Below are 1,153,433 nucleotides of genomic sequence, written 5' to 3' on the forward strand. Positions count from 1 at the left end.
AAAGTAAGTGTGTTAGCTCTTTAAAGCCCTTTGCAATATAACAAGTGCCCCCCAAACCTTAAGTTAAAGGACAAAACCACGGAGTTCCACGTTTTTGTCAGAGTGTGGCGGTTGTATGTTTTGTTCTCTGGTCACCGTGGTCCCGCCCCAGGTTGGTCACTGACATCATCTGACATCAGGCAATGGGCTGCGAAGCTGCTGCCTCCTGGGGAAAAGGTGACAGGTATCAAGAGGCAGGGGAATTTCTACGCTCGCTCTGTGGCTCTCTAGAATTACATGGCCCCTCTGGGTCCTATAACAGTGTTCTCCAGGAAAGAGTTAAAGCAGGCGCCATCAAGTAGAGCTTCACAATTTTAAAAAATAACTAACATTTTACATCATTTGGCATTTTAATCTCCTGTTCTCTTGGCACTGTCTTGTGCTACCTTCCTAAACTGAACGACTGTGTCCAGTGGAAAAGAACAGGACTGTAAGATTTTTCAAAAAATATCTGCTATCAAGCAGTTTAGGTAATTTAATAAACAAAATTCTTGCACATGCTTTCTAGTTGTGGATAAAACATTTTCTCTGTTTATGAAAGAGCCAGTTTTCCTGGAAAAAAATATGTCCTTTTCATGTGCAAAAAGACTTTCAGACTACATTCTAATTTTTAAAAAATGGAAAACTTGGGGGTCTTGCTTAAAATCAGCAATGTTCATGTTGACTTTTTTTCATTTAATTTAGAATTTCACATCAGCTTTGCAGAGGGACATTGGCGAGGGACTTACAATAAGAAGAATTGTAAGGCTGGTTTTAATTTACTTGTGTACATTTTCAAAATTACGGTGCCTGGAGTCTTCCAAGACTGATGTTTTTAATAAGTAGAATGTCGTGTTATCAGGATTTGTGGGGCCTGGCTATCATTTGTCAGATATTTTTCTTTTTTTATATATGTGCTGTTTTGCAGTTCTTCTTTGTCTCTCAGCTTTATTCAGGGAAACCTCACTGTGTTCTGATGCTTTGTTTCTCCTGATCAGAAGGTCCATAATTCTCTTTCATGCTCTTTTCCTTGTAAACATAAACATATTTTCCTGTGTCAGGACCCCAAGCAGCTTTCTAAAAGCTAGTATGTTATTCTTATGAATTGTTTATTTTGCTTGGGAGCTTTTGTGTTTTAAGTATTTCCTGTTTTTCTTACTGTGCCTGCTTTTTCTTCAAACAGAGGGAACATGAAACAGACCTCAACTCCACCAAAGGCTTATGGAGATTCTACCTGGTTTATCTGTATGTGGGGGATGCCTTAGGAGTGTAATTGTAGCAGCTGGATTTTTTCACAACTAAAAGAATCCTTTCTGTTACTCAAAATCACAAGTACGTCCCTGGGTTCCAGGACACTACTTTCCAGGCCATGACCCCATTTTAAGTTGGTTTGTTTGGAATTGTAAGATGCCTGATGCAGCTTAGTGCAGTGATGACTAATCTTAGAGTCATCCTGAGAAATTAGAATTACCAATTGGGGAAAAAATTATGACTTTCGAAAAGAAAAGAGTGTGGTATTTTCTTTTTTGTTACCTGATTCAAATTGGACTTTTTTTTCATTTTTATTGACAGAATTGTATTTTTATAAAGAGTTTTTTCTACCTTCTCATGAAGGAAAGTGACAGCAAACGATTACCTGGGTGTGAAAGAGAGAAAAGGTCTCTCACCTTTTTATCTTTAAGGTGCCCTCATTCCTTTCGGCATTATCCCAGTGAGGAGAGGATAGGGAAACCTCTTAGGTGTCTTGCAATAGGTTGGAAAGTTCCAAATTTAGGCATCCCTTCTTGACACATTTTGTCAGACATTGGGCCATGCCTTTTCTTCTTACATATCCACTTTCAAGAGGAATTTTGCTGCTGGTTTGGCTTATCTACTTGCATTTTTTAAAAAAGTATTCCTATTTCCTTTTTGGCTTTTCTCTCTGTACTCAGGCAGGAACTTTAGTCAACAAATTAACGGGTATTAATTGATAATTTTTATGTTGTAGATTTTGAGCTGAGCTTTCAATATATGCCTTTACCTCTGCCAATAAATTTGCACTTGGTTCCAAGTTTCAGGTTCAAGGTTCATTCTTTGGCTGTCTGTCGTTTGTTCGGTTTAGTTTTGGCTCTGCTCTCACTAACTTGTGGGACGTTGGGCAAGTCACTTTGCAGAGCTATGGAAGGCCTTTCTGGAACTCAGCACCAATGATAGATAAACCTGAACTTGTCTCCCATTAGCCTGAACTATGAGGTATAGGACAAAGAAAACTGCATTGCATTTCAGAAAAACTAGGGTTTTAGACTTAGCTCTACCACTGTGTGAGTTTGGATAAGGTACTTTAATTTTCCTGGTTCCAGCATCTCATTTGTAAAACGGATTAGATCCATCCTCAAAATAATGAGGGTTTATCGCTTTGACTGCTTCTTTATGTTTTTGTATTTTATATTTGTGTGTTGTGTCAAACCTAAATCTCTTTCAATTCCATGAGTTCAATTCAGGGAATTAGAATGAATTCTGTTCCTGAGAGTAGTTTTTGATGAACATTAAATATCAAAGTTTGTATAATGCTTTACCATTTACTGTGTGCTTTCATATTTTCTGTTTAGATTCTCATGTGAGCTTGGAAATGGACACTGATGCGTAATTTGATTTTCCCATCTTAAAACTGGGAAAAACCGAGGCACAGAGGTTAATGGGTCATGCAAGAGTAATCTGTTTATAGGGGGCAGAATTAGAAATCAGACCCAAGTTTTTTTCTTAGGCCATATGCTACCTTTAACATTTTTTATGAGCCCATATTTTAAATTTTTATTATTTTTTAGAAATAAATTTTAATTTTCAATCAAAGAGTACCAAAAGCCTTATAATAAAATGCTGCATTTCCTGCCCATTCGCTATTTCCTAAGACAAGGCAGCTTTCAACTCTTCAGTGTAGTATGATTATACTGCTAGTTCTAGTTTTGTCAGTTTTGAACATGCAATTACTTCTTATTAAGTATTTAAGGATTTAGACCCACCCATCTTTATCCTTCTCCCATTTTTAAAATTTAGACATATTATAAATTTTTGGTAAATCAATAGTGTTTATATAGTGAGTATTGTTTACTGATAAACCATCTTGTACAAGTTTCCTTTTTTCCCTTAGTCAATGATTGCTTCATTTTGTTCATTTACTTGTTTTTCTGTGTGCTCATTCCATTTTCCTTCCAAATACCCCAAGATCTGTTATGTATTATTAGTATTTTTCCCCCCAAAGCTCAAATAGTTCCAAACACTTGTATCTATTATTTTTCTAGTTATACCTCCCTCCTCAGCTCTGTTTCAGGTTGGACTGGTTGCTCTGTTGGCTTGAGACACAGCTGCCTGTCATTCTAGGATATGTCTTTATAATTCTTTAATGTTCAGTCTCTTCTCCCTTCACCACTTACTATGAATTTTCTAAAGAAGGGTACCCTACAAGAAAAATTTTACAAATGTTTGTGTGTCTGAAAATATCTTTATCCTCATACTTGATTGATAGATTGGCTGGGTATAGAATTCTAGGTTGATGGTAATTTCCCTTCTACCTCTACTTTTAGCATCTAATTTTGCTGTTGAGAATTTCAATGCTATTCTTACTTCCAATCCATTCTGTTTGCCTTTTCCCCCTTTTTTCCATTTGTGAGTCTTTTAATTCAATGTTTTAGGTATAGTGGGTAAGCAGGCTCAGTTCAGTTTTGGGAAATCTTATGTTGAAGTTGATACAACAAATTTTGTCTTCTCCTACATAGGAGTTTTGCATTGTCACATTAATAAATATACAATATTGTAAATTCTTAATTTAAGATAAGAGTCTGTTATGCATAATCATTAGTGAATCTTCCCCCCCCCCCGATTTTCCCTCCTTGATAAGAGGAGAAAGTTTGTTTTTTTTATTTTAATTTCTAGGAGATTTCCTAGACTCTATTTTATAAACTTTCTTTTATTGTATTTTAATTTTGGCTACCCTGTTTTCATTTTTTGTTCTCTGAGTATCCTTTTGTTTATTAAAGAGTATCCAGTTCTTTTTTTTTTTTTTTAAGATTTTATTTATTTTTTTTTGAGATAAAAGGAGAGAGAGAGAGCATGAGTAGGGGCAAGGACAGAGGGAAAGGGAGAAGCAGACTCCCCACTGAGCAGGGAACCCAATGCAGGGCTGGACCCCAGGACCCTAGGATTGTGACCTGAACTGAAGGCAGACGCCTAACCGATTGAGCCACCCAGGCATCCTTCCAGTTCTTGTTCTATGACTGCATATATATTCCCTTGTCACTTGACTGTGTTTCCTCTGTTTTCCTTTTCTGTTTGTTTTGGTTTCTTTTATGTCTAATGAATCCCTACTGCTTGTATTTATAAAGAGAGTCATGAAAAAAAAAATTGGGTGAGATTTACTTACTCAGCAGCCTTCACTATAGGGTGAGCTGTAGGTTGGTTTGCCATTTGGTTTGGAGACCCCCAACTGACAATATATTTTCTCTTGGACTATTCAGTTTCTGCAGATAAATATTATTCAATTTTCTTCCTGGAGGTGGTTCAGTTGACTGTAGGCATTCAGGGAACATGTAGGAAAAAGTGGTTGGGAAATTCACCATTCAATATATAGATTTTTTACCTAATTTCCCCATTTTCAGCTGTGTATGTCTCTCCCTCCTTCCATTATGACTGATGCTCTAAGTCTGGAGCCTCTAGCATTCAATTTCTTAAGAGATTTAACCTCCTGTCAGGGTTGGGTCTGGGGTCATCTTTGGCTACTTGGGGTGAGGAAGGGGACCATGGGCCTTTATATTTCCCTCAACTATTCTCCTTGTTTTCATCCTTGAGCCCCACCTCTGCTTCTCATTGTACCTCTTAGCTCTGAGTCTTGGACTCTTCAGGCTTGTTTCTTACTGTTATTCATCTCTGTAGGCATAAATGATTAGTTATTGCTTCTCCATTCCCTTTCCTCCTTCCAAAGCTCTGACACTTTCAAATGCATTGGCACCTCTTATCAACTAATTGGCTCTTTTCTTTCTTTGTTATTGTGAGTTTGTACCTTTAAAATTAAAAAAAAAAACACAAAAAACAAACTTTCCTGTCAAGTTGGTAGAGTTTGGAGTAGCAGTAAATGCTCATCCTTAGTCTACTATGTTTAACAGGAAGTCCTAACCCATATTTTTATTGAATTAAATTTCATGAAAGACAAATTTCTGCAATGGACTACTGACTACTAGCAATAAATGTCTTTGGGGGTAATAAGTCTGAATATTTAGGATGAAAGTTGAATTATGTTCATTTTATTTCCCAGTTAAAAGAAATGTAATAGCCCTGCATTGAGAATTTAGAATCTTTGGAGTTATTTCCTTGAATTTACTTATAACAATATGTTTGAAATGTGTTAAGTAGAAAAATTGGCAGGATCAGAGTGTATGTGTGTGTTTGCAAGTGTGATGGCAAGAGAAACTGATGGAATCCAAGAGAAAAGCAGAGTGTTAGATTTTGGTGGGGAGAAGCTTGGTATTTTAGCACATAGCCACATGAATATTTTTAATACCATCAATAATTTTTCATGAGTACCTAAAGTTGATTTTTTCTTTACTATCTAATATCACAGACCATTCATGCTCTATCAGTGTCTTAAAAATACGGTCCCAATTACACTAAGGTTACATTTGAATGAACAAACTTGTGGCTCTTGTGGCCAGGCTATCTGCAACTCTCATTATCTTAGCTGCTTTCAGAAGCCTCTTATGAGCCAAACGGTGAACAATAGAGATCATTCTTCAGTCAAGCAACTGAGAAGGGGCTGCTTTGGCTCATTAGCCCAAATAGGATCTTTTACTTTTTGAGTTGCAGTCAAAAGATCAGTGGAACTGTCATTTCTCTTGCTCTTCTTAAAAAAATCATGCGGATTTCCTTCAATTTGGCAATGTGAAGTCTTAGCTTCTTGCCCATCATTTTATAGTACCACTCTTAAGTGGTATGAATGGAAATGAAACACATTCCCCAAATATCTGAAGGTCCTGATATACGGCTAATTGTGGAGAAAACAAATATATTTTTCTTATCTCTTCCCCTTCGAGAAATTGTAATAGATAATTCCAATCATAATAGTTTCATCCTACTTCAGTAAAACTGATTTTCCCTCTACTACCTCTTTGGAGTAGATTTTCACCTTTCTGCTGGATTTATGACTGCTATTACCAATACTGTGAGTTATGATAGTGTCGGATAGCACTACTAGAATGCTGACTCTACTTTTTTTTAGAAAAAAGAGATAACCATGTTGGAGCTTTAAAATTTCTTGATCATAGAAGACACTGAAACATTAGTCCAGATTCTAGGCAAGTTTTATCACTGACTTTTTGTGTGACTGTTGTAAATCATTTAAGTTTCTGTGTCTACATCTGTAAACTATGTGACCCTTAACTGTATAAGGAATTCCCAATTTACTGAACCTAATAGATAATAGATAAACTTATCCAGGAGTGAACCTCATGTTTATTTATCTTTGTTTCCTCTTCCTTAAATTCGTAATAGTTTACTCAGTAAATGTTGACTTTTAAAAGAGTATGAAAGAAAAAAAAATCGGATATAGAGCAAGGGGTAATCCTATGAGATCCTAGTGAGAGTAATTTTATATAGATTTAGTATATTCAGCTTGATTCTAAAGGCAAAGTTGAGAAGAAGACTGTGGGGCTGCATGTTCTTCAGTAATGTGAAGTACTGAGCTGATTATAGTGGTTACAAGATTAAAAGGTATATATTTTTAATGGGCAAATCCTTTGCTTGAATATAGGCTACAGTGAGCATGTGGCTGAGCAGTGATCTCTCTTGTTAAACGGGCTCCCGTGTACCCTTTGAGTTACCTTCACACTCATGGACTGTTTTAAGAGCTTGGCTACCTTCCACATTTCTGAAAGCAACTCTACATGGATGTGAGAAGGATGTGGTTCACTTTAAACTTTGGCTGGCATGAGAGAAGAATGGAGAAGGCAGGAGAGATTGTTCATGTATGGCTACTACTAGGAAGAGTTCTGGATTTTATAGTCATGGAAATTAAACAGTGTAATCCAGAACAATATCCTCCTTTTGTTTTTTTTCTACCCCCCTAGAATGTTCTCCTCTTTTTCTTCCTTCATCCCAGGTAGTCTCTAAGGAGCATCCTGATGTAGAAAAGATGTGAAAGGAAGAAGGGGCTGTCCTCATTTTCAGGTTTGAGGATGACATTTCTAGTACTGATATTATGGGGGAATTGTGATTTCTTTGTTATATTAATGAAAATCATGGTTTCCTTTTTTCTCCCTTTTCCTTTCAAAGGAGCCACCTCTTTCTGGACCTTTGTTTTCCCTCCTTAAGTCACTGCTGAGGTATTTGCAAACCAAGCCAACATATTTTATTCACCAAAGTAGAACAAAGCAACTGCTAATAGAAATAGCTTGGTAACTAATGGAAAAAGACACGGCACTGACGGAAGTGACAGGACTTGTATTTAAAGCTCGATTCATTACTTACCCCTAACCTGCCTTTGACAAATCTTTCAACATTTCCCAGTCTCTATATCCTCATCTGCAAAATGGGGTTAATAGAGGATTTCATCTGCAAAGTGGGGATAAAAGAGATTAAAAGAGATGACGTGGGTACATTATGCCCGAAATAAACATGAGTTGAATCTTAACAATAATGACTGTATGGTTACAACTAAAACTTTTTCTCCTTTTGCTGTCAGAAAGGTCTTCGGTAGATTTCAAATTCTTTTTCATACTGTCTGCTCTTCTTTGGTGGGGATCCCATTACATTGCTTGTAACTCGAGTATACATGGCTGCAATTTGTGTTCAGCTTCCTTTCTCAAGGGTTGAAACAGGCTTTTTAGAGAAGGCACGAAAGTACAAAGCAAAAATTTCAGCACATGCCATCAAATCTTGGAAAGTCATCTAAAGGAGGAAAGATTGCCGCTGAGAAAGGAAAACGGCTCTTTTCTGGGCATCGTTTCTGCTCTTCTGAAAAAAAGCCCAGATGTTGCAATATTTTTCAAGGCAGAATATTGTCCCAGATGGAGGAGGAAACACTGACAAGCAGAAAAGGGAGATACCTGGGGTTCCGAGGCAGCACGGGGAAGGGGTGGTGCGCCCCAGGCTCAGAATCTTGTAGCTCTTTGTTGGGGGCGGTGGAGTCATCATTTCCGCGGAAGAAATGGCTCCCCCTTGGAGAAGTCCCCGCGCGGCCACGGCTCCCCGACCCTCGCGGCCCCTAAAACCCCGCCCCTCCCAGTTCTTGCGGACCCCACAGCTTGTCGGACTGCGGTGCCTTTAAGACTTTTGCCTGCTGCACAAGCTCAGCTCTTTGTGTGTTGTTGGAGTTTTTCTAAGAAAAAAATTAGAAATAGGCAGGAGGATGGGGCGGAGGAAGGGGAGACGCGGGGGGGAAAAGCGCTGCACTTTTGCAGCTGTAGACGGCCGATGGGAAGGGCTTCTTTTTTGCTGAAGCTGCGAAGCCGGCCGGGTCTGCTCTTTCGCTGGTGGGGATCAGGGGGCTCGTGGCGCGAGCGGGGCCGGGTCCCCCCCGCGCGCCGAGGGGAAGGGCACCGCGGCGCGCGGGCCACACCTGGGGGGCCAGTCTCGCTTCAGCTCTCGGGCCGGGCCGGGTGGGCGCGCGCGGGGGAGTCCCCGGTCCCTGTCAGGGCGGGACGAGACCACAGCGCTGGGTCTGTGGGGGGGGAGCGTGGGCACGCGCGAGTGGGGGCAGGCGGCCCAACGCACCGCGGGCTCCAGCCGCAGCCCTGGTGCCCGGCTGACGGCACAGGAGAGAAGATGGCTGCTGGGGGGCTGTTGGCCGCCGGCCTGGCGGTGCGGAACTGAGCCCCGCTTCCCGAATTCCCCTCCTGGGTTGGGCGCGCCCACCTCGGGGCTCCCGCGGGCCCCCGCCCTCCCTGGCGCGCGGGGCCGGAGCCGAGGCAGTTGGCGCGAGCCGCGGGCGAGGCGGGGCCGCGCGCGGGGTCCCCTCCCCCTCCCGCAGGTCCCCTCCGGAGCGCTCCGCGCCGCCCGCGCCGCCCGCTCTCCGCCTCCGGCCCGGCCCGGGTCGCCGCGGCGGTGGGCTCCATTCGCTGAGGACAAGGTCAAGAGACCGAGAGGCGATGCCCGAGTGCGACTGCAGGGGGCCGAACAGAGGCGACGGCGACTGGGATCTGTCCCTCCAGACCGGGGAGCTGGACTGGGGCAGGCGCCGGTGAGGAGGAGGAGAAGCGGCGGCGGCGGCGAGGTTTTCTCCGGCCGAATCCCCCCCCTCCCCCCGCGACCCTGGAGCATCGCTGTCCGCGCCCGCGAGCGCAGCCCGGCCGGACCGGGGCGCCCGAGAAGATGGAGCCGGGGGGCCGGGCCCGCATTGGTCCCCCGCAGCCGGCGGCCCCGGGGCTGTGGAGGGCTCGGCCGGCGGGCGGCGGCGGCGGCGGCGGTGGCGCCTCCTCCTGGCTGCTGGACGGGAACAGCTGGCTGCTGTGCTATGGCTTCCTCTACCTGGCCCTCTACGCGCAGGTGTCCCAGTCCAAGCCGTGCGAGAGGACCGGCTCCTGCTTCTCGGGCCGCTGTGTCAACTCCACTTGCCTCTGCGACCCGGGCTGGGTGGGGGACCAGTGCCAGCACTGCCAGGGCAGGTTCAAGTAAGTGTCTTCGCGACCCCGCACCTCAACCCTGCCCCGCACCGGTCGTGTTCCCTCCCATCCTCTGCGCCCCCGCCCTCTACGCGGCCTCGGGTCCCGGGGCTGGGAACAGCCCGCAGCGCGCCGCCCCCCTGCAACCCAGGCGCCCGGGACACTCGGCCTCGGGGAGCCCTGCCCGCCGGGCACTCGAAGCCCTCGCGATGGTCCAGGTGTCCGCAACGGCTTTTGGTCCCTCGCTCTTGAGCATTTATTTCCATATTCAGTTACGGTGCCAAACACCATTTTTGTTAGGTCACTGTTTATTAATCAAAAATCGTGCAAGTAACTCATGAAATACTTGAACATTGCGAAACATTCAAACAATGCAGAAGTGTAAAGGTTAAAGTTACGGGCTACCAGTACCTCCCTCTACTCCCATCCTACTCCTCTCTAGAGGTAACCACTGCGAACATTTTAGTTTATTTAGTATGATAATTGTGATCCTAAGAGTTTATGATGGGCTTACTCTGTGCCAAACACTGTTAAGCGCCTGACGTGGATTATCTCATTTGTCCCTCACAACTCTGTGAGTTCCTAGGATGATTATGCTGGATTTACGGAGAGAACTCGAGGCAGTGAATTTAAATCATTTGTGCAAGATTACACAGTACTAAGGGCAGAGTTATTCCAAGTCAACTAGCCTAACTCCAGAATGTTTACTTTTAGCCAATATACTGTGTCAAATTTGCTACGGCAGTTTTGATCGGGAATACAAGAGTGACTTTGGGTAACATAAAATGATGAACTATGTGGGCTTTTTTAATGCAGGGAAGTAGTGGGTTTTTCGAACTGTTTATTTCACTATGAGCTGTTGTGTGAGAGCATCACTTTGGTTTTTCTCTGAAGCTCAAGGCCGTAAGGAGTTTGCTTTACAACAGCAAAGGTACCCTCCCCTTATTGGCTTTCCTGCCTGATATGAGAAGAAATGGGTAAATTGGAGGGAGCAGCAAGTCAGATAGTTGAGGTAGCCATCTGACAATTTGCAGATAGCAGCCACTGAGTCAACTTCTCAGACTTCTAGATAGTTACTGTGAAATTGGCTGGCTGTTTTGCGGCTCTGCAATTACACTATGTAGATTCCGGATATTTATTGTCAGGATGATAGCAAAATCTAAGTGAAGTGTCTTGGGCTCTAAGGCAAAGGTAGGAAGTATGGTTCACGTTATTAATGGATTATAGGAAAATGTCCTGGGAGTTTTAAATACAGCATATTTTCCATTTATTTATTTATTTATTTATTTATTTATTTTAACTATTGCTAATTTAAACCATGCCCCTTAAAACTTGTGAAACTGTATTTTTTAAAAGGGCACTTTTAAATTTTAGGTAGATCCTACTATTTAAATTAATTTACAGCGGTTTCTGGAAGTGAAATCTTAAAATGAAGCTTCATGAAATTCATTTGTTTCAGTAGACTGAAATGTTTTCTCGCTTCCTAATAAATTAGTATAATACTGTAGTTTTTTGATACTTTTTTTTAATTTGAAAGAGGTGCTAATTAAAAGTTTTAAAAAGTGTTTCAAGATAAGGAAAGATATCTTACTGAATTGTGCTTGTTGGTAGCCTTTTTTACTTAAGTGTTTTGAAACTTTGGCTATGACAGTTACAGCCAGCCTTTTTATCAAGCAAGAATTTTGAACATATAAACTGGCAGCCAACAATGAATAAAGCTGCATCAATTTTTTACGTCTTTCTGTAAGTAGGAAGATAACCCATTGTATATGTGGTTTAGGGATTTTGGCCTTTTTGTGGGTGTATTTGGTCTATTTATCTAAAGAGGACAGAGATTGCTATGATTTTGAGAAGCTCCTTTCTACATTTTATGGTAGTGGAACTTGTTAATCAGCTAGCTAGATCAGCAGCCTGCAACCTTGCTAGCAGATACTGTCTCAGTTAGTAGGAAAGATCACAGATCAAGTTAAACTATCTTAATAACATAAGATGCTGTTCATAAACTTTACACATTAGTGAGTAAAATAGAAATAGCTTCTTAAATATAGTTAAATAACAGTTAACCCTGAATTAATCATTGAATATAAATCATTTCCTTGGAAACTTATTTCCTGTGATTCATTGTACTCTATTGGTAAGTACCTTTTCATTTCTCTGTGGAATACAGGCTATTAATTATAGTAAATATAACTGGTACTATTCCGTGTTTTATGTATACTCTTAGGGGTAAAATGTGGTATTTAATGTTAAAGGGAAGAATCAATTTAGAAGAAAAGAATTCTTCATGGTAAAGTATATGCTAAGCTAAAAAAGGTTTATTTGAGGATGGTGGCTTCTTTTATTCAGCAGTTGAAGGAATAACATAGTGGGAAAGACTAACTGGAAATTCTCACTTCATTAATTATCTTGAAAATCTTTTACTAAGCTGAAGGATAGCAACCTAGCAAACAGATATAAAAAATGATCAATCTTGGTAAGCAGGTGTCAAAATTAATTGGCTGGTTCCATGGTAACTTAGTTTTTTTCCTACCGTGGGGATTTCACTAGGGAATAAGAGAATCCTTCAAATGGTTCTTTAGAATGGAAGATTGATGGTGGGTGGGTGGGGGAATGCAGAAGCAAATATGGTATCAGAAGTGGTACTTTAGTTTTCTTAGCACTGATTTCCATCTTCAGTTTCTATTTAAAGAACAAAACACTCAGAATTATAAGCCATTTCTCACATAGGTAAAAATGAATACTTATCTTTGGCTAAAACTAGGCTGAAGGGTTTGGGACTGAGAATCAGAAAGGACAGTGCCAATATGAAATATAAGAATTAAGGATATAATATATGCTAACTTGGATTCTATTTACTTGAATTAGGCTAGTATAACATTAGACTAGAAAACATTTTACTACAAACTTTATTTAAATGAATGGCATTCTCTTTTAGAAACTAGTTCTTTAGAATCATTTCTGTAGAGTAATTGAGATTTATATTTATATAAATTTATATTTTGTGTTCAGACTTGGACATTTTCTTGCTAATGTGACATAGGAAACTATGACTTCTAGTTTGTAAGCAAAATAAACTACATTAATGATCCGAGATTGGAAAATATCTCATATTGTGAATAATTTCTAAATGTAAATTTATTAAAATTTTTATTGAATATTTTTCTAAAATCATCTTTACATCTTATTATATGTTTAATGTGTATATAGATTTTTTTTAACCTTTTAGATTAGTCAAATGTGGATACTGAAATTCTTGCATTTATAATGGAAGTATTCTATTTCTTCTGACAGCCCGAAAATGGGGATATAATAATGAGGAACTTCATTGCTATTATACACAGAAAGGGGCAGGGTCAAATATGTAAATATGTTTCCTTAGCTTCTGGTCAAAAAACACACATTTCAATCCTTTCTATTAAGACTAGGAAAACTGTCAGTAACTATAAAGTTACACTGAATGCTCCGTGACCTCTGGTCTGTATTTTTTTATTTAAAATTTTAATGTTTTTACCCATAAATTTTTTAAAGTTTTTATTTAAATTCTAGTTCATTAACATACAGTGCAATATTAATTTCAGGTGTATAATACAGTGATTTAACACTTCCATATAACACCTGGGTACTCATCCCATCACCTATCTAACCCATCCTCTCCCCACTCCCTTCTGTAACAGTCATATTTATTTTATTTTAATTGATTAATTTTTTTAGCAGGAGAGAAAGAGTGTGTTGGGGGGGCCAGAGAAAGAGGGGGTGATAGAATCTATGTTTTTTTTTTTTTTGAAGGTTCTTTTTATTTGATAGAGAGCAGGAGCTAGCTGGTGTTGGAGTGGATAGGGAGGGGCAAAGGGAGAAGCAGAAGCAGACTCCCTGCTGATCAGGGACCCTGGGATCATGACTTGAGCAGAAGGCAGATGCTTAATCCACTGAGCCACCCAGCCAACCCTTCAAAGAGAGAATCATAAGTAGGCTCTACAGCCCAGCAAGGAGCCCATCTTGGGGCTTGATCTCATCATACTGAGATCTTGACCTGAGCTGCAGTGAAGAGCCTGTTGCTTAACCCACTGAGCCATCCAGGTGCCCCAGTGTTCTTTATTTTAAACTAGGATTATAGGGGCACCTGGGTGGCTAGGTTGGTAAGCATCTGCCTTTGGCTCAGGTCATGATCCCTGGGTCTTGGGATCGAGCCTCACATCCGGCTCCCTGCTCAGTGGGAACATGCTTCTCCCTCTCCCTCTGCCCTTGCTGTATTCCCCTTCTCTTTCTATCTCTGTCAAATAAATAAATTAATAAAATCTTTTTAAAAAAGGGGAAAATAGGATTATAATATATAATTATATCCATGGGTTCTTTTTATGTTATTAAAACATAATTACAGAGTAGAAATTTAAAATTAGAGTATTTCTAAGACCTAAATTGATAAAGTAAGTTACTTGGAGTAACATGATTTTCAAAGATTTTATTTATTTATTTATTTGAGAGAGAGAACGAGCATGAGCTGGGGAGGGGAAGAGGGAGAGCAGGATCTGGTGGGTGTGGGAGAGGGGCAGCGGGAGAGGGACAAGTGGACCCCCAGCTGAACATGGAACCCATCCCGGGGCTTACAACTTTTCTATGTGGTATGTAGTAGTATCTCATTGTGGTTTTATTTTTATTTTATTTATTTATTTATTTATTTTTTTATTTTATTTTATTTATTTTATTTTTTAAAAATTTTTTTTACTCATTGTGGTTTTAATTTGCATTTCTCTAATGAGATGATGTTGAGCATTTTGTCATGTGCTTATTTGCTATCTGTATATCTTCTTGGTGAGGTATTTGTTCAGAACTTTTGCACACTGGGGCGCCTGGGTGGCTCAGTCATTCGCTGTCTGCCTTCAGCTCAGGTTATGAACCCAGGGTCCTGGATTGGACTCCCTGCTCAGTGGGAAGCCTACTTCTCCCTCTCCCATTCCCCCTGCTTGTGTTCCCTTTCTTGCTTTGTCTCTGTCAAATAAATAAATAAAATCTTTTTTTTTTTTTTTTTTTTTTTTTTTTTTTTTTTAAAGATTTTATTTATTTATTTGACAGAGAGAGATCACAAGTAGACGGAGAGGCAGGCAGAGAGAGAGAGAGAGAGAGAGGGAAGCAGGCTCCCTGCTGAGCAGAGAGCCCGATGCGGGACTCGATCCCAGGACCCCGAGATCATGACCTGAGCCGAAGGCAGCGGCTTAATCCACTGAGCCACCCAGGCGCCCTAAATAAATAAAATCTTAAAAAAAAAAAAAGATCTTGGAGCACCTGGGTGGCTCAGTGCGTTAAAGCCTCTGCCTTCGGCTCAGGTCATGATCCTAGGGTCCTGGGATCGAGCCCCGCATCGGGCTCTCTGCTCAGCAGGAAGCCTGCTTCTCCCTCTCTCTCTCTCTGCCTGCCTCTCTGCCTACTTGTGATCTCTGTCTGTCAAATAAATAAATAAAATCTTTAAAAAAAAATGATCTTTTGCACATTAGAAAAAAGATTTTTTTTTCTTGTTATTCATTTTTATGGGTTCTTTACATGTCTAGATACTAGTTCCTTTTTAGATACATCATTTGCAAATGTTTTTTCCCAGGCTGGGGTTTTCATTCTCTGAACAGTGTTTTCAAAGAACACAAGTTTTAAATTTGTTGAACTTCAGTTTATCATTTTCTTTTATGAAATTTACTTTTGGTTTTGGATCTAAGAAACCTTGGCTTAAGTCATAATTTCTCTTTAATTTTTTTTTCTAGAAGTTTTATAGTTTTAGATTTTACATGTAGGTTTATAGTTCATTTTGAGTTAATTTCTGTATATGTAAGAGGTATGGATCTCTATGAATCTCAGTTCTTTTCTTTTTCTTCAGCATGTAGAAATTCAGTCTTCAGGACCATTTTAAAAACACTATTCTTGGGGCCTGTGGTGGCTCAGTTGGTTAAGTGTCTGACTCTTGATTTCAGCTCAGATCTTGATCTCAGGGTCCTGGGATTGAGCCCCACACTGAGCTCTTCTGCTCAGCATGGAGTCTGCTTGGGATTCTCTCTCTCCCTCTTCCTCTGCCCATTTCCCACTCTCTCTCTCTCTAAAATAAATAAATAAAATCTTAAAAAAAAACAAAAAGACTCTCCTTTCTCTGAGATGTCACTTTGTATCTTTGCCAAACTCAGTTGTTCATGTACTTGTGTATATTTCTGAATTCTCTGTTCCATTGATTTCTTTGTCTATTTGTACATCAAGACAATAACCTCTTGATTATTGTAGCTTTATAAGTCTTCAAGTCAGCAAGTGGTAAGTCCTTTAATTTTGTTCTTTTTAAAATTATTCTGGTTATTCTATTATTTGGTTATTCTGGTTCTTTGCATTTCCATATGATTTTCAGAATCAGCTTGCCAATTTCTACAAAAAAAGCCTGCTGGGATTTTACTTTGGATTGTGTTGAAGCTGTAGATGAATTTGGGGGACAGTTGATGCCTTATTAACACTGAGTTTTCTGACTCCTGAACCTGGTATATCTCCTTTTGTTTAGGTTTATTTATTTATTTATTAAAAAATATTTTTATTTATTTATTTGACAGAGAGAGACACAGTGAGAGAGGGAACATAAGCAGGGGGAGTGGGAGAGGGAGAAGCAGGCTTCCGGCTGAGCAGGGAGCCCGATGTGGGGCTTGATCCAAGGACCCTGGAATCATGACCTGAGCCAAAGGCAGATGCTTAACACCTCAGCCACCCAGGCACCCCTGTTTAGGTCTTTTTAAATCTCTCAGCAGTCTTTTAAAATTTTCATTGAACAAGTTTCACAGTGCTTGTCAGATTTTTCCTTAAATATTTCACATTTTTTGATTATATCCTTTATAGTTTTGATTTCTGATTGTTGCTATTATATAGAAATACAACTGTGTTTATTAATCTTATACCTTTCAATCTTGCTAAACCATTAATTATAGATTTCTGTAAATTCTTTCTGATTTTCCAAATAGATAATTATGTTGTTTGCATATACAAATACCTTTGCTCCTTTCTTTATAATCTTGGTGCCTTTTATTTTTCTTGCCTTATTTCACTGGCTGGAACCTCCATTGCTGTGATCTATACATGGGATGAGAGTGGTCAACTATATGCTATTCATGATTTAGGGGGACAATATTTAATCTTTAAGCTAAGTGTAATGTTTCTATAAGATTTTTATAAATCCCTTTTATCACATTGAGGATGCTTCCTTCTGTTCCTAGTTTGATAAGAGCCTTTATTGGAGATATATATTGGATTGTGTTTTCTGCATGTGTTGAGATCATCATATCATTTTTCTGATTGTTCATTGATATTATGAATTCTGTTGCTTAGTTTTTAAATGTTGAACCAATGTTACATTCCTGAGATGAGAGCCATCTGAAATGATATATTTTCTTTCTTTATATATTATTTGGATTTGATTTAAAATTTTGCTTAGAATTTTTGTGTATATGTTCATGAAGGATATTGGTCTGTAGCGTTCTTATAATGTCTTTGCACAGTTTTAGAATCAGTGTAATGCCAGCCTCACAGAATGAGTTGGGACCTTCCTTGTTTACTTTGCTGGAAGAGTTTGTGTAGAATTGGCATTATTTTTTCATTATGTGTTTGGTAGAATTCACCACTGAAGCCCTTGAGGCCTGGAATTTTCTTTAACTCCAGATTCAATTTAATTAATAGAAATTTATTTGACTTAGCATATTTAACTACAAGTTCAATTTATATAATATATATAGAATTTGTTAAAATTTATTGGCCAGAATATTGTCCATCTTGGGAAGCATTCCTTGTGCTTGTGAAAAGAATGTGTGTAATGGATAGAATGTTCTATAAATTTAAGTTAGCTTGAGTTGATTTGTAGTTTTGTTTGTTTTCTAAAACCTTTCTGATTTTCTGTCTACTTCTATTAGTTATTGAGAGAGAGGTATTAAAATCTTCAATTATAATTTTGCATTTATCTATTTCTCCCTGCAGTCTTATCTGTTTTGCTTCATTTATTTTGAAGCCCTGTTATTAAGTGCATGAAATTTTATATCTTCTTGATAAATTGACCCCTTTTTTCATTATGAGATGACTATTGAAAAGATGATCTTTTTTTTCTCGTGTCTTTGTACCTTTGTTGAAAATCACTTGGGTATGTTTATCTCTATATTTGTTTCTTGATTTTGTTCTGTTCCTTTGGCCCATATGTCTGTCTTTTTGAGAGTCTTTTTTGACTATTGTAGCTTTGTAGTAAGTCTTGAAATTAGATAGAGAGATTCCTATAGCTATTTTTATTTTTGAGAATTCATTTAGTTGTTCTAATTCATTTGCTTTTCCACATTTTAGAATCTGTTTATCAGTATATCAGTTCAGACACTGGGATTTTGGGTGGTATTGTGTTGACTTGAGATCATTTTAGGAAGAACTGACATCTAAACAATGTTGACTTCTCCAGTCCATTAACGTGATATATTTCTTCATTTATTTAGGTTTTCATGGATTTCATGCATAAGTATTTTGTAGAGATATAAAGATCCTACATGTATTTTGTTAGATTTATACCTAGTTTATGTTCTTTGATGCTGTTGTAGTTGATATTGTTTCTTTTAATTTCACTTTCTATTTGTTCATCTTTATTATGTGGAAATACAATTGATTTTTGTATATTGAATTTGTATCTTGCCTGCAATGTTGCTAAACCCATTTAGTTTCAGTAGCTTATTTGATTTGCTGTTATTTTGTTGAGGATTTTTGCTTCTGTGTTCTCAAAGAATAGTACTTTGTAATTTTCTTTTCTTGTAATGGGTTTTATTTTCTTGTCATAATGATTTTGTTTGATTTCTTATCATGCCCTATAAAATGAATTAGAAGTGCCTCCCTTCTTTTTTCTGGAAGAATTTATGTAGAATTGGTATTACTTTTTTTCATCAATGTCAGTAAAATTCATCATCATTTAGTTTTGTGTAACACCCAGTGTTCATCACATCATGTGCCCTCCTTAATGCTCAGATGGACCAAATAAAGGGCCTGGCCCTTTCTTTGTGGAAAGGCTTGCAACTATGAATTTAGCTTTTAAATTAGTTGTAAGGATGTTCATTTCCTTGGCTTCTTTTTGAGTGCATTTTGGTAGATTGTCTTAGAAAGATTGGTCCATTTCAAGTTTTCAAATTTGTGAGCCTAACATTTGTACAGTATTCCCTTATTATGATTTTGAAGTCTGTGGCATCTTTAGTAATATTTCTTCCATTTCTGATATTGGTAGTTTACATTTTCTTTCTTTTTTCTTGCTTAGTCTGGCTAGATATTTATTGGTGTTATTGATCTTTTCAAAGAATATGTTTGGGGGCACCTGGGTGGCTCAGTGGGTTAAAGCCTCTGCCTTCGGCTCAGGTCATGATCCCAGGGTCCTGGGATCGAGCCCGGCATCGGGCTCTCTGCTCAGCGGGGAGCCTGCTTCCTCCTCTCTCTCTGCCTGCCTCTCTGCCTCCTTGTGATCTCTCTCTCTCTCTCTCTCTCTCTGTCAAATAAATAAAATCTTAAAAAGAAAAAAGAATATGTTTGGTTTCATTGATTCCTGCTATTTTTTCTTTTGTTGTTATTTTCAGTTTCATTGATTGCTGCTTCCTTTGGTGTTAATTTTCTTTTATTCTAATTTCTTAAGATGAAAAGTTCACATTGTTAATTTGAGGTGTGTCTTCCTTTCTAATGAAAGTTTTCTAATGCTGTTTGTGTTCTTCTAAGCTGCTTTAGCTGCATCTCACATACTGATATGTAGTACTTTCATTTTTATTCAGTTCAATATACTTTCTGATTTTCCTTTAGACATTCTCTTTGGCTTATGTAGAACAATTTTGTTTAACTTTCAAATATTTGGGGATTTACTAAAGATTTTTCTGTTACTTATTCCTAATTAAAGTCTGTTATGTTCAAAGGAATTCCTTGTATGATTTCAGTTATAAATTTATTAAGACTTGTTTCTGGGGGCACCTGCATGGCTCAGTTGGTTATGACCTTTGGCTCAGGTCATGATCCCAGTGTCCTGGGATGCAGCCCCACATCGGGCTCCCTGCTCTGCTGGAGGCCTGCTTCTCCCTCTCCCACTCCCTCTGCTTATGTTCCCTCTCTTGCTGTGTCTCTGTCAAATAAATAAATTAAATCTTAAAAAAAAAAAGACTTGTTTCTGGAAAAAAATATGGTGTATTGTGGTGCATTTTTACATTTGCAATTGAAAAGAATATACATTCTTCTGTTGAGTGGAATGTTATAAAAATCTCAATTAGGTCATGTTGGTTGTTGTAATTGTTCACATATTCTTTATCCATACAATATTTCATCTAGTTCGGTTGATTACTGAGAGAGGAGTGTTGAAGTCTCTAATTGTAACTATGGATTTGTCTGTCTCCTTTCACTTCTGTCAGTTTTGCCTGTTTTTCAAAGTTTTTTTGATGGGTGCATATACAATTAGAACTGCTAAGTTTTTTGGTGAGCTGATCCATTTATCATAGTATCATTTTCTTCCTCTTTTTCTTTGGTAATTGTTTCTGCTTTCAAGTCTTCTTTGATATTAATAGCTACTCTATTATATATACGTATTTCAATCCAATCTAGTTATCTCTATTTGTTTATTGAGACTTTTTACATATAATGTATTTGGATATATTTTGGCATTCTATTTTAATTTGCTATTGGCCCTTTAGGTATATGCTTTTTAAAAAAATTTAAATTCAATTAGCCAACATATAATACATCATTATTTTTGGTGTAATTTTCAGTGATTCATTAGTTGTGTATAACATCCAGTGCTCATCACATCATGTGCTTTCCTTAATGCTCATTACCCCGCTACCCCATCCCTCCACCCAACTCCCTTTCTGCAATCCTCAGTTTGTTTCCTGGAGTTAAGAGTCTCTCATGGTTTGTCTCCCTCTCTGATTTCTTCCCATTCAGTTTTCCCTCCCTTCCCCTATTGTCCTCTGCACTGTTCTTTATGTTCCACTTATGAATGAAGCCATATTATAATTGTTTTTCTCTGACTTATTTTGGGTATATGTCTTCATATTATGTTTTAGTGGTTATGCTAGTATGTTAGTAATTACAGTATGTATACCTAACTTTTAATAATCTATTCAGAGTTAATATTATTTTTCTTCAGGTAATAAGTTTTAGAACTCTATTTGTCCATTTATCCATCTCCACTGGCCTTTGTTATAATTGTCATATACATCACATCTACTTGTATGGCAAACCCTATTAGATAAAGTTATAAATTTTGCTTTCAACAATATACATATTTTAAAGAACTTAAGAGGAGAAAAGTTGTCTTTTATATTTTCTCAGATATCTTTTCTTTCTTTTGCTCTTTGCTTATCGCTAGAGAGAAATTTCCTTTTAGGGTCATTTCCCTTTAGTGTGAACCACTTTTTTTTTTTGGGGGGGGGGTCCATTTCTTTTCAAACATGACTGTTGCTGATGTATTTTCTAAAAATTTTTTTGACCTAGCAATACCTTTATTTTGCCTTGTTTAGTGAAGGATATTTTTACAGGAACAGAATCCTAGGTTCTCAATTCTTTTCTTTCAGCATTTTAAAACAGGTTGCTCAATTTTTTTCTGGCCTTTCATGGTTTCTGATGGGAAGTCTGCAGTCATGCTAATTGTTTTTCTCCTATGTATATAATGTCATTTTTCTCTAGCTGCTTTCAAGATTTTTCTACATTTTTTGTTTTAAGCAGTTCAAATTATGTATCTGGATGTAGGTTTCTTTAAATTTACCATGAGTGGTAGGGTTTACTGAGCTTTTTGAATTTATATTTATGTCTTTCACCAAAATGGGATTTTAGAAAAACCATTATTTCTTTTAATATATTTGCAGTAGTCTTTTTTGTTTCTTCTTCTGGGACTTCAGTGACACTAATGTTAGGTTTTTGATTTAGCTACACAGGTCCATGAGGTTCTGATCTTTTTCTTTCTTTTTTTAATCTTTTCTCTTTCTTCAGATTGTGTTATTTCTTTTGAATTATCATTAGCTTCACTAACTATTGCCTCTGTTATCTGCATTCTGCTTTTGAAACCATCCAGTCAGTTTAAAATGTAGGATGTGGTATTTTACATTCTTAACCTTTCCATTTTGTTCTTTTTGATGATTTTTCTTTCTTTGTTGAGAATGTCTCTCTTTTCATTTCATTTTATTGTCTTTACCTTTGTCTCATGGTATCTAGTTATAATCGTTAATGTCTGTCTGATGATGCAAATTTTTGGATTTTAGGATTTTCTGACATCCATTGATTATCTTTTCCCTTGAGAACTGTGTATATTTTCCTAGTTCTTTGTATGTCGAGTGATTTTTGGATTTATTCTGGACATTATCAAGGTTATTTTGCATAGGTTATGGATCTTGTTATGTTCTGGGGAATGTTGATTTATTGATCTATCTTTTTATTTGTTTATTTTTATTTAGTAAGCAACAAATCAGTTAGGTTCAAGTAGCAAATTCTCTGTCATGCTTTCTGAGGGCAGTGGTTATAAAGCCTTTGGATCTGAATGCACACATGCCACTCAGGGATTATTCTGAGACTTGTGCAGTGTTTTAGTTTTATTTCAGTTCTCAAATCCTTCATTAAGCTGCTTTTGGGTCTGTTCCTCATATGGGCTGCTCACATTGATTCTGAGTCTTATGTGGGTTCATACACAGAATTAGGGGATTTCTATCCTCAGCAATCTGTTACTTGGGACATCTTGCATATTCTGGTAGCAGTGGTACTTTTTCCCAGCCATTTTTAATGGAAAGACAGAATTTCTCCTTTAAGAGTCCATCTGTACGTGTATGTATTGCTGTCATTCTTAAGGTTTGCCATCCTTTTTCATCTCTGTGGTCATTGTTTTAGTAAAGTCCTGAATTTTTCTCTACTGGGTTGTTGCAGTAGCTCTTTAATTCATTTTTCTTCTAATTTTCCCCTTGCTGTTCTCTTCTTTATTGCTACCAAAGTTTGCTTCCTAGAATACAAATTTGATTATATCTCTTCTTTTCCTGAGAGCTAGAATATTTAAAGCAGTGACTCTTAAGTTTTCTGATGACGAATCTATTGTCATTCAGATTCTTGTTTTCTACCTAATGTGTCGTTTTCTTCTGGCTTTCATTTTTTTTCTTTTAAATTTTCAGAAATTTGCTTATGCTATGTGTGGGTATGGAATTCTTTGAGTTTTTCTTGTTAATTGCTCTGCTTCTTGCTCTGTAGGTTTATATCTTTTTCAGAATTTGTAAAATTTTCTGTTATCAGTTTTTCAGCTACACACTCTTTCTTCTTTCCTTTGACCCCAAAGAGAAAAATATTAGATCTTTGTTATTGACTTCTAGGTCACTAAAGCCCTATTCAGTCTGTTTTCTTTCTATTCAGGTTGGATAACTTTTATTTATCTATCTTTATGTTCATTGATTCTTTCCTCTGTTATCTCCATTCTGTTATTGGTCCCATCTTGTGAACTGATACAAAAAGTTTCATTTATTGTATTTTCCATTTTATTCTTTATGTCTTCTGTTTCTTTGCTTGAAACTGTATTTCTATATTTGTTTTGAAAGTATCTGCAGCTTCTTGTATTTTTTTTCTGATAGCTGCTTTAAGATTCTTGATAGATAATTCTACCATCTTTACCAGAGCAGTGATGGTAACTTCTGATTATCTTTTTCAGATGAGTTGAGATTTTCTTGTTTCTTGGTATGGCAAGTAATTTTGAATTATATCATGGACATTTTGAGTATTGTGTATGAAATTCTGGTTCCTGTTTAAAAATTATGTTTTAGGAGGCAATCAACTTGTTCTGGTTCTGCCTACATGACCTTCACTTTTTTTTTTTTTTTTTTAAATATATAACAGCTTTATTTAGTTGTAACTTATATAACATAATATTCACCACTTTAAATGGCCCAGTTGTTTTTAGGATATTCAGAGAGTGGTGCAGCCATCACCATATCTAATTTTTGAACTTTTTTTTAATCATCACATAAAGAAACCCCATTTCCATCAGCACTCATTCTATATTTCTCCCACCCACCAACTCCACTAATCGGGTAGCCACTAATTTGCTTTCTGTCTCTGTGAACTTGCCTCTTGTGGACATGTTATATAAATGGGATCATATAATGATTCCAGTCTTTTGTCATGAGCTTCTTTCACATTGCATGTTTTCAGGTTTCATTCATGTACCATGTGTCCATTCCTTTTTATTGCTGAATAATATTCCATTGTATGGATATTCTACATTTTAATTCAGTTATCAATTATTGGACATTTGAGTTGTTTCTACCCTTTGACTATTACGAATAATGCTGCTGTGAATTTTTGTGTACGAAATTTTTGTGTGGACATATGTTTTCATTTCTCTTGGGTATATATGGAGGAGTGTGCTTGTCCATTTTTGTGCTGAGATTCGAATGCCAGTTTATTTTATTTATTTTTTTTTAAAGATTTCATTTATTTATTTGACAGAGAGAAATCACAAGTAAGCAGAGAGGCAGGCAGAGAGAGAGGAGGAAGCAGGCTCCCTGCTGAGCAGAAAGCCTGATGTGGGGCTCGAACCCAGGACCTGGGATCGTGACCTGAGCCGAAGGCAGCGGCCCAACCCACTGAGCCACCCAGGCGCCCCTCGAATGCCAGTTTAGTTTCCAAAGCCTTGGTTGTACCATTCTGCTCTGCCCTGTTTGTCTGTTCCAAAGAGACCATTCTGAAATGCAGGTGATATTCCATACCGTAGTTAAATTCTAAAACTTTTTTGCTTTGTTGGTTGAGATCTATTTCACATATGGGCTACCTGCGGGTGTACCCAGGACTTCAAACACAGATTTGAAAGATCTCCTTTTTCATCATCTTCATCTTTGTGTAATCCCTTTCCATTCTCTAGTTAGGAAGATGAGGGGTGCTGACTCTGCTGTCATTTGCGTAGTGCAGGGTGGGGATGGTCTACCCCAGGATAACTGCCGCTGCTGCAACCCCAGTGATGAGCATCAGGGCTGGCGCCTCCTTGCTGGCACTTATTTAGTGCATGGCAGAGATCACTGAGGGACCCTACCTCCACATTTTCTCCCAGTGGGGAGGGGAAGATACTTAGGATTTTTATAGGAAACATGTAAACATTTTTTTTTTAAAGCACCGTGTACATTAAAAACTGTCAAGTTGATTCTCTGTGTCTCATAAAAGAGTAGAAACTCTAAGAGCATTTTCTATGTTTTGATATATTATTTATATGAGTTTTTGTAGGCAGGGGGTGTTGAGCTTTTACAAAATTCTCAAAAGTGATCTCAGATCTCCAAATGGTAAGAATCATTGTATCATAGGAAAGAAAGTCAAATAATGGTCACCTTATATGTATAGCTTGAAAACTTATTTTTTCAAGACATGGAATGGTCTCAAAAGTAGTTTTTAAATATATTTTTTCAAAAAGCTTAGGAAGATTATACAACAAGGATAAAAGATTCTTCCTGTTTTTAATTGCTCAAATAATCCAAACATTTACATCTATATTACACAGAGAAACATATAGATACAATGTACATTTATATATATTTACACATATTACAAATATATTTATATATTATGTATATACATACATATACCTGATGTATTTCTGTAAATACATATCAGAGTGATGGGGAATAGGCCATATTCCTCTATGTATGTATCATCACTTTACATACTCTACTTTTATTTGCTATTTGTATTTTGTCTTTCCCCTTTTATAACCATATTGTCCACCCTGGCAGTTACTAGCCACATATATCTATTAAAAGTAGTTAAAGTTAAATTTTAAAGGGTCAGTTCCTTTGTTGCACTGGCCATATTTCAAGGGCTCAATAGCCACATGTACTGAGTGGCTCCCATATTGAACAGTAAATATATAGAACTGTTCTATCATTGCAGGAGGTCCTGGACAGCATTGCCCGGAATGTAAGGTCCAGGAGGGCAAAGACAGTTTCTTTTACCATGTTTTTCCTCCACTTTTTATATTAACGGCTTTATTGAGATATAATTTACATACCATAAATCTCACCAGTTTAAAGTACACGATTTAATGGTTTTTAAATACTACAGTTGTGAAACTATAACCATAACTTTAAACATTTTGTTATTCCATTAAATAACCTGAGCAGTCACTTTCTATTTTCTTCCCTACTCCCTAGCACTAGATTGCCACTAATCTACTCTTTAGAGATCTTTTAAAGTTCACTGTTCTTATCCCCCATGCCAGGAATATTGCCCCATTTAATAAATATATTTGAATCAGTGAATGACTATGTGTATATATTTTTTCTGTAGTCTACTTAGGGAGAAAGTCAAACTAAGTAAATTTTTATCTGTGACTTAAATAATTTACAGGGTATTTTATATAGGTAGTATAAAATCAGACTAATCTTATACTTTAGATATGTGAAAATTAACTTTGATAATGATGTTCCTGAGGTATTTAACCATCCTGAGTTATGAAAACACATTAGCTCCAGAAACTCAGTAATATATAAGTGTGGTAAGCATAATTTTAAGAAGACCCTCTTGACCTTTGTCCCCTGGTGTTACTGTCATAGTTATGTTATATGGCTGAAGGGAGATTATTTGAGTAGACTTAATCAAGTCACATGAGCCCTTTAAAAGCAGTTTTTTCAGGTTGCTAGTAGAAGGGGAAGTCAAAGACTGGAGGTGCAAAGAGAATTTGACATACTATTGCTGGTTTGAAGACGGAGGAGAACATGTGGAAAGGACTGGAGAGTGGCCTCTGGACCTGAGAGCATCCCTTAACCAATAGTTGTCAAGGAAATGGGACTCTCAGCCCTATAACCTCAAGGAACTGAATTCTGTCAACAAGCTGAATGGGTTTAGAAGTGGATTCTTTTCAAAAGGTTCTAGATAAGAGTCTAGCTCAGCTAGTGCTCATCTGAGTCCACAGGGACTTCTGACTTATAGAACTGTGAAATAATAAAGGTATGTTGTTTGAAGCTTCTATGTTTGTGGCAATTTGTTAACAAAGCAATAAAAAGAAACAAATTCAGGAACACATTTAGCAACAAGTCATTGAAAAAAGGTATTCTTGAGTTTCAGTTAATCATATTGTTTAGTTAACCAGAAAATTAAATTATTTCCTTAAGCATGATGGTGAATTGAGTTTTATTATTTTTTTTAATTTTTTATTTATTTATTTTTTTAAAAGATTTTATTTATTTGACAGACAGAGATCACAAGTAGGCAGAGAGGCAGGCAGAGAGAGAGGAAGGGAAGCAGGCTCCCCGCTGAGCAGAGAGCCCGATGCCGGGCTCGATCCCAGGACCCTGAGATCATGACCTGAGCCGAAGGCAGAGGCTTTAACCCACTGAGCCACCCAGGCGTCCCGAGTTTTATTATTTTTAACAGCAGTAATAATGCAGGATGATTTGTGAATTTAGTTTTTTATCATGCTTTGTTTACTTCCCTCGCCTTCCTCTCTTTGGTCTGCCATGAATGATGGGAATTAACACTGAATGGTTGGCATAAGTTTACTAATTAATATTTGGATTCTTGAAGATGCTTTGACATTTTAGCTATCTTATCTATTTGGTCCTATTTGATCCACAGGATACTATTCACACCATTCATTTCATTCTGAAATACTACTTGAGCCAAAGGTAACGATTATACCTTTAAGACAGCTGAACCATATAACACCTAAAAGCGAATAGGAAAAATACAGACAGCTTAAGGTTTAAAAATGATTAGTAGAGGGGCGCCTGGGTGGCTCAGTGGGTTAAGCCGCTGCCTTCGGCTCAGGTCATGATCCCAGGTCCTGGGTTCGAGCCCCGCATCGGGCTTTCTGCTCAGCGGGGAGCCTGCTTCCTCCTCTCTCTCTGCCTGCCTCTCTGCTTACTTGTGATTTCTCTCTGTCAAATAAATAAATAAAATCTTTAAAAAAAAAAAAAAAAAAAAATGATTAGTAGATGTGAAGTCAGTTTAGCCAGAAGGGAAAAAGGTTGTCCTTATTTATTATTAGACGGTAGATGAATTTGAGAAGGATACCATGGGGAAGAGACTGTATGACTAAAAAAATTGCTTGGGTTGTATAGTCATCTCAGTGACTTAAGACAATGCTGAGGAAAAAAAATGCTTAATAGGCTAGAATCCTCATATTTGGGAATATAATTGTTAGAATTTTTGAGTTCAGAATTAGTTGAGAAATAGGCTTTGAAGTCAGATCATTAATGTTTAAAATATCAGGTTTATGGATGCTAATATGGAGAACATGATTTTTTTAAAATTAAAGATTTATTTATTTGAGAGAGAGAGAGTGCACATGTGCACATGGTGGGGAGGGGCTGAGGGAGAGAAAGTCTTAAGCAGACTCTGTGCTGAGTGTAAAGCCTGATACAGGGCTCCATCTCACAACCCTGAGATCACGACCCGAGCCAAAACCAGGAGCTGGATGTTTAACTGACTGAGCCACCCAGGGGCCTCCGGAGAACAGGACTTTCATTCATGTGTGGCCATAATGGGCTATTTAATATTTCACTTCAAAATTAAATTCACCTGCAGCCAGAGGTAAGCAACTGCTGGTCCGTGTTTCTGGGCAGGGCTCTTACAGTGCTTGGAAGAAAGGAAGCATAATGCATTCCCTCAGCCTGGAGTTGGTGCAGCTTTCAACACCCCATTTTTTTCTCCTTACCTTACCAATCAGAAGGCCCCCCCCTTCTCCATTGAGGAAGAAGGAAGGAGTGAGATATGGGCAGAGAGGTGAAGAGTGTCACTCTAATTAAAATCCCTCCATGGAAATATTAGGAGTGAATAATATATTCTCTCTAACAATCAGTAAAAAATAAGTACAACTGAATCAAATCTTTTCAAAATGGAGTATCTTGCCTGGTAACTTAATTTCTTCTCCTATGCCTGTAGCTTCTTTACTCAGTATGAAGTCAGCTTTACTGTAAGCATATTTAACATGGCCAGAAATCTTGAAGTAAATGCCTAATTATAATATTTGTTCAACAATCTGATGTTCAAATATTTGAGCAAAAGACTGCTAAGTACCCGATTGGCTGCTATCAATTCCAATATAACTTATGTACAGTTAAGTATTGACACACAGCAAGTAAAAGATTAAAATGCTGAAATCTTTTTTGATACTGGTCTTAGTAACATCCATCCTGAAGGTACTGTTTGGTCTTGGCAATTATTTGAAGCTTGGTTGAGATTGGGAAAGATACGCAGTGGGAATGCAGTATTTTAAAGGAGGTTTGATTTGCTGGAGGAGAAATGGTAATGGTCTTCCAGTGGCAGTCCACTAGTAGTCAATTATTTTTCACCCCAAATCATGCAAAGGGTGTGGTATAAACAGCTCCTTCCTCTTCCACTAGATGTGAGAGCTGACGAAGCATATACTATTTGCTACCACTGAGGCCAGTCAATAGAGGAATTTTTGTTAGTGTGTGCTGGTGACAGTCAACTACTGTAGTCAGGTTGGTTAGTGTACTTACATGGGGTAATACCTATTTGGCCAGGATATGATTTGTTTAAATTAGTGTTAAGTGGGATGGAACCCAAGATGACTTACTGGAATGTGGGAAGAAAATATTAGGATTTCTAGTAATGTTATTTTTAATTTTGATTTTTAAAATTTATGCTTTATAGTACATAATATTTAATTTAATTTAATTTAATTTTTTTAAGTAGGCTTCATTCCCACTCAGCGTGGAGGCCAGTGTGGTGCTTGAACTCATGACCCTGAGATCAAGAACTGAGCTGAAATCAAGAGTCAGACACTTAACTGACTGAGCCACCCAGGGGCCCCTAGTGCACAATATTTTAAATAGTACATGTATATTTACAGGTAAATATACATATATTTGAGCTATGTAATAAAAACTTATACTGACAAGGGAGCATGTAATTAAGGTTTGAAGACTACTGCTCTAGCAGGTGAGGTCACTTAAATTTTTTTTTAATATTATTTATTTATTTATTTGACAGAGAGAGAGAGAGAGATCACAAGTAGACAGAGAGGCAGGCAGAGAGAGAGAGAGGGAAGCAGGCTCCCTGCTGAGCAGAGAGCCCGATGCGGGACTCGATTCCAGGTCCCTGAGATCATGACCTGAGCCGAAGGCAGCCGCTTAACCCACTGAGCCACCCAGGTGCCCCAGGTCACTTAAATTTTTATTAGGAGTTGGATGGATGGAGAAGGCACACTTAGAAGTGGAGGATACACAGTGCTCTGTGAAGGAAAAAGAAGAAATTCAGGCTCAACAGTGTAATACATTAATGACTGTGCAGAAAGGAAAAATAATAGTTAATACCAATGAATATAATCTTTAGGTACTCTTTACTTTGTTTAAATGTATAAACTGTTAAACAATATTTTAATTAAAAATACTCTTTTTTAAAAAAGACTTCCTTATGAGGATGGATTGCAAAGGTGACTGTGCATAAAGATTCCCTAAATGGATTCAGCTATTCCTTGAGTAGTTATTGTCAGCACTAAAACCATATATTTTTAAAAAAGATTTTATTTATTTACTTGTCAGAGAGAGAGAGTGTGTACAAGCAGGGGGAGCAGCAGGCAGAGGGAAAAGCAGGGAGCCTGCTGAGCAGGGAGCCGGATGTGGGACTTGATCCCAGGACCCTAGGATCATGACCTGAACCGAAGGCAGATGCTTAACTGGCTGAGCCACCAAGGCATACCAAAACTATATTTTTTGATAAATAGGATTTATTATCTCAGAGACTTTGTACCATTTAAACTACTGATTTTTTCTCTCATTTTTATGATGTTTTAATCAAATTTTGTATTCATACCAAGGATAGAGAACAATATAATTGATTTAGTTTTAGTTTTGTTTAACGTTTGTGCTGGTTTTCTTAACAGTCCAGTGTGTTTATTTGATCATGGACTCTAGACTGGGCAGTTTTAGCTAGATGAGACCTTTGAAGACATAGGCATGTGACATGCATCTGGACAGGGATTGGCAAACTTTTTCTATAAAATGCCAGTTAATAGATATTTTAGACTTTGCAGGCCTGATGGTCTCTGTAGCCACTGCTCAACTCTGCTCTTGTAGCGTGTTAGCAATCTTAGACATGTGTAAACAAATGTGTGTAGTAAAATTCCAGCAAATCTTCATTTACTCAAACAGGCAATGGGCCAGTAGATTGTGGAGCTGTGATCTAGATTAACATGTCAATATGGCTCTCAATTCATGAACAGGAGTGCCACAATAAAAAATATATTAGTTGTTTGAAACTTAGGATACATTGTAGAAACAACATTAGAAGTGGCAAATTCAGTGTCAGTGTTTCTGTTGGGACAGTTTCTGACAACCTCTGCAGATGGGTCATAATTTGTTTCTTTGCCTGCTTGGTAATTTTTTGTTAATTTTTGTGATGTGATAAGGCTAGGATTAGAAGTGTCTCCCTCTTTAGGTTTTTTGTTTTTGTTTGTTTTTTTTTTTGCATATGTGGGTTGTAGTTCATGATTTTTCTAAACTACTTTTTTAATGCCTGTATTCTTTATTGCATATGGTCTCTAAAGTCTCTGTTCTTTTAGCTTGTGGTCAGCTAGTGTTTTGAGATCGATTTCCTTGAATGCCTGGAGCCAAGGAAAAATGAATAACTCTCTAGTCTTTGCAGATTGACTCTTTCAGGGCACTCCTACAGTTGCATAGCTAGGTTGTTTATGACTCTACCTTAGCCTTAATTTCCTTTTTGCTTTCAGTCTAAAAGTTAACCAGAGGTTAACTTTCAGGTCTTTTGTGAGCATGTAGCCTTCTCTGGGAATGCATGTGGCTCCCCATGTTCCCTGTATGGGCTTACATACTGGATAGTTTTTCAGTACCCTAATTCTTCAAAGAATCTCTCCCCAGATTTTTCTCCCAGGTGTGTGGTGTATCTACTGTTTGCTTCCACTGTGACCTTTTGCCCCATGCAGCAGGGTTGCTGGTATTTGCCTTTCAGAGTTTTTAAGGAATGCCTTCTGTATAACTGCTTTTTTTGCTCTGAAGGGGTTTTATGCTAGGCATAGGATGATTTTCATGTTTTATCAACAAATGATTTTGTTAATTAAATGTAAAAATTTTAGGTAAGTTTAAATTTCTCAAAGGGTTAATGCAATTAAATTTATGGTTCCTTCCTTGAACCACTCCGAGTAAACATTGAATCTATCTTTTCCCATTCTTGTAACCACTGTCATCTGGATTTCCCTTTAGTCTCATCATTAGACATTCCCCATTGATTCACTGAATGAGTTGTAGTCCCCCAACAGAGGAATGCTATTTCCCGAGCCTCCAAGTCTTTATACATACCTCAGTCAGAATACTGTTATATATATTCTTTTTATAAGTGCTAGATTAAATTTGATTATATTTTAAGATTTTTGCATGATGGATTATTCATAATTTTCATTTCTTCTGTTGGTTTCATCGAGTTGTACTATTTAAAGAACCATTCCTTTCATCTAAAATATCAATTTTTTATTTTTTTAAATTTTAAAAATTAAAAAAAAATTTTTTCATAGACATATATGTATATGCATATATACATATATGTATTTTTAGCCCCAGGGGTACAGGTCTGTGAATCACCAAGTTAACACACTTCACAGCACTAGCCATAGCACATACCCTCCCCAATGTCCATAACCCCACTACCCTCTCCCGACCACCCCTTCCCCCAGCAACCCTCAGTTTGTTTTGTGAGATTAAGAGTCTCTGATGGTTTGTCTCCCTCACGATCCCATCTTGTTTCATTTATTCTTTTCCTACCTCCCAAACCCCCCACGTTGCATCTCCACTTCTTCATATCCGGGAGATCATATGATAGTTGTCTTTCTCCAATTGACTTATTTCTCTAAGCATAATACCCTCTAGTTCCACCCATGTCGTCGCAAATGGCAAGATTTCATTTCTTTTGATGGCTGCATAGTATTCCATTGTATATATATATACCACATTTTCTTTATGCATTCATTTGTTGATGGACATCTAGGTTCTTTCCATAGTTTGGCTATTGTGGACATTGCTGCTATAAACATTTGGGTGCATGTGCCCCTTCTGATCACTACGTTTGTATCTTTAGGCTAAATACCTAGTAGTGTAATTGGGGGTCATAGGGTAGCTCTATTTTCAACTTTTTGAGGAAACTCCATGCTGTTTTCCAGAGTGGTTGCACCATAAAATATCAATTTTATTGTTAGAAAGTTCTTAATGTCTTATTCTTTCTGTAGTATCTGTAGTGAGGTTTCTCTTTTCCTTTTTGATAATGGTAATTAATGATTTTTCCTTTTTTTTCTTGATTAGTTTTGCTAGAAAATTTTTCTAGCAAAATTGTTAGTCTTCATGATGCCAGTTTTTAATTGTGTTGGTTTCCTTTGTTGTATGACTTTTTTTTATTTAAGAGTTTTCTGTTTTTTTTTTTTTTTTTTTTTTTTAAAGATTTATTTATTTATTTGTGAGAGAGAGCATGTGCCAGTGTGGGGAGGAGCAGAGGGAAATAGAATCCCAAGGAGACTCCTCGCTGAGCACAGAGCCCAATGCAGGCCTCAGTCTCACAACCCTGAGATCATGACCTGAGCTGAAACCAGCAGTTGGACCCTCAACTGACTGAGCCACCCAGGCTCCCCAAGAGATTTCTGTTCTTTATTATTCCCTTCCATATATTTTCTTCTGAATTAACTCACTGTTCTTTTTCTAGCTTCTTGAGCTGTAATCTTGGATAATTGATTTTCAGTTTTCTAATATATACATCAAGAGCTAAAAATTTCTCTCTAAATACTGGCTTAGCTTCATCTCATAAATTTTGATATGTTGTGGTTTTAATATTATTCAATTAAAATATTTTCTAATTGTCTTGGTGACTTAGAAGTGTATTGCTTAAATTGCAAATATTTGGGGATTTTAAATTTATCTTTTTTGCATAGTCAGTGTGTATGGTGCTGCCACTAATTTCATGGTTTTTGGATGCATGATTACTGTAGCCAATTGTTATTGATTAAATTGATTTAATTCAATTCTGGTATTACTTGTTGGTGTGACTTACGAATAAGTAGTCCTATAAAGAGGGTGGGAATTTATTTTTCTCACTGTCGACTTTGGCTCCTGAAAGACTTTTGCAGGCTCAAAGTGTAAAAAATATATAGGAGTTCAAGGTTCTCAAGTGCATCTACCCAGATGGCACCCTCCTAGGTATCAGGGTTTTACTTCCTCTTAGGGGCACTATCTTTAGCACTGAAGTTTTGTCACAACTGTGAATTAAACTTTTTCTAGAATTCTGCTCCTCTCACAATCTGATCCTGGGCCTGTTTTTCAGCTTGATCCTCCTTGGGTTCAGGAACAGAGATTTTTTGAATGTTAGAGTCCCCTGGCTTTTACACTGTATCTAAAATTGGTGGTTGGTGAACTGGTCTTACAGGTTATTGGGAAAAGCTGCTCATTGAGCAGGTGTCTCATAGAGGGACTCTGCTGCAGTTTTCTTCCTACAGCTTATCTGTGACTTTTTATAGCAATCAACTCATTCCACAGTCCTTCTAATTATCCTTGCAACTGTACTTCTCAAATATTAGAGCTATTGCATTAGCCTGTTGTTTGTGCGTAACCTTCTACTGGAATGCCATGTCAGCTCTCAAGTAGGAGTCTTAGTCATCGTGATGCTGTAACATGCCAGGAGTTATTACCACTTTGTCTACCATCTGCCCAGTGAGTGATCCACTAGAATCCTGTCCTGAAGATATGCTTCTCGGTGGTAACTGTTAGTTTGGCCACCCTCCCCTCCATCACCCTGAAGCAGAAGTATCTGCTTTCACACTGGGCACTGGGCACATGTGATATACCTGGGAGATGCTGGGACACTGACAGAGTAGTACACCAGTAAGTAGCCAGTAAGAAGTATATTATCAAGTCCACTACCACAAGGGGCGACCAGAGCTTAATCCCATAAGGAAGTACTGGGGGGAAAATGCACTGCAGTGTTATCCTAACAAAGAGGTAAAAGGAAGCTTGGGAGTATGTACACTCTTACCAAATCATTCATTGGCTAGAAATCATTCATTCTGGGAGAATGTTGGTTTATAGGCACTTTCAGCTCATCACATGCAGAGGAAATGGGGTTCCAGTGGCCAGAGGGCAGTCCGCTGAAGGCACTCTGCTGCAGAATTTCCTGAGGGGAGGTGCTGGGAGGAGCCTTTGGTAGCTGGGTTGCTGGCTGTCACAATCTATAGGAGCCTAGTCCTGGAGAAGCCAAGCTGCAGGAGATTGTTAGGTAACCCTGGTGCACTCTGTTGACAAAGCATGACAGCTTTAACATCAGGCCATCTGACAAAAAAGTATTTACAGGGCCCAGATCTGTTTTCACAGAGTAGGCAAACTGGATTTTGAGGTGACAGGCAATGGATAATTGGCACTACCCTTTGATTATTCAGCTTTTTAATGTTTTTTTCCTAAACATATATGAATTCCCCTGCAACCAAACAGCACTGCATTTCTATCTAAGAAGATACACATCTTCCTAGTGAAGTTCTCACCCTTCGTCCAAAAGGAGAGAGTATGCAGTTCGAAGAGTCATTATATCTATGATTGGCTGTATTAATTACTCTTTGTATTCAGTCATAGTCATACTGAATATGCCATTATCTAAAGTCTAAATTGTAAAGTTAACTTACAACAACTTGTATGTAAAGTAGAAATGAGGAGAGAAGATATACACATAACAAGAAAATAGAAACTATGCAAAGCTGTAATGATCTTTGTTTCTGTAATGTGTTATAAGATGGTAATTGCTATCTGAGGTTTTGTTCTTCCACTCCCTATTTTTATTTCTCCTGCTCTCAGCTAGAGTTTCAGGTTGTTGGAATTTCACCTGGTGGAGTGACCAAAACCCAATGGATTGAGTTCTCAGTCCCTGCTTTGGTTAGATATTTTTTATGGGTCTATCCTCATCCTGTTTTAGCTCTGTTTAAATGTGCTGTGTTTAAGTGTAAACCTGTGCCTCAAATTTTCAATTTTGATCTTGGTAGTTTTCAGTATTAGTATATATATTATTATTTTTTCAAATATATCTTTTACCTTTTACAATTTTTAATTAAGTGCCAAAATTTTAAGTCTTGTCTTTTGCCTTTTTGAGCTTAGTAAAGTATATTTATTTTATAGGACAGGTCTGACAGTCTCTGTAATTGAAGTATCTTCAGGTCTCTTCCTGTTGTCCCTTTGTTATTATTTTGTTGTCTTGCATCCTCATATGTCATAGTATCTTAGTATCTTTAATCATGCTAGACATTTTACTTGAGAAATTATTGGTAGAAATAATTTGAGGTCTAGAATAATGTTACGTTTCTTTAGAGAGTATTTTTTGTATCTTGTTAGGAACTTTGGCATACTAGCAGTTCCAATGACTCGTTAAGCCAGTTCTAAGCCTTGAGGTTTTCTGCTGTCCAGTTGACTCATAGCTAGGCTTCAGTCCACATAGGGGCTGGTTTACTTCTGGTACAGCCTTACCCTAATTACTGGTCATTGTGTCTCAGTTCACAGGGCCATATTGTTTGAGCCCCTACCTTTCATGGGCCATTGCCCTCAACTGTTATCTCCCTTCCTATCTTAGGCTGCCAAAAGCACTCAACTTTTTGATACTGTCTTCTAAAGAGGCAAGTCTTTCCAGAGCAGAAGCAGCTCTGAATGCCTGCCTCTTGAATTTGCAACTTCTGGGTCTTGGGTTGGTAGATCTTACCATTTTGTTACTTATAAGATGCTTTTAAGATTGTAAACATTTTCCTTAGCTTTTTAAAGTTGTTTTCAGTGCAGGATTTGTCTGAATTATCCTTTTTTTTTAAGATTTTATTTATTTATTTGACAGACAGAAATCACAAGTAGGCAGAGAGGCAGGCAGAGAGAGAGAGAAGGAAGCAGACTCCCTGCTGAGCAGAGAGCCAGATGCGGGACTCAATCCCAGGACCCTGAGATCACGACTTGAGCTGAAGGCAGGGGCTTAACTGACTGAGCCACCCAGGTGCCCTGGTTTAGAGATTTTTTTTTTTTAAAAGATTTTATTTATTTATTTGACAGAGACCACAAGCAGGCAGAGAGGGAGGCAGAGAGGTGGGGGGCAGCAGGCTCCCCACTGAGCAGAGAGCCCGACGTGGGGCTCGATCCCAGAACCCTGAGATGATGACCTGAGCCGAAGGCAGAGGCCTTAACCCACTGAGCCACTCAGGTGCCCCTGGTTTAGAGATTTTTAAGTGAGGTAACACATACGTGCTTACGTAGGTCCTGACACATAGAAAATGCTCGATTTATTGTTACATTAATTTGAGAGTATTGGAATTTTTCTTAAAAAACTTCCATGCATGAATTAGCCCATTTATTGCTTAAAATCATCTGCAGGGATTATGAAAGATTTACAAATAACATTCTTATTGACTGACATTTCTGTCAACCATTATTTAGATAAATGAAATTTTTTTTCTAGTGTACTTAAGACTAGTCTATAAGGAAAATTTAATTTATCTAAAACTAAATAATGACCCTGAGATTTATGTGCATATGTGTATATTATGTATAATATATGTGTTTATGTATAAGTGAATATATAAAGACATCCTTGTGTGTTTGTTTCTGTGTGTGTATGTATATATATATATGTACTTGCATATATTATATATAAAGGCTAAATAGGAAGGTATCTTAATTACTTAAAGTATGGTCTTCTGTGGATAAAACAATTGGGCTGGAGCTAAGAAGAACAAAGTGAAGTAGAACTGAGATTTTGTTTTAAATGTTTTTAAGTTCTAAAAACTGAATTTTTCTAATTGTCTTTTTTGTGTTTTAAATGGAAGATAATTATAAAACCTTGATTTATCCTATTTTTAGAATTGATTGAGTTTTTGGACTAGGTATAAAGTAGATAAGAGAAAATGATAATAAAAACAGGCAGCCCCCAAACTCAGTAAAGTCTAGTGACAGCTACCTCAGTAATCCTGGTTTGTGGAAAACAAATACAGTGATATAATGGGACAGATGGTGACTATAGTTGGGGTGAACATAGCATAATGGACATACTGTTAGATCACTGAGTTGGACACCTAAAACTAATGTAACATTGCGTGTTTACTCAAAATAAATAGATAAAAAACTTATTACTTGAGAATAAATAACATGAGAACTGAAAAAAGCCAAGACCAAAACCAAAAGCGAATATAGCTAACACTGTAAGTTCAGAATGGTATGTACATACACTATTTCTCTGTTTCATTGATCTGCATCTTCTACAGTTCATTTGACCTTCCTTTTTTTGCCTCCATCTTATTTTTATACAGAGGCAATTTAACAACATGTATTTTTGCATGAAGCATTAAGCTCATCAGTACAATGTTCGATCTTTCAGTGTGTTTTTTCACTGTGCAAAGTGAAACAGTCAAAATATGTCAAAGTTTAGAGAAATCCAAAATAAGTTCTTTTGAGATGTAGAGAGATAGATGGCAATATGAAAACTTTCCTAATTTGTAAGTAAACTCTCCCTATTGGAAAATGCTACATTCCATTTCTTTGGTTAAGTGTCTTTTTAATTTTCTTATGCTACTGTATGTTTTAAAGTTACTTTAAGGTAATTGTTTTCATGATTTTGTTTTCTAGGTTAACAGAACCTTCTGGATATTTAACAGATGGTCCAATTAACTATAAATATAAAACTAAATGCACTTGGCTAATTGAAGGCTAGTAAGTATATAATTTGGATTAAATTATTTTATTCTGAAATGATAAAGAAGATGATAATTTCAGTTTTAAAGCATTACAGTATAATTTTATAGGTATATAGCTTGTTCAGTTACTTACCGTTCATTCAGCCATTATTCATGATATTTTAAAATGAGATTCGCAACTTTTAGATATCACATTTAATGTAAGTTATAGTACCCCATTAATGAGATAATAGTTTGTTACATATATTTTATTTTTGAGTTATGTTAGTGTGGCAGTAAATCAAGTGGACACTTTCTGGCTTGCTTTAAACATCTTGTTATGGAATTTGAAGATGCCATAGAAAGTATAAAAATATTTCATGCTAAATTATGCCATTGGTTCATTCGATTCAGCATTTTAGTTATAAGGGTGTTAAAAAAAGAACATTTTGTAGGAGAGAGTTAATTATCTTTTTAGGAAAATTTTTCAGTAATTAGGGTTTGAGATTGAATTGATCTATTTAAACATGCTGTGAATAGATCATAAATGAATTGATAAAAGTTATTTTTGAATCATTTTCTGATTTTTACAGAGTGTATTTGGAAAATATTTTTCTTTGGAGGGGTTATTTTAGAAAGTTTTTAGAACTTAAAAGTTACTAATTCCCTTAGCACTTATGGTCTCATTTTGATTTTTTGTGTTTTGTTTGTTTGTTTATTGTTTTTTTTAAGTAATCTCTATGCCCAGTGTGGGGCTTGAACTCATGACCTTGAGCTCCATGCTCCACTAAGCCAGACAGGTGCTCCCCCGTTTTTTTTCATTTTGTTTATTTATTAATATATCATTGAGACCTTTTTATTACAATTTCAAGACCATATTAGAGCCTTTAGTTAATAAGCGTTGTGTAGAAATAAGAGTTGTTACTTTTTGAATGTTGAATTTTAAAAATAAACTTTATTCAAATATAATTTACTTTTAATACAATGCATATTAACTATACAGTTCAACATGGCTTCAATAATGTATACAATCTCTGTAATGTCCCCTTTAATCAAGACCTAGAATATTTACTGCTGACCAAATTTTTAGAAAATGGTGATTATATATGCAATCTGTTAATAGATTTTGAAGTTGTATGTCATTTTTACAATTCACTTATTTTTAAAGTTTTATTTATTTAAGTAATCTCTACACCCCACATGGGGCTCGAACTCACAACCCTGAGATCAAGAGTCTCATGCTTTTCTGACTGAGCCCGCCAGGCGCTCCTCATTTTTACAATTTAGAGAAGACTCTATCACTCTTTTACACTGGTAACTTAAGAATGTATACAAAATTTTCTATAAATAGTTTTTTAATACAGTACTCTTAAAATTTTTCAGACTCTGCTTTGAATGTTACATATTAATTAAATGTATTTTAATATTTTTTTCAGTCCAAATGCAGTGTTAAGATTAAGATTCAATCATTTTGCAACAGAATGTAGCTGGGATCATATGTATGTTTATGATGGAGATTCAATATATGCACCTTTAATAGCGGTTCTTAGGTGAGTAATAGTGTTTAATTGGTGAACTTACAGTCCGTTTTAGAACAGTAACTGTAATTTATTAATTTTAAATATATACTGCTCTGTGCTTTAAAATAAATTTAGTAGAGATATTGATGGCTAAATTCTAAGATGGTTATAATACAAGTTTGCATACTGTGACTGTCAACTAAATTTTGATTTAGTAACTCTTTCAGAAGCGTGTATTTCTTGATAAATATCCTTTATTCTTTCCACATATCATTTATTCTTTTAAAGTGATATGAATATGTTTTCAGAGATACCTGTTGGGTAGCTTATTTTGAGCTCTATGTAACAAAGAAATAATAGGCAGATGTGTATGTTTTTTATAGTTGTCTTTTTATTTTGGTGAAATGATAAAATTTCCAATTCTGTAAAAAAAGGTTAAGGTATACTTTATGTAATGACTTAATAACAAATGTGTTTCTTTCAATCTTGAATTGGGTTTTGGTTGTTTCACAATACTTATTATTAGTAGTCAGACTTAATTTTATTTATTTTTATTTTTTATTTTTTTAAAAATATTTTATTTATTTGACAGAGATCACAAGTAGGCAGAGAGGCAGGCAGAGAGGGGGGGGGGGGCGGAAGCAGGCTCCCCGCTGAGCAGAGAGCCTGATGCGGGTCTGGATCCCAGGACCCTGGGACGATAACCTGAGCCGAAGGCAGAGGCTTTAACCCACTGGGCCACCCAGGTGCCCCGACTTAATTTTAAAATTAAAGTGTTTTCAGTATCAGTTTAAAAAATCCTTTCTGTGTAATACAAATTATTATAAAATGTTTTATGAATAGGAGAAAATATATTAGACATAGGAAATATTCGGATCATGTAATGTTGATTTGGTGTACAATTTAACTAAGTTTATTGTCTACCAGAGTTACTGATTAAATTATTCCTTATATTTCTTATTTCTATAATATTGCTTACATGTTCTATCATTGTTAAAATTTTGAATAAAGATAAAAGCTTATTGTTCCTGTCAAATTTTTTTTTTAAAGATTTTATTTATTTATTTGATAGACAGAGATCACAAGTAGGCAGAGAAGCAGGCAGAGAGAGAGGAGGAAGCAGGCTCCCCGCTGAGCAGAGAGCCTGATGTGGGGCTCGATCCCAGGACCCTGGGATCATGACCTGAGCTGAAGGCAGAGGCTTTAACCCACTGAGCCACCCAGGCGCCCCTCCCGTCAAATATTTAAAAATTTCTTTCTTTACTATTTATGTTGTAAATATTCTGTTTACCAGGAATGTGAACTATTGTTTTTTGGATAGACATGTAAGGACTTGTCTTTCTTTTTTTTTTTCCCCCATTTTTTTTTTTTTTAAAGATTTTATTTATTTATTTGACAGAGATCACAAGTAGGCAGAGAGGCAGGCAGAGAGAGAGAGGGAAGCAGACTCCCTCTGAGCAGAGAGCCCAATGCGGGGCTCGATCCCAGGACTCTGGGATCACGACCCGAGCTGAAGGCAGAGGCTTTAACCCACTGAGCCACCCAGGCACCCCAAGGACTTGTATTTCTGAAGGAATATTTCACAGTGACTCTTTAGGATCTTAAACATAGTCTGTAATATTGCTATTGTTCTAAATACTTTTAGAATTTAATTTTTGAGTTGTTTGAAAACTATTTAAGGGGTTGCCACAGATAGCTCTTTATCCAAGGGTGATAGAAAATGGGATAGTCATATGAATAATTATATTGCAAGATAGTTTTTTGTGATAATTAGGTAAGATTCTGGGTTCATACATTAATTTTTAGTAATTTAGATTTTACTCAGATATCATTATTGTGTTTTTATGGCCTTTCCATTTGTTTTCTTCATAGTTGTAATGACTGCATTAATTAACAGTGATCCATTAACACTCTTAACAATGCTTTCTTGATACTAAAGGAAACTTTTTTAAGGTAAGGATGGGTTTTAGTATATGACTGTGAAGATGGAACCAGTGACTTTTCATTAGCAAATGTTCCTATTAGCTGTCTTGAAGGAGATGGAAAGATGTTTATTGAGTATCCCCTTGATGCTAATCAGTGTACTGGGCAGTTTAAATGTCATCTAATTCTCACAGGGATCTTGTAGTAGAAGTGCTGTTATCCCCATTTTATTGTTGAGAAAATTGAGGCTCAGAGAAATTGCTTTACTTCTAATAGATGGTGGAGCCAGGATTAGGATGTGACAGTCTCTGGACTTAAAAGCCTAAAATACTACAATTCAGAATCCAAGTGTTTAAATTGTTCCAGTTTCATAATATACATTTCTCAACAAATACGTGATAACTTCCTCAGCTCCAGAGACTGTCATAAGCCTGGAAGCTATAGTAAGGAATAAGGTACAGGCATTGCAGTGAATTCACACACCAGCTGTCTAGAGTTGGGTCAGACTTCATAGTTGGGTGCCCCACCCTCCATAGGACTGCCCATAGTTCAGATTCCAGCTGCAGGTCCAGAGGTCCTCAAGACCCACCCACATGTCTGACCAGATGGCTGCAGATTTAGGGGTGCCCAACCCCCCCCTTCAAGTTCAGTAATTCACTAGAATGACTCATAGAACTCAGGAAACACTATACTTATGATTATAGTTTCATGATAAAGGTTAAAAATCAGGACCAGCCAAATGAAGAGACACATAGATTGAGGTCTGGGAGGATCACAGACAACTTCTGTGTCCTTGGGATATGTTACGTTCCCAGCATGCCAATGTGTCTCATCATCCAGGAAGCTTACCTGAGCTATAGGTGTCCAGAGTTTTTGTTGGGTTTCCGTTATATAGGCATGATTGATTAAATCATTGGCCACAAGGTCGAACTGTCTCTAGTCCTCCCGCTCTCTCTGGAATTTGGATTGATTTCTTGTGGCTCAAAGCCTCAACCCTTTAATTGCATGTTGGTCTTTCTGGTGTGGCCAGCTCCCATCCTGAGTCCCCTCATTAGCATGAACAATCAGAGTTCCCATGAATAATGGAGACAATCCTATCACTTGGGAAATTCCAAGGATTTGGAGGCTTTTCAGTACACAGCAGTTTGGTACTGGTGGCAGCATGCACACAGTTGTTGTTTTTTTTACCCAGCACATAAGTATTGTAATTAGGTTATGAAAAGAGTGCTATATGATTTTAGAATTAACTAATTCTTCATGGTGAATTTCATCATGGGCAGAAGTAGAATAGACAAAGTATGGGGGCCAGATGGGACATTCTCGATAGAGAAAAACATATGTACAAAGACACAGATGCATTAAAGAGCTTTATGTTTTGGGCTAATATAAGTAGTTATGAGTAATTTGATCATAGGCTATGTGAAGGGATTGGTAGGAGCCAGATTACCCAATAAACAGTAATCATTACATCTACTGAATGGTTATTAGTGCCAGGCAGTATACAAGAGTTCCTTATATATAATAACTCATTTAATCTTCACAGTAACCCTTTAGTTAGGAATTATTATTGCCATGGAGTTTATAAATTCTCCATTCATAAATGAAGAATTGAGGCACAAAATGATTCAGAGTGGTTCAAAGTTGCCTAGCTAGTAAGTAATATAGTCAGAATAATAACTCAGGTTTTATACTCCCTTATCACTGTAATACTGCTTTCTTCTTTACCACATTAAGGAAATGGGGCTTTATTCTATAGGCAAGACTTTAGAATGTGAATGGATTGTAATAGAGAAGTGTTATTATTTTTTGATTGTGTGCTAGACAACTGCGTGCTGGACATCATGCTTCTAAAATCACATGTAGAAATAATTTGAAGCCTAGAAAGATAATATATTCCTATAGAGAGTGCCTGGGGACACTAGCAATCCAATCAACTGAATTTAGATACTGAGGTGATTCACACCCAAGCTGTAATGCAGTCTCCTGGAGTGGATCTTTTACTAGTTCACTTTTACTTAAAGTCCTTGGGGTCCCAGGGCAAAGCAAAGACCTTGGGTTCCACTTTTTGTTTTTCTACCTCTGTAAAACAACCCAGTTTCTCAGCCCTTCAAACCTCACTGCCAACTTTGAAATCAGCAAATGCCCATAAGAAGTGGCCCCAGTACCTGGGCTCACCATCTTCTTAGTTCTCCAGTACCTTCAAACTGATTTTTTTTTTTTTAATGTAATTTGTCATTTTTCTAGTTGGCTTCAGTGGGAGGGTTACTTGGTCCAGTTCCTTGTTGTGTCATATAAGATGTGGAGACCCTCTCTTTTAAAGTTTATTTTTAAAAATAAATACTTCAATTAAATTTCTTTTATTTATTTTTAAAATAAATTACTCTTTAAAAAAAAAACACTTATAGGGGCACCTGGGTGGCTCAGTGGGTTAAGCCTTTTCCTTCAGCCCAGGTCGTGATCTTAGGGTCCTGGGATCGAGCCCCGCATCAGGCTCTCTGCTCAGCAGGGAGCCTGCTTCCCCCTCTCTCTCTGCCTGCCTCTCTGCCTGCTTGTGATCTCTCTCTCTCTGTCAAATAGATAAATAAAAATCTTTAAAGAAACACACACTCATAAATAAATAACCAGTAAACATATCTGTCCTTTGTTTCAGAGAGATTAATTATATCTATTATAAAGACCTGGGAATATTATTTTTAACAATGTACTTACTTCAAAGTAATCTCACTATCGTGAAAAATATATGTAACTAAGATTGGTAGTATAGAATTAGAATTCTTTTGACAGTCCCTTTTTAAAATTTTTTGTTCCTTCACAAACATAGGTAAGTAGATGCAGTAATAATTAGAAAAGCATCAAGATTTGATTGCTTTTTAATTTGTTTACTTTGAGAATGTGTTTGTAAAATAAATCATTTGATTATTGCATTTCATTTTGTTCTGGCAAATATGATTTGAATGAGAGAGTTCAGTTCCTGGTGACGCCTATACATAAATTTAACATTGCCTAAAGGAATGGACTATTTCAAGTAATGTAATTTGTTGTTAGCAGCTTCTTTTCTCATATTGCATGTTTTCACAGATTTAGAGCGGGTAGGATGGTATCAGTAAATGAAGATATGTAATTTTTCCTAATGCATACGGAGATTGAAAAAGGAAAAAGTAGCAATTTCTAACTGGTTACTGACTCAGAACTCTTGCACATTAATATCTGCCTCCCTCCCTTTGTTAGTTTTCTTTTGTGTGAATATGGACTTAAATATCTTTTGGAATATTAACATAAGTTGTATGAGTATGCAAACATTTTTTCTAATGACCTAAAATACCTGGATAAGTGTCCTGGAAGTGTACAAGTTTAACCAAAATGTCACTGTAGTCCCTTCGCTGGGGTGGAGTACTCTCCTTCCAGCTTCATCAGAATTTGCCACCAGAGGGAGAGATAGCAAGGCTCTTTGCCGGCTTTAAGGGAAGGTTTGCACGTGACTTAAGAGACCAACCTGTAGTATTATAACAGGATGGATAGGAGGAAAAAGGGGGAAATGGACACTGCGATCCAGCTGGTGTCAGGGAAGAAGAGGAGGGTGGTGACACGAGAATGAACTTTGGTCCATTGACAGCAGTCGGAGGGCTAATTGGGTGAAAAACGGGAGAGAAGCTTGTTTTAGGCTTATCCTTCTAGTTGCTTATTCTGTTACAGATTTTTAGTGATGCTGACAATATTTTTTGAGTAAGTTTTAATGTGATGAAGTCATATGCATATTAATATATATTGCATTCAGTTTTGCTCTCTTACAGTGGTTTGATTGTTCCTGAAATCCGGGGAAATGAAACTGTGCCTGAAGTTGTTACAACATCTGGCTATGCACTGTTACATTTTTTTAGTGATGCTGCATATAATCTAACTGGTTTCAACATTTTTTATTCGTAAGTATTTTTTTTTAAATTCTGTATTATAATGATTCTTATAACTTGACTTTAAATGATTTATTGTTTTTATAAATGTCTTTTATATGAGGAGCAGGCTAGTGTGTTAAATTTCAAAATTATAAGATCTTTTCCTATGTGACATAAAATCTTAATCATATACCTCAAAGTACTGTTTGAGTTTGCATTCTAAGTCTCAGGACATTACGGTAGCAAGTTGGGTTGACAATTAATTATGAAATTTAAGATTGTTGGTAAAGGATTAAATGAACAAGTACAAGCTAGGGAGACTTGTAGCAGCAGTCATGTGGGGTCACAGGGCTTCATCTGTGTCTGTGCTTGAAGGTATTTGAAGATGGGCGTGCGAACCAAGTTTGTGTGGTCCTTCTGCTTTCCAGAGGTTGTGCTGGACATTCTGTGTACACTACGTTCTTTGGTTCTCTTTACAACTGTTCTGTCCAGTGGGTATTTTTCCCATTTTACAAGTGAGGAAATTAAGGCTTAAAATAAGGTAAATGAATATACCACTGTCTCCTCTAAAATAAGAAAGTGATTTTTGTTAAGACTCTATTATGCGTCTGATACTTTATATAAATTTTCATGCCTGGAAGTCTCACTTCCATGAAGTGGAGGAGCCAGGTGCTTTCATGGGAATGCCCACAGAAGAACTTGATACACTTCTTTTTTTCCTTTTCTTCAGGAATGTAGAATATGACTAGAGAATCTTAGCTTTTCATTTAATCTCAGGTGTTCTTGAATTTAATTATTTTCTATAAAATGTATATTCAGAACGTTTGAGTACTTAATTCTTTACAAAACATTGTGTTTGGAACGGTATAGATCCTGCAAATGTTGAGTGTGTAGTTCTTGGAAGTTTGGAGCCTTGGTAGCAAAGTAAACTCATTGAATGAATTAAAGTCAATTGCAAATAAATATTAACTGAATTGCATTAGGTATAAAAGGGTCCAGAGTAAAGAATTGAAGTCACATTGTGGAATTGGGTTAAACAGAACATATCAAACACAACATAAAAGTGATAAATAAGGTTTATGAAATGTCAATCAAAATTCTTTTTTAATTACTTTGAATTTGAATCTATATGTATTATATTTTACAGAATTAATTCTTGTCCTAACAATTGCTCTGGTCATGGGAAGTGTACAACTAGTATTTCTGTTCCAAGTCAAGTGTACTGTGAATGTGATAAATACTGGAAGGGTGAAGCTTGTGATATTCCTTATTGTAAAGCCAATTGCGGCAGTCCCGATCATGGTTACTGCGACCTAACAGGAGAAAAACTGTGCGTCTGCAATGATAGTTGGCAAGGTAAGCATGTGTGGTGTGATGGCTTTTGAAACATTGATTCATATATTTAATAAGATTAAAAGAAATTCTATACTCATTTGTTTTGTTACAGTTTGCACACCCAGATCTCATGTATTTTATTTTTAGAATTTTCAGATGAACAATCAACTTCTTAGGATGTTTGTTTCTTCACAACTAGAGTTGTGTCTATACCCTGTTTTGAGAATCAAGTGCTTCTTGGCGATCTTTCTAAATTGTGGGTGTGTGATCAGTATGATATTCTGGAATTTTTGGTTGAATCCTGAAAAATTTGATGACTTGACTGAATTTGATGCAGGTTGCCTTCAAATTTGACTTGTAATGGGTAATAGTATACTGCAAATGCTTGTCTTCATGGTACTGCAGGATTTTAAATTTATTTCTTAGGAAAGACTGACCTCTTGTGGCTATTTTTTAAAAGAACAGACTATTTTTTGAAGTATTTAAAAAATTTCATTAAGGATTAGTATTAAGGATTTCAGCTGCTTATTCAAGAGTAAGATTCCTGGGGAAGAATTGCTAAACAGTTTTTATAAGTATCTAAGATTAAATATTAATTTTAGACTACATTGAAGAGTTTTAGCTTACTTAAGTATTTGGCTGTAAAATCATAAATTTTGTCATTGTGGAATTAAATGAAGAGGTACATCTAGTTATCCATATACTTACCTATCTGGAGCTTACTTTGTGCTAATTGTATTTACATATCTGGAGCTTACTTTGTGCTAATTGTATTTACATATTTACAATATTTACATATTGCTTTGTGTCAGCATGCTAATCCTGTTGATTGAGGCAGTTTTGACTCAAGAAATAAGTAATCCAAAATCACATGATCATGTGTTATAGTACAGTATAGTATAGTATACAGTATAGTATAGTACAGGGTAGCAGTAGTAGCAGTAGGTCCTAAGTAAAAACCAAAGAGAACGTGCTCCTCATATGGTTGTAGTCATCATTCTTTAGATGACTTTAAGAAAAAAAATGTTACTAAGTATGCTGAGTACTTGTTAAGAGGAATTAATTTAGGCTTTGTATAAATTATGCCCATCTTAAATCCATGTTATCTCATTAAAAAAATTAGTTGCACTAACACAAAATATGAGTGATTTCTTACTGAAATGAATTTGATTACCTATTATGATTATGATAGAGACAGATTTCTCTATGTTCTTTAATTATAAGAGCATGTATTTTATTAAGTGGTTATTTTAATAGTTTGTGATCTTTCTTCTCCTAAAAAGTGCCTCAGTACACCATTTTTTTTTTTTTTTTTCATTTTAGTCTTGAAACTAAAGTAATGTCCTTTTCTTTGGAGAGAATGGTACATCAGGAATATATTTACATTTATTAAAATTAAGGCCTGAGAAATAGAAGTGTAGCTTATACAGTGTTTTTCAAAGTGGTCTTTAATGGCTCTCAATCTCCCATCTCATTTCAACAGTCTTGAAAGCAAAAGAAGAATATATTTGTATGCTATTCTCTGTGAACATCTCTGTTCTTTTTTATTCTTTCTTTCTTTTTTTTTAAACTAGTTCTTCTTTAAAATGCTTTGTTTTCTGGGGGTTTATAAAGTCTAGCTCAAATGTTATCTTTTGTTTTTTTTGGCTTTTGTTTGACCTTTCACATTTTATTATTCTTGTCAGTAGTGCCTTAAGACAAAGGAAATTCCTGACTCTTACATATAAGAAATTGGAAATGGGGTAGCAAATACTGGGCATGTTCACTTTTAAAGCAAAGTGATAATATAAATAGTCCCATATTTATACCCACAGAAATATATCTATATTTTACATATAACTTTTAAAAATAAATATAAAATGTTGTACAGAAGTCAGACCACTATTCTTAATAGATAAAGAGTTGATCTCTGAGCTGATGTGAATGTTTTGAGGGTAGGGTACTTGGTGAAAGTGATATTATGCTTCTTTCATGACAGATGACATACATAGTGGTTCCTTTGAGCTTCAGACCTGATCCCTGGTTTTGTATTTAAGGAAGTGTAGCTTAAAGTAGCTGGAATTACTACCAGAACTGCTAGGGAGAAAATGATGTTTCTATTTCAGATATGTAGAATGGGGAGGAATCATTAAGGGGGAAATGAGAGAGAAATTTGTTTCTAGGACATCTGGGGAATGATCAGAGAACTTGAGATATTTAAAGGTGAGAGCTGAGGAGGCGATTTATGAGATTCAAAATCCGGCACGTTTTTGTAATGTGTTATTTGGAATTGGAGTCTTTGGGTTAAAAATAAGATTATTGCTACCTCCATTATATTTTATCCTTTTATGTTGGTTCATTTTACTTACTCTGTTGGGACTATGCTAATATACCAAAAAAAAAAAAGAAGTATTGCTTTCTAGAAACTGAGATTTTATTAAAGAGGACAAGCGTGGAGGGGAAGCCCAGCTTTATGTTAAGTCTTGGATTCCCTTCCTAACATTTCTGTAGTGCTTGTCCCACCTGGCTTCTGTTCCTCTTTCTAATTTAGTTTTTTGTGGGTACCTTCGAAGATTTCTGCTTACCCGTCACCATACTTTTTCCTCCCTTAACTTTTTCTTCTTTCTTCCTTAATCATTTGCTATCATCTTTTTACCATTTGAGGAATTTTTCCAAATTACAGAGGAATTTGTTTTAACGGAAGATGGCGCCATCAATGTTAACTGCCCCCCCCCTATAGAAAGGCATGTTGAGGGGTGCCTGGGTGGCTCAGTGGGTTAAGCGTCTGCCTTCGGCCTGGGATCGAGCCCCACATCAGGCTCTCTGCTCAGCGGGGATCCTACTTCTCCCTCTCTCTCTCTGACTGCCTCTCTGCCTACTTGTGATCTCTGTCAAATAAATAAATTAATAAAATCTTTAAAAAAAATAAAAATTTATAGAAAGGCATGTTGAAAAGCATACAGGTTTGTTGTATTATGTGTAATTATGTCATAATGTATGGTTGTCAAAGATGATATATACATATTAGATTATTTAAAGGGTAGGGACCTCTGTGGGCTCATCTGCTTCTGTGATGATTTTCAGCTAATAAAATTATTTAAGTCCTAATAAGTCACAGAAGGGGAAAAGGGAGCTTTAAAAAGTAATTTTCTTTAGAGATGGCTTCCAAACATTAAGACAGATGAGGAATTTTTAAAAGACATCAAAATCATGATACAACAAATTGAGTTTATGTTCATATGTAGAGAATTTCAAAGCAGCATCCAAGTTGTAGCGTCTCTACCCTTCCCCCCAGGCCATCAATTCCCTAATTAGAGTGGCTCCAGGTTTCTGTCTTTTACAAAAATTAAACAAAATCTGAGTCACTGGAAGTCTTTGATTATGAGCAGAAGCAGCTCTGGCTCACTTGAGCAGAAAAGGCACTTATTGGAAAGCATGGCAGAGACCATTGTTGCCCAGAATTCGTTTTTCCCTTGTTTTTAGCACATGGCCTTCCAGCTGCACACCACATTTCTCAGCCTCCCTTGCAGCTGGTATGGCTGTAGTACTAAGTTCAGGTCAGCAGGACACGAGTGGAAGTGCTCTGTGGAACTTTTAGATCATTGAGATCTTTCCAAATGGTGGTAGATGACAATAACTTTAGTAATCAATATTACTTGCCCATTTGCTTCTAGAATTTTTCATTGGGGAGAAATTGAGTTTTAGCTTATTTAAGCAGCTTAGTTTTGGTTCTCCTAACCTGTACCCTAACTAATACAGAAGGGTCCCCAGTAGCTCTGAAGAGAGATAAAAGGCTGGACGAACCTTGGTTGGAAAGGGTCAAGTACAACGGAAAGGCAGGTGGGTAGATTCACAGTTACCTGAAAGATGAAGCCACAGGAATGTTGGATTAGGATATTCATGTCACTCCACTGGACCCTGGGATCCCACTGGCATCCTTACTGTGCATACAACATGCTTCAGGCATGGCTAGAGAGAATTCTGAATGTTTCCTACACCTTTGTATCACTTGTTAAGATTCAAAGTCCTGCTTAGTAGCATCTGTTTGGCTGAGGTCCTACTCATACCTTGGCTGCCTAGAGATATATAAAGAGAATTTAGCTTCTCTGATTCATGTAGTAGTAAGAGATCCTGTTTCTGAACAGAATTCACACAAGAGAGATTTTCCCAAACAAGAAGAGGGTTTATATGATTAGAGTCTCTGAAACAAATACAAAATCCAAATAAAATATTTTTTAAACTTTTAAAAAAAGGTTTTATTTATTTATTTGAGAGAGAGAGAGAGAGAGAGAGAGAGCATTAGAGCGGAGAAGGTCAAAGGGAGAAGCAGACTCCCCATGGAACAGGGAGCCTGATGTAGGACTCGATCCTGGGACTCCAGGATCATGACCAGAGCCGAAGGCAGTTGCTTAACCAACTGAGCCACCCAGGCGCCCCCAAATAAAATATTTTAAAATGTTGATTGTTGCCTTAATTGACAAGGAGTGGTATAAGTAGTTCTCTGATGTCTACTCAGAAAAAAACTTTGCAGTGTGGAACAGATGATGGAAGTAGACAGGTTAAAAAAATAAACCCATAGGCTTCAGCGTCTGATTTTCTTTTTCTTAATCCATTACACAAGACATTTCCCCCCTATTTTATAGAGATGAAAAATAGGTCAACGTCTTTATATACATGACCATTACCTAACCATTTAACAGTTGTTCCTGTGATGTTCCTTTCCTATTCCAGAATGTCCTGCTTAATCCTACTGTTCAGTCCTTTTGAATGTCTTGAGGATATTCTTTGTTTATAGTATTTCAGTTCAGTTAAGACTTGGTTCTCATATAAAGATTGGAGTTTGTTGTGTTAAGCCTTTAAATTATTGATTAAAAGATAATATCTACATATACAAATCAGAGAATTTGATAGTTTTATATAGAGCCTCTGATTCTTTTTTTTTTTTGATTCTTTATTTAAACTCATACTTTATTTGAACTTATTTCAGTTTCTTTCATGCCTCTTTGTCCCTTAGTATTTCACGGCCTTTCTTATTTCTGAATTTCATCCAGGAATACCTTACCCCATTAACATTCTAAGACCAGGTTGGATTCTCCTGTTGTATGCTTTCCTAGGACCCTACCTTTTTAATTTATAGCACGTATCACATTTATGTATGTATGATTTTTAATTTTCTTTCCTACTGGAGTATAAGCTCCATGAAGTGAAGAATGATTATGTTTTGATCATGTTTGTGTCCCCAGTACCTATTGTAGGGCTTGACGTGTAGTAGGCATTCAAGTTTTTTGTTGTTGCTGAGGGAACTGTTATTATTATTTTTTAAATTTATTTTTACTTAGTTAGCATATGGTGCAATATTGGTTTCTGGAGTTGAATAAATGAATAAGACTAGTTTAATGATATATAGACATTCAAGTATAAATGTTTCAAAAGATGAGTACTATAATAAATTATTTAATGTACTTAATTTATAAAAAATGACTTTAAATATTGAGAAAAACAACTGAATTTGAGCATGTGGCTCTTGGATTCTTTGTTTTCCAGTCATTACAATCCTTTGGTTTTAGATTTTAACATTTGCCAGTAGGTGGCAGTATTGACTACCAGAACATACACTTAACCTCTGCCTTCATTCAGGTTGTAAAAACTTGATAATTTTGTTTGTTTTAGAAAAATATAAAACGTTTTAATTTAAACTCATGAATATTTTATCTTGAAGTGTTTTTTTTTCTGCGCTAGCCATATGACATACCAGGACATGCTTAGTTACTTTAGTATGTAAGTACGCATCAGAGTATAGGTTGCACCTTTAAAAAATTCACTGGATAAATTACCTTTTCCTTTTTATGTTTAATAATAATAAACATTGTCTCTCTATTTAACTTTAATGACAGGTAATATACTAAATTAAATTCTTTTCTTTTAGTCATTCTTCCCACTAGTAAAATCAGCAGATCTGACTTTTTGCAAGTCAATAAAATTAAGTTTTTATTCCTAACCTAGTTGAAAAATTGATTGTTTAAAGGTAGCATTGAGAATGTGTGTGTGGGTCTGTGAGTGTGTGTATATATATATTTTTTTATATATTGATATATAAAATATATATTATATTCATTTATGTAACAAAATTTTTTGAGCATCTACTAAGTTTTAGTCACTATTCTACGCCTTTTGGATACATCGTGGAACAAAGAAGTCAAGGATCTCTATGTAGCTTACTTACACTAAACTGGGAGAGAGATCACAGACAATGAACATAATATACATGTTATAAGTATAGTATATTAGAAAGGGATAAGTGCCGTGGAAAAATAAAGTAGAGCTGAGAAAGAGGAGTAGATATGGGGATGGGAGTTACAATTTAAAATAGAGTGGTCAGTTTAGGCCTTACCGAGAAGGTGACATTTGTGCAAGGACTTGGTACATGTGAGGGAATTAGCTATATCCTTACTTAGGAGAAGAATATTCTAGGCAGTTGGAACAATCAGTACAAAAGCACTAAGGTAGAAAGAAACATGCCCTTTGTGTTTGAGGACCAGCTAAAAGGCCAGTGTGTCTGGAGTTGAATTACTAATGGAAGATTAGTCAGATAGGAGCTCAGAGGAGTTACAGAACGGGGGAGAGGATTGGAGATATGGGGTTTAAGGGTTACTGGAGTGATGGAGGTATGTGAAGAGTGGAGCCAGTTTAGCTAACCTTAGCATTGGGGACAGCTGTAATGATTTTGACTTTCACCCTAGGTGAAATGGGGAACCACTGAAAAATTTTGAGCAGAAGACTGATCTAATCTGACTTAGTTTTTTTTTTTTTTTAAGATTTTTATTTATTTATTTGACAGAGAGAGATCACAAGTAGACGGAGAGGCAGGCAGAGAGAGAGAGAGAGAGAGAGAGAGAGGGAAGCAGGCTCCCTGCTGAGCAGAGAGCCCGATGCGGGACTCGATCCCAGGACCCTGCGATCATGACCTGAGCCGAAGGCAGCGGCTTAACCCACTGAGCCACCCAGGCGCCTAATCTGACTTAGTTTTAAAAGGTTTCTGTTGGCTTCTAATTGAGAATACTGAAGGCATAGTACCAGTTAAGAGGTTACTGCTATAATTATTATCCAGATGAGAGGTGATAGTAGTGTGGGCAGGCAGTGGAGGGGTAAGAGTGGCTTGAGTGCTAAATGGAACTTAAAAAGCAGGGTTAATAAGATTTGCTGATGCATTGCATATGGGAGGGGGTGAGAGAAAGAAAGAGTCAAAATGACTAAGAGTTTTTAGACCACAGAGGTAAGGTAGAGTTACCAATGGATACAAAGAAGAGTTTAGGAGGAAAATTAGTTTGACTTCAGTATGTGAAGTTTGAAATGTCTTTTAGACATCTAAGTGGAGATGTTGAACAGATAGTTGGGGTTTAGTGGAGGACGTCTGTACTGTAGCTATAAATTTGGATCTTAAAAATATTAAATTGGAAACTATTGGTGGTACTTAAGCCATGAAATCAGATCATCAGGAAAGTAAGTGTAGAGAGAGAGTGGAACAGACCGAGCTCTGAGTCACAATACAATTGACGCGGTATTGTGTGAGACGAGTAACTTCCCTCCTCAGAGAAGCTCACCTGATGCCGAAACAAGCTCCGGTATTAATGTCTCTGACTTAGAGAAGTAGAATAAACAAATCCTGCTCTCGGTCCTAGCTCACTCTATATTAATCATTTTCAACTAATCAGAACCAAAGTCCATAAATCTTTGTTTTAATCCTTCCACGACTCAAAATAACATGTTGGAAAATACTTTCCTTTGCCAACAGGACAGTTCCTGTCCATATTATAATTGCGTCATTGACCTAAACTGAGAGAACCAAATATTCCTGGAACAGAACAGTATAATGATTACCATTCACACAACTCATTGTTCTATAAAATTAAAATACTGTCAAAACAGCTGGGAACATTCACAATACATGAAAATTCATGCCTGGGCTTTGGAGATGGGCTTAGTGGGGCTAGAAAATGTTTAGAATACTTTGGATACTGAAACAAAATCAGATTTTTCAGTGCTGTTGGAAGATGACTTATACTTTTGTTACCTTGTTTTGCTTTTTATTTGGAGAACTTCAGATTCAGTATACATACTAAATCATACAATTATTTCTGGAATGATTGTAATAAGTTATATACACCTCTCTTAAATCTTCCTTCTCAGCATATTTTTTCCTTTTCTGTTAGCAATCCAACTTCCTTCTGGGAAATTGCCTTAAATTTAGTTAAAGTAGTCGTGATGGGATGATAAATCCAGAGAGTTGCCTATTCTAAACTTGATTTTTAAGCCTCATTTTGAAATTCTCTGAATTTCTCCAGTTGAATTCCCATTTTTTTCCTTAAAGTAGCTGAAATTAGTTTCTTTGGCTTACAACCAAAGAAATCTAGCTGATACACTATACCAGAGTATAGTGGTACTCTGTACTATAGTGCCCTCTATACTATTAGAGTTCATGTATGTATGTGTATGTATTTTATGCTTCTGTTATTAGCTTTATTTAAAATACTAAAAGTGATATTTGCAACATAGATGTATTGATAGAAATTTAGCTTAACAATCTGCCTTTGGTACAAATTTAGCACTAATTTAGCGTTTTTAATTGAGAACTGAAAAAAAATATAATTTGGCCCTTTAAGTCTATACCACTTTAATAATTTTCATCATGACTTAGATTAAATATGAATTAAAAGTATGAGCTAAAACTATATTAGGAAGTCCAAAATTCAAGAGAAAGATTAATTTTTCCCCTGAAAATCCCTTACATGACTGCATAATTTTTTGGTTTCTTTTCTTACTTTAGATGATACAGAGAAACTCCACTCAGAGTAATTCTTGTTTTTAGAAATCAAAGCCTGCTGTTAAGTTATTAATTACTAAGGAACAATTAATCTCCTTTTTGGGGGAGATCGAATTTTACTGGCAGGTTTTCCTTTCTGTATCTTTGTACATAGCAATTACAGGTTTTCTAGTAACATCGAAAATTTGTATATAATCTATTAATAATTTTTGGACCTTTGGGGGATTGCTGTTTCACTCATCTGAAAACTTTAAATTTTTATCTTTCTTTATATGGAAGCTAAGTTATTTTATAAATTTCATTTGTGTTATATAAATAGATTTTTTTGTATTGATTTCCATTATAAAGTCAGAGATAGATTCCTTTAGAAAAACTTGTCCAGTTTTTCCAGTGCAAAATATAACACTTTGGAATGTAATTTAGTGGTCTAGAATTACTTTGGAAGAATTTTAAACATTTTGCAGTTCTTTCTTTATTCTAGGTTTTATCTTTGCAATTTTTTTCTCAATTTGATTTCCCTGCTATTATAGGACTTTTTGAGAGAGAGGGAGTGAGTGAGGTGGATATGGGGAGGGCAGAGGGAGAATCTCAAGCAGACTCCCTGCCCAGTGTGGAGCCTGATGTAGGGCTGATCTCACTACTCTGAGATCATGATCTGAGCCAAAATCAAGATCAGTTTGCTAACCGACTTAGCCATCCAGGTGCCCCTTGGGATTATAGGAATTTTTTACTTGTAATTTTCCTTTTTTCTTTGACATGTCTATTTGTAATATCTAATGACACTAGGCTTTATTAACATAGATTGCCTCAAGTATACTTAGTTTTCTTATATATAAAATGAGGGGATTGACTTAATAATAAGAATAGGATTACTGGGACACCTGGGTGGCTCAGTCTTTAAGTTAAGCATCTGCCTTTGGCTCAGGTCATGATCCCAGGGTCCTGGGATTGAACCTTGCATGGGGCTCCCCACTCAGCGGGAAGCCTGCTTCTCCCGCTCTCTCTCCCCCGCTTGGATTCCCTTTCTGGCTCTCTTTCTCTCTGTCAAATAAACAAATAAATAAATAATCTTAAAAAAAAAAGGATTAGGATTACTGTAAAGGAGCTTGAAGTAGTAACTTGTCCAAGGTTTCATATCTAGTAAGTTGGAAATCTTGGTTTACTTCATAGCTCATACTTTTGATCTTTTATAGCTCTAAGGTTATTTTTATTCATTCATTCGGTACATATATACTGGGACCACTCATAGGTGTTGGGCTATGTTAGGAATTTTTCATTTTGTTTGAAGTGTGATGGGAAACCACTGAAGGATTTTGAGTAGGAGTGAATTCATATTTTTAATCACTCTGGTTGCATTGTGGAGAGTAGAATGTGATGAGAAGGGAACCAGAATGGAAATAAGGAAACCAGTTTTTGGTTTCCTTTTTGGAAACTATTTTGTTCCAAATAGTTCCAAATAGGTGGCTAGGACTAGGATGGTAGCTGTAAAGGAAAGAATTGGTGGTTGGTGTCTAGTAGAAATGACAGAATTTAAAGATGTTTATCATCGGTAGGGTACAGACACTCAGACACCAGCCAGTCAAAATGGATGCTGGCCTTAGGACTGAAGCTAGATCCTGGAGGAGCCATGCAGTGCCAGATATCATGCCTTTAGTTGTTGACTGGAGAGGGTGGATTATCTCAGGAAGGGACCAGGGGAACTGGGAGGGTAGGCCAGGGGCTTGAGGCAGCATCTGCTTCAACTGAAACCTTTCCATATTTTAATGGTCAGAAAGGCTGTATGCCTGCATACCTAATGAATGTCAGTCCAGGATTTGTTGATGGATTGGATATGGAATGTGGGTGAAAGAGAGAGCTCAGGAATAGCCCCATGGTCTTTGTCCTGAGCAGTGAGGTGAACGGAAGTGCCATTTACTGAGATGGTGAACACTAGTGAGGGAGCAGATTTGAAAGGGAAGAGTTAAGATTTTAGTTTTGGACATGTTAGGTTTGAGATTATTATTAGACATCCAGCTGGTGGAGATGTCATATAGGTCATCTGTCTTTGAACCTGGAATTCAAGAGGGATTGTGGGACTAGAGATACACATTTGGGAGAGATCAGAGTGTAATTCTACTCTCTATGATTGTGTGTAGAATATCATTTTCCCTTCAAAAATCTCTCAACAGCCTTTACTAATCTCCAAAGTTACAGCATTAGAAATTCATTTATGCTCTGTGGATTATAAATGATGCACAACCTGTGGAAAATGTAGCGTATTAAATCTTTATGAAATCCCCACTGTAATGTGAATTAGTTTATTACATCTTTTCAAGACAGCTGAGTTCTGCATACCTTGAGGAGATAGAGAGAAGTTGTGCAGGGAGAGTTAATGCAGAGGGGCTGCATAAGGGGCCACATTAGGAAATGGTAGATAGAGGACCTTTCATGGATATATATATATATATATATTTTTTTTTTTTTTAAATATTTTATTTATTTATTTGACAGAGATCACAAGTAGGCAGAGAGGCAGGCAGAGAGAGAGGAAGGGAAGCAGACTCCCCCGCTGAGCAGAGTCTCCGCCGCAGGCCTCGAACCCAGGACCCTGGAACCATGACCCGAGCTGAAGGCAGAGGCTTTAACCCACTGAGCCACCCAGGCGTCCCTCATGGATATATTTTTATAAAAAGGGAGTCTTGGGGTGCCTAGGTGGCTCAGTTAGTTAAGCATCAAGACTCTTGAATTTGGCTCAGGTCATGATCTCAGGGACCTGAGATTAGCCCTGTGCAGAGTGGAGCCTGCTTAAGATTCTCTCTCTTCCTCTCCCCCTGCCTCTTCCCCACCCTCTTAAGAAAAACTAAAAAGGGAGTCTTTGAGGGCCTTAAATATAGATACCAATATTAGATTTTTAATGGATGGTGAAGCCTTTGTGTATAGTGTATTCTTTGTAGTTATTTATGTTTTAAATTAATGTTCAGTTTATAAAGTTACATTTTTAAAAAAGGATTTCATTTATTTATTTGAGAGAGAGAATGAGCAAGGGAGAGTGACAAGATTGTCCGCCGAGCAGGGACTCTGATGTGGGACTTGATCCTAGGACCTTGATATCATGACCCGAGCCAAAGTCAGATGCTTAACTCACTGAGCCACTCAGGCACCCTATAAAATGATGTTTTTAATTACTTTAGTTATAGAACACAGCATGCTACAAATTAAGGTATCTAGTTTTCCTTAAACTTTTAAGCCATATTCATAAATCATAAATCTCATTCTATTTATAAACTTCCTAATTTAGAATGAAATAAAGACAATCTATAGAGTTTGACTATAGACATTTCTTCTAATAATTGCTGGAAATAAGATATGGTAGTAACAAAGATAAGAAAAATTTTAACTCCTATTTTGTGTAGAAAATCAGATTTTTTAGATTACTGAGTAAAATTTAAAAAACCTCTAGAATCTTATTTTTCTGTATTAAATAACAATATTTAAATAAATTAAGTAATAAATTTAGTTATACGTGTTAGTTTCTTATAACTGCTATAATGAATTACCATAAACCTGATGTCGTAAAACAATACACATTTATTAATCTCTTACCATCTGAGATAAGAAGTGTGAAGTCAGTTTCACTGGTCTAAAATCTCAGGGCTTGCAAGGTCACACTCCTGGAGGCTCTAGATCTTTTCTAGATCCTTGACCTTTCCTGCTTCTAGAGCTTCAGTTCCTAGTTTTCCCCTCCTCCACTATCAAAGCTTACACTACAGCTGACTTCAGTGGTTATATTGTTTTCTTCTTCTGTATTCACATCTCCCTCTCTTGTTAAGGAAACTTGTAATCACATTCAAAGCCTGCCTGGATAATCAAGGATAAACTTCTGAGCTCGATTCCTAATTTAGTCATATCTTCAAAGTTCCTTTTGCCAGATAAGGTAACATTCACAGGTTCCAGTGATTAGGACCTAGACTTCTTTGGGGCGGGGGGCTTTATATAGCCTACCACAAACCTGCTCTGAAATATTTTGCTTTAGCACAGATTTCATAAACATATTACACTTTAAATATGGTTCTGACTCTCAAGAGTTTTACGTGCTGTTAATTCTCGGTCAAGCTCTTTGTCAAATAATACCCAGCTCTGCCTTTAGGTGGTAGACTTTTTTTAAGTTTTTACTTAGAAAATTTTAAATTTATGAAGAAATTGCAGGAATAAGAATAGTACAAAGACTCTCCAAGCGCCCTTTACCCCCAGATTCACCTATTGTTAACATTTTACCCTATTTGCTTTATTATTCCTGACTTACATGATTTAAAATAAATCTACATTTCCTTTTTAAGAAAACAAAATACAAAAATTCATACCAATGAATATATTACTTATATATAACGTCCATATGATCTCATTTCTCTTCAGTTTACTCAGAGACTGGTGAACCGTTCTGTGAGTTTTGTCTGTAGGCCACACGGTGTGTGTTGCAGTATTCAGCTGTGCTCCTGCCGAAGCAGCCACTGGTCGCACTTGAACGAGCACGCTGTGTTCTAATAAAATCTCATTTACGAAAACAGATAGTGGGCTGGGGTTTGCTCATGGGTTGTTGTTTGCCAACTTGAATTGAGTGGATTCTAAGTGATTTAGAATTGGAATTAAAAAATATTTTTGACAGCAGTATGTTCTTTAAATTTCTTCAGTTACCAAGGAATAGTTTGTAGTCTTCTCACTCAGAAACAGTAATATTTTCTGTATCTGATTTAAAGGATTATGCTGTTATCAAAGAGATAAGTTAGAATGCTACCTAGTTTGTACCTGAAAAATATAGCATGCAAGCATTGAAAAGGACTTTGAAGATGAATGAGTGAGTGCATGGGTGAGTGAACACATAAACAAATGGAAACTGTATGGGTTAATGTCTCTCACATCAGAGTCTGGTCGGATATTTTAAAATTTTGTGATTCAAGATAATCTAAAACTTTTTGGTATTAACAAATTTAAGCCAAGTGATTGATCTCGTAATTGAGTAAAAATGTCACTTGGTTGCAATGTCAGCATTCCTGTTTGCTATGGATTTGAGACCAAGTGATGTTACTTACTATAGGCTAAAAAGAATATTCCTTAGGTGTTTTATGCTTTTGTGACAAGGGCAGTTAAAATGATAATATAGCATATTATTGAATTTAAACTATTTATTAAAGGTAAAGGAAAGAAAAGTGATGGGCGAATTATGTCAAGATAATATAGGTATGCTAAAATACATTAAAAAGGCACTGTAGTAATATCATTTTCAACTTGGGACCAATGATTTACTTTGAGCAGAACACTATTACCATCATATTAAGTAAACATTAATTTTACTGGTTTTGTAAGTTTATATACAATTTATAAATTTTTGTTGGTTTTATATTTATAAAAGTACTTCAAACATAAGGAATTTATATTTAGTTTTATTTCAATGTATTTTAGTTTCCTTAGAATTAAAATAATTTATGAACCTTAAGTTTGGTGAAATATATATTTCCTTTAAGAGCATTCCTTCAATTAGTTAAGTTTGAGAAACCTGATCTAGGCTAGTCTCCTATATTTTACAGAGGAGGAAATCAAGTCTCATGAGTAACTTGAATGATGGGTAGGTAAAGGCAGTGTTTTTAACTTAAAGTTATTTAAGTTATCCTGCACTTATTAATATTTTTTATTTTATTATGCATAATAATTTTTTTCTGTTTGAGGATAATAAACCTCTCTACTAATACCAATTTTGGTTGTTCTTAATATAATGACACTAAGAAAAATATAATTTTTGGTTTCATATTTGTTTAATAGTTTTAAATTTATAAATGCTTTCATTCCCACTGTCCATTGTCCTTTAAAAAATTATGATAACCTTTAGGGGATCAATTGTTATTTCTGTTTTATAGATGAAAGATTGATGATGGGAGAGACAAACAGACTTGCTCAAGGTCACATTTGTTGTCAGTGACCAAACCAGGATTCATGTGCATTGATTTGCAGTCTAATACTCCAGTAGCATTCTAGTAGCATAATAAAGTAAATAGGATATTTCGTATTACTTAATTGATTTTTTTTCAGGTTGTGGTATTTATGTCTGATTGGGTATATGAATTTTTTGCCCAGTAGGCATTATTTTTGGTCTTAGAAATTTTCCTATAAGTTATATTTTAGATCATTTTATGTATATTGCATTTATTAATATCATGAGCATTGAATTCTTAAATTTTCTTAATCCATATATTCTATTTCTATAACCTAAGGTCTTTGTTTAATGCATTGTGTTTGATTTTTTTTTTTTAATAGGTCCTGATTGTTCTTTGAATGTTCCTTCTACTGAGTCTTACTGGATTTTGCCAAATGTTAAACCCTTCAGTCCTTCTGTAGGTCGGGCTTCCCATAAAGCAGTTTTACATGGGAAATTTATGTGGGTGATTGGTGGATATACTTTTAACTACAGTTCTTTTCAAATGGTCCTGAAGTAAGTTTTTTTTCAAATGTTCATAATGTATTGGGTTATTTTGGTAATAAGGCTATACTAAATTTCTTATTTTATTGCTGTCCAAATTTATAAACAGTTATATCAGTGGTAGTAACTACTTGCTACATGGGACTGATTTGAGAATACATGAACTCAGTATATACATAGTTAATTTTTGTCATTGTGCATGTAAGTTTGTTTTGTAGAAATTTTATTACCTCTCTAGAGATTGCTTTCCTCAAATTCTTAGTATGAAAATATTAACTTCAAAGAAGTAGGGGACTGAGCCTGTATTAGACATTAAAAATCCTGTCACCTTTCATTTTCTTAGAATGAAGTGTATTTGCTTATATAAAAATACTTTCAGTTTGTTCCGTAAGTTTTAATTTACCTGAGCTTTTATTTTACAAGCTTTTGGGAACACAGCACCAATATTATAAAATAAATCATTCATTTGCTTTTGGTGCAATAGAGATTATCCTCTGTATGATTGGATGACATGAGAAATCACATGGGTGGCAGCTTTATCTGACTTTTTTTTCAGCTGCCAGTTTTATTTTATCAACCATCTATTAACAGAATAAAAGAGGAATTAGAAAGAGTAATTTGATTATCAGTATTGTTTTCAATATAATAATATAACTGGTACAACCTGGGCATCAACCAGTCAGAACTGACCTTGTTAGTCTTCATTATAAAATTGTATATGTTGCACGTAGGCTCCATACAAAATAACTTTAAAAATATGTATTTTTGCTTTTGTTCCAAATATTGCATGGGTACACTAAAAATTTGTTGGTTGCTTATCTGAAATTCAGATTTAACTGAGCATCCTATATTTTATCTGGCAACTCTACCAAGTGAAAATACTAACCTTGTTACTTTGGAGAATATAAAAATGTCTGTGTTTAAGAGGAGATTGCTTTAAAGCTATGATTGAATATGATTGGAATTAAAGTCTAAGATGAATTCTGGTGAGGAAGAAAAGGAAGAGTGATAGGTAAATATTTAAGTGAAGAATTAGAATTATACCTCATAGTATATGAAGGATAAAATATTCTAAAAAGAATTGAAGGAGAGTTGGTAGGATTAAACAAGTTGTTAAAGGTATAAAAAGAACCTGAAGCAAAAATACGATTTAAATGTGGAAATGAGAAAGAAATTAACTATGATTAATGATAATGAAAAGTCTATGAAAATAAAATGAAACTTTGAATTAAACTGTGGTCTTTGCAAAGTAGAGTTGTGAAGATGGAGTACAGTGTCAGGGAAACATGGGAATCTTAAAAATTTGTGTTCTGTACAAGTTTAATAGCATATTTAAAATTAAGTGGTGAATATCATTTGATACTCTTAAACTTATATATTTCTCATTTGACTGAGATAGTTTAACTTTTTTTTTTTTTGTCTGCAACCTGTTTCTTTTGCCTATAGTGTTTAGTTTTGTAGTAAGTCTCGAGGTGTCAGATTAAAAGTAACCTGGTTGCTGTGTTTACAACTTAGAGAATTTTTTGTTATTATTCTGAAAGTAATTCAGTTGTAGGTAGGTAAGAATATTTATTGGCTTTTAGAAGTGATGTCAGTCCTTAGGCAATTTCTCTTCTATAGAATTTAATTGAGGTATGGATGTTACATTTGTAAAAATCTTTTGCATTTTTAAAAAAGATTTTATTTACTTGAGAGAGAGAGAGGGAGAAAGAGAGCATGATCACAGGTAGGGGCAGAAGGAGAAGCAGACTCCCTGTGAGCAGGGAACCCAGTGTGGGACTTGATCCTGGGATTCTGGGATCATGTCCTGAGCTAAAGGTAGATGCTTAACTGACTGAGCCACCAAGATGCCCCTAGATGTTATATTTTAAGACAAAATTGTTCAGTAAGATATAAAATTCTGTATTATTTGACAGAACATATATGATGGGTCCCCCAATGATAGGTCCGTGATCAAAGGAGCGAGACAGGGACGCCTGGGTGGCTCAGTTGGTTAAGCAGCTGCCTTCGGCTCAGGTCATGATCCCAGTGTCCTGGGATCGAGTCCCACATCGGGCTCCTTGCTTGGCGGGGAGCCTGCTTCTCCCTCTGCCTGCCATTCTGTCTGCCTGTGCTCGCTCGCTCTCCTCTCTCTCTCTGACAAATAAATAAAATCTTAAAAAAAAAAAAAAAAAAGGAGCGAGACAAAGTGAAGGTCAAGCAAAGCTTTATTTTGCGCCAAGCATTGAGAATCAAACTGACTATTCGGGGCTGCTTCTTACAAAGAGGGCGACCCTTCCCTGCCTTACTGACTAACTTTTAAAGGGCAAGGGCCATGTGGTTGAGCCTGGCCACACACAGGTGGCCAATGAGATTGCAACATACAGAGAAAGCTGCATAGTCATGCTAGGTCACACACAAGTGACCAATTGAATCACAATTTACCCTATAGTAGATATTTGAACTAGCCTATCACCTTGGTCAGAATTGGTGCCCAGAAGGCGCCCAAAAGGCGGGGCCCACACTCCTTGGTAGCTAGGGAGACAGTATGCGCACCCACTGATTGGATGTCTCCACCCGGCCTGACCCACCCTTGTATTTGGGCTTTGTTACCTGGGACTGGTTTCCTGGACTTGCTTTGAAGTAAGTCCCCTGGTCGGGGGGCAGGGTCAGTTTAATTACTGCATAAACAACAAAATCACTGTTTAACCAGATGGAATCGCTCTGGCTAAATAGGCCCTTACACTATATGCTGACATTAGTGAGAATTAACATGTATTTATGGGCATAGCAAACTGTTTTGAATATTAACTGTATGCTTGATATTTGGGATACATAGTGGACATATTAATTGTCTCTATATTTATGGAGTTAGTGAGGAAAGACAGGCAATTAGAAAAACATAATTACCATCATAAATACATTTTATGTTAATTATATATATATATATATATATGCATATATATAAAGACAGATACCAAGATAGATAGGATAAGCAAATCACAAAGTGCAAAGAGGAGAGTTATAAATGTAGTGGTCAAGGTAGGCATCATGGGAAAGGTGATAACAACAGATTTAAAGAGATTAAGCATTGGCAGTGCAGTTATCTGGAGACAGAGAAAAGAGCCAGACAAAAGCCTTAATGTGGAGCTACTTGGACAGTTCAAGCAGCAACAAGGAGGCCCCATGACTTTCATGGAATACATGAGAGGGAAGCATGAAATTCTTGGGATAGTCGGGGAGAGAGACAGATCATGTAGGATGTTGTAGGTTTTTTGAGAGTCATGGGAATCTTTGAGCATGCTTTGACTTGCATTGTGCCTACTTTGTGAAGAATATACTGGGATTGGTAAGAAGAATAGAAATGGGGCTTGAGTTAGGATGATATCATCAAAGGGATGAATTCTAGGTGGAGAAGAGAACCAAGAACTGAGCCCAAGGCACCATATCATTAGGAAGTCAAGGTAAAAGATGAGAAAACAGCAGAGGAGGCTGTAAAGGAGTGGCCTGTGAGGTAGGAAAACCAAGTGTGGTGTCTTTGAAGGCAAGGGAAGAGAGTATATGAGAAGGAAGGATTGATTAGCAGTATCAAATGCTAATGATTAACCAAATCAAGGAAAATGAGGACTGAGAAGGGCCCAGGGATTTAGCAGGAGGAAGCTGGTTTTAACAAAAACATTTTTGTTGGAGCCTCGTTTTTAAAAGCTTGTTTGGAGTTAGTTGAGAGTGGAGAGGTGCAGGGTGGGGTAAGGAAGAATAGGCATAGTAAAGAAATGGGGTGATAGCTTGAAGGGGGAGTAGTAAGGTCAAGAGAAATTTTCCTTTTTTTTTTTTTTTATAAGTGGGGAAAAATAACACCATGTTTTTATGCCAATGGGAATTATCTAGTAAATCCATAAAGTGGTGACGTAGGAAAGAGATGGGAGAACTGCTAGAATGTTGTGGGATCCAGTGCACCAGGAACACAAATATAGTTTATTGATAGCAGAAACAGCCAACTGCCAAGGAAGGGCCTAGGACCTAGATGCTAAGAATGGTTTTGCATTCTTAATGGGCTGTAGTAAAGAACCGAAGAAGAATGTATGAGACCAATATGGTACACAAAGCCTAAAATATTTATTGTCTGGCCTTTTACAGAAATAGTTTGCTGGGCCCTAATTTATGGTAACTTGGTAGAAAGCTGTGTGTTGGGTGCAGATATGGTAGGTAGTTATAGGTACGAGTCTGGAAGTTAATGTTTATGTTCTGATTGATTATATTTCCTCATTTATGACATACACATGTATTTTATAACTCCATGGTAGGAAATAAGTTAAACATGATACTGAAGAATTTTTGGTGACCCTTTCTCTCTCTCTCTCTCTCTCTCTCTCTCTTTTTTTTTTTTTTTTGGTGAAGGGAGCCCTCTTATCTTTCTTGATGAGTTGAAGAAAGAGAAGAGGGGAAATAATTGATAATGAGCTTCTTAAACAGTGTTCTAGCCAATTCTTAGCTGGGTGCTTCCCTTTTTTATGTTTTGGCAAATTGAGGAACTTCGAGTGTAGAGTATGATGGTGGAGTTTTGTCGAATGAGCACTTGAGATTCATAATGAGTTTGGAACTTCTGTTTTCATATGTATATTTTAGAACATATTAATTTTCTTTTTTTATCCTGTAATCCAATAATTACTTTATTTTTACAGAAGCTTCTGTCTTATTAGATTCATTTTATTTCAAAAAGTGTTCTGTAAACGTGTTATATCTGGCATAGGAAATGCGTACTTAGTTAATTTACATAATGCTAAGCTTAGTCTGCATAAAAGAATAAAAATGAATACATAAAGGAAATGGCTGTTGTGAAAATGGGGAGAAGTTTTATCTATTTTGAAAAGAAAAAGGTAGCTTTTAAAAAAAACTTAAAAATGCAGAATAACTCACTTATTATTTAGGTTAATCAGTTGGTTGAAATTGTTAAGGGTAATGGAACAAATTAATTCCAGTAATCAATAGCCGACTCAAGTTAATATATATTACATGTTTAAATGATTGAATTTTGATTTAGAGTAGGTATGTCTTGAATGAGTCTTTATTAAAAATTTCTAATGTGGCACATGAAATTATGAGTTTATTAGTTATAATTATTTTTGAGTTCAATGAATACTTGAATACAAGTGAGGAAAACATGCAAATTAAAAAAATGAATCTTAACTTATAAAGTGTTTTTTTTTTTGGCTCTTAGTTATAATCTGGAAAGCAGTATATGGAATGTAGGAAGTCTATCAAGGGGTCCTCTCCAGAGATATGGACACTCTCTTGCTTTATATCAGGTATGGATCGTTCTTTTTAAATTCTATTCAATTTTTTTTAAGAGTTTACCTTTGAGAAAAAAAATGCTAAATCTCAGTTTTATTTCAGATCTTAAGGAGAATAGATCATAGATCACAATAACTTGAGATATCACAAACTCATATAGTATTTTAGTAAAAAAATAGATTTTAGTACAATTCTTCATTAAACATGAGAAAAAATGAAGATTGAGTTTTTGTTCATGGCTTTATGCCTAGTTATCAGGTTAATCACTTTTTTAAAAAAGATTTTATTTATTTATTTGGAAAAGAGAGAGTGAGTGAGAGAGCAAGCATTGGGAGGGGGAGAAGAAGAGGGAAAAGCAGACTCCCCTCTGAGCCAGGAACCCATTGTGGGGCTTGATCCCAGGATCCTGGAATCATGGCCCGAGCTGAAGGCAGTCACATAACCCACTGAGCCACCTAGGCTTTTAAAAAATTGTAGTAAAGTACACATAATATAAAATTTACTATTTTAATCATTTTTAAATGTAGTTTGAGTGACATTAAGGATATTCAAATTGTTGTACAACAGTTACCACCATTATTTCCAGACCTTTTTTCATCTTGCAAAAATGACACTATATACCCATTAAACAGTAACTCTCCCTTTTCTTCCCCAACTGCCGGCAGCCAGCATTCTACTTTCTCTCTCTGTAATTTGACTACTCCAGGAACCTCATATAAGTGGAATCATACAGTATTTGTCTTTTGACTGTCTTATTTCACTTAGCATAATGCCCTTAAGATTCATCCATATAGTATATGCTAGAATATCCTCCCTTTTTAAGCCTAAGTAATATTCCATTGTCTGGACATATCACATTTTATTTATCCATTCATTCATTGATAGACCCTTGGGTTGCTTTCACATTTTTGACTCTTGTGAATGATGCTGTTGTGAACATGGATATATAACTATTTAAGTCCTGCTTTAAATTTTTTGGATAGATAGCTAGAAGAGGAGTTGCTGGAATATATCATAATTCTATTTTTTATTTTTTTGAGGAATTGTCATATTGTTTTCCACAGCAGCTGCACCATTTTACATTTTCACCAGCGGTGCACAGGATTCTTATCCCTCCACATCCTTGTCAACACTTGTTATTTTTTGTTTGTTTGTTTTTTATAATAGTCACCCTTGTATGAAATGGTATCTTATTCTGGTTTTGATTTGCATTTTTTTCAATGATAGGTAATGTCGAGCATCTTTTCATGTTCTTATTGGCTATTTGTATGCCTCCTCTAAAGAAACGTATATTTAAGTCTTTTGCCCATTTTTAAAATCAGGTTGGTTGTTTCTTTGTTGTTGAAAGAGTTCTTTATATATTCTGGATATTAGCCCTGTATCAGATACATGATTTGCAAATATTTTCTCCCATTCTGTGGGCTGTCTTTTTACTCTCTTGATACGTTCTTTGATGTACATAAGTTTTTAATTTTGGCATAGTCCAGTAATTTTTTTTTTTTGTTCTCTGGGCTTTTGGTGTCATATCCAAGAAGTCATTGCCAAATCCAGTGTTATGAATAACAATGTTATGTTATTTCCCTATATTTTCTTTTAAGAGTTTTAAAGTTTTAGTTTTTATATTTAGCTCTTTAATCCATTTTGAGTTAATTTTTTTGCTTATGGTGTAGGGTAAGTGTTCACTTTCATTTCTTTGCATGTAGATACTTTGTTTTCCCAGCACTATTTGTTGAAAAGACTGTCCTTTCCTCATTGAATGGTCTTGGTGCCCTTGTTGAAAATCATTTCATCATGTGTGAGGGTTTATATCTGGGCTATTTTTTTTTTTTTTTTTTAAGATTTTATTTATTTATTTGACAGAGAGGGATCACAAGTAGACAGAGAGGCAGGCAGAGAGAGGGAGATGCAGGCTCCCCACAGCAGAGAGCCCGATGGCGGGGCTTTATCCCAGAACCCTGAGACCATGACCTGGGCTGAAGGCAGAGGCTTTACCCACTGAGCCACCCAGGAACCCCTATCTGGGCTATTCTTTTGATCTGTGTCTGTGTACCAGTACCAGTGTGACACAATTTTGATTATTATACTTTTGTAGTGAGTTTTGAAATGAGGAAGTGTGAGACTTCCGGCTTTGATCTTGTTTTTTAAGTTTATTTTGCCTACTTGGGATCATTTAAGATTCCGTATGAATTTTAGGATAGATTTTTCTGTTTCTCCAATGTCATGGAGTTTTTGATAGGGATTGCATTGTACTCACTTACCCTTGTGTAATTCATGAATTTAGTATGATTAAAATATAGGCTATATTTAACTATTTTATTTTGAATCAACAAAGATTCTTGTATTTTGTAGTCTGTGACTAGACCCGTTGAATAAAAACTTACATATTTTCTGTGCTAATTTAAGAAAATTGGGAAAATACAAGAGTGATGTAAAGAATAAACGTCAACTCTTTTTTTCTATGTGTATGCATGTTTTAAAGATAAAAACCTTTCTATGTATATGTGTTTGTGAACCACTTCTTGGCCTTTTGGCCAAGATCAAGTGTATATGTGTTTGTGTGTATATAAATGCTTTTTTCCTTTTAATTTTGGTTTTTAGTTTTAGTGTTTTGATTATTGCATTTTTTTGGTAATAACTTTTGAAATGTAATTGATTTACCGTACAGTTCAGTCATCCATAGTGTGCATTTGGAATGGTTTTTAATTTATTTAGAGTTGTGCAACAACCTTTTGCGTATTTGCATAAAATCGCAGAGTTGAATAATCAATTTTAGAACATTTCATTACCTCACAGAGATACTTGTACCCTTTATTACTCTAAACCTTCTCATCCTCCCAGCTTTAAGCAATCATGAATCTATAGATTCGTCTGTTCTGGACATTTCATATAAATGAAATTATATACCATATGGTTTGTGACTAGCATGTTGTAGCATGTATTGATATTTCATTTTTATGGCTAAATAATACTCTATTATGGATATACTACATTTGCTTTATTCATTTATCAGTTGATTGGGCATTTGAGTTGTTTTCACCTTTTGGCTGTTACTGTAATGCTGCTGGGAACGTTCATGTGTAAGTGTTTGTGTGGACATGTGCATATGTTTCCCTTGGGTACATCAGTAGGATTGAAATTTGCTGGGTCAAATGGTAACTCTATATTTAACTTTTTGAGGAACTACCAGACTGTTTTCCAGAGTGGCTACGTCATCTTACATTTCTAGAGGCCATATATGAAGGTTGCAGTTATTCTGTGTCCTTGCTGGCACTGGTTATTTGATATCGTTTTGGATTATAACCATCCCTAGTGAAGTGGTATCGGATTTTGTTTTGATTTGCATTTCCCTGTTGACTAATGTTATGAGTCATCTTTTCATGTGCTTATTGCCTATTTGTATTTTCTTTGGAGAAATATCTATTCAAGTCCTCTTACCATTTTTAATTTTTTAAATTTATTTTTATTTTATTTTATTTTTTAAAAGATTTTATTAATTTATTTGAGAGAGAAAGAGCAGGACTGGTGGAGAGGGGAGGGGCAGAGGGAGAGGAAGAAGCAGACTCCCTGCTGAGCAGAGAGCCCTGTGGGAGGAGGCTTGGGGGCTGGCTTGGGGAGGGCTGGATCCCAGGGTCTTGGGAAGGCAGATCCTTAAGTGACTGAACCACCCAGGTACTCCCCCTTCCCATTGTTTAATTGGGTTATTTGTCTTTTTATTATTGAGAAGTAAGAGGTATTTATATATTCTAGATACAAGTCCCTTATCAAATACATGTTTTGCACATTTTTTTCCCCATTCTGTGAGCTTTCTTGATAGTGTCTTTTGAAGCACAGAAGTTTCTTAATTTTGACGAAATCCAATTTATTGCTTTTCTTTTGTTGCTTGTGTTTGGTGTCATATTTAAGAAACCATTGCCAAATCCAGTGTTATGAAGGTTTACCTCCTGTTTCTTTCTAAAATTTTATAGTTTGGCTCTTAAATTTAGGTGTTTGATCCATTTGAGTTAGGTTTTGTACATAGTATGCCGTAAAGGTTCAAGTTCATTCTTTGGCATGTTGACTGTCCAGCTCTCATTATACCATTTTGTTGAAGAGGCTGTTCTTTTCCTCCTGAGTGGTCTTGGCACTCTTGTCAAGTATCAGTTGGCCCTGGATGTATAGATTTATTTCTGGACTCTCAGTTCTATTGATTTATATGCCTGTCTTTATGCCTGTAGTACACTGTCTTGATTACTTTTCCTTTATAATAAGTTTTGAAATCGAACAGTGTGAGTCCTCCAATTATAACCTTCTTTTTCAAGATCGTTTGGATATTCTGGGTCCCTTGCAATTCCATGTGAATTTTGGAATCAACTTGTCAATTTCTACAAAGAAGCTGTTCAAGAGATTGCATTGAATCTGTAGATCAATTTGGAGACATTGCCATCTTAATTATATTAAGTCTTTTGACCAATGAACACGGAATATCTTTCCATTCATTTAGATCTTTTAAAATTTCTTTCAACAATGTTTTGTAGCTTTCAGAGGTAGTTTGTTATTTCTTTTGTTAAATTTATTTTTAAGTATTACTTCCTTCTTGATGCTTTTGTGTATGGAATTATTTACTTAGTTTCATTTTTCATTTTTGGATTGTTCATTTTAATTCTTGATGCTTTTGTGAATGGAATTGTTTACTTAGTTTCATTTTTCATTTTTGGATTGTTCATTTTAAGTGTGTAGAAATAGAATAGATTTTTTTGTATATTGATTTTGTATTCTGCAATGTGGTCTACCTTTTTGGTGGACAGTTCTTGAAGAAAACAGTGAATGAGAATAGCACAAAGCAATATACATAGCTGGTAAAATTTAAGTGTAAGAAGTAGAGACTCAGCAACTAAGATAATTAAAAATATAGTCAATTTAACTATATTAATATAACTGTTTTAAAGAAAGTATTTTAAAGTAACTTTTTGAAAGCATGGATTTTTTCCCCCTCCTTGTAAGTAAAAGCATTAATTACCATTTGACTTTCTATAAATAAAAACTATGCCTTGTGTGATGAGTGATTACTAAAGTTTAGTGTTTAAATTAAACCTTTATTTTTAATTATATTGCTAAGATATGACTATTTTGCTTATTAATATATGTTTTTAATTTACAGGAAAACATCTTTATGTATGGAGGCAGAATTGAAACAAATGATGGCAATGTCACAGACGAATTATGGGTTTTTAATGTACATAGTCAGTCATGGAGTACAAAAACTCCTACTGTGCTTGGACATGGTCAGCAGTATGCTGTGGAAGGACATTCAGCACACATTATGGAGTTGGATAGTAGAGATGTTGTCATGATCATAATATTTGGATATTCGGCAATATATGGTTATACAAGCAGCATACAAGAATACCATATCTGTGAGTTACTTTGAAAATGTAACTATATACTCTTTTCTTTATTAGTTGAGACTATTTTTATCTTTAATAAAATCTTCATATGAATTTAGTCAAATGCTGAGTTTTTTGAAATCAGAATTATGAGCTAAGGATTAATACTTTTTAATATAAAACTTTTGATTTTGTGTTAGGTTTTGTCCTTTAATATTTATCTTCTTAGCTAAAAGTGAGGTGTTACATACCAGTTACACATTTTCAAGAATTGAGAATTTTTATAAATATGAGAAATTCCAACAGATGGTGCTATTTCTTTGGATTTTACTTATGAACCAAGAACTAACACTAACTTAGTCCCTTTACTATGCATTCCATGATATCAGGATTTTCATTTTCAGGGTTCTGTTTTTAATCTTACTGTAAGATCTCTATATGTGTATTATTCTTTTAAAGTTAGCTTCCTGAAGATAGTCTGTTGTAATCTTTTATAAGAGATTATTATCTGGTGGGTGAAGGTGACTGAGACGATCTACATACAACTTTTTATACTATGCTCTTAAATACTCTTCTTTGTTTTTCTGGTACTTTAAAATTTTTTTTAAAAAAATTCTTTACATTTTCAAACACAAGATTTTTTTTACAAAATTTATGTATACATACCATATGTTCCCTGTTTAGATTAAAGACCAAATTCCATTTTTGGCTCTGGCCAGTATTATGAACTCAAGTTTTTGGCTCCTTTGTATATAGATAGCTATATTCAACCATTTAGAGTCCTTGTGTAGTCTTAATGAGGACTCTCAGTTGCAGAGCAACAAGGGAGTCCTTAATGTGTTCACAAGACTCCTTTTCTAAAAATACTCCTCCCTTCCTCCTGCAGTCCTTTCAAGTGATAAGTTTTCTTTTCAAAATCCCCACTGCAGCTGAGTGGAAAGTGGAATACATATCCTTCTTACTTCTTATTGCCAGTTTACACTCTTCCCCTTCCTTCCTCTTTTAAAGCACTCACCTTTGAACCTTACATCGTCAAACTGTGTTGCCTATTACTTCTTTACTTTTCTGTTGCCCTCAGATCACTGTGCTTTATTCCTTGAAAAATATAACCTCTGGTCCACTATCATTCTATCCCATAGAATATGTTACATTACAATACATTATAAAGCAAAATGTTAGTCAACTATTTCTCTGATTTCACTATCCACTTAAAGAGTTATTCTAATTCTTGGATTCTCTTTTTTTTTTTTTTTTTAAATCTCTCTTCTGGGATCTTATTTTCCATCCTGTTTGAGTCACTCTTTCCCATTGTCATACTCTTGACCTGTGTTCCTCAGTGTATCCCATAATTTCCATTTCAGTTATCTTACTCATTGAGTGTCACTGATCTTTCCAGTTTACTCCTTCTAGTACCCCACCTCTGACAATTCTGCAACCTTACTAGAGCTGTCAGTCCATTGGGCCTCCTATCAGTTTTTCACTATCACTCCCTTATCTGTACTTCTAACCTTACCCAGCTTGAACCTCATAATCACCAGTCTTTCCTCCAACTCTCCCAGGTTGACCATTTCATACATTTCCTCTCTATTTCATATATATTTCCTCTCTATACAAATTTATACATTTCATTCATATTTCCTCTCTAAACCTCTCTAAACTTCCAGTGCTTCCTTCTCCACAATTACTCTGAGCCAATGACCTTACTTCTTATCTTACTGGGAAAATAGAACAGATCTAAAGAGAATTCCTGCTGATGGGAACACTTTGGAGTGTAATGGTTAATTAGCGATGCTGTATTGGATAGACTGCTATGTGTACACACATTATTGTTGTAACAGACTCATGGTGGCATTGAAGCACATGTGGCTGTCATTGCCTTTCTTAGATGGGCCCAAGAGTTGTTTAAGCAGCAGTTAGAAATTTTCTATGTAGAAAGGGGGGCACCTGGGTGGCTCAGTATTTTAAAGCCTCTGCCTTCAGCTCAGGTCATGGTCTCGGGGTCCTGGGATCGAGCCCCGCATCAGGCTCTCCGCTCAGCGGGGAGACTGCTTCCCTTCCTCTCTCTCTACCTGCCTCTCTGCCTACTTGTGATCTCTGTCTGTCAAATAAATAAATAAAAGTCTTAAAAAAAAAAAAAGAAATTTTCTATGTAGAAAGGTGTTTGTTTTTTGATTTTGTTATTAATTTTTGGTTTTATTATGTTGTTCAGGGAATGTTGTTGGTATTATTTCTACTTTTTGTAATTTATTGAGATTTTCTTTGTGGGCCAGTTTTCATATTTTATAGACACTTGAAAAGGAGGTAAATCTTATAATATCCAGGTATGACATTTGATACACATACATATCTATCAAATCTACTTCATTAATCTGTTTAGGTATTCTATTCTTTCCTTACTTTTTTTTGTACTTCATCTGCTATGCTCTGAAAATTGAATTAAAGTCTAAAAATGTTAGTTTATTTTTGCCTATTTTTCCTTGTATATTCTGGAATTTATGAAAGTTGATATTACGGGTATTCATAACTGTTACATCTTTATTGCAAATTGTGTCTTTTAATATTATAAATTGTTTTGCTTGCTTAATGTTGACTTGATTTGACTTGACTTGATTTCTACTTTGTCTGATATTTAATATTATGGCTCTTGCTTTCTGTGGGAAGGGGTTCAGTATTTTCCTGGTATACTTTTGCCCTTTCCTTCATTGTTAAACTTTCAGAATCACTTTGTTTTAAATGTGTCTCTTGTGTATAAGAGGGGATTAGATTTTGCTTCATGATTCCATCTGGCTTTTGTACACTTTGTGTTACTCTGTTGTCTTCTTGTTTTTAATTATGGCTCTTCTTACATTTAGGGACAGAAAGCCTTTTTGTGGGAAGGAGCGTGGTAATTTTTGAGATCTGCTACCACTAGTCTTCTTCCCACACTCCTGTTTCTCATCTTTTCTGCATTCTTGTGGCTTCTTCTATGTGACTCTCTTGGTTTTACTTGCTTTTTTGCATATTCACACCTTATTTGGAGTTTGTAGTTTTTTAAAAGTTCCTAGTTTCTCTGGATATTTAATTTTCTTTTTTTTTCACATTACCTTCATGTTTTCCTTATTGTTTTACATGTCTTCTCTGAGGAAAATGGGAAGATTCAGAATTAAACTATCATGAAGCTTATGATTGAACCAGAGGTTTTGACTTTTGAAGTTTCAAAAAAAATGAAGTCTAAAGTTAACTAGTACTTTCACTCTTTGGTCAACCTCCAGTTTATAGGCTACTATTTCTGCTGCTTTAATTCATCTTGTTTTGTTTTAAGTACATTTGACCATATTATCAATATTTTAAACCAAGGGTCACAGTCTTTTCTGTAAAGGGCCAGAGAGTAAATATTTTAGGTTTTGTGGGCCACGTGGTTTTTATCATAACTAGTCAGCTCTGCTGGTTTGCATAAAAGCAGCCACATATAATACATACACAAACAAGCATGGCTTTGTTCCAGATTGGGTCCCCTTGGGTGTTAGATCGCCTGCTCTAGAGAGAATGTGTACTTCTGGGGGCCTAGAAACCTTGGTCTAAATTAAGTTAAAAATTTGGCATGTGGTTTTTTGGGACCTTATTTATATGTAGGGTAAATTCATGCCCACAGTGACATGATGTCTAGTCTATGATGGAAAATTCTTAAGGGAAGCCCTTTCTCCTTCCACATAGGGCCAAGGCTAAAGTAGACATTTTCTGTCTGCCTCAGCAGAGCAGATTAAAACCAAACCAAACCAAATCAAACCAAACCAAGCCATTTTTCATTGAGGGTATAACCCTGACTTTATGTACAAGCTCTCTGATTCAGTATTTACATGGGCTCACATGCAGTATTGGCCATGAAAACTGAATTTCTAAGTTACCTGGTTAGTACATGTCTTCTCTACTCTGCATCCCAACAATATAGTTTATAGTTCACAGAATACGTTACTCTTTTCATATTTCCCTTTATTGAACAGTAGTATCATTCAGTTATGAGACATGGTGGTGATTATGCTTTCCAGGGATAGCTAGGAAGGCACGTCAGATTTTTTCTAACCTATGAATGGTAAATGTTGATGTAGGTTGTTAATTGATAAATTCATTGGCTGGTAGGTTTTTGTTTTCATTTGGAATAATTTGATTATGTAATTTTAATTGTAGTTTTGGTAAAATTTTAACTATTTCTTGGAGTTCTTTTGGTTTATTCTATAACAACAATACTATTTATAAAAATAAATTTATCCACAGGGTATTTTTGGTTTTACTTTTGTCTTATCAATTGCACTATTTTCAGGCACACTTATGAATGTAGGATAAGATAGAAATGGGAGGAATGCATAGTTTATGAGTTTTATAAGAGTAATAGATGAATTGTGGGCAGTTTTCAAATTCTGTGAATTAAGTACAAAGTAGAGCTCATCAACTTTTCTGTAAAATTATATCTTAATAATAAAATTAACATTACTTTATTTACTCCTGTGTATTTTGAATTCACTGCTTATTGAAAGTATGTGATATCAAAGAATAATTGAAGCACTTTCACTTTGGAAAGTACTTACAAATAAAAGGATACAAAAACAATGAGTAAATATAGTTTAAAGATGTTAGAAAAATTAAGTTCTATGTATCATAGAAAAGTGCTTCTTTAGGGAATGATATTATATTAAGTAGGGCTACTTTGAACATAAGTAATAGGATAATTTATCATCTTAGTTATAAATGAATACTTGCTGCCATAGAGAGAGTATATATTCATTTATTTATGTTCTTAGTGGGAATTACTACACTGTGTTGGCAGTTTTGCCTCTTTTTTCCTGACTGATTTTAATGGCATAAGGTACCCAAATGTAGGTTGGTTTTACTTTGACCATCCTTACATGGTCAAGCTTCTAGACACCTAAGGAAAAAAAAATGTTTTTGTATTAAAGAAGGGGCTATCTCTTTAAACAGTATCGTGGTGAGGTAACTGAAAAGGAAGAGTAATTCATGAAAACAGGTTATTTTGCTAGATAAAAATTTACTCAGAAGCATACGCTAAGGATATTGATCTCATGGTTATGTAGAAATTTTAAAAACAGAGAAAAAATTCCCAGTTAACAAATGACCCTTATTCAACTTTTAATAATATTGCAAATCATTCTAAGGTATTTCTGTTTCTGCATTTAGTACAATGATTCTTATTTGAGATTTTTGTAATATAATTAGAACAAAATGACCATTTACTTAACTTATCTTCAATTATCTTAATTGGAGAATTATAGATTAGCACTAAAAAAATCTAAGATACTAGAAATTTTTTTTAACTGCTGAGATTGTAGGTATCATCCTTGCTATTTTATGAGTTTTAGAATTTTGTTGATCTAAGGAGAACTTCCTATACATTGGGTTGACTTTGTAGCTTATATGAGCACATTTTGGTTCTACTTGGTTTCAGACATATGCAGTAATGCATACCAACAAATGATGAATCAGGTATTTTTCCTTAGCTTTGCAGACCTTATTTCAAGCAGGGTGATACAGACAATAAAAAACAAATATAATACGGATGTATGCTATATGACGTGTTAGAAGATAGTAAGCTTTATAAAATCAGAGCAAGGTAAGGGGATTGAGAGGGAGATTGAAAGTAAGGGGAGGTAGTGGGGCGCCAGGGTGGCTCAGTGGGTTAAGCTGCTGCCTTCGGCTCAGGTCATGATCTCAGGGTCCTGGGATCGAGCCCCGTATCAGGCTCTCTGCTCAGCAAGGAGCCTGCTTCGTCCTCTCTCTCTGCCTGCCTCTCTGCCTGCTTGTGATCTCTGTCTGTCAAATAAATAAACAAAATCTTTAAAAAAAAAAAGAAAATAAGGGGAGGTAGTTACAAAATAGGAAGGAGACAGTAGATCTCACTGCAAAGGTGAGTTTGAGCAAAGAGTTGAAGGATGTGAAGGAATTTACCATGTGAGTATCCGGGGGAAGTGTGTTTCCTGGAGGTGGGAGCAGAGTGTCAAGGCAAGAGCATGCTGAGCATGTTCAAGGAACAGTAAGGAATTTGGAGAAGAAAGGGTGGAAAGTAAAAGTGAAAGATGAGGTTAGAGGAGAATAAGGAAGCAAGATTATTCGGTTTTTACATTGCTTTTTTTTTTTTTTTTTTTTTTTTTTTTTTTTTACTGAGTTAAATGGAGAGACCTTGCAAGATTTTGAGCAGAGGAATGACATAATTTTTAAATGCATCATTTTGTGTGTGTTGGAAATAAGCTCTAGGAAGGAAAGAACAGAAGCAAAGAGGCCAGTTAGGGAGTTGTTAAAATAATCTGGACAGTGACGGTGGTAATATTGGAGATGATGAGAATTAGTCCATTTCTCATCAACATCTATATGTTTTTAAAGTAGAACCAATATTACTTGCTGAAGGTTTTGGATGTAGAGTCTGAGATCGATGAGTCAAGGATGATTTCAAGGTTTTTGGTTGGAGCAGTCGGAGAGATGAAATTGCCATACTGAACACAGAAGGTACTGAAGCAGGTTTGAGGTTAAGGTGGTTTGAAGGTCAGGAGTTAGTTTGGATATGTTATGTGTAAGATATCCATTAGGCATTAGACTAGAGAGAGATCTGGGCTGGAGATGTAAATTTGGGGCCTCTTAGGATGTGGAAAGCAGTGAAAGCCATGAGACTGGATCAGATCACTAAGGAAATGGGTGTAGATAAACAGAAGAAAAGGATTGGGCCCCATGGTGTTCCATAAGAGGAGAAGAAGATAAGCAAGGAAGAGTAGTGTTGTGAATGGAAGCCAAGTGAAGAAAGATTATTAAAAGAAAAGTGATTAATTATACCAGATGCTGCTCTGCTAATGGCTTAAGGAAAATGATTTTAAAAAAGAGAGAGCACCATGCACGCACACACATGCATGTGAGTAGGGGGATGAGCAGAGGGAGAGGGAGTGAGAGAATCTTACGTAGGCCCCATAACAAGGATGAGCCTGTTTCGGGGCTCAGTCTCATGGCCCTGATATCATGACCTGTGCTGAAATCAAGACTCTTAACTGACTGAGCCACACAGGTACCCCTCAAGGAAAATGATTTCTAAGGATTGGCCATTGAATTTAGTGCAGTGCAGACGATTGGTGATCTTGGCAAGAACACTTTTTGTGTAATGGGGAATGGTGGTAAAAGCCTGACTGGATTGGATTTAGAAGGGAGGGAGAGCAGAATTGGAAACATTAGTCAAGATCATTTTTTTTTCAAGAAATTTGCTTGTAAAGGGGAGCAAAGAAGGTAGCAGCAGCTGGCAGGAAATACAGGATTTTTTTAAACTTGGGTTTTCCCAGAAGCAGACCATTAAGCAAGGATTCAGGTGAGAGAATTTTATTTGGGAAAATGCAGGTAACGCTACTCGCTATTCGAGGAGTTGAGAAGTAATACCAGCATGAGAAGGCGGCCATGAAAGGATCCACTAATAAAGTCAACAACCACGGAAGTTATTGAGCTTAATGACCAGGCTTTGAATTAACATTTCATCTTTGAAATGTCCTTCTTCAACTTTTAAACTTCTTGTGAGTTGATGAATCCTGCCAGCTGTGTCTCTAAAATCAATCTGTTCTTTAGCCGAAGACGTTTCATTCATTGTGGCGTGATTTATATGAAAATGTGTATAGATGTATAAGAACAGAATACTTGACAAAATAGCTTATGTGGGACACACACAAGTAGGTCTGGCAGGGAATTTTCCACGAGGGCACCCTAGGCTACAACTTCTAAAAGTGCTGTATGGCTGTCAGGTGCTTAGGAGTGACAGTAATCTAATGAGCTTCATGTGCAGAATTATTGGAACAATCAGGAAAATGCGTAATGAAGAGATCAGCTTGCAGTAAAGGTTCCCTAACCTTTTGTTTAATTAACAAAGTAAAGGTGGCCTTCTTAATTGTATAATGGTGAAAAGACTCTTATTAATCCAGAGCTGTATTTGTGGAATTTTTCATTTTTTGAAAGTGGTTTAATTTTCCTCCAAATTCCTGTATCTCTTTGTTCATAAGTGAATATGACACATATGTGGCTTTATATAGGTATTCTTCTTGTACTTACATTCTTCTTTTAAGAAGTTTATTTTATTTTATTTTTAATTTTTTAAAAGATTTTATTTATTTAGTTGACAGAGAGAGAGAGATCACAATTAGAGAGGCAGGCAGAGAGAGGGGGAAGCAGGCTCCCTGCTGAGCAGAGAGCCTGATGGGCTCGATCCCAGGACCCTGAGATCATGACTTGAGCCGAAAGCAGAGGCTTAATCCACTGAGCCACCCAAGCGCCCCAAAAAGTTTATTTTAGAGCAGGAATACTGCAATATGTCTCTCTGAAAGTGTACTTTCTAGTAAAGAGCTGTGTATTAAATGCTTGGTAAATATCTGAATGAACGCATAGGATTTTTGAGCACATATTCTTTAAAAGTTGAATCTATAGATTTCCTTAGTGTTGTTTAAAATACATTAGCCAATTTAAAAAAATCGTACACTGTACTTATTATTGTCTTTCTAGTGGTGACTCAAAAAGTGTTACACTTGATATTCTCCATGTGTCTCTCCAGAACCACCCTTCACCATTTCTGCCCTCCTCCCGTGCCCTCTAGCTTTCACTGGGGGCACCCACAGTAGATCAGAGGGTGGGAGATAAGTGAGGCTGAGGTGTTTTATTTGCCCCACTCCCTCCCTGCTGGGTCATCTTGGGTTAGCGGGCTTGCCCTACTGAAGGCTGGACTGTCAGTTGTCTTTATCCATACAGCTACTCTCTTAGAGTTCTAGAAACCATTCCCTCCTCTTGCTTTTCTCAGGCTAGCAGATACTAAAGACTTCCTGCTGGGTTATTTCCAAGATATTACCCTGACCATAGTTTTAAAAGTAGTCTTTCTATTAGACTCCTTATAATTACTCAATTTTAGTATATCATCTGTTTTCTCTCAAGACCCTGTGGATTGTAGCAACTGTTGTAGCAATTCCTTAGAGATTCAAATATAACTGTTTATCTAAATGATCCTTTACATGCATTTAGGTATTAGGATCCTGGAAGGTGGGAGAAAGAAGTGTTTTATAAGAGGACTTCATCCTTTATTAGATGAGAAAAATGTCGGCAGAAATATAAACCTTTTGGAATAGCATGGGTCCTTTGGTCCGTTTCTACTATTGTTATTATTGAGTTACAATTTTTAATACTATGTGGTCCTTTGTAGCATTTTATTTTTTCTTAATGTTAAAGGTTGTTATGTTTATTTAACTTTTTTTTTTTATTTAACATTTTTAAGAGCATTAGCTATTCTGGCTTTTTCAGTAAGCAGCACTCTTATGTGCCTACATATTGCTTTCTATTTATCTATTTATTTTTAAAAGATTATTTAGAAGAGAGAGAGTGAGCACGAGTGTGTGAGTAGGGGGAGAGAAGAGCAGAGGGAGAAAGACAAGCAGACTATGTACTGAGTGCAGAGCCTGATGAGGAGCTCAATCCCAGGATCCCGAGATCATGATCTGAGCTGAAACCAAGAGTTGAATGCTCAACCGATTGAGCTACCCAGGTGCCCCAGCTTTCAATTTATTTTTAAAAAACAACCATTTATTTGTTTCTTACTATGTTTACTCAACTCAACTTTATTTTGTTATTAAGTCATCAGCGTAGAAGTGACCATGTCTTACTAGCAAAAGCACCCCAAAAATATATTTGGTAAGAGCATATTTATGAAAAAATGTAACCATTTATTGTAGTCCTTTAAGTTTTCTCTTTATAATTGTAGTCATTAAAAAAAATTGTTGGATTTTGGGCGCCTGGGTGGCTCAGTGGGTTAAGCCACTGCCTTCGGCTCAGGTCATGATCTCAGGGTCCTGGGATCGAGTCCCGCATCAGGTTCTCTGCTCGGCAGAGATCCTGCTTCCCTCTCTCTCTCTGCCTGCCTCTCCATCTACTTGTGATCTCTCTCTGTCAAATAAATAAATAAATAAATAAAATCTTTAAAAAAAAAATTGTTGGATTTTACAAAAAAGTTTTCTGTCTCTCTACTATTCTAAAATCTAGAATTTCTTACGGATTTGTTTTTAAAAATAGCTTTTTATATGTGTATGCTTATATTACATATTGTTTTGTTTATTTGGTTTTGAGTTTTACAAAAAGGAAATAATATTTTATACAGTTTTCTGAGGCTTTCTTCTATTTCATTCACCTACTATATTGCTAAGGTTCATCTATGTTATGTATTACTGTATTAACTCCTTTACATTACTGTGTTTCCTTATATGACTCTACCACAATTCCTTCATCCATTCTGTTCATGAGGTTTTAGGTTGGGTGCTTGGTTAAATTCAACCACAGCAGCAATTTTGAGACATCTTGATAAAAATACTGTGTTTTAAAAGATAAGGAAAAAATCCTTAGGATTTTTAGGCAGAGAGATAAAATATCTTACAAGGGCAAGAGATTAGCTTGTATCAGATTTCTCAAAAGTAACATACAAATCAAGGCAACCAAGGAGCAAATTTTTCAAGAAACGTAAGGAAAGAAGTATGGTTTAAGGTTTTTATATCTTGCCAAACTGTCCTTCAAGTGTCAAGGTTATAGAGAAAACAGTTTGAACATGGAAAAACTCAGGTAATTTCGTGTATATGTGCCCTTATCTGAGCAGTCTAGTAAAGTAGAAATGTGCAGACTTTTTCATAGAGGTCTAGATAGTAAATTACTTTGGCTTTGTAGGCCACATGGTCATTACTCAGTTCTGCTGTTGAGTCTGTACACATGCACTGGGATAAAATACATAAGTGAATGAGTATGGCTGTGTTCCAGTAAAACTTGATTTACAGAAACAGTTGGTGGGCTGTTTGGCCTGTGGACTGTAATTTGTCAAACCCTGTCCTAGAGAATAAGCATCATCTAACAAAGAGATGAATGGGAACACTTCAGGTAAAAGACTGGTTAGAGGACGTGTATTTAATTTTAGAGCTAAGACTAAAACAAGGGTAGAGATGTCAGTAGACAACTAGAATGCAGATATTATGTGTTCCTTCTAAGTAGAAAGAATGCAACTAAAAATGGGAGGAAGGGTAAGAGAAAGAGGAAATCAGAAAAAGAGCCTGGATTCTTGCATAGGTAATTGGTAGGAGTCAAGAATGCCATTTAACTCTTAACACCGTAAATGTTAGTTGGTCCAATTTTAGTTGTTTGAGCAAGCCTACCTAACATTCTGTGAAGGCTGTTATTTCATAAATCTCATTCTTTCTTAGAAGTCTTTAAAGAACAAAGAGAACATTTACTTACTTAAAAATATAGTATAAAATATTCTATCTGCAATTACAGATGGATCTGTTGGATGCTTTTACAAATCTAAGATATACTCTAGGATCTTAGTGCTTATTTTTATTATGTTTTAAAACACTTTGCTACTTCATTTTCCTAGAAATTAATTCATTGCTCATCAGTTATTACCAACCAATGCTAAAAAAATTAACAAGGAAACAACTTACTTAGGAGGGTGATACATGAATGAAATCTATGGTCACTTCCAGTTTTCTTATTTCAGTGCCCAAGTATTTTATTACATTTAAAGAAGGCATAAAAGGACTGGAAGCACCATCATTGTAGCCTGCTCTTAGCTTTTATCGAACACAGTAGTTAGATTCAATGAGATAGCATGGGTTGTGATCCTAATGCCAGAGAAAGTAGAATTCAGGCCACCAAAACATTGCACGAGTCAAGAATACCTTATTGTATTAAAACCACAATTCACCAGAAGATGTAATATACAATAGAAGAGTATCTATGTACCAAATAACCCAGCATCCAGCCATTTAAAACAGAAACTATAGGCAATGCAGAGAAATAGATAGCAGCAATTTCTTTATAAAATAGTTCAAGCATTACTCTGTACATGACAAGACAAAGTAAGAGAAGGTAGAAAGATCTAAACAATATAATCAAGCAATGTTAAGGATATATATCAACACAACCTGATTATGGACAAAGTACTTGTGGACTTCTTAAGTATGCATGGAAAACTCCTAAAAAGTGAGTAGATTGTATCTTAGGATATAAAGAAAACATCAGTAGGTCCCCCCAAAATGGAGATACTAAATAAAACCTTTAAGGTAGATATAAGCTTAAGTTACAAAATTGCTGAAAAATAATGACAATAAAAGCAATGCATATAAGAATCTATCAGATAAGTTTAAAGCAGTTATCAGATTATTTATAGCATTAGACAACTGTATTAATATGAGTGAAAATAGGTGAACCACATTCTGAACTCAAAAAGCAAGAAATAGAACAAAGTACATACAGACCTAGAAGTGATAGGATTCAAATAGTAAAAATGACATCTGAAATTATTGATGTAAGAACAAAAAGGCAATAGATCAATTTAATAGATTATATTTGTTTATTAAAAATTTTAAAATAGATAAACCTCTAGCTAGCTCATTTAATCAAGAAATAAGGAAGAAACCACAAATATACAAAGTAAGAAATGGTAAGGGGAGAATAGTACTGGTAAAGAGGAAATTTTTAAAAAAAATGAGACTACTTTGTACATCTATGCAAATAAATTAAAAATATAGAAAAAATAGATAATTTTTAAGAAAATAACAGTTTTCTAAAATTAAACCCAGTAGAGATAGAAAGTATATATAGATGAATTTCCATAGAACGAAATAGAGAAAGCATCAAGCCTAGATGATGTTATAGGTTAACTTTAGCAATGCTTGTAAATTCTTTTAGAGAATAAAAATGGAAGGAAAACTTAAAAATTTACTTTAGAAAACAAGTATAACATTGCTACCTACAGTTATCTCAGAAATAGGAGATTATAGACCTGTGTGATTGAAAATGAGTTAACATGCTTTCCTTTAAAAATCACCAAAAAATCTTAAATAAAATGAACAAACTTTAACACAAACCAATAAGATACCATGATCAAGTAGGATATATAACTAGGATTCCAGGGATGATTCAATATTAGGAAATACATTAATAAAATTCACTATGTTTATAGGTCTAGGAAGACCATGCTAAAAAAGCCCATTCCTAATTAAAATCTTAAAAAATTGGAATGGATGTTTGAATACAATAAATGTATCTATGTCAATCCAAAGCCAGCATCTTCTATGGGGAATCAGGCACTTGGGTGAAGGTTAGGATAGAAATAAAGATTCCCACAATTTCCATTACTACTAGACATTTTTCTGAAGGTAGTAGAGGAAACATTAGAGGAATAGGACTTTGATAAGGAGAACATAAACTACTTGCAAGTGATATAGAATTCCTGGAAAACTTACGCAATAATAGGACTAACTAAAACAATAAAAGAACTCAGCAAGGTAACAGGTTATAAAATTAATATGCAAAAAGTGTGCCTGGGTGGTGCAGTCATTCAATGTCTAACTCTTGGTTTTGGTTCAAGTTGTGATCTCAGGGTGGTGAGATCGAGCCCCATGTTGGGCTCTGCTCTGTGGGAGTCTGCTTAAAAGACTCTCTCTGCCCCCCAATAAATCTTTAAAAATTAGTATGCAAAAATCAGTATCCTTCCTGTATATAGTAGGCAATTAGAAGACATAAGAAGGAGAAAACACATTTAGAAAGCTACAGTGAAGCTAAATCATTTAGGTATAAATTGAACAAGAAATGTTCAAATCTTTTTAAAGAAAACTATAAACCGTTCCTGAAAGTCACAAATGTAGGGGGAAAAAACCCAACAAAATATAAAACAAAAATACATATCAATTCCATTTCAAAGAATGTATGCTTCAGTTTTACCTTCAAAATACAGAAACACTTTTTTTTTTTTTTTTTGTATGGACAGAGTTATTCACTGTAACATTATTTAGAAACTACTGGTAGATAAAGCATGGTACATCCATATTAGTGAAGTACTGCTGTGTGGTTGTAGAAAAGGAAGAACTGTTTGAAATCTTATGATTTACAGGATATATCAAGTGACAAGTGCAAAATAGCATATGTAGCATATTACTTTTTGTGTAAGAAAGAAGGGGAAATCAGAAAATACTGTTATGCCTGTTTTTTTAAGCAAAAATTGAACACTGGAAGGATAAACTAGAAGATGGTGATGTTGGCTACTTGCAAAAGGTAGTAGAGAATGGTATGGGAAGGACAGAAAATGAAAGTAAATTTCCCTTAAATAGTTTTGACTTTTAGAAGCAGATTGATCTACACACAAAATCATCAACAAGGAAAGCAATCAAACTCTAGAACAATGCAAACGGAAACTCACGAACTCACTCACGTCTCAAATGGATAACACAAACCACACTGAAGAGGGAGAAAATAACCCACAAGCCTTTTTAACACAGTGTTTGGTTACGTGTCCTCAGGCTAGGTGTGGATATGTGGGGAAGAGCTGCTAACAAATTTTTTAAGTTTGTTTTTTGAAGGTTTTGGTGAAGCAATTCTACATTATTTTCTGTGTACTTGACAGATTAAAAAAAAATCAGTAAATGTGTTGTTGGGAGCTAAAATTCTCAACATGGAAGACAGGAGATACAAATATGAAATGGGGAAGGCAGGAAGAATCCTGTCTGATGGACTGGGCTTGTAGGTATCATTGTGAGCTTGTGGTTTGGTACGCAGGTAGCAGGTAGACAGGTAAATAGGCAGGTGGCCCACAGTTACAGGTTTAGATTCTTCTGAAAGGGCCTAGAAGTTAAGACACCCCAGTAATAGCACAATGATCACCCATATTTCCAGATCTAGTTTCTAAAAACATTCCCAAGAAAAGAAACCAAGGCTCTTTGGAGAAATGGCTGATTCTAGGGCTATGGCAGGAAAAGTAAGGATGAACCTGGTATATCTTGTTATATCAAATTAAGGAAGTGTTCAGGAAAATTATGGGTCCTGTCAAAAGCACAGAAGAATCGGCTTGAAGGGGGGGTCCTTTGGTAAAATCTGGGATACTTTGAGCATCAAAATAACTTAGGCAAATAATAAATTATAAAATTGAAACACGGGGCGCCTGGGTGGCTCAGTGGGTTAAAGCCTCTGCCTTCGGCTCGGGGTGATGGATCTCAGGGTCCTGGGATCGAGCCCCGCATCGGGCTCTCTGCTCCGTGGGGAGCCTGCTTCCTCCTCTCTCTGCCTGCCTCTCTGCCTGCTTGTGATCTCTGTCAAATAAAAAAAAAAAAATCTAAAATTGAAACAGGAATCGTGAGCTTATACTGATAATGGACAGATTGACAAATAGAGGAGAGGGATACACAGAGTGCTGACTGGCATTGGGAATGCTGACTGGAATTGAGGAAAAAAAAAATCATTGTTTAATAATAATTGTAGTAAACAATTGGTTTGGGAAAGAATCATCAATAGGTTTTAAATCCACAGGGGTGGGGATAAATTTTTGATGAGATGTGCACAGTATTTAAATGTCTTTCTTACAGATTATTTATAAGGTGCAGAGAAAAATAGTACCTTGTCTGAGAAATCAAAATTCATATAAAAAACCATGGGAAATAATACAGTGTGCCTCTGGATATGATAGCTGCTGAGAGAAACATCACTTAAAACAGAGTTTGGCAAACTCTTTGTACAGGTTAAGACAGTAAATATTGTGGGCTTTGTGGATTATACAGTCTCTGTTTCATCTATTCAGTCCTGCAGTTGAAATTTGAAAGCACACCACAGATAGTATGTAAATGAGTAAATATACCTGTATGCCAAAAAATATTTATTTAAAAAAATGAGCCACTGGCTAGATTTGGCCTATGAGACACAGGTTTCCTACCCAGCATTTTGAGTGGGACTGCAAACTTTAATCTAATCATTAAGCAGTATCGTGCAAACCTCAAATAAGGAAATTTTTGTTTAAAAAGGCAAAGAGAGCTTTTTTCTGCCCGTGGACGCCGCCGAGTAAGCATCGTTAAAGTCTCCCCTCCCACCGCCGTCATGTCTAAGTCAGAGTCTCCCAAAGAGCCTGAACAGCTGCGGAAGCTCTTCATCGGAGGTCTGAGCTTTGAAACAACCGATGAGAGTCTGAGGAGCCATTTTGAGCAATGGGGAACACTTAAGGACTATGTGGTAATGAGAGACCCAAACACCAAGCGCTCCAGAGGCTTTGGGTTTGTCACATATGCCACTGTGGAGGAGGTGGATGCAGCCATGAATGCAAGGCCACACAAGGTGGATGGAAGAGTTGTGGAACTCTTGGACAGAGGCTGTCTCAAGAGAAGATTCTCAAAGACCTGGTGCCCACTTAACTGTGAAAAAGATTTTTGTTGGTGGCATTAAAGAAGACACTGAAGAACATCATCTAAGAGATTATTTCGAACAGTATGGGAAAATCGAAGTGATTGAGATCATGACTGACCGAGGCAGTGGCAAAAAGAGGGGTTTTGCTTTTGTAACATTTGATGACCATGATTCTGTAGACAAGATTGTCATTCAAAAATACCATACTGTGAATGGCCACAACTGTGAAGTAAGGAAAGCGCTCTCTAAGCAAGAGATGGCTAGTGCTTCATCCAGCCAAAGAGGTCGAAGTGGTTCTGGAAACTTTGGTGGTGGTCGTGGAGGTGGTTTTGGTGGGAATGACAACTTTGGTCGCGGAGGAAACTTCAGTGGTCGAGGTGGCTTTGGTGGCAGTCGAGGTGGTGTTGGATATGGTAGCAGTGGGGATGGCTATAACGGATTTGGTAATGATGGAAGCAACTTTGGAGGTGGCGGAAGCTATAATGATTTTGGCAATTACAACAATCAATCCTCAAATTTTGGACCCATGAAAGGAGGCAATTTTGGAGGCAGAAGCTCTGGCCCTTATGGTGGTGGAGGCCAATACTTCGCCAAACCACGAAACCAAGGTGGCTATGGTGGTTCCAGCAGCAGCAGCAGCTACGGCAGTGGCAGAAGGTTTTAATTACTGCCAGGAAACAAAGCTTAGCAGGAGAGGAGAGCCAGAGAAGTGACAGGGAAGCTACAGGTTACAACAGATTTGTGAACTCAGCCAAGCACAGTGGTGGCAGGGCCTAGCTGCTACAAAGAAGACATGTTTTAGACAATACTCATGTGTATGGGCAAAAAAACTCGAGGACTGTATTTGTGACTAATTGTATAACAGGTTATTTTAGTTTCTGTTCTGTGGAAAGTGTAAAGCATTCCAACAAAGGGTTTTAATGTAGATTTTTTTTTTGCACCCATGCTGTTGATTGCTAAATGTAATAGTCTGATCATGACGCTGAATAAATGTGTCTTTAAAAAAAAAAAAAAAAGGCAAAGAGCTTTATTCTTCAAAAATGTCAATGTTGGGGCACCTGTGTGGCTCAGTCAGTTAAGCGTCTGACTCTTGATTTCTGCCCAGGTCGTGATCTCAGGGTCCTGGGATTGAACCCCATGCGGGGCTCCTCACTCAGCGGGAAGTTGCTGGAGATTCTCTCTCCCTCTCCATCTGCCCTACCCCCACCCCTGTGCTCTCTCTCCCTCTCTAAAATAAATACATTTTAAAAAATGTCAATGTCATAGGAAATGAAGACTAAAAAATTGTTCCAGATTAGAGGAGGTTTATGAAACATGACAACTGAATATGGTAGGTGATCCCTGACTGTATTTCTATACTGGATGAAAAAATGCTGTGAAGGACATTACTGGCCCAATTTACAAACTAAAATATTTGTGGATTAAAGCATCCTATAAATGTTAAATTTCTTGACATTAATAACTATAATATGGTTCTATAAAAAGAAAGTCTGTTCTTAAAATATATACCATAATATATAGGGATAAGAGAAATGATGTATACACAGTTATTGTGCTTGTGTGTGTCCACGTGTGTGCATGCGTGCATGTGTCTGTGAGAGAGAGAAAGAGAGAGATTGACTGAGGTGGGGAAGGAAAGGGAGGGAGAGAGAAGAAGGAGAAATAAAAAAATGGAACAAGGTATTAACAATGAATCTGAGAAATGGGTGTATGGGAATTCTTGGATTACTCCTGCAACTCATTTGTACCTTTGAAATAATTTCCAAATAAAATGCTAGAAGTAGATTACAAGAAGTGTATGTATTTTTTAAAATATTTGTTTATGTAGGACATATATTTGAACTGAATGTTATAGAGAATTCCTGTGAACTTCCTCTGGTGATAAAGGAAACGTCAGTTTGTCCTTTCTGCTATACTTAGAATTACAGCTTTTAGGGAATCTGTAAATCTCAGAAGGGACTTATATGGATGGTTTTACTAACTTGGACCATAAAGCTATTCTGGGTTAGTCCTAAGGGAAATTTATTTCACTTTAGGTAAGCAATACCTCATAAACTTTCTAAGAATCTCAATGTGAATCTCAAGGTTAGTATAATATTAATGTTTTGCTTTAGTATTTTTCAGGCTTTTAGAATTTGGAAGGTGTAGTTGGGAAGCCAGTATTAATACCATTTTATCTTCACTTTTTTCCTTTTGATTTAAAAACTGTTAGATATGATATTTTTAGGGACTTTTTTTTTTCCTCTCTGTAAATGTAGTGATATGTGACTTTCTCTTCAGCTTGTAACATCACATGTTTTTCAAAATTTGGTGGTGGATTTCAAGTGTGAATTGGACATTGCTTTTCAGAAAACTAGTGTCTGAAAATATAATTCTATAGAACAGATGTATTAGGTGGTAGAAGTTAGGAATTTTAATAGAGGAAATCTCCCCTTTAAAAATAATTCAGTCATAGGAATCATAAGACACATACTTGTACTGTCTTAAATTAGGGTTGGCATTTGATACGGAATTTCATTTGTGAAGGAATTTTCAGGACTAAATAAAGTAAAACAGTTTCAGTGTAATATGTAAAATATTGCTTTAATAAAGTGTTCAGTCTGTGTGACAAAGGCTGCTGTTCAGAGTATATATGTTTTCATATTTTTTAAGAATATCACAATAAAAAAGACCAGTTTTGGTAAGTGACTATTATATCATGTTTTTAAAACTGTTTATAAGCTATATGAATATTATATATTTAAAAATATGCATTGGTTATATCAAAAAAATTTCACTATGTATGTGTGTTCAGGATTCAGAAAATTCTGGTCTTTCTCTGCTTAACATCTTTCATTGATGGAGATCTTAGTCCCTTAAAGGCAGCCACTGCATTATTGTATATATTTTAAAAATTCTATTTATATTTAGAAGAAAAATGCTTTTCTTGTAAATTTGTACTTAATTTTTCATGAGTATATAGAACTGTATAAGTTCTATAGTGCAAAGTCCCTCATGCTTCCACATATTGGCTCTACAAAAATTCTGAGATATCTTATTTTCCACTTGCCTTCCATTCTTTAGACTTTTCTTTAGACAAGCAGCTCTAGTGCCTTTAGTCTTCACTCGACCTGGCTTACATTCATAGCTTTTTGTTAATGCCTTACATTAAAACAAATGTTAATGATTTAAAGAATATTTTGTAACAATGATAATAGCAGCTAACATTTATTTGCTGGGGACTTAGTCTGTGGTAGGTGATATTATAAGTACCTCATGCATGTTAACTCAAAGTGAACATATAAATATAAGCTATTTTTACCCCATTTTATAGGCAAGGGAACTGACACACACATGTGTCACACAAGTAGCCGTGGTCACCCAGCTAGCAAATGGGAAGATGAGGATTATATAAATATAAGATACACATTATCTTCGTTGACCTTTTGTAATCTTTATCACCCTCTCTGGACAAACCATACTTTGTAACAACACTTTCAGACTTAACAGCGTTTAACAGAGTGTGGTGTGTTATCTAATGTGAGACCATTAAGTTCCCCTATTCTAGATATGATATTTTCTTTTATACTGGTATTACTATGTTGACCTATAGTTAGCCTAAAGAAAGCAAAACTTCTTATTTAGTTCATTAGTTTTTGTTTTTTATATAATTGCTGTGAAGGGAGATATATACTCTGTCCTATATTTGTTTAATTTAAGAAACTCACTGAGGGGCTTATTAAAAGAGTTTCAGCCCATTATTGGTATAAGGTTTATAATTTATTATTAAAAGAGTTTCAGCCCATTATTAGTATAAGGTTTATAATTCTGGTATCTAAAGACTTAGTTACCTTTTCCTCTTATTGGGTCAGTGGTCATTTAGTAAGTACAATTTCATCCTAGGAATTGACAAAAAATGTTAAAGAGTAAACCATTGGCAATAAAAAAAAGAGTTGGAGAATGTATAGATAAAAAGAGATTTAATAGACATATCAGAATATCAGACAACTTTAATGTGTGGATCTCGTTTAGATCCTGATTCCAACAAACTTAAAAAAAGCTTATAAAATAATTAGAAATTTGAACACTGACTGGAAACTTCCTGATTTAGATAATTATTAATTGTCTGGGTTTTTTGTTGTTGTTGTTGTTGTTGTTTGAGAATTGCCCTGCAGACCTCTAGGGTTTTGGAACAAAGCTATAATCTCTTCTACAGATCACTTTTTGAGAAATAGTTTCTCTTTTGCTAGTCTTGCCGCCTATTATATGAGTATATTATTTTTTCCCTTGTCTGGATGACTTTTAGTTGTTAATACTTTTCCCAAAGATGTTTGGTAGAAATTGGCAAAGCCATCTGAGTTTGGAATTTTCTTGGTGGCAAGGTTTTAAAATTACAGGTTCAATTAATCTAATAGTTATAAAGCTACTCAAGTTTTTTCTCTCTTCTTGTCAGAGTTATTTGATTATTTTTTCAGGATTTGTCTATTTTATTTAAATTTTCAAGTGTATTGACCTAAGGTTTTCATAATATGCTGTTAGTGAGGTTTAGAAGATATTATAGCTGTGCTCCCTTTAGGTCCATAATAATGGCTTATTTGGACCTTATTGTCTTGTGTGGATTCTCCAGAAGATTATAAGTATTAATACTTTTCAAAGTACTAATTTTGGGAGTTACTGATTTTTTTGTATATTTTTTGTCTATTTATTTCTTACTTTTATTATTCCCTCCTTTTAATATATTTTGATTTGTTAAGCTTTCCCCCTTTCTTTATATTGATATTCATTATTTTCAGGTTTTTAAAAATGTTTTTTAAAAATATGCATTTCTTCTTTTCAGTGTCTTTAAAAAAGCAGTTATTTTAAATTTGTATAAACTATATCATAAGTTTTTATGGTGTCTAGGGTTTCTATCCTGAGAGATCTTTGTCAAGGTCACAAAGGTTTTTCTCCTAGCTGTTTTAGTTTTGGCTCTTACCCTCAGATCTATCATCTGTTTGAGTTGGTTTTCACAAATGGTATGAGTATGAAGTAAGGGGTGAGGTTTTTTTTGTTTGTTTAATAAATATAAAAATTTTACAGTAACATTTGTTGAAAAGATTTTCCTTTCCCCATTGATAGATCTGTTGAAAAGTCAGTTGACCATATGAGTTAATGTTTGGACTCTCTTTTGATCCATTAATGTATACAGCCACACTTCATTGACTACTGTGGCTTTATAATTGAGGCGGTGTAAGTCCTGTGTTTTTTTTTCTATTTCCAAAAAATTTTGGACTATTCTATGTACTTAACATTACCATATAAAATTTAGAATCAGCTTGTTGATTTCTTTAAAAAAACCTTGTAGGAATTTTAATTGAGGTTGAATTATGTGTACAGAGAGGAAAATCAAGTCTTTAGTAATATTCTTCTAACTCATGGGCGTGGTGTATTTCAGCATTTACTTAGGTCTTCTTTAAATTTTTCAGCAATGTTGTTTAGTTTTTAGTGTACTGGTATTGCACGTAGTTTGCTAAATTTATACCTAAATATTTAAAATTTTTGTGTTATTGTAAGTGATGTTTTGCAGGTATTTGTATAGTGTAATGATTGTCATGTTTGCCTGTTAATGGCACTTAAAATTTCAATTTACAATTATTGATTGCTAGTAAATAGGAGAGAAGTTGATTTTTCATATTGAACTGGTATCTTGCAACTTTGGTAAACACAGTTACTAATACTTAGAGCTTTTTGGCAGAGTCCTTATTTTCTACATAGATAGATGATCATGTGTTAAAACCATGATAATAAATTTTGTTTATTTTTCCTTTTCAGTCTGCATACCTTTGCCTTGTTTTCTTTGTATTATTGCTGTGGCAGTATCTCTGGTACAGTACTGAGTAGGAGTAGTGAAAGCAGCTATTTCTGCCTTTTTTTCCTGTTAAGAGGGAAAGTTCCAGTCTTTTAATTATTACATTAGTGGTATGTTTTCTAGATGCTTTTTATGTGGTGAAGGAAATCCACTTTTATTCTGAGTTCACCAAGAGTCTTTTTCATCAATGATGTTAATTTTGTCAAAGAATTTTTATGCATCTATCGAGAAGATCATTTTTTATTTTTTTTCATCTCTTAATATGGTAAATGACATTGATTTTCAGACATTAAATAATGTTTGCATTCTTGGGTAAATCCCATTGGTCATAATGTGTTATCTTTTTCATATATTGCTGGAATTGATTTGCTAAAATGTTAAGGATTTTTATGTTTATGTTCAGAAGAGATACTGGACTATAGTTTTCTGTTTTTATAGTCTTTGTCTGGTTTTGCAATCTGGATAATGATAAAGTGATTTGGGGTGTGTTTTACTCTATGCTATTTTCTGTAAGAGTTTGTGTAGAATTGGTATTATTTCTTTCTTAAATTTTTGATGGCACTCACCAGTGAAACTGTCTGGTTCATGAGCTTTCTTTGTCAGAAAGATTTTGACTACTGCATTTATTTTCTTTAACAAATGTTGAGATATTTAAATTACCCATTTCTTTGTGGGTGAGCTTTGGTAGTTTGTGTTAAATTTATTGGCATGAATTCTTTTCTTTTTCTCTTATTTTTCTCTTCTTCTTTTTAATGTTTGTAAAATGTATAATGATATCTGATATCTGATATGAATTATTTGTGTCCTCTCTTGTCAGTTTGACTAGAGATTAATAGGTTAAACAAATTTATTGATATTTTCAAATAACTTGCTTTTGTTTCCTTTTTTTCTATTTTTATTGATTAATGCTCTATTTATCATATTTCTTTCCTTATTTGGGTTTTATTCACTCTGTGGAAGAATAGATCATTGAATTGGTTGAGACATTTTCCTTCTTTTTAAAAATATAAGTGTTTATTGCTATAAATTTCTTTCTAAGCTAATGGTTCTCAAACTTTAATATACGTAATTATGAATCACCTGGATGGTTGTTAAAATGGATTGCTGTGTCCTAACCCCTGATTTTCTTAGTATGTGAGTATTGATGCCAAGAAACTTCAATTTTTTAAAAAGTTTCTAAGTAATGTCATTTGCTGCTGTCAAGGAACCATCCTTGAGAGTGATTGCTTAAGCTCATAGCGAAATGTATTTTTGTTTCCATTTAATTCAAAGTATTTTCTAATTTTCTTTGTGATTTTTTTTCCCCCCTGGCTCCTAGGTTGTTTAGTAGTATCGAGTTTTATCCAAATAGATGAAGATTTTTCAGGTCTCTTTCTTGTCATTATTTCTTATTTCATTTAGCTGTTGTCAGAGACTATATTTTGCTATTAAAATTTTTGTGAGTCTTCTGAGAATATGGTCTATCTTGGTGAATGTTAAGTGTCAATTAAAAAGGGTGTGTCTTCTGCTGCTGTTGGTTGGGGTGTTCTATGAATGCCAAATGCACGATGATGATTGGAGTTGTTCAATATTGGTATTTTGTTTAGTGTTTTCCCTAGTTACTAAAAGACTAATGTAGAAACCTCCATTTATGGTTGTGGATTTAAGTATTGAATTTTTCGGTTCTATCAGTTTTTGCTTCCTACATTTAGATGTTTTGTTATTAGGTATTTATATACTTAGAATTTTTAGGAAATTGTCTGCCTTCATTCCAAGTTATCTTCTGTTACCATTTCTGTTATCATCTGTTTGAACAGCTTCTTTAGCATGTCTTTTAGAGTAGGTCTGCTGGATATAGATTATCTTGTTTTTTTTTTAATATCTGAGGATCTTTTTATTTCACAATCATCCCTGAAGGATAGCTTTGCTTACCATGGAGTTCTGAGTTACATTTATTTTTTGGCATTTTAAAAAGTGTTGGTACTTCTTCTGGCCTCTGTGGTTTCTTAGGATGAAAATCACAGTCATTCAAAATGTAATTTTTGTTTTTCTCTAACCGCTTCTGAGATGTTTTGTTCATTTTGAGTGTTCAGCAGCTTGATTGTGATGTGTTTAGGTCTAGATTTCTTTCAGTTTGACTTGTTTGTGATTTTTTCAGCTTCTTGAATCTGTAGGACCATTAATTTATTAACTATACCTTTTTGTCTTATTTTTGTTGAGGTTGCTCTAGGGATTATAATATACATTTTCAATTTATGAGATTCTACCTTTAAATAATGTTCTACCACTTTACATATAGTGTTAGACCCTCTGAATTTCCTGTATTTCTTCTCTTTTCCTTTGTTCTAATATTATGTCTCATATGTTATGAATATCATCATAAATTGTTATGCTTTTTGTTTTAGAAAATAATTTATCATTTTAGGGAGACAGAAAAAGGAGAAATTATGTCTTTTATATTTACCCACCTAGAGACCTTTCTTGTAGTCTTCATTCATATATATTAATCTAAGTTCTGTCTGGTATCGACTGTTATTTTCATTCAGCTTGAAGACATTCTTTTGTCATCTCTTATAGGGCAAGTCTGGAGTAGTACATTATCTCTCCCTCTTTCTTTTTTTTTTTGTCTGAGAAAGTTTTGTTTCATCTTTGGAAAATACTTCGTTGGGTATAGAATTCTATCTTGATAGTTACTTTTTTTTTGGTAGAGAATTCTAGGTTGACAGATTTTTTTTTACACCTTTGGAGTAGTTTAAAAATGTGAGACTCTATTGTCTTCTGACTTACAGTCTTTCTGATAAGAAATTAGTTGTAATTCTTATTTTTGTTTTTCAGGTTGTACATCTTTATTACTTAATACTATTCCTTGGTGTGGGTTTCTTTATTTCTTTCTTGCTTGTATTTCATTGATCTAGTCCTGGAGTCTGTAACCAGTCTTCCTTTACACTTTTCAGATTTGTCTTTTGCACTGTTTCCAGTGTCTGTTGTTGTACTTAATTGGGGGGAGAGGAAGAAATGAGTCTATACCATTTTGTTCCACTTATCAACTTTTAAACTTTTGGTGGCTTTCTTCAAACTATTTGTTAGTCTTTTTCTCAGGGCTGTTTATAAATACAGAAATGTATGTGAGAATAAAAATTTCCTTTTCCTGTTGCACATCCCCAAATTTGGCATTTTTAATATTTCAGAATTTAATCCACAGAAAAACCAGTCTTAATCAACTTTAATCTCTAGCATCTAACATAGTAACTAACATCTATTTAATAATTGTTTTTTGATTAAATGAATATTAATTATACTTACTTTACTCATAAAATTTGTTATTAGAATTTGCTTATTGGTAGTTTGGTGATATATTAGTTATATTTTAAAATACTCCTTGAAGTTCATGGTTTATCTTCTTTCATTTACAGCATCAAACACTTGGCTTGTTCCAGAAACTAAAGGAGCTATTGTTCAAGGTGGATATGGCCATACCAGTGTGTATGATGAAATAACAAAGTCCATTTATGTTCATGGAGGCTATAAAGCATTACCAGGCAATAAATATGGATTGGTAGATGATCTTTATAAGTATGAAGTTAACACTAAGACTTGGTGAGTAGATTGGGTAAAAGTATGATGAGAAACTTTGTCACTATTTTTTTTATATTTGTATAACAGTGGTTTTTATTAAATATCTTCAGAAAAACATTATTGTCCTTTTTTCCTGTTTATTTCAACTAATGAAATTCTTTTGTACAGCAAAGGCACAAAATAACACATTTTCTATGTATTCATTATCACTTTAAGTGATTGACTTTAAAATGTTTTCTGATTACATAGATATGCTTATTCCATATATATTACTTATAAGTGCTGATCTCATGTTCAATTCAGATGAGCAAATTCGCTTACCAATGTAACTTTGAGCTTTGATATTTTTTGCTCTGTGATTTTGTCTTTGCATTCATATTTTAATGTCATTTGTAAATTTTAAAAGCATTTCTTCAGTTTCATCATCTAATTTCCTTTGAAATGAAAGCTTTTGCATTTTTTATTGTTGTCATAAACAGTGTTACATTGTACATCTTGTACTGGTTTCCTTATGCAGATATGTGAGAGTTTTTGTAGGACATATACTTAAAAGTGCAATTGTTGTGTCTGAGGATATTTACCTCCTTAATTTTACTACAAGTTGCCCAACTGCACTCCCAAGTCGCTGTGGTAATGTATACTTTCACCGGCCAGATATAAATACCCCTGTTTCTTCATATTACCACCAACATTTGTGATTGTGAGGCTCTTTTCCTTTTGCACTTGAGGTGGATTTGCTTGGTATCTTAATGATATTTATTGTGGATACCCAGATTATTGTTGTGACTAGGCATCTTTTTATAAAAAAGTGTTTATTTGCTACTTGTGTTTCCTATTTAGTGAATTGCCTATTTATAACCATAATGTTCTTTTTTATGTTTGAAATATTATTAACTTTTCACTTATTATTTTTTCTATATATATGAGTTTTAAAATAGAATTTTTTTTTAGTTTTCTTTTTTTTTTTAAGATTCTATTTATTCAACAGAGAGAGGATCACAAGTAGGCAGAGAGGCAGGTAGAGAGAGAGAGGGGGAAGCAGGCTCCCTGCTGATCAGAGAGCCCAATGCAGGGCTCGATCCCAGGACACTGAGATCATGACCTGAGCTGAAGGCAGAGGCTTAACCCACTGAGCCACCCAGGTACCCCCAAAATATAATTTTTTTTAAATAGAATTTTTGTTGTGCTCAAATATTTACCTTTGTAAAGCCTGGGAAATGATTCTGTTGTTTTTTTTAAGACACTGTAAATTCCTTTAAACTCTTATGAAATTATGCATTGAATGAAATAGTTTTATTTTTCACCAAATTTTGATTTGTTTTATCCCCTTCACTTTCAAACATACATTCTAAATTTTATTTTCTTTGAAAAAGAAAGATGGAATAAAAAAAAAAGAGACATTTCCTTTGCATGACTTGGTAATTTTTATTACTTTTTGTCTAATCAATACATTATTATTCTTTATATTTTTATAAATAGTAAAACTAGTAAATCACTTTTTTCTTTTATATAATTTTTGCATTGCATTTTATTTTCTATTTTAACCTTTCTAACTTTGATTTTTTGTTCTGATAGCAAGAAGAATTGTGATTTAGCAATTAAGGCACTATCAATCTACTTAACATATTTTTGTGATGTGAATGGATAAGAGAACTATGGGTATTATTTGAATGAAGTAAAAATGAGAGTTATTTGTTGCTCACCACTTGAATGGGATTTGCTCAGATTTTAACATGATTCCCTTCCCGAAAGTTTCCCATAGTGAACTTTTATGTAGAAGAATGTAATTACCAATCTTGGCAATTTTAGTATATGTACAAATACCATTGGATACTTGTCCCTTAGGAGAATTTATTGAAATAATTTGCAAATTATTTTTAATACCTTGTTAGATATATATTATAGATACATATGATACTTTAATATTTTACTGGTTTCTGTGTTTTTTTTTTTTTAAAGATTTTATTTATTTATTTGACAGAGAGAGATCACAAGTAGACAGAGAGGCAGGCAGAGAGAGAGAGAGAGGGAAGCAGGCTCCCTGCTGAGCAGAGAGCCCGATGTGGGACTCGATCCCAGGACCCTGAGATCATGACCTGAGCCGAAGGCAGTGGCCCAACCCACTGAGCCACCCAGGCGCCCTGGTTTCTGTGTTTTTAAAAAATATCATAAAATTATTAGTGAGTACTAAAATATTTTTCTATTATTCGTAAAGTTTTGATACTTGTTAGCTTAACTTTAAAGTTTGCTATCATATAGCAATTAGTATGTATAGGTTTATTTGTCAAATGTGATATAATTAAAAAATGTCACTAATATATATCTGTTGTACAGATTGATTTTGAAGTTTTTATCACCTCAGAACTAGTTTTATTTTTTAGTAGATATAGTTTATAGATAGGCTACTTTGTTGAAGTATTAGTAAATGGGTGTTTGGAGGAATTTTTTTCATTGGTATAATGGATTATTTTGGAATATTTTTTCCATTGAGAAGAATTAGGAATTACATCTTTTTAGGCACCTAAGAACTGTGAAGCAGTGAGAATCTGTGGGTCAAGATCTAGGAGAGGTGGAATGTCAAGGGAGGTAAAATTGGCATTTTGTGGAACTATTTTCCCTTTAGATGATAATAAATCCTGAAAGCTGTCTAAGAAACTGAGCAGAGCTTTTGTCAATTAATATGGAGGAATAAAATTGGATTTCCAAGTGTGCTAATGAAGATGGATTTCGCTACATACTTAAGGATTTGGTTTACTCCCTAAAGTTCTAGGCCTACTGGTGTGGATAAGTCTACTTTGAATCATTGGATTATGGTGATCTGCTCATAAACTAAGTAGCTGGCAGAACATAAGTAAATCCTCTCTTGAGGAAGATAATATCACACAGAGCCTCAAATTATTTCTTCAAAAAACATATGCAATATCTGATACAAAATAAAACAATGATAAGTCTTAGAAAAAGACAAGATAGGAAGAAAACAGCCTTTAGAAGCATAGCTATAGGATAATGGTGTTTTAAGACAGAAACTTTAACATAAAAGGTAGAAAGTATTAGGAAACAAGGGGAAACTTTTACTAAAGAATCAAATGGAAATTTTAGAAATGAAGAATACATTAAATGAATTAAGAATTCCTTAGATGGGTTTAACAACAGGTTAGATACAGCTGAGGAGGGAATTAATGAAATGGAAGACCAGAACGAAATACCCATACTGAAATAAAGAAAGAGAAGAATGAAAAATAAAATAAGGAAGGAAATATTAAGGATCTGTAGAATGGTCTAACATGCATGTAATTGGAGTCCAGAGGAAGAAAAGTTAGAAAATAATGTAGAGCACTATTTGAAGTCTTAATGACTATTTTCAAAAGTGATAAAAAAATCAAGCTACAAATTGGAAAACTTCCATGTGCAACATAATAAAAAGAGACGTATACTTAGAAATATCATGTGATGAAAATCCAAACATGAAGGGAAAAATTTTAAAGCAGCCAATGGGAAAAAAAGTCATACTCTTTAAAAGAAACAATATTAAGACTGACAACTGATTCCTTCCTTTCTCTGTTCCTTCCTCCCTTCCTTCCTTTCTTCCTTCCTCTCCTTCCTCCCTCCCTTCCTTCCTAATGCTTTTATTTATTTATTTGAGAGAGAATGAGAGAGAGCATGTGCTGGGGAAGGAACAGAGAGAGAGAGAGGGAGAAGCAGACTTCCCTGCTGAGCAGGGAGCCTGATGCAGTGCTCAATCCCAGGATTTTGGGATTCTGACCTGAGCCCAAGGCCGATGCTTAACTGACTGAACCACCGAGGTGCCCCTAGACTGACAACTGATTTCTTAACTGAAAAAATGAAATCTAGAAAACATGGTCTTCAAATTGCTGAAAGGAAGTAATCATCAACCTAAAATTTTGCACCTAGTGAAATATCTTTAAGAAATGAAAGCAAAATAAAGATATTTTTCAGAAAAACAAGAGTTAAAGGAATCTGACAAGAATAGACCTCCAATAAAGGAGATACTAAAAGAAAATGCTATTGAAGTAAAAGTAAAATATTCCCAGATACTGGAATGAATAGAGAACTTAAGAGTAAATTGAAGTAATTGTTATTTTAAACTATAAAAATAATAGAGGCTTAAATGGATTTAAAATTTGAATGCATGATAATAACATCTCATAAGTCAGGAAGAAGGGTAAATGATGTTCAAATACTAGGGTTTTTGTTACATGTGGGAATTGGTAAGAGAAGTAGTTTATAGTAGACCTTAATAACTAAGGATTTATACTGTAATTATTAAGCAACAAAAATAAAAGTAGAACTTCATATCTAACAAGCTAATAGGAAGGAAAATAATACTACTTAATGGATTTGGAAGAAGACAAGAAAGGAATGGAATAGGACAAAGTCTAGTTGGGATACTTGTAAAGGAAGGAGGAAGTGTATTTAACTCCAGATATGTCAATAATTACACTAAATGTAAGGGAATAAATATTCCAAATTACAGTAAATGTAGGATACTAAATATTTCAATGAAAAGCTAAGGATTTTTTGGACTTTGTATAAAGAAAACCTAGCCATATGCTGCTTAGAAGAGATACAAAAATCTAAAAATATTTGGAAAAATTGAAAGAAAAGAATGGAAAAAGATACACAATTGCTAAACAAAAGAAAGTTGGGATAACTTTACTAATATCAGACAGATAGAATTTAAGTCCAGCATCTACCTGGAAGATAGAACAGTGAATTTATATGTACCTTATAACATGTGTTAAATAAAGCAAAAAAATGATGGAACAAATGGGGACAGATTATATTGGGATGTTTTTAATCCAGTTATCTTGGGAACTGATAGCACAAGGAGACAAAAAACAAAAACCAGAAAAGATATGAATGATTTCAACAGTCTAATAATTTTGTGTTCTTCAGTATTTGAGAGCATATTATCTTAAAACTGCAGAATATGTACTGTTTTCAAGTACATATGGAACATTTTCCAAAATTTACCATATGCATTTTAATGCAAGTCTCAACAAATTTAAAAAGACTCAAATTATACAAAGTAATTGATCACAATGAAATAAACACAGAAATAACTAGAAAATCCCTAAGATGTCTGGAATTAATAAATTTCTTAAAACTAACTGGTCAAAGGAATTATACTACAATTAGAAAATATTTTGTACAGAATGATGACAGATCAAAATGTGTATGATGCCACAAAGAGGGACATTTATAACTTTAAATGCATTTATTAGAAAAGATTTTTAAAAAGCCTGAGAATCAGTGTTATAAACATAATCTCAAGATGTTAGAAAAAATGATAGATTAGTCCCAAAAGAAGAATATAAATAAAGATAAGAAAAAGAATATGAGATAACTTAAATTAATGAAATAGAAAAGAAGCATGATAAAGATGATCCATATAGTTACCCAAAATCAATAAAATTGGTTGTTTGGAAAACGGTAACTTAAAAGCAATACAATTTATGCTACCGTAAGAACATTAACAACTATGGAGTAAATGCAATGACATGTATGTAGGAACTTTACACAGAAAATTAAAAACCTTATTTAAGTGAGAAGTAAATAAGAGCCAAATAAATGGAGGCCACATTATGATAATTGTTAGAAAAATGGAATAGTGTAGATATGTTTTTTTTTTTTTTTTTAGGATTTTTATCTGAGAGAGAGAGCACAAGTGTGTGCATGAGTGTGTTGGGGGGAGAGGCAAAAAAAGAGGGAGACAGACAAGCAGACTCCCTGCTGAACAGGGAGCTAGATATGGGGCTTGATCCCAGAACTCCGAGATCATGACCGTGTGAACCAAAGGCAGATGCTTAACTGCGTGAGCCACCCAGGCACCCCTGTAGAGATCTCTCTTTTGATCAAATTGATCCTGTAAATTTAGTGTAATCCCAAACAAAATTATTGCAAGTATTTTTTTAGAAGTTGATGTGCATATTCTAAAATTTATATGAAAATGCAAATGACCAACTATAGCTGAAACAAAGTTTAAGAAGAACAAAGCTAGAGGACTTCTATACCAGATCTCATGATTTTGAAGCTATGGTAGTTAAGTGTTGTTGCAAAGATAATGAAGTAGACCAATGTGGCAAATAGGAGTTCCATAGGCAGACTCACTTATTTGTGGACATCTAATTTATGACAAAGGTGAACTACAGAGTTGTTCTTATGATAAATTGTTGTGGACCAGTAAAATACACAATTGAAAAAAATGAATCTTGGGCCTACTTCACACCATACACAAAAATCAGTTTCACATCGATTGTGGATCCAAATATGGAAGGTAAAATAATAAGTGTTGTACAAGATGACATAGGCAAATATTTTTATATCGTTGGTAAAGAAAGACTTTTAAGGTAGATTTAAGTAATTTCCTTTAAAAAAAAAAGATTTTATTTATTTGACAGAGAGAGAGTCAGCACGAGCAGGGAGCAGCAGGCAGAGGGAGAGGGAGTAGAAGGCTCCCTTCTGAGCAAGGAGCCCAATGCAGGGCTCCATCTCAGGACCTGGGATCATGACTTGGGCAAAGTCAGATGCTTAACTGACTGAGCCACCCAGGCGCCCCTTAAATACTTATTATTTAATTCCTATTAGTAAGCGAGAAGTGATAAACTGAAATACATATGTTTAAAAATATAAAAAAATTAAGTGAAAAGGGAAGGTGCACCGTGGAAAGTATTTGCATCACAGGAAGTCAACAAAAGACTGTCTCTTCCTGCAAATATAGGGAGGCACTAACAATCAGTAAGAAAATGTCAGATAACTCAATAGAAAATATGTAAGAATCTTGAACAAGTATTTCACAAAAAAGATATTTGGATGGCTAAAATACGTATTAAAAGGGGCTCAACTTTATTTGTTACTAGGACAATTTAAATTAAGACAACATTGACATACCACCACACATCCACTTAAATGGCTAAAATTTACCTGACTGCTAGTATCAAATATGTATAAATTGGTTTGAAGTATTCTGAAAAAATCTTTTCTGCTAAATATGAATACACTCACACTCTTAATGTATGAATCCTCTGAAGTAGCTATTGTAGTTCTATATCCAACAAATGCATATATGTGTGCACTGTAGTCATATAGAATAGTATTCGTGACAACTTATTTATAACAATCAATAATCAAAAACAGGTGAAATATCTATCATTGGTTCAAATGGATGAGTTATATATTCTTACAATGGAATACTATATAATAATGAAAATGAAAGAATCATCTCTGTATATATTCATTCAGTTGTATCTCACCAAAATAGTGTTGACCAAAGAAGTCAGACACAGAAGAATATAATATGATTCCACTTAAATGAAGTTTAACGCCAAGAAAAATTAATGTGTGGTCTTAGAAGTTATAACAGCGATTATCTTAGGCTAGAAAGAACTGAGTAGTAGTTGGGATGAGCAACAGAGAAGCTTCGGGAGTGGTTACACGTATGTGTTCACTTTGTGATAACTCATTGAACTATACCCTTAAAATATGTATACTTTTTGGTACGGATGTTACATGTTATTAAAGTTTATTTAAAAACAGAAATCTGTATTTGATTTGACTTTGTAGGTTTAATAGTATATGCTTATGGTTTATAATAATTGGAATAATGAAAGTGGGTCAAGTTTTAAAAAAATTTCTTTGTGTATTTATTTGTGAGATAAAGAGAGCGAGCTCAAGCAGGGGGAGGGGCATAGAGAGGGGAAGAAGCAGGCTCCCCACTGAGCAGGGAGCCTGATGTTGAACTTGATCCCAGGACCCTGAGATCATGACCTGAGCCAAAGAAATACACTTAACCGACTGAGCCACCCAGGTGTCCCAAGAGGTTCAATCTTTAATTTATAGTTACCAAAATACTTTTTTTTTTTTTTTTTGCCATTGTTAGAAAAGGATTGAAACGTAAAAGTTCTGATACACCAAAAGCCATTGTTGCTATTCCACTACTTTAGGACTAGTTGAGTCTGGTTTCTTTACATTTAAGGAATAAAAGAGATAAAATATCCTTTATTTTTAGGAATTCCCATTTCTCAAAAATGATTCCTTATATATTGTTGGAATGTACTATTCATTGATACCATCATTTAAGAGATTTAAAACTTTGCTGTAATGATTTTGGTTACTAAGGCCATCGTGGTCTTGATTTCTTAGCTTTGTTAGATAAGACATCTCTTTGCGCATACATGTTTGTAGAACTTACAGTAGGAGGTTTTTCTGTGATAGTGGAAATCTTAGATTTTCTAGACCTTCTGTTGAGGTCCTTTCCTCTACTGCTGTCTTCTTTTAACCTGTGAAAAGGACCAGTAAGTTTTAACACATAAGGAACATATTAAACATTATCATTTATAACTTACAGCTATTATGACCAACTAAGAAATCTTTTCCCATTTTTTTAAGTGGAAGAAAATAGATTTTAGCTTTACTTCTAGAAATATTAAAAAGTTAAGTACAAGTCTAATGATAATACTTTTGTGGTACTATATTAATTCTGTACTTTAAAAAATTTTGGAATCACATTTACCTAAGATGTGTTTTTATAATGATACTATGTCTGATTACATAAAATGAGTTCTTTTACATTCTTAAATTTTATATAATGGGAGTTATTTTTACATTGAAGTATTCAAAATTATTAAATTACTGAGTTTTTGTGATTTCTCTAAAATTTCAGCTGTCAGACTTTGGAAAGTGATATAAGACAATTTTATAAATGTTATTAGTTAACTTACCTTTTAGTAAATACTGATGAGCATGGTGTTCATCCTTGCTCATTTCTCTTCACGATGAGTGTCTGAAATCTTTTCAACAAACTTGTGGACTCTATCAAGTACTGTGTTGGGAATAATTTTATGATATCCTCAGTAAGGAAGACAGAAATTTTATGGTTCATTTATATTTGGGAAATAATAGAAATACACACATACATATATATGAAGAAGTGGCATAGCAGACTTATTAAAATGAACAAAATATATAGGCAAAAATATTGTCTTTATAAACATCATGGTATGTTATGGGATTTAGAATTTTGGAAAGTATGGTTAAAATCACACACTGATAATTTGAAGAAATACTTATCTCTTTAAGGTAATTTTGAGATGTGTAGTACTTTTTTCCTAGTGCTCTTATAAACTAGGGAATATTGCATATGGTATCTGAAAGCATACATTTATAGTTTTTGAATAATAATGAAGTGAACACCTTATCTTCCCGAGCTATGTAAGAGGACATTACAATACCCCCATCGTGTGTGACTTCATGATGGCATTCCCTTCATTATCCCTGAAAGAGATAACCATTAGGCTTAATACTGTGTTAATTATTTCCTTGCTTTCCATTTTTTATATGTATTTGCAAACAAACCACTCAGTTTGTCTCTTTTGAATTTTGCTTCTATTGTTAAACTTTGTATGCTTTCCTTAGAGATCTTTTAAAAAATCAAATCTGTGTGTTAGAGATATATTTTAATGGAGGGAGGTAGATAATAAAAATGGAAGTAAACAAAACGTATTTAAATGATAATAATTGCTATGGAGGAAAGAGAAAGCATGGAAAGAGGACGAGTTTTAGGTTGTTGCATTTATTTTTATTTTATTTTATTTTTTTTAAAGATTTTATTTATTTATTTGACAGAGAGAGATCACAAGTAGACGGAGAGGCAGGCAGAGAGAGAGAGAGGGAAACAGGCTTCTTGCTGAGCAGAGAGCCCGATGTGGGACTCGATCCCAGGACCCTGAGATCATGACCTGAGCCGAAGGCAGTGGCTTAACCCACTGAGCCACCCAGGCGCCCCAGGTTGTTGCATTTAAATAGGGTAGTGAGAGAAGATATAACCAAGGCCATATGTGAGGAAAGACCTGAAAGAGGTTAGAGAGGGAGCCATGCCAGAATCTGAGGGGCAATAGAAAGATAGTGCAAAAATCTTGAAATGGGGATATGCTTATCATTTGGAATAGCAAGGTGGCCAGTATAGCTGGAGTAGAGGGTCTTAGAGTAGATTGGATGAAATGGTAGAAAATGATCTTAAAGTGGTAATCGGGAACACTGTCAACGAGCTCAGTATAAGGATTTTGACTTTTATAGCAATATGGGAAGCCATTGGAGGGTTTTGAATAGAGAAGTGAGATGTTCTGCCTTAAGTATTTTAGGGGATCACTCTGGCTGTTGTGTTGTGATTATGATGCAAGAGTAGAAGCAAGAACACCGTTTAGGTTATTGTAGTAATCTAAGAAACAGATGATAGCATCTGGGACCAATGAGGCAATGTGCAAGTGATGAGGATTGGTTAGATTCTGAATATAGTTTCAAGGTAGAGCCAAGAGAGATTGTTGCATAGACTAAGGGATTGGAAATAGAGTGGTAGAGAGAACAACTGAAAGAGGAGTTAGACTTTTTGCCTGAAGACCTGAAAGCATGGAGTTGGTATTAATGGAGATGATGAATTTTTTGAGAGGAGTAGGTTTGGTGTGGAGGAAGATGAGAAGCTCAGTGTTAGATATATTTGAGATATAGACTACACATCCTAGTGGATCTGTTTAATAGGTGGATAGATATAGGAGTTTGGGCATCTGGACACTAATTTTCTGGTCAGAGAAGTAAGGATAAATAATCAGAAAAGGTGACCGAGAATGAGTGGTTAAATGAGCAGGAAAACCAGGGAAATCCATGTTCTAGAAGCCAGGAATGTGTTTCAAAGGAGGGAGAAAATCTGTCACCCATCAGCAGCTGCTAATGGATGAAGTAATATGAGAATTGGGAGATAGATATTCATGGGATCTGGCAAGCTGGAGTTTTTTGGTGATATAAGTAAGTTCCAGTGGAGTCATAGAATGAAATTCTGATCAGCATGGATTCTGATCAGGATGAAAGAGGATTTGGAGAAAAGTACTGGTAAATTTTCTGAGAAGTTTAGTTTTAAGGGAAAGAGAAAAATAGTATAATGGTGGGTAAAGGAGGTGGGGACAAAAGAGGTCTTTTTTTTTTTTTAAGTTTGGAGAAATGATTGTTCTTTGGCTTAAAGGGAAGATCAACTGTATGTAAAAAAAAAAAAAAAAATTATGCCAGAGGGAAGAATTTGATAGAAGGAAATACTTAGAACAAGTAGCCATGGGGTCTAGCGAACACAAATAGTGAGGATAGGTTTTAGGAGCATAGACATTTTATTCATAGGAATAGGAGAAAAGGCAGGTTACATGAATATGGTGCAAGAAAATGGGTAGAGTGATGAGAACTTAGGAAGATTTGATTCTTTTTTATTCTTAATGAAGTGGAAAGTGAAGTTACCAGTTGGGAGAGAATGGGGGATATTTAGGAAGGTGGAAGGATGGGCAGAATGGATGAAGGGAAGTGGGAGATATAGGCTTTCAGTTATGGAGTGTATAATCTAAGGAAACCAGGTACAGCATAGGCAATGTAGTCAATGGTATTGTAATAGCGCTGTTCAGTGACAAATGGTAGCTACACTTGTGGTGAGCATAGCATAAGTTATAGAGCTGTTGAATCACTGTGTTAATACATCTGAAACTAATGCAATGTTTTGTGTCAATTATATTAAAAAAAAGAATTGAGGATATTTATTAGAGGTTGGAGGTTTGAAGAGAGAAGTTGCAGTATGAAATGTTCATTTAGGAGGAGAGTATGGAAGTATGGTAGAATTGCTGGCAGACTGCAATTGTAGTCTTATGTGAGAGATACTTAAAGTGTGAAAATAGATTCTTTTTATATTTTCTGCCATGGATGGTATTTGGAATGTGCCAAGTTTTGTATTATGAACAATTATAGTATATATGTTCTTATTTAGTCTTCTCTTTTTTCATATATAGGTTTCTCTAAGCTATTTCCTTAGTATTATAAATGCTTGATCATAGGCAATGTCATGCTCAGTTTTACCCAACTATACTTCAACATCATTTCACTAATTTATACACTTACCAGTCATGAATGGGAGTTTCCATTTCTCTACAGTTTCTCCAAAATGTGATGTTTGAGTTTTAAAATAAATTTTGTCAACATGATGGGTGTGAAATGATGTTCCCATTTGGTTTTCATTTGATTTTCCCTGATTACTAAAGAGGTGAAACATCTTTTCATGTTTTTCGTCCATATATTTCTTCTTCTTGTTTTGTCATACTGGTTATTTTGTGTATCCTTCTTTTTGATATTAATCCTTTGTTAGTCTTCTACTTTGCAAACCTGCTTTCTCTTGGATCATGGATTTTCATTCTGCTCTTTGTATAATGTTTAATGAATAGAACTTCTTAATTTAAATATAGAAATTATTATTTTCTTTTGTGGGTTGTATTTTGTGTTTTGCATAAATAATACTTCCATACCTTAATATTTTCCATATTTCCTACCATTTTATATCATTTTATAGTTTTGCCCCTCACATTTAGTTTGAATCCAACTTGATAGGGATCTTTTTTTTTTTTTTTAATGTGAATATCCATTGGTCCCAGACCATTCCTTTAATGGTATATAATACTAATAAATTTTTGTAAGAATTATTGCTAGGTGTTTAATATTTTTGATATTTTTCTAAATGATATCTCTGTTAGCTTTTGAAGGCTGAGATGACAAATTACCACAATTTATCCTCTCACAATTCTGTAAGCTAGACACCAGAATGGAAATCAAGGTGTCAGCAGGGCCACACTTTCTCTAATGGCTCTGGGGAAGTCCTTTCTTACCTTTACCAGCATCTGGTTAACTCTGGGCAGTCCTGGGTGTTCTTTGGTTGTAACTCCATTCATCACTCTCATCTCTGCCTCTGTCTTTCCGTTGCCTTCTTTCTATGTGTACGTATATGTGTTTTCATGTGGCCTTCTTATAAAGACACCAATTATGGGACTTAGGGGTCACCCTAATCTAGTGAGACCTTATTTTACTTAGCTAATTAAGTCTGCAAAGATTATTTCCAAATAAGGTCTTGTTCAGAGGTTCGAGGTAGACTTGAGTTTTGGGGGATTCTATTCAACCATACATTATCTTTTTATTTCTTTTTGGGCTGATATATGGAGATGCAGTTTTTTATATTACTTTTGTGTCTAACAACTTGCTGTATTTTAGTAACTTATGTGTAGATATTTCTCAGTTTTTTTTAATAGGTGATCAGATTATATGCAAATAATGATAGCTTTGTTTCTTCCTTTTTGGGTCTTACAACTTTTTATTTTTCTTACCATATCATTTCAGCAACCATCTCCAGTTCAATGTTGAATAGAAGTTAACAGGCATCCTTTATTAGTTCTGAGCTTTAACGAAATGCTTTTGGTGTTTCTCCAGTAAGAATGATGTTCACTGTGGGTTTTGTAGATGTTGTTAAGAAAGAGCCTTTTTTACCTGGTTTCCTAGAGGTTTATATCATGAATGGTTGGATGGATTCTATCAAAAATATTTTGGGGAATGTTTATCTGATTTTTCTACTCAATAATTTACTGTGGGTAATTACTTTAATTATGTTATTATTAACCTAATTTGGGTTAAGTCAAATTGAGTCAATATATATTACTTGTTTTTTGGCTTGCTAACATTTTGATAAACATTTTTGCACTGATGTCAACAGATTTGCATGTGGTTTTCTTGCATATTCTTGTCAGTTCTTTGGTGGTAAGATTATGTGGGCCTTATCAAATGGGTTGGGGATTACTCCTTTTTATACTTTGGAACAGTATGTATAAGACTGGGAGTATTTTTTCTGAATATTTTATGATGATAACCTTCAAGTCAGGTGTTAGAAAACAACTTTATGTGTAGTATTTAGGTACTATGTCCAATATATATAATGGTTATAAACCTATTTAGATGCTGTAATTAGTTCGTAAGTTTTGATGAGACCTATTTTTGGGAATTTATCCAAGAAATCAGTGTCTTCTGTTAAATTGTTATAGAGGTGTGTTCATTATGTTCACTTAGAATCTTCAATATTAGCAACATTTGTAGTTATGTTCCCTTTTAATTATTTTTAAGCACTATCTGTAATTACCTATCATTTATTATTTTTTTCTCAATTAATAGTGAGTTGTTGACATGATGTCACTTTAAACCTAAGTATTTTTATACTTATTTACTAAAAAACAAGGACATTCTCTCCCATAATCACAATATAGGTATCAAATTTAGGGAATAACAGTAATAGAATATACTAATACAGCCTGTAGATTTTATTCATCTTTCCTAATGACCCTTTTATCTTTTATAGAAAGGATAACACTTTTTTATGGCTGAATTTGATTTCTTAATAAATTTTGCATGTATGTTCACAGGTGAAATTGCCTGTGGTTTTCCCTTCTTTTTTTTTTTTTTAACATTTTATTTATTTATTTGAGAGAGAGAGAGAGAGACAGTGAGAGAGAGCATGAGCGAGGAGAAGGTCAGAGGGAGAAGCAGACTCCCGGTGGAGCTGGGAGCCTGATGCGGGACTCGATCCTGGGACTCCAGGATCATGACCTGAGCCGAAGGCAGTCGCTTAACCAACTGAGCCACCCAGGCGCCCGGTTTTCCCTTCTTATACTATCCTACTTAGGTTTTGATATTTTTTTCCTTGCCAGGTTTTGATGTCCTTTCCTGATCCAGGATTATATCTAAGATCACACATGTGTTTAGTGGTCAGGCCTTTTTAGTCTTTTTAAATCTGAGACAATTTCAGTCTTTCTCTTGAAGAATTTACCCAATTCTTCTGGACTATTTGTTCATGATTAGATTAGATTGATTAGATTCACTTTTAAAATTTTTGGTAGAATACCAAAATAATTCCTTGCATGATTTTTTTAAAGAATTTTTGTTGACATAAAATTCATGTAACAATATTCTCCATTTTGACCATTTTTAAAGTGTACAATTCAGTAGTTTTTAGTATATTTATAATGTTTTTGCAGCCATCATTACTAATTCCAGAATATTTCTATCCCCCCCCAAAAGAAATCATATACCTCCCTAAGCACTCTTCCTCTGTTTCCTATAAACCATTAATCTACTTTCTGTCTCTAGATTTGCCTATTTTTGATATTCATATAAAGGGAATATACAATATGTGGCCTTCTGTGTCTGGTTTATTTCACTTAGCATAATATTTTCAGACTTCATCCCCACTGTGATATGTTTTACTACTTCATTCTTTTTTATAGCTGAATAATATTTCATTGTATGAATATTCCACATATTGTTTATCCATTCACGAGTTGATGGACATTTGGGTTGTTTTCACTTTAGGATATCATGAATGAGGCTGCTATGAACATTCCTGTAGAGGTTAACTTTATATATTGGTTAAAGTGGTGGTTAAAATGGTTCCAGTTTTCTCAACTGTAAAGACACACTTTTTCCTTTTTAAATTAATAAACACCTGTGGAGAGATACTTATAGACTATGTAAGTATTCTGTTTCTTATTAAACTTTTATCTAATAGTTTTAGTATCCACTGACCATTCTTGTGAGAAAGTTATTACCACATTGGTTATTGAATAGTGATATCTAATTTTATTATTCCTTCTAAATCGCCCTGAATTTTTCTTTATTTTGTTAAATGTTTTATAATGAATTACTATTTCTCTTTATTTTGCTGCTCAAAGTGTCCCACATTTGGCCACTGTGAGCTCCTTTCAGCCAGACGGCTGTGTTCTTTAGATGTGTCCTCACTGTCTTTTGCACTCCTCTACTTTCTGACACACACACACACACAAAAAATTCCTTCACATTTGTTCTTTTCCTGCTGGAATAAGTAATTTCCTCTAGGAACCCACATTCCTTTAGTGGAGAATATCATTTAAAAACTGAGATTAGGGGGCGCCTGGGTGGCTCAGTGGGTTAAAGCCTCTGCCTTCGGCTCAGGTCATGATCCCAGGGTCCTGGGATCGAGTCCCGCATCGGGCTCTCTGCTCAGCAGGGAGCCTGCTTCCTCCTCTCTCTGCCTGCCTCTCTGCCTGCTTGTGATCTCTGTCAAATAAATAAATAAAATCTTAAAAAAAAAAAAAACTGAGATTAGGGCACTAGGTTTGTTTATTGCTTTTTTGATGTGTTTACAGATCCTCTCAGAAAATAGAGCCAGAAAATATGCAAACACACACATCTATATCTATTTTTAAAAAAAAGGCATATATCTCTGTCTCTATATATTTGTCTCTCTGCCTAAACCCTGTCCTTTCTAAACTGCATAATGATGCAGTACAACATCACAGTATTTATTCCTGCCTTCCCTTCTTCCGCATTTCTAAATCCCTTCTGACAGTGAGAAACCTGGATCAAAAGATATCTTGATTTCTTTCATTGGAGTTTTGTACTTTTTGTTACATAGGTATTATATATATATTTAGATTTATACCTATTTTATTTTATTTTTTGGTGCTAATATAAATGGTGTGTATCTTTAATTTCAAGTATCCGTTAATGCTGGTATGTAAGAAAGCAATTGACTTTAGTTTATTAGCCTTGTATTCCTCACCCTTGTTATAATCACTTAGTTCAAGGGATTTTCTCCATAGACAATCATGTCATGTGTGAACAAATACAGTGTTATTTATTTCTTTCCAAATTTGTTTATCTTTTATTTCCTTTTCTTATCTGATTGCACTGGATAGAACTACCAGTACAATGTTGAATAGAAGTTGTTAGAGAATACTTTTTGCCTTGTTCTTAGAAGGAAAACATCTAGTTTCTCACTGTTAAGCCTGATTTTTTTTTTTTAAATTTCTTTATCAAGTTGAGGAACTTCCCCTCAATTCCTAGTTTGCTGAAAGTTTTTATCATGAATAGATGCTGTATTTTGTTTAGTGATTTTTTTTTTGTATCTGTCGATATGATCATATGATTATTGTTCTTTATCCTATTGATGTGATAGATTACATTATTTGACCTTCAGATGTTTAATCAGCCTTGCATACCTGGATAAATCCTATCTATTTAATCATTAGATTAAAACATTTTCAACTTAAAATTCTCTCTAGTAACTGGGTATTTTTTCCTTGATTCATATATTTCCTTTGCTATTTACTATCTAGATAGTGTTTGTTTTGTAAAAAGAGATCATAGACCAGTAGATTTTAAAAGGAAAATGCACTGTATTTTGTTTAAAAACATTCAACTTGAACGTGCTCTCTCTTTGACAGTGGTATAATTTTGTATATGTGCTACTGAAGTGAGCATGACAATGGTATAATTTTGAATCTATAGATTTCTTTTGTAACCAGAAAGGCTTAGGAGAGAATGGGAGACAAATTTCTAGATGAAGCCATCTATATAGTAGTTTATTATGAAAGCTCAATATTCTTTCTTTTACAACCTTATTAAGATGTAGTTCATATACCATAAAATCCACTCACTTAAAGTATGATCTTCAGTGGTTTTTAATGTAATTCACTGAGTTGCCCAGTCATCACCACAAACTTAGAACCATTTTATTCCCGCAAAAGGAAACCCTATACTTATTAGTAGTTACTCCTTATTTCCCCACTGACCTTCAGCTCTAGGTAAGCACTGTTTACTTTCTATCTCTACAGATTTTTCTTCTGGAGTTATAAATAGATGATACAATATGTTTTTTTTTTTTAATATGCTTCTTTAAGCCTAAGTGAGAGCATGATTTCATATTGTAGTGTGTATCCCCACTTAATTTCTTTTTTTGTTAAAATATATTCCACTGTATGGATATACATTTTACTTATCCACTTGTCAGTTGATAGAAATTGGGGTTGTTATTACTTTTTAGCTATGGCTAATAATACTTCTATGAACATCTGTACATGTTTTTGTGTAGAGGTTTGTTTTCATTGCTCTTGGGTATATATATCTAGGAGTGGATTTGCCAGCTCTACAGTTACTCTTCATTTAAATTTTTAGGGAATAGCCAGACTGTTTTACAAAGTGGCCACACCATTTTACATTTCCACCAGCAGTGTATGAGGATTTTAATTTCTCCATATGCTTGCCAACACTTGTTACTGCCAAACATTTTGATTACAGTGACCCTAGTGAGTATGAAGTGGTATCTCATTATAGTTTTTGATTTGTATTGTTATAATTGCTGTTCATATTAAGCATCTTTTCAAGTGCTTGTTGACCATTTATATAACTCCCTTGGAGAAATGTCTATTAGGATCCTTTGCCAATTATTTAATTTGATTTATGTCTGTTTATTGTGGAGTTATGAGGACTTTATATATTCTAGTTGTAAGTCCTTGGTTAATTATATGAGTTGCAAATATTTCTCCCATTTTGTGTGTTATTTTTCACTTAGTTTACAGTGTCCTCTGAAGCTAAAACTTTTAAAATTTGGTGATGTCCAATTTGTTATATATTTTGTCACTTATGCTTTTGGTGTTATATCTACGAATCTGTTGGTGTTATATCTACGTTCCAGTGCCACGAATATTTACTTCTGTATTTTCTTCTATGAGTTTTATACTTTTAGTTCTTAAATTTAGGCCTTTTATCCATTCTGAGTTAATATTTGTCTATATTGTGAGAGAGGAGTTCTTTTTTCTTTTTTCATGTAGATATCCACTTGTCCTAGAAACATTTGTTGGAAAGAGTACTTTTTCCTTTATTTGAATTTACAATTCTTTGAATTGACTATTATGGTTTCTTGAATTTCTACATGAATTTTAAGATCAGCCTGTCAATTTCAAAACAAAACAAAACTCCAGCTGGGCTTTTTAATGGGGAATGAGTTGAATTTATAGATCAAATTGTAGAGTATGGCCATCTTAATAGTATTTTGTTTTCCAATCCATGAAAATGGGCTATCCTTCCATTCATTTAGGCCATCTTTAATTTCTTTCCTTAATATTTTTTTTGGTTTTTACAGTACAATTTTTATACTTGCTTTCCTAAATTTATTCCAAAATATTTTATTCTTTTTGATACTATTGTCTTAGGATTTTGCATTGGTAGGTATACAAGTTGGTGGGTATAGATGTTCAACTGATATTTGTATATTGTTCTCTTATCCCATAGACTTGCCAAACCCATTTATTATTTTTAGTATTTTTTTGTGGGTTCATTAAAATTTCTATATATAAGATCATGTCATCTACAAATAGTGAGAGTTTCACGTCTTCCTTTCTAGTCTGGGTGCCTTTTATTAAATTTCCTTGCTTCTTTCCCTTTCTATAACCTGTAGTACAATGTTGAATAGAATCGACAAGAATAAACATCTGTGTCTTGTTTCTGGTCTTGGGGGAAAACATTTAGTTTTTCACCATTAAGTATCATGTCAGCTGCTCTTTTTTTTTTTGTTTTCTTTTGTTTTTTTTTTTTTAATTTATTTATTTGATAGACGGAGATCACAAGTAGGCAGAGAAGCAGGCAGAGAGAGAGGAGGAAGCAGGCTCTCTGCTGAGCAGAGCCCAATGTGGGGCTCGATCCCAGGACCTTGGGATCATGACCCGAGCCGAAGGCAGAAGCTTTAACCCACTGAGCCACCCAGGCGCCCCTCTTTTTGTTTTTTTTTTAATAGATGTCTTTTGTATTAGATTTCTATGGCTGCTATAACAAGTTACCACACACTGTGTAGCTTAAAACAATAGAAATGTATTCTCTCACAGATCTGGAGGCCAGAAGTCTAAAATCAAATTGTGAACAGGGCCATGCCACCTCCAGAGGTGCTAGGGAAATTCCTTTCCTTTCCTTTCCTTTTTCAGCCTTTAGTGCCTGTCAGTATTCCTGGAGTTGTGGATGAATTGTTCTGTTGTCTGCCTCCACATTATATTACCTGATCCTCTTTTCTGTGTGTGTCTTTTATAAGGACACTTGTCACTGGAGTAAGGTTAGCTGCTTAGTCCACAATGATCTCATCTCAAGATCCTTAATTTAATTACATTTGCAAAGACACTTCCTCCAAATAAGTTAACATTCACAGGTACTAGGGATTAAAACATGCATTTATCTTTTGGGTTGGAGTACCATTCAGCCTTTATCAGAAGTTCCTTTCTGTTCCTATTTTTTGGAATGTTGTTATCATGAAGGGGTATTAGATTTTATCAAAAACTTCTATATCTATTGAGATTATTGGTTTTTTCTTTATTAATATGGTATGTAACATTGATTTTCAGATGTTAAGCCAATTATGAATTCTTGGGATAAACTCCACTTGGTCATGGTGTATAATCCTTTTTATATATTACTGGTTTTGGTTTGCTAGTATTTTGTGCAGGATTTTTGTGTCTTTCTTCTAAAAGAACAGTAGTCTGTAATTTTCTTGTGATTTGATGGTATCCGTATCAGACTCATACTTTCTTATACAATGAGGTAAATACTATACCATCCTACTTTATATTTTTGAACAGTTTGTGAAGAATTTACATTACTCTTCTTTAAATATTTGTTAGAATTAACCAGTGAAGTCATCTGGCCTTCTTCTTCTTCTTTTTTTTTTTTCTTCTTTAAGGAAATTTTTAAATTCTTAATTCACTCTCTTTATTTGTTATAGGTCTATTCAGATTTTCTATTTCTTCTTGTCTCAATTTTGGTAGTTTCTATCTTTTGAGGACTTTGTTTATTTCATATTGTTTGTATACAGTTGTTTAGTATTGTATTATAATTTGACTTATTTCTGTTAGGTTGGTAGTCATATGCTTTCTTTCATTCTTGATTTATTTTATTTTTAAAAAGATTTTATTTATTTATTTGAGATAGAGAAAGCAAGAGAGAGTGAGTATGAGCCGGGGGGAGGGGCAGAGGGAGGGGGTAAAGCGGACTCCCTGATGAGCAGAGAGTCTGACCTGGGCTCAATTCCAGGATCCAAGATCATGACCTGAGCCAAAGGCAAGATGCTTAGCCAACTGAACCACCCAGGTGCCCTCATTCTTGATTTTAATAATTTGAGTTTTCTGTCTCCTTTTATTCTTATTCAGTATACCTAAGAGTTTGTCAATTTTTTTTTTTTTTTGTCTTTTAAAAGAAAGAACTTTTGGCTTCATTGATTCTATTGTTTTTCATCTACTTTATATTATTTCCTGTTCTAATCTTTATTATTTTAAAATTCTTTTTGGTGTAGGCTTGGTTTGCCCTTTTGTCCAGTCTCCTATGGTTGAAGTTTAAGTTATGGTATGGAATTCTCATTTTTTCTTTAAATATGTATTTCTGCAAATATAGATTTCCGTCTAAAGTATTGCTTTTGGTGTATTCCATGTGTGTCTTTGTTTTCATTTTCATTCATCTCGAAGTGTTTTTTAAAATGCTTTTGATTTTGTTTTTTGATTTGTTATTTTAGAGTATTTGTTTCATTTCCACATATTTGTGGTTTTCCCAAATAACTTTTTTTGTTTTAATTATTTTAATTTCAGTGTAGTTAACATTCAGTGTTGTATTAGTTTCAGGTATACAGTATAGTGATTCAGCAATTTCATACATCATCTAGTGCTCATCACTACAAGTGCACTCCTTCATTCCCATCATCTATTTAATCCATCCCTTCACACCTTCCCCTGTGGTAACCAGCAGTTTGTTCTCTATAGTTAAGGGTATGTTTCTTGGTTTGTCTCTTTCTCTCTCCCTCTTTTTCCTTTGCTTGTTTTGTTTCTTAAATTCCACATATGAGTGGAATCATATGGTATTCGTCTTTCTCTGACTGACATTTCACTTAGCACTATACTCTGTAGCTATATCAATGTCATTGCAAATGGCAAGATTTTATTCTTTTTTATGGCTGAATAATAGTCCATGATATATATATCATGGACTATATATATCTATATATATATATCTATATATATATATGTATCACATCCTTATCTATTCATCCATTAATAGACACTTGGGCGGCTTGCATAATTCGGCTATTGTATCCTAAATGATTTCTGTTACTTGTTTTTAATATAATTCCATCGTGGTCAGAGAGCATACTTTGTATGATTAATACACTTTTGAATTTATTTAGGCTTATTTTATGACCTAGCATTTGGTCAATCCTAGAGAAATGTTACATGTATGCTTGCAAAGAATGTGTATATTGATGCTGTTGGCTACAGTGTTCTACATATGTCTGTAAGGGCTAGTTGGTTTGTGGCATTATTCAGGTATTCTGTTTCCATGTTTATCATAGAATTCATTCCATTTTTGAAAGTGAATTTTGAAGTTTGCTGCTATTACTGATTTATCTATTTCTCTTTTCTGCGCATTTTGCCTCATTTTGGGGGTGTTCTGTTGTAATGTCATATACATTTATAATTGCTGTATCTTCTTGATGGACTGATCCTTTTATCACTGTGAAATACTACTATTGAAGTCTTGGAATTTTTTTTAAATGTCTATTTTCTTTGATGTTATTATACTATATATTACTCCATTATACTATATATTACTCCAGCTTTCTTATGTTTATTGTCTGCATAGTATCTTTTTAAAAACCCCTTTTCTTAATATATTTGTACCCCTCAATCTAAAATATGTCTCCTAGAGAGAGCACATACATAGTTGGTACCAGTTTTTTTTAATCCTGTCTCACTCACAGTCTCTGCCTTTTATTTGTATATTTAATAACCTTAGTGTTATTTTTATATAGTTGAATTTGTCATTTTAATTTTTTAAATCCCATTTGTTATTGTAGATAATGCTTCTTGTTACTCTTTTTTATTGCTCTTTTTGTATTAAGTAAATATTTTCCAGTGTAACAGTTTAATGCTTTTTTTTTTTTTAAATACAGTCATTTTAGTTACTTCTTTACTGTTGGTTCTAGGGCTTATCATATATATCTTAACTTACCAGAATATACTTCCAACTTACCCTAACTTAACTCCAGTGAAATATAAAAATGTTGCTGTTATAGATCTCTATTCCCTTTTTCATCTTTTCTTGCACTATTATAATTATATGTAATATCTGTATTTGTTGTAAGCTCAAAAATACATTGTTACTATGCTAACTTTATGCAGTTTCTGCCTCTCAAAGAGATAGTAGAAAGAAGAGGAAATATAAATTTATTTTGGATATTTTTGTGTGCTGCTTTTTCATTTGTTCCTGTTGATTTGTATTACTATTTGGCATCTTCAACAGAATTTTTCTTTCATCTGTCACTTTGTGTGTTATTGTCAAATATATTGTACTTTTTTATGTTACAGATCCAACAATACATGTATTGTTTTGTAATAATTGTTTATCAAATTTATTAGGAAAAGAAAGGAGAAGAAATATGCATTTATACTTTGTTTTATAATTACATAATTGCCTTTTCTAGAACTCTGGATTGAAATGACTGATCTAAGACTGGAGAACTTCCTTTAATATCTTATAAAGCAGATATTCTACCAATAAATTTATAATTTTTATTCATCTGGTAATGTGTTTATCTTGGTTATTTTTTTTCCAGCTTTCTTGAACTTTAATTGACAGATAAGAATTGTGTATATTTAAGGTATATATGTGATGTTTTGATACACATACACAGTGGGAAATGATTACCATAGTCAAACTAATTAACATATTCATTATCTTATATATTTCTCCCCCTTTTTTTTGCTGTGTATGGTGAGAATACTTATGATGCTCTGTCAGCAAATTTCAAGTATACAAGGCAGTCTTATTAACTGTAGTAACCATGCTGTACATTAGATTTCCAGAGCTTATGTATCCTGCATAATTGAAACTTTGTGTGCTTTGACCTATGCCTCTCCTTTTCCCCCATTCTCAGGCCTTGCAAATCACCATTTTACTCTCTGATTTTTTGAGTTTGACTCTTTTAGATTCCATGTAAAGTGAGATCATGTAATATTTGTCTTTCTGTCTCTGGCTTATTTCACTTAGCATAATATTGTCCAGGTTCATCTATGTTGTTATAAATGGCAGGATTTCTTCCTTTTAAAAAGCTAAATAATACTACACATACTTATATTATATTGCATTTTCTTCATTCATTCGTTGATAGACACTTAAGTTGTTTCCATATCTTGCTACTATGAATAATACTTCAGTGAACATGAGAGTGAAGAGATATTTTTAAGATACTGATGTCATTTCCTTTGGACATATACCTGGAAGTGGGATTGCTGAATAGTACGATAGCTCTTGGTAGTTCTATTTTTAATTTTTTGAGTAGAGTCTATAATGTTTTCCAAATTGATTGTACCAATTTACTTTCTCACCAATAGTGTACAAAGTTTCCTTTTACTCCACATCCTCATCAACACTTGTTATTTCTTATCTTTTCAATTATAGCCATTCTAACAGGTATGAGGTGATATCTCATTTTGGTTTTTTTTTTGCATTCCCTGATGATTAGGGATGTTAAGCGCTTTTTCATTGACCTGATGACAATCTATATGTCTTCTTTGGGAAAGTATTTGTTCACATCATCTGTGAATTGTTTAATTGGATTGTTCTTTTTTATTGATTTTTGTCAGTTTTTTTTATATTTTGGGTATTATATTCTCCATTCTGCAAAGCTAGGTCTAGTGCTGAGGGCCTCCCATTTTTTTCACTTGGGCAGTGCTTGAAGTGTTCAGGGTTATGCATCTTCTACCAGAGCAACAGAGTTGACCCAGCTGTCTGTGTATGCTCATGGACCATCTGCAGAAGCACAAGTGTGCTACATGAGGAGGGATTTATGGGTTGCTGGGGGCATATTCGTGCTATTTGGGGTAAGTTTGCAGGTGATGTATCCTATGAAGTTCATGGGTGGACCTCTTGTAAAAGTTCATGAAGTGGTTAGTAGAAATGTTGAGTCTTTGTTGAGATCTGTGCTCCAGTTGCTGTGAGCACCCTTTTTCTTTCTCTGCCAATCTTCTTATCTTTCTGGATGGGATAAGAAAGAAGTGGTCCTCTTGGGCATAATCCTTCTTGGCTGTGGAAGCCAGATACATACTATATTCTCACTTCCCCCATGGGAGTAATTTTAGGTTGAAGGGGTTTCTCTTGGGAGTGAGCAGTGTTGTCTTGGGGAGAGGTGATGTGGTAATGTTCTTCCTACCCGCCTTGACATTCCTATTCTTGGAATTCTTGCTCCAAGTGGTCCTGGGACTTCTGGGCTCCCATAAAGGTACTCTTATCTCTCCATAGTTGATAAAATCTGTTTCTATGGGAGGATGAGGTCAGAAAACTCTTATTCCATCATCATATGTCCCTCCCTGTATTTTGATTTTTTTTTTATCATTCAGCACTTTGCATATGCCATTTCACTGCATTTTGACCTTTATTATTTCTAGTGTAAAGTCAGTTGTTTGTCCTATTGGTGTTCTCTTGTATGCAAAAAAATCCTCTTCCTTGCTGCTTTTAGTATTTTCTCTTTCTCTGTGGTCTTCAACGTTTTTACTATTTTATGTCTGAATGTGGTTCTTTCTGTGTTTTTTCCTTCTTGTAGTTCATGGAGCTTCTTGAATGTGTATATTAATGTTTTTCATCAAATTTAGGAAGTTGTCACACATTATTTCTTGAAAATTTTTTACCACTTTACCCTCTGCACTAGTATTCTCAGTAAATGTGTATTGTTGCTGTTAATGGTGTTCTACATTTCTTACAGGCTTTGTTCATTTTCTTTTCTTATTCTTCAGATAGCAGAATCTCTATTTTTCTGTCTTCTATGTCATTGATTTTTTCTTCTCATTGAAATTTACTATTAGATTTCTGTCATAAATGTAAAAATTTCAACTTTTATACTTTGGAATTCTAGATTTGGGTAATTTCTGTATCTTTTGTTTTATATTTGATATGACATTTTTTATTTTCCTTTACTTCTTTAAACCTGTTTTCTTTAAGTCTGAACTTTTATAATAGCTGCTTTGAAGTTTTTTTTGCTTCATCTGACATCTGGGTTCTCTCAAAGGCAATTCTGTTGCCTGCTTTTTTCCCTATGTATAGGTTACTCTTTCCTATTTCATTGCATGCCATAATTTCCCCTGAACACTGAACATTTTAGATAACATATTGTAGCAACTCTGGATCCTGGTTTTTCCTCCTTTTCTGGAACTGTTGTAATTTTACTTATGTAGTGACTTTGCTGAACTGTTTTAGTGAAGTCATTTTCTTCCTCCAGTGGATCCTCTGATGTTGCTCCTTAGAGGAAGCAGCCTGAGGATGCACGAAATTCCCCCTGGATGACAGTAGTGTTAGCAGGGCATTCTGACTTTTCCCTCTGACTTCTGTGGTAAGCTATCTGACCGCATTACAACCACATGCTAGCACCACTAGTTGCTGACTATGGGTGAATTATTCTCAGCAATACTCTGGGGGCGTTAATTGCTCCTTAGTCTAAATTCAATTTCAGCCCTTTTTCAGGCGTGGTCTTTGAGACCAGTCTTAGAGATTCTGACTCTAGTATGGCTCTTACTAGCTGTCTTTTCCCCTGCTTTTCTCTGGTGAACTCCTCTCTATTCTGTGTTTTAGCTGATTGCTCTCAGGGAGTTGCCAACTGTCTCTTAATTGCTTACAGTGAAAACCTCCATTGTTTTTGAGAGTGCCCTTAGAGCTTGAAGTTTCCCACCTTTTGTTACAAATAAACTCAGTTCCCTTGGGACATCTGTGGCGTTCTCTTTTTCTTAGCCTGCGTCTCCCTGGTGTGGGGTGAGGTGAGACTCTGTGCCACTACTTTGGAATTGTAGGTGGGGTTAGTAGTCTGTTCCTCCTAAAGTGATTCCACTGTGTTCTGTGCAGGAAGTAGATGGGGGACGGTGGCCTTTGCTCTTCTCAGCTTGCATAGAACTTCTACCTATGACTGATGTGGGGTGAAGTTTTCTTGGCCCTCTTAGCCTGCTAGACCTGATCGTATAGCTTACAGCATATGAATGGGGACTAGGTCGAGGATGAACATTCAGACCTCTCATGTATTTCTGGAGTAGAGATTTTGTTACCCAGAACTGGGGGCCATAAGAAGTACTGGCTGTCTGCTGTTCCTGGTTAGATATCAGTGGCCTGGACCAGGAGGTGAGGAATGAAGGAGCTGTCTGTTCTCAGCTTTACCCACCTGGAGTTGAACTTCCTCCTAGTTGAACTAGTTGTGTGTGTGTGGTGGAGGAGAGTGCTGATATGGGGAAGGATGGGAGTAGATAGTAGGTTAAGTATCATGGACTCCTGCTGTTCTTACTGAAATTTCGTAGATATTCTTGAGTAAATATTTATTTATTTATTTATTTACAAATAATAATTATTTGTTGTTGCTCTTACTAAATTTTTCTGAGAAATTAAATGCCGTTTTTTTGTAATTTTTACCAATTATAGTTCTCTCCCTATAGAGTTTGTGGGACTCCTTATCTTGCTATTATGGAAGTCAGCTCCATATTCTTTAAGCATTAATTGCTATAGGTTTTTGAGATATATACTATACATATCTTACTCATTATACTGTATGTACTGGGTTTACATTCTGATTCTTTTTTAGTAGCACTGCTTTATTTGGAATACTTAAGAAATATTGATTCATATCGAGTCATGCAGTTTATTAGATTTCAGTACATTAAGGTGAAATATAATTATGAGCATATATTTTTAGTACTTTCAGTTATACTTCAGTTAATTAAAAACGTTTATATTAATTTGATGTTTCTTAAAAATACATTGTGATTTTACACAATATGGATCTACCTCAAAAATAATCTTAAGCAAAATAATGTGTATACAAATGGATACAAGCTATATGATTATATTTTATAAAGTACAGCAACAATACAAATAGAACAAACAATCCTAAGATTGGTATGGAACCACAAAAGAATCAGAACAGTGGTAATCTTTTAAAAAAATATCTCAGTACTCTTTACACAGTTATGTTCATCTTGTGAAATTTCACTGAATTTTAGACATGTGCATTTTTATGTATATTTAAATAAAAACTTAAATAGTGTATTATGGGATCCATGTGAATTATTAGTTTTAACTGAATACAGTTCAGAGTAAATTTATTATATTAAACTTTCTATTTACTTTTGTATTTAAAACTGATGGTACTTTGGTCCTCTAGTTTTAAGGACACTTGTTTCCTACTTTTATAAATGAAATAAAAGTTCAAAATATAAATTATAAAATCATGAACAATTATTTTTAATATTGTGTTTCCTCAGGACATTTTAAAAAACTGTGAATCTCAAAATATTTTAGAAATATTGAAATTTAGAGGACATTTATGAATTGTTAAAAAATAAAGCATGTTATTTTCATAATTTGAAGGAAAATTCTATATGCAAGTTAGACCCTTTATATAATATATATAAAATCAGGGAGGTCTTTTTATCCTTTGTAATACATTTTCAAATTTTATCCTGTAGGACTATTTTGAAAGAAAGTGGGTTTGCCAGATACCTTCATTCAGCTGTTCTTATCAATGGAGCTATGCTTATTTTTGGAGGAAATACCCATAATGACACTTCCTTGAGTAACGGTGCAAAATGTTTTTCTGCCGATTTCCTGGCATATGACATAGGTATGTATCTGTTAGGATTGTACAAAGTAGGAAATACCAGAAATTTATCATATAGTGATTCTCAAATACATTAATTGACAGCATGTGTATATGTCATTTTAGAGATAAATTCAGTGACAGATTATGAATGGAATTCTCTCTAATTTCAGCACAAAGTAGTATAGGGCCAGGAGAACAGACACTCTAGGTTTAAGCATCCTTTTTGAGGGCTTTTGTATATTGCATCCCTATGTGAGCCCTTTATCAGTCTATTGTGTTGCCATATTAGTTTTGATAACAGATATGGGGCTCTGTCGAATTATGTAAATTACAAGTAGTAGGAATGCAAGCATTTTAGGGTTAGTGTGTATGAGCAAAGATGCATTTAAATTAAACACAGAGTTATATAGTTCCTTTGTGTAGGAAGATGATAGAAGTAAAGAGAGGAGCATAGAGACAGTAGAGCTAATGAAATAAGATTTGGGGACAAAATGGAAACCCAGAACATATCTGGGAATGGAAGTAACCAAATAAGAATATTTTTCAGAGAGCCAGAAGTACAGTGTATTTATATATTTTTCTTAATTTTAATTATGCTATCTATAGTCCTTTAATTTCTAAACATTAAATGAATATATTTTTTGAAATACTAAATTTAGCTACCCAGTAGACCAGTATAGTGAAAATATTTCTTCTCTTTGTGTCATTTTATAGATGAAGACTACTTGATATTTAAAATATATTTAACAGTAGTTCAGAACAGTTTTAATTGATGGTGTAAAGTAAAATGCCAATTTTAAGCTATTATGAAACTTCCTGATAAATAAAAATAAAAAATAAACTAAAGAATAACACACTTAATGGATTTAAGAGATACAGTTTTGCTCTTAAACATCATAAAGGCACATAGTCTACTTTGAAAAATTATTTCAAGTGGTGGCATATAAAAAAAATTATGCCTATTAGTAAGGACTTTGGTTTTTATACTGTTATACATTTGGAAGGAAATTCCTAGTGATAAAATTAAGCATATTTTTTGATTCTAAACTGTGAGTATCTGTCTGTGATTAATCATTATAAAGAATCCACGGCCTTTAGGATTTTTAGATACTAAATAATTAAATCTTTACCTTTTTGGACTAATAATTTGAAGTGATAATTCATTATCAAAATTGGATTGTCTTGGTTTATAAATTAATGCTGAGATCCTGAAAAATGGATTAAATGATGTTCTGAATCTAGGCTCCTTTTTATGATCTGTCATTGCCAGGCTGAGGTTGCCAACGTATTTTTTTGGCTGTGATGAGACAGTAAGCTTATTCCTCTGGAGGTAGATAAAGGGATTTTGTTTCATTTTGTTTTTTCTTTCTTTTCAATTTGTTATTATTGTAAAAAACCTATGAAGTGAGATTTTGGACTTTTTCAGAAGATTCTTCAAGGAGTTACCACCTACTTTGCATACGTTAATGAAGGAGTTAATGTTGAGGTATTTTGTAGCTAACATATTGGGAAATTAATTGTATTCCTTCCATATTGTTCAAGATTATTATATTTTAGGGTTTATGTATCAAAAAAGCTTATCCATGTGAAAAATAATAGAGGTATTAGATTAGTTTGAGAGAGATCAGATTATCATTATTCTAATTACTATTTGTTAAGTGTTTCTAAGGATTAGATAGTGTGCTAAGGACTTTATATACAATATCTTAACCTCTCTAATAATTTCTAACAAGGTGTTAATAAACTCATTTCTGGAATATTAAGCCCAAAACCATGCAGGTGGTAAGTAGTACATCCAGCTTTTGTAACTCCTAAAACTTACGTAGTCTTTCTACTTGAGTACCTCATGCTGCTGTTTGGTTGGATCCATTTTATGTTCTAATTTTGTAACAGATTATCAGACACTTATGTTTAATAATGTTTTTTAATGCTGTGGAAAGATAGAAGCAAATACCAGTTTTGTTTTTCAAGCAAATTTTCAGATGGGAGAGAGAATAACATTTTAAGCAGTTTTTACACTTAAACATAACATTAACAATTAACAACAAAATATTAACAATATTAACAAAACCTAAAACAACATAGGATAAAAGTGTTCTGTTTTACCTCATTTGATTATTTTTGTGCCGTTCCCAATAAAGCTGTCCCCCCAAATCTGTTTTTATTCTCTTGAATTTGTGGCATCAAATGTTGGAATATTTTCCTGGGAAAAGTATTTTTTATATTTCAGAAAATGTTTTCCAAAATAGTTGTTTTCCTTATGGAGTATATTTTATGGAAATAAAATACAACCATTGCATAATGAACCAACTGGAAAATAGATCTGTTTTGAAAAAAAGGTCTTCTTGCTAATTTTTCTCTTTAGTACATTATCCTTGGACTTTTATGGCATGTTTAACTGGAGTGCACCTGAGGAGTTAGCTGATTGTATTGTGTTTTATGATGTTTAAATAAATAGGAATATTCTGCCAATACATTGCTCTAAAAAGTACTATTTCAACCTTAATTGCCATAGTAAATTTTACATAGTGAATATTGTTAATATTTGAGGACATAAACTTGACTTCACAGTTCTCATTGTTACACTATAGATGATAGATGTGGAAGGCACATGGCAGTGATTTTTTAACATGGCTGTACATCCCCCTTGAAGATTGTAGGGAAAAACTTAGATCTGTATAAACTGATTCTCTTAGATTAGGTACTGGGCATCTGTATTTTAAAAAAGTAACTCAAGTGCAATTGGTAATAGACCCAGGGCTGGTGAATGAGACTGAATCAACTCTAATATAGAATGATATATTACTTGGGCGCCTGGGTGGCTCAGTGGGTTAAGCCGCTGCCTTCGGCTCAGGTCATGATCTCAGGGTCCTGGGATCGAGTCCTGCATCGGGCTCTCTGCTCAGCAGGGAGCCTGCTTCCCTCTCTCTCTCTCTCTCTCTGCCTGCCTCTCCGTCTACTTGTGATCTCTCTCTGTCAAATAAATAAATAAAAAATCTTAAAAAAAAAAAGAATGATATATTACTTAACATTCTTGTTTATAAATCTAGCTTGAAATCAGATAACTTTGTTATTTTTTTGTTATTGTTAGTGGTAGTATTACTGCTTTCAGAAAGCCACCATGACACTTTATTCAAGATGAAAATGATCTTTGTGGTAAAGATAACCTTCAGCTAAAGATGTAATGGAAAAACATGCCTCATGTTCATCTTCTGTTATTAGACATTTATACTCTGAAATTATTTGGCTGTGTGAAGTATGCATTGTCATAAAAGTTAGTTTTCTAGGGTTAGAAGGAAAAAAGGTATCAGGTTGTTAGTTTTTTTTCACATCTCTAAAGTATCTCTAAGTAGTTTGAGGATTTTAGCATTTACAAATGAGAGATTGTCCTGAATTGAAACAGACATTAATAATGATCTGAATTTTGAGACATTATTTCAGAATCATCAAATGAAGAGCTATTATTACAAGAATGTTTGGTAGGCCTAACATAAAATTATGACCCTTTAAATACAAATGGTAGTCATTATTTTCCAGTAAGAAAATTTGCCCAGTGGTTAAGAGGATGTATAGAATTCTGAACAAGATGAAGGACAACTCAGAGATACAGGGATCATATATCTTTTTCTTCAAAAAGATAGTAGAAACACCAAAGTGTGATTTCCTGAATTAAAGTAGGATTTATATTAGAAATATATCTTGCAGAAAGCAGATATATTGAAACTGAAGCGAAAACTTCAAATCAGATCAAAATAATAAGAGTTCTAAAAATTTTTTTATTTCTGGGCACCTGGGTGGCTGAGTGGGTTAAGCCTTTACCTTCGGCTCAAGTCATGATCTCAGGGTCCTGGGATCAAGTCCCGCATCTGTCTCTCTGCTCGGCAGGGAGCCTGCTTCCTCCTCTCTCTCTCTCTGCCTGCCTCTCTGCATACTTGTGATCTCTCTCTGTCAAATAAATAAATAAATAAAAATTTTAAAATTTTTTTTCAAGATTTATTTATTCATTTGAGAGAGAAAGAGAGAGAGCACTCAGGAGGAGGACCAGAGGGAAGAGAATTTTGAGCAGATCCCCCATTTCCAAGTGCAGAGCCCCACATGAGGCTCAACCCAGGACTCTGAGATCATGACCTGAGCCACAATCAAGAGTTAGACACTTAACTGAACCAGCAAGGCACCCCTATTTTATTTTTTTTTTTTAAGTGAGCTCTACATTCAATCTGGAGTTTGAACTCAGAATCCTGAGATCAAGAGTTGTGTGCTTTACAAAGTGAGCAAGACAGGTGCTCTAATAATAAGAGTTTTTAAACTAAATTTCTTGAACATGACAGTTTTACTTATGACATTAATTTCTTGGTAGGTGATTATTTGAAAACAAATTCAGTAAAGAGAACTTAAAAGTAATTTCATATTTTCAGAAGCAGTATTATTTTAATTGGCAATGTGTAATAATATATACAGTTAACCACACAGTTAAAACACAGTGAAGTTGTAGTTCACTTGACTGGTTTATGAAACTTAGCATGCATACTTTTGTACACTCCTGTAGAATGTGTGTGTGTGTGTATGTACAATGGATACAATTTTATAAGATATGTAATTTCATTAAAAATCATATTTAAATAAAACATCTAATTATTTAATTTTTTGAACACACCAGCAAAATTATAAAAATCCCAACCTACTTGCTCTTTATAATTATTTTCATTTTCTGGAGGTAATTTCTTTAGTTCCTCTGTTAATTAATATTTTTCTATACCCTTTGTTAAATTGTTAGGGTTCTTTTTGGTGAAATCAGCACCCCTTGCCTGGTCACCTGAAAGAACCTATTTGTTTCTCTTTGTCATTAAAAAAACTCTTAAAATTATTCACACATTTTTTTTCACTGAATTTAGCCAACTACTGTTTTTAGCTTTATTGTATATTTTGCTCAAGGGGTCCTTTCTATAATATACTATTATATAGAAGAAATAGTATCTTCTTTTTTAAAAGGAGGCCAATAATTAAAGGAAAAAGTGACCTTTCATTTTGAGAAAAGAGAGAATTAGTATTTGTCAAATGTTTCCTGTGGTTCTTGGCACTTAACACGTGCTTTATGATATAACGCATCATAACCTCTAATAACACCTATGTAGTATGTATGGTTATATTATTTATAGGGGAAGAAACTGATTTAGCATGGTTAAACCCAAAGTCACATAGGTCATAAGATGGTCTATTTAGAATTTGAACCCAAGCCTAAGTTCAAATTTCTTTTGATTCTACCGCTATGCTGTAATAATGATTTTTTCTCTGATTTAACAGGAAAATATTTGAATGATCTTTAATTGGGGAAAGGGCATATAATATTTGCTAATGTGGCAAGTCACTCAAGAAAATTAGTTGTTTTTTTTTTTTTAAGATTTTATTTATTTGACAGAGAGAGAGAGAGATCACAAGTAGGCAGAGAGGCAGGCAGAGAGAGAGCGGAGGAAGCAGGCTCCCTGCTGAGCAGAGAGCCCGATGCGGGGCTCGATCCCAGGACCTGGGATCATGACCCGAGCTGAAGGCAGAGGCCTTAACCCACTGAGCCACCCAGGCGCCCCAAGAAAATTAGTTTTATTAGTAGATTTAGAGTTAATCAGATATTTAAGGTATATTTGAATTATATTGTACCTCCCCTCTCCCACAAATTAATCAGAGAATACTGATCTCAAGATAGAAAATCAAGGAAGAAGAAAAATGAAAAAAGAAAAATGAATAAATCTCTTTTTCTCTTAACAGATCTACTAGCGTTTTGAGAGATTCTTTTGAATGCAAAAATTGCTGAATACAGATTCTTGTAATAAAATATAAAACTGAAAGAAAAGTTTTCAAATGTCTTAACAAAACCCCAGGGGAAGAAGGCAGGGGGAAGCAGTCATGAATATAGAATAAAAAATTTAAAATAAATTATTTGCAAATAGAACTTGACAGTGTTTCAAAAGTATAATAAACTCTGACCAAATAGGAGTTATTCTAGGAATTCATGTATGATTCATCATCAAGAAACCTATAAATATTTTTACGTCAAGACTGTACAGAAGCCAACAGGAAATATCATTGTATGTTAAAACTATAAAATCATTTCAATTAAGATTGAGAGTCAAATAGTGATACACATTTTTCCAGGCAGAGAGTAAGAAACTAAATAAATATAAATATTCATTGAGTGAATCACAGGGGACAGTATCCTGAGTGGAGCTGTGGTGAGATAACCTAGGAAGAGTGTGCACTGTTTACATATTAGGAGACTTGGCCTAGTGGACGAAAAACCCAGTGAAGCACCGTCACTTAAGGGGCACATGGAAAAACATTTTGGCAACATCCATAAGTTTGGTTTTCTATTACAAAATATACAAATCAATAATGGAAGTTTTTCTTTATATCCATCTAGTTTTGAGTCTTATATATATAATAGGTGTATTGTTTTTAGTAATATGAATACTGACTGACTTTTGAACTGGCATTTCAAGTGGGTTATTAAAAGGATCTTTAAAATATGTCCTTAAAGTAGTATAGATATATATTTTCATGAAAAATATGAATAGTTTTAGAAAAATTAACCAGTGCCTATGCATTTTCCACCTGTACTATTTTTTGCATCATTGATAAACCAGTCTCTAATTTCAGCATAAGTTCTTAATGTAATTGTGTGGCCCTTTATAAAGAGATAATTTGGGTTTGAATGAATGCTACCTCTAATTTCTTGATTTTTTTTTTTTAAGATTTATTTATTTATTTGACAGACACAGATCACAAGTAGGCAGAGAGGAGGAAGCACGCTCCCCGCTGAGCAGAGAGTCCGATGTGGGGCTCGATCCCAGGACCCTGAGATCATGACCTGAGCCGAAGGCAGACGCTTTAACCCACTGAGCCACCCAGGCGCCCCTAATTTCTTGATCTTATGTGTATTGAATAAAATTTATAAATTAATATTTAGTACCTTGCAATATAAGTGTTTTTTAAAATCTGTATTTCAGAGAGTATATTTTAGTTTGGTCGTTAATCCCGTGTGGTTTTTCTGTTGTCATGGAATGGTGTTTTTGTCAGTTTTCATGGCATCAGTAGGCTGTGGGGTTTTGCTCTCATTTGTGTATCCTTGAAATGTTTGTTAGGTGATAGTGACCTGAGTGCTCTGGAAATACATTGTCTTCTTAGCAAGAAATACAATTATAGATTGTAGTTAGAGTAATAATAAACAGACTTTTCAATGTAATAATGGGAATAGACTATATGTAAACAAATTATATTAGTTTAATATTGAACTTTAAGGCATTTGTTAACTTCTACATGTTATAGGAAAACCAATCTATGTTTTATAATGAATTCTGGCCAAGAATGTGAAAATTCAGCAACAGAATTTATCTAGCTCAACTTTCTATTTTGTAGCTATTGAAGAAACAGGAAGGGATAAGTAGAAAGCCTATTTGTAACAACTGCTCTTGTACTTTTCTTTTCTTATTCTGTTGAAAAATCCTGGCATGTTGGGCAAATGTCAGCAAGGATCAAAAAGTGTCTTTATCCGCAAAAGTCGCTTATCTCAACAAGCTTTTCATAAGCTTGCAACTTAAATTCTGTTCTTCCTAAACTGTGTTTTTTTTTTTTTAATTTTATTAATTTATTTGAGAAAGAGCACAGAGTGGGGAAGGGCAGAGGGAGAAGGAGAAGCAGACTCCCCGCTGAGCGGGGAGCCCAACATGGGGCTTGATTGCCAGGCCCTGGGTTCATGACCTGAGCCGAAGGCCGATGCTTAACCAAATGAGCCATCCAGGCATCCCATTTTCTAAACAGTTTTATGAATGAAAACAATTTGCCAGCAGTTCTAAGAAACTGCAGAGGAAACTCACATTTATTGTATTGTATTAGTCAGTACAGGTTAGGTTATACTCTGGCAACAAACAGTCCTGCCATAGTCTGGGTTCTCTGGAAAGCAAATTCTAAGACAGAGTGTAGTGTTTGGGGACCTTAGTGAGTCATTGGGATACACAGCTCTGAAAAGGACATGAAAGAATCAGGATTGGGCAGAGGGAAACCCAAGTAGACCTTAACAGCTGCAGCCGACCCCAGGGGAACTCTGGAGGTGAAATGTTCCTCAGAGTTGTCCTTTGTGAGGATGGAATAGCCAGGCCGTGATCAGTCGTTGTATGAGAGTCACTCCTCGGAGTGTCGTAACTTGGGTGAGGAAGCTGTGTGTGGAGCTAAAGCCGTCTCCGTGGGGGCTGGTAGCTGAATGATGTTGCTTCATGCCAGTCCTAGCAGCAGGGACAAGAGGTTCTTTCTGAAGGTGTATTTAGGCAGATCATGTCCATGTTCATCACGATGTGTTCTTTGAGCTACTCGGTCTACTTCAAGCACATTTCTCAAGAGCTCCTCTAGGACTCCAGTGACCCATTCTTCCTGGGGGAAACCTGGGTTACTGCTTTGGCTTCTGTAGCTGGTTTCAGGGCTATAACTGATGTTCAGCCTGTCCCCCTTTTATTATTTTTTGTAAATATTTCTTACTTTCGGTTGGAACCTCTTACAATCTTTGTGACTTACCTGGTGGTATGATGTAGACCCTTATCCTTAGGTATTTGAGCCCTGGTCATTACGTACCTCCTGCTCTGGGTATTGAAGTTGCCCATTTACCATCACTCTTGGCAAGAGGATACCAAGGGACACCCAAGGGATCATCTGTGTACCAAACATATTCCCCTCCCCTTATTTTGTAACAGTGGTCCTACCTTTCTTTGATGATCAGAGCCAATTATCCCTGCCAAGATGGTGACTCCTTTTTCGCCTGCTTGCTGGTACCTTGACAGAAGGAGCCTGAAGTGCCTAAGGGACACTATGGCTTATAGTTCAGAGGGGCATTGCTTTGGCCTCTGGCGGAGTATTTCCTCTTTGGGGAATAAGATCTCTAATCCTGCAGAGCCCAGATTTCTGGGATAAGAAGCACAAATTACTCAACTGTATCACTGAAAGTGAGACCACTAAGAGTGGCTTTTACTCCTTGGGTCCTGGACTTTTATATTCTTCCTACTGGGAACAGATTACCATGTAAAGTTGCTAAATTCCAAGGTGTATCCTGCATGGTGGTGTTTCATTTGTGCCTATCCAAAGGTCTGTCAGACTGTGTGTTACGGGATCCAGTGGATCCCATGGTTATGGGCTCATTCCAATACTTCCTTTGCTGTAGTGTGTCTTTTGATTACATAGGATCCCCTGCTGCTTGATCTATTACTTCATAATTTCTAAGGCAGTCATACTGGTTAAGACTCTGTGGTTGGGAAAAATCAAACTGATATTCCGAGTATGTATCTATTCTTGTCCTAATGAATTGTTGATCAGATTAGGGTGGAAGGGGCCCATTTGTAGTCAGCTTGCCACTAAGTGTTTATTTGGTGGCCTTGGGGAATGGTTTCATTAAGGGACCAGAGTTGATACCTTGCTGGCAGGCTGACCAATTGCCAGTAACAGTAGCTCGATCAGCTTTGTTCAGAGGAGCCCATGTTATTGCATCCCTAGATGACTTCCATCTCTCTATCATGGCTAGTTTGTTCATGTTCTCATTGTGCCAGCACTGAGGTATCCTATAGTGGAGCCTACCTGATGCTAGCTGTTTTAGTCATTTGTTTGCTTGTTGTTTGCTGTCGCTTCCATGTTAGATGCTCTCTGATGCCTTTAAATTGTGTCACAAAGATCTTTATATTTTGTACTCGTTCAAATATAGCCATCCATGTGCCTCTACCCCAGGCCCTCTTTGTTTCTGATCTTTCAGTATTTCTCTACGCTACTGATCAGTGAGCTAGACCACTAATTACTGCTCTTGGGCCATTTCTCTTTGCACACATTGTGGATGACACACTGCCCAAAGACCTGCCCCATTGAGAGGCTTTTTCTTTTCCATTGTTCCTTGAGGTCACTCCTGAGTGAGGTTCTCTAGGTGATGTCCACTTTTGACTTGTGCCCACATATCAAGCTGAAATATTTGTACTTTTCTCTTCTTGGTATCCGGGCATAGAGAATTCTTCGTATGACCATAGCTGTAAGATGACAGGTGCTGGTGCAACAGTGATATTTAACATGGGGCCTGAACTACCTGTTCGTGCAGAGTGCTTGTGCATTATGTGATCTGGCTCACACTTGATCTTGGGTGCCACTTTCATTTTATGTTCTTATGATTCTTGATAACAGAGTCAGCTCATAATATAAAACTCTGAACACATGGTCAGTTGATAACACAGGGTCTCTATCTCTGGCAGGGTCCAATAACATGGCAGGCATAGAGAATAAGATTTTCCACTGCAGATGATATGGCCTTTGACATGTGTATGGGGTCTGCATTGGGATTTTACTGGGATTCTACTTTCTGTATATTTCATGTGCTACTTTTCCCAACAGTGCCACCACCAATAGCTATAATTCTTCTGGGTCATGCAGCCCTAACTGCAAGTCTGCTTACAAAGTGTAGCCTGAACCTATAGCAGAGCTATTCCCTACCCTGGCATGAACTCAGAGCTGACAGCCTTTCGTGTTGTTTAGTATGTGGGCTAGAGCAGTATTCCCAGGACTGAAATAAGCTACCTTCAGAACCCAAAGAGACCTACTGGATGGTTTGCTTTCTGCTTTTCATGGGCATTGCAAGATGTAATAATTGGCCTTTCTTTCTTTTTTTTTTAAGATTTTATTTATTTATTTGACACAGGAGAGAGATCAAGTAGGCAGAGAGGCAGGCAGAGAGAGAAGGGGAGGCAGACTCCCTGCTGAGCAGAGAGCCTGATGTGGGGCTCGATTCCAGGACCCTGAGATCATGACCTGAGCTGAAGGCAGAGGCTTAACCCACTGAGCCACCCAGGCACCCCAATAATTGGTCTTTCAATTCAGATGAGCTGTCTGAAAATGTTCTTGACCGCTGGTTCCCTAAATATTTTACTAATATGAAATCTGAATCTTTGTAGGTTTTATCTTTCACCCTTTGAAGCCTGTATGTCTGAACAAGGCCTCCATTGCATAAGCCTTTCTTACTCATCTGTTCACAGTTAGAATGATGTCATTAATGTAAAGGAACAATGTAATGTTCTGCAAGATGTCCAATTGGACCAAATGTGTTATATGTTATGACAAAAGGAGGGAGAGTTAGTATGATCCTGAGCGAAAATTGTGAATGTATACTATTTCCTATTCCATATGAAAGCAAACTGTTTTTGATCCTCTTTTTTGAAAGCAAACAAACATTTGCAAAAAATGGTCATGTTAATCTGCTTTAACAAAAATACGCATTTTGCATAGTGACTACTGTTTGGGCTACTACCTGGTAGTAGGCTCTTGTCATCCTCCAGGCTTTGTTTGGTTTGCAGGGCCCAGATCGGTGATTTAAAAGGAGATTTGATGGGGTCCATCATCCCTGCATTCTTTAATTCTTCAGGGCAATACTAATTCTTGCCACCCCCCCAACCCCCCAGAATGCAACATTTGTTTAAAACTTAATACATTATCCAAGGGGGTGGTTGTTTCAGAAGTTTCCACTTGATCTTTTCCACTGTGAAAGCCAAGGACCCAATGTCAGTGTTGTGCCATTTGCCAGAAACATCCAGAACATGACCACTTCATAGGTGAAGTGACTCATTTTGAACAGGACCTTGGCCAGGTCGTCATTAATTACCTCATTGCCATATATCCCTCCTGTAAACAGAGGCCATGATGATACTTCATATCCAGGGTGTCAGTGCTAACTCAGACCTTGTCCAACTGTACTTGAAATGTTTGTGCTGCTTTTCCCCCTAGTTATGCAATTAAATGATCATGGGTGACTTTGATAAAGAAATAGGGGAGTTATTACCATGTACACTTACTGTGGTATCGCAGGTTCATTCCCTGTAGGCATCAATTTTAAATATATCAAATCTGGACTTCATAAATGGCTCACTTTCAGAAACTGAGCAATAAATTGTGACTTTTTATTGCGGCATCTACCATCAGCCTCCTGATCATCCATCCTTGATTTCTTCTGATGATTTAAGTTAGGTAGTAGTGCCCTTGCTGGCTGCCTATTTTGCTTTGAGGGATGCTGTGGTCTTTTAAACATCTCCATAATTTTTAACGTGTTAGTCTCCTTGACTGATGCTCCAACCTTGCTTCTTATTATAAATCTTGCCCTCTACTTGGATTGGATTCTGATGGTTTAATGTCACCAGTTGGGATGGATTATCTTTTTGTCTCCATCATTGAGCTCAGTTTTCTTGTGGTTTCTCCTACCATCAGCTTTGGTCTGTGGAGAAGAGCCAGCACATTCTTATTGGTTCCAGTACCACTTTCTCTATCCCATTCTTCATGACTTTGGTAAATGGCATACCCTCTGGCCCTTTCCATAGATAGAAGACCTGGTAGATTTTCTGGTGTTACATTAGTATATCCACTGCAGAATGCCCATATTTCTAGACTTTTTATCTTCTCTTTGCTCTTTGTTATGGCACTTCTAACATTTTGACCTTACTCAGCAAAGGCTGTATTTTTTATGTCTCTACGCGTCTTCTTTTTCTTTTTTAGCTTTATTGAGGTATAACTGGCAAAATTATAAGATATAAAAACATGTACATTGTAATGATTATATGTGTACATTGTGATAGGAATCCCTTAGTATAGTTAATGCATCCATAAGTTCACATTTTTTTCCTTTTTTTTTTTTAAAGACTATTTATTTATTTATTTTACAGACAGAGATCATAAGTAGGCAGAGAGGCAGGCAGAGAGAGAGAGAGGGGGAAGGAGTGTCGCCGAGGAGCAGAGAGCCTGCTGTGGGGCTCAATCCCAGGACTCTGGTTTGTGACCTGAGCTGAAGGCAGAGGCTTTAACCCACTGAGCTACCCAGGTGCCCCTTTTTTCCTTTTTTTAATTTGATGTTCTTTGTAGAGTAAGTTCTACTCTTTCAGCAAATTTCAATGATGCAATACTCTGTTATCAACTAAGTAACCATGTTGTATATTAAATCCTCATACCTGGCTCATTTTATAACAGAAAGTTTGTATCCTTTTTATGAACCTCTCCTTATTGCCCCTATTCCTTAGTCCCTGGCAAACATTTTTTGACTGTTTCTATGAGCTTGACTTTTTTTTTTCCCTTTAGATTCCACAAATAAAGACAAATACTGTGTAGTATTTATCTTTTTTTCTCTGGCTTACTTTGCTTAGTGTGATACCTCCAATGTCCATCCTTGTTTTCTTAAATGGCAGGATTTCTTTCTTAGGGATGAATAATATTCTATTGTGTATGTATATACATACACACATGTATATATACATATATATATATAATGCATACACATATATATGTAGATATGTCACATCTTCTTTATCCATTCAGCCATTGATGAACACTCTGGTTGTTTCTGTATCTTGGGTTCTGTGAATAATGCTGCAGTGAACATGGGAGTGCAGAGATCTCTTTGATATCCTGTTTTCATTTCCTTTGGGTATATACCCAGATGTGGGATTGCTGGATCATATATGGTAGTTTTATTTTTAATATTTTGAGGAAACTTCCTCTTTGAGGGACAGTGACTGAACCAATTTACATCCCCACCAACAGTGCACAGGGTTCCCTTTTCTTCATGTCCTTATCAACACATGGTATATTTTCTCTTTTTGATGATTGCCATTCTAACACGTGAAGTGATAGCTAATTGTGGTTTTGATTTGCTTTTCCCTGATAACTAGTGTTATCGAACACCTTTTTTGTTATTATTTCACAGAGAGAGAGAGAGAGAGAGAGAGAGTGAGAGCAAGCACGCGAACAACTAGGGAGAGGGAGAAGCAGCCTTCTTGCTTAGCAGAGAGCCTGATGTGGGGCTTGATCCCAGGATCTGAGGTCATGACCTGAGCTTAAGGCAGACACTTTACCAACTGAGCCACCCAGGCACTTCTGAATACCTTTTCTTTTCTTTCTTTCTTTTTTTTTTTTTTTAAGATTTTATTTATTTATTTGACAGAGAGATCACAAGTAGGCAGAGAGGCAGGCAGAGAGAGAGAGGGGGAAGCAGGCTCCCCGCTGAGCAGAGAGCCTGACGCAGGACTCGATACCCAGGATCCTGAGATCATGACCTGAGCCGAAGGCAGTGGCTTAACCCACTGAGCCACCCAGGCTCTCCTGAATACCTTTTCTTATACCTTTTGGCCATTTAGATGTCATCTTTGGAAAAATATCTGTTCATTTCCTCAATCCATTTTTTTAAAAATTTGTATTTATTTTTTAAAATTTCTTTTCAGTGTTCCAGAATTCATTATTTATGCACTACACCCAGTGCTCTGTGCAATACGTGCCCTCCATTATACCCACCACCAGGCTAACCTAACCTCCCACCACCCTCACTTCCAAACCCTCAGTTTGTTTCTCAGAGTCCATAGTCTCTAATGGTTTGTCTCCCCCTCCAATTTCCCCCAACTCACTTCTCCTCTCCATCTCCCCATGTCCTCCGTGTTATTCCTTATGCTCCACAAATAAGCGAAACCATATGATAATTGACTCTCTCTGCTTGACTTATTTCACTCAGCATAATCTCCTCCAGTTCCATCCATGTTGATAAAAAAGTTGGGTATTCATCCTTTCTGATGGAGGCATAATACTCCATAGTATATATGGACCATATCTTCTTTATCCATTCGTCCGTTGAAGGGCATCTTGGTTCTTTCCACAGTTTGGCGACTGTGGCCATTGCTGCTATGAACACTGGGGTACAGATGGCCCTTCTTTTCACTACATCTGTATCTTTGGGGTATATACCCGGTAGTGCAATGGCAGGGTCATAGGGAAGCTCTATTTTTAATTTCTTGAGGAATCTCCACACTGTTCTCCAAAGTGGCTGCACCAACTTGCATTCCTACCAACAATTTAGAGGGTTCCTCTTTCTCCACATCCTCTCCAACACATGTTGTTTACTGTCTTGTTAATTTTGGCCATTCTAACTGGTGTAAGGTGGTATCTCAGTGTGGTTTTGATTTGAATCTCCCTGATGGCTAGTAATGAACATCTCTATCCATTTTTTAATTGGATTGTTTTTTTTCTTTTTGTTGCTGAGTTGTGTCAATTTCTTTGTATATCTTTGTATATTAAACCTTTAACAGATATATGATTTACAGATATTTTCTACCATTCTGTAGGTTGCCTTTTCATTTTGTTGATTGCTTCCTTTGCTGTAAATAGGAGTCATTTTGATAGTGAGCTTACATCATCTCCTGGGTCCATTTCAGGGCATAAATCCTGCATCTTGGGAGAGTGCTTTTAAATCTGTAAACTCTCCCTAATCCAATATAAGTCCCCTTGGGTCACTTTCCCCTTATTATCGAGTACAATGTGTACTTCCCCAACTTCTGCCAATATTTGCTTTTTAGGTCTTCCAGATACTTGGGGCATCATCCCTTTTCTTCCTTAGCAGTCACAGCATGTCCCTGGCTGAGTTATGCTGAGCCAAGATTATTGACTCCATGGCCAATAGGGAAGGAGTGAACAGATTCTGAGCTGGGGCACAAGTCTTGCTGGAGAGAAGCCTGCATTGTGTTCAAGCAAGGACTAATACTATCTATGCAGGGTACGGTGGACAACTTCTGCAGTCTCAAATGATTCTGGAAAATTTGGGTAGATTATCAGAGGTGTCAACTCAGATGTCCCCAACCCATGTGTCATGGTCTTTTTCTTTTCCTAGCTGGGCCTTGACTTTGAAATAGCAGACATTCTTTAATTTGCAAACTTTCTATACTTGGCACCCCTTATATATGGGACTAAGGAGGGCCTCTGGCTTTCTTGGCCTTTTTTATATTTTTATTTAGTTATTATTTTTTTAAGATGTAATTTATTTATTTGTCAGAGAGAGAGAGAGAGCAGTAGTGGGGGAGTGGCAGGCAGAGGGAAAAGCAGGCTCCCTGCTGAGCAAGGAGCCTGATGTGGGACTCAATCCCAGGACCCTGGGATCATGACCTGAGCTGAAGGCAGACACTTAACTGACTGAGCCACCTAGGTGATTGGCTTATCACCAATAAGATAAGCCATCTATTTATCTTATTATTTTTTAAAGCTTTTATTTACTTGAGAGACAGAGAAAGAGTTGGGGGGAGAGATAAAGGGAGAGAATCACAAGCAGACTCTTTTTTTTTTTTTTTTTTTAGAGGCCAAACTGCTCTTTTTTTTTTTTTTTTTTTAAGATTTTATTTATTTATTTATTTGACAGACAGAGATCACAAGCAGAGAGACAGGCAGAGAGAGAGGAGGAAGCAGGCTCCCTGCTGAGCAGAGAGCCCGATGTGGGGCTCGATCCTAGGACCCTGAGATCATGACCTGAGCTGAAGGCAGCGGCTTAACCCACTGAGCCACCCAGGCACCCCAACAAGCAGACTCTTTGCTGAACCCAAAAGTGGGGCATGATCCCACAATCCCAAGATCACAACCTGAGCCAAGATCAAGAGTTGGACACTTACTCGACTGAGCCACTCAGGCGCCCCTCATTATCTTTTTTCTAGCTCAGTGGGGCGAAGCTGTAGACATGTGGTTTTAGTATATTAGTAGTTAACTGTTACCAGACATCTGATACTTCACACCTGCTAGAATATTCCCTTCCTTTGGCATACCTTCCTAATTTACCAGTGGTATAGATTAATAGTTGATGACATCTTGTGCCAGAGGCTTTCTCTGTTATGCTTACAGCAGTGATAGGTTCTTTGCTGCTAGCCTGGTGGTATGTGATGCAGCTCACAACCTCCATCTTGCTTCTTGCTCTTCTTGCGTCAGTGCTGGTACCAGCTATCATAGTTGGGTTCTCTGGGAAGTAGACTCTGAGACGGAGTTTCGTGTTTATGATGTTTGTTGAGAGCCCTTAAAATCAGTGTCTTTGGGAGAGGTAGGGGAGAAAGCAGGATTTGACAAAAGGAAAAGTTGAGTTGTGATACTGGACAGACAACCTTAGTCAACTCAATTCACAAGAAACTCTGGAGGTAAAATGGGTGGTATGTTGGGATGAAGTGACAGGACCTTTAAAACCTCATGTTGATCAGCAGTTGCATGTGAATCATCCTTAAAAAGATGTGGCCTTGCGTGAAGTGGCCCAGAGATACCGAGGCACTTGCCGAAGTAGTTTGCAGCTGATGACTGCTCTCCGACAGCTTTCCCAGCAGCAGGCACAACAGTTCCTTCCTTGAATGAGGTCTGGGTAGCACATGTCCATGTCCACCATGAATCTCTAAGTTTCAGAGGATTAAGACCAATAAAAGTTAATTTCTCACTCATACCACATGTCTAATGTTGGAGGCAGGGAAGATTAAGCTTATTGTCATCACGTAGGGACCCAGGACGAAATTGCATTGTCTTTCATTGGTAATTCAGTGGTTCCGTCTAGAAATACAGGTGTCACTTTAACTTGCATTTTGTTGGCAGAAACAAGTCATATTATCACATCCAACTTCTAGGAAGTGTGGGAGTTTAATTTTACCACGGACCTGAAGGAAGAGAACATGAATATCTGTTAGATAACGTCAATATCTATAGCAAATATTATTTGTAATTCTTCGTAAACTTTTAGTATAATTGAAGGTGATGTCTTGCAGATAGAAATAAAGCCTTCATCTCCTACCACCACATATGTTAAAAGGCAACCAACTTCTACAAGTAGAACTGTGTTGTATTATTATTGGTCTGAATTAATTATTCTCATCTGTAATTAAAAATTAATAGTGTACTGTACTATTTCTCTGCAGGGACTTGCATACTTTAAAAATATTACTACTTTCATGACATTAATGTTTATGTCAAAAAGGATATTTTGATGATATAGTGAGACAGTATAATATAGTAATTAAGATCTTGTTTTGAATATGGCCTTCACCATTAAATGACTTTAAGGAAGTTACCAAACCTCTAAAGACAGTTTCCTTACCTATAACATGGCAACAAAAATATTGACTCCTCCGAGTTGTTTTCAGAATTAAATACTACATAGCATTGATAAGCAATTAGTATATTGTTTTTATGAGGTAAAAAGTCATGACTACTTATCTTAGGAAGTTTTACCCATTTAAAAAGACTATGAGGGTTTTATGTGTTCTTCAGTTAATTTTATATAATATTATTATAGTAATTAAAAAATTAACTTTTAAAAGCAACTATGTGCTTTCCTATTTTTGGAGGGAGACTCCAATGGCACTCTTTATATCTCTCTCTTAATACTTGTCACATTCTATTGTTTTTCCTTCAGGGCAGGAATTCAGTCTCATTCAGTTTTATATCCATAATGTTGTTGTGTCATTGGATCTGCATTACATCTAAATTGAATTACTTAGTGATCGTCCTTTTTCCTCCATCTTATCTAAATCTATTAACCCAAATTTTACTTATTTTTTTCCTATTCTTAGTTAAGAGCAGTTGATGAATTCTCAGTCTTCCTTTCTTTAGATTGAAACACCCAAGTTAATTAATGTTTTAGTCTTGTTTCTGTTTTCAAGATTCACTATTGTGAATGGTGAATTACAACTCCCTGATCTTTTAGCATTGTTACTAAATTGAGATGTTCAGTTTTTTTTTTTTTTTTTTTTTTAAGATTTTCTTTCTTTATTTGAGAGAGAGAGTGTGAGATCACAAGCAGGGGGAGTTGCAGAAGGAGAGGGAGAAGCAGGTTCCCTGGTGAGCCGGATGGATCCCAGGAACCCGGGATCATGACCTGAGCCGAAGGCAGATGCTTAACCAACTGAGCCACCCAGGCGCTCTTGAGGTGTTCAGTTTTCAAATGTGCAAACAACTATTACCTAAATAGGAAGAAACTCAATGGATAAATCTCAAAACCCTGAGCTTTTGACTTTATGGGCCTTGCTCACTTTTGTTAGCTGTGTGATTTGATCAGTAGATACGTTGTTTGATCACTTAGATCTCACTATTTCACTGTCTTGGACACACTCCCAGTATTCTTTCCATTCAGTTGGGAGTTGAGTTGGAGTTGTCTGTCTCTCATGTGCTTTTATTTTATTTTGTATTTTATCTTATTTTATTTATTTAGAGTTTTTAAGTATTTCTGAAAATGGGATGTGCTGTGGACCTGAAACAGAAAATTTGATTAAAAACCTATACAATTAGCTGTTAAATCCCCAAATTCCCTTCTTCAGCTTGTGCAGATGAGTATCTGTCCTGCCTCTACTCTGCTGGAAGGCAGAAGTTTCTTCTCTGTGGATGTTGACCCAGGTACCAGAACATGGTTGAGGGTGTCAGTACGATTTTGGAAACAGTGGAATTGATGAAAGTGTACATACTTATGAATGGAACTGCTAGCTTTTTTTCTTTACTTCGGTCCAGAATACTGTTACCCAGGTATATAGCTTCTAGGCAGGAGATTGGAGGATTTACCTCAATCTGACCAGCCCAAGAGAAGGCATGTGCAAAAACTAACATTTGGAGGTCTTCAGCTAAAATGGTCCCACCTATCAAAACTCCATACTGCTGTATAGTATATATGAAAGTTAAGAGAGTAAATCTTAAGAGTTGTTATAACAAGGAGGAAAACATTTTTTTCTTTTTCTTTCTTTTTTTTTTGTTTTGGTGTGAAGTAAACCGTGTTTAGTCATTTCACTACACACACACACACACACACCTCAAGTCATGTTGTACACCTTAAACTTATACAGTGTTGCGTTTCAGTTATATTTCAAAATACAAACAAACAAAAAGTATTCCAACAGTCAACAGCATGTCTTGGCCAAGCACAGAGTTTCCAAACAGTCTTTTTGTGCTTCATTCTTCAACTTGAAAGGGCAGCTAGTTATCATAAGACATTTGCAAAAAACTGCTAAATCTGATGAAAATATCAAATGAATAGGAAAAAAACAAGAAATCAAAAGAAATTGAAGTAATCCTGGAAGGAGATAAAAACTTCAATCTTTATGGACAGAAGATGTTACATTTATGAAGTAAAAATGTAACTTTTAAAAATAGATCATTCAGAAAACAAAAATGGGGCTTTTGAAATTAAAATTAGGATAACAAATTAATGGATTTTAAGATAAAATGAAGATTATGTTCCAAAGTAGTATGAACAAAGGACAGATGTAAAATAAAAGTTAGGAAATTTAAATGATTATTCCAGAAAATTTGCTGAGTGATAGGAGTAGCCAAAATAAAGAACAGAACATTTTAAATGAGGAAATTATCAAATGACTAATTTAAGAAAAATTTTTGGGCTTGAAGTACATGAATTTTCAGAATAAAAGATATCACTTAGCCCCAGAAGAGACTTGCAGCAAAATCGATCATGAAAAGTGGTGAGAGAAAGAAGACCCTAAGAGCTCATATATAGAGCAAAGAAATAGGACAGGGCCTTACGAAAGCAAAATCAGAAGCCAGAAGATTGGAGAGTAATACCTTTAATATCTGAAAATGCTTTCCAAGTTAGAGTTCTAAGTGTGATTAAATAATCATATAAGTAGTACGATGGTATTGTCGCTTTCAGAATTGCAACCTCTCAAAAATTTACTTCCAATGTACACTTTCTCTGGAAGCTACAGAAGTATGTCTCCTACTAATGTATTTGACTAAATAAACAAATATAAATTGATAAAAATTTAAATCCAAGGAATAGAGTAAATAATAGAGAGATGTGCAGAGAATCCTTCCTTTGCTACACCAGGCCTAGAGACAAGTTTGAATTGTAAAAGAAAGATGGAGTTTTAGTAGGGATGTCTTTAAGAAGTAAATGAAGGGGCGCCTGGGTGGCTCAGTGGGTTAAAGCCGCTGCCTTCGGCTCAGGTCATGATCCCAGGGTCCTGGGATCGAGCCCCGCATCAGGCTAACCCTTCCTCTCTCTCTCTGCCTGCCTCTCTGCCTACTTGTGATCTCTGGTCTGTCAAATAAATAAATAAAATCTTTTAAAAAAAAAAGAAGTAAATGAAACAGCTAGATAGCTTGATATATTAGAAAATATTGTGAAAAGTTGTACACATTTGGTGAAGAGGGATGAAGTAGCAGATCTATAGAAACCTAAACAAAAAAAAATGATTTGCAAGGAAAATAAAAAGTTATTCAAGGATAAAATGAATTATAATCTGCTACATGGCTTATCTGTATATACAATAATATATAGTAAATACTGAGTATTGGTCTAAAAATTATAAGTACATGAGGAAGATGGATGGAAGGGAAGTATGTGTGTATATGTCTGCATAAGAGTTAAATCTTCATCTTTTAAAGAGAAAGTTAGAGATATTACCTGAAACTAAGAACAAAGTATGCCATTTAGAATAAGGAGATAAATACAAAAACAAGCTTCTTCTAGTTTTTTACATAGAATTCAAAGTGCTTACCTCTGTGATTCAGGAGTAAGCATTGAGAAGTTAGGGAGCAGGAGAATTTTTTGTGATAAACCTTGTGGGATTATTTGACTTTTAAACTTTGCCCATACATATATTTGATTGAAAACAAGCAAAATAAGAATATACCAAACCAGTACAGAAACAGAGTGAGGGTGGCTCAGTGGGTTAAAGCCTCTGCCTTCCGCTCAGGTTGTGATCCCAGGGTCCCGGGATCAAGCCTTGCATCGGGCTCTCTGCTCAGCAGGGAGTCTGCTTCCTCCTCTCTCTCTCTGCCTGCCTCTCTGCCTACTTGTGATCTCTCTCTGTCAAATAAATAAATAAAATCTTAAAAAAAAAAAAGAAACAGAGTGAGGCACAAATTAGTGGGTCAGGGTAAATATTAGGATAATCGTTCTGGGAAGATTGGTATATGGTAATAGACAGAAAGGTATAGGAAATACGATAGATGGGAAAAATTAAATTAGATTCTTGGAGAAGATGCAAAACTGAGTTCCAAATGGATTGAAGACCAAAATGGTTAAAGCCAGACTGTACATCCTTTAGAAGAATATTGGAGATTATCTTTAAAATCTTGAGTTAAGAGTAGAAAGAATAAATCATGAAGAAAATGATAAGTTTGATCAGGTTTATGTACAAACTTTGGTAAAATAAGACTCCATAAACTACATGAAAATGCACATCACAGCATAGGAGAATATATGTTAATGCATATAATTAGCTAAGAATTGATATTTAGAATACTTAATAAAGAATTCGTAAAATTATCGAAAAACCAAAATTCTGGGGGCACCTGGCTGGCTCAGTCAGAAGAGCACATGACTCTTGAATTCAGGGTTATAAGTTCAAGCCCCACATTGGGTGTAGTGATTACTTAAAATCTTTGTTAAAAAAAGTAAAAAACAAAAATCAAATAGAAAAATGGGCAAAGACTTGAACAGTGATTTTACAGAAGGGTGAAATACTACTGTGAAAAAATGCTTGATCTTACCAGTAACTAGGGAAAAAAAAAATTCATCAGATTGGTAAAAATGTAAAAGTCTGAGAAAGCTACATAATGTAGTAAGTGTGAAATAAGATCCGTCATGCACGGCTAATGTGAATTTAAGTCAGTGCAACACTTGAAGCGCAAAAGGGTATTGGAGAAATCTAGTAAAATTGAACTTATGTCTTTCCTTAAACCTGGTAATTTTCCGTTTAGAAATCTACCTGGAGAGGGGCACCTGGGTGGCTCAGTGGGTTGGGCCTCTGCCTTTGGCTCAGGTCATGGTCTCGGGGTCCTGGGATTGAGCCCTGTGTCAGGCTCTCGCTCGGTGGGCAACCTGCCTCCTCCTCTCTCTCTGCCTGCCTCTCTGCCTACTTGTGATCACTCTCTCTCTGTCAAATAAATAAAATCTTAAGAAAAAAAAAAAAGAAATCTACCTGGAAAAACTCTCAAAACTTGCAAAAGAGGGTGTGTGTAACAGTGAACAAACCAACATATGACTTGTAGTAGGAAAAATCTGAAAAAAGTCTAATTCATCTTTAAAAAGATGAATATGTTTTCGTATAGTCATAATATAGAATGTTATAACATGATTAAAATGAGAATATAGCACCACATATGTGCCTAAGTCTAAATGGGTTGTTTAATAGACATTTCTCCAAAGAATATACATAAGTGGCCAATAAGAACACATGAAAAATCATTTGGAAAATACAGATCAAAACCATATTGAGGGGCGTCTGGGTGGCTCAGTGGGTTAAGCCTCTGCCTTAGCTCAGGTCATGATCCCAGGGTCCTGGGATCGAGCCCCGCATCAGGCTCTCTGCTCAGCAGGGAGTCTGCTTCCCCCTCTCTCTCTGCTTGCCTCTCTGCCTACTTGTAATCTCCATCTGTCAAATAAATAAATAAAATCTTTAAAAAAAAACCATATTGAGATACCGCTTCACATCCTTTAGTATGGCTATTATCAAGAAATAGAAAAATAAGTGTAAGTAAGGATATGGAGAAACTGGAACCCTTGTGCACTCCTTGTTGGACTATAAAATGGTACAGCTGGTGTGGAAAAGAGGATGGATGGTCCTCAAAAATTTAAACAAGACAACCACATAATCCAGCGATTCCACTTCAGGTATATACCCAAAAGAATTGAAAGCAAGTACAAGAACAGATATTTGTACATCCATGTTCATAGCGGCGTCATTCACAATAGCCAAGATTAGAAGCAACCCAGGTGTCCATTGATGGATGAATGGATCAACAAAATGTGGTATATATGTACAATGAGATATCATTCAGGCTTAAAAGGATGGAATTCTGACACGCGGCATGACATGGATGAACCTTAACAACCTGGTAAAGGAAGTAAGTCGAAGACTAAAGGTCTAATACTGTGTGATTTCATTCATCTGAGGTACTAAAGTAGTCAGATTTATAGACAAAAAAGCAAAAAGTTGATTGGCAGGGGCTGGGAGCGAAGAGAATGGGGAATTACCGTTTAAGAGGGACAGAGTTTTAGTTTTGCAAAATAAGAAAGTGCTGAGATTGATGGTTGTGTTGTTTCCAAAATATAAATGTACTTAATGTCACTGAACTGCACACATAAAAATGGCTAAAATGTGAAGAGGATAAAAAGCAAAACTTAATGTGTTAAAAATAAGCAAGTTGTGGAATTGATATTCTATACTATAATATACATTTGTATTAATACAAAGCTTTTCCATGTACAAAAATTACTATATATGTATCATATATAGAAACACTGATAAGCAAATACAGAATAGTAGTTGCATCCTAAGAAGGAAGACCTAATGGAGCTTGAATTGGAATGAGAGTACACAGGGAGCCTGTCATATCTGTAAAAATGTATTTCTTTAAAAAATCTAAAGTAAATATGGTCAAATACTAGGTTTGACAAATCTGGTTAGTGGTACATAGGTGTTTGTAATGCCATTTTTTTAGGCTGTTCTGTGCGCTGAAAAAAAATTCATCTTCTACCAAAAGAAATTGGCTTATGAAATTAGAAGAAATCCTCAGGAAGCCAAATTTTTAGTTAATGCTTGTCTCTATTCTTAGTTCTTTTTTCCCTCTTTTTTCTGAGTTTTTCTGAGCATTTCTATGGTTCTCATCTGGAAAATCTGCTTTCCTTCTTGCCTGGTTTGTATGGGATTCTGGGCCAAATTGCTTACCTTTTAGTCCTAGGTTAGCTCAGATGGTTGGATCACTTTCTTTTCTGGACTACAGATTGCCCCCAAATGATCTTAAAGATTCTTCTTTGGAGATTTTTGTAACAAACTGGTATCTGGCAGTCTTACTCTTTCATCTGACTCTTTTCTGTTTTATTTCTTTGATGCATATTCAGGTTTCTAATTCTGTTGTTGGAATACTACAAACAACACAATTTGTAGATCACTGGCCCTGTGTGTGTGTGTGTGTGTGTGTGTGTATTGGGTGGAATGATTGAAATCTGTTTGCCCTAACTTACTTACTGTCTCTAACATTCCCATCTCTTTCTTTCTTTCTTTTCTTTCTTTCTTTTTCTTTCTTTCTTTTCAAAGCCTATGCCTTTTACAGGTCACCCTTTCCAAATGGGAGTAATCTTTCAGAATCTGCTACAAATATACTTTTAAATGTCAAATACTTTTATAATAATTTATAGAAAAACAAAGGTAATAAATGGGCTTTAAGCAAATTGCCTAACTTCTCCTAGATCTAATTTTTCAATTTTCTTTTTTAAAGATTTTATTTTTTTGACAGAGGGAGGGAGAGAGAGAGAGAGAGAGAGAGCGTAGAAACAGGGGGAACAGCAGAGGGAGAGAGAGAAGCAGGCTCTCTGCCAAGCAGGGAGCCCACGGGGCTAGAATCGAGGACCCTGGGGATGTGACCCGAGCTGAAGGTGGACGCTTAATCGACTGAGCCACCAAGTTCCCCTAATTTTTCATTTTCAGCATATGATAATACCTGCTGAATCAATTTCATTGGATTCTTACAAAGACCATTTTAAATTATGTAGATGAATGCACTTTTTTTTTTTTTAAAGATTTTTATTTACTTATTTGACAGAGAGAGATCACAAGTAGGCAGAGAGACAGGCAGAGATAGGAGGAAGCAGGCTCCCTGCTGAGCCAAGAGCCCCATGCTGGGCTCGATCCCAGGACCCCGGGATCATGACCTGAGCCGAAGGCAGAGGCTTTAACCCACTGAGCCATCCAGGCACCCCTAGATGAATGCACTTTGGAAGCTTTACAGTACTATACACATGTAAGCATACTTCTTACATGAACTGTAACATGTAAAATTGACCAGAATGTTGATTGTATGTATAGGCCTCCTTCATAGTATTTCCCAAAATGTGATATTCAGAGCATTGGCTCTTAGAAATGTTAATGTGAAAAGTATAACATGAAAAGTGATTCTGTGGATAAAATATTGGGAACATTGTTTTAGGTATAGTTAGGCTTCTATATGTCTGTACTCTCTTTTGAGAGTATTTAATAGGCAGATGTATTTTCTGAATTAAGGAGAGAGATTATATAAACTAAGGAATAACTTCTCTTGGGGGGGATTTGTGTTCTTTGGAATAGACTTCAGGAGATGTAATTCAAGGTGTGTTTAATTGCTATCTGTTTTCTAAAACAGTTTTAAAAGTTTTATTTTTTAAACCATGATTTTGGTTTTTATAATTTCTTTGATCTTCATTAGTAGTGATATTGAATTAAAACCCAATTATTATTTTATTACTAGTGTTAAAGAGGTAATCACATGAATAGGAAAACAAGTAATTTATTACAACTTTAACTTCTACAACTAACTGTATTTTAGATTATTGTTGTGTTCCCAGAGGGCTTCTAAACTGCCTAAAAATAAGATTTGTTTTTAAAAATTTGTTACATCTCTGTGTTTTTATTAAATACTACTGCCTGCCTTTAGATAGGGCATGTCTAAGAAGATGAAATCTAAAACACTGTCCTGAGGATGTCCCTAGTAACTGAAAACTGAATATTTAACATCTCAAAAGCTATGTTAGTGTATGTGTCAATTTTGAGCTAGGTTATATTGAAATGATACACAGTTTTCTATTATCATTTTTCTTTTCATATTTTTATATAGCTCACGAATTATTTAGGCTTTTAAATTTTTTTCTCGATTTTTGCTACTGAAGTCATTCTGTTTTATATAAAATGAACTCTGTTGTTTTGAAATACCAAATCATTAAAATGATTTAATGCTTTTATTTTGATGATTCCATTTTTAGGCATTATTTCACTGAATGTTATTTATATTCCATTTAATTTCATAAGCATGAATGTAAAATTTGGTATAGTAATTTAATTTCCTAATAGGTTTGCCCAGTATTGGTGTTCATGTAGTTTACTCTATGAGCCTTGATTTATTTAATAAAGATATGTCTTTGGAATTATCCTCCAATTAAAAACTATACGCCTAATTTTTTTCCATTTTCATCATTCTCATACACTTAAATTTATTTGTGGGAATTTTATGCAGAAGTTGTTTTTATTTAAGGAATGATGCCAGTTGAGTAGTGTTATTAAATTGTAGGTCATGGCAAGTTAATGGAAGTCTTCCTAATTTTAGTTATTGTATCTTCAATTTGACCAAAGATGGTTTTATAGTATTTGTCTTGATTTATTGTTTTATTTCATTTTTTATGTTTTGCTGTTCTCTTTTTTCTAGCTTGTGATGAATGGAAAATATTACCAAAACCAAATCTTCATAGAGATGTCAACAGATTCGGACACTCTGCAGTTGTTATTAATGGGTAAAAAACATACATTTGTCAGTCATACTATCCACATATTCTGTTACTCTTTTTAAAAATTATCATTTGTACTTAATGGAATTGGGTATCCCTAGTCTGCTGTGGACTACATTTTGGTTCGTTAACCGTATCCTTCATTCTTTTGTGTTCAAATATATTTAAGAGAAAGGGGAGCAGTCAGACAGTTAAAACTGAGATAAAACCAAAGATACTTAAAAAAAAAATCATCCTGCCTTCTTTTCTTTTTGTAGAGATCAATGAATGTCTTCTTTAAAAAAGGTCAAACTGATGATAAAAAGGCTAGCTGCTTATTTCTATCAAGGAGAACAAGGAAAGTGAGAAGAATTAGATTCTCATTTTAGTTCTGTCATTAACCCTGTGATTTTTGACAAATCCCTTAATGTCTCTAAACTTTAATATCTTTATATCCCTTGGGATTTTGGATGGGATGATCATTAAGTTACCTTCTTTTAAGTTAGTAGCATTTTTCTTTTCTTTTTTAAAAAAGATTTAATTTATTTATTAGAAAGTGTGTGTGTGTGTGAGAGAGAGAGAGAGAGAGAGAGAGAGAGAGAGAGAGAGAGATTGTGAGCAGGGGGTAGAGATAGAGGGAGAAGCAGACTCCCTGCTGAGCAGGGAGCCTGATGTGGGACTGAAGACCAGGACTCTGGCATCATGACCTGAACCAAAGGCTGATGCTTAACCAACTCAGCCACCCAGGTGCCCTCATTTTTCTATTTCTACAGCAAAAATTTGGTAATGTGGCAGGAAACAATAGGTCATTCATTAGCTTAAAATTTGTAATTTATAATGACATTTTTATAGGTTTATTTTATCACCACCTTAATCTATTTATGTAAAAATTCTTCAGGATGGTACTAAAAGCATGTAGAAGTTAACCACAATGAAACTCTGTAATTGGTATCAGTTAGCTTTCAAAACAGTAATAAATGAAATTCAGAGTTTATACCTAAAACCTCTAGACTTCTTTTTTGCAATACTGTGTTGGTTGACTTTTATTTTACTCTTTTTAAATAATAAAAGATAATATTGAAGCATTTTCTGATCTTTTCTACTTATTCATAATGTTGGAAATAAAAATTATGCTTTTTTAGGGTATAGAATTCTTTGGCACTGGTAGTTGAATTAATTTCGCAATTGTCTGGACTTCTTTTCCTGAATTGAAGTTTTGAATATCTTTTTGATATTTTATCTTTGGTTTATTTCTTAAGAGGTTAGTAAAAACTGAAACACAGATTCTGTATCTAAGTTCACTGTCAGTATTAAAAAATTGTAATTCTAGATAGCAGTTCTAAAGTGTATCTTATTATCCATGTAGAGGCATTTTCTATTTCTAAGAAAAATTATTTACTACCTTGATAAATGTATTTAAATTTATTTTTCAAACTAGTAGGTTAGACTTTTCTTAATATTGTTTCTTTGGTTTTTTTTTTTTTTTTAATAGGTCCATGTATATATTTGGAGGATTTTCTAGTGTGCTCCTTAATGATATCCTTGTTTACAAGCCTCCAAATTGCAAGGCTTTCAGAGATGAAGAACTTTGTAAGAATGCTGGTCCTGGAATAAAATGTATTTGGAATAAAAATCACTGTGAATCTTGGGAATCTGGAAATAGTAATAATATCCTTAGGGCAAAATGCCCTCCTAAAACAGGTAGTTTTTCTTTTTTTTCTTCCTCTCTGGCATAAATCTTCTCTACTTGGCCAGAACTAGTAATACATTTTGCTTATAAGAGTTACCTTGGTATGGCTTTTAGAATTAAAAATTCATAATCCTTTAGTTAGGAATTTTAAAGTTTGAACTTAGCAGTGATTAACAATTTTTTATTAGCTATTTTTAGTTTTCTCTTTTAATTCTATATGTAATATTACATATACCAATATTTTATGTATAACATGGTCATGCACACATTTATATGAACTATTTTCCTATATAAGTAAAAAATGCTTTAAAGTATACTCTAAGAACTACTGTGTTTCTAAGAAATACAATGAAATAATTTATTCTGCGCTTGGTAGTTTTTTTCCTTCTTTAATATTGCCAAGCCAACCACAGAGTTAAAAGATTTTCTAGAATTTTGATGACTAATGTTTTAGTTTAATACTTATTATAAAATATTGAATAAGTAAATCAAACATGAAAAATTGCTAGTAAATATGAGTGAATGATTTGGATAAAAATTGTTCAGTTTCCTTTAAATGGCTGGGACTTTTATGCATTTTTTTATGCTACAATTAGTTATGTATTTTCAGTGAATCTATGATTACTGTGATGCCTCTGAATATCTTTATGAAGAATGATAACCAATGAGTATTTGTTATAATGTTTCTTTTCGATGTGTAGTAATGGTTTTTTAAATAAAAAACCTGTAAGTCTTTCCCCCTCCATACTGGATAAATGTTAAATGGCAGTAGGATCCTGGTAGACTGAATAATTAAAATGAGGGTAGGAGGAATCTCAAAACCTGCAAACACAATTCAAATTCAATATGAAGTTAAGTTCATATTGAAGCTGTTATTTTCATGTTTTTGGCCATATTTATGGTGTAAAATGTCTTAGTGATTCTTAGACAGGTGTTAAAAATGTGTGAATGAAGAAGTGTGACATTTTCTTTCTCACCCTGACGCACTCGTCTCCCATTTGTCCCACAGCTGCTCCTGACGACAGATGCTACAGATACGCAGACTGTGCCAGCTGTGCTGCCAATACCAACGGGTGCCAGTGGTGTGATGACAAGAAATGCATTTCTGCAAACAGCAACTGCAGTGTGGTTAGTATTTATGGGTGAACGGTGATGTGGCTAGCTTGGCTGCTTCCAGTCATTAGCTCCCATTTAGTAGCCTGGTGCAGGCAGCACCTCACACATCAATGAAAATATGGAAGGAATCCCTCACTGTTTGGTGAAGTCACTCCAGCTTCTTGCTCAGATTTGTTAGTCTAGATTCCAATAACTTTTGCTTCTTCCCATGCCCTTTAAAAAAAGACTAGAACTATAAATGTAGTCTTCTGTGCTGATAGACCCATTATATGGGTAAGTATTGGAATGATTTCCGTGGGATTCTGGTCAGACATACACATGCGTGGTAGTAGTGTGGTCTTATGTTTTGTTCACAGGCTTTGTGTGTACGTTTACTCAGAGGTTGACAGTGGCACTTTCCCTTTGTCTCTTTAGATCAGTGGTTCTCAACCACAGGCAGTTTTGTGCCTTAAGGGACATTTGGCAACGTGTGTCAACATTTTTGGTTGTCACAACTGTGGGGCTGCTCCTGGCATCTAGAAGAGGCCAGGAATGCTGTTAAAATTCCATAATGCATGAACTCTTCCACAAAACACAAGTATCTGGCTCAAAATGTCAATAGGGTTAAGTTTGAGAAACCCCACTTTAAGTAGACAATTGAAAAAAAAGTAATGAAATTAATATGTATGGTAGATGAAAACGGATTAAGAGCAGCAAAAATTAATCTTTTAAGCAGGTAGTATCAAAATATCCCATGTTTTTAAGATGTCAACAATTGGAAAGAAAAATTTCAAAAAGTATTAATAAGTATAACATTAAAAGGATTAAAAACTATAGTAGGACCAAGAATTCTCTTACTGGGCTATAGCTTAAACCACTAAATGATGTCCTTACATATTTTCAACTAAATGTAACATACATTATTTTTTTTTTAATTTTTATTAATCACCAAAAGTATTCACTTATTTTTTCAGAATACTCTGTGGAGATAAAAGGTAAAGAAAAGAGAATTTGAAAGTTAAGTAAAAAATCTTTATTGTATCATCAAAAATTTTTTAATAAACAGTCATATTTAAAAATATTTGTTTTATGGTTCTGTACTATAATAATATTCAGAACTTAAAATGGTGGAAATTTTTCAGTTATTAACTCATCAGATTGAAACCTTTGCTTTCATACATATTTTGTTGGTATATACTCTCCCGTGATATAAGTAGCTTTAGTAACAGATATACTTCAATTTTATATGAATTTTAACGTTAATAGGACATGACTCTGCTTTGAAAATTTGAAATGCTTTTTTATATTTGCATTAATATTTGTCTAACGGGGGTTATTTTAGTGAGTAAAATAAAGCATGGGAATAAGAGTAAAATGAAGAATGTTATTAAATAAAAATTGTAAACAGATGTGTTTAAAGCTTTGTTGGATAACCATGAGTTTAGGTATTGTGTTTAGACATTTAAACTAAATGAAAATAGGGGCACCTGGGTCGCACAGTGGGTTAAAGCCTCTGCCTTCAGCTCAGGTCATGATCCTAGGGTCCTGGTATCAAGCCCCGTACTGGGCTCTCTGCTCGGCAGGGAGCCTGCTTTCCCCTTTCTCTCTCTGCCTGCCTCTCTGCCTACTTGTGATCTCTGTCTGTCAAATAAATAAAATCTTAAAAAAAATAAACTAAATGAAATCATGCGTACCTCAAAAATTGTGTTATGTAAATTACTATCAAGTATTCATTTTATAAAGTGACCTTATTTATATTTTATTTTATTTTTAAAGATTTCATTTATTTATTTGAGAGTGAGAGAGAATGAGAAGAGAGCGTGAGAGGAGAGGGGTCAGCGGGAGAAGCAGATTCCCCACTGAGCAGGGAACCCGATATGGGACTCCATCCCTGGACACCAGGATCATGACCTGAGCCCAAGGCAGTCGCTTAACCAACTGAGCCGCCCAGGCGCCCTATATTTTATGTTTTAAAATGATGTGTTAACAAGGAAGGCACTGGTCAAGATAGTATAAGTGAGCAAATGGTACTCACTTATAATTTTCACTTATAATTTAGATTTTGATGTAATGTCTTTTAGATGGTTTGATCAGAATGGTGATTAAACTAAACCAAATGCTAATGGTTACAGAAAGTTCTGTGAGCTTTTAGTATGAATGATGCCTATTGACACCCTATTTTGTTATTTGGTCATATTTACTCGAAGTTGCATAATTTGTGCTCTTAAACCTCAAATAACCTGCTTACTTATTTGGTTCATTAGGCTAAAAATTACCAACCGTGTTTCAGAATAGCAGTCATTTCTTTCATCATTGGTTAAATTGGCCCCTGGGTGTGATTAAAATATAATTTCATCTATTGTACTGGTTCAGCATCAGTAAATGACTCTCCTGTTTGTAATGAAGAGCAGTGGAGTTATTTGGATGGTGACTCTAATGACACCATTGTTAGTCTAAAGACTGGCATTAAAACTGTTCTTTCTTTTATCCTAACAAGTTGTTCAGCCATCCTCCTGTCATTTTTACAGGTTATTCTATTTATTGGATGGTTTGAGTAAATTTATTTCTTTTCCGTTACTGACAAATGTTTGGAGCTATATTCTAATTATTACATAGAATAATGCTAAGATTTATATTATATTCTATATGAAGACAGAAAACTATGAATTAGGAAAAGTAACAATGAAAAAGTATATATGTTCTGAATGAAAATGTGGTTGAATAAGAGTCACAAAGTAATTTGAGATTAAAAAAAATGTATCTTCTCTGGTTTTTTTTAGGATGAATAATGACAAACATTAGTATCTATCTGCTTTTTATCTGTTACCTTATAGCACATGTAATTTGCTCTAAAGAAATGAACATCTTTGGAATTGAGGTGACTGCAGTGTGTTTCATGTGGGAAAGTATAGTAGTTTATAGAAAAATATTTGATGGGTGACGTTTAAATTACCCAAGAGGATAAAAGTTGCTTCAACCATTTTTATATGTGAGATAGGTATAATTAAATTTTAACTATTAACTTTATTGACTAAAAAGAAATATTTAGCTCCCTTAGTTAAAGCCTGAGTTAAGTATTTGTATCTATAGAGGAAAAAAAAGATTGAAGTGAACCTCAGTGTTCAGCATTAAGTCCTTTATGTTTTCTTCTCAAGAGTTATGGAAAGAATTGAACCAAATATTTTAATCATAGATATTGATGACATCCTGTAAAATATCTGAACTTTGATGTTTGTAGGGAACTCCCACCAAAGTTCCTGTGGTGCCTAAATTTTTTCTTTTCTTTTCTTCCCCCCCCCTTTTTTTTTACCTTTTTAACTTTAATCTCTTAATGCTGGAGTTTAGTTGAAATATGATTATGTTTTATGGTAGGATTGGTCAAAGTCTGACTTCTGCGGCTTCTTTGCAGCCACCATAAGGGAAATGTGACAAATACAGAAGTGTCAATTGACCAAAATGATTATTTCATGTCTGTGGAAATAAAATTAGTTTGAGTTATTGTGAAAATAATTCATCTTTTTAGATTGATTTTGATAAAGTATCTCTTTACTTTTTATTATTATCATTTCTACTTCATTTCTAGGGGTTTGTATGATAGTTTTATTATGACTAGAATTTTCATGTGGTCATGAGGAGCAGTGACTCTGCATTGGCTTTTTTGATTGAATGGAAGCCTATTATCAGATTCAATAGAAAAGGTTTTCATTAGATGGTTTCTGTTTCAAATTACGAAATGTGCACATTTTTTCCAATAAGTATATATTGTAGTTCCAAAAACTATAGTTTAAAGAAGTGAGTAAAAGAGATTCTGATTCAGTAGAACTCGATCTGGGGTGGCTCAGTGGGTTAAACCTCTGCTTTCAGCTCAGGTCATGATCTCGGGGGTCCTGGGATCAAGCCCGCATCAGGCTCTCTGCTCAGCAGGGAGGCTGCTTCCCCTTCTCTTTCTGCCTGCCTCTCTGCCTACTTGTGATATCTCTCTCTCTCTGTCAAATAAATTCTTAAAAAAAAAAAGAAATCTGAATTTTAAAATTTACTTGTGATTTATATTTATGATGTAGTTTAAGAATTTTTGCTATAAAAAGATGAAAAATAACATGCTTTATCTTTAAACTTTCTAGTCTGTGAAAAACTACACCAAATGTCATGTGAGAAATGAGCAGATTTGTAACAAACTTACCAGCTGTAAAAGCTGTTCACTAAACTTGAATTGCCAGTGGGATCAGCGACAACAAGAATGCCAGGCTTTACCAGGTAAAGATTTCAATTTGGTAAATGAATTTCTAGTCCACAGATGAATGCCATTATAGTAAAGAGCATGTAGTAAGAACATTCCAGTTTCTAAAATTAAATTAATAGCAAATAAACAATAATATTGGAGTAATAATAGCATAGTTTCTATAAGGAAATTTTGTATATTTGCTTCCAGTTCTTTTAAGATGTTCAGGATTTCTTATATTTATTATACTAGTGATTATATCTTAAATCATATCTTAGAAACAAAATAATAAGCACTGAGACTAATATCCAGATTTAATGAATGTTAACATTTCAACCTATTTGGTTTGTTTTTTAAGTGCCCTTTATCTTTGAAATTCTGGGAACTTTTTTATTGACTACTTTTTTATTATAAATAACAATTTTTATAATAAGTTTTATATGATTTAATGAGACTCAAGTTATGTAAACCAGAGAAAAGCCCATTTGAAAAAGCAATTTCAAGTTATTTTTTACATATAACACTCTTCTTAGTAGACTCTAAGTACTCTTCCTTTTAAATATAAAGGTAAAATCAGAAACTAGAAGAGTAGTATAGGTATTTAACCGATTCCATCTTCCTGTTATACAGGTAAACTGAGACACCGGTTAAGCGACTTGCTCAAAGCTGCATGGCTTGTAAATGGCAAATGTAACTATTAACTGGGCGGTTAATTCTTGCCTTTGTCTATCCAGTGGTTTTTGTTTGCTTGTTATGTTTTTTCAAAGAAAAATTTCTGTGCATATGTAACTTTAAAAAGTCCTTGGAAATCCCATCAAAGGATCTATGTCATGCTTAGAAGTTCATGTAATAAAATAAAAATTAGAATGCCTTTACAAGTACCATTCAGATCTTAGAATATTCAAATTGTGGGTTTTGTTTATATACTGACCTTTAAAATTTTTAAACAGTGATATGTGCATGTGTGTTCACTTTGAAAAAAATTAGAGAATATTAATGCAGTTCCAGGTTTTGAAAAGCAATAGTGAGATGACACTAAACTTGAAAGTAATATTGGTATCTAAGTGTTAAATTCTAAAATCAACATGTAGATCAGTAAAAAATACTTACAAAGTTGTTTTAAAAATCTTGGAGCAAGGGGCATCTGTTGGTGCAGCTGGTTGAGCATCATGGTCTCAGGGTCGTGAGATGGAGCCCCACCTGGGCTCTGTGCTGGGCATGGAGCCTGCTTAAGATTCTCTCTCCCTCTCCCTCTACCCGTCTTACCCCATGTGTATGCTCCCTCTCTCAAATAAATAAATGTTTTTAAAAAATCTTGGACCAAAATAGGATTTGACTGAGGAATATATATGTATATAAAATATATATAAACATATATTTATTTATATTTATATATAAATAAATAAATGTTTTTAAAAAATCTTGGACCAAAATAAGATTTGACTGAGAAATATATATATATAAAAAATACATATAAACATATATTTATTTATATATATAAATAAATAAATGTTTTTTAAAAATCTTGGAACAAAAGATTTGACTGAGGAATATATATATATATTATATGAGGAATATATATATATTCCTCAGTCAAATCTTATTTTGTATATATATAAAATATATATATTTATAAATATATATAATTTATATATATATATTTAAAGGAAGATTGCTACAATGAGAAGGGAATTTGATTGTCATTGGTAGTTCGGAAAAATAAGTGAAGTCATGTTTGGTAGCACCCATCTACTCATTGCCCGGGAAAGAATATTTGGTATAAGGGCTCTACTTGGCCAGGCTATTTTGGAGAATAATAAATAACATACAGTAAATGTAATAAAAATTGCATTATAAATTAACTCCCCTTGTTCTAGGTTCATATTTACTAAGCAGCAATTTGGGTATATATAGTGTGTTTTCTACTCAGCTTGTCTTGAGGAAGTGAATGCTCCAGATGGAGGACCCCGTCTATCCAGAGTTATGTTCTCCCTTGAACATTTGTGAATTGTATTTTTCAATTGATCTCACATAAACTTGGCATTTGAATTTATCTCACTAAACTCATTTAAAAAATTTACTGCTCCCCACTTAACTCTGAAGCTGAGTTGATTCTCAATATTACAAACCCTAAGCCCTCAAAATATCTGGGTCAGTGATATAATTTAGTTTAGCCCCAAAGACCCATACGTTTCTTTTCATCTGTATGATTTGTCAAATAAGTGTTTTCGTCTCATAAAAAAATGAGACAGGGTGAAAGTAATTGAAATCTTCCTTGATTAAGTAAGGTAACAAAAGCCATAATTAAGCAAAACTTTTATACTGTTTCCTTAAGTTGATTAAGTACTTTGGATTCCAGAAGACAAGGAAGATTGCTATAGCTGTAGCCTGAAAAAGAAAATAAAGGTGTTTTAAACAATCATATTAAATGATAATTATACTTTATTGAGGTATTGTTATGTTCTAGGTACTATTCGTAGTACCCAATTTGGTAGGACTGCAGTTATTAAAGAACAGGAGCCCCATGCTCATGGACTCTCTCAGAGGGTCCATGAGGTCAAAACTAGTAATATTCATATGATTACTTACTTTTTAAATTCTGATTCTGTCATGGGTTTATTATGGAGTTTTCCAAAGCTATGTAATATATGATTCCAGTAGTTTGGAGAAGTAGATAGGAGACTAGATTTGTCTTATATTAAACCAACATTAAAGAGATTTGCAAAAATGCAGGAGTGCTATACTTTTTTCTATTTTTTTCTATTTTTTTTTAATGATTTTATTTATTTATTTGACAGAGATCACAAGTTGGCAGAGAGGCAGGCAGAGAGAGAGAGGGGGAAGCAGGTTCCCTGCTGAGCAGAGAGCCCAATGCAGGGCTCAATCCCAGAACCCTGAGACCATGACCTGAGCTGAAGGCAGAGGCTTAACCCACTGAACCACCTAGGCGCCCCCTTTTTTCTGTTTTGAAGACTATATTTCTCTTAAAATAAAATCTACTTTTGATTTTAAGTTGTAATGTTTTCCCCCAACATTTTATTATGAAAAACGTTTTTTAAAAGATTTTATTTATTTATTTGACAGAGAGGTAGAGAGAACACAAGCAGGCAGAGAGGCAGGCAGAGAGAGAGAGGGAGAAGCAGGCTCTCTGCTGAGCAGGGAGTCCAACATGGGGCTTGATCCTCTTGACCTGAGCTGAAGGCAGACGCTTAACTGACTGTGCCACCCAGGCACCCTATCTTGAAAATTTTTACACGTACAGAAAACTGGAAAGAATGATAGAGAGGGCACCCAGCCAGTACCCTCACCCAGATTCTACAATGAACATTTTGCTCTGCTTTATCCTTGATCTGTCTATCCGACCCTCTCTATTCGTTCATTGTTCTTTCTTAATTTTTTGATGCCCGTGGCTTGATTTGAATTGTCAGTTTCTCTTTCTCAGGGAGAGAATTTGATGACACATCTCCTTTGGCCTGTATAAAGGGGCAAGACACCCCAAAAAGCTGGACGAGTGTGTCTGTAATGAATTTTTAAATTACAATTTTAAGTAAACAAATAAATATATTTTTAAATGGTCATTTAAAATTTTTAATGTGGTCAAAACCAATAGATTAAAAAAATACATAAAGATCTGTGAAGTCTTCAATAATATTTAAGAAATAAAGGGGTCTCGAGACCAAAATGTTTGAGAATTGCAGCTTTAGAACAATTCCAGAAAATATGCACTACTGCATCTAAAGCCGAAAGGTCAAAGGGCACTGAAGCATTTAATGTGGTATGGAAACGAAAATATAGTCAAACTTTATAGAACAGTGTATTAATGAAGCACTCTATTATTAGCTAGTACACACTAGAGCATAACTTTATAATGTACTTATAAATATGTGTTTTAGAAAATAGCAGTGTTTTAAGATCAGCTTGTATCCTAAGGATAAACCACTGTTATTGTACAGTATGTATAAATGTTAAACCTGAATATCTGTATGAAAATAAACATTAGAAAGCAAAGATTATAGCTTCTTTATTAAACATTAAGAAATAAGACCTATCTCCCTACTGTTATAATTAAAGAATCAAAGAACCCAGCTTATATCAAAATAGTGCACCAGGGCTATGGAAATTAGATATGGAATGGAGGAATAACTTTGAAATTGCTTTTGTTACGTGGTGTTTATTTTTCTTTAAAGTGATCTTGTATTATATAAATTGGACCTGAAGATGTAAATGTAGTAGCGATTTTATTAACTGAGATACCATATGCCAATACAGTAAGAAAGCTAGCAGGCAATCAACACATTTTAACAGATTTTATAGCCATAGCTTATATTATGCTTAAGAATTAAAGAAAAAAATTAATATCTTCTGTTTTTATTCTTCACCAAACTATTAGATAAATTTTGTTTAGTAAATCATATTGACATCCTTAGAATTTTTATCATTGAAAGTTATTTAAACAAATAAAGAAGTTGTATTTAGAATTCTAAAATAACTGAAGAATATACATGCCTTTTGGTAATCTAAAAATAAGATAGAATTTTTTTTTTTTTTTTTTTTTACTAGCTCATCTTTGTGGAGAAGGATGGAATCATATTGGTGATGCTTGTCTTAGAATCAATTCCAGTAGAGAAAGCTATGACAATGCAAAACTTTATTGTTATAATCTCAGCGGAAATCTTGCTTCATTAACAACATCAAAAGAAGTAGAATTTGTTCTGGATGAAATACAAAAGTATACGCAACAGGTAACAGCTCTACTTGTTTATATTGTGGAAATACACAAGAAGTCCTAAAATCACTAGCAATGGTTCATTCTTTTTGTTTTTAAATAAATTATTTTTACTAAATCTTGAAAGTAAAGTGGACATGACTTCAAAAGTCAATTGGCACTAGACTTCATCTGTATATGTATTTGGGAATAAGATTTTCTAAATTACTCATCTTATGTTTTGCGTAGTAAACCACTACATTTCTTACCAAGAAATCATTTCATATGAATAAATACACCTAAAAACACATGTGTATAAAATTAAGTTTTTTTAAAAAAAGATTTTATTTATTTATTTGTCAGAGAGAGAGCATAAGTAGGGGGAGTAGCAGAGGGAGAAGCAGGCTTCCTGCTGAGCAAGGAGCCGGATGGGGACTCTTTCCCAGGAGCCTGGAATCATCACTTGAGCCAAAGGCAGCTGCTTAATTGCCTTGGCCATTCAGGTGTCCCAAGAATTTGTTTTGAAGTGTAATATCTTCATAACTTGAGATGTCCCTTATAATTAAAACACTAGAGGGACAGATGGTTGGCTCAGTCAGTTGGGTGTCTGACTCTTGGTTTTGGCTCAGGTCATGATCTGATAAGTCCTGGGATTGAGCCTCTCTGCTGAAGGCAGAGTTGGCTTGGGATTCTCTCCTTTTCCCTCTGTTTCTCCTCCGACTCAGGCTTTCTCTTTCTCTTTCTCAAATAAAGAAATAATAAAAATAATTAAAACACTAGACCAACACATTGGTTATGTTTGCATATATGTATTTTTTGTGAGTGTGTGTGTTTTTGAATTATGCTATTTTTTTTAGGTGTAGATTTGCTTAAAATAATATATTAAGGGTTAGCTGAAATAAAACCAATTTTTAAAGTATGTAGAAGCTGTTGGAACATACAGCACTTAGAAACTGTTTCAATATTTCAGGGGGTTTTATGGAAAATATTTCCATAAAAAATGGAATATTTCTTTGAAAACCAGGTGATGGGTATTAAGGAGGGCATGTGTGGTGATGAGCCCTGAGTGTTATATGCAACTAATGAATCATTGAACACTACATCAAAAACTAATGATGTACTATATGTTGGTTAATTGAACATAATAAAAAAATTAAAAAATGAAAACTATTAAAATATTAGTTTATAAGCTATTTCTAAGAGGAATTTACAGTATTTTCTACTCTTGGATCTTTAAAATATAGTCAACTCTTAAGAGTAGATTATATAAGGAAATTTAGAAATAATTTACTAAACCTAGTTTTGAAATACTTAGCTCATGTAATTACTTGAAGTATACTAATACAAACCATCATAGCATCATAGCAGATTTTTGTATTTTGTTTCAAAAATAAAGTTAGAGGGGCGCCTGGGTGGCTCAGTGGGTTAAAGCCGCTGCCTTCGGCTCAGGTCATGATCCCAGGTCCTGGGTTCGAGCCCCACATCGGGCTTTCTGCTCAGTGGGGAGCCTGCTTCCTCCTCTCTCTCTGCCTGCCTCTCTGCTTACTTGTGATTTCTCTCTGTCAAATAAATAAATAAAATCTTTAAAAAAAATAAAGTTAGAACTCAAAACAGATCAGGTAAGTGGTAAGACTAAATAATAAAATAAATTTTATTTATGTATGAATAAAATATGTTATTTTATTTATAAATATAATAAATAATAAATAAATAATAAATGCCTTAAATTTGTAGTTTGTACTAGATTTGGCCTCACATTTAAGATAAAAACACAAGACACACAGAGATATCCTATGGTCAATAATGTACAAAGTAGAATAATTTCTATGCAAATAATGTAGGTGTGTCTATAATTCACCTGTTACTTTGAAAACTCTATTAGGCCTGATCTCAACGACTTTATTTTGACTTTGAGTTATGATTTTTATTTGGACAAATAGTCTGTTGGTACTTCAAAGCTCCACTCTGTATAGGATAGAAGAGACAATTTTGGCTTGAAAATATTTTAGAGCAAATATTACCAATTACTTGCTATAGAAATACTTAAGTAATGTTTTCTTGGTATAGCTGATTTTAAAGGAGCATTGAGGACCATCATCAAAATGATGGAGAGCATGTAATTGGACATACCGCTTATCTTTAAAACTTACTAGCAAGTTAATCTCTCCAGCTCTATATTCTTCATCTGCAATAGGGATAGTAATCATAGCTACTTTGTAGGTTTATTGTCAGAAAAAATAAGATAATGCATATGAAGAATATATGTTTTATTTTTGAGGGAGTATAGTAATTATTATTGTTTGCATTTTAAGTGTTGTTATTTTTTTTAAAGATTTTATTTCTTTATCTGATAGAGACACAGCGAGAAAGGGAATACAAGCAGAGGGAGTGGGAGAGGGAGAAGCAGGCTCCCCACTGAGCAGGGAGCCCATGCGGGGCTTGATCCCAGGACCCTGGGATCATGACCCGAGCCGAAGGCAGATGCCCAAGGACTGAAACACCCAGGTGCCCCGAGGGTTGTTATTTTTTGTATCACTTTCTCACTGCTGCTATTACTACTATGTCCAGGAGTCATTATTTAGAATTCTTAGGTAACTAGATGAATTTATTTAATGAATAATTAATACTGATATTAATTGTGGAAAAATATTTGCCCCATATTACTATTGTAATTTTTCCATAGTGAATGAGAAATCCGCCCTGCTACTCCCCCAGCCCCACTGACTGCCCTGGGTACTTATACAGGACCTTTTATCTCTTAGATAATTCCTGATTTTTGATGAAGAATAGGTTGCTGATTTCTCCTTTACTAGTAACAGAGGAATATGCATCTTGTGTTTAAAAAGTGACATAAGAACAGGTTTTATAAATGTTAAAAAAAATATTAGGGGACTTGTGCTCACTCCCTTTTGAAATTTTTGTATGGACATTCACTTCAGTCACTGCTTACCCTCACATTTTTGGTGATATTAGCAATTATATTTCTGTTTTTTTTAAAAGATTTTATTTATTTATTAGAGAGAGAGAGCACAAGCAGGCAGAGCAGAAAGCAGGGAGAGGGAGAAGCAGGCTCTCCACTGAGCACGAGTCTGATGCAGGGCTCAGTCCCAGGACCCTGGGATCGTGACCTGAGCCAAAGGCAGCCACTTAACCAATTGAGCCACCTGGGCCCCAGCATGTGTATTTCTTAAAAGTATCAATATGAGATGATTTAACTTATAATTACAGTTTCTAATTGTAGAGCCCTACCCCACACATTAATAAAATGTTTAAATTAATTATGTCCTAGGCTTTTATAAATATTCAAAATTTTGGGGTGCCTGGGTGGCTTAGTGGGTTAAAGCCTCTGCCTTCAGCTGAGGTCATGATCCCAGGGTCCTGGGATCGAGCCCCGAGTTGGGCTTTCTGCTCAGCAGGGAACCTGCCTCCTTTCCTCTCTCTCTGCCTACTTATGATCTCTGTCTGTCAAATAAATAAATAAAATCTTAAAAAAAAATTCAAAATTTTGAAGTGGTTATCACAACATACTTGTTGACTGTCAAACATTTATTATATGCCTGATATTAATAGAATAAAGAAAAACTATATAATTAAAAAATTCATGTGAAAAACTGATCTGTGAAATCATTTTTGTGTGAACTGTAACTATTTTTCTGTGAAGAATGAGCCAGTATTCATTCAGTTAGTAAACATTTTTTGGGGCACCTTCAGTGTATTTGGGAATGTACTTCTTGCTGAGAATAGGGATCAAAAGACAGTCAATCATGGGGAGATGGAGAGGAGAAGGGAGTTGAGGGAAATTGGAGGGGGAGATGAACCATGAGAGACTATGCACTCTGAAAAACAATCTGAGGGTGAGGGTTTTGAAGGGGCGGGGGGATGGGAGGGTGGGGGAGCCTGTTGGTGGGTATTATGGAGGGCACGTATTGCATGGAGCACTGGGCGTGGTGCATAAACAATGAATTCTGTTACACTGAAAAGAAATTAAATAAAAAAATTTAAAAAAAAGACAATCACTATTGTCAAAGAGATTTATGGTTAGGAAGACAAACACAATTTTACTGTAGTGTGATAATTGCAGTAATAAGTGGACATGGAATATATGAGGAAAGAAGATGGAAATCTTAATAATGTGGACTTAAGGAGTTTCCTAGAGTATGCCCTAGCTAACTTTTGTAGGACATTGAGTTGGCCAGCAGATGAAGATATTTGTAGGGAGGCAATAGAAACATCTATTTGTTTTGTTTGTTTTGTTTTTTTATTAACATATAATGTATTATTAGCCCCAGGGGTACAGGTCTGTGAATCGCCAAGTTTACACACTTCACAGCACTCACTATAGCACATACTCTCCCCAATGTCCATAACCTCACCCCCCTCTCCTAACCCCCCCCCCCCCCCCGGCAACCCTCAGTTTGTTTTGTGAGATTAAGAGTCTCTTATGGTGTGTCTCCCTCCTGATCCCATCTAGTTTCATTTATTCTTTTCCTACCCTCCAAACCCCTAATGTTGCAGCTCCACTTCCTCATATCAGGGAGATCATATGATAGTTGTCTTTCTCCGATTGATTTATTTCGCTAAGCATAATATCCTGTAGTTCCATCCATGTTGTTGCAAATGGCAAGATTTCATTTCTTTTGATGGCTGCATAGTATTCCATTGTATATGTGTACCACATCTTCTTTATCCATTCGTCTGTTGATGGACATCTAGGTTCTTTCCATAGTTTGGCTATTGTGGACATTGCTGCTATAAACATTCGGGTGCACGTGCCCCTTCGGATCACTACGTTTGTATCTTTAGGGTAAATACCCAGTAGTGCAATTGCTGGGTCATAGGGTAGCTCTATTTTCAACTTTTTGAGGAACCTCCATGCTGTTTTCCAGAGTGGTTGCACCAGCTTGCATTCCTACCAACAGTGTAGGAGGGTTCCCCTTTCTCCACATCCTCACCAGATCTGTCATTTCCTGACTTGTTAATTTTAGCCATTCTGACTGGTGTGAGGTGCTATCTCATTGTGGTTTTGATTTGTGTTTCCCTGATGCCGAGTGATGTGGAGCATTTTTTCATGAGTCTGTTGGCCATCTGGATGTCTTCTTTGCAGAAATGTCTGTTGATGTCCTCTGCCCATTTCTTGATTGGATTATTTGTTCTTTGGGTGTTGAGTTTGATAAGCTCTTTATAGATTTTGGATACAAGCCCTTTATCTTATATGTTGTTTGCAAATACCTTCTCCCATTTTTTTCAGTTGTCTTTTGGTATTGTTAACTGTTTCCTTTGCTGTGTAAAAAGCTTTTGATCTTGATGAAATCCCAATGTTCATTTTTGCCCTTGCTTCCCTTGCCTTTGGAAATGTTCCTAGGAAGGAGTTGCTGTGGCTGAGGTCAAAGAGGTTGCTGCCTGTGGTCTCCTCAAGGATTTTGATGGGTTCCTTCCTTCCTTCCTTCCTTCCTTCCTTCCTTCCTTCCTTCCTTCCTTTCTTTTTCTTTCTTTCTTTCTTTCTTTCTTTCTTTCTTTCTTTCTTTCTTTCTTTCTTTTTTTATTTTTTAATGGTTTTATTTATTTACTTGACAGAGAGAGAGAGAGAGAGAGAGATCACAAGTAGGCAGAGAGGCAGGCAGAGAGAGAGAGAGAGGGGAAGGGAAGCAGGCTCCCTGCTGAGCAGAGAACCTAACACGGGGCTCGATTCCAGGACCCTGAGATCTTGACCTGAGCTGAAGGCTGAGGCTTAACCCACTGAGCCACCCAGGCGCCCCTGGATTCCTTTCTCACATTGAGGTCCTTCATCTGTTTTGAGTCTATTTTCATGTGTGGTGTAAGGAACTGGTCCAGTTTCATTTTTCTGCATGTGGCTATCCAATTTTCCCCAACACTGTTGGTTGAAGAGACTGTCTTTATTCCATTGGACATTTTTTCCTGCTTTGTTGAAGATTAATTGCCCATAGAGTTGAGGTTCTATTTCTGGGCTCTCTATTCTGTTCCATTGTTCTATGTGTCTGTTTTTGTGCCAGTACCATACTGTCTTGATGATGACAACTTTGTAATAGAGCTTGAAGTCTGGAATTGTGATGCCACCAACTTTGGCTTTCTTTTTCAACATTCCTCTGGCTACTTGGGGGTCTTTCCTGGTTCCATATAAATTTTAGGATTATTTGTTCCATTTCTTTGAAAAAAAAAAAAAAGATGGGATTTTGATAGGAATTGCATTAAACGTGTAGATTGCTTTAGGTAGCATAGACATTTTCACAATATTTGTTCTTCCAATCTGTGAACATGGATAGTTTTTCCATTTCTTTGTGCCTTCCTCCATTTCTCTCATGAGTACTTTATAGTTTTCTGAGTACAGATTCTTTGCCTCTTTGGTTAGGTTTATTCCTTAGGTATCTCATGGTTTTGGGTGCAGTGGTAAATGGGATTGACTCCTTAATTTCTCTTTCTTCTCTCTTGTTGTTGGTGTAAAGAAAACAACTGATTTCTGTGCATTGATTTTATATCCTGACACTTTACTGAATTCTTGTATGAGTTCTAGCAGTTTTGGAGTGGAGTCTTTTGGGTTTTCCACATAAAGTATCATATCATCTGCAAAGAGTGAGAGTTTGCCTCCTCCTTGCCGATTCAGATGCCTTTTATTTCTTTTTGTGGTGTAATTGCTGAGGGTAGCTTCTAGTGCTATGTTGAATAGCAGTGGTGATAGTGGACATCCCTTCCATGTTCCTGACCTTAGGGGAAAAGCTCTCAGTTTTTCTCCATTGAGAGTGATATTTGCTGTGGGTTTTTCATAGATGGCTTTTTTTTTTTTTAAGATTATTTGACAGACAGATTTCACAAGTAGGCAGAGAGGCAGGCAGAGGGAGAGGAAGGGAAGCAGGCTTCCTGCTGAGAGAGAACCCGATGCAGGACTCAATCCCAGGACCCTGGGATCATGACCTGAGCTGAAGGCAGAGGCTTTAATCCACTGAGCCACCCAGGCACCCCATAGATGGTTTTTATAATATTGAGGTGTGTACCCGCTATGCCTACACTGTGAGGAGTTTTGATCAAGAAAAGATGCTGTACTTTGTCAAATGCCTTTTCGGCATCTCTTGAGAGTATCATATGGCTCTTGTTCTTTCTTTTATTAATGTATTGTATCACATTGAATGATTTGTGGATGTTGAACCAGCCTTGCAGCCCAGGAATAAATCCCACTTGGTCGTGGTGAATAATCTTTTTAAGGTACTGTTGGATCCTATTGACTAGTATTTTGGTGAAAATTTTCACATATATGTTCATTAAGGATATTGGTCTGTAATTCTCCTTTTTGATGTGGCCTTTGTCTGGTTTTGGGATCAAGGTGATGCTGGCCTCATAAAATGAGTTTGGAAGTTTTCCTTCCATTTCTATTTTTTGGAACAGGTTCAGAATAGGTATTAATTCTTCTTAAATGTTTGGTAGAATTCCCCTGGGAAGCCATCCGGCCCTGGGCTCTTGTTTGTTGGGAGATTTTTGATGACTGTTTCAATCTCCTTACTGGTTATGGGTCTGTTCAGGTTTTCTTTTTCTTCCTGGTTCAGTTTTGGTAGTTCATATGTCTCTAGGAATGCATCCATTTTTATCAGATTGTCAGATTTGCTGGCACATAGTTGTTCATTATATGTTATTATAATTGTTTGTGGTTTTTTGGTGTTGATTGTCATCTTTCCTCTTTAATTCATGATTTTCTTTATTTGGGTCCTTTCTCTTTTCTCTTTTCTTTTTGATAAGTTTGGTCAGGGGGTTATCAATTTTATTAATTTCAAAGAATCAGGTCCTAGTTTCGTTGATTTTTTTCTATTGCTTTTTTGGTTTCAATTTATTGATTTCTGCTCTTGATCTTTCTTATTTCTCTTCTCCTGTTGGGTTTAGGCTTTCTTTGCTGTTCTTTCTCCAGCTCCTTTAGGTGTAGTGTTAGGTTGTGTACTTGAGACCTTTCTTGTTTCTTGAGAAAGGCTTGTATTGCAATATACTTTCCTCTCAGGACTACCTTTGCTGCATCCCACAGATTTTGAACAGTTGTGTTTTTATTTTCATTTGTTTCCATGAATTTTTTCAATTCTTTAATTTTCTAGTTGACACATTCATTCTTCAGTAGGCTGCTCTTTAGCCCCCATGTATTTGGGTTCTTTCCAACTTTCCTCTTGTGATTGAGATCTAGCTTCAGAGCATTGTGGTCTGAAAATATGTAGGGAATGATCCCAATCTTTTGGTACCGGTTGAGACCTGATTTGTGACCCAGATTGTGATCTCTTCTGGAGAATGTTCCATGTGCACTAGAAAAGAATGTGTATTCTGATGCTTTGGGATGGAATGTTCTGAATATATCTGTGATGGCCATCTGGTCCAGTGTGTCATTTAAGGCCTTTATTTCCTTGTTGATCTTTTGCTTGAATGATTTGTCCATTTCAGTGAGGGGGGTATTAAGGTCCTGTACTATTATTGTATTATTGTCGATGTGTTTCTTTGATTTTGTTATTAATTGGTTTATATGAAATGTGCTATTTTAGAAGTTGCATATTCAAGGTTTCTTGTGTTAGTTCCTCATTTTTTCTTGCTTGTTTTTATAGATCATAAACTTTGGATTAACAGTTATTTTGGATGTGTAAGGAACTTAGATTTGAGAGTTTGTGGACTAGCATGTCCTAGGAAAGAAAGATGTTTTGTTTCATTAGAAAGCTGAGCTGTAGCAAAATTTCAAAGGTGGAAGCTTCTGCAATGTGACATTCCATTAAGCATACCTTTATGTAAAATGAATTATATCCTGAGTCATTCCAGTTGTATACTCTTAAGATAACACTTCCTTGGCAAATAAAGACGGACAAATTCAGGCAATTTAAAAAGATATTCTGCATCAAATAATCATTTACTTATCGGAAATGGCTAATGAAATGTTGTAATGATTTATGATGTGCTGCGGTAAATTTTCATAATATAGTAATTTGTCTTTGATTTTCAACTCCCTGTCCAGTTCATTTACTGGGTAATAGTTACTTTAAATGTTTTATCAATGGCTTCATTTTTCTGTTTCTTTCCTCTTCCTCGCAGATCCTTACCATGATGAGTTAGGGAATAATATTTCATTTTAAATGACTTGTCTTTACTATAGATAGTTGGAAATGTAGGCAGAGTCACTATAATGTGAAGCACAGTCATTAATCTGAAATATCTATGTTGGATTGACTCCTGCTGTTATTATCAAGAACTATAAAAATGTTATAGTTTTTTTGTTATCAAAATATCTTTCAGAATAATGTATGAAATATATGGTGATTGCAAGAAAAAACAGCATGTTTATTTTTATAATTAGAAACATTTATTAAGTACTATCTCTATCTCAGGAATTGGATGGTAGAAAGTAATCATATCTGTTCTAATGTACTTTGGTTCACAAAATTTATTGACTACCTACTATCTGTACAGCATTCTACTAAGTGATCTGAGATCTGTCATAATGAATATTCATAGGATATTTTAATTGTAGCTAGGACATATTTGTTGAGTGTTAACTATGAAATTTATTGTATTTATACACCTTGCCAATTTCTAGGTCTATAGCTGTCTTTAGAAGCTCTAGGACTATTTGTATAACATATTTAGAATAAATACTTGATATATCTATCTTATTTCTGTGTGTTAAACATTCAAATAGAGAGACATATTTTTCTCTATCCTGACAGTCCACAATGTAAAAAGGTGACATGAGGTTTGAAGTCAACTCACATTATATTATTATTAACTTAGTAGCTGAAAAATAAATATATAATGTGTATTAAGGTAGAAGTGTTTAGGAATAATGTCAGCAAGATGACAGAATGGAAATTTCCAGCTTTTGTCCAGCCTTGGTGGTATAGTGGTGAGCAAAACTGCCTTCCAGCTTTTGTCCCCTCACAGAAACAGTGGTTTGAACAACCATTCATATACAAATATACCTTTGCAAGAGCTAGGTAATCTCAGTGAGAGATTATAGCACTTGGGAAAAGTGCAGAAATAAGAAAGGATACTTTTATATTACCTGCATCATCCCGCCCCCAAGCCCGTGCAGGGTAGTGAAGCATGGTGAGAGATACCTTCTACAAAGGGGAAGAAAAGTAAAGTGAGCACCTGACTTTGCTGCTGACCCAGCTTCAGGTTTTCTCTAGTGAACCCTGATGCCTGATTGGTTCCTACTGACCCAGGCACCAGGCATACTCCAGACTGATCCCCATGGCCTCACAGTACAGGCAGGCTTCCTGTGGCCCTAGGCTCCAAAAGACCAAAAGTTCAGGACCTGCCCAATATACTCTAATACTAGGCTGGTTCCTGTGGACCCAATACCAGGCTCACCTCTGGAAAGTCAAGCTTCAGACCCTTCCCTGTGTACCCAGCCTTGAGGCTTGCCCCTGTGCTCCCAGGTACCAAGCCCATCTTTTGTGGACTCAGAATCTGGCCTGCTTCCATGGATTTGGCCATTAGCCTTACCCTAGGGGACCCTGGCACCAGGCTAGCCTCTATAGACTCAGAACCAGGTCCATACCCATGAGTCCAGGTGCCAGGCTCACCCCAGGACTAAGCTGGCATCCATGGATTCAGAATTGAAAATTATGCCAGTGCCAGGTTAACCTCCATGTTTCCTTCAGTCTGTCCCAAGATATTTAAGCTCCAGATTGGCCCTTTTGGACCCAGCTACAGGCCTGCCGCCGTGGACTGTGTTTCTAGGCATACCCTCATAAACCTGGTTACCATGACTGCTTCAATGGACCCTTGTACCAGGTGGCCCCTATGCACCCAGTATCTAGGCCTGTACCTACAGACACAGATTCTAGGCCCACTTCCATGAACCCAGGCATTGGCCTACTCATGTGGACACAAACTCCAGACCTATGGCAATGGTCCCAGGCTGCCCCTCTGAATCCAGGTACCAGGCAGCCCCCTGTAGACCCAGACTCTAGACCTGACCACCCACTGACCTGGCCACCAGACCAGCCTAGCTGAGTAGTCCAGCAGTAAACCTGCCTATGGATTCTACTTTATGGCCCTCTAGAATTTCTGGAATTTCTGGATAGGCTGAATGATGAAGGGCTTATCTCACCTAAGTCTGTCTATAAAGATTAAAAGAAGTAGTTACTTCTTCAGATGAAACACCAATGTGAGGCAATAGGGATCACAAAAAGTCAGGGAAATATGATGCTGCCATAGCAACAGAATAAAGTACCAGTAACTGACCCTAAATAATGGAGAACTAAAAACTGACAATTCAAAATAATCATCGAAAAGAAGCTTAGTGAGCTAAAAGAGATAAAGATAGACAACTAAATTATATTAAGAAAATGATATGTGAACAAAATGAGAAGTTTAACAAAGACATGGAAATCATAACAAAGAAACAAACAGGAATTATAGAGCTAAAGAGCACAGTGATTGAAATAAAAAAGTTCATATAGCACTTCAGTAGCAGACAGTCAGAAGAAAAGGATCATTGAGCTCAAAGTCAAGTCATTTGAAGTCATCTAGTCAGAGGTAGAAAAAGAAAAAAAAAAGAATGGACAGAAACACGAAGAAAGCCTCTAGGACCTATGACAGACCATCAAGTGCATCCATACATGGTTTTTGGGAGTGCCAGAAGTCATAGAAAAAGAGAAAAGAGGCAGAAATTTCCTTTAAAGAAATAATAACAGGAAACTTCTCAAATCTGAAACTCCCCAAAAGAATATCCAGCTCCATGAGACTCCAAATAGATTAAAAATATAAAGAGACCTTCACCAGGACACATTATAACAGAGAGCCCAGAAACAAATCCATGCATTTATGATCAACTGATCTTCAACAGAGGTACCAAGAACATACAATGGGGAAAGGACAATTCAATAAACGATGCTGGGAAAAACTGGATATCCTCGTGCAGAAGAATGAATATGGACCCTTATCTCACACCATATACAAAAATCTGAAAATGGATTAAAGACACAAATGGAAGCCCTGAAAGCGTAAAAATTCTAGAACAAAACTTGGAGAATAGGCTTCTTGACATGAGTCAGGGCAATGATTTTTTAGAAATGACCCCAAGAGTATAGGCAATGAGCAAAAATAGACAAATGGCATTGCATCAAACTAATCAGTGTCTTCACAGCAAAGGAAGCAGTCAGCACAGGAAAGAGACAACCTGTGGAGTGGGAGAAAATGTTTGTAAACCATACATCTGATAAGGTGTGAAAGTCCACAATATATAAGAAGGCAAATAACTCAATAGCAAAGAAAAAGAACTCAGTGAAGAAATGGACAAAGGATACGAATAGCCATTTTTCTAAACAGAATATACAGATCGCCAGCAGGTATATGATAAAAGCTGGCTATCACTAATCATCAGGGAAAGACAATTCAAAATCAAAGTGACCCTGTTAGAATGGCTGTTAACAAAAAACGAGATAACAAGTTGGCAAAGATGTGGAGAAAAAGGAACCCTTGTACGCTGTTGGTGGGAATGCAAATTGGTAAAGTCAATTTGGAAAACAGTATGGAGGTTCCTCAAAAAATTAAAAATGGAACTACCATGTGATCCAGAAATCCCATGTCTGGGTATATATTCAAAGGGAATGTAAACAGGATATCAGTGAGTCATCTGCATTCCCATGTTCATTGCAGCATTATTCACAATAGCCAAGGTATGGAAACAGCATCTGTTCATTGATGGGTAAATGGATAAAGAAAATGAAATGTGATATGTGATATTGTGTGTGTGTGTGTGTGTGTGGTATGTGAGATAGATAGATAATGGCATATTATATAGCCTTACAAAAGCAAGACATCTTGCCATTTGCTACAACATGTATAAACCTTGAGGACATTACCCTAGGTGAAATAAACTAGATACAGAAGGACAAATACTGCCTGATTGTATTTATATGTGAAATCTAAAAAAGTCAAACTCATAAAAGCAGTTAGTAGAATGGTGGTTGCCAGGGGTAGGGTATGAGGGATATGTAGAGATATAGGTCAAAAGGTACAAAGTTTCAGTTATACAGGATAAATAAGCTCTGGACATCTAATGTACAACATGGTTACTAGTTAATAATACTGTATTGTATACTTGGAATTGAAGATACTAGGTGTTAAATGTTCTCACCACATATATAAAGGTAACTCTATGATCATCTGCAGATCATCTATGAGGTGATGGGAATGTTAATTAGCTTGATTGTGGTAATCATTTCATGTTGACTGCATGTACCAAAACATAAAATTGTATGTGTTTTAAATATATATTTTTTAATTTTTCAATTATATCCCAATAAAGTTAGATAAAAATAAAAAAATTTATGAAACCCCACATAATTCAGAACCAAGAAAATAAAAAGAGTTGTTTATAATCTAATACATTTTATAAAGTAGCAAAAATATATCATTTTAAAAATATATTTTAATAAACACATTTTAAAATTGATTCATGATTAAAATAAATCTGTGTATACAGAATGAATTTCTTTTCAAGCCCCTTTTGAAATATTAACGAGAGCATTAGGAGTATTTAGTTTTGTGGCATTTGGCAATCTGTTAAATTTTAGGCAAATAAGTCAGATTTTATCAATTTTCTTGATCTCTTTCATAATGAAAGTAGATGACATAACTTTATCTAAAATTGAGTGAAAGTCCTGAAGTACCAGTAGAAGTCTGAACTCAGACAGAGGCAGTTATTCTTCTTAGTCCTTATGTGAACATGTTAAAGTTTTCACTCACCTCTGTATACAGTTTGTTGATTTTGTTTCCTGCTCTCTCACAGCGCGTGTAATGGCAACTTAGCTATAGATTCTTACTTCCAGAACTGATTAAATTGTTAAAGTAGAGCAGTAGCAGAGCAGCAGCAGCAATATGTTAATTTTTTAGTGATCTTGTTTCGTAAGGTAGGTATTTATATCAGATATTTATAACCTCATTTTGTAGAAGAAGCAACTGAGGTTCACAAGGGCTAAACAACTGGCACCAATTATGTAGTATGAGCGCAAGATCTATTTTTGAAAAATAGTGTTCTTTTCTACATCATTCTCTAAAATATGCTGGAATTGTTAATTATCCTTGGTACAGGAAGTCATTAGAAAGGCAGTTCTATATATTTTTAAATGTAATTTTTACTTTTAAAATTATTTTTTGTCTTTTTTTAAAGATTTTATTTATTTATTTGAGAGAGAGAGAATGAGAGAGAGAGAGCATGAGAGGAGCGAGGTCAGCGGGAGAAGCAGACTCCCTGCTGAGCATGGAGCCCGATGTGGGACTTGATCCTGGGACTCCAGGATCATGACCTGAGCTGAAGGCAGTTATTTAACCAACTGAGCCACCGAGGCTTCCCTTAAATGTAATTTTTAATGATAATGAGGTATTTGCTAAGGAATATGACTTTTTATATCTTTCTTTAATACTCCTTTTGCTATTGTTTACAGAAAGTATCACCGTGGGTAGGCTTGCGGAAGATCAATATATCCTACTGGGGATGGGAAGACATGTCTCCTTTTACAAACACGACGCTGCAGTGGCTTCCTGGTGAACCGAATGATTCTGGGTTCTGTGCATATCTGGAAAAGGCTGCGGTGGCAGGCCTGAAAGCGAATCCTTGTACATCGATGGCAGATGGCCTCGTCTGTGAAAAACCTGTTGGTAAGCAGTAAACTAGTATTTCTTTAAAATGATTACCACGCCTTTCCACTTGCAATAGTCTATGTGCCTAAGGTAAATTTCACCATCTTTTTATGATGTTGATTCCCTGATAATTTCAGTAAATTTTATCTTTGACTACATTCCCCACTTACTATTAGTGACCTCAGTGTTAACTTGTGAAAATACCAAAATTTTATGGTTTTATGCAATCTTTATTTTTTATTGAGTCTATTCTTAATTTTGTTAACAACTTTTACTTTTATAATTACAGTGTTTAGAAGGAAGATTTGTTTTTAAGATTAACAACTAATTTTGAATCATTTTCATCTTATAGATCTCTTTCATTTGGCAAGTAAGAAGAAACATTTCTGTTCTTTTTTTTTTCCCAATATGTCATTTTGTGGTGATTGACTTTTATTATTTTTTATATTGGCCATGACATTCAAACCCCAAACCAGTACTAATTGTGCTGTAATTTTTTATTTGGTTTTATTAGCCAGTATAAAATATTAGACATAGACATTGTTTTTTTAAGTTTTTATTTTAATTCCAGTTAGTTAACATATAGTGTAATATTAGTTTCTGGTGTGCAGGATAGTTACTCAACACTTCCATATACAGCTGGTGCTCATCATGACAAGTGCCCTCCTTACTCCCTATCATCCATTTCAACCTCCCACCTCCCCCCACCACCGCCACCCTCCTCCCTTGTCAACATCACTTTGTTCTCTATAGTTGAACATCTGTTTTTTCATTTGTCTCTCTTTTTTCCCTTAGCTCATTTGTTTTGTTTCCTAAATTCCACATATGAGTAAAATCATATGTGTGTTTTGGAATGGATTTTCATTAAGTGATAAAGGAATATTGAATTATTTCCTCTTTTTAAAAACTTTAAAAAATATACATAATATAAAATTTACCATTTTAACCATTTTTAAATGCAGAGTTCAGTGTTATTGCATGCATCGACATTATTGTGCATTAATCAACAGCATGTATCTCCAGAACTTCCTCATTTTCCCAAACTCTATAATCATTAAACAATAACTCTCCATACCTCCCTCCCCCAGCCCCTGACAAGCACCTTCTACTTTCTGTGTCTATGAGTTTGACTAATTTATTTACCTCATATAGATGGAATCATAAAGTGCATGAACTTTTATGCCTGGCTTATTTCCCTTAACATAATGTCTTCAAGGTTCATTCATATTGTAACATATGTTAGAATATCCTTCCATTTTTAACATGAATAATTATCCATTGTATGTGCATCCAACATTTTGTTTATCCATTCATCCATCAATGTACACCTGAGTTGCTTTTACTTATTGGCTGTTGTGAATAATGATGCTATGAACATGGGTTTACAGATATCTTTTCCAGTTCTGGTTTGTATCTTTTGGGTATATAGGCAGAAGTGGAATTGCTGTATCATATGGCAATTCTATGTTCATGTTTTGAGGAATTGCCATACTGTTTGCCATAGAAGTTGTGCCATTTTACATCTCTACCAGCAATGAACAAGCATTCCAATTTCTTCACTTCCTTGCCAGCATTAAAAAAAATATTTATCTAAAGGTTATGGTATTCTATTTCATGTAAAGATTTTATAGTGTATTGTTTTATTTTTATTGTTTGTTTATCAGAGACATGTTCACTGATAGGCATTTGTTTTGATAAGGTATGGAATGTTTATGGAAAAAATTTTAGTGGGAAAGTAAATAATGAAAGTGTGTGTAATATTTAGCCTAAGACAGAAAATCAGGTTATGGGCTACATCTCTATTTACAAGTTTTTAAATTATGTAACCTTATGTACTTTGTAAATGATTAAACTTTTCGAAAGAATTATGATTTTCAAATTTGATAATAAATTTAAGAAGTATTAACACCTCATCTTCATTTTCATTTATCGTATCATGTCGTTTTTGCTATAATTTTTACTCCACGCTTGGCTTACTTGAAACATTCCCCAAATCTCAAAATAAATGAAACCCATGTATCTGTGCTAAAATATAGTTAACAAATAAAATAATTGTACTTGTGGATTTATTCCAGTCAGTCCGAATCAAAACGCAAGGCCATGCAAAAAGCCGTGCTCTCTACGGACGTCCTGCTCCAACTGCACCAGCAACGGCATGGAGTGTATGTGGTGCAGTAGCACGAGGCGCTGCGTTGACTCCAATGCCTACATAATCTCTTTTCCATACGGACAGTGTCTGGAGTGGCAAACGGCCACCTGCTCTCGTAAGTATTTATCTAGAGTGACTTTTCATGCAAAGGCAACACAAATCAATTTTTTGTGATGGAAGGAGGAATTAAACATCTGAAGAAGCTTTTAAAAGTTGGGAAAAAGCATTTGCTTTTGTTGTAGCAAAAAACTGTTGCTTTAAAACCTATTAATGGTATAAGCCCCAGAATTATACTATACCATCATTTTGAATTCTGCTAATTATTTCATCCTACATAGGCACACACACACATTTTGCCACCTTTGTGCTCTCCCCAACTCTGAGTGTACATTGCAGAGAGTTTAACACTTCACGAAAGTGCTTATTGTTGCAAAGATTGCATACCGCTTTGTCGTGCTCCTTTAGTGTCCTCTAATCTAGCAGAGTTCCCATGTCTTACACAACTGATATTTTTGAAGAATCGACACCATTTGTTTTTTAACTGTCCCAATTTGGATTTACCTAATTCTTTCCTCATGATTGGATTCAAGTTAAGCATTTGTTGGCAAGAGTATCAATCCTGTCAGTGGTGGTGCATCTACCACGAAGGCAGGATGCAGTCTTGGAATCACATGGGGAGTCATGGAGGTCGGTACCGCACTTGCTGTCGGTTGTACTTCAGGACAAGATGTCACCCCTAGCTCACATTTTGTAAGGACTTGACTGAGTGTGTGCATCATACCATTGTGTGGTTACAGAGTGGCCTTTCTTGTAAAGGCAGATTCCATCACGATGCCATTGCCAAGGGAATTGCATAGCACTACTGAGAGCACCTGGGGTCCTTGTAGGAATTTGAAACCACATGCAGCTTTTTTTTTTTTTTCCTTTGGGAAAATGTAGAAGCTGCTGGTCTCAGCGAGCTTTGTGTGAGCAGGAAATATGGTTTATCTTTCTACAATCTACCCTCTGACACTGGGGCTTATCAAAAAATACCTTTCCAAAAGGGACATGAAGTAATTGGTCTGTTCAGATTTATAATAAGAAGGTAGGAACGATTATTTATTTCCAGTGCTCCCTCACCTGCTTTTCAATGTTGAATTGATTCATTCATGCCACACTAATTGGGGTCTGTCCTTTTTGTGACTGATGTAGACTTTGTGTCCTTTTTGGAGAACATACTCTGCCAGTGCCCAGGGTCACCATTCCACAACCACAGTTAGCTCTGGAATCACCTTAGATAAAGTTGGAGTTCAGTGTATATTCGACCAGAAATCCTTAATTTCAACAAAGCAAAACATCTATTCACTTGCTAAATTCAAACAGACACAGATGAATGAGAAGAATATTTTGTTCCTCGTCAGTTCCCACTTCCCAATGCCTGAATGTCTAGGAAACTCACTAGGGTGGAAGGACCAGGAGTCTTTAGGTTTGTTTTTGTTTTTTTTTTTTTAAAGATTTTTATTTATTTATTTGACAGAGAGAGATCACAAGTAGACGGAGAGGCAGGCAGAGAGAGAGAGAGAGAGGGAAGCAGGCTCCCTGCTGAGCAGAGAGCCCGATGCGGGACTCAATCCCAGGACCCTGAGATCATGACCTGAGCCGAAGGCAGCGGCTTAACCCACTGAGCCACCCAGGCGCCCCTAGGTTTGTTTTATTTTAGTTTTCTTCCCAGTACTTTTACTTGTAATAAGCTGGGTTTGCAGTGAATGAATCCAGTTAATGGGTGCCAGGTCCCAAAGGAACTGCAGTTCAGTGCAGTGGAGGGAGACAAAATAGCAGCCACTTGAAGCCCCATATGGGTTAAACTCAGGAAGATATTGTAGTTGAAGTGTTCAATGGGATAGGGAAGGGACAGCTTTAATCTTTCTAAGGGAATACTCCTCAGGGGATCTTGTCATCCCATGTCTAGTTTTTTCCTCCTAACAGTTGCTCTCATAGTAGTTACACACTGTTATGCCTTCTCTCACCCGATCTGTGCAGCTCTGGTAGGTCCAGTTCAGGTCTTTGCATTAGTCCACTGGCTTCCCTCTGTTCTTTCCCTCCTCCAAGCAGGCACTTGTAGGTTTCCGAGGAGTTTGGGCCATGACACAGCTTGTTCCTGCAACTTTTTAAAGTTTCGTCTGGACTTTCTTATCAGCCCGTTGGCTTCCTTACATTCCTTCCATAGGAGCAGCTGCTGCTGATGTAACTGTGACGATGTATGGGTAAATATCCTCGCAGCAGCATGCATTGTCCGACCATGCATTCGTCCTTCCGTCCTTCCCTGAGCTCTCTTGCTTGTCCTGTAAGAGGAAGGAAGAGCTGCTTCTTTTAAGAGGAGCTTCCTAAGTCTGAGATCCCCTTTGGTGGTGAATCTACTATTTTGAGGCTTGCCCCCAGGATCTGGTAGCCCACAGACAACGTGGCCACCCAGTTATAAGCTCTTCTTGCTCAGATGAGTGACCTGGTCATTTTGAGGTAACCAGCTGCTTAAGACAGTGCAGATGGAGACTCACTGGCCTTTCCAGAGCTTACATCATTCCCAAAGATACCCCCATAGTCTACCAACCAGCCAAACCTGTATTTGTTCCATATAGGCACCACTGGTGCATGAAGGGCTGAGACAGAACAGTAAGTGCCACAATGTAGGCCAGAACTTCTAGGCTGTGGCTCTTGGGTATATTTGTTTCCCCAGGTTCTTGGCATCACGTGGAGAGGTATTCCTGGCGTGGACATGGCTGGGTATATTAGGTGTTGAGCTCCTCGTTGCTATCCTTTTTTAGGAACTTTATTTATTTATTTTTTTAAATTAATTTCTTTTCAGCGTAACAGAATTCGTTGTTTATGCACCATACCCAGTGCTCCATGCCATACGTGCCCTCCATAATACCCACTGCCGGGCTCCCCCAACCTCCCACCCCCCGCCCCTTCAAAACCCTCAGATTGTTTTTCAGAGTCCATAGTCTCCCATGGTTCATCTCCCCTTCCAATTTCCCTCATCTCCTTTCTCCTCTCCATCTCCCTTTTTTTAATAGGGAATGAGGACGGGCCTCATTCAGAGCGTGGCACTGGGGTTGTTGCAGGCATAAAAGGGTCTTACTCCCACGGAAAACCTCTGACTAGGAGTCCGCTGCCCAGGGGAGCTGCATCCAGTGACACGGTCTTAGGGGGAGCTGATAGTACCCAGGCTCTCTTGCCTTCGTAATCATGTTTGTCTTTCCACAAACATTAATGTTTGATGAAAGAAATCAGACACAAAAGATTGTATACAGTATGGCTCCATTTAGATAAAGTTCAAAAATAGGCAAAACTAAGCTCTCTTGTTTAGGAATGAATATTTAGGTGGTAAAACCATAGAGTAAGGCAAAAAATTAATGTAAATGACAGATAGTGGATGCTGCTGGGAGAAGACTGGGGTGCTGGCTAGGACAGGGGTGCAAGGGAGGCAGTGTTCCACCGCCAGGCTGAGTGCAGGCACAGAGCATTTCTGTACAATAATTTATTAATCTCACATTTCTCTATGGACTTCTCTGTGTGTGTCATAGAATAAAAGGGTAAAGGGTAGCAAAAAAGGAGCTTGGAAACTTTCCGAGGTCTTACATGCTTAAGCTTCCTAAAAATTGTTTAGAGTTAAATCTAAGTCGTCTTCACTAATCACAAATCTTTCTTGTATTCCATATCTTCCATCTCATTTATTAACCTTTTGGAGAATAGTCCTCAGTCATTCATTCAAATAAATTCATGGATAGTAATCTTTTCGAGTTTTTGTATGTCTAAAGTGTATTTTTTTATGTTCACTTGAATGATTAAGTGGCTAGATGTGGGAGTTCTAGGTTATTCTTTCCTTAGACCTTGTAGTGTTTGGTGTTGTGAATGAGAATTTTCCTGTGAATTTGATTTTCATTCCTTTGTGGGGCATCTTTTTAAAAAAATTCTTCAAGAAATAAAAGATTGTAATTTTTTTTCTCTTAATTCTTGGGATTCCAAATTCTGTAATTCATTTCAATTTCCAGTAATTGAGTTAGGTTTTAAAAATGGATTCTCATTTGCTTTTTGAATCTGAAGAGCAGTGTCTTTCTTTACTGCTAAAAATGGTCTTTAATACTTACATTGTTTTCTTTATTCTTTTTTAGAAATCTTCTATTTATTCTTCCATAGGAATCTTAAAATAGTGGTTGGAATTTCTTTTTATTATTATTATTATTATTTTAGTCACCATGTAGTACAGCATTAATTTTTGATGTAGTGTTCCATGATTCATTGTTTGCATATAACACCCAATTGCTCCATGCAATCTGTGCCCTCCTTAAAAATTTTCAATATGTCTTGAATTCACTTGAAATTTCCATCTCTTAGTTTCAATTCAGATGTTTTTTCTTCCTTATGGTTGTTTATTTGGGCATTTTTATCTGTTTTAAAACAATGTTTTTGAGAACCTTGTATTTCCACCATAAAAAGTCTAAATGAATTTTTTGAGAAGGTATATGAAACATGATTAAACACCAGTATGAAGTGTATCTTCATCAATGATGAACTAAATTATGACACATACTGCTGGGAGGGCTGTCCACTAGAGGTGTGTACATCAGTTGTTAAGTTCTGCCTTAACGTCTTCTGTTTTTGACTCTCTTCTTTTTTTGTTTTCTTGATTTTGATTTCTTGAGAGTTTTGTGTTCTACTTCAACCATTTTTTCTTGGGCAGTTAGTCTGCTGCATTTTTCTTTTCTGTAAGTCTTTTCTTTCACTGTTTGTGTTGTCATATTTACCTTTTTGGTGGCTATCTACAGTTCATTTGTGCTGATGATGTCCAGTTATTTTTGTTCTACATCCTTTTAAATTATATGCCCTTCCCTTTGCATCCTTGTAGGGAAGAGGGCTACTGAACTTCTCTTCAAGGAGACCTTGTATTTTCTGGAAGTAAATACAAATAAACCTGGTGGTGATCTACTCCTTGTGAGAAATAAACTCCTTCTCTATTATGTCATTCTTCCCTGCTTTTAACCAAAAGGCTTTTAATGAGCAATAAGGAAATGCCAGGAAATAAAATAAGGACTAGGAACAAAGGTGGCATCCTTTATCAAAATCCGAGTGCAGGGGTGCCTGGGTGGCTTAGGTGTTGGGCGTCAGCCTTCGGCCAGGGTCGTGATACCAAAGTCCTGGGATCAAGCCCCCATCGGGCTCCATGCTCGGCGGGAATCCTGCCTGTCCCTCTCCCACTACCCCTGCTTGTGTTCCCTCTCTTGCTGTCTCTCTCTGTCAAATAAATAAAATCTTAAAAAAAAAAAAAATCCGAGTGCAAAAAGTAGCTGAATATTATTGTTTCAAAGACATCAGCTTTTGGGCAATGTTTTTATCATACTTTTGCTTTTAACTTTATATCTTGTTATCTTGTTAACATTAATTATACGCAATGGATTTACATGATCATTTCTACTACACGTGTCTGGTCTTTCACTAAGCATTTAACAGTAGTAAGTAAGTCTTTAAAAACATTCTTAGAGTTATAAATAAAACTGTTAGAAATGGTATACATTTTATGTTGCTTTTAGAAAGTTTCAGGGATCATTTGAGGTTTCCTAGTAAATGGAACTTGGAGGAAATTTTTCTTTGCTAATGAGAAACAAATATGGATTTTATAATATTTGCCAGTGGTTTTTTTCGTTGTGCTATTGTGATATTAGTACTTAATATTTACAAATTGAAGAAAAGAAGTATATCTTAAGACAAGTTTTGCCTAATGTTTTCTGAGAAAGCTTTGTTAATAACTGCAATTATTAATAATTGAGATATTTTATTTAAAATATTGGTTATTCTCTTGGTGAAAATGATCTTCAAAAGGATAATTTAATGCAGTAATAGGTTTAGTTCTTAATATGTAAAAGTTCAAATAAAAATGTAATTAAATCGATACAGTGAAAATGGAAAAATAGGAAACATGCGAATATAGTACACTCTCACAAATCTGTGTTTTTTTTGGTATTTTACAAGTTTATGTACATGCTCAATTTAAACATTTTTTTCTCGGCAGTTAGGGAAGGTAGTCTTTTAAAAATTGATTAAAATTTATTTTTTAGAGTAGTTTTAGGTTCGTGGCAATTTTGAGAGGAAGGTGCAGAGAATTCCTTTATGTCCTTTGCCCCCCACACATGCACAACTTCCCCCACGGTCAACATCCCACACCAGAATGGTTCATTTGCTACAGCTGATGAACCTACACTGACACATCATTATTGCCCAAAGTCTGTCATCCAAAATCCTCTGAGCTCCACCTGTTCATCTCTCTTTCTCTCCTAACTCCTGGAAATCACTAATATTTTTACTGTCTGCATAGTTTTGTCTTTTCCAAAAGGTCATATCATTTGTATGTAGCTTCTCAGGTTGGTTTCTTTCACTAAGTAATGTGCATTTAAGTCTCTCCATGTCTTTTCTGGCTTGGTAACTTAATTTATTTTTAGAGCTGAATAATATTCCATTGTCTTTTACCACAATTTATCTGTTCAGCTATTAAAGTCTTGTTGCTTTTGGCAAGTTTTGACAATTATGAATAAAGCAGCAGTAAACATCTATGTGCAGGTTTCTTATTTTCTTTCTTTCTTTTTTTTTTTTTAAGATTTTTATTTATTTGAGAGAGAGAGAAAATGAGAGGGAGAGAGAGTATGTGAAGGGGGAGGGTCAGAGGGAGAAGCAGACTCCCTGCCAAGCAGGGAGCTCAATGCGGGACTAGATCCAGGGACTCCAGGATCATAACCTGAGCCGAAGGCAGTTGCTTAACTAACTGAGCCACCCAGGCGCCCCAGGTCTCTGTATGGACATACATTTTCAGTTCATTTGTATAAATATCATGGAGTGTTTTTGCTAGAATATATGGTAAAAGTGTGTTTAGTTTTGTAAGAAACCACTAAACTGTCTTTCAGAGTGGCTGTATTTTGCATTCCACCAGCAATGAATGTTTTGTTACTTTGCATTCTACATACTCACCAGCATTTGGTGTTGTCAGTGTTTTGGATTTGGACCATTTTAATAAGGGTATATTACTGTTTTTAGTTTGGAGTTCTCTAGTGACATATGATGTGGAGAATCTTTTCATAGTTGCTTCTGTATACCTTCTTTGGTGAGGTATCTGCGTAGGTCTTTTGCCCATTTTTAAAATTGAGTTGTTTGTTTTCTTATTATTGAGTTTTATGTATTTTAGATCAGAGTTCTTTATCAGGTATGTCTTTGAAATATTTCCTTACAGCGTATGGCTTGTATTTTCATTCTCTTGACAGTGTCTTTACAGAGCAGAAATTTAAACTTTGAATTTAAATTTTAATGAAGTTTAGTTTATCAATTTTTTTCTTTCATGGATTGTGCCTTTGGTGTCATAACTAAAACACCATCACCAAACTCAAGGTCATCTAGATCTTTTATGCTATCTTTTGGGAGTTTTATAGTTTTGCTTACAATGCTCATCTGTTCACGCATGTTACCATTAGAACTTTTAGCATATTAATCATGGTTGTTTTAAATTCTGGTCTGAAAATTCTCACTTTCCTGCAGTGTCTGGTCTGATGCTTGCTCTGTCTTTTCACAATGTGTTTTTTGCCTTTTGGTATGCCTTGTAATTTTTTTCTTGGTAGGCAGATATGATTTACAGGTAAAAGAGACTGCTGTAAGTGGGCTTTTAGTAATGTGGTGGTAGGGTGTGGAAGGAGCAGAAGCCTTCTGTAACTAAGTCTTTCCATGGGCATGTGCTTCATGCTGTGAACTTCCCTAGTGCTTCTCAGTTTCTTTCCCCTCTCTCGGGTTGCACAGGATGGCGGGCTGGATTTGTGCCTTTCTTCCCCCACGCAGAAGGCCCGAGCAGGCTAGAGTTGGGTATTTCCCAACAGCTCAGGTGGGCTCCAATAAAACCCCAGCAGTTTGGGCTCTGTTCAATAGTTTTCCCAGGCCTTGTTAAAAAGAATGGAACACTCTGACATGTTTCAAGATGTTTCCTTTTTGTCTTCCCCTGCTGGAAGCACAAGAAGATTTTTCTTTGATGTTCACTGTGAGGACTTTGTAAAGCTCCTGGAGATTAAAGGAAAAAAAAAAAAAGTGTGGGAGTGCCCCTGTGACTGGGTCCTTCTGGGAATTTTAACTTTCAGAGTTGTCCACACTGAGCTTCCAGCAATCGATCAGCTATAGGAGGCCCTTGGATCAGGGTTTCTTCCCCACATACTGGCTCCTGCAGAGGTTTCAAATGTGGTATACTACGATTCTCTGCATACTCCTGTCTGTCTCTCCAGTCTTACAGGCAATGATTTGCTCTGTGACCTCACTTCTCTGACAGATCTAAGAAGAGTTGTTGACTTTTCATTTTGTGCTGCTTCTTACTTTTTGCTAGGGTGGAGTGGTAACTTCTGAAAGCCTAACATGCTGGATCAGAAACCAGAAGTCTCCAGTAATCATCTGATGACAGAATTTCTTACAGATTGATTCCTCAACTTCCTACACATTTCAAAAAACCGTATTGGATGTTTAACAACTTAATTTTTCAAAAAGCCAAAAATAAATAAAATAAAAATGATTGCTCTAATTACTTATAGTTTATACATAGTCTCTCTGCTATTCATAACTTAGGAAAAATAGCATAGGCTACCAAAGCTTCCCTGTATTATTGTCCTAAAAACGTTAGAATCTGTCAGGTTTTGAATCAATATTAAATACTAAAGAATGAAATTTCTGTTAATCTTTCAGCAGTGCCTGTTGCTTTTTACTCTTGAGCAAAAGGGAAACCAACATTACCTTATATAATAGTTTCATATGTAAAATAAAATCTGAGAATAAAATGTTGCTCTGAACATGACATTTTGTAACTTGTTATTAAAGCCTAAAATCAAATAGATAAATAGAACTAGAAGATTAACAGTTTGTCATTCAGCAGTGCAAGAAACCCAGCATTCTTTCATCTAAGATTTCCCTAGTTGTTTGGAAAGTATTAGTAGGAATTCTATACTTGGGAATAGTTTAGATTTTCTTTGCATGTAATGCTTGTTCAAGACTTTTTTTTAAAAATTATATTTCCTTAAAAAGATAGTCCTAAAATAAAATTTACTTTCCTAGGAGATATTCATAGACTTGTAAATATAAAACTAGATTTAATCTGGGGGGGGGGGGCTAGTAAAAATCTACTTCAAATCATCGCACAGTACACATGGGGCTTAGCTCTCTCAGGATGGGCAGGCAACAGTTACCCTGGACATCCAAGGCAGGTGCAGAGTTTTTCTTTGGAGGCTCTCACTAGGCCCAAGACCAGCTAACATGGCTGTACACATGGACAAGGGTAAATGTGATCTGTAGGCCCCTGGAGCAGCTTCCAAAAGGTCCTAAAAACAGGTAAAAAAAACTCTCAGCAACCTTTAAGTGCTGACTTCATTTTTCTCTATGTCATAGTTATTACACCTCTTTTCACCTTTAAGTCAGTCCATTTATCTCCTCTTTGCTCATGATGTGTATTTTATTTGGTTTAAGTAATTGCTGTCTCTTAGATATTATTACAAAAACATGTTTACATCAACTATAGACATTTTTCCAGTCTTTTTTTCGACTGTGTTTATTTTTCCATTACCTTATAATTCCATTTGAATATAAAGTCATATAACATATTTTGTTAATGTTCCTGTCATGCAGCTCAAAATTGTTCTGGATTGAGAACCTGTGGGCATTGTTTGGAGCAGCCTGGGTGTGGTTGGTGCAATGACCCTAGTAATACAGGAAGAGGACACTGCATTGAAGGGTCTTCACGGGGACCAATGAAGCTTGTTGGGACGCACAATAATGAGATGATTCTTGACACCAGTCTTTGTCCTAAAGAAAAAAACTATGAGTGGTCGTTTATCCAGTGTCCAGGTAATAAAAATGTGATGAAATTAATTTCAGTTTGGAAACCAAGAATGAGTTGTTCTTTCTTATAATAAATATTCAGGAAAACGATGAGACTCAAATTTCACAGATGAAAAAGTATTCTTCCCTATATTCATCTTTATCGTGCAGATGGTATTCTGTTTGGAATCATTAAATAGGCTTACCAACTGCATGGTGTACAGTTGTTATATTTGGCTTCATATGAATTGCTAAGAGGAAAAGTAATGGGTTCATGCCAGTTTTCTACCTTGTACTATCGTCTTTTTTGTGCACAGTATAATAATAACTTAAAATTCAAGGCAATTCAGAAGATCCAGTCAAACTTCATGCTAAGTGTGGGAATGTTTTAAATGATATTTGTGATGGAATCAACAGGCCTCATTTTGAATACCATTCAATTTTGAAAGTCATTAGTTTTCAGGTTTTTTTTTAATAGGAAGTCTGTTCTTACACTGAATAAAGCCAGTCTCCTAGAAAAATTAACTTACTCAGTATATTTTTATTGAGTGCCTACTATGTGCCAAAGAGTGTTTGAAGTGCTAGAGACACAACAATTAACAAATGAGAGTAAAATCACTGCACTCATGAAACCTGTATTCTAACTGAAATTAACAAAATTAATTATGCACATATGAAGTTACATGCTGTTAAATTGCTGTTAGATAAATGAAGTAAGGAAGGGGGATATGGCCTGCAGTTTAAAAAGGGTAGTGAGATAAGAGCTCACTGAGAAATAGCAATAAACAATTCATGTAGATGAGGGAGTGAGTCATAGGGATATCTGGGAAAGTGTTCTAGAACAGGTAACAGTCTGACACAAGGACTTGGATGAAAGAGTTTATTTAGGAGGTGAACCCGGGAGGCACAATTGAGAAAACAGAGTTTTGGAGAAGGGAGAAAAACCACAAATATTAAGCTGGTTGCTGTACTTAGAAATGTGGCCTCAAACCCACTAGGGACCTAGAAGAACCATGTGGAGTGCTTCTTAGAGTTAACCCACTGACGAAATGGGAGGGTAGAGAACTTATCTATGGATTCTCATTGGCTGAGTGATATCTTTGGAGGTATTGTACTTCTGAGCTGTGTCAGCATGTCTGATCAATAGTTTGCCCTGGCACTAGTGAAAATTCTGAGGTTAAAAAGTAGAGAGACACTGCAGAACTTTCATTAGGTGAGTCACCAACAGTGTGCTGTCCTGAAACCAGATGGATTGTGGGAATGTGGCACAGAGTGGAATGAAAGCTGCTACATAAATTTTGAAGTATATGAAAAGCAAAAATGAAAAAAAACTATTGGTTTGTACCAGATGATTGAATTTAAAATTTTTTTTTACTTAGAGAAAGAAACCAGGCCCAAAGGCTACCTGTAGTATTATTTCATTTATAAAATGATCTGGAACAGGCAGAACTGTGGGGATGGAAAACAGATCAGTTATTTGCCAGGAGTAGCAAAGGTAGGGATTTATTTCAAGGGGGCCTCACAAGGGAATTTTTTGTGTTATGGAACTGTTCTTTATGATACTGTGTTAGGTTGATACATGACTCCATACATTTGTCAAAACCCATGTTGTTTACCACAAAGAACCAACTTTCCTGAATGCAAATTAAAAGGAAAAGTCAACTAGAATACCAGGGGATCCCAGGGTGTAAAGTAAACTATGACAAGTAAATTTAACTATATTACAAATGCCATAATATAATATATGTAAGAAATAAATGTAAGAAAAAGAAAAAAAAAAGAAGAGCTGACCTAAGTAACTCTGGAAAACAGTTTGATTGGATACCGTCAAGCTAAGAAAAAAGAAAACTATATATAAGATTGTATTCTGGTTAGTAAATTTGTGTATCACATGGTATAAGTTAACATTTCTAACAATACTTTATGCATTTACTAGGTTTGGACAAATAAATTGTGTTTAATTTAAGCTAGGTTTTCCCCTGTTAGAGAAAGAAGTTAAAAATAAGCAAGGACTGAAGACTACAAAGAACCCTGTGGTGTTGGATTAGGGTCTGAGATAATAATGTGAATTCATGTTTATTCTAACATATATACACAAAAAGTAACTATAGATATGTATGTATACATAGGTTAGTATATACGCAATGTTATTTCCTAGTTCTGTTTGTCAAGAGGGTCTAGAAGCCATGACATCCCAGTAGCAGTGAACATATCTAGTGCCTCCATCTTGGTTTCTAAATACTGTTTTCCAGTGAAAGGAACCATGGCACCGTAGAGAAATGGCTAAGTCTAGCACTGGGACAGGGAGAAAACACGATGAGCTCGGAGCATTGTTTGGTGACAGAAAGTAAAAAAGAACTTAAAAAAAAAGAAAGGATGGGATCATGATGATTCCAAAGGAACACAGCACCAACCTAAATGAGTTCTCCACGGATGAAATATAAGCAAAAGATAATGATCGTATTGTATTATAACTCAAAAACCTAAATCCTGATTCTGTATTGATTTAATGATTTAATAAATAAACAAATGGTGTGAATGAACAAGAATTCCTTATAGAAAAATTCTAAATAATAAATGTAGAAGGAGTGAGGGGAATAAAAAAAATCACTCTTAGAACCCCCCAGTATTAATTGCTATAAGAATAATCCACTTAATATAGAAATTGAGGAATGAAATTTTAAGGAGAAACAGGGTGCTTGTGTAACTTTAAGGCTTCTGGTCAGTAATCACTTCTTTTCTTTTTTTCAATGTTTGAAGTTTTTATTTAAATTCTAGTTATCTGACATAAATTGTAATACTTGTTTTGGGAACAGAATTTAGTGATTCTTTACCAACACACAACACCCAGTGCTCATCACAAATACCCTCCTTTATACCCATCACCCATTTAGCCCATTTCCCCTGCCCGCTTCTCTCCAGCAACCCCGTTTTTTCTCTATAGTTAAGAGTTTCTTTTATGGTTTGTCCCCCTTTGTTCCTTCCCATATGTTTATCTGTTTTGTTTCTTAAATTCCACATATGAGTGAAGTCATATGGTATTTGTCTTTCTCTGGCTGACTTACTTCCCTTAGCTTAATACACTTTAGATCCATCCACATTGTTGCAAATGGCAAGATTTCATTCTATTTGATGGCTGAGTAATATTTCTGTGTGTGTGTGTGTGTGTGTGTGTGTGTGTGTGTGTGTACTGCATCTTCTTTAGCCATTCTTCAGTTGATGGACATTTGGTCTCTTTCCACAGTTTGGCTATTGCTGATAACACTGCTATAAACATGTACCCCTTCGAATCACTATTTTTGTATCCTTTGGATAAATACCTAGTAGTGCAATTGCTAATTCATAGCAACCTTTTGAAGAACCTCCAAACTGTTTTCCAGAGTGGCTGTACTAGTTTACATTCCCACCAACAGTGTAAGAGGGTTCCCCTTTCTCTTCATCCTCGACAAAAAAACCTTGCCAAAAACGTTTCCTGTTTTGTTAATTTTAGCTGTTCTGACTGGTATGAAGTGGTATCTCATTGTGGTTTTGATTTATGTTTCCCTGATGATGAGTGATGTTGAGCATCTTTTCATATGTCTTTGGAAAAATACCTATTCATATCTTCTGCCCATTTCTTAACTGGGTTATTTTGTTCTGTTTTGTTTTGTTTTTGTTTTTGTTTTTGTTTTTTTGTTTTTTGTTTTTTTTTAAGATTTTATTTATTTATTTGACAGAGAGAGAGAGATCACAAGCAGGCAGAGAGGCAGGCAGAGAGAGGGGAGGAAGCAGGCTCCCCGCAGAGCAGAGAGCCCGATGCGGGGCTCGATCCCAGGACCCTGAAATCATGACCTGAGCCGAAGGCAGCGGCTTAACCACTGAGCCACCCAGGCGCCCCTTGTTTTTGTTTTAAGTTTGATAGGTTCTTTATAAATTTTGGATACTAACACTTTATCAAATGTCATTTGGAAATATCTTTCTCCATTCCAAAGGTTGCCTTTTAGTTTTGTTGATTGTTTCTTTTGCAGTGCAGAAGTTTTTGTTTTTGTTTTTTTTTTTTAAGATTTTATTTATTTATTTGACAGAGACAGAGATCACAAGTAGGCAGAGAGGCAGGCAGAGAGAGAGGGGGATGCAGACTCCCTGCCGAACAGGGAGCCCGATGTGGGGCTCAATCCCAGGACCCTGAGATCATGAACTGAGCGGAAGGCAGAGCCTTAACACACTGAGCCACCCAGGCACCCCTGTGCAGAAGTTTTTATCTTAAAGTCCCAATAGTTCATTTTGCTTTTGTTTCCCTTGCCTGTGGAGACGTGTCTAGTAAGAAGTTGCTATAGCTGATGTCAAATAGATTACTGCCTGTGTTCTCCTCTATAATTCTGATGGTTTCCTGTCTCACATTTAGGTCTGTCATCCATTTTGAATTTATTTTTGTGTGTGCCAAAAGAAAGTGGTCTAGTTTCATTCTTCTGAATGTTGCTGTCCAGTTTTCCCACGCCATTTTTTTTTTTTAAAGATTTTTATTTATTATTTATTTGACAGAGAGAGATCACAAGTAGACAGGCAGGCAGAGAGAGAGAGAGAGAGAGGGAAGCAGACTCCCTGCTGAGCAGAGAGCCCGATGCGGGACTCGATCCCAGGACCCTGAGATCATGACCTGAGCCGAAGGCAGCGGCTTAACCCACTGAGCCACCCAGGTGCCCCATCCCACGCCATTTTTTGAAGAGGCTTTCTCTTTTCTATTGGATATTCTTCCCAGCTTTTGAAAATTAGTTGACCATATACTTGTGGGTCCATTTCTGGGTTTTCTAGTATGTTTTATTGATCTAAGTGTCTATTTCTGTGCCAGTACCATACTGTCTTTATCACTATAGCTTTGTAATGTACCTTGAAGTCTGAAACTATGATGCCTCCAGCTTTGGTTTTCTTTTTCAAGATTGCTTTGGCTATTTGGGGTCTTTTGTGGTTTCATACACATTTTAAGATTGCTTGTTGTAGTTCTGTGAAAAATGATATTGATATTTTGATGTGGATTGCATTAAATGTGTAGATTGCTTTGGGAAGTTTAGAAATTTTAATAATATTTATTCTTCTAATCCTTGACCATAGAATGTTTTTCCATTTCTTTGTTTCCTCTTCAATTTCTTTCATAAGTGTTCTATAGTTTTCAAAACACAGATCTTTTACCTCTTCGATTAAATTTATTCCTGGATATCTTATGGTTTTTGATGTAATTGTAAATAGGATTGATTCCTTGATTTCTCTTTCTGCTGTTTCATTATTGGTGTATAGAAATGCAACAGATTTCTGTACATTCATTTTGTATCCTATGATTTTATTGAATTCATGTATCAGTTCTAGCAAATATTTTTGGTGGAGTCTTTTGGGTTTTCTATGTATGGTATCGAGTTGTCTGTGAGTAGTGCAATTTTGACTTCCTTGCCAATCTGGATGCCTTTTATTTCTTTGTTGTCTGATTGCTAAGGCTAAGACTTCCAGTACCAGCAATGGTGAGAGTGGATGTCCCTGTCTTTTTCTTGACTGTGGAGGAAAAGCTCTCAGTTGTTCCCCATTTGGAATGACATTAGCTGTGGGTCTTTTTTATATGGCCTTTGTGATGTTGACTTACACTTCCTCTATCCTTCTGCTATATTGAGGGTTTTAAAAAAAATGGATGCTGTATTTTGTCAAATGCTTTTAGTGCACGTATTCAGAGGATCATAGGGTTCTTAGCCTTTCTTTTATTAATGTGTTGAATCCCATTGATTAATTTGTGAATATTGAACCACCTTTATAGCCTAGGAATAAATCCCACTTGGTTGTGGGGAATGATGCTTTTAATGTACTATTGGATTCAAATTGCTAGTATTTTGTTGAGAATTTCTGCATCCATGTTCATCAGGGTTATTTGCCTGTAATTCTCCTTTTTTAGTGGGGTCTTCTTCTGGTTTTGAATCAAGGTAATGCTGGCCTCATAGAATGAATTTTGAAGTTTTCCTTCCATTTCTCTTTTTTAGAACAGTTTGAGGAGAATAGGTATGAATGCTTCTTTTTAAAAATTTATTTATTTATTTTTAAAATTTCTTTTCAGTGTTCCAGAATTCACTGTTTATGTACCACACCCAGTGCTCCATGCAATATGTGCCCCCCACAATACCCACCACCAGGCCCACCCAACTTCACACCTCCTCCCCTCCAAAGCCCTCAGTTTGTTTCTCAGAGTCCACAGTCATTCATGGTTCATCTCCCCCTCCAATTTCCCCCAGCTCCCTTTTCCTCTCCATCTCCCCATGTCCTCCATGTTATTCCTTATGCTCCACAGGTAAGTGAAACCATATGATAATTGACTCTCTGCTTGACTTATTTCACTCAGCATAATCTCTTCCAGTCCTGTCCATGTTGTTACAAAAGTTGGGTATAAGTGTCTGGCAGAGTTCCCCTGTGAAGACATCTGGCCCTGGACTTTTGTTTGTTGGGAGTTTTTTTCATTACTGATTCAGTTTCTTTGCTGGTTATCAGTCTGTTCAAATTTTCTATTTTTTTCCTGTTTCAGTTTTGGTAGTTTATATGTTTCTAGTGTTGTCATATAATTTTTCACAATATTCCTTTATAATTGTGTTTCTGTGGTGTTGGTTGTGATCTCTCCTCTCTCTTTTGTGACTTTTTTTCCTTTCTGTTTTCTTTTTGATAAGTCTGGCTTATAAGGGGTTTATCAATTTTAGTAGTTCTTTCAAAGAACCAGCTCCTAGTTTCATTGATCTGTTCTACTCTTTTTAATTGTTTATATATTGATTATTTCTGCTCTAACCTATATTTTTCCCCTTCTTCTGCTGGCTTTAGGCTACATTTGATGTTCCTTTTTTAGCTTCTTTAGGTGTAAGTTTAGGTTATATATGTGAGATTTTTCTTGCTTCTTGAAGTAGGCTTGTGTTGCTTTATTCTTCCCTTTAGCACTGCTTCTGCTGCATCCCAGAGGTTTTGGACTGTCATGTTTTCATTTGCATTTGTTTCCATGCATTTTTAAAAATTTCTTCTTAATTTCCTGGTTAACCCATCTTTATTTAGTAGGATGTTCTTTAACCTCTATGTGTTTGTGGTCTTTCCAAATTTTTTTGTGTGGTTGACTTCAAGTTTCATAGCATTGTGGTCAGAAAATATGTCATGGTATGATCTCAGTCTTTTTGTACTTATTAAGGCCTGATTTGTGACCCAGTATGTGATGTAGTCTGGAGAATGTCCATATGTACTTGAAAAGAATGTGTATTCTGCTGCTTTAGGATGAAATGTTCTGAATATATCTGATAAGTCCATCTGGTCCAGTGTGTCATTCAAAGGCCTTATTTCCTTGTTGCTTTTCTGCTTAAATGACCTGTCCATTGCTAAGTGGGATGTTAAAGTCCCCTACTATTATTGTATTATGATCAATGAGTTTTTTTTATGTTTGTTATTAATTGATTTATATATTTGGGTGCTCCCAAGTGGAGGCATAAATATTTACAACTGTTAGATCTTCTTGTTGGATAGACTCCTTTACTAAGATATTTGCTCTTCTTCATCTCTTCTTATATCCTTTGTTTTAAAATCAAGTTCATCTGTTATAAGTATGGCTACTCTTGCTTTCTTTTGATGTCCATTAGCATGACAAATAGTTCTCCATCCTCTCTCTTTTAACCTGCAGGTATCTTTAGGTTTAAAATGTGTTTCCTGTAGGCAGCATATAGATGGGTCTTGTTTTTGTTTTTTTTTGTTGTTTTATCCAATCTGATACCTATGTCTTTTGATTGGAGCATTTACATCATTTACATCAGAGTGATAACTGATAGGTATTTACATCAGAGTGATTATTGATATAAATTTAGTGCCATTGTATTAACTGTTAAGTCATCATTTCTGGAGACTTTTTTCTGTTCCTAGAAGTCTTTGCTGATTTTAATTTTTTTTTCCTACTCAGAGAGTCCCCTAATATTTCTTTCCAGTTTAGTGTCATGAATTTTGTTACTTTTTGTTTTCTGGGAAACTCTTTATCGTTTCTTCTATTCTGAATGACAGCTTTGCTGGATAAAGTATTCTTGGTTGCATATTTTCCCATTCAGCATATTGCATATATCATGCCACTTCTGTCTGGCCTGTCAAGTTTCTGTGGATAGATCTGTTGCTCACCTGATTTGTCTTCCCTTGCACAGGAGGTATTTCTTTTCCCTTGCTGCTTTTAGGACTTTTTTTCTTATTAGTATTTTGCAAATTTTACTGTGATATGTCTTTGCGTTGTTCTGCTTTTGTTGAATTTGATGGGCATTGTCTGTGCTTCCGGGATTTGGATGTCTGTTTTTTTTTCCCCCCAGATCAGGGAAGTTTTCAACTATAATTTGTTCAAATAAACCTTTCCCCGTTTCCCTCTCTTCTTCTGGGATTCCTACGATATGAATAATATCTCCCCTCATGTGTTCCAGGCATTCCTCAGCCTTCACCCTGTCTGTGTCCCAGCCATCTGCCCATCTGTCAGCACAGAGCACCTGTGTTTTATCTCAGGGTTGCTGGCTGAGTTTCCAATCTCCAAACTCTAGGGACCCAATGTGGTGTGGATCCACACTGGTCCTCTGGGGGAAGGTCTCATCATACTTTGGCTGGTGCTGGTTTGCCCCAGAAGGGTAGTCATAGGAATGCACAACAGCTTGAAGTTTATGGTAACGCTCACCAAAATTTATCATCCAGGTTAGCTGCCCTCAGTAAGTGTCTCTACCCTTATGCTATGGAATGGGGCAACACAATATGAGAACTCTTGGCTCTTTTGTTCTCCAAAATGCAGAGCAACCTCTTCCAGATGCACTTCAAGAGTGAGGAAACAGCTCTCCCAGTATATCCTCTGATCATGAAACTTCTTCCTGGCCTCTGCCCTTCTTCATATGAGAACTGCTGTACCTACCAGGCTCCACTCTGTCCACAGTGTGTGTTGGTTTTGGTCAGCAAACCTTGAGATGGCGAATGAAAGGATTGATTACTTCCAACACTTAGTAGGAGAAAGGAAAGGCCTGGGGATCAGGCGCTCTATTGGTGAAAGTCCTTGAGCCAAGCTCTGTCTAGGCTTTCATTATGAATTTAATTAATACACACATGCAAGGCAAGGAGTTCTTGAAGCACATGACCACTACAGGTGCCTGTATTTTAAACATCTACTCCTGGGAAGAGAATCTTGAGCTGCAGTAAGAATCTGTCTGTTTACTTTCAGCCTTGAAACTTCAAAGGAGGCCTAGTGTTCTGGGCACTCCTCCTTTGCCTTTCAATTAATTTCATCCAGGGAATATATACAAGTCAGGTTTTATCTATCCAGGCACTATGAATCCCAAGTGTGGACTTCTAAAACTTCAGTCTTTGAACTCCTCTGGTTATAAAAATGCACAATAATCAGCCCCTCTTGTTTTCCCAGTCAGTGGTTTTGGTAAATGTTTTTCTCGTGTGATCCTTTGTGCGCTGCTCTTTGTCTGTCTGTCTGTCTGTCTCTCTCCCTTTCTTCTCTCCATGATCAGGGCTCCCTCTCCTCTGTAGCCCATGATTCTTTTCTTCTCCCAAATCACTTCTCCACACTTCTTATTTTCCACGATGTGGTCTCTTTTCTCCCTCTAGTTGTGCAGTTTGTTCTCTCAATCCTCAGATCAATTTCTTGGATGTTCAGAATTATTTAGTATTTATCTAGGTGTGTTTGAGGGACGAGGCAAGCATAAGTTCCTCCTACTAATCCACCATCTTAACTCCCACCTAACAGTCACTTCTTAAACAAGACTCAAAAGATTAACCATATGGGAAAATATGATAAATTGTACTATATTAAGATCTAAGAATTCTTTTCATAAAAAACATTGAAAACATGAGCAAGGAAAGTTACAGAATTAAAGATACTTACAGTACTACCGATAAAGCCCTTTATCCAGAATTGATATTTTTTATACACCAGTAATAAAAGACTACACAAACAAAAAATGGCCAAGATAGTTGAACATCACAAAAATGAATATTTAAAAGACCAATAAACATCTGAAAGGTTGTTTAATCTCTTCGGTCTTGAGGGAAATGCAAATGAAAACCGCAAACTGATACCACTAATCTCCCATGAGCATGTCTAAAATGAAAAAAAGATAATTTTAAATGTTAGCAAGGATGTAGAGCAAATGGAAATCTCATATATTGGTTTTTGAGAGCCTAAAAGGTATAAACACTTTGAAAATATTTTGGAAATATCTGTTAAAGCTGAACAAATGTATACCCGATGATTCAAGAATCATATGTGTAGGCCGTGGCAGGTAAACTGAAGTCTGCTGCCCAATTTAGCCTGTGGCTTGTTTCTACATAGCCTGCGAACAAGAGTGACTTCACATTTTTAAAACTGAAAAGGAGGAGGAGAAAGAGTGGGGAATGGAGGAGAGTAGGAAGGAAGGAAATTAAGGAAGGGAAGAATCTCTGACAGTCTGTATGTGCCCACAGTGTCTAAAAACACTTACTATTTGGTCCTTTACAGAAAATGTTTGCTGATCCCTGGTTTAGGCCCAATAACCCAACAGGAAGCAAGTTATGTTCATTTACAGGACATGCCTAGGGATGTTCATAGCAGCACCATTTTAATATCTCCAACCTAGAACTCATCCAAATGCTCATCAACAGTTGGATGATTAAAGAAGTTGATATTATGTACAACAGAACATATAGCATGAGAATGATTAACCTATAATTGTATGGAACAATATGGTGGCTCTCCCATACACAGTGTGGAGAGAAGGAAACCAGACATAAACAAGACACTGACTCAGTTTACCTAATGTTCAAAAACAGGCAAATCTGTTTTATGGTATTATATAGGTCAGGAAAGTGGTAACTTTTGGGGCACAGCAACTAGTGACTGGAAGGGGGTACAAAGGTATTATTTTATTTCTAAGAAGTTTTCTTGGATTATATTTTTAAATAGATTCTCCATTTCTGACCCTCTTTATTTCTCTCTGAATCACCTTATTGCTTTCTTGGTTGTTTTTCTGCCTTGCTTTTAATGCCTCATTAAATTGTGAAGGTTGTCTATTTTTCTATTTTGGATATCTTATAATTCAGTGTCCATTTCGGGGCTTGTTTTCATTTCCTTCCATAGTTCAGTCAACTCTTTTTTCATTTCTTCCTCTTTTATGTCCATTTCTATTCTTAATTGAATTTCTGATTTAAGGTAGATTTAAAAATCTTCAAATGTTGGTTTAACTATATTTATTGCTTAGAAAGTTGTCATAATTTCCTGCTCCATGGTTATATTTTTCAGGGGAATTTTTATCAGTTAAGCTATGTCCTATCTGGTTTCTTGATTTTATTGTTATTTTTTTGATTTTGGGGGAATAACTGTGTGTAGTGTCATTTTTTTTTTTCTTCCCATTTCTGGCATTGGTGTATTTGTAAGATTTCTGGTTTTATGGTCTCTCTTTTGTGAGAACAGCAAAGTTGTGGTGGCCAAGATAAGGACTGTGTGGCCTCTGAATTTGTGGCTTTCTTTTTTGTCTTGCAGGAATTTAACTTTCCAATTAATTTCTTTATCCCTTAACCACCTGGTCCTAAAAGGCACCTTTCTTACTTCCCACATTTTTTCTCCATAATCAAGAGCAGTTCTTCAAATTATCCATACTTCTAAGTCATCTTCTTTGTTTCTTGGGAGACATAGTCCTAGGCAGCCTTCATTGTTTTCAGTTATCAAAAAGTTCTACAGTGTTTCCTCATGCTGGAACAAATGGGATTTTAAAGACATAATTTTCTAATGATTTGCTATTTTATTTTATTATTGTTATTTTAAAAAGATTTATTTATGAGAGAGAGAAAGAGCATGTGTGCACAGAGTGGGAGGAGGGGCTAAATAAAAGGAAGAGAGAATCTTAAACAGACTCTATGCTGAGTGCAGAGCCTGACATGGGGCTCAATCCCACAAGCCCAAGATCATGACCTGAGCCGAAACCAAGAATTGGATGCTTAACTGACTGCACCTCCCAGGTGCCCCTAATTTGCTATTTTATAGAAATACATTTTATTTTACTATATAGTATCCCTGTACTAAGTGACCTTGGTGATTTCTTCTGTTCATCCTGGTACATTTCTTATAGATTCCTTAGGATTTTTTTTAACATTGCTTTTCTTTTCTTTTCTTTTTTTTTTTTTAAGATTTTATTTATTTGTCAGGGACAGAGGGAGAGAGAGCGAGCAAGCACAGGCAGACAGAGAGGCAGGCAGAGGCAGAGGGAGAAGCAGGCTCCGTGCCGAGCAAGGAGCCCGATGTGGGACTCGATCCCAGGACCCTGGGATCATGACCCGAGCCGAAGGCAGCCGCTTAACCAACTGAGCCACCCAGGCGTCCCTTAACATTGCTTTTCAATAAACAGAGTTATTTTTCCTTTCTGAATCATGCATGTTATTTTTGTTCTTTCCCTATTGCTCTGTCAAGACCTACTGTGCAACATGGTATTGAATTAGTGAGAGTGTACATTAGTCTTACATGGAAAGTATTTAGCCTTTAACCTTTAAGTAAAATGTTAACTGTTGGTTTTTCATAAATGTCCTTACAGATTGAAGAACTTCCCTTCTGTTCCTAGTTAGTTGAGGTTTTGTTTTGTTTATTTGTTTGTTTTGTTTTGTTTGTTTGTTTTAAATCACGGCCAGATGTGTAATTCTTCCAAAGACATGTGCCTATTGAGCTGATCGTATAATTATTTTTTGTCTTAGTTAATATCATTAATTCATATTGTTTGGTTTTCAAATGCCAAACCAATCTTGCATTTTGGGATAGACTCCACTTATGATGTAGTATCCTTTTAGTATATTACTGGGTTCAATTTGTTTAAATCTTGCTAAGTATTTTTGGATTTATATTGTTGAGAATATTTGCCTGTCGTTATCTTAGGGTCTGGTTTGGTATCATTCTCAAGAGTTGGGAAATACTTTTTCCTCTTCCATTTTCTGGGAGAGTTTATGTAAAGTTGGCATTATTTCTTAAATATTTGGTGGAATTTACCTATGAAGACATCTGGCCTGGAGTTTTCTTTGGGAGAGAGATTTTAACTACAAATTCTTTTTTTTTTTTTTTTTAAGTAGGTATGAAGCTATTCAGGTTCACTAACTTTTCTCAAAGGAGTTTAGTGTTTGCGTCTTTCGAGGAATTTATTTCATTTAAGATGTTACTGACAGATATTCATAATAATTGCTATTATCCTTTTCTCTAAAGGATCTTTAGTGATAACTTCTCCTTAATTCTAAATATTGATAATCTGTGTTTTCTCTCTTGAGCAGTCTGTCTGGAGGTTTGTCAGTTTTCATTGATCCTAGAAATAGCTTTTCATTGTATTGATTTTCCTCTATTGTCCATTTGATATTTCATTAATTTCTGCTCTTAATTTTTCCTTCATTTTGCTTGTTTATAGTTTAATTTGCTTTTCTTCTAGTTACATAAGGTTGAAACTTAAATAACTAAGTTGATAATTTTTTTCTAATATAAGCCTTTGATGTTATGAATGTTCCTCTAGAAACTACATTTCAGTAGTGGTTTTATGATACACTCTTTCCATATTTTTACTTTAAGCTACCTGTGTTGTATTTTTAGTATTTTTTTTTTTATAGATAACACATTGTTAGGCTCTTTCTTTTTAATACAATTTGAAAGTGTATGCCATTAAATTAATGTGTTTGGGTCTTTTAAAGTAAATGTTTTATCAATATGGTTGACTTAAATTTCCATCTGGTTACTTATTTTCTCTTTTTCCCATCTGTTCTTTGTATCTGTTTACCTCCTTTTTTTGCCTTCCTTTGAATTAATTGAGTATATTTTATGCTTCATTTTATTAGCCTATTGACTATATTACCTTCTTTTGCTTGCTTTTGGATTTCTATTCATCTTTAACTTGACACAGTCTATATTTAAGTGATATTATAACTTCACAGTAGTGTAAGAGCCTTATTACTTTTAAATATGTTATAAATCACATAGTATACTTTTATTAATTTTGCTTTAATGGCAAGTTATCTTTTAAATTTTTTTAAATAAAAAAAAATATCACCAAGGAGAAATGCAGTAACAGTGAGTAGGGTAACCAACTATCCTGGAATGTGTCCAGGACTGAGGGCTTCCTTGAGATGTGGTACTTTCAGTACAAACACCAGTATAGTCCTGAGAAAACTGGGATGACTGGTTACTCTAAAAATAACCCAATTTAATTGCCCCTACTTGAAACAATTAAGAAATGGGACAAAATGAAAAACACTTCTTGAGACATTGGACAGGCAGCCAAAGTTAATGATCCCTCAGAAACAGGAAAGGAGTCAGGTGAACCTTACCACTATCCCCAGTTAGTGCTGGAAGAAAGTTTGCATGAGGTGCTGCAGTCAGGGGACACAAGTAGAGTCTGGTTATCCTGTGTTGGAAAAATGGAACTGGGAATCTGGGGAGCGGAGGACAAGGTGCCTGTCTGTTCAAAGAAGAGAGTTGAGCAGAGAGAGAGAATTGTGGAAAACTGAAGAAGGGTATCCTCTGAATATTCAGCTAAAAAATAAGTACAACATTGTAGAAAACTACTTGAGTTCTGCAGGAAGAATTACTTGAGTGGAATAAAAGGAATAGCAAATAGCACACAGGACTGGGAATTGCCTGGGCATTATTCATTGGACATCTTGTAGAGTACTTTAGAAGAATTTGCTTTACTTAATATGGCAAAATTTTCACTAGACTAGATGTTGCAATTGTCTTGTGTAACTTGGCCAGAGGATCAAACTGTCTTCAATTAACATAGCCAAATTCCAGAACAAAGCTAAACAATATAGGAATACGAAAAGTTTCCAGCATCCAAAATGTAATATTTAAGATTTACTATGTCTGGCTTCCAATAAAAAAATTAGCATGTATGCAAAGAATAGGAAAACCTTGACCCCAACTGGAAAAGAAAAAACAATCAATAGAAACCAACCTAGAAATTAAATAGATGTGAAGAGTAGACAAGGCTATTGAAAAAAAGATTATGAAGGTATTTCAAATTTAAAAATTAAACTTTTGAGCATGTTAAGTAGAGTCACAGAAATAAAAGAAAACAAAAAAACCAAGTAGAATTTATAGAGATGAAATATATTCTAAGATGAAAAATGAATGGGCTTAATATCAGATTAGACACTGTAAAAGTAAAGATTGGTATACTCTCAAAGACAAATAGGAAGTACTCTAATGAAGCATAGAAGGAAGAATAACTGAAGCAAAATGAACAGCACATCAATGAGCTGTGGGGCATGAGGCCTCGTATTTTTGTGATTGGATACTCTGAATGAGGGGAGAGAGAAAGGGCTTAGAAAAATCAGAAAAAAAAAAAAATGGCAAAATTTTTCCTGATTGGATGAAACCCGAAAATCCAAAGAGGCAGGAATGTCAATAAATGTTAAGTACAAGAAACGTGAGGATATCTATATCAATTCCCATAATAATTAAATTGTTTAAAGCCAGTGATAAAAAGATAAAAGCAGCCCAGAGAGAAATAAGGCTCAGTATGAACAGAGAAACAAAGATAAGTTTGAACCAGGTTTCTTAGCAGAAAAAATTAAAGCCAGAAAACAGTAGAGCAACAGAAATGCAGCATCTTTAAAATAGCAAAAGAAAAAAACTTGAAATTCTTTACTTAATGATATATATATATATTTTAAAATAAGGGTTAAAAAAGACTCTTTCAAAGTTCTAAAAACTCTAAAATTCATTACCATTGGACCTGCTGTATAAGAAGTGTTAAGAAATCTTAAGTCCTTCATTCAGAAGAATAATTTCCATATATAAATCTGATCTACACAAAGTAATGAAGAACAAAAGACATGGTAGCACCGTAGTAAAGAATTTTTTCCCCTAAAACTTCCATATTTAAAAAAGGCAATTAGTGTTTTAAGGCAAAAATGACAAGAGTGTATTCTGAGTTTAAGTTTTATGTAGAAATATACCAACAATACCTCAAAGGCCAAGGAAAGAATATTGGAAGTCTACTGTTGTAAGATTTTTTTTTTTAAACAATATGTGAAGTGGTAAATCTTGAACTTAATTTGTAGATGTATATTCTAAACCCTAAAGAACTACTAAAATAACACAGAGTCATAGCCAAGGAAGTAGATAAAATAACCCAAATGAAGGCAAGATAAGGGAAAAAGAGCCATGTAGAACAGATGGGACAAATAGTTCACTAATGGCAAATGATAGATTTAACCTCAGCTATTTCAATAATCATGTTAAATGTAAATGATATACTCACCATAATAAAAAGGCTGAGATTTTCATATTAGCTAAAAGCAAGACCCAATACCCTACCTCTAAGAAACCCATTTAAAATACAAAGATACATTTAAAAAGTGATAGCATGGAAATAGATAAACTATGCTAACACAAGTCAAGAGAAAGCTGAATTGGTGACATTGACATAAGAGATACAGATTTTAGAGCAAAAAATATTACCTAGAATAAAGAGGATCACTTCATAAAGATAAATAGGTGAATTCATCAAGAGGACATAACATTCCTGAACATTTCTACCTAACAGTAAACGTTCAAAATAGGTGAAGGTTCAACAGTGTATGATAAGGCTTCTCTTTTGATTTCCAGAGATATTGTAGGTTACCACTTTCTACTTAGAGATAAGTAGCTGCCATCACATCAGTTTGTTCGTTTTTCTCCACTGCTCTATTTTGGAGAATGTATTAGTTTTCTTTTGCAGCATGTCAAATTACCACAGACTTAGAGGCCTAAACAATACACAATTATAGCTTGGAATTATAGCTCTTGGATGTGGCCTGGTTGGTTTCTCTGCTCAAGGTCTCAGAGGCTGAAATCAAGGTGTCAGGCTGAGTCTTTGGAAGCTCTGGAGAAGAATGTGCTTCCAAACTTATTAAGATTTTTGTCAAAATTCAGTTCTTGCAGTTGTATAACTAAGTGCCCATTTTTTCACCGGCTGTCAATACTAAACCACTTCAGCTCCTGAAGTATGCTCACATTCTTTCCCACACGGCCCCCTCCATCACTAAAACTAGCAACATCATCTCGAAAGCTCACATGGAATCTCTTACTTCCAGTAGAGACCAATCCCTTTTAAAGGATCTTTTGGTTGGATTCAATCAGAATGGGTTTCCTTTCTTAAAGTCAGCTATGCCATGTAATATAACTGAATCACCAGATTAAGTTGATGACCCTTCTATCACATATACAAGTTCCTACCACACTGAAGAGGAGGCCATTAGTATTTGATTTAAAAACTGAGTACTGTAACCTAGTTTTATTGACACCAAAGATTAACCACCGTACCATACAATTTACTCATTTAAAGGTCTATAACTCAACGAGTTTTTAGTATAATCAGAATTATGCAGCTATCACCACCATCAATTTTACCATCCCCAGAAGAAAACTTATACTTATCGGCAGTCACTATTAAGCCCCCACTTACCCTTGTCAGCTATGGGCAATCTTTATATCTTTAATGGATTTATGTATCCATTATGTATCTCTAATCTTTATATCTCTATGGATATATGTATTTTGGACATTTTAAGTAAATTGAATCATAGTGGTAGTCTGTCGAGACTGGTTTCTTTCACATTTCATAATGTTTTCAAATTTGATCCATGTTGCAGCATACAGCAGTACTTTATTTCTTTATATTACCAAATAATGTTCAATTTTATGAATATACCACAATTTATTTATTCAGTTATCACCTGACGGACATTTGGATCTTTACAATTTGAGGTCTTTTGGATAATGCTTCTATAAACATGCATGTAAGAATTTATGTGCGGACCTATTTTCATCACTTTTGAAATGGTGTATCTTTACTAGATACAATTACTTTGGGTCAAGCAGTGACTACATCAAACCTTTTGAGGAACTACCAAACTGTTTCAGCTGCTGCTGTGTTATTTTATATTCCCACTGACAGTTCACAAGGGGTTCTGATTACTCTAGATCTTTACCAACACTGGTTATTTCATGTCATTTTGATTATAGTTATCCTGGTTTGTGTGAGGTAGTATCTCATTGCAGTTATGATATATAGTTTCTAAGTGGATATGGTGTTGAGCATCTTTTCATGTGCCTATTGGCTTTTTCTACTCTTTTTCAGAGAAATGTCCATAATATTCTTTGCCCATTATTTAATTGGGGTATTTGTCTTCTTATTATGAAATCGTAAGAGTTCTTTATATACTGTAGATATAAGTCCTTTATCAAAGTTTGATCTACAAATATATTTTCTACTCTATGGATTGTCCTGTCATTTTCTTGATAATGTACTCTGTTGCACACACACAAAAATGTTTTTGAAGATTTTATTTATGTATTTGACAGAAAAAGAGAGAGTGAGCACAAAGCAGGGGGAGTGGCACAAAAGGGAGAGGGAGAAGCAGGCTTCCTGTTGGAGCAAGGAGCCTGATGCAGGGCTTGATCCCAAGATCTGGGGATCATGACCTGAGCCGAAGGCAGACAGTTAACTGACTGAGCCACCCAGGCACCCCTGTTGCACAAAAATTTTAAATTTTGATGATGGCCTATCTGGTTCTTTTTTTTTTTTCCCCATTTGGTGTATTATCTGGAAAACCATGTGTAATATAAGATACCAAAGATTTACTCCTATGTTTTTTTCTAAGAATTTAATAGTTTTAGCTATTACATTTAGTTTTTTTTCTATTTTGAGTTAATTTTTGTGTGTGATATGAGATATGGATCCAACCTAATTCTTGAACCTTTGTTTATCCAGGTGTCCAAGCACCATTTGTTGAAAGACTACTTTTCCCCTCATTGAATTTATTTTTTATTTTGTTTTATTTTTCATCTTTTAAAATGGTGTTTTACTCACTTCTGTATTTTCCATTTCTCTCCTTTTTATGTTCATGTTTTTTTCTATATTCTTGAACATATAAAGCTTATTTATTTATTTATTTATTTATAGAAAGAGCAAGAGACTGGGAGTAAGGACAAAAGAAGAGGGAGAGAGAATTTTAAGCAGACTCCATGCCTAGTGCGGAGCTGATGTGGGGCTTGATCTGAAGGCCCTGAGAGCATGACCTGAGCTGAATTCAGAAGTAGATACTCACCTGACCCAGCTACTCAGGCACCCCACTAAAGCATACTTTCAATAGCTGTTTTAAAAATCATTCTGTGCTCATTCCATCATGTGTGATGTTTTCTTGTTTGTTCTATTGATTTTTTTGTTTGTTTTACTGATGAAGGAGCAGATGTTCCAGCTTGGTTATTTTTTTGTGGTATTCTAGACATTGTGGATTTTTGGAGTTTTATTATATAGTTCTATTTCGTTTAGTGTGTTGTACTTTATTCTGGCATGCAGTTACATTATTTAGAATCTGTATGATCATTTCAAGAATTGTTTTTAAGTTTTCTTTTTTCTTTTTTCTTTTTTTTAAAGGTCCTATACATAGTCTTAAGTTCAGGGCTAATTTATTTCCACTGCTAAGTCACTGTCTTTCTGTGGTCTCTATAGAGTAGTCTTTGTATTAAGGGGTCTCCACTCTAGTTGGAATACAAAGTATTCCAGTCCTTTGTGAGCTACTGGCATTGTTTGACTTACTGTTTTCTGGTGGTACTTTCTCTAACTTCATGGAGTTTCACACTCTGTGTCCAGTCATTATGCAGCCAAAGATTTAAGAAAACTCCTCAGTAGATTGATATGTATAGCTCTCTTTCCTCTCATGTTTTTTCCCCGAATTCTAGCCACTGTGACCTCCCCAGTCTTTGATCTTTGCTTTCTCAGCTAAATGACTCTCTGGCCTTTGTTTGGGTTTGCCTCTCTGGGCTGCTTCCTTAAATCTGTCTCCAGGTAACAAGTCAGGGGAGTCATAGGCCCATGTTTCCATTTTTCTCAGATGCCATTCTTGAGCTGCCTGTTATTTGAAAGTAGTTGTTTCATATATTCTGTTTTGTGTTTGTTGTTTACAAGTGGAGGTCAATTCTTAGAGTGGTTAATGACTTATTGGCAGAAGTGGAAGTCTTCTGTCTGTTTTTATCTACAATAATGAATCTCTTGTAAACAACATATAGGTCTTGCCTTTTTTGTTGTTGTTTTGTTTTTTAAATCTAGTCTGACAATCTCTGCCTTCTATCAGAGTGTTTAGTCAATTTAGATTTAATATAATACTGGTATAATTGAGTTTTAGTTCTACCATCATGGTATTTATTTTTAAAATTTCTTTTATTTTTTCTTCTGTTGTTGATTCTTCCTTTTGCCTTTTTTGGATTAATTGAGTGTTTTTAAAGTCCATTTTTATCACTTTTATTGGATTTTTAGCTATACTTCTTTTGTGTTTTTTTTAGTGACTGCTGTAGTGATTGTAATAGTCATCTTTATCTTATCACAGTCTACCTTGAATCAATATTATACTACTTCATGTATAAGGTAAGAATATTACAATAGTGTAATTCCATTTGCTCTTTTTCTGTCCTTTGTGTAATTATTGCCGTATATTTTACTTCTGTATATGTTATTAACCACACAATGCATTATTAGTTTTTGCTTTAAACAGATGATTTTCTTATAAAGAAATCATGACAAGAAAAAAATCCTTTTACTAACCCATGTAGTGTTCATTTTCTGTGATCTTCATTTTTTCCTATAGATCTGAATTTACTTCTGTTATATTTCTTTAGCTTGATGAATTTTATTTAACATTTATAAAAATACTGTTTCTCACTTGTAGCTATAAATGATGTTTGCTTTCATATACCTGAGAAATGTTTTATTGTATACTTGCATGTCTTTATAGTTGAAGGATGTTTTTATTGGAAATAGCATTCTAAGTTGACAGATACATTTTTTCCCTCCAATAATTTGAAGATGTAATTTCCTTTTCTTCTGGCTCCTACTGCTTCTCTTAAGAATTCCTTTATCAGTTTTATTGTTTACTTTTTGAAAGTAGTATTTTTTTTTTAAAATCTCCAGCTGGCTTTTTAAAATAGATTTTTTCTTTGTTTTTGAATATCAGCAGTTTTAATATGATGTACCTAAGGATCAGTTTTATTTGTTATTGTGATTGTGAATTATATGGTTTGTTTACCCTGTAGCTTGATTTTTTTCATCATTTTTGTACAATTTCCTGCCATTATCTCTTCAAATATTGCATCTGTCCCATCATGTCACTCTGTCTTCTATTTCTAGGACTTTGCTTTACTTGTGTTAGGCTTTTTCATTATGTCCATAATTTTTCTTACTGTTCTTTGTATTTTATATTCTTGCATCTCCTTTGATCTGTGTCTCAATTCATTGATTCTTCCTATACATGTTTCTAGTTTTCTGTTAAACTTATGTTTCAGTTATTACTATTTAACATAGTACCCCAAGCTCACAGTATTAAAGCAGTTTTATTCATGATTTTGCATCATCTCTTTTCTTGTTGAATTCTGCTAGTCAGTTCTTCTTTTAATCTCCCTTAAATTGATTAATTGGTTGATTGATTAATTGATTTTTTAATGTGACTGCAGTTATCTGGCTTTCTGATTTGCTTTGACTGGTCTCAAAATGTTTCCCTCACATGTCTAGTACTTTGAGCTGGCTGGTTGGTCTAGGGGTCCTCTGCTATGGATGACTTTTTTCTGCTGTCCTATCATCCTCCCGTTTATAAACTGTGCTCTATACATGTTATTTTTAGCATTCTAAGGAGAGAGCAGAGTATGTATGCCTCTTGAGGCCTAAGCTTAGAATTTGTATACCATCACTTCTTCATTCTGTTTTTTGAGAAGTCTTGATGCCAATCCATGTTCAAAGAATGGGAAAAAAAAATCCCACTTTTTTGGTGAGAGCAAGGATAAAATAATGTTATGTACAACCTTCGTAATGGGAAGAATTCAACCAGTTCAACCCAGATATGGGAAGAATTTGTGTCAATTATTTTTCAGCTCATCTACTTAACTCTAAGTTTTTTGTATGTTTGTTGACTGATGTATAACTCATATGGCGTAAAATCCTCTATGTTAAAGTATATAATTCAGTGGTTTGCAGAATAATTGGTAGGTTTGTAACTATCACCAGAATATAGTTCCAGTAAATTTAGGTACCCCAAAATAAAACCCCATACCCTTTAATAGTCCTTTCCTAGTCTTCTTTCTCTTGGAACCCAAAAACTACTGATATACTTTATTTATGAATTTGTTTATTCTGGACATTTAAATATGGTGTAAATGTACTGTTTTTAGAATATTCCCTTGATACTTAATATATTCTTTTGAGAATTATTGTAAAATTATGTAAGAAATAGCATAGAGGATCATAGGGGAGGGGAGGGAAAACTGAATGGGAAGAAATCAGAGAAGGAGACAAACCACAAGAAACTCTTGACTCCAGGAAATAAACTGAGGCTTGCTGGAGGGAGGTGGCTGTGGGTATGGGGTAGCTGGGTGATAGGCATTAAGGAGGGCACATGCGGTAATGAACACTGGGTATTATGTGCAACTGAAGAATCACTGAACTCTACCTCTGAAACTAATAATACACTATGTGTTGGCTAATTGAATTTAAATAAAAAATAAATAAAAGACAATCCCAGCATCAAAAATTATAAAATACATAGAAGTAAACTTAGTCAATGAGACAAAGACTTGTAAAAAAAATTAAAAAATAAAACTGTATTATAACAGACAAAAAAGTGCTTATTCATATTAGAGAGAAGAGTGGGGGAGGGGCAGAGGGAAAGAGGGAATCCCAAGCAGACTCCACACTGAGTGTGGAGCCTGACTGTGTGCTTGATCCCATGACCCTGAGATCATGACCTGAGCTGAAACTGAGAGTTGGTCGCTTAACCATCTGAGCCACCCTGGTGCCCTGACTTCAGTTCTTTTAAATTTTTTGAGGTCCATTTTATGACCCGGTATGAGTGTATTGATGGAGAATGTTTTAGGTGTACTTTAAAAGAATGTATATTCTGCTGCTCTTATGTGGATTTTTCTCTTTGTGTTTGCTTGGTCTAGTTGGTTTATAGTGTTCAAGTCTTCTCTCCCCTGCCAATCTAATGTCTAGTTGTTATATTCTTGTTGAAAGTATTAAAGCCTCCAACTATTTTGTTGAATTGTGTATTTATATTTTCATTTCTATGTTTCTTCATGCATTTTGAGGATCTGTTAGTAGGTGCATGTGTATTTATACTTTTAATATGTTCTTCATGAATTGACCTTTATTGTTACACAATGTCCCTCTTTGTCTCTAGGAAATTTTTTAAAAGTCTATCTGAAATTTGTAGCGCTACTGCAACTTTCTTATGGTTGCTGTTTGTATGTTAATATCTTTTTTCATTCACTCACTTTCAATATATTTGCATCTTTAGGTGTGTCTCCTATACACAGTACACAATTAGATCTTAATTTTAATCCAGTCTATCTCTTCATGATTTTTGTACTTAGAATTATGCTTCTTCAATGTGTCGATAACATTTTTTTTTTATCAAATTAGGGTAGTTTTCAGAATTTCAAGTAAATTTTAGCCTCCCCTACTCTCTCTCATCCTTTCAACACTCCCATTACTCGTAGGCCTGAGTACTTGATGGTTTCCCACATTTATCTGAGATTTTGTTCACTCTTCTTCATTCTTTTTTCTCTGTACATACATAATTTCTATTGACCTATTAATTCTTTCTTCTGTCATTATTAATCTACTGTTGAGTCCCTCTAGTGTATTTTTTATTTTAGTTATTAAACTATTCTACTAATTCATTTTTCATTCACTTTTTAAAATTTTGTTTTTACTGTTCTCTATTTGATCAGATATTGTCATTATACCTACTTTTACTTCTTTTATTCTTTGTCTTTAATTCTTTTGAATATTTTCATGTCTTCTAATTGTCCTGTGAGTCCAGTTCTTGGGCTATCAATTCTCATTTTTATTATCTCTCCCTTTCTTTCTTCTGAGTCTTCTTTTTGATGCTTTGTAAGTTTTCTCTTTGAGGTTTAACCCTGTGTTTTTGTTTATTTGCTTGTCCCCCACTCTCCCATAAGTCAGAGGTTTGCAAAGCAATGCCTGAAGGCCAGACCTGGTCCCTTGCCTATTTTTATAAGTGGAGTTTTACTGGAATGCAGATATGCTCAACTGTTGTGTATTGTGTATGGTTGCTTTTGCACTATAATGCTCTATAATGGCAGAGGTGAGGAACTGTGATAGAAATTATATCATCAGCAAAGCCTAAAATACTTACCATCTAGCCCTTTACAGAAAAACAGATTTTCTCACTGTGTATTCTGTGTTGTATTTGTTTGAGTTTTTAGAAGTATTTCTAGGGGCCGTTTAAACCTGATTTTGCAAAGTGTATGAGGCTTTTCTTGATTACAGAACAGATTTTACATTAATGTTTGATGTTGGAGTTTCTGTACCATGTGAACAATGTGAATTTCTTCCAGGAGATATGTCTGGCATAGGCTTTAAGTTCTCACAAGTGGACTTGTGATGTACTTTTCTCCCCGACAGATAGAGGCTGCAAGTGGAGGCTTCAAGCCTTATAAGTATGGTTTAGTTTTGCTGTCTTCCTTGAGGATGCCAGAGATCATATCACCTGGCCATGTTGGGTTTTCAAACCCAAGTCTCCTTATTCTTGTTTGTCCATTTTATATATAGTGAAATTCTGTTACTAACTCAAGATTCTCTTTAACATTCTTGTTTTGAATCCTAGCTCTGATTTCTAGCATCTGATAATCCCTTTTGTTTTAAGATAGGGTATGTGTTAAAAAATGTTTTGAGTAAATTTTCTGTGTATACATTTTTTGAATTTTATTGAGATTGTCAAGCAGATATTTTTAAATGTTTTACATCTGTTTTAGAGAGCACATATTTTTCAAAACTATGTTATCTTATTTGCATATCAAATGCTGAGTTTTCCATAATATTTTTTTTCTTTCTTTTTCTTTCTTTCCTTTTTACATGTTTGTATATATAGATAAGGAACCATCTGGGCTGGTTTTAAAATTTAGACAAAACAGTATGGATGGCTTCTTTTTAGCTTTATTCATGTTCCTCAGCCAGGTTGTTATTAGAACTTTTTAGTAACAATGTATCCTAGAAGAACTATTTAGATACAAGCTTCTATTACTCTTTGCTTTAGCACCCCAATGCTAGTGGGAATAAAACATAAGCATAGGTTTATAGTGTATCTTTTTCTTGTCTGTGTTTGCTACAGCCATTATGTCTGGGTTCCACTTTGTGTAGGATGCTTTCTCTTTTGCCGTTGTTGCCATGCTAGTTACAGTCTAGGACAATGACCACCCCCACCCCCCTGCCTTTTTCCCCAGCCTTGGAAATTTTGTCTGCAGTCAGATCTAAATCGTACCAACTTTTCGTGTAGTATATTCATTACCTTAAACATTACACTTACCTGTATCACACTTTCCATGAGCTTTATGGCATCAAGCCAATAATATGCTTTGTGATTGCCCTATGGCTCAGAAATGCCTTCTGAACTTCTCATTTTCAGGAAGAGACAGTGAGTGGCATTATACCAGGGATCCTCTTTTAATTTTCAGAGGTATTGTAGTTTACTACCTTCTAGTTTAATTTGTGTCATTGTCACCATACCCAAATACCTGTAGTTGCTGGTAAGTTTCCTTTTATTTTAGTGGTGAGCTAACAGGAGGATATTAGATATGATTGCTGAATTTAGACATCCTATTCAGAAGTTAAAGCATGTGTTTTTCTGGTGGAAATATGTCACCAGGAGATTAATAAAATACATATATAGTAACCCATTTCTTACTTTAACTTTTTCAGGTAATGCTTTACATGTAGTGGGCACTCAATAAACTTGTTTTTACCTGACTGAATTAATTAGTAGTATCAATAATAAAGTTTCTATGAAACAACAACTTACACTTTTAAACAAGTATTTAAAAAATCAAAGTTCTTAACATTATTATTTTTATAGAACTAATATGAATTTGCTATAGAAAATTGATGATGCAAAAAAAACTTACTAAACTAAGATAACCTATATTAACTTTCGATAGGCATACTTATACATTTTATTTTATTTTTTAAACTTTGTTTTTACTTTATTTTTTTATTTAAATTCAATTAATTAACATACAATATATTATTTGTTTCAGGAATACAGGTCTGTGATTCATCAGTCTTATATTGATACCCAGTGCTCATTATAACATATACCCTCCCCAATGATCACCCACTTACCCCATCCCCCTACTCCCTCCCCTCCAGCAGCTCTCAGTTTGTTTCCTAAGATTAAGAGTCTTTTATGGTTTGTCTCCCAATTTTCATTTCTTTAAAGATTTACTTATTTATTTAAAGAGAGAGAGAGCTCTCAAGAGAGTGAATAGGGGGAGGGCCAGAAGGGGAGGGAGGAAGAGGGAGAGAAGGAGACTCCCGCTGAGCATGCAGCCTGATGCTGGGCTAGATCTCCAGATTTTGAGATCATGACCTGAGCTGAAATCAAGAGTCGTTCAGATGCTTAACCAACTGAGCCACGCAGGCATCCCATACTGATACATTTTAAAACAAAATTGTTGTCATTCTAAATATCATGTTTTGTACCTTGATTTCACTTAAATTATCATGAGCATTTTTCCTTGTTCTAAATTTCTTCCTCATTGTTTCATAGTGTAATATAAAATATGAAAACTATAATTTTCCTCAGTTTTATAGAGGATGATGAAGATTATTTAGCATTTCCCCATGATGACTTTATGTTATTTCTGTACTGTCTTATAGTGGAGTTATGGCTCTGAAAATTTCTATAGAGTATAGGTGTTCAGTTTTTACTATTCTTGCCTGTGTCTTTACCTTTTGATGTTAGTTAGCTCTTGTGGATGACCCTATGTTACTCTCTTAGGATCTCCCTCTCTCACTTTCGAATTTTCTACATACAATAGCTATGGTATTTAATGTTGGTCTTTGATTCAAACTTTCTGTTTATGTGTTTATTTCTGCTATTGATTAGCTATGTGACTTTGGATGGTTGCTTAACCCAGGCTTCCTTCGCGTGGTGCATAAACAATGAATCTTGGAACACTGAAAAAAAAAAAAAGTCTTAGAAATGGCCCCAATGTAATACCTCCCATATAGAATTATTGTGAGGATTAAATAATATAATTTAGGTCTACCACCTGGTATACTATCTGGCAATTGAGTAGTATTTGTATATTTTAAAAGCGATGCAATATGTACACTGACCAATCAGAATAGATGCTGGCCACAACAATTGGGATTGATGGAATATTGGCTTCCCTGGCTACAGTAAGAGGAAGCTCAATTAAGTGCTATCTTTGTTGTAATAATGATGAAAATGATTATGAGGGTGGCAATGATGATGGTGTTTGGACAAGCAGTTACAAAATAAGTCATTATGTTTCAAATAGGCACAAAAGGCATGAGCTTTCATATATGAACTTTATCTCTAATCTGAAATTCTGTTGTAAAATTAATACCAGAACTTTTTAAATCTTATGTTATGAACACATAAAAAAGTCTTATGCTTTAAATGTGATTCTGTGTAGTTCACATTCAAATAGAATTTTGACAAAGCTTTGAAGCTTTTCTTATCCAAAGAAGATAAGAAGATAATTTTTTTTTATGCAAATTAATTTAGAAGTGCTGTTTTTATTAATCGTACACAGAGTTTTTTGAAGTAAGGGCCTATAGCTGCACAATTTTTTATATTTATTGATCATTTGTTATTATGTGTAAATATAATTAAGATGCAATTTAACATCCTTTATTAAAGCTATATTATTCATTCTTGTGTGTATATAACTTAATAGATAAATATTCATGTGAATCTTTAAGTAATGTGTTAAAAATGTATTCCTTTTTGGGGCCCCTGGGTGGTTCAGTCACTTAAGTGTCTGACTCTTGATTTTGTCTCAGGTCATGATATAAGGGTCGTGAGATCAGGCCCTGTATTGGGCTCTGTGCTGGGCATGGAGCCTGCTTAAGATTCTCCCCCCTCCCTCCGCCCCTCACCCCTGCTCATGCACGTGCTCTCTCTCATAGCTATGTTATGTTTTACTTTATCTCTTTCCCCTATATTTTATAGAACATACAACAAAATTTCAACACAATTTACTGTATATATTGTCCTGCATTTATATTTTGAATCACATATGTTTTACATAAAAAAATAAAACTTGGGAAATGTCCTTTGGCCTTTGCTACCATTTAAATTTGTAAAACAAATTCTTTGTCTTGATAAGTGTTATACTTGCTGTGGTTTCATAGATATTTATGATATTTTTTACTCTTTTCTTTAGCTTGCCAGTGTAATGGACATAGCACGTGCATCAATAACAATGTGTGTGAACAGTGTAAAAATCTTACCACAGGAAAGCAGTGTCAAGACTGTATGCCAGGTTATTATGGGGATCCGACTAATGGAGGACAATGCACAGGTAAGTATATTTTCTTTTACTTCAGTACATTTTTATTACAGAAAAGAAAATTGAGGAAGATACATATCTTGTGGAAAATGTATTTTATAAAAGAAAATTTTTTCCATTAAGTTCCAATATTTTTAGAAGGTAGTATTTACTCAGTAGGTGTGATGTGAATTATAACAATTCTGTGAAACACTTTACAAAGTTCTTATTGCAAAATTAATACATGTTTATTATAGGAAATTTAGCAAATGTCATGTTTATCCATTCATCCGTTAATGGACCCTGAGTTGCTTCCACCTATTGGTATTGTGAGTAATGCTGCGATGGACATGGGCCTGCGGATACTTGTTTAGGTTCCTGTGTCATTTCATGTAGTTATTGGACATTTGTAGATCTGTGGAGAAGTGTCTGTTAAGCCCTTTGCCCATTTTTTATTTGGGTTGTTTGATGTTGTTGTTGAATTATAAGGGTTTTTTTTTTAATATATTCTATATTATATATATATATATATATATGTATATATATATATATATATATATTTTTTTTTTTTTATATTCTAGATACATACATACGTACATATATTACCAGATACATAATTTGCAAATATTTCCTCCCATTCTGTAGGTTGCCTTTTAATTTTCTTTATAGTGTCCTTTGAAACACAAAAGTTTCCAAGTTTGATGAAGTCCAGTTTACTTATTTATTTTTTTGTTGCTTGTGTTTTTGGTGCTTATCTAAGGATCCACTGCCAAATGCAATGTCATGAGGATTACCAAAGTATTAATTTTTTGCCAACATAGGCAAAAGAAACATTTGAATAACTATATTAGCTATAAAATGTTTTAAATTAGAATGTAAGTTTTATCACTCCAATAGATATAAGTGCTTTTAGAAATATGTTCCCCTTTGGGGATGATATGTCTCTTCTAGGTTTAAGACTAAGTTCAGTTATTCCATATTCATTTTTGTTGCTGACATTACACATCTGGCAAGCTGAGGCATAATGCAATGGAAAATTAAAGGGGATGAAAGATAAATGCCTATCTTATTCAGTACTGCACATTCTCTGGTAGTTTATGAAGCTTTAAATTATTCCTTGTAGTTTAATTGTTTCCTAAAGTTGGCAAGATATTATTTTGCTGTCTGTGACTTCTCTATGGTGATGTAATATATGAAAGTCATTTTTATTTCTTAGGGCCACATTACCTATCTAACTAAATCAACAGTATGTCACATCTGGTGAATTATTTTTAATGCAGCTGTGGCTAAAATAAATTTATAAAAAATAAGTATAAATTTACTGATATTTCTTTATTTTTAATTCACCTTTTTGAGAAAAGTTCACTTTTCATTAGTAGATACATTTATTAAGATTCAAAGTCTGCTGATATTAAGGGGAAGAAGGAAGTCGATTTATATTTGAATGGTGAAGCTTTAGAGGTACTGAAGATTCAGAGATTATTTTTTTAAATTCAGTCTACTAAAGTCAATTTAACATTGTTGCCGATATTAATGAATGTACTTGTAGATTTTCCTCAGATTGTTTTTAGACTATGGCATATTCATAGCTATTCTTTTAATATAATTAACTATTAAAAGTGGTTTATTAGTAACTGTCAGAGGGTGCCTGGGTTGCTTAGACAGTTAAGCGTCTGACTCTTGATTTTGGCTCAGGTCATGATCTTGGAGTGGTGAGATTGAGCCCTGTGTCAAGCTCTCATCACAGAGTCTGCCTGAGATTCTTTTTCTCCCTCTGCCCCTTCCCCTGCTTTCTCTCTCTCTCAAATAAATAAATAAATCTTAAAAAAAAAAAAAAACAACTTGTCAGAATAGCTAAAATTAACAACAGGGGTAATCACAGATGTTGGCAAGGATGCCGAGAAAGGGGAACCCCTTACATTGTTGGTGAGTACAGAAAATGGTGCAGCCTCTCTGAAAAAAGTATGGAGTTTCCTCAGATAGTTAAAAATGGAACTACCCTATGATCTAGCAATTGCCCTACTAGGTATTTACCTAAATGATACAAAAACACTGAATTGTAGGGACACATGCACCCCAATGTTTATAGCAACATTATCAACAATAGTTAAATTGTAAAAAAAGCTCAAATGTTTTCAACTGATGAATGGATAAAGAAGATATGGGATACACACACACACACACACACACACACACACAGAGTGTGTATTATTACTCAGTGGAATATTACTCAGCCATCAAAAAGAATGAAGTCTGGCCATTTGCAAGGATGTGGATGGAGCTAGAATGTATTATGCTAAGTGAATTAAGTTAGTCAGAGATTTCACTCATATATGGAATTTAAGAAATGAAACAGATGTACATAGGAAAAAAAAGAAAAGAGAGAGCACTGACCTGAATGATTTAAAAAAAGAAAAAGAAAAGAGTTAACTATAGAGAACAAACTGAGGGTTGCTGGAGGTGTGGTGGGTGGGGAGATAGGTTATATAGGTGAATAGGTTTTAAGAGGGGCAACTTGTGATGAGCATTGGGTATTATATTTGAGTGATGAATCATTAAATTCTACTCCTGAAACTAATATTATACTGTATAGTAACTAACTGGAGTTTAAATAAGAACTTGAAACAAAAAACTTTTTTAAAAAGTGGTTTATTATTAAAATTATTTTATTTCTCATTGATGTCCAAGAAGATTCTTTGATACATATTTGCTCTGGAGTTGCTGTCTGTCTCTCTATCTGTCTATCATCCATCTATCAATCTTCATAGCTATGGAAGAATATAACATTGTAAACAGCTTGGGCTTTGGAATCATACTGCTTGGGTCCATATCCAGGCAATGCCACTGTCACCTTGGGTAATTATTTAACCTCTTATTGTCTCAGTTTCCTCAGTTAAAAATTATATGACTAATTTAATTTATTGTGAGGCATAAATGAGGTACTTTACATAAGAAATAATTTGTGCTTCTTGTAAATGTTTATTCTAGAATGCTGTCATTGTCATTATTACTATTATTTTTATTACAAAAATTTGTTACATCAGTAAACTTAAGTATGTTAATAAAAATATGATTTTATACTTTTTAACAGTATTATTTTTGTCATATTATCTTCAACTTGACTTATAAATGTTAGTAAAAGAATATAAGTGAAAGTTTCATTGACTAGAATGGCTCGCTATACTCTAATGGCTCAACACTATGTACTGTATTACTTTGCGATGGAGGATTATCCTTGATTCACAAGCAATTATTGAGTACTTAACTATATGCAAAACACGGTACTAGGGCTTGAATTTCTATACATTGTAAGGGTGATATAATGGTGTTATGAAGAGGTTGAATGATAGAACCAGGGACAAAGAGTTTAATTCTTTTTTTTTTTTTTTTTTTTAAGAGGCTTAATCCACTGAGCCAGCCACCCAGGCGCCCAAAGAGTTTAATTATGATGGAAGGATCTGGGTGGGCCCTTTGGAGTTGAGTTCAATTTATAAGTTTCACTTTTATACCATTATCATCAATTCCATGCTTTTCATTATACCTTGTTCTAAGTGTGAGACAACTAAGCTATAATGCTATTAATCACCAAAATGTTTAAAAATATTTGTATGTATTTGTTTTATTTGATTATTCATAAAAAGATGTACAATAAGAACAACGATAAAAAAAACCCACCTCTCCAAATCGTGAAATATAGGCATTTTAAAAATTGTAGACATGTATGACCAATAGTTTTTTCATCTAGGTCTTAACTCTTTTTGGTTATTTTATTAAAAGATGTTTAATGGGTTAGTTGGCATTATTAATAAGATTTTTTTCTTTTACTCTGCATTCATAATTGGTTTTAACATAGTCTAATTTTGTTATGTCTTTTAGTTCATTTTGTTCTTTTTCTAGGATTTTGAATACTATACTCATCTGATTTTTTTCTTTCTACATACTTTTTAAAATTTTATTTTAGATTTTTACTTTTAATAGTGATAAAGAAACTTACTCTTTTCTAGTTTGGGGAAAATTCTTTCAACACAGTGACAGTTCTATTTTTACCTTGTTTTCTATAAGCAAAACTTGTTTATTTTAATTTTTTTTGGTATATTGTGGATATACCCATAGCAGGCTTTTACAGAAGTATTTAATAATTTTTTTTAAAAGATTTTATTTATTTATTTCACAGAGAGAAACACAGCAAGAGAGGGAACACAAGCAGGGGGAGTGGGAGAGGGAGAAGCAGGCTTTCTGCTGAGCAGGGAGCTAACATGGGGCTTGATCCCAGGACCCTAGATCAGGACCTGAGCCAAAGGCAGACGCCCAACAACGGAGCCTCCCAGGCGCCCCTGTTTAATACTTTAATAAATACATTGGGCTATGGCACAACTCTCCTCAGAGACAAGAGGGTAGTAAAAGGAATATGAATGAACTCTTCTTTTTCTCTACTAGGATGGGAAATTTTTTTCACTTTAAACCTTTCTCACGTATCAGAGGTGTTTATAGAAGCTGAAAGTTTATAATCAAATGACCTTGAGTATTCCTTGAAATAAGCATAAGTAATTTAAATCTCTCAAACTGGGAGCATTGACCTGAATGATTTAAACCTGCCAATGGATGAAAATTACTTGACATGGAAATCTTATTTCTATTAATTATTTTGACACAACAAAGTTAAAAAGTTTGTATTTTCTTAATATACATGATTTTCCTGTGTGGCAAAGAAGGGCCAACCTGAGACTTTAAATATCCCAAAAAGAGCCCATTAGATGAATAATTATATAATTATATGTAGATATTTAGCATATGGTATGGGCATGAAGTTATACTTTGATTAAAGACTTGCTTCAGAATAACATTTTTCAAAAACATTTAAATACATTAAGAAAACCAAAAAAGCCTTTTTAAATAAAATTTTTAAAAGATTTTATTTATTTATTTGACAGATAGAGTTCACAAGTAGGCAGAGAGGCAGGCAGAGAGAGAGAAGGGGGAAGCAGTCTCCCTCTAAGCAGAGAGTCTGATGCGGGGGCTCGATCTCAGGACCCTGAGATCATGACCTGAGCTGAAGGCAGAGGCTTTAACCCACTGAGCCACCCAAGCGCCCCCCAAAAAGGCTTTTTAAATCATGCAGAGCTGCCTGTTTAAACCTAATGATTAAAAAAATAAAAAATTTAAAAAAATCTTTATTTTATAGCTTCTATGATATTTGTAGCTAATTTGTCTTCTCTCTGTACTAATTATTTTGAAGCGTTTTGTTTTTCTGAGGGATGTGTTCCTCTAACTTCAAATACTTAGAGCCCTAAGCTTTCTTCATTTATTCCATCTTTCTGAGCTCTCTTTATCTCTTTTATTCTCATAAAAGGAATCAAAAGGACAAGAAGAACTGAGATTATGCAAAGTATTTGGACCTGACATTAAGTCAGGTAATTTCAGAATGACCTTGATTGTGGTTAGTAGAAGGTGCAGTTTTTACTACTTTCTTGTGTTAGATGCCTTTTCAGAGAGGTATCTGTGGGCTGAGCCTCATGAAACTGCTAAAGACACCCTTGGTAAACTTTTGAGTGTTGGGGAACTTTGCTGGGCTTGCTTCCGCACCTTTATTATACCTACCCCTTTTCAAGATCTTTTCAAGATCTTGAAAATCAAGATCACAGGAGAGATCTTTGCAAGATCTCTCTCCCTGTTTTTTATTTGCACAAACTTCTACTTTCCGTCCATCCTAACTTTAAACCTTCATTTCAACTTTTGGCATTTGGTTAGTGCTATTGGCAGTTGGTTAGTTCCTAGGCCTGATGCTGCAAATTATTTCCACCTCTGATTTGCATATTTTTGACAATGAAGTGTGTGACTTGCATGCTTTCTTTTCATTAATAAGTTCACTAATATATCTCATGGAATAAAAAAAAAATAATGGTTTTAAATCTACAAGTACAATGTTTATCTTTTTTTTTTTTAAAGATTTTATTTATTTATTTGACAGAGAGAGAGAGATCACAAGTAGGCAGAGAGGCAGGCAGAGAGATGAGGAAGCAGGCTCACTGCTGAGCAGAGAGCCCGATGCGGGGCTCGATCCCACGACCCTGAGATCATGACCTGAGCCGAAGGCAGAGGCTTAACCCACTGAGCCACCCAGGCGCCCCCAATGTTTATCTTTTGGGGACTACATAGAAGCTATTATTTTATCTTAAGTGTTTAATATTTCTCTTTAATTTCATTTGATGTGATGCTTAGTCCCCTTATCATGTATTGCTTGAGGTTTTGTGTTATAAGGATCTGGCACTATTTTAATGTTTAAAAAGTGAGGTAAGATGGTATAATTTAATTTAACAATAAAAAGGCTATTATACAAACCTACAAAAATTAAGCAATTCTTATTTGCTTCAAATGATAGGCCTAGGATGAAAATTAAAAAGTAAATTTAAAAGGGGGCATATTTCTCATATTCTACAACATAAAACATTTATTTAGTGTATTCCAGAAAATTAGAGGTTAATCAAAGAAACTCTAGGCATGTATTTGGTTTTAGTCTGGTATTTATAGATTTTTTAAAGATCAGAATTCAGCTAAGTGCCAGTTTGGATTTTTTCATTGCTTTTTCATTGCTTAGATAATGCACAAAAAGTAATTAGTGACGGTAGACAAGTTAATTATATATTAGAAATGCCAAAAAAAAAAAAAAAAGAAATGCCTAGAGCAGGTGTAGGAAAGCATCAGCATAAATATTTTTTGGAAATAGTTCATAAAACTATTAAAATCTTTCTTAATATATTATTACCAAGAAAAACCTTTTCTTTCAAAGGTCCGTTTTTATATACCATTAGGATATGAATGCAAATATTTGCTTTTCTTTTAATCACAGTTTCACCTATACCTTTCATCTTGCTTTTTCTCTATGGGTCCATCTAGTGATTTTATTAGAATAATCATCTATATTTTTAGGCTTCAAAGGGAATGTATGATTGTTTAATTGTGTATTTATTTTAATGAGCAATTTCTGCTTGCTTTTTGACTTCCTTACAAGGCCAGTATTGTTCATATTAATTGGCTCAAAAACTGAATTCAACAACTGTATTTTTTAAAAATATTCTCCTTTCACCCCCATCTTAGTTAATGATAATACCAATTAAGTGCCCATGATTCCTCTTTTCTTCTTTTGCTGTTGTGTGTTACAGGTTAGCTGAAATGGAATAGCTTCTTCTTAAATATTTGTGGAATGAATGAGTGAATACTCTCCCTACAATCTCTATACCCTCCATACAGTGTCTCTGTTTGTCATCTACCTTTTTATCTCATTTATAGAAAGAGAAATAATTAATAATGTTTTCTTGAGATATGGAATTGTTTACTTCACATATTGCTGACAACACTCCTTCTACTCATAATGGTGAAAACAAAAGCCTCGATAACATATAGGGAAAAAAAGAACACCTCAAAGTTGTTGAGCAATGTTGTTACCAGCTTACAAGTCAAAAACATAAGCATGTATTTTACTTACTTTTTTTGGTGTATAAGTGTTTAATTTTTTCAAAATTGAAAAGGCCTATTTAACTTTTTTGTTTTGTTGTTTTGACATAATTTAACACAGAAAAGTTGCAGGTAGTACACAGAGTTCCTTCGTGCTTCCTCTCTCTCTTACTGTTTCAGTTAAATATTGCAGACTTGATGGGCCTTTATCCCTTAAGTACTTTAGGGATGTTTTCTAAAAACTAGGAATTTTTTTAACCACATTACAGTTCCAGAAATCAGGAAATCAACCTTGGTGCGTATTACTATTAAATATAGACCTTATTTAGATTTCACTTTGTCCCTGCGTTGTTCTTTAGAGAAAAAGAAAATCCAAGGTGACTGGTTTTATTCATTTGTGTATCTCTTGAGACTTCTTGAATCTGGAGCATTTCTTGAGGCTTTCTTTTTATTAAGTGACATTTTCATTGTTTAGGATTGTAGCCCATTTTTTGGTGTGTGTATATAGCATGTGCTTTGTATGGAATATGGCTTTGTTTGTCATTTCTTCATGGTTATATTCTGATTACGTACTTTTGGCGGGAATACCACTGAAGTTATGCTAAATTCTTCTCATGAGCTATCATGAGCTACGTGCTATCATCATGAGCTACATGCTACCATCATTCCAGTAATGGTAATGTTCAGTAGGGACATTTGGATAAAGTGGTGACTGCCAGATTTCTTTACTCTAAAGTTACTATATTATTCTTCAATGAAAAAAAATATCTTTTAGGAAATGCTTTGAGACTCTGTGAGTGTTATGTTAGTTCTTAAACTTTCACCTACTAGTTTTATGATTTTTACCAAATGGTGATTTTCTATCATTCTTTCTATACTAATTATTAGGCTTTCTTTTACAACGAAAAGCTTTCTCTTCTCTAGTTCATCTGTGTATTTTATTTATGCATTTATGTATCTGTATATCTATCTATCATCTCTTTGTATCATATTCATCCATTTTTCATATACTCTTTATCATTCTTTGAGCATTTTCTTGTATTTTTGCCACCATCTTGTACTTTTCCTGCTCTAACTGGAAGCTGGCATTTCTTAAACAGCCTTGGTTCCTTTAGTGGGCTCTTTGCTACAAAGACAATTTTATTTCTAGATCACCTCAATAGACAGAACTGGAGAATAAATAAATACTGTGTTTACACGTGCTTTCATGTCTACCCATAGATGCATATCTATTCTTATACATCTATATAACTACACACATTGATATATAGTTCTACATCCACCTATATTTTATACTAAAATCCGTGAGTTTAGGGGCATCAGGGTGGCTCAGTCAGTTAAGGGTCCAACCTTAGGCTTTGGCGCAGGTCAGGATCTCAGGGTAGTGAGATTGAGCCCCACCTTGGGCTCTGTGCTGAACTAGAATCTGCTTGGGATTCTTTCCACCTCCCCCACTTTCCCTCTCTACTCTTCTCCTTGTTTGCACTCTTTCTCTAAAATAAAATAAATAAAATCTTAAAAAAAAACCATGAGTTTACACTAACACCTCATTTTCTGTCCCTTACTACAGGGTTCATTTTTATCTTTCTGCTGTCCAAATTTTTAAGCTGACTTTCATTATCCATAGTATATATTTTTAAATTTCCTCAATCTTAAAATGTACAGGAAGTAGTTTTGGAACTGCTAAGCCATACCTCCATGAAAAGGAAGTCTACTAATTAGAATTTAGCATTTATACATTTATTTTTGTCTTCAGTATGAGGACATATAGTCTGTAACTGTTTAAAAAGTACTTGTGTTCACTCTTTTTCCCTCCTTCAGTGTGGTTGTTTGTTAGTCATTTCAGTTGGGGCCATTCATTTATTTCTGTGTTTAGTCAGCTTTAGGGCCACCTGTGCCCCACCAGTGTTGTTGATATAATTTTTTTTTTTTGAGTACGTGAAATATTAACATGGTCCTCAAAGTCACGAATGTACAAAAAGCCAGTTTCCTCCTTGCCCTTCCCCTCATCTTTTCATGACATTCTCACTCATGCCCTGTAAGTAACCTATCTCAAACCCATCTCTGGTTTCTCCTCCCTATGTTATTTTTAAAATTAAATATGTAGAAACATGCATATTTTCTTAGTTTTTTTACACAAAGCATAACTTTTGTCATTTAATAATGTAACTTGGAAATCGTTCCACATTACAGAGATCTTCCCAAGAATGTAACTTGGAAATCGTTCCACATTACAGAGATCTTCCTCAGTGTTTTTATAACTACCTAGTACTACATTATGAATTTTTACTACAACTATGAATATTTAGGTGAATTCCAGTAATTTCAAATATCAGTAATAGTGTAGTAGAAACTTTTGTGTGCATGTTTATTTCTGTACTCTAAGAAGTGTATCTTCAGGATAAATTCCTAGAAGGGAGCATGTGAGGTTAAGAGATAAACACATACATTGTATGCAAGTCATGGTTCTACCAGTCTGTACTCCCACTAGTAGTTTATGAGAGTACCTATTTCCATATAGCTTTGTGAACAGAAGATATTTTTATACTTTTTAACTTTTGTCTGATAGATGAAATTTTAATTTTTAGTTCTCTTATCATGTGTGAAATTAATATTATCTTCATACATTTAAGGACCATTTTTATATTTATGTGAATTGTCTGTATTTTTTGCTCAATTTTCTGTTGAGATATTTTTATCCTCTTAATTTGGTGAGAGTTCTTTACTTATTAGGACCATTATCTAACTGTTGAACAGTTTTCTCCAAATATGTATCAGTCCTTTGACATTGTTTATGGTGGTTTTTTGTTTGTTTGTTTTGGCTGTGAAGTCTTTATATTTTAATCTCATCAAAATAATCACTCTTGAGTTAGAATACTTTTTCTTATATCCAGCTTATCCAAGTTACCTATGCATTCTGTTACTTGTGTCCTTTTGCTTTTTTACATTTAGATCACTAATGGTTTTTGAGTTTAATTTTGTGTATAGTGTGAGGTATAGATCTAAATTTACCTTTTCCATCAGTTGTCCAATTGACATTTGTTTTAAAAAATTCATTTTGATCCATGATTTAATATACAAGCTTTTTATATTCTAAAGTTGCAAATGTATTATGGATTTTTTATTCTGCTGATCTGTTTGTCTCTTGATACACCAGTATTACAATGTTTTTATTATAGAGAGCTTATAAATGCTTTAATGTCTAGTAGGCTGGTTCTTTTTTTTTTTTTTTTTTTAAAGATTTTATTTATTTATTTGACAGAGAGAGATCACAAGCAGGCAGAGAGTCAGGCAGAGAGACAGGAGGAAGCAGGCTCCCTGCTGAGCAGAGAGCCCGATGCGGGACTCGATCCCAGGACTCCGAGATCATGACCTGAGCCGAAGGCAGCGGCTTAACCCACTGAGCCACCCAGGCGCCCCTGGTTCTTTGTTTTTTAAGCTTTTCTTTTTTTAGTGTTTTCCTGGCTCTTCTTGCCTGTTTATTTTTTTATATGATGACCATTATCAATTTATCTATTCCCATAAAAAACTTTTTTTTTTTCATTTCTTTGAAGCTGTTCCTCTGTCAAATGGGTATAATATGTGAGGCAAAAGATTAAAGAAGTAATGTGTATGAAAATACATCAGAAATAGTACAGTCACGGGACGCCTGGGTGGCTCAGTTGGTTAAGCAGCTGCCTTTGGCTCAGGTCATGATCCCAGTGTCCTGGGATCGAGTCCCACATCGGGCTCCTTGCTCATCAAGGAGCCTGCTTCTCCCTCTGCCTCTGCCTGCCATTCTGTCTGCCTGTGCTTGCTCTCTCTCCCTCTCTTTCTCTGACAAATAAATAAATAAAATCTTAAAAAAAAAGAAATAGTACAGTCATATATAGATACAAAATATTGTTATTATGTTACAAAATCTAAAACATATTTTGTTACATAATACTCAACATTTTTTCAGACTCTTTGATTCATCATCTAATATCTATTCAAGGTAATTTTATAAAGTAATCTCATTGAAAACAATGCAGATTCAAAATAGACACAATAAAGATTCAGTCGCTTGGAATTTAAGAATTTGAACTTGAGGCAAGTAATAATATTTGTGAATAGCTTTTAATAATGTGTCATTCTTAAAAGTCTCATTTATAGCCTGGGATATTGGTATTTTGTTGTTTTTTCAGATGAATGAGAAACAGATTAAATAAAGTATAAGAAGTCAATTTAAAAGGATTTAAATACTTTAATGGTAGTCATTAGCAGCAGTCAAGAAATCTAGCCAATTAGAGTAAGAAAATAAAATATGACTAAAGGTTTATTCTTTTATCAAAGATATTGAAGCAAGATTAAAGTTACTCTTTTATAAAAGTAAACACAGGTTATTAAGAATTCAGTTTTTAGAAGTTGAGTTAAAATTTAGTTTGGTGACATTTTTAATATTTTAATATTTTAAATATTTAATGTTTTTGCTTAACTTTCTTCTATTAGGAAAGAAAACTAATTGTTTTAAATATGATTTCAGGTTTTAAAATTAAACCAGAATGGAATGCTGACAAATTATGTGATTGCAGGCTTGGTGATTATAGATCAGGGACTGGCATGCTTTTTTTCTTCTAAAGGGTTAAATAGTAAATTTTTTTTTTTGTGGGCTACTTATGGTTGCTGCTGTTGCTGTCTCTGCCTCTTCTGCCTCCTTCTCCTTCTCTCCTTTATCTCCACCTTCACCTCCTTCTCTTTCTTCACAATTCTTTAAATGTAAACACCATTCTTAGCTTATGGACTGTACAATAATAGGAATTGGGCCAGATTTGGCCCCAGGGATATAGTTAGAATAGATGGTTAGAGTTTCTTCTCTCCATTTTTGAATATGTTGGACAGCTTTGGAATATAAAATATAAATTTTAAAGTCCTGTTGGCACTTTATGACTTTCTAACCTATCACTGAAATCCTTGAAACAGTGCCATGTGCTTGAAGGTTCCAGTTACTTAAGTTCTGGATTCTTATTTGTCACTTTTTTTTTTTTTTTAAGATTTATTTATTTATTTGCGAGAGAGAGCACACAAGCAGAGGGAGGCCTGGAGGGGCAGAGGGAGAAGAAGAGAGAATCTTCAAGCAGGCTCCCTGGTGAGCACAGAGTCTGTTGAGGGGTTCTATCCCAGAACCCTGAGATCATGACCTGAGTTGAAATCAAGAGTTGGATGCTCAACTGACTGGGCTATCTAGGCGTTCCTTCTTTGCCATCTTAATTACAGTTCTAAAGTGGTGCCTTATACCCCCATCCCATTCAGTAAATACTGGATCTAGGGCTGACTAACTGAGTTTTACTACTTACTCTTTATTTAGGCAAGTACAGGTGTCAAATATCCTGACTAAAAGTAATCTCTGTAAGTCCGATTGATGGCCCATTTTTAATTTTGAGAACTATCAGTTTTTTAGTAGGAAAAAAAATCATACTCTCTCAACAACAGGTACATGGCAATAGTTGTTAATTCTGGCATTTTTTTAAAAAAGATTTTATTTATTTATTTGACAGACAGAGGTCACGGGTAGGCAGAGAGAGAGAGAGGAGGAAGCAGGCTCCCTGCTGAGCAGAGAGCCTGGCCCAGGACCCTGGGATCATGATCTGAGCTGAAAGCAGGGGCTTTAACCCACTGAGCCACAGGTGCCCCTAATTCTAGCATTTTTTTTTTAAAGATTTTTATTTATTTATTTGACAGAGAGATCACAAGCAGGCAGAGAGGCAGGCAGAGAGAGAGGAGGAAGCAGGCTCCCCGCTGAGCAGAGAGCCCGATGTGGGGCTCGATCCCAGGACTCTGAGATCATGACCTGAGCCGAAGGCAGCGGCTTAACCCACTGAGCCACCCAGGCGCCCCCTAATTCTAGCATTTTTAATGAGAAAATTCAGATTGCTAAGATAATGTTGGTATCAGCATTTCATGTTTATTTATATAAAAAAAGAAGCAGCTATATTCTGTTTCCCCTCTTTCATAAACCATACATCTGTGAAAATTTGGGCTTAGAGTTGTAAGTAAAAATGTAAGTTTGAATAGAAATTTAGATCAGCTATTTGAACGTTTGCCTTTGTCAGAATTCTTACTCCCTTGAAATATAATGTATAGCAGATCTAGTAAATATAAAGTATAATACGCTAGATGTATACAGTGCATATTAAACGGACACGATTTCCTAATTTCCAGAAATTATTGTTATAGGTATTCAACAGATAATAAGGATCTAGCAATGGAAGGGACTTTGACACATAAGCTGACTTAGAAACAAGTCCTGCCAATGCTGACTATCATTTTGGTTTCATGTTTCTATATATTCTTCATGTACAACTTGTTAGAATAACCCTTAGAGCATCTTTATTTTTTCTATCCTTATTGTTCAGTCTTGGTTATAAGTTAATATTGCAACTTTATACTGTAGGGGAACAGAAATAACACGTGACCACAAAATGTCACTTCAGTGTCTGTCTAGGCTATAAAATCATCATCATATAAAATTTGCCAAACAAGAGGCCACTGTATGATGATTTCATAGGTGCTTATTCAGCATAAAAAGATAGCCTCAGATGCTGACAACAGAGTAATTTCAACACTCTCATGAAGTGTAAATTTTAAACAATTGAATTTGAAATACATTTGTGCCATTTTAACCTGACGTACAAAACCGCAAGGGAATTCTCTCAAAATTGGCTTACATTAAAAGGCATTTTAACACAATTTTTTTTGGTCTCAGGAATTATTAAAGCTACTATACAATGGCAGTTCTTCAAAGGAACTCTGCAAACATAACTCTTATTTCGTTCTGCCATAAAGGGTAAATAAAATGTTTATCTAAGTTTTAAAATATTAATATGCATCATTATTTTTAGTGAATTTCTGACTATAAGACAATATTAATATGAGCCTCTGCAAGTTAATATTAAGATATCATGGTATATTCATTTACTGTTTATGAAATTACATGTTATCAATATATCTTAGAGTCCCGTAAATTCATTTCTGTAATTCTCGCACTGTGTGTTTCCATAGTTAATTCTATAAACTTAAAGGAAAATTATGCTGATTTATTTAAATATTCTTTAGGAAACTTTTATGTAGAAATTTCTTTTAGCCAGAAAACCACGTTCTTAAGAATCTATCTAGTACCAAAACTTACTTTATATGTGTGTGTATTTACTTTATATTAATTGTCTATATTTTTCAAAGCAAATAATCATAAACAATTAGCAAGATGCTTAGTTTCTAGAGTATTTTTTTAAAAATTTACTTATTTATTTGACAGAGAGAGATCATAAGGAGGCAGAGAGGCAGGCAGAGGGAGAGGGACAAGCAGACTTCCTGTTGAGCAGGAAGCCCAATGAGGGGCTCGATCCCAGGACCTTGAGATCATGACCTGAACTGAAGGCAGAAGCTTAACCCATTGAGCCACTCAGGTGCCCCTGTTCTAGAGTGTTTTATATTTTAAAGATCAAAACTCACTTATTTTTACATATGTATGTGAACCAAGAAAAAACCACATTGTTTCATTTATATCAGAGAGTCGTTTAACTAGCTGGAGGTGTGCAGGACACGGTAGTTCTCATTGAAGTTTTTGAAAGAGCTAGTAGCATGGTTGGCCTGGTCTCTTTAGGCTGTCTCAGGATTGGCAAATGCATTGTAGCCTAGAAATAACTGATGGTAGATCAGATATGTGACTGTATTGTGTCATTCACATATGATCGTGAATGACACAATACAGTGTCAGTGTGTGACACTGACATATGTCAGTGATATATGCTGTCCCACCGAGTACAGTGGTTATCACGATATAAGAGAGATTGTGCAGATATAAGAGAGATTGTGCATGCTGAAATAGAACTTACCAGTTGTTTGGATGGTGGACACAATAAGTATGGAGTTTGTGTCTCAAATAATTGGAATGCTACTCTTTAACAAGGAATGCAAAATAATAAAATGAAATGAGTCCCCTGTTATGTTTCAGTTAATATTGTATAATATTAAAACTGAGAGTGATCTCAGAAGCAAAATAAGATTATTTGGGGCAATAAAGAGGCATGCTTTATTTACATGATATATAGCTATATTTTTATTATTTTTGGCAACGTTATAGTAGTAAAGTAATAGCTTTATTTATTAAGCGCTCGATATGTGTTAGGTATTTAAAAATACGTGATCTCATTTAATCTTCACATCAGTATTAAGAGTGAAACATCATCATCATCATCATCATTATTATTATCTTTTGCAGATGAATAAACTAAGGCAGAGAAGTTAAATAAATTGCCCAAGGTAGCTGGTGATTATAGATGTACATTTTGAATCTAAGCCTTTGATTCCAAAATTCTTAAGCTCTTTGAAATTCATTTGCTTAACTAGAAATGGAGAGGAGCCCAAAGAAGAATGCAATAATACTTGGATCCATACTTAACTTCAGGATACCCCAAAGTCTTTAAAGAGTTTCACAAAATTTTTCAATAAGTGAATTTACTTCCCTTTAATAAAAAAATAACTTATGAGGTAACTCTAGTTTTTGGATGGCCAGGGGAAAATACATGGTATAAAAATAAAGCCCCAAATGAAATGTGATGCATGTTTGTGATGAAGAATATTCAGTGTCATTTTCGTTTTGACTTACAGCTTGTACATGCAGTGGCCATGCAAATATTTGTCACATGCACACAGGAAAATGTTTCTGCACAACGAAAGGAATCAAAGGTGATCAATGCCAACTGTAAGTAAAAATGACTTTTTAGAACTTTTATAGATTGAACTTTTGCTATAAACTAATTGTTACAGGCTTTCCTTTTTTAAGGTTAGTGTTGTGCTAGTTAAGCAACCCATATTATTGTAAACTAGGTTTACTTGCATTTTATCAATTCTCATAAAAAACGTAAGCCTTTTAAAAATGGTAGTTTTGTGGGGGCTTTAAAAGAACCCATAGAATATCTTTGTCTTTGGTATCTCTCTAAAAAAAGAAACATTCTTAATTTTTTTGAAAAATGCATACATTAAATTTTCATTTTATTTTTATGATTTTCCTCCATAGCCTGTTAAATAAAAAATCATATTTCTTGCCTTTCTTTTGAATCTGTCATTATTAATTATAATTGTAGTTATTTAAGCTTTTTAAGTGGTTCCTTATACTTCTTTTTCACTCTTTCACTAGACACGAACCCACTCTTTTTACTCGCTTTCAATATTTGTTTAAAATATTTTATTTATTTATTTGACACACACATAGAGATAGTGAGAGGAGAGTACAAGCAAGGGGAGTGGCAGGCAGGCAGAGGGAGAGGGAGAATCAGGCTTCTCGCTGAGCAGGGAGCCCGATGTGGGGCTTGATCTCGACCCTAAGGCAGATGCTTAATGACTGAGCCACCCAGGCGCCCTGCTTTCAGTAGTTTTATGAATGATTTTTGTCTTCTTATAATTTAATTGTTATTCTCAAGATTTATTCTCCCCCTCAAGAAAATAACCCTATAAAGTCTCGTGGTATCTAAACATTCTTTTTTTCTAATTTATATATGACATATAATATTAACTCTATAATAACTTTATATAACTCTATAATAACTCATCAACTCTATAATAACTATAAAATTATGAAAAAATAAGAAGGGGTGAATACCCAACTTTTGTATCAACACGAATGGAACTGGAGGAGATTATGCTGAGTGAAATAAGTCAAGCAGAGAAGTCAATTATCATATGGTTTCACTTATTTGTGGAACATAAGGAATAGCATGGAGGACATTAGGAAAAGGAAGGGAAAAAATGAAGAGGGGGGGAATTAAAAGGGGAGAAGAACCATGAGAGGCTATGGACTCCGGGAAACAAACTGAGGGTTTTGGGGGTTATGAGTGAGCCTGCTGATGCGTACTAGGGAGAGCACGTATCGCATGGAGCACTGGGTGTTATACACAAACATTGAATCATGGAACACTACATCAAAAACTAATGGTGTACTGTAGGGTGGCAAATAAATACATAAATAAATAAATAAGTAAAATAGTAGGTATTTCCCTTAATTTTTATCTGGACCATATATGTATTATGAAGCATTAGGCACATTAGCACTTGCTTTTTTTTTTTTTTTTTTAAAGATTTTATTTATTTATTTGACAGAGAGAGATCACAAGCAGGCAGAGAGGCAGGCAGAGAGAGAGGAGGAAGCAGGCTCCCTGCTGAGCAGAGAGCCCGATGTGGGGCTCGATCCCAGGACCCTGAGATCATGACCTGAGCCGAAGGCAGCGGCTTAACCCACTGAGCCACCCAGGCGCCCCACATTAGCACTTTCCACATGCATTTGTAAAGTATTTTATTCATTTATATTTTTTCACTTTAATTTCAAAATAAAGAACATTTTCCATGGGAAAAAAATAAAACTTTTATGTCCAAAGAAGTCTGTTAACCAGGGAAAATGATCATTTTGTTTCTTCTTGTTTAAAACAAATATATTATTTGCTGTAGAATTATTTTAAGCATTTCAAGTTAGAAGAACATATCTTTGGCTAGCCACTAAGGTGTCATAGGTTTTCAAGTTCAGAGAAGGTGAACAGACCAGTTTTTATTTCTTCTCCATAGTCTCTAAACTTAAAAAAAGGAAGTGAAAGCATAAGATCTTAGGGAAATTCCTATTAAGGAAGGCTGTTTTGGTCTCAATACCAATGGATTTAAATCAGAGTTCTGTGTTTTAAGACAGAAGATACTTCTAATATTTCACTGAATACAAAATTTGTAAGTAGGGCCACCTTCTTGGGTGTGTGTCTAGAAGGGCATCGTGCTTGGTTTAATGTACTGCTATCACCATCTTCAAATTCTTAATAAATTTTTAGCAAGAGCCTTACATTTTTATTTTGTACTTCTTCTAGCCTCACTCTGCCACAAATTATGTATCAGGTCCTGGACATAGAGAAGAAATATTTTATTTTTGTTCTAAGATTCCATTATTCCATCAATTAAAACTGACATCTTTAATTTGTACTATATTTTTACTTAAATGATATAACCATCTATAATAATTTGTGATGTGGTATTTTAGTAAGATGCTTTTGTTTCTAGATTAGTGAGAGCAGTATTTTAATTCATTGAAATCATGGGATTATCACTTTAGAAATACAAAGTAACAGGATTTGGCATATGTATGAAATAGTAGAAAAATAAATTACATAGTTCTGAATGATGAAAGTACAATTTGCCCTAGTTCTTATTTATAATTTTTGTAAGCAAGGGAAAAATTGGAATACTAATTTGTACAGTACTTTGTAGATAGCCTTTCTAGATAGAATTATATTCATTATTTTTTCTTTATTTATTTGGCTTTTGAGTGCAGGGCACTGAAAATAGGATCATCATTCTTAAAGCAATTATTTTCTACAGTGTGGTAATACTAAAAAAAACCACTCTTATTAGGAAGCAAAGCCAGTCATTCAAATCGCCAAATAATTATTAAGTTAGTGCTTATACTATTAATGAAGATGAATATCACATAGTTTTTGCTGAAAGTATCTTTCAGGCTAACAGTGGAGACGCCAGCCAAAATGTAATATACTAATTTGCTGTTTCAGTGATTTGAAATGCTTGGGAACCTTTCCCTTTTCACAGGACAATTTTTGTTTGGCTTTAAATTTATAGTTGGACATCACATCTTGTGTATTTATACCTCCTCAAACTAAAATTTTATAACCTCTTCAAACTAAAATGCATTCTCTTCCTATATGTTAATGTGTTCCTTGTGTTATCTATGCACTCGCCTGTAACCTTTGCTAGAATGAAATTCTCTGGGGACCATGTCATCTCTACCACAGTGTTAAGTGTTCAGTATGTTTATACTGGAATGGAATGAAGAACATTTTGTTGGAGTACTGAAAAGGCGGGATTAGTTTACCTTGGAGGGATCAGGAAAGTTTGAGAAGAGGATACTTGAGCTGGAGCTTGAAGGAGGAGGTGAAATACTATGGGTGGAGAATATAGTAAACAGAAGGAGAAACTTTATCAGTAAAAAAAGGGAGTGAAAATGAAGAAGGTTACAACATTTCAAGCTTTTGCTCAAGGATACAGACAGCTGGCAAGAGCATTGCTCTGACCCCTACAATGAAAGAAACGAGAGCTGGGAAAACTGCAAATCCATGACTTTTCTGGAAATCACTGCAGAATTGAGACTACAGGGTAAACAAATAGCCAAAAGTCTGAAGGGAAACAAGAGCTTTCTGGGAGACATGAGACAGGAACACTGGCTTACCTGCAGCAAAACGAGCTGGAAACGTAGAAGACTTGAGCTGAGGTAGTTGATAGACTGCTGCTCTAGTTTGGACAGACAGTAGAGTGCAGAGCTCTTGGGGGGAGGGGGAGTCACAGGGATTGGGGTCCTCCAAGGGCTCTTTCTAGAGTTTTTTCCCCATGCACCCCACCGGTTGCTCAAGGAAGAAAATGGAGAACATTTTAAGAATGCATTTCCTGTGATGTAAGCTGGGGGAAGGGGAATAGCAGAAGCAGACACTGTGAACAGGGCTTCAGTAATGGGGCCAAAATGTTCATTCAAAGGGGCACTGCATTATTTGCCTTGCCAGGGTTCTGGCTCTGACCTAAACCACAGCTGGAACTCAGAAATGGTCACTTAAAACATTATTTAATGGAGATATGAACTGTAAGATAAATATGTAATGAGTGAGGTGATAATTCTCTATGACACTTGTTCACTTTTGAGGAGTAACATGCTGACTTCAAAGAAAACACAACGTATTATTTTTGTAACATGTTATCAGTTTTACAGTGTGAAGGTCATGCATATTTGCATTCTGTGAAATGCAGTGTCTCTCACTCACTCAAATTCCTTTTCAGTGTAATAGTGTAAGGAAGGTCAGTAGTTAATTTTTTTTTTCTTCAGCCTTATAACAACCGTTGTGATAGAAACTGGTGTTCTTCAGTGGGAGATAATTTATTTTAATAAAATAAAAATGGTAAAAGAAGTTTTGATAAAATGTTGTGGCAGATACTTATGATGTATCTTGCTAATAACTCCCTTGGCTGTCATACTTTCACCAAAGCTGTAGGGACAGTTTCCTGTCCTTTCCAGTGTTCCACATAAAGTAGGAGAATCTTTGTTCCTCTTTCAGTTCCGGAGATACTTATTTCTGCCCAGTGCAACCAGGAAATATAAGATAGTTTATGCCAAAATGGGTCATCCTCCACCAGTGAAGGGTGAGAGTTTATCCTACATTTCCCATTGTGTCACGTGCTTCCTGAGATGACTGCCCTTGGCAAGCACCCCCATCCTACCTTGGCATCTGCTACTGAGGTAATTCCAGCTAAGGCAGTTGCTCCTGAAAGTGGCTCTTGGTAACAGACCTTCATCAGGGGATCTTATGGTTAGAAGACTTACCAGGGGCAGTAAGCACTATGTAATGCTAACGGTAAGTGTGATAGTGGTTATCCTGGTGTGCTATAGGATAATTATTGAGAATATAACTGTGTTTGATAGACTGAAATATAGGCTGGAGGAGAAGTGCTGGTTGGTGCAGCAACTTTAGCACTTCAAAGTCTTGGCAAGGGGGATCATAACTATGACCGTGGACTTAACTGCCATAAAGCCTTAAAGAAAGAGACTTCCATCAACTCAGGGCATCCTGTGAATATCACATGGTCTTCATGACAGCATTTGACGAACTTTACCTTCCACAGCTAGAGGGCAGAGTATGTTGAATTCATGCCTGGGATTTAATCACTAGTTCGGCTGGCTGCAAATGAAACCGAAAGATGAGCTGTGACAGGTCACCCATGCTAGAGTCACTGCCTGGTGAGAACGAGTGGGAGTTTGAGGCATACAGTGGGGACACTTCTAAGTATGACCTTAGAGTCTTAATCCTAGATTCATTCCCTGGAAAACTCCTGGGTAGAAGTAGTAATCTTCTGTTGTTTGATAGAGTAAGGTCACTTCCCTTTCCCTGGCAACAATGCAAAGATTTCACCTGATGTTTATGTTTCATAAGAAGATGTTTGTTTTCCTCCAGAGTGCACCCTGCCTCCATTTATTGTCTCCAGATCAGTAACAAGTGTCAGGTCTCAGTGTAACATGATTGGGAAGACACAGTCTCTGCTGTAGATAGGTAAGAGATAGCTTGTCACTGAAAAAGTTGCAGGGCCTGAGCAATATGCAGAGGCAGGAACCAGCAGTGGATATATGAGCGTTACCTTGAGGGTTTGGGATGAGAGAGTGTGAAATCTAAGGCTGGAGAAGGAAGAATTTATTGATGATATCTTGTCACTCTCCTATGATCCAGGATTTCATGTCTTAGTGATACACCTATAGTTGCTGATGGTTTTTTAAAATGTAAGAGTATGCTGATTGCCTGTAGTATATAGGTGGGGAGATGCTGGAACTGTCGAGGAAATTTAGAGCATTGGAGTCAGAAAACTCAGGAAGCTGGATATGTTGGAATACATGTATTACATAATATCTGATAGACTATTAATTGATTCTGTTTTCTTGGAGGTTTTCCAGAGCACTTTCTTCATTAAGACAATAAAGAGTACAGTTGTAAGGGGAACTCTGGAGTCTTTGAAACTCAGTGGTGGCTGTTGTCTGTAGGTCATGGTAGACAAGAGAAAATATTACCTGTCAGTTGGGTTCCCTAGTGTCAGAGTGGTTATGTTAGGATTCCAGAATTTTAAAGGATGGGTGGGTGTACCTAACTCTTAATTACCTTAACAGTTAGCAAGACCAGATGGCTAACAGGATGTGTTAGTTGGCAAGAATTTGTGGTAATGCCCAAGTGAGTTCTGAGGGATGAACTAATTTGGCAGCCAAGTAGATTATTGTTTGACTTAAATTACCAGAAAAAAAAATCGTGAACCAGTAAGCAGAAGGTTGATGTCAGCTGTCCCAGTGGAAAATTGTGAATCTTCACTCTTAGGATTCCAATCTGAAACTCTGGTTCCCAGCACCCATCAAATAAAGTAAAAGAAGCACCTGTACCGTCTCATCGATATACACAATAAATACTCCACTGTTTCTCTAATGGGACCTCAACTCATTTAGTAGATAACTGGTCATGGGAAAAGGAACAAAGATACTTCTGAGGGGCTTTGGATAAGGTATATGAATTGGTATCAAGCACCAAAATATCATTAATTTATTTGCTTAAAAAATCTTTTCAATATTGCTACTATGTATCTTAGGAAGTTGTGTTAGTTCTTTTGTGTGTGTGTGTGTGTGTGTGTGTGTGTGTGTGTGTGTTAGTTCTTCTTAAGGCACCATCGACAATTTTTATCTTAACTGCAAGTGAAGAAAAAAAACAAAAACATGTTTCTGGATTGGCCCTAGATTAGACCTTTTCTAATCTACGACTTTTTTTTTTATTCTGTTATGTTAGTCCCCACACGGTGCATCATTAGTTTTTGTGTGTGGAGCACTGCGTGTTACACACTAACAATGAATCATGGAACACCAAATCGAAAACTAATCTACTTCTGATTACCAGAAAATATCTGAATTCCAACAAGTCAGTAAAGTGTTCTTATGTCTTTTAGACAGTAATTGTGAAGGTCAAAGTATTTTGGTTGGGCAGAGGAAAACATTATTAGGTCAATGATTCTCAATGGGGATGGAATAATGTTCTCTAGAACTTTATGGATTTTCAAATTAATAATCTTGAAAAGTAAGGAGTGCTCCTGGCATTTAGAGATGAAGAGTCATAGCCTCTTTGTAAAAATGGGAACTTATGGGGACTAGGTAATAAATTGAATTTTGGTATAAATCTATTTAATTGATTATATTGGGTCTGCAGACTCACTCTGTGGTAATTTTCCCTATCTCTAAGTGCATAATTGGAATGGGTATATGTTACCTCTTGTAGAACTGCATATTATTTTTGACCTGTGAGAAATGAGCTGTTAAGGTAGAAAGGGCCAAGTGGAAGAAGTCTCTGAAACTCCTTTCATTCACTCTGAACCCAATCAAGATAGTAAATCAGAAACTGGAGATCTCATGCCAAGACAGAATACAGGCTGATGAAATGGAGAAAATGAGGAAGTATTATATTTTAAGTATGAGCTTGATCTTTGAGTGGTTAAATATGGACAAGATTATGATGAAGTGCCTCAGAAAATATATTTTCTGTCTTGAAGCCCATCAAATGTCAAGGCATTCATTCAGTTTTTGATATTTAAAAAGACTTTGGAAACTATATCATTTCATTGATTTTAGGAAATAGATGACAGATTGGAAAAAGATACAGTAATATTAGAGCCAAAAGAGTTGGATTGTAGGCTTCTGGGAGCATTTTAAGAGTCCCATGTTGAAAAACAATTGTCAGCCCTCAAGTAAATAATTTTAATGTGTGATTTCTACCACAAAGATTTTGTACTGTAGTGCTACAAATTAAAAAAATATGAGGGATAGAAATAATATAACTTAAATCACTTTATTAATGAAATCCAATGCTGCTAATAAGTTGATATGACTAATAATATTTGGTTCTTAGTCTACTAAAAGGAGTCTCAGATATTTTCTAGACATATGGTATACTCAAAGATGTGTATTGTACATAGCTGTGATGCAATTTCCTGACATGATGAACACATTTTTGTTAAATGTGCTTGAGCCCACTCTCTCTGTCAAATAAATCAAAACAATCTTTTTTTTTAAGATTTTATTTATTTATCAGAGAGAGAGATCACAAGTAGGCAGAGAGAGGGGGGGGGGAAGCAGTCTCCCTGCTGAGCAGAGAGCCAGACGTGGGGCTCAATCCCAGGACCCGGAGCTGAAGGCAGAGGCCCTAACCCACTGAGCCACCCAGGTGCCCCCAAAAAAATTAAAAAAAAAAAAAAAGAAATTCATAATTATGGAGATAACTAATTGTTACCCTAAAATTTATCTCCACTGAGAACCAGTTACCTCATCAGTTTGTGTTTTTTTTAGCCAAAGAACTTTATTTCATTTATTGCACAGCAGATCTTAGAGCAATTTATTGACTACTTGAGAAGGTTGTATATATTGATAGGATTGTTAGATATCATGTTGGTAGATTAATGAAAATTGATGGGTTTGTCCAGAATCATATTTTATTTTTTCCCACAATAAATTGAAGACTAAATTTTCAAAGACATTTGGGATTATAAAATAATTATATGAGATATGGGTCACTATTACTAAGCAGGATCTTTTAATTTAATAAATTAATCCATAATTGAATATTCTTTTCTCTTCCTTATAAACTTTTCACTGATCATGGCTTTTTCATAGCTACTTATGTTAGGCTCAAGATACTAGTTCTCAAAATTAGTGTGAAAAAGAAATCTTTAGAAATATAGTGACTTGAATTCTAGCTTGGGAACACAAATTTTGCTTTATTACAAGTATTCTAGGTGACTGTGAAGTAATAGTCCTTTATGTACTTTGGGAAATATTCCCATAGGAGGATAGTCTTCTGAGTACTTTTTCCTCCCCAGTTTACCTTTAGGCCAGCGATGTCTAAGATTATTACCCATTTTTCCATTTTTTCCTATTTTGTTATATTTAGTCTTTTTTTTTTTTTTAATGGGAAAGAGGCAGAGGAAGATGTCAATGCATTTTCCATTTCAGGAAGATCAAACTTGTGCCTTCTTTTCTAGACTAGTTTCTGGCACATAACAGGGACTTTGTAAAATAAATATCTTAGGATTTTTGTTTTTCCTGATTTCTCTTGTCACTTTTAAAAGTCTTCTGTAGGAGGGAGGAGTCAAGATGGCAGAGAAGTAGCAGGCTGAGACGACTTCAGGTAGCGGGAGATCAGCTAGATAGCTTATCTAAAGATTGCAAACACCTACAAATCCAACGGGAGATCGAAGAGAAGAACAGCAATTCTAGAAACAGAAAATCAACCACTTTCTAAAAGGTAGGACTGGCGGAGAAGTGAAACCAAAGCGATGGGAAAATAGACCGCGGGGGGAGGGGCGGGCTCCCGGCAAGCGGTGGAGCAATGGAGCACAAAATCGGGACTTTTAAAAGTCTGTTCCGCTGAGGGACATCGCTCCAGAGGCTTAATCGGGGTGAAGCCCACGCGGGGTCAGCATGGCCTCAGGTCCCGCAGGGTCACAGAAGGATCGGGGGTGTCTGAGTGTCGCAGAGCTTACAGGTATTAGAACGGGGAAGCCGGCTACAGACAGAGCCGAGGAGTGAGCTCTAAGCTCGGGGTTACCTTGAACCGGTCGCAGGCTCAGTCAGCTCGGAGCGCGGCCGGAGGCCAGGGTGACGAGAGTAATTGGGCACTGTTCTCTGAGGGCGCACTGAGGAGTGGGGCCCCAGGCTCTTGGCTACTCCGGGCCAGAGACAGGGAGGCCGCAATCTTCATTCCCGCCCTCCGGAACTCTACGGAAAGCGCTCAGGGAATAAAAGCTCCTGAAAGCAAACGCGGATTACTCAGCCTGGCCCCGGGTAAGGGCGGTGCAATTCCGCCTGGGGCAACGACACTTGAGAATCACTACAACAGGCCGCTCCCCCAGAAGATCAACAAGAAACCCAGCCAGGACCAAGTTCACCTACCAAGGAGTGCAGTTTCAATACCAAGGAGAGTGGCAGAATTCCAGAGGAGGAGAAAGCAAAGCACGGAACTCAAGGCTTTCTCCCATGATTCTTTAGCCTTGCAGTTAATTTAATTTTTTTTTCAATTTTTTTTCTCTTCTTCTGCCAAATTTTTTTTAACTTTTACCCTTTTCTTTTTTAACGTTTTTAAACTAGCTTATCTAATATATATATATATATATATACATATATATATATATATTTATTCTTTTTTATATTTTTTCTTTTTTTTTTCTTTTTTTTTCTTTTTTTTTTTTTTTTTGTTTCTGAACCTCTTTTTATCCCCTTTCTCCCCCCTCACGATTTGGGACCTCTTCTGATCTGGTTAAAGCATATTTTCCTGGAGTTGTTGCCACCCTTTTAGTATTTTACTTGCTCCTTCATATACTCTTATCTGGACAAAATGACAAGGCAGAAAAATTCAACACAAAAAAAGAACAAGAGGCAGTACCGAAGGCTAGGGACCTAATCAATACAGACATTGGTAATATGTCAGATCTAGAGTTGAGAATGACGATTCTCAAGGTTCTAGCCGGGCTCGAAAAAGGCATGGAAGATATTAGAGAAACCCTCTCGGGAGATATAAAAGCCCTTTCTGGAGAAATAAAAGAACTAAAATCTAACCAGGTTGAAATAAAAAAAGCTATTAATGAGGTACAATAAAAATGGAGGCCCTCACTGCTAGGATAAATGAGGCAGAAGAAAGAATTAGTGATATAGAAGACCAAATGACAGAGAATAAAGAAGCTGAGCAAAAGAGGGACAAACAGCTACTGGACCACAAAGGGAGAATTTGAGAGATAAGTGACACCATAAGATGAAACAACATTAGAATAATTGGGATTCCATAAGAAGAAGAAAGAGAGAGGGGAGCAGAATGTATATTGGAGAGAATTATTGGAGATAATTTCCCCAATATGGCAAAGGGAACAAGCATCAAAATCCAGGATGTTCAGAGAACCCCCCCTCAAAATCAATTAGAATAGGTCCACACCGCGTCACCTAATAGTGAAATTTACAAGTCTTAGTGACAAAGAGAAAATCCTGAAAGCAGCCCGGGAAAAGAAGTCTGTAACGTACAATGGTAAAAATATTAGATTGGCAGCAGACTTATCCACAGAGACCTGGCAGGCCAGAAAGAGCTGGCATGATATATTCAGAGCACTAAACGAGAAAAACATGCAGCCAAGAATACTATATCCAGCTAGGCTATCATTGAAAATAGAAGGAGAGATTAAAAGCTTCCAGGACAAACAAAAACTGAAAGAATTTGCAAATACCAAACCAGCTCTACAGGAAATATTGAAAGGGGTCCTCTAAGCAAAGAGAGACCCTCAAAGTAGTAGACCAGAAAGGAACAGAGACAATATACAATAACAGTCACCTTACAGGCAATACAGTGGCACTAAATTCATATCTCTCAATAGTTAACCTGAATGTTAATGGGCTAAATGGCCCAATCAAAAGACACAGGGTATCAGAATGGATAAAAAAACAAAACCCATCAATATGCTGCCTACAAGAAACTCATTTTAGACCCGAAGACACCTCCAGATTTAGGGTGTGGGGGGTGGAAAAGAATTTACCGTGCTAATGGACATCAGAAGAAAGCAGGAGTGGCAATCCTTATATCAGATCAATTAGATTTTATTTATTTATTTATTTATTTATTTATTTATTTTTTAAAGACTTTATTTATTTATTTGTCATAGAGAGAGAAGCGAGAGTGAGCACAGGCAGACAGAGTGGCAGGCAGAGGCAGAGGGAGAAGCAGGCTCGCTGCCAAGCAAGGAGCCCGATGTGGGACTCGATCCCAGGACGCTGGGATCATGACCTGAGCCGAAGGCAGCTGCTTAACCAACTGAGCCACCAGGCGTCCCAGATCAATTAGATTTTAAGCCAAAGACTATAATAAGAGATGAGGAAGGACACTATATAATACTCAAAGGATCTGTCCAACAAGAAGATCTAGCAGTTTTAAATATCAATGCCCCTAATGTCGGAGCAGCCAAGTATATAAACCAATTAAAAACAAAATCAAAGAAACGCATCAACAATAATACAGTAATAGTAGGGGACTTTAACACTCCCCTCATTGAAATGGACAGATCATCCAAGCAAAAGATCAACAAGGAAATAAAGGCCTTAAATGACACACTGGACCACGTGGACATCACAGATATATTCAGAACATTTCATCCCAAATCAACAGAATACACATTCTTCTCTAGTGCACATGGAACATTCTCCAGAATAGATCACATCCTCGGTCCTAAATCAGGTCTCAACCGGTATCAAAAGATTGGGATCATTCCCTGCATATTTTCAGACCACAATGCTCTGAAGCTAGAACTCAATCACAAGAGGAAATTTGTAAAGAACCCAAATACTTGGAGACTAACCAGCATCCTTCTAAAGAATGAATGGGTCAACCAGGAAACTGAAGAAGAATTGAAAAACTTCATGGAAACAAATCATAATGAAAACACAACGGTTCAAAATCTGTGGGACACAACAAAGGCAGTCCTGAGAGGAAAATATATAGCGGTACAAGCCTTTCTCAAGAAACAAGAAAGGTCTCAGTTACACAACCTAACCCTACACCTAAAGGAGCTGGAGAAAGAACAAGAAAGCCTAAACCCAGCAGGAGAAGAGAAATCATAAAGATCAGAGCAGAAATCAATGAAATAGAAACCAAAAAAACAATGGAACAAATTTGAAACTAGGAGCTGGTTCTTTGGAAGAATTAATAAGATTGATAAACGCCTGGCCAGACCTATCAAAAAGAAAAGAGAAAGGACCCAAATAAATAAAATCATGAATGGAAGAGGAGAGATCACAACGAACATCAAAGAAATACAGACAAATATAAGAACATACTATGAGCAACTCTACGCCAACAAATTTGACAATCTGGAAGAAATGGATGCATTCCTAGAGACATATAAACTACCACAACTGAACCAGGAAGAAATAGAAAGCCTGAGCAGACCCATAACCAGTAAGGAGATTGAAACAGTCATCAAAAATCTCCAAACAAACAAAAGCCCAGGGCCAGATGGCTTCCCGGGGGAATTCTACCAAACATTTAAAGAAGAACTAATTCCTATTCTCCTGAAACTGTTCCAAAAAATAGAAATGGAAGGAAAACTTCCAAACTCATTTTATGAGGCCAGCATCACCTTGATCCCAAAACCAGACAAGGATCCCATCAAAAAAGAGAACTACAGTCCAATATCCTTGATGAACACAGATGCGAAAATTCTCACCAAAATACTAGCCAATAGGATTCAAGAGTACATTAAAAGGATTATTCACCACAACCAATTGGGATTTATTCCAGGGCTGCAAGGTTGGTTCAACATCCGCAAATCAATCAGTATGATACAACATATTAATAAAAGAAAGAACAAGAACCATATGATCCTCTCCATAGATGCTGAAAAAGCATTTGACAAAGTACAGCATCCCTTCCTGATCAAAACTCTTCAAAGTGTAGGGCTAGAGGGCACATACCTCAATATTATCAAAGCCATCTATGAAAAACCCACCGCAAATATCATTCTCAATGGAGGAAAAACTGAAAGCTTTTCCGCTAAGGTCAGGAACACGGCAGGGATGTCCGTTATCACCACTGCTATTCAACATAGTACTAGAAGTCCTAGCCTCAGCAATCAGACAAGAAAAGGAAATTAAAGGCATCCAAATCGGCAAAGAAGAAGTCAAACTATCACTCTTTGCAGATGATATGATACTCTATGTGGAAAACCCAAAAGACTCCACTCCAAAACTGCTAGAACTTGTACAGGAATTCAGTAAAGTGTCAGGATATAAAATCAATGCACAGAAATCAGTTGCATTTCTCTACACCAACAACAAGACAGAAGAAAGAGAAATTAAGGAGTCCATCCCATTTAGAATTGCACCCAAAAGTATAAGATACCTAGGAATAAACCTAACCAAAGAGGCGAAGAATCTATACACAGAAAACTATAAAGTACTCATGAAAGAAATTGAGGAAGACACAAAGAAATGGAAAAATGTTCCATGCTCCTGGATTGGAAGAATAAATATTGTGAAAATGTCTATGCTACCTAAAGCAATCTACACATTTAATGCAATTCCTATCAAAGTACCATCCATTTTTTTCAAAGAAATGGAACAAATAATCCTAAAATTTATATGGAACCAGAAAAGACCTCAAATAGCCAAAGGAATATTGAAAAAGAAAGCCACAGTCGGTGGCATCACAATTCCGGACTTCAAGCTCTATTACAAAGCTGTCATCATCAAGACAGCATGGTACTGGCACAAAAACAGACACATAGATCAATGGAACAGAATAGAGAGCCCAGAAATAGACCCTCAACTCTGTGAGCAACTAATCTTCAACAAAGCAGGAAGAATGTCCAATGGAAAAAAGACAGCCTCTTCAACAAATGGTGTTGGGAAAATTGGATAGCCACATGCAGAAAAATGAAACTGGACCATTTCCTTATACCACAGACAAAAATAGACTCAAAATGGATGAATGACCTCAATGTGAGAAAGGAATCCATCAAAATCCTTGAGGAGAACACAGGCAGCAACCTCTTCGACCTCAGCCGCAGCAACATCTTCTTAGGAACATCGGCACAGGCAAGGGAAGCAAGGGCAAAAATGAACTACTGGGATTTTATCAAGATCAAAAGCTTTTGTACAGCAAAGGAAACAGTGAACAAAACCAAAGGACAACTGACAGAATGGGAGAAAATATTTGCAAACGACATATCAGATAAAGGGCTAGTGTCCAAAATCTATTAAGAACTTAGCAAACTCAACACCCAAAGAACAAATAATCCAATCAAGAAATGGGCAGAAGACATGAACAGACATTTCTGCAAAGAAGACATCCAGATGGCCAACAGACTCATGAAAAAGTGCTCCACATCATTCAGCATCAGGGAAATACAAATCAAAACCACCATGAGATATCACCTCACACCAGTCAGAATGGCTAAAATTAGCAAGTCTGGAAATGACAGCTGCTGGCAAGGATGTGGAGAAAGGGGAACCCTCCTACACTGTTGGTGGGAATGCAAGCTGGTGCAACCACTCTGGAAAACAGCATGGAGGTTCCTCAAAAAGTTGAAAATAGAGCTACCCTATGACCCAGCAATTGCACTGCTGGGTATTTACCCTAAAGATACAAACGTAGTGATCCGAAGGGGCACGTGTACCCGAATGTTTATAGCAGCAATGTCTACAATAGCCAAACTATGGAAAGAACCTAGATGTCTATCCACAGATGAATGGATAAAGAAGTGGTATATATACACAATGGAATACTATGCAGCCATCAAAAAAATGAAATCTTGCCATTTGCGATGACGTGGATGGAACTAGAGGGTATCATGCTTAGCAAAATAAGTCAATTGGAGAAAGACAACTCTCATATGATCTCCCTGATATGAGGGAGAGGGGATGCAACATGGGGAGTTAAGAGGGTAGGAGAAGAGTAAATGAAACAAGATGGGATTGGGAGGGAGACAAACCATAAGTGACTCTTCATCTCACAAAACAAACTGAGGGTTAATGCAGGGAGGTGGGTTTGGGGGGGTGGGGTTATGGACATTGGGGAGGGTATGTGCTATGGTGAGTGCTGTGAGGTGTGTAAACCTGGCGATTCACAGACCTGTACCCCTGGGGATAAAAATATATGTTTATAAAAAATAAAAATAAAAAAAATAAAAGTCTTATTTATTGGGAATGAGGAAATACAGTACCTATTTCATCACTGTGCCCTAATCTACATTAAGTTATTACACAAAAAATACAAAGGAATCATTTGCCGTACAACCTTTTTATACTGTATAAATTTGCATATAGATTATCAGCTTCATAAACAAGATTGGATAAACAGCTGGTAAATACAGTCTTCACATACTAATGCTAAATACTGCTTATGTTTTCTACCTCATTTTTGCCCACTGTAGTCACAACTACAGATAGACTGAATGGTTTATTTGTGCTGATGAGCCAAGCAGCCTTAATACCTATGAAATAAGATACTTGAGGAACACCTGCTTTATTTCAGAAACATATTGTCAGTGAGATACCATAAAGCCATAAATCTCAGCATATCAATTGAGCAAACAGGTTGCTAATTCAGTTTAATCTTGCCCCATGTGAAAACACATTTAATACTATCTACCTCCAATTCTCCAGGAAGGTGCTCTCCTGGTAAGTCCAACGTAAGTAAAAAAATACCCCTGGTGTCAAGAATATGTTTGGGTTCTTTTGGAATATGTCTTCCTGCATTTAAAACTTTTGGATTTTTAGGAACATACTTCCAAATCTGTTAGGTTTGCAATTCGTCTTTCTAAGCCCCAGAACTGCACTACATAGTATTTCATTTAGTTATCAATTGTGAAAACTTTCTGAACACAGGTAGGCTGTTTTCTAGTTACTGTTAGTTAGGTTGCAGGTCATGTAATTGGGTTCTGACCAATAAACATTAAGTAATGTCCATCATTCCAGGCCTGGTCCCTAAAAGGCTATGTGCCACACATCCTCTTTTCCCCGATTTAGTAGTACAATGAAGAGGAGGACGAGGACCTGAATGATCACGGAGCTCAAGAACATCTCCGTTCCGGAAGACCGCATGAAGCCAGATGTCTTCCCCACCTCCTCCTCTCCATACCGAACTGTGTCTTAAGTTACAATCAGACATTTATTGTGGAGAAGTACTGAGATTTCAGGATTTTTTTTTTTTTAATAGTAGTTAGCATACCCTTCCATGAGTAATTACTGTTCCTTTGGCACTTTGCTTGGCATCCTTAATTAAAGCACTTTCATTTGAATTACCTTAAATGAAAAGTATTGATTAAGTGTGTCTTCTGGTATTAGTTTAGTGAATTGTCTGTGGGGTATTTGGGTCAATTTGTTCTTTTATCCACATTCATCTCTTACATCCTTTGCATACTTTCCATTTCTTTTATTAGAGCTATTCTCATTTGAGGCTGTCTCTTAGGAGACTAGCATAGTCCTTGATCTCCAGTTTGATTATTACATTGATATAAGACATAGCAGAGTTACGTGGTTTTAATTCTAGATGGTCAGAATAATTCTAGATGGTGTGTAGGTTATACTAATTGTAAGTAATTGGAATTGGAAACAATTACAGAAAGAAACAGACTTAAATACCAAAGGAAAAAAATGTACTTTAAACTTTCAATTTGTTTTGGTCATTCTATATTTATTATTAAAAATTATCTTAACATATCAGAGGATGAAATAAATAGTCTCCTAGTATATTCCAACATAACCTTCTGTGAAGAAATAAAGTACAGTAAATTTCAACATTTTAATGTAGAACATATATCTGGTGTATGTGTAGATGTTTTATCAAAATATGGATGCATTTCAAATCATGTGCATTTTAAGATGAATTACTGCTACATACTTCTGTGCCAATTTGATTCATTTCTGGCGGCCTCAGTGCAGCACTCGTACTTCTAGGAAAAAAGATAGATGATTGAAAATATTCCAGTGTAATCTGTTTCTCAAATAATTGTCTTTTTGTCTTGCTTTGACATTTGCAGGTACAAATATAATGTCCTCTATTTTTATGTTTTTACTCTTCATCGGTATCATTACTGTTGTCATACTTAACATATATTGAACTCCGCCAAATGCCTATCTCTGGGCCAGGTACTTGTATTTAATTCCTACAATAATTTTGTAAAGTAGGTAGTATTATTATCCCTGTTTTACTCTTAAGGTCATGGTAACTTACAAAAGTTAGTTTGTCCAAGGTCACAATTTAATTACTGTTAGAGTAGAACTTCCATCTCGGTTTCTCTAACTAAAATAACAGTGTTCTTTACTTACTGTATACCCATCATTTTAAAAAATTTTTTAAAGATTTAATTATTTATTTTATTTTTTTTTAAAGATTTTATTTATTTATTTGACAGAGATCACAAGTAGACGGAGAGGAAGGCAGAGAGAGAGAGAGGGAAGCAGGCTTCCTGCCGAGCTGAGAGCCCGATGTGGGACTCGATCCCAGGACCCTGAGATCATAACCTGAGCCGAAGGCAGCGGCCTAACCCACTGAGCCACCCAGGCGCCCTTAATTATTTATTTTAGAGTGAGAAAGCATGCGTGCACATGCACACAGGAGCTGGGAGGGGGTACAGAGGAAGAGGATCTCAAGCAGATGCCCTGCTGAGCCTGGAGTCTGGCCTGGGTCTTGATCCCATGACCCTGAGATCACGACCTGAGCTGAAATCAAGAGTTGGTTGCTTAATTCACGGAGCCACCCTGGCACCCCCCCATCATTTCCTTATTAAGGTTAATTGGCAAAAGAGAATTGAGGCACTATTTCTGGGTTTGTTGAAAAATATATGAATAGTATTTGTGAGCTATTGAATCACAGTTTTAATATAAAATATTTAATTAATTAAAATTAAGTATTGTTTAGATAACCAAATTATTAGTACTGTTTTTTCCCTAGGGAAAGAATTATATAATGTAGAGATTGATTTTATTCTTCAGAGACTTGTCCTCTAACTATACTAAGTTTTAGATTAATCGCTCTTCAGTTTACATTTTTTTAATGTGAAATGCTTTCTAATTTATCAGTAATTTCAATTTTTATTTTATTTTAATCCATTATCTTTAGCTTTTTTTCCCCTTAGTTTTAAAGACATTGAATTAGTATTTTTTTAATCTTTTCATTGACTGATTTTGTCAATGTGGATATTTTTTGATGGACCTTAGTTTCTTTATAAAGATCTTATTTTATCTATCTATCTATCTATCTATCTAGCTATCTACCTATTCTATTTATTTGTCAGAGACAGAGAGAGAGAGAGAGCACACACAAGCAGGGGAATGGCAGGCAGAGGGAGTAGCAGGCTCCCTGTTGAGCAAGGAGCCTGATGCGGGGCTTGATCCCAGGACCCTGGGATCATGACCTGAGCGAAAGGCAGGCACTTAACTGACTGAGCCACCTAGGCGTCCTTAATGGATTTTAGTTTTTAGGGCAGGTTTTGATTCACAACAATATTGAACAGAGGTACAGACATTTCCCATATACCCCTTACGTAATGCATAGCTCTCTCCATTATCAATACCTTTTACCAGGCTGGTACGTTTATTATAATTTGTGAGCATACATTGATACATCATTAAAACCCAAGGGGAGGTGAACCATGAGAGACTATGGACTCTGAAAAACAATCTGAGGGGTTTGAAGCGGCGGGGGGGGGGGTGGGAGGTTGGGGGAACCAGGTAGTGGGTACTAGAGAGGGCACGGATTGCATGGAGCACTGGGTGTGGTGCAAAAACAAGGAATACTGTTATGCTGAAAATTAAAAAAAACAAAAACAAAAACAAAACAAAAAACCCAAAGTCCCAGAGTGCCTGGGTGGCTCAGTCCTTTGAATGTCTGACTCTTGATCTTGGCTCAGGCTATGGTCTCAGGTCTTGGGATCAAGCCCCGCATTGGTCTCTGCTCAGTTTGGAGTCTGCTTGTCTCTCCCCTTCTGCTCCTCCCCACCTCCCACATACACTTTCTCTCAAATAAAATAAAATGACCCAAATCCAAGTTGACATTAGGGTTCACTCTTGGTCTTGTACATCCTGTAGTCTTTGGCAAATGTATAAATGACTTGTACCCACCAGTATAGTATCAGAGTAGTTTCAATGCCCTGAAAATTCCCTGTGCCTCTACTATTCATTTGTCTCCCCTAACTCCTTGCAAGCACTAATCTTTTATCGTTTCCATGGTTTTGCTTTTTACAGAATGTTATGTGGTTGAACTCACACAATATGTAGACTTCTCAGATTGGTTTCTTTCACCTAATAATAGACATTAAAGTTTCCTCCATGTGTTTTCATTGCTTAATAGCTCATTTCTTTTTAACGCTGAATAGTATTTCATTGTTGGGATGTGCCACAGTTGTCCACTCACCTACTGAAGGACATCTTGATTGCTTCCAAATTTTAGCAGATATGAGTAAAGTCATGGTAATTATTTATTTTCACTTCTCTGTGGACATAAATGTTCACCTTCTTTGGGTCAATAATAAGGAGAACAAGTGCTGGATCATATGTTGTCAGTATGTTTAATTTTGTAAGAAACTACGAGAATGTCTTTGAATGTGGCTGTACCATTTTGCATTCCCATCAGTAATGACTGAGGGTTCCTGTTGCTCCACATTCCACTACTTATGAGCATCTGGTGTTAGTGTTCTGGATTTTGCCTGTTCAAAATTGTGTGTAGTCGTTACACACAAAAGTCGATACACACAGTGTGTGTATCTTGTTGTTTTACTTTGAGTGTCCCTGATGACATAGGACGTACAGCATCTTTTTGTGTGCGTATTTGCTATATCTTACTGGTGTATATTCTTTGGTGTGGGGTCTTTAGCCCATGTTTTAATTAGGTTGTTTGTTTTCTTATTATTGAGTTTTAACAGTTCTTCATGTATTTTAGATAAAGTCCTTTATCAGATACATCTTTTGCAAATATTTTCTTCTAGTCTGAGGCTATATTGTGTTGTGTTGTGTTGTGTTTCTCACCCAACAACTTTTGATATTCATCTAAGCTGTTGCTTCCAGGTAGCTGTAATTGGATCCTTTTCAATGATGTAGAGTATTTCATTGCACTTTTATACCACACTTCATTTATTCATTCTCCTATGTCTTATTTGATAGTCTTAGTTTTGTTTTTGTTTTACATGAAAGCTAATGTGCTTATTATTCTTCACATGTATATCTCCTGGTTCACAACTGTGCGCATTTTTGCCAGGCATGTATTTGGTATCCATATTTTCAGTTTCAGAGGATTAACTGTTTTGTAAAATTATTACATCAAATTATATCCTTTACAGGGCTGTATAAATTTTCTTAATGTCTATGCACTTGACAGTACTTGCTATTAAAAGATATTTTAGTTTGGGGCACCTGGGTGGCTCACTTGTTAAGCGTCTGCCTTCAGCTCAGGTCATGATCCCAGGGTCCTGGGATCAAGCCCCGCATCAGGCTCCCTGCTCAGCGGGAAGCTTGCTTCTTCCTCTCCCACTCCCCCTGCTTGTGTTCCCTCTCTCGCTCATTGTATCTCTCTCTGTCAAAAAATAAATAAAATCTTTAAAAAAACAGATATTTTAGTTTTAAGGATTCTGATATTGCGTGTTGTATTTGGATTTTCTTAAGAATTAAAGTTCTTGGGCACCTGGGTGGCTCAGTGGGTTAAAGCCTCTGCCTTCAGCTCAGGTTGTGATCCCAGGGTCCTGGGATGGAGCCCCACATAGGGTCTCTGCTCGGCAGAGAGCCTGCTTCACTTCCTCTCTCTCTGCCTGCCTCTCTGCCTACTTCTGATCTCTGTCAAATGAATAAAATCTTAAAAAAAAAAAAGAATTTAAGTTCTCGAAGATTTATGTGTTTAATCTTTAAGAGACCAATTTTTCTCTTTTATGAAATTGTCCTCTTTCACATGTCTTGTGTTTTTTTTTTTTCTCCTGGATTCTTAATCATATGTAATAATTTTTATACATTCTGGATGCATGTCTTTTGTTGGTGATATGTGTGGTAAATACCACTATGTGGTTTGGATTTTCATTGTTTTCTGTGTCTTTCTTGAAGAGACATTCTTAATTTTAATATAATCTGAAACATCAGTCTTTTCCATATGGTTAGTGATTTTTGGGGGGATTCTGTTTAAAACTTCCTTGTCTTCTCCATTATTAGGTAATATCCCAATTGCGGCCAAATGGCCCTAGATTATGTGGAAAGGTCTTAATTATTTCTTTACAATAAGATATAAACTATTCAATTCTTTAAAAGAATATAAACTATTCAGATTTTTAATTTTTCTTATGTCTATTTTATTCTTTGGTTTTTAAACAAAAATTGTTGGTACACTTAATTCTTCTTATAATCATTCTTTTCACTTAACATGTCAGGAATTTTAGAAAGTTCAGCCAGTGCTCTTCAAATGTTTCTTGTTCTCTGTTTCCTCTGTCTTCTGCTTTGGGACTCTAGTAACACCATATCTTTTATGTCTCTTTCATATTTTTCCCCTGTCTCTTCACCCATGTTTCAGTTCACTTTTCTACTGGGTCCAATTTGCTATTAAATCTCATTCATTCAGTTCTTAATTTGGTCACTGCATTTTCATTTTGTTGTTTTTATAGTTCCCACTTTTTCAGATTAAATTCTTAAACTTATCTATTACAGTTTCTAATGTCTTTTATTGTTTCTATTTTTTAAGGCAAATTTCTCTTCCATTATAATAAAGATCATTATTTTAAGACCTGTGTCTTTTTCCTGATAATATCTGGATTGTCATAGCCCTGTTTCTGGTAGCCCTTGTTCTTGTTTTCTTACCTATTTCCATGTCTGGTTATTTTTCATTTTGTCCTCAATACCATATTTATAAAATCTAATTATAGATTGAGACCTTGTATGAAATCTTTTCCAAAGAGAATGTAATCCTGCTATGTGCATGAGGACAGTAGAACCTTAATCACTTTTAGAGATAAGTGTCCTTCAAAGTAGATCTGCTGGCTCTGGAAGGCTTCACCATGCTCTAATTCCCAAGATTACTCCTTAGGACTTAGCTCACCAAACTTTGGTGGGCCTGGACTCTAATCCATTTTCCTGTGACATATTGTCCTCCTCCATAATTAGAAACAAGAGGATCCCTAAGATGATCCTGGGAGTCCATCCTTTTCTGCATCTGGGCCTGGTAATTTTTCACTCTTAATCTTCAGCCTTTTAAGCTGAAAAGTAAACTGTGCCTTTTTTAGTTGTCTGTTAGTTCTACTTATCATTATTAGTCTCTGAAATCCATAAACAGGCTTATAATTTTAAAACCTGTGCCTACCTCCTGTACTGTTTGAGGGTTTACCTTACCTTTGTTTCTGATTTTTTTAAGTTAAATTGCCATAGAAATATGTTATTAATATTGATACTGTGCTACTGCCTAATATCCTATTTTTCCTCATATTATATAACATTTTAATGGGTATTTTTAGAGAAGAAACAAAACAAAAGCAGGTGTGTTTTTTCTTGTGTGTACTTTTTATAATTTCTTGTGAAAATGCAAATTTATTATCAGATTCACAGCTGTTTTAAATCGTCTGTCATGATATTTCAAAATTAAAGCAATTAGATGTCCAGCCCCCTTTTTTTGTTTCTGAGTAGAAAAAGTATATCTCATGATAAGATGTATATGTATGTATATTTAAATATTTAATTAATAGGGACAAGATGAAATGCTGTATTTTAGCTCTTAGAATGTGGAATTATTTTACATTTTGCTTTTTACAGGTTATATTTATAATGCAATGTGATAATTCACAAAAGTGATAGTCATTATTTAGGTTATATTTGCCCTTTCAAAGTCCCTAATAAATATTTCAGTCTAAATCTGTTTTCTTAAAAGGTATGGCTATTTGCTTAGTTTGCTTATTGGAACAAGAGGATGATTATCCCTTTGCTTTAGACACAGAATACTTTGATGTTATGTTTTTAATTAAACCATTCAGAAGGTTTCTGAAGACTTTTAATTTTTATATCTAATCCTTATATAGAAATATTCTGAAGTTAAAAATATTACTTAACCTACATATTAGAAATATTAGTGTAATTTATATTCAGTATTAATATGTTTAAAGAATTATTTATATCTATACTTTCCCTTCACATTACTTGACCTCCTATAATCTGAGTTTGAACTTCATCAAATAATTTAATTTCTCAAATTGTTTATTATGTGAATTAGATTAGTATATGTTCATATCTCAAAGAAATATATTGAAATATTTTATGGTAAGAAATTTTATGTATAACAAAATATTATGGTGGACAGACTTAAGATGACTATCAATGATCTCTGCCTCCTGGAATTCACACTATCGTATAGTGTGGGCAGGATTTTTGACTTCTAAACCAGAATATATGGCAAGGATAATGGTATATCACTTCTATAGTTATGGCATGTCACTTCCATACATATGCTTTAAGTATGTCCTTTTTTTAAAGAAGATCTTATTTATTTGAGAGAGAGAGCACCTAGAGGGAGAGTGAGAAGGAGAAGCTGACTTCCCGCAGAATAGACAGCCCAATGTGGGGCTTTGTCCCAGGATGCTGACATCATGACCTGAACCAAAGGCAGGCTCTTAACCAACTGAGCCACCAGGCACCCCTTTAAGTCTGTGTCATGCTAGAAGTTTTGATCTAGAGAGTTTCTCCCTTTCTTTCTCACTTTGAAGAAGTAAATGGAGCTGAAGGCATCTTCTGGGAGTTGAGGGCAGCCTTCAGCCAATAATAAATGAGAAACCAAGGTCTTTAGTTCTGTAGCCATAAAAAAATAAATTCTGCCAGCAACCTGAGGGAGCTTAGAAGCAGCCCATCCCATCTAACCTTTAAGGGCAACCCAACCCCAGCTGACACCTTGATTGCAACTATGTAGCAGATCCCAGCTCCAGCCAGTGCCTTGACTGTATCCTAACTCATCTCAGAATCTGAGGACTCAACTTTGCTCTATGTGCAGACTTCAGACCCACAAAATCTGTGAGATAATAAATATTTGTTGATTAAAGTTACTAAGCTTTTGTGATTTGCTACTTAGCAATGGAGAACTACTGCAAATATATCCAATTAATCTTTTATTTACTTGAATTACATATTTGTGTATTAAATATACAATACACCCTTTATGTGCTTTTAGGGTTTTCAAACCAAGAAGGGCATCTCAATCTTTCATAGAAAAAATATACTTTCCTGAATGGGCAAAATAATTTTAACAATGCAAATTAAGGCTTTTCTAAAAATAGACTATTTAAAAAGAAATTTTACTTTTGTGTTACTTAACACAATGGTTTGTTACAGAGCAAAACATAGCTTAGGGGCACCCGAAGGTGGCTGAGTTGGTTAAGCGTCCCAATCTTGATTTCAGCTCAAGTCATGACCTCAGGGTGATGGAATCAAGACCTGCGTTGGGAGAGAGAGAGCACCCACCTGCGTTGGGCTCCACGCTCAGCAGAGAGACTGCTCGTCTCTCTTCCTTTGCTCCTTCTCTTGCTTGTGCTTTCTCTTTCTCTCTCTCAAAATAAATTAAAAAAAAAAATCCTTAAAAAAAAGTAAAACATATCATAAAACATTTTTTTCTTTATCAGAATACTTCACATTCATATATGTAAAATTTTAGTAAGAAAGAATTTAGAATTTTCTTCTTAATATTGCTCTCCTTTTGTTGAAAATAATTGTGAGGTACTCCATTCTGATATTTTAATTTCATTTATGTATAAAGTCTATAATGAAATTGACAGGTTTTAATCTTTATTTCCATTTACATTATTATGTAGGTTACATGAAAATCTATAATGGCTGTGCTAAACATTTCAATATAACAGCTGATTATATTTGTAACAGATTTGCATAAGTGGTTATATTAATTGATTTTGACATGTGGGAAATGAGATGGGAGGATCATTCATTTGCATAGCACAGCATTAGGTGTAAGTGATACATTTATATATATTTTTAAAATTTTTACACATATACATTTATATGTTTATTTGAGATTTCATTCATTTCATCCCTTGGTTGTTTTTTTGTTTTTTTTGTTTTTTTTTCATTTCATCCCTTGTAATGAATATATTTTTCCATGAGTAGTAACTCTGCTATTAGAATGCAAAATCTTGGAATTTGATTAGAAATACGACAAGTAGACCTGATTTCTTTTTCTTTTGTCTTTTTTGAATGAATTAGACAGGAGACAAATTTGTCTTATAAGATATTCCTGTTTATAAGAAGAAATATTTGATTTTTCTGGCCTGGTCTCTATCTTTACTATGATGATTACCAACTCCCATACTTCTACATTTACCAGTGAGTTCTTAAAATTCTACTGTTAGCAAGAGCTCTTCCTTCTCTACCATTTATTTATTATTGGGATGAACACATGAATTCCTGTTTTCTCCAATCATAGATAAATCACTTAGCATTCAACTGGTTCCAAATTTGGCTAGTGGGGGCTACTTTAGGCAAGCTTGTATTTTTGCGACATATACCCATCATTTTGTGAATACTTCCTTACTTTCTGATATAAGAAGATGTTCCAGGCTCATGTGATACCTGTCCTGTCTCAGCCATTTAAAACATGTTTTTGTAGATCTCTGATTCCTTGTAATGAAGAATTATATTGGAGGCCGTTATCTTGGTGCTAGATATGTTCTTTGCTACTGAGGTATCTTAATGGACTGTTCAGTGAACAGAACTACGAAATATTTATTTATATGTACAGATAAGTACATAATATTCATGTACATGTGTACATATGCAGCACATACACACATATACATTTTAGAAAGCATTACTTAATACCTAGACTTCCAATTCCAATGTATCCCTCTATGGTTCTTTTGGACCTTCTCTAGTTTAGTATCTGTATGTCTCTTCTTCCTCAGTGAAAACACTGGCTTCCAGTGATGTAACACATTCCTTATTTGCTCAGTTCTCTAATACAAGAAATGCTTTCAGAATTGCTTTGTCTGTATCACTTTAATAAGCAAACCTAAAAAGATTCCAAAGTTTAACTCGTCCACCTTACTTAGCTCAGGATTAAGGATATATAGTCAGATACTGTGTTAAGAAGTTATTTGGGGGGCGCCTGGGTGGCTCAGTGGGTTAAGCCGCTGCCTTCGGCTCAGGTCATGATCTCAGGGTCCTGGGATCGAGTCCCACATCGGGCTCTCTGCTCAGCAAGCAGCCTGCTTCCCTCTCTCTCTCTCTCTCTGCCTTCCTCTCCGTCTACTTGTGATCTCTCTCTGTCAAAAAAAAGAAAAAAAAAAAAATCTTAAAAAAAAAAAAAAAAAAAGAAGTTATTTGGAATGGTCCCTCTTCTTTTTTCTTTCCTCCCCTCCTCCCTTCCTTTCCTTTCTTTTCTGTTCTTCCTCACCTCTCCCTCCAACTCTCCTCCCTCCCTCCCTTCCTTTCCCTTCAGGATGGCTATATGGTATTCATTGGAAATTCATTAGATTCATTTCTTTTAGTTTCTGTTTTACGTTTTTTTTCCTCTTTCTCATTCTTACTGGTTTTATGTATATATTTCAGAATATGTTGAACACTGACATTCTTTCAAAAGATAAAAGTACTTAAAAATATACTCAGGGAGATTAGTTCCCATTTCCTCCTTTCTTCTCCAGGGGGTAACTGATTTCATTGTTTCTTGTTTATCCTTCCTGTGATTCATATATATACATATATATATGTATATGTTTTATATATATGCATATGTTTCTTATATATGTATATATATATACATATACATATTCATTCTTTTCCTTCTTACACAAAAGGTAACATATCATAGATATGTATCTATATTAGGTCATAAAGATCTTTATTATCTATTTGTTTGGTTTTATTTATTGATGTATGGCACTCCATTATGTTTATGTACTATAGTTTATTTAACAAATCTTGCACGCATGGACATTCAGATCATTTATAATATTTTGTAATTATAAATGATGCTGTATTAAACTTGTGCTCATATATTTTCATAGTGCTGGTGATTTACTTTTAAATTCCTTTAAGTGGGATTTTTGGGTTGAGGAATAAGTGCTCCCATATATTTGTTAGATATTGCTAAATTCTCCTCCATAGGGATTTTCTCATTTTGCATTCTCACCAGCTCATAATTTTATAGGAGGGCTGTTTGCCCACAGTCTCATTCGTAAGCAGAGCATATTGCTATACTTTTAAAATTTTGACAATCTGATGAGGGAGAAGTGGCATCTTAGTATAGTTTTAGTTCATATTTCCCTATTTGTAAGTAAAGTTGAACATTTTTTCACATAGTTAAGAACCGTTGTTTTTTTGTGTGTGTGAATTGTCTATGTCTTTTGCCAGTTTTTCTATGGAATCGTCAGTCCTTCCCTTATTATTAGAGAGCTCTTTGTAAATTAAGGATTTTAGCACTTTTATGTCACATACATTGTCAGTTTTCTCACAATTTGTCATATTTTTTTTACTTTACTAATGGCATTCCTTTTACCATGCCTTTCAGTATACCCATGCTATCTTGCAATTTTTTTCTTCTAATATGTTTAAAGTTTTATTTTGTATGCTAGGATGTCTGATCCATTTAGAGGTTTTTTTCCTTTTTTTTTAAATCATTTTTTTAAATTTATTTTCAGCATACCAGTATTCATTGTTTTTGTACCACACCCAGTGCTCCATGCAATCTGTGCCCTCTCTAATACCCACCACCTGGTTCCCCCAGCCTCCCACCCCCCCACCTCTTCAAACCCTTCATATTGTTTTTCAGAGTCCAGTTAGAGGTTTTTATATGTGTTTGATATGAGGACTTGTCGCGGCCGGCGCGACAAATAGACCAGGAAACGTGAGGGTAAGAGGATGGTGAAAAGAAATTAAGAGACAAAGAAATGGGGGCAGGAGGAGCACTGAGGAGGATGTCCAACAGTGCCGATTTTATTCCACATCTTACAAGCTTTTATAAGGCAGACCAAAATAGAAGGAGTAATACATCAGTATCTAGTCAGATGACCACAAGTTCCTATAACAAGTTTACATTAACTACAAGCAAATCTCATGATGCCAGGTAGTCACCGCTAATGCCATTAGCAAGACAATCAACCAGGGAGTGGGTTATGGGAAGTACAGGAACAACAAGGACCAACTAAGAATTCATGACCCTGACCACATTGTTCTTCTGTAGGGAGAGCGTGTGGGAAGTCACGTAGGCGACCGCACTTGACACATAGCACAGACCCTTTTCTCAGTGTTACTCAACTTTCCTGTCCTTAACCCCTTGTCAAGGCGTCCGGACTTTAAAGGAGACACAAGTCAGGGCCTGGTTTGATCCACGACTCCAACCATGCCGTAGCCTCCAACAAGGACTGGATTTGATTTTATATTTTTCCAAATGGCTATCCAGTTTACCATATTTTGCCATTATGGTATTTTACCATAAATATCATTTATGAAAAAAACTTTACTTTGATCATTTAAAATACACTTTTATCATATGATATGCTAGATTTTTAGTATATGATAGTTGAGCTTGTTTGTAGAATTTCTATTCTGTACCTTTGGTTTTTCTATCAATGCACTGATACTACACTATTTTATTTTATAGACTTTGAATATATTTTAATATCTTTTAAGTCTAGTTGCCCTCAAAGCTCTTCCTTTTCACTGTTTTTTCCCCCTTTTTAAAATTAAATTTTAAATTTTAATCCCAGTATAGTTAACATACAGTGTTATATTACTTGCAGGTATACAATATAGTGATTCAACAGTTCTGTACATTACTTAGTGCTTATCATGCTAAGTTCACTTTTTAATCCTCATCACCTATTTCACCCATCCCCCTGCATTCCTTGTCTGGTAACCATCAGTTTGTTTATTTTTTTGCTTTCTCTCTCTCTTTTTCCTTTTCTTGTTTGTTTTGTTTCTTAAATTCCATATCATATAGTATTTTTTTTTCTTCTGAGTTATTTCACTTAGCATTATACTCTCTAGGTCCATAGATGTTGTTAAAAATGGTAAGATATCATTCTTTATGGCTAAATAATATTCTATTGTGTATACATACCTCAATGTTTCTAACTCCTTTAAAACTTACTGGAATTTTTATTTGGTAAAATTAAAAATTACCTTTCAAATTAACTGCCATCTTATGACATTGCAATGTACCAATGAAAAATAAGGAATGTGTTTGCATATATTTATGCATACTTTTGTGTTTTGCAGGCTGAGTTTTATGCCTAAAGTTTCATTATATTTCCTTTGGAACTATTTGTTTCCTTAGTTATTTGTAGGCATTAGTGATTTTTTAGATGACAGCTAAAGTTAAATTACTAAAAATTGATGTTTAAGTTCCACTCATAATTGTACACTTTGAAAATACTTTTAATACATTCAAAATTATCTCAATGCTTATTAATATAAAGATCTTTAGATAATATATGATTGTCTAAAGAGTTTAAAATTTAAAAGAGAATATAATTCTGTATTGGACACCTTCAAGAACTCTATAAAGCCTCTCCGCTTAATTCTTTTGTTTAAAGGTTTCATTTATTTATTTTAGAGAGAGTGTGAGAGTGTGTGCAAGCAGGAGGAGGGGCAGAGGAGGAGAGATAGGGAGGGAGAGAGAATCTGAAGAAGACTCCGAGCTGAGCACGGAGCCCATCATGGAGCTCTGTCTCACTACTCCAAGATCATGACCTGAGCTGAAACCAAGAGTCAGCCGCTTACCCACCCAGGCACCCCTCAGCTTAGTGTTAACAAGGTGATATTAATTCCTTATTTCCGTAAGTAATGAAAGGCAGGAAAAATTACTTCCTAAACAAGAATATATAATTTCATCCTCCTGAGATAATTTGTAGTTTGGAGAAAATAAAATTTTAACTGTGCCTTTATAAAAATTATATTATGTTGAAGGTAACCTTTTATAATAACTTCTATTCCAATATGATATTAAATAATTTGAATAAACTTAATATTATTAACCAAAATAAATATTGTGTAACTTCCATATGGGAATATAGGTTTGTATCCAGAGCTCTTAATGTCAACATATAGATCAATTAAAAAGTACTTGAAATCCTTAACATTTGTCAAAGTTACTCATTTTTGATTACTCTGCTACTTTGAAAGACATCTATTTAGACAAATAAGACATGCAGGGAATATCAGGTGGAACAATGCAGCACTATTATTTTGAATATTTCCCTATTCTAAAACTCAGTGTTGTGGGTCACCTACATGGCTCAGATGTTTAAGTACCTGCCTTTGACTCAGGTCACGATCCTGCGGTCCTGGAATTGAGGGTTCTCCGCTCAGTGGGGAGCCTGCTTCTTCCTCTTCCTCTGCTGCTCCCTCTGGTTGTGCTCTTTCTCTCTCAAATAAATAAATAAAAAATAAAATAAAACAAAAGTAGTATTGAGATATCCATTTGTAACAAGTCATATTTATATTTTGTGACAGAAAAAGGAATTATAATAATATTGTAAATCAGACCTTCAGTGTATGTATATATTTGGTACTAAGTCATGGGATTTATGGTGGTGAGCCTAAAGGAAGGAACAAAATATAGAAATAGTAGAGAACCTTAAGTGCTTAACCTAGAAATGATGAGTATGATCATTTTCTACAGCCAGTAAACTGTATGTCACACATTTTGAAAGTTGCATTTGGGGAAGTCACAGGAAACCTAACTCCCAAAGTTTCATTGTTTCCCAGAGAATAAAGTTAGTTGTACAAAGGACTATTATATTTCTACATTAATTTTGCAGTTAGTGTAGAAAAAGATTTACTCTTCCACTCATGAATAAAAAAACTAGCAACTCATGGCTGATAAATGCATTCAGAATGTAACCTGATTATTTAGCCTATTAGTCTCGACTTTTTGACCTTTTATTAGTTAAAAAAATATATATTAAAATTATTCCTGTGTTCTGGTTAACTCTATTAAAACTAAAGACATTTTGAAAGGTCTTACTCATCTTTTAAACTTTTAAATATACCTTAAATATTAAGTCACTTTATTCAGTTAGCCTGGTGTGTTTTATTGTATAATAATTTATTTTGGAGGGTGTTCCAGTGAAAAAACATTATGTGAAATCAAGCTGTATAGTGTTAGGTGCTAACTCTCATTTTAATTGACTTCTGGAAGCAGATATAAAAATGTGAACTTTAGAAATTTTTAGAACATTTATGATCTTCTCCCACTGCTATAATTAAGCATAATTTTGAAGAATTTAATTTAATTTAGAATTCACGATTTGGAATGCTCTTATATTCTTCTGTTTTTTTATAATCTTACATAAATTCAGAGTTTGAGCTACTGAATTTAGAGTTGGACAATTCAGAAAAAAACTTTTCTTTATTACATAATTGGGGAGATCTTTTTGAAAATATAGATTCATGTGTAGAAACTGGGAAAACTATATTGATTTCAAAGAATATCAGAAGTAAGAAAATGATGTAGATTTATAAATTCCACAAACTTTCTTACTTCCCCTTAAAGTGTCTCAATATCTTTATCAAGAATATGTATCCCCAGACTCCTAGTCTTATCCCATCTGCCTTGTGACATTCCCTTTTATCATCTTGTGTGTGTGTGACTATTTGTCTTCACTGTTTCTTTTCTCTACTCATGCTCAAATATTGGCTTTCTACTTTAATTATTGTAAAGTTTTGCTTTTAAAACTTTGATTAATGATATAGTTTTTAAGATGTTTTAAAGTAGAGTTTACTGTTTTTCTTGAAGAAAAATATGGAGTTTTGAATTTTGTTGCTCAGTAGTAAATGAGGTTTTTTCCCTAGTTGTAGGTTTATTTTTCCCTTTATTCTGTCATTTTAATTTATTTTCAATTTTTTATTGTGTTATGTTAGCCACCATACAGTACATCATTAGTTTTTGATGTAGTGTTCCATGATTCATTGTTTGTGTTTTTATTTCTACAGATGTGACTCTGAAAATCGCTATGTTGGTAATCCACTTAGAGGAACATGTTATTGTAAGTACTTTTACCTTTTCATTTTAAATAATTAGTATTTTTAGTTTTAGGTGATTTTGCAGATTATAAAATTCATCTTGCATGCTGATGTTGTCATTAGTATGTTACCATTTCTATTTCTTAAATCTTATAATACAATTCCATATATGTTGCTAAGAAAGGCAGACTTTTTGCTATATTTTAAAAATTATATTTGGTGCATTTTTTTCTACTCTTGAAGAGTGACATAGCAGTAGATCTTATTCTGGACATGGAAACAAAAATGGGATTTGAGTAATCTCAACTGAATTTAATGTGGTCTTTTCATTTTGATTAAATTTTGAACAAATGGAATTTTGTGATAGATTTTTGCAGGGGCAGTTTTGGTCATCACTAAAAAGCAGTGTTGAATTTTTACTATAAGATACTTTCACTGGGTAGTGATCATATGTGAGATGTATGATAAACCTTTTAAGAAAGAATTTTTCAAATGGTTATACCATTTTACATTCCCATCAGGAGTAATTGAGTTTCATTTCCTCAAGTCTCTAAATATTTCATATGGTTAGTCTTTTTAATTTTAGCTGTTCTAGTAGGTGTGTAATGGTATCTAATTCTCATTTACATTTTTCTAAAGAGTAATGATGTTAAACATTTGTTGTGATTATTTGTGATAATTGTGATTATTTGATATATATATATTTTATTAAGTGTGTTTAAATCTATTTTTCACTTTTAAAAATTGAATTGTTTTCATTATTGAATTTTCAGAGTACTTTATGTATTCCAGATATGAATATTTTATGTGACATATAATTTGCAATTTTTTTTTTTTGTGGCTTGTCTTTTCACTCTAGTAGGAGTATTTTTTTTTTTTTTTTTGGAAGAGGAGTTTTAATTAAAATGAAGTTCAGGGGCGCCTGGGTGGCTCAGTGGGTTAAGCCGCTGCCTTCGGCTCAGGTCATGATCTCAGGGTCCTGGGATCGAGTCCCGCGTCGGGCTCTCTGCTCAGCAGGGAGCCTGCTTCCCTCTCTCTCTCTCTCTCTCTCTCTGCCTGCCTTTCTGTCTACTTGTGATCTCTCTCTGTCAAATAAATAAATAAAATCTTTAAAAAAAAATAAAATGAAGTTCAACTTAACAATTTGTTCTTCTGAGAAATCTTATCCTAACCTAAGATCACAAAGATTCCCATTTTCTTTCAGAAGTTTTCTATTTTTATGTTTTCTGTTTAAGAATACTGTACATTTTGAGTTAATATTCGTTTATATTTCAAGAGATGGATCAATTTTTTTCTCCATATGGATATCCAAATGTTCTAGCACAGTTTGGTCAAAGACTTTCTTTTATTATTTTTTTAAAGATTTTATTTATTTATTTGAGAGAAAGAGAGAGTGAGAGAGAGCTTGAGAGGAGAGATGGTTAGAGGAAGAAACAAACTTTCCATGGAACTGGGAGCCTGATGCAGGACTCTATCCCAGGACTCCAGGATCATGACATGAGCCAAAAGCAGTTGCTTAACCAACTGAGCCAACAGGCACCCAAAGACTTTCTTTTAAACAATGAAATGCTTTTGGACCTATGTGGAAAGTCTGTTGCCTGTGTATGAGTATAAGGGTGTAAAGGCTGGGGGCACGTGGGTGGCTCAGTCAGCTAAGTGCCTAATTCTTGGTTTAGGCTTAGGTCATGATCTCATGGTCATGAGCCTGTAACAAGCTCCATGCTCAGTGTGGAGTCTGCTTGCTCCTCCCCCACCATCCTCTACCTGTCTCTCTCTCTCTCTCAAATAAATAAACAAAATCTTAAAAAAAAAAAAGTGTAAAGGCTATTTCTGGAATCCCTATTGTTTTATTAATTAATTTGCTTACTTTTATACCAAAATAGCACTGTTACAACTACTGTAGTTTCATAATAAATCTTGAAATCATGTAGCATTTATTCTCCAATTTCATTCTTTTTCAATCTTTTGGCTTTGAGTTCCATTTCTTTTATGTTTGCATATGAATTTTAGAATACACATGTCAGTTTTTACCAAAACACGTACTTGGTTTTGGATTGAGATTGTGTTTAATTTACAGACCAGTTTGGGGGGAATTGATAGTTTAACCATAGTGAGTCTATTGACCCATGAACATATATCTCTTTTTTTATCTTAATTATTTTAAAATTTATTATCAACAATATTTGGTATTTTTCACTATGCGGGTCTTTCACAGTTTTTTTTTTTCAGCTTTATCACTAGGTATTTTATATTTCTGATGCTGTTGTAAAGAGTATTTTTTAATATTTAATTTTTAATTGTGTCTGGATAGTAAAAATACAATTGATTTTTATGTTGATTTTTTTATCCTTAAGCCTTGTTGAGCTTAGTTATTAGTTGTAGTACTTTTTTTTTGTAGCTTCCATTATATTTTTGATGTGGACAATAATGTGTTTTGCAATTGATGGAATTGTGTTTTTTTCTTTCCTCTAAGGATACCTTTTATTTCTTTTTCTTGCGTTATTGCATTGGCTACTACCTCTGGTACCATGTGAAAAGTTGTGATGAGCATGGCAACATTCTAGTGTTGTTGATTTTGGATGGAAAACATTCAGTCTTTCATTATTAAGTATGATGTAGGTTTTTCCTAGATGCCTTTATCAGGTTGAAGAAATTCTCTTCTAGTCCTTCTAGAATGGATGTTTGCATATGTCATATAGTTTTTCTGGATCAATTGTGACGATCACAAGTTGTTTCTATTTTACTTTGCTAGTATAGCAATTTTAGATTTTAAAAGTAATGAATTCTACAACATATGGATATACCACTTTTTTGTTGTTTATCAGTAGATGAACATTGGGATTATTTCTAGCCTTTGGCTGTTATGAAAAAATGCTGATATGAACATTCATATGGACTTTGTATAGACATATAATTCCATTTCTCTTGGGTAGATTCCTAGAAGTGGAATTACTGGGTCATATGATAAACTTATTTTTTTTTAAGATTTTTATTTATTTATTTGACAGACAGAGATCATAAGTAGGCAGAGAGGCAGGCAGAAAGAGAGAGAGAGAGAGACAGGCTCCCTGCTGAGCAGAAAGCCCGATGCGGGGCTTGATCCCAGGACCCTGAGATCATGACCTGAGCCAAAGGCAGAGGCTTTAACCCACTGAGCCATCCAGGTACCCCGATAAACTTATTTTTAACTTTTTAAGTAACTGCCAAAAGATTTTACAATATGTTTGCACCATTTTACATTCCTACTAGAAATTTATAGATGCTTCAGTAATTCTACATCCTCACCAAAACTTAATATTGTCTGTCTTTTTGATTATAGCTATTCTAGAGTATTTGTAGTAGTAGCTTGTGGTTTTAATTTATGTTTTTCTTATGACTGATAATGTTGAGCTCAATTTCATCTGTCCATGTCCTGCATATGTTTTGTTAGATATGTAAAATACTAAATTTCTGGATACCTTTGTTGCTATTTAAATGTCTTTTAAGGGGCGCCTGGGTGGCTCAGTTGGTTAGGTGACTGCCTTCAGCTCAGGTCATGATCCCAGAGTCCTGGGATCAAGTCCCACATCGGGCTCCCTGCTCCATGGGGAGTCTGCCTCTCCCTCTGACCTTCTCCTCTCTCATGCTCTCTCTCACTGTCTCTCTCTCAAATAAATAAATAAAATCTTTTAAAAAAGAAAAAAAAGTCTTTTAAAATTACATTTTCTACTTACATTTCATATATGAAAATTAAATTCATATTAGTACATTAATCTGATATTCATAAGCCTTAATGGATTCCCTTTTTAGTTCTAATTATTTATTTATATATTTGGTTTTTAAATAAAATTAATTATATTACATATAAATAAAAACAGTTTTATTCTTTTCTATCCAGTTCTTTTGTTGGTAGTTTTTTGATTACAGATTCAATTTTTTTTTCTAGTAATCACTCTGCTCTTTCTTATTTCTCCCTGATTCAGTTTTGGAAGGTTAGTAATTTATGTCTTCTAGGTTGTCCAATTTGTTGGTATATAATTTTTCATAATATTCATAATTTTTTGCATTTCTGTAGCATTGGTTATTATTTCTCCTCTTTCATTTCTGATTTTATTTATGAGCCCTCTTTTTCTTGATGAATCTTGCTAAAGGTTTATTCATTTTGTTTATCCATTCAAAGAACTATCTCATGATTTCACTCTTCTGTTGTTCTTTTAGTCTTTATTTCATTTGTTTCTGTTCTAATCTTTTTATTTCCTTCCTTCTGGCTTTAGCTTTGTTTGTTCTTTTTCTAGCTCCGTTGGTGTAAGGTTACATTGCTTATCTGAGATTTTTCTTGCTTCTTGAGGTAGGCTTATATTGCTATAAACTTCCCTCTTAGAACTGCTTTTGTTGCATCCCAAGGTTTTGGACCATTGTGTTTTCATTTTCATTTGTCTCCATGTATTTTTTTATTTACTCGTTGATTTCTTCGTTGATCCCTTCATTGTTTAGTAGCATGTTTGTTTGGTCTCCATGTATTTCTGTTCTTTCCAGAATTTTTCTTGTAATTAATTGTGAGTTTCATACCCTTGTGTTTGGAAAGATGTATGATATTATTTCAGTCTTTTTGAATTTATTGAGACTTGTTTTGTGGTCTAACGTGATCTATTCTGGATAATATTCCATGTACACGTGAAAATAATGTGTAGTCTACTGTTGTTAGATGGAATGTTCTGAATGTATCTGTTAGGTTGATCTGGTCTAACAAATCATTCAAAGCCACTGTTTTCTTATTGATTTTTTGTCTGGATGTTCCATCCATTGATGTAAGTGGGGTGTTACAGTCCTCTACTACTATAGTATTACTATTGATTTATTCCTTTATATATGTTAATAGTTGTTTTATGTATTTAAATCCTCCCATTTTGGGTGCATAGATATTTACAATTGATATATACTCTTTTTGGATTTTCTTTATGATTGTGTAGTGTCCCTCTTTGTCTCTTGTTAGAGTCTTTGTTTTAAAGTCTATTTTGTTCAGTATAAATATCGTTACTTCTCCACCACCAAAATTAACCCAAGGAGGTCCACAGCAAGATACATAATAAGTAAAATGACAAAAAGATTTAAAAGCAATAGGGAAAAACAGCTACATACAAAGAAGAACCCATAAGGCTAACAGCTGATTTTTCAGCAGTAGCTTTAAAAGGCCAGAAGGGAGTGGCGTGATACATTCTAAATGTTGAAAGGAAAAAAAGCTGCAACCAAGAATGTTCTACCTTTCAAGGCTATCATTCAGAATAGAAGGAGAGATAGAGTTTCCCAAACAAAAAACAAAAACAAAAAACCAAAAAAGAGTTTCTCAAATAAAAGCTAAAGATGCTCATCACCAGTCAAGTAGCCTTACAAGAAAGATTAATGGAAATGCTTTGAATGTAAAGAAAAGGCCATAATTTGAAGTAAGAAAATTATGAAAGAAAAAATTTCACAGGTAAACATAATGTATAATAAAAGTGGTAGATCCATCACTTACAATACCAGTATGGATGTTAAGTCACAGAAACTGAAAAATCAAGTAAGTTTATAAAAATCTGTAAAGGAATTCACAAAATTTAAAAAAAAACTAAAGTATGACACTATATACATAAAGCATGGGGAAGGGAGTAAAAATGTAGCATTTTTAGAATGGGTTCAAACTTAAGTGACCACCATTTACTATAGATTGCTATATGCATAAGATGTTATATATGAACTTAATGATAATCACAAATCAAAAACCTATCACTGATACACAGAAAATAAAGAAAGAAGAATCCAAGCATTACACTAAAGAACACTATCAAATCACAAGGGAAGAGAGTAAGAGAAGAAAGGAATAGAGAACACAAAAACAACTGTAAAACAAGTAACAAATTGGCAGTAAGTACCTTATCCATCAATAATTACTTTAAATGGAAATGGACTAAATGTTCCAATCAAGACATAGGGTGACTAAGTGGGTAAAAAAGCCAGGTCCATCTATGTGTTGCTTATAAGAGACTCACTTCAGACCTAAAGATACATGAAGATTGAAGGTGAAGGGATGGAAAAACATTTACTATCAAAATGTAAGCAAAAAGAATTCTGGGGTAATAATACTTACATCTTTCCAGTTTTTTTAATCCCATACTGGGATGGTTGGGATCTCTGTTTAAGCACCGAATCAAAATGATGGTAGTAGACACCACCATCAAGTAAAGAGTTTGCTGTAACTTATGGAATATTTCCTTTATCAAGTTAAAAAATTACTGTTAGTCTGCTACAAAATTTCATCATGAATGAATTCTTCCTTTACCTTGTTTTGTGTGAAGTTGTATTAATAGGTTTTCTGACGTTAAGTATCTTTTAATGATGGGGTAAACCAAACCTGGGCATGACACATTATTATTTGGGACACTGCTAAATGGTGCTTGTTTATATTATATTTAGGATTATTTTCAATATGAATGAATGCAAATTATACTTTTACTTTTTTTTCTAATGAAATGACCTCTGACTGTAATGTTTTAGTTTTTCTTTTCTATTTTCATGTTGGGTAACCAAGGGTGATAGCTTTTAAAAATAAATTTGAGAAGATTGGAGATCTCTCTTAAAATAGAAATAGTTAAAAAATATTAAGTGAACTTCAAAGACTAGCTAAATACAAACAAAATTTTGGAGTCTTGTGCTATTTTATTGGTAGTGTTTTTTCTCTCTCTCTCTCTCTCTGCCATATTATAACATGGCCTTTGGGTTTATACATACTTTCCGTTGATTTTGTTTTCTAGTTCATCATTTTTGTCTAGTAATTTCCTTTTCTTATTTACTTTTTAATTGTTATTGTTTCTTATTAACATTATTTTCTACATAGTTCTTAGCAGACACTGAAGCTCAATGTTTAGATTGTAATTGATTAGGGGTTGTAAAACTGTGATAACTTTAATTCCTTATTTATTTCTTGATTAGAAAACTTCTGTAAAAATAAATTTCCTCTCATCAAATATTTGGTTACTCATTGGTACAGTTTATATAGGAAAGGCATGATAAATGTGATATTAGTTGTTTTTATTTACCAGTTTTCAAAGTAAAGAATTATTTGCTTAACATCTTTCAAACATGACAAGTTTTCTTTTTATCATAAACTTATGGACTCATACATATTTATTATGTTTAAATGCATTTGCAATTATTAACCTTACTGATGCTCAAATTGTTTTTTATGTCTTATAAATTATCTTTATTCTCTAATTTGTCCACATTAGTTTGCTTTTCTTTTTCAAACATTCCCAATTTTGGGGCGGGGGGCATATTTTTGTGTGATTTTTTTTTTTTTAAATTAGAAATTCCCCTTTGGTCCTTTTTTAATCTTTAGCTTTTATTGTGTCCCAAAGGAGTAACTAGTTACACTTATGGACATATGTAAGTTATATTACACTTTTTAAAAAAAATAAGAAATATACTAATATTTAATAAATCTTTTATGTTTAAGGCTAAGATAACTTTTCTTACAGATCAATGCTATCCAATATAAATATAATGTGAATCACATATGTAAGTTTAAATTTTCTACTAGCTACATTAAAAAAGTTAAAGGAAACAGGTAAAATTAATTTTTATAATCTATTTTATTTTACTCAACATAGCTGAAATCTCAGTTTAACGTGTAACAGTATAAAAATCATCAATGAGATATCTTTTTTTTTAGTTTTTTTTTTTCAAACTGAGTCTGAAATACAATTTGTATTCTATCCTTATAGTAATCTCAATTCAAATCAGTCACATTTCAGTTACTCAATAGCCACTGGTGTATAGTGGCTGCCATACTGGATAGCTCACCTCTAGATTACATAGGACTCTCACTCTCTTAAAAATGTTAAAGGAATAGTCATAAAGCACTAGATGGCAGCCTTGTCATTTGTTAAGAGACCTTTAAAACTCATAACATTGGAAAGAAATGGTGTTTTAAAAAACAAAAGGTCAGTAGTTCTTGTAATAGTGTTAATGGAAACTATTCTGGTTTTAAAGATTCCAGTGAAATTTAAAATGCAAGCATATACTGTAGCTTAAAGCAATTGAGTGCAATGTGGTGTTACCTTAATTGAAAGTAATATAACAGCAGTTGTATCCTATAGACAGTCTTTGTAGTTTTTTAAAGTTCAGATTAAAACCAAAAACTGAATGTATTAGAAAGTGGTCATTCCTTCCATGGAACAAAATTCAAGTTCCTAGCAGTGATTTGTCCTTTGATTGGTCCTTGTAAACATTGAATTTCTCGATTTATCTTGGCAAATATGAAAAATAGTATTTACTGCAGTGTAGTTTCTTTTTTTATTAAATGCTTTCTTTTTAATTATAACAGTTATAGCAAAGAAATCTTAAACACAAAATGAAGACTGGAGTATGAAAATGTTATATAGATGATATGTTTCAGAGTATAGAAAGTCACTGTCTAAAATCCTCTACTTTATGCTACTACTACATTAATTATTTAAGGACATGTAATGTCCAAACTGCTAATTATTATTGTTTTAGTATATTTCCAAACATATTTTGGCTTATTTAACCTTCTATTTTTGAAAATTACTGTTTTATTTTGAATTTCTTCTATTGCTGTTTAGAGTTCAGGATACAATTTTGTGATGATAATAATACACTGTCTCTTTTAAGAGTAAGGAATTTAATTACTACTTTTTAAAAAATTACTACTTTTATATTCAGTGCTCACTTTTACCAGTCATCACATCTTACATTAGTATATATTACTAAAATAATAAATATTCAGTCATCCCACTGTAAACTCTTTAGTTATTTTTGATATAGTTAATGTTTATTAATGTTTATGTTTTGGGCTGAAAGATTTTTTTTAAGCATATTATATAAGGATTTGAATTTTTCTTTGGTATAGGAGATGATATTTCCAATAAGTGTTATAGCTATAACTAATGAAAATCAATCTCAATTTAATTACTTAAAATTCTGTGTTATACAAAGCAATAAAAGAAATTAAAATTTAAATTAACCTTATACTTAGTGTAATTATCCTATATTTTGTTCTAAAATGGGAATAAAAGATTTTTCCCATTTTAAGCTAAATATACTGTATTTCGTTAGTTAATGTTTTCTGTGGCTTTTTTAAAAAAAATTTATTTCACAGACAAAGATCACAAGAAGGCAGAGAGACAGGCAGAGAGAGAGGAAGGGAAGTGGGCTCCCTGCTGAGCAGAGAGCCTGATGCTGGGCTCCATCCCAGGATCCTGGGATCATGACCTGAGCCAAAGGCAGAGGCTTTATCCCACTGAGCCACCTAGGCGCCCCTTGTTTTCTATGACTTTTTAATCATTGAGTATAAGTAGCTATTTGAACAGAATCTGGCTGGTCCATCTGCAAATAGAGAAGTGACCCTGATGAACTCAGAGAATCTAAATTCTTTTGTTTCCAAGATTGAAGACATGTTGGATAGAGGATGATCTGACAAAACATAAATTAACCACATGGTTGGCATTTTAACTTTATTCTTTGATTCATCAATGTTTTTGTTAAATTTCCTTAAGCTTATAAACCAGTAATTTTAGATTTTTATTTCAGAATTATTAACATTTTAGCATACTTTAAAATGAATGGCAATATAACACAATTATGAAAAAGTTTAAAATAGCTGATAAAAATTGCTGTTGGGAACACCTGGTTGGCTCAGTTGGCTAGTGTCTGCCTTTGGCCTCGGGTCATGATCCCAGGGTCCTAGGATGGAGTCCCACCTCAGGCTCCTTGCTCCGCGGGAAGCCTGCTTCTCTCTGTGCCTGCTGCTCCCTCTGCTTGTGCTCTTTTTCTCCCTTTCTCTCTGACAAATAAGTAAATAAAATCTTTTAAAAAATTAAAAAATTGCTATCGAATTAATCTAGAAGTGAGATGAAAAATTTCTTTGGCAAAATATTTTATAATGAAAGTATTAAATTATTCTGGTTATATAAATAATACAGACTCATTGTAAAAATAAATAAGGTAAAGTTTAGGGAAGAAATAAAAATGTCTGAAAACATCCCACTAGGGCTCCCAAATGGAGTTGTGCAGTCTGTGCCCTCTGCAGAGTTTCCAAGCTGCACTGATATCTTGCGTTTACATCTCTTACTAAGCTGCGTAATCTGTTGTGTTGTGTATCTGTTGTGAGCAACGGTAATAGTTCCTTATTTGTATAAAGATGCTGAACTTCTGTATAAAGACTTCTTAAATAAGAAGTCTTCATATGAAAATATCATACTTAACCAAAACTGATACATAAATTTTATGAAATTCCAATTAGAATTTCATTCAGTTCAGTTTTTTGAAGTATATACATTAGAATAAATTACTGTAAAATTTATTTTAAATAATACACTTTTAGAATATTCAGTAAAATTATGAAAGGGAAAATATAGTGAGAAACTCCCTCCTGATAGGTATCCAGACATAGTGTAACTTTAACTATACTGATTCCCATACTGACATAGGAATCAATGAACAAATAGAGGCCAAGATTAGATTTCTCAATATTTGGGAATTTATATGGCCATTATTTTACTTTTATAAAAGTTCTTAATGACTTAATCTTTTTTTTTAAGATTTTATTTATTTGACAGAGATCACAAGCTGGCAGAGAGGCAGGCAGAGAAAGAGGAGGAAGCAGGCTCCCTGCTGAGCAAGGAGCCCGATGTGGGGCTTGATCCCAGGACCCTGGGATCATGACCTGAGCTGAAGGTAGAGGCTTTAACCCACTGAGCCACCCAGGTGCCCCTTAATCTCTTTCTTTTTAAATATCTTAAACTTTGCCTTAAATCATGGCTTTTGCACTTAATATTTTTCTGCCTTAAATACTTTGTCTTTAGCTAATATTCCATCCCACCTAAGATAGACTCTTTCAGGTATCACAATAACTTTTTTTCCCCCATCCTAATACACTGTATGAACTTATCTTACTTGGTTTATTTGTTTATATAAATGTGGGTTTTCTTTATGCACTAGAGTGGAAGCCTATAAGCCCAGGGCCTTCTCTTTTTGGAATCCGTACTTAGAAAAGTGTGTGTCTTTTAGGCAGGCTTTAAATAATACATAATAGTAGTACACATATAAATTATCAACAAATAAGTGAATATGCATATATTGTAGCTGTATGAGGAGGTATTTTTATTGGTGGGTGTTTGACCAAAAATGTTTAGAGATCATGTTATAGGTAATCAAGTAAAAGTTGCTTTACATTTATTTTAAATTTATTTTCATTAATCTCACAAAACAAACTGATGGTTGCTGGGGGTCGGGGGATCGGGAGAGGGTGGTTGAGTTATGGACACTGGGGAAGGTATGTGCTATGGTGAGTGCTGTGAAGTGTATAAACCTGGCAATTCACAGACCTGTACCCCTGGGGTTAATAATACATTATATATTAATAAAAAAAAATCAAAAAACATTTCTTCAGTTTCCTGGTTGACCCATTCATTCTTTAGAAGGATGCTGGTTAGTCTCCGTGTATTTGGGTTCTTTCTAACTTTCCTCTTGTGATTGAGTTCTAGCTTCAGAGCATTGTGGTCTGAAAATATGCAGGGAATCATCCCAATCTTCTGGTACCAGTTGAGACCTGATTTGTGACCCAGGATGTGATCTATTCTGGAGAATGTTCCATGTGCACTAGAGAAGAATGTGTATTCTGTTGCCTTGGGATGGAATATTCTGAATATATCTGTGATGTCCATCTGGTCCAGTGTGTCATTTAAGGCCTTTATTTCCTTGTTGATCATTTGCTTGGATGATCTGTCCATTTCAGTGAGGGGGGTGGTAAAGTCCCCTACTATTATTGTATTATTTTGATGTGTTTCTTTGATTTTGTTTTTAATTGGTTTATATAGTTGGCTGCTCCCATGTTAGGGTCATAGATATTTAAAATTGTTAGATCTTCTTGTTGGACAGACCCTTTGAGTATGATATAGTGTCCTTCATCATCTTTTATTATAGTCTTTGGCTTAAAATCTAATTGATCTTACATAAGGATTGCCACCCCAGCTTTCTTTTGATGTCCATTAGCATGGTAAATTGTTTTCCACGCCCTCACTTTAAATCTGGAGGTGTCTTTGGGTCTAAAATGAGTTTCTCATAAACAGCATATTGATAGTTTTGCTTTTGTTTTTGTTTTTTTTTTTTATAATCTGTTCTGATACCCTGTGTCTTTGAGATTGGGGCATTTAGTCCATTTACATTCAGGGTAACTATTGAGAGATATGAATTTAGTGCCCTTGTATTGCCTTTAAGGTGACTGTCACTGTATATTTTCTGTGTTCCTTTCTTGTCTACTACTTTTAGGGTCTCTCTTTGCTTAGTGTACCCCTTTCAATATTTCCTGTAGAGCTGGTTTGGTGTTAACAAATTCTTTTAGTTTTTGTTTGTCCTAAAAGCTTTTTGTCTCCTTCTCTTTTCAAGATAGCCTATCTGATATAGTATTCTTGGCTGCATGTTTTTCTCATTTAGTGCTCTGAATATATCATGCCAGTTATTTCTGGCCTGCCAGGTCTCTGTGGATAAGTCTGCTGCCAATCTAATATTTTATCTGTTGTATGTTACAGACTTCTTGTCCCGGGCTGCTTTCAGGATTTTTTCTTTGTCACTAAGATTTTTAAATTTTAGTGTTAGATGAAGGGGTGTGTACCTGTTCTTATTGATTTTGAGGGGGGTTCTCTGCTCCTCCTGGATTTTGATGCTCGTTCTCTTTGCCATATTAGGGAAATTCTCTCCAATAATTCTCTCTAATATACCTTCTGCCCCCTTCTCTCTTTCTTCTTGTTCTGGAGTCCCAATTATTCTAATGTTGTTTCGTCTTATGGTATCACTTATCTCTCGAATTCTCCCTTTGTGGTCCAGTATTTGTTTGTCCCTCTTTTGCTCAGCTTCTTTATTCTCTGTCTTTTGGTCTTCTATATCACTAATTCTCTCTTCTGCCCTATTTATCCTAGCACTAAGAGTCTCCATTTTTTATTGTACCTCATTAGTAGCTTTTTTGATTTCAACTTGGTTAGATTTTAGTTCTTTTATTTCTCCAGAAAGGGCTTTTATTTCTCCAGACAGTGTTTCTCTAATAACTTCCATGCCTTTTTCGAGCCCAGCTAGCACCTTGAGAATCGTCATTCTGAACTCTAGATCTGATATATTACTAATATCTATATTGATTAGGTCCTAGCCTTCGGTACTGCCTCTTGTTCATTTTTTGATGGTGAGTTTTCCTGCCTTTCATTTTTATCCAGGTAAAAGGGTGGCAAAGACCCCAGAAAAATGTGCTTTAACCAAATCAGAAGAGACCCCAAATCATGGGGGTAAGAAAGGGGGTAAGTAGGATTAAAAAAAAAAAAAAAAAAGAAAACCAAAGGAAAAAAAAGGAAAAAGGAAATTATGTATTAGACTGGTGAATAGAACAGATAGAACAGAGCCACCCAATTAATTTTGGGTGTATTTTGGTCTCTTAGAAAAAACGGCTTCCCAAAATTTTAAGGAAAGAAAAACTTATATATATACATACATATATATATATGTATATATACATATATATATATATACACACACACACAAAAATAAGGGCAAACATGATGAAGGGATGTAATATGAGTGTAAAGATGAAAAATTTTTTTTTTAAAGATTTTATTTTTATTTATTTGTCAGAGAGAGAGGGAGAGAGAGTAAGCACAGGTAGACAGAATGGCAGGCAGAGGCAGAGGGAGAAGCAGGCTCCCTGATGAGCAAGGAGCCCGATGTGGGACTCGATCCCAGGACGCTGGGATCATGACCTGAGCCGAAGGCAGCTGCTTAACCAACTGAGCCACCCAGGCGTCCCTAAAGATGAAAATTTTAAGAAAATTCTAAAAAGGGAGTTGAATAGAGAAGTTGGTTGGGAAAAGAAAGAACAAGAAAGTTGAGGGAATTTGCCCAGGCTGGAGACTAGAAGAAAGCCCTGTGCTAGATTAGGGTATATTTAGATGTATTTGAAGAAGTTGTATCCCTAAATTTTTTAGAAGAAAAAACCATATGTATATACAAAAAATAAAGTTAGATATAATGAAGGATAAAATATGACTATAATAATGAAGGGTCAAAAAGATTTTTTTAAAGAAAGGTATTGTTAAGATAAAGTAGTTAAAAAGATGTTTAAAGAGGAGAGAGTAAAAGTTAAAATTAGAATAAGAAAAAAATAAAATAAATTAATCAACTTTGCAAGAGTAAAGAATCATGGGGAGAAAGCCATGAATTCCATGGTTTGCTTTCCCCTCCTCTGGAATTCTGCTGTTCTCCTTGATCAGTGAGATTGGTCTTGGCTGGAAATTCTTTCTGGCAGGGTGGTGGGGGGAGCGGGGGGCGGCGGCTGTTTTAGTGATTCTCAAGTGTTTTTACCCGAGGCAGAATTGCCCTGCACTTGCCAGGGGCCAGGCTAAGTAATCTGCTAATTCGTTCTTGGGAGTTTTTATACCCTTACTGCTTTCCGTAGAGCTCTGGAGGACCGGAATGAAAATGGCATCCTCCCAATCTCCGGTCTGGAGGAGCCAAGAGCTTTGGGTCCCACTCCTCAGTGCGCCCTTGGAGAAAAGTGCTCAATCACTCCCGTTTCCCTGGTCTCCAGCCACGCTCTGAGCTCACCCAGCCTGTGACTGAGCATCTCTGTCTCTGGCACACAGCCCCGCCTGTAGTCTTCAAACCCAGTAGATCCCTGCCGCTCTTCTGGGGGAGGGGTCTCCCCAGATCTGCCACTTGTGGTGTCCCTGCTCAAAGAACAGTGGTCTGACTGTGCCACGGGTCATAGTTTAAGGTAACCCAAAGGTGAGATGTCACTCCTCGGCTCTGTCTCTGTAGCCCGGCTTCCCCGCTTCGATATCTGGGAGTTCTGCCACACTCAGACACTCCCGATCCTTCTGTGACCCTGAGACCACTCTGTCTCCTCGAGGGCTCCACCCCCGCTTAGCCTCTAGAGTGATGTCCCTTAGTGGAGCAGACTTTTAAAAGTTCTTATTTTGTGCTTTGTTGCTCTGCCGCTTGCCTGGAGCCACCTCCTCCCCCCATCCACCCCCCATGTCTGTCTTCCTGTCACTTCGGATTCACTTCTCCGCAGGTCCTACCTTTCAGAAAGTGGTGATTTTCTGTTTCTAGAATTACTGCTCTTCTCTTTGATCTCTTGTTGGATTTGTAGGTGTTCAGAATGGTTTGATAAACTATGTAGCTGATCTCCTGCTACCTGATGTCATCTGAGCCTGCTACTCCTCCACCATCTTGACTCCTCAATAGAAATTTTAAATTCATAATTGTAAACATGGATATTACTGTTCAGCAAGCAAATAAAAATATTGAATATTTATTATGTAGAAAACAATTTAATATTAATAATTTCATTTAATACTCACAAGAGTGACATTTTTTTTTCTCCTTAATTTACTTACTGAAGAGTTACACTGTTAGAGCTTCACGAGGATGTCACTTATTGGAATTGATTCACTTTTGTTTATTCACTGAACATGTATTTATTGACTAACTACTTTGTTGGACTCTGGGGATATTACAGAGAACAAAATGGGTTCTGCTCCACAGATGCTTATTAACTAGTAGGGAAATAGATATTATGCCTGTTATACAATTGCCTAGATATATAATTGTCATAAGAACTCTGAATGAGAAATATAGATGCCTTGGGAATATATTATAAGAGAACCTGACCTAATTTGTGAGACAGGGAATAGGAATGGGTCAGGCAAGAGAATGAGGGAGCTTTGTTGTACAGATAACTTGATAGTGGAGTGGTGTACATGTGAGAATGGAGGGCAGTCAGAGGGACAGCATGTACAAAGGTCATCTGGCTGGAAAGAACATGGCACGTGAGAAATGCAGAATCAGGTGTAGGGAGGCAAGAGATGAGGTGCATGAGATTTGCAGGATCCAAAACATGCAGTGCTTTATAAAACATAGAGGGTTTTGGCCTTGTAACAAAAATGGGAGCCATTGAAAAGTGTTATGAGGAGACTAAAATGTTAAATTTTAATTTTAAAATAGTCTGTTTGCAATATGTCAGACAGCTTGGTGAGAGCAATAGAATATGAAAGAATGCATTTTAGTTCATTTTCTGAGGCATATTTCTGGATCTACATGTAAAGATGTGAAACAGTAAGACTTAAATTCACACAAATTCTATCATTTACTAAACCTTTTTCTAAGTTGGCAAACATATGTATTTATACAAATGCTATTGTTTAAAACATATTTGGATCCTTAATATTTTTGTCCATCTATGTGCATCCTTTCCTGACCCCAGGAGGACTAAATATATGTGTCTGATATTTTTCTCCTAAACATCTTTTTTCCAAGCATTTTCATCACATAAACTAATTGCGTATAAGTCAATTCTGCCATAAAAGATAAAATCACAAAAAATAAAAGAGGGACATGCATTAAAAAAGACATAAACATGAAAATGTAACAAAATTAAAAACTCTTTATTGTAAAATACAAAATATTTGAATACCTTTAAAATGTGTGTAATCGGATTCATAGCAATACTTTGCAAATAAGTGATTTTATTTTGCTGGTCGTCCCTAAGAACTTGTTTTTAAATTATTTTATTCATACTGTTATACATTTTTTTCCTGCTTGTTGATTTGTTTCCTCCTTCAGCATTATAATTTTTCCTTTTCTGCTAAAAATTTTTCCTTCTTTAGGAGGGATATCAGTTTCCACATAGTAGTATGCATATTGGTACCTGGGCTTTGTATTGCATTGTGAAAGCATTCTACAGTGTTATTTATTCTTTCCATCTTATCACAAGTCCACTGATAGACTTTGCAAAGTTCTGCAGGAAATGTGGGTTCAGAACTATGTGCCGCTGTATGGACCATTATGAGGTCTAAGATTTATATAGTATAAAAATGGGAGCACTGCATCAATGGAGAAATGAAACCAAACAGGTGTTGGAGCCAAAAATCTGTCAAGCCAAACTGTCACCAGTTATTTTTTATCTTTTATGGCAAAATTGCCTTATGGCCAATTATTTGTACAAGAAACATGCTTGTGGCAGAGGGATTACAGTGAAACTACATAGAACCAAATATATGTGATCATGAACTCATATTTATTAACAAATATGTAATTATATATAAATACACATATGAGAATCTGTTTGACTTTTGAAATTTTTTAGAATTCATTCAGAGCCAGTAGAGTAAATAAGAAAAGTGAAATAACATTTATTGAATGCCTTTATTTTGTAACAGTCTTCTCTAAGCCACGTACATACTGGTACAATTATATTTAACCCAAAGAATAATCCTCTGAGATAAGCGGTTTTATCCCCATTGTGGCATCGAATCTCACTGAGGTTAGTTAACCTGTATAACATAACCTTTTCAGTAAAGGGGAGACTGAGATTGAGATCTCCTTAAATACTGTGGTTAATGCTCAGTTAAAAGTGAAATACAGCATTAATGGTGAAAAAACAAGTCATAAAGCCTCAGTTCCTTTCTCAAAATATCCAAATTAAAAATTTCTGTAACAATTCAAAATTTATGTAATAATTATTCTGGTTCTCACATGAGCTGAAATTTGAATGAACAGTATCATTAATATATACAAGTCAAGATCAGTTTCATTTCTGATCCTGATGTTTGCCTTCTTGCATCTCAAATATATAGATATTTCCAACATATATTTTGATGATTTTTATCACATTATTATCTTCTTAGAAACTACATTATCACATGTAGCTTTTGTTGAAAGACTACAACAAATACTCATTATTTGCTTTTCATCACCTCACATATATAATGTTCTCAGAAACTTTCTTTATAGTCCAAGTTCTGTTTCAAAGAGCCTTTTGCTGTAGCATTTAAATTTTTAGTCATCTTTCCCATTAATCTCTAGTTTGGCCTCTTTAAATATTTTATACAAGTTAAAGTCTTTTCACTTGATATTTTGTTTGCAAAAGCTTCTTTTATGGTGCTTCGTTTATTCATGAACTTAATTTTGTATGTAACATGTTATTCTTTGCAGTAAATAGCAATCACTTTTTTTGTTCCATGACTGCTAGTCCAGTACTGACTGAATTACCCCCCAAAAAATCTGCTGCTGCATGTTGGAACTCAACTCTTGGTCTGTTCTAGTCGTAGAAGACTAACAAAAGAGACTGAGTATTTTACATGTTTTTTTGGTGTATACCTAAGAAGTAAGTGAATTAGAAATGAGATATGCCATTTTTTGAACAGATATATAACTATGTAAATCTAATTACTTAATGCATAGTTTAAATCATTTGAGAAATGTGTTAAAGATCAAGGATCAAAAGAGAAAAGTCCTCTGAGCATCCCATTTAAAAATCTTTTTTGGCCCAATTATGGAAGTAATAATGCACGTTCATTCTACAAAAGAGATAGGAAAAAGGCAAATTAAAATTGCTGATAATTCTACCTAGAGAAAACTGTTTCTAACGCTGTATTAGATATTTCCCCAGTCATTTACTTACAAACTGATACTGGTAGGCTGAATAATCCCTCTTTCCCCCAAAGATGTACACATCCTAGTCCCTAAAAGTTGTGAATATATTACCTTAAGTGGTAAAAGAGAATTTGCAGAGTTGTAGGTGCTTATATATATATTTTTTAAGATTTTACTTTTAAGTAATTTTTATATCCAGTGTGGGGCTTGAACTCACAACCCTGAGATCAAGAGTTGCATGTGGCACTGACTGAGCCAGCCAGGCACCCTGGTGCTTGTATTTTTATATTATATCTGACTATATACTTGACTTGTTTATTATTTTAGATGTTTTATATTTCTTTGTAAGCAATCTGATTTTAGACATAGATAATTTTGTTTTCTTCTTTTATTCCAACGTGAAATCTGTCATCTGTTCACTGCCAGGCCTTTTCGTTATGCTGTTTCCTTATTTGTATGTCTCTTAGTTGTAGAATGTGATGAATAATTTTTTTTAGAAGAGTATATAGATCATGTCTTTTTAGGACATTTTTTACCTGAAATTTATCACTATGTTATTTTTCTGTGTAGCCAGCATGGCTGAGTATACATATTCCATAAATACTGCTCCAGTTTCTTTTCTTTTGATTTATATTGTTACCTAAGAACACTTGTCATCTTCTGTCATCTTCCTTTGTAAATAACTTACTTGTGTGAATGTATGTGTGTGTGCATGTGTGCCCATGCTTGTATACAGAGACATGCTCAGATGTCAGTAATTTTTTTTTAAATAACAGCTTTATTGAGATATAATTCATATGCTCCAAATCTTACTCTTTTTAAAGTGTACAATTCAGTATCTTTTAGTATATTTGGAAAGTTGTGTGACCATTACCATAATCAAATTTTTAGAACATTCCATCACTCCTAAGAGAAACCAGTACATAGAAGCAGTAACTCCTCATTTTTCCTTCCTGCACACCCTAATAGTCTTCTTTCTGTCTCTATGGATTTATTACTCTGACATATATAGAAATGAAAATGTGGAATATTTGGCCTTTTGTGACTGACTTATTTATCATGATTCAAGACTCATGTTATATTAAGTATCAGTACTTCATTCCTTTTTATGGCAAAATAATATTCTACTGTGTAGACACATTGCCTTTTTTTTTTTTTTTTACTGTTTTCCATCTGATGGAAATTGGGTTGTTTTTACTTTTGGGCCATTATGAATAATGCTGGATTCTTTTTATTTTTATACGAGGTGTTTCAGTATTTAAGTTTTAGTCTTCCACAGATCTTTTCTATCATATAACATATTATATGTATGATACGTATGTATAATATATACTTTTTCAATTTGTTATGTCTGCTTTAACAACATTAGTCATGCACATATTGAAAATTTCTGTGCCCACCTCTTGAATGATTTTCATCTTTGTTCTGTTCTGGGAGGCTTTTTCAGATTTGACCTACATAGCACTGATTCAGTCTTAATGTTGTTTTAATTATTCTGTTTTCTGATTCTGTTATTATGTTTAATTTTTCCATTTTTTATTACTTTATTACTTTACATTATTTTATTATTTTTTTGTTTCTGTATGTTTTTATAGTTTTAGTTTATTTAGCTCCTTTTTATTGTAGTCTTCAATGTTATTATCTCGTTTTTCATCTTAAATTTGGGGAGTTTTTTAGAATTCCCTTTTTCTTTGATGCATACCAAATAGATATTTTAAATGACTAGGCAGTTTACTCATGTTAAATTATTATATATACTATATATAATTATATATGTAATATATATTTTATATATATAACATTCACAAATATTTTTCTTTCTCACTATCCAAGTCAAACTAATTTAACAAAATAAAATAGTCAACTTTTTTGTTTTTTCTTTTTTAATCTATGCAATTAGAATTTGCAGCCAGAATTATGAACAGCTGCATATTCTCCTTAAGTTCTGCTAAGTTCATACAAAAAGTTAAAGAGCTATATAAAAAGAGTGGCTATTTTTTATGTCTATTTTACCCTTATTTGTAGGTTTCATTTTTAGATACAATTGGGAAATTAATTGCGAAGTTCTAATTTTCCCAAAATTATTAGAGATTGCTCATTGTTAGTCAAAATATTTAAGAGTTGGGCATATCATTTACAGTTGTTCCAAACTCCAGGCCCCAGGCTGTAAAATCAGAAGATTCATTTATATAGTGTTTATCATTTCTTCAAGTTGTGACATACATTCCTTTGGTATTTTTCTATTCAAATGATTTATTTTCAAATGATTGTTTCTAGCCAGTAATATATTTAAACATGCAGTATACAGTTTGTATTTTGTAAATCATGAAAATTTAAAATACACTGAAAAGTATAGTGCACATACTTTTTAATATATGTTATATATCCTTCTGTAGTATATATAATATCATTTGAAAGTTGTGTATATTACTGAGGTTTAGTAAAACTTAACACTTTGCTATATTTCCTGCAGCAGTACAAGCTCCAGCTCTGCTCACCTTAAGCTGTAAGCTGTGTAAGATGAACATGGTGTACAGGGTTCCACCCTATATTTAGTCGCAACAGCAGGATTTTCCTAGGACTTTTTTTTTTTTTTTTTTTTTCCTGTATGAACTTGCTCTTGCTTCCAGATTGTAGCTGCTCTAGCACTGAGGTGGGGATATCTGGAAGGAGAAATGACAAACAAACAAAAACCTCACAAATCTAGGGAATGCACTACTGGGCCATCCCTTGAGTTCTGAACTCATTGCTTTTTACCTGCAGGACATTGTTCTAAAATTTCTCCTCTCATCAATTTTTCCCTTTCTACTAAATTTATATTTATGCCAATCAGTATAAAAACATGCTACTTCTCTCCATTTAAAAAGTAGTTCACCCTAAAAGACAACCTAATGAATGGGAGAAGATATTTACAAATGACATATCTGATAAAAGATTAGTGTCCAAAATATAAAAGAACTTATACAACTCAACACCTGAAAAACAAATAATCCAATTAAAACATGGGCAGAACACATGAATAGACATTTCTACAAAGAAGACATATGATGGCCCACAGACACATGAAAAGATACCAGCATCACTGATCATCAGGGAAATGCAAATCAGAGCCACATTGAGTTATCACCTCATATCTGTCAGAATGGCTAAAATCAACATCACAAGAAACAATAGGTGTTGGCGTGGATGTGGAGAAAAAGAAGCCCTTGTGCACTGTTGGTGTGAATACAAACTGATGTAGACAATGTGAAAAACAGTATGGAGTTTCCTCAAAAATTTAGAAATTGAATTACCATATGATCTAGTAATTCCACTTCTGGGTTTTTACCCAAGTAATATGAAAATACTAATTCAAAAAGATATATGTATCCCTACATTTATTGCAGCATTATTTACAATAGCCAAAGTATGGAAGCGGCCCAAGGGTTCCACTGATAGAAGAATGGGTAAAGATATGGTGTGTTTGTACAGTTGCATATTATTCAGCCATAAAAAGGAGTGAAATCTTGTCATTTGCAACAGCATGGATGGATCTAGGGAGTATAATGCTAAGTGAAATAAGTCAGCCAGAGAAAGACAAATACCACATGATTTCACTCATATGTGGAATTTGAGAAATAAAACAATGAACAAAGGAAAAATAAAAAGAGACAAACTAAAAAAAGACAAATAAAAACAGACTCAACTATAGAGAATGAACAAACTGATCTTTACCAGTGGGAGGGTGGGGGAAGGTGGAATAAATGTAATGGATTAAGAGTGCATGCAGCTTGACGAGTGCTGAGTAATGTATAGTACTGTTGAATTACTATATTGTACACCTGAAACTAAAACTGTATGTTAAGTATACTGGAATTTAAAAGAAGTAGTTTTCTCACCTCTCTTGTCACACTTATTCCTCCTGATACTTTGTCATTACTCATTAATTATGATAACATAATAAATTGATTGTAGTCAAACAGGACTTCCTGTTTTATACCATAATGAAGTAGTTCATTAAAGTAGTACAAAAACGGGGCACCTGGGTGGTTCAGTGGGTTAAGCCGCTGCCTTCGGCTCGGGTCATGATCTCAGGATCCTGGGATCGAGCCCCACATCGGGCTCTCTGCTTGGCAAGCAGCCTGCTTCCTCCTCTCTCTCTCTGCCTGTCTCTCTGCCTACTTATGATCTCTCTCTGTCAAATAAATAAATAAAATCTTTAAAAAAAAAGTAGTACAAAAACTTATTTTCAAATTGTGTACATTTGCATAAACTTGATACTTTACATTTTAATGTTTTTTGTTATGTACTGTATTTGGCTAAGAAGTTCAGAGTAAATTTCAGCATTAAGATACATGTTTTTAGTGCCAGGTAATTATTCATTGAGACTCCCCTAAAAACATACCAACATGATATTTAAAACTGATAGGGGGAGAAGTAGATCATCTCCTGGTTAAGTGGAAAATTGCACGGTTGGCTTCTGGAGGAATTTGGTTCTAAGCAGCTTTAAAACAAACCATTTGGTTAGGACCACAAATTTTATTCAGTTTATAGTAATTAACATTCACTGACAGGTAATCTTAATAGTCATGTGAATTGAATAATACTCCTTCTAATTTTCTTCCAGGATTCAGATTTATTTTTTTAGCTCAAGTCCCATTAGATTGATCATTAGCATATATATGTTGTACTGATCCTGTTCTTCCAAATCAAATGAATAAGAAAGAATAGTAAAATCAAAGTTGAGTGCCTGGCCAAGAATTTAATGGGATAGGATTGTGCCACGGACCTAGGGTCCGTAGAGGCAGAAGAATGGGGGTACTGCAGCCACTGCTCATGGCTATGAAGTGTCCCTTGTTACCAGTCCTTACCTCCCAGAGCAGTCTATCCTGACTTCTTAATACTTAACTTTCATGCTAGAAAAAAGTAAATAGAATTATGCAGATTCTTGAAACTAATTTTGCAGTGCTTACATTTCCTCAGTCATATTTTTCCTTCATTTTGAATAGATATTACCTTTCCACAGTATTGCAATCTTGCCTCTGAACCCCTGCCAGCTGGAACTGACCAGGCTGATCACTATTCTCTTTTTTAAACAACATATTTACTTGACTCACATGACACTAAATTCTGGTTTTATTCCTATCTCATAGGTTGCTATCTCTGCCTCCTGAGGATCGGTCATTTACATTGGCGTGCCTCAGGGCTTATTTCTTGCAGCTCTTCTCTATTTGTAGTTGGTGATTTCCCGGCTTCAGGGTTTCAGATCTCATCTAAAATGTTGATAATTTGCAAATTGTTATCTACTAAACAAGGTCCTAAGCTCGATTCAACATATCGCTTGGAAATTCAATAAGTGGCTCAACCTTCACATTTTCAAAACTAGACTCCTAAAGTTTCCTCCAACTCCCCCAAAATAAAACCTAGTTTTCTTAATCATCTCAGTTAATGCCGACATTTTGTGTGGTCGCGGGTCAAAAAAGCTTTACCTTTCTTTCTTTCAAATGCTGCATCCCATCATTCAGCTAATCCTGTGTGTTGAATGCTACCAAACACATTCTGAATGTCTGGCCTTTTCTTGTGGCGTCCCTGCTAGTACCCTCGCCACGATCGCCTGTGGCCTGTTTCTTGCAACATTGCTTTTCATGAGATTCATAGTTAAGACTTTTTTTTTTTTTCTTTAATGAGAGTTTTGTACTTGTTTCTTCTGCCTGGATTGCATTTTCTTCAGTAAACTCTGCAGCTTATATTACTAATGTCTTTCATCTTAAATGTTCCTTCTCAAAATTTCAACCAAACTCCTACCCTGACAGCAGTGTCTCTCCTTTTCATTGATTTATTATTCTCCAAAACACTTACTGTCATCTGTTATACTATATACTTAAGTTATTTATTTATTTATAATGTCCATCCAATAGGATATAAGAGACCTAAGGAGAGAAATTTTAATCATTTATTACTGTGTCTCCAGTGCCTAGAATATACTGGCCTATTGATTTTACCTTTGCAGTTTCTGGCAGTCAGATGAAAACTGGAAATATTACCTATTGCACAATTCTCATTATCGCACATAAATTCTGAGAAAGATGAAATGTTGTCTTACACTAAATTATGAGAAATGTATAAGGTGGATCTTATAAAATATATGTAGTAAGCAACATATAAAGAATGATGCCTTGATAATTTTAACAATAATTTCGGTGATATTATTCCTATCTTTACTTTTTATTTTAATAGTGTTTAATGGCTGAGGGCATAACATGAAAGGTATGTAGCCAAAAAACAGAAGTCATCTCTATTTAAAATAATTTGAAATGTTTTTTGTAAAGGTGGCAGTTTAACATTAATGAATAATTCTTCACTCTTGTATAACATATGAAGCTACTCATGATATATAACCCTCACATGTTTCACCTTGGTTTCAACATTATACATGAACAAATTAAAAATTGTTTACCCGGATTTCTTTTTGTCAATTATTAATGAATTACTTCTGTAGAATGATGTTTATCACTGAGTCATTTTTAAATGGCTAAAGGTAAAAATTACCACAATAATAAAGGAAAAAATAAATTCATTAGAATATGTGATGAAATATTATTTATACATTAATGCTCATGTTTTCAAAGAATTTTGATTTTTTTGAAATTAGAGTACCAAAATGTCTGCCTGTCTAGTTTTCTGTCTACAAAATTTTAACTGGAATCAAATGCACCAAAATGTTGCCTGTATTTTTCTCTAGTTTTAAGGTTATGGTTGACTTTTTCATTTCTTTTCACATTTGTGTACTTTCCAGAATATGTATTCTGTTTGTAGAACTTTTGTAATGACCAGAGAAGTAATAAGTACAATTTTTAAAGAATTAGAATTTCTTCCATAACTGTATTTTGCTTTTTGTTGCTTGATAACAAAGATATATATATTTGTAGTCTTGAATGGGCCACTAATAATTAATAATAATTATTTTTAATACTCATAAACAATATGTTTCCACCTAACTTTTCTTTATCAGTTTGTGAAAGTGCATACACCAGGATTGTATTTTTTTTTTCCCCCACAGACAGCCTTTTGATTGACTATCAGTTTACCTTCAGCTTATTACAGGAAGATGATCGCCACCATACTGCCATAAACTTCATAGCGAACCCAGAACAGGTGAGAAGATAATTTAACTTTTATAATATAATTATATTAATATCGTGGGATACAAATTTTTTGTTATTTTTCTATTGTAATTTTAACCTCTTCTCAGAATTACTTCATTGCAGGGCTTTTGAAGAAAGACTAATCATGTTAAATTTTTTTTTTGTAAAATTTATGTATCTTTGTGATTGAGGGAGTTTGTGTGTTTGATATTTCAGATCTGTCAACAGCCCTACAACTTAAATTATATGTTTTAGTTATTTTTTCAGTCTCATGACAGTGTTTGTGCTTATAATTATGCTCTTAAACTGGGGGTAACCTTATCTGAAAATAAAAGCCATAAATTCAAAACATGCTATATTAAATATGTTATTTTTCTTATACATTGTTGCACAATAGTAGATTTTCCACTGTCTTTTCTTAAATCCACTGGTTTATCTAAGTTAGATGCCTCCTAGATTCTTTTTTAATCATTTTTATTGAGATATAATTGACATATTACATTATGTAAGTTTAAAGTATATATAACAGGTTGCTTTGATACATTTATATGTATTGCAATATTATTACCATGGTAGCATCAGCTAACACCTCTATTATATCACATAATTATCGTTTCTTTTTTGTGGCGGGAATAATTAAAATCTAGTCTCTTAGTGACATTGAAGTATATAATTCAGAATTATTGTCTATGTTAACTACGCTGTGCATTTGATCTCTGGAACTTATTTATTTACTGTTTGCAAGTTTTTTTCCTTAAACAGCATGTTCCCAATCCTGCCCAACCCTCAGCCCCAAGGGCTTTTATGAGTTTGGCTTTTCTAGATTCTACATATAAATGATATCATTACAAGTATTTGTCTTTCTTTGACTTAGCTCATTTAGCATTATGGAATACTTGTTTCTTTGAACAATTTACTGCATCAGTGATATAAAGTGATATAAAAGTTTGTGAAGTTTAAATGTATGAAAGATTAATTGTAAGTCATCACAGAAAAAGGCTCAAAGTTTGGAAGTAACACACATCTATTCCTATCCATCTGAGATTGTATAAAGTTTAAAAGTCAACGGAATAGAAGTATCAATCATACAGTTTATTTGGGTAGAATTTTAGTTCTTTTGAAACTGAAAATAACTCCTTCAAAATGAAGATGTTAAAAAATGAAGATGGTAATGAAATATTTGAATTATTCTTTTTTGTTTACTGTGCTTAGAACTGTTAACATGAGATCTAGTCTCCTAAAAAGTTTTCAAGAGTACAGTACAGTGTTGTGAACCCTAGACACTGTATTATACAGAGTAGACCTGATTCTTGCATAGCTGAAATTTTATATCTATCTATCTATCTATCTATCTATCTATCTATCTATCTATACACACACACACACACACACACACACACAAACACACACACACAGTGAAATAGGTGAATAGGTGAAGACTGGTAATTGCCAGAGGTGGGGGTGATACAGATACAGATATCTGTATATAATGAGGAGTAACTCCTCATTATCCCACTTCCACCCCCACCCCACCTCTGGCAATTACCAGTCTTTTCTCTTTATCTATGAGATCTGGGTTTGGTTTGGTTTAAATTACACATATAAGTGAGATCATACAATATTTGTCTTTTTCTGTCTGGCCTATTTCACTTGGTCTAGTGTCCTCACGGTCTCTTCATGTTGTTGCAAATAGCAAGATTTTCTTCTTTTTTATGGCAGAAAATTATTCCATTGTATATGCATACCATAATTTCTTTGTGTTTTCATCCAGTGATGGACACTTACATTGCTTCCATATCTTGGGTGTTGTATATTGCAATGAACATGGAGCACATATATCTCTTTGAGGCAGTATTTTCATTTTCACTGGGCAAACATCCAAAAGTAGAATTGCTGGATCATATGGTAGTTTTATCTTTAAATTTTTCATAAATTTCCATACTTTTTTCCATAGCATCTGTACTAATTTACATTTCCACCAATAGTACATAAGGGTCTCCTTTTTTTCACATCCTCACCAACGCTTGTTTTTTCTTGTTTTTTGTTTTGTTTTGTTTTTGTTTTTGTTTTTGTTTTTGTTTTTTTTGGTAATAACCATTCTAACCTGTGTGAGGGGATATCTCATTATGGTTTTGATTTGCATTTCCCTGATAAATAGTAAAGTTGAGTACCTTTTCTTGGGCATCAGTGTGTTTTCATTAGAATAAGTCACAGGAATAAAAGATACAATAAGGGAACATAGTCAATGATTTTGTAATAGCATCATATGGTGACAGAAGGTAGCTGCACTTGTGGTGAACATAGCATATAGAGATGTTGAATCAGTATGTTATACACCTGAAACTAATGTAACATTGTTTGTCAAACTGGACTCAAAACAAGTTTTTAAAAGCCTATTCAGATCCTTTGTGCACTTTATATTTTTATTTTTTAATTTTTTTCAAGTTTTAATTTAAATTCTGATTGGTTAACATACAGTGTAATGTTAGTTTCAGGTGTAGAATTTAGAGATTCATCAGTTACATACAACACCTAGTGCTTATCATAAGTTCCCTCCTAATACCCATCACCTATTTACTCCATCCCTCAGCCCACCTCCCCTGTAATAAACCTGTTTGTTCTCGGTAGTTAAGAGTCTGTTTTCTGGTTTGCCTCTCTCTCTTCCTGCTCTCTCCCCACCCCTGTTCGTCTGTTTTGTTTCTTGAATTCCACATGTGAGTGAAATCATACGGTATTTTTCTTTCTCTGACTTATTTTGCTTATATAGTGATATCTAGCTCTATCTACATCATTGCAAATGGCAACGTTTCATTCTCTTTTATTACTGAGTAATAATTCCATTGTATATATTTGTACCACAGCTGCTTTCTCCATTCATCAGTCAATTGACATTTGGGCTCTTTCCATTATTTGGCTGGCTATTGTTGATAATGCTGTTGTAACATTGGGGTTCATGTGCCCCTTTGAATCAGTATTTTTGTATCCTTTGGGTAAACACCTGGTAGTGCAATTTCTGGGTCATAGGGTAGCTCTATTTTTAACTTTTTGAGAAGTATCCGTACTATTTTTCAGAGTGATTGGACCAGTTTGCATTACCACCAACAGTATAAACGGGTTCTCCTTTTTCCGCATTCTCGCCAATACCTCTTATTTCCTGTATTGCTGATTTTAGCTATTCTGACAGGTGTGAGGTGATATCTCACGCCTGTTTTGATTTGTATTTTACTGATGATGAGTGATATTGAGCATCTTTTGATGTGTCTGTTAGCCATCTGTATGTCTTTTTTGGAGAAATGTCTATTCATGTCTTCTGTTCATTTCTTAACTGGATTATTTGGTTTTGGGGTGTTGAGTTTGATAAGTTATTTATGGATTTTGGATACTAACCCTTTATCAGAGATGTCATTTGCAGATATCTTCTCCCATGCAGTAGGTTGCCTTTTAGTTTTGCTGATTGTTCCCTTTGCTGTACAGAAGCTTTTTATCTTGATGAAGTCCTGGTAGTTTCTTTTTGCTTTTGTTTTCCTTGCCTCCCGAGAGATCACTAGTAAGAAGTTGCTGTGGCTGATGTCAAGGAGGTTACTGCTTGTGCTCTCTTTTAGGATTCTGATGGATTTCTGTCTCATATTTAGGTCTTTCATCCATTTTGAATTTATTTTTGTGTGTGGTGTGAGAAAGTGGTCCAATTTCATTCTTCTGCATGTTGCTGTCCAGTTTCCCCAACATCATTTGTTGAAGAGACCATCTTTTTTCCATGGATATTCTTTCCTGCTTTGTTGAATATTAGTTGACCATAGTGTTATGGGTTCATTTCTGGGTTTCCTATTCTGTGTGTCTGTTTTTGTGCCAGTACCATGCTGTCTTGATCACTACAGCTTTTTGGTATAGCTTGAAGTCCAGAAGTGTGGTGCCTCCAGGTTTCCTCCCCTCCCCCGCAAGAGTGCTTTGGCCATTTGAGGGTCTTTTGTAGTTCTGTACAAATTTTAGGATTGTTTGTTGTAGCTCTGTGAAAAATGTTGTTTGTATTTTGATAGGGATTGCATTAAATGTGCAGATTGCTTTGGGTATTTTAAAAATATTTGTTATAAGCAATGAGCATAGAAAGTTTTTCCATTTCTTTGTGTCATCTTCAATTTCTTTCATAAATGTTCTCTGTTTTCAGAGTACAGATCTTTTACCTCTTTGGTTAGGTTTATTCCTAGGTATCCTATGGTTTTTGTGGTGTAATAGTCAGTGGGATTGATTCCTTGATTTCTCTTTCTGCTTTTCATTATTAGTGTATAGAAAAAAAAACAGATTTCTGTATGTTCATTTTATATTTTGCAACTTTACTGAATTCATGTATCAGTTTTAGCAATTTTTTGGTTGACTCTTTCAGTTTTTCTATATATAGTATCATGTCATCTGTAAATAGTGAAAGTTTGATTTCTTCCTTGCTGATTTGGCTACCTTTTATTTCTTTGTTGTCTTATTGGTGGCCTAAGACTTTCAATACTATGTTAAATAACAGTGGTGAGAGTGGACATCTCTCTTGTTCCTAACTATAGAGGAAAAATTGCCAGTTTTTCTCCATTGAGGATGATATTAACTATAGGTTTTTCATATGTAGCCTTTGTTATGTTGAGGTATGTTCCATTTAAACCTACTTTGTTGAGGGCTTTTATCATGAATGAATGTTTTATTTTGTTAAATGCTTTTTCTGCATCTATTGAAATGATCCTGTGGTTTTTATCCTTTGTTTAATTAATATGTTGAATCATATTGATTAAGTTGTGAATATTGAGCCACACTTGTAGCCCAGAAATAAATCCCACTGATCATGGTAAATAATTTTTTTAACATATTATTAGATTTGGTTTACTAGCATTTTATTGATAATTTTTGCAGCTATTTTCATTAGAAATATTCACCCTGTAGCCTTCTTTTTTTGTGGAATCTTTATCTGGTTTCAGTGTCTGGGTTGGTGGCCTCACAGAATGAATTTGGAAGTTTTCCTTCCTTTTCTGTTATTTAGAATAGTTCAAGAAGAATGGGTATTAACTCTTTTTTACATGTTTGTTAGAATTTATCTGTGAACCTCTCTGGCCCTGGATTTTTGTTTGTTGAAAGTTATTTGATTACTGATTCGATTTCTTTGCTGATTATCAGTCTGTTCATATTTTCTGTTTCTTCCTGTTTCAGTTTTGATTATTGTTATGTTTCTAGGAATTTATCCTTTTCTTCTAGGTTTTCCCATTTGTTGGCATATATTTTATCATAATATTCTCTTATAATTGTATTTCTGTGGTGTTGTTTGTTCTTTCTCTTCTTTAATTTTTGATTTTATTTATTTGAGCTCTTTTTCTTTTTGATAAGTCTCACTGGGGTTTTTCAATTTTGTTAATTTTTTTTAATGAACCATCTCCTAGTTTCATAGATAATTCTATCGGTTTTTAGCTTCTATATTATTTATTTCTGCTCTCATTTTTATTATTTCCCTTCTTCTGCTGTCTTCACACTTAATTTGCTGTTACTTTTTTAATTCCTTTAGGTGTAAGGTTAGGTTGTATAGTTGAGATTTTTCTTGCTTCTTGAGGTAGGCCTTTATTGCTATATTCTTCCCTCTTAGGACTGCTTTTGCTACATCACAAATGTTTTGGACTGTTTTATTTACATTTTCATTTTTTTCCATGTATTTTTATTTTATTTCTTCTTTGGTTTCCTCTTTGACCCTTTGATTGTTTAGTAGCAGGTTGTTTAACCTCCATGTATTTGTAGTATTTTCATATATTTTCTTAAGGTTGGCTTCTAGTTTTATAGATTTATGGTCAGGAAAGATACGTGGTATGATTTCAGTTTGTTTGTATATGTTGAGACCTGTTTTGTGGCCTAATATATGTTCTTTTGTGGCTAATGTTCCTCGTGCACTTGAAAAGAATGTGTATTCTGTTGTTTTAGGATGGAATGTTCTGAATATATGTTATTTCCATGTGGTCCAATATGTCATTCAAAACAATTTTTCCCTTGTCTTTCTATTTAGAAAATCTGTCCTTTGACTTCAGTGGAGTATTTAAGTTCCCCACTATTATTGCATTACTATCTATTATTTCCTTTATAGTTGTCATTAATTGTTTTATATATTTGAGTGTCCCATGTTGGGTACAAAAATGTTTGCAATTGTTATGTTCTTGTTGGATTTTCCTCTTTGTGATTTTGTAGTGCCCTTCTTTGTCTCTTATTACAGTTTTTGTTTTAATATCTAGTTTGTCTGATATAAATATTGCTACTCCAGCTTTCCTTTGACATTCATTTGCATGATAAATGTTTTTCCATCTCCTCACTTTCACCATTGTATATTACAGACTTCTTGTCCCAGGCTGCTTTCAGGATTTCAGGATTTTCTCTTTGTCGCTAAGACTTTTAAATTTTACTATTAGATGATGGGGTGTGGACCTATTCTTATTGATTTTGAGGGGGTTCTCTGCACCTCCTGAATTTTGATGCTTGTTCCCTTTGCTATATTAGGGAAATTCTCTACAAAATTCTCTCCAATATACCTTTGTTAAGCTGGTTAAAAAACATTAAAAGAGGAAAGGATAAAAGTTAAAAAATAGCAGAAGAAAAAAAAATTAAAAAAAACTAACTCTGCAAGACTAAAGAATCATGGGGAGAAAGCTATGAATTCTATGCTTTGCTTTCTCCTTCTCTGGAACCTTGGTAAGTGAACTCAGTCTTGGCTGGATTTCTTGGTGATCTTCTGGGTGAGGGGCCTGTTGTAGTGATTCTCAAGTGTCTTTGCCTGAGGCAGAATTGCACCGACCTTACCAGGGGCCACGCTAAGTAATCCACTTGGGTTCGCTTTCGGGAGCTTTTGTTCCCTGAACGCTTTCCATAGAGTTTCAGAGGACAGGAATGGAAATGGCGGCCTCCCAATCTCCAGCCCGGAGGAGCCAAGTGCTTGGGGCCCCACTCCTCAGTGCGCCCTTGGAGAAAAGCACTCATTCACTCCAGTTTCCCTGGCCTCTGGTTGCACTCTGAGCTCACCCAGCCTGTGACCAAGCGTCTCTGTCTCTGGCACACAGCTCTGCCTGGAGTCTCTGAACCCCGCAGATCCCTAAGCTCTTCTGGGGGGTCTCCTCGGATCTTGTGGGGTCCCCACTCACAGAGCAGTGACCTGTGCCATGGATTACAGTTCAAGGTAACCCCAAGTTGAGAGCTCACTCCTCGGCTCCGTCTCTGTACCTGCTTTCCTGCTCTAATACCTGTGAGCTCTGTGACACTCAGACACCCCGATCCTTCTGTCACCCTGCAGGACCTGAGGCCTCGCTGTCCCTGCATGGGCTTCACCCCGGTTCAGCTCTGGAATGATGTCCCTCAGTGGAGCAGACTTTTAAAAGTTCTGATTTTGTGCTCTGTTGCTCTGCCCTTGCCGGCCCCTCTCCCCGCAATCTATCTTCCTGTCACTTTGGATTTACTTCTTCTCCGGTCCTGCCTTTCAGAAAGTGGTCGATTTTCTGTTTCTAGAATTGTTGCTCTTCTTCTCTTCGATCTCCTGTTGGATTTGTAGGTGTTCGGAATGGTTTGATAAGCTATCTAGCTGATCTCCTGCTACCTGATGTCGTCTCAGCCTACTACTTCTCTGCCATCTTGACTCCTCCCCTATCCCCTCACTTTCAATCTGCAAGTGTCTTTAGGTCTAAAATGGGTCTCTTGTTGGCAGCATATGGCATATTGGTCTTATTTTTTTTTTTTTGAAGATTTTATTTATTTATTTCACAGAGAGAGATCACAAATAGGCAGAGAGGCAGGCAGAGAGAGAGGAGGAAGCAGGCTCCCTGTGGAGCAGAGAGCCCGATGCGGGGCTCGATCCCAGGACCCTGGGATCATGACCTGAGCCGAAGGCAGAGGCTTTAACCCACTAAGCCACCCAGGTGCCCATATTGGTCTTATTTTTAATCCATCTGGCATCCTCTGTCTTTTGACTGGAACATTTATCCATTTACATTTAAAGTACTTATTAACAGATATGTATTTATTGCTATTTTATTACTTGTTTTTTCTTGTGTTTGTCACTTTCGGTCTCTCCTTTGCATTCGAAGAGGCCCCTTTACTATATCTTGCAGGGCTGAGTTAGTGTTCACAAACTCTTTTGGGTTTTGTTTGTCTTGGTAACTCTTTATTTCTCCTTCTATTCTGAATGATAACCTTGCTGGGTAGAATATTTTTGGCTGCAGATTTTTCCCATTCAGCACTTCTAATATACATACCACTCCTTTTGGCTTGTAAAGTTTCTGTTGAGAAATCTCTAGCTAGTTTTCTGGGTCTTCCCTTGTACGTTAAGGACATCTTTTGTCTTACTGCTTTTATGATTTTTTTAAAAATTTTATTTCTTTATTTTAGAGAGATAGAGAAAATATGAGTTGGGGAGGTGCAGAAGGAGAGCGAGAAGTAGACTCCCTTCTGAGCAGGGAGCCCACCTCAGGGCCAAATCCTAGGACACTGAGATCATTACCTGAGCCTAGGTCAGGCACTTAATCCAGCTGAGCCACCCAGGTGCCCCACTTTTATGATTTTTTATTTAACACTATATTTTGTTACTTACAATCTTGGTGTTGGCCTGCTTTTGTTGGTTTTGGTGGGAGTTCTCTGCCTCCTGGCTCTGGATGTCTGTTTCCTTCCTCATACTAGGGAAGTATTCAGCTATTATTTCTTCAAATCAATTTTCTGCCCCCTTTTTTCTCTTTTCTTCTTTTGGTACTCGTATAACATTCATATGTAATGTTATTACATTTGATGGTGTCACTGATGTCTTCTATTCTTTCCCAAGTCCAGTGAGTGTCCTTATGGTTATTGCTTTAAATTCTCCATCTGGCATGTTACTTATATCGGTTTTGCTTTGATCTTTGGCCATGATCTTTTCTTGTTCTTTCTTTTGGAATGAATTCTTGTATCTTGGCATTTTGTCTTAGTCTTTGACATCTTCTGTGTGCTAAAAAAGGCAGTTATGTCTCCTCCTTTTCTTAAAGTAATGGCCTTATGAAGAAGAGGTCATGTAGAGTCCATGGCCTGAGCTTTCTGTTGTATTTCTGGTATGTGTGACTGAGGCAAGTGTGACCGAGGAAAGCAGTCCCACAAGCCTGCAGGGGTTTGGGCTTGATATAAGCAAGTTAGGCAGCCAGTGATGGATGCTTCACCCTGTATGTGGCTCTGTGTTTATGCTGAGGGGCAGGGGAGGGAAATGGCCGGATCATTTTTTCCTGCAGATGCATATCTATAAATGCTGCCTCTCAGGGATGTGATTCCAGGAGAGAGAATAATCTACTCCTGTGTTCCCCAGATGTTTTTCAGATTGCTGTTTCCACACTGTGTGCCCTGTGATATTTGCCTGCTTTCTCTCCAGGAGGAGCACAGTGACCTTCAGGCCCTTTACCAGTCAAGCTACTGACTTTTAAAAGTCCAGACTTTAAGACCTGCTGGTTGCAAGAGCTCATGAAATTCAGCCTCTCTCATTTTCCAAGGCAGTGGCTTTGGGGAAGTGTTCTTTTGTGTTTCCCTGTGTGCTCACTCTTTCTCTTGCCCTTCTCCATGACAACAGCTCCCTCCCTTCCACAGCACCCACAATCCATTTCTCCCCTAAACGATATCTCCATACTTCCTACCTTCTTTGATGTGGCCTCTTCTCTCCTTTTAGTTCTGGAGTTTTGTTCTGTCAGTCTTCAGGTCAATTTATGGGGTATTTAGGATGATTTAATAGTTATCTAGTGTTCATGAGAAGAGATGAGCCTAGGGTCCTCCTACTCTGACACTATCTCCCTACACAGTCTTTCTCTTTCTCACTTTTTTTTCTAACTTTTTCTAAATTTATAAATCATTCAGTAAAAGGCTAACTGAAGAGTGTTTGTCTCTATCTCTCCTACTCCCCTTAAGTTTCCACTGTGACTTTTTCAACCTGTGTCTTTATTCTTTTAATTTAATTTAATTTTTTATTTTTATTTTCTTTTTCTTTTTTATTTGTTGTATTTTATTTTTATTTTTTATTTTATTATGTGTATTTATTTTTTACTTTTTAAAATTTAAATTCAATTAATTAATATATAGTATATTGTTAGTTTCAGATGGTAAAGTTCAGTGATTCATCAATCTTATATAATACCCAGTGCTCATTACATTACATGCTCTTCTTAATGCCCATCGCCCAGTTACTCCATCCTACACCCCCACCCCTCCAGCAATCTCAGTTTTTTACCCATGATTAAGAGTTTCTTGGTTTGTCTCCCTGTCTGCTTTCATCTTGTTTTATTCTCCCCCATGATCCTCTGTTTTATTTCTTAAATTCCATAGATGAATGAGATAATATAATTATCTTTCTCTGATTGACTTATTTCACTTAGCGTAAGAGCCTCTAGTTCCATTTACATTGTTGCAAATGGCAAGTTTTTTTTTTTTTTTTTTGGCTAAGATGTATTCCATTTTGTGTGTGTGTGTGTGTGTGTGTGTGTGTGTGTGTGTGTATACACATACATACATATATATATGTATGTATATATATGGCATCTTCTTTATCCTTTCATCTGTTGATGGGTATCTGGGATCTTTCCATCATTTGGCTATTGTGGACATTGCTGGTATAAACATTGGGGTACAAGTGTTCCTTTTGATCACAACATTTTTATTTTAGGGTAAATACCTAGGAGTACAATTGCTGGGTCTTAGGGTAGCTCTATTTTCAACTTTTTGAGGAACCTCCATACTGTTTTCCAGAGTGGCTGCACCAGTCTACATTCCCACCAACAGTTTAAGAGTGTCTCCCTTTCTTCACATCCTCGCCAACAGCTGTCGTTTACTGACTTATTTATTTTAGCCATTCTGACTGGTTTGAGGTGGTATCTCATTGTGGTTTTGATTTGTATTTACTGATGCTGAATGATGCTGAGCATTTTTTCATGTGTGTGTCTTCTTTGTATGTCTTCTTTGGAGAAACGTCTATTCATGTTTTCTGCCCATTTCTTGATTGGATTATTTGTTCTTTGGGTGTTGAGTTTGATAAATTCTTCATGGATTTTAGATACCAGCCCATTATCTGATATGTCATTTGCACATATCTTCTCCTATTCTATTGTTCGTTTTTGGATTTGTGGACTGTTTCCTTTGCTGTGCAAAAGGTTTTATCTTGATGAAGTCCCAAAAGTTCATTCTCATCAAGATATTAGCCAAGAAGATCTAAGAGTACATTAAAAGTAATATTTACCATAATTGAGTGGGATTTATTCCCGGGTTGCCAGGGTGATTTCAGCAGCCTCATATTAATCAATGTGATACTCTACATTAATAAAAGAAAGGCCAAGAACCATATGATCCTCTCATTAGATGCAGAAACAGCATTTGACAATGTACAACATCCTTTCTTGATTAAAATTCTTTACAGTGTAGGGATAGAGGGAACATACCTCAATACCATAAAAGCCATATCTAAAAGGCTCACAGTGGATATCATTCTCAATAGGGAAAAACTGAGAGCTTTTTCCCTGAGGTCAGGAACACGGGAGGAATGTCGTGTTTTTCAACATAGTACTAGAAGTCCTAGCCTCAACAATCAGACAACAAAAAGAAATTAAAGACATCTGACAATTGGCAAAGAAGTCAAACTCTCATTCTTTATAGATGATGTGGCACTTTATGTGGAAAACCCAAATGACTCCACCGCCAAATTGCTAGAACTCATACAGGAATTCAGCAAAGTGGCAGGATATAAAATCACTGCAGAAAAATCAGTTGCATTTCTACTAACAATGAGATAGAAGTAAGAAAAATTAAGGAATTGATCCCATTTACAATTGCACCCCAAACCATAAGATACCTAGGAATAAACCTTACTAAAGAGGCAAAGGATCTGTACTCTGAAAACAATAGAACACTCATGAAAGAAATTGAGGAAGACACAAAGAAGTGAAAAACATCCATACTCATGGATTGGAGGAACAAATATTGTTAAAACGTTTATGCTACCTAGAGAAATCTATACATTCAATGCAATCCCTATCAAAATACCATCAACTTTTTTCACATAGCTAGAAAAAAATAATCCTAAAATTTGTATGAAGCCAGAAAAGACCCCAAATAGCCATAGGAATGTTTAAAAAGAAAGCCAAAGCCGGTACCATCACAATTCCAGACTTCAAGCTCTATTACAAAACTGTAATCATCAAGACAGTATGGTACAGCCACAAAAACAGACCCTTAAATCAATGGAATGGAATAGAGATTCCAGAAATGGGCCCTCAGTTCTATGGTCAACTAATCTTCACCAAAGCAGGAAAGAATGTCCAATGGGAAAGACAGTCTCTTTGACAAATGGTGTTGGGAAAATTGGACAGCCACAAGCAGAAGAATAAAACTGGACCATTTTCTTACACCATACACAGAAATAGACTCAAAATGAATGAAAGACCTAAATGTGGGACAGGAATCCATCAAAATCCTAAAAGAAAACACAGGCAGCAACCTCTGTGACCTCAGCCACAGCAGCTTCTTGCTAGACACGTCTTCTACACAGTCTCTTTAATTCATTTTGTGTTCTTTATATATGTCTGTGCCGCCCCCCACCCCAGAATCATGTGTTAAATCCTAATGCTCAATGTGAAGGTGTTTAGAGATGGGGCATTTGCGAGGTAATTAGGTCATGAGGGTTTAGCCCAAATTAATGGGATTAAAAGAGGACCTTGAGAGCACCCTTACCTTTTGCCATATGAGGACACAGCAAGAAGAGGCTTGTCCAAAGTAGGAAGTTGACCTCAACAGATACCAACTTTTCCAGTACCTTTATCTTGGAGTTTCCAACCTCCAAATGTGTGAGAAGTATAATTCTCCTCTTTATAGCCACCCCCGGGCCCTAGTGTATGGTATTCTTTTTATAGCAGTCCTAGTGGACTAAGAAAATAAAGATCCAATTTCATTCCTTTAATGCAGATATTAGTTTTCCTAACATTTGTTGAAGACACTATCCTTTCCTTATTGTGTACTCTTGGCATCCTCATTGAAGATTACTTAACCTTACTTGTGTGGGTTTATTTCTGGGCTCTCTGTTATGCTAGACCATAACGTCTGTCTTTATGCAAGTACTGTATTTTTAATTGCTATAGCTTTGTAATATATTTTGAAATCAGGCAGTGTAATACCTCTTTTTTCTTCTTTCTCAGGATTGTTTTGGCTATTTGAGGTCTTTTATGATTCTATATGAATTTTAAGATATTTTTTTCCTATTTCTGTAAAAATGCCACTAGGGATTTGATGAGATAATATTGAATTTATAGATTTCTTTAATTTTTTTTATTTTTTTAAAGATTTTATTTGTTTATTTAAAAGAGAGAGAGATCACAAGTAGGCAGAGATGCAGGCGGAGGTGGGGGGAACAGGCTCCCTGCTGAGCAGAAAGCCCGATGTGGGGCTCTATCCCAGGACCCTGAGATCATGACCTGAGCTGAAGGCAGAGGCCTAACCCACTAAGCCACCCAGGTGCCCCTCTAGATTTCTTTTAGTAACATGGACATTTAAACAATATTAAAATTCCTAATCTGAGAACACAGTCTATCTTTTCATTATTTGTGTCTTCTTTCTTTCATCAGTGTATAATTTTCAATGTATATCTTTCATCCCCTGGGTTAAGTTTATTCTTAAGTATGTTCTTCTTTTTGATACTATTATAAATGGGATTATTTTCTTAACTTCCTTTTAACATAATTTACTGTTAGTGTATATAAATAAAACTGAATTTTTTAAATGTTCATTTTGTATCCTGAAACTTCACTGAACTTATTAGTTCTAACAGGCGTGTGTGTCTGTGTGTGTGTGTACAGTGTTCAGGTTTTTCTACATATAAGATTATGTCATCTGCAAATAGATAATATTTTACTTCTTCCTTTTTGACTTGGGCACCTTCTACTTATTTCTCTTAATTGCTTTTGCTAGGACATCTAATACTTTGTTAAATAGAAGTAATGTTAGGTGGCACCCATATCTTATTCCTGATCATAGAGGGAAAACTTTCATTTTTCTGTATTGAGTATGATGTTTATTTGGGCTTGTCAATTTTGGCCCTTATTATATTGGTGTACATTCCTTTTATAGCTCATTACGTTAGTTGATTTATGTATGTTTACCTATCTTTTTATCCCAAGGATAAATCTCTTTTTATCGTGGTGAATGATCCGTTTAACATGCTGTTGAATTCAGGTTGCTAGTATTTGTTGAAAATTTTTACAACTGTGTTTGTCAATATTATTGGCCTAGAGTTTTTATTTCTTGTACTGTCATTGTTTGGCTTTGGTATCAGATTATATCTGGCCTCATAAAATGAGTTGGGAAGTATTCCCTTCTCCATAGTTTTTAGAATTTGAGAAGGGTTGGTAGTAATTCTTTAAATTTTTGCTAGAGTTAACCGGTGAAACCATTTGTTCCTGAGTTTTTCTTTGTTGGGAGTTTTCTGATTACTAAATTTCCATGCATGTTATTGGTCTGTTCATATTTTCTATTTCTTCATGGTTCTGTCTTGGTAGTTTGTATGATTTAAGAATTATTGATTTCTTTTAGGTTGTCTAGTTTGGTGATATAAAATTAGTCATATTAGTCTCTTTGAATCCTTTTTATTTCTGTAGCATAGAATGTAATGTTTCATTTATGATTTTACATTTTACATCTTCTCGTCTTAGATTGTGTCGATTTTGATAACTTTTTTAAAAAAGCAACTCATATTTTGTTGATTTTCTTGTTTTCTACTCTTTATCTCTGTATTAGTTTTTAATATTTACTTCTTTTGTCAGCTTTAAACATAGTTTGTTGTCTTTTGAATTGAGGTGTAAAGTGAAGTTGTTTGAGAAGTCTTTTTTTAAGATTTTATTTATTTCAGACAGAGAACAAGAGAGAGAGAATGAGCGGGGGAGGCGGGTGGGTGCGGGAGTAGACAGAGAGGAAAGATACTCCCCACTGAGAAGGGAGCTCGATATGGGGCTCTATCCCAGACCCTGGGATCATGACCGGAATGGAAGACAGATGTTTAACTGACTGAGCCACCCAGGAATCCCTGAAAGTGCTCTTCTTTTTTAATGTACGCATTTGTTACTTTTAGTTTTCTCTTTGAACTAGTTTTGTTGCATACCATTAGTTTTGGTATATAATTTTTTCATTTTATTTTGTCTCAACATATTTTCTGATTTCCCTTTTGATCCATTATTTCAGAAATATGTTATTAAAATTCTACATATTTTTAACTTTTAAAATTTTCTTCTTCTATTGATTCCTAGTTTTATTCTGTTGTAGTCAGAAAAGATAACTGATATGTTTTCAGTCTTTTCAAATTTGTTCTTCTTAAATTTGTTAAGACTTGTTTTGTGACCTAACGTGATATATTTTGGAGACTATCTCGCATGCATATGAACAGAATGTGGATTCTTATGCTGTTAACGTGGAATTTGTTTCTGTGTCTGTTAAGCACTTGTGTTTTCTAGTGTTGTTCAAGTCCACTTTTTCTGTATTGATTTTCTCTATGAATATTCTATCCATTGTTGAAAATAGGGTACTGTAGTCCCTTACTGTTATTCTACTTTTTTTATTCTTCCCTTCAGTAGTGCCAATGTTTGTTTCTATATTTAGTTGCTCTCATATTGTGTATATATACATTTATCATAGTTATATCTTCTTAATTAATTGATCCATTTATCATTATATAATGTCCTTGTTTGTCTCTTGTTAAAGATTTTGACTTAAAGTCTGTTTTTGGCTCATGTAAGTATACTACTTCTTCCTTCTTTTGTTTCTTATTTTCATGGAATATCTTTTCCAATCCTTTCTCTTTTAATTGATAAGGGTCCTTAAATCTGAAATGAGTCTCTTTTAGATAGCATATTGTTGGTTTTTTTTTTGTTTTTGTTTTTGTTTTTAAATTCAGTTGTCCACTATATGTCTTTTGATTGCGGGGGGTGTTAATGGGTTTATGTTTAAAGTAATTATTGATAGGATAGGACTTACTATTGCCATTTTGTTAATTGTTATCTGTCTTATATATTTTTTGTTCCTCTTTTTTCCTCTGCTGTCTTTTATTGTGCTTTATTGATTTTTTTGTAATGATACGCTTTGATTTCTTGCTCTTTTTCTTTTATCTTCTATATGTATTTTCTTTGTAATTATCATGAGATTTATTTACAATACATTGTAGTTATGGCAGTATTTTTTAAGCTGTTAATACATAATTTCAATCACATACCAAAAGTCTATACTTTTACATTTGTCTCCCCTCTCACTCTGTCATTGATGTTTTTATTTTTTTATTTTTTTAATTTTTTTGTAAAGCAGATCTTGTGGTGATAAGCTTCCTCAGCTTCTGTTTGTCTGGGAAAGTCTTTATCTCTCAACTTTTCTTTCTTTCTTTTTTTTTTTTTAAAGATTTTATTTATTCATTTAACAGACAGAGATCAGAAGTAGGCGGAGAGGCAGGCAGAGAGAGAGGAAGGGAAGCAGGCTCCCCACTGAGCAGAGAGCCCTATGCTGGGCTGGATCCCAGGACCCTGAGATCATGACCGGAGCCTAAGGCAGAGGCTTTAACCCACTGAGCCACCCAGGTGCCCCTATCTTTCAGCTTTTCTAAGAACAGTTTTACCAGGAATTCTATTCCTGGTCGGTATATTTTTCCTTTGAAAACTTTTAATTTGTTATCTCAATCCTTTATTGTCTGCAAAATTTCTGCTGAGAAATCCACTCATAACCTTATGGGGCTCACTTGTATGTGATCAGTCACTTTGTTACTGTTTTTTTTTCCAAATTCTGTCTTTGACTTTTAACAATTTGATTTGATTTCTTTGGGTTCATCTTCCTTCTGTTTTCTTCAGGTTCATGAATCTAGATGCATATACTTCTTGGATTTTAGGCTATTATATTCTTAAATAAGATTTCTGTCCCTTTCTTTCTCTTCTTTTTCTTGGACTTTTATAATACATATGTTGGTTTTTATTGAAGTATTACATAAGTCCACTAGGCGTTCTTCACTTCTTTTCTTTGCTCCTCTTACTATGTAACTTCAGATAATTTGCCTTATTGTTCACTGATTCTTTCTTCTGCTCAGTCAAGTTTGTTGTTGAGCCTTTATATTGATTTTTCTTTTTTTAACTTAAGTTACTGTATACTTCTGTGGTTCTTTTATTAGTTCTCTCTCTGTTGAGATATTGACATTTTGTTCATATATTGTTTTCTTGATTTCATTTAATTATCTTTCTGTGGGTCTCTTATTACTCCCTTACTTCTTTAATATAATTATTTTAAATTACTTGCCAGGCAATTCTAGAGCTCCATTTATTCAGGGTTACTTACTTGAAATTTATTTTGTTGCTATGGTTGTGTCATATTTCTCTAATCCTTCATTTCCCTTGTAGCTTTGCATTGGTGTCTGTGCATTTGAAGAAACAATTGCTTCTCCTAGTCTTTATAGACCAACTTTAAAGGGAAAAACCTTCATAATTCAACCTAGCTAGAGATACTGGGAGCATCTGAAAACTTTTCTATGAATGATCATGTTCAACTCTTCCTTCCTCCTAGGGGATAAGTCTTAGTTTGCATGTCTTCTCTCAATTTCAAAGAGCCATTCTGGCTATAGTGAGCTGTCTACCTTTTCCCCTTGGAAAGTGCACAGAAAATTCAGGGTGTTGAATGCACACCCCATTCATTCTCCCTTCTGAAGGAGAAGACTCAAGAAGACTTATGCACCTTCTCCCAGTGTTGCAGAGCCATGACAGCAGCAGTAAGCCACCCACTTACATTCTTTATTTTTAGCTGCTGTCAGAAGGCTGAACTATGCTTGTTCTCTTAGTGCTCTGGATGAGGTAAAACGGAAACAGACCTTTTGTGCAGTGCAATGAAAGGCCAGGGATGTTGGATATATGCTACACTCTCCCTTTTCCCTGAGGGAGAAGTCATTAGCTGAGATGATCTCTCTAATGCTGAGTGCTGCCCTGGGGCAGGGGCTGAAATGGGTAAAGTGAAATTGTTCTTCTTATCCATGATAATGTGGCTATGGTTAGTTTTGTATTAATCTTTGGTACTGCAACTTTTAAGCTGGATTTTGATTCTCTCGTAAAGGTATTTTGGTTCATATAACATTGTTAAATCAGTGTTTTGATGAAGAGTAAGTGTTGGTACTTACTATTTCACCATCTTGCTGATGTCACTCTCTATTGCTGTGTTTTTTATTATATATTAATTTACCTTTTAATCCATATAATATTTTTAAAATTAAACTAAATTTATTTATTTATTTATTTATTTATTTTTGAGAGAAACAGCGAGAGAGGGAACACAAGCAGGAGGGAATGGGAGAGGGAGAAACAGGCTTCCTGCTGAGCAGAGAGTCTGATGCAGAGCTCCATCCCAGGATCCTGGGATCAAGGCACTTAATGACTGAGCCTCCCAGGTGCCCCTCCATTATCATATATTTTAATAGTTTATCAAATAGATGAAACTTCAGAATATATCCTGCCATTTGCTAGGTTCTTTCCTCTAAAGTATTTTCTTTGATTTGCCAATAAATAACATAATTTCTTAAATTTTCTTTTACAGTAAAATAGGGTCCCTTTTCTCAAAAAGTAGAACAGTTCATTTTATGTTACTCTTTATTCCTTAGATTTTAAGGAAATGTCTATATTCTTGGGAATATATCAGAAACTACATTCTTCAGTGTGATAAGAAAGCTTTATAACCACCACTGACTTCTTTTTTATTGTAAATATACATAAAACTTATCATTTTAACCATTTTTAGATGGACAATTCAGTGGCATTATTACATTCACACTGTTTTACAGTCATCACCACTATCCATCACCAAAATTTTTTTTATCATTCCAAACAGAATTTCTAAATCCATTAAGCAATAATTCCTCATTTCTTCTCCCTGTAACCCTGTTATTTTACTGCCTTTATGAATTTGTATATTCTAAGTACCTCATATCATACAATATTGTAACCATACAATATTTGTTCTTTTCTGTTTGGCTTACTTCATTTAGCCTAACATTTCCAAGACTTATCTATGTTATAGCATGTTATCAGAATTTCATTCTTTAACATTGGCCTCTTGAACGTTTAATACCAAGTAATTGGAGTGTAATTCCAAACTTAGGGACTTTGAAGATATAAGACATTAATATAATTTGGAATATCTGACTCAAAATATGGGTTTAGGGGTGTCTGGGTCACTAGGTGAGTTAAATGTCTGCCTTTGGCTCTGGTCATGATCTCAGGGTCCTGGGATGGAGCTCCCTGCTCAGCAGGGAGTCTGCTTCTCCCTTTCCTTCTGCCCCCTCCCCACTTGTTGTCTCTCTCTCTCTCTCTCAAATAAATAAATAAAATCTTTACAATAAATATGGGTGTGAATAATATTTCTCACAATATTATCCATAGTGTCACACACGTAGGTCCAGATTAGCTGTAATTTAGTTTGCTTCTCTCCTGACCGTCCTTTCCCTTTTCAACTTCCTGAAATTCTTGACTGCTTCCAAATGTCATAGCTTTCTGTTTTACTTTCTACTATCTTGTCCCAATTGAAACCAAGAGCCCAGACACATTTTCTTTGAAATGATAGGATGCTAAACTATCATGAGAGTGGCCATTAAGAATGCTTATGACATCATTATATCTAATTATATAAATATAACTTATACCTAAAATGATATTCAACCTTGAACAGTTACTGAAATTAATACAGATTAGTGGTCAGGGCTTCCTACTTATCCTACATAAAAAAAAAAAGTAATAAATAGGTACCTTAATTATTTATGCATTTCTTACATTTTGACAATAGATTTAATTCTAACCCATTTTTACCTTAAAGTTCTGGTTTATGTATTTTATATATTTTTTTTCACTACAAAAATGTGTGTATAATAATACAGTATGCACCTAAGAAGAAATGTTTCAACAAAACAATAATATTACATTGCTGTAAAATTACTTTGGACTAACCCAAATCTGTATCATTTAGCTATTATCTACAGGTCAACAAAGAAAATCAAAATACAAACAATGAATTTCAGCAGCCTCTGGTTTACATACAGAAGGCTGGATTATAGTAGGGAGGATAAATGGGAAGTTGAAACTACCTTTGAATTTATCACCTATATGTTTTCATTAAAAAAGTAGAACTGACATCTATACTTAGTTGAATAATGACAAAATGTATAAAGTCTGAAATAGTGCATGGGCATAATTAAAACATAAAATATTATTTAGTGTAATTTGATTTTTTAACCCTAATATTTTCTTTCTTGGTAGTCAAACAAAAATTTGGATATTTCAATTAATGCATCAAACAACTTTAATCTCAACATTACATGGTCAGTTGGTTCAACAGGTAAGAGGATTTTGTTGTCACATGTCTTTCACATCTGTTTATGGAAGGTGTTCTAACATGGCCTTTTATTCTTAATTCAAATAATTGAAATAAAAAAATAAATGTCATTGTGCTGATTCAGGTAAAAATAATAAGTAGTATTATTAATAAAGTTTCATTCCTTTGTTAACTTTGTCCCTTATTCAATTAAAATTAGATGGGTAACAAATATTGTACACCACTTAAAATGGCAGTTTTATGAATTGCTATGATTTTAATTAAGATAGATTACTTCTTTAATGACTAGGGACTGAGATTTCAATTATTTGATTCACTATTGAAGCTATAAATTTAACTATTATCCTTAATATTGATACAAAACAATGATATTCTGTGCATGTTGATTTCTATTACTTTCAAACTTAGAAATATACTATTCCCTTTGTCAGCTTCAGTTCTGAGAGAAGGTTAAAAAAAAAACCTATACTTAATATGTCTTCCATAATAAGGTTTAAAAGTTGAAGTTTTTGGCTTTTAAAAAATGTAACCAAGTTGAAATATAAACTATGTTGGATTATAAAACAGTATGCTCACTTTTTTTTTTTTTTTGTATTTGCATCTTAGGAAATTCTATTCGGTTTTTTTTTACTATATCAAAGACATACTCTTACATCAAGTGTTGGAGTCTTATTTAAAGAAAATATGTGGATTCTCAGTTATCCATATTTGATTTCTGAAAATCAAGTCATTATGCTATTTTAATATGTAGAATCATGGAGATGTAGATTTCAAGAATGATAAGGTCTTTGCAATTCTAGAACGTACATTACATGTGTTAAAAATGAGAAGTTTGGGCAACCATATAGATGTTTTGTTACTGTGGTACCAAACATATAGTAAAATCTTGGTATTTTGAGCTTCACTAATTAAGAATTCATGATCGAACACTGGGCTTGCTCACTTGGTAGAACATGTATCTCTTGATCTTAGGGTTGTAAGTTCAAGTCTCATGCTGGGTGTAGAGATTACTTAAAAATGGAATCATTTAAAAAAAAGTAATTCATGAAAACTTGTGCTATTAATTTGAAATTTACTTTGGCACAATAAACTGACTCTGGAAGATTTTTAAAATTTGTTAACAAAAATATATAAAACCTTTGTAATTAGTTTAGAGCGGTCTTCTTTTTTTTTTTTTTTTTTTAAATGGAAGAAGTTGTTGTAACTTTTAGATTCCCAGAACTAAATCTCAGAAATTTTTATTTTGGGGGTTAGGAGATGGGGTCAGGAAATCTGCCTTTTTTTTTTTTTTTAAAGATCTTATTTATTTATTTGTCAGAAAGAGAGTGAGAGAAAGCAACACAAGCAGGCAGAGAGGCAGGCAGAGGTAGAGAGAGAGGCAGGCTCCCCGCTGAGCAAGGAGCCCAATGCGGGACTCGATCCCAGGAACCTGGGATCATGACCTGAGCCGAAGGCAGCGGCTTAACCCACTGAGCCACCCAGGTGTCCCAGGAAATCTGCCTTTTATAACAGCATCCCACATAATTTTGGAATAGGTGACGAATTTATTTCAACTGCTCAGTATACTAATTCTAAATATTTTTACTTAGTTAAGTAAGTAAGGTAGAAGTCTTGGTAAGATTGTTGGAAATGTTTTGTTCCATTTGGTTAATTTCAGTAAATACTTATTGAATATGTAATATGTGTTTAACTAATTGAACATTTAGCTCATGTTTTAAATTGTAGCCTCCTTTCAATTTATTCAAAGCAGTGATGGTTCAATTTGTGAGTAAGACAAATAAATTGATTTCTTTTCCATTTTCTAATTGGATTGAGACATATGAAATATGTCCTGATTTGTTTTGAGAGGCTCTGTGGAGTAGCAAATGGAAGGAGCTCAGTATCTGGAGCTAATATATATCTGAGTTCCAAAGAGGAATTTACCATTCAGTAGCTATAAACTTAACATTCTGAGGGTCAGGTTTCAATTTGAAAAATAGAGATGGAATACCTCTGGGATAAAACTGTTACTTGAAAAGAATGTAAAATCTCTACATCACTGCCTAGTACATAGCACTTAATCAGTGGTATCGTTTTTAAAAATGATTTTTTATACTATTTCCATTACATTTATGATGAATCTTATTTTATTTCTCCTTTGTCACTCTAAATAGTGAACAAGTTTATTTTGATAATTATGTTTTTATATGTACAGTTCTAAAAATTAAGTAAATATAACAGATATTTTCAAGTTCATAAAGATCCTTTTTTCCTAATATGAGTTTTAAAATTTTGTTATTATTATTTACATTTTAGCTGGAACAATATCCGGAGAGGAGATTCCTATTGTTTCCAAAACTAATATAAAGGAATACAGAGATAGCTTTTCCTATGAAAAATTTAACTTTAGAAGCAATCCTAACATTACATTCTATGTGTACGTCAGCAACTTTTCCTGGCCTATTAAAATACAGGTAAGTGTTAATAGTATTTAACATAATGCCCATTGAATATTTTCTTCACAAAAACAATGCTGTTATTGTTCAAAGTACTGATATGGATAAGATTTCTGTGTTTTGAACAACATGAAACATGTATTGACCCTTGATAAAAAAGGGTACTTAGAATGTCTGATGATGTGTTTATTTGTTTTTTGACTTCGAGATCTATTGGTTTAATGTTAATTACAGTTTTCTTTTCTGGTAACAATGGAGTGCCAGTGAGACAATATTATTTCACCTAGTTTATACTCTAACTGAAAGGGTAGGAAAACAGAATCCAAGTACAGGAAGTTTATCTACATAGTTTCGAAGTTTAAGACCCAGCACAGGTAGAAGATAGGTCAAGAGTAGATGGTTTTCTCCTTCTTTGTATTAGCTCAAAGGGAAGGTTTTGGCCTGATTAAAGTACAGGTGGTAAGTTTGAGGGCTGGTGTCCAGGAAAGGAGTGAAAAGCTGGCTATTTCTTGAGACTGGACTTTGCAAGAGACAGCAGATCTGCTCAGTCTCTGTGTCCAGGCTTTTGACGCCTTTCACAGTTATGAGAGCCATGGAAAAATGTGCTCGAGTATTCCTCAGGGTCTCCAAAGGAAGACAGAACCAGATTCTGGGTTTAGAATATCACAGCTGCCCTCTGGCCTAGGCAGCATGTTTCTCCCTTTCTCCTTTATTTTTCCTTTTTTGGGGGGGCAAAATCTAGTGAAGGGCAAAATCTTTGCTGCTTTAACACTTCGTTTTCCTGTGGCCCAGCAATGAAAACTGTCAGTTATGCAGTCAACACATTATCTGTCCTACCTTCAGATTGTGACACTCGATTGCCTTACATTTCTAGTTTACTGGTTCTCAAAGTATGGTCCCCAGATCACGAGCAGCTGTGATAATGAACATTTTTTAAAAAAATGTTCATGCTAATGATACTGACTCAGTAAAAAAAAAAAGTACTAATTTTTCAATGAAATTGTATTCTAAGAAATGCATCAAAACTTCAGATAACTAGATTGGGTTTTGTGATAAATTGTGAACTTCATCTGAGGGTTAGATACTCTGTTCTTAGAGCTCTACTTGAAATTATTTGTTTAGAATCTCATTTTTGCTTTATTACATACTGAACATAATTTAAACTTCATTAAAAATTTAGGGTAAGCAGTACTTAACAGTTCTTTAAGATCCACTACCTCTCATTGTTGGTTTCTTTAGGCTACATATAGATGTTGGATATTTCTTTCCTTTTTTTAAAATTAAAGTTGTATATTTCATTTTTTATTGTGTTTCGTGATAGGCTGCCAAAGGCTTAGATTTATGGCTAGGAAACATTTAGGATGTTCTTTCTATCTTGAATTAGTAAGGGTTTGTGTTCTTTATGTATGCTTTTATTAAAGAAAAGCCTATATGTTGTAATGTTGGATTTGTTCATATTTCATTCTTTTATGACTGATTATTTGATTAGATTGAATTCAAATTAGTATATGGGATAGTTCCTATGTACCAAGCCCTGTGCTAGGTCAATATGTTTTAAAATCCTTAAGGGGTGCCTGGGTGATTGATTTAGATGCTAATACGGTCAGAAAATGCTGGAAATATTTTGACCTTGAGGATGTTGGATGCATCATTTTATTTTCTAGAATTTTTACAGAAATATGAATCATATTTCACTTGGTATATTCAAATTATGATTAAAGGCATCCAAAGGGCTCATCTATTGAGCTTATTAAGTAGTAATTAAATTAGATATAACTGTTAAATCTTAAATAGTTTCATGTACTTCATGTCTTGGTTATCTATTTTATTTTTAAGCAAATTATATCATTATTATTGAATGTTAATGAATATTTAATGGTTAAAATTAAATTTTAAATTGAATTTTCTTTTGAGAATATACTAGTTCTAGAAACCACACTAGAATTTGTATAATAAAGTTGAAATATTCTACTCTCCCCAAATAATAAAATTTAGAAAGAAAGTAACTGATGGTTAACATAGTTACAGCCTAATTCCTACTCTTTGATTTTAATCATTACATTAGGGCACCCGGGTGGCTCAGTGTATTAAGCCTCTGTTTTTGGCTCAGGTCGTGATCTCAGGGTCCTGGGATAGAGCCCCACGTCGGGCTCTCTGCTCAGTAGGGACCCTGCTTCCCCCTCTCTCTGCCTGCCTCTCTATCTACTTGTGATCTCTCTCTCTCTGTCAAATAAATAAAATCATTTAAAAAATCATTATATTAGTTCTGAGGAATATGTCATATTAAAGCATATGAGTACATGTGTTTGTTTATAGGATTATAAAAAACTTTAAGTTATTAAACATAAAATAGTAAAGTTACTTCAATTGAGCTTTATTTGCAGTAGAATTGAAATACCCATTTTTAAAGGCTTTTAAATGCTCAGTCAACCTTGTTATACAGGGGTAAACTCCAGGTGGTCATTTTGTATTTTTAAAAATTTATTGTTGGATTTGATTTGTTAAAATTTGATTAAGAACTTTTATACCTATGATTACGAAGGGTATTAGTCTATAGTTTTCTATTGTTGTAATCTTGTTTGACTTTGTATCATGGTACTGCTGGCCATATAAAATTAGGAAATATTTCCTCTTAATTTTTTGAAAGACTTGTGTGGAATTGATATTACTGTTTTTCTTAAATTTGTGGTAGAATTCAACATTTAATGTATTTGGACTTGCAGTTTTCTTTGTGGGAAGGTTTTAGTTAAAAATTCAATTTCTTTAATAGATTTAGAGCTTTTTTGGTTTTCTGTTCTTCTTGAATAAGTTCTATCAGTTTGTGTGTCTCAGTTATATTTCTCCCATTTGATTTAACTTGTAGAACTTATTGGTAAGATTATTAATAATATTTACATGTTATCCAGTGGATATCACCACTTTCATTTCAGGTATTCATAATTTGTTTCTCCTTTCTCTCTTTTTCTTTTTTTTTCCTTGATCAGCCAGAGAGTTATCAGTTTCACTAATTTTTCTTGAGGAAACAAATGGTTTCATTTGTTTTCTCTATTTTTTCTATTTCTTTCATTTCTTCTCATTATTCCCTTTCTTTTGCTTACTATGACATTAATTTGCTCTCCTTTTTCTGTTTTTTTGAGATGAATACTTTCCAGTTTCCTTTTTTATTTCTTTCTTTGTCAGTGGAGTATTTAGAAGTGGGATATTTTATTTGCAGCTATTTGGAAAATGTCTAAAAATGTTTCTGTCATGTATTCCTAATTTAACTTCATTGTCACAGAACATATTTTGAATGATTTCAATTTCTTAAGTGAGACTTATTTTATGATCCAATGTGTTTGGCAGAATAATGGCTCCACAGAGGTAACCACATCCTAATCCCTGGTACCCGTGGATCTATTATCCTACATAAAAAAGGGGAGTCTGAACATCTGATTAAGGTTAGGGCGTTAAGATGCTTACCCAGGATTGCTAGGTAGATCCAACCTAATTAGCTGGGTCTCAAAGTAATGTTTGCTGCCTGAAATCAGGGTTGGAGAGGGATGTGCATACAGAAGAAGAGTTAGAGAGAAGCAGGATTACTAGCTTTGAATATGGGAGAAAGGGGAATCTAGATACTGGAAAAGTGGAGGAAACAGGTTCTTCTTTACAATACCTAAAAGGAAACACAGCCCTGCCAATACCTTGACGTTAGTCCATTGAAACCTCTATCAGACTGCTCACAACAGAGCTGTAGGAGTAAATATGTCAGATTTCTAACATACAGAATTGTGTTAGTAAATGTGTATTGTTATTTAAGCAACTAAGTTCATGGTAATTCCTTGCCACAGCAATAGAAAATGAATAAATCTAGTGTCTTAGTACATTGGACTGCCATAACAAAATAACACTGACTGGGTAGTTTATAAACAATAGAAATTTTTTGCTCACCATTCTGGAGGCTGGAAAATCAATATCAAGGCACCAGCATAGTCATTTTTCATTCATAAAGTAGCACCTTCTCACTGTATCCTCACATGGTGGAAGAGGATAGGGAACTCTGTGGGACTTCTTTTGTTGGAGCACTAATCCCTTTCATGAGGGATCCACACTTGTAATCTATTCACCTTCCAAAGGTCTTGCCTATTAATACCATTGCCTTTAAGAGTTAGCATTTGAACAGATGAATTTTGGGGCAGGGGCATAAACATTCAGATCATAGCATCCAGTATATGATCTATTTTAGTAAATGTTCCTTGGACACCTACAGAAAAATTACATTTTGCTGTCATTGGATGAGTTTTCTACAAATGTGAATTAGGTCAAGTTGGTTGATGGTTTTGTTGTCTTCTAATATTCTCATTGATGTTCTGTCAGTTTGAGAAATGAATGTTGAAATCTGTGACTGTAATTGTGGATTAGTTTATTCTTGCAATTCTATCAATTTTTACTTCATGTATTTTGAAACTCGTTTTTACTTTGATACATAAATGTTTACAGTTTTTATGTCTTTTTGATGAATTGATGACTTCATTGTTAGGAAATCACTTTCTGTATTCCTGGTAATATTTGCTCTAAAATGTACTTTTCCAGATATTATTATAGCCACTCTAGCTTAGTGTTGACTATAGCTAGAATGCTATAATTTTTTTTATGTTTTGTTTTTATTTAAGTTCTAGTTAGTAATATATAGTGTAATATTGGTTTCGGGAGTAGAATTTAATGATTCATCACTTATATTATCACGCAGTGCTCATTACAACAAGTGCCCTCCTTAATACCCATTACCCATTTAGCCCATCTCCCTAGCCACCACCTGTCCATCAAGTCTGTTTGTTCTCTATAGTTAAGAGACTCTTTATGGTTTGCCTACCTTTCTTTTTTTTTCCTTTCCCATATGATAATCAGTTTTCTCTTTTAAATTCCACATATGAGTAAAATCCTATGCTGTTGGTCTTTCTCTGACTGACTTATTTTGCTTAATATAATCTCTAGCTCCATCCACATCACTGCAAATGGTGAGATTTCATTCTTTTTAAAGGCTGAGTGATATTCCATTGCATATATATACACATACCACATCTTCTTTATCCATTCATCATCAGTCAGTGGACATTTGGGCTCTTTCCATTATTTGGCTGGTTATTGTTGATAATGCTGTTGTAAACATTGGGGTTCATGTGCCCCTTTGAATCAGTATTTTTGTATCCTTTGGGTAAACACCTGGTAGTGCAATTTCTGGGTCATAGGGTAGCTCTATTTTTAACTTTTTGAGAAGTATCCGTACTATTTTTCAGAGTGATTGGACCAGTTTGCATTACCACCAACAGTATAAACGGGTTCTTCTTTTTCTGCATTCTCGCCAATACCTGTTGTTTCCTGTATTGCTAATTTTAGCTATTCTGACAGGTGTGAGGTGATATCTCATTGTAGTTTTGATTTGTATTTCACTGATGATGAGTGATATTGAGCATCTTTTAATGTGTCTGTTAGCCATCTGTATGTCTTTTTTGGAGAAATGTCTATTCATGTCTTCTCATTTCTTAACTGGATTATTTGGTTTTGGGGTGTTGAGTTTGATAAATTATTTATGGATTTTGGATACTAACCCTTTATCAGAGATGTCATTTGCAGATATCTTCTCCCATGCAGTAGGTTGCCTTTTAGTTTTGCTGATTGTTCCCTTTGCTGTACAGAAGCTTTTTATCTTGATGAAGTCCTGGTAGTTTCTTTTTGCTTTTGTTTTCCTTGCCTCCCGAGAGATCACTAGTAAGAAGTTGCTGTGGCTGATGTCAAGGAGGTTACTGCTTGTGCTCTCTTTTAGGATTCTGATGGATTTCTGTCTCATATTTAGGTCTTTCATCCATTTTGAATTTATTTTTGTGTGTGGTGTGAGAAAGTGGTCCAATTTCATTCTTCTGCATGTTGCTGTCCAGTTTCCCCAACATTCTTTGTTGAAGAGACCATCTTTTTTCCATGGATATTCTTTTTTTTTTTTTTTTTAAGATTTTATTTATTTATTTGACAGAGAGAGATCACAAGTGGACGGAGAGGAAGGCAGAGAGAGAGAGAGAGAGAGAGAGAGAGAGGGAAGAAGGCTTCTCGCTGAGCAGAGAGCCCGACGTGGGACTCGATCCCAGGACCCTGAGATCATGACCTGAGCCGAAGGCAGCGGCTTAACCCACTGAGCCACCCAGGCGCCCTTCCATGGATATTCTTTCCTGCTTTGTTGAATATTAGTTGGCCATAGTGTTGTGGGTTCATTTCTGAGTTTTCTCTTATGTTCCATTGATCTGTGTGTGCATTTTTGTGCCAGTGCCATACTGTCTTGACCACTATAGCTTTTTAGTATAGCTTGAAGTCCGGAAGTGTGGTGCCTCCAGGTTTCCTCCCCTCCCCCGCAAGAGTGCTTTGGCTATTTGAGGGTCTTTTGTGGTTCTGTACAAATTTTAGGATTGTTTGTTGTAGATCTGTGAAAAATGTTGTTCATGTATTTTTGTGGGTTTCTTTTCATTTGTTTTTAAGATTTTTATTTATTTTTTTGACCGAGAGAGAAAGAGCGTGAGCACAAGCAGAGGGAGCAGCAGGCAGAGGGAGAGGGAGAAGCAGTCTCCCCAAGGAGGAGGGAGCCTGACTCAGGGCTCAATCACAGGATCCTGGGATCCTGACCTGAGCCAAAGGTAGATGCTTAACTGACTGAGCCACCCAGGCACCCATGCTGTTTGTATTTTGATAGGAATTGCATTAAATGTGTAGATGCTTTGGGTACTATAGACATTTTTTTTAATAATTTTTTTTTTATTTTTTATAAACATATATTTTTATCCCCAGGGGTACGGGTCTGCGAATCACCAGTTTTACACACTTCACAGCACTCACCATAGCACATACCCTCCCCAATATCCATAACCCCACCCCCCTCTCCCAACCCCCTCCCCCCATCAACCCTCAGTTTGTTTTGTGAGATTAAGAGTCACTTATGGTTTGTCTCCCTCCCAATCCCATCTTGTTTCATTTACTCTTCTCCTACCCCCTCGACCCCCCATGTTGCATCTCCTCTCCCTCATATCAGGGAGATCATATGATAGTTGTCTTTCTCCGATTGACTTATTTCGCTAAGCATGATACCCTCTAGTTCCATCCACGTCGTCGCAAATGGCAAGATTTCATTTCTTTTGATGGCTGCATAGTATTCCATTGTGTATATATACCACATCTTCTTTATCCATTCGTCTGTAGATGGACATCTAGGTTCTTTCCATAGTTTGGCTATTGTAGACATTGCTGCTATAAACATTCGGGTGCACGTGCCCCTTCGGATCACTACGTTTGTATCTTTAGGGTAAATACCCAGCAGTGCAATTGCAGGGTCATAGGGTAGTTCTATTTTCAACATTTTGAGGAACCTCCATGCTGTTTTCCAGAGTGGTTGCACCAGCTTGCATTCCCACCAACAGTGTAGGAGGGTTCCCCTTTCTCCGCATCCTCGCCAGCATCTGTCATTTCCTGACTTGTTAATTTTAGCCATTCTGACTGGTGTGAGGTGATATCTCATGGTGGTTTTGATTTGTATTTCCCTGATGCCGAGTGATATGGAGCACTTTTTCATGTGTCTGTTGGCCATCTGGATGTCTTCTTTGCAGAAATGTCTGTTCATGTCCTCTGCCCATTTCTTGATGGGATTATTTGTTCTTTGGGTGTTGAGTTTGCTAAGTTCTTTATAGATTTTGGATACTAGCCCTTTAACTGATATGTCGTTTGCAAATATCTTCTCCCATTCTGTCAGTTGTCTTTGGTTTTGTTAACTGTTTCCTTTGCTGTGCAAAAGCTTTTGATCTTGATAAAATCCCAAAAGTTCATTTTTGCTCTTGCTTCCCTTGCCTTTGGTGATGTTCCTAGGAAGATGTTGCTGCGGCTGACGTCGAAGAGGTTGCTGCCTGTGTTCTCCTCGAGGATTTTGATGGATTCCTTTCTCACATTGAGATCCTTCATCCATTTTGAGTCTATTTTCGTGTGTGGTGTAAGGAAATGATCCAATTTCATTTTTCTGCATGTGGCTGTCCAATTTTCCCAACACCATTTATTGAAGAGGCTGTCTTTGTTCCATTGGACATTCGTTCCTGCTTTGTCGAAGATAGGTTGACCATAGAGTTGAGGGTCCATTTCTGGGCTCTCTATTCTGTTCTATTGATCTATGTGTCTGTTTTTGTGCCAGTACCATGCTGTCTTGATGATGACAGCTTTGTAATAGAGCTTGAAGTCCGGAATTGTGATGCCACCAACTTTGGCTTTCTTTTTCAATATTCCTTTGGCTATTCGAGGTCTTTTCTGGTTCCATATAAATTTGAGGATTATTTGTTCCATTTCTTTGAAAAAAATGGATGGTACTTTGATAGGAATTGCATTAAATGTGTAGATTGCTTTAGGTAGCATAGACATTTTCACAATATTTATTCTTCCAATCCAGGAGCATGGAACATTTTTCCATTTCTTTGTGTCTTCCTCAATTTCTTTCATGAGTACTTTATGGTTTTCTGAGTATAGATTCTTAGTCTCTTTGGTTAGGTTTATTCCTAGGTATCTTATAGTTTTGGGTGCAATTGTAAATGGGATGGACTCCTTAATTTCTCTTTCTTCTGTCTTGTTGTTGGTGTAGAGAAATGCAACTGATTTCTGTGCATTGATTTTATATCCTGACACTTTACTGAATTCCTGTACAAGTTCTAGCAGTTTTGGAGTGGAGTCTTTTGGGTTTTCCACATATAGTATCATATCATCTGCAAAGAGTGATAGTTTGACTTCTTCTTTGCCAATTTGGATGCCTTTAATTTCCTTTTGTTGTCTGATTGCTGAGGCTAGGACTTCTAGTACTATGTTGAATAGCAGTGGTGATAACGGACATCCCTGCCGTGTTCCTGACCTTAGCGGAAAAGCTTTCAGTTTTTCTCCATTGAGAATGATATTTAGGTGGGTTTTTCATAGATGGTTTTGATAATATTGAGGTATGTGCCGTCTATCCCTACACTTTGAAGAGTTTTGATCAGGAAGGGATGCTGTACTTTGTCAAATGCTTTTTCAGCATCTATGGAGAGTATCATATGGTTCTTGTTCTTTCTTTTATTAATGTGTTGTATCACATTGATTGATTTGCGGATGTTGAACCAACCTTGCAGCCCTGGAATAAATCCCACTTGGTCGTGGTGAATAATCCTTTTAATGTACTGTTGAATCCTATTGGCTAGTATTTTGGCGAGAATTTTTGCATCTGTGTTCATCAAGGATATTGGTCTGTAGTTCTCTTTTTTGATGGGATCCTTGTCTGGTTTTGGGATCAAGGTGATGCTGGCCTCATAAAATGAGTTTGGAAGTTTTCCTTCCATTTCTATTTTTTGGAACAGTTTCAGGAGAATAGGAATTAGTTCTTCTTTAAATGTTTGGTAGAATTCCCCCGGGAAGCCGTCTGGCCCTGGGCTTTTGTTTGTTTGGAGATTTTTGATGACTGTTTCAATCTCCTTACTGGTTATGGGTCTGTTCAGGCTTTCTATTTCTTCCTGGTTCAGTTGTGGTAGTTTATATGTCTCTAGGAATGCATCCGTTTCTTCCAGATTGTCAAATTTGTTGGCATAGAGTTGCTCATAGTATGTTCTTATAATTGTCTGTATTTCTTTGGTGTTCGTTGTGATCTCTCCTCTTTCATTCATGATTTTGTTTATTTGGATCCTTTCTCTTTTCTTTTTGATAAGTCTGGCCAGGGGTTTATCAATCTTATTAATTCTTTCAAAAAACCAGCTCCTAGTTTCGTTGATTTGTTCTATTGTTTTTTTGGTTTCATTGATTTCTGCTCTGATGTTTATGATTTCTCTTCTCCTGCTGGGTTTAGGGTTGCTTTCTTGTTCTTTCTCCAGCTCCTTTAGGTGTAGGGTTAGGTTGTGTACCTGAGACCTTTCTTGTTTCTTGAGAAAGGCTTGTACCGCTATATATTTTCCTCTCAGGACTGCCTTTGTTGTGTCCCACAGATTCTGAACCGTTGTGTTTTCATTATCATTTGTTTCCATAATTTTTTTAAATTCTTCTTTAATTTCCTAGTTGACCCATTCATTCTTTAGAAGGATGCTGTTTAGTCTCCATGTATTTGGGTTCTTTCCAAATTTCCTCTTGTTATTGAGTTCTAGCTTTAGAGCATTGTGGTCTGAAAATATGCAGGGAATGATCCCAATCTTTTGATACCGGTTGAGACTTGATTTAGGACCAAGAATGTGATCTATTCTGGAGAATGTTCCATGTGCACTAGAGAAGAATGTGTATTCTGTTGCTTTGGGATGAAATGTTCTGAATATATCTGTGATGTCCATCTGGTCCAGTGTGTCATTTAAGGCCTTGATTTCCTTGTTGATCTTTTGCTTGGATGATCTGTCCATTTCAGTGAGGGGAGTGTTAAAGTCCCCTACTATTATTGTATTCTTGTCGATGTGTTTCTTTGATTTTGTTATTAATTGGTTTATATAGTTGGCTGCTCCCACGTTAGGGGCATAGATATTTAAAATTGTTAGATCTTCTTGTTGGACAGTTCCTTTGAGTATGATATAGTGTCCTTCCTCATCTCTTATTATAGTCTTTGGCTAAAAATCTAATTGATCTGATATAAGGATTGCCACTCCTGCTTTCTTCTGATGTCCATTAGCATGGTAAATTCTTTTCCACCCCCTCACTTTAAACCTGGAGGTGTCTTCGGGTGTAAGATGAGTTTCTTGTAGGCAACATATAGATGGGTTTTGTTTTTTTATCCATTCTGATACCCTGTCTCTTTTGATTGGGCCATTTAGCCCATTAACATTCAGGGTAACTATTGAGAGATATGAATTTAGTGCCATTGTATTGCCTGTAAGGTGACTGTTATTGTATATTGTCTCTGTTTCTTTCTGATCTACTACTTTTAGGGTCTCTCTTTGCTTAGAGGACCCCTTTCAATATTTCCTGTAGAGCTGGTTTGGTATTTGCAAATTCTTTCAGTTTTTGTTTGTCCTGGAAGCTTTTAATCTCTCCTTCTATTTTCAATGATAGCCTAGCTGGATATAGTATTCTTGGCTGCATGTTTTTCTCATTTAGTACTCTGAATATATCATGCCAGCTCTTTCTGGCCTGCCAGGTCTCTGTGGATAAGTCTGCTGCCAATCTAATATTTTTACCATTGTACGTTACAGACTTCTTTTCCCGGGCTGCCTTCAGGATCTTTTCTTTGTCACAAAGACTTGTAAATTTTACTATTAGGTGACGGGGTGTGGACCTATTCTTATTGATCTTGAGGGGGGGTTTTCTCAACCTCCTGAATTTTGATGCTTGTTCCCTTTGCCATATTGGGGAAATTCTCTCCAATAATTCTCTCCAATATACCTTCTGCTCCCCTTTCTGTTTCCTCTTCTTCTGGAATCCCAATTATTCTAATGTTGTTTCGTCTTATGGTGTCACTTATCTCTCGAATTCTCCCCTCGTGGTCCAGTAGCTGTTTGTCCCTCTTTTGCTCAGCTTCTTTATTCTCTGTCATTTGGTCCTCTATATCGCTAATTCTTTCTTCTGCCTCATTTATCCTAGCAGTGAGAGCCTCCATTTTTGATTGCACCTCATTAATAGCTTTTTGATTTCAACTTGGTTAGATTTTAGTTCTTTTTTTTCTCCAGAAAGGGCTTTTATATCTCCTGACAGGGTTGCTTTAATATCTTCCATGCCTTTTTCAAGCCCGGCTAGAACCTTGAGAATCGTCATTCTGAACTCTAGATCTGACATATTACCAATGTCTGTATTGATTAGGTCTCTAGCCTTTGGTACTGCCTCTTGTTCTTTTTTTTGTTGTGAATTTTTCCACCTTGTCATTTTGTCCAGATAAGAGTTTATGAAGGAGCAAGTAAAATACTAAAAGGGTGGCAGCAACCCCAGGAAAATATGCTTTAGCCAAATCAGAAGAGATCCCAAATTGTGAGGGGGGAGAAAGGGGATAAAAAGGAGTTCAGAAAGAAAAAAAAAAAAAGAAACTATTAAAAAAAGAAAGCGATAAAGAAAAAATATAAAAAGAGGAAAAAATATATATATATTAGATAAACTATTTAAAAAACGTTAAAAAAGAAAACGGTAAAAGTTAAAAAAATTTAGCAGAAGAAGAGAAAAAAGAAAAAAAAATTGAAAAAGAAAAAAAAATTAAATTAACTGCAAGGCTAAAAAATCATGGGGAGAAAGCCATGAGTTCCGTGCTTTGCTTTCTTCTCCTCTGGAATTCCGCCGCTCTCCTTGGTATTGAAACTGCCCTCCTTGGTAGGTGAACTTGGTCCTGGCTGGGTTTCCCGTTGATCTTCTGGGGGAGGGGCCTGTTGTAGTGATTCTCAAGCGTCTTTGCCCCAGGCGGAGTTGCACCGCCCTTACCTGGGGCCGGGCTGAGTAATCCACTCGGGTTTGCTGGGTTTGCTTTCAGGAGCTTTTGTTCCCTGAGCGCTTTCCGTAGAGTCCGGAGGACGGGAATGAAGATGGCGGCCTCCCGGTCTCTGGCCCGGAGGAGCCAAGAGCCCGGGGCCCCACTCCTTAGTGCGCCCTCAGAGAACAGCGCCCAATGACTCCCGTCACCCTGGCCTCCGGCCGTGCTCCGAGCTGACTGAGCCTGTGACCGGTTCAAGGCAACCCTGAGCTGAGAGTCACTCCTCGGCTCTGTCTCTGTAGCCGGCTTCCCCTTTCTAATTCCGGTAAGCTCTGCGACACTCAGACACCCCCGATCCTTCTGCGACCCTGCGGGACCTGAGGCCGTGCTGACCCCGCCTGGGCTTCACCCCAGTTAAGCCTCTGGAGCGATGTCCCTCAGCGGAACAGACTTTTAAAAGTCCTGATTTTGTGCTCCGTTGCTCCGCCGCTGGCCTGGAGCCGGCCCCTCCCCCCGCGGTCTATCTTCCCGTCACTTTGGATTCACTTCTCCGCCAGTCCTCCCTTTCAGATAGTGGTTGATTTTCTGTTTCTAGAATTGCTGTTCTTCTTCTCTTCAATCTCCCGTTGGATTTGTAGGTGTTTGCAATCTTTAGATAAGCTATTTAGCTGATCTCCCGCTACCCGAAGTAGTCTCAGCCTGCTACTTCTCCGCCATCTTGACTCCTCCCTCTACTATAGACATTTTAACAATATTTGTTTTTCTAACCCATTAGCACGGAATGTTTTTCTATTTCTTTTTGTTCTCTTCAATTTCTTTCATAAGCGTTCTCTAGTTTTCAGAGTACAGACATTTTACCTCTTTGGTTAAATTTATCCCTGGGTATCTTGTGTTTTTTTTTGTGGTGCAAAAGTCAATGGGATTGATTCCTTGATTTCTCTTTCTGCTTTTCATTATTGGTGTATAGAAATACAACAGATTTCTGTATGTTCGTTTTGTATCCCGAGACTTTACTAAATTTGTGTCTCTGTTTTAGCAATTTTTTGGTGGAGTCTTTTGGGTTTTCTACATAGAGTATCATGTCATCTGTGAACAGTGAAAGTTTGACTTCTTCCTTGCTTATTTGGATGTCTCTCATTTCTTTTTGTTGTCTAATTGCTGAGGCTAAGACTTACAGTACTATGTTAAGTAACAATGGCAAATTATAGAAGACTGATGAATCACAGACCTGTACCCTGGAAACAAATAATACATTATATGTTAATTAATTGAATTTAAATAAAAAAAACAAGAGTGAGACAAAAAATGAGAGTGGACAATAAACCTGTCTTGTTCTGGACTATAGAGGAAAAGCTCTCAGTTATTCCCCATTGAGGATATTACCTGTAGGTCTGACATATATAGGCTCTATGATATTGCGGTATGTTCCCTTTATCCCTACTTCGTTGATGGTTTTTATCAAGAATTGATGTTGCACTTTGTCAGATACTTTCTTTGCATCTATCGAGAGGATTATATGGTTTTTGTCCTTTCTTTTATTAATGTGTATCACATTGATTTACAGACATTGAACCACTCTTGCAGCCCAGGAATAAATCTCGCTTGATCGTGTTGAATGATTCTTTTAACCTGCTGTTGAAATTGTTTCGCTAGTATTTGTTAAGAGTTTCTGCATCTGGAGCGCCTGGGTGGCTCACTTGTTAAGCGGGTGCCTTTGGCTCAGGTCATGATCCCAGGGTCCTGGGATCGAGACCCACTTGGGCTTCCTGCTCAGTGGGAAGCCTGCTTCTCCCTCTCTTACTCCCCCTGCTTGTGTTTCCTCTCTCTCTGTGTCCCTCTGCCAAATAAATAAATAAAACCTTTAAAAAAAAAAAAAAAGAGTTTCTGCAACCATGTTCATCAGGGATATTGGCCTGTAATCCTCCTTTTTAAGTGTGGGGTCTTTGGTTTTGGAATCCAAGTAATGGTGGCCTCACAGAAGGAATTTGGAAGTTTTTCTTTCATTTCTATTTTTTGGAGCAGTTTGAGAAGAATAGGTACTAATTCTATTTAGATGTTTGGTAGAATTCCCTTGGAAAGCCTTCTAGGCCTGGGTGTTTTTTGATTTATCGATTCAATCTCATTGCTGGTTATCTGTTCAAATTTTCTCTTCTTCCTGTTTCAGTTTTGTTAGTTTATACCTCTCTAGGAATTTATGTAATCCAGATTGCTCAGTTTGCTGATGTACATTTTTTCATAATATTCTCTTAAAATTGTGTGCATTTCTGTGGTGTTGGTTATGATCTCTCCTCTCTCATTCATGATTTTACTGATTTGGCTGCTTTCTGTCTCTTTTTGAAAAGTCTGGCTAGGAGTTTATCAATTTTAGCAGTTCTTTCAGAGAATAAGCTCCTTGTTTCATTGATCTATTCACTGTTTTTTTATTGTTTCCATATTTGTAATTTCTGCTCTAATCTTTATTGTTTCCCTTCCTCTGCTAGATTTAGGCCTCATTTGCTGTTCCTTGTTTAGCTTCTTTGGGTGTAAGATTAGGTTATATATTTGAGATTTTTCTGGCTTCTTGAAGTAGGCTGGTATTGCTATATTCTTCCCTTTTAGGACTTCCCTTTTAGGATGTTTTTTAACTTCCATGTATTTGTGGTCTTTCCAAATTTTTTCTTGTGTCTGACTTCCAAGTTTCAAAACATTGTGGTCAAAAAATATGCATGATATGATCTCTGTCTTTTTGTATTAGTTAAGGCCTAATTTGTCACCCAATATGTGATGTATTTTGGAGACTGTCCATGTGTACTCAAAAAGAATGTGTATTCTGCTGCTTTAGGATGAAGTGTTCTGAATATTTCTGTTAAGGCCGTCTGATCTAGTGCATCATTCAAGGCCCTTGTTTCCTTGTTGATTTTGCTTAAATGATCTGCCCATTCCTCTAAGTGGGGTGTTAAAGACCCCTACTATTATTGTATTATGATCAATGAGGTCTTTTTTAATCTTTGTTATTAATTGATTTATATATTTGAGTGCTCCCAAGTGGGGGCATAAATATTTACAACTTTAAGATCTTCTTGTTGGATAGACTTCTTTATTTTGATATATAACTCTTCTTCATCTCTTGTTACAGTCTTTGTTTTAAAATCTAATTTGTCTGATATAAGTATGGCTACTCTGACTTTTTTTTTTATCTCCATTAGCATGATAAATGGTTCGCCATCCTCTCTCTTTCAATATGCAGGTGTCTTTAGGTTTAAAACGAGTCTCTTCTAGGCAGCATATAGTTGGGTCTTTTTTTTTTTCCATTCTGATATCTTATGTCTTTTGATTGGAGTATTTAGTTCATTTTCATTCAGAGTGATTATTGATAGATATACATTTATTGCACTTATATTACCTGTTAAGTTGTCTTTTCTGGAGATTTTCTCTCTTCCTTTCTAGTCTTTGTTGATTTTGGCCTTTCTTTCCCACTCAAAGAGTCCCTTGTAATACTTCTTTCAGGGCTGGTTTAATGGTCATGAACTCTGTTAGTTTTTTTTGTTTGTTTGTTTGTTCTGTCTGGTAAATTCTTTATCTTTTCTTCTATTCTGAAAGACAGCTTTGCTGGATAAAGTGTTCTTGGTTGCATATTTTTCCCATTCAGCACATTGCATATATCATGTCACTCTTGTCTGACTTCCCAAGCTTCTGCGGAGAGTTCTGTTGCTAACTTGATTTGTCTTCCCTTGGAAGTGAGGGATTTTTTTTCCCTTGCTGCTTTTGGAATTTTTTTTTCCTTATCTCTATTTTGCAAAGTTTATTATGATGTGTCTTGCTGTTGGCCTGCTTTTGTTGAGTTTGATGGACATTGTCTGTGCCTCCTGGATTTGGATGTCCTTCCCCCCACCCCAATTAGGGATATTTTCCGCTATAATTTGCTCAAGTAAACCTTCTGCCTCTCTTTCCTTCTTCTTCTGGTACTCCTGTGATGCAATGTTATTACACTTTATGGAGTCTCTGAGTTCCCTAAGTCTACATTTGTGATCCAGTATTTTTCTTTGTCTCTTTTTTTCAGCTTCATTATGTTCCATTTTAATCTTCTGTATCACTTATTTATTTATCTCCTTTTCCATCTTTGTGGTTGTTACACCCAGCCATTTTTGCATCTCTGTTATAGCATTTTTTATTCAATCCTTAGTAGTTTTTAGGCCTTTTATCTCTGTGGTAAGAGGCTTCATGGTGTCTTCCAAGCATTTCTCAAGCCCAGCTACTATCCCAGTTGTTGTTTAAAATTCTGGATCAGTCATATTACATACATCTGTTTCAATTAGATTTCTGACTGTGACCATTTTTTTTCTTTCTTTTGGGATGAATTCCTCCATCTTGGCATTTGTCTAGGCTTCTGTCTTTTTGTTGTTAGAAAAACCTATTTTGTTTCCTGCTCCAGAGAGTAATGCCCTTATTAAGAAGAGGTTGTAAGATGTCCAGGACCTAGTGTTTCAAGAAGTGTTATTGGTATATGCACTGTGCTGCTATGTTATGGCTGTTCTTTCCCTCAGGTCATTCCTCTGCAGAGTTTCTCCTTTACCTTGGCGGGGAGTGTTTTCAGCTTATCCAGTGTGTGGTGAGTTTTAAGGAGGTGTACTCTGGTCTGCTTGTTAAAAGGGGCCTGATATTTTTTCCACTAGATCTGAAGCTTTGTAGCACTCTCTGGTGAGTAGACTTGGTGTATGTGGGAGTTTGTGCTGGTCCTCTGGGGGAGGGGGCCTGTTGCTCTGGCTCTCAGGCACCCTTCCCCTAGTACAGAACCACCTGCATAGTGCAGGGTAGTGGGGCTGCTGTACGCATGTCAGGCCTCCACTGTGAGCATTGTGCTGCTCACTGAAGTCCATCTGTGCTGATGGGTGGAGAAGAAATTGGTGCTCTAAAGTTCCGCTCTAAAGAGTGGAGTTTGTGCTTGCCACTGTCCAGCAAGCCCTCAGAATAAGCAGTCTCCCCTCATGTGTCCTAGGTGTCCTTCCGATCTGTGCCTGCACCCTGTCTGTGTTCCAGCTATCTGCCCACCTGGCAGCACAGTTCACTTGTGTTCTATCTCAGGCATGCCAGCTGAGTTTCAAAACTCCAAATTTTAGGGGCCTGGCATGTGCAGACCCTTGCTGATCCTCTCGGGGAGTCTCATTGCACTGGGACCACTGCTTTTTTTGTCTCAGAAGGATGGTCAGACAAATGCACAGGAAGTAGAAGTTTTAAAGTAAAGAACAGCAAAAAGCCACAACCAGGTTAGCTGCCCTCAGCAGGTGTCTCTGCCCCAGTGCTAATGAACGGGACAGGGTAATGGTGCCCCCAGTCTCTTTTATCTCCTGAGAGGCACTGCCACCTCTCCCAAATGTACTCCAAGAACGAACCTTCTCTCCCCATATGATGCAAGCTATCCTCAGATCGTGCTGTCTGCTCCCAGGTTTCTCCCCTTCTTTTCCACTGTGGCACCACTATACCCATGGGCTCAACACCTCCTACAATGCAAACTTCTATAACTAGTCTTTCAGCTCTGCTCGTTGTAAAAACTCATGATAATCAACTCTTCTCATTTTCTCAGTCAGTGGTTTTGGGAAATTGTTTTTCTTTGCAATCCCCTGTGAGCTGCTCTCTCTCCCTCTCTCTACTCACTCTGTGATCAAGGCTCCTTTTCCTCCACAGCAATCCCGATACTTTTTTCCCCAAATCTTGTGTCTGCACCTCCTACCTTCCATGATGTGGCCTCTTTTCTTCCTCTACTTGTGCAATGTGTTCTCTCAGTCCTCAGACCAATTTCTTGGGTGTTTAAACTGATTAGATATTTATCTAGCTGTGTTCTAGGGACAAGGCAAGCATAGGGCCGCCCTACCAGTCCACCATCATGACTGCCTCTGTAGAAAACTCTAGAATGCTATATCATTTTTCATCCTTTTACTTTAGTTTATTTTTTATTTTATATTTAAAGTGGGTTTCTTTTAGGCAGCATGTTGTTTATCCAATCTTAAACCATGTACAGATGATACACATATAGTTATATCTTTGGGTTTTAATCTTATTATTATTTGTTTACTATTTTTCTTTTGTTCTTCATTCTTCCTTTCTTCCTTTTGTCTTTTTTTTATTATTTTTTATGATTTCATTTTATCCTCTCTTTTGGTTTATTAGCTACAATTCCTTTTTTGTTCTTTTAGTCATTATTTTATAGTTCATCGTATTTCTCATACTTTTCATTGACTAATTTCAGGTAATATTACATTACACTTCTTTTGTATCTTAATTCTGAAACAATATACTTTCATTTTCATCTTGCTGGGATTTGAGCCATTGCTGAGTATGTTTTACTGCTTCTTATATTAGAAAATCCACACTACACTGTTACTATTTTTTATATAGTCAGTTATATTTAGATATATTAAAAATAAGAAATAATCTTCTACTTTACCAGTGTATTAACTCTTTTCAGTATTCATCTTTCCTTTTTTTCCTTTTTGTAGATCCAGATTTCTATCTGGTATCATTTTCTGTGTAAGGACATAGACATTTAACACTCTAGTGTAGATCTGCTGGGAATGAAGTGTCATCAGTCTGTATTCTGAAGACATCTTTATTTTACTTTTTCAGAGGTTGAAGAATTCTAAATTGTAGATTTTCTTTCTTTACTTAAAAGTGTTTCTCCACTGTGTTTTGGTTTGCAGTATTCTTAGTGAGAAAACTGCTTTTAATCTTATTCTTTGTATGTAATGGGTTTTATTCCTCTTTCTGCAATTTAAAATTTTTAACTTTGTCACTGATTTTGGCCAATTTGATTATGATGTGTGTAGGTTTGGTTTTCTTCCAGTTTCTTGTGCGTGGGTTTTACTGATTTGTAAAATTATAGTTTTCACCAGATTTGGAAAGCTTTTTCAATTTTTTTTCTCTACACCTTTCTTTACCTTTGGGAATTGCAATTGTACATATATTAGACTGCCTGAAATCATTCCTTGGCTCTCTAATGCTTTGTTTATATTTTTTATTCAGTCTTTTTTTCTCCTTGTGTTTCATTTTGGATATTTTCTTTTCCTGTATCTTTAAATTCATTAACCTTTTTTTCTGTAGTGTCCAGTTTGATGTTAATCCCATCCAGTGTATATTTCATCGCAGACATTATTTTTTTTTTGTATCTAGAATTTTGATAAGATTTTTTTAGAAAATATCTTCCGTCTCTACTTAGCATGCTCTATTTTTTTCTGCCTGTATTCCTTCCTGGAATACAGTTATTATAACTCTTGTATAAATTGCCTACAAATTCTATCATTCGTGTCATTTCTGAGGTTTTTTTTTTCTTGTTTTATTTTGCTGCTCCTTGTGGGTCATATTTTGATTAGATAGCAAACATTCTGGATTTTATATTTTTGGGTGCTAGGTATTTATCAATTTTGATAAATAAGTTTAAGCTTTGTTCTGGTATGGAGTTTTTTTTGGAAAAAATTGATCTTTTCAAGGCTTTGTGTTTTCTATTTTGCTAGGCAGGAACAAAGTAGCATTTAGTCTGAAGTTAATCTTTTCATTACTGAGGCACTGTTCTTCTGGGTACTGTACACTATGATGCATGAATTATAAGGTTTTCTACTTTGACTTTTGGGACTATGACATATTCCCAACTCTATGTGAGTTTTGAGAATCTTTTTCTCTGCTCCTTTCAATTGTCTTCCCCTCCACCCCAAACTTGGATAGTTTTTTTTTTTGTTTGTTTGTTTGTTTTGTGTTTTTACCAGTAAGTAGTATTCACTGGATGACTCATGGGGACCCTGAGCAAATCTCTGTAGCAATCTGGGAAGTCGTCTCTTCTCCAGTATACTGTCCTATAAATTCTAGCCACCTTGGCCTCTTCAGGTGTCATTTTCATTCCCCAACTTCAGAAAATTTCTGGAATATACATGTGTTCACTCTCCTTTTGATATAGCCTTAAAATCACAGTGATCTCTGACATTTAAGTGCTCATCTCATTTTTTTCTGCACTCAGGAACATTTGTCCTACATTGGTTGATATCCAATTTTTGAAAACAAGCATTTTATATATTTTGTCTATTTTACTAGTTGGTTTGGCTGGAGAATAAATTCATTTCCTCCATAGGTAGAGGAAGGAAAGATCCTACATGTAATTTTGAGTCTAAAGAGTAAATAGAATAAATATGCTAGCCATAGGTTTGTTCACTAAATGAGTGAACCATATATATACTTACTATAAATGTGGTTTTATGTTTTTACTTGTAATATGTTTTATTTAGTAACTTAAACTTGAGCTTCCAAGTAATTTGTAGATAAATGGTAGTCAGGTTGTAGACATATGTCTATGTATTTTAGATTTCATAGGCACATACTGTTGTGGATTCCAAGCTGCAATTTATGAGGGAATTTATAGTCCATAAATGGAATTGTTCATAAATATTTACAAACTACACTCTATGGAAGCAGTTATTTTGAAAAAAAGTGACTGAAATAAAAAAGTACAAAAAACCTAATTCCTATTGAAAAATATCCATCAGACCAGGAGATACCAAGAAACATTCAAAAATAAATATCGCTTTTATTTTCACAAAATTTTATCCAGGGTATTTCTATTGTTTTTGAGATAAATTAGCATTTAACTTTTATGATCATTTTTACTTAATTTATTTTAACATTTGTTTCAGTAGAGTTGCTACACAAGGAGAGAACATTCCGAGTATGGTTGAAAGAAAGTGCTTCAGGTTACTTTAGCCCTTCTATTTGTAAAGTGCTTCAGGTTACTTTAGCCCTTCTATTTGTAATTTAATTCTTTGTATTCTTACATGCTATAGCATAAAAGATGTATGAAGAATTTAATATTTAATTATTTGTTGCTTACATAACAAAATGCCTTTTTATCATGTCCTTTTGGTAAGTCAGATATTTCACATAAATTTTATGTAAATTACTATCAATAGTATTTTTATAATTTTATGTGGTACTTCATTTTTTCCATTACAGTTCTTTTGAGCACTTTCAGTTCTAGTATTTCCATATATATTTGAATAGATTGAACAGATCAATTTAAAAGGTATTACTTGAATAAGGAGAAGTTTTTTTTTTTTTTTAAAGATTTTATTTATTTATTTGACAGAAAGAGATCACAAGTAGGCAGAGAGGCAGGCAGAGAGAGGGGGGGGGGAAGCAGGCTCCCTGCTGAGCAGAGAGCCCGATGTGGGGCTTGATCCCAGGACCCTGGGATCATGACCTGAGCCGAAAGCAGAGGCTTTAACCCACTGAGCCACCCAGGTACCCTAATAAGGAGAAGTTTTTACTGATATGCAGGAAAGTAGAAAAATATTTCATTTGGCTTGATCCCACATGGGTCTAATCTTGTTATTAATAAGATGAAACTTACTAGCATGATAATAGAACTTTGTGTATTTCTACAAATGATGAACAAAATAAGAAGACAGTGTAATGATTGTTGCTTACTTAGGATCTTCTGTATTTTGTCGTCAAAGACTGATATAAGGTAGTGCTTCTTATAGAAATGACAGATATCGAATATTTTAATAAAATTTTCTCTATACTTTCAAGCAATTAATGTTTCAATCTTATGCAAGAAATTTTGCTAGCATATAAAATAATACAAAGTAGTCTCTACCCTCATGTAGCTCAGAACATATATTAGTAAGCATTCTTTGTTATAAATAAAGATATCTAACTTTAAATTAGGTAGGCTTAGCAAATGGGGCATCCAGAGGAAATGCCTTTGGGGACTTCAAGAACGCAATTACACTTCCTCTGACCGTCTTACCTAAAACTGCATCCCTTAAAATCCACTCATGATAAAAACTCTCAACAAAGTTTTTGAAGGAACATACCTCAACATAATAAAGGCCACGTATGAAAAACTCACAACTAACATCATCCTTAATGGGGAAGAACTGAGAGCTTTCCCCCTAAGTTCAGGAATAAGCAAGAATGTCCATTCTCATCACTTTTATTCAACATAGTACTGGAAGTCCTAACCATAGCAATTAGACAGCAAAAAGAAACAAAAGGCATCCAAATTGGCAAAGAAGAAGTGTAATTTCAACTATTTGCAAACCACCTGATACTATATAAAACTTCATCCCTTCACGTTCTTTATACTGTACTATATAAATAATTATTGAATTAACTGGATTTCACAATGTACGTTGACTATATTGTATTCTATTTTAGTTGTACTTATAGCATCCAAATTTAGCAATCCCAGAGAGTAAAGAGAAAAGACTCACTCTTAATGTCTTTATATAGAATCTCAGAGACATACTTTGATTTTGTTTAGGTCATAAGATATTCTCTGAGGCATTTGCTGTCACTGATATGATGTGAAAGTTATTTATGATTTGGAAAGTCCTAGATTATATGTCCATCTTTGTGATTGTTACAGAGGTGATATTGATGCAGGGGAGGTTCTTAGAAAGAGTTATAATAAAGCAAGATTTTGAAGGATACGTAGAAGTTCAGAAAAGGGACGTGATACATGAGAGTGAATTCTAGATAAGAAGAATGGATTAAATAATTTTAATCAGGGAGGAAATTGATTTCTAATAGCCAGAAAATAGGTAGTATGGTAGAAAAGCATAGGGTGATCAGGGTGATGGTGTGGGAGTATACGCATATGGCTGCAAGTAGAGACGAAATGTGGCTGGAACATTTTCCTGGAACAAAATGATAAAGTATTTATAGAGTTAATAATGAAATGTGCATTTTATTTTTAAAAAAGATTTATTTATTTATTAGAGAGAGAGAGAGAGAGAGAGAAAGCACCCACAGGTGGGGGTACGGGCAGAGGGAGAGAGAGAATCTCAAGCAGACTCCACACTAAGCACAGATCCTGATGCAGGGCTTGATGTCACCACTCTTGAGATTATGACCTGAACTGAAACCCTGAAACCAAGAGCAAGATGCTTAACTGACTGAGCCTCCCAGGTTTCCCAGAAATGTGCATTTTAGAAAGAGAATTCAGACAACCATGTGCCTGAAGGGTTGGACTAGAGAGAATTTTTCTGAAAATTAAATCCAAGTTGTGTTTGTTTTTTAAAATTTGACATTTATATAAGGAATTTTCTGTATTCTGAATTGACAAACCAAAATAATAAGACTATCATTTTCAAGGCCAATATTGACATATCCCAAAAGAGGATCTTCCTACTTAAGAAATGTCCTGTTATTTTGCACACTGTCTAAATAATCAAAAGCATTTCAAAATGTCTACGCAAAGAGAAAAAATTTTTTTCTAGGAGTATTTCTGAGTTAAAATGTCTGTTTTTCAAAAGAGAGGAAAACCAAGAAATAGACTCTTAACTATAGAGAACAAACTGATGGTTATCAGAGAAGAGGTGAGGCAGGGAGGTGGGTGAAATAGGTGATGGGGATTAAGGAGGGCACTTTTTGTGATGAGCACCAGGCATTGTATGGAAGTGCTAAATCACTAAATTATACACCTAAAACTAATATTAATATGGTAAGTTAACTAACTGGAATTCAAATAAAATTTAAAGAAAAAGAAATCAAAATGTCTCTTTTTCTTTCTTTACTTTATTCAAGTCAATAGATGTTAATTGCATGCTTAGTATGGTGAGGCACTATACTACATATTAGTAGTATACATATAGTATATAACTATACTACATATTATTTTTATCCACATTGTCAGTTTGTAATTTACAATTTATTTCTTCTACCTCAGTCCTATTTTACCCATATTGCTCCTTTGAAGCTATTAAGACACAGACCATAGACAACTTACAGACACTGACTTTCAATTTTCTTGCTTTAGTCTTACTTGACCTATCAACAGCATTATTAGATCCTGTTTTTAAACACTCCTTCTGCTTGGTTTCCATGCCACCACATTTTCCTACTTTTCCTTCCTCCTTTCTAAACCAAGTTTTATTTACTTTTAAATATTTTCCTTCTGTCATTATTTAAATTCCTGTATTCCTTGGGTCTACATTTTAGATATTCTGTCCTTAAACAACAAACTTTCTGTTTTGGTTTCATTTACTATATGGCTTCAATAGTCACTTATGTGCAGATTATAAATCAGCATTACTAGTTGATGCCTTGCTTATATGTTCTAGTACATCTCACGTGTCTTCTTCTCCATTGCTGCTTGTCTCAAACACCCACACATTTTTGCTTGAACCACAGACTTGGGTTTTGACCGTTGGCTCAATCTGTTCTTTAGTCAACAGGCACAAACCACACATTGAACTAAATGCACCAATAGTATTCCACCTTTTTCTTTTAAATGTCTCGTTAATCCATTCTTTTTTTTTTTTTTTTTTTTTTCCCCAAGCACGCACTGCCAAGCTAGTTCAGATCACTACCCTATTCTTCCTAGGCTCCTGCAGAGGCACCTATTTCTCTTGTCCTAAATACTGCTTTTCAGTGGTTTCTTCACACTGTAAACAGTGTTACGTTTCTGATATGCAAACTAAGTTAGTTTACACCTATTCTTTAAACCTTCCAAAGCATCTCTTAACCCTGCGATCAAGCTCAAACTGCCTAAAATGGCCCGTATGGTGCTACAGAATCTAGTGACCTAGATTTCTTTAGTCACATTTCTTAGCACACTTTCCTCTGAGTTCCACAATCTAGTAATACTACATTTCCTTCAATTCTTTCAAAGTATTATTGCCTTTTCTTTCTGCTAAGCTTTCATCTGTGCTCTTTGTTATGCTTTTCTCCTTTTCACTTAATTTTTACTGCTCTTTCTTTTTGATCTTGTAATAACCGTTTTGTCTCATGCTTCTGAGTCTGTAGGTCCACTGCAGTTCATTTGATTTAGGTGTAGCTCCTCTGGATGGCTCTGATTCAAGGTGCAGGTCAGCCAGAGTTAGTTTAGCCCTATGGCTTGGGTTTGTGTCTGCTCCATGTACGATCATTCTGGTGCCCAGACAAAGAGGTAGTTGTTATCCAGGAAATGGTCTTCTACTAGTGGATCACAAAAGATAAGACAAACAGTGCGGAAACATTCGAATCTCCATCCATATACTACATTGGCCAAAGCAAGTCAGATGGCTATGCCTGATATACATGAGTGGGAAAATATATTGCACTCAAGGGAAAAGGGAGTACATATTTGCTGAATATTAATTCAGGCCACCACACTTACTATAGCCTATTTTTATTAAATATTTAATGAAGGATTCTTTGGCAGTCCTTTCCTTTAAACTAGAACGTTGAAGATTATAAAGTCTCTGGTATACTTTCACCTTTGTTCTGATTTTCAGAATACCATTATGAAAGTCTCTATCAAATTGAAATTTGGGAAATATTTATTCTTCTGTATTTCATATAATAGTTTTTGATTATAATGGAGACCAGTGTCAGAAGAGATGTGCTATAGTGATTTAGAATGCATTGTGTGTGGTATGTAAAATAATTCTTGGAATATTTTCCCACACAGAAGTTCTCTCTTTCATAAGCCATATAATAGGATATTTCTTTGCTGTTTGTCTGTTATTTAGTATATCTATTCAGCTTCCTTGTGATTGCTTTTTGCATGATATATCTTTTCTTATTTAAAAAAAATTTCTTATTTGGTAATGTTATTTTTTAAATTTAAAAAAATTTTTTTTTTACTTTCAGCCTTTTGTATTTTCTGATGTAGGCTGTGTTTCATGTAGACAGCATGTAGTTGGAGTCTGGGTTTGTTTTGTTTTTGTTTTTTTTAAATCCAGTCTCACAATCTCTGCCTTTCAATTGGATTTTTAGTTCACTGATATTTAAGACTCTGATATAGTTGAATTTATGTCTACCATTCCATTTATTGTTTCTTGTATATCTCGTATCATTTTTGTTCCTGTTCCTTTACTGCTTTCTTTTGCATCAGTATTTTCTAGTGTAGCATTTTAATTCCTTAAGAATTTTAAGCATTTTAAATCCTTTAAGAATTTTAATTCCTTTTTCAGTAATTTTTTAATTTTCAAGTGTTTTTTTTTTAGGGCTTACCATTTATATGCTAACTTACCAGAATCTACCTCAGATTCAAAGTTACCTAAGTCCAGGGAGGGATAGAAATTGTACTGTTAGAGAGCTCTAGTCCATAGTCCCTCCTTTTGTTCTATAATTATCAAACATTATATCATACATATATGTTACAAACCCAATATACTGTTAAAATAACTACTTTATATAATTTTATGTCTATTAAATAAGCTGAGAAATGAAAGGAGAACAAGTGTATGTTTACAGAGATTCTTGTATTAATCTCTTTATTCGTCATTTCTGGTTTTCTTTTTTTCTTCTTGTGGATTCGAATTATGATCTGATATCATTTTCTTACTCCAATACACATTTTTTCCCATTTGCTTTTATTCTCAAGTAAATTACATTTCTATGTGTTATAGGCCTAACATTATAGTTATATACATAGTCTTATATAATTCCTTTTTAAATCATTTAAGAGAAGAAAGAAGAAATATGCATCTATATTTTATACATACCTACTTACATAATTACCTTTACTGGTAATTTTTTTTCTTTTTTTTCATTTGAATCGCCAGCGGGGGTCAATTTCTTTTAACCCGAAGAAATTATTTTAGTATTCTCGTAAGATGAGTCTGCTAGCAACACCTTCTCCAAGTTTTCAAATATATGGAATGTCTACTTTGCCTTTGTTTAAAAAAAAAAAATGGTTGATGAGATATACAATTTTTTTCCTTTAAGTATTCTGAACTTGACATCCCACTGCCTTCTGGCCTCCATTGCTTTGGATATAAAGTCAGATACTAACCTCATTGATATCGCTGATATCGCTTGCATATTCTAACTCATTTTTCTCTTGCTGCTTTCAATATTTTTGTCTTTGTCTTTCAAAACTTTTAATGTGTTATTTCCTGTTTAGATTCTCTTGGTGTTTATCCTATGTGGAGTTTATTGAACTTCTCAGATATATTGATTAATGTATTTCATCAAATTTGGGAAGTTTCCACCATTATTCTTCAAGTTTTTTTTTTTTTTTTTTGTGCTACTTTCTGTCTCCTGTCTATTTGGCAACTCTAGCATTCTTGTGTTGGTGTACTTAATAATATTACACATTTTTCTGAGGTTCTGTTCAGTCTCCTTCATTTTTTTTCTCTTTGTACTTAAGATTGCACAATATCTATTGAGCTACATGTTTGAGAACTCTTCTTTAGGGTTAAATCTGTTGTGCTTTGATAATGAAATTTTCATTTCAATTATTTTTAACTTTAGAATTTCCATTTGATTCTTTCTTTAAAATTTCTATCTGTTGATAGTCTTTATTTCATGAAAGATTATTATCACATCTTTTTTTTTTTCTTTTTCTTTTAGCATGGCTTCCTTTAGCTATTTGAACATATTTATAATAGCTCCTTTGATGTTTTCATTAAATCCAATATCTGAGCCCTCTCACAGTCTTTGTCACCTGTTTTTTTATTCTGTGGATGGGTTACGCTATTCTGTTTCTTTGCATGTTTTGTATTTTATTGTTTTTGTTGAAAACTGTACATATTAGGGTATTTATTATGCCAGCCTTGGTTATTGATTTTCCTTTGTTGTTTGCTTGTTTATTTGAGTTGGCTAGACTATTTTAGTAAAGTCTATTTATTCTGCAGTGGGAAACCTGTGGCCTTACTCTCCAAAGGGTGTTGCCTTTGCATGGGCATAGTCACCATGAGATAACAGTGGTTTTTACGTTTTTCTCTTTGAGTGTCTTACTCCATGATCTCTCTGTTAAGATCTCTCCTACATATGGTATGACAACGTGCTAGCCTGTCCTAATTTGCCACTGATTGCTGTGTTGTGTTCAACAGTGCCCCCAGGGCATAAATTGCTCCATATTTCTGATCCAGTTAAAGTCTGAGTAGTTTTGGAGCTAGTTGTTATTTTTCCTCAACCCCACCTAAGCTTTCATTATTTCTTTTTCCCTTGATTTCTCTGATGAACCTGCTGGCCTGTGTTGTAACAGGTTGCTCTTAATGAAAAGAATCTGAAAAAAAAAAAAAGAAAAAAAGAAATCTCAGTAAGTTAAGAATAGAGAGGAATTTTCTCAACTTGATAAAGAGAACATTTTAGTAGTATATCTCTATACACTGTCAGTGAACATGTGAAAATTGAAATTAAAAACATGATAGTATTTATAGTTGCTCTAAAGAAAATGAAATTAAGTATACATTTAATAAAACATATACATGATCTGCATGCTGAAAATTATAAAATGATGATGAAAGATATATAGGAAGATCTAAATAAATGGAAATACAGACCATATTTATGGGTTGAAAGACTTATCATAAAGAACTACACCAGTTCTTTCCAAATTGACCTATAGGTGTAATCCAATTCCTATCAGTATCCCAGGAAGATATTTTATAGATATAGGCAAGCTTCTTCTAAAATTTATATGGAAAGGAACAAGCCCTAGAATAGCTAATATGATTTGACAGAAATCAAATCATATTAGCTTTAGTTTAGTTTAGTTTTAGAGAAAACTAAACCAAGAAGAATTACTCTTTTTTATATTGATATATATATATCAATATATATTTATATTGATATATATATATTTTATATTGTCTTACTATATAAGTACAGCAATCAGGAGAATATAGGATTGGTGGAAAAACAGACATATAATTCAGTGGAACAGAATGGAGAACCCAGAAATAGAGCCACAAAAATATATTTGACTGGCATTTCATCACTATTATAAACTTGCCTTTCAAGAGCCCATATCAAATTAGAATATAAGCTATACACTGGGAGAAAATATTAATAAATCATATTTCCAAGAAAAGACTAGTATATAAAATATATGAAGAGCTCTTAATATACAGCCTTTAAGAAACCAAATATGGTGATTAGAAAATTCACAAAGACATGAAGCAGTGATCTAAAATTGCCAAGTGAGCATATTAAGAGGGGTTCAAAATCATTATCAGGGAAACGAAGAGTAAAAACCATAATTAAATATCACTACACACTTAATCAAATGGGTAAATAATAATGTACTAAATGCATTCAAGGATATGGAGAAACTATATCACTCATACATTTCTTACAGCACTATAAGATGGTAGAACTACTCAAGTAGATAATGCATTAGTGTCTTATAAAACTTAATACGAAATTATCAAACTACAGCCGTTTTATTCTTGGACATTTATCCCAGAGAAATGAAAACTTGTGTTTATATACCTGTACACAGATGTTCACAACACCTTTGTTTGTAACAGCCAAAAACTGCAGTCATCATTGAGCAGTGGAATAGTCAAACTGTGGTACCTACATACCATGTAATACTTCTCAGCAATAAAAAGGAACAAACTATTGACTCATATAATGCTCTAGGTGAATCTTTTAGAAATTATACTGAGTAAAAAGAAGCCAGTCTCAGTAAGTGACGCATTGTATGATACCATTTAGTTAATAATTTAAAATGATATAATTTTAGAAATGGAGAGCAAGTTAATGATGCCTAGGATTAGGGAGCATGGTGGGTGAGGTGAAACAGGGATAGGAGAGAGGTAGATGTGAACTTTACATGACATCTCCAAAAATCCTTGTTAGTATTGGAACTATTCAGTATGTTGACTGGTGATGGATATAGGAACCTACACATGAGATAAAATGCACACATAAATAAGTACAACTATAATTAGGGAAATATGGGTAAGATGAATATTAATTTCTGGAGTGTTATATTATAGTTTTGGAAAATATTACTTTTGGGGTAAACTGGGCAAAGTGTAGAAGGGCTGTCTTTGTATTTTTATAACATGTGAATCTATAAATTATGTCAATAAAATGTTCAGTTAAAAATTATTCTGCATAAAGGTCAAGGAGTTGATGTTTCAAAAAGGACAAACTGAATCAAATGTAAATATCTATTAGGATTTTGGTCCACTTTTCTATGAGGAAGAGTTAATGGTATTTTACACCACAATTTGCTGTACCTTTTTGCCACTTGTATATATGAGCTGAACATAATTGCATGGCCAGAGAAAGGTCTGTTACAAATGCATTTACCTGGTGTGAAGATCCTATTGTACACTGGAATATGAATATTGAAGGAATGTGGGCAATAGCCAAAGAACAGCTGCTACTCACGGTGCTAGGGAGATGAAAATTGGCTTGCAAATCCGATCTTCCTGCCAAGGAGAAGAGACCCTGGCAGATGCTCTAAGCTTTCACTTGTGTCTCCTTAAGTGCTGTGTTCCCTAAGTCGGGTCACAACAGATAGCCTCAAATTATTTCATTCCCAGATTTGATCAAGATGATCAGTCCTTCTTTACTTTTCTGAAAAATAGAAGAATCTTTCTGGAAGAAACTAAAATCCACTGCATCTGCCATTTTTGATACATAGTGTCACATAAAGAATTACAAGTTCGCAGTCATTAGGAGGAATGGGAATAAAAGATCAAATCCAAGAGGAAAGAGAAAAGACTACAGAAAAAGATCCCCATGGTAAACAAGATTTTATCAATTCCAAAATATCTGTGATTAATCTTCAGGAAAAAAAGGTTCACAAAAATGAAAATTTCATTAAAGGAATATAATCTTTTGTAAGAATAATCAAATGGATAAAGGGATTAAAAATAAAATCAGCAGAATTAGTTTCTCCATGAATGGGTTTCACAGATTAGACCAGAGGAAGAGAGAAATTAGAATGTAGTTGTGGTAGATTGCAGTATTGTCTGGGATTACCTTTGCTGGGAATCGCTCTGTTTTATTTTATAAGATTTTACAGTTTCTTGGATTAAAGTTGTAGAGTATATTTTCTCATCCTTGGCTTTGGGTTTAGATAGTTGTCCTGCTTTTGTTAGTTAATGAGGCAAGGTAGGGTGTGTAAGTTTTAAGCCTAGAATTTAGAGGACTTGCATATTTCCACTTTCTCCTCCCATCTCTGAGTAGTTCATGGTCAGACTAGTCTAATTGCTCCAGTGCTGACAGGTGACTTCACAATAGAAACCCTTAGCCAGGAGAAAATGAATGACATCTTTTTTTTTTTTTTTTTTTTAAGATTTTATTTATTTATTTGACAGAGAGAGATCACAAGCAGGCAGAGAGGCAGGCAGAGAGAGAGGAAGAAGCAGGCTCCCCGCTGAGCAGAGAGCCTGATGCGGGGCTCGATCCCAGAACCCTGGGACCATGACCTGAGCCGAAGGCAGCGGCTTAACCCGCTGAGCCACCCAGGCGCCCCAATGAATGACATCTTAATGCACTGAACGAAAATATCTGCCAGCTATAAACAACAAAAATATTTTTCAATTCAAGGTTAAAAAAAAAAAGGCATTTTCAGTCAAAATCTGAAGGATTTTACTCGCACTAGGTGGGTGACAAAAGAAGTACCACAGAGAGGAGCTTAGGCCAAAGGAAAATGGTCTCAGATATAAACATACAAATATGCTAGTAAGTGAAGAATAACAGAATAGGCCAACTTAAATGAATACTGAGTAGAAAAAATAGACTGGAACGCCTGAGTGGCTCAGTCAGTTAAGTGGCCAGCTCTTGGTGTCAGGTCAGGTCGTGATCTCCACATCCTGGGATAGAGCTCTGCATCACCTGCATCACTCCCTGCGCAGTGGGGAGTCTGCTTGAGGATTCTCTTTTTCCCTCCCTCTCTGCCCCTCCCCCCACACTCTCTCAAATAAATAAATCTTTAAAAAAAAATTTAAAAATTGCAAATAGCTCACAAAGTTAAATTTTCTAAGATTTTATTTATTTACTTGTGAGAGAGCGAGCGAGCAAAAGAGCGAGAGTACACAGGTAGGGGAGGGAGCAGAGGGAGAAGGAGAAAGAGACTCCTGGCTGAGGAGGAAGCCCAATGCAGGGCTTGATCCTAGGACCCCGGGATCATGACCTGAGCCAAAAGCAGACACTTAGCTAACTGAGCCACCCAGGCATCCCTGCTCATTAAGTTTAAAATATGTGTAGGAAAAAAAAAAAACACAACAATAATGCAAAGAGCAATGGGGTAAGCAGAGCTAACGTAGTCTAAGTAGCAATATCAGTGAAATTGCAAAAGGTTGCAAATCTTAAGAGGTTTTAATTTTTATAATTTCTAGGGTAAATCTAGAGAAGAATAAAGGATAGCGTGAACTAACAAGTTGATCAAGGATTTGAACTGATTAATAAAAATATTTTATGAGCTCACAAGAAAGTATGAAAAGAGAAAAAGAGGTGCATAACAAAGATGGTTCAAGGTCATAAGTCATAAGATCATAAGTCTAAACTGAACTGTATTATTAATCACATTGAATTTCAGTGGATGATGTACATCAAGTAAAAGCCCAAAACTATCATATAGGATTGAAAAAAAAACTGCTTGAAAGAGGCATACTTTAAATATAATGATTCAGGGGTGCTTGGGTGGCTAAGTCATTAAGCGTCTGCCTTTTGCTTGGGTCATGATCTCGGGGTCTGGAGATGGAGCCCACATTTGGCTCCCTGAAGCAGAGAGCCTGCTTCTCTCTCTCCCTCTGCCATTCCCCCTGCTTGTGCTCTCTCTCTCTCTCTTTTTTTATCTGTCAAATGAATAAACAAAATCTTCAAAACAATATAATGATTCAAATGGTTGAAATTAAAAGTATGCCCAAAATATTCTATATAAACCTAATGAAAAGAAAGCTCTGTTGATCACACAAAGTAGTTTATAGCAAGATGCATTAGAGCTAAAGAGGGATGTTTTGTAATAATAAAGAGGTAGTAGATCCCTTGGATCTGAAGATGACACAGTCCCGAATCTCTATGTGTGCAGTATGTAACTTCACATTACTGTAGAAACAATACTGATTCACAATCCAGTGAACTAATAATTACACAAGACTCCGTGAACTGATGAGAAAATTCAAAACATGGAGTTATTTGGAGGGGCTATTATATTATTTTTTAATATTCTGTTTTCTAATAGATATCTGATGAAGGTGTTTTGTTTTTTGGTCTACAGAAATAAGTTTTCTTGACTTAGTAGTGGCTTAGTAACAACAGGCTTTAGATTTGCTGATGAGCCTACAAGAAGATTGTATTTATGTTTAACTATTATGATTAACTATTCTCGCTGTGAAAACACCATGAAATCAACTCTTTGGGGACCAAGAATAGTTTTTGGAGATACTTCTGATTTGAAAGGAGATGATTGGGAAAGACTGTACAGAACTTGGAAATAGGCAAAAGTGATTATTGTTTAACTTATCGGAATTATGCTAGGTGTTGTATAGTGGATTCCCCAAGGGGTTATCTGATTCTCTAGAGTGTACAACTTTGACTGATTTGTTATTATTTGGAATAATGTATAGTTTTTAAATGATTGGTATTTATACCTCTAAAAGATCTAATAAATATGTAAATGAGTTTTGTTTTATAATAGCACTGCAAAAGATTCTTATCCAACAGTAGTTGGACAAGAATCAATTTACTCCAATAGAAATATAAATGATTTCAACCTAGTAGACAATATATAGTCCCTACAGTTTTTTTGATATAAATGTATCACAAATTTCATGTTTAAATTACTAATATATTAAGGTGTTCTTCTAGCCACTATAGCTTCTTTCCATGTAATTTTCTGGTAACATGAATACTTCTTTTTCTGCAATTCCAATTTCTGCATTGTTTGGACTATCCTTGTACCTTCCTATTTCCCTCTTGAATTACTTAAAGACGTCTGTGAAGTCTATGGCATTTGCTTATGCACGTTTGTGTGTGTGTGTGTGTGTGTGTGCGTGCGTGTGTGTGTGTGTAGACAAAATCATTGTAGATATTTTATCCCACTTTTAACTCTTATTAGCTAATAGAATAAAAGAAATAAAGTATCTTAGTATCATAACCCTGAGATAAAAGATATACACAGCACAATAACATGACTGTGTGTTTACGTATGCATGAGGGAGAGAGAACATAACATACAATGACAGAATTGACATACTTCTGAAGTACACATGGAACTTTTAATAAAAACTAATAAAAGGCAATTTACTGGACAGGTCATTGGAAGCATTCCTATTTCAAATAAGAAGTAAGATGGGGTAAATACATAGCAGCCTTTTTCTCCCACTGAACATAACCAAAAATATCTGGACCTAATGTATAAGTTAGCCATTTGGGGTCTCTGAGAAGTAATCATCAATAAGTAGATTAAAGAAGAATGTTAGAATTTAAAGACCACTGAACTGGTGAGATTACCATTTCCCCTCCCTGGAATTCACTGACCTGAACTCAAGACAGCCTCAGCCCCAGAAGTGAGCGCTGTGGTTCAGAGAAAGTGAGTTGCGGAAGAAACCCTCCACTTCTGGTCTGAAATGTGAAAGAGGGAACTTCTAAATGTCAGGAACTGTAGGGGAAAGCCACCATTTTTTTCTAATCAAGGGAGTGACCTTTTCCATCATTTTCAGATTTAAGGGAAGGAATATACAGGGTGTGTACATTAGAGACTGGGATTCTTGTGGGCCATCCTACAATTCTGCCTAATATACTCTCTTAAGGTAGTTTCAGAAATTAAAAAGATAATACATGTCATACAAAATGTATAATAAGTGCTTAGTGTTAGCTATAATTAATAGTATTTAACCGAAAAACTCTTGATTGTCATTACAAGCAATCACCTGAAACTGAAAAGGCCTTCAAATGTGAAGAGGTTGTAATTTCTTGCTAGATTATGGACTATATAATTTTTTTAATAAGATGTCCACTCAGATTTAAATATTGAAATTAATGCCATATCATTCCAATTCTTATTACTGATTCTCTCTTTCTGAATCTTCCTGTCTTCTCTCCCTTAAGAATTTTTAAAAGATTTTATTTATTTATTTTAGAGAGAGAGAGAGCATGAGTGAGGGGAGAAACAGAGGGATAGGAACAAGCAGACTCTGTGCTGAGCATGGAGCGGGACACTGGGCCCCATCCCACAGCCCTGAGGTCATGACCTGAGCTAAAATAAAAAATTCAGATGTCCAACCAACTGAGCCACCCAGGTGCCCCAGAATATTTTGTTTCATATTTGATATTCTTTCATTTTTTTTATGTGTCTAGGTGTGAGATTTTTAGTCATTCATCTTTTTTTTTTTTTAAGATTATTTATTTATTTATTTATTTGACAGGCAGAGATCACAAGTAGGTAGAGAGGCAGGCAGAGAGAGAAGAAGAAGCAGGCTCCCCGTGGAGCAGAGAGCCCGATGCGGGGTTCGATCCCAGGACCCTGGGATCATGACCTGAGCCAAAGGCAGAGGCTTTAACCCACTGAGCCACCCAGGCGCCCCTCATCTTTTTTTTTAATTAAAGGAAATGTATCTCCATTGTGCTTTCAGGTACTTCTTCCAGTCCATTTTTCTTTGCCATTATGAGATTCTTAATAATAATGTTAATAATTTTAATATTAATATCAGACTACATTTCTAGATCTCTCTCCCATATCTCTTAGCCTTTCTTTTAAATTTTCTCTTTTTTCTCTCCCTTTGCCTCCTCCATCTGGCCTTCCAGCATGCTAATTTGTTCTACTCATATATCCATCTACTCTACATTTTATTTCACCCACTTTATTTCTAAGTGTTATTTACTTATTCATTTATAATTGAAGTATAGTTGACATTCTGTATCCTATTAGTTTTAGTTATACAACATAGTGATTGGACATTTATACACATTGTGAAATGCTCAGCCTAAGTGGAGTTTTCTCATTCTCCTTTCACATTGCTGATGCTGATAATTTCTCTTATATGTTTAAAATCTATTCTTGAAGGTAATTTGAAATTCTTGGGCAAATTTTTGGACCTAGGCCTATTGGCTATTCTGAAAAGTACTGCGTATGTGGGACAGCCAGGATCAGATGACTCCAGTGGAAGGGATGTTGAAAATTTCTAAGATGTAAAGCTTCTGGTCACTAGAAGACTATTATTTCTAAACTTATACCTAAACCCAGGCCTTTTTTGATAAACACTAGATGTGCATATCCAGCTATTTTCTTGATCTGCCCACTTGAATATATAATAGGTATTTCAAAAACTAACATGTCCAAAAATAAAGTCTATGATCTGCTCACAAAAACCTGCTTGATTTTATTGTACTATAAGCATATAGAAGATGTCCAGTTCTGGTTGCCTCATAGTAATAGGGACATTAACAAACTATGATACATCCAGAAAAGGTAAACTATAGATTGAAATTATATCATATGAAGAAGATTTAAGGAATTTTAACTTTTACATGGAGTAGAATTTCTATGGAACCCTAGGAAGTAGAACTAAAATCAGTCAGTTAGATGTTATAGAGAAATATATTGTGGTTTAAGGCCAAATTTCTAATGAATAAAGATGTCCAAAAGAATGGTTTGCCAGGCTTAATAGTGAGCATTCCACTTCCAAAACTGAGTAAAGGCTTTATTATAGTCATAATATCGTAGAGAAGATATATGTGGCTTTCTGACTATCTCTAATGGTATAAGATTAAATAATCTTCTAATTACACTCTGAGATTTTACTTTTAAGATTTTGAATAGACAATGAAATTTTTATACCACTTAATTATTAGAATGTAATAATTGATGCATGTTTGATTTATGAAGAGTTTCTTTTGGGGGGTTTAATTTAAATAATAAAAACACTGAAAATTATTTAATTTTAAAATGTTCTCATATGATTAGAAAATGAGATAAGTTAGACTTAGATTTCACCTTGTCACACGAGGCATTCTTTTTTTTTTTTTTAAGATTTTATTTATTTATTTGTCAGAGAGAGCGAGGGAGAGAGAGCGAGCACAGGCAGACAGAATGGCAGGCAGAGGCAGAGGGAGAAGCAGGCTCCCCGACGAGCAAGGAGCCCGATGCGGGACTCGATCCCAGGACGCTGGGATCATGACCTGAGCCGAAGGCAGTTGCTTAACCAACTGAGCCACCCAGGCGTCCCTCGAGGCATTCTTTTTTGACCAAACCATTTCATGTCCTCTTTTCTGGCTGTCATCCTATTCCGTTAGTACTTTAGGAACAATGGCAGACAGAACAACCGACATTATTCTGGAGGTAGCTGTACCTTGTTTGCAAACAAAAAGAGAATGGATCATTCTGTTTTGTTTTTTAGCTTTCTCCTCAACATTGTTGTGATATAACTGACATATAACTGTAAATTTAAGATGTACTATATAATGTTTTGATAGATTTATATATTGAAAAATGTTTACCAAAATAAGGTTAGTTAACACATTCTTTACTTCAAATAATTAACCATTTTATTGTTGTTGTTAAGTGAGAACATTAACTACTCTCATAGCAACTTTCACATCTGAAACATTTGTTCAAAACTGAGTGCCTCAGCTGACATCCAGGGCCCCTGAAGATCAAAGAAAAAACTTCTGTATTGCAAAAGAAACCATCAACAAGATAAAGGGACAACCTACAGATTGGGAGAACATATTTCCAAATCATGTATCTGATAAGGGTTTAATATCCCAAATATATGAAGAACTCATACAACTCAATAGTAAAAACAAAACAAAACAAAACAAAAAAAAAAAAAACAGAAAAAAAAGCCAAACCACTAGAGGTGAATTATATGACAAACAAACAGTTCTTGTGGTGTTAAGAAAGCAGGTGGGTCAAGATTGTGATAATTGCTGAATTAACGGGCAAATTATGACCTCTCATTCTGAAAGCATTGTTTCTGCCAAAATCCACTGGCTCAGTGATTTTTTTTAATGTTTATTAAAGTGTTTGAGGAATGAAACATCTTTGTTGAGGATTATTATTTTACTTTTTTCTAAGTATTGTACCAATTTTTTTCCCTTTACTTTCTGAGTTGTTACGGAGTTATATGTATTGTAAAAGTTTAATTCTTACAGCATCATAAATCTTATACTTACTAGTAGCAATTTAGAAATCAAGATAATGATTATTTCTCCTTCAGATCATTTATCAGAGTAGGAAAGTTTGAGTATGTGACTATTTATACACAATTATTCAGACTTTAATTTGGCCATCTTAATATATTATTTGATCAACTTATATATTTAAGAAGGCTGTATCAATTTAAATCCTTCTAGTGTTAAATTTTTTTCATTTCTTCAATAGAGTATTTTATAGATCATCAACCACTTTAGCATTCCAATATCCTTAAAAATTCTATGACTGTGAGATATATAGTAGCAATGTTGTATGAAACCTACGTCAATAATCTATTAATTAAACATGAATTCTTTTTCTTTTGAAATGCTAGTAATCGTGCTACTGAGTTGATTGACATCAGTTCCTAAAGTGAGATTTTATTTTGGTAACATTTATTCTTTATGACTTGCAATGCCAAGCAATTGAATCTTGATAATAAAAAAAGGGAAAAAATTACTACTATAACTGCAGTGCTAATAACTTGAAAAACAAAAAGAGTGCATTGAGCATAAGTACTTTGTATTCTCCTACAATAGTGCTACTCATCAACTCTTATACATCACCACTTAAATTAAATTAAATTAGATTGAATCTAAATTACCGGTTTCTGAGTAAATGGGATTTTGTAATTTACTATTAAGTCAATCTGCAAACTGATGTCATAATTTAGATTAGATTTTTTTTTTATGAGAATGATGCTAGGAATCATTCTTCAATTTGCAATTCTAATTTCCTAGTAGACAAGGTACATCCCCTTACTAATAACGGTTAACTTAAACAGAACAAAATACAAAAGAACAGAATCCTAATGCTGATGTTTGTAAAATTTTATCACAAGTGTTTTAGCATTTTTGAACACAGAAGATGAGTCATTTGAGCACAAAATAGGTTGGAAAGCTACTGGATATCTAGATATTAAAGTAAAAGAGGAAGTTTTATCTTATGTGTGTGGTTTGAGAAGTGTTATCATTACAAATGTGCTGATATACATGCCCTTGTATAATTTTTTCTGAAATTATCCCAAAGGATATATTATTTTATTTCCCTTCCTCCTGTTATTATTATTGTTGTTGTTGTTGTTTTTTACTTGTGTTTTTTTTTCCAAATTTTTATAAGCTTTAGAAATTTATCATACAAATTTTCAACTATATTTTCCTGTTTTTTAAGCTTCAGTTCTTTTGTCATTAAACCTAGGTTGGCATAAGTTCAAGAAATGGTTTGGAAATTGTTAGTTTTATTCATTATTTAACTAATGTATCAATTATATAATCAGAAATTATAAATGTGAGGGATATATATAATCATACTTAAGAAACATTCTTATAGAGACAAATGGAAAAATTTATGATAGCTGCCAAATAAGATTGGTTGTGATAGGTATGGATGTTCTGAAGTTCAAAGAAGGAAGATATATCGAGTTAACCAGAGCTCAGTTTCACAACCCTGAGATCCATGACCGGAGTCGAAATCAAGTGTTGACTACATATGTGACTGAGCCACCCAGGCACTCTAACACACAATTAAATTCATTCATCTTAAGTGCACAATTTTATGAATTGTGGCAGTCATACATAATAATGTAATCTCCACTGTAATCAAGATTAAAAATTTCATCAACCAAAAAGTTGCTCTACATACCATTGCTATTAATCATCTCTCACTGACCCAGACTTGTAGAAAACTGATCACTTTTCTCTCATTATAGCTTTGCCTTTCTATAATTTTTATATAATGGAATTATATAGTATGTATTTGCTTTATAATATATTTGAGATTACTCAAGTTGATATCTCTGTGAACATTTGATTCTTTTTTTATTATTGAATATATTCCATGGAAGGGAGCTATAATAATTTGTTTATTCATTCACTAGTTAATGAATTATGGGGCTCTGTCCAGTTTGGGGCAATTTTTAATTAAACCACTCTAAGTGTTCATATATAGGTTTTTTGTGGGTGTATGTTCTCCTGGTATCTATGTGTAGGACAACTAGGTCATGTAGTAATTGCACGTTTACTTTTGTAAGTAATTATTTACTGAAATGGTTGTACAGTTTTGCATTTCCATTAATAATATATTAGCATTCTACTTGCTCCCATCTTCAGCGGTACTTGATATTGTCAATTTTCTTGTTGTTCTGGTTTTAGCTATTCTAAGATATGTGACTGGTAATTTATTGATTTAATTTTATTTTTCCTAAAAACTAATGGTGTTAACCATCTTTTCATGTGTTTAGTTTGCATTCATATATTTTCTTTGGTGAAGTATCTGTTCCAATCTTTGCCCAGATTTTTAAATTTTGATAGTTCTTTATATATTACGGGTACAAGTCCTTCTAAAATGTGTGTTGCAGTATTGTCTCCCAGATTATTTGTTACTTCATTCTGTTAACATTCTTTCAACGAACAGAAGTTTTTAGTTTTAATCATGTCCAATTTATCAGTTTCTTTTTTTTTAATGGACCATGTTTTTTATGTTATATTTAAGAAATCCTAGCCTAAACCAGATAACAAAGACTTTTTCTCCTGAAATTTTATAATTTTTTTTTAAGTTTTTTTTTTTTAATTTTTTATTTTTTTCAGCATAACAGTATTCATTATTTTTGCACCACACCCAGTGCTCCATGCAATCCGTACCCTCTACAATACCCACCACCTGGTGCCCCCAACCTCCCACCCCCCACCCCTTCAAAATTCTCAGATCGTTTTTCAGAGTCCATAGTCTCTCATGGTTCACCTCCCCTTCCAATTTCCCTCAACTCCCTTCTCCTCTCCATATCCCCTTGTCCTCCATGCTATTTGTTATGCTCCACAAATAAGTGAAACCATATGATAATTGACTCTCTCTGCTTGACTTATTTCACTCAGCATAATCTCTTCCAGTCCCGTCCATGTTGCTATAAAACTTGGGGATTCATCCTTTCTTTCTTTCTTTTTTTTTTTTTTTTACAGTTTTATAAACATATATTTTTATCCCCAGGGGTACAGGTCTGCGAATCGCCAGGTTTACACACTTCACAACACTCACCATAGCACATACCCTCCCCGATATCCATAACCCCACCCCCTCTCCCAACCCCCTCCCCCCATCAACCCTCAGTTTGTTTTGTGAGATTAAGAGTCACTTATGGTTTGTCTCCCTCCCAATCCCATCTTGTTTCATTTACTCTTCCCTACCCCCTCGACCCCCCATGTTGCATCTCCTCTCCCTCATATCAGGGAGATCATATGATAGTTGTCTTTCTCCGATTGACTTATTTCGCTAAGCATGATACCCTCTAGTTCCATCCACGTCGTCGCAAATGGCAAGATTTCATTTCTTTTGATGGCTGCATAGTATTCCATTGTGTATATATACCACATCTTCTTTATCCATTCGTCTGTAGATGGACATCTAGGTTCTTTCCATAGTTTGGCTATTGTAGACATTGCTGCTATAAACATTCGGGTGCATGTGCCCCTTCGGATCACTATGTTTGTATCTTTAGGGTAAATACCCAGCAGTGCAATTGCAGGGTCATAGGGTAGTTCTATTTTCAACATTTTGAGGAACCTCCATGCTGTTTTCCAGAGTGGTTGCACCAGCTTGCATTCCCACCAACAGTGTAGGAGGGTTCCCCTTTCTCCGCATCCTCGCCAGCATCTGTCATTTCCTGACTTGTTCATTTTAGCCATTCTGACTGGTGTGAGGTGATATCTCATGGTGGTTTTGATTTGTATTTCCCTGATGCCGAGTGATATGGAGCACTTTTTCATGTGTCTGTTGGCCATCTGGATGTCTTCTTTGCAGAAATGTCTGTTCATGTCCTCTGCCCATTTCTTGATTGGATTATTTGTTCTTTGGGTGTTGAGTTTGCTAAGTTCTTTATAGATTTTGGACACTAGCCCTTTATCTGATATGTCATTTGCAAATATCTTCTCCCATTCTGTCAGTTGTCTTTTGGTTTTGTTCACTGTTTCCTTTGCTGTGCAAAAGCTTTTGATCTTGATAAAATCCCAATAGTTCATTTTTGCCCTTGCTTCCCTTGCCTTTGGTGATGTTCCTAGGAAGATGTTGCTGCGGCTGAGGTCGAAGAGGTTGCTGCCTGTGTTCTCCTCGAGGATTTTGATGGATTCCTTTCTCACATTGAGATCCTTCATCCATTTTGAGTCTATTTTCGTGTGTGGTGTAAGGAAATGATCCAATTTCATTTTTCTGCATGTGGCTGTCCAATTTTCCCAACACCATTTATTGAAGAGGCTGTCTTTGTTCCATTGGACATTCTTTCCTGCTTTGTCGAAGATGAGTTGACCATAGAGTTGAGGGTCCATTTCTGGGCTCTCTATTCTGTTCCATTGATCTATGTGTCTGTTTTTGTGCCAGTACCATGCTGTCTTGATGATGACAGCTTTGTAATAGAGCTTGAAGTCCGGAATTGTGATGCCACCAACTTTGGCTTTCTTTTTCAATATTCCTTTGGCTATTCGAGGTCTTTTCTGGTTCCATATACATTTTAGGATTATTTGTTCCATTTCTTTGAAAAAAATGGATGGTACTTTGATAGGAATTGCATTAAATGTGTAGATTGCTTTAGGTAGCATAGACATTTTCACAATATTTATTCTTCCAATCCAGGAGCATGGAACATTTTTCCATTTCTTTGTGTCTTCCTCAATTTCTTTCATGAGTACTTTATAGTTTTCTGAGTATAGATTCTTAGTCTCTTTGGTTAGGTTTATTCCTAGGTATCTTATAGTTTTGGGTGCAATTGTAAATGGGATGGACTCCTTAATTTCTCTTTCTTCTGTCTTGTTGTTGGTGTAGAGAAATGCAACTGATTTCTGTGCATTGATTTTATATCCTGACACTTTACTGAATTCCTGTACAAGTTCTAGCAGTTTTGGAGTGGAGTCTTTTGGGTTTTCCACATAGAGTATCATATCATCTGCGAAGAGTGATAGTTTGACTTCTTCTTTGCCGATTTGGATGCCTTTAATTTCCTTTTGTTGTCTGATTGCTGAGGCTAGGACTTCTAGTACTATGTTGAATAGCAGTGGTGATAACGGACATCCCTGCCGTGTTCCTGACCTTAGCGGAAAAGCTTTCAGTTTTTCTCCATTGAGAATGATATTTGCGGTGGGTTTTTCATAGATGGCTTTGATAATATTGAGGTATGTGCCGTCTATCCCTACACTTTGAAGAGTTTTGATCAGGAAGGGATGCTGTACTTTGTCAAATGCTTTTTCAGCATCTATGGAGAGTATCATATGGTTCTTGTTCTTTCTTTTATTAATGTGTTGTATCACATTGATTGATTTGCGGATGTTGAACCAGCCTTGCAGCCCTGGAATAAATCCCACTTGGTCATGGTGAATAATCCTTTTAACGTACTGTTGAATCCTATTGGTTAGTATTTTGGCGAGAATTTTTGCATCTGTGTTCATCAAGGATATTGGTCTGTAGTTCTCTTTTTTGTTGGGATCCTTGTCTGGTTTTGGGATCAAGGTGATGCTGGCCTCATAAAATGAGTTTGGAAGTTTTCCTTCCATTTCTATTTTTTGGAACAGTTTCAGGAGAATAGGAATTAGTTCTTCTTTAAATGTTTGGTAGAATTCCCCCGGGAAGCCGTCTGGCCCTGGGCTTTTGTTTGTTTGGAGATTTTTGATGACTGTTTCAATCTCCTTACTGGTTATGGGTCTGTTCAGGCTTTCTATTTCTTCCTGGTTCAGTTGTGGTAGTTTATATGTCTCTAGGAATGCATCCATTTCTTCCAGATTGTCAAATTTGTTGGCGTAGAGTTGCTCATAGTATGTTCTTATAATTGTCTGTATTTCTTTGGTGTTCGTTGTGATCTGTCCTCTTTCATTCATGATTTTGTTTATTTGGGTCCTCTCTCTTTTCTTTTTGATAAGTCTGGCCAGGGGTTTATCAATCTTATTAATTCTTTCAAAGAACCAGCTCCTAGTTTCGTTGATTTGTTCTATTGTTTTTTTGGTTTCTATTTCATTGATTTCTGCTCTGATCTTTATGATTTCTCTTCTCCTGCTGGGTTTAGGGTTTCTTTCTTGTTCTTTCTCCAGCTCCTTTAGGTGTAGGGTTAGGTTGTGTACCTGAGACCTTTCTTGTTTCTTGAGAAAGGCTTGTACCGCTATATATTTTCCTCTCAGGACTGCCTTTGTTGTGTCCCACAGATTCTGAACTGTTGTGTTTTCATTATCATTTGTTTCCATAAATTTTTTCAATTCTTCTTTGATTTCCTGGTTGACCCATTCATTCTTTAGAAGGATGCTGTTTAGTCTCCATGTATTTGGGTTCTTTCCAAATTTCCTCTTGTTATTGAGTTCTAGCTTTAGAGCATTGTGGTCTGAAAATATGCAGGGAATGATCCCAATCTTTTGATACCGGTTGAGACTTGATTTAGGACCAAGAATGTGATCTATTCTGGAGAACGTTCCATGTGCACTAGAGAAGAATGTGTATTCTGTTGCTTTGGGATGAAATGTTCTGAATATATCTGTGATGTCCATCTGGTCCAGTGTGTCATTTAAGGCCTTGATTTCCTTGTTGATCTTTTGCTTGGATGATCTGTCCATTTCAGTGAGGGGAGTGTTAAAATCCCCTACTATTATTGTATTCTTGTCGATGTGTTTCTTTGATTTTGTTATTAATTGGTTTATATAGTTGGCTGCTCCCACGTTAGGGGCATAGATATTTAAAATTGTTAGATCTTCTTGTTGGACAGTTCCTTTGAGTATGATATAGTGTCCTTCCTCATCTCTTATTATAATCTTTGGCTTAAAATCTAATTGATCTGATATAAGGATTGCCACTCCTGCTTTCTTCTGATGTCCATTAGCATGGTAAATTCTTTTCCACCCCCTCACTTTAAACCTGGAGGTGTCTTCGGGTGTAAGATGAGTTTCTTGTAGGCAACATATAGATGGGTTTTGTTTTTTTATCCATTCTGATACCCTGTGTCTTTTGATTGGGGCATTTAGCCCATTAACATTCAGGGTAAGTATTGAGAGATATGAATTTAGTGCTATTGTATTGCCTGTAAGGTGACTGTTATTGTATATTGTCTCTGTTTCTTTCTGATCTACTTCTTTTAGGGTCTCTCTTTGCTTAGAGGACCCCTTTCAATATTTCCTGTAGAGCTGGTTTGGTGTTTGCAAATTCTTTCAGTTTTTGTTTGTCGGGAAGCTTTTAATCTCTCCGTCTATTTTCAATGATAGCCTAGCTGGATATAGTATTCTTGGCTGCATGTTTTTCTCATTTAGTACTCTGAATATATCATGCCAGCTCTTTCTGGCCTGCCAGGTCTCTGTGGATAAGTCTGCTGCCAATCTAATATTTTTACCATTGTACGTTATAGACTTCTTTTCCCGGGCTGCTTTCAGGATCTTTTCTTTGTCACTAAGACTTGTCAATTTTACTATTAGGTGACGGGGTGTAGACCTATTCTTATTGATTTTGAGGGGGGTTTCTCTGAACCTCCTGGATTTTGATGCTTGTTCCCTTTGCCATATTGGGGAAATTCTCTCCAATAATTCTCTCCAATATACCTTCTGCTCCCCTCTCTGTTTCCTCTTCTTCTGGAATCCCAATTATTCTAATGTTGTTTCGTCTTATGGTGTCACTTATCTCTCGAATTCTCCCCTCGTGGTCCAGTAGCTGTTTGTCCCTCTTTTGCTCAGCTTCTTTATTCTCTGTCATTTGGTCTTCTATATCGCTAATTCTTTCTTCTGCCTCATTTATCCTAGCAGTGAGAGCCTCCATTTTTGATTGCACCTCATTAATAGCTTTTTTGATTTCAACTTGGTTAGATTTTAGTTCTTTTATTTCTCCAGAAAGGGCTTTTATATCTCCCGAGAGGGTTGCTTTAATATCTTCCATGCCTTTTTCAAGCCCGGCTAGAACCTTGAGAATCATCATTCTGAACTCTATATCTGACATATTACCAATGTCTGTATTGATTAGGTCCCTAGCCTTTGGTATTGCCTCTTGTTCTTTTTTTTGTTGTGAATTTTTCCGCCTTGTCATTTTGTCCAGATAAGAGTTTATGAAGGAGCAAGTAAAATACTAAAAGGGTGGCAACAACCCCAGGAAAATATGCTTTAGCCAAATCAGAAGAGATCCTGAATTGTGAGGGGGGATAAAAATTGTGAAGGGGATAAAAAGGGGTTCAGAAAGAAAGAAAAAAAAAACTATTAAAAAAAAGGAAGCCGATAAAGAAAAAATATAAAAAGAGGAAAAAATATATATATATTAGATAAACTATTTAAAAAACGTTAAAAAAAAGAAAACGGTAAAAGTTAAAAAAAATTTAGCAGAAGAAGAAAAAAAGAAAAAAAAATTGAAAAAGAAAAAAAAAATTAAATTAACTGCAAGGCTAAAAAATCATGGGGAGAAAGCCATGAGTTCCGTGCTTTGCTTTCTTCTCCTCTGGAATTCCGCCGTTCTCCTTGGTAGGTGAACTTGGTCCTGGCTGGGTTTCCCGTAGATCTTCTGGGGGAGGGGCCCGTTGTAGTGATTCTCAAGAGTCTCTGCCCCAGGCGGAGTTGCACCGCCCTTACCCGGGGCCGCGCTGAGTCATCCGCTCGGGTTCGCTTTCGGGAGCTTTTGTTCCCTGAGCGCTTTCCGTAGAGTCCGGAGGACGGTAATAAAGATGGCGGCCTCCCGGTCTCTGGCCCGGAGGAGCCGAGAGCCCGGGGCCCCACTCCTCAGTGCGCCCCCAGAGAACAGCGCCAAATGACTCCCGTCACCCTGGCCTCCGGCCGCGCTCAGAGCCGACCGAGCCTGCGACCGGTTCAAGGCAACCCCGAGCTGAGAGTCACTCCTCGGCTCTGTCTCTGCAGCCGGCTTCCCCGTTCTAATACCGGTAAGCTCTGTGACACTGAGACACCCCCGATCCTTCTGTGACCCTGCGGGACCTGAGGCCGCGCTTACCCCGCCTGGGCTTCACCCCAGTTAAGCCTCTGGAGCGATGTCCCTCAGCGGAACAGACTTTTAAAAGTCCTGATTTTGCTCCGTTGCTCCGCCGCTCGCCGGGAGCCGGCCCCTCCCCCCGCGGTCTATCTTCCCGTCGCTTTGGATTCACTTCTCCGCCAGTCCTACCTTGCAGAAAGTGGTTGATTTTCTGTTTTTAGAGTTGCTGTTCTTCGTCTCTTCGATCTCCCGTTGGATTTGTAGGTGTTTGTGATCTTTAGATAAGCTATCTAGCTGACCATTACCTCCCTGAACTTCCTCTTAAATTCCTCATATGAGAGAGATCATATGATAATTATCTTTCTCTGATTGACTTATTTCAGTCAGCATAATATCCTCTAGTTCCATCCATGTCGTTGCAAATGGCAAGGTTACTTTTTTTGATGGCTGCATACTATTCCATTGTATACATATACCACATCTTCTTTATCCATTCATTTGTTGATGGACATCTAGGTTCTTTCCATAGTTTGGCGATTGTGGACATTGCTGCTATAAACATTCGGGTGCATGTGCCCCTTCAGATCACTACATTTTTATCTTTAGGGTAAATACCCAGTAGTGCGATTGCTGGGTCATAGGGTACCTCTATTTTCAACTTTTTGAGGAATCTCCATACTATTTTCCAGAGTGGCCGCACCAGCTTGCATTCCTACCAACAGCGTAGGAGAGTTCCTCTTTCTCTGCATCTTCACCAACGTCTGCCATTTCCTGACTTGTTAATTTTAGCCATTCTGACTGCCATGATGTGGTATCTCACTGTGGTTTTGATTTGTATTTCCCTGATGACAAGAGATGTTGAGCACTTTTCATTTGTCTGTTGGCCATCTGGATGTCTTTTTTGCAGAAATGTCTGTTCATGACTTCTGCCCATTTCTCGATTGGATTATTTGTTCTTGGGTGTTGGGTTTGATAAGTTCTTTATAGATTTTGGATACTAGCTCTTTATCTGACATGTCATTTGTGAATATCTTCTCCCATTCTTTCAATGTCTTTTGGTTTTGTTGACTGTTTTCTTTGCTGTGCAAAAGCTTTTGATCTTGATGAAGTCCCTTCATTTTTGCCCTTGCGTCTCTTGCCTTTGGCGATTTTTCTAGGAAGAAGTTGCTGTGGCTGAGGTCGAAGAGTCTGCTGCCTATATTCTCCTTAAGGATTTTGATGGATTCCTGTCTCACACTGAGGTCTTTCATCCATTTCAAATCTATTTTTCTGTGTGGTGTAAGGAAATGGTCCAGTTTCATTTTTCTGCATGTGGCTGTCCAAATTTCCCAGCACCAGGTGTTGAAGAGACTGTCTTTTTTCCATTGGATATTCTTTCTCTTTGTCAAAGATTAGTTGACCATAGAGTTAAAGGTCCATTTCCGAGCTCTCTATTTGGTTCGATTGACCTATGGGTCTGTTTTTGTGCCAGTACCATACTGTCCTGATGATGACAGCTTTGTAATAGAGCTTGAAGTCTGGGATTGTGATGCTGCCAACTTTGGTTTTCTTTTTTCAACATTTCTCTGGCTATTTGGGGTTGTTTGTGTTTCCATATAAATTTTAGGATTATTTGTTCCATTTCTTTGCAAAAAATTGATGGTATTTTGATAATGATTGCATTAAATGTGTAGATTGCTTCAGGTAACATAGACATTTTTCACAATATTCTTTCTTCCAAACCTATTGGTGTACAGAATACCAATACAGAACACCTATTGGTGCAACTGATATCTGTGAATTGATTTTATATTCTGACACTTTACTGAATTCCTGTATGAATTCTGGAAGATTTGGAGTGGAGTCTTTTGGGTTTTCCACATAAAGTAACATATTGTCTGCAAGAGTGAGAGTGACTTCTTTGCCGATTCGGAGGACTTTTATTTCTTTTGTTGTCTGATTGCCGAGGCTAGGACTTCTATTACTATGTTGAATAGCAGTGGTAATAGTGGACATCCCGGCCGTGTTCCTGACCTTAGGGGAAAAGCTCTCAGTTTTTCTCCATTGAGAATGATATTCACTGTGGGTTTTTCATAGATGGCTTTGAGGATATTGAGGTATGTACCCTCTATGCCTATGCTGTGAAGAGTTTTGATCAGGAAAGGATGCTGTACTTTGTCAAATGTTTTTTTCAGCATCTATTGAGAGTATCATATGGTTCCTGTTCTTTCTTTTATTAATGTATTGTATCATAATGATTGATTTACAGATGTTGAACCAACCTTGCAGCCCAGGAATAAATTCCACTTGGTCATGGTGAATAGTCCTTTTAATGTACTGTTGGATCCTATTGGCTAGTATTTTGGTGAGAATTTTTGCATCTATATTCATCGGGGTATTGGTCTGTACTCCTTTTTGATGGGGTCTTTGTCTGGTTTTGGGATCAAGGTAATGCTGGCCTCTTAAGATGAGTTTGGGAGTTTTCCTTGCCTTTCTATTTTTTGGCACAGTTTCTGGAGAATAGGTATTAATTCTTCTTTAAATGTTGGTAGAATTCCCCTGGGAAGCCATTTGGGCCAGGACTCTTGTTTGTTGGGAGATTTTTGATGACTGCTTCAATCTCCTTACTGGTTATAGGTCTGTTCAGGTTTTCTTTTTCTTCTTGGTTCAGTTTTGGTAGTTTATATGTCTCTAGGAATGCATCCATTTCTTCCAGATTGTCAAATTAGCTGGCGTATAGTTGCTCATAACATGTTCATATAATTGTTTGTATTTCTTTGGTGTTCGTTGTCATCTCTCCTCTTTCATTCATGATTTTATTATTTTGGAGCCTTTCTCTTTTCTTTTTGATGACTCTGGCCAGGAGTTTATCAATCTTATTATAGAATCTTTATCAATCCTTTCATAGAACCAGCTTCTAATTTCATTGATCTATTCTATTGTTCTTTTGATTTCTATTTTATTGATTTCTGCTCTGATCTTTATGATTTCTCTTCTTCTGCTGGTTTTAGGATTTCTTTGCTGTTCTTTCTCCAGCTCCTGTAAGTGTAGGGTTAGGTTGTGTACTTGAGACCTTTCTTGTTTCTTGAGAAAGGCTTGTATCTGTATATACTTTCTTCTCAGGACCACCTTTGCTGTGTCCCACAGATTTTGAACCAGTGTGTTTTCATTATCATTTGTTTCCATGAATTTTTTCAATTCTTCTTAAATTTCCTGGTTGACCCATTCATTCTTTAGTAGGATGCTCTTTAGCCTCTATGTATTTGCATTCTTTCCAAATTTCCTCTTGTGATTGAGCTCTAGTTTCAGAGCATTGTGGTCTGAAAATATGTGAGGAATGATCCCAATCTTTGGGTGCTGGTGAAGACCTGATTTGTGACCCGGGTATTATCTATTCTGGAGAATGTTCCATGTGCACTAGAGAAGAATGTAGGTTCTGTTTTTTTGGTATGGAGTATTCTGAATATATCTGTGATGTCCATCTGGTCCAGTGTGTCATTTAAGGCCTTCATTTACTTGTTAATCTTTTGCTTAGATGATGTGTTCATTTCAGTGAGGGGGTGTTAAAGTCCCCTACGATTATTGTATTCTTGTCGATGTGTTTCTTTGATTTTGTTGCTAATTGGTTTATATAATTGGCTGCTCCCATGATAGGGCCATAGATATTTAAAATTGTTAGATCTTGTTGGACAGACCCTTTAAGTATGGTATAGTGCCATTCCTCATCTCTTATTATAGTCTTTGGCTTAAAAATCTAAGTATCTTTCTTTTGTTGTCCATTAGCACGGTAAATTGTTTTCTACCCCCTCATGTGAAATCTGGAGATGTCTTGCTTCTAAAATGAGTTTCTTGTAGACCGCATATCAATGGGTCTTTTTTTTTTTAATATATTCTGATACCCTGTGTCTTTTGATTGGGGTATTTAGCCCATTTACATTTAGGGTAACTATTGAAAGATATGAATTTACTACCATTGTATTGCTGTAAGGTGATTGTTACTGTATATTGTCTTTGTTCCTTTCTGGTCTATTACTTTTGTTTGTTTGTTTTAGATTTTTTCAAATTTATTTATCTGACATAAATCACAAGTAGGCAGAGAGGCAGGCAGAGAGAGGGGGAAGCAGGGCTCGATCTCTCCTTCTATTTTCAATGATATCCTAGCTGGATATAGTATTCTTGGCTGCATGTTTTTCTCATTTAGTGCTCTGAATATATCATTCCAGTCCTTTCTGGCCTACCAGTCTCTGTGGATAAATCTACTGCCAATCTAATATTTTTACCATTGTATATTAAAAACCTTTTTTCTGAGCTGCTTTCAGGATGTTCCCTTTGTCACTAAGACTTGTAAGTATTATTATTTGATGACAGGGTATATGCCTATTTGTGTTGATTTTAAGGGGGTTGTCTCTGTTTCCTGGATTTTGATACTTGTTCCCTTTGCCATATTAGGGAAATTCTCTGTTATAATTTGCTTCAATATACCTTCTTCCCCACCCTTCTTTTTCTTTTGGGATCCCAATTATTCTAATATTGTTTCATCTTACGGTATCACTTATCTCTCGAATTGTCCCCTCGTGTTCCAGTAGTTGTTTGTCTCTCTTTTGCTCAGCTTCTTTATTCTCCATCATTTGGTCTTCTATATCACTAATTCCCTCTTCTGCCTCATTTATCCTAGCAGTAAGAGCCTCCATATTTGATTGCACCTCCTTAGTAGCTTTTTTTTATTTCAACTTGGTTAGATTTTAGTTCTTTTATTTCTCCAGAAATGGATTTTAGTTATCCAGAAAGGGTTTCTCTAATATCTTTCATGCTTTTCTTTAGCCCAGCTTGCACCTTGGTAATCGTCACTCTGAATTCTAGTTCTGACATATTACTAATGTCCATATTGATTAGTTCCCTAGCTGTTGGTACTGTCTCTTGTTCTTTTTATTGTGGTGAGTTTTTCTGCCTTGTCATTTTATCCAGATAAGAATATATGAATGAGAGAGTAAAATTCTAAAAGGGTGGCAAACCGCATAAAAATATATGCAAACCAACAATGGGGGGATGTGTGTGTGTGTATACACACACACACACACACACACACACACACTAGTGAATGGAACAGAGACACCCACTTGATTTTTGGTGTATTCTGGTCTCTTAGAAGAAACTACCTCTCAAAATTTTAAGGAAAGAAAAAGTCATACACACACACACACACACACACACACACACACACAAATAAGGGTAAACACAATGAAGGGTTGGACTATGATTGTAAAGATGAAAATTTAAAAAGATTCTAAAAAAGGAATTTAGAAGTTAAGTTGGTTGGAAAAAGAAGAAAAAAATGTGATCAGGCTTGAGCTAGATTTAGGGTGTATTTTAATCAATTAGAAGAAATTGAATCCCCAAAATTTTAAAGAATAAAAAGTATATGTATACAAAAAATAAGGTTAAATACAATAAAGAGATAAAATATGACAATAATAATGAAAATTTTAAAAGATTTTTTCAAAAGGTATCGATAAGATACAATAGTTAATAAACATTAAAAGAGGAAAGAGGAAAAGTTAAAAAATAGAATAAGAAAAAATAAAATTAAAAAAATTTAACTTTGTAATACTAAAGAATCATGGAAAAAAGCCATGAATTCTATGTGTTGCTTTCCTCTAGCTCTGCAGCTCTGCAGTTCTTGTTGATTTGTTGATTTGCGAATTTGGTCTTGGGTGGATGCTCTTGCTGATCTTCTGGGGGAGGGACTTGTTGCTGTAATTCTCACAGGGTGAGATTCTCACAGGGTGTAATTTGCCCAGGGTGGAATTGCACCACCCTTGCCAGGGGCCAGGCTAAGTAATCAGCTTGGGTTCACTCTCTGCAGCTTTTGTTCCCTGAACAATTTCTGTAGATCTTTGGAGGATGGGAATGAAAATCGTGGCCTCCCAGTCTCTGGCCTGGAGAAGCTGAGAGCTCAGGTCCCACTCCTCAGTGCACCATCAGAGAAAAGCAGCCAATTCCTCCCCTGTCCCTGGTCTCTGGCTGTGCTCCGGGCTTACCTGACCTGGGACCGAGCGTTTCTATCTCTGGGACACAGCCCCATTTGGAGTCTCCAAACCCAGCAGATTCCTGCCACATGCTCCTGCTCTGCTCCTCCTGGAGGAGGAAGGAGGAAGTCTCTCCAGATCTGCCACCTGTGGGGTCCCTGCTTGAAGAGCAGTGGCTCAAGTGTGCCTTTGATCACAGCTTAAGGTAACCCCGATCTGAGAGCTCACTTCTCGGCTCTGTCTCTGTAGCTGGCTTCCCTGCTCTGTTTCCTGGGAAATCTGCCACATTCAGACATCCCGAATCTTTCTGTGACCTCACCGGTCCTGAGACCACAGTGTCCCCTTGAGGGCTCCACCCCTGCTTAGCCTCTGGAGTGATGTCCCTCAGTGGAACAGATTTCTAAAAGTTCTGATTTTGTGCTCCGTTGCTCCACTCCTTGCCAGGAGATGGCCGCTCCCACGCAGTCTGTCTTCCTGTTGCTTCAGATTCATTTCTCTGCATGTACTACCTTCCAGAAAGTTGTCAATTTTCTGTTCCTAGAATTGCTGCTCTTCTTCTCTTCTATCTCCTGTTGAGTTTGGAGGTGTTCAGAATGGTTTGATAACTATCTAGCTGAACTCCTGGGACCTAATGCTATTTCAGCTCCTACTCCTTCACCATCCTGCTTCCTCCACTCACCTTGTTGCCAGTCTTAAAAGGAAAGCATTCCATTCTTCACCATTAATTATTATGTTAGCTAAAGGTTTTCCAAGAAGTTCTTTGAGAAGTTTTCTTCTATATTATTTTACTGATAATTTTTTAATCAATAATTGGTGTTGAATTGTTTCAAATATGTTTCTGTATCTTGCGGAATAGTTTTCTGGTAATTCACTTTTAGAATTTTGGCTTGGTCAATTGCAGTGATTAACTTTGAACGTTGAACCAGTTCTGCATTTCTGGGATAAACCACAGTTGGTATTGATTTATTATCCTTTTTATATATTGCTGGATTCAATTTGCTAATATTTATTGAGATCTTATTCTGCTTCTATATTAATGAAAGATATTTGTGTCTAGATTTTTTTTTTCCTTATAATGACTTTGTCTGATTTTTTCCTCAGAATAGTGCTGGTCTCACAAATTAAGTGTTAATGAAAGTGTTATTTCCTTTTCTGTGTTCTAAAATAGGGTGTGTAGATGAGGTACTACTTAAATATTGAGAATTCTCCAATGAACTCATATGCCTATAGTTGATTATTTTGCTTTTTTGGTTGTGTTCTTTCAAGGTTTTAAATTAAAAATCTAATGTGCTTAATAGCTACTTAGTTTACCTATTTTTTCCTTAAGAGGGCTATATTATGTTGTGTATTGCAGTGAAGTTTTCCATTTCACCAAGGATATTGAATTTATGGGAATTCGTTTGTTTGAAAAATTACCTTATTATCCTTTTCATTTCTGTAGGTCTAGTAATGTCCCCTCTTTCATTCCTGATATTGGTAATTTGTGACTTATTTTACTCGATTTGACTAGAGACTTATGAACTTTGTTGATCTTTTAACAGAATCAGCTTCTAGAAATCTATGTTTCTAGATATATAAATATATATATTTATCATATATAATATTCCTCTATCTGATGAAAGTTGTCTTAAAAGCATGTATAGAGGCACCTGGGTGTTCAGTGGGTTAAGGCCTCTGCCTTCGGCTCAGGTCATAATCCCAGGGTCATGGGATCAAGCCCTGCATTGGGCTCGCTGCTCAGTGGGGAGCCTGCTTCCCTCCCTCTCTCTCTGTCTGCCTTTCTGCTCACTTGTGATCTCTGTCTGTCAGATAAATAAATAAAATCTTAAAAAAAAAGCATGTATAGACATCTGTATGAACTCATGGTTAGCTTAATACAGAAAAACATGATTATATGTGTAGAAATATTTATAAATATGTGTACATCCACAGGTTAATAAACACACATATATTTCCTTGTTCTGTGAGCCCAGAAGGCCTAGAAACAATGACAACATAGTATCAGCAAGCAAGCCTACTGCCTAGGATTTGGTTTCTAATACCATTCTCCTGTAAAGAAACTACTTGGAAGAAATGGTTGATTCAAGGACTAGGGTAGCAAATGCTGAAAATGATCTTGGAGTATTTTATGGTGCCAGAAAATAAGGAAGTGTTAAAATAAATATCAGAAGGCAATTATGGGAATATTTCAAAAGGATACAAGAATCAAATGAAAGAACTCCCGATGGCCAAAGCTGGAACAGTTTCAGCAACAATGAAGGTAATATTGGATCATACTGTAAAGTATAAAATAGGCATACATGATACCATACTGATATAAATAAATAAATAAATGGACAAATTTCACATGTTTCCAAATATATGTAAATAACATGTGTCAAAGAAGGTAGCCTGTTAATTTCCCACTTCTTAAATGTGCATGAGAACCACTTTCTAAAGAGTGCAATATGGAAAAGTATTAAAAAGAGTAATTTTACAGGAGAAACCAAACCCTTGACAAACACTGTCTCAGCCAGGTCAACAATGTTAACAGCAGCGGAAATAAGTCACATTGATAGTCTGTACCTTTAGTATGAAGTGATAAAAATTGCACTTTAATTTCTTTGGTCTTCCTTTAAAAACTCCGTAACCTCAGCCTAATCATAAAAAACACTTCACAAATGCTGCTTGATGTACATTCCACCAAATACCTTACTATTACTCCTCAAAACTGTGAAAATAATATAAAACAAAGTCTGAAAAATTGTCATGGCCAAGAGGACCTAAAGAGACATAATGACTAGATGTTATTTGTTATCCTGGATGGAATCCAGGAATAAAAATAGGATATCTGAATACATTTTGAACATTGGTTAATAATGACGATATTTGTCAGGAGAGTGTAGAATTGTGGAAAGGGGAATTACAGAAATATTTTTCAGTTTTAAAAAGAACATTTTGTCATCTGGGTGAGGAGTGACCAGAGCGTTCTGAGTTGAAGACAGGGAAATCATTTCTGTTTTTGCATTAAACCAGGAGGAAAGTTATGAGAAAGGTGAGGCAATTATTTTCTCTAAAAAGAATTAAACCCATTAATTTTTTTAAACAATGTTCAGGAATGTATAATCAGAAATTTGTGTAATTTTTATGCAGAATTGGCTGGTATGTTCATTTCACATGTTTATATCCAGAAATAGGCTTTATGGTTTTAAAAATCATTTCTTGGGACGCCTGGGTGGCTCAGTTGGTTAAGCAACTGCCTTCGGCTCAGGTCATGATCCCAGCGTCCTGGGATCGAGTCCCACATCGGGCTGCTTGCTCAGTGGGGAGCCTGCTTCTCCCTCTGCCTCTGCCTACCACTCTGTCTGCCTGTGCTCATGCTCTCTCTCTCTCTCTAACAAATAAATAAATAAAATCTTTAAAAAAAATCATTTCTTTTCCATTTAGCTCTATATTTTGAAATATTTTTTATCAGGAATGATACAGATTATTACATTAATAAACATCATGTTAATGATCTATAGGAATTTTATGCTTATCTGGAATAGATTATCATGGTTGATTTTATCCAGTAATAGCTAACTTAAGCTCCAGTTTGCTTTTATTTATTTAAAAAAATTGGATATATAAAACCACAAGATCTTGAATTGCTTGGCTGAAACATAGCTTGTCTTTGACATATCAATAATTGACTAACTTCCATTATGTAAGTATGCTTTTATGTCATCATTTTGAAAGACTGTGATCTAAACAATGGTTTGAAGAACTTCTCCTTTACTTTCAGTTTGTTAAACGAATTTGATGATTTCAGCATATCCCTTTATATTTTCATTTTTGTTTATCTCATATTATAGCGGAGTTTATTTATGGCAGGCTGACATTTTGCACAAACACACCAATTTGTCCTCCAAATTAACATTTTTTTCTCTCTTAACAAATTCTGACATTTTGTGGTAAATATCAAGCTATTAATTTACTTCTCTATCCAAAGATATTTAATGGAGATTTCTTCATCAAATCATAAACTCAAAATGTTTATCATTTTGATTATTAATTATTATTAATTAATGAAAAATGTAGCATATCTTAAATTCAGGTTTTAGATTTTAGACATGTTTTCAATATGAATTTGCATGTAAGATCAAATGGTTAAAATATATTATCAACATCACTGTTGTTACAGTTTTGGCTAACTCAGTTTTTTAGCATGTCACTTGTTTTGGAGCTTTTTAAAAACTTGGAGAGAATTAGGTTATTATGAAATTTTACCATTTTACCATAATTGGTCTCTTGATCTTGATTAATTTTCTTTGAATAATTATGGGATAACCTGAATAATATCATTATAGGAAAAGGAATTTCAGTGGTGCATTTATGCTGGCTAAAGTTTAAAACTTTCAATGCACCTTGAGTGAACTTCTCATATTTTTCATGGGCAAGACCACAGAACCAAAATGGAACATATTGATTATCTGTAAAGGGCCATGTTCTAGCAATGGCATCAGCCAATAGAAATCTTTCCAATTAGATCCTAACAGATTTTAGAGTCAAAAATATTCTATATCCTTAGGAGATATACTCTCAGGGACACTACAAAGTTACAGTGTTGTTATTGGTATTAATCTGAGTCACCGTTTTCTAAATAAAATTGTATAAATGATCACTTTTTTAAAGCAGTCTTGTTTTTTCATTGGCTTAAAAAATAATATTTCAGGTAATGCCACCTATTTTAGATAAGATTGCAGTCTGATGCAATTCACCTACTGAAAGAAATTTCTAGAAGCCAATAGGTTTAAAAATGTTTATTGTTGAAATTAAGAAGGTGAGGTGAAAATACATATTAAGAAATCATTTCTGATACCCTGATTTCAAAATATTATAGCTAAAATTGTAAATGGTAGACCTTATAAAATTTTTCTATGACTAAAAATAAATAAAAACATTTTTTATAAAAGGAGCACATATTTTCTATCTTTTGAGCTGTATAAAAACATCAGTTTTTTAAGGAAAAATAATATATTATGATCTGTAATAAGCAGATAGTTATAGTCTATATGATTACTGATTTATGAAAGAAATTCAAATACTTAAAAATTCAAAAATATTTTTCAGAATAACATCTATACCTACTTCCTCTCATGGCACTTAAGGATGTATGGAGTCCTAAGAATACTCTCATGCTAAATTTTGTTATTCACTATATTCATTTATTTAGCAAACTTTTAGTAAATGCTTACTATGTACCAAATGCTGTTCTAGGTATTATAACAGTGCTATGAACAATATGAACAAGGCTACTATTCTCATGGAGCTTACATCTTAGTGAAGAAAGACATTTTAACTAATGATCAACTAATAAAATAAGGTAGTTTCAGGCTAAAGTATAAAAGAAATAGGTTCAGGGGCGCCTGGGTGGCTCAGTGGGTTAAGCCGCTGCCTTCGGCTCAGGTCATGATCTCGGAGTCCTGGGATCGAGCCCCGCATCGGGCTCTCTGCTCAGCAGGGAGCCTGCTTCCTCCTCTCTCTCTGCCTGCCTCTCTGCCTGCTTGTGATCTCTCTGTCAAATAAATAAATAAAATCTTTAAAAAAAAAAAAGAAAGAAATAGGTTCATATAAAAATACAGAATGAGGGAGACAGCACCTACTTCAGAGAGTGTTTTAGACAAGTGTGTAATTTAAGGTGAGATCTGGATAAGAACGAGCCAGCCAGCCATGTGAAGACCAGTGCTCAATCTCACTTAAAATGGTTCTCCTCTGTATATTCTTATTCCTTTTCTTGTTGGCCTCCAGTTTCATTGGAAAGGGCCTAGAGCTGCTGGATTCTGATCTAAATTGAGAAAAAATGAGGACAGCCAGATACCTTAAACATGATGTTATGTTTCATATTTTTCTGCTACCCCTACATTTCCTCCTGTCTCTTCTCAGCACTTCGACATAGTTTTAGACACCAAGGAGAGATTTCTTGTTTTACATATATTAATAGAGAAAATATAATACTTTAAAAAATTATAGTTAACACACAATGTTGCCAAAAAATAGGATACTTTAATATTTCTTTTCCCATTAACACTTACCAAGTTCTAACACACTATGTAATTTTTATTATGACCTTTTTTGTCTGCTGTCATCACCACCAACACCACCATTAGGAATTTTGATGTTATTTTTCACTGATAAATTTAAGAACTTGATATGATATTCAGAATGTAGTAGATATGAAGTGAAATTTTTTTTAAAGATTTTATTTCTTTATTTGACAGAGAGAGATCACAAGTAGGCAGAGAGGCAGGCAGAGAGAGAGGGGGAAGCAGAGAGCCTGATGTGGGGCTCGATCCCAGGACCCTGAGACCATTACCTGAGCCAAAGGCAGAGGCTTAACCCACTGAGCCACCGAGGCGCCCTGAAGTGAGATTATTGGATGGGTGAATAAGTTGGCACCATATATGAGGGAATTTACTTGAATTAGTGAATTAGTGTCTCCTGGGCCTTGTTTACCAGAGATACCAATTCATCCTTGGATCTGCCTTCCATTTCTAAAATCAGTGCAATCTGATTAGTAAGCCTGTGGCTGAGAATGAACTGTCTGACATAGTATTTTCCAGGGCTTTCTCCTGTGGAACTTCCTATAGATAATCTCAAGTGGAGAAACATTTTGAAAGATTTTCACAACACTTGTAGTGCTGACTTTCCTTTTGAACAAACAAAATGGAATGCTTTTCAACTTGAGGCTCAAGCATCCAGATGATATGCTGAGTAGAGATTGCTTATGCCAAGTCTGCTTTTAATCTTGAGTACATTTGTGCTAAGAGATTACTTTAGGGCATTACTTGCTTCTATTTTTTTTTAAGATTTTATTGATTTATTCAACACAGAGAGAGAGATCACAAGTAGGCAGAGAAGCAGACAGAGAGAGAGGGGGAAGCAGGCTCCCGGCGTGCAGAGAGCCTGATGTGGGGCTCGATCCCAGGACCCTGAGATCACGACCTGAGCTGAAGGTAGAGGCTTAACCCACTGAGCCACCCAGGCGCCCCACTTGCATCTATTTTTAAGGCAGTTTGTATTTCAGATACAGTTTCTGACAGAGACCTCCCCCATCAGTTTTTACCCCATCATCATGCTCCTTAGTGTGAAAGGTAGAGTATTCTCTGTAACAAAAGTAAGTCGAAGTCTGCAAACAGTATTTTACTTCATGTTCAAGCATTACATTGCAACTTTTTGTGAAGAACTGCAGCTAGCACTGTGACAAATTAGAAAATGTATTAATTTGGCAAGTCTATGTGTCTCATCACCCCATGGGAGTGGAGTCCCAGATTATTCTCTACATATAAGCTGGAGTCAAAATATCATCCATATCACTAATGAAAACTTTCATTTTTTCTTTAATTATATTAATAGGTAGAGTTAGATAATATAGTTGAAATTTTAAAATGTTTTAGTGCTTTAGTTCATGGTTATAGCTGGCAGAACTTCATTTTAAATACTACTTTATTCAGATATTCTTTGGGAAAAAGTAGGAAATTGTGAATGTTTTCATATGTATCAGTGTTTTACGTACTTGTCTCGAAGTATGATTTATGTTCCAAAGTACTTAGCTATGTGGACCCAGAAAGGACAAGATCTGTTTCTAACATACTCTCATGGATAGTCACCTGCAGAGAAAATTCATTTGTATTTTTTCGATTTAAAAAGACATTTTTTCCTTAAATCTTTTAAGACATTTTCACCTATAACCAATCTCCTACAGCAATTATCTTGCTTCACTCTCTGTATAAGTGCTCTGTAATTCTTCAAATGCTTAGAAGCTTTTTGGAAATGAATGTCACTATATTTAAGCCATCATGTATATGCCAAAAATTAAACCATCTTCTCAACTGACTATAATTCTTTATTTTATATAAGGGATACTGATATTTCTTATTTAGAATGCCATTTAAATTCCTGAGTGTTATTTCTTTGCACTGAAAGCTGGGATTATTCTAAGTCTCATCTCTTTTGTTTTCCTTTACTTATGGATTATGTCTTCCTCTACCTTGTGTCCAATGTCTGAAAGTTTTTGTTTTCATATACTTTGTATTGTTTTCTAGTTGTTTAAGGGAGGAGATATTTCTCATCCCTAAAAGTCTATTTGTCCTGGAAGTGGAAATTCAATTCCATGTTTTTGGATCATTTTTCATAAAAAATTATTAAAGGAAAAAGAGATTTTGATACTTTAATGGTAAATTTCAGCTGTCTGGGAAAATTCACTTATGTTGACCAACTCCTCTATACATGATATAAAAGTACAATCCTATTCATTATATTATATCTACTATATGCCAGGTATTGTACCAAGGATTTTTATTAATTCAGTTGATCTTTCCTCTAGCATTATGAAGTAGGTATTTTATTACTACTTTTCACATATGGGAGAACTGAGACACAGGCAATCTAAATAGTTTTCCAGAATATTTACACTTACTAAATGAAAATGTGATTTCAAAATCAGAAATTCTCTATTCAGATACTGCATTATTGACTAATATACTATGTAGCACTTCCTGAATAACTGTGTTACAGTATAATCTTTACGTTAGCAGAAATGTAGAACAACTTTAGCTTATTGGCCAGTTTCATCTCTGAAAATTCATTTCTTTATTAACATGAAATTATAAAACAAGATGACATATTTTACTTTTTGAGTAGAGTATAACAAAATAGTTATATGCATACATACAGCTTCTTTAGACAAAAATATATGGGAAAGAACAAATCCTCTGTTTCCTTGATAGAGTAGAAATTTATTATTATCTTTTGGCTTATAAACAATTATTAGTTGTATTAATAGGCAGTGTGATTGTTATTAAATGAAGAAACTCATTTACATGTTTTAGTTAGGTACATTTAATATGTTATAGGATTACATGTGAAATTTAACATACATTATTGAAGTAATTTTGAAATAGTTTTTTTTTTTAATTTTTTAAATAAACATATAAATGTATTATTAGCCTCCGGGGTATGGGTGTGAATTGCCAGGTTTACACACTTCACAGCACTCACCATAGCACATTCCCTCCCCAATGTCCATAACCTAACACCCTCTCCCGACCCCCCGACCCCCAGGAACCCTCAGTTTGTTTTGTGAGATTAAGAGTCTCTTATGGTTTGTCTGCCTCCCGATCCCATCCTGTTTCATTTATTCTTTTCCTACCCCCCAAACCCCCCACGTTGCATCTCCTCTTCCTCATATCAGGGAGATCATATGATAGTTGTCTTTCTCCAATTGACTTATTTCACTAAGCATAGTACCCTCTATTAGTTCCATCCACGTTTTCGCAAATGGCAAGATTTTATTTCTTTTGATGGCTGCATAGTATTCCATTGTATATATATATCATATCTTCTTTATCCATTCATCTGTTGATGGACATCTAGGTTCTTACCATAGTTTGGCTATTGTGGAAAATGCTGCTATAAACATTCGGGTGCACATGCCCCTTCGGATCACTACGTTTGTATCTTTAGGGTAAATACCCAGTAGTGCAATTGCTGGGTCATAGGATAGCTCTATTTTCAACTTTTTGAGGAACCTCCGTACTGTTTTCCAGATTGGCTGTACCAGCTTGCATTCCCACCAACAGTGTAGGAGGGTTCCCCCTTTCTCCGCATCCTCGCCAGCAGCTGTCATTTCCTGACTTGTTAATTTTAGCCATTCTAACGGGTGTGAGGTTGTATCTCATGGTGGTTTTGATTTGTATTTCCCTGATGCCGAGTGATGTGGAGCATTTTTTCATGTGTCTGTTGGCCATTTAGATGTCTTCTTTGCAGAAATGTCTGTTCATGTCCTCTGCCCATTTCTTGATTGGATTATTTGTTCTTTCGGTGTTGAGTTTGCTAAGCTCTTTATAGATTTTGGATACTAGCCCTTTATCTGATATGTCGTTTGCAGATATCTTCTCCCATTCTGTCAATTGTCTTTTGGATTTGTTAACGGTTTCCTTTGCTGTGCAGAAGCTTTTGATCTTGATGAAATCCCAATAGTTCATTTTTGCCCTTGCTTCCCTTGCCTTTGGTGATGTTCCTAGGAAGAAATTACTGTGGCTGAGGTCGAAGAGGTTGCTGCCTGTGTTCTCCTCAAGGATTTTGATGGATTCCTGTCTCACATTGAGGTCCTTCATCCATTTTGAGTCTGTTTTCGTTTGTGGTTTAAGGAAATGGTCCAATTTCATTTTTCTGCATGTGGCTGTCCAGTTTTCCCAACACCAGTGCAGCATTGGTGGTTCAGTGGTAGAATTCTCGCCTGCCAATTTTCCCAACACCATTTATTGAAGAGGCTGTCTTTTTTCCATTGGACATTCTTTCCTGCTTTGTCAAAGATTAGTTGACCATAGAGTTGAGGGTCTATTTCTGGGCTCTCTATTCTGTTCCATTGATCTATGTATCTGTTTTTGTACCAATACCACACTGTCTTGATGATGACAGCTTTGTAATAGAGCTTGAAGTCTGGAATTCTGATGCCACCAACTTTGGCTTTCTTTTTCAATATTCCTTTGACTATTCGAGGTCTTTTCTGGTTCCATATAAATTTTAGGATTAGTTCCATTTCTTTGAAAAAAATGGATGGGATTTTGATAGGGATTATGTTAAATGTGTAGATTTCTAATATAATTACACATTATATTAAATGTGTAGATAGACATATTCACAATATTTGTTGTTCTAATCCGGGAGCATGGAACATTTTTCCATTTCTTTGTGTCTTCCTCAAATTCTTTCATGAGTACTTTATAGGTTTCTGAGTACAGATTCTTTGGCTTTTTGGTTATGTTTATTCCTAGGTATCTTATGCTTTTGGGTTCTCTTTCTTCTGTCTTGTTGTTGGTGTAAAGAAATGCAACTGATTTCTGTGCATTGATTTTATATCCCGACACTTTACTGAATTCCTGTACAAATTCTAGCAGTTTTGGAGTGGAGTCTTTGGGTTTTCCACATAGAGTATCATATCATCTGCAAAGAGTGATAGTTTGACTTCTTCTTTGCCAATTTGGATGCCTTTAATTTCTTTTTGTTGTCTGATTGCTGAGGCTAAGACTTCTAGTACTACGTTGAATAGCAGTGGTGATAACGGACGTCCCTGCCGTGTTCCCGACCTTAGCGGAAAAGCTTCCAGTTTTTCTCCATTGAGAATGATATTTGCGGTAGGTTTTTCATAGATGGCTTTGATAATATTGAGGTATGTGTCCTCTATCCCTACACTTTGAAGAGTTTTGATCAGGAAGGGATGCTGTACTTTGTCAGCATCTATTGAGAGTATCGTATGGTTCCTGTTCTTTCTTTTATTAATGTATTGTATCACATTGATTGATTTGCGGATGTTGAACCAACCTTGCAGCCCTGGAATAAATCCCACTTGGTCATGGTGAATAATCCTTTTAATGTACTGTTGGATCCTATTGGCTAGTGTTTTGGTGAGAATTTTTGCATCTGTGTTCATCAAGGATACTGGTCTGTAATTCTCTTTTTGATGGGATCCTTGTCTGGTTTTGGGATCAAGGTGATGCTGGCCTCATAAAATGAGTTTGGAAGTTTTCCTTCCATTTCTTTTTTGAACAGTTTCAGAAGAATAAGAATTAATTCTTTAAATGTTTGGTAGAATTCCCCCGGAAAGCCGTCTGGCCCTGGGCTTTTGTTTGTTTGGAGATTTTTGATGACTGTTTCAATCTCCTTACTGATTATGGGTCTTTTTCTTCCTGGTTCAGTTGTGGCAGTTTATATTTCTTTAGGAATTCATCCATTTCTTCCAGATTGTCAAATTTGTTGGTGTAGAGTTGCTCATAGTATGTTCTTATAATTGTTTATATTTCTTTGGTGTTGGTTGTGATCTCTCCTCTTTCATTCATGATTTTATTTGGGTCCTTTCTCTTTTCTTTTTGATAATTTTTGCCAGTGGTTTATCAATCTCATTAATTCTTTCAAAGAACCAGCTCTTAGTTTCATTGATTTGTTCTATTGTTTTTGGTTTTTATTGTTTGTTTGTTTGTTTTTTGGTTTCTATTTCATTGATTTCTGCTCTGATCTTTATTATTTCTCTTCTCTTGCTGGGTTTAGGCTTTCTTTGTTGTTTTTTCTCCAGCTCCTTTAAGTGTAGGGTTAGGTGTTGTATTTGAGAAATACAGGAATTTGAGAAAGTGTAGGGTTAGGTGTTGTTCCTTGAGAAAGGCTTATAATGCTATATATTTTCCTCTCAGGACTGCCTTTGCTGTGTCCCACAGATTTTGAACCATTGTGTTTTCATTATCATTTCTTTCCATGAATTTTTTCAATTCTTCTTCAGTTTCCTGGTTGACCCATTCATTCTTTAGAAGGATGCTGTTTAGTCTCCATGTATTTGGGTTCTTTCCAAATTTCCTCTTGTGATTGAGTTCTAGCTTCAGAGCATTGTGGTCTGAAAATATGCAGGGAATGATCCCAATCTTTTGATACCAGTTGAGACCTGATTTATAATCCAGGATGTGATCTATTCTGGAGAATGTTTCCATGTGCACTAGAGAAGAATATGTATTCTGTTGCTTTTGGATGGAATGTTCTGAATATATCTGTGTTGTCCATCTGGTCCAGTGTGTCATTTAAGGCCTTTATTTCCTTGTTGATCTTTTGCTTGGATGATCTGTCCATTTCAGTGAGGGGGGGTGTTAAAGTCCCCTACTATTATTGTATTATTGTCAATGTGTTTCTTTGATTTTATTATTAGTTGGTTTATAAAGTTGGCTTCTCCCACGTTAGGGGCATAGATATTTAAAATTGTTAGATCTTCTTGTTGGACAGACCCTTTGAGTATGATGTAGTGTCCTTCTTTATCTCTTATTATAGTCTTTGGCTTAAAATCTAATTGATCTGATATAAGGATTGCCATTCCTGCTTTCTTCTGATGTCCATTAGCATGGTAAATTGTTTTCCACCTCCTCACTTTAAATCTGGAGGTGTCTTCAGGTCTAAAATGAGTTTCTTGTAGGCAGCATATTGATGGGTTTTGTTTTTTTATCCATTCTGATACCCTGTGTCTTTTGATTGGGGCATTTAGCCCATTTACATTAAGGGTAACTATTGAGAGATATGAATTTAGTGCCATTGTATTGCCTGTAAGGTGACTGTTACTGCATATTGTCTCTGTTCCTTTCTGGTCTACTACTTTCAGGGTCTCTCTTTGCTTAGAGGACCCCTTTCAATATTTCCTGTAGAGCTGGTTTGGTGTTTGCAAATTCTTTCAGTTTTTGTTTGTCCTGGAAGCTTTTTATCTCTCCTTCTATTTTCAATGATAGCCTAGCTGGATATAGTATTCTTGGCTGCATGTTTTTCTCATTTAGTGCTCTGAATATATCATGCCAGCTCTTTCTGGCCTGCCAGGTCTCTGTGAATAAGTTTTCTGCCAATCTAATATTTTATCTGTTGTATGTTACAGACTTCTTTTCCTGGGCTGCTTTAAGGATTTTCTCTTTGTTGCTAAGACTTGTAAATTTTACTATTAGGTGATGGGGTGTGGACCTATTCTTATTGATTTTGAGGGGGGTTCTTTGCACCTCCTGGATATTGATGCTTGTTCCCTTTGCCATATTAGGGAAATTCTCTCCAATAATTCCCTCTAATATACCTTCTGCTCCCCTCTCTTTTTCTTCTTCTTCTGGAATCCCAATTATTCTAATGTTGTTTCGTCTTATGGTATCACTTATCTCTTGAATTCTCCCCTTGTGGTCCAGTATTTGTTTGTCTCTATTTTGCTCAGCTTCTTTATTCTCTGTAATTTGTTCTTCTATATCACTAATTCTTTCATCTGCCTCATTTATCCTAGCAGTAAGAGCCTCCATTTTTTATTCTATCTCATTAGTAGTTTTTTTATTTCAACTTGGTTAGATTTTAGTTCTTTTATTTCTCCAGAAAGGGCTTTTATTTCTCCAGACAGTATTTCTCTAATACCTTCCATGCCTTTTTCAAGTCCGGCTAGAACCTTGAGAATTGTCATTCTGAACTCTAGACCTGACATATTACCAATGTCCGTATTTATTAGGTCCCTAGCCTTTGGTATTGCCTCTTGTTCTTTTTTTTTTTTTTTGTGGTGAATTTTTCCGCCTTGTCATTTTGTCCAGATATATATGAAGGAGCAATAAAATACTAAAAGGGTGGCAAAGAACCCAGGAAAATGTACTTTAACCAAATCAGAAGAGACCCCAAATCATGGTGGCGGGCGGATAAAAAGAAGTTCAGAAAAAAAAATAAAAAAAAGAAAACAAATAAAGAAAAATATAAAAAAGAATATCTCTATCTATCTATACACACACACACACACACACACACACACACACACATTAGACTGGTGACTATAACAGGGTAACCCACTTAATTTTGGGAGTATTTTGTCTCTTAGAGGAAACTACCTCCCAAAATTTTGAGGAATGAAAGACATATATAAGGGTAAATACAATGAAGGGATGGAATATGACTATAAAGATGAAAAAGAAAAGAAATTTTTTAAATTTCTAAAAAAGGAGTTGATAAAGTTTGTTGGGAGAATAAAGAAAAAGAAAGTCGAGAGAATTTGCTCAGGTTGGAGACTAGAACAAGCCCGAAGCTAGATTTAGGGTATATTTTGTTTTATTAGAAGATTCTGTACCCCAAATTTTTTAGAAGAAAAACCCTCTGTTTATACAAAAAATAAAGTTAGATACAATGAAGGATAAAATACGAGTATAATAATGAAGTTTCAAAAAAGGTTATTATTATTATTATTTTTTAAAGGTATTGTTAAGATAAACTAGTTAAAAAAAAGTTAAAAGAAGAAAGGGTAAAAGTTTTTTAAAAATTTAGCACGGGAAAAAAAGTAAAGTAACAAAAATTAATTAACTGCAAGAGTAAAGAATCATGGGGAGAAAGCCATGAATTCCATGGTTTGCTTTCTCCTCCTCTGGAATTCCTCTGTTTGCCTTGGTAAGTGAAGTTGGTCTTGGCTGGATTTCTTGTTGATCTTCTGGGGGAGGGGCCCGTTGCAGTGATTCTCAAGTGTCTTTGCCCGAGGCGGAATTGCACCGCCCTTACTAGGGGCCGGTCTAAGTAATCCGGTTCGAAGAGATTAATCGAAAGTTCGGCAAGCTTTCGTTCCCTGAACGCTTTCTGTAGAGTTCTGGAGGATGGGAATGAAAATGGCGGCCTCCCAGTCTCCAGCCTGGAGGAGCCGACTGCTCAGGGTCCCACTCCTCAGTGCGCCCTCAGAGAAAAGCATTCAATCACTCCCATCTCCCTGGCCTCCGGCCACGCTCCGAGCTCACCCAGCCTGTGACCAAGCGTCTCTGTCTCTGGCATGCAGCTCTGCCTGGAGGTTCTGAACCCCACAGATCCCTGAGCTCTTCCAGGATGTGTCTCCCTGGATCTTGTGGGGATCCCACTCACAGAGCAGTTGCTTGTGCCACGGATTACAGTTCAAGGTAACCCCGAGTTGAGAGCTCCCTCCTCGGCTCTGTCTCTGTAGCCAGCTTCCCTGTTCTAATACCTGGGAGCTCTGTGACCCTGCGGGACCTGGGGCCACGCTGACCTCGTGTAAGCTTCACCCCGGTTTAGCCTCTGGAGCGATGTCCCTCAGTGGAGCAGACTTTTAAAAGTCCTGATTTTGTGCTCTGTTGCTCTGCCGCTTGCCAGGGGCCGTCCCCTCCCCCTGCAGTCAATCTTCCCGTTGCTTTAGATTCACTTCTCCGCCAGCCCTATCTTTCAGAAAGTGGTTGATTTTCTGTTTCTAGAATTGTTGCTCTTCTCTTCGATCTCCTGTTGGATTTGTAGGTGTTCGGAATGGTTTGATAAGCTATCTAGCTGATCTCCTGCTACCTGATGTCGTCTCAGCCTACTAGTTCTCCGCCATCTTGACTCCTCCAGCTGTAATAGTTTTTTAAAATCACTTATGTAATAGCATATTTAAAAGTCATCATTGTTGGTTGTTAACTTTACTAGGTGTTCTAGATGAAGCTTTGATTTCAGCATACATGATTTATAATATAGTGATCCAAATCTTTTCATGATTTCCAAATCTTGTTTTATAAATGCCATGAAACATCACCACAGATATTGGGAAAGAACATATATTGAGTTTCAAACTTTCTTTTATTTTGATTTTTCAGATTGCATTCTCACAACACAATACAATCATGGATCTTGTGCAGTTTTTTGTCACCTTCTTCAGGTAATTTGCTTTTATTGACTTTGAATTTATTAAACCTATATTCTGATGATGTTCTGTCAACCTGTTAGGGAATTTATCAAATCTCTAACCCTAAAATATAATAATGTATCTTGAATGGTTTTATATGCTTAAGTATATACCACAGAGCTGAAATAATCTTGTCAAGTATACTTGAAATATACTTGTCAATATTATTTTGCTATTGTACTATTTAATTGCTAATGGAGTCAGTGGAAAGAAGATAATAACTTTATGTTCCTGTTGCATAGGTCATTAAGGCCTCCTTTATTTAATGAAATTAGCAGTATATTCACTATATTGATTAGGTATAGCATTAAATCAATTCAATTGTTTGTTAGGAAATTATCACATTTAGCACACTATACTCAAAATCTGTAGGGAATGTATTTATTGTCCTCAGTGAACTTCTCATCTGGAAATGCTAAATATGACTTTGCGTAGATCATCATTCCCTAGAACATTATTATCTGAGGTATCTGAGGTAAGTTAATAAGAAAGTTTCTGTAATTAACAACTCTGGAAAATAGGGCTCTTTTAGTTTGCTTACAACTAACATTACTTCTACTACTGATGTTACAAGTTTTTTTTTCCCTTTAGAGTTTTTAATGTGCTAATTTGCAATGTATCTTTCTAAAAGAGAGGGTAGAGTTTGTAGCGTTTCTCAGAACATGAAAACCCTTTCAGGGAACATCTATTATTTCCATGGGATGTAAATAAAGAAACATCGAATTGGGAGAGGCAGTGAGTCAGTGATAGGATATCTTATTAAGGCATCTTAGATCATCTGGATAGGAAGTGAGGTTATTTTTGTTAATATGATTATTGTATGTGCAGGTTGTGCTGGCCCTCTGAGTGCCTTCATGCAGATTAGAAAATTTGTGTCCTCCTTTTGGCAGATATAGCCCTATATCATGGCACACAGCTTTACAGAGTGCAGTATGAATTTTAGCCTCCATTCACCAAGTTGGCTGGGTTGGTTTATACTAAGTAAAGAAACCCGTACAGCCCAATCCTTGACATAGATGATATGCCAAGCACTTTCTTAAACACCAGTGTAACCATTGTTGGTTATCTTGTCCAGATATCCATACAATACTTAAATTTCTAATACCTTCCCCACAGGGGTCAGCAAACATTTTCTGTAAAGGGCCAAATATTTCAGGATTTGTGGGATATACCATCTCTGTTGCGTGTATGCAAACCTGCTGCTACAGTATTAGAGCTGATAGAGCCAATAAGGAAACAAATGGGAGTGGCTCTATTCCAATAAACCTTTATTACAAAAACAGCTGGTGGGCTGAATTCTGCCTGTAGACATAATTTGCCCAACCCCTCATCTAGCTTATGCCCCAATGCACCATCTCCTGAGATAGCATTTTCTATCTTCAGATAACTAATTGTTCTTTATAATTGAGATGAAATCTGTCTCCCCATAACACCACTTCTCATTCATCCATATGGTCCAACACAGAGCAAGTCTCATCTCTCATCTCCATTTATAGCCCTTCAGTTTTCTGAACTCTTTTTTCCAATTTACATATTCCCTGTCTCTTTACCCGCTTCTGTTGTTGAAGCCTTTGTCACTTTGGTCACTTTGCTCTGAAAACAGTCCTGTTTGTCTCTGTCCCTTTAAAAGTTGTGATTTCCGGAATTTAATGCTATAAACACATTTATCACTAATGTGTGCATACTTTAAATTTGTCCCTTAAAAATGAAAAGAGGATACATCTTAAATATACTTAATGTTTTATGACTTTGTTCTTCTGAGTATAAATGGATTTTAGGGCTATTTATCAGGGACTAGTATGTTTTTGGAAAGTATTAGAAGTTATAATCGAACAACCATTATTAAAGCATCAAAATAAAACTGGTTTTTGATGCAGAAAAGTGTGGATGGAAATATACTGAAAAGTTCAACTCTGTATAAAAATTCACAAAGTTGAATATATATGTAAATTATTAAATGTTTAGGGTTTTATTTTAAGCTTTTGAATTTGTATGCATATTCAAGTTCAATAGCTTTTTTTATTAAGTAAAAGCTAGTGTTAATGTGTACCATGTCTTAGAGATGATCCTATTTATTATGTTGTCATCATGGACAAAGTGAAATAAAATATTCTACCTGTTGTGTGAGATAAAATATATTTGATGTGCTTTTTTGTCATTTAAATTTCTTTCAGTAGTGAAATGGAAATTAGTTTTAAAATTATCTCATTGTTAAGAAAAAACACGGATAGAATATTTTAAAGTTTGTTTTTTTTGTTGTTGTTTTGTTTTTTGTTTTTTAAATAAAGCTGCTGCTAAGTTTTAAAAGACCGTTTTAAACAAGTCAGCATTTATGGACATCCTTCAATCAGGCCCCTATTACTGCTGTGGCTGTTTCTGAGTTACTGATGTAGCAAAGGTGAATGAATGTCAGCTTTTCAGTTTAGCCATGATTCGATGGAGGCCGGTTCACAAACTCTGCCAGTTTTTACCTCTCTATTGGGCATAGTTCAGGGGTAACAGGATTGGGCAAGTACGGGGAGATCACTTATAGGCATAACCTGGCTCTGATCTTAGCTTTCTCTACAATCATACCTAGCTCATAGTTAGGTGAAAATCTCAGTTCTTTCATATACAGAACTAAAGGATTTTCTTATTGTGAGTCTGTAGTATAACATAGTAAATGATTAGAAAACTGGAAGGGAATTATTTTAAAAATAAATGTTGGGTGTTACATGCAAACAATGAATCATGGCATACTACATCCAAAACTAAGAATGCACTGTATGGAGACTAACCTAATATAATAAAAAAATAAAAATAAATGTTTTTGTCTGGTATGTAAGGTGGAAAGGTAAGTCTGTGTGAATCTGAAATGTTAAGCCTGGTAAATTAAATGGAGATAGAGTAGGTACCACTGCCCTTGCACCTTTTAGAATTTTAAGGTGGTACATACTTGCACTAAGTCCCTGGGATGACAATGCTTTTAATTTACCATCTTAACCAGATGGAGGATAGTTTTAGAGGTTGCCGTTTGGTCTTTCTCGCTGTGATAGATCTTACCCACAGGCCAGGGACACAATGTAGAGGTTGCTCTAACCACCTTCTCCATGAATTCTTATTATACACTTAAGAACTGGGGAAATTATCACTGCTTGGATCCATAGACACAGTTGGTCCACAGTGAGCCAGAATTTAGCAAAAATTTGTTACATGACTCCTGAAGACACCCCAAATCTAACAAGGGGCCATTATTGACATTTAATGCATGAGTATCTATGTCATCTCTATCCCAGTATCTGATATTAATTAAAATATCCACTTATTCCTCTTGTACTGTATATATAACCATTATATGCCTATATATATATATATATATATATATATATATATATATATACATACATAAATATACAGAATTATGGATAGGAATCACAAAGATCCCCTTGAGGATCACTTTATACACTTTTCAAGATGTTTCAAGATGTTCTTTCTTCTATGGACCCAGCTACCTGTTCAGTCAATGGGGATCTGGATCTGGAAATTAGCTTATCTGGAAACTGGACAGAGGATCATGATTTTTCTGTTGAGAGAACAGTTCTCAGCCTGTTGTTTCCCCATTCTTGCTTAAAACAAAAGTAAATGTTAAATAGCACCTTTGTTGTCTGCCCACCTATTTGAGCCCTGAAGATGTCATACATTATTAATCATCTCCACAGCTCTTTGTGGGCAAGTCCCCTTGTCTGCTCCAACAGTCTTATTGATCATTATGGTAATTGTGGTCCCTGGATTTTATCAGCTAAGCCCTGACACCTAGCGTCTTTTGCTTAGGGGTCCCTTTCTTAATGTCTACCCCTATTACTGCCTCTACTCTTGTCAGCTCTGGTCTGCAGAAGAATGCCACCACTGAACTTCTTAGTGAAGCTGATGCCCTTCTCATCAACATGGTCCTTCTCTAGTGGCCTTGGTGAATGATGTGTCCCATGGAACATAATCTGCTGGTAGTTCTTTTGGCCTTACATGTTATACCCATTCTAGCATATTCCCTCTGTTGGCTTCTTTATTCCTTTCTTTTCCATGTGCTTAGACACTCAGGCATTTCCATTACACTTTCAATTGACCATTGCTTTTTCCAGGCTTCTAAGAATCACTCCAGCAGCAAGTTTTCCCCATCCCCTCCTTAGGAGTCCTTAGTATGACATTATATCTCCTGTGGTCTTGAGAATATGCATAAAAATTCATGAGTTCTTGTTTATCCAGTCTTACCTGCCATCCTTCTTGAAGAAACACCGCCAAAATCCAATTCCTATCATACTCCCCTGGTTCATGCCAGTACATTCTAGCTTATTGGTATAGCTCTTTCAAGTATATGTATCTTCCTTTTCTTATGAGGCCAAGATGTATTATGCTGTCATTAAACCCTAGTTATGGGGTGCCTGGGTGGCTCAGTTGGTTAAGCATCCATCTTGAGTTCTGCTCAGGTCATGATCTTAGGGCTGTGAAACCAGGCCTGCTTCACTCTGTGCTCAGCATGGAGTTTGCTTGTCTCTCTTCCTCTGCTCTTCCCCCTACTTGTGCATGTTCTCGTTCTCTTTGTCTGTCTCTGTCTGTCTGTCTATCTGTCTCTCTCTCTCTCTGTCAAATAAGCAAATACGTATAATCTTAAAAAAATAGTTATCAGACTGGCAAGCAGGAGAGGAGGTGTTGACAGCTCATTAGGGACAAGTCTGTTGTTTCTGCTACTAGGGAAGGGAATTGTAGAACCAACAGATTCATGCTTAGAAGCACTTTTCTTGATATTCCATTCTAAATATTCCTATCCCATATTTCAAGGGCTAGTTTTTCCCAGCCATGGCCCTTGTGTGTGCATGAGAGAACTGGTCTGGCTGAGCATTTGATAGCCTTGAGCTCTGCAACTCTAACAATTAGATCATCAGTCTGCTGCTGATCCATATTGGCTTTCCCAATGTCAAAGATAAGGACCTCAGTTAAAGCTATAAAAGGGACTGTCTAGCCTTTGTATTTAGTTATTAATGTTTGTTAATGACCTTTAGTCTCTTGTTATCACACTGCAGGTATTAATACAACATAGCAGCAATCAGCCAACCTAGTCTCTCCTGAAGGTGATTTCCCCAGGTTTCCACTGGTGAAATCTTTAGCAGTTGCAGCGTTCTTCCATGGACTGTCTGTGCCCCACTACCAATGCTGATGGCGTTCTTTTAGCCTGCCAAGGAATAAGTGAGCCATTTCCAAATCCCTTTTTTTAAACCGCGTGATTACCCAGACAGACTAAAGTCCTCAGAGAAGCAGACAACCAAGATGCGATTAAACATGCAATAAATGTATTAGGGGAAACTCCTGCAAAGGAAAGAGCAGGGAAGAATTTAAACATCTTTTATATCACAGTGCTGATCTGATCTTTGTGAAGTTGATCAAGAAGAAAGGGAAGTTCAGTGATAGAGCTTGAGATTTCTTTGCACTCCTCAAGCCAAGTCACTCATCAGAGGAGTTTTGCGTCTCCCAGGATCAGGCCTACTTCGCCATCCCTGCCATGCTTAGTCATTGACTGGAGACAGCCCTTGGGAAGTGTGGCATTCACATGAGCACAGCGATGGATTTCAGAGTGCAGTAGCTGGTGCCCTTGATTAATTGTGATAGCTCTAGTCAGTGATTAGTAAGGCAGATTTTAATGACTGGCATAATAGATTTGTCTGTTGCTTGAAGGTTTGGTAGAACTGCCCTATAAAACCATGTGAGGGCAACCGTCTCAGGTCCCCTTCCTCCTTGGGAGCTTGGTACTATCACATAGCTATGGCTCAATAAACCTTGATCTGCTGCCCACCAATCAGTCAATCAATCAACCCAGTCTATAAAACCATATGAATTTGGTAAGGCTTTTAAATATGCTTTTGTAGCTGGCCGGTTAGCTCAGTTGGTTAGAGTGTGGTGCTAATAAATTTGCTTTTGTATGATTTGATTTTTTTGTGAGTAGATTTTTCAGTATCTCATGAAATTTTGTTAATATTTACATCTCAGGTTTTCTATTTTGTCTTTACATAAGTGATGATTTTCTTTAGGAAATTGCCCATCTTATTTTTAAAATTTATTGCCAAATATTTTCCAATATTAATATTCCAAAATTTCTCTTGTATTAGAATTATGTCTCCTTTTTCATTGTGAATTTTGCCTCTTTTCCTGTTCCTTTTTTTCTTGATAAGCCATGTAACAGTTTTGACAGTATTGGGAATACTTGTAAAAACTAGGTTTCATGGTTTCATTCCATTGTTTTATTGTTTTCTAATTCATTGTTTTCTGCTTTTACTTTACCTTTTTTTAAATTTGCTTTATTGTTTTCCAAATTTTAGATTTAAAATGTAATCAGCCTTATTAATTTCTAACTATTTGGCTCTAATACATGCATTTAGAGCCACCAATTTTTTTTTAAAAATTCTGTTCCAGCTGAATTCCATGGAGTTTAATATATAGCATTTTATCATCCTGCAAGTCAAATAATTTTCTAATTCCTTTTATGATTTCCACTTGAATTATTTAGAAGTCTATTTTTGGATTTCTAAATGTGTAGGATTTCTTCTATGTGTCTTTATATTGGCTTTTTTCTTCAGTCAGTAAAAGATCTTTATGATATTTTGGTATTTTGTTGAGTTTTTTTCTGTTGTCAAATATATGATCAACATTTGTAAATGTTGCACTTACTTGATAAGAGTAGAGTTTCTTAGATCATTGGATTTAGGATCTTATAGATGGCCCATTAGATAAAACTTGTTAGTTTTTCCTGTATGTTCATGCTTCATGTTTCATATTATTAAGTGAGATTTATTACTGTGTCATTTATTACTTGTGCATTTGTCAACTTTGTTTTAATATTTTTTTCATTTTAATATTATGGCTTTAGGTACAAACAAGTTAGAATTATTAAATTTTTCTTATGAATTTTTGTGTTTTTCATTCAACTTTTTTATTATGATAAAACACACATAAAACTTGCCTTCTTAACCATTTTTAAGTGAATATTTCAGTGATATAAAATATTTTCATATTATTATGTAACTATCACCACTATCCATCTCCAGAATGTTTTATCTTACACAACTGAAACTCTATGCCATTAAATAATAATTTCCCATCTCCTTTTGCTCAGTCCCCTGACAATTACCACCAGCCTTCTGTCTCTATAATTTTGAGTATTCTAGTACATTTTATAAAAAGTGTCACAGAGTATTTTTACTTTTGTGACTGACTTATTTCTCTTAGCAAAATGTTCTCAGGATTCAACCCTATTGTAACATGTATCAATTGCCCTCCTTTCCAAGGCTGAATAATATTCCATTGTATGTAAATTCCACACTTTCTTTATCCATTTTTCTGTTGATGGACATGAGTTATTTCTGTCTTTTAGCTGTTGTAAATAATGCTGCTATGAACATAAGTGTACAAATATGTATTCAAGACCTCACTTCCTGTTCCTTTCTGTAGGAACTCAGAAGTGGAATTGCTGAGTAAATGGTGATTCTGTTTTTAATTTTTTGAGGAAACTTCATACTATTTTCCACAGCAGTTGTACTATTTTACATTTTCACCAAAAGTGCACAAGGATTCCAGTTTTTCCATATCCTCACTTATACTTGTAATTTTTTTTTTTGTTTTTTGATAGTAGCCACCCTAATGAGTGTGAGGTAGTATTTTATAGTGGTTTTGATTTATTTTTCCCTAATGATTAGTGATGTTTAGCATCTTTTTATGTGCTTATTCATCAATTACATATCTTCTTTGTAGAAATGTCCGTTCAAATCCTTTGCCCAGTTTTGAATCAGGTTCCTTGTCTTTTTGTTGTCGAGTGGTAGGAGCTCTTTATATATCCTAGATATTAATCCCTGAAAATTAGTCAGCTATATGATTTTCAATTATTTTCCTCCACTAAATATCCTGCTTTAACTCTAATGATAGTGCCCTTGATGAATAGACGTTTTTAATTTTTATGAAGCCCATTTTGTCAGTGCCTGTGCCTTTGGTGTCATATCCAAGAAATCATTGCCAAACAGATGTCTTGAAGCTTATGGCCTAAATTTTCCTCTAAGAGTTTTATCATTTTAGCTATTGTGTTAGGTTGTTGATCCTTTTTGAGTTAATTTTTTGACATGGTATTAGGTAAGGTTCTACCTTTATTCTTTTGCATTTGGATATCCAGTTTTCCCAGCACCATTTGTTGAAAAGCCTATCCCTTCTTTAGTTAATGGTCTTGGCACCCTTGTCACAAATCATTTGATCCAATATGTGAAGGTTTATTTCTGGGATTTTTATTCTATTCCATTGGCTCTGTATATCTATCTTTATGCCAGTACCAGACTGTTTTAATTATTATAGTTTTATAAGTTTCGAAATCAGGAAGTATGAATCCTCCAACTTTGTCCTTTTATTAAAATTATATTATATTGGGGCACCTGGGTGGCTCAGTGGGTTAAAGCCTCTGCCTTCAGCTCAGGTCATGATCCCAGAGTCCTGGGATTGAGCCCTGCATTGGGCTCTATGCTCAGCAGGGAGCCTGCTTCCCCCTGTCTCTCTCTGCCTGCCTCTCTGCGTACTTGTGATTTCTTTCTCTGTGTCAAATAAATAAATAAAATCTTAAAAAAAGATTATATTATATTATATTATATTATATTATATTAACTTGCTATTTAGGTCCTTGAGGTTCCATATGAATTTTAGGATGAATTTTTCTATTTCTAAAAAACAAAACAACCCCCCCACACACAAAAAACCCAGAAATATTGTTGGGATTTTGATAGGGATTGTATTGTATGTGTAGATTGCTTTGGATAGAATCAACATCATTACAATGTTGATGTTAATACCATTACAGTATTAAGTCTTCAAATCCATGAACATGAGATGTCTTTATTTATTTGCCTTTTGTTTTGGGCAATATTTTGTACTTTTTATTGTACAGGTCTTTCAGTTCCTTTTTAAAGTGAATTCCCAAGTATTTAAACCTTTTTGATGCTACTGTTAATGGAGGTGTTTAGTTAATTTCTTTTTAGATTGTTTATTGTTAGTATATAGAAATGCAACTGGTTTTTTGTGTTAACTTTGTGTCCTGCTACTTTGCTGAATTTCTCTATTAATTCTAAGTTTTTTTTTGGTGTGTGGAATTTTTAGAGTTTTCTATATATATGTTCATTTAATTTGCAAACAGGTAACTTCTTCTTTTCCAAATTGGATGCTTTTTATTTCTTTTTCTTGTTAGTTCTATTTAGGACTTCGGTTACCATGTTAAATAGAAGTGGCAAAAGCAAGCACTTTGTTTCTGATTTTATTTTATTTTTTTAAAGATTTTTTAAAATTTATTTGAGAGAGAGAGCATGTGTGCTTGCATGCATGTGCAAGTGGAGGCAGGGCAGAGGGAGAGAATCTGAAGCGGACTCCCTTGATCTCAGGACCTGAGATCATGACCTGAGCTGAAATCAAGAGTCAGATGCTTAACCAACTGAGCCACCCAGGCGCCCCTCTTGTTTCTGATTTTAGAGGAAAAGCATTTAGTCTTTCACCATTGAGTATGATATAGAAGCTGCAGCAAATCATCCAGAAGATCTAGCTAAGATATTAACAAAGGTGGGTATACTAAACAACAGATTTTAATGAAGGTGAAACAGCCTTATTTGGAAGAAGGTGGCCTCTAGGATCTCCGTAGCTGGAAAGGAGGAGTCAATCATGGCCTGGCTTCAAAGACTCAGCTGAATGTCTTGTTAAGCTAATACAGCCAGTGACTTTAAGTTGAAGCCATTGCTCATTTATCATAGGGTTTCCAGTTCCAGGCAATACTGAGTAAACATAAAACTCTTTCTATTTCCCACTGATTTCAGCTATAAAACCTGGATAAAATGCATGGATAGCTATTTGATAATTCTGAAAAGTATCAGTAGGGAGATCAAGGAAGACCCAAATTCAAAGTGCCACTGAACCTTTTGGGAATTTACCATTATTTTCATCTGGTATCCCCTGACTTGAAACTTAATGCAGGCTGAAACCTGAGAGTGACTACTGAGGTCTAGATAAGAAACATCATGGAAATATCCCCTAGTTCTGAGTTAGGGCAAGGAAAAGGAAAAGGAAGCTCTTAAAACTCAGAGTGAGCAGTGGAGACCCCCCATTTTTTCTCTCTCTCCCTAGTTCACTCACCCCCACCCCCAAATCCCAAGCAGCCCTACAACAGTAACATGCTGGAATGAGAAGTTGCAAGAACCAGATCTCCAAGGGAGGGGAATCTTCCTTTACATACGGTAGAGCTGTGGTTACGAGAGGGCTAAGACATATGCCATTGCTTTTTCCTTCCTCTGTCCTCCCAGCCCAGAATGTGGCAATTCATGGAAGTGAGCAGTTTCTGGCCAAAGGATAACAAGTGGAGCCCAGGGAATCAGGAAGGATCTGGGAAATAACAGAGAGAAAGTCATTTATGAATTTCTGGGATCACTTTTCAGCAGCACTTGTGAGGATCTGATCCTAATTAGCATACCAAAGAATTTGAGACCTGACCTAATGGTTAGAGCTCTGTCCAGACCCCAGACTGAACCTGAAGGGCAAGACTCAAATAGGACTGAAAGGTTTTGGGTGGATTGTAACCACAGCCTACAGATGGCTAAAACAAAGTTTTGCTATAGGGAGTATCAACATTCTCTGTAGAATGTTATAGATCCTGGTCCCTCAGGAAAGTTAATGTAACAGGAGAGAATTCTGGAGTAGAGGGAGCAGCAGAGAGGTCTGGGATGGAAGTGGGCCATTCTTAAGTTTTGTTAGCTTAAGCTTTGTTAGCTTACAACTCTCAATGTTTATCGCTTTATGAAAAAAACCTTTTCATAATGTTTTGGTGCTGGATCTATTAACCATGCACATGGTAGAAAAATAACATTAGACTCCTAGCTCATGCTAAATATAAAAATAAATTCCAGGAGAAAGGAAAGACAATGAAATATCTAGAAGATGATATAGGAATTCTTCTTCATAACTTCATAACTTTAGAATAGGGAAAATTATACACAAAGCACTACAATAAAATTGCTGTAAAACTAAAAAGTTTTGTAATCAGAAGGTATCCATAGTATTATAAAAAATCTAGCTTCCCAGTGATATAAAATATAACCTGCATAAAGGACAAAGGTCTTATATTCACAATATATGACTCATATAAATCAGTAAAAACAGTCTGAAACTGTAATCCTTCCCTGCGAAAATGGTGAGAGACTTGGACGGGCACTTCACAAAAGAGGATATGATATCTAAGTGACTAACAAAACATAAAAATGCGCTCAATTTAATTTTTATCAGGGAATGCAAATTAAAGCCACAGTAGAATACAGCTTACTATATCCTCATCATAGACACTTAAAATTAAAAAAACAAAAACAAGAACAAATGTAGGAGAGGATATGGAACTCTCACAACTTCTGGTAGTCTAGAAACTGGAACAACAACTTTGACAACACCTTGACATTATATTCTAAAGTTGAATTGACTCATACTCTGTGATCCAGCAATTCTATTCCACCAAAAACCACATAAAAATAGGGCATCATGTTTTATGTAACCAAACCCTTAGAATATCCCAAATACCCAAAATAATTGAATAGAGAATACAGCCATTTAATGGAAAAATATGGAGTAATGAAAAAAAAAAAACAAATGACTCCTACAAGAACGATATAGAAGTCACTCACAAACATAGTGTTGAACAGAAGAAGCCAAAAACAAAAGACTAAATACTATAGGATTTCACTTGTATGAAGTTCAGAAATATGCAGAACCAAACTAGTGTTAAAAATCAACATGATAGCTACCTTTGAGGAGGAAGGAGTGGGTGAATTGCTATTTCTTTATTGGGGTGTTAGTTACATGTGTATATTATCTTTGGATAATTTGTTGAGCTGAATGCTTGTGATTTCTCTGTGTGTATTATGTATTGATGTTCTGGGAAAGTTTTTAAAAAGAGCATTTCCTACTTTTAAAATATTAAGGAATTTTATAATTAAAACATTCATTCTAACTACATGATTTCAAAAAGGTATGCCTTAAATAAAGATTGAGTTTAGTAAGGAGCATTGTATACAATGATCTTTATCATTTTTTTGAAAATTTGGAAGATTAAGATATTATCTAGGCAGGTTATTTGTAGCAGGAGGAGTTAACTAGGAAGATCTTCCATATTAGATGTTGTTTGTCCTTTTATTATCTTGCCAAGGAGGCTTGAGAGCACTGTACTTTTTGTAAAATATTTGAAGGAAGGATTGAAGAGTTATCAAAGATGCTTTGTACATTTTTAAATGTGTTAGTAGTTTGAAGGAGGCTCATTTGGGTATTTTCCTATGAATTTTACATAAATGGTATCTAAAATTGATTTTATGGATTATTTCTCAGGCTTAATTTAACTTCTTACATATGGCTATACAGCAATGATTTTATTTGGGCGGGATTGATCCCTCATTAGCTTCATGGGTGAGCTAAAGCCCATTTGTGGCTATTGAAGAATAGCCAAATGCTAGGTGAAGAGTGAGCATATATAATGGTATATAATGTGAGTCCTGAATTCTTGCATCCATTTTTGTTCCTAAGTGGGAAACAAGCCTGAGGATAGAGCTGAAACACAGCTAAGTATATAGGTCAGAGAATCAGAGAACAATGTAGTTAGGGTGCTGATTAGTCCAAACCTGGGAGTTATTCTTCCTTTTGACTTTGGGGAGTGCCTTGGTCTGCTTGGGCTGTCATGCCACAGACTGAATGGCTTTAACAATAGAAATTTTTTAATCTTACAGTCCTGCAGGGTGGAGAATCCAGGATTTGAGTGCTAGCATTATTGGTTTCTGGTTTGAGAATTCTTGATTTGCAGATGGCTGTCTTTTTGCTCTGTGTTCACTTCGTCTTTCCTCAGTGCATGTATGTGGAGAGAGAGTGCAGGCTCTCTGAGGTCTCTTTTGGTAAGAACACTAATTCTGTTGGCTCAGGGTTCCATCCTTATGACCTCATTTAATCACAACTCAAAGTCCCTATTTTCAAATGTAATTGCATTTGGGGTTAGGGATTCAACATATAAGTTTTGCAGGAACATAATTCATCCATTGCATTCTGGCTCTGGCCTCCCATAATCATGTTCTTTTTACATGCCAAATGCATTCATTCTATCCCAACAATCTCAAAAGCCTTAACTCATTCTAGGAGCAACTTTAGAGTTTGAAGTCTCATCTAAACACCATCTAGATCAGGGGCGCCTGGGTGGCTCAGTCATTGGGCATCTGCCTTCGGCTCAGGTCATGATGAGCTTCACATGGAGCCCCACATCGAGCCCCACTGCACTGGGCTCCGCATTGGGCTCCCTGCTCAGCAGGAAGCCCACTTCTCCCTCTCCCACCCCCTCTCCCCCTTCTGCTTGTATTCCCTCTCTGGACGTCTCTCTCTGTCAAATGAATAAATAAAATCTTAAAAAAAAAAAACACACCATCTAAATCAGGTATCGCTGAAATTTAGGATATAATTCATCCTGAGGCAACATTTTCTCTACCTGTGAACTGTGAAACCAGAGAACTTATGATTCCGATATACCATGGTGGTGCAGGCATAGCATAAATATTTTCAGTTCATAAGAGGGTTATCTGAAGAAGAAAGGGTAACCGGGCCTAAGCAGGTCTAAAACCTAGAAGGCAAATTGCATCAGATCTTAAAGATTTGAAAATAATCCTCTTTGGTTCAGTGCCCTACCTCCAGGTCCATTGGGGTGGCAACAGCACCACACAGGTCTACCGAGTGTCCCTGCTCTTTTAGCATGACGAGGTGGCCCTGACCTTGCAGCACTGTGCTGCAGCTTTGTTGCCAAGACTGGTTAGTGGCATCTTGGTCCCCAAACCATACGTGGAACCAGTCTTGCCCTTATAATCTCTGACTTAACTTCAGGGTTCCTTCCTTTTCCTTAAAGGATAAAGCATGTTCCTAACTGAATAGCATTATGGTTCTATCCCGTAGAATCCCAAGAAGCCTGACAGCTTTTTTTATCTTGTCTTGCTTTCTCTGTCCCCTTTAAACTCACAGTGTCTCTGCTGGTATAACCCATCTCTGTTCCTGTGGAGATGACTAATTAAGTCCCCACATCATACCCATGAGCTCCTTGTTATAAATCATTGCTCATCCACACCCTTTGTGTTATCTTCAGAACAGGACTTCTCAGCTTTTGCGATATGGGTTAGCGGAGAATTTTCCAAATCTCCAGGTTCTGGTTCCTTTGTTGTAAACATTTCCTTCTTCAAATCATCTCTCCTCTTGCACTTAGCTATAAGCCGGAATGAGGTCCAAAACTACATCTTCAATTCTTTGCTTAGAAATATTCTCTGCTAAATTTAGAGTTTTATAGCTTTCAAGTTCTATCGTCCAGAAAACACTAGAACACAATTCAGCCAAGTTCTTTGCCATTTTATTTATTTATTTATTTATTTATTTATTTATTTATTTATTTTAAAGACAGAGAGATAGCGAGAGCAGGAACACAAGCACAGAGGAGTGGGAAAGGGAGAAGCAGGCTCCCGCTGATCAGGGAACCCTATAAGGGGCTCAATCTCACGACACTGGGATCATGACCTGAGCTGAAGGCAGACTCTTAACAACTGAGCCACCCTTCTTTGCCATTTTATAACAGGGATGGGCACAGGGTGCCCGGGTGGCTCAGTTGGTTGAGTGTCTGACTCTTGATTTTGGCTCAGGTCATGATCTCAATGTCCCGGTATTCAGCCCCACCTGGGGCTCTGCAGGGAGTATGTGGGAGTATCCTCGAGATTCTCTCTCCCCCCACCCCACTCCTCCCCCACTCATGGGCATGTACTTGCACTCTTTCTTCTCTTAAATAAATAAATCTTTAAAAAAATTAATAACAGGAATGGCCTTTCTTAGAGTTTCCATTAACCTGTTCCTCATTTACATCTGAGACTTCACCAGAATGGTTTTTAACATCCATATGTATATCAACATTCTGTTTGTGATTATTTCTGTATTATCTAAAAAGGTAGAGACTTTCTCTCTGGCTGTTCTTGATTCTTTTGGAGCTGTCACCAGATTGCCATTAATATCCATGTTTCTTCAAACAGTCTCTTCACAGCAATCGAGGCTTTCTGTAGCTCCTCAGAATTTCCTCAAGCTCTACTCATTACTCAGTTCCAAAGCTGCTTCCACATTTATAGGTTTTTTTGTTACAGCAACACCTACTTCGTGGTACTGAAATCTGCCTCTGTTCATGCTGCCGTAACACAATACGATCGACTAGTGGCTTAGACAACAGAAACTCATTATCTCTCCATTTGGGAGGCTGGGAAATCCATGACCAGGATGCTGGCATGGTTGGTTTCTGATGCTTTCTCTGTTGGCTTGCAGATGGCCATTTTCTTGCTGTGTGCTCATATGGCCTTTCCTTAGTTTGTGCTCGCTGGAAGAAGAGAGAGTGGGAGGGAGGCAAGGAGGTAGAGAAGGGAAAAGAGAAAGAGAAGGAAGGAAGGGAAGGAGAAAGGAAGAAAGGAAGGTAGATAGGAAGGTAGGAAGGTAGAAAAGAAGGAAAAGAAAGGAAGGAAGGTAGAAAGAAAGAGAAAAAGAAAAGGGGAGGGAAGAAATAGAGCTAGAGAGCCCGCTGGGGTCTTTTTTTTTTTTTTTTTAAGTGACCATATTTCACAGTTTATTAAGAGATCCCCGCCACCAGACCTATAAGCCTCTGTGTGACCTTTACAGTCCAAGCCCAGGAGTGACCACCACCCGCTCCTCTTCTTCCTTGGCCCGGCCCCGCCCAGCCCATGGGCCGGCCTCCCCTCAGAACGCCGTGTAGTAGTGCTCTGTGGTGCTGATGATGTTGCTCTGGTCCTCCAGGAGCTCCAGCACCTGCTGCAGCACGCCTTCGCTCAGGTCCGGGCTGACACTCAGGCGGGCACAGGCCAAGATGTGCTGAAAGTGGCAGCCCTTCTCTGAGTCTGGATTTGGTTTCTGGCAGTGTTCTTGAATGATATGGTGGATCTTTCTGTGCAGTTCTTTGTCTTCTCTGGTTACATAGTATAGCTTATCAAAACCATCATCTTTCTGGAAAACAAATCTTTTTTCCTGCAGCAGCTGTATTGCATTCTTAAATATGCTATGAATTGCCTTGGACATGCTGTCATCCTTAGCATCCCCCTGCTCAGGGCCGGCACTGTGAATCACAGGCTGATTGGCAAGGGACATCAGAGACTCCACAATTTCCAATTCCTGCTGATAAAAGGTTTGCACTTTGTTCTCCACAAGGAATTCTTTGGCTCTTTCACTCAGCAAACACGTGAGATTGGCAAGGTCCAAGGCACCTGGATCACTTTCTTGCTCTAGGGCTGGGCTGCGGAAAGGCTGGTCGTAAACCTTCCTGTAAATACGGGGCAGCTCCAGCATTCTCGAGATTTGAATGTTGCACACGGGATCATCCACTTTATAGTAAGTAGTGACACGAATCTCTCGTTCTTCTCTGTATGTGTGGACATAACCTCTGATCTGGACAATGTCCCCAATTTCGATCTTTGTCTTCTGCTCAATGGTGTTTTTGCAGCTTCTTAAGCTGTGAGGTTAAGTTCAGCGCCCCTAGCGTTGCGGTAGCTGTAGTTGCTGATGAAGCCTCGTTATTGTTCGACTTTTTCCAGCAGATACAATTGATAACTCCAGTGCTGTCGTCCACTGGTACCTGGCGGGACTCCTTTAAGTCCAGGATATCCCCGATGTAGAGTTTTGCAAAGGCTACAAACACTGGATCCAAGCCCCACAAGAGGGAAGGGGTCTCTTATAGAATGATCATGTTGGATCAGGGTCCCACTCTTATGACCCCATTTAACCTGATTACCTCCTAAATTTCCTATCTCTAAATATAGTCACCTTGGATGTTGGGCTTCTGCATAGGAATTTTGGGGGAATACAATTTATTTCATAGCAGGAGGTATGAAATCCATTTAGTCCCAATACTTTTTATACAGTTTTTTTTTTTAGTTTTTTTAATTTTTTCAGCATAACAGTATTCATTATTTTTGCACCACACCCAGTGCTCCATGCAATCCGTGCCCTCTACAATACCCATCACCTGGTGCCCCCAACCTCCCACCCCCCACCCCTTCAAAATTCTCAGATCGTTTTTCAGAGTCCATAGTCTCTCATGGTTCACCTCCCCTTCCAATTTCCCTCAACTCCCTTCTCCTCTCCATCTCCCCTTGTCCTCCATGCTATTTGTTATGCTCCACAAATAAGTGAAACCATATGATAATTGACTCTCTCTGCTTGACTTATTTCACTCAGCATAATCTCTTCCAGTCCCATCCATGTTGTTTTTATACAGTTTTATGATAGATTTCTGTCTCTTGCCTTTGAAATCATTTTAATTGACAGTGTATCCCAAGGTATAGTTAATTCTTGCTTTAACAATCCTCAAAAAAAGTGTACCAGTTTATGACAACAAACATATTGCTTTTCCACTTTTACCCACTAGGCTTTGTTGATTTTTCATCATTCCCAACTTAATAACTGAAACAAATTTTAAAAATGCAGTTTTTATTGTATTCTACGTTGGCAATTTATTTTGTTATTATTATAGTTGGTAAGAAAAGAGACATCCCCAAGTGTTAGGAAGGTATTTTTAAACCCTTAAAAGATATTTTTTGGAATAGCAATTATTAGGACGTAAATTACCTTTTAAAATAATATGTTTCTATATTTCAACACAATTCCCTGGTTTGTAACATTCTTCAGTGAAATAAAAGATTAATATGCCTAAACTATCTTTTAAAATATGTATTTAAGACTTGAATTTTATGATCAATTAACCTCAAATTGCTATAAAATAGTGACAATATTATCTCTTTTTGCATTTGGCCAACTAGATTACCACCAGAGGATATTTCTTTGTCACTAGAAACCTGCTTTACGATATAACCTTATACCACACTGTGTTACTTTTATTGAATTCTTTTTAATTTTCACTAAATGAGAATACCTAATGAGTTCCATGGTTTTTCATATTAAGAATCCTTTCCATAATGACCATTTTATGAAGGTTAAAATCAAATTATTGAAATATCTCTCCCTAAGTTCCTGTGCTTTCCTTTTTTTTTTTTTTTAAATCCCTGCAGCTCATGTACTTGCTTTTTTAAATATTTCTTTTCTTTTCTGTTTTTTTTTCTATTTCCATTAGGAGTATTTTACTAAAGGGTGTTGAACCTTTCAGATCTTCTGGCATTATTATACAGCAGACTTTATTAAAAAATGAAAGCCCGATCATTCCTGTATGCCCCCCCATATCTGTTTGAAGGAGCAATAGGAGCTATTGTATAATATGATATAAAAAATATGAAAGAAAGTAGTGAAACTAGTTTTTCTCTGACAAAAGTGCCACATAGTGGATTAAAGGATGTTAATGCTTGATGTTGCCTATTAAGACTTTTGACTTAAGAAATATATTAGGGAAAACTTATTAAACAGATAAGCCCAGAAATCTTGTCACTTTATTGAATAACAGTTTATTTCTCAGCCGGCGTCCATTGGGCATAATGGGAACCAGTGGAAAGAACAGGGTGGGGTGCAGGGCACTGCTTCCCAGGATTGTCAGTAGGGACTGGGATTTTTGGGTAGTCACAAAAGGATGAGTTTTCAACAATGCTGGGTAAATATATTAGGTGTTTTTAGTTTTTTGCTGTTTAATAAAGCAAGTGTTCTCAATAAACTAGTTAGTTCTGTTTTAGGTAGATTTAAAAAAAAGAACTGTAACTTTTATTTGCAGTTTGGTTTATTAGGAATCAAAAGCATTTATAAACATTACCTTGATAAAAAGGGTAAAATTGCCAAATAGGACATCTAATGTCAGAAACAATTAATAGTTTTTTAAATCAGTTAAAGAACTAGTTCCATTCATTTAACAGAACCTTAATGACAACTACTATATGCCAGGAACTAAGATATATTTTCCTGGGTTTTTAATATTTATTGGAGATTATTAAAATTTTAATAGAAGAATATTTTTTGACTATTTTTTGATTTTGCCTACTTGTTTGCATCATGATGGTTTCTCTTTTACTGATAACATAATATGAATTAACGTAGAAAGAATTTGCTGCAAACCCCTGAAATGTATATCTCCACTTTACAAGAAGGTGAAATTATGGGGCGCCTGGGTGGCTCAGTGGGTTAAAGCCTCTGCCTTCAGCTCAGGTCATGATCCCAGGGTCCTGGGATCGAGCCCCACATCGGGCTCTCTGCTCCGCAGGGAGCCTGCTTCCTCCTCTCTCTCTCTCTGCCTGCCTCTCTGCCTGCTTGTGATCTCTGTCTGTCAAATAAATAAATAAAATCTTTAAAAAAAAAAAAAAAGAAGGTGAAATTATAAACAAAATATTATATTGGCATTCTGCATCATTATAAAGATGACACTTTTTAGTTAAGTCATGATGTTTAGATCACAAAGAATTTAGATTCCTCATGGAAAAATTAAACCAGTCTTCAACAGCTTGAACTGAATTGCTATCATGCATGTAACTATTTTGGAGGATCTACTGTGAATTACAGATTATTGAATAAAAATGCATTTGGGTACTTAAGTTTTATTTAATTACTAAATGTAAATGAATTTTGATGTGTGTAGTATTATTGTCTATTATTACACGTGTTTTGAAAGAAACAGTTGGTAAGATTTGTTGTTGGATTCGGTACGGGGATTTTAAGATTTTATTTATTTATTTGACAGACAGAGATCACAAGTAGGCAGAGAGGCAGGCAGAGACAGAGGAGGAAGCAGGCTCCCTGCTGAGCAGAGAGCCTGATGTGGGGCTCAATCCCAAGACCCTGAGATCATGACCTGAGCCGAAGGCAGAGGCTTAACCCTCTGAGCCACCCAGGCGCCCCCGGTACAGGGATTTTAAAGATGAATATGCTTTTACATTTTACCTGAAAAGTAATGGTAAAACAAAGAAGTTAGGAGAATAAGAGGACTTGTAATTTTAAGACTTTTGTCACTTGGGTGACTTACTTAAATTCGCCATGACTCAATTCTGTGGTCATTAAATAATATGGGTAAAACATAGAACATAATGCTTGGTACATATTATTGGATGGATGTTAGGTTTTTTTAATCATTATGAACGTTTATCATGAGTTCTGCTTCGGCACGGTAGGTTAGAGGTGATACATTTCTTATGTTAAAATATTTAAGTATGTTGATGGGACCGAAATTCAGGTAAATGGATCCTTGGTCTTTATCTGAAGTATTAATTCCTTGTACCATATTTTAACAGTTAAAATTTTTAATCTGGGGTGTAACAAGGAAAGTGTAACCACAATGGTAATGATTCAGACTGGAAGAGGGTTTCAAGCCATGATTGGCATATTGAGCTGGGAAAATCTTTGTTACTGGGGGGGTGGGCGGGCTGGGCTTCTGTATTGTAGGGCATTTACCAGCATTCCACTAGATGTCCCCCAAATGGTGAAACCAGAGTGTCTCCAGGCACTGTTGAATATCCCCCAGAGCACAAAACTCTCCTGACTGAGAACCAGTGAGCTAAGGGCAATCCTTCAGGCTTTTTCAAATATATAAAGAAGCTTTAGCATATAGAAGAGGAATACACTGATTCAGTGTAAACCAGAAGACAGAAGGAAACAGCACTGATGGATAAAAGTTAGAAAGCTTAATAGAAGAGCAATGTTATGGATTGAGCTAGCTAAAAATAGATGCTGAATGCAGTGACTGGCAGGTCAGCAGCTTCTCAGTTTAGATGAGTGTTTAGAGGCAGGATCACAAAGTTGTGCTGTGTATTTCTTTCCTGGGAGGGTGTCTGAATTAAATCTCTTAGATCACCTTTAATGATGAGATGCTCTCATTTGGGCAGGTGTAATGATAGAGGTTTGTAAATCATTCCAGTTGTGGTTAGAGTTGAGGCCATGAGGATAACTGAGCTCATTCTCTCTGAGAGCAAGAGGTGACAACATGGTGTGAACTGGGTTTTAGGGAAAGTCCATAATTTAAAAGAGGGAACCTGGAATGCAATGTACCTCATTGACCCTGTACTATGTCAGGAAGGATGAAGGGAAACCAAGAAAATTAAGGACTTTCTTTGAAAAAAAATTAATAAAATTGATAACCCCCCCCTAGCAAATTTTATGGAAAAGAGGAAGGACCCAAATAAATAAAATCACAAATGACAGAGGAGAAATAACAATCAACATCACAAATACAAACAATTATGAGAGAATATTAAGAAAAACTATATGCCAACAAACTGGACACCTGAAAGAAATGGATTAATTCCTAGAAACATATAAACTACCAAAATTGAAATAGGAAGAAATAGAAAACTTGAACAGCCAACCAGCAAAGAAATTGAATCAGTAATAAAAAAAAAATCTTCCAACAATCAAAAGTCCAGGGCCAGATGGCTTCACATGCAAATTTAACTAGAGATTTAAAAAAGAGTTAATACCTATTCTTCTCAAACTATTTCAAAAAATAGAAAAGGAAAATTTCCAAATTCATTCTATGAGGCCAGCATTACCCTGATACCAAAACCAGATAAAGACACCACAAAAAAAGAGAACTATAAGCCAATATCTCTGATGAACATGGATGCCAGAATTCTCAATAAAATACTAGAAAATCAAATCCAACAAGTACATTAAAAGAATCAATCACCGTGATCAAGTGGGATGTACTCCTGGACTAAAGATGTGGTTCAATATTCGCAAATCAATCAATGTGATACACCACATTAATAAAAAAGAATTAAGAACCCTATGATCCTTTCAATAGATTGGAAAAAAGCATTTGACTAAGTATAGCATCCATTTATGATAAAAAACCCTCAATAAAGTAGGGATAGAGGGAACATACCTCAACATCATAAAGGCTATATATGAAAAACCCATAGTTAATATGCTCAATGGGGAAAAACTGAGAGCTTTTCCTCTACAGTCAGGAATAAAACAAGGATGTCCACTCTCACCATTGTTATTTAATATAGTATTGGAGTCCTAGCCACAGTAATCAGAGAACAAAAAGAAATAAAAAGGAGCCAAATCAGCAAGGAAGAAGTCAGACTTTCACTATTTGCAGATGACATGATGTTCTGTATAGAAAACCCTAAAGATGGCACCAAAAAACTTCTAGAACTGATATACAAATACAATAAAGTTGTAGGATGCAGAATCAACAAAATCAATCAAATGCATACCTGCATTTCGATATACCAAAATAAAGCAGCAGAAAGAGAAGTCAAGGAATCCATCCTATTTACAATTGTCCCCAAACTGTAAGATACCTAGGGATAAACCTAACCAAAGTACTCTGAAAACTATAAAACACTTATGAAAGATATGAAGATAACACAAAGAAATGGAAAAACATTCCATGCTCATGGATTTGAAGAACAAATATGTTAAAGTGTCTGTATTACCGAAAGCAATCTACACGTTTAAATACAGTTCCTATCAAAATACCAACAGCGTTTTTCACAGAGCTACTACAGTCCTAAAATTTGCATGGAACCACAAAAGACCTCAAATAGCCAAAGCAACCTTGAAAAAGAAAAGCAGGGGCACCTGGGTGGCTCAGTGGGTTAAGCCGCTGCCTTCGGCTCAGGTCATGATCTCAGGGTCCTGGGATCGAGTCCCGCATCGGGTTCTTTGCTCAGCGGAGAACCTGCTTCCCCCTCTATCTCTCTCTCTGCCTGCCTCTCTGCCTGCTTGTGACCTCTCTCTGTGAAATAGATAAATAAAATTTAAAAAAAAAAATAAATAAAAAATAAAAAAAAGAAAGAAAAAGAAAAGCAAAGCTGGAGGTATCACAATTCCATACCTCAAGTTATATAACAAAGCTGGCACAAAATAAACATATAGATCAATGCCACAGAATAGAAAATCCAGAAATGAACCCACAACTATATGGTCAGTTAATCTTTGACAAAACAGGAAAGCATATCCAAGGGAAAAAGGGTCTCTTTAACAAATGGTGCTGGGAAGACTGGACAACAATATGCAGAAGAATGAAACATTCTGGACCATTTTCATACAGAAACACAACAGTAAATTCAAAGTGGATTAAAGACCTAAGTATGAGATAAGAAAACATCATAATCTTAGAGGACAATACAGGTACTAACTTCTTTGACATGGCTATAGCAATTTCTTACTATATATTTTTCCTGAGTCAAGGGAAACAAAAGCAAAAATAAACTATTGGGATTTCATTAAAATGAAAAGCTTCTGTACAGGGAAGGAAATAATCAAAAACCCACTGCATAGGAGAAGATATTTGCAAGTGACATATCTGATAAAGGGTTAGTATCCAACATATATGAAGATCTAATAAAACTCAACACCCAAACAATAAATAATTGAATTAAAGAATGGGCAGAAGATATGAATTGGTATTTTTCCAAAGAAGACGAACAGATGGCCAACAGATACATGAAAAGATGCTCAACAGCACTCATCATCAGGGAAATGCAGATCAAAACTACAATGAGGTATCACATTACACCAGTGAGATTGGCTAAAATTAACAACACAAGAAACAACAAGTGTTGATGAGGGTGTGGAGAAATGGGAACCCTCTTACACTGTTGGTGGAAATACAAAGTGGTACAGGCTTTGTGGAAAACAGTATGGAGGTTCCACAGAAAGTTAAAAATAGAACTGCCCTATGAGGAAGCATTGCACTACTAGGTATTTATACAAAGAATACAAAAATACTAAATACAAAAATACTAAGTTGAAGGGATACATGCACCGATGTTTACAGCAACATCATCTGCAATAGCCAAATTATGCAAAGATCCCAAATGTCCATTGGCTGATGAATGGATAAAGAGGATGTGGTATATGTATGTGTGTATACATACATACATATGTATAATGGAATGTTACTTAGCTATAAAAAAGAATGAAATCTTGCCATTTTCAGTGATGTGGACGGAGGTAGAGAGTATTATGCTAAGGGAGATAACTCAGAAAATGACAAGTGCCATATGATTTCACTCATATGTGGAATTTAAGAATCAAAACAATAATCATAGGGGGAAAAAGAGAGAGAGAAATCCAAGAACAGACTCTTAACAACTAAGAATAAACTCTGGTGAGCAGAGCGGAGGTGGATGGGAGGGGATGGGTTAAATAGGCAATGGGGATTAAGGAGGGCACTTGCTGTGATGAGCACTGGGTGTTGTATGTAAGTGTTGAATTAATAAATTGTACACCTGAAACTAATATTACACTGTATGTTAACTAACTGGAATTTGAATAAAAATTTTTAAAAAGGAAATAAAGTTTTAAGAAAGTTTTAAAGAATGGATGGCTAGCATTATCAATTAAAAAGTGGGAGTCTGTTAATAGAGAAAAGACCAATTTATTTAATATGTAGAAAGTCAGGGTGAGGAAAGTATCCTCTAAAATGCTGAATATTTTATAAACATTGGTCATTATTAATACTAATAACTTTATGTGTATATAAGCCAGATGCCACATTGCGAGGAGTTGAACAGGACTAGGTTGTGAGGAAGTTGACATGGAGGTGGCTACATTGAATACTTGCTTGATATACTAGAGGAAGCAATGGGCTCAATAAAATAAGGTTGTTGTTTCTATTTTTCAGGAGATATGGGACTTGGGTACGTTTGGAAATCTAAATTAAGATGAAGTAAAGAGAAAGAGTTTATAAATATTAGGGGGGAGATAATTATTAAAAAAAAACCCAAAGACACCATAATAGTTAAAAAGGTTAGGGTCACGGACTTTTTTTCCTTTTTTAATCCTCTTTATTTGATACCGGATAACAGATTAGATAATACAAATGGAAATACAACTATTGTGAGATTGTATGCAAAATCAGAGTTCCCAACAGTTGGGGAGGAGAGAGTTTGAGGCTTAAAAGCTGGATTTGAACTTTGACTCTACCACTCACTCGCTTTGTGACTATCAGCAACTTACTTTGAACTTTCTGAGCCTTGGATTTTTCTTTTTTAAAGTAAGAATAATATATTCTGTCTGGGAGTGTTTTTCTAAAACCAAGCCCATGCATCAATGTGAATGAAGTATTTGGCACAGTATCTGAAATGTGTTCAGTGCTCATTGGTTAGGTGCTAGGATTGCCATTTTCATCATTGAAGGATATTCTAAGATCTTCTAGTGAAACAAGGAGAAAAAGTGTATTAAAGAATTAACGATAGAAAGCACTAAAATTTACACAGCTTATGAGTGAATCAATTTAAGAATACAAAGATTATCAGTTAAGGATGAAGACCAGTTTTTTTGTAGTGACCAGTGACTACTGAATTTGCTCATATCTGGGTCTATTCGTTGCATAATGTGTGACCACAGAGCAGAGGGAGGGAAAACAGTGGTACATGGTTGGAACCAATGAATCAGATCCACATGATTCTGTTACTTTGAGATTTGTTAGTCTCAAGTCACTACTAACAAAGTATCCTGCATTTTTATATCTTGTTGCATATTATACTAAATATGAATAAACACTGTAATTGAATTGTGTAAACATTAGTGTATACTAGGTTTTCTCAACTTAAGTGTGACTGATATGTTGGACTGGATAGTTCTTTGTCATTGAGGACAGTCCTATGCCCTGCAGGATAGTTTAAAAAGCAGCATCTCTGGCTCTATCATCCGATGCAACTTGTACCCCATCAATGTTGTGATAATCACACACATCTCCAGACATTGCCAAATGTGCCCTGGGGGTGAGTAGGGAACAAAATTGTCGTCAGTTGAGAAATGCTGAAATATTCTCATATCTAAAATAGTTACCAATAAGATAAAATGAATGAACCTGTGTGAAATTTAGATTTATATAGTTGCCAGCTTTTATTACTAGATAGCAATTCTGAATAGATTTCTATTGGGTATAAGACCAACACAGCTATAAACTCACAATCCTTCTGACAGGGAAAATCTTAAAGATACACTATCCTGTATAACAAGAATATAAATAATTATTCTACATGTATACTTTGTTTTTACTTGAGAACATTTTAAACACAGCTAATTTATCCATTTTTGCTTTAATTATTTACCAAGGCAGAATGGTTAGTTCTATATATTTTTAAATTCTATACATATTCTTGAATATTTCATTACATGTTTCCAGTGTATTAAGCACAAATTACTTGTGTTTTATTTTCCAGTTGTTTTTTATCCTTATTGCTGGTAGCTGCAGTGGTGTGGAAGATCAAACAAACATGCTGGGCTTCTCGACGGAGAGAGGTATCAGTAATATTACTTAATCTTTTGTTTAAAGATCTGAGTAAACATGAATCTGTATTGCTTAATTAATCTGTGTCACCCACGTACAGAGTTTCAAGTCAGCCTTACTCATTAAGATTGAACAAATCAATCTAGAATTTTTAAGCTTTAGAGTAAACTTTACCACTGTCATTTAAGTCAGTATCTATAGAAATATTGGTTAATTGCAAAGCTATTTCATTTTAAATAGTATTAGAATTCATATTGAATTTATGTCTTAATACTGTTGATTAAATGATTTGCAATCTCTTTAGGTAGTTATAAAAACAATTTATTTTTATAAGTATCTCTGTTGTAATTTAAAAGAAAATTCTCAGTGATAAATATTTATTTTTGGCTTTTATCGCCTAGATTTTTTTTAAGTAATCAAATCTACCATTTCCTGATTATCTGATAATTCAAGTATGTTGAAGTGCACCTCAATTTGATACATCTGTGTGTCAGAATTAATCATTTATGTTCCCTCTAATCCTAAAATTGATAAAAAACCATAGTACTCTTGTAGAATAACTAATGATATAAATATATTAGATAGTTTCATAACTTTGTATATATTAGTCAATTGAAAGGAACAAAATAATATAATAATCTGGGAGTATAGATGTGCAGTAGATTTATTGTTCTATACTTATATAATGAAAAAGCAAGTTTCTGTTTTTATTAGTATTATAGTCTATGAATATTAATATTAGCATACTGTTATTAGTATTAAAAGTATTCTATTTGCTGTTGCATTTTGCGGTATATTTTCTATATATAATTTTGTGCAACAGTATGAAGCAGTAGTATAATTGCTTACCATCTTTTTCTCCATATACAAAATATTATATTTGAAGATTTAAAACTAATCCAGAGTATTCTAAGCTATATAATTAGTGAATGAGATGAATTGTTCTTATTCTTCAGTTTTCAAACATCTATGAAAACTCAGTGTGTGCCTATAATATGTTTGCCAACTTTACAGATCTCCCCCAGAAATAAATAATTCATCTCAATCATCTCTGTCTGATATTCGGTATATGGCCAATGCAACATCAATAAGAATATACTTGGTATGACTCTATCATAAAGTAATCCAGTTGAAAGGATCTTATTAAATATAAATACATAAATATTTGACAAGAAGTGGAATTCTGTGTGGAGTCTTCTACACATGTTAAACCATCTGTTAGATGAAATTATGGATTCTGGAAGTAAAAACAATCGGTAGGCAGGCAATGTGAAGGCCTTCCATAATGGCATAGGCCAAATGACAGTTTATGCTTCTAATCATTAGAAAAGAAGTCAAGATCAATCAGGTAGCTTGGGTTCTGACCTCATTATGACTAACACTGTTTAAATATCTGATTTCTAAAGTTTATAGAATGCAGCTATATAAATGTAGCATTGTGAAAAGATCAGTATATGACTGTCATTAACAAGTTTCTGAAAATGGTTGTGTCCTAATTGAATTTCCTTTCCTCTAACGAGAAGGGATTGTACTATAAAACTAATTCCTCAAGCTCTAGGAATATTTAGGAATATTTATACATAACAACTAAAGTTTAAAAATAGTATTAAATATTTAAGAAAACTAATGTGAATAGTTCATTTACCTATAAAACTTTCACACTTCTCAAGATGAGAAATTGCTTTTGGTTAGAATTATATCAATTCAAGGAAATAATGTTGCTTTTGCATATTAGAAGTTCTAGTAAGCTGATATTAAATTTTAAATTTAATTTATCTTTTTATTGAAGTCAAAATCTTTCAAAATATGTGCTGCACACGGACAGAACAGGGAGAAATAGGAAGGGAGAACTTAGATTAGGACCACTGGGCCATTTCTAATCTGTGCTCCTAAATATTACCATGTCCTCTTGATATTCCCTTGATATAATATCCCTTTGTCTAGAGCTCATCTGGGTAGTGAGTCTCATAATAATGACTGAATTTAATTTGCTACCTCTACTGAAGTACAAAATTTATCTTGTTGAGATGTCATGTGATGTTTATAATATCATTTAAAAATATCGTGAGGTATTTTCTCAAATATAATTTTATTAATCTTTTGAATACAGAGCTCTAAATGTCATGGAAACTATTCATATGTTGATGCCCAAGTCAAGATGCCATTTTGATGACTTACAGATCAGTTATTAGATAATAATTTTGTATTATTAAAAGATTTTCATTTTGGTTTTAAATGCCCAAAGACTTTTAACTACAGTAGTTGTAGCTAATATAACAACCCCATTTATAGACTTTATTTGGATGGAGGTAAAGATGTGTTTTTATTTGATCTTCTCTTTATTCAGTTTTAACTACTAGGTTAACACAGATAGTCTCAAAAAGGAAAGATCCAGTATGTTTTCTTTATGTGATATGTCACTTTCTCTAACATTAAGACATCAACTATTGTAAGCCTCAGAGGACCCCTATGATTAGTACAAGGGCAATTTATTTGAAATAGTATATGAAAATTATTTAAAGGATTCTCCTTTCTTAATATTTCTGTGATTTTTGTTAGAGGAATTATACTCTTTGCTTTTCTAAATATTAGGACTGGTTTAAAATGAAAAAAAAAAATCTTTGGATTTTTAATATATATTGTTGAATCAACCAGTCATGTTGCTTTTTTAAAAAGAAACTGTTTCACGCTTTGATTTCTCATAAACATATATATACTGTTTTTGTAGTGTAATTTTAGTAATCAAAGCCTATTATTGATGTAACACTTTTTGAATAACACTCCTGACAACTTAGGGGTTCCTAAAAACACAACTACAAAGGACTTTCATTTAAATATACCTCTTCATATAGGAACTTCACATTCATTTCTGTGATACCCTATTAAGAATATGAACATTTTAATGTGGATGGATGGAAACAATAAATGGATATTGATAAGTGGAAATATTTTAATAGACTACAAGGATAAGTTCATTTTTTTATAGTTTGTGCTTATTATAGAGGTATTATACCATTTTATTTCAATGTTACATTTAATTTTAGATAAATAGTCATTAGATTACAAAAATATTTGTTAGGAGCAAGTATACATTAAAAGGAGTCTATTGAAATATTGTCATGCTTAATAATCTTCATTTTTAAAGTGAAATTTGAGTTTTTAGTGAGTATCATAAGGCACAAACCCATCCAAATGTTATAATTACTGCTTGCATTGAAGATATTTAATCTTATGTTTGACTAAGGTGAGTGAAAATATCCTGCATATCTTAATAGTTACAAGAATTTATTTCTTTTGAATTGAAAACATTTTTTCCCACATTTTGAGTAGTTTAATTACAGTTTGCCTCAGTTAAAATCTAACGGCAGGGGTGCCGTGGTGGTTCAATTGGTTAAGGTTCCAACATTTGATTTTGGCTCAGGTCATGAGATCCATCCTGGGCTGGAGCCCTGCCTCTGGCTCCTCACTGGGTGTGGAGCCCACTTAAGATTCTCTTTCTCTGTAGTCTGTCTCCACCCCCATCCCCAACTACTTGTGCAGGAGCCCACATGCTTGTCTCTCTCTTTAAAAAAGAAAAATCTAGGGGCACCTGGGTGGCTCAGTTGGTTAAGTGCCCAACTCCTGATTTTGGCTCAGATCATGATCTCTGGGTCCTGGGATCAAGTCTGTTTTGGGCTCAGAGGTCAACAGGGAGTCTACTTGTCTCCCTTTTTCTGCCCCTCTCCCCACTTGTACATGCACTTGTGTATGTGCACACTCGAGCTTTCTCTCTTAAATAAATAAATCTTTTAAAGAAGTCCAACTGCAAAATCCATAGAATAATAGATCCTATAGGCAAATGTGAGGTTATTTATTTTATTAAGAAAAGATTTATTTATTTATATATTTGATTACGTGATCATGGTGGGGGCGGGATGGGCCAAGGGAGAGAAAGACTCTCAAGTGGACTCTCAACTGAGCACCAAGCTGGAGTGAGGCTCCACCCAGGGCTCAGTCTCATGACTCTGATGTCATGACCTGAGCCCAAACCAAGAGTCCGTGGCTTAACCGACTGAGCCACACAGGGCCCCTAAGGTTATTTCTAATCAACTTCATGTTACTAGTGGGTTTGTGTGTTTGAATGATTGTTACATTTCCTCTATCAGCAACTTTCCTTCTATAATTCTCTTTAATTTGCAGTCTTTAAAAGTTAAAGAAATATATTACTATGGAGCTTTACCACCTGATTTGCTTTTCTTTCATAATCAGGTATGATTTTCTAATGCTTGAAAATCAATAAAAATAGCTTTGCGTGGGATAAGACAATGTCCACTGAGCAACTGACCTTGTGTTTATGATGCGCTACTTTCTTGCACATTTTGTAATCATGCTGCATAAAACCTAGATTTGAATTTAGCATTATCAACCTGAAATTTGAGTTAAAAATAAACTAAAACCCAGAGATAAGATTCTAGTAGCTATGAGTAGCAAACTACTTTTCTAGAGGCAAATACATGGTCTTTCCATCTCTATCTAATTGTTTTATGGTCACAAAAATAGAAGAAGTAATAATATCCTGAAGTTATGCTTTACTGAGGTCATGTCATGGGTAAATAATTAATGATAGAATATTCTCTGAGATGCTAAATTTGTGGTAAATGGATTCCTATTAATGCAGTGTTGCAGGGTTTATAAAATGAGTTGCTCTACCTCCTTAGACACCCACCTTATTTAGAGAGAGAGGAGTGGTTACAATGAAGAGAGTAATGAGAAAATGTTATTTTGGGTGGAGAAATTAAACTTAATAAATTATATACTGTATGCAACTTCTTACAGAATTTCTTAGTACTTTAAGAATCTATTTTATATAATGTTTACATATTTTCATGTCTAGGTAAAGATTTCCATAAAACATTCTTTTGTCAAAACAAGATTTTTTAAAACCATAAATAATGCACTCAAATAAATCTCTCTCTTTGTATTTAATGGCCTTAGTGTTAATTTATTTTTTCTTATCATTTTCTCTTATTGGATTTCAAAATGTAATGATTCCCTTGCTTTATTTATTTTTCACTTTATCCTGTAAGACTAGAAATTACAGATGTTCAGCATGTCTGTTTATATTATCATAGTTTTAAAAACTATAATAATAGTTATAAAAAATAACTTCAATTGAGAAGTCAATATGTATAGGAGCATAAGATTTGGAAGTTAGCTGATTTTTGCCTTTATACCTGTTGCTAAAATCTTATCGTAGGTATAGTGCTTTCATTTTGTTCACTTCAGCAAAGATGTATTAATCTCTTGCAATATTCCAGACAGATTGATAAATACTACAGATATAAAGAAAAAGATACAGATTCTATTTGGGGGAGTAATTCATACCTTTAGCAATTTTAATAAAATACACACATACATGTACACACTCTCTAAGGAATACTTCATTTTACTTTGTTGTGGTATCATCCATAGGGGGAGATACAGTATATCAAAAAGTTTTCTGGAAGTAGGATTAGTAGTGGAAGTAAATACAAATTGTTGTATAACTGTACATAGAGTTAATTTCTACAAAAAAGATATAAACATTTTTAGCATTGTACTATATATTATTACAATTATAAAGATTGCCTAAAATTATAGTATTTATTTATTATATGTTGTATCTTTAACTTAGACCCAATTATTTATATAGATTAAGAAATGGCCCGGAATATCGAATTTCTGTCAATAAATTTTAATCTGGTTGACCATAACATGTTATAATATAACCTAAGAATCTGTTTGTTGTAGGGGAAATATGCTATATTTCATCTAATATTATGATAACTCAATCATTATTTGATGTACCACTTAGAAGGAAAATACAGTGACAATTAAACTATCCCATAGTACTCTCACCACTAAAAATATTTATTTTATGCTTACTGAAACTGCTCTTATAGGCTTACTTAGATAGAGATTTTATTATATATCATTCACATAATGTACACTGAAAGGAAAGTAAAAGCAAAATAAATTGATAAGGTATTGCTAAAACTTATGTACATTCTTAGTCCAATTTTTTATAAATCACTTTTCGATTCAGGTAAATGTTTTGTTTCACATAGTATCATTGACTAGAATAATCAAATTTGTGTCTTTGCAGGGCATGACTTATATATCATAAATGGCCTCTGGGCCAGTAGTGGTTGTGTGATTTCACTGATTATAAGACACATCAGGTTTTAGAGATATTAAGATGTGAAAACAAAATGTGTCTTAGAATCAAAATATGGTAGGGTTTACTTTATAAGGTTTTTAGTACTAAGTAAATTAATGCATGCTAAGTTCTCACCTCTCTGCCTTTTCCTTACCAGACTTCAACAAATGTTAACTGTTATTGTTATTGATATGTAATATAAATAATGATTAACATTAAATTATTCATTAATATTAGTAACAGCAACTCCTATATATCTTGGGTTCTTCTCCTGCATGTATACTCTAACACGGTTGTTCTCAATTCAGTAGGCCCTTTAGAATCACCTTTTGATTTTTAAAAAAATTATATTTATGTATCCTTGAGCACCACTCCACTGTTCTGTCCCCACCAACCTATAAATCAGAATTCTGTGAGGCTCAGCTTTATGAGTCTATTTTTAAAGCACACAATCAATTCTAATATGCACCATTGGCATTGAAACTCTTCTTTGGCTTTTACTCTTAGAGAGATGGAAAACCATTGAAGGAATTTCAACAGAGGAGATAAGTGATTCGAGTTAAAAAAAAAAAAAAAGATATGATTTAAACTGATAATTCTGCTATTGTGTTGAGACTAGACCAAGAGAGATGAATATGGAGGTTACCACTCTACCTGGTGAGAGATAGCAATTGCTCAGATCAAGAGGTGGCAGTGGATATGGCAAGAAGAGATCAGATTATGGATATGTTTTGGAGATAACACAATTGCATGGATAGGGAGGTATGAGAAAGTATTAAACCAACCATGACTTCAAAAGAGCATAAACCAAGCATGACTTGAAGGTTTTGCCTGAACAACTCTATAGAGATAAAATTGCCATCAACTGAAATGGAGTTAATTGCAAGTAAAATTGGCTTGGGGAAAGGAATTTAATTTTTACATGTAAAGTTTGAGATATCTATTGGACATCCAATTAGATAAGTCAAGGAAGCAGGAGTTGGCTCTGGCATATGGAAAAAGATCTTAGCAGGAGAGACAAATTTGGGAATCTCAGTATATCAATGGTATTTAAAAGCAAGGGACTAAGGGCTCCTGGGTGGCTCAGTGGGTTAAAGCCACTGCCTTCAGTTCAGGTCATGATCTCAGGGTCCTGGGATCAAGCCCCGCATTGGGCTCTCTGCTCAGCAGGGAGCCTGCTTGTGATCTGTCTGTCAAATAAATAAAATTAAAAAAATAATAATAAAGTAAAAGCAAGAGACTAATAGTATCACCAAAGGAGGAGGATTAAGCCTTACAGTGTTCATAATATAATGGGTTGAATATGTCACCTCCCAAATCCATATGTTGAGGCCCTAAACCCAAATGCTATGGTATCTGGAACTGAGGTCATTAGGAGGTCTTTAGGTTTATATGATGTTGATATTCTTATGATGGAATTAGTGCCCTTTAAAAGAGGAGCAGAGGAAGCATGCTTTGTCTCTGACAGTATACAAAGAAGAGGTCATGTGAGCACACAATGAAATGGAAGCTGTCTGAAAGCCAGGAGGATGGCCCTCTCCAATAACCAAATCTGCCAGCATCTTGATCTCAGACTTCTTAGCCTTTAGAATTGTGAGAAATAAATGCCTCCTGCTTAAGTCATTCCATTTATGGTATTTTGTTGTAGCAGCCTGAGCTGACTAAGACATTCAAGATGATAGAAAGAAGATAAAATCGGCAAAGAATACTATAAAGTTGGAGAAAAGCTAGTCAATGTGGGTTCTTGGAAGCTGAGGAAACACTGTAGAAGAGAAGAGTTTTCAAGTATCTCATAGGCTGCTGATGGGCAAAGCAAAATTGTAACTAAAAATTGATCATTGGATTTAACTATTTGGAAGTCATTTGTGACCCTGGCAAGAGCAATTTTAATGGATCAATAGCTATGAAAGCTCAACTGAAGTGTGCTTAAAAGAGAACAAGAAGCGATGACTTCCAGAGTAACAGTAAAAGGAGCTCCATGGACTTATAACCGTAGCTGACAAACAACTCTAACTGGTGAACATTATTTTTTTTAAAGATTTTGTTATTTATCTGACAGACAGAAGAGAGAGATCACAAGTAGGGAGAGCAGTAGACAAAGCAAATGGGAAAAGTAGGCTCTCTGTTTAGCAGGGAACCTGACATGGGTCTTGATCTCAGAACCCTGGGATCATGACCCAAGCTGAAGGCAGCTGCTCAACCCACTGAGCCACCCAGGCGCCCCTGGTGAACATTATTTTTAAAACAAATAAGCATCTCTGGAATCTGTCTTAAGTGCATACAGCAATTCAAGAAAATCTAAATCTTAGTTAAAAAGAAGAAGAAGAAGAAGAAGAAGAAGAAGAAGAAGAAGAAGAAGAAGAAGAAGCAGCAGCAGCAGCAGCAGCAGCCAGTAGCATTTGAGCCATGACCTGCTCTCTTCTTATCCCCTCTCAGCTCAATATGTTCTCCCACAACCTTTGCCCAGTTATGTTTGCAGAGGTTCTATTTCAGTTAAAAGCAACTGAGATCTGAGACTCTTTTCCTTCACCAAGCCTTCTCTTATTGGTCAGAGTTCTTCCTCCAGGAGAGTAGACTGAGAATTCCAGAGTCCCTATTGCCCTCATCACACTTTACTCAAAGGGTGGAGATTTCGTGCCAGTAGAGACAATCTGACAATATAAGGGGCTGCCATACCTGTCTGGCACTATCCTCATGAAATAGGAGAGTCATTTGAGAGAGGTATGAGCCACTGTCTCCACCACCAGCTCTGGAACTGTGGCACAGAATTTTTTTCCACGGGAAGAAGTTTGTTTGAAACAAACTATGGAGAAGTTCAACCCTGATGGCTTCCTTGAAAAAAAAAAAAAAATGGACATTGTGCTAGTAAACAATGCAGAAGAGCCTGATAGGTCAATCATAAATCAGCTAGACATTTACCAGAACAATCCAGTGATAGAGAAAGTTAAGATCTCTCCTAGGGTTATAAAAATTGTCAAACACGAGTCTCAAATATTACCCTACAATGGACCCAGAATTAATTGAATCAGATTAGGGAGCAAATTAAACATGAGAGCATTATCAAAAACAATAGTCCATCATCAATTCGTGGAGACAAACTAGCTGGGTGTGATACCAAAGGAGGCAGGGGGCTTAACAGAAAGATCTTGGGTAGACACAAAGAGAGCCCTGATAAAACTAGTTATCCCGCATGACCATGCGCATGCCCAAAGCTGCATCCTCTGAGGAGCAACATCACAGGCTGCACTACAGAGAAAACAGACTTCACAAAAATAGCCCCACCAAGTCACTAAACAAATCACTATACAGAATTATTGTAATCTATTACCTATTATTGTAATCTATTACCTAAAATGTCAGCGTTTTTCAACAAAAAATTATGGGACATGCAAAAAGAGGGAATTGTGGCTCATAGACAGGACAAATAGCAGCGGGTAACAGAACTTGGTTGTTAGAGGGCCCCGCTGTCAGAATTAGCTGACCAAGACTTCAGAGCAGCTGTTGTAAATATGTCCAAAGAACTAAAGGAAACCATGACTAAGGTAGGATAGAAATATCTCATAAAACCGATAATATCAATAAAGAGATAAAATTATTTTAAAAATGAGAAGCTAATGGAAAATCAGGAATTGAGAAGTACGGAACCATGATAAAAAAATTTGCTAGAGAGACTCAATGATAGATTTGAACTGGCAGAAGAAAGAATTTATGAGCTTGAAAATGGATCAGTAGAGATTATGAAACAAGAACAGAGAGAAAAAAGAATGAAAAAAATAAACAAAGCCTAACAGAAATACAGAATACCAGTAAGTACACCAATATATGCATAATAAGAGTGCCACAAGGAAAGAAGAAAGAGAGGAGCAGAAGAAATATTTGAAGAAAGGCTGTCTGAAATTTAAAAATACTTAGAGATGAATGAAAATGAAAACAGAATATACCAGAATTCATGGGATGAAACTAAGGCAGTGTTCAGTGGGAAATAAATATCTGTGCATGCCAGTATTTAAAAGAAAAGATATCTTAAATCAGTAGCTTTTTAAAAATGTCTTAATTTAAAGTACAGTTAGTTAATATACAGTGTAATATTAGTTTTAGGTGTACAATATAGTGATTCAACATTTGCATACAACACCAAGTTCTCATCACAAGTGCACTCCTTATTCCCTAACACCTATTTCACCCATCCCTCCATCCCCACCTCTCTGGTAACCATTAGTGTGTTCTCTAGAGTCAAGAATCTATTTCTTGGTTTGCTTCTGTCTCTCTTTTTTCCCCTTTCCTTGTTTGTTTTGTTTCTTAAATTCCAGATATGAGTGAAATCATGGTATTTGTCTTTCTCTGACTGTTATTTTGCTAAGCATAATAATCTCTAGCTCCATCCTAACCTTCCCCATTAAGTAACGTGAAAAAGAAGAACAAATTAAATCTACAGGAAACAGAAAAGGAAGGAAATAATAAAGATTAGAGAAGAAAGTAATGTAACAGAGAATAGGAAAACAACAGAGAAAATCAATGAAAAAAAAGTTGCTTCTTTGAAAAGATCAATAAATTGACAAAATAGATAGACTGACCAAGAATAAAAGAGAGAAGACTCAAATTGCTAAAATCAATACTAAAAGCAGAGATATTGTTACCAAACTTTCAGAAATAAAAAGTATTCTAAGGGTACATTATGAACATCTGTATGCCAACTAAACTGAAGAATCTAGATGAAATGAAAAATTCCTAGAAAGGCATAAACTGCCAACATTGATTCAAGAAGAAATAGAAAGTCTGAATAGATCTATAAAAAGCAAAAAATTGCATTCAAAATTTTAAAATTTCCCTCTAGATGCATGAGCAACCTGTCTGTAACAAGCACATCTACTGTCTGATCTTGCTGTGTTTGTTTCATGTTTTTATTTAAATTCTAGATAGTTAACATTGTAGTGTAATACTGGTTTCAGGAGTAGAATTTAGTAATTCATCACTTACATACCAATCTTGTTTTCTAATACAGCTTTCCAATAAAAGGAACAGGGCTCTTTGTAGACCTGGCAGCTTGTAGAACCAGAGCAGAAAACACACACACACTGAGTTTTATAGTGCCAAAATATAAGGAAGTCCTCAAAAACACACACCTCACCATGATGGGAGTATGTCAAAGAGACACAGAAGCCACAGTAGAGACAGCTCCCAGTGATAAAAGCTGGAACAATGTGAGCACTAAATTAAACAAAGTAATATTGTATTATAACCCAAAGTATAAAATGAATTAATCCATACTGATAAAAACAAGTAATTGAATAAATAAATGGAGGAGAATTGATATTCTTCCATTCAGAGACATTCCAAATACTTTATGTCGATATTTTGCCCTTAGGAAAGTTGAGCACAACTTCATGCTCCTTAATGTGAGCTGAGTGACATCCTTGAGTCACAGCTATGCTAGAAATAATACTAAATTGGCACTTGACACATACTTTCATTATCTAGAACTTACATGGTATTCTGGTCACAGTGGTATATTGTGTTTGTTTAAGTTTTTTCAGTATCAATATAATTATAGTTTAATTTGGTTTATTGCCATTCACCAAAATAATTCATATAATTTGTGATATTTAGGTGAACCACTATTGGAGCATATTGAATGAACATGGTATTAGATTCACTCATGAATCTAATATTGAAATGTTAGTCATTTTGGTGTATTAATTATTCTGAGTCTGAATTCCGCTGTTATAACCAATACTTTGAACAAGGATAGACAATCAAAGTTCGATTTTTTTTTTTAATTATTCCCACAGACCATTCAAACTCATTTTCTGCACCCAGTTTGTTCCTGTTCCTTGAGTAGCTAGGGACAGGCATGATTTTTTTTTTCTCCTTTCTTTTCTAGACACATGTTTTCCATTTGTGGGTAATTTGATATAACAAAATTTTATTCTTATGCTGGAGGAGATTTTTAGAAGTCATTCTCTCTATTGGAAGTAATCATGAGCAGATTGTGATGAAATTAAGCATCAACTTTGTTCTTTTTACCTTTTTTTGCATTTTGTCTTAATATCTATTTTTAATAGACAATATATCTGTGTTTCAGAATTTAAAATGTGCATCCCTGTTACCTAGTCACTCACGTCTTCCCTCCTCATTGGTTTTGTGTGTGTATGTTTGTATTCTTTTGAAGCTATTTGATAAATACACCAGTAAATGTGAACATACATTATTTTTCCACATTATTTACTCTGATGGTAGCATGTTATATACACTCTGTTTGGTAGATTTTTACATAAGTTTTAAGGTCTAATAAATTCTTGTACTTCTAAATTATTACTAACTTAAAAACAATACTTCTCATCTATTAATGAGCAGTCAAGATATATAAATTAATACTTTCATGATACATCACATTTTGGTGATTTTGTAATCTTTTTTTCTGTTTTAATTATTTCTACAGTGTAGCCATACTTAGGATATTCTTTCAAAGAGATTTTTTTAAAGAATTCCAAGATACCAGTCTAGCTATGTAATTCTGAGAAATATTTTTTTTTAAGATTTTTAAAATCTATTTATTTGTCAGAGAGAAAGAGAGCACAAGCAGGCAGAGTGCAGGCAGAGAGAGAAGCAGTCTCCCCACTGAGCAAGGAGCCCCATGTGGGATTCGATCCTAGAACCCTGGGATCATGACCTGAACTGAAGGCAGCAGCTTAACCAACTGAGCCACCCAGGCGTCTCATGAGAAATAATTCTTAAAACTACACTCCAATGGAGTACTTCTCAAAAACTCATGGCTCTTGTTCAAATGTATAATAGTCATATGAGAAAATTTACTAAGTATTTCAGTAAGAAATTTAGGGCACAGCAAGCTAAATCATAACCTTAGAGAGTTAAATTAAAATATTGGCAAATTACTTTAGACCTTTTTGTAAATTGTTTGAATTTACAAACAATTGCTCATCATAATGAGCAAATGCAAAATAATAATAAAATTTAGCTTTTGCTACATTTTCCTTCATTAAATTAAAAGAACCAATTATATATAAATAACTGTTTTTTCTGTTGTTGTAGAAAAACTTTCTAATTGTATAGTCACTACATCATGTAATTATAAATTTGTACCGTATCTCTGTGTGAAAAAATAGTATACACTTATGCCACTCAAGTATTAGTCTTTAATCTAGTACATGTAGAGCAACTTGTGTTTACTTACTTTGGCCAAAGTTCCTTGCTTGGGAAGTGACTTATAATGATTTTGAAACACAAACTCACCACCTGCTAATAATTTTAAATGTATCAGATTTCAAATTCACATAGTATTTTTAAGTAAAGTATGTAAGATTATAGTTAAAAATCCAGAAGTCATCATTTATTTTGGCTGTTTCCTTTTCACTATGTGTAATTTTTGCTATCAATTTTTTCTATTGGTATAAAATCATATTTTTCTTAAAAATGCCAAGTTATTCAGCATTATTTACAATAGCCAAAATATGGAAGCAAACCAAGTGTCCATTGATAGATGAATGCATACAGATGAATGGAGATATATATATATAAAATGTAATAATGGAGTATTACTCAGCCACAAAAAAGGATAAAATTTTGCCCTTTGAAACAATATGGATGGAGTTAAAGAGTGTAATGCTAAGTGAAATAAGTCAGAAGAAGACAAATACCATATCATTTCACTCATATGAGGAATTTAAGAAACAAAACAACCAAAGGAAAAAAGAGACAAATAAACCAGACTCTAAAATACACAAAATGAACTGGTGGTTACCAGAAGTGAGCTGGGTAGGGAGAATGGATAAAATATGTGAAGGGGATAAAGAGTACATTTATTGTGATGAACACTGAGTAATGTATTGAATTGTTGAATGACTATATTGTATATCTGAAGCCAATATAACACTGTCCTTAATTATCCTGGCATTTAAAAAAATAAAAGTAAAACTGAATGCCAAGTTATATCTGTAAAAGCACATCAATTTCAATAATGTATAGGTCAGCAAGATCCTACTTAGACTATTTCTTTTAAGGTGCCTCACCAAAAATATTAACTTCTCACTTCTTCTTAATACATCCTGAAGTTCTGACATTGTGGACTCCAATGAGGTTTATAATTTGAATATTGACTTTGACTTTCAAAAACCATACATAATTATTTAAACAATCCTATATAAGGCTCATAGTTAAATCAAAATGAGAGGTATACACCATTCTCAGAAGCTGGTTTCGTACTGTATCATTGAATATAAAACATTTATCGCAAACAGATATAGACAATTTATTATTGCTTTCAGAATAGCTATTTGCCTAACACATGAACTAATTATGAATTAAGCAGTAAGTCAGTTTTGCTTCCTTTACAAAATTAGTAATTTACATATAACCTTTGGCTATTCCTTTATCTTAAAGTATTGATACAAGTCGCATAAAATTATTTTCTATATAGAAAATGCTTTGAAATGTAAGATTTAATTAAAATGCACTACTATTTTAGGGTAGTTGTATTCTAAATGATACCATAGAGACTACCATGGATATTTAAGGAGTCTGGATGGAATGTATAAAGATGCTAAATTATAACCTTTATGGATGACTGTAAGTCATTTTATCAATTATTTGAAACAAGTGAAAAATGCCAAAGTATTTAGAGTATTACTTTTTTAATACATCCTGTACTAGACATTATACTGTTTCTTGCCATAACAGCCTTTTTCATATCAAGGTATACATTAAAAGGATAAGTTCTTAAAATACTCTAAGGTAAACAGGTAAGACTTATTGTGAATGCAGGAATCCTACTCAGAGTCTCTAGCATAGACCCCTGGAGGCTTCCCAAGAAGTGAGGACATCAATACATTAATGACCAATTACCACACACTAGTTTGTGAACCATAACCCAATTACTGACAGCTGAAATCCAGGTTTGGAGAAGACACGGTAAATGGTGCACTTGCCTGTCAGATAGGTCCTGTAAACTCTGTTTACCCAGAGCGCCTTATTTGCTTAGCATATTGTTAGCAACTACCCAGGACTGGATAAACAACTTTGTTGTCTTTCATTCTAAAACTTTGAAAAGTTCATAGGTTCTTGTTAAGATTGAGTGTAGAATCTTGTGGTGGCTAGAAACTTAAGTGGCTGGATGATGATTGCTCAGAATATTAATATCTTAGATCATAGCTTTTTATTCTTAGTATTTCACAAGTTAGAATCAGTAAATGTTTTAGACTGCTATCCTGTTTTTTCTTTACTGTGTATGGCAAAGTGGAGTACTCTGTTTTAATATATCGCTGAGATGAATGGGGGTAATTTTTTTCCAAATGAAAACATCTCATTTTGTTTTAGAGATTAATTCATAATTAGGGTTTGCCTAATTAAATTTGTTTTCCATTTAATTTTGATGGATCTATTTTATCAAGAAAAATATAAGCTAGTTGAAAGTTTATATCAGAAAAGTCAGTCAGGGATGCCTTATATACCAATAACCAATTAAAAGATAAAAAAATTTTAAGATTCATTTCACTTTGATGTCTATGTTGATAGTTTTAGTTTTAGTTTATTTTTAATTTAAAAGTACAATCATATACTGATTCAAATTGTATGTAAAGATATAACTGTAGATCAATGTAGGAACATATTTTTTCCTTATTTTGCTAGGACTTACTCATTTTTTTACATCTTCTAATTAGCAAATTACCTGCTCATTAGTGAAAAACTAGAAGGTATTTTAATAACAAAAAGTTTAATTAAGATGGTGAAAACCTAATAAATTCTACAAAAAGTTCTTGCAAGGGAATAATGCATAATAATAAGTAACAGTCACAATGTCTGTGATTCCTTTTTGTTTAACCTTTATAAAACCTTTATCATCTTTCTACCTGATAAGTGAAATATTTGGTGGCAGCTTGAGTACTATCATCCTTTATCTAGTTGTTACTCTACTTAATATGCCTCATTATTGTGCCTAGAATTACTTTTTATTTTTCTTAAGATAAATGTTTGATTTCAAATGAAGGTGACTTTGATGCTCAAAGCTGGCAGTTAACGATAACAGTGAAATAACTTTTTATGTGCGTGGTACATAGACTCATGTCTAGCAGAGGTTATTGTCATACATAGTAAGTGGCTGGCATATTTTGTGCAGACTATTAAATCTTGGTGATATGTGTTATTTCAGCTACAGGCAAAAGGATATTATGGTAAGTCCTTCTTAATATTGAAGTTTATAAGAAATGGAACACATTCTAATTGGCTTCACCTTTTTTTTTTAATGCCAAAAATTTAATATTGAAAGTGAACTTAATAATCTGAGTACAGGAGCATTAAAGAAAATAAACGATATCCATTGAAGGTTGGATATCCAATTACTAAAATCATGTCCTAGCTTTTTATTGTATTAAAGATTTTAAATTCCAGAAATATCACTTTGGTAATAATATTTTCAGTTATTTTGACCATAAAGACATATTGATCATTTCTACAAGGATTGGGTATTACCCTAAATTTCTATGCCAGAATTTAGATCTTGAATATAAAACCCTCAGCAAGTTCTCAATGTTTGGTCAAAACTCAGATTTTATTGTAGCAAGAATATGATGTGGTGAGTAAAAAGCAAGTACAGATTCTTTTGAACAGTATTTAAAAATTCATTTTATAGTACAAGTTTTTATTTTAATTAGTTTAACTTTTAGATGAGTAATACATTCACATCATTTAAAACTTAGAACAAAATAGACTTCAGAGAAAGATGGTGGAGTAGGAGGACCCTAAACTCATCCTTATCCCATGGGTACAACTAGATAACACTCACATTAATGCAAATAACCCAGAATGCATCTGGAAGACTGGCTGAGAAACAGATTATCACACTGGGGAGCTGCATAGGGAAGAAAAATCCCCATAGCATTTGGCTTTGAAAATATATAGAACATTCCACCCTAAAACAACAGAATACTCATTCTTTTCGAGTATACATGGAACATTCTCCAGAATAGATCACATACTGGGTCACAAATCGGGGTTCAACTAATACCAAAAGATTGAGATTATCCCCTGCATATTCTCAGACCACAGTGCTTTGAAACTGGACCTCAACCACAAGAAAAAATTTGGAAGGAATTCAAACACTTGGAAGCTAAAGACCACCTTGCTTAAGAATGTTTGGATCAACCAGGAAATCAAAGAACTTAAACAATTCATGGAACCCAATGAGAATGAAGAATTTGGTCCAAAACCTATGGGATACAGCAAAGGCAGTCCTAAGGGGGAAATATATAGCCATCCAAGCCTCCCTCAAAAAAATTGAAAAATCCAGAATACACCAGCTCTCTTTACACCTTAAAGAACTGGAGAATCAACAACAAATTAAGCCAACCCCACTCAAAGAAAGGAAATAATCAGGATTAGAGCAGAGATCAATGAGATAGAAACTAGAGATACAGTAGAACACATCAATGAAACTAGAAGCTTGTGTTTTGAAAGAATCAGTAAGATCCATAAACCATTGGCCAAACTAATCCAAAAGAGAAGAGAGAGGACTCAAATCAATAAAATTATAAATGAAAAGGGAGAGATTATGACTAACACCAAGGAAATAGAAACAATCATCAGAAATTATTATCAACACTTATATGGCAATAAGTTAAGCAACCTAGACGAAATGGATGCATTCCTGGAAACCTATAAACTTCCAAGACTGAATTAGGAAGAAACTGACAACCTGAATAGACCTATATCTAATAACGAGATTGCAGCAGTGCTCAAAAACCTCCCAAAAAACAATAGCCCAGGACCTGACGGATTCCCTGGAGAATTCTGCCAAACATTCAAAGAAGAAATAATACCTATTCTTCTGAAGCTGTTTCAAAAAACAGAAACAGAAGGAAAACTTCCAGACTCTTTTTATGAAGCCAGCATTACCCTGATCCCCAAACCAGGCAAAGACCCTACCAAAAAGGAGAATTTCAGACCAATATCCCTGATGAATATGGATGCTAAGATTCTCAACAAGATCCTAGGTGATAGGATCCAACAGTATATTAAAAAGATTATCCACCATGACCGGGTGGGATTCATCCATGGGATGCAAGGGAGGTTCAACATTCACAAATCAGTCAATATGATAGAATAAATTAGCGAGAAAAGAAAGAAGAACCACATGGTTCTCTCAATTGATGCAGAAAAAGCATTTGACAAGATACATCATCCGTTCCTCATTAAAATGATTCAAAGTATAGGGAGAGAGGGAACATTCCTCAACTTCAGAAAATCTATCTGTGAAAAACCCACAGCAAATATCATCCTCAGTGGGGAAAAGCTGACAGCCTTACCTCTGAGATCAGGAACATGACAAAGATGCCCACTCTCTCCAGTCTTGTTCAACATAGTACTAGAAGTCCTAGCAACAGCAATCAGACAACAAAAAGAAATAAAAGGTATTCAAATTGGCAGTGAAGAAGTCAAACTCTGTCTCTTTGCAGATGACATGATACTTAATATGGAAAACCCAAAAGACTTCACCCTCAAACTACTAGAACTCATACAGCAATTCAGTAATGTGGCAGGATACAAAATCAATGTACAGAAATCAGTTGCTTTCTTATACACTAACAATGAAAATATAGAAAGGGAAATTAGAGAATCGATTCCATTTACTATAGCACCAAGAACCATCAGATACCTGGGAATAAACCTAACTAGAGACGTAAAGGATCTATACTGGAGGAACTACAGAACACTTATGAAAGAAATTGAAGAAGACACAAAAAGATGGAAGATCATTCCATGCTCATGGATTGGAAGAATAAACATTGTTAAAATGTCTATACTGCTAGAGCAATCTACTTTCAGTGATCAAAATTCCATCAACATTTTTCAAAGATCTGGAACAAACAATCTTAAAATTTGTATAGAACCAGAAGAGACCCTGCATTGCTAAGTAAATATTGAAAAAGTAAAACAAAACTGGGGGCGTCATGTTGCCTGATTTCAAGCTATACTACAAAGCTGTGAACACCAAGACAGCATGGTCCTGGCACAAAAACAGACACATAGACCAGAGACCAGTGGATCAGAATAGAGAGCCCGATATGGACTCTCAACTCTATGGACAAATAATCTTCGACAAAGCAGGAAAAAAATATACAGTGGAGAAAATTCTCTTCAATAAATGGTGCTGGGAAAATTGGACAGCTACACATAGAAGAATGAAACTCAACCATTCTCTTACATCATACACAAAGATAAACTTGAAATGGATAAAAGACCTCAATATGGCTTTGAAAATAAAAGAGTCTGAATCTCCTGGATTCTTACAACCAAGGTGACTTAAAGCCAGGAACTTTAAAAATCAGCTGACTCAGCTCTGGGAGAGCCCAGAGGGTAATAGGAAGTTGAGTCTTCACCCTTAAAGAGATAGCACAACACACAGCCAGAAGCAGTAGTTTGGAAGGTACCAGGGACATACTTGAGGGAAAGTTAGCTATTAATCTCAGAATTCCCTGAGGGACTTCTACAGGAACAAAGGAGCTGGCAGGCACTATTTCCCTCCCCTATCCCCCAACATAATCATATGTCCATCTGCTGCAATCAGTGCTTTCACTACTTAATGCACTTACACTGCACTTTGCCCCCTGCAGCCAGCTCTGCCTCAGTCCCAGTGCTACGGGTACCCTCCCCAGAATACCAGCACAAAACTTCTCCATACTAGTCTCCCGACCTCTTGCAGAGGACACATGCACCTTGTTAAAACTGCACTCCCTACACTTTGTGGAGCTGCTCCAGCAAGACAGTTTTCTGTCTCTGCGGCAGCTGTATGTCCCTTGTGGAAAAGGACCAGTGCCACCTTGTTAAAAATGTGTCCTCCACCCATTACTTTCAAGAGACATAGCTGACTTTCCTAACACACAGAAACAGACACATGATAGGCAAAATGAAGAGAGAGAAATATGAACCAAATGAAAGAGCAGGACAATACCACAGCAAGAGACCTAAGTAAAATGGAGATAAGTAATATGCCTGATAGAGAATTTAAAGTAATGATCATAAAGATACTCACTGGACTTGAGAAAAGAGTAGAGGACATCAGGAAGACCCTTAACAGAAAAGAATGAATCAGACATGAAGAATATAATAATTAAAATTAAAAATACACTTGACAGAATAAATAGCAAACTAGAGGGAGCAGAGGAATGAATGGATAATGTGAAAGACAGAGTAATGGAAAGTAATCAAGCTGAGCAAGTGAGAGAAAAAATATGCAAAATGAAAACAGACTTAAGGAACTCAGTGACTCCATCAAACATCGTAATATTTACATTATAGGAATCACAGAAGTAGAGAGGGAAAGAGGGGCAGAAAATTAATTTAAGAAATAATGGCTTAGAACTTCTCTAACCTGGAGAAAAAAAAACAGAAATCCAGATCCAGGAGGTACAGATCCCCCCAAAAAATCAACCCAAGGAGGCCCATGCTAATACATAGTAATTAAAATGGCAAATATTAGTGACAAAGAAAAAAGCTTAAAAGGAGCAAGAGAAGACAGTTACATAGAACAGAGTCCCCATTAGGCTATCAGCTGATTTTTCAGCAGATACTTTGCAGGCTAGAGGGAAAGGCACTATATATTCAGAGTGCTGAAAGGGGAAAAGCTGCAGCCAAGAATACTCTGTCTAGCAAGGTTATCGTTCGGAATAGAAGGAGAGATAAAGAGTTTCCAAGAGAAATAGAAAATAAAGGATTTCATGACCACTAAACCACCCCTACAAGAAACATTAAATGGGACTCTTTGAGTGTAAAGGAAAGACCATAAGTGAGAGTATGAAAAATAAAAGAATGCAAAAGCAGTAAAAATAAGTAAGTCTGTGAAATTCAGTAAAGGGACTCACAAAATAAAAGGATGTAAAATATGACACCAAATATCTAAAACTTGGGGTGGGAGGAAAGGAATAAAGAAGGGATTTAAACTTAAGTGACCTTCAACTTTATATAGACTGCTACCTGAAGATATTATATACTAACCAAATGGTAATCACAAATCAAAACCCCAGTAATAGATATGCAAAAAATAAAGAGAAAGGAATCCAAGTATATCACAAAAGAAAGCCAGCAAACCATGAAAGAGAACAAGGGAAGAAAATATCAGTGAAAAAACTACAAAAATAACCTCAAAACAAATAACAAAATGGTAATAAATATATATCTCGTAATAATTACTTTGAATGAAAATAGACTAAATGCTGTAATCAAATGACATTAGGTGACAGAGTGGATAATAAAACAAGGCCCATCAATGTGTTGTCTATAAGAAGGAGACTCATTTCCAAATGCCTACAGATTGAAAGCAAGGGGATGGAGACATATTTGTCATGCAAAGGGATGTCAAAAGAAAGCCAAGGTAGCAATACTTATATTGGACCTAGTAGACTTTTTTTTAAATTTTATTTTTTATAAACGTATAATATATTTTTATCCCCAGGGGTACAGTCTGTGAATCGCCAGGTTTACACACTTCACAGCACTCACCATAGCACATACCCTCCCCAATGTCCATAATCCCACCCCCCCTCTCCCAACCCTCCTCCCCCCATCAACCCTCAGTTTGTTTTGTGAGATTAAGGTCAGTTATGGTTTGTCTCCCTCCCAATCCCATCTTGTTTCATTTACTCTTCTCCTACCCCCTCAAGCCCCCATGTTGCATCTCCTCTCCCTCATATCAGGGAGATCATATGATAGTTGTCTTTCTCCGACTGACTTATTTCGCTAAGCATGATACCCTCTAGTTCCATCCACATTGTCGCAAATGGCAAGATTTCATTTCTTTTGATGGCTGCATAGTATTCCATTGTGTATATATACCACATCTTCTTTATCCATTCGTCGTTGATGGACATCTAGGTTCTTTCCATAGTTTGGCTATTGTAGACATTGCTGCTATAAACATTCGGGTGCACGTGCCCCTTCGGATCACTACGTTTGTATCTTTAGGGTAAATACCCAGCAGTGCAATTGCTGGGTCATAGGGTAGTTCTATTTTCAACATTTTGAGGAACCTCCATGCTGTTTTCCAGAGTGGTTGCATCAGCTTGCATTCCCACCAACAGTGTAGGAGGGTTCCCCTTTCTCCACATCCTCGCCAGCATCTGTCATTTCCTGACTTGTTAATTTTAGCCATTCTGACTGGTGTGAGGTGATATCTCATTGTGGTTTTGATTTGTATTTCCCTGATGCCAAGTGATGTGGAGCACTTTTTCATGTGTCTGTTGGCCATCTGGATGTCTTCTTTGCAGAAATGTCTGTTCATGTCCTCTGCCCATTTCTTGATTGGATTATTTGTTCTTTGGGTGTTGAGTTTGCTAAGTTCTTTATAGATTTTGGACACTAGCCCTTTATCTGATATGTCATTTGCAAATATCTTCTCCCATTCTGTCAGTTGTCTTTTGGTTTTGTTCACTGTTTCCTTTGCTGTGCAAAAGCTTTTGATCTTGATGAAATCCCAATAGTTCATTTTTGCCCTTGCTTCCCTTGCCTTTGGCGATGTTCCTAGGAAGTAGTTGCTGCGGCTGAGGTCGAAGAGGTTGCTGCCTGTGTTCTCCTCAAGGATTTTGATGGATTCCTTTCTCACATTGAGATCCTTCATCCATTTTGAGTCTATTTTCATGTGTGGTGTTAGGAAATGGTCCAATTTCATTTTTCTGCATGGGGCTGTCCAATTTTCCCAACACCATTTATTGAAGAGGCTGTCTTTTTTCCATTGGACATTCTTTCCTGCTTTGTCGAAGATGAGTTGACCATAGAGTTGAGGGTCTATTTCTGGGCTCTCTATTCTGTTCCATTGATCTATGTGTCTGTTTTTGTGCCAGTACCATGCTGTCTTGATGATGACAGCTTTATAATAGAGCTTGAAGTCCGGAATTGTGATGCCACCAACTTTGGCTTTCTTTTCCAATATTCCTTTGGCTATTCGAGGTCTTTTCTGGTTCCATATACATTTTAGGATTATTTGTTCCATTTCTTTGAAAAAAATGGATGGTACTTTGATAGGAATTGCATTAAATGTGTAGATTGCTTTAGGTAGCATAGACATTTTCACAATATTTATTCTTCCAATCCAGGAGCATGGAACATTTTTCCATTTCTTTGTGTCTTCCTCAATTTCTTTCATGAGTACTTTATAGTTTTCTGTGTATAGATTCTTTGCCTCTTTGGTTAGGTTTATTCCTAGGTATCTTATAGTTTTGGGTGCAATTGTAAATGGGATGGACTCCTTAATTTCTCTTTCTTCTGTCTTGTTGTTGGTGTAGAGAAATGCAACTGATTTCTGTGCATTGATTTTATATCCTGACACTTTACTGAATTCCTGTACAAGTTCTAGCAGTTTTGGAGTGGAGTCTTTTGGGTTTTCCACATAGAGTATCATATCATCTGCGAAGAGTGATAGTTTGACTTCTTCTTTGCCGATTTGGATGCCTTTAATTTCCTTTTGTTGTCTGATTGCTGAGGCTAGGACTTCTAATACTATGTTGAATAGCAGTGGTGATAACAGACATCCCTGCCGTGTTCCTGACCTTAGCGGAAAAGCTTTCAGTTTTTCTCCATTGAGAATGATATTTGCGGTGGGTTTTTCATAGATGGCTTTGATAATATTGAGGTATGTGCCGTCTATCCCTACACTTTGAAGAGTTTTGATCAGGAAGGGATGCTGTACTTTGTCAAATGCTTTTTCAGCATCTATGGAGAGTATCATATGGTTCTTGTTCTTTTATTAATGTGTTGTATCACATTGATTGATTTGCGGATGTTGAACCAACCTTGCAGCCCTGGAATAAATCCCACTTGGTCGTGGTGAATAATCCTTTTAATGTACTGTTGAATCCTATTGGCTAGTATTTTGGTAAGAATTTTTGCATCTGTGTTCATCAAGGATATTGGTCTGTAGTTCTCTTTTTTTGATGGGATCCTTGTCTGGTTTTGGGATCAAGGTGATGCTGGCCTCATAAAATGAGTTTGGAAGTTTTCCTTCCATTTCTATTTTTTGGAACAGTTTCAGGAGAATAGGAATTAGTTCTTCTTTAAATGTTTGGTAGAATTCCCCCGGGAAGCCGTCTGGCCCTGGGCTTTTGTTTGTTTGGAGATTTTTGATGACTGTTTCAATCTCCTTACTGGTTATGGGTCTATTTAGGCTTTCCATTTCTTTCTGGTTCAGTTGTGGTAGTTTATATGTCTCTAGGAATGCATCCATTTCTTCCAGATTGTCAAATTTGTTGGCATAGAGTTGCTCATAGTATGTTCTTATAATTGTCTGTATTTCTTTGGTGTTCGTTGTGATCTCTCCTCTTTTCTTCATGATTTTATTTATTTGGGTCCTTTCTCTTTTCTTTTTGATAAGTCTGGCCAGGGGTTTATCGATCTTATTAATTCTTTCAAAGAACCAGCTCCTAGTTTCATTGATTTGTTCTATTGTTTTTTTGGTTTCTATTTCATTGATTTCTGCTCTGATGTTTATGATTTCTCTTCTCCTGCTGGGTTTAGGCTTTCTTTCTTGTTCTTTCTCCAGCTCTTTTAGGTGTAGGGTTAGGTTGTGTTCCTGAGACCTTTCTTGTTTCTTGAGAAAGGCTTGTACCGCTATATATTTTCCTCACAGGACTGCCTTTGTTGTGTCCCACAGATTTTGAACCGTTGTGTTTTCATTATCATTTGTTTCCATGAATTTTTTCAACTCTTCTTTAATTTCCTGGTTGACCCATTCATTCTTTAGAAGGATGCTGGTTAGTCTCCAAGTATTTGGGTTCTTTCCAAGTTTCCTCTTGTGATTGAGTTCTAGCTTCAGAGCATTGTGGTCTGATAATATGCAGGGAATGATTCCAATCTTTTAATAATGGTTGAGACCTGATTTAGGACCGAGGATGTGATCTATTCTGGAGAATGTTCCATGTGCACTAGAGAAGCATGTGTATTCTGTTGCTTTGGGATGAAATGTTCTGAATATATCTGTGATGTCCATCTGGTCCAGTGTGTCACTTAAGGTCTTTATTTCCTTGTTGATCTTTTGCTTGGATGATCTGTCCATTTCAGTGAGGGGAGTGTTAAAGTCCCCTACTATTATTGTATTATTGTCGATGTGTTTCTTTGATTTTGTTATTAATTGGTTTATATAGTTGGCTGCTCCCACGTTAGGGGCACATATATTTAAAATTGTTAGATCTTCTTGTTGGACAGTTCCTTTGAGTATGATATAGTGTCCTTCCTCATCTCTTATTATAGTCTTTGGCTTAAAATCTAATTGATCTGATATAAGGATTGCCACTCCTGCTTTCTTCTGATGTCCATTAGCATGGTAAATTCTTTTCCACCCCCTCACTTTAAACCTGGAGGTGTCTTCAGGTTTAAGATGAGTTTCTTGTAGGCAACATATAGATGGGTTTTGTTTTTTTATCCATTCTGATACCCTGTGTCTTTTGATTGGGGCATTTAGCCCATTAACATTCAGGGTAAGTATTGAGAGATATGAATTTAGTGCCATTGTATTGCCTGAAAGGTGACTGTTATTGTATATTGTCTCTCTTCCTTTCTGATCTACTACTTTTAGGGTCTCTCTTTGCTTAGAGGACCCCTTTCAATATTTCCTGTAGAGCTGGTTTGGTGTTTGCAAATTCTTTCAGTTTTTGTTTGTCCTGGAAGCTTTTAATCTCTCCTTCTATTTTCAATGATAGCCTAGCTGGATATAGTATTCTTGGCTGCATGTTTTTCTCGTTTAGTGCTCTGAATATATCATGCCAGCTCTTTCTGGCCTGCCAGGTCTCTGTGGATAAGTCTGCTGCCAATCGAATATTTTTACCATTGTACGTTATAGACTTCTTTTCCCGGGCTGCTCTCAGGATCTTCTTTTTGTCACTAAGACTTGTCAATTTTACTATTAGGTGACGGGGTGTGGACCTATTCTTATTGATTTTGAGGGGGGGTTCTGTGAACCTCCTGGATTTTGATGCTTGTTCCCTTTGCCATATTGGGGAAATTCTCTCCAATAATTCTCTCCAATATACCTTCTGCTCCCCTCTCTGTTTCCTCTTCTTCTGGAATCCCAATTATTCTAATGTTGTTTCGTCTTATGGTGTCACTTATCTCTCGAATTCTCCCCTCATGGTCCAATAGCTGTTTGTCCCTCTTTTGCTCAGCTTCTTTATTCTCTGTCATTTGGTCCTCTATATTGCTAATTCTTTCTTCTGCCTCATTTATCCTAGCAGTGAGAGCCTCCATTTTTGATTGCACCTCATTAATAGCTTTTTTTATTTCAACTTGGTTAGATTTTAGTTCCTTTATTTCTCCAGAAAGGGCTTTTATATCTCCCAAGAGGGTTTCTCTAATATCTTCCATGCCTTTTTCAAGCCCGGCTAGAACCTTGAGAATCGTCATTCTGAACTCTATATCTGACATATTACCAATGTCTGTATTGATTAGGTCCCTAGCCTTTGGTACTGCCTCTTGTTCTTTTTTTTTGTGGTGAATTTTTCCGCCTTGTCATTTTGTCCAGATAAGAGTAGATGAAGGAGCAAGTAAAATACTAAAGGGATGGCAACAACCCCAGGAAAATATGCTTTAGTCAAATCAGAAGAGATCCCAAATCATGAGGGGGGAGAAAGGGGATAAAAAGAGGTTCAGAAAGAAAAAAGAAAGAAAGAAAGAAAGAAAGAAAGAAAGAAAGAAACAATTAAAAAAAGAAAACCAATAAAGAAAAAATATAAAAAGAAAAAAAAATATATATATATATATTAGATAAACTAGTTAAAAAACGTTAAAAAAGAAAAGGGTAAAAGTTAAAAAAATTTAGCAGAAGAAGAAAAATAAATTGAAAAAGAAAAAAAAATTAAATTAACTGCAAGGCTAAAGAATCATGGGGAGAAAGCCATGAGTTCCGTGCTTTGCTTTCTCCTCCGGAATTCTGCTGCTCTCCTTGGTATTGAAACTGCACTCCTTGGTAGGTTAACTTGGTCCTGGCTGGCTTTCTTGTTGATCTTCTGGGGGAAGGGCCTGTGGTAGTGATTCTCAAGTGTCTTTGCCCCAGGCGGAGTTGCACCGCCCTTACCCGGGCCGGGCTGAGTAATCCGCTCGGGTTTGCTTTCGGGAGCTTTTGTTCCCTGAGCGCTTTCCGTAGAGTTCCGGAGGGTAGGAATGAAGATGGCGGCCTCCCGGTCTCTGGCCCAGAGGAGCCGAGAGCCCGGGGCCCCACTTCTCAGTGCGCCCTCAGAGAACAGCGCCCAATTACTCCCGTCACCCTGCCTCCGGCCGCACTCCACGCTGACCGAGCCTGCGACCGGTTCAAGGTAATCCCGAGCTGAGAGCTCACTCCTCGGCTCTGTCTCTGTAGCCGGCTTCCCCGTTCTAATACTTGTAAGCTCTGCGACACTAAGATACCCCCGATCCTTCTGTGACCCTGCGGGACCTGAGGCCACGCTGACCCCTGGTGGGCTTCACCTTGGATAAGCCTCTGGAGCGATGTCCCTCAGCGGAACAGACTTTTAAAAGTCCCGATTTTGTGCTCCGTTGCTCCGCCGCTTGCCGGGAGCCGGCCCCTCCCCCTGCGGTCTATCTTCCCGTCGCTTTGGATTCACTTCTCCGCCAGTCCTACCTTTCAGAATGTGGTTGATTTTCTGTTTCTAGAGTTGCTGTTCTTCTTCTCTTCAATCTCCCGTTGGATTTGTAGGTGTTTGCAATCTTTAGATAAGCTATCTAGCTGATCTCCTGCTACCTGAAGTAGTCTCAGCCTGCTACTTCTCTGCCATCTTGACTTCTCCCCCCTAGTAGACTTAATTTTTAAAAAGATTTCATTTATGTATTTGAAAAAGAGAGAGAAAAAGAAAAAGGAGGGCGAGTGGCAGAGGGAGAGGGAGAAGCAGTCTTCCCGCTGAGCAGGGAGCCCGATATGAGGCTCCATCCCAGGACCATGACACGAGGGGACGCCAGACGCTTTACCGACTGAGCCACCCAGCTGCCCTGACAAAGTAGACTTTAAAACAAAGACTGTTGGTGCACCTGGGTGGCTCAGTTGGTTAAGCCTCCGACTGTTGATTTCAGCTCAGGTTTTGATCTCAGGGTCATGAATTCAAGTCGCTCGTTGGACTCCACATTGAGCATGGAGCCTACTTAAAAAACAAAACGAAAACAAAAAGAAAGACTGTTACAAGAGACAAAGAAGGACTATATAATAATAAAGGTGACAATTCAACAAGAAGATAAAACAAATCTAAATATTTATGAGCCCAACATTAGAGCACCCAAATATATAAATTAATTAATAACAAACATAAAGGAACTAATTAATAGTGATGCAAAAATAGACTTTAACACCCCTCATATCAATGGATCATCCAAAAGGTCTTCCAAACAGGAAATCAACAAAGAAACAATGGCTTTGAATGACACACTGGACCAGATGGACTTAACAGATATATTCAGAACATTTCATCTTTAAACAGTAGAATATACATTCTCTTTGAGTACACATAGAACATTCTTCAAAATGGGCCACATATTAGGGCACAAAACAAGTCTCAACAAATTTCCGAAGACCTAAATCATACCATACATTTTTCTGACCACACACTGTGAATCTAGAAATCAGCCATAAGAAATAATTTGGAAAGAGCACAAATACATCGAGGTTAAATAGCATGCTAAAAAATGAATGTGTCAATGAGGGAAGAAATTTAAAAAATACATGGAAATAAATGAAAACGAAAACACAATGGTCCAAAATCTTTAGAATGCAGGAAAAGTGGTTCTAAAAGGCAAGTTTGTAGCAATATATGTCTACCTTAAGATGCAAGAAAAATATCAAGTAAACAACCTAAATGTATGTCTAAAAGAACTAGAAAAATGAGAACAGACAAAATCCCAAACCAACGGAAGGAGGGAATAAGATTTATTATCACGGGGCGCCTGGGTGGCTCAGTGGGTTAGGCCGCTGCCTTCGGCTCAGGTCATGATCCCAGGTCCTGGGTTCAAGCCCCACATCGGGCTTTCTGCTCAGCAGGGAGCCTGCTTCCTCTTCTCTCTCTGCCTGCCTCTCTGCCTACTTGTGATTTCTCTCTGTCAAATAAATAAATAAAATCTTTAAAAAAATAAAAGATTTATTATCACAAAGATTACAGTAGAAATAAGTGATACAGAAACTATAACAAAGCAAAACAAACAGTAGAAGAGATCAATAAAACCAGGAGCTACTTCTTTGAAAAAATAACAAAATGGATACAACTCTAGCCAAACTCATCAAAAAAAAAAAAAAAGGAAGACTTATAAACAAAATTGCAAGAGAGAAGAAATAACAACCTTTACCACAGTAAAAAAATAAGTGTAAGAGAATATTATGAAAAATTATATGGCAACAAATTGGAAAACCTAGAAGAAAAGCATAAATTCCTAGAAACCTGTAACTTCAGAAAATTGAATCAATATGAAACAGAATTTTTGCACACACCTATTACCAAAAATAGAAACAGTAATAAAAAAAAAAAAAAAAAAAAAAAAAAACAACTCTCAAAGTCCAGGATCAGATGGCTTCCAAAGTGAATTCTACCAATCATTTAAAAAAATAGTCAATATCTATTCTTCTCAAACTTCTCCAAAAAACAGAATATGAAGAAAAACTTCCAGATTTATTCTATGAGGTCAACCTCACACGGATACTAAAACCAGACAAAAACACCACGAAGGGGCGCCTGGGTGGCTCAGTGGGTTAAAGCCTCTGCCTTGAGCTCAGGTAATGATCCCAGCGTCCTGGGATTGAGCCCCACATTGGGCTCTCTGCTCAGCGGAGTACCTGCTTCCTCCTCTCTCTCTGCCTGCCTCTCTGCTTACTTATGATCTCTGGCTTTCAAATAAATAAATCTTAAACACACACACACACACACACAAAGAGAACTAAAGGCCAGTATCTCTGTTGAACATAGATGCAAAAATCTTCAACAAAATACTAATAAACCAAATCTAACAATACATTAAAAAGAAATCATTCACCATGATCAAGTGGGACTTATTCCTAGGATGCAAGGAGTGGTTCCGTATTTGGAAATCAATCAGCATGATACAGCACATCAAAATGATAAAGAATAAAAACCATATAATCATTTCAATAAATATAGAAAAAGTATTTGACAAAGTCCTGCACCCATTCATGATAAAAAATATAATATTAAAGACAATATATGAAAAATCCACAGCTAATATCATTCTCAATGGGGACGTATTGAGAGCACTTTCCCCTAAGGTCAGGAACAAGATAAGGATGTCCACTCTTACCACTTTTATCCAACATAGTACTGGAAGTCCTAGCCACAGCGATCAGATAACAAAAGGAAATTAAAGCATCTGGATCACTGAAAAACTTTCACTATTGCAGATGACATAATATTATATATAGAAAACCCTAAAGACTCAAACAAAAAACTACTAGAACTGACAAATTCAGTAAAGTCACAGCATACGAAATCATTGTGAACAAAATCTGTTGCAGTTCTATACACTAATAATGATGCAGCAAAAAAGAAAATAAGAAAGCAATCCCATTTACAGTTACACCAAAAAGAGTAAAATGCCTGGGAGTAAACTTAACCAAAGAAGTTAAAGACCTGTTCTCTGAAAACTGTAACACATTGATGAAGGAAATTAGAGATGACACGAAGAAACAGAGACATTCTTTAATGCTCATGGATTGGAAGAATAAATATTATTAAAATGTCTATACTACCCAAAGCAATCTACGCATTTAATGCAATCCCTATGCAAATACCTACATGCAAATACCAACAGTATTTTTCACAGAACTAGAACAAGCAATCCTAAAATTCATATGGAACCATAAAAGACCCCAAATAGTAAAGGCAATCTTGAAAGAGAAAAAACCAGAGGTATCACGATTCCAGAGTTCAAGTTCTACAACAAAGCTGTATTCATCAAAACAGTACGGTACTAACACAAAAACAGACACATAGATCAAAGGAATAGAATAGAAAATCCAGAAGTAAACCCACAATTATGTAGTTAATTAATCTTTGACAAAGCAGGAAAAAATATCAATGAGAAAAAGTGTATTCAATAAATGGTTCTGGGAAAGCTGGACAGCAACATTCAAAAGAATGAAACTGGACCACTTGATTATACTATACACAAAAATAAATTCAAAATGGATTTGAGACCTAAATGTGAGATCTGAAACCATAAAAATCCTAAAGAGAGCACAGGCAGTAATATGTCTAACATGGACCATAGCAACATTTTTCTATATATGTCTCCTGATGCAAATGGTAATAAGAGCAAATAAATAAATAAATAAATACTATCGGGACTACATCAAAATAAAAAGCTTCTGTGTAATGAAAGAAACAATAAATAAAACTAAAAGGCAACCTACTGCATGGAAGAAGGTATTTTCAAATGACATATCTGATAAATGATTCATCTCCAAAATATATAAAGATCTGATACAAATCAACACCCAAAAACTAAATAATCCAGTTATAAAATTAGCTGAAGTCATGAATAGACATATCTCTAAAGAAGACATAGAGATGATCAGCAGACACATGAAAAGATGCTCAACATCATTAATCATCAGGGAAATGCAAATCAAAACCACAATGACATACCACTTCACATTCGTCAGAATGGGTAAAAGTCAAAAACGTAAGAGACAACAAGTGTTGACAAGGATGTGGAGGAAAAGAAACTTCATGCACTGTTGGTGGGAATACAAACTTGTGCAGCCACTATGGAAAATAGTATGGAAGTTCCCCAAAAAGTTAAAAACAGAACCACTCTATGATCTACCAATTGCACTATGAACATTTATGCCCAAAATATAAAAATACTAATTCAAAGGAATATAGGCACCACTATGTTTATTGCAGCATTATTTAAATAGCCAAAGTGTGGAAGCAGCTTAATTGTCCATTGATAAATGAATAGGTAAAGAAGATGTGGTATGTATGTATGTATGTGTGTGTGTGTATATATATATATATGTATGTATGTATGTATATGTGTGTGTGTGTGTATATATATGCATATGTGTGTGTGTGTGTATATATATATATATATATATATATATATATATATACCATGAAACATTATTCAGCCACAAAAAAAAAAAAACCCGAAATCTTGCCATTTGCAATAACATGGATGGAGCTAGGGAGTATAATGCTAAATGAAATAAGTTGGTCAAAGACAAATACTGTATGATATCAGTCATATGTGGAATTTAAGAAAAAACAGATGAACAAAAGGAGAGAGAAAGAGAAAACAAGAAACTGACTCTTAATTATAGAGAACAAACTGATGGTTATCAGATTGGAGATGGGTGGGGGGATGGGTGAAATAGGTGAAGGGGATTAAGAGTAGAGTTATGAGGAGCACTGAATAATGTATAGAATTATTGAGTCACTATATTAACACATAAAACTAATATAACACTATATGTTATCTATACGGGAATTAAAGTAAAAAACAAAAAAAAGTGGAAACTAGTCCTCCAGCACACCAGTGGGGTAGGCTATTACTCAAACTTAGGAGCTGCACAAATGTCATTCTTATATCCTAATAGCAAAATTAAAGTCAAGGTTTGTACAATATATTTAACAAACTGTGGTTAACCCCTGGGGACAAAAAAGAGGTGAGTTCTGATCCAATCTTATTTTTTTTAAAAAATTAGAACAAAATAAAAATATATAGAGAAGTTTCACATCTAACTACAGCTTTGTCTACTCCTTTACCCCCTCCCCATAGAGCACTGTTTCTTATGTATCCTCTTATTTTTTAATGCAAATATCAACAAATGCAATTATATCATCTTATTTACCACATTTCTTACACAAAATAATATATTTCCATACTTTTTCAGGCCTGAGATATCATGCAGTGTTATGTATAACATTTTTAATGTATCACCAAATAAGAAAAAAATGCTGGCAATTAAAATGTGACATGGCATTGATTATACAATACATCACAATATTAAGTTGAGAATAAATTCATATCTTAGAATAAAGAAATATGGTATGTATCCTCTGCTATCCATCACTCTTGTCATTTAAGAACATAACCTGAATATCTTTGCATTGCAGGCCTTCTTTATTACTTTTTTTTACAGGTACATAATATTTCATAGCATGTTGTAGTCTGGTTTTATTTATATATATATGTATATATAAATGGACACTTGGTATTTTTTCCTGTCTTTGAAACTTTGTGCGTAGGTCATTTTTTATGCATTGCAGGTAAAACTACAGTATACATTCCAAAGGAGATTACTGACTTACTGGTAATTACATTTCTAATTTATATAGCTTTTACCAGAAAGTACAGTTTTAGCTCTGTATTTTCCAGCCAACTGAATGAAGAATATGTTGTCATACTGGATTTTTGCCAATTGAGAAGTGAGAAATGTATTTCAGAATGGTTCTAATCTGTACTTCTTGAATAAGGTCGAGAATATGTTCTCTTGTTTAAGGACCATTTGTTTTACTTTTTCTGCAAACTGTTCATGTTCTTTGCCCTGTTTCTATTAGATTGTTCATTTTTTATTATTTCTAGAAATTCTTTGTAGTTTGCCTTTTCTCTCTGATATGGGCTAGAGTTTCTTTTCTCAGCTCGTTATTGATTCTTTACCTACTTTAAAAAAATATGAAGATGTTATTCATATTTAATGTCAAATTGTTCAACTTCTCTTTTTGACTTCCAGAATTTGAGTCATAGATTTTAAAGGACTTTTCCATGTTTTTTTCTAGAAATGCTATGGCTTTTTTTTTTTTTTTTTTTTTTTTTTTACATTTTGTTTAGACTTGTACTTTGGTACCCTCCCCCCTGTGACCCATATATTCACACCCTTGTGTAAGCCCTTTCTATACTGATTCTCTGACTGCTTTGACTAATCAGTTTTGTTTGGAGTAGTGCTTTTCCAGTTTGACACCTAGTTCTTAATTAAGTGGGCAGGTCTTTTATCTTGGAAGCTTACCAATTAAACATTCCTTGGTGCCCAACCACCATATAAGAAGGCTGCCCCAGCTGAGAGGCCCATTTCAAAGAAAATCCGCTCCAGCAGACAGTAGCTTCAACTGAGGTCCCAGTCGGGTCTCCAGAAGAGAAAGGTTATCCAGGTGCTGGACCTTTCATCCTACACGGGTTCTCAATTGGGCTTCCAGTTGACTGCAGTCATCCCAGCAAAACAACTGACACCAAGCAGGCAGAACTTTCCACCATACATACAGAATTGTGAGAGATAATGCATTGTTGCTTTAGGGCAATAAATTGTTTCACCTCAAATCTTAGTGGCTTAACATAACAAAAATCATCATTGCTTATAATTTAGGCAGGGCTCAGGAGAGAAGGAGAAATGGCGGGGACTTAGCACATCTCTCTCCCACATGGCATCAAGGGAGGCAGTTACAAGGTGGGCTGGAGAATCTTCTTGAAAGAACTCTTAATGACAGACTGGCCCTTGGTTAAGGGCTCAGTGCGGGCTGTTGGCTCTGGGCTTCAGTTTTCTTCCAGATGAGCCAGGTAGCTGAGTTTTGAGAGGGAGGAAGTGGCAGCTGCAGTTTCCCTTTGAAGGCTAAGCCTATTACTTCCATGTAATACTATCACCTCCACTGTATTATGTGGGCAAAAGCAGTGATAGGAGCATCTCAGATTCAAGGGTATTAAGAAATAGATTGTCCCACCTCTTTATGGGAGAAGTGATAAAGAATTTTTGAACATCCTTAATTCATCACATTTAAATATTTGATACAGGGACACCTGGGTGGCTCAGTGGGTTAAAGCCTCTGCCTTCGGCTCAGGTCATGGTCCCAGTGTCCTGGGATCGAGCTCCACATCGGGCTCTCTGCTCTGCAGGGAGCCTGTTTCCACCTCTCTCTATCTCTCTGTCTGCCTCTCTGCCTACTTGTGATCTCTGTCTGTCAAATAAATAAATAAAATCTTTGGGGGCGCCTGGGTGGCTCAGTGGGTTAAGCCGCTGCCTTCGGCTCAGGTCATGATCCCAGGTCCTGGGTTCGAGCCCCACATTGGGCTTTCTGCTCAGCAGGGAGCCTGCTTCCTCCTCTCTCTCTGCCTGCCTCTCTGCTTACTTGTGATTTCTCTCTGTCGGGTGAATGAATAAAATCTTTAAAAAAAAAAAAAAATAAAATCTTTGGAAAAAAAATAAATAAATATTTGATACAACTTAATCTTTCCCCTGATGGCTATCAGGTTATTCCATCACCATTTATTGACAAATTCTTCTTTCTTTCAGTATTTTGAGATGTTCTCATTAACACATTCTAAATTCGTATAATTCCTGTGTTGCTTTCATAGGTCTCTCTGTTCATGCACCACTAATAAATATTATGTATTATAAAATATTTTCTCTCTGGTACATTGGCTACCGCTCATTATTTTGTTTTCATAATTTTATTGGGTATTCTTACAAACTTATTTTTATAAATAAATTTTATAATTGGTTTGTCATATTCTGGAGGAAAAAGAGACTATTGGTGTAAATACTGAGATTAAATTAAAATTATAAATTAATTTAGGTAGAACTGTTACCTTTGAGATTTTCAGTCTTCCTAACCAAGAATGTAATATGTCTTACCATCTACTTTTGTGTCTTTAAGTAATATTTTAAAGATTTTTTCATATAGGTTTTGTATATCTTCCTTTAAGTTTATAGACACATGTATACAAGACATGCACACATAGAAAGATTTACTTATATTTACTAATTGAACATGCTGTATGCTGCACTGAATTCCCTTATTGCTTGTAATAATATTTCAGTTCATACTTAAGGGTTTTCCAGGTATATAGTCACATTAACTAAAAATAAGTTTATTTCCTCTTTTTCTAATATTTATACTTCAGATTTATTTCTTTTGTCTAATTATACTGGCTAATATCTTTAATACAGTGTTACTAATGGTAGAGGTGATGGTGGACATCCTTGTCTTATTTCTAACTTTGGTGGAAATGTCTTCAGTGATTTCCCATTAAGCAAAATGCTTTGAGGCTTTTGGCTCAATTGATTAATTTATCTATCCATGAAATCATATTAAATAATATTTTCATTATATTGAATGTTTTTACTAAGAATTTATGTTGAATTTGTATCAAATACCTTTTTATTATCTGTGGAAATACATTATTTTCTTCTTAAATCAAGCAATATATTATATAGTAATAACATATTTTCTAATATTTAACCATTCCTATAATCTTGTAATAAATACTCATGATCATGATCAATTATTATTTGAATGTGTTGCTGGAATCTGTTTGCTTATTTAATTTAGAAATTTGCATCAATATTTAAAGTGATATTGATCTATAGTGTTCTTTTTGTGTGTGTAATCTTTTTTAGTCTTTAGTATTTATATGCTGCGCAATTCATGAGTAAGATTTGGAAGTATTCCTTCTAGTTCTCTGCCCTTAAACTATCTAAATATCGTTGATATATCTAAATATCTAAAAATCTGTCTAAATTTCTGTTACTTAATGGTTTGGTAGGATTCTTTGTGAAAATGATTGGATTGTGCTTTTGGAGGGCCTAACTATTTCTTAACTACATCAGTATAGACTTTTTAATCTGTGAGAGTTATCTATATTATCTATATTATTAAAATGATTTGGGGTGCCTGGGTGGCTCAATGGGTTAAAGCCTCTGCCTTCGGCTTGGGTCATGATCCTGGGGTCCTGGGATTGAGCCCCACGTCAGCCTCTCTGCTCGGTGGGGAGCCTGCTTCCTCCTCTCTCTCTCTGCCCGCCTCTCTGCCTGCTTATGATCTCTGTCTGTCAAATAAATAAATAAAATCTTAAAAAAAATGATTTGCATAAGATGATAAATACATATAAACTCAAAAAGAATTTGTTCTTTTACCAAAGTGAAGCTAGAGCTAAATAACAGGAATATAAATAGGAATTTCTATATATTTAGAAACTAAGGAGTCTGTTCTATGTAACCTATGAGTCCTAGATAACATTATAATAGAAATTAGAGAATATTTTGGATGAAATGATAAATCAAATGCAAATATGAAAATTTTGTGACAGGCAGCAACACAGTGCTTACCAAGAAAGTGGTAGTTTTAAATGCTTACATCAGAATAGATAAAAGGCTGAAATCAGTGATATAAGGATCCATATTAAAAGTTAGGAAAAGAAAAAATTAAATCCAAGTAAAATGGATGGAATGAAATAAGAAAAATAAGGGATGGCATGAGATAGAAAATGAAATATAATAAGATCAATGAATCCCTAAGTTGATTGTTTGAAAAAAATTAATCAAATTGATAAACCCCCAGGAAGACTAATCTAGGAGTCTTCAGGGTCTTTAGACATATTTAGAAATGTTGGCTTTACTCTGTTTTTTTTTTTTTTCTTTTTTCATCTCTCAATGCTTACTCATTTTTTCAGATCATAGTCCAAATGTCACTTTCTTAATGAAGATTTACCTCACCCTCCCAGATGAATTTAGTGTCCTGTTGAATTTGTTCATTTAGTAAATTTGAGTTTCCTTTTACGTATACTGGGAAGTCATTAGATTTTATGCAGGAATTACACTAGATGATTTATACTTTTAAAAGATTGCTCTGTGCTCCCCAAAGTGATCTATAGATTCAACACAATCCATAGCACTATCCCAGCTGAATTATAGAAAAAATTGGCAAGCTGCTCTTGAAATTCACATGAAAATGCAAAGGACCCCAAAGAGCCAAAGTAGTCTTGAAAAGAACAAGTTTGAGGACATACACTGGCTGATTTCAACATTTACTGCTAAAAGCTACAGTAATCAAAGTAGTGTGGTAGTGTCATAATGATATAGACCTATATAGATCAGTGAAATAAAACTAAGAGTTGAGAAATAAACTCTTACATTTATGGTCAATTTGTTTTTGACAAAGGTGCCAAGACAATTCAGTTGTGGAAATGTCTTTTCAACAAGTTGGGCTGGGACAGCTGGACATCTAGATGTAAGAACATAAATTTGGGTCCTTACAATACAAAAATCTAAAAATGCATCATATATTAATGTAAGGGCTAAAACTATAAAACTCTTTGAAGAAAAGATAAGAATGTATCTTAATTACCTTGGGTTAGGCAATGATTTTTTAGATACATCACCGAAAGCTCAAGCAAAAAAAGAAAAAATAAGTTGGGCTCCATCAGAATGAAAAAATTTGCACTTCAAAAGACACAATCAAGAAAGTGAAAAGGCAACCCACAGAATAAAAGAAAATTTTGCAAATCACTTATTTCAAAAGAATCTAGTGTCCAGAATATATAAAGAACCTTTGCAACTTAATAATAAGACAAATAACTCAATTTAGAAATGGGCAAATTATTTGACTATACACTTCTCCTAAGAACACATGTGAATGATCATTGAGCACTTTAAAAGATGCTCAACATCAATGTCACTAGGGAAATGCAAGTCAAAACCCAGAATGAGCCTGGGAGCAGGGCATGGAACTTATTGCTGAATGGGTATTGGGCCTCTGTTTGGGGTGTTGAGACATACTGGAAATAGATAGTGATAAATGTCATAAACATTCTGAAGATAATTAATGCCATTAAATTGTATGCTTAAAATAGTTAAGATGGCAAGTTTTGGTGTATATATATCTTTTCACAATGAAAAAATCATATACATACAATGAGATACCATTTCATATCCATTGGGATGGTACAATAAAAAAGACAATAATAAGTGTTGACAAGAAAGTGGAGAAAGTGGAGGTCTCATGCATTGCTGAAAGGAGTTTAAAGTTGGTAGAGCTATTTTGGAAAATATTTTGTCAGTTTCTCAAAATATTAATCATAGAGTCACTACATGACCCTGCAATTCCATTTCTAGGCATTTGCCCAAGGGAAATGAAAAAGATTGTCCACACAAGAATGTGTGTGTGGTGTTTATAGTAGCATTATTCACAATAGCCAAAAAGTGGAAATGATCCAATTATCCATCTACGGTTAAGGAGTAAACAAAATCTAAATGAATGAAGGCAAACACAAAGTACCAATATTGTATGATTATGTTTACGTGAAATGTGCAGAAAAGGTAATATATAGAGACAACCTGAGACTGGATGTGGGAATGAAGACTGACAGCAAATAGGCAGGAGATTGCTTTCGGCATGATGGATATGTTCATTAGATAATGTGATGATGGTTGCACAACTTTTTAGATATACTAAAATTCACTGGATTCTACATTATGGTGAATTTTATGGTCTGCATATTCTATTGCAATAAAATTGTTAAAATAAAAGAAAACTATATAGCTCTGGGTGCTGTGTGGATAGTGGAAGTAGGGAGACAACTTAGAGGCTAGGATAGTAGTCCACAAAGAGAAGATAGTGATTTGAACGGTTTTTGTCTTCAATACCTGGGTATATAGTGGCACAATCTGAGATGATAAGAACTAGGACAAGTTAGGCAGCAATCAAGAACACTAATTGGTCTTGTTAAGTTTAAGATGCTTATTAGATATTCGAGGGGACAGGTCACTTGGGCAGCTGGACGTAAAATCAGTTGGATATCCAAGTCTGGATTTCCTGAGAGGTCTAGATTGAATATATAAGTTTGCAAAAACTGTTGCCATAAGAATGATACTTAAGACCTAAGATTGGAAGAATGTTAAATGTTGCTTGCCAGGAATTGTTTAAGGATAGAGGTCTCAATGTCTTTGGGGACCTCACAGTTCAGTGAGTAAGTATACTCAAAGAAGTGGGTTTATGCAAACTGTGCTAAATTTCACCACTAGGTGGAGGATAGGTAGTTAGATGTAGGCCTGATCAAATAAGAACCATTTGAGCTATCAAAGAGTACACATTTATTTAATGGAGAAATTGATTAGGATGTTATTCATTGTCAATATGGGTGGAGAAAACACCATGGGAAAATACTGGAAGATATGAAGGTATTGTTTTCAAAATACTGAATAATCCAGTGTGGATGTGTAAGTTAAAAGATGAAGAAAAAAAAAAAAAAGCTTTATTTGTGTCTGATTATAGGAGAAGTTATGACAGGCAAGGAAAAAAAATGGAAATGGTAATTGGGTAAATCATATAAAGGAGAATATTCTTTGAAAAATGGTTATCTCAATTATTCCTTACAAAATCATGATGCCATCTCTCCTACTTTTGATAAGAAGCTATAGCCTCCATATATGTATATAACATCCGTATATACATAAAGTATGAGTATACCATGCTTTTACATTTTTCCAAAAAAAAGCTTATAGTTGCCAATATTATTCCATTAAAATATTTTTTTCAAATTTACATTGCCTATTTTTATGAACTAACATCAAGAGACTGTATTCAGTATATCATTAACTACTAAGAATATTTCAGTACAAATCTACCTTCTCAATCTTTTATATTTTTTCTGCAACATATTTTGAACATTTAGCTGAAACTCCTTGCTCAATGCATTATATCATTTTCTTCTATTTCAATTACACTTAAATTCTATGTTCTTTGGACACCAAATGTTTTTTAGTTGATTTTTTTATGAAGATTTTCAGTAGCCCCAGAAACTCTCTGACCAATATGCACATGAAAGCCAGTTGAAGTTTCTCAACCCTGTTCTTCACAAATAATTTTTCTACTCATAGCAGGTTGCTAAAACAAAAATTTCCATCTCTCTTTTCCTTGCGTATTCATTTTGGACATAGCCTATTTTCTTTGTAAATACTTAGAAGCATTTCTTAACTAAATAAAATTACTAAGTAAGCAGATGTAAATCATTCTGAAATGGCTATAACTTGTGGAAACCTAAGGTAATATTTCAAAACCGTATACAGCACTACAGGTCTGATGCTTAACTTTAAAGATAATAATTTAGTGTAACTCATAGATACCATGTAAAAATAGAGTTATAGTAAATATTGATGCTTTTTTCTTGAACCTGTGAAATTCATTGTTTTAATGGAAAATGTTTAAATACTCTGTCTCAAGAATGTATAAGTTATACTATTTTAAAACATTATATTTTGGAGATTTAGGCAGAGTGTATAATATATATTCATTTGTTTCCACTTAATGTTGAGTTTTAGAAAATGTATATTGTTAATGGGCCATGCACTTTCAAGTCATTTTGTTTACCAAGCTAGAACTGAGATCTGAGCAATGATGTATGTCGTAAAACCTTTAAAACCAGAATGCATTGCATTAAAGAATGCTCATGTTCTTTTGCAGTGAAGTATAGTGTAAGAATTTTGCCCTAAGTAGGATTAAACTCAGATGCAAACTCTGTTACATTGTTGCATTTATTATTATAAATAATAATCTGAATGTTTAATGTTGACATTTGGAATGTTTTCCAACATACTTCATAATGTGTTTTACTCTCTTTTCATTGTTAATCACGTAGCCATTTTCAGTTCCTCTTAGTGTTTTTCAAGTGTTAGAAACCTTTTCACTTTTTTGCATGTTAATGAAATCTCATTGCCACAACTATATTTTTATAAACATCCTAGGTGTAGAATTCAGGTAGACTTAAAACAACTGTAAGTGATTTCCTTACATGTCTAATACTTGTCATGTACGGGGTTTCTGCAGATGATCAGACCACTAATATTTAGTGCTAAGGAGTTATGACTCTCATTCCAGCTGATAGTACAGTGAACAGTAGTGGTCATGGGAAATGACAAACAAAATAATAAAAAAGTGCATATCTCTATGAGTTGTAATGGTGGATACTGGGAAAAAATGAATAAGATAAAATTGGGCCATGACTATAATATAAAAATAAAATATATTTTAAAATTATTAACCTGCTTATGATCTATAAGGCATAAGCTAAAACCTTCTAATAATGTCAAGGAATTATGTGCAATGATTATTAGTTGTATGAAGCTGGAGGAGTATTTAAATAATTATTTAAAATCAATTACTCATTTAGCAATAATCTCGGACAGTGCTTATCATCTTTCAGAAGGGCTAGTTTGACCAGTATGGAGATTATCCTATTTATTCACAGTCTTTTATCATTATACCCTTGCTTTGTCATTGGATTCTCATTTGCTTAATGAAGAAAACACTTTGAATTGTCATAGGGACCATATTTCAGTATTTGGTCCTTTGACAGTAATTGTATAAGAGCTCCAGACATCACACAGCTGGTCTTAAATTCTTATTTTATAAAGAGTACTTTCAAATGCTTTCAGAAAGACAAATGAAATTTCCTTCTCCCTTATTATTTTGTATTTAGGATAAGATATTTCCTGGGCCCAGTTAATCTATACACACTTGTGGCTATCTTTTTGACAATATTTTTTGACAAAGATTTAACAGTTCTCATTAATTTTGATTTTAACTTTGAGCGACATTGTTTTAAATTTAATTTGCTTATGTAACACATAATTTCTGCTCCCCCTCAAAGTCTTTTGAATCAAAAGTATCAGAGCGGGTATTGATGAGAGATGAGCCTGTTAACCTTCCAGTAGCAAGGTCGAGAGTCCACGGTCAGTAGTAGTCTTCGCCGACACTTCCATTTGGCAACAGGCCATCTCCTTTGCTGCTTTTATCATTTTCTGTGTGAAGCTAGATTACAGCTGACATGGCTCAGTGTTGGTTCTCAGTAAAATTGCCCTAATGTAGCAGCTTACTCTGTGCTGTGAAAGTCCCAGTGTCGAATATACTGTAGCAAAATAAATGAATTCATTGTTTTGCTAGTTAAATTGAAAGTATTGACTCTAGCAGCCCGGAGAATAAATCTGAATTGTAAAGAGTCTGATTGTTAAATGAATACAATCATTTACTGCCATAGGCCACAAAAATTAAAAAGGTCTAAGTGCTTCTTTTAGACAGAGATGCAGAGACTAATTTTACATGAATGCATATCCTAACAAGATTAGGAGGCTTATTCCGGCACATGAATTGTACTTTTGTTCATTGCGTGCAACACGCTTGCATCTTCAGTTTCACCCTGTTTTTATCATGATCTTAAGTTCTTCGCTTTAGCACTTTGCTTTCTTTGTGTGTTTTAACCTTTAGTTTCATTATTGTTTCCTTCGGTAGATATTTAGTATTTTCTTTGTGCTTTCATTATTTATGTTATAAATTCACTGCTTATCTAGTCACTAAGCAAATATAAAAAGAGAAAGGGGCAGCAGAGTGGGGAAGGAGAAAAGGAATATTTATAAACAATTAAAAAAATCGACTGCAGTACATTTCCTACACATACAAACTTCCCTTCTTTTTATATATGCAATTCACTCACTGCCTAGCTACCTCCTCCAGGAAGAAACTCAAAAGTCCCATCTAATTGTTCAATAACCTTGAAGTAAAAATGCAAGTTATCTAGCTCCCTCTCCTTCCACATTCAATATTCAGTAGTGAAATGGGACAGGAGAACACTAATAATTGCACCTCCACTGGAAAGGGTAGAAGGCACACAGCAGTCCCTGAATACAGCATTTCTAAACTGTCACTGATCAAGCGTCTTACCATCCCACTCCCTATGACTGGGATATCTTTGCTTAGGTTTTCTGGGAGCAGTTCCCAGAAACTGCTTCTGGCTCTGACCTGTGGGAAATCCTTCTGTTTTCATTATTTTGCTTGGTCATGTCTAAGGAAAGTATGCAGAATCTACCTTCTTGAGAGTCTGAGTGTTGAATCGGAAACCCTGAAGGATTTGAAGTTACCATACTTGCACGAATATACATATACACATGTACGTGCATGTTTATGATGTATATGCCACACCCACGCATACACATCCACAGAGATGAGTCAAAGGTATGCCATGTCCCTGGATTTCTGACCTCTCTGTTCTTTCTTTCATCTCTTCCTGAAACAAGACAGTTCTTTCCTGAGCTCAATTTTATATTACATTAACGTCTCATGTTTGGCAATAATAACTAGTTCACATTAGTAATATTGTCCTTTGAAAATTGGTTGTCTATCACCACACATTGGTTTTATGTGAAACAATTTTTCATCATTAAAAGATTACAGATTCACCACCTGTTTTCCTGCTGCATAACAAGGGTGTCTGTGTCAAGCCTCCAGCAATCACCTCTGACCTACCTCCTACCCTTTTCAGTTAGTGCCACGTATTTTAATTTGATTTAACAGTACCCACTTCTTCATACCACTTTTGTTATATCATCTTTTTATTAATAGTAACAACTCAGGGACACCAAGCCAAACCATGCAATTGATTTAAAGTTCTGTCAGGACACTGCATTTATCATGGCACCACACATTTCATTGACTAAAGCAAACAACATGATCAGGCCTGGAAGATTACTTCCAGGGCACATGAGGGGAGGAGTGGGTGACAAGACGAGTATTTATGCTCAATAATTCTGTTTCCCATAGAAAGAGAGAAAGCATGATCCTTTTTCCTTTGTGTCAATTAGCAACTTTCAGTTACTAAGAAGATGAATTAAATGGTCAGTGTCCATCAACGGATGAATGGATAAAGGATATGTGGTATGTATACACAATGGGATATTACTGAGCCATAAAAAAGGATGAAGTCTTTCTATTTGCGATGACATGGATGGAGCTAGACAGTATTGCACTGGATGAAATAAGTCAGAGAAAAACAGATACTATATGATTTCGCTTCTATGTGGAAATTAGGAAACAAAACAGACAAGCAGAGGGGAAAAAGAGAGAGGCAAACCAAGAAATAGAACAGACTCCTAACTAGAGACAAACTGATGGTTACCAGAGGAGAGGTGGGTGGGGTGATGAGTTAAACAGGTATGGGGTTAAGGAGTAAACTTAGTGTGATGAGTACCAGGTGGTGTATCTAAATAGCTTTTTTACTGTTTCAGAATATTCTATGTGGCTATTTGTTAACAGATGTGGTTTGTGATTATCAAATGTGCTACATTTGATAGTCTTATAAGAAAAATAGCCTTATAAGACTTATAAGATTTTCTTATAGATCTTATAAGAAAAATAATTCCTTTTCTATCATTGGATTAAAGGTTTATTTCAAATATGGGCTGATATATTATTAAACACTGAAAATGACTATATTATTGGGAATCTGAAAAATCAATATTGAAACTTTGGCTTCTAAACACAAAATGATTTCATTTTACAAAATACTTTATCTGAATCCCATAGAAACATTAGCTCCTATGCCATTTTTAAAATTAATTGTTTCTTTAGTAAGATTTTATTTTTTAACTAATCTTTACACCCAGTGTGGGACTTGAACTCACAACCCTGATATCAATAGTTGCATGCTTTACTGAGTGAGCCAGCCAGGCAACAGGTGCCCTTATTCATTCATTCATTCATTCATTTGTTCATTCCAGTTAGTTAACATACAATGTAACAGTTTTAGGTGTATAATATAGTGATTCAACTTCCATTCAACACCTTGTGTTCCTCACTACAAGTGTACTCCTTAATGCCAATCACCTATTTAACCCATCCATATTCCATTTTAGAATATTACAAATATTTGGATATGTGCCAGCCCATAATTTCTTTGAGGATATAGTTTGGTTTGGGGACACAAAATCGATCTGAATTTTATTTTTATTCTAGAAGGCTTCTCATAAAATCAAGTGATTCTAAACTTGATTTCAACAGATTGCTAACATTTATTTTAGTCTCATATCTGTATACACTAAGATAATAAACCATGCATCAATTTTCTATTTTTGAAAGTTTTTCCTTTTCATTAAAAAGTGATATTTATTGTTCAAGTAAAATTTGAAAGTAACACAAAACAAATCATAATAACCACATCATCTTACCACAACCTAATATGTTGTTAGGATCATTATATATGTGGAAACTTATATTATTTTTAAAATCAACATCATATAATAAACATTACCAATACATCTGTGTTTTAATGATAATTTTCACAATTATATCTAAAATTTACATGGAAACAAAATTTGTGTTGGCACTTTTTAAAATCATTCTGAGGCTATTGTTAAATGGGTAATTTTGTCCTACAAAAGAAATCTTTTGTGGGTACCTGTTTGGCACATCAGTTAAACATCTGACTCTGGGTTTCAGCTCAGGTTATGATCTCAAGGTTGGGAGACCCCCATGATGTGTTCCTTGCTCAACGTGGAGTCTGCTTGAGATTGTCTCACCCTCTCCCTCTACCCATCCCACTCATGCTCTCTCTCTCAAATAAATGAATCTTAAAAAAAAAAAAAAAAAGAAATATTTTGCTCATACTTATTATTTTATCTTGCTTTATAGTGAAGATTTAATTGACTGTCTTACCTATTCTTCATGTAGTATGTGATTATTTTGTTTAAAAAATATGTATACTTTCCATGTTGCTGCAAATGGCAAGATTCATTCTTCTTTAGGGCTGAATAATATCCCATAGTAAAAATAGAACATATATTCTTTATACATTTATGAACTGTTGGATCCTTAAGTTACTTCCTTTTCTTGGCTACTATAAATAATGCTGCAGTAAACATAAAGGTGCATAGATCTTTTCGAGATAGTGGGGTTTTTTTCCCCCTTTGGAAAAACTTCTTTTCAAGTTCTTTGCCCATTTTTTAATTGGATTGTTGGTGTTAAGTTGGTTCTTTAAATATTTTAAATATTGACCCCTTATCAGATATATCATTTGCATATGTCTTCTCCCATTCACTCCCATTCACTCTCTTAGGTCTTACCTGGATGGACCTGGAGGGTATTATGCTAAGTGAAATAAGTCAGAGAGAAAAAGACAAGTGCTGTGTGATTTCACATATACAGGGAATCTGAAACAAAACAAAATAAGCAAATCAAAATCCCAGACTCTCAAATATATTGAACAGACTGGTGGTTGCTGGAGGTGAAGGTGAGTGGGGAGGGAATAGGTAAAGAACATGAAGAAGATTAAAAGGTACAAACATCCAGTTATAAATAAATAAGTCATGGAGATGAAAGCTATAGCACAAGGAATATAGTCAATAAAATTATAACGTTGTATGGTGACAGATGGTGACTACCCTTAACTGTGGTTAACACTAAGTACGGTATGAAACTGTTGAATCAATGTTATACACCTGAAACTAATATAACATTGTATGTCAATTATATTTCAATAATGATCTAAAAAAAACGTTAGCAGCCAAATATCACACATAAAATATGAAGTTCTTATAAAGTATTTATAAATAGTTCAAATCAAGGGAATGAATTGCCCTGCTTTTGCATAAAATAAAGTACATTTGACTGCTAAAATATCTATATGTAAAGAGTATAAATAGATTAATAATAGATTAAATTATATGTCTAATTTATATATAATTAAACTTAAAATTAGACTATATATAAATATATAGTTATAGAATAAATAAATTTATTAATAAATAAATAAATACATTTATTTATAAATAAAGTTATATAAATAAACTACATATGAAACTCTTATAATTAAATTATATAATTTACTCTATTTAAATGACCCAGGAGAGATGAGTTTTCATACCTTGCTATGAAATAAACTCTATAAAACGTATAATTTAGTCAATAAGATTCCAGATATCTTTGTTTTTAATCTATTTAAATCAGCTGTAACATCATTCATATTTACTTTTACTGGTTCAGAAGGAATAAAACTGTGTTTTTACATAACTATGAATGATTTATAATGCTTTCTTGAAGAGGAAGAATCACATAGCCCATCCTTGATATCTAAAAGTAATAAATGCTTCACGATCCTAAATACTGTTATATTTATATCATATATGAATCATATATGATAAATAAAATATTACCTAATATTTCTTATCCCCCCCCTTAAATGTTACATATTTTATAATTGATATATTTTTGTTATATACATTTTAAGCTGAAGTTTACCTGATTTTAGGGTCTTTTTTTTTTCCCCTCTGGGGAAATTTCACCTTTGCTTCAATAAACTTGCTTAAGGACTCTGAAGATTTGAGTTAGATAAAGAGTTTTGTGTAGTGTGAATCCAGATGGACTTAATTTGCATTTCCTCATCAGGGACTCTAGAATAAGAAAGTAATTCTTCAGTAACCCTATTTCCCTGAAATCCTCCAGCTCCCCAAAGAGGTCCCCAGGCAATATATGGTTCCAAATCAAAGTAGAGTTCTTAGAAATTACATGTTATCCTTCTTGGGTCATCATTCCTTTTCAAGTTTCCAGTCTTGGGTGCTTAGTAGTTCTCGCTTTGAGTTTTCTTTTTAACTCTTTGTTAGTTCTTTATCGGGTCACCTTCCTGTTGAAGTATAATCCGTAAGCAGAACAGGAAACAAATTGGAAGCTTATTTCTTGTTCACTCCTCTGTATCTACCTTCCATCTACATCTATCTACGGAAGGAAATGAATGCCACAGAAGGTCCACTCGGCTCCCTTCCAGTCACAGTCCTCTGCAAAACAATGACTATTCTGATTTTTAAACTAAAATAATCTACAGTTATTGTGGGTGTTTGAAATATTTTTTTCCCTTTCTTTCTTCATTCCTTTCATCTTTTTTCTTTTTAATTTTAAAAGGAGCCAAATATGAGATGCTGATATAATCTATATAATATTCATTTTTAAGTGGAAAACATCCATCAAGTAGAAAAGAAATACGTTCTTTTTCTGAATATAGACCTCCATGAGATAGGTAATATTACATTCTATCTAGTCAAAATAGCTATTAAAAGCTGCGATACTCTTTCATTTAGTATTTCACTCATTTTTTAATTTAAATTATTATTTGGCTAGTATGTTAAGAAAATTGTTAAGGCAATATTTAAGAACTCAGTTTTCATGCAAAAGAAATAAAGTTTTTTCCTTGAGCATTTATGTATTACACTCCCATTTTATTAAGTAGTAGAGCTATTTTTTCTTTAAGACTTAGCTATCATGGGGCGCCTGGGTGGCTCAGTGGGTTAAAGCCTGAGCCTTTGGCTCAGGTCATGATCCCAGGGTCCTGGGATCGAGCCGCACATCGGGCTGTCTGCTCCGCAGGGAGCCTGCTTCCTCTTCTCTCTCTCACTGCCTGCCTCTCTGCCTACTTGTGATCTCCGTCTGTCAAATAAATAAATAAAATCTTTGGAAAAAAAAAAAAGTCTTAGCTATCATGATAACATTTGATTCATTTCAATCTTTTTAGACATGAAAATAACAGTGTAGCCATTCAGGTTTTTATTTATGACTCAGCATTTTATGAATTGATTTATCCTTCAACTGAAATGTTACAATTTGCTCTCAATTTGAAAGGTTATAGTTAATTATGATGAAGCACTAAAGATTGATAATTAGAATTTGAAATCAAAATGTCAGTATATTTATTATGAACCTACTTGAATGGGCTGAGAATTTCACTAATATATGACAATCACCAATCATAAATACCCCAACACAATTCTAAAGATAACACTGTATTCAAGTTATCCTTCAATTTTTTCTCTCTGTGATCCTGTAAGTAGAAAAGTTATGAGTTGAATAAGTGCAACTAATAACATTGGTAATATTTTATATATCTATTGTGTTTGTATCTGGAAATGAGTCACACCTGAATTGCCTCATTATTCTTATTTGATTCAGTAGGCATAGATTATCATTTAAATATATGTCCACATACTCTTTTCTTTTTATTTATTTATTTATTTATTTATTTATTATTTATTTGACAGACAGAGATCACAAGTAGGCAGAGAGGCAGGCAGAGAGAGAGAGGGGGAAGCAGGCTCCCTGCTGAGCAGAGAGCTCAATGCGGGGCTCCATCCCAGGACCCTGGGATCATGACCTGAGCCGAAGGCAGAGCTTTAACCCACTGAGCCACCCAGGTGTCCCCACATACTCTTTTCAACTCATGCTAAACACAAAGTCATTCATAGATAAAATTAGTAACAAATGGAAAGGAAGGTCTTTATACTTTCTTCTGTCTTCGTAATTTTATGGAACATTTTCTAGGAGAAAAAATGGGGTAATAAAGGAGTAGAAGCAATAGTCATGTTCAGTGATTGGGCAGATTTACTGGACTTAAACTGAAGATGTTTTTGCAGGTTGATTTGGTTGGAATGGGGTAAAAGAACTAGGACAGTATTGGAGACCTGTGACAGATGAATTGAGAAACAAGATTGTATGTGTAAAGTTACTTGGTCAGGCTTTAAGGTAGTATGAAATTATTAGTTATTATTAGCCTATTTATTTTTAATATCAGTTGAAATATTATTTCTAATATTTAGTATTGAAATACAGCTCAGAGATGAATCATTCTTTGTTTATAGGATCACACTATTGGTATCTTAAATTCAAATTAAATATATTGTACACCATAACTGATATATAATGTTACATTTATTTTTTATTTATCTCTTCAGCTGACAACAAATATGAACAACAGCAAGAATTTTTTAGAAAGGACTGATATCGTTTTCAACCTTAAATCAGTTTAATTTAGCTTACATAATGTATTTAAATTAAGCTCAATTAAATTGTATAATTAAATTGATTTAGGATTGAAATATTTGGTTAATATGTTAATGCATTTATATGACATTTTTTAGGACTTATAAAATTCACTGGCTTAAGTGAGAGCCTTAAGTAATTTTGGTAAAACAAGAAAAATGAGAATTCCATCTTTCTATTGCAGAAAAATTTTCTGGCAAACAGAGGAAAAATATGGTCTTTTAAAATAATTTAATGATCTATCCTTTGGGGTAAACTTAATAAAAATGTTTTACTAAAGTCTAGATCATTAAATTATTTTAAAAGTAAGATCAGGGGCTCTAGGTGGCTCAGCTAGTTAAGTGTCTGACTCTTGATTTCAGTTTGGGTCATGATCTCAGAGTTATGGGATCAAGTCTTGCATTTGACTCCATGCTCAGTGTTAAATCTGCTTAAGATTCTTTCGCTCTGGCCCTCCCTTCCCCGCTGCATGTACATTCCCTCCCTCTGTCTCTCTGAAAGAAAGAAAGGAAGGAAGAAAGGAAGGAAGGAAGGAAGAAAGAATAAAATAAAATTTAAAAATTAAAATTAAATTAAATAAAAAAAAAGTAACATCATATTTTCCCTCTATGTTTGCTGGAAAATTCAGGTAGTGAATCACGGAAGTCCTACAACACAAATATTATTCAAATGTAAATTTCAAAACTAGTTCAATAGTAATACAGCCACAGTTATAAAAACTCTTCTTTGAATGGTTTAAAAATAAGGTTATGTGATGCAACGTAATTTTTATCTTTATGCCCACCTATTTTATGACATAATTTTGGGAAAAGATATTTTAGTTTTACTAAATACTTAACTATCATGTGAATTAAAGTAGTAATTAAATATAAATGTGGTTTAATTATGTTTAAATTTTATTATAAAATATTAAATAAATATTTTGAGAACAGGATCTGAAATATTTTATTGGCAGCTGGACCAGCCTCAGAACTCAGAGCAGGTACGCCCAAGTCAGCTCTCAGGGTATCCTTTCTGCTTCATAGATTACAATGTGCTGACAGAAAACAGGGGCAAACATTGGCATATTTCATTTGTTTCTCTCTCTCTTTTTTTTTTTTTTTTTTAGGAATAACTGTTATTCGGGCTCTTTCCCAATACCCAGAAGCAATCCTTTCATATATTCTATCCATTTTTTCAAATTGTTTCTGGCAGAAGCATAAATCTGTTCTCTATTAATCAAAGCCAGATGTGGAAATCTTAATTAATTTATTCATTTTTAAAATGTTTGTATTTCCAGTTTGATTTCTAAATCATTCAAAGATATTTCTCCTTTTTTAAAGTGTAAGCTTTGTGTAGAAAGAGTCTAGGTGATAAAGAATTAGAAAAATTTTTTTTTTTAAAGATTTTATTTATTTGACAGGCAGAGATCACAAGTAGTCAGAGAGGCAGGCAGAGAGAGAGGGAGGAGGAAGCAGGCTCCCCGCTGAGCAGAGAGCTCAATGCGGGGCTCCATCCCAGGACCCTGAGATCATGACCTGAGCCGAAGGCAGAGGCTTTAACCCACTGAGCCACCCAGGCGCCCCAAGAATTAGAAAATTTTGAACTATTATAAAATGTGAACATTTTTACATGAGCTAATATGGATGCCATGTTAGGAGATGGCTAAGTATGCATGACAACTATTCACCAAATATGTATATTTTGTGCCATTTTTATGCAATTTCATAAGCATACATAAATTTAAAGGTTTATTTACTACACTTACTATCTCTTTATAATGTCTTGCCTTACAGAGATTGTCTAGATCCAGTATTGCTCTCATGTTTTTTATTCACCAGAAAACATTGCTCTTATACCTGGAAATAAACAGAATTGTTGGTTTCTTTCTCCATTGATGGTAGTAATTTGGCCAATTTACTTAAAAATAGTGTGCGAGGTCTTGATGATGGATTAGGCTTACCTCTACAGGGATATACAAATATAACTACTACTAATAGGAACACTCTGTAACTACAGTTAGAGAAAGAGAGAATTATTTAATGATACACCTTTATGCAGAATAAAAACATTTATGCTTATCTTTACATTTCAAACAACTTTTATAGTAGAGCAGTGAATAATTAAATAAAATGCCCTTTAATATGTATTATACACACACACACACACACACACACACACACACATAAATATACACAGGCACAGAAATACACAGGCAAAATATCAGTGGCTCTCATTCATCAAAATATTTAAACCTTTTATATTATGGTAACTATTTCTAAATTATTTCTATCTCAATTTCTGTAGACTTATAACTCAGTTCTCTTAAATAAAAATTTGAGTGTTACGATTTCTACTACACTAGCAAGAATTTCACATACATAATGATTTGAACAGAAAAAAAAGGGAAGAAAGAGAAGTTAACTGAGGATATTTTTATCTGAGTTTGTCATATACCCTTGTGTTGAAGTCCAAGATCCACTCTTTGATATTGACTGTTATGGAATAAATTGAAATGTATTAGAGATGATTTTGACTGTCATATTGCAAATGTACGATGTAGTGTTCAGAAATTTTTTTTTGCATAGACCCTTGAATTGAGAGGCAAAAGTTCAGATAGCAGTTGTATAGATTAGGCTTTCATATTTGATTCTAGGAATGTACTTTCTCAGCATGGTACTCAGAATTAAATGCACAGCTGCCAAAACTGTTAATGGGAACTGCATGCTTAATTTAGTGCTACACCAAAAACATATCCCTTCCTGTTCAGTATATTCAATCAAAAAAATTCATTAAGAAGTGTTCTTATCTACTTTTCATTTTCAAGGTACAACAAGAGACTGTTACATCCCATTAAAAATGAATGTTTAAGTAACGAATTTCAGAAATAAAATATTGACTTTTTGAAGTGCTTTGGGGAAAATTTAATTTATGAAAAAGAAAACTCCTGGAATATGGTTGTAGCATTTCAAGGTTTTTTTTCCTGGGCTTGCAATTATTATGCAAATATTACTGCTGTTGCAAAAGACCTTTGCTTTGTAATAGAGCAAAGCTACTGAACATTATTTTTCAAATAGATGTGTCTATGACAGCTTTAATACCTAAGACCTAAGATAAATTGCTGGTGGGAAGAGACTAAGCACAAATGCACTCACCTCTTTTTTCCTAAACTGCCAGAATTAAAGATGTTTATCCAAATATTTAAATTAATTTATTTTTATATTTTTTAGCTATGCCTGTGGTAGTAAATATGAAACAATGATTTTATTCAGCTTTCTTCTTTATCTGTCACTAAGACGGTGTCATAATGTTTAGAGATAGGCTCTTTTAACTGTCAGCATTTGTTACAGCTCAGTGGTGCATGACACAGTGTGAGGGACATTGTCTATATTAATGCAGTAATGATATTTCCCGGTGACTTCTTACTCAAGGTCAAAATAATGAGATTCATCTGTATTTTGCAACAATTTATTAATCAATATATTTTCCATCTTAGCCAATTTCTTCAAGTTTATGAGGTACTTTCTAAATATTGAGGCAAATATATGTTACAACTTAAAGAAGGGCTTGTCATTTTTACCTTTGATTTTGTTTTAAATAATCAACTATGACTTCTCAGTTTATCTTTTAAAAATAAATAAGCAGCACTGTCATTTGTTCTTTTTGTTGCTATCTATGAAAAGATAACTTGAGGCAAAATTCTAGATTTCTCTATTGAAATTCTCTTCCTTTTTATAGTTTTAATAAATATAAAAATTATTTTATAAAACAATAATTGCTGGGGTGCCTGGGTGGCTCAGTGGGTTAAAGCCTCTGCCTCCAGCTCAGGTCATGATCTCAGGGTCCTGGAATCAAGCCCTGCATCGAGATCTCTGCTCAACAGGGAGCCTGCTTCCCCCCACCTCTCTCTCCGCCTGCCTCCCTGCCGACTTGTGATCTCTGTCTGTCAAATAAGTAAATAAAATCTTTAAAAAAAATTGCTGAATGATAGCCAAGTAGTCCTCCTGTTCATTCAGTAATCCTCTATTACTCATATAATGCTTTAAAGTTTGCAACTTGTCTTCACGGGCAATATTTATTTTCATCCTAATAGCAATTCTTTGTAGTAGGTATTTCAGAAAATATTACCCCCATTTTACAGATGAGGAAATTGAGTTCAGGGGTGTTAGAACCCAAAATTCACACAGATTAAACTTGAAGTTAGGCCTTTTTGACTCCAATTGTGCTATCATTCTTTCTATTCCATTCTTATTTGTTTATATTTATTGAAAATCTGAATATTGCTTTGGTATAAATATTATAATGTGCTTTTATAGAGTAACAAAATTACTACTTCAATTAAATATTCATTGCTTCTGGATTAATTTTTTTTAATCATCACTTTCAGCGATGTCACTTTTTACTTAAAAAACTCCAGTGGCTCATTGCCAACCCTGTTCCATCTTCCTATATCTGAATAATCATTTTTCAAAAGAAACATTAACTCAGATAAGAGGTGTCAATGTTTGTAGATTTTCATTTACTGTAGTTGGTCTCATTTCACTGAGTAGATTACATATTGATTACAAATGTTTGCATGGGATAATTTCATTTTACCAGTTTAATAGGAACCCAGTGTATGCTATTGGTTTAATAAGAGCTGTCTTTCCAATTCCAATCTACCTAAATGTCATAAATGATCTTTAATGTTTCCCCATAGCATAGTTAGACATTTTTAGGACTCAATTTGCACTGAAATTTAAACTATCCAATGATATCTTTCAAAGCAGGCTCTGTAAATCCTTTAAGTTCTGTATTATTAGCAATTATATGTGTCAATTAACTTCCATTACTTGTAACTACCCTTCTGCAATGAAGAGCTTGAAAGAGTAAGATATTTAATTCAGATACCTGAACTCTGCTGTTCAAAAATACTCAAGATCAGTAGAAGTAGTACCCAGAGGTAATTTGAAAAGCAGATCTGAACTGTGAAGTTCTATGTCAGAATTTTCATTTTAAAAACTCCCTTTCAATCATATACTAAGGATCATGAACACTATGTACTCATGTAGATGCTTTTGGACAAAGTTTATTATAAATGTATATATACTGTAGTAGTGCAAATTTGTGACAATGGTTTCACAGTTATTGCTAAAAGCATGCATTCTAATTTTCAGCTATTTTAATTACGATGTATGGAGAATAACTAGATTTTTTATTAAAGGTCTATGAAGTAAAAATGCATAATATAGGGGCACCTGGGTGGCTCAGTGGGTTAAAGCGTCCACCTTTGGCTTGGGTCATGATCCCAGGGTCCTGGGATCGAGCCCTGCGTTGGGCTCTCTGCTCGGCAGGGAGCCTGCTTCCTCCTCTCTCTCTGCCTGCCTCTCTGCCTACTTGTGATCTCTATTTGTCAAATAAATAAATAAAATCTTTTTAAAAATGCATAATATATCAAAAATATATATTACAGTTACTAAATAAAATTTCCATTGTTGAAAGTTTGAAGTATTTTCCTTTTATGGGAACCTAAGTTCTTAAAAGGATATGGTTCAGCAAGAACTTGCCTGTTAAAGCTACTTACATTAGTTTTCCTCAATCCAATCTTTACTTTCAAAAGAATATGATTTGAACTTTTGATTGTCAGTAATGAGTTCCTTAATAGTTTAAAATCTCAGTAAACAAGATGAAAATTGCTTTAAGCTTTTAGTTAATAGTTGCTAGGAACTAAATTTGGTAATATTTGCTAGGGATTTGAATTTTTTAATTGTATGGATGACATGAGTTTACTGATGATGTGTAAGTGCAAATAAGTACTTCTGCTATTAATATAAAATACTTTATAGCTAATATATATATTCTTTTTTCTTTTTTTAGAATTCCAGTATAATTAACATATAGCATTATATTAGTTTCGGGTGTACAGTATAGTGATTCAACAGTTTTATAAATTACTCAGTGTTCATCACTATAAGTGTAAGTCCTTTCACCTCTTTTACCACCACCCCCCACTTTTCCTCCAATAATCAACAATTTGTTCTCTATATTTGAGTCTATTTTTTTTTGTCTCTTTTCTTTTTTCAGTTGTTTGGTGAAATCTCGTAGTATTTGTCTTTCTCTGATTGATTTATTTCACTTAGCATTGTATCCTCTAGGTCTATCCATGTTTTTTTTAATGGCAAGGTTTCATTCTTTTTTATGGCTGAGTAATATTCCTGTGTGTGCATGCGTGTGTGTGTGTGTGTGTGTGTGTGTATTTTTTTTTAAAGATTTTATTTATTTATTTGACAGACAGAGATCACAAGTAGGCAGAGAGGAAGGCAGAGAGAGAGGAGGAAGCAGGCTCCCTGCTGAGCAGAGAGCCCGATGTGGGACTCAATCCCAGGACCCTGGGATCATGACCTGAGCTGAAGGCAGAGGCTTTAACCCGCTGAGCCACCCAGGCGCCCCGTGTGTGTGTGTGTATTTTTTATCCATTCATCTATCAGTGGACACTTAATCTGCTTCCATATTTTGGCTATTGCAAATAATGTTGCAATAAACATAAGGGTGCATATATATTTTCAAATTCATATTCTTTGGATACTCAGTAGTGGAATTACTAGATCATATGATAATTCTCTCAATTTTTTGAGGAACCTCCACACTGTTTTCTACAGTGGCTCCACCAGTTTGCATTCCCACCAACAGTGGGAGAGGGGTCCTTTTTTCCACAACCTTATCAACACTGGTTGTTTCTTGTGTGTGTGTGTGTGTGGTATCTCATAGTTTTGATTTGCATTTCGCTGATGATGAGTGATGTTGAACATATTTTCATGTGTCTGTTGGCCATTTGTATGTTTTGTTTGGAAAATGTTCATGTCTTCTGCCCATTTTTAATTAGACTGTTTTTTGACTCTTGAGTTGTGTAATTTCTTTTTTATATTTGAGATATTCATCCTTTATTGGCTATGTCATTTGCAAATATCTTCTCCCATGAAGTAGGCTGCCGTTTAGTTTTGTTGACTGTTTACTTCACTGTGCAGAGCTTTTTATTTTGATATAGTCCCAATAGTTTGTTGTTATTGTTGTTTTTGCTTTTATTTCCCTTTGCCTCAGGAGCCATATCTAGAAAAAGGTTGCTATAGCTGATGTCAGAGAAATTACTGCCTATGTTCTCTTCTAGGATTTTTATAGTTTCAGGTCTCACATTTATATCTTTAATCCATTTTGAATTTATTTTTTATATGGTATAAGAAAGTAGTCCAGTTTCATTCTTTTGCAAGTTGCTGTCCAGTTTTCCCAGCACCATTTGTTGAAAAAACTTTTTCTCATTGATATTCTTTCCTGCTTCGTCAAAAATTAATTGACCACATAATTGTGGGTTTATGTCGGGGTTTTTATCTGTTCCTTTGATCTGTGTGTCTGTTTTTATGCTAGTGCTATACTGTTTTGATTACTGCAGCTTTGCAGTATATATTGAAATCTGGGATTGTGATATCTTCAGCTTTGTTCTTCTTTTTCAAGATTGTTTTTTCTATCTGGGCTTTTTGTGATTAGATATATTTAAATGTAGAAATTAAGTTAAAGTATTATTTTAATATTATTAAAATGGAATATAGATAATTTATATGTATTATGTTTTGTGAAAATTCTGAATTTTTTTAAAAAGGCATATGATTTTAATAAGATTGCAGAGGCTTCAATCTATCAAAATTGTATAGTTTTTGCCACAAGCATCGCTGCTTCCTTAGTTTCCTTGTACCCTGTTGGTATGATGTGGAGCTCAGAGTATCTGACAAGTGGAATAACCAGAATGTGTCTTGTAAAGAGTACTGTTTCAGATCACAGTGAAATCCAGAGAAGGAAACTCTTCTTTGACCTGCCAGGAGTTACATCTACAGGTTATCTTATCCCAGCTTCTGATTTGACATAATATAGCTATAATTGTAAATTAAGAGTATTTAATTTAGAGTTTAAAAAATGACTGATTAAATCTTTGTATTTTGAATCACTGTTTTATAATCATCATCAAAATTGTTTCAGTCCTTTAGGAACTCATATTTTAAAAGAGAGAAGACTATTTCCTATGTTTAGAAGTATACACAGTTGTATTTTAGTATAACTGCTAAGCATGAGAATAATTGTTTTGTTTACTTTCTCCTGTCCTTTTTTTTTTTTTTTTTGGCACATTGCCTAAAAACAGGAAAATGAGCAATGTGGGGTGTGTTGGGAATAAACAAGGGAATGAATCTCAAGTTTTGGACCTTTAATACAAGACAGAAAGGAGTGGATTTGATAGTCAATCATTTGGTTACACTGAGCAGAGGTAGAGAATGAAAGATCTGAGGTCTGTAGTGCGTACAAAAGTAGTTGAAGGAGAATAGATTCCCCTTAAGAGAATCATGGTTTCCTCTCTCTGCTTCTGGGACATGAGGACATGCATATGCTGATCTTGTGAGATGTTAGAAGTCTAATCAAGTGGACATAAGATAATTGATAAAAGTAATAAAATTATTTACCTTTTATTATGCTGGGTTCTGTGCTAAATTCCCTCTAAAAAATCTATTTCATTTTTTCTTCACAATTTGTGAGGTAGACAAAATCATTATCCTCACTTTGTAAATTAAGCTTGTAGAGATTATGTAACTGCCCAAGATGACACAGCTAGTAATGGAGAAACCAGAATGCAAATCTAGGGTGTCATTATTCTAGAAAATGTGCTCTTAATCACTACTTTCTGGTGCATTCTGTGGCCTTTCCAAACGTGCAATAAAACCAAATTTGAATAGCCAGTAGAATAAATTTAATAAACAACTGAAAGCAATTGAAGTCTATGAAAATTGTTTTATATTATAGAATCTGTACCACTACAAAAGACTTCATTTTCTCTTGTTGGCTTTATTTCTATAGAAATGATGAGCCAAACCTTCATCAGAATTCTTCATTTTCTGAGGACTCTTCAAAGTAATAGTTATAACTGTTTATAATTTTTTATAAGTAAATTAATTTTGGTTATGATTAACTTTAATAGACTTAGAATAACTTGGCTGCTCAAACACCTATGTTCAAATCTTGGTCATTTTATTAAATTTCTCTGTGAGTTAAGGAAAATAACAGTACCTTCATCATGGAGTAGTGAACAATAAATAAATTGCTACAGGTAAAGTTCTTAGAACAGTTGTTGCCTTGTCTAATCACTTAAGTTATTTAATTAGCAATTATTATAAAAGAATTGCATGTCAAAGTTATGAATTTCAAGGTTAATGCTATTTAATAAAGTTCAACTAAATATCATCACTTTTGGTTATATTTGTAAATAGTATTCAAAATAGTATTCAAAATGAACTATATTTATTGTCAGATTTTGAGTTAATGAGATTACCATGAAAAGTAAATAAATATAAACATTTGCCTTTGTTTTACATTTTCAAATATATAGATGATATATTACTCAAATGTAGAATTTCAAGATATAAATCCTCTCCAAACAACACAGTAGTTTTCAAAGGACTTTTTTTTATTATATACTTCATGTAACAATGAAATAATGAAAGAAGAGTTTAATAAGGTGGAACTGATTGGATTGGACATTTGTATACCTCTGTGGGTATTGTTTAATTGTCCATGAGATTGAGTTGTTAAATAAGCAGATTAATATGAGTAACACATAAAGAAAGAAAATAATAAGAACATTGGAAAAATAATTTTATTTCTAATTATAGGTAGCACTTTTGGGCATGTAAAATATGTACATTTCATTGGGAGAGAAATTTTTACTTATCAGGATTAGATTCTATTTCATATATTATTTCTTAGGTATTATCAAAATAAAGTATTTACAGTTAAACAGAAGTAGACATATTAGAAAGTACATTGATAGGTGACAACTGTTAGGATTATATAGTTCAATAGATTTAGCTTACATCTTAGTAAGTTAAGTACATTCATGAAGGATTTTAGTCTACTATCTTTCAAGTGTTTCTCATTATCCTAATGTAATTATTTTTGTAATGGGGCAAGAAGTATCATATTTATAATGTCTTTTTTATGGATTTAAAAAATACAATTTAAATAGTTAAATAGTGTGAAGTGTTTAGTTAAATACCATCAGTTATCTCATGCATATAGACATAGAATTTTTGGTTAATATTAACTTAATATTATTTGAATCATATTTTATAATTTATAATAATTTAAGATATTTAATAATTTATCCAAAAATTAGAACCCATAGTATAGGGACTTCTATTGACAAGAAAGGTTAATCAGATTAACCTTTCCACTGGATTTTTAAACACTCGATATAATTTTTACAATTTCCTAAAAGCATCAATGAGCCCAGTTGACGAATAGATAATAATGACAAGGCAAAAAAACTAGAGTAAAGGAGAATTGAGAAGTAAGAGGAGTACTGCAGAAGTTTTGCTTTGTTGGCCTTTCTCTATAAATGGAAACTTGACATTTAGTTTGTTGACCTCAGGGTATAGGGAGAACAGGAAAAGCCCTAGCAGCACTGGGAATCTGGTAGTAAATGCTCACCATACTAAAGTGGAAGTTCAAAGAGAGCACATTCAGGGTGTGAATTGAAAGTCAATCTGCAACACTCCCATTTTGTAGCCACAAGCTGTGCCTTAAATAACTGCAAGATCCAAAACTATCTTGAACCTTGAGTTTAGTTAAAAGTAGCAACTGGCAGAAGAAGGAAATCTCTGAAGGAGTACAGGTCATTCAACTCCAAAGAATTTCCCAGCATATTTTTTTAGGAATACAAATAAACAGTATACAACCAAAAATTACCAAACACATAGATAATAAAGTACCGTGAGCAAGGACAACAAGAAATGATACATTAGTAGAACAGACTGGAAGATTTTGTTTATTTATTTATTTATTTATTTATTAGTTTTTAATTAAATTCTAGTTAGTTAATATGTAGTGTAATATTGGTATCAGGAGTAGAAATTAGTGATTCATCATTTACGTATAACACCCATTGCTCATTAGGACAAGTGCCCTCCTTAATGTCCATCACCCACCTCCCTTCTGTCAACCCTGTTTGTTCTCTATAGTTAAGAGTCTTTGATGTTTTGCTTCCCTCTCTCTATTTTCTCCCCTTCCTGTATGTTCATCTGCTATTTCTTTAATTCCACATATGAGTGAAGTCATAAGATATTTATCTTTTTTTATTTGTTTCACAGCTTAATACACTGTACCTCCATTTTGATGGCTGAGTAATATTATATTGTGTGTGTATACATCTACATACATACATACATACATACATACATATATACACACACATATATATATATATGACATTTTTCCAAAGACATACTGGCCAACAGACACATAATAGACATGTGTATATACCCCACATCTTCTTTATCCATTCATCAGTTGAGGGACATATGTGCTCTTTCTATAATTGGCTATTGTAGATAATGCTGCTATAAACATCAGGGGCATGTTTCCCTTCAAATCAGTATTTTTATATCCTTTGAGTAAATACCTAGAGTGCAATTGCTGAGTCATAAGGTAGTTCTATTTTTAACTCTTTGAGGAAACTTCATACTGTCTTCTGGAGTGACTGTACCAGTCTGCATTCCCACCAACAGTGTAAGAAGGTTCCCCTTTCTCTGCATCCTCACCAACATCTGTTATTTCCTGTATTGTTGATTTTAGCCATTCTGACAGGTGTGAGGTGATATCTTGTAGTTTTGATTTGTATTTCCCTGATGAAGAGTGATGTTGAATATCTTCTCATGTGTCTGTTAGCCAGTATGTGTTTGGAAAAAATGTCTATTCATATCTTCTGCTCATTTCTTAACTGTATTATTTGTTTTGGTGGTGTTGAATTTGATAAGTTCTTTATAGATTTTTGATACAAACTCTTTATCAGGTATGTAATTTGTGAATATCTTCTCCCATTCCATAGTTTGCCTTTTAGTTTTGTTGATTTGTTTCCTTGGCTGTGCAGAAGCTTTTTTTTTTTTTTTTTTAAGATTTTGCATTTATTTATTTGACAGGGAGAACACAAGCAGGGGGAGAGGCAGGCAGAGGAAGAGGGAGAAGCAGGCTCCCCACTGAGCAGAGAGCCTGACATGGGGCTTGATCCCAGGACATTGGGATCCTGACCTGAGCTGAAGCTAGATGCCCAACCCACTGAGCAACCCAGACGCAATTATCTTGATGAAGTCCCAGGTTCATTTTTGGTTTTGTTCCCCTTGCCTCTGAAGAGTTATGTAGTAAGAAGTTGCTTCAGCTTATGTTAAAGAGTTTATGGCCTGTGTTCTTCTCTAAGATTTTGATGGTCTCACATTGTGTACCTTGTCTTCATTTTAGAAAGATATTTTCACTGGACATAGAGTTTTAATTTTAAATTAATGTATTTTTCAGTTTTATAAATTCTATTTGGTTATATCTCAAATCTGCTATGTTACTTTTTATAGTTTTCAGTTATTTCTAGATTTTTTTCAAACTCCTTTTTATTACTTTCAATATAGTAAGCGTGGATATCTTGTAGTATGTATGTAGTATGTAGGGTAGGTTGGGGTAGAGATTACTAACTTTCTGCAGTCTCAATTTTAAATATTTATTTTAAATGGTGCCCTGGAAAAAGCAGAATGGAAGCTTGGGATGGTTATTCTAAGCTCAGGTCCTTGTCTGAAGACTTTGGGTGTGAGCCAGGTTGTTCTACTCTAGAATGTCTAGGCAGCAACTGAAAATAGTTGTTTTTCTCAGCACAAGATAAATAGAAATGACAGAAATTCAGTAAGATCATAGGTTTCATAAGATGGGTCTATGTGATATTTTAGTTTTAGTGGACATTGCATTTAATGAAAAAAGATTAATATATTTGAAAAAGTACAGTTTTGTTCTTCAAACCAAATGCCTTCTATAGCCCCTTATACTGATGACTTGGAATCAGTGGGTAAGTGTATGCTTTATACAGTTGTGTAGCTAGAAATTGTGTGGATGAATTTGAAAATAGGAGAACTGTCAGTGCAAATTTTCGAGCTGTTGGAAACTTGGAATTGCCTGAATTTTTTGTTCTGGCAATTTAAAAAATATATATAATAAATCACAAAAAAGCATATAAGCATTCATAGTCCCACCACCCCAAATGAAAATGAAGCATATTTACTTGTAGTTTTGTTCCCTTTTTTAAATGAAGAGAAATCACTATTATTAAAAAAATATGCATGTTTATTGAAAATAAAGTGTAAGAATGATAGAAAAAAACAAAATATCTCTGTCTAGAACTCATCATCCATAATATTCTGGAAATAACTTTATATACATATAAAATGCAGGATGAAAGGAAGCAAGGCCAATATGTAGGAATAAAGACTTATGGTAAATGTACTTGCCACTTTTATGAAAAGAATTTTATTTCATTTGACTTTAATTCAATGAAAACTAAAGTTAAACCAAAATAATTCTTGAACATCAAAAAATTTATTATCAAAAGAAGTATTAATTCCTAAAATATTCCTCTAGGATTAAAATAAGAAATTATGACAAATATTGAAAATTTAGAATCAAATGGATTTTTAAACTTCATGATTTTAGCTTTAGAGAATTTTTTGATAGCATGCTATGATCAAAGAAAATATCAGTGCTTTCATCTTCACTGTACATCTCTTCTCCCCGACCCTCCCAGTTTTTTTAATTGTATATTTCTTAGATTGTCCTGATTTTTCAGATTTACTTTCTGTTCTATGGATTCCTAGGGTTGGTTAGTATTAGTTACATATTTGATGGATATGATACACACTACTAGTCTTCTTATTGGAGCTAACTCTTGAATTTTTATTTATCTCTTAATTGACTGGTTTCTATTGTCAAGTAATTTTGTTTTTTGGTTTTGGTTTTTTTTTATTGTTTATCTTAGGAAACTTCCATGAGAGCTACATTTCCCAAACATGACTTTCCAAATTTTTGTATTCTAGCACCTTTAGAGTATCAGTTATTGTTTCACAATTAGACCCAAAGAAGTACCTAACGGTTTTTTTAATGAAATGGTTAGGTTCAAACAGTTCAACAAGTATTTGTATCCTAATGACTTACAAGTTATTTTAAAAATGCACAAAAATTAAAAGAAAAAATAATATTTTATTTCATTCTTGAATAACCTTCATCACCTACTAATGAGATGTACATGCCTGCTGGACACTACGCAGCTTCTCAAATCTTGGAATCATATTATGCAATACACATTTACTGTTCCATATTTATTTTCATGTGGTTCTTTCTTTTTGTCATAGCAACTGCTGAAAATTCGGTCTCACAAAAATGTGACATTAATTAAAGGATAGTTGCACATTTTGTTGAAATTCGTGTCTACTTCAAGCAATGATCAATGCAATGTGTCTATCTATAAGTAATATCAGTATATACACATTTAGTGTTTGATGAAAGTTTTGCCTATTGCATTTATATTATAACAGTCATCATTTACTCTATAATTTATAGTATTTTCCTATTTGTGAACCAAAATTGAGCCCAGGAGGATAATTGCCTGACTGAGTTCCCAGGACTCCATTCTTGGGTCTGAAAGCAATTGAATCAAGGAAAATGCTGAATGACCCTGTATGTTTATATATTTTTTACCTCAGTGAACAATCTCTTCTCTCTCTAGAGGTAACTTTGGCACCCTTAAATCAAACCCATAAAGCAGCCCCAACTTCCCTTTTGTTAGTGTATTATGCTCAACTGTGTACTCTTACTCAACTTATCCCACGCCTTTTCTCTGACCTTCTGAATTTGCCCCGGTCTACCTTGCAGAGGAAATATCTTATTAATTATATTTCCTACCACTTGATATGTGACCTCACAATCTGAGACTGGTACGAACTTGAAACAAGATACCCAGCAGTAATAAACCTTTCTTAAATAGGTTGGATATCTATCATCATTTACACAGACACATGCACACACATACTAGGTTTGTTAAGAATATATTAACTATAACTAAACAAAACTCTTAAACAGGATGACATACATAACCTATAAATTGTGGGACGAATAGGTTGTATTCCTGTGTCAATTGTTATAGAGTGGGGAAAAAGCATTACAAATAATCACATTTTATAAATTGATCAGTTGCCAAAGCAGCATAGATTCATTTGAAACATCAGCTGTTCTGGTAATTATCATACTTAGAGTTAACAGTAATTTGGCTCAAATAATTTATTTTTGGTCTCTATATTGCTTAAGCATCTGTTCATGAATTAGCTTTTGTAATGTTTCAATATGTTCTGGTTCATGTTTGGCATTTTTGGTTCTGCTACGATAATGAGATAAAACCATAGATTCTCTAAGTAGTCCTTGGACAATATTTAATATGTTGTCTTAGACTGGCAGCAAAATAAATTATTTTAAGTTATTTTTCATAATTTTTAATCTTACTCATATTTGATATTATTAGTGAACTTGCAAATCAGTTTCTGAGAGTACACAAACTAAATTTGTTCCAATATGAAAGAAAAATAAGCGATTTGTCCGGAGGAAGATATTCTGTTACTGATTAATGTATAGAGATAAGATATATTTTCTAAAAATCAATTTATGACATTGTTTTTGTCTTACATATGAATAAGAGGAAGTCGATCATCTAGCATCTGTGTAAGTCATTTTCTCATATAGCAATAATCCATAAATATGGTATACTCTTGATTAGCCAGTCTTAAAAAATCTTTGGCATATATATATCCAAATAGTGATGTTTAACATATTTCCTGTCCCCATAAAAACTCCATATTTCATGCTTTGATGATAGATATAAAATTAGGGTGATAAATGAGTAAATTTTTAAAAATAGTATTTGAATAAAGTAAAATTCACTAAACAAAATTAGATATTTTAAAGTAAACCATTCAGTGTCATTTAGGGCATTCACAATGATGTGCAACCACCACCTATATCTAGTTCCAAAACTTTTTCATCACTGAAAAATAAAATGCTATATCCATTAAGCAGTTGTTTCCCATACTTCTCTCCCCCTACTGGATACCTGGCAATGACTAATCTAAGTTGTCTCTATGGATGTACCTATTACGAATACTCCATATAATTGGGACCACACATTTTTGCATCTGGCTTCTTTGATTTCACACGACATATTAAAGTTTATTCATGTTATAGCATGTATGATTATTTCATTGTATGCATATACTGTAATTTGTTTATTCATTAATGGATATTTGGACTGTTACTACATTTTGGATATTATATCTATCTATAAATCATAATGTTTCTATGAACATTACTCTAAAAAATTTCAATTATTTGGGGTATATTCCTAGGAATAGAATTTCTGATTAATAGAGTTTATTCTATGTTAAACTTTTTGAGGAACCATTACATGTTTTCCATAGTCCAAAATGAGCCATTTTATAGGCCCATCAGCATGTATAAGGGTTCCAGTTTCTCCACATTTTTGACATTTGCTATTTTCCACTTTTTAAAAACTGTAACTGTCTTTTGGGTGTGAAGTTGTATCTCATTTTGATTGGGGTTTGCATCTCTAATGACTAAAATTTTTGAGCATCTTTTTATGAGCATTTTGACCATTTGTTTTTTTATTGTTGTAATATATTCTGTATAGTAGACCCTTAGCATATATATTATATATTATCTGCAAATATTTTTTCCCATATATTGTCTTTTTACTTTCTTGAAAATCTTGTTTGATGCACAAAATGAAATCTAATTTGCATGTTTTTCTTTCTTTCACTGTTTGTGCTTTTGGTGTCATATCTGAGAATTTGGTGCCAAATCCAAGGTCATGAACTTTTACCCCTTTGTTTTCTTCTAAGAGTTTTATGGTCTTAGCTCTTACAGTCAAATCATTGATTCACTTTGAGTTAATTTCTGTGTAAAGTGTGAAGTAGGGTTCTGACTTCTTTTTTTTTTTTTTCTTAAATCCAATTGCCATAGTATCACTTCTTGAAGACGTATCTTTTTCCCTCATTGAATGATTTTGGTTCCCAAATCAATTGGCCATAGATATGTGGGTTTATCTCTGAACTCTCATTTCTATTCAATTGGTTAATATGTTTATCTTTACAAATATTTTAAGGCTAAATAAAATAGGAATTGTGAATTATCCACACATTTAAAAAATTATTTGCCTGTAATTTTTAATTAAGTTACAATTACATAGATACTGTTTTGTAGGCACTCTGCTAGGCAGAAGGAACATAAAGTTGAATACACACTACCCTTACTTTTGAGAAAGAGTTTAATGTTTAGTGTGGACCAACATAATTAAATCAACAATTTAATTTTAGTTTTGTAAGGATGAATATTTAGAAGGACACATGATGCTATAGGAGTGTAGGGGCATATAATGAGTATTCACCTATGTCAATTGAACAGGTAATTAGTCTAAATTAATTATAGAACCCTATTCCCCTTGCCAGGGATTTTTCTTTTTCAGTGATGGGTTGCTAAGTCACTTTAAGCTAGGAGAGGCCCCAGGAAAGGTTACTGAGGGATTTGTAAAGGGAAGTTTTATCGCTCTTTACAGAAAGTCACAGGAAGTTGATCTCTTTCCTTTGGAAATTAATGAGGAAATGTATTCCTCACATGTTACCAGCAGTCTTCCATGAAGGCACACTGAAGACTCTCTGAACAGAGTCAAAACTGAACTGAATCCTTGATGGCATGATTGAACCACTGCCTTAACCAACCCTGAAAACTCACCTACCTCTATGCTAATTCATAAATTTTCTATTTATGACAGTCAATAGCAGATAAAATTTATGAGGAACATAGTGCCAGAAGTATATATAAGTGATTAAGTTTCAGATATAGCTTCCCCAAAATAGTGATGTTTGAATTGAATGTTAAAGAATAAGTAAGTTAGCTAAGCAAAAAAGGAACATGTAATGTGAATTACAAAGTGGAAAAAATGAGCCCTGATAATAATTTACAATATAATTAGGATAATAGAATATAGATGTAAAAAGGCAATGCATACTCTCATATGCATTGTTTCTTTATTTTCACATCAACACTGTTAAGAAGGGACACCTGGGTGGTTCAGTTGGTTAAGCATCTGACTCTTGGTTTCAGCTCAAGTCTTGATCTCATGGTTGTGAGATTGAGCCCTGTGTCTAGCTCCTTGCAGGGTATGGAGCTGGCTTAAGATTCTTTCTCTCCCTTCTCTCTCTGCTCCTCCTCACCCCCACTCCTGCACACTCCCTCTCTCTCTCTTAAAAAAAAAAAAAGAAAGAAAAGAAAAAGGAGAAGGAGAAGGTAAATGAGTATAGGAGAATAGATGGGAGAAACACTCAGGAATGCCAGACCTCAACAGTAACACAAATAACAAGTATTTGGGGTTTTGCTTTGTTTTTAAAAGATTTTATTTACTTATTTGACAGAGAGTTAGAGGGCACAAGTAGACAGTGTGGCAGAGAGAGAGAGAAGGAGAAGCAGCCTACCTGCTGAGCAGGGAGCCCGATGCAGGACTCAATCCCAGGACCCTGGGATCATGACCTGAGCTGAAAGCAGCTGCTTAATCGACTGAGCCACCCAGGCACCCCTAAACAGGTAATTATTGAGGTCAAATGTGCTGATACCACTTACCAGAGGAGTTTTCAAAGCTTAAGAGTTGTAATTAGGAGATCATGATATATTCTAGTTAATGTCCGCCTATAATAGTATGTTAAATCTGTGACATACAGTGCTGTTACCAAATCCAGGATGGCGATACCTTCTAATATGATGAAGATTGCATTTTGAAAAGAGGAGACCACCTGGTGGATGTTTTCCGTGGGTTTCTAGAACTGACATGAGTAGTGCTACCCTGACAAAATGGCAGTCTAGTCTGCTTAGCAAGAAGGAGAAACACCTGCAACTATGGCGGAAACTTTGTTTATCGAGATGGAAATGCTTATTACTCCATGGCATTTTCACTGTGATTTAATTTCCCAAATAGAAAGGGTCAGTGAAAGACTTCCCTACTGACAAAACTGCTAGTTGTGTCTCACATTAATTTTTACTAATATAAATTAGTGAAGTTGAATTTTATTTCTTAGGGTTTTTTGAGTCTTGATTCTGATAAAGCAGTGTGATATATTAAGACTACATACTCTGGGGGCTCCTGGGTGGCTCAGTGGGTTAAAGCCTCTGCCTTCGGCTCAGGTCATGATCCCAGGGTCCTGGGATCGAGCCCCTCATCGGGCTCTCTGCTTAGCAGGGAGTCTGCTTCCCCCCACCCCAGCCCGCCTGCCTCTCTACCTACTTGTAATCTGTCAAATAAATAAATAAAATCTTTAAAAAAAAAAAAAAGACTACGTACTCTGGGGGGCGACTGGGTGGCTCGGTTGGTTAAGCATCTGCCTTTGGCTCAGGTCATGATCCCAGGGTCCTGGGATCGAGCCCCTCATCGGGCTCTCTGCTTAGCAGGGAGTCTGCTTCCCCCCACCCCAGCCCGCCTGCCTCTCTACCTACTTGTAATCTGTCAAATAAATAAATAAAATCTTTAAAAAAAAAAAGACTACGTACTCTGGGGGGCGACTGGGTGGCTCGGTTGGTTAAGCATCTGCCTTTGGCTCAGGTCATGATTTCAGGGTTCTGGGATTAAGTCCCATGTTAGGCTTCCTGCTCAGCAGGGAGTCTACTTCTCCCTCTCCCTGTGCCCCTCATCCTGCTTATGGTCTCTCTGTCTCTCTCTCTCCAATAAATAAATAAATAACATCTTAAAATAAAAAAAAACTGTATATTCTTGAGCCATACTGACTATTTGGGTTCAGATACAAACTCAGTCCACAGTAGCTGTATAGTTGAGATCACTTAAGTTCTCTGCCTGTTTCCTCATCTGTAATGAAGGGATAATAATTATAGAACATTTCTTATTTAGTTGTTGTGAGAATTAAATGTTATTCATGTTAAATGTACTGGATAACTAGAATACTGCCATAATATTTGGCATAAAATCAGTGGTCAATAACCATTATTCTAATAGCTATTTTATTAGTATTCAGTTATGGCAGCAATTCCTTCTAAATCCTCAATAAAAACAACTTCCCAGGTCTAAGTGACAGAGGGCCGGAAGTTGTGCTGTATTGGGGCAGCCAAGTTATCCCTACTAAAGGATACGGTTCAGCAAATAGCCAGTGTCCTTGGGCTAATCACTTTCATCCACGGCATGTGTGCTATCATTGCTTCCCATGACAGAATAAGTGAGTAGCCATCTGACACTGGCAACAGACCTCTAGAGTGAAAGTGATTTTCCCAATGTCACAGAACAAGTTTTAAGGCCTGAACCCTAGTAACTTGACTCCATAATCCTATGATCATTTCATTGTCTAATGAAAATATAAAATTTTCTAGCCCTCCTGCTTTTTCTGTCCTGAGGTTAATAGGATTTATATAAACAAATACAGTTAAATGTCCCCCAAGTGGTCTGCGATTAAAAGCAACATATTTCCTGTAATATCGTACCTCTTGTCATATGGATGCTTCTCATTCTAGAACAAGTTCAGTTAAAACATAACGCAGCAAGATCTTCTAGAAAATAGCACTTAGGTAATGGTACATATTTATTCTTTAAAGATCTTTAAAGATATTGTTCTTTAAGAACAAATTTTGATTTCTCTCATTAAAATATGAATCATGTATTATATAATTTTTTTTAAAAGATTTACTTACTCTAGAGAGACAGAAAAGAGAGAGAGCAAGAGCACACCCATGAATGGGAGGAGGGGTGGAGTAAGAGAATCTTCAAGCAGACTTCCAGCTGAGCACAGTGCCAGATGTAGGGCTTGATCCCATGACCCATGAAATCATGACCTGAGCTGAAACTAAGAGTCAGAGGATTAACTGACTGAGCCATCCAGGTGCCCCATGTATTATATAACTGTATCACAAAACTATAGTTAACACATCTTAATTTTTCATAGCATGCACATATAATTTATATGATTTAGATTATTTTCATTTAGAGTGCAGGCTTAGTGCTGCAATGGAGAAAAAAATCAACATGGTAGACAAGTGTTTGTCTACCACAGTATTCTAGGGCTGGTGAGTGGCTCAGGGCAGGCAGGCAGCTCGTCCCACAAGTCCACAAATGAACTCTGCTGTGCTCTAGGGGGTTGTCCTTATTTACATGCCAGAGCTGGCTCTCAAGCATCACATCCTTATATTCCAGCCCATGTGACTATGAGCAATGAGAAATCAGAACTTTTTCAGATTCATTTTTTAGAGTATGTGTGATAGTCACCTTCATCAGTCTGTTCATATTCCACTGTTCAAAATTTAAATTACTAGCTGCAGAAAATTATGGGAAATATGGTCTTTAGCTATGTGGCCTTGTACCTGTCTAAAATTCACTGTTACCAATTAACAGTGTTAAATAAACCCACATGGATAAGTGACTTTTAGGGAGTAGGTGGAGGTAAGGAGATCATATGGCTGAGTAATCATCCACTTATCTGAGTGTGAAGTAATAGATGATCCTGTCAGGCTTGTGTGGTTGGAAGTGAGTCAGATTGTGTGAATCCAATAAATGTTACTGTGGAAAAAGCACAATATCTTTATGACGAGGACAGAAAAAAAGAAAATATTAATGCTTAATTATTTTTTATTATCTTCAGTGAATAAGCAAGTTGGCAATAAATAAGAACTCCTTATCTATTATATTCAAAATAAAACTAGAGACCAGAAGTTGGAAGTTTCTTTCTTTAAATAAGTGTTTTATAATTTTTAAAGAATCTATTTAGCATAGGACGTCAGCTCTCTCTTATTTTACCCAAATATGTAACCAATTTTATTTATCCAAGCAAGCTACCTAATTTTACTTGTTGCGATATTTTGGTATTCTCTTAGAGTTCTCGAAAACTATTAATATAAAGAGAATATGCATATGGTGATGGAATATACACTCCATTATTTATTTGTTATTTACCATACTGGAAAATTCTACTAAGTAGAGAATAGTGAGATTATCACATAACACAGTTTTTTGATAAGCCACAACACATGAATAATATAAAGCCAAGCTTTCAAATCTTCAGTCAATATTGTAAATACAAATCTTAAGCCCTAAAGCTAAAATTTCAAGGGACATTCCTCTTGTCCATTATTCATTACAAAAATGCATGTATTTCTAATGGGAAAACAATTTCTATCATGAAATATAGAGGATGTGTGAGTCTTAGTTCTGTCTGTGCTAATGTAAGTATTTTTATCACTACAGGCTTGTAGGCTTGGTTGTTTTGGGATTCATCTGTGACAGTTTCTTTCTGTGTGTTTGAATTTGATGTATAGATTTATACTATGAGGACACAAGCTAATTCTTTTCTTGTATAGGACTTTAGAGTCATTTCAAAGGCATGAGTTAAAATATTTTAGTACCAAAAAAAAAAATTTAGTAGCAGACTGATAGGCATGGGTTTTGATTCAAAAATAAGTCCAGACAGTAATACTAATACAGGGCTACTTGCATTTGTTTCCAATTGTTTCCAAGACTAATGGAATGAATAGTAGTTTATTAGCATTAACTCCTCATCCTGTCCTATTGAATGTGTGACATGTGCATTTTAAAAGTTGTAAATACTGCAAGCATGACCTAGTAATGCCTTTTTAAAAACCTCATTAGCAGTTTTAGCAACAAGTCCTTTATGCTTTAGAAATAATCAAAGATAGAGATTCTGAAGTAATTTGATACTACTGAAGCCTTAGAAAGTGTGCCTTTTCAAATTTACCATGGTAGGCATGAAGCAAGATCTATATTTAGTATTAGCTGTGAGTAAAGACATTTTAATTCATAAAACAAATTTACCTTTATTATCTTTATTTTTTATTATCCTTAAATCTGTCATCATTCCTATGATAGAGAAAAGAGGGATAAAAGTAAGTGTTATATGTAATATCTTCTAATGAAGTATTAATAATACTGGTATCTGAAAATTAAAATGGTTATCTATAAAAAAGTCAGGTAAACTAATTTTATCCATTATAACATTTTAAATCACTTCAAATTTTGATATATACAACACACTATGATTATTATGCACTTTTATTATCTTTGGCAAATTATCCTCACCATTTTCTAAGTCACTACAATAAAATGGATTTTCCATTTCATGCTACACAGTAGCAATTCATTAGTGTCTATAATGACACTTGAATTCAATCAACCATATTAAGCACTGACCTATTTCCAGAATGGTTCAAAGAATAGTGATACATATATTTGGATTTTGATAGTCTTAGATTCTGGTAAAAGGCAACATATTTTATGGTTGAAAAAATTCATACTGGAACAATGAGTTTAATTGACCACCAGACAGTAAGCAAATAAGATGTCAAAAATCCCTATAATTTAGTAACCCATTAAGCTTAATGTAACTACATATGCTAGAGGATTTGACAAAATTGTATTTTAGATAATCATTATCATCCTTTTACCATTTGAATAACATTTAGATAAAAATGCTTAATCTGAAGATTTTAAATTATATATATATATTATATATAATATATATATATTTTACTACATGGAAGTAAATATTTTGCTCAAGTATTTAAAAAGTAGATGCAATTGATTAGTTCCAGAGGGATAAGTTACAGAGTAGAAATAAATATTTTCAATGCATAAACCTGACAAATGATTCATACTCATAAAGACCAGTTTTACAAATCAATAAAAGAAGCAGATAAACCAGTAGGAAAAAGGGTAAAGATTTGAACAGACACTCCATAAAAGAGGATATCCAATAAGTATATGTAAAAATTTTCAGTTTCATTATTCATTAGAAAAATGTAAAATAAAACTACAGTGAGATAACACTATATCACTATCAAATGGCTAAAATGAAAAAAAGATAATTCTAAGTGTTGTCAAAGATGTGTAGCAATTGAAACTCATTCAATACAGTAAAAAGAGTGTAAATTGGTACAACTCCTTTAGATAACTGTTTAGCAATGTCCATTAAAGTTAATCATATGCATATGACTGATATGTTCTATTCCTAGGTACCCTATAGTTTAATAAAAACACATGCAAAAATGTTCATAATAGCATTATTAGTAGTAACTAGACCCTGGTATACCCAAATACTCATCAACAGTTGGAATTTTTTAAAAGTTAATAGTGGTATATACCCTCAGTGGCACACACAGGAAAGAAAATGAGTGAGCTTCTACAATTTCATGTAATAATATAGATGAATCTCACAAGCATAATGACTACCTTAGGGGAAGAAAAAGACCAGAAACATAAGAATAAATACTGTCTGATTCAGTTTATTTAAAGTTTAAAAACATGCAGAACTAACCAGTATGTTGTTTCAAGTTAGTACTCACCCATCTAAGGGGTAGTATTTACAGAAGGTATAAGGAGGCCTTCAAGGGTGCTGCTAATAATAATATTTCCTATTCTGGCTCCTCTTTATACAGATATGTCAAACTTTTGAAAGACAATTAAGCTATGTACTTATGATTTATAGACTTCTCTGTGTTTTCTATTTCAATAAAATTTTAAAACCATATTTGGTGTGAGCAGGTGAACAGCAGAAGGGACCCATTCATAACAAAGAGACCAGTCCTAGAAGCCTCTTTGTCCTCTAGGGTTTAAGACTCTCCTCCCTCATGCCAGAGACATAGAGGCAGCCTAGAGACACCGACACAGGGATCTCACCATGTTCTTATCCCACAGAGGTAGCCTAGGGCAGGCCTGGGAAATCCCTTCTACCCCCTCAGATAATGCTAGAAGTTACTAGCTAACTGGGAGCCCCAGAAACACCAAATATATCATACAGACCAAAATAAGACTACAAAGACTCTGAAAAACTGCTAATAGAACCACAGCCTACAAAAGTTTACCTGGATCTGAGTACTAAAACTAAATAGTGTTAATGTCTGCTATAATAAGATATTTAATAGAATTCAGTGTCTTCTATCATAATAGAACAAATGTCTAGCATGCAATTTAAAAAATTACCCTTCTTATCAAGAACCAAGCAAACACAATGTATATGAGAAAAGATAATCAACTGATAACAACATAGATGAGTGAGATATTGGAATTTTCAAATAAGGATTTTAAAGCATCCATCATAAAAATTTTCAACAATGAAATACAAATTGTCTTTAAAAATTAAGAGTGGGAAAGTTCAGCAAAAAAAATAGAAATTGTAAAAAAACCTGTATACCAAAACCAATTGTATTTCTGTACACTAGGAACAAATAATCTGTAACTGAAATTAAATGTAATTCCACTTATAAGAGCATAAGATAGAATAAAATGGGAAAAAATTTAATAATTTCAAGACTTGTACCCTGACAACTACAAAATGTAGTTGAGAGAAATTAAAGAAGCCCTAAATAAATAGAAAGATACCTCATGTTTATGTATTAGAAGACTTACTGTTGTTAAGATGGCAATACTTCCCAACTGGTATGTAGATTTCATGTAATTCCTATCAAAATCATAGCTGCCTTCCTTGCAGATGTTAAAAAGCTGGTCTTAAAATATATATGGAAATTCAAGGGATCTATGATTGCAAAACCACTCTTGAAAACCACAAAGCTAGAGGGCACACAATTTCTGATTTCAAAATTTATTGTAAAGCTATAGCAATAAAGACAATGTGGTTCTGGCACAAAAATAGAAATAGAGATTAATGGAATAGAATTGAGAATCTAGAATAAACCTTAACATTTATGGCTAATTGGTTTCTGCTAAGGGTGCCAAGACAACTCATTGGAGGAAAGAATAGACTTTTTAACAAATGGTGCTGGGATAACTTGCTGCACACATGCAAAATTATGAGGTTGAACACTCTACCTCATGTACAAAAATTAACTGAAAATAGATCATATATCTAAATATAAAACTATAACTATAAAATTCTTAGAAGAAAACATAGGGGTAGATTTTTTTTTTTTTAAGATTTTATTTATTTACTTGACAGAGAGCAAGAGGGAGAGCACAAGCAGGGGGAGGAGCAGCAGAGAGAGAGGGAGAAGCAGGCTCCCCACTGAGCAGGGAACCCGATGTGGGACTCGATCCCATGACCCCGGGATCATGACCTGAGCCGAAGGCAGTCACTTAACCAACTGAGCCACTCAGGTGCCCCTAGGGGTAGATATTTATGGCATTGAATTATGTAGAGGATTCATAGATTACTTAAAAATCACAACAACAAAGGAAAAATAAATTGAACTTCATAAAAGGAAAAACTTTTACACTTCAAGAGACATCACTGAAAAAGTAAAAAGACAGTCTGCAGAATGGGAGAAAATATTTGCAAATATGATATCTTGTATCAAGATAGGGACTTGTATTCAAAATATAGAGAATTCATTCAACTCAATATAATGAACAAAATCAATTTAAGTACAGAAAATAAGCAAATAATTTGAACTGATTTTTTTTCCAAAGAAGATAAATAAATGGCTAATAAGTACATAAAAAGTTACTTAACATCATTAGTGGTTAGGAAAATGCAAATCAAAACTACAGTGAGATACCACTTCACATCCTCAAGACGGACAATAACAGGTGTTGGTGAGGATGTGGAACGATTGAACTTCCAAAAACTGCTGTGTGAATGTAAAATTGTGAAACCTTTTTGGAAAATGGTTTGGCTGCACCTCAGAAGTTAAACATAAAATTACCATGTGACCATGCAATTTCACATGTATATACCCGGGAAAAATTAAAAAATATGCCCACACAAAACTTGTTCACAAGTGTTCTTAGCAATATTATTTGCAATAGCCAAAAAATAAAACAACCCAAACGTCTATCAACTGATGAATGAAAAAAACAAAAAGTGGTACATACATACAAATGGAATACCATTTGGTAATAAAAAAGAATGAAGTATTAATACATGCTATAACATGGATGAACCTTGAAAACATCATGCTAAGTGGAAGAAGTCAGACACAGAAGGTCACATAATGTATGATTCCCTTTATATGAAATGTCCAAATCATGTAATCTACAGAGATAGAAAATGGTGGTTTTCGGAGACTAGGGACACAGGGAATGGGGAGTGACTAACAATCAGAATGGAGCATTTTTTGAAGGCGATGAAAACATCCTGGAATTGGATAGCAATGATAATTGCAAAACTCTGTGAATAAACTAAAACCACTAATTTTGACACCTTAAGAGGATGAATATTTTTTATTTTATATATATTTATATATCAGAAAACTATATTTAAGAAAAAAGAAGAAAAATTATAAAACCTAAAAATTCAGTAACAAATTTTTTTAAATCCTTCCTGAATGAACTCCATAGTAGAGTGGAGATGAGAGAATAGAATTATTGAACTTGAGGACAGAACAATGGAATTCACTCAGCAGAGAAAATGGACTAAAATAATGAACAGAACACTAAGGATCTGTGGGATAAGAACTTGAGAACCAACATTCCTGTCATCTGAGTCTCAGAAGTTGTGGAGAAAGAGAGTGGAGCTGAAATGGTATTTCAAGAAATAATGGCTAAGAGCTTATTAAACTTGGCAAAGGACACACACCTACAGATCCAGGAAGCTGATTGAACCCCAGCAGGATATACCCAAAATTATTCCCACCAAGAAATAATCATAATTAAATTAAAAAAATAAGGACAAAGAAAATTGCAGTCCGAGAGAGCTAATGTGCTACATCTAGAACACCAGTTTGTATGTCAGTGAATTTCACTTCTGAAACCATGGAAGCCTGAAAGAAGTGGCACAGTATTTTTTTTTTTAAAGATTTATTTATTTATTTATTTGACAGGCAGAGATCACAAGTAGGCAGAGAGGCAGGCAGAGAGAGAGAGAGGTGGAAGCAGGCTCCCTGCTGAGCAGAGAGCCCGATGCGGGGCTCGATCCCAGGACCCCGGGATCATGACCTGAGCCGAAGGCAGCGGTTTTAGCCAACTGAGCCACCCAGGCACCCCGGCACAGTATTTTTTTAAATGATGAAAGAAAAGAGCTTTCAACTATGAGTTCTATGTTTGGAGGAGCAATGCATCCTTCAGGAATGAAGGGGAAATAAGACATTCTCAGATGAAAGAAAACGGAAAGGATCTGTGTCCTACAGACCTACCAGTTATGTAATGGAAATTCTTCAAACTAAAAGAAAGTGAAAAAGGCCTGAGATTTGGGGCATCAGGAAGGAGGATCAATAAGAAGAATAGAAATATAGATATAAACCATAGACTGTCCTTTTACTCATGAGATTTATAAATCTTTGATTGTTGAAAATAGAATCATAGTGCAGTCTATACTCAATATAATGATGTTTATTTTTTTTAAAGGTTATTTATTTATTTATTTGAGAGAGCAAGAGAACACAAGCAGGAGGAGTGGCAGAGGGAGAGGGAGAAGCAGGCTCCCTGCCAAACAGGTAGCCCCATGTGGGGCTCAATCCCAGGACCCTGAGATCATGGATCTAGGCCAGAGGCAGTTGTTTAACTGACTAAGCCAACAAGGTGCCCCTGAATACAATGATATTTCTCTCTCTCTCTCTCTCTCTCTCTCTCTCTATATATATATATATATATATATATATATATATATATATAAAATGTTCAACTAGCTAGCATATAGTGCATCATTCGTTTTTGATGTAATGTTCAACAATGCATTAGTTGCATATAATACCCAGTGCTCATCACTAAAGTGGGGAAGATAAAGGTCAAAATTGGAAGTGAGGTTCTGCTCTTCATTGTAACTGGTAAAATGTAGATTCTGGTGGACTATTTTAAGTCACATGTGCATGTAATAATATCCAGAGCAACCACTATGAAGAGTATACAAAGAGATGTACTCAAAACACAATAAATAAGTCAAGCCATATTCCTTAAATATGTTCACATAACTTAAAGGAAAGTAAGAAAAGAGAAAGAGAGGAAAGAAAACCAATGAAAACAAACAGAAAATAAGCACAAAAATGCAGACTTAAATGCTAACATATTAATAATTATTTTAATATAAATATACTTTGATTAAGGACAGAGATTAAAGGACAGAGTTTGGCAGAGTGGATAAAACCACAAACTACTGCCTACAAAAAAAAAAAAAATTCAAATTCATCTACCTAGGTAGATTGAAAGTAAAAGGATGGAAATATATATGTCATGCAAACATTAATCAAAAAACAATAGTATGGTAATATCTGATAAAATAGACTTGAAAGCAAATTACTAGTGATAAAGAAGGACATTATATAATGATTAAAGGATCAATCCACCAGGAAGACCTAATAATCCTAAGTGTGTATGTACCAAACAACAGATCTTCAAACTACATGAAGCAAAACCTGATAGAACTAAAAGGAAAAATAACAAAATCAGTGGTTATATTTGGGGACTTGTACATGTCCCTTACCCCAGGAACTAATAGCACTTTTTAGACTAAAAATCACCAAGGATATAGAAGGTTTGAATAATGCCACCAATTTACAAGATGAAATTAACATGTAAGAATATTTTACTCAACAAGGGACATTCACTAAGATAAAAATTCTCCTAGGCCATGAAGATAACTTAACAAATTTAAGAGGAAGCATACAGAATGTGTATTCTGACCATAAAGAAATGAAATTAGAAATCAAACACAGAAAGAAAACAAGAAAAAAAAATCTTTAAACATTTGAAATTACACAGCAAAGTTCTAAATAACCATTAGTCTCAAAGAAAATGTTTAAAAATTTTAGAACTGAAGGAAATTGGAGGAAAACAGAAACACAGCATAGTCAAAAATATTTGGGGATGTAGCCAATGCAGTGCTGAGAGGGAAATTTATAGCACTAAAATGCTTATATTAGAAAGAAGAGTCTCAAATCAATAATCTAAGTTCCTACATAAAGAAACTAGAAAAAAAGAGTAAAAAATAAACACAAATCAGGCAAAAAGAAGCAAATAATAAGATAAAACAGAAGTCCAGGAAGCTTGACATAGGAAAATGAAAATCAGTGAAACTTAAAGCTGATTCTTAAAAAAAAAGTAGTATTTATAAATCTCTAGAATCTAACTTGAAGAGAGAATCTAGGAAAAATAGAGACACAAATGGTATCAGAAATGAAATGGAAGTTATTACTATAGATTCTGCAGCTGTTTAGGGAATACAATGGATAGCTTTATGCCCATAAATTTAATAATTACAATGAAATGGACCAATTCATCAAAAATTACAAATTACTGAAACTCAACCGAGATGAAACAGATACTCCAAATTGTCCTGAACCATGAGATAAATCAAATTTATAATTTTATTTTATTTTTCAATTTTTAAAAGATCTTATTCATTTATTTTAAAGAGAGAGAGAGATAGCAGGAGTGTGGGGCAGTGGGATAGGGAGAGAGAGAATCTCAAGCAGACTCCATGCTGAGCAGGGAGCCTAATGAGGGGCTTGATCCCAGGAACCTGGAATCATGACTTGAGCTGAAACCAGAGTCAGACACTTAATCAACTGCACAACCCAGGCAACCCAAATTTATAATTTTGAATCATTCCTTAAAATTAATTCCTTAGAAGTAATTTCTAGGCATAGTTGGTTTCAATGGAGAATTCCACCAAACATTAACATGTAATGTATTAACATTGTTACACATGTAATGTATAACAATACATTAATATGTAATGTATTAAATTAACATGTAATGTAAAAACCAAACACAAGCATGTGTTCTTTACTTCTAAAGAAGTAACAAAACTTCTACATAATCTCTTTTACAAATATAGAAAAGGAAAGAGCACTTCCTAGCTCATTTTAGTTTTTTATTACTCTCATACCAAAAACCAGAGAAAGATATTACCAAAAAAAAAAGAAGAAGAAAAGAATAATCCCATACCTCATGAACTTAGAAAGGAAAAATCTGTAATATTAGACAACTGAGTTAATCAATATAAAAATAATTATGCACCATGACGGACTGTGATTTATTACAGATATACAGCCCTGGCATATCATTTGGATATCAGTGTAATCTACCATTTGAATTTACTAAAGAAAAAAATATCATATATTCATATGATGGAAGAACACATTTCACAAAATCTAACACCCATTCATGATTTAAAAAAAGAAAAAAAGCAGTTTGGGAGTAAAGGGGAATTACCTGAGCCTAATAAAGAGCATCTACAAACAAACAAAAACAAAACCATGTTTAGCATCATAATTAATGGTGAAAGACTGAATGCTTTCCCTGTAAGATCAAGAACAAGGCAAGGATTTTCATTTTCAACACTTTAGGTTTGGTTAAAGACCTTAGAATTTAATTTGAACTGTTTCTTCACTGACTTCCCCTTTGTAGTTTCAGCAGTGACATTATTTAAAGTGTACTCACTTACAATGAAATATGATAGGGGCACCTGGGTGGCTCAGTGGGTTAAAGCCTCTGCCTTCGGCCCAGGTCATGATCCCAGGGTCCTGGGATCGAGCCCCACATCGGGCTCTCTGCTCAGCAGGGAGCCTGCCTCCTCCTCTCTCTCTGCCTGCCTCTTTGCCTACTTGTGATCTCTGTCAAATAAATAAATAAAATCTTTGAAAAAAAATATGATGAAATGTGAGAAATGTGCTTTAAAAAGGTAGAAAGAAAAATGCAGTTACAGTTGATCCTTGAACAACGCAGGGGTTAGGGGCACTGAACCCTCTACACAGTATTGAAGTTCAGTTTGCATCTTTGATGCCCAAAACTTAACTGCTAATTGTCTACTGTTGACTGGAAGCCTTATCAATAACACAAATAGTCAACACATATTTTGTAAGTTTTATGTATTACGTACTCTTCTTACAATAAAGTAAGCTATGGAATAGAAAACATAATTAAGAAAATGTGGGGTGCCTGGGTGGCTTAGTTGGTTAAGCAACTGCCTTCGGCTCAGGACATGATCCCAGGATCCTGGGATCGAGCCCTATGTCGGGCCCCTTGCTCAGCTCTCTCTCTGCCTCTGCCTGCTACTCTGCCTGCCTGTGCTCTCTCTCTCTCTGTCAAATAAATAAATAAAATTGAAAAAAAAAAAGAAAATCATAAGGAAGAGAAAACACATTTACATACTGTATTAAATGAAAAAAAATCTACAAATACATGGACCTGCACAAGTCAAAGCTGTATTGTTCAAGGGTCAACTGTACTAACAAACACTTATTTTACCTTGTTCTAGAAAATGTACCAAAGTAACTATGTAAGAACCATATGTATTAAAATGCAATAAAATCTACTGAAAAGTTAGCAGAAAACAATAAATAATTCATTATTGAAATAATTACAGAATGAATACTAAAGCTTTTTAAATTTTTTGTGCCCATGTAATATTATAGTCTCCTTTTGAAATGTAATTTCACAACTTGATCATAATATCATTTGATGAACTGTGTATGTCTTCTGGGTTGGAATTTAGGACGGCTAATATTTACTTAGTTTGGAAACTTGTTCAACTGAATAGAGAGCCCAGAAATAAACCCATGTTACATAGGGTCAACTAAGCTTTGACAAGGAAACCAAACACACAATGTGAAAAGAATGGTCTCTCTAGTAAATGATGTTGGAAAAATTGGCATCCACATGAAAGAGAATGAAACTAGACTCCTGTCTTACAACACTCACAAAAATTAGCTCAAAATGGATTTAAGACTTGAATATAAGACCTGTACATACAAAACTCCTACAAGCAAACATAAGGGAAAATTTCCTTGACATTGATCTTAGCAATGAATTTCTGGATACGACACCTAAAGGACAAGCAACAAAATGAAAAAAAAAGTGAGAGTACATCAAAGTGAAATGTTTCTGCACAGCAAAGGAAACAATCAACAAGATGAAAAGGCAACCTACAGACTAGAAAGAAATATTTGCAAATCATCTATTTGATATGGCGTAAGTATCTAAAATATATAAGAAAGTCTTATAACTCAATACCAAAAAAAAAAAAAAATCTGATTAAAATATGGGCAAAAGTCCTGAATAAATATATTTCAAAATAAGACATCCAAATTACAAACAGGTACATGAAAAGGTATAACCATCACTAATTATTAGGAAAACACAAATCTAAACCACAGTAAGATACCACCTCACACCTGTTAGGATAGGTAACAGAAAGACAAGTGATAACAGGTGTTAGCAGGGTGGTTGGAGAAATGGAAACCCTTGTAGTCTGTTGGTGAGAATGTAGAGTGGTGCAGCCACTTTGAAAAACAGTATGGAACTTCCTCAAAAAATTAAAAATAGAACTGACATATGATCAGCAATCCCCTTTCTTGGTATATATCTGAAGGAAATGAAATCTGTATTTCAAAGAGATATCTGCACCCTCATGTTCATTATAGCATTATGCATAATAGCCAATATATGGAGCAGCCCAACATCCATCAATGGATGTATGGATTAAGAAAATGTTGTGTATACTTAAAATTAAATATTATTCATCTTTAAAAAAAAGGAAATCCTGGAAATGATTTCCTTTTTTTTAAAGGAAATTTCCTTTAAAATTTTGTTTTAATTTCCTTTTAAAAAATTTTAAAAATTTCCTTTTAAAAAATTTCCTTTTTAAAAAAGGAAATGCAAATCCATTTGCAACAACATGAATGTAACTAAAGGACATTATGCTAAGTGAAATAAGCCAATTACAGAATGACAAATATTTCATGATTCCACTTAGATGTAGTATCTAAAATAGTCAAACTCCTAGAAGCAGAGAACAGAATGACAGTTGCCAGGAGCTTAGAGGAGGAAAACAGGGAATTGTTTTTCAAAGAGTATAAAATTTCTCTTATGCAAGATAAATAATTTCTAGAGATGTTCCGTACAACATAGTATCTACATTTTCAAACGTGATATTGTACACTTCAAAATATGTTAAGAGGGTTGGTCTGGATAGATCTCAAGTGTCCTTACCAAAACACACACACACACACACACACAGAAGAATAGAAGTAAATTATGAGAGATGGATATATTTAACATATTAAATATATTTATATGGATATATTTAATACCTTGGTTGTGGTGATGGTATTATGGACATATGCCTATGTCCAGACTCACCAAGATGTATACATTAAATGTGTGTACTTTCTTTGTATATCAGTTATAACCCAATACAACTAAAAACCTTTAAAAAATGGGGAAAAGTACATTATGAAATATAATACTAAAAGGTTTTCAAAATCAGGACAAAGGATACAAAGCCAATATATTAAAGTATGGGTATTTCTATATACTGCCTTTGAACAGTGAAACATCGAAATAAATAAGAGTGACATTTACAGTATCTCCGAAAAACATGAAATGTTTAAGTAAAACTTAACAAAATATGTGCTGAAGACTTATGAAACGCTGATGAAAGAAATCAAAGAAGACCTAATTAAATGGAGAAATATACTTCTTTCATGGCTTGGAAGAGTCAATATTGTTAAGATTGTAGTAGTACTCAAATTGATCTACAGATTTAACAGAATCCTGATAAAAATGCCAGTATATTTTTAATATAAATCAATAAGCTGATTTTAAAATTTATGTGAAATGGAAAGGAATTACAATCACCTAAACAAATTTGAGAAAAAAAACAAGTTGAAGAATTCATAAAACTTAGTTTCAAGGCCTATTCTGAAGTGATTTTCCTTTTTAAAAATTTTTTAATTTAAATTCAATTTAGTTACATATAGTGTATTATTAGCTTCAGGGGTAGAAGTTAGTGATTCATCAGTTGCATATAACACCCAATGCTTATTGCATCAAGTGCCCCTCTTACTGCCCATCACCCAATAACCCCATCCCCCCTCCCACTTCCCCTCAGCAACCCTCAGTTTGTTTCCTGTAGTAAAGAGTCTCTGATGGTTTGCCACCCTCTCTGTTTTTCTCTTACTTTATTTTTCCTTCCCTTCCCTTATGTTCATCTGTTTTGTTTCTTAAATTCCACATATAAATGAAGGAAGCGATTGTTCTTAACAGGGGACCATTTTGCAACCTCGAGAACATTTGACAATGGTCTGGGGACATTTTGGCTCTCAGAACTGGGAGGCTACTAGTGGCATTGAGTGGATAGAGGCTAGAGATGCTGATAAACATTTACAATGCACAGTTTACTCCAAACAAAGAATTGCCCTGCTGGAAATATCAATTATGGTAAGGGTGAGAAACCCTCCTCTAAAACTCTTTGATGAGCACTGGCTGTTAGATGCAAGTTAAAATTATTGAACACTACATCTGAAACTAATGATGTACTATATGTTGGCTAATTGAATTTAAATTTAAAAATGTTTTTAAAAAGGAAAAGAAAACTGTAGTAATCAAGACAGGGCAGCATTGGTGAGAAGGTAGATGTATAGATCAATGGAATGAAAATATACGAAAATATGTAGTTAATCGGTGTCAGCCAAGATTAAAATGTATTTCAATAGATCATATATAGACCCTTCCTTTATCAAATGGTGTTGGAACTACTGGATATCAATATGTAAAAAAATAAATAAACCTCACATTAATACATAAAAAATTAACTCAAAGTTGATTATAAACTCAAATTTAAAACCTAAAATCATAAAATACCTAAAAGAAAACATGGAAAAATCTTTGTGGCCTATGTTAGGCAAAGATTTTTTAGATATATCAAAATTAAGACCTATGGAAGGAAACACTGGTAGATCGGACTTACTGAATGAATATGAAAAACAAACCATAGACTGGGAGAAAATCGTTGCAAAGCACATATCTGACCAAGAACTTAGATCTAAAATGTATGACAAATTCTCAAAAGACAAGAAAACAAAAAATACAATTTTTAAAATATGCAAAAGATTTGAACATACATTTCAACAAAGAAGAAGCATGAATGCACTTGAAAAGATTTTCGCTATCATTTGTCTTAGCGTAAATTAAAACAGCAACGTGATACCACTACTGCTGCTGCTATTACTACTACTACTACTACTGCTACTGCTACTATTACTGTATTACTAGTACTACCACACACACACTAAAAAACAAAAAGAAAAGTCTTACATTAGCAGAAAGGATGCATAACACCTGAACTCCCAAACACTGATTTGGAAATGCATAGTCATATGGTCACTTTGGAAAAGCAGGCAAATTTTTATGTAGTTAAACAAATACACACCATCTGTCATAACAGTCCCATTCATTCATACTTACCCCAAAGAATTAAGAACTTATGTGTACACAGAATTCATATATGAACATTTATAGTAGCTTTATTAATAAACATGAAAACTTGGAAGTAATCCCAAAGTCTATCACCTGTTAAATGAACAAAGTGTGGTATACCCACATAATGGAATGCTACTTGGTACTGAGGGAAAAACAAACTAAAACAAAACAAAACAAAAAAACCTTGGAGAACAGCCTGGTTGAATCTAAAATACATTATGCTGAGTGAAAAAAGTGAAACAATAAACTCAAAAGGTCCTATTTTATTCCATTTGTATGGGATTTGGAAAGCACAAAATTATAGGGAAAAAATGGGTCAGTGGTTAGCAAGGGCTCATTGTAGGAGGGATTAGCTTAAAAAGGGCCATGAAAGAATATCTTGATGTGATATATTGTTTTACTTCTTGATTATAGTGGTGGTTACACAATTTTATATATATAACAAAATTCATAAAACTGTAATTTAAAAGGTGAATTTTACAGTGTGTAAGTTATCCTTCAGATTTTCCTTCAGATTTTAAAAAATAAAAGATTTTTTAAAAGATTTTCAAGATTAAAAAAAAAAGCCAGATACAATGTCTTCTGTTTAATAAAAATAAATAATATGCTTGCTCCTCTTTCCAGCTACATATGTATGTGCATACGGATTTTCTTTATGTATTTCAACTCAAACATGTGTCATAACACAGTGAAAGCAGAAGCATATATGAGAATTTGATCATCCTTTATTAAGCTAGATAAAGAGATTTGTGAACATAAACAATGCCATACTTCTCACAAATTTTTAGTTGTTAAATTTTTTTAAAAAATGAATTGTTGCTGTTGTAAATCAAAACGATTTTTCAAATGTTCAATTTTTATTTCTAATGTAGTGAATTTTGAGAGCAATAATTTACAAAAACAAAAGCTCTTTGGGATCCACTACAGCTTTTAAGAGGAAAAAGAGTCTTGACACAAAAAAGTTTGAAAAGACCAGTGACTTGCAAGGAAGCTGGTAGCTGAATTATCATGAGGAACAGAGCTGCTCTGGTAGTCTGAATCAATAACATTAGGATTGTTTTGTGATACAGAAATAAATTCCTTTGTTTTTTATGATCAGTCTATTGTTGGATTCCTTCATGACAAAAACCAATGACACCTTAACTAAATATAATAACTGTGAGCCAACCACTACATGAAACACTACTGTATTCTCACATTTAATCTCCACAACAATATTGTATATAGACATTTAAGTTAATTTTTTTAAGATTTTATTTATTTATTCAAGGGAGAGAGCTAGGGGAAGGAGCCGAAGGAGAGAGACAAGCAGACTCCACACTAAGCTTGGAGCCTGTCATGAGGCTCAGTCCCATGACTCGAGATCATGACCTGAGACAAAAACCAAAAAGAGTCAGACACTTAACTAACTGAGCCACCCAGGCACCCCGAATGCAGGCATTTTAAATTCATTTCTACACACGGAGAAAATGAGTCTCCTAGAGGAAGTAACTTGCTCAAGGTCATACAGCTAATAAGTTTCTTATTCAGGCCTCATTCCAAAACCTAAATACTTGGATCATGTAGTATACAGACTTGGAGGCAGACAGACCTGGATTCATATTCTTGTTTAATCATTTACTACTGTCAAGATTTGATAGCTATTAAATGGAAATTTGGGTAGCATCTATTTCACGGTTTTGTGAGAATTTTTAAAAAATGAGTAAATGTAAGATTTAGTCCAAGATATATGTTAAATAAATGTTAACTATTACAACATCTCAATGCCTCTCTTCATCTGGTACCCTACTAGGGATTTCATGGTGCTTTGAAAACTATGTGTAAGGTGCTGAGAACAACATACTCGGCATGTTATTAACCAAAAATAAGTTCTGGCTATAAATATTATTCCTGCATTTGTCGTGCATGATTATTTGAGGAAACCTCCTTTGTTCTAGTAGGCTTATTCCTAAAATCATTTCAAGTATCTTGTATTTCATCTAAAATTTCTAGTGAAGCACTCACAGCTCTGAAATAGTCATTTTCAAGAAGAATCAGGTATTACCACTTCTGACATTATTTCTCAGTTGAGTTTAGAGAACATACAGTCAGGGACATTATCTGAGATACCAAGACTTTGTCTCATCACTCAAGCCTAATGGACAGGCTGAATAGTTTATTCTTTTAAGAGACTCTGAAATACACATAATAAGACTTTCATCACTTACTGTGTTTTTCTGTGTTCAACAATAGGAGAGTATATATCTGGCTTATCTAGTCCATACACACTTAAGTGAAATTTTATGAAATAAATGAAAAAAACTATTAGGGTCTGTATTTAAACCCATGACTTGCTCATGAGACTAAAAAAAAGGCATTCTTTCGATTTATTGTTTGTTTGTTTATTTATTTAAAGATTTTTTTTTTATTTGACAGAGAGAGAGACAGCGAGAGAGGGAATACAAACAGAGGGGAGTGGGAGGAGGAGAATCAGGCTTCCTGCTGAGCAGGGATCCGGAAGCAGGACTCGATGCAGGATTCGATCCCAGGATCCTGGTATCATGACCTGAACGGAAGGCAGATGCTTAATGACTGAGCCTCCCATGCGCCCCTGCATTCTTTCAATTTAAATACACTGTCCCTCTTGAAGAAAGTCAGCAAAAACACGAAACTGAAAATTTTCCTTTCTCCTTTGTTCTTCATCCTACACAGTTCCCACTTCATTCCTAATGGTTTCTAATTTTATTAGTTTCATATATATTGTTTCAGAGATTTCCCTTTTAAGTGCACATACAAGCACCACAGAATTTGCTAAGAATTTTGGCATTTAACCAAACCGGGTTTTCTCCATAAACATTAAGATGAAAAGTTCTGCGTCATATTGTGTGGACCCATCGTTTGCCTGCTGGGAGCTTTGACAACAGCAGACATTAGAAACATACTCTGAATGTTAATCTAGTGGTTTTATTTCTTCTATTTGTCTCTGGCAGTGATTTAGGGTAGATTTTGCGTGGAGTTGTTATTGAACTCTTCTAGAAGCCCTACTTATTTCCCGCTGCCCCATCTCAATTGTGTTTGAAATAGAAAGCTGAAGAGCGAAGATGGTGAAGATGAACATGGACATGTTTTAGTCCGTGGCATCTCAAGGCAAAATTGGTACTTGAAACCAAATCTCTGCCTTCAGATCCCACAGTCTCTGTCTGTACTATGCTCCAGTCCGTTATCTCCTTGTTTTTGCAGATTTTTAAAATTTACATTATATATGCACTTAAGCTGAGGGCATATCAGAAGTTATGGGAGATTTGTATAAAAAAATAACTTATGTTTATTGAAAGGGACTTAAATTTATACTGATTTTAAGAAGTAGGTGTAATTCTTTTCTAATGTTCCTTTATTTTTTCCTAATCTTCCTTTAAAATGATGCTTTGGTATTTTGTAATAACGGTCGCTGTTGTGTGAAAATTAATGTCCATCAGGTCTGTGTTGGACCCTTGATTAGTTGAATAATGTAATAGGGCTAATTTTAGTAACCAAAGGAACTTATTTCTCTTTTATGGACCGGTTTAATGTATCTGTTCTCTCCAAGAAGCTGCTTTCTCCCATCGAGTGAGTCCTTTGCCTTTCATCTGTGGCTCCGTCATTCCCGAGGTATTCCAGTGCACAGAATGGTAAATAGACCGGAGGAGGTACACTTCCTTCTTAAAAACCATGGCCTGGAAGTGATACACACACACACACACACACACACATCTGATGCATTCCATTAGGATGAAATTGTAATAAACTACCTTAAAACAATAATTTCGTCCACTGACAGATAGCAAGTCATGTCTGGCACAGACTGTTTCAGGGTAGTTTATCACTTTAGGTGTCTCATTGCGTGGCCTGTAATTGTGTACATTAGCGGCATTTTGTGAAATACTGTTTTAATTCAGTGCAGTGGCAAAGTAACAACCAACACACTTGGTGTCGAATATTTATGTGTAGGTGCTCATAGTCAGTGTAAAGAGTATTTCTAGAATGAGGATCAGGTCTGTGTTTGCCTCTAGTCTCTACTTTTCTTTAGGTACGTGACCTTGGGAAGATCATTTAATCCCTTAGAGCTTGTGTTAGTTTCTTCATCTGTAAATTCAGGAGGTCTTATGCTCTCCAAAGGTCCTTTCGATGTTAAAATTCTATGAAATTAGAGTTATGTTAATTTTTTAAGTTTAAAGTGTCATTTTTTCCACTTGTTTATTTGTTGCTTGAATTTAAATGAAATGTAATTTCATCATCATTTTAAGGCAATAGTCCTCACTGAAAGATTTAAAAATTGGTATTTATATTTATTCATGCCTAGTTAAATTTAACAGCAACATGAAATAAATGATTACCTGTTTGGATATAATTTCATAATAAGGCCTCTGAAGGTCGTTTGAAATACTGCACTAATTAATGTTTTATTTCCAGCCTTCCTTAATTATTCTAGCCAGATGGTCCTTTATTTATGTTATTGCTAGAGGTTTCCAGCTGAGGTTGTTTGATTGTTGAAGAAAAATATGTGATGGCACCATAAGATAACTGTAATTGAATTGTTAGGTATGTTAGAGCATTTGAGCCTTCTGTCCCTGTTCTATCCACATCTGGGAAATAAGTTTGTTAACAAAGCACTTTGACACCTCATCTGATGCTTGAATGAAATTCTGAACTGCGCGGAAGGGATTCAAATGGGAAAATGACACTGCATTTTATTGTAAAAGGAGACACTTTGCACATATCTCTCTGTACAAAATTCATTTTGTGAATGATTCAAAAACCTTTAAAATAAGTGTACTTTTAAGGACATGATCTGTTTTCCAATGTCCTAATAACTTCAGGAATAAGCTGTTCCATTAAGGTCAAATTTAAAATTTGTGCAGATTAGCCACTATTTAGGAAGCAGTTAAATGGAATTTTTATGGCATAGAACTTCAAAAGTCTAAATGAATTATCAGCTGAATAGATAATCCAATAAAGAAACAGACTTAAAGTGGAAGATAAAAGTGATAAAGTGACAGTAAATTAGAGAATAGAACTAAAAGCTCCATTGTTATGAAGAGTAACAATAGACCTGAATTATCTATGTTTCTTTAGAAAGTATCCCTTCTTCTTTCACTTGTGAGTTTAGAATTACTAAATAAATTAATAGCATTTGAGCTGGAAGCTTCTATCAATCACATTAGGTAGGAAGCCTTATTAACATGGCCGTTGGCAACACTGGACAATTTTCTTCCAAGTGAAAGTGATTTCATTATTATAGTACTTAAGCTGTGCACATGCAGAATAAATCAGTTCAGTGACCTTCTTCCCAATATGTTCAAAGACTTTGAAACCTTAGTATATGCAGAGCTGATGCAATTGGACATTATTGTCCAAACATTTTGGTGATTCGGTCTATAGGCTCTTTGTTTCTTTGTTTCTTGGAGGCTTTGTCTTGTGTTTGCTTACCATGATGCATATGTAAATGAAATTTTATTGATAAGAAGGTTATTTTCTTGAAATTATGTTACTGCTTGAATCTAATATACTTAATAGATATTTATTATTAATAATTAAAGAGGTAACAAGTCTGAGAGATAATTTGATACTTAATGAAATGAGCAAAACAAAAATAAGTGATTCCCAACAGAAGGTACATATATACACACAAGTACATCCATTTGAATAGAAAAATTGATCATATGGATTTAAAAAGATTTTTAAGGAAACCAAGAAGGTAAAAATGTGAGAGGATTGTATTGTTGCTTGTCTTCTTTTTATATTTTTCTATCATTTTGCTTGCTTTTGGCAATAAATATTCAATAGCATACTTAAGTCAACCATCTGAAAAGCACTGAATGATGCCTTGTAAGAGAAAGGGCTTAATAGAGTGTTGTTGGGGTGTTTTTCTTTATTAACTTGTCCCCATTTCTGCCATTATTTAGTTGACTATTTCAATCTGAATAATTTCTCTCTGCAGTAGGCTTTTTGGGCCAATTGCTAAGTAATCTCCTAATTTATAACCCTGAACATATTTTAATTTGACCTTGTAGAGCGTATACTAAGAACATCCACCTGTGTATCATCAAGTGTACTTAGTTCTGGGCAGAATGAGAGTCAGCTTGAGTGTTTTCTTGGCTTGCTATGGAAAAACACATAACCACAAGCCCTTACTTCAGCTCTTGGCCACCACCTGCTTTATAAACTAGGGGAAGATCAATGCTCCTAAAGTTGGCATGAATAAAATAAAGTTATGTTTGAAAAGATGACTAAGGTTTTTGTGAAAGTCATAAAGATTATGAGAAACTAGATGGGAGACCTTTACATAAGTATCTTGCTAAGAATAATTAAATGTGCTTCAATGCATATTCATAAAATGATTAAGTAGTACTTTTGACCAATTTGATTATGTGCTTTGAGGTTGACTTTTCTAGCTCTTCCTTTACCAATGGTTGGTTCATGCTGAATTATCTCCCTGTTATATGGCAACAGTATATAAATACCACACGGGGATCTTAACATTGGCCAACCAAATGATCCAGGAATATACACTGGAATAAACTCTTCAGTTATCTCCCATTGTAATTATGAAGACTACTGTAGTTTTCTTGTTTAAAAGCTTTATAAAATAAGTTATAGGAATTTATGTTTTCTATGCACTTGGGGCCATCTTGTGAACAAATGTAGTTACAGATTTTAATAAATTTATGCCACGTAGTAGAATCCTAAATAATTGTTAGTAAAGAATTATTCTTTGTAGTTTTAGCCTTTCATATAATTTTGTGTATTTTCATAGCTTTAAAGGTAGCATTTCTCTATCCAAAAGTACCTACCGGATCACTGGTTTTTTGTATGTTTTGACTAATACAGTCTAAGGAGAGTTGGAACTTTTTCTGTTTTGTATTTTTCTCATACATTTGAGATGGTAAAATCATTCATCATTTTCAATTACTAGAAAAGAATTCACTGTGATATGAGTCAAAAGCCAGATGCATAGAAGACCCCTGCACTGACCAATGATAATTGGTACTGATATACATTTTGTCTAATGCACCGCAATAACATATGCTTCCCCATATGATTTATGAAATATACCTGACCAGTGGAAGTGAGCATGGACAGAGGGCTTGCAGAATAGGGAAGACATTTAGGAGAACCAAAATAATGGAAACATGTATGTTGCCATTCCTGTTAATTGATGATAAAATGTCATTGATTTTTCAAGGGCAAAACCTTAATGAAGCAGTATATTCAGGGTTTCAGACAGTCTCAAAGCAACTCAATAGAATTAGAGCATACTATTCTGCATACATCTTACTTTTAAGAGAAGTAGGGTACCTAAAGATTAAATATTTGCTCGTAATGGTAACATTGTCATGTAATAACTAACAATGCCATTATATGGTATTAAGCGTGAAAACGACTAGATAAGAAATGTTTGCTAGTTGTTTAAATTTTATTTGATAAAGATGGACCTTTTTCTGAATTTGTCTTATTTTCTAAATCATTATTGGTCATTTATTATAGGTGAATTATTAGAAGTCTATAGTGTGTGTTGATTTCCTTTCAGTTTAATAAAATGGGAAGTCTATTATTACCAATTTAAATATTGTAGTTGTATAGCTTCTAGTTAAAAATTAGGCAGAAGCTTTTGTATTAGTCACTTTTTAAGTAATAGTTTATATTTGTCACTGCATAAAATAATTATAACACTGAAACTGTAAACACTAAATCAACAGGCAATCTAATAAATGCCAGCAATTGAAAAAACACATTTGGCCCATAAATAAAACCCTTCAGATTTATGACATTATGTTTAAAAGCTTTCACATGCTTTTCTTTTTGAGCTCTGAAATGTGCCTTTTTGAAAATTTACTGGCTTGTTTACAAATATGCTTTTGTACATGTGGCTACGCGTGTGTAAGTAGCCGTCTGAAATTATCGCGTTCATTTATTTTGTCCATTGTCCCTCCTCCTGTCTTTCAGTATGAAATCCAGGCTTATCAGCATCAAGTAAAAGACACTAAGTGATGTGAGCATAGTTTTCTCCCCCAGGCTTATCTTTCTGCTCTGAATTGTTACAAAGCCACACTGTCTTTGCCCTGAATCCACCTGTCTTTTCTTTTCCAAATCTGCAGCAATCTTTGCCCCACTGTTAGAGATGTTTGCTAACTCCATATTATTCAAAACTGCCACCTTTCTCAATATCCTTCCAATGGACTTTCAGTTCAATTTCAACTTTCAGGTTACCATTGTCCCCTGGAGGGTCTTCCCAGGCAATCAGCTCTCACTCTGAGCTAAGCATTTCACCTTTGTCCCTTTATAGCAGCCTGCATTTACCCCCTTTGTGGGCCTTTTCATACTGTCACAGAGTTGCTTGCTTACTCATCTCTCTCTCCCAATATTCTATGCTCCTTGTTTGCGAAGATTATGTCTTCTTTAATCTTTATATTTTCAAAACAATGCAGCACGATGCCCTGGCACATAGCAGGCACTCAATAAACGTTTGTTTATCAAACAAAATAATTCATGAGGTCCACCTATTAATGCAATCTTAAGTGTGCGTGTGATTACATCTTCTATATGCAACGTTTCTGGGTTTAGATAATGTATCTTGAAATTAATTAATTAATTAATTAATTAAATACAATCATCTCTGGTTTCTCTTGTGGGACAATGAAATAGCCCTCCCTAGTTGTCTCTGAAAATGTGTTTATCCTCAGAATTGAATACGCTATAAGCAGGCTAATAACATTCTTTCAATTATTCACATTTTGTCAAAATAGGGAATATCTTCCAGTTATTTGCACATGGCAGAGATTGGCATTGCTGTTGTAGACAGAAAGGAAATTTGTGGATTTCTAACAAGTCTCTTCTCCCTGCTGTCTTTCTCCTTTTCTCCTTGACTAGTTTAAAATGTTACCTAGAAAACTATTTATTTCACTATTTTTACTTGCATTTTCCATTTTCCATTAGACCATTCACTGAGGGGGAAAATAACTCTGACCATATGTACTGGTACTGCTAAATATTCCTTATTTGCACATGGGTTTTGTCCTTATGATGTTAATTAGCATCAGTCAGGGACTTGTGACCAGAAGAACAAGGAATAGCACCTCCACTGTTTGTTACTAGCCAGGCTTCCAGCTGTACTCGTTGATCTCCAGCAGTGCTGTTGGTTCCCCTCACTCTCGTCCTTCCAAGAATTCAATCCAGTGATCTTCTATTCCATGCTATTATAAGAAATATTTTGCAGTGTCCCCTTTATTAACATGGAGTGAGACTTATTACCAGTGCAACTTACATAAATACATGATTTTAAAAAGCTGTAAGATGTCCTAATATAAAAGAGGCAAAGGAAAGTGATTTATGAAAAACTAGCATATATTCTAATATCCAAATGTTTGTGTACATCTGTGCTTCAAGATATAATGAAGTAGTCAGTAGGCATCTATTCAGAGAACTACCACAAATATGACAGCTGCAGATGCTAACAAACCGAGATTTGTCATATTGGTGACCCATCTCTAAGAGAGGCTGGGCAGTATAGTCACGTGATTCTTCAGACCGCGGAGCGACTCCCGGTGATGTTAGGAACAAAACAAAGGATAGTGTCTCTTGAAATGCATGGTGGGTGCATCCTTAAAACAGTCATTGTTATAACAACTGTACGAAGCATACTTAGTGTTTATATGACTATGTAGTTAGGTGTTGGGCTTAAACAGTTACAAACAGGTGAATGCCTGATAAGGCTTTTGAATGTCATGCAGAAATCAGGACATTTTATGGTGGGGGGAGTGTCTTGCGCTTCTCCTATTAAATGCCAGCCCGGCCATTTCTCTCATTCGGTGTAGCAGTTCTCGCAAGGACACACACTGGGCAGTTTTCCGTAGAGCCCCTCCACGATGGCACTTCCACTGAGTATGAACTTCAGCTTCAAACACTCTCTTCACTTTCATCCTGTGTTTATACCCCAGCAGTTTGCTGATGATACATGCCTCCTGAATTCTCGGGGTTAACATGTAACAATTCCTCCTGGCTACACATAATATGAAATTTTACCAAACTTGTGTGATAACCTAACTTTTCTTATAACATCTCTTACTTAAATAAATTCTGTGTACATACATCTTGACACCTAATTTCATACTTTTTGCTTAACTAGTGTTACTCATTATTTCCCATACTTCTTTATTTTCTTATTTCTTAGATGTGCATACTTCTGTATACATGTACACACATGCACACACATATTCTTTTATGTTATTACCCCATTAGAGCAAGATCATATGTTATGGGAAATATGGGGACTGGTAATATGGCTTTGAAGTCCTCAGGAGAAGGTGAATCACTGATGGGCAGGAGATGAAGATGGAGCAGCCGGGGAAGCAAATTAGGACATCCCTGTATCACATGCCGAGGAAAAGGATACTGTAAGAACACTTCGAGAAGACAAAATAAGGCCTGAGAAGGGCTCAGAGAAAGAAACAAGCAAGTTGACAAAGCAATCTTGGCTAAGGCAGTTTTGTTGGAGAGATGGAGATGAAAGCCAGATTGGAGAAGTAAGATGTGAGGAAGTAACAGGAATAAGTATAGACAAGTATTTTTCAAACTTTTTGTTTCTCTGCAAAGGAGAGGATATGGCTGTAGTTGGGTAGATGTGGTCATGGCTTGGGGATATGGATTATGTTTTTCGTATGTACAAGTGTAAAGGCACACATAAGTTTGTGTGCGTGTATGTACAGTAATGGAGGTATCTTAAAGAGGTGTAAGTGCTAATAGAAATAGGCAATAGAGAGTAAAGTTTAGGGAAAGGAGAATGACCAATAGATTTAGATTCATGGGAAAGTAGGAGAGGAACAATATTGTTATCAGTTTATATTATGCTTTCCTACTAGCCCTTAAAAGACAGAAGTTATGCATTTCTTTGTACCCCTGGCACATAAATTATTACCTAGTAGGATCATCTATATTTTTTCTGAAGGAGAAAAGGAACTGTATCCTGCTAAGAGAATTAATTTACCTCAGAACTTGAATACCAAGATCTCGCACCAATATTTTCATTATATCCCACCTTCAAAAATGGTCAAACTTATGTTCCTTATATATTTTACCTATAGAAACCTTTTAAATGATCTATCTCATACATTAAGTGTTTTTAATAATTTTGAATTAGCATTAAGTATATAATTTTAGTGCTCTACTAACATGCACTAAATTTTAAAAAGTAATAAATGTGAGAAATGAGTTAAATCAATATGGTTAAATTTAATAAAATACAAATTGAAGAACCTACATTATTTCTAGAGTAATATCTGTAAAATAGTGACAAAGATGTCTTCATATATAAAGGCTCCAGTAGGAAGAGGATTATGTGCAGACAGCTTTTGTTTTCTTGGTCCTGTACCTCACCTGTTCTTTTTTATTGATTGACCCGATTTCGGGAGACTCAAGTCTATTTACATTAAATTAGATTGTATACCAGCCACATGGTTTTCTATTAAACTAGAAATCTCAAATTTAATAAATGATCAGAAGTAATCTAGATTCTATAATAATAAATCATAATATAGTTCATGGGGCTTGCCTAGGTGGCTCAATTAAAATGAAATTCCACCTAATTATGTTGGTGGGGGTGGGATGTATTTGGTGCCAGTGTCCTGTGTACTCTTTGATCAGTTGCATGCACCTTTATTGTGATTCTCTGAAGTGTATTGAATAATTATATACTGTTAGAAATAACTTGTATTTTGAGGATTTTCAGTAAAATACTTATTTGGGAATACCATCTACTTTATGACTTTAGAGGCTATCCCTCATAATAGAGTTTTGAAACATCAAAAATAGTTACTTTTTAAATGATAGAAAAAGATAAATTCCAACTACCCAATCATTCCAAGGGTAGAATTATTGACTTGATGCTAAATTGACCCTCATATATCATAAAAAAGGATGCTCCAAATAATACGAATCATTTTACTGAAAATCTTATTTATTTAAGAGAAAAAGAAAACAGTAATGTATCCCTGACATTAGCTGATGAAAATCAGATTACTTTGTGTTAACATTTAAAGTAAATAATGTTAAACATGGGAAATGTTAAGTGAAGTAATATATACTATCTCTTCTGAAAAGTGATTCAGATTTTTATTATAATATAAACTAAAATTTAGTGTAATTTTTTAAACTGGTTGTCCTTTTTTTTTGCCTTGTTAGTATATGTCAGGACCTGTGCCAAGTGCTTTACATAGATTATCTCATTTAATTTACACAAAAACCCTGTAAACTATTATTTCTATTTTACCAGTGAACAAAGGTCCAGAGAGTTTGCATGACTTAATTTGGTCATAAACTAGTAACTAGACAAAACAGAATTTAAATTCTGGGTGGGTCTGACTTGGAAGCCAATGTTCTTGACCACTTTGATGTGCCATAGTCTTGGCAACTTGTAACATTTTACTTATACTTTAAGTATAATATTTATACATGCACGATATAATTGGCTATATTTGTTTATATTTTTAAATGCATTAAACGAATATTTATGTAATACCTATTATTATGTCTAGAACAGCACTACACATTATGAATTTCAAAATGTGTAACAAGCTATCTACTCTCAAGGCATATTCAATCTAGCTAGAAGAGGGTGATATATATCTATATATTTATATATAGTTATAAAAAATTGCTTTATTTACAGAAATAAAATAATTAGTGATGGTATAGTTCAAATTGCATTGGATATATTGTTATATAATGGTATAATATGCAAAAAATATGTATGCTGGAGGTAAGTCCTCTAGAGGAGTTTAAAAAAAAAGTTTAATGTCATATGTCTTTAGGAGCTTTTTGAAGGAGGTAAGAACTAAGTATTTAATGGATATAAAATATTTGAATTGATTTGGATACACAAAGTGGACTTACTGCGATACATCTACTTTAGGATTAAGGTTCTCCTTAAAATGAGTAAAACCAAGCATTTTCTGGTTCTGAAGGTACTTATCAGACAATGGCCCCATATATTTCTCTGATGCAGCCAAGGCAGTTTATTTAGAATCCTGGTGCATATCTTGGCTAATACCTTTCCCTACAACTCGCGTTTTCTGAGTTTCATTCTGGAGGATCTGGTCTACCATATTCCCATCAAAGTCAGCCTTCTTACCATAGCACTCTTCCCTGGTTTCAGTTCTCGTTGAGCATAATTTCCTCGTCCCTTTACTAATGTTCTCCGATGGAGGAGTGACTAGGTACTTCTCAGTTTCAGTGTCTAACTGCCCCAGCGTTGGCTAACTCCCTATGCTAATCTATAGCAACCCTCACACTCATTAACATGCTGGTCTCCGTGACCAAGAAAAACATCCTGCACTTGTGTTTTATAGCAGGAACAACTGCTTGGCAAAGAAAGACTGTGAATCATCACACCATTTAAAATCCCAAATATCAGAGTACCTGGGTGGCTTAGTCCATTAAGCATCTGCCTTCAACTCAGATTATGATCCCACGGTCCCCAGTGGGCAGGGAGCCCAATGTAGGGCCTGCTTCTCCCTCTCCCTCTGCTGCACCGTTTGTACTCTTTTTCTCTCTCTGTGTGTCAAATAAATAAATAAAATCTTTTTTAAAAATCCCAAATGTCATTTTTCTTTCTGTGCTATTAGATATGAACAATTATAATTTATGAAGATAGTATGTAGATTATGGATAATTTCAGATTTCTGATATTCATATTTATATTCATTTCTAAATTCTGATATTCATATAAATCATAGAAAATCAGAAATTATATATAAAATATGTATATATATAACTATACACACACAAATATTTTTGCTCAAGATAGTCATTATTTTGCTTATTAATTTTTGTGTCCTGTCATCGCATATAAATAAGCATACAGCTTTGAACAATTTAATGTTTTCCAGTAAAAAAATTCAGACATAAAAGAGGTGTGCATTTTTCAAGTTCATCTATTTTATCTTCAAGGTTTACAATCACTTTCCAAATATGAAAATTATCATATGAATAATTTGACATAAAATTTTTTCTCTTCACATTTCAAGGTTTATTTCTAGATATAGAAAAAGATTTTTTTTTCTCCCTTCTACTCCTGGAATTGGAATCCAAACCATTTGCAGGTATTTTACTGCTTTCTTTTTTATTTACCTCACTATAATTGTATCCAGTGGTGAAGCCTACAGGATCAAGGTTACCTTGTTCTATGTCAAGCTACTCCACTTCTTAACTGTTTCTGCATTTTAAAATATATATTATTAGACATTAAATTCTGAGTTTTTGTTCATTTAATTTTTTTTAAAGATTTTATTTATTTTTTTGACAGACAAAGATCACAAGTAGGCAGAGAGGCAGGCAGAGAGAGAGGAGGAAGTAGGCTCCCCACTGAGCAGAGAGGCGCCCCCACTCCCGCCCCCGCCCGCAGGGCTGGATCCCAGGACCCTGGGATCATGACCTGAGCCAAAGGCAGAGGCTTAACCCACTGAGCCACCCAGGCGCCCCTATTCATTTACTTTTAAAGCCATGGCTGAATTGGTTCAGTTTAGGAACATTATCTCAGAAATGATCTGTGTACTTGGTCATTTGACTACTGATTCTGGAGACCAGCTGGGAAAACATCTGATGGTTTCCCAGAAGTGCAGAGGATGCAGTGATAGAAACAATACATTTGTTTTGGGGCCAGCATTAAAGGAAGAGTTATCAAGAAGGTAACGCCTGCTGATGTGGGTGGAGGGACAGGAGTTGGGAAGAGGAATTGAGGCATTATTTCTATTAGAAACCTATTACAGGGTCATGGGTTATTAAAATTGTGAAGATACTTAGAGATCCTCTAGTAAAAACTGATTTTCCTAGGGGAAACTGAGGCATAGAGAAACTAGGTGACCTTCCCTAGGGCACCTAACCAATTAATTAACCAAGACTAGGAAATATTCAATATCATGGTTAATTTACAAAATTTATATTCATTCACTTTGAGCCAAATTTTAACATTTGTTGTTGCTTTTTTGTTGTTTTTATTGTATATTTGGATTATTCATGGTTTCCTTGAATCTCATTACTCTAGTTTATTGAGAGCTGTGTTGGTTGCTTTGGGAAGCTGTTTTTCTACAATTCTGAAACTCTATCATTCTTCAGTTAAAATATATTTCAAACTTATTATTTGGAACTACCTTCAAAAATAATTGGCGGGCACCTGGGTGGCTCAGGGGGTTAAGCCGCTGCCTTCGGCTCAGGTCATGATCTCAGGGTCCTGGGATCGAGCCTCTGCTCAGCAGGGAGCCTGCTTCCCCCTCTCTCTCTGCCTGCCTGTCTGCCTACTTGTGATCTCTCTGTGTCAAATAAATAAATAAAGTCTTTTTTTAAAAAATTGGTAAATCAGGGGCACCTGGGTGGCTCAGTGGGTTAAGCCTCTGCCTTCGGCTCAGGTCGTGATCTCAGGGTCCCGGGATCGAGCCCCACATCGGGCTCTCTGCTCGGCAGGGAGCCTGCTTCCTCCTCTCTCTCTGCCTGCCTCTCGGCCTACTTGTGATCTCTCTCTGTCAAATAAATAAAATTAAAAAAAAAAAAATTGGTAAATCACATGAAGAACCGACCACATTGCTGATAGCTATTATGTTTTTCCCTGAAAAGATAAAGAGATCTGAGCTGTCCAGTATGGTAGCCACTAATCACATATGGCTACTTAATTAATATTTAATTAAAATTAAATAGAATTAAAAGTCTAGTTCCTTAGTCACACTAGCCTCATGTAAGGTGCTCAATAGCCACATATTATTAGAAGCTATTGTAGTGAATATTGCAAATATAGAATATTTTCATCATCACAGCAAGTTCTGTTGGATAGCACTTAGACCGACCATCTACCTTCCTCGCAGGTCTTGTCACTAGAGCTTTTAAAATTCACATTCAGTTTTAAAGGGTAAAAATATTTATCAGCACTAAAGATACTCCACAAGGTTTGCTGTAGACTCTAAAGGAAAGTTCATTGTTCAAAAGTATTTTGAGCAATATATTAAATACATGTTGTTCAGGGACTATAGATGAATACTTTGATTGCTTCAGGGTGTGTATTTTGGTAGATGTGCTGGGTGTAATCTTTATGCTCCTTAAGGTCCACTCTTCATCCTTTCTATCCCATTCTCTGCCCAGGAGCTGACCTATAGGTCCTATGCCAGTGGACTCCCTCACTGTCTTTTTTCCAGTAGGTTTCATGTGAACTATGAGATCAGGGTATTTATGTCACCAGTTCCCACCTTGCAAGGTTCTGTAGGCTGACTGTATCCTGCAACCCAAGCCGTATTTGCTACCTACTGTTTTATAACAAACAATCCCAAATTCTAATGGCTTAAAACAATAATTTATTTTCCACAGTTCTGTGGATTTTCTGGATTCTCTTTGGGGAGTTCCTCTTTTCCATGTCGTGTTGGCTGGGATCCCTTATGGGAGGTCATCTGGAGCCAAAACATGTCTGACATCTCAGCAGGAGTGGCTAGAACAGGTGGGAGTGGTTGGTCCTCTTTCAAGTAAGGTAGTCTCTTTACATGATGGATCACGGGTTCCAGAGGTTGAAAACAGAAGTTTTTAGACCTCTTAAGGCCAAGGCCAGGAACTAGTACAACATTGCATCCACTACATCTTATTGGTCAAAGCAAGTTATGGAATCAGCCCATTTTCAAGGGACGGAGGGGAAACTCTGGATTGGAGAAGCAGCACAGCATACACAGAGATGGGAACAGTTGCTAGCGGCCATATCTTTCAAGGGACTCTTCACAAAGACTCTTTTTTTTTCCCAATAACCACATGCCACCTTTATCCCTCCAAGGCCAGTGGTGGTGTGGCTCCTCAGTTCTTACTAATCCCAAGATACTAAATGATACCTTGTGATTTTCTTAAACTTGTCCACCTCTTGGTCAATATTCCTTTTTATTTCCCCCCAGCTTCCTTTTATAAAGTTTACTCAGGTGACCCAGTTAAACTGAGAGTTCTTTTTCCTACATGATCCTGTTTCAGCACATTTATTAAATATTAGTTATACTTCTTATACCTGGATTTATTTATAATATCCTATTAATTTTATTTTCTAGCAATCAGAGGTATTTAGGAATTTCCTCTACCCAATTTATGTTCAATTTTTGTGATTTTTTATATAAAGATTTAATCTTGAGAATGAATATTAAGTTTTACTAATGAGGTATTCTTCAGACTTCTCATATCTCACAACTGGGTGGTAGCTGCAATCTTTAGTGACAGGACTTGCAATTTCTAATTGCATGACTCAGTTCTACATTGAGTTTCAATGTCAGTACATTAAAATGTCTACTTTTTTCTAGGATTATAGAAATCTTTTACTTTTATGTCTTAAGCAGTGCTAAAGCATTTCACTTTAACCTTCTAGATTGTCTGTGTTCCATAGAATTCATTCCCTTCACTATTTCCATCAATATTTCTTTTGTTTCCATTCTGACTTAATTGATTTCTGTTTGAACATTTGAGGTTTAAAACAGCTGATCACATGATCACTCAGTCTTTAAAGAATCCAGGAGTTTCAAAATTAAATTTCAATGTTTCCTTCAGACATACTGATTTCTTGATATTAATTGTGTTAGAGTTTTTTGAACTAGCTTCCTATTCAAAAAGGAAGAAGGCTATCCCCTTCTGAATTTGCATGAAAATGGATTTTCAAATGATTACTTTATAAATATTTGATACCATATTACATTCCTTTAAAATTTGTTTTGATTCTGATTAAAGAAAAAAATCTTTAGCAATCTTAAATAAATTGGACCACTACCCTGAGACTTAAGAAAGCATTTGTACTAAACTATTTAACGATATTTATGTCATGTCATTGAAAGTCTGAATTTTTGTTTCTTTTTCATACTGCTGGTAGAATGTAAGAGTAGTCTGGAGAATATATGATGTTTACAAATGGGGATGTAGCAGATACACATCAGAATTTGAGTGTATCTAGATACAGGAATACTAGATTTCTTTATTGCAATCATATCACTATGGTATTTCATTGCAGCTATAAGAAATTTGTATGACTTACCATAAGGTAAATGCTAACTTTGCAACATGTATCACTTTTGTAACTGACATTCTGTGTTCAGGTTCATTGTGTTCCTGACATATCCCCATCATTTCCTTTCATGAGAGAATCTCTTCCTTGTGAACTACAGTGACTTTTTTATTGACATGATACAAGTGCAAGAGCTTTCCAGTAAAGCATTACTTTGTAACAATAGGCAAGACACATTCTGCCAAGCAATAAATCATCTATATAGTCACTGGAGCGCAAAAATATTTCAGTGATAGACCAGGTAAAAATTGATATTTGAGTAGGAAGATTTTGATTAAATGCTCTTTTTTTTCTGCAGCTTTGGTAAAATTTCAGGTATTTAATTTCCATATATAATTATGTTCTGAATTCCATATATACGTTATGTTTTTCAGTTGAATTCCCAGCTGAATATAAAAACTGAGAACAAGAAGAGGTGTTATTACTTAGAGGTGTTTTTAACAGTTCTCCAATTTCATAACTTGTCATTTCCTTTTTTGACTTAGAAATGTGTTATACTCCTGGAAGTTCTCATATTTGATATATGCAAAAAATAATTTGAAAGGGATTATGCTAATATAGTAGTTAAAAACTCAGATTCTGAAACCAGACAGCCTGGGTTTTTAATCTCAGCTCTGATCCTTACTTGCTTTATAACTGTGCCTATTACTTTCCTGCTCTATACTTCAGTTTCTTCATCTTTAAAAATGGGAGTAAGAGGATAATACCTCATAGGGTTGTTATGATGATTGAGTTAATTTTTGTGAAGTGCTTAAAATTGTGGATGTCATATAGTAAACTCGATGTGTTTGCTACCATTATTGCTATCGAAAAAGTGAAAACATTTGCTTCAATCAATGAGCATAATTAGTTTCAATCATTGTTTTTAATTTATTTCAATTTCCCTACAGTGAAAAAGAATGCAATGAATTCCTTTGCCATTATTTGATATTTTAAGTTGTATTTTTCATGGCCACATATGAAATGTCCCATGCTGTTTCACAATGTGTTAGATATTGGGAATTTAATAATAATTTGTTTGAGTAATGTTTCCACTCACAGAGACTCTACACCATCCTAACTGGGGAAAGAAAATTATTGTCTTAACTAATAATAAGCAAGTAGACTCTTTAAAATCACCCCATTCTGTAGATGCCATAGATATATTACTCTTTAAGCATGTTAATAGTTGATATTTTTCTGTTTCTCATCCTCTGAGAGATTAAGGCCTTGTAAAGGTATATTTCTTTAAGAGGGAGAGGAAGAGTGTGCCCTTGCATTTCTCAAGTGAGGCAAAGAGGTACAGTAAAATGAGCAATGGAGTAGAAGGCAGAATGCCCAAGTTCTGGCCCTGGCTCTGCCATTAACAGCTGTATGATCCTGAGTTGATCTCTTACCTTTGTGACTTACAATTTCTTTACTAGCTAACTCTTGATTATTGTAAGAATGGAATATGAGAATTAGTCAGAACATTTTGGGTACTAAAAAGATCATGCAAATGGAAAGCAGTATTATTGTTCATTTTAATTAGAAGCAACTCTACCCTTACCCTGATGAAGAGGTTAAGGATTAAACTGACTTTTAATATGCATTATGTAAAAGTGAGTTTAGGATTCTGCAGACCATGTTGATGTTCATGCTTAGGGAGAGGGACAATAATTATTTCCAGCCAATTCTTAGAGTAGGACAGCAACTCTCAGAACTGTGTGAAGGTAAAGAACAGGCTGCATTTAGCAGAAGTGATAGTTTCTTAATCCCTGCTAGAGGGCCGATTAATGGTGTCTAAAAGATTATTTAGAAGGCTTATTTTTGTCCAAAAGCTTCCGAGAAATAGCCTATCAAATGTTTTTCTTAAGGATTATTAATGCATGACAAAATTCACAGAGTTCAAGCATTTCTTCTTTCATCCTTATTCATCATGGTGGAGATGTTTAGCTCTAGATAATAGACAAAAAGAAAGAAAAAAATAATGGGCAGACTAGGTACTCATAATATGAAACAATTACCAATTAGCTGAGTGCTATACCAGAAAGGGAAAAGTATTTACATTATTTTGACACGTATTTATTGTGCTACACATTTGATAGAGTTACAAAGATGATCCTTGTCCTTAAGAGCCTTCTGGTCTATTTGAGGAGCTATGTACCGAGGAAGGTATTAAACTGCTCCTGCCCAAGCTAGCTAAAAGAGATGCATTGTTTTTCTCATCAGGATGTTGGGTAAACACAAAGATGAGAGCATGGGTAGTTGAGTGTGGGGACAGGAGAACACTGAAGACCACTGACTCAATGGGGAGAGAGGGAGCAATTGGGACCTTGGTCCTTTGGAGCAAAAGGTTTAAAGAAGATTGTTTATGAAGTTTGTTTTGAAGTAATATAACCCTTTATTCTTATCCCAAAGAAACTGTCACTAAACTTTTATATTTTACTGCAACTTTTTTTACATGGATTTGTAGGTACTTTATTTTTGGATGTGATATTATGCTAAGAGTAGCCATAAGGTAAAAGGATAAGATGGCCCAATAAATGTCACATACAGACTTATTTAAAAAAAAAATACATAAACAATGCTACCAGATTTGACATGTTAACTTTAACTACAGTTTTTAAATGGTAAGTGTTATTGGCTGCAGGAGAAGTCAATGATTGGCACATATATAAACAACATAATTGTATGACATATATTGTTCTTATTATGATTAAAACTACTACCACGAGTGAGTGTAACAACCAAAAATTACTTGAGGTGTTTTTATATCATCTGATATTAACAATAACTTGAAACATAGTAAATGTTGATATCTGCATTTTAAAGATGAGAAAAAAGAGAGTGCAGTGGTTAATTGATATGCCCCAGATCACAGCCCAGAAAGTTGCAGAGCTCAAATTTCATGTGAAGTTGACTCCAAAAGCCTATTCCTTTTCTAACTTACTCTGTTCCTTTGGGAAGAATACAACTTATTTTAGGAATTAGTGATAGAAGTATCTCCCATTAATTCTATATTTGTAATCTCATAAATCAAACCTTAAATTATAGCATTTTATAATATAGTATATTAAAAAGTGGAACATATTTGGAATAGAACAAAGAAACGACTAAGAGGATAAAAATAACCCAGAGCAATAATTTAATTTAAGCAAATTTAAGCTGAACATTGAGAAGTTAAGAATATAAAAATCTTAGATTTTCAAAGCAATAACCTTTCTTACTGGAGACTTCATTTTATGTAAGGCATTGATTACTTAAAAACAACAACAACAATAATAGTCATTTGTTATTATTATTCCCACCCTACTAAATTAGTTATATTGACCAATTTTTGCATTTGTTAAATTATTTTTGATCCAGTATTCCTATCTCATTTTGTGGTTGGGTGGAGGGTAGAAGAAAAGGAAAAGAGAAGAAATCCCTTTCTGAACTAAAATATATATATATATATATGTGTGTGTGGTGTGTGTGTGTATACACATATATATGTTGAAGTTTTGAGTTTATAGTAAATTAAGTAGTCTTATTTGTCCAGTTTATGATGCTTTAGTATCTTTTTGACCACTCACACCACATCTTGTTTCAGCAATTTAGTTTATTGCCAAATCCTGCCACTTCTCACTTTACTTAATTACCATTTTCAATTGATATTTTATTTTTCTGATTTGGGAAAAACAGTGACTATGATCTTCTTACTGACTGAAAGGTGCCACAGAAATTTGTGTTTTTTCCTAGTGTTAAATAAAGCATATAAATATTGAAATATTATAGGACATTCTAATGGAATTACCTAGCAGGTATTTGGGATGAAAAAAGAGAAGTCAGAGTTTAGGATGCTCACTTGAAACAATAGTTTCAAACTTGAGGGACATAATGGCCTACCTTTAAAGGAAGTAAAAAAAAAATCTCACTAACCTTGTGGCTGACTCAGATTTATTTTATTCTTACTTCTATGGTTATAAACATTAAATTAGATGTAATAAATTGCTAGGCTTATAAAGTTATGAAAACAAAGCTAAAATGTCTTTAAAATTTTAAACAAAATAAATTGGGTCAAACATTGAATACTGTCTGGAAAAACAGAATTAAATACAACTTCTGCACTAAAGGGGCACATAGATATTTTAGAAAGACAAAGGAACCAACAATTATAGTACCATTAACAACAAACCCAGGTTAGGTCCAACTTCCTTCCTAACTCATCATATAAGGCTTATTAAAGTAAACACTCAAAATTGAGACACTTAAAACTAAAGGATGCAAAACCTACCATTGGACACATCAGATAGCAGCACAATATATAGCTCATTACTTTCTTTTTCTCTCTTTCCAACTTAGAGTTCAGCTTTTGCTTCTAGGGATAGAAAATTTCTTGTGATGAAGCTACATAGTTTTATGAATGAGCTGTTTTTGAGCTAATATCAGATGCTTTATTTCCTATTTCCACTTTCACCACTATTTCAGGTGCCCTCAATTTTAATTTATCTTAACAGGAACCTAGAGATTAATTTGTGTTTCTTTCTGATGCACATGTATCATCGTGTGATCGCAACTGAGATATTTACTAATTTTAATTAATAAAAATTAACACAAGACACAACTGTTCTAAGTAATAAAGGGTATTAAGAGATTGAAATTTTCTCTCAAATCATTTAAAACCCACTACAAATATAGAATGTTACATGTAGTAAATACAGTGATTCATTGTTTCTAACACATATTTTTTTGCTGCCTACTATATACCAAGCTTTGAGCTAGGTCCTAGAAATATAGCAAGGAGCAATGGACACATTTCTGGCTCTCACAGAAGTTATAGTCCAGTAGATGATAGAAGTATACACAAGTTGACAAATTTTCATTTATAACTTAGTTTTTAAATTTGTAAATGTATTTTTCTTGGATAAAATGTATAAATGGAGTTTGTTTATAAAAACATCTTGTTTTCCTTATTTTTATGAAGTATAATTAACACAATATTTTATTAGTTTCAAGTGTACAACATATCAATTCAACAATTCTCTACATTACTCAGTGCTCTCCACAGTAAGTATAATCACCATCTGTCAACACACAGTATTACAATATTATTGTCTATATTCCCTGTCTTGTATTTTTCAATTTTAAATAATTTATGTTGAATGAAAATTGTAGTACTAGTGACTCACTAGAACCTAACTAGTCCTGGAAAAATGTATATCAAGAATCAAGTTGAAAAGCATATGACATTTTCTTACCCTAGAATGAATAGTGAGAGCTAGAACACTCCCATTCACATCTTGGGAATTCCAGAAGCAGTAGCTATTCCATTGATAGCTGGGATGCCAAGGCTGCTGGACTACAATCCCAGACAGGCATGGAAGTCTCAGTGGCAGCAGCATTTTCTAGAACACAGTGATGGAGGAAATGGAATGGTAGGAGAGGCCATTTTTATGTACCACTAATTTTTAAGTCAAATATAGTTATGTTAAGATCAGGAACTATATGCAACTAAATTCTAGCTAAGGTAAAAGTAAACCAAATCAATATAACCAATACTAACATTTGTGACAGACTTTATTTTCCAATAATGGCCTCCGTATCTCCTATTTCACATGCTCTTCTACAGTGTGAACTTGGTACTCTCTTATCAACAGGTGGAAGCTTATTCTTCTCCCCTTGAATGTGTACTGGCCTTAGCAACGCACTTATTACCATCAGATTAGAGTAGAAGCGATGTGTGTGCCTCCAAGGCTACGTTGGGAAAAGCCTGCAGCTTCCTCCTTGTTTTCCTGGTCTCTTGGGACACTTGCTGTCTGGATGCTTCTTTGGATGGTTCCTTTCGGGAGGTGCCATGCTGTTAAAAGTCCAGGCCGTATAAAGAGGTCACATGCAGGCCCTCCAACTGACACACACCCTGGGTCCCAGTTCTACATCATTCCAACCTAGATCCAGATACATGTGAGTGACATTGTTTATGTGCAAAGAAGAAAGCAAAGTGGTATTTGGTGACCAGAATGATGCTTGTGGCAAAGACAGTAATATTCACCAAATACTCCGTCTGTTCTCCCAAATGTCTTAGGCTTCTTGGAATCAGTTAGGACCAGGTGATTAAACCTGAAGAACAGGCCGTGAGCAACAATGATACATGTCATTTCCTGGCCATAGCAGAGACCATCCTTGATGTCTCCGTTGATATTTACATAGCCTGGATCCTTAAGTCGTTATGTGGAATAGGAACAACCTCAACTATTCTTGAATAGTAGACTTTCCTCATTTCCCCTTATTCCATTGTATTTAATCACTCATTCTTTCCACTTACAGAGCTCCTACTATGTGCCAGGCAGGTGCTGGAAATAGAGATGAAGAAGACATAGTTCTGATTCTGAAGGGGCTTAGCGTCTTATGGTGAACTTCTTCTAAGTATTTACTTGTTTACTTGCCACTTACACACTTTCTTCAGAAAAAATCTTTAAACGTCTCAGTTATTCAACCAAGAATGCATGGCCATGCCAACATGACCTTAACTTATCATTCCTGTATTATTTTCTGTTAACACATTCCAACCACACCAGAAATTTCATTTTCCTTATAAATTGACTCAATTTCTAGACTATTATGATTTTGCATATGCTGTTAATTTTGCCTAAAATGAACTAAATTACCGTTGTTCATCAAAATTCAACCTACTCTTTATAACCCACTAAAAACACTACTTCTTCATGACATACTTCCTGAACACCTCACCAAATACAATACATTTTTCTGTTAAGATGCAGTGACAATTTGTGCCCATTTCTTTGTACTCCTGCCCCACTACACTGTAAGTTCCTTGAGAGCAGGACTAGTTACCTATTTCTGTATCCTAGATGTCACTTGGAATGAAATCTTCCACACAATGAGGATTCAGCAAATATTTATTGAATTGAATGGAGTTGAACACAACACTTTGACTTTTACCTGTATCATTTGTTCATGAATGCATCATGGATTTTACAAGTGTAAGAGAAACTGTAATATGAGTATAAAAAAAATGGAATTCCAGCAACTATGCCTCAACATTACTATGATAAAAGGAGAACTACCATATCAAAACTTATCCAAATGAAGAAAGGGAAAAAAAGCTTGAAATGTCAACATGCTTCAATAACACAGTAATCCTATAAAATATAATATCCATAAATCTAAACTTTTTGTATAAATCTGAACATTTACTTAATGATTTAATATTAATAAGCCTTCAAATCAACAAATTTCACCTCTAACTATAGATTTTTTTTTTTTTAAAGATTTTATGATTTATTTGTCAGAGAGAGAGAGGGAGAGAGAGCAAGCACAGGCAGACAGAATGGCAGGCAGAGGCAGAGGGAGAAGCAGGTTCCCCGCCGAGCAAGGAGCCCGATGCGGGACTCGATCCCAGGACGCTGGGATCATGACCTGAGCCGAAGGCAGCTGCTTAACCAACTGAGCCACTCAGGCGTCCCACTAACTATAGATTTTTGTAAAAGACAAGGAAGATGCAACCTATCTACGTAGGTGATCTACTCTGACTTCAAAATCCATCAACTTGGAAATTAAATATGCTTAATGTTTGGCATGAACCAAAGACAATGCAATGTTCATAAGTTTCAGACTAAAAGTCTTATTTTGTGTCCTGAGCCATTATTATTTATTTGCGTATGCCAAATAGTCCTGTTTAAGAGATTCTATCTTGCCTTATGTTCTTGTTCTCTGGAAATACACAGTAATGAAGGTACTCTTAACAGATGTTCCTCTTGACATATTAATTTCCAATGTTCACTGTTCATTTTACTCACCACAACTATTTTTACTACAGCAAGTAAGAATGGGAAAATGCAGAAGGTCAAAGGACTTCTCTTCTAGTACCTACTGTAGTTATACACTAGCTACATGTCATTAATAATGCCGTACTTGCTCACACTTACCGATCACTCACTATGTGCCAGTCACCCTTGTAAGGGCTTTTCACGTGTTACTCAGTTTAATTCTCATAAAAAACCTTATGAAATACGTTATTGTTATCACCACCTTATAGATGAAGAAACTCTGGCACAGAGAGGTTAAATAACTGCCACAGGTTAAAAAGCTAGCAAGCTGATAAACAGTGAGTCAGGATCCCCATATCCCAGGCTATCTGTCTTCAGAGCCAGCACCCCTGGCAATGTTCTAAGCAAGGAAGGAAATTCTAAATCCTACGTAGTTGTTCTTAGATAAATTCGGGTAAAATTTTGCAGATCATTCTTTCTGGAAAGAAAATGTAATAGCCATTTCAGTGATTGTTAACCAATAACAACAAGTTCACAGAGCATTTAATTAGTTTCCTAAGGATAATTCTTAACTTAGATGAAATTTACTCTGGCATGTGAAGTGATACACAGCGACAATAAGGGAAGGTTGTTGTGATGTACTGATACTACAAAAGCTAAAGAAATCAAGTTTTCCAAGAAATCATGGCTAGAACCAAAAACTGAAAGACACTGTATATTTTGTTAGGGTAGAACATAGTTACTCTATTAGAGAGATAGTAAAAAATATTTCTGTAGAAGTGTATATTTATTGAGAAATAGCTAGGATTAGTGGTTTATGCAAATTTCAGTAGAATTTATCAGTTAACAAAATAATCCTACTTTTTTGGCAACTTAACTTTGCAGACAAGGATGATATGGTAGGTTAATTAAATATGATCTGGAGTGAGTAATGGAGATCTCTGCCTATCTCTCTCTCATCTGTATTTATACCTGTTTATAATTCAGTAAGCATGAAGATGAGAACACACCTGGAATGTTCTAACTTATAATGTGCCAGTTTATGTCAAATATATTTTTAGAAGGAAAGGTGTTATGATGTGTCCATGTCGGTCCATCAGTTGTAACGAATGTATCATTCTGGTAGGGAATATTGATAATGGAAGAGACTATATATGGGGGGGACATAGAGTATAGGGGAAATTTGTGAACCATCCCCTCAACTTTTCTATGACCTTAGGCTCTAAAAATAAGGTCTTCAAAAAAAGGCAAAATAAACCCACACTTTTTATAGTCACTTAATCTATGGTAAATGAAGGAAGAATATACCATGGAAGAAGGGTATCTTCAACAAATGGTACTGGGAAAAACTGGGCAGCTCCATGTGTAAGAATGAAACTGGACCACGTTCTTGCATCATACACAAAAGTAAACTAAAAATAGATCTAAGACCTAAATGTGAGACCTGAAATATGATTTCACTCATATGTGGAATTTAAGAAACAAAACAAAGAAAATAGAGACAAACAGATTCTTAAATATAGAAACTAACTGGTGGTTGCCAGTGGGGAGGTGGGCAGGGGGATGGGTGAAATAGGTACAGAGGATTAAGGGTATATTTATCATCATGAGCACTGAGTAATGTTTACAATGGTTGAATCATCATATTCTATACCTGAAACTAATAGAATACTGTATGTTAATTATACTTGAATAAAATAGTACAGTTGATCCTGAACAACATGAGTTTGACTGTGTGGGTGCACTTATGTGCATATTTTTTTTTACAGTATAGTACTAAATGTAAATATATTTTGTCTTCCTTATGATTTTAATAACAGTTTTCTCTGAATTAGTTTATTGTAAGAATATAGTGTATAGACATACAAAAATATGTGCTGATCAGTTATTTATGTTCTTGATCAGGCTTCCTGTCACTAACAGTACTTTTAGTTATTAGTAGTTGGGAGAGTCAAAAGCTATGCATGGATTTTTGACTGGGCAGAAGGCTAGCACCCCTAATCCCTACATTGTTCAAGGGTCAGCTGTAGTACTTCAGGCAGCCACCACTAATTTATTAGAGGTAGCCCAGGATAGCAGGCCTATTTGCCATCCCTGACCCAGAATGCAGCTCCATTGGAGTCCTCTCCTCTCTATGCTATAACTATGTGGTTGGCTTCTATATTCAATATATTCTATATTGCAATCTCTTAGGAAGGAGGGATTTTTTTTTTTAACCACTTAGGCTTGGCAGAAAAAATGTTGAGTAATGGTAATTAATGGAACATTTTTTTAAAGCAAACATAAGTCAAGGGAAAAGGACATATAGAAGAGAGAGAAGGAATTAATATAAGGGCTAACTGTGGGGAAATAGGGCGAAAGGAAAAGAGCAGATAAGCCGAGCGGGATATTAAATAACTTTTAGCAACAGTTCAATGGACATACCCACAAAGAACACTCATGTCAGAGAAGTGTAAATACTGAACTCATTTCTGGGTTTCTGTTTCTTTCTGTTAGATCTATGACCAATATTTCAATTAAAGAAAGTAGAAACAAAGGCAAACGAACTGTTTAGTTCCTGTTACATACCTTTCCTTGGGCACTTATTCCACTGCTGTAGTTACTTCTTCTGTATCGGGCTGCCGTACCAGCATATATAAGCATCTGTGAGAACTGATCATGCTCTATTTATCTTCATTTTCTCAATACCCTGCACAGTGTCAAAAAACCCAAAATACCCAGCATAGTGTCTTACATATAGCAGGCACTTGGATAATATCTGTTGAATAAATACGTGTATGCATAAGTAGATAAAAAACAATAAGTTGATAATGAATCACCAATATGCATAATTAATCTCATGGCGTAAATGTTATGAATGTAAGTGTAGGGGATCCCAGGGGTTTAGGGGCTGGTCAGGATAAAGACGTGAGCACAAGTTGGCAGCAGCACACACAAGTGTTATGTGGGTAATGCTTTGACAAGTTTGCATACAGGCAGAAGTCCCTCAAGATGGGAGACTGTCTAAAAACTACCATGTGGGGCCACTACCAGAAGGGGAAGAGGACCAGGAAACCCAGGGGGGGATAAGGGGGAAAGAGACGGGGGCTACATGTCTAGGTGATATTGCTCAGCAGCACCTAGGGGAGTCTCTAGGTCAGAAAGCTCCAAAGGGCATCAGTAGCTTCGGGTCTTTATATCCTGGGGTTTATCAATCACTCAGGGCTAGTAGACATGTGGCACAGTTTCATGTGGTATACAAAAGAGGCAGGCTCTAACTGACTAAAAATCTGCTTATTTGGCCTATGTTAAAAACAGGTGGATGGGTAGAAATTTGAGTTTGGAGCTGGTGGGCCTTTGAGCGTATGGGTCTCAGCCTACTGTGAAGAAATAAATGACCTAGAGGCTAATATAGAAAGCACCTTTGACTCCTTTATGTAACAATAAGTAGCCATGATATGAAATATGATAAGGGTGGTGGGTGGGGATGAGTGAAACAGATAAAGGGGATAAAGAGGTATTCCATAATCAAAGATAACAGTAGAAGAGACACAGGGTAAGCAGAGTCAACACTCCCACCCGAGAACGGGAGGAATAGAAGCTGAGCGGCTGGCACCTGTCTGTAAGCTTTCTGAAAACTCACAGTGACTGTGAGCGTGAGGAATCCTGGTTGGCTGTTGCAATCAGTCCCTAGACAGATGCTCCGGAAGGTACCTCCTTCCTGTTACATTCCTTGGCTGAAACCCCTATCTGAAATAGGGGTTGTAGAATAGCCCTTGGGGCTATGAAGCTTTTTCTTCCTACTTCCTGCTCAAGAAAGTTGGAAGCCTAAGTGTAATTTTGAGTCCTGAACAGTAATATTATTTTTTTATTACAGGTTTGTGGTTCCTTTGGCAGTACAACTCTCTCAGAAACTCATGGGGCTTCTTCTCTATTTGATTACAGTGAGTTCCATGTACCAGTAACTGTGCCCACGGTTTCTTTAGAGACGTATTCTCAGATCGGCTATATTGCTTTTTTTTCTTTCCCCGCGCCTCACTCTTCTAGACTCAATGCGGGCTGCATTGAGGCTATCTGACTTCTGTAAAAAGGCAAACCTTTCCATCTGATCTTTGCTCTGAGTTATTTTATCCAGCCAAAATATTTTAGGGTGCATCACCCCAGGCTAAAATTTGTCTGAGGTATCATAATCAACTCAGTAATTTTAAAAATGGGCATAAGGCTATACTTTTAATGTGATCTTTGACACAAGATTAAATTTTAATGGGCATTTTATCACTCAAAGTCTTTCTCAGCCGTGTTTCTTACTATTTAAGGTCTATAGCGGTTAGTTTTCCAATATTGTAAGACCTCGAATTTTGGGAGGCTCTAGTCCATTTTATGTCTCTTTACAAATGAATTCTTTCCTGATTAAAGGTCTTTTCTTAATATCTTACCAAATGCAAGTCAACATATTCTACTAATGCTGTTTTCCAATTTCTTCCCATAATGCTTAAGGTTACTAGGTACATGATTTGTTTCTGAAGTTATCAAAGACAACATTTAACCAAATGTTTTTCCACCAGATAACATGGATTGCTACCTGTTCACCTTGTAATATCAGTTCTCTCATAACCTTACTACTATTCAATGCCACATAGTTGAGGTTTTTGTTACAGCAGTGCCCTGCCCCGGTACCAATTTCTGAATTAGTCAAGATAGGCTTTGTAATGCTGTGATAATAAATTAACCTTGAAATCTCAGCCTTTATAGAGCAAAGGCCTATTTCTCAAACCTGCAACATGTCTAAAAGTAATCAGCAAGGGATCTCTCTCCTACGTAGTCACTCAGAGACGTAGGCTGACAGATCCACCTCTAAATTCTCACTGGTCAGTCAAAGCAGATGTAACGAATGTATGGAGAATTCACATTTTTTGCTTTGGCCCAGAATAGATGTCAATTGTAGTCACAGCTCATAAGATAGAATTAGTCATATGGCCCTGCCTAATTGCAAGATGTCTGGGAAAAATAAAGAATCATATGAAATATTTGGTAAGCATTGCCATTTCTCACGAAGAAAAATTATTCAAGTATATAAAATTATGAAAAATATAAATAAATAAAGGGATCCATGTATTTGCCAAATTTGTAGTTTCAAAGCTTCTAGGAATTGGTCTCTGTAGCCTTGGAATGTATTTTCAGATAAATAAAACTTAGTCTCCTTCAGTGGGTTAATAATGTACTTATTAAATTCTTTAAGGAATGATATGGGCAAAAATTATAAAGTAGGCTCAAGAAAGAGATGTGTTCAAAATAGTAGCCCAGTATATAAAATGTAGATTTTAGGAAACAGGTGGTATTTGAAGTATATCCTTCGAAAGCAATCATGTGAATACCATACTCTCCAACAGGCAGATCCTTAGTTGGACTAGAGAAACTACTTTTCTAAAGGAGTCTAGCACTTTTTGTGTATGTTTCAGAAGAAACGATTTACACTTACAGTATATCCAGATTTGAAGTCAAATGTGATTCCCTGACTCAGTTACAGTCTATGAATGATGAGCCTTTGTAAATTATAAAAATTTACATTACAAACCTCTTTCCAGACCTGTAATGAGAGCCTACAAGTACTAGCAAAAGGATTTTGGTGAATCTACCTTTCTCACATATGAAATTTAAGTGTTGAATATATAGCTTTGAATGTCAATTATAGGATTATTAAAGAGACTGGATTTGTTTGGTTCTTTATGCCATTTGTTAGTCATAGGTTAAGACCTAAAGTTAACAAATTAAAATTTGTAAAAAATAAATACTGGAAAAACTATCATAATATGTTATTCATTGAAGTATCACACTAAGGATTTTTGTCTCTTATCATATTTATTTCTCATAATCTATGAGGTGGTAAAATGATGGCAAAAAGGTTCAGCAGCTGATCCAAGTTCACACAAGTAGCAGGACTGGTATCCTAACCAATCAGTCTGACTCTAGACACCACGTTCTCAGTTACTGCTGAACACCATCCCTCTCTGTATGATAGAAGGTGTTTGTACTGCATCACTGAATTGAACCATCTTGAGAGTTTGTGTTGGTAGATTTCATTTCAATGGTTACCATGTCATAGTTGGCTAAGGGGAATTTTTCAGATTGCATAGATCTTTTTCCCACTCTTTTCCCCTACTCTCCTGTCGTCTATTCAATTTGTTTACTTAGGTGAATGTACCTTTAAAAAATGCTTTTATGTTATTCTAATACACCTCTCCAACCACCACCCCTTCAAGAACCACTGCTCTAGTTTGTATGAGTAACTCTTTTTTCCCATGTAAAGGGTAAGGGTAAAGGAGACATTTAAAAGAAATACAGGTATTTCTGATCTCAGGAAGGCTTACCATAAATTGGTCCTAAAATGTAATATAATGGTTAAGACTGAAGGATTCGTGATCAAAGTGTGAACTTTGTATGCAGTCTTTCATTGTTGCAATGATATTTTTATAGTGTCTAAGACTCTGTGTCTAACACTGGTTCTTACTCCAGCTGTGAGAATAAAAGTCTCTTGGGCACTGCTATCTGTTCTCTCTAATAGCTAGATGGATAAATTAAATATAGGACTAGCTGCACAACGTAATTACTGTATAAATGTAGGCAAGTTACTTTTTGAGTCTGTGTCTTTGTTTCCTAATGTGTTAAATAGAAAAATAATAATACGTACTTCCTATATTGTTGTGAGAATCAAGAGTTACTTGAAAACTATCTAGAAATGTCCCTATTGCATAGTAAGCACTCAATGTATAATAATAGATATAGTAGTGAAAATTATTATGTGAGACAAGCTAGCTAATTCACTACCTTTATGTTCTTATCCCTCCACCATCAGAAATCTCCCACCAATAGAACAAAACAATTGGCCACTTTAGACCTCTAAATCACACTTTCTTTTTTTTTAAGTTGCTTATTTTTATTTATTTTTTTAATATTTTTATAAACATACAATGTATTTTTATCCCCAGGGGTACAGGTCTGTGAATCGCCAGGTTTACACACTTCACAGTACTCACCATAGCACATACCCTCCCCAATGTCCATAACCCCACCCCCTCTCCCAACCCCCCCTCTCCCCAGCAACCCTCAGTTTGTTTTGTGAGATTAAGAGTCACTTATGGTTTGTCTCCCTCCCAATCTGATCTTGTTTCGTTTATTCTTCTCCTACCCCCCTAACCCCCCACGTTGCATCTCTACTTCCTCATATCAGGGAGATCATATGATAGTTGTCTTTCTCCGATTGACTTATTTCACTAAGCATGATACCCTCTAGTTCCATCCACGTCGTCGCAAATGGCAAGATTTCATTTCTTTTGATGGCTGCATAGTATTCCATTGTATATATATATACCACCTCTTCTTTATCCATTCATCTGTTGATGGACATCTAGGTTCTTTCCATAGTTTGACTAATTGTGGAAAATGCTGCTATAAACATTCGGGTGCACATGCCCCTTCGGATCACTACGTTTGTATCTTTAGGGTAAATACCCAGTAGTGTAATTGCTGGGTCATAGGGTAGTTCTATTTTCAACTTTTTGAGGAAACTCCATGCTGTTTTCCATAGTGGTTGCACCAGCTTGCATTCCCACCAACAGTGTAGGAGGGTTCCCCTTTCTCCGCATCCTTGCCAGCATCTGTCATTTCCTGACTTGTTAATTTTGGCCATTCTGACGGGTGTGAGGTGGTATCTCATGGTGGTTTTGATTTGTATTTCCCTTATGCCGAGTGATGTGGAGCACTTTTTCATGTGTCTGTTGGCCATCTGGATGTCTTCTTTGCAGAAATGTCTGTTCATGTCTTCTGCCCATTTCTCGATTGGATTATTTGTTCTTTGGGTGTTGAGTTTGATAAGTTCTTTAAAGATTTTGAACACTAGCCCTTTATCTGATATGTCATTTGCAAATATCTTCTCCCATTCTGTCAGTGGTCTTTTGGTTTTGTTAACTGTTTCTTTTGCTGTGCAAAAGCTTTTGATCTTGATGAAATCCCAATAGTTCATTTTTGCCCTTGCTTCCCTTGCCTTTGGCGATGTTCCTACGAAGATGTTGCTGTGGCTGAGGTCGAAGAGGTTGCTGCCTATGTTCTCCTCAAGGATTTTGATGGATTCCTTTCTCACATTGAGGTCCTTCATCCATTTTGAGTCTATTTTCGTGTGTGGTATAAAGAAATGGTCCAATTTCATTTTTCTGCATGTGGCTGTCCAATTTTCCCAACACCATTTATTGAAGAGGCTGTCTTTTTTCCATTGGTCAGTCTTTCCTGCTTTGTCAAAGATGAGTTGACCATAGGGTTGAGGGTCTATTTCTGGGCTCTCTATTCTGTTCCATTGATCTGTGTGTCTGTTTTTGTGCCAGTACCATGCTGTCTTGATGATGACAGCTTAGTCACACTGTTTCTTAAAAGAATCTATAAAATAGGAACTAGGTGTTTCTTAATATTGCAATGGAGGCACTATTAGGATAAAGTTTAGAAGTACAGAATCTGGAATGAGATTGCTCAGAATTGAATCCTTACTCTGTCTTTTACTATGTAATCTTTTACAAGTTATGTATCCTCTCAGGAGATAATTTCCTCTTTTTTAAAAAAATGAATGAAGGAGCAATCATAGTTCTTTTCTCATAGGGTTATCATTAGGTACAGAGGAGTATCACTTACATTGTTTGTAAAATAAATGAACAAAGTTTTAAACATACTTTATGAATATACATTTTATTCCATGTTAAAATACTTTTCCTATTAGGGGCTCCTGGGTGATGCAGTTGGTTAAGCATCTGATTTCTTTTTATCTCAAGTTGTAATCTCAGAATCATGAGCTTAAGCCGGGTGTGGGGCTCTCCACTCAGTGCAGAGTCTGCTTGGGATTCTCTCTACTTCTTCTCCTGCCCCTACTACTCATGCTCACACTTTCTCTCTCTCACTGTAAAAATAAATAAATCTAAATAAAAATATATTAGTTCGTAGAATTCTGGCCAACAGTGGAGCAAATACTAAACTTTAGATTTGACTCTGTACTAGAAGACAAAGCAGAAAGAAAGACTGTCACTTACGTAATTATTATTATGAAAAGAAAGAAACTTCTCCTTTTCTCAAATTTATTGTCACTTAACCCCTCTGAGACTTAACTTCATTATAAGGAAATTATTGTTTCTAACACCTGTACCTTTTCTATAATTTTTGATCCTCTGACAATGAATATGAATGTGTTTTCTATATTGAAAAGAATCTTACAAGGAATCAAGGTATATGGGAGAAAAATAGAAATAGCAGTTTTTGCATGCCTAATACAGTAAACACTTTTTGATGTATTTACTCATTTAATTTCACAATAACCCCACTAATATCACTTAACAATACAAATACTCAACTAACATCATGTAATGAATAAGTGATAGTGCTAGGAAATTCAACTCAGATTTACCTCCAATATCCAGAGAGTACATAATTGAAATTCAGATGAATCACAGAGAATTGTAGAACCTAGCAACCAAATTCTTAGGTTGAAATTTGTATAAGCAGCAATATTCTGAAAAGACTTACTATAGATTTCAAAAACATTGATAAAACATATGACATAGAAATAGGATATAAATAAATCTTGCCCAAGAAAATTTTCATTGGCCACTCAGTCTTAACTTAGCCAATTTGATTCTGAGAGAGTTAACTAGATACTTGATAGACACTTTTTTAAAATAGATTTGACCTATTTAATTGACAGAGAGAGAGAGAGACAGTGAGAGAGGGAACACAAGCAGGGGGAGTGGGAGAGGGAGAAGCAGGCTTCCCGCTGAACAGGGTGCCCCACACTGTGCTCCATCCCAGGACCCTGGGATCATGACCAGAGCTGAAGGCAGACCCTTAATGACTGAGCCACCCAGGCACTCTATGAAACACTTTTTGTCTAATAATGTATTAAAAGCTATTCTAAGAATATCAATACACTGTTCATGATAGTTGTTTCCATGTTTATGTGTTATTGTTAATCTATGTTAATTATTACATTGTGGTTAAATTGAGTGAAAAGTTTTTTTTTTTAGAAACCTACTAATTGCTATAAAACATATTTTTATTGGTTAAGGGTTTTAATTTAAATTTCCTACTGTTTGGGGCGCCTGGGTGGCTCAGTGGGTTAAAGCCTTTGCCTTCGGCTCAGGTTGTGATCTCAGGGTCCTGGGATCAAGCCCCACATCAGGCTCTCTGCTCAGCAGGGAGCCTGCTTCCCTCTCTCTGTCTGCCTGCCTCTCTGCCTACTTATGATCTGTCTGTCAAATAAATAAATAAAATCTTTAAAAAACAAACAAAAAAAAAACTTCCTACTGTTTGGCAATATATCATTGCTTTAGTATATTTTATAAAATATTTATGTACTTAATAAGATATTTCTAAGAAAATAATTTATCTTGGGCCCTCCAAAATCAGTGCATTTTAAGGATGTGCTATAACTTGAATAGGAAGCATAGCAGGGACCATTTTTCTGTTTCTCTAGTAACTCAGTCTGAGGATTTTGTGTTGTCTATGTGTATAATGTTACTGCAAGTCAACATTTTAAAAAAATTATAGCTTTGTTTTCATTTTTCCCAAGCAAATTTATATATCTAAGGTTAATTTTTAATCTTTTAGGCCAGAATATTTATAATAAATAATATCACTATCCTTCATTCAAACAGAATTGAGTGTTATTCTTAAGAATGAATAATTTAAATTAAAATATGAGCCTCTGAGTAAAACTTCCCTAAGAAAAACTCCTCTATGTACTATATCAGTGACCTTGGGTTAATTATTTGACCTCCCTGAATCTTCGTCTTCTCATTTATAGAAGTGGGAATGTCAGTATGTTCATTCCAGAGTTGTTGGGTGAACTGGATCCCGTATGTATCAATGTCTAGCATGTAATGGCATTTGAATTTTAGTCTTCTTCCTCATTTTTTCTCAGTAATTTAATTGATTTGTTGCTGCTATTGCACAGTACAGTATATTCTACAGTATTTTTTTACAATAATTTTCAAAATATGAGAAATGGATAGCTATCAATCGATAGGACTAATGACTTAGAGTGCATCAGTGATTTCCAGTAATGAATTCATGGGTGGTAATTGGCTACATTTTCACTCTATAACTAGAGAAATAAGGACAGTTTTAAGTTTTTCATAAAGCTAAATGAATTCCATTGAAATCTTACATTCTTTCCAATCATGTTGTGATTAAGATGTCTTATATTAAATTATAGTAAAAATAGTGATTTGGGTTTTTTTTAAAAAAATAACCTTTAGAGCAAAAGAAAAATGTTGGAACTCCTATATCAGTGACCCAAACTTCTTTTAGACTTTATTTTATTTTATTTTTTTTAAAGATTTTATTTATTTATTTGACAGAGAGAAATCACAAGTAGGCAGAGAGGCAGGCAGAGAGAGAGGAGGAAGCAGGCTCCCTGCTGAGCAGAAAGCCCGATGTGGGGCTCGAACCCAGGACCTGGGATCATGACCTGAGCCGAAGGCAGTGGCTTAACCCACTGAGCCACCCAGGCGCCCCTAGACTTTATTTTAAATATCAACTCTGCCACTTGTTACCTATATGATTTAGGGCAAGTTATTCATCCTCTCTCATGCATTGTTTTCTCATCTGTAGAATGGGAATACCAATAGTAATCATCTCATGGGTCGTTATTAAAGTAAAATTAGATAATACATCAAGACTCATAGAACAGCACTGGAACACATTAGCATTCCACAACAAGCTAGAGTTACTGTCATTGTCACTGGTCTGAATCCAGACTGCTGGGAACCCTGCATTTAGATAATTTGTCTTATGTCCAGATCACTTTTGAAGAAAAGAAAACTTATGTTTGTAGATGATATAATATCTGAAAGTCAGAGATAGTCTTTGTAGACATATGAGATTGTTATTTTCTGTGAAAGTACTTAACAAAATATTCCTGTTTTCTGAAGTAAGTTAAATACTGTCATTGAACACCACCCATAATTATGTGGTTATTTTTAAAGACCTGTCTTTATTTTTATATTAGATTAGGATTTGGTGCTTTTTTTCAGCCCAAGAAAACAGTTTTTGGCTATATTATATTTTGCATTTAATTTAATTATCAAATTTTCCTCCCTTAGTTTCTCAACATTTCTTAGAGCAAATCTTTTCTATATACCGATTGCATAATTATGAAGGTCTACGTAGTTTTATTGCAAGTAAAAATAAATAATTGTGAAATATGAAGCATAATTTTTCATTTTTTTCACATTGAGTTACTTTGTATAATTTATTTCCAGAAGTTTAGGGAAATTAGGATGATGTTTATTATTTACTGTTTCTGCTATTCTTGTAAGGTATCACAAGGAGAAAAACAATAATTAGGTAACTTTTTTTGAAAAGCTTAACATTTCCTTTAATTTGCATAGCATTTATTCTGTTTTCTCAGAAGAAACTGCTGTTGTGCTCATTTTGAGTTATTAATGCCATACCACACCATAGAAAAAAAACCTACAGCCACATGTTTGAATGATCGAAGATAAAGGGTTTCATTTTGAGGAAAAATACAATATAGTAAATGGTTCCTTTGAGGCAAAGACATTGCCCCCTTGTAGGCTTTGTTTTAGAGCATTCTGGTCTGACTGCTCTTGAAATATCTCAAATTAGCTCCTGAGCTATATTCTCCTAAAAATTAAACCTTTGCCCTTTGTCCTCATAAGGGAATGGGAAGGCTTGGGAGGGACTGCCTGGATCCTCAGTAATCTGTATTTTTGCAGCAATACCAAAATTCTGTTCCTGGGATATAAGGTATGGGTGGTAGGAATTCTACCTTCTTTTTTTTTTTTTTTAAAGAGTTTATTTATTTATTTGATAGAGCAAGAGAGGGAGGGAAAGAGAGCACAAGCAGAGAGAGTGACAAGCAAAGGGAGAGGGAGAAGCAGGCCCCCCACTGAGCAGGGAGCCCAATGTGAGGCTCAGAGCCCGGACCCTGGGATCATGACCTGAGCTGAAGGCAGAGGCTTCATTGACTGAGCCACACAAGCACGATTCCTTTTCTTTCTTTTTATAAAATATTTTATTTATTTATTTATTTGAGAAGGAGAGAGAATGTGAGCAGGGGGAAGGGCAGAGGTAGAGACTCTCCAGCAGACTCCACACTGAGCATAGAGCCAGATGCAGGGCTCTATCTCATGATCCTGAGATCTTGACCTAAGCTGAAACCAAGAGGTGGTTGCTCAACCAACTGAGCTGCCTAGGCTCCCTGGGACTTGACCTTGTTTGCCTTTCATCCCTAATACCTAGTATGTATGTAGTATGATGTTTGCTTGACATATCAGTAGGTGCTTAATGAGTATTTGTAAAATGAATACATGCTAAGCCAACTGACCAAAGCAGCACATGTCAAATTAGATTAATTGTGAAGTTAATTGCAAGTGAGTCATTTAATACTACTTTCACACTAATAGGCTTGATATCCAAATTAACTTTTGGTTTTCACTGGACCTGTTACAGAATTGAGAGAAAATCTGACTACTACATTTGGAACAAAACTTGGCCAAGCATCTTAACTGAATGATGAATATAAAATTTGAACTTCACTAATGAAGCTTTTTTTGACTCATGATGTTCTGAGACTCTTCCCAAGAGTGGAATAAAATAATATATTTTAAGTTCCTAATTCCTGAACAATTAAAGAAAACATGATTCCCCTCAATTACAATAAAATAAAGTTTTGGCTATTAATAGATAGTTGAAATCTTGTTAATAATATGCAGAGCTGATAGGTGTCTGATGGGACCTCATTGCTTTAGGGATCCCATTGAAACCAGAACTGTTCTTCCATTATGAGACTCCCGAAGTGGAAGTTCAGGAGTAATTGTCCGTAAGCAAGACAGTGCAAGAACTTGCAGAATAAATTGCCATATGGTGTTGGCAGTGTACAAAGTTGCAGTCAAGAGCCATGAACCCTAAGCACATGTTGCACTAGATATGTTACAGGTGAAGACCATCCTATTACCCTGATGAATCATTGGGTCCCGGAGGGCTTTACTTGACATCAGATGTTAGATTTTTAAAGCACTTTAAAAAAATTGCTTCATAAGAGATTTGTAGAATGGATTTGATAGTTATGAAACAAAATAATCGTTGCAGGAAAGGTGGATATTTTAGAAAATAATATTTGACTCATTGTTCATTCTGTGTATGCCTAATGCTTGGGCCATTATCATTTTACCATAGATAATCTATGAGAAAGGCAGAATCTTTGTTTCTCCATAGCCTCTTTTAAATGCAATGTACCTCTAAATATAAGCATTGCTTCCAAGCTGCCATTATCCTTTAAAAGGCACTTAGCAAAACCATTGAAATTTGATACATCTGTGTACTGAGGAGCAATTTCTGTGGAAAATCTTTCCTAAATTAGTTGGATTTTTTTATATGTAATAAAGTAAAAAGGGAAGTTTTATTCAAATAAGGGTATATCACCAACCTTTGTTTTTATGAAGGATAGCAATACTTTCGTGACTTATTTAAGTAGCAGAGAGGTAACTACTTATTTCAAAATGTTTTTTACACCTCTTTCTTTTTTAATATCCTATTATGGGCAGGAGTGAAACTGGACTTAAATTCAGGTTATTACCAATACTCTAATAGCTATAAATGCATCACTATTTCATGTGAGTGAACATTGGCTGAGATTTAGCAAAGCTATTGGACCAGAAAAATCTATTTATCCAATGACTGGTTTATAGCTTTTCAATAGAACATTGAAATAGAACATTTTTACATTTTTTGTTAACTTCAGTATCCTTTGTCTGTACTAAGTTACTCTCAAATCTATTGTGAAGTAAATACAAGAAAAATTGCTATTTTTGGTGGGGAGGATGGAAAGAAAGGGCCAGAGCCTTGCCAAATTTTATACTTCCATTTCCCCAGCCCCATATCTCTGCCACCAAAGTACAATTCAGAAAAGGTCACTTGAATGGAAAATTTAACATGTAAATTAGATGATTATTGATATTTCTGATAATCTAATTATAAATCCTAAACTAATCATAATACTGGCTTCTGATCTGTCATCACACCCAATCCCACAGCCTACACACACACACACACACACACACACACACTACTCACTCATCCTATGGTGGCCAAAGATCAGGACGAAAGTAAAATTTTAAAGTAGCTGAAGAAGATGCATCTTCCATTACTACTCGATCCTCTCTCAGTAATCTCTGCAATTGAACTTGGCCCCTGCTTATTTTCTGGGGGTGTAGCATTCAACTCTCCATTTCTCCCCATGGAAGTCAACCTACCCTAAGCTAAGTTTCATTCTCTCAAAGTCCCAGTAAATAATATGCATCTGTTAAACAGATAGCATATTTATTAGTAATATACAATGAATTTATTTAGTTTCTAATTCCTTATCATATTTAACACCCTAATGGTAATAGTTATATCCGGTTGTGTAATACAACTATAGTACAACAAGGAATTAAGTTTTATGGAACTCCAGTAGTAGGGCTGATTAAATATTTTTTATGAATATCATACAGTTGAGTAACCATTTAATGATGTGTTAGATTTCTGCAGTGCTTATACTAAATTCTTGAAATATATTAGCTGAGTGTTTCCCAAAATATGGAAACCAAACCACTACTGATGTGAAATATGATTTTAAGTGGTGGCCAACACAGTTTTATGTAATATATAAACACCTGGAACTAAATAATACCGAAGTATACGTACATTTGTCAGTTATCTTTTTATCCTTTGAAATCTTAAGAAGAAAACCTCAATTTTTTGGTCTTTTAAAAAAAATTTTTTACTGTATTATGTTAGTCACCATACAATACATCATTAGTTTTTGATGTAGCGTTCCATGATTCATTGTTTGCTTATAACACCCAGTGCTCCATGTGATACGTGCCCTCCTTAATACCCACCACCAGGCTCACCCATTACCCCACCACTCCTCCCCTCTAAAACCCTCAGTTTGTTTCTCAGAGTCCACATTCTCTCATGGTTTATCTTCCCCTCCGATTCCCCACCCCTTCACTTTTCCTTTCCTTCTCCTAATGTCCTCCCTGTTATTCCTTATGCTCCACAAGTAAGTGAAACCATATGATAATTGACTTTCTCTGCTTGACTTATTTCACTCAGCATAATCTCCTCCAGTTCCATCCATGTTGATGCAAAAGTTGGGTATTCATCCTTTCTGATGGCTAAGTAATATTCCATTGTATATATGGACCACATCCTCTTTATCCATTTGTCTATTGAAGAGAATCTTGGCTCTTTCCACAGTTTGGCTACAGTGGACATTGTTGCTTGAACATTGGGGTACATACATATGACCCTTCTTTTCACTACATCTATATCTTTTGGGTAAATACCCAGTAGTGCAATTTTAGGGTCATAGGGTAGCTCTATTTTTAATTTTTTGAGGAACCTCCATACTCGTTTCTGAAGTGGCTGCACCAACTTGCATTCCCACCAACAGCATAAGAGGGTCCCCCTTTCTCCACATCCTCTCCAACGTTTTTAACTTCTTGACTTGTTTATTTTTGCCATTCTGACTGGTGTTAGCTGGTATCTCAGTGTGGTTTTGATTTGAATTTCCCTGATGGCTAATGATGATGAACATTTTTTCATGTGTCTGATAGCCATTTGTATGTCTTCATTGAAAAAGTCTCTGTTCATGTCTTCCTGCCCATTTTTTTTTTTTACCTGATTTTCTATTTTCTGGGTGTTGAGTTTGAGAAGTTCTTTATAGATCTTGGATATCAGCCCTTTGTCTGTAGTGTCATTTGCAAATATCTTCTCCCATTCCATGGGCTGCCTCTTTGTTTTGTTGACTGTTTCGTTTGCTGTGCAGAAGATTTTTATCTTGATGAAGTCCCAAAATTTCATTTTCGCTTTTTGTTTCCCTTGCCTTTGGAGATGTGTCTTGAAAGAAGTTGCTGTGGCCAATGTCGAAGAGTTTACTGCCTATGTTCTCCTCTAGGATTTTGATGGATTCCTGTCTCATATTGAGGTCTTTTATCCATTTTGAGTTTATCTTTGTGTATGGTATAAGAGAATGGTTGAGTTTTATTCTTCTGTACATAGCTGTCCAATTTTTCCAGCATCATTTATTGAAGAGACTGTCTTTTTTCCACCGGATATTTTTTCCTGCTTTGTCAAAGACTATTTGACCATAGAGTTGAGGGTCCATATCTGGACTCTCTACTCTGTTCCATTGGTCTGTGTGTCTGTTTTTGTGCCACTACCATGCTGTCTTGGTGATCACAGCTTTGTAATAAAGCTTGAAATCAGACAACATGATGCCCCCAGCTTTTTCTTTTTCAACATTTCCTTGGTGATTTGGGATCTAGAAAGACTCATTTTGGTGCGAGTTTTATTTTGAAATAAATTTGCTTTGTAAAAGGTAAGCAGATTTAAGTTAAAAGTCTAGGTAAATAATAGCATTAGGTGGTATTAGGAAATGTCAAAATTTACAAAGGCAGTGCTGAAATTACTTAAATTTGGGAAACTCCATTAACTCATTTGCTCTTCATAAAAAACTCCTGGGTGGGTAGTGTAGCTATTCTATATCCATTTTTTCAGCTAAAGGAACCAAAGCTGAAAGGTAGGTTTAGTGATTTGTCATGTCCACACAACAGCAAACGTGTGAACCTTCACCTCCAACAGTGTCAAGTGCTAGTTATGCTATAGATCAGGAGATAAAACCAGATTTGTCTTATGATTGGTTATGTTTGAAAATATGTATGCATTTATTATAATAAATTACTTGGAGATATATACATAGACACATACATAGATTAAAATGTATTAATATATGAAGGCTTGTTTTGAAAATATAAAATTAATTTTTTTTCGCCATGCAATCTTTTTTTTTTTTAATTTTTTATTTTTTCAGCATAACAGTATTCATTATTTTTGCACCACACCCAGTGCTCCATGCAATCCGTGCCCTCTACAATACCCACCACCTGGTGCCCCCAACCTCCCACCCCCCACCCCTTCAAAATTCTCAGATCGTTTTTCAGAGTCCATAGTCTCTCATGGTTCACCTCCCCTTCCAATTTCCCTCAACTCCCTTCTCCTCTCCATCTCCCCTTGTCCTCCATGCTATTTGTTATGCTCCACAAATAAGTGAAACCATATGATAATTGACTCTCTCTGCTTGACTTATTTCACTCAGCATAATCTCTTCCAGTCCCGTCCATGTTGCTACAAAATATAGAGACTGTGTTCTAACATCATGGAACTAATTTGGATAGAGTTATTAGGAAGGAAATATTAAACAGATATCTTGCTTAAAGTAATATGCAGTAAAAAAGCAAAACCCATTTTTTGTAGTGAGACCCCTTGAAATCAACTCTTTTGCCAAATTTCAAATATACAATATATAATTATTCACTATAGTCACCATGGTGATACATTAGGTTTTCACAACTTATTCATCTTATAACTGAAATTTTGTGCCCTTTCACTGGTATCTTGCCTTTACCCTCTCCAGCATCTGGTAATCACAGTTCTCCTCTATGTTATTATGACATTGAACTTTTTTTTTATTCTACGTGTGAGTGAGATCATGTAATATTTGATTGTGGTTTTATTTCACTTAGCATAATGCCCTACAGGTTCATCCATGTTGTTGCAAATTTGGTGTAGATATATTAATTAGCTTGATCTTGGTAACTGTATCACAATATATACATATATCAAAGCATACTACTTAAATATACACAATTTTTATTTGTCAGCCATACTTCAATAAGCTAGAAAAAATGTCCAACACCAACAAAAAATAAATAAAACCACAAAGCATAAAGGTGCTTTGTATTTTAATCTCATTCTATAGAGAACATATACATGGTGTTAATAATGATATATATGTGTGTGTGTGTATATATATATATATATATGAAGTATGTCATAACTGTTATAATATAAACAATGAAAAGATTAATGATATTAAATTAAGTGGAAAATAAAACACATATTCATGTGTTGGTAGTGAGAAAAATCATAAAACAAAAATTAGTTGACTAAATATATCTAACCACCTAGGAGTGACATGATAATAGTTGAAGAATGAATGTCACAATAGAATTTTTCAAAATTCCTAAAAGGCAGGAATTGTGTCTTATTTACCTTTGTAGCTCCACACCTAGCACAACACCAGGTTATAAGAGGATGTTCAGCTAATGTTTCTTAAATCAATCTACTATTTTTAAAGCAAAAGCTTATCATTTTATACTCTTTCTAGGATTGTAACTATCTTTTCCCTGCATGTTCTTATTTTCCATCATGGATAAAGTTATATCTTACTGTACTCCATATTCTACTTTTTTTACCTCTGGGAGTGGCCATGATCACATACACCTCCTGTACCTGCCTTTAATATTCAGCTTCAAATCCAAGACGAACCTGGATTAGCTATTGTTTATATTTTCCTTAATTCCAATTAACTAAAATAAAAGTGTTTTAGGGGTGCCTGGGTGGCTCAGTAGGTTAAAGCCTCTGCCTTCGGTTCAGGTCATGATCCCAGGGTCCTGGGATCAAGCAACACATCGGGCTCTCTGCTCAACAGGGAGTCTGCTTCCCTTCCTCTCTCTCTCTCTACCTGCCTCTCTGCCTACTTGTGATCTCTGTCAAATAAATAAATTTTTTAAAAAGTGTTTTAGTCTTCCTCTTTGGTGTCATAGGTAGACTGATACCTCACCCAATAATGTCTGTAAAATATCGTTTCTATTATAAGAGAAATATATGTCTCTGAAGGAATAGAATTGTGGATAATGTAGAGAACTGGTTGTGTTCTGCCATGTTAACAGCATATCACAGTTGGAGCTTGTACTTTATAATATGAGAATATCATATATTTTAAAAAATTAATTAAAAACTTCAGTGTGTTAGATATAGGATTCCACTATAAATCTGTGTTTATGAATGTATATATTATGGGACATACCATATTTTATGTTACTTTTATACTTCCTTTGACTTAGAGGTCTTTAATAATATCTTAATGGTACCAAAGCAAAACATTCTTTACAGCTAAGAAGACAAAGCCTCCTTTTGACCATGTCATTGCTACTATCCTGTACTTGGCTGTCCTTTTTGTTGTAAATTAAAATAGATGCAAGCTGTCAAGCCAAGTCAATGATGGAGGCTAATTTAATGTGATATAATTGATGAACTCTAAATTGACCCACTTTTCCTTTTTGAAACACAGTGAGTAGAGCTTAAACTTTCAGAGTATTTGATTTATGCTCTTTGTCACATTGATGTTGAACAACTCATTGTAGTGATAGAGAAATAGCGATTAACTCTTTTTATGGATATTTCCATAGTTTCTGCATATTTGGCAGTACAACAGTCAGAGAAATGGACCCAGGTTAAATATACTACCTGAGTAACCCTTTAAAAAAAAGCAAAGAAAAGAAGAGAAATATTACCCAAGACAGAAGGGAGGGGGATGTGGAGGTTACCAAATTAATACTAAAGAAGTTAATCAAATGCTATGAAAACAATCAAATTATTGCAAAAGGAAAAAAAATGAAGTAAAATAAAGTCCAAGTAAAATATTGGGCTTGTGTCACCATGATTTTCATAGATTTTAGAGAATCTGAATGCCCTTGAAGCAGAATATATGCCAAAATTTACAAGAGGAGAAACCTTAGGCATCTCAGCATGATGAATCTTCCCAGCATCTGGCATGCAGACAGAGTTCAGTAGAATTGGAAGGGTGCTATTGTTGTGTCTGAGTATCCAGAAGAAACATAAAAAGGCAAAAAAGAACGACTATCCAGAAATTATCATTACTAGCAATATTTGGCTCAGTGCTTTTTCCAGGGGTTATGTCAAAAAGACCATCAACAGTGCACATCTACAGAACAGTGCTCTGTGCTTACATAGTCTGTGTAGGATAGCTAACAGAGAGGAACAAGGAAAAAAATCAAGACTTACTTAAACAATATCCACCTTCCTTTTACTATTTGGCAGAAGTGCTAGTGGCTACACTAAGGTTACTGCTCATTAAATTTGGCAGTTCATGAATTGAGATAGTGGAGCTTTTCTGTAATCATTGATCAAACAGTGTCATTCTCATGATAGACTGAGATCACTTGGGAAGTGACAGGTTAAAAATAAAATTTCAACCAAAAAGCTGAAAGAAGAAATATCACACAGCTGCCCAACGTGAATAGAATTGCAAATTCAAACCATAGTCTCATTTGTGCAGTAATTGCTTTCTTTTTGATTTTTGTTTGATTGTATTTTGGTTTTGTTTTCTTTTGTTTTGTCTCATTAATGAAAAATTATAATGGTCCTAAACCACATGGGCAACCAGAAGCGTTCTTTTGGACCATCCAGTCCTGTTGATGGACTGAGAAGTACATCTTATAAAGAGTAGTCAGCTAGAACCTACTGAAATTTTAGTTCCCTCTTTGTGAAAAATTATCAGGAGAAGAAAGCCAAATCCTTCCTATTAAACTTCTAAATTATCAGGACTATAAGAACAGTTTGTTGCCAAGAAAATTAAAGGCCAATAAAATTAAAGAGAATTATGAAGTAAATTCTTAAGAAATGGAAACCTCTTGCCAAACTCAGTTCAAAAATACTGGTGCATGAATTCAGTCAAGCAGATACATTAAAAAAAATTTTGTTTATACCAGGTCAGGACAAAGTCAAAAAGAATAAAAAGCACTGTGATTGGTCTGTTAAAGGACAGTGACAAAAATCAGGAGCAGACTATGTCTGTTACATTTGAACACTTACTGTTTAGGAGTTTTCCCTTCCTTTAGCACTTGTAACTTAATGCAGTCTTGGTTCTTTAATAACCTTTGTGTTTAACCCTTCTTATTATTTGCCCACTGTCCAACCTCTGAATATCAATGTTTATTGTATTTATGGAAGAGAGTCATATGGTCATCACAGTAGATACAAAAAATTCAACATCATTTATGACTAAAAGAATAATCTTGGCAAACTAGAAATACAAAGAAATTTTCTTTAACTGTTAAAAAGTATCTGTAGAAGTCCAATACAGAGAAAACATGGTACTCAGTGGAGAAATGAACAAAACACACCTTTTAAAATCATAAAGAGGGAAAGAATACCTTCTATCTCCACTTCTCTTTAAAATTGTGCTGGTGCCTTTAGCCAGTGCAGTTAGTTAAGAAAAAAGTAGAAGTTATACTAAGATCACAAATAAATACATTTTCATTATTTATAAATTGTATAATTGTCTACATAGAAAATATAAATGAATACATTAAAAAATTTTTGTAGATAATAAAAAGTTAGCAAGTAACCAGAAGTACACTAAATACACAAAAGAAAAGTTTATATAAAAAGCAACAAATAGTAATTGTGATCTTTAAAAATATTGTTTATAGTAGCAATAAAAAATAAGCTAATTAGAATGAATTTTAACAGATGTGCAGTTTTTTTATGTAGAAAAATATGAAGTTATAGAATAATAAACTTGTATAAAGTTGTATTGAGAAATTTTAATGAAGATCCAACTAAATGAAGAGAAATTTCTTCATGGATAGGAGGATTCCATGTAGTGAAGTTATCAATTCTACTCACACTGATATATAGATTTAATGAAATTTTCATTGAAAAAAGTTTTTATAGAACATAAAAGATAACCTTAAAATTTCTGTCAGTGCATGGGGCGCCTGGGTGGCTCAGTGGGTTAAAGCCTCTGCCTTCGGCTCAGGTCGTGATCCCAGGGTCCTGGGATCGAGCCCCGCATCGGGCTCTCTGCTCAGCATGGAGCCTGCTTCCTCCTCTCTCTGCCTGCCTCTCTGCCTACTTGTGATCTCTGTCTGTCAAATAAATAAATAAAATCTTTAAAAAAAAAAATTCTGTCAGTGCAAATCACTGGGGATAAAAGAAATTATAGCCTCACATAACAACATGGATGAATGTTAGAAACATAAGCTTAAGTGAAAAAAGCAAGTTGTAAAGTATTATTCATAGCTAGAGAACATTTTAAAGACAGTAGAATGAGCCTAAACTGTTTACAGTGGTGATTATCTTTAGAGTTGGGAAGCAGGGGAATGAAATAGAAAAAGAGCACATAGGTGGAAGAAAGTTTTAGTAATGTCTAGTTCTTGAGTTGGGTGATGGGTTTATGGGTGTTCATTATATTATGCTTTTAACCTAATGAGTAAGTGTAATGTACACATTAACTTAGAAAAATAGGTCAACACATATTTAAAAATAATTGATATTAAATAAATAAAGAAAAGATGGAAGCAGCCCAAGTGTTTATCAACAGATGAATAAACAAAGAAGATTTAGTGTGTATATATATGCTGTGGAATATTATTCAGCCATAAAAAAGAGTGAGACCTTGCCCTTTGCAACAACATGGAGGGAGCTAAAGAGTATAATGCTAAGTGAAATAAGTCAGAGAAAGACAGATATCATATGATGTCACTCATGTGTGGAAAGCAAGAAACAAAACAACCAAAGAGAAAAAAGAGAGAGAGAGAAACCAAGAAACAGACTCTTAACTAGAAAGAACAAACTGTTGGTTACCAGAGGGAAGGTGGATAGAGGAATGGGTGAAATAGATGATGGGGATTAAAGAGTACATTTGTCATGATGAACACCATGTAATGCACAGAATTTTTTAGTCACTACACTGTACATCTGAAAGTAATGTAACATGGTCTGTTAACTATACTGGAATTAAAATTAAAAATGTTAATAAAATCAAATAAATAAAAGAAAACCACGATACTCTAGAAAAAGATGAAACGGTTTGGGGGAATTTCCTTTTCAGAAATCAAAATTAACCGTGGTGCTTGCTTAAAGATACATCACTTATGGAATTGAATAGAAAGTCCAGAAATAGACCCCACATGAATGTATGGAAATATATGGGAATTTCATTTATGCCTTTATTTGCATAATGGTGGGGAAAGAATATAATATTTAATAAATGATGGCGGTACAATTGATTATCCATATGGAAAAAAAGGAAATAGAAGCCCAATTTGCTCATGCACAAAAATTAATCTCAGATGGGTGAATGGTAATAAAATTTCATTTCAAGTAAAAAGCCAAACCTTTTAATTTAAAAAATTATAGGACAATAGTTTAGCAAAGTTGAAGATACACATCATGAATTTGTGGGTTGCTCTCCCAAAGACACTTGCACATGTGCACTAGGAGATTATATATAGAATTTTTCTTGGCAGTATTATTTTTGATAGCAAAAGCTAGAATTAACAGGTGTCCATTTATAAACAAATTATGCTATATTCGTATATAGAATTGTATGAGTAAAAAAGAGAATTACCTACATAGAGAGTCATCGACATGAATAAGCCTCGAAAACATAACACAAGTATCCCCCACTTTTTGAAAGCTCACATTGGGCCACTTTGCTTTTACGGAAGAACTTACATTAATATGGGTTTTTGCAAACAAAAGAAATCTGAAGAGGATTTTTACTTTTATGAAATAGGTGAAAATCAAAAATAGCACTCAGTGTTTTACAGCCGTTCCTTATAGGGTCAGCGCGCACTCTGAGCCCAGAGTGTAGTGTTGCTTCTTCCCATGGAAGTGATTCAGAGCCTTCCCTGAGAATGGTACTCAGCGTCTCAGCATCAGGCTGCCAGAGCTCTGAAGTGTGTCTGTGAGCATCTGTGCTTTATCTCCATTTATTTTGTGCATCTGTTAGCAAGATGTGTCTTAGGGTATCAGAAAAGCCTCAGGAGAGGTTATTTTGGGGGCTGGGAATGCTAAATATTTTTTTCCCATTTAAATTAATGGAAATTGCTTCTTTGCTTTAAGGCCATTTTGGCTTATGAAAGACTTCATAGGAACACTCTACTTTCAGAGAGTCGGGGGATCGCTTCTCCGCCTTTTGGCTAAGATCAAGTGTAGTATCTGTTCTTAGCAGTTCAGAGAGCGGGGGAACATGTAGTGTGCTAGGCGAGCAAACTGCTGGCTGTATACAGCATGAAAAGAATGAAAACAGTTATATCTAAGTGTTTTATTGTTTAGCAATATGCACATATGTGGGAAACTATTTAGAATAAAGAGAGCAATCCACACAACATTCAGGATATGGTATCATCTGAAAGGATAGTGATATAATCCAGGAAAGGTACATCGGACTGTGTCTCAAAGATCCCGACCGTTCTCTTCCTTAAGCAATTTCAAGTACGTGGATGCTCATCATGTAACTTGGTTTTCTAGGGCTGCTTCAGCCAAGTACCACAAACTGAGTGACTTAAAAACACAAATTTATTGTCTCACAGTTGTGCAGGCTGTAGGTCCAAGATGAAGATGCTGGCAGGGCTGCTTCCTTTGAAGGCTATGAGAGAGAGTCCGTTCATGCCTCTCTCCTGGCATCTGGTACTGTGCTGGCTGTGGCTTTCCATGGCTGGCAGAGACCAGCCTCACGCTGGTCTCTGGCTTCATCCTCACATGGCTTTCCCCTTTGTCTCTGCCTCTTTGCATTACATACTTTTTTGGTTTTTTTTGTTTGTTTGTTTGTTTTTGGTTTTTTAAGGACACAGGTCATATTGGATTAAGGACGGAGACTTCTCCAGTGTGATCACATCTTAACTGATTATATCTGGAAGCACCCTATTTCCAAATAAGGTCACATTCTGGAGTCCTGGGGGTAGGACTTCTAGGTATTTCTGGGGGGGGGGGGGGGTTGATTCAAGCCATAACAATGATTATTCTTCAAGTTGTATACAGGAGTTAATATATACTATTTTAAGAAACGTTTTGTAATTTAATTTTTAAGAAAAATATTAGCCAGGATAAATTTTTAAGCAATTATAACTTGTGAACAATACAGTGTTTGTGTCTTGCACTAAAAGCTTTAAATTAAAAAACAGAAGCTACCATACATAGATTCTCCATCTTCTGTAGAACGCTTTGAGATATAGGTTTCAAAGGCTTGCCTATCTAACTTCGTTTCCACTGCTTTCCCATATGTTCTAAGGAAAGCAAAATGTTGACTAGTCCATAGTATTTTATTTTATTTTATTTTATGCCTTCACATTTCCTATTCCAGTCTTTCTGCTTAATGTACTTTCATTTTTCTTCTCTATTTACCCTCCTTCCTTCTCCCCTTAACCCCCCTCTCTTTGATAACCCCAGTTATCACCTTCTTTTTCAAAATTCGTCCAAAAACCTTCATAGCCCACCATTTACTTACTCTTCATATGAGTTAAATGACCTTTCTCTTTTGCTCCCATAGCTGGTATGGATTTCTCTTTCATGACATATTTAAATTATGTGTTTTAAAGATAGGTATGTCTCTTTCTACTTGCCTGGCACAGTCCCCAGAATCTGGTCTGTAGTTAGTAAATTGAATTAAACCAATCACCTTAAATATATGTTTCCCTTGTTCTTCACTTTGACCTCGCCTATCAGACTGTTTCCCTTTGAATCCTAAGAACTGAAGAACTAAGTCTGTACACTTCTATTTTTCAAGTGTAAGTATACATTATAGTCATTCAAATACAATAGACATTTTTATTTTTAGTATCACAAGCAGAAATTTTCTTCTTTATATCCCAGAAAACAGGATTGGTTAAAATCATAAGGTTTTGATAAAGATAGTAAAGGAAAGGAATATGCTGAATATTACTTCTCAGACCAGTGCTAGCTTTTCATTTTGTTGAATTTATTGAATTTTATCTCAAGCTTCATTTTACTCTAAATCTCTTCTTTACCACAGGCTAACTGCTTGCTTTGGTTAATATTTAACATTTTAAATATTTTATATCACATTACATTGGGTAGTGAAATGTGTGCCCACTTTAAGAGTTCTGCCACGTGTTAAGGAAGAGCTTAAAAACACCTGTAGAGTAAAATACATTCACTCTTCTATTTTTCTAAATTTCCTAGTCAGGTCACAGGGATTATGATAGAAAAGACTTTCTGTGTGCATTCTGTTTGGTTTCTTTTCTGAATAATTTTGACAACTTTTTCCAGGCTGGAAAAAATTAGTTTGCGTAATAATGCAGGTTCTTGACAGACGTAGTCATACTTAGGATCAATCAGTGTAGAATGTTAATTTTCCACACCTCTTCTTAAGGTGCTTGTATCGCTCCAGGCTCAGGCCTTCTAACACATACCTATTGTATTAATTTTCAATGAATACTGTAAAAAATTACCACAGTTCTGCTGAAAAAAATACATTTATCCCCGTACAATTCTGCAGGTCAAAATTCTGAAATCCACTTTACTGTGCCAAAATCAAGGTGTCAGGGCATACCACCTCTGACTGAAGAATCTAGGAGAAAAGGCTTCATCTTGCCTTTTCTAGCTTTTAAAGCTATATTCCTTACATTCCTTGGTTCCTGGCCCCTTTCTTCCATCTTCAAAGCCTGCAGTGTCTCTTCTTGCTTTAAAGGTTCCTTGCCTTCTCTTCTCTAGCCAAATCTTCCTCTGCTTCCTTCTTATAACAACACTGTGATTGCATTTAGGGTACCAAAATTGTCTTCACCTTGTAGGCCCAGTTCAAAATCCTGACATTGAAACGTTAAGTGAAGATATCGGATTTTCCTACCAGATGGCAAACTTTGTCATAGTACTCCTAATCCTAATCTAATCTAGTTTTGAAGGCTAAAGAGTTAAATATGCCAATTTAAAATCAGTCATAGTGCCATGCAGTGTTGGATCAATGGAACTTGTATTATCTAGATCATTTCTGATGAGAATAACTACACACAATCAGATCTTTAAAATTGTCCTCTGAGCTATTTCAGTGGCCTCTGAAACAGATAACTACTTCTCTGATTTCAACACCAACAATTATATTTCCATTTAATTAAGATTCTTCTAATGCTGTATTCACTAATTTTCTAGTAACTCTTTGTAAGTTTCCTAAATTTTATTAAGAATATACACAGTACCTGGGAACCTGGGTGGCTCAGTCGGCTGAGTGTTCGACCCTTGATCTCCGCTCAGGTCACAATCGCAGGGTCCTGAGACTGAGGCCTGGCTCAGGCTCTGTGCTGGGTGTGGAGCCTGATTAAGATTCTCTCCCTCTCCTTCTCCCCCTCCTGCCATTCTCTCTCTCAAAAAAATAAAAGTATATGTAGTACCAGTTAAGATAAATAATTGACTATTGACTATTATTTATCTTAATTGTAATTATTTACATACAGGATTCTCCTAGAACTTATTTCATTAGTACTTTTATCTCAAGCAAGTACTAATCCTTGCCACTTTTATCCTGTAGTATTATGCGATATATATTATAAATAATAGGCACAAATATACCAGCTTTCGAAAATACCAAAAGTTACTTTATTGGCTTTGTTTTTCAAATCATACATTCTTATGGTAACAGTTTCAACAGTTCAGAGGCTTCAAAAGAATGATGGAATATTCTCCTTTCTTTGTTATAGAAACCTCTATAGAAAAGCCAGGAAAAATATAAATTTAAATGAATTAAAATTCATGTTCTAAAAATAAAACGTCATTGTATTAAAATAATGTAGATATATAAGTGGGATCATACTTAACAGTGATCTTTTTCTTTTGTACTTCATGCAAAATATGAGATTAATTATGTTGGTCCTCCCCCATTCCTTCAGCCCCAAACCCAAAGTAAACATTTTAAATCTTATTTTTATCATATATAATTTTACGTATGATTTTATGTGTGAATATGTATTATCCTGGTTTTTAATGTAATTACATCCTTAACATTTTCCAATATCATTATAAATTCCTTGGAAACATAATTTTAATGGTTATATAGTAGTTTGCTTTTTTGATATTCTAGTTTATTTAGCCAAATTGTCTCCAATTTTTCATTATTATAAATTGTACTTTGACTGGAATTTGTAAATGTTGCTCTTTGACAGGAATTTGTAAATCTTGCTTGTGTCAATGATTATTTTATTAATAGGGAGTCATAAGGTGGACTTACAGACACAAAGTATGTGTGTACTTTTGATGTTCTTAGTATCTATTAGCAAATAACTTTTCAAAAAAGCCAACTGACCGTATTCTTTTAATACAATTACTGAAGTTCTTCCCTAATCTTTGCAAATTAGTTAAAAATATTCCTTAATGTTTTCTTGTAATCAATTTTTATCTTATGAATCTCTTCCTTTCAAATTATTTTAATTACATATATAATAAAATTGAGATAAAAGTCATCATTCATCCTGCTGTACTAATATTGGGGAAAGACATAAACTGCTGGGAGGATAAATACGATTTCTAAAGATGGCAGGAAATACAGGGTAGAACTGAGAACATTTTACCAATTTGCTGAGGGTTATCTCAAGCTTCTAATTTTGTATAGATCAGAGTTGTCACCACTGCAATAGAGAGACAAGGAGAGTAGAAGTAGATCTCTTTTTTTTTTTAAGATTTTATTTATTTATTTGACAGAGAGATCACAAGCAGGCAGAGAGAGAGAAGGAAGCAGGCTCCCCGCTGAGCAGAGAGCCCGATGCGGGGCTCGATCCCAGGACTCTGAGATCATGACCTGAGCCGAAGGCAGCGGCTTAACCCACTGAGCCACCCAGGCGCCCCTAGAAGTAGATCTCTTAACTAGAGTTGTTTTGTGCCCTTTTAGCAGATCCTAGATATGCTTTGTGACTCACTATTCCCTAAGGAAATTGGAGCCTGGCATGGCAAGGTTCTTGTGATGACACAATTATTTTCAAAGTGTAATATTCCTCAAGGGAATTATTGCTCTAATAAAAAGATATATCAATAGATAATAAAAATACATTTGAAAATTCATGAACTCTTATTCACTTTTTAATACCATTTATTTGAAAGAATTAAGAGATCTTTTTATAGAAAGAGGGCATTGTTTCCAATGACATTATACTCATTCTTCCTCTCTTTTTGTTTGCACTAAAGAAAATCTTACCAAATTTGATACATTATTCTCTGAAGGTATGTTTGCATCATTTCCAATTCAATGTTTTAAGTCAGCAGTATATGGTAAATTATCATAAATGTTATTGTAAGTTCAAGCTGAAATGTTAGCAAGAGAATTGCTAACGGGCAGCATTTAAACTCTTATTGACTCTGTGTATTTTCTAATGTCTGTGGTATATACTGCTTAGCCTGATGAGCTTACAGTAGCTTCCAACTTGAATTAATATATGGTGTTCATCTCTCTTTTTGTGTTTTGAGGTCAATACAACATTTAAATTGGAATAACATTTGCTTATTCATCTCACTTTTTTGAAGCAAGTAGGCAATGATTTGGGAAAATAAATTATAATTTTTTCCTTGGGATCCTTAGAAAAGAAATATGCATGTGTTTTGTTGAAAACGATGGCATTCAGTGGATTGAGTAATAATTTGTTATTTTTTTTACTTTTATTACTGATAAAAACTCTTCTCTAGAAGAGTTGTTTGAAAAGTAGGAGAGACCAATTAAATTTTCAGGTGTATTTTAATAGTATCTATAAAAATTCACTTACTCTTTAATAATCTATATATTTCTTTGACTCTTGACCCACTTGGCCTTCAAACTGTTGATGGATATAAGGTGATTTCTTAATTAACAAAGCCTAAAACATTCAAATCAGTGGTAGAATTCTTTTGGCATTTGTTGGCATGTGATACACTTGGATATCATGCTTGTCCAACTACTATATACTGCACTGTCTGTTGAGCAAAGCTTATGACACAGAAATGGTCGATGCAAATGTAGTTATGTTTTTCAAATCTTGGTAACCCAAACTTATCCCAATGTGTTTGAAGGGCAAAAATTTGTTTCCTATGGTTAAATGTAAAAAGGTATAGAAAAGGCAGGGTAGAAAAAGATCTATGGAATTCAGAGTTGACATAATTTGAGTGATTCCAAGAGAATGAAAGCAGGAAAGAGAAACATGTATAGTGTTTGACAAATAAGAAGGAATGATATGCAGGAATTTGTAGTATAGAGAAATAAAGGGCCTTGTTTATTCTTATAAAATGTAATTGTGAAGTGAAAAAATTATTTATACCCAAATTATTGTTTAATTCTCATAATATGGTTCATCAAATTCAGCAATTCCTTTAAGTATCAGCTTTGCCTCGCAGACTTCGTGAAGCCTTTAGTACCAGTCTAGTCCATGCAGATACTGTCTTTTTCTCAGATCATAGCATTTGTTTATGCCACTCATTTAACAAGTGATCACACATTTACATTTCTAATTTGTTTCATCATTAAAGTCTTCTATTGCAAGTTAACATTTCATTATTTAAATCCCAATCTCCTAAGGATAATATAAATCTGGAAGACAAGCACTCTGTCCTATTTCTTGCTAGTCTCTACAACCTTAGCAAAATATCTGCATATCTCAGTTTTCTAATGATTGAGCATAACATACACTATTTTTCACTAAAGGAAGTCACTCACCCATATTAAGAGAAAAGATAAAATATCACTGAAAGCATTCAAAGACTTGGGTGAAATTTAGAAGCTTTAAAACTTGTAGATTAGTTATTTATTTTGGTCATGGTATAGATCTGAGATGGAGGATTGGTTTTTGAGAGTCAAGGTAGTGTTAATAAAAGGGGATAGTAAATGGAAAGGGGGTACATGAATGAAAGTTTTACTTTTTAGAGTTGGTGGTTCTAATGAGTACCGCACTTGAATTAATTCCAAAGTATATCCCTTGAGCTGAAAGTGTGTGTAGTCATAATTGCATGACCTGTGATAAATTGTCTTTGTCCCAAGATAGATTACAAAACTGGCCTGTATCAAGATAGAGTAATTGTAGGAGAATAGAAACCGTCTGGACATCTGCTAAAGGCACACTCCACAGAAAGCTGAAGATATGATCAGTTCTTGAGTTGCTTTACTGACAGCTTCAACTTTCAGAAGGGAGACAGAATAGTGGAAGAAACTACCAACCATGCTGGGGGTGTAGAAGTCCTAAGGAAAAGAAAATTGATTTCATTTTAGAGTATATAACAGCAAGGAAAATGAATATAGGAGGTATGCATATACGTATTACACATTTTAGCAAGATAGATTTCAAAATGTTTAAAGAAAAGCTATATTCAATCAAATGGAAAGAGGTGCTAAAATAAGGTATCCTAATTAGCATTTATTTGTTCATTTAGTTACTAAAGTAAAAGCAGTGGTGTTAGAAAGTCCAGAGCTGTGAGTCAGTTAGGACTTCAAAACTGAACTATTTTTCTTTTTTGTTAGGATAACTTGGCTGATACAGCAAGAATAGTCTACAGATACGATATATCTTGACTTCAGCAAGGGATTTAACAATATCAGATGTTTTGAAGAAGATAGAGAAATGAACACTTGGGTAACAATACAGTTATTTCTAGGGGTAGGGACCAATTATTAGCACTCTCCTCTCTATCTGAATTCTAAGCAAATGTGAGCTGAACAATTAAATGGCAAACCTAATGAGTTTGAAAATTCTAAACTTCAAATTTAGTCACTTGCCATGGATTCTAGACTAGGGCATGGTTTACCTCATGGAGATCTTCCCAGATAAGAAGTTATGAGATGAGGGAGCAGAGTATAATTCACATCATCTGAACATACCCCCATTCATCAATAGAATAAGTCACTCCACTGGCTATGGTCAACCTTGGGAGTGGTTATACACCCTGGGGAATAAACCAGCAATTTTTCAGGATATTTCTGTACCCACCTTCAGGAGGAAGGATGCCAATGCCTATCACTGACTCTCTGGGTATTCTCCTGGCACCCATGGTGGTCAATTTTGATTTCATACCCAGAAAGCTCTGAAATGGATTGGAACAGTACATATATCAAATCAACTCCCATGATACTCCTGGTAATTTATCTGCAATGTATTCTCAAATTATGTCTCACTAGTCATATGACCACATTAAATAACTTATTAAATACTAAATGCTGAATTAAATGATAATTGCATTAAATACTAAAAGCATAAAGATAGATCAATAATAAAACTTCAACAAGGTAGAAATGCCCTAAATTGAAGAGTCACCTGACTTTACCAAATTTCAAGGGGAAATTATTAAAGTTTAAACGATTTTATTTTCAAGTTAAAATCATAAGTAAAGTCCAAAGTAAAATTATTTTGCCTTTGTGAGTTAAAAATTCTTCAAATAAATTCCAAAAACTATCCTTCAATATTACTTATTCTATTTAGTCTTTGCCAGAACCATTCTCCATTCACAAGTAGAGTTGGGATTATCTCTTACCAAGATTCATGAAAAGTTCCTTTCAGTTGTATTAGTTCAGTAGCAAGTCTTTCATAGGCCTTATTTTTAAAGAATACAAATCCTTACTAACTCACAGAACATTTTCACAGCACTGGCCCCACAATTACCAAAGTTAGAAAATAGGCCAATTTTTAGCCTCTACTGGAATTATCTCAAGCAAAATTGTGTTGCCCAGGGATGCTCAGATGGCTCAGTCAGTAAAGCGTCTGCCTTCAGCTTAGGTCATGATCTTAGGGTCCTCAGATCAAGTCCCACATTGGGCTCCCTGCTCAGCGGGGAGCCTGCTTCTCCCTCTGCCTGCTGCTCTTCCTGTTTGTGCTCTCTCTCTCTCTCTCTCTCTCAATCTCTCTGTTAAATAAATAAATAAAATCTTATAAAAGAAATTGCTTTCCCAAACTTAGGTCTTAGTGTTGTCAAAAATCATAGCAGAGACTCAGTGGTATCTGAATTAAAAGGGTCTCTGCAGGGACGCCTGGGTGGCTCAGTTGGTTAAGCCGCTGCCTTCGGCTCAGGTCATGATCCCAGCGTCCTGGGATCGAGTCCCACATCAGGCTCCTTGTTCTGTGGGGAGCCTGCTTCTCCCTCTGCCTCTGCCTGCCACTCTGTCTGCCTGTGCTCGTGCTCTCTCTCTCTCTCTCTCTCTCTCTGACAAATAAATAAATAAAATCTTTAAAAAAAAAAATTAAAAAAAAATTTAAAAAAAAAAAAAAAAGGGTCTCTGCAAGTTTTCCAAAATCCATGACTTGTGGGTTTAAGTGTGAGAAATTTCTAAGCAAAATATTCATTTTGGTCTTAGGCTTACTTATCCCTTAGACAGTTCTTGCAAAGTTTAGAAATTTGTAATGGTATCAGCCATGAGCACTGTATTCGAATGCCTTTTTACCCCATATTGTCTATTCAAAAACCTCCTTGTTTCCGTTCACCTCAATACTAAGTTGAGAGTGCCTGTTCTGGCAGGTAGCCCGCAGGCTAAACCAGCGTGAACGGTCATGTCCATCCTATTTCCCTGCAGCTGTTGCCACAGCACATCATTATGGCATGGCTCCTGAGGAAAACTTTGTCTCTCAGATGTTATTAGAGACAACCTGAGACCACGTGGTGAAGAGTGACCTTGAGCATGTATTCATACCACATGATTCCAAGATGCATCCATAGGTTCTTCCTTGGTCCTAAATTAATCCTTTAATTCAACAAATATTTAGTAAACATCTGCAAGGTACCAAGTACTTTTTGACACTGATATTTTAACATGGACAGTGGGACCCACTCCTCATATGAAATGTATACAAAGTATAAAAATTAGGATTCAACAACGTATGACTCAAAAAGCTTTACTTTAGGGAAAGATCTAGGGAGGCTATGTTTTGGATAAATTTTTACAGTGGGAAGAGGATGATTTCACACAGTCTGAAAATAAAAGAGAGTGTATACCAGCTGTGGAACTTCTCAGGCATCAAATACCTATTTTCTCCCAGGTTGGATGTTTGGATATGGCCCATGAAAATAAACCAGATATTTCTAAATCCATACACTTCATCTGTTCTATCTTTTGACGTCACTCTAAGGAGGGAACTCTATAACATAAAAAGCAAAAGTCATTCTCTTGGTGACTTTTTTTTTTTTTTAAAGATTTTATTTATTTATTTGACAGAGAGAGATCACAAGTAGACGGAGAGGCAGGCAGAGAGAGAGAGAGAGAGAGGGAAGCAGGCTCCCCGCTGAGCAGAGAGCCCGATGCGGGCCTCGATCCCAGGACCCTGAGATCATGACCTGAGCCGAAGGCAGCGGCTTAACCCACTGAGCCACCCAGGCGCCCATCTCTTGGTGACTTTTATGATTTACCTTGGGTTACTAGAAAGTAAGGCAATTCACTGTCCTGATAGTTCTCTTCGTTATCAAATCTTGCCAACCTGGTCCGAGAGAGTGAAGCAGAGACTCAACACAAATCATAATATGGGAATAACTGTCCATTATGTTAGCTGAGGGTTCAAAATATCAAAAACCATTCTGCACTCAAGGGAAAATAGGATAAAAATAATAACAACACTAACTCATGAGAAAATAAACAGACACAATGTAAAGTTCTGGATTTAGATTTAAAAACTCAGTTGTAGAAGTTTTAAGTAGGAACACTTGTTTTGATCAAAGTTCATGTGAGAAAGACCTGGAATTGTTGATTCGGTCCAACAGTACAGTAGTTCTAAAAATTTAAAAACAAAAACAAAACTATTTTAAAGCACATGTGAATGTGGAATACATTAAGAGAAATATTTCTACCATATTATACACTAGTCAGATCACATCTAAAATGTGCGTCCATTTTACATTTTAAGAGGAACATTGAGAAACGAAATGCTGAAAACCATGTTAAATGAGAAGCAGTTTTGTGCTTTTTATGAGACTATGAGTAAACTCCTTGAGGACAGGACTGTATTTCATATGTCTAAAGTGGCAGTGTCTGGCCTTCTTCCCAGAACATTGAAGTATTCCGTAAATGTTTGTTGCATGAATAATGAATGCAAAATTTAAGATATGGGAATTGTTTAATTTGAACATATAAATAATACTATTTGAAGGAATTTAAAGGAGATTAAAAGTATCCTATTTAACTTTAATGATCCAAAAAGATCCCAAGAATATAAGTTTTTGTTCAGTATAATGAATTCTAACTATAGTGTAAACCTTTTGGGGGAAAAATACTGCCGTGATAAAAAGCGATTCTTTTGCTAGATATAAGTGAGGATGCTAGATGACCATTTGTCAAAAAATTCAGAGCACTTGGGAACATTGGACTAGGTAACCTCTAGGATCCCTTCCAATTCTGAGAATGAGTTATTTCAATGAGTCTGTGGTAACCACTGATTTTTCTTACGATTTGATTTTTATGGTATAAAATACCATTCTGAGTACATAAGAAGGGCAACTTATATCAGTCGTAATTTGTGCTGCATCTAACTGTCCTTCACATTTAAAAATTCAAGTGATTGAAATTAGTTTTAAAAATATTTTTATCCTATCTCCTTGCACAAAAGATTAAAAACATAATAGCATATTAATCTATCATACTGATTATTCCATGAACAAAGTAGGTATCTTTCAATAGGCTATAGAAAATCATAATTAACAGATGTCTTATTTCACAAAGAAACATTTTACAGAAAAACCATTTTTGGAGTTTCTCAATATTGAACCGAAAATGGCTCCATTCGCTAATAGCAAAATAATCTCATTTTCCTTAAAGGAAAAAAAACATATTTTAATAATACCGATTAAGAGGAAAATGCCAGTGTTTGAGTCACTTATGTCTCCAGGAAGATTTAAGTACTTCTTCAAGAACTTTAAAATTATTGTCACAAACTACTTAAATGTCTGACATGAACCTCTTCTACAGTAAATGTAAAAGCTAACTGGATTATGTTGCATTTAGAATTTCTTAACCTAGACGCTAGCATATTGTGTTCAAAAATGAATCTTGAGCTTTGTATTGATTCCCAGAATCATGGAAAGAAAAAAGTACTTCTTTAGTAAATTAATTCTTAAGATGGGGGAAACGCTACTGAAGGATTGATCTGAGCTTTATTGTAACAAGAGCCTCCAGTCATAAATTACCGGCACACAGGCAGGAGTCGATGTGTCGTTTCTATTGTAATCAGCTGCTTTTATATTTCCACTCATCAAGGTTGACTTGATCATATTGTGCATGTCTTGAATGTCAAAGGCGTTCATTTGCTCTTCTTCTTGAAAGCAGGACAAGTATTTCTCAGACAACTTAGACCTCTAACTTGAGGAAGTAATGTATTCTGCAGTATGAGTGTGAGGGTCTTCTATGAGGGGGGAACATTTTTTTTTCCTAGCACATGTTTCAAAATTTGAAGTTATCCAGTTTCCCATTTTCACTCGTTGAGGAGTAATATGTATTAAATATCCATTCTGGGGATCTAGCTTTTAAATGACCTTTTCAGTACTCATCCTTTTGCTCATTTTGATTTGCTCAGATAAATTACAACCACCTGGCCTTTTGTATTAAAAAAGGTTACATACAAAATTGACATTTTGATACTTATTGGGAGATCTAGGTTCATTGTATTTGAGATTAACCGCTGTTACTGTTTTCTTGGTTATGTCTTAAATAACTTTATACAAGGATGTAAAGCCCGTTTTTTTGTTTTGTTTTGTTTTGTTTTGTTTTTTGTCCATTTGTTTTGAGCTATTTCTAACACCATAGGGATAGACTCTGAACAATACAAAAAGAAAATATGTTTGGAAAAATAATAAATATGATTTCTTTAGATCATATGATGTCTGATGATTTATATATATTATTTCAATTTCTCTTAACCTTGATAAAGCCAAAATTATCCTTTGACCATTCTGCTCCTTGCTGCATTGCTTAATAAGACTCAGCCTTCCATCTGTTTCTTGAGTACTTTAAGGTCAGACTTGCCTCCAGAACCTTCCAGTTGCTGTTCCCTCTGCCTGAAATGATCTTTTCTGGCTTCCCTTGTTCCATTCACCTAATATTCTACTTCTTCCCCTGCATTTTCTTGGCCTCTGTGTGGTTAGGGTGAGGCATGTGACTATTTATGGGCCATAAGGTATATCGCTTCTGGTTTGAGGCACTGGAAAGTCCATATAGGATCCACTAGCCTTTCTGCCTTTACACTCAAGGAATCCTTGGGTTGAGATGCAGAACCTCAAGATTGAAGCAGTCTGTATTACTGGTTTACTAGATAGGAAGTTACTTACATCTGTAGAAGATTTTGTGTGAGCAAGAAATAGACTTTTCTATGTTAAACTACTGAGCTTTTGGGTATGCATGCATATCCTGAGTTTCAAGGTTTTAGGTTAAATGACATTTCTTAGGACACCTTCTGTAATCATCCTACCTAAAGCCCTTTCTCCTTCTGCTAGCTCTTTCTCCCAATCATTATATGTTTTCTGCAGTGGTTTTTCTGGTAATATTTTATTTAAGTATATGTTGAACAAACAAGACTTCTGTATGCTGTTAGTAATGATTTTTAAGTGTCTAGAGTAATCTTTAAAATTGGCAATCAGCATTTTATTTTTGACTTTTTGTTTTAATGTCAAGAAGTGCAAACAAACCAAAATAAAATACTGCCTTGCAAAGGTCCATTGTATTTCCTATTGATCACTAGAAAGGATGGTCTCATATCAAGCAATAGCTGAGTTCTTAACTTTTCTACAGAAATCCATTCTGTATGAAATGATTTCTTTCATTCAGAAGTGAGGTCATTTTTGGCAAAGTCTAAATCAACGATGCCATCTTTGTCACAAAGAAAGGACTAAGAACCCAAATTTCAGAATTTCCTGAAGTAACCTTCAAAATTCTGCAATATTTTTACATGTCTTAAAGTTTTTGCTCACTAAGAAATAGGTAAGTCTTTGTTACTTTCAAATCCAGGCTACGTAAGTATTTCATCCAACATCAGAGTATTGTGTCTCTAGTCTCCTGGTAGATGGTCTAGAACAGTCCTGATGGGTTTTGGTTTTTGTTTTTTTTAAATATCATGTAAAAACTTACTAAATTTAGAATCAAAAGAGTCACCTTTTATATATGTAGGAGCTGAGTAATTTAGTGCAGCAGTGTGGTGAGTGGCTGATGGAGGATAGGCTAGTAGGACTGAGGAAGGGGGTATTGGTGCTGGCCCTGCCCCCTCCCCAGATCCTTCTGCAAGTGGGGAAGGACGCAGCCTTGTGGCCACAGTGGAGAAATGGGCAGCAGTGACCCCCCCGGGGGGGGGGGAGCAAGTACCCCATGCACCCCAGGGACAAAAGTTCTTTTTCAATGAATGGATGATCACAGCCAAACTTATTCACTAAGTAGATGAAGATATGAATCAACTCTCTATCAAATGGTTCTAAGAATGGCCTTTTACAAAGGAAGGAGGGAAGGAAGGAAGGAGGAGAAGGAGGGAAAAGAAAGAAAGGGGAATGGAGGGGAGAGGAAAGGAAGGGAAGAAAGAAAAAAATTCTGCTCAGAATTTTAGTTTAAACTCTTTAAGATTCATCTTTTTGGAATGCCAAATAAAAAAGAATTTCAGAATCTCCTTTTGTTCCTTAATAAATTTTCTTGATAACGTAGGAGACTTTACTGAGAATTATTTTCTTATTGCTGATGCATGAAAAGATGACATACAGTCATACTTCTTTTTTCATTGGTGAATTAAATAAAATATGTTGCTAAATATAAGATAAAAAGAAATATATAAAGGCATATCATCTGTATTATCAAAGTGTTGCATGGGAAATCAATTGTTTATTATTATTAAGATACAAATTATTTTCTTGTGAAAGAGTTCACAAGATGGAATTCTTCATTGATGCAGGCAACAGGCACACACAGTTGATGGAAACCAGGAATTGGCTATGCTGGGACATGTTAGTATTTCACTTAGACGACAGAGAAATGTTGAAGCTACCAATTCTATCCTAACTTACTTCAATATGTTAAAAGAAATGTTAGCAAAGATTAGCAGTTTCTGGAGTGGATATGATAATTTGATAGAAATATTATTTTACTTTTCTTTGTTTTCTCCACACCAACATGAGCTTGATCTTTCCAAACAGAATGGTTCTCCCACGGTTTATCCAATGATACAGAGCTTAACTGATTTGATGAACAATCTTGTGGGTGCTTTAAGAAATAGCTTTTGTAGTAAGAAAAAAATCCCAAACTTTGGTAAAGATCTAAACCCTTTCAGATTAAACCATACAGACTTACAGTGATTGATTCAGAGAGACAGTTGTCAGGTGCTGTTTCCATTTTCTTGGCTTCAAACTTCAACTGGGAAGAATTGTGCCATGTAAGAAGTACTGTTTTGGCTGCTGTGCATGACCATGAATACATAAGGATAAGGAAGATCTGTCATACTTTCTTTTCTTTGACATTGCGTAAATTAACCTAAACAAAGACAGTCCATACTTAACTGCCCTACTTGTAAAAGTGAGGTATATTTCTAACTCCTGTCACTAGAGAGCTTTTAAGACCTTATTATAGGCAAATGATGGTGATACTTTCAGGCCATACAGTTTGTGCCACTCTGCTCCTGATAGTATGTGCAATTTTTAGAGTTCCATAGAATTATACTACATGGAAGCTATTTAAAATCAGTTAAGGGGGCACCTGGGTGGCTCAGTTGGTTAAGCCCCTGACTCTTGATTTCAATGCAGGTCATGATCTCAGGGTTCTGAGATCAAACCTTGTGTTGGGCTCTGTGCTGTGCTGGGTGTGGAGGACTGCTTAAGATTCTCTCTCTCTGCCCCTCCTCCCCTCAAAAAACAAAACAAAATAAAGTAAGTATGTAAGGCTGATATGGAGATAAAATCTTTCAGTCTAGAATATAGGTGGTGTTGTACATACAACCTCATAAACATCAAAGTTTAAGAACCACTAGCTTATCATCAATAAGCTAGAGGAAGTAATAAAAGGAAACTTTAGAAATAGATGTTAGGGTTTTTGAACCCATTCTGCTTTTAAGATATATATCAAGTTCTTATCCAACGAATAGGGATGTATAGAGAATCCTAAAGTAGTCTTACTTGTTTTCATTATTTATTCTATTTTATTTTTAAGCATTAATATCTGTTGAGAAATTTGTCTGTTGAAAGAATTTAAGAAAATAGTAGAGTTACATTCTGGTTCTAGATAAGGGGCAATTAGCTTCTGAAGACAGTAGTAAGTTAAATTGTTGAACCCATTGAAATTGCAAAGAAAAAAATTTTTTTTGAAAAAAATTTTTTTGAAGAAAAGTATCATTTATTGGTGCATTGATTTTCTGGTACTCATCTATTTATTATTTAGAAGTCTGTGCTCTACAGGTTGAAGGATTTGTGGCCTAGAGGACTTCTTTTTTATTTATTTATTTATTTATTTATTTATTTATTTATTTATTTATTTGACAGAGATCACAAGGAGGCAGAGAGGCAGGCAGAGAGAGAGGGGGAAGCAGGCTCCCTGCTGAGCAGAGAGCTCGATGTGGGGCTTGACCCTGAGATCATGACCTGAGCCGAAGGCAGAGGCTTTAACCCACTGAGCCACCCAGGCACCCCGCCTAGAGGATTTCTAAGTTCCTTTTTCAGGTCTAAGAATCTATGAAGAAACTATGCCTTAATGATACCAATTAAGTGCACAGTGTTATCAAAATGACAACAAACACCTTCATTTGCTGGCATTATTTAGTCCTTATCTTGGCCTTCTATGTATGAATATTAGCTGTATTTGAGTGTATTTGAGTTATAACATATTTACTCTGAATTATCAACATGTATAATTTTATGCATATTCACATAATACACTTTCACACAGACATCGACATGCTGATATAAATATATATATTTATAAGGCAATATAGCCTATTAGCATTAGAGAGAAAGTATTGAACTTTGTATTTTGGAACACTTAGAAATATTTTCCATTGTTCTCTTCTTCCTCTGTCTGGTCCAAGGTTTGATGATAGTAAAGGTAGGTTTTATTTTTGTCACCTTATTGCTCAAACAACCCTCTGTACCTGAACAATCTACCTGGAAAATCTGCTATGGCTGTTTTACAACTGAGGACATTTTGCCTTAAAATAAAGAAGAAAAGCTGAGTAAACATAAAGTTTAATGGGATCTTCTGAGTGATGAAATCCCTTCTAAATGGTCACTGAAATTTATTTTACAAGTTAATACAAATTTGTAAAAATGCCAATTCGAAAATCACTGAAAGTGAACATTTTCAGTGAATACCTGTCAAGAAGGTAGATACCTCTCGGGAAGCTCTTAGAAAATTTTTATTTTTAAGTAAACAACTATTTCAAGAGTAACATAGTCCCAAAAGGTCAAAGATTGCAGAAGTCTAGAAAAAGGTAATTAAAGTAATCTGAACAAGAATGTTATGCCAGGCCACTCCCATAAAATGCTAATACTAGTTTCAAACCAGAAGACTGGGAAGCAAAACATTCCCAGGCTTCTGAATAGGAATTTGAGACTTGCACCTTACAGATTTAGTTGTATAAAATGCTAGAATATCATACTCTCCTAATTTAAGGATACGAAAATTTATTGCCACTTCTTTTACATCCTTGCACCATCCTAATACCAAAATAACAAAATTGATTGTTCAACTCTGTTGCTTTATGTTAGCTGTATTTGTGTCAAACACCACTATTGATACTATACAACCGAAATACTCTTTTTCATAAAATGTTGCTTAATCTCTTATTCAAGAACTTTGTTCATTTTGGTATGGAAGTTCAAGAGTAATGACTAAATCATCTTGATTGCTCCTTTCATGCCTTTCTAAAATCTTGGGAATATAATTGCTATTAAAAATACGAATGTGTTATAATGACTTTATAGCGGTTTTTTTTTTCATAATTTTTGCAGTATTACAATAAGGTAAATGAAAAGCAACATGAAACCTGCCATTGATTTGTTGGGTCCACAAAATTGCCCCATTCTAAAAAAAAAAAAAATATATATATATATATATATATATATATATATATATCCGTTTAGTTTGGAGGATAAAACTTCTAGAATATCAGGGACATGTACTTTTTTTGGGGGGGAACACATACTTTTAAAGGCTTAATCATAATTAAAATTAGTTTTATCATAACTTGCTTTCACTCACATTTGGATGATATGGATTTTTATACTTTAAGTCACTTATTAATTGTTCATTCATCAAATCCTGCTGACTACCAACTAGCACTGTGAGTAATAAAAAACAAATAAAAACAGATCTTTTCCTTAAGGAAGATTTCAGAAAAGTCTAAAGATATTAGAAGATAGTACCATACTAATGTAGTAAATAATTTATAAGTGAAATGATTACTTCAAACTTGGGGTGAAGTAGAAGCACCTTTGGAAGTGGGGAAGAAGGATGGATAGAACCTAGACATAGAATGAAGGAGACATGAAGACAGGTGGGGACAGTTAGTTACTGTTCTGTTGTGTGAGCTTTTAAGGATTATTTTCCTAAAATCTGTTAGAGAGTAGTATGTCTTTTGTTGGAAAGGTGGTTAGTATGAACTATGAAGAATGATACAGTATTTGAAATAGTAGTATTGAGTAGAAAAATTATCATATATACATTTGATAAAATCAATGATTATTCCTCGTTGCCACATTTAAGCCAGGATTTTCATATTATTTTTAATTTCATGGTTTGTTTTGTAAGACATTTTGAATAATAAAATAGTTATTATAGACAACAAACAGGACACTAAGAACATCTCTTTAATTTTTAAATTTTCTTGACCACAGTGTTTATGGCAGCATGATTATAATCTATTGTATTATGGTCAATTTGTTCTTTTGGCTTTATCTTTATGCTGAATAATTGGCAATAGCAGATAGTTATAAAACAGATCATCTGTTTTATGGCTTCTTATTGCTGTACAAAATGTTAAACTTCATTTTATATAAAAATCACAATCACAAAATTAATTTAATTTCAAAAGTTCTTAAGAAAATATTCTATACTTCCTCCCAATTTGTAGGTTGAAGTCTTGTCATTCTTAGTCACAAATAGCAGAAAGCAGTTCCAAGTCTAAATTCATTTTACCACAATCATGACATTTAACAACTGTGTCATAAATACGTAACATTTGTTAAAAGGGAGAGTAGTGGAGCAAAATGTGTCACTAGTGCTGAAGAAAATGGACCTCTGGTAATTAGTGTGCCACCTTCAAAGACAAAATTAGTGCTTGAAATTTAACATAATAATTGTACCAATGAACAGTTACTGATTGCTCACAATGTTCCAGTCTCTGTGTTGAGCTGTCCAAGGGAATTACCTCTTCAGTGCCTTATCCCTTCTGATATTATTGTTATTCCCATTTTTATGGAGAGAAATAATAAGTATCAGAAAGGTCTGAGTAATTTGGCTATGGTCCAAGAGTTTGTGAATGGAGAAGCTGGGATTCAAAACAAGTCCTCTGAGGTATAGTTGTAGGTATAGACACTGTTAATATCCCAGCTATTCCAATGAGAAAAATTGAGGCTTAGAGAACTCTAAATAATTTGGTTAAGCTCAAACAGCTAATAAGTGAAGAAAAAAAAAATGGTGTTCAGACACAGGACCTCTTCACTCCAAAGTCTGACTATATTGCCCGTCAGATAAACTTTGACAATATTGAAGTCACCAGCATGTCATTTACATCCTTTTTGTTCTGACACAGAGGGGACTAAATTCAGGAAGGAATGCATACAGATGTTACCTGGCAAGAGGGGGCACAATTGGTAAGGATATGGCTCAACGCCAGAAATTAGTAGCAAAGAGAATCTCACTTTATTCCACTTCATTATTTTAGGGCCATCATATCAAAGCAAAAGTGTTTCAGGAGAAAGTGACTTACCTTTTCTGAGTTTCAGTCAAAATATTTGCATTAGTTTTCTAAAGTCAGAAATTCGGTGTTCAGCCAGTCCTTGAACTCATCCTCTACTAAGTGGCCCAGAGTTAATTTGTCTGGCTAATTCCCTATTTGTATCTTTTAAAGTACACTATCTTGTGTCCTAATTATTTTTATATTACCATGTCTCTTTTTATGTATTACAGCGTTATGATCTTGGGCAAGAATAGTGTTTTTCTTCTGATTTTGCAAACAGTATTGTAGGAAGCATTCGATTTTTAAAAAGCAATGGAAATTCAAACCTCAGAGGACAGATTAGAATCTTTAAAATACCTTTGTATTCTACAAATTTTTTTTTAAAGATTTTATTTTTTTATTTGACAGACAGAGATCACAAGTAGGCAGAGAGAGAGAGGAAGGGAAGCAGGCTCTCTGCTGAGCAGAGAGCCCGATGTGGGTTTGATCCCAGGACCCTGAGACCATGACCTGAGCCGAAGGCAGAGGCTTAACCCACTGAGCCACCCAGGCGCCCCTACAAATTTTTTTTAAATGAACAAAAGTATTAGATAGTCATTGATTTTTCTTTATTATGAGTAGTGGGGTTCATAATAATACATTACAGTCCAGAGAAATATATTCTTTGTCAAAGATAGTGAATTTGGAATATTTATAGACTTATATTACAATTTGTGGTATTGAGTATTCATGAATTATATTTTGTAGACCTTTTACTTTTAGATCTAGGGAAAAGGTAAGATAAGGAAACAGAACTGTTCATTTTGTTAAAAGTCTTTTTTTTTTTTAAAGATTTTTAATTTTTATTTATTTGACAGAGAGATCACAAGCAGGCAGAGAGGCAGGCAGAGAGAGAGGAGGAAGCAGGCTCCCCGCTGAGCAGAGAGCCCGATGTGGGGCTCGATCCCAGGACTCTGAGATCATGACCCGAGCCGAAGGCAGCGGCTTAACCCACTGAGCCACCCAGGCGCCCCTGTTAAAAGTCTCTTAACTATAGAAAACAAACTGAGGGTTGCTGGAGGGGAGGTGGGTGTGGGGGATGGGCTAAATCAGTGAATGGGGAAGGAGGACTTGTGATGAACACTGGGTATTATATCCAAGAGGTGAATTACTAAATTCTACTCCTGAAACCAATGCTACACTATATGTTAACCAATTTGAATTTAAATAAAAATGTGGAAGGAAAAAAAAATCTCTCAATTATATGAGATGTCATTTGTAATCTGAGGAGAACTAGTATAAATGAAGAAAAAACAATTTTTTGAGAGAGGGAGAGAGAAAGGGGTTGGGAGCATCGGAGGGAGAGGGAGACAGAGAATCTTAAGCAGGTTCCACACCTAGCGTGGAGCCCAATGCTGGGTTCAATCTCACAACCTGGAGATCATGACCTGAGCCAAAATCAAGAGTTAGACACTTAACCAACTGAGTCACCCAGGCACCCCCACATGAAGAAACTTTTTAATACAAATGTTAGAAAATTGTGTTTAAACCCAAACTAGAATTTACAATTTTCTCATGGGTATTTGTACATTACCATAGGAAAGATAGTTTGTGTATTTGTGTGTGTGTGTGTGTGTGTCTGTGTCTGTATCTATGTGTGGACCTGTATGTATATTTTTATCTGAGAGACAAAGAGCATTGTGTCTTCTACACTTGGTATCCCTCTACATCTGAAGTAATGTTACATTTGCATTTGTATAAACAGAATGTTCAGATCTACTGACCACTCCTAAGGCACAAACAAGATTCTATTTTCTAGCAGCTGTATTTTTAATAATGTAATTTTGAGGTTATATTAAGTGAATAATTTGGTGGTTTATATCTTTCACTTTTTCCTTCGAATATGTTTTTAGTGTGTCTTCATTGCTTTTAAATATACATATAATTTAGGAACTTAAACTATTACTCAATAATAAGTGTATTATTTCTATCCATCCATATTGGCCTGTGGATGTTCTCTTTTTAATAATGACAAAGCAAGGCCTTAAATTATATTTTAGATGCTCATTTCATGAACACTGTCACTGCTGTGTTACAAGTGTTAAAACAAAAATGTTAAATAATAAACTGCCATCAGGTGTTGGCTTCTGTTCCTTCATCAACTGAAAGCGAATTTTATGAATGATGCATCACGGCACGACATACATTTACATTCACATACCACTTGTTAACGTTTTAAGTTAATGCCAGTGAATCTTTAAAAATCTCTGTGAATAATGAAGCTATTCATTGTGTTCAAGGATTTTGCCTTTTTCAATGATAGGATTTTCTTCTCATTTGAAAGAGTATTTAATTGCATCGCTCATCCACTTTTAATATTTAATAATAATTTTATTAGCTGTGTTGAATGAGAAGGGCAAGATTTGCAATATCTACTGCTGGTCATCAATTTTTTCTTATCATGACTTAATGAATATTATAATTACAAGGAAAGGCAGAAATATAAATTAGGTTGGTAGTTGGCTGGGATTTGCTAGTTTATTGCTTTTAGCTTGGGCAAAGCCCAGAGTAGACACAAGGACAAAGAAACAAATATCTGGGAGTGCTTCAGAAGCCCTGGCACAAAATTTTTGTAACCTACTAATCATTGCTCATTTTAAATAATGAACACAGACGGTTTGAATCAAGTTACAAACACTGTCAGTAACAATTCCTGCTGGTTCCACAGCAGTTGACAGAATCTTGATGACTGCTAAAACTTTGTCTTGGCAGGTGTATGTTTCTTTAATCTCTATTAATGCCTTTTGAAATTTTTTTTTAAGATTTATTTATTTATTTATTTATTTATTTGACAGACAGAGATCACAATCAGGCAGAAAGGCAGGCAGTGGAAGCAGGTTCTCCGCTGAGCAGAGAGCCCAATGCGGGGCTCAATCCCAGGCCTTGGGATCATGACTTGGGCTGAAGGCAGAGGCTTAACCCACTGAGCCACCCAGGCGCCTCCTTTTGAAACTTTTTATTATCTTTTCTTAAACACGTTTACTGGTATTTACCTTCAGCTGAGACAAAAGCTGCATTATTTTGAGTGGGAAGACTTGGCAGATCCATCCTCATAGCAGGGCCTTTTACTGAACTAGCCCTCCCATCTTGGGTTTTCAGAATGCTTTTGAGTACATTTCAGTAGGTCTGTGGGATGGAAGTAAGGGGAAAAGTTCTTTACAATAATCATGCGTTCAAAGCCTCTGTGGATTAATGACCCAGGCCATGGGGAAAAAACAATTTTTATGTTAGTGATCTAGGTATAGATATGTGTATCAGATGGTTCCTAAGTTTTGAGTACCATTTGTTCAAAATGGAAACCGATCTTCTTGAATTTCCTGTGTTTTTAAACCCATTTTAAACAAATCATTTTTAACCCCCTCCAGCAACTGCTTCGAGAACGACAGCAGATGGCCAGCCGTCCCTTTGCTTCTGTTGATGTTGCACTGGAAGTAGGAGCCGAACAAGCAGAGTTTCTGCGAGGGCCGTTAGAGGTAGGAACTGTGGTACCGAAAGGGGACCACTGTGATTTGCATATTTATATTGCTTCTCTAATTTGCATCTGCTTGTACAGCCAAATACAGTCTGATTATGTAGAGTTGACAAGATTCACCTACATTTGTGATGCCACTTCCAAGGCACATAGTTTTAATAGTATGACATGAGCTGTAACAAAAGCCACTAGAGAGTCTATTAGTCTAGGCAAGAGTGACAGACTGCTCACTGGAAGCCTGGAGCTGACAGGTAGGAGCTGAAGGAATTTAAGATACAGGTATGATGGAAGAAACAAAGCACCTCTATTTAGTCCTTGGAGTGCCCAACACCTTTTAGTTCACAATTCACATTTATCTTTATTAACGAAGTTGACTACAACAGGTGGGTGGAAATGAGTTGCATTTTAATCACATAGTTGCATTTTTGAATGTTGAGAATTATAGAATATTGTGAATATTTTCATTTGTGGTAACGGCTGTATTAGTATAATCTTTTTATTGCACATGCAGAAATAGAGTATGGTGAAGGAGAAATCATTATGTGCAAGTAAATGTGGTACTGGACTCCTGCAATAATGCCTGGAATGGTTTCTGAAAATAATAACACACAGAGAGGAAAAATCCACAGATTGTGATTAACGACTAATCAAAGCATTTTGAGGCATAGTAATTTAGTTATATGCTTATTATTTTTTATTTCTATTTCACGGATGGTAAGACGTTTAAGTAGGAAGATTAAGAAACACTGTAGAATTGAAAATTGTTTTCCCTTTTTAAAAAATGTCCTTATATGACTAATTTCATGTTGCTATTTTCAAATCTTTCTTTTCTTCAAGGAAAGCAAGGAGTATAAAAATAGACTCTTCCAAAAACCTAGGTACAAATAGAATTGATTCTGTCTCTAGCATTTTAGTTATTTGGGGGAAAAAAAAATTAAACAACTGAATCAGGCCTTGCAGATGCTATCCAAAGAACCAGTTTCTAGAGGACATTTCTCTGTGAGTTTTTGTGTACTTGACTTACTATTCTAGATCACAGATTGCCATGGAAGCTCAGATCATTAGGAAATCAGTATGTATATTTTCCATTACTTGTGGAGAAATTAGAAGACAGAAGATTAAATGGAAGTTATAGGAAGTGCTCTGATTTCATATTGGCCCTTTGCCTCACCTCACTTTAGTACAAAATCTTTAACAAATAGGAAACCTGCACTGTTTGAATCCAACTTTTCTCCTCATCTGTTAAAAACATTGTACAACACTGCGAAAACACAAGTCACAGGAGAGAAATGAATGTAAACAATACAGACATAGTCCACAGAAGAAAGGGACCAATCAAAGAACTAGAAAACTCACAAACGTAAGGAGCAAATGTAATTCACGTACATATGTACCTCCATGGTGTGTTAGCTGCTCACTAGTGCTCAACCGTGTATTGTTAGGTGTGTGTGTTCCTAATCTTTCCATTTCTTTGTTTTATTTCTTCCAGATTTTATTTCCTTATCATTGTCATCTATAACATTAAATTTTATTATACAGAATTTAAAGATTTCTGCCTCTACTTATAGTTCGTGTTTGCCTACTATTCCTTTTCTTCCTTTACTTCCAGCTTCTCTGTATCCTTTTGTTTCCTACTTATCCCTTGTAGAAGTGACTATTCACTTTATCCTGCCATCCTATAGTCCATCTTTTGATTAATTGTCTGAATCTATTTACATTGACAATAATTACTATACTCCCAAGGATTATTTTAGCTACTCCATTGTGTGTGCAGATGCGTGTACATGTGTGTGTTGTTCTTGTTTTTGCTACTACCCTTCTTTTTTTTCTTTTTCCCTATTGCTCTTGGATAAATTGATGTCCTTCTAATAAACAGTGTTACATATTCTATTTCTGTTTCTGATGGTTACACATTATGTACCAAGATTCATAGTGATGGTTATTTTCCCTATTACTAAGCTTATTAATACACATTTCACCCTGCCTGTCTCAAACAAAATTAATATTTTAATATGCTTTTAACTCCTTCTGTTTCTCCTACCCTATGTCAATACTGCTTGGAAATATTAATCCAGATATTATGGGTGTACTTTTTAAATTTAAGTAACAGTGAATTATCTTTACCCTTCTTTTTCTTTATATCTAGTTGCTTACTCATGCATTTCATTTAGTTTTCACTATAATAAATCCTCCAACATATCTTTTAAAGAGAAATTTTATGTGGCATGCTCTTTGAGACCTCAAATGCCTATCAGTATGTTTATTTTGTCCTCACATGGAATAACAATTTAATTAGATATAAAATTCAGTTTCAAAATTCTCTTCTTCAAAATTTCAAAGGTATTAATTGCTCCCTTGTCTCAAGTCTGATGTCAGTTTGATTCTCTGTCCTTTGTAAATGATCTCCATTTCCTTTTTGAAAGCTTTCAGAATTTTCTTGTTTCTCAGTGTTCTTAAATTTCTCTCAGATATGTACCCATTATCTCGTATTTGGCATTCTATACCCCCTTTAAATCTGCAGCCCTATAACTTTGTATTATTCTGGATAATCTTTGATTACTATTTCTTTAAATATTTCTTACCATATTCTTTCTTGGAATTCCCATTAGATGCTCTTGATACTTCTATCATCTGTATTTCTTTTTTTTTTTTTTTTAAGATTTTATTTATTTGACAGAGAACACAAGTAGGCAAAGAGACAGGCAGAGAGAGAGGAGGAAGCAGGCTCCCTGCCGAGCAGAGAGCCTGATGCGGGGCTCGATCCCAGCACCCTGAGATCACGACCCAAGCTGAAGGCAGAGGCTTAACCCACTGAGCCACCCAGGTGCCCCTGTCATCTGTATTTCTTAACTTGTCTCTCATTATTTCTACTCTTTCTATTCTTCCTGGTGCCTCTGGGAAATTCCTCAATCTGCCATTTCAGTATACTGATTTTTCTTAGAGTGTATCCTTCTGTTATTTAACCTATTCACTGACTTCGTATCAACAATGATATATTTTGTTGTCAATAGCTGCAATTGTTTTCATAACTGTTTGTGGATGCCTCATATTTCTAATATCCTCCCTCATCTTTCTGAAGCCATTCATATTTAATTTAAATACTGTTACGGGCTTTCCCTTATATTTGACTTCCTCTGGTATAGCTCTTTCTGTATTTCTACTTTCATGGTGCTTACACTCTTCAGAGGTCTCCTTTCTTTTTTCTATGTACACATATTTTATTTCAGCTACTGAGATCCGCTTAGGAAGAACGATAAAATCCTTGACTCTCATTTGTACTCTTTTAAGCAATTAGTGGTTGGGGGAGAGGAACCTGCCTATGACATATAATCTGGCTTCAGTCACACTGCTCATTTGTCATGGATGTCCCTTTCACTAGCAAGACTTTGAAGTACTTCCTTCCCAACCATTATTCCCACCAGGCTACCTATTATGGTAGCCTCTCTCTGCTGCAGTTGGAGCACCACAGTTGAGGTGGAGAGAAGTGAATGCTTAGGGGTTATCCAGACCCCCACATGTATGGGTCTGGGATTCTATACCCCAGCTGAGCTCTAAAGCTACTCTATCATTAGTTCGCAGCCTTGTGCTGATGCTGGGCTGTTTCTGCTGCTTTCTTGCCATGCTCAGGTGGGATAGGCATCACCTATCCAGACAGCGTGGACTCTGACCTTCTCCAAATGCAGGACACCATTTACTTCCTATAAGAGGCCTAACCACCTTCTATCTTTCCAACCGTTACTTCAAGGTTTTGTATGAATTGCTGCATGTGTTCTGACAACCAGCAGAATTCTTATAACATAAATGTTATCACTATGTTTGACCTCAGGGGAGGGGACAAGTAACTCATTTTGTTTTATCATTTGTTGGTTACAGGACCATGTGTGTACTTTAAAGGGTAGCTCTATTCTCAAGTTTTTGAGGAAACCTCCATGCTGTCTTAGAGTGGCTGCACCAGCTTGCCTTCCCACCAACAGTGCAGGAGGGTTCCCCTTTCTCCGCATCCTCTGCCAACATCTGTCATATCCTGATTTGTTAATTTTAATCATTCTGACTGGTGTGAGGTGGTATCTCATTGTGGTTTTGATTTGTATTTCTCTGATGCCGAGTGATGTGGAATACTTTTTCATGTGTCTTTTAGCCATTTGGATGTCTTCTTTACAGAAATGTCTGTTCATGTCTTCTGCCCATTTCTCGATTGGATTATTTGTTCTTTGGGTGTTGAGTTTGATAAGTTCTTTATAGATTTTGGACACTAGCCCTTTATCTGATATGTCGTTTGCAAATATCTTCTCCCATTCTGTCAGTTGTCTTTTGGTTTTGTTAACTGTTTGCTGTGCAAAAGCTTTTGATCTCGATGAAGTCCTAATAATTCATTTTTGCCCTGGCTTCCCTTGCCTTTGGGTTTACGATGTTTCTAGGAAGAGGTTGCTGGGGCTGAGGTCGAAGAGGTTGCTGCCTGTGTTCTCCTAATGGATTTTGATGGATTCCAGTCTCACATTGAGGTCTTTTATCCATTTTGAGTCTAGTTGGTCCAGTTTCATTCATCTGCATATGGCTGTCTAGTTTTCCCAACACCATTTGTTGAAGAGACTGTCTTTTTTTCCACTGGACATTCTTTCTGCTTGTCGAAGATTAGTTGACCACAGAGTTGAAGGTCCATTTCTGGGCTCTCTATTCGGTTCCATTGATCTATGGGTCTGTTTTTGTAGCAGTACCATACTGTCTTGATGATGACAGCTTTGTAATAGAGCTTGAAGTCTGGGATTGTGATGCTGCCAACTTTGGTTTTCTTTTTTCAACATTTCTCTGGCTATTTGGGGTTGTTTGTGTTTCCACATAAATTTTAGGATTATTTGTTCCATTTCTTTGCCAACAAATTGATGGCATTTTGATAGGGATTGCATTAAATGTGTATATTGCTTCAGGTAGCATAGACATTTTTCACAATATTTGTTCTTCCAATCCATGAACATGGAAAATTTTTCCATTTCTTTGTGTTTTCCTCCATTTCTCTCATGAGTACTTTATAGTTTTCTGAGTACAGATTCTTTGCCTCTTTGGTTAGGTTTATTCCTAGGTATCTTATGGTTTTGGGTGGAATTGTAAATGGGATTGACTCCTTAATTTCTCTTTCTTCTGTCTTGTTGTTGGTTTATAGAAATGCAACTGATTTCTGTGCATTGATTTTATATCCTGACACTTCACTGAATTCCTGAATGAGTTCTAGCAGTTTTGGAGTGGAATTTTGGGGGTTTTCCACATAAAGTAACATATCATCTGCAAAGAGTGAGAGTTTGCCTCCTCCTTGCCAATTTGGATGCCTTTTATTTCTTTTTGTTGTGTAATTGCTGAGGCTAGGACTTCGAGTACTATGTTGAATAGCAGTGGTGATAGTTAGCATCCCTGCCGTGTTCCTGACCTCAGGGAAAAAGCTCTCAGTTTTTCCCCATGAGAATGATATTTGCTGTGGGTTTTTCATTGATGGCTTTTGTGATATTTAGGTATGTACCTTCTATCCCTACACTGTGAAGAGTTTTGATCAAACAAGGATGATGTACTTTGTCAAATGTTTTTTCAGCATCTATTGAGAGTATCATATAGTTCTTGTCCTTTCTTTTATTAATTAACCCTGATTGATTTGTGGATGTTGAACCAACCTTGTAGCCCAGGAATAAATCCCACTTGGTCGTGGTGAATAATCCTCTTAAGGTACTGTTGGATCCTATTGGCTAGTATTTTGGTGAGAATTTATGCATCTATGTTCATCAGGGATATTGGTCTGTAATTCTCCTTTTGATGGGGTCTTTGTCTGGTTTGGGGATCAAGGTAATGCTGGCCTCTTAAGATGAGTTTGGAAGTTTTCCTTCCCTTTCTATTTTTGGCACAGTTTCAGGAGAATAGGTATTAATTCTTCTTTAAATGTTGGTAGAATTCCCCCAGGAAGCCATGTGGACCAGGACTCTTGTTTGTTGGGATATTTTTGATGAATGCTTCAATCTCCTTACTGGTTATGGGTCTGTTAAGGTTTTCTATTTCTTCCTGGTTCAGTTTTGATAGTTTATAAGTCTCTAGGAATGCATCCATTTCTTCCAGATTTTCAAATTTCCTGGTGTATCATTGCTCATAATATTTTCTTATAATTGTTTGTATTTCTCTGGAGTTGGTTGTAATCTCCCCTCCTTCATTCATGGTTTTATTTATTTGGTTCCTTTCTCTTTCTTTTTGATAAGTCTGTCCAGGGGTTTATCAATCTTATTAATTCTTTCAAAGAACCAGCTCCCAATTTTGTTGATCTCTTCTAGTGTTCTTTTGGTTTCTATTTCATTGACTTCTGCTCTGATCTTTATGATTTCTCTTCTCCTGCTGAGTTTAAGCTTTCTTTTCTGTTCTTTCTCCAGCTCCTTTAGGTGTAGGTATATTTGAGACCTTTCTTGTTTCTTGAGAAAGGCTTGTATTGCAATGTACTTTCCTTTCAGGACCTCCTCTACTGTATCCCACAGATTTTGGACCATTGTGATTTCATTTTCATTTATTTCCATGATTTTTTTCAATTCTTCTTTAATTTCCCGGTTGACCCATTCATTCTCTAGTAGGTTGCTCTTTAGCCTCCATGTATTTGAGTTCTTTCCAACCTTCCTCTTGTCATTGAGTTCTAGTTTCAAAGCATTGTGGTCTGAAAATATGCAGGGAATGATCCCAGTCTTTTGGTGCCAATTGAGATCTGATTTATGACCCAGGATGTGATCTATTCTGGAGAAGGTTCCACGTGCACTAGAGAAGAATGTGTATTCTATTGCTTTGGGATGGAATATTCTGAATATATCTGTGATGTCCATCTGGTCCAGTATGTAACTTAAAGCCTTTATTTCCTTGTTGATCTTTTATTTAGACGATATGTCCATGTCAGTGAGGGGGGTGTTAAATTCCACTACTATTATTGTATTATTGTCGATGTGTTTCTTTGATTTTGCTACTAATTGGTTTATATAACTAGCTGCTCCCATATTAGGGACATAGATATTTAAAATTGTTAGATCTTCTTGTTGGACAGACCCTTTAAGTATGATAAGTATCCTTCCTCATCTCTTATTATAGTCTTTGGCTTAAAATCTAATTTATCTGTTATAAGGGTTGCCACCCCAGCTTTCTTTTGATGTCCATTAGCATGGTAAATTATTTTCCACCTCCTCACTTTAAATCTGGAGGTGTCTTTGGGTGTAAAATGAGTTTCTTGGGGTGCCTGGGTGGCTCAGTTGGTTAAGCCGCTGCCTTCGGCTCAGGTCATGATCTCAGGGTCGTGGGATCGAGTCCCACATCGGGCTCTCTGCCAGCAAGAAGCCTGCTTCCCTCTCTCTCTCTCTCTGCCTGCCTCTCCATCTACTTGTGATCTCTCTCTGTCAAATAAATAAATAAAATCTTTAAAAAAAATAAAATAAAATGAGTTTCTTGCAGACATCATATCAATGGGTCTTGTTTTTGTGGGTTTTTTTTTTTAAGATTTTATTTATTTATTTGGCAGACAGAGATCACAAGCAGAGAGGCAGGCAGAGAGAGAGCGGGGATGCAGATTCCCCGCTGGGCAGAGAGCCCAACATGGGGCTCGATCCCAGGACCCTGAGATCATGACCTGAGCCGAAGGCAGAGGCTTAACCCACTGAGCCACCCAGGCGCCCCTTGTGGGTTTTTTTTTTAATCCATTTTGATACCCTATGTCTTTTGATTGGGGCATTTAGCCCATTTACATTCAAGGTAACTATTGAGAGATATGAATTTAGTGTCATTGTATTGCCTGTAAGGTGACTGTTACTGTATATAGTTTCTGTTCCTTTCTGGTCTGTTACTTTTAGGCTCTCTCTTTATATAGAGGACCTCTTTCAATATTTCTGTAGTAGTTTTTTTTTTGTTTTGTTTTGTTTTTTTTTTTTTTAAATCTTCCCAAATACCTCTGGAACCCTTTTCTCAGGCATTTGGGCTTCATGTCTTTTTTTTTTTTTTTTTTTAAGATTTTTGTTTATTTATTTGACAGAGAGAAATCACAAGTAGGCAGAGAGGCAGGCAGAAAGAGAGGAGGAAGCAGGCTCCCCGCTGAGCAGAAAGCCCGATGTGGGGCTCGAACCCAGGACCTGGGATCATGACCTTAGCCGAAGGCAGGGGCTTAACCCACTGAGCCACCCAGGTGCCCCTTTTTTTTTTTTTTTTTTTTTTTTTTTGCTGGTTTGGTGTTTGCAAATTCTTTTAGTTTTTGTTTGTTCTGGAGGCTTTTTACCCCTCCTTCTATTTTCTGTGACAGCATAGCTGGATATAATATTCTTGGCTGCATATTTTTCTTGTTTAGTGCTCTGAATGTATCATGCCAGTCCTTTCTGGTCTGCCAGGTCTCTGTGGATAGGTCTGCTGCCAATCTAATATTTCTACCATTGTATGTTACAGACCTCTTGTCCCGAACTGCTATCAGGATTTTCTCTTTGTCACTGAGAATTCTAAGTTTTACTAATAGAGGACAGGGTGTGGACCTATTTTTTTATTTTGAGGGGGGTTCTCTGTGCTTCCTGGATTTTGATGCTTGTTCTCTTCGCCAAATTGGGGAAATTCTTTGCTATAATTTGCTCCAATATACCTTCTGCCCTCTCTCTCTTTCTTCTTCTGGGATCTCAATTATTCTAACATTGTTTCATCTTATGGTATCACTTATCTCTCAAATTCTCCCTTAGTGGTCCAGTAGTTGTTTGTCTTCTTTTGCTCAGCTTCTTTATTCTCCATCATTTGGTCTTCTGTATCACTAATTCTTTCTTCTGCCTCATTTATCCTAGCAGTTAGAGCCTCCATATTTGATTGCACCTTATTAATAGCTTTTTAAATATCAAATTGGTTAGATTTTAGGTTTTTTATTTCTCCAGAAAGGGATTTTATTTATCCAGAAAGGGATTCTCTAGTATCTTCCATGCTTTTCTCGAGCCCAGCTAGCACCTTAATAATTGTCATTCTGAACTTTAGTTCTGACATATTACCAATGTCCATATTGATTAGGTCCCTAGCCATTGGTACTGCCTCTTGTTCCTTTTTCTTGAGGTGAATTTTTCCACCTTGTCATTTTATCCAGATAAGAATAGATGAATGAGAGAACAAAATATTAAAGGGTAGCAACAGCCCCAGAAAAATATACACTAACCAAATCAGAAGATACCTGAAACTTCCAGAATATGGTTGCTTTTCTGTTCCTAGAATTGCTTCTCTTATTCTCTTCCATCCTGTTGATTTTGTAGATGTTCAGAATGGTTTGATAACTATCTGGCTAAACTCCTGGGACCCGATGGTGTTTAAGTCTCCTACTCCTCTGCCATATTACTCCTTTGTCATTCCATCTTGCTCCTCCCCCCACTGAAAAATGCTTTTATGAATGTTTATGTACAAGTATCATTTCTTGGCCATGTAATTAAGAATAGAAATGCTGGGTCATATGGTAATTTTTTATTATTTATTGAAAAAAATTCTTTCCCCATTGAATGATCTTGGGACCTTTGTTGAAAATCAATTTACCATAGGTGTAGGGATTTATTTCTCTGGACACTCAATGCCATTCCATTGTTTGATAGGTCTACCATATGACAGTACCACATATCTTGATTATTATAGCTTTGTAGTAAGTTTTGGAATTCTAAAATTATGAGTCTTTCATCTTTGTTCTCTTTGAAGATTGTTTTGGTTCTTCAGGGTCTCTGAATTTCCACATTAATTTTAGGGTAAGTTTGTCAGTTGCTACAATAAAGCCCACTAGTATTTTGTTAGGACTTGTGTTGAATCTGTAGATCAATTTGGGGAAATATGTAATATTTTAACATTTACTTTATTAAGGTGGTAATTTCATTAATTGAGTACCTTCATGCTCCATGCCTAAAATCCTAAATCCCATAATAGGTTTCTTCTCTCTTGGTAAATAATTATGATTTCTGATATTTGAAATTCCCTATAGCTACATATGTCTAACCATGTTAAATAAATCCACAATATAGATTTAAAAAAAATACAAGCTGAAAACATTGTTGTTCAGTAGATTGTTTTAGAGCTTAAATTGTTTCTTTATTTCTTCCTGTAAAATTAAACATCAGAAATAAATCTGAGCAGCTGCTAGTATCTTCCTTTAGAAAATAATAGCAGTAGAAGTAGAATGTTTAAAATTTTATTTTCTTTTCTCCTTTGCTAAGCATTTTGTGATAATTACTATTAAGCAGAAGTTATCTATCTGAAATGTATACACATACATATACATATATATGTGAAATTTGTTTTCCATTTTTACAGTACACTGAAAACTGGTCCAAATCTCTTTTTTAAATATACATAACAATACAATGTGGTTTATTGATTTGCTTACACAGTGAATTCCAAAACTTGGGCTCTGAAATTGCATTAGGGATTTTATTTAAACCTAAAAATCAAAGTAATTTTAAAGTTTCTCTGTTGGGTTTTTCATAAAATTCAGTATTTAACTTCAATACAAAGCCATAGGTTAGCTGACTATTACTGTTCTGTAAATATTTCTTGAGTGTTCATAATGTAGTAAGTTAAGAAATGGATTTCTTTTAAATTAAATTTGATTCATGTGCCACTGAGTTCCACATCTGTACAGTCAGGAGAAAATGTAAGGTGCAATATGGAATAATTACTTCTGATACATCTATGGTTAAATGTGTGCTACTATACACCAAGTGGCCTATTCAATGAAGTAGATGTTTTCCTGAAAATTTTTACATATATATTAATTACATTTTTTAACAAGTGAGAAGTGCTGAATCTTTATAGGACCTTTGTGTAAAGCCCTAGGTGTAAAACCATTTGTGATTGAAAAAACATACATCTAGTGTGAATAATCACACTCTAAATTATCTATTAGCAAATACAAATCATTATATTTTATTATAGTGACAAATTAAAATACATTATTAAAATTTAATAAATGTACTTAGAATGTAAATTTATATACAAACTCAATGTATTAGTTGGTTTCAAACTTATATTAAAAAGAGGATTATTTTTACAGTAATAATGTGGCCTATAGTATATGTGTGTCATTTTTCTTCTAGCCAGCAATAACATGAAAATTTATGGTAATTGTTCAGCTGATTTTTATGGAACACTTCTTATGTGTTGGGCACTGTTCTAAGTACTTGAGAAACATCAGAGAATAAAACAAAGAACTCTATCCTCATGTTTATATTATAGCAGGGGAGAGGAAATTATTTAATATGTTAGGAAGTGGTAAGTGCAATGGAAAAGGAAAAATAAAGCAAGATAAAGGTTTTTAGAATGCTTTGTGGAAGTGGAGGAGAGTGTGAAGTATTGAATAGGGTGGCAGTCAGGGTGACCTCATTTAGAAGGTGAGATTTGAGGTGAAGTAGGTAAGTAGGCAGGAGATTTCCAGGGAAAAAGTGTTCTAGGTTAAGGGAATAGCTGGAGCAGAAGCCCTAAGATGGGGCATTCCTGTCAAGTTCAGGGAACAGCAAGCATGGGGTAGGAGTAGGCAGATGATAAAAGGGCCTCATAGACCTTTGTAAAGACTTTGACATTCAATTCTGAGTGATGAGAAGACCCAATTATAGGATTTTATGAGAGGACAGACATAATTCGATGGTTTTTAAAGGATCACTCTGCCTTTAGGGTTGAGAGTAGTTTGAAGAGAAATGTCTTCATATAGTTCTCTGAGAAACGGACACCATGAAGAAGAATTTGTTCATCTGGGATTGAAGAATATACTGGTAGCAAAGTAGAGCCATAAAAATGGAAATGGAAGGCCACCAATACCACCAAAACTTAATCTCCTTGGGAATCACACATCAGACTATGGACACCTGAGGCAGTAGGGCCAGAGTATTTACCCCCAGCTCCTTTCAGTTACTGGTTAAGGGCTACTTCCTAAGAAGTCAGAGAAAGCCCTCAGGCGAAGAAATGCAGGCTCCAGCATTGGCAGTTAGCAAAAAAACTGACATGGTAACTGAGGGGTAGTGGAAATCAACCAACACTCCCTGCTACTGGGAGAGAACAGAAAAAAGGCTTGTTAACAGGCTACTGTAGGAATCCAGGCCACAGATAATGGTGGCAAGACCGACTAAAGTGATGAAAAGTGATCACATTCTGGACACCATTTTTAAGGTCCCTATGAGCATAAGATTTTCATTTTGAAAGTTTTTCCAGTGACATTATGTTTGTAAAGTCTAAATAGAAAGATAAAAAAATGATTTTCAGTTCCTCTTCAAGATGGAAACATAGAAAGATCCTGAACTTACCTCCTCCCACAGACACACTGAATCTACAGTTACATATGTAACAACTTCCTTTAAAAAAAAAAAAACAAAAAAACAAAAAAACCCTAAAAACTGGTGGAGCAACCCCTTCACATTAAGTAAATGAGAGGCATACTGCATTGAAGCAGGTAGGAAAAGGTGAGACATTATCTTGCCATAAACCTCACCCAGCACAGCAACTCACACTCAGGAAGGAGCTCACAACACAGAGCTTCTGCCTAAGGAGGAAAGAGTTTGTACTACACATCAGCATTCCAACTTTTAAGACTGTTACCTGGGAGATGAGCCCTGAAAACACCTGACTTTGAAGACCAATGTGACTGTGCCTGAGGGGCAGGCCTCTGGTTTGGCATACGTAAAAGGGGCCACAGAGGTATTCTCCGGTAGTGTTGGCAGGTGGACTCAATGTGCTCTCCCTTTTCTTTGCTCCAGCTTGCTGGCATCTTCCGGGACAGTGTTTATACCCTTGTCTGCTGCCCTGATTTTTGTGGCTGCTGCCAAAGATCACCTCTTCATTGCTGGCTCTCGGAACTAGCGGCGCTTATGCTCAGGTCCCACGGGACTATAACCAAAGGAGGGAGACTTCTTGACTAGCCAGCATGCCCAGTGCACAGAAAGAGGCAACAAACTCAGGAGCTCAATCCTTCTATGAAAGAGGCCTATTAGCCTTAGCTAATCATAGCTGCAGCCTGAGAGCCAAGCTTCTCATTAAATAAACTTCTAAAGGCTGACTGTAAATCATACATGTGATAAGGGGTTAATAATCTATATATATGTGTGTGTATATATATATATATATATATATATATATATATATATATATATGAAGAACTCATACAACTCAACAACAACAACAAAAAATCATATTAAAAAAGGGGCAAAGATGGGGTATCTGGGTGGCTCAGTTGCCTTCAGCTCAGGTCATGATCCCAGAGTCCCAGGATCGAGTCCCACATCAGGCCACCAGCTCTGCAAGGAGTCTGCTTCTCCTTCTAACCTTCTTCCCTCTCATACTCTCTCTCACTCTCTCTCTAAAATAAATAAATAAATACAATCTTTAAAAAAAATGGGCAGAGCATCTGAATAGACATTTCTAGAGGTGACACACAGTTGACCAATAGGTATATGAAAGTGGTGCATAAACAATGAATTATGGATCACTGAAAAAAATTTTAATTAAAAAAAAAGAAAAGATGCTCAGTTATCAGAAAGGCAAGAACTAATGTGTTGTCAAGGATATGGAGAAACATGTACTCTTATGCACTGTTGGTAGGAATGTAAATTGGTGTAGCCACTGTGGAAAACTGCATGGAATTTCCTTAAAAAAATAAACCTAGAACTACAGCTCCTCCGGCCCAGAGGAGCCGAGAGCCCAGGGCCCCACTCCTCAGTGTGCCCTCAGAGAACAGCGCCCAATTACTCCCGTCACCCTGGCCTCCGGCCGCGCTCCGAGCTGACCAAGCCTGCGACCGGTTCAAGCTCCAATGTGTGAAGAGCTCAGAAGTTCTTTCTCCAGTTCTTACAAGAAAAAAAACATTGGGACCAAAGAGCTGAGACCACAGGGCAAATCCCATACACAGCAACTGAATCCTCCTGACCTAGAACAAAAGCACGAGAGTTATAAACTGAGGAAGAGTCAGTCAAGCCAACTCCACTTACAACTAATCAAGTCTACTTCCAAGTAACACTGTATCACTTCATGGGTAGTTCAAATTTACAAAAGGATGCAAATATGTATTGCTTTTGCTTAAGACTGAAAATACAAGTGGATGTGTGTGCGTGCGTGTGCATGCCGCGGACTGTCAGCGGTGAGTCTGCGGGGGGATCCTTGGATAAGCAGGTATGGGGTGGATTCGGCGCGACAGACAGAGAGGCACACTCAAGGCGTGTATCAGCTGCTGCGATTTATTGCGTCCCAGTAGAGTGAATAACAGAAGGCAGCTCAGGAAGGCCCATTCCTTTCCCGATGGAACTGGAGTCCTCAGACAATGCCAGACAAGTTCCATACCACCTCACCATCAAGAAACACCTATTTGGAACCTGATAACGAATAACTGTCCAGGAAAAGAGACTGGGGAAGAATCTGTCCTAGCTGGTCTGAAACTTCCCTTGCTCACCAAGAAATTCATGGGTATCTAGACAGCATAGGAAAGACAGACCCATCACAAGTGGCCCTGAATGGGAAGCCTCTTGGTTCTTACAGGCTGACTCAGAACTCTCCTCTCCCATGGAGTAATACCAGGGTATCTACTCAGCCTTGGCAGAGACTTGGCCAAATAAAAGACCTTGCTCAGGATGACTTTTTGTTTCTGTGGGCTTGTGGGCCTGAGCTCCTTCTTCCTTCCCCTGGGCTATGGGGTGCCTGGGATACCAGTATGGACAATCTTGTCACAACAATGCCTGGCACCAGTAACACTCTCCTTCTTCCCCCAACAGACAAGGGAATTCATCATGACCTGAGACTGGATAGGGAAGTGTTTTCATCTCTGCCTGCTTGAAACTCATCCCACTCATTGGGAGATACCTGGTGGCCAAGAGAGGAGACAGTCCTCCCACCACCTTGGGCAGCCACAGCAGAACCAGATAAACCAAGTAGACCAAATTAACCCTGCAAGTCTCTGAAATTTAAACTGCTGTTGGGGGGTGCCTGGGTGGCTCAGTGGGTTAAAGCCTCTGCCTTTGGCTCAGGTCATGATCCCGGGGTCCTGGGATAGAGCCCCACATCAGGCTCTCTGCTCAGCAGGGAGCCTGCTTCCCTTCCTCTCTCTGCCAGCCTCTCTGCCTACCTGTGATCTCTGTCTGTCAAATAAATAAATAAAATCTTAAAAAAAAATAAAAATAAACTGCTGTTGGAACCAGAGCCTATAAAAGTAGACCCGGATCTGTATATTAAACTTAAGCGTGTATGTTCATGATAAAATAATGAATGTACGTAGGACAGGAGGTGTCCTGCATAATAGATAAAGTGTCCCAGAATACAATAGAAAATCACTCAGAACCAGAAAAATCACAACTTGGAGGAGAAAATAAAAGCAACTGACACCAATACCAAGATATACCAAATGGAATTAGTCAATTGGGATTTTTTTAGCAGTCATCATAAAACTGCTTCAACAATCAATTAGAAACTCTAGAAATGAAAATAAATAATAAAATCTTAGCACATAAATAAGTTATAAAAATAGAAGAAAATATAAATTATGGAACTCACAAATATAACAAAAGCATGATGGATGGGCTAAATAGTAAAATAGTAGAATAGAACAGTACGGACTCAATAGCAGAGAAAAGATGGAATCAGGGAAGTTAGGACAGATCAATAGATTTACCCAATCTCAATAACAGAGAAAAGGAGACTGGAAAAAAAAAAAAAAATGAACAGAGACAAAAAGGTCAGTGGGATAATAAAAGATCTTATACTGTGTTGTCGAAGCCCCAGAAAGAGAGGAAAAAGAGAATTGGGCTAAAAAATACCTGAAGAAAACTGCCCCAAACTTCTAAATTTGGCAAAAGACACAGCAGATTTAAGAAACTGATTAAACTATAAACAAGATAAATACAAACATTTCTATGCCAAAACACATCATAATTAAACTTTTGCAAACAAACAAACAAACAAAAATCTTGGAAACAGCCAGAGAAATGGAACATTAATTATAAGGTACTCCAATTCTAATGACAGAGGGTTTCTAATCTGAAACCAAGGAAGCCAGAAGGAAGTGACACACCAGTGTTCATCATGAAAGAAAAGAACTCTCAAACCAGAATTCTCTATCCAGCAAAATAATCCTTTAGAAATTAAGGTATAATAAAGGCATTCTCAGATGAAGAAAGGTAAAAGAATTTGTCACTGGCAGGCCTAAAAGTTGACTATTGGAAATTGTTCAAACAGTAAGGAAATGATAAAAAGCAATCTTAGATTATCAGAAAAGAGGAAAGACCAATGAAAAGAACAGAAATACGGATATATATAATCAACTATCTTTTTCTTCAGTACTTTATAAGTCATCTTTAAGTATAAAAAGAAAAAAAAAAAAGTAAGTCAACAAAGAGTCAAAAGAACCATACACATTTGTTATTTGACCTGAATGTGTAAAACAGTATGAGGCACCACTGTCCTCTGTCCAAGATCCCACATTCCCAAAACCTCATGTTTTACATCAAACCTAATTCACCCTCTCCCAGGATTGACTCTTACTTAAAAGAAGGCTTAAAGGATTGGTAGAATTTGCATGAGTGGGTCGAAAAGGAGTGGGGCTCCAGAGAACCAAGTTATATAAATAGTACATTGTTTTTCAGTGCGATTATTTGTTTATTGTCCCACTTCTGGATGTTATAGAAATATCTATAACATTTTCTTTGTGTTACAAGAACAGCAGTGTTTTAGAGAACATAAAAATGTACTTTATCATATGCAAAATGTGCTAATAAAATAAGTGCTTTGTTGTATATCAAAAAAAATAAATAAATAAAAAATAAACCTAGAACTACAATATGATCCAATAATTCTACCTCTCGGTATTTATCTAAAGAAAATGAAAACACTAATTTGAAAAGATATCTGCATTCCCATATTTATTGCAGAAATAGCCAAGATATGGAAACATTGAAAGTGTCCATGGATAGATGAATAAAGAAGATGTGACATATATATTGATATATGTGTGTATATTTATACATATATACACACACACATATGCACCCTATATATATATATCCCATGTGTACATATATACTCCATATTTATAAACTCTTCAGCTATAAAAAATGAAATCTTGCCATTTGCAACACTATTGATGGACCTTGAGGACATTATGGTAAATGAAATAAGTCAAATGGAGAAAGACAAATACCCTATGATCTCACTTACATGTGGAATCTAAACAAAAACAAGAAATAAGAAAAAGTGTGTTTATAGACACACAGAAAAGATTGATGATTGCCAGATGTAAGGGTGGGGGGCTGTGCAAAATAAGCAAAGAGAATCAAAGGTACAAACTTCTAGTTATAAAATAAATAATCATGGGGATGTAATGTACAGTATGGTGATTATAGTTAATAATACTGCATTGTATGTTTGGAAGTTGCTAGGAAAAAATCTTTGAAGTTCTCATCACAAGAAAAAATCCTATATGTATGGTGACAGATGTTAACTAGACTTATTGTGATGATCATTTTGCAATATATACAAATATCGAATCATGTTGGCTCATTATGTTGTACACTTGAAACATATAGTACTGTTTGTCAATTATACCTCAAAAAATTCAGAAAAAGAAAATTATTTTCTCTTTTTAAATGGCACTATAATAGTTCTAGAGCTTCTGATGCTGTTGTATTTATTCATTGAGATACATAATAGGTGCATTCTGTCTCATTGTAATTTCTCAAACAACCAAATATGTGCTTTTCTTTAGTAACTGATAGAAACCTTAAGAAATGGAGGCAGAAATACCTATTGCCCCTTAAATGACTGACTGGGCGTGTTAGGTCTGGGGTCACAATCACAGCCTACAATTGGATCACAAACAAGTGAATGTATAGCCCTGTAGCTGAAATGATGATGATGTTAAAAAGGTACACTCCCATTTGCCTGGGTGGCTCACTTGATTAAGTGACTGCCTTCAGCTCAGGTCATGATCCTGGAGTCCCGGGATCGAGTCCCGCATCGGGCTCCCTGCTTGGCAGCGAGTCTACTTCTCCCTCTGACCCCCGCCCCCTTCTCATGCTCTCTTTCTCTCTCTTAAATAAATAAAATATTTAAAAAGAAAAAAGATACATTCACTATTCATGGTGGGGTTTTTTGGTTTTTGTTTTGTTTTGTTTTGGGGTTTTTTTTGCTGGGAGTATAAACTTGTGTGAGTCCTTAAATTTAATTGATGGTTTTTGCTGGGATATTATTCTTTGTTTCTATTTTTATTTCTAATAATTATTTAGCAAATTATTTTTACCGTTACTTTTAACACTGAAAAACAAAACCACTTACTGGCCAACAATAAAGGATTTGTTAATTTATTTTATGTTACACAATAGTATATACATTGTAATCTAATTTTGATAAACATGGAAAAGGTAAATTTTTAATTAATAGTTTAATTTATAAATTAATAATAATCTAATAATAATTTTATAATTTGTTATATTATAAATTTAATAATAAATTAATAATTTATTAATTAATAGTTTAATTTATTTCTGTCTAGATGGGTGGTATATATAAGTATATATGGGCTATTCTGCTTGTATAGTGCACTGTCCTTTCTGTGATGCCATGAGCTGCTTTTTTAAAATAAAGAATTAATAAAAGTATAAAATATTAGATTTTTTTTCCAATTTTTAGACTCATATATCTTAGACTCCACATATATTCGGGTTTGAAATTTTGCCAGTTATTTAAAATGAATATCTCTGGTTATCATTTCTATTTTAGGGGGGAAAACCCCTTATTTATATTCTGGGCTGCTCTGTGACCTATTAACCCACCGTAATTAATTTGTTTATATTTCAATTTTTGATAATGTAAAGGACAATTGAGATATATTCTACAATTTTGCACTTAGTTGTACATCAAGCATGCATTAAGAGATAGCTTTCCAGACAGTAGAAATGAGGATTCACATGCCAAGGTGAGGAGCCTGAACTTGATCTTCCTAGGTCATGAGAACAACTGAAATATTTGTACTGAGTTTAAGGTCGAGTTTTTCAACATTCATTTACATACACTATCTCAACCTCACTTGAGCTTTATATTAATCTTAGAAAAAAGGCATTTCTTTGTCTTTTACCACTGAGCAAAAACTGAGGCTCTGTGAACTTAAGACCTTTGTTCAAGCTCACAGATTCATTCACCTGTAGAGCAAGGACTGGGGTCTGAATCTCAGATTGGCTCAGAAGTTTCTCTTATACCATTTTTTTTTTTTAGATTTTTATTTTTTTATTTGACAGACAGAGATCACTAGTAGGCAGAGAGGCAGGCAGGGGTAGGGGGGAAGCAGGCTCCCTGCTGAGCAGAGAGCTGGATGTGGGGCTCAATCCCAGGACCCTGGGATCATGACTTGAGCTGAAGGCAGAGGCTTTAACCCACTGAGCCACCCAGGTGCCCTCTCTTACACCATTCTTTAAACACACTGATTTTAGTTTAAATTGAGAATACATCTTAGGCACCAATGTCTTGGTGGAATATTTTCTTGTAAAGCTGTCTGTGAACATGGAGTTACTTGAAGTATTATGTAGTATTCTTTGATTCTAGGTGCTCAAATAGACATGAATTGTTGAGACCATTCAGCCTAATACATATACTGTGTAGAAACCTCTTGTCCAAGTTGACAGGCACATTGTCCAGGCCAGACAAAATGAACGTGGTGGCTTCCCTGCAGGAGTGGTATGAGCTGCTGGGCACAGCCGTGGCCCCCAGCACTTCCTTCCTGTCTGCCATCTTCATGGACCACAGTTTCCTGCAGTTGGCATCAGTGGCTTATTTACTCTTCCCTGGGCTTCTAATTTTTCAGAGTGTTACAGCCATCTTGTGATATGTGAATTTTAATTATTTTATTAACACTTACCATTAATTTTTAATTATGTAAGTAATAAATCCTTACTGTAGAAAAAGAGTGCAGAAATAATCAAAGTTAAAATTAAAATCTTCCACAATCCCACCACCCACAAATATTCACTGCCAGAACTTTTATCTCCTTCCAGTAACATTTTCCTTTTGCACATGCCTTTTTACAAAATTGAAAGTATATTCTATATTTGATTTTACATTCTGTTTTTCTCACTTAGTGTTAATAAGAACGTTTTCTTTTACTTCTAGGTTTGATTTTAAAATGTCACGTTAATTATTTTATAGTGTAACAATTTCCTTATTTTATTTTCAATTAGCTTGATTCCAATTTCACACTATTATAAATAAGAATAGAATTAATTTTGTATATAACTTCTGATCTTAATCTATAAAAGAGAAACTATTAGATAAAAAAGTATGACCTTTGGTGGACCTTGAGATATATTGCTTATTTACTTTCCCAAATGCTCCTATTCATACTACCTTCAGTAAAACATAAGAATTCCAGTTTTCCAGGATCCTTGTAAAAAATTATTTTTTTTAAAGTTTTATTTATTTATTTGAGAGGTGGAGGGGGTACAGAGGGAGAGGAAGAGAGAGAGATTGAAGCAGACTGTGTACTGAGCATGGGGCCAACGTGAGGCTCAGTCTCACCTGACTGAGATCATGACCTGAGCCAAAACCAGTAGTCCGACTCAACTGACTGAGCCACCCAGGTGCCCCTCAAAAATGATTTTAAAAGCATTGTAAAAATGGTCTTGTTAATTTTATACATGAAATGTTGTCTTTTTTTTTAAGATTTTATTTATTTATTTGATAGAGAGAGATCACAAGTAGGCAGAAAGGCAGGCAGAGAGGGAGAGAGGAGGCAGCAGGCTCCCCGCTGAGCAGAGAGCCCGATGTGGGGCTTGATCCCAGGACCCTGAGATCATGACCTGAGCTGAAGGCAGAGGTTTTAACCCACTGAGCCACCCAGGAGCCCTGAAATGTTGTCTTTTCTTAATCAGATTTCTCATTACTTGTGAAACTGAAAATTTTCATATTGTCTTTGACCATTGTGTTTCTCCTCATTCATTTCAATGGCCAGTATTCCCTGTTTTCCTTTATTTTAATAGCATTTATCATTGGTAATCTGGCTACACAAGATATTCTACATCAATTAGAGAAAATTTGAAAATGTTAGAATAACTTTCATTTTTTTCTTCATTTTTGTTTTGGAACATTGTTTGATTCTTATTTAGAAATCAAATATATAAAATGTATATTTTCTGTTATAAATACTTTCCTCCTGGATATGGCTATTAAATTTTTTTTTTAAGATTTTATTTATTTATTTGTCAGAGAGAGAGAGGGAGAGAGAGCAAGCTCAGGCAGACAGAATGGCCCGCAGAGGCAGAGGGAGAAGCAGGCTCCCCGATGAGCAAGGAGCCCGATGTGGGACTCGATCCCAGGACGCTGGGATCATGACCTGAGCTGAAGGCAGCTGCTTAACCAACTGAGCCACCCAGGCGTCCCGGCTATTAAATTTTTATATTTTTTCTTTTTTTTCTATTAATCAAACTGTCTTAGTAATATTTTCAGATATCACCCTTGTTTTCTGTTTATCCTGAATTTTCTATTATTTCCCCCTCTTTGCTGTCCTTCTTCTGAATTGAAGATTTTTTTAAAAAAAATCAATATTTCACAACTTTTTTCTCAAATTTCCTCAACTTTTTTCTTAACTAATTTGTATGTTTTACATTCTCGCTCTTTGGTAATTACTCTTAAAATTTTAACAGTCATAGTTTAAGTCTGAAATTAGTGAACATTTCTATTTCTTTGCAGACAGAATTTTTAACAATTTAAAACAATTTAAATCTTATAGGACATAGTTCTCTTTTTTATAGCTGAGTTGTGTACTAGTTGAATTAAACATTATTATTGCTGCTGTTGCTTTGCATGACCAATATGTGTTTGTCTTTTTTTAAGATTTTATTTATTTATTTGAGAGAGAGACAGAGAGAGCACAAGTGGGGGAAGGGGCAAAGAAGAGAGGGAGAAGCAGACTCCCTGCTGAGCAGAGAGCCAATGTGGGCTTGATACCAGGACCCTAGGATCATGACCTGAGCCAAAAGCAGATGCATAACCCACTGAGCCACTCAGGGACCCCAATCGATATGTCTTTAAATTTACTTACATATTTACTATTTCTTTGCTCACTGTTTTTCTTTGCATTCGGAGCTTTCTTCTGGAATGTTTCCTTTGTCCCATGACTTATCCTAAGAAATTCCCTTACCATGTTGTCTTTTGATGATAAACTCGTTTAGCTTGTTACTTACAACTGCCCTTTTCAGTTTTACCGGTGACATGGAGCATCCTTTCATTGGTTTACAATACAAGAAATATTGAAAAATATCCTTCATCAAGCATCTAGTTATTTTCCAATGGGAGGGACATACTTTTGCATCTTATTTGTTTAAAAATTGTTCTCACATTTGCCTTCCATGTCACACCTGAGAAATCTTCTAACAGAATAATTGCTGTTCGTTTGCAGCTAACCTGGACTTTCTTTCTAATGGCTTCTGTCTCTGGTATTCTGCAGTTTTACTATGAGTTTTCCAAGCATGAATTTATTTGAAATTATGTCGCTTATTTTGTGCTTCTATGTCTAAGGATAAAAATTAGCATTTATTATCCCTTTTAATGTTCTCACACCCTATTTTCTCTGTTTTCCTTCTGAAATTCTGACTGTATGAATAATGAACCCTCTCATCCTATCTTCAAAATCTCTTAACCTCTTAGGAGTATTTTCCATCCTCTTCTCTCTCTGTGTTTCTTCTGACTTATTTCCTCAGAGCCTTATTCCAGTTCACTAGTCTTTTTGTTGAATTGTATATAATCTGGTTTTTACCCTATTCATTGAATAACTTTCAACACTTCTTTTTTTTTTTTTTTTCATTTTTAAAAGTTCTGTTTTGTTCTTTTTCAAATCTGCTTAGCAGTTTTTTAAAGTCGTTTCCCTTGCTGGTTTTTATTACTTCATGTCATTCCAGACATAACCATTTTAATTTTATATTTGATTATTCCAAACTCTGAAATCCTTGAAAATCTAAATCCGTTGCTCATTTCTGTTGGCTCTCGTTTGTTGTGGCATATTTCCTTGTGTATTTGGTGAGCTTTGTGAGCTACTATTTATTTGATCTTAGTCTATTGTTTTCTACTGGCCTAAATAAAGAATGCTCTCCTCCAAAGAGGATTTTTCTGCCAGAAACCAAGGTCCTGCCATTATTTCTTAACCACTTCTTCGAGGGTCCCTGGCATAGGGCAAGAATGTCAAGCTCAGCTTTCTTATCTTTGGGGTTACTTGTATTGGCTTTTGTCCTCTGGGCTGTTCTGCTTTTTGTTTTCTACTCCCCTCTCCACTTTTGGCTGGTCGCCTTGGAGAATCCCTTACGGCCTGCAATGTTAGCAGTGCATTAAAATGCATTAAGAATTTGGTGTTTTAAACTGGGAGGACCCTTCTGACAATTGTGGTTTGTCTTCCGTAGAAGCTCTGTTTTACTGGGGAGAGGGTCTTTTGGACTGCTGTTTCTCTCCCTGGCATTGGTTTGCTAGTTTCATCAATGCCATTTCTAAAATCCAGTTCTGACAACCTCTGATGGGGAAAGGTCTCACTACTTGTTTGTGGACTGGTCATATAGTAGCAGTCAAGCCCCCAATTCCCAATTGACCTTCTTGTACTTCCTAATGCTCAGGAAGAGGGAGGACTCCCAATACCAACTCTGATTTTCTTAGCCTCCTGGGGGCCAAACAGTCCAAGGATGTTCTTTTAGGGACTATATTGACTTTCCTCTTGGTGTTTATAGATCTTTCCAGACCAAACCTCTGTAAAATCCTTACCTGGATGCTAGTTTCTATGAACTTGTCCAGTCCAAAGAGGGCAACATTAGGCCAAGTTCCCTCAGCCAGAACTTATACAGGACACAAGCCCTATTTGCTCATAGCTAGCCATAGGCCTCAGGAGAGATTTGCCTTAAAGATGGAGATGATTTTCAGCTGGTAGTAGAGTGAAGGAAACTGTTAAGGTCACATCTTTTCATATTCCCCATAATAAATGCTTTAGAGGATAAAGAATTTCTTATTTTAAGAAAAATATTTAGAGTGAATAGGAGATTTTTATAGGCACACTTTTGGTCTTGAAGTATGGAAGGATCTGGATTCCTAGTTGCATTTTCAAGTTTTCTTTATCTTTATTTTAAAGTTATAAAGGACCTTTCATCACCAAAACCACCTGACCAATGTTTTCTAAAAAACTTTAGGAATATAAGATTTGGAATTATAACAGCATATCATAAATTTTGTGAATGAATAGAGCATGAATTGAGAATTAAAGGTGATTCTTCAAAATTAACATGATATGAATAGAACCTAGCAACATGGTATGAATATATACTTAAGTTATTGGAATCTCTGTGGTCCTAAATTAATGTAATCAGACATCATAATACATTTGGGGATGAAAAAATCCATTTCTTTTCAGTTTTGGAAAATAGCTTATTAATGTCATAGGTAAACTACATATAAGTAAAATACTGCTAGCATATTTCATACAGAATTCAGTGAGTTCAAAGCTAAGTGTTTACATTTATATTTCTTATATACTTTCAGAATAAAATTTTTTTTAAAAAGTTTTCATCAACATGTTAAAACCTTATGGTTGTCTTACCTCAGTCATTTAAAATGAATATAAACTATGATGAAGAAGAATATACAGGTAAAAATGAACAACAGAAAGATAAGCCCATTTTCACTTCTCAGTGGATGATATGATAAACAGAAAAATTGGTAAATGCAAAGTCTTATAACCCTGAGCACCCATATTCATACGGGCTATCATTCAGCAGAACATTACATTACTTAAGGGTATGGTCATAACACAGTTGAAGCAACGCTAGCATAAATTACTTATATAGCAATCTTACAAGTAAGAAGTGGCTATGTAAAGTGAGGCTATAATATAATTTATTGGAAAGTTATATGTGCAGTTTAGCAATTCTTGGGGGCAGTGTTCCAGCTCTGAGTAAAAAAAAAAAAAAATTAATTTCCAACCCTATCCCATCCTTCACCTACTCTCAGAACAAGTAATATATGGGACCCATCAAAAAAAACCCCAAAAAACCAAAAAACTATGCTCATCAGATTGGGCAGATCACACATACTACAACCAAGAACATTCCACAATCTGTGAAACACAATAGGGTGTTTCTGAGTACTTTCAATCACTTTTAATATTCATTTTTATATGTATGTTGAACCATTAATATTTGATACATTAACATAAAACTAATATTAATATCTTAATACTGGTTGCTCATAACAACAACGACAAAAAACTTATTATAGTATTTTTTTTTCTCCTTATTCTAACTCTTTAGATTGCTTTGAAGCACTTTTTGTGTGTCTGGTAGTCTGCAATAGTTATTTTCTGATTACTGTTTAAATATTTTATTAAGATGTAGATCTCTATGACAGTTGCTATTGTGTTAAATTTATGTTTCTGTTTAATACATTTTTTTGCTTACATTTCATGTGAAATCAGTTACTAATTTAACCTTTATTTCTTCTTCCTTTCCACTGATAGATAATCTGATGAGGTTTATATCCTCAAGGGAATAACTGACTGTAGGAATTCTATGAAATGCTGTTAAATCATATGGAAATCTTATAAAGTGAAATCTCAGATATTAGAATTGTAGTGCTGGATATTTTATATGTAGACTCAAAGAAACTAATAATGTTATACTTTGGCTAAGTAAATATTTTCATATTTTGCTTTCTTAGAAAGTAAAACAGCAACTAGATAAAAATTTAGGGTATTAAATCTGAAAATCTACCTACTATCTTAATATACATTCTCCTTTTACACAGGGTCATGGTTCCATGCTATTCATACAAAAAGCCTTTGTTCATATGTATACCTTATAATTTCGCTCGTGTTTATTATTAGCCCCTTTTAACTTTTGGTTCATGAAGAAACACTCAATGTTAACCATTCACAGTATATAAAAATAGGGCAGACTAAATGTCATATAGGTAAAGTACTTGTGCAATTTTTCATGAAGAAAAAGTCATTATTCTTTTTTTTTTTTTAAAGATTTTGTTTATTCATTTGACAGAGAGAGATCACAAGTAGGCAGAGAGGCAGGCAGAGAGAGAGGAAGAAGCAGGCTCCCCACCGAGCAGAGAGCCCGATGCGGGGCTCGATCCCAGGACCCTGAGATCATGACCTGAGCCGAAGGCAGCAGCTTAACCCGCTGAGCCACCCAGGCACCCCGAAAAAGTCATTATTCTTAATGCATTTCTCATCTCCAGGACATCGTAGGAAACAAAAGCAAAATTAACCTAATTACATTTTTCCATATTTCATAATGGAAAATCTATCTTAAAAACAAAATGTTTATACTATGAAAAAGTGGTTCAACAAATGTTTACCAGATTTACTATGTGCAAAGCAGTCGAGAAGATGGATATGGAAAGACATTGTCTCTTTCTTCCAGAAACTTACAAACTATGAGGAAAGATAAGCCATGTAAAAATACCTCTAATAAAAAATACTGTGTGATTAATGCTAAAAGAAAAACATACACAAAGAAGAGGGGAAAAAGAATTCAAAAACTCAGGATCATGATGAACGTTTCATGAGAGATTATTACAGATGTTTCCATTTAAAAGTAGATAAAATGTCAAGACAAAGCTGGGAGTAGGGTTGAGATGGGAAGAGTAAAGAGACGTGCCAAGCTGAAGGAGCAATTTGAGCAAAAGACAGAGACAGTGAAGAGTGGTGTGTATGTAAAACAGTAAGAAGGCAGGACTGGCGAGCGGAGGGAGGAATTGTGGAAATTAAACTAGAAGATATAGATTATACTACGAAAGTCGATTTTAATGAGATGATAAGGATCACATAAAAAATTTTTTAAGCAGAAGAAGTTTATGATTGATTTTAGAGAAATGATACTAGCAGCATTTTGTAGCATCCATTGTTTCGAGGAACAATTGGGAAGGAGAAACATAGGCAAGTTAAGTCCTGAACGGGTGACTGTCAAAAAGTAAAGAAGTAAATATATTGAAACTGCGAAGAAGCAGAATTTATAGAACTAAATAATGGATTGAATATGGAGATGTGACTGGGGCAAAGAGGAGGGTCAGAATGCTGGGAATTCTTTACACATACCTGAAGTCATGGGAGTGAGAAGGGAAAGGAGAATCAAAGACAGAATGTAGGAAAATTGCTATAATTAAAATGTTGGAGGCACATTGAATGAAAGAAAGTATCAAATGACAGGCTGAGAAGTAAGCAAATTGAGAAGTTTAGGACCATTAGAATTAAGAAAAGTAAGGTAGCCAAAAAGGATGAAGTGGCAAAAGATGCTATGCATTTCATAAGCAATCAAGGAAGAGGGGAAGTGAGGAGGGGAGGTGGAATCTGGTAATTATGCAGTCATCAGTGACTATTGAGAAAGTCAATTGAATGGCAGAAACCAGACCAAAAAAAAAGGCTGCGTTGAAGATGAGAAGGTGGATGCAACAAGGCTAGACTAGGCTACCATTTTGAAACCAATAATGTCAAAAGAAAGGAGAGAATTGAGATGGTAATTTGAGAAATTGGCAGATCCAAGAGAAAGTTCCTCTGGAAGAAGAAATATTGAAGGGGAAAAATGCACATTAGAATAGATAATAGATGAAAATAAAGAAAAGATCAAGGAAACAAGTAGGGATTAATTTTGGGAAGACAAGAAAGGATAAGAAAATGATGAGTAAAGATTAAAGAGAATTTGAGCAGTTTCACCTGATAAAAGTTTACCTTTGATGATGATCTTTCATGTCTGTGGCAACATTAGAAGGAAGGTCACCTGCAGAGAGAAAGCTATGGGTATAAGTTTGAGGCCTAAGAATTATAAAAGAGACATAGAACAGTTGTGGGAAAGACTTGATAACAAACAGATTAAGACAGAAAACAGAATTACCAAGATTTCTCCTTCTACTCTATTCTCCATTTTCTATCATTGAGCAATGTCAGTTGTATAGCCAAAATAGATTTTTTAAAATTTAATTTTATTTTTTCAGTATTCCAAGATTCATTGTTTATACACCACACCCAGGGCTCCTTGCAATACGTGCCCTCCTTAGTACCCACCACTAGGTTCACCTAACCCCCTTCCTTCCCCCGACACTCCAAAACCCTCAGTTTGTTTTTCAGAGTCCACAGTCTCTCATGGTTCATCTCCCCCTCCAATTTCCCCCAATTCACTTTTCCTTTCCTTCTAATGTCCTCCGTGTTATTCCTTATGCTCCACAAGTAAGTGAAACCATATGATAATTGACTCTCTCTGCTTGACTTACTTTACTCAGCATAATCTCCTCCAGACCCATCCATGTTGATACAAAAGTTGGGTATCCATACTTTCTGATGGAGGCATAATACTCCATTGTATATATGGACCATATCTTCTTTATCCATTTGTCTGTTGAAGGGCATTTTGGCTCCTTCCACAGTCTGGTGATTATGGCCACAAAATATCTTTTAAATCCATTACTTCATCCCATACTGCTGTAATTTCAAGCCTTCAAGACCTTTTTTGTGAATGTGGTATATTACTCTCTTTACTGGTCTTCCTGCCTTTCTCCACCTCCTTCTTCCATGCTTTTTCCCACATTGCCACTGAAGTGATCTTTCTAGGGTACAAATTTGCTCATATCACCCTGCTCAAAATTCCCCAAGGGCTCCTCATCTCTTACATTGTAAAAATTCAAATTTGTCTGCATTATGTACCATAATCTACACAATCTAGTCCCTCCCTTCCTATCTGGTCATTTCTTGCTATCTCACCCTAAAAACTGGATCCCCTTTCAACATCCCTTTCCTCTATTCTTGTTTTTGGTCATTCCCTTGTCCTGGAAGAACTTGCATATTTGGTAGAATTTGACTAAGTCCTCTAGTATGAAGAAGAAAAGAAGGAGAAGGAAGAGGAGGAAGAGAAAGAGGAAGAGGAGGAGAAGAGAAGTATGAATAAAGGAAGAATCCAATGAAATACATTGTCTTAAGGTGTCAAAAAGGATTGCTGAGCAGCAAGAAAAACCCAAAGGAACTTAGCATGAAGTAGGATAATGACTTTGTCTTACAATGACCTTAAAGCTAGAATCAGAAGTGAGGAAAGCAGAAAGTGGGGTTCACTCAGGGTTAGATATTAGCAAAGTGAATAAAGATAATCAAGTTTATGAGAGATTCTGGGATTTTAGTATGAGAACCCCTTTTAAATGTGCTGAAGGTGGGAGTGAAAAGGTTGATGGTGCAAGCAAAAGTCTGTGTCTGGGAATATGGATAGCTCAAGGGATAGAGAATTGAAGTTAATTAGTTAATTAATTCATTATTTTCTTGCTAATCTAAACTTTACTGTGTATCGCCAATGTTTCAAGCTTGGAGAATACAGAAATGAGTATATGGGGGCATAGTTCCTATTCCTGTGAATAACAGTTTGACTAGGAGTGTAGGGGGAATTCATTGTTTAAGATCTTTAAGAGATTTGACGTATAAAGTAGTTGGGAAAGCCTGATTTTGCCTTAGTTAGTCACTATTCTCAATTAAGTAGTCTGTGTTCTGATTACTCAGTTTTGCAACTTCCTTCTTTTACTTTAATGCCCAGAAACACACAAGCAATATTCCACAGTTAGAAAAAAAAATCAAATACTTTGTTTAGAAAAGATGTTGATTCTGAGTAAACAGGCAACATTTTTTCATAACCACAGTGGAAAATCTTGTCCCACCACTATTTTGTATACATACACATATTTTGTACATGCATATTTTTGTCCTGGGGGAAAAATAAATGTAAATTATTCTGTACTCTATGTGAATAAATACTGAGTATTAGTAAATCTACATACTTTCAAAATATGTTTTTTAGAGCAGTTTTAGATTCACAGCATAATTAAGAGGAAGATACAGAGATTTCCCATATGCTTACCTACTACCCCCATACATGCTCTATATAAGATTTTTGCTTATAGCTTCATGTTATAATATACACTTTTGCAAAATTATTGTATTTTTCAGGTGTCTAATATATATGTGGCCTTTGAATCTCCCTGAAGTGATATGTTATGACTTCTGTATTTATGCTTTTGGGAATTATTAGAAAGTATGCTTATAAAATAGAATAATTTTATCTTATATAAACTAAATTTCAAGCAGTTCCATATAACTTTTAATGAACTACTTTTAATAAAGCACATTAAAATTTGATGGCCTCATTCAGCAAAATAAATAAATAATTTAACATTCTGAAAATGTACAATGTACAATATGAGGCACTGCAGACAACAGAAAAATGTTTATGCTACAGTCAGTGCTCTAGACTACCCTAGAATGTGCTGTGGAGTATGACATAAATTACCTCACTCTTTCATTATTTAATTACCCCTTCCTGATGCTGCTGCTCCTTCTTTCTCCTTCAGGCTGGTTCTGTTACCCCACACTTTCCTGCATCATACTAACTGATACATGTATGACAGCAAAGCTGAGGCACCATAAGATTCCAGAATACTTTTGACTTATCAAAGAAAGCTTACTTTTGGTATAATTAGTTATAAAGCTATTTTATTACAGTTACACATTTATATGTGATCATTCTCTGCACCATAATATTTGGTTAAATACCTCCAGTCTCCCACTGTATTGAATGAAGTATGTGTGTGTACCTAAATGCACATGCACAGTTTTCATAAAATACTGAGAGAAAATGAATGTGATTGACATATCGTTTCATTATTTTCCTATGTATTCTTGAATTGTCAAGACAATATAGTTGTCATAACACCCGTTGTTACTATTTTTTTTTTTTTAAGAAGCTGACAGAGGTGGGAGGGGCACAAGGAGAGGGACAGAGAGAATCCCAAGCAGGCTCCACACCCAGTGCAGAACTGGGATGCAGGACTCCATTGCACAACACTAAGATCATGACCTCAGCCAAACCAAGAGTCCAACACCCAACCAACTGAGCCACCCAGGCTCCCCTGTTAATACTTTTTAAATAATGTTAGTTTCTTCCTCTGATTAAAAAGTAAAAATGTTAATTATGGAAAATTTAGGAAACACAGGAAGGTATATTATAAAAATAAAAAGCCTCATCCATACCCCATCAGCTCTAACAAATGGATACAGTCATGGAGGGACCCCCTCTATCTAGATGTAGAATGTGTCCATCACGGCGGAAGGTTCCCTCATGCCCTTCCATAGTCAGTCCCATCCATCTACCCCAAAGCCCTGGCAACCACTCATTTGATTTATGTTATTAGGGTTTTGTTTTTTCCAGAAAGTCAGATAAATGGGAACCTGTACGGTGTAGCCTCTGATATCTGGCTTCTTTCACTTGACATAATGCTTTCCAGATCTATCTATGGAAATACATTTTTATTGTTCTTGGGTAAATATTTATCAGTAAGGTTGTTGGGTCATATGGTAAAAGAATGCTTACATTTAATAATTTTCCAAAGTTGCAGTATCGTTTGTGTTCCTGTCTGCAATATATGGACTTCCCATTGTTCTGCATCCTCATCAGCTCTAGGTATTTTGATTTTTTTTGTATTTTATTTTGTCATTCCAGTAGATGTGTGGTGGTTTATCATTGTTGTGTTTGGTTTAGAGGAGACCTAAATTTCTTTCAATATAGATGGGGCCTACCTGCCCGTTTATAGGTGTGCATACCTTCAAATGTTTACTTTTCTATAGACATATGCATAGACACCAACCAAGGGATATTCTGAAATAAAAGGCAAGGAGCAGGGAATATCTAATACGTGCCTATAAAACAAGAATTCAGAAAGTAACTTTGAGAAAAATATCTTCATAAAGTAGTTCTATTTTTCTAGCTTCCTACGAGACCCTCTTCAGTGAAATAACTCTGTTAACTACAAAATAAATTATTAATATCAAAGATTAATTTTTAACTTTTATAATAAAAAAATTAAGCACACAGAAATAGAAAAATGAATCATATCGTCTAGACTTAGCAAGTGGTGACTCATGGCCAGTCTTGTTTCATCTCTATCCCCACTTCTCCCTAACCCCACCAGTGATTATTTTGAAGCCAAATCCCAGACATCAAAGATTAAATTTTAATGGAATCTCTGAGTTCTTGATTTATCATATTAGCATTGAAAATAACTATTTTAAAATGTTTTAATTTTAAAAATCAATTTCTGGTATTTATCTCTAAGGTTTTACTAGTTTTCTGGTTTGACCTATTTATATGTAAAGTATTTGCTAGGTATATTATTCCAGGCACTTATCCAATAAGTAATGGGGAATTCATCACAACTGAATAGAAATAAAAACTCCTTAAGTGAGATTATTTTTTTATTGGCTATCCTATATGTAGTTTCTTTAGTTGCATTGTATAGACATCAAATTAAAACTACAGATTTTGCTACTTAAGTTAGCAATAGAGGTCATTTGATCCATTTTCTATTTAGTATATTTTATTTTTAAAATTACACATTGGGTATAATCCTAGGATACTTTCTTAATTCTTATTACAGTACTGATGTAATTTTTCTCACTGGGTAGCTCAACTGAAGTACATAACCAGTTTTAATTAAGAATAAAAAAGGGAAAAAAAAAAACCTCACATCATTAGGAATTCTGATTTTTGCTGCTCTAACAAAAAAGACCATGAGCAATATGAGATTAGTCAGATGTGAGGAATGATAAGCAGCCATGTTAGGGACCACCTATGACTAACTACATTAATTGGGGAAGTAACCTTGACATTTTTCAGTCTAAGTATGAATATCTATAGTTTATTATATTCCAGACAGTATCCATTACCAAAGATGTAGGGCCAAATTAACTTTAATGTTGCTCTCTTCACAAGACATTCCATAGCTAGCAATAACATTAAGATAATGCTGTTAAAATAAGAATTTCAATTATAAGGCAGATGAGACTGTGAAAAACATGACAGCCTTAATGAGCAGTAGGAGTTGGTATTTACTTTGATAAGGAACATAGTTATCATAGATAGAAAGGAAAGAAAATACAGCATACAGCCTTTTCTTATTGTATCATGTCATCCTCTATTGATAACAGCTTTGGGTTCATATTCACTTTTATTCATTTTCCCCGACTGGTACTAGGATGATGATCCTGTGACTCTTTCAGTTGCAGCTAGAATACCTTCAGTTTCTGTAGTGCTTCATCCTTCCAAGTAGTTGAAAGCATTTTCTCTTCTTTGGTCTTAGCACATCTTTGTTAAGAATGAAAGAGAACTAAGGTGATGGTCTCTTCTTGCAGGTGGGAAACCTGGATCAGTAACTCAGTGCTAACATTGCAAACAGATTCAAGTTACTTGAAAGATCACCCAGTGCTAATCAGGGGCCAGATTTTAACCAAGACATGTCATGAATATGACTCAAGTACAGTATCATCGTTTGTGTTATATTACATATATCCTTGTTTTTGGCAGGGGTACTTTCTTTTTTAAATGTTATTTTATTTTTTCAGTGTTCCAAGATTCATTGTTTATACATCACACCCAGTGCTCCGTGCAATATGCACCCTCCTTGATATCTACCACCAGGCTCACCCTTCCCCCTCTTCCAAAACACTCAGTTTGTTTCTCAGAGTCCAAAGTCTCTCATGGTCCATCTCCCCTCCAATTTCCCCCAGTTCACTTTTCCTTTCCTTCTCCTAATGTCCTCCATGTTATTCCTTATACTCCACAAGTAAGTGAAACCTTATGATAATTGACTCTCTCTGCTTGACTTATTTCACTCAGCATAATCTCCTCTGGTCCTGGCCATGTTGATACAAAAGTTGGGTATTCATCCTTTCTGATGGAGGCATAATATTCCATTGTATATATGGACCATATCTTTATCCTTTCATCTGTTGAAGGGCATCTTGGTTCTTTCCACTGTTTGGCAAGTGTGGCCATTGCTGCTATGAACATTGGGTTACAGGTAGCCCTTCTTTTCACTACATCTGTATCTTTAGGGTAAATACCCAGTAGTGCAATTGCTGGGTCATAGGGTAGCTCTATTTTTAATTTTTTGAGGACTCTCCATACTGTTTTCCAAAGTGGCTGTACCAATTTGGATTCCCACTAACAGCATAAGAGGGTTGCCCTTTCTCCACATCCTCTCCAACATTTTTTATTTCTTGCCTTGTTCATTTTTGCCATTCTGACTGGTGTAAGGTGGTATCTCAATGTGGTTTTGATTTGAATTTCCCTGATGACTAATGATGAACATTTTTTTATTTGTCTGATAGCCATTTGTATGTCTTCATTGAAGAAGTGTCTGTTCATGTCTTCTGCACAGTTTTTGATGTGATTATCTGTTTTTTGGGTGTTGAGTTTGAGGAGTTCTTTATAGATCCTGGATATCAGCCCTTTGTCTGTACTGTCATTTGCGAATATCTTCTTCCATTCCATGGGTTGCCTCTTTGTTTTGTTGACTGTTAGGTTTGCTGTGCAAAAGCTTTTTATCTTGATGAAGTCCCAGTTCATTTTCGCTTATGTTTCCCTTGCCTTTGGAGATGTGTCTTGAAAAAAGTTGCTGTGGCCAATGTCGAAGAGGTTACTGCCTATGTTCTCCTCTAGGATTTTGATGGATTCCTGCCTCACATTGAGGTCTTTTATCCATTTCGAGTTTATCTTTGTGTATGGGTATACCCTTGTTTTTGACATTACAGTGGTAGAGAGAGATGGAACTAGTGCATATCTCTGGTGGGAATAGTAAGATCAGAAGAGAAAAAGGCTGCCATAATAGCTATTTATTTTATCTGTTTACTGATAGCTAGCCCGTAAGTGTGGAACTACTCCTACACTGGCCGTCTTACTAACTTTGTTGGCCAAACCCATGAGTCATGTGCTGTATAGTGTAATCATGGTTCTCCTGGTGTGGCTTAACGCAGAATCCCATGCCTAGGGCAGCTGCGTGGAAGCACAGTTACTTATCCTGAAGCTTCAAGGCTGTTTTATACAACTAAGGAAAGCTAAGAGGGCATCCTGCTCATCTCATTTATAATCCATTTGTTTAGTGTTAGACATCAGCTGTGCCATTTTTGCCTCGTGTTGTAAATTGTTAGGGACTGTAGTTTCTTCTTGTTCACTTTAAATTTTCACATTTCATGTGCAAATGCAGATTTTTCTTTGCATAAAGAATAAACCTATATGATAATTTTGGCTATTTTTAGTGGTCTGGAATTCTTTTCTGCTTCTGAAAAAGCCTAAAGACTATTTTGATTTTAATTTACCCTATATATCACTAGTCACCACTTATATAATTAATATAAACATTTTTCTCAATTTCCTTATAAATATATTTCTCATGGAGCATTTTCATCCATATTGCTTACTCTAGAGCATGACCAATTTTCATAGTCTTTACTACAATATACTGTAAAACACTCATAATGTTTGTGCTGTCTCCTTTCATATTTACTTAATCTATCATCACAGGGAGCACGGCTGATGCCTTTAAGTGAACCAATCGATTATACAACATTATGTTTAGCTTCCACAAGCAGAAATTTCATTTTCTCCCTTAGGAACCTTAATTCTAGAAATGAGCATTCCATCCAGATTCAGAATGTTCATTTATTAAATGCAAATTTATTTTAGCTTACACAATACATATTTAAATGACGGACTTATAGAGGAACAATACAATGTATAAGGTGATTTATTAGCATCTATGATGGTTTTAAATATAATAAAAAATGAAACTGATTTGAATTACAAATATTGCAGAAAATCTTTCAAGATGAATCACAGAGCTCAAATGCAAACTTGATGTTCTTAAATTAATCAGTTAGTTAATATGTTGTCTAACAAACTAAAATATAATACCATATTAGTGGAGCATATTTGCAAAACAGATCTTACACTTTTTAAATATAAGAACATAGTGAATGTCAACCATATTCTTACAATCATTTCATATCTGGCTTTTATATATCTATTTTATTTTCTTTCCTTCTTTATCACTAGAAACTATGACCCAATGATTCCAAAATAAGGAAAACTCACTATTTTTATTATTGTTCATTTCTTTTTGTCCTGTTAATTGTACTTAGAAACACCATATTATCATTTACTAGGTTTCTTTTGTGTATTGCCTTGCAGTAGTATCTGAACAGTTTCATATATAAATTTTAAAAATTAGTCTCATACTCTTAGTAAAAATGTGAAGTATAAAGACAGTAAAAGACATATAAACAGTAGCCATGTTGAACAAAAAAATGTTTTTTTAATCTAATATCACCTTCAAACTTGTAATTAATATTATCACTCTCAGAATATGTTTAAAACTGATATTTTAAAAATGTTACTTCAGCTCTCATCCACCAAAAGGAAGGAGAATATCTGGTTCATCAAATTATTAATCAGATTTAGACCATACTAACATGTAAGCCTCTTGAATGAATGTTATTTCAGAATTGAAAGAGAAATAAAGAAGAATGAAATCAAGACCAATGATATAGTCATTTTACCTCTAACATTAAGAACATTAAGTTTGAAGTCAGAAAACTTAATTTCAGTTTTAGTTCTACTTTTTGTTTATGTGTATGTGACCTTCAGAAGGTAATTTAAACATTTCTGAACTTTGAGTTCCTCATTTATAAAACAGAGGTTAGATACCTTCTCTGCTTATCATTTAGAGTTCTTGTTGAATCAAATAAGGTTTGCAGCATTTAGATGGCAAACTCAACATTGCTATCTAAACATACAGTATTCTAGCAGACTTACTGTCTAACATTTTCATTTATACATTTTTAATAATGATTTATTGATTATCCTAAGTGTGCAAGGAGCACTGCCAGACATTAGGGAAATAAAAGTGGGTAATATAATACCCAATAACCTGAAATTCTAGTGCGGAAAACATATAAATACATAATAAAATAATTTCAGTCATTGACTTTAATTGACTTGTTGTTGGTTGAGTGTTTTCCAGGTATAAATAATTACTTTATTGGCAAGAGGTATCATAAATGTTTAAAAGAAAGATCAAAAAGGAAATAGAATTAAAAATCTAGACATAGATCAAATTACATATGGAAATTTAGCATATAAAAAGTGGCATATCAATCAGTGGAGAGAAAAATGGGCTTCTCAGCAAATGGCATATGTGACTAGAAAAACAAAAGCAAAAACAAAAACAAAGGTGAATTGCTCTATAAATTCAGAGTGGCCAAAAGTTTCCTAACTATGATTCAAAATCTAGAAGCAATAAGGGAAAGATTAATAAAGTTTACTTTATAAAAAATACTAAAAATTTTCCATGGCCCCAAAATTTAAAAGGTAAAATGAAAAATATGAAAATATTTACAGTTTATATCACAGACAAAGAGTTGATAGAATATGAAGAGCTTTTAAAATTAAAGGGAAACAAAAAACCAACAATTCTATAAAAAAGGGATAAGAGTTACCAAATAGTTCACAGGAAAAGAAATGCAAAGGGCGTAAGAAATGGGACTGTATGTCCAAATTTACTCTTAATAAAAAGTGTAATTTAAATTAACTTAAAATTAAAATTAAATTAAAATAAAATGTCGATTGCCATTGCTTGTCAATGAGATTGTAAAAAATCTGAAAACGCGGCAGCATACTTGAGGTAGGTAGAATATTGACTCCCAAAGATGTCTATATCCTAATCCCCAGAAGTTCACATGGCAAAAGGGAGTTTGTAGCTATGACTGAATTGAGGATTATGAGATGTGAAGATGATTCTGGGTTATTCAGGTAGGCTTAATGTAATGACAAAGATCCTTACCTTAATTAGTGAAAGAGGAGACAGGAGAGTCAGTCAGAAGAGACATGATGAGGGAAAGAGAGGTCAGAGATGTGATAGCTAGCTTTGAAGACAGAAGGGGGCCACCAGCTGAAGACTATGGGCAGCCTCTAAAAGATGGAAAAAGCAAGGAAACAGATTCTCCCCTGGAGCCTCTGAAAGGAAAAGAGTCCTACTGACATCTTGATTTTAGCCCAGTGAGACCTATTTTTTGACTTCTGATTTCTAGAACAATAAGATAACAAATTTGTATCATTTTAATCTATTAAATTTGTGGTAACTTTACCATATCAGTAGTTAACAAATACCATTCTCCAAGAAGAAGGTTGTGAGCAAACCAGCATTTTCATATCTTGATGGGAATGGAAGTTGTACAGTGAATTTGGAGGAAATTTTTGCTATACTTACATTTATACTTACCTTAGTTCCTGCAAACCTTTCTCTGCCACTGTCAAAAATATGAAAAGATACACAGAAGGCTATTGTAGCCCATTTGTAATAAAAGAGATTGGTAACAGCCCAAATATCCATCAATAGTTGACTGATTGAATTAAATGTGATACAACATTGTACTATTTGGTTATTAAAAATAGTATTTCTGTATTTTGCTGTGAAATGATCTCAAACATTATTGTTAAGAGAAAGTGGCAAGGTAAAAGAAAGTATATTTAGTATCTGACTATTTAGCTACTAAGGGGGATAATATAAATATAAATAAATACACATATTTTCTTTTAAAAATTAAAGGATGCATGTGCGTTTGGTGGTGATTGGTAGGGCATGAAGGAAACAAGGATAAATGGTATATCCAAGTGTACTTTATTTTGTAGATCTGGCCCTAGAACCAAACAAATGCCTTAAAATTATAAAACAGAATTAAATAAATTCTGCAGAATTTATTTTTTAAAAAGCAGAAATAAATAAATTAAATTAAATCCACCTCCCCATTAATCTAAATAGAGATTGAGTCAGTGGCAGAACCAGAGAGAACCTGTTTCAAGTGATTTTTTAATACACAGTATTTGACTATATCCTTAGTGGGGTATATCCTCATGATGAAAAAAAAACAAAGAAATCAATTTGGGGGCACCTGGCTGGCTCTGTCAGAAGAGCATGTGACTCTCAGCCTCAGGGTGTGAATTTGAGCTGCCTGTTGGGTATAGAGATTACTAAATAAATAAAACTTAAAAAAAAAGAAATAAATTTTTATTAATTATATTTTCAGATAGAATATATAATATTATATTTAAATTAGTACTGTAGCATAAAAGTAATTATCAATATCTTTAGGTATCAAGATTTTCAATGTAAGAGAAAAGAAATACAAAAACTCAAAGAAGTTAAGTAAAACAACTTAATTTGAATGGTAACCAGTTCATCACCATGAATTTTTGGTATATTTTTTCTCTTTTAAAAAACTCTCAGTAGGGAGGGCACATTGATATTTTACACAGATCCCCCTGTTTTAAAGATGTGTTGCCCTGCTTCTGAGATGCTGTTGGCTATTTTCAGCTGTCAGCCCATTCAGGGATTACCATAACAGAAGAGAGGTGCCTTCCCCAAGACCATGACCATTCCCAGGGCAACCAGTGTGTAGGAACTGATCCTTGAATGAGTATAAAAGCCTGGCCCTCTGGCCCAGCAAGGTTATTGAAAGATCGTTCTAGCTCCAGATCTCCACATAGGTCTGTATCACAGTTTAACCCATTTTCTCTGTCCAGTGAGGATTCTTTCCTTACCCTTCCACTTTTTTTTTTTTTCTTTAGTTCATAAGAACTCCATCTCCCAGGGAGTCTGCTTCTTTGGGAATAAATTTATGACACTGAGCTATGTTATCTAAAATTTCTTAGGACAGTGACCAATCCGGTAGCAGTAAATACCTCTCACATTTAGAATGAGATCTCTAAATACCACTCCCCAACAGGCATCCATCCTTAGAGAAATATCTGATTACCACTTTGGGACAGGCAAAAGACAAGGAAGCCATGAAAGGCTTTTGTTCGCATGTTAGAAGAACTAAGGAGCCAATTTGAAGACATTCTCATAGTTCAAAGATAGTACAATTTGAACAATTGACAAAACTCATGTTAACAAAAGTTATTACTACTACTAATAGGGAAGTAAGTATTTAACCTACTTTTCTTATAAAATGTGTGTAAAACTCTTAGTAAATGTAGAGTAGAGTAGAGGGGAACTTCCTCAACTTGATGAAGAATATCAGCAAAAAACCTACAGCTAACATCAATCTTAATGGTGAGAAACTTGAAGTATTCCCACTAAGATCAAGTACAAGGTAAGGATGTCCGCTTATCACCAATCCTTTTCCACATTGTACTAGGAGTTATAGCTAATATAATATGACAAGAAAAGGAAATAAAAAATATACAGATTAGGAGGAAGAAATGAAACTCTCTTTATTCACACATGACATAATTGTCTCTGTAGAAAATCCAAAAGAGGGGTGTCTGGGTAGTTCAGTCGGTTGAGTGTCCACCTCTTGATTTCAGCTCAGGTCATGATCTCAGGATCATGAGATTGAGCCCTGCAACAGGCTCCATGCTGGGTGTGGGGAGCCTGCTTGGGATTCCCTCTTTCCCTCTCCTTCTGTCCCTCCCCCACCCTGTTCATGCTCTTTCTCTGTCTCTCAAAAATAAATATATATGTATATATACATACGTATTATAATATACTTATATATACATACATGTATATATAAATATATGTGTGTATATATATGTGTGTGTGTGTGTGTGTATACACATACATGTGTGTATATATATAATAAGAAATCCAAAACAATCAACAAAAATACTCCTGTAATAATACACAATTATAGCAGGATTCAAAGATACAAGGTTAATATACAAAAATCAGTTGCTTTTCTACATAATGAATGTAGGAATGAATAAGTGGAATTTGAAATTAAAGATACAATAGCATTTACACTACTACCCTCAAAATGAAATACTTATATATAAATATAACAAAATATGTACAAGCTCTACATGAAAAAAACTACAAAACTCTGAGGAACAAAACAAAAAAGGATTAAATAAATAGATATTCTGTGTCCATGGATAAGAAAAATCAATATGTCAAGATGTCAGTTTTCCCTAACCTGGTCTATAGATTCAAAGCAATCCCAGTCAAAATGCTAGGAGGTTATTTTATGGATATTGACAGACTGATTCTGAAGCTTGTGTGGAGAGGCAAAAGACCTGGGATAGCCAACAGGATATTGAAGAATAAAATTGGAGGCTTGACACTACACGGTTTCAAGACTTACTACAAATCTACAAGACAGTGTGTTTGAGCAAAATAATAGACATTTTTATCAATAGAACATAATAGAGTATCCAGAAATAGATCTACATGAATATACTCAATTGATCTTTAACAAAAGAGCAAAAGCAATGCACAGAAGCAAAGGTAATCTTTTCAATCAATGGTGCTGGAACAACTGGACATCCACATGCAAAAAAAAAAAAAAAAGAATCAAGGCACAAAGGATATTTGTGATAACAAATTAGAATAAGCAAAAACCAGTGAGAATCACTGCTTTAAATGTTGGCATAGTGAAGTTCTAATTAGTAAGATTCTGGTTAGTATGTTTTGTTTAATACTAAAAGTAAAGATAATGAATCATAAGGTATTTTATAATGTAGTCAGTAATATTTAAGTAAATAAAATTTTCTAATTGTGAACATAGGAAGTCGTTCTGATAAAAATTTAAAGAAATGAAAATATGAATGTCATAATATATGTAAATATATATTATTGTTTTCTATTTACTCATTACATATGATTTATTCTATAATACTTCTCACAAATATTGCTCCCCACCCTACCTTTTTTACCCAAAACAAAACAAACAAAAGGCTAAACTTGTACTAAATGTGCTTGTGGCTTGGTTTTCACTGTTTTTTTAAGATTATTTATTTATTTGAGAGAAGGAGCAGGGGGAGGGGCAGAGCGAGGAGAGAGAGAATCTCAAGCAGACTCCCTGCTGAGTATGGAGCCTCATGCAGGGCTCCATCCCAGGACTCTGAGATCATGACCTGAATCAAAATCAAGAGTCAGACACTTAACCAACTCAGCCACCCAAGCACCCCATATTGGTTTTGTTTTTGATTTTACAAATACTAATTAATTTTTGGAGGAAAGAAGCTTACTTTTATTTTTTGCTCTAGTACATGAAGTGTCATCTCATAGATTTTTAAATTTTTTTTGTATTTTATTTACTTCTTTTGAGAGAGAGAGAGAGAAAAAGCATGGGTGGGGGAGGGGCAAAGGGAGAAGGAGAAGCCACCTCCTCACTAAGCAGGGAGCTTGATGCAGGGATCGATTCCAGGACCCTGAAATCATGTCCTGGGCCGAGGGCAGACTAAGCCACCCAGGTGCCCCTCTTAGATGTTTTTTTATAATTCTATGGCATTTCCTCCTTTTAAAAAGCCGTTGAATTTTAAAACAAAATAATTCCAAGCTATTTCACAACACTCCTATATAATGTCTAGAAGATTTTAAAATATTGAATAAAATAATTTGCAATTTAATTATATTACTTTTTAGGACATATTTTCTGTTATCCTATTATCCTTAATTTAAAAAAGATAAATATAAATGTGTTATCATTAGTGTAATGAAGACATTGAATTTTAAACCACCTTTCTTTTGAAATGAAGCATGTATTTAATACATATTTAACATTATAGTTTCTTATTAGCTATGGATAAAGGAAATGCATGTTTTATATATTGGATAAAAGATAACAAAAACAGAAGATAGCAGCTGAAATTTTTTGTTCTACTTGTGTGAAAGGTTATCAAGTAGTAAATAATGTGAGCAGAGCATGAAAATGACCAGTAATTCAAGAATAAATTGGACAAGGTATAGTTTGTTGTATTCTTAACTACAGAAGGCCGGTCAATAGCTGTACTCAATTTGCTGTTGCTTCCTTCTGGAAAGCTCAGTTTGTTAGCTTTAGGATAGGCTCAGTCAATGGATTCTTTTTTACTAAGAGAAATGATCCCTGGGAGGTCCCCTAAGGAGTAAAGTCATGAGAAAACACAGGCAGCCTTTCATGCCATACAGCTCTACTAGGGAAGTTAAGACTCTGAGCTATTTGAGATAGAGTTTCAAAGACCGTGGGTTTGGAGCTCTTTAAAAAAAAAAAAAAAAAATCAATTCACATTATCAAAAGAAAGCTGAAAATGATAACAAAAGGCTATTTTTATTAGAAAAACTTTTATTATAATAATACATTATTTGAAGTGCTTGAAATGGGCCTCAAATAACACTAAAATTATATTTAAAAAGATAATAATTACACTTTGTTAGTTTGCCTGTTTGTAGGTACCTTTTGCCATCTCCTAGTAGAACAACTTGAGGGGTGGGGAAGGCACACAGATTTGGGTGAGATAAGGAGAAACGCTCTTTCATTAATAGTATGTGACTTGACTTAGAGAAAAAGGATGCAGTACCCGGTGATCTCTATCTATGTATATATTTAAATATATGTGCATATTGATAAGACAAAAAAACCATAAATAATTTATCATGTTCAATACTGCCGACAATTAAATTCTCCATTTGCACAAATAAGACTGGAGAGGAATGTCCCTTTTGAGAGTATTACTGTTATTGTTATTGTTATTATTTTCTCTCCTATTTGCAAAAAAGAATTGAAGTGACTAGATGAAAGGGACTAGAATGAAAGGGACAGACAAAATAAACGCAAAGTTTTTTGTTGTTGTTGCTGCTGCTTCTGGGTTTCGTTTTTGTAGTTTTGGGGGTTTTTTTTGTTTGTTTGTTTGTTCATTTTTAGAAAAGGGTACAGTAGAATAAACTTTGGGTTCAGACAGGCTTGGGTATAAATTCTAGCTTTTTTCTCTTAAGTCCATCTTGGGTAGGTTAATTCAGTTTTTTGAATTTTGCTTCCCGAAACTGAAACAAGCACAGTAGTGACTACCTCAGGATTGCTGTGAGGATTAAATGACCTAAAACTGTAAAATACCTAGCAGAATACCTGGAATAAAGTACAGGCTCGATAATGAACACGTCGTTCCCTCTGGTTTTCCCTTCTCTAAGGAGATGGAGATTTCAAAGAAGCTTGCCCAGAAGGGCTCTTTTCCCCCTCTTCCATCAAATCACTATCTTCTAAATATCTAAGATCCCAGTAATGAAAGAGTATCCAAGTTTTATATGAAGAAATCAGAAACACTCATTTATTTATTCAACAGACTGTTTTTGAGCACCTACTCTGTGTCAGAAAGCTGGCTGTGGACTGCGGGGGATAGGAGAAGCATTTGAAGTGCCCAACCTCAGCAAGAAGGAGCTTTGCTTTTTGGAAAAAGGAATTTAGAAATGGGGTAGGGGGCACTTAGTGGCTCAGGTGGTTAGGCCCCCGGCTCTTGGTTTCAGCTCAGGTCATGATTTCATGGGTCTTGGAATGGAATGGAGCCCTTGATTTTGTCTGTCTGCCCATCCTGCCACTTGTGCCCTCTCTCTCACAAATAAATAAATAAATCTTAAAAAAAAAAAAAACCAACCTCAATTTTATTCTTTCCTCCTGTTTTAAAAACCCTTAGTAGATATATCATTATATCTGAGAGTTGTGATCAACCTGGCTCAGACTGTGGTGATGACTTCTTTAAAAAGCCTGCCTAGTCTTTTGGCAGATTTGCTAGGATGTGTATGACTTCATCCATGAGGATTGAAAATACACAGATGAGACAGATTAATTGAATGCAGAAAATCTAGTATTTCCTAAGTAATAATGAAATTAAGAGTAAAAACTAGAAATAGTTCCTATATTTCTATTTCTAATAGAAATAAGAACTAAGAAATAATAAAATTAAGATTAAGGATTCACTGATAGAATAGTCACTTAAGTGAAAACAAATGCCACAGTGATATAGAACTCAAAATCTGAAAAAAAAAAAGTCAGGATTTATAAATTTTTTTTAAAGGATCAACTTGGGGAACTGAAATTTACTATTTAGTTTCTTTTAATTATAATATGAGTTGGGAGAAAAATGGTGCTGTTACATCCCATCTAAGACTAAGGCTCTCAAAAAATACGACATAAAAATAAAAATAAAAAAATCACTCCATACTTTAAAGTAAGTATCAATAATTTATACCGACAGATTCTAACTACAGAAAAATTTTAAATGTGAAGAGTTAATCATTAAAATTACTCTGTAACAACTTCATTTTAAAAATTTCTTTAGTGGCTTAGAAAATAACAACTTGTAATTTTTATTTTTATTCATTCATTTTTGTTTTTTAAGATTTTATTTATTTATTAGAGAGAGAGAGCACACAAGTGTGGGGAGGGGCGAGGGCAGAGGGAGAAGCAGACTCCCCAATGAGCAGGGAGCCTGTTGCAGGGCTGGATTCCAGGTCCCTGAGATCGTGACCTGAGCCGAAGGCACACAACCGACTGAACCACTCAGGTGCCCTATTTTATTCATTCATTTTTAAAACAGCTTTATTGAGATATAATTCACATTCCATGCATTTCACTCATTTAAACTGTACAGTTCAATGTTTTTTTAGTATACTCCTAGATATGTGCTATCATCTCTGTAGTTCCCCCCATATCCTCCCCCAGCCCTAAATAAGCACTCATCTACTCTACCCTATAGATTATCTCTCCCTCCATAAGGCTTTCTGGTGTTAATTGTTGAGGACTGCTGTTGTTCATTTGTTTAGTGACTTCTCCAAACTAATTTTGCAAAGATTTTATTCCTTGTCATGTATGCTCCTTGAAGTCTCAGTTCTGTTATCTCAGCACGCAGGTAGTGACAGGAAGATAACTACCTTCAATGCCTAGAGACAAAAAGGAAAATAAAAACTCCCTTAGTCTTTGCACATTGGCTCTGAGCTAGGATATTCATTCCTTCAATGCTAAGTCAAACTGACTGCAACTCTTCCTTAGCCTTCAATTCCTGCTTGTGTCTAGTTCAAGCAGCCCAAGGTATAAGTCGAGGGTCTTCTTAGGTGTTTTTTTAGCATGGGTCTGACCCTGGCCATGCACCTTGCACTCCAGATTCCCCTGCGAGCTCCAGAGCTCTTCACAGCTCTCTTCCCGAGAATCTTCCTCCTCAGCCTCCTCATACTCGGGTTTTTGGGTGGGTCTGCTGTTTGCTTCATCCTTTATTCCTTGCCTCAGGCAGCAATGGGTAGCATATATATTTAAATGTTTCCATCAGATGTCACCAAGAAAGCCACTCCACCTTAGAGGAACAAAATAAAAGTTGGTCTCAGTGCTGGTGCCTTGGGGAATCAGCTGACCAGTTTTCAAGAACAAGGTCTATGTTGCTTTTCCTGACACCAGGAACACAGGCCATTGTCCATAAGCTTGGGGACTAGGAGATGCTAGGCAGGTAAGCAAAAACCACACAATGCCTCTCACCAAAATTCAGTGACCTGTTTCTTTATTCAGCACTCCTTGATTGACAGGGTTGTTTGATTGGATTCTAGAGTTTCAAAAAACTTGACTCTGTCAGTTTTTATCGGCTTAATTCTTGCTGGAGAGATCATTTCTTAAAGAGACCAATTCTTGGAGCTCCTCATTATGCTAATTCCATGATGTCATTTCTGTTGCCAAGTACTTCGGAGAACAGTTTGGCATTTTGTAGTAAATCAAAAGATACACAAACCAGCAATTTTCCTCCTCATTATTTACCCTAGAACAGTGATTCTAAACTGGGGCCATTTTGCCTCATCAGTAACATTTGGGAGTGTCTTGAGACATTTCTGGTTTTTGTAACAGTGGGTATACCACTGGCATCTACTAGGTAGAAGCCGTGGATGCTGCTAAATGTCCTGCAGCACACAGGATAGTCTCTTCCCCACCCATCTCAAAGAATGGTCTAGATAAAATTTACCAAGAGTTGAGAAAGCCTAATTTAGAGAAATGGTTATTCATATGCACAAGGAGAAAGCCCATAACCTCCCTGTTTATAATAGTTCTAAATAGGAAGTTATTCTAACAATCTAAATGGCTATCAACAATGGAATAGTTATATTCTTATATAAACATTTGTAGAATAATTTATAGCAATGAAGATGATGAAGAAAAGCAAGAAAGTGTTTTCCCTAGATATTAAGAGTGGTCACTTGGAAAAGGGGGAGTGGTTAAGACTGGGAAAGGAAACTTGAGATCTGAGATTCTGGCAGTGTTCTGTTTCTTGAACTGGGTGGTATTTACATCAGTGTTCAGTTTTTAAAAACTACACACTAACATTTTATACTTTCACATACATTTTGTAATAAAATAGACAAAAGCTGTCAGTAACTACAGTCTTTATTCTATTATGCTCCCTATTCTGATAGATCATGTTTTTCTTTCTAATTGAGATATAACATATTCAATATAAAATTACTTACAGGTATACAACAGAGTGATTTGAAATTTGTATACATTGTGAAATGGTCACCACAATAGGTCCACTTAATATATGTCACCATACAAAGTTAATATAGTATCGACTATATTCCCCATGTTGTACATTTTATTTCTGTGACTTCTTTATTTTATAAATGGAAGTTTGTACTCATTCACCCATTTCACCCCCACAAACCACTCCATCTGGCAACCACCAATCTGTTCTCTTTCTTTTGTTTTGTTTTGCTTAATTTTTTGTTTTGTTTTTCAGATTCCACATAAAAGTGAAATCCAGTGGTTATTACTCTTTCTCTGTCTGACTTATTTCATAGCATAATACTCTCTAGGTTTAGATCTATTGATGTTGTGACAAATGGCAAGATTTCATTCTTTTTTATGATTGAGTAGTATTCCATCATCTACGTGTGTGTGTGTGTGTGTGTGTGTACACATGTACATATAGTTTTTTAAAAACTGAACTTATCTAACACTTATGATGGATATAGGTAGATTAGATGGATAGATAGATAGAGGAAGAGAGGAAGGGAGAGAGAGAGATAATTATTTATTCATTTATCCATCAATGGCTCCTTGAGTTCTTTCCATATCTTGGCTATTGTGAATAATGCTGCAGTGAGCAGGGAGTACATATATATATATATTTTTTTTTTTTTCTTTTGGAGAGTGAGACGGGGAACACACACAGGTGGAGGAACAGAAGGGGAAGCAGAGAGAGAGAATATCAAGCAGATTCCATGCTGAGCACAGAACTCAATGCAGGGCCTGACCTCATGATTCTGAGATCATGACCTGAGCTGAAACCAGGAGACAGATGCTTAACCAACTGAGCCACCCAGGTGCCCCTATATAGATCTTTATGATTTAGTGTTTTTGTTTTATTCAGATAGATACCCATTAGTAGAATTGCTGGATCATATGGCAGTTCTATTTTAATTTTTTTGAGGAACCTCAGTACTGTTTTCCATACCGGCTGCACAAATTTACATTCTCACTAAGCGTGTACAGTGATTCCCTTTTCTCCATATTCTCACCAATGCTGTTTTGTTTTGTTTTGTTTTGTTTTGTTTTGTTTTGTTTTGTTTTGTTTGTACTAGCCATTCTGACAGGCATATGGTGGTTATCTCATTGTGGTTTTGCTTCACATTTCCCTGGTAATTAGTGTTGTTGAACATCTTTTCATGTGCCTGTTGGCCAATTGTATATCTTCTTTGGAAAAAATATCTTCTTAGAGCCTCTGTCCATTTCTAAGTTGGATTGTTGGTTTTTTTGTTATTGAGTTATATGAGTTCCTTGTATATTTTGGATATGAACCTCTTGTTGGATGTGTGATATCCATACATGATTTATCTTCTCTCATTCAGTAGATGGCCTTTTCATTCTGTTGATCATTTCCTTCATTGTACAGAAGCGTTTTAGTTTGATGTAGTCCCTACGCTCATTTTTGCTTTTGTTTCCCTTACCTTTGAAGTCAGATCTAAAAAACAAACAAACAAACAAACAAACATGGCTAAGATCTTTGTCAAGGAACTTACCACTTAAGTTTTCTTCTAGGAGTTTCATGGTTTTAAGCCTTACATCTAAGGCTTTAACCCACTTTGAGTTAAATTTTATATATGGTGTATGATGGTGTCCAGTTTCATTCTTTTGTGTTTTTTTCTTCTTTTTCTTCTTTTGTATGTACCTGTCCAGTTTTCCAAATAATATTTATTGAAAATAATGTCTTTTCCTCATTGTATATTTTTGGCTCCTTTGACACAAATTAACTGACAATATATAAGTGGGTTTATTTCTGGGTTCTTTATTCTTTTCTATTGATCTACATGTCTGTTCTTATGACAGTATCATACTGTTTTGATTACCATAACATTATAATATAGTTTGAAATCAGGGAGTGTTCTTTGTTCTTTTTTATCAAGATTGTTTTGGCTATTCAGGGTCATTTGTGGTTTTATATAAATTTTAGAATTATTTGTTTTAGTTCTGTGAAAAATGCCATCAGAATTTTTAAAGGGATTTCATTGAATCTGTAGCTTGCATTGGGTAGTATGAACATTTTAACAATATTAATTCTTCTAATCCATTAGCATGAAATATCTTTCCATTTATTTATGTCATCTTCAGTTTCTTTCATTAATGTCATAGTTTTCAGTGTACAGATCTTTCACCTCTTTGGCAAAATTTATTCCTAGGTGTTTTTCTCTTTGATGTGATTGTAAATCAGATTATTTTCTTGATTTCTCTTTCTGATAGTTCATTATTAGTGTATAGAAACATAGCAGATTTTTGTATGTTAATTTTGTAATCTGAAACTTCACTGAATTTATTTATTTGCTATAACAATTTTTTGGAATGTTTATGATTTTGTATTTATAGTATCATGCCATCTGCAAAAAGGGACAGTTTTACTTCTTTTCAAATTTGCGTGCCTTTTTTTTTTTCCTTGACTAATTTCTCTGGCTAGGACTTCGAATGTTATGTTGAATAAAAGTGGTGAAAGTGTGTATCCTTTTCTTATTCCTGATCTTAGAGGAAAAGCTTATAGCTTTTCACTGTAGACTATGATATCAGCTGTGGGTTTGTCATGTATCTTTTAATACGTCAAGGTACATTCCCTCTATACCCACTTTGTTGTTGTTTTAAATCATAAATGTATGTTGAACTTTGTCAAATGCTTTTTCTGCATCTATTGAGGTGATAATGTAATTTTTATCTTTCATTTTGTTAATGTGGTGTATCAGGTTGATTGATTTGAAAGTGAATCCTTCAAATCCCTGGAATAAATCTCATTTGACTATGGTGTATAATCTTTTTAATGTATTGTGGAATTCAGTTGTTAATATTTTGTTGAGGATTTTTACATATATGTTCATCACGGATATTATACTATAGTTTGTTTTTAATTTTGTTTTGTTTTTTATGGTGTCCTTGTCTGTTTCTGGCATCAGGGAAATGCTGGCCTTGTAAAATGAGTTTGGAAGCATTCCCTTCTCTTCAATTTTTTGGAAGGGATTGAAAAGGCTAGGTATTAAATCTTTTTGAATGTCTGGTAGAATTCACCAGTGAAGCCATCTGGTCCTGGACTTTCATTTGTTAAGAGGTTTTTGATTACTGATTCAATTTTTTTTACTAGTAATTAATCTATTCAGATTTTTTTTCTTTCTTCATGATTTAGTCTTGGAAGATTAGAAGTTTCTAGGAACTTATCCATTTCCTCTAGTTTGTCCAGATTGTTAGTGTAAAAAAAAAATTTGTTCAGAGTATTCTCTTATAATGTATTTTTGTGATATCAGTTATAACTTTTCTTTCATTTCTAATTTTATTTGAACCTTTTTCAGCTAAAAATTTCAGTTTGTCAGTTTTGTTTATCTTCTCAAGCAACTTTTAGTTGTTTTGGTTTTTAGTTTCATTGATCTTTTATATCATCTTTTTAGTCTTTATTTCATTTGTTTCCACTTGATCTTTATTGTTTACTTTCTTCTACTAACTTTGAGCTTTGTTATTCTTTTTTCTGGTCCCTTTAAGTGTAAAATTAAAGTGTTTATTTGATATTTCTCTTGTTTCTTAAGGTAGGCCTATATTGCTATGAAATTTGCTCTTAGAACCACATTTGCTGCCTTCCATAGATTTTGATATGTTGTGTTTATCTTCTCATTTGTCTCTAGGTATTTTTAAATTTTTCCTTTGATTTTTTTGTGACCCTAGAGTTGTGCAGTAACATGTTATTTGTCATTATTTAAGGTGGTTTTTTTTTTTCTTGTAATTGTTTTCTAGTTTCATACTGTTGTGGTCAGATGTTTGATATGGTTTCAGTCTTCTTAAATTTACTGAGAATTGTTTTGTCGTCTAACATGTGATCGGTCCTGAAGAATGTTTCTTGTGTGCTTGAGATGAATACGAATTCTCTTTTGAGATGGAATGATTTACACATATCTACTAAGTCCATCTGGTCTAATGTATCATTTAAGGCCAATGTTTCCGATTTATGCATTGATATGAGTCATTAAAGTCCCCTACTATTATTATAGTGCTGTTAATTTCTCTCTTTAGGTTTGTTACTATTTGCTTTATATAATTTGGTACTCCTATGTTGGATGCATATATATTTATAAGTATTATACCCTCTTGCTGGATTGACCCCATTATCATTACGTAGTGCCCCTTTTTGTCTTTTATTAAAGTGTTTGGTTTAGAGTTTATTTTATTGATATGAATAAAGTGACACCAGCTTTGTTTTTGTTTCCATTTGCATGGAATAACTTTTTCATCCCTTCACTCTCAGGCTGTGTGTGTCTTGCTTCTGAAGAGAGTTTCTTGTATGCAGTAAAAAGATATGTCTTCTTTTTCTTTTTTCTTTTTTTTTTTTTAAATCAATTCAGCCACTCTTTGATTGGATCCAGTCTTTTGATTGGAGAAATTATATGATTTACGTTTAAGAAAATTATTGATTAGAATATAGTTTTTGACATTTTGTTGATTGTTTTCAGGCTGTTTTTTTATAGTTCCTCTCTATTTCTTTCTTCTTCTCTCTCTCTTCCCTGCAGTTTGATTGCTTTCTCTATTGTTACGTTTAAATTCCTTTATCATTTTCTTCTACATTTACTATAAGTTTTTGCTTTGTGATCACTGTAAGGTTTACATATATCATCCTATGTATATTATAGTCTATTTTAAGTTGATAGCAACTTAAATTTGAATATATTCCAAAGTCCCCTCACATTTTGTTTTTTGTCATAATTTAATCTTTTTATTTTATGTATTCCTTAACTAATTATTAGAGTTTTAGTTAATTTTACTACTTTTGTCTCTTAACTTTTATAGTGAGTTATAAGTGATCAACCTACAACCTTTACTATAAACTTACCTTTTTCAGTGATATTTTTTACTTGTTTATGTTTTCCTGTTACTAATTAGTGCCATTTCTTTACAGCTTAAAGATATGCTTTTACCATTCTTGTAAGATTGGTTTACTAGTGATGACCTCCTTTAGCTTTTGCTTGTCTAGAAAACTCTTTATTCTCTTTAATTCTGAATGATAACCTTGCTGGGTAAAGTATTCTTGCCTAAAAGTTTTTTTTTTTCCTTTCAGTACTTTGAATTTGTCATGACTCTCTGTTCTGGTCTGTAAAGTATCTTCTGAGAAATCTGCTCATAGCCTTGTGGATTTCCCTTGTATATAACAATTTGTTTTCCTTTTGCTACCTTTAAGATTCTCTCTTTAACTTTTGACATTTTAATTATAATGTGTCTTGGTGTGGATCTTTGGGTTCATATTATTTGTAACTTTCTGGGCTTCCTGGACCTGGATGTCTGTTTCCTTCCCTGGATTGGGAAAAATTTCAGCTATTATTTATTCAAATAAACGTCTGTCCCTTTCTCTCTTTGCTCCCTTCTAGAATAGCTGTAACATGAATACTATTCTACTTGTTGTTCCATAGGTTCAATGAGTATCTTCATTTTAAAAAAATATTTTTATTTCTTTTTGCTGCTTTATCCAAGTAAGTTCCATTGCTTTGTCTCCAGCTTACTGATCTGTTCTTCTTCTTTATCTAGTCTACTGACTATTTTTCACTTCAGTTATTGTATTCTTCAGTTTTGTGACTTCTGTCTCCCATATTTTCTGTATCCTTGTTGAAGTTTTTACTATATTCAAGCATGCTTCTCCTGAGTTCAGCGGGCATTTTTATGACCATGACATTGAATTCTTTATCAGATAGATTACTTATCTCAATATCATTAAAATCTTGTGAAATTTTATCTTAGTCTTTTATTTGGAAAATACTTCTCTGTTTCCTCATTTTTGCTAGACTCTCTGATTTGTTTCTATGTATTAGGTGAAACACTACCCTCAGTCTTGAATGGGTGGCCTTGTATAGGTGATGAACATTGTTGTTCAGTCTTCTTCTAGTTCTTGTCTCTGAAACCTTCATGGTTGTCTAAACTGCCTGATTTATTCTTGATATGTCCTCATTGTCGAGGGTATGCCAAGACCTGTCATTGTTTCACAGGGAGGGATCTCATTTGCATTCTAGTTTTAGGCTGATTGGAAGCCAGACACTCAGGCAGCAGCTTTTAAAGTCTGTAAATATATACAGTTCCTGTGGGCCTGTAATTGTAATCCCTGCTGGCCTGCAGACCAGGAGATCTGGGGATGTCCCCTGAGTGATAGTTGCAAAATTCTGGGCTCTGGGTGAGTATATAAGCCCCTTTCTGGGAGATCTTGTCAAGCTCTAGTAAGACCAGTGGGGTGTTTAAGGATGGTGTCTATCTGTTTATGTTTTTTGTGAGCACCTTCTTAGCCTCTAGATGGGTGGGAAATATGAAGTCTGTCCCTCAGGCTGAAGCTCCAGGCTAAGTAAATAGGCCTTTTTCACAGGAAGACTGGTTGTTTTTCATTCTGTTGTCTGTGCAGTGTCCTGGGGGTGGTAGTCTGCCAAGAACTTTCTTTCTAATTGTTACATTCCTGTGGAGCTCAAGAGCCCCAGCCCCTTGGCGACAAGGCCACGTGATCAAGGGGAACCGCCTGTGTGGATTATGAGCACTCACTGGTTTTAGCTAGGCAGCTGGAATATAAAAGATGTGGGGCCCAGCACTATAGAAAGGCAGGAGGGGAAAATGTCTTGACTTTGGGTACCCATGGGCTTCAATAATGCAGTGGGAAAGTGCCTTGTCATTGTGTGGTGCTAGCTTTAGACTAGGAATAGGAGAATGTCATGACTGCTCATGCTAGCAGGGAGTGGGGGAGTGTCTGGTTTCAGCGAGGCAGTGGAATGGTGCCATGAGCTCTCATACCCATGTGTCTTACCAAGACATTGAGAGGGTGTCCTGTCTGAGCTTACCCACTATACTAAGAGGGTAGGCGGAGAGTTATAAAATGGTGTCCTTTACCACTTTCAACTCCAGAGATTCAACTGTCCCCTGCCCCTCCTGCATATTCTTTTAAATTAGCAAATGAATCTCCATAAATAGACTAGCCACTTAATAAAATTAATAAACAAATAAAACCCCTGTGGGTCTTGGAGTAAGTTAGACAGCATGCAAGCCCTTTAAAATGGAGATTTCAGTTTTCTATCACATTTTGGGTCCCTTGGACATCAGCCTTGATGGTTTTCTAAGCCAGACATTTTGAGGGCTTGCCTCTCCAGTGCAGATCTCAGGGGTCGGGGTCCCAGTTTTAGGGCACCCACCCTTCACTCCTCTGGGAAAAGTAGGGGACTGGTGAGATGCAGAGGAGGGGAAGGAAATGGCGATATTATATCTTTGCCTCTCCTACCTGTCTTGATATGGTCTTTTTTTCCTTTCTTGTGGAAAAGCCAGTCATCTAGTTTCAAATCTTTTGCAGAAGAAATTGATCCATATGTCGCTGAGGTTTGGCGTGTCTATGGGAGGAGGTGCATTCAGGATCTTCCCATCCTGCCATCTTACAGAAATCTCTATAAGCTCATAATTTTCAAATTGTGTTTGAAATATCTTTACCCACTTTTGTTTAAATTATTGAAATAGTCCTTCTCAACTTAAGTAAAAACACTAGTGCTTAAATTATAAAGGGATTGTATTAAAATTTTCTCTTCTTTTTATGGCATTTGTATAATATTGGATAACATTTCAGGTAGGTTGTGAAAGTTTAAATAATTTGTACAGGTTATCATAAAAATTATAATACAGTAAATATAATGTACTCATATCCTTACCAATCAAGGCTTTTTTGGTTTTGTTTTGTGGGTATGTTTGAATCATATTACTGTATGCAGTTTCCATCAAAGGTTAGGATTTATCCATGAATTAATCTATTTGTTCATTATTCAAGAATCCTTACTGAAGAATTATCATAGATCTACCACTACGGTAAGTTTGCATGCGCAAAGATGAATAAAATTCAGGCCTCACCCTTTAGGCACTCATAGTCTATTGAGAGAGAGTCAGACACTTGACTGTGTGACATAACAATGAAGAGATGTTCATATTCTCCAGGAACAAAGAGAAAGGAGAAACTAATTATGATCATCGGAGAAGTGGAGTAATTGTTCCAATGAAAACAAGATTATTTCAAAATTGTTTCAATATTTCAGTAAAAGCTTGGGGGGAAAAAAGTAAAAGTTCCCTTAGACAAGAGAGGCCATTCCAGGAAGGTAGTCAAGAGGGAGCATGGTATAGTTGGCCTGGCTGCAAATGGACTCCAAGAAAATTGGTGAGAGGCAGAAAAGGGAGTGGTGGAGAATCACAAAGGGTCTTATTCCTATAAGCAACAGGAAACTGGAGACGATATTAAAGCACAATAAATTTATATTCTCAATAAATCCTTCCAGTGATATTATGGGGAATAAATTGAAAGAAAAAGACTAAAGGCAGAGAAATATATTAGGAGTCTGTCAGATGATGAGAAAAGAAATGTGAGTAAAGGAAGGCTATTTTTTCATTCCCTTATTCATTATGTCAACAAATATTTGATTTCCAACTATATGCCAGGCACTGTTCTAGGCACTAGTAATTCAGCACTGAAAAAAACAGACAAAATTCCTGTGCTTGTGAATTTTATATCCCAGGCAGGAAAGGATTTAGGGACTCTTTTTCCACCCTTATCCAGTTGTTTATCCAGAACAAGGGTGATTTCTACGTAAACCTTTGATTCATGTTATATTTTTAATAAGTTAAGAAAATGTGTTGATGTGTGTGGAGTATGTGTATATGTATATAGATGATGGATGGATAATATATGCATGCATATATATATTTACACACATATACATAAGTTTGTATATTTTTTAAACTTACAGCATGAAGATACTTTTAGAAAAAATATTGAACTATTTTATTAGGTATTCAATGCCTATGATACAGCATTCATATTAAAAAATCAAAAGATATGGAAGAGGATATAGTAAAATGAGAATTAAACCATTCTCTCACCTTAATCCCCTAGCCACCTATTCATCTTCCTAGAAGTAACCAGTATTTTCAGGATTTTTGTGTTTCTTTACAGAAATATTTCATATCATTGCTAATATCAATGTTCTTTATAGATGCAGTGCTCTTCATTTTGCAAGACAATTACATATTAGCACTTATGGATAACTACTTTTTTAATGGCTGCATAGTGTTCCGTAACTCCATAACTTATTTAACTATTTCCCCACTGATGTAATTTTCCCAACACTTAGCTCTTTCGAACCATGTTGCAGTAAATATTCTTGTCCAGATCTTCTTATTAGCCTTCCTTCCCCACCCCTCTAAAGCTCTTATCCTCTAATATACTATGTATTTTCCTTGTTTCATTTGCAATTCCTATACCCACCCTGCATTAGCACGTTAACTCCAAAAGGCAAAGACTTCTATCAGGTTTGTACCCTGATATAATCGTAGCTCCTAGAGTAGATATTCAATGAATACTTATTGAGTAAATGGATTTGCACATGTATAACTACATGTAGGAAAAACAGTAGAAGTAAAATTTCTTGTGGAAGAGGAATATGCATTTATAATTTTGAAAAAGCTTGCCAAGTTGATCTTTATCCAGCAGGATATCTCAGCCTCAGCACTGTTGACATTTTGGGCCTGATCATTCTTTCTCTGGAGGACTGTACCTTGTACTCTGTTGAGCAGCATCTTTGGCCTCTAACTACCAGATGCTATTAGATATGACAACCAAAAATGTTTCCAGACATTGCAAATGTCCTTGGTTTAAAAAATACGGTTGTAGTGTCTTAGACTATCTTAGATTCCCACCAATAGTTATGACAATGATTGTTTCCTACAATCTTGCCAATACCCTAAACATTTGGTTCTTTAAAATCTGATGGTGAAAACTAGTACCTCATAGTTTAAGCTGCCATATGAATTCACATTTTAATAGAACTTTGATATAGTGAATCCCTGGCATTGTGTACTGCAGTGATGAAGGTGAGTTTGACCTTCCATTATAGAGCAAAAGAGAGAGAATATATGAAATCTAGAATCATTTGGGGAAAAAATGCTATGTGTCCTTATTTTTCTTCATTAAAATATGTAAGTTTTACAAATCCTTTCTTATCTTTGGACTATTATGACTTCATGGACTGAATCTTGTCTGGAATTATATAAGTTGGCCTTAATCAATGAACAAAATTTGGAGTCAAAAGACTTGGATTTGAGTCCAGGTTTTCCTAAATACTAGTTGTGTTACCTTGGAGAAGTCACATAAACTCTGAGCTGCAATTTACTCATATGAAAATTGTGGATAATAACATTTGCTCTCTCTACATCACTGAATTATTATAAGAATTATTATTTTTTTAGATTGGGAAGCTTTTCACAATTGCAAGGGCTTAGGATAATTATTATGAAGGCTTTATGACCCACTGCTTTTTCTTATGACTCATAGTGTCCCGAGAGTTTATCACTGCTCAGCGCTTCAGTAATCCCTTTTAACTGTTCTCACTCATTTATTTATTAAACATAGACATTTTGTACCTTACCATACCTTTGCTCCAGCTCTGTAGTCTTAAATCATTATAGTACAATTTTCCTCATAACTGAGCAAGTCCCAGACAGACTCATCATTCATTGATTCACTCAGTGAACATTAAATAAGCCCCATTATCTTCCCCCCCAGCTGACTTTCCTTTTGAACAGCTCCATTTTTGTCAATGCTGTTATTAATCTAGTCTTAAGGGTAGGAACTTTGGAGTCATCTACCTTGCTTGTGTTCCTTGTTTCATTGATTCTGCTTGCCATGACCAGACTTATTATGATAGAATACCACCTTTTTCAGTTCCTTCCCACTAGTTTTTAAGCTTATGAGTGCTGCCTGTTGGCTACCACATCAAATCCAAGTTATTTTTTACTAGCACTTGTTATTACACTTAACCTGTTCAATCTCGTAACTACTTTCCCTTTCATTGCACCAGGCCCATTCCTGCACCTATGCTTTTGTTCTCAACCTTCTCCTTTATCTGTTCTCTCACCTACCAACCAGCACTATCTTTCAAGGTTTCTATCATTCCCATTACTCCGTATTCTTCTTTTCTTTTTTTTTAAAGATTTTTTTTTTTTTAATTTGACAGAGAGAAATCACAAGTAGGCAGAGAGGCAGGCAGAGAGAGAGGAGGAAGCAGGCTCCCCTGCTGAGCAGAAAGCCCGATGTGGGGCTTGAACCCAGGACCTGGGATCATGACCTGAGCCGAAGGCAGCGGCTTAACCCACTGAGCCACCCAGGCGCCCCCGTATTCTTCTTTTCTTGACAGTTCACCCTACTCTGGTCTTTTTATCGTTTAATTCTTATTCTTCTTGGCCAGTTTCACTTGGTGTATCATAGAGGATCTCAATCCTGGCTGCACATCAGAATCGCTTTACAAGTTTTCTTTGTTATCTTGGTACATAATCCCAGGGCCACCCTCTGAAGACTTTATGAGTGGAGCTTAGTCATTATAGTTTCGACATGGAGTGGCTTGAACATTCTTGTGGATATTATAATTATTTAATTTTTCTTTTCCCAATCAAGAAGTGTAAGTGGTGGTAAGAATGCTAACAGTACATGGTCAATAAATGATTGATCAGTACTTTGAGTACCAAAATGTTTCTTATTCATTTTCTGCAAAGCTGATAATTTGTATCCTACCTCTTCCAATTTCTGGCTCTGTGACTTAAATAAATTGCTTGCTTTCTTTTAGCCTCATGTATCTCCATATATAAAATGGCAATAATAACATCTATGTTTCTAAGTGTCACGAGAACACATATGTGCATGTAAATCATCCACACAGCTAATAGTTGATAAATAGTGGCCCCTTTTATTAGTATTAACAGTATAGGGCACCTGGGTGACTCAGTAGGTTAAGTGTCTGCCTTCAGCTCAGATCATGATCCAGGGGTGCTGGGGTCAAGCTCCATGTCCAGCTTTCTGCTTAGTGGGGACTCTGCTCCTCCTCCTACCACTGCCATTCCTCCCTCTCTCTTCTCCACCACCCCCTACTTTTGTTTTCTGTCTCTCTCTATCTCTCTGTCAAATTAATAAAAAAAATCTTTTTTTTAAAAACACACATTGTATACTCTTCTGGAGATGCTGGGAACCCCCTTTTTCTTGCTTGCTTTAGGATTTGCTATTTTTTATGACTTGGTAGATATGTTTATCTACATTATTATTAGAATTAGGAAGACAAGATAACAAGGCCCTATCAAATCACTGTGCCATTTTTATGTCCTTTAAGTCTAATTACATTTTCTGATTTTCAAGAAGCAAATGAGTGTCCCATTTTTTGACCATCCTTGGCTGTTGTTCCTTGATGATAGGAGAATATGCGCCATTACAGTTTTTCCTTGTCAGCAGCAACTCTAAGTCATGAATATTATAAGTTTACGCATCCTCTTTGCTTCACCTGACATTGTCAAGTGGCTCGTTCTTCCTCTTCACTGCACTTTAAAGGAAGATTTTAATTTTTTAATTTAGCCCACTTTTATTGTACAGTTTATAATTATTTCATTTAATTTTAAAGTTAGGGAAGAGTAACATTATTCTATTAAATTTAGTCTCACCATATTTATTGTGCTCTTGTGAGAATTAGCAAGACTACATAGAGAATTTTGTTTTCCACAGAAGATTATTACATGAATTACCTTTATTAAGTTCTATGTCTTCAGTGAGTCATTTTTCATCTTCTACTTTTCTTATTAATAAAAAAACTGAAATTGCATTTTTAAGCAAAACATATAGATAAATGAAAAAACAAGTATTATTTATTGATTTTTTCCCCATTACATTCGATGAAAATAATAAGAAAGGAATTAACCGAAGTGATACATTGTCAACCACAATATAGGAGAAAAAGTCCAGAGCAATTAAATGGGGAAAATAATTTCTTCAAGCATGGACATTTACACTTGTTATTCAGTTTCAAAGTTGAAAAGTAATGATGGAGGCTAACCCCTCCTGCGCTGGAATTAGAAACCGTACAGGTTTCTTTGGAATGCCTCTTATCATGGAAGTTATCCCCGTAAGTTAATCAAACCTAAAGATGCAACACTGCCGAACAGTGCACATTTTCAGTTTCCAAAATTCTTGTAGCTGAAATTTATGCAGATGTCAACAATACTGAGGGCTCAGGGTTGAAATGAAAGTGTTTGAAACATTTTGTGAATTACCCTTCTTACAGTAGAGTTAAGGGGTCAGATGTATGTTTAATTCTCTTCTCATCAATTATGTGGATGTATTAATACTTCCTCAGTTGTTGGAAGGATTAAATGCACTTAGTATAGGAGACTGACACATACTGCTCAGTATATTGGAGTAAAGGAGCATGTTATTTCTGGAAGATGGTATGGGGAGAGGGACAGCCCAGAATGCATCTTCTCAAGAGTCTATACTTTTCTAATAGTTGGCTTCAAAATGGGATTTCTCTGGGGGAGTGGGTGAAGAGTAGTAGGGAGGGGAGGGCAGGCAGAGACCACCTTCAGAGCTGGCTGCAGCAGCTCAGGACAATCTGGAAGCCCCCTCCTCAAGAGCATGAAAGGGATGATGAGTCTTACGAAGTGTTGGATTTAACAGAGTATGCGATTAGACACCATTGGTGCAATCAAGTGTTTGGCCACAGTTCAGGACCTATGGTAGAACAATACTCAGTAGCCACCCAGATTGCAATAGGTGGAGTGACAGGATGCTGTGTGGGATTTTTGTTCCAGAAAATTGGAAAACTAGCAGGAGTCACAATATAATTAAAGAAGCAGCAGAATTGATCAAATAGAACATTTGATATCCTGTGGACTTGCTGGAGGCTTTCTGCCAGGCCTTGTGTCTTAAGGATATGATGTTCTATCTCAGTGGAGTCACTGGTAAGAAGAGAAATGGTGACAATGGAGCGTTTCTCAACATTACTCACCACCAGAATCTCTGGGGCCATGAGAAACAACTAACTGGACAATACCAAACTCACAATTTAGTGTTTTGCCATTGAAGTTTGGCAATTTAGTATTTGCTATAAAAACAACCTGTACAGTGTGTGTACGATAGTATTCCTGAGTAAACCATGGCTTTCATTATTTATTTAAAAAATTTGCATTTGTTTTTAAATTAGGCTATAAAATACCACTATTGGATGTAGATATGTATAGAAAAAAATGTGTTGGATACATTCCCCAAAGAAATATTATCCTTGGTCGTGGCAGTAATTAAAAATTTGTATTATAGTTTCAACATTAGGGTTGACCTTTTTTTTAAAGATATAGTTGCAATAAACTGTAGAACTGTAATTCCCTTTTGTGGAAGGATTTAGAAGTTACAGAATTATTAGAGATATTAATCACATTTAAGAAAAAAGAAATAAAGGAAGAAAGAAAGAAAGACAAAAAGAAAGGGGAAAAAGAAAAAAGAAAAGGAAAAGAAAAAAGGGAGGGAAGGAAGGAAGGAGAATGAAAAGGCTCTTTTGTTCAATTAGTTTTGATTATCTCTGAATTTGAGTAATTCACACCTGGTTCCATATTTCAGGTATATCACCTGATAGCTGGTTGATTTTAGGTAATATCACTTAACTTATCTGAGTTGCCTTAACTTATCTCAGTTTCCTCATCAATAAAATAGAAATAATTAATAGCAGCCTCATAGAGTGGTTTTTAGGTTTTAATGAGAAGATATATATGAAGGATCTCCTGTGCCTAGTACATTTTATGAGCACTTTTTAAGTAGTAACTGTTATTACTCTTATTTTTACCACTAAACATAGTATCTTGGGGTCTAGATTTGTTTGCATGCATATCTTAGAATAATATGGAAGAGTCAAACAGCTATTGCGCAAGAAGTGGATTGACTTTGAAGCTAATGAAACTTAAGCCTAAAGGCCCCTCATATGCACAGGATGCTTACGAATGCTGATATTTTATACTGTATTCTTAATTTTATATTCTTTTTCTTAGAGAGGGTTTCAATAACTCCAAAAGTTTTGGGTTCCACAAAACCTGGATCTAGGTTGTACTGCCCTGAATGTTGTTTTGTTTTTTTAACTGAAAAAAATCAAAGGGAAATCTGTATAGGGAGGTCTAAAAATTTATGCCATCTAATGAACACATTGACAGCAGTATTTATATTAAATTACTATTTTAAGCCCAAATCCCACCAATTCATAAAAGCTTCAAAATGATGCTGCAAGTAAAAATGGCATATTAGAAACAATGAAGACCAGAGGTCACTAGAGCATGGCAGTAAAACTCTAAAGATATGTAATCAGTGTACAAAATTGTCTCATTTTTTATCCTCAATATTTTCTAAGCTGTTTTTCATAAAGAAAGGAAAATAGTTTTAACAGACCAGTGAGTAAGATAACTGATTAAACTTACTTAAAATAAATGCCAGTCCTCTTTAAGTTAAAGTATGTCAAAAGCATATTGAGGCATAGATCTTCCAACAAATTAACAATTAAATGTCTATTACTCACACATACAGTAATTGAAGCTGAGAAAATTACATATTTGAAGTCAATAAAACAAACACTGGTATTGTAAAAATAAGCTGCAGTCTACAGAAAATAGATTCCTATTTAAAACAGTTAGCTTCCAGAATTTGAGGAAAAAATACTTAGAGGTCTTTCTGGTGATATCTGTTAGTGAGTTTGAATAAAGCATTAATAAAAGCACTGAAAATGCCTTGGAATTTATGTTGTTAATCTTGGTCTTTTCAAGAATTTATTGATGGATTTTCTTAATATACCTACATGTTCAGTAGGTGTGAAATATGAAAAATATAATGTAAAGCAATTCAGAAAAATATTCTTGAGTTACAAGTCAGGTGTTTTAAAAATATGTGCTCTGGGGCACCTGGGTGGCTCAGTGGGTTAAAGCCTCTGCCTTTGGCTCAGGTCAGGATCCTAGGTTCCTGGGATCAAGCCCCAAGAATAGGGCTCTCTGCTGGGCAGGGAGCCTGCTTCCCTTCCTCTCTCTCTGCCTGCCTCTCTGCCTACTTGTGATCTCTGTCAAAGAATAAAATAAATAAAATCTTTAAAAAAAAAAAAGTGCCCTACCTTTAAGAAGTATACATCTACTTCAAGGTAAATGAAGTGCATTAAAAATGTTTCACCTAAGAAACACAAAATTTAAAAAAAAAACGCATTTTGGTAGGGGGTTTGGGGAGTAGGGAAGGAAAAAATGAAACAAGGTAGGACTGGGAGGGAGACAAACTGTAAGAGACTCTTAATCTCATGAACCAAACTGAGGGTTGCTTGGGGGCGGAGGCGGGGTACGGATAGGGTGGCTGGATTATGGACATTGGGGAGGGTATGTGCTATGGTAAGTGCTGTGAAGTGTGTAAGGCTGACGATACACATTTTATTATATGTTAATAAAAAATAATTAAGAAAAAAACACATTTTGAGCTTATGGAACAGATGATATTAACTTCTTAGTTAGCCAGAATCTTACAGGAATTAAACTACATTTAATAACAGAAAAAATCCATTATTTATCAGATACGTTACTTTAGCACTGTGGTAAGAAACATCATCCCCATTTTACAGAGATAATCAGGATTAAATAATTTTCCCAAAGTGACTGATGCAACCAAGACAAACATTCACAGTCTCCTTGCCTACATTCTGTCTCTTAATCTTCTTAGGTCACATCATCTCTCAGCATTTTTAGAAAATGCCCTTTTTTTATTATGTTTTCAGCAGACTGTGAATCTAATATACCAGCTTTACTCTTTTCTATGCTTTCCTTCCTTGAGTATATTTTCAGGAGAGAAATCTGTTCTAGTTTTCTGTCTCTTCCAAATAGTTAAAAACATAAAAGATCAGAGATGTAGTAAATTAGTTTAGAAGCTCGATGACTTGATTGGGATGTTCAATTTTACTATAATAGCCTAATCTGAAATGTTATCTGAAATGCTTACTCCTTCACAATTTTTTTTTCTATGCTACAAAAATTGTTCATAACAAGAACAATCTTGGGGAAAAAACAAGATGAGATGTTTCAGACAGCTTAATGGGGCTGCCACTGTACTAGATAACCATTGTTTAGAGGAGTCTTGGATTAGCTGAAGGCTAGTATAGACTGAACATATTGAACAAGGTCTTAAGTTGCACTTTAAAAGTCAGGATAGACAGTTCTCATAAGAAATGAAAGCTCCTTTGACCATTATAGGTGTTCTGTAGCTAAAGATGAAGTGCCATACTAACAGAACAGAGCTTGCAATTTGTGGAATTGGATTCCAAGGTGAAAGAGAAGGTTAACAGTTTTTTGTAAAATTTTTCTTTCCGGAGAATAGAAATTCCAAGATTATAAGATGCAATATTCACAAAACCATTTTATACTGTGCTTATAAGTAGGAGTTAGAGAAAATATCATCTTGCTCAATATTTTGGCAACTGATTTTAAAAGCCTTCCTAACCAAGTCCAACTGAATTGCTCCCTTACAAAAATTTGAACCTTATTAAGTATCTAACTCATTGATACGGTCCATTTGAAGAAGCAATTTATTAGTCTAATGGTTAACACCTGTTAGTTGAAGCTGAAAAATGAAAAGATTTTAATTGAAAGCAAATGCAGTAAATTCTGCTTTTTTTTTCTGTTTTTATAAAAATTCACACACACACACACACACACACACACACACACACACACACACTAACACAATCTCCTTTCCCTTGGATGATTTTAGTACATTTTCCCTGTGAGTTAAAAGCCATAAGTATCCCCACAGATATTTTTTTGCAAGTGAAATTGCTTTTCATTTGGCAAAAACTAAACCTATGATTCATCCAGCTTAGAGCGCTCAAGGCCAAAGAGTACGTCTTGCTTGCTTTGACTGACATTTTTGCAGGATAAATCAGACCTGCATGATTCAGCTGCATTGAGATTCATTATGCTGTGAGAGGGGAGGTTTGGGGGTGGCGTAAAAGAGCATGAAGGGAAATCATCTTGGAAATCGTGGCTAGTGGCTTAGGTTAAAAATCACCCACAACCAATAGGCAGTTTCAATTGGTATTTGATTGGGAAGGCAATATTTTCCTGCCACACCCTTTATGCAAAGAACTAGCAAAGAACATTGAGGAAGAGTTAGTAAAGGAAATTTCTGAGGGGCGCCTGGGTGGTTCAGTTGGTTAAGCGTCTGTCTTCAGCTCTAGTCATGATCCTGGGGTCCTGGGATCAAGTCCCTCATTGGGCTCTCTGCTCAGTGGGGAGTCTGCTTCTCCCTCTCCCTCTCCTTCTGCCCCTGCTCCTGTGCTTGCTCTCTCACTCACTCTGTCTCTCAAATAGATCCATAAAATCTTTAAAAAAGAAAGAAAGAAAGAAAAATTTTGAGAGAAACAGGAAAAAGGATTTTCCTTTGCTAGGAGAAGTAAAGTTAAGGTAGAGAGCAAGAGTGTAGAGTAAATGGCTAATGCATTAAAAGTAAATCAGATTTGTATTTTGTGTAAAAGGAAAAGTGGAGAAAAATCCATCATCAAAAACATTTACCCTAAACATCCATCATTAGTAATCCATTCCTTTTAGATATCTTCGTTAGGTTTGTCCATCAGTTCCTTTTAAATTTCCTATGCCCAGAAGGAGTTAAAATCTTCCTACATCAGGTACTTCCCTATCCAGCCTTAATATAAGGAGAACACAAGAAAATTGCTTTAGGAATTTGGAGCATCAGGAGAGAAGAGTGTTTACAAAGGATTACAGTAGCTAACATTCCATTTTTGCTTAGTATTTGGTTTATTCTCTCTCAGTGTTGATATATAACACAGTCATAACAGATTTTATTCAAGACCAGATATATAATATATGGTGCAAAATGAATATACAGAGCCTTTTGTTCAACTATTTTTAAGTATCTCAAGATGGGGGCGACTGGGTGGCTCAGTCAGTTGAGCTTCTGCCTTCAGCTCAGGTCATGATTCCTGGGTCCTGGGATTGATCCCCATGTCAGGCTCCTGCTCAACAGGGATCCCATTCCCCCTACTTGTGCACTCTCTCTCTCTCTCTGTGTGTCAAGTAAATAAATAAAATGTTTAAAAAAATTTTCAAGATGGAGAATCTTAAGAATTTCAGCCAAGTATTTAACTAAGCTTGGGGCACCCCAACCATAGGGCCCTGTGCAACTGCCCAGGCCACAAGCCCGTGAGGTCAGTCCTCATTTTATTCATTATAGTAGAAATGGTGAACTCTAAGCTTGGTTAATAAAAACATTTCATTAAAGATATCCAGATACTTCCACTTGTGAATTCTTAACACTATTACTAAAATTTTGAAACCCAAATTTTTTTCAAGTTAATGTGGGCCTTTAGAAATCACTGAATTTAACTTATTAAATTCTATATGAGTGATCGATCTTATCTGCCCATCTATCTTTCCTTCTTTGCCTGACCTTCTTTGGGAATGTATAGGATTCATGAGTTCCTACCTTATTATTTCAGGTTTGGACCATATGCCCTTACTCTTATGCCTGAGATTCAAAAGTGTAGTCCCCTTTTACCCTTCCTAACACATGAGCCATTCAAGTGCATAAAGTCAAGGATTGCTCCCTAGAGTCTCCCCAAATAAGCGCTCACTTAGAACAACAAGCCATATTTCAGCCCCAGGTTTGAGGTTAGAATGTGTATGGTTGATACCTGGCTATGCCAAATTCTGAAGTAGGTTAATGAAAGCTAAGGATGGTTTAGGGTAAGGTTCTTTAAAATCCCAGTTAATAGGGAAATTAGGCCTACAAGCGTCTTGGTCATGGAAGCCATAAAAGGTACCTTTAGGGGGTGGGTGCCCAGCTGGCTCAGTCAGTAGAGCATGTACCTCTTGATCTCGGGATCATGAGTTCAAGTTCCACTTTGGGTGTAAAGATTACTAAATAAATAAATAGATGGCACCTCTTGGTAGAATAGGTTTCACATTCCTATCCAAACCTGAGCTAACTGCAATCTAAGCCAATATTCCTTTCCTTTCTAGATGTTTCCAATAGTAGAATGCCTTCTAATTCTTCTATTAAATTCTGTCTCTTCATCTTTTGTTGACACATCACTATAATTAATATTACATTAATCCCACCACTAACAGAATGCCCCAGGATTTATTTTATTTTTATTTTATTTTTCAAGATCAGGTGTTGCTGATAATTCTTCTGACTTTTTAATCTTTTACTCAATTGTGTTTAGAGTAAACGAGGTCATTCTTTTGATGTGAGGCTTTATTTTTTTTTCTCTCAACCCACAGGCACCAACAAAAGTTAAATGAAATAATGGCATTTTTATGATGTTGACTAATAGTCATAAGACATTAGCTGAGAAATGAATAGCATTGAGGTTTTGAATAATCTGCTGTTAATTTTTAATGTTATAACTTAGAAAATAATTATAAATCCTGTTTTTGATCAGAGTTGACCACTAAAACTCTTTTTTAGTAATATATGTTGAGTAAGTACATTATGTCTAATGCGATTCTAAGTACATACTTCTAAAATATTTGTCTATAAATTTTCTCTTCTAAAATACACAGCAATAGCTTGTCAATTTATTAGCAAGTGAATGTGAATAGTTTAGTTAAAAATGTTGAATCATCTTTATAATACTTGACTGGGTTTATTTAAAAAAATAGTATGATTATTTTATCTTTTTAAAAGAAAACACTTATATAAAATAGTACTCTTTTTTTATTCTATGTATTGTATGCAAAGTGTTCCACTATCAATAGATAACTTTGACTTTAGGAAACAGAGTTGATAGTATTTTCTCTTCAATCAGAAAATGTTTACCCACTAAGTCTCATTTTATAGCACTGGATTATTCTTCTGAAAGGAAGCTTTTAAAGATTTTATGGGCTTCCAGTTATAATCCAATGTAACAGAATAAACATAAAGCCAAGGCTCTGTAACAAAATATGAAAAGTTATGATGTTTGAACTAAAAAAGACAAATGTAGCATGTAGACTTCAAAATATATAAGAAATCTGGAAGAATCAGTACAACAGTTTGTTTGAGGTAAAGTGTTTGGAAGAGAGGAGAAAGTGAATCTACGGAAAAGTCAAATACTGTTTTATTGAAGGGACTTTAGTATGCTAGAGGTAATATTTAAACAGTGTTAATAGGCTTTATGCTTTCTTGATGGCATAGCCAGTTTAGTCTGTAATCTAGTCAGTTACCAAGCTTAATCATGAATGCAAGGTAACACATCTTTAAAATAGATGTGATAGTTTAAGTGTAAATAGTATGTTATCTAGAAAGTAAGTTCAGTACCAAAATCACATATAAAGACCTTGCTTCAAAGTAGATCTTTGCTTCCAATTATATAAGGCACATGTTAATCCTGACATGGTGTGTCTATAGCTAGATGTTATATATTACTACACAAATACCATTTGTCCTCTCTGGAAGAATATGAACTGGTAAAGGGTAAGGAGGCTTTCATAATAATATACAGTTGCTAACTAATCTTACCTTTTTGATAAATTAAAAATGTCCTTGAATTCTTTAAAATTCCTTTTGTCAAGGGGTAGGGGTCTAGATTTCCTCTTCTTGAATCTGAGTAGGTTCTGTGACTGTTGGACCAATAGAATATAGGGGAAGTGAAGCTTCCTAGTTTTAGTGTTTATGCTTTCAGAGTCTGGAAGCTTCCATATTCTATGTCTTGGAATATTCACTTTTGGAAACTAAGCTGCCATGCTATAAGGTAGCTTATACATCCCAATGTATGGAAAGGGCCATGTAGAAAGGAACTAAAGCCTCTGCTGACAGCCCGTGCTGAGCTGACCGCTAAATGCCAGCACTACTGTGCTAGGCATGAGTGAGTCATCTTGGAAGAGATCCTCAGAGATAAGCTAACCCCTCCACGCCCTGCCCAAATTACAGATTTGATTGCACCAGGGAATTCTGGGATTGGCTCCTTCATTTGCAGCAGTTAGGATCATAAGAATGCATGAGAAGTAAAGAGCCAAGGTATGAAAGAATAAAGGATTGGAGGAGACAGAGTATGTCCGTTTGCTTTCTCTCATTTTTTATTTAGACATTGCCCCCAATATCTCTTTAGACTGGATAATATCCCTTTTCACAAAGACAAGAAAAATGTGTTATCCTTAGCCCTTAGAATGTTTGGTAACATAAGCTAGTGCACATGCATGTACACTAAATATTCCAAACAGGTCTTGCCCACATCAAGAAAAATGCTAAATCCACAATTATCAGAGTGAGCCAACAGATAGTTAGGATAATTAGGGTACTGTTGTGTTTTTTTAATTAGAACAACTTCTCTACGTAGAGTTTTTTTTCCCTTCAGTTACATTTTCCTAAAGATATGAAACCATTTGTCATGCCATTCAATTATTATCCTTTTTTTTTCCTAAGAAGATATAGTCAATGAATACATTAACCTATAATGTTATTTCATTTGCAACCCAATTCTTTGAGGAATTGAAAAGAGCTTTCATTTTCATTTTTTAAAAGTTTTTATAAATTCCAGATAGGTAACATACAGTATAATAATATTAATTTCAGGTGTACAATATAGTGATTCAACACTTCCACACATCACTGGTGCTCATCACAAGTGTCCTCCTTAATCCCCATCACCTATTTAAACCATTCCCCCACTCACATTCAATCATGATCTTTTTTTTTCTTTTTTTTTTTTTTTCAGGTAGGCAGAAAGAGAGAGATCACAAGTAGGCAGAGAGGCAGGCAGAGAGAGAGGAAGGGAAGCAGGCTCCCTGCTGAGCAGAGAGTCCGATGTGGGGCTCGATCCCAGGACTCTGGGATCATGACCTGAGCTGAAGGCAGAGGCTTTAACCCACTGAGCCACCCAGGTGCCCCTTCAATCATGATCTTAATCCAAACCTCCCAGAGGGCTCATCAGAATCTCCTAGTAAAATTCAAACTCCTTAGTTTGGCTTGCTTCTGAAATCAAGTACCATTTATACTTTTCAACCTTGTCTCCCTCTGTGATTCCAGATCAAACCTCTGTTCTTAACCATATTTAAGCTGGATATGCCTCTCAGGCTTGACTTTTTCTTATTCTCCTGAAAGTCTGACTTACCTCTAAAGGCCAACTTCAAACTTGTGTGAAACCTTTCTTAATCATAGCAGCTGATATTCCTTTCCCCATCTCCCATACTTCTATGTGGCACTGGTGGAACATATGGACTTCTTTGTTTCATATTTCTTTCTATCCACGTCATACCTCTCTCAAAAGTCTGTGATATTCTGAAAGGCTGTTAACAAGTCTTATATTTCTGTGCAGTTCTCATGGAGCCTAGCAATACATTGAACAATGTAGTTGAATTTGTCCATTGATTAAATATTCACTCTTAATGAAGGTACCAGACTAGATGCTCTTTATATTACAGATAAGAAAGGATTACATTACTATACTTTCTTTTACCATCAAATAGAAATGACTATATGATTCTAGTCCTTTTTATCTCATGATCTCATGATCACTTTTGCCAGAAACTTGTCAGGTACCTACCAGCAAAAGCAAAACGAAACAAAACAAAAAACCCATTATAAAGATTTTTTTTTAATTTATTTGACAGACAGAGATCACAAGTAGGCAGAGAGGCAGGCAGAGAGAGAGGGGGAAGCAGGCTCCCCGCTGAGCAGGGAGCCTGTTGCGGGGCTCTATCCCAGGACACTGGGACCATGACCCGAGCCGAAGGCAGAGGCCCAACCTACTGAGCTACCCAGGTGCCCCCCAAAAACCCATTATAACAATGCAAAAAATACAACTCTCTAGGAATGTTATAAAAATTGAGTAGGTTTGAGAAATGTGGTATGTTTATCCTATTGAAATCAGAGCGCTTGTAGATATGGAGAGAAGATTTACTCCATAGCGTTACGGTCACTTTTTGCAAAGTGGAAATTTTATTAAGAACAAAATTTAAATATTTCCGAATAGCTTAGTTATCCCCTGGATTTTGTTCAAATAAGGTTTGAACTGGAAGTCATTCAGTTGTCTGTATTTTTATTACATTATAACTGGAGGTTACCTGTAAGATTTTTCTCTCTAGGAGAAGCCTGTTCTAATCAGTGGTTCTCAAATTACAATTTTTCACATTTACAAGGGAAATACTTGTTTAAAGGAAGATTCTCAGGCCCAGTCCCCTCTGACACTTTGAATTAGCTAATCTCAGTAAGCCCCTGAATTCTTCAGTTTAATAAGCACTCCTCTCAAGTCTCTTGAGTCTCTAACCACTGTTAAAGTCTCTAATCACTGAGAACTAATGCTCCAAATGACACTTTTTTGTTTTCTGTAACTTTTGCTGAAATGGCAAGAGTATAAAAGAGAAAGATTGTGAATGATGAATGAATAAGACTCAGAATGTTCTAATCTGAGCTACTCAGTCAATACTGGTGGGAGTGTCTTCTGTGATCCATCTTATTAAAAAAAGTAACTAAGGATTTGCCCACTATAACCTTAAGTGAGCATAGCAACCGGGAAGATGTCCTATCCCAGCAACCATTAGTGTCAGTGCAGAAACCCTGAGACAGGTCACTTGCCTGGGAATCCTAGTGAATAAAACCAACAACAGCATTTTAGAAAAGTACCAACCTATCACAGCTACTTCCACAATTATCTTCACAGTTTGATAGAGACTACCAAAAACCCAGGCCCTTGTAGGAATCGGCACTGTGAAAGAGCTTTAAGAATATGTGGATGACTTTTGTGTATCTCAATACCCCCATAAAACTCCAAGACCACTCTCAGGAGATCTTAAGAGGCTAAAAGCTTAAATACTACTTCATTGGCAAATATCATTAAGCAAATAAGTTATCACAGCCATTTGGAGTGGTCTTGTGCATATGTGCATAATTGTCAGAGACTTAGGAAAACTTTGGAACACACGAATTGTTTTGTTATTTGGGATCTTGAATTATAACTGCCACAGGAAGCATCATAGACATCACTGACATTTTTTTTTCATGTATATGTATATCAAAGGACCTAGCTAGAGACAACATAAAGGAGCTATCATTTTCAGACTTGACCTACCAGCTTAAGATTGACATAGGTAGTGGAATGCTTGCCTCATTTAAAGAAATGTGGGAACCAACACTTTCACATCACATTCCCTATGACACAAATACAGATTTTTGAAAGATATGTTGAATTGCCACATGAAGAAAAATGTTTCTAAGAAATTTTTGCAAGTCTATGCAATTAAGAAAAATTCCATTTGATTGAATTAAAACTCTACTCAGAACAAATAAGCATGAATGTTGATAAATAATACATATGAAAGTTTTGACAATGAAATCTATTGATGTCTGCAACTTATTTTGACACGTTTCAAAAGAAATGGATTGATAAATGGACAAATGGATAGATCCATTTGGTAAAGCTGTGATAAAGCAAATAAAGCAAAATGTTAAGATTTGTAGAATTGGAGTGCAAGTATATAGTGGTTACTACACAATTCTTCCAACTTTTCTGCATGCTTGAATATTTTCATAATGAATTGTAGTTGGGAAAAGCATTCATCAGTAGAAAAGGGGAACAATCCTTTTTCTTGTTGGAAAGGCAGTCAACCTACCTTTTTGAACACAAGATTTATAGTCAGACAGACCAAGAGTAGAATCCCTATTTTTACACAGTGTCTGTTTGACCCTGGCGATGTTAAATTAATCACTAAGCTCTCATTTTATCATCCATAACAGGAGTGTAATAATACCTACCGTCTACTGAATGTGTAAGAATTAAATATATGCCAAGTGTCTGAAAACCAGCAAACATTTAAAGAGCAGAAGTTATTGTTTTTTTTAATTGTTACTAGTTTTGATATCTGCTATTAACTGAATAACATAAAATAATTTATACATATTAATTTCCTTTTAAAAATTTTCTAAATTCAAAAATAGGAATTGTGACTTTAATGTTATGTAAAGACATGTAAAGTTCTTGCTAAGTAAGTAATATATTTTCTATAATTCCAAATTCAACAATAATCCTGTAAGATTAAGGAAAATTAATTGACATAAATTCCATGGCATTTGATGTATTTCAACATTAATTTTACCAAATTTAAATTTAACTCTCCTAACGAGAGAAGGAGATATCTAGTATAAATTTCTAGCCAACATATTTTCAACCAAACATTTCATTCAAAAAAAAAAAAAAATAGCCCTGTGTTAGATGTTGGGGAGGAAAATGGAGCTTAATACAAGGCCCTCATCCACAAAAGAATTTCACTGTGGCTAGGAAAAAAATATCCAGCCCTCGGGAAAAAAAGAACAATGCATGAGTTAAAAATATAAGACATGTAACAAAGAAATATATGATTAAGAACCAAATGAGTGATATAAATAATATGTGCTGAGAGTTCAAAAAAGGGAAAAATTCATAATGGCCTTGAAGTAAAAGTTCTGGGGATTCTGTGCCTATTTAAACCCTTTGGAACATGAAAGAAACTATTGAGAACATGTGGTTTTGATGAGAGGCAAAATGCAATTGAATAGATAGTATTGTTCAGGGCCGGCCTTTCCTTGGGAATTATGAACAGGAGGGAAGAACAAGAACAGAATATTTAATAACAATCACATGATTAGTAACTGAATGTTACATACTTCCTTCATTTCAAGAAGTGTTTATTTAGAGTCTGGTTCATGTAAAGAATTGGGATGGTTGCTGGGGGCTCATATGAGTGAGATTTGGCCCTAACTCCAAGGAGTTTATGAGTGACAGTAAATAGAAGTATTATTAAATGCTAAGTGTATGCCAGGCTAGTTGAAGCTTATAGTCTATGAGAACTAAGACAAAAAATCTGTGATATACGAAGTATAAAAAAGCAAACAACATAAAGGAGAACAGATAAAATACTAAGCAAACACAGAGAAGAATTTTCTTGAAGTTGACATAAGGAAGACACTCATGTAAGAAGTTAACAGTGTGGGCGCCTGGGTGGCTCAGTGGGTTAAGCCGCTGCCTTCGGCTCAGGTCATGATCTCAGGGTCCTGGGATCGAGTCCCACATCGGGCTCTCTGCTCAGCAAGAAGCCTGCTTCCCTCTCTCTCTCTGCCTGCCTCTCCGTCTACTTGTGATCTCTCTCTGTCAAATAAATAAATAAAATCTTTAAAAAAAAAAATTAAAAAAAAAAAAAAAGAAGTTAACAGTGAGTTGGTCTTTGAAGAAGAATGAGTAGAATGTAGACAGAGATGCCGTGAAGAAGTAAGGTAAAGAATAGGAGTGAACTAAGTTCCAGAGGTAAAGCATATACATGAAATGGAGTACATGTTTCTTTCTGGAAGAAAGTATGGAGAGAGGGAGGGGGGAAAGGATGGAGATCACCAAGGCCTTGAGTACCAAGCTAAGTTTTGAACTTTATTTTGTTGGCAATAGGGAGCTATTATGTGCTAAAGAGATTATGTGCTAAAGAATGAAAATGTTCAGAAATTGTTATTTGTTTTTACTCTGGTAGCCTGTATAAGATGAACTGGAAGAAGAAAAGTCTAAGTGCAAAATGACCATAAGGCAATGAGAGCCTGAGGCTAGGGACATAGAAATTATCTCAGAGGATAAAAGGATATAACTTTATAACTTATTCAACTTCAAGAGCACAGGGACAACAGAGTGTACCAAACTGGAATGTGGTGGGAGACTGACATGGTTAAAATTTCCAATAATTGGTAATAATAAAAACCCTACCCATTTCTAGTCAGCTTTATTGTTGTTTTCAATTCTTTATAGACAATGCCCTCTTTATTGCCTGCAGCCAGAGAAGATTACTCCCACTACCTCCGATCTTTGTATATCACTGCATGGGGTGGAAGCAATTCGAAAAGTTTCTCAGATCTAAGCTTAGCACCTGAGGTTTTGAGGTTTCTTTTAATAGAAATAGAAATCAGAGAGATAAAAGAGCAGATTTGAGAATGAGTTTAATTTTATACATGTTAAATATGAGTTACTGGTAGAACAGCTAAATAGTAATATCAACATTGGAAATGTGAGCATGGATGTAACTCAGCTGAGAAGTTAGAATAAAGATCTAGGCTCGGGAGTCATCTACTGAGAGGTGGCAACTAAGACTAGTGGAATGCCTAGGCTTTGAGGGCTACAATATTTATCACTGAGTATCTACAGTACGAGCCACATATTTGATCTCTAAGTCATATGGATTTTAAGCCAAATAATACTCAGAATATGTGCAATCATGGGTGTCTGCTAGAAATCTCCATCTTGATTTGTCTTTCTTTAAGCTCCTGCCAATATTACAGTTGAGATTATTGATACTTGAAAGCAAAGTATAAGAAGAATTTTAAGCAGATTCCTTTTATTTTTAAATATAATATCACTGCAACTGATATTATATTTATATAACATTTATAACTGGTAAATAGTTGTTTATACTAAATAAATTCAAATATCAAAATATAGTTTAAATTGAGTACATTAGAATGTAACTGCCTAAAGAAATATTCTCCTGATTTACAGGGTAATGTTCTGCTTTGGCATTCCTTTAGAATTGGTACAATACAGAAAGAAAATGTCAAAGTAGTCATAAAACTAGCAAATATATTGTTTTTTATACACACATGATATGTCTTTTTTGTAACTGTGTTCCTAGAAAATGGTTATCTTTTTCCCAAGAATTTTTATGCTTCCTGTGTCTGTCAGTGAAGATCCCTTCTGGTCTTGGCTACTAGGAATTTCAGAACTATATTTAATGATCAAGGACATTAACCATCTTACCATAAAATCTTAGGAGAACAATAGCCCTACTTGACCTATTTAGGCTTTATTCTTAAATGGTACACATGTGAGTTTTATTGTTAGTTATTTCAAATATATTAAGGAATAAGTCAGGCTATAAATAACAGTAGTAATAAGTAGTTGAAAGTGTGATGCTAGATGATATTTTTAAAATTTTTTCGTTAAGGAGGTAGTGAAAAAAGAAGAGCCAGAAGAAAGAGCACAATATACTGAAAAGGAAAAAAAAAAGCACCATCCCTATGATCTTAATAGCAGTTGCTATTTGTTACATGTAGAGTTCTAGGTACTTTGCATAATTATATTTAGTAACCATGATAACACCATATTATAAAGGAGAAAATTAAGAATCAGAGAGCCACCGGTTTTCTCTAGTAATTAAAACGGAAATTGAACAAAGATACCACTAACTTCTGGAGGATATATTTTGTCCACTCTCATCAAGGCTCTATCCTTAGAACATATGCCCAAAATATGTCACTTACTAGCTATTTTCTCTTGGCCTCTAAGGGATATTTCAAGCCTGATATTCTATGATTTTAGAATGAAATTGAAATAGCAATCAATACAATATGAAGTATAAAAATTTTACCATTTACAGTAACATCAAAACTATTAAATACCTAAGAATAAGTGTAACACAAGAAGTGTGTAAGGCCTCTACAGTGAAAACTAAACATTATTGAGAGATCTGAAGATGTCATAGTAAACAGAATGATAGACCATATTTGAGAATCAGAAATGTAGTATTACAGTGATGTCGTTTCTCCCTAGATTGAAAACAGATTCAGTGTATTTCCAATAAAAATCCTAGAGACATTTTTTGTAGAAATTGACAAACTGATTCTAAAATATTTATGGAAATCAAAAGGCAAGGAATATCCAAAGAAGAAAACTGTATGCTACCAGATATTGAGACCTATTATAAAGCTGTAATAACTAAGCCAATTGGAATTGGTGCCAGGATAGAAAAATAGATCAGATAGTAGAAAGTGTGGTATGATACATGACAAAGGTGGCATTGCATTTCAGTGAAAAAAGAATGGTCTTTTCAATAAATCATGCTAGATCAATTGGATATCCATATAAGAAAAAAATTATTAGGATTCCCATCTCACAGAAGTCAAAATCAGTTTTTAAAGGAAAGCAGATAGGTTCATGACTTGGAGATATTTCATGATTCCTTAAACATGCAATAAAAAGTAGTAGCCATAATAGAAAATTTGGTATATTAAACTATATTAAGAACTTCTTTCATCCAACGGTACAGTTAAGAGAGTGAAAATATAACCTATGTAATGTGACAAGGTATTTCCTACAAAAATATCTTTAGAAAGGACTCATTCTTCATTGTATATAAAGAATTCCTCCAAATTAAAAAGAAGAGATGCGATCAGCTCAGTAGAAAAAAGAGCAAAACATTTGAGCAGGAACTTCATAAAAGGATATCCAAATGACTAATAAACTTATGTAAAGGTGCTCAACTTCATTAGTCACTGGGAAAATGCAAATTAAAACTACAGTGCAATACCATTACCTATCCACACAAATGGCTAGAATTAAACAAAGACATCACCAAATCTTGGCTAGGATATGAAAACAACCATAACACTCATACATTGCTTTTGGGAGTATAAATTGGTACAACTATTTGGAAAAATAGGTCAAACATTTTAAAGATTAACATATACATACCCATGACCAAGCAATTCTCCTCTCAGATACAAGCCCAACAGAAACAAATATAGTCGTTCATCAAAGACATATGTAAAAAAAATATTTATAGCAGTACCATCTGTAGATTACTTTGAGTAGTATGGATATTTTAATAATATTAATTCTTCTAATGTATGAGCATGGAATATCTTTCCATTTATTTGTGTCATCTTCAGTATCTATATCTTACTTTGGTCAGTGTGCAGATCATTCCCCTCCTTGGTTAAATTTATTCCTAAGTATTTTATTCTTTTGAGTGTAATTATAAATGGACTTTTTGGTGTCATTTCTTTTGATGTAATTATAAATGGTAAAGAATAGTCTTTTCCACAAATGATATTGGTAAAACTGGACAGCCACATGCAAAAGAATGGAACTGAACTCCTTACACCTTACATAAAATCAATTCAAATTAGACAAAAAACTTGAATGTAAGAACTGAAGCCATAAAACTCCTAGAAGAAAACATAGGGGGGTAAGCTCCTTAGCATTAATTAGTCTTGGCAATGATTTTTTTTTTTTTTTAATTTGACCCCAACGCAAAGGCAAAAAAGCAAAAATAAACGAAGTGGGTCTACCTCAGACTAAAAAGCTACTGCCCAGGGACGCCTGGGTGGCTCAGTTGGTTAAGCAGCTGCCTTTGGCTCAGGTCATGATCCCAGTGTCCTGGGATCGAGTCCCACATCGGGCTCCTTGCTCATCAGGGAGCCTGCTTCTCCCTCTGCCTCTGCCTGCCATTCTGTCTGCCTGTGCTTGCTCTCTCTCCCTCTCTCTCTCTGACAAATAAATAAAATCTTTAAAAAAAAAAAGAAGCTACTGCCCAGTGAAGGAAACAATCAACAAAATGAAAAGGCAGCCTATGGAATTGGAGAAAATATTTGCAAATTGTATATCTGATAAGTAAGGTTTTATATGTAACTTTGTATAATTTTATATATAAATATAATACACATATTAAATATAATAAGGAACTCATACAACTCAACATCAAAATAACCTCCCCCTCCCCCAAAAACCTATCTGATTAAAAATTGGAAAGAGGAACTGAATAAACATCTTTCCAAAGAAGACATATAAATGCCCAACAGGTACATAAAAGGGTGCTCAGCATCACTAATCCTCAGGGAAATGCAAATCAAAACCGTAATGAGATATCACCTCATTCCTGTTAGCATGGCTGTCATCGAAAAGACAAGAGATAGGTCTTGGCAAGGAGGTGGGCAAAAGGGAATCCTTGTGTATTGGTGGTAGATATAAACTGCTGCAGCCACTTTGGAAAACAGTATGGAGGTTTCTCAAAAAATTAAAAATAGAGCTACTATATGATCCAGTAATCCCAATTCTGAATCCAAAGGAAAAGAGAACATTAACTTGAAAAGACAGATGCACCCCTACTACCATCGTCTCCCCTCCCAGCTCAATGCAGCTTTACTCAAAATAGCCAAGATAGGAAATAACTATGTGTCCTTCAATGAATAAATGTATAAAGAAGATGTGAGGGCGCCTAGGTGGCTCAGTTGGTTAAGCAACTGCCTTCAGCTCAGGTCATGATCCCGGAGTCCAGCATCAAGTCCTGCATTGGGCTCCCAGCTCCATGGAGAGTCTGCTTCTCCCTCTGACTTTCTCCCCTCTCATGCTCTCTCTTGCTCTCTCTCTCAAATAAATAAATAAAATCTTTAAAGCTGTGCTTTCTTAAAAAAAAGGTGGGGGGAAGATGTGAAATACATATATCATATCATATATAGAGAATATATACCTACAAATGAAAGATATTAAGACAACCTATGGGTCATCTTTGGACTTTAACATTCAAACAATTTTATTTCAACTTATAGAGCAGTTACTCTTCCTCTCTTTCTTGTAAGTGAATTACTTACAGGTGGTAAGCAGGAATTCCTTATGTCAGATAGTATCAAGAGAGAAGTATGAAATAATTTAGAGTCAGAATTGTGTTGAAGACCTAGCTTTGTCATTTATTTGCTTTGTGAGCTAAAGCAAGAAATTAACTTCCCTGAACCTCAGTTTCCTTTTCTGTAAAATCAGAAAAGTATACTTTATGTGGTTGTGTGGAACTTATAGGATACTATATAATCACACACCACCTATTAACTATTAGGATTGTTAAGATTTTTTATTTGTGTCAGGCATAGTCCTAGATGTTGGGGATACAAATAAGGGAAAGACCTGAGCCCTGCCTTCAAATCCATAGACCACTGTGGAGGAAATATCATATGAAGAGATAATGTCAACACAGTGAGATAAGTCCTGTGATAACGGTATGCCCAAGCTTCATAGAGCAGTAGAATTAGACAAGACTTCTTACAGGAGATGGTCCGAAACTCAGGACTGACAAATGAGTAAGGTGTATGTTAATTGCAAGATTAGTTCTGGATTAGTTTCCTAGGACTTCCATGACAGGTTACCACAAACTGGGGGACTTAAAACAATAGAAATGTATTATTTGCCAGCTCTGGAAGCTGGAAGAATTGGTTCCTTCTGGAGGCTCTGAAAGAGAAATAATTTTATTCCTTTTCCCTAGCTTCTGGTGGTTGCCGGGAACATTTGTGTTCCTTGACTTACAGCTACATTACTCCGATTTCTGCCATAGTCTTCACATGGCCTTCTGACAAAGATACCAGTCACTGGATCTAAGCAGGCCCACATCGTAATCCAGTTATTTCTCCTCTTAACTAATTATATCTGGTAAGACCCTTTTTCCAAGAAAGGTCACATTCTGAGGTTTGGGGAGGACATAAATTTGATGGGACACTATTCAGCCCAGTACAATTACCCTGTGGTCCCCTGAAATTCGTATCATCTTATGTGAAAAATATATTCACTCCATTTCAACATCCCCAAAGTCTTAACTCATTCTAGTATTAACTTTAAATCCAAGTTCTCATCTAAATATCAACTTGAAAAGTTTCAAATCTCAGCATGTAAATCAGGTATAGGTGGGTATGATCCATCTTAGAGCAAAATTCCTCTCTATTTGTGGATTTGTGAAACTGGAAAACAAGTTATCTGATTTCAGAATAGAATGATGGGACAGGCACAAGATAGATATTCCCATTCTGAAAGGAAGAAAATGGAAGGGATAAATGGATCATTGTTTCATACAAATCTGAAACCCAGAAAGGCAAGTTCTATTAGATTCCAGGGCCTGAAAATAATCATTATTGGCTCACTGCTCAATTGTTGGGACCTATGGTGGCCCCTTCTGGTTTCTGCATCTGTGGCTCTGCCACCAGAGTCATTCTTCATTTCCTCCCATCTCTGTAACTTTCCATCTAAGCTGTGGCAGTGTTTCTGTTGGTATACATTTCTCAAAAATCTTGGTATCCTGTGCAATACAGGGAGTTCATCCACCCCATCACACAAGATGGTCTCCACATATCTTTCCTAGATAACCCCATCAATCCCATCTCTGCTGGCTTTTGCTGAGATTGGTTGATTGGATCCATGAGTCAGATATCTAATTTCTTCAACAAAATTTGTTCCAGCTACAACATTTGTACTCTCTACACAGTTCTGGTTCCTTTTTGTTTATCACAGTCTTTGCCCTAGTTTATCTCTTTCTTCTCACACTTTACTCTAAGCAGTATGAAGAAAACAGGCATACCTTCTACACTTTGCCTTTCCTCCACTTTTTTATTATCCTTATTTTCATCTGAGACCTCACCAGAAACACCTTTAATGTTAAGATTTTTTTTATTATGTGCAGTTAGCCAACATATAGTACATCATTAGTTTTTGATGCTTCACTTATTTCACTTAGCGTAATCCCCTCCAGTTCCGTGCACGTTGATGCAAATGGTAGGTATTCATCCTTTCTGATGGCTGGGTAATATTCCATTGTATATATGGACCACATCTTCTTTATCCGTTCATCTGTTGAAGGACATCTCAGCCCCTTCCACAGTTTGGCTATTGTGGACATATAGCAACATTCTGTTAATGACAATATATGTTATTCTCTATGACAATAGAACCTTCCTCTATAGCTCCCTTCACTTCTCTCTGAGCTCTCATGAAAATGTATCCATAGTATCCATATTTTTACCAACAGTCTTTTCAAGGAAATCTAGTCTTTCTATCAAGTGCCTCAAAATTCTTCCAACTTCTACCCATTACCCAGTAGCAAAATCCTTTGCAGCTTTTTTTTTTTAAGATTTTATTTATTTATTTGACAGAGATCACAAGTAGGCACAGAGGCAGGCAGAGAGAGAGGTAGAAGCAGGCTCCCCGCTGAGCAGAGAACCTGATGCGGGGCTCGACACCAGGACCCCAGGATCATGACCTGAGCTGAAGGCAGAGGCTTTAACCCACTGAGCCACCCAGGCGCCCCCTTTGCAGTTTTGTTTTAAGCAAATAACTTTTTTTTAAAGGTTTTATTTATTTATTTGACAGAGAGTGACAGTGAGAGACCAAAAGCACAAGCACGGGAAATGGTAGGCAGAGGGAGAAGGAGAAGCAGGCTTCCCACTGAGCAAGGAGCCCAATAAAGGACTCATTCCCAGGACCCTGAGATCATGACCCCAGCCAAAGGCAGATGCTTAACTGACTGAGCCACCCAGGTGCCCCTCATTTGCAGATCTGTAGGTGTATACTATAGAAGCACTTCACTTCCTGTTGCCAAAATCTGTATCAGTTTCCTAGGGCTGCCATTAACAAATTACCATAGACTGGATGGTTTAAAACAAAAGAAATTTAATCTCTCTTTATTACAGTTCTGGATGCCAGAAGTCCAAAATTAAGGTGCTGGCAGGACCAGGCTCACTGTCAAGGCTCTAGAGAAGAATACTTCCCTGCTTCTCTCCTAGCTTCTGGTGGCTTCCAGTAATCCTCACCACTTTTTGATTTGTAGCTTTATCAATCCCATCTCTACTTTTGTCATCACATGAATTTCTTTCTTCCCTGTGTGTCTTCATATGGCCTTTAAGGACACTGTTTGTTGGATTTAGAGCCCATCCTAATCCAATATGAACTCATTTTAACTAATTGCATCTACAAAACCCTCTTCCCAAATAAGTTCATATTCTGAGGTTCTTGGTGGACATGGATTTTGGAGAGACACTGTTCAGCTCATTACAGGTTCTTATAGATCCCCGATTTTCCTTCAGCTCTCTTATGGTTGACCCTGCTAATATTAAGTTCCTTTGGTGACAGCTTATTCATCTGACCTACTGTCTGCATCCTAATCCTCTGTTTCTTTTCCAAACTGTGTCTCTTAAATGTTAAACCTTTAAACTGACAGATGCACTGATGGCAATATCTTGAGAAATCTGAATGTTATGTTTATCTGGAAATGGGAATTTTGCCAAAGTGAGGTGAGAAACAGAGAAACATTGTTTTTAATTCGTTGGATTAATATGTCTGATACTTACTGTGGTTAAGTAATAATCTTTGTTTTTGTTCGTAGTTAATTACTTGTTGAAGTTGAAAATATCAAGGGTTCTTTAACTAATTCTATGAATTGATATTTAAAACATGGTCTGCCATGGTTACCCAGCCTGGGATTTGTTACTTTAACATATCAATCAATGGCAAAGTCAATGTGTAAGCTGCTCGTGATTTTGAAAGTGTCTTTGTATTCAATAGTCTTGTACCTTGTTTGTAACTGAAGGTCATTCTTTCGGAAAATAATGATATCTAAGACTATAAATTTATTGTACTTTCTAAGCTCTTGAGATTAGAGATTTACGGCATCAATATATGTGAGCTTTACCCATTCAGGTTGCTAAGGCTGATGCTTATAGCTTTAATTATTTTCACATGATGCAGCTAATTTCAAGAATGTTATTCTTTACTTACTTGGCTCTTAGAAAATATGTCTATTTTATCATTTGAAGCCTATTTAATAATACCCTTCTTTTTGTTTTAGCAAAGCCCCTTCTTTCACCAAAACACTTGTTAGATTTTGTCTTATCTTCATAGCAATCCATGTACAAGGGATATTATATTTCGAAATTGTATCTCATATTAGTTATAAACTGGAATGTTGTTTCTTGAAGTTTGTGATGAACATGTGCTCCAATCACCTGTTTTATAGGGGTATTGTTATAGGCTAAAACCATTCCCCTACCCACCACCTCCAAATATTTGCATCCTAATCCCCAAAACCTGTGAATGTGATCTTATTTGGGAAAAGAGCCTTTTCACATGTGATTAGGTTAATGATCTTGTGAGGGGAGATTATCCTGGGTTATCCTAGTAGACTCCGAATATGATTGCCAGTGTCTGAGTAGAAAAGAGTGGAAGAGGGAGATTTGACACCAGAAGAGGAGAAGGCAATGAGGCAGTAATTGGCAGTAATTGGAGAAAGGCAGACACAAACCAAGGGAGGCCAGAAGCTGAAAGAGGCAAAGAGTCTATGCTCCTATAAAGTCCCTAGCCTTGCCCATACCTTGATTTCAGCCCAGGAAAAGTGACTTTGGACTTCTGGTCTCCATAACTGAGAAAATAGATATCTGTTGAGTTAAGCCATCAAATTTGGGTAGTTTGTTATAGTTGATGTGGGAAACAGAGGCAAAAGAAAAAATTATTAAATTTCCTTACCCACTGACAAGCCCTTGAAACAGGCAGAGTGACATTCCTCTAGGGATTCTCCGCCTTAAGGCTTTGCTAAGGGCAAAGGCAATCCTAGCCTGACCGACCTCTACCCCCAACCAGGATCCTGTGTCTACTTTAACAATTCCTTTGGAAACTTCCTTTATCTCTAAACCCTCCAAGATAGTGCTGACAATCTTGCCCAAGCATATGGCCCACTGATATACATCTGAAGGGTCTCATAACAAAGGTTTTATTACTGGTAATGAATAACCTTTTCCCCAACAACAGCTAGCCTCTCAATGTCCTAGAAACCTTGCTTCCAAAATTCCTTAGAGACTTATACCATCCCTGACCCCCTCCCAACTTGCAAGCATATAATGGACCACTCCTCACGGTCCCAGGGCAGCAGCACTTTCTGCCCAAGGGTCCTGTCCCCATTCTTCAATAAACCACCCTTTTGCACCAAAACTGTCTCAAGAATTCTTTCTTGGTTGTTGGCTCCAGACATCACCCCACCAAACCTCACTAACATTCTAAAACTTTATCATAGTCACCTCAGGAAACTAATATAGGTGTATAACATTTTCCCTTGGGAGATATGAGACAGACTATACCCCATCAAAACAGATTTACTTACTAGATTTACTTATAGTAATTACGTTTCTTAGTAGTTCTATGGAATAAGCTCATCCTCTGAGTTGATACTGAATTTTGAGTAACGTATCTTTCCTTTGACTTTAGGTTTAATACAGAATCTAGCTGTCAAAATCACTCCGAACTTCCCTATAGAATTGTTTCTTCAATTAGGAGACTATTTCATTGATATCTGTTAAAAAGAGGCACATCTTTCCCTACCTGAATAGCATATTTCAAATTTCCTCCTGTAAATATTCATATTCCTTTATAAAGTCTCAAGCTCTGTTCAGTTTTCATTTCACACTATAGATTACAAATTAAACCAAAGCTTCCTTTATGGGTGCAAAATTTATGGTACAACTAATTGTTCTCTCAAATGGCTAATTATATTTCTAGTTGCCTACTTGAAGGTCTAATTAGCCAATTGCATATGCTTATGTGGGGGCAAGGAGATAATTGGCATTCTCAAGCAGGTAATTAGAAAAGCAATTAGTAGTGCCCACAACTAATTACAAGAATGAAAATTGTACCCACCAAGATGGTACCAGTGTCTACTGAGCAGAAAACCAGTCTCTGGAAAGTGGTAGGAGACATACTACATCTGGCAATATCTTAATGAGAAGCAGTAAAACCAACCAGGAACTAGTAGGTCTTCCTGGATCTATAAGCTTCCTTTTCCCGGGGCTGCCAGAGTCTTTCCATCTCTAGCAAAGGGCTGCCTTTGGGGCAATTTTCCTATTGCCAATACTAACTTGTCAAAAACAACTTGCCCCTGAACTTCTAAGCACATCAGGAGCACTATGATCTTCGAAGTTCTTTGATTTCTGGAACTAATATATTGGGAAATCAATCTGGGGTAGTGATTTTTGATAATGTGTTAGTAGCATCTCCTTTTCACGTGTTGTAATATAAAGGGTCCTATGAGGAGCATCATCTTGGTTTTGGCTGTTTTTCCACGGTACCTGACCAACCTCTTGACTTAACAAAGCTCCAGTCAAGGTTTCAGCAAATTCACTTTGAGCAGAAAGCTTCCTGTGGTTCACAGGTTTTGTTGTTGAAATCCCTGCAGCTTTTATGCCCCATTAAGCTTCTGACTGTGCTCTTTGTTCTTTGTTACCCAAACGTAAACTACTGATTCCATGTTAATGAGAAGGGATAGAAATGGGGAGATGTGTTTTCTGGGACAGCTAAGTCAAAAATTTAGTCCTCAGGTAACAAGAAAATAAAACTTGAAAGTTTGGTGCTCTGATACCTGAAAATACTAAATCTGCTGTGAAGAAAAATGAAAGAGGCTGAATCATTCCCTCTCCTGACACATTTCAAAATGGGTGAACCTGGCATAAATTGCACAGTGGTGCTGATGATCACAGGGGTCCAGAGCTTCTCCCACAGCCCCCAGTTCTGCTGCTAAAGGGGACCCAGTGGTGGGGGTTGTGCATTGGTAGCAGCCTGGAGAGCTAAGGAAGTTAAGGTCAAGAGTTCCCAAAAATAGAACCAATATGCCCCAAAAAAAAAAAAAAAAAAAATTAATGATTTAACTAGGAAAAATGCCTTTTTCTTTTTTTTTCTTTTTTCTTATTTTTAAAAGTTCTTTGCCTTACCCTCTATTTTCCCATCAGTCTTCTTAGTCTGTCTCAGTCGTTTCCTTTAGTCAGGACCTCCTGCCTTGTGCATCAGGGCAAAATGTCTAGGACTATGGAAAAAATCTACCTTGACGTAAAAGTCCAAACAAATGCAAATCCGCTATTACGGTTGAGCAATTTAAACACTGCAGCACAATTGAGGATTAAAATCTGGAAAAGAATATCCAGAATAAATACATAACCTGGAGGTTATTTTTTAAATTAGCTATGATTGAGGGATAATACAGACGAGGGATTAGAGGCATTAATTACACAACAGATAGAGAATAAGCAGCCCTTGCTTAAAATGTAGTGTAGTCTTGTTAACTATCTGTTCTTCAACAGTGGCAAAACAATAACTCAATAAAATGTATATTCAACCAGAGGTACATTATTTCAAAATGGCACCAGGATGGAAAGAGGGAGGGAAAATGAAATATTCTGCCTCATTTAGCTGTAAAAACTTGTAACTTGACTTTTTTTTTAACTGAGTATGTTGCTTCAGAGCGACCTAACCTGGATATGTCTTTAGAACTTCTGTGCTTAAGGTAATATTCCATTTACTTTTCTAGCTATATTCCTTTTCTCCTGTCTTCTCCTACTTCGTTTTAAAAAGCTTAAAATGGGAAAAATTAAAAGATACCTATTTTGTTTACTCTCGTTTCTCACCTCATATATATTCATGCTTCCTGCAGAAACTTCATTAGTTTTCAATTGGACCCATTTTCTCTTACTCTGTGATTTACATGAAGCAACCCAAAGGAGTGAAAGACATCAGTGAAAGTTAAAAATCAATCTGTCAGGTGATTACTAGCAAACACGCTAATTTTCGGGAAACTATACTGTGACATGTTCCTGTCTGAGTGCCTTTTCACTTCCTGTTGCCTCTTCCTGGAAATCCTTTCCCACCCCCAGAGATCCACACAGCACACTCCTTCACCTGCTTCAAGTTTTGCTCAATTGTCACCTTTTCAGTGAGGCCTTGCCAAGTCTGCCTACTTAAATTTTTATTTTCCCCTTCTTTAAGCCCATACACTTCTAGTCACTTCCCCTCCCTGCTTTTTCTCTGTAATACTCATCATCTTCTGTGTACTTTTTCTTATTTCATTTGTGAAAGATCATTCACATAGGACAATATATTATTCATAGGTAAGTTTAGAGAAAACACCTAGATAAACAAACACTTGTGTATCTACCACTCAGGTTAAGAAGTAAGAGGCTCCCATGTGTTCTCCCTCTCCCGACTTTCTTGGTAATCACTCCCTTGCATTTCTTCATGATATGTATGCACACAGTACTAATAATACATAATTTACTTATTAATTATAGTTAAAACAATGATACCTGGCATTCTTTGTGCAGATGAATTTTTAGACCTATTCCAGGGCACCCCCAGACCCATCCTTAGCCAACCAACTTGCCTCTTTCTTCACGGGTTTCCTTGGCTTTACATATTTTACCCCAACCTTCCACCCCCTCCAAGATTTTATTTCCTAGTTTAGCATTCATTTCAGCCTCTGATATATACCCTTGCTAGATTTTCACATTCTTTCCCAATTCCCTTAACAAGACAATCTTCACTTTTGACTTAAGTCAGATGATGAAAGTAATGTAATTTTACTGAAAATAACTCACCCCTCAGATTGCCAGTGCCAGATATTGGGCACATGACATGTAATTTCTTTCATTTCTTTTATGCCTGAAACAGACTTAAATGGTTACAGAGTTTGCAATATCTGTTACCCGTTCTAATAGCAGGAAAGCTCAGGCTCGTCTTGATCACCAAACTCTCTTTGTTCTCTGGCCCAGTCCTCAGAGTGACTTTGCTCTGCTTAGGCGTATCGCATGTATGAGCCACAATTTCCATTCTGATTGACCGCAAGGATTCTAACAAACATCCTGCTTCACAGATGATCTCATTTTGTTTTGATAATGTGCCCAATCATTTCGTATACAATCAAAATGTGTGATCAGAGGTGATGCAAATGAAACTTTATCATCATTGGGACCTCTGCCTGTTTGCAAGTGTCCTTCCTCTTCATCTGGTAGAAGTTAGCCATTATTCTCTTCATAGCATTTTCAGTTGAACAGTGTCCACCTTTGTATTGTACACTATGGAGTCTAGAGAACAGTGCTCACTTTCTTTTAATGTTGTTAGAATTAGATGTACCATTCATCCATAATCTGCTTTCTACAATAGCAGCAATCACTGTGTCATTGGCCCCTAAAATGAATTCTTAGATTCTGCAATCACCGCACTATCAACATAAATCAGGTGTAGCTTCTAAATCTTCCATTGAGAATATGTTGCCATTTTACCTATCCAAAGCAGTATGCAGTAAGTGTAACAGTATATATCTAAATTTGCTTCTCTTGGGGCATTTATCAGTGTTCTGCCTTCTCACTCCATTGGCTGCATTTTGCTGGAAACAAAAGTTATGGAGCAACAGATTATCCATACATAGTCTAGGAGCTCCTTTGGTGAAGGAGAAATATGGAAACTTTTATAAGAAAAAAATGTGATGTTTTCATTTAGTTTTCTTCTTTATTAGCTTCACTATTTTTGCATTTCTTCATTTTAAGAAACAGATTTTTAAGTGATGGTGGGGATTATTATACCCTATGCTTAATAACTGAAGTTTAAATAGACTAAAACATACACAAAACAATACTTCAAAAAATGTAATTGAAGTATCTTTTTTCAGTTTGAGAAATTTATTTTATATGAAAATCATTCTTTCTAGAGATAGTATATTTTCTGTAGCGGATTAATCCAGTTCTTTGAGAGATTTATTACTGTCAAACATTTACAAATAAGTGTTTTTTCTAAGAATGCAATTATTTCAATGCCTGCACCCATATGAGTACTAAAATTTTAAGGAGATTCTTTAAAGTAGAGGCTTAAATTTTTTTCACCATTACCACAAGATAATAATTTGACCATTTTTAAGAGTTTTGCATTGAATTGTTCATGAAAAAGAGGTCTTGCTGAGTCTTTAATGAAAATAAAATGTAGTTTATAAAAAAAACCCAATTCCATGGTTATGCATAATCTGTACTCCACTACATTTTTGTCATAAGGTTACGTTGGAGGAAATATCTTTTTTTATATGTTTGTCTCTAGTTCAATCATGTAATAAAGTTATCCTGCATTTGAAGAATTTTATTTAGTCTATCATCATAGAAATTTAGAGTAGGTTGCCAATTTGGCAAAGATTGTAAGTTCAAGTATGCTGATTATTTGTATCTATGCTAAAGTGACCTCAGAACTTTCCAACACATATTGATATAATAGTAGCTCATTATCTATATTCTGTTAGATCACAATAAAGATAATACTACTACCATGGATTTTATAAAGTAACTTTGAAGAAGCTGAAAGCTTAATTTATTTTAGTATAAGATGCTTGAGGACTACTTTTTAAAATTAAATGTGGAAAATAGCAAATGGAAGATAATTATAAAGATGCCAATCATGAATAGATGTATTATCAATCACCTACTGGCAATTCATTTGTCAAATATTTGTTGACTACCTACTATGTGCCACTATATCCTGCACCAATAAAGAATGGAATAAGTTTTAAAAATAAAATTAGTGGTGGAAATGAGGAATGACTGCTAATGGGTATGGGTTTGGGGAGCGACACGGTAAAAATGTCCTAAAATTAGGTCCTAAAATGATGGATGCACAACTGTAAATATGCTGAATTTACCATAAATATGGTAAATGTGGTAAAAAATATAAAAAACATAAATATGGTAAATATGGTAAAAACCACTGAACTGTGCACATGCACTTTAAAAGAGTGGATTTTGTGGTATGTGAATTATATCTTAATAAAACTATTTAGAAAAAAAGCTTTATTGATGGACGACGGTAAGACAAAATCATAATGAAATTCATTATAATATTGGCTTCTAGTGTTGACCAACTAGGCAAGTTTGTACAGTTTATGAGGCAGTACTGAAGAAGGTGGGCCACTTAAATTTGAGAGTAGTGTTTGCTCTCCTCTGGATGTGCAAGAAAATTCGGGCCCTGTGGCACATTATGCTTCAAAAAAAAAAAAAAAGAACAATAAAAATTCACATGAAATTTACATGTCAGAACTTTTTTTCTTGCACCATTTGAGAGTAAGTTGTCACCTGAAATCCCTCCATTACTTCAGTGTCTATTTCCTGAAAATAAGAACATTTCCCTACACAAGTACAGTATAGTTATCAGTACAGGGACACTCACATCGCTGTATTAGCGCCATCCAGCCCTCAGACCCTGTTCAGGTTTCAATTGTCTCAATCCCATACAGCAAAATTATTGCAAGAGAATTGAGTCTAGAATCATGCCTTGTGTTTGGTCTTCCTCATTCTCAAATAGTTTCTCAGTCTTCTTTTGACTTTTATGAGCTTGACACTTTTGAAGAATTATTTTATAGTGGATTTTCTCATGTCCCTCAATTGGGATTTTCTCACTTTTCCTCGTGATTACATTCAGGTAATGCAATTTTTAGCAGCAATATTACAGAAGTGATCCTGTGTTCTTCTCATTCCATCTTATCAAGATGTGCACAATTTCAATTTGTTCCATTATTGATGGTGTTCACTTTAATTATTAAGGTGGTTTCTCCAGGGCTTCTCCAATATACCATTACTCTTTTTCTTTTTATAATTAATAAGTATTTTATGGAAGGTATTCTGAAATGCCATACATTTCACATTATCCATCAGACTGTCTATTTGTTATTTACTTATTTCTGTAGCACAGTTTCCTGTTTTATTCACTGAATAATAATCCATTACTACTATGATGTTGATGCTCAAACTGTCTGAGATCTGGGCATCAAGACTCTCTTTAGGAAGGCTTCTGTATCCTTCTGCTGAGTCTCCATGCTCTTCGAGTACTCTCTTGCTTTCTGGCACAAGCTGTTCTGGTCTCATCTTATTCTTTCTCGGCTCCAGTCATTTCTCCATGAGGTCCTCATGCCTTGCAGTAGGGAATGCTATGTAGAAGTCAAGATCTGGCCTTGCTGTTGAGGTGTTGCTGCTGCCAGACCTCTGGGTAGAGCTAGAAAATATATGTACATGTATATACATTTGCATGTGCATTCTTTTCTCTCTATATTGAAAACTATGAATTTGCACTAATAGCTATAATTCCAGTTCAGTGTCATGGGGTTTAATTCCTTTTCCATATTTATAACTCCTTTCTCTAGCCAGGTGATGACCCTGTCTTCCATTATCCTTAATATATTTACTTAAAAAAAAAAACAAAACATTCCGTTTTATGTTAACTAGCTTTCCATCTTAGTGGCTGTTTCCTCCCCAGTGCAGAATCCCTCCTCCACCAAATCAGTCTCCAGCACCCCATGCCGGGCTGGTCTGCTGTGCTGCCCACAGATGCCTTCCTCATCCTGCTAAGGCTCTCACACCGTATGCTGACCACTTCTCGATCTGGACTCCCTCCTCGCCCTCTGTGTACCAGGACTCCAAGTCCATGAGCTCCCTCCCTGCCCACCTCTCAGGTACACACTTCTCACACTTCTCACCCTGCTCAGCACCTGAATCCCCATGCTTGGCCACACCCTCCCTGGCTGGGGTACTCACACCACATGCTAGGCTGTCTCCATGGAGATGTCTGTATCTCTGCCCTTGGGGACAGCTCAGGCCATGCTCATTTGTGGGTACCCACCTCACCCCACATCTGCCCTCCTTTGCAGGTCCCTCCTTATCTCTCGGGCTCTAACAGCCTGTTCTAGAACACTGTGACTTCCCTTTTTCCCCTGTCCTGGGCACCGCCCATGCTCTGCCCCACCTAATGGCTTTAGGACTGAATTGTTCAGAAAGGAGAAGGGAAGAGCTCACATTATACTTAACTTGACCTGTCTTTCTTACCTGTTAGACTGAAGTCTATGGGGGAAGGGACCACTTTTTACATCTTTTAATTCTCTGTTCTTAACAAAGTATCTGACACATAGAGGTAGGAACTCAATAAATGCTTGTTAAATCAACCTTATCCAAGTTGAAAGCTGAGGACTTATATAATTCCAGGCTTTAGTTATTATCAGTGATCTTGGTAAAATCTTCTGCGCATTATTACAGAGAGGAAGGTGAGTCTTAAGCAGTTTCGCCAGTTGTCCTTCAAAGGTTATTTCTGGAAAAGTACAACAAAATGAACTTGTTTTTTTGACAAGGGTTGAAACTTCTATATACAATTTGCTGATAACATGAACCAAATCTATTGATTTATTTTGAAATCATACATTTAATAACAGGAATATTAGTTAGATACACAACTTTGTTCTCATTAAGTAGCAAAAATCATAAGTGATCAAAATTATGCCTATTTCCTTCATTTTCATAATATAGATAAGCGGATTAGCTTCTGTATATGCTCAATCTTACAGCTAATCCAAGAAACATAATACATTGAAAGAAAATTGAAATAAGTGATGTTTGAAATGAAGCATTACATAACAATAATAAAAACTGACCATTTATTCTGACTTTCCGTCATATTTCAACATTGACTTCTAGTTCCTATTATTAGCAGGAACAAGCTTTAGTTTGTATCATTCTTGGGAAATTTGTTCATTCATTCATTTATTCTCACTAAAATGTAGCACTTTTCCCTTTCTTCTGTGGTCTCTCTTTTGACCTGTATGGTGTTCTTTATTTGGAATTCTTGGAATTCTCATCAGGCAAGTGTCGCCCTTAATAGGCTCCGGGAGGTGCCTGGGGCAGTTGGTAGGGGTTGGTGGAGATACAGACACACTTGGCCACTCTGTGCAGTGCCAGTTGTTAGACTGACATGGGACAGTAGAGTGAACAAAACAGGCAAAAAGTCCCTGCATCATGAAACTTACATTCCATCAGAAGACACATTAAAAAATGAGTGTGAATGTGTATGTGTGTATGCAGTATTGGTTTGAGAGTGATAAGTCTTGTAGACAATAAATTAATAAAACAAAAGAGTGAGATTTGGAGTATTCATTATAGGATAGGAAGTGGGGTTGCAACTTAAAACGGGGCCATTTGGAAAGACGGCACTCAAGCAAAGACCTGGCCGTGAGGGAGCCAGCCTTGTGGGTAGACTGGGGCAACATTGCTGCAGACAGAAGGAAGAGCAAACGCAGATTCTCTTCTGTTGATGCTACACACTTTTCCATTTATAAAGTCAACTTTCCCAGGTCATCATCCTCTTCTCCCCTCATTCTCTGCCTTCCTCCACATCACAAACCTTGCTTCTGGAATCTGTTTCATCTCCTTTCCCGGTTTAATTATCCCAGTTGAGATTCCTGCCATCTCTCACTGAGCACAGGGATATCCAAACTCCTGGCTTGAAATCTCTCTGCCTCCCCCGTCTTGCTGCCCATCTTCCTTACACAGCTGACTGTTCTCTCACTCAGAAACCCAGCCCTGTGGCTTTCACTCATCATACCAAAATATGGAAGTGTAGGACCATATGTTATCTCTGAAATACCATAAGAGGGTCTGGTTATTTCCTCTAATGGAACATCAGCAGCACGTTGACACCCCGCTGCTTGTATTCATTCTGGAATATATTTTTCCTGTCTCACACTGTTGAAAACTCACTCATAGATAAAACCTCAGTTCCAGTGCTACCCTCTTCCTGGAGTGTTTCCTGACTTATCCGGTAGGAATGAACTTCAGGTATACCTCATTTTCCTGTGCTTCGCAGATACTGTGTTTCTTACAAAGTGAAGTTTTGTGGCTTCAAGTCTACAGGCACCATTTTTCCAACATTTGCTCATTTGTGTCTCTATGTCACATTGTGATAATTCTCAGAATATTTCAGACTTTTTCATTATATTATGGTCATCTAAGATCAGTGATCTTTGATGTTACCATTGTAATCATTGTGGGGTGCCTTGAGCTGCACCCAGATAAGATGACAAACTTGATAAACATATGTGTTCTGTCTGCTCCATCCACTGGATGTTCCCCATCTCTCCCCTCTCCTTGGACTTCCGTATTCCCTGACACACAACAATATTGAAAGCAGGCCAATTAGTAACCCTACAGTGCCCTCGGAGTGTTCAAGTGAAAGGAAGAGTTATATGTCTCTCACTTCAAATCAAACGCGAGAAATGATTAGGCCTAGTAAAGAAAGCCTGTCAAAAGCAGAGAGAGGCTAAAAGCAAGTTCTCCTGTGTGAAACAGTTAGCTAAGTTGCGAATGAAAAGGAGAGTTCTTGAAGGAAATTAAAAGTGCTGTTCCAGTGAACACACAAATAATGAGAAAAACAGCCTTATTGCTGATATGATGAAAGTTTTAGTGGTCTGGATAGAAGATCAAACCAGCTCCAACATTCTGTTAAGCCAAAGTCGAGTGGAGCACAAGGCCCTAACACTCTCCAGTTTCGTGAAGGCTCAGGTGAGAAGCTGTAGAAGAAAAGTTGGAAGTTAGAAGACATTGGTTCATGCGGCTTAAGGAAAGAAACTCTCTCTGTAACATAAAAATGCAAGGTGAAGCACCAAATGCTGATGTAGAAGCTGCAGCAGGTTCTCCAGAAGATCTAGCTAAGATAATGAATGAAGGCGGCTACACCAAACAACAGATTTTCTGTGTAGATGAAACAACCTTATATTAGAAGAAGATGCTATCTGGGACTCTCATAGCTGTAGAGAAGTCAATGCCTGGCTTCAAGCTTCAAAAGACAGGCTGACTTTCTTGTTAGGGGCTAAGATAGCTGGTGACTTTAAGACGAATGCTCATTTACCATTTTGAAAATCCTAGAGCCCTTAAGAATTAGGCTAAATATATGCTGTCTGTGCTCCATAAATAGAACAACAAAGCCCAGATCTGTTTACAATACGTTTACTGAGGTTTTTGTTTAGTTTCTTTTTTGGTTTACTGAATTTTTTAAGTTTACTGTTGAAACCTACTGCTCAGGAAAAAAGATTCCTTCAAAATATTATTGTTCTTTCGGGCACCTGGGCGGCTCAGTCGATTAAGCATCACCTTTGGCTCAGTTCATGGTCTCAGTGTCCTGGGATTGAGCCCCACTTGGGGGTCCCAGGGAGTCTGCTTTTGCTCCTGACCCCTGCTCTCTCATGCACATGCTCTCTCTCTCTTTCTCTCAAATAAATAAGTAAAATCATACACACACACACACACACACACACGATTTTATATCCTATATGAATGATATGTATCATTGACAATGTACCTGGTCACCCAAGAGCTCTGATGGAGATACGCTATGAGATTGATGTGTTCATGTCTGCTAACACAACACCCAAGGGTATTAGCCCATGGATAAAGGAATAGTTTTGACTTTCAAGTTTTATTGTTTAAGACATACATTTTGTAAGGCTGTGGCTGCCATAGGTAGTGATTCTTCTGATAGATCTAGGCAAAGTGATTTGAAAACCTTCTGGAAAGGATTTACCGTTCTAGATGCTATTAAGAACATTTGTGGTTCATGGGAAGAGGTCAAAATATCAACATTAGGGATGCCTGGGTGGCTCAGTGGGTAAAAGCCTCTGCCTTCTGCTCAGGTCATCATCCCAGGGTCCTGGGATCGAGCCCACCATTGGACTCTCTGCTCAGCAGGGAGCCTGCTTCCTCCTCTCTCTCTGTCTGCCTCTCTGCCTACTTGTGATCTCTGTCTGTCAAATAAATAAATAAAAAATCTTTAAAAAAAAAACAACATTAATAAGTGTTTAGAAAAAGTTGATTCAAACCCTCATGGATGACTTTAAGGGGTTGAAAACTTCAGTAGATGAAGTAACTGCAGACGTAGTAGAAATAGGAAGAGAAGTAGAATTAGAAGTGGAGCATAAAAATGAGACTGAATTGCTGCAATCTCATGATAAAATGGATGAGGAGTTGCTTCTTACGGATGATCAAAGTGGTTTCTTGAGATGGAATCTACCCCTGATGAAGATGCTGTGAAGATTGTTGAAATGACAACAAAAGATTTAGAATATGACATAAACTTGGTTGATAAAGCAGCTGCAGGGTTTTGAGAGGAATGACTCCAATTTTGAAACAAATTCTATTCTGGGTAAAATGCTATCAACCAGCATCACAAAGTACAGAAATCCTTCTTGAAAGAAAGAGCCAATCAATGTGACAAACTTTAGTATTATTTTAAGAAATTGCACAGACATCCCAACTTTCAATAACCACTACCCTGATCAATCAGCAGCCATCAACATCAAGGCCAGACCCTCCACCAGCAAAGAGATTATGACTCGCTGAAGACTCAGGTGATAGTTATCATTGTTTAGTAATAATTAGTATTTTAATTAATATATGTACCTTGTTTTATAGACATAATGCTATTGCATACTTAATAGGTTCCAATATAGTATAAATATAACTTTGTATCACTGGAAAAATACATTTGATTCACTTTATTACAAGATCCCCCCCTCCTTTTTTTTTTTTCAGTATTCACTTTAGTATGATGATCCGGAAATAAACCCACAATACCCCCAGGGTATGCCTGTACTCACCTGGCTTTGATTTTATTTAAATATGTCTCTACCCACTGGATATTAAGCTTTCAAGTCAGAGATTCTGCCTTACCTGTCTTTACATTCATACTACTTATCCGTTTGCTTTGCACCAAACATGTGATTAATACATATTTGTTGAATTTAATATTAATACAATTAATATCACTTATAAAGCAATAATCCTGCTATAATCCACCTAGCAATAATACAAATTAGAATAACTTGAATTCAAACATCGAATGATTAGCAAGTGACTATTGTAATCTACCTGATCCCCTTTATTCAAAGTTCCTCAGTAAGGAGACATGGAATCTAAGATGATGCTGGACAGGGCAAATTTAGGATAATCCTGTCTCAGGAAGCGGGAAGGTGGGGAGTGGGTCCTCAGTATTCTTCCAGTCCAGTCTCTCTGCTTCAGGCCAATAAAATGTGCATCAACTAACCAGGAGATTTCTGCAATCACTGCTGCCATTCTGGAAGTCCAAGGTACCCATCAAATTTTTTTTAAGCTAGAGCTATTACCACTAGGTGGCACCAAACTTCAGCCCAGAGTAGGAGGAGTTTGGATCAGACACTGAACTCCCAGATGGCCTGGCTCACCTCTGTCACTTAATCAGTTAATCGGTTAATCTTGTGACACAACCTCATATTGTACACAGCTCAGGTTTTTGAGCACTGTCTTGGTCTATTTGAGTAACTATAACAGAATACCACAGACTGAGCAGCTTATACACAACAGAAATTTATTTCTTATAGTTCTGCTGTTTGGGGAGTCCAAGATCGAGGCACGGGCTGATTACACTGTGGCAAAGGCCTACTTCCTGGTTCATAGAGAGTCATTTTCTCACATGGCAGAAAGGGCAAGAGAGCTCTCTGGGGTCTCTTTTCATAAAGTCATTAATCCTCTTCATGAGGGCTCCCCCCTTACCTCTTAATACTTAATATCATCACATTGGGAGTTAGGATTTCAACATACGAATTTGGAGGGGGACACATACATTCAGACCAGAGCAGACACCACTGTTTGCATTAGGCAGAGTTCTATTGTACCATTTTTTAAAGATCAGATACTGTACCAGCCAGGTTATATGTTTTATCTCTAATCCTTACAGTAACCTATAAGGTAGTCGGTACTGATATTTTTATTCTGTTTTTAAATAATTTGATGCTAAGAGAAGAAAAGTTCCGTCCTAAGATTGTACAGCTAAGTATGTGGGAGACCTAGGTAAGAATTAAAGCCTGTCTGACTCCCCTGCCATACTCTTCATAATTTCACTGGTAAAGGGAAGAAAGAGATTGGGGGGGCTGGGGGGAAGCGTGGAGAGAGAAAGAGAAGGGAGAGAAAGACATTTTTGAAGCAAAGAAGAAAAGTAATGAACATTGCCATCTCTGTTTCCTTAGCCCCAGAAGTCTGATTCTGCCCAGGAAAGAGAAGCTTCCAACTTTGTCCTTTATCTCTTTTCCTTCCCTGCTCATCTCTCACACCAGAGACTCCCACCATGGCTCTCAGGGACTCAATGTGTTTCTCCAGTGTTGAAGTCCTAACCCCTCATGTGATGGTATTAGTAGGCGTGACCTTTGGGGGATAATTAGGTTCAGATGAGGTCATGAGGGTGAAGTCCTCATGGTGGGATTATTGCCCTTAGAACAAGAAATCAGAGGTCAGAGAGTCCCAGCCCTCTCTACTCCTCCATATGAGGACACTGTAAGAAGGTAACCTCCTAGAAGCCAGAAAGAAAGTTCTCACCAGACCCCAACCATGCTGGCATGCTGATCTCAGACTTCTCAACCTCCAGAGTTGTGATAAATAAATGTCTGTTCTTTAAACCATCTAATCTGTGGCATTCTGTTATAGGAGATGAACTAAGACAATGACTTTCTATTTTCTTTAATTATGAAAGTGAAACGCCTTTTGCTGAACCACCTGTCTCAGAGGCAAGTTCCCATCCCCGTTTTCCAGCTTTTGATCAAGATGGCAACTTTCTGTCAGCACCCAAACCTAAGGCTTTCCCATCTATCTAGTCTCTCTCTCTTGTTTTAATGCCCTGAGTTTTCCATTAGTTAATGGCTCAGACTTCTGGGAGTGGTAGGTTAGTTCATTCTTGTCTGACTTTAAATGATTGACCGTTTGATCTTGAGGAAATACATATCCTTCAAGGACTACAGTCTTTATGGCAACTTAGAAAACCTTAAGATGAGGTAGGGTGCTTTGCCGTAGAGGAAACAAATGAGGGAGAACAAGAATAAAAGCCAGGAAGAGAAAGAGAGAATAGAATGTGGGTACAAAAAGTTCTAAAATTTTGGTGAATTATTTTTCTTCCAATTGTGTTTAATAAATCATTCTGTCCTTCATTTGCAATAAGAGTGTTGGAATATTATTATATTTGAAATTCAAATTATGTGGTTAACCACTGTTCACTTTCTAAACTCTTTAATTATTTAACATGTGGATGGAAGATCGTTCATGGACTATATTGGTTAAGAACCAAGATGATCTCTACCCACATAGCTCTGAGTTTACAGTAATGTGACCACTTTCCAGTTGCCTTCTGAAAACATGACTTTAGCATTCCAAGAAACTCTTGCCCAGAAAGATAAAATTGGCAAATAACACTCTTGTTCCTTTTAGGAACTTTTTGAAAATCCACTTAAAGGAATATTAAACTACTCAACTTTAAATAAATAACATCAGATGATTGCTTAATCTCCAAAATTCACTTTGAACCCTTCCCCTATGTGTCCATCAATTCTAAATTATTATATAGTAATCCTTAGGCAACCGCAATCAGGCCCTCCCCTGGTAAAGGACCTGCCTTAAATCAGAACCTCCACCCTCAATTCCACCCTAAGCAAACCTCTTAAATATCCCACCTTGCTCTCACTTTTCTGGGCGATATCTAAAAGTGTGTTAAGAAAGCAGTCTTTCTCCTGGTGGTAAGCAGTGAACTCAACTTTGCCTTATGAACAGCCTTTAAAAAAGCCAATTTTGCCAGTATTTTGAGGGAGTCACCACCATTCAGCAGGGAAGTGATTGATGCCATTCCTCTCAGGCTTATGGAATGAAACTAAAGGTCTAATTCTGTCCAGGAAAGAGAAGCCTCTCATCTTTTATCCTATGGCGTCTATAAACTCATCATACTTTTCCTTGAAAAAAATATACTAATTGTCAAAAGTTTATAACACTAGGCACAGAAAGGAAAAAAAGAATCATATTTGTTAGAGAAAGCTTAGTGGAAAAAAATATAAAATCATTACAAAATAATTCATATGAAGTTATATTTTGAGATTACATTATTTTCTCTCTGTCATTCAGACACCTGAAATTCATTTGAAAATATGTTGGTGAACAATTCTCATTCTCCAGAAGTACATTTTTTAAAAAGCAGTATTTCAAAATAGCAATATAAAATGAAAATAATTGACTATCTTGCCTTGTGGGACTTGGCTTTTAATTTAAATAGAGATGAAAATAATGACATTCATCTATATGAGACATTGGTAGACTTAAGAGACATTAAGTCACAAGCCTGTAAGACTAGTTCATAAATCAGTAAATCAGAAAATTGGTAAAACTTTTCTAAAACGCTGTCCAGGGACTACTTACTCCTTTGCAATTTGTTACCTATTTATATGTCTTTTTAGGAAAGGCTCATCTCCCATTAAATGTTTGGCAAAAAGGATATATAAAATTAGAATTTACAAAAGCTTACAACTATTATGTCATTTTTGATTTAACATTTTTTTAAGACTTGTGCAAAAATTACTCCTGATTTTAGTTTTCTTAGTAGTTCTCTAAAATGCTGCTGCTCTCAGGACATAAATGCCATACAGCCAGTGGTAGAAATGCTGTCATGTAACCATTAAGACTGCACTAAAAGGCAAAATGTTGCAGCTAAAAGTATTTTTAATGACTTGAAATTGCTTGGAGTGCTTTCTAGAAGTAAAAAGATGCTGATTTATTTACCTAGTATACTTACCTAAATTAATTTGGCAGGATTACTTGGGTCCTAATCCTCTTACAATGAAATTTATATGTTAATATTTTTAAATAGTGCATCATTTTCCCCCCGAAGGGTACTATATATCGCAATGACATGAATCTACCAAAAGTCATTAAAGAACGAAGTAAATTAACCCATTGTTGAAATGAGAGCAAGGACTACATTTTTACACAGACTACATTTATGATTTTCTCTGACCTTGCAGATAAAACATCACTATGTAAAATGTGAATAAGAATAAATAGAATTACATTCTATTTTTAGATTTCCCTCGGATACAATGTCCACTTAGAAATATGGAAGGGCTTTACTCTGGCATGATTTTTGTTGTTTTTTTGTCACAGGGTTTTTTAAAATTTTAAATGAATGGCCTTTTTGCCCATCTTTTTGATTAAGCACAATCTTTACTACAGATAGAATCCCAAGGAGATTTCTGTATAAACCACTTTTCCATGTATTTTTCCTCTTTCATGGAAATAATAACCATAATCATTTACATATAAAAAGACTCTTCCCAAAGTAAAGTCAGAACAGGTGTACTTTGTGATACGCTTATTCACTTACTCCGTTTCTACATCTTGTGTTTTTCTCTGGTTATGGACATCTCCTTGGTACTTAGGGTTGTGGCCTTGCCAACCGGTACAAATATAATGAGATGTGTATGAACTGTGAAATACATTTTTTAATATAATTAATAATTGATGTGCCTTTTAAATGAACATGTGGGCCAAGTACTGTGGTGAGCATGTGCTGTGAATAAATACTGGTGCCCACCCCCATCCTTTCATATGTAGGAATCCTAGACCCCATTGTGATATTTGAAGGTGGGGCCTTTGAGAGGTAATTAGATCACCAGGGTGGAGTGTCCTTAAAGAAGAGACAGAGGAAAGATGGTCTTTCTGGGCTGTGTGAAGACACGGGGAGAAACTGGCCACATGCAAACCAGGAAGAGGCCCCTCACCAGCAACCTGACCATGTCAGCCCCTTGATCTTAGACTCCCAGCCTCCAGAGCTTGTGAGAGAAATAAATGTCAATTGTTTAAGCCATTCAGTTTATGGTATTCTGTTGTAGCAGCCTGAAATGATTAAAATGGCATGTCAGATAATCATCTTTGTAATTCTAACAGGAGCCAATGCTATCATTACTTTAGGAAGGAAAAAACGAAGGTTAGAAAATTAAATGGCCTGTCCAAGACTCACAGCTACTAAAAAGGGGTCCAGAACTTGAATCCACGTTTGCCTACTACTCCCTACATGGCTCTTAACAACTTTTACGCACGGTCTTTCAAGCTAATCTGGTTTTTTTTTTTTGGTTTTTTTTTTTGTTTTTTAAAATTTTTTTTTTTTTTATGTGACAGAGAGAGAGATCACAAGCAGGCAGAGAGGCAGGCAGAGAGAGAGAGGGGGAAGCAGGCTCCCCGCTGAGCAGAGAGCCCGATGTGGGGCTCGATCCCAGGACCCTGAGATCATGACCCGAGCCAAAGGCAGTGGCTTAACCCACTGAGCCACCCAGGCGCCCCATCAAGCTAATCTGTTTTGATTGTTCATTTGACTAACATCTCCCCAGGACATACAAAATTCTTGAATCCATGCATGCTGCAAACATCAAAGGCCCAGGAACCCTAAAATGAAAGCCATAATTTATGGAGTGCATTGTGGTATTATGTAGTGGAGGTGGTTTCCTCCCTCCTACATATGCCACCAGTGAGAAATGTATTAAAGTTATAGGAGAGTCCACTTGAAAATATTATTTAATATGCAAAAAATTTATTTTCTACAACTCCTTGGGAGCACATCTCAATTCATGTTAAAGAAAGTTAATGTAACCATAGATTAGTTTATAGGTTAGTCTATCAAAGTATAGGTTAAATCTAAAGAATAATTTGCAAACTGTAGGCTTATATGTGGGTTAGGTGGATGAAGATGGATTTCAGGGCAGTATGCATCTTAGGAAAACATGTGAACATCTAGGAGGTATTTTTTTTCCAAGGGGGCACACATTCACACTCAAAGATTATCCATCTTCCTGCTAATGGTAGAAAGGGATGTTCCTTTGTTATTCAGCCCAACAATTCATTGCAGCCTTATCTATTATCCCTTTGGTCCATCCTAGTCCCTTCACCATGGGAAACTCTCCCAGAAGACGGCATCTAAAGTCATTTTTGGGTACTTCACTCTCCTGTGAAAGCAACTTGTAGTAGTTCCAAGATAGTGCATTTTTTTTTTTTTTAAACAGTGTCATGATTCTTCTCTATATATCTTGAAGTTATCTACTGCCACAGGTCCGTTCTCTGTTCACCATTTACGATTCTGTAAGGTGATTTTCGTAAATGCATAAAACAATGGTTTTATAATCTGCAAGTTTGTACCACTCATGCTTTAGCTGTTCTAAATCAAACATTTACTACTATTTTCCCCATTTCACTCCACTGCGGCATCACCTACTTACCTCTGCTTTGCTAGAGGTGTGTTGAGAGATGATCAGGGAGTTTAGTTGTACATATTCTGATGGAACCAAGAAGCAAATTTAACTTAACAGGATCCTCGTTTCTTCAGCAGCAGGGGGATGACGCATCCATGTACAGGCAGCCTGTGGCTTGAAGACAGAGCTGGCATGTTTGTCAGGTAGGGACTTTTAAAGACCTAGATTCTAAAAATCAACCCAATAATAACCTTATATTGTGTAAGAAAACTCTACAGTGGAATGGATTTTCACATTCAGAAATTATGTGCATTTTCCCAGCATGATATCTACTTACCTAACGCTTTATGCCACATAAAACGATAGATTATCCAGTGTAATCTAAAACCATCCGAGACATTTAAAAGTTTTATAGTACAGTATTTTAAGGTTTACTAACCATTATATAAAATTAATAAGATAGTTTATGCAGTTTCTTGCTTTATTGATTGTGGGTAATAACCTTTAGATGGGAATATAGTAGAATGATGTGACTAACTGCCTTTAAAAGAAACTTATTTAAACTTGAATAATTTATTTTGGGTTTCTCGGATTCCTTTCACTTCTGAAGTCTTAGAGAGGAACGGTCAGATATTGAGTTGCTTTATTCTCTAAAAATTTTTTGGAGAATTTCTTTAAGGGAAGATGTGGATTTTAATGCATAAATTTTTTAGACAGACTATTGAAGTTGAAATTTCATTTCAAGAGGCAGTCAGCTTTGTTTAACTCTATATTTTTAGAATCCAAAATTACTGAGCCAGATTTGGCTTTAATTAATAACTATAGGATGTGAGGCAGTTCCAGTCCTGCTTTTTCTATTAACTTGCAATTTCCTATAGGAAATTAATAAAATGGAAGAGGGGGGTGGCCAGCAAGAATAAATACATGCTACAGTTGCAAGTCACCAAAATTCATCAGAATACATTAAGCTGCACAGTTTTGTTTTGTTTTGTTTTAATTCTATGGAGTTTCTTAATTCTTAAGGCAAATTTGACAAAGAAACAGGGCCATTCAAATATAAACGTTAATATAAATAACTTTAATATAAAGACATTATTAAATTGGTTAAGATATAAAACTTAACTGGAAAATGTAGCTTCGTGTTAAGAAAACAGATTCTAGAAACAGACTGCCTGAGTTTGAATTCTGTGGTAGTGCGGGCAATTTACTCACCGTCTTATATCTCTTTTTTGTTTAAAATGGGGACCATAATAACACCTGTCTCATAGGGTTGGTGTGAAGCTTCAATACTATACTCTGCATAGTATCTGCTACACCATGTATGGTGCATGTGACTGCACTTAGCGTATTTTTCTTCACTATTAAATCTTCTTAAAAATCTTTTCATTTAGCTATGTCTTCCTACAACTACTAGAGCCAAATCTTTAGAAGACAACTTTAAGTTTTTAAGATATTGCCAAAGTTTGTTAAACTTTTGAGTCATTCCCTGATAATTTGCCTGATTTTTAATTGATTTACCCAGGAATCCAAAGGCGGTCCATAGCTGTGCATACAAAACTTTTAAGTCAGTATTATAGGTACCAAATTCCTAGTGTCTGATCATTTTTTCCAGTAAAAGAATTTCTCTAGCTGAGATTCTTGAAAAAAAAAATTGGAAGAATATTGCCAATTGACTAGAATACACAAAGAAACACAGCAGCTGGGTCCTTTAATTGCTCGTGTTTTAGATCTGCAATTCAATCACGTTGGTAAGGGCAGCAGGCTTTTCCTAGTGTGGTTGCCTTTTCCTAGTTATGCTTATGCTCATTCTATAATCAATACGTATTGCAATTTAAATAAAAACATAATAAAATGTAGAATTAAGACTGTATTGTTTATCTAGTTAATAGCATTAACAAATCTTAGTTTTGGCTTCATTTGAACTGCATGTAAATGCCTCGTCAGTGGCATACCTGAAACAGCTTCTTGTTCTTTTTTATTATGTGCTTATGTGCTCATCTGAGCATGTCTTGTTACTAGGATTGCCTTATAAAAGTTGCTTTTAATTTCCCTAGTTAATTAAAGGTTTCTCTTACATTTACAGGCTCCCTAGTTTTGAGGGTTTTTTTTTTTTTTTCCTGGGAGGGGGAACATTGGTAGAGTGGTACCTTTTATCATTCCATCATATATGATTTATCTTTCCTCTGTGAATTATTAAATTATTACCTTTATGAAGTAATAATGAGTAATTGAAACAAATGTTAATGAAATGACTGAAATATATATGCTAACACATTCATCTGTTGTTTTTTTCTTCCTAACACTGATTTAAGTGGATTACACTTCAGAAGGACCTTATTTGAAAAATGTTGCTAATTTGTTGTTTTCATGTTGGTAATGACATTCACAGAATGTTCAAAATGATATCTTTTACAGTGTAGCACATTTAAACCAGTACTAGGAAGAAATTTTTCCATAGTATGGATGTTTCATAATCTATTTATCGGTTTATGGACTTTTGTTTCCAGTTAGAAGCTATTATGTATAAAGCTACTGTGACCATTTGTATACAGATCTTTTTGTAGACAAATTTTTTTCATTTCTCTTGGTTATATACCTTAGAGTGATACTCTATTGGTAGAGTATATAATAAATATATATTTAATTTCCTGAGAAACTGCCAGGTGCCTTTTGAAAAATAGATGTTTTTAATTTTGATGGTGTGTGATTTACTTTTTTTCTTTTGGTGGATCATACTTTTGATATCAAATTAAGAAATCTTTGCCTAACTAAAGGTCACAAAGATTTCCTCCTGTTTCCTTCTAGAATTTGTATGATTTAACTCTTATATATGGATTTGTTTGCACTCTGAGGTTTTATTCTGTTGGGTTTTGCTTTGTTTTTGCTTCAGTGTGAGGTTTGGGTGTAAGTTCGGTTGTTGTTGTTGTTTTTCATATGGATATACAGTCATTCCAGCACTTTCCTTGCTCCCACTTTATTACCTTGGCTGCTTCAATGCAAATCAGTTGACTATATATGTGTGGTTCAGTGTATTGATTCTGTTTATATATGTGTTTATCTTTATGCCAGTCCTAAAAGTTCTTGATTATTGTGGCTTTATAGTAAGTCTTAGAATAAAGTAGAGTGAATCCTACAATTTGTACTTCTTTTTCAAATTTGTTTTGGCTATTCTAGGTATTTTGCATTCCCCATATAAATTTTAGAATCAATTTTTCATTTTCTCAGAAAAAATACCAAAAACCAACTGGGATTATGATTGGAATTGTGTTGACTCTATGGATTAATATGGAGAGAATTGACATCTTAACAGTCCTGTGTCTTCTAATCTGTAAACAGGGTAATATCTCTTCATTTGTTTAAATTTTCTTTAACTTCTCTCTGCAATGTTTCATAGTGAGATATTTTGTTAAATTTGTACTTATTTCATTTTTGATGCTATTTTAAATGATACTTTCTTATTTTTGTTCTCAATTATTTGTGACCATTGAATGCTGAAATACAATTAATTTTTCCCTATTGACCTTTTTACCTTGTCATCTTACTAAACTCCTTATTGAGTTTCAATAGAATTTTCTAGATTCCTTAGGATTTTCTATGCAGAAAGTCATATCATTTGCAAAGAAATGGTTTGACTTCTTCTTTTCTCATCTTATGCCTATTGTTTCTTTTACTTGCCTTATTGCTTTGGCTAGAACTTCTAATACACTACTGAATTGAAATGTTGGCAGCCAGTATCTTTGTTTTATCTTAGGTTGATATTAGAAAAAAAAAAGGCTTTATATTAGGAAAAAAAATTCAATCTTTTACCAACCATTAAGTGTGATGTTAAATTATAGATTTTCTAAAATGTTCTTTATTAGGTTTAGGAAATCTGCTTTGTTTACTGAGAATTTTTGTCTGGATTAGATGCTGACTTTTGACAATGGTTTTCTGAATTTTTAAGATAATCTTATGGTTTTGGTTTTTTAGATTGTGCATATGGTAAATTAAGTTGATTGGTTTTCCAATGTCAAACTGACATTGTCAAACTAAGGGATTGCTTTCACTTAGTCATGGCTTGCTATCTTTTTTATATATGGCTAAATTCAATTGGCTATTTGTAAAGCCCCCCCTTTATATTTATTAGGTATATTTGTCTTTAATTTTGATTACTTATCAAGTCTTTCTGCAACTTTGATATCAGAGTAATGCTGGCTTTTAAAAAATGGGTGAGGACATGTTCCCTCCTCATCTATTTTATGGAAGACTTTGTAAAGAACTGGTATTCTATCATCCTCAAATGTTTGTTAAAAATTATCAGGTATAGGGGCGCCTGGGTGGCTCGGTGGGTTAAGCCTCTGCCTTCAGCTCAGGTCATGATCCCGGAGTCCAGGATTAAGCCCCACATCGGGCTTTCTGCTCAGTGGGGAGCCTGCTTCCCCTGCTCTCTCTCTCTGCCTGCCTCTCTGCCTACTTGTGATCTCTGTCTGTCAAATAAATAAATAAAATCTTAAAAAAAAATTAGCAGGTATAGAGCTACCTGGTCCCTGGGGATGTTTCATGGGATAGTTTTAACTAATTCTTTAATAGACTGGACTTCTTTAATAGATTACAGGGATGTTCAGGTTATATAATTCTTCTTGAGTGAGTTTTGATAGTTTGAATTTTTCCAGGAATTTGTCATTTCATCTAAATTGTCAAATTAATTGGCATTCCTTTTTTATCTTTTTAATGTTCACTTATTATTTTCTTGAAGTCTGTAGAATCTATAGTGATGACTTCTCTCATTCCTAATATATGTCTTCTCTTTTCCTTCATTAGTCTGCCTACAGATATATCAAATTTATTGGTATTTTCCAAGAAACAACTTCTAGTATTATGGATTTTCCTTTCATTTTTATGCTTTGTATGTTATGAATATTTGTATCATTATTATTTCTTTCTATCTGTTTGGGTTTACTAGTTATTTCTTGGTGGCCTAACTTGGCTCATTGATTTGAGGCCTTTCTTAGTATAAACATCTGAAGGTATACATTTACCCCTAAACCCTCCTTTGACTACACTGCACATATTTTTTAGGTTGTATTTTCATTTTCGTTCAATTCAAAACATTTCCTAATTTTCTGTGTGAATTCCTTCTTGAATTTTGGGTTATTTAGAAATAAGTTGTTTAATTTTCAGGTATTTAGGGATTTTTCAGATATCCTTCTGTGATTTATTTCTTGTTTAATATTTTTATGGTTAGGGAATATTTTTGTATGATTTCCATCCTCTTAAATTTGTTGATGTGTCTTTTATGGCTCAGAATATGAGCTATCTTGGTGAGTGATCCCTGTACACTTCGATAGAATGTATATTTTGTTCTTGTGTGGAGTTCTAGGTCAGGTTCAACTAGGTTAACTTCACTGATAATATTAGTCAAGTCTTTTACATTCTTAATTCTATATTCTTACTGGGTTGTTCTTAGTTCCTATTCCAAAATGTCCCAACTATTATTATGGTCTTGTCTATTTCTCCTTTAAATTATCAGTTTTTATCTCATGTATTTTGAAATTATTATTAAGCCTCTACACATTTAGGGTCATTATGTTATCTTGATGAACTGACTTTTTTTTTATCATTATAGAATGTCCTTCCTTTTTCCTGGTAATATTTTTTGGTCTGAAATTTTTTCTTTCTGCTGTTAATATAGCCAACCCAGCTTTCTTTTAATTAGTGGTGCATGGAATATCTTTTTTCATCTTTTTACTTTTAATCCTTCTGTGTTTATATTTAAAATGAGTCTGTTGTCGACAGCTATAATTAGGTATTGCTTTTTTTTATCCAATATGATGATTCCACTCTTTAATTCCTTTATTTAGACACATATGTTTAATATAATTATCAATATGGTTGGGTTAAAATCTATTATCTTATTATTTGTTTGCAAAGTCCTTGTTTAGGTCTTGCTCTACCAATACATTCTCATGCATATTTTACAACATTTTGTTTCTTCTACCCTGCATGTAGGCATTATAATTTATTCTAATACCTTCCGTGGGCCATATTTTCACAGCCTTGTGATATTTCCTCAAGCTCTTCTCTCTGCCAATGTATCCTGCCTTTTCTTCCCGTTTCTCAACTTTATTTAACTAATTCTTGCTCATCCTTCAGACTACAGTAAAGATTATATCCCTCTAAGAAGCTTTTCTTTTATTTCAAGCCTGGGGTACGGATACGTGGATTTCCCCATCTTTGCTTCATCTACCTTACAGTTTGTTATACTAGCATTGGTTGTTTAAGTTCTTTCTGTATAGGAGTATGCTAGAGTGAATGACAATGTCTTCTTCAAAAGGAGAACCCATTAGCCAGATTGCCATGAGAGTCTGCCACTCTGTCACACTCTTAGAATCTCATTTTGGAGTATGTCATCTTGGAAATCTTTTCCCATCCTGCCTGATACCATCTCAGTTAAAGTAATAAGAGAGTCCCCTAATATGTCTGCAAGGATATCTTTTCCTTACATATAATCTGTTTAACTACAGTATAGTTAGGCATTTTTATATCATTTCTTTAGAGAACCAAAGGAAGTTTCTCTTTTAGATAATTTCTATTTTTATCAAAATAAAAAATCATATGTATTTGCTAGAAAACTGAAGCTGAGTTGCTGAAAATTCATTGCTGTTGTTTTTCACTAATAGTGGTCTGAATTGTTTCACTGGCAGAGTACCAAAATCTGATTTTATGCTATTGCAATAGGATAGCTGCTGGTTGTACTTGGTACCCTTATGAAACAGCATTCTTTTTGTATTAGATTATTATGAAACATTTAAATAACCTTTTTTAAATTGATTTTTTAAATTTCTACAACAAAATTTATCACCATTTATATATCAAGATAGCAGCAATTGTAAAATGGTACTAAATAATAGATGATGTCTTAAGAACAATAATGTAGTTTTTTTTTTAATCCCTACAGGACAAATTATAGTAATAAGTATTGACAAGAAATGTGGTTTATCTATTTATAGAAAACATAATTATAGCAGACATTTTCAAGTATATTTTTTTCTTACTCCCTTAATTAACTTTAATCAGACATTCTTAGAACATCTTGTACTTACAGAAGGTATTCTTTGACAACCAAATGCAATCTGAAAAGGAGACTTTTATAGGAGTTATTTATTTTTTCATGTGACCCATAATGGTGAATCTCATTTTCATTATGTTGCTGGAAGGAAGCTTAAGTTATGTTTTGTTTTCTGTAGAGTAGAAAATTAGATCCTATTAAAAAAAACCTGAATAAAATAGGTCAAAACCCAGTTTATTCTTTGTATAGCACATAAATATAAGATCTAAATATTCCTATACCTTAATTTAGGGAGCAAACATGAAAGTGTAATTAGTGAACAGTTAATAATTTAAAAAATTCTATCGGAGTCATCATAATATCAGCCATAGTGGGGAAAATATTGTGATGTTGATTTGGTTAGCAGTGGTAACTTACCTCCCCCAGAATATGTGTTTTGGGGTGTGTTTGGTTTTGTTGTTGTTGTTGTTGTTGTTTGTTTTTTTCACTTGAAAAGTTTTTTCCTAAAGGGATTTTTCAAAACTTGCTATTGGCAGAAGATCAGAATGTGGCTGTGGTTCCCTTTTTAATAAAATAAATAAATATGTGTGTGTGTGTGTGTGTGTGTATCCATTTTAACCATTTTAGTTATTTTAATCTATCCAAAAGATCTTATTAAAATCAAAATACAGGTCGAATCTTTAAAAGTTAGTTGCTATTTTGCAGGAAACATTCCAGGTATGTGCACATATATGATAATGAGCTACTAGCCGTGTTGAGATTCAAGTGTTAAAAATAGCAATTGGCTAACTAGACAGTAATTAGTCCTGAGCCCAGGTGTGAGATCTAACTCTTACACCTAGTAGGTATAAAATCAGAGGCAAGCTATCCAGCCTCTGTGTGCCTGAGTTTCCTTAACTATTAAAAATTCCTTTGCTTTGGGGCACCTGGGTGGCTCAGTGGGTTAAGCCTCTGCGTTTGGCTCAGGTCATGATCTCAAGGTCCTGGGATTGAGCCCTGCATTGGGCTCTCTGCTCAGCGGGGAGCCTGCTTCCCCTCCCCCACCCCGCCTGCCTTTCTGCCTACTTGTGATCTCTGTCAAATAAATTAATTAATCAATTTAAAAAAATTCTTTGCTTCCTACATTCCATAATCGTGTCAAAAAACCATTTTCAAGTACAAAGCATGGTACATATATTAATTACAACTCACATACATGATCAGATTAGGAAAAAAATACGAGAAGCACATTTTCAAAATTACCCACCTACACAATTCTGCTGTGAATAGGCAGTAGCCAGTAAAGAAACAGCAAACACCAAAATATCAGTCTCATGGTAGTATGAAATCTATAATCCATTTCCATATTTCTTTCAGGCTTAACCTCACTTCAAGTTGAATATAATAAAGACTTATGAGCTAAGACTGGGGGATGAGAACTTCCTCCTAAATTGTGAGAACACGGCTTTGTAGAAAAGTATACTTTTATTATTTGAAAGTAATAAAATTATCCTGTTTGTATATTTTCATTTTGAGTGTCTAAAAATAAAGTTGCTATTGAATTACCTCACCACACATCCAGACACTCATTGGCATGTGTGTATGACATGTATGTATACATAGAATAGAATATCCTGCAATCATGATTTTTTAAATTATATTTCCTTTATTGCTTTTCTTAAATTACAGATTATGTGAAGCTTGATAAATATCCAAAAGATTTAGTAACCTAGTCGCAAAACAGCCTACCATCTTCAGGTCAATATTAGTGGATATCTTTAAGTGGAGAGTGACTTCGGAACAGAATTTTTTTTCTTTAATTTATCATTTCTTTTTGTCCCCTTATCAGGCAGTATTTAACAAAGCAGAAACGCATGTACACATACCAAGAATAAGTGAACATAATGGGAGAAGCCTCTAGACCCACATTTATTTTGGAAAGGTTAGAAAATGAGAAAGTGGTAGCACTCTGAATAGGTGTACATTTTATCTTCTCAGTGTTATAATTCTTTTAAAAATCATATTTCAATCTCGGACTGCTGGGTAAGAGCAGAATACATAGGAAGACAAGGTGATTCCATGAACATCCAGCACTGTCCCACATGCAGTGTGGGACTAATTACGTTCTCTGGGAATACTCTCTAGAAGCAGGTTCAGTGAATTACAATCTTGGGGTTAACCAAGACAATTTTAAGCAAAAAGAAACCCTTCAATGTGACAGTGGGAAACAAGAAACATTCTTGTTATCACTATAATTCATTGAGCACAAACTTTAATCTCTTCATATCTCCTCTACCTGCCAAATTGCTTGAATTCTTTGAGCCGGTATTGACACAACCTGATATGCCAATTGCAGTTTCTCATACTCTGCCACTTTGTTCTTCAAGGGAACCCTGGCTACATTGTATCCCTAGGTTCTTTTGACTATTGCCAGACATGAGTGATGCTGAACAATGGGAAATCAATTCAAACAGTGGCTTAAGAATCAGGTGTATTATATCATTCATTCATTCATACCTTCACCCAACACTTAATGAGCATCTTCTATGTGCCAGACACTGGGGCATGCCTTATAAGAATTTTTATTTGGACTCTGAAGAAATCAAGTGCCGAGAAGCAGATAGTAGAGTTGTGTTTACCTGGGGTGTGGAGGTGGGGGAAATGGAGAGATTATGGTCAAAGGGTAGAAAGCTATAGTTATGCAGAATGAAGAAGTTCAGAGATCCTGCCGTATAGCATGATGACTATAGTATGATGACTATACTGTATTCAATACGAAATTTCCAAAGGGAGTCAATTCTCATCACATTTACCAAAAAAACAAAAACAAAAACAAAACAACTATATATGGAAATGGTATCTTAATTACCTTGATGGTTGTAATCATTTCACTATGTATTTATACATATGTATTTTTTTTTAATTTCAGAAAAATTTTAAAATTATATATGAGGCAATAAAAAAACGTGATTTAGTTTCCTAGTGTGGATTTCATGAGACTAAATTATCTGAGGACAACTGAAAGATCATCATTTGTTTATCTAACCAATATTTATTGAGTACTAAGTGTAAAATATAGTGCCAGGGCTCAGGCAGAAATGAATGAGACACAGCCCTTGACCTCAATGCTATTTACAGTCTAATAAAGATAGACACAGACACATAGGGTAGAAGGGTATGAAAGAAGAGTGAGACGCATGTGTACCCCCTGATAAATATTGAAGAGTGATTGTGTTGAGGTAGAGCTTATTAATCCTAGTTTTCCTTCTACCTTTCCTGTTTAACTAGAAAAATAAAACCACCTCTTATATAAGAAGGAAAAGAGGAAAAGGAAACTGTCAAGATGTTTCATGGTTTGAATTAGCACTTAGCATTAAATGTCTAAGCTAAATGGCTCATAAAAAGTGTTGGGTGTTTTTGGTGTTTTATTTTGTTTTTGATTGGGAGATACTTATTCCTGTGACATAGGCTACTTCCTCAAATACAAAATTTTAGTATATGGTTTATATTTTATGTTGCATTGTTTCCTGTTTCAATGTTCAGTTATACTAAACTTGAAGTTATCATGGTTTGAATAGACAGTTCTAGATGTCATTAGCTAATGTTTTATCATCAGGGAGAGACTATTTTACAACAAAATTCCAAAACAAAACTTTTCCTCCATTACTCAGTATCCATTCTCCAGTCCCTCCTCCTTTTGCTGCTCCATTAGTCTGTATAAATTGCCTTTCATTTTATTACTTTCCAGGGCTTTTAAGTGCTTGTTTAGAAACAAATTTTCTTAAGTCCATGCTAAAGTCCAGAATTTATTTGATTCTTTTTTTTTTATATCAGCCAATCCTTTATTCAGTAGTTTCAGTTTCTGTGAATAAGAACCAGAGACACAGAGCTGCTAAAGCTTTATGGAAGAAATGTCCATTTGGTCCGTGAAGCCAATTGTAAGCAAGTTTGTTATGTTCCTAAACTAGTTTCAGGTTAAGCAACAACTGGAGCCTGTTTGCTTTATTGTGTTATTTAGGATGTAAATATGATCCAGCATTATACTGATTACTAAACACCCTTTGTTTTTTAATACTTTTATTATAATTATTTTATTTTGTATTATATTTTCCTATCCGTCTAGCAGTCAACCAAATAATATAATACGATTCCATTTTAATTAAACTGTTGTTTAAAAAAAAAGGCATTATGGCCTGGAAACTATACATTTGCTGTGCCATCCCTAATGGATTTCACATTTCTAACATTTTAAAAGCCAACATTATTTATTATGTTTCTTTCTTTCCAGCCACTTTTACTGTTTTTTCCCCATATGAAGGGAATTTCCTAATTCACAAGTGCAGTAGGTGCTTTCTAGTCCTTGATATACTTGACCTGGCTATAGCATGTTGTGTTAGTTAATAGACTAATAATTAAGCTCTATTAATAGATATGATTCAACAATAGCTATTAAGGACCACCGTTGTGCCAGATGCTATGCTAGTCATTGGGAAGAGCTTTTCATCCAGCAAAGAATTTGAAGACAACAGCAACAGCTGAAAACAAAACTCTCTTCTCTTTAATTTCATGACTTCATTCAATCCTAATTTTTATCTGTCTTTTCAGACCTCTCCATCACATCATTTGCTGGATGCACTTCCTCTATGTTAAACATTGTTGTTATTCAGGCTTCCTTCCCAGCCCCCTTTTAGCTCTACCTTGTTTCCTAAAGGTGATCTTATCTCCTTATCAGACACTGACCATCTTCTATTTGCCTGTGATGCCAGTTCCCTTGATCTGCAAACCCAATAGCCAACACCTTGCTAGATATCTCCGCCGAACGGTTCTCGTGGCACCTCAAACTTTTTTTTTCTTTTGGAAATGCATTATTATTATTATTATTATTTTTAACCACAGTTAAAAAAAGAAAAGAAAAAGAAAAAATGCACAATCTTTGGAACAAAAGAATTAAAGGCAGAAATGTAAAGGAAAAATACATATTCAAAGAACATAGTGAGGTATAAAAAAGTATTCTCTCTTTTTTTGTTCAGAATTGACCTCATCAGCTTTATTATCTTTTCTTCAGACCTTTCTCCGCTCTCCACTTATACTCATTTTCTTAGCTGATAGTATCACTGTCCACCTAGAATATTTTCAGTACTGTTTCCTAGGAGAACAGAGAACTTCTCTGACCAGGTCCGTATCTCTGGTTCTCAATAAATACAGGTATTCAAAACATGTGCTGAATAAATTAAGAGGTTTTCTTGACTCTTCTGTCTCCCTCACCACTAATAAAATTTATTCAAGTCATTCTTCAGTTCTGAAAATTATACCACTAACATCTTTCTAGAATTCATTCCTTGTCATCATCTTCACAGCACTTTACCTAGTTCAAGCCCCTTCTTATATACTTCTAAAGCACTGGTTTTGTCCATCTCTATCTTTGCTTCTCTCAATAGCACCCACACCCATGTCCTTTATATCCCAAATCAAATTTTATTTTATAAAATGCCGAGCCCAGATGCAGTTGCTTGAGGTATGCAGACTCTGCCATGTCCTTCCACCCCAAGTCACTGGCCCTTGCCACTAAACCCTGACCATCACCTCATCTCAAAAAAATCTCTCTTTCTCATCTTCTTCCATTTATAAGATAGAATTCTCTTTCCAGGGAATACATTTCTTAAAATCCTAGCCTCTGGTTAATGTGAGGAATAGTAACAAGTCGTGGAGGAGGCGGTGAGGTTGTTTACTAGGAGATGAAACCAGAAGATGCTCTGTTAGGACTCTCTTACTGTAGCCCTAATCCACGTGCGCAAATGGCTTCCAGAGTATGGCCCAATAGAGGTCACCCTCTTGTTACCATTTATGTAAATCCCTTTTTAAGCATGGGCAAAATATAGTTCTTTCTCTGATCCTAATACCCTGAAAATCACTGTGGCTTTAACAATGACAGAAATTCCATAAATTATCAAGTAAATGTCATCTTCATGCCTATCAAATTCACTCTAGTACTGATTAGTACATTTTTGTTACCATAAAATATATTGATTGACTCCTCCAGCTGTGTGCATCTCCACCTTCCCACAGTGTTCATTGCAGGGAGCTCCATTACCTGACTACCCTAGAACTGTCACGCTTCCTTCCTCCATATCCAGAAAGGAGATAGAACCATCTTTTGGAACAATCACCAAGGGCTTTTTGCTGTATATGTCAAGACCTTGGATTTTCATGGGTTAACCACTGACTTCTGAAAGTTTGGTTTTGCTTTTTTTTTTTTTTTCCCCTAATGATGACAGATAAACCAGAACTATGTCACATCGACTTGCTGCAGTCTGCTAGAGGCTAAGGGCTCTGGTTTCCATGTTTTCTCTCTCCCAAGTGTCATCTTCTTTGTCTCTAGAGCTTCTCTTCCAGAACCTCATCCAAAAAGCAGTGCAGGGTTGTGGTAAGGAGTATGTGCTCTGCTCCAGAACAAGTAAACTGTTCTGGCTCACCTGGTAATGGTTCTGGCACCCTGGCTCACCTCTCTCTGTGCCACAATCTCCTCATTTTCTAAAGGGAGGATGAAACCATCTACCTCATTGGTGGTCATAAAGATTAAATATGTTATACATCCCATGTGCTTAGAAGAGTATCTAGCGTAGAGTAACCTTTCTATATGTTTGACAGTATTGATGTGCTCTACCCATGCCTAAAATTTTTCTTAGCTTTCACCCCTACCCCCTGCCCAATCATGGCTTCAATTACCTAAAACACATTTAAAGTTTTAAATCCTTGGCCTACAAATGTCATAGAAGGCCTTTTGGTATCTGCCCACACTCTGCCTTTCCAGCCTGATCTCCCACCTTTTTCCTATTTCTGACCCCTGTGTTTTAATCATATCATGCTTCATACTAAGCTCTCTCAGGCGTCACACACACTAATATAAATTAAGACCCAACTCTCAGTCCAAATGCTCCCTTCTCAGGGAAGATCCCCAGTTAGCCCTTGAAAGGCTAATCAACTGTGCAAGCTTGTACGACCTGTAGTTCATTGTATCACGACCGTTTCTTAAGGCATCCTCCACTCCATGAAAGACTTTTCCACCTGGTGTGCTCGGTGCTCAGCGTCTAGCACACAAATGCTGTTCAATAAGTTTGCCGAATAAGGGAGTGCTGTACACAGAGATTAGTAAATGTGGACATGAGGTTTTAGCTTTTATTGATGTAGCTTTTAGTTTGTTGTTAAGCATCTCGAAGCCTTTACAAGGTTGAACTAACATGAAATATACACATCTCATAAAAACTAGCTTCTTAGATGGCTGTTGCCTGGGGTTACCATAGATGATCACGTTAGCCATGAATGTGGCCCCACCTCATTTTCAGAAATGGATCAACCAATATACTGTCCCATTATTTTCAGATCTGTCTGTCTCTGAATTTCTCTCGAGTTGCTGGACACTGGTGTCCTCTATTCAGGTATCATACATCACGGAGCTGTACTTTATCAAAGTGAACATACCCACCGGCAGATTCATTTGTGAAACTGGGTGGAGGTGGGCAGGCATCATGTCTGCCCGCTCTTATACCACATGATAGGACATGGACATGCCCAAAGTCAGAGCTCCAGAAGACAATGTCCCTGCCTTAGAGGGACCCCCAAAGTCTGCAAATCTGATAGCACGACTCCAACTCATTGATTTACTGAAGGCAAACAGCTAAACCCATGAGGGAAGAAAGGAAGTATTGCGGCTCAGGCTGCCAATTATAGAGGCTACACCCCTGATAGAAAATTTGTAACATGGGCCTGTGCTCTGGGATTTCACAATTTAAGATAAGCTTGATTATGCCTCTAGCTAATGTGTTATCCCAGCTCACACACACCAGTTCAGCAAAGAATGCTGGCAGGCCCCAAGCTGTCCCAGACACTGTGTTTCCTGTTTGGTTGCATCAGTCTGAAGCCTTCTGAGGTCAGGGTGTTGGTTGATGTTATTGTTGATGATTATCCAAAGGAATGACCACATCATGAACATATTGTACAATGTGGTGTGGGTTTCACTTTTCTTATGGACAAAGAATTCTGACAACATCCTAACAGCTGTACCAAACTGCTACCTAGGGTAGATGTTAAATCAGAGAAGGGATGAGAAGCCCCTTGTCATCAGAATGGCTTCCGCGTGCCACATGTTGGCATAGGTAAGAGATGACGTAAGAGCAAAGACAGTTGTCCGATCCTCACACAAGGGAGCGGCCCTGGATTCCGTGAGCTTGCAGGTGGTCAAACATGAAACCCAGACGAGCTGTATGCAGTGGTCACAGTGAAATCATGACTAAAGAATGTTGCCATGGGGCCACCTCTACAGGCAATCCCACCAGAGCCGATACTCACTCAGCACCCAGGAGAAGGGGGCTGCAGAGATCTGCCACAGCCCCAATGAGGCAGAGGGCAGAGATGTTCACAGAGGCCCTAACACATGCAGAATGGAATGAATGCTTCAAGAAACACTAAGCCTGGCGTGAGGCTCGGAACAGCAGACTGTGTGCAGCTGTTAAGGCTGTGTGGAAAGGCGCTGTGGAAAATGGAAATCAAGGAAATAAAGCGGAGATTCTTCATGGCTTGTCAATTATTTTACTCTAAAGGACATTTCAATTGCAGTGGGAGGTTTGAATAGATGGGTAGCTACAGTTCCTATGTCTCCTCACCCTCACGCATAGCATAGTGGCAGCTGTCTACCTATTTTTGTTGTTGTTTGCTTTCAAACTTCTCGGGGTTTTATTAATGTTTTACGTCTCTGCGTTCTTTGGGCGAGCTCCAATGATAGTCATTATATTTACCTCCCTAAATTTTACTACTATTTCACAAGTTCGTTTGCAGGGGGAATTTTGCTAATCTAACCTTCTCATCTATTAAATGACTGCCAGTTTCACCTCGGTCCAGTCTGTCGTGGTAGTGAAATACGTACACACTCATCACCTTATAGGAGACATCTGAGAGTTTTTGCATAAATTTAAAAGAGACTGACCAAATTCTTGTTTTAAAAAATGTGATGTCACATTATTGGCCCTCTCCAAATTCCTTGTTATTAATGATAGCATGTTTAGGGGAGAGGAGCTAGGATTGTAAAGAGAGTTCTAACTTCTGCACATGGGCATTATTTTATAATCGTCCTTTCCTCAGTCTTCCTATCTGTAGACTCTTCCTCCATAAATACCACATGAGGACCAGAAGTGAAAGGTGATGATTTATAAAGTATTTTGAGTGTAAGAGTAATGTGCCACATAGCATTTGAGGGGGAAAAAAAAAACACAAGGGAAGACCAGACCTACAGCAAGATGATACTTTGTCCCTACACATTTTCCCTACTCTAGGAAAAAAAGGAACAATTTTGGCAAACCCAAGTTGAGGGTATCAGACTGGTGGATCAGCGTGTGAAGAGACTAGCTCCTGCCCTGGGTGGGGGTTTAACAGGAACCAGCAGAAAGAGAGATGATCACAGTGAGACATGCAGGTGATAGAGAGGAATTTTAGGAAAGTTTATTTGTGTTATATGATCAAGTTTATATTGATTTCCACGTTTGCAGTCTCTTCTTAAGGAGATTTCAGTGAGCTTCCTTCTTAAAAATAAAAAAATAATGTAAGAAAAGAAGTAATGCTGCTGGCATTGAGAACGGAGCAGCCCAGGGCTCCCTGGTGTGTAGTCTACCTTCCCCTCCTGAGCTCACATACTCTTTCAAGCTAAAAAAGGATGCCCTTTCCCAAGACCCTATATCTTATGCCACAAGAAATCCCACTTCGGGAACACAAGGCCAGGGGATATTTTCTTTTCCTTTCTCATTCTGGGGACTCTCCAAGAGCTAAAGCAGAAAAATAGTCAACACTAGATGGCCCTAGAAGATATATTCTTAATAATTCAGCCTCTTGTCCAAGGACCCTAGGAATAGTTCTTAGACATTTTCCAACACACAGCAATGCCACCTCAGCCCCCATTTATTTGAACTTTCCACAACTAATGCTCCATACTTTCAGTTACATGGTAGGAATTCATCTTGGTCTGAGTCAAACCCTTAACATAAGGGCTGACCCTATTTTACGGCAGTGCAGTAAGTGTTTGCTACTATTAGTGAGTAGACTTGCAAGGAGATAATCCACTGTTACGACAAAATTCTCCTGCCCTCCTGCTGACAAAGGCTGGCAGCCTATGCATAACGCCTGGTGGGTTGCAGCGTCTCAGGAAATATGTGTGTGTGGATGTGCAAGTAAACAAAGAAAAGGATTTTGTTTTTGTTGTTGTTGTTTGCTTCTTTGGCAAAAAGGAATTCATCTGGTCAAGTGACCTAAGAGTGTGCAGAGATAGAGTTACAGCCCGAAAAAAATTCTTGTTTGCTCCTTACGCTGTTGGAAGTGGTTGAGGTAAGATTTGAGGTGTCTCTTTATTAGGAATTCAGCAAGACCAACCTTCTCATTATACGGAGCAGCACACTGAGTAATAAGAAATCTGGCATGGCTACAGTATCTTGCACATAGGCTATGCTCAATAAACATTTATTGAATGACTGTCTTGTTACCAAGACTTTGCAGTGATAAGCTTTAGAGGTTTTCGTCTGACCGTCTGCTTGAGTGGGATGAGTTGTGATGTTGATAGTTCAAATTGAGTTTGTCCTCACAAATTCCTAAACTCCAAGTAAGATAGATGCAGACCCTCCGTCAGAAAATATTGCACTATCTGGAAATCTATTGTTTTTCAAATGAAAGGCACCGAGGTGGAGCTCTTTTACACTGATGGTTTCAGGTGGAACCAGGAGCCGTTGGGCACATACTGAAGAAGTTTCCAAAACTGAACTTTTTCCTTTGGAGCACCTCCACCAAAGCTTCCTGTGTTCTTCATGGAAAATGAATTGCCTTTGGCCAGTCGCGCTAACATGGCTTCTTGACAGTTCTTCACATGACCGCTAATTTCTGTCCATCCGTCCTCACTGCCTGAGTGACTTTTCTTCAGTTCATAAGAAAATATGCAGACGGGAAAGTGTAAAACACAGTTCAGGACTCACCTTCTTATTCCACGGCTGCGAACCCACACTGAGCCACATACTCAGTCTACTGGTCCCTTCTGTACTACATTCCTGCACAGATTTCCCATGAGCATGTTTTGTGGAAAATATCAAGGAAAGCCATTTTCTTGGAAAAATACCCCCACCTTTCCTTTGTTCACTAAGAAACACACCCAGATTGGTTGTGTGTTGGTGTTCGCTTATTTGTTTCCCTTTTCTTACTGTGGATTCACGGCCCGTGGGAGGTTCCCCTAAGTGCCATTACTAACTGCTTGCTGCTGGAGAGAAAGTGTGACGACAAAGGATGCTTGTCTGTGGTCCTCTCCCTTCCCAGCTCCTTTTGTCCTCCTTCCTTTCGTGCGTTCCCTTCACCTCTCCATATCGCATATTTTGTATTTACAGTAGTGTACAGAATTGTTAGAGGAGAGACGATATGAGATCTATAATTTTTTTCAACAGATTAAATTTGTCAGTATTCTTTAATAAGTAGGAACAAGAATCTCATAGATGAGTACAAGTGGGTGGGCCTGATACAGCCCAGAGATCACCTGATATCATAAGAAAACTCCTTCAGTGGGAAGGACGTAGTGTTGGGGTAGAGTGGGTGTGGAAAGCAGATCGGTTGGGAAGGTGTGTGTCTGTGCTAGGAAGAGTCTAGAAGGCGTTGCTCACACATTCCCTTCTTGCACCCGCCAGCATATCGTGGCAACTGTCTGTCCCCTCAAGTCTTCACTCTCAGAGCCTCAGTTGTGTCGTAAGTCATGTGTGGAAAGTAAATACTCTTCTGACCCCTCCACAGAGTAGCTGTACGAGTCACGTGAGATTTTAAAGAGTTTTGTCAACCATTAGGTACTTGGGAAAAGGGCTAGTAGAGATTATTATCCAAAGAGACAATTTTAAATTACTGTAACTACCTGCTATTAACTAAATGCATTAGGCAACTTTACAACTAATGCTGAGAAAAATAATATGATTCAATTTTCTGACAAATGATAATTTTGTCTTATTCAAAATTTGTCTTATTTTTCTGAGGTGATCTCAGAAAATATAGACCAATTTACAGAGATTAACCGGTCCCAACTTTGCTTTTTTGAGGAAAATAAAGGGGAAAAGCTGAAGTCATAGAAAACTTGAGGGCTGTGTTTGCTAGAGTTGGAGAAATTAGTTTATGTTTATAAAAATGTTTAGGTTCATGGAAAAGGGGCATACCCTTTAAAAAATAAAGCTGTAGTCAGAGAGCTATCTGGGCACCAGTGTAAAATAGAGAATTTTCTCACAATTAGTTGGTGCTGATGTCTTCTGCAGGGTGAACCTCATCTTGGTGAGGAGTGGCCAGTGGCCTGTTGCCTCCACTAACACAGTTGGGAAGATGGACTCCTCTCATCAGGAACCAGAGGACAGTGCTGAAGGGGGATAGAAGTTTGAAGGTTCTTTCTACATTTCTTCATAACTTGACATCTTTTTATACTAGTCTCATTTCTTCAAATCTCATAGACTCTCTGGGTTCTCAGCCTTGGACTTTAGATAGTCATGTGTCTCCTGTGACATCACATAACTTCTAGATGAGATGGAGAATTGGGAAAGAACCAGGCACTAGAATCTCAACAAGCCTCGGTTTGAGTCCCGATGCTTCCACTGACATCGCACAGGCAAAAAGTGGCTGCCATGATCACGCATCCCGCTCCTCACCCGACAGCCAGCTATCCGCTCTCTAACTCTCTCCTCACTTATGCTGTCCTTGTTTGCTTCAAATCCGTGCCTCTGAAGCTTGTCTCCGACTGACCCCCGGCTGCCCCTGCCCCAGCTCTCACGGTAACATGAATTATAGTCTCAACAGACAAAGATCTATGGCTGTGAGATGCAGTTAAGTAGCAAGGTAATTCCCTTCTAAATCGAAAATGACCATCACAAGTATTTTCATGACACAGTATTTCATTTTAGTGCATTTTGAAATAATTCTTTCAGGACATACAAGAAAAGAGAGAAAAAAGGGAAATTGAAATAGCAAACTAAGAATGGATAGTGTTCGAATATAGGAAGTAGGCAAGTTAAAGGCACCTTGTAATTGAGAAGAAAAACAGGGCTAAGTAATAGAGCTGCCGTTTATTGAACGCTTACATTGTGCCACATAGTATACCAAGTACTTAGATAAATAAGTTGTCTGGTTTACTCATTGCTAAAACCCCCTGAGTTACTGGCACTATTTTTAGTCCCTTTGTAAAGGTGAAGATACTTGGGCCTAACATCACATGGTCTGTAAGTGGTAGAGCAAGGATTCAAACTCAGTTTTGCTTTTCATAGTACAATATACCTGCCCACAAGAAGGACCTCAAAGCCTGTGTCGTATCAGAACCACATGTAACACTGGAATGTTCTATCATAAATTAGAATATTAAAGCTGAGTTATAAGAATAAGTTATTTTTGTAGTAAAAAATGCATGGTAAGTTTGGGGCACCTGGGTATCTCAGTCAGTTAAGCGTCCAACTCCTGATTTTGGCTCAGGTCATAATCTTAGGGTCGTGAGATCAAGCCCTGCGTTGGGTTCCAGGCTCCGTGGATGTCTGCTCGAGATTCTCTCTCTCCCTCTTCCTCTGCCACCCCCCCACCACTCTCTAAAATATACAAATAAATATTTTAATAAAATGTATAGGTTAAACAGACCATTGAATAGTAACAAAACAAAATAACAACACTAGCAATTACTGAACACTTGCTCTATGTCAGGCAGTGTCCTAAATGCTTTAAAAGTATCAGCTTATTTTATCCTCACAACTACCTGATGAAGTAGATAGTATAATCATTGTCATTTTGCAGACGAGGAGACCACACACAGAGTTAAGAAATGCACTTGTTTTACACAATAAGGGGTAGGATTAAGAATTGCATCTAGGTAGCATTCAATCAGAGACTCCCCTTGTAACCTCTGTCCTGTACCAACCACCTGCTAAACTCTGGTCCTGTGTTCCAACTGCTCTGAAGTCTCACATGCAACGTATCGTCTTTTATTTTATTTTTTTTATTTTAAAGATTTTAATTTTTTGACAGAGATCACAAGTAGGCAGAGAGGCAGGCAGAGAGAGAGGAGGAAGCAGGCTCCCCGCTAAGCAGAGAGCCCGATATGGGGCTCGATCCCAGGACCCTGGGACCATGACCTGAGCCGAAGGCAGAGGCTTTAACCCACTGAGCCACTCAGGTGCCCCACGTATCGTCTTTTAAAGCTGGAGTGGGAAGCTCGGCCTCACTGGCGGCAGTGACCTACCCTTCACCACTTGGATTTAATACCTAGCTGATTCTTGGTGAAGAAATGGAAGGAAGGAAATACTTCTTAGAAAATGATTCTTCATGTCTGTGCTCTGTGCAGCCGCTGGAGCACTTCACTTGCCCACCGTCACGGACGGACCATAACTGACCTCTTTTCCCTCTAGAGTAAAGTCAGTGGTTCTCGGGAGTCAGCTCTGTCGCACCCGTCCAAGCCCCACCTCCTTGGCTCACTCCAAGAGCTCGCTCCCCCAGTAGGCCTGTGGAGTCTGACATGACATACTCTAGCTTCGCTTGCTGCCGTCCATTAGAAAGTACACAAAATTCCTTCTTTATCCTTTATAGTGTTTGGATGACCCATCTTAAACCATCCTGTCCCTTGAGCCACATTACTTTCGATTCTTTAGTGTTGGGATGATACCTGTATTTCTCCTGATCTTTTTGAAAGTCACTTTCCTAAGTATGAGGAATGCTTGTCTGAGTCTCAGAACACTCAGCACCGCTCGTTTGGTGACCTAATGACCCCCGTCTGTCTTGCCCCTCACAGTCTCCCATTTTACCTTCAGGAACTCACAGTGTCGTTAGGCAAACCCCTATATTTTCAATCTCCTCAGCCAATTAGAATGTTTCCTTTATCTTGCTGCTCAAACTGAAGCCTGGCTGTTCCCCAAGGAAACGACTTCCCTGTAGCTGTCTCAGGGTGTTCCCCTGGCCCTTCCTTCTCTAGACCCAGAAAGCAGGACATGCGCTTCTCTGCTTTTTTGGAAGCTATGCCATCACTGCCTCCAAATACTGGATTTCATACATGCTATTCTCTGACCCCTACCCTCTGTAGTTCCAGCTCACTTACTCTATTAACCTCTGCTTCCCAGAGTCTTTGATCTCCACTGGGACCTCCAATCCATAAACCTGAGCACTTTCTTCGTTGTGAACACCCCCCTCCCTCATCACTGTAATCTTCTCCTCACCCTACTTTACATTTCCTTTCATACCCTGAACAACCTGGTCTCTCTCTCCCTTGCTCCTGTGTCCTCTCAGACTTCCTCCAACCTTGGTTAAACCTAATTTGCCCAGTTCTCTGTCTACTCCAGTTCTGCCCCGCAAGCAGCAAAAAGAGGCTGGAAGAAACCCAAAACAAAAATGATTGTATTTTAACCTTATGACCACAACTTTGACAAATCTTACATTGCCCGAGTCCATTTGTTGGTCTTTTTGCTGGTGCTTGAATGCACCATTTCCACTCCTCCCTGAGGACCTTTTCCTTTAATGCGACTTCTCATTGGTTTCTAACTCTTCACATGGCCTTGCCACCCCCGCCCCCACTTCATTCAGATCATGCGTACATTTCACTTCCTCTGAGAGGCCTTCCCTGATCGCCCTCGCTAATGTAACCTGCTTGACCTGCTCTAATCACTTGTTCTTCTATTTGCTTTTTTTTTTTTTTAAGATTTTATTTATTTATTTGAGAGAGAGACAGTGAGAGAGAGCATGAGCGAGGAGAAGGTCAGAGGGAGAAGCAGACTCCCCATGGAGCTGGGAGCCCGATGTGGGACTCGATCCCAGGACCCCGGGATCATGACCTGAGCCGAAGGCAGTCGTCCAACCAACTGAGCCACCCAGGCGTCCCTCTTCTATTTGCTTTTTAATCATCCTCTTCCCTTCTCTGGAAAGGGAAAGACCCTCTCTGTCTTGTTCACTGTTCTTTGCCTAGTATCTGCAGCAGTCCTGTTCAAAGCATGTGCTTAAAAAGTATCTGTAGGACGAATGAATTATTTTGGTCCAGTATTGTAAATTCTAAAAGAGCATGGTCATGCTCTTGAATGCTCTCGTTGCATTCCTGTTTAGTTCTATGCTAATCAGAACCAGACCAGAATATCTGCTTCTTTATTCTTTTAGCCCAAGAAATGAAACTGTCAATTGCTTAAGTTACATAATATCATCAATTTCTGCTTGCTTTGAACAGAATGAGACTGCCAGCAGCCATATAGCTAGTGTTAGGTTTGGAATCCGTATTAAGAAACATCATCCTAGTTTTTTCTCTAATTGGATGTCTGCATTGTAGTACTAGTTACATTACCTCATCTCCCAGCCGAGTTCCTTCTGTCACACATCCATCCTCAAGGTGAAGCTTTCTACCAGGGTATGTATCTTCTAGCCTTGCAGTGAGAGGAGGCAACCTTTACAGAAAAGTATTGATGGAGATGTTCCTCCCAACAGGTTTAGTTTTTTTGTAGCAGTAGATTTTACAACCAAATAAGACTTAATCATGTTCTGGGTTCAAAAAATCCGTATCTTGCTAATACTTAGAGTGTGTGTGTCAGTATGTCCCACAGTGTTCAGTAACTGCTCTTTAGTTCACCTACTCCCTCTGCCCAAGAGAGTCTCAATACGTAATTAGTGCTCAAGGAATAAGGGCTGCAGTTCTCCCTCTTACTGTTATTATTGTTAGAGGAAACCCTTATAAATTCGTATTTACTGAAAGCATCTGACTTAGCAGACCAACAGAAGAAATTAGTATTTTCTCTGCCATCCCTTTTGACACCTTATAAAACCTCAGTGATATTAATTAATTTCTCCTCTTCTACTGTGCCTGCATGCAAAATAAGGATGACCTCTTTCTCTGGAAGCTTCATGACTTAACAAAAAAATAAGATACATTGAGTCGTTTGAAAACTAAGTGTGAAGGGTAAGCAATGCTTGCTCAGTTCTTTAGACTATTGACCTAGCCGTGGAGTGAGCACTGAGATAATCATTTCTGCCCTTTTCTGAAGGGAAAAATAACCATCAGAGTTCGCCAGGCAAGATAGGAAAAATTAAAAAGGGAAGCCATGGTCCCAACGAGCAAGCATTGTTATGGGAAGATTAGTGACGGCAATAACACAGAAGCTTGACAAACCCGCGTGAAAAACAGAAGTGTACATGTCTAATAACCCTATCTGTACCATAACATATTGTATATGGATCTGGCCAAAGTCACTTTCTCACCAACAAGGACATTTTTTATTAAAACCATGAATGCTGTGGTGGGGCGGGGAAGTACTGCCCAGGGCCCCCTTCAGGATGGAGCCTGTTAGTCTCACAGCTCACAGCTCTGGGTCCCTCTCCAGGAATTGCCCTCTGCTGAGAGAAGCTGCCTCACCAACACTACGCCACGTTCCCGTATCCATGGGGGGGCGGGGGTTGAGTTCTTGGCCTCTTGCCTCCACTGATACAACTCCGAAGGTCCACCCCACTCATCACAAATGAACTTTTCCCTCTGCACATCTCCGCTTCCATACCCCACACGGATTCCTGAGGGTACTTCCCAAAAAACTTGCGCACAAATCTCGGAGTCTCGGAATCGGTTTCCTAGGAAACCTGACATATAACACATACCATGTCTACAATCTAAGGAATAGTTATTATGAGCATTTCCAATTTTATGAATATCATCAATTTTATGATGATCACAAAACTCGCGTAACTAAGTGGATTTCCCCATTGACATTTGCCATGCTATGTGATATGGGGCTTATTTCTCCAATGCGAGTAGCTTCAGTAACCCCCAAATAGGGAAAAATGCCCTGAGGGATTGGTGTTAGTCACAGTTTCAGTGTTATACTTCACGATCACTTCCAAACAGCAGAAAAAGATGGCAAACAATCAATATTCTGTTAGAGGTCAGATTGTGACCAGGGAGACTATGTGTTTCCCACGGCTGCCATAACAAATTACCACAAACATGGTGGCTTAAAATGATAGAAATTTATCCTCACAGTTCTGGAGGCCGGGAGTCTGAAATGAAGGTTCTGGAAGGTTTGGTTCTTTTAGGACACCCTGACGGAGAACCTGTTCTAAGACACTGTCCTGTATCTGGTGACTGCTGGCAAACCTGGGCATCTCCCGGCATGGGGCTGATCATGCCACCACCTCGGGTCTCCCTACAGAGTTTCCCCTCTGTATGCTCTCTTCTCTTTCGAAAAGGCCATCAGGCCCACCTTAACCCAGCATGACCTCTCCTTAACTAATTACATCTGCAAAGGCCCTGTTTTCAGATGTGGTCACATTTTGAGGTTGTGGGTGGACGTGACCTTCTGTGGGGATACTGTTCAACTTGGTACAGAGACCACGTGAGGAAACAAACCAGATTTCCTTCCCTGTGGGCACTTTTATTTGTGCTATGAATCTTTTAATTAACCTGCTGTCCTTTTTAAAGAAAACACAGTGGACCAGATGTGTGCAGTGGGTCACGCCCAGTGACAGAAGGCTCCTCAAAAGTTTACTCAATCAGATAATTAGTAAGACCAAGAGGGAGCAGCATGAGTGAAACCAGAGGAAGGATCATTACACAGACTCTGACCATTAATTTTTAGTCATACTGAAAAAGGAGCTTTGGGGGGGAAAAGATCTGGAGAGAGATTTTATTCACTGCCGCGTACTTCCATTTTTTAAAGCAAGCTCTGATGAGATAGCTGAGTTCACACAATCAGATCATTTACATGAAAGGCCAAGAGGAATGCTATACAAATATATTTAGTTTGGTCATGGAAGGAGTCTACATGTCTCAGGTCCTAGGCAGGGCAGCAAGCCTGCCCCATGGGTTTCAGAGACTCTGAGAATGACCAGGGTGACTGAGTGACTGAAAGCCTCCTCCGCCCACTGTTCCCTTTCATTTTTCCCCTTTCAACCCTTTGGATTATAAAATCAAGGAAATTTAATCTAGCAAATAATGGTGAGAGAGATGGTGAGCAAAGAGGCTTCCCAGGCCACACAGAGACACATAAAAACACTCTTAGGAACCTATTCGTCCCTAAGAGAGTTTTCTGTTTGCTGTATAAGCCAAAGGTTTCAGTGGAATATTTATCTTTTTAATAGCTTTCCCCCCCTGAACTTTCTACCACTGGTGCTGATCAATGATCATCTTCCCTGCAAACTTGGAACTTCATTCCAACTTTAATGTACAGGCAGTGCTGTAGCGGTGCCAAACTTCGGAACCAAGTCTGAGTGAACGAAAGTGCCCAGGAGGGAAAGATAAGAAAAGATCTGGACACATTAACCTCCCTTACTCCACTGCCATGAATCACCAGAACAAAGGGGAAGAGGGGGGGATTTAGGGTGGAATAGATAACATAGCTAATATTCAGTTGGATTTGACTTAAAAAATTGTGATTGCAAATGATTTGACCTAATATAAAAATTTAAACACCTGTTTTTTTGCTAGGCACTCTGCTAAATACCTTACTCATATGTTGTCCTTTATCATCTTCAGAGTAACTTTGCAGGATTAGCGTTATAAATTCTCTTCTTCATCTAAAGAGCATGAGGCATCGTAAAGTTAAATAATTTGCCTAAGATCCCATAAGATTTGAACCCAAGTCTGCTTTACATGCAGTCAAGGGATCTGGGCATGATGAATATATCTAGACTTTATAATAAGATTACTTCTAAACCTTATGCTAAAATTATTGATATTAGAAAGGCTACCCTGCCCACAAACTTCAAGGTATCTAAGAGGATTGCTACAGACTGTCAAGATGTTCATGGGACTGGTGGTAGAGAAATGCATCAGGGCTTTGAATAATGCTGACAGGTCATGACACACGGATAGCAACAGGGTATAGATATTAGGGAGGATGAGAAAAATCCTTGGGAAGAGGGTCACTTTGGTGTTTGCATCAGTGATGAGCTTTAAAAGTGGTTGTGTTAGCCACTGGCGGCCATGCAGTCTTCGGGTGCCTTATATAGAGACAAATAAGCAAAAGGAAGTTGGCGTTGGTGGCTTTTTAAGGAAAAAAAAAGGAAGAAATGAAACCCCTGGAGCTATCGCTATAATGTCCATATTCATGCATACATCTGCAGCCCCATGTACCCTCAGCATATTGTGAACACTGATATTCAAAATGGTGATCATGGGGCAGCAAGACAATGTTAAATTATGTTTAGTCTATTCTAGTCTTGTCGGAAAAAAGGGACATGGATATTTATTTTGAGATTTCGTACTTACTAAAAAAAAAAAAAAAATACCTGAAAATAGCAAAGTCTTGGTCCTTACAGGGTTAATGTTCAGCTTTCTGTCAGCCATAATAACTCATTGTTTAAGAAATCCAGGTAGGTTTTACTGTATCATAATTACATACATGTTTTTTTGTAACGAGTCAAATAAGCTCTTCCATTCAGAATTTTGTCCATGCTTTTGTTACTTGTAATAGGCTGTGATTGGTTTAATAATATAGTAGAAAGTCATTTATTATGCTGGATCTATTAACATTCGATTCCTCATTAAGAATATTGCCTTGTCTGCACTTTCATTCTTTCTGCTGACAGTTAGTTTTCACAGTGCTTCTTGATTTAGTTTTATGATTGAAATTTCAGGAATAAATGTTTTAATTTAATGTTCACTTGGTATAAGAGATTTGACCAATAGTTTAATAAAAGAGCATTGTGAGTTCCTGATGGAGAGGGGCTTGCTGGTATGCATTTGGGATGATTTGCGCCATGTCTTAATGAAGGTCACAGAAACCCACTATGTGCTGCCCTGTCAGGTCCCATCTGAGCACCCAAGCACACCTTTCTAGGCAAGTAGTGATGATCTCAGTCATCCCAGCGGGGAAGTATGCTGAGGGGCTGATAAGGGACTTCTTTCACGGAAGGCGCCTACCTACCAAACATTTCCTAGGCTCTATCCCTAGTGAGCTTGTAGCAATTTCCGAAATAAGCTATGTGTCTTTTACCTCTGCATTCATGCTTTTCCTTCCGCTAGAAATCTCCGTCCTTCCTTGTTCTTCTAATGAACTGCAAGTCATCCTCTGCCAGGTAAAATCCTTCCCCAGGAGACTCCCTCCTCTACTATCCCCAAGCGTCTTTGCATAACTCTGTGAGCCAGTTTCGCTGTTAGTCACAGTTGCCATCAGCTTGAGGGCCCTGGGGAAAGCACCACCAGGGCAGGCACTGGGCGAGTACAGCACTCTACCCCTACTTGCCAGCAGGGGACCGAGCACAGTTACCCCTTGCATTGAGTTGATCTGTCAATTGCAGGGCTAAGGTCGCATCTTGCATGGATAATGTAATGTGTTTTGGAATGGACCTGCCTAGAGTGTAATACCAAGATCTTGATTTTCCAACTTTTCTGCTGGTTTAGATCTATCTGCAGTAGATTGAGCTTCTGTTTGTAACTTTTGCCATTAAGTGTAGAGATTTACCTTGTGCACAATTTGGGAAAGAAAGAACAAATACCCATTTATCCATGAAATACCTATTGAATAGCACAGCCTTAGGTGCCAGGGAGAGTCTACTCTGTGTAGCACATAATGCTTTCGTCAGATTAGACACCTTGATCAAAGCATGGAAAAATGGGCATATTTTCAGTGGCAGTGTTGATGGGACATGATAGGAAATTTGGCATTGGGATCAGATTTTCCCTACTCTATAAGCCATCAATAGAATCCTCTCCTGAAGGCTGAATTTCTTAATAAATCTATTTCAAACCATTAACAGAGATTTAAAACAATATTGTCTCTGCCCTAAGATATATAGGTAGAGAGAGAGAGAAATTTTTTTAATCCTCATAACAACACTATGAGGAAGGTATAGTTATCCCACTTTCTAGATGGGCAACTCCAGGCACAGAGAGGTTGTGACCTGACCAATGTCACACTTAGATGGGTGAGAGAGCAGGACCTTGAACCAGGCAGTGGTGGCTAAAGGTTTCTCTCTTAACCACAGTACACTTCCCTTCAGTGGTTATGATAGGAAAAATGATTTACTCCTAATTATTATTATTTTTAAAGATCTTACTTATTTATTCATCTATTAGCAAAGGAGAATGAGCATGGGGGGAGGCACAGAGGGAGATAATCTCAAGCAGACTTTCCGCTGAGCATGGAGCCTGGTGCGGGGCTCAATCCCATGACTCTGAGACCATGACCTAAGCAGAAATCAAGAGTCAGACTTAAATGACTGAGCCACCCAGGTGCCCCAACTCCTGCTGATTGAGAGAAAGTAGAGTGAGGAAGTCTTGGAGTGGCCTAGGATGACCTGGGATGGCTTCTTTCAGATGAATTTTGAGCCAGATCTTGCAGAAATGGTAGATGTTGGCAAGTAGTCTAGGTGGATGGAATGGCCTGAACAAAAGCACAGGGCTGGTCTTAAGCAAGACAGGAAGTCAGCTGATTTGGCAGGCATGGGTACATTTGTCTCGCACACAATACTTTTTGAGGTCAAAAAGGATGGTCCTAATTTTTGAAATAAATATCTGAAGTGTAGTGGATAGGTTCCTTTTTGCACTGGAGAAAAGTGAAGGCTGGCAATTGTTTAATAAATGATCAATTTCGAATTTTTAAAAATACTGTCAGGAATCACCTTTTAGAGATAGTGTGTTCAAAGTCACCTCCCATTAGCTTTCATATTTATTGAGCAATTCAGGGCAAAGCATGATTACATAATATCTCCAAATCAGATAATATCCTCATTTTCTGGAACCTAACTACCTATTTAAAAATCATTTAGTAAAACTGCTGTGATCACAACCAGCCTCTTCACTCTGCAAGTCAGTGCCACACAATTAAAATAAATGCAAAGCTCGGTTTGGTTAAACCAGATATTAAACTATAGATATAAACCTCTGCGCGTCTGTGTGTGTGTGTGTGTGTGTGTGTGTGTGTGTGTGTGTGTAGTGAGAGATTTTGAACAGAGATCGAACGCAGAGGCATTTCAACAATGGAAAAAAATACTTGGTACAATATGAAAATTAAGCTTACAATTGGAATACCTTTGGAGTCTCAAGAGCAGCATACTGATTCTGTGAATATTATGTTTTATTCCTTTACCTATTCCCACATGTAATCCTTTATTCTCTTTGAATTTGCTTCTAATGCAGTTTAACCCTGGTTTTGACAGTGTCCATCAATTTAATTTCTTTTATTAATATGAATTCTTCTTTTAGCGAGTAAAGCTAGCTAATCTGTTTTTTCCCTTTATCATTTCATGCAGAGCAAATAGTAAATAAGGAAGGAATATGATTTTCACTTCCATTTTTCCCAAGTGTAAACAATGAAGTCAGACAATCTGTGCCCGAGATCTAGAGCCTTGGTATTTGTTGATCCTATGGAATCAACGCCCTTGATTAGCTATAAGCCAAGCCATCAGGCTGACTTAATTCTATGCTCAGTAAATTAATTCTATTTTACTAATGTGACTAAAAACTAAATTTCATATCAATATAAACACTCATTAAACTGCAAATACCAAGTTGTGCAAGCTGTTGAAAAGACTCATTTTTATTTATAGATGGATTCTGATAAGAATAGCATTAAAAGTGGTTTAGTAGGGAAATGTTAGAGTGATTAATGTGCAGTTGTTTGCATTTTTAATATTTCACTCATATATCAGATTAGTATTTGTGCATACTGTCAGACTTTATTCTGTCCTTGTCAAAACACTTATTACTGCTGACAGGTATAACATATCCACATTAATCCTTAATTCCTTGATTCAATTTTCTAATTGCTTTTTTGGCATGCGATGGTGGCCATTTAGTCTTATGTGATGTATTCATCATATGGTATAATAATGTGCTTTAAAAATTAGACGTGTCATTTAACTGAACAAGAAAAAAAATGACTAAAGATTGGAAATTTCAAATTTCACTGTATTAGACAAAGTATTAGATATTGGTATGTCACACATTCTGGAGATTGTCCATAAATCATGGTCACAGAATGTTAAAGGGACCCTAAAAATCATACCATCTATTTGTTCATTTTTCAGTTGGGGAAATTGACTTAGTAACATGCCCAGTATCACACAAATCCATGGTAGCAGAGCTGGTCCAAGAACTCAAGTGTTCTGAACCCTGGTCGGGAATGAGTCAGGTGCATGCATATGAATTTTAAAAGTGATATCTTAAGTTCACTCCTACATTAATAGCCAAACTGAAAGAATGAGATTCTTTGTCTGCTTACGTTGTATTTTTAGCAGTATCATAAGGTGGTTAAAAACCAAGATACTAGAATCAGACAGATCTGAGTTTCAATCTGTCCCTGGACCTGCCCCTCCCTCACTGTGTCACCCTGAGAATATTATCTGACCTTTCTGAATTTTAATTTCCTCATTTTATATAATAGAAAATAACAATAATGCATGTAAAATGCTTAGCACAGCCCTTGAAGTACTCAAGTAAGTACTCAATAATTGTTAGTTAGTATTGTTTTTTTAATGTTTTATTATTCCCTTAATATCTATAATTTGGAGAAACTGAGTCATGCCTACCATGTGACAGTTTCATTTATGCTTTGATTCACACACTTGCCATGTGAAAGATGTCCTCTGTTAGATGGTGTAGGTCAACCAAAGAGGATTCCAACATGGTATCTGGCTTAGTGGAGCAGGAATCTAACAGAGGCATACAACATGTACGTCAGTAGCTCAGGTAAATGATTGGGAGACATAAGTCCTCAAAGGTGTCACAGGCACCATGCTTAGGCATTTCAAAGAGAGAAGGTTGAGTGCAGGGGTGATAAGGATGAATAAGAAACTGGGCCTATCCTCAAAGAGTTTGTTCCAGTGGGATGATAGGGTATTTATGCAAGTGTCATCCAAGGTGGAAAATGAGGAGGGCCATGAAAGGTACAATTAAAGGGAGAGAGATGTAAATTTGTATATTTTGAATAGTTCCAATTATTGCATGGAGAGCTTGAAAACAAAACAAAGAAAACCTTGCCTGATGGTAGAGAGGAAAGGTCTCCTAGACACTAGGGATATTATGAGTGAAGACGGCACAGATTCTGGAAACCCTGGGCACAGGGTTGAAGAGTGAACACTTACACGGACTAAAACATAAAGCTTGTGCAGAATAAAAGATGACATTTGACAAGAGCCTGGCAATCCTAAAATGCCATTTTTGGACTCCATGTTACAGAGATCACAAAGTACCATTCATCAAACCATTTTGGCCCACAGATGTCTTCTTTTGACAGCAACAATTTTGAGATGTAATGTCTTTAAAGAAATCTCATACTTTAGTAGTACCCACTACTTTTTGTTGTCTTCTTCTAGAAGTTAAGATAGTCTTCCTACCTACTGTAGGCATTGTGCAAAGTGCTTAGGCATACAAGCTCAGATGGTAGGTTACATTTTTCCAAATCATGGCCCTGTCACCTATTAGGTCTACAACTCTAATTATGTTACTTGAACTCTCTGAGCTTCAGTTTCATTATCTGTAAAATGGGAGTAATTCTTAGCTCATGGAGTAAGGTTAAACTCATGTAAGCATACACACAGCACAAGGCATATTGTGAGCATTTAAGAAATGTTGGCTATTGTTAAATTACCCACCTGGGCCTTGAAGGAATTTGAGTTTGCAACCTTACTTTGAAACTAGTGAACATTTTTGAGAAAGAAATTTTTTTTTTTTAATCTTCTGAGGCCTAGGGTATCAGACTACTTAAATTGTTAAGACTAGTCCAAGGACATCAAATAATTCTGTTAAATCCTCAGCTGCTGGGGTGAGGGTTTCCAGTAATGGGGCTTTAGTGTGATTTCTGGGAATGAACTACTCACACATTTACTCACTCTCTCAGTGGGCCAATGGAGGAAGGAACAAGTACGTGGCCCCCTTTGCCCATTGGCGTCTTCCAAGCATCCCCTGATTTGCAGTACCAGTTTCCCAGGCTATGTCGAACAGTGGCCTTACTTTCAGAATACTTCTTTTTCAGTCATTATACATTTAAAGAACTGTCATCTTGAAAATCCTTATGATTCCAGAAGCTTCTCTGATAACTTGCTTGTCTTCAGTAGCTGAAAAATGGAACGAGGTAACACAGAATTGTTGCCTCTAAAAACAAGAATTTGAAAATATGAGTACAACAGTTTCAGAAACACTAGAGTGAACAAAACAAGCCTTTTTCACTCTAAAAGTGCTGTGTGCTTAATAAACAAAGACTGCTAATTATATAACTGTCAGTGAATTTTCTGGCTTGGTCTAACACCAGTTTCTTGTGGTACAACAAATATGAAACTGCCTGGAAGTAAATCACAGCCTCTAAGTGCTGTGGGCAAACAAATCCTTGCCTTATCTCTTTCAAAGGAAGCCATGGAAAATGCATGATAAATTGCACAGTTCAGTGAACATGTTATGTCATTGTGAAATGATTTTGATTCATGGTTATGTATCTATCGCTAAACAACTGGCAAACCTCAAGGTATCAGAAATATCATTCATGGGGTTTTGCTATTTTCTGCTACAAAAATCAAGTGCTATAAAATGGGGCTTTTTTTTCTTTTTATTTAAAATTCTTTATTGAAAGTGAGATTTGCCACAAATTCTTTGGAAATAATTTTTTAAGTTATGTGAATTCTTGCCAGAAAAGTCAAAGGGCTGTGCTTGTCACTAATATTCTTAACATACTGAATAATTCATACTTTTGCTAATATCCTTTTATGAAAATTTTATAGCCAAAATAGAAAAACTTGTAAGCCAATTTGACTTTAAAATAGAATTTTAAGCTCTTTTCACATGGATAACAATATAAAAAATTTCTGAATGTTTTCAGTACAATAGCAGCAGAATTAAGAGTAGGGAATTATTGTAAGAATGCTTTCTCAGAAGTGGCTTTTATACGAGCATAATTTCTTATCTGTGGTCAAGATATTTTACTACACTCTTCATCTGTTGCTGATTCTCTGACATTAAATAATTAAGTCGTTTTCCGCCTGAAATTTACAGTTATTTTTTACTAATTTTTCCCTCAGTTAGTGCTTTTGGCATTAGCATTTGATGTTTAAAACCTTTTCTTCCAGTGTTAAAAACAGCAGAAAGGTAGCCTGACAACACAGTCAACTGATGTGCTCCCAAATTCTTTCCTGTTTTCTAAATCCCCTAAGCCAGGAACCACTGTTTCTCAAGTGGTTTTTGTTGTTGTTTTGTTTTATTTTATTGTAATCATAAACTTATTTTCTTCTCATTTTTGTAATCAAATATCTTAACATAAATTTGTATATTTTGAATAGTTCCAATTATTGCATGGAGAGCTTGAAAACAAAACAACAAAGAGAACCTTGCCTGATGGTAGAGAAGATAAGTATTTCTTAGGTATATTAAAGAGGATTTTAATATATCTGATATATCACCATTATTTAAACCTGAATTTATTTTATTTTCTCTTAGTATATTTTAACCAATTGACCTTTACATATACTTTGCATTTATTAAATTAGAATAAATTTCAGAAGCCTAGAAATATGGTTCAAAACATTTATAGTATTTTTCTGTTAGCCTTGGAATATGACAAGCCTATTCTCTAAATATTTACATCATTGGAGACTATCTATGTACTTATGCTGATTTTGACTTAACATTTTCAAAAATAAGTCTGTTAAATTAAATGTAAGCTTTAAAGTGTAAAACCATAGATCATGTAACTTGATACAAAGTATTGCAACATGGCTTACAGCATATTCCTGGAAGATTTTTATGCCCTTTACTTCTGCCATCATGGCCACTTTCACCTTTATATTGAAAACTCCCAAAATGTATCTGTATGAGGATAATTTTAAAACACGAGATTTATGTTGCTATAAAGGAGAAATCCTTTATAACCACATAAAACTGTTGTCACCAGAAATTTCAGTCTAAGTTTTACATGAAAGGGGACATATTTTATCTTTAATGCCTCATTAAACTTTCTGGAAATGGCAGTATTCTAAAATATTCTTGGTGAATGACTACATATGTCTGTATTTCTTCGAGAAGTTCAAATATGATCAACAAAAAAACCCAAACAAATCATTTGTTCTAATAATTAAACCAGTGGCATTTTTCCTTCTATTTTGTTTTCATGCATAGATCTTGCATTGACACGTCAGTCATGTCCCACCTGCAGTTTTTTCAGGGAAGTAGCCAAAATCACCTTTCCTATGCTAAAATGATATCCTTGCTGTTTCAGAGGTGACATTGGTATTTACACCTTAATTCCTTGTGCATGTTTGTATCCACATGTGTGCATGGAATGTGTGTGTTCACACACCTATGTGCTTGCACATGTATTTATGCCACGTGTGTGGGTGCACGTCTGTTTGCACATGCACACATATGATAAACTACATTGTGTGGTTAAGAGGATGGACTCAGGAGGCAGCCTGCCTGAGTGTAAATCTCAGCCCTTCTCCTTCCTAATTATATGCATTTAAATAGGTAATTTTAACTTTGCTTCAGTGTTCTTACTATAAGATTTAAAAGAGTTAATATATGTAAAGAATTGTATCTAATTCATAGTAAGTACTTAATACAAAACTAGCTATTACTACTATAATCATTATTATATTTTCACTGACTCTATTCCTAGGGTCATGTTATTTAGACATACGTATTTCACTGAAGTGATATTAAAGATATGCTAACAAAATATTTTGTGTTGTGATCATTTAATTAGGTAAACTGTATTGTGTAGTACATATTGTGTAGTTGCATACCTTTTTGGCTCACAGACTACCCATCAAATATAGTGACATGCATTCATTTATTCAAATGTAGGCCTGCCGCACATCCCTTTTGCACCAGGATTTGGTATTAAAATGAAACATGGCACCATACAATCCGGCATTCATAGTCCTTGATATTTACTCCAAGGATCTGAGAACTTCTATCCACATAAAAACTTACTTGCTAAAAAGGGAACAGCATGAAGGGAACAAGGGTGGATGGTAAACTTCTCTAAATGTACTTTATTTTTTAGATCTGACCCTGGAGCCATATCAGCATCTTAAAATATAAAGCAATATTAAATAAAAATGGAAAGGGGAGCAATCCCTCAAAACAGGCAGCCTCTGAATTCACAAACTTACCTAAATTGGGATGGACTCAGTGGTGAAACCACACAGAGAAGACCTATTTCAAGTGATTTTATTTTATTTCTTTTTCCAAGTGATTTTAAACATGCAGTATTTAAACATGCAATATATTCTTTGCAGGATTCTTAAGACAAAAAAACCCCAAAACTACAAAGAAGTCAATTTTAATTAGTTTTATTGTCACATATAATATAAAAAATATTTAAATTGTATTTTGTGCTATAATAAAAGTAATTATCAGTATTACTAGGTATCACATTTTCCATCTAAGAGAAAAGAGATACCAAAATGCAAAGAAGTTAAAGCAAATTAAATTTGAATTGGCAATATCATTGTGAATTCATGATATATTTTTCCTTTTTAAAACAATTCTGAGTTTGGAGGGTACATTGATATTTTACACAATTCCACCTTCATTGAAGACATGATATCCATTTTCTGGGAATGCTGTTCACTGTCTTAAGCTGTCAACCTCTTCAGGTATTACTATAACAGCAGAGAGCCACCTTTTCCAAGGTCATTACCCTTCCCAAGGGCAATGATATGTAAAAACTGATCTTTGAAGGAGCATAAAGGCTTGGCCCTCTTGGCCCAGCTTGATTGTTGAAAGATCATTCTGGCTCTAGGTCTTCTCTTGGCCCTGCATCTCAATTCAGCCCTTTCCCTCTATCTAACAAGGCTTCACTTCTTTTTTCTTCTACATTTTTTTTCAACCATAAGAACCTCTGCTTGGTAACTCTTTCTCCCAGGGAATCTGCTTCTTTGGAAATCTAATTTATGACACTGAGCTCTGTTGCTTAAAATGTGCTAGAAGAATGGCCAGTCCAGTAGTAATAAATACCTCTTATGTCTGGAGTTAATACCACTTTCCAGCAAGTTTCCTTAAAGAACTGTCTTGATTATAGGTCTGGGACAGGCAGAAGACAAGGAAGCTATCAAAGGCTTTTGTGGTCATGTCAGAACTCAGGAGTCAATTTGAAAACATTCTCATTGTTCAAAGATTTTGAATATTCAATAGAACAATTTGAACAATTGATAAAACTAATAAAAATTATAGAAGCTAGCAATTGAAACACATCAGAAATATTAAAAGTTATAATTTTATAATGATAATATAAATTGTCATGTTTGGAGAATGCTAGCAAATAATTATTTTGAAAATTGATAAATGAAAGGGAATAATCAAGTATTTAGCCTACTTTTCCTATAAAAACTGTATACAGACTCTCACTAAACTAAGAATAGAGGGGAACTTCCTTAACATGTTGAAGAATATCTGCACAAATCCTACAACTAACATCATACTTAATGATGAGAAAGTTGAAGCATTCCCACCAAGATCAAGTACAAGGAAGGTTGTCCCCTTCTCACCACTCCTTTTCAACACTGTACTGGAAACTGCAGCTAATGCATTATGACAAGAAAAAGAAACGAAAGGTATACAGATGGGTATGCAAAAAATGAAACTCTCTTTATTCACACATGACATGATTTTCTATGTAGAAAAGTCTGAAGAATCAACAAACGTACTCACGGAATGATAAGCAATTACAGCAAGGTTGCAAGATACAAGGTAAAATACAAGTCAGTTTCTTTCCTGTGAACCAGCAATGAACAAGTAGGATTTAAAATTAAAGATATAATAGCATTTATACTACTATCCCTCAAAATGAAATACTTAGATATAAATCTAACAAAATACGTACAAGATCTGTATGAGGAAAACTATAAAAGTTTGATGAATAAAATAAAAAAGAACTAATAAAGGTTAAGTTATTCTGTGTTCATGAATATGGATGATCAATACTGTCAAGATATCAGTTCTTCCCAACCTGATGTATAGATTCAAAACAATCCCAATCAAAATACCAGGTTATTTTGTGAATATCTACAAATTAACTCTAAATTTTATATGGAGAGGCAAAAGCTCCAGAATAGCCAACACAGTATTGAAGTCGGGGGGCCTGACACTACCCAACTTCAAGACTTACTATGAATCTACAATAATCAAGATAGTGTAGTATTGGTAAAAGAATAGACAATTAGATCAATGAAACAGAATAGAGTGCAAAATTAGACCTACATAAATATAGTCTATTGATCTTTGTCACAGGATCAAATGCAATGCAATGAAGCAAAGGTAGTCTTTTTGAGAAATGGTTCTGGAACAACTGGACATCCAGTGCAAAAAAATGAATCTAGATAGCTACCTTATACCTTCCACAAAAATTAACTCGAAATGGATGATAGACCTAAATGTAAACTGCAAAACTATAAAAGTCCTGGATAACCTAGAAGAACACCTGATGACCTGGCATATGGCAATGACTTTTTAGAGACAACACCAAAAACACGATCTATGAAAGAAATAATTACGAAGCTGGAATTCATCAAAATCAAAAACTTTTGCTCTTTAGAAGACAATATCAAGAGAATGGAAAGACAAAACACAAACTGGGAGAAAATATTTGCAAAAGAGGCATCTGATTAAAAAAAAATTGCTTTCCAAAATATACAAAGAACTCTTAAATCTCAACAATAAGAAACAAGCCAATTAAAAGTTGTCCAAAGACCTTAACAGATACCTCACCAAAGGAAACATACAGAATAGCAAATAAGCATATGAAAAGATCCTTCATATCATATATCCTCAGAGAAGTTCAAATTAAAACAGCAGCAAGATGTCACTGCACACCTTTTAGAATGGCCCAAATCTGGAACACTGACACCATTAAATGCTGTTGAAGAGGCAGAGCAAGAGGAGATCTTATTCATTGATGGTGGTAATGCAAAATGATACAGCCACTTTGGAAGATAATTGATGATTTCTTAAAGAACTAAACATGCTTGTACTATAAGATCCAGCAGTCACACTCCTTGATATTTTCCCAGTGGAGCTGAAAACTTACATTCACACAAGAGCCAACACATGGATGTTTACAGTAGCTTTATTTATTTTATTTCTTTATATTTTTAGAGAGAACACATGCAAATGGGTGGGTAGGGACAGAGGGAGAGAGAATCTTAAGCAGGCTCCCTGCCCAGCGTGGGACACAACATGGGGGCTGTCTTATGACCCTGAGATCATGACCTGAGCCAAAGTCAAGAGTTGGACACTTCCCTGACTGAGCCACCCATGTACTCCATATAGTAGTAGCTTTATTTTTAATAGTGGAAATTTATAAGCATCCAAGTGTCCTTCAGAAGGTGAATGGATAAATGAACTGTGGTACCTCCAGACAATGTAGTGTTTCTCAGCACTAAAAAAGAATGAGCTATCAAGACAAGAGAAGCCATGGAGGAACCTTAGGTGCCTATTTATTACTAGTGAAAGAAGTCAACCTGAAAAGGTTAAATTCTATGATTTCAACTATATGACATTCTGGAAAAGGCAGAACTATGGAGCCACTAAGATCAGTGGTGCCAGGGTTTGGGGTAGTGAAGAAGGGATAAAATAGGTGGTGCACGGGAATTTGGGGCAGTAAATATACTCTGTATGATACTATAGTGGTGGATTCATGTCATTTACATTTGTCCAAACCCATAAACTATAACACAAGAGTGAACCCTAATGTAAACTATGGGCCTCTGATGACCGTGATGTGTCAATGAAGTTTCATCAGTTGTAACAAATATAACTCCAGGTGGGGGCAGTTGATGATGTGGGAAGCTACGCATATGTTAAGGCAAAGTGTGTAGGGGAAATATTGTCCCGTCCTCTCACTTTTGCTATGAACCTAGAACTGCTCTAAACAATAAATTCTACATCACATGCTTGCAGTATAAGACTGATGAATCACAGACCTGTACCTCTGAAACCAGTAATACATTATATGTGAATTTAAAAATTTGATAAAAATAATCCTGACAATTGTTAAAAAAAAATAAAGTCTAAAAGAATCTAAAAAATAAAGTCTATCAAAGAAAGAAACAAACTAAAGATAGAAAAAAGAGTACTTTAAAAAAAAAATATGTACCAATATTTAACTCCCCCCTCCCAAAATGTCTTCTAAATGTTAATGACCACCACTACAAAAACACTGTATTACAATGAGAAAATAGTCAATTGAACTATTAGAAAATGAGACATTTTCTGTCCCCATCCACTAGGAGTGTATAGTTTAACTGACTTCAGCAAGGGTAGGAGAAAAGTAGAATCACAGTGTCCTGTCAATTATGCAAATTTAAGATTGGGTTTTCTTTTTCAGGGAGCACCCAAGCCCATAGCCATTGAACCATGTGCTGGGAACAGAGCTGCTGTTCTGACTGTGTTTCTTTGTCTCCCTCGAGGATCATCAGGTGCCCCTCCTCCTGGACAGTCAGGTAAGACGAACGTGGAGCCATCAGCAGTAAAACAAAAACACATAGACTAAATGGAAGAAATAAACAATACTATCATGCAGCACAGTGAGGATGCTTACATGGTTCTAATGCAAAGTGTCTTAGAATTTCTTAGAATGCAAACTTTTACCAAAATATCTAGAAATCCGCATTGCTATAAATTCAGATTTGCCAATGTTTCTCTTAGAAGTACATGTTAAATATGTGTGTATGTTTGTGTATAATGTATGTGAGTATGTATGTTCACACACACACACACACACACACACACACCCCAATGTGTTGTTGTAACTACAGTGAGAAATCTCACTGACATGGCAAGCAAATTTTTGACCCCTTTGGGCCACTTATTTTTTCCCAGTATGTGTGTCATATAGGATGCCAAATTATAAATGTGATTAGAAGTTTGCTTCGTAAATATGGAACCAAATTAAGGAGTTTACTTGCATGTGTGGAATGTGTAGTGGTGTCGGAGGATGATGGCTTGATGCCACCATCTCAGTGTACTTAATATATGTTCTTGTTCTCAGCACCAGACAGCTGGAGCTCATGGGTCAGGGAATCCTCCCCCTTAGATGGCACAACCAGTCTTCGCCTCTGATTCTTTTCCTACCTGAAAATCATATTTTTGAATTTGGGGGTAACTGGATGTGCCCTGTTGGAGGTCTTCTCATTGCTGTGATGTTGTCCACATTGTACACACACACACACACACACACACACACAATGTTGAGTATAACTTGTAATTAGATCACAAACTGTGCTTATGTCTCTGTTTTTACATATTCTATTCCATTTTCTTACAATGTGTAATTTTTCTGTCTCTGATTATTTTCTCTTTCCAACTCTTATGAAATGGATGCTTTTTGAGGGTAAGGGTAATTTCCAATCTTTCTCTGGCAAAAAGTGCCAGAGATCTGGCAAGTTCTCAATAACAATAATTGATGCTGAACTCACTTCCCTGATTATTTTATCTTTTCTTGGTTCCCTAGCTAGCCTTGACCTTGCATCTCACTTTCTTGATTTGTATCCAACCTGACACAGAAATGGAAGCTGTATTACTTTATTCCCTGTAAACTTAAGATACTCCTATAACAGAATTTTTCCTGTATGGAGACAGAGGGTTTCCATCATTTAAAAATGATTTGCCACTTACGGTACCTGATAATATCCTGTTGCAGGAATTTCTACACAAAGTTTATTTGTAGGTGTTTGTTCAAAGAAATGAACATTCTCTGTACGTTCTCATATATTGAGTGAATGCCTCGCTCTTCTTTCCGATCTACCAAGGTAAACGTAAATGGGATGCAGTAAGTAAAATAGCTTGGCACGGGTCAGATAAGATGGATAATTATAGGTACTGTGCCCAACTAATGGAAGTATTGTTTTAGGGCTGGGATGACTTCCAAAACAAACCCTTCACTAATGAAAACAGGTCTGTGTGATATACACTGAGGTTCTTCTGGATCCTTGACAAGATGATGTACTGATGGGCAGAGTGAAGGCAACTGCCAATACTCTGTCCCTTTAACCTTTGAAATCTTTTTGACTGATTTGAAAGAACTCAGTAGCAGTGTGGCCCATTACCTTAGCTGTGTTGTATTGCAGATGCATTATGATTACTAACAATAATGCTACCTTAGATGCGCATAGTGCTTTAATCTATACAAAGTGTTCTCTTATTTTTTGCATTTGATCCTCATGACAAGCCTGTGCCATCAGTAGTATAAAACTCACCTTGTAAATGAGGGAATTGAGGCATAGAAATCTATTTCTACACCCAAGGAATAATTAGGAAACTACTGGAGTGTAAAAAAAAAAAAAATACTGATAGCCAACATGCCAGGTAGTTTTCCCTGATGCTACGTAGCAGAGAGGTTATTTCTCTATACTCCATAGCCCGTGTCTTCACAAAGCCCAGCATTTGAGGGAGTACTGAAAATGTCTATAGCGTTGATAAAGGTAGACAAAACTTTGAATTAACTTACCATACTTTCTCAGAGCCTGTCGATTGAGCTATATCGAAAATCTGTGTGCATAATTCAGGATGAGCTTGTTCTTTGTTTAAAAAAAAAAACCTCATAAATGTTTTCTAGGTGTTTTTATAGGATTAGGAATACTCTTTGAGTCTACTTCAAAACAGTATTATGTGCTGTCTGCAGTCTACTTTGAAATGCATCAAAAACATGGTATTGATGTATGGATTGTAGGTAGGATGGGTGGATGGAAGCTATATTATAAAGCAGGTCAAGTAATTGTTAATGGTAGAATGCAGGTGGTGGGAATACTGTCGTTAAAATTCTTTCTACTTTGCTACATGTTTGAAATTTTTATAGTAAGATGTTAGGAAACAATAAAATTAAAAAAAAAAAACAACTTCTGACTTCACTGCCACCACAAACAAACAAAAACAGGCAGTGTTTATAGAGAGAAATATTCTAATGTTCACGTCTCAGTTTTCCCTAAATAAGGCAAATACTGACACCAACATACAAATTATATGACTTATTTTTTTACTCTTCATCAAGATACTTGTGTACACAGCCAATTAAAACTTAACATAGTACCATCTACTACTTGAGAAGAAATGCATTCCAGGGATCATTTGAGAACCATATTGGCTCTTGGAAAGGAAGTGTTGACATTGGTTATCTCATTTCTAGAGTTTGGTTTACCTCATATCTTTGCAAGAAGTTCGTCTATGTGCCTGTGCTTATCCCAGTGCCCTACACACAGAAAGCAGTTCAAAAACACTTTTCATGATGATGGTGGTGGAGAAGGAGCTTCATGGATCGACTCCTGACGCCACCCCCACAATGTGATGAACACGGTGCTAGGAGCCTTCTCCTGGCTCTTGAGTGACTTTATGTCTCCAGATATTAGCATATCTATTCAATGGCTAGTACGTCTTATTTATTAGATTAAAAGTTCTCTTGCAGTCCTTAGCCCAGTCTCAACATTTTTTACGAGGCCCTTTTTTGAAATGTTGCTTTCCAGAAGCTGAGTGATGCTTTTCATAAGGTTTTCTTCATTAGCATGCATGAAAGCCCTGTAGACAAGGGTCAGTTTGGGGATAAAGAGAAGGCGGGAACATCTGAGGAGCATGGCGGTCTTCTCTCTGAAACTGAGTGTCAGCACCGACAAATACATGATTCGGAGATGCATGCATGCTAGGTTGTTTGCCATCTCTTTTGAGCAACAGCTAGTAATTTTTTTTTAAAAGATTTTTATTTATTTATTTGACGGAGAGAGAGATCACAAGTAGGCAGAGAGGCAGACCGAGAGAGAGAGAAGCAGGCTCCCCGCTGAGCAGAAAGCCCCATGCGGGGCTCGATCCCGGACCCTGAGACCATGACCCGAGCCGAAGGCTGAGGCTTTAGCCCACTGAGCTATCCAGGCACCCCTAGTAATTTTTTTTTTTTAATTTAAAATACGACATGGTCTTTCTAGTTCATTCTCTTTCCACCAGAAAGTATTTTAGGAATGCCTAGCAAGTCATAAGGGTCTAAAATCGTCTGAAGTCCTTTCCATGGCTTTCCTCTAAACAGAGGTCGAAAGAAAAGCTGCAGATTCATCCATCAGATTACCCCGTGCACTAATCTTTTTTTTTCTTTTTTCTTTTTTAATGTAATGAAATTAGGTGTTTGTGAGCAATTCTCCCTCTAGGTGGCTTAGAAGAGTAAAAGCAAAAGATATTAAATAGGCTTTTTGGCATTCCTGGAGCTGGACTAATTACGTTCCCAGCTCCCCAACCCCGTAAACCTGCTGCTTCATTATTCTTTGTGAGAAACTGCGGCCAGCCATGCCAGACTCTTTGGGTTAATATGGGATTTCTGCTATTGACATTTGTGTACTATACACCACCTTCTCTACTGACCTCAAGATGGTTGAAAGACTGACATCCCCATGAAAACAGGGCCCATCAAGTAATTGCTGCATGACACTAAACAACGAAGCATGTCTCCAGTCATCTTGGATGGCAAGGTCCCCAAGCGTTTTAGAGTCACATTAAGATGAAATGTGGACAAAGTAAATAGAGCTCTTCAAAAGCATAAATTGAAAATGATAATGATTGCTGTCACTTTGTGATGGAAGATTATGGATTTCATAGTTTATGGATTCTCACTAATAAGTAGCAAATTAAGTCTTCTCACTGGATTAAAAATCCCAGGGACCCAGATGTCCACAGCCAAAAAGAAGCTATGTGCTTCAACTAAAGATGGAATTTTGTCCTGGTCTTGCCTCACATTTGACTGAGTCTAACATTACCAAAAAGAACACTGTAGAAAAGCTAAGGTTTTGATTTTATTTTTTTCCTTAGGCTTAGAAGTTTTGGCAGGATGACCAGATTATTTTTAAAAATCTAAAATATTGTGTAATGTTTAAAATGATAGTCTATTTACAGTGTCATGGATAACGATGACACAAAAGAGACTTTGATTTAATTAAATGAAAAAGAGGTGGGCGAAAGGGAAGTAGTAATTGTGAGCATTGTCTCAGGTGCTTTCCATACAGTCATTGGTCTAACCCTCTTAATGATTCTGGAAAGTAGCTATTGTTATCCCACAGCACCTGTGAAATATAGAAGGTCTTTACAGTTCTAGGGACAGATTGGGTCTGCAGGTTCTCAGCATGGGACTCTCTTCCTCTGAAACCTGTTTTTTAAGCTAATTCACATTTCCAGAAGCTTCGGAGTTTTCTCATCCCTTAAGACTATTTTCCTTCCATAAATTTGCCACTGTATCTTCACACTTGTAGAAACACACCTGTTGATCTAATCTTAGCCCTCTCTCTGTTAGAGGTGGGTGGAATAAGAAATAAAATTACTGAACCATATCAAGTTTTCGTTATGAAAAATCTGGCATGGTAGTTACCTTTTAACCTCAAATCCAAATATTATTTACATACACCATATGTATCTTCATAAAGAAGAAAGAAAAAAGAGGCTTTTCATGGCAAAATAAACTATAAAATTAGGCAGAGAGCCCGGGCAGCAACAAAGAACCAAACACCTGGGATTATTGTTAATAAACATGACTCTATGTCAAAAACACACCTGCTATTAAAAAGGCCCATAGATCAACCGTAGAAAGTAATTTTGTCTTCTATCTAAAGTATAGTTATATAGTTCCTGTGAATCTTCATGTACTACCTTTATACATTTGGGAAATATTTAAATGTGTCTGCTGTAGGCCAGGCACTGGATATATGGTGGTGAACAAAAACAGAGTTCCTGCCCCTTTAAGGGGTACAGCATGTGTGGAGATAAACGTGAAGTAAGTAGTCACACAAATAAACCAGTAAGACAAATTGTGCTAGGTGCTATGGACACAGAGTAAACAGTGCTATAGAGAGAGAGAGAGAGTGCTATAGCTAGAGAGAGTTACACGGTCACTAAGCTTAATATCCTTCTAAGGGAGTAACAAAATGACAGTCACTCAAATCCCCTTTTTTCAGTTCTCACTTGCCACCAAGTCTTTGTCTGGCTTGACAGTTGAATAGTCCCTGCCTCACCTCTCCAGCTTCTGGAAACCCTCCCCTCTGGTGTGCCTTGATCTACCTCAGGCACCTACTTAGAGAGGATGGATGTGGAGCACCTCCCTTCGGTTCTTGGTTTGCCTCACGTGCCTCAAGTCCTTTAGCCAACCTCTCATCCTTCTCCATGCTGTCTCCCAAGGGCTATGCCCTCTCCGCTCCCAGGGGAGCTCACTCCTGACTCCGGATCTCCAGCCAGCACTGCTCACCTGTTGAGCACCAGCATCGCAACCTGGATTTGCTGCCCTTTAGGCATAACGTCACTCTTCTTTGACTCTCTGCCCGTTACACCGCCTACTTCCCTACTGTTTTTGTAACGTTCATTTCAGAGTGGCTCAAGTTTGAAATCCTAGAGTTGCTTGCCTTCTTCACTTTCTCCCATCGTGTGTACTAATCATCATGAAGATCTTTAGCTTTTGCCCCTGTGGCAGATAAGGCAGACATCTTGTTTTTGCCATTCTTCCTGTCTCCACTTTTCATCTGGGCACTGGCTGTTCTCACTGGACTTCGGCCAAGAGAGCACAATTCTAATCATATCACTCTCTTCCTCATAAACCTTTGCTGGCATTTTATCGCCTGTTGTTGTGAGTCCAGACATCTAGTCTGGGGTGTGAGGTCCTCCTCAACCTCTCTTCAGCCTTCTTTCAGGTTTTGCATCCACCCACAGAATCCTTGCCAGCGCTACCTACAGAGCACCACGAGCGAGCCTGCCCTTGGGCAGTTATTTTAACCTCTTGGACCTGTAGTTTTCTCGTCTATAAAGTAAAGAAGATGACCACATGGTATATTTTTATGATTGCTGCCAGGCCTGTAGTTCCACATGTATGTTTCTTCCTATGATTCTGTGAGTGTATGTGTGTTCTCTGGCATACACACTGTTGTTCCTCATACCTGAGGTGTGTGCTCCCTCTTAGCTGCCTGTTTCCAAAGCCCAGCTCAAAAGCCAGGTCCTCTTCCATGAAGACCTCGGTCTCCTCCATATACATCTGACCTCGCTCTCCTTGAAGTCCCGTAGATCTACCAGTTCAATTCATTACTGCCTCCTAACATGTATCAGAGTCACTGTGTTCTTTCCTTAACTTTCTTCCCAGGTGGTGAGCTCTCTGAGGGCAGCGGCTGTGTCTTATTTTGTCTTTGATTCCCCAGCTGCTAACAAGTTTTGGTATTTAGTAATTGCTTGATAAATATTTAATTGATGAATAAAACTAATTATTCCTAAATTATAGAACTTCTTCACCAAAAATATGTTGAAAATCTATAGTTATATACTATACAAATGCACAGTTTACTAGTTATAATTTGACTTCAGGCCAATAATCTTTGATAGACTAGATTTTATGTATTTATGATTCACGTAGCTTTCAAGTTACAGATCTTGGACACTCAAGTCAAACTCAACATTGCACCTTTGATGAAAAATATTAAAACTTGGTTGTTCAGATTTAAGGTTTAAGAAAAATCAGGATATTAGGGGACTATGACACAAAAAATAAGGCACTGTATGTTTCCAATGTAGCATGTACTAAACCTATCATAAATGTATTCTATTTTTTATTATTTGAGCGTTGATTTCTTTTTTGATAATAATTTTTATAAAACCATGTTATTTCAGTTTGAGAGAGCACAACTAAGTTCTACCCTTTATGACCAGAAAAATAACTTTTTAAATCTTATGGAATAAATGTCTACATATTAGTTAAAGTCAGGAAAGATAACCTCACAAAATGCATCTAGCAAATAAAAAATATCAGTTTCTATTGTACTTATTATTGACACATATCATTTGTTGTTGTGATTCTGCTCTATGTTCATTACCATTCTTTGAATTATCATCACCCTATGAAGTATATAACTTTTCTTTCATAGGTGAGAAAAATAAACTCACAGAGCTTAAGTCAACTTTCCTATAACCACATAGTAAATAAGTTACTGAGCCAGAATTTAAAACCAGAAAATCTCACACCGTAATGCTCTATCCAAATCTTCTTTTTCCTTATGGGAAGTGGGGTGGGTTATGGTCAAAGGCCATTAGCTATATGCTTTGAGGGATAGTGGAGACTTTCTTTCCCTGCCCAGTGTCTCTGTGAAGTGACATGGCCATGGTCTCCCCATTTGAGATTTTAATTTTTTTTCTTTGTGTCATTGGTAATAGAGAGAAATTAATTAATGTGCAAAAGGAACAAAGAAGAAAATAAGGACAAGAAACATGAAGAATAGTGAACATGGCTAATTAAATATGCAGTAGAAGTAAGTGAAACAGCCTGGAAGTTAACTCAAATATTCTCAAGATAGAGCAATTAGAAACAAACTCACATGAAAAGTCAGAATTTATGGACGTGAAAAGTGAGACCCCCGGCGCTGAAAGCGTGGCCAACACATTTTTCTTTTCTTTTTCTTCTCCCCACCTGCCACTCTGTTCAGGTATCTCTAGAATTGACTGGGAAATAATTACTGTGGTCAAAGAGAAGAATAGGAATAACTAAGCAACTCAACAAATCAACTTACAAAGCCAAAGGGGATAATCAAAATTTGTCGGGTATAAGTAAGCTGCCTTCAAAGCAACAAAACAAGAAAATAGGAATTTTGCGGATGAACAAAATTTAAAGCCTAAATCAGCCAGTATTTCCTATGTATTTCCTATGCTGGTTGATACCACGGTCTCTGTACAAAGCTTCCAATTAGTAAGATGTTTCACTTTTAATTGGTCATGAATTAAATAGTCCTGCTTTACATACTTTAGGGGAATTTAGCAGAAGGCCACCTGCCTTAAACAAGGATAGATGGGTAATCCTGAGTGTTAGACAATTTTAGAAGTTTCGGAGCTTTAGAACTGAACTTAGAAACCATTTTCTTCTATCCTGCATTTTGCAGAAAGAAAGGGAGGGAGGGAGAAAGGAAGAGAGAAACAAAGGGACCTGGAGAGCCAGAGACGGGGAGAGATTTGTCAAGCTCGTAGCTCGTGGGGACTAGAACCAAGGTCTCTGGATCTCTCATGGAGGGAGGGAATTTACCCCTACCTCATGCTTATTATGCCATGTTGTAAAGCCTGACAAGAAAAGACCACAGTAATAATCCCCTCATTGCCAGAAGGCAGGACTGCACACCTTTCACAAGGGCCCAGGAATGGCAGATGGAAATGAATTCCCTAGGTCCAAAAAGGAAAATTAAATGGCTTGAGAAAATATGTCTCCTTTTCAGCAAACTGATAAAATGCTAAGAAAATGTGGGTCGAGGGCCCTGGGAATTTCTTCTTTTCACATAAACATTTTTCTGGTGGCCACTCCAAAGGGCCAGTGGTCCCTTAGCAAATTCATCTGGAAGGAGTATATTCAAGTTTTGATAAAAATTACATGTTATACTGACAGCTGATTTAATCTCCTATCATTTACTGTAAAATGGTGCCATAGGACCTACCAAAGGCATCTTTGTGTGTGACTTTCCCTTCATTCTTAATGAAAGGCCCAGTGGAGAAGCTCACACCAATGGTAGTAGTGTTTTAACTCTAAACAGGTAAACACTGATTATAACAACATTAACCACTTAAGGCCTGAATCATCTCTCTCTAAGGACTTTTAGGGAAAGAGTTAATGGTCCTCTGCAAAGTGAGTAAGTTGCCTTCTTTTATACATAGTATTACTTGCCAATGAGTGCAGCCCATGTAAGTTGGGTCTACATCCATAACTGGTGGGCAGCAAGTTCAGAGTAGGCATGCAGAAAAAGCATTGGCAAAACTTAAGAAAGAGTTCATCCTCTTCTTTAAGAACACGACTCCACAGAAGCAGTTTGAGAAGTTCTTCTCGGTCCCTGGAATTATCATTTAGAAGGCTTGGAGGAATAAATGAATTCTTGCCCCATGAACCTGCTGTCTGACATAATGTGAACCTAACCTTGAAGGCCCTAAAAGTCTGGATGCAGTGACCATACATTCAGTTCCATTTATTCAACAAGCCAGGCAAAGATCATCAAATCAATAACATGACTGTGCCATCTGCTTTCCCCTTGCTCACCATCATAATGAAAAATGACTCCTTAAGTGTTCTGTGAGGCAATTAGCTCTGAATGTAGAGCTGTAATGGTGAGAGGCTGAGTCACATTTGTATTCAAAACTTTACTGGTAAAATGGAAAGGCAACTATTGTCCATATTAATAGATACATAAAATGTATAAATGGGGTAATTTGGTATTACTCTATTTATGCATAATATTATAAAATTGCAGAAACACAGAGATAGGAAGGGCACTGTAATGACACCTGGCTCATCCAATGGCTTGCAGCCACAGCTGGTGACCCTGTTCAGAATCATCTTGGACAGACAGACTATTTCTAAAAACTTTCCCAAAAGGCATGCCCATAACTTCTGGGACTAATTCATTCTGTTATTTAAAAGTCTTCACTGCAATTTTCCCATTTTCTTTTGTGTTCTCTCTCTCTCTCTCTCTCTCTCTCTCTCTCTCTCTGTTTTTGTTTTGTTTTGTTTTTGTTCTCATCCCTCCAGAAATAGAGAACAGCCGATCACGTTCCTTATAATAATCCATCATGTGGAAGAAGGCAGTTTTGAAATCACCTCCCAGGTCAGGTTCAACACACTGCTCCCAGTCCTTCTATCTGTGCCTTCTAGAGCCTGTGTCTTCCAGCTTGGGTCATCTCATGGCTCTCAGAATGTCCCTCAATCTTCCCAAAGCTCATTTGCTCAAGAGTCATGGAATAGAAGGAGAGTCTGGAGATGGTTCTGTCTCTTTGTTCGAAAGAGGAGGAAACTAAAGTTCACCTGAACAGACTTCCTTAGTGTCCACCATCCTAGAACCCAGGGGGCTCTCTCTGGCTTTAGTGTCATCATGCCTTAGTGCTAACATCTCTTTTAAAACCAGCTGCCCTGCCCTGCTGGTTACTTTCCCCCCACAGTTCAGTAGGACTCCTTTGTCCTTTCCTGACCCTTTCTGCCATTCTGCATTTTACATTTATACCTACTGTTTTTCTTACACAAGGAAAGGAAGCAGTTCATTTCAGTTAGTTTCTCTGATGTTTCAAGGTTTTTTGAAGTTTAATACCATTATTCTAAGCTCTGTTCTCATGCCCTATGCCCCATTTGTCTTATCTGCAAATATGAAATTTTAGAGAGACAAAAAATACTTCACATTGCTGGATGCTAAAGTAATTTTTAAGATACACTTTGATGTTATGGATACACCACACCCCTGTCCTGAGCATGTACTAGTCCTTCTGACTATCTATCTGAACTATCCTCCAACACACAGCAACCCCCACACCTCCGCTCCTAACAAAGGAATGTCACTTCAAGGGTCACTTCTTCTGTGAAACCTGTTTCCATCCTCAGTCCACTCCTTTATTTTTTGTTTATTACTATAACATTTTTATTATAGTGTCTCTATGTTACTCAGACAAGCTAAGGGCAGGAGTTTTCCCTTTGTTTATCATTATATCTCTGGGCGCTAAGTGGTACCTAGAACACAATAGGAAGTCAGCACATGTGCTTAATTATTTTACTCCTTTCTCTTACTCATCTGTCCTTACTGGTGCTAACTTCCCAGAGTTCAGCTCTTAAGCTCACTGTGAATTTTCAACTGCATTTTCCCATGTACTTGTTATAGATTGGTTATAATATAAATTATAATTATAATATAAGTTAATTCTATATGTTTCTCAGTTTTAAAAAGTGGGGGGAAAAAAAAAACCTTCCCTAATCTCTGGCCTAAAATTTGGCTTCTGAAATAGGATCGAAACTCTACCAAGGTTAAATCACCTGTTTCTTCATTGCTGACTAGCCCGTTGTTTCAGCCCCATTCTAGAAGACTCCTTGTCTCAAGTCATGTTGGTCACTTTGCAATATGTGGTTTTTTACCCCCTACATTTAACAAGTTCCTTTGGGTCTTTGGATATTTTTTTCCATACATAAAAATCTTACTTTGATGATTTGGTCATACACAAGATCACGGTTTGACCTTTTCTAAGACCATCCTTTTTTCTTTTCTTAAAAATAAATGCTTCGTAGGCTCCTCTTCGTTCTGGGTGCTTAAAGCAGGATCAGAGTCCCTACTCCCTTTTCTTGGTGGCCTAGGAGTGAGTCACCAGACCCTGCTTCTGCTGCTTGACCATCCTTTTACACTCTGCTCTGATTCTTGCTTGGCTACGTAGCTTCTATATCCTTTGTTGTGGGTTTTTAGATCACAGCTGTTCTTTAAGACTGAGATTTTTCAAATGCTTTGAGCCTCTCTATTTTGATATTTGTTTCTAGCCTTTTCTCTTACATGTAAAAACAAGTCAATCTTTTTAAACCTATCTTATGCTTACTGCATTACAGATTATGTTCTATTTCCCTTTAGATCCCCAGGGGTCACTTTCGTCTTTGCATTAATGTTTTTCACTTTCCCAAACACTTCAAAATCATCCCTGTATCCTAGTCTCCTTAGGTGACTTAGAGTCTTGTCAGGACACTCCAAAGTCCCATGTTAGCTCTCTATACACCTCTTTTCTGTCCATCTGAGGTTTACCTCACTTCCTTTTCCCTCTGCATTACAAGTATTTCTAGGATTACAAGTATTCTCACCTATCATGTTGGTGAAAATTAAAAAGTGAGACAACACATTGCTAGTGAAAATGCAAACTGGTACAGCCCTATTGGAGGGGAATTTGGCAATAAATACATAACAAAACTACACTTGCACTCTTTTGACCCAGCAATCCCCCTCATAGGAATATACCTGAAAATATACTTCTAGTAATGTGGCAATACATGGACATTCATTTCAGCATTGTTTTTAATCACATAACATTGGGAACAACTTACATGAGAATACATGGGAAAGTAGTAAAATAAATTATAGTACATCCACAAATAGAGTACAATGCATCTGTAAAAAAAAAAAAAAAAGATGAGGAAGATCTCTATAAACTGATATGAAATTATTTCCAGGATATGTTATTAAGTGAGAAACATAAAGTGTAAAAGAATATCTAGAGTATGCTATCTTTCATATAAGAAATAAGGAAACTTTTAAAAATGTACAGATACCTACTCAATTTTTCAGAATACAAGAAACATAAAGGGAAAACTAATGAGATTGGTTACCTACAGGGAGTGGAAATGGAATATGAAAATGGAGAAATAGAAGAGGGGGTATAGGAATGAGGGATGAGGGGAGAGTGACACTTCTTTGAGTACCTTTTTATATACTGCTAGAAACATTGTAGTGTTTCACATCCCAATAAATGAACAAAGAAAATCAGGATATGGGGAACCCAAAATAGAAGACAAACTGTAAAAAAATGAACCTAAATGCATTTCAAATGAGTAACATACCTGCACAGAGGGGATAGAAAGAAAAGAACAGCCTAAGTAACTTGGCAAAATAATATTTGATTGTATACTATAAGGTTAAAAGCAAATAGAACTATATGCAGACATTATACTGTAGTTAGTACATCTCTTTCTTTGGAAATGGTGGTGGGGCATGGGTTTGCAATGCTGATGCTATGTCAATGCCACTGTTAAACAAAGAGATTAAATGCCTTGTGGATAATGAGAGTTGGGTTTCTCACTCTCAGAGAAAAATAAAGTGAGAAGAGTAGAGTGAGTCCTGTGGTACTGGATTGGTATTAGAAGCACCAGCAAGGGCTTATTCACATACATGAAGATGTACGTAGAAACGTACACAGCTGTGTGTATGTAGATTAACATTCATATGTATGTTTCTTCACTGTGTCCTCTGAGAGGGCTTGGAAGCAAGGATAACCTCAGTAACAATGAACACTCTGAGCTCGCATCTCTGTGTTTCCTAACCACATTCTGCAATAAAAGGAACCAGAACTTCCCAGAGAAATGGTTGACTCCAAGGCCAGGAAGGGAAAATGCAAGATGAGCTTGGGGCGCCTTACGGTTCCACTGTTCAAAAGTTAAGTGTTCAAAAAGTTATGAAGACATGTTGGAAAGACACAGGAGTCCACCTTGAAGGAACAACCATCTGCCAAACCTGGAATAATGAACAATAGAATAAATACATGTACCATTGGGTTATGACCCAGAGAATAAATTAAATGCCCACAACTCCATGCTAACATATATATAAAAATTGAATAAGAGGGGGTAGGAGAAGAGTAAATGAAACAAGATGGGATTGGGAGGGAGACAAACCATAAGTGACTCTTAATCTCACAAAACAAACTGAGGGTTGATGGGGGGAAGGGGTTGGGAGAGGGGGTGGGGTTATGGATATTGGGGAGGGTATGTGCTATGGTGAGTGTTGTGAAGTGTGTAAACCTGGCGATTCGCAGACCTGTACCCCTGGGGATAAAAATATATGTTTATAAAGCTGTAAAAAAAAAAAAGAAAAAGAAAAAAGAAAGGATGAATACCCAAGTTTTGTAGCAACATGGACGGGACTGGAAGAGATGATGCTGAGTGAAATAAGTCCAGCAGAGAGAGTCAATTATCATATGGTTTCACTTATTTGTGGAGCATAACAAATAGCATGGAGGACAAGGGGAGATGGAGAGGAGAAGGGAGTTGAGGGAAATTGGAAGGGGAGGTGAACCATGAGAGACTATGGACTCTGAAAACGATCTGAGAATTTTGAAGGGGTGGGGGGTGGGAGGTTGGGGGCACCAGGTGGTGGGTATGGTAGAGGGCACGGATTGCATGGAGCACTGGGTGTGGTGCAAAAATAATGAATATTGTTATGCTGAAAAAAATTTAAAAATTAAAAAAAAAAAAAGAGAAAGGTTAATAAACATTAGATGCTCAAAGGATGATCTCCTATTAAAAAAAAAAAAAAGTGGCAGAGAAAGAACAGCTCTTCCTTACAGTAGAATTCTAGTTAATGGATATACAAAGAATAAGGAAGACAGAAAAGTCATCTTAGGCAAATACCACAGTGGTAATTACTGCAGGCAAGAACAATTGATGGAGTCTAAAATTAATCGGAGAAAATATAATATAAAACAGCACATTCGCAAAGCCTCAAAAGTATCTTCCCACAAGACATTTCTAATTACAAAGGGGAAAATAATTAGTTTATAGTAGAAAAATGTAGCAGACATGACCTTATCCAAATGATCAGTATCATCAGTAATAAACATAGAGAAATCATACACCCCCTGATATGTTGCCCTAAAAGACCAAAACATCACTACTGTTCTCGTTAAATGCATAAGACTAATATAATTATGAGTGAAGATCAGAACAAATCTAAATTGAGGGAGAGTCTACAAAACAAACTGACAAAAAGTCTTCAAAAGTGTCAAGGTCATGAAAGACAAAGAAGGACTGAGGAATTAACACTAATTAGAGGCTAACGACATCTGCATGCAGTCAGATCCTGAATTAAATCCTGGAGCAGAAATAAAAGAGGCAAAACTGGTGAAATTCAAATAAGGCCTACAGATGACTCAATAGTACTATGTCAGTGTTCGTTTTCTGGTTTTGATCATTATTTGATAAGACAGTATCAGGGGAAGCCAGGTAAAGGGCAAATGAGAACTCTGTACTCCTTTGTAACTTTTCTGTAAGTCTAAAATTATTTTAAACGTGAAAAGCTAGTAAAACATATTTTTCAGGACTCTTCTGCATTTGGGTCTTATTCCAAAAGTTAACCTATAGATTATGGGCTGTATGACAGACCACTCATGCAATTTGGAATATCTGTCCTTGTGACTTTCAGTTTGGGGCTCAAATTTTGAAAGCACTGTTTTCCCTGTCCATGGTCTCTCCCAATCAGCAACCACATGGGCTTTCTGTATCTGAGTTTCAGCTGCTCAAGGGAATGGCTGCCACAGTCTTTGAAGCTATTCCTCAAAATTTCCAAAGTGAACCTTATATATACCACATAGTTTATATTAAGGCATACCATCCCAAACATACCTCCAAAATGGTAAAAAAAAAAAAAAATCTAGCCATTAATATGTGATATTTAACATATAAATAAAAAACATAACTTACAATAATTAAATAACAACATTATGTATAGCTACGATTTACTGAGCACCTGCCATGTATAGCCACTGTGCCAGGTGCTTTATGTATATTTAAACCATTTAATTTTTTGACTATAACCCATGGGTGAAATTACCTGTTTTATAGCTAAAGAAACCATGCTTCAAAAGGTTATTTTACTTGCCAAAAATTTTTTACTTGCTGAAGATTTTAGAGCAAGCAAGTTATAGAGCTGGTTTTAAAGCCTGGTCTCTGTGCCCCATATGCTGAGCTGTCCTATTGTTGAAATCTCTGAGGTCATGTCGACCAGGCCACTTGTTCACACGTTAAAGACATTGACAATGAGCAAATCTTATGATTGCCTTGATGCTATCCTCTTAGAATTTTCTCCTTTGATTCTTGAACTGCATGTTCATTTTTATTTTGTTCATTAGAATGCTATAGCTCATGGATTTTTTTTTCTAATTCTGTCTTCCATCTTTAAATCATATTTAATGTGTAAATCAGAGAGTATAGGACTTCTAATGCAACATGGAAAGCAAGACTAATAAACTTAAACAGATGATGCATATTTACTAAATTGTTCGTATCTTTTCCCATATTTCTTGATGAGAGAGAGAGCGAGCTGGGGAGGGGCAAAGGGAGACGGAGAGAATCTTAAGCAGACTCTAGCCCCCCACACAGAGCCTGACATGGGGCTCGATCTCATGACCCTGAGATTATCACCTGAGCTGAAATCAAGAGTCAGACACTTAACACTTAACCGAGTCACCCAGGAGCCCTATTTTACCTACTTTTTGTTAAAGTTTTGAAAATGTTTAAAGAAATTAGTCATCCCAAGACCATGAAAAGGCTAAGAAGCTCTTTCTATTAAAAATATTCTTAAGTTATTTTGATGTGGAAATATTGTGTTGAACAGTTACCGGGGAAGGGAAGCATCCTAATGCAAATATCATTTCTCTTACTGATTTTTCTCAATTTAGAAAATATATTCAGTGGCTGTGCAAATATCTGAAATGAGCAAAGATATACACACGCAACTACACACACACACACACACGCACACACAAACATACAATTTATTGGGTATTTACTAGAGTCCGTTGCTGTAATAATATTTTCCGTGTTTTCTCATTTAATATTGTACTAATCCTGTAAGTTGGATCCTACCATTTGTACTTAGCAAACAAGGAAAATTGAGTTCAAAAACTTGTAGTAACTGATAAACTCAGGATTTCACCCCATTTTTTTTTCTGACTCTAAAGCCTATGCCATTAATCCCTATATTCTACTGTTTCCCCAGTAGGAAAATATTAAAAACAGCATGGAAAAGTACGAAGGCAAAAAAGGCACTTACATGAAATGTGTTAAGCTTACATCTAATTTGCTCTATTTTGTGATTTGGGGGAAAAAAAAGTAGAGCAAAAAGAAAGAAGGGATTTTAGAGAGTGATTCAGAGATCAAACATTATTTTATCTTTTGTCCCAGAGCGCTTCAGATATAAACCCAAGGCTTCACTGTTGCTAACGTGCAGCCCTCTCTGTGTCTTGTAATTGGTAAATTTACATCATGTGTGTCACCAGCAGCTTAAGGAAGGCACAGATGTCAGTTTTGGAAATCCTGGGAATTTCAGGCTTGCTCAGACTAATTGGTCCAGTCGATAAAATGCTAATGAAAAAATAAATCCAAACCTTTACCATAGTAACTGAGTTCTGACCACAAAGATTAATATAACTGCCTTTCTGGAATCCCTATATTTTCACACAGTAAAATTTATAAATATACATATGTATATAATTTTATGTAATATTTTTTTATATATATGTTTAATGTAATGAGTGGTTTAGGGATGTATCTACTCAAATAAGTATATTTAATCTTCCAAGGTAACAGCCTTGAAGGGAGCAGCAACCAATTCAATAATGTATATATTTATATTTATATTCATATTTATATTTATAGATTTATAGATATTTCCTTTAAAAAATAAAAACATGGCTGTCTATTTAAAAAATTATTACCATGTTAAACTGGTAATGTAAAGATCACCATTCTAATTACAAATGTTAGCTGTTTAATAAAACTAAATTCCACTGTCACATTTTCTTAGAACAACTATATTCCATGTGTCACCTGTTGACTTTAAAGTCATCTTGGTAACACATCTAGGAATTTCAAACAACCAACTAACTGCTTCAGCGTTAATGTCTCTCTGATACCGTATAATCAGAGGAAGCCCCCATTTGTTTACACTATCTTTAGTAGCAGAAAAATGGTACAGAACAAGGTGAAAGCCCGCTTACTGGAAGCAGCCGCCTGCTAAGCTGTCTTAGGTTCCCGGTATGTTTTTTGCTCCCTGCACTGGCCCTCTTTCCTCTCTTTCAATCTCAGGATCATTAGCATAACAGGATCAGACAACTAGAGTTCATCTTGTTCAGCCCCCTGTCTCGGGCAGCATCCATTTCACAGTTTTAAACATACCCACAGAATGAGACGACACAGGTTCTCACTGTAATAATTTCCAGATCTTAATTTCCTTTTAGCATTTGGAATGTGGCCACTGCATGATTGATTTTTATACAAACATACTAGAGCTTATACGTTGAATTGGTTGCGGCCCCCTTTGAGGCTGTTACCTTGGAAGGTTAAATATACTTATTATATGAGTAGATATATCTCTAAACCACTCATTAGACTAAACATTATTTATCTGTCTGCCTCCCTAACTAGACGGTGAGCTCCATGCAAGCAAAGACCATCTTTCTTTATCACAGTGTCCTCCATGTCCAGCATAGTGCCTGACACAATGGGCCAATATTTAGCTGAGTGAATGAATGCATGAATTCATATATTCTATCCCTGTACTTTTATGCATATGAAAGCAGAAGCCCTAAAAAAGGTGTACAGTTTGCTCCAGGGCATATATATAGCTGATTATTGGCGGAAGAAGCAGGTGACCCCAGGTCTTCCCTCTCCCAGGCCAATGGGTTTCACATAATACTGACATTACCCAAAAGAACTTTTGGCTTCCTCTTTCTAATTGCTCTCAAAGCCCAGAGTATATTCTCTTGAATATACTTGGTGGCAAATCTTTAATCTCTTGAGTGGTAACTTTGATGTTTGGAATCATCCTAACATAACCAGAAGCCCCTGTGATCTGGCCTCAAACCACCTTTCTCCATTACTACCACTTGCAGAGCCTACCCTCGCGGAAAGAGAATACTCAGTCTCTGTCATACACAGCCTGCTGTGCTCAGCTTATAGACCTTTGCTTATGCTCTGCCCTCTGCCAGGAATGTCCTTCTTCTTTCCTTCCTCAAATGTCAGAATTCTACTCATCTTGGTTCATGTGCTTTCCAAAACAAGGATTTGAGTTGTAGTGGCAGAGGAAGGAAGGAGGTGAGAGTCAACTGAGCTATTTCTAATAACATTCTAATAACATTCATATTTCTAATAACATTTCATCTCACTAAATGGAAGCCAGAACGTAGATAGGAACTTGTTCAGTAAAAAGAAAGGAGGAAAAGCCAGTGAGTGTCACCATCTATAAAATGCATTACAAAAATCTGTGAAGATATGTGCAAAAGGAGACTCCAGCCTCATTTCAACCTGAAGAATTAAGGCCCCATTATGGGAGAGTTACCAGAGTCAGGCTTCCGAGTAATTTGCCTAAAAATCACATTGCAATGATTTGACTCAGTTTATATTTCTAGTAACCAGGAATCCCAGTCTTTATGGGAAGGAGCTACCTGAGATTGGTAATCAGGTGTTTGTAGATGTATATGTGCCTTTGAAGACACCCTTTCTTATACACAGGTGTTAAGGCCTGGGGAGGTAGAGGAAGGTGCAGGGGAATCGGGATATTTCTCTGGGAGAAGGAGGCCGTGTTTCTCTTCTGCTGTCCGCCTCTCACCACCATCATCACCACCACCACACACACACTAATGTCTGCCAGTTCTTCTCCCCGTAGCTCACGGGTCTTCATCCTGTCAGCTGGTTTTTATGACTATAAAATTAATATTTGTTTTTTAAAAATTGAGAAAAGAGATAGTCTTACAACCCAGAAATAACTAACGAAAGACATATGTCCTCTCAGGATGTTAGATATATTTATATATCTTTTCTTTTTACTTAAGGAACATCATTTTTTAATGAAGTTCTGTATTCTGCTTTTCCACTGAATGTTATATAATGAGTATTTCTCTGTGTCATTAAAAATTCTTCAGAAACATAATTTTAATGACTGCATAGTATTGCATTTTATGGATATCATAAACTTAATTATTCTCCTCTTCTTGCATATTTATGTTGTTCCCTGGATTCTTCTTCCATTCTTGTGTGTGTGTGTGTGTGTGTGTGTATGTTGTAAATAATGCTGCAATAAAGATTCTATGTAAAACCTTTGTCTAAATCTCTGATAATTTTTTTAGGATAAAATAATTAGTTCTGGGGGTGACTGGGTAGCTCAGTGGGTTAAGCCTCTGCCTTCGGCTCAGGTCATGATCTCAGGGTCCTGGGATCGAGCCCCGCATCGGGCTCTCTGCTCAGCGGGGAGCCTGCTTCTTCCTCTCTCTCTGCCCGCCTCTCTGCCTGCTTGTGATCTCTCTCTCTCTGTCAAATAAATAAATAAAATCTTTTAAAAAAATGCTAGTTCTGAAGCAGGTAAGAATGAATTTTTTTTTTTAAGGTTTTCAACACATGTTGTTAAGTTGCTTTTCAGGAAAATTTTACCAATTTATATTTAGTCAACTGAGGCATTTCAGACATCATAAAAAAAAAAAAACCATTGTAGTAAATTACGGCCACATTCCCTCCCGAATGACATAGGGAGACAGTCAGACTTCGTAATAAAGGGATTAATTGCAACTGACTAGTGACAGGTCCTGCCCTTGGCATACCAGGAACATCTGCGGAGGCCTCGTCGAGGAAAAGTGTAGTAGAAAGCATCTGAAATGAAGATTAAAATATCCATTAGCATATGGAGAACTGGTAGTAAGGTTGCCAATATGTATCTAGGACATTTGGTAGGATGTGCTTGATTATTTACAGTCTACCTGGAGCTGGAAAGCATTTGAGGGGAGCACTGGTCATCTGAGGCTCTTCCTGATGGAGTGTTTGTTCTCTGAGCTCCCAAACCTGCATAACTGAGTAACCAGGCTCCAAAGCAGAGACTTAGGTCCTCATGGTCAGTGGGGCCTAACCAATCCATCTCTACTTGATTACTGATAATATCATGACTATCTCTGTACATCAATCAAACTTCTTATGAAAGACGGTAAAACATTAAGATGGTTAAAAGCATAGACTGTGGAGCACAGACTGCCTGAAGTCTAATTCCTGGCTCTATCATTTAAAATAGCTGTGTGGGGGCGCCTGGGTGGCTCAGTGGGTTAAAGCTTCTGCCTTCGGCTCCGGTCGTGATCCCAGGGTCCTGGGATCGAGCCCTGCTTCGGGCTCTCTGCTCGGCGGGGAGCCTGCTTCCTCCTCTCTCTCTGCCTGCCTCTCTGCCTACCTGTGATCTCTGTCTGTCAAATAAATAAAAAAAATAAAATAAAATAGCTGTGTGATCTTGGGCAGTTTACTCAATATATATGTGCCTTAATTTTCTCGTCTATAAATTGAGGATACTCATAGTCCTTCCCTTTAGGATTGTCATGAAAACTAAATAGGTTAATATGTGTAAAATGCTAGGAACTTACTACTTAGCAAGTGCCCATAGTAAGTGCTACATAAAAATCTCCTTATTATTTCCAGCTGCTAAGAATTAACTTCAACACATGAACTAATGTCAGTTAATAAAAATATTTTAAAGTACTTGCTTCAGGGTGCCTGGGTGGCTCAGTTGATTAAGCATCTGCCTTTGGCTCAGGTCATGATTCTGGAGTCCCGGAAATCCTGGGATCAGCCCTGCAGGCTCCCTGTTCAGCAGGAAGTCTGCTTCTCCCTCTGCCTTTCACCTCACTCATGATCTCTCTCTCTCTCTCTCTTTCTCTCTCTCAAATAATAAAGTCTTAAAAGAAAAAAAGCACTTTCCTAGACTCTGTGGATAAAAGGAAAACATTTTTTTAAAGATTTTATTTATTTATTTAAAAGGAAAACATTTTTTAAGTAGGTTCTCAGGAATATTCTGGGTCCATCTTTGAAAAGTTTTTTTATGGTAATTCTACTAAGTAAACTTTTGCATCTCTCAAAATTTTGAAAGCTGTATCTTATACTAAAGATAAAGACCATTAGCATTATCATCTCAACAGACACTTTTCCTTCCAACATTAAAGAAATTATATACTTTATCATAGACATTTAAAGAATTTAGCCCTCTACCTTGTCTAAAGTAAAGAAATCCCTAAAGTAACACTTAAAAACCATAGCACGTTCCCATAATCTCACAACCCAAATATAACAATGGCAGTGAAAATAAAAGGTTTATTTCCTTTCAGAACATTTTTTAGCCATACCATTTCTCCTAGATTCATCTGCACAAGTCTCGCTGAGTTATACATGTGTGTTTAGCATTTGACAGGCCCAGCCCTGGAAAGATTTGGTCAGAATATGATTTCCAACCATGGACTACTGGAAATCTAATTCTACTGAGTTGATCCTGATAAACAAGTGAACTAAATGAAAAAAGCATCCAAGTAAAGGGACTGTTCAAAGAACCAGGAACTGCTTGACCGGCAGAAATTGGGCCATGGACTTACGAGTATACAAACTGTAGCCCATCGAGGATAATTGAAAGTCATAATCTTCCAAAGGGCTTTAATTGAATATTTGGAAATCTGTATGAAAATAAACTGAGTCAACTAAATAGAAATAAACACAGCTCAACTAACCAGTATAAATCTTCAGAAGAAGAACCCTAATTAAAAAGATATATTGCACTTCCTCCACTTTGCCATTCTGGTTGTTTTCAATATTATGCCACTGGGAAAATACAACTGTTTCTAATCAAATAATTTAAACTCTCATGCTGGGGCTTAAGGGTGGGTTTTCCCATTTTTCTCTTCCCACTTGTTTTGGGGATAAAGCCGTGCAAATTATTCAGACACCAATCAGATTTATCATCCTGTGCCTTTTGATGACATCCATCTGTTTATCTAAGAAGCCATTAAAGACTTATTGAGTTACAGCCCTATGGAGAAAATTGGGTTATCATCTATGGTTAAATCCAATTCTTGCATCTGCCATCTTTTCAGCTTATGCGGTATATTCTGAAATTACCCTGACTTGCAGACCTGCACTACAAGAATACATTTGCTTCATAGCCTTTTTATGTCATTTCTAGAGAATTTCTAATGCATGAGCAATTTGTGATTCAGGAAAATGTTGACAGAAAGATGTCAGAGCTTTCTCTTGTTAAAAGTTCAAAAGCTGCACCCATTTAAAAGTCTTATTCCAAAGTGGGCACTGTTCAATTCTGAGTTTTGTATTTAGAAGAGCCTAGCCAAAGAAAAAACTGACTCCAGGTCACAAAGGTAGAATTGTGTTAATCAGAAGATAAAGATAAATTAATATCAAGTCAAAATTCAAATGAACAGGAAAAAGTGAGAGCTCATGACAAATGGCGTTAAATAAATACCAGCAGGTAAACCGATAAGACACAAAGGACCCAATCTTCCTAGCGAATGACAAGGTAGGAGTTCAGTGCTTATCTCGCAAGTCAAGCAGCTTAAGCAATACTAAAAGTCATGTTTTCTGAGCTGGCTGAAGAGGCAGTGGACTGTGTGGAGAAAACTAATTGAAATAAAGTGAATATTTGCCATTTCCTGGAGACACTGTTAGAGCCTGACTGCAGGAGCTCCAGAGAAAGAGCAACTGTGAATCCGGCAGATGCTTCAACTTGCCAGTTTTTCTAGCATTTGTCAGAGAAATGAGAGAGAATCCGCGAGGAAAGCAGTTCCTTGATTTGTTTATGTAAATCAAGCCAGATTTCTGGGAAGCCTAGATTTTCCGGGAATCTTCGAAGATGACAGCATGGCTGCTCTTCCTTAAAATCTAGCTGTACACACTATTTATGGGCCATTTAAGGAGTTCCTTCCGATCATATTTCACAGTGCCCTTTCATTGTTTGCCTTGTTATGAGATAAGTACCCGGACATGGGAGACAATAGCAGCACAACTGCTGAGTGTAATCAGTTGAGACCGCCACGCTGAGTGTGGCTGGTTTCAGAAAGAGGTTCCTTTGTCTCCCTACCTGTTTGCTTGTCTGTGACCTTCATACAGTACTGACTGTGCTGTCAGCAGAGAAACCGTTCTTATAAAGTCACTAGTGATGCCACAATGACAGAAAGCTGTTGCCAAGCCAAGGATGCTCAGGAACAAGGGTTAGACTGCAGGGTAGCAAATACGAGGCAGAGGAGTCTTCAGGATTATTTCATATCCTACTGCATTCATCCAAAAAGTGAATTTGAGAGGACCAAAAAAGCTCCTGTTTTGAGTGAGAAATTGTATACTTTATGACTTTAGACCTGTGGCCTTTCTCTCATCACTGCCCTACTCCGCCCAAAGAATACTTCCCCTAACTTGCTCAGGTCTGAAATTCTATAACTTAATGTAGTTTCTGGTTAGGGAACAGAAGGAGTAAGGGGAGCCCTTTGAGACAAGAGAAAACACTTTGTTGCTCCAAAGCCTTATTTTCGGATCTACTCCACTGATGATCTATTAGTAAAATATACTGGCAACTTTTCATTCATTTATTCAAAGATTAGTTTTTTTTTTTTTTTTTTAAGATTTTATTTATTTATTTGACAGAGAGAGATCACAAGTAGGCAGAGAGGCAGGCAGAGAGAGAGGGGGAAGCAGGCTCCCTGCCGGGCAGAGAGCCTGATGCAGGACTTAATCCTAGGACCCTGAGATCATGACCTGAACTAAAGGTGGAGGCTTAACCCACTGAGCCACCCAGGTGCCCCAAAGATTAATTTCTGAACACCTACAGACTATTTCATAATATTTATTAATTTTAATGTTCAGGTAGGAAAAATGATACTGCGAATTCTTTAAGAAAGTTTTCAGAAATTCCATTGATTAATCAGTTAAGGATGTAAATCTAGATACAAACAACTGCTAGAATGGCTAAAAGAAAGGTTCTGAATATTGAATTACTGGAAGCAATAGATATAGGAGAACCAAAATGAGAGCCCTCAATAAAGCCCAAAGGTAGTACCATCATTCTCCTCTCTTGTATCTTTCCCAGCCCCTTATCTCCTACACAGCTCACCATGCTTCTCAGTCTGGAGGCAGGTGTGATTTCTGTCTCTCTGACAACCTGCTGGAGAAGATCTGTTGCCTTTTTGCCTGTCGGTGACATCCCCCTCCACATCTTGTCTTTACTCTATGGCTTCTTAGAATGCAAGGGCCATAGCCAGAGATGCCTTGTATTTGCCAGACTGAGTTCTTCCACCTTGAAGGTTACCTCCCTGATTGACCTACCTTTCAACTGAAGTCTCCATTCTCACACCGACCAGTATTAATTGAAGCAGATAACATCATCTGTTGGCAAGCAGGTCCTGCATGATTTTAGGCTGCTCCAATAGGTTGTTCTCCATTACTGACTTAAGACATGAAGATGTTTACCTTTACAGGAGTTCCTTAACAGTCAATTTCTCAAGTGGACAACATTGAAGAAGGAAATTACTATAATATTAATTAATGTGCAAGCTTTAGGAATAGAAAATTTAAATAATTACTTTCCTGAAGAAGACTATCATTTCCTTGGGCAGACAATAAATAAATATATAAAAATTCCATTTCTACAAAAGAAAAATGAGAGAGAAAAAAACTTTTACTAAATGTTATGGACTGATTTGTGTTTCCCTAAATTCTTAAGTTGCACCTCTAGCCCCTAGCATGATTATATTTAGAGGTAAGGGCCTTAAAAGAGGTATTTAAGGTTAAGTGAGGTCATAGGGTGGGGACTGGTGTCCTTATAGCAAGAGGACAAGACACCAGGAGTGTATACACACAACAAGGGAATAAGACACCAGAAGTGTATACACACAGAGGAAAGACCGTTTGAGGACAGGGAGAGAAGGCGGCCAAGTGCAAGCCAAGAAGAGAGGCCTCAGGAGAAACCAAACCTGCCAACACCTTGATAATATAGAAGGAAAAGGTCATTCTAAACCAAGGGGCTCATGAGCAAAGAAGAGTGAGAAGTCAGAGTGATGTGAAACTGGAGGATTGCTATGGAAAATGGAAGAAAATGGTAGGTGGGCCCTCACTCCCCAGAAGAACTTGAATTTTATCTGGTGGGAATTGGAAAAAAGAAAAAAGACTGATCTTAAAATGAAGAGTTTTAAGAAAATTAGCTTTGCTGCAGTTTATGCAAACTCAGTTTTATAAGATTAAGACTAAAAGTTGAAGACCAATTAGGAAAAAATTACAGTAATCCAAGTAGGTAAGGGCCCAGAGAGTGGTAGAAAAGGAGAGTATCTGATAAATTTGAAAGTTACTGCAAAGTAGGAATTGATAGGACTTGGTAACAAAATTGAATTATGTAAATTAATAAATCATTTTTTTGTGCATCTCAGCATTATACATCTCTACGAGTGAACTCGTTAAAGAGATTTTTATGTTAATAGAAAATTTCTTAACATAAGTTGAGAGCTCTTTTCTAATTGAATAAAGTTGTTGAGCTGTTAGAATTACCCTGAAGATCTTAGTAAGCAAGGAATCATTTAAAATTATGTAATCTACATAAATAAAGCATTCAGACAATTGAAACTTACTGCCATGACCCAATCTGGGGAAGAAGAGGGACTAGAGAGTCAGATAACTCTTTGGAATTAGGTAATCCCAAGGGACCAATCGAGGAAACTAGTTAAGGCCCATTTTTTCTAAAAATAGTCAGGAAAGGGATTTTGAAAGAAATCCCTCTATACCGAGATGTCAGTCCTTGAGACAAACATAGAATTGGTGTAAATATCCAAGTATATGTGTAAAGTTCAGTCATTTATAAAATAATATTACTAATGTGTATTGAGTACCTGCTATGTGCTAAGAGTTTTGCATAGTTTGATTTATTTATATGCACTGAATACTTAACTAGGTGTTAGTTCAGGCATGGTCCCTGCCCTTACAGGGTTTACAGTCTGGTGTGGGTGATAGGCATCAACAAATTACTGCACAAATACATACCTGATTAAAAATTGTGACCGTCTCCCTGAGTAGATGACCAGGAATTAGCTGGAGGAAAGACTGGAAGAAAGAGATTAGGGGCAGAAGTGAGGCCAGTGATTCAGAGGGAGCCAGAGGACTGGCTGTTGGCATTCCAAAGATATGGCAGCATGGGTTGAGATCTGGTCATCAAGAGATTTGAGTTCATTTGCAGAGAGTTTATCTCAGTCCAGGGTTTAGATAAAACCAACCATTAAAGATCAGGACTTTCTTACTGCAACATTCAGTCATAGGAACATTGAAAGGCAAAGTAGAAAACCAGATTCTGGGAATCTTGGATACAAAGTGAAATGCAACAGATATAAGTATAAGCTGTGAAGTCCCCATATTACCCAGCCCAGAACCTACAGGACCAAACTAAGTAGAAAGTGTTGTGTGGTTTAATGGTCAGAACACCAGAATTGTACTCAGGTGCCTGTGGACCACTTCCTAGGTGTTTTATTCTGGGAAACCATTTAGCCTTTGTCAGATTAATTTTTTCATTCTATAAAATGGAAATAATACTATCTATTTCTTAGAAATGGTATAAAGCTTAAAAGAGATAATGTCCATAACATGCTTAATTCAGTGCCTGACAGGCAATATGTGCTCTTCCTTCCTTCACATGTCACCAATATTTTTGCTGTTCTTTTGACCCATATTTATTTGGTTAATAACATGAAGATACCTACATACTCAATAAAATGTATGAACTTTATAACTGATGTTTTCTTTGTTCTTCAGAAGCTTGTCTGACTCTTTTCCACTTTTTTGAAATTTTATTGTTTTTAATTTTAATTCCAGTGTAGATAACATACAGTGGTTTGTTAGTTTCAGGTGTATAATATAGTGATTTAACAATTCTATACATTGCTCAATAGTAAATATATACTCTTTAATCGCCATCACCTATTTCACCAATTCCCCCACGCACTTCCCCTCAGTTTGGTAACCATCAATTTGTTCTCTCTATAGTTCAGAGTCTGTTTCTTGTTTTATAACCATCAGTTTGTTCGCTATAGTTAAGAGTCTGTTTCTTGGTTTGTGCCTTTTTCCCCCTTTGTTCTCTGTTTTGTTTCTTAAATTCCACATATGGATAAAATAATATAGTATTTGTCTTTCTCTGACTGACTTATTTCACTTAACATTAGGTTAAGTTGTCATGTTCAAAGGCAAGATTTCATTATTTTTAAAGACTAAATAATATTCCATTGTATATATACCACATTTTCTTTATCCATTCATCTATCAATGGACAAATGGTTTGCTTCCATAATTTGGCTATTGTAAATAATCCTGCAATAAACACAGGGAACATACGTCCTTTCAAATTAGTGTTTTTTGTTTCTTTATTTAAGTACCCAGTAGTGCAGTTATTGGAACACATGGTAGTCCTATTTTTAAAATTTTGAGGAATCTCCATACTGTTTTCCACAGTGGCTGCACCAGTTTGTATTCCCATGAACAGTGCATAAGGGTCCCTTTTTCTCCACATCCTTGCCAACACTTACTGTTTCTTGTGTTTTTCCAATACTAATTCCAATTCCAATACCTATGAGGTGATATATCAGAGTAGTTTCAATTTGCATTTCTCTGATGTTGAGTGATGTTGAGCATCTCTTCATGTGTCTGTTGGTCATCTGTGTGTTTCTTTGGAGAAATACCTATTCGTGTCTTCTGCCCATTTTTATTTGGATTATTTGGGGGTTTTTTGGCTGTTAAGTTGTATGAGTTCTTTATATATTTTGGATACTAATCCTTCATTGGATATGTCATTTGCAAATATCTTCTCCCATTTAGTTGGGTGTCTTTTAGTTTAATTGATTGTTTCCTTCACTGTGCAGAAGCTTTTATGTTGATGTAGTCTCAATAGATTATTTTTATTTTTATTTCCCTTGCCTCAGGAGACGTACCTAGAAAAGTGTTGCTGCAACATCAGAGAAATTACTCCCTGTGCTCTCTTCTAGGATTTTTATGGTTTCAGATCTCACATTTAGATCTTTAATCTGTTCTGGTTTATTTTTGTGTATGGGCTAAGAAAGTGGTCCAGTTTCATTCTTGTGCATGTTGCTGTCCAGTTTTCCCAACACCATTTGTTGAAGAAACTTGACTTTTTCCCACTGCATATTTTTGCCTCTCTTATTGAAGATTAATTGAGCATGTAATCATAGATTTGTTTCTGGACTTTCTGCCCTGTTCTGTTTATCTATGTGTTTATTTTTGTGCCAGTACCATATTATTTTGATTACAACAGTTTGTAGTATAATTTGAAATCTGGAGTTGTGGTATCTCCAGCTTTGTTTTTCTTTTTTGGTTCCATACAAACTTCAAGATCATTTGTTCTAGTTCCGTGGAAAACACTGTTGGTATTTTGAAGGGGATTGCATTAAATCTACAGATTGCTTTGGCCAGTATGGACATTTGAACACTATTTGTTCTTCCAATCCATGAGCATGGAATATCTTCCCGTTGGTTTCATTTCCGATTTCTTTCATGAATGCTTTATATCTTTATAGTATAGGTGTTTCACTTCCTTAAGTTTATTCCCAGGTATTTTATTATTTTTAGTGCAATTATAGATGGGATTGCTTTCTTAATTTTTCTTTCTGCAGCTTCATTATTAGTGTATAGAAATGCAATGGTTTTCTGTACATTGATTTTGTATCTGTGACTTTACTGAATTCATTTATCAGTTCTAGTAGTTTCTTGATGGAGTTTTCAGGGTTCTCTATACAGAGTATCATGTCATCTGCAAGTAGTGAAAGTTTTACTTCTTCCTTACCAATTTGGTTGTCTTTTATACCTTTTTTCTTGTCTAATTGCTATAGCTAGTACTTTGCAGTATTTTGTTGTATAAAAGTGTGAGAGTGGACATCCTTGTTTTGTTCCTGGTCTTAGGGGATAAGCTCTCAGTTTTCCTCCATTGAGTATGATGTTAGCTCTAAGTTCTTCATATATAGCCTTTATTATATTGAGCTATGTTCCCTCTGAATCTACTTTGTTGAGTTGTTGAGGGCTGTTATCATGAATGGATGCTATACTTTGTCAAATGCTTTTTCTGCACCCATTGAAATGACCATATTTTTTTTTAATCTCCTTTCTCTTATGGATGTGATGTATCACATTGATTGATTTGCAAATATTGAACCACCCTTGTATCCCAGGAATGGGTCTCAATTGATTATGGTGAATGATTTTTTTTTTTTAATGTGTTGTTGGATTCTGTTTTCTAATATTTTGCTGAGGATTTTTGTGTCTATGGTCATCAGAGCTATTGGCCTGTAGTTTTCTTTGCTTGTAGTGTCTTTATCTAGTTTTGGTATCAGGGTAATGCATGCTTCATACAATGAACTTGGAAGTTTTTCTTCCTCTTCTAATTTTTGGAATGGTTTGAGAAGAATGGATATTAACTCTCCTTTAAATATTTGGTAGACTTCACCTGTGAAGCCATTTGATCCTGAACTTCTGTTTTTTGGGAGGTTTGGTTTTTGTTTTTTTTTTCCCCCTGATTGAATTTTATTGTTGGTAATTGGTCTGTTCAAATTTTCTATTTCTTCCTGATTCAGTTTTGTGAGGTATATGTTTCTAGGAATGTATCCATTTCTTCCAGGTTGTCCAACTTGTTGGCATATGATTTTTCATAACATTCTCTTCTAATCCTTTGTATTTCTGTAGTATCAGTTGTTACTTCTCTTATTTCATTTCTGATTTTGTTTATTTGGGTCCTCTCTTTTTTGAGGAGTCTGACTAAAGGTTTATCAACCTTTTCAAAGAACCGGGTCCTGGTTTCACTGATCTGCTCTATTGTTTTTCTGGCTTCTATTTCATTTATTTCTGTTCTAATCTTTATTATTTATTTCCTTCTATTGGTTTTGGGTTTTATTTGTTCTTCTTTTTCTAGCTCCTTTAGAGGTAAGGTTAGGTTGTTTATTTTAGGGGTTTTTTTTCTTATTATTCTTTAGGTAGGACATATTGCTCTAAACTTCCCCCTTAGAACAGTATTTGCTGTATCCCAAAGATTTTGGACCACTGTGTTTTCATTTTCATTTGTCTCCAAGTATTTTTTTTTCCCTTTGATTTCACAGTTGACCCATTCATTGTTTAGCAGCATGTTATTTATCCTCCATGTATTTGTGCTCTTTCGAGATTTTTTTTCTTGTGGTTGATTTCTAGTTTCATAGCATCATGCCCAGAAAAGATGCATGGTATGACTTTGATCTTTTTGAATTTGTTGAGATTTGCTCTGTGGCCTAATATGTGATCTATTCTGGAGAATGTTCCATTTGTACTTGAAAAGAATGTGTATTCTGCTATTTGAGGATAGAATGTTCTGAATATATCTGTTAAATACATCTGGCCCAATGAGCACTCAAAGCCACTGTTCCCTTTTTGATTTTCTGTTTGGATGATCTGTCCATTGATGTAAGTATAATGTCAAAGTCCCCTACTATTATTGTATTACTATTAATTGCTTCCTTTGTGTTTATTAACTGCGTTAAGTATTTTAGTGCTCAGTGTCCTTCTTTGTTTCTCTCTACAGTCTTTGTTTTAAAGTCTCTTTTATCCACTATAAGTGTTGCTACTCCAGCTTTCTTTTTACATTCATTTGCATAATAAATGCTCCTTCATTCCCTCACTTTCAATCTGCATGTGTCTTTAGGTCTGAAATGAGTCTTTTGTAGAAAGCCTATAGCTGGATCTTACTTTTTATCCATTCAGTCACCCTGTTTCTTTTGATTGGAGCATTTAGTCCATTTACATTCAAAGTTATTATTGATAGATATGCATTTATTGCCATTTTGTTACTTATTTTATGGTTGTTTTGGTAGTTTTTCACCATTCCTTTCTTCTCTTGCTCTCTTCTCTTATGATTAGTTGGCTTTCCTTAGTGATGTACTTAGATTTCTTTCTGTTTATTTTTTGCATATTTATTACTGGTGGTTACTATTCAGTTTATATATAACAACTTCCATACATAGTAGTGTATATTAAGTTGATGGTTGCTTAAGTTTGAGCCCATTATTTACTCCTCTCCTCCTCATGTTTTAGGTATATGGTGTTATACTTTACATCCTTTTATTTTGTAGTCTCTTGACTGATTTCGACAGATATAACTATTTTTACTGCTCTTGTGCTTCCAGTTTTCCTGACTCTTGCTTACTCTCATTCCACTTAAAGAGTCCCCTTTAATATTTCTTGTAGAGCTGGTTTAGTGATCATGAATTTCTTCAACTTTTGTTTGCCTGGGAAACTATCTCTCCTTCTATTCTGGATGATAGTCTTGCTGGACAGAGTATTCCTGGCTGCAGATTTTTTCCTTTCAGCTCTTTGAATATATCACACTACTCTCTTCTGGCCTGCAAAGTTTCTGCTAAGAAATTAGCTGATGGCCTTATGGGGTTTCCCTGGTATATAACTGCTTTCTTTTTTTCTAGCTGCTTTTAAAATTCTCTATCACTACTTTTTGCCATCTTAATTACTTTATGTCTTGGGTGTGGACTTCCTTGGGCTGATTTTGTTGGTGGATCTCTGTACCTCCTGGGTCTGGATGTCTGCTTCCTTTCCCAGATTTGGGAAATTTTCAGCTATTATTTCTTCAAATAAGTTTTTGCCCCCTTTTCTTCTTCTTTTCCTTCTGGGATCCCTATAATATGAATGTTATTACACTTGATAGAGTTGTTGAGTTCCCTACGTCTGTTCTCATTTTGCATACTTTTTTTCTCTCACCTGCTCAGCTTTATTACTTTCCATTATTCTGCCCTCCAGGTCACTAATTTGTTCTTCTCTTCCAACTAAACTAGTATTTTTTCCAGCTGCTATATTTTTAATTTCATTTATTGTGTTCTTCATCTTTTTTAAAGATTTTATTTATTTATTTGACAGAGAGAGAGAGATCATAAGTAGGCAGAGAGGCAGGCAGAGAGAGAGGGGGAAGCTGGCTCCCTGCTGAGCAGAGAGCCTGATGTGGGGCTTGATCCCAAGGCCCTGGGATTATAACCTGAGCCAAAGGCAGAGGCTTAACCCACTGAGCCACCCAGGCTCCCCTGTGTTTTTCATCTTTGATTGTTGTTTTTGTTTTTTTTAATATCATTGTTAAGAGTCTTGCTGATGTCCTCTACTCTTTTCTCAAATTCATTGAGTATCTTTATGACCATTACTTTGGATTCTCTATCAGGCATATTTTACTTAAGTCTGTTTCATTTAGGTCTCTTGCTGTGATTTTGTTCTGTTCTTTCATTTGGGACATATTACTCTGTCTCCTCATTTCATCTAACTCTCTGTTTCTATCTCTGTGTTAGGAGAGATAGCTACAACTTCTGCACTTGAAAGTAATGGCCTTATGAAGAAGAGGTCCTGGCGTGCCCTGCTGTACAGTGTTCCCTGTTCATCCCTGGTGTTCTAGGGATGTCTTTTGTGTGTTATGTGCACTGTGCTGTTTTGGCTGAGCCACTTTTTCCTTCAGTCCATTTGTCTGCAGTGGCTCTCTTTTCTTGTTGTAAGCAGTGTTTGTCACTGTGGTGTTAGTGGGCCAGTCTAGGGGATGCCTCAGGCTTCAGTTGAGTCAGACCAGGTGTTTGTAAGAGATGCAGTAGCACCAGACTTCAAGGTTCTTTCCCTATGTTATCCCCTGAGGAGCTTTTGTTGGTGGGCAAGGCCTACGATCAGACCACTTGTCTCCTCTCGCCCACTGCTGGGAACTCTGACTGATGTGTGTGGTTATCTTTCCCTCTCTCCAGCATAGGAGTCAGTTTGGAGTGGTGCTGGCCACTGGAGGGGCTGCTTGTACAGTGACCAGCTGCCCTGTATGGGCACTGGACAAGAGAGTATTAGAGAGGGTGGATCCACCAAACACAGCAGAGGGCATGATGTATCAGAGAAGCAGTGCTAGCAACCTTTTGTGTCCCAGTCCTCTGTGGGAGGGGCCCTGCTGCACCCATATTGAGGCAAGCTGTCTGGATGAATTGGTGGAAGCACAGCACAGAGAGCAGAGCCATAGTGCTAGCAAGTTAGGTTATGAGTCTTGCAGGTGGCTGTGTCTCTGTGGTGGGGCAGGGGACAGAAATGGTGCCTGCCAGTTCCTTTATTCCTGGAGGAGTTCCCCAGCAATTTCTGTCCCTCTGATAAATAACTGTCCTTCCTTATTCCCCAAGTACCTTTCACACTGCTGCTTCTATGCTGTATCTTTGGGGGCTGTTTGTTGTGCTGTCTAGAGATGGAGACTCAGGTTCCTCACACCCTCCCAGTTCTCCCAGAGTCCTGCCTGCTGATTTTTTAAAATTACAAGTTTTGAGTACTGCTGGTTGTAAGAACTCATGAAATTAGGCCCTTCTGGTTTTTCTTTTTTTTTTTTTTTTAAAGATTTTATTTATTTATTTGACAGAGAGAAATCACAAGTAGGCAGAGAGGCAGGCAGAGAGAGAGGAGGAAGCAGGCTCCCCGCTGAGCAGAAAGCCCGATGCGGGGCCTGAACCCAGGACCTGGGATCATGACCTGAGCCGAAGGCAGCGGCTTAACCCACTGAGCCACCCAGGCGCCCCCCTTCTGGTTTTTCAAAGACACTTGTTATGGGGCTTCATCTTCCCTGTGGGGGTTCCAGGTGTGGAGGTCTCTTTCTCTCCCCTCTCCACACTTCCAGTGTCTCTCCCCACTGTAGATAGTCCTATGAGTCCCTTTGGTTCCCAACCCTGCCTCCACCCTTCCTACCCTCTTCAGTGTGGCCTCTTCTGTACATTTAGTTGTGGAGCTTATTCTGCCAGTCGTTGGGTTATTTTCTGGGTTATTTATACTGATGTGAGTGTTACCTTGTGTCCATGGTATGAGGTGAGACTAGGGTCCTCCTACTCTACCATCTTCCCCTCTTTTCCATTTTTTTCTTGATTTGTAATCATGTTTCATATTTTGAGTCTCTTTCAGATGAATATCCAGAATGGGGGAGGGTCAGGGGATTAGTATATAAATTTACTCATTTAGAGATAGAATTCAACCTGTGCTCAATTAAGACTGTATGAATGAATGATTGCTGTTTAATTACAGAGATTTGACAGTGATAAGCATAGTTAATTAATTATGAAGATGGTATATATTAAAAATAATTTTAAAGCATTTTTTGTAATTTGTGTTTTAAAGTGATTAGTAAAGTGAATTCTAACCTCTTGCTCTCTGAATATTCTCTTAGCTATAAGCCTACCATGTTTTAATTAGAGAACTGTTCTGACAGTTCCGGGAGAGGAAACAATTTTTCTGTTTAAAACATTCCTAGCATTCCAGCTACACAATTTATCTAGAATGATATTCCCTTTAAAAGGAATAGTAGACAATTAGAAGCACAGCACTGTAAATTTTCTGCCTTATGGATCAAAGCCAAGAACCATACAACTTTTGTGCTTTATAAGCAATTGCAAACTAAAATGAGTAACTGGTGTATTGTAATAGAGTTGCTTTGAGCTGTTATTACCATAGAATACTTTTCCGGCTTTCTTAGAAGCATGAGAACAGAATTGAGAAGAAGGCATCTATCTGATTAAAGCTAGAATGTTGCTTGCATTGTACTTCACTTTAGGCAAAGTGGTAGACATTTTATTTGCTATTAATATGAATAAAGAGATCACTTCTTTTCAGAATGCAGTCTGCAAAAAAGATCTGTAGCCAATACACATGGCTAGAAATGAAGCTGCCTGTATAAACGTAGTCATCCCTGAGTCTGGTAAGACCCTAGAAACTGTCCTGAAAATCACAGTGGGAAGACTGTACACTTGTTCAAATCAACAACGTCTGTGAGGGAGTTATTGAAACCTCCCCTGAGCTCTTCCTTCAGAATATGGGAGTGCAGGTTGGACCAAACCAAATAGTCCCTATTCATGTGAACGCTTTTATCAGGATTAGGTTAGTGACAAGACAGCAAGGTACACTGGTGTTTGAATATTTCCTTTATGATAAAAACTGGATGAAATTATTTTATTTAGACTTTAGAAATAAAAGCATTGCTTGAGTATGTTTAAATTCTACTAAATATAAATAGTAAACAAAATGTACACAGTTAACTTTATATATTCCAGCCAACCACATATCCGTACAAATGCTATGTTAGTTCAGCCTCTTAGGGACTTGGCAATATTTTTTCTTTGGCAATTAGGTTTCACCCTTTTATTCATTTACTCAAAAGCATTTACTGAGTATAGGAAAAATCCCAAGCACTGTATTAGGTACTAAGTATACAGTACCTAGTAAGTAAACGAACACTAATTCCCAGCTTTTAGATACTTAAAATCTACTGTGGGAGACAGAGAGGAATCAAATGGTGCCACAATATCCTTTCTCCAGGTGAAATCTTTGAGGGAACACTAATGGATAAAAGTGGAGCAGCTCTGGTAGAAATGGAACAGGCCAAGGAACCCGCTGTTCCGCTCCTACTCACTGCACTCTTGGCAAGCCTCTTTAGGGCTCTGTGGACTTAGTCTGAAAATCATTTTAATCATTTACATGCAGTCAGATGTGCAGAAACATGGGGAGCCTCTGCTCCACAGGACATCATTCTGGCTAAATCTACTTCAGATGTTGCTAGCCAGCCTCACCAGACTAGACACACACCATGGACACAGAACTTCATTCTAACCAGCCTAATGCTCTTTGCAATGAGAAACACAACATATTTATTGCCATGGATTAGGCAGGAGGGAGTGCCGCTATAAGACTCTTCTCCCAAGAAATAGACAACTATAGAAACAATAATTATATGAAAGAAATTGATATATAGAACTGATGAGAAACCTCAGTATACCTATACACACCTGCCTGCATGTACACACACACACACACTCATGTTAGCCAAATGCTTTGAACCTGCCAAAGGGGTCTAAACTTGCAGAGTATCAGATAATTAGATACTTGGACCACATTCATCCCGGGCAGGGAACATGTACCCTACCAGCCTTCTCTTTTGCTTTTTCTCTGTCCAAGAGGGACCTGGAGATGTGCTTCATTTATACTGAGAATAAGAAGGTCCTATTCAACATTAAGCTATGACTCTGTAGTTTCTAGATTCTCCACTCTCTGATGCATACTGTGTGTGTTCTGTTAATACCCATCCCACTTAATAGTGATGCCCTTAGTACTAGGTATATGTGAGTAGTGCAAGTAGTTCCTTGGCTTAGCAGCAACAAGGCCTGTACATGTAGAAAAATTTCCCTTCTAACTCCTCAAATATTAATTGTTTGATTGAGGATTGGGAGATTCCAGTCATAAGAATGAAAGAACATGAAAACATGAAGTTTTAGGCATAAAAATAATCCAAGGAAGAGAAAAATTATACTATCATATATATATGTCACATATCCTGTGCCGGATATTATTAAAAAGGCTTATGGACATGCATTTGCATGCTTACTGAAACATTACAGCAGCCCCATGGAATAAGCCCCACACTTACTGCTGAAATTTATGGATGGGGAAGACAAGGTAAAGCACCTCACACAAGATCACACAGGGTCAGGATTTGAACCCAGACTGTCCAGCTGCCAGGTCAATGCTCCTAGAATAACCCTGTGCAGCCATGGTGCTGGGAGGGCCTTCTGCAGAGCATGTAGACAGAGAGAAGATTTCTTCCAACAAAAAAGTGGGTGTGGGGGCGCCTGGGTGGCTCAGCCGTTAAGCATCTGCCTTTAGCTCAGGTCATGATCCCAGGGTCCTGGGATCGAGTCCTGCATCAGGCTCCCTGCTCAGCGGGAAGCCTGCTTCTCCCTCTCCCACTTCCCCTGTTTGTGTTCCCTCTCTCTCTCTGTCAAATAAAGAAATAAATAAAATCTTTTTAAAAAAAGGAAAGAAGTGGGTGTGAACTCTGTGAGGCTAATAGGGTAAAGAGAATTGAGAGGAAAGAAATGAAGGACTTTGAGAGGAATGGAGAACAGGCTAACCAGACCCTGACTGTGATGACTAGAACTGAACATAAAAATAATAGTTACTTAGCTACTTTAAATCCTTTTCTGGAAGTAGACAGTAGATGAATTCCAAATAAAAAATTGTCACCATGAGGGTTTTGTTATTGTTGTTGTTGTTGTTGTTGTTTTTAAAGAGAAAGACTAGAGATTGTGGCCCAGTTGAGGTTCAAGTGGCTGCAGCTTCCGCTTCAACCCGGAACTGAGACTGTGCTCGCTGACGGGCACCCGTAGGCTGGGGAGCCAAGCAGAGGCTGTGGGTGATGGATGGGCAACTCGTTGAAAGAACAGTGTGGAGAAGCCTGAGGTCACAGTGGAGCAATAAAAGTGGATTTCAGGAGCCAGGAACATCTTCAGAAACTAGAAATCAACGTTTGCCAGACAGTAGACGTCAACACAGCCGAGACGATGCCAACAAGTGTCTGGAACTGAGGCGGTGCCTGCCTTGGACAGGAGGCAGCTTACACGTTGGACCAGGATCCAAAATTATTTCAGGATAGTCTTTTTGCTCAGGCCCTCAAGTAGAGTGCTTGACCCAGACTGGCTGCCTCTGGCAGCCCAGGAAGTAGATGTGTAGCCCACACTGAAAAGCTCCCTTTTGGAAGGACCCCCAGACCGGAGACACCAGCTTCAACTGAACCAGGCCATGGGAATGGGTGGTCTGGGGAGAAACACGAGAAACCTCGGGCTCTTGCTCAAGAAGACCTGTGATAGTGAAAATGGCCACGCGCCTGGAAGGACCCAGAAGCCTGTGATTCAAGTGGTAAAACTCCTCGGCCAGCTGTGTCCCTCTCCCTAGCCTAAGTAGTACTGAGTTTTCATCCTGCGTCTCCGGTGCATATGAGTGTGGTTAAGCCCTTTGCTCTCTGAAGCGTTTACTATGCACAGTAGTAAAAGTTTGCCTTAGGAAGAGAGGGAAGCACTTAATCACAACATAAGGTTTGGTTTGGTTTGGTTTCCCTTGAGAAAACAAAAAAAACAAGTTTTGGATGGGCAATTGTGAGGCCTCTTCCCACTTTGATATTCTTGGACTATCTGAATGGCCTGTGCCTAGAGGATTACTCAGAGAGGCAGGGACTCCCTACCCATGTGTCTGTGGGGCTGCACGAGGCCTGTGTCCGCAGGGCCTGACCTGTCTTTTCAGGGCCACGGGCTCCCTCTCCCGCATCTTTCTGAGTTTTGCACTGAGGCCGATGCCTGGCTGGGCTGGGGCTTGGGCTCTCCCATCTCCGAGCACTCCCTCCGGCCCACCCTCCTCACTTCTCTGTAGTGGGTGGAAGTGTTCTTGCCAGGGCACCACGGGCTCACGTACTGCCCCTGAGCCACTCCAGAGTTCACAGATCGGCACCCAGAGCGTTCTTGTACATGGACAGCTGGCACAGGCATTCTCAGCACTCTGGGGACGGCCTTGCCTCTGCCTGGCTGCTGGACCCAGGACTCCAGTGCCCCAAGGCCATACTTTAACTCAGTAGCTTTCTCCCCCAGATCACTCTTTCCTGCATTCTCTCTTTGTGCTGAACCCAAGCATTCAAGTCCTTTTCACCCCCCATCAAGCTCTGTGTGTAGTCAAACAGCAGTCTTGATCTCACCCCAGATTTCTGAGCTGCTTCTGTAGTTGACAAAGCCAGGTACCCAACTGTGCTTTCACTCGGTCTGGGTCAGTATAAATGTGGGGACTGATGCTTACACAATTTGAGTATTTCGGCCTCAAACGCATGCTACCTCCCCAGGTCTGTGTGCTTCAAATCCCATGGCCTTTTGCCAGCATTGCAAGATGCGCAGCAGTGGCTCCACGGCCTCCATGTGGCCTCCCTGCCTCCCGCTTCCCTCCGCCACACCATCTCCAACCCCACCGGGCACAAACAGTAACTGGGAGATGCTGTAGGCTCAGCACCCGGCATGCACAAGCAGGTGTTGCCCCTAGGGAAGGGATTTAAGGGGTGGGGAAGGTGAGCCACCAGAGACCTTGACTGAACACAGAGCAGAGCAAAGACGCACATGCATCAGAATGCCAACAGGTGCCCAGACAAGTCTGCTCATCCAGTAGTGAATGTGAGCATGTGGATGGAACTAGCCATCAGCTTCTCCCCTTTCAGGGTTGCTCAGGCAATGCTGACAAACTGACTAAACCCCTGGCCTTAAAAACACCACCCAGGCTGTGACATCCACATTCAACTTTCTTGGTTTCTGGCAAACATCCTGTATGTTCAGACTTCTATGCCTTCGCCTGTGATATACCTTCAGCCAATAAGGCATTTTGTCACCTGGAAAAATCCCGTCGCTCTCCAGGGCCACACATTATTGTCACCTCCTCTGTGAAGCCTTCCAGGATCCTCTTAGGCAGTGTTAAAACCGTTTGCAGGTTTACAAAGGAGTAGAGAGAAAATTTGGGGGAGGAAGGTGTCAGAGCTGAAGTGAGAAGTGGAGTGGGGAATGGAATAGCATTTATTCTCCACTGGCCCTTGGGCGTTTGCTCATCGTACTGCTAATAGCACTAACCATTCTGGGTGTTGGCTGGCTTTATAATTAACCAGATGTCTACAAATACTTCAACCCTTGCCAGATAGAGAGCCATTAGTTCCTGCCTCCCAGTGGGCTGCTAGTTATATCTGGAAGTCCCCAGAAGAATGAACTATGGTTAGTGTGACTTCAGTGCTGTTTTGAACCCTCTGACTCCAGCTGTCCCTTGTTCCTGTTCTCTGCCCATGAAGTCTTTAGATGCCTTCCAATGCCATGGCCTATCCGGGAAAGATGCCAGTAGCTTCCAAAGCTACAGTCTCTTGATAATCCCAGACTCCTATCTTCTAAGGCAAAAGACCTGAGCTCACTTAATGGAGGTGGTGGGAATGTACCCCCTGGTTCCTGAACACCTCTCTTTGGGCCCACGGAAACATATGAGCACTGCTTTACCCCTTCTGTACTAGGGACTCACATCCAGCCCACAAGCCCTAGAGGAAAAGTAGACACTATTTCTTTCTGCACTTCTCATTCCATCTCAGACCCACTCTTCAGCAAGACTCTCTTCTCTTCTAGAGAAACAAAGGTCTCATGCACATGGCCGAGTTCGTTTTAGCTGTTCGGAATCAGCAGGGCAATGATATTTTTATGTCTAAACCCAACAGAAATGGGTATACCAAAGGACATAAATAGGAATGTTCATAACAGCATAATTACAGTAGCTAAGCACTGAGAACAAGCCAAAGCCCATCACCAGCAGAGTGGATACAGTGGAGCATGTCCATACACAGGACTAGTACACAACAAGGCGTGCACCGCATCTACATGACGCACTGCAGATGAACCTCACTTACGTAGGGCTGAGCAAAAGGAGCCAGCCACGAAGAAGGACTTGTTAATAGCATGATTCCACTTATATAAAGTTGGGACTTTTTTGGTTTTTTTGTGCATTTTTTGAAGAAGATGTATTTATTTGAGAGATCATACACAGAGAGAGGACAGGGGCAGAAGGAAAGGAAGAGAGAGAATCCCAAGCAGATTCCCTGCTGAGCATGAAGCCACACGTGGGGCTCAGTCTCACGACCCTGAGATCATGACCTGAGCCAAAATCAAGTATCAGATGTTTAACCGATGGAGCCATCTAAGTGCCGCTGAAGTTGTTTTTTGTTTGTTTTGTTTTGAATGACAATGAATCGGTGGTGATAGGAATCAGTTTGGTAGTTAACCTCTGGAGAGGAGAGAGCAGGAGGAATCTTCTGGGACTTGGGTCTAGAGGGAACTATGATGCCGCAGATGAACGTTCTGAGTAAGGTTGGGTCTTCTGCTGGGCTAAAGGATCTCAGCATGGTTCAGAAATCGCTTGCATCGTTCGCTGGACACACATCCTTGCTGTACTCTTCGTTCAGCCTGTGGTGGGGCATTTGCGTTCAATGTGGAGAATGACGTTTTTCAGTAGCTCAGTATCCACTCTGTTCATAGGAAGGAACCTGGTAGTTGATGCTGTAAATGTAATTCCAGGAAAAACAATGTGCACTCAGATACGGGCTCTGATAGCTGCAATTCTAGAGCCGAGCAAAGAGGGAACCGGCCGTCATAAACAAGCGAAAGAAAATAGCACTTTCCATCTGGACCGTACCTTCGCAGGGCTGTTTTAGCCATCATCCTTCCAAAACAGATTTGAAGCTGTATTTTACCTCATTGCTCTTTATATCTGGCCCAGTATTTCTTTTGATAATCCATGCTATGAAGCACTTATAAACAGAATCCTGGCCTATTTTCAAGGATGGGAGATATGACACACCAATTAACTATAGAAAGGTTTGAATTTAGGATAGTTTTATTTCACAATGCAGAGTGTGTAAGCCGTTTCTGCATAGAGCCGGCGACTGCAAATTCTAATAACAGAATCACATTGCTCCCACAGTGGATCGCCCCGGCTGTCAGGAGATTCTCTGCAAACAACAACAACAACAACAAAAAGCATTAAGCCGCTTCTTCCTAATTATGGTGCGCTCTAAATATCTAATTATCGCTGAGAACAAATTGCATGTTGCAGGGATAATATTATGGGGAATCGTTCATCTGTTGGGCTTCTGCTTTTGAATTCCTGAGTTGGTGCAGCAGCTGCTGGAGCAAAAATTTTGCCACCTGGACACTTTGTTATGATTTCATATTTAAATGCAAAAACTGCTGAAGAGGGGCTCTATTTGATGGGCTTGGCTTCCTCGAGCATTTTGTACTTAGATGTGCGTCACGTGTACAGCTTTTCCAGATTTCCCAGGTAACTGGGAATATTGAATAATTGAGCATTTAGAGGAACAGCAAACATGGAAGCAATGGGGATAGAGTAATACCAATACGGTGACAGGAAAAGCAAGTTCTCTAATAATTTTTCTGTATCAATGCACAAAGGTCTTCAGCTCTTTATGACATTCCTCAGTAACTACATGGGATTTTAATAAATGCTGATCCAAAAAGTACACATTCCCAAAGATTACCTGATAATTACACCTACTGTAATATGCTTAAAGCTAATTAACATTCAGTCTTCACTTTAGAGAATAGAAATTACCAGGTACTTATCCTATAATTACATCTTTGTGCACTCACTATTGTAATCCGTGGCATTAACTATATAATTAAATGATGAACAGTGACTGTATAAGTAGAGAGTACTTATGTAAAATTTGCGCCTTATCCAAAAAAAAAAAATAAACAGACTCAAAGAATCACATCTCATTTTAAATTCCATTGTTCTCAGGGAGATTGTAATAGTATGTCAAGAATTAATAATAATATTGTTAGCTCCTTGGAAGGGGGACAATGATCATACTGCCCCACTGTCAGGAGGATGTCCACTGCAGTTCAGCTCCCTTTTAAGGATGAGTTGCGCCAAGCAATTCTCACTGCTTTTTTTTCTAGGTGCACATCAGATAACAAATACATAGAAGCTGTCTTACTAAATATGGCCTGTCTCTAAGCTATTAAGTCCAGTAGTTTTGTGTCAGATGCTTTGTGTAAGAATTCTTTTAAAAAGTAATGTTTTTATCTGATTTTAAATGCTAATATACATTCATTGTAGAAAGTTTTTAAAATATTGAAAAAATACACAGAAGAAAATAGAAATCACTTACAATACCATATCAATGTTAACTTTTTTTCTTCCAGTCTCTTTTCTAGAAGAATCTTTCCTCCTCTCTCTCTCTCCATATATATAAAATATATATCAAATATCATAACCTGCTTTTAAATATCATATCATATATATTTGATATAAATATCAAATATTATAACCTGTTTTTTTAAAGCAGTGTATTATGACCATTCTAATGAAGTATTATTTCTTATTATATTGACCTTGATCCCATAATATTCTGTAATACTGACAGTCCCTAAATAATTTAACTATTTTTAATGGACATTTGGGTTATTTCCTCTTTTTCATCCTCAAGTATTATTTCCCTCATCACTGTATAAGAGTTCTCTGAGAGAATTTTTAAACCTTGTATCTCCATGAAAGCTCTACACCATCCATTCTAAATAATTGCCTTGGGACAGTCTCAGTTCCTGAGTCTACCTCTGGATTCACAGCCTCCTGGAGCCATGGTGCTTCACAGCCAACACCACACACCGGCAGAGATCAACTCAATGAAAAATGGTCCACCCAGTGAAACTAAAAGACTTTGTAGCGTACAGGACAAACACAAGTTCCAACAGAGAACAATAGTGACAAGATTGTCATCCCACAGCAGTAGCATAGATATATCGAATTCAAAAAATCCACAAGAAGTTGATACCATATTTACCACAGCAAGCAGTCATTCAGGTTCCAATAAGTATCATCAGGCACTCAGGGCAACTTGTTGGCTCAGTCAGTTAAGCGTAGAACTTTTGATTTTGGCTCAGGTCATGATCCCAGGGTCCTGGGATTGAGCCCCGTGTCAGGCTCCGTGCGTGCTCAGCACACAGTAGGCTTGGGATTCTCTCTCTCCCTCTCCCTCTGCCCCTCCCCCCATTTATGTTCTCTCTCTCTTTCTCTCTCTCAAATAAATAAATAAAATCTTTTTAAAAATGTCATCAAACACCCTAAATTAATGCTGTTGGTTTGAAATGTATTTGTTTGTATGTATTGTATTTAACTTGCAAATTTGTTTTCCATTTGTTTGGGTGGTATAGTTTAAGAGCTATAATTGTAAAGAGTTACTATGTAATTCAGATTTTCACATGTTTAAGTAACATAGTAAAAATAATTTAACATAGGGGGTTCTATAACAAGTTTTCTGCTAAGGTGGATCCATACATTTTCTCCATTTGGGTTGTGCTACTCTCAGAGCCACTTCCTTATGCATAGCCTTGAAATAAATTACTTCCTTGGGGAAATTTCCTAGACACAAAATTACTGTCAAATGTGGTAAACATTTGAAGGCTTTTGATGTTCCTGTCAAATGTGAGTACAGATTCTTCAAGTTACTTTTTCTCCCTTTAGTTTCACCTTTACTTTTAATATTTTCCACAGTAGTCCATTCATTTAAGCTTGCCCAATACTTATTGAGTGCTTACTCTGCGTAGGCATCACGCCTGCCATTGGGCCTTCCAAGACGTGAAGGACTCTGCCCTGAAGGAGCCCACCCACTAATAGGAAGGCAATGACATAAGACAGCAATTCTCACACGCTCGCTTTCACTTTTAAAAATGATTGAGGACCCAAAGAGCTTTTGTTTTTATGAGTTATATTACTGCTATTTACTATATTAGAAAATGGATAAATTTGCCAATGCCTTAATTCTTATTTTCACTTCAAAGCTTATATTTTATCACTGGTCACACATACGGCCCCTTGTTTTTCCTTAAAGTAACAGCCTTTACTTGTTTCATCTTTGAGAAAATGTCTGCCATATACCCAAGTCTGAATAACTGTAATTGGTCATTTCTTCGTTTAAGAACAAATGGCGTCCCATTAAAAAAAGGGGGAGGGGGAGCAGCTAGTTCAGCTGGAAATTCCAACAGTCATGTGAGTGCTTTCCTTGAGACACCTGTCACACGCTGGCCGACAGCAAAAGTGCTTCTGTGTGCTTACCATGTCATCACACAAAATACTTACAAGACATGTCTATGACAGTCAAGTCTTCATGGATTAAAACATTCTTAGGTGAAACTGGTATTATTTTTGCTGGGAGTATGTAGCCGATGGGAAATATCTGGCTGCTCCTGACTTTTGGTGGCATTGCCCAGATTCATACTGAAACCCCTGCCATTTTTCCCACCATACCATTTGCACCATGACACAGCAAAAAAGGGGCAAATAATGCCTAGTAATTTTGGCAAGTGATGGCTTAACATTATGAAAATTATTTTGACCTCGTGACAGCCCTGAAAGAGCCTCAAGGTCCCCCAGGGTCTGCGGAGCTTACTTTGAGAAACTCAGCTATGGAGTAGGGTTATTCTGTGCTGGGTACATGCACAGTCTACTGTGACCACACAAGAAAAGGAGGGCCTGAGTCTGCAGGGAAATCAGGGAAGGGTTGATCAAGCTGAAGGAAGATACCATTAAAAGCAAAAAAGTCCAGGATCCCACATTTGCCTCCCATTGCTGCTTCATCTCTTAATCTCTTCACATTAAACTTCTCTGAAGAATTTACTGTGCACCCTGACCCCATCTCCCTACCTTCTACCCATGTCCACTCCAACCTATTTTCTGGCCCCATCCTGCACCAAAACAATCTTGCCCCTTCTTGCTTAAAATGCTCTCCTGCCCTGAATTCACTTGTATAATATCCTCCTGGGTTCCCTCTTTCTTTTTTTTTTTCCCCTAAGATTTATTTTATTTATTTGATGCAGAAAGAGAAAGAGAGAGGGCACAAGCAGGGGGAGCAGCAGAGGGAGAGGGAGAAGCAGACTCTCTGCTGAGCAGAGCCTGACACAGGGCTCAACCCAGGATTCCAGAATCATGGTCTGGGTCCAAAGGATACTTAACCAACTGAGCACCCAGGCGCCCTTCCTTTTATCTTTATATCTATCCCTTTTTGCCTTCTTTGGGGGCTCATATGCCTCTACCCAGCCATTGAAAGTTGATGTTACTTAAGACTCAATTTTAGACCCTGATCTCCTACCACTCTGGATTTTCTCTAAGCACTCCCAGCCAAATCCAAGTCTTCAGTTACAGTTTCTAAAAAATTTTAGCTCCAACCGGATTTGTTCTCAACCCTTCCTACTTAAAGTGTGGTCTGTAGATCAGCAGCATTGGCATCACCTGTGAACATGTTAAAAATGCAGAATCATGGACCCCATCCCAGGCGCACTGAATTAGAATCTGCATTTTAACCAGATCCCTGGGTGACTGTGGGTATATTCAAGTTCAAGGTGCTGTGTTTCAAGAAACAGGCCCGGAGGTCGAACTACTTCCCGGGCATATACTCTTGGCTGTCTCAAAGACACCTCAAACTCAACATGCTCAAAATAGAACTCAATTTTTTTTTCAGCTTATCTAGTTCTTTATCCACTTTACCTTCCTTACTTCAACAAATGGCATCGCCAAATGTTGTATCGTGCAAATGGGAAACCTTCATCTATGTTATCCTCTTACTCAGTTCATCACCAAGTTCTCCATCTCTCACATCTGTCCCCTTCTCTCCATTTCCCTCCTCATTGACACCATCCTTGCCCAAGTGTCCCTTCTCTGTTACCTGGGCATTTCTCGATATCCTCCTTAACCAATTTCCCTGCTTTGATTCTCACTATCCCTAGTCGATTTTCCACAGTAGTTTGTGAAAAAGAGTAATCTTTGGATTCACATATTGGCTTTCATCATCATCTTGCTTAAAACATCCCAATGACTTTCCATTGCTCTTGTGATAAATATGAAAATCCACAATATGGTCATGTGAGATCTGTCCCTACCTGCCCCCACGCCCAGACTTGTTCTGGGCCAAGTTCCTTGAGATTCCTGTTCCCTCACACCTGGCTCTCTTGCCACCAACATAATTTATCTAGTGAACTCCTGTTCTCCCTTAGGTCTTAGTGCAATCATCTCTTCCTCAGGGAACCTTCTTCTCTGGCCTCCTTAATTGAATCTATTCCTCTTATTCTGTGATCTCATTATACCACTTATTTGCCTGCATATTTGTCACAGTTGTAACTCAAGATTCATTTTTTGTAATTCTTTGATTAATATCTGACTCCTTCATGAGACTGCCCGCTCCATTCGGGCAGAAACCACTCGTGTTCTCTCCCGCTATTGTAACCTAGCTCTTGCCTGGTGGATAATCAGCAAGGCTTACAGGTCCTCACCTCTCTTCCTTTGTTCGTGTGTAATTCTGTCATGTCGAGTTCCTTTCTTCCTTGTTGTCAGATAGCCAAATAATACCTGTCTTTCAGATTAGACTACAGTGGCATCTCCTGTATGTGGCCTTCACAGCGGAAGTGCTCTTCAGATCCTCCAATATGGTACTTACCACCTTCTACAATAATTACTGTGCGTTTTTTCTCTCTCTGTATTAATTAGTGTAAGTAACCACCAGTCACTGTAACGATAAATAGAAGTTTAATTCTCAATCACATCTAGTTCAATGGACCGACTGAAGCAGTTCTCCAACGAGTAACTTGGGGATTGGGTTTCCTTCATGATCTCATGCTGCTTTCCTAGCATATGGCTTTCTCCACATACCTTACCTCAATGAATGGCATATACTGCCACAGGGCATGGACGTAGCTCAGTCTCTTAAATGTCCTGGCCCAGAAATGGCATGTTACTTCTACTAGAACTAGTAATCTGACCCCTCCTAAATGGATAGGAAAAGGGAGTAGATTCTTCCCATATGCCAGTAAAGTGCATAGTATCAGATAGGAGAGAAAACTAGTCATCTCAACCAAGCCAGGAACTCCTCAAAGAGGACAAGATCTAAGTCTGAGTCACCTTTATAAAACACAGATGTATTTGATATTTCACAGGTTTAGCAATTAATCCAAATTACTAGGGCAGTAAATAATTGATTATTTCAAAAGACAAAAATGAAGAGGGAGACAAAACCAGCAAGAAGCAGAGTAGCAGATATGGAACAACACTAGCAGGTATTTCTTTCATAACCCAACGCTATTCATTTCCAGCGCTAATACCCATTTGGGCGGTGCTAACTAACCTGGTCAACAACCTAAGTCCCTCTTCCCACCCAAAACAGTCAGTTTTTGATGAAACATTGTGACTGCCTGTGCTGTGATGATAAAAATGAAAATTTTCAGAATAACATTATGTGCTGGAGAGTGCACAAGGGCCTTTACCTATGCCACCATATGGTGATTCTTTCGATAATTCTGCAATGTAGTCATTCCTATCTCAGAGCTGGTGTGTCTTGTTCCAGACCACACAGCTCACAATAACTGTCTCAGGAGGTGGGCTCAGATGGTCTGACTCAAAAACCTACATACTTACCCACGATGTCGCACTGCAGAGTTTATGAAACAGCTGAATATTTATCAACCTCAAGAATAGTACATATAAGTAGTAGAATTAATCAGCCCATTGTAATCCCCATGACCTAACTTGGATAATACTCCAAGGGATCACTTGTAGAATTTTGCCAAGACTGTAGGTGCATTCTAAGGAATATTAAGTGTCTGTGTTTAACTAACTTACATAGTCTAAAGCCAAGGTGATATTATCATAATTGGCCTGTGTTGTTTGGCATAATATGTTTCTGGTGTGTGTGGAGGGCAGGGGGTTTCCAGAGGAGACAATGGCCCCAAAGTGTCTTGTCTTTTTTCCCTCTGATATATACAACCCATCTGTGTTTGCAGAAGTAAGACTAGCTTTTGGCTTTCTGCTTGGTTTTATGTACAGTCAAAACAGTGAATCATGGAAGTGTTCATCACAGGAAGGCCAGAGAAGGCCTCTCAGCCCTTCTATCATGGTTTCTCACCCCTATTGCTAGAAGTTGCAGCCTTGAAAATACACCAGGAAGAGTGGCAGTCTGTGTAGCGTGAATATGGAACCTACGAAGTACAGACTGGGAAGCTGAGGGATTCCATTTTTCACCAGGTATAATGCAGTTAATTTTTAAAGCTATTTATTGAACACAAAGGCATCTGATTGAGCACTTGGGAGTATGAATCTTTCTCTGTCACCCTCATTCACCACCTATTTTCATGGTATCTTTGTTAAAATTTGCAGTAATAGTACTGTAGAAAGGGCCTTTGTGTGACTTACAGTGCCTATAAAATAAGATTTTTTTTCTGTGATCATCTTTTGAAAGTTGCTGTTTCTTGTTATATCACATTATTTTTTTTCCAGGTGCACTAGGCTTACCTGCTACAGGAAAAGATTATTTAAAGAAACATACACTTTTTATTTTCTTTAATAGCTTGTGTTATGATATGTTTGATAGTTCATGAAGGACACTGTCAGGTTTGGAGAAGGAGCCAATAAACTTTCGGTGCTAAGAAATATAGCCCCATAATATGCCTACTCAGATGCAGACATATTTTATCAGCTTAATGGTACCTTTTAGTATTGGACACCTTTGGTTTACAGATTTGCTCAATGGCCTATTTGCCTCTGTGTCAGATTAGTGTTGAAGGAGGTTTCTGATGAGAGTATTCAGTTTGGATATTAGATTTATGGTTGTCAATGTGGAGATAGTCCAGTTTGTCTCAGATGGCACTCTCTACTGCTGATGCCAGCTGGGGACTCATGAAATGCCAGAGAAACTCTTGTTTGGCTTTAAAGATATAAATCAAGGTGTGTGGGCACAAGAGCACCTCCAGCCATGGCGTTAATAGTTGTTCTCTGATAAAATGTGTTCTATCTTCCCTGGGTAAAAATGGAAAGAAAAAAAAAAAGAATCATATGTTCATCGTATTTTAAACATATTCTTTTAATGGTAAATGAAATCCTGCATTATGTGAAATGCTATCATCATTATATTAAAAATACGGGCGGCCAAGGAAGAGAACTGGGAGAAGGACATTCATGGAAGGGGAAATTCAGGTCACGAAGCAAAGAATGTAAAGTCTAGTGTCCCGGAAGCCAGGGCAAGAGGGAAGTCCAGCTGTTAACTTTAAACTGCCTGAGCCTGTGAACTTCATCCAAGAACAGAGCTGGGACTGGGCTTGAGGGCTTTGTCTTTCTCTTTTGAAATGCAGAGTTTGCCAAATAAATGAAAGGATGCATAACTATTTTCACGCAAAATCTTTCCTGTGGACAATATATCAAATTAAATTGTACACAGAACTATGCCATGTTTGGAGCAAATGACTGAGTTTCAGAGTGAATGGTCATGGATCTGTCAGTCATTCCTCCATGCTTGGATCCATTGATTAGATACTAATTCCTCAATTTCTTCCGTTTCAAATGCATCTTCTCCAAGTACTACAACTCACTTAGCTCCTTATAGAGAATTTTTGTCCTCAAAATAGGCAGGAACTTTCAAATGTCCTAAGAAATGATAGCTTCAGTTTTCTTTTATTTTGGCAATCTGGATGAGATTCATTTAACTTGGCCAGGTAAGCAAGTAAAAATTTGTTTTTTCTTAGTAAAACATACTGTTGTGTTACATTGATCAGATAATTTTATGTATTCTAAAGGTGCTACAGTTTAAATGGGACTTCATTATTATTTCTTATTATCAATTCAGCTCTTCAACTTATTACAAAGATGTGGAGCAGATGCCCACACCTTTACTGACTGGATGACAGAGGCAGGATAGGAAAAACAGCTCCATCCTTCTGTGGGTGACAGCAAAACTCTATGCACAGAGGCTCATGTGACTGTGAATGGGGACGTGTCTACCGAGTCTCTTGAAACGCTATCAAATACTTTTTTCTTTTCTTCTGCTATATTTTCGCAGCTTATTATAGAATCAGGGCACGTGACACTTTTTCTTCTCTCAGAAGCATAATTTTCAACCTTCAAGATGTTGTAATGGTTGTTTTCATTAAAGTAAAATTTTATGGCTTTTTTTTCTCTTTAAAGAAACCTGCCAGCTACTGCAAACACAGCCATTGACCATTCCCTCCTGCAAGAGTAGGGTGGAGTTTCACATAAGGGATTGTTTACCCAAAAAAAGGAAATTTATAGTTTCCGAAAGTATGATGTAGAAATTCACTAATTTCTCCTCAAACTATTTACATCTAGTAATACATTTTCTCTTCTACCTAGCCACCAGAAATTTCAACATGTACAGAAACTATTAAAAACTTTTATGTGACACAGAGTCATTCAAAGTAATACTGATTTTCTTTTCTTACTGTTTTATAATAAGAATAGTAGATTCTAGGCTAGCAACGTTTCACGCTGATAATATATATCTTGTCAGACTAAGAACTTTTTGAAAGTAGGCATAGCAAGTATATAATTTAAACTATACTGTGTGCTTATTTGGGGAGGAAACAGATGGAGATTACAGAGGACTTAAAGCCCCCTCAAGCCACCCATATTGCTGTTGGATATGTGGACATGTATGACATGGAAACCAAGAGAGAAAAGGGTTTCAAGAAGCATTTGCTCACTCATGTCAAATATTTCAAGAACAGAAGAATAAAGGATATGGAAAGACTTGGATTTGTCAACTCAGGAGACATTGCTGACCATGCAATTTAGAGTTCATTATATGGGTTAGAGCAAAAGCTGAATTTGAAGATGATAAGCATGAGATGGTGGGAGAAGGGCATAGGACATGGAGACTGTGATTATGGGGATCATTCAGCAACCAAATGAAGTGAGGGAAAGAGAAGGTACAGAGAAAATGACAGTCTATAGCTGGGAAGGAGTTCATTAAAGGGTTGGTGCTGAAGAGAAGAGCAAGCTTTTGGCTTTGCAAACTTTGTGCCTTCTAGCAATATATCTAACTCCTTGTGCAACTATGTATTCTATTCCTTCTATAAAACTGAAATAATAACACCTAATTAAAAGATTCTTGGGTAGGGGTGCCTGGGTGGCTCAGTGGGTTAAGCGTCTGCCTTCAGCTCAGGTCATGATCCCAGTGTCCTGGGATTGAGCCCTGCATGGTACTCCCTGCTCAGTGGGAAGTTGGCTTCTCCCTCTCCCTCTGCCCCTACCCCCCGAAATTTAAAAAAAAAAAAAAAAAAAGACCGTTGGGTATATAAATTCAATGTGATTATATAGCAGCTTTTTTTTTCTTCTTTATATTTCAACTTTCTTCTTGGAAGGGTGAATCTTGTCCAATTGGAAGACTACATTCTGCTGAGCATATTGATGGATTAGTATAAGCACTTTGGGAGCGGGCCTGAGGAAAGCTGAGTTGCCCTGCGTTTAGAGCACAGAGACCTGGCTGCTCCCATAGGAGATTGAAGGCAGGGGCTGGGCAGATGGGAATGCAGGTGGGAAGGGAAGGCCAGCCATGGGACAGGCAGCTGGCATGGTTTGAAATATGACTCCTTCCTTAGGAACCCCTTCCAAAAATAATATTTGTAATGTCTATTGGACTCACAAATGCTTGATGTGGATATTTTTATAGTGTTAACCAAATAAGAACCTTTGTTTCATGCCTGGGTCAGTAAGACAAAGGAAATTTCTCAAGGAAGCCCGAACTCAAGGAAATTCAGAAGACCACTGTAAACCCCATATTCAAGAATGAACAAAAATCTTTGGAAGGATTTTTTATTTCTACAGGATGAGCAAAGGGGCAAGAGGACTAGAGGGGACTTCCAACAAGACTTTAGGGTGCAAGGAATCCCTGAACTGACTCTTGTGTTACGTATAAAGCCTAGTGCCTTGAACATAATTGATACAGAATCAGGGGTGCTAATTAGCATAACCTTTAAAGATGCACCAGAAGGAATTCTAGATGGCCCACTGTCCAGAGTAGTTGGAGGGATGGGACTGAGATAATAGCTAGATTTCTCTACTTCATAGACCGTGAGATTAGTGACTGGAACAGAACTTTGGCATCATGTTGCTTTTCCTTATTTTGCTGTTCTTTGGGAAATTTGAGCTTTGCTCAGGACTTTGCTGGCCTTGTCACTGTTTCTCCAGTAAGCTGTACTTAGTCTCACCTCCACAAAAGCCTGGGAGATTTGAAACTGGCCACAGACAGGTGCAATAGATGTAAGGTAGTGGTACCAAGGGAATTTTTATTCCTTTTCTAAAATTACAAAGACATTTAGTAGGCCTCTGCAAAATGCTGGAATTGTAATATAAATGTTCTGGCAATCTCTAAAATACCCCAAGGAAAATTAGTTTTTGAAGTAGCTACCAAAATATTAACCATTGTTGCATTGTTATAATGGTTAAGAATATGTTCTTATAAAAGAAAAGAAATATTTATCCTAATTTGTTAAAGTTAACAGCAAATTTGTGGGTGTCTGTGATGCTACCACATAACACTCCTGGGCAGTGAGAGTGGCAATATCATTTCTTTTAAAAGCTACCACAAATATCTACCTCCTTCTGTTTATACAAAGGCAACCATAATGACTTTTGCTTCTGGCAGGCTGAAATAACATGTGGGGCCTGTGTAGAAACACTTGGAGCCTACAAAATGAGCTTTTAGTTTATCCCCAGGTAGTTAATTACTATACCTCTAGGTCAATTAGATGGCTCCTAATAGCTCAGTTGTAACTGTGGTTTCACTCACAAGCTGTGTGTGATAATTTTGGTTTACTTGTTTTCTTAAGTAAAACTCAAATTGCCATGTGTATGAGATCCAAAATAATGATCAAAACTGAAGTATGCCAAAGTGGGATCCATAATTAAAACAATTTCATCAAAAGCTTCTTATTTTCAATTGCTGTTCTACTGTTAATGTTCTCTTGGTTCCTCCAAAGATCATTTCTAAAAAAATAATATAAAATAGAAGGAACATTTGCACTTTCATTACTTTAGCACAAGTGATTAGAGATTTGCATGACCTGAAATTAAACAAGAGATACTGAGTGGTTGTGTGTATTCAAGGAACAACGCCACATTGGTCCACTAGGGATACAGCTGAATCACCTAGAGGCATTTGTTGTCATTCAGTATTTCTCTAGTGCGGTACCTTCGCAGCTGCCAAAAAGTTACTGCTCAGCAGCGTGTTGCACACAGTCCATGCTCTTCCTGCTGTTCTAATGTGAATGCACTATTTCCAGCTCTGGGACTCCTGCAAGTTTATGGTTCCTTCCTCCCCCTTTTGGACTATGACTCCTCCATCTGAGAAATGCCCAGTGAAACATCTTCTGCCTGCGTCTGCCACCCCACTCCCACCCCCAAGAAAGCCACTACCCCTGCTTTGTGCATTCAGTGGACACTTAATGAACATCTACTAATAGCAGATATTGCCAAATACCAGGCAGATAGAAGGTGAATAAACCTAGACTCTGTGCTAAAAAATGGTAATGTTCTATGAAGGAAACAGACATTTAGACAAGTAATTATAATAAAGTATGATCAGGACTCTTAATTGAGATGTCCACAAAGTGACACAGACAAAAAGAAGGAGTACCTAATGGTATCCAAGGGTGATGGAGGGAAGAGGAAACATAGAGGACTTCATGAAGGAGCTGGTGCTTGAACGGGTCTAGAAAAATGTGAGAAAGTTGTCAAGTAGATCAAATAGGAAATGGAGATGTTACCAGACAGCAGAAAGAGCATGAGTAAAGGCAAAAAGGATGGCTTCTGTTTGCTAACTTGACCAACCAGGTGGGTGAGGATGTCATAAACCGAGAAAAGAAAATTAAAGGGGAAAATGGAGTGCATGTAGGAGCCCAGTTCATTTTCTCTCTATCACTGTCACCATTATCACGAAACCATATTTCGCTAATTCATTCCCCTAACACATTAATGGATTGATAAAAAAGCTATATTGCCCATTCTAGGTGGACCTCGGTGTTTGTTGTCTTCCTAATAATACAACATATACTTGATTACTGTCTGCCTGTTCTGTACTTTTAAATTATAAAGTAACTCATAATCCACAAGTTGGAAAACTTAAATTGACCAATAATCACAAAATAACTTTAGAAAGCTTTTTTAAAGGTACTCCCTAAAAAATGCTAGATCCGGGATGCCTGGGTGGCTCAGTTGGTTAAGCAGCTGCCTTCGGCTCAGGTCATGATCCCAGCGTCCTGGGATCGAGTCCCGCATCGGGCTCCTTGCTCATCAGGGAGCCTGCTTCTCCCTCTGCCTCTGCCTGCCATTCTGTCTGCCTGTGCTCGCTCTCTCTCCCTCTCTCTCTGACAAATAAATAAAATCTTAAAAAAAAAATGCTAGATCCACATGGTTTTATAGGAAAATTATTTTAAACCATCAAGAAATAAGTAATTCCAAAGCTAATTAAACTATTTCAGAGCATAGAGAAATAAGTCAACTTTTTGAAGCAAGAAAGCCATAATGCAAAACCTGACAGAGAAAGCAAAGTAAAAGGATACCTTGACAAAATGGTTATATGGTTTATTTAAAATGATAAAGATATAAAAATACCTACTAAAAGTCTGGAAAAATAATAATGACTATAATAATGGGAAAGGAATAATTATTCCAGATGTTAAAACATAGAGCTATAAAATTGAAACAATATTGGGCTTAGATTCAATACAGAAATCAGTAGAATAAAAAATACAGATATAGTCACAAATGTATAAGGCAATTAAGTGCAATAATAAAAAATATCAAATAAGTGGAGGAAGGATGATTTTTTAATAACAGAGAGTTGGCTACATACTATTAAAAAAATATTAATTCAAGCATCACTCCTTCCATGAAAATAAGTTCCCAGGTGGGTAAAATAACATAGTATAAAAAGATGCACATAAATGTATTGAATTAAAATATAAGTAAACATTTCTACAAACCAAACTGGGAGGACCCATAAAGAAAAAGACTAAAGGCTGTGACTGCAACACTGATGCATAAATTCTATAACCAACCACAGTGAAAGACTAAAATGCACTGGCAACTTTAGGACATTTATATCAGTCAATATTCCTAACATAAAGAGTCCCTACCAGTTAATTTTCAAAAATAAATATGCCAATAGAACACTAGGCAAAGGAAATTAACATGCATACATACTAATGAAAGAAATAGGAAAAGCCTGTAAGAATATTAAAATAAATTCAACTTTGCTAATAATTTAAAAATGCAAGGTGTGACTATAATAAATGATCACTTATGCCTAACTATTAGATAAGCAAGGAAGAAACAACTTCATAATATCCAGTGTTGGCAGTGTGCAAAGAAAGGAGCATGCTTATGCATTGTTGGAGGGATAGTTTGGCAATATTTATCAAAATGCAGAATGTATTTCATCAATCTCTCTTATGATTTAGATATTCGAATCAGTATTCAAAGGTAGATTCAAGGCTAGTGATTTCAGTTTTTTATATAATAATGAAAAGTTAGAAATATCCTATATGTTAATCAGAAGAGGATACCGTTCATCTAGGTAAATATAAAAAACTTACATGCCTAAGATGGGTCATGACAATGGTTAAGTCAAGGCAGTGGGTCAGAGGTAAGACAGTAGAAAGGGATGCAGACTATAGATAATGGAGGGCATTTCCTTTCTCAGGCGGATAGCCACTCTAAGGTCCAACTCTTTATTGCCATGAAATAATACTAAGCCAGGCTGCAAGATTTTCCAATTTTCCTGAAACAGGAGTTAGAAATTGGATTTGAAATCTAACTGTAAATACCTAACACTGTGTAGGTCATAAATATGCATGCCACATTTAACTTACAGAACCCATTTGCACCATCTGATTTATACAATGAAATACTATATAACCAGCCTTGTGGTAGATTGTTCCCACATCTGTTTTCCCTTCCTTGAAAAAGGGTTGCATATCCTATCCTCTGCTGTGCCTAGCAGAGCTTTCTATGGTAGTAGTACACTGCACTATCCTGTTAACGTCAGACTCCATGACATGTCTCACTTTGACCAAAGAAATGTGCATGGAGGTGACACACAGCATGTGCAAGAATCAGTACGTGCCTCCACTGATCCTCCCCTCAGCCTCTGTCCTAAATAGGGGCTGCCTAAGGCCTGAAATGAGATATCATGGGAAGCAGAGCCTTGAGGGGTGACCCCGACCTCAGACATGCCTTGCACGCAACAAATAAATATTTGTATTTATAAAGCACTGAACTGTTGGAGTTGATGCTGTGACCAAGCTGACTAATAAACTACTAAAAAGTATGACAGGGGTGTCTGGGTGGCTCAGTGGGTTAAGCCTCTGCCTTCAGCTCAGGTCATGATGCCAGGGTCCTGGGATCGAGCCCCACATCAGGCTCTCTGCTCAGGAGGGGGCCTGCTTCCCCTCTCTCTCTCTGCCTTCCTCTCTGCCTAATGTGATCTCTTTCTCTCTGTCAAATAAATAAATAAAATCTTAAAAAAAAAAAAGCATGACAGTTTTCACTGACATAGAAAGATCTTTGCAATGTGTTGTTGAATTAAAAAATAGTGAGCAATAAAACAATGCATAATATGAAATGTTTTTGTGTAAAAACTTGTCTATAAATATACCTCCGTATAGGTATATGTATTAAAGAAAAGTCTGAAAGGTGTATAAAAATCGTTGATAGCAAATGTCTTGAGAGGTGGAACTTAAGATACTTTTCAGTTTTGTTTTTGTATTTTCCTGTATTTTTTTCAATCAAACAAATCATTTTTGTAAAAAGAAAATAATATTTTTACATGATTGATGATTTTTAAAAAACTCAAAAGCGACATAAAATATTATAAAATTATCCCATTTGGAGAATCCCCCCCCCCAAATGAACATATCTGTCTTCTTAGAAAAATTTGATTGTAAATACAAAATGAGTTAAGGCACTCCCAGTGAAAATCAAAGTGCAGAGATTTGCTTTCAGGATTTCAAGAATTATTATAAAGCTATAGTAATTAAGACAATGTAGTATTGGCACAATGCAGGTATATGAACCAATAAAAAGAACAATTGAGAGTCAACTCATATCCACAAATTTGATTTGTAACAAAGTTGACATTGTGCACAATTGGGAAAGGAATGGATGTCCAATAAATGGTATTGAAAAATTGGTTGTCCATTTTTAAAAAATGAAATTGGACACCTACTTCACATTGTAGCACAAAATTAATACCACATGTCTTAAAATTTTTAATATAAAAGGTAATATAAAACATTCAGAAGACATTCTACAAAAGATTTTAATGAATTTGGAAGCAAGGAGTCCCTTAATATAAAGTTCAAACCATGAAAACAATTGATTAATTCAACCACATTAGAGAACTTCTCTTCATTGAAAGATGTCATTAAAAAATGAAAATATAAACTACCGAAAAGGAAATATGTTAAAAACCTATAACTGACAGGTAATATTTGGTGATTTTTGAGTGCTTACTATATGCCAGATACTGTATGCAGTACTTTACATACAAGAATGAATTTCACTTTCACAATTACCCTGTCAGACGAGTAGTATGATTCCCCACATCTAGATAGTACCAAGGCAAAGAGCGGTTAGGAAATTTGCTCAAGTCCCCACAGTAAGTGGTAGAGCTGGAACCTGAACCCAGGCAGACTGGCTCCCAAGTCTGTTCTTTCAACCACTTCAATACTGTATTATGCTGCTTTAGCTATATTATATTAATAAAGGAAGGTAATCTAAACTATATGAAGAACACCTACAAATCGATAACAAAAAGACAATGCAATGAAAATAGGTCAAAAGACAATAGTTACTTCACAGAAGAGGAAATATTAATGGTCAGTAAACATATCAGTAGTGCTCGATTCACTAGCAATGGTGAAATGCAGATTAGAGCTACAAAGGGATACAATTGCACCATCTGATTGACAAGGATTGGGAAGTTTGTTGGTATAAAAAATGACAGGGAGAGAGAGAGAGAGAGCAGCGGGAGGAGCAGAGGAGGAGGGAGAGAGAGAATCTGCAGCAGACTCGGCACTGAGTTCAGAGCCTGACCAGGGGCTCTGTCCCAAGACCCTGAGGCCATGATCCAAGCCAAAATCAAGAGTGGGACATTTAATGATTGAGCCATCCAGGCTCCCCCTACTATGTAAAGTCTTTGTGGGGAAAAAAAAAAAATCTTTTTCTAAGCCACATTTTTTATTTGACACACAGTTTCTCTAACGTGGACACATGGAAGAGTCACACCAAAAATAGAAGCGGGTATGTTTCAATTCTAAAATATGCATAGAGAGTTTATTAAATGGCTTGTAAAATAAAAAATTAGTCTTTAAAATTTGATGGAAAAATTGAGTCTCATTGAAGTCTATGTTAATTAAAAAGATGTTACATATTTGAGTGAAAAAAATTATTTAACTTGTTCTTCAGAGCTTATTTAAGAAGAATTTTTAGATCAACTGGGAGGGGTTGACAAACCAAAATGTTAACTTAACCAATTGCAGGTGTAAGGGAGGAAAATTTTTCCTTTCTTCCCTTCTAGCTTCTTTGTCTAGTCTCATAATTAAATTGACATAAAGCAGATTACAGGAGAAAAACAAATTTAATTTCACACATACAAGAGCTCATAAAAATATGAGACTCAAAGTGACCAAAGCTGGCAGCTTTTGTATCTTTCAGAAAAAGAGACAATAAATTTGCGAAGAATTGACAGGACAGAGTTTGGGCTTGGGGTAGCAAATTAATGAAGAAGTAACACGATTTTGTTTTTACCACTTTCTTGGCCCTAAATATCTCTGGTGCTAAGGATGGCTTCTACCCTCCAGGTGCAGGGAGGGTCCTGGCACATGGAGAATATAGTTCCTGCTTCCCAGGGAACAGAGACCAGTCAGAGTGCCTTTCTTGTTCCGGCTATTTCTTAAGTAACTTTAATTCAAAATGATCAACATGTCAAAGTGGCATATTTGGGGGCCCCTGCCTTAAATCCCATCACAGGTTTTTAAGCTGTGTTTTTTTTCATCATTTAATCTGATGCCTCTTTTTCTCACTATCCTTATATTTATCTTAAAATATTGAATCACCAAGGAAAGTGTCAGAAGAGTACAGCTCAGTTCATCTCAAACCACCGCTTCTTTACACTGACCTGCAAAACAGTCCTAGTGATGTTATAAAAAGGCCAGAGAGGAAAAGAATTAAAAAAAAAAAAAAAAAAAAAGCCTCCCTCCAAAAAAAACTTGCTGTTCTAGAAAGGTTTCTAACATCAGTGCTAAAAATTATCATGCTTTGAGCCATCGTTTTTGACTAGGTAGTAGTAATAGAGAGAATGCCCCTTGACCCCTCAGTGCAGTCCCGCAGAATTGAGTCCTGGAGGCAGCTTCTGTCCAGTTTGTTTGAGATATTGATCTGCGAAAGATCCCAAAGCTGTCAGCATCATAGGGGCCCGACGTATAATAATAGGTAAATTATGTTTTCTTTTCCACATCTGCACAGCGAGATTGTTTTGGAGATCTTTCAACTGAACTCATTATAATCAAGTTGTACCAGCCTTTGTTTTAATAAGATTGTAATCTCCAGGTCTATCTTTCTCATCAATGACTTTACACTGTTAATTGCTTTCTTGTCCTCCATTAAATTGCAGTTGCAATTGCTTCATCTTAACAGGCGCCTGGTGCTTTGTATTCTTCCCCCTGCTCTGCAGACACACTTAGTAACATCATCTTCCAAAAGAACAAAATTACCTATTATCCCTTTAATCTTGATGTACTTTTTATATGTCTCTTTGGTTCCTAGCTAGTGTCCAACCAGGAAGCTGCATATTATCTTCCCTTAAAAAATGTGTTGTTGTTGTTTTTTTTAAAGCAGCATAGTATGGATTACCAGAATTTATTTCTAGATAGAACTCACACAGTGCATTCATTTATTGTTTTATAGGACCAATTAAAAAGACAAAGGGGTCTATTCTCCCCCGATACACAAGAGTGACTTCCATTAACCTTAATGGGAGGGAAACTCTTGCATGAAGATGAGTGGAACCACCATATTAGAACGTGGGGAAAAAGCAGAATCTGAAACGAACATCTCCATGCATTTCACTAGAAAATCTACACAAAAAGCAAACCGCTCAATTCAAAATGTTTTTTTCCCCTATACTTGCGGCTTGTTTGTATATTAAAGAAAATCAGTGAATAATTTTGAGGCGGTTCCTTCCTTCACGAATCAATCAGATGTGAATTTGTTATTTTAACACAAATGGCACAGCTTGTGTAAGGAATTCAGTAATGAAAAGCGGTCAGGGGCTTTGACAGGTTTTAGATGAAGAGGAGTCCTGGGAGACCTGCTTTTGGAGGCAGAGGTGAAAGTAGAAATTGGTTACCTGAAGAACTCTGTACACAAAAGCTTAATTTTCAAGGGAAACGGGCTGTCCATGTCAAGCTTATCTTTTGGCACATCTTGCCTGAAATCTATCAAAATCGGGGAACTGATTCTGACTCCAGTGGAACCTCTGAATCTCTGACCCTCTTGGCCCTCTTGAGTGCCTTCTGAAAATATTAAATTGTAGACGAGCATCACCTGACACAAATTTGGACATTTCCTTTCTATCATTTCATTTTTTGATTAATTGTTTGGGAGTCAAATTATTTAAAGTGTGACCAGCTCCCCATGCTAACATCTTTTCTTTTAAAATATTCACACATTCATTTTGTATCTGGTAGATGTTAGTTCCAATTAGATTTTAACCTTTGAAAATATGCTTCAAACATAGAAGCTGTCTGCTGAGTGACAGCCCTCTCTTTGGTGTCCCTCCATCTGTCCTCAACTTCCCTGGCCCGGACTTTCATTTACTACACAAACCAGGCTCAACAGTATCTTCTCTACCTCTAATCTGTCCCTTTCCATGCCTGCTTAGCACTATCTCTGGAATGTTGTTACTATTCATACTGACCTGGAAAATGCTTCTGAGATGTTTCCTACTTTAATTGCTTCCTTTCTTAACTGACAAATTCCCTGCTTCAGAGCATTACGTGCAACTTTCTTTGGAGCCAAGAGATTCAACTTTTTAGCTAGAGTTCCTTTTTTAGCTTAAAATGTGACTGTATCCCTGAGAATACACATTCTCATCTTTAGTATCCTCCCTTTTGTCTTGGGATCCAGTTCAACCTGATCTGCTCTGGTCAGAATTCTCTAAAGATAATCTTCTCGCAGCAAAACTATGTTTTTTCCACACTTGGTATTACGATGCAGTTTGTGTAATGCATCCGATGGAACCTGGAGCAGGGCAAGTGGAGGTAGCAAGAAAGGAGTCTCAGGCATTTCATTTTAACTTGATATTTTAAAAATGCTTTCATTCTCGGGGGTGGAGTCAAGATGGCGGAGAAGTAGCAGCTGAGACTACTTCAGGTAGCGGGAGATCAGCTAGATAGCTTATCTAAAGATCACAAACACCTACAAATCCAACGGGAGATCGAAGAGACGAAGAACAGCAACTCTAAAAACAGAAAATCAACCACTTTCTGCAAGGTAGGACTGGCGGAGAAGTGAATCCAAAGCGACGGGAAGATAGACCGCGGGGGGAGGGGCTGGCTCCCGGCGAGCGGCGGAGCAACGGAGCACAAAATCGGGACTTTTAAAAGTCTGTTCCGCTGAGTGACATCGCTCCCGAGGCTTAACCGGGGTGAAGCCCAGGCGGGGTCAGCGTGGCCTCAGGTCCCGCAGGGTCACAGAAGGATCGGGGGTGTCTGAGTGTCGCAGAGCTCACAGGTATTAGAACGGGGAAGCCGGCTACAGAGACAGAGACAAGGAGTGACTCTCAGCTCGGGGTTGCCTTGAACCGGTCGCAGGCTCGGTCAGCTCGGAGCGCGGCCAGAGGCCAGGGTGACGGGAATCATTGGGCGCTGTTCTCTGGGGGCACACTGAGGAGTGGGGCCCCGGGCTCTCGGCTCCTCCGGGCCGGAGACTGGGAGGCCGCCATCTTCATTCCCGCCCTCCGGACTCTACGGAAAGCGCTCAGGGAACAAAAGCTCCCGAAAGCAAACCCGAGCGGATTACTCAGCCCGGCCCGGGTAAGGGCGGTGCAACTCCGCCTGGGGCAAAGACGCTTGAGAATCACTACAACAGGCCCCTCCCCCAGAAGATCAACGGGAAACCCAGCCAGGACCAAGTTCACCTACCCAGGAGTGCAGTTTCAATACCAAGGAGAGCGGCGGAATTCCAGAGGAGAAGAAAGCAAAGCACAGAACTCATGGCTTTCTCCCCATGATTCTTTAGCCTTGCAGTTAATTTAATTTTTTTTTCTTTTTCAATTTTTTTTCTCTTCTTCTGCTAAATTTTTTTAACTTTTACCGTTTTCTTTTTTAACGTTTTTTAAATAGTTTATCTAATATATATATATTTTTTTCCTTTTTATATTTTTTATCGGCTTTCTTTTTTTAATAGTTTCTTTCTTTTTTTTTTTTTTCTTTCTGAACCCCTTTTTGTCCCCTTTCTCCCCCCTCCCGATTTGGTATCTTCTGATTTGGCTAAAGCATATTTTCCTGGGGTTGTTGCCACCCTTTTAGTATTTTACTTGCTCCTTCATATACTCTTATCTGGACAAAATGACAAGGTGGAAAACTTCACCACAAAAAAAAGAACAAGAGGCAGTACCAAAGGCTAGAGACCTAATCAATACAGACATTGGTAATATGTCAGATCCAGAGTTCAGAATGACGATTCTCAAGGTTCTAGCCGGGCTCGAAAAAGGCATGGAAGATATTAGAGAAACCTCTCGGGAGATATAAAAGCCCTTTCTGGAGAAATAAAAGAGCTAAAATCTAACCAAGTAGAAATCAAAAAAGCTATTAATGAGGTGCAATCAAAAATGGAGGCTCTCACTGCTAGGATAAATGAGGCAGAAGAAAGAATTAGTGATATAGAAGACCAAATGACAGAGAATAAAGAAGCTGAGCAAAAGAGGGACAAACAGCTACTGGACCACGAGGGGAGAATTCGAGAGATAAGTGACACCATAAGACGAAACAACATTAGAATAATTGGGATTCCAGAAGAAGAGGAAACAGAAAGGGGAGCAGAAGGTATATTGGAGAGAATTATTGGAGAGAATTTCCCCAATATGGCAAAGGGAACAAGCATCAAAATCCAGGAGGTTCAGAGAACCCCCCTCAAGATCAATAAGAATAGGTCCACACCCCGTCACCTAATAGTAAAATTGACAAGTCTTAGTGACAAAGAGAAGATCCTGAAAGCAGCCCGGGAAAAGAAGTCTGTAACGTACAATGTTAAAAATATTCGATTGGCAGCAGACTTATCCACAGAGACCTGGCAGGCCAGAAAGAGCTGGCATGATATATTCAGAGTACTAAATGAGAAAAACATGCAGCCAAGAATACTATATCCAGCTAGGCTATCATTGAAAATAGAAGGAGAGATTAAAAGCTTCCAGGACAAACAGAAACTGAAAGAATTTGCAAATACCAAACCAGCTCTACAGGAAATATTGAGAGGGGTCCTCTAAGCAAAGAGAGACCCTAAAAGAAGTAGATCAGAAAGAAACAGAGACAATATACAATAACAGTCACCTTACAGGCAATACAATGGCACTAAATTCATATCTCTCAATAGTTACCCTGAATGTTAATGGGCTAAATGCCCCAATCAAAAGACACAGGGTATCAGAATGGATAAAAAAACAAAACCCATCTCTATGTTGCCTACAAGAAACTCATCTTAAACCTGAAGACACCTCCAGATTTAAAGTGAGGGGGGGGGGAAAGAATTTACCATGCTAATGGACATCAGAAGAAAGCAGGAGTGGCAATCCTTATATCAGATCAATTAGATTTTAAGCCAAAGACTACAATAAGAGATGAGGAAGGACACTATATCATACTCAAAGGAATTATCCAACAAGAAGATCTAACAATTTTAAATATCTATGCCCCTAACGTGGGAGCAGCCAACTATATAAACCAATTAATAACAAAATCAAAGAAACACATAACAATAATACAATAATAGTAGGGGATTTTAACACTCCCCTCACTGAAATGGACAGATCATCCAAGCAAAAGATCAACAAGGAAATAAAGGCCTTAAATGACACACTGGACCAGATGGACATCACAGATATATTCAGAACTTTTCATCCCAAAGCAACAGAATACACATTCTTCTCTAGTGCACATGGAACATTCTCCAGAATAGATCACATTCTTGGTCCTAAATCAGGTCTCAACCGTTATCAAAAGATTGGAATCATTCCCTGCATATTTTCAGACCACAATGCTCTGAAGCTAGAACTCAATCACAAGAGGAAATTTGGAAAGAACCCAAATACATGGAGACTAAACAGCATCCTTCTAAAGAATGAATGGGTCAACCAGGAAATTAAAGAAGAATTGAAAAAATTCATGGAAACAAATGATAATGAAAACACAATGGTTCAGAATCTGTGGGACACAACAAAGGCAGTCCTGAGAGGAAAATATATAGCGGTACAAGCCTTTCTCAAGAAACAAGAAAGGTCTCAGGTACACAACCTAACCCTACACCTAAAGGACCTGGAGAAAGAACAAGAAAGAAACCCTAAACCCAGCAGGAGAAGAGAAATCATAAAGATCAGAGCAGAAATCAATGAAATAGAAACCAAAAAAACAATAGAACAAATCAACGAAACGAGGAGCTGGTTCTTTGAAAGAATTAATAAGATTGATAAACCCCTGGCCAGACTTATCAAAAAGAAAAGAGAGAGGACCCAAATAAATAAAATCATGAATGAAAGAGGAGAGATCACAACGAACACCAAAGAAATACAGACAATTATAAGAACATACTATGAGCAACTCTACGCCAACAAATTTGACAATCTGGAAGAAATGGATGCATTCCTAGAGACATATAAACTACCACAACTGAACCAGGAAGAAATAGAAAGCCTGAACAGACCCATAACCAGTAAGGAGATTGAAACAGTCATCAAAAATCTCCAAACAAACAAAAGCCCAGGGCCAGACGGCTTCCCGGGGGAATTCTACCAAACATTTAAAGAAGAACTAATTCCTATTCTCCTGAAACTGTTCCAAAAAATAGAAATAGAAGGAAAACTTCCAAACTCATTTTATGAGGTCAGCATCACCTTGATCCCAAAACCAGACAAGGATCCCAACAAAAAAGAGAACTACAGACCAATATCCTTGATGAACACAGATGCAAAAATTCTTGCCAAAATACTAGCCAATAGGATTCAACAGTACATTAAAAGGATTATTCACCACGACCAAGTGGGATTTATTCCAGGGCTGCAAGGTTGGTTCAACATCCGCAAATCAATCAATGTGATCCAACACATTAATAAAAGAAAGAACAAGAACCATATGATACTCTCCATAGATGCTGAAAAAGCATTTGACAAAGTACAGCATCCCTTCCTGATCAAAACTCTTCAAAGTGTAGGGATAGACGGCACATACCTCAAAATTATCAAAGCCATCTATGAAAAACCCACCACAAATATTCTCAATGGAGAAAAACTGAAAGCTTTTCCACTAAGGTCAGGAACACGACAGGGATGTCCGTTATCACCACTGCTATTCAACATAGTACTAGAAGTCCTAGCCTCAGCAATCAGACAACAAAAGGAAATTAAAGGCATCCAAATCGGCAAAGAAGAAGTCAAACTATCACTCTTCGCAGATGATATGATACTATATGTGGAAAACCCAAAAGACTCCACTCCAAAACTGCTAGAACTTGTACAGGAATTCAGTAAAGTGTCAGGATATAAAATCAATGCACAGAAATCATTTGCAATTCTCTACACCAACAACAAGACAGAAGAAAGAGAAATTAAGGAGTCCATCCCATTTACAATTGCACCCAAAACTATAAGATATCTAGGAATAAACCTAACCAGAGACTAAGAATCTATACACAGAAAACTATAAAGTACTCATGAAAGAAATTGAGGAAGACACAAAGAAATGGAAAAATGTTCCATGCTCCTGGATTGGAAGAATAAATATTGTGAAAATGTCTATGCTACCTAAAGCAATCTACACATTTAATGCAATTCCTATCAAAGTACCATCCATTTTTTTCAAAGAAATGGAACAAATAATCCTAAAATTTATATGGAACCAGAAAAGACCTCGAATAGCCAAAGGAATATTGAAAAAGAAAGCCAAAGTTGGTGGCATCACAATTCCGGACTTCAAGCTCTATTACAAAGCTGTCATCATCAAGACAGCATGGTACTGGCACAAAAACAAACACATAGATCAATGGAACAGAATAGAGAGCCCAGAAATAGACCCTCAACTCTATGGTCAACTAATCTTGACAAAGCAGGAAAGAATGTCCAATGGAACAAAGACAGCCTCTTCAATAAATGGTGTTGGGAAAATTGGACAGCCACATGCAGAAAAATGAAATTGGATCATTTCCTTACACCACACACGAAAATAGACTCAAAATGGATGAAGGATCTCAATGTGAGAAAGGAATCCATCAAAATCCTTGAGGAGAACACAGGCAACAACCTCTTCGACCTCAGCCGCAGCAACATCTTCCTAGGAACATCGCCAAAAGCAAGGGCAAAAATGAACTTTTGGGATTTTATCAAGATCAAAAGCTTTTGCACAGCAAAGGAAACAGTGAACAAAACCAAAAGACAACTGACAGAATGGGAGAAGATATTTGCAAATGACATATCAGATAAAGGGCTAGTGTCCAAAATCTATAAAGAACTTAGCAAACTCAACACCCAAAGAACAAATAATCCAATCAAGAAATGGGCAGAGGACATGAACAGACATTTCTGCAAAGAAGACATCCAGATGGCCAACAGACACATGAAAAAGTGCTCCACATCACTCGGCATCAGGGAAATACAAATCAAAACCACAATGAGATATCACCTCACACCAGTCAGAATGGCTAAAATTAACAAGTCAGGAAATGACAGATGCTGGCGAGGATGCAGAGAAAGGGGAACCCTCCTACACTGTTGGTGGGAATGGAAGCTGGTGCAACCACTCTGGAAAACAGCATGGAGGTTCCTCAAAATGTTGAAAATAGAACTACCCTATGACCCTGCAATTGCACTGCTGGTTATTTACCCTAAAGATACAAACGTAGTGATCCGAAGGGGCATGTGCACCCGAATGTTTATAGCAGCAATGTCTACAATAGCCAAACTATGGAAAGAACCTAGATGTCCATCAACAGACGAATGGATAAAGAAAAGTGGTATATATACACAATGGAATACTATGCAGCCATCAAAAGAAATGAAATCTTGCCATTTGCGACGACGTGGATGGAACTAGAGGGTATCATGCTTAGCGAAATAAGTCAATCGGAGAAAGACAACTATCATATGATCTCCCTGATATGAGGGATAGGAGATGCAACATGGGGGGTTAAGTGGGTAGGAGAAGAGTAAATGAAACAAGATGGAATTGGGAGAGAGTCAAACCATAAGTGACTCTTAATCTCACAAAACAAACTGAGGGTTGATGGGGGGAGGGGATTTGGGAGGGGGGTGGTATTATGGACACTGGGGAGGGTATGTGCTATGGTCAGTGCTGTGTAGTGTGTAAACCTGGTGATTCACAGACCTGTACCCCTGGGGATAAAAATATATTATATGTTTATAAAAAATAAAATTAATAAAAATTTTAAAAAAAATGCTTTCATTCTCCCTAACGTTTTACAGTGTGTTCGTTCAGGTCCTCTGAGAGGTGACTCCAAATTGAGATTAGATGTGCAAGGTCTGTGTTGGGGGAAATGCTGTGAAGGATACAGGGCAGAAGCAGGAGTAAGGAAGGAAAGCCCCAGATTAGGATGTCTCCATGGAAGCACACCCGTGGCAGGAGGGAGGGAAGGAAGAATGATTGGGCAGGTGTGGCACCATTCAAAGTTTTGGACAGACCAGCGGGAAAGTCCTGAAGCCAGTCGCCTGTTAGAGAAGTGACATATCAGGCAGGAATGGGGCTTCCCTAGTGCTCCCATCAAGCTTACCAATGGCTGGGAACCACCTGGGAGAAGCCTGGCCTCTGTGTACATGGTGTTGGACCCAGAGGGGTGGCTGCTGGGGTGTGGCGGGGGGTCAGGCACCTGCGCAGGAGATCTGACTGGCACCTTTTTAGGCCACCACACCCAGCTATTTGTTTTCCCACTTGCAGTGTGACTTGTCCTTGAGGGAGGAAATCAGCAAACTATCAGGACAGCTCTGCTCCTGCTGGCCATTCTTCCTGGGCCAACTACTGCCCTTTTGGGAGATGTTATGCCACTGATGGGCACTATAGATTTTTTTCCTTGAAATTGATGAGAACCGCATATCAATTAAATTAGCTCCAAGGCTATGCTGTAGCCAAAGCTGAAAATCTATTTCCTCTTCCCTATTCCAGATTACGTGCAGCTGGGTTTCCAAAAGAGCACATAACAGGTTGTGGAGATCAAACACAATTAAGATACTTCGACACTAGTCCACCAACACAAAGGTACCCTGAGTTTGTATATTAACCCACTATCGTTTTCAAATTCCTTGGGAAAAATTTAAGTCCAAATATTTAATTGCCTTACAAATCAAAGTCCAAAGAAAATAAAGTCTGCAATCTTAGGTCCTCTTGTCCTGGTGAATTAATTTTTTTTGAAGTCCAAAGGTTATTCTCCCCAATTTCTTAATGTTGCTCAGTGGCAACTAGAGAAGTTCTAGATACTGGCAGGGAGTTAGGGTGTCTTCAGCAGCCTCATCCTGGACTATACCCATCACTGGAATGGACCTAGTTCTTTCAGTGCTTCATAAATTACAGCCTAATTTCCAAAGAGTCCAAAAAAGTTCATAGGAACCTCAAGAGCCTTACAACCCCAGCCTCATACTTAACCCAAACTAGAAAAGGAGCTGGTCCCCAGCCCCTAAAGTAAATATCCCAGTACCCAGGGTGACCAAAACCGGAGCAGAGATTCAATGGTAAGTGAGTGTAGAAAGGTAGATGGAGAAAATCTTGGTTTTAGTCTTCCAAGGTTGCCAGTCAATCTATGCCTGATGCCCAGAATCCATGACCTGTGAGTATAAATTCTACTGGGAAAAACCTCTCCATGAGAGGTTAATTAGACCCTATATATTTATATCTATGGGGAAAAAATCCATCTGTGTAAATGTTCCACTCCAGTAAATGTTCTCAACCCTTTCAAAACACTTATCCCGAGGCCAAGAACTATGTCTATCATGTGCCCCATGGAATCCCTGGCATCCAGCACCTTGCCTCACGTATAGAAGGGGGCATTATAAATCATTGTAATAAAAATAGAATTTAATAGAAATTAGTTCCTTCTCCTGTCATTCAAGCTTCTATATTGCCTTAGTTGAAGAATAGCCTGGTTACAAGGTGACCTATTAAAAAAATCTGTTAAAATTTACAACTATGTGTGCAGGATTTTCTAAATACTATGCAACAAAAAGAAAAACAGAAATTAATCAGGCTCGGGGACCAGTAGGACTGTGGCCATCATCCGTAATGTCTGATTTCAAGTTTTTATGTTCATCAGGACAGCCACACTATTTTCATCAATTGACTTTATGACAGATATTTACGTTTGAACTATAGCTGTTAAAAAAGTTATAAATGTATCTTAAATTTATACTAATAAAACAATGCATTTTAACAATGTATGATTTTTTTAAAGCTAGGTTTCTACAAAGTTTGAAATCTTCTGGTTCAGCAGTAGTAAAATGGGCGTTGAGCCTGAGAGTTTTACCTGGATTCAAATTCCTTTCTGCCTTAACATACCTAAGACTCAGGTAATTCTTTTGTAAAATGAGAGTGATTATACTTGTCTCAAAGTTTGTTGGGAGGTTGAGAGAGTTAAATTAAAAAATCTGAAAAGTTCTGGCACAGGGCAGACTGTCTCTGTGCCTTTAGACAAAGCAATCACAGTGGATTACATAGGACAGCAAACAAAATAGGTAGTATTATGTTTTAATTAATTTTAGTTTCAATTATTTGAAGATCCTTAAAGATGTTTTAAATAGTTTCAATTATAACTGGGAAAAACAGTTTTCATTATTAAAATACGAACTTTCCTATAAATTTTCAAACTACTTTGTTCATACCTGGGCACATGCTTCCCACTATAATTTAGTGCTTCGAGCATAGGGATTGCGTCCCAGTCTCCATCTTGGGGGCCATACAGTTGAACAGAGTATATTCTGAATAAATACTTTTTTTTTTTTTAACTCAGGAAACTCATATATGGAACGTATGTTCCAGTCTTTGTTGTAAATGCTTTGTAAATATCAACCCACTTAACCGGCAGACTCCTCTGAGGTGGCTGCTGTTATTACTTCCATTTTACAGATGGGGAATCAAGGCTCAGGGGGCTTAAAGTCATACAGCGAAGTGAGCGGGAAACCCCAGAACTGGAGCCCAGTGGCTTGAAAGTCCGTTCTCTTGATCCCGTAGTAGGGCGTCCTCCCTCCGTGAAAATGATGATCATATCGTCAAAAAGAGAGTTGCAGGAGCAGGCTGATTGAATTAGTAATAATTTAGTGCTAGAATTTGTATTATAGTTTCCATAGTAACCTTAATTCTTCCCACTTGGTGTGTGTACATTATAAAAGAAGCATTCATAATTGTAAGTGTGGTGTTGATCTGCGGGACCGTTTCATCCATTAGCACTACGAGCACAGTGCCTAGGGCCTATGAAAATGTTGAAGAAATGAAACAAAAATTTTATTCTGAAATAAGGAAACTACAAAATTTAAATTAAGAAATATCAATAAAATGTAATCTAATGTCAACTTTATTAATTGTTAAATTTAGGATTCATAAATATTTCAATGTGCTTGCAAACAACCCGTAGGTTTAATTTGCTCACTTCATTAGAATTCGTAAGCAGGATCATTACAGAACAATCATAACCAATCATAGGTTACATAAGATACTCATAGTAAATATTTTAAAAATAAAAATTATGAAAAACTTTTCAAATACTTTATAATAAAAATTGAATTTCATGTGCGTACTCTTTACTGTGCTTGATATGACATGTAGAAGGTCTTCAAGTGGTCTTTTTATGATTCACTTCATTTCAGTTCTCGACAGACTACCCAGCGAGCTGCCTGCTTCTCTGTACGCAGGTAGCCACTTTGAATGAGGCAAAGAAGGTGTACGATTTTATTTGTAAGTCTCATAAGTCACCAGTTTTTAAAAGTAAGCTATTTTTCCAGTACATTACCATACAAATACTTGCATTTTTCCTCCTCCGTTTTCTGACTTTGTGATTCAGGGAATATTTTCTATAAGAAGCAGCAGCGGGTGGCATTATAAGGAAAAAGGGAAAGTGCTTGTGTTAGGGAGAGGGGTAGGCTGGGAATGACAGATGAGTTCTCCCCACCCCCATTCATACTCTCCCAGAGGAGGATGGCACATCTGGGGCTCTGAGAACTCCCATGCTATGAATATGTATCCCAGAGCCCTGGGCCCATCTGCATGAGTTTAAATATCCCATGACTCCCTGTCAGTAAGCACCTCGCACAGCTCTGAGCCTATAGGGAGACTGTAGCTTCCTAATGCTGCTGTAACAAATTACGCAGACGAGGCGGCTTACAACGACAGAGATTTCTTATCTAACAGTTTTGGAAGTCAGAAGTCTCATCTGGGTCAGAAGCGTCCCATTCGTTCGGGTGGGTCTAGGGGAGAATCCGTTTCCTTGCCTTTTCTAGCATCTAGAAGTCGCAGCGTTCCTCAGTTTGTGGCCTCCTGCCTCCATCTTCAAAGGCAGCCCCACTTTCCATCCCTGGCGCCAACTCTTCTGTCTTCCTCTTCCACTTGGCAGGCACTTCGTGGTGGTGTTGGGCCACCCACATAATCCAGGATTCTGTCCCCTTTGCCCTCAGTTCAGTCACCTCTGTACAGTCCCTTTTGCCATTATTTAAGACGGGTTCCAGGGATTAGGATGTGGGCGCGGGCATCTTTGGTGAGGGGATGTGCTTCTGCCCACCAAGAAGCCCTGGGCAAGCTCTAGGCGAGCCGGCACTGTGGCGGCACCTGAGCAAATGCTAGAAAATCCGCTTCGAGTGACTCTCAGAGGCTTGCTCGGTTTCCCTGTTTGTGTTCCTGCTATGGCGTCCCTGATGGACTTTAATTCCACCTCTAAAGTTGCCGCTGCCTCTCTTCCCACTCATCATTTTCCCCTTCAACCTAATGATAGGGAAGTTGTAGGAGTCACTCTCTTCCTTTTATTCTCTCCGTAATAGTGCCCTGGGAGAGGGACCCTGGGTGGGAGGGGGAGCCTCGTTCGCGGATTGCGTGCGGGGATTCTTCTTTCCCATCTTTATCTCCGGGTTTGCACTACTTTATATGAAGAACATTTTTTGTTGCTGTTTAGAAAATTGCCACACGGGTGGAATCCTTCCAAGACACTGTGCGAGCCGGTAATGCACGCGGCTAATGGTGGCTTGTTCCCCACTTCTCCCTGCCCTGTCCCCGACGCCCCCTCTTCCTCCTCCTTTGTCAGCTCCAGGGATGAGAGGCAGGGACCCTGCCACATCACATCTGCCACTTGGCTGTGATCCTCGGCAAATGCCTCAATTTCTGCGCCTCCGTTTCCTTCGATATAACATGTGAATAACAGCTTTTCCACTTCATACCACCCTCAGGAGCTGCTGTTTCATCTTTGTCTTTATTAAAACACATCTGATTTCTGAAGCAGCTGTCAGGCTGCCTGAGAGTAACGCCTGCAGGGTAAAGGCCAAAGGCCTCAGCAAAGAGCTTCTTCAGACTCTATCCCACCCTAACTTTCCAGCTTCGACTCCCACTGCCTCCACGGCACACAACACTCCCACAAAACCCATCTGTTTGTCATGCCCCCGTGTGCCAGAGAGAGGACATGGCTTAAAGTTCTCTCTCTCTCTCTCTCTGTGGTTTTTGTTTTTCAGTTTTTTGTTTGTTTATTTGTTTGTTTTTCATTTCAGTAGATAGGGAAAAGGGTTGGGGGTGGGGAGAGCAAGTGTTAATCGTTGTTAGACAGATTTTCTAAAATATTACAATGTTTATCTCGCTTTGAAAAAAGAGAATAGTGAAGGCATTTAAATTTAGATAAAACGTATGTTTCAGTTTAGAACGTACAGCTAATCAGAGCTAACTCTGCGGTGGTCCGTGATTCCTGACCAGAAAGATGTTTTAAGCATTATTCAATTTTATCTGCCCTAAAGTAGATGATAGAGCCAAGGATAGCTCAGTTCCTGCTTCACTCAGTGGGCTTTGGAGTAAGTAAATAAGTGGAAAGTCAGCTTCTACTTGGGCTGTTGCAACCGGACTTGGGGAGGGGAGGGGATGGACACCGTGAGAAGTCTCACCTCTAGGCAGGACTTGGTATTCCTGAAGGATCCTTCTTCTTATTCGCCTGATGCCTTAGCACCATGACCTGGAGAAAAGCAATCACAGACAACGCAAGGAGGACCAGTGACATCACATCCTCCGCCAGTCACTTTCATAGGGAGGCAGAATGCCAAAACCACGAAAATCTTCTACAGAGGGATCAGGATCTCATGAACAGAGGAGAGAGGTTGTTACTACATTGTAGGCTTCATTCTTTGTCCTTATACCCTTTATACAGAACTCTATCACTTTGAAGAGCCGTGTTAAGGGTGCTCAATTTGATTGTTCTGGGTGGCTGAATTTTTGACAGGTTGTTTTCCACAGCAGCCATCTCTGCTCTCAGAAAAGCCATCCAGGACCCATGCGATGCCCTTTCATACCTCGAGAACTTCCTACGTGCTCTTCCAGTAAAACCGCCCTGTCACCCTCCCCACTTGCACACCAGGCAATTCCTGCCCGCAGCCGGTACTCAGCATCGTATCTATGAAGTCCTTCCTAATGACCAGCACACCCCAACACACGCGGCAAAGAAAGGTCATTAATTAATATTGTATGCTAACCTTTAATGTATTATACAAGCTGTATGTGTGTATGACAGAATTTTCCTGCAGATTTTTCATCGAAACATTTTGTTCAGCAGGCTGTGCTGGCCACCATAGAAATCAAGTTAACTAACTTTAGAGCTTGGTTTTAGGGACATTCAAACATGTATCATGGGGCAGGGAGCAAGGGAGGGAGGGGGAATTAAAGGAAACCAGAGGGCTCCTGGGTGGCTCAGTGGGTTAAAGCCTCTGCCTTCAGCTCAGGTCATGATCCCAGGGTCCTGGGATTGAGCCCCACATCAGGCTCTCTGCTCAGCAGGGAGACTGCTTCCCTTCCTCTCTCTCTGCCTGCCTCTCTGCCGACTTGTGATCTCTGTCAAATAAATGGATAAAAATCTTAAAAAAAAAAAAAAGACTTAAAGGAAACCAGAATTGTCATCTGAAAAAAATCATGGCTTCTCGTCTTGGTTGTCAATGAGTTTTTCCCGTAAGATGCTAAGTAACAGCAAAACTACCATGAAAATGCTGACTTACAGTTCCTTTTGCTGCACGATTCACAGGTTGTTTTCATATTGATTCTCTCACTGGATCTTGGCAACACCCCTGTGCAACACCCATTTTAGATTGTGAAATGGGGGTGCCTGGGTAACTCAGTCGATTAAGCATCCAACTTTTGATTTTGGCTCAGGTCATGATCACAGGGTTGTGAGATCAAGCCCCACATCAGGCTCCATGCTGGGCGTGGAGCCTGCTTAAGATTCTCTCTCTCCCTCTCCCTCTGCCCCTCCTCCCACTCACATGCTCTCTAAATCAATCAGTCAATCAATAAAATCTTAAAAAAAAAAATAGATAGTGAAATGGAGGCTCAACAAGGGCAATTGACTTGTCCAAATTACCAGAGCCAGTGAGTGGTAGTCTGGAGAGGAGGTGTGGTCCTCCGCATGCCCGTCCTCCAACAAGCCCTTGCAGACCGCTGCCTGTACTAGGAGCTAATGAGAGCACAAAGGAAATGCAGCTAGAGTTCCTCCCCTCAAGGAACCGCCACCTTGCTTTTCCCACGCACCATCCTGGGTTTCTCCCTCTTACTCCTCATTTGAGGGCTTATATTTCAGTAACTGTTCCCTGCTCAGTTTGGAAAGTTTGAAGCCTGGATAGTCATAATTTGTGATTCACTTCCCATGTCTGCATATCTTAATAGAACTCTGTATGATGTGCTCCCTTGATGTACTGTTTTTCTGACCACCACATCAGACTATTAAATGATTTAATTCCATGCTTCTGACATAGAGAGCTTCCCATCCCCTGGGGTGACAGGAAGAACTCGGTGGGAGGAACTACGGGACACAGAGGCACCCCAGCCTCTGTTAATGAAGACACGGAATGGCAGCTAAGTGAGGGGGAATCTGAGGAAATATTACCAATAAATATGATAAAACACTGACTACTTATTATTGAGGAAACTTATACAAATGAGGTTATGCAAATAACTTCGGTACAAAAGGGGACAAAGTATACAAATAATTGATAAAGAAACAAATGACTAATAAAAGATATGAAAATCCCACAGTCTAACAGTAGTTAATAAAAAGATATTAAAATGATAATCCTGACTTGCAAATTAGTGAAAATTAAGCATACATTATAAGTATATATAGTGAAATAGGCACATTTTTAAACACTGCTGGTAGAGGTACAGCATACAGCAAGTCTTTCCATAGAATAAATTGGGACTATGTATTAAGAGCTTTAAAATGGCTCATATTCTTGCATTTAATAATTTTACTTTTAAGAATCTCCTGGAGAGAAACAATAAGAAATTTGGTCAGATAATCAAAAACAGAAACCATCAGCCCAGCATTATTTGTAATAGTGGACAATTAGGAACTTAAATAAACAACAGTAAAAAAAAATGTATAGAAATTAGATAGCTATGTGTTACATCATAATAATATGGAGAATACTTAATGACATGGGGAAATGTCAGATTGTCAAATGTCACTTTGTTCACCTAAAATCTTAGAAGAAGGTAATTGTTCTCATGCTGTGGCAGCAGCGAGGTAGAGCCGTTCTCCACACCTGGGAGGGTGTCAAGGCCGGGAGGGAACACCAGGGCCAGCGCCCCAGCTGCTGCCACTGACTCACCATGGGGCCTGGGCAGAGTCACCAGACTACCCAGCCCCCCACTTCCTTCGGGTGCTCCCCGCCTCTACCTCAGCAAGAGAATGGTGAGGCAGTGTATATTAACTGCCTTGTGGGGAGGTAATGGGCTCCTCTTAGCACAGAAGGCAGACACTTGAGAGAAAAAATTATTAGCGGGATAAAGAATAAACTGTGAAAGTACTTTACAAATGAAATTGCAGTATAAGTAATATTTTAACTGTTTCCTAATTTTCATATTTTCCACATATAGAACATTCATCTCCCTAGTTGTCATCAGTATCTTAAACATGATCCTAATTGCCTAGTTACGTGATGCCCTCCATCTTTTGATTCAACAGCCTGAATCTTTTGATCACCCCCACCTACACCAACTCCCCGAGATGGCCGCAGCCTCACGGGGAGCCTTGCAGGGTGGCGCTGCGGTTAAGAATGCCAGCTTGGGGGCTAGGGCCCCGGTTCCAATCCCAGCTTTGTCACATTCCCATGGCTAACCTTAGCCAAGGTGCTTCACTGCTATAAAGCCACAGTTCCTTTAACTCCTGAAAATGGGGACAGCAGCCTCTGCTTCCCTGAGGCAGTGGGGGAGTTAGATGAGAGGATCTGGGTAAAGGGCTTGGCCAGAGCAACACCTGGCACAGAGTCAACAATGACTGGTCAGCTTTTATTATTACAACTGCCCCTAACTCCCAGCTTCTAGCTTCCAGTGATGGACAGTGCTCGAGCCCGACCCTCGCATCCCCACTCTCCCAGCACATTCTGGTGGAGGAGGCTTGAAGCAGCCTCCAGAGCCCAAGACGATGTCAGCCAGTGCAAAAAACACAGATGATGTCACGGAACTGGCAGGAGACCCTTGTGGATGTCCAGACTGCTCCTGGGTACCCCCAAACTTTGATCCCCGAACCCCGGGTTCCTATTCTGAGGTAGGGTTGGAGTATGAGCGCAAATTGGGAATGGTGAGCATTTGAAAACCCTCCTGCTGTGTCAGCGGAAACAGGATATGCACAGAGAGGAAGAAATCCGGTGTGGTCCATAAAACATGTGGAAGTGATGGAATTCCAAGGTAGTCTGAACAAAGATCAGGGACCTGTGGGTCCCATGAAGGCCATAAACAAGTCAAAGCAGATGGAAATGTGTTCATATCCCCTATACACCGAGCTAGAGTGGTCATGCTGTCAGCGAGCAAGCCAGTGAGGGGCCCAGCCTCAAAATGTGTCGTGGATTTCAGCCCGAAGGCCAGTCCTGGGCCTTTTCCTTCATGTCTGTTCACGTTCCTTAAGCTTCTCTGTGCACCTGCTGGGTCCTTCTCCACACTGGTGGTCATGTGATCCTCACCCTTTCTTCCTGTTGACTGGTGGAGACCTTTTCCATTTTAGAGTTACATTTCCCCTCCTCATTTTGCAAATGTTAAGCTGTGATATAGAGCGAGAAGTATGGGCTCTGGAGTCAGTAGAGGAGTCAGACCTCAGCTCTGCCACTTCTTCCTTCCAGGTCCTTGGGAAAGATACTTAATTTCACTAAGCCTTCATTTCTATATTTGTAACATGAATGTAAAAATACTATGTCCCAGCCCACTGTTGTGAGAATTCATTGGAAAAAAAAAAATGTATATATATATATATCTGTGGAGAAACCAGCATAGAGTAGGCAGTTAGTAAATACCTTCTTTTCCTTTAGTGGAGAAATGTTTAAATGCAAATATTGCACTTTATGCATTTGCAATGTTTACCGACAAACATTGTGCTTGTGGTTTTATGAGTATCTAATCAAATATGCTTGTAAGTGCTTCCATGATTAAAAATATTTGACAATTACAACCAGGTCAAGTGCTAAGATAATAATGATAAATAAGAAAAAATTCTTGCCAGCTGGAGCTTTCATTCTAGTTGGGAAAGACAGCAGATAATTAACATGGATATAAATAATGCATAGACAAATATTTTTCTAGAGAAATAAGATATCCGTATGTGCTTAGTTTGCATGACTTTTCAATGGAGATTTTGCCCATTGAATGATTGATGATCTTAGCTGGTGACGAGGGCATGCAAATAAACCCCACACGTTGAGGTATTAGGTCCCACAGAGATCAGAGTGAGTAGGTGGATTTTGAGCTGAGAAGGATCGCGTGCGGATGTCGAAGTAAACACGTTCTATAAATCGTGACACCTCTGAAAACCAAGTCAGCTGGCTTTCCTAGGCCAGCAAATTGCTGGTGACCCTAGAGAATTGTGTGAGGCCACAATTTAATTGCACAAGCTTTAAGAGATCTGCAGTCTTTTATCCCATTAATTCAACCTGCAACTTTGTTCTCCCGTCCTTTTGAATATGCAATTCTCATTGATTTCAATGGGAGTTAGAGACACAGAGAAAGGGAAGAATTGGGCCAATTATCTGTTCAAAGCAGAGCATCATTTAAAGTACAGTCTTAAAATGTTTGCAGGCACATTAGTGACTCAGTTCCTTCTTCCTCGTTTGTCCAGAAGGCTTTCCAGTTTGAATGGACCCTTTTAAAGGGCAGTCTCCTTCCCTAAAATCTCAGTGTCAAACTTATGCACCAGTAATTTGATGTGACTGCTGGGAGGCAATGACCTCACATTTTAGTCTCGATTTTACTGCTGAATTGTTTTAGATTTAAGCTATAGCCTAATCATAATTACCAACCCCAAAGAACATTATAAATTCCTACAATTCCTACTGGGTTCTGACCAGTGCTGCATACAGCAAGTTAAGTCAGCCCAGCCTCGGCCCTCAGAGACCTTTTGTTTGAAATAGTCTCAGTCCATTGGTCATACACCAGCCTAGTGCAAAGAGGAAAAATGGTTGCAAATAGAACGTTCGAAGCGACTGCACTTGCACAGACGGTGAGCACAGCGTTGTGATTTCAGCTCTCCCTCACCTTATGGACTATGTGTTATAGCATTTAGCTGCACTGTACATTTCTGTAAAGCAAATCCCAAAGCAAATCTACTGATTTCCTTTCCATAGTTCCATGCTTATGAGAACTCATGAAGGTCTTATTTGAAAACTCCTGTGGTGGAGAGATCTAGGTGATGTGGCCAACAGACACCCCAGCTCCACCACCAGTCTGTGCCTTTGAGGGACCTCTCAGTGTGGAACAGGTTACCGCCCCGAGAGCTCAGGATCTTCTCCTTGTTGAGAGCTCTTTCTCTGACCAACAGAGGTGTTGCTCCCACCCTTAGAGACACCCTGCCTTCCTGCGGCAACTCCCTTCTGTCCTTCTGTCTGGGTATTTATAATGCTTTGTAGGACCAGGCTCAGAACTGGTCTCCGGCAGTAATTGTCTGCAGGTGTGGCACCGAAATTGAGTTCAATTTGTGTTCAAGTACCCTACAGGTGAAGAGGGCTGCCATGCACAGTCGCATAGATTGTGTAATCCACCCTGTCCGTGGCAAAGCTGTCACCTCACAGCATAGCAATCACAGGAACGTTGTAGGGGCTTTAGGAAGCATTCTAAATCTGCTTCAAGCATAGGAGCTATGAGACCTGGGAAGAGCTCTGGGATGTTTCTGCCTCAGGAAGGCGAGTCCTCACTGTCCACCTTCTAGAGTGTTTGTGGACTAGCTATGATAAAGTATGTAAAAAGTCTGCTCAGTACGTCGTGGTTTTCTGTTTGGTTTGTTTTGTTTTCAATGAGAAGGGTTATTGAAATGTATTATAGATTTTCTGTGGAGTAAAAAGTCCATATGTGATTAATATTTTAAAGAAAAAGCTCTTGTTTATATTCCTCAAGTGCTATTTCATAGGGAACAAAGACCCCGTGAAGTAGCTCAGCAAATAGTCTAGATAATCATATATTGTTCATAATACTACATTTTAAATGAAAATTTTCTGCAGACCTTGATTACTATTTCAGGTTTGTCCAGTGCTTACTCAACTGGTACGCTCCCCGTAAACAAGGAAAATCAAAATAAGTGGGGGCAACGAAAATCACTGCTATTATATTTATTACAAACAAGTACTCTTGGGTGGATTGACTTTTCTTATATGAAATCCCGTTTCTAATCATTGTTAAAATAGTAAATAATAGGCTCCAGAGATAATGATTACTATCATTTAAAAATCTTTTTAAAAATGTTTCTTATCTTGCTATAAAACGAGGAATCTGAGAGCCAAGGGATGCATGCCCTAGCTGACAGCCATTTATTTTCCAGCATCTTCTCCTTGCCTTCTGAGTAGTTCTACAGATGAACAGGGAGTGCTAACTACATTCCTTGTAGAATATACAGTTATGAAATTCCTAGGAAAAGGTTCAATAATTTAAAGACAATGATCTCAATAAATGTTAAGAAATAACTAGATTTTAAAAATAATTAACAACTGAGTATTTCCACAGTAGAGGTGTAGTGGGGCTAGGGGTCAGAGGAAGCACTTTATTTAGCCTTAGCTGAGAAAATGACAATAAACATGGGGCGCCTGGGTGGCTCAGTGGGTTGAGCCGCTGCCTTCGGCTCAGGTCATGATCCCAGGTCCTGGGTTCGAGCCCCGCATCGGGCTTTCTGCTCAGCAGGGAGCCTGCTTCCTCCTCTCTCTCTGCCTGCCTCTCTGCCTACTTGTGATTTCTCTCTGTCAAATAAATAAATAAAATCTTAAAAAAAAAAAAAAAGAAAAAGAAAATGACAATAAACAATGTAACCATCAGGGATTATGTAAAGCAGACCTTAGGTGCTCAAGAAGTTCAGGAGAGAAATTTTAGTGAAGTCCGTGGTAAGTAACCAGAAGAGCTTGGTCTTCAGCTGGGTCTTAAGCAATAGAGGAACAGAATTTGGATAGGCAGAGAAAACGTGTTGCTTATGGTTTTTATACCTCTCATCTGCAGTAGGAACCTGTGAATTCCTTTGCAATTTCAGTATATGAGATATTTCCTGGTAATTAGCAAACATAAGACCTGACTGTGAGCAGCTAAAGTGATTGGCCCTTACTCAATAGGAGAACTTCACAGCCGTGACCGCATGGGGGAAGAGGAAACACTTCCAATGAGGCCCACCCTTCCAGTTGGCATCCAAGATTGCCCTGAGTCTTTGCATGCAGATCTCCAAAAGATAAGGGGTCAACAGATTGTGTTGATGCAAATGCGATGTTCAGATTCTTCTTGGGAGCACAAGTAAATAGTAAACAAGAGAACCTGAAAGTTAGCTAAATTGGAAACTGGCTGAAATGCTAAATAGAACATACTTGGTAAGAAATGATGGGTTCATTCAGCCTGGAGGAAGAGCAGCAGAATGGAGAATGTGTTCTAATACAGCTCTACTCATTACGATCTCAGCTCCAAGTTCTCCAGTGATAGGTACAGAAGGCACTCTGAAAGCTTTCCACATGTCTAATTATTTCCTGCAAAGTCTTTCATCAAAAAGTGGAAACATATAAAAATCCAGTGAATTTTTTCTATTTTCCATGAGATAAAATGAGGCTGCAGGTTTTGGAGTTCTGGGCTATAGATGAAAGATATGGATACAGAGGTAGAGATGACATACAACTGAAGTTTATGGTTGCCCCAGGAATCTGTCCATCTGTCCATGACCCTCAGTATCTCCTCAACTCAGTGCAACCCCATCCTTCCTGACTCCCCTCAAACCCAGACCCACTGCCAGCCATTCTTCTCACACTGTTTCCCCACACTTCATGTCCACGTTTGATCAGATTCACGGGAATTCTATTAAGTCTAGGTCTTTCATGTTACAAGCAGGGACAGCTTATCCCTGGCTCTGATGGCTATGGTGGTTTTACAGTATATCCACAAACTTTTTTTTTTTTTTTAGATTTTTTAAATTTATTTGACAGAGATCACAAGCAGGCAGAGAGGCAGGCAGAGAGAGAGGAGGAAGCAGGCTCCCTGCTGAGCAGAGAGCTGGATGTGGGGCTCCATCCCAGGACTCTGGGATCATGACCTGAGCCAAAGGCAGAGGCTCTGAGCCACCCAGGTGCCCCCTATATCCACAATATAACCACATAATATAATCCACAATAACCCACTGAGCCACCCAGGCGCCCCCTATATCCACAAACTTTTGATAATCTTCCTGTCAACAGGTAGAGCCCAAATCTCCTACCCCTGGGGATGGTCTGGACTCAGTGACTCCCTTCTAACAGAGTAACACAAATGTTACAGGGTCCAGCTTTCCCTGCTGGGTTACAAAAGGCACTTCTGTTTTTGCTCATTCTTTCTCTTGGATCACTTGCTGTGAGAAAAGCCAGCGGCCATCATGAGGACACTTGCCACAAAGAGGCCCATGTGGTAAGAAATGGAGGCTCTAGTCAGCAGCCAGGAAGGAGGCCTTCCTGATGGCTACATGCATGAGCTTTGAACGGGTCCTCAGGTCCCAGTCAGGCCTTCAGGTGGTTGTCACCATGGCCAACATCATAGCTGCAACCTCAGGAGAGGCCTTGAGCTCAGCTCAGCTAGTCCCAAATTTTGACTCACAGAAACTGTGAGATTAATAAACACTTGTTACCTTAAGCATATAACTTTGGGGGTAACTTGTTATATTATTGATACCTAATACAATGACCTAACAGAGTCATGTGCTATCCCAATGTAAAAAAGTCTCACAAAGAATTAGGTGAGAATTCCTCATGTTTTGATAAGCCTTGAAAAGGAAGAATCAGCTTTGGTCCACCACTAAGGTTTTTCACATCATATCTGAAAGAACACACTTATAACAGTGATTCTCAGCAGGGGCAGTACTACCCCATAAAACTTTTTTGGAAATTTGCAGAACATTCTGGGTTTTCATCATGACTGGGGCCACTTTACAGGCAGTTAGTAGGGAAGGCACAGTGGTCTCAGATGCCCTGTGGAGCACGGGACAGGACCACACAGTGTAGAGTGCCACGCTGGCCACTCGTGAAGGGAAAGAAAAAAAAATTGTTTAAAGCTGTCTGAACTTAGAATTTCTGTTTCATATTAAACTCATTTTTAATGCTTTTAATATATACTGAATTTTCCAGAAATATCTACTGTGTAAATTGATAGATTAAACTTTGTTTTTTAGAACCTTTCTAGAGTCGTTCAAAAGCGCCTCAATGGCAATCGTGATCCTCATATATTAAGTTGCTAATAAGACACACACATCAGTCTGCATTTTCGCCTGAAGAATTCCTAGTGATTCTACAAATAGTTAAAAAGTATCTGACTACTCATAATATAGCCATATGTAAGCACGACATTCAGAGAACCTTTGCCCTCAATTGGTACAGATGTGTTGAGAGATAGTATGGCAGAATAAGGTGATAGATAGACCTGGATTCAAATCCTGATTCTACCATTTGCTCTGAGTTAGTAACTTTTTACTTCTTTCAGGATCAAGTTTTCTCATCTGGGTAATAAGGTAATAACAACTACATTGCAGATTTTGGAAGGGTTAGAGTTAATGTTTCAAAGTGTTCAGTACCTGGCCCACTGTGGGTGTGTAATAATGACACATATCATCGTAAATAATAGTACATGTTTTGCTCCATTCTGTAATGGTAAATCAGTGTGCTTGTTCCTCCCAGGTGTGCTAGATAGGACGCCAGCTTGATTCTGAAGCTAACAATAGTCATGATTTAAAATAACGACAGAGAAACCCAATGAGATGCTAGGTATTGTTTAGCTTAAGAGTAGGGACGGAGCTTCTACAGTCGGTTGTGAGCTTGGAAGTACACGATAAAATTATTAGGAAGCTAAGGGATGTCCAGTTTTTTCAATATGGATTAGCATTTTCAGTGACATTTTTGATGCAGAAAGTAACTGTCCCCCATGCCACAAGAGGTTATAAAAAGCTGCAATAAAAGACAACGAATCTGGAATTTGCCCTTCTCACAGGGTCGCCACGGCCTCCACTGTCCACCCCCCTCCTCTCCAAGCAGAGACAACGACTGGGTTACGTTTGTGGAGAGTCGGTGCGTTTGGGGGCGTGCTGTCTTCCCATCTCTCCTCTGTGTTCAGTAGTGGGTAGCACCTCCCTCAGACTCTAGCACACGTGTGCAGGTGTGCCAAAATGTGTTCTGTCCTCAACTCAGTCTTTGCTACTGCTCATGGAACTCAAGCCAGCAAAAGCCAAAGCTACCCCAAGCCTTCCAAAGAAATGGGAAAAGCCAGACTGAGCGCAAAAGGGGGTCATATTAAGACTCTAATTCTGAGACACTCGACTATCCCCTGCTGGGAGTAGTCTGGGTGTCTTACAGACACCCAGAGTCTGAGAGGGGCACGAGAACCCATCTAGCCAGGTCTGGCAGGAGATTCATTTGCTACAGATCCCAAGAGGAACCCTTAGAAGGCGCCAAGCAGCCCAAAGGTGCATGGAATGGATTTAAGTCATCCTTTAAAGTGACCTTGCATTAACCAAAATCTGGATTAATTTGCATTGTACTTAAAAAAATATATCACCTTTATAACCTCAGATGGAAGCATTAATAAAAGAGGGAAATCTTCTAGTCAGTATCATAAAAAGAAGTCATATAAATTCAATTATTTTATAGATGGGGTACTAAAATTCCAAAAAGAAAGTTTTAAGACAAAAAATGAATATGTTAAGAATTATCAAAATATCAGTACTTCTTTCGACAACTGATGTATATATAGAGGATATTTAAATATAAATTGCCTGGGAACCAAAATTAGAAGAATAGCACAATAACAGAAATGGTTATTGAAACCATCTGAAATCCCTTCTATGTTCTACAGCATCAAATAATGATATGACAGTCCAAGTTGCTCACAGAATAAGACAGCTTTAGAGAAATTTTAGTAGACATTTCACAAAAGGAGGTCTCTGAAAACTTAGAAAATGTTTTAGATAATGCAATTATTTAATCAAGAATGTCAAAGACCAGCCATCACACTACCTGCTTTTTAAAGTCAAAGAAGCTGGGAACTAAAGAGGGTATTTTAAAAAGAAGCAGAAGAAGAACAAATGACAAGAGAAAGAGAAAAATTATGACATCCAGCCTAACGGAGATGATCATAGATTGTAGCTCTGCACTATTTTCTCAAGAGCTTATATACGAGCTAATATGTATGAAAAGATTTTTTTTTTTTAAGATTTTCTTTATTTGACAGAGAGAGAGAGATCACAAGCAGGCAGAGAGGCAGGCAGAGAGAGAGGGGGAAGCAGGGTCCCTGCTGAACGGAGAGCCGGATGCGGGGCTCGATCCCAGGACCCTGTGATCATGACATGGGCGGAAGGCAGAGGCTTAACCCACTGAGCCACCCAAGAGCCCCTGAAAAGATTTTTTAAAATGTAGGAACTAGTAACTTTAAAAAAAAAAAAAAAAAAAGGATGAGGTAAGAGACCTAAGTTACAACTTTTTTAAAGATTTTGTTTAAGGGAGAGAGAGCACAATGGGGTGCAGGGAAGGGCAGGGGGAGAGGGAGAAGCAGGCTCCCCACTGAGCAGACAGCCTGGTGCAGGGCTCCATCGATCTAAGGACTCTGGGATCATAACCTGAGCAGAAGGCAGATGCTTAACCAACTGAGCCACCCAGGTGCCCCTCAATATGTTTTAAGTCAAGGCACTTTCATTCTTTTCCCTCCTCCTCCCATGTTTCCAGGTTTCACTGGTCCGCAGTTTGAGAATACATTCCTCATTTACCTTTATGCTGTCCTTTATGGTTAGAGAGCATCAGGTAGCAGGTGCCTCATAAGTGTACCTAGTATCAATACCAGAAGAAATAGAACATGAATAATCTTCACGCAGTGGCTGATTCCCTAAAAATTGGTGTCAATATAAAATATTGGTGAATCTCCTGATTTCGAAAGGGAATAACCTTAAATTTAGTAACATTTTTATAACTGTGTATTTTCAAACATTGTAAAATAAAAATAAATGAACTTAAATATTGTGGAAATTCAGGCAGGGTTAACCAAAACTTTCTGTGTTTTAAACCTATGAGTGAAAATATTTCTCAAACATTATCCCGCTTCCCTACCTCAGTGATTCTGACTCACCTAGAGTCGTGGGGGTGGGGCACGTTTGCTCAGCTGACGAGGCTCCTGCCAGCCTCATTACCCAAGGGTGCCCGTCAACACGTGCTGAATGAGGGCCTGAGCCGTCCCTGAACCCAGCCCTACGTGCTCGCTATCATTTTGGCACTAAGATTTGGTTGAAATGAAAAAAGTCCGTGGATATACATAAGCAGTTTAGCATGGCCTGTCTTTGGGAAAATATTTTTATTCTAATCCTTATTTTTTAGAGAGAAACACCATAATTTGTCAACTGGGATTTGTATATTTTACTAAGGAAACCAGAATCAGAAGTAGTTTTTCTGTAATCATTTGGCTAAAATTTGATTTAATGTAAGGGGTGCCTGGGTGGTGCCATTGGTTGAGCAGCAACTCTTGATTTGGGCTCAGGTCATGATCTCAGGGTCATGGGCACTAGCCCCATGTCTGGCTCCTTGCTTGGCAGGGAGTCTGCTTAAGCTTCTCTCTCTCTCTCCCTCTGCCCCCCCCCAAGTGTACACGAATGTGTGTGCACCCTCTCTCTCTCTAAAATAATAAATAAATCTTTAAAATTTAATGTTAAAATTTTCTGAAGATAAATAGCCAATCAAAATTAAGTATACTTTAACATATAATAACATGATCCTTTTATATACATAAATAATCTATATAATATTCTTTCTTTTTTTAACGATTTATTTATTTTAAAGAGCATGAGAGAGCAGTGTTGGGGGGTGGGCCGGGGGAGAGGGAAAGGGAGAGAGAATCTCAAGCAGACTCCCTGCCGAGCAAGGAGCCAGACATGGGGCTAGTGCCCATGACCCTGAGATCATGACCTGAGCCCAAATCAAGAGTTGGACCCTTAACTAACTGAGCCACCCTGGCACTCTGATAATATTCTTTCTTAGTAGTAAGGATTATCTCTGGCAAAAAAAATTTCTCTTTTCCAGGCTGGCATATGTGGTATTATAAGAACAGGTTTTTAAATTTTTAAATTAATAAGAAAATAAGAAGTAAGGCAATATCTTTCATATAAAGAATAACATATAGAAAAAACAAATTGTAAGTTAAAAGAAAAAATTTAGATTTACTTCTATAGACACAAAGACCTAAAAGAGCAAAACTAATTTAGTATTTTTAGCATAAGGAAAATACAACTCATGTAATAAGTGGGCTCATGGGTTATTTTCTTGCTATCCTTAAGAATTCATGTTCTTTACCCCACAGTAAAGGGAGAATAAGAATCATTTCCATAATTTAGTGTAATGTTTGAATTACAAAGAGCGATTCAATTTTTTGTTAAGATCATTCTGTAGGCACTTATAATCTTTTTTGATCAGAGTCTTTACTTAAAGATTAAAATCCTTCTAGTGATGATGAATTGGTCCCATGATTTAAATTATGTAAATTATTATATGCACATCTTCATGCGACCCAGCAATGTCTCATACATACATATGTCCACATATATTATACGTATGTAGTAGATCAAAAATTAGAATTGCATTAATTCAACAGTGATTGATAAAGTTTGAACATTTGCTAAGAATATTGTGATCGCTTTGCCTCGAGCAACTTCTTTTGTATTTTCTTAATAATACAAAAAATTTAAATTAAAAAAAAAGACAATAGGGGCACCTGTGTGGCTCAGTCAGTTGAGCATAGGGCTCTTGATTTTAGCTCAGGTCATGATCTCAGGGTCCTGGGATCCAGTAGCAGCCCCACATCAGGCTCCGCTCTGCAGGGAGTCTGCTTCTCTCCCTCTCCCTCCCTCTGTCCCTTCCACTGCTCCTGAATAAGTGCTCTCTTTCTCTCTTTTTCTAAATAAATAAATAAATACATTTAAAAATGATAATAATAAAAAATAAAAAATAAAGCAATAGGAGAAAACATGAGAACACCTTATTATGATCTAAGGAAGGAAGGCCCTTCCAAGTAGCACAAAAATATACGAGTCATAAAGAGCATCTGTAACTTGAACTACATATGAAAGCAAGTTTGATACTAAGAGAAAAATAAAGTAAAAAGACAAATAGCAAAATTAGAGAAATATTTGCAACACAGTATACTACTGTTGAATGTTCCTTTATCCAAACCTTGTCACAGTGATACAAATTTGTAAATGTATTTGACAGTATTTCATTGACTTGTCAAAAACATCAATGCACAATGGAGGTGTCAGGAACAGTCTGAGTGCTATTTTCATGCTATTGCTTAAAAATCTAAATTCTGCAGTAAGTGTTTCATGTTATGATTCCGCATCATCTCTGAGCTCAAACTGTAGTCTCAAACTGCAGGGACAAGAAGCAGCAGGGTTCAGGTGCAAGTTATTTATTTAAATAACTTTATATTTAAATGCCAAATTAGTCCTTGAATAATTCTAACTTTTCTGTGTTTTCCAATGGAGAAAAATGAAATAATCTCCTTCCACTACTCCACCCCACCCCTCTGACAGTTTGGGATACTGACCTGTTCTTTCCCTATATGTTAAACCAGGAAATTTCTAAGATTCCTTCCAGCTCTAAAATTCTCTGGTTCTCTGAATATCCCCATTATTATCATGACATCTCATTCTGCTGAAAGAAGGTTAAATCGGTAGTCTCTTATCTTACATCTATCTTTGTGAGAAAGAGTAAAGAAAACTGAATTCAGTTTCTTCATGATTAATGCATTTGTCAAATTCTTTCCAAGTAGCAAATTAATTTATTGTGTTTTTTCATGAATGCAAATTAAAGCTGTTCAAACTATTGTAAAACTTAGCAGTCCTTTTTCATAAATTAAAGCTAACTGATTCAATGTTAATGAAAGGAACTATATTCAAATACAAATTTTAATAACCTGGGTGGAAAGAAAACCTTAGACTTCATAAGCCTTTCCTTACATAAAATTCATGTAACGTGAACAGAAAGTCATTAAAAAGTAATTTTCTATATTGAAGCCTGTATTAATTACCTTGTATGAAACTCTGAAAAGTTCCTTAATAAATGTCTGGCCCTATGTGTCCCCGAGAAGGAGAATTATCTATTGATTAGTTAATTATCCCAAACCAAGGGCCCCAATTCTGATGCTCACTGTCTTGCCTTTTTCCTTGTTTGAAATTCTCATCAAACCAGAACTAAAACAGTATTGTTTTGTTGTTGTTGTTTTTTTTTAAATAAGGGAGTACTTTGCTTAGTCTGTTCATATGGATAATAAAAAGGGTACCAGTATAATTGTAATAGAATATTTTGCAATTTGTTGGTTCTTAGGGCTTAATCTAATACTCCATAAGTGTGCGTGCATGTGTGTGTGTGTGTGTGTGTGTGTGTGTGTGTGTGTGTGTGTGTGTTTAAAGCATCCTTATTGGAAGGATCAGATTTTAAGAATGATCTTAGAAATCTGTCCTGTAAGCTTCATTCTTTCATACTTGTAACAATGCCTAAATTTGCTTCAACAGAATTATAAGAAACAAAGGCATTACCAAACTCACTGAATCCTCGTGTTCTTCAACATAACCATCCTGAGAACCCCATTTTGTCAAATCCTTCCCTGAAGAACAAGAGAGAATCAAAATCAGTATTTTCCTTTGCGATTGTGTTATAACTGCATTGTACTCGATTTTCACTCCGTTCAACAAGGAGAAATTTCAATTTCTGTTCTGACTAATAAACTATAGGGGCTAATTTAAGCTCACATTTTTAAAAAGGAAAATTTTGTTGATGCTAAGTGTGATCACATATATTTTCTACTGGGATTTAGGAATTTTTTGTATAATAAAAGTATCTGTTTTTTAATATTAAAATTTGCAACATTTACTGAATTCAAAAGGCAGTGCCAGATTAGATTTAATGTTCACTAATTCTAGGGTTAATCATTTAAATTGAGGAAAAGACATCTAAAACATAAATCTTTGACACATTCGATCTGATTTTTGTGTTACACCAAAGTCATAAGAATCAATAAAATAATGAGATTAAAGCTGAAATATGTCCAAAATCTTTTTGGCTCATCATCTAGGAGCCAGAGAAGTAACAAGTCTGAAGGAGTCTGCGCTTTGACTAGGTCCTTTTATCCTGCTTGCAATAGTTGTCCCTGTTGGGTTCACTTTAGGACAAAATGAGCTCATGGAGAAGCACTGTAGGCTTCCTGTGATGAACACATGAAATATTTTCACCCACTTTTTCAGTATATCTTGGCTATCTTACCACCTTCCAAAATGTCAGCAGTGATTAGACTACATTATGGGATAATTAATATGAACTTTTATCTCAAAGCTAATTTTGAGTTAATACTAGAACAAAACACATGTCAATATGTTAAAGATGGAGAGTGGAACAGACTGCTTTGGTATATAAAAATATATTTTTTCTCTTTTCAAATGTCAGTCTAATATAAACGTTTGAGAAAGGTTAAGTAATCTGTGAAAAAGCGTCTTTGTGAGGTTTGTGGTGTAGTTCCCAAGTCCTCTCACAGAATATGGTACAGATCCTTTCGTATTAAAGTACTGCTCATGTTAAGAAGTTAAGCAAGTGTCTCCTCATGGACCGGGCTTCAGGGCACGTGGCTGTGGATGAGTAACTATGTACAATGTACACTCGAATACCAGCACTCCGTATTTTAAAATGATCTTCAGGAGGCATCCTACGCCTTGTTTCCTTCTTTTGAACCAGCCTTTTTCCACATCAGCTACAGTGAGTCAATAATTTATTTCATCTCACAGTAGTTCTAGAGATATAGGAGATTTCTGATCCTAAGATGCCTGTGCATGTTTAATTGCGCTTCTAAATATAGCTCATGTTCAGGATTACAGTGTATCAACTCTGCATGTTGGATCACAGAGTTCAAGACATGATCTAGACATGCCATCGAGGCCACCGTAACTGTAAACCAATCTGAATGGCTCAGCCAACAGCCAGGCTATTCCGCCACCCACAATTTAAATTGTTGCTTTGAATTAAAATTAAATTTTGGGTATAATTGGTTTAGCTCCTTATTCAGCTGGGTCATTTCTGGCCATATGAGTAGTTTCTGTACAAAGACAGCCATATTATGTCTCAGGCAGCTCACCCAATATTTTCTTGCAGATAACACTGTTTATAATCCCCTGCAAAGAAGGCTCTGTGGTATGCAGCTAGGCGTAATGCTTGATGGACTTTGGACATCGAGTCCCTGAGCCATAGGATCTGCTATTTTGTACACTCACTTTCCATCCTTTGCAGATGATCCTAGTTTTCTACAAATAGTGGGTAGTTCTTTGGCATGGTAGCTTGTTGACTGAAGGTCAGTACTTTCTGTTCTACCTTCTCGTTTCTCAATTAGTACTTGACCAAAGAAAGAAAAACAGCTCATTGGCCATTTTTACCTGTGGAAAGTGAAACGGGAATGAAATGTAGTTCATTAAAATCTGTAGCTCTTCACAGGGCATGTGCATTTGTTCTGATTATTGTAATCTTTGTTTGTCCAAATGTGTTTAAAATGTAGTCTTTCACAAAAAAAAAATAATAAAAATTGTAAAAGCAAGGGAGACTAAATGTACTTAATTATAAATAAGTCACTTATAGTTGCCTTTCAGTATCTCCTTTACATGATTCAAGGGCAAGTCTTAAGTCCCTTTGTAAATAAAGTTTTTAATCTACATTCTCCAGCTCTAATAAGTGAGGGGTTTTGAAAAATTAAAAAAAAAAAGTAAGGATTTGGAGTAAGGAATATAAAACAAAATCTGATGATATATATATACTTTTGTGTGTGTGTGTATGTGTGTGTGTGTGTATGCGAACCTTTTTTAAAAATTTTTATTACTGCAGTGTAGTTGGCATACAATATTATATTAGTTTCAGGTGTACAACATAGTGATCTGACAATTCTGTATATTACTCAGTGCTTGCCACAATAGGTATGGTTACCCTCTGTCATGATACATTATTACGGTGTTATATACCATATTTTCTATGCTACCTTTTTCATATTTATTTTATAACTGGAAATTGTACCTCTTAATCCCCTTCATCTATTTTACCCCCCCCTTCCCTTCCCGTCTAGCAACCACCAATTTGTTCTCTGTCTTTATGAGTCCATTTCTGGTATTTTGTTTGTTTTGTTTTTTAGATTCCATGTGTAAGTGAAATCATATGGTATTTGTCTTTCTCTGAGTTATTTCAACCTTATGTATCACCACTGTGTGGTCACAACTGGCAAGATCTCATTCTTTTTTTATGGCTGAGTAATATTCCATTATATTCCAATAGTCCAGTGTATCATTTCATATTATCTTTATCCATTCATTTATCAATGGATACTTAAGTTGTTTCCATATCTTAGGTATTGTAAATGACACTGCAATAAACAGAGGAGTGCTTTTATCTTTGGGGGTTAGTGTTTTCTTTTCCTTTGGACACATATATCAGAATTGGGATTGCCAGATCATATGGTATTTCTATTTTTAATTTTTTGAGGTATCTTCATACTGTTTTCCATAGTAGCTGCACCAATTTACATTCCTACCAACAGTGCACAAGGGTTCCCTTTGCTCCACATCCTTGCCAACATTTGTTGTTTCTTGTCTTTTTGATGCTAGCATTCTGACTGGTATGAGGTGATATTTCATTGTGGTTTTTGGCTTGCATTTCCCTGATGATGAGTAATGTCGAGTGTCTTCTCATATATCTGTTGGCTTTCTGTATGTCTTCTTTGGAAAAATGTCTATTCCTATCCTTTGCCCATTTTTAAATCAGATTATGTTTTTGTTGTTGTTGGTTTTGGTGTTGAATTGTATAGGTTCTTTATATATTTTGGATATTAGCCCTGTATCAGATATATCATTTGCAAACATCTCCCGTTCAGTGGGTTACCTTTTTGTTTTGTTGATGGTTTCCTTTGTTGTGCAAAACCTTTTCATTTTGGTGTAGTCCCAATGGTGGATTTTTATTTTTGTTCCCCTTGCCTAAGGAGACATAGCCATAGATATCTTACTAAGACCAAAGTCCAAGAGATTACTGCCCATGTTTTCTTTTAGGAGTTTTATGGCTTCAGGTCTCAATGTTCAGATCTTTAATCCACTTTGAGTTTATTTCTGTGTGTGGTGTAAGTGGTCCACTTTCATTTTTTGCATGTAGCTGTCAAGTTTTCCCAACTGTCAAGTTTTGCATGTAGCTGTCAAGTTTTAATTTATTAAAGAGACTGTCTCTTCCCATTGTATATTCTCCTGCCATTTGTCATAGATTAATTGACCATATACGCATGGGTTTATTTCTGGGCTCTCTATCCTGTTCCATTGATCTGTGCATCTTGAAACAAATATTTTTTAAAACCAGATAGTACCATACTTCCGCTATACTCCTATACTTTCTTAGATTTAATTCCTCTAAAATGCAAGTTTCTTTTCCTTATTAAAACAAAACAAAAAAAAAACTTTTCCTCTAATTATGAGAACTCATCAACCATCGAGCTGAAAGTCAGCAGCAGCTGGATGGTGAACTGGCCCCTTGCCCAGACCTCAGAGTAAGACTAATTTGAAAACCCTTTACAGAATGCAGCTCAGAGCCTGCTGCTCAGAAGATCCTGTTCTAATCAACCATTGATCATAAGAGATTTCCTTTATTGACCTGAAAGCAAGTTTTTTCATCTCCCTGCCAGTAAGGCACTTACTGAAAATAGGTAGATAAAATCCAAAGTGAATACGCCTAATGAAGAAGGCAAAGTTTTCCATCCCTCCCACAAATGACGTTCTGATTCTCTCTCCAGTGGGCCCTCTATAATGACGAGTACAAATACGAATTTCTGTCTCCATCCGTCTCTTAACCCATTTCATTGCCACCCCGTGAAGAAGCTATGATTAGCAAGATATCCCTTCTACAAATATATTTGGATATTTAAGAAACTATAGTCAGAGATTGTAGAACAATGTATGGGAGTTCTTTTTGTGTCTACGGATACCGTGGAATGAATGCAGGACCGTGTTTATCCCCCTGGATATAATATCAGAAAGTTCCAGATCATTCTGAAATCTGCTCCCTCTATGATTTACCTGCCTGTAGAGTTTGAAAGGTTCCCACTAGTGCTGACTCTTTGTAACACTTCTCAATTTACAGTAGCTCAGGGGACACTTTGATTGTTTCCAAAGGCAAAGTGGGGCAAAATGACACTTTTTTCACTCAGAAGGGTCAGCCTTTATGGGACATGCTCAGTCAGATTCTCAAAATTGCTTCAGAGAATGAAGTTTTCTTTTATACTATTTTCTGTTAGATTAAAGGAGGTCATTTAAACAAACCACTTCCCCAAAGTCCCTGTTTTGAATTACTGGAGAGAATGTGTACTATCTGGGGTCTTGGATCACTTAGCAAACATCAGAGGCATGGTTTGGAGTCTTTTTTTGGGAAATACACTGTCCAACTATATTGCCTTTTCCTTCAGCAAAGGAGATTTATCAAGGATCAATTTGGTTACAGACACATCTGTTTTTGTTAAAATGCCTTTGGCCATTAAGTTATCTGTAATAACTTTCGGTAAGGTCTAAGCAATTTATAATAATATTAATGGAAAAATCATGATTCTGTATAGCATCTTTCCCTTCCATTTTATCTAAATGGCTAGCAGTGAGGATTTGCATAATTTTATCTTGCTTTTTTTTCCCTCCCATTTTTGCTATGATCTGAGAGTTTTAAACAGAAGGCACAAATTGACAGCTATGAATTTAGGGGAGCAGAAACATCACCTTGGACAATACTAAACTTCATTTTTTTTAAAGCTGATGGCTTGTCTTTGAATAGTCAGTGTGGTCCATAGGCACCGTGTGGTATTTAAGCTTGAGGCTGTCTACTGTACTCTCATATATTCTTCTATAAATGCTGTGGAAAACAGTGACTCACAGCACACCAACACTGTTTAACCTTGACTGAAAATTATAATCTAGTTCCTTATAAATAGATATCAGAGCTCAAAAAATTATTTGTGTTTTTTGTGTTGGCTCTAACTTTGCACAGATCTCCAGAGAGAGATCAGAACTTGAAAGGTGAACTGATTTTTCCTTTTAGGAAGTGTTTCATTCAGGAACTGAAAGAAGCTTATGATGGGGCTTCCCGAGTTGATTTAAAATTCTCAGTCTCTCCAAAGACATTTAGGGAGAGCTGAATTGCTAATGCTTCGCTGCCAAGCAAGTGTGGCCAGCTGTTTCAATTTTTCATCAATATTGTACACACAGCCACAGATATTAAAACCTGTTTATAGACCATGTTGACCAAGATACTGGGCCAGATGCTCACTGGTGTAGCTCTCACTGTCTGGACATAAGCATGTTCAGGCCTTCAGGGGAGCACAATGGGACCATGCAGGAGACTCTCTCCTGGATCCCCTTTTGGACAAAAGACTGTTTATAGGTACACTGCTGCTCTGGTGGTCCCTCCCTGCCCTGCATTATTCCCACGCTCCACTCACTGTCTTCTTTGCAGCTAAGCACAAGGAGAAAGAAAAGAAGGAGGCCAGCCTCTGTTTCCGAATACCTTCAAGATAAAATAACACCAAGACCTCCAATCAGAATTCACTTCTTTAGCAGCATACAGAATGACAATATTGCATTTACTCCTCATTCAAGTGGTAGTTGCTGACTACCTATTTTAGACTAAGCATTGGGATATAAAGGTGAATAAAAACATAGCTCTTACATTTTAAGTGCTCCCAGTCTTGGGGGTAGGCAGAGTTAAAAATGCAAAATTCTATTATAACATGAAGAGTTAGAAAATTAATTTTAAAAATAATCTATTCAGTTGTCCAGAGATTGCTAGACATAATGTTAATCCCAGCCTGGTCTTTGACACCATGCATCCTTCTTATACTTCTGATATGAAATTTAGAACCAGGTCTTGGTTGGTGTTCTTGGCGTCACGGAAACCACATCTGGAAGTACAGACCATACCTACTGTTACCGGTGTGGTTCTCACTCTGGTAGAAGTATGTCCAGGCCTTCACAAGCCCATAGGCAGCAGGAACAAATGCTCATCTCCAGCAAGGAAGTCCTCGGACCCAGCCAGTCCCCCGACTCTGCAGTCATGCTCGTGGCAGCCCGCTCTGCCGCCCTTGAGAGCCTGTACAAGAGAGGGGGCCTGCGGCGGGGTCTGGGTCTTTGCTGCAGGCCTGCTGAAGAAAGGCAGCTGCAGCCATAAATCTGGAGAGCCAGAGTGACCTTAGGAACCACCGACTCCAACTTCCTTCCAAGAGAAACCTCTCAAGGGACATTCTGAATTTCAGATCAAGAAAAGCTTGGAAGCCACACACTCAGCTGGCTTATAGTTGTCATGGAATTTTGTGGCTATTTGTTACAAACAGAAACGGGACCCACAGGTTAGAACTAGCCCCTAACTAGTCTTCTTAGAGTCTTGGACAGTCTCAGTTCTGCCTTCCTCCTGCCTCTCCGGCTGGTCTGTCTTCCCATGGACTCCCCTCCACCATTGCCAGTCCTCTCCTCTCGGGCTGACCTCCTTCTTACTCTCTTCTTCCTACCAAGGGCAGCTCCTCCACCTGGTGGCAGAGACTGCTGGCTTCCCACCCAAGATCTGCCCCTCCGTCCTTTAGCGGACAGTTGTTTCTGCAGAGGAGGACTTGCTAATGGCATTGAGGCAGTACCATGAGCTTCTCTACCTTCTCGTCTCCCACCTGCCTCCTAGATGTCAATGCTCCAGGCACTCATGGAAGCCCCAGCTGAAGATGGCAGCATCACCGTCAGCCCGGGTCCCTGAGTTACCACATAGGACAGGGGCTGACCTCACTCCCTCGTCCTTCCCCCACGCATGTCCTGACACCAATCAGGATACTCACCTGGGACTTTTACAAAGTGAGAAATGAACTAACATGTTGAGCCACTGAGATGTCAGCCTTTAAGTATTACAACACCTGCGTTACTTACCTTTACTTACAAAGCCTTCAGATTCCATCCATGCAGAACACCCTGGTTATCTCTGGGCTAGACTTTATTCCTGAGCTTCCCACTGGCATATCTAGCCAGACACTCCCTCTGAGATGTCCCACAGATCGCTGAACTCAGTACGTCCAGAACAGAACAAATGATCCGCCATCTACCGTGGTGATTCTGTCCCTCCTTCACATACAGTGAATAACATTTGTATGCACTTGGCTGTTCAAGCCAGCAAGCTGGGAGTTGTTCTAGATCACTCCCTATTTTTCATCTCCCATATTAATCTCTCCTAAAACATCTGTGCTGTTCATCATTTTTCTCTCTCTTTATTGCCGTTTTCTTATCTGGTTATAGTTATCTTAGCCTTACCCCCAACTCCCATCCGTCTCAGCTACCACTAGGAGTGTCTCTTTGAAATCAACATATGGTGATGCCTTTCCACTCCTTAAAATCATCCCGTGGCTCTTTCCGGCTTGCAGATGGAACATCTATTTCCACATTTGGCATCTGGGGCTGTCTCATGGACTCCTTTCTGCTTCTCTCTCTCCCTTCTCTCTCACTCTTCTCCTGTTCGCACCTATGCTCCACCCAGAGCAAATGTCCAAAAGTTTCAAATGCCCTTGCCCTTCGTGCTGGCAAAGTGTTAGTTCCCTGTAGCCCAAATACACCCCGCTCAGGCCAGGCCTTTTCTCCCGAGTAGTCCTTTCTCATCTTTCACACCTCAGCTCAGAAACCACCTCGCCTGGGAATCTTTGACCTCCACACCCACCCCAGAGGTCTCCCCTCTACATTTTTTTCCCTAATGCTTTGGGCCTACTTCATAGAATTTATCTCTGTGTGATTATTAGCAAATCGAGGAGTGCTTGTATTATTGCCCTAGCTTCACGCTATTTGATAATGACTCTTTGACAACAACCCACCTCAACCATGCTAGCTACATATATGCCCTCAACACAGGTTTTTCAGTTGAAGCTACACTGTCGTCTGCTCCTATTTGCATAAATGGATAAAATGATACACATCCAGTGTGAGGGCAATGACTGCATTAGTAAGCATTCAGTCAATGGTAACAGAATAGGGATTTTTTAAAAAATATATTATTACTATTATTTTTATTACCATCAACATTAATTAATGCCTTTGACCTTCACTGATTTTACACACCTCTACCAGTTTTTGAATTTTGGGTTCCACACCCCCCTTTGGCTCAATATCATGTGTTACTCATTTATACTAAAGTAGCAATTTTCTTCTAATGGTATGAAGTGAGCAGAGTTCAAGTCAAAGGATCTGGAGGCCTGAGTTCAGGTGCCACCTCCAGTGCCAGCTGCGTGGCCCTGAACTGAGCATTTCATCACTCTGTGCCTCATTTGGCCATCAGTGAAGAGGGGATACAATGAGCTTCCTGACCCACTTCAGCCAAATAGACTAGAGAAACAACTTAGATTATCAATGGGAAAGCATTTTTTAAACCCTAGAAAGTGGATAAAAGTTAATTAAAGGTAGTATTTCCAATAATAGAGCAATATTAATATAAGCAATGCTTTCTCTGTTGCATGTTGCCTTTCCTCTATTTTGCCATTACCACTTTCAGTTATTTTCATATTCTATAACGAATAGCAACATACATAAGTCTTCTGTATCTCTATGAGCAAATTCTCAATTTGGTTATCCAAGGCATCAAAATAATTCTGGTTTGAGGACTGAACACAGGACCACCTCACTGACAATATTGCTCTAAACTGATGCCATCCACAAGTCTTTGAGTTCCCCCTTTCTGTCCAGCTGTGTTCCTTATTTGGCATTCCACACAGTAGGCATGCTAGCTGTTGGGTGAATGAATGAACGCTATTAAAGGATAGAAGCAAAGTCTTGAGTGCTCTGTGTTTTGTCAACTGCTCCATACTTGACTTCAGACTTCTCACTTAGTGATGATGGTGATGGTGATGATGATGGTGGTGATGGTGATGGTGATGGTGGTGATGGTGATGGTGATGATGATGGTGGGGATGGTGATGATGGTGGTGATGATGTTGGTGGTGATGGTGATGATGGTGGGGGTGATGGTGGTGGTGATGATGGTGTTGGTGATGGTGATGATGATGGTGATGATGATGGTAGTGATGGTGATGGTGTGATGGTGATGATGGTGATGATGATGGTGATGATGGTGATGATGATGGTGATGATGGTGATGATGGTAATGATGATGGTGATGATGACATTTTTGAGCTCTTAGGTACCAGGTACTTTTCCTAAGCACTTCACATTTAATCTTCAAAATAACTTTGTCAAAAGAAAACGAAAGCTTGATCCACTATAATGGAAGTTCCATGGGATATCAAATCTTTTATGTCTTGTCTGTCTTATCCATTGCTAAGCTCTTAGGGACTCAGTGCAGTGCCTGGCATATATAGTAGACACTCAAGAAATAATAGTTAAGTGAAGTGATTTGCTCTTCAAACACTTTCTTGATATTTGAGGACTTTGGAATTTTCTGGACAGTCATAATTTGATTGATTTCTTACTAGTAATGGTAGTAACTGATTGTTTAATTATTAAAATTATTAATTACCTTTGTATAGGACTTTATAAATATTTTCACACATAATCTCATTAAATTTAAAGCAACCAATGACATTTTATTACTAGAAATGCTGAAATACAATGTCTCTACCTAATGGAAAACAAAATATTACCATTATTACAATGGTTTGATTTTTCCAATGAATGATCAGAAAGCACTTTAATTAATTTAAAGATGATTAGGACTTAAAATAAAGAATTATCATATATCAGATTCCTTTAAATGAAGGAAGAAAATACCAGCAAATACTTCCCCAGGTGGCTTAGGATGAGGGAATTCTCAATTGGAAATTTACTTAACAATGTGGAAGGGTAGCTACAAGGCTGATTCTTCTAATGTCCATGACTCTTAAAAAAAATCACTAAATATTTTAAATGAATTAGTAAGATTTTTTACTATGTAATTAAAATTAGAACTGTTAACATCCAAAAGAAGCTTTACTTCTTAAGAAAGCATGAGGATTTGCATTAAACCATGACTTGAGATAGTAATGACCATGATTTACTCAACACATTCCAACCAATCAGAGAACAGTCCATATACAATTTAGGGAGAACTTAGCAATGTTACAGAAGGTGGCATCTGTGGTGCTGGGGTAGGAGTGTATTTCATAAAACTTGCACGGTGTGTCTTTAAATGAAATTTTAAAATATTATGATGTGTTAAAGGCCAAACAAAATTGTATAAGCAGAATACATTTACAATTTGTATTTAAACACTGACATCTATAGTTGTCATTGGTTTTTAGTAGGTGAAGGGAAACATTTCTTTAAACTATCAGACAAATATGACTAGTCCATTTGTCATTCCAGTGTTTTCAGTACTTGAAGCATTTCAATTTTGGTTCAACAATGTAACCTTTGGAGTTCTGCCTAATAATGACTTCAGTTGCACTGGCCTTCCAACAGATAAATTAAAATGGAAATGCATATTTTCTAATTATGCATCCAGCCCTAGTTGCATATTGGCAAGGATGGCCACACTGAATGTTAAATTAAGTCTGCACAATAGCTAGAGTCTAGGTAACATCAAAGTTTCCCAAAGTCACTTTCTTAATCATGTGAAGGATAGCCAGGACTCTGATCAGTAGTATGTAGCTGTATACAATCAGAGGGAAAACATTTAAACATCCCAGCATGGTATTTCCATTTAAATCTGATTACAGTGAAATAAAACTGTAGCCATTAAAGGTTTAGAAGAACTACAAATACAAGCCGTAAAAGAAGACAGATAGTAAATGAGGTAGTAAAACATTTCAGCAGGGCAAACAGTTTACAGCACTCATTCAAGTCGTCCTAAAGCAGACTGTGTAATTCACTGCAGACCCTGCACCATTCCCTGAGCTCCACTTAAACCTGCAATTAACCTTTCACGCCTAATGAAGCTGTTTTCCTGGAAAATTAAAATATATAGTGGTGCCTGCTTTTACACAGACTTGGGAGGAGAGCATTTCTCAAAATGAATGACTTTTCGGAGGCTTTGTTCAAATGTAAAATGGAAGTGCTATGTTTGTATATAAAGAGGATGTTCTTTCCAAGGCAATTTCACTTGATGTGCAGTATTTTATTACTGTACTTATTAATTGTTCTGCATAATTGTAAAAAAACACACATCAGTAATTTTATGACTACATTGTTACAGCCGGAGTCTACTAATACCATTTTGCTTCCATTAGGAAAAGCTAGAGTTTTACTAAAGATAACTCAATCCCTGATGTTTCTCCTTGGTGGTTTTCATTGCAAATTTAGCGGTTTAAAAAGATATATTTATTTACCATGTAAATATGTAGCTGTTAATAATTTCTATTGTTTTTGTTTTGTTTTTTGTTTTTTGTTGTTTTTTTTTAAAGATTTTTTTTTTTGTTATTTATTTGACAGACGGATCACAAGTAGGCAGAGAGGCAGGCAGAGAGAGACAGGAGGAGGCAGGCTCCCTGCTGAGCAGAGAGCCCGATGCGGGACTCGATCCCATGACCCTGAGATCATGACCTGAGCCAAAGGCAGAGGCTTTAACCACTGAGCCACTCAGGCGCCCCTGTTTTGTTTTGTTTTTTAAGGGCATGTCTGCAGGTGTTTATTGAGAAACAAAGTTCTTAATTTTAGGAAGAAATGGTTGGAGTTTTTTTTCCCCAAAGAATCCGGGTACAGGTCTGATTCTGGTATATCTTCTACTTACTTCCTAAATATCCATGGTAGCTCTTGGCGTCCACACGAGTAACTATTAAATAGTGCCCCTGTTCTGAAGGAAGTCTGCATGGTCCCAAAGGAGTCTGCTTCTCTCCCAGCTCACCCAGCCCCAAGTGACCGAGAACAGCCACCAGTGACATGCCACCTTCATAAGAGCTAGTTTGCCACACCACGAGGCCTCAGCAGGTGGAGTAGGAAACAGAAAATGGTACCTTCTTTCTTATGAGGTTTATAATTCATATTTAAATAACCTAAATGTCATCGTGTCTGGTATTTAAAAACTAGAAGTGCAAAAAGGTAAAGCTTATAATAAATATTTAAACCCCAGCATTTTTATTGAATCTCCCGGCATATTTTGATGTAAATTCTGCAGCCCGCCGCGATCTGTGCATCATCTTGACACGGTAAATGAAATTCCTTTGGACCACCAGTCTAAAATAATGAATTGTTCCCCCGGTTAATTGTATTGCTTTGATAACAAGGAACTATGCTAGGCCCAGAGAACACAATAAGTGGATTTCATCAGATGATTTGTGTGACGTTTTGAAAAATGATCTTCTGGAGTGACCTGATTTTAATGGAACTCAAACCCCGGGCAGCATGCACCGCTGCATGGCGTCCCGTTGGCCAGAAGCGCTTCCACTAGGGGCACCAGGAGTTGGGGGGTCGGCACCTGGAAACCTCTCCCCGGGCACAGATTTCCCAGGGAACTCTAAACAAGGAGAAAGGGTTTGCCTCAAAGGGCAATATGGACGAATTATTTTTTTTTTTTTTTTTTTTAATTTTTTTATTTTTTTCAGCATAACAGTATTCATTATTTTTGCACCACACCCAGTGCTCCATGCAATCTGTGCCCTCCACAATACCCACCACCTGGTGCCCCAACCTCCCACCCCCCACCCCTTCAAAATTCCCAGATCGTTTTTCAGAGTCCATAGTCTCTCATGGTTCAAGGACGAATTATTTTTAAGTTGCTTTTATTTATTGATGCATTGAAAAAAAAAAAAAAAAAAAAAAAAAAAACAACCTAGGACAGATCTCAAGCTACCTTTATCTCTTCATCACCCTTGTGAAAATAAACCAAGACCAAAGAAATAACAAGCAAGGCTATTTATTCAGAACTTGCTCCAGCAAGGGAATCACCCAACATTCAGTGCTTGCATTTCGGCAGACGCTTAAAAATAGGCAAGTGTGTGGGATATAGTGGAAAAAAGAGAAGACTTCAAGCATGCCCTGATTGGAAGCTATTGGCACAGGAAAGCTAGAGTCAGGTTAACTAGGCATGGGGCATCCTAGATGATTGGTTAGGGGTCCATATTTGCCTTCTTGGGTTGGCCCTAAGTTGGAAGCTTGGACAAAAATTAGGGAAGTTGTCAGTTATTAATGAAGTTCGGTAGGTGGGACCTGTTGTTACCAAGTAATCATTTGACCTCCTGGATTGTTACTAGAGATAGCAGGCTGACTTCCCGCAAACCTGCCACGGCAGGCGGACTTCCTAGTCTGGTTATTGTAGATGGGAGTTGGTTTCCTGAGCAGGTTGCTGCATCTGTGGGCCAGAGTCATGTTATTGCATGGTGATTGCCTGTTTATATGGTCAGTCTCCCACCAGCATACACATGTTTCATGCAAGGAGAGAGCAGAAATACTGGTTTTCTTAAAGAGCTACTGACAACTTTTCTTTTTACCAGCTAAGATTCCCTAACAACAGAGTATACTGAAGGGCAAGGATAGAAACTAGTTTGATTTCTCCATCTCTCTCTCTTTTTTAAAGGGACTTCCACACACTAGACACTTCGGGAAGACTGGGACCTGTTTCCTCATGTTTACTCCTCTGTTCAGGGCTTCTTGAAGGTTGAATGAGGACCTAGCAATTTCTGGGTTGTTGTGTTAGAGTTCTCCATAGAGTACAATATAAAGAAATGCAAAAATGGTAATAAAAACTTATGCCCAACAATTTGATTCAGACATGCATGCAGTTGTTATGATCATTATGCAGTTCTTAATTAAATTATAAGATTATTTTAAAAAAAGGTAATTCATGAGATGCTACAGATGTGTAGTCCTGTAAAGGACCCGAGTTTAAATCTAAACAAAAACATGGTTTGGCCCTTCCGGAGGATGAGAGCCGGCCATGTGTCCCCTGGAGCCTCCTCTGAGGTCCATGTGGGGGACACTCAACATCAGTGCAGGAATTCAGGGTTCCTACATGCATGTGCCATTTATGCAGAATCTGTAAATGTAGTTGATAGTTCTATTTCCATAGGAAAGAACAAAAATTTGCCAAATTAAAAATGAGCATGATTTGCAATTTTATTTGTAAATCAAGGACTGAAATATGGTTTGTGATTTATTATTTTCAATGGAATGTGTTTGCAAACTTACAAACCATTAGCAAACCCAGGATATGAGAGACACCACTTTAATGTGGCTTCGGACTTCCAATAGCCTGGATTACAAAGGTACAGTGGCAGTTTCAGATTAGCAAGGAATTTCCTGTTTGGGCAACTCAAACTGCTTCTCTCCTGACATTATATCTTCTGTGAGGAAAACAACATTTGCAGCCACATGTAAATGGAAGAGTATTGTGTTTCAGAGCTCATTTGGACTGGGTCATGCAGTAGTTTAATGAATAACATGATTTCATATTTAGAAGCTGTGATCATTGCAATTACTGTAAGTGGTCTCTGTCTACATTAGAAGAGACATATATTCTTTGTCATATTTGGCTGTCTCTGGAAAAGATGGTGCCAGGAATGAAGTAACAGAAGGTTGTGAATTATGACAGAAGGATGCCAAGAGATCTGTGGAAACTTAAGGTCTGCCTGTACTGAATTTTTTGTTAGCACAACCCTGGCCTGTGAGCCTTTTTAAAACAACAACAACATCAACAACAAAACATGTGCTTCAGCTCCCTCCCTTGAAGAAATAACAAAGTAATTATTTCCTACAGCAGAAATATCTGTGTGGGACACTTCAGAAGTTCCTATGTATTCTTCGGAGGTCAAGAAAACAATATTTATTTAAACTTTGAACCTTTAAACTTGCGTTATCTCTAAGCAATTCAGAATGTTTATTTAATGTCCTCAAAGAGCAGGGTATTTAACAGCAGCCCTTAAAAGACAAATATCTAAGATTATCAGCCTAGGCGGTGATTACTGTAACTTTTTAATCCTTTCCCTCCCTAGCTTTGTTAATTTCTTCTTCTCCACAAATACCTTCTCTTCGATTTTCACATGTACATAAAAACTCCTTTTTCCTTTGAAAAATGTATGTCCTCAGATGATCCTCTGTATTCGCATATATCTCATCTGACCTGTTGCTTTCCCTGTGTACCAACTCACCTCTTTGCAGTGCCAAACGGCTTGAACGTGGCGGCTTTATGTGTTCTCACATTTCCTCTCTCCCTATTCCCTGCTTAACTTTCAGACTTCCCTCCTCAGTTAGGTATCAACAGGACTCAAACATCATCCAGATCTTCTTCGAGGAAATCTAATGTCCTCGCATCCAGCCTCAGTGCTGGCCCATTTGGTGCTCTCTGCAGACTCCTTGAACGTGGCGTCCCTGGACTTCTACAGTCGTGCACTAGACTGGTTGACCCTCCTCTTACACTACCTGTTTCCCTCTATTGGCATTTCTTTCTATTCATAGACCTCTGGAGTTCTGTTCTTACCAGATCATATTTGAGGCTTACCTAGAGAATACTGCCCACATGGAGTCAATTATGGAGTAAAATAATTATGACCCACATGCAGTCAATTATGGAGTAAAATAATTCAGTGGCCTCTTGCATAGCTTCAGATCCAAAGTGAGACCTTCTAAGAGCAGCACATTGAGGAGATGTCTGTAGGGCTCAGGGCTTGGTTCAGGTCAACCCAGGGTCAAGTCTTCAAGACCTGGGAGATGGGAAAATGAACCAAAAGTCCTTTAGTCACCTCCTTAAACCAAGCAGGCTGGTCTCTTGGTTTAATATGGTGACTTGGCACATTTCGTTTTTCTCAAGAATTATATGAAACTAACTTAACAGAAACTAAAATGCTTCACATATAGCTATGATAAACCGGAGTATCTGGCTGGACCATTGCTTGTACAAATCTAGGAAAATCTTTACTATCCATGAACATCGTACCAAATGTTCTTGTCAATTAATAGACAAAATGATGTAACAAAACAATATTCTTTAAATTACCTATGATAACTAGAGATCCACCTTTGTGCTGATAGTCTGCTGATAATACTCAGGATTTATTCTTATTTTTAAGAAATATCAAGCTGTCTTTCTTCCATGTCTACTTGTCCATAACACAACTCTGTGCCTGGGTGCTTTCTTACTTCTTAAAAGCACTTGAAAAAAAAGAATGAAAAGACAGGCCACAGATTTGGAGAAAATATTTGCAAAACACATATCTGATAAAGGACTAGTATCTAAAATGTTAATTAAGTCTTAAAACTCAACAATAAGAAAACAAACTGTTCAATAAAAAAGGGTAAAAGATCTGAACAGACACCTCACCAAAAAAAAATGTGCATCTGACAAATAAGCAAATGAAAAAGATGCTTAACATCTTATATTATTATGGAATTGCAAATGAAAACAACCATGAGATATGGTTACGTATCTATCAGAATGCTAAAATCCCACACACCACCACCACCAAATGCTGACAGAGACACTGTCAAATGCTGGTGGGAATGCAAAATAGTATAGCTCCTGTGCAAGATAGGTAGTTTCTTTCAAACCTAAAAGCCAGGCTCACCACATGATCTGATGATCATGCTCCTAGGTATTTGTGAATTGGAAACTTACATCTACATTAAAACTTGCACATAGGTATTTACACTTGCCTTATTTATAATTCCCCAAAATTGGATGCAGTCAAAATATCCTTCAATAAGGGGACGGACAAGCAAACTGTGGTACATCCATACAATGGAATATTATCCCAAAAAGAAATGAGCCATTGACCAAAAAAGATATGATGGACCCTAAAGGTACATTGTTAGGTGAAATAAGACCGTCTGAAAAGGCTATGCACAGTGATTCCAACCATATGATGTTCTGGAAAAGGCAAAACTACAGAGACTTTTAAAAAAGATCAGTGATTATCAGAGGCTCTTGGGAAGGGGAGGGATAAACTGGGAAAGCACAGGGGATTTTTAAGGCAGTGAGACTGCTCTGTGTGATACTCTAATGTTGAATATATGACATTATGCATTTGTCCAAACCCTTAGAATGTACAATACAAAGAGTGAACCCAAAAAGTAAACTATGGACTTTGGTTGATAATCATGTATCAGTATTGGCTCAATTCTTCTTTAAACCTAAAACTGCTTGGGGCGCCTGGGTGGCTCAGTGGGTTAAGCTGCCTTTGGCTCAGGTCATGATCTCAGAGTCCTGGGATCGAGCCCCGCATCGGGCTCTCTGCTCAGCAGGGAGCCTGCTTCCTTCTCTCTCTCTGCCTGCCTCTATTCCTGCTTGTGATCTCTCTGTCAAATAAATAAATAAAATCTTTAAAAAAAAAAACTTGGGGTGCCTGGGTGGCTCAGTTGGTTAAGCAACTGCCTTCGGCTCAGGTCATGATCCTGGAGTCCCAGGATCGAGTCCCACATCAGGCTCCCTGCTCAGCAGGGAGTCTGCTTCTCCCGCTAACCTCTCTCCTCTCATGCTCTCTCTCTCATTCTCTCTCTCTCTCTCAAATAAATAAATAAAATCTTTTAGAAAAAAAAACTAAAACTGCTCAAAATTTCTAGAAAAAAATTAATACAATGGCTTTTTATTCTATACACATAAAAATAATAGTAACGCTGAAAATTCTGTGTACAGCTAAAACAAACTTGTGTTCAGACATGGGAACTAAGGTGTGGGGTCCTGTCCACAGCTGGTTATAATGTCTTTGTCACACACACTGAATTTGACCATCTGAAGTCAGAGTCAATTAACTGTTAGATCCTTGTTCTTTCTGTGTCACATTCATATGTCTCAATTGAGAAACATTTTAAGTAAAGGGCAAGCTACATGATAACTTCCAATAAACAGTGAAATGTATGATGACTAAATATAAAACAATAAAAAAACAGGGTGCTAAAATACTACTGTCACTCTCCCGGAAATGTCTAACTAAATATTTGAATGATTTTCTCCTCTTCCTACAGGCCTTGCAATTGCCAGTGCCCTAATAGATATTTCACAACAGAAGCCTTCAGATAGTAAAGACAAGACTTCGGGAGTCCGAAATCGAAAACACCACCTCTCAACACGTCAGGGAACTTGTGTCTGAGAAACAGAAGCTGCTCCTGGATATTCCGAAATGTTTCGATTTTGTAAAATGACGTCCATTAAGGCTGGTCTGTGGCCTCAGTTTTTATGGAGGCGAATCTCCGTATGGTCCCAGGGCTCACGTACAGTTCCCTCCGAATGGGCAATGACCCGAGTGGCCAGAGAATGTTCGTGACTTTTATGAAAGTAACAGTATTGATGGTCACGGACGATAAAGTCAGTTTTTACGACTCTCTTAGGCTTATCGTAGATAACATTAAATTACGCTGGAAAAAGATGTATATTGTTTCTTAATGCAGATGAAAATATGTAATTCATATAAACCAAACTGTTTATATCCCAAGACTTTAAAGAAAGACATTTTATAATGCCTGGATGATGAGAATTGTACAGTTTTTGCCTCATAAGCAAACTTAAATCACTTGTATATGAACAGGAAATGAGCAAATTGCAATGGCTTTAAATGCTGTTTTATCTCACTGTAAATGTAAAAGCAAGATTTTGGTTTAGTAGGATGTAGGTAGTATATTTAAATATTCCACATGACCATATCGTGTCTACACTTGGTTTGAGAATATGACTATTTTCCACCTAACGGGAATGCAGACCACAACTGGTCACATTTGGATGGATGGCGTGTGCAACTTCACAGGAGGTTTATTAGAATTCTGAGTGAAAAGGACATTCCTGTCATCCACTGCCTAACCAACTGCCTAACTCATTATCAGAGCTGATAGAGCATGGAAAAACCTGTCCAGCAATCAATGTTTCCCCTCCTTCCAAAAACCCTCTTACCGAACCTGGAGAGAGCTGAAATGGTTATTTTAGTGTGTGCAAGCTTCAGCTCTACTGTGGTAATTATTTTAATTGGTTAGGAATCATTGGATCAGACCTAAATGATCCATCTGCATTTTGTAAGAACAGACCATCTTCTGTTGGCCTTCCTCTCCTAGCTGCTCAATTTTTATCTATCCTTTGCAGATATTATGAAAAGTATTTTAGAGGTGACACCTCCCAAGTTTTAACGTGATCCAGGTCCCTTCCCACCAGTCATCCATTTAGAATACAAGTAGATGTCTACAGTATCCTTATTTCTAACCTCGACACGTTGATGTCACGAGAGGAAGTTTCCAGTTTAGAAAATAAGTTCATCACTGCCCACATTGACCATATTCTTAACGATTCACAAATCTGAATCATGGCAGAAAGGAAAAATGATTTCAAAGCTCTTTCACATTGGGACATAGAATCCTTGGTGTCCTCATTTGGACAACAGTTCGCTAGAACTCAGCATTATCAGATCTCATTTGAAATGTTTTCTCCACCTCAGGGGGACGACAGGATATGTGTAGAAAGCAGTGACAGAGATATCCAAAGCTGCCTCATACAACACAGCTTCATTCACTATGAAAGTCATTTCAATATAATTGATGTTTAGTACTATCTATGTACTTTTCACGTTCTTTGGATTTCTGGAAGGTAAACCACTTTACTGTTTACAGCTGACGGATGCATAGTTCTTTGCATGCTGTGATCGTGCAGTAGCAGAATATGATCCTATTGTGATACTCAATGTTTATTTCATGATGCCATTTATACATAGCTTCATTCGATGAGGACTGACTGTAATATAGAGGAGGAACGACCATACAATAGGTAGTTGCATTGTATATACGATTGCTAGGTTGCCGCGAGCCATGACTATCATTGTTTTGATAATTAGGCACTTGCTAATTATAGTATATATTCTTTATGTTGGCATGATAATTTTGCTATTTTCTATGCATTAAAAATAAGACTAATTCTTAGAATAATTCATCTATAGCCTGTGGGTTTTTTGGGAGAGGGGGCGGGAGTGGAGCTGGTTGTTTTTGCCTCCCTGTGATGTTTTCTCTCTCTCAAAAAAAAAGCAAAGTTTGTAAATGTCTCCTAAAAACAATCAAGTAATTTTATTAGCTTCTTTTTGGACCCTTTAAATGTTGATTTTTCTCCTGGAGAAATAAATTGACAAAACTGGTGACTACAAAAATATAATCATTTAAAAATAAAATGATTGCCCGATTTGTTTTAATTCTCGAATGATTATCATGAGAGAGGCTTACATAACAAAAACACAAAAGCATAGAGAGTTGTAGGTAAAATCTATTTCAGCCGTCCTTTTGGAGAGGCCAAGCAAACAGTATTACTATGAAAAAATTGCCAAGCTTCATCCATCTTGAATCCCACTAGGTTCCTAACACTTGAAAATTTGAATTTTAGAGAACTACAGGACATCATGCAATGTGAAGTTAAAGTCATACTGTATCTTTCCGGGCCAAATATTGCTAACTCCGTGACTAATTATGCAACATCTTCTCAAATTATCAAAGCTTTTTACTGGCAGTAAAATTCTTCACCCTCAGGTGAAATGGATTGAAAAGACCTTAGGGATTCTCACTTTGAATCTGTGTCATGTTCTTTTTGTCCCCATATCCCAAACACTTTAAATTTAGATGCCCCCCTGTTTTTTTTAACTTTTTAAATTCAATCCACACATATACATACAGATCCTCTTCCAGAAGTATACAGTTAAATGACTGATTGTCTTGAAAACTTTATCTTTGTGGAATTCTGTACCTTTCAGTTTAGGATAACTTTGAAACGTCCTTTAGATTTTAGGATATCTTATTCTTCCAAGTATTAAAAATTTTTGTTAAATAGAATGGAGTTTTAAAAATTTGGGGCGCCTGGGTGGCTCAGTGGGTTAAGCCTCTGCCTTAGGCTCAGGTCATGATCTCGGGGTCCTGGGATCGAGTCCTGCATCGGGCTCTCTGCTCAGCGGGGAGCCTGCTTCCCCCCTCTCTCTCTGCCTGCCTCTCTGCCTACTTGTGATCTCTCTGTGTCAAATAAATACATAAAATATTTTTAAAAAATTTACCTGGGCATGGGGGTGGGGGGTAGAGGGCAAGTGGTGCCTGGATGGCTCAGTCGGTTAAGCATCAGACTCTTGGTTTCAGCTCAGGTCATGATCTCAGGGTCATGAGGTCGAGTCTTGTGTTGTCTTGGGAGTTCAGTGAGGAGTCTGCTTGAGGTTCTCTTTCCCTCTCCCTCTACCCCTCCTGTTCGTACTCTCTCTAAAATAAATAAATAAAATTAAAAATCTGCCTGGGGACAATATTTGGACAACTAGAGAATCTTGTTGAAGAGACGGACGTCCTTAGAGGTCAACTTAATACATTTTAAGGAGACTGGGATTTTCATAATCGCTTTTGAGTGGAAATTTATTTCAGTGACAGATGTCGAAGGAAAGAGTATGCCACATACTACTGTGTTCAAATAGGACACATTTCAACATGGAATCAATACTTGAAGCACTCCCCAAGACTGCATTTTTGGGGAGTTTTGTCAGACAGTGGTCACTGTATGGCTATGGTCCTGGTGCAGAGTCCCTTAGAGTGTAAACCAACGGACACTCCTGAGAACAGATGCTGGAACCAGCTTCGAGCTGCATGGTGCTGGGCACAATTTGACCTCTAGAAGCATCCAGACTTTGCATCTGTGAATGGAGGTGTGGAGCTGCTGTGAGCTTAGAAGGTAATGAACATAAACCTCCCACAGCAGGTTCTCCATGCAGTGTAGCTGGTCTTGACCATCCTGGGGCTACCAGGCCACTCCTTTTCTACTACCTGTTATATGAATCCGTCTGTTAATTTTTCATCCATCTTTCACCACAGCTGAAGATCAAGTAGGTTTTTGTAGGTAAAAGTTTCATAACAATCTTCAGTTCCCATATTTCTAGGATATAGAAATTTCTTAAAAAAAAAACTACTTTGATGGTTGAGTCCTTAGAAGTTTTGACTCTTTCAAAATATATACAGCTTTAGTATTTCTTAAATGACTGCTTGATGACCTTCAGGCAGGAACAGTAATTGTCACTTCCATTCAAGTAAGGCCAGAAGAAACCAGTCCTTACATTTGGTTGACGTACATGGTACAACTTTTTGTCTTGAAACATAAAATGATGACTTGAGTGTTTTATATGAAAGGTTTTAAAAAAATTAAAATTGACCAAATGAATGAATTCTCCTACATACACTTAAGAACAAGTCAACTTCCAAAGCCCATTTGCCATTTTACTAGCGTGAGTTCAGAACTTACTTAGTCATAAGAACCCCCCGCCTTCGTACAGATTCCTACTTCTGCCTCTAGAGATTAAGATTCAGAAGGACTGGATCAGACCCTGGAGATTCATATACTCAATAAGCAGCTTAGTGATTCTTACCATGAGGCAAATGAGGGAGACACTGTGCTGGGCCAAAGAGCTCCCTTTACCTATAGTTAGAAGAATTTCTTTAAGTAACAAAGTTATCACTCTAATTCAAAATGCTTTAAATGATTTTCCAGGGAATACAAGCCCTTGGGTTGGTGTTACAGCAGTGTTTTCACCACAGTATCCCTTTAACAGTGGGGTGTTATCAAATTTCTAAAATTAAGACTTACAACCATATCAATATACACATACACAGGTGTGCATGCCAGTGTTAGCACAGATTGGGTAGAAGTTCCAACCTGCTTTAAAAAGTCCACATTTTCTGCCACAGTGTGCTGTGAATCAGGAGTTAAGTTACTGGAATAAAAACACTGGATGTTCCAAGCCCCACTGCTAAACACAGTTTTGTTTTGTTTTGTTTGTCCCCCTCCAAAATCGCACAGGAAAAGCACTCCACCCCCGAGAGGGCAGCCCCTCTGCCATGGAAGACTTGCTTGTAACTTTTGTGGTCTTGAACTCCACGTGCAAAATACATGTTTCTCTCTTTCCCTCTTCACCTGATTTTCACTGGTCTTTTCTATGCATTCTCTCTGAATGGCGTGCCAGACACTTGGAATGTTCCTGACAATGGAAGCAACACGCACGAGAGCCTAAGTGGCCAGGATTTCAGCTCTCCGGCCCAGCCATGTGTGCTGTGTGTACAAACGCTGTTCTTACAGTAACAGTCCGCTCTCAGAGACTGGTACCGCCATGGCAGGGTTGAGCGGTTTTCTGAGAAGTCTGCTTGTCCTTTGGCAGACTTTGGGTTTCATCCCCCAGAGGCCATCTGTGTCCTTGCTCTATGTTCGTGCCCCTGCTCTGCTGGGCCTCAGAACGGAATCACTGAAAAGGAGCTTCCAAGGAGGAGCCAAACATCTCGCCTGTGTGCAGCCCCCACAGGGGACCCAAGCACCCATGGCCACTCTTGGGCTCAGGGTCTTGGCCTAACCTTGAGCTGGGCCCCTGCCTGTGCCCCAGCCGATGCAATGGTGGTCTCCTTCCAGGTAGCCCTCCACCACACCTCCCAGGGCTCAGGCAAGGGAGGAGGCTGAGATCAGGAGGCCCAGTCATCCCTGGGAAACAGGCCCAAACTGGCTGGCGCCTCCCAGCAGCTTTAGAAGGTAGAGAGGACCTTCCGTATGGACCCTGCTGAAAATGTCCCCGAAGTGGGGAGAGCACCGAGCAGATCCTGGAGCCTCCTTTCTTTTACAACAGAAAGCAGCAGCTTCTCTGAACATCTGAGCCTCGCACGGGCTTTTCTAAAGCTTTTTGATGGTGAGTCGGTGGCTAACAGGAGATTTGAAGATTTCAGCTCAGAACGGTCCTTCTCTGCCCCAACAAAGTTTTCCTGCAGGAGTCACCCATGAGCCACTGAAGTGAGGGGTGGCCCCTCCCTGGGCTAACCCGCAGCCCTTTCTCCCTCTCCAGAACTGAACACGTTTAGCAATACGGCGTCTGCCATAGCCAGAGCAGCTAAGAGTTTATGGAGCTTTACTTTCTCCAGACCTACCAATGAAAACAGCAAGTAGTATTATTTTTCTTTCCAAACAGGAGACCACATTATCATTTTGGATGAACTTTTGTAAGCACCAGCTCCCCGCCCCTCCTGCCCCCAAGTCTGACCTGTCTGCTTCCCAGGGCTCCCCGCTCCCTCCAGGAAAGAATTCTGCCCCATTCAAGGAGTAGTTGCCAAGCAGTCCTCATTGAGCACGAAACCAAACCCCTCAAAGAGCACTGCAGAAACGCCGTCTTCTGCTAAGCATCAAATGGTATCACCAATTTTATTTTTGGCAGAAGTGAAATTTTCACGCAGGCAAGATAGCTGTTTAAGCATAAGTTTCTGTAAACGGCTCCGTGTATGGTCAGATAAGAGATCTCGCTCCAGAACATCCGCCTAGGAAAATAGCATTAGTGAGCAAATTCTTGTAGCAGTTCTTCATGTGTCTATAGCCCCGGTTGCTAAAAGAGATCTTAAATTTTGTGCTTTCCAGTTCTGAGTTATCTTAGTCCTGTTGAGCGATGCCCTTGAGTTTTAATATAAACTCAAACCACACCTTTTTTTTTTCTTTTAAACTACCTTGGGCCAGTTGTCTTAACCATTTCTAAGTAACCTATGATAAAAATGCTCACCTAGGTACCTCACCTAGGTCTTGTGATGGGTTTTGTTGTTGAAATGAGAAGTGGATCAGAGGTAAATGTGTTCAACTTTTACTGGGAAAAGGCTCAGGTTAAATTCAATACATCGCAAGCAATGATTTTCCCTGGAGATTTTTCTGGTAACACTAATGCACACATTGGTGCCAAAGTCCCAAGCAATCAAATTCCAGTAGAAACCAATGATACATGTTACCTGATGATTCAGATTTGTGCTTTCCAGGGTTTTTTGTTTTGTTTTGTTTTGTTTTCACGAAGTCTATCATAGATTTCAAATATTACCTTCCTCAACTTTAAATGGTAATTTTGCAGCAAATACTAACAGAGTGTGTTAGATTTTCTTTCCCATCGTCACACATCCTTCCTGACCCTTCATTGACTAATCTGCTCCTTGCCTCCCAGCAGTAAACGAACATCTCAGACCTCTCTCAATGCTTAGAAAATAAAGAAATAACCTAAAATAGGTCTTGCACATCCTCGTTCCCTTGTGACGACGATGCATGCAGCCAGCCATTGTCTTTTCCTTCAGATCAGCTTGTTTGAAATACGACGGTACTTAAAAGGAAGGCCGGCTGGAAGGACACCAATAAAAATACCAACTCAGCTTAAAAAAATCTGATTTCAACTCAAAATGGATTACCTTGCAACACAGATAGATAATGGCACACAGGATATTCTACTTATCAAGACTGTTCCCTGATCCAGTCAGAACCCTGGGTTCATCTGAGCATGTTGCTTGGTGGAGGTGGGATAATGTGGTGTCCCAGACATTTATGTATGCATGGACCTGCTGGAGGAAGGAATAAGATCTGAGTACGCAGCGTCCACTCCTTGCTGATTTCTTTTTTTTTTTAAGATTTTTTTTATTTATTTATTTATCAGAGAGAGAGGGAGAGAGAGCAAGCACAGGCAGACAGAATGGCAGGCAGAAGCAGAGGGAGAAGCAGGCTCCCCGCCGAGCAAGGAGCCCGATGTGGGACTCGATCCCAGGACGCTGGGATCATGACCTGAGCCGAAGGCAGCTGCTTAACCAACTGAGCCACCCAGGCGTCCCTCCTTGCTGATTTCTGAAGTGACGGCTCCCATTTGACCTTTGAATGCAAAAATCCAATCAGTTTGCTGTTAAGGGAACTGGCCTTGCTGTGAGGGCAAACCACCCAATAGCATCACGTTCCTTCTCAGGAGGCAACATCTACGAGGTGCTCTACAAACTAGAAACTTGTCTAAAGACATAGAAGGTTGTGTTTTCATGCTTTTATTCGTAATGTGTGATGTTTTAGTGACAAGATTTTCCTTTTCTAAACCATATCCAGAGGATGGTGGTGCGGTAGACCTTTTATGAGTAATTCTTATTTTGGAAGTATATATAAACCACTTACATTTTGCACATCAGTGAATGGTGAATTATTTTGTCCTAAAGTGGAATGTCCAAAGAAAGAATACACTTTCATCAAAACCCCTTGGGAAGAAAACAATAACAATGTTCCTCCTCTATCAAAATGTTATAACCATGTTTATATCCTTCCATACTGCAAGAATATAATGAATGACAGCTTTCACCCTCTTCTTCTCCCTCTTCTTCTTCTGCTCCCTCCCCCACACTGCCTTCTCCTGCTGCTGAGGCATCTTCTTTCTGTTCTTCCTCCACTCCTTCTTATGCAAATTATTTTGTATGGACATTCTCTTTTGGTCCAATTTTTCAGTATAGATATTCTTAATGCAGTCTTAATAATCGTCCTTGTAATTTACTCTCTAAGGAGATATTTACATATTTGCAAAGATTATGGCAACGTCAGGTTTATGATCTTGATGGAGGATAGAACAAAGAATAATGATTCATAACATCTACAGAGTTGGAGACCTATTATGACTGTTGGCGTAAAGTTTAATTCCATTCATAAAACAAGTAATTCCATGTCACTTAAAGTGCAATTTTCTAAACTTGGGTCTTAACCACATTAATATCAAGCCCAAATGGCAGTCCCATCTGGGTGTCTTGTGCCTTTATGTTATATGAACAAGTCTGTATCAACTATACATGAACCAAAAATATCCAAGGAAACGGGGGTGTATGAGTCAATTTTGGCAACTTTTCTTCAAAGTCTGCCAAGGACATGTGATCTAGGGATTAAAGTGGAGACCTGGAAAAACTAGAATAAAACCAAGATCCTATCCTTAGCTAAATGACCAAGCCTCACCATGCTTTATGTACCCCATGTACGGAAATGAGGACTCTGGTACCCTCCTTCCAGGTGCTTGTGAGAAATACACTCGGTGTTCAGAGCCTCAGAGCTAGTCCTGTCCATCCCGCTGTCATTATCAGAAGGCTGTGCCCATGGCATTGTGTATAAGCCTGGGGTAAATACTCTTTACATTGTGATCGCACTTGACTTCCTAACACTGTTGCCATGGGCTACCATGCTGTGTTTTCTGGGCTTTGAAGGTGGAGGAATACATTGTATTTCACGGCCTCCAGAAGCTATTGTAACTGTCATATCAGTACACAAAGGAATGAATGCACAAGGTGCCATACCCTGGTTTGAATTCCCATTTGTAGCTGCACTTTCTGAAGTTCAATACTTTGGATCTTTCTGTTCCAGCATTAAACGATGAAGTTACTCATCCATATAGAAGAATCTAAAGTTTTATCAGGTAATTACATAAATGAAATATTGTACACAAAGCATTACAATTTGTATCAGAAAGAACAGCTCGCATTATTCCTCAATCAATATTGGCATATGTAAAACACTTTGAAAGCTCTCAACAAAATAATAAACTAAAGCATGCTCCTCTCTTCCCGTTTGTCGTTATCTATATATTTTTCTTTTAGATAAACAATCGACAGTGTGTTTACTGAAGCTTGCATTGCTATTCCCCAGTAGTGTTTGCAACTGGAGTTTTATTCCAGCAGCTACACGAAATGAGTCCACAGTGCAGAGCAGGAAGGCCCCTCTGGAACCTGAGATTATTTGTTCTCTCACTGTTCTAAAGGTAATTAAGGAGCATTGCATGTTTCTCAATTAATGATTTCTCATTCAACAGGGGATCTTTGATGCTAATTTGTTTTAATCAGGGCAGAGGCTGCTCAAAAACTCTAAACAATTCAGTGAAGAGGAACTAGGAATTTTTAATCAAGTGGAAGAGATTTAAATGCTATGAGGGACATATCCATCATGCACTCTCAATTCCTGTTCGTTTAACTATGTTTTTTTACGTTTTATAAACCAATGTGAGAATTATTAAAGAAAGCTTTTTGGATTACATATCACTATTTTCCTTATGTATTTGTACGTATGTATAATGGATGTCTCCCATTGAAAGCCTACTTCTATACAACTTGCATATCTCTCCCTATCTAGAATGTATTGATACATCTATCTTATATTCTTATTTATTATGTATACTTGGAAATGTAGAATATGGATGTGTAAGGGTATATTCACAAATCTGTAGCCAAAGAATAATGGAAGAAACGTTATGAATGAGCATTAGGTTTATGACAATCTCTCACATCTCGGACAACTGTCCCGAGTGGCCATTCATAACCTGAGCTGTTAAGTCAAATTGCATCAGGCACATGAAACATTTAAAAGCTTTGCATCCATTGCACCTGAAAGAGGCACGACAGTATGATTAGACCTCAGTTCATGGAAAAGATGACTTCACCAGGTGACTATCTCTCATGGAAGTAAATGCTTAAAGCAGTGAAGTCAGAATCCTGCCTTTTTTTCCTCATGATCAATTTCTGATCATCTCGTTCTGATGTCTTTAAATCAAGTCTACTTTGCAGGAATGTCAATCATAGGAAAATGAGGTTTGTTTGGATTTTCTCCTTCCTCTAACTGAAGATAGAAAAAAAAAAAAAATGTCAAGAAATGCTCCAGAGGCCTAACTAGTTAAATACTTACGGGTTCACTGTATTGCAATAGGTGGGAAGACAAGCTTTTATTTTTATTTTTTTGAAACTAATGGCTCTCAGACTTTGGAATAAGTCAGAATCACCTGGAAGGCTTGTTCATCCAGATGCCTGGGGCCCACCTCCTAGAACTTCTGATTCAGTAGGTCTGGAATGGGGCTTGAGAATTCCGGTTTCTAACAAGTTTTCAGGTAGGGCTGAGACTAGGGTTTGGAGAACTCTGGTTATGATTGAGAATTCTGAGAATGAGGGGGCCGTGGTTTGAGTGCAGCACTGAGCCATGACTCTGCAGTCTTCATAAAGTCCGATGTATTTTTCACATCTTCTCTGCCAGGAAGCAGGCAGGCCTTGTAGGTCTCCGAAGTGGCCTCTGGGTGAATTTCTGGACCCGTTGGGCAGGGGTTAAGTGCTGCACTTGGATGACATTCATGCCCACATTTTAATTCATGGAGATCCCCTGGAGGTTTGCTGGAGTTACAAACATCTGAAAACAAACTTTTGCATGGAAATAATGATCTAGGACACCTGCGTGAATGGGCAATGCCAGCCACCAAACCGGCTTGTGAAAACATAGACCAGGATACCATGTTTCCCAACTCTGCTGATAATAAGAATGATCCGGGGCTCTGTTTTTAATAAGGTTTTTAATAAGGCCTCCAATTAACCCAACAAACAAGTCTGGGGGACTCTGCTTAAGGACCCAATTCTTTTCCCTAACAACTATTCTTCATAACGCTTCTAAAATTGCCTAGATAGAGCTCTGGAGGGAAGGCCATTCACGCACAGGCTGACCTCGTTTGCTTAGCTTTCCCCGACACAAGGCATGACTGTGCTGGTAGCAGTGAATTCTCCCATGTGTCTCTCAGAATATGATCATTTCAATGGTGATTTTCTTTCATTCTGTCAAGACTTTTTTTTTTCTTTTTTGACTCCCCTATCATAAGGCAGTTTGGGGGTAAGGGGACTAGGTTCTCCTGTTTAAGTATGAATGGTTATTTAATTTCATTTACATTCACCCTTATGATTAAATAGTGGGCACAGAATTAAATGCCTGATGATCACCCTGTTTTGAAATCTATCTTCTGCAAGTTCAGAAAGTTACTAACACCTACTATATGCCTGACACTATGCATGTTATTTAATCCTTGCATAACCAATAAGAAAGGAATATTAGAATCCCTGTTTCACAGATGAGAAAACAGAGGCTTAGAGCATGAACCTGACTGAGCTCAAGTGGCAGCTGTGGGAGAGAACGTAGCACAGCGTGCTGCTCCCCGCAAGCTGCCAGTGACTAACGCACAACCTTCAGACAATGGCAGGAAGAATGATGTCAGAAACTCCCACGATAGTTCCCTTACCATATTACCTCATGACAGAAACATTTCTAACTGAAGGGACACAGTCCCTATTCTAATGAACAATTGAACCTTTTGGAGTTATCATGGTTCACCCATGCAAAGAAAAGGGGCTCAACTCCCCTCTGCTCCAGGCGGTCTCTGACTTTTCCGATGCCGGTGACCTGCTGTGCCCGTGAGTCAGTCCGCTTAATCACCCAACTGTCCTGTGCGTTCGTGGGCTGGCTTCAGACCTAATCATGTCATATCATCGGGTCACACAAGTGCTAGTGATCTAATCGAAAGTGACTTTGCAATTACAAGTTACATCTTGATGTGATCATGTTGTCAGTATTCCACTTTGCTGGGACTTAACAGATCTCCAGACCGAAGTTGGAATGCTTGTCTAAGCCCAGTGCAAAAAGTCATCAGGAGGTGGTCAGGGCCCTTGCGGTGACTCTCTTGTCCACGTCACTGCTTAGTTTGGAGAGTGTTAACGCACACCACCTTCCTCTAAGCCCTCTCTGGCCCTTTACAGAGCCACCCTTCCATGCGGGATTCTGCCATGCACCCTCGCTTACCAAGCTGAGTCCGGGGTTCTAAGTTCTGGAAGAAGAAGGCACAGGTTATCAGGGAGCTCGGGATTTGCATCAGATCAAATCCCATGACAGGTTGCAATCAAAGGCCCTCAAATCTTCTCCTGGCTCTGTAGTGCTGAAGACAATCTAAGCTGGGAAGTCTTTCCTTTGCTGGGTCCCACGGTAACAGAAAGCGACACACTGAAGCGTGTCCGTGGGACTAGTCGTGTTCCTTCTGGTTTTCTGTCTCAGTTCTCTCATTTATCTAGTGAAGGTCCCCCTCGGAACGTGCTGGCTGGTTCTCTCTGAATTTCTACTGGGTGACAATGCTACTGTGCTTACCTGGGTTGCTGTGACTTACATTTTTATGAAATCAGCCCTAAGAAGTTTATGTTGGAACCCATCGGGTGACCTCAGCTTCACAAGAAACATGTCCTTAAGATGGCACACAAATCGTCATAGGCATTTACAAGGTCAAAGTTTCTGTTCGGTGATTTTGGATTGCTTTGGTTACACTTTGGATTGGCAGGAGAGCGTATAGAGGGAAATGGACATACTAGCCTTCTCACCCATTTCCTTAGTCTTTTCTCCTCGAGATCCTTTGAACTGTACAGTCTTCAGATAGTCTTTCTTCCCCACCACCAAAACACTAAATGCTTACCTTATTCCTTGGTGAAGCTTAAATTCTCCCCCAAAGGACAGTGTATCATGACTCTGTTGTTAGGGCTGTGTGTCCAAGCTTCATGGCCTCTAAAGGGACCTTACAGAATACATTGTTTCTACTCAGGAGATAAAATGGAGGTGTAGAGAATTAATAAATTATTTGGGCATCAAAAGATTCTATATAAAGAACTGTTAGTTAACAGAGACAGGAATGTGAATGTTTTTTAGTCCCCTAAAAAGACTGTGGGCAATGGTTTTGTGGCAGCCAACTTTCAGAAAGAACGTCACGATTATTTTACAGTCGCATTGAAGGGGAACAATCCTTCTCCATTCAGGGCCAAAATAAATGGAAATTCTCCATCCAGCGTGGCCCTAACAATTTAGAAAGAAGCTAATACTAGGTACCTAGCTGGAGTGTTCATTTGCAACATGCAGATGTATGACCTAGATCCATCTCTAAAAATTAATTTAACGGCGCTGCACTGGGCCCCGCTAATACTCTAACAAGTTTTTTTTTTTTTTCTTTTCTTTAATGATGAGCATAAACCCTGAGGGCATTGTGTTTGATAGAAGTGACAGCTCTGCAAGATGCGGGCTCCTCTAAGACTGAGTGTGCTGACTCAGAAAATAGAGGGACAGGGCTGGATGGGAGGAGAGTTGTCAGACAAATCAGTAACCTTCTAGATTAAAAGTTATGTAGCTAATCAGTGCTACAGGCAGACTTTGCCCGTATCCCCAAGGAGGGGCTGATTTCCTTAGGATTTATTTCTTAAAAGAAAAATCAGTATAGAACTTAAAAACGGCATTACGAAATGCCCTGGGTCCTTCTCCTTCGGTTGTTGGACATATTTTCCAATTCCTGTATCATCTGAATAAAGGAGTTTATGTTTCCTTCTTCTTTCTCCTTTTCCAACCCCCCAGGCTCAAGGAGATCCATCGTGTTCCTGAAACCACCCAGGACATTGAAATCTTTGTCTTTCAAATATGCTTAGAAAGAAAATTGCAGAGGTTTTGTTATTTCCAAGATATTGCATAATTAAGTCTGATACCAGTGAGGAAGCTGAAACAAACAATTCAGCAAGAAAAACTGGTATTTATGTCTATTTGCCTGGGATTTTCTTTAAAGGGGCTTAAATGACACCCAGGATTAATTAATCTGGTAGTTGATTGCTGTGAGGCACAGAACCCGGGGAGCCCTGGCTCATTTGGAAAGTGTGTGCCCGAGATCTGCTGGCGCCCAGACTGGAGTAAGCATCCTGAGAAGGACATGCATAGAGGAGCTAGGACAGTGCTTTTAGGTATTTCTGATAAAAGGGGAAGCGAGACTCAAATGATTAGCAGCTCAGGGTCCTAACTATTGCAGGGAGGATTAACCCCACTCAGGTATCATTACACTTCAAGAGAATTTTGAATTTGTGGCTTACAAAGATGATTCAAGTGTTTTTGCGACTCTGTTCCAAACTTGGGAATGAGAATGGTGGATGCCCTTACTGTATAGTCTCTGGGCAACTCCACATGGAGATGCCCAGCCATGCTAAGGTGCCATGCGCTGGCTTCAGACTGCCATTGGTGTGAAGGATCGGGGTGCCTGAGTCTCCTTCTGCTGGTAGCATCTGGACTCTAGTCTCCGGGCTTCGTCCCTGTTGTGTTGGTTTCTGTGTTTGTTTTCCATCTGTTGGATGTATTCAATACAAGTAATGGACAACCTGAAACCAGTAGATTAAACCATAAGGAGTTCATGTTTCATTTTACAAGAATATCTGGCAGTACGAGTCTTAGGGTTTTGATGGCTCAAAGATGGTCCTCTCCTCCCCATCCTTGGTGGATGAGCTTTTATCCCTCTTTGTCGTAAGATAGTTGCCACAGCTCAGGAGCTCATCTCCTCACGTGGCATTGGATAAAGCAGGAACAGTTCCTTATGATTCTCTTATCTTTCATCAGGAAGGAAAATCTTCCTCAGAAGCCCACTCTGCCTTCAGCCTATCTTCTCATAGCTTTCTCTGTTTAAGATTAGGTCACATGATTACTCTGAACCAATCCCTGGCAAGGGGCAATGGGCTTGCTGTCATTGGTTTAGACCCTCTCCACTCCAGGTGTGATCTAAGGGGGAGCACATAATATAGCTTTTGGGAGTTTGTTAGGATTATAGGGTCTCAGACCCGCCCCAGACCTACTAAGTCTGAATCTTCATTGAACAAGAGCCCTGCTGGTGATCAGAGGACCTGAAATTGTGAGAAGCCCCAGCCCGAGATCAATGACGATTCATCCACTACGGCTGGGCATGTTGCAACTTGGGAAAATCAGGATTATGCTAGCATGGAAGGTGGGAATGGCTTTTGGGTAGGCAAACCTCAGTGTCTGCCACAATCTTGTTCTCCCTCATTGCTTAGACAGGTGTTGTCAATTGTTTTGGTGACTATTACTTTCTCTCTCCAAAAAGCTCTGCAAATTTCTGTCTGCTAACATTATGTGCTACTCCAGGGAGTAGCATGGTCCTCTTGAGTTGGCTCTATATCTCTCCTTCATCTTCTAGCCCTTGCATCGTATCAATACTCTCCTTGGATGCTGAGCAAAAGGGGCATGTGTCATCCCACTTCCCTTCGGCAGGATCACTTCCTGAGTAGGATCCAAGCTCAAAGCGGTCTTTTGTTATGGTAGGATGAGTGGTTCCCAAAGGTATGGAGGTCCTAATCCCTGACACCTGTACATGTTCTCTTATATGATAAAAGAGACTTGGCAGATTTGAGGAAGGTAAGGATTTGGGGATGGGAAGATGATCTGGATTATCCAGCTGGACCCTAACTGTGAACATAAGTGTCCTGATAAGAGTAAGGCAGAGGGAGGGTTGACTTCAGAGAGACATGGCAGCCGAAGTAAGGAGTGGAGGGATGCCACTGCACACTGCAGAATGCCAGCACCCACCAGAGCTGGGAGAGGCAAGGAAGAGATTGTCCCCTGGAGCTTGCAGAGGAACGAGCATTGCCAATGACTTTGCTTTAGCCCTAGAAGACTCATTTTGGACTTCTGGCCTCTGGAACTGTAAAAAAAATTCATTTCTGCTGTCTTAGGCCACTAGGTTTGTAGCAGTTTGTACCAAAAGCCACAGGAAGTGAATACATCCATCTCACACCCCCTGGCATTCCCTGTTTCACAACTTTAAATCCAGACATGTTACCTTTTCATTGTTTTAATAGAGTTTACAGATGGAATTACAGATTAATTTTTACAATTCACTCAAATACTGTTAAACTAAGATGCTCAATGGGTTAGGATAAGAAATTAGACCCTTGGAAGCCTAGAGAGGCAATTACCTGCCCATCATGGTTTCAGGTCCTTGGTCACTATCATCATCATCTTGCCCCCAGTGGCAGGGTGACAGGAGGGAGGGAGGGAGGGCCTGAGAATCACCCTGCCCCTCTCCCCTATATCCCCAATACACACGCAGCCTGGCAGCTCATAGAGCAGGAAAAAAAGCACAATTAGAAAACGAACTTCGCATAGCTTTTCCAGATCCTATTCTATAGTAAGCCCAGTCAATGGCTCTTCTCTCCACCAAAACCATTTGACTTTGACAGGACAATAAAGACTGAGAAAGGTCAGAAGCTAAGGCTGTGAGAGACTAAACATGCCACTGAAATGAATAAAGAGGGGGTCACTAGCAGCTGTGAAGATGCGTGAGATGGATCTGGAAAAGACTTAGAGGGGACAGGGAGGTCTCACGCCAAGCAGGCACCCCCTGGGCAGAGGTCACAGCTCAGGCCTGTGGGGGCAGCTGCAATCCTGCGGATGGTGGGGCCTGACCTCCAGCAGCAAGAAAGAGCCATTCCTGGAGCTGGCACGTCTGTGCTGAGGGAGGCTTTTAAATATGCTCTTTGGACAGTGTTCATCCCAGGCCATTGGGATGGAGATGGATGAGGGTCTGAAGTGAGGCAGACTAATGTGAAGAATCATTGTTTTCACTGCTGGGAAGGAGGGGGAGGAGGCTGTCACAAACCTGCAAGTTCAGCTTTTTCTCCGAAATGAGCTCTCAACCCTGAAGTCTGTCTGCTCTTAAACTCCATGTTCTGCTAAATGGTGCTAATAACGCATGGCCCACCCTGGCCACCATCCTGCCATCCATGAGTCATGAAGCTCCGGAGCCATCTTGTCCATTGCCAGTTCTGCCCAGCACAGAGCCTCAACCCCCACCCCTCCCCAGTCCCGACGCCTCCGTTTGGACAGAGGCAGCTTACTTTTCACCGCTGGCTCCCTCACAGCCGTGGCTGAGCCTTATGGTATAAACTTCCATCAGTAGAAAGGGCTCATATGTGAGGTGTGTTGGGTAGGTTCCTGCGTTTGTCGTTTTCTGGACTTTGTCCTTGAAATTCTCTGTTAATACCATCTTACTGGTGCATCGCCCCAAATAAAACAGATCATCAAGAAAAGCAGACTTTGGCTCTTAGCCTCCAAAGAAAGAAGAATCAAGTGAAATACAAGAAGAAATAAAATACATTAGTGTTCAGTTCTGGATTTTGAAATTCCTGTGGCTCAAGGCCTAGTGCTCTATAGGTTTGACAGAATATTTAGTCGATAGGCCCCTGCTCTCAGCCATCCCCAGCCACAGAGAGGGGCCATGATTGATGCCTACGTGGAAGACAGGGTGAACCTATAGAAGAAGAAAAGAGTGAGATACAGAGTTGAAGCCCTTGCCCTTATAGATTAAAACCATTGGTGTGCAGAGCACATGTCCACACACATGGAAGGTCTTGGCTACTGGCAGCTGCCTATGGGTCATGCAAGGCCAAGGCCAGTGGAAGACCACTTGCTGCCCTCAGCAGATACCCGGGGGGGATATATTCGATGGTCAGAGCAAAACAGGGTGGTGGCCATCACCAGAGAGGCCAGCATGGACAGAAGGTGGCAGGGGACAGGGAACATCTTTCCCATTGACAAGGAGGTACACCTATCATTCTACCCCGCAAAAGTATAGCCATGGCATTAGGGACCGAAATGACTAGAAACCCTAAGAGAAAATTCAAGTAGTTGCATTTCCTTAACTTACCTAAAATTTGACCACAGTTGGAATGGAAGCTTAAGAAAAAAAAAAAAAGTTGAATTAGAAGGAAATACTTACCCATTTTTACACACATATGAATATGTCTTATGAATTAATATACTTGATATGCTAAGTTTATTACACCTGTAATGAATTTAAAAGTTGCCTTAAGCTCTAGATTTCCATTCCCTATTGGAAGACAATTTGATTGAATGTGTTTTATCCGCCTTTACTTCCTTCTCTGTCCTTCCCGGCAGAGCTGATCTGCACAGAAGACAGCTTCTTCTGAGTGGTTTCATTCGCCCTGTGAATTCACTGAATGTGCTTTATGTGTTCCTAAAATATTCAAGATACAAGCAAATAGCCACCCAAAGGGGACTAACATTTATTAAATACCAGTTATGATGCCATTGTTCCCGAAACGTGATGAATGGTACCTTCCTCCGTTCAGTCCCACTGATTACCCTGGTATGTGGCTGCTATCATTCTCCAGGTACAGAGGAGGAAGCAGAGCTTTGGTGGCCTACCCAAGGATGCGTGACTTGTACTGAACTGCCCTGCCAGACACACTCGGAAGTGCACTGAATATAAGATCCACAGAAGACGCAAGTGTTAGAAGGCAGGAAATGCCAGCTGAGAACAAATTTAAGGTCTGACCACCATTTCCCTCTGCCTCTGCCCTTTTGAGAACATAGCCCTCAAAGTGTTCTGGCAAAGGTGGACAGCTTGTGAAGAAAAGGCATGTGGGTCACAAGCCCTGGAGGGAGCAGAGGATACAACAATCAGTCGCAGATCCAGGTGACTGGTTCCCTGGTACTGGCAGCATCCTTGTGCAGACCCTGGTGATGAGCCCAACCTGGCTCACCTCACCTGTGCCCTTGATGCATGGACAGATGGTGTATCACAAAGGCTGAGTGTATAGGCTCTGGGGCCCCGGTAGCTGGGGTCCATATCCTGGTGGGTTCTGGGCAAGTCATTTGACCTCTCTGTGCCTCCGCTTCTTCATCTGCAAAGCAAAGATAATAGTACTATCTACTCCAAGGCGGTGTGCAGATGAGTGAGTAACACACATAAGATATTTAGGGTAGCGCCTGGCATGTGGTTAGTGCCATGAAGACATTAGTGGTCGTTATTTAGTGGTCGTGGGATCAGATGACAGGATTCACCAGCTCAGCAGCTGGGAAAGTTTCCCCGGGGAGCTGGTTCCGAATCTAACTCACAAACCAGTCTCCTTGTTACTCTGTAACGTCTAGTTGCGTAAGAAGGCTTCTTGAATAAAGTGGGACCTCTAATGCATCCTTGTTTTTCTTTGGAAATTGGGAATGGCAAGACTCGTTTGCTCTGACATGGCCCATGAGATAATTACCCCACAGGCTTCAGAGAACTGAGGCATTTTCTGAGCAATCAATCTGACTTCCAGCCTAATAGAATCAAGCGTGGTAAATAGTACCATCTACTTGAAAGAGGAAATGGGGCAGCCAAGGCGGTGGTGATCCTACTAGGGCCAGGCCCTGAGGGCCCACTCCGTCTCCTGACACGTCTCTGTGAGGTATCACCGGTCTCTTTGTAGAAGCAAGAAAGGAAACCCCAGAGGAGCTAAGGTACTCCCAAAGGCCAAGAGCTCATGGGTTGATCAGGATTCACACTCAGGTCTGCCTGATGGCAAAGCCTTGGGCCTTTCCCCCACCTCCCCTCCTTTATCCTTTGTTTTTTAATTTTTTTTTTTAAGTCTTTCTTTGTCCTGCCTTTCAGGGATATGCTGCCCTCAGCCACTCTTTATACTTTACTCCTGGCTCCTATCTTTTCTGCTCAGGACAGCAACTCCTTTTGTTTGGGGGTACTCAAGCCCCCCCTGTTAACCAGGCTCTCTCCTCATCTCTCTCCCCAGTGGGCCGCTTCAGCAGAAGCTAAGAAAGTCACTCCCAACAGTGAGTGTGAGAGGGTGAGCTACGAGTCTCCCTGGGGACATTAGTTATGCCTCAACCCAGGGGACTGCCTCTGCAGAGACTGGGATTCAGTCTGGTGGATGATGGTTGAGAAAATAAATTCAAAATGAGGCATAATCAGTAAATACTGGGTTCTAGAACACTGAACAGCCTGATTAAATGGAGGTCCCAGGGAAAATCATAAGCCTACTGTAGCCAACTAGTAAGATCTAGTATAACCATGGCTTCCAACACAGAACCTAGAAATCCATGAAGATGCAGATGACAGGACTGGGGGCTGCTGGAGCCGGTCCCAGTTCCTACACACTTCTGTTCTCTAATGTGCTTTAAGGTGGGTTTAGCCCCAATGTCTTCTTCCATTCTGGTTGCTGTAACAAAATACCATAAACTGGGTGTCTTAGAAACAGCAGAAATCTATTTCTTGCAGTCCTGGAAGCTGATAAGTCTGAGATCATGGCACCAGTGGATTTAGTGTTGGGGGGGGGTCTGCTTCCTAGATGGTCATCTTTTTACTCTGTCTTCACATGACAGAAGGGACTAGTTGTCTATCTGGGGTCTCTTTTATAAGGATACTAATCCCAACCACAAGGGCTTCACCCTCATGACCTAATCACCACCCAAAAGCTCCACTTCCTAACACCATCACATTTCAGGTTAGGATTTTAACATATGAATTTCAGGGGGACACCAATATTCAGACCATAGCACCCGATAAGGAGAAACTGGCTATAGCCCCGAATGAATGCACTGTGTCCAAAGCATTCATATTAGAGCCAGGGCTGCTTGGGAGAAAGCCCACACTCCATTTCTGTGTCCTTCTCTGATCCCCCCACCCTGGGGCATTCTAAGAAGGAAAGTTGACATTTATTGAACAGCTACTATGCTCCAGGCCCGTTTTACACCCGTGTCAGATTCTGGAAAGCCTTTATGATCACACTCATGCTGTGGGGTGGGTGTCAGGAAAGTTCCTTGGGTTCCTTTCACCGGGATTGCCCCATATGGCTCCTGTGTGCTCAGGCTCCTTCTTCCTTGATTCTATACCCACTACTCCTGACTTCCCTGCCCTGCCTGCTGAAATGCTGTTGGTCTTTTGAGGTGCCCTGAAAATCCTGCACAAATGCATTTCCTGACCACATCCTCATTACCAGTACTTTGGTTTTGGGGTCTGTATGCCTCCTTGATTGGATCTGAATTTGTACTATAGCATCTAGCTGTGTCCACAGTCATCTCCCCCAAAGCTCCTTTGGGGTTCACAGAACTCAGCTGAAGCCACCTTTCCCCATAGAGAGCAGGGAGTCACAGCGAAGGACAGGTCAGACCCACGCTGGCTGATTCAAACTGATTCTGCCACTTCCTAGCCATGTGACAGGGGGTAGGTCACTTAACGTTCTATAACTCTTTGTAAAATTAGGAGATAAGATCAGGAGGTAATGGTCTCTGCAAAGGTTTCAGTGATGATGCTATGAGATAATGCCAGTAATGCATCAGCTTCCGTAATATTTATCATCGTCGTCTGCAAGCATCTTTCATACAGGTGCTCAGTTAGCTGTGATCTGGTGCCCAGCACAGTGCCTGGCAGAGTGGGCATTCCAGTATTGTTTTGCATGAAAGATGGAATGACCCAAGGTACCCAAAATAAGAACTCTAGAAGACTGAGGTCAGGGTATATGCGGGGATGTACACATTTTCCCCTTTCTTTTGTTCCAATCTGATTCTAACTTAGCTTGAGGAATTCCTACAACCCAGTTCTGTTGACCAGGATGTCACATAAATTACTGTTTTGCCCCATACCATATTGGATTCTAAAGCATTCTGAATATCTACTAATCCCTTCACCCATTCATACATGGCATGTTCTACTATGTGCCAATTTCTTTTCTAGGCACTGAGGATATAATAGTGAGCAGAATACATAAAAATCCCTTCACTCATAGAGCTTACATTATAGTAGGAGGAGACAAATAATAAATATAAGTGACTGAATAATGTAGTGTAATAGTAAGTTCTAGGGGCTATCGAGGAAAACAAAGGGGGTTGTGGAGAGGGCTGGTTCCTTGGAAGGTGGCATTTAAGCAAAAATCAAAAAAGTAAGGAAGCAAAGCCTATCTAAATCTGGAAAAAGAATGTTCCAGAAAGAGGAGCAGCCAGCCCAAAGGCCCTGCAGTAGCAGTGTGCCTGGCTTGCTGGTGGAGACCAGCTCATATGGAATCCAGTGAATAAGGCAAGAGAGTAGGAGAGGCCACACCAGGCAAGGCTGAGTGGGCCCAGTGGTACTCTAACTCTGACTCTGAGTGACATGGAACTGTTGGAAGGTCTTGAACATAACAGTGACTCGATATTATTTGCTTTCTACTTTATCTGTGATATTTATCAACTCTTTAAAACACTTGGCCTCAAAAACTCCTTTTAAAAGTATCAGGTAGAGGGACACCTGGGTGGCTCAGTGGGTTGGGTGTCTGACTTCTGCTCAGGTCATGTTTCCAGGGTCCTGGGTCAAGCCCTACATTGGGCTCCTTGCTTAGCGGTGAGCCTGCTTCTCCCTCTGCCTGCTGCTCTCCCTGCTTGTGCACTCTCTTTCTCTCTCTCTCTCTCTCTCTCTGACAAATAAATAAATAAAATATATTTTTTTAATTTGGTTACAGTATCAGGTAGAGTAAAAATGCCAAACATTTAGGGAAAAGAATTGTGCAGAAATTGCATTATCATAACCAAATTCAAAGTGTTTGCTGCTTGGGGTGCATCGAATTGAATGTGACCCAAAGAATTTTTAATTGTTTTTCATAAGTGAGGAGACAGGGAGATAGCTCCCAAAGCACTCTTTCCCATGGGGTTAGTACAGGGAGCTCTTACTTTGTGTACTAGGTGGGGCATGGGCTGGCAGCTGCCATAGGCATGTTTAGCTCATTTGCACATGCCCAGTGTGTCAACCTGCTGGTGCATACATACACACTCAAAAAATGGCAGAAAAGTCCTCCCGTAGGAGGAGATTTGAGTATAATAACGAGCTATAGGTAACTTCAGGACCACCCAGGGAAAATTCTGCACAGGTCTTCAGCTTTAATCCAACTCAGACTGGCTCACATAAGGGCTATCAGCTGAGACACACCTAGCACGGGGCCACCAGGTGAAACACCTCGTTGGGCATCTCCTTGGCTGGAACTCTTGCCTCTGCAAAAACAAAACACATTCCTTCCCTGCTTCTATCTCTTCCCTCTTATTTGAGGGAATAGCTCTCAGTCCTCTTATTTCAGTAACTTTCCCATTGCATCCTAGCTAACACTATTGGTGCCAATTTTCTTTTACAACCCTACACTCCTTTAATTTAAAAAGTACTTGTTTCATATACACAGATCCAGAGAACTCAAAATTTGCATCAAATATTCTACAGCTATTGGCTATGAGTAGCTACAAGAGTTTACATTATCTTCATCACTGTCTATTTTTAAATCTTATACCATTATCTCAAAGGTTTTATACTTTATGGAAGTGTAGCACACCTGTATAAAAGCACAGAAATCATAAGGGGGCCACTTGATGAGATTTCTCAGAGCAAGTATTCTCTTTAACCAGAACTAGATGGAGAATCACATTCCAGCATCCCCCAAGCTTGCCTTGTAGCTTCTTCCCTTTGCTACTCTGCCCCTCACCCAAAGTAGTTTCTTTCTTGACCTTCACCACCATAGACTAGTTTGGTCTCACTTCAGATTTTATCTAGTGGATGATGCGCTGTGTTATCTCTTGTGTCTGGCCTCTTCTGCTCAGAATTCTTGGTGAGATTCATCTGTGTGTAGGAGTAGTTGTAGATGCTTCGTTCTTCCTGCTGTGTCATTGTGTGGATGGACCATGATGCATTTCTTGATTCTGCTGCTCATGGCTCATTCAGACTCTTCCAAATAGAGCTGCTCTATGATGTTCTCTGGGGATCATATGTCCATATTTTGAAGTGACATCATAAAGTACACTGTCTGCTTCAGTAGTAAAGTATGTTTTAAGGGAATTAGCCTGGCTTGCTGTGTTAAGAACAGACTCAAAGACTCAAAGGAATCAACACAAAGAAACCAGGGAGAAGGCTTAGAGGATGGCCCAGGTATGAGTGTTGCTTGGACGGAACGGAAGAACGGAAGCAGTCTGGTTGGGGAAAGGTGGTTGATGTCTGCATTATTTTAGAGATCCCTCCTCAGAGAGATGTGATCTTGCTGAAGGTTGGTGGCCCAGCATTGTCTTGTCACCTCAGCAGAGGTGCCGTGTCAGGAGGGCACAGAAAAGCATTTCGTGGTATGGCCTTGTTGGTCCTTTGGAGTTTAGTGCCTTGTTCAAGCCCCAGTCCTTGACATGGTAGCTGCAGTAACTCTGACCACCACCACTGGGGCCAAACAGGAAATCTCAGAAAGCTCTAGATGGCCAATGGTAGAAGATAAAGCAAGATTAGAGGGCAGCTTTTTAAGTGGTTTTCTTCTGAGTGAGCTTGCTGCCCTCAGTGACATGACTGCCATTAAAAGTTACACAGATTTCCTTAGAAGATTCTTCACTCACATCTCAAAGGGACCAACTTACAGCTTGGTCCATGGGTAACTTGTTTTCCAAAAGCTTTTTAAGCAACCAGAAATTCACTGTTGTCTAAAATGTCTGACCTGCTTCAGGACTCCAGTGAGTTTCCTCCAGCTTCTTCCTTCACACCGATGAACATTTCTCTTTGCTGTCTCTATGGTTAAGCCTCCAACGCTATTTGTGGTCCTCACAGGAATTCAAGTCTGTAGGCATCCAGAATGAAACATAGGGAAAAATCTCTCTGGATCCCCTCCCCTCGCACCCTGTTTCCAGGCCCTTTGGTTCATTTCTCTCCACTTCTGAGTGTTATGAGACAGATTCACCCCTCTTTGCGGATTGTCATTTTCACATAATTTTCTGGGTTCTCCTGAATTGATTGAGAGCTTAGACAGTGCTTGATTTTGCTCAATTTCTCTCTTTTTTATATTAGTAGAACTCTTTTTAACCTATACAGAGCTTCTCTTTCACATAATAGAACCCTCTTTTTCTTCCAATGAAACACTGTTACACACGCCTGCTTAACTCAATCAATAAGCAAATGGATCATCAAGCATCCTTCAGATAAATAGCCTATACCGCTTGACTGCCAATGCGAGCAACATCATTGAGCTAAATCTGATAGAGGAAGACTGGACTAACTGATTCCTATGTGGGGTTTTTTGTTGTTGTTGTTTCTTGAGATAAGATGAAACTTGAGTCTTCAGACAACACTGTCATTGATTTTTAGGCTTTTATCCTCCACAAAAGAAGTCCCCTTGTTCCAGCTTTAGCAAAATGGCAAACAGCTTTTGCTTCTTTTAAGAGTCCTGCCTGCTCTCCCTTTCTCACTTCCCTTGGATTAGGGGGTCCTACAGTCCACATGACACAGGATGGGTAAGGAAAGGCCTCTGGACTGCCCTCATCTACTGAGCCCCTTGTCACCTGTTAGAACACAGTTGGGGGGAGGGTGCTGGGCAGCAGGTGGGTGGGAAAGCACATGGTTTCTGCCAAGAACAAGTTTACTGGGAAAGGCTGCTGAAAAGCAATGAAGTGTGGCATTTGGTAGGATTTAAACACGTATGATGCACCAAAAGATGGGGGAAATATTGAATTATTAAAGACCAAGGACATGAGCTCACAGCACTCCCAATGCAACTGAAGAAGAGCCTGAGGGGTTTCCCTGCAAGTGGCTGCTTCTGATAAGCCACCAGTTCTCCCAGACCTTCCTGGGATTCTGGCTCCCCGCCCCCCGACCCCCCGTGAGAAAGTGCAGCTAATTATCCTACTGGACCCTTGAGTGCCTCCAAACCAGCCAGCCAGGAAGCCTGCTGTCATCGTCCCCTTCCTCTAGCATCATCCATTGCTCAGATGACTGCTGGGCACCCGCTAAAGGGTCAGGACTGTAGCAAGAGTTGTAGAGAGGAGGAAACCAAGGCTTTAAGCATTTTAGGATGTAGTGTCTGCAGTACAGTGTGATAAAGCACTGTGAGGAAGTAATCAGGGCCAACACGTGACTTCTTCTGCTCACCAGACACAGGTTTACATGCATTATGGCATGGGGTGCCTTCAACAGCCTGGAGGCAGAAGGCAGTGTTACACCCATATCATAGATGTGAAAAACTGAGGTGTCGAATCTTTAGGAACTGCTCAGGTTGCAGCCTTGTCTGTGGGAGTCCAGAACCCGTGCTCACATCAATGCAGAGTCAGAGGGAAGAGAGTGGGTTCTGGAGGGCATCCCGGCAGCTTTCCAGACAAATTCTCCAGGTACATGAGCGAACACTTAGGTCTGAGGAAGAAACAGGGTTAAGTTTATCTGGGGAGGAAGAAAGTCCTTTCAAACCAAAGGAGCAGCAGGGCCCACAGGCACAAGACTGGTCTGGGGTTTGGCTGGTCTGAGGCCAGTGCCCCCCACCCTGTGGGTCATGACTGAATGTGGGGTGGATGGGACAGCCAATGAGGCCAGAATCAGATGCGTGTGAATCCCAGTGTTAGTTGTTGTCCAAGGCCTGGCTTCTAGTAGCAGCTCCTCTGCTCAGAAATATCCCAGTTTGGATGATAAATATCATGGTCACTCTGGGGACAGAAAGAAGGACTGTGACAAGCTTCTTAGTAAAGAACAAACCTTCCTCCTGCAAGTGCTGGGGCCCACAAGGTCCCTAAGGAAGGCTTTGACTGTAGCTGGAAGTGTGGCCAAGGTTATCCTGAGAGTGTGGAGGAGGGTCGGAAAAGGAAAGAATGGAGGACCCATCAGATCAGGAGCCCGGCACTGGGGTCTGGGATGTGAGCCTGAGCCCGGCAGTGGTGTGACAATGACAGGAAGGGACAGACCGTCCCCCAGAGGTACCTAGGAGCTTAAACTCTCCCTGGAGCCTTTCGGTGAAAGAGGAGGGTAAGTGGGTTTCCCCTAAGGCACAGAGAGAGCACGAGGATGGGGAAGGCTGGATTTCCAAACTCTTGAACTTGGGTGCTGCTGAGGGGCTTCCTACAGGGGAAGGAGACGTGGGACAGTCAGTGTGAATGGAACAAGACTTGGAAGGTAGCTTCAAGGGTGCGCTAAGGAGAGATTGACATTGGAAATGGAAGGAATGTTTGCAACAAGGATGCAGGATAGAGGAAGAGGAACAGAGACCAGGGCAGGGCCACGAGGGGACAAGAGCAGCAGTGAGCACAAGGAAACACAGAGCTGGCAGAGGGTCTGCGGGCCCAGGGCTGGGCACCCCTGGAAGAGAGTGGTAGGCGGCAGGCGCAGGTAGGGCCCAGAGACAGTGAGTGGAAGCTTCTTTCATTCCTCTAAAAGGCCTGAGGTTGGAGAAGCCAGAGCCTGGGGTCCACAGGCTGGGTCCTTGAGGCCCAAGGGCTTACCAGGCCTCTCCACCCCACTGTGCCCTGGGGTACTGATGACCTCAACCCAAGTCCTTGTCTCACAATTTCTCACAACCCCCAGAGAACCAAGCAGAAAATCCTGTCTCTGTTACCACAGATGCCCCCACTCTGGCCATCCCCAGGCCCTCCACTGCCACTGGCCAGAACCCCGCTGGCCCTACTGCTCTCCTAGGGGCTGGCCTCCCTTCTCCACACCATGCCCCCGGGCAGAGGTGGACCTTTGCATGTCTAAGTGACATCATGTCACTCTGGCCCAAAGCCATCTGATGCTCCCCAGACAACTTAGCAGCTCTGATGTCCCTCCCTACCACTGCCCCACTCTCCAGCCAACTGTTCCTGAAACCCTCCCTGCTGCTGGGGCCTCAGGCCTCTCCCGTGTGTCCCTCAGCCTGGAACCATCTGCCTCATAGATGCACCTGCCCTCCTTCTTCCATCTGGTCTCTGCTCACAGGTCCCCCCACCCCCACCTTCCCTGACCGCCCCCCTAAAGCCCACCCCCATATCTCCTTCTTTTTCTCCCCTTATCCTGATTTGTTTTCCTTCATAGCAATGATAACTTCCCATTATATTTTTTTCTATTTTTCTGATGTAATCTATGTGCAGTGAGACCCACTCCTTTTAACCTAAAGCTCTCTGAGTGTTGACAAAAGCAGACCTTCCTACAGTCACAGGCAGGATGCAGAGTATTTCTGTCATGTCCCCAAATTCACTCATGCCCCCTTGGAGTCAACCCTTCCCCACATCTTCCCTAGCACCCACGGATCTGTTTTCTGTCCTCATAGATTGGCCTTTTCCAGACTGTCATATAAATGGAATCACTAGCATGTGGTTTCTTTCGCTTAGAGTAATGTATGTGGGATCCGTTCATGGTGTTCAATATCATAGCTCAATCCCTTTGATTACGGCCTAGCATTCTATTGTGTGGATAGACCACGGTTCGTTTATCCATTCCTGCTTGAGACCATTTGGGTGGTTTTTAGTTTGGGGTGAATGTGATTGATTACAGCTGCTCTATTCACTTGTGATCAAGTTTTTGTATACACGTAAGTTCTCATTTGGGGGCTAAAACCTAAGAGCAGGGTTTCTGAGTCACATGGTATGTGCATGTTTAACTTCGTAAGAATCTGGCAAAGCCTTCTCCAGAGGGGTCAGACCATTTTACATGCCCACCAACAATGCACAAGGGGCGTGTTGGTTTGTGAGACGGAATCTGCAAAACAGCGGCCAGACGGAGACGACAAAGAGCCCCAACCCACCCCCTTGGCCACAGCCTGGCCCCAGTGGTCCAGACCCGATCTGTGAGTACAGTTCCCTCTAGTGCTGCCCCCTTCTAACTCAGGACCCCCTGAGAAAGCCAGATATGCTCCCCTAACCAATCACATGCGATGCCCTGCTTCTGGTTAGCTGCCTGCACCTCCTCAGGGCCAGCAGCCTCCGGGCAGGGCCCACGGGAAGCCTTCCGCCTCGTCCACTCTAAAGCTGTCCCACCCCACCTGCCTTCGCCTCTCTGCCAAACCAGGGACTTGCTGACCCCTTGCTGTAGTGAGCTCCAAGTACACAGCCTCGTGGGTGGGCTTCCTGTTCTTTTCCAGGTTTGTGTGAGCTCTTGGCCCACTTCCTTCTGGTCAGGCAGAATCTACAGACCAGGGAGTTGCCAGGCAGTGGGGTCTGGAGATCTGGACTGTTCCCTGGTCTCTGCAGGGGAAGGAGGACCCCAACGTCCTCCTCTCCAGACTACCTGCCTTCTGGTCCCCTGCTCCCTGGCCCCATCTGAGCCACTTCTGTCCCCGACAGGGAGAGGGTCAGGGGATTGGGGCCAGCTCAGGGGGCGGTGGCTGGGAAAGCTTTGAGGTTCTTCTCAAGATCTTGTTTGTTGTGAAAGAACATGGAGCCAGGGGGGAAAAGAACCTACAGGAATAGACTCTTTCTGAGACAGCCAGAATCTTCTCTACTTCTAGAAACTGCCTCGTAAGTAGGGAGTCCTGTTAGACTAACTATCATGCTGTCCCAAATGCTGCTAGTTTGGGAAGCTCCTCAGGCTGTGCCTTCTCCCTGGGAAGAGGGATTTGGAAACCCTTGGGCTGAAGCGGCTCCAAGCAGCCTTTTTGCTACTACAGGTCCAAATTCCTGAAACCTGACTTCCAGAAGGGTCTTTGGAAAGCCCTGGAAGTCAGGTTTCAGAAATTGGACCTGTAGTAGCAAAAAAGCGGGTGCCCCAGACCTGGATGAAGTGGGGATTTGGCCGTGGTCTCCCCAGAGCCCGAGCCCCAGGATACCTGCTGGGGGACCCCGGAGCCCTAGAGGTGTCCACTCTAAAGCAAACGATAGAAACAAACAACAGAATACAACTTTCAGTGTCTGCGTCTCCCTTTGTGAGGGATTTTGTTTTGTCACTGCGATATCAAGATTTATTTTCTTAAAAAAAGTCTGACTGTGGCTTCATCAGCAGTTGTTAAAAATGCCTCCATTTCACCCCAGACTAAGTATTTAATGATCTGCAAACAAAGATTTGAAGATGCTACTTAACAGGGCTCTGATCCTTTTGTAATATGATCTGTTTCACCCTCTCTGTTCAAAACCCAGCAAATGAGTTAAGCGGGTGCAGCTGGGAGAGAGGGAGAGTCCACAATCCCCTGAGGTTTGTCCCAGGAGATAACTCAGCTCGAAGAGATCTGAGTGGCAAGCAGACGTAGGCTGTCCATGGACGTCAAGGCTTTCGTGGATGTGGGCTCTCTCCTGTCCAGTGGGGGGTGATACAGCAAATCTTCCCAGTGCCCCCATCACAACCATATGGCAACTCACAGGGTTTGGGCTCCATTGGGCAGCACTGGATGGTTATTCCAGACACACAGGTTGAAATTGCAAAAGAACTGGACAGAATCACAAAGCTTGAAGCAACTTCACCCATTGCCTAAGACTTTTGGTCGTGTTTTGCCAGAAAGAGTTTTGTATACGGCTTGTTTCATTTCTACTTGGTTAATTTGCTATTTCATTAACTTATCTGGCAACTCTCCATATAGGGTATACTCCATCAAAGTTTATTTCTGGAGGAGAAATAAAGACAGTTAAGTTACTGACAATGAATGAATGAATGAATGAGCGAACAAAAGAATGATGTGACAGACACTGAGTTCTTGGCATGTGCAGGGGTTAGGTCAGGGGCCTTCACATTTTCTCTTCTCATCTGTCTAGCAAAGACTTCTTGTGAAGTGGCCTTACAGACCAGGAAACAGGGGCTTGCTCAGGATCACCGAGGGGCCAGGATGGAGTATGACCTCAGCTTAGAGGGCACCCAGGGCCAGTGAGGTCCTGGACATGGGAGGACTAGAGAGCTCATCACGATGGGCAGTGTGGGCTGTTCTCCCCTCGTCCAGCCCTGGGGGGAAGGAGCCCTTGCCCAGCTGGCTGCTGAGCCACAGACGGAGCCTTGCAGGACGGAGGGGAGAGACGCTTTTTGAGGAAGGAATCCCTTGCTTTCCCTCCATCTGAAGTTTTCCCCTAGAGCTTCACCGATGATATTCTGAGCCCTGACATCTTCCATCTCCTGCATCGGTAATGAATGGCCTCCCAGGCCTCTGCTGCTTCTGCACCACGTTTCCCTGACCCAGCACTTTTTCCTCGGTGCATTATTTTCCCCTAGATTTTCAAATTCCCCATGGACAACAATCAGACAGCGAGCTCCCCACACTTGGCAAGTTTTTTGAGTTTTAATAAAAAATCATGTTTATTCCTGTAAAGACTTTTTTTTCCTTTCTCTGCGAATTCTCCTAACAAATGCAGTTTTTCCTCGACTCGGGCTTTTTCTTGAGCTTGGTTTCTTAAAGCGGACTCTGTCCCCAGGTTCTTTCTGCTCTCCGGAGCCTGGAGTCTGCTCTGTGTCTCCAGGTTTGACAGTCCCTGAGCTGGGGGAAGATGTGCATTATCCCCCTTCTGGTTTTCAGTCTTTGTGTGTCCAGAGGGATTTAGAACATCTGCGGTAAATGGGAAGAGAAAGAAGAAAAGTGTCCCCCACCCCCCACCACCTGCACAATCACTGCCCGGGGGCCCAGGCATTCTCATTACAAGGCATTTGAACATCAAGTGTAGTTTATATGACAAAGAAGGGCACCGTGTGTTGCATTCAGCAGCGGTGGAGGCACAGGCCATCTGCAGTGTCTAGAGCCCCCAGTTCTGTCCCAGGGTTCCCTGGGCAAGGGGGCGCCCCCACTGCTGCCACCACATTCAGGGGAGATGAAGTTCACAGAGGAGCTGTAACCCCTGCCACCAGCCCTTCCCCTGCCCCAGCCACGGCAGGTCGCTGGAGGCGGTGTCTTCCTTTTCTCCCTCGCCATCAGTGAAGTAGGGGGAAAAGGGACAATAAAAAGGCAGCAAGCAGGGGTAAGGATGCTGGAATGCCCACCGGTGTCTGAGGATTCACTAGGTGCGGGGTCTGGGACACAGACGGGGGCTGTGGATGCCACTTCCAGAATGGCCCCGAATCCCATTGTCGTAATGGCGAGCTGGAGTAAGAAATAGGTATCAGAAACCCTGATAATAATAATGATAATAATGGGACGTATGGGTCAGACTGGGTTAGGAGCCCAGCAGCGCTAGAGTCATCCCCCAGCTGAAATTCCATTTCCGCTTTCACTAGCCTGTGACCATAGAGATGTTTCTTAACCTCTCTGAGCCTCAGTTTCCCCCTTTGTACAAAGGAGACAGTGCCTACCGCTCAGGTCTGTCCCAAGGAATATATGAAAAAACCCATGTTGCTGGTTTCCGTGGAGACAGGTAAACGACGGCTCTCTGCTTGTGCTATCTGCTACTACTTTTTCTCACTACTGCTCATTTCCAGGCAAGCTGGTCATAAGTTACTGGGTGAGCACAGGGACAGCAACCAAGAACCCCAACTCCGGACTGAGCTGGCTCTGTATCCTTGGACAAATTATTAATCTCTCAAGGCTCAGTTGGCTCATCTACAATGGGGGTTGCCCATAATGTTTACATCACAGGACAGCAGCAAAGATAAGAGGGGATGCCATGAGTGTTCCCTAAATGTTGGCTCTCAAGATGGCTCTTTAATGACTATTACGAAGTATCAGTCCTAAAGCAGGCTCAGAACTATAAAGGTGAGTGGACGTGAACCTTGATGTTTCCCTGCACACACACAGTGGGCAAAGAGAGGGCCCTCTTTCCTGGAGTTGGGGAGGGTGAAGACTTTCAAAAAGGACTGAAATGACTGCCCCAACCTCTGCCCCCAAGGTTTTGAAGGTCAATTTTAGATGGTGGTTGGGCCCAGAGTTGGGGCTGGTATGGAAATGACAAGGCACAGGTGTCTGTTTGTACTGAACATGAAAAAGAACTTTTTAAAATGAAATTCCGTCTTTTCGATAAAGTAATATATTCACATCATTTAAAAATCAAAAGGAAAACTTAAGTCCACACAAAAACCTGCACACACACATTTACAGCAGCTTTATTCATAATTGCCAAAACTTAGAAGCAGTAACGGTGTCCATTAGTGGGTGAATGGACAAAGACACTGTGGTCCATCCAGACAATAGATTATTCGTCGGCACTAAAAAGAAATGAGCTATCAAGCCATGAAAAGACATGAATGAATCTTAAATGCATACTATTAGCTGAAAAAAGTCAACCTGAAAAAGCTAAATAGTATGTGATTGCAACTCTGAGACATTCTGGAAAAGGCTACACTGTAGCCTTTAGACTGTAAAAGGATCAATGGTTGCTGGGGTTGGAGTGGAGAGGGATGAATGGGCAGAGCACAGAAGGCTTTTTGGGCATTGAAACTACTCTGTTCGATACTCTGATGGTGGACACATGTCATTATAACATTTGTCCAAACCCAAACACCTCTAGAATGAACCCTGAGTTAAACGATGGACTCTGAGTGATGGTGATGTGTCCATGTAGGTTCATGGATTGTAACACATGTTCCACACTGGTTGGGGGATGTTGGTGGGGAGGCCAAGGGTGTGGGGGGGGGCAGGGGGTAAATGGAAAATCTCGATTCCTTCCTCTCAATTCCCTGTGAACTTAAAACAAAGTCTTTTTTTTTTTAATCAAAAACATTCAAAGAAGGACACATAGACAAATTTTGCTCACACCCATTCTCATCTATCACATCTCACCTGCCACATCCACATGCACTTTTATTAATTAATTGAGAATTCATGCACTCTTTCTTCATACAAATCCGATTAAATGCAAATATGTTCTTTTCCTCCTTTTTGACTCAAAATGTAGCATACCTTATACACTGTTGCATACAATGTATGGTTTGCTTTTTCTTCTTAAAATGTATCCTGGAGATGTCTCCATGTCAGTGCAAGTTCTTGATTTTATGCTAGTGTGTGGTGGAACCACTGTGTGAATGGACCTTTGCTTACTTATTCCCTACTGATGTACTCTTCAGCCATTTCCAGCCTTTCATGACTACAAACAAGCTTCCTTGACTCGGCTTGACTGTATCTATGTGAATTTGGGTATGCGTGAGAGTAAAGGAAGGATACCGACCCAGAAGTGGGACTGTTGAATCATACATTTGCAATTTTGGTAGATGTTACCAGATTGTACTACACAGGGATGGTATCATTTTTAACTCCCACTAAAAATGCCCATTTTGCTACAGGTTTCCCACTATTCTCAAGGCTTTGTGTTTTCACTGGTCTCCCAGGGAATCCATGGTATCTCTAGCATGATTTTAATTTCTCTGTCTTTCATGCCTGAGGTTGAGTATCTTTTCATTGGTATAAAGTTCATTTGTATTTCTTTTTCTGGAACTGTCTGGTAATATATTTTGCCCATTTTCCAATTAAGTGGTTCTTTCTCTTCCAGAAGTTGCTGCTATATTAAAACGATACACCCTCTCTCACCAGAGCAGGAGGGAGGAGAGCTGCACATCAGCAGAGGTGTTGGCAGGAATGCAGTAGGGCCAAGGGCTGGACGGGCAGGCGTTCCTGGTAATAAGAGCCTTGGGTTTTTTTTGTTGTTGTTGTTTTGTTTTTTAATTTTATTTTTTATAAACATATAATATATTTTTATCCCCAGGGGTACAGGTCTGTGAATCGCCAGGTTTACACACTTCACAGCACTCACCATAGCACATACCCTCCCCAATGTCCATAACCCTACCCTCCTTCTCCCAACCCCCCTCCCCCAACCAACCCTCAGTTTGTTTTGTGAGATTAAGAGTCACTTATGGTTTGTAAGAGCCTTGTTAATACCACTACCCATGTGTCAAGGCTAAACTCAGATCTGACCTCTGCCAAGAAGCTTTCCCCGGTCTGCCCAGTTGGAATTCTCCCTGCCTATGAGTCTGCCTTATGTTGTTGAGTGTTCATAGGCTGGGAAGAGTGTTGGTGGGGAGAGGGAGCCTTGAAATCTACACACCTGCCCCCCCTTAGTCATGTCCCTCCCAAGTCTGGGCTTCAGTGTACACATCCGGATGATGGAAGAATTAGACAAGATTATTGTCTGGTAGATTCACCTGGGAGGCTTTTAATGCTTTACCTGCCTGGTCCCCACCTCAGACTTGAGAGGCTCAGAAGGAGGAGTAGCCCGTATATTCTGAAGATTTCATTTATTTATTTGACAGAGAGCGAGAGCGCAGAAGGGGGAATGACAGGGAGAGACAGTGGGAGAAGCAAACTCCTTGCTGAGCAGGGAGCCTGCTGAGGGGCTCAATCCCAGGACCCTGGGATCATGACCTGAGCCGAAGGCAAACGCTTAACCGACTGAGCCACCCAGGTGCCCCAGCCTGTGTCTTTTGATGTGTGTCCTTTGGTTGAGACGAATTGGTGAAAATGATGACCATCAGGGTCCCTCTGCCTCCAGATGCTTGGTCAGGGCAGGTCTCTGGTTTGAGCCCATAACACTCCAGACCGTGCCTCTTCCCAGAGATGGCCGTATTCCTCATCGACACATAGTAGGCACTCAGGAAACGTCAGTGGAATCCAAAAAATGAAGTTGTCTTCTTAAGTCTCATTTTCTTATTCCTGCTGCTTATTAAAATATATTGGTGGGAGAGAACAATTCTGTAACCTCTAAACTGTGTGGATTTGATCCATTTATAACACAAAGTTAATCTAACCCAAGTTAATCACCCTGAAGCTATTAGCCATTTGGAATCTCTCTCCAATGGGATGAGAGGTCATGTATTTGCAACCTGTGGGTTTTATGAATAATTGTTTCCTCTTCCCTGCTGAGCTTGTGTTTTCTTGATGAAAAATCCATGATTTTTTTTTCCCCACCTGATCTGAGACCACTCTTCACATCTGGGGACATCTCGGAACTAGCTTTAATAACGCTGGCTTCTCTGACCTTTACATCTCTGCTGTCATACTTGTGCCCCTTGTAGAAAAATCCAGTGGAAAAATCCAGAGTGTGTGTCCAGCAAATGGCCTCCAGGGGAGCCTGGCCTGCGGGCTCACTGACTGCGTTTTCTCGTGCTTTCACATTTTAAATGCTCCTAAACAAACAGCCGGCACTGCTGGTCATTAGGGGAGCCTGGGACACAGAACCAGTGAGCCAGCCCAATTACTAGGGCGCGTCCAGCAGGCTTTCCGCTGCAGGTCCGGGCCCGCGGCACTTCAAGTGTCATCGGTGCTCTGGCAGCCTGAGAATTTGTTTGAGGCTTAATTAGCCTGAGGCTGCTACATGGACCCCAGCTTTGTCCCCTAAAGCGATGCACGGGGCCCTGCAGTCATGGAGGGGGTGAACAGCTTTAGCAAGGCCCCTTGAGGGATGAATAAAGCCTCCGTGCTTGCCGAACCAGAGGCAAGTGGCAGGGACTGCCTGCTCCCCACACAGGTCACCTCGGGCTTGCTGGGGACGGTGGCAGGCGGTGTACCTGAAATGACAAAGAGCACATTTCTTTTTAATTTTCAGCTCCAGCCCAATGCTTTCCCGTGTGACGTTTTCCTCCCATAAATCAGCCTGGAGAATAAAGAATGTGTACAAACAAGCCTATCTTACCAGTCAGCTTTTACTCGTGCTGCTTTCTAGCAAAATACAGAGCTGCATTTTCCCCACCCCAGGTCCCAGGAGTGGGTATAAGGAGCGCTGGAGGGGAAAACGGATGACAGGCTGGAACCCAGGCTCTGCCCTGGTGCATCACGTGACTTCTAGCCTTAGTTTACCCATGGGGGGAAATGGGAATAATAATATTATTATATTATTATATTATATCATTATATTATATATTATATATATTATATTATATTATATTATATTATATTATATTATATTATATATTATTATATATATTATATTATTATATTATTATAATATCCTATCCATCTCACTGGTCATTATACACATGGAGTGGAACCAATCTTGACAAAGTACAAAGTCACCCAAATGCATAGTGTTATTAATTTTGCTCTTTGAACTGGGGGTTTTCTTTCCTTGAGATCTCCTGTGGTGGACTGTTTTTCGTCTGTCACGACAGGTTCATCAGAGCTAGTGTCTCTGGAAGCAGAAGTGAAGCCCACCTTGCTCATCTGTCACCATTTGTCGCATCTCCTGAAGATGATCTCTCTGCAGATCATGCGCCAATTTGTTGGGGGGCAGTTATCCATCAAGGTGGAACCCTGATCATCCATCTTTAGACTGGCAGGTGCTGCCAACACAAAGCAGACACTTCCCCGAGGGATAAGAAAAGACAAAAACAAGTCCTCTGAGAGGCAGCCACAGTGTGCTGTGACTGTAGTGCGTGCATCTGGGGAAGAAATTCCAGAGAGCAGAGGCGTGTTTGACACTACGCACCGCCCCCCAACACCCAAACCCGGTTCTGTGTATCTCTTGTCCAAATCTTAACCCCCAAGAAGGAAGGCATGATCTCAGGAGACTCTGGTCCTCTCTCCAGATACCTTAACTGTCAACATTATAATTGCTATTCAGCTCACAAAATTGATGGAGAGCCCAGGTGAGGCTTTTCTGACCACTCAGACTTCAAGGAATTAAACATTTTTTGTGCCGTGAATGTTCGAGTGTGCACTCTGCTCTGGGAGGACAGTGGTGAACAAGCCAGACAGAGCCTTTCTTCCAGGGATCCAGGAGTCCAGAAGGAGGACAAGATGACAGGTAACAGTCAATCTCTGCATAATGTGACATGGAGATGAACCGGGTTTTGGAGGAAGCGACCAATCAGGATGAGGAGATTCAGGGAAGCTGATGAAACATTAACTAGGGCTAGGCGGCAAGGCCGTGGGGGTAGGTGAGGGTTCAAGGCAAAGGGTGAGCAGGTGTAAGGCCCAAAGTGAAGGCAAAGTGTACTGCATTAGGGCAGGGCTTCCCAAACCTAAGAACCTGTTAGAAATACAAATTCTTGGGCTTCGTGGCAAGCCTACAGAATCAGAAACCCCATGGGCAGGGCCCAGGGGTCTGTGTAAATAAGCCCTCGGGTGATGCTGATGCTCATCCTACCCTGGGAACCGGCATGTTAGAGGAGTAGGAAAGCATTCAGCCCAGAAGTTAACCCAACTGAGCATTTTTCTTTCTAAAAAAAAAAAAAAATTACCGTTATCTTTGCCACTGTGATGGGGTTCCTCCTTGCACCCCGCACTCCCAAAGTGCCCTCCCTTGTCATGGTCATATGGTCTTTTATCTTCCACTCTTGCTGGGACAGTACTCAACCTTCTAAACTCCACATTCCCTACATCCCGAAGAACTGCAGAGAGAAATATACACATCCACAATTATATTCAGAGATGTCATCGGCCCTCTTTCTATAACTGAAAGAAAAAGTAAAAAAAGAAAATCAATCAGGATAGAAGAGACTGGAACAAAAGTACCACCCAACCTGACCTAACTAGCATTTGTAGAACATTCTACCCCAAAATAGAAAAGTACATGTTCTTTTCAAGTATGCATGGAACATTTACCAAGATAGATTATATTCTGGTTATGAAACGGTCTCAATAAATGTAAAAGGATTCAAGGCACACCAAGTATTTCTATAACCACAGTGCAATTAAGTTAGACATCAATTACAGAAAGATATCTGGAAAATGCCCAACTATTTAAAAACTAAATAATACACATTTACATATCATATGGTCAAAGAAAAGATCAAAAGGGAAATTAGAAAATACTTTGAACTGAATGAGAAAGAAAACGCAATATATCAAAATTCGTGGAATGCAGCTAACACAGTATTAATAGGGTTATTTTTAGCACTAAACACCATAAAAGAAAAGAAGAAAATTAAATGAGCTCTGTTTCCAACTTAAGAAAAGGAAAGCAATCAACCAAAAATAAGCAAAAGGAAAAAAATAATAAAGATTAGAATGAAAATCAATGAAGTAGGAAACAAATAATAAAGAGAGGAAAACAAAATCTATTTCCAGGAGAACATCAGTGAAATCAATACACCTCTAGTTAAACTAATCAGGAAGAGAGAGAAAGACACACACACACACACACACACACACACGGACACACAAAACCAATATTGGGAATGAGAGAGAGGACTTTGGCACATACCTGTGATTCTATAAATATCACAACAATAATAAGGATACACCATGAACAAATTTATGCCAATAAATGTAACATCTTGGATGAATGAACAAATTCCATGCAAGATGAACAGGTGAATGGATAAAGATGTATACACACACACACACACACACACACACACACACAATGGAATATTACTCAGCCATCAAAAAGTGAAATCTTACCATTTGCAACAATGTGGATAGAACTAGAGGGTATTATTCTAAGCAAAATAAGTTAATCAGAGAAAGACAGTGATCATATGATCACACACATATGTGAAATTTAAGACACAAAACAGAGGATCATAGGGGAGGGAGAGAAAAATGAAATAAAACAAAATTAGAGAGGGAGATAAACCGTAAGAGATTCTTAACTACAGGAAACAAACTGAGGGTTGCTGGAGGGGAGCAGAGTTAGGGGATGGGGTAACGAGGTGATGGGTGTTAAGGAGGGCACTTGATGTAATGAGCACTGGGTGTTATATGCAACTGGTGAATCCCTAAATTCTACCTCTGAAACTAATCACACATTGTGTTAATTAATTGAATTTAAATAAAATACAATTTTAAAAAAGAAGAAATAGGTAGCCTGAATAACACTATAGCTTTAAAGAAATTGAGTTTCTTTAAATTTTAAACTAATATAAAACCTTCCCTTAAAAAACAAACAAACAAACAAACAAATAATAAAACTCCAGACCCAGATGGCTTCATGGGTGAATTGTATCCAAACATCCAAGGAAAAATTATATCAATTCTATCCAAATGCTTTCATATAATAGAAGAGGAAGGACTATTTCCCAAATCATTCTAGACTGGGATTACTTTGATATTGAACCTAGACAAAGACATTGGAGTGAAACTACAGACCAATACTCCTCATGAACACATATGTAAAAATTCTTAACAAAATTTTAGCATATATAATTAAACAATGAATCAAAGGAACCATGCATCATAACATCATAACAAGTGGGACTTGTACTAGGAATACAAGATTGGTGTAACATTTGAAAACCAATCATTTTAATTCATATTAACAAACAAACAAAAATAATAAATAAACCCAGCTATATAATTTTCTCAACAGATGAAAAAAAAAAAGCATTTGACAAAATCCAGCATTTATTCCTCATAAAATATATCATCAAACTCGAAGAAGAAAGGCATCTATGGAAAACGTACAGTTAACATCATACTAAATGATGGCCAACTGATTGGTTTGTGCCTAACATCTGGACAAAGCAAAGATGTCTGCTCTCATCACATCTATTCAATACTGGCAGGTCCTGGCCAGTGCAATAATGCAAGGAAAGGGTATCCAGATTGGAAATAAAGGAGTGGAACTCTATTCACAGTCTGCATGATTGTCTGCAAAAGACATCTACCCAAACAAAAACCTACAAGAATAAGTGAGGATAGTAAGGTCGCAGGAGGCAATATCAATATAAAAAGTCAATTACATTTTAATTACTAGAAGCAAGTAGTTGAGAATTGAAACAAAAATACCATTTATGATAGCAACAAAAATATGAAACTTAGGGATTAATCTAACAAAAAGATGTGCAAGCCATGTGAAATCCTAAAGAAATCCTAAATAAATGGGGAGAGATATTTTGTTAAGAGATAAGAAAATCCAATATTGTTAAAATGTCAATTATCCCCAAATTAAAACATGGATTCAATATCATGTGGAAAACACATAAAATAGATTTTGATGCAGCCGCAGAAAGGAAGGAAATTCTGACACCTCTTAGAATGTGGATGAACCTCATGGACATGACAGCAAGTGGAATTCCTCAGCCATTAAAGGACAAAGGCTGTAGAATTCCATTTACATGAGGTCCCTAGAGTGGGAACAGATTTGAAACAGAAAATGGAATGGTAGTTGTCAGGATCTGGGGAAGGTGGAAAATGGGAAGTTATTTGTGAATAGATACAGCAATTCAGTTTTTCAAGAAAAAAATTTCTGGATACTCATTGAGATGGTATGTGAATGTACATAATTCTGCTAAATAGTAAATGTAAAAATGGTTAAAATGGTAAACTTGATGTGAGGTATACTTTATCATAATTTTTTAAAAATGGCATAAGAAAACCTAGTTTCACGGGTGTATACAAATGTCTTAAAATCAAATTGTGTACTTTAAACATCGACAATTTGTCATGTCAATTATACCTTGATAAAGCTGTTGAGAATATTTAGTCAAGAGAATTGAATGGTATAAAGACTGGGATTCTTGGGAAGTCTGCCTGGATGCTTTTTAAGTGTTTGAAAACATTATCTTTTTTTAAATTAATTAATTTTTTTTTGAGAGAAAGGGAGAAAGTGTAGCGGGGTGGGGGGCGAGTAGAGGCAGAGAGAGAGAATCTCAAGCAGACTCCCTGCTGACTACAGAGCCTGATGCGGGGCTTGATCTCACGACCCTGAGTCATGACCTGAGCTGAAATCAAGAGTCAGATGCTTAATGTACTGAGCCACCCAGGTGCCCCTGAAAATATCTTAAAGTTCACCTGGAAGAGTGAAGATATAGACATAGCCCTTCATACCTTGTTTCTATTGCCTTGTATTCCTATCTTCCCCTTTCCCACAAAAAGAAGTCCAGCACGACCTTTATCAAGGAGCATATTAGACACTCATTTGTTTGTCTTTCTCCTACATTTGGGATCCTGCCACAGGCCATGCACCTATCCCATCAGGTGGTGGAAGAGTGCCCAGTCTGAAGCATCTGGCTCCCAGTCTGTGGGAGGACAACTGGAAAACCATCATGCGAGGGATACATGAGGAAACAGGGAGAAATTCCTGGCCATGTAAGACTGTTTGTGGTGATTATTTTAGTTGAACCTTGAGACATGTATATATGTCAAAGGACGAGAGGTGAGGTAAGGGCTTTCCGGAGACATGGACCAAAGCATGCAGATGGGACCACACAAAGGGGTTGTGGAGAGTCTCTGTTGTTTTTCTCAGGCTGCTGTGACACAGTGCCATACATGGATTGGCTTAAACCTGAAATGTAGCCTAGAACACTAGCCTCACTGTTCTGGAAGCTAGAAGGCTGAAATCAAGGTATCAGCAAGGTCATGCTCCCTCTGAAGTCTCCAGGGAAGGCTCCTTCCTTGCCCAGTCGACCTTCTGGTGGTTGCCAGAAATCCTTGGTGTACCTTGGCTTGGAGCAGCACAGTTCCGGTTTCTGGCCCCATCTTTACATGACTGCCTTCCCTTGGTATGTATCCTGTGTCTCCCTAAGGACACTGGTCATTGGATTGGGACCCACTCTAATTCAGTATGACTTCATCTTAACTAATTATATCTACAAAGACCCTATTTCCAAATAAGGTCACATTCTGAGGTTCTGGTAAAAACAGACTTTGGAGGAACACTATTCCACTGAGTACAGGCTCTGTGGAGGACACATCAAAGGATGGATGTATAGTAAGTTACATAGCTGGGATTTTCATTCAATGCTAGAGAGTGCAGATCCATGAACAAAGTCTGGAATATTCTAAAGGCAATGTGTCACCTTTTCATATTTCTGAACAGGGGACATAAAGGGTCAGATCAGTGCCTTTAGAAACTGTGTGGTATCCATGTAGTAGATAATTTCAGAGAACAGAAACTGCATAAAGCACCCCTAATCTGGGGCTTTATAATTGTCTTCCTTATATGCAAGGAGGCAGAGCCCACAGGTATGGACAGGAGCATGACGGGATTATGAGGAAGAGTGCTGGTTGGAAACCTCCATGAGATGAATGTGGGAGAATAAAGGAAAAAAGAATTGAAGGGGAACACCAGGTTTCCAGCCTGGAAAGAAAGAAACTTTTCCTGAAGGAATTGCAGAACCCTACGGAAGGAATAGTGATGACATTAATCAACAGAGGTGATAGACAGAAGAGCAACTAGCTCCTTCTGTCTAAAACTAGGGGCTGAAGGCTCAGGGGTGGCAGTCCAATTTGGTTACAAAAATTGAATCCAACCATGAGTCTTGTGGAACAATTTTAGATAAACGATTTTGGAAAGACTGGGGACAACGGTGCTCCTGAATGCCTGCCATGGCTCTTCTGTGGCACCAAGCTGGGATTTCCCCCAAGCAGCTGGAAGGAGGGGGCTGGAGCTCAGGAGAGACATGGAAACTGAAAATGTGTATCTGGGAATCGGTTCTGTAACAGGGATAACTTGGCTCACCTGGGACTTGGATGCTTCTGCTCCAATGGAGGAAGCTGGCTCTTCCTATGGTTTCCCTTTCCCTCAAATTTTGTTGGCTAGGGTTAGGCTGCAAACCTATCCTGAAGCAGTCAGTAGCAAGGGGAGATGGAATTAGCATGACTATCTTGGACCAGTCATCTGCAGCTGGGGGCAGAGGGGCATAGAATACATAGAATACATGTCTGGAAGTCCACCCATCCTTACAGCACCTGTAAGTGCTGACAGGGCTTATGGGTCTCCACTCTGATCTCAATATAGAACCATTTTGTATACCCGGTTTGAGGAAGGCTGTCCTACAGGTGCCCTATTAGAAGAGCCCTCAGATAAAGGCTGAGCAGGACTGGCACAGAGGTAGGAGGAGAGCAGGTGCCCAAGGCAGGAGATCCAGAGGAGTTTTAAGGACATGAATGCATTCTCTAAAGGCTCTGTTTTAACCTTCCTCCACAAGGTAGTTTGCATGTGTTGGCCTCAGGGAATAAACATCCACCTTCTGCAAAGTCCTCTTCTCCTTCCCACATCCACACCCCACCCACACCTCATCTGTTCTGCTTCCACATATTCCACAAACCATGAGCTTCCACTCCATGTGCCCTGTCAAGATGCTCCTGGTCCATTGCTCGCGGACCAGCTGCCGTGCGCAGGCTCATTCGTTCGCTCACCCAGGTGTCTTGTTTGCAAAGCCGGAGGGGGTTCCCGTGCGGCAATGGATCAGTGCACGGGTTTCCAGTAGGTGTGGTGTCTGCAGACACCACATTGTTGCTAGAGTTTTCTCCCAATGAGACAGAGATTAATTACGGGAGGTAAGCAAAGAATCCCATTCATGAGTTCGGGCGGTGCAGTGGTGAAGCCAGTGACATATTAGGAGTCCCTACGCCCGTCGGGAGGATTTACCCAGATGGGCTTGAAATGCACGTACTTTGGAGGACTGTTTCTTCCTCCTGGCAGGAAAAGATGTCTAAGGAGGATATCTGGGTACAGAACAATAATGTCCACCATCTGCATTTCAGAATCACTGCAGATGATGGCTCAGGGATGGAAAGAGAAGTCTGAGTAACTATCTCAGGTTTGGAGGCGGGCTCACCTGTCAAAGCAGCAACTGTCACTGATGGCGCAGCTTTTACACACCTGGTCCTGCAGTGTAGTCGAGAGGTCTCCACTCCTTGGAATTCTCGAGAGCCCTTTAAGCTACTCCCGGGGAGTGGGAACTGCTGACCTTGAAAAGGGAAAGCAGCATGGATAATAAGAGAGCTGCCCTGACCTTGTCAAAGGTGGGAGGCTGGGACACTGATGAGGAAGTGTCTTTCTGAGAGAGCTTCGTCTCCAACTGTGGGCATGTATTGACAAGCCTCCTCCTTTCCAAGGCGTGTGTCTCTGAAAACTGCTGGGAACCTGGCGTGAGAGCGTCCGGTTCTTTCTGACTCCCGGGGCAAGGAGACGGCAGGGTCGAAGGGCTGAGCGCATCTTCTGCTCCCGCCCCTGGCCTGGGGCGGAGCTCCAATGAGCCACACAGGTCAAGTCCAGCCTTCTGGTCCTTGGAAAGGCAGACCCAGCTGTCATCTGGGGAGGAAGGATCCCATGGTAAGAGTAGGCGGGGTCAGGCATAGAATAAGGGTGGGTGGGAAAGGGAAACCCACATAGGTTTTAATATAACTTCTCCCTATTAAATCTTCAATTCTGGGGGCGCCTGGGTGGCTCAGTGGGTTGAGCCTCTGCCTTCGGGTCGGGTCATGGTCTTGGGGTCCTGGGATCGAGTCCCGTGTCGGGCTCTCTGCTCGGCAGGGAGCCTGCGTCCCCCTCTCTCTCTGCCTACTTTTGGTCTCTGTCTGTCAAATAGATGAATAAAATCTTAAAAAAAGAAAAAAAAACTTAAATTCTGAATCTGGTTTGTCACTGTTTCCTCAGACTCAGAATTCTTGCATTATCTCTCCCCAGAACCTTTCTCCCTCTCTCCCTCCCTCCCACCTTCCTTCCTTCCTTTCTTTCTCCCTTCCTTCCTTCTTTCCTTCCTTCCTTCCTCTCTCTCTTTCTCTTTTTCTTCCTTCCTTCCTGATTTATCTATGTATTTGAGAGAGAGCACGCACGAGAAGGAGGAACAAGCCGAGGGAGAGAGAGAATCTCAAGCAGACTCCACGCTGAGTGCAGAGCCCAACATGAGGCTCAGTCCCACGACCCTGAGATCACAACCTGAGCCAAACCAACAGTCGGGACGCTCAACTGACTGTGCCCCCCAGGTGTCCCCAAAGTCTTTCTAAAGAGTAGTTGTTCTTCAGCTTCAGTGCTCATTCAAGGGCCTCACTGCTGATTTATTGGCTTGGAATCTGAGAGCGGAGCTGAGATGGGGCTAAAGCCTGAACTTCTACAAGCAGCACGCTCTACAAGCTGGTCTGGATCATACAGGATCTTAAAAGGGCCTTTGCTTCTGGAATTCAAATGTAATGAGACACTTGGGAGCCGAGACCTTGACAGAGTCCTGCAAAGCACAGCATCTTGTTCTTGGTTTTGATCTGTCTCATCTGTAAACTAGTCTGTCATTATTTACTCATCAAAACGGACAAGAGGAAGGGAGGCATTAGACAATCTCTCTGTCTTATACTGTGAATAAGCTCTTGCATAGTCTATTTTTGACTGCACTTGAAATTAATCAAAGACAGAACGTCCTGTCTGATTATAGAAGCCGTCTTGAGTGCAGCTCTAACATGCACGGTCGACGGCGAGCAGGACTGTGCTTGGGCCGGCTCACACAGGCTGATGGTGTGTCCCTCTTACCAAGAGCCTGTCCGGCGACATCACAGTGGTAGCTGGAAGCCACCTGTGCTGGGAGCATTTACACCACAGAAATTGTCAAGGGCTATGAATCAGGCTTCTGTTAATCAGCACTGACTCCCGGGCTGGCCGGCCACATCTGTTGGGAAGGTACAAAATCTGACTTTTGAGTTCAAGAGAATGTGAGAGAACAAAAGGTCCCTGAACAGGGCTACACCATCACTGGGTCGAGGGCTCAAAGCACAACCAGGTGTGTCCCTACCAGACGCCACAGCGGGAGGGCCAACGCAACCTCCTGTTCTATACAATAGAACCTTCTGGGCACCCCCTCACCATGCCTTCTGCCTACAGTGGTCACTTCCTCTGATGCCACCAACAGTGATCTTTTTGTTTATCCTGTTGATCAGCAACATTAGCCAACAAGTATTTCCTGAACATATATGGGCCTACCGTTGTGCCTGTTACTGAGAAGCATGCAAAGGTGTTTGAAAGTCTGTCCCTGGAGAACATGGGGTGGGGGAGGAGGATAAAACAAAGCTGAAATTTGTGAATAAATTCATGAGCAGCAAAGTGAAAAATTGGTAGCAACCGGAAGTTTCCATCCTGCAGGATCAAGGAGCACCGAAGGCCCCTGAATTAGGTCTTTGATGCTCCGTGACCCTCCCGGTAGCTGGACCTTCCTCCTTACTCTGCGGCCCGTCTGCGTTGCCATGCCTGCCCTTGCCCTTCTCCCAGGCTTGTGCTTCCAGGGACACCAGAGGGAGGACACCACTGTGCTCTGTTCACCTTCAGTGTAGTCGGCAGATTGCAGTGGGTGCCTGGTCCCAGCAAGTGATGGGAGCTGGAGGGTGAGCAGATGGACTTGAACTTGAAGAACAGGCGGGACTCTCTAATCAGGGGAGAGCTGAGATGCCAGCAGGAGTGCAGCGTACACAGAACGCCTGAAAAACACTTAACTCGGGGCCCTGAGAAGTCAGCCCCCTGAAGCTGGAAATGCCAATAGGGGAGCAAAGGGGAATGAGGCTGGAAGGGGAAAGGAAAATGCAGGTGAGCTTGGACCTGGCTGAGTAGGTCAGAGATTTTCTGATCCTGTTCTTCCACAGAGCCCCAGGGCATTATAGAAGTGCTCCGGGAGCTCTGTAAATAATTTAAATTTAATTTTCCAAATTACATATTTTAAACAGTAATACAATTACATCGGTACACACAAATTTGGTTTACACTAAATTTTAACACGTTGTCGACCTCCAGTGGGTTAACTTGTGCTAACCCTGTCAATTCTCCGAATAAAACTCTGACCATAGCTGTTTAATTGAAGACTATTCTGAGACTGCAGCATGTGCTGTGAAGCTGCAAATGGTGTCAGTTTTACTGATATGAATCAAGATTTTCTCCATTTTACGCAACTTAAATCAAATACAGAAGTAAATTACACGCTGGGGCTGATAGAAGATTGTCGTTTTCTTCCATAAACCCAGATTTCAAAGTTTTATGTTCGTCAAAATAGCCTCATTATTCTCATTGACTGACTTCATTGTATTCACAAATGTTTAATCATTTGGACTTATGAAATAAATTTATATTAATGTTGCAGAGTACCTAAGTGGAAAAGAAGACCCTAACATTTTTGAAATCTTATTCGGCTGAAGTTAAGGACCGGTGGGGAACACCCAACCTGCCTTTTCAAAACCCAAGCTGATTATCTGGAAAGAAGCAATGATGTCAAAATTCCTTTGGGGTAAATGATTTCTTTGCTTTGGGAAAAACACTCAACTGAAGCCTTTAATTATAGAAATGTAGAGACAAGAACCTCTTCTGAAATAGAGACGTTTGAGATTTAAGCCAGAGCTGTAAGAAATTTCAAACCGCAGAGGGATTGGGGAGGGGAGTTAGCTGGGTTTGGGGGACATAAGCAAAGATGCTTCTGATCGAATTGTGTCTCCCAAAAAGAATATGCAGGATTCATAAGCTACAGCAATTCAGAACTGACCTAATTTGGAGATAGAAGGTAACAAAGTTAAGACAGGGTTATTAGGGTGAGCCCTCATCCAGTACGACTGGTGTCCTTATAATAAAGGAAAATATGGATATAGAGACAGACATGCACACAAGGACAAGGCTGTGTGAAGATTATTATGTCACCAAAAGCCAAGGAATTACCAGAAGCTAGGAGGAAAGCCTGGAGCAGGTCCTCCTCTAGAGCCTTTTGAGGAAACATGGCCCTGTGACACCTTGACCTGAGACTTCAGCCTCAGAAATGAGAGAGTAAATTTATGCTTGGTTTGTGTTCTTACTGCCGTGGCCTTAGGACACTAATATAGTAGACTAGGGCTGCTTTCAGGGAACATGATGGAAGTGTCATGGTGTCTGTTGTGCACCTAATCCCCTACTCCCCCACCCAAACCCCCAGTAGCAGTTGAGCCCCTGTGGGTAAAAACACGGAGAGGGGCAGACCTGGGGGAGACTTCTCACTAACTGAGCACAGGGCTCCCACTTCAGGGCCCAGTTCCGTCAGAGACTGGGATTCTACACAAAGCTGTTTGGAAAAGGAATTCTGACATTATACAGAATTCTTGCAGTAGACCATAGGAAAATTTTGAACTTCAGGGTGGCCCAACAAAAGATGTAATTAAAATTGGGGATGCGGAGCGCCTGGGTGGCTCAGCGGGTTAAGCCGCTGCGTTCGGCTCAGGTCATGATCTCAGGGTCCTGGGATCAAACCCCGCATCGGGCTCTCTGCTCAGAAGCCTGCTTCTTCCTCTCTCTCTGCCTGCCCCTCTGCCTACTTGTGATCTCTCTCTGTCAAATGAATAATAAATAAAATCTTTAAAAAAAATAAAATAAAATTGGGGATGCATTTTACCTATTTTCCTTTTACTCTTTGTAAGTGGCTGCTGGAAAATTTCAGATGACATACGCGGCTTGCGCGTGAGGCTCTCAACGTAATTCGGTCGAATATCCCTGCTTCAGTGTCATAATCACAGGTGCTGTTACTTTCATTTTACAGGTGAGGACAGTCGGGCTCCAAGAGGTTAATAAATGACTCAAGGTCATGTGGGCAGAAATTGAAGGAGCTGGGATTTGACCCCAGGTCTCTCTGGCTCTAAACACTATACACGTGACTATTTCCTTTTGCTGGAGTCCAAATTTATGGCTCACTGAGTGTGTTTTGATTCTCGCAAGAGATTAAAGCCCACCCCTGGGGTAAAGGAGGAGGGGGCGATTGAGCGTTTCACACAGCAGCATGGCGTATCCCAAGAGTGCTCCGTCCTTGGACCTGCTGAGGCTGGGAACCCTTGCTTTTCAGGTTCAACCCTGGAGTCCCCGCCTTGGGGCTTCCCCACAGTCCTGCCCGCCTCAGGAATGGCAGGCTTGTTCAGTGTCTTCTTCTAGAAGCAGGGCGTACAGCCTCCCTCTATACAGGTTTGTCGATTGATGGAGGAGGAAGCAGAGGGAATTTTGCTCTGATACATTCTCAGAGGTAACGGCAGGGGTCTGAGCGACAACCATCCTGTGCAGAGCAAATGACCACGGCCAGGAACACACTCAGATTTGTGAATTCCGTCAAGACCTTCCAACCTGTCACTTGGACCAGTCTTTGATAAAAGGCATTTCCCTCTTCCTGATGGCTAGAAGAACGGTATTACAGGTCAGGGGGTTGGGGTCTGACTGGAAATTAGCAATTTACCTTGGGAGGCTGGGCACGGGGAGGGGAACGGGAACCCAAGTACCACTTGCAATTCATGAGCGTTTTCTAGACATCTTTTCGAGAGCAGCTTCATTTCAAGAAAAGGCAAGAACAAAGCAGCCTTTGAAGACGGAGCATTTATTGCTCATCTCAAAAATACCCAGACACAGTGGGGTTGTACGAGTGTCACAAAAGAAATTAGGTTTCTCTCTTTCCCTGCAAGAACAAATATTTATAAGTGTGTCATTTACTAGGTCTCATGGTAAGGAACATAAATAAATGATTTTGCTTTGTTTTCCACCCAGGGCAAAAATGAGTGACAACCGTGAGCATGTGTGTTTTGAGGGTTGGTGCCTGGGGGCTGGAAGTAGCTTGTAGGAGAAGATGAGAAAAAAAGAAGAAGAAGAAGAAAAAAAAAAAAAAAGGCCTCCCTTCCCCTTTTGTCTGCCTGGCTAAAAACCCAATTAAAACTTTCCTGCCCGTTTGTGGGGCCACTGACAACAGGTTCCATGTCACTGAACTTTGGCTGCTGTCCTGCTCCCAGAAAAACAATGTGAGATTTCCGAACTGGCCTCGGTGTTAATCAGGGCCACGCGGGATGGAGCTGTACAGATTGCTAGGGGCTCTGATCCAGTATGTTCATTCATTTATCTTGCTTTTCCCCGACATGTTTGCTGTCAGCTGTACAGCTAAATACTGAGGCATTCGGAGGTGGTTAACTTCTGCTGAAGCCGAGAAAATAGCTTTCGGAGCCCCTTATCACCAAATCAATCTATCTGGTAAACCCCTGAAACTAAAATAATATGTTTTCGAAAATTCTCTTCTGGTGTTCGTCGGTCCCAAGAAGTTATTTTTTTCAATTTAGTTTAATTTCTCTCTTTCTCTCTCTCTTTTTTTATTTTTGCAAATTGAGTTTTTATTTCCCCTGTTCATTATTCAAACTCCTTTGGAGGCAAAGTTCAGAAGAGCTTTCTGTGGGTTTTTCTGGGTTTTTTAACCCAACACTGCCCTGTCCCTGATGCACCTCTGATCTTGTATGACGAGAGGGAAACAGCTAAGCCCCAAGGTGTGTTAGCCCAGTGTACGTGGAGCTGCCTCTGGAGGGGGCTTTGGGTTAACTCACTGACCCCAGGGGCCTGTCACCTGAGCAGGCTGTGCCCTTGAGTTCCCAGGGGAAGGGTGGCAGCCGTGACAACGAAGTCAGATCTTCAGATGCTCGCTTGCTTGGACTGGGAGCTAGGACAGTGTAGGGGGCTGGGAGAGATGCCGTGGCCCAAGTCAGTGCTGTCCAGTTGAAAAGTAACGTAAACCACATAGGAAATTGCAGCTGAGCCTTGAATGACACAGGAGTCAGGGGCACCGACACCCCCCCCCCACCCACAGTTGAAAATTTATGTATAATTTTTCACTCCCCCAAACTTAACTACTAATAGCCCACTACTGCTTGGGAAACCTTACTGAAAACATAAACAGTCGATGACCACATATTTTGTATGTTTTATGTATTTTTATACTGTATTCTTACAGTCAAGCAAGCCAGAGGGAAGAAGAAGTTGCTAAGAAATCCTAAGGAAGAGAAAATACTTGGACAGAACTGGATGGGGGAGATTCAAACCGGGTTGTCCACAGATCAACTGTATAAAAATTTTAGTAGCTACCTGAAAAAGAGTAAAAATGAAATAGGTGAAATTACGTTTAATAATATATTTTATTTGGCTCAAGATATTTAAAATGTTATTTGAACATGGAATAAATATGAAAAAATTACTAAAGAGCTACTTTATGGTCTTTTTTTTTTTTTTTAGGATGAAGGCTATATTATCCTATGTATTCAATGCCAACCACACGTGTCACATTTCAAGGGTTTAACAGCCCCATATCTCTCTCTGGTGGCTCCCATGTGGGATGACATAGGTCTAAGTTGGCAGACTTCACCTTCTCAGTATCTACTGGCTGTTTGGGAAGAGCCATGTGACGGTTGAAGGAGGACTGTGCCGAGTCCACGTGGGAGGTAGGCACCGTGTCCCTGGACAGAATTACTAGGAAGAAATTAATAGGGCGCTGGTGGCTGGAGACTAGAATTGCTAGGAAAGGTTCCAGGAGGCAGCAGGACACAGCAAGTGTTACACACATGTCACCAAGCACAGAGGAACCGTAAACTGGTTGGGGAGCACTGGCATTTCCGGAGACAGAGAAACTGAGGCAGGACACTCCCCTTCTCTCCCCGTACCTCTTTCCTTAAGTCATCTTCTCATCAGACCCGGGATGGTGGTCAGAGGACAGCCTATCTATCTAGGGTGATGCAGAGGGCCTGGTCCGTACAGCAGCAGCCCTCGGAGATGCTGGCCTCAGGCTGCACAGCACAGCAGGCCACATAGGGCCCTCCATGCCAGCCATCCTGACTTTGTCACTTAGTGGCTGCTGGCCTTGGGCAAAGGGTTGAGACTCTGAGTGAGTGTGCCTCATCTGGAAGATGAAAACAGCAGGAGCCCCCACCCCATGGGGCAGCTGACAGGATTAAGTGGTGTCCCTGGCACATGCCTGGCAGGAACCCTAGGGCTTCCGGGTTATGCGGAAATGTAAAAGGGGTCTGCATGGGTTTCTGTCACAGGCAGCGCCAGCAGGTTCAATGTGAGTTTGGTTGCAGGTCATGATTCTCAAGACCTGAATGAAGGCGAGAAGGAACAGGAGGTTACAGGTAGCTCGGTCACTTTCTGTTAGTTGTTTGCATGGAAAGTTCCAGCTGGCACATTCGGCCGAGGCATGGCATGCCTCCTTTTGGTCTCACACATTTTCTGCCCGTACCACATTTCTGATCACTTCAGTTCAGATCACACAGTCTCTTTGTCACACTGTCCTCTTCAAAAATCGATAACCAAGCTGGAGGAAATGAATTTCCTTTGTGGGGGGAAGGTGACAGGAGCGTTGGGGTTCATCATTATGATATAACCAGCATACAGGTGTGTGTGTGTGTGTGTGTGTGTGTGTGTGTGTGACTGTGTGTGCGTGTGTGTGTATGCTCCTCAAACAGGAACCTACCCCAGGGGTCATATTTTTCACAGTACTCACATTTCATCTGTGTTTCTTTGAACGGATTTTCCATTCAGCTGTGTGGCCTATAAAGGCATTGCAGCTTGACCTGGCCTTGGTGTCTCCATCCGCAAGGGCACCTGCCTGCAGCCTGAGGGTGAGAGGAGGGTTGGGACAGATCCCCCCCGTCTCTCTGAATTCTCCTTTCCATAGCTTGGTACCTGCTCCCAGCACTGTGGCCCCATGTCCACGAGGCAGGCTTGGAGAAACCCTTCAAAGCCAGAGCCCACATCCACAGGGACGGAGGACATGGAGGCCCTTGCCATTCCATCATCAAGTCCCTATAATCTTCGTTTCCACCATTTATTAAGCTTTTTACTCTGTGCCAAACAGCCATGTGCATTTTCTCTATTCTCCCTAATAGTTGTACAGGGTGGGGATACCCTTTTCCTCCAACTCTGGCTGTGAGAATGACCCGTTAGCCTCCAGGACTGCTTGCTTCTAAGCCTGGGAGTACACTTATCCGCAGAGAAATAAGCTTTGTTAAGACCCAGTTCTGTAGGGGAATTGACTGCTTTTATGCTTTTATCTGATCTGGGCACTATAACTTTGACTGCAAAGTCAGGCAGGGACTGCTCAGTTCACATTCTTATCTCTAACAGCATGTCGAAATGTTCTTTCAGTGGGGACACTGTACAGACAGCAAACAAATTAGCTGGGAACAAGTAAAAGCATAGTGTGGAGGAAATACTCTACACTACCATAGTCAGCTAGGATATTTACGACAACTGCTGATCTCAATGTGTCTCCTCCTCCTGCTCCTTGTCCTTGTGATTAGTAAGTAGAAGTAGTGCTTACCTTAGTGGGAACAGTAGTGGTAGTAATACTTCCTGAGCTGGTTAATTTTGAGTTCTTTTCACTAAAGAACTAGCAACATTTTAACAGAAATGGTTACAAAGAGAAAAGATGTCATGATGGCTTGCCAAGACACCATCCCCATTCTCAGACCCGGTATGTATGCCACTCTGTCCTCACATTCTCCCACCTGGCACGCAGAGTTTACCTCATTGTCCTAAGATCTTTCAGCCTTTGCTTTGGGACTTGCTCAAATTTAAGCACAGACTTCACTAGTTCCATTGCACAAAAGACGGTGTTTTCCTCCAAAACGTCTGCATGTCTCATTACTTCAGGCATGACTTCTCCCTCTCCAGGCTTGATGCACAAATTTACCTTGGGGTGGGTTTGTAGATTTTCATATCCTGCCCAATGCCATGATTGGTGGAGCATGTGGAACAACTTTAAGGGTTTAAGCTGAAAAGGAAATTTCTCGTTGGACAAAAACATGAAGACCATGAGTGGCACTATTCCACATTTTTCCTCTTCAGTATCGAAGCCCAGGGAAGCCTTCCCCTTCTCCTCTTAACACTTCACGCTCGTTCACACATCCCAGTGGCCAGTGTGAGTGGAGGAGTGAGTACCTGGGCTCCTGTGGCCACGTGTTTGCTCTGCAGCTGTTCTGAACCATGCTCTGATCATATATGAGACATGGAAAGACCTGGAGCAGGAGGAAAGGGAATGGTACAAAGGGTTCTTGACCAAAAGCTCACAACCAAGAGAAATAAATCTGGAGAAACACAGAAGACACCATTTCTGCAAAAGCAGACTTTTCCTGAGCAGCAGAGTAAGTAATCCAGGTGACACTTTCTAAAACCTGAGAGCAAGGGGGAAAGCATTGTTGACCGGAGAGTAAAAAACAGGGGGGCATGGGGTAAGGAGTGGACCTGGAGTACAGGGTAGGCTTGATACACAGAGGGGAGTGCGAAGGGCACTCAGAGGAAAGGGATAAGCAGATAATGGAAATCTTCAGTGATAAGATCCACTTGAAAGAGACCACCAGAGACGCCTGGGTGGCTCAGTTGGTTAAGCAGCTGCCTTCGGCTCAGGTCATGATCCCAGCGTCCTGGGATCGAGTCCCGCATCGGGCTCCTTGCTTGGCGGGGAGCCTGCTTCTCCCTCTGCCTCTGCCTGCCATTCTGTCTGCCTGTGCTCGCTCGCTCTCCGATCTCTCTGACAAATAAATAAAATCTTAAAAAAAAAAAAAAAAAGAAAGAAAGAGACCACCAGCCTGGCTAGAAAAAGGACTTCATACTGGGGACAAGTAATAGAAATGGAAAGAAATGTCACTGCCCAGCAAATTTGTAGGACTGTGCTGTCCACTGTGGTAGTCAGTAGGCAAATGTGACTATTTACATTTAAGTCCACATTAAATTAAGTCCATTAAAATGTTAGTTCTTTGCTTGTCCTAGTCACATTGCTAATGCTCAAGAGTCACATATGTCTAGTGGCTGCTGTACTGGACAGTAATGTTATAGGACAACTCCATCATTGTAGAAATTTCTAACGAACATCCCACGATGTTGAGCTCAACTTCATATGGACATTTTTCATGAGGGCAGTGGGGAACCATTTATGGTTCTTAAGCAGGTTACATGAGGGTGAAATAGCTTAATTTTTAATTTTTAAAAATAAATGTGTGTTCATTTAACACAATTCCTATCAAAATCCCATCCATTTTTTTTTTCAAAGAAATGGAACAAATAATCCTAAAACTTATATGGAACCAGAAAAGACCTCGAATAGTCAAAGGAATATTGAAAAAGAAAGCTAAAGTTGGTGGCATCACAATTCTAGACTTCAAGCTCTATTACAAAGCTGTCATCATCAAAACAGCATGGTACTGGCACAAAAACAGACATATAGACCAATGGAACAGAATAGAGAGCCCAGAAATAGACCCTCAACTCTATGGTCAACTAATCTTCGACAAAGCAGGAAAGAATGTCCAATGGAAAAAAAGACAGCCTCTTCAACAAATGGTGCTGGGAAAATTGGACAGCCACATGCAGAAAAATGAAATTGGACTATCTCCTTACACCACACATGAAAATAGACTCTATTGGACTATCTCCTTACAGCACACACGAAAATAGACTCAAAATGGATGAAGGACCTCAATGTGAGAAAGGAATCCATCAAAATCCTTGAGGAGAACACAGGCAGCACCTCAGCCACAGCAACTTCTTCCTAGGAACATCGTCAAAGACAAGGGAAGCAAGGGCAAAAATGAACTATTGGGATTTCATCAAGATCAAAAGCTTAACAGAGGAAACAGTTAACAAAAGCAAAAGACAACTGACAGAATGGGAGAAGATATTTGCAAATGACATATCAGATAAAGGGCTAGTATCCAAAATCTATAAAGAGCTTAGCAAACTCAACACCCAAAGAACAAATAATCCAATCAAGAAATGGGCAGAAGACATGAACAGACATTTCTGCAAAGAAGACATCCAGATGGCCAACAGACTCATGAAAAAATGCTCCACATCACTCAGCATCAGGGAAATACAAATCAAAACCACAATCGGATACCACCTCACGCCAGTCAGAATGGCTAAAATTAACAAGTCAGGAAATGACAGATGCTGGCGAGGATGCGGAGAAAGGGGAACCCTCCTACACTGTTGGTGGGAATGCAAGCTGGTGCAGCCACTCTGGAAAACAGCATGGAGGTTCCTCAAAAAGTTGAAAATAGAGCTACCCTATGACCCAGCAATTGCACTGCTGGGTATTTACCCTAAAGATACAAACCTAGTGATCTGAAGGGGCACGTGCACCCGAATGTTTATAGCAGCAATGTCCACAATACCCAAACTATGGAAAGAACCTAGATGTCCATCAACGGACGAATGGATAAAGAAGAAGTGGTATATATACACAATGGAATACTATGCAGCCATCAAAAGAAATGAAATCTTGCCGTTTGTGATGATGTGGATGGAACTAGAGGGTATTATGCTCAGTGAAATAAGTCAATCAGAGAAAGACAACTATCATATCATCTCCCTGATATGAGGAAGTGGAGATGCAACGTGGAGGGTTTGGGGGGTAGGAAAAGAATAAATGAAACAAAATGGGATCGGGAGGGAGACAAACTGTCAGAGACCCTTAATCTCACAAAACAAACTGAGGGTTGCTGGGGGCAGGGGAGTCAGGAGAGGGTGGTGGGGTTATGGACATTGGGGATGGTATGTGCTATGGTGAGTGCTGTGAAGTGTGTAAACCTGGCGATTCACAGACCTGTACCCCTGGGGATAAAAATACATTATACGTTTATAAAAAAATAAAAAATTATTAAAAAAATAAATGTGTGTTGAAGATGTTATTTAACTCCTTAATTAATGAGGGGACCGGTAAGAAATTAAAAGCAGTTCAGTAATTGGAATTTTTTTTAATTGACGTGAAATTCACATCACATAAAATTAACCATTTTAAAGTGAGCAGCTTAATTTTTAAGTGTGGATGATAAGGAGTTTTTATAAAAAATATGAACCCTATGGCCATGAGCAGGATGGACTGGCGGGACAAGAGATGGGAGAAAGGGAGGCCAGTTGGAGGTCTGGGCAGGGCACTTAGGTGTGAGCAGCTGAAGCTGGTTGCAGGAAAGCAGGAGGGGCCAAGGGGGCGAAGAAAACCAGCAACTTTTGTAGGCAGCGCGGGTCAGACTCACTGACTGGAGAGGAGTTGAGTGGCAACTGACCGTCAAAAATTCCTGCAAAGAGGAGAGGTTACTGGTTTGGAGGAGCTGATAAATTCAGACACGTCTTTACTCTGAATTGCTAAAGAGCCCTGCAAGCAAAGAGTGGCTTCTGCAGAGCACTGGCGGTGGAGTCCGAGGGAGCCCCGCGTGGTGCGGGATGGAATGGGTTGCCTGGCAAAGGTGTGCGCATGCGTTGACTCAAAGCGGGACAGGGCGGGCACATCCTGAACTTCGAGGAACATGCACAGGGCGGGGGGTGTTCTGCCGAGCAAAGAAGGCGGAGAAATAGGATGCAGGAGAGAAGGGCTTGGTTCATTCAGCGACTATTTATTGAGTGCCTGCTGTATGCAAAGCATCACGATGGTGCTGAAGGTACACGCCAGTGATGACGATACCCAAAACCCAAACAGCTCCCGACTCATGGTGCACACAGTCCAATGAGGCTAAAAGAATTTTAGAAACAGGGAGAGGTGGTCGTTTCTGAATGTTGCCCAGAAGTCAGTGAGGAAAAGAAGGCCTGAGTAAAGCCTTCGGCTCTGGCGAGAAGGCAGCGGTGGCCAGGGCCTTGGAGAGACAGCGGACTGGAGAACGGGAGGGCAGAATCCAGACTGCACAAGACTGAGAAGCGACTGGCAGGCGGGGAAATGGACCTAGCGGCCATCACCACAGCCCCGGCAGGTGTTTCCGTGAGAGGAAGAAGAGAAAAGCTTCTCTGGAGAAGGAGGCAGATCTGAGCAGAAGCTGCGGAGGGTGGGGAGCGGGTCAGCACGCTTAGCGGGGCACCCTGGAGGAGGCTCAAGAAGAGCAAACAGGGAAAGCTACTAGAGGGAGGAGCTAGGTGTGGGGGTGGGGTTCCCAGGAACTGGGAAAGGATGAAATCGAGTGCGCAAGTGAGGATTTTTTGTTTAAATAACTTTTTTGAAACAAACAACAAAACAAAACCTGTGAATGATCACGGTAAAAATTCCGAGAATGAAAAGGTGTTTCTTCCCCCCTTGCCAGGGGTAACTGGTGGTGCCGGTTGTAGTCTTCTAGAACCGCAGAATTGCATATGCAACCGTGCGTGTGTTCGGTGTGCATCTGTAACCCCAACCCCCTTTTTTATTTACACAGTTGAGAGCACACGCTGTTTTCTTATTGTTGCGGGTTTTTCTTTTTCTTTTTTTTTTTTTTTTTTCATTTTACAAATAAGGTTTGGAGATCATTTTCTATCAATACACAGAAAGCCATCTAATTATTTTTAATGGCTGCATTTTCTTTAATGCGCTGTAATTTTTTACCGACCCCAAATTCACAGGCGCTTATGTTATTTCTGGTCCTTTGTTATTACACACAGCGTTGCAGAGAATATCTTACACTAGTATTTTTTTCCCTTTCTTGTGATAAAATATTTATTATGTAAAATTGACCATTTTAACCATTTTTAAGTGTGCAGTTCAGGGACAGTAAGCACATTCACATGTTCGTACAAACATCATCGCCAGCCATTTCCAGAATTTTTTCATCTTGCAATACTGAACCTCTGGACCCATTAAACATTTCCCATTCCCCACTCCAGCCCTCCCCTCCTCCTACTCTCTGCCAACCAGCATCCTACTTTCTGTCTCTAGGAATTTAACTACTTTAGGTACCTCATATATAATTGGAATCATATGGTATTTGTCTGTTTATCTCACTTAACATAATGTCTTCAAGTCTCATTCATGTTGTACCAGAAGTCCCTGTTTCCTTCCTTTTTAAGGCTCAATAATATTTCATTGTATGTTTTTAGCATATTTTGTTTATTCATTCATCCATCCATGAACACTTGTGTTGTTTCTACCTCTTGGCTATTGTGAATATTGCTACTGGGAACATGGCTGTACAAACATCTGAGTGCCTTTTTTCCATTCTTTTGGGGAATACCTAGAAGTGAAGTTACTAGATCACTTAGTAATTCCATGTTTAGACCTTTGAGGAATTGTCTCGCTATTTTCCCCAGTGACTGTATTATTTTATCTTTGCACCAGCCATGCACAAGGGTTCCAGTTTCTCTATAACCTCGTCGACACTTACTGTTTTCTGCTTTATGTTTTATTTTTGTTTGTTTGTTTGTTTGTTTTTAATTATAGCCATCCTAATGGAAGTGAAATGGTACCTTATTGTTGTTTTGATTTGCATTCCCTAATGATTCATGATGTGGAGCGTCTTTACATGTGCTAATTAGCCATCTGTATAACTTCTTTGGGTAAGTATCTATTCAAGGTCTTTGCCCATTTTTAAATTCGGTTGTTTGTATACTAATATTTTTATATATATTTCTAAAGTAAACTTCTAGCTGTAGAATTGCCAGGTTAAAGACTGGGTGCATTTGAATTTTTATTCATATTGCCAATTTATCCTTACAAGAGGCAGTAAGGATTGTTTATGGTGGTGTAATGTGTGCATTTTGAAAATTTTGTGAGTAGGCTCATATAGCCTGTAATCTTGACTTTTTGTCTTCTTTTGATCAGCATAATTATTTTGAGATTCATCTGTGTTTTTGTGTATATCAGTAGTTTATTCCTTCTTATTAATGGTAGTATTCTATTGGATATATGGATATACCCCATTTGGATGGACATTTCGTTTATTTCTAGTTTCTGGTTATTACAAATGAAACCTCTATAAACATTAATTTATAGGTCTTAATGGAAGCACATGTTTCCATTTCTCTTGGGTAAATACCTAGGAATGGAATAATGACTGGTTATAGGGTATCTATATTGTTAAATTTTAAAGACTGTCAAACTATTCTCCAAAGTGGAGAATTTTACATTTTACATCCCCAAGAACAACAGGAGAGTTCTGGTTGCTTCCTGTCATGGTCAATAGTCGCTTTGGTCAGGCTTTGTAATTTTAATCATTACTATCATTACTAGTTGGTCTACTTTGGTATATATTAATGTGGTTTTAATTTATATTTCCCTAATGACTAATGATGTTGAACATCTTTCTGGGAACTTACTTGCCATGTGTCTATATTCTCTGACAAAGTAGCTTGTTTTCATTATTACAGTTGAGTTGTAAGTGTTCTTTTTTTTTTTTCCATAATCCCATCCCCCTCCCAACCCCCCTCCCCCCATCAACCCTCAGTTTGTTTTGTGAGATTGAGTCACTTATGGTTTGCCTCCCTCCCAATTCCATCTTGTTTCATTTACTCTTCTCCTACCCACTTAACCCCCCATGTTGCATCTCCTCTCCCTCATATCAGGGAGATCATATGATAGTTGTCTTTCTCCGATTGACTTATTTCGCTAAGCATGATACCCTCTAGTTCCATCCACGTCGTCGCAAATGGCAAGATTTCATTTCTTTTGATGGCTGCATAGTATTCCATTGTGTATATATACCACATCTTCTTTATCCATTCGTCTGTTGATGGACATCTAGGTTCTTTCCATAGTTTGGCTATTGTAGACATTGCTGCTATAAACATTCGGGTGCACGTGCCCCTTTGGATCACTACGTTTGTATCTTTAGGGTAAATACCCAGCAGTGCAATTGCTGGGTCATAGGGTAGTTCTATTTTCAACATTTTGAGGAACCTCCATGCTGTTTTCCAGAGTGGTTGCACCAGCTTGCATTCCCACCAACAGTGTAGGAGGGTTCCCCTTTCTCTGCATCCTCGCCAGCATCTGTCATTTCCTGACTTGTTAATTTTAGCCATTCTGACTGGTGTGAGGTGATATCTCATTGTGGTTTTGATTTGTATTTCCCTGATGCCAAGTGATGTGGAGCACTTTTTCATGTGTCTGTTGGCCATCTGGATGTCTTCTTTGCAGAAATGTCTGTTCATGTCTTCTGCCCATAAGTGTTCTTTATATAATCTATTTACAAGTCCTTTCTAGATTATATGTTTTACATGTATTTTCTCCCACATGGTGGCTTCCATTATGGATTTCATAATACTGTCTCGTAAAGGCACTTCAGATTGATGGATCCCAATTTGTTGATTTTGTTTCTTTTGTATTTGTGCTTCTTCTGTCCTATTTAAGAAATCTTTGCAAAATCCAAGATAACTTAGATTTTTTCCCCTATTTTTTTCTAATTAAAGTTTATAGTTTTAACATTTTCCTTTAGGTCTATGGTCCATTTTAAATAAATTTTGGGGGGCGCCTGGGTGGCTCAGTGGGTTAAAGCCTCTGCCTTTGGCTCAGGTCATGGTCCCGGGGTCCTGGGATCGAGCCCCGCATCGGGCTTTCTGCTCTGTGGGGAGCCTGCTTCCTCCTCTCTCTCTCTGCCTGCCTCTCTGCCTACTTGTGATCTCTGTCTGTCAAATAAATAAATAAAATCTTTTAAAAAATTATTAAATAAATTTTGGGGTATGGTATGAGATAAGGGTTAAGGTCCTTTTTATTTTCTAGTTAGGTTTACTTCTTTAGCTTTATTGAGTTATTTATTTATTAGCTATCCAGTTCATCTAGCACCATTTGTTTAAAAGATCATGCTTTCTGTATCACCTTCAGAACTTTGTCAGCATCAAAAGGACTTAAGTAAATCTATTTCTGGACTCTTCTATTACATTGACCTATATGTCTACCTTGCACCAATACCATATGCTGTGATCACTGTAGCCTTGTAATAAGTTTTTTTTCTTTTTAAAAAAATTTTCACTTTTTCAGTATTCCAAGGTTCATTGTTTATGCACCACACCCAGTGCTCCATGCAATATGTGCCCTCCTTAATACATACCACCAGGAACACTTAAGTCCCTGCTCCCCTCCCCTCCAAAATCCTCAGTTTGTTTCTCAGAGTCCATGGTCTCTCATGGTTCATCTCCCCCTCTGATTTCCCCCAATTCACTTTACCTTTCCTTCTGCTAATGTCCTCCATGTTATTCCTTATGCTCCACAAGTAAGTGAAACCATATGACAGTTGACTGTCTCTGCTTGACTTATTTCACTCAGCATAATCTCCTCTAGTCACGTCCATGTTGATACAGAAGTTGCATATTCATCCTTTCTGATGGAGGCATAGTACTCCATAGTATATATGGATCATATCTTCTTTATCCATTCATCTGTTGAAGGGCATCTTGGCTCTTTCCACAGTTTCGTAACTGTGGCCATTGCTGCTCTGAACATTGGGGTACAGATGGCCCTTCTTTTCACTACATCTGTATCTTTGGGGTAAATACCCAGTAGTGCAATTGCAGGGTCATAGGGAAGCTCTATTTTTAATTTCTTAAGGAAGCTCCACACTGTTCTCCAGACTGGCTGCACCAGCTTGCATTTTTACCAACAGCCTAAGAGGGTTCCCCTTTCTCCACATCCTCTCCAACACACATTGTTTCCTGTCTTGCTAATTTTAGCCATTCTAACTGGTGTAAGGTGGTATCTCAATGTGGTTTTGATTTGAATCTCCCTGATGGCTAGTGAGGATGAACATTTTTTCATGTGTCTGATAGCCATTTGTATGTCTTCATTGGAGAAGTGTCTGTTCATGTCTTCTGCCCATTTTTTGACATGATTTTCTGTTTTGTGTGTGTTGAGTTTGAGAAGTTCTGTATAGATCCTGGATATCAGCCTTTTGTCTGTACTGTCATATGCAAATATCTTCTCCCATTCTGTGGGTTGCCTCTTTGTTTTGTTGACTATTTCCTTTCCTGTGCAGAAGCTTTTGATCTTGATGAAGTCCCAAAAGTTCATTTTGGCTTTTGTTTCCTTTGCCTTTGGAGACATATCTTGAAAGAAGTTGCTGTGGCTGATATAAAAGAGATTACTGCCTATGTTCTTCTCTATGATTCTGATGGATTCCTGTCTCACGTTGAGGTCTTTTATCCATTTTGAGTTTATCTTTGTGTATGGTGTAAGAGAATGGTTGAGTTTCATTCTTCTACATATAGCTACCCAGTTTTCCCAGCACCATTTATTGAAGAGACTGTCTTTTTTCCACTGTATATTTTTTCCTGCTTTGTCAAAGATTATTTGACCACAGAGTTGAGGGTCCATATCTGGGCTCTCTACTCTGTTCCACTGGTCTATGTGTCTGTTTTTATGCCAGTACCATGCTGTCTTGGTGATCACAGCTTTGTAGTAAAGCTTGAAATCAGGCAACATGATGCTGCCAGTTTTGTTTTTCTTTTTCAACATTTCCTTGGCAATTCGGGGTCTCTTCTGATTCCATACAAATTTTAGGATTATTTGCTCCAGCTCTTTGAAAAATACCGGTGGAATTTTGATAAGAAAGGCATTAAAAGTATAGATTGCTTTAGGCAGTATAGACATTTTTTTTAAAGATTTTATTTATTTATTTGACAGAGAGAAATCACAAGTAGGCAGAGAAGCAGGCAGAGAGAGAGGAGGAAGCAGGCTCCCCACTGAGCAGAAAGCCCGATGTGGGGCTCGAACCCAGGACCTGGGATCATGACCTGAGCCAAAGGCAGCGGCTCAACCCACTGAGCCACCCAGGCGCCCCGGCAGTATAGACATTTTAACAATGTTTTTTCTTCTGATCCAAGAGCATGGAATGATCTTCCATCTTTTTGTATCTTCTTCAATTTCAAAAACCAGTTTACATGAGTCTTCCAGTGTTGTTCTTCTTATTAAGATTTGTTTTGGCTTTTCTAGGTATTTTGCTTTTCCATATAAATTTTAGAATCAGCTTGCCAATTTTGGCCAAAAAAAGGGGTGCTGAGATTTTGATTAGGATTATATTAACCCTATAGATCAATTTGAGGAGAATTGACAAGTTGCCTTTCCAAGCTCATTTCCTCAACTCAAAAAGGAGAAAAACAGTTTTGAAACTAGAAATTGTGATACAAAGAGCTAACTTGGCTTCTCATCTTCGTTTTTGAAAGATGTTTTTGCTGGCTATAGAATTCTAGGTTGAAAGCTTTACTCCCCAACCCTCCAGGCACCCAGGACTTGGGTGATGTCAATCCACTATTTTTTGAATTTGACAAACAATTCAAATTGAATTATTGACAAACAAATTGCTGACAAACAAAACAAATTGAAAAAAACAATTTCCTGTCATCCTTATCTATATTACTCTCTACATAATATTTTTTTTCTTTTCTTGGGTTTAAGACTTTTTCCAAATGTATTTTAAGTAACCTGATGTGTGTGTGTGTGTGTGTACATATATAAAATATTTATATTTCTTGTGCTCAAGTTTCCATGACTTCTTGGATCTGTGGATTTACAGTTTTCACCAAATTTGAAAAAAAATTGGCTATGTTTTTCGAATATTTTATCTGCTACCTCCTACCTACCCAGACCACTTGATGTTGTCCCACAGATCGTTGTTTTCTCTTTTGTTGTTTTTAGTCTTTTCTCTCTCTTTGTGCTTCAGTTTGAGTATTTTCTATTACTCTGTCTTCAAGTTTGCTATCTTTTCTTTGTCTTCTCTTACCTGCTGTTAGTACCATCCAATGTATTTTCTATCTCATTGTATTTTCCATCTTACAAGCTTGAGTCTTTTTTCCCCATATATTCCATGTCTCTTCTTGTTATGGAATATAGTTATAACTGTTTTAATATCCTTGCCTACTAATTCTATCATCTACATCATTCCTAAGTTTGTTTCTATTATTGATTTTTCTCTTCTTTATGACTTGGTCCTTCCTGGCTTTTAACATGCCTGGTAATTTTTGACTAGATGCCAGACATCGTGAATTATATATTTAGTGCTGGATATTTTGTCTCCTTCCACAGCATCCTAGCCTTCACCTTGTATGGCACCTATCATGGTTACAGCTGCTTGTTTGATGTCCATGGATATCTCTGCTGCTATGCTGGGGGCTCCCAGGGAGCGTCAACACGTATGTCGTATTCCTGTTATACTCCAGCAACCAGCTGAATGCCTCCTGTGTTGCAAGTACTCAGCAGGTTTGCCAATGGACAAATGCATGAATCAATCAATTTCAAGTGGATGAAAAGAACAATACTCAGATGCCCTTTTGTTTCAGTTGTCCACTATTATGTAACAAATTACTCCAAAACTTAGCAACTTAAAACAATAACTATTTGTTTATATCTCACAGTTCTGGGGGTTGGGTGGCTTCAACCTGGAAGCTTTTTGCTGGCCTCACTTGGGTCTCAGGTAGTGATAGTAAAATGGGACTGGATTTGTCTGAAAACTGACTGGAATGCTGGGAGGGTTGGACATCTCTCCATCTCTGTGTAGTCTCTGAGTCTCTTTCTAGTTGGTCTCTACCTGTGTCCTCTCCTCCCTGTGTCCTCTCCAGCAGCGTAGCCTTAGCGTCCCCACAAACACACATTCCAGGAGGAAAGACGGAGTCTGCCAGTCCTCTTAAAGTCTAGGTTCAGAAATGGCCCAGTGTCCCCACATTGAGCTCTGCACTCAGTGCAGAGTCTGCTTGGGATTCTTTCTCTCTCCCTCTGTCCCTCCCCATGCTGTGAACTCTCTCTCTCAATAATAAATAAATAAATAAATAATAAATAAATAAATAAATAAAGGCCCAGCATCACTTCCATGGTTTTCTACTGATTAAGCAGAGGACCGACCTTCACTCAGGATAGAGGAACTGAATTTTACCTTTCAGTGCAGTACCTTAAATGCACCTCCTCTGTGAAGAGGTTCTGATGTCTACTGTTCTTTTTCTCCAAAGGACTTATCTGATTTAGATTCAGGTGCATCTCCAGTGGGAAGGCCAGGAGGGGCTGTGGTGTTAGGTCTGTCTCGTCAGGGACCCTTACCTGTTGGAGGAAAATCCTCAGCAGTAGCTTTTGACCTAGACACAGGGTTCCAGGTCAACATATCAAACTAGATAACTCATGTTATCTAGCAACCTACGTGGAGTGCAGGTTTACTACAAACCCTGGACCATGATTAGCTTGTATTCCATCACTCATTGTAGTTGTTGTTATTTTTATGCCAACATTTTTAGAACTCCTACTATTTGAAATGAATGTCTTTCTTTCTTCTTTGACCTTATACTTGACTTGTGAATTTGCCTTGAATCTGGAATATTTCTCTCTCTCTCTCTCTCTTTTTCTTTTGGCCATAAATGTCCTTTTTTTTTTTTTTCTTGAGTAGTGTTTGCTTCTTAAATTTAGTGTAATTTTTATAGTTGGTCAGCAATTATTTTTTTAAAGTGGTAAATTTAAGTATTCTAGGAATAGCAGGGCTTTGGAAAAAGTCCTTCCTTAACTCTTAGCCAAATCTTAATTCAGAGAAAAATAAAACCCCAGTGAAAACCTCAGTAGGTTTTCCTCTAACACTATAATCACCAGAGTGCAGGGATAAAAGCCACGAAGCTCTGTTTTCCTAGCACCTCCTACCACGGGCATTTAAGGACTTGAGTCATGCTTGTCAGAGCTGATGTTAAACAGAGGCTTGACAACCTCCAGGAGTTTTGATTCTTTGGTTTCATTTCCTAATTGGCTGCCCCTGAAGATCATAGTCCCCTCAGCCCCAGATGTTATGATGATCCTGACCCACTGCCTTTCTCTCTGGGGTCACCGGAAGTTCAACAGAACTGAGCAGAAAAATCACACATTTCCAAGTTTTAGATTCCACAGCAAACATTCTATGAAGAGCTGGACTTCTCAAGTTGTGTTTGTCTACCTGGAGCTTCTGACTCCATGTATCAGCAATGGAAATGCATGTTTGTTTTCCATTAGAAGGGGGAAGGAAGCTGCTTGCTCACATGCACAGATTTATACACCATCAGTCAAGCCCTTTTCCCTGGAGATTATCTGATGAATAAATTAGCTTTCTATAAATATATGTTGCAAGCACTCTTATACCATGCAAAGCCATTATTATAATTCATCAAAGCAAGTATATAAATGGGGTGCTATATCAAAGAGGGGAAAAATTAGGACATAAGGTCTAGCCTGTATGTCTGTGCAGATCCTTGCCTTCAATTTGGCACCCACAGTATTTGAACCTTTCCAGTGTCCTTGGAGACATAGCAGCCCCATACCTGGCCACCTTCCCACTTTCTTGACCTTTTCGCTTGAGATAGAACACATTGCATATGATGTCTGATCTTTTCTGCTAGATAATGCTTTGGGCTATTTTTTAAACAAAGCACTTAAGCTGATAAGAGTCATATTTTTCCCATCTGTATTTCCAACATATTGCCAGAGGTTCTGAGCAATAGATATGTTTTTGAGTAAATAGAATACTAAATCAAGGCAATGGATCATAAGTTTAAGGCAACAAGACTCTCTCGTCACCATCCAATAAAAAAGGTCACTAGACAGTGAGAAAGAAATGGAATGGTGGGAGATAGAAAGTTTTAATAATGCAGTCATCAGAAAGATCAGTCGAGCTTTTCTTCCTCTTCCTGGACCTGAGAAGATAAAGTCCTCCTCAGAGCACAGGAAACATGACTGTTTCCATCCCAAATGGCATGTGGTTCTGGGGGATCGATCACAGCAGCCCCTGCTCTTATCTCCTGAAAATTCATCACACTTGTCTCTCCTGGGTTTGGGGCTTGAGTCATTGCCCTGAGGAGGTTCAGGGAAGCACTCAGTTATTGGCCTTTTGTGCACTAAAAAAAAAAAGAGAGAAAGAAAAGAAAAGAAAAAAAGAAAGAAAGAAAGAAAAGAAGAGAAAGAAATAAGGAAAGTAAAAAGAGAGAGAGAAGCTGCTAAATCTTTCCCAGGGCAGGCCAAGCCTTCAGTCAGCTATGAAATCCTTACTTCTAGGTGACCTTTGCCAATGGATAAGGCAGAAACAGAACAGAGTGAAAAGGGGCGCCCACACCTTTGGTGACCGCTTAGGTGAAAAGGGGTGTACAGACGACAGGGGACAGGAAAACCTTCTCACCTCTCTCCCGTCCAAGCCCACATTGAAGGGTGGTGTGTGCATTTAGACTTATAGGAAGGGCAGCAGGGGTGACTGGTTGGTAGGGCGCGTACAGAGAAAGCGGAAAGCTAGTGTTCTGGGCTTGGCCTTTGTCTCTCTCTGGTGCCATTGTCACCCCACCTCACAAGCCTGAGATTTTGAACGTGGTCTTACTTTCTCAGAACAATTGACAAAAGGAGGATGATTTTTTATTTTTATTTTATAAACATATATTTTTATCCCCAGGGGTACAGGTCTGCGAATCGCCAGTTTTACACACTTCACAGCACTCACCATAGCACATACTCTCCCCAATATAGGAGGATGATTTTTTAAAAAAATTAATAAATTCAGCAACAGTGCCAAGTGATGTTGATCATGAATTACCTCTTGCAGCACCGATGCTGCTGTTAGAGAGTTCTGTTGATCAAATAAACATACTCCTCTTTCCGCTAATAGTTCCGAACTCTATGGCGGCTCAACGCCTCGTGTTGTTTATGCAGTAAGTTCCAGAAGCAATAGGCCATAATACAGTGTCTTGGGAAGTTATCTTCTGTCTTCGCTTTAACTGGCATCTGTGACTCTGCTAAATTTTTTCAAACTTTTTTTTTTCCTGTCTCTCCTACTGCTTCTAAGCTTTTGTGTGATGTTTTATTTAATATGGCATGCAAGATATTGGACTTCAGTCCAAATTGCAATTTCACATCAAAATGGATTCTCCTGACAGTTAGATGTGGATAGTCCATTTCTGAAGTTTACATGCTGCCCTGGATCTTGAGGGAAAAATGAACAGCTCACCTACTTTGAGACTTTGTCCACAATAAAAAAAAAGACACCCTCCCCCAACTAATGTGATATAATTTACTAGTGTTCTTCAAGTGCTTTGGTGCACTAAGGGATTGTGTTAAAATACTGCAGACATTTCCCGAGAAACAGGCCCATCAGCGCTTTAAATTTATACTGGCATGCATCCCTAACATTAGTCAGAACCCGAGGGTGACTGAGGCAATTACCTGTGAATTTTTGAGTTCCTCTTTCACTAGATCTGAGTGCTGCCTCTCCTCCCATGTCTTTGTGGAAAGTGCAATCTGATCACTAGCTTTTACAAACCAGTCTTATTAATGACAGTTGGGCCAAAGTCACTCAAAGAAAAAATTCAAACTCATGTGCTGAATTTCTTTTTTAGCTCTAACAACCTAAACAATGTGTTCTGAAATGGTGGACTATGAAAAAGAAGATTACAATTTTTACAATATATTAATAATTGTTTTTAAGGTTGAAGTGAACAGAAATGCCCTAATTCTTTACAGAACATAGGGTGGCATTCAACTTTCTTTAAAGCCTGACCCCAATTAGCCTTCCTGTTTTATCTCTCACAGCTTCCCTGTTCGTGCGTTAATTTATTCAGTCTGTGCAGACTGTATTCTCTGAGTATCTTCCACGTGCCAGGCACTGTGCTATGTGCTGAATAAAACTTTCCCCTTCTCCCTACTATCCGAATCCTGCCATCCGCCAAGGTCAGGGAACATTTCTACTTCTTTGCGCACCTTCTCAGATGCTCCCGGGCCGCAGGGATCTCTCCTGACTCCCCTGCATTCCCTTTAAAGTTCATTTTGCGCAGCCTCTCTCTTGTTCCCCAAGTGATTCTTTCAGGTTTCTGTGTTCTGAGTCGCCAATGGGCTTATGACCTCCTTGAAGGCCGGGATCGCTTCTCTGCCTTTCTCCCCAGGCCCTGCAGCTCCCGGTAGGTGTTCAGCATGCGTGTGAGTGAGCAAGTGGTCGTAGAACCCCATTGCCTTGCCCCCCCCCCCCCCGACCCCAGCATCCTTCCCTGATGTTCCTGTGAGCACATGGCTCCTCAGAAGCTCAGTACTCACTGTTCCAACTGTCTGGAATCTTTTGCTCTCGGTTATCTGTACGTCTAACTCCCTTCAGGTCCCTGCTCAGGATCACCTCATCGGGAAGGATTTTCCTGATTACTTTATGTGAAATAACACCACCCCTCACTGGGCCTCATTCTTCTTTATCATTAACTGCTGGACACATTATTTGCTTATTGGTCTGTTACCTCTTGCTAGGGTATAAGCTCCTTGGCTTAGGGAAGTTTGCCTGTTTTGATCACTGCTGTTTCTTGAGTGTCCAGATAAGGGTCTGGTTTCTGGGAGGTCCTCGGATATTTGTGGTATTCACAATAGGAAAAAAAATGTTTTTAGGTCCAGATCTGCCCTCAGGGTGGGTCCTTCCTCCATGATTTGTATAGCACCCATGACAGTTGTCAGTGACCACCTCCAGAGGCCAACTTGGGTGGACTTGAACTAGCCAGGGTTCATGACATGAGCTCTGGAGTCTGCTACTCTGCCAGAGTCCCGGGCCTCTTCTACCTGTGTGTCTCCTGGCAAGTTAACCTCCCTCACCCTCAATCTCTACCTGTGAAATGAAAATATTTACCACTGCGAAGAAGAAATAAGAATATAGGAGACGTGCTAGCACAGTATTTGGCATCCAGGAAATGCTCAGCCAACGTAGGTTATTACTGAAGTGGATGGAATGGCTCACATTTCGTGTTCGCCACTAGAAAGGCAGTTTGACTTTGCAAATGTTCGTAGTTTTAGGAATTTTTGAGAATGTGGATGTCAGCAATTGTTATTGAACTGAATGGGAGTACAGCCTTCAAAGGCAGGTCTACAGGGTGGTAGATGCCCAAAAAAGAAGCATCAGAGGCATGAACTTAGTTAGCTGTGCCTTTCACTCAGGTCCATCCCTGTGAATGTGTCCCCAAATGCCAGGATCCAGGTGAGGGCAGTATTTCTGGGTTTGCCATTGGTTAATGCCGGTCTGGCACACAGGGAATGGAAGAGAATGCCAGTGTCAAAAGCCAGATAAATTTCCAGCCAATTTTGAGAGGAATTTGGGGGCATTCTCTTGATCTCTTTGAACTGCACAGATTGACTTTATTTATTTATTTTTTTAATATTTTATTTATTTATTTGACAGAGGGAGAGAGATCACAAGTAGGCAGAGAGGCAGGCAGAGGGAGAGGGGGAAGCAGGCTCCCTGCTGAGCCAAGAGCCCGATGTGGGGCTCGATCCCAGGACCCTGAGATCATGACCTGGGCCGAAGGCAGAGGCTTAACCCACTGAGCCACCCAGGCGCCCCTGGATTGACTTTATTTTTTGTGCCTTTCATGCTTTCATTTAAACCAAGAGAAGAACATATGAGCTTCTCATGCTTTGTCATGACAGCTTTCTGTCTTATTCCCATGGTAACCATAACTGTATTTCCTGCAACATCCCTTAACATGTTTTACTGTAACCTGCAAACACACCCAGGGCCTTTGGTCTAGTCGCTTCTGCACGTGCGGGTCAGACACTTGGCATTAAGCAGCCCTGGAGCCAACACGGAACTCACTCAGGGCCTGGCTGCCCACCCATCTCAGGCAATGTGTTCCTCTCTCCGCATAGTGCATACTTCTCTCATTACCTAAGTTTAGCATTTGATTAATTCTCATTAACTCTAAGAAGGGATTTGAGTTCTTTTTCTATCACCTATCATTAGGATGCCTAGAAGTAATTTTCCTTCAGTGATCCTAAATAGTCTTCAAAGACTAATTTGACCTTGAGAAGAAGAGTCATTTTTATAGGCAATTTGACAGTAGATTTGAAAAATCACCTCTGCGCATTCTAACAGGCACTGCCTTTGGGGAAAGCCAAGAAAAGCTGAGAAATGATGTGTAGGCTCTCTTAAATCATGGTTTTCTCAAAAGGCATATCCAGTCTTGAAGTGATGGAGCCTGGGAGAGAAGATCAAGTTTGAACACACACACACACACACACACACACACACACACACAAAACAAAAACAAAAAGAAAGGCTAACGGCATTTCGTGTCCCTGATCAAGTTGAGACATAGTGGTCAGGCTTTTTTTCCTATCGTGCTATTACCTGACATTACATTTCTTACCAGAAATTTAAATAAAAACAAAGAAAACAACTATCTACCATTGTCTGCAACCATCTCACTTTTTGACAGAACTTGCACTGCTTTCTTGAAAATGGCTCATAACCTAGGGGTGCGGCCTTCAGGAGAGGGGACAGGGGATTGGTTGGGGGGCTCTGTCAGCAGCCTCTGTGTCCCTGGTTCAGGCTGACTGTACAGGGACCTCCTTGTTTCCACATTTCAGAGCCCCTGATGAGGGAAGAGCATGGCATGATCAAAGGGTTTGAGGAATGTAACATTGGTAAGGGTTAAGATGGCAGGCTTTGTACTTGGGTTCAAATCCAGATCCCTCCATGTACAAGTGGCTAGTTCTCTACTGACTCAGTGCAACTTCACCATGAAAATAACAATGCCTTCTCAGGAGAGAGGGACCCAGAATGAGGTCATTCATGTCAAGGACCTAAACCAGGGCCTGACCATCTACGGTGCAGACCTCACTGCTGTTGCACATTCTGGTGGTTATAAGACATGGAGTCTCTGGGTCTGGGAGAGCAGGATTCCTGGAAGCAGGTCTTGGGGGACTTCGAAGGCATAAAATTGAAAGACTCACACACTGTTTTGCTTCTACTATTTTCATTTCTATGCCAAAACCAAAGTCTGGGTTGTGATTTTGAGAACTGAGTGTTGACAACCCTGGGAATGTGATGTGGTGTTCTTTTAAGCCCACAGGAGACCATTGACATACCTGAATTCAATCTGAGTGTTGGACATATGCGGTCTAGACACCGTCCCCCATCCCAACCCTCTCCCCCAGGGAAGGAAGTCCAGGCTTCTGTCTTATCTCTCTGGGGAGAGACAAAGTTTCACAGCAATTTTTTTTCCCCCAAACCTCAATCATATTCAAGCCACTCTCATGTCTCCTGCTGTGTCTCAGTAATACCCGGAAACTATCATTTACTTATTGTTAGCCTTCAAAATTCCCTAAATATACTGACTTTTGTAACTTTGCCTCTTTTTAAGCTGTCCTCTTCCGAAATCTCGTTTGCATGTGCTGACTGTGTTTTTAGTATAACACACAAGAAAGTGACTACTTTAATTAGATGACATTAGCAATTAGATGAGAATGATACTCACATTTGTCTCACCTAAAATGATCTTGTCTCGCCTTTGGATCATAAGTCACCCATAGGGACACTGCCCTGAGAGGCTGGTGGGAGAGCGAGTTTCTGAGGAAGGAATGGTCTATTTGAGGCAGAACCATGACCAAAGCCCCCTGCAACACTGTGGCCCTGGCACCTTTGGTTTTGCTCTCCTGTTAGTCAGTCCTGAACCCCAGGCTCCAGAAGAACAGACTCAGAGGAGCCATTTTCTGTCAGTGAAAAGAGAGTATGTCTCAGACAGCTGTCACTGAACAATTAATCTTCAAAATTAGATCTCAGTCACCAAACATGTGTTCTCATGAGCAAGGCCTTATTCTCATCATCCAGAGCTGCTATTAGACACAAATAATATATACTTTTTCCATTCATAATTATCTCCTCTTAATGCAGTTTCCATGATTATGATGTATGCTATAACTGTTGATTCCTCACGGTTGGAATTGTTAACATATTGTGAAAATATGCACAAAATCATTCTTTCCAAGCTGACTTTTGCTGTTAAAATTAGAAAGACCAATATGAGTTTGAACAGCATGATAGGAAGAGTAGATGATCAATTCCTAAGCTTGGAAGTGCAATTGCCTCGCTAGGGCCAGGATTTCTTGCTTCCGCATCTTCTTTCTTCTTGTGCTTATTATAATAAAGACAATAAAGTAAAGTGAAAGGGGGTGGTGGCGGAGAGGGAATAATGGAATATTTTAGTATAGAATGATTTTGATTTAAATATTTTTCTATCTAACAGATAGACTTGGCTATTAGAAAACTTGACACAAATAAAATGCGTTTGGTTTTCCATGTCGAGGGCTTGAAGTGACTTTTTGTTTCTAATAGTTCTAGATTTGCTGCTCATCCAGAAGAGAGAAAAAAAGTATTGAAAATCAAAAGGAAAAATCCAGACAATATACATAGTTTTTAAAACAATTGTCACTAAAATTAAGCACTTATCTATTGAACTGACAAAAACCAAACTCATTTGTTCAGATCTGAAACTTGGCAATGGTGTCTCCCAAGAGGTCAATGATTCCTTTGATTTTTAATAACAATTAGGATTTTTGTTTGAACAATCATAACTGGATGGAAAATACTTTCTTGCTCTATTAGAAAAATAACCACTTTCTGTTCTTTCTCCCATCCCCTTGGAGAATCTCGATGGTTTCCTGCCCAGCATTGGTTTTCTTTCTGCCGCTGTTCCATGGGCATTTTGTTCCATGAAACCATTAGGGAAACAGGTCAGGCATTCATAGTTGCAGTTAAATGTTTCCAGCTCTTCAGTCAGGAAACATTTGGGACCCACAAGTCCCAGAACTGGGGTCCAAATGCCACTCCACACCCCCACCTCCTCACCAAGACAATTCATGTTGTTTTTCTCTGACCCTAAGGAGACCTTCCCTGCCTCTAGGTGACAACTTTCTTCCCATTGTCCCTGCAGGGGCTCCAGCTTTTGCAGGAGAGCACCTTCTCTTGGGAAGCCTGTGTTGGCAAAACCCCAAAAGTTGTATTGAAATGTCAACACTTTCCTTGTTTTGAATTGTAAGCAGAGATCGGCAGAGCTGTCTGTCCCTCCGGCCTCAAAGGGGTATTTTAAAACTTGAGTATTTTACTCATACCCAGCACTAATGAGAACTGGAGGATGATAGGAAGAGAGGAAGTTCCCATAAGCCCATATTATAAAAAATTAATGTCATCCCAAAGCAGACCACCCAGACAGAAAACATGTCTCCTATACAAATGAGGGATGTGGGAAATACTTCTAATTAAAGTTTCAATCCTTCATCCAGATCGGTGTTAAAGCATGGAGATTTTTCTTTTCTTGGATGTTTGGTTTCACTATGGGTATTTTGCAAAGATAACATGAGGTTTTGCTTATCACTAGAATCTCCATTAATATTTATTTCTACTGTCTGGGTTCAAGGCCTGGAGCTCTCTGTAGGAAAAGGAAACTAATCCAAACCCTGCTACAACATTCTCCTTGGGTGACATTTTTTAATTGTACTTAAGAGTTTATTATTCAGATGTTTAAGGAAACATAGCTTCAAAGTTAGAATAACCTGGTTATAGGCCCCTGCTTCCGTATTTCATGAGAAATCTCCGAATTTAGGCCTTTACTAGAGTTATGGAGTAAGTGAAGGTCTGGAACATTCTTGAGAGAGCCCTAGTCAGGTTTCTTTCAAGTTTGATGCGTAGGTCACCTTTGCTGATGTCTTGATAGGGCATTGTTCAAAGTTGTGTATGTGGCTTTACTTGACCATTCCAATGGATTACTTGGATTTCAAATAGATAAGCTCAAAGATGTGGTTTTAAACGCGCAGAACAAGAGAGCAGGAAGTCCATATGGCAGGGAATAAAGACACACACACTTCTGAACACTTAAAAGGCTGTCATCTGCTAAGCCTGCCTGTAATAGCCACTCTCCAAGATAATTGCCACCCATGTGTCCTTGACGAAAGTGCACTATGCTGCCCAGGAAATTGGCTTAAACTGCAACAAGAAAGATTTTGATTAGCTGAGGCAGAACTTCCTGCCTGAACAAGCCTGGATTCTGAGAGAGAGGAGCTGGGGGGAGACCCTGAGGTGGGCTTCAGCATCCTCAGCTCTCCATCCCTTCTCCTTCTCTTTGGCCCTTGAACTTCTCCCTGAGATGTAGAGGAGGCAGGTTGTTACTGTCTCCCAACACAAGACATGTGGGAGCATGACTTTTAAGAAGCTTAACTTCTTTCCTCTCTTCCCTTGTGCGCAACTGGGACAGATTCTGGTAAAATCAGCCTACAAACGATGACCGAGCCCTGTTCCGTGTTGCTTTGAGGGCTGGGTGGCTGCCCTCGGCAGCGTATCGTCTAGCCAAGGGGGCCAGCCAGGGGCACCCAGCAACCTCACACGATAGGCAAAATGGCAAGAAAGTGAGGGGGGATGGGCAAGCAATGGGTACCATGCAGGAAAAGGTTTCACCTGCAGGGAAAGGCACCTTCAAAGATGGGTAGGCAGGGGACCGAGGGGAAGCTTAGGGCAGTGTAATGGTAGATGAACAGCCAGAGTCAAATTCATGAATTCCCAGTCCATGCCTGCAGGAGAGGAGGCTGGGAGCAGGAAAAGTCAAAGAGGGAAGCAGCCCATGTCTGAGAGCTTACTCCATCCTGAGCGTGGTGGGGCATGCCGCTGGCTTGCAGGCTCATCGTGGTGGGGACTGCCAGGGAATCCAGTGATCTCGATTCCATTCACAGGTAAAAGCTTTTGATTCGTAAGTGTTTTCTTGAATCTCTTAGAACAGTGTAGGTTAAGAACACCTTGTCACTGATGGGTTTACCACTTCTGTACACAATGAATGTGTCATGAGCCCTATTCTAGGATGCCTTAAACACATGGGTGGACTGACCAAATGCTGGTGACTTTTGTCAATGCCTCAGAGTCCATGTCTACAGGGTACTTCTGACCCTATAGTACCTTCATCCTAGGAGCAGTGCCATCTGCTCTGGCAGCTCACAGGGGCCTCAGAGGGGCAGCTAGGGGCAGGAGGGAGCAGCTAGCACCTGTACTTGGGGGTCTGGAGCAGGCACCTCTTGTGAGCGACACAGCCTTCTCCCACTGAATGTTCCATGGTGCCTACCCCTGTCTTCCATGGGGCAGCCATGGGGCCCACCCCTCCCAGGCCCCACCTCCTTTCAGAGCCGCACACGCATGCCCAGGCAAGGAGTGAGGACGGAGCAGGGGCAGCCTCCCGCCAGCTAGGCATCAGATTCCAGGGCCCCATACCCTCCTCGGTCGCTGTGTTCAGCCTGGGGGCCCTTTGGGCAGTCCTGGGAAATGCCCTTGAGCTGCTTAATTTGTGCTCCCGCTTCAGAGACCAGCATATTAGCAAGAATTATAAACACTCCTTTCTGTGGATTCTGGGTTATTTTGTCTATTTGGGGTAATAATTCTCATTATGCTTTGTGGTCCTTTTTAATAAAAATGACATTCCCGTTATCTTTAAAGGTTGAAATCTCAGCTAATGTATGACCCACACTATCCTTGGAGAGTTATAAAAATTAGATTATATAACCTCACATTTCCCACTAATGAACATGGTGATGCTTCGGCCCAATGAGAGGGAGACAAGAGATGGGGATTTATGTTTTAATAATCCTGCTTAGATTGGTGTGTGGCCGTGGGCAGCAGGCCGCCGATGGGCGCAGCAGGGACTGCGGCTTTCCTGGCCAGCAGGGCAATATTTTTATGGCAGTAAATCTCTCTTGGGTGAGGGCTTTTTACACAGTACCAGGGGACGGTTGTGGCTGTGGTTCAGTGTGTGAAATTGCTCTGAAAATAAGACTCTTCCTATCGCCTAGTAGAAAGCTGCCTGATGCTGCTGTTCTTTGAGTCTCAATGTAGAGATGCTGTCCTGGGCACCAGTGTATCTTACACCGGGCAACGAGATGCTGGTTGGCATGTATGCCATTTTGTCACTTATTCCTCACAATCTTCCTATGAGGTGGGCACTGGGAGTGTCCCTGTTTTATACCATGACCTTCCTGTGGGCAGAAACCATGTTTTCATTTCAGGATCCCCACATCCCGGGGCAGATATTAGTAGGTAACTAGTCAGTATTGCAGAATAAGAAATGAGGTGGTCAGTGTAATGTGTCAGCTTGGCTAGGACATAATCCTCAGATATTTGATCAAACATGATTCTAGAAGTTTCTGTGTAGGTGTTTTTGGATGAGATTAACATTTATGTTGGTAGATGTTGAGTAAAGCAGATTATCCTCCATCACGTGGGTGGGCCTCATCTAATCTGTGGAAGGGCTTAACAGAAAAAGACTGGCTTTCCCTAAACAAACTGAATTCTGTCCGCCAACTACCTTTGGGCTGGATCTGCAACTTTTCTTTAAAATAAATCTCTTTCTCTGTGTGTGTATCATCTATCTATCTATCTATCTATCTATCCATCTATCCAGATAGAGAGAGCTACCTAGGTATATTTCTATCTCTATCTCTATTGTTCTCATTGAATATGTTTCTCTGAATAACCCTAACTAATCCAAGACCTAATATATTTTCAAATATGAGCCATATAAGAACACCTAAAGAGCTTTAAAAAATACTGATTTTCCAGGTACTATAACCAGTTATTCTGATTTTATTCATCAGGGTATAGGTAAAAAACAGTATTTTTTAAAAGCTCCCTAGGTAGCCATCAGGGAAATGTAAATAAAAACCACAATGAAATAACTCACACCTCATAGGATGGTTATAATAAAAAATACAGATAATAATAAGTTTTGCCAAAGACGTAGAGAAATTAGAATCCTCAACTGTTGCTGGTGGGAATGTAAAAATATGCAGCCACCTTGGAAAACAGCCTGAAAGTTCCTAAAATGTTAAGTGCAGAATTACTATATGACCTAGCAATTCTAGTCCTAAGTATAAATTCAAGAAAGGAAGGAAGGACGGAAGGGAGCGAAAACATATATTCACCTAAAAGCTTGTACATGAGTGTCCACAACAGCATTATACACAATCACCAAAAAATGAAAACAACACAAATGCCCATCAACTGCTAAATTGATCAATAAAAGGGGGTGTATCCATACAATGGACTATTATTTGGCAATAAAAAGGAATTAAGTTGATATATGCTACAACAGGAATGACCTCTGGAAACTTGTTAAATGCAAGAAGGCAGACACAAAGAATTCAACTCAAATGAATCCTTTTATGTAACATGCCCAGACGAGGAAAATCCATAGACAGAAAATAGATGCATGGTGGCCTAGGACTGAGGAGAGACTCGGGAGAGACTGGGGAGAGACTGCTTAGGGATATGGGGTTTCTTTTTGGAGTTATGAAAATGTTCTAAAATTAATTTTGGCAATGGTTATGCAATTCTGTGAATATACCCAAAACCACTGAATTGTACATTTTAAATGGGTGACTTACATAGAATGTGAATTATATCTCAATAAAGCCATTTAAAAAAAAAAAAAGTTCCCCAGGCAGTTCTTCTGCGGCCTAGATTTGAAAAGCACTTGCCCTAATGTGGTCCAGTCCATGGAGCGCTGCACTGGGTTCCCCTGGAGCTCATTAGAAGTGCAGACTCTCGGGTCCCACCCCAGACCCAGACCAGAGTCTGCATTTTAATAAGAGCACCAGGTGCTTCCTGGGTAAGTTTGAGTTTGAGCGGCAGCTACTCCAGGAGACCTTCCCCACGCCTCTGGAGTCACCCATTGCCTCTGTCTGCCCCGAGAACCTCATCCTGAGGTTTCCTGGATATTCTGGGAAGCTTCTCTAAGAGAAGAAGTCACTGGACCAGCATCCCCAGAGTGTAATTTGCTGGAAATGTCTATGTTGTATTTGGGCCATTTGCATTTAAAAGAAGTGATGACCCTTGTGTCAGTTTTCACATCTTGGGAGGATGAGTAGCAAGGGGGCAAATGGGGAGGACCAAGAAGACTCTGGAGGGCTCAGCCTGCTCTCTGCCTCTGGAGTCTGGCATTAATACTTGGACTTGGAGGCGGCTCTTCCCTCGGGCTCTCTGAAGGTGAGGGGCACTGGTGCAGCAGCTGTTAAATCCTGCATTCACCCAGGTGAGTCCTGCAGGAGCAGGAAACACATGTGATGCTCCCACATGGCCCCGGAGCCCTGCCCTCAGCAGATAGCCCTTGACCGTGACCGTGACCATTCCAGTGTTGAAAGTGACAGCTGCATTTACAGAGGATGAGTTTCCTCCATGCCGGCCCGGTGTGGAGCCATCCCCTGACTTGTCCCACTGGTTCCTCACCTCAGCCCCAGGAGGTGGAGGGGGTGCCACCTTCAGATCCACATGGCAGTGGAGGCACCTAGAAGTGGAGAAGTAACTTGTCCCATGTCATCCAGCTAATATCTGGTAGGGCCAGGATTCAAATCCCATCTGACTCCAGCAGATGGGTGGATATCAGACCAATTTGGTGGATTTGGATATTTTGGTCTGGTGGTGGGGGGGTGGCGTGATGCTGGGTTGAAGCCCCATGGAGCTAGCTGTCCACGGGGCATTCCAGAGGGCTGGGAAGCTGGGGCTCATTCCAGGGGAGGTTGGCCAACCCCACCCTCCTCACCCCGCTCCCCAGCAAACAGTTGCTGGAACAAGGAACCCTCCTCACCCCGCCCCCAGCAAACAGTTGCTGGAACAAGGAACCAGGTTGAACTTTCCACCTGCTTCTCAGTACTATACCTAGTCACTACCTCTTCCTGTCACTCCTGTCTTACCTGGCCTGGTGCCTGCCTTGGATCCTAAATATGTCGCCATTTCAGTACCATTCCAATTCTTTTTGTAATCCTTTTTGTTGGAACACCGAGCCCCTGATCGGAGAGACCAGCAGCAACAGATGGCACGTCGGAAGAGCACCTGCGAAGTGCAAGCCTCTTTCCTGATCCTCTGATTGTCAGTCACTCTTTCCCGTTCCAGTAATTGCAGGAAAAGTGCCCCTGAATGTGTGATGGTGGGTGTCCCTGGCTCTCTGCACCTCCGCTTAGCAAAGATGCGCCGCAGGCCTTGTGCCCAGGGTTTTGATCTGATCTGAGTCTGCAGCCAGGGCATTGAGTCTGAGCCAGCTGTACTAGCACATCTGGGAAGCCCGTCCACCTCCCCTCTAGGTGTCCTGTCCGAATCCGCCTCGGTTTCCAGCCCTAAGTACTCTGCTTCCAGAAGACTACTGACCAGCACAAGAGCTGGTTTGGTGCATCTTGGAGAGGCTCTCCCTGAAGTCCGCCCAGTCAGAAGAAAAGCGGCCTCTAGACCCTGGGGTTTTCCCTCTACCGCGCTGCCTCCCAAGTCTGCCGTGCGCGTGCCAGCAGGGCCCAGACCTCTCCTCTGCCCATGGCCCAGTTGAGCTCGTTCACACAGCTGCGGCAGGGTTCAGAGAGAGCATGGAAGTTTCGAGGCCTCTTGCAACCTGGACTCAGAACCAGCTGCCCTGACGGGTCACTCCCACTGTGCCCTATCAGGCCAAACATGTCCCAAGGCCAGTCCTGATTCAGGGGTGGAGAGCTAGATGGCGTTTCCCAGGGGTGCAGCTGCAAAGTCTTCTTTCAAAGGGAATACGTACAGGGAGGAGTGGAAAATTGGGGCGAGTTCTATAATCAGCCTACCCCATCCAACCCATCCCTGTCCTGGGCCTGTCCTTAGCCTTCAAAACTCAGAACTGACACAACTTTTAGGATCTCAGCCTCCCCACCAAAGACAGAATTTTACACTCACCCTCTGGCTCTGTCCACCTCAAGATGCCATTGACAATACCAGGGCTCCCTTGCTGCCCTCAGTCTGGCCCTCCTGGATGGATATGGTCCATCCATATCCAGGGCACCTGAATGATATCAATTTAATATGTCAGTCTTTAAGAATATCTCTAAGTTTAAGGCAAAACAAATAGAAAACACCCAGGGGACAGCAAACAAAAAACACAAAGTTGAATAGTAAAACATCAGGGTGTCTGGATTGGGATGCCGTATTCACCACTGCTTGGCTGTGGACAAGCTACCTCAGCTCTCCATGCCTCCGTGTGGGGATAGGAATAGGTCTAGCTGATGGGGTTGCTTTGAGGATTACATGAGTTTGCATTGTAAATTGCTTAGGACAGTTCAGGGCACATGGCACATGCACAACTGGGAGCAATGGTTAGGCACCAGGAGGGCGGTTGTTAGGGAAGGCTGTTCAAAGGAGGTAGTTTCCCCAGAAATCCTCAAATGTAACTTGTAATTATGTCAACTGACCGTGGTAATGGATCCACCAATGAAGACACAAACCTGCCCAGCGGGATCTCCTCTCAAAGGAGGATCAGGGGCTTCCTGAAATGTATTCCGTGTGGCCAGTCCCTCTGCTCTATGCCACGGGCTGTTGTGCTGAGATCAGGAGAAGGACACGGTGGGCTCTCCGGCTGGTCCTGTGCTGCTGGCCCATCCCTGTGCACCATGCTGTGCTACTCTGGCTCAGCAACCATCTCCCTCATGTGCCCCAGGTCACGTACAGAGGCTCTCAGGAGGAGGTTAAGCAGGGTCTTCCCTGAAGTCCTTGAATATGGTGTAGCATCTGAAGAGCAGGGATTGGAGGTTGAGACTTTATTTATTAAGCTCACCACCCACTCTGCTCCAGCTACCTGGCCATCCTTCTGTTTCTCAAGCACACCACGGCCAAGCTTTGGATCTGGGCACAAGTTATTCTGCTCTCCAGGATGTTCTTCCTCCAGATCTTCTTGTCACTCTGGTCTTTGCTTAAATATCACCTCCTCAGGAAAGTCAGACAAGCTAAATTATCTCCCTAATTTCTCTATCACCACACCGTATTTTAAGATTCCACATAGTACTTATCTCTGTCTTATTTCTCCCTCTCCTTCTCTCTTTTGCTTTTGTTTTATTCAGTTATTGGTTTGTGTCCCCTACCCATTCTGTTCCCCATTCAAACATTTGTTTCAAGATGTCAAAAACCTTATCTTGCTCATCACTAGTCCCAGTGCCTAAAACTTAACTGGCACCCTAGATGCTCAATAGATGGATATCTTTTGAGTGGGTAGATAGATAGATGGATGGCTGAGTGGATGGACTGGTTGGTGGGTGGATGGATGGATGGATGGATAGATAGGTGGATGGATGGTTGGGTGGATGAATGGATAGGTGGATGGACGAATGGATGATCCGGAATAATTTTAATAGGGCAGTGATCGGCTCTTGTTTTTAAAACCAAATACAGGTTGAGGGGCTGAAGCTTTTCTTATTTAAAAGATCACTCTGGGGGCACCTGGGTGACTCAGTGGGTTAAGGCCTCTGCCTTCCGCTCAGGTCATGATCCCAGTGTCCTGGGATCAAGCCCTGCATCGGGCTCTCTGCTCAGCGGGGAGCCTGCTTCCTCCTCTCTCTCTGCCTGCCTCTCTGCCTACTTGTGATCAAATAAATAAATAAAATCTTTAAAAAAATAAAAACAAGGTGTTTAAAAAGATCACTCTGATTGCAATGCTGTGATTGGTTTTGATCCCATATAGCCTACCTGTCTCTAGGAATTTGTTTGGTTTCAAAGTTTCCATGTTCTATTCCATACGAGTAATGTATAATCTCCTTATTTCTAAAATGTGCAAAAAAACCATAACCATAGCTTCATTTGCTAGGTTTACTGTTGTCACCTTCTTGGCTGGGTTTTCATTTTAATGGGAATGCACACAGACAGAAAAAGACTTTTCTAGAGCTACCTTCTAAATTCCTCCTGGACAACAGGGGGAGGGTGGGAGGTTCAGCCATTTTGTCTTGGAGTATCTGAAATGAAAGGAGGAGATACATCATTGTATTACATAGGGCTTCCTATGAAAGAAATTTCTTTAAAAAACAAAGCTATGAGTTTCGCTTTGGGTATCTTTGGGTTCATTTTGTTTGGGGCCTATGAAAGAGATCTCTTTGGGCTATAGTAGATCACTTCTAGGGGAGTGCTCTCCACATTACTGCTAACCAGCTCCCTTTACTGTCTACCATCTTAGAATTTAAAGAATGGATTGGAAATGCTTGTTTTCCTCTCATTTTAATCCTTGCTGAGCCAGAGCTTATCAGGAGTTTAAGAGTCAGAGAAAGAATCAACCAAGCACCATCACCCTTGATGGTTGCCCTGTTCCTGGTACAGAGCCATCTAGGACTATTTCTGACATTTGACAGTTGCTTCAGTCATCACTTAGCAATGGCTGTGGATAATCTAAAACCAGTTCTTTCCACCATGTTTCCCAGAAAAACTGTATCCCCTCCTTTTGTATCTGCTTTCACAAAGACTTTCCAGTAGCCCAGAAAACAAAAAAAAGCAAACAAACAAAACACAGCAAGTGTGCCAGTTTCCATGATAACAAGTGAAGTAAAAATCAGAAGTGGTTATCAGGATCTCATTAAAATGTAAAGCGTATCACATTTTTTTTCATTCTCTCAAAGAACTTAGGTGAAATTATCCCCCAGGGGAACGCTGAATTTGGCAGTCAGATCTGGTCATGAGAGAGCTTTCTGGGGCATAGTTAACTGCTGTGAACCCATTGCCAGAGTTGTACTGACCCAGATCCTGAATGATACCTGGGAGGCTTGTTCATAGCTTTAGATACCAAAGTCAAATTATTGCTTTACAATTGGTGAGAGCCAAGTCATAGGTCCTACTGTGCAAATTGTTCAAAAATCTTAAGTTCTTGAATGCCCAGGTAAGATTTGTAGTTCCTATAGCTAGCTCAGCAAGATCTGTAGCCTTCAACTCTTTCTAACTAACCTTTACCAACCTCGCAGGTATGGCCCACCTTAGTGTTCCTCTCATTACTTCTTAACAGAAAGCAATTTTGGGGGGGCATCTTGGGGGCTCAGTGGGCTGTGTCTGCCTTCAGCTCAGGTCATGATCCCAGGTCCTCGGATTGAGCCCCCACATCAGGCTCTCTGCTCAGCTGGGAGTCTGCTTCTCCCTTTCCCTCTGCCCCTCTCTCCACTTGTGCTCTCTCTCTCTCAAATAAATAGATAAAATCTTAAAAAAGAGAAGGGAATTTTGTTCTTCTTTTACTTTTAATTGTGAAATATTTTATACTTTCACGAGAGGATGTGAATATATATATATATATAATATATATATATATATATATATATTATATATATATATATATATTTTAAAGAATAACAATGAAAACAACCTGAGTACTACTGCCACCCAGGTTAGGAAACTTGCCTGTGCCTCAGTGTGTCTCTCCCTGTTTGCATTCCTCTTTCTTTACTTTTAACACCTGTGTTTATTTTGAACCTTTAGGTCAATGAAATCATTAGATATGATATGATATGATATGATATGATATGATATGATATAGATTATTCTGGGACTTCTTTCATTTAGAATGGATTTTGAGATTCATGCATTTAGGTGTAGCTCTTCTATTGTCACAACTGTATACTCTTCTATTGTTTAAATACACTACAATTTAGTTTTTCATTCCACTCTCAAAGGGCCTTTGGGTTATTCCCAGCTTTTATGACTTTGTTTTGCGAGAAGAAATAAAGCAACTATGAATGTTTTTTTACATGTCTCTTGACAGACACATATAAGAGTTTCTCTAAGAGAAGCACCTAGCTAGCTCAGTCAGTAGAACATGTGACTCTTGATCTTGGGGTTGTGAGTTCAAGCCCCATGTTGGGCGTAGAGATTACTTTAAAAAAACAACAATCCTTTTTTTTTTCTTTAAAGAGTTTTCTCTAAGGGCAGTGCTGTCCAATTGAAATATATGATCACAAATGAAAGCCCCATATGTAATTTTTAAACTTTCTAGCAGTCATATTAAAAAAAAGCAAAAAGATGAAATTAACCTTAATAATTAATCCAATATATCCAAAATACTATCATTTTGATATGTAGCTAAATAAAAATTCCTAATGAGATATTTCACATTATTTTTCTCCCATACTTTGTCTTTGAAATCTGGTGAGTAGTAATTCATAATTACAGCACATCTCATTTCAGGCTAACCACTGTCACGGCTCAACTGTCCTATTAGTGGTTAGTGGCTCCTGGTTACTGATTAGGACAGCATTGCCTTAGGATATACACATTAAATAAATCCAACTATTTCCTATCTACAGAAGATATATTTTGGATTCAAAGACATAAAAAGATTGAAAGCAAATGGAAAAAAAGATCTCATGCAAATAACAATGACAATAGAGTTTGCATTGCTATGTAATATCAGACAAAGGTGACTTTAAAACACACACACACACAAATGTTACTAGCAATAAAGAGGCACATTTAATAATATAGAAAAGTTACCCCAACAAAGATGATTGATTGATTTCATTAGATCATGCCAAAATATTTTCCAAAATATTTATATTACTTCCATCAATATGTGTTGTCCAGATGGACTCCGTCCTTGGAAAGGCCTAATATTGTCAAACTCACATATGTGGCTATCTGGTGGGTTGTAGTGGTATTTCCCCAGGGTTTTAATGTGAAGTTCCCTGATTACTAGGAAACGTAATCATCTTCTCATATGATTATGGGCTACTGCTCTGGAAGGGTTTTTTTACCCATATTTTTCTTTTTCTTTTTTTTTTTTTTTTAAGATTTTATTTGTTTATTTGACAGAGAGAGATCACAAGTAGGCAGAGAGGCAGGCAGAGAGAGAGAGAGGAGGAAGCAGGCTCCCTGCTGAACAGAGAGCCCAATGCGGGACTTGATCCCAGGACCCTGAGATCATGACCTGAGCTGAAGGCAGAGGCCTAACTCACTGAGCCACACAGGCGCCCTACCCATATTTTTCTATTGGATTTCCCATCTTTTATTTTCTATTTATAAAAATCCTTTTTATATTCTGTGTACTATTTCTTTTGACAGTTATATTTGATGCAAATATCTTCTATTCTGTGACTTTTTAAATTACTCTCTGAATGGAATCTTTTAGTACTTTTTTTTTTTAAGAGAGGGGGAGAGGAAGTGGAAAGGGGCAGAGGAGGAGGAGGAAAGAGAGAGAATCTTAAGCAAGCTGCTCTCTGATCGAGGAGCCTGACTTGGGACTTGATCTCACAATCCTGAGATCATGACCTAAGCTGAAATCAAGAGTTAGACACTTAACTGACTGAACCATCCAGGTGCCCCAAGTGATCTTTACTATTTTTTAAATTTAATTTTAATTGTAACAGTTTTCTGGAGATAGAACTCATACACAGTTCACCCACTTATAGTGTACAATTCAATGATTCTTAGCATATTGACAAAGCTGTACAAATACCACAATCACTTGTGAAACATTTTTATCACCCCTAAAAGAAATACTATACCTATTGGTAATCATTTCCCCTATCTCCAGAGATAATTCTTAATTAACCTTATGACATAAATCATCTGGAAATTGCTTATCAATCACTGAGCCTCAGAAAGGGTCCCAGGATGACCCAAAGTGATGAGAAATGATGTTGGTGAGGTCAGCAAGGGTCAGACTGTGAAAAGGCTTGAATGACCTGAAAAATCAGATTTTATTCTAGAAACATTGAGGAACCCCTGAAATACTTTAAACAGAGAAATAATCCATAATAGTTCATCAATTTTCACTCCAATTTTAGTTACTTCTTTCCTTCTGTTTGCTAGAGGCTTATTTGGCTCTTCTTTATCTAGTACTTTAAGTAGAAGATTATTGGTTTGAGGTCTTTACCCTTTTTAAAATATAAGCATTTATAGCTATAAACTGTCCTCTAAGCACTGCTTTAGCTGCATCCCATAGCTTTTGGTATGCTGTGTTTTTCATTTTCATTCATCTTCAAGTGTTTTCTAATTTTTCTTGTGATCTCTTCCCATTTAAACATATTAGGGAGAGAACATGCTTTGGATGATAACAGTTTTTGAAATTTTTGACATGTCTTACAGCTAAATGTAGCCATATACTTTGAATCATATACTTCAGTGTCCAAACAGGGACAGTTTTCTTTGGGATAAATGCTAAACTGGAGAGATGTTCAGACGAGCAGTATCTACAGGTACTGTCCTAGAAACCAGAATGTATGTCACCCTATTAATGGCTGAGTATGTGATGACATTTTTAAATGTTTGCTGTGTATTTGGAAAGAATAAGTATTATATATTTTTCTGGCACAGTGTTCTATATATGGCCATTAGACCAGACTTGTGGATCATCATCAAATATTCTTTATTCTTGGTGAATTTTTGCCTTTTTAATCTCTCAGTTGCTGAAAGATATGTCAAAATATTCCAAATGGTTAGAAATAACTATCCTTCTAATTTATCAATATTTGTATCCCATTGGATACAGATGGAGACTAGGATGTATATAACTTTAAAAGCAGTATTACTCTTGTGTGTTTTGCTTTTATCATTGTGAAGATCTGAGTCTCAAGTATTATTTTTGTCTCAGAATCTATTTTATTTACAGAATCTATTGTATTTACTAATACAGCTGTATCAGCTTTCTTCTAGTAGAAAGCTGGTTAGAATTTAACCTTCTACTCACTATCATCATCATCATCATCATATCATCATCATCATCATATCATCATCATCATTTTGGACAATCAATGTTTCAATTTAAACCAATTCTTTCCATTAATCTCAGATATGCCATGTGGAGTCCCTTTTGTTCTGCCTCAAGTATATCCTGCAGAATTTCCTTTACTGAGGGTCTAGATTTAGAAAATTCAATTTTTGTTCATCTGAAAGTGACTTTCCCTTGTTCTTGAAAGCTGTAGTCAATAAGTATAAAATTCTAGGTTGACAGTACTTTTTCTCTCAGCACATTACAGATTGCCTATTATTGCCTTCTAGTTTCCATTTGTTGCTACTGAGAAATTACCTATCAATTTTTTGAAGGTGGTTTGTCTCTTTTCTGGGCTTTTTTTTTTTTTTTTTAAATAACTCTTTAATGTGCCATGGTATGAATGATTGCATTCCCTCAAAATTCATATATTGAAATCCCAGTGCCTGGTGTGAGGGTATTAGGAGGTGGGCTTTTGGGAGGTGCTTGGGTCATAAGATAGAATCCTCATGAATGGGATTAGTACCATTATAAAAGAGGCCCCGGAGAGCTTGCTTGCCCCTTTTGCCATGTGACGATATGAAGAATAATCTGCAACCTGGAAGAGAACTCTTACCCAACCATGCTGGCACCCTGATCTCAGATTTCCAGCCTCCAGGACTGTGATAAATAAATTCATGTTGTTATAAGCCCCTCAGTTTATGATATTTTGTTATAGCCAACCAAACAAAGTAAGACAATAGGGAAAATGTCTAAGAATGCAAAATGGTATAATGAACCCTCATGTAAACTGGCTTTTTAAATATTTACTCTTTCTCTTTGGTGTATTAAAGTTTAATATCTGTGCATTTCTTTTTATATACTCTTGGGGAGGATTCATTGGGATTGGTTTCTTTTACCTTTTCAGTTTTTACATTTGCCCCATTCCCTCTATATTCTAATTCTACAACTTCACGTTGACCCACATTTCTCAAACTCAGTACTCTTGCCATGATTCTCCGTTGTGCAGGGCTGTCCAAAACCTTGCAGGATAGTCAGTAGCATTTCCTGGCCTCTATCTGTTAGATGACAAGAACACATATACCCTACCTTCTGCCAGTTGTGACATCAGAAAATGTCTTCAGACATTTGTCGCCCCTGGAGAGCAAAACTGCCCCTGGTTGAAACCTGCTGGTTTAAACATATATTGAACCTTTTTATCTATTGTCTCTGTTTCTTAGTGTCTTGTTCATATATTCCAGATCTTTGTTATTTCTGGAATGTAATTTGAATAATTTCTTCACTACTTCTCTCTTCAGCTATATCTTCTTAGTCATTTTTATAGTTACTGTGTCTCTGCTTATATTCCAAATTATTTTTAATTTCTATAAACATAATAATTTTATGTTCCATTTCTGATAATTTCAATATCTGAAGTCATTGTTACAATTATTGTTACAAAAATTGTTAATTTTTTGTCTTTGTCAATTCTTACTTTTGTTCCTTCATTTCCTTGTGTGCTCAGCAAATGAGTTGCTCGTTTTCCTTGGAACTTTCTTTGTGGAATTCTTTATCTGTAGGATGAAAGTGAATTTTTCCAGGGAGGATTTCATTTAGTGTCTGCTAGATGCTTGGGATGGCTGCTAATCTAGGGCCACTTAAACTGTTGGTTTCAGAGTTTTCAGATCTAGGCCATAAGGATTCTGGCTGAAATCCTGAGTGAGGGCCAGCTTGTGAGCATAGATTCTCAAAGGTTTTTTCCTCTTCTCTATTCCAAGCTTCTGGAGAGGTAATATTTCCCGTTCTCCCATTGGTGGTAAGGAGGTAGTGGAGTTATTTTTAATTCACCTTTACACTTAAAGTTAACTCATGGGTTGTGGTTTTATTCATTAAGGTCTTCTAGTCAATGCCCTTCCTCCCAGGTGGACTCTGTACCTTGTCTATGGTATCTGTGAAGCAGCGCAAATTTCAGCTCAATCTACCTGGTTTTGCAAATGCCCCAGGGTGATAGCTATTTAGGTTGCTCCTTAATTCGTACATATACACCCCTAGTTTTTGTTTTTACCTTCATGCTCCTTTTCTTGCTAGCTCTTCTTTTCTTGCTAGCTCATCAATACACTTTAGAAGGTATTCACAATTTTTTTTTTTTTGCCAGCATTTTTAGTTATTTTCAGTAGGAAAATTGGTCAAGGTACCTGGTTTGTTATTTTGCTGGTAATAATTATTGAGTTAGCTTTTTTCTTTCCCTAGTTACAGGATCAATTAGTTTATTGTGCACACCATTTAAAATCATACCTGTTCTATCCACCATACACAGCTAGCCTGAATTTTCTAGGTCAGTGTTTTACAGGAGTTGCAGATGGAGAAATAAACCAGGAGCACTATTAGATTGCTGTTTACAGACCTTTGCTTTGCCTTTGACTCTCTGGCTGAAACCAATTATAGAGCGACATGTGTGAACTTAATGTAGTCCCCAGTTATTGAGGCTTGCCCAGAACATGCACTGGGATACCACTGAGCAAATCACTGTCTCAGCACAAATGGTTACTGGGCTGATCAGTTAATAATTTCCAGCATCAAGGAAACACTTTCTGGTATCCACATCTTTTTAAACTTGTTCCTCAGTGATTGGATGCCATTTTTGAATGAGCCCTAAGTGTGCCCATCTGCAGTGAAGAATAGAAAATGATACCAGGGAGATTGTTTGTTCTTACAGTGTGGGAATGGTCATTAACAACAACAATAATGATCATAACAAGCGTGAGGACGATGACAGTGGTATTTACTCTGTGCCATTCACTGTACCCAGGGTTTACCTAGAAGAACCAATCCAGATGATCTCATCTAGTCTCATGATCAACTCATCCTGCTGTTTAATTATTGCCAGAATCAACTGATTAGAACTCTTGTATATGTAATAAACCACCTCAGCAGCTTCATCTTGTTCATTCATCTTGGCATGAATTTTGGTAACTAGCTCATATAGGTGGGGCCATCAGCACTGCGTTCCACGGATCTTTCAATATTGCATTTTTATGGATGACGTAGGTGTTTGGTTTTCCTACCACAAAAATGTTCTAAGGTAAAATTATTACAGTAATGCCCTATGATGTGAACCTTGGAGGCATCAAGATGTGCCCCACAGAAAATCTTTGCTCTGTCCAAGTACAACTTTGATCGCCTCTGAGTGGGGCTGGAGTGGCCTTCTCTTCTGTTTTCAGAACCTTGGTATCTGGCCCCTCTATTCTGTGCACCCGTGATTTTCAAAACTTTTTGCGAAACCATCTCCAACCAACCAAAATGTTTGTCAAGCACATTACAAATGACTTTTTTGTCCTCAAGGACTTGAGAGTAAGCTGTTGATATGATACCTCATCACCCCCAGCTATTTTTTTGGTGTATTTCCTGCACATTTTAACATTCTTCCACATGATTACATTGACACTGATTACAACCCAACCAGAAAACCAAGAAGTTAGCCTTGCTATATCACGACTATCTAATCCTCATACTCGATTCTAATTTCAAGAATCATCATCATCTTTCATAGCAAAAAGATACAGTTCAGGATCACGTGTCCATTTTTGTTATTCTATATTTTGGTGTCTTTTTCCTAGTCTTCCCTAAACTTTTATGACTATGACATTTTATAAAATTACAAGTCAGATATTTTATAGAAGATGTCTTAATTGGGTTTTGTCTGCTGTTTCCTCATGATTCAGAGGGTATGCATATTTTGCAAGAATGTCACCAAAGTGTCATGGGTTCTTCTATCCTGCCTCTCGGGTAGCACCCCAATGCAGACTCATCCCATTTCTGATGATGTTAACTTTAACTCTTAGATTAAGGAGGTATCTGTCAAGCTTCCCCACTGTAATGTTACTTTCTCGCCCATTTAAATTAATAAGTATGTTATGGGAAGTTCTTTGAGACCAATTAAACACCCCAGTCTTCATCAAACTTTCAATTCATTCCTTTAGCTCCATCAATATCAACCCATGGTTTCCTATTTTATTCCAATTTATGTATTTTGATATTCAAAATTTCCCAGGTGTGACCAATACTTTCTCCTTCACTTGACACGTCTCCATCACTCTTTGAGTATTTCCTTGCTTTCTGACCTGAGGTAGTCCAGGCTTGTCCAAAGTCCTAGAATCAGCTATTCATCTAAGGAACACTGCTTTGTTTTAGTGGACAATGGTGTTTAAAACCAAGATCTGGCTAAGGTGTGTGTTCACTGTCATGTCATTGGGATGTCACTGTTCCCAGGCCTGCTGATGGACAGAACAGGAGATGATATGTATGCGCAAATACACACCACTTACACCTATATTTATCTCAGTGTCTATATGTTGAAAACCATGAGCTTACACAATACTTCCAATTCCAATTCAATACCACAAAGCTCATTCTAATTTTCTCCATTTCTTTATTTGTAATTCTAACAGTAAGAAATGTGACTTGTATTATCCTTTCTTTTTTTTTTAAGATTTTATTTATTTGAGAGAGAGAGCATGAGAGGAGAGAGGTCAGTGGGAGAAGCAGACTCCCCACTGAGTAGGGAGCCCAAGCAATTCCCACTTGAAGTATTTTCTAAATAAATAGAGGATTTTTCAAAATAAAGTTATTTTAACACCATGTTATATTAGAAAACCTAAAATATACATGAAAATTAGCTCATAGAGTATTCTGTTCATTCTGAAACTTAAATCACTGCCTAGTAAAAATATAGATACTTCAAAAGGCACATTTGCTCTGAAATGTTACTGCCACATGTAAACTAGCCCACTGTAGCAGTAGTGTGCTAAATGGTACCCATTAATGTCTCATTATGTAGAAGCTTATTTTAGAAGAGCTTCTACTCTCTTTCAGAATCCACGGAAAGAACAGAGAAAACTTCATTTTCAGTACTAACCACTAAGTAAATTTGCCAAACTTAAGATAAGTGCTCATTATCAGTGTAATCAATTTTTTTTAAAGATTTTATTTATTTATTTAACAGAGAGAGATCACAAGTAGGCAGAGAAGCAGGCAGAGAGAGAGAGAGAGGGAAGCAGGCTCCCCGCCGAGCAGAGAGCCCGATGCGGGGCTTGATCCCAGGACCCCGAGATCATGACCCGAGCCGAAGGCAGCGGCTCAACCCACTGAGCCACCCAGGCGCCCCAGTGTAATCAATTTTTTAAAGAAAGGAACTAATACTAAGAGACATCAAGTCTCTTACTGCTCTTGGTCCCGGGACTCCAGGATCATGACCTGAGCCAAAGGCAGTCGCCCAACCAACTGAGCCACCCAGGTGCCCCATGACTTGTATTATCCTTAATACACCAATTACTTTGACCAGTAAACTATAGGTAAACAGTCTCCTGTCACTGCTGTCCACTGCACCCCCAGCATGGGCTCCCTCCTTATTCTACCAATGCTTCTGCACCCTTGCTGTGGGGCCCTGCCACATGAAAGTCCTCCAGTGGGGTTGTCCTACTTATCCTGCTTAGGTTCTGACCCTCAATACAGACTGATCTGTGCAGAAGCCCTCCCCATGGGCTCTGTTTCCCTATGTGAGGGGGTGTACAACCCCACCTCACCCATGTTAGGGTTTTTCTGGTACCTTCCTCACCTCTCTTGATACTGGATCCCATGTTGGGCCACCTCTGCACATGACTCGGGTGCCAAAGCCTGTGCAGGGTGACCTTTCTTCCCCCTTGGATATCCAACATCAGGCACAAAGACACACCCCAGCATGGATGTCCTCCTTGCTGTTCACACCTTGCTCATACCCATGTCCTGGGCCACTGTGGCTCACCCCTCAATGGTGTGGTTATCTACCCTGCTCAGTCCCATCTACTATCTTTTACACTAAATTTTTGGGGAAGAGGAACAAGAATTTTAAAACTTTTATAGCCCCAGATTCCTTTCTTCAAATGAAATTTTTATATGTTTATGAAATTATTTTAGCTTAAATGTACAACATCCTTTTTATAAAGTTAATACATGAAAACAATGAGATCATTAAAAAATTTTAAACTTTTTGAGACCACTTTAGATTTGCAAAAGAATCACAATGGTAGCATATAAACAAGTGTAACTATCACACAGTCATTCCATTAACATCTTAAATAAATTAGATAAATTCTTCAAAACTATGAAATTAATATTCTCACCATACAATTAGTTAAACTGTAGACTTAAGTGTCTCCAAGTTTTCCATTAATGTCCTTTTTCTGCTCCACGAGCCAGAGGACCACATCGCAGTTGGTCATCTTATCTACCCAGTCAGTGAGGCTGTTTTCATGAATCCAAAACTGAAATTAGAAGTTCTGGGGGATAGTTGAAGACATATGGGGGAGAGTTGAAGGCAAACCTAATTTGTGTTCATGTGGGTTTAAGAGTATCTCAAATCACACGGATAAGTGGGTACAATTGGAAATATTTGTTTCTTCTATGGCTTACCTGGTCTTCTCAGGACACTTCAGTTAAACCAATATGGCAGGACTCATTGTTCAGACTCCGGAAGAACACATCAACTCAGCAGCACAACTTACCGATTCAGTAGTTTCCAAAATGTTAAAACTTGCTACACAACACATTTGTTTATAGGTGGTTTGGTTACATATTTATGATACTTAAAATATGTTAAGAGTAAAATATAAAATAAACATTTGCAGGACCCCAGAGGCAACCTTCAGGACCTTGGGGTCTGGCCACCATTGCTCATGATACTCTAAAATTTGGATTAAATCAGATATTGGTTAGGAAAGGTCCTGGACTTAATTGCAAGGCCTCCTAGAAGTGTATTTTCTCAACAATGTGCTGGAGTGATGCCTTTGGGCTGTGTCTGTGTCTGTTGACAGTCATGACTGACTGATTACGGTGATGTTGATGAGGACATTGGCCCGTTGCATCACAGTGGGTCATCCGTATGAGGCACCTTGGAGCAAATGCTTTTGTATGGTAGATTCAGGAATGGTGGTGCTTCTGTGTTTCTTTTGATCTCATGAGTGCTATCAGTCAGTGACACTGTAAATAGTCCCCCTTTCTTTACTGTTGTCTGCTTTGGGCCCCAGCTGAGAGAGTGACAAGGACTTGGGTGGCAAGCGTGTTAATGTCTCCATGTTTATTTCCTGTTGCCTCTTCTGTTCTCACAGACTTCAAGTTTTTATTTGACTAAATTGTATGTAAGCTGCCAAGGTTCCTTGTAGAACCAAGCAAGCATGAAGTCAATACATAAGGAAGGAAGGAAAACGGTAGATTGATAAGTAGGATAGAAAAGTAGCCAAAAGTGAATTCAGTAACTCCCATGGGCATGTGCCAGGCTGGCATGTCTATCTACCCAAGGGTCTTTCTTTCGAAAGTTGCTCATTGACTCATGTTGGTAACAATGCCTTACCCTCCTACAGTATCTTTATCATAGCTGGTAAGGTAATAGGTTAATATTTATTTTTAAAATAGAGTTTGATGTTCTTTTCATTATATGAACTAATGGTTCAACATTTTTATTAAAGGAGAGAGAAATTGCCCACAGTCCTGCCCTTCAAAAAAGGACCATTGTTAGTTAATGTTGTGCTGCTCTTGGAGGCTTCTGGAGCTGATCAACCCAACAGAGGCTACGCAGCTGAGAGCCAGAGTCTTGTTCTGGGAAAGGTGGATCTCCCTGGGCTTCCTGGTGCACCTGCGTTCCAAAGACTAAAGATTTTGATCTGCCTGGGATGTGTCCTGGCGGGGTACCAGGGCCTCTGCCTCCACTCAGCCCCTTTGCCTGCCTGCTGCTCCCCCCACCCTCGCCCCCTTCAGAGGTTTCTTGGTCAGGACACTGATTTCTGAAAAGGGGCTGCCCTTAGAAGCTGCCCTCTGGTGACAGAGTAGGAGAGACTGGTTCCTGAAGTCGCACTTGTGTTGGGATCCCAGCTCTGCCACTTGCTGTTTGTTGGATCACAGGATAACACACCCTTTCTAGGCCAGTTGGGAAAGTGGGGCTCCCTGCACCGCCCTCTGATTTCCCTCTTACTTAGAGCAAATGTCTCTAGAAGCACTTAGCTGCGTTCTTGGTGCATAGTTAGCGCCGAGCCAAAATGAGCTTTTCACTCTTGTTTTCACCATTTCAAGTGAAGCCAGTGGCCATTCTAGCAGAATCCACAGGGGGTGGATTCTTATCCACTAGGGCCAAGGTGTTCTGTGACCTCAGCCGGAGAGCGGTAACCATCACATCACTGCCTTACCCTGGAATCTAGGCAGTGGGTCATCTCAGCTCCCCTCTCTTGGCAACTACGTTTCCTTGGAGGTGTTTGCACGTTACAGGCTCATTATTTTTGTTTCCATGTTGGCAGTATTTGTCTGCAAGTCACTTCTCAGTGTTGCCTCCTGTGTGGGTAGAGATTGAAGAAAGCTTAATGAAGTCAAGAACATATGACACCTGTCTTGCCAAAATAAGGGAAATGACCCTATTTGTAAAGAACACGGATACCAGTATTTGCCAGCTGGGGTTTAGTTCTCACTCTGTTCTTGCCAAAACCAGACGCGCTTTCAGATGGGCATCTGAGGGGCAGGGATCCGTGGCCCTGGCTGTGGGGTCTGAGACTCGCCAGTAAAGAACTCCCCAGAAACTTCTTGGGACTCACAGCTTCGCAATGACATATGCAAGGGTTAAGGGGAAAGAACCTTTTCCTGGGCAAGGGACCCAGGGTAGTAAGGTATTTGGCAGTAATAGGAAATGCCGTGTGCATTTTCTATCGGACGGTGCGGCCCCTCCCCGGACGTTGGCTTTCTGGATACTCTCCGTCATTCTTGCGTTTAGACAACCTGCCGGTCCTTGCAGGAGGGGTGACTCCAAGCGGGGCAGGCTTTGCGAAGTGCCTGAATGGTCCAGCTGTGTAGCAAATTAGCATAACTGGCAGGTCCCATCTGTCCAGTTTACGCTATGTAACTGATGCTGCCCTATCTTCTGTTGTTTAAATTCTTAAGATGGTTTGAGTCTTAACTGCGTCATCACGGTAGAGAGGAAAGCACGTGAGCCTTGGACTCTCTCTTCCCCCAAAACACTCACTAAGGAATGAGATGCATTAAGAAGCCTCCTCTGGAAGATGGGGCAGATGAACCTGCCTTCCTTGTGGGCCGTCTTGAGCAGGAGGAACTTCAGCGTGCTGGGCTAGTCTCTGGCGTGTGGTGGGGGCCCCACGAGGGTCACTGAGATCCTTACGGAGGTGCTGGAACTCAGTGAGCCTTTTTTCTCAAGTGGGCGGGGCCGGAGTAAGCCCATCACGGGGCCAAAGACAAGTGTTTTCCATCCCCAGTGCTCAGGTCCTTCTCAGACACGCTCAGGGACCGGCTGGCTGCATTGCCTTTTAAAGGAGTCACCGGCCACTGTGTTTCTCCAGCGTGGCTCTTTGGAAGCAGGTTAAACATCTGGGCTCGGTGCTGGAAGCTTCTCCGAGCATCCACTTCTCCCCTCTGCCCCTTTGCTCGGTGTCCCCATGCCAGGGATCTTCAAACATGTTGACATGACAGCATTCCCCAGGAGCCACTATATAAATGAGGACAGGGGATGTCGAGTGGGAGGATAACAGGACGAGGAGACCTGCCTACCCCTTTACCTCAGCACTGACCCGGGGACTTACACCAAAATCTGCAGCGCTTCAGGGAGTGATGAAAGCCACTGCTGTGGACACCTGAACTCCTTCCCAGAGGGCTCTCCTGGCTTTGCCCTGGGTGCTCACCGAGTGCTGCTGTCGATGGAGAAAACTTCCTTAACCTCTGGCTGTGTTCCTTACCAGTCACTGCCTGCTGCCTGCCTATGGAGCCCACGTCTCAGCTTGCCATTGCTGGCCGTGTGACTGTGGGCAAGTGACTTGTTCTCTGTGTCCCAGTTTCTATATTGTTGGCTCACAGACTGGCCCCATCCACTGAGGGCAAGGAGACCCCAAGGAAGACACATGCTATTCGAGATACCCCAGATGGGTTGGGTAGGTGGCACACATCTGGGGCTTACCCTGGGGCGCTGCAAGTCAAGGGTACCTCCACACCTGTCTGCCAGACCTCAGAAGGTTACATAGAGGTTTTCACTGGGGTCAGACCATGTACTGTCCTGCTGGTCTCAACACTATATCACTGTGTACAGGCTGTCTCCTTGAGGCAGCTTCTGGGAATGAGGAAGGCAGGTGGAATGCACATTCCGATGATGGGGGAGGGAGTGCGACCTGCCACTTGCCAGGGCCCAGCTCATGGGTCAACCAACCATCACCCCTTCTCCATGACTTGCCCCAACACACATCTGTAAAATGGGATTGTGGTGAGGCCAAATCCTGTTGTGCACGTAAACTTTTCAGCTTGGTGCTTGTCACATTATAAATAAGTGTTCAGGGAATCTTAAATGGTGATATATTTGTCATTTATATACATACCATGCCTTTCTTTTTATTTTATTTTTAAATTATTATTATTATTATTATTATTTATTTGATAGAGAGAGAGAGACAGCAAAAGTAGGCAGAGCAGCAGGCAAAGGGAGAGGGAGAAGCAGGGAGCCTAATGTGGGCCTCGATCCCAGGACCCTGGGATCATGACCTGAGCCAAAGGCAGCCGCTTAACTGACTGAGCCACCCAGGCACCTCTCCCATGCCTTTCTTGTTCGATTTGTAAACAATCTAGAAAATTTACAGTCTACTGCTCAATATGGGGACTGACCCAGGAGTATTCGAATGCTTGGTAGGAATTTTGACTCCTGTATAGCTTTGAGGAATTGTGGTTTGGGGCTTCTAGATCATTATTTCTCAACGTGTAGGCTGGACACCGTTTCTCTCAGAAGACTCCAGAATGTATGCAGATGCCTAGATCCTATTTCAGACCTACCGAACCAACATCTCTGGGTGTGTGTGGGGCCCAGGAATCAGCATTTCAACATAATCGTCTACGCATGCCCCGCAGAGGACCCCGGATGTGGATGCTAAATCCTTGTCTCTGGTTCTAGCCTACGCTCACAGGACTTCTCTCAGCCTTGAAACAGTAACCCTTTTGTTCCCTTTCTATCAGTCTATCTGCATCTGTATTTAATTTTGAAAGCCTCCTCTAACCCGTGCTGTCATACAATCAGCCCCATGCCGGAAATATTGACTTCAACTCCCCTGCCAAAAAAAATTCTTGCGAAGTTATTTGTCCTCTGGTTTCAGTCTAGATGTCATTTTGGGGGCATCAGGTCTTTTTAAGTGTCCAGGTCCCACTGGGTAACAGTTCACTTGTAACAACAAAGGCTCTGCATTTTTCATCCATTTATCTTCATGGTGAAGACTTATTTTGGTTTCACGGAGGCAACTAATTAATTACTTAATGTTCTTTTGTATTTTTACCAACATTAGGCCAAATTTACGTCGTAGAACAAACCATCCATACCGTATGTGTCATAATTACTGTTTTGCAATTTCACACCAGCAAAAATTTATTAAAACTTCACGACTCATTAATAGTAAGTGATCATAATCGCTTAATAGAAAAGGAAAGTGTGCTAATGATGGCAGCCTTGATTAACGTATTTGACCTTAAGTCATGAAGTCAAGTGAAATTAATATCACTGAATGTTGAACATAAGGTTTTTTACAGTGCACATCACTTCCATCTTCATAAAAGGCAAATAAACTAGTTTTGAGTTTGACTTGATTTGAAAGCCTTTTAACGCTTCACAACAAATTAAGGGAATGTTAATGAACTCCTACACAATGACAATTAAGTGACAAAATGTGAGTAGATGCAAAATGGCTCTTTTCTATCAAGTGCTGAAGGAACGTTGTCCTACCGGCTGGTGAACGTGCAGACACTTTGCTGGGGCACAGCCTCTCCCCGAACAGTTTAGTATGTGCGTGGGTGAGACTCAGCCGTCCTCTGAAGATTTTACTCTTTCCTAACCAGACAAAGTGGTGAGGGTCTATGAGGCATTATAACCCAGGAGGATATTAATCTTATTTGTAAGGACTAGCTATCCCTTTGGACGCCACCAACTGTGCCCTGTGCCCCACGTGTGGATGGACCGTTCTTGGAGGGACTGAGCTCTGTCCTGCCCCTCCCTGGGAAGTCTGCATTCTTCAGAGCCTGGGTGCAGGGGAGAAAAAAAAGGTTCATACTCTTCCATGGGGCAGGGATTATATTTCTTTGTTTCCCAGAGATTGCGTCCATCATATGGCAGGCCTCTGGGGAATGTGTGAAGGGGGGAGGGGCTGAGCCTGGGGGACACTCAGTTCACCCATTCTTTCAGAATGGGTCACAAGTTGTGCGCACTCAGATCCCCGCTACACACCAGGTCTGGGGCCCGGCGTCCCGTTCAGTTTCCAATGTCAGTGCTGCCGTCAGTGTTCACTGTCACCAACACGGGAAGATGAGAGCAACCCAGTGAGCTAGGTTCTCTTATTTACAGCTTTTGACACTTGGGGAAATGGAGGTTTGGAGAGGTCAAGAGATTTTGACCCTAGAGTTTCTACTCTTTGCCACCCAATGGGGACATAAGGGGGAGTCTGTCTTCCTTTTTGGGGGTATATAAAGCCTTGCTAGGTGGGGAGGTTCATGCTCATAGAGCTAAGCAACAGAGCAAGGTCACAGAAGAGCAGAGGAGCCAGTGAGATGCGCTGGAGAGCTGTGGGACACCTGGAGGATAAGAACCCGCTGTGCGCTGCAGTGACTTGGAAAGGCTCACTAGAGGGGAGCTGCGGGTGGGTGCGCGGTGGCCGTGGGTGAGGAGGTCTGCTTGTTTGTGAGGGAGAAAGTCCGACAGAAATTTGGGAGGCAGGGGCACCTGGGTGGCTCAGTGGGTTAAAGCCTCTGCCTTCGGCTCAGGTCATGGTCTCAGGGTCCTGGGATCGAGCCCCGCATTGGGTTCTCTCTGCTCAGCGGGGAGCCTGTTTCCCCCTCTCTCTCTGCCTGCCTCTCTGCTTGTGATCTCTCTCTGTTAAATAAATAAATAAAATCTTAAAAAAAAAAAAGAAATTTGGGAGGCAGTGTGGAGTCAGGGCCTGGTGGCAGTGACGTTCGGGAGAACATTCTGGAGAGGGAGAGGCAGGTGATAGCCCGTGAGGGAAGGCGGCAGGAACAGAAGGGAAGGGTAGATGCAAGGGAAGGGAAATTCTACTGGCTTGTGGGATATGGGCAAGGGAAGAGAGGACGAGTCCCGTGAATGCTGCAGTTGAGGTTGGTGATGGGGCTTGCAGGCGTCCCACCCACACTTAACAAGAGAAAGTTGGGTCTTTTCCACTCCACCCTCTTGGTTTCTCTGCTCTCCCTTGTAGGTCCTCCTCTGCAAAGGGGCTCAGCCTGGGGGGTTCTGCTTGTTCACCTTTCACTTCCAGGCACCGACAAACCCCACTAGTTCTGCTTCCCAAACCCTTCCACTCATCTCCCCACAGCATGAGCCTGCCCCGCCCTCTGTAGCATGGGCCATGTCCCAGCCCTAATTGTTCCCTCTAGCTCTTGGCCGGCTACATGCTGGAGGGTGTCCACCAGCCTACCGTGTCTGCAGGGTCCCTACCACCTCCTCAGCCTCCTGTTTCTCTCCCCAGTCCCTCCACGCTAGCCCACTGGACCGATTTTTCTTTCCGATGCACCATCACCTCCCTTCCCACCTCGGGCTTTCACACCGCTGTTGCCCCCTGGAGTGCTCTCCCCTCACTGCTGGTGCTTTCTTAAGGTTTAGGCTTTACATCTGAGGATGCCTCCTGGGGGACGCTTCCTCTGGTCTCCCAGATTAAAGCTGCCTCCTGGTTCCGTTCGTCATGGCACCCCATTGGTCCCACAGTAATAGCGCCTTATGTGTCTTTCGTCCTTTGCTATGTGCCCACGCTGAAAGCCCCTCACTGGAAGTGGTTCACAGCATCCCCAGAGTCCCCCGGGGAGGTTGGCTCCGTACCATCTTCACTTTACAGATGAGGAGACTGAGAGCACGTGTCACCGAGGACTGCACTTGTCGCTGTCATATTTTATTTGTTTACCTTTACAAAGGCTCTCTGGTTACTGTGTAAGCTCGATGAGACTTCCCGGGCCGGGGACGTGTGTGCCACATACATGGGCAAAATCTGCCGTCAGAACTCATTAAAATGTTGCCAGCGACGATCGCCTAAGGAACAATTCTGTTTCATTGTCAGTAAATCCCAAATTAGGAAAAAAAAAAAAATCCAGACACATACTAGAGTTCTTCACATTAAAAGAGGATTACCAATTTAAAACCTCAGGTTTCCTTAAAGACCTAATCCCTCTGTGGCTTTGAGAAAGGGGGGATTTGCAGGAAGCCTCTTCTGGAGGCGCAAGGTTGCGGGAGCGCCCTGAAGTTAGAGCCGCAGACCCTCCAGTTGGGCTGCCGGGTTCAGATTCTGGCCCCCACCTGGATCTGTGGGGGCTTTGCCAAGTTACTTAGCCTCCTAGTTTCTCTTTCCTGATCCGCAAAATCAGGAGAGCGGAACCTGCCTCAGAGGCTGCGGCGAAGATTTGCAGGGATGCTCAACATTACGCCGAGGAATGAGGGGCCCAGGGGAAGCACAGAGTCGCTACTGCAGACGAGAAAAGGCAAGAAGCAAGCAGGGACTAAATTAGAAATGGACTCGATGGTGGGGGCCGTGGGAAGATCTAGAGGCTCCAGGTAGCGCCTGGGTGAGCGGGGCTTTGCGGGCTCTGCACAGGTGGGATCCATGAGTTGCACGGGTGAGGCAAAGCTGAATGGGGGCTCCCTGCAGGTCAGGCAAGGCCAGCTCACCCAGCCTAGAGGTCACCGGTCCATGTGGGGGCAGCGCTGGCACCTCCCTCATTGCCCCTGTCCCCTTACATTGGTTTGCTACCTGGATGCATGGACTTGTCCAGCGAGGAAGCCACCATCCCACTCCTGTGCTCCATTTGGTGGCCCACCGCGGCTGAGGCACATGGGCAAGGGGACAGCACGTAGCAAGGTCACTTGGCAGCCCAGTGCTGAGAGTCTGAGGTTGGTTCACCCCTAAACACTGAAGGGGTTGACCAAAGAACACTTAGTACCTGTAGGAAAAAAGTGCCTGGAAAAACTCAGTGGAATAGCAGAAGAGAGTCTACAGTTGTGCTCCGCAAAAGTGGACAGTCAATTAAAATAGTTTGCAATTCCTGGGTAAGCAGAAAGATGCCAGAAAAAGGCAGAAAGGAAGCCGAAGAAGAAAGTCCCATCACAGGAGCCGGGGGGCTTGGGGGTGCTGAATTGAGGGCTGTAGAGGCTTCCCTGCCACTGACCGGATGAAAGCCTTTCCGGGTCTCGTCCTTCTGCATCCATGAGATGGGGAAAATCAACTAGCGCCCACCCTCCAGGGGCGGAATCAAAGGACGACTTGTGTGAAGGTGCTCTGTGAACCAAGACGACTTCTAAGTTAAGGAGATGCTACCCCAGTACCCAACGGACCCTTCAGGGACAAAAACATCCTGAAAGAACAACAAACAAGGATTGTATCCGAGTGTGGCTGCTTTCCTGCTCTGATGCTGGGTACTTGTGGACAACGGTGGTGTCAGGGATTCAAGGTCCACGGACCAAGAGGGGAAGTAGACATGGACGAGAACCATGTCTGGTAGGAATGACCTTCTTATTGTCTGCTAAATATTTTCTTTTCCATTTGGGCACAATTTTCTGAAGCTGGAATGACATCCTTGCAAATTAAGGAGCGGAGCCCATGTTCCATCCTAAGTAGATGCCCCAGTCCAAGGTAGGACTGTGAGGACTGCTTTCGGGTGTTTGCTAGAAGCTCTGACACAAGGCCTGCCTCCACCACAGGCTCTCCTTCCCTGTCTCCATGTTTTCTAGGTGGGGGCAGAGTGGGAGGGGGCAAAATTTAGGGCAAGGCAGGTACTAGGGACTGAGTGATTTCACGGAGACGGCCATCCTGCCAGGGAGATCTGGCTGCTCTCCTCCAGCACTGCCCCGGGAGCCAGAGTGCCCCCTGTCTGCTGTCATGAGTCCAAAGATAGCAGCAACCCAGGGAGTGACGGCAGGGGATCCGATTAGGGTGAGTTGGCACCCCTGAAGTTGGAGTCGGGCCAAGCACTTCCAAAGTTGTGCAAGAACAGGCCAGCTATGTTTTTCTGGGCACAGTCTGTAGGTAAATTAGATCTTTAAAACACTTAGGCAGGCTTTTGTCACTTGGTGTTAACTGTGTACCTTGCAACTACTTTAATGGTTCCGTGTCTAGAATGAGGGACGGAAATGGAAGTGTGACTCTTAGGGGAGCAGTCCTGGCACTCCGATGGCTTGTCATATTTCTTTTTTAATCTGCTGTTCTTTTCCTTAAGGTGAGGGAGGTAATCTAATTATCTTTTTGAAGACAAGTTCATGCCGCAATATGTCAGTTTGGGCTGCTCTTGTAACATGGCCCTGAGTGTGGGTGGAGGGAAATGAAATGGGGATGTAGGGAGTACCTGTGAGTTTTCCTGCTCCAAAGCCAGGAGACGTTGCCTCCACAAGGAGTGAGGGAGTGAACAGTTTAAATGGGCAGTGGTGTCGGAAAACTGAATCCGAGTCCCACTCTACCTCCCTGGGCTGTGTGGGTTTGCACTAGTCACTTGCTGTCTCTGAGCCTCTGTCTCTTCAGTTGCAAAATTCTGTCTTGGAGTGGGCAGGAATGAGATCACATGCCCAGAGCCCATCCATCCTAGTGTTGGGGGATGGGGGTGCGTGATGAGCACTCAGTAACCAATGGCATTTATTATTGGGCCATTATTATCATGAGCCTTCTGTGGCACTGTCCACAAACCAATCTTTGACAGCCTTGTCACCAAGAGAGCTGACCCAGCCTCCCTGTCCATGTAGAGCTAACTCACCCTGTGTCACTGACCACGAAGTGAGGAATTGTTAAAAACCCTCTGGGATACACTGCATGCACAGGGCCTAGAAGGTGCCTCTTTCCCAAATTGCAGCAATTCATCCTGAAAGAGGGTCTGTGGGGCAGACACTCCCTGTCTCCTGGGCTGCGTGGAGCTTTGCTGGATGAAGGAGAAAATTCTGGTCCTGGGAGTGCTCTGAACCAGGGCTGCACCTGCCTCTTTCCTCCAAAAAGCAAAGGCTGAACTTTGACTGGTTTCCAGCAGCTATAGAGTTCATCCTTCCTTTATCTTTATTTTCTTAAAAAACAACTGGTTAAAAACAAACAAACAAACAAACTGGTACACAAACATGGCAAAAACTATATCTAGGTAGAACCTATCCTTCCAGCTCTCCATCACTTATCCATCCATCCATCATCCCCCCCACCCATCCACCCATCTATCCATCCACCCATCCACCCACCCATCCATCCATTCATCCATCCATCCATCCATCATCTATTCATTCATCCATCCATCCATCATCTATCCATCTGCCCATCCACCCACCCATCCATCCATCCATCCATCCATTCAACCATCCACCCACCCATCCACCCATCCACCCACCCATCCATCCATCCACTCATCCATCCATCCATCCATCATCCACCCACCATCCACCCATCCACCCATCCATCCATCCATCCATCATCTATCCATCCATCCATCCACCCATCCACTCATCCATCCTTCATCCACCCATCCATCCCTTTATTGTCTATCATCTACCTATTCTCTATCATCTATCTATCTATCTATCATCTATCTATCTATCATCTCTCTATTTATCAACTATCTAATCTATGTTTCTACTATGGATACAAGGAGGACCATATTTTCCTTTGTTCTGTACTTTGCCTCTTCACTGAATAAACCACAGACCACTTCCAGTTTCTTTCTACTTTTTACAAATGGTGGCACAACATTCCCTTGTCTAGAAGCACCATAAGTTCTTTAACCAGCTGGCTACTGATGGGCATTTGGGTTGTGGCAAGGACTTCCCTATTACAAATGATCCTGCAATGGCAATCTTTTTGCATAGACCTTGGCACATGGTGTAAGAAGGCAGGGTAAATTCTTTGCAAGGGAATTGCTGGCTCAAAGGGCATATGGATTTTAAATTATGATCACATTGTCAAATTGTTTTCTAAAAAAGATCATCCCTATTTATATACCCACCCAAGGTGTTCTCAGGCCAAATGCTCCCCTTATCTTTTAAACATGGTGAATTCTTGGCCTCACAGCCTAGATGCAGGAATCTTTGTGAGGATCAAAGCAGGCGTTGCGGCCAGCGGCGCTGGTGTCTGTGACTTTTATGGATACTCTGCTCCTATCTCTCACATCGCTGTGTTTTTGTTTATGCTTTATTTATATCAGCCAACACAAGCAGCCTTGTATCTTGTTCCTGTCACAGTTTTTATTCACTTTCTTGGCATTTCTCTCAGGGTTTTATTAGTCATTTCTTGTTCCAGCTCCTAAAATTTCTATCACCTGCATCCTGGGGATCTGGTTGTATTGAGAAGGTGATTAGAATATTAACAGCCTGGGGGAGGAAGCCTGATGCCCCAGGGCACCGTTCTTTCCCCATTTCTGCTAGGATTCAGGGATCCTCAGAGTCCTGCCCGCCCCCAGGGGCCTGCCCCCCATGCGGACATGAGGGGCTTCATTTCTCGGGGAAGGAACCTGGGGCAGCCTGAGGAACCCAAAGCCAGGAGACATGTTGGAATCTGGGGTTTTGTTACACCTCTAAAACAGGCCCAGACCCAAATGCTCACAAACTTTTTATCTGAATTTTGGAGCCCAGTAGAAATCATTCTAAACTTTTTATTTGAATTATGGAACCCAGTAGAAATCATTCTAAACTTTTTATTTGAATTATGGAACCCAGTAGAAATCATTCTAAATTTGGTCATTGGAAGGTAGATCCAAGAGACAAGGGAGTAGAAAAGCCCAGTTGAATGAAAAAAAATATCATAAAATTGTGTCCTACAGAGAACCGCCTGTGAAATGCAGGCTTCTGTCCTGTACTAGGCCAGGTCTTCTCGCTGTGCCGTGGACTGCCAAGTTGTAGACTGAAGCGAACAACGCTGGTGATGTTAATTACTGGGTTTTGTGCTCCAATATTTTGCCTTAAAACTCCTGGTAGTGATAAGGTGCCAGAGATTACAACCTCCCGGGGAGTCCTATTTTGAGCAGCCAGGACCCTGATGCTAATGCCCACGTATCAAACACAGCCTCATGCAGTGTAAAGTAACTTTTCCTTGCCAGGCACTGGGCTATAGCCTGGAAATTGGGAAAATGACCTATTCTGTCTTTACTTTTTATCCAGATACTATTTGTAAGTTTACACAAATAATTCAACATTTATGATAGTATCTAAAGAATTCACTAGTCCTATCCTCTAATTACAGAATTGTATGTTGAAGACATGAAATAAATATCTGGTGTGGCCCTCCACAGACCCTGGTTCCTTTTGGCATGCATATGGGAGCTATCTGGTTGGGTTTAAACCAGTGGCTCTCAATCAGGGCGGTTTTGCTAGCCCCTCCCAGGGGGCTGACAGCATCTTGGGGGGTGGTTGCTACTGTCGTCTAGTGGGACAGGGCCAGGGTTGTTAAACATCCCACAATGGACCGGACCAGACCATCCCTTCCTACCTTCAAGACAAAGAATCATCTAGAAGTATCAACCACATTTGGTCCTCCGGAATCTTATCTCCTCTGCTGTCAGAAAGCCTCCGTATCTTGATACTGGGGATCTCCAAGCATCTGCAGACTTCAAGATCATTTTCCAATGAATTAGGGTAAAAGAAAAAGACACTACCACTGTAGTTTTGTTTTTTTAAAAAAAGAAAACAATGTTTATTAGGATATCCTGGGGTGGAGGACCCCTGAACAGATTACATACGTACATTCTGTAGTGCTCGAGCAATATGCTAACAGAAAATCCAAACATCACAAAACCACTTCCAAAGTCCAAAGAGCAAAACTTGTACTTCTCTATGTAGGTGTTGTTCCATGGGTGTTGGTGGCAAAGGACGTTGCAGACAGCGGTGTGAGGAAGCCATGTAGGGATGGCCCCGGTGAACGCACAGGTGCCGCAGGAAAGCAGAGACACACGGCGATGAGATACACATGTTGTCTGGTACAAGTGGGAAACTCAGGAAACACACGATAGCAAATGGAGACCAGGAGGGAAGTCACTCATCTGGATCCTCTCCTAACTGGAGGCTTCTGTGAAGCTCACTACAGCCCTGACCCCAACTCTGACGAGGCTGGGTGTCTGACAGAAGTCTAAAACCATCCTAAAAACCCAAATCCTCATGGCTGGCTAACCTACATGAAACAGAAGGAACAGAAGCTGAGACATACCCTGTGGTTAGGAGTAAAAATGCAACACCATCTAAAAGAATAAACTTGAAAGCCCACACCCCGAATCTCACACAGCTTCTCCACGGGAGGCGGATTAAACAAGAGAAAATAATTTCAATATCTAAGGGATGGCGCACAGGAGAACAGAAAACTCTTTAAAGAAAACTCTGTGGTGAAATGCATTCCCCCTCCTCCCTTGGGGGAGAAAGAGAGAGAAAAGAGAGATAATTAGAAGAAATATAAGGCCCTGGATTTCAGGCTTCTGAAACCATTTCTTCAACCCTCTGAGGACAATCAGCTATTTCTGAATCTAGAAAAGTCTCATTACGAGAAGACTGCAGCCACATAAGGCAGGGCCATCCGTGAGTGGGTTCTCCAGTTCCCATTCTCTCTCTTTCCCACATTTCAGAAATGCTTTCGGCTAAAGTTAAAAAATAAAAAGGCAGATTCCAGATCAAGCATGCTCTGCATACCAGGAAGACAATGGCGGATCCCGTAGCCCTGCGGAAGTTGTGACACGGAGAGAGAAAGGGAGCTTTTGTGATGGAGCCATAAGTGTCAGATGTCCTGCCGGGCCCCAGTTGACAGGTGACAGACCTTTATCCACTCAAAAGAGCCTTGCGTTTTTTCTACCCACGGCATCGCCTGGGTGTTCCAATTCTTTATCCTACTTTACTCTAGTCTTGTAATCTGGGTTATATTTGCTGCTACCAAGGGTCTTTGCGTATTTTCAAAGTTTTGCTGTTTGAACAAACACTGCTCTACCTGCTTTCCTGCGCTAGAGCAGCTCTGATGTCTCCTCTTCCCACCTGCACTGCTGCTGGTGCCTGACAGCTGGGCCAGTGCCACGGACATGGCCACCTAGCCATGCTCACGGCCCTCTGAGGCCTCCAGGGGTGACCCCACTTGGTTCCCCATGGCAGTCTGTCCCCCTTCTCCATGTTACTTGAGCTACTTGCTACTTCTTAAGGACCGAGTCTGGAAGGCGGCTCCTTGTACGACCTATAACGAGAATTTAGATTCTCTGAAGGATGTTAAAATGAAGGATTCTGCCATCCAGAAAAGATGGGTGATTCCGCAGGCCACTGTCAGACGGCCTTGTCCTCTCAAGTTACTCTTGGAGCAGTTTCGGTCCTGAAGGAGGGTTCACTGTTCTAGAGCAGATGGTCCATAGATGCCGTGATTAAAGACCACTTCTTTGCTTCTCAGGATGCTGGCACAGGACCGGGCTTGGTCCGGGCTCGGTGGAGCGGTCCATCTTTCCAGCAGCATCCTGCACTTGATGCAGATTGAAATATCAGCAGACTCACGGGCTAATTTCCCATGAAATCAGTTCACCCCACTTGGGGTCCTGTCCTTTCTGAGACTGGCTGGTCCTGCTCAGCTCGTCCTAGGGACAAACGCTCATTTTTCATCTCTCAGCAGGAAACACGGTCAGCAGATTTAAAGCTGCTTTGATTCTAATACTGTGTTCGACACTTCCTTCCAGTCAGCCTCAATAGCCTTTGCTGTCATGTCCGAGAGCTCACCGCTGGCGAGACAAGGCCGGCGGACCAGTTCTTGCTACCGTGTTACAGAATGAAGCCTTTCGATGCCCCCAAATTTTTCATTCACCCAACGTTGTTTAAGTACCTATCGTGAGGCATGCTTCCTCTCAGGGCAATCTGGGGGGAGCTCCAGGAAGAGACGTTCAGACGGAAGAAGGGGCTGATGGTGTCTGGCCAGAATCTTGGTATTCTTTATGAAACGGAAGTGGGGAATGGTAAGAAAACCCAGGCTGGGATGAAGAGAAGAAAATCCGAGAAAACCTTTTATTGACACTGGTGCTGGGTTTGGCAGCTGCCCGGGAGCAAAAATAAACTCCTGATGGCAGGGAGACAAGACGCTGATACTGGCACCTGCCAGGGGCAGACAGCCCAAGTCGCAGCTGCGCTGGTCGAATGAGCTTGGAGACCTCAGGGGGTGAGGACCTCAATGACTGGTAACGGGCTGTGCTTCTCCGCAGGCAGTTTATTGAAACAGGATTTGTGCGCTTTCCCACCCCTCTGGGCTGGATCGCAGAGCACTCAGAAGTGCAGGTGATGCTTCCCGCTGAACCACCCCAGGCTGTCTCCAGGAGCAGGGAGGAAAGAGCACATCAGAGAGCACTGGGAGCAACCAAGGGATGCCTGGTGAGGATGAGCAGACAAGACCATCCCACGGCTAAGGAGAGGAAGCTCGGAAGAGGGGAAGGCTGGGTAGGGGAGCTTCCTGCTTGGGGGATTAACATCACCCTCAGATTGCCTGACTCCTGAGAGAAGCTTGTCTGTCTTCAAAAAGCCAGGGTTCCGTGTACAGTGGGCATCTGGTTGAAGAAGAGTGAATCTGGGCAGGACCACATTTAAAATGATTCAGATGAAAAATCGACCAGAGGGGACCCTGTGAAACAGTTAAGTGATAAAGAACAGGCATGGGCACTGGGGCACCCATAATCGACGTGAAAGGGATCAGAGTCGGCCCATCATCTCAAGACAACTCTCCTTGTGAAATGAAATGGCCCCCCAGACAAGCACAGCCCAGGATGGAGGCAGAGGCAAAACCACAGATTGAAAGCCTCTGCCAGGAGAACGTGTTCTGATGTAGAGTCCTCAAGGAGAATTCTAGACAAGAGATTCAGAACAAATGGTCACTCGAGAAGAAGAGTCGGGTCAAAGTCAGGAAGTGTCAGATACGTACATGAGATGCCTCTCTTAGGGATAAGAGGAAAACGTAGCTGCTAAGGGTTTCCGAATGAATCCTCGGTTGTTTTACAGTTTTAGAATTTCTAAAAGGAAATGTCTTCCCATGTCGTCCAGATATCAGCTCCAGCTTGCTTTCCACAAAGGCACGGCTGTCTAATTCAAGGGACTCCGGCTATTCTTGTGAGGACGAAGCTCCTATTTGGATCAGAAAGGAACACCAGGGGACCGCACGACACTTACACCCATGGTGCCTGGCCTTCTGCCGCGCCTTGATTTTGCTCTTCATCTCTCCCAACTTCCTGAGTTCAGGGCAGATGGGTCCTTCTGTCCTCCCTGTTCCCAGCCCCTTGGTAACTCACGCCCATCTGTTGCCGTTGCTTTTTGGTCTTTCTCGAAAATGTTGGTCCCCCATAGTCTCATTTGCTTAATCAAAGAACAGAAGCAACTAAGAGCACAGGGATATGAATCCAGGAGATCAAGAACAGCGTTGAAAGGGAAATAGAAAATGCGAGTGCATTTAAGCAGCCCTTTTCTGGTCTACAGTTTATTGACTAAAATAAGTCACGCATGTCGGACTGCATGAATGAAAACTTATTTTCCAAACAATAGCTCCTCCAAGGCCACTGTTTTGTAAATAGTGACAACAGAAAAACATTTTTGCTAGATTCTAAGAAAAGAATTTGCTAATTATATAAACGCCCACTGCTTTTACATCTCTTTTCCCAATAAGCACTTAACACTGACTCAAAAATGCTTCCCCTCTCCTCCCTTCCCAGTTCAGCAGATGGAGTGTTTGGGAGTGTCAACTTTAGATGGAATACAAAGGGACAAATGGGCGACAGGATGCCGTTGGAGAGGACCCATCCTCGGAGCGTATGGACGATACCAACAGTCTACACAGAGACCAAATTCAAGGCCACAGCAGCTCTAGAGAAACCCTGTCCCATATTCGATTAACTTGAGGATTGCTTCCAAGACATTTTTTACTATAAGATAAAGAATTATTAAATACATATTTTTTTAATGAAAACCACACTCCTATTAGAGTCTGGATACAGTTCACTATACTTAATAAAAAATAATCTGTGTAATTCTTAACTCATACTCTAGGGGCTTGAAAAAATTCTGATATGGGAAAATAAACATGGAAGGGGCATTCTGAATCCTTCTCTGTATTGTGCACTTCTTCCTTCATGTGCTCTATTCAAAAGATATTCAAACAGATATTGGTTAAAGATACTCAACACCAACTTGGAATGAATGTGCTTCCAATCAGTTTGGCAGTAGTGCCTTTTTTTTCATTCTCTCAATAAGCAGCAGGGCACAGCTAGACTTAACCTATGGTCAAGTCTTGACCATGGTCTACATGGACCTAAGACCTACTAGCACCTACTGTTTCTGTGTTGTCAAAATCAGCTACAATGAGACGCCTTCTGCAGAAAGATGCCCTTGCATCTGGTGATACCCCAAATGCAGGGACTGAGGGACAGGAAGTAATGCTTTTTAATGTCAGTATTGCCACACAAGGAAGTCAAAGATTTAAGTCATTTGCCCGCTTTAGTCTCATGGCAAGCGATGATGGTGTTTCGGGTCCACTGTGTTAAACTGGGAATCATGCTGAATGGCAGAAACACCCGCTTGGCATGAATTTATAAGACTCTCTCTAATGTGTTGTCATCGAACAATCTTTCCCCCTGTTTATTTCATCAGCAATTTATTTTCAAATTTAGAATTTGGTAACTCTAATATGCTTCTTTCTGAGAAGAAAAAAGAGATCTTTGTTGGTGATCGATGAGGCTTTCCCAAATTTAATTTATGGGTTGCACATCCCTGTGTTCGTCACTGAAGGCCACCCTTGTTAGCTCTGATAACTCCTATTTCCTCTCTGGTCATCTGAAGCTAATTACAACCGCTGCTTACCACAGAAGGAATCAATAGCTTTCTACAGTAGATCACATAGAATCAGACCCATATGCAATTAGTCTAGTGTAGATACACAGAGATACCTTAATTAAAACAAAATACGCTCTGTAAGAGATAGGCTTTCATAGAGGACCGGAATTCCAAATGTTCTGACACATTTAACGTTGTTTATTCAAAGAAAGAGTCTTCATGAAACCTTTCACTAATCAAATCTGTTTGATGAATTTTCCTTGGAAACATTTTGAACTGAAAAAACACGGAACTTAGTATTATACATTTATGTTTATTAACATTTGGATATAAATGTACTTCAAACACCAACAGAGCTAAAAGACTATGCCTTTATCTTGGATTGAATAGATTTCCCACCCCAGTGATTTGATTAATTCTTACAAGGCAAACATCAGCGGGCAAAGGGGATCAGTATGAACTGTGCACCTTGGGTCCTCCTCCAGCCCCTCTACTGATGTGTGGAGAAGTAATGCTCCCAGCACTCCAGTTGGTGGATACACCTCTTATCTATTCAGTGTTGGAGAAGCCTGGCTCCTAGCGCTCGATCACTGTAGATTCTGAATGTCACCATCAACCAGACTTCAAAAGCGCACTTCAAGGTCTACTTGTTTAAGGATGGAGAATGATGGAAGGTGATGTGCGGAGAATAAGCCACATGCCTTATTTCCAGAGTCCTGTTCTGGTCCGCGTATCTTTTGCTGGCCAACTCATCTCTACACACCTATTGTTGTTCTTGATCCACAAGCCTTTCTTTCCACACGGTCAGTCCCCGTCTGTCATGGAGGACGCATAACAAGACGCGAGTTGATTCCTGATGACCTCCGGACTAAATCCTCTAAACAGTGGCCAGGTCATCACCGCTGAGTACAACCCTTAGGAAAACAACTGCGTACCCTGGCATGGATCAGCTTCGGAAGAGAGGGTGGCATGTTCCTGTCCCCCAGCCTAGTCAAACTGGCCTGTGTCAAGTAACATGGAAGCTGAGGTCCTGGATTATGTCAACCGGCACGCATGCCATTGGCCGCTGCAGCGCATTTACAAGGGGCCGCCAGTTTCCTCACAGGTATGCAAGTTTGTGTTTCGAGAAATGACAAAAGACAACACTTGGCTGCTCTGTTTCCTCCTGCCTGTCCACAGTTACGTGATGCAGAGCTTTCTGCTAAAGCACGAGGCTCCTCAGGGTCTGCTTCTGAAAAGCTGTCTTTGTGAAGTTAATATTGGAGCTAACACTATTTAGGAGAGGAAAACGAGCTCCATATATTTTGTATTAAATCATCAGTAAAAAAATGAAGACAATATCATTACTTTCAAAATATAGAAAGCCAATAGTTGAAATCATTTAGTAGTAAAATTTTTTTCTACATATAACCTCATACATGTAAAGAGTATTAGAATGATATGTCAGCTATATTTGACTCTTGTTAGTGAAAGGGCTTCTCCCTCAGGTAAGGCTTAGGTCTTTCAGTGATCAAGGTACTGTGAAGTTTCACTCACACTCACCCCTCTATTCTGACTAGAAGACAGACACTACATCTGGATGAGACAGGTGTCTTTTGTTTGGTAGGAGAGCGTAGAACTCTTCACAGTACACAAACAGTGTGGAAAATGCCAGTACATATAGAAAGGGGAACACTGGCGCAAGCTTGTTTGCACAAAGTCCATCAAGATCCTCTGGATGAGAATCTTTGCTTTGTGACAGAATAAGCTTGCACCCACCTGTGGGAGGCTAAAGTGATGTCATCAGAAACCAAAGCCATTATACGAGATACGGAAGATTTTTTAGAAATACTAAGTCCTTCTCTTGCTAGGAAAGGCCAGAATTAAATTGTTAAAATCATCCCCAATCATCATCATCACATCGAACATGGGCCCAGTTGGTTTTATAGCCAAATTCACGCACTGCCCCTCGACAACACAGCAGGCCCCAAAGCCTTTTCAGTATGGAATGTAGCGCTGTATTGGGTAGCCCACAGAAGCCCTAAGGATCACAAGAAGATTTCTTAAAAACAAAAAACAAAAAACAAAAACAGAAACAAAAAAAAGAAAAAAAAAAGAAGAAGAAGAAACAAAATACAAAGTTCCAGTTGGATGAAACTGTTTTCTCAGTATCTCAACTGGGCTCCTAAAACTGGAATTTCAGATACACAAGAGGACAGGAAACAGATAGCTTGGTTTTTGTCTTTTTACATGTCCGTATTGTTGTTTAAATGCAGCTACGATGTTTCTGCCAAAGATGAAGATAATAAGGTGGACAGGGTGGTGACCACCAGAACCAGCAGGGGGCTCAGACCGCAGCTTAGAGGAGCAACCATTGATTTTGTGGTTATGTGGCTGGAAGGACCAGCGAGACCATTCTTTTCGTAATCACGCTGTAAGAGAGAATATTTTCATTGTCACCCACTGCATGTATTCCCCCTATCCCAGTATATTTTAGCCACACTCCTCCTCTCTCCCACCTACAACTCCCAACTAGCTATAGCACTCACCCAAGCTGACCTAAGATAAGACCATGGAGACTTCAATTCCCTGGCTTGTAGTTTTACAAAAAAGAATCATGAATCTGGTTGAGAACTGGATATACAGACTTACAGAGTTTATGATAAACTGGCCAACGCTTGCTACTTGCTCCTCCATTATGAATTTTACTGAAATCCATTTGTGGGACAGCTTTGCGTCTTCCTTCACTCCTACCTTCTGGATCTCCCCGTAGCTAGGGGAACGTGGAATGCTTCTTCTGGTACTGACTGAGGAGGAAGCTCGCTGTCCCTCCCCGTCCCAGAGGAAAGGCAGGAAAAATCATCTCAGAAAACTGGTACAGGCAAGTGTCAGTTCACATGGAGATGGGCCACAAATCGCACTGAGATAGGCAGGGCTGTCTACACCTTTTCTCTCCATTTGCCCTTTCAAACCCAGATTTTCTAGATGAAGGCGCCTGCCCCTCACATCATTGGGACAGCCCACACCAGAACCCTGGCTTTTGGACTCCCAGTTGGCACAGCTCTCCTTCCCTAAGATGGATGCCTCCGTCCCCACCACAGCATCCACTCAGTCCCATAATGCTGCATCCCACCACAATGACTGGCACGTGACAGCATCAATCATCTCCTCTGTACAATGGGAAGAGGAATGTGGCCTGCCCTAGCTACCTCTGGGTTGCTGCAGAGGTCAAAGGAACTTTAGACAGAGGACCTCTGGTAAGCAGTGAGAGTTTCTGAGTGTCTTCTCTGTGAGGGCTGATTCTACAAGACTATGGTCACACAATCTCCGGCATTGAAACAATGGTATTTGTGCTGACTCTAGCTCGGGATGAGGATCCTGGGTCCCATACGTAGTTGGAACTTTGTGCCCTGGGATCCAAAGACCTCACTTGGCTCAAAGGGCAGAGGGACATGGAGGGTGCCTTAGATCTTTTTCCTAGACCTGAAACCTCATTGTCCTTGAACCTTTCCATCTTCATCATGGACCCAATGTTCTATGTCTAGAAATGCAGGGAGACCCAGAGAGAAACATAACTTACATCAGAAAGACAGAGGTGTGTACTGCCCGACATATTGGATTTCAGCTTCTGGGCCTGGGAAAGACAAACACATACACACATAAAATCACTCACATTTCATATGGAATAATGGTTACCGATGATCCACTCATCAGTTGTCTAGGGCAGGGCCACTGGTAGAAATACGTGAGCTACAATTATGAGCTCATATATAATCTTAAATTTTCTAGTAACCACATAAGAGATAAAGGTAAAGATAATTGTGATGACATATTTTATTTAACCCAATATATTATCTTTTCAACATGTAATCAATATAGAAAGCTATTAATGAGATACTTTACGTTTTTTTTTCATACTAAGTCTTCAAAATCTGGTGTGTTTGACATTGCACATCTTATTTCAGACCTGCCCCATTTCAAAGGCTCAGTAGCTACCTGTGGCTGGTGGCTAGCAGGGGCAGCACAAGACTAGGTTACTAAAAACAAAGTTTTATTTTTGCTTTTGTTTTTTTAGAGGGCGGAGGGGAGGGGATTGAGAGCATGGGCTAGGGACAGAGGCAGAGGGAGAAAGAGGATTTTAAGTGAGATCCATGCCCAGCACAGAACCCAACATGGCACTCGGTCACATGACCTTGAAATCATGACCTGAGCCAAAATCAAGAGTCAAACACTTAACCGATGGAGCCAACCAGGCACCCCAAGACAAAGCTTTGAAGTCATTCACATTCAGAACTCATTTATACCTATGAATGTTCATTCTGGGGATGTGCCTTTGAGGTAAAAATGTCACAATAAAAATCAGCGTTTGTTAGTCATATAGAGATAGGTTTTCCCGAAGCTCATTTGTTCATTTGTTTTATTTTTGCTTCAGTCAAAAAGCACGGAGCTATTTTCCAGTGCTGGGCATCAGGTGATCAGAGCCAAAGGATGTAGTCACTGGGCTCATGGGGCTGACCTCTAGTTGAGTAAACCACTCATGGCTTGAGAGTGTGGGCACAGCGCAGGGACTCTAACAGACAGATCCCCCTGGGGGAGCTGTGCAGGGTGTTATGGGTCCCGACCCAATAATGATAAAATTGCTTCCAGGGCAGTGGCAGGGGGCTGAGCTGTGAAGGCTGTGAGCTCCCCAACTCCTCACAGCGGAACTAGTCCCCACTGAGCTTCTCCCAGAGAACGGAGTTAAAGAAGAGTTTCCATCACTCAGACAATTACAGTAAGAACTGCTGACCCAATATCGCCCTTTTGTTTTGTAAAGGAAAACAGAGTGCAGTGAAGTTGAGTGACTTCTCCAAGGTCACATAGCAATTTACTGGTAGAGTCAGGATATAGACCAGGTCTCTAAAACTCTTGAGAGGAAGATATGCTCTTTCCTCCATTACAGTATTTCTCCCAGGCAATCTTGGCATGCTCAGTTCTTCATGCTCTACTGCCCCCAAATCAACATCAAGAGCCCCCCCACCCTGCCCCATGAGCTCCTTCTCCCAAAACAGGAGTCTGTTGGCACCAAAGACAGATGTCTTTGGTGCCAACAGGATGATACTGGTCAAGCATCACACCTTAAGGAGTGTCTGGGCACCTGGCTCTGCGTGAACAGCAGTGGGCAGGCTGCCGGTTGCAGGAAGACTTCTGGAACTCATTGGAGACATGCTAGGCTGCTGATGGCATGTTCACCCAAGGAGTAATTTATTGACCATAATGCTACTTGGGAGGCATCATAATCTTTACCTATATTTGCATATGCCAGCTGTGAATATGAAATAGAAACCTTTAAAAAGGCATCGAGAGTAAGACAATGTGAAGCATCCCCAGGCTGTTCAAAGGTCACAAAATGTTATGTGTAAGAGGATCAAAGGAGGAATGGGAAGAGGAGTCTCTTCCCAAAAGCCTCCTTTTAATCTATAGTAATAGCAAATCTGGTCCCTTGCATTGTTACCTGCAGAGAATAATGTACAGAACTTTACATGTTTTATTTCTGTTCAAGATTGGAATTGTGCCCAGATACCAAAAGGGCCTTAAAACATCCCATTCTCTTTTTCCTTTGCTAGGCCATAATCTACAAAAAAGACATAAACCCTTGCTGTGGGCCTTTGCATAACTAAGAAGCTCACTAAAATGTGCAGAGAAAGTAGCCAGACTTCTAGTCTGAGAAACATTATGCCTTCAAGTTGTTTCTGTGCTTGTGATCACAGCTAAACTATGCCTCCGTGTTGTAAACCACAGGCCTCTGAGTTCTAAGGGTCAGGGAGGCCTCTTTCCTACTTTGTTCTGTATGATAGCACCAGTATGTAATTTTTACTCACTAAGGACGCAATCCGAGGATACTCACCAGCTATACTCAGTCACTTTAGGAATGTGCTGAATACTTGTTCAATACCCATCAATATTAAATAATTATAAATTATAAATCTACCAATTATCCATCTACCAATGGATAAGAAGTCTTCTGTCTTGACAGATTGTCTGAAGTGCACTCTAGATCTGCAGAGCTAGATTTCTGACCCTCACTAGTCACCGAGGGTTCACACTGCTTAGTGCTTTACAGGCGTGCAGGCTCTCGCCTTCCACCTGGAAAGAGCAGGGATTACTTCTCCATCACACAGGAAAATACATTTAAAACAGCTCCAGGTCTGGGACGTCTCTGAGCTCTTTCCCCCACAAGGCAGGCATCTTGGTATCTATCTATCTACAGGAAATGGTCAACCCCACGTCTTGTCTCCCTGTAGCCCCATCGGCTTCACTAAAACCAGAGGCAGCATCTCTAAGCTTGTCTTGCCTGGAGGACCATTCTTGTTGACATAACTGGATAACCTGCAGAGAGCGAAGGTAATAATGTGCGCCGGGGCCCTACAGAGGCTCTGAGAAAATGCTTCCTCTCCTGTTAAGCACCTTCCCAAACCACCAAAGCCCTTAGCACTCCAGAGGCTCAGCTTTGCATGCACACTGGCCTTTAAATGCCCTGCTTACACAGTGTGTTAACGCAGCGTCCCAATGCGAGGCGTGGGTAGAAACTCCCAGCACCACGGAGGCAGAGTGGAAAGCCCTGGAATTCCACCTGAACTCTGCAGAGACCACAGTGAGGTCTGACAGTCTGATGAGAAGGTGACGGGCAAATGTTACCAGTTATGGGAATATCAGGTGGCTTCTGGGTAAAAGAATCACAAGACTGGACAGACAGGAGATTTCCCCCCAGCAAACCTGCAGTGCGTATGAGAAGACGAGAACCGTGGGTCTGCTGCTGAGACTGGCCAGCACCGGGTACAGGAGGAGCGCGGCTGCACTGGGCATCTAGGACCTCTACGGGTTTGTCAGCTGCACACGGAGGGGCAGAGCCTGGGATTTTAGGTCGCATGCTTGTGAGTCCTGTATGCAGTCGGAATCCCTCCGGTGACGCTGAGGGTCAGAAACGTCCTATGCAGATTCAGAGTCCATTAAGGAAATCTGGCTCTTAGAGCTCATCTTAGAAGCCTGAGCAACCTGTTATTTCCACATTTGAAGGGCTTTTATCCCGAGCATTTTTGGCCACATCATCAAGCTATCGCTGTCTTGCTAATCAGGTAGGATAAATGCAAACAGAATTACAAGGGGGCCCCGCCTTTGACTACTGCAAAGTGTACTTACACGCTTGAAACATCATCTCACAGGTGATAAAAATGGGGATGGTCCCAGGAAAGTTAAAAAAAAACAATAGTTAAAAAACTTCTGAGACCTTGTAAGAAACTAGAAGTGTACTTCTTACTGCTGAGCTCTCACCCCAGAAAACAAAGCGTGGAGTAATGGGAGAGCCAGCTCAAGGTCCTGTCTGTGGGCCCAGCAGTTCTGCTCATTAACGGGAGTCACAGGGATCCAGCACAGAGCGTGGCCAGCTTGGACCTATCTAGACACCAAACCTTACAGTGTGGCTTTAAAATATGACCTCTCCTAAAAAAAGAGAGAGAGAGAGAAAAGGATAAAGAAGATAAAGAAGACAGTGCATTTCATTTTCCAAAAGTCCATTTTAACCACTGGTATGATGTGTTGAAAAATGAATCCTTTAATCTCTTTGAGGATAGAGTGTTTCCTAGCTGCCAATTCATAGTCCTGTGGTTACTGGGGAAACCACCTGACTCTGAATGGAGGGGAAATGTCACCAGCAAACCACGGGACCACAAGGCTTTCAACTCGAGGCTGGGGAGATGAAAGGGACTGGTGAAGCCCGTTTCCAGCCGAGCAGCCTTGCTGTCATTTTGGAAAACTGGAGAACTTGTATTCAGGCACCTCCTAAGACTTGTCCCTCCAGCAGTGTTGTAAAACTGTCCCTGGCGGTGATCTGCTAGTCCAGGCACATTGGGTAATAGAATTTCCACTGCATTATAATTGTACGGCCAGACCTTGCCAGTCCCTGGCACCAGAGGGTTAATAAATGCATTAGATGCTGTTAACCTCTGTTACCTGGAGTCAGACTGATGACGCTCCTGCTTTTTAGCCCAATGATTAGCATTTGGAAAGTCAGCCCTGGTGCCAGGAGGCTTCCTGTTCAGAAGGCACAGACACACCCCTCGCCTGGAGGCCTCCATCCAGTGCCCTCCACCTGCCCCAGGCCACCACACAGACACACGAGCTCTGCCCACAGCAGGCTCTCCTGGAGCCTCAGGGACAAGGCAGGCTTTGACGCGGCACGCTTGCTCTGTTTATGGAATCGGAGGCTTAAAAGCGCAGCGAGGCAGAACCTGGCCTTTGCTGCCCCAGGACTCAGTTTCTGCAGAGAAATCGGGGCTTCATCTCGGGCTTTCATGCAGCAATCAGCCAGCATGACATGGAACATTTCTCCACTCTGCTCCAAGCATAAGGGGAGCCCATTTCTGCTCTACCTCCAGAAAATAAAACCAGAGGAAGTTACCCAATCCAATAGCAACAGACTGTCCAGGCTGCAGCCAAATGGTCATAATTAATGATGCTTCTGGTTCTTTTCTCCCTTGCTTTACTGATTAGAGAGATTTGCTATATTAGGAACCTGTTTGCTTAATAACAGAATACAAGCGATAAACGGAGAAATACACAGACTGTAAAATGCAATCAACTTCGCTCTCCAGCACTCACTAAGTACCGAGCTGCATCTATCATGCTTGTCAATACCTAGTTTATTAGCGTACGGGTCTCTTCTGCAGCATAAATTGGACCTTTGTGAGGGGAAACCGCTGCGGGAGTTCTTCCTGAAACAGCCCTTCCCCAGCTTCAATCTACACATCTTACATTTTCGGGCAGGACAAGACACAGGAAGGAAGGTTACCTGAGCAGAGGAACCTGCATTTTTACACTGCAGTTTAGAAAGACAGACTCCCCTGACTACAGACTTTCACGGGCAGTACTTACCACACAGCAGTTCTATTGTGACCTTGACACATATTCGTCCAAATTAATTTCTACACAGAAAAGACAGAAAAAAGCAACTACCTAGTGAATCCGAGCTGTGGTCTGTCCAGGGCTCTGTAGTGTTATGCTCTTTTCAGCTTTTTGGATTTTGCCTGTTGGATTTGGGCGACCCTGGGAGGTTTTACCACTAGTCTGGTCACAAGCCGCTGGCCAGCCTTTCCAAAGTCCCTCCCATGGTCTGTTTTGAAACTCACCTTCCTACGGATCTGCTTTTCCTACAAACTTGGTAACAACCACTTGCAGCCACTGGTCTGAATAATGTGCAGTAAGGTCAGCTGCGTAAGACAAGTGGACACATAAATAACCTTGTTCTGAGCCCCTGGGCTTGGATCTTTGTCTTCTCGCACCTGTGCTCGGCAGGGAAGGGGTCCATTTCTGCCAGGCTGCTCTCTGCCAGCCCCCTGGACCCTGGCATAGATTGGGGAGAGGCCGAGGGGCTATGAGGACGGCAAGGGTGAGATGGGGCAAGTGTCCTTCCGAGAAAGGGGCTGCTTTTCTACTCTCTCGGCAAGACACCATGTCGGAACTGAAGTTCAGCCAGAAGACTTCCATTACACGAAGCTCTAAGAAGCCCTTATAAAGATATTTCCCTCAGCATGGGTTTGGGAAGGCCCCCTGGGTGCCAAGTTTCCTTAGTCTGGTATGCTCTGGGCAGGTTGAGCCTGGTCGTAAGACAGGGCGGGGAAAGGCTTAGAGGCCTGAAGTCAGGCTTCCTTACCCAGAAAAAGTGCAGGCTCAGATCCTGGTTGAGCTGTTTAGACAAGGCCTCCAAAGTCAGTGCAGTGAACTGAACTGAGGCCAGATTGGTGGGGGAGGGAGGGCGGCAGGGGGCGGGTGCGTAGCCTTGAAAGAGATGTGGATTCCTGTTCTTGAGTCAAGCAGGTCTTGGATTCCTGGTACCCACAGAGTATCCCAAGTTTAACTGTGCACTTCATGTTGAGCTTAGGGCCAAGCCTAGAGCAGAAACCCTCTCACCTGACTGGTCTGGGGACGGCACCTGCAGAGTATTTGTCACTTGAGAAATGAAATTAAAGGGCAAAATCATTAAGTTACTCAAAAATGACACATTCGTCTCAAATTTTTATTTCAAAGTCGTTGTTGTTTTTTTTTTTTAAACTAAAGCGTGGAATAAGAACACTGAATGTGAGATCTACTCTTCACGAAATGTGAAGTACACAATACAGTCTTGCTGACTATAGGCCCAATGCTGCCCATCTTGCATCACTGAAACTCTACACCCACTGAACAACCACTTCCTGTTTCCCTCCCCCAGCCTCTGGCAACCACAATCCCATTCTTGGCTTCTATGAGTCGGAGGATATTAGATATCTGCTGTACGTAGAATCATGCAGTATTTGTCCTTCTGTGACTGGCTTATTTCACTTAGTATAACGTCCTTCAGATTCACCCCTATTGTTGCATACGGCAGGATTTCCTTGTTTATTAAGGCTGAAAAATAGTTCATTGTATGTGTTAAATCAAATATTCTTATGTCAAATCTGAACGTCAGGCATTTATTGATTTGGGGAGACAGGACCAAGGCCACCTTCTCTAAAAAAGTGTTTTCGGGCACCTGAGTGGGTCAGTCGGTTCAGTGTCTGACGTCGGCTCAGGTTATGATCTCAGGGTCCTGACACTGAGCCCTGCATCGGGCTCCACACTCAGCAAGGAGTCTGCTTGAGAGTCTCTCTCCCTCTCTCCTTTGTCCTTCCTGCTCATATGCACTCTCTCTCTCAAATAATTTGATAAATCTTTTAAAAAAGTTTTTTAAAGGAAGAGTTTCCTGATTGGAGTTTCCTGGCTTATGTTCTGCAGAATCTACCTCTATAATTAGTTCATGGTCTATAATTTCCAGGTTTACGTTCTTTAAAACAGGAGTGACATTTTGTTTGATACCTACAGAGAAATCTCAGAGCACATTTTTTTTTTTACCATTTTATAATTTTTCTAAGTCTTTTATGATTTTGCCCCACCCACACCTGATCCGAAGACATTTTTTAAAGGAATTTGGCTTTCTCAGTGTGTTCAACTGAGTTTTCATCGAAACAACTATGCTTTCTTTTGTCTCTTATTTCAATCCTTCATATAATACTGATTTAAATTTGCAAGCAAAACACCAACCAAAAGAGCATAAAAAAGGTTTGAGAACAAACGTGCCTGACCCTTTTAACCCCGTCTCTCAACTGGAGAGACCAAGGGCAGAGGTGAACAGGAGAACAGAGGCACAAGCTTGGGGCATGCCGTCGGCCTTGGGCATTAGATATTTACAAGAGAACGGAGAGGCTGTCTTCTGTGATAAGTTGGTTACATGAGGGTCCATTATGAGAGCTTCTACTATGGTTTAGAATTTATTCCTGGTACCAGCTTGATTGATAAAAGAAGATAAATGGAACACAGGCTAGGAAGGTCCTGTTCTTGGTTCTTCAACCGTCAGCTTTAATGATAATAATCCCTGCCCTCCTTCTTACCTCCCAGAGTTGTTCTGAGAATCAAAGGTAAAGGGGAAAGTCCCTTCAGACCTCAGGGTGATGTGGAGGCTTGCCTGGCCTCTCTGTGTTCTCTAGGCTGGTATTCTTGGGCCGGGGCAGGGACTGGAGAAATGCAAAAGCTCAAGCTAATTTGGCTGGTGAACACAATATTGACTAGAACGGGCTCACGATCTTCTGTGAGCCCTTGGATTTAAAAATGAACGCAATGAAAGAGATATAGTCCAGTAAGATATATCAACAGTCCTCCATTAGCTAAGCAGTCCCCCGGGCTTGGTCATCAGTCTCCAGCACGCCATAAAAAGGATGCCTACAAGCTCCGCACTTGTAATTCAACACTAATGGCACGATGGTGCAGACACTGTCTCCAGCAGGAAGCCCTAACACGTCACTCGAGCTGGCCTCTCTCCCTTCCAGACTTCCCGGGACCGTCCTGCAGCTGTGTCCCTGTTCCCTAAGCTGGAGCAAACACAGGCTGCAAACTACACTAGAGAACCGTGTTTTCCTTCATGGCTAACTTGTTTGATTTGTAATGTATCCAGACAAGAACCAATTATGACCTGTATTTTAGAAAACGATGCCCTATTAACAGTGCGATTATACCAAACAGTGTGTGAAAGACATTTGGGCGTGGGGCCCAGGGGGTGTTTTGCAGAGCAAACATTCAGTGAGTAGGGCCGAAAGGCGGCTCAGGGGATGGCCCCAAAATGAAACATTTGTTTTCTCAAATGTGCAGTCGGAAATGCAAATGCGTGAGAGCAACAGAAAAGATTCATTGTGGTTTCTGATGAGAAGTGCATGAAGCCTGTCTCGTCAGACACGCATCCTCACCGCCATCAGATAATATTTATTAAGTCTCTCATTCTCCCGTGCTTTTATGTGCAGCTGAGTGCGGCCCCGTAATGGTTCCGTGACTTATGGTGGTAACTAAGGGTTCATATAAAATGCTGTGGTCTGCCGACGTACCCGACCCCGGGCTTTTGTTCACCTCCTGTTCAGAAGAGGGAGCACCCTGTGTACTGTGAAAAACCAGGTGAAAAGCCAACTTAAAAAAAAAACTTTAAAGAAAAACGTGCTTTTAGTAGATGGAGAAAACACAGATAACTGAGGGAAACTGAGCAGACTCACCGTGAAAACTGTGACCACCTACCGTTCACGATAGTCCCCTCCTATAACTGACCCCATGGGTGCCTCCCTGTGCTCACAGGACTTCCTGAGCACAGCTCTCCCCTTTGCACAGATCGGGAAACATGGGCTCAGAGAGGCGGGCACTTTGCCGGGTCTCTGCAGCTGGAGTGGCCGCACCGAGATGCATCTATTAGACCTCAGTCCCCTTGACTCCCAAACCCGTGCCTACGGACTCCGTGCCGGACATGGTGCACATTATCTCCCATCACCCCCGGACCAACCCATGGACGTTGTTCTGGTTATCCTGCGGACAAAACAGGGAGGCAGTAAGAAGCCGGGGTCACGCCTGCTGCCTAGGAAGTAGATAGCAATGGCCACTCTGGGGAAAACTCTTGCGATGTCCATTCGGTGCCCACCATCCTTGGCTTCCCTTCCAGACAGCCCTGTCCATGGTCTGACTCCTCTAGGACTTCAAATAGGAGAGGTCCAGTGGAGGGGAGCCTTTGGTTGAACCTCACCAGAGAACAGGGCCCTTTTCCTCCCGCGCATGAGCTCCACGGCTCAAACACAAGGCAGGGGCTGTTATTCAGGGAGGCAGAGCTGGTTAGAAGTCCTGAGGATAAAAGGTCAGTAGGGGATACAAGAAATTGGATTTATTTATGGTATGTGACCTAAGTGTGCTCAGAGGTATTCTCATAGGTTACCCAGAACGAGAGAGCGTATTTATGGCCAAGATGGTACAGCCGTCCTAGCCCTTTTTATTAAGTATGTTTATTACCCAGCAATTGGGTTAAGCAATTGTCCAACTGCTGAATTACTGTCCCTCTGATGGGCCAGCCTCACTGCTCTCTAAACCACAGATGCAGATGGCCTAATGGCTCTTCCTAGAACGCACTGAGCACTGTTCTTCCCATCCCCATCCTAAAGTTATTATTCCCATTTTTTTTTTTTTTTCACAAAAGTGGTAAAGAAAAGATGTTTGGGGGAAGACATCGTAAGTAGGTAATCATAACAAACAGCTTCAATCTGAGGCTGGCTCCCTTCTGCAGGACACACACCCTGTATGATGCCCAAGTTCATGTTCCTGAGGAATTTGGGGGTAAAGGTCACCAAATGCCCCCTTAGTACAAGCTGCTTCTGTCTCGTGCTCGAGCATAGACCCACCAGGAAGATAAAATTATGATAAAAACAGTTGCTCAGCTGAACTGGAGGCTCAGTAACTATGCTGGAGAATTTTAATTCGTTTAATTATTACAACCCTCCCAGGCAGTAGTGCTCATTATTCCCATATTACAGATGACGAATCCAAGGGTTAAGGAGATGAAGTTACTCACTGCTGAAGTCCACAAGAAGGTTTGATTCTATTGTAGCAAGAAGCTTGATCCTTCAGGATTTTCTATTCTTAAGCCCAACCTCTTTTTCTTAAAAACAAAAGCACTAACCATGCTGCTGTAGGCCTACTGTGAGCAGGGTCCCTCATCGGGCATCAGCACACTCCATGTTTGGATTATATTATCGCAAAGCCAGCTTGGTCTGGGTATAAACTGAGAGATGGTGTTGCCTGCGCACTCCACAGACTTCAGAATCAGTAAGTGCTACCCCTCCCCCTTCTTATAACGTCAGGGATGCCACATGCTGGGGCACAGAATGGGTACAGACGGCAGGTGACACCTAGGACAGCAAGAACGCCTGCCAGCTGTGGGCATCATTGCTGACGTGACTGTGACCTGGCAAGGGCTACCCAGACGCCCTTGGGACAGACAGCCTTCAGTTGTTGCCAAGCAGTACCACATTTCAGCCAGCAGATCTCTGGAGCTGACCAAGAAGGGGGAACTGAGTGGGAAGTAGGGAAACGGAGCCCCTATCATTTCAGGGTGATGCAAGAGAGATTTTACCACTGCAGGAGCCCCCCCCACTCCCTGCCCAGGTGGCGGTTCAGAGTCAGCCTCTCCACCATTACATCACAGCCACTGTTGCTAACAGAGCGGAAATGTGCTGTGAGCCCCAAGTCCTTGCACTGCACCCCCGCCAGGAAGGACTCCAGCCACATGGGCTCTTCCTTCCGTCCTGTGCCATTTCTCTGCAACAGGGCCCTGACCCACAGCTTGTCCACCCAAGGATCACTGAACCCAAGGGTCCTGGGACTGTGGTCCCAAGGTGTGCTCCATGGTGACTATCTGTATACCTGGTCTGGTGCCTCCTCTTTTAATGGTTTCAGTTGTCTGACAACATAACCCTGGAAAATCCCAGAAATATAACAGCACGGACTATAATTTCAATGACAATGTGAGATAGTGCCTTTCCCCCAATGCTATATGCTAACACTTTTATTACTCTTAACAACAGTACACAACTACGGTATAATGTAGGGCTCCCCATTTTGCCACGCACTCACAGAATGGTAAGGTATGGGCTATCTGGAGGCATTAATATGGGGCTTTATTTGAGTCAGGAGCCGGGGTTGAAGCAGTGTGATCAGGGGTCTTCTGTAAAACAAAGAACCTTCTCAAGAGAGAACCAATTTACTCCCTGTTCCTGCTAAAGCCCTTTGGGCTTCGCTGGTGTCCACCTTGCGCTTGGCAAATAGACTTATTCTGGCTGTAGGAGATTAGGGATACAAGATTTTTTTTTAAGAAGGAGAAAAAACATAACTCAGAGATACGGCACTCTGTGTGCTTAATTTGGAGGGTTTTGTGGTTGAGAAAAATAGATGCCATGATCTGCCTTCGTCGAAAAGGTGACATCTGGGTTCATTAAAGGTATACGTTAGATTTTGATAAAGGCTATTTTTCTAAGTCATTAAATTGGTTTTTAGGAACCTTATACTCTCCTTCATTTGAACAATTATTAAACTATGAAATAGAATTGCACAATTGCTAAAACCGTAATCTGAAAGTTTATAGCCGGCTATAAAATGCTATATTATTAAACTACACTGAAGATGCTCAAGTCCATTACAACTTCTTAAATGAATTATAAAACCCTTTACTGCTGATAAAATAATCTTAAATTACAGTACTGTGTATTCTAACAATATGTTCAACCAAAGTTTGCTACAATGCAAACATGCCAATCACAGAAAATCGTTCCTTGAATTAAGTTTGCAGAAGCTTGCCGGTGACAGCAGGCCGAGAGGGGACACTGGCAGGCTGGGCAGGACGGCCCTTCTGCCCCAGGGAGGTGTCTTTCCCTATGTCCCTTCCACCACAGGACCAGCCAAGAGGGAGTCTCTCATGTTCAAAGGCTACACCAGAGACAGCATTGCATTGCAGGGAGGCTTGTGGCAACAGTAATTTTTAAATTCACCCCATAAATGAGATTTTTAAACTGTCAAATATTTAGTTATGCTGGACCTGCCCCTCCCACATATGTTATGGACTGAATGGGGTCCCCCCCCCAACTCATATATGAAAGCCCGTTCCCCAGGTCTTCCTGATGGGACTTGAAGACAGGCCTTGAAGGAGGCAATTCAGTGAAAATGAGGCTGTTAGGACGGGTCCCAGACCAGTCTGACTGGTGTCCTTATAAGAAGGGGAGATTTGGACACACTGAGGGACGCTGGGGACACACAAGGAAAGGCCACGTGAAGGCTCAGTGAGAGGGCGGCCTTGTGCAAGCCACAGAGAGGGGCCTGAGGAGGAACCAGACCCCCATTCCTTCCGATTTCTGGCCCCCAGAGCCGTGAGGAATAAATATCTGTGGTTGAAGCCCCCAGCATGGGTGCTTCGTTGCGGGGGGCTGAGCACACCGTTGGGGGTGCCGATGCTGCCCTCCGCGGATGGGCCGTGTGCACACCTACCCATAGCGGAGCCTGACCCCCAAGAGGAAACGTCTGCCTTTTGGTCCCAGTTACACGTTCCAAGCTTCCGTGCCTAATGGGGCTTGAATACGCAACCCAAGGCATGTGTCGGCAGGCTGCGTGGCAGCCTTCATGGAGTCATCCCCAATTTTGGAGCTCTGAATTCAAGCACTCTCCTGGATGAAAGGCTTTGAAAAACGCTCTACAAACAGTTATTTCAAAAACTGTTTTTACAACAGCCTCTTTCCTCCCAGGGCTAACGTGGGTGATTCTGGGAGGCAGCTCCCCTCTGAGCTCGTCGGCTGGCACCTGGCGCTGGGAAGATTAAGTCCCAGGAGGCCGCTGGCAGCCTCTCTGCGCTGAGAGTCGTCCGGCCCATCAATCGGGGCCCCTAGGCCACTTAGCAGCCTGGTCCAGAGCTCTGCTGTGAGGCTTCCAGGGGAGCCCAGAAGCGGCCTGGGTGGGGGGCCCTGAGGCTTAGCGCTTCTGCTAAGGGAAGACCCCTCGCAGCTCGTCTCTCCCGGAGTGCGGGAAATCAACTCGCTCTGAGCATTATGCAAAGGAACTGTAGCTCTAGCCAACATTTGGACTTTTTTCTTTTCTTTTCTTTTCTTTTCTTTTCTTTTCTTTTTTAATGGTATGGACATGACAGTGGGGGCTAGAAAATACTCTGTAATAGCCAGAAATGATGGAGACCTGACAAAGACCATAAACCAAATACCACACATCATAGGCAGCACCAAGGTCGTTTTCTCAAACAAAAGGCTCAGGAAATGGCATCTGCGTGGCCAGAGTCATTTAGATTCCGCACATGTGCTGCAGCTCGGCGGTGACTGGTCTGGCACAGGGCGGCGGTGACTGGTCTGGCACGGGCCGGCGGTGACTGTTCTGGCACGGGCCGCACGATCCTGCTCGACTCCCCCTGCCACCCCCCAAATGCCCCCATGCCCTGGGTCCACACGCGAAACCTGAAGGGGGTGGGGGATACACGTTTCCACCCACTCTGGTCAGCTGGCAAAAGTCTCCTTTGAAATGTCCCCTCTGGGTGGCTTGTCCAGGGTGCTGGGTGGTAGGAACACATTCGTCAGAAGGTTGAGGGGGTGCGGGGCCCTGCGGGCTGGGGAGACCAGCAGGTCCTCGGATGATGAGAAGCCGGCGGAGAGCCTCAGTTAGTACGGCCTGTGATAGCTTCCACAGGCCCCACTCCAAGAGAAATGTCACCTTGGGAAAATGAACTTAAATATCCCAACATGGGCGTTCGGTGGCCACTGCTGCCCCTTTCCATTGTTCTTGCCTGCGCTACCCAGGGAAGACTTGGTCCAGTGTGGCTGCTCGCTCTCCCATCTCCACAGGCCCCTTACCATGCAGGGAAGCCTGAAAACACTCTCCAAAACCTTCATTTCCCCTGTTGTAGAAAGGAAAAGGGGATCTTTGAGGCAGCCCTCATTTCCCAGATGGTGGTCCACCATCAGGGACGATTTGGCCCTCCAGGGGCATCTGGCTCTGTCTGGGGACGTTGTGGTTGTCACCATAGGGGAAAAGTGCTACTGGTATTTAGAAGATGGAGGCCGGGTATGTTGCTCAACATCCTATAGTGCACAGGGCAGCCCCAAACAAAGAATTTCCAGACCAAAATGTCAAGAAGGCCAAGGCTGTAAGTCTGATCTGGGAGAACTGTCCAGTTCCTGACCAAGAGATCAACCAACGATCCTTACTGAAGTTTCTAAGATTGGTGCAGAGGCACACAGCCCACCTCCTGGAAAGAACAGAGAAGCATCTGACTCCGAATTACATTTCCAAACCACCACCCTGACAAGACCTCACCTTTCCTTGACCTTAACAAGCCTGTGCTACACGTGCAAAGCCACTGGAAAACAGGACCCATCAGGCAATGCACAACGCAGCCTGGCCCCCTCAGGGCATTCCTCTATGACTGAAGATGGGACAAAGAGGACCAGTGCTATCCAAGGGCCAAAAACATCACAAAACTTACAAATAATAAAGACTTACACAGTATCTCCTCTGAGCTGGGCGCCACACTTTACACACAGGATCACACTGAATCCTTGTAACAGCCCAGGAAGCTCTACCCCTCCTGGGCAGCCATCCCCACTTCAGGGATGAGGAAGTCAAAGCTAAGTAGTTTGCCTAAGTGGGGCAAGTAGGGAAATGAGCCCATGCTGAAAGTTCAACTCCAGCATTCTTATGAGAAGTTTCACTGTTTGGTCCTAGAATTAAAATTAGAGTTTGGCTAACTCTTGTTCCTGGTTTCTGGGAGATAACCTTTATATCCTTGGAAGTTCTTCAGCAATAGGAGTACCTTTGGTATTCCTGAGCCCTTTGGATCCTACCTGAGTTTATGGTAATGAGATGACTCAGAACGGGGGTTGGTCACCAGAGAGACCAACTACGGGCCAAGGGGCTGGGGCTTTGACTCATGTGAGGTCCCCCCAACTGCCTGACCTTGCAGCAGAGAAGGGTAGAAGACTGCATTCAATCACAGGCCCAATGGCTCAATCAATCACGCCTGTGTAATGAAACTCCAATTAAAACGCTGGTCACTGCAGCTCAGTGGCACCCCCTGGGGGGTGAATGCATGAATGCCCTGGGAGGGGGCAGCGTCCCAAACCCACAGGGAGAGGGAACAAAAGCTCTCTTCCGGAGACTGTCTCAGATCTCAGCCTCCGTATCTCTCCATTTGGCTAGTCCTGATCTGTTTCCTTTATAATAAAACTGTAATCCTAAGCGTAGTACTTTCCTGACTTCTGAATCATTCTAGCGGATTGAATGTGAGGGGGTCGTGGGAAGCCCTGAATTTGTAGCTGGTTGGTGGCCTGGGGAATCCTTGAAGTGTGGCTGGCATCTGAAGTCAGGGCCTTCTTGTTGGGGACCGTGCCCTTAACCTCTGGCGTCAGTGCGGTCTCCGAGAGCTGGCGTCACACCTGAGTTCTAGGGACACTGGTTGTTGTCAGAATAGGTATTGTTTCCTTTCTTTATGCCGCTTTACGAGCCAGTCTGGCTCCTCCATCTGCCAGATGTTGCGCAAGAACGTAGAGACCGATTTTCATCTCTATTGAGTGAACAATGTTACCTAGAAACCGAAAGGTAAAGTGCTCTGATTTAGGTAATACAGTGTAGTCCTTTAAAACGCACGGAAGGGAAAGATGCTCCTTTGGTCATACTCCTCTCCCGATCCAGCCTCTCTGTGTCTCAGGCCTATTGTCTGAAAAAATGGGAATAACAACAGTACTGACCACATCAGGTTACTGTGAGGATTAAGGGATTACTGCTTAGAACAGTATCGACTCTCGGGAAGAGCTTATACACATTTGCTTTATTAACATCCAACCATAAGAACTAGTGCTGATGTGTGCTATCAGAGCAAATAGTTCTGGGTTCTGTCATATTCGATGGTTTATAATGCTTCTCAGAGGCGGCTTTGGGGACCACTGTTGTCTGTGACACTATGTAGGGGACATTACTAACATTTTTAATTTTAATATTTATATATGGATTATGTATGGAGAGCTAGCACATTGATTCACGTATGTGTCACACGTGTTTTAACAGCTTTGGATGAGTCTAAAAATTATAGTGTTCATATAAGTAAGTATATCTAGCAATTGAGCTTTTTGTTTTTTATCAGAGAGAGAGAGAGCACAAGCCCTGGGAGCATCAGGCAGAGGGAGAAGCAGGCTCCCTGCTGAGTAAGGAGCCGAATGCGGGATTCGATCCCAAGACCTTAGGATCATGACCTGAGCCGAAGGCAGCCGCTTAATTGGCTGAGCCACCCAGGCGTCCCTAGTAATTGAGTTTAAAGATAAATATGAAGCAAATAGTAATATCAGCAGAGTGCAGACATGGGAAGGAATCAAAGTCCTGGGGTCAGAGACTGGCATGTGAAGCTGGTTCTCAGATACTATCTTTTCTGCAACTAAGACTGTTTCCTGTTTACAGCTGTGTCACATCTTCCCAAGGTCAGCGCTGGTTAAAGAGATGTGGCAACAGTCCCTGGCAGACAGTCCCACTCTGGGACCAAGGTCGGACCAAGATCTGACTACTGTCACGGCCCCAGTCATACCATCAAGAAGCTGGTTGTTAGGATGACACTCCTAGGAGACCCTTCTGGGTGCGGGGATATGGAGTTTGGAACTGTTATAACCCCTCAACACTTTGTCCTTTCTTGCTGCCTTTTGGTTTCCCTTCCTCTAAAGTACACTTGTACTTCCCTCCTTCCTTAGGACTTTTGACAATGACCAATTCTTAGAATCAGCTGGATATCACCCCGTTCCCACGGATCTTACAAACTAAGAAAGCAGCTCCATCTTTTTTCCTCCATGAACTCCCAGCCCCTGGGAAGAGCCCTTCCTTTATGGTCCCAGGGTCCAGAGAGAAAGCTCTCACACAGCTCATCAATCACGCTAAGAGTGGTAACCACTTACCACGTGGAGAGGGTCGGACAGTCATGCTGGGCCCTTTGCATAAGAGGAACCAGGTCTGAACCCTCACAACCAACCTGGGAGGCAAGTGACAGTGTAGAGCAGACATTCAGAGAAGGTAGGAAACGTGCCCTAGATCACAGAACAACAGGAACAGAACCAGGGTTCTCACTCTGGTCCATCTGACCCCCAAAGCTCATGCTCTTCCCAGCAAAGCCCCTCCTGGGCTGTCAACCACAGGTTAAAGGAAAGCACCAAAGAGGTGCCCCAGGGAGGCTCTGCCTGCTGGCATGGGGGTACTGAGTGCGGGGGTGAGCGTCTCCATGCCAACGGCCTAGTGTGGAAGCAAGCACCTCGCTCCTTCCCCTTCCAGCTTCCCGCCCTCCCACCAGTCATCCCGGGCAAGATCCCACCACCCTGGCCTGGCTCTCAAGTGCCTCTTCTCCAGTGGAAGATTAACAGGACACCAAAGCACCCCATTGCTCTGCTAGCATAAATTGCAAGAAAAACATTTAGAATATTGATTAAGTGCTTCATGCTCAAAGATTTAAATTTACCTCCTGTATTTCCAGGATTAGCTGACATAATGGGGTCAGTCTGCTGGCACAAATGATTTACGGAACACCCATTGGCAGCTTTCCTTTTAAAACTCGACACTTAAAATTTTCACTTGGTCACAGCCAGAGGAGTCCTGGGTATTGAGCAGGTTTGGATGACTGCCTTCCTGCCGCCGCATCTAGAACTTTTGGGGTCTGGCCCTGGGAAGAGCTTTGAAATCATTTCCGGTCTGGTCTGGCCCTATCAGGTACAAAGAGACTTTGTTTAGGCGACGAGGTCCTAAGGCGGTGGAGGGGTATGCTCTTCTTCCGGGATGGAAAGTCTTGTTTCAGGTCTAGATAAGTTTCAATATTCTAATATTTAACATTCTAACTAAATATTTGACTATTCTAATATGTAGGAGTTAAATGGCTGGGCAAATTTTGTCTGCCCTCTGCTCCTCTTACCAATGGGTAAACATCCCGCATCCGACAAGCTCCCAGCCCATTTCTACAAGCTTCGAACTGTGCTCTGCGAAGAGAAGGAACTGGTTCCAGTCAAGGAGGCCAGGAGTTAAACTCCAGTGGGTGCTGCAGGTTCTCTGCTCCAAGAAAAATGTTCACCTCAAGGTCTTTGCCCCCACAGCCAGGGAGGATCAGTAGTGTCCCTGTTGTGGGACCCTTAGGGCCAGCGTGGTCTGACCACCAAAGCAGATGATGGGTGATCGGTGGACGTGATTTCAGCAGTTAGCCTTCTCACAAAGACGATCCCCTGAAGATGCTCCCATATCTTCTGTGTCTGAGAAAACCACACTGGTGGTTTCTTTTTAGAATGCTGCCTTAAAAGTCCCACTAGGGAGAGGGGAGGAGCCCTACTTGAGATCAGTCTACAAGCTCTGGCCCTCCATGGCTCTCCACAGGGAAGTTTTCTTTGGCTCCTAAGAAAAACGGACTTTGGTCGTGGCTCTCACCGTGCACTAGAGCTCACCAACTGCTCACAGCTATCCCCTACCCACCCGCCAACCCTGGATTGGAGTGTGTGTTCCCCAGGCTATCAGACTTTCTCTTCTCAATCACAGCTCTACAGGGTGGAAAGTGGAAAGGGGCAGACGCAGCAACCTTTTCCCCAGCGTCCTCGGCTATGGTCCCTGGGCTGTCTTCCTCAGGCTCTAGGTTCCTGTTTGACCACGGAATCCAAGACCTACAAATGCCACTCTAAAGGGTCTTTACTTTAAGCTTCCAGAATTAAGTGGTGTACAATGAGGCAAAGTAGGGATTTTTCCAACACCTACTTACACCTCCCAAAGATATTTACTTTAAATAAGTGACAAGTACAGTCCATTTGGTTTAAATATCTTGAGCTTTTTCCAGCTAGCAGATCACTCAAGTGCACAGAAGATGAAATAATTGGTAGAATTTTTAATCTTCCTTTGTTTTTCATGCAACCACTTTGTACAATTCAAAAGGATATGCCAACAATAGCACAGCCTGCGTCATGCTTGTTACTAATATGACTGCCAATTAATCCTGACATGGGAGCTTGGCGGGTTACCCAAAACCTGGTATTTTATCACCTCAGGGGGTGAGCACTTGGACATTTCTATGACATTTTATACTAATCAATCAACTTTCCTTTTTTAAAGGCAAGCCTTTCACAGGAACTACAGAAGAGTCCTATACGCCCCACACCCAAAGCCACCCATTTCCCCAAAAGAAATGCATTTGGTTCTGTTGATTATTAAACTTCGAAGCCGACTTTTGAAATGTTTATTCTTATCTCTTCCCTTCCAAAGGGGAAATCTATCTCAAATGTTAAGATAGGAATTCAAGTCCCCAAGAGTTTTCTCATATTATTGTATATTTTAAAATATTACAGGAGGGTGCCTCTCGAGGGAAGTGAACTTTAGAGCTGCCAAAGATAGTTGACTTTCTCCAAATCTGCTACCAATGGATCCCAAGCTGGTTTAAGTCAGTTCTGTTCTGAGTAATGACACACGCGGCTGGGACAAACGCCATTGTAAGATATTTCTAGGACCCCCTGGCAAATGGTAATTTATCTGGAGACAGCCAGGCAGGCAGAAGAAGGGCAAATAGGGAGAATGAGTCTCCTGGGAGCCCTCCTCCAAAGCAAGAGTCCTAAATCAGTGCCAGGGACCATGTTCTCGGGGTGAAGGCCCATCTCTTATCACTCACTCATCCCCCATCCTCTGGCCTCCAATGATTCTTTCTACTGTTGTTAGTATAGGTCATTCAAAAGACATCGCCAAGCTGTGAAAATTTTACTGGCAAATTTTCAGTCTTTTCCTATTCCCTGTCTCCTGGAATTGCATGAATAATCCCAACCTAAAGCATGAGCTTTGTGCTTCCCCTATTACTTGAATGGCTGCCTTCAGGAAGCACTAGGACACATGGTCCCTCACAAGGAGCTTTTCCCTGCCGCCATTTCTATCCGATCCCCCCGTCACAAGCTTTACTGAGGTAAAATTGAGAAATAAAAATTGTATGTATTTAAGGACTACAACCTGATGTTTTGATACACGTGTATCTGAGGAAAAGTTTATCACAGTAAAGCTAATTAACATATCACTTAGGTAGCTACCATTTTGGGGGAGGGTGGGAGCAATTAAGATGTACTCTCTTGGCAGGTTCCAAGTATCCGATACACTATTAATAGCTGTAGTCACCATGTTGTATACTAGAGCTCTAGATCCCATTCATCCATGTGATTGAAACCTGTTCCCTCTGAGCGGCACCTTCCTGCCCAGCTTTTGGTAACCACCATTCTCCTCGCTTTAAAAATCTGACCTTGGGGCACCTGGGTGGCTCAGTGGGTTAAGCCTCTACCTCCAGCTCAGGTCATGATCCCAGGGTCCTGGGATCGAGCCCCGCAGTGGGTTCTCTGCTCGGCGGGGAGCCTGCTTCCCCCCCCCCCCCCCCGACAACCCGCCTGCTTGTGATCTCTTTCTGTCAAATAAATAGATAAAATCTTTAAAAAAAAAATCTGACCTTATCAGATACTGCATGGAAGTGAGATCAGGAACCTGGAGGCATTATGCTAAGTGAAATAAGCCAAATGCAGAAAAACAAATACTGTGTAACTTTCCGTTTTTTTACTTCCTCCTTTCTGTCTATTTCTAATTCAAAGAAAGAGCCCAGGTTGGTTGTCCAAGGTCATGGAATAAGGTGGAAGTATACCGGCCTTGAGGCAGAAATCCCAGGCCCTCCAGAGTTACTATGTGATTCTGGTTAAGTTGCCAGCCCTTCCCTGACTCTGCTGCCTTGTGTATAAACGGGAAGGATGTCTGTAAACCCGGCACAACACCAACACCCATCCGCTGTCAAGAGACCCAGTGGCCAACTGATTGGGGATCAGACATCACATGGGACATTTTTTTTTTTAAGATTTTATTTATTTATTTGACAGACAGAGATCACATGTAGGCAGAGAGGCAGGCAGAGAGAGAGAGAGAGGAGGAAGCAGGCTCTCCACTGAGCAGAGAGCCCGATGCGGGGCTCGATCCCAGGACCCTGAGATCATGACCTGAGCCGAAGGCAGAGGCTTTAACCCACTGAGCCACCCAGGTGCCCCCACATGGGACATTTTTAAAGTACCATTCTGGAGTGTTCCTTCTGCCCCTGGCCCTGAAGTATTACCCCCATTTAATCCCCTCTATTCTGGCAGCTCAACCATCCTTGAGTTTTGTGAAAGCTGAGGCTCAGAGAAGCCAGGGTGCTGGTGAGGAAAAGAGCCTGGGTCTGAACACAGGCTTGGCTGCAGAGCCCATGCTCTCACTCCCTGCTTCATGTGTGTAAAAACGGGTTCAAGCAGGCCGTCCCCTTAAGAGGAAAGGCGAGGTCTGGTAGAACCCTGAAGGGCTCCCCAGAAGTGAAATGCCATTTAGCTCCAACTTATGTGGATTGTGTGTGTGTGTGTGTGTGTGTGTGTGTGTGTGTGTGTGTGTCTTCCAGGGAAGACAAGTATGGCTGCAACCTTATTCCTTGGTCATCCCCCACTGCCATTTCCCCCTCTGCTGAGAAGTTAACTGACAGCCTCAACGTAAACATCATGCTTTAATTTTACTTTGCCCCTCTACTCATGAGGCAGATTTCCTATCACTAATACGGGGGAAGGCAAGGTGCCATTTCTCGGGAACAGAGCTCATGTGTCCCCTGACGTTGCCAGGGCAACCTTGTGGCAGCACTGAGTCCTCCTGACAGGAGGGGTGGCTGGGCAGAGCTGTGTTGGAGGCACAATACTGTGGGGCCAAGACATGCGGGCACCAAAGGAGTCAGAAGCCAGGCGCTTTTTTCGGGGGGGCGGGGAGGGGAGTAGCAAAGGCACAGGGAGGTGGGGAGAATGTCTCCTTATAGCTGACAGAGTCCTCTCTCACGGAGAAGACTAATTTCATAGAATTTCCAGTGATGGCTAGTCTTCTGAAACGTCATCTATTAGTTTGGTCTGACTTCCCAAAAATGTTGACAAGCTGCATCTTGCCCATTATTTATAAGTTCACTGAGGAGAGAGTTGTTTCTGAGTGCCCATCCCCACGAAGTTTCCAAACCACCAAAGGAGCTCGATACACAGGCTAAACACTGTCCCCGCAGCCATGTTCCGTGCGCTCAGACACCTGCAGAAAAGAACCTGGTTTTTGCCATGGCCAGAGCTTGCCTCTTCCACTAGTCGGGAGCCATCTCTGGCCCACTCTTATCACCGAAAGACACCAGGGTCCTATCTCTAATCTGGCCACTTGTCTTACTGATGCTAGAACCAGAGTGGACCCAGTAAGAGCAGCAGGCTGGCCTAGGAGGAAGCAGGATGCCAGGGACCAGCCAGAGACAAAGAACAGATCCTGTGTCTGTGGTGCGATGTCTGGCTCCAGACTCTCCTCTCCCTGGCTGGGGGTGGAGCATGGTGGGGGGTGGAGATTTGTGCAAGTCACCTCCCCTCCCCGAGCCTGAGGGCTCTGCTGCAAGAGGGAGCAGTTAGAGGCTGTAATACTGCCCAAGCGTCCTCCTTCTAGCAGTTTCTGCACAGAGCTTTGGACATTGGACATGCTCAGGAAATGCTTCAGAAGCATGAAGAATATCTGGTTGACCTTGGGCTGTGTGGCTCCCCTCCCCACCTTTCCCTTAGTGCTGTGCATGTGAGTGTGTATGAGTGTGTCTGAGGGTTTGTGACATGGGAGGACGGGACAGAGACCAATCGCCAGCTGAGCGGCACGTAGGACATCCAAGAAGAAAAAGGGAGACATTGGGGGAGAGAGACCGCAAGCCAATCAGAAGCAGAACTGCCCCAGTTTGTAGGGTCTGTAGGGAACGAAGGGGATTGTGAGTTAAGAAGGTATTGGCCAAAGAAGGTTTCTGGTGAACATTCTGGTAAGCCTGGTCCTTGGTGGCAGTAGAGTGGGGAGAGAAGAGAGAATATACTCCAGTGACCAGTATGAAATGGCAGCCAGTGCTCAGCGCCTGTGCCCTCCCCTAGCACGGCAGGAAGCAGAGATCACCACGCGGTCACTCCTTCCCCCCAAACACAGGAAGAACTATGAAAGCAGCGGGAGTCTCCTGGATTCCCAGCACCGGGTGACTCACAAGCTCTGTGGGCTCCCGCAAAAGTGTTACCTCACCAAGACCCAGTGCCCTCCAGTGCAAGCGCAGTAACACTATTACTCTCCCTCAGCCGTCAGGGAGGGTAAGAGTCCGAGACCTAAAGTGTGTGAAAATACTTTGCAAACATATAAACACATAATGTCTTGAGAAGTAAGTAGCTGAATAGTTGTTACTATAAAAAAAAATCAATAAAAAGGCAGAATAAACACTCTGCTTTGACTAAAGGCAGGAAACAACTGTTCACATGCCATTGTGGTTCTGCCCTTGGGAGATCTGGATTAACCCCAAGGAAGTCTCCTGGCCACTCTCACTGGCCTCCAGTCCCACAAGAGGCTTTGCAGGGTGGCTCTACCCAGCTCCTTTCACTTCAGAAAAAAACGTTTTCTTCTGCTTCTGGAAGAACAAACCCATAGGAACTCTTGGAATTAACACCTCACTAGTGACAGTGCCCCTGGTTCACCTTAAGACAGAGTTACACTCTCTGCGTTAAGTTTAAATGACATTGATGGCAACCAACCCAAGAGTACCTTCTCTTTCAACAGGTTGCTGCTTTGGGGGAAACATAGAATAAGCATAATAAATAAATTGATCCCAGTTTGACTCTGCCACGCCACAAACAGAAGGCCTGAGGATTCATCTCCCCAGCCCCCTCCTTCTACAGGTGAAGACACCAAGGCCAGCTCTGGGCCCACTGACCAAAGTCACACTCCCAGCAAATGCGAGTCAGTCCCAGACTTTGTCCTACTCCCGCTCTGTGGCGCTTCGCAATCTTCATTTATCATGGTTAAATGCACTTGTAAAATTCAAACCAAAGCAGCCCTCCATCATTAGCCATCCATCTTTAAATGCATTGCAGGAAACTGGTCCGTGCTTTCCCCTGCCCCCACAAGTGAGCTCCACACGGGAGTTCGGTCCCCGCTCTTACCTGCAAATTTGCACAAGGTGGTAAAACATGAGTGGGGATTTCATTCTCAGACCCTGCTGGCCCCAGGGGCTTGTTCTTGGCCCGGAAGGCTGTGGTGGTGGTGGCAGTGGTGGTCTGAACTGGGAGGGCTGGCTGCCACACGGTCACATCAGAACCATTGCCAAAGGCTTGAATTGCATTTTCTGCAGTAAAACAGGAGGAAATCCAATTTCAAAGTCAAGCAGCAAATGTAACAGACAGGATACATGAAGCCAGAGAGGCACACTAGAAATTCTGATTACAGTATTGGACTTTCCTGAACAAGATCCATCCATCCCTCCACCCTCCATGCGCGGAGAGCCAACCATCGGGTCAGGTACTCAAAAATCAATTCATTCATTAAACACCGAGATGGACACTTCGGTATGCTCGAAGCACAAGACAGATCATGTTCCTTTTTATGTACCAGGTGCTGAGCAAGGTCCTTGCCCTGAAATACTCAGTCAAGTGCTTCAAAACCCAGCCTCGAACCTGTTTGGGGGGATCACAATCTTCTGAGAACATCCCTGTACTCTGTTAAAATACTATACTAAAAGCAAACTAGTTAGTGATTTTTTTTTTAAAGTAACATATCCCTAATTATGAGGGAACTTGGTGACCCCCACGCTAATTTGGCAGGCAGTAAAATCAAACAGCCAAAGACGTGACTCACTACCATAGAGCACCCGGTACAGGCTCTGAGCAGCTACTATGAGCCAAATGCAACTAGTACAGATGCAACTAGTTTCCTTAAAAGGAAAAAAAAAAATCTACCCCAAATCTCATCAATACATAGTGAAAATTTAAGTAAGATTATTTTTTCCCTTTCTGCTCCCAGTCTTCCAAACAAAATCTGCATAATTAGGTAGGAGCAGCCCTGCTTAAATGAAAAGTTTAAAATGTAAAACTTTAAAAGCTTATTACAATTTCATGGGATTAGATTGTTTTTATGGCAAGAGTAAATTGGTTGTGTGTTGTTCCCCTCCCCAAAATGAATTAAAAACAGTTTTTAATCAGGTCCTCGGGGATTTGGCCTGGCTTTAAGAATTTTTTATTTCATATTCATTGTATAAGAAATCAAACTCCTCCATTTGAGACCTGAATGTGCAAATTGTTAATATATGATTCTTAGCTGGCATCTTCCGATATACAAGACAGAATAATTTAAGCCTAATCTTCCTCTTAGAAGTGACATTTTGTTCTAAAATTGTTATCCTTTAAGTTCAGCAAATTGGAAGCTTGTTTTCTCAAACTTTACATTTTTTAGGCTGTAAGAAACAGCCTCGAATTAATATAAATTTGCTCTTAGCGGTCTTACATGGCTTAACGGGTAGGTGTAATGTAGAGAAAGAGGGACAGGGGGACGGGTTTCTCCGAATGACCGAGAACCACCACCACCACAAGCTGCAGAAGCTCCTTCCTCTTTCCTGTTCAGACACGGAGATCCAGGAGACCCCTGCCATGTATGGGCACTACCTGAGCTTTTCCCGTGTGGTGGTCTTGCTTCCTGGGGTGTCTGTGCACTTGCTCATTTGTTTACTCAAACGTCAGTGGGAGCATGGACTACGTGCCAGGCTCTGCAGCGTGGGCATCCAGCAGTGAACAGTAAGGATGGCAGCAATAGACAAGAGCCCCTGCCCTCAATGAGAGCCCATGCTGGCTGGGGAGGGTATTAAGTGAAATACAGAATCTATTCGGTGCTGAGAAACGCCTGGAGGAAATGAAGCGGGGGGTGAGAGTGTGACGGGGAAGCATAGTTCCCATACAGCGGTCCAGGGAGGTGAAGGAGGCATCTGGAGAAAAACCCAAGTGAGTGTAACTCCGATCCTACCTCCATCTCCAGCTCATTCTTCTCTCTTCCCCTCACTCTGGCCACCCACTTTGGCTTAAAAATAACTGTGTTTCCCCCCAAAGACCAGAAATAAACAATCGGTTAAAGCTGTGTTCATGATAGAGGAATCTGGGAGAGAGCTGGTTCATTTGAAGGGGGCAGAACTGGGTTGTGACATTCAGGTTGGAACCTACAAATTTTAATTCCTTCTACTCTAGAGCCTTTTGCAGGATGTGAATTGATGGCCCTGTGTCTTTGGTGGGCTGTGCCTCTTCTCATCCAAGTCTAAATGGAATGACTGTGAAAAACTCTGGCTGGCTTTGGTCCCTGTTGAAGACCAAATGTATTTATTTTTATTGCGAAGTCATCAGCAAAATGAGGCCAGACCAGTCTCCCCTTCACCAAAATATTATTAAGCAGGGACACCTTTAATTTCTCCACTGAGGGAGCGGTTTTCCAGCCAGTGTGACTACAATCTTTTCTCCCACTGACCTATACTGTCATTGCCTTATCTTCATTAAAACTTGCATTCTGCCAAAAGACTATGCAGGATGTGGAAAAGAAGGAGATATATATGTGTATATATATATATATATTTTTTTTTTTTCCTTCTTTTTTTAAGTCAAGACCAAACAGGAGAGCTGAGGTTCAGTTCGGGGATACACCCAATATCTCAGCAAATGTCTCCATATGTCCCACTAGTTTTGTGGTTTTCCATTTTCCTTAGGTGTCCAGAAGCTTGTGTTAGTTTTAAGATGATTAAAGCATTTGGTCACAGCCACATGACTGAAGCACCTAGTAAGCAAATCATTTAGATCTGTCTTTTCAACAAAGGAAGCAATAAAGAGGTTTTAGAATAAGTAACACTTAAAAGCTTTTCCATGTACACATGGTAAATTGTTAGCTAATTCTCTGGCCATCAGTCACTGGACAGCAGACCATCATGGACAGTGTTCCCAGCTCTCAGAGGGGTGGCTGAACCTTAATTCCTAGAAGCTGGCTCCACATCTCTCACCAGGAAGTCCCACCTGGTCCCCGGTGTTCCGCCATATGTTCTCGTCCAATGGGCCCTTTGATATCAGGCACGACACAAAAGCCTCGGGGGACAGGGGCTGCGGAAGGAGGAACTCGGGCTTCAGATCCAACTGTGGCCTGGAGGACCCATGTGAGTAATAGCTGTTGACTCACCTATGAAATGGAGAAGCTCCTACCTACACCTCCTAGCACTCTTGTGCAGAAAACAGTCAAGGAGATCATGTATATATCGCACTCCCTGTGGAGTGAGTTGAAGGAACCCTATACACTAATGGCAGCTGCCACCAAAGGAGAGCGGGTCCTCAAGCATGTCCGCTGGATCGTCCCCTCAAGCGGTGAGCATCTCTGCAGATAGAAGGAAGACCCTGCACGGTCTGATGGGTGCCCACTGTTCACACCTGCATGTCTCTCTCTCTCCCTCTCCCTTTGGGAAACAGGTTTCCATATTGCCTGAAGAAAGTGGCAGTAACAGCTGATACTATTTACAAGCAGGAGCAAGCTTCCCACCACCCCCCAGCTCCCGGGTGCTCATCTCTGTCTCCCGAGATAATGGACATCCTGAGGTTCCCGCCTGCACCGCCAGCTTATCCCACTCAAGAACTGTGGCTTCTCTGAGCCAACCCTGAACATCCAGGGGGTGACTGGTTAACGTTCTAATTTTTCTCAGCAAGCCCTCGGAGGCTTACCCCCATCTAATTTGTCTGAGCTTCTCACACCACATATTGGACCCAGGTTTTAAGAACCTTTGGAACAGACTTCATGCTGGTTGCCAACATCAGAATTTGATCTGTGGGTAGAAGGGTTCTATCTGACAGGATACACCCTCCGTTGTTTGAATCTCTTGCTCTCTTAGGCCTTTGGATTCACAGACTTGGCAGTACCCACTCGCTCTGTTCCCTGCTGCCTTGTGTAGTATGGCCAAGAGAGGCTATTTTCACCATCACCAGAAAAAAGAGAGGAGAGAGAGAGAGAGAGAGAGAGAGAAGAGGCAGGCACAAGAAACACAAAGGTATAGCTTGAACACAGAGAGGAAAGCGTGTTTGTGTGTTTGCTTCCCTTTTTTTTTTTTTTTAAACTCACTGAGACAAGTATTGTCCTTGAAGAAGTTCAAAAATTTCAGGCACTCTTCTATATCATTCCCACTGTTGCTGCAGTCACACCACGGGGCCACGCTGAGGCTACTGGAGTCTATGTAGTTGGGGGTCATGACTGTACCTAAGAAAGTAAAAATAAGGCACCTTGTTCTTATGTGATCGTACAGACTTTCCTCTAGCCTAAGGAGAGACAAATGTTCCTCTGACACGGACACACCACGGATAATTACAAACATTGGGTTGGCTGAGTGGGAAATTATGTTAAGCAGTGCGTTTTCTTGGTAATTTATCTTGAGCACATAAAATAATTTACACATTTACTTAAAAAATTATAACAGAACTCCTAGAGCTGCACTTAGGGTGTTTTTTTTTTCTGCCCAAATGGTATGGATGTTACGGAGTAGGAGAGAATTAACTTCGAATGCATGAGTTCCCAAATCCCTTGCATTTTCTTGAAAATGTCATTAATCTCTATAAATAGATAGAACTGGTTTCACATATCTTAAAAAATCATTTTAGGACTTTGCATCCACTTCCCTCAGAAGCAAATGGCTTCTTCAAAGGAACACAGGGGAGCTTCGAAGCTATCTTTTGGGTTCCCTGACATCCGGAACATATATAACGAGGCCTCTGCTCACCAGACACTCAACTGCTTTAAATAAAGTCTTCCAAGTTGTGAAGGAATTGGAAAGGGAACTGGAAATCCTCTAAGCTGATGGCTTCTAGAGTATTGTCTCAGAAGTCCTCAAAAGCCCTCAAAGAAATGCTGGGTGGTCTCTCTTGCCTACATCTTCCTATGCTCATGGTTTTCCTGATGAGCTCTGTGCTGGCGCAAATAAGCAAAGCATTTATGTTTAATACAACCCAAATGTCTTCTTCTGGGTGGTTCGCACCAGGCGATGCCTAGTCATGCCAAGAAGCCTTCTGTTTTTCTGTATTTTGTGGACATAAAAGTAATAGTGGTCAATGAGTCACAGGATATATTTTGTTCACTACAGGAAAAAAAATTCTTTGTAAGCTCTTCTAAGTCAAAGATATGTCTTTTTTACCCTACATTCCTTACCAATTCAAACTACATTATCTCCTGTTATACCTTGGGATGGGAACTTTGACCCATAACAGAGAGTAAGCACTTAATTTGGATGAGAAAGGAGAAGGTACCCCAAACCCTGAGTCCAGAGGTTAAAATGTGTCTTCTAAGTAGCCAGTGAATGCCGGACACCATGATGGGTCCCTGACATATGGAAGAAACAGGCGCAAGCTTTGTCCTGAAAGACACTAGAACCCAATGACCAGTGCAGAGGGAAAGATCCAGACCTAAGAGGGAAATAAATTTTGGTTTGTAAAATGCATTGCTTCAACCATTTCATTCCATTATATGATAAGTAGTTCATCATCCTGGGCATGTGATGGCTTCCAAGCCAGAAATGCCTGGTAGCCCTGTGCCTTGGCCACTCATGGAGGATTTAATGAACACATATGCCTGGAAGGATATGGACTGAGGTATTCATAGGGATTATATCTGGGAGTAGAGTTGTCGATCCTTCTAGCTGTCTCCTTTGGGTTTCTCTGTATTTTTTTTTAACTTTTTGTAATGAGCACGGCTTAATTATTTCCATTGTTGCTCACACCTGTAATTCCATAGTTGATAAGTAACCCCTCGTAGAGACCAACTTACTTAAGAAAAGGAAAGAGCGAATGCGAATTTGGGATATTGACTCAAGGAAGTTACACTCATTGGGATACAGCCCCAAAAATGGTAAACAGCATTGGGGAAAGGTCTTGGCCAAGAGAACACAGGTATTCTTAAAAAAAAAAAAAACGCTGGGATGAGTGGGCAGGCACCTGTAATAACCCCCCATTAAGTGCCATCATTGATTTTCCCGAAAGCTCTTGCCAGTTTTAAGCCACTCTGGTGACAAAAAAAAAAATTGAGTCTGTGCTGTCATTCTTGGTGGGAAGTTCTTCCTGCCCGGCGACTTGTGCAGTCGCTGTGGCTGAGCCATCATGCTTCTGACAAGTGTGATTTCCCTCATCCCTCCACAGCCTTCACTACGAGTTTGTCCTCAAATGTCAGTCGTGACAGAGCCCTGCCACCGGGGCTTCTTCAGGCTCCGGGCCCCGGAACACCTGCCTCTCTTCCTGCCTGCCCCTTTTAGCCACGGACACAAATCTGCCTCACTTCTGACCTTCTAACTCACTCGTACCCTAACCGCACTGTTGCCCCGAATGCCAAGAACCCGCTTCCCGTGTGGAGAGGCAGAACACACTGTTTCTGCTGGGTCTGTTCTCCCGGAAACATCCCAGGCGACCTCACTCCCTGCACATCCGGAGCTGAATTACCAAGAAAATCAATGGTGAGAAGGACCCCAGTAGTTAGGGGTTTTATTTCCATTTCTGGGGAGCAGCCTTTTTTATTTCCCCAGACAGAATGACTTCCAAGTGCCCTAATTCAATGAGCTCGGGGGGACTCGCTCCCCTCTTCCATGGCCATGTTTTTTTTTGTTTTTTTGTTTTTTTTTTTCCCCTTTCCTATTGTTCTGTGTGGTTGGTCCCCCGCCCCCCACCACCCCCACCCCGAGATGCTTCTCAGGTGCTCACACCACAGTCTTCCTGCCCTGGGAGATTCCCTGCTTCCTGCCTCTGCCTTGGCACAGCCGTGATCCCCAGGTTTCTTTTTTTCTGCAGGTAAGTCCTATAGGGCTTAACATCAAAACCCCAGGACAGAGGGTACTGCGGTTTTTCCTCTCCCAGACAGTGGCAGGCTACAATGGAAAGAGTCCGTGAGCATCTGTAAGCCAGACTTCCGTCCCGTCCTGCTTCTCCCCCATCTTACCAATAAGCCCTGAGTAGGCGAGGAGGCAGTCGGCATAGTTTTCCTTCAGACAGCTGCTGGCGGACCTTGACTCGGGCTGGCAGTTGGTAAAAAAATCTGCAAGACGAGATCTGCAATGGGGAGAAAGGGTAAGCTGTGTGTTGTGAGATACCCTAAACTTCTGGACCAACGTAACTTTTCTTTGTTCCTTCGTCAATACACCTTTTTCCGCACCAAAAGGAAAAAAAGAAAGAAAGTGTGAGCTCTTAGGATGTGAGCACCCCCTCTTGTCCAACTCCCCTACCCAACCGTCCCCTCCTTCCCCCAGCCCTCTGCCCACCTGTGTGTCTGCTTATTTGCAGAGAAGTCTTCAGGGCCTATAACTGGAGAAATCTAGATGCTTTGAAGTTTCCATTCAATATTTATTTCTGACAGACTTATTTGCATCTTTAGGAAATATGCTTCTCTACACACTCACCAGAGATCTACACTGGGAAAATATTTACTTTATACAGAAACATGTCCCTGGCATCCAAATAGGATCCTACAGCCCATCTGCTCCCGTAATTCCTGCTGGCTTTAAAAATACGTGTATTTGTCTTGTAAGTTATCTCTCACTCCCCAGCCCAGGGGATAGGGATTGATTACTGCCAAGTGACACTGAGGAGGGGCTCACTGCTCCAGAACCGAAGGAGGGACAGGCGATGCTCACTTGAGGCACGGTTTCACTGTGTGATGGGGCCTTCTGGGGGAGGAGGTGCCTGGAGGGGCCGCTGACCATGGCTGCACCTGTCCACAGCTGGGAAGCTGCCCAGGGGCCAGCGCAGTCCACTGGGAAGCCATGAGTGGTGGCAAAACTGCAGAGCCCCGGAGATGGAGATGGGCCACAGACACGCTGGTCTGGGGAGGCAGAAGGCCAACTGGCTGTTTTTCAGTCTGAAGAGCATATTGTTGGAGAGATCCTGAATGAGAGCGGGGCCACTGCTGAGGTCATCTCAGCAGACAACAGCTCTGCTTCTGAGCGAAGAACACAATGGACTTCAAGAGAATTTAAATTATCCGGCAATTATGGGAGACAATGGATGGTTGTCTCAGCTCTTTTCTCTTCAGCATACCCAAATTGGCAGACAACATACATAGTGCTGTTTTTCCCTCCTTCCACCCAAAAAACTGTGTTTACTTAGCATACCTTGGGTTATGTGCGAGCTTGCGTGGCGGGGCAGAGCAAGGTAGTGTGTGTGGAGATCACAGAGGTTTGTAAAAGGTCTGCAGGAAGCCCATTATGTGTCCCTTTACTACAATCGTAGCTAGTGGGGAGTTAAGAGGCCCAATGAAATTGTCTGAGTTCATAGCACACTGCAAAGGCTGCAGGGGGTCTGTGAGGGTCTGGTCTCTCCTCAAACCCTTTTAAGCAGGGGTATCTGAGCCTCCCGAGCTGCGCCCATCTGGGCCCCATCCATGTGTGCCTGGTCCCATCACTGTCAATCCCCAGGGCAGGTGCTACAACAAAGCTTTACTTTCTTCGCACGGCACCTGAAAGTCCTCAGAGAGGCCCCCACATCCCGCTTCCCAAGCAGGGCCATGTGCTGAAGCTAAGGGTCTTGGCAAAATCCTCCAAATGAGACTTGAGTGTGAGCCCGTCTGCGTGCCTGGATCTCCCACCATCTAAGCCTCGTTGGTGTTTTCTGACTCTAATTGAACACACTGGAAGGCATAAAACCTGGCCATTTTCTGTAGCCTGGTTAGAGGATTCATTTTTCCGAGGAAATCCCTAAAGGTGGCTCGGGCTTGCTCAACAGACTCCAATGGCATCCAGCTTGGACTGAGTGTTAATTTCAGAAGAATTTTCCCAGTCATGAAAGTTAATGATCTGGTGCCGCTGGGCTTCTAACTTTGCAAAGGCCAACTGTGGTTCAGGCAGCTGGGCTTCCAGCGTTGCCCACAACCTGAGCAGCTCTCTGACCTGGCAGCCCTGCACTCCCAGCCTGTCCCCCAGAGACGGACAAAAGGTCGCTTTGTCTCCGAGTCCCCGTTTCTCATAGTCTCTCAAGCAGACTATTAACTGAACGGCACCGCGATGTGGATTACTATCCTTCAGAGCGAGGCTAATGCCACCAGACTCATTTTGCTTAACAACCTCAGAATTGACTCACAATTGGACTCTGGAATGAAAGGCTAATTGAGTCAGTCTGCTGCGCAGAGCAGAACCCTGATTGGGAGGATAAAACCAGATACATGGCTCTGAGCAGAAGCCCGGACGGGCTAGTTTGTGACAGAAGACTGTCAGCACAGATCCCGGTCCTAAGATGCACACGGCCAGTGGACAGAGTTTCAAGATGATGATGAGCACAGGCAGGGTTGCCCAAACACCAACATTTGCCTGTTGTTTTTTTTTTTTTCCTCTCTCATTTGACCCACCAACATTTCTACTTGGACACAGGACTGTAACTTCAGAGGACTCACATTTTACAGATAGAAAAACTGAGGTTTACACAGTGTTGTGCTGGAGGGAGTCCATGCCTGGATGTCTGGTCCATCCTTGCAAGTGGGTTAACATCACAGTGGTGTTTTGAGAGTAACCTCAGAGGGAGTATTTGCACCGCGGTGATGCGCAAACACCCGCCACATCAGGGCTCTGTGTCGTTCTTGGATAATCAGCTACTTAGCATATATTGGCACGACCCTGTTTGAAGACCAGCAGGAGGTATTTAGTCCTATTGATAAAGCCCGTGTCATGTCTTGGGAGTGAAGTCCCAGCCCATCCAGTCTGGCTTCCCCTTTATTCCCAGTCATCTTTGGGCCAAATAAAATGGTATAGGACCATTTACTCTCCAGTTGTTAGGGCCTCTCAAAGACCCTTCCTTCCTAACATCTTCTCTTATGGACATGGTCCTCGGAAATCTCTTAAAGCAACATATGAAAATGGTTACAGATGGTTACATGTATCGATAAAGCCACTGAGTCCTTGTCAGTTCCACAGTTCCATGGCCTGAATGATGCGTCAAGTGCCTGAGAGGCAGTAAGTTCTGTCTCTGAATTCGAATCACCCACCAAGACAAACAAGGAAACAGATGACAATAATACTGTGAGTAGGCAGTATTATTGTAGAAAGGCTATTGCAGAAAGGCAGAAAGGCTGCTAATAAAATAATATCCAACATGAATGAAGTATTCAGTATATGCTAGGTATGTCTTTATATTTTTCCCTGAGAACTCTTAACAAGGTAGAGGCAATTATTTTCTTATCTGAATTTCACTAAGGAGAAAACCACAGCTTAACAAGTTTAGACTAGAGTAAATAGTGAGTAGCAGAACCAGGCTATAAGTCCACGACTTAAGCTTTTAACACTCCTTGGCTAGAGACGTTCGTTCCAGAGAGGCAGTGATATGGGGATTGGGAGTCAGAGGATGGCTCGGGTCCATCAGGCAGAGGCGGAGGGGATATCTCCGGCAGAAGGAGGCAGCACAGGATAGAGTCAGTAAGTTCATACAACACCCGGGGTTATGATAATGGAATGTCTGTATGTGCCAGAGACTGATTTAAGAGCTTGACATGTGTGCACACATTTAATACACCAACCTTAGCAGGTGATACTATCAGTCCCATTTTGCAGATGAAGAAACTGAGGCAAAGAGAGTTTAAGTGAACTCCCTCCAGGTCACAGAGCTCTGTGGTGGAGCTGGAACACGACCACATTCAATCTGACTCCAGAGCTGGAAATCATTCGCAACTGCTACACTGAACACACGTATCACCCGGAAAATTGTTAGCTGTCCCCGTGGGATGGCCAAGCCACGGGATGCAAATGGTGAATGACAGGTGATGAGATGGCAAGGGCTTGAATAGCCTTGAATGATCTCAGAGTTTGGATTTTATCCTCAAACCACTGGGAACCACTGAAGGTTTTTACTTGAATTTAATTTTATGTTTTAAGATTTTATTTATTTATTTGAGAGAGAGAGTGAAAGGAAGAATGAGCAGAAAAAGAGGCAGAAGGAGAGTAAGAAGCAGGCTCCGTGCTGAGCTGGGGGCCTGATGCAGGACTCCATCGCAGGGCCCTGTGATCACGATCTGAACCCAAGGCAGATGCTTGACTGACCGAGCCACCCAGGCGCCCCTACTGAAGGTTTTTAAACAAAGGAGTAACATGATCAGATTTGCATGTTGGGAAGACTTTTTGGATCTCTCAGCCACTCAGCAAAGATTTGCTTGAGACGTATCCCATGCCCTCACTGTCCTAGCAGCAATGGGGAGGCAGGACACTGGCCAGTGGGAGACATGGTTGCTTAGGAGACTGCAGCCAGTGGGGAGCCACTGGGGAGACCTGAAGGCCTGAAGGAGAGGAAGAAAGGAGGATGCACCGGAGGCAGGAAGAACGGAAGGCACTAGAACGGAAGTCAAGACTGTCGAAAGGAGGGGCAGAATCGAGGCATAGGCAGCTCCGCACAGGGCGGGGGTGCGGGGGGGCCAGTCTGCGAGGAAGATGAGGCCATACAGAGTTCACTGCACCATGGGAGGCAAGTGTCTCACAGGTTCAAGCTTAAGATCTTCACCTGCCCAGTCACCAACCACAGCCTGAGCACCTGCTATGCCCCGGCCCCCAGCGTCCATGGACAGCCCTCGCTGCACACACTTGCCCTGCCCACCTTGGGTTAAAGAGTCTCGTTGTAGCCTGTTGTGGTCACTCCCCTGCCTGGGCTGCACTGATCCAAACATAAAAGCTTAAACGTCCAGTGTGGGATTAACAAAGACATTCCACAATTGGATCTCTTCTGGAGACATGAAATCTCCATGACTACAAGCAGTGATGAACCTGATTTTCTCTAAGAAAATGAAAAGGAAATGAATAGGCAATAATGTAGAAATGTATCTCCCTCCAAAAGAGAAAATTCCCACCCTTAGAAAGGAGGAAAACATAGTAAATGCCAAGGTAGCCTTAGCAAACCGGCAGAGGAGAAAAACAGTGGTTTATGCAGAACATATCACACTAAGGGAAGCGTGCTGCTAACTGGAAATAGAAAAATGGTTCTAATGATAAGATCTAGGAGAGTCTTCTCAAACAGCAAATGGTCTTTTGACAGTGGGGGAGAAATCATTTACCTACTTTTTCTGTAACATTTTTAGGAAAATAGTGTTATAGCAAACAGGTTAAAAAAAAATCCAACATACTAGTAATGCCCATTTTAACTCCTCCTGGATCATCCTATTCTTTTAAATGTTTGTTGTTTCTTCCTTTCTTTTTTTTTTTTTTTTCCAGGATGAATCCTACACTTGGACATAAGCTGTGTCGTTCATGGAAATGAGCTCTGGACCAGGAATCGTGAGGTCCTGAGTGAGATCCAGCCTCGGACATGAACTACCCAGAACTCCCACATTTGTTGCTGACTCCTTAGATTTCCCTTACACTTCAACGATAAAATCTAGGGCTGCTTGAAGATACTTGGGAAAAAAGAGTACTTGTTTTCAAAGCGTTATTATTGTTCTCACCCACGAGTCTACTTTGCCATGAAACATGATTTTGCGTCTAGGCATTGGGTTTGTACAGAGACCCAGATTTCTCTAGTGGACCCCCTCATCTCCCATGTAAGAAAACCGAAGGCCAAAAGGTTAAGCTCCTGCCCTGAGTCACACGGTGGGTGTGGCAGATGGCAGGTGTCAGCCCTAGAAGGGGAAAATGCAGAGGGGGTTGGACCTCAAGTTCCCAGGGAGATGATTTAAGTTATTGAGTGTATAACTGCTCTCCCCCTCCCACCATTTGGCCAGATTGTTCTTCAGAGCCTAATGCTGTTCCACTGACTCTAGCCTCAATGAGCGCTCTGAATGGCATTCGGGAGCCCAGCAGGGGTCATGGATGCATCCAGGACCCTGAACCTGAGCCTGGAGAGTCTATCGATGCATTAGGCTTCCCTTTACTGAGGGGCGTTGGGGCCGCCACTGGTGTCCATTCAGGACTGCAGAGCTTGATTGACTGGTCCAAACCCAGAACCTTGGGAAGGGATCCCTTTATTCACCCGCTTGTGTAAGAAATGACTAGCATTTGTCTCTGACCACAGCGTGACCATCAGGGCTTTCAAGTCTCAGTTTTCAAAGCAAGCCATGTAGTCTAGAAAGGTTTTCTTAATTAGAGGAAACAAAAGTCCGAGGAAACAAAGCACGCCAGGCCCAAGAGGGACATGCACCTGTCTCTAGCCCCAGCTAGACCTTTCATCTTCTCACACCTTAGCAAACTAGTTCACTTCTCCAACTCCATTTCTTCACCTGGAAAATGGGGCAAATGCCATTCACAGTCGTTTTACGTGGCTGCTGTGAGAACTCATGGAAAGTTCTATAAAGCTCCTCACTCAGGACCCAGAATACACATTACCCAATACCTTTTCATATCCTATCCCTTATTTTTTTTTTCTCCCCAATTTCTGGTCCATTTCAACATGAAGCCCTTGTAGCCCAGACCCACAGCAAGCTCAACACAGGGGGACATGCCTCTTAGCCTGCCTTCCACCAGCCCCTTGTATCACATATGGAGGCTACGTCTGTGGAGTGACTCTGACCAAAACAAATTTCAGAAGTCTGAAGCCAGGAATCCTGTGGTGTTACTTAATACCTCTCAGTCATATGAGCTCACAGAATAAAGGCATTTTTAAGAAAAAGCTCCTTTTCCCCCTGGGGCTTAGGGGGAAAGACATATTTTTTAAATGACAAAATATCAGTGAGTTTGTTAATACTGCTAATCTCTTATGCAGAATAAAAATAATTTGAAAAACATGCTGCTAATATTAGCACCGGGATGACAAAGCAAGAGTTCTAGAATGGTGATTTTCTGGTACGGTGACACAAAACAGATTTTTCTCGTTCCGTTTTTAGAAAATTACCTTAACCCTTCTTCCCCGGCAGCCTACCGAGAGCACATCTGGAAAGCATCCTCTCGCAGATCAGAGCCTATATTCAAGACATTCTGCAGAGGTGTTTTCTTGCCTTGCTGTTCCCCACTTTGTGGGTGCATGTGAGCTTCCGGCCGGGGGCGGTCAAAGCCCAGCATGTTCTCTGGGGCACAGTCTGCAGAGCTGGGGGGATGCGCAGGTTGCCCTTCAGAAAGCCAGGGTCTTCCCCAGGCCCGTGAGAGAGTGTGGCTTCCCTGGGGCAATTCTGGGGCAGGTTCACATCCCCAGACACACATACCCGCAGCTCTGCACACCTTGAGTTTCTCAGCCCCCTAATGTGGGTTTCCACCCTGGTGGGATGATTAAAGCCCAACCATTTAATGGACTTCTCATTGACTTAGCCAAACTGTGACCCTCTGTTTTCGGCAAAGTACTGTGAGGTCCAAGAAACTTTGCCTAACGTCTCTGTTTCCTGGCACAATACGGCTCTCGCAAGAAGAGGTTTGCCCTGTTCCTCCCAAAGCCCTGCTCAGCTTCATCGTGATACTTGGGAGGCTACAACCCATTTAATACATGCCACTGTCCTCACTTGCCCTGGGGAACCCTGATCACAGCTGCTCGTCCAGCTCCTTGGTAGCTCTTGGCCCAGCATGTGGGTCACAGGAGGCTATGACCACCACCTTCAGGGCTCGCCCCCTGGTGCGGTGACAAAGCCCTTCCAAGGAAGGACTTCGGGAAGTGCAGGTGTCACCCAGGGCTTTAGTCCCTGTGTCCTGCTTGGGGATTCTCTCCAGGGTGAGGGTTCCGGGCAAGCATGCCGCAGGGCAGAGATGCCATGTTTCCTTAGCCTTTCTGAGGACGTGAAACAGCAGCAGCCCCCTGAAGGGCGTCCAGGTCAGCATCTGATCAATCTCGGCACCCCTCACGAAGCCACCTAGCACAAGCACTGACACCTGTCAATCAACAGCTGCGGAGGGGCTGACAGGGTTTGACAGCTAATCTCTACGTGGAAAATCTGAAAAGTAAGCTATGGCAGTTGGCAAGGGAATCCATTCCAACAGTGAAGGGGCTCTTGGCAGCCTTGGGTCGGATGCCCCAGAGCTGCACTCGGGCCAGAACTCCTCCCTTCACCCTCCTCTCCAATCTCCCCACGGACTCACGGATGGTCATGGTATAAGCAAACTGTAAGTCCCCCTTGGGCACAAAGACCCTGCCAACAGTCCTACGCTAGCTACACGGCCAAGGCAAATAAAGTTGTTCTGTATTATCCACGCTACGAGATGTCCTCCGGTGCACAAAACTCCACTTGGACAATGCTTGTTTTTATGGGAAGCAATGGAAGGAAAAGAGAAATTTGAGGTTTTCTGGATGATTAAATTATCATAAAACATTCAGATATCTACTAACGGTCTGTGACAAATCAGCCAAAATTCTTCGAGAGTCCATCTTATCCAATCAGTCTTTCATATTTCTGCACAAGAATTAGTCATCAGTGTTGTGACTTTGGGCCACAAGGGGAAACAGAAATCTAGATGCTTGACCAATCTTTCAGCCACTCCTTAAAACTCTAGACCAACATGGGATGAATTTACTTCGTTAAACCCTGCAGACCCCTCCATCTTCAGGAGTGAATTATAGCAGTTGCCTTACATTCAACCCAGGAACCTGAGAAGCCCCAAGTCAACTAACTGCTCAGGAACCCCTGGGGCAGCAAAGGTCACCCTCCATGGTTTTACTGAATTATTTATGCCCACTCTCACTTTAGAAAGAATTTCAAGATGCCTTCAGATGTAGCTTTCTTTGATGCAACAGATAAATGTAAATGGAGTGAAGGTCTTTGGGGCCACTGAAAAATCAGACAGAGGGAGTAGTACTATTACTGCAAAATGCACACATACCCTTGGCTGGATGAAAGTTACATACTTGGCTCCGTGAATTCTAGCAATGACCGGGGACTAATCTGTTCTGCAATTCATGATATACTACTGTAGTAGTAGGGGACTAATCTGTTCTGCAATTCAAGATAAACTACTATAGACAAAAGATGTCTATACTCTAATCCTGGAACCACAGACAGTGTGAACATGTTACTTGGCATGGTGATGAAAAGGCCTTGGAATGTGTGATTGTAGTTTCAGGTCTTCAGGTGAGCAGATTCTTCTGGATCACCCAGGTGGGCTCAAAATAATCATAAGATCTTTAAAAGTATAAGAAGAAGGCAGATGAGGAGGTCAGATGCCATGTGCAAAAGACTGGACCAGCTTTTACTGATTTCGAAGATGGGGCCATGAGACAAGGAATGCGTGTGGGCAAAAGTCAAGGAAATGGATTTGTCCCTAGATCCTCCAAAAGGAACTCAGTCCTGCGGGCACTTGGATTTCAGCCCCACAAGACCTGTGTATGGCTTCCGATGTCTAGAAACGTAAGAGAATCAATTTGTGTTAAAGCTACCATGTTTGTGGCAACCTGCTGTAAGAGGAACAGAAAACAAAAACTCTTCTAAAAGTCAGTGTAGAGTAGAGGTTTTGAATACAGAATTTGAAAATGGACCAGGTCTTCAGTTTGAATTCAACCACTTGCTAAACATGGCATTTGAGGTGAATACCTTAACTTCTCTGAAGCTTGATTACTCCAGTTGAATGACAGCAAAGCCTTCACAGCAGACCTGGAAGATGAGCATGCCAGGCACCTAGCCCCTGTGTATGAACTCCAGTTTCCTGGAGGAGGATAGGATTCATCAGTGTGGTGTCTTTTGTTTTGCTCGGGACCAGCCCAGGAGGTCCACACTGCCCTTGAGACCTCTATGAAGCCTTAGGGTAGAGACAGTCACAGTAATCTTTTTCTTCAAATTCTTCTGCTAATAATTTGGTGTATGAAATGCTTCATCCTGAGATCACTAATTTACATGTCCAAGGTCTATATGTGCTCAAATAACATCAGGCTTAACCTACTGTTATGACGAAAGAGCGACGTCTTCTGTGAGTCCTCCGCATCTTCCAGCAGAGGAATGTGTTTTATAGGCCAATGGAATCACACTCAGAAACAGTTCAGGGCAATTCCACAGGTCACTACATGTGGTCCCCAGATGTGGTCCTCTACTGAGCTGGCTGGCATCAGGCCGGTATACATTTAAGGAGGTGCTATCTGACCCCTCGGAAAGAAGCGTTACATCATGTAATGCTTAGAGCCAGAGAAACTGAACTCTAATTACTTCAGAGAAACATAAGTAAATTCTAGAAATTATCCCAAATGCTGCCTGGCCTCCTTCAGTCAAACCTTGCTTCTTTGGGGGTTCCCAGAAGATGAAAAATTGAAATTACACAGGCTCTCTTGACTTTAATAATTTGCAAAATTCCTCCCTTTGCCCTTACCCCCAAAGGACAAGCGCTAAACACCTCTGTGGTACCTGAGCCCCAAGCTCAGCAGAATGTTAATCTACCTTCCGCACATTAAAAGAGCCTAGCTTCTGCCTGCCCTGGGAGGCAGTGGAGGAAGAAGGTAAACGGATGTCTGAATGGCTAACAGCCTACACTTGCACAAATAGACTTTAAGCAGAAACAGATGAAAATAAGATTCCCTATTAATCTTTAATAGGGTTGCAGACTTCCTAAGGAAAATTATGTTCAATAGTAAATATACACTAGGTCGTTTTTCTTCCAGGCAAGTTGTTTTAAGGTCAACAGAGACTTTGAGCTCAGCAAACAACTAGTCCCTAATATCTTCCTTATCGGATGGGCCAATGCTCAGGAGACAGGGAATTGTGGTGTTACACGTCAAAAGAATACATCACTTATTCCGTTGCCATCAGGTAACGCCCCCTTTTCCAGAATATCCAAAACTCTCCTTGGTAATCCATTCTCACACTGAATGTCCTCTTGTCAACAGCAGCCCCTCCCCCACACCTCAGCCCCATTTTCCACATTTTCCCTAACACTCTCTGCTGAATTTAAAACATTTCCCCCTTTATTCTTTAAAGCTGAGGAGGTGGTTTCTATGGTCCACATCAGTCATTTTCTAGGACACCGTCCCCTCAACCAGTCTACCCAACCAGGTGAGCTCCGGGCTTCCTGTAACCCACTCACAGTGCACTTGGGGGTCTCCTGGGAGCCTCCCCCAACTGCTTGTCCTTAGAGCCAGTCACTGTGGGCAATGCTTTGGTAGGCCCATGTCAATGAACACACAACAGCCTGATCACTGGGGTTAGCCTTCCTTTACAGTGGAGGACACTGGGGTCCAGAAAGGTCAACATCCAGCCGAAGTCATGGAGCTGGTTAAGAGTTAGAGCCAAATTTTCAAAAGAAAACCATAGGGGGGGTGCCTGGGTGGCTCAGTGGGTTAAGCCGCTGCCTTCGGCTCAGGTCATGATCCCAGGGTCCTGGAATCGAGCCCCGCGTCGGGCTCTCTGCTCGGCGGGGAGCCTGCTTCCCTTCCTCTCTCTGCCTGCCTCTCTGCCTGCTTGTGATCTCTGTCTGTCAAATAAATAAATAAAATCTTTAAAAAAAAAAAAAAAGAAAACCATAGGTTCTCCAGTTCCTACTCACCCCCACAACACGGATAGGAAAATGAACGCTCAATTTTAAAATTTTAGTCTTGGGCTTTTGATGCCATTTTGACAAGAATTGTGTGCTTGAGAAGCTGAAATCTGATTTAAGTGGATGTAAGTGATATTTACCAGGTCCAATAAAGTGTAATGACAGAATGAGTGGGCATCCTTTCAGTTTAATAGTGTTTGCAGTTTAAAAACATAAAAAAGTAATATCTGTTGTTACCGTTCAGTAAGGCTGAATGCAATCCCATAATACAGCTGTGTGAAGAAGTCCCTCAGCCCATGACTTCCCCCACTGAGCACCCCTTCCCCACCCCTGGCTGTATATACACTCCCCCCAGAGGGTGCTACTGAAGTCAAGAAGTGAGGGGTGTAAGACAGGCCCACGGGGAGAAGTCAGCAGCCTCCCCAACAAGCCCTCTCTGGACTGCAGAGAACATTCTTGAGGCCAGAGACAGGAGGCATCTGGCAGGAGCTGGCCAGGCTGGGGTCATCTCCTTGGTGCCTTCCTGGAAGAGGAGACACATGTGTAGCCCCTTCCCAGAGCTTGTGAGTGTGGGGCATCATGGTTTAAAAATCCAGAAGTCCTGAAGTCGGACCACAGGTTCAAAGCTCCATGGTCCCTGCTGCTGTGTTTCATCTCTGCATCCCCCCATATGGGGAGGACTAAGGTCCAGGACCCACTGCCTGGCACAGAAAAGGGCTGGATAGGAATGTTACTGTGACTACACTCAAGGTGTTCCAGTGCTGGCTCTTTCTCTCTCCTCCCCCCCCACAACCCCTAAGTCCTGCGAGGCAGGGAATGGAGCAGGTGTCTCTCCTCCTTCACATGAAAGAGCAGGTATAACCTAGTAGATTATCAGGAGCCTCAGCCAGGGAGGGCCAGACCCCGCATGGAAACGGCTTCAGCTGGGTCACCCTCGCCCCAAGTGGACAAGGAACACTTAGTCTACCTCCCTTGAGGGGCGCTCTCCCGTGTGGGTTGGAACAGAATCCAGCGGACAGGCAGTGTTTGCTGGTACCTCTTGTACACCCAGAAAGCACCCCTTCTGCTTTCTCTGAGCCCGGGGATGCTGGGGTGCAGCCTGAGGGCTTCAGGGTAGACACGTAAGGCCGTATCAGCATTCAGGCACCCAGCGCCAAGACTGCTCACCTTGAGCTTGGCAGTCCAGCCCCAGCCAGCCCAGTGCCTGGCCCAGACTGCCGATGGCTCCCACAAGGCACTAACCTTCCAATGACCAGACATTATACACCGTCCGTCCAAGACACTGGGTATGAGGCGGTGGCCATGGTGAGACAGGGTCAAGGACAGAGATCAGGTTCCTTTGGGATATGGCGTCTGGCCTCCCACCACCAATATCCTCCACTGTCCCTCTCTTACGACAAGCAGCGAGCTAGTGCGAGACCACACTATGCACAGTCCAGGCCTAGGTTCAAGGAGACCTGGGCTCATGGAATCATAGCACTTTGGCAGGTCAAACACCCGCGTGTGTTCGAGTAATCTGCATTACAGCGCGTCACCAGCAGTGCCGCCCACTCCCACTTCCTCCTGACAACCACAGATGCTTCCACTCGGCAAAAGTGACAAGAGCAAAGCAAAGTGTATATGTCAGCATTCCTCATTTGAATGGTTCAGGTTAAAGACTGCTCCAAAGATCATTCTGGAAGGAGGATTTCTTTTCAAATAATTACCTCAAAACCCTCTGTTTTACTTCGTATTTTCCAGGCATAACTCAGCCAAGTGAATTCCAATCTCTGGCCAAGCTCAGACTACGGAAAACAAACTATCTGTGTCCTCCCTGCAAAGAAGACAAGCTTCCGCCTGGCAGCCCTGCTGCTCAGGCACCAATTTACTAGACACGCGGTAGCCATTCCTCAGTAGCCTTGGCTTCTAAGGCCCTAGTCTGGGGTGGGGGGTGGTGGGGGTGGGTATCAGAGCCTTTCACAGCGGATCCCCACAGCCTTCCAATTAGAGCCAGACATCAGTGCAGCACAGAATCTTTCAACTGTTGTCCTCATTCTGCCGCTGCCACCACGGGGCTGACAGCCCACACCGCAGCCACAATGTGCTGTCCTCTCCTATGCCCCCTCCTCACTGCCCCACAAGTCCAATCTGGCTACTGCTCCTTCTCAGCCCCATTTTGCAGACCCCTCTGAGAGCAGAGCAAGACCATCAAACCAGTGTAACTGGGTCAACATTCTCGTGGCTCTTCGGTCAAGTGTGGGCTCCAGCAGCATCACTGGGAATGCTCTAGAAATGCAAGTTATCAAGCTCCATCCTAGACTCCATGAGTCAGGAACTGATCCCAAAGCAAGCTAACGTTGGAGAGCCTCTGCTACAGAACAACGGAACCTGGGAGAAGTCCCTGAGCCCAGATCTCTTCCCTCTGCTGGGCACGTTCACACTGTTCAGATGGCTCATTTGTCTCTGACTCTCTGGGTTCCTCAAAGCACCAGGCACTGCAGTTCTACTGAGCCACTGAATAAATCAACCACCAGCCAGTATGCGAAGCAAAAAAAGCACATTTCTCAAGCCATATACCTAATTTTTAACTTAAAATTTTTTTTAATATTCTATTTATTTATTTGACAGAGAGAGAGGTCACAAGTAGGCAGACAGAGATAGAGAGGGGAAGCAGGCTCCCTGCTGAGCAGAGAGCCCAATGTGTGGCTTGATCCCAGGACCCTGAGATCATGACCTAAGCTGAAGGCAGAGGCTTAACCCCCTGAGCCACCCAGGCACCCAGCTAAAAATGTTTTAACCTGAATTTTTGAACCTGGAACATGGAAGAGGTATTTCCCCTTTTGCTTTTGCCTATTTCCAGAGAGAGGTTTTCTAGCAGGACAGTATCAAGATCCTATGCTGGGGTGAATAGTCTTGCACAGAGGGCATTCTCTCTCTCCAGACCTCCATCCCAGCAAGGTCAAAGCTGTCAGATGGAGCCTGCCAACTCTCCAGTAGAAATTTCAACTGCTGAGCGCTCACAACAAACCCTCAAACTTCCAGGGTCCTGCCATTTGTAACTCGAAGGGTTTTCCCAGGTCCAACATCAGTATAATCCCGTAGCTCTCGCCATGGCAAATGATCACGTGGGATGGCTCCCATCAAGGTATATCACCCCACCCAGCACACCAAGGAGCAGAGGCTTGCCTGCGGCATGGGCTCCTACCTACGAGAAGAGTACCACTGAGTCTTCCGGACACAGATGGGTTTTACACGTCAGCCTAGAGTTCTGCCTCACTGAGCAGAACGTGACACTCAACTCCTCTGGCATGCTAGAACAGAGAAGGAAAGGCCGTCCTTGAAGGTGCTGCCCACCAGGAGGGCCTCTCTCAGAGTGAGAGACCCGGAGGGGCCAGGAACGCCAGCCTGCCACACAGCCCTGAGGGTGATGGCTGATGGGAATCAGCAGTTCTGATTCCCATCAGAATCCACCTGGCACTCACCACTGCCCCCGACTCCCCCAACCTCACCATTCTGACCTGCCAGAGCTGAACGGGTTGGGTACACACAGCATGTCCTAGCTCAAGGATGCTATGGGAACATGTGTGCCCACACACGTCTTCCAGCCTGAGACCATTCTGGTCCTTCTAGTGCAGCAGTTGTCACAGTGAGGCCCAGGGACCCTGGCAATCTCAGCCTTTTTAGGGTCCATGAGGTCAAAGCTGTTTCCTACCCATACGAAGTTCTGATTTACCTTTCTGTCTCCCATGTTCTCATTGGAGGACCCTGTTTCTCCAGAAGCCACCGGATGTGGGATACTGCATCAAACTGAAAGCTTAAGTGAGTAGAAGACCCCACGTGTCTTACGGGCAGACACTAGCCTGGAAAAGTAGAAAACAATGCCATACTTCACCTTACATTTTTTGTTTGTAAATACAGTGATTTTCAATAAAAATATGTTCTGTTATTTTGAGTAACATGTAATGGGCTTCTTGGTGTTATTTTTTTCCCTTGATGTTATTTTTAAATGAAGTACTAAATATGTAACCCTTTCTTCACCTTTGATTCTCAATACCGTGTCAGTTAGATCTGTCCCCTGTCTCCAACAAAAACCCCTTGGGATTCTCAGTACTTTTAAGAGTGTAAAGGAGTCCCGAAACCAAAAATTAGAAAGCCACTGTTTGAACGAGAAGTGAAATATGTTTTGTGAGGGGCACTCGAGCCCTATCTGGATGAGATCCAAAGGTCTCTTGTCTAAAATTTTTGTTTTAAGAGAAATCGATTGTGAAAACAGAGTCCCCTCAGATATCCAACTCCACACACGCTGAGCGTCTCAGGAAAAATTCTGTGGGCCGTTTGCAAGAGGCACCCACTTCGCACCAGAGACGGGCAGCAGAGCGTACACAGAACCTGGGCTCTGTCACCCACAGGCCCTCTGGGCTCTGGTCACTGCCTCCACCTGGGTGACCTCCTCATCCATGAGACAGGGTAGGAGCTAGTGACAGCCCCGCTTCAGGGGATGCGGTGAAGGGCTCGGCACAGGGTCTGGCACATCATAAATGTCACACAAATGCCACTCTCCTCATCATCCTCCTTATCACCATCACGGTCATCCATGCCTTCCTGTCACGCTGTCCCAGGCTCTGCAGATTCTGGGCTCCTGAATCCTGCACCACAAGCCACTCTGCCTCCGGCTGTGGCTTGCCTCCTAATGGGCTGATGGGATGATTCACAGCACAGAACCAGCCAGAGGACAGTCACCGCCCTTTGCTGCATCGCTCACATCACTGACTCAGACCCAAGCCCCTCTGAGAACCCTTTATTCACAGTTACTCCGGGTCACTGAAGCAGCACGTGCCCCAAGAGGCTGCCAGGGGTCCCCCCACTGCCTATTCAGTTTCAACAATAGTGAATTTAGCACGTCGGGCTGAACAATCTCGTGGCCACCTCCGTTCGTGTCTCACTGGGTTATCTTTGCATGCCGATAATTGTCCATTCGCGACAGGAATGTTCTTGAGAAGACACATGCTCCAAAGACCTCTGGACTTGGTCCACCCCCGCCTTTGGCCCCCACTTTTCTCGAACGGTGCAACACTGGAAAGATGGTGACGTGTAAAGCTTAGCAACATGGTCTCACATAACGGCGTTGACATTTCCACGCACTGCTTAATGCTGTGGGTGCACAGAAGTGTAAAGCAAAGAATCTACCCCCTCCACCCACCAAGCCTACTTTAAAGGTCTCTGCCTTTAAAGGGGAAGGGTATGTTACATCAGGGATTTAAGCTTCTTTATCCTTTAGGATAACAGCTTACACGCAAAGAGTGACGGACATAATTTATTGAGTGTTTGCGGTGTTAGATGGCAGGCACGGTGTTGATGCATTTGTGTAGATACCTCCCTTAGTCCCTAGAGCTGCCCTGGGAAGAATGGAATCCCCACCTTCCTTTACAAACGCCAGACTGAGGCCTCCAGCCGCCCGCTTCCTAGAACCAGCACGACGAGGGTGCCCACTCAAGCCCACCTCACTCACCAACAACACTGACAACCACAGAGGAAGGAGAAGAAAAGTCCCAACTCCAGCCTGGAGTGGAACTTTGCACAAATTCTTGTTTTCCTTGGATGCAAAATTTTCTGCATAATTAATTGCTTTTGGAAATTACAGAGCAATTTCCCATTCACTGAATTGGAAATACTCCATTGAAATGTAAATGCCAACGTGACTGCAGGATATCTAACTTGGGGTAATGCCTGAGTGGGGGTCTGGGGCCTCCTGGCTGGAGCAAGACTCCCAGCCTGGCTGTGAGAGCCTGGCCCAAGCCCTGCACAAGAGCTACCCCACAACTGAAGGGGCAGATCTCCTCCTACAAAAATGAGGCTGCTCTGGGCCATGGGCTATGGGTCCTTCTGTCAACCCTAATCTTGTCTCCGGTGAAGGGCAAGTATGGAGAGGGAAAAGTCAGCTTCTTGGGGCCAGCATGCTGGTCAGCATGGGATGCCACTGGCCCCCAAAAGCTATTGGTCTGGATGAGAGGGCTGCCCCCCGGAATACTGAGGTCCCCCCTTTTCCCATTCTTTGTCCAGTGGATAAAACTCATTTGCAAAAGGAGCTGCGGGAAATAGAAACAACACCTCCCTTTGGAATTAAAAACAAGAAGACATCATAGACTCTATGTGGTTGGGATTAGGATGACTTGAGGAGGAAGCCAGTTTATTTGTCAGTGAACTTTGGTCTTAGCATGTGACACAGCAGCTGGGCAGAGCAGCAAACTGCACAGAGGAGCAGGGGATCAGCTGGTCTTTCTCCATGGCCGGCAGCCTTGGACAAGGCGTTGGCCATCTTGGGCCCCCCATGTCAGCACTTCCAGGAATGAGTCCACATCTCTCATCTACCCCCCCCCTTTTGCCCATGCTGTGGTCAAGATGCAATTCACAAAATGGAGGTTTTCCTCTGATTAATGACATGGCCTCAGGGCAGGGAGAAGGTAGGCGGGCAAACACCTGGATGACCCCAACCTGTGACGTAACCATGGATTATTTAGAGCTTGTTGTCACTCTGTGACAGCAAAGAATTCATCTCCCATGAGATACACAGCCAGGTCCCTGATTTCTGCTGCCTTGGGGTAGGTGAGGGTTGAGGACCCTGAACTCCCATGACAGCTGTCAGGGAATTATGGAGCCCAACCGGGTAAGTGGGAGCTGCTGGGTGACAGGCACATGACTTACATGTCCAGAACCCTTGAGGTCAAACAGACTGTGCTCAGTAAATGTGCTCCTAGTGAATGACTGAGTTAATAATAATAATAATAATCAGAATAAACCAATGTGGTGTGAGAGGATTTTTTCTTATTTGTGGAAACCAGTTCTTGTCATCACCAAGCTGTCACAGAGAAACCACTCTGTAATAATCCGTGAGTGCTCAAAAGGAAATTAGATAAAGAACTTAATGAGCATGTATTACCTGAGTAGTTTTTTTTTTTAATGATGCGAAGATGGACATTATGTCCTAACTGTCTGCGAAAGCGGTGTTTAAAACTGGTGCTGTCTTAGCTACTGAGCCATGAAGTGCGTCTGGATTCAGAGGCTGGCCGGGATCATCATTCCGCCTGTCTGGAACTGAAGACCGTAAGGCTGAACAGTGTGAGAACATTGTATTCTTGTCAGGAAAGACAATCATTTGGAAAAAAGGACAGAAGCCAGGTTTCAGAGTTAGCAAGACCTGGCTGAACCCTACCTCCTCCAGGTGGGAGCTGGGCAATCTCGCCCACCGCCTGTCCCTGCGCAGGGCAGCTGGGCTGCTCGGAGACCACCTTGTGCGCTGTGTCCAGTGCTGCTCATCGTTGAAGCCTGGTGAGTAGGTTGTTGTTGACATCCCACGCCTTCCTCACACCCACAGGTCTGGGCCTCTGTCCCATGACTACCAAGCCTCTCTCTCCTGGGCTGCTCATCCTTCCAGCCCAGCTCAGATGGCAGCTTCTCCAGGAAGACATGCTGACCCACCCTGCTGAGGTGGCTGTTTTCACCTCTGTTCTTCCATAGCACTTTGTCCCTTCTGAGCACAGACTACCACACCAGGTTGTAATGACTCTCGGTGCCTGCCTTCCTCTCTGCACTGTAGATGAGAAGCTGAATCTTTACTCCTGGCACAATAACTGAAAGTCACCTGGATGGATGGATGGATGGATGGATGCACAGTTAAGTGGGTGGGGGGATGGGTGGATGGATGGTGAAAATGGATGGATGGACAGATGTGTGGGTGGGTGCATGGATGGGTGGATGGACAGATGAGTGGGTGGATACATGGATGGATGGATGGACAGATGGGTGGATGGACAGATGGATGGATGGATGGACAGACGTGGGTGGATGCATGGATGGAGAGACATCTATGGGTAGATGGTAGATGCACAAATGGATGGATGGGTGGATGGGTGGGTGGGTGGATGGATGGATGGGTGGATGGGTGGGTAGGTGGATGGATGGATGGACAGATAGGTGAGCAGATGGACAGATGGGTGAGTAGATGCATACATGGATGGCTTGATGGGTGGGAGGTCGCATGGATGGACAGATTTCCTATGTGCTAAAATCAGTGTCATTCTGAGTTCTACTCCTTTTCCCTCTGAGTGACTGACACTTGTGCTCACCATGATTTTCTTCCTAAAATTCTATTCTCCCCTCAGCTTTGGGGACTGTGCCTTTACCTCTGAGGGCCTCTCCGCACAAGCCTTCCCTCTCCACGTGGAACATGGACACCCTCGTGCACCACAGACCCCACGTTGTTTTTCTGAGCCCAGCGTGCCTCCCCTGACTCTTGTAGTAGACTGCCAACTCTGGCTTCAATTAAGCCAAAGTATACATTCCCTCTCACCTCAGTGGCTCATCCAGGGATGGGCACATGCCATAGCCAAGGCCACTCAAAGTCCTTGTGCAGGATTTTTCTAACAGGTTATAGTGGGGAAGAGTCCATCTTTGATTATGAGGTGACAGGATAGGTGCCTTGCAGCTATGGGGGCAGCACTCACTGAGAAACAGGATGAGAAGGAAGCAGAAGGAGCAGCAAGGTGACAGTGTGGCTCCGGTGACACTGTGCCCAGCATCTTGGCCGTGACCAATTACCCTGCTTCCCCAGGCCTGAGTTAATACAACCCCCCTCTTCTGGCCTAGCCACTTAAGCTAGGTTTCTCTCATGGAACCAAAAGAATCCCAAAGAACACAGCCCACAAACACGGCAGGGCCCAAACAATTCACATCCTCTTCCCACACCTCCAACCCTAGAGACAAGTCTGTTCCTCCTTCTTCTGTTCCCCATCCTGGCTACTAACGCCATCATCTCTGCCTGGTCACCAGGCTGGAGAGACCCACGTTACCCTCTGTCCATGCCAGGCACTCTCAGTAAACCTTCAAGTTCTCCCTTCTAGGGTGCCTCACGCTTCCCAACTATCACCTTCTCCTCCTGGTTCATCTCTCATCCCGCTCCACCGTAAGAACGTCCCACCTGCCTCCTGGACTCTCCCCAAGCTGATCCCCCTCCACACTGCCTCCTGGAAGCCCTCTGAGGCCCAGCTGGTCATGTCTCTCTTCCTTCCTAAAGCTTCACTGGATCAAGTCAATACTTCAACATGGCACTGGAGGCTCCCAATCTCTTGTCTTGTTATCACACAGACGCTTCTCTCTCCAGGACGGTCTTCAGGCCCTACTCCTACCTCCACCACAGCAACCTCCCTAAACAGAGCTCCTTCCTTCTGCTGGACCTACCCTGCTTCTCACCCACCGAGGCCCTTGGCTCCTGAGACCCTCTGCTGTGACACCTCGCCCCCTGAAGAAATATGGGCTCTTTCTTTGAGCTTCCTGGGCAGAATCGGTTCCATCCTTCTTCCGCCCACCTTCATCCTTGAAGACGGTCATACACAGTTCTGGAACCAAGACTCCATCTGTCCATGCAGCTCTGGTAACTGACAGAATGTGCAAATATAAAGTCTCTGACTCTTTCTGTCTCCGGCCGAGAGAGGCAAAAGCGACACTGGTGAGGACGTGGGCAGGTGAAGGAAGGTGGGAAGAAGGTGAGGCAGAGACTCTAAGCTCTGGGAGGCACCGGGAAGGGGCAGGAAGGAGAGAGATAGGATGTGGTATAAATCTAGACCAACATTTTTTTAGCGACAGGCTCCAGCAGGAGCAGACAAATGGCTCCACACCCGCCTCTGCCCAAGGAGAGATAAGGAAAGAGATACGAGGTGACAGGATAGTGCAAGCTGTAGCGGGTTCTGCCTGATTCACCTTTCAGGTTACCCCTGTAGGCTCTGACACGGCTTCTGCTTCCGGTGTGGACTTCCCACCTGCCTCCAAGGTGCACAGGCCCAGGGTGGGGGCTGGGGCCTGGAGGACCCGACTAGAAGCACGTTCTTCCCCTGCTGCACTCAAAGGCAGCAGCAGCAGAGGTCAGAGGACAGCCTGGCTCTTCTCTCAGGATCCTGATGTTGCCCGCACACAGGAGCTTCCCCCCTTGAGAGTCTTGGGGGGGAGGGTTCCAGCACACAGTCTGGGTGGCGGGCCGCTCATGCAGGTGGGACACATCAGAAACCTAGCCGTTCACCATTCCAGATGCATGGCTAAAGACTCCCATGTAATCATTTGAAATAAAAACTGCTCAAATGAACTGGAAAATGTTTTACTTGTATTTTCTCATATTCCCGAACCTTTCTTTCCATGGTTCAAAAGTTTGCATTGTCTAATTGCTGATTTCCATTTGTGAATGAATCAGCGTAAAATAAAATTAAGTGCCAAATTAATCTACCCATCTAGTTTTAGGCATTAATTATCCTCTGAGCCATTTTCTCCCTGTGTTTGCCACATGTTGAGACAAGCCCAGATATAGTAATATAGAAGAACCCAGTTTGCAACTCAGGAATGCAGCCCAAGCCATGGAGGAGATGTCCTTGATCTCTAAGATCCACAGTTTACTGCATGGAGGGGATGGGATTCTAGGCAAATGAAACGCTCCTCACCATTTAAAGGTTCACTAACATCTGTCAGACTAAGTTACTGGAGCGGAAATCTGTTGGATAGTTTTGTGATGTGTTTCTCAACTGCCCAGTTAATAAATTAACAACAATACATTTCCTCTAAGTGTAACAGAGTCGGGCCCAGGGTGGAGAGTAGTGCTCTCCACCTGCTACAGCAGGATTTTTGAAAATTACATCGTGGTTCTTCTGAGGCTGTATCAGAGAGACCTTCCTGGTTCTGCTAAAAACAAACAAAACTAAATACAACCAAAAAACGGGTCTCCAGGATGCATCCTCAGTCCCCGGGAACAGGTAGAATCATCTACTTGGTGACCTGATCAAAGCCAGCATTCCTAGAAACTGTGGGGGACACGGAGCCAAAGCACCAGGACGAGCAAGTGGATGGGGGACAGAGGGCACAGAGGCCCTGATACCTTCTCTTTTGAGGTTCAGCATTATCAGAATCCTTCCAGAAGTAATGAGATATCCCTGGCCAAGCACTGTTTCACCTTAAAAAGAAAGAATTTCCACAATAGGAGACAACAGAGATGAACCTGGAGGAATTTATGCTAAGGGATAGTCACAGAAGGACAAACACTGCATGATCTCACTTACACGAGGTATCTAAAACCATCCAATTCATGGAAGCAAAGACCATATCACAGTCGCTGAGGGATGGTGGAGGGGAAGCAGGGCGCCGCTAATTCGTGTATACAAATTTCAGTTGTGCAAGATAAATGAGTTCTAGGGATCTGCTGCACAACACTGTGCCTGCAGATGACAACACCGGACCGTGCGGTCAGAGGGTAGATGGCATGACAAGTGCTCTTAGCATAATAAATTTTTTTAAAAGGAGGAAGGAAAGGGGAGGAAGGAAGGAAGAAAGAAAAGAGATACAATGCTGCAATGTCCACTTTGGAAGGTACTGCCAGTAAAGCGGAAGTCTTAGTTGGTGGGCGGGCTCTGGCTGGAACGTCTTAGGGCCCCATCCCTGGGGCAACACGTCGTGCTTTGGGAAACAGCAGCTCCACACTGAGCATGAACGAAATTACTTGGGTGCCCAAGGTTGCCCTTGTGCAGAAATGGCCAAGAAGGGCCCTGCCCGCAAACCAAGAACCCTCTGGGTTGTTCTCAACAGCGACACCATGAGGCAGCACCTAAAGCCACAGGCAGGTGAGCTGGTCCACAGCCTCCGGCTCACTCTCCGCCTGGCATGGGAAGCAGAAGGGGTTTTGGAGTAGAACTCTGTTGCTCTTAGCTGAGAACAGAAGGGGGCATACTCCAGAGGAAGACGCCAGACCTCCTGGTAATAAAATTGAGCTGAGGCATCTTTCTTAGTTAGAAAAATAAAGGAGAGATGAACATATTTGAGCACCCAGAGCCGGTGAGCAAGTGCAGTTTATTTTGGATTATCAGACTTTGGGGGAAAGGAGGTAAGGCGGAGGTTTAAATTATGCATCTGTAACAACCTGCAGCAGGAATAAAGGACGATGCCTCCTTTATGGCCAAACCCAGTCCTGACATCCTTCCAGGCACTAAGGAAAGCAACCAGAGGGACGACTGGCAAGGGAGATGCTGTGCTTCAGGGGAAGAATGTGTGCCTTTTAAATTTCATCACATCCTCCTCAAAATACCTCTGCATTTGCTGTTCTATAGACAAGCGTGGAGGCCCCAAGCCCCCCAAGAGGAAAGGAACCAGTCAGCTTCTCTACAAGGGAAAGGAGAAAAGAAAACAAAGTCAAAAGGGGAGGCTAGCCCTGCATTTCTTCTGTGGAAAGGCACAAGGCAGGAGAGAGACAGGTTTTGCCCAGGGGCGGCTGGACACTGACAGAGGAACCCGTGTGCCGCGACCAGGAAACCAGCAAGTGCAAGGGGAGTTTTAATGAGCCCAGGCAGCTCTTCGATGGCTGCTGATGCCGAGATGGGAGGGGGCGTCTGAAAGTGTGAGCTTTCGAAGAAAACTGTTTTTCGGAAGCGATGTTTCTTCTTGCTGTCCCTTGCCCTTTGGAAGACTCAGATCAGGCCCTCGGTCATCCCCTCCACGACACCTCCCTGTCTCTGGGTGGGTATGCGTCGGAGCACCTGTCACGTGAGCCCCGCTGGAGCCCCAGCTCCGGAATCCCAGCTGCTGCCCGGGGGGCGGCAGGCACCACAAGGGCCTCCCGGGAATGGACAGAGGAGGGATGGAATAAAAGGGATAGGAATAAAGACAAGATTAATAAAATAGGATGAAAGAAAACACCCTGAGCCCACCTGGCGGCTGAAAGCACATTTACCACATCTGACAGGGAGGAGGTCATCGCAAGTAATATGTCCAGGCCCTGGAAAGAAATTATGGGCTAAATCCCTCACCGATGGGTACCACTGGGGAAGGTGCTGGTTTACCTTCCCCGGGGAAGTCTCAGCACAGGGTATAAAACCCTTCAATCCCGCTGAGACAAATCTCACTTGGTAGCACCCTTGGATGGTGCCGAATCGGGATTTCCAAACACCTTTCTAGTCATGTGCACCTGCACTCCGCTGCGGTCACCACATCCCTGCCTCGGTGTGACCAGGCACAGTTCTTATCAGGCAGGACTGTCCTGTGGTTCCCCCAGGACATTTCTTTTCTTTTTTTTTTTTTTAATTTTTTTTTTAAGATTTTATTTATTTATTTGACAGAGATCACAAGCAGGCAGAGAGAGAGGAGGAAGCAGGCTCCCTGCCGAGCAGAGAGCCCGATGTAGGGCTCGATCCCAGGACCCTGAGATCATGACCTGAGCCGAAGGCAGCGGCCCAACCCACCGAGCCACCCAGGCGCCCCCCCCAGGACATTTCTGCACCATCAGCTGATGCCATTCTGCCACGGAGGCTGTGTCAACACAAATAATTCCTGGACCCTTCCTAGCGGGTCAGTCTGAGCCCCAAACAGCACCCAAATCACCCTGTTATCTGCACATTCCTTCTGCCATCTCCCCCAGAATACCACAAGTTCCCCATCTCCCAGCTACTTCTCACTACATCTCAGCAAAAAGCCAATCTGACTTAGCCAATTTACACCAACCTTCCAAGGATTCTTTAAAGATTTTATTTACTTATTTAGAAAAAGGGGAGGGGCAGAGGGAGAGAGAGAATCTCCAGCAGACTTCCAGGGTGAGCACAGAGCCTGACACACAGCTCCATCCCACAACCCTGAGATCATGACCTGAGCCAAAATCAAGAGTTGGATGCTTAACTGACTGAGCCACCCGGAAGCCCGAAGGAGTCTCTATTTTGCAGTAACGCCGATGAACTGCTCAGGGTCGGCTTTCAGCCCATACAAGAGCTGTCTCAGACCTCCTCTGCAGCTTGTGTGCAAGACCAACCTCATGAGAAGAGAAGGGAGAGGCTCCTTCAGCTCTCCCACCTCCCGTCCGCTGCTCAGTGGCCTCATGCATCACTCCATTCCTCCCATTGTACTGCTTCCTGTCTTGAAGCCGCCTGGTTTGGACCCATCAATGAAGAGGACAACATCCACCAAAAAGACAGGGAGGAGCTGTATCTGTCTGGCTTTAAGCCAGGGAAGATCCTAGAAACTCAGTCCTGCTCCTAGAAGAGGGATCTCTTCTGCTCTAAGACTAATGGGACACCAGGAACTTGAGTTTCAAATCCAGGGGTCTTCACAGGAGGGCTGTCCACATCTGCTCCCTCGCGGCCTGCTCCTAGGCCTCTCCCCCTGTCCCGCTCCTCAACCACATTCACCTTCAGCAAGGGGTTCTTCTAGTCTCTGGTTGATCGGCTTCCCCAAGTTATGGCTGTGTGGGGTCCTGCCTCACCCTTCCAGCAAGCTGCCCCTGCTCCTAGCCTGTACCTAAGAAGATCCCACGGAAACAGAGGTCCAGGAGGGTGAGAGCCCTTGGAGAAACTGCACTGTAGGAACACCTGACTCCTCCCAGGACACAAGTGCCCATCTGCATTCTATCTCATATAGCAAGTCACCTGCTGAGAACTTTAAAAAAAAGTGGAGAGACATTACTTCCAGAAAAATCTTGAGCATGCAAGAATTCTACAGATGAGGACTTTTAATTTTCTTTGGTCCCTGTTAGAACTAGTTTAAGGAAAGAATGGGATGCCATTGTCAGCTCTACTCAGCTCACCAGAACCTTCAGAATATAACATTTCACCCTTGCTCTCTGCTCTTTAGAAATGGGGAGCCTATAAGCAAACGAGCACATAGTCACACCCTCCTCTGTTTGTCCACCTGTAAACACTCATGGAGTGCACAGGATTTTGTCAGAGATGGCATTCGAAGGCTCCTGGCTCTGCCCCGGGGACAAAACACAGCTGTTGTCAAAATGGTGCCCCCTCTGAACCTCCAGCCGGGGATCCCGCCCCCATGTCTGGGAGCAGCACGCTCATCACCTCGGGCTACAGACTTGGTCTTTGCTGATCAGAATCGGCTTGCTTCCATCAGCAACTAAATTCAACCCCAAGTTTTAGACGGACACCCATCAAATTATTGACAGTGACAGTTGGGGGCAAGTGAGTGCAGAGTGAAAGGGGTCAGCTACCTAACTCTATATTCCTTAAAAAAAACAAAAAACAAACAAACAAACCCCCCCCCAAAAAAAACCATGCGAGTATGTTCATGGATTCCTTCAAAAATTAAAATCCATTTTTTAAAAATGGCCAAAAAGGCAAAGGAAGTCACAGTTTTCAACAACAGGGCCAGGCTTAGCAGGGTTTCTGCTGGGAGCTGAGCGGGAAGGTACCCACTTTCCTTAGCCACGTGGATGACTGAAGGGCCCGAGGCATTCTGGAAGTTCTTTTCAGGGATGGACACAGCTCAGGCTCTCTCGATGGTCTTTCCCAGGCTTAGACCTTGACTGTCAAGAGCCTATTTGCCACTCCCCCCACCCCCAACTGAGTTAACCCCTAAGATCCCAGCAGCAGCCCAGAGTTTGCTGAGTGGGCATGAGCCTTCATGCTCACCTGGCCTCAGGTGACCCTCTGTGCTTACTAAGCACCCCTCAAAGCGTTCCCCAGGTTAAAGACGGGAAGCTTCCTCATTAAAAGAGCCTGACTAGCTCCGGAAGAACCCGGGGCCGAGGGCAGAGGTCAGTGTCTGGCCAGCGGGCTCCACCGCCTGCCCTCCCCTTGGCTTCCCCGCCCCAACCCGCTGCCCTGTAGAAACTCAGAAAACAGGAGCTCCGCCAGGAGAGCAGCCGCAAAGGCTCTCCCGGCCGAGCTCATTCATCACCCAGCCGCCGGCGCCGCTTACCTGCAGATGTAATTCGTCTTGCAGGAGTCCTGCAAATTCAGGCAGTTGGGCTTCTCCCTCTCCTCGTAGGAGCACACGGGCACGATGGTCTGCCGCCGCCGCTCGGTGCAGGCGATGTCCCGGCAGGAGCAGAAGAGCATCCCGTAGCTGTGCTTGGCGGGGACCTTGTCAAAGAACTGTCGCAGGGCCTTGTGGCACTTGCGCCGGTTGCAAACCTCGTTGGACATGCTGGTGGTGCACGGTGTGATATAGGCAGACCGGTACTTCTTGCAGGTGTCGTCGAGGTTACAGGCCTTGGCGGCGTCCAGGCAGTTGTTCCCCTTGGGCACGGGCTCCACTGCGGAGGAGAGAAAGGCAGGCGTGACCCCAGGGTGGGGGGCCCCGAGGCTCACGTTTGCTCTGTTCTACCTGAGGCTCGGCCGGGTCCCGGGCGATGCTGGGAGCTCTGATCAGCTCTGTGTCTTGAAGCTAATAGGTAATGAGTTCATGACAAGGAGAAAGTATATGGAGTGCGAAGGCCGGGAGCCCAGGGCAGCCCACAAGCCCCTAGCAGTCCCTTAGATGGATAATTAGGTGGTACTGAGTGAGGCCAAAGGAGCCAAAGGAGCTCAGGCCCCTGCCAGATGAGGTATAAACAAGGCTACAGGAGAACATGTTTCCAGCTCCTGGTTGGTAAACTGAAATTAGGATAAAAGAAAAAGGCAACAAATTATATACTTGTTCATTATACAGTATATAAAATGATATGCTGAATGTAAGTATAATTGCCATGCAATCCTCCAGGAATATAATTATGTAATAAATGCATATAGTACATGCTAATTACTATATGATTACAGAGTAATTACATGGTTATTTGAGCCCAGAAGACAAAATATTACGCCAGCTCTCTAAACAGGAAGAAGTAACTACAGCGAACTTGTGTTTAAGTTCTAGCTCACAGGCCATTGGAAGAAAACCAGAATACATTACGTGAAAATTTGCAAACCTCAATTACCACTTAACTTGCCACATACAAAATGTGGGATCCATGAGTATTGAGGTCTGCAAACTAGAAAAATTCAGCGAGGATTCTGGATAGGATTTCAATGGGCTTACAAACCATAGGCCTCAGGAATCTCACAAAACATATGTTGCCTTCTACCCAAGCTCTCTGTGCTCGTGCTCAGAGAAAACAGGGCTGTCCACTACCATGCTGCCCACTGTGTGGCCTGGAGAGAGAGCATAGGGGAAGCAGGGCCCACTGCAGTAGCCAAGTGGACTGGCGGACAGGACCAGGCCCAATGCCACAAGTTAAAAGATGAGCAGACAAGGGAAATGAAGCTTGACACGATGACACAGGTGTTTTCACAGGAGGGAAGTGATGGAAAAATCTTCTAGGGCCTGGTTATAAGGTGATCCATGGAAAACTGATCATTAGGTGTAGCAGTGACCTTCTGGAGACAGCAAAGAGGTAGACAACAACCTCACTCAGTTGTGAGAATTGTCCTCCCCACACCCTTCCACTAAGTTCCCGCTCAGGCCTCGGCCCCTGCTTTGGTTCTGGAATTCCCTTTCATTCTCCTTGTGCCCTGGTCAGTGGGGCCACGAAGGCATTTGGGAAATTACAAGAGGCCAGAGAACTGATTAAGAGAGGAGAAAGGGCCCAAGTAGGTTGGGTGGGTCTGAAAGACAGGGCAGTGCACTTAGTGTACATTCAAAGGGCACATGGAACATTCTCCAACCTTAAAGAAGGAAATCCTTCCAGCAGTGTGACAACAAGGATGAACCGTGAGGACATTATGCTAAATGAAATAAACAAGTCATAAGAGATAACTACTATATGATTCCACTTACAGGAGGTTCCTAAAACACTCAAGCTCAGACAAACGGCGAGTACAATGCTAATGGCCAGGGACTTGAGGAGGGGGAAATGGGGAGTTTCTATTCAAGGGGCATCAAGTTTTACTTATGCAAGATGAGTAAGTTCTAGAAGTCTGCTGTCCAACATCATGCCTACCGCCAGTGGTGCTGTATTGTACACTTAAAAATCTATGGAGAGGGTAAATTTCATGTTAAATGTTCTCACTACAATTTTTTTCTTAAATGTAAGTAAGTGAAGGGTACACAAAGCGAGTCTATATTTCAGGGAGTGAGAAAGACTCCCTGTTTCATGATGGTGTGTCTTGCTTTAAGAAAGCCCAGTATGCAAAAGTCTGAAATCACCCAATTATACCCTGGCACCACGAGCAGTACCCTAGTATGCCTTAGGTTCATGTTGTTGCGATGACATCTAAATCCAACAATTTAATGTAAAGGCAATAAACAAGACATTCAGCCCTTCTTGGGTAAGCAGGACAAGAAGCCGGCGGCTGCACAGAGATCCCTGCTGGTTTAACAAGCACACCTGGTACAATTTCTCCATCACGACCTTCCCAGACCAGCTTCTCTCTGGCTCCTCTGTTTTCACACTCAAGCTCCTCTGCACTCAAGAAATGAAATATGCACCATGTGCCCGGACGGGATCACCAGGACCTACAGGCCTTGGTAACCCTTCCAGTCTTTTCCTCTTTTGAGACTTTTAATGTTGTGCTGTTGGGCCCGTCAACAACAGTGGTTTATATTCTCAAAGGTCTAGAGTTTCACAGAAGATTTCTAAATTATCCATTTTTCATGAGAGTCTAAAATAAATTAATATAACTAAAGACCAAATTCTGGACCATCTGGATTAGGCCCTGAAGGCGAGATACGGAAACAATTTTACTGGCTGCATTTACACTTGTCCTGGTATTGAATGGTGTTTTACGATCTCTAGCTAAAAAGGAAAGAACAGAGGTGCAGAGGTGCACCTAATACCTAAATGACGTACCCAGTGATATAGGAACAAACAGTTGACAGAAGTTCAGATGGAGGAAAATGGCGGAAGAATTAAGTCATCACATGACAGCCAGTAACACAGGCCTGCTCAACTCCAGACAACTCAGGCTGACATGGGAGTATATCCCAATTGGAAGCACCGATTCAGCTTCAACAAAATGGTATTTTACCCCTTACATTAATGTCATTAACTTGCATTTCATTGTTTACAAAGTTCTGTTCATATTTAATTTGTGTGTATTGTTTTTACAGTTGTGTAAAATTACAAAATAAAAGTTTATAGTTCTATGTTCATAAGTGTCAAATAAAATTATAGTAAAAATAATAAAACTCAACACATGAGGTCCAGGAAACTTATTTTTCTCTCTTAAAGTAGTCTGTATAATATATAAGTTTTTTAAAAAATTGGTCTGGAGAGAGGCTCCTTGACATGGGTCTTGGCAATGAATTTTTGGATATGACACAAGCAACAACATCAAAAATAAACAAAGGGGATGACATCAAACTAAAGAGCTTCTGCACAGCAAAGGAAACCATTAATACCATTAAAGGCAGGCTGTGAAATGGGAGAAAATATTTGCAAATCATATATCTGATGGGGGTTAATATCCAAAATGTATAAATAACTCATACAACTCAGTAACAAAGTAATAATAATGATGATGATGATGATGATGATAGTAATAATTCCATTTAAAAATGAGCAAAAAACCTAAATAAACATTTTGCCAAAGGAGATATTCCGATGGCCAACAGGTACTTGAAAAGATGCTCAGCATCACTAATCATCAAGGAAATGGATATCAAAACCCCATTGAGCTATCAAAGCACACCTGTTAGAAGGGCTAATGTCAAGCCAAGAAATAACAAATGATGCGGGGGAAAAGGGAACCTTGGGCACTGCAGGTAGGATTGTAAATTGGCACAACCATTATTGAAAAAATTTTCAATTTTTTAATTGAAAAATTAAAAATAAAACTATCATGTGATCCAGCAACTCCTCTTCTAGGCATACATCTGAAGGAAACCAAATCACTATGTCAGAGAGATCTGAACCCCTATTTTCACTGCAATGTTATTCACAATAGCCAAGACATGGAAACAACTGAAGTGTTTGTCAGTAGATAAATGGGTAAAGAAAACAGGATGTATATACACACAATGGAATAATATTCAGCTGTATAAAAGGAAATCCTGCCATGATAAGTAACAAAAGTCAGATAAAGACAAATACAGTATGATCTCACTTTTATGTGGCATCTAAACACACACACACACACACACATACACACACACACAACATCAAAAAAACCAAACTCATAGGAAGAAAAAAAGATCAGCTTTGTAGTCACCAGAGGCAGGGGAAGGTGAACTGAATGTAGGAAGCCGAAAGGTATAGACTCTGAGTTATAAGATACATATGTAATGGGAAATGTCATGTACAACATGATGACTATAGTTAACAATGTTCCATGCTATATCTGAAAATTGCTAAGAAAGTAAATCCTAAAAGTTCTCATCAAACACACAAAGACAATTTTTTCTTTTTCTGTGTGTGTATCTATAGGAGGTAACAGATGTTAACTAAACTTGTGATTATCGTTTTGCAATAAGTCAAGTCATGATGCTATACATTTCAAACTTATACAGAGATGTCTGTTAATTATATCTTAAGAAAATTAAAAGAAAAACATTGGTCTAGCATATTCCTGCTTTATTACAATAATGTCAGCTTCCTTTTTGAAGTTGGTAAAACTACATACACCACTATTTTTTTCTTCTTAATGTTACCAAAAAGAAAAGTGATATCTTAAAGTAAAGGCTCTGTACAAAGTGGGAATAGAATGAATTATTTTATGTCCAAACCAACTGCTTAAATTTTACTTCATTTAGCAAACTCACTTTCAGCTAATTCAGTTTTCATCAATACATAACCCAGCCAGAGCACCATCTCTTTACCATTATTTCAGAGACTGTGACAAATTCCAGAATGCACAACCTGGAACATTCAGAGAAGCAAAACAAAACAAAACAAAACAAAACAAGTGAATTGATGTCCTGCACACAGGTCAATGTGTGACTAGCTTTTTGTTTCTGATTCTCATTCACACAAAATATTCTCATAACCCTTTTTCCAACTTTTTATGTGAGGCCAGTCTTACCTAAAAAGCAGAACCTGATAAAGACGAAAGAAGAAAATTGCAGACTAATATTCCTTACGTAGATTCAAAAAGTTCGGTAGATAGCATTTAGCAATATGTTAAAAGGATAAAGTACCAAGATCAACTTGGGTTTATCCCAGAATGTGAGGCTGGTTTAATATTTTAAAATTAACATGATTTATCATATTAACTAACAGGAAGAAAACCATATGGCTGTTTAAGTGGGCAAAGAAAAAGTGTTCAATGAATTTCAGCACTCCTTCCACAATAAAAAATGCTCAGCAATCTAAGAATAGTAAAAAACCTTAATCTGATTAAGGGCATTTATGAAAAACCTACAAATAAAAATCATATTAATAGTGAAATATTGACTTTTCCCCCATAATGTTAGAAACAAATGAAGGATATTCACTCTTACCACCTGTAGTCAACACTGTTGGACTAGGACTAGAGTCCTAGCCATTGCAATAAAGCAATGAAAAGAAATAAAAGGTGTAGAGAATGGAAAGGATGACATTTCTATTTGCAGATGACTTGGAAAATCCTAAAGAATTTACAAAACAACTATTAGAATCTGTAAGTGTATTTATCAAAGTCAAAGGATATAAAATTATATATAATAATCAGTTGCATTTTTTTAAACTATTAACAAAATTTTAGGAAATAAAATTAAAAAACATAATCTGTAAGAGAACCAAAAAAGGAGTGCTTAAAAATGAACAAAAGACATGCAAGAAGTCTACACTGAAAAATAAAAAGCACTGCTGAGAAAATTAAGGAAGACCTAAATAAATGGAAATAGATACCATGTTCATGGATCAGAGAACTCAGTATCATTAAGATATCAGTTATCTTCAAATCATAATATGTTTTGACATAGGCAAGTAGATTCTAAAATTTAAATGGAAATGCCAATGACATAGCATAGTCAAAGCAATCTGAAGAACAACAAAGTTGAAGGAGTTTATACTGATCCCAAGATTTACCACAAAGCTGTACGTATCAAGACAGTGGGGTACAACACAGGCATAGACAAGTCAATAAATGGAACATAAAACAGAACGTGGCTTAAATATACCCACACACCTAGAGTTATTTGTTTTTTTACAAAGTCACTAAAAAATATCGAACAGAGAAGTTCTCTTCAACAAACAGTATTAGAATAATTAAAAATCAATGTAAAAAAACAAAAACAAAACCCCTTACATCACACCATACATAAAAATTAATACAAGATGGATCACAGACTTAAACCTAAAGGTCAAAATCACAATTTTTTTATTAAAAAAAAAGATAATATTGGAAGTAGGCCAAGGTTTCTTAGAGAGGACCACAGAAAGCCATCACATAAAAGAAGAAAATTGGTATGTGAGATTCCAGTAAAATGAAAAAGCTCAGCTCATCAAAAGACAGTGATAAAAAATGAAGAAAAGGAACAGACAAATCACAGACTAGAAGAAAGTAATTGCAAAACACTATCTGACAAAGGACCAGTATCTAAAACATATGTAGAATACTCAGGACTTAACAGTAAGAAACAATCCAATTGAAAATGGGTGAAACGTGAGCAGACACTCCACAAAAGAAGATATATGAATGGCCAATAAGCACATGAAAAGCACTCAGGACCACTAGTTACCAGGCAAATAAATGGAAAAGAAAACCACAATGAGATCTGCTATACACCTACCACAGTGGTTAAAATTAGTCTGACAACCCCAAATATTTTCAAAGATGTTGAGCTTCTCCACTGTTGGCGGGAGTGTAAAATGGCCCAATCATTTTGGGAAGCTACTGGGCAGGTTTTTAATAAAAGGAAGCATACCACTACCCTATAACCCAGTATGTCCACTTCTAGGTATTCATCCAAGAGACAAGGGAATATATGCCCATAAAAAGGGATAAGAGTACAATTACACTCTATTGATAATAATCAAAACTGGAAAAACAGCTCGCATATCCATTAATAGGAAAACAGCTACACAAGCTGTGGTCTATTTGTGCAGTGGAATACCACTCAGAAATAAGAACTCATGAACTATGATACACACAATGGCATGGATACATCTTTAAAAATACTACGCTGAAGGAAAAAACAAAAGTCTTACACAAAGAGTACACACTGAATGAGTCTATATATGTTAACTTCTGGGGCAGAAAAACCCAATTGATGATGAAAAACATCAGAAGAATGGTTGCTTCTAGAGGTTGGAGGGGGGTATTGGCTGGGAAGGGGCAAGACGGAATTTTCTAGAGTGGCGGTAACTTCTATCCTGATACAAGTTTGAGTCAATGCCCACAGAATGGTACACTTAAGGTTTGTACTTATACAAATTTTACCTCAAAAGGAATAAATATTAAGCAAGGATTAAGAACTGGTCACTAACAGGTATGCTAAAGCATGTAGAGAAAATATACTGATATCTGCATTTTTAAAATGTAGTGATAGGTGGAAAGAAGGATGGATAGATGGATACTTACAAAGCAACTGTATTCTAATTTAATGATAGAATCTAGATGGGTTAACTGTAGAATTTTTTCCACACGTTTGAAAACATTCAAATAAACAACTGGGAAAAAAAAAAGCGCAATCCATATAACCTATTACAATAAAAAGTTTATTTTAACATGCACAGGATATGGAGCAACTCTTGGCACCCCTTAGCCTCCTTTCCCAGTTAAACACTCCTGAAATCATAGGAGACGTAAATGAGAGTTGAGTTTTCACTTGGTAAGAAGATTGATTCCCGTATCTATTTGACAGACACCCCCCACCCCCAGTGCAAGCACAAAATGCTACGCTGATGACTCGAGGGCAGAGGGAGGAACATGCAGAATGATTCCATTTAGGCCACTTGAGTCACACCCAATTCACCATCAGCTCACCCCGCTCAGGGAGGAGCAGGAGCACGCCTGGGTTTTATGGGCTGGGCACACGCGCCTCCTCGCCTGCGCGGGAAGGCTTCCGGACAGCTTTGCCATAACTCTGAGTGCCATCCTCTCCACAGCTCATTTTAGAGCTCGGCACTAAAATGCTGCTTTCCCCTCCTCCCCTCCGTCTCTAATCTCTCCCTCCATCTGCTGTTATTCATTCTTTAACTTGGTAGAATGTCTGGGATGCTGCCTGAATGGGGAGTATTCTCAGAATGAAGGCTGTTTACTAGAAATCCTTTTTTCTTGTGGGAGGACACGTGTGTGTGGGCTGTGGAGGCTGAGAAGCTCCTTTCCAGCATCAGCCTCGCTCTGTGTTCTGGAGAATGCTACCGAACCGGCTTTTCCTTCCAAAGTTGGATAAAACCATGCTGTTACTTTGCAGGTTACATACTGCTTTTCTCGATCATCATTCTGAGGCTCTTTGGCTGTGTTCACATCTGTGTGACTTATTTCCTGTTTTCTTGGGCACACGAGGTAAAACCTGCATAGCGATGGGAGGGCCAGCTCCCAGAACTGTGGAATATAAAAGGGTCAGGTGTTGCTGAAAAAAACAATGAATTAATTAGGAGTCATGGATTTTAAATGTGGTCCAGTCATTCCAGTGTCTTCAAACAAGTCAGCTTTCCCCTGGTGGACCTCAGTTTCCCCATTTGGGAGATGATATATCAAAGGTCCCTTTGTGCCTCAAGGTTCTTTGATTTGACAGTTATAATTTAAGAAATGCCTTTTCTGATTATGACATCAAGTATTTAGGATAAAACTTGAAGATCAGGAACACGATGTAAAAAAAAAACAAACAAACAAACAAAAAAAAAACAAACAAACCTGGTGCTCGAAAGTGCAGGGCTCTTGGCTATGTGCTATTTCAAAGAGGAAATGGACCAACGTTTCCAACCCTGACCTACAGGCAGAGCGAATGTAAAACATCCCTCCAATGCTGGGAGACATGGAAGTGTCAGGCATGAATTATGCACCAGAAGAAGCTTTCACATTCTAAATTCCTTTGGAGCGAGGAACTGCCTTTATCCCAAGTACAATCCTCACACTGTCCCCAATCAAAGAGGCTATCACTGTGGCCACAGCCCCTCATTACTTACACTTAGATTTACACTTAGAAAGTGCTACCGTTATTGGCAGATGCTGGAGCTAGCTAACCAATCAGAATGATTCAGGAGGAAACACAGATGGAAACAACTAGAAATCCATTGCTGTAGATTATGAGGTGGAATAAAACAGTAAATATATTAAAATCTGCACGGCCTGCATGAAGATGTGGGTTATCAAGAAGAAGGTTCACAAGGCACGTGGAGAGAACATTGTTTATGAAGGCCTGCCAATTTCTGGAAATCTTTCTGTCTTTCTTTTTTTGGGCTGCAGAAGCGAATTCACAACCGGTTTCCTCTTTCTTTCTTTCTCAACAGGCTTTTCTGGAAGCTTACATCTACAGTCTGGTCTTCTGATACCCACATGTGTCAGATGGCAAATCTGATCACACAGGTTGCGACCCTCGCAATCGATCCTTCCAGAACTTGGCCTTTTCCAGATGGGGTGCTAAAGATTACATTTAAAACACACATGTTGCCTCTTTGGAGCCCATTTTGTCATTCATACACCGTTCCAGGCATATTGTATTACACCATGATGGATTTCCTCCTCACTCGATTTTTTTTCCCCTGTGTTACACAACTATAGTGAGCCTCGAGCCATGCCCATTGTCTCTGGGGTTCACAGTGACTGAATTATGCCGAAGACCTGTGAATTGGAAAAGAACTCTAGTCTCTGATGAAGACCGTGCCCAAAGTGAACCACCAGTCATGGGCTCACCCGGTGCTCACTCACCCCAAGCTCACCCCGATAGAGCCTCCATTTTCATAATGCACACCTGGGGTCCACCACCCCCATCTGTACCTAAAAAAAAAATCAGATGCCTCCTGTAAGTGGTATGCAAGTCGCATGCTTGCTGCTGCTAGATGATGAATAGTGCTGTCTCAGCAAATGGGATCATTACATTTTTAATTAACCTTTCCAACCTCCTCCACCTTTTCCTTTTGTTATACATCGGATCTCTGAAGTTTTCTCTTGTTTATGTTCAACTAGGTTTGAAATACAGGGATGAGAAAGGATAGCAGGTGACGCAGGAGGGGTTGCCCAGGTGAGACGGCTCACGAGGTGCCGTGCCTCATGGTACGTGGAACATGGGGACAGGTGCTCCGAACTCGGTGGCTGGGTTCCCACCTAATTTTTGTTTTGGCAGCTTCGTGTTATTTAATGGCCTTGGCTACCAGGAAACTGGCTTTTTAAAATCTCTTTCAACCTAATTATAATTACGGTGTATAAATCATACAATGATCGATTATAAAAATCTCGGGTTCATAAATATTTAACTTAGCATTTAAATCCACACTGCAGGAGTGCATGAAATTTCTGAGCCCATCTCTCTGCAAACAACTGCTTTATTACAGTTCCAATGCCAATTACTGAAAGCTGAACCAAGTTTGTCTTGCGGCACACTCGGGCACATATCTGAGCACCACGGCTCTCTGCGTATTAAGATGGCACGGTTTCGTTATTTCTAAAATATGCATGCCTCTCATTAAAAAGATATTCTGCAAAGTCTTCTAGCATCATCTTTTAATTCCTCAAGTATGGAGAGACACAATTATGATATTACACAGAAAAACACTCATTAAAATATATTTTATCTAATGTAAGATTGATTCTGAGATAATTGAGGTCAGATTTGTTTGGAAAATGTATTGTGATATGCGCAGACTCTGATGCAAAGAGGAAATGATCTTCTCTGAGGACTCGAGCAAAACAGCTAAATATTTTTCAGCAAAATCATAAAGCCATAATTGGATTTCAATTTAGTAATAGTCAGCCCAAGACAGACCATTTTTAATAATCTAATTATGTGTTCAGGGCCTACCCCAGAACTCAACGATGGCTTCAGAACTATTAATTGTACTCAATCCTGTTGCATCTTCAACCATGAAATTTGCTATTACATGTAGGACTGGCTCCCAGTTATGAGTATTTTTTTTTCCAATCTCAGATAATCTTTAAAACATCCCCCCCACAAATGCCTTCTCCTTTCATTTTCTAAAAGTGAACTATTTTAATGACTTTCTCTGGACCAGAACCCTTGAACCCAAGGAGCTCAGATGCATGGTCCTTCTACAGAAAAAAAATTCACGATGAGATCTACAAAAATCTTCCCTATTTTTATGAAGACACAGACAACAGCCCTTTGCTTTTGTCTGATTTTCATTAATTAAAGGTATTTAATTGCTAACATCTCATTAGCAGTAAAATTAATGAGTACTTCAACTACAGGAAAAGATCTGCATGATAATGTAAACCCAATTCATTTTATGAGTACGAACTGTAGCTCTACTAATATTTAGGCTGTGCAAACTCCAGTGATATTTAGCCATTTCAACAGTAAAAGGCTAAACATGCCTTCAAAACCAGTGCTACTTCTCTCCAGAGAAAAACACTGGATGTGGGCCAAGCAGGTAACAAAGAATCTAGCTCCCTCTGCCCTCTTCCACTAACATATCATCTCAGAGAGGACTAATTAGAAGGCGAATACACAGTGGTTTGTTTTCACTAATTGTCTAAGTTACTATTAAATAAAAAGGTAGCCTGAAAATAATATGCCTAAACTTTTAAACTGGCATACTCAAATTTAGAAACTTCTAAGTGTGTGCCAGGCAAAGTAATCACTCTGGGAAGCTGGACTCTTATCTCAAGGAGGTTGCCAGCGCTCCAGACATTTCTTGAAATTCTTCCCTAGGAGCCTGAGGCATGTTCTTCGAGACAACAATAAATCTCAGCATTGGGGATGGATTTTAAAAACCAAATGTCACTTAGCACCAAATGTGGTAATGTAGCAGGCAGGAATGCTGGGCAATGCTCGTGGGGAGCAAATACGTGATAAATACACGTAAAGATTTTTTTTTCCCTTTGGGTGACTTACCGATCATGTCTGACAATGATCCATGAGGTGGGTCTTCTTGAGAAGGTGTTGAGCCAGTGATAGCACGGGAGTAAGTGTTTTGCTTCTCAAGGTGTACCCTGTGAAGGACGTTGGTCATTTGGATGTGTGCCTTCTTGGTAGGCTCGTTAGCCATAGTCACGCTGTGCATTTGATGTGTTTCTCCAAGGAGCTAGAGCAAAAGAATGCCACCAGAAGGCAGGCCAGTGGCTCAAATGTCACTTCCACTACACAGTCTACGGAAATAGTTCTGGCCTCTGCTGTACACAAAGAGAAGGGAAAGTATGCATTCTAAAGCCAAAGCATCGGCCAAAACGATGAAAAATGAAGAAACTGAGGATCCTATTAAGTAGCCTAAATGATGCTGAGATAATAATGAATCACTGATGATGCTGGCAGTTGTCAGGACTCTCGCCGTGTGGGATTTCAGCAAAGATAAGCTAAATATCAGGTCTTTATTTTTAGTTAAGGAGCATAAAATTCAATGCCTTTCCTCCCACGAGCCTATTTACATACCTGCTGTGCTACCTATTTGCCTTCACCTGCTTCCCAATTAATACCCCATTAAGCCGCTCCACCTGCAGTGGCTTTTTCCTTCACCACAGCCCAGCAAACATCACTCATCTGCTACAGCTCAACTGTTTCTTTGGGGAAGAGAAACAAAAGCTGCATGAATAATAATGGCAGGACTTTTATAGAGTTTCCAGAGTGTGCTTCCTCAAAAGCCAGTAGCCAGGGCAGAATGTCTAGAACTGAGTGTAGCCACATTCCGGAAGACGACAGACAGAAGGAAGGTCCATCTTCATTAGTCAGATCTGTGAATCTGGATTCTACATATACAGGTGGTGTTTTTTTTTTTTTCAAAGATTTTATTTATTTTTTTGACAGACAGAGATCACAAGTAGGCAGAGAGGCAGGCGGCGGGGTGGGGAAGCAGGCTCCCCTCTGAGCAGAGAGCCCTGCATGGGGCTCCATCCCAGGACCCTGAGATCATGACCTGAGCTGAGGGCAGAGGCTTTAACCCACGAAGCCACCCAGATGCCCCTCTACAGGTACTGTTTTAATGATTTTTGTTTCATTCAAAAAGGTGTTTCATGTCAAGTCGGGTTAGTGTTTTGCTTGGTGAAGGGTGCTCAGGCAACTTATTTTAATTAAGATTAGTACATTGCTTCTCTTTGATGCAAAGAGATTTTAAGCGTTTCAAGAGTTGGTTCCTTCAAGTAGTGACCAAACCTAGGGGAGCGTCAGATTCCCCTAGAGAACAAAGTTTCCAGCACTGATTCCCCAGACCTGTCCCAAGCCCTCGGAATCTGTGTTTTCACAAAGCACCCAGGTTCTTCTGATGATCAGACTTGGAATTCACTGACTTTCAGTGAGCGAAACCTTTCGTACTTACAACCCATCTGTACCCCAACTTATTGTCCTAGTAAATCCCGGCTTTCTGGTTGGTTCTGGTCAGTTTCAGGAACGTAGTCCCTAAGAGCTGCCTTCTCGCTGGGTAGCTCTTTGGGGCTTCCTTCCACGAAGATCCTGTTGACAAGAGGGTTTTTCTTGCCCACGTTCCCCGTGTAACTTCAGAATCAAGCCCAGGCTGGATTTAGCGGGCGGCCCTGGCACAGATACTTCCAAGATGCGCTAAAACAAAGCCTCCTCCCCCCACCCCTCATTGCCTCCCATGAGCCGCAGGGGAAGCAAGCAGCAGAACACGCATGCGCGCGTCCACCTACATGCCTCAGTGAACCTCTGTGTTTTATCTTAACGTTATGCTGGCAAGTGTTCCTGCTCGTTTCATTTCTAGCTTTAAATTGGTTGCAAATGCATTCACACATTTACCCTTCTGAGCCTCAGTGTAACTCCTGTTAGATCCCCATTTGAAGAACTACACTAGTTAGCTCAAGGATTAAGTCTAAACCCTAGCACTTTTTCCATTAAAATTCCTTACTCAGGACCTCCGTGGTGTCTCTGCAACTTAATCTGCCACTCTGTCTCCTGTAGGAATTGCAGAGTAAATACAGCTATATCTGGATGGTGTTCCGTGGGCACCAAGCCACCTCGCCCTGGGAGGCGCTCGCCCACCTGGCTCCTGTCCATGGGATGCTGAGTATGTGGAGGCAGGTGGAGGCAGGTGGGAAACCCAGCACACTCAGGCTGTGTCTGGAACAACTTTTCTCAGTGTCTCACACAAGCATATCTGCTGTGGAGTTGTCTCTCTAACGTGCACACATAAATTAAGAAGCCTGGACTCACTGAGAGCAACCCCAGCTCCTAGAGCCCTATGTTTCCGCTTAGCTATTTGCTTAGCTAAGACAGGTATAGGAAGGGACACCAGGGTGGTTCAGTCGTTAAGTGTCTGCCTTCAGCTCAGGCCATGATCCCCGGGTCTTGGGATTGAGCCCCGTATCGGGCTCCCTGCTCAGCGGAAAGGCTGCTTCTCTCTCTACCCCTCTCCCCCTGCCTGTATTCCCTCTCAGACCGTCTCTCTCTCTCTCCCTGTGTCAAATAAATAAATAAAATCTTAAAAAAAAAAAAAAAAGACAGGTATACATTAGGCAAAATGCACCTGTTCCAATCCCAAAACTCATGTAAGCCTCTACGTGTGCCTTCCCTGATAGAGATCTGGACTTGTACACCAGCTAGTTTTTGTGAGAAATGGCCACTTAACGAGTGGCAAGGCTGAAGCTGGATATGAGTGTTGGGGTCAAGATGATCTTATGGGGTTTATGCCTAGAGAGATCAGAATGACATCCAGCACAACTGTGGCCGTACAGGCCAGCTGCTGCTGCGGCTCTCAGCACCCCTGGATATGCCAGAGGTATGGGGTCACCCTTTCACTAGGGCATTCAGGGACAAGAGACATGAGGAAGGCCAGCCTCACGATGGCCAGCCATGCTGCCCTTCAGCGGGGAAGGTATGGAGGGATGAAGAGTAACAGTGAATTTCTGCCCTATAGGAAGATAGCTTGGGTCCCCGATCCCCCTGCACTGGTAAAAGAGGCTCTGTATTGTAGAAAATCCTGTTTTGTTTTTATTTTTGTTGGGCCCAGACTCACAACTCTGGGGGCAAGACCTGAGCTGGAATCAAGTCAGGTGCTTAACCGACTGAGCACTCATGCACCCCCGGAAAATCCTGTTTTACCATACAGGAAGAACCACGCCAGACCTTGAATCTTTGTGATTTAGTCTTCTTACTACAATAGCACCGAACACAGGTATTAGCCTTTGTACCTTTGGCCTTAAAAATAGAATAATGGCTCCTGAGAATTTCCCCTGATGTTTCTAGAGCTGCCCCCATTATCAGAAGTGATCAGACGGACTCCTCCCTATGGCATTAGCTAATGAACTGAGTCAAGAAAGCTGAGAAAGTTCCTAAAGTGTAAAATATGGTAGAACTAGGGGTCCCAAGATAGAAGCATGAAGGTTGAAATGGAGACTGGTCTGACTCAGTAAGAAAGCTGGCATTCCCCAGACTAGCGAGTACCCTCCAAGAAGTTCTTGGGGAAAAAAACAAAACAAAACAAAATGGAAGTCCAGTTGGCCATTTGGTGGGGAACAAGGTTTTCCCAGTTTCTATTTTATTTATGAGGTGTGACAGATGGTCTTCGATATTAAATTTAAGAGCTGTTAGTTTTAACTGAGAGAAGATCCCTCCCCTAGAGTCTTCTATGAGCAACCCCCCCCCCATGATTTCACATAAGAAGTTCTGTTCACTATTTTAAGTGGGACCATTTTTAGCGATTTTGGGGGTTGTAGTGGTGGTTTATGCAGTTCAGAGATCTGGCTTAGGAATACATTCGTAAAAAGAAGCAAAAATTAAATATATCTTCCAGAAAGATAGGTCAAATAGTATAATAACAGAGAACCACAGCTTTAGAAGTTTAACCTATGCCCTGAAAATTGGGAACTCATTTCTGGTATGGTGTCTGCATGTTTAAAAAAAAAAAAACAAAGTGAAAGCAACTGTTTACATCTATTTCTTGATACCAGTAAGAGGTTCTCCTAGTGAGGCGAAGACTTCTTTAAATTACCAATAACTCGAGTGCTCTGCATTTGAGAAAGAATAGAAAGGAAATATAAATGTGATCACAAACCTCACACAATCTTCTAAGGAAAGGGTTCGCAATCATGTGGCTAAGACCCAACACTGCAAAGGGGGCAAAGGTATCCACAGGAGATTAGTGTGTCAGTAAATACATAAAGTACAGAAGTCCCACATATTTGACATTTGAAGAACAAAGCTATCCATCAATGTCCTGGTACAGATCGATCAAATAGAATGCTACTGTTGAAAACCTAATAGTACGATGGTAATAATGTAGCCATAAAACCTCTGGTCTGTAATTGACTGCTTCCACTTGAAGCTAACGGGTCTAAAACAGTGACTAATGTTCACCTAAAGATTTCACTTGTGTTGAATGACAATCAGTTACACCTGACACTAGTCTCAGTGGATGGTCTGTGCTGGATAATGGCTCAGGGACAGATGCCAAGGGGGTGCAGGGAGAGTACATCCCATACAAGCAACGCAGGTATGGGATGCTGAAATATGGATCTCAGGTATGTTCCCTCCTGGCTGCCTCCTTTTCAAGGGCTGAAGCTGTCTCTCTCTGACAAAGTAATTAGAAATGTATGAGGCTGTAGAGTCTAGTACCATTACAGAAAGTTCCTCAGGGCATCCACGTCTTAGTTGTCGAGTTTTGTTTAGTGAGCATATTACTATAAATCACATCCCCAGATCCTAAGTGCTGATGCTCTCTCTCCTTGCAGTAAGACACTAGACCTGCAAAACCCATGGACAGGGGGCCAAAGGGTGGGGGCAGCATTTGCAAGACTTGACCTTCTCTTTTCTTCTTCTTCTTCTCTTTTCTTTTCTTTCTTTCTTTCTTTCTTTTTTTTCTTTTTTTTTTTTTTAAAGCTCCTACATGGTCTGTGAGTTCTGGATGCCAGTCTGGTGAACGGTTGGTTAAGTGGGTCTTCTTGGACAAGAGATACAGCTCAACTGTCGAAAGGGAGAACCGAAAGTTTGAAAGGAAAGCTTATTGTTGTTACTAGATGACAAAACAAAAGCTTATTTAGCCCTAGCACAAATTCAGAGTCTTCCATCAGTATCAATGGCTGCTAAAGGGATCATTCATTGTGGGCCCTTGCCACACCCAGACCGCTCAAGTTCAATGATGCCCAGACACACAGTGAAGGGCTGTGTGACCGTGAAAGGGCTGTGTCACACCTCTTCGCGTTCTCTTTTGTTTTTAATCTCCAGTGAGGTTTTACCTGCATTCCCCGAAAACCACTACCACTTCGGGAATGCTTCATTTTCAGAGCATGAGAATTCCACCCTTCCTTTTGAGACGCAACCGTGAGGAGTCCTCTGCATCTTTCAGTTCATGGTCCTGAGTAAAAGCCCTTAATGCGCTGCATTCAAGTAAAAGGAAGTCTTCCCTGGGTTTCCTTGTGGCAAAAATCCCCAAGACCTTTTCGTGCCCCAGGATGGATTTACACTTCTCAGCTCTTCAGCTGGCCAGTAACTGCTGGCCACCAAAAGCAGAAATTTTTGTCTACATTGTGAAGCTCACTGTAACTAGAAATTTTAATTAATATGTCTGGTGGCTTCTAATGGGCTTTGAGTATACATCAGATTGCTTTGTGCCCTTTGATATATACTTAAAGGTAATTGGGTAGTCTCACTGATGTATTTTTAAAGAGCAAAGTATTGATTAATAATGTTTCAGTATTAATATAACCACTTTGTGCAGATCAAGAAACATCAATAGTAGAAAACCCATATTTATCTACAAATTAACAACTCCATATAGATCTGTTACTTTAAACTAAATGGGGTGCATCCACTCATTACATTCCAACAGAATGAGGCTCCTCATAACAAAGATTAAAGCTAGAGTTGGCCTTATTTTCCCACTGCATGAAATGAATGCTTTTCACCACTTCATGCCCCAGTGCAACAGAATAGCTACAGTAAAGCACACGATCGCTTCCCCTCTAACAGGCTGATATTTTTAATGCCTTCCTTGATGAAAACATTTCATACTTTGAGAGATTTAATTGCGGCCACTGCTGAGCAGAGGGAAATAAAAAATGATTGTACCACTCAAGATGGAGGTGGGGATGATCCTGGCTTCATTCCCGCTTAAAACCGGTTGTACGGTTCATATACTCGGATTATAAGTCCATTCAGATTGAATTACTACAAAGAGGAAGTGCTGCAGTATTTTGGCTTCTCTTGATGAGCCAGTTCCTGAGACTGGGTTTTAGGACCTCGCGCCCAGCGCTTCTCCAACAAATGGGACCAATCTGTTCTGTTGTGTTTGTTTATATTTCTAAAACCTAAGAGTCCCAACGATTCTACTCAAGAAGTTGGTTGGAATAAAATTCTTCAGTTGTTTGTAGCAGAGCATGAAGGGTCCACTGACCTCCAGGCAGTTACTCTGTGTGGCCAAGACAGCCTACAAAATGGCAGCCATGGCGTTTCCATGCTAGAGTCCCCAGGCCAAATTTCTGAAAGGCTCACTTTGCTCTGAGCTGATGACAAAATAGCCATACGTTGCCCCTGCAACCTGAACATTATGTAGATTTAGAGAGAGAGGAAGAGACAGCAGCTGGCAGGGGTCCCTGTCCTAGTTAAACTCCCCCTTCTCTCTTCTATAAGGAAAGTGGCTGGAAAAGCCACAACCAGGGAAATCCAGACTCAGAACTGAGGAGCCTCACCCAAGGAGATCACATGAGAAGATGTCAGTACCCTCAGAAGACAGGAATATGAGACTCCAGGAACCCAGTCCCAGGCCCATGTGTCTCCCTCTGATGTGTTTTGACCTGCAAGTCCACTGGCTTTGTTCAAAGAGGTATGTGGACCGAAATGTCATTGCTCTGTTTGGGAGAACCTCTGAATGGGGGCTCTGAAGGACATTTCATTAAACCCGTTTTTGAGCAAATGAATCTCCCGGCAGGCTTAAATCCCACTCCCATTAGAGTGTGACTCAGTGGATGTGGGGTGGGACCCAGAAATCTGCATTTTAACACACTTCCCATGGGATTCTGCTAGAACACATTTTGAGAAATACTACACTGCTAAAAGAAATGGCTTCCTAGAAGACTGAATCTATTAATGAGATCAATTTTCCACATCCAGAAGTATAACAAGCCAATAGTAATCTAAGCCATAATGGGGAATGGTACTCTTTAATAATTCTATCGGAATTCTATCACATAATTCATTGATTTGCTCACTCATTCATTCACAGTGTTTGTGCTAACATTTATAGTGTTCACTACAGGCTAAGCCATTTAAATTTTGCCCCTATTTTTCCAAGACCAATCTACCTATTTGCATTCAGTTCAAGTGAGTGGGTACTAACTAAACAAATGGGGGGTATAAATGTGCTATTTACCTGTAAGGAATAAAAAACAAAAAACAAAAACAAAAAAACCAAGCATGTCATCCAAGCAAAAAATAGCCCCTTCTTAAAAACTCAAGAAGCAAATATACCTAAGGAATAAAATACAGTTAGAGATATATATGAGAATTTGGCAGAAACTATCAGCTGGCAAATGATGAACTACTTAAAAATAGTCTTATGACAACTGGGTATCCCCTTGGAAAAAGATAAAATTAAATTTCTTAGACAACCATACAGAAAAATAAATTCTAAAGTGGATGAAAGAATTAAATGGGAAAAAACAAAATTTTAAAACTTTCCAGAAGGAAGCATGGGAGATTATCTTTTAATGACTTTGAGATAGGAAAGAAATTTTTTAAACAAGGCACACATACTCCAAACATAAAGGAAAGATATAATAAATTAACTGTGTTAAAATAAAGAATTTAGTACAGGCAAAACATTCTAAAAACAAAGCACAAAGATAAGCCATAGACCAGGTTAAGATATTTAAGTTCACAAAGCGACAAAAGAATGATATCCAGAAATCCCATGAACTCGTACGAATCAATACAAAAGAAGAATATGATGAGGGGATCAATAGAAGATTGTCAAGGCATAAAAATATATTGCTGGGGGAGGGGGTTATGGAGAGGGTAGTTGGGATATGGACATTGGGGAGGGTATGTGCTATGGTGAGTGCTGTGAAGTGTGTAAACCTGATGATTTACAGACCTGTACCCCTGGGGCTAATAATACATTATATGTTAATAAAAATAATTAATAATAAAAAAGATTTTTAAAAAATATATTGCATTAAGATAAATTCTGAGGATGGAAAAGAACAGAATTTCAAGGTCAAAGCGCAAAAAGAGTGATATAAACTTTCTATTAAGAAAAATCTTAGTAGTGTATTATTTAAATGGTGCTAGTGAGAATCAAATCATTACACTATTTTCATTTTATCAAACTCTTCGAAAAAAGTGCTCTTAATTTTATCGTTAAATACCTACGTTACAATATTACCTGAATTAAACCCCTTCCAACTACATGAACTTAAGTGGAAATATTTTATATTTTTGTTTAACAATGACGAGGTTCACAGTTTTCTAAGATTCTTTAGGGGGGTATCTGAGCAAAAGCACTTGAGGACCACAGCTATAGAGAACCTACGAGACATATAAATAAACACAAGATTTTTCGTTATTCATTGCTTACTTCCAATTAGCCATTATTATTACCCAAATGCCCACTGACAGAAGACAGGATAAATGAATTCTGAGACAGTCACATACTATAAATGGCAACGAAAATGAATAAACAAGAGCTGTGTACCTCCAGATGGATAAAGCTCAAAAGAATGTCTGAGAACAAGGCAAGTTGTAAGAGTCTAGGTATGAAGTAGTAACAATTACATAAAGAATAAATACCTAAAAACCAATTGTGTGCACATCTATGTACTACATGTACTACATACATGTAGTGAAGATTAAAAAAAAATGCAAGAGAATGACAAACACCAAGCCAAGATGGGAACAAATCCAGCAGATCCCAGGTCAGGAGGCTCTCTTTAAGAAGAAGAATACAGAGTTTTGAACAAAAATTGATGTGGATATTATTGTATATGCTACATTGTCAAGTATATTCTGGACAGGAGAGCCCTTGAGCCGGTATTGATAAAAATAAAATCATGTATTTATTTGAGGGGTTGCATGGTTTGCCACGTTTTCCCTGGACTAACTTCGGGCTCCATACATTCCGTGCTTTGTTTCTCCTCTCAGGAGCCGGCACCACAGGACACATTTCATTTTGCTCTATGACCTCTGGTCCTGTGCGTTCGTGTCGTGCCACGTTGCTCGTGAGTGGACAGCTGGAACATTCCAGAAGCTATGCCACCAGTCCTGCCCTGGGATGTCCAGCAATAATTTAACCATACACGGAAGTAACCGGGACCACACAAGACTATCCCACTAAACCCAAACTCCGCTTATGTCACTGTTTACCTTTGTTTGTGTATTTGAAATGTTCCATGGAGAGACAGAGGCAGAGAACACGCTGAGTGTGCTCGCATCCTGAAGTCCCCTGGGGAACAGCGGTGGGGAGTTCTGCAGAAGTGACTGTGAGAGCTGTCTGGCTCCAGGGGCGGGGCCACCACCAGATCCTGTGACAGCTGTCAGTCATCAACGGTCAAGCTCACGCGCAGCCCTGGCTGGCACGGGCAGTTCACACCACACCATCCCATCTGGAAACGCACACAGTGACACATCCTTTCTTCCAGAAGAGACCGGTTTATGGCCCCCGCTCCTGACTCCCCACAGAAAGGGCTACCTGTTTTATCAAGACAAAAGAAATCGCTAGAGCCAAGCGGGACTCTGTCACCACATGTCACTTCCTATCAGCCAGAACATGTCAAAGAATGACACAAAAAGCTGCCACCTGCCATCCGCTCACAGAGCACATCACACTTCTTTTTGTAAAACACTTCAACAGTAACCAAGAGAAAATTTCCTTTATGAACCACAATGCCATCTCGGTGAATAAGAATGAGTGAAAATCTCATTTTCTAGAACTGGAGACAAACAGAGGAGGAAGGGACTTTGCAAAAGATCTTAAGTTAAAAATACACCCTCCACTCTTCCCACCTACCATCGTTCCTCCCCCACATATCCGTTTCCTGGGGACCACAGCGGAGGTGTCAGAAAGCAGCGTGGAGCCTTTTTTGGAATAGGAGTTGTAACAATTTCTACCTAAAATGACGGATATTATAAGCTATGACAGTTGGGATTCTTTCCACTGTGCTTTTGTCAACAGTGATAACAACCAAGGTTATTTGCAGGGGTCGGGGAGGAGGCTGTTCTGAGAATCACACCTTTTGTCTCCTGGCTTAATCTTGGAACCCTTTGGAACAATTACCAAGAATTATATAACCTGAAGGCCAAATGTGATTTCAGAGATAATCTAGTCCAGTATTCTAATTTAAAGGTGGAGGAAAGCAGCGAGGTGCCTGAAACCACACAGCCAGCTAAGGGCAGAGGCAGCAGAAAAGCTCACGTCCTTCCTGTGGCAGAGAAATGTGAGTGGTGGGCTGAGCTTACGGAGGCAGACCCTGAAACCAGACCCTACAAGTGTGTGCCTTGGGCAAGTGACTAAACCTCTATGCATCCATTTTCTCATCTGCTGAATGGCAATGTGGTAATAACAATATGAGCCTTTAAAGGTTGTTGGAAGGATTCGATGAGATAATACACGCCCCCTAGCAAGAGCTGTTAGCACTGGTTGTTTTCGTTCTACTGTGAACCAGCTCACTCACTTGTTCCACACTACTGCCATGACTCTGCTATCAGAGCCACTGTTCCAGAAAGAGCTTTACTAGGGGTATGTACAGACAGCCTAATGAATGTAAAATGATCATGTCTGTATGATGGCTGATGTAAAACAATTGGCTTTGATCTTAAGGAAAAAAGTCATTAAACACAAGGATGCAGCTTTTTCCAGGGAAGGGGAAAAATGAGGGGAAGGACAAGAGAGAACAAGGAGATGTACAACTGAGACAGGGAGAAAAATGCATCTGTATTCTAATGGGATCAGTTTTTAACTTGATTCAAATTAAATTGCAAACGCATTATTTTTTAAAGGAAAGAAATTGTTCTAATAACCAGAGCAGACTGGGTGCAAGGACACACATCCAGACAAGGGACTGGCTGGGCACTGGCACCACATAAGCACTCCACAAGCCTAGGGGGGATCGGTCTATGGATCAAATATCTCCAATGCCACGCATGTTTTTAAAATATGCTTCCAGAATGTTCCTGGAAGACAGAGCCACCATCATGTTGGAGAAGTTATAGCAAATTAATAAGGATCTCGACATGCTTGAGAATGCTTGGTGTATAAAAATGAAGTCATTACTCTTTATCTCCTTAAATTCCAAGAAAGCAAGAAATAGCAGCACAATAAAAAATCTTTCATAACAGTTGATTAGAAAATATGGCCTGCGGAAAACCAGGCTCTCGTTGTACTTCGCACATTAAAAATCCAAATATGTTAGAGAAACTGGGATTTTTAACCCCCCACAGCTTTAACACAAAGGATCACATTAATAAGATACAATTTAGATTTGCATTTTTTAATAAGCTCGGGATCAAAGGGAATACATAGCTGAAGGGGTATTAAACTGTGAGCGCACAAATTGCTCACCACACACTGGAAGAAGAAAACATGTTTCCTTACTGCAGGAAGACATCTATAATTTGAGAAGCAGAAAATGTATTCTTTCTTTGGTACATTAGGACTATGTACCATTTCCAGGCACTTCGACTCAGTCCAGGCAGATGTACCTGTGCTGACTTGGTCCTTCGTAACCTTACACGTTCCAACATGTTATTTGAGGACATCAGCCAAGGAGCTGATTTAGAACTTTTCATCTCATGTCCATTCCTCGTGATGTAAAGACAAGAATCCATCCTTTAACCCCTCAGATTGGGTAGGATATAGCTGTGGTTTACTATTTATCAAAGCATCCTTCATTATCATCAAAAACAAAACCACTACCATTCTAAAGCTTGAACTCAGGACTCCAGGGGCCAAGACAGGCTCGCTTGTAATGTGTTTCAAGCACACCAAGAATGACCTTCTGGAGATGAATGGTTATGTTAGTCAATATTTGCTGGGAGTTCATGATGTGTCTAGCACGGTATCGAGGAAGCACTCTACATGCATTATTTCACTCTGTTCTCCCCCATTTTAAAGATGAAGAAATGGAGGCCCAGAAAGACTAAGCGGTATGGATGGGATTTGAACTCAGGCAGATCCCTGCCCTCTGGATCCACTGCACCCCCAAAGACCAAGTTATTCCTTCCCTGGCTCCCCAGCCCAGCCACCAGACCCCGGATCTTCTCAGGAGCATACTCAGAGTTTGCATGGGTCCTCCTCTTCCCATGTGGTGAATGAACTTTTTATTTGCTGTCCCATTGCTCTTCTTAGGAAAAGCCCTGGCTATACTATATTTCCTTCAGGAACCTTCCCAGATCAGAGCTAGCCAGCCTTTTCTGCTGGTGCTCCTACCTGATGTGTGATCTGGAAATGCTTCTGAGGGGTTCCATAGTAGGTGTCTCCTGGCTATCTTCACAGACAACACCTCCTAAAGAACAGTTTCAATATTCAAAGAGCATCTCTCTGGTGTCTCCCGCCCCAGCCTCATTTGATTAAACCAAGGTGTCACCATCTGGATCAAATACCGCCTTGAAGAAATCTGATGTTGGAACTCTCCATTAGTGCATAAAATAGGACTGGGTATCCAGGCAAGGCCCCCTACGAGCCCTGGACGTGTTTTCTCCTGCTAGGTTTCCATGAAATACACCTGAGTTCTTACTCCCCTCTGTGAGTTAAGCAAGTTGAATTGGTTTCTGCTACCCCCAACCAAGAGACCACTGACTACAAACCACCCCAAAGAGAGGCCTTTGTAGTTTATGCTACTGAACCGAGGACACAGGGAAGCCCCTCCCTTGGCAGGGATGCTGGGAACACACATGCACCTGTCACAAGGCCAGACAAGAAGGGAGCACCCAGTATGCCACAACCACTAATTCCTTCTTGCGGGAGTGACAGCTGATGATCATTAACGTGGGATGAGAGCAATAACTTTGGTTACTGATAAAATGATATTTAAGGAGAGATTTTTGAATGGTAGTGATGGATCTGCTAGGGAGGTAAGAGACTCCATCTCCTTTGGCAAGATGGAAAAAAGAGGACCCATGTGGAATTTCTGAATGACAGTGAAGAGGGCAGAGAGCAGGGCTCACTGGTTGGTGAGGGGAGGGTGCAGGAGGGTATATCCGTGATGAAAACCTGAGAGGCTGGCAGTCTTAGCTTGGATGGGCACAGGCCAATAACAAATGGTCATTCATTTATTTAACTAGTTATCGATCATCTACTATGTTCTACAAATGAACCACAGTTTAGATTCCAGTGGGAGAGAAAAGCAAAGCAGAAAAATAAATTAAAAAGATATGTTTTATGGAGGGAATAATTTCCCTAAACCCTGCCACCGGGTTTAGGGAGAGGAGTCAGGAAAGAGCCCTCCCTGTGACTAAGAGAAGACCTGGGACTGGGAAAACCTCTGTGATGTGGAGACACCAGGAGTAAGGCCTTTGTGTCTGGAGCAGGATGGGAGCGGGGCAGCGGCAGGTAATGAAGTCCGGCAAGCCGGCAAGGGTCAGAGATGCATAGATTCATAAGCATGGAAATGAGCTGGGATTTTACTCGAAGGGCAATGGAAAATCATTGAAGGCTCTGAGCAGAGACCTGACATGATCCTATTCACATCTGCTGGGTGGTGTATGGAGGGCACGGTAGAGTGCGGTGAGCAGAGAGGAAACAGGAATCCTGGTTGGAAGGCGGGCGTGATGACTCAGGACTCCACACTGTGCTATCCCACAGCCTCGACTTTGGAATCACCACTTAAAAACGTTCACCAACAGGCACCTCTCTAGCACCATACTCACCCACTCAGCAGCAGTAGGTACATTCCAATGTAAACACTGTAAGACAGTGTCTTTTAGGTATTAATTTATTTGGGGAATGTTAGAAAATCACACATGCTTGCTACCGTGACCATGAGGCAAAGTTGTGCTGTGGACTTCTTAACATTATTTAGACTTATTTTAATATCTGCTGCACTAGTTTGCTAAGCTGATGACTTTTTATTATTCAGCAAGTAATTATCGCTTGTTAAGAAGGGAGTAGACAAGTCCTTTTGTTGAGCCCTGAACTGCACATCAACAGTGGGCTGAACATGCTATCAAACTAGTCTTATTTAATGGTCAGCACCATCAACCATGCATCTGCCCATCCAGCCAGCCAGCCAGACATCCAACATACAAATACTCCACGTGATCCTCTTTATTGTTCCAATTTTACAGACCAAGAAACAGACTCAGGACGGTAAAGTGATTTGTTTAACACTACAAAGGCAGTAATCCATGGAGTTCCTGGGTCAGGAGAGCAGGTTTAGAAGATGGACATGAAGGTTTCAAAAGATGTGGAGAAAGGGAGAGTAAGGGGAATGCTTGAAGCATGAAGACTTCCCAGAGCCCTCAGGGCTAGTGTGTCACTATGTCCCCCTCCTACCTACACCATTCTGGAATTCCTGGAGTGGGAGTAGGCATGTACAGGTGAGGACTAGGACACCTATGAAAAGTAAGAAGTTTCCCATGGCTACCTGGTCAAGGTCAGGACTTTTGTCAAAGACATCCCACCTGAACAATGCCAGAGTTCCTGCCAGGTTGGGTGTTATCTGTGGCTTTGGACATTAAGCATCCATCACTTTAGAATGTCACTTTGGATAACTTTCCATTTATTTGAGAGCTCTTTCACAAGTAGTGATGCCACAAACTGTGAAAGTAAACAGAAAAGGTTCTAGAAAATAGGAAAATTTAGTAAAGACCTGAGATAGGCAAAGATCTCTTAAACAAAGCACAAAGAGCACTTACCATGAGGGGAAACTGTAAGTAAATGAACAAACTTCTGTTCATCCAAGGATGCCATTTCAAAAGTGAAAGGTGATCTACAGTGTGGGATGAGATATTGCCAATACATCTCTGACAAAGGACTTCCATTCCAATTTTATAAGCACTCAACAGATCAATCATAAAAAGAGACAACTTGAGTCGAAAAACGGGCAAAGTACTCAAATACGCAATTCACAAAAGAGGACATTCAAGTGGCCAAAAAAAAAAAAAAAAAACAAAATAAAAGGAAAAGTGCTTAACATCATTAGTCATCAGGGAAATGGCAAAAAGAAAACCACTACACGCCCACCAAGATGAGCACAATGAAGGGACAAAATTAAAAAACAAAACAAAAAAGTGCATGACTGAGAATATGGAGTTTCTAGTACTCTTACAGTGAGTGCGCTGGTGAGAGTGTCAATCGGTACGAGCACTTCGGAAAAATAAACTGATGGTACTAAAGCTGAATATAAGCTTTCTCTTCTGACCCAGCCATTTTGGTCAACAAAGATGTGCACAGGGATTCCCCGAAAGAAACCTACAAAAATTTTCATAGCGGCACTATTCAATAGCGCCAAATGGGATGTGAGCAAATGTCTAACGACCGTAGGACAAATAAACTGTGATGTCGTTGTGGGACGGAATACTAGATGGCGATGAAAATGGGCAGTTGCTACATGGATGAATCTCCGGAACGTAATGATGTCCAGCAAAAGAAGCCAATCTCAAAAAGCATATATGGTATCATTCCATTTATGTAACATTCAAATGGGCTGGAGCTGGAAAGTTGGCTCCTGGAGGGGTGGTGACTGGGGAGGGTGTGGAGGGGGGCCCTGGATCCTGGCAATGCCCCATTTCTCCACTGGGTGGGGCTTATGTGGCTGTGTTCACCTGGGAAAATTGCATCTAGCTGTACATACAGTTCGTATGGTCTGTTCACTAGTCTATTAACATCAATAAAAAAGTCAACTATAAAGTTAACTTTTCAAAAGTGACTCCAAACACCATCGCAAGCACTGACTGAGCACCAGCTATGTTCCAGGCGCTGGGCTGGTGCAGAGGGGACAGGAGATCTGCCCATGCATAAGACCAGGTCCCACCAGCTTCGACATCCCTGGGCTTCTCTCCCTTGGCGACCCAGGCTAGCCAGAGAGACTGTTAAATACAGAATAATCAGGAAAGACCTTACATAAAGTAACTGCCAGTTCTTCAGAAAAGGGAGGAATCCCAAGTAACACAATTATCCACCCGGGATCTTAGCTGTTTTCTAGAGTAGGGATTTACATACCCAGTAGAGTAAAGTTGAAAAAAGCTTGTCATTCTCAGCCCCATTTTAAAGTAATATTGTTAGTAGCATCTCAGAACTCTTCCTTGTCAAGAACTGTGTGTCATCTAATCCTCATGGTGATCATAAGAGATATGTGTCATTACTCCCATATTAAAGCTACAGAAATAGATTTAAAGCAGGTGAAGTAACTTGCCCAAGGTCACAAAGCTGATGACTGGCAGAGCACTCTGGATTAAGTTCATGTTCTTGCGTTCCCACGCCCTTTTAAGAATTGGTGGTGCTGTTCTAAACACAGCACGGTTCCAAATGCAGACTGTCCCTCTAAATCTCTCCCCGTCTAGTGGAGGAAGGGAAGAGGCAGGCAACAGATACCACCTGTCACCTGCCTTTCTCTTGCTCAGGGGGTGCTGAAAGGCAGCCCCAGAATGAGAGTGATTTGTTCCGAGTCACCTGCAAACATCTAGAAAGGACCCCGGTGAAAACAAAGGCTTTTCTTCCAGAGCCCAGACGCGGATAAAACATTAATGGAATACAAAATTATAAAATAGGAGTTTATAGTTCACCCCCAAATTCACTGATTTCCTCAGCAACTTTTATCCTTCTAGCACGGTCAGCTTCGGGGAAAGGTGGTTAACAGAGGCAAAGCTCTGAAAGCAATGTGCTGAGGAAAATGCCGGAAAGCACAATTATTCCTCTAGCACCTCATGAAAAATTGAAGGTTTGGCTGTCAGGGTGTTAAAGCAGCCCGGGTCTCGTGCCACCAAATCATCACGCTAGACGCGTGCTGGAAATACAGGCAGCACCAGAGCCATCGAGGTTTACGACTTGGTAAAAAATAGATGGTTGTAAAGACCAACTCTGGTTTATGAATCTGGCCAGTTGGAAAGAGAGAAGTCCTCTGTCAGAATAGGCTCTCCAGCACACCCGCTAGAAAATGCTGGAAAACAAAGGCGGCTACCCTCCCACGCAGGCCAGAGTCGCCCCAGCAAATCAGCAGCACCTGAAGCAGGAGCCGAAGGAGACTCTTTCCACTCAGCCACGGAAGGGAGAGATGCAGGGCTCCCCAGCCAAGCCAGACAAAGTGTGCCCCTCAGAACAGAGGACGGGGCCGGAGCTTCCAGAACTCCTCTGAGTCTGAGATTCGAGAGGGTAGATCGGCAAGGACAACAAAAGAGTATTCCTTTTAATGAGAATAATCTATCACCACTGTATCAACCTGATTAATGTAATGGGACCATTTCAAAAGGAGGAAATTACAAGTCATTAGGCGTAATTTCAAATTAAGTTAGGGGTTTAAATGATTTTCCTCAGTTTTCTGAAGAATTTACCCAGAATTTTATTTTGCATGTTTCCGTCAAAGGATAAATGGTATTTACGGGACTTTACAAACCCTTCCTGTGCAAAGAACTGTGTGAGTGTTGGCCTGAAATGTGGAATGCAGCTAAAACCGCTTCAAAAATCTGCCTTGCCCCCCACGTCCCCCATGCAGGGCTTTTTTCCTGGTTCAGTGGAACAGGTATCCCCTCCTGACCTGTTCTTTATTTATTTTATTCAGTGGTAAAGCAAACACCTCCATTCCAGGTTGTTTACAAAACAGTTTGATAATCTGATTCCAATTAGATGGCTAAGAACTACATTAAGAACAAAAATATAAATTATGTTAACCATCTGTTTTTGGCTGACAAAGGCGGCAAATGGAAAGGTTAAGTTGATACTCTGCATTTAATCTGTGCTATTGTGGAAGGAAAACCCAATTAGAGATGGTATTTCATTGCAGGCTTTACACTGTTTCCCCTTTTGTTCTTTAATGTGAGTTGTACCCATTCTGTTACCAAACCAGGGTAGGGTTCATTATCTCCTCCTCCAGAGAGCTACACTAGGGCTCTCATTTATAAACAAAACACCGCCAAGGCCAGCAAATTAGACCCAGTTCCTCAGCTGCCCCATCACTCCTTTGTAGTGTTCAAGAACAGAACTGTCTTCACCCCATCATAAGACAATGGGCTCCCACTACAACCCACGGTGCTTGCCCAGGTAGGATGAACAAGGTTGGAACTCAGTGAGCAAGAGCTTTCAAACATGAAACAAGGTTAATCCAACCATTTCCTATGGCATTAGCTCTCCAGGCCCCACTGGTGTGTGGACAGCATAATCTCAAGGAGAACATTTGGAAGTCTTTCACTGAAGAGATGCTGCTGGTTGAACTGGATGCAAACTGTACCCCGTGTGAATAAAAGTAGGGTTTTAATGACTTCTTCTGAAGGACTTTTACTCCAAAAGCTGCTAGATCTGTGTATCCAATGTCCAGGAGGGGCACACATGTTGTCTGAACTTGCCACCAGGGGAATTCCCAGCACACCAGCCCTCTGGGCGATGGGAGGCACCACCCTACCCATCACTTGCTCCAGAATCAAGGGTTCTTCTCACCTAAGCCTTTGTTCTTTTGAACATGCTGCCCCCATGCCTTGAGCACCTCCTTGTCCTCCTGGTAATTTCCTACATGTCCTTGAAGAAAAGCCTTCCCTGCTGATTCTCACCATCCTGCCTTCTTCGCCAATGAGACTTCTCCTCCTTCTAGCCCTGCCACACCCTCACAGGGCCAATGGCACTTGTCATAGTATCTGCTCATGCCTCTGTCCTGCTAAATTCGGAGTTCCTTACTCCAGATCTACCTTAGTAAGCTTTCTATCCCCAGCACTGTATACAACAGATGATGGCCTGATGGAGGAATGAATGAAAGGACAGACTTCCACAGTCCAGTTTCTTGCCTTGAATCTCAGGGGTGGTGATGTAGGGCAACTCAGTTATGCTCTGATGTTCTCCTGGCTATGCACAAACACAGCAGTCTGAAGAGACTAAGAGCCTTCCTTTCCTTACTTAGTGAGCTTGGTGGGTCTGAAAACTTCGGTAAGAGGAAGCGTTACTCCCACTAACAAGTTCTAGTGGTGTACGACTTGTCATTCCCACTTCCTCAGGGACTGTCCCTATAGAATTACTATCAGTTCCACTCCCCCCCACAACCACCACTACCACCAAAACCAGTGCAGGCAGTAAGATTTATTCCACAGAAGTTAAATGGCCATGGGGCTGGAAGGTGGTATCACTATTCTTGATCAGTATATGCTATCAAGAAAGCAACATAATGAGAGTTACCCCATGACTGAAAATTTCCTTGTGACAATGATCACCAAGTACATTCAGAAATTCTATGACCAGATTTCTTAACCGTAAACTCCATGGGGGCTAAGAACCAAAGATGGGTTGGGTGCCAGACTGGAAAGATATTTGTTGAATGAATGAATGAATGAATAATTTGGGCCAAAAGCTTGGATGGTGGATAAAAAAGGTGGTTTTCTCTCCATTTCATTCATGAGAAAACCCAGCAGGCCCAAAGAAGTGGTCTGTGGAAGGTGGAGTTCAACTCTGGGCTTCCAATGCGAGGCAGGAATAGGGCTTTAAGGCCCTGGAGTGAGGCCTGTACCCTGAAGGGAGAGCATTATTCCAGAGAAGCCAGCATGCTGGGAGGACAGAATCAGCATGAGGACAGAGGTGGACACTGGCGGACCACCAAAACAAGGAAGGGTAGAGAGATCTGCTCCCCCTTTCCCCGGGGAGCCCTCAGAGCAGGCAAAACACTGAGGTGTTCAGAAAGCCTAGAGTCTAGGGGGCTACCCTTGGCACAAAGGTACTGGGTTCCAAGGGGCAGGCTCATAGGGAGGGACCCAGGGAGGCCAAGCTCTGTGACAGAGCTGAAGGTCCCATACTGATGCAGTCTTGGTCCCCATGAGCAGTGCACATGGTTCTTCTAAACATGGAGATACACTCAACCCCTAAACACCACCAAACACAGGTGCTGCCCCTCGTCAGCCACAGAACCTCGTACCTGCAGAAAAGAGTGTGCTGTCATATGCTAACATAAATCCTGAGTGCCTTCCAATACGGATGAGGCAGCTATGAACCGAAGTCATAAACAGAGATCAAAATAGCAGAGGAAAAACAAAGCAGTCTCTTTCATGACCTCAAAGTTACATAATCAGCGTCCCTAGATACCTTCTGACCCTGCGACTCTGTAGAAGCCAAGGAAACCTGCTCTCGCCCATTGTGTTCTAGTCCCATGAGACTTCTGACTTAGCCCTTCCCAAGTGTGTTCCTTGGAACTGGGGGAAAGGGTTACATGATGAAGCTTTTCTCAGTCAAATCAACTCCTGCCCTCTGGGTCTGAAAGAAATGAGCACATTTCTTTTTTTCCCTCTTTCCTCCACTTGTCCTTGCGTCCCAGGTCCCATACCCAGTCCTTCTCCTCTGAGCACTTCTCCTCACTGAATGTTCCATGCTCCTGTATGGTAGACCCCCAGGCAGGTGACACCAAGTGCTATCCTGGGTTTCCCACCTTACTTCAAAGAATGAGACACAGAACAGGGGACGTGCAGAGCTCTGTGTCCAGAGAGGCTTCCCCAGGGGAAGGGGCTCTCTTTAGGGTATAAAACGCCATGTTGTCCTGGGCCCTAGGTCTGCCTGGGGGTGTGGGGGGCTGGCCAGCAGCAAGCACTGTGGACTCGCACTACACATTATGCTGCTTTTGTTGGCTTCACGGCCCTCTTCGGACAAGTGAAGTGAGGGACTGTGGCTGCAGAGGAGGTGGAGGCGGAAAGCCCACTCTGCTGAGCTCCAGGTACCCCCCCCCCCTCCAACCCGCCATGGCATGAGGGCCACAGGAGACCACGCACACAGGATCCCAGGGGACAGCACATCCTCTCCCCTCCTCCCAACCACTGGAGCTGCTCTTAGGTCAGATCAGAAAAGAAAAAGCGAAGGTGGCCAACAATTCTGCAACTTACCAATCACTTAAGTTAGTAATTAATCCCAACTCCCATCCATAACGAAACACTAAAGGCTCCAACATAAGGAATTCATTTTCTTTGCAAAAACGGAATCATGTGAAATTTATTTTTGTTTTGTTTTGTTCTGACTAACCCGTCTACCAGGGGCATGTTTCCAGGACAACACACAGAACCGCCTCATCAATGCCATCGACTTCGTTCTTCCCCTTGTAAGATCTGTCACTTACTCCTCAGCCCTTGCAACCGCTGGACATTAAAGGGTTTTGGTTTTTCTCTTTCGGCTTTTGTTACTTGTTGTTACAAGTCATGTTGCCGTAAACATTCTGGAATTTATGTCTCTGAGCACCACATGTTCCTACACTAAATTCCTCGAAAGAGGATTGCAGGATCGAAGGGAAGGGTATTTTTAACTTTAAAAGATATTATCAAAGGACTCTCCCAAACTGCTGTTAACCATTTTACATTCAGACCAACACTAAAGAAGAGGGTGCTTATTAGCACTTTTCCCACAATAGTTACTTGGGTGGGTCTCTGATTCCCTCCAACAGTCAGAAACTGCCTGGCAGGCAGGAAACGTAATTTATCCATCTCTATGCATCACGTGCTTGGCGTTTCGTCTCCCTCACAGTAGATGCTCGAGGAATATTTGCTAGATGAATGTCAGTAAGAAATCATTAGACATCATTCAAGTGTCTGGGATGAAACCATACTCCACAAGCAATAAACTAAGATCCAGTGTTATACAACACGACAAAGGCATACAATTATCTGAAGAATAACCGTCCTAAATGGGCTGGAGATCAATGACCAATTAATGGGCAATATAAGTTTCACAAAAGGATGTATTGCCTTTAACAAATCATGCATTTAGACAACCCCCAAGTGGCGGGGACCACCAGGCACACAGCCATGAATAGATCTGAATATCCTCTCACATGCCACATTAAATTCTACACAAGCCGGGGTGGGTTCCTGAACTGCTCAGAAAGGAGGACACCTGTCAATAACCATAATGCATTATTAATTCTTTGGTTATAGGATCTTAATTTACTGCTCACCTCCTCAAAGGAAATCCATGCAAGAGCAGAGACCAGGGCAAACCTGGGACTCGTGTCTCCTTCTCAGGAGAGTATCCTGGGCAAGATGGCACCACAGGTAACCAGAGAAACAGGATGGCTACCAGCCCTGGAGAATGGGCCTGGGAGGCAGAATTCAGAAGCACAGAAGCCATGACACCAACTTGGAAATGAAAGGCTAGTCGTGCTGCCATGAGACTAACTGGATGAAGGGGAAGGTGAGATCTGCGTCTTTGAGCACGGTTCGGGAAAACTTCACTAGGAAATGCACGATCCATTACCTTCTAAAACTCTGGGTTTTCTTCAGTGTGGTCACTGCAGGGACAGTCTTCCTGCCCGAAGCTTCCACGCTGACTCACAGCATCTGAGGTGCTGTTTGCCCTGCTGATTCTCAATCCAAGACCCTCACCTTCCAACTCCGAAACAAGCCGTTCACATTTACGATGAATGCCACCATGTGTTACAAGAACCAATTTGGAAACAATGGCATTTCTGTAATAACAAGAGCATGGAAACTTCTTACATCAGGAAGGAAATTGATTACAACCATGCCATGGAAATGTACACCCTAGGTACCATTTTATTACTATTGTGCAAAAACTTACAGGTCAATCAGCACATGGGTCATTTGACCCTATTCAAATAAGAAGCAGTGTTTACAGCCATTTAAAACATTTAGAATTATGTTAGGCCACAGCCTCAGATCAGAACGCCTGGCTGAGAAGGGGCTGGTTTTCCCGATTGTTTCCTACTCATCAGTTCTTTCTCAAGCTCAAGGTTTCTGAGCAAGATTAGCTTTCCTGACTTTGTTTTTTGGGATTATCCTAAGTGTTGACTCCTTCATGTTTTACCAGCTCTCCCAGAATCCAAAGGTGCCAAGACTGGGTACCCAGCAAAAGTTGGACCTGAGTCTACACAGCAGGCCTAGTCTGCTATGCCCAAGTCTATGCAGCAGGCCTAATCTGGTCGATATCATGGATCTGAGAAGGAGATCAAAGCAGAGAAGAGCGGGGACTTGAGATCTAGGTAGAAAGAGGCCAGAGATCAGAGATCCTATGAGATTCACAAGACCTCTGGTTTCAGAGCTCAGGGCATAGATTTCCCCACCAGCTGGAGCACTGTGCTAATCATGGTCAGAAGGTGGCTGTGAAGCTGGGGCAGCCCAGATGGCCTCCCAGCGCTGCTGGCTTCCTGAGCAGGACTTCCCAAGCTCAGCTGGCTCTGGGCTCCCTTGCCAAGCTCATGTGGTAGGCCTCAGAGTCCATTCCAAAGACATTCATCTGCAGAAGCTCTGGAGAATGCACACATGCGCACGTGCACACACACACACACACACACACACCCATCATCATCATCATCACACACACACACACAACCATTAACCATTCACTTAATGGAAGAAGCTCACAAGAAAGCAAAAATCCCATGGTGAAAACCTCTGATTATCAAAACAGGTTTTTAAGAAGACAATTATTCCATCGTTCAAAAGATGGCTGCACAAACTTGTGACTCTACTAAGAAGCACTTTAAAGGGCGAAGTCTATAGTATGTAAATTATATCTGAATTGTTTAAAAAAAGACTGATTTAGAGAAGATTTCCTTTTGAGGGCTGTGCTTTCCTTTCTTTGTTGGACAGACGATGTGAGCAGACCCTTAAAGACAGATTTGGGGTCTGGATCTCCCGTCTTACAAAAAGCAAATACACCTGCACTGGGAGCAGGAGGATGGGCAGACAGCCACCCCCTCACTGTCACGGTCACAAGGCTGCTGACAATTCTAATGTCATGTGCTACTGCCAGCAGGCAACCCCCGATTCACAGGTGGGAAAGGCCAAGCACCCCGCTCTTAATCTCCCCAGGTCTAGATGAAGAAAATCAATGTAATGACCCATAAGAGGAACCCGCTCATAAAGAAGGTCACTAAACACCTCTAGTTATCCACTGGCTCTTTAGGAAAGAAAATACCATAAAAATCTATGAGTAGGGCATAACCCCATGCTCCATTAACACATATGATTTGGAGAGGAAAAAGACTCAGGCACTCATGCTAACATTTTCTTCTTCGTTTCTATCCCTACCCACTGCTCTGGTTTGGATCCAGTGTTCCCTGGGTGTCCACATGCCAGGCACTTGCATGAGAAACACCAGAGGCCATAGCACACCACCGACAACCTATTTGTTCTCAATGCACTGAAGACATTGTTGGAAAACAATTTATCCCCAGACCCAGATTTCCAGCGTCACTATGGTGCCTTCAAGGCCCATTTCATCTTGGGTTGTCAGTTGCTAAGTGCACACTCTAAGCAGCATCTTGAAATTCATGCGAATTCATGAATAAATACAGTTTGCTCCTTGGAAACATGCCTTCGCCTTTCTCAAGAGACCTCCCTCCCCGCTCCCCCAGGCTCTGTGGACTGGTTGCTCCAGTATTGGATGGCCTGAGGCAGGTCTACAGAACCCAAAGCCCATGGTCCCCCATCATGGTCTTGGTTCTTCCATTTTCCCTTTTTAGAGGACAATGCAGCTGGTAAGTTTGTGAGTCATGGGGGAAGAGGGTATCTAGAAAGGCCACAATCTCACACTCGTCTCAAACATTGGCCGCTGATTTCCTTCATGTTGCCCTACTCATTTAGGTATTCTAATTCATGTGAACCCCCAAAGGGTCTGTGTCCTCAAGTTTAATCTCTTTCTCCAGCACGAGACAGACATTGGACACTGAATGCCACTAGACCTTGTGTAATGCCAAGAAGCCTTTGCTACAGACACCCCATAAATGTGTTCACTGAACCCCCAGTGCTTCTGTTCAGCAGACACCATTCCTACTCTTGAAGAGATCTGCCGCAGCCCCAGGTCAGGAGAACCTGGCCTCTCGCTTTCCCTAGGGGGAGCAAGAAGAGAAGCCACTCTTCTCACCCTTTCTTATCATCATGGTCGTGTATGTCACAGAATGCTGGCTAATTCAGGCTGACAAGCCCCGAAATTAGAGTCCACCAGATAGCCTCTCATACCCCAACTCCTCATGACTGGACATCTGAATGCACTGTATCAATTAACAGCAAGACACAACCTGAGCCTTAGTACCATTCACCGGCTTAAAAAATCAGCAGCACCTCTGTTCTGCATTTTCCTTTAAATAAAAATCCACTGCTGACCCCAAAAATCGCAGACTGTTTTGTTTTTCAGTAGTCTTTGTGTAACCAATTAGCCTCTTTTGTGCTCTTGGTTCTGCTTTGGTTTGGGTAAGAGTGAACAGCATTTAAAATGAAGGCATTGTTTATTCACAAATCAAATAAGCTCCCCACAGCTGCCCCAGTGGCTTCCTCATTCAGTTAAATTAATGCCCAAGGCCTCAGGGTGAATGGTCTTCTGGGGAGAATGTGGGCATTCATTTTTGGATTCCCATTTGGTGTTGGGTCTTTTAACGCCAAATCCTATTTAATATACTCATGTTATGTTAAACTGTGTGCAAATTTATTCTATGGACTACTTGACAGAATTCATACTATTAAAGTCAAACACGATTTGCACTTGAGAAATAAGATCTTTACTTCACTTTCAAATAGCAGCAACCCCATGTTACCTTCAGGGGAGGTTAAGCCCGACCAGATCCTGCCCTCCCTCTGAAACCAACCCTCATTTTCTTCCCCCTGACCACTGTCAGAAAGGTGCATTCTGTTCCTAACTCATGAAACCATTTGTACAAAATTTTTGTAAGTTCCTTGTAAAAACTGTTGGTTTTTTTTTTTTTTTAGTATGTTAGTAGCACTACTTTCCAATATTGTACTTTCTCATTCTGCCTTGCAAAGGACAGACAGTTCTTAATAACAGGATGTTGAATTTTATAACTGTCCTTCAGATTTTGTGTTCTCTGAAAATGCTGAGCTTTTAAGAACTTTTCATCCTGAAATCTCTGAGCCTGAAGGGTTTTCAATAAATGAGAGCCTAAGTTTCTTTGGTAGTACTATCTGGAGTCTCTGGACCTGCCTTCAACCCATCCTAGTCCTCAAAACTATCCGAGAATGCTCAAAAGAGTAGACACGTGGTGACTGTGTGTTTCACAGTATTTGTTTTTATCACTCATGTAACCTTCTCCTGCTGTCGTGGATTAGAAATTACATACTCCCGAAATCATTGGTTCATTTTTTCCCTTGTAACTCTGAGGGTATCCCAAGAGGGAAACTCTGACTCGATCACAGTGCCAGGCTGTAAATCAAATGAAATGGTACTTTCTATTCTCTCACATGGTAATGCAGATGAGCTATCCAACCATGGTCATTAACGGTACTTTCCTTGGTTTCCGAAATCACTTCTAACCAGGAGAAGTCTGGGGGATTACTGGTTCTCTCCAAGCACAGGAAACAATTCTGGAACTCACTCTGTACATGTACACTGTCTCCAACACTGCCTTAATCTTGGTGTCAATCTCCCTCTCTCCCTTTATCTCTCTCTCTCTCTCTCTCTCTCTCTCTCACACACACACACACACACACACACACACACACACACACACACGAAAGAGAGAGACAGACAGACAGAAGACTTTGTGGCTATTTATACTCACTACACAAATGCTCCCAGACCATGCTTCTTCTGTGAAGGCACTTCACTTCTTTCTTGCATCTTTAATAAATCTCTCTTTCCACATGGTCCCCTCTTAACATAAACACATCCAGGCCTCCTTCTCCAAAAACACCCTCCCACCACTCCCCAAATTTCGGTCTGCTGCTGACTCCCCACTGTCATACCCTTGAATCAGGAAGAGAAAAGCTTCCAGCTCAGTCCTCCTCTCCCCACCAGCCTTATACTCTGCTTTCACCAAAACCCTCCATGGAATTCCCTCCCTTGGAGGGTCCCAATGATCTCCTTAACCTCACGTACAACAGTGTTTTCTCAGACCTTATTTTCTTTAACCTCCAATCAGCAGAAGATGGTCAGCTGTCTACTACTTCTGGACTTGCCCTCCCTGACATCAGACTTTCAAGGTTTTCCTAATTTGCCAACTGCTCTTCGAGCCATTCCCATACCAATATTTTGGCCAAGAAATCCCTCAAATTTGAGCTCGCCCTCCCCACCATCATGGACTGGGATGCCTCTGGATTGTCACAGGCCACGCTCCATGAGGTCTTCCCTTTGCTCCCTTTTGTCCTTCTCTCCCCTGAACAACTGTAGCACTTTATCTGATGTACCCTCTTACTCTCTATGTCATGTTATCTCTCTTCCTGTCATCTCTCCCTGGCCAGATCCTGAATTTGTTGTGGATAGAAACTATCACAATCCTCTTAAAATCTCTGTGCATTTGGCCCAATGCCTGGTACGTGATACCTGCTGAATGCTGAATGAGTTCATTTTTTTTTTTTTTTATTTGACAGAGAGAGAACACAAGTAGGCAGAGAGCAGGCAGAGAGAGAGGAAGGGAAGCAGGCTCCCTGCTGAGCAGAGAGCCCGATGTGGGGCTCGATCCCAGGACCCCGGGATCATGACCTGAGCCGAAGGCAGAGGCTTAAACCACTGAGCCATCCAGGCGCCCCTGAATGAGTTCATTTTTAAAATCAGTTGTGACCGAAGTCATTTTTTTCTTCCCAGTTTCTTTGTTAGACTCTCATTTGACAACACTGGAAGACCAAGCTACGTCTTTACCGAGTAGAACAATCCATTCAGTCAGCCTGAGTTTAAAATGGAGATTCCCAGGTTTCAGACCATGTGCGGTACTGAGTCTAGAGTAGATTCCAAGAATCTGCATTTTTTTAATCCAGCATCCTAAGTAACCGGGCCACGCTTAGAGGAAGCCTGTTTTGTATCCCAAATCCTGCTATAGACACTACTATGAAAGACCCATGAGAGTAAACCTTCAGGTCAGGGGCAAAATTCAGTCCTGAATCATGAAATTCTTTTTTTTTTTTTTTTTCATTTCATTTTTTTTTCAGTGTTCCAAAATTCATTGTTTATGCATCACAACCAGTACTCCATGCAATGCGTGCCCTCCATAATACCCACCACCAGGCTCCCCCATCCCCCCGCCCCCCTTCCCTCCCAAACCCTCAGTTTGTTTCTCAGAGTCCACATTCTCTCATGGTTTGTCTCCCCCTTTGATTTCCCCCAACTCACTTCTCCTCTCCATCTCCCAGTGTCCTCCATGCTATTCCTTATGCTCCACAAGTAAGTGAAACCATATGACAACTGACTCTCTCTGCTTGACTTATTTCACTCAGCATAATCTCTTCCAGTCCCATCCATGTTGATACAAAAGTTGGGTATTTATCTTTCTGATGGAGGCATAATATTCCATTGTATATATGGACCATATCTTCTTTATCCATTCGTCTGTTGAAGAGCACCTTGGCTTTTTCCAGAGTTTGGCGACTGTGGCCATTGCCGCTGTGAACATTGGGGTACAGATGGCCCTTCTTTTCACTACATCTGTATCTTTGGAGTAAATACCCAGTAGTGCAATTGCAGGGTCATAGGGAAGCTCTATTTTTAATTTCTTAAGGAATATCCACCGTTTTCCAAAATGGCTGCACCAACTTGCATTCCCACCAACAGAGTAAGAGGGTTTCCCTTTCTCCCCTGAATCATGAAATTCTTAATTCTTATTAAAAGTTAATCACCAAGAACCTCACAAATTTTTTTTTTTAAGGTGAGACAGGCGAGTTCAACTGTCAATAAACAATAATTTATCTACTAAGTATGAGAAACTCTCCTAGGCACTTGGAATATGGCAGAGTTTAACAGACAAGTGAAAATTCCTGCCTTCCCGAGGCTCACCTTCTGGAAGAGGCTGGGTGTCCGTGCGCCCAGCCCTGTTACCATTTATGTAGGTCTCAGAAGAATGAGGACAAGGCAGGGGAAAACTCAAAGTGTTTAACAGGGCCAAAGCACACATGTTTCCACAGCATGTGTAACTGGTTCCCACACTGGGTGGCCCTGGCCCAGTGTCCTTCTGGGTCAGCTATTTCCTTCCCCAAATGTCTACCTGCTGTTGTGTCCCCCTTGGTTCTGGCCTCTGAAGGAAGTGTGTGGGTGCTAGCCGGTGGAAGTAAACAGTCCAGCCCCCTCTGGGGGCCTATGACCAATGGTGGGGCAGGGCAAGCTTGTGGGGGCTGGGCAAGGAATTCTCGTAGGGTCCCCCAAGAGCCTCCCTTCCATTGTCTGTCAGACAGAAGCCGTGGGGCTGGTGTTGAATCTTTCATGGGTATTGGCTGCTTCTGGAATTGTTTTATTCATCATCACTTTTATTTGATCCAACTGTTTCTTGAAGCCATCCACATCCAGCATGCAGATTATATGCGTACCAGATTTTCTTTCAAAAATAAAACCCACAATGACTCTGCTATGTAAACACTCTCTCAGTACTTCAGAGCACTTCAATAGCTTCCCTTTGAAAACAAAACCCTAAGTGGTATTTAGACACGGGTTCCAGATGGGACAGTTAAGTGCACCTTGCCCCTGGGAAAAGAGCAGTAGCTTCACGGTTGCCAGCTCGGGGGCTGGTCCCTGTTCCTTGGCCTTGCCTCCTTCCCCTGGTCACTTCACATCCAGCTCCCTTCCCTGGTTGCCAGCGCCACCGTGGAGCCCTGCCTCCAACTTCAGGACACGGGTCTAACTCCAGGATCTCCAACAAACTCACCCAGCACCCCTGAGCTCACCCAAATCCTCCTTGGCTTGACCAGTATAGTTCACGCTTTGCCTTCCAAAGATTCTCCAGGAATCTAAACTTTAAAAAGTGAAATGAAAAGTTCCTTCCCACAAAGCTGATCTTAATCACCTGCTCGTCAAAAGTCCCCAATAAGCTCCTTTTAAATTTAGGGCCAGGAGAAAGTCACCAGGGCCACTGACAAGGTGACACTCAGCCTGTCTTGATACATAAACAGAGCAGGAAAATCCTTAACTATGTTCTTTAGCTTCGAACGAGATAGGCGGCACTAAAAAGGAAGGGTAACATGGCTTACAAGTTTCTCGATTTTTATTTTTAAGTTCTCTGTTGAGATAATTCACATTAAATGCTGGAACATGACCTGGACGCTGTTAACTATTCAGCAGACGGTGGCTCTATCCGCCCTCCAAACTCCTATCGAATCAAAGGAATCCTATACCCTGTTTGTTACTGACCAGAGTAGCAGAAGTGCCATTCACCCTCTCCTTTCCCGACATCCTGCCCTTAGACACTTAAAATGCAGGCTCCCTACTCCACGACTTTGGGACACTCAATGCATATTTTATAACAACTTATCTTTGTTTGTCAGGCTTTGGGAAGTCTCAGTTACAGACTCAGGGAGGTTCAGCATTCTGCTCTTCAAAAGGCCCCTGATTTTTCCACTCCAATCTTAATAAATCAAATGAAACAAACTATACTGTTTATGTAAATATAAACTTCTCAGTTGATAAAACTGGGCTCAGATAAGCAAGAAACCCCTACGAGTTTAGACGAGAACGCACCAGACAAAGAGCTTCTCCTGAAAGCTTATCTGTTCTCCAGGGACCTTGATTTCAACGGCTGCTGTAACTCGCTGTCTGAAAGTCCTGGGAGAATTCATTTTTAATTTTAAATATTCACAGGACACTCCTTTTTGATAACATACCCTGGCTAGGGCTCCAAAGTCATCCTCACAGTTCTTCTAGGCTAATCTTTCTACGTTTAGCTGTAAAAGCTGTCAATTAGGAAACCCTCTCTCCCTGCCAGTCAGGAACCGCATCCTATTCTCCCGTACACAGACACACAATGAATCACAGGCTTCACTAATCCTTTAAGAATGTTAGAGGTCCCCCGGGACTGTTCCAATGAAGGCAAACCCTGCCCTGTATTATGCTATTTCCTACTAATCCTAGGAAAATGAATGTTAATTTATCATGAAAAAGGGTTAATTATGCATTTATTTCCGACATAGGTATATGAGATCAGGCTCAGAAATAATACTGAGGATAATTCTCTTTTAAATGAGGATTCCATTTTAAGCATTTTTATCAAACAGACGCTAAACTCGGAGCAACCGTGCAGAAGAAAAAGAGTGGCAGGGTAATGACAAGACCCAACCATAATTTTAATTAACCTTCTGATCCTGCTTAAATATATTTTGCCTTGTAAAAATCTGTAATAACATCTATTTCAATCTCCTCTGCTATTAGTTATTAAATTGAAAATGGATGCCTAGACTGATGCGGCAAAGATATTTCAAGAAATTTTTCTTTATTCTCCCTGGTTTATTAAAGTAATAATTTGTAGCATAAAAAGTTCTCTGATTAAGTAATTTCATGTAATTAAATCACCAGATTTATGAGGCTTCCTAAAGCAGCACACACAGCTGGAGTGATGGTGACTGCTGGCAGATGCTGAACCACAAACGCATCTCGGCCATGGCTTTCCTTGAACTTCGCCGCTGCTCAGACCGAGGGTTTGTCGGTTCCACATGCCCTCTCCCGTGGCCGCTGAGGTTCTGAAGGCTTCTGCCTACTGTCTCCATCTTGCTCAGTTAAAGAAGGGCTCTCAGAAAAGGGTCATTCTGCAGGTGTCAGTGTGGGAAGGAGAAGGAGGAGTGGCACGGAAATCTCATTTCCATCAGCCCACACACGATCACCACGTGCCCCAGCGTGGTAGCCTTTCCTCGTCCCTTCTCCTGCATTCACTGTGATTCCCCACTGCTCCCTTCTGAGCGGAGGATCAACTCCGAGACTTGAGCCTTCTCCACCCTCAGCTCGGACAGCCCCTAGGAAGATGGGACCAGGTTAAAGTTCTTGAGCCAGACTCTCCAATCTTTACAAAACCTTCAGACTTTTGCTAGCAGAAGAGCAGAAAAAATCCGGATTCCTCACAGTTTTCATAGAATATGCAGTCCCTGATCTCTCTGCGCTGCTTTCACTCCCGACAGTGCATACATCGGAAGTCACCCGGCAGGACCAGGAGCTTGCAAATGTCTACTTCTCAGTCCACCCACCCACCCAGCACGTGGTTCCTGAGAGCCTATGGTGTGCTTCCTGGTGAGCTGGGATGGGGCAGAAATAAGGGCTCAGTAATCCTGTTCTCAGTAAGTTCAGAGTCCAGCAAAGAGGCAGACAGGGAGGCCAAAAATTACAGTACAATATGGTAAGGTATGGTAAGGTGGTCAGTGAGAGGGAACGGCAGACTTAGTTGGAAGAGGGGATGCAAAGGTTTCCAGGCACAGGATGTGGCATTTGAGTCCCTTCTTAAAGGGAAAAGAGGTGCAGAGAGAACATGCCAGGCACAAAGGGAGCAGGTATGAAAGCAGGAGACCACAAAGGGACTGGTCTTTTTGGGAAATTCAAGTAGCTCCAGCTGGCCTGGAAGATATATACAGGGAGACAACTAGAGAGATGGCAAAAGTCTTGAGAATTCAGGACCATGTGTCCCAGGCTGAGGAGTAGGGACCTCATTTCAATAGGGCTGGGCCGTCACCACCTGGGGGCTTCCACACATCCCCTCCCCCCCATGCTGGCTGGGACAAACTCACTTGCTCAGACTTGCTCTTGGGGAAGCTCCGTCTGGCAGCGGTGAAGAGACAGGCTTGAGAAAAGGCACACACAGAAGCCAACAGCCCTTCGTGAGCTTTTGCAGACGCCCAGAGGTGTGAGGACAAAATACTGATGTGAAAACATCCTCAGCAGGCCATAAGCAACAACTTTCAGGGGTCTACTTTGAAGGAGACAATATTTATTTGGATATATAATTCACCGATTCACACAACAAATATTTGTGGAATATTTTCTCTGTGTCTGGTACTGAATACAAGTATCTATTTTTAAATTGGAAATTGTTACATGCTCAGATTCTTATATCGGCGTACTTTTGAAAGCACTTTCAAGTGACAATTCAATCTCATGCTCACCTCTGTGGCACTGAGTACCGAGCATGTCTCAGTTTCTGGGGGCAGGGGCTGTGGGGCTGGTGCTTTCCTGGTTGCTGAGTCCCCACTGTATGTGATCCCTGGATGCAGGAGGCTGGAGTATGGTCTGAGAATGTGTTTGATGAAGGCATGATGGGTGTTGTGGCTCCCATTTTACAGATGATGAAAGCGAGGCTCAGAGGGTCCACAGTTATATCAGCTCAGTGATGGAGCGGAGACCAGATGCCCCTTCTAATCGCCCCAACACAGGGCTTTCTCCAGTACTGCACCACCTCTGGTATAAGACACATTTTATATTTTTAACCCACGTGTGATGAAGAATGTCCCCGCTGCTTTCACAGAACTGCCTTTCCAATAATCTACACATCACCTCTGAAAGGCACGAGACGGAATATCACCCCCCAAAGGATTCACAAAGGTTCTGTTCTACACCGAGGCACAAAATCTGATTGTTGTAAAACAAAACACTATATTAAATACCCACCTGAACTACAGAAGGCTTTCTGTAATGTATCTGCTTTGCTTGGACTGAATAGTTTTTCCCCCCCAGGTGAAAAAAGTCAGCTAGTGGCCAGACCTGCCAACCCTGATCTTTTCGATGAATTAGACTTCTCCAAAAAAAAAAAAATTAAAAAAAAAAAATCGCTTTGCTTTTTCTTTGCAAACCTCCAAAAAGTGATTGTGTCCTTGTGGGTTAAAATATGATTCCAGTAAATTTTGATCTATATAAATTTGCCAGTAACCAAGGAGCCCTTCTCAGACTCAGATATATCTATATTTCAGGAAAAAGTGCTAAGTGAATTCTAACGAACAAAATGAGCTAATTTTGTGAATCTTCCAACTAGTCTTTTTCTTGCATTCTTCTCCTTAATAACCTATAAATTTTAGCCATGAGAATCATTCTTCAGTGTCTGGGCAGTAAAACTCTTGCTAAAAATCAATAGTCTGCCTACTTTTAAGACTTCGACGTGTTGTGAGGCGGCAAAGGCCTTTCTATATAAAGCTCCATAATGACCTAAAACAGATTTGATTCCAGAAATCAGGATTCTCACGCTAATAGGCTTTCTATTTAAGAAGGCTCTAGTAACTGAGAACAGACTACCAAATGGGTTAGATTTTTCAATTTTATACCTTAGTCCATAAGTGCTAATTTCTCAGTGGAACAGTCAGATAATATACTACCAGGGATTACTGAACTCTTGTCACAGTTCTGAAATATTAATTTAAAAGGTTACGCACCAGTGCTAATATAAATTATCTTTTAAAACTATCTATATGGGTAACATTTTAATAAGCCTTAAAACATGATATTTCTCTCTTGATGTTGAAAGCAAAATATAATATATAAATGGCTCTGAGAGAGTTGTGGATTTATTGTATTTTTTTCCAAATGATTTGTCCGACCATTTCCCATAACTGATGAGAAAGCCCCAATGGGGGGTCCTGCCTGCAAATGCACTGTCCTAATCAATTTAAGGTGGCAGGTGCTCCCCGCTCCCTCCATCCTAGGACTCTAAATGAAATCTCTTTCTTCTGTAACCTGTTAGAAAACCTGCTCACGGCATTCAAGCTTCACCTGAGCACATCACGAGGAAGAGGCAGGATATGGTCAGGCCCCTGGGGAAGCAAATAAAATACCAACACTGCGGCGGGCTGCAAAAATGTCAGCTTTCCTCCAGGTTAAGAGTGTCTGTTCTGTGCCGAATGTGCACCCGGCTTTATCCTCAACACGGAGCCATATCCTTGGGAAAGAGGATGACTTGGAGGAAATATGTGACTTCGGAGCTGTCTAACTACGTGCCAACTCCAAAAGATGCCTTGACATTTATCAGAAAGCCTGAGCAAGCAGGAGCCCAGCAGGCTGCCTTTAGCCAAGGACAGAAGAAGAGAAAGAAAATGCAATGTTAGATTACTATACATAGATCATTAAAGGGTGAGATTAATGCGGGTTGATTTTATGCTCGTTACAATCCTTGCCTGGGAACCTCATCCAGAATTCCCTTGCCAGCTTTGCTTTGTGAGCGAAATTAGAAGCTTCAAAAAAATCAGTAAAGGTAGATGGCCCAGACCTCTGCCATCCTCGGGGTCTATTTGATTTGCTGTGGTCTTACCATGGGCACAGGCTTCCCTCTCCTCTCTCACCATGGGACTGCTCTATCACCATAGCAACAATATGTAAACATCAATATAGTAATAAAAGTAAACAAATATAATTCAGTTGCACTGCATTTTAAATTCAGGAGGAAATGGAATGCTTTTTTTTTTTTTTTTTTAATGTCCACTGCCTTATTTTCCAAAGGGACCTGCCCATTTCAACTTTGCGGGGCCTCAGCATTAAGTCAAAAAGCTGGTCCACATGTGAGGTAGAGTTTCCAGCTGCTTACTAAATGATTTCCTTTAGTTCTTCCTGTGGATTTAAAAAAAAAAAAAATAGGGGCTACTAATGTCTGATGCAGGCAGAGTGTTTCCACCACAAATAACCCAGCAAATGCATTGTTTTTTTAAAAAGATGACAACCAAGATCTTTAATTTATAAACAGACAGAATATCAACCAGTTGCTTGTTTTTTGTTTTTTACAGCCTGAGAATTTCAGAATACATTTTCCACAAACATATGTCAATCTGCAAATACTTACAAAGAGCCTACTACATTCCAGTGCCCCTGGTTAGCTTTGGAGCAGGAAATTTAAAAAGGACATGGCACCTTAAGCATCTGGAGACGGGACAGAAATGTATCCACAGAGAATACCTGAGGATCCTAAATGGAATTCATTCATTCTTTCTTCCATTTTTTTTTTCCATTTTCTGCCTCCCTCTCTTCCTCCCTTCCCTCCCCTCCATCCTTCTAGCCATCCCTCCCTCCATCCCTCTAACAAACCTACACCATTGTGATGCCTTCCATCAACCAGGCACTGGGAATACAAAGATTCAGTTCAGCCCTCCGGAAGTTCACCCCTACTCGCAGGCCAGCAGATAAGCCGGAGATGGCCATGCAGGGTGGCAGGTGACATGGTGGGACTGAGATCTGGGGGCACAGCTTCGCAGAGAAGGGACAAGAGAGCTGGGTCATCAAGGAGGAGAGGTCATTCACTAGGGAAACAAGGTAGACCAATGACACGATCAAAAACAAAAAGACTGTAACATACCTGGCTTGTCTAGGGTAAGGTAAAAGGTCAAGTGTGTCTAGAGCACAGAAGATGAGGCTGGAAGGAAAGCCAGAGGCCTATGAAGAACATCAAAGACTCTGCTAAGAAATGCAGGGCTTGCTGCTTTGGCCATAAGGAGTCATCCATGGTTCTAGAACCATGACAATTACAGGAGCATATCTGTGTGTTATGATGGGGACTACTCTGGGAGGACAGAGAAAGAGTGTTTCATCGGGAGGTTTGTACAATGATCCAGGTGAAACTGTGAGGGCCCAGGCTAAGACAGAATATACAGGCCTGGAAACATGGGGAAGGATCTGAAATAACCCAGAAAGTGGAATGCCAGGTCCCGCCGACTCTTCCTGCGATGAGTGGAGGAGGAAAACAGGCTGACTCCAGGCTCAGAGCCAAGGCAGTGCTAGGATCTGTGATAGGAAACTCAAGGAGAGGGCAGGCCTGGGGCTGGGGCAATGATGAGCCTGAGGAAGCTGAGGGAGAAGCATCCAAAATAAGAATCTAGAGCCCAGGAGGAGGGCCTCGGCCAGACGTGGCAGCTGTCGGAGTGTAGGTGGGTAGCCGAAACCACCGGAGTAGATGAGAGTGTACAGAAGAACACAAGAGGCAGCAAGCATCCACTCCCATTCTTCACAGGGACATGACACAGCATCAGGGAGATGACAATTTGGCTAGAAAAATGAATCACATGAACGAGAAAGAGTAAAATTGCTTCCTGAAGATGTGAGCGGTATCACTATCCATTAAACACCGTTACCCACCTCCTGCTCTTTCTTCCTCCTGACAAATAAGTACACACATCTGGGCCAGATGTCCCAATTCCTGAGATAGAAAAGGAACATGCATGAAACAACGTCCACTAAGGACCTCAAGTCAATGGCAGCCAGAGGCACAAGGCCCTAGAGCCCCAGGCCTGAGCCCATTCTGCCGCATCCATAACAACGGGGTCCGCTGGCTAATGCCATGGTTGCATTTTTTTTAGATCTTTTAAAATTGCGTTTAGTACCTCTTGCTGGGTACCAAATTCATTAGACTTACAAAATGCACACTTTCAAAAGCAAAGACACTTCTGCCTGCCGTCTACCTGAGTTTGAATTGCATACAGATTTTGTTTGGACTTGGCTTCTTCCCAACTGGTAAATTGTGAAGTTTTCAAATAAGGCCAAATTATAAACACAGGAATCTTTGCCATGCCCAGAACCCTTCCCTGGAGCCCTCCAGCCCACAAGGGGTTGGTGGGGGGCAGGGCGGTTCTCTCCCCACACACTCATACAGTATGTATTGTCTTTACTGTCTTGTACTGCTAATTAACTACTTCCTGATTTATTATTATTTAATTGTCATTTGGCCAGATGTCAGGCTTCTTGAGAACAGGTTGAGTTACACTATTCTGGGTGTAACAAGGCAGAGACTCTGTGACTACACCACTTCGGGCATTGAATTTGGGAGTTTTGGGAAGCAATCCAAGGTTTCAAAATTGGGTGCAGGAGACAGATTCATGTCTGATGGGCAACTGACTAAGTTCTACAAGAGGCAGAAAGAGTGTGCAGTGGATGCCCAGAAGAGGGCGGTGACAAATTCGCACCTGATTTGACCGGCGGCGGGGGTGGGGGGTGTATAATACATGACTTTGCTGGACTCAGTAGATAGACTCAAACCAAAGAAGCCCTGAAACCAAGTGGAGACGCTCTCCCAAAGAAAGAGAAATGTGAAAACAAAGTCATCATATGGGCTCTTCTGCAGACTCAGAGCTCTCTCTTCTGTTCTCTCTTAGGGTTCTTCCCCAGTGGAGTCATCCTCTTGGGTCCATCCTTTGAACACCTGGTGTGCACTGGAGCCCTCTACACGTAGGGGCACAGGTCTGTTTGCAGGAGCCAAAGCTCTCCCCAGCCAGGGCCCTGCTCCCCATCTGCTCCTTCCCTTAATAATGGCCCATGTACACAGTAGTGTTAAATGCAGAGAGAGTTACACAGAAACACGGGGTTGGTTGGCCTCCAAGCAGCTTCTAATCAGATGAGAACACCAAATATAACCCCAAACCAACCAACTACACCCTCAGCACCACATGGCTATATTCTCAGGATTTTGTTCAATTTAACGTACTAACCCTCCCGCACATCAGGCACTGATCTAAACACTTTATAAATGGTAACTAATTGACTCTTCATAAAAGCCCGTGAGATAGTTTGTTTCCTCACCATTTTGTCAGTGGGGAAACTGAGGCATGGAGATTAAGTGACTAGCTAGTGGTCATGTGACTGGTAAAGGGCAGGATTTGCACCCATGCCCTTCACTCTCAGTGTGTACTGCCTGCCTTTTACTCAGACCCAAGAGCTGGACACTGGAGACACAAGATAGAACAGCTCTTCAGGTCACGAGGTCTGAGATAACAGTCTGAGACAGAGAGGTATGCCTTGGACCTGGAATAATGAGTGGGATTCAGATAGGAAGAAGGGATAGGGAAAGGCCACTCCATGCAGAAAAGATGTCAGAAAGAGAGCCAACAAAGTACACAGAGGTGACCATGAATACAGTGACTTGGCTGGAGTATTGGGAACACAGGCAGAGTCCACAGGAAAGCATGTTGGATCACCTGCTGGGCACAGAGCAAAGCCTACCTCTCAATGGCTGCTAAGGACAATTCATTCCACTCCTAAAGGCTTTCAAGAGCCACAAGGGTTTGGAACCAAGCAGACACTGTATACAAAGGCACACGTTTTCTGGTCACAGAAAGGCAGGGTCAGATTCTTGAGTTCTAGGGGTGGTCGGCCCAGAGAGGCTGGCCCTATTCACAGTCTCCTGGAGACAAAACACAGATTCTAGGTGTCACCCGCCAAGCAGACCTTACAAAGGCGACATTTTGTTTCCTACGCTGTGCGTCTCATAACTCTGGCAATCTGCAATTGGTCAAATGAATGAAATTCCTTAATAATCATTATTCCAATCCACGGCAGTCAGCAAATATTTCTTTCCAAACAAATACATAATTAATCCAGAGAACACCTTTTTGAATCAAAGGTTTTAGAGCGTCTGGCTGAGGTGAACACGCAGGAAAAATAATGGTATTTCCAAAGGAAAATTCATACACAGTTCAATTTACAATATTATAATAAGACTCTGCAGCATAAATTCCAACACACTGGACAGAAAACCTATTTGTGTAGCATGTGAGAACATAAATAAAAGCCAAATACTTAGACTGTCCTCACAAATATGAAATTTTCTTTTGTGAATCTATGTTTCCTGATACATATTCCAAGAAAGTTGGGTCCTGTGATAAATATTTCGACTCGAAGGTCTTCATCAATATCAACTCTCTCTCTCATTATTTGGTTACTAAATAAAAAGGATGGTAATAATAGAGTAACAAATAACAGTGTAATATAATTAAAGTTATGTGTCAACGGGAATTCAATATTCAGTCACTACAAATACTGCCAAAAACTTCCTAACTTTTTCTCCCAGCATAACTAATTATCTCATCCTTATTTTCTAGCTTCAACACCTAACGGTGGCCAATCATTGGACCCCTTTTCCCATTTTTCAGCTTCTTCTATGCCCAACTTTTAAGGTCTCATTCTAAGTAAGTCTCATTCTGTTTTGGTTTCGAATTCTGGGGTTAGAGCTCCATTATGCGCTCCAACTGGAAACACTATCCCTTCTGGGCTTCCACAGCCCCACAATCACCCCTCTAAATACCGTTCTTTCTAGACTTTTCTATAAACCACATCAGCAGTCTCTTTTGAGAAAGCCTCCCTTTTCTGAGACCTTCATTCCATTTCTGAATAGTGTTTATAAGTCTTTTTATGGATCCATAATTTCAGCAAAGAAGGGCCCTGGGTTCAGAAGCCCGATCTTTTCCTTCTTTCTAAATCACCACCAGCAACCACTGTCATCCCTAAATAACGTGTTTCCTGATAGAGAGGCGATTTTGATGAAGCTCTTGAGGTGGATGATAATAATGAACTTAAATAAGCCTATCAGACTCCATTTGTGAGAACTTAGGGAAAAAGACACCATTATTCTCACGCCTATAAGAAAAATAGCGTGAGGTGGTCCTACTGCTGCTCTCGTGTGTGAGAGGCACTATGTTTCTTCTTGAGCAGCAGGAAACACGGGCTATATGCCATGTGTACAGAATAAGAGAATGAAGTGAGGACTGGCTAGAGGCCTGGGTGCTCAGCCTCTGGCCCTAAAACTTTATGAGGATGCAACTATGAAGACAACCAAGGCCAGGGCCACCAGGCTGGCTCAGTTGGTACAGCATGTGCCTCAGGGCCATGAGTTCAAGCCCCACATTGAGCATAGAACCTGCTTTAAGTAAATAAATTAAAATAAATAAATAAATAAATAAATAAATAAATAAATAAAAGACAACTAAGGCCAGACTTTTACAGGCTCAAGTCACCAAGGGACTGAAGAAACGAAGGTCACTGGCCTGGTAGTGGAAAGGGCACTCATTGGGCCAGAAGTCAGGAAGGTCTAGCCATGCACCTTAACATAGGTCCCCATGCTGAAAGTCTTCGTTTAATGATTTGTAAAATGGCCACAATCACATCCCATTGAGCTACTGGCTCATTTTTTTCCCCTTTTCTCAAGAATTTATTAAAAAACTCCCACAGCAAAAACTATGATTGGCTATACAGTACAAAATCATAAACTGATCTCTAAAAGTTTTGAGTGGAAATGGTAAGAAACAGAGCCAGTTCTGTTATACAATATCATGTGTATGAAAGAACACACAAACAAATGTGGGTGCCTAAAATACACCTTGTTCGAGGATACGCGTGTACTTGAGAACACAGACAACACGCATGTGAGTTGTGGCTCAGGTGGGGAGGATAAATGGGGAATGGTGTATGAAAAATCTCAATAAACCGAACACAAGGGGCACCTGCGTGGCTCAGTGGGTTAAAGCCTCTGCCTTCAGATCTGGTTATGATCCCGGGGTCCTGGGACTGAGCCCCGCGTCGGGCTCTGCTCAGCAGGGAACCTGCTTCCTCCTCTCTCTCTGCCTGCCTCTCTGCCTACTTGCGATCTCTGTCTGTCAAATAAATAAATAAAAATCTTTAAAAAAAAAAAAACACAAGAGTTGTCCCTTCCCAATGCAGTGTTGACAGCACTCCATAAATCGAGGAGGATGCCGTTACTATTAATACTAGTAATAATAATAACACAACAATAACTTTCTTGCTGGCTCTGTATTTTATTTGGGAGCCATAAAAAAGAAAGAATGTCTTAAATGTTCAGTGAAAGAGTAAATCTGTTTTAAGTGGCAGAGCTTGGACAGAACATGGCTCTGTCTGTACTCACTCCCTTACTCCCAACCCCCAGAAGTCAAAAGTCTAATTAAACAAGCACTTTGGAAAACCGCTAAATAAGCAAATCTGGAGAGCTCTTGCTTCTGCGGCCAGCGCTACACTGAACTACATTCAGGAGCCCCCCTGATGCTAAGGCTAGTTCCAAAACAGATCAAGCTGTCCCCCATCTTCTGAGCTGGAGATGACCCATAAACACTCCAGAAGTTGCCTCAGCGAGCCAAGAAACCATCATTTGACTCATGTCCAACTTCTGGGAGCACTAGAAGACCCCATTCATCCCTTCTCCCAAGTCTCACATGCAAAGGACCTGTCAGTGACATCGCTCTGCCCGGGCCCATGCTCAGAGGGACCACATGAAGCAGCCTTCATTCTGAAAGTTGTAGTCACTGTCACTAAGCTTTCTGGTAGATACCCACGTTTTCAAGTCTCACCAGTACTTGAGGGCTCCTGGAAGACATTTCAAAACTATCTTGAGATCCTGGTTTCCCCATGCTTCCAGCCAAAGGCAGCCCAGTAATTTGTGATGACCCAACGCCATGAGATTTATTTTGTAGAAACAAGGTCACCCAAAAATCTTCCCAGATGTCTGGCTGGACACATTCTGGCCTCTACATTTTGCTTTAGCTTTCTCACTTTTCCCAAGTCTTGACTTTAAAGGGGAAAATGCATTCTTTTCCTCTGAGTGAACAAGCACAGCATTTGTTGATCTGTGTCCTTTTGTTTAACCATTTCAAACCACCTCATCAGTGCACTCCAGGAAGAGGAGAAAAGAAGTTTTGCTCACTGGGCCTGGGGTTCAAGCTGGTGACCTCAGGTCAGATGAGGCCTGGTGGGTGAGGACAGCACTATACACTGGGATGTTACCCACCCCTCAGGGAGCACTGCAATGGGTCCAATCCAATTCTAATGGTTTATATTCACTGACTGCAGTGAGTGACACATGCCAGTGTCTGCTAAGGGCTTTAAATACATTATGTCATGGACCTGTCTCAAAAGCTCTATGAGCTGCCCTTTATTATTGTAAAGGTTCAAAGACATTAACTTGCTCAAGAGCAAGAAGATGGATGAGAACACTTATTACTCTAAAATCATGCTTTTTCACCCCATTCCAACCCTTCACTTACTTTCAGCATCAAGAGAGCAGAACTCAATGGATGGAAGGCCAGGTGCTCACAAGTCAACTGATAAGGGCAAAAAAGATGAGTCAAGAACAGTATCACCCAGGCTCCCCCCTTTCCCAGGCTCCTCTCAGGGAAAGGCTCAGTGCCCTTGCAGGCTGGGTGAGATGTCCAGCTTCTGGTCCTCCTTGTTCTTTCCTTCCTCCTCTTCTCTTACATTCACTCACTCACCCACTCCTTCTTTACATCCAATGGGTCTCTTACGGCAACAGAAGCTGATACTGCTCACTATGACATTTTAATGCCATTCACCTGTGTTTGGTTCCACACCAGGGCCTCTGATCTGAGCATCACTGCCCACCTATCCGTCCTGGTTTCTGCTCCAACTCCCTGAAGGCTGGGGGAGTTCTCCATCTCAGCATCCCAGGGACATGCTCCAATTTCACTATCAGGACCTGGGACAGATCACCAGATCAATGCTCTGAGCTTCACCTCACTGCCTCCCCTAGGAAATTCCCTTGAGTGAAGGTCACTGCCTCGGCCAGTGCTTTGGAACATTCCAGCATGCTGGGTGTTAAACATGCTTCCTGAAGTAGCATGGAGCATTTTCACAAGACATGGCACCCATCCCACCTGGAAGACTTCTAAGAAAGTCATGTGTTTCTGCATAAGCCCAACTGCTCATGAAAGACACACTGATTATAGACTCTGATTCTCCTTTTATTATAAAGATAGCTCCAGAAAGGCAGCTTTCCTGACTCTGTAGTAACCAGTTCATGTACTCTCCAGGTGTGCAGAGGAATTGCCTGCCAAATTGCCCCAGGTGGCTTGGGAGAGCCCCTGAAAATCCTGGGCTGCCAGAACCAGTCACTTCACCAGACACTAGTCACTATAAGAGGGAGAAGATGTCTGCAGAACTTGGAGGGGGCTGGATCAGCAGCCTTCTCTCTGGACCCACATATCAGAGGGCTTTCCTGGTTCTCAGAAATGCCCTCACTTACCCAGTTGATGAGGAATGACAGCATTTCCCCAGAAGAGTGATGTGTTTTTTACTGGGCCTGGCAGGGTCCTGTAGCTCCCAGGTACAGCCCCGAACCAACTCACCAACAGAGTGGGGGTGGCATCTGGCCACCAGAGAAGGCCCTTCTCTGGCCAATCCCTGATATCCAAGAGGAGGTGGCACCGCAGCTGGGTTCCCTGGCTGGCTTCTCCAGATCTCATTGAAATGTCTCTTCAGAGGTCACAGCAGAGACATGAGGTGCTCTCAGTGCATCTTCCCTGCCCTGAAGTGAGGCTAGATCGAGTGCTCAAAGCTGGAGGCTCGGGGAAAATGGGCCACATCAGTCATCTGGCATTCCTCGTTGTTTAACCAGAGCCCTGGCCATTGGGAACTGGGACCTTCTTGCCCCTAGAGCCAGGACCAAGGCAGAGAGCCTCCTGGTGGGGACACCTCTTTTACTAAGAGACCACCTGCCTTCAAGAGGCCATCATCTGAATTTGCATTGGCTTCTTCCATTTCTCTATCTTCACTCCCTGTCCCTTACTAGTTTCTTCAGCGAGCTCCTCCTTAAGAGATCCTTGGCACGCACATTCTCATCTCAAGAGTCCACTGGACATGAGGCAAGATGATATGGGCTGGGCACCACTGATTGTTTTATGTTACTGCGCCCCTCACAATGCTCAATGATGTCCCCCAAAACTCACAACTGGATGACCTCTAGCCAATCTCTAGACATGAACTCTGTGTATCTTCAGGAAAGCTGAAGTCCTGATCCTTTTTATTTTCTTTCACTTCATTCTTTGTTCTGGGGGCTTGGGGTGGTGAGGGAGCAGGAACCATGGGGAATTCTTTCCCAAGGCTTCAGAACACAAGGTCAGCCAGCAGCAGCCATACTGTGGTTTGACCAGGCCCTCAGCACATGACCCCAAAATGGCACCAGAGGCATGAAAGCCTCCTGTGCTAACCCAAGATGGTATGGTGGCAGGCATGACTGTCCCAGGAACAAGTCCCTGGGAAAAAGAGATGCTTGGGAGGGAGTTAAAACAGTCCTGGGCCACCTTGCCATGTTCCAAATAGGTCTGTATTTTAACCAGTGATGAAATGTGACTCCCCCGCAACCCCCAAAGGAACTAAGTGACAAGATAAAAAAGCCACATTACTTCACACAGAGGTGATGGCAGTTCCTAATTACTGACGCACCACCAAGCAGGGGATGGCCAACAGCCAAACGAGCGGGTGCCCTTACAAAATGAGGGCATGTGGCACAACGGATTGGTTTACATAGATGCCCGTGACATTGCATGATGCTGGAAGGCCAATCTTTCTTCAACTATGTAAGTCAAAGGGGAAAGGCTCTTTTAAAGAAATCCACATTGAAATACCATATTATTTCCCACCCAATTATCTCTGGAGTCTGTATACAGACAGGGAAAAATGCTGAATGTTCATTTTAAGTGCCATCTATCATCTGCTTAATTAATCGCAAGCAAACTCCTACTAGCGTTTCAGGTGAACAGAACATAAAAGAAATGAGATTTTTTCCTGGCAAATTTAAGTACTTATAGTATTTATAAGAAATAGGACTCTTCCCTGGAAGAAACAGAACAGTTTTAACTGAAATTCATGCCTCAAGACCCTGTGAGCTTTTTAAGGAACATCAAATGCTTCTCTCCCTTCTCAGGCTCAAGCTAACATCCTTGCAAGCTGTTCACCCCAAAACCTGGAAGTTGACCTGTTCACACAGGGTCACATCTCAGTCCTGTCCCCAAGAACCAGTATTGTTCCAGGGAACTTTAATGTTAAAATTCAATGAAAGAGTAACTGGAGGTTTTTCACAGGTGTGTTCAAATAACCATGCTATTTAAATGGAGAAATCATTTCATTTAAATGGAGATAGGGTTTTAAAGGGAACAAGGTATAAACAAAATGACTACAAAACTTGCATGAGTCAATAAAAGCACCAATATTTCCGAAAAAAAAAAAAAAAGACTTAACTCTTCCTGAATGCAAATATTCTGTGAACATTTAGTATTTGCATGTTATTTTCTTATTCAAAAATGCCCATCTGGGATCATGAGCCCTGGATTCCAGAGTCTGCTTGGCCAGCATCTCTGGAGAACACTGGGTGCCCCCTGTTGTCACCTGCCTGAAATTTTCTCTTTCACACTGAGGAAATTGTCATCAGTGTTCTCAGAGGCCATTCTAAGACCTCAGGCTTATTCAGGAAGCGTGCTGTAATAATACCCCAGGCCTGAAAACTGCTATCTTATTTTTAATATTAATAAAGTCTAATTAACATAATAATCTAGGAGTTAGTGGTTTGGATAATCCAATAATCCAATAAAGGAGCTCATCCATAAGGCATTTTATCTAGCACCAAAACGCAGGGATTGCCTTCTCTGTAACAGGTTTTAGCCTTTAATTGTGTTTTACATAGGTAGGTATAAACTTGTTTACCTTCTCTGATCATAGGCCCATGGAGGGACTAGAACAAAACAGTCCAAAACCTTACCAAGCTATTAGAAGGGAGCCATTTGAAATCTAAACATTCGTCATGGAAAATCGACATGAAGGCAGTACAGACCAGTAGGGATGGCAGCAGCAAGTCAGCGATGATCTCTGAGGCACTCAAAAGGCGGCCACATGTATGATCTCATAATAGTTCCTGGCCAAGGTTAGAGATGGAAATGCATTCTTCCATTCCTCCCTCCACCCTGTAAGTGTTTACTGAGCACTAACTAGGGGATAAGCACTGGGTTATACTCCAGATATAAATCTAGAAGGTAGATGCCCAGTCTTCTCAGGCCTTAAAATCTGGTAGACCAGTTAGCCAATGTGGAAGAAACCATAAATTTACATATACTCACACACTGAAACAGGAGAAATAGGGCAAGAAGCAGACTACCAGGACGAAGAAGAAGGAGAAAGGGGACATCTTAAGATAGGATGGGCAGGGTGGGGACCTCTTAGAGGCACCATCACTTAAGCGGAGGCCTTCAAGGTCAGGGGTCCAGCCATATGCAGAGGTCCCAACAGGAGCTGAGGTTCAGAGGAATGAACACTATAGCCCCCACTACATAGGCTCCTGGTGATTCAAAAACGTAGGTGAGAGTGAAAGATACCAGACAAAAAGGAACAAACAATATATGATTGCACTTACACGTGCTACCTGGAATAGTCAAATTCTTGGATTTGGAAAGTAGAAGGGTGGTCACCAAGGTCGGGGGAGGAAAGGAATGAGGATATAGTGTTGAATGGGGACAGAGTTTCGGTCTGGGTTGATGAAAAAGTTCTGGAGATGGATGGCAGTGATCATTGCACAACAATGTGAATATACTTAATGCCACTGAGCCGAACACTCAAAAATGATTAAAATGGTAAATTTTATGTTACTGTGATTTAAAAGGGGGCAGGGCAAGCAACTGGGCATTTTTATGCTCCTGAGCCTGCTCCTCGGGCCAGTTAATGAAACCCCTTCAGCCAGAGCACTGGTTCAGCACCTTTACTGACTTAAAGGTAGAATAAATGTCCCTCCCCAACAAGGTTTGGGTCTTATTCCACAATGCTTCTGTTCCTTCAAACAGCAGTTCAAGAAACACTTCCTTCAAGAAGTTTCCTTGATGCGCACGTTTTGTTTACCGAAGGAGTAACATCCCCTCATTGCCAGCAAGTTCTCTGGAACACTCAAGCATATCTGTCTTCCTACCCTTCTTCTCTCTCTGTCTTCACCCGCTTCCCCCAGCCCAACTCCAGCTGTGCTCCAGCCCATTTTAGCCTTTGGGGCAACATGTGCAATTGCAATTAGATACATTAACTTTCTTTAATTTAATTCTCTGTAAATGTCAATCAAAGCAGAATTATTACATAAACGGGTTCATTCATTCATTCATTCATTCTTATTGAATATAACATCTCTTAGGCAACAGAAATAAGGAAAGTAGGTTGAAAAACATTGACTTCCACAATTTAACTCAATGCTTCGAGTTTGATTTTCTATTAGTTTATATTTCTAATTTTATCCAGTAGAATGCTTTTTTCTAAGCCAAAGACAGAGTTTTCTATGAAGCACAGATATATAATAGTTGTCTCTTCCTCCATTTATAGCACTCATCATTTTAGAAGGTCAAGGCAAATGCATTAGGCCAGAGGTTTTTTTAAGGTCTCCTTTCCCGATGAAAGCAAAGATGGGCATAGCTCCCTATGAGAAGACAAATGCCCCCCAGGGAGGCATTTCAAGCTTGATGAGAGCCCCAGGCAAGGCAGAGAGGGGGACCAGAGCTCGGGAGGGCACCACAGCAGAGCGACTGGGACACAGCTCGTGAGTCAGATCAGAGCCAACGTTGTACACGAATGCAACAGCCAGCTTCCACGGAAAGAGAAAAGAATCACTCGTTCAGACAGACAACTGAGCTTCTTTTCTATGAAGGACTCAGTGTTCCTTAAGATACTGAGCCGGTGAACTCAAAACTTGACTGTTGTCTGAAATCACACTTCTAGAAATAAACTCAGTCACCAGACCTTCCTTGACCTAGACAAGAAAGGTCAGCACTGCGCCCTCCCGCTGAAATTCAAGAAGACTGGGGGTGCTCCGAGGAAATCAAGTGCACCCCAAGCCAGCACTCTGCAGACAGGAGACAGAAGGAACCCAGGTCCACAGACGTTTCCAGAGCTCCCACAAAGACGCAGGTGCAGGGGCTGAGGTTCTTGAAAAGATTTCCAGGATGCTGCCAGGATCCCACCTTCTGTCGACCTCCTCTGCAGGGCCTGGACAGGACATGTGTTTCACCCCGTCCTTCCCCAAACAGAACTGTGATCTACCAATCTCCAAAAGCCATTGACAAGAGGCTCTGAAAGTGAAAGAAAGGAAAGGGAGAGGGACAAGGGGAGAGAGGGAAGGAAGCTGGATCGGACTTTGCCCCAGAAAAAGAAAAAAGCCACAAAGGCTTTCCTTTCCTTCCCCTTTGCGCCACCGATGTGCGTCATTTATTTGGTGACAAAGCTCTGAATGTTAATTGAACGCATTAAAGGCATAATAACACAATCCAGAAAATTGTTTTGCCATATTTTTAAACTTGCAGCGTGCCTGGCTACCTACAGCTGAACAAGAACAGGTAAAAGATCTCCTTGAAATAAAAACAAGGGAGCTCGAGGGGGGAAGCCAGCACCTACTTGAGAGTTCACCAGGTTCCCACGGAGAAAAGGGCAACTGCCTAGTGCCAGGCAGTTTGGTATCAATGCAATAGTTTCTGGAGGGCTGCCAGCACTAAGGTTAAAAAGCAATATTACAAGGCCTCTATGATGACAGCCTACTGGGAGACATTTGTTGAAAATTGCTTTGCCTATCATTTAGTCAGCAAAAAAACCCCACAGTACTAGTTATGCTAGAACTCTGTTGAGTGTGCATCTATAAATGATTCAAATTGTAAGCACATAAAGCCCCCATACAGGTAGATATAATCACCATAAAAGCCTGGAGCCTCAGCTCTGTTCTTTTCCATTGATAGGCCGTATACATTTTCACCATATGTTGCCAAATAAGAAGCATAATTATAAAGAAAGTATATTCTGAGTTTTAAATTCAACTTTCAAAATGAAATCAGAATGACTGTATTTGGCACGAGGCAATGAACTTATCAGCGGCCACGTCGCGAAAACCTGACGTTCTCAACCGTCCACCATCCTGCAGCTTGACTTCATGTTAGTGCAGCCTTTGCACCCTACCAGAAGGGGTGACTTACGTGCGGCCAGGGAGGAAGTGACAAGGTTTTACTAGACTGCCTCCTCGAGTCTCCAAATACATGAAAACATGTTAACATGCGCCAATGCATTTAGAAGAAAAACGAAGGCCTGGTACTTCGGCGATGGGGGCCGTGTGGACAAAACAGTTAGTCTGCAGTTAGCGGAAGGTTAGGAGAGGCTGGACTAAGCCTTCAGAGTGTACATGAATTCTTTCTTCCGTGCCTCACCATGATTTAAGGAGTCACTTCATTTCTTAGCAGTTTGGGGCTTTTTGTCTGCACTCGTGTCAAATGCCCTTGCTTTTTTGAAGGGGCACCCGCCGTCCTGGTCTCCCTAGACCAGGAATATCTATATTGATGGAAATAAACCCTCATTTGCTACCACAGACTAGGAGTTTGGGTTTGTAGGTTGGGTATCTTGAGGCCTCCTGCTTATGAAGGGGCTTGGGGCCAGCCCCTCCTTGTAGCCCTGCTGGGGACCCCCAAATGTTAGGGGCAGGCCTGCCCGGGAGCTTCCGTTCCGTGATCTGGCCTGGCACCATCACTAGGCTTTGCCTTTGAAAACTCCAGTGAGATGGTTCTACCCCTGAGAGACCATGTTTAAGGGCTGCCCCCAGATGACATCAGCATCAAGGTCTGGTGAAAGGTGAATGAATCATCCAAGGCAAACACACAGCTTGCTTTGTGGCAGGCTGATGCCACAAAGAGTCCAACTGCAAATTGTGTCAGAAGAGGCTGCCTCGTGCACGTCTGCCCAGAGGGAATCTCCTTCTCTCAAAGCTGACAGGCTCTGTCCCTCCTCTCAGCGTGAGCCCACCCCCCATCCCCAACCCCTTAGGATCAAGGCTCAGGAAAACACAGAAAACCACTGGAGTGTGGCTGGGCCTTCTGAGGTACTGAAGATCCAAACTGGCCAGCCCAGCGAGGAGTTACAGGCACCCCAAACAAATAAGGAATAAAAGAGACTTCCCCTTCATTCTCAACCCAGCCTGAGGAAACAGAGGTAGTCCTAGGGGAGCACTGAAAAGTGGATTTTCTATCCACGCTTCCTTTTAAGGGGTCAACTGAAGGCAGAAACAGCTGCCATCTTGGAATCCAATCCTATGCCCTTTTCACAGCCCAATCCACTCTGTCTCTCCCTAGCTCCCTTCCACACACACACAGCCACATAGCCTCCCCACCCCCAACGTAGAGCTATTCCCCAATCAAGCTGGGAAACCATATTTGTCAAGCTAATTTTCAGAAGTTACTAAAGTGGCCTAGAAAAATGGGAGCTGAGGAGCGTCAAGATTACAAAATAAAAATAGATTTTTTTTTTTTATTATCCAGGCATTTTAAGAGCAATTATGTTGTTGCAGTCATAACAGCCACTTGTGCAAACAGCGAGCTGAGGAAGTACAAAAGCCTCCTGCCACCTCCACACCCACACCGGGGGCCATTAAAGTTTGAGAGGGTAAGGAAACAGAAAGGATTTTGAAGACTTTGGGTGCTTTTTTTTTTTTTTTAAAGATTTTATTTATTGGGGCGCCTGGGTGGCTCAGTGGATTAAAGCCTCTGCCTTCGGCTCAGGTCATGGTCCCGGGGTCCGGGGATCGAGCCCCGCATCGGGCTCTCTGCTCTGCAGGGAGCCTGGTTCCTCCTCTCTCTCCCTCTGCCTGCCTCTCTGCCTACTTGTAATCTCTGTCAAATAATCTCTGTCGGTCAAATAAAATCTTTAAAAAAAAAAAAGATTTTATTTATTTATTTGACAGAGAGAGAGAGAGATCACAAGTAGGCAGAGAGGCAGGCAGAGAGAGAGGAAGAAGCAGGCTCCCCACTGAGCAGAGAGCCCGATGCGGGGCTCGATCCCAGGACCCTGAGATCATGACCTGAGCCGAAGGCAGAGGCTTTAACCCACTGAGCCACCCAGGCGCCCCGGGTTTTTTTTTTTTTTTTAGTTGATTCTTAAAAACTTATTAATGTATTCTTTATCATTCAAAAGAAAATAAAACCAAACACACTTTGGGGAGATGAAATGACAAAAACTATACATGGAAGCTCAAAGATAAAAGGTTTCATCAAGCCCCAAGTTCACAGAAATGTCACCAATCCCTCCCCATTAATCACGTCTGATTTATATTTTCTGATGTGGCCAGCCGAGAAGGACGGGTCTCCAGAGAGACATAAATCCTGCTTTTGTTGGGAAAATTTTGTGCTCTGCTACCTGAGCAAACAGGCAAAGGGGTGCAGACAGTCTCTAAGCCAACCCGGGGTGGGGGGGTACTATGGCATTTGGACCTGCTTCCAGGTGGTCCTTCCCCTCCCCCCACTCCATTTATCTGTGCCAGTCTTGTCCCAAAGCCAACCAGAATCAACAATCTATAAAAAGCAAGTTCGTTATAAAGCCTCAAATGAAGAGCCTTAGAACAGCCAGTGAGTTACTAATAATTTGCTTTCCCTCAACCTGCTGTAGATCCAGAAAGTGCTTTCTAAATATTCCCATGAACTTGTTTTACTATTTACAAGTTGGGTCTGCTAGGTACATCGATGTTGCCAAAGTTGACTGATAAATGAGAACAGAATACCTAAAAATAACCACATGAATTCTTTCCCACCAGAAAGTCAAGAAAACAAAACTATTTCCGATGAATCATTCGTGACCCAGCTCACCTTTCCAGGTCAACTTTAAACCACCCCTCTCTGTGGATGAACCCGGTAGAAACTATGTTCTCTAATTTATCTTGAGGAAATCGAAAGGGAGTTTGAAAGGTTAATTAAAATTTCTGGTATAGCTCTGTGGATATCTAGCTAAGGATACAATATTTAGCTGGATCAAGGACTGGCGTTCTGAATAACGAAGTATTCTGGCTGATACAGAATTACCTTGTATCCATGGATTACCAATGCTCAGTAATTAGAATAGAGACAAAACCACAGCAGATCGATCCTTCCTTCCTTCCTTCCTTCCTTCCTTCCTTCCTTCCTCTCTCTTTCTGTCTTTTTTTCTGTCTTTCTTTGAGGATCAATCCATAGCCCACTGATTCACACATAGTAGGGTATCAGCAATTGTTTCCAGGGTACCTGGGTGGCTCAGTCAGTTAAGCATCTGCCTTTGGCCCGGGTCATGATCCCAGGGTTCTGGATCACTCCCTGCTCAGCGGGGAGTCTGCTTCTCCCTTTCCCTCTGTCCTCCCCACCAATGTGTGCTCTCTCTCTTTCAAGTAAATAGATAAAATCTTTAAAAAAACAATTATTTCTACATGACCAAATTAAGAAGATACTTGAGCATTCAGGAGGCCCTCTGAGCCAGGGTAGTCTCATGTCCTCGCTCTACCAAGATCTTCCTCTTAATTCCCTAACCAGCCTGAGAACCACTTCTGAAACTTCTAATTCAACATGGCTTCTGACCAAATACCAGCTATGGAGATGCAGGAAAGCTGGGGTCAGCAAACTCTTTCTGTAAGGGGCCAGATAATAAATGCTTCCAGGCTGCAGTCCACACAGTCTTTGTGGAAACCATTTGACACTACCACTGTGGTACAAAGGCAGCTATAAACGATATTTAAATGAATGGGTGTGGCTGTGTTCCAGTATAACTTTATTTACAAAAGTAGGCGGCCAGTCAGCAGGCCATAGTTTGTCAACCCTTGGAATGAAATAATATTTTCTTTTCCTTCATGGCCAAGTTTAGAAAACACCTCCCCCATGGAACCTTCTTTAGTGTATTCTAGAAGAACTCTTTATTACTTTAAATTGCCCTATTGATTCTGTTCTATCTTTTCTTGTCATACTTTCATAGTCAGACTGAGATATATGGTGTGCAGGCAGACTGCTAATTTTGTTCTCTCCAAACTGACGATCTTTGAACAGTTGCTTAGCATTCTGGCAGATAGCAGACTGACTGCTATGTGAGGGGTGCATCAGTGAGGCACTCAGATTCCTAAAATTGGCTCCCAGCAATTCAGCTCAGACCCCAACTTGCAAACTCAATTCAGGGAAACCCAAATCTCACCAAAAAAGAGGGTTCCAGTTCTTATCCCCAACTAGTAATCAATTTCCCCTACACATATCCCATACTCTTTTGCAAAGAGTCTGTCCGGTCTTTTCTAAGCCATATTTGATGATGTTTAGCAACCTTCCCCATAGATAGGTGCCCTAAGTAGCTGCTTGGTTGGCCCACCCATCATTCATATACAGACCACTTTTAGCCTTGCGGTATTACTCTGACACTTGTCTTATCTTCCTCATGAACTGTGAACTCCTAGATCAGTGTTTGATTTTATTTTTTTAAATACAGCATGCCCACTCTTTGCCTCATGTAGTGCCTGAAACATAACAGATCTTCCATAATGTTAAATGGAAGAATAAATATGTAAGCATCTTGTCCCAGAAGCCTTCCTGCCCCTAGTATCCTTAATCTAACAGTGATGGCCTCCCTATCTGTATGAATTTCTTATTGGTCCTGTAACAAATTACCACATTTACTAGTTTAAAACAACACAAATGTATTATCTTACAGTTTTAGAGCTCAGAAGTCCTAAAATCAAAATGTCAGCAGGGCTGTGTTCCCTCTAGATTTTCTAGGAGAGAATCTTTCTCCAGCTTCTAGAGGCCACCTACATTCCTTGGTTTGTGACCCTTGGCTGGATCTTCAAGGCCAGCAGCCCAGCTTCATCAAAGCTCACTCTCTTTCTCTTGCATCTTCTTCTGTCAGTGCATCCACTTCTCTCTCTTTGACCCTTTTGCCTTCCCCTTAAAAGGACCTCTGTTTGCATGGATCCCGACCAGATGATTCAGGATAATCTCTCCGAACCTTAATTAACTCACATCTGCAAAACCCTTCTTACCAGGCAACAGAATATATTCACAAGTTTGAGAGATTATGAGGCACACACCTTTGGTGGGCCCTTATTCTACCTACCACTCTTATCTTTAAAGGCTAACAAAATGGGAGGGGGGTGGCTAGGAGACAAAGAGACAGGCATTACAGTGTCTGAAGAAGAGATACACTCCAGCCAAGCCAAGCCCTACTGGGAATCCCTACCAGACACAAAGAAGGGCAGGGAACAGCACACTTAGAAATTTTCCAAGTAAGGCTTCAAAATCTCCTCCAAAATTCAGACTGACTTTTCAGAAATCCACACATCACTACTTCAAACAAGAAGCAAATGACAGAAATAACAGTCTTGGGCTGTTCCAAAAACCAAGGCAGCCTTGGGATGACTAACACTTTGTCCAGAGTGCATTTCAACACAACATGCCATCCTCGGCTAGCTATGTCACGGGAGATGCTGAGACTGAGGAGAGGCTTAAACTCTAATCAAGAGGGAAAGATACATGTTGGGGGAAAGACAAAGGTAAAACAGTTTGAAGGATCAAAGCAGAAGTGGTTGGAATTCACCATTTCGCAGAATAGTAGACTGTACAGGGTGAGTCCTCAAGATGATGTCAAACCCCCTCACTGTACAGATGAGAAAATTCAAACTTCAAAACTATCTTTCCCAGTATCATATAGCAATTAGGGATGGTGCCCAAAAAAGTCCCCATGCCCTCCGAATGCTGGTCCACTATGACATGAATTTTCTACTTTGTATCTGTACTTTTTTCAGATGTTGGAACAATCACACTTTAGTGGCCATGGGAAACATAAGGAAAGGCAAGGATTTAATATACTACTGACCCACTCAAACACATAAGTTCTGACCATATAGCCAGGGGTCTCCTTAAACAGAACAGAATGCTGACATAGACCTTCAGAGAGGCCACATACGTAATCATTTTTCTAAATTCTATAGCAAGTCCTTTTTCAAGATTGCCTTTACCCCAAGGCTCTATGTCACCCACCTGTATCCAGAAATTCATCCAAACATCTATCAAATACCTACTGTGTTCCAGGGGCTGGTAATAAAAGATGAGTAGGATGGGTCCTACCCACAAGAAGCTAGGCTGGTAGGGGCAGTGGGAAATTAATTCTGTTTACCCTACTGCCACATCCTATTTTGAACCCAGATCGGCAACATCACACCTGATGATTCACTTGCTTTATTTAGCCAAAGAGACTCTAAATGACCCTTAGTTTTTTTCTGAAAGCCAGATTCGTACTCATGTAACTAAGGCATGCACTAGAAGAGGACATTGTACTCTACACCATCTTGTTTTCCTCAAGTAAGAACCCAGCTTTATTTATTTGCAAACAAACAAACAAAAAAAAAAGTAAAGAAAAATTTAGAGCAAGGACAACAGTAACTCCCGTTGGTAAAGAGTGTAATAAATGTCTTGTACGTCTATTCATAGGTACTAAATCTGAGCCACACAGAACTAGGGCACACAGGAAGCTAGAACAGTTAGGCTAACACATCAAAGCATATTTCTTTTAATAAAAAATTGACACTATGTACATTATTTACTCAAAAAAAGAAAAACCAAGTTCAGTTTGTGTGTGTGAGAGAGAGAGGGAGAGAGTAAAGCTGGTGGATGGTACCAACTCAGACTAATAAAGAAGCAGGTACACATCAGGGCCACAGGAACTAAAAAGGACAACTGGTCAAGGCTGAGAACCAGCCAAAAAAGTCAAGGGTGGGCAGCAAGGGATATGTCAGGAACCAAACCCACAAGATAATCAAGCCCAAAGCCAAACTGCAGGGTCCAGATAAAATCTAAAGGTGATTGAGATGTGCTAGCATGACCAGTGGGACAGAACAACAAATCCAGGTTTTGCAGGGCAGAGAGGAAAGGAGGAGCACCCATCAGAGTTACAATTCATCTGAGCGTGAGCCCCTCCCCCATCATCCATTCGAGTGTGGATGGCGTCAGTTTCCTCATTGGTCATCCCTGGGAGACTCTAGCCTTCACCCTGTGGCTATCCAAGCCAGCTGCACGGCTCCGTGCCTGCATGGGCTTCCTTCCCCTCCAGGGCAGGCTAAAACTCCAAGCCCCTTGGGGAAAGTTCCAGCTCTACTTTTGCAAGGATTTAAACTGTATTTTCTGAATGCATTTCAAAATACATTGTAAAGATACCAAGGACAATCTTTTTAAAATAACAACAAAGTTTCTGTGATATGTGAAAATAAACCTAATCTAGGGGATCAGAAAGCCTGAGTTTGAGCCCTGACTCTTCCAAATGTATGAACTGGGGCAAGTTAATAAACCTCCTGGGTATTGACTTCATCAACCAGAGAGGGAGACACCAATTTAGATCTCATAGCGTTCATTAATTTAAAAAATCCTTACGGAGGACTTAACGATGGGCCTGGCACTACACTTGACCCAGGGGTGGAGGGCTGCATCATATAGCAAAGCCCTTGCTCTCATGTAGTTTATATTCTAGCTGGAGAGACAGGCAAGGAATAAGTAAGAAGAAGAAAAAGAAAAGAAGAACAAAATAATTTCAGGCAGTGTTCGGTGTGTATTCATCTCCTAGGGCTGCTGCAACAAATGACCACAAACTTACTGGCTGAGAATAATGAAAATACATGCTCTCACTGTTCTGGAGGCCAGAAGGCCAAAATTAAGGTGTCAGTAGGCCTGTGTTCCCTCTGAGGGCTCTAGGGGGGAAGCCTCCTCTCCTCTTCTGCATTCACATGGCTCTAGGTGTTCCCTGGCTAGCGCCAAGAATGCTCCAATCGCCACCCCTGGCCTTACGTGCCCTTCTCTCTGTGTCCTCTCTTCTTTTAAGGACAACTCGTCATCGAATTTAGGACTCACCCTAAATCCAGGATGACTTTATCTTGAGGTCCTTAACTAACCCTGGTTCCAAATGAGGTCATATTCTGCAGTTCCAGGTAGACATGAACTTCAGGGGGCATGCGCTCCAACCCACCACCCATTTTGTACAAGTACTATGAAGAAATTAATTGAGGAAAATGGGGGGGGCAGTGTCTAGGGTGGCTCGGGAAGGCATCTCAGAGAGGTGATTGTCGAACAAAGAATAGTAGCTACAGGAGGAATATTCTGGGGCGCCCAGGCAAGAGTGAGCTCAGGTGATGGGTCCAAGAACCTGGATGGAAGCCTGAGGAGCTGACTGAGCAAGGAGAGGGAGAAACACTGAGAAAGGGGAGACCAGCAGAGTGCTGGGACCACAGCATAAGAGCTGACATGAGAAGTGAATGTTGTAAAGGATCTCAAGAACTAACAGGCATCACCTCGTTCTCCAAAAGGCTCAAGGGCTGAACCTGTAATCCGTCCACCAAGAGAGTGGGTGGTCCAAGCTCAGGCAGCCCCAAACCCCAGCAGGCCTCTATTCCAAGAGCGCATTAATTTATAGGCTTCTCTCCTACTCCCCCCACCCCCAATGCAGGTGATTTCCTGATGCAGGATATTAACTTTCAGCTGCTGGAAGTCCCTAACCTCCACACGGGCCTAAAAGGTTTCCTCAGGTTTGGATAAGCCTCAGATAAGGAGCTGAACTTTTGCAGGCTTATGAGAACAGCACCTCCAATCCTTCCGAGACTCGATCATCATGAACCTTAATCCATCTCAAATAAAACCTGTGCATACAGTCGTGGTCTCCCACCATGGCTGTTTAACAAGGAAAAAGAACAGCTTTGTCTGTTCTGCAAAAGCCTCCTCTGTTTACACTGTGCCCATGGATTTAATTTCTGAGATTTACATTTTAATTCTTTAAGATATTCAGGAGATGAATGGATAGAGAGCACTATGGTGAGGCCCTGCTCGTTCCTGGAAAACCTACTTGCCTGCCTTCAATCTCTCTCTCTCTCTCTCTCCACCTGTTTCTTTATCTTGACAAAGTTAATCTGATTTCTTTCTCCACTCCCCTTGGGATTTGCTCCCCTCTTCCAGCTCCTTACTCTCTTCTCTGCCCCATTAAGATTCTCTCCCCATTTGGCCCCCAGGGTTGTTTGGTCATCTGTCAGGATTGAAGTGTGTCCTGCCAAAATGCAGGTGTACCCTGAACTTCACCAGGGGAACTTCTCTGGAAATAGGGTCTTTGCAGGCATCATTAAGATAAGGTGAGGTCATATCAGATTAGAGTGGGCCCTAAAATCCAGCGGCTGGTGTCCTGATGAGATGAGGAGAGCACACAGAGAAGCAGCTATGTGACCTCGAAGGGAGGGATTAGAGCAACACAGCTAGAAGGGGAAAAGCCGAGGATTGCTGGGCCTCCACAAGCTGGAAGAAGCAAGGAAGGATTCTCTCAAGTCTTCAGAGAGAAGAAAATGCCACTCATATCCCGACTACATACTCCACGCCTCCCAAACCATGAAAGAACAAATTTCTATTGTGTTAAGCCACCAAGTTTGTGAGAATTTGCTAGAGCAGCCCCAGGAAACTAGGAGAATGCCTGGAGGCTCTTCTCCACGCATCTCTCACCTGGACCCCAGGCCCTGCCTCCTCCTCTGGGGTGGTCCAACCCCTGTGTGGTCTCTGCATCTGTGGCTAATGAGGCCACATGTTCTCTATTTCTACGAAGGTTCCCAACTGGGGTCTCTCTCCTTTTTCTCTCAACATTTTATTATGAAGTTTTGAAACATACAACAAAGCTGAAAGAGTTTACAATGAAAATCCATATACCCACCACTGACAGGAACTAATTAACGTGGTTCTCTACTTGCTTTACCACAGATTAACCCATCGCGCCATCTGTCTGTCCATCCATACATATCTTGGTTTTTTAGATGCATCTCAAAATAAACTGCAGACATCAGGGTATTTGCTTCCAAATACATCATTAACTGGAGTTTAATATTTGCTTTCAGTCTTCTCCTTTTAAGGTAAAACTGACATACAGCAAAATGTCCAAATCTTATGTGTACGTTCTCTGAGTCTGGGCAAATGCACACAACTGCCTAGGCCAAACCACCATCAAGAGAGAGTCTTACTATCAGCCCAGGGAATTCCTTCCTGCCTCTTCCTCGTCAGCCCTCACTCCCCTTCCCCCACAGGCAACCAATGTTCTGAATTCCATCCATCCCAGATGAGTTTTAAGAAGTGCATGTGAACGGAATCAAACGCAGCGTCCTCTTTCACTCAGCCCAACATTCCTGAGATCCATCCGTGCTGTGAGCCTCAACATTCTGCTCCTTTCCATTTCTGAGTGGTGTTCCATTCCGTGGGTATACTAACTAACCACCCTTTCTCCTATCGATGCGCACCTGGGCTCTCTTCGGTATCTAGCTATATGAATAAAGCTGCTACAAAGACTGGGGTGCATGAGTCTTCTTGTTGAACACCTGCTTTCGTTTCTCTGGGGTTTGGCTGGGCCCTCTGACATGACAATGGCACTGTCCATCCTCATCCACTGGCAAGCCCAGCGCAATCTCAGGGTCCCTCCAGGTCCTATGACGTGGTCATTGGGAATTCAGAGCAAGCACAATTGCCTGTGTCTGAACTCAGACTCAAGTCCTTCTCTAGCTGGGAGACTTTCTACAAAGTAAAATTACTTAAGCTTTCAGAATCAATTTTAGCATCTGAAAAATGGGGATTAAAAATGGTGGTAAATGAGTGTGTGAAACTTCCAGGGTTATTCTGGGGAAGAAGTGAGTTCATGTATGTGCCTGGTACAAGCGAAGTAAGGAGAGGCCCACCTTTGTCCTCTATTGCTCAATACCCAGCACAGATAGTGAGAGCCTGTGCCCAGTACCTGCTATTTCTCTGCTCGAAAAGCTATAATTCTTGGGCTTCCTGGAACAAGTCTCTACTTTGCTGCCTAGATTTTAAAACCATTGCACAGGCTACCTAAAATACCAAGCCAGTTTTTTTTATGGACTGGAATTTTATCAACTGAGGGACATAACATTCACTGTGCTGATCAGGAATGGTCATTGGCTATGGGTCACCCTGGAGTAGCAAAAGAAATAATAAAATGAGTAATAAAAATGGGAAAAGTCAATAACTAATACTATCCATTTGGTAGACAAAAGCTTTCCAGTCATATGGGAGTGCTGGGGAGCACAAGAAAACAAACAGCGTTTTGGCAATCAACCCTCCGTAACTGGCCCTACCCAATTCCAACCCAGACCTGTCAAATTCACTGCCCCTCAACATCCCATAAACACACCTTGCTTGTCTTTGTCTCCACCTCCATCCACACTGTTCTCCTGGGTCCCACCCACTCATACACTGCCCTGGTCCTACCCACTTAGATTTTCTGCTTCCTCCAAAACCAGCCACAGCTTCACTATTTTAGCTGCTTCCCCTTTCCCTGGGACCCCTGTCCTCTGTGACTTCCTCCTGAACTGGGAAAGGACCTCACCCATTGGTCTTCAGACTGATTGACCTTGGGTCTCCAGTGAAACTGTCAGCTCTTAGTAGGTAGGGACAATGTCTACCACACATCCCATGCTTCTGCTCATTCCTTGCACAAACTTTAGATGTAAATATGTGCTAATTCATCCTAAGTCCCCATATTCTCCCCTCAAAAAAAAAAAAAAATCAATAGTGGTGGAAGAACAGAAGAGAAAAGGCTTTGGGGGGGCACCTGGGTGGCACAGTTGGTTAAGTGTCCGTCTCTTGGTTTCAGCTCAGGTCATGATCTTAGGATTGTGGGATCCAGCCCTGTGTTGGGCTCTACACTCAGCACAGAGTGTGCTTGAGTTTGTCTCTTCCTCTCCCTCTGCCCTCTACCTAGATAAATACATTAAACCTTAAAAAAGAAAAAAAAGAGGAAGAAGAAGAAGAAGAGGAAACTTTTGGGATGCAAGGGTAGGAAATGACTTCGCTTGGCTGTCAACATGACCATCGATGATACTGTGAGAATTCTGTCTGAAACTTTTTAAAGAACCTAGACTGCTTGTGCATGCGTGTACACACACATGCGCGCGCACACACCAGCCATACACAAAATGCCAGTTCCTCTGAGCTTTGTTATTTCATTCCACTTTCTTTTGACAAACATCTATTGAGCACTTACTGTGTGCTAGGGATTCAAAATAAAAGACGTGCTTCCCTTGTCTCTAGGAGTTCAATCTATTGTGGGAAAACAGATGCTAAACAGATCATTACAGCAAGGTGAGGGAGTATAGACAGAAGCATGAGGGGACAATGGGAAGTTCAGAGTGGAAAGCAGAATTCCCCACCCAAAGGGGTGGGTGTGAGGTGGGATAACCCAGCAGAGAGGATTTAGGCTGAATTTTCAAGAATAAGCAGAAGCAGGGGCATACCTAGGAGGGGAAGTAGGTGGCACCTTCTCAATGATTTCTAGGTAAAATGTCACCATGATTGTGAATACTGTGTTAACAAGACAGTAAGAGGACCATGTGAAAAGGACAGTCCACTGCTCACACATACACTGGAGGCATCAATGTCAGGCTGAATGCGCACAGCACAGCACCTACCCCTGGGCCAGCCACCACGGTGGCAGAAGCTGGGTAGTTTCCTGAAGGTAGGGAGCAGAACAAGACAAGGCTTCCCGAAAAGAGGAGAGAGCATTCCAAATACAACAATCAATAGATCCAAAGGCACTGAGGTGCGGTTGTGCATTTTGAACATTAAGGATCAATCTGATAGAGCCTTATGGGGATGAATGGGACAAAAAGGGGGGGGGACCAGAAATGAGGGTGGGCATGGCTCAAGGAGGTCTTGCCTGGTGTTCCCTAGAAGAAAGCTACTTGTCAAATTAGTGCCCACATCCAGCCATCAGCCTAGGAACATGTCACCAAACCCACTGTCTATAGTATAAAGAACATATTTCTATCCTCTCACAAACTGCTCCCCAAAAGATGGCTTTGGCTGTGAACAAAATATATGAATAAGTCAACTACAACTGTTTGTTTGTTCCATGGCTTCCAGCAGGCCAGGTTCCAAAAAGAACTGGAATGAAGCTCCCTGACATCATGGGGTTCAAGAGCCCCCACTCCCTGAATGCTCGGCTAGAGGGGACCAGCTGCACCAAAGGTAGCAGAGGGCATTCGCCAGTGGTCACCAGCTGTCTCCACTGGCACCCCCATCGGCCGGCTGCTGAAGGGAGCTATCACACAGACAAGCCTCCAAGTTAAACATTTCCTCTGGCTGGAGAGGACAGTGCAGTAGCCCAGGCATCTGGGAAGGGGCACCAGAGAGAGGAAGCTGAGGGATACTGGCAGGTGGGTACAGCCCAAACATATAAACAGGCTCAGCCTCTCATGTACCCTCTCTCCCAGGCAGAAAGCACAGACTCAAATACACCCCAGGACAAACTCAGCAATTGAAAGGGTTAGTCTGTCTTGGAACCCAGTAGGCACCAACCAATCTAAGGAAGGTGCAGGGAAGTTTAAGCCCTCAACAACAGGAATATTATGAACAGACCAGTTGTTTCATCCCTGGTCTTCCCAGGCTAGAAGAGAAAGTGCAAATGTCTTAGCTCAGAAACAAGGCACTATTCAATCAGCCTCTGCTCTAGAAAAGACAAACCCACTCAGAAGCTTGCAGAGCTCGAACTAGCTCAGAAGTCACAACAGCAAGACCAGGTCTGCTGTGAAAGCAGAGAGGCACTGTGATAGACTGAATGTTTGTGTCCCCTCCCAAATTCATATGCTGAAATCCTAACCCCAGTGTGATGGTATTAGGAGGTGGGACCTTTGGGAGATAGTTAGATCATGAGAATAGAGCCCTCATGAATGGGATAGTACGCTTATTTAAAGGAGGTCTAGAGACCTCCTTCCCTGCTTCTGCCATATGAGGACACTACAAGATGATGGCCATCGATGACCAGGAAGTGAGTTCTCAGCAGACACAGAATCCAGGACTTGCAGCCTCCAGAAGCATGAGAAATAATGTTTGTTGCTCAGCCCCCACAGTTTATGGTATTTTGTTATAGCAGCCCAAACTAAGACTCCTCTGCAACTGGGCCATCATGTTGGGCCTTGAGAAGGGTCAAGGATTTGTAACTGTGTCTCCTCCCAGGGGTATTCAAAAGCCTGTGGACAGCACGTCACTGGGAAAAATCAGGACAGCATACTGCAGGACCAGAAGTCAAACTACCCGAGTTCAAAATCCTCCCTCAGGTGTCCTCCCTTGGGAGGGGGAATGTACAGCTAAACAAAGGGAAGAGGCTAGGATGATTCATGTGGTCATGGAGTATAGTCGGAGACTTTAGTAAGAACTCAGGTTTAACGCAGATACACCTGGATACGTATAGAAGCAGATATGCATATATAGGTGGGTTAGCACATACACTTATATTTCTTTGCTCTGTCAGCGGAGAGGTCCTTAACAAATGACAGTCCCGTAGCAAAGAGTACACCTAGCTCCCAGATCTTGGTTTCTAATATCATTCTCCATCGTCTTAAAGAAATGGCTGAATCTAGGACAAGGGTGAGAAATATGCAAGGTGAGCCTGGTGCGTCTTAAAGTATCAGAAAATATTGCACAAATGCTCAACCGAAAATTGACAGGGATATGTCAAAGGGGCACCAGAAGCCAACTGAAAAGGCTCCCAGTGGCCAAAGCCAGAAATTAAATAAAGCTATACTGCATTATAATCCAAGGTAGAAAGTAAATATGCGTGACTCCATATCGATCTAAATAAATGATTGAATAAATTAATAAATGAGGGCTAAGAGCCAAATCTCCCAAGCAAGAGAATAATTTATATAGCTACTCTCCTCTCAACAAGATGGAGCTTAATTCCTCCCTCCTTAAGAGTGGCTTATGCATAGATTTCCTTCTAGAGTACACTATGAGGGAAAGTAACCTCACAGAGGAGAAACTTGACAAACACTACTTCAGCCAAGTGATAACGATCAACGTCCATAGTCATAGATCATGTTGATAGCAGCTCACTTTTATATGATGTGATGCAAATGGCACTTTACCTCTGTGATCTTCTGAAAATCCATAACCTCAGTCTAATCATGAGAAAAACATCACACACATTCCAAGAGAGGGGCATACTATGACATATTCCTCAAAATGCCAGTACTCCTCGAAGCTGTCAAGGTCATCAGAAACAAGGGAAGTCTTAAAAACTATCACAGCCAAGAGGAGCCTAAGGAGACATGACAACCAAATGTAATGGGGTCTCCTGGATGGGATCCCAGAACAGAGAGAGGACATTAGGTAAAAACCAAGGGAATCTGAAGAAGCTATGGATTTTAGTGAATAATAATGGATCCATATTAGGTCATTAATTGTAACAAATGTACCATACTAATGTAAGCCATTAAAAATAGGGGAAACAGAGTGTGAGGTATATGGGAGTTCTCTGAACTATCTTCACAATGTTTCTGAAAACCTAAAACTATTCTGTAGAACAAAACCCTCTCGATTTAGAAAAAATTGGCTCTACCACTCACTGGTTCTATAACTGTCACAAGTTCAATTCCACTCTGTGCCTCAGTTTTCTCCTCTGTAAAGTGGGATTTTTATACCTACTTCATAAAATTGAGGGAGGCAGATTCTATGAGAAAATGTATGCAAAGTACCTGTCCTAATACCTGGAATATAGGAGGTACAGAAATGTGGAATAATTATTATTACTATCACCCTCATCAGTAAAATAAAAATTTAAACTTATTAGCAACCACCTCAACAGAAAAATCTAAAAGTTTCCTTTACTAATCTGGCAATTTTGAAATGCAAGTTACTGGGAGGAAAGGCTTGAAAGCCTCACCCCAAACTCATGCCCTGGGATTGGAATGGGAGTAAGATGAATCTGATATGAAGACAAACTGATTTCTAGGTCATCTGGCAGGGAGCAGGCCATATACAGCCTACACACAATGTCATAAAGCATCTCAGAGAATGCCGTTATTAAATATGGTTATCCTTTCCTCATACACCCCATACCCACACACAACATGAACGTATGTAAAATCAAATAATAACTTTGTTCAGTTTGTGCTGGAAAGATGGATGCATTTCCTACATAACTTAGAATACTCTACTGATTCTGGACAGAATGGGGAATAGTATACATACATAGTAAATATTGGCATATGGGAAGTGTGACCAGGGAACCAGCCACTTTCCACTATAAAAATGTTAATGCATTTTTCTCATTCTCTCGTTAGCATCATGTGACAACTTGGAATTTTTAACTGGAAATGGTAACAATAGATTTCATTTATTTGCCCAAATCCCACACTCATAAAGAAAATAATATTTCATAATGTATAACATTACCAAGGGAACCATAATTCATGGCTAAAGGGTCAGAGCTTTATAACAGATGGATTTTCTGAAGTGGTTGGGAAAACCTAAGATCCAGCCTCAGCAGCTTGACCCACCGGTCTGAGATATGCAAAAGAGCTCAAGGCAAACACATTATAAATGGCATTGGACCCTGTCACCATAAGCCCACCCCAACGATTTACCGGGCTTGGCTGGGCTGCCAGAAACCAAACTATGATTTATTGTTCTCTTCAAATTAGTAAAAGCAATGCCATCCATTGTGAATTCTGAAGCTGATGCTTCAAAATGGGCTTGTGAGTAGGTTACGCTTTTGAAACCGCAATTCTTTTAACCTTAATTCCCAGCCACAAGGGTCTGCTTTCACCCAAGTTCGTTAGACAATGGTCATAACTGGTAGTATGGCATATTTCTGGACTCTATTAACTCAAATCCAACTAAAACTCACCAAGACAGAGAATCAGAAGGAAGCCAAGTCAGGTCAGAAATCTCCCCAACTCTCTCATTTTACAGATGGGAAAACTGAGGCTACAGGGCAAAGCAACCAGCCTGTTGGGAGCCAAACTAAGGTCTCCTGCACATTTAATGTATATATTACTATGTAATACATATGATACGCTTTATTGTATATTGGAGAGAAGTGGCTCTTTAAAATCTAAAGATTAGTAGAGGAGTATTTTAATAATGCTCTTGATGGGCACAATTTGTCAGCCTTAAGGAGAGGAGGTGTAAGTTATGGGCACAATACTCCCCACGGGTAAAGTGGGCAGAAAGTGGGACACTCAGTGGAGGCCAGCTGGCCAGGAACAGGCTGCAGGGACCCACTCAGGGGAGTGCTTAGGGCCTGGGGGCAGGTGCCCATCTCAGCCAAGCCTGAGCCCCTGATCCTGGCTTTAATTTCTCACACGTTGTTCTTACGCATTTTCACAGAAACCAGTGTGGGATCTTTCACGCAAATGGACCACACCTTCTGACTTCCTTCCTCCAGTCTCCGGAAGACATTCCTACCCTCTTCTCATTACTTCATCTCACACAATACTCTCCCTCACTTGCAATCTCCCGCCTCACCAGCTTCCTTCTGGTCCTTGAATATTGGGGTGTTCCTGCCTGTTGGGGTTCCTCCATATCCCCCAACCGCTGGTCCTTCTTGGCATCCTCTCACCATCCCATCTAAAGTGGCCCTTCTCGCCACAAGCACCCTATTCTATGACATCTTCCTCACTGCCTGCATCCCTCAGACTGTGCCTTGATTGTTTACTGGCATGCTTGGCATCGGTGCCCCCCAAGCTAGAACGTGAGTTCCCCGAGCACAAAGCCGTTGCTGTCTCATCCGTCCCCCTTTCCCCGGGGCCTAGAAAGTGCCTGGCCCATTATTACCGGCCATAAAATAAACAAGTACACTATGTTTTGAGAGCTGTCAACAATTACTTGAGCAGAAAGAAAATCTCTTTAATAGCAAGACCCCAGCTCCAGGCGAGAACGGAGAGGGAAGAAAGGCAAGGCCTCCTCCGGCTCCCAGTGCAGCCGGGACTTCAGTTCACAGCACAGAGCGCAGAATTAACTCAGTGGTGAAGTCTTTATACTGCGCCCACTTACGCTTTCCAACACCCTGCCGAGTGGCACCGCTCTGATTTCCAAGCCACTCACCCGGGCTCTGTTCGATTTCAGAATCAAGGCTGAGCCTACGGATGAGTATTCAAAAGGTGCTTCAGTAACTTCAAATGAGGCGTGCGTGCGTGCGTGCGTGTGTGTGTGTGTGTGTGTGTGTGTGTGGTCCTGACTTCATTATTAAGCGATGGATATAAAAGTGCTCTAAAACTCGAGATTCCAGACACGTGTGCCCACACAGCGTTTTCAGCTGCGTCTAATGTTGTGAAGGGCCGTTCTACGGCACTTGGGCAGCGCTGAGAGCCATCCACGGGCGCAGGAGCTCTGCGGACAACAGAGAACGGGGGTCACTTAAGGCTCCTTGAAAACGTGGCCCCACTGCCCTGGAACTCGGCTACACAGTGGACGCAGCCGTGGGCCCACTGGTCCTTGACGGTCCTCACGCCCTGCGGGTCTAACCGCCCCAGCAAGCGGCCTCTGCAGATGAAAGAAATGAAGCAAACTCTAAAAGGGCCCAGGAGCCGGCCGGAAACACGCTGCCACGTGCACACACCACGGACGCAGCCAAGAAAGGCCCAGCAGTCGCTGCCGCGCTGTCACCTCCTCTAACAAGATTGATCTGCAGTGAAAGAAAAGATAATGCAATCCAGGGGAAATAACTTTGGTTTCCTCTGAGAATGTCTGATGTTGGCAGCTTGCGAGGCTGCCTCCCTCTTCGGCCCGCCACGGGGACCAGCGGCCCAAACGCGCAGGTAGGCACGTGTCACTCGTGCACCACCAGAGGCGCGGACCGACAATGCGGTGTCTCCTGCGAGCACCCCAGACTCCCCCCGCAAAGCCAAAGCTGGCAGGGCCTGGATGCCCACGGCGGGGTCAGGAAGCCCCAGCCGCTCAGAGTTCCCACTGTGTGTGTGGGTGGACGGCCCCCTCCTGCTGTCCATCTGAAGCCACAGTTTTCAGGGTGCTTATTTCTAGCACCCTCCGGGGTCCCACCCTGCGTTTCAAATCAATGACACAATTCTGGAACAGAGTTTCAACCACAGAAGACATGGCCCAGTCACGTTTTGGACTCTGTAAGCCACAGACCTTTTGTCTTGGTCTGACTTGATCATCACCAACACATCGGAACTGTCACATTTTACTGGGCACTTGTCTCCTCCACAGGATGGCCAGAAGCAAAAGTAAGGAGGGGTACCAGGTGGCAGGTTCTTGGCTACCATCTCAGAAAACGTGCCACCATATGAAATGGTCCTAGAAGGCCAGCACCATGTAAATAATTCACAAAGCCAGTTGAGCTCTCTTCACTTGAAATCCTAGTAATACCATACACCCTCCCGTGGGGCGACAGGCAACTAGCAGCTTCCGTGTCTGGAAGAAGCTCTCAAGTCCCGATAGCCAGTGATTTGCAGATGATTATAACTTTTGCTCTGCATATCACTGTTACTGACAGGCAAACCCCATCAATTCAGTGGCATGACGGATAATAAAAGGAGGCAAACTTGACATCGGGAGCCCTAATAAGCCATTTTTTATACCAACCATGACAGCCGTGAATGCTCGTGATCATTCGAAGAAAAACCAGACCCCTTAGAAGTCTTTTCTCTCCCTGTTCTCCTGGGACCTTGGCACTCGTGCACCAAAGAGACTTCCTAAACCCAAGCGTTTTGTGTCTCAAAGGAGGAACACAATGCAGCGTTGCGTGGCGCCTGTAGTCTAGTTCGTGCAAAAAAAAAAAAAACCTTCTCCTCCCAGAGCATTGCCACGGGCCCCCAGTTTGTCAAGGAAGGACACACACGGAGCAAGGGGGCCCTGACAGCAAGGACTTCAGTACATCAACAGTCACGGCACCTTTTCAATTTTGCTCATCTCTTAGTCTCTAGCCAAATGGAACTTATTACTTATAGCTTGTTGGGATTTATGAATTATTTATAAAAGTAGGTCTATGACTCCAGACTCTTAAAAGACAAACACAACAGTCCCCTCATTGTTACCCACAAATGTGTTTCTCTCAGAGAGAGCAGGCAGACATTCTCCACAACACACGCCGCATGTTTGGGCTGAAATAATCGTTGTGAAAATATCAAGCCTGGGGATTATTCGGAAGCTATTTATGGGATGCCAAGATGTATTTTTAAAATGGTGTCTTTTCTTGTGTGCCAGCCTTGGATTCAAGAGAGACATAGCAAACGTGTGCCACAAACGTATTTCCCGGCCTGAATATAGTTACGCCCTGCTGATGCTACCCAACGGTTCCAGACTGTGATTTAAGGAAAAAAAAAAAAAAGGGAAAGAGGCCCCCCCCCCCCCTTCACGTGTGTCTGGCAGGTTCAACGAGGCCACGCACACGAGTCTCCCTCAGCATCCCAGAGCACAGGTGCTGGTTGGGCATCCTCGGTGAGGATAAAAACGTGCATGGGACGCAGCTCAACTTTCCATCTCTGGCTCCCCAGAATGCATGACCTTGGCTGGAGAAATAGGGTAGACACTGCATGCCCTCGCTGGCTCTATCTCTGTCACAGGCCCAGCTGGAGGGGTCGCCAGGGGCACCTGGGTTGAAGGTATCCTGCCAGGGTCTTGTCTGCACCTCCTCTCAGGACAGCGACATGTTTGTTTGGCAGAGAAAAGAAACCCCCACGAGGAGCCGGCATCGGGAGCCCTGCCCCAGTGGCAGCTGGCCCTGTACAGGAGCCCTGAGGGACAGGGGCCTTCTAGCTGAACCCTCGCCCCGGAGACACCTGCTCCTCACACGTCCCACGAGTCCCAAGCATGCTGTTCCCTGATGTGGGTCCAGCCATGACTGTCCCCAGTGTCCAGGCCCCACCTCCAGGCATGGTCCAGAGGCAGAGGTGGGACAAGCAGAGGCCCAGAGAGGCCGATGGCACGTCAGGCCACCTTAGGCTATTGTCCCCATGGTGTCTCCTAAAGCACTGGTGACGAGTCCACAGCGAATGAAAAGCTCCATAACCCTCTGCGCACAGACAACACCCTTGTTCCCAAAAGAGCACAGCCAGTGGAGAAGCAGGCAGGAGACCGTGAACTTACCTTGCTGGAACATATCTGCCAGGAGGGCGGAGAAAGAGAGGAGAGCAGGGAGAGAGAGAGGAGAAAAACATATTAATAATGATGCTGAAAATGACGACGACGATCATCACAGCTAACAGATGCTGACTTCGTTGAGCGCTCTGGGCACAGTACTTCCTTTAACTCAGAGGTAGTGGTCAAGAGCTCGGGCTCTGGGATGGAACTCCTGGGTTAAGTTCTAGCTCAACACTTACTAATGCTGTGGCTTACATTTCCCAAACCACAAATAGATAGGAGTACTGGAAAGACCAAACAAATAATGTCCTCTGTTTTAAGAGCTTGGGTCAGTGTCCAGCACATAGCAAACATAATTTGGTGGTTGTCGTTAATATTAATATTATTATTTTTCACAACGACCCTAGAGAGTAGATTGTATTCTCATCCTTATTAAACAAACTTTCGAAAGTGAGATTGGAGAAGGTTGGGTCACTCATCCAAGGCCAAGGAGGAGTAAGCAATGGGCTCGGCACTGAACCCAAAGATCTGATTTCAAAACCCGTCACCCCTCACCCACCACTAAGTATCTGACTGGTTTATACATAACACAAAAGCAACAACGCCACACAACAGAATAAACAGAGGAAGCATCTACAAATATACCAGGGTTCCATATTTAAATCCCAGAAAAAAACATTCATATGAATTCTCTGCATCATAACTCGCAACTAATGACACCATGTCTTCACATTAATCCTAGGTCAAAGTCTGTTAAAAGGTGAAAAAATATTAATTTTTTTCAACAAATACTGGGGAGGCCATATGCCAAACACTCTGTCTGGCCCTGGGAAACATACGTCTAGCAAAAAGCATAAATGAACAAGCAGTCACTAATATCCCCTAAGGGTAACAACCAACAAGGCATCTAACACCTTACATTCACTTTTTCCTGTTTATAGACTTTATATAAATGGACTCGTATGGTATGTATTTTTCCTTTCTGCCTTTTTTTTTTTTTTTTTTTTTTTTTTTGCTGCACAGCAATTGTGGGAGTCACCCATGCCCCATGTAGCATGTAATAGTGGATCATTCATTCTCGTTCCCATGTAGTATTCCACAGTGCAATTATGCCCTAATTTATTTTCCCCTTGTAATCTTAATGAACATTTGGATTGTTTTCAGTGTTTGACAGTTAGGCATCATGATGAGTCTGTTTGTACGTATCTTTTGGTGAACAGATGTACATACATCAAGTCCTTTTCATTCAGGCTCGTCCTACTTCTACTGCCTCCCAGTCACCCCAGAAGTACTCTTGGCCGCTCACATCTCTCACTCAGTAACGTAAAGATGGAAGACAGTGCTGGTAGGAACACAGTCCCACCCAGACGTGAGCCAGCGCCTGCCCTGCTAAGGGGGCTGCAGATAGGTACAAAACTTCTGGAAGACAGCTTGACAAGATGTAAGGAAATGTTAACTATACAGTCCTTGGTGACCTAACAGTATTGCTTTCAGGAACTTAATCTGAGGAAATAACTCAAGGCACCGAGTAAGTCTACAAGGATGTTCATCGCAGCATTGTGTATAATGGCAAAATGATGGATATTGCCCATTTGTCCACAGGGAATCAAACCACAAATAATTTATCCCACACGATGGATTATGGTGCAGCCATTTAAAATGATTATTTAAAGACTCTGATTGCATTTGAAGGAAAAGAAATCAGACAGCAATGTGAAACATGTATCCTGAGCCCATCTGCGTGGGTGTATGCCTGCGTCTATCTCCACGAAGACAGACAGCCATGGAAATGTTTGTCCTCAGTGATGAAATGCGGGGTCACGTCCTTAAAACTTATGTAAGCACTTCTGTATTATTTTAATTTTTTAACAATGCCATGCTTTTCATCTATACTCTGAATTTTAAAACTTTATCTTCATATTAAAAACTACGTAAGAGGGGCACTTGGGTGACTCAGTGGGTTAAAGCCTCTGCCTTCGGCTCAGGTCATGGGATCGAGCCCTGCATCGGGCTCTCTGCTCAGCAGGGAGCCTGCTTCCCTTCCTCTCTCTCTGCCTGCCTCTCTGCCTAATTGTGATCTCTGCCTGTCAAATAAATAAATAAAATCTTTAAAAGAAAAAAAAACTACATAAGAACTCTATCGTCAACATCTAATTTGCTGCCATTCAACAGCTACAACAGCAGCTCCTTACAAGATCACAGAGAGTGGAGAGGAAAGGGGCACACGCACCTTTCAAAGAAGAAATACGCACCTGGTAGACTGAGCAGCCCACAAGGACAGAATCCCCGTGGGAGCAGTTTTCATTCTGCTGGTGCAGATGTGACGCTCTCGAGGGGCGTCTTTCATATGCCATACACAAGCTCCCCAGGGTGCAGCCAGGCTGTGGCTCAGGGATGGCAGGGCTGTAGGCTCATGATGCCCAGGGAGCTGGCTAAGAACAGCACCTCATCCCTCATATTCACAAAAGCTAACTGGGATTGTCAATGGGCATAGTGGTCTGTTACAAGACAGCCAGCTCTGCCCTAACATATATATGCAGTGTGTTACCTCCTAACTTCAATCATTCTTCATTGGCACAGGTTTGACCCAGCAATGTGTGGCTAGCACTGCCCCACAGCTCCATTACTGTCCGGAGACCATGAGAAGGACCACATGTGGCTTCCTAAATACACCTGCCATATGCATTTGCTTGCCTGGAACGCGCCGTCAGAACCACCCACCCTCTGACCAGCCTGCACACCAGAAGGAGCCCTCCTCCTCACCCTTCAAATATTATAGCCACTGCGAAGTTTCACACAGCCTATCCCCACAGACAGGAAGTCACTGTTTCTCACCTCTGTGCCCCTAGAGTAATGTGTGCACGTTGCAATGACCGCTTATATTATAATTAGTTATTTATGTAGACCATGAGCTCCCGAGGACAAGAGTTACATGTTTTAATCATCTTTGTGGGTCCTCACTGCCTGGTGTGGTATGCTCCCACATGGGAGGGAAGGAAAGAGGGCTAGTGTGTCTTAGTGCTCATCTGGTCCAACCCCCTCACTTTACAGATGAGGAAACTGAGTCCCACAGATGTAGGAGACTTTTCCCAAGATCACACAGGGCCCTAAAGACTCAGCGAGGACTACATGAGATCCATTTAACCTTCATGAAGCACAAAAGCTCATCCTATTATTAGCAAAGTACAAATTAGAGATTTATCATTCTCCTCTAATGAATCCAGACAAAAATTTCCAACCTTGAAAACATCAGTGAAATAAGATTAGTCTCTCAAATACGGATCCAGTCTCGACATCCGTCCAGGATCCTCACCCTCCTCTCCATGGCTTTTGACAGGGATGGCTTCCTTCGAAATTCAGTATGGATTTGAGTCACTGGAAAGTATCAGGGGACGGGGAGGGAAGAACTTCAGGCAGGGGTTTAGTCACGTTATTCCTTCCAGTTTCACTGTATATTTCATGCTTTAGCAGACAATTCTGCATAGAGTGCTATTCATATCTTCTAATTCCAAAAAGCTCTCTTGATTTTCATATAGGCTATTTTAGATTTAAGAAAAAAAAGGTTTTTCAGCTTCATTCACATTTTGCACCTTTTCATTCAAATGTAAATTTTAATAAACACTAGTATAAATATTACAACAATTTTGCACATGAGTTATCTTGTAATTTACACTCTAAATTTATGTCTTTTGTAGTCTGTGGCATAAATCATTCCGTTCTTAGCATTAGTTAGCTCTTTGCTTTGTATAATAACGGCTTGGGCACCATCTTTGCAAGACTGAAACAGCCATCTAGACTCAGGCTCAAATGATTCATGGACAGAAGAACCAAAAACAAGTAAGAAGAAGGTAAATCCTGCGCTGTTTGACTACATTTTACCTTCCCCAAAATTCCGGCCCTCAGAAGATATTAGCCACAGAAATACTCTTAATATCATGTACTCTGGTGTCTGTGCCCATCACCCCCAACTCCCAAGTCAAAGGGACTCATCACTCATAAAACTCAAAAACAGTCTCAAACCTGAGTGTGGTATTTGCCCTGCAGGCTAACCAATCACTAGGAATCGTATGGTAGTTGATCACTTACATGCTCTGAACTTGAAGTTCCTTGGTGATGACCCGGAGATATTTCAATGCCCACACTTTGGTCTTGGGCAGTATTTAAGTTAGATAATTTACACAAACGTTCTCCCATCGGCTGCTGTGAACACTCACTCTGAGAGTAAGACCCAGCGCCATCTTTCCTGCTCTCCCAGGAGTGGGGAATCACACAAGCACAGAGCTGGGAGGTGCCAGCAGCCACCCAGCCACCGTCAGGTTGAGGCCAAAGGACACCAGAGACACTTGTGCAGAGGAAATAAACCCCTTCAGACAAAGCTCTGCTCACACTCACTTCCCTCAACCCCAATCATTCACGTGAACAAAGGCAGCCTGTTCTCCAGCCCTTCCCCCACCCCCTGGAGCCATTCTGTCCTATAGATAGATGAAAGGCCAAGGAGAAGTGGGTGACTCAGATGTGGGAAGAAGAAAATGAGAAGGAACTCATATTTGTCTTTCTTAGCCTCGATGTCCAGTTTCTTCCATTAGGAGTGAGCATCAAGGGTACTTGCCCTCCTCTCACACAGCTGTTGAGAGATTCACACCCCAGAGATCTTTAATGCACTGAGTCCTCCAGAGACAGGGGCCATAAAAAAGACTAGATTACTTACTTATTATTATTAATAAGTTATGACAATTAGGCTGGGTGATTCCTAAACGTTGATTAAAAACTCTGAGTGCTACTCATTCACATGGCTAGTGTTTACCTCTATTAAAAATGATTTAACTACACTCTGGGTGAACCCCTCTCTTGTGCCTGGGTTAATAATTAGCAGTGCACCGAGCCACGTGGATTAAGTGAGTTGGCTCTCCTTTATTTATCTATTGCTTTATTTTATGAGGAGAACTGGATGGCAGTCTTATTGCCCATTCAGTCTGCTAGGAATAATTTACTATTTCAATCCACAGTCCATGGCTGTGGTTAGAGAAACCTTCACTATTATTACAATATCACACTTAGCCCACACCCCACAGTATTAAAGATATGCCAAACAGCGAAAGTGTGCCTGACTTCCATAAGACTAGGGGAGGTAAAGTTACCAGTTCTCAAACAATGTAATCATACTACTCTCTCAATTTTGCTTTCTTTTCTAGGTTAAATTATATATGAGGGGAGTTTAGTTTCTTGAAAATGCATGCACTTAACTCCCATTTAAGAAGTCTCACCTGGGGAGATAGCTGTCTTGTGAGTCCTCCTGTGGTTTGAGCTACAGAAAGAAAATTCTCTTTCAAGTACAAGTGCTTTTACAGTAAAGCACTGTAAATTTTACTGGGACCCAACTAACCAGGGGCAAAGGGAGGGACATAGGGAACAGGTGAAATGAACGAGGCTTCCTTGAATGGGCTAAGGTTCACCATTAACCAAAATCAGTTTCAAGATCAGCAGAGCTACCCCCTCACCAAATTTCAAAATCCAGCCAGCTTTACCCATGGATATGAAGAGTTACTAGAATTCAGTCTGCATACTGCTGTAAATCTCTATGAATGAAGTGAATTCTTTCTTTTCTATGTTGAAAAGTGGGCACACCAATGCCTCCTCTCTCGTCTTACATAAGCACTCCAGAGTAGTTCTGCTTGACATTGATAAAGCCAAGGTCCAAAAAAATGGCAGGTGGGTTTCCCAAGGAGGGCTGGGCTAATTCCTTCTCTCTCAGATATGATCCACTGCCATGTTACCACATAATTATGGCCACTGGATCCCATGACCTAAGACTGGGTCCTAGCCCCCAGCCAGGGGTAACCTCCTGTAGCCAGTGTTCCCATCTATAAACCATGAATGGGAGAGATAAGCTTCTTCCCTAGACTGGGGCTATGATGAAGATCAGGTTGGGTAATTTAATCAGAATAGAGAGGACTTTGGCATCAGATCATAGAAGCTCAAATCCTTGCTAGTTCACCATCCTAGTCATCTTGGACTAGCTATTTAACCCCTCTGGGTCTTAGTTTTTTCATTTATAAAATGGAAATAATATAACTTTCTTTTTAGACTCAAAGGGACAACCAAGATGCGTGTAAAGCAATTAGCACGTAGTAGCTGGTTTATGGTACATGTTCAATGAGTGAAAGTTAATGTTATTGTAATAATAAGCAATAGGATGGCATAGCAAAGAGCTCAGGTCTTGAAGTCAGAGCCGGTTCCACATCTGGCTGTGTGACCTTGGGCAAATGACTTTAACCTTCCCAAGCCATGCATTTCTCATTAGCAACATACAAATTAACAGTAGCTCACTTCTGTGCTACCTCCTCACGCTGTGGAGATTAAATGAGGTAATATATATAAAAATGCACTGTAACTAGTACTCCAAAAGATTTCTATAAACTGTAGGATTATTAGTCAACACACATGTATTGATGACTACTATTTGAGAAGCCTTCATGATTTTTATAGGACTGGAAAAGTATCAGGGAAAAAAAAACATTAAAATAAAATGATCATTTTAATTCCTTCTTGTCATGTAGCTACATGCCATTAAGAAACTGTAAAGCCATTCTCAAATATTACCTGATGAATTAACTACTTTTAATGTGTGAGATCAGAGACCCAAGGACGTCCTATCTCCAAACACTTGTGATCTAAAGAGTTGTGCCTGAAACTCATAAGTTCCACAAAGCCAGGGCCTGGCCTTTCTCTTGTGGCACCACTCACCCTTCCGACGTTGCCTGTCTCTTCTGGACCTGTCATTATTTCTCAAGGTCACCATGTAAAGGGCTCACCCAGCCCTGCCCTGGGCTTTGACCCAAGTTTGAAGCCACACTCCCAGAGGCCTAGGGTTCAAAGAAGGTAGGGGCATGGGGACAGCAGGAGTAAGACCCATTCTGCTGGGCACAGTAGAGTTCTATAAAGAATTTGCCTTGAAGAATAAACAAAGGGTTCTGCTGCTTGAGTAAATAAATTTTAAAGTCTGAACACAACAGACCACTTAAGTGGAGCCCCTTCCTATCCAGGTGCAAGTCTGTGCTCTCCTGGAGCACGGCCAGCGCCAAGGCTCCTCCAGAGCCCCAGCATGGCCTCCATGGCACCACCCGGAGCTGTGATTAGTCTCCTGTGTCTCCAAAGCCAGACAGCTCAGGCAGCCACGTGGCCACGCAGCCCATCTCCATACTCCTCCTGTCTCCCCCAGGCTCCCTCAGACAGCTCGAACTGAACACAGTCCCCTGAGTCACCGTGACTGGGCACTAGGCCTCCCTCCTCAGTCTCCAGCCCTTGATGTCAAACACTCACCCATTCTTTCATGCTCGTAGGCCTTGTTATCTCCCTCTGCTTTTTCTTCACTGTCTCCCTCTGGGTGCTGGCTAGGGAACGTTCTATGGTGTTTCTTGCTCCTGGCCTCTCCTCACCTTCTCTCAGGTTAGAAATGAAGACCAATACGTTGCCTGTCATTGGCGGACCTCTGAAGGCACGTGGCAGTCAGTAAATGTCTTCTAGTATTTGTGAGTAAGAAAAAAAAATTTTTTTAAAGCCCTGAAGTACCTTCCTGCTACATTTTCTAGGGAATGTGCTACCAACATCAATCTTGGGCCATGTGCTTGTAACCCATCAGCCAGCCCTGACTTGGGGAGGCAGTGTAAGAGATACAAGCTAGGAAGCCCTGAAGATTTTTACAACAAGCTATCCTTAGTATATCTCATTCCTAGCACAGAGGGATAAAGCTCTTAACTACTGAAAGAACATAAAAAAATAGATTTAGGAATAATACTTTTTATGATTGCATTCTGTATACTGTGAAAGTTATGTTCGAATGTGCTAGTACTTTATGGAGCTGATAAAGGAGAACAGTATGGCTTCCCAGCTAACAGTGTATTTTATATCCATTTAAAATGTTTTCTCTTAAATCAAATTACTTTTTGAGTAATTATAATAAGACTAATCTGGGCTTAATGAATTCATGTATAAATACTTTAGACTGCATTATTAAAACCTCTATGATATGAAACTATATTAAACTCAATCCCTCCAGCAACGAGCATTTTTCTTTGAAAAGAAAAGCATACATGACTTTCTCTGAATTCTTTTAAATCAGCTAACTGAGAAATCACAAGAAGCCACGTTGATAGCTCAAACAAAAGAAGAGTTTGATAAATAATACTGTTCTAATTTCCCTAAACTTACATGTCTGAATATTAATTAGGGGGGGGTCACAGAAAGTATTTTTTTTTTTTAAAGATTTTGTTTATTTATTTGACAGATAGAGATCACAAGTAGGCAGAGAGGCAGGCAGAGAGAGAGAGAGGAGGAAGCAGGCTCCCTGCTGAGCAGAGAGCCCGACATGGGCTGGATCCCAGGACCCTGGGATCATGACCTGAGCCGAAGGCAGAGGCTTTAACCCACTGAGCCACCCAGGCACCCCAGAAAGTATTTTTATTAGGCATCCACATATGCAAAGGGCTGAAGAGGCAGGCACCTTCCAGAAGAAATCAGTTTGGCTCTGATTAGCAATGCTAAGACCACTATTGATATTAAAAAAAAAAAAAAAGTCAGCCTACAGCAATCAAGCCTTATGTTCTAAAAAGTCTCCCAACACAATGGCCTAAATATCTGGATTCTATCCACAGTAGAGGCAAAGCCACTCATCTCTGAGATTTGATTCCTCAGGCTACAACCTGGTTTGATCTCTGAGGTCCCTTCCAGTTCTAAAGCATGATGGTTTTAAGTTTAAAATTACACACATTATCTCAAATGTGCTCTTACAGCATACAGCTTATACGTCATCATACCCATGTTAAATTACATTCACAGAAAAAAAATTTTTATTCCCTGCATTTCACATATATCCACAAACATATCCATAATACAGCTGGTGGTTTCTAATTTATCCCAAGATATTATCTCGGTAGTAAAGTCTTTTTTTCCCATTACACATAAATTATAAACCATCTGAAATCTTTACGGTTTTCATGATGTCTTCCGTTGATTTTTATGCCCCCCACCCAACATATACTTCCCAAAAGATGTTCTAGCTGTTCTGTTTCCAAGTCAACTGATTTCAGTACCTATGTGTTCCTCACGCAGGTCTGGGAGAGCCAGCCTTTGACAGGATTGGTTGCCCAGATTTCTAAATTCAAACTAGATGTTTACAAATGTCCAACAGGATATGTCTCTCTCTTTGCCAGGTGATCGTTACCAGGATAGACAACTTTTAAGTAAACATAAGACAATGGCCATCATCATTATTCTGATGGTTTGGCACAGATTACTATCAGGAGAGCTCCCAGGAGCCAGAGACAATTAAAGTCTGAGTTCAGAGAAGCTCCCCCCAGCATCAAGCATTGCTGATTAGAATGATTTAGGAAGTGAATATGTTTTGGCAAACTGGCCTGCATCTTCAGGGAGAACATTCGGCCATGGGAAACACTCTGGCCCAACCTCAGTTTCAGCCTTGCCCTACCATAAATCCTCAGAATAAATGGGGACAAATCATTTAAGCACCCTAGGTCCCAAAGGGGATTTGACTAGAACACCTCTGGCATCCTTTCCAGGTCTATGGTTCTCACCTGAACGTCCCAGGAACCCTTCCTCAGGACTCAGCTATACACCGCAAATCACCTGCCTGTCCCCCTGGTGCACTAATGCACTCTTGCCATTTTCTCTCTTTCTCTCCACCTGAGCTGAAGGTACCAGGATGCCAGGGATGTTCTGTCCATTAGAATCCCAAAGTCTGAGGCAGAATATTAGAGTATATTGGACACATCTTCATAGTAATAATAACTAAAATGATTCCAGAGTGCTCAATATATCACCCACTATTTTAAGTACTTCACACAGATTGCCTTAATCCTCTCCATTCCCCAAGAAGTTAGCAATTATTATTATTCTCATTTTACATACACAGAAACAGAGGAGCAGAGAGGTTAGCTGAAGTTACCAAAGGTCACAGGGAAGCAAGTGATCTGGCTTCACACCCCAGCTCCTAACCCTGACACTACACTGTCTCTTAATGAATGGCCAATGGATAGATGTGTGGAAGCTTAACAGCCCAAGTACCTCAGTCCTTCAAACAGTTCAGGGAGTTAGCATGAGCCATACCCATAATATTTTTTTTTCACATCTGCATCCCCATAGTTCCAGAATGCCAACCACAATTCTTTCTTTACCTTTATTATCTGTGGATTTGGGGTCCCATTGTGGAAATCACCTGGGTGAGCCCTGACTTTATTAAAACTTTACAAATAATCTTAAAAAAAAAAAAAACTAAAAAAAAAACCACGATCTCTGTAGGTTTATGGCAACCGCTGAGGTAAAGTAAGGATATGGGGACAAGACGCAGAGCCAGATGTAAGGCTAAGGATTCTAAGAAAAAGCTAAGGAAAGGGAGAACAATTCAACACAGGACCGCACACCAGAGTGACAAAGATCAGTGCCACTCACAGACGGGTCATCTTTCTGAGGCCCAGGGAAAGGAGAAAGGGAGAGGTGGGGGGACGGAAAGAGGTAGGGTGGGAGGAAGTGCGTTGTAGGCTATACTCATACGAGCTCTGCAGTCACAGAGTTGGAGCCAGGAGCTGGTTTGGCCACTGGCCAAGTTCACTGCCCCCTCTGAGGCTCTGCACCCCCACCGGGTACCCTGGGAGCCACAGACGCTTTCATGGGGATTCAACCTCATGCAGCTCCTAAAGCCAACAGTGCCCCGCACACAGAAGGTTCTTAGAAGCAGGTGTTTTGGGCAGAGACTTGTGAGAAATGAAGTTTCCTGATACCACGAAATCAACACACTTTTTTGGCCCCCTAGACCCTGTGCTTGTTGTGATGAGCAAAACATACTCGCAGGGATCTGAATGCAAAAAGCCTGCTCTCCACACCCAGCAGCCCCCAGCAGCAAAGGACACAGCCCAGGGGAAAGACGGGAGAAAACGTGCCGAGCGATGGGGCATTCACTCCCTCCTGGTCAGACTTGTTCCCGAGGAAGCAAGATCAATGTTTATTTTGCGAGCAAACATTAAGCCCTGAAGTATGACCCCATACTCTATATGACCTAAATGCCAGTATCTTGCCGAGAGAGGTGGGAGCGAGTAATTAAATATGAACGACAGGTACTTCATGAACCTTGCAGCATGTGGGTCTTTCTTCTGGAAGGCTGTATGTTTTTTAAAGTCCTCTGCTCACTGGCTTGGTAGATAACGCAGTCCTCTCTCTGCCCCATCATGCCCGCGCGTGGCAGGACCTCACGCCAGGCTGAGCTCTTCTGCAGGGGAGCCAGGACCTTTCAGGGGGCAGAGGACCAAGAGAGCTGAGGACCTCCCAATCGGCCTCTGCAGCTGTAAGTTTTTATCCTTGTGAGGAAGAGCCGGCAAGTAATAAATGTTGGCACCACACAATACACCCCACTGGGCCGCTTTTCAGAAAGACAAGGCGAAGTTCACTCAGCAGCTTAAGATTCTTTTAAACCTGTATGATATTATTCACTGGCTTAGCACAGTCATGAGATGTAAATGTCATTTCATGAAGGATTTGTGCCGTTGGCTGGCCCTGAAGGAAATGATCCCAGCATCTTACAGAGCTTGAGAAATTTTAAGCATGCTTTCTGTATAATATGTAGACATACACACACACACACACATACACACATGGACGCACAGGGTGTACGTGTGTGTGTGTGTGTGTGTGTGTGTGTGTGTGTATTTTTTTTTCCAGCATCCTGGCTATTATTCTTCAAATCCAGAAGCTGGGTTCTAGCTCCAGCCCTGTCCCTAACTGTTTATGGCTGGTTCTTAGTCTCTCTTGGAGTCCCTCAGTTTTCTCACCTGTAATTGAGGATAAGCCAAACTTTACTATTTTTTCGATGAAAACATAAGATAATGGATGTAATCACACCTAGAAAAAATAAAGTTAAATTTTTTGATGCCTTTTTAGCATTCCGTGGAGCGGATGTACTGTATTAAGCAATCAATGCACCTAAAGGAAACTAAAACCCAGATCCTACGGACAGCTTACGATAAAAAGGAGTGTCAGACACATGCAAGGCAAAAGTGTTAAATTCTTCAGAGAAAATAAGACCGCAGAGTGAGGAAAGGAGAAATCTCAGGAGTGGGGCTTCATGGACCAGGTCCAAACTGAGTTGGATCGCGAAGGGCAGTCTGAAACAAAGCCAACATTTATTGAGTCTTTATTTCTAAGGGTCCTCTTTAGAAATTATAGAATATATAGAGAGATTATATAGAAAATTATAGAAAATATATAGAAATATATAATTATATTTATGTGTAAAATAGATAATATATTTTATTTATATATAAATCTATATATAAAATTTATTTATATATAAATATATAGAAATATATAATTATAGAAAATATATAGAAAATATAATGCTCTCTAAAATTCTGAATTAAATATCATTCTCTATCTTCTTTTTGTCAGTAAGTTAATTTGCCAAAGATCCCAGCAGCAATCTCACTGTAGGACACTCCCTCGTCACCAGCGCACTGTAGAACCAAGAAGTGGAAGTGAGAGAAAAGGGAGAGACGGGACAAGTGACTCCAAAAAAAATAATAATAATAAAATGGGCTCATGGGAAGCCCGAAAAGACCTAAGGAAGTGGAGACACATGCTGTATTCACAGACTGGAAAGCTCAATAATGTTAAGATATCCGTTCTCTCTAAATTGATCCATAGATCCAACACAATCCCAGCAGTAATTCTGCCAGACTTTTTGCAGGAAGTGAGAAGCCAATTCTAAAATTTATAAGAAATACAAGAATCAAGAATAGCCATTCATCTTTCAAAAAAAAAAAATAAATAAATAAGAGCAGAGCAAAGTCAGAGGACTAACACCACTCAACTTTAAGACATATAATAAAGCCACGGTAATCAACAGACAGTGTTACTGGCATTAAGACAGACAAGTCGATCAATAGAGTAGGATAGGGAGCACAGAAACAAACCTGCATTTCTACAATCATTTGATGTTTGACAAGAGTCAACTCAATCCAATGGGGAAAGGCAAGTCTCTTCAACAAATGGTAGTAGAGGATCCATAGAGAGAAAAATAAACTTAACTCCTGCCTCTCACCACACACAGAAATTTATGATACGTCCTAGACCTATAAATAAATGCTAAAACTATTATTTTTCTAGGAAAAAGCATAAGAAAATATTCTAGTGTAGGAGTAGGTAAAGATGTCTTAGAAAGTATTCTGAAAGCAATAGCAATAAAAACAAAAAGAAGTTAACTTTTATCAAATTTTAAAACTCTGCTCAATAAAGGACATGATTAAGAAAATGAATAATGAGCTATTTGGGGGAGAAAATAGCTCATTATACCCGTATCTAACAAAGGTCTGGTATCTAGTATTTGTAAAGAACTCCTTCGACTCAGTAATAAAAAGACAAACAATGCAACATTTAAAGTGAGTGAAACACCTGAACAGACACTTCACAAAGAAAAATATACAACTGATCAATAAGCCCGGAAAGAAGTGTCTAACATCGTTAGTCATATGGGAAATGCAAATTACAACCGCAATAATGTATCAGTATGCACTCACCAGAATGGCTAAAATTAAAGAGACTCACAACATCTAATGTCATTGAGGATTCATAAATTGCATCTGAAACTCTCCATTGTTAGTAACAGTGTAAAATGCCATTACTTTGGGGAAAGGTCTGGTAATTTCTTAAAAACTAAACATATACCTACACCATGATCCCACAATTCTGCTCTAAGGTATTCACTCAAGAGAAATGAAAACATACATCCACAAAAACAACATGTACACAAATGTTCATAACAGTCAGAAATAGTCCACGTGTCCATCAACAGGAGAATGGATAAACAAATTTAAGTATATTCATATAATAGAGTACTATTCTATAATATAAAAAAATGGAAATAGTAATATATACAACAGGAATAAATCTCATTAATATCATGCTGAGCAAAAGAAGCCTTACACAAAAGAGTACATCCTGCCTGGTTTCATCAATATAAAATTCTAGAAGAGGCAAATGAATCAATGGGTGAAAAAAATGGCAGTACTCCCCAAACTGATCCACAGATTCAACATGATCCTATCAAATCCAGCTTTCTTTGCAGAATCTGGCAGGGGATCCTAAAATTCATATGGAATATTAAGGAATCTTGAAAAGCCAAAACAATCTTGAAAAAGGAGAACAACGTTGGAGCTCTCATACTCATACTTCCCAATTTCAAAACTTCCTACAAAACCACTGTAATCAAGACAGTGTCACATGGGTTAGACACATAGATCAATGGAATAGAATTGAGAGCCCAGGAAAAAACCTTCACTCACATTTATAATCTACTGAATTTTGGATAATTCGATGGGGGAAACATAATCTTTTAAACTAATAGTGATGGGACAGAGGGATATACCCATGTAAAAAACTGGACTCTTATTTCACACTACATATAAAAATTAACTCAGAATGGATCAAACATATAACAAAACTACAGAACTCTTGGTATAATCACTATTCATATTTTGCCATGTTTCTTTCTATGAATATTCTTCTCATGAATCTGTATTTCTTGCTTTTTTCCAGTCGAGATTACAATATAACAATATGTCGATGTTAATACAAAACACTTTATATGTATAATTCTGAAGAAGTAATCTAATTTAGGTAAGCACTAATTTTTCCTCTTTAAAATCATTCTCCTACCTTTGGACACATATTTCCAATTTATTGCATTAAACTGAAATTGAGGGGCACCTGGGTGGCTCAGTGGGTTAAAGCCTCTGCCTTCGGCTCAGTTCATGATCTCACGGTTCTGGGATAGAGCCCCGGATCAGGCTCTCTGCTCAGTGGGGAGTCTGCTTCCCCCTCTCTCTCTGCCTGCCTCTCTGCCTACTTGTGATCTCTGTCTGTCAAGTAAATAAATAAAATCTTAAAAAAAAAGAAAAAACTGAAATCGAGATTAGGAAAAAAAAAAACTCTTAAAGGGCTAAATCTTTGTGGATAAATATTTGTACCACTGAGCTGTACTGAGCTGAGAATTTAAATGAATGAATATAGTTTCTTAACTATGACATCAAAAGCACAAGCAATGAAAGAAAACACAGAGAGCCTAAACATCTTCAAAATTAAAAATTTCGTGTACTCTACTTGTTAGAAGGGATGCTGCCCAAGTCACTTAATAAAGCCAACTGCATCTTCAAAAAAAAAAACATGTCTCAGAGAGCACCATTGAGAAAGTGAAAAGACAACCCACAGAATTACAGAAAGTAACTGCAAATCATCTATCTGATCAGGCACTTATATCTAGACTACATAAAGAATTACTATTACTTAAAAGTAATTTAAGTACTTAAAAAGCGAGCAATAACCCAATTGAAAAATGGGCAAAGAATCTGAATATACATTTCTCCAAACAAGGTACATAAATGGCCAATAAGCACATGGAAAGTCTCTCAATGGCATTAGGCATCAGGACAATACAAATCAAAACCACAGTGATGTAACACTTCACAGCCACTAGGACGGCTATCCGCAAAACAACAGGCAATACCCAGTGTTACTGAAGAGCAGTAGAGACTGGAACACTGCTGCTGGGAATTCGAAAATACAGACTTGGGAGAAGAGTCCGGCATGACCTCCAAAGGTCAAATAATGAGTCACCATATGATCCATTCATTCAAGTCCCAAGTATACACCCAAAAGAAAGGAAAACAGATAAGGGGCCCTTGGGTGGCTCAGTCAGTTAATCATCCAACTCTTGATTTTGGCTCAGGTCATGATCTCAGTGTTGTGAGATGGAGCCCGCATCAAGCTCTGCACTGGGTGTGGAGTCTGCTTGGGATTCTCTCTCTCCCTCTCCCCCTCCTCTGCTCTCTCTCTCTCTCTCTCTCAAGAAAAAAAAAAAAAGAAAGAAAGAAAGAAAGAAAGAAAGAAAGAAAGAGAAAGAAAGAAAGAAAAGAAAATGAAAGAAAAACAAAAAGGAAAACATATGTCCCCACAAAACCTTATACATGACTTCTCACAACAGCATGAGTCATAATCACCAAAAAGTGGAAACAACCAAAATGGCCATCAACTGGTAAATGGGTATTTCCAATGACGAGCTACACCAACGTCTGCCTCTCGGGGCCACAGCTGGGCAAGCCAATCTCATAACTGCATCCAACTCTTCATCTTATGAACACCATCTAATAAACTCACGCGCTCAGATGTTGGCACCATGCTGTGTGCTGCACACAGATGAAAGACAGCATCTCCTCTCAAGGAATCGCAGCCTGGTGCCTCAGTCTACACCCAGCCATGGGCGGCCGGAGAGCCCTGGAACATGGGGAGTCTGAACTGAGATATGCTCTGGGTATAAAACAGATACTGCATTTCAAAGACTTGGTCAGAGAAAAAAGTAGAACAGTTAATAATTGTTTATACTGAATTACATGTCGAAATGATATTTTGGATTAATGGGGTGAAATTAAACGTTAAAGTTTATTCATCTGTGTGGGGTTTTTTTGATATCTTGAATATGGTACAGAAATTTTTAAGTGACATATATAGCTTTGTACTCTTGGGTATTACCGGTTTAGATTTTTAAACATAAATAAATCATCGAAATTCTCCTGGTCCCCCATGCATTAGAGGATCATTTAATGCAGACTCTAAATGGTGATTAACTTTGAAGTCCACTCAGCAGTTATAAAATGCTTGCTGCCCTGCAATTATGAAGGCACAAAAGGTTCCTTGTTTGCTGCCCTCTGCCAATTGGTCCCTTGGACTAAAGTCGAAGATGTTCAGCACGGCCTTTAAACATTGGTGTGCCCAAGTCTTTATAAAGCACAAATGTTTCTCAAATAAGGCAGGCCCAGAAAACTTTGAACTCTTTAAGACACATGATCAAAAGGACAGCCTTTTAAAATGATTGAAGATCAGACTGAGATGACAGACCCCTATTCACAGAAGGAGAACTTTTCCTAAGAGGGGTTTCATCTCAAAGGGGCTTTGCATGTCATCTGGGAGGCTTCCCCTGGGCATGTCACACTTGTGAACCCTGAATGGTTCAGGCAGGTTTCTGCTTCTCCTTCTCCAAGTCTCTCTTTGATATTCATGTCCAGGTTAATAAGAACAGGGTCTGCGAAGCAGAGGCAAGCTCTAGGTCCTGGGCCCTGCTGAAACTTAACACAAAATCCAGAGGTATGTCTGTGCCCCAAGAGAGGAAACAGAAATGGACTTCCGTGTGGCAGGTGATAAATATGTCATCACTGGGCAGCAGAGCCAAGACACCCCATGTTGCTTCTTCTCCATCCCAACAACACCCAAAGAACCCTGTCAAACAACAGACGCTTTCCTTCCTGCACTCTGGAGTTAAGAGATCAGATTTGGAGGCAAAGTAACATGGTCAGGGCTGGTAAGTGGCACAGCCATGATTCCAACTCCATGCTACCTAATTGCAAAGCTACTGTCCTTAATAGGCACCAAGCTATACCATCATGCTCTCATTCCACAAATGCTACTCCCTGCTGCATGCTGTGGGATGAGGTGAGGGTGATTTTTTTTAAAACGATGTAAGAACTAGAATCCTGCCTCCGCAAACGAGATACTTTCAAATTCTTGTACTTTCTTCTCTTCAGAGCTTCCAGTAAGCTGCAATAGAAGACAGTTTTGTTGACTTGATTGCCTCCATTACAAAATGCATTATGGAAGCCGAGACAAAATTTCTCAGAGTCCTTTCATTTCTTCAGAGGGCTCAACAGGTAGATGTGGAAAGTGGGCTCAATTGTGTGTCTTGTCACATGAGAGACACTTCTTCTGTGGGCTCATTCGTGAAAGAGCGTGCCATCAACCACCCCGGTCCCAGCACTGAGGGCAGGCACCCACTGTGCTCGGTACCAGGCATAGACAAAGCCCAATATACCATAATCTCTGCCTTCTAGGATATTTTGCAGTAAGTGCCTATCAAGTTATTTTAAAGGGCCTTTGTTTGGGGCAAAGTGTGCTATAAAGAAGAGAGCTCATTTCTCGAGCCAGTCTGTGGCTTGAGACATCTTCAAATTATAGCAGTTGTTACAAAATGTACCTGACTTAGAGTTTCAAAAGAACTGGCTGTAACATGGCTATTTCTAGCCGGAGTGTTTCAGGGCCTGGGTAATCAAAACGTCCTTTTCCGTTCTCCTCCCACCCCTCCCATTATCTCCCAGGCTTGGTAGTCAGTGAGCAATTGGCTGCCTTTGAAAGCCCTGGGTGGTGTGATTTGGAAAGTTAAAGGAATTATGATGGAAATGTCATTGCAGGCTAACAAAAGTCGGGAGGCTCTGATGATGAGATTTAAAGGGGTTTCAATCATCTCCCAGCTGGGCAGCCCTAGGAAGCCAGCTTGGCTCCAAAGAATGGCCAAGGGCACTAGGTTTCTCTCCCCCTGCTAAGGTGTGCAGAATAATGGCCCCCTAGAGACATCCACCTTCTAATCCCTAGAACCCAGGGCTATGTTACTTACTTGGCGGCAAAAAGGACTTTGCAGAGGTGATTAAATTAAGGATCTTCAGATGGGGAAATGATTCTAGATTATCTGGGAGGACCCAATCTAATCATCACTCTGAATCCTTGAAAGCTGAAACCCTTCCCAAGAGAGATGTTCAGGCAGAACAAAAGGGTCAGAGAGAGGCTAAGTTGCTGACTTTGAAGATGGAGGAAGGGAACCGGCAGGTGGCCTCTAGATGGTGGGAAAGGCACGGAAATGGATTCTCCCTCAGAATCTCCAGAAAAAAATCACAGCCCTGCTAACACCTTGATTTTAGCCCAGGAAGATCCATACTGGATTTCGAACCTAAAGAACTACAATAACTTTGTATTGGTCAAGTTATGCAATTTGGGGTAATTTGTGAGAGCAGCAGTGGAAAACTAATATGCTGGTTACATCCAACCAAACAGTGGGAAGGTCAGGCAATGAGGCCGAGGGACTGTGCAGTGAGCGCACAGCCAGAACGGTTGACTTAATCAACTAGTCAATTCTATCCAAAACAAAGCTCAAGTATTTTTATGGAATGACCTAGTACAAACTGCATCAGAGCACGGGGACATGGAGAAGGAGCCCACTCTCTGTGCTGGTTGTGTATGCTCTTGTTGTCCCTACAGAGCCCTCAGTCCTTGAGCTAGAGCCTTGAGCACTAACAATGGTATCAGACGGACCTGTTCTCCTGTGGAAGGAGATTAGGGAAAGGAAGGGCAGTATTCTCAGTCTTACTCCTAAGACTAGAACCCTCCCCAACTCTCTTAATGGCTGCATCATGTGTTCAATACAGGGCAGATACTTGCAGTGACTAATGGAGACGAGGAGGTGGCTCTCCTCCTAGTTTAAAACATAGACATAGACTCACGTTGTTTCTATAGAGACAGTCAGCTGCAGGATTGCCCTTCCCCCTAATACATACATGTTTTAAGGAAATCTGTTAGTGCTAGGGCTCAGTTAATGATGGAGGACTGCATCGCTGGAGGGACTGGTGGCATCCTTGCCCCTCTTCTTTTTTCTGTAAAGGTGAGATGACAGTTTATCTTAAGCAATTCTCACCGATACAAATATCCATGTGGGAGAGGAGGCTGTTCCACAGTATTCTGTATCCCCACCTGGCACCACCTGGGAGCCTAGCTTTCCCCTAGATTTCCCTGGAGATCACTAGCTCTGACTTTGACAAATAGTTCCAGTCTTGGGAGACCACATGTCTAGTGAGCAAAACCTGAGCTTTGTCATAAGAGAGAACTCATTTGAGTCCAGCTCTTTCATTGTCTATCACTGTGACCTTAAGCAAGTTATTAGTCTTCGTCTCTAAAAATGTGACGATGCTGTTTATCTTTCAGGGATGCTGTAAGGATTAAATCAGAAAATTCATGTGATGTACTTGGGGTAGAGCAGGCACTTAGGAAATGGTGGTAAAAATCATGATCGATCAGGAGTCCCTTTGGTCAGGAACCGCACTGTAGGGGCACTAGGCTGGCTTAGTCAGTAGAGCATGGGGCTCTTGATCTCAGGGTCATGAGTTCGAGCCTCACGTTGGGTGTAGAGATTGCTCTTAAGTAAAAAGTCTGTATGAAACAAGATGGGATCGGGAAACAAACCATAAGAGATTCTTAATCTCACAAAACAAACTGAGGGTTGCTGGGGGATGCGGATGCGGGGAGACGGTGGTTGGGTTATGGACATTGGGGTGGGTATGTGCCATGGTGAGTGCTGTGAAGTGTATAAACCTGATGATTCACAGACCTGTACCCCTGGGGCAAATAATACATTCTATGTTAATAAAAATAATAATAATAAAAAAGTCTAGGGTCACCTGGGTGGCTCAGTTGGTTTAGCATCTTGATTTTGATTTGCATCCTGACTCTTGATTTTGGCTTAGGTCATGGGATTGTGCTGCATGTTGGGCTCCGTGCTAAGCTCAGAGTCTGCTTGTCCTTCTCCCTCTGCTCCTCCCCCATTTGCTCTCTCTGTCTCTCTCTCAAACAAACAAATACAAGCTTTTTTAATAAAGTAAAAAGTCTTAAAAAAAAAAAAGGGAACCCCACTTCAGACTGGGTTGTAAGTCCTCAATTTCCTGATGCCCTTTGGGTTGATGAGATTCGACATGGAGAGAGTGCTCCAGAAAGTTGTCAAATGGGTGGGTGACTACTCCCTTGGAGAGATGGTTTCGTAAAGTACAAAAACACACACCACTGAAAGACAAAAAAAAACTTTATCAAAGCTGTCAGCAAGAGAAGTGTTACTTTCCTTGTAAGCAGCAGCCACCACAATTAATTCAGTAAACTTCAGAGAGTATGAACTTCGACTTCAAAGTGGAAGCCGAAGGAGAACATGGGAGTGTGGAAATACAGAACGTCTTCTGGAGGAAGGAAGCATCTTTGTGTTTGTAGGGGAGAAGAGAATGAGAGGAAGCTAGAAAGGTAGAACAGGGCTAGATTACAGCTTGGGAAAGCCTGAATGCAATGTTAAGGAAAATTTGGACTTTATTTTCTATTTTCAAAATATTTTTATACATTTTAAATTCATTCCAGGGGGAACAAAGAAGAGTTCTGAGCAGGAAAGTAAAATGTTCAAGGTTGTGCTTGGAAGGAATTCCTGAAAGAGGTAAAGGGACCGTCAATGGCAGATGGGTCCCAGAGAAGGCAATGGAGTAGGCACAAAACCTGTCCCCAGGACTGTTTCAAGAGCCTGTGAGGTCTGAGATCCAGCAGACGGCCTCGATTTCCAACCCCAGCTTTTTCATTAGCTGGCTCTATGACATAAGCCACATGAGCCTCAGTCCCCCCATGTCTTTAGTTCAGTAACACGGAACTAAATAATTGCTAAAACCACATCTACCTCTGAAATGTTATGATTCAAAGTTACACATCTGTACCCACTGCAGCAAATACACCTTTGTATCATATAAAGCATGGAGATAACTCATCCTAAGATCATTTGGATCTTGTTGCTGATTCAAATGATGTAATTTGTAGGAAGTATTTTTTTTCAGTGTGTGTATATTAGGTAAATCCAAGTGAAAGCTTCTTGTTCTGAATGCTACCTTGATCAAAAAATGTTTTTCTTTCTTAAAAAGTATTCCCCTTTTCCCCTTTCCAGATTCTAGACCTCCCTCTTAACTGAAAACCACTGCCAACCTTTTCCCAACTCACCTGCTTAGTGAAGAAAAATAATCTGTTGGAATATACCCATAAATTTAAATTCTAACTACAATATAAAAGCTAATGCCCTGTGACAGGCATTACTTCACATTTCCACAACACCTAAATCAAGACCTGGACACGCAAGCTTATTTAGAAATAATTCTACCTAGTTGTGAATCAAGGGCACTTCCTTCTGCAAACAAGACCATTTCAGAAGGATTTCCTTAAAATGTGGCTCTGTCTATAGCAGACAAGTTCATGTTATTTGCAGGGTCCACCTGGGACCCCAATAGGGAGATAGAGGATAGAGAGAGGAGGAGAAGGCAGACCCATCACTTCCTTCCTCAATGGCTCACTATTCCTTCTCACCAACAAATGTCCAATAATTCAAATGGGTGAGAGTTTCAGGTGAGAGTGTTGGCCCTTTATGCCAACCAGCCAACCCTGCTGCTGGACTCCGGAAACTGTTAAAATAAACAAGTTAAAAAATTAAAACACTAGCGAGTTCATCCTCCTGGGGAATCTACATTACAGAGTGTAATTTGGCAACCCTCCAGGATCTTGTCTTCAAAAGCTGCTGGGTGATTTAAAGAAATGAGTATTTTAGTGCCTTGACTTCTCCTTAAAATATACACCATTTGAATGAATCCATTTATTGTAAATATCAAGGCATTGTGTTTAAAATTTCATCTCTCAAAAAAAATTCTCTGCCATTTTTCTTCAAACCTTTTATGATATTTAAATGATCCCTAATTTTTAAAAAATACTAATCCTGATGTTTAATGATGATAAAAGACTTTTCTATTTTTGTAACAAATCAGAACAAAAGCTATTACAGAGTAATTAAACACCACATTCAGCAGAGATACCGAGAAAGGGAGAACTGCAAATTACTTTTTATAGCTTGTTCTGAAGTTTTCTGAAGTGGAACACATTTTAATCATTAAACTCCTCAAAGGTGTTCAAAAGTAATCAGGAGGGTTGTGGGATAACCTCCAGTTGTAGGGTACCAAAGCCTCAGATCTTCCCAGGGGCTCCCATCAAGGACTGTCACTGCTCTGAGGCCCCATCCATCAGAGGTAACTGCTAGAAAGCCCACTTTTCAAGTGTTTTCCTACTTTGGGGGGGCTGGTGGGGGGTGGGAAGTGCACAGAGATCTCCAGCCTTTAATTAAATATAACATGCTAGTTCAGGTTAAAGAACAAGTGACTTTAAGTTCAGGCCTAAACCAGAATCCTGACAAGTCAGTCTTTAGTTCTTTCCTGTTATTATTTTAAAAGGTATAATTAATTTTAATTGAATGAGTCAGCTTTCTGAGTATACCTGGCAGTGTGTAAGCATATTAAAATGTAAGGATACCCTGCCTTATGGAGTTCCCAGGATTCGTTCCCTGCATCTCCATGCAATCCAGTTAATGATCTCTCCAGGCAGGCCGTCTGGGCAGACAATGCGGCAGCCCATAAACCCCTCAGTGTACACACTCCTCGCTCAGCATCTTCTCCAGTGACACCCTCCCCACTCTGCCCGTTAGATCACAAGCTCCCTGGAGGCACAGCCCTCCTGCTCCCCTTGGCCACCTGGCACCCCTCACCCACTCAGCAGCGCCACGACCTATCAGCTGCCCCCAATCCATCAGCAACTTCCTCCTTTAAAGGTATCCGTCCTGCCCAACTGGCTCTTCTTTGAAAACTGAACCATCTAAATACAGTTGATCCTTTTAATGACCTGGACATTAGGGGCACCCACCCTGCCCGGTCCATGATCTGCTTTTAACTTTTGACTCCCCCAACACTCAACTACTAATAGTTTACTGGAAGCCTTACCGATAAACAGTTGGCTAACACATATTTTGTGTGTTATATGTGTTACGTACTGTATTCTTACAATCAAGTAAGCCAGAGAAAAGAAAATCCTAAGGAAGAGTGAATACATGCGTGTACCAAACCGTAAAGGGAAAAAATTCACATATTATTAGGCCTGCGCAGCTTAAACTTATGTTGTTCAAGGGTCAACTATACTTGGCATGGTTTCTTCTAACAAATACACTTGATTTTTCATTTTTCCCCAACACAAATTATGCATAAAGGCCCACCTAACATAAAAGGGGGAAAAAAGAATTATTGTCCTTAGAGCTCACTGAACATGGCTTTGGGGAAGATTCTGTCATTTACTATAATCAATGTTCCCTGACACGGAGCATGGGAATGGGCAGTTGCAGATCGATGCATTTTTGGATATGACCCCTTTTGTCTCTCTCCTCAGTCCCTGGGTTGAACGAGCATTTTAAATCTCCCTTCTCTATGGGAGAAGGTAAAACTGTACTTATATTTACAACCCTGATAAATGAGGGCAGTCTTTCTGTGCTAAACCAGAACACAGCTCTGACTATCCTACTGCCGTTTTTTGTGTTTTTTTTTTTCTTGATCACCTTTGAGGAAAATGCCCACAGCCAGCTTACCTTAGTTTCCCTACCCAGCGAGACCTTGAAAGTGCTGGGAAGAACTTCTACCCATTCAATTCTAATCTGGCGAGGGTTAAAACTACTTTTAACTGGACAACATCTTGGGAATCTAGAGACATAAAGGGACAAGCATAAAGAAGAAAACAGCTCCAACTGGTGTGGAGAAATAGGGGCTAGCATCCTAAAATTTAGCCAGTCTTTTTCACCTCAGGATGGCTGTTTCTGAGCCCCCAGGGCATAGCCTAAACTTAAAATATAAGGCAGAAGAGACCTCACTCAAGGGAGGTCGGTCCATTTGGATCCAATTTAGCAAACTCCTCATAGACAAGGGTCTTGGAACCTAGTCACGCTCTCCACTAGATCACTCAGTGGCCTTGGGCAATGCGTTTGGCCTCTTAATGTCCCTCCTTGTATATACAAACATTCTTTAATATAAAATACTCCACACTTAGGAAAACTGTATAACTCAGAGACCCAACACAGAGCCCTGGGGAGGTGCAGAACAACACTTGGAAAATCTCAGTATTCATTCTCCAGACCCAGGAATCAGGGACATCAGCACTGCTCTCAGCAGACAAGCAAACCAAACCATCCTCTTGGAGGTGGTTGACCAAGGCCAGCCGAAGGCAGGAAGCATGTGGCTAAATGGTCATTGCAGCTTATCTGAAAATTTATGATAAGCCAGAGTTTCCCTAGGCTGTTAAATTAAAGTTTCTTTTTCTGATCCACAGTTTCTTTTCCTAAGAAATGAGTCTCAAAGTGAATCTATTCCCCCAGTGATGAGTAAGATGGCACTGATGACATCGGATTAGAAATCCTAACATCTTGTTAAAGTCCTGTACAAAACGTCCCTGCACCTCCAAGCACTGAGAAACTTCCAGCCCACCCCCCTCACAACCAACCCCCAACACGCGAAACCCTAATCCAAACTGAGAAAGCAGATCTGACCTGTGACGGCAGCACAGTTGGTGAGAGGGTGAGTCCACCATCAATGGCACCACCAACGTTCCCTCCTCCAAACCGACAAATGTCCACCCCATTTGGTAAGGACTGAAAGTTTATGTCCTTCCCAAAATTTTTATGTGGATGTCCTATCCCCCAAAGTGATGGTATCTGCAAGGGAGGCCTTTGGGAAGTGAGGAGGTTTAGGTGAAGACCCCCACCTCCCATGATGGGATTAGTGTTCTTCTAAGAAACACCAAAGAGATTGCTTTCTCTCTTTTCTCCCAGAGCAGCACAAAGAAGTCATGTGAGCACACAGCACGATGACAGCCACCTGCAGACCCAGAGGAGAAGATTCAGGATGAAATCTGCCTTGTTGGCAACATGATGGAGAACTTCCCAACCTCCAGAACCGCGAGCAATAAATTTCTGTTGGTTTAGCCACGCAGGCTATGGTTTTTATTACGGCATCACCTCTGTGAGCTTTGTTATAGCCCTTCAGGACAGTGAAAGAGGTGGAGTCCAACGAAGGCAGCATTGAAGACCATCTCTGTTCCCTTCAGGATCTTCAAGCACTGTGGCCTTTGCTACAAGGACACAATCTGCACACCATGAACGTCGGCGCCCCCTAGTGCCCTCCTGGGATAACCACCCCAGCCCAAGATCCCCAGAAGGGACCTGCCCTCGGATAATGGAGCAGGCACTCCCTTCCATGCCTGGTCCAAACAATTTTGGGTGCTTTGCCAGGAACCACAGAACTGAGAACAACAAGTCCCTTTCAGCAGAGAAAGGGGCCTGGGATGGAAAATTTCCCATCCATTCCCAGAAAGAAGGTTGCCAGTACCTTCTCAGATGGAGAAAAATTGCATACTGTTTCCTATTTATAAAAATTACCAAGTATGAACAAATTACTATGAAGAAAACAAGCAAATTAATATGGTTCCTGATTTCCAGGAGGCAGGTGAAAAACAGACCCAGAGGAAAAAAAAGATGATTAAAAGCAGGCACTGATGAAAACTATTGAATAAATCCCCAAATAGATACAAAGGAAATATACACTATGTGTATCCCATATGAGGGAAGGGGTAACTGTTAGAATTAATTAGTACACTTACTTAATCAAGAAAGGAGATGAAGGAGGAAAATGAAGGTGGAGTCCAGTCACCACCTCTTGAGGTGAGGCTCTTGTCTTCCCCCAAAAGCTGAAGTGCAACTTCATCCATGCTTCTGGAACATTCTCCCCCATCCCCCACCAGCACACTGGTTATATCCTGTGATTATCTGTGTCCTCCACCAAACAGGAAGAGTTTACTTCTTATATGCAACTTTGTTTCAGCACTACCACCACAATAATAATGTTAGTGAAATCATAACCTGAATGCTTATTTGGGTCCACGTATTGAGATAAGTGCATTATCTCACTTAGTCCTCACAACTTACAAAGCTGTACTATTATTATTATTTCATAAGTGGTAATATATTTATGTGGTCCAAAATACCAAAAAAAAAAAAAAAAGAAGAAGAAGAAGAAGATATACAGTGAAGTCGCCTTCCCACTTCCATCCCCTGTAGGCCAAGTTCCCATACCCCCTTCACATATGGCTATTATTGTAAGTGTCTTATATATCCATCCAAAGTTTATGTTTATAAAAGCCTCATGTTCCACCTAAAAGGTAGCATATTATACAAGTTGCTCTCCACTTTACTGATCTTGGAGGTCTTTACCTAGAAAGCCATCTCAGACTTCTTTTTTTTTTTTTTTTAAATTTTTTTTTTTTTCAGTATAACAGTATTCAGACTTCTTTATAGCTATACAGCATTCCACTCTGTGGCTGGACCATAAAATATTTAACCACACTTCTATTGATGGACACCTGAACATTTCCATTATTCCATTTTATGGATGGGAAAAACTGAGGCTCAGAGAGGTTACTGATTGTCCAAAGTGACACAACTGGTAAGTGGCAGCGGAAGCCCTTCAGGTGAAGTTGGTTAGATTCAAGCCTAACACCCTCACTTTTTTTGTTAGAGAGAGAGAAAACATGTGTACATGAGCGGGGTGGAGCAGAGGGAGAGGGAGGAGGAGAGAATCTTAAGCAAGATCCACGCCCAGAGTGAAGCCTGACACAGGGCTCCACCTCACAACCCAGAGATCATGACCTGAGCTGAAAGCAAGAGTTGGACACTCAACCAGCCACACAGGTGCCACCCAGGTGCCACCCAGGTGCCCCTCAAGCCTAAACTCTTGAGAAACTTGTTGTATTTATCACCCAGAACACCACTTGGTAAGCAGCAGACATGCCATGAACACTTGGTAGACAGATGAATGAACCAACAAAACAACAGCAGAAACAACAGCGAGAGGAAGGATTGTGCTCCCTCTCCGGCACCCTTCCCTTCTCTCACTGTGCTTCCTCTTCACTCTCTAGGTAGCTGCAGCCACACACGTCCACTCCGGGCTCTCAGCAGAACGGCAGACACAGATGTTTTCCGCCATTCCTCCATTCCGCATAGACCTGGGTCCTGCCTGGTCCCCACACCTTATTTAATCTCACTCTGGTCCTGGGATAAAGGACATGCTAGAATGGATACAAGTGTCACCTCTGCGGACCAAAATCCACCCCCCACCAAGGTTCGGCTCAACAAGGTCACCAGGGAGAGGGGAAAGTGTTCCTGGGGGCCAACGACACCTGTGCCTAGTTCCCCAAGCATCACGGGGACACATGGAAACGTCACTGCAGAGGAGATGGCCCCCATCCCCGCCTCGTTCAGGGGCTGCACGGCCAGCCAGCTCTCCTCTGCGGTTCAGGCGTCCTGAAACCCTTCAGCTCCTTCCAAACGTGCCAGAAAGCTACACATGTAGCCTCATTTTTACACTATGTTTTACATTCGTCTCAGCCTCCCAATAAATTTAACACCGGAATTATATACAACATTAAGTGCGTTCAAACACAGCTGATTTCTTCGCAGGCTCTTGGGTGAGCAGCTGCTGGGAGGTGGGGCATTTGACAACAGGAGAACTGTGTCTTTCAACGTCCGGGACCCTGGGGAAGGCCGGCCTGAAAGGTAACCTCCATATGACCTCGCAAGGTATCCGAATGGTTTACTTTTTCTGACTTGTAAGTGTTGGAAGCCCATTGCAAACTTTGCCATCTGCACTCAGCCTTCGAGTCCCTCAAAAGATAGGAACAGCTGTCTTGGGAAGGTCCAGACTTCAAATTACCCAGCATGTGACATACACCATTCCCTGTCCACATTCTCTGAATACATTCTGTGTCCATGGGCAGTTTCTGGAAAGTGATTGACTGCATGGGGGAAACTCACACCCGTCGTTTCTCTTGACACTTTGCTGTCCTGTTTGATGATCAGGGATATTTATTTAACAAGGGCTCAGAATTACAACTTAATTGGTTGTAATCTGCTCAATGAAGGAATAATGTCCTCTGCAATTATTCTAATCTAATCCATTTAATCTAAAATCTATGGGACATTACAGATTTTTCTGAGACAGAATATTTAAATCTCTTCCTCCACATTTAATTTTAAACTACTGACATGCAAAACAAATGACCATTCCTTTTAAAGGCTGCAATACCAGAAAAAAAAAATCTATAAGTTTTGCCCATGTTTAGACTCGCTCACTAGCTACAGGATAAGCATTTACAATTCCCCTAAAGTGAGAAACTCTCAAAGCTTCTGTGTTTTGTTTTTCATTTTCCTTACTGGATTCATACTGAAGCCTGTGGAATAAAAATCTCAAAGCAGCAGTATCACGAGCCATATCCAACCATATTAGAAACAAATAGGAAAATTTATTTTACCAAGATGCCCAGAAAGAAAGGGAAAGAAGTCATCAAGCCAATCAATGAACAAACATGTTCATCTTTATTTGTGGGTTTCCATTAAAAATGTTTATATTTACATTCTTCCTAACACATCCAGTTAATAAATTTTGTTCAAACAAAGCCTTAACACTGTTATGTTTTGCATGCCTTTCATTTCTCAGGTTTCGTGTATAGTCAAAATGCAGATCACGATGGAACAATTTCTTGACATTTTTGTTTTATAATTATTATTATCACAGTGCAATTCTAGCGGGGCTTTGCTGGATGTATATCAGAGGTGAAAATCTTTTTAAAGTAAATCATTATAAAATCCCTTTCCTTTATAACATGCTGGAAGTGTAGTGTCTAAAGGTCTTTTGGGAAAATAAATAATGGAAATTTTGTTATTGATCTCATGCAGAGGCAGTGAATCTAATGAGTTATTGTTATTTTACCCACAGCAAATATTATGAAGTCCAAAATAATAACATTCAATTAAAGAAAGAAAGCCAGATAGGATGTAAGATAAAAACGTAACTTAACAATGAATTCTTTTCAGTACTTCCTAAATACTAATTTAGACTTGTTGTACATTTAGAATGAAATTCTTTTTAAATAGTTTCCCATGCCACAGTCATAATTAAAATGATTATTTATCTTGTGATAGGCAAGTATCATCTTCAACAAAAGAAGGTTACTGGTCTTCATTAAAAGATAATTTATACTTGGGATATTGTTTTAATCTAACAATGAAAACAAAACCTTAAACTGAGAACCGAGTCACCCAGAATTTAACAAAATTTTTGAAGAGTTAAATTTCAGCACAAAAAAATGAAAGCAAAGTTGAAAGTGTTACACAATGGAGCCCTGTTAGCATGGCTCCTCATTACATGAGTAGGGGGCCATCAGACTAAAAGGTCACAACCAACGTGTCCCTTAGAGCTTCCCGAGATCCAGGAAATCACAGCTCTTCGTCCAGGGAGAAAGGACATCTACAGCAGGTGTTCGTTTGATTGCAACGTGCTATAAAAAATGGGAAGCTGCTGCACTTTAAAATTCCTTGTCTGGTTCATCAAGCAACCAGAAAATCCAAGTGACTTCTGAGATTTAAGAAGTTTTAGGAAGCAGCTGCCATCTTGTGTCTTCAGGACAAAGCCCCCACTGTTGTGCTACAGGCTGACCTAACACGCCCGCCCTTTACTCCCGTCGCTGTGAAGCTGACGGACAGCTCCTCCATTCCATCACTGGGTAGTGACACCTCCTGCCAAACACTAGGTCTTTCCTCCACTTCAACCTTGCCTCCCATCTTCAGGGACTGGATGGTGCCCCGTCCACCTCGCCACACAGCAGACATTAAGAGTGGTTCCTTGGCACCAAATGACTATTTTCTTTCTCATAAACCCTAACAAAACCAAATTCACAAAGAGACATTTTCTAGAGATGGATTTCTCTTCAAGAGGTCAGTTCCAACCATCTCTCAAAAAATCAAAGCACCTAAAGGGTGAATGACTCACTTTAAACTTCTGTCCTTCACGCCACCAGATAGCATCACTTGTGCAGAGTACAAAGAACGCCCTGAAATAGGGGAGAAATAACTAGAAAAGATATATCTATCTGCCCTCTAGTCACCACAGTGTAGCACAGGTAATTTTCACCTGCTTTTCTAACCCATTAGCCCCTGAGCTGCCTGCTGATGAAGACAGACAAAACCACACATTTCTCCACACGTGTCTGTGGAGTGAGAGGAATAAACGAATACCAGCTAAAAGACAGAGTGCTCACTCCACGCCAGGGATGACACCAAGCTTTTAATCTTCAAGACAATGCAATACGGTAGGTACAATTAAGATCATCCCATTCTACAGATGACAAAACTGAGGCCTAAAGAGAGGTTATGATTATCCAGCTAAGACTTATGGAGGTGGGATCTGACACATAACCATCTGCTCCAGACCCCATGCTCTCAGTCTCTGTGCTAAAGTTATTAACAGAAAAATAAAATGGCTCTCAGTCCTCAGAAACAAGTCCTTACTTAAGACACACCTATTTTCACATAATGGGTAATTTATAATTTCATAACACATTGGATTTCTAAAACATGTGTGGTTTTGCAAAACAATACTCTCGGATACTGAAGTGACAGAGTATCTTCTGCCAGAAGAACTTAAAGAACTTCTAAAACCAACAACAGGGGGAGAAAACCAATTCACATGTTTCCAAGAACCTGTCACCAAGAGGATCACGGTCCCCATGTTTTCGTCCAACTAGCTTGTGAGCATTTCAAATCGCCTGGAAGAGACTGAGAAAACAGAGCGAGGCCTTGGAGAACCAAACCTGTCAAAACAAATCTCAACCACACAATTTCTGAGTTCTTACACTGCCTTCATTCAGATGCAAAAATGCAGAGTCTCAGAAGGTCTCAGAGGCCTCCCATCTGAGGGTGTCCTCATTGTCTCCTTCTACCAGATTAGCATCCTCAGCTGATCCTAGCAGCAGCTCAATGGGTATTAATACATATTGCCACATGATGCAGATGAGTTTGGGAACAGAATTAAAATTCATTGGCTGAGATTCCACATTGGCAGTAAATGGAAACTCATCAGATGCAGGTACCATCTGGAACCGATAGGATGGTCAAATTGGTTATTTTTCTAAACACAGAAGTGTTGGCCATGCTATCTGTGATCATTGGATACAGGTGAAGCCAAGCTTTTTTTATGTGTAGGATTTTATAGCATTAGCTAAATTATTGTCTACTTTTTTTGAGGCTACCTAGAAATGATTTCACTAGATCCAAAGACAAGGTTCTTCAACACAAGCCTTAGGAAATACAACGGGCTATCCAGCCATTTTTCACTGGAAGGTAACAGGTCATACCTAAGGATCTGAAAAGTGGGTTCAAGTACACAATCCCCGAGCAAGAGTTTTGATCTTGAAAAATGGTGATTTCCAAAAGGGAGACTTAAAAAAAAAAAAAAAAAAAAGAATGTCAATCATACAACAGCTGTGTTTACACATACAAAGTGAAGTGGAAAACTGTGGCAATTACTCAGATGATTTCAATCAAAACATCCCCTCAACTGAAATATCCAGAAAATGGGAGATATGACATGGGGAATTCTTGTTTTTTGGCTTGAATTATCCAGATAATTGCTTCATCTCCCCACTGTTCTTATTTAGACATAGCCTAAAACCCATCCTGTGCATTGGCAGTTGAAAGTGCAATTATTTGCAGATGTACATACTTAGGGACAAGTGTCTATGGTTACAATTATGTGCAGATGTAGCTCAGCGTAGACCAGAGTCAAGTCTGCAGTTTTAAAAACCTGTTTTGAAAATTTGACTACAAACAGAGATTAATCCTCTTAAGCCCCACCCCCATAAAAAGTCACTTAAGCAAATAATGACAACTTGCCCTCAAAAAACCCATCTACAATAAAACATGTCCTTAAAACTGCCATACTTTGATCCTTTCATTATTTGGGGAGAGAAAGTGTCCACAAAAACCGAGTTTTTTATAACAAAGAACCCCTTCAAGAACTTCTTTCCACTTCACAAATCACATTAATATCAAATGTATTTCCTTTTGTCAGCTAGAAAAACTACCACCCTTCTAAATATCACTTCTCGCCTTGATTTTCTAAACAATCTACTTTATCCAACCCCCTCAAAAACACAGTTTCCATCATTTCTTGTGTGACATTTAAAATCTCCTACATGTATACCCCCTAAATTTAACTTACTTTGTAATACATTCTCCAAGTACAGAATATGTTCAAATATTTGTATCATGAAGGAGAGGCAGAGAATGCCATTAACTAAAATTCAGCCCCAAACTATAAATTCATTTTAATTAAAGATATGTGATAAGCACACATTCTGAAAGAAATGAAGGAGGGCGATGCCAAAAAAAAATATCTTTTGCGGAGAAATTAAAAATTGCAGGAAGAATTCAATAAGGCAGGGAGGCCTTTTGAAACCTTCTGTTTGCATCCTTTTACCTAAGCATGTTTGTTAAAATTTGGCACCTCTTGGTTATGGTCAGTATGGTGACCTGAACTAATACAACCTCCCCTCACCACTCCAAAAAACCCTCCAAAAAACAGAAAAGACAGAAAATACTAAATGTAATATAGTAACAACAACAACAAAATGAAAGTAAGAGAAAACTGGGGAACTAGGCATATGCTTACAGGGCAATGATTTTCAACTTGGGCTGCACATTTTGAATCATCTGGGAGCTTTCAAAAATCTTGGGGGGGTGGGGGTGGTCCAGGCAGCAAGACACTAGAGTTCCGTGGTGATTCCAGTGTGTAGCCCATCTTGAGAACCACCGTGACAGAAACAGGAGTGAGCAGCCACCATGACCACAGGCCCTTGGCCAGGAAACTATCAAAGACCTCCCTGCATGAAACCAGTGGCCTGGAAGGTTCAGATGTGAAAACAGGCCCAGAGTATCTCTGCTCACTCCCTGGGGACAAGACACAGAAAGAAGCTTGAATTTTGTAAGACCGCGGACTCCTGAGGATGTTTGTCACATGCTGTGTGGATCTCAAGCCAAGCAATTCACTTAAAACTGGCCCGTAACCCATGAAACCTGTATGGCCCAGCCAAACAAACATTTCTTCAAGACTGTTGTGGTATTAAATGTGGTTTCTGAAGCAAAAAGGGGTCAATTTTTGAAGGGCTTCTTTATCATTAAAAACTCAATTTTCATGGATACCTCCTCTCTTCAAATAATGAAAGAAGAAAAGTAAGATAATTTTAAGGACATGTTTTATTGTTTGTGGATTAGCTTTTGGGGGACAAATTATCATTACCCACTTAAGTGACTTTTTTATAGAAAGTAGAAAGTAAAAGGAATGATCTTGGAGAACCTGGGTGGTTCAGTCGGTTAAGTGTCTGCTTTCAGCTCAGGTCATGATCCCAGCGTCCTGGGATGGAGCCCCACATCAGGCTCCTTGTTCAGTGGGGAGCCTTCTTCTCCCTCTCCCTCTGCCTGCTGCTCCCCCTGCTTATACTCTCTCTGTCAAGTAAATAATTTTTTTAATTTTTAAATAAATAGATAAAAGAATAATCTCTGATTTTAGTCAGATTTTCAAAACAGGCTTCCAAAACATCGGACTTGCTGGTGTACGGTGAGCTACAAATGTAGGAACATATGAACATATATAGGACTCCCAGGGAAATCCACTGTCACTGACGATGAACTTATAGTTGAAATATTAAAACATACAACAAGGTGCACCTGAGTGGCTCAATGGGTGAAGCATCTGCCTTCAGTTCAGGTCATGATCCCAGGGTCCTAGGATGGAGCCCCACATCATGCTTCCTTCTCAGCCTAGAGTCTGCTTGCCCCTCTCCCTCTCCCTCCATCCTCCACTCATGTTTTCCTTCTCACTCGCTCTCTCTGAAGTGAATAAAATCTTTAAAAAATTTAAAAATTTAAAAAATAACAAAACAAACATTCACGATAGGGTCTGCAGGGGCAAAAAATGGGAGGAAAAATTGTAAGAAAATACGTTAGTATGTTCAGTGAGATAGAAGAAATGGAAACCACAAAACACACCTCATAAAAAACAACAAGATTAAAAACATATACATATATGAATTCTAAAATGAAAACATATAGCCATTGAAATAAATAACTCAACAGATGGGTTCAAGAAAACCCCAGAGAGAGAATTAATAAGTAGGAAGGCAGGACTGAAGGCCTGACTCAGAGTGGACCTCAGAGAAATGAAGAAATTGAGAATCTGAAAGTTTTTAGATATGGAGGAAAGAAGAAGAGCTCTGTCTCACAGATGTTCAAGAGGAAGAGAACTTGAGAGAATAGAGAAGTATTAGAAGAATCACTGAATACTCCAAAACTAAACAAAGACACAAGTATCCAGATAGAAGAAAAGAAGAAAAGTCATATCTAACACCAAACAGGAGAAATTCAAAAAATGAAACCATATTAAATATCAGTAAAATCACTGAACAAAAAACATCAGGAAAATATTAAACTATTACAAAGGAAGAAAAACAAAAAGCTAGCTCAAAGGAACAATGGTTAGACTGACAACAGACTCTACATCAGCAACAACAGATGCCACCTGGCAGTGGAACGATGTTGTAAAAGTGCTGATAGGAAATAATCACCAAACCAGAATACTATAACACCCCGTTAAATCATTCAAGAATGAAGCTAAATAAAGACACTTTCAAACATAAAAAAAAAAAAAAACCACAGTGAAACAATAGCTGATATAACACTCAACAATAAGGAAACAAACCACCAAGTTTTAAAATGAGTCGAAGATCTGAACAGACATCTCACCAGAGAAGATACACAGATGGAATATATGGGCACATGAAAAGGTGTTCAACACCACATGCCATTAGGGAATTGCAAGTTAAAATAAAACAACCATGAGAAACCACTATATACCTATTAAAATGGCTAAAATCCCAAAACCTGATTAATACCAACTGCTAACAAGGGTACAGAGCAACAGGAACTCTCATGTGTTACTGGTGGGGTCACAAATGGTACAGCCACTTTGAAAGACAGCTTGGCAGTTTTTGCAAAACTGAACACAGACCTAGAATACAGCCTACCAATCACCCTCTTAGGTATTTATCCAAATTAGTTGAAAACTTATATGCACACACACAAAACTGAACCTAAATATTTACGGCAGCTTTATTCACAATCTCCAAAAATTGAAAGCAATCAAAGCTGGAAGGAAGATGTCCTTTAAGAGAAGAGTGCACAAAGAAGCTGTGGTACATCCAGACAAAGGAATATTATTCAGTGATAGAAGGAAATGAGCTACCAAGTCACAAAAAGACATGGAGAAACCATAAGTGCAATCACTAAGAGAAAGAAGGAGGTCTGAAAGGCTGTATGATTCTGACCACTTGACATTCAGGAAAAGGCAAAACTATGGAAGCAAATCAGTAAAAAGATCAGCAGTTGCAAAGGCTCAAGAGAAGGGCAGAGGCAAACAAATGGAGCAGAGGTGATTTTTAGAGCAGTTGAGACTATTCTGCATGATTCTGTAGTGGTGGATACAGGATATTATACATTTATCAGAGCCCATACAACTATGTAACATAAAGAGGAATGTTAATGTAAAATATGGACTTCAGTTAATAACAATGCATCAATATTGGTTTATGAATGGTAACAATGCACCACACTAATTCAAGATCTTAATAATAGGAGAGTGGGAGAGGAGGATATATGGGAACTCTGTACTCTCTGCTCAATTTTTCTGTGAGATCAAGCCCCATGTTGGGCTCTGCACTCAACAGGGAGTTTACTGGAGATTCTCTCCCTCTGCCACTCCCCCCACTTCTGTGTTCTCTCTCTCTCTCTCCCTAAAAATGAAATGAATCTTTTAAAAGAAGAAAATGTACTGATTACTTAAAAATAAAATCTAGTTTCAGTGCATTTAAAAACAAGGTAAAAATCTGTGTCTCCTTAAATGATATGTGAATTATATCTCAGTAAAACTGTTACCAAAAAATGTGCATGCCTACAAAACCCAACAGTTCTGTTTATAAGTATAACCCCCCGGCCACATACACACAGAGAGTCCAGGATAAAAATATTCTTGCAGGGGTGCCTGGGTGGCCCAGTCCTTAAGCAGCTGCCTTTGGCTCAAGTCATGATCCCAGCATCCTGTGATCGAGCCCTACATCAGGCTCCCTGCTCAAAAGGAAGCCTGCTTCTCCCTCTCCCACTCTCCTGGCTTGTTTTCCCTCTATCACTGTGTCTCTCTATCAAATAAAGACATACAATCTTAAAAAAAAAAAATTCTTGCAGCATTATTTGTAATCTCAAAAGCCAGGAACTAACCTAAATGCCTCTCCAGAACAGAATATTATTCATGGAAACATATACGTCATAAAGCATAAAATATGGACAGGATGAACAACAGCTCCATGATGACTGAGTTCCAGAGAGGCAGAGAGGAAGACATCTGCTCAGAAGAGCAAAAGGCATTTCAAAGTTAATATATCCAAAATGGAAATCTAAATATTCAACTCCCAAAGCAAAAATAACACTCATTCCTTGGTCTTCCCTTCACCTCAGAAAATGGCACCATCATTCACCCAGGTAAATGAAAATACCTTCCTCTCTTTGTCTTCATTACATATTCCTTTACCATCTATTTACCCCCAGACAGAATGTAGGCTCCGTGAGGGCTGGACCTCTATGTAGTGTCTTCCACTACACCCTCAACATAGAGAACAATATCTAGCTTCAAGAAGACACTCAGAAAATACTGGTAGAATTAATCAATTATTCTTCGATGCTTTTGTAGACTTCAACTTTACTTACAGTCATTCCCTTTTAAAAACATTCAAGGCCAACGGGGCAGCCCATGGTGTGCTCCACAGGCTGAATCAGACAGATCTACTGTCTTGAGCCCTTCTAGAATGTGGTCCATGGGGGGCGAGGGAGAAGGGAGAGAGCAGGAGACCAGAAGAGCTGGAGAACAGAAGACCATGGGGCTCTGCCTTTTTCTCACTATGAGGCTGGGGCCAAGTCACCCATGGTCTCCCCATCTGAGCTTCACCTACAACCTGCCAGGTTTGTTCCAATCAGGTGGGAAGATGAAGAGCTGCTCCTTCCCCTGGACCCTTAAAGGGCATGAAGGGGACATGCTGCCTGCAGAGGATAAGAGGAAGATGACCTTGAGATGACCTCAATCCCCAGCTGGAAGACAGTTTCAACAATTCACATCTCACCTTCCACAGGTTAGCAAAAGGCTCCCTCAAGTTCCTTCCAGCCCAGAGTTCTGGGACTCATTGTTTCCAACTGTCTTGCATCTGTATCTCTTCCCACAGTTGAAGGAAAATCAAAACACCCAAAAGCAACTTGGCTTTGAACCGTGGAGTTTACAAAGCATCTTGCCATGTGTCATTCCAAGCAAGACAGCCAACAGGTCTCTGAAGTACCTGGGGGCAGGTATGAATATGAGCCCAGTTCTCCTGAGACTGGCAGGTGGGGGGTGGGGGGTCAGCCTAAAGGAAGGGGGCTGTCTTAGAAAAGCAAATGAATTAAATTCCTGGTCTGCCAGCACTTGTGTCCCAGTGTTTCTTTTTCTCAGATGGGTGCATCTGGGCCTCCTCAAATATGACAATGACAACAATGGCTGAGCACACTGCACAGACCCCACGGTTCCTGCCACGATGCACGGGCATGTGGAGGCACACAGGCTGAGGACGCAAGCCTGTTCCTCCCCAGACTTCCAACCAGCCCGAGATGACCTCCTCCATCTCATCTCACACACGCCTTCTTGTTCACCTGCTTCTTCACACCACCGGCCTCTCCATCCCCCTGCCTGGAGCACTTCTCCCACATAGACCATGTCTGATCCCCATTACAGGCTCTTATACAGCACCACCCGACCCTCCTTGAGAGCACTCTTTACACTTGGAATTTTCTATGTATTTGTGTTCCTCTCCCCTGCTAGACGATAAGTTTCATGAAGACAGGACCAATCTGGCTTTGTTCACCACTATATCACCAAGCATCTGGCCAAGGATGGCATGTGTGAGGCTGAGACATCTGGAAACCCGAGGCCCCTTTGTGGCCACGAAGGAGGATTGTGGAGCTTCTGGAAGATGTCACTCTGTTGACCCTAAAGATGATACCTTCACACAAAGGGCAGATCCAAGACTGGAGGTCAAGAAGTCATGTTCTTGGTGACAGTGCCAGAAACTTGCCTTACCCCCGGATATATTATAAATTCTGAGAGCTAACAAATTCCCTTTATTATGCCAGCCCATGACACATAAAAGAAAGAAGCCTAACAGGTGCACCTCTCTAATCATCTGCAAGCTCTCCAGAAGCATGGTTGTATACCTTTCTCTCTTACTGCACAAGTGCTGAGCTCCTAATACTAAATGGTTCACATTTTACACATTCATCTGCTCATTTGCCAACGGTTTGTGAGGTATGCTCTAGGTGGCTTCCTAGGAATGGGGACAGAGACCTGAACAAGCCAGATGAGCCAAGGTCTTTGCTTTCATACAACTTAACGTTCTAGTGAGAGAAACAGACAAACAAGGAAAGCAACAAAATCATCCTGGATAGTGGTTAAGTCCTATGAAGAAATGAAATGGGGAGCTGTGATAAAGGATGGGGAGGGGGAGAATATTTAGCCAGGTGGTTCTGGAAGCCCAAGCCCATGGGTTGAAAATGACAAGGAGGAGTCAACCAAGTGAAGACGAAGGGGAAGAATATTCGCAACAATGAGGGGAGCAAGACCAAAGGCTCTAAGACAGAACAGGCCTGATGGGTTTGAGGGCAGGAAAAAAAAAGGAAGAAGGGCTAAAGAGTCCCTGAGCCTTCTGCAGAAGAATGAGACAAGATGAGGCCAGTGAAGTGGGCAGGGAGCCAATTATTTAAGAATTCATCTTCCAAGGATGATCCAGATGCCTGCAGGAACAAAGCTGTCACGCCTTCAATTCTCTTCATCCTCCAGGCCTGTTTTCCTTGGACATTCTGCATATGTCTGCCAAGGGCAGAGAAGGGGATTTGGGACTCAGCTCCTGGACCAGTCCGCCCTTAACCATTCTGGCCTCCGGTTCTGTCAGCCAAGCTTCAACCACAAGTTGGACTTGGGGATCCTAAAAGACTCTTTCAACTCCAATATTCTATCATTATTTCCCTCTGCACTCTTTTTTCTTTTTTTTGTAAGAGACAAATCAATAGAGTATAGCCCCCAACAGAGGGCTAACCCTGGAGAATTACATTTTCAAGGCACAGGGTAAAGTAGGTCACTCTGGTCACATTCAGACACCAAGTCTCTGACTCAGACTGTTGCTTTGTTCACAGCTCAGAGTTCTAGAGTGTGCTAATGCAGCCATGGATGCTTTTTTGTGTAACTTACATGAGCCCCAAGAGCAGATGCCATGGCTTGAAGCCTCCTACTGCCCCTACCATCAGCCCCCTGACCATAGTTTCCTCCCCCTCCCAATGGTGGCCTTCCCCCACATTGCCCAGGGCAGCAAGAGGTGGTCATCACTAACAAAAAGACGCAGGATCCCACCACCCAGGCATCCCGGCTCATGGAGTGCACCAGTCTTTTGCCCCCCTGGAGGCCTTCATGCTCTAACGATGTACTTCAGCCAGTGCTGAGAAGGACAGTTCCTCCTTGACATTTAGATCTCGGGTCAAAGTCACCTCCTCAAGGAATCTCCTGATTTCCCTGTGTAATGGGATTTCGTTTTCCCCTCTATTTGCTGGCACAATGGTCTGTTTTCTTCAGAGTACCTACTGCCAACCAAAAAAGCTTGCTTCCACTCATTACATCTCCTCCACAAGACCATACGCTTCCTGAGTTCAGGGGCCTCACCTGTTTTGTCTGTGACCCTGCCTCAAAACTGTCTTAGCACAATGCCCAGCCCACAAAAGTTTGCCTTGGTAAACATTTGTTGCTATTTTCAAACTTGTTGGTATTTTAAAATTGTGCTGATGATTTGTTGAAGTCATCCCAAGACCCTTGACAAAGCATGGGAGGGCACATAGGGAGTCAGAATAGAAAGTTCCTAGGGAAATCATCTGACTGGAGCACCACCATTTTCAACCAACACAGCTGGGATGGAAACAGCTTCCAGAGTACCATACCCCACCTCCCAAAGGACAACAACAGCACAAAACGTGGGAAGGTGCCAGGTTCGAACCACCGGGAATGACTGAGAGACTCTGCTCTGCCCATTCTTTAATGGGACGTTCAGAGACTCAAACCCAGATCCCAGAGGCATGTCAAGAACTTCTCAAGTCCCCAAGTGCTGGTCCTCTGGGAGTTTAAACACCATAGTCTCAGACTCCCTTTACTCCTGGAAGCTGGTGGGGAGGAAAATCTGCCAACACGGGCATCCATGCTCATGTCGTGGAGATGTGTCAGGTCCTCCAGCAGACACAGTGCCAGATCCACGGTCAGGACTTACAGAGCAAAAACACTGGAGTCACTGGGGCTGGGGGGAGGAATGTGTCCAAGAACAGAACATGGTCGAAAGCTGAGGGAGTAAGGGGGAGGGCACAGAAAAGGGCAGGCCAGGGAGGACACTGCTTTGTCATCATTCTGTGTCATAAAAGGCAGCTCAGAAGAAATCAAAAAACAACATAGGGCTTTTTTTTTTTTTTGACAATTACCCAATACAAAACCCTGAGTATAAATTTTTCTATTTTAGGATTTTTTAAACAACCTTTAACTTAGTGTTTTACTCCCAGGGTAAATATTTGCTGGGAATTTCTGGCCCACATCAGAGTGCTTGTCTAAAAAGTTGTTTCGTTCTGCTCCTAATAGGAAAATGCTGCATTCAAGTCAGGAGACTCACCCTGCGTGTGAACCCACCATAACCCTCCTTCCCTCGGTCTCCAGAGCACAGGGCAGCAGGAGCTGAGCGCCAGCCGGATCTACGTAAGAGCCCTTTCTGGAAGATCTATCTGTGTCCATCGCACTTCCTCTTAATTAAGGGTGAGGGTGTGGAGGAACAAGTCAGTGACTGGCCTCCCGCTCGGGTGCTACAGCGGCAGCCTGGCCAGGCCATGAGAATGCTGGGGAAAGTTAAGTAACCAGAAGGCAGGGCTGTGGAGAATACGGAGGAAGGTACGCAGCCCCAGCACAGTCCCAGTGGTGGGGCCACCCTCTGTGACAGAGGAACCAGGCAATGGTCATCGGTCGCTCATCTCGGAATCCCAATTCCAAACACGGCACGAAGGGGTCTGCAGCAGCGGCCACGGAGTCTGAGAGGAAGCTGGAAGGACAGCACAAGGGCCAGGCTCACCCACGCCCTCCCTCCCTACAGTGAACTGTCTGGAGGCCAATGAGTATGTTCTCATTTTTTCAATAAGAACCTCCATCAGTTTGGGGGGCTCCCATGCAGCGTGTCAGACACCCCCACCCCTGAGATCCCAGCCTCACGGGGACTCTGCACAGCAGCTGTTATCCCCAGGTGACAAATCAGGCAGGGAAGCTGAGCGGAGTTCAAGAACTTGCCTACATGGTGATCTGATGAAGTCTGAGGCACATTGGGGCCCACCTCCAAATCCACTTTCTTTCCACCACAGCACTGCTCCCCTCAACATAGAGAGACATCTCCTTACGACTCTAACATGCCTCTGCCTCACCACCACCTACCCCACTCCTGGCTGAAGAGAGAAGGCAAGTTCAATAGGGAAGAACTGGCCAGACTTCTGGCCAGAAGAGCTTGATGGGACCATCCGGCAGGCAGCTGGATGGAGATATATTCTCAAGCGGAGCTCCTCAAATTGGGAGTTCCAACTCCAGGGTCCTGGGAACCCCAGGCAGGAAATATGGGTGAGAGCAAGGGACTCAGCAGATACTCGAAGGCGTGGCACCAGCACAGGGGTACAAGCCATGAGCACAAGGATGCCCGTGGGCAGTCCCACCGGCCATGGCAGGCACTCGACAAACTAAATCAGGGTCAAGAACAGGGAAGCAGCCGGGAAAACTCGTGGCCAAGTCCACGGACTTCTTTCTAAATCTTCCCCCAGATTAGAAAGACATCATTTTTTTTTCCACTCAGATACAAACTGTTTAGACCAGAGGTCGCTGAGAATTCATCTGGCATTTGGTGGCTTTGGTTCTTGACCTAACAGTCAGGAAGGCAGAGCAGAACAGCATGCCAGGAGCTAGGCTTCGGGAGCTGGATAACCGTGGCCTCTGTTCAGCATCTTCCATCAGCGAGCTGTGTGGCCTAAGGCACATCACTTGACGTCTCTGAGTTCTGGTGTCCCCTTATGTGAAAGGTGAATAATCCTCCCCACCCCAACACTGGGCCAACACTCAGGGCTGTCGAGAGGATTAAATGCCACAACCTATGAAGGCATCTCGAATCCTCCTGCTGGGCAGCCAGCAGCCATTTCACAATTAATGTCTTCACAACTGCTCTGCCAGCTTTGACTGTGACTTCAGGGCCGGGACTCAAGTTAGAGGCTTCTCAAAAACATGCCTGGGGACCATCACAGAGAAACCTTCAAGCCTGAAGAGGCGTCCTATGGAGATGTCACCCCTAGCTGGCAATGCCTATTTTTAGAGGGAGACCTTGGCCCAAGAAGGGTATTCTAAGAGCCAGATCGTTGGTGAAGGTACATGTGATAGAGCCGCCAGCCTCCAAAAAGAAGTTGCCACCAAACCCGAAAGGAAGTCATCCCCAGCAAATTGAGGCCAGCAAATCCCCAGCAAACGCCCTTCTATGAGACGATCTAGAAAGATCTCAAACCCAGACAAAAGGGACTGGGATGAATGGATGCTGCTCAGGAATTCTGCCCCCCAACTGACCCCATGCACAATATAGAAGCAATAAGTTCACGTTCTCTGCCGAGCGAGGTAGCCGCCAACAGCTGTGGAATGTCAAAAACAAGGCTGCTTGGGTCTACAGTTACCCCTCCTCTACGAGGAGAGAAAAGAAAACGCATTTCTGAGTCTCTACTTCTTTATGTTTTGCTTATGAGGAACAAATGTCGACAAGATATAGAATACACGGCTCTGTTTGCCACCAAAATGCACAGAACATAATTTTGTATGAAACTACACTTGCTTAATTGTGATGCATTAAGTATTATGTTCATTGTTTCTGAAACTGGGTAGAAATGAATAATTTATTTCAGACAAAAGAAACTCTTGAATATGAAATGCCTCATCTTTTAAAATTACAATTTGGAAGACAAGAATGAAAAAGTACCCATAGCCAGTGAACCCTATACCGCTAATAGAAAACAATGCTTCGACTGTTTCTACTTTGTTTGCAAACATTACATTTTTTAAACATTCTTGAGAATAATAATAATAATAATTCCCACTAGGTTTTCACCACACTCACATCTGCTCAACACAAAGCTAGCATATCCAATATAAACTTTCCATGCTGGGTGAACACCTTTTCTTTTCCCACCCATGTGCCTTGGCTCACCTGGAATCCACTCCCCACATCCCTGCACTGCAGTCATCCCTGCCCCCTCCTTCTAGAACTTTCTGTCGTCCATCAAGTTCCCTTCATCTTTTCCTTCTCTGCCCCCACCCCACTCTCCCTTCATGGCATTCCAGTCTGCCCTGAACTTTCTTTCAGGCTCTCGACCACCTCCCCAGCAGTCAGCACAGTGCCAGACACAGACTAAGGTCTCCAAGAACGTGACTCCTTTTATTTTAGTGGAGATGATCCATGTTTTGGACTGAACTGAATCGGTGACCTTCATTTCAGGGGTGGTTACTGATGTGTCCCTCTCTTTCTCCTTTTATTTTTTTCAGAGCAGAAGAGATCTACATCCACTCAAATCATCTCCTATTCCTGTTTCACGCTAATAAACTGGGAGAGGAGGAAAAAGGGAGCTCGTGTGCACATTAAAAGCAGAGAGAGCAGTCACTCAGCCACCATTTACTGGGCACTTCCGAGCACTCTTCCTAAGTGTTACCTCCAATAACCTTATGAATCGGATACTATCATTATCCCTATTTTCAGATACAGAACATAGAACGGAGTGAGTTACCTTTTACCTTTAGTCCCATAACTCGTGGGTTCTGTGAATGTGGAGCTACAATCTGGGTATGTTTAACCCCCGAGACTTCTGCTCTTTACCATGGCTCTTCCATATTTCCTAATTTCCCAAGATCACCAGGACCTCATCTCCTGCCCCTCCCCAACCCCACCCCAATCTCTGGAATGAATGCAGATGGTTTGCCTGGTGAGCCTCGATGTGGGAAAGTGCTGGCCAGCCCTGGGTGCGTTCCTACCCGGAGATCAGCCGCAGCCCAAAAGGGCAGCACCATCTCTCCCTGCTCCTGCTCCAACGATAGCATTAAAACAATGTCATAAACACACCCTGGGCTCGAGAAAGGACACAAGAGCAAGCTCAGTCACTTCTTCAGAACCAGCTCTGTGAGCTCCAGTAATTACTGGCTGCAGTCCCAGCAGCCCTCCTTCCTCATCCTTCCCTCACCAGGCATGCCCCAGGGTGAGCGGGCATCTCTTTCAATTAAGACAACTCCCTGCATTTAGAATCTCTGAGTTTTTATTCAGACACTCTCTTGCAAAAGGTTCTGAAGCAAGTTGAGGATCTGGTGCAGAAAACAGCCAAGTGAGACAGAGGACCAGAGAGCCAGAAGAATAAAATGATCTACAGCAAACAAATGAAAAAGCAAGCCCACACGTCAAATCTTCGAGTCTTCCAAACAGGTACTATCCATCAGGACTCCAAAGGGCCACAAAGAGGCCAGGCAGGCCAGAAGGACAGCCCGAGCCACTTGTCCCATCCCAAGCCCAGGAGAGAGGGCAGCACTGGGGTGGGGACTGGGAGGCTGTGGAAGCGGGGGTGGAGACTCATTCCTCTTGGGGGTCCCAGACTGTCCACATTCCCACTGCCCACCAGGACGGGCCTCCTTTAACCAGCCAGGTAACTCAATGTCTAAGGAACAATTTGCAGTGACGTCCTCTCCGACCACGATCCTTAAGACCCTTCAGGCCTGGCTCCAGACTGCTCTGCCTCCTGCACTCATTCCTGCTGACACCTGTCTGCTCTGTTGACCTCTGCTCCCCACTTCCAAACCCCCACTCACCTTCCCAGGACCACCTTTGGAGGTCCAGGCAGCCTCACCAACTCCTGACTCCTCTACTCACCTCTGGCATCTAAATGGGGAGCTGTGTGCACTTGGTCTTTGCATGCTGGAGCCTCGTGCCTCTGTCCTCCCCTCCAAGAAGAAAGTAATTCTGGGAGAGAGGAGCCTGAACCAGACTTACACTTGCCCTAAATCCGCCAGGGACTGAGGCTAACAGCACAGTGCTGCAGGCCCCATTTGTTACTTCCCCAGAGAGTACTTCGTATGGTAAGAAGTTACTCATTCTCATCAGGCCTATGTCATACTCTAGCCTAGAAGCATCCAGAGTCCTGTGTATGTTTTTACAACACAAAACTATACTAAGTCGAACCATATGCAATTTCTGCTTTTCTGCCATGCTGGTCTACAAAAATGGCAATTCCATAGGATTCAGCCTCAGAATACAGCAATACCAAGGTAAATTGGCCATCGTTCTTTTTCCAGTTCTGCTGAGGCAAAGGCCAGCCCGTGAGTGTGACAACCCTGCCTCTCTGCCTGGCTCTCCTCCCACCACCGCTTGCACACAGGACTCCAGCCACAGCAAGTGACTTACTGCCAGCACCCTGGACACTTGGCCCATGCCTTTGCCCATGCAGTTGCCGCTATCCAGAATACCCTCCCAGCCATACCTTTTTACCAAACTCCTATCCATGTCTGAAAACCCAGCCCCAAGTCACCTGAGGCAAACCTCCTCTGACCCACAATCCCATCAAGTCATTTACTCTCTCCTCGGGTCTCTATGTGAGCCTGGTGAAGTTCTACTCATTCGTATACCACTTTGCATCATTAATTTTTTTTTTGCATCATTAATTTTTATTATTTATACCTATCCCTAAACAAAAAAAGAGGGCCCTATTTACACTTGAATTCCCTAGGCTTCACACTAGGCTCACAGTAAGTTCTCAATAAGTATCAGATGAGTGAATCTGGCAGAAATGTCATTCCATCACACTGAAATACTGAAAATTGACAGAGGTCATGGAAACTGACCAACTCTTCTCTTTATTCTAAAATAAATATATGCATTATGTATATAGAGAGGTATACATGTATATCTATATCTATCTATATACATATATACACATCACTCAGTACCAAATGCATGATAATCCTTCATGTAGTCTATGCACTTAACTTTCCCAAGATTATCTCTCCTGTTACCTATTTGCAAATGGGGGCTACAGCATGGATTCTAGAACCAGACTTCCTGGATGAGAACGTGGCTCAGCCAGCTCTTAGGTGTGTGCCCTTTGACAAGTTTCTTATTTGGACCTTGGTTTCCTTATCCATCCAGTGGGACAAAGACACAATTATTATTAAATAAAACTTATACAAGGTATCCCATGTAAACATTTAGTTCATTCCCTCTCCCAGCTATTGAAATTATTATGATTTTTATTCCTCTTGAGGTCTCACTGGGAATATGCTTAGAGTTTCAGTCCGGTCATTCCTTTCCTCATTCGAAATGCCACTGGCTACATTTAAGAGTGCAAGAAAACAGTGGTTCCAACCAGGGCTCTCCAGAATGCATGGATTTCCTGGTCTCTTCTTCATCAAGAGTTTGTTTGGAGCTCATAGTAACAGAGATCAATGAAACATTTCATAAACATGGGCTTTAAGAAACCTGCCGGCCTGTTCCGACAAAGAATGCAATCAATATTTATTTTCATACATTATTAACTGTATACCGAATGATAATGTGCAAAGGATAACAGAGATAACAGTCGGCATGGTGTTTCTTAGACCATTCAGAGGGACAGGAAGGAAAGGGGGACCAGCATGGTGGAAGACAAATGAATAGCATATTAGGTCACCTTAAAGTGGGACTAAACTATGTATTCCTTTCTTCACCACTGTGGAATGCTATTTATATGACAACATGACAAAAAATGGCCCTAGGCATTCTGCTCTACTTTAGAAGCCTTCCATCTCACACTGAAATGAAAAAAGATACAATCCAGAAATTGCTTCTTTGGTTAATATTTCTGCAGTTCCGCAGGAATGGTTTTAATAGCGTGCGTGTTCTGGATTTTGGTTGTCAATTAAGAACCCAACAGAATGCAGGGATAAATATGAAAAGAATAGATACTGCCTTCTATTTCAACGTCGGAGACCCTTTGTCGAACAGCGTTTTAAGATATAAGACAGAGAAGGAAAAACTGGGAATTAAGGAGGGAGACAAGGAGCTAGATATCTTCACTTTAAGATCCACATCAAGGATCCCAGGTCTGCGTTTAAAACTTTGTCACCTAACATTAGAAAGAGATGCCGGAGAAAGATGAGAATCTGAACTCTTCCGCTCATCGGCTGTGTGGTCCTGAGAAAGCTACTCAACCTCTCTGAACCCAGGTCGCCTCCTCGGAAATCAGAGATAATACCTAGCTTTTAGTGTAGTTGGGGACCAAAAGGAAATCATGCCCATGGACAGGCTGGGCAGTGCAGGGCACTCAATAGAACTCTAAGGGGTACTCTTTCCCCACACCCACCTCCCCTTTAAAAAGAGTACAGGTCCAAAGATTACATAGCTCTGGGACTGATGGGCAAAATCCCTGAGGGAACTGTGGTTTGACCAAAAATAGGCCATTTGACCAAATGATTAAAAGTCTGTCATATGCTAATGCTTGGACAGGGTGGACCTTGGGCCAATTTAGTAGGAGTAAATTGCAATTGATTTTCGAAGAAATTGCTTGTTCTCTTGCCTTTTCTCAGCTGTGTCACACTCTCTCACACACAGCTGCCTCTGTCACAGCCAGAACCCACTGAAACACATACCACGGAAGATCTTTTAGAGGCACAATGTTTAATAATACAGATAACCACATTCACACACACACTATCAATACACACAGACATGAAATACAATATAGATGCACAAATACATCTATAATTCTGCGTGTGTATATACATGTTTATATAGGTTTTTAGGGGACTCAAATTTAGAAACAATTCTGCACCATGATTGTATGCTTCTGGATGTTTTGCAACTCCCTCTGTTGTTGGAGAGCTATCCCGAGTCATTTTTATTTTTTAAAACAACATACCATTTGAATAAAGATCATACAAGAGCACAGCCCTGCCTAAACCTCCTCTCCACAAACCCCCCAGCCCTATCTATGTAAATTCTTGGCTATGAAAAGAAAATGGTTAAAAGATCACACAAGATAAAAAATCATAAGAATAAAGGTTAACAATGGCTGCTTTCACCCCTAATTTCTGATATGGTGATAGACCCTCTTAGAACATTAATTAGAATGGAAAGAGATGAAAGAAATGCCCAGGGGACATAATAAATTAGCCCCTTATGCAAATCACCCATTCGTTTTCATCACTGACCCAGCTAGCTGAGTCTCTAAATTACGGGAAGTGGTTAGCTTCTTTAACAAAAAATTCCAGATGAAAGATTAATTTTTTTTTTTTTTAATCTGAAGGCTGGGAGGGCTTACAGCAAAAAATAATTTCTTACTTTCCCTTGCAGAGGACTCTGAAGGGGGCCAAAAAAATATGAAAATTAACATCCTGGCTCCTGGTTCCTGTTGCCAAACAGAGACTTATTAATTAACCCTTGTTCTGAAACAATTCCAAAACAACAGACAACAATCCCCTTAACTAAAGCCAAGGCCTGTGGCTCTCACCCTCCATGCCAACAGGTGCACAGACCTGAATAGGTGAAGGACGATTTAAAGGGGGTGAGGGGGAATGCCAGGATGTGGAGAGTTTGAATATCAATTTAAAAACAAACACACACCTAATTTTACTTGTCATCACTGTCCTGCACAATTTATGTTCTACTGCCCTAGAAATTTATGGAACTCTCAGTTTTCTTATCAGTAGAATAAAGGGATTGGACTAGAATGACCTCCAGAAGTCCTACTGTATCTATCACCCAGTGATTTTATTTATCCCTTTGTAAAGCAAACAAGGCACTTCTGATCATTTAATTTGTTTAAATATAATCTTCTGACACGCACCGTGTCTATGGAACTCACTCCGTTTCATTTTCTCTTCCCTATTTCATTTTCCCCTTGTCCCTATTTTTCCCACCTACTTCTTACTTTGTTTCATCTTCTTCCATGTATCCAAATGAGATGCTTTAAACACACTCTGGTTCAAGGAAGGTGTATATTGAATAAATCATGCGTTATAAGTGTTATTAATGTAAAAAATATATATACCAAGATCACAAGTTTCTTTGGCCTGAAGACAATGCTCGGGAGAAAAGCAGTAAGTCCTAAAATAATTCAAGATTCAATATGCAGGTCCTTGGAAAAAGAAGGAAAATACGTGAAAGATCATTCTAGTCCACTGCTGTCATTTTATGAAAGGAGTGGCCACCTCTCCTTTTACAGGAAGTGTAGACATGTGCCCAGGGTCACCTGGCTAGTGACAGCTGTGGCTAGAAGCAGGACACCAATCTCCTGACTCCCAGACCAGTGCTCCTTGGACCAAACAATCCTAAATTTGACACCTTCTTTTGCTAATTGGTACTATAACCCAGAGAACCAAGAAAGGACATCCTTTGGCAAGAATAAGTTTGGACAGCAGAAAAATTAAGAGATGGCAGAAAGAAACACTTCCAAGGACTAAGGAGAAGGAATGAGGACAGACCTACCGGCTATAAATAATTCTGCACCTTGTAACAATCTTCAGTTCATCCAATTACGTGTCACTCATGGATGTTTTATCTCCCCTCTTCGGGTAACGGGACCTACGGTCACACTATGCAAAAATATTTGACTGCCTCTACCTTCACAGCCTTCCCCGAACATCCAGGCCTCGGCAGTATGTATCTTGCGCCTGCACTGACCCGCTGTTTTATCCATGAAACTTCTTGAGTTTGTCAGTTTATCTAAGTAACAAAGCTTGCCTCTGAGACATGGTCAGTGACAAAAGAAGACACACATTCCTCAGGTCATCATGAGGGTGATCAGAAAGTATGTGTAGCCCAGACTTTATTTTTGTAAAAAAAAAAAAAAAGAGAGAGAGAGAGAAAAGGAAGAAGAAGAAGTACACACACACACACACACACACACTCTCACACACACACATACACACACACACACACATATTCATAGATTAAGGAAAAAATTCTGGAAAGTCTCATATCAACATGTTTATAGCTGTGACTAGGGGTGATTTAAATTCCTTTTCCTTTTTTAAACCTGTTTGTAATTGCTTATTCTACAAAAAAGTAAAATGAGGCACTGAGGGACTGGAGGGGGAGAGAATTCGAAGGAAAAGTAGTGGTCTGTGAAAGAGAGATGTTAAGCGTACTCGGCTTGGCCTGTGGAGACGGACGCCTCTCCCAGGTTTAAGGCATGCCCTTCTCAGGGAGCAGTAATTCTTCCTGCTATGAGGGGCGTTGGAGAGCAGATTTATGAGGAGAGGTTGGAAGAATGGGAATCAGTCAAGCTGAGAAGGGAGAGCTGATCACAAGAATCCTTAAGCACAGGAAGAGCCCCCAGCCCGGTGATCACCAGCTGCAGCACACCCTCTCTGACCACAGAGCACAGAAACAGGGCCCAAAAGAACAGAGGGATTCAGAGCAGGAATAAGAAAGACCTTCCCCAAAGGGAAGTTAAGACCCAAGCAGGATTATTAAGAGGCAGGACTTGGCTCCAGGGCCCTTCACAGATAAAGGCTGGATTTTTCATTTTTGTCCCTGGTAGTTTAGGAGCAGCCTTCCCAAAGGCTCTGGATGGCCATCCGTTTGTTACTCCATGATCAGGAAGTAAGGTCTGCTTGGAGTCAGGAGGGAGCGAACAGGGAGCATGGCCGTGGCAGAGCATTGAGAACGGCTGAGACTTACTGGGGGTCAAGGATGCTTTGGGGGCTGGGTGGGTATTTTACATGCAGCATCTTCAAATCCACAAGAACCTATAAGGGAATAACCTTCATCTCTTTCTACATGCAAAGAGCCTGAGGCACACTGAGCTCAACCGAGGTGCCCAAGATGAAGGAAGTGGCAGGGCTAGGAGGTAGAAAGGTTGGCGGACCCCAGAGGATGTGTTCTCTCTCCAGCGCTGGCATGCACCGAGGGATGGAGGCGCAAAGCCACCAGGGGCACTGGTGGGACAGCAGGTGGTCAGCTGGCTTGTTTGGGCACAGGGTAGGTGGGGTGAGATGGGAGGTCACTTAGTAGAAGAATCTATGGAAGAAGACTGAAGCCAGACAGTTCTTCTAAGTCACTGGGGTGCTAAGATAAGGCCTGCCAATGAGGAGGCCAGGTTGGATTGGGAGGAACTTGACTTGGGGATGCAGGAAGAAGGTCAATGCAAAGTTCAAGTGAGAGGTAAGAGGAGTATAATTAGGGAATGGAGAGTGGAGAGCAACTCAAAACACAGCAGGTAGGACTGCAAAAGACTTGGTGATGGGTCCCCTGAAGGAATGAGAAAGGCAGAGGAGGGTGGCAGGAACCCTGAAGCTATAACTCAGGCAGACACTGCCATAGGGAAGACAGAAGGTTCTGGAAGAGAAAGGTGTGAGGAGAAAAAGGGCAGAGATGATGAGCTCTGTTGTAGATGTGATGGGTTTGAAATAACTGAGATACACCAGGCAGAGTTGTCCAGGACTCAGTTGGAAATGCTGGTTGAGAGCTCAGGAGAGGCTGGAACAGGAGGGCAGGCATGGAGTCGCCAGTGTAAGTGGCAGCGGCAATCCCAGGAATGGATGAAATGTGTCCAGAGAGCACGCAGAACAGAAAGAGCCTAACACTGGCCTCCCCGAAGGCATTGCCATGTTCTAGCAAAGGTTCTAGAGGCTATCAAGGGCTGTGTCCCTGGCCAAGTCACTTTCCCTCTCTGAGCTTCAACTCTATAAAAGCAAAAGGTTAGACTAGTTCTCTACGACCCTTCTCTGATATTCAAACACCCATGGTTAATGGGATGACTACTCAGAACCAGGAAGAAGGCTCCAGGCTGAGCATACACCCTGCATAGCAAGCAAGTCCCCCAACTTTCCAGTGGGAAAGACAGACACATACATAAGACCCCTCGATACCCCGTGATCAGCAGCTGTCGTGAAAACAAGAACAAAATTGCAGCACGAAAGTGTCTTGAGCAGAAGTGCCTGTCCGGGGGAATTCCAGCATGGCCCCCAGAGAGGAAAATGGATCCTGGTCTCGGGAAACTAACAGCTACTTCCCCATCACAGGCAAGAGCATGAGCAAAGAAGGCACAGGAAGGCAAAGACATGTGAAATGCTTGGGAAATGGAATGCTCAATGAGCTTGAGGGAACAGGGGGTGATGGGGCTTAAAGAAGGATGGTGGGAGCGAGCCAGCCTGGGGAGGAGTTTCCCATATGCCAGAATAGGGAACAAGGGACCAACAGGGTTTCTCACCTATTGGGACAACATGATTAGAGGGGTTTTGGAGAGCTGAGTGGAAGGCAAAGGACCACTACACACCCCAGCAGCTGGAATTCACCAACACTTCTCTCTCTTGTCCAACAAGACCTTATCAGTCTTCTTCAACATGTAAAATTTTTAAGAAAGCCTTTTTTTTTTTTTTTTTTTTTGCATAGTGACCTAAGTACGATGGCACATTAAAATGGAAGTGCTACACATGGCTAATGATTCACAGCATCATTCAGAAAAAGGGGTCACACTCAAAAGAGTGTTCAGGGGCATCTCCTCCTTAAGCAAACTTTCCAACTGCACAAGAACCGATGTCAAGATCCTAAGGCTTCTTGGGGAGGTCTAAGCCGTTCCTAGTATCCTAATATCCAAATCCTAATATCCCTCTTTCCCCACATCCCTACTGCTTCTTGTTTGCCATACCATCGGCTCCGGTTATTTTTGAGAAAGGTCTGGCCTCTCTTGACACTTCTCTACAAAATCCAACCTCCCAGTCAATACTTTTAAACCCTGGAGCCCTCTTTTTTCCCTCATTGCTTACATCCTTATAAGGTGCTTATATCCCCCACTGACTCCCTATCTTCAGGTTCTTCTTGGCACCCGCTGTGCTTTCAAAATTTTTCTACTTTGCACTCTCCCTCCAGAGAGCCCAAAAAACATGGCCAACAGGTTCATCTCCCTTTCAAATCACTATTTACTTCTTGCTGCTTCTAGAACCTGCACAAAGAGGAAAAGGCAAGGTTAAAGAGCAGAGAGTCATGGCAGATGTGAAATAGATGTGGTGGCTTTATCCTCGGAGCCTCCATGTGCCCACACAGCTCTGCCCTCTTGGCTCCCCAGACCCTTTTCCATGTTCTCTCCTCTCCTCCGACATCCTCTAGCACCGGCTCCCTCTTTCCTTTGCATACTTCCACTCACCGCCTGGATCTTCCTCTTTGAGACCCCTAAAAATGACACTGGCATCAACTCACAACGAAGGCCCCTCCTGGAGCCCTTAAAACTGATTTCAAGGCCAAATGCTTCCACCGACACATTTCCACCGAGGCTGTGGCACCGTAATTCCCCAATTCTCGCCTGACAAGGCTGTTTGATTTCCTTCCTGCAGCTCAGGCTTCAGAACAGAGGTGACAGGTTTGAGACTCTATCTCATTTTTGTTCCCTTCCTTGTTCCTGCCAGGCCCCTGACAGCACCTCAATATGGCTTTTTAACTGCTGATCAACTAAACAATGGCAAAGATGGCAGTGGCTTTGAGGAGTCCAAAGAAAATGGAAACATGAGAATGTCAAACATGTCTTGTTCAGTGAGACGATTCAGCTCATAATTAATGTATGTGAATAAACATTCACTTCACATTGGGCAAAGAAACCCAAATATGGAAACTCTGATTGCTACCATATCTGTAAAAGGCAGAGGCCCTGTTGTCCTGGTTTCCTCAGAGAGATTTTCAAGACAGGGGAGATGTTCTCGAAACTTAGAATCAAACCACAAAAAGCAACATTTATCATCCCGCTCCTCTGTCCTTCCCTACCCTACAAATGCCAAACTGGATAATATGCATTACTCAATGACTTAAAACCTCTCGAGGTTCCATTTGGCTTTCCTATACCCACTTAGGGAACACGGTCACTGTCAGAGGTCAAAGCTCATTAGTGCTGGAACCTAAATTCAATCCCCTTGAGAGATAAAATGTAGCTCCAGACAATGCCTTCCTGGCTCTAATTAATTCATTATGACTTCTGGGTTCTTATCAGGACAGGTCTCACAAAGTCGGGGTCATATTTGCTAAGAAAAGAAGTCTGGCTGAGAAAGGGATCCAGGAAAATGAATGAGTGAAACTTGGCCCATATGCAGAAGAATTCCTGGTACTTATAGAAGAAATTCAGACAACCCGGGGTATCTGAGAATGACCAAGCCATTTTAACCATAGAATGCGTGCAAGGATTGAAAACACAATTGAAGAGCACAGTGAATGGGTTCTGGAGGTGACCTCAATCTTCCCTCAGAATCATGAGCTGTTAGGACTAGAGATTATTTATACCCATGGTCTCATTATACCAAGAAAAGAGAGCACCAGAAAGGGAAAATGAGTCTGATGCAGTCCTATAGTCCACAGAAGTTCTGAAATTAAAACCCAAATGAGCATTCCTCCTTGCCTGCGTCCTCACTCTCACTGTCCACAGAAAGGCTCAGAGCCCTCTAAGCATCTGGACAAAAACTAAAGAGTAAGGCTTCTAGGGACAGGCAGTAGGCAAGAGGCACTGCCCTTCAAGCATCAGGAAGGCCAGGTTCACTTCTGATATGCCATGGACCACATCCCATCCCAGCTCCTGGGGACCCGCCCTTGAAAGAGCTCAGATGGGTCTGTGCATTTTTCCTTCAGTATGTGAGACACTGCCCCAGCTGGTCCAAGGACAGGGAGGGAGCATTAGGAGGGCTCTGGAGTGGAAATTATCAGCATTATTTGGATAATATATGAATGCTTCTGATACTAAACTTACACCAGTATATCTTATCCCAAAACACACATCTTAGCCCAACACACACACACACACACACACACACACACACACACTTCCTCTGAACCAAAAACAGAATAATGTAGAGGAATGCTTTTCAGGCTTCATGTGTATATCAAGCACCCAGACCAGCGGTCTTCTTAAAACATAAATTCTGATTCAGTAGGTCTGGGATGGAGCCTGAAATTCCACACCTGTAACCATCTCCCAGGTGATGTCCATGACACTGCTGAAAAGACCACATTCTGGGTAGCAAGGGGTGGATGTCACAAACACTTAGAATCAAACAAATCTGGGTTTAAATTCTGGTTTCCTTAATCACGAGCTTTGTGATCTGACTGGTTTCCTAACTTCACACTGCTTCATTCCTAACATGGAAACAATAATACCTCAGAAGCATACGAAGATTGTTATCTAAGTTAATGATAAAAAGTTAACACAGGGGCGCCTGGGTGGCACAGTCAGTTAAGTAACTGACTTGTGATTTCCACTGAAATCGTGACCTTGGGATCTTGAAATGGAGCCCCACATGGGGCTCCATGCTCAGTGCAGAGTCTGCTTGTCCCTCTCCTTCTGCTCTTCCCCTGCACGCTCTCTCTCTCTCTCTCTCTCTGTCAAATAAATAAAGTCTTTTTTTTTTAAAAAGTTCTTGGGGCGCCTGGGTGGCTCAGTGGGTTAAGCCGCTGCCTTCGGCTCAGGTCATGATCTCAGGGTCCTGGGATCAAGTCCCGCATCGGGCTCTCTGCTCAGCAGGGAGCCTGCTTCCCTCTCTCTCTCTCTCTCTCTGCCTGCCTCTCCGTCTACTTGTGATCTCTCTCTGTCAAATAAATAAATAAAATCTTAAAAAAAAAAAGTTCTTAACACAGTGCCTAGAAATATAATAGGGGCTTAAATAAATGCAGTTGCTGGCTGTCTCTGAGATTCATGAGGACAGAGGCGACATCTGTCTGGCTTACTGCCAAAATCCCAATGGCTGGAACGTAGTGGGTACTCAATGGGTGTTTGTGAGTGAATGAAATGTATATAAATACACCGACACATAATATCAGTATTTACATACTCCCTTAGTTCTATGGGTTTCTGCAGGAAAACAGAAAACATTGAGAACAGCAGAACACTCTCACCCATAACAAACCATCATCTCTCAGAATTCAACATTCACCACCATGTACAACCGCCAACGAAGCATATCATTTGTGATGGCTGTATATACTTGAGGAAATGTCTTAAGTGTAAACAAATAAAGACAACATCAGTCTGGAATCTGTATGTCATTAAGAGAAATTACTGCCTTGCTCATCATTTATGGGGCTGCCTGAACCCCAGTGTTACAAAAACCTTAATTCTGAAAATAAGTTCACTTCCAAAACAAATGTAGAATTACAAAGACAGATAAAACAAACCAAGGGAAGCAAAACCACTTTGTAAAGGGCCAATGAGGCAATAATACCTTCTCTGATACATGCACACACTTGCTTAGGACAAATTAAAAATAGAATTGTTAACAAATGGTAGAGCTGAACCTTTTCAATCAAAGGCAGACAAGTGAGTCCATCCAAAATTCCTCAACAATCTAAGATTATCTTCAGAAGTCTCAGAAAGTAAGTGGCATCATTGACACAGATCGCAGATTGCAGGGAGGCTCTGTGAATGGTACGTAGCAAGAAGGGAGTATGATTGCCACCTACAGACAGAAGTCCCTATGCATAAGCTAGCCAATCATATTTCAATGTGGAAAAAAAAAAATTCAACCGAGTCACCTCCCTCCAACCTCTTTCAAATCACCACACCACATTACTTCATTTAGAATTACTTTCAAGTCATACAATCATCTCTAGGCATTCTGCCTCTTCATTATCATCATCCTATTTCTAATTTCCCAGAAACGCTGTGCCATTCAACTATCTACTTAGACACTCTCTGAGAGCCAGAGAGAACGCAACCCGATGGATTTCAAGCAGGCAAAGGCATCCGAGTGGAGGCATGAATCTGCTTACCTGGTATGAATGGGACCACCCGGAATATATCAGACAATCTGCTGTTAACTGGCTCATAAGGGGAATCTTCGAGCAGATCATTTCCTAAAAACAACAAGAAGATGGGGCTTAGATCGGAAAGCAGACATATTTTAGAGTGGTTTTCTTTTCTTTTCTTTCTTTTTTTTTTTTTTTTTTTTTTTTTTTTACTGAATCTAATTTCTAATGATGTTATGATTGTGTAACAAAAAGATGCCGAAACTTTCCAAGGTCTCAAATGCATCTATTTGGCTATGGTTATTTTGCATTCCCTCTGCCTTTGTTGTCCTTCCTCTCCCCAGAGTGCCATGAAAACACTGGAGAGCAACCCAGCCTGATCTTGCCAGAAAACTCTCCCACTCTTTGCAAAGGAATGAAATAAGAGAGGAAGGAACCAGTGATGTCACCGGCCCAGCTTACCTCCAGGAGCCAATGGAAGAAAAGTGACCCAAAAGAGGGCCCCCATTTCTATGCTCCTCAGGACAGCATGGGGCCAGAAAAGCCCAGGTGCTGGTTATTCAACAGTCTCTGAAATAGGTTTTCACTGTAATAGGTTCTGGAGCAAGAGGCAGCAGAAAGGTCAAATCTGTATGTTAACAAATGTTTGGTGTCTCAGCGGAGAATGAATGCCCTGGACGTCTGTGTTAGATTTACGAACACCAGCCACCTCTGGCACACAAGGACCCAAAAATTCCCATTGGAATGGATGCTTGTGACAAGTGGTCCTTTTTCTCTCAAAGCCACTTCCGTGTTAACCAAGGCTGAACCCCATCAGCTGGTTCAAGACTCAGCTAATCTAAGACGACAAATGGTTTTTCACACATCTGCCTTTGATCAGGTTTGAGGAGGGTAAAGATAAAATAGAGCCTACTGGACCTTTTATTCTTAATTCTTTATCTTATGTCAGAGTAGCTAGAAGGGAAGAAGAAAGGGGAGAAACTGCGGACACGATTCAGGGCAAGTCTTTGTATTCTTATCCTCTGAAGCTCTCCTTGGAGAGAAGTTATGAGTTCTTGCCCTGTCCTTAAACGGGCTCCTACTCGGATTCTCTGACCAGTTTTCAGAGAGGTCAGCGGGGGCCGGGGGTGTCCCCCCGCAACGGGTTTTCCAACAACCAGGCCCCCACGGTGCTGCTCCGGAGGCAGCAAACACCAGCTGCCCCTGTCCCTGGGGGCCAATGAAAGGTCCTCATTCTGCAGCTGGGGAGAAGCGAGGAGAGGATGAGGTCAGCGGGCCCGGCTGAGGGGCCCGCCGCCTGCCTTTGTGGGGTGGGGGTGAGGGTTGGGGGTGGAGGGCCAGGACGGTCGGCGCGTACCCTGCAGGCTCTGGTACATGCTCCAGTAGATGCGCAGGCAGTTCTTCTCCTTCTTCATACCCCGCTTGCAGCGGCAGTTGTAGAGCGACTTCTGCTTGAGGGCCTCCATGGCACTGCGGCACTCGTCCTTGGCCTCCAGGCCGGACGTCAGGCTGAAGTTGGTCTCCTTGCCCGCCACGCACTGCCTCAGCGTGCGGTACTTGGTGCTGCAGCTCTGCTCCTTGAGGCACTGGTCGCTGGCTTTCACACAGTCCAGGCGGTCCCCGCCGCTCACCTCGGCAGACAGCAGCAAGTCTGCGGGAGGAGATGCGGGAGCGTGAGAGCGGCGGGCCAGGACCCGGAGCCTCCGGCTGCGGGGAGGGCGCGTGCCTCACCCGGCTTCTGGGGTGCCCTGCGCCTCCCGCGGGCCCGCCCCTCTACTCCGGGGACTCATTTTCCCGCCCCGGGACCTCCGGCCGCCGGCGCTCCCCGCAACGCCAACCTCCGCCCGGCGTGGCTTTGCGGGTTGCCCCCGAGCGCGCGCTGCCCGCCGCGCGTGCCCGCCCCACCGCTCCCGGAGCAGCCCGGCCGGAGCAGCTGCTCTGTCTCCCGGAGCCGCTGGCTCGGCCCCGCCCGACGGAAGCCGGGGGCTTTCCGAAGAAGAGGGCCACTGCGGGGAGACACTGTTCGAGGAAAAGTTTTCCCTTCGAAGTTTGCTCTCCCGGTCCAGTGCTCGCCCGCACCCCCATCTGCCCGCTGCTCCTCCGAGAGCTCCCAGGACTCGCAAGGAGCTGGTCCCGGAGCTGGAGGGGCTCGGACCCCTTAACTCTCCGCCAGGATTGGCCATTACAAAGCACAGAAAATTAAAACCAAGCACAAAAAGCTGCGAGCAAGTGCCGCGCATCATCGCCTCCCAAGCCCAGGGTGCTGAGGATTCAAGATCCCCTTCCCCAAAACGAAACTTCGCCCTCCCACACCCACGCAACCGCGCTGCAGTTGGGGGGTTGGGGGCTGCCCCGAGTATCCCCTCGGAAAGACTCAGCGGGTTAGGAAGCTAGCGGCGGCCTCGACTTACCCAGGAGCGGCAGCGCAAAGTACAAGGTCGCCAGGAACATGGTGCCGGCGCGCAGCTGGTCCCCGCCCCCCAAAAAATCCCGAGCCGCGGCTGGGTATCGACGAGGGAGCTCAGCATACAGCAATCCCCGGACGGCCGCGCTGCTCTGGCCGCCCAAAGTTCAGCTCCATCCAGTGCGAGAGGAAACTCCCGGGTCCGTCCGCCACCACCGCCGCCGGCGACTCAGCTCCCCTCGGGCGGCCGGCGCGAGGGTGGGAGGCGGTTCCGCTTTTAGGGGTTCAGGTCTGACCCAACCTGGAAGGGAGAGCGCGCTTTGAAATGAGAGCCGAGAGCGCTGGAACCTCCCCCGCCCCTCTGCCCTCCCCTGCTCCCGCCTTGGGGGACTTTCTAGCGCCCGGGTGAGGGCCCACCCCTAACCGGGTCGGGGCGCAGGAGGGGGCACGGGCGGGGTATGTATTCCGTGTATTCCGGGGAGCCGCCCGCAAGGGCAGGGCAGGGGCTGGAGAGGTCGGACGCCAGCTCCCAAAGTCCAAGGAGTGTCTATCGGGTCCAACCCAAGAGGCTGAACGCAAGCAAATAAATAACGTTACTTTCCGAGCGCTGCGAGCGCAGCCAGCAGCTGCCGGAGTCGAAGCACACGGCGGCGGCAGCTCTTTCTCCAGCCCTGACGCAGAAAGAGCCCCTTCTCCCTGGAAGTTCACCGCCCCCTCCTCCAGCCAGCTCGCTCGCTCCGCTGCCGGCCTCTTCACCCAAACCACCAATCGCTGCCCCCGGTCGCCGTCTCCCGCTCCTCCCCGGGCTCGCCTCTTTTCTCAGGCAGCGGGGCAACCGGGAACCGACGTCCGGGCTAGGGCCGAAACCCGGCTCGCGCGCCCCTACCCGCCGTGGGTCTTCCCGCTCCCTCCCGGGTGTCTGCGCCGCCCGAAGTCTCGCCCGGCGCCCGGTACTAGGGCTCATCAACGCCACCGCCCGGGGCGACCGCACTGGCCGGCAGCCCCCGAGCGCCAGGGCAGGTGCAGCCCCGAGCCGCGCGCGCCCCCGGACCCCAAAGTTGAGGGGCGCCTGCAAGAGGGGAGAAGAGGGCGGGGGAGCGGCGATGGGCTCCCAAATCCACAGAACGAGAAAACTCTCCAAATACCACCAACCTGGACTCAACCGACCGTGTCCAGCTGTGTCGAGGAGCCAGTTTATTTATTTATTTATTTATTTATTTATTTATTTATTTTGGGGGGTGTCCCCGCCCCTTCCTTCCCTTTCCGGGCTCACTTCTCTGCGTTAGGAAGAAGATGCGGTAATCATCGAGAGCTCAGAGAGGCTGAGTTGGGCCAGGACGATTTCCGAGCAGAGTCCCCCCGGCTCTCGGCTGCCGGTTGGGATACTGGAAGCTGAGCAGAGGCTAGCGGGTTCCGAGGCCAGATTTCTTTGCCTGAGGACCCTCGGCCTGCTCCTGCTCCCGCCGCCCTATAGCACACCCGCCAGCCCCCTCTGAGGCTCGCACGCACGGACGCCGCAGATGAACACACTCGTCCGCGGCGGGACTCGGAGCCGGACCCAGCACGCGCGCACAGGACACGCAGGGCTATGCAGCCGCCCGCGAGTGCTGCCAGACTCTCTCTCTCTCTCTCTCTCTCTCTCTCTCCCTCCCTCACTCTCTCTCCCTCTCCCCTCCCCTCGCAGACACACACACACACACTCAGACGCAAAAGGGCACAATGCACAAGGGCTCTTTCTTTCTTCCGTCCTAGTGCAATCGAATCAGACCTTTCTTCCGAACACAAAGTTTCTCCCCACGTCACTCGCGGCTATGACTCAAGACTTGGCGCGTTAAACTCAGACCCAGACCCTCGGAGCCGAGATCGCAAGATGTGCCCACGCACCGATCCACGCCAGCGCGCACGCACTCATATGCACACGCAGCCTCTCTCTCTCTCTCTCTCTCTCTCTCTCTCTCTCTCTCTCTTTCCTGGAGCTTAGGCAAGGAGACAAAAGCGGAACCCCCGGCCACTGCATTTAAACCGCGCCAGACCTGGCTTTGGGAAATTCATAAGCTGACCTCCATCTTGGCTGTTTCAAGAGTAAATTTTAAGATCATAAATTTAAAAACCCAACATATACACAGCCTTTCCCCCCAATTTCTGGGTCCACTCGTTCTCAGCCATGCTACTGAACCCCCCTACCCCGACCGGAACACACACTCCTCTCCCCGAACACCGGGGGGCGCCCGGGACAACGAAGTCTACTCTGGGTTCCGAGCGGAGTCTATGGAACAGCCCACAGCTCAGGGCTTGGGTTCCCGATCTTTGCTGATATCCAAGTTCATCGTTTATGGAAACCGAGTTTGAATAGAGTCTGGGTGAGCTCAGCTGTCAAATCTGCAAACCCATTGCACCAGACAATGGACCGCGGAGGAGAGAAAAGAAACGATCCTTTTGATTAAGGCGGGGGGCGGGGGGTGTTAATTGAAAAGGGCACAGGCTCTGGGTAAAGTTTGAGACGGGGGGGTAAGGGCTGAGAGACAAGGAGGAGAGAGGAGAGGGTGGGTATCTCTCCATTCAGCCCCACACCAGCCAGGCGCGCCCCAGGCTGCGGTAGCCGCTCAGATGCTTGCTGCGCATTGTTTGGGGGTAGGGGAGTGGTGTTTGCGCCTCCTCACGCGCCCAAAGCCCAGGGGACACCCCTCAGATCTGCACGCCTATGCACGTGTTCCTCAGGGGATAGGTATGAGAGGATTGACGCCCTCGGGAGCACCCTCCTCAAAACGTGTGTGTGTGTGTGTGTGTGTGTGTGTGTGTACACGCGCGGGGGGGGCTCGCACACACACACACACACTCAGAGTCACACCATACACGGATTTCTTGTTCAGTGTATCAGTTTACACTTGGTTGTTGAGTAAACAAAGCAAACATATGTCACATTTTCGCGACAGATGGTTCAAACCAAGGGATACTTAGTTCTCTTTCTCGAACAGTGGTAATGGTGTAAGTTACTGAGCGGACTAAGCGAAACGTCATTGAGTCTCCCAATCAATTTCTTCACCTTAAGTTTATTCTCATATTTTCACACACAAACCAGATAAATCCCGGGGAGGTGGTTTTAGCAAGGGGGGGCTCAAAGTGAATTAAGAGTCTATCGGAAGACCGTGTTTCACACATGGACACCCAAAACTTAAAACCCTCTTTCGTCATCCCATTTTATAAGTGGAGGTGAATGTCTCCCTTTGGGAAACCAGTAATTAGAATTCCAGCTCTCAACAGATAGCCGAGTTTCCATCATTGCTGACCACATGGGATGACTGGATGACGAGGTTTCATTTAAGGATATCACCCACATCTCTTGTAAGTGTTCTTTGTTTAGAAATGATTCTATGCCTCTCTCATGTTCCACAGACATGTTTTAAATGAAATTTTAATGGGATGGAGGAAGGGTGGAATAAAAATTCTCCAAATGTAAAATATGGGACTTCTTTTAAAATATTTGTAGCTTTCGGGCGCCTGGGTGGCTCAGTGGGTTAGGCCGCTGCCTTCGGCTCAGGTGGTGATCTCAGGGACCTGGGATAGAGTCCCGCATCGGGCTCTCTGCTCTCTCTGCTCAGCGGGGAGCCTGCTTCCCTCTCTCTCTCTCTGCCTGCCTCTCTGTCTACTTGTGATCTCTCTCTGTCAAATAAACAAATAAAATCTTTAAAAAATAAATAAATAAATAATAAACTAAAATATTTGTAGCTTTAATATTTTTGAACCATTCACTCACAGTAGTCCTCATTAAGTCCTTACTGATGATGGGAACAGAGCTTTATTTTCTCTAAAAAATAAACCACCAGTCACTGTGTGTTGTCCAATACAATAGTCGCTAGCCATATGGCTATTTCCATAAAAAAATAATTAAAATTAAATGAAAGAAAAATGCCTTTTTCCAGTAGCACTAGCCACATTTCAAGTGCTCAGTAGCTGCCTATGGCTAGTGGCTACCTCATTGCACAGCACATATTCAAGGGATCTCCATCATCATAGAAAGTTCTACTGCACAGTTGGTGTGAAAATAGTTAAGATGATGTGTATCACCTTAGAACAGTAGAATAAGTCGGACCTGAAATGAGTGCTTTATAAGGAACAGTAGTAGTAGTTGTTGATTATGATGACTTGCTAGTTTTTTGGAGAAGGCGGAGAATCCATGAAGACCAGCTCACTGCTGGTGTGTCCTCCACTCAGAATGGAGATCATCAAGCAAAGAAGCCAAAGAAAGGAGAATGGATATATCAAAAACTGATCTTCCAAGGAGAGCTGTGTGTAAAAGGATGCGGCCCTTACTCTACCTTAAGACTTTGTGTATAACAAGTTAACAAAAAATTATTGCTTTACAACTATATCCACTAACTTTTAGAGATGAGACAAACCCACAACTGGAAAGCCCTTGGAATATGGAAGCTAGAAATGCATGTGACTTACTGTATCAATATTATCTCTGTTTCCTTGGAGCTTATCTGTTCTTATGTGTACAGGACTGATCTCAGGATGAAAGGTGACATCGAAATATCAAATATTATTAATAATGATAAAGGTTCATGCCATCCTCTGTGACATGTTTTCTCAGTGGGAAATTGGCTTTAATGCTACAAAATTAGGTTCAATCTACCCATAAGCATGTGAAATGAGCAATTTTCTTGCATTTCTTCATGTAAGTGTATTTTCATAAGTTAACATATGAGTCATGGTGAGAATGACAGTTTTATTCCGTGCAACATTTTGTCTCCTACTCTCATTGCCTGGGCCCTATAGAGTATAACGTAAAACACATTCATTTTGTAAAATTATACTGCTGTAAAATCACTCGAGTTTCTCTAACTCAAACTAGTCCATCAAAGTATTTGACATTAGGCAGTTTGCATACCCTCTAGCTATGCAAACCACTCACTATTCTCTAAATGGGCCATGCTTTTATTTATTATTACTACTACTATTACTACTACCGCTACCCTTATTATTGTTGTTATTATTTGCTGATGCTACACCTTTGACCATGCTGTTGCACCTGCCCAATGTGTGCTCCATCCTGAAATTTTAAGATGCAGCTCAGCTCCAACAAGCCGCTAAGAATAGCAAGGAGTCCTTCAGCCAGACTGAATAGTTCTCAGTAGTGTGTTCCCATGGCATGGTTGGGATTCTTATCATTGCTATTGTGATATGCATTGCTATACCTGTTGCTATGCCTATATATTGCTGTATTGTTAATTGTTATACCTGTCTCTTGAATTGGAATGTGAGTTCCTTGAAGGTAGGAAGATGCTCTATTCTCCTCCTCCTCCTCCTCCTCTTCTTCCTCCTTCTTCTTTTTCTGCATCCAAAGCATTTAGACTGATGACTGACACACAGTCACCTCCAATAAATGAATATTGATTGCATGAATAATAAGTGATATTGTTTCTCATTTTCCTCTGACACAATAATTCTACTGAAAGGTTTACATAAAATTCCTTTACTATACGAATCATACTAAATATAAGCACTTCATGCAATTACTGGTATTGCTGTTCCAATAATAGTATCAAATATGTATTATTCCTTTGGGGATTTGACATTTACATTTTTTTTTTAAACAAAACCCATTATTGTAATAGAATGCTCTTTTTCTGGTTCACTTTAATAGTAACATATGACATATTTCATTTCTGGGAAATGATAGCTCGCCTTAGGTCATATTTTAAGGCATAAAGCCAGAGGCAGAGTAACGTTCCCACCTGAAGTTCTCTAATCATCTAGAAATGTGCCTCTCTCTGGGAAAGGATTTAGAAGGGCCAGATTACAATTACCCTGGAGCCTTCATCCTCAAAGGCAAATTTTTAAAAGCCAAATCACCCCCAAAGTGCTAAAAATGCCTTTATAGACACACAAGACCTGGTGCAGTCCTTTAGGAAAATGAGAAAACAGTAATCATCCAAACTTGGAAGGCTGGCGTAAGGGTCTACATGCTGACCTGGATCTCATCTTCTAATGCTATACTTCAACATTTGCCCTCTGGCAGTGCAGGAAGAGCGAGGTGCTCTCAGGTTTCAGAGCCCTCTTCCAGGCTGACTATATTAAGATGTGTCCTTTGAACAGTATTTGCAAATGGTAGCTTCTTATTGGCTATCAAGGTGCCTGACCCCTAGGAACCAATGTTAGGAAATTTCTCTGCCTCCTTCATTTTCAAGCAATTTTCATTTCTTAATACTAATAAGCCAGTGCAAGGATTTTAATGCATTTGTTAAAGAATATTGCCTTTCGTGAGCATTGAAGTCATTTGTACTTTGGCCTTCTGCCACAGAATGCATTCAAGGTGTGCAGCCCCAATGAAATAATGCGCCTGTCATGTCTTATTGCTTGAATATATGGCAAAAGATGGCCCATCTTCTGGGGACTTGCAAGCTTTTTTTAGTGATTGCCGAAGGTGTCAGATTAAAAGCCCTCCTTAACTAGACAGGATGGAGAAGAAACACCTTTTCTTTCTACCGCTCTCCTAATAAGCCCTAAACCCTGTTCCAGAGAGACTGTTCCTTCATAAGGGCAAGAAGGAAGCTTAATCCCCAGCTTTGTCCAGTAATTAGCCTCTCTCTCTCCCCGGAGACAGCAAACACAGATGCCGGTCCAGATGAGCTCCAGGACGGGGAATGAAAACACTGACTCATTTCTTCGGAAGCCTTTTAGCAGCCTGTAAGACAATGAAAACTTCTGGTTTCTACGGAGGCTCATTAGGTCTGAGGTGGTGGGATGAGGCCTCTCCCAGCAGTGGGGAAGCAGGGGGCTAGTAAAGGCGACCACAAACTGGGAGTGAGCCGGTCAGAGGTCTCGGCTGCAAGAGGAAAAGACTTGTCCTTTTCAGGCCACTTGCCCAGGTGGCTTTCCATGAATGCCATGGAAATGCACTGTTTACCCAAACCCAAGCCTCTGGAAGCCCCAGAGTAAGCTCATGCAATTAGCTTACCACTGACGGCAATGCCTCCACCAGAACAAATTAAGCCAACGGTGCTTGTGGCACAAAGGATTTGGGGCCTGTTTTAAAGCATCTATTGTGACATCATGTAAAAATCATTTCAAACTCATCCAAAACTGTTGCTCTGAAAACAAATGCAATGTAATGTTCTCTGAGTTGGGGCTTTTATTTTCCTCTGTCAAAAATCTGACAAAAGTCAGTTGGAACTGTCAAGAAAAAAACATCACAGGAGATGAGGTTTTCCTCAAATTTGAAGTCTATAGATGGAATGACAAATCTGATCTATAGATTACTCTAGCACTAAAAGTGAATTAGGATAGCCTAGGAGATACTATCATATTGAAAATATGAGGTTGCCCTTGACACTGTTCATATATTTGAGGCCATGTCAAAGAATTAAAGGGAAATCAGTCTGGTTTGGGTATGAATTATCTGTTCAGCTCAAAATACAGAAGAATCAATGGGATGGATGTTTGTGTTTGTGTTTTATCATGTTAAGAGACAACTCTTGTTAAGAGACAAAAAGAACCTCCCACCTCTAGAGGTTCTCTTGGTGAAAAGGACCCATTAGCCTTCAATATTTTGTCTCAAGGGTCAGTAGAGATTCTGTCTGGACTCTCTTTCTCTCTCTGAGCTTTCATGGATTACTTCATTGATTCATTGACTGATTGCTTTGGTTGATTTGTTTGTTTTCTTGTGCCTACCCAGTACCCAGTATTGTGATGTTCACCACAAAGAATGCAGATAAATGATCTTGCCTAAGATCAGATCTGAGTGCTTCCTTCCAAATGGTACAGACTCCCAATTGCCCCCTGGGATTCTTCTTTCTTCCTTCTATGACTGTGCCTTTCTAGGCACAGGCCATTCTGCAATTATTAGTTACAAACACCTTTAATTTATAAAATATAAACTATAAAGATATGAAAATTCACTACACAACATATCAGTAAGTATTGCTTCAAAATGCTTTTAATTTCTCTATGTGTATGGCACCTGTATTGGATTGTCACGTAAAACATCTTTCTTATTGTGAGTCATGGTCAAAAACTTTGGAAACTACTGCTTCATTTAGTAATACTCTGGTTTTTCTTTGGAAGGCTGGCCAGCCATATTAAAGACTATAATTCCCAGCCTCCCTTACAACCATTGTGGTCATGTGGCCAGGATCTGATGATGTGAAGACTGAGGGGCAGTCTTACTCTACACGTTTCCATTGCCCACAGTCCTGCTCCCCTGGGCAGGTTGGGGGGGGGGGATGCGTGCTCTGTTCCACCAGGCAGGTAAGAATAACAAGAGATGACAGAATGACAAGAAAGAGGTGACCTGAGTCCAAACCTGACCTCCTGGAGTGTAGCTGTCTGCCATAGATTTCTACCATAGATTTCTACCCCTACACTATTATTCAAGAGACAAATAAACTTGTCTTATTTAAGCCACTGGTACATTGGGTCTCTGATCAGTGCAGTTAATCTTGCAGACCTAGTACATTCAGTTTCTAATGAGAGAAGAAAAAGAAAGAAAAGAAATTTAACTCAACAATTATTTACAGAGGCTATCACGGGCCAACCCTCCACTAGGTTGCTGTAGGAAAATACAGGAGAATGTTGGCTCTAAAGGAAAATGTAATTGCTTTGATGCAAAGCGTATCTAAAATAATCAAATAATACTGTAAAGGAGTGTAGAATGAATAGTCAACCAGAATGGAAATAAAAATCAGGTTCTACAGAATCAGAAGAGATAGGAAGAAAAGGAAATGGATCCATGGCATCAGGAGAAGAGGAAAAGAGAGGGTAAAAGAATGAGTAGAACATTCTTGAGAGGTTTTCAACTACTCTGAAGACATGGAATGAAGTTTAAAAAACCTCCAGAATAGGAGTGGTATGTCCCTTGTCCTGCAGTCTCCCCGTTCTAGCCCCATATGGCATTCCACCAAGGTTATCAAAAGGGGTTCTTGACACGGCAGAGCAGCCACCTACAGACTTAACTCCTCAGGTAGACACAGACTCATTCTCACTTGTCAAAAATCCCTATCACCATCATGATAGACCAAAGGCCAAAGGCTCCTTCATTAGAACCTCGGGAAGAACAGGAGGCTATCCTGTGGGAAGTGATTCTGGATTTGATGAGAAAGACTTCCCTATGGGGTCAGACCCAACCCATCCAGACATGCCTCCACTTCAAGATACATTGGTCTTTGCCCTGTTCTACAAGATGAAGCTTCTATTATTTCTTCTAGGTAACTGAGCTGCTAACAATGTGGGTATTCTGGAATTCTGGGGTTTTTTGTGGTTTGGTTTTTTTTTTTTCCATACCCGTTCAAAGCCATTTAAGACTCTGGCCTCCTTCCTTGGACGATGCATAACTTGGAGATGCTTGCTGGCAAGGCAGGGGTCCGTGAAAAGGAAAAGTGTTATTTCAGCAGACTCACCACAGAGGTATGTGTTAATTAAGTTAATTGCGCCATCAGTGATGCAGACGATGGCAGTAACTGCTCCCCGTAATGGGGCTGGGTTATTGCCATCATTTATTAAACGTGCTGGTTTTCTTAAATGTAGTCACTTTCCTTTGCTCTTTAAGCACCTCCCCATACGCCATTTGATTTATAGTTTACCAGCCGCTTCCACATGAACCCAATTACATTATTTGGTTTTCATACCTGTTCTGTAACGAACACGTTATTTTTCCCACTGAGCAGATGAGGAAACCGGAGCTCACACCTGACTAGGGACTTGCCCAAGACCACCTAGCTTCTTAGCCCAAGAACCAAGTTCCAAGCCCAGTATCCTTTTCTATAGGCCAAACTAGCTAAGATTCATGATATTCCAAAGGGCAAAAACCAAATATTTATATTCTACATCCCTTGCATGTTGAATTGACAGGTGTTAAATACTAGTTTATTGCTTGAAAATGAATATTTAATTATCTGATTGCTTTATTTATGAAAAAACTAAAGTAGTAACTTCATATGGATTGATTAAGACTACATACAACCTGGTTAAATAGAAACTTGATAATTTGGAGAGTTGCTCAGGACCCCTTCCACACATTTTTCCAAAATATTAAGGTACAGTTGGCTTCACCTGACTTACTTCCACTGTGATTTCCATGAAGACTGAGATGTCATGTTAGTACTGCCTTTCAGTGGGCAAATGGAGATTTCTTTCTTTCTTTTTTTTTAAGATTTTTATTTATTTGACAGACGGAGATCACAAGCAGGCAGAGAGGCAGGCAGAGAGAGAAGGAGGAGAAGCAGGCTCTCTGCTCAGCGACGCGGGGCTTGATCCCAGGAGCTTGGGATCATGACCTGAGCTGAAAGAAGAGGCTTTAACCCACTGAGCCACCCAGGTGCCCCCAAACTGAGATTTCTATTGAATGTTACCAACTCCATAGCAAGTGGAATGCCCATTTTGGGACTTAAGGACAGATTCTTGTCCTGCCAGAATGATTTCCTAATTTTGCTGGCTCGTGTTTGAAAGTCCATTGTTACCCATTTAATGTAGTGTCCCCTGCTATCCTTAGAAAACACTGCTTACAAGGTTGGCCCTTGGCTGATGTCTGGAAATTTGGATTTCAGGATGGTTCCCATCATTTCCTGATAAGAATAGATCATTCTTCCTGAACAACTTATTAAAATAATACGGTTTATCCTAAACACTCATTTTCCTTCTGGGAGTCTAGAATTTTGGTTTATACTAAGAAGAAGATTATTGTATGAACCAGCTCCCAATAGAAACCTTGGGTATTAAGTCTGTAATGAGTTCCTCTGATGGAACAACATCTCCCATGCTGTTACAACTCCTTGCTGAGGGAATTAAGTGCATCTTGTAAGATAACTCTAAAAGAAGATTCTTGGAAGCTTGTGCTTGGTTTCCTCTGGATTTTGCCCATACATCTTTTCCCTGTCTGATCTTGCTTTGTCTCCTTTCATGGTAGTAAATCACAGCCATGAGTACCACAAGATCCTGACTTCTGTGAGTCTTCGTAGGCAATCATTGAACCTAGGGATGGCCTTAGGGACCTCCAATACAGAAATATCCCGACAACTCACCCAATGAGCAGACAGCAGTCTAAAATTATTAAGGATTATGTCAAGCCAGTCAAGGCAGGAGTGGCTTCATGAGCATGAGTCTTGTGTGGTCATACAGAGCCCCGTGCTTAGAAGAGCCCAGATCTTGGCTTAATGCTCTGCTGTCAGTTTTTTGAAGTTAATAATTTCTGAGCAAGAGATCCTGCATTTTCATTTTACATTGGGTCCCACAACTTATAAAACCACTCCTGGATCAAAGTAATACTTAGAGATCAAAGAATGGAACATCTTGTCACCCCAAAGCTCACTCGTTCTCTCTCTCTCTCTCTCTCTGTCTCACCATTGGCAATTTTTTTACTCTGCTTTCCACAGGATCTAAACATCTACTAATTA

The 1,153,433-nt window shown here is 38.6% G+C and overlaps 3 protein-coding genes and 1 non-coding gene across 13 annotated transcripts; 2 read left to right on the plus strand and 2 right to left on the minus strand.

The window, feature by feature from the left end:
• The first annotated feature begins 9,211 nt into the window (after positions 1 to 9,211).
• ATRNL1 (attractin like 1) lies at positions 9,212 to 827,193 on the plus strand. 7 transcript variants are annotated; one of them, XM_047702609.1, is made up of 29 exons: positions 9,212 to 9,650; positions 38,237 to 38,320; positions 39,720 to 39,833; positions 45,518 to 45,646; positions 46,764 to 46,972; positions 62,037 to 62,211; positions 67,397 to 67,484; positions 72,608 to 72,863; positions 98,247 to 98,430; positions 126,603 to 126,757; positions 153,740 to 153,824; positions 155,290 to 155,498; positions 156,497 to 156,615; positions 160,704 to 160,836; positions 165,362 to 165,543; positions 179,930 to 180,143; positions 182,201 to 182,389; positions 191,944 to 192,162; positions 220,373 to 220,510; positions 236,558 to 236,651; positions 268,974 to 269,026; positions 294,493 to 294,587; positions 314,866 to 314,944; positions 317,237 to 317,394; positions 386,620 to 386,681; positions 412,892 to 412,970; positions 573,303 to 573,410; positions 716,892 to 717,006; positions 825,699 to 827,193. In XM_047702609.1, exons 1-29 carry the CDS (start codon positions 9,352 to 9,354, stop codon positions 825,821 to 825,823), a joined length of 4,149 nt encoding a protein of 1,382 aa, XP_047558565.1. In that variant the 5' UTR covers positions 9,212 to 9,351; the 3' UTR covers positions 825,824 to 827,193. The 7 variants fall into 7 exon arrangements, with proteins under 7 accessions (XP_047558565.1, XP_047558566.1, XP_047558567.1 ...); XM_047702610.1 differs by lacking the exon at positions 825,699 to 827,193 and adding an exon at positions 722,482 to 722,557; XM_047702611.1 differs by lacking the exons at positions 573,303 to 573,410; positions 716,892 to 717,006; positions 825,699 to 827,193 and adding an exon at positions 538,865 to 538,908.
• LOC125085029 (CST complex subunit STN1-like) lies at positions 402,378 to 406,747 on the minus strand. The gene is given in 3 exon segments (XM_047703130.1): positions 402,378 to 403,274; positions 403,276 to 403,511; positions 406,735 to 406,747. Coding segments are annotated over 3 exon segments (996 nt in total). The 3' UTR covers positions 402,378 to 402,527.
• On the plus strand, positions 550,235 to 550,418 carry LOC125085394 (U2 spliceosomal RNA). Its single transcript, XR_007122913.1, has one exon. It is a non-coding gene; the product is annotated as a U2 spliceosomal RNA (small nuclear RNA).
• A 111,691-nt stretch (positions 827,194 to 938,884) lies between the features above and the next one.
• Positions 938,885 to 1,143,656, minus strand: GFRA1 (GDNF family receptor alpha 1). 4 transcript variants are annotated; one of them, XM_047702734.1, is made up of 11 exons: positions 1,143,196 to 1,143,656; positions 1,142,051 to 1,142,344; positions 1,140,997 to 1,141,290; positions 1,139,664 to 1,139,747; positions 1,082,295 to 1,082,309; positions 1,000,356 to 1,000,692; positions 973,271 to 973,380; positions 970,421 to 970,555; positions 966,457 to 966,638; positions 942,147 to 942,200; positions 938,885 to 940,998 (listed from the first exon to the last, which is right to left on the minus strand). In XM_047702734.1, exons 2-11 carry the CDS (start codon positions 1,142,088 to 1,142,090, stop codon positions 940,843 to 940,845), a joined length of 1,407 nt encoding a protein of 468 aa, XP_047558690.1. In that variant the 5' UTR covers positions 1,142,091 to 1,142,344; positions 1,143,196 to 1,143,656; the 3' UTR covers positions 938,885 to 940,842. The 4 variants fall into 4 exon arrangements, with proteins under 4 accessions (XP_047558690.1, XP_047558692.1, XP_047558691.1 ...); XM_047702736.1 differs by lacking the exon at positions 1,143,196 to 1,143,656 and adding an exon at positions 1,142,930 to 1,143,020; XM_047702735.1 differs by lacking the exon at positions 1,143,196 to 1,143,656 and adding an exon at positions 1,142,641 to 1,142,810.
• Between the last annotated feature and the right edge of the window lie 9,777 nt (positions 1,143,657 to 1,153,433).

This window comes from Lutra lutra, chromosome 14 (genome assembly GCF_902655055.1).
Source record: "Lutra lutra chromosome 14, mLutLut1.2, whole genome shotgun sequence".
In the NCBI taxonomy this organism is placed as follows: domain Eukaryota; kingdom Metazoa; phylum Chordata; class Mammalia; order Carnivora; family Mustelidae; genus Lutra; species Lutra lutra.

Bases quoted from the DNA above. Each gene is read 5' to 3' on its own strand.
- ATRNL1 (XM_047702609.1), top strand. From the start codon at position 9,352: ATGGAGCCGGGGGGCCGGGCCCGCATTGGTCCCCCGCAGCCGGCGGCC. The intron at 155,499-156,496 runs GTAGTTTTTCTT...TTTGTCCCACAG, and splicing joins AAAATGCCCTCCTAAAACAG to CTGCTCCTGACGACAGATGC. The intron at 180,144-182,200 runs GTAAGCAGTAAA...GATTTATTCCAG, and splicing joins CGTCTGTGAAAAACCTGTTG to TCAGTCCGAATCAAAACGCA.
- GFRA1 (XM_047702734.1), bottom strand. From the start codon at position 1,142,090: ATGTTCCTGGCGACCTTGTACTTTGCGCTGCCGCTCCTGG. The intron at 970,556-973,270 runs GTAAGATGGGGG...TTACTTTCTTAG, and splicing joins CGCCTACTCAGGGCTTATTG to GTACAGTCATGACCCCCAAC. The intron at 942,201-966,456 runs GTAAGAGCGGGG...TGTCTTTCCCAG, and splicing joins CACCTTGTGCAAATTTGCAG to GCCCAGAAGCTGAAATCCAA.